General features: G+C 42.1%; 9 protein-coding genes, 3 long non-coding RNA genes, 1 pseudogene and 1 gene segment (V, D, J or C); 5 read left to right on the top strand and 9 right to left on the bottom strand.

The window, feature by feature from the left end:
* Positions 1-4,623: 4,623 nt before the first annotated feature.
* Positions 4,624-27,053, bottom strand: LOC140897049 (thyrotropin-releasing hormone receptor-like; annotated as a pseudogene).
* A 71,965-nt stretch (positions 27,054-99,018) lies between these two features.
* Positions 99,019-104,866, bottom strand: OCSTAMP (osteoclast stimulatory transmembrane protein). The gene is made up of 2 exons (XM_073309547.1): positions 103,763-104,866; positions 99,019-99,387 (listed from the first exon to the last, which is right to left on the bottom strand). The coding sequence occupies exons 1-2, from the start codon at positions 104,864-104,866 to the stop codon at positions 99,019-99,021; spliced, it is 1,473 nt and encodes a 490-aa protein (XP_073165648.1).
* Positions 104,867-125,679: 20,813 nt separating this feature from the next.
* Positions 125,680-168,144, bottom strand: SLC13A3 (solute carrier family 13 member 3). Of its 4 annotated transcripts, none has more exons than XM_073309550.1 (13): positions 167,979-168,144; positions 155,889-156,154; positions 155,259-155,422; positions 148,508-148,574; positions 147,546-147,731; positions 143,870-143,995; positions 140,300-140,395; positions 137,487-137,591; positions 136,265-136,362; positions 135,254-135,366; positions 134,755-134,916; positions 131,852-131,989; positions 125,680-127,388 (listed from the first exon to the last, which is right to left on the bottom strand). In XM_073309550.1, exons 1-13 carry the CDS (start codon positions 168,087-168,089, stop codon positions 127,203-127,205), a joined length of 1,818 nt encoding a protein of 605 aa, XP_073165651.1. In that variant the 5' UTR covers positions 168,090-168,144; the 3' UTR covers positions 125,680-127,202. The 4 variants fall into 4 exon arrangements, with proteins under 4 accessions (XP_073165651.1, XP_073165654.1, XP_073165653.1 ...); XM_073309553.1 differs by lacking the exon at positions 167,979-168,144 and adding an exon at positions 165,897-165,990; XM_073309552.1 differs by lacking the exon at positions 167,979-168,144 and adding an exon at positions 161,473-161,566.
* Positions 166,851-179,117, top strand: LOC140897168 (uncharacterized). The gene is made up of 3 exons (XR_012154689.1): positions 166,851-167,010; positions 172,180-172,321; positions 178,539-179,117. It is a non-coding gene; the product is annotated as an uncharacterized lncRNA (long non-coding RNA).
* LOC140897164 (Ig mu chain C region-like) lies at positions 175,970-197,192 on the bottom strand. The segment is given in 8 exon segments: positions 175,970-182,691; positions 183,632-183,946; positions 184,878-185,186; positions 185,317-185,676; positions 186,569-186,688; positions 187,981-188,310; positions 189,262-189,603; positions 196,729-197,192. Coding segments are annotated over 8 exon segments (1,824 nt in total).
* Positions 197,193-202,929: 5,737 nt separating this feature from the next.
* Positions 202,930-207,595, bottom strand: TP53RK (TP53 regulating kinase). Its single transcript, XM_073309554.1, has 2 exons — positions 207,317-207,595; positions 202,930-203,562 (listed from the first exon to the last, which is right to left on the bottom strand). The coding sequence occupies exons 1-2, from the start codon at positions 207,552-207,554 to the stop codon at positions 203,084-203,086; spliced, it is 717 nt and encodes a 238-aa protein (XP_073165655.1). The 5' UTR covers positions 207,555-207,595; the 3' UTR covers positions 202,930-203,083.
* Positions 207,596-218,703: 11,108 nt separating this feature from the next.
* Positions 218,704-222,388, bottom strand: LOC140897160 (uncharacterized). The gene is made up of 2 exons (XR_012154688.1): positions 221,860-222,388; positions 218,704-220,232 (listed from the first exon to the last, which is right to left on the bottom strand). It is a non-coding gene; the product is annotated as an uncharacterized lncRNA (long non-coding RNA).
* A 4,150-nt stretch (positions 222,389-226,538) lies between these two features.
* Positions 226,539-238,682, top strand: SLC2A10 (solute carrier family 2 member 10). Its single transcript, XM_073308998.1, has 5 exons — positions 226,539-227,082; positions 232,351-233,733; positions 235,929-236,051; positions 236,821-236,956; positions 238,234-238,682. The coding sequence occupies exons 1-5, from the start codon at positions 227,079-227,081 to the stop codon at positions 238,328-238,330; spliced, it is 1,743 nt and encodes a 580-aa protein (XP_073165099.1). The 5' UTR covers positions 226,539-227,078; the 3' UTR covers positions 238,331-238,682.
* Positions 238,683-383,338: 144,656 nt separating this feature from the next.
* On the top strand, positions 383,339-541,047 carry EYA2 (EYA transcriptional coactivator and phosphatase 2). Of its 8 annotated transcripts, XM_073309536.1 has the most exons (19): positions 383,563-383,716; positions 408,974-409,174; positions 410,098-410,290; positions 443,407-443,525; positions 445,481-445,522; positions 449,035-449,080; positions 450,066-450,208; positions 453,891-454,007; positions 478,479-478,546; positions 481,930-482,107; positions 483,899-484,026; positions 484,541-484,624; positions 515,340-515,429; positions 524,606-524,664; positions 528,472-528,632; positions 530,824-530,938; positions 531,562-531,683; positions 534,710-534,810; positions 540,288-541,047. In XM_073309536.1, exons 4-19 carry the CDS (start codon positions 443,417-443,419, stop codon positions 540,366-540,368), a joined length of 1,644 nt encoding a protein of 547 aa, XP_073165637.1. In that variant the 5' UTR covers positions 383,563-383,716; positions 408,974-409,174; positions 410,098-410,290; positions 443,407-443,416; the 3' UTR covers positions 540,369-541,047. The 8 variants fall into 8 exon arrangements, with proteins under 8 accessions (XP_073165640.1, XP_073165637.1, XP_073165638.1 ...); XM_073309537.1 differs by lacking the exon at positions 408,974-409,174; XM_073309539.1 differs by lacking the exons at positions 383,563-383,716; positions 408,974-409,174; positions 410,098-410,290 and adding an exon at positions 383,339-383,483.
* Positions 541,048-550,463: 9,416 nt separating this feature from the next.
* On the bottom strand, positions 550,464-670,823 carry ZMYND8 (zinc finger MYND-type containing 8). Of its 8 annotated transcripts, none has more exons than XM_073309526.1 (23): positions 669,858-670,823; positions 666,713-666,804; positions 633,121-633,191; positions 612,947-613,095; positions 607,706-607,924; positions 606,709-606,822; positions 603,553-603,645; positions 602,371-602,458; positions 601,632-601,687; positions 600,526-600,603; positions 599,188-599,303; positions 597,471-597,949; positions 582,106-582,246; positions 575,688-575,840; positions 574,232-574,738; positions 571,374-571,745; positions 567,136-567,326; positions 564,851-564,931; positions 563,084-563,162; positions 557,502-557,741; positions 557,186-557,343; positions 555,756-555,845; positions 550,464-551,921 (listed from the first exon to the last, which is right to left on the bottom strand). In XM_073309526.1, the coding sequence occupies exons 1-23, from the start codon at positions 669,918-669,920 to the stop codon at positions 551,820-551,822; spliced, it is 3,732 nt and encodes a 1,243-aa protein (XP_073165627.1). In that variant the 5' UTR covers positions 669,921-670,823; the 3' UTR covers positions 550,464-551,819. The 8 variants fall into 8 exon arrangements, with proteins under 8 accessions (XP_073165627.1, XP_073165631.1, XP_073165628.1 ...); XM_073309530.1 differs by lacking the exons at positions 666,713-666,804; positions 669,858-670,823 and adding exons at positions 643,214-643,436; positions 643,618-643,699; XM_073309527.1 differs by lacking the exon at positions 555,756-555,845.
* Positions 670,824-671,192: 369 nt separating this feature from the next.
* On the top strand, positions 671,193-723,711 carry LOC140897144 (translocating chain-associated membrane protein 1-like). Of its 6 annotated transcripts, XM_073309510.1 has the most exons (11): positions 671,193-671,426; positions 690,319-690,379; positions 697,713-697,831; positions 698,969-699,085; positions 699,175-699,233; positions 699,857-699,941; positions 700,179-700,249; positions 704,631-704,735; positions 707,711-707,854; positions 715,154-715,314; positions 717,225-723,711. In XM_073309510.1, the coding sequence occupies exons 1-11, from the start codon at positions 671,307-671,309 to the stop codon at positions 717,296-717,298; spliced, it is 1,116 nt and encodes a 371-aa protein (XP_073165611.1). In that variant the 5' UTR covers positions 671,193-671,306; the 3' UTR covers positions 717,299-723,711. The 6 variants fall into 6 exon arrangements, with proteins under 6 accessions (XP_073165611.1, XP_073165613.1, XP_073165615.1 ...); XM_073309512.1 differs by lacking the exon at positions 690,319-690,379 and having other exon boundaries at positions 697,720-697,831; XM_073309514.1 differs by lacking the exon at positions 697,713-697,831.
* Positions 710,811-729,065, bottom strand: LOC140897145 (uncharacterized). Its single transcript, XR_012154687.1, has 3 exons — positions 728,655-729,065; positions 712,017-712,129; positions 710,811-711,151 (listed from the first exon to the last, which is right to left on the bottom strand). It is a non-coding gene; the product is annotated as an uncharacterized lncRNA (long non-coding RNA).
* A 446-nt stretch (positions 729,066-729,511) lies between these two features.
* NCOA3 (nuclear receptor coactivator 3) lies at positions 729,512-898,185 on the top strand. Of its 10 annotated transcripts, none has more exons than XM_073309497.1 (28): positions 729,512-729,679; positions 734,506-734,551; positions 744,233-744,306; positions 789,787-789,828; positions 791,780-791,974; positions 792,180-792,235; positions 838,561-838,636; positions 858,037-858,163; positions 860,036-860,208; positions 862,130-862,230; positions 864,393-864,567; positions 866,242-866,430; positions 866,666-866,767; positions 867,564-867,704; positions 871,983-872,130; positions 872,814-873,202; positions 873,577-874,457; positions 876,270-876,405; positions 878,024-878,218; positions 878,751-878,987; positions 882,261-882,387; positions 883,190-883,361; positions 884,522-884,818; positions 886,384-886,488; positions 886,990-887,218; positions 889,036-889,210; positions 891,764-891,905; positions 893,239-898,185. In XM_073309497.1, exons 8-28 carry the CDS (start codon positions 858,075-858,077, stop codon positions 893,248-893,250), a joined length of 4,215 nt encoding a protein of 1,404 aa, XP_073165598.1. In that variant the 5' UTR covers positions 729,512-729,679; positions 734,506-734,551; positions 744,233-744,306; positions 789,787-789,828; positions 791,780-791,974; positions 792,180-792,235; positions 838,561-838,636; positions 858,037-858,074; the 3' UTR covers positions 893,251-898,185. The 10 variants fall into 10 exon arrangements, with proteins under 10 accessions (XP_073165598.1, XP_073165595.1, XP_073165599.1 ...); XM_073309494.1 differs by lacking the exons at positions 789,787-789,828; positions 791,780-791,974; positions 792,180-792,235 and adding exons at positions 750,841-750,961; positions 759,060-759,288; positions 833,059-833,266; XM_073309498.1 differs by lacking the exon at positions 789,787-789,828.
* Positions 886,830-1,135,309, bottom strand: SULF2 (sulfatase 2). Of its 4 annotated transcripts, XM_073309507.1 has the most exons (22): positions 1,135,066-1,135,309; positions 1,065,928-1,066,037; positions 990,923-991,167; positions 976,911-977,150; positions 958,622-958,773; positions 954,196-954,365; positions 949,400-949,550; positions 946,194-946,369; positions 939,774-939,902; positions 938,774-938,830; positions 937,644-937,773; positions 926,482-926,689; positions 916,866-917,109; positions 914,236-914,332; positions 912,723-912,817; positions 908,550-908,609; positions 906,676-906,845; positions 904,326-904,468; positions 903,366-903,489; positions 900,931-900,961; positions 900,594-900,650; positions 896,093-898,851 (listed from the first exon to the last, which is right to left on the bottom strand). In XM_073309507.1, the coding sequence occupies exons 3-22, from the start codon at positions 991,095-991,097 to the stop codon at positions 898,821-898,823; spliced, it is 2,640 nt and encodes an 879-aa protein (XP_073165608.1). In that variant the 5' UTR covers positions 991,098-991,167; positions 1,065,928-1,066,037; positions 1,135,066-1,135,309; the 3' UTR covers positions 896,093-898,820. The 4 variants fall into 4 exon arrangements, with proteins under 4 accessions (XP_073165607.1, XP_073165608.1, XP_073165606.1 ...); XM_073309506.1 differs by lacking the exons at positions 896,093-898,851; positions 1,065,928-1,066,037; positions 1,135,066-1,135,309 and adding exons at positions 886,830-886,886; positions 999,314-999,861; XM_073309505.1 differs by lacking the exons at positions 1,065,928-1,066,037; positions 1,135,066-1,135,309 and adding an exon at positions 999,314-999,860.
* Positions 1,135,310-1,153,433: the final 18,124 nt, after the last annotated feature.

The following is a 1,153,433-nucleotide window of genomic DNA, read 5'->3' as shown; positions in this document are numbered from 1 at the left end:
AGTGACCAGAGAGATTGAAGTGTTCTCCAACTGTTTTTTGAATGTTATAATTCTTGACGTCTGATTTGTGTCCATTTATTCTTTTACGTATAGACTGTCCAGTTTGGTCAATGTACATGGCAGGGGGCATTGCTGGCACATGATGGCATATATCACATTGGTAGATGTGCAGGTGAACGAGCCTTTGATAGTGTGGCTGATGTGATTAGGCCCTATGATGATGTCCCCTGAATAGATATGTGGACACAGTTGGCAACGGGCTTTGTTGCAAGGATAGGTTCCTGGGTTAGTGGTTCTGTTGTGTGGTGTGTGGTTGCTGGTGAGTATTTGCTTCAGATTGGGGGGGCTGTCTGTAAGCAAGGACTGGCCTGTCTCCCAAGATCTGTGAGAGTGATGGGTCATTCTTCAGGATAGGTTGTAGATCCTTGATGACGCATTGGAGAGGTTTTAGTTGGGGGCTGAAGGTGATGGCTAGTGGAATTCTGTTATTTTCTTTGTTGGGCCTGTCCTGTAGTAGGTAACTTCTGGCTCTGTCAATCTGTTTCTTCACTTCAGCAGGTGGGTACTATAGTTGTAAGAACGCTTGATAGAGATCTTGTAGGTGTTTGTCTCTGTCTGAGGGGTTGGAGCAAATGTGGTTGTATCGTAGAGCTTGGCTGTAGACAATGGATCATGTGGTGTGGTCTGGATGAAAGCTGGAGACATTTAGGTAGGCATAGTGATCAGTAGGTTTCTGGTATAGGTTGGTGTTTATGTGACCATTGCTTATTAGCACTGTAGTGTCCAGGAAGTGGATCTCTTGTGTGGACTGGTCCAGGCTGAGGTTGATGATGGGATGGAAGTTGTTGAAATCATGGTGGAATTCCTAAAGGACTTCTTTTCCATGGGTCCAGATGATGAAGATGTCACCAATGTAGTGCAAGCAGAGTAGGGGCATTAGGGGACGAGAGCTGAGGAAGCATTGTTCTAAGTCCGCCATAAAAATGTTGGCATACTGTGGGGCCATGCGGGTACCCATAGCAGTGCCGCTGATTTGAAGGTATACATTGTCCCCAAATGTGAAATAGTTATGGGTGAGGACAAAGTCACAAAGTTCAGCCACCAGGTTTGCCGTGACATTATTGGGGATACTGTTCCTGATGGCTTGTAGTCCATCTTTGTGTGGAATGTTGGTGTAGAGGGCTTCTACATCCATAGTGGCTAGGATGGTGTTTTCAGGAAGATCACCGATGGATTGTAGTAGCTCAAAAGGAAACTAATGTGTTTCTAAAGGCTAGCTAGATATCTGAATTTTCAGGCTCCTTTCTTGGTGTGTATCAGCCATTTCTGTCTAAGTCGAGTTTAACCTACATCCGATGCCCACTGCCCACCTATTGGGTTCAAGCACTTCTTTGAGGTCTTGAGAGGAGGCAGAGGGAGTTACTGATAATTCTGCTTTATTATTGAAATTGGCAGAGCTGATCCAGTTTGGGGTATAAACCTGTTTAACGTCACTACCTTAATACCTTAAGCATCGCCTCTGTGGGTTGTTAACAAGGGTCACTGTGATCTAGATTTCACTCATCATGTCCACCAATGTCAGGTAAAATGCCTAACTACAGCTGGTCAACAATCCCAAACTTATTCTGATAATGTGTGTACTGCTTCTTGTTCATCAAACTCCATCCACCGCCTCACTGGCACCAAGCAATTTGTTACGAGGGTATTTCTGGGGGTATTATACCTTATGCCAGGGGGGAAATAACATCACAAACCAGTGGATGAATGGCCCACTAGTTACTGAATGTAGATGCAGTTGCTATCATTTTGATGCTGAATATGTCCATTGGAACCTATTGGCTCATTAGGACTGGAGACCTATTAATATTTGGGTTTATTGCTCTCACAAATTGAAACTACTGTATATACCTACCTCCTATCCTGCTAAACTGCAATTGTTCTCTATGTCCATTCTGCCAGGCACCAGGATCATTCTAGTTTGTGGATCAGCCACAAATGGGAGAATAAGACCCGAGGTTACACAGAATTGAAAATTCAGTAGCAGGCATTGAATCCCATGAGAGGTGGATCTGCTGTATTGTTTGGCTTGTTATAGATATATGGACCAGCCATAAGATCAGGATGCAGATCAGGGCTAAGATTTCAGTAGTGTTTGAATTCAGGAGTTTGGTTTGAATTCATCTCTAGATTATATCTGCTTTTTATCAATTAAAAGAGGTGGCTGGGGTAGGGGAAAGGCTGAAAAGTCCCATCCAGGTCAATAGTGCTCTTTTGCTGTATAGAAATACAGGATTTGACATAGCAAACATTCTAAACAAATTTTCAAGCAAACCCCAGCTCAGCCAGTGAAGGCTTGTACTGGTCTTTCATTATGCACAGTTCTTCCGTGTATTTATTAATGTCTAAGGTATCCATTCGCTGAGTACCTGGGGACCCCCTCTCTATCATCCCTGGTACACACTTCAGTATACTCTATATAACATAGCTAGGCGCGGTAAGCTCTTTGGGACAGTGATGGTCTGTTCATTACATGTATGTACAGCTTCATTACATGTATGAATGTAGAGGGGCCCTGATCTGTATCAAGGGCCTTAGATGCTATTGTAATACAAATAAATAGCTATAATCACAATACTTCCCTATTCACCATGATCATACATACAAATGAAACTTGTTTACCTGCAGAGTTGCATGCCAGATTGTCTCATTATAGAATAGGAAACCAGCTGGAATTATTGTGTCTTGAATTTCTGGAGTGGCACTTGGGCTACTTTCAATGTGAGGTCATTAATCATGGCACATTTTGATGTATACAGCAGCTTTCCAAGTTTCTATTATACCTTGCGTGTGCCTACCACTGTTTTTGAGACCTTTACACTTGATGATTTTGTGTGGTGGCAGCTGTTCTGCTCTGAGCTGCATGTTAATCTTATTAGTAACCTCTACTTAGTGCCACCAAATATTAAGATAGAAGAAAAATTGTGTCCTGTAAGCTGTGTCTTTTACTTGCTCCTTTGGTACAATTTTCCAATGCTGTAGCCCTGGTAATTCTATCCAGTTCTCTTTGTAGAATCCAATTGAAGCTGTGATTTAAAATCAGTGAGCAGAACTCCCAGTGATAATCACAATAGTTGGTTCCTAAAGACTCACATACATTAATGACAGGCCAGCTGTTAGCACATGAAGCACATCTGTTCATAAATTCCCGAACATTCCTATAGTATGCATCTGAAACAACAATTTGCATTTTTTAAACATTTTCTTTGCCTTAAAATTATTTTGGACCAGATAGTTAAATAAAAGACCGTATAATATATATACACACACATAGAGCCACATATCACACCAAAACCAAATATATGCTGTATAGTCCTCAGATAGGTCAGAATGAAGTGCAGGTTCGGTTCTCAGAACAGTTCTCTTCTGTAGGTGTACAGCTGGATAGCTGCACATTTGTGCTCTAGACATACTGTACAGTCCCTTTCTAATTTGAGGATATGGAGCTGTAAGATGCCACACAGTGACGAAAGAATCTCCAATGTATGGTGAGAGTCTCACAGAAAGTCTCTGTCGCTCACCAGGATTACCAATGGCTGCCATTTGTTTTATGGAGCAAAATCTTCCCTAGGAATTCCCAGGATTCAGAATGTTCCTTTTAATCATGTGCAATCTTCTATGCTTTTGATCTAGTCCAAATAATAACTTGTAGTTATGGGACATGCTCCACTGGATGGTTTCATTGAACTGTACAATTCTGAATATCCATTTCTCTTCTTAGAGTGTAACCACAATTAGAAACAATAATATTACACATTTACATAGGACCATTCATCACAAAGGGCCCCATGACACTTTACAACTTTTACAAATTATTTAAGGTATCTAACACAATCATTTTGCTTGCCACTGAAATGCAGCCACCTCTGGGATAGCGTGTGGCAGCTGTTCAACAGTACACAGCAACATCACACTATAAGTTACAGCAGAACAGAAAAGGAAGAGTACTGTATGCAATTGTAGATGCTGGAGAGACTTTAAGTAGGAAAAATAAAATTTTCCAAATTGGAATTTGGCCAGGACAATGGAGCTGACACCTCTCCTATTATTGAAAGCCCTATGAGATCTTCATTAAATGACTTCAAGTGGCCTGGGTCTTGGTTCTATGTCCCCCCAGAAAGATGACACTTCAGCAATACAATGCCCCTTACTACTGTTTGGGAGGCATTGGTTCAGAGAAAAGATATCCTACTGAAGACACTGTACAACCTCCTGCAGCACCTGGATTTTCTTAGGTTTCCTATGCAAACCCTGACTAGGCCCCACAAATAAAAATATTTGTGCATAACAGGAAATGTAAATGCACCACCACATTAACTACAGACCATGCAAAATGCTGCCAAAAGTCTAACACACAATCTAATTGTGAATAAATTAGCATTCAGGAAAAGAAAATTAATTTGCCCTCTACGAATCTATTTTGTTAAATGCCCTAGAGAGCTCTTAAATTAATTTTGTTGTGTGCTCTCCGCATATGGCAGAAACAATTTTCAATAGGACGTTCCAGACAGTGTAAAATACAACCACGTACTTCCCAAAGTCTATGTTGTTTCATGGTCACCATGTTTATCTGTAAAGTTTACTTTTCTTCACTGTTGCGGAGAAACCATTTAGATCTTCTTGTTCTGTGACATCATGATCGGAGCTGTCATGGGAATAGTCCTTCATGACGCTATAGTACACTGGAACATTGTACGGGGTGGGGTTCTCAGTCCTTTTCTGTTCACATCTGCATAACTTTTTGAAAGCTGCTCTAAATTTCTGAGACATCAGGTTGTAAATGATGGGATTGATGGCACTATTCAGGTAAATGCACATCCTACAGAAGAGGAGGAACCAGATGTTGAGGTACGGAGGGTCCAGGAAGGAGTTCACTACCACCAATGTGCGATATGGCATCCACAGCAGGGCAAAGAGGATCACTACCACAGCCAACATCTTGATCACCTGTTGAATTGGGAGGGACAAAAAATAAATAGCTGATGTTACACTTCTTCCAACAGGACCTTCCCACTTTTGAAACTGCAGAGGGCCAGCTCAGGGTCTGTGCATCACTTAACTCCCATTTAAGTCTTCAAAATTAGGCTAAGTGGGGCATAGATCTTGGGCAACCCCTCTGGAGGGGGCCAATTTCACTCCTGTGAGTACATTTTATATAAATAACACACTTCCATAACAGGTCTCCCGTCATCATTGAAGACACTTAAAACCCCATTGGAAACAATCATTCATTGGCTGGGAGATGTGTTGGATAGAAAGGACTGACGAGGTCAGAATTTCTGACTGGATGCAATTTTGAAAATTGCTTGTGACAACAACAAAAATGAAGGGGAGAACTATCCTGTATGCTAGGGCAGAATCCCAAACAGCATTTGATGCAGGAAGCATTCAAATTACTTCTCAGATATTTAACTGATTCTTTTGGACTCTGTTGACTTTCCGCTCAATTTAAACATTTCAGATCCAAGTGATTCTGCCAGTTACTGGTATTAGAGCACCAGACTCCAGCATGAATTCCAGATCTGTTCCCAGAGCAATTTTTTTTGCAGAGTAGCTAGTGAATATTTTTAAAATCCGAAGCATCTGCAAAGTTCTGTATTGGCACATTAGGAAAAAGGACGTGATGAGAATTCAGAAATGAGCTGCGGTTCCTCTCTGCTGTACTCCAGAATTTTTTTAAAAATGCATTTCTCTTATATTGATTTTCTACAATAATCTGAATCAGGCAGTTGCAAACAGCCATTTCTATGAGTGATTATATTCCTTTCAGCACATATTTATTGAATACACATGCTCTTCAGAATGCTCTATATATGTTAGTGGGAGTACGACATGCATATTAAGGGAATAGGCACCCCTAAATGCCCAAAAAGGGGGTAGTTCAGTAATTATGCTTTTCTGCAGGAAGATAGATATTTCTGTCAAGATCTGACACCCTGGTTCTCTTGAAGTATGGTTTTCAGTTGGTTACAGGGTAGAATGCTCTCTGCGGGAGCTAAGAATGGTGACATGTCGCAATGTAATGCCTGAAACAAGAAAGGGATTACTACCAAGCCTGGAAGCCAGAGTACAGTACAGTGGTGACACAGGGAACATCCCAGCATGAGATAGTGGGATGATGCTATGAGTTACTGTGTCACAGCTAAGAACCCAATGGACCAGTTATTGTGTCTTACTCCTTCTGGGAAATACACATGAAGGATTGCAGTAGGTGCGATGTTATCCATATCTGACAGTTCTACCATGGAAATCGTTACTTACAAGGAACAGGATGGCTCAGGGGATAGTAGAGTCATATATAGATTTCTGGTTCCAATCTATCCCATCTAGCATCAAATCCTATGCTTATGGGTAATTTTTAGAAATACTCAGAAATAGATTGGTAGTGACCAGCAGTCATTATAGTATGACGATTGGCTTGCTGCTCCACATGAAATCCACTGGGTTCTGTCCAGTTCCAGGTATAACCAACTGTCATAACTGGTACCACTGTCTCAGTTAAAAGGATTAGGAGTGACCATGGAGACTGAACTATCTTCTGCCCAATAAAGGGTGTGTATTCATGTCAGTGCTGAGGCACATTCACGGGGCATTACGATGGAGTCCCACATGGCTGCAATCTGTGCTGTCAGTGATCTGGGTTTGTACGATTTTTTGTCAAACCAGCGCAGTAAAGGATAGATTTCCTTACCAACCCCCCACATGTGGTACTTACAATGCAGTGCATCAGCGTTACTATATACAGCTGTTACATGTTAGTAATATAACATTCAACTAATCTGTTAAGGTCAATAAAATTGAAAGACAGTTGTCCAAAATATTTTTCTATTTACCACGGCTGGAGATGGAAGATGTATGAGGACTTGAAGATGAGGATGGGTTTTACACTGTTCCCAAGGATGAAGATGGTAACCTTGATGGTTAAGCTTTGCAGGTGCCAACTGGGATGTTGCTATTGATAATGACAATGAAGGCGTTGAACCTGATGCTAAAGATTTGTAATGGATACAAAAAAAAATTATATATGAACATAAGAAATATTGTTATAGCAATTAACTGAGAGAAACTGCTCAACATGATGGAGGCCAACACACCACCTGGAAAAGTAGTGGTCAGCACAGATAATAGCCAGTTTTGTGCACAGAACAAAGTCATTAGAGAGACACAGTCAAGAGGGAGAGCTCACAAGAAGACACTTGTAACCTTTTAGGAAGAGAGAGGGCCAGATCCTCAGCTGGTGTAAAGTGGTGTTGCTCCAAGTAAATGGAGCTATGCCAAGGATCTGACCCGGAATCATCTCTCTGTACATCTGTAAGGTCCAAACACTTCCCCCTGAGTCACTGCACATTTACCTCATCCTGCTGAGGTTTGATTCTGTAAGAGAACTTGGAATGTGTTCACCTTGGACAAAGCTGTAACAATCAATTGAAACCAAGTGCCTGTCTTAAGTGACCCTGAGTACAAATTCATTCAACCTTCAGTTAACCTCTACTAAACATTTTATTTAGCTTGGGTGGTTGACGCAGACTTGGCTGTATATTCATTTGGTTTACACAGGCTGCAAGCATCCTTGTCCTGTCTGAACAGGAACTCCATTAAGGCCCTGGCTATCCTCTGGGATAAGCAGAAAATTCAGTATTAGAGATCTGGGGCTTAGTCCAAAAACTGCTGAAATTAATGGGACACTTTCCATTGGCTCAATGGGCTTTGGATTGGGCCTATGCAAGATAGCCGTCTGAAAGTGTGACCTAGAAACCTTCGCTAGCCAGCCTAGGCAGACTGGGCATTGAGCACAGACATTCCTTCCTAAAGTGATGAGAGTTATCAGATTCCGAATGGCATACAATAATCCCTTTCATGTACATACTCTGAATACAAACTTTGGCATGTTTAGCTGTGCTCTCTGGTGGACTTCACTTCCCGCTGGGGGACCGGAGTTTCATTTAAACATCTAAGATGACTTTTTTTCTTTATTTGTAATTCTCCTCTTCTTTGGTTTGAAGCACCATCATGTTTGTGAAGGGTGACCTGTTCATTCACAAGTAACAGTACCAGTCACTAATAAAGAGGGAATGTTCCCAATATGAGGGAAATTAACATCTGGTTACCGATGGTTTCTCAAGCCGTAGGAAATTAGGATGGAAGGAACCATTGGTCCAGTTGTCTTTTTACCAGAACAACCCCCCACCCCTTTTTCAGCAGGTGCTTATAGAAATGCTAGGAATCCTCAGTACTCATTCACTCTATTTTTACCTGACTTAACATTCACAGCTTCAGCTCATTCCCACAGTACCTGATTCCATGTCACAATAACTCTCTGATCAAAAAGCCTCTTCCTGATCTCAAGCCTGAATCTACTCTTCCTCAATTTTTGGTCAAGTTCTGTAATTTTACCTTTTTCCCATCACATAAAGCCAGCACTGATTTAACCTTGAGAAGAATTGTATTACCTTTATTAAATCACTTTTTGTGTGACTTTTCCCATACACTGAGCACACTGATCTCTGTCAGGCAGCAGTTCTGCAGTACGCTCTCTAAAATGTAAATGTACTTAGTCAATCTGTACTGATCACGATCTCACAGATGGAGACCTAAGCAAAGCTGCATCTAATGGAATACATATCTCCTTTCACTGCAATATCATTTATTCCAGGTCTCTCTCAAGCCCACTTCCATTCCAGCATCACTGAGAGTAAAAAGGTCCTACATCATAGCAGTGCATGACTGACAGGAATCTTTTGCTGTCCTCTTCTGTTGGATACTATAGGTCTCACAAGGCAATGATTTCACTCACTGTGTTCTGTAGTCACTCTTCACCAGGTCAGCATGAGGTATCATCCTTTCTTTCTGACTTTAATTAAATAATAGATTCCCCATTTAACCACCTTACCCACCATGCAGTACTTACAGGACATCAAAGTAGAATTGTTAAGCAAGAGAGAATTTATGAAGGTTAAGGATATCATAAATAATATGTCATGAGTAGCAAGGGTTATCTGAATGGTTTTAGTGACAAATGTCCTCAGTGACTTTGAGCATGTTTCATCCCAGATATAACCATCTCCAGTTGCTAAAAATAATTCTATTCCATTCTAGACCAGACATTTGCTGTTGAAGATTCCGGTTACAACACCTGTCTGTTTTGGTGGATGTGCAGCTCTGCCTGGTACTGTGGGGCCTGATTCCACACTTCACTGACTGCCTGTGTCATTTGCACCAGTGCAAAGCGGGTCTCAGATGCTACCCTTCTGATCTGGTAGCATTTTGCAATGCTTTGCATGGCCTTTAGGTGACCTAGAGGTGCAGGGTAACAGAGAACCATGTTGGTCTCCTGCCTATCCACAAAGAAGCAAAGCACTTACTTAGGCTGCTCCCTCATAGAATCATAGAATATCAGGGTTGGAAGGGACCTCAGGAGGTCATCTAGTCCAACCCCCTGCTCAAAAGCAGGACCAATCCCCAATTAAATCATCCCAGCCAGGGCTTTGTCAAGCCTGACCTTAAAAACTTCTAAGGAAGGAGATTCCACCACCTCCCTAGGGAACGCATTCCAGTGTTTCTCCACCCTCCTAGTGAAAAAGTTTTTCCTAATATCCAACCTAAACCACCCCCACTGCAACTTGAGATCATTACTCCTTGTCCTGTCATCTTCTACCACTGAGAATAGTCTAGAACCATCCTCTCTGGAAACACCTCTCAGGTAGTTGAAAGCAGCTATCAAATCCCCCCTCATTCTTCTCTTCTGCAGACTAAACAATCCCAGTTCCCTCAGCCTCTCCTCATAAGTCATGTGTTCCAGACCCCTAATCATTTTTGTTGCCCTCCGCTGGACTCTTTCCAATTTATCCACATCCTTCTTGTAGTGTGGGGCCCAAAACTGGACACAGTACTCCAGATGAGGCCTCACCAATGTCGAATAGAGGGGGACGATCACATCCCTCGATCTGCTGGCAATGCCCCTACTTATACATCCCAAAATGCCATTGGCCTTCTTGGCAACAAGGGCACACTGCTGACTCATATCCAGCTTCTCGTCCACTGTCACCCCTAGGTCCTTTTCCGCAGAACTGTTGCCTAGCCATTCAGTCCCTAGTCTGTAGCTGTGCCTTGGGTTCTTCCGTCCTAAGTGCAGGACCCTGCACTTATCCTTATTGAACCTCATCAGATTTCTTTTGGCCCAATCCTCCAATTTGTCTAGGTCCCTCTGTATCCTATCCCTGCCCTCCAGCGTATCTACCACTCCTCCCAGTTTAGTATCATCCGCAAATTTGCTGAGAGTGCAATCCACACCATCCTCCAGATCATTTATGAAGATATTGAACAAAACCGGCCCCAGGACCGACCCCTGGGGCACTCCACTTGACACCGGCTGCCAACTAGACATGGAGCCATTGATCACTACCCGTGATCCTCCTTTCATCCATCCTCCTGAGGAAAAACTAGACTACAAAGAATCACTAGTTCACTGCTTAATAATAAAAAGGGTGGGGGGGGGGCCTGGGGCGACACCAGTGGAAACATCAGAGAGGATGTCAAAGTTACCCACTTTTCCAGACTAACAGGGGAAGAGAGAATCTGTTCCTACAGTGACTACAAAGTACAAGACTGTAGTAAATGAGCTACCCTGCCGAGTACAAGAAGACATGGCAAAGTGAGAAGTGACATCAGCATCCTCGAAGGCTTTCTAGCCTTCTAAAGGCTCCTCACTGTATTTCAATGAAAAACTAGCCCAAGCAGCTATGTGGGGTGGGTGTGTATATGTGGTCCTGGGGGCATGTTTGTAAAAATTCATCCCCACTTGAGGGCCCTACATGATATTTAAAACACACGCAACTTAAAAGCGAGAAACTAAAACATAAATGGGGACATTATCCCCCTGGGGAGACAGCTGTTGGTATCTGCTAAAGAGAGAGTGCTCTGAAGGACACTGAGGAATCTCGGTATAAAAGCTGTTCCTTGTTACAGCCTCTTCCCAGCAAAGGTGCTTTCCCCCTGCCCTGGAAGGTGAAGGCTGGGGAGCCATAGCAATGCAAGCAGCAAGATCAGCAGGGGTTTCTAGGGACCTGGGCTAGCAGCAGCTTCAAAAGTCTTGCAAAACAATTATTGTGTCAGATCTCAGATAAAGTGGAAAGAGGCAGGGGCAGACAAGGAGGGAGAGATCAAATAAAACGTCTGATGAGTTAGGGCCTTTTTTATTCAACCGGCTTGGCTGAACTAATCCATGGCTTCCAGACACTCCACTAAACATCCGGCTAAAGCCAAAGGCACTAAGCTTTGTGGATAAAGATTTCTGTCCAGGCACCTTTCCCTCACAGATCTTAGGCATTCGCTGGCATCTTGGTTTTTGTTTTATTATTTCAAAAATAAAAGATGCTGGGCGATTAAAAGCTAGAGCTGAGAGAGAGAGAAATGAACAGTTCAGGGTTTGCATGTCATCCTTCTGATCCCACCTGCTCATTCATAATGATAGCTCATAGCGTAAGTTATAACTTCTCAAAAGAAGAAATTCAGATGAAAGTCATCTCCCTGCCCCTGAAGGGAAGAATCTCAGTTACAGTATCAGCTCCTTGTCCTGGGCTGGAGCCTGGACTCTAGGACCCTGGGGCCTCAGAGCTCATGCTCCAACCCAAGCCTGAATGCCTACACCACAGTTAAACAGCCCCTTTGCCTGAGCCCCACGAGCCCGAGTCAGCTGGCATGAGCCAGCCAGCCACAGGTGTCTAATTCCAGTATAGTCACCTCCCCGACACACTCTGTGATTTATCTTACAGCTGCTTACTTTGCATTAGCAAAATAATTGAGCATGCAAAGCCATTTAAAAGTATTGAGGAGAAATGTAAAGGGCCTCAGAAATGGGAACAAATACTTATAGTTGTCTCCAAGCGCTCAACTTACTGAGCCTGGTCATAGAATCATAGGGCTAGAAGGGACTGCAAGCTTCATCTTCTAGTCTAGCCCCCTGCCAGGTTGCAGGATTTGTTGTGTCTAACCATCCAAGACAGATGGCTATCCAGTCTCCTTTTGAAAACCTCCAGTGAAGGAGCTACCACAACGTCCCTAGGGGTCTGTCCCATTGTCCTAATTTTCTTATAGTTAGGAAGTTTTTCCTGAGATTTAATCTAAATCTGCTATGCTGTAGTTTGAACCCATTGCCTCTTGTCCTGCCCTCTTGTCCTGGCAAGAGAGAACAACTTTTCTCCATCTTTTTTTTGGCAGCCTTTCAAGTATTTGAAGACCACTATAATGTCTCCCCTTAATCTCTTTTCCAAACTAAACATACTCAGTTCCTCCAGCCTTTGCTCATATGGCTTGCATTCCATCCCTTTGATCATCTTTGTCAATTGCCTCTGGATCCTTTCCAGTTTTTCTACATCCTTTCTATACACTGGTGACCAAAATTGGGCACAGTACTCCAGCTGAAGCCTAGCCAGTGTTGAGTAGAGTGGTACTATCACCTCCTGTGACTTGCATGCTATGCCTCTGTTAATGCAACCTACAATTGCATTTGCTTTTTTTCCAACAGCATCACATTGCTGACTCATGTTGAGGCTGTGATCCACCGCAACTCCCAGAATCTTCTCAGCAGTGCTGCTGCCAAGCCAGTTGTCCCCCATTCTGTATTTGTGGATTTGGTTTTTCTTCCCTAAGTGTAGCACCTTACATTTGTATTGCTGAATCTCATTTTGTTGTCTATAGCCCAGTTCTCCAGTCTATCAAGATCCCTCTGAATTTTAGCTCTATGCTAATCCCCCCTAGCTTTATCTCATCTGCAAATCTGATCAGTATGATCTCTGTTCTGACATCCAGGCCATTAATAAAGATGTTAAACAATGCCAGACCCAGAATGCGTGTGGAACCCCACTTGAGACCTCCCTCCAATCTGACATTATTCCATTAATAGTTACTCTTTGTTTGCAGTTGTTTAACCAATTATGTATCCATTTAATTGTAGCTCTGCCAAGCCCACATTTCTCCACCTTACTTAACAGAATGCCATGTGGGACTGTGTCAAAAGTCTTGCTGAAGTTCAGGTTAATGTCCACTGCATTCCCCTTATCCATCAAATCCGTTAACCTATCAAAGAAGGAAATCTAGTTGGTTTGCATGATTTGTTCTTAGTAAATCCATGCTGGCTGCTAATGATTATGCCAGGGCGTGTGACTGCATGTGTGTGGGAAGCAGCTTTCTTCTCAAAAATCTCTCTCAACAAATGCCTTCTGCATCTCTGTCTTCATCCTGTTCCCCTAACAAGGTTTTTCTCAGTGTGACGCGCTCATTTCATTCCACACAGCTCCACACGGAAAAGTCACAAAATGGAACCAACTCGCAAGTCTCTCACTAAAGCACAAACTCAGCAAAGGGAAGTCTTTCAAAGCAGTTAAACACGCCAGCCATAACTGCTAACTCTAACTTCTTGGAGCAATGAGAGCTGTTTGCTGTAATGAGCACAATCACCTCCACAAGCATCTCTTTGAACACTGTGCCGTGGGAAGGGGGACAGAATGAGTTACACTCAAAAGCTCTGGGAGTGAAGTCAGTTTTAATCCACAGAACAACTTCACTCGAAGCCAAGACCTCGTGATGAGAGTGGCACCTTGTGTTGCAATACATTTTTGGGGGCCTTTCATCCTCCATCACTGTGAATGCATTTCCACTGTGTCTGAGTTCATCGCTCCCACTGTACAGAGCTTACTGGAGTTACAGTCCTCCCAGCTCATTTTAGTCATTTAGGAGATGGCTGCTGTTTTGCAGTCCCACTCAGTATCTCCATCCCTGCTTCTTACATCTGGCCTTAGTGAGTTCCTTAGGCTGTATGCTTTCTATCACCCCTTCCATCTGCTACAGTCTCACTTTAGGCAGCTGCTTTTGAGTCCCTGCTGCTGTTCTCCAGTTTCCACACCCTCTCACTTCCCCTTGCACACCTTCTCCCCTGCCTTATTTTTGTCCTACCATTCCAACACACCTTCAGCCCCACTTCATGTGGCCATCCCTGTAGCCTCTTAGTCCTGGCCACAGTGGTTTAAAGAACATCTCTGCTGCCCACTGGTGGTTATTTATTATCAGATAAAATCATGTAACATTTTTATTTATCAGGCAGTTATCCCTAAGCACATTGTTTCCAACATAAACCTTGCAAAATAGCCTCCCTTATGAAAGTCACACTAATCCCTGCTCTGTGTCTGTGGAATTCACACAGATCATCTTAGGTAAATGAGCTTGTTCACACATTACATTTGAAAAACTAACCAATTGCACCACTTGAACCACTCGGACATGTGCAGCCTAAATTGGCTGGAGAAACTGGCTGTAACACATATCCTCTCTTGTCCCTCCCCTCCCAGGTTTCATAGATTCATAGATTTTAAAGCCAGAAGGGACCATTACGATAATTTTATCTGAGCTCCTGTTTAAAGGTGGCCTGGGGATCTCACCCCATAATTTCTGCATCAAGCCCAAAATTTCTGTATGAGCTACAACATCTCTTTCAGAAAGATATCAAGTCTTGATTTAAAGATTTCAGGTTTCTCTAAGTATGCTCCAAATGTTTTTTTAACTTATTAATAATTCATAGATTCATAGCGTTTAAGGGCAGACAAGACCATTAGATCATCTAGTATGACCTCCTGTACATCACAGGCCATTAAATTGGCCATAACTGCTGTATGGAGCCCAATAACTTGTTTGACTAACACATTACTTGTGTTTTGCTGAAGCATATCTTCCAGAAAAGCATCCAGTCCTGACTTGAAGACATTATGAGATGGAGAACCCACCACTTCTTTTGGTAGTTTTGTTCCAATGGTTAATCACTCTCACTGTTAAAAACTTGTGCCTAATTTCTAATTTGATTTTGTCTGGCTTTATCTTTAGTACCTGGTATTTTCTCCCTGTGAAGATACTTATAGACTGTAATCAAGTCACTGCTTAATTTTCTTTTTGAAAAGCTAAACAAATTGAGCTCTTTAAGTCTCTAACTGTCAGGCATTTTCTCCAGCCCTCAAATCATTTTTGTGGCTCTTTCTCTGCACACTCCCCACTTTTTCAACAACTTTTTTAAAATATGGACACCAAAACTGGATGCAGTATTCCAGGATCAGTCTCACCAGAGCCATACATAGAGGTAAAATCATCTCCCTACTTCTGTTCATTACCCCGCTGTTTGTGCATCCAAGGATCGCATGAGCACCCTTGGCCACAGCATCACACTGGCAGCTCATGCTACATTGCTTGTGCACTATCACCCCTAAGCCCTTCTCAGAGTCACTACTTTCTAGCATACAGTCCCCATTCTGTAGGTATGGCCTGCATTCCTTGTTCCTACATGTATAACTGCATTTGGCTGTATTAAAACATATTTTGTTTGAATGGGCCCAGGTTACCATACAGATTGCTCTGTATGATTGCCTTGTCCTCATCGTTTACTACTGTGCATATCCATGTGTCATCTGAAAGTTTTATCAGCAGTGATTTTATATTTACTGCCAGATCTCTGATGCAAAGGTGTACCTTATTTCTGGTCTGAATCTGTCTCACTTCCATCCACTGGACTGCTGCAAGATCAAATAGCTGGGGCATGTTGTATCCGCTCCTGTCTGTCATGTTAGTCACATAGGCCCTAATCCTGAAAATGCTTACACACATGAGTAGGCCTATAGACTAAATAGATAAATTCATGGAGGATAGGTCCATCAATGACTATTAGCCAAGAGGGGCAGGAATGGTGTCCCTAGCCTCTGTTTGCCAGAGGCTGGGAGTGGGTGCAGGGAATGGATTACTTGGTGATTGCCTATTCTGTTCATTCCCCCTGGGGCACCTCGCATTGGCTGCCGTCAGAAGATAGGATACTGGACTAGATGGACCTTTGGTCTGACCCAGTATGGCCATTCCTATGTTCTTTAATTCAAACATCCATGAGTGTTTGCAGGATCCAGGTCTTAGAATGTGTAAGCTCCTCAGAGCAGGGATCTGCCTTCTATTTGTTTCCTGTGAGATGCCCAGCATACCTGTGAACAGTAGGAGATAACAAATATAATAATATTTATTGCTATGTTAGCACCTGCAAAAGCACATTTGTATTAGAAAATCTGCTGATTTCTAGGTGCCTCCCTTGTGTTTGTACCTACTTGGCAATTGTGCTTTTAAACAAGCTCCTGTATTGACGCAGAGAAGTCTCATTATTAGCATGTCTACGGGGGGGGAAGGGGGGAGGTTATCCTAGTATTTACCATTCCAGATAAGACACCTCTCCCCATATGACGAGATAACTGACTCTGTGGATGAAGGGAAAGCAGTGGATGTTTTGTTCCTTGACTTTAGCAAAGCTTTTGACACGGTCTCCCACAGTATTCTTGCCAGCAAGTTAAAGAAGTATGGGCTGGATGAATGGACTATAAGGTGGATAGAAAGTTGGCTAGATTGTCGGGCTCAACGGGTAGTGATCAATGGCTCCATGTCTAGTTGTCAGCCAGTATCAAGTGGAGTGCCCCAAGGGTTGGTCCTTGGACCGGTTTTGTTCAATATCTTCATAAATGATCTGGAGGATGGTGTGGATTGCACCCTCAGCAAGTTTGCAGATGACACTAAACTGGGAGGAGAGGTAGATATGCTGGAGGGTAGGGATAGGATACAGAGGGACCTAGACAAATTAGAGGATTGGGCCAAAAGAAATCTGATGACGTTCAACAAGGACAAGTGCAGAGTCCTGCACTTAGGATGGAAGAATCCCATGCACCGCTACAGACTAGGGACCGAATGGCTAGGCAGCAGTTCTGCAGAAAAGGACCTAGAGGTTACAGTGGATGAGAAGCTGGATATGAGTCAACAGTGTGCCCTTGTTGCCAAGAAGGCCAATGGCATTTTGGGATGTATACGTAGAGGCATCGCCAGCAGATCGAGGGTCGTGATCGCTCCCCTCTATTTGACATTGGTGAGGCCTCATCTGGAGTACTGTGTCCAGTTTTGGGCCCCACACTATAAGAAGGATGTGGAAAAATTGAAAAACGTCCAGCGGAGGGCAACAAAAATGATTAGGGGACTGGAACACATGACTTATGAGGAGAGGCTGAGGGAACTGGGATTGTTTAGTCTGCGGAAGAGAAGAATGAGGGGGCATTTGATAGCTGCTTTCAACTACCTGAAAGGGGGTTCCAAAGAGGATGGATCTAGACTGTTCTCAGTGGTAGCTGATGACAGAACAAGGAGTAACAGTCTCAAGTTGCAGTGGGGGAGGTTTAAGTTGGATATTAGGAAAAACTTTTTCACTAGGAGGGTGGAGAAACACTGGAATGCGTTACCTAGGGAGCTGGTGGAATCTCCTTCCTTAGATATTTTTAAGGTCAGGCTTGACAAAGCCCTGGCTGGGATGATTTAATTGGGGATTGGTCCTGCTTTGAGCAGGGGGTTGGACTAGATGACCTCCTGAGGTCCCTTCCAACCCTGATATTCTATGATTCTTTAATTATAATACAGCTTCTGGTGCTATTCAAAGTTTCTGACACAAATGACAGGGTAGCTTTCTGAAGGCCACCAGGAATATTTTCTGTGACATTTTCAAAAAGCTGCCAGTGCTTCTGGCCAGCCTATGGAAAGCATGAATGGCAGAAGGCAAATAATCCACACCAACAACAAATGATTCATAAGTAAATGAGCTGTCACAGGTTTTGAACCAGTATCACTTGTGAAGCAGCATTGTATGGTGCTATTCAAGAGACGAATGCTCCTAAAGCCATCTGGGTTGTCTTGTGGTTGGAAAGAGATGGAATGTCACCTGACATCTCTCAGTGCTAGTGATTCAACCTATTCCACAGAAAGGGAGCCTGGAGACTGGGTTCTTGAGGCAAAGCCAAGGCTGTCATGCTAGTCAGTCACTACTTGATGGTAGCACAATTATTAGGGATGGAACAGACCTGTTGGGTGGAGTATTCCAGTATTGCCATGGGCAAGATCAGCCTTTACTGCACTACCCAAAGGGGCAAATCCAGCCTCAGTTTGAAGAACTCCAGTAGTGGGAGCTTCTCTGATGTTCCTTGGGAGAGTTTCCCACAGACCAATGCAACTACCTGTTCCTGCAGTCTAGCTTGCATTTTCTTTTAAACCATTTCATGCCCCCATTTCTTATGTTAAAAACTTCCCCAAGGCACAAATTCTTCCTTGTCCCTGGAAGAGTATCGCTGCCACCTCCAAGTGAGTTAGACAAAGATTTAGGAAAAGGACCATTTGGAGTTCCTGTTTCCCCAAAATATCCCCCCAAGTCCCTTCACCACCTTTCCTGGGGAGGCTTCAGAGTAAAAAAGGTAGCACAGACCAGACCCTTGGGTTTTTAGGACACTAAAAACCCCGATCAGATTCTTAAAAACAGAACTTTTATTATAAAGAAAAAGAAAGTAAAAGAAACACCTATGTAAAATCATGATGGAAGATAATTTTACAGGGGTAATAAGATTTAAAACACAGAGGATGCCTCTCTAGGCAAAACTTTAAAGTTACAAAAAAACAGGAATAAACCTTCCTCTTAGCTTAGGGAAAATTCACAAGCTAAAACAAAAGATACTCTAACGCATTTCCTTGCTATTACTTACTATTTCTGTAATTTTAGATGTATCATTCAGTAGGAGCTGGATTACTTGCTTGGGCTCTCTCTTTGTCTCCGGAGAGAACAACAAAAGCACAAACAAAAACCTCCCCCTTCCCACCCCCCCCCACCAATTTGAAAGTATCTTCTTTCCCCATTGGTCCTTCTGGTCAGGTGCCAACTAGGTTAATGGAACTGATTAACCCTTTACAGGTAAAGGAGGGATTTTATGCTATCCTTAGCTGTATGTTTATGACACCTCACAAGTGGATGGAGCATCATGAATCACCACAGTTTATGAATGATCTATTAGCTGTTCTTCAATCCAGTTCACAGAATTTCCATCTAGATCAAATTTATCCAGTTAGCTTTCAGATGGCATTGTTAGATGCTCTACTAAAGCCAAGATTTATGATAGTCAGAGCACTCTTTCTGTTTATTCCTTCTGCAGCTGCATCAAAATAGCTATGTGATTTATCTGGCGTGATTTTGGTGCATAGATAATTTACTGTTAAGGATAACAGCACACAGTTAAATAGTTTCACAATGACTCTAGTGGGTACAGTAAAGGACAGGGAGTTGAACTCCTGGGTTCTGTTCTTGGCTCTTTTTTTCACTCGGTATGTGAAACTGGGCAAGCCATTTAAGCTTCTCTAAAAAAGAAAAGGAGTACTTGTGGCACCTTAGAGACTAACCAATTTATTTGAGCATGAGCTTTCGTGAGCTACAGCTCACTTCATCAGATGTATGCCGTGGAAACTGCAGCAGACTTTATATATACACAGAGAATATGAAAAAATACCTCCTCCTACCCCATTGTCCAGCTGGTAATAGCTTATCTAAAGTGATCATCAGGTGGGCCATTTCCAGCACAAATCCCGGTTTTCTCACCCTCCACCCTCCCACACAAATTCACTCTCCTGCTGGTGATAGCCCATCCAAAGTGACAACTCTTTACACAATGTGCATGATAATAAAGTTGGGCCATTTCCTGCACAAATCCAGGTTCTCTCACCCCCTCATTTGTGCAGGAAATGGCCCAACTTTATTATCATGCACATTGTGTAAAGAGTTGTCACTTTGGATGGGCTATCACCAGCAGGAGAGTGAATTTGTGTGGGAGGGTGGAGGGTGAGAAAACCGGGATTTGTGCTGGAAATGGCCCACCTGATGATCACTTTAGATAAGCTATTACCAGCTGGACAATGGGGTAGGAGGAGGTATTTTTTCATATTCTCTGTGTATATATAAAGTCTGCTGCAGTTTCCATGGCATACATCTGATGAAGTGAGCTGTAGCTCACGAAAGCTCATGCGCAAATAAATTGGTTAGTCTCTAAGGTGCCACAAGTACTCCTTTTCTTTTTGCGAATACAGACTAACACAGCTGTTACTCTGAAACCTGTCATTAAGCTTCTCTGTGACTCAAATCAGCCATACATAAAATGGGTGTGATGATCCTTTCATAAATCACGTGGGTTTGTGACACTTATTTCAAGCAGTTAGAGCACTTTGAGATCTTTGGATGAGGAGTATAAAAATAGATAGGAAAAAGGCAGTGGCATTTTGATCCCTTCATTGTTATAGAAGAAAAACCGGTACTTGAAAACATATGCTGCAATTCAAGGAAAAGCTGACTGCCCATTTAGTTTCACCTCATATCACTTGTCTCAATACCACCAAGTACAGTGTGAAACACATACTAAGCAGCACTTACATTCAAATTACATGGCAGCCTGTTCCCTGGAACCCCATAAAGATCATTGCCTTCCAGACAGGAGACGGTTACTTTGTTTCTGACATAGGGACCTGATCCTCTTCCCATTGAAGCTAATGATGAAACTCCCATTCATTTCAGTGGTGCAGGATCAGGACCTAAGTGAATTAGGGACATAAACACACATGCTTCAGGGCATAAGCAAAACTAACTAGTGGAGGTTAAGAAGACACTTCCTCTGGGAGGAAGTTATTCCATGACTGCCTAGAGTAGGGTTTCTTGCACTTTCCTCTTAAGCTTGTGTGCCAACAACTGTTAAAATCATGATACTGGACTAGGTGGACCACTGCTCTAATCCAGTATGGCATTTCCTATGTATATTCCTATGAAGTGGGAAGTTGCATATCAATTAAGCCTAGAGGCATAATTTCTTGTCCTACTGATTGAACTCAGAATGTTGATGTGTATTTATGCTAGACTCATTGTCTGAGTGCTGAATGGACCTCAAAAATTGTTAAGTTCAAGTTTGGTGCAGATAAGTCTCCAGAAATGTGTGCACTTCTCAGTACTCTCTGTACCATGTGGGTCTCCAGACCTGGGTTGGCAAGCTTGGGTGAGCAAGATTTTGCATGAGATTTGAGGGCACTTCTGTCCACACATGAAACTACTGTGAGAATAGCCTTGCCTTCGATAATTCTGACCCTATCTGGGAAGCAGAAAAAACAAAAGTATCACCTCAAAACCTTAATGGTTCCATCTGAGTTTAGTCCTAAAAATCAGTGAAGGTTTTTTCAGAGAAATTGGGCTTACTTACCCTACTACTGAAGTGCAACCACCTTTGGGGTGGAACATAGCAACTGGTTAACGGTGCACAACAATACGAGTGTTTGGATCAGGAAATTAAGAAGAATTCTGGATCCAGCTGAAATTGCCTGGGCAATGAAGAGAGTGGAAACTCAGCCATGACATTCAGATTAGCACCCTTATTCTGATGCAAGGGGATGTTTAATGACCATAAGCTTTGGCTTTATGTCTCACCCTTAAGACTGTGGTTACTAATATATTTCTGAAGCAGGCATTAATGAGCCTGGAGTGCCTAACTAGAAGGCTTCTCAGACAGTTGTTTGATAACTGAGCTAATAGTGTAGCTAGCCTGCTTCCTTTCCATCAGTGTCTCTTTAAACAGACCCCTTTCAAACGCTGTTTGTCTGGACTCAGCAGGACACATCTAACAAAGTGCATCAGGAATCCACATGAAATACAATGTTCGGCAAGCCGTGGCATAAGAAAATATTTCCAGATAAAGAGCCTCCTGCATATATCTGTCCTCTCTCCTTTTCCATGACAAACAGAATCATCTGTGAGAAAATGGCACAGAAAACATTCTGAGGTTGATTGTGTCCTTTACACAAATGAACATCTGGAAATAAATTATCACAAAACCTGCATCCTTTCTCACTCCTGAGATGTGCCCTTATGCAATGCAGGACAGAGAGAGATTAGCAGAACAATCAGAGGCCAGCTATGTTATATATTCTTGCCTGTACCAAACTTTCAGATACAGAAGAGGCATTTCCACTGCCTCCCCACCAAATGTTTTTCACCCTTACAGGGCTATATAGCTCATCTTCTCAGTAGTCCCTTCCATAAGGAAGGCTTTGCCACTGGGGCACCTGTACAGTATTAGCTTTACTGTTTACTTACAAACCTCACTTTTCCTACGGACTGGAGTCAGCCACGGAAATCTCTCATCCTTGTACTGACTCTACTTAATTGCAAGATCACAACCTAGGTGGTGTGATTGCAGGAACTCCTAATCAATGTGATATAGAGAACATAAGTATTTGGAGTTCCGATATATTGAACACAGTTCACATACAGAACCTTGAAATGGGGGTTTCTGGTATTTCTTTCCAGTCAGTATTTTTCCTCTAAGGTATTTAAGTTGGTATTTATAGCATCATAGAAATGTTGGGCTGGAAGGGACTTTAAGAGGTCATCTAGTTCAGCCCTCTGCACTGAGGCAGGACCAAGGAAACTTAGACTATCCCTGGCAGGTGTTTGTCCAGCCTGTTCTTAAAAGCTTCCAATGATGGGGATTCCACAACCTTCCTTAGAAGCCTATTCCAGAGCTTCACTACCCTTATAGATAGGAAGTTTTTCCTAATAATTTACCAAATCTTCCTTGCTGCAGATTAAGCCCATTACTTCTTGCCCTACCTTCAGTGGACATGATGGAGAAGAATTGATCCCAGTCCTCTTTATAACAGCCCTTAACATAAATGCTGAGCTGGCGTGAAACGTTGATCATATTCCTCTTTCTTACAAGGGTGCTAGGAGAACTAGTTAATGTCAGCCCAGGGCTTTGAAGATACAATAGGCTGTCTGCAGCATGCCAAGTCGTATACCTTCCCTCACTACACACACAGCACTAGAACTGGTTGAAAAAATTCAAATTTTGAAATTTTCTGATGGAAAAAAGGGGACACCAAAAGAGAGTCCCATTTCCCAACCAGCCTTTACACAGCACTTATCAGTATCAGTGCATCCATGCCTCAAGAGTATATGATCCTTACAATTTGTAGACACTATGGGCCAAAGTCAGCCCAGGTTTAAGCCCTTAAAGTCAAGGGAGTTTCACCCACTTACACCAGGCTAGAACTGGCCTTGCAAACTGCAGTCTCCAAATCCACATCTAAATCCTCTGCCTGTCCATTTCTGCTGTAAATTATCAAGCATAATCCCAAAGGGCCTCACTTGCCTATTATTTACACGTCTAAACCACTCCAGATCCTTTATTTCAAATGCTAACTTTTCACCCAGTTATTTTACAAGGATTCAGTATGTGATCTAAACCTTTCCATGGGAAGAGAAGAGACCAAGAGTTAAAGGAGAAAGACTAGAAACACACACACACATGGACAGCTTAAGAGATCCAAGTACAGAGCTCTATTCTATTGCACCTGGTATTTCAAAATTTTCTCCTCACTGAGATGTAATGACTCACTCCTTGCTTGGATTCGCTAGGCAGCTCTAGAAATGGCACCTCTCCTGCCTCCCTGCACCAATGGAAAAGTTAACTAATACACAATAAAGTAAAAGTGCAGATGTAAAAATAGAGGTCCCACATCTGGACACTGAGATTGTCCGCTAAGGGAAGGAGGATAATAAGGTTTCAGATAGTTATTGTCCCGCTAAAGTGTGGGTTAGGCAGAGGATGAAATCACATCCAGACAGAATGATGAACGCTAACAGGAACGAACCAGCCAAACACGGACTAACCAGCAAAGAAAAGGGAAACGTCTCCCCCTGCTGGACGACAGCTCCTCTTTTTACTCAAGGCGAGTTTGCTCCCTAGAATTAATTCATATGCCATTGGCTCAGAAAGGAGTTCAGAGGGAAGGGATGGGAGTTTGGGTAATGGTGCTCCTGTCTGAGGTGTGTCTCATCAGATCTCCTCTTCCTTGGTGATTTTAAACTGGAAGGGTTAATTAATCATGATTCCAGTTTGGGAGTGAAGCTCAGGTCACATTATGGTAATCGAACACCTTACTAATCATGGAGCGAATTAATAGCTAGCCTGCAAGAATATCCGCCTCTAGCCAGGACTGCTCCATTCCTGCAGAATGCTTCCCTTTCTTGTGGTGTGTGTAGCACAAGGCAGTCGCTTCTCAGCCTTCTCTGCTGAGACAGGGACTGTGGGGAACCAATGCCCTGTGTAGTCAGGGGCCTTTTAAAAGAATTCAGCCTTTTATCAGCTTTCACTCCTTTTCTCCTCTTACCCCTGACGATTTCATTACACAGGGAAGGGAAAGAAAACCCGGAAATAGCAATAAAGGCAATAGCACTATTCCTCTGCTCAGCCCCATTCCCCCCACACAACCTCGCTGTCTTCTGTGAGTGGGACGATCACTCTTTTAAATCCAAGAAGCTCTGGGCTCTGTTGTGAAGCCTGCCAGCTTTGGGGGGTGTTCCAGGAGAAAAGGATCCCTAAGCACCCATCAGGTGTAAGTGATTAGATGGCATTCCAGGGCCCCTGCCAAGTCAGGGATCAGAGTTGCAGTTCTAAAAGATTTTGCCCCACAGAGAAGTCCTTTGCTGCCAACCCTCAAAGTAAGGCAACTCCGCAGGCTTGTCTGTTTAGAGAGATGATGACTTTCTAAGCAGCCACCAGACGGGTTCCTTTAATGCATCCTGACCATAATGGGGGTAATGCACTAAGTCGCCCATACCCTTTCCAGGATGTCACCTGGAAACGCCAAGAAAAAAATGCCATTCAGACCAATTCCCAGTCTTTATAACACGTGAGAGACAGAGTGAAGACTTCTTTAGGAACACAGGAACACCACCTCTCTCATACCTCCAGTCCCTGCCCCACCGCACCTGTCTTGTGCCCCCCCATCCTCCCAATGCCACCCCCTCTCAGGTGCAGCAGGAGGGGGGCAGCACACCGGCTTTCAGGATGTACCTGTTTCCTGGAGCTCAGAGCCCCATTGTTGCCCTGGCAGGAGAGCTTCATTGAGCTGGAGCTGGGCGGCTTGCCCTGGTGCATGAAGCTGAGCCTGCCGGAGTCCTGGGGGCTGGCAGGCAGGGGGCTCATGAAGAGGATGCGGGCAATGAGGCCATACAGGACAGTGGCCAGCCCCAGCGGGATGACATAGAAGGCAGTGAAGTCCAGGAAATAGATGGGCAGGTATAGGTTCCTGGAGACCCTGTAGCCACAGCTGACCTGCACCCCGTCTGAGAAGGTCGCCTGGGCAGTGTCCACCAGGAAGAACCACATCATGCAGTAGAGGGAGGTGAAGAGCCAGACACAAGCAATGATGCGCTTGGCCCGGGCCACGGTGCAGAGCAGCTGCGCTTTGATGGAGTGGCAGATGGCGATGTAGCGCTCCACCGTAAAGGCGGTGATGGAGCATGCTGAGATGTTGATGCCCAGGTACTGCAGGTAGGTGATGCACAGGCAGCCGGCATAGCCGTATACCCAGGAGGCCACCACCTCCGATATGTTGGGCAGCCCTGCGGCCAGCAGCACAATCAGGTCTGCCACGGCCAGGCTCACCAGGTAGCAGTTGGTGGGGGTCACCATGTGCTTGGTGCGCAGCACCACCAGTACCACCATGATGTTCCCCGCGATGCCCACCCCACAGATCAGCAGCACCAGCAGGATGGTCACCACCTGCAGCTCCAGAGGGTGCTGGGGCATCTTCCCTAGGGTCTGGTTGACCCTGCTGTTGCCCAGAGGGGGTCCAAAGGCCAAGGTCTCGTTCTCCATGTGGCCTTGCTTGGGAGATCTCCTGCTGGTCCCCCGAGCTCCCCAGATGCTCTCACCAGCTCCCTGGCTGCACTTCAGGAGTCCTGAGCAAGGAGAGACAGGGAAAGTCAGTTGGTTCAAAGGAACCGCCCTGATCTCTCCCTTGCACTCCCCATCAGGCAATCACCCCTCCTCCCAGTTACTTCCGGCGTCTTCCCCCAAAACACCAGGGGCCCTTTGATTGCGCTGCTCAAGAGTTAGGAAGGGTTTTGTTTTACATGTAAAGGTCCTCCCTGCCCCAGCACACACACATGCACCCCCCCCCCAGCACCCCTCTCACACACACACCCTGGCAACCCCTCACAGAGCCCAACATACACCCATACTCCAGCACACACACACAGCCAGCACCCCCTCATACATCCCAACACACAGACACCCCAGCACCCCCTCAACACACACCCATACCACAGCACACACCCAGGCACCCCAGCACACACACCCAGCACCCCTTCACACACCCCAGCACGCACACCCTAGCAACCCCTCAGCACATACCCAGACCCCAACACACACCCATACCACAGTGCACACCCACCCATACCACAGCACACACCCAGACACCCCAGCACACACCCCAGCATCCCCTCAACACACCCCCATACCACAGCACCCAGAGACACCCCCTCACACACACCTCAACACACCCCCATACCACAGCACATACCTAGACACCCCAGCACACACACCCCAGCATCCCCGCAACACACACTCAGACCCCAACACACACACACACACACCCATACCACAGCACCCAGAGACACCCCCTCACACACACCTCAACACACCCCCATACCACAGCACCCAGAGACACCCCCTCACACACACCTCAACACACCCCCATACCACAGCACATACCTAGACACCCCAGCACACACACCCCAGCATCCCCGCAACACACACTCAGACCCCAACACACACCTCAACACACCCCCATACCACAGCACCCAGAGACACCCCCTCACACACACCCCAGCATCCCCGCAACACACACTCAGACCCCAACACACACACACCCCCATACCACAGCACCCAGAGACACCCCCTCACACACACCTCAACACACCCCCATACCACAGCACCCAGAGACACCCCCTCACACACACCTCAACACACCCCCATACCACAGCACATACCTAGACACCCCAGCACACACACCCCAGCATCCCCGCAACACACACTCAGACCCCAACACACACACACACACCCCCATACCACAGCACCCAGAGACACCCCCTCACACACACCGCAGCATCCCCTCAACACACCCCCAGACACCCCAGCAGCAGCAGCGATTCTGGGCTAGGAGACCGCAAACCCGCGGCACAGACAGGTGTCCCGCTGGCCCAAACTTTCGGCGCCTGCCATCGCTTCGCAGCCCCGGCGCCGCAGCATTCACCCCGCCCGAGCGCTCCTTTGCCTGAACCCCTCTTGCCTCTAAGCCGGAGAGAGGGGCCGGGCCGGGCCGGGCCGAGCCGGGCGAACTTCACCCGCTCGGAGCTCCCTAGCCGGGCGGGGCGGCCAGAGGCGCTGGGGCTGGGCTCCGCGCTGCCGTGCCCGCCGGCCGGCTCTCTCCCGCGCGGCTGGAGCTGCGGCTCTCTGCTGAGCCGCCGGCAGCCTCTACCTGCCCCCCCGGGGGGATTCCCAGCTGCCGTCTGGGGCAGGGTCCTAGCGCCCCCCTGGCCCGCGGAGCCGGAGGGCAAAGCCCAGGGGAACAGGGCGCTAGTGACTAGTCCTCCCCCCAGCACGGGGCCGCCGCTCCGTGTTCAACTCCCCGCCCCCCTTCTGCAGCCCTCCTCATTCCCCCTCCGCTTCCTCCTCTGGAGGCACTTGCACGAGTGCTTGTCCCGCAGCTACCCACTCCTGACTCCTGGGGGGTTGTGCAACCGGGCTTAGCTTCAGCGTGGCGATGAGCCCACCTCGGCAGTTCACTCACGCTCCTGGGGACTTCTCCTCTCCCTTGGGGATCCGGGTTGCGCCGGTCGCTCAGAGCCAATTCGATTTGAACCGTCCACGTTTTCAAACGCCACTCTGCCCTACATTTCAGTCCCCAAACCTCCCCTTGAATCTTCAGCTCCTGACCCTCGTGATAATCCTTCTGAGCTTTTCCTGGGGGCACATCAATTATCAATTCTTGCTTCTCTGTATGAAGAAGGAGACACACAAACCCTGAGCATGTACAGTCAGGGCTGCATAAAGTGGTGTAACACTTTCCATAATAAAGGATATACCTACAAGTACATAAAAGGTTGTTATAAGGCAGAGGGAGAAAAATTGTTCTCCTTAACCTCTGAGGATAGGACAGGAAGCAATGGGCTTAAATTGCAGCAAGGGAGGTTTAGGATGGACATTAGGAAAAACTTCCTGTCAGGGTAGTTAAGCGCTGGAATAAATTCCCTAGGGAGACTGTGGAATCTCCCTCACTGGAGATTTTTAAGAGCAGGTTAGACAGACACCTGTCAGGGATGGTCAGATAATACTTAGTCCTGCTTGGATGCAGAGGACTGGATTTGATGATCTCTTGAGGTCCCTCCAGTCCTAGGATTCTATGATTCTTGCTACGTTTTTTTTTTTTTTTTTGCAGATCTCTCATGTCACCATCATTTGCAGCAGGCCTTTGATATGCAGCAAGGGCAATCCTTTTAGGCTACAGATTTTTATTTTTATTTTGTCTCATGAAATTCCATTCAGTTTGGCTCTAACATCAAGATACTGAAAAATCACCCTTTCTCTTCTCCCACTTGCTTTTCTTATGGAAATGTTGGGAGCCTGCCAAAATCACTGACCATTCCAAGGCTGGGCTCACACCACTGCCAAAGCAGCAGCAACAGTAGGCACTGCACTGAGAACACCAGGGAGCTGCCAGTGCAGCTGTAAAGGGAGTGAAAAGGGCAGGCTCACCTTCCCCGGTAAACCTGCACATAATAGAATTTGTTTTTCCCCTTAAAAAAACCCTAAGAAATTATACACAAAAAATACATCGAAGGAATGTTGTTTAATTGCAAAGCCAAGTATTTGAAAGTTAGGGAATGCCAGATTTATGGTTGCCCAGGCAAACTTAGTCATGCCTCTTTGTATGTATGCATTATAACTAGTTAAGCACATAATGAAATACTATTTTTCCACAGGTCGACCCCCCCACACACCACCTCAGCCAGTGCACAGAACAGACAGACAAGGTTGGGGGGTGCAGACAACCACACACATCATACTTCCTGACTTTTGAATTCTTGACTTTACAACGTAAACAACATTCTCTAACACATTTTGTTATGTTTTATATTTAGATAATAAACACACCCACATATATGTATATAAATATGTATTATTCTATATATATTTTCTAAATTGCTTTGCAATGTTTGTAGAATACTTTTCTAGTTAGTGAAATGGTAGTCATAATAATTATTATCATCATTATTGCTGCCCTCTGGTATATGGGCAAGAACACGGCACATTCATTATAGATTCACAGCATTCCTGGTTACTTGTTGCTTGGCATCATTAGCAGGGTTGCAGTGCATTGTTCCCCCCTGAATGCAGCACTGTTGCTCCACTTTCTTCTTTCTTGGAGCTGCTCCAGCCATAATAAACATTCTCTTCCTATTACTTTTCCTTGTGGGTCTACCACCCACCCTTATTTTCTACAGAAATAATAGCTGATATCATCATCAGCTCCCACAGCAGGATACTACTATATGGTAACTGTCCAGATCTGGAATTTATGATGTCAGGAACCCATGTCTTCACCACTGAACCAGCACTTAGAGTTTATTGCTTAATAGCACATATCATTACTTAATTATTTTCTAATTGTTTGATGATTTAATTCTACCTCTTACTATTCAGCATTTGCTCAGTGGCATTTTTCATCCAATGCTGTCAGATTCAGCAAACTCCTCATTCATTTTGTGTTAATATAATAACTTTCAGCTTCCCACCTAAAGAACCTCTTAATATAAAAGCCACAGATCTGCAGGCAGTGAATGTGGCCACGCACTTCTTGCTTTTCTCCATCATGACCTCCACCCTATCCCTTCCCTTATGCTGACCAAGGTTTCCAGTGAACTTCTTGATCACCATTCATTACATAATCCTTTTCCACTGAGTGCTTGACGTTGTTGGATACTGCAATCTGCTGAATTCAGCCCCATATTTGGCACTGCGCTAACCTGAAGTGTAGTCCATCAATTAGGCCAGGGTTTCTCAAACTGGGGGTCGTGACTCCCTCAGGAGGTCACAAAGTTATTACATGGGGGGTCATGAGCTGTCAGCCTCCATCCCCACTTTACCTCCAGCATTTATAATGGTGTTAAATATAAGAAGTGTTTTAATTTATAAAGGGGGTCACACTCAGAGGCTTGCTGTGTGAAAGGGATCACCAATATAAAACTTTGAGAACCACTGGATTAGGCATATCTACAATGGGAATATGTCTCAATTTCAGCCATTAGTAGCCAGAAACTAGTAAGCCAGCACAGGTGCAAACCCCTAATGTAAAGAAGGAAAGCTGCAATTTTCCCAGTGGAACTTACCCCTGCTTGAAATGGGGGGGTAGAAATCAGTGGCTAGCTGCTGATGGCTAAAATGAGACAAATTCCCAGTGTAGACAAGGCCTTAGTGTTGTCTTATGATTTTTCTCCATAAGCTACTTCCAAGTGAAATCCATGAATTGGATTCTTTCTGGTCTGCTAAGTGGGGTCCCTTGGAGTGTGTGTGTGTTTGTGTGTGTGCAAGCATTTCGGTCATGGTGTTCAAGGGTTGACACAAGTCATTATTCTAAACAGAGTGACTGCAATGCCAATATGGTTGCTGCTGTTCATCAATACACTGCTCTATCTTAACAATACCAGAGGGTCTGCTGTTAGACAGGGATGTTATTAGCTGGTTTCAGAGTAGCAGCCGTGTTAGTCTGTATTCGCAAAAAGAAAAGGAGTACTTGTGGCACCTTAGAGACTAATCAATTTATTTGAGCATGAGCTTTCGTGAGCTACAGCTCACTTCATCGGATGCAAGTGAGCTGTAGCTCACGAAAGCTGATGCTCAAATAAATTAGTTAGTCTCTAAGGTGCCACTAGAAGTCCTTTTCTTTTTATGTTATTAGCTGACACCACATTGCTGTGCAGCGGTGTAATTTTGCACTCCTGGTCTTTTGTTTGGTAATTAAAATGTCCTCCTTCAAAACAGAAATCTATTGTGATAAAAACTGTCACATACTTTTGAGGCAGATGCAGGAAAAAGGTACAGAAAAAAAGGGCACCAGGACATCAGAAGAATAGGCTCAGTAGTTACTGTGCACTATACATTACAACAATCTCCATCCAAGAGTATTAAAGTAACTGACACAAAAAATTACAAGCTGAATAGCAAGAATTTTTAATGAAACTGTAAACTGGGGGATCATATCCTATGACTGGAGAATTGCTAATATAGTTCCTATTTGTAAGAAAGAGGGAAAAAATGATCCAGGAAACTGCAGGCCTAGTAGTGTAACCTCAATTGTATGTAAGGTCTTGGACCAAATTTTGAAAGAGAAAGTCATTAAGGACATAGAGGTAAATGGTATTTGGGATAAAATACAGCATGGTTTTACAAAAGGTGGAGATCATGCCAGACCAACCTGATCTCCTTCTTTGAGAAGATAACTGATTTTTGAGACAAAGGAAATGCAGTAGATTTACCTGGATTTCAGTAAGGCATTTGATACAGTTCCACATGGAAAATTATTAGTTAAACTAGAGATGTTGGGAATTAATATGAGAATTGAAAGGTGGGTAAGGAACTGGTTAAAGGGGAGGCTACAATGGGTCATACTGCAAGGTGAATGTCAGGCTGGAGGGAGATTACTAGTGGAGTTCCTTAGGGATCGGTCTCGGGGCCAATCTTATTTAATATTTTTATTAATGACCTTGGCATAATAAAATTTGCAGATGACACAAAGTTGGGAGGTATTGCCAATATGGAGGTAGACCAGAATATCATACAAGACGATCTGAACAACCTTGAAAACTGGAGTAATAGAAATGGGATGAAATTTAATAGGGACTAACAACAAAAATTTTTGCTATAAGCTAGGGACTTATCAGTCGGAAGCAACAGAGCAGGAGAAAGACCTGGTTGTCTTTGTTGATCACAGGATGACTATAAGCTGCAAATGTGATGCGACCATTAAAAGGGCTAATGCAGTCTTTGGATGCATCAGGTGAGGTATTTCCAGTAGAGACATGGGAGTGTTAATAGTACCATTATTCAAGGCACTGGTGAGACCTCATCTGGAATACTGTGTGAAATTCTGGTCTCCCATGTTTAAGAAAGATGAATTCAGACTGGAACAAGTGCAGAGAAGGGCTACTAGGATGATCAGAGGAATGGAAAACCTACCTTGTGAGATGAGACTCAAAGAGCTTGGCTTGTTTAGCCTAACCAAATGAAGGCTGAGAGGAGATATGATTTCTCTCTATAAATATATCAGAGGGATAAAAACCAGGGAGGGAGCGGAGTTATTTAAATTAAGCGCCAATGTGGACACAAGAAAAAATGGGATGTAAACTGGTCATCAGCAAGTTTAGGCTTGAAATTAGATGAAGGTTTCTAACCATCAGAGGAGTGAAGTTCTGGAACAGACATTCCAGTGGGAGCAAAAAAACTAACTGGCTTCAAGACTGAGCTTGATAAGTTTATGGAGGGAATGATATAATAAGACTGCCTACAATTGCAGGTAGCCGATTTGCAACTGTTAGCAGGCAATATCTCCAAAGGCCAGTGATGGGACAATAAATGGTGAGGGCTCTCAGTTACTATAGAGAATTCTTTTCCAGGTGTCTGGCTGGTGGGTCTTGCCCACATGCTCAGGGTCTAACTGATCGCCATATTTGGGAATGGGAAGGAATTTTCCCCCCAGGTCAGATTGTAAGAGATCCTGGGGTTTTTTCTCCTTCCTCTGCAGTGTGGGTTAGGGTCACTTGCAGGTTTTAACTCGTGTAGATGGTGGATTCTCTGTAACTTGAAGTCCTTAAATCATGATTTGAGGACTTCAGTAACTCAGCCAGACATTAGGAGTCTATTTGCAAGAGTGGGTGGGTGAGGTTCTGTGGCCTGCAATGTGCAGGAGGTCAGACTAGATGATCATGATGGTCCCTTCTGACTGTAAAGTTTATAAGCCTAGGGGTAGAAGAGCACCACATGAACATTAAAACCACAATAGAACATCCCATGTTCCCAGCTGGACTAAGGAGCCATTGCAGCACACTACAGTACAGAGGGAGGCACCAATGTAACCATGGCATTCTTGGAAGAGTCACTTGCATCTTTTTGTATCTTCCGTTGTCCTGCAATAACAGATGAGTTTGTCTCTTGGTTGAGGAACTCATGAAGAAAATAGTACTCTGCACTTATAGAGCAATTTCCTTTCAAGAATCCCAAAGGGTTATACAAACATTAATGAATTAACCTTCACAACACCACTGTCAGGTAGGCAAACATCATCCCCTACCGTAGTGAGTACTCCCATCCCTACTATATTCCTCAGATGGAGAAAACGATGCCCAGAGAGATACAGGTGGAGATTTTCAAAGGCACAAATAGGACTTAGGTACCCAATTCCATTTGATTTTCATTGAGAGTTGGATGCCTAACTGCCTTTTGTGCCTTAGGGTAAGATTTTCAAAGCGATATGCCTAAATTCACACAGCTAGCCTGTGGCCAGGTCAGAAATAGAACCTCTAGCATCTCTTCTGTCCTTTAACCACTGTACCAGACTTCCCCTTTCTTTTTCCATATGTTTCATGTGACAAAACATGTGGCGTTCTGCTGGATCATATGGCAATGCAGCTCAGCAGATGTACCGAATCAAGAATCTGATGCAAAACAATCCAGGGTGTTAAAAATGCAGCAAAAAATCTATGCTGAGCATTGTCATCAGCCAAACCAGCACTACTTCCTGAAATAGGCTATGTGGAAGAAGTGGACACAATGTTATTCACATGTCCTCCTAATCTGGATGTGTCTATAATTTATTCGTGACATGTTGCTTGCATTGCAAAATACAGAAAGAGAGAGAGAGAGAGAGAGATGGAGGCTGGGTGGTAAAGTGTGTGAGAGTGGGCTGAGAGGAAGGCAGATCATAACACTGACAGAAAGCACAGAGAGTGGTTCCAGATTTGACTGGTTTCTCAAACACATTCCAAGAGCCAGTGGCTGCAACCAGGACAGAAAAATAAAGTAATAAAACATATTGTTTCTATTTCACATCAAATAGGAAACCGTTTGTGGGATCATCATTTTTGACTGTTTTCCCTCATACAACAAACCACATTTCAGTTTACTTACAGAACTGCCCATCCAACAATAAATAACCCCCTAGTAATCATGATGATAATGATAACCATAATAATAATGGCACCAGATCACACCAATAGATCCCAAACGATCAACTCACCTTTTGCCTTAATGCCGGAGGAAGTGCACATAAAATGTGTGTATACACACACACAAGCATAATGCACATACATAAGATTATAAGCAGTGCAGTAGCAACACTTATTATTAAGATTACCTAACAGTTTCCTTTGTAACTCCCTGTTTTCAGTTGCTTATAATTCAGACAAACTTTAACCTTTCAGGCATTAAAAAAATAACAGTATAATGAGGTGTTTATAAATAAGACCTGGCCAACCAATGAGCATTAAATAAGAATGTACCTAAATATTTACTCCAAATTTGAATAAAATCCAAAAGGTATGTGTGTTTTGAAGCTTGACTAATTTTTATTTGTCATTGACATTTCCACATAAAGTACTTCTGCACTTGCTAGTATCACACAGAAGCAAAAGTATTTATATCACGACAGAGAAATTCTCTGTGGATTTTTCTGAGCCTGACTAAAACCAGGAAGGAGAAACTGAACTCTTGAAAGAATGTCTGATCTGCTGAGATGCTTAGTCCCCATTGTCCAAACCAGAGCTGGTCAGGTAAATTCAGAGAAGCTCTGACACACATGGCAATTTCCTGCAAAATCTTTGGGAAAAAATAATGGTATTAAGTTTATGTATCACTGTGGACCAGGGATTATATGAAGTTCCATGGAGGAGAGGAACCACAGCACACGAAGAACCAAGAACAGTGAGAGGTGACTACACAAGTATACTCAGGTTGTAACACCTCCAAAGAGGCACCACCACCTGGAGATACTTGCATATACTAGTTCAAACGGGATTCTCCAGAGACCAGCAGACAAACAAAGTACTTTTGGACAAATAACCTGAGTTATTTGCCTTCATTCTGATCCAGCAAATGGACAGAACCTTCTGTCCAAGGGGAATGGCCCTAATCCGTAGAAGGACTGACACCAACGAGAGCTCTGGTGGAGATGGAGGGGTGTGGTGATCTCTGGTAAATTTATTAGCATGTGACAAGGTTCTTTTATTGTTTGGAATATATTTTCTCTGTAATACTTTTATCTTAAGAATAAATATGCTTGCTTAGAAAGAGCTGTGTGGTAACTTAACCATGAGTAATATGCTGTTTATAGGCTCTGAGGAGAAAAGCAGAGCAAGCTGCTGAGGCAGTCTGGCTTTGCTAAGGAATTCACAGTGTAGGCAGGGAAATACCCTGGCCAGGAGGGAGAAAGAGACATGGGTCTCCACCCTAGTGTGCAGAGGCAGCTGGGAAGCTGAACGTGTGAGAGTGGGTGCCCTTGCTGGACCATGGAGGGGGAAATATAGGTGCAATTGCACTGAACTGTGACAGAAGCATCTAGACTAGAGGATCAGAGTCTCTGGTCTGCTTCATCCACTTTGCACCACTCAGGCTCGCTCCTGGAGGGACCTTACACCAGGGCCAGTGATGCAGCATCAGAGATTCAAACTGGTGTCATGATTACTTCTACCCCCTGCATCTGAACTCTTCTTAGACATAGTTGAAAATCCAGCCCTGAATGGTTTCAATGACTTCTGGCTCTATTTACAAGCAACTGCTATTGCTAGGAAGAGCATGTCTCCCTCTGCTAATGGATTTGCATACTGTTCAGCTGGGCTACAGATTATGGTGTCGCCCCCTCCCACTCCACCTCCTGCCACTTTTCCCTCTCGTTCGCTAATTTCTTTGGACAGGTTGGGCACAGAGTATTAGTTTTCTGTAACCGGACAGTGAAAATAGCTGAGCAAACGTGTTTCTCCTTTCCTCCTTAATTAATGTAATTCAGCAGGACAAGTAATGAAACTAAAATTAATTTGCAGTTGAATTCTCTGGTGAGTTATCTCTGCCTCATGACTCTTGATGGTCTGTCATTGGCTTTGTCTTGTGGAGTCCAGTGAATGACAGTAATGAAGAGAGCACAGCATGCACAGGAATTCATTCTGCTATCACTGAACCACCATGAATACAGTCAGCGTTAATTTTCTCACACCTGGCTGTCCATCATGTCCATTGGTGGCAGAGGATGCAAAAGCCAAGCAAAAGATGCTGGTGTCAGGAAGAGAGAGAGAGCTCCGACAGTCTATACAAATCAATCAGAGAAGAGTAAGTGAGGGATGACCCCACTCTCGTATAATTAAAATGTGATGTGTGAGCATGCTATCTGCTTGGACACCTGGAAGGGTCAGAACGGAGGTTTGCAAATGGAACGGAGCTGGGGTGGAGGCTGAATAGCTCAGGCAATGGGCTTTCTCCTTTGCAGTTGGACACATGCTAAAGTTTAGCTCAAGTCCTTAAAAAACAAATGTGATCATCTGACAGCTGTTCAATGGCCTCTGTGAGATGAGTTTGGCGGGAGGGAGGGATCTCAGTCCAGTTTGTAAAGGACAAATGTCCACAATGTAAAAGCTACCATTGCAAGTGGCAGTAGCTAGCCTCCGGTTTGGTAGCCTTGGGAGATAACTGGTAGGAGCAGCTGCAGAAGCAGCCAAAGCAGAGACTACAGCACTGAAGGAAAAGAGTAAAATGGGTCCTGAACTGTGAAGTGGAGACCCTGCCACATACACACTGGGGGACACGAGGGCATTGTTTGCCCTCCCATCCCAATATCTGTTTTGTCTGTTTGTACAGCGTATAGAACAATGGGACCCTGATCTCAATAGAGGCCTCAAGCCACTACTGTAATACTGTAATAAAAATAATTAAGCAAACATACTCAGGCCACCTAAAGGCCGACATTCCCACAGTGCTCAATACTTCGCATAGTATGTTATTTCCCACTGCAACAGCTCTGTACCCCTGTGCTGAGGAGCTAATAAGGTTACATCTCACATGGACAATAAACATCTTTACTCTCCTGTTTTTTTAATAACCTCTAAAAAACTCATTCCTCTAATATGGCCTCAGTGAGCAATTTGATTAGCTCCATGGACAGAAAGACCTATGAGGTTTTAACATATTTAATAAACAAAGGGTGGGGTGGGGGGGAGAGTTTATCCACGTGTCCAAACTTTGGATGAGCATCTTTCTGTTCTCTGTGGGGCTGGGTACACTAAAAATATTAAAACCATTAATCTTATGAAATTAGACTGAAAGCTGGTGGATTTATGCTGTGTCTAAAGCACACTATGAAAGACACTGGTGGGGTTCACAGAGACCAGGGGGTGCCACAATGAGGGACTTTCATGAGGAAGCAAATTTGACCAAACAAGAGAGTGTTTCTGTGTCCATTTTGCTATCCTACCAGATATTTTCATGGTAGGGACACTCAGATTGCAGGGAGAGGGGTATAGTATGGAAAGTTAGCTCGCTCGCTGTATTTTACTCTACCCTATCTACACCAGGAATGAACTTGGCTTGTTATGTTTATATGTAGGGCCCTACCAAATTCACAGTCCATTTTGGTCAATTTCACAGTCACAGAATTTTTTAAATTGTAAATTTCATGATTTCAGATATTTAAATCAGAAATTTCATGGTGTTGTAACTGTAGGGTCCTGACCCAAAAGGAGATGGGGAGGTTCATGGTATTGCCCCCCTTACTTCTGCGCTGGTGCTGGCGATGGTGCTGCCTTCAGAATTGGGTGGCCAGAGAGCAGCGCCTGCTAGCCAGGATCCCAGCTCTGAAGGCAACACCTTCGCCAGCAGCAGCACAGACGGAAGGCTGGCATGGTATGGTATGATATGGCCACCCTTCCGTCTGCGCTGCTGTCTGCAAAGCAGGGCCCTCGGTCAGCAGCCGCCACTCCCCAGCCGCCCAGCTCTGAAGGCAGCAGCGCAGAAGTAAGGGTGGCATGGTCTGGTATTGCCACCCTTACTTCTGCGCTGCTGCGGGTGGGGTGCTGCCTTCAGAGCTCGGCCAGCAGCCGCTGCTCCCCAGCCGCCCAGCTCTGAAGATAGCGCAAAAGTAAGGGTGGCAATACCACAACCACCATACAATAACCTTGTGATCCCCCCAGGAAGTCCCTTTTGGGTTGGGACTCCCAGTTTGAGAAATGCTGGTCTCCCCTGTGAAATATGTGTAATATAGGGTAAAAGTACAGAAAAGACCAGATTTCACAGGAGAGACCAGATTTCATGGTCCATGACATATTTTTCACAGTCATGAATTTGGTGGAGCCCTATTTATGTGTCTTGGTCTGTCTAGTTTCAGAGCAGCAGCCGTGTTAGTCTGTATTCGCAAAAAGAAAAGGAGGACTTGTGGCACGTTAGAGACTAACCAATTTATTTGAGCATAAGCTTTCGTGAGCTACAGCTCACTTCATCGGAAGCATAAAGTGGAAAATACCATGAGGAGATTTATATACACACAGACCATGCAAAAATGCACATTGTAAGGAGAGTGATCACTTAAGATGAGCTATTACCAGCAGGAAAGTGGGGTGGGGGGGAGAGAAAATCCATTGAAGGTGACAATCAAGGTGGGCCATTTCCAGCACATTTCCAGGAGTTAACAAGAACGTCTGAAAAACTATTTCCCCTTGTTTATTCCTTCCTCCCTCTCCTTCCCCTCCCCCCCCCCCCCCCCCCCACTGTTCCTCAGACGTTCTTGTTAACTCCTGGAAATGTGCTGGAAATGGCCCACCTTGATTATCACTTCAAAAGGTTTTCTCTCCCCCCACCCCACTCTCCTGCTGGTAATAGTTCATCTTAAGTGATCACTCTCCTTACATTGTGCATTTTTGCATGGTCTATGTGTAATATAAATCTCCTCACTGTATTTTCCACTTTATGCATCCGATGAAGTGAGCTGTAGCTCACGAAAGCTCATGCTCAAATAAATTGGTTAGTCTCTAAGGTGCCACAAGTCCTCCTTTTCTTTTTGGTCTGTCTATTCAGTGAGATATTAAACCTCTTGACAGGAGCATTGCAGAGTAAAGCTTTTCAGGGATATTGGAATTCTTTAATTGTCTATATACCGATGCTAGGAGCCTGGATAATAAGAGGAATTGGAATTGCTCACTCATGAGCATAAATTCAGCCTACTTGGTATTACTGAAACCTGGTGGAAAGATTTGCATGATTGGAATGTTAAACTCAATTGGTATAACCTATTTAGGAAGGATTGAGTGGGCAAAGGGAAGGGAAGGGGGAGTAGCACTGTCAAAACTGCCATTACCTGCTTCCGAGTCACTGACAAATGGCCTTGAACGCCCACACATCGAACAGATAAAACACAAGATGGGGTATTAATTGGTGTCTCTTACAGGCCACCAAAATCACACTAGGGAATAGGATGACCAGTTCCTTAAGCACATATCTATAATGTGTAGGGAATAAAGCTGCATTATTGTGAGCAATTTCAATCTGAGTGACATATGCTGGAGGCCTCAGGCTGCCAATACGAAAACATCCTTGAAATTTCTAAAAATTATACATGACAATTTCCTAGCTCAAAAGGTGTTACATTTGACAAGGAGGAATTCCATTTGACCTCACCTTGACAGATAAAGAGGAATTGATCAGAGAACTAAAAATTAGTGGTAGTTGAGATACAAATGATCCTGACTTGAGTACATCTTCTATGTGCAAACAGAATAAAGCCCAGACCCGTAATATAGATATTTGGGACATTAAAAGTGCTAATTTCACAAAGATGAAAACAATTTTGAGCCAAATCAATTAGGAGAAAAAAATTAAACAGAAAAAGGTGAACAATAATTGGGAACTATTTAAGAACATTTTACTAGATGCCCCCAAAAGATACACACATTAAATGGATTAAAAACTGGCTAGCTGATAGGTCTGAAAATGTAAGCACAAGTGAAGAATCATTATTGTTTCTAGTGGGGTCCCACAGGGATCGACTCTTGGCCCTATGCTATTTAACATTTTTATCAGTGACCTGGGAGACAACATAAAATCATCATTGCTAAAGTTTGCCAATGACACAAAGACTGGGAGTGGTAAACAATGAAGAAGACAGGTGATTGATACAGAGCAATCTGGATCACTTGGTAAATTGGGTGCAAGAAATAATGTGTGTTTAAATATGGTCAAATGTAAAATCATAGAGTCATAGAACTGAAAGAGACCTCGAGAGATCATCTAGTCCAGTCCCCTGGACTGAAGGCAGGACTAAGTATTATCTAGACTATTCCTGACAGGTGTTTGTCTAACTTGCTCTTTAAAATCTCCAATGATGGAGATCGCACAACCTCCCTAGGCAATTTATTCCAGTACTTAACCCACCCTGACTGTTAGGAAGTTTTTCCTAATTTCCAATCTAAACCTTCCTTGCTGCAGTTTAAGCCCATTTCTTCTTGTCCTATCCTCAGCGGTTAAGAAGAACAATTTTTCTCCCTCCTCCTTGTAACAACCTTTTATGTACTTGAAAACTGTGATCATGTCCCCTCTCAGTCTTCTCTTTTCCAGACTAAACAAACCTAATTTTTTCAATCTTCCTTCATAGGTCAAGTTTTTTAGACCTTTAATAATTTTTGTTACTCTTCTCTGGACTTTCTCCAATTTGTCCACATCTTTCCTGAAATGTGGCGCCCAGAACCGGACCCAATACTCCAGTTGAGGCCTAATCAGCACAGAGTAGAGGGGAAGAATTATTTCTCATGTCTTGCTTCCAGCACTCCTGCTAATACATCCCAGAATGATGTTCGCTTTTTTTTGCAACAGTGTTACACTGTTGATTCATATTTAGCTTATGGTCCACTATGACCCCCAGATCCCTTTCAGCAGTACTCCTTCCTAGGCAGTCATTTCCCATTTTGTATGTGTGAAACTGATTGTTCCTTCCTAAATGGATTACTATGCATTTGTCCTTGTTGAATTTCATCCTGTTTACTTCAGACCATTTCTCCAGTTTGTCCAGATCATTTTGAATTTTAATCCTATCCTCCAAAGCACTTGCAACCCCTCCCATCTTGGTATTGTCTATAAACTTTATAAGTGTACACTCTATAGTATTACCTCAATAATTGATGAAGATATTGAACACAACTGGTCCCAGAACTGATCCCTGACGGACCCCACTCATTATGCCCTTCCAGCATGACTCTGAACCACTGATAACCACTGTCTGGGAATGGTTTTCCAAGCAGTTTTGCACCCATCTTATAGTAGCTCCACCTAGGTTGCATTCCGCTAATTTGTTTATGAGGTCATGCGAGACAGTATCAAAAGCTTTACTAAAGTCAAGATATACCACATTTACTGCTTCCTCCCTATCCACAAGGCTTGTTACCCTGTCAAAGAAAGCTATCAGGTTGGTCTAACACAATTTGTTCTTGACAAATCCATGCTGATTGTAACTTATCACCTTATTATCTTCTAGATCAGTGTTTCTCAAACTTTTGTACTGGCGACCCCTTTCACATAGCAAGCCTCTGAGTGTGACCCCCCTTATAAATTAAAAACACTTTTTAATATATTTAACACAATTATAAATGCTGGAGGCAAAGCAAGGCTTGGGCTGGAGGCTGACAGCTCGTGATCCTCCACATAATAACCTCACGGCCCCTTGAGGGGTCCCGACCCCCAGTTTGAGAACCCCTGTTCTAGATGTTTGCAAATTGATTGCTTAATTACTTGCTCCATTATCTTTCTGGGTACAGAAGTTGAGCTGACTGCTCTGTAATTCCCCGGGTTGTCCTTATTTTCCTTTTTGTAGATGGGCATGATATTTGCCCTTTTCCAGTCTTCTGGAATGTCTCTTGTCTTCCATGACTTTTAAAAGATAATTGCTAATGGCTCAGATATCTCCTCAGTCAGCTCCTTGAATATTCTAGGATGCATTTCATCTAGTCCTGGTGACTCAAAGACATCTAACTTGTCTAAGTAATTTTAAACTTGTTCTTTTCCTATTTTAGCCTCTGATCCTACCTCATTTTCACTGGCATTCACTATGTTAGACATCCGATCACCACCAACCTTCTTGGTGAAAACCGAATCAAAGAAGTCATTAAGCACCTCTGCAATTTCCACATTTTCTGTTGTTATTCCCTGCCCCCCTCCATTGAGTAATGGGCCTATCCTATCCTTGGTCTTCCTCTTGCTTCTAATGTATTTGTAGAATGTTTTCTTGTTACCCTTTATGTCTCTAGCTAGTTTGTTATTGTTTTGTGCCTTGGCCTTCCTAATTTTGTCCCTACATACTTGTGTTATTTGTTTATATTCATCCTTTGTAATTTGACCTAATTTCATAAGAACCGTCATAGTGGGTCAGACCAAAGGTCCATCTAGCCCAGTATCCTGTCTTCTGACATTGGCCAATGCCAGGTGCCCCAGAGGAATGAACAGAATAGGTAATCATCAAGTGATCCATCCCCTGTCACCCATTCCCATCTTCTGGCAAACAGAGGCTAGGGACACCATCCCTTCCCATCCTGGCTAATAGCCACTGATGGACCTATCCTCCATAATGTATCTAGTTCTTTTTTGAACCCTGTTATAGTCTTGACCTTCACAACATCCTCTGGTAAGGAGTTCTACAGGTTGATTGTGTGTTGTGTGAAAAAATACTTCCTTTTGTTTGTTTTAAACCTGCTACCAGGTTGGCCTTATTTCCTATTAATTTCATTTGGTGGCCCCTAGTTCTTGTGTTATGAGAAGGAGTAAATAACACTTCCTTATTTACTTTTTCCACACCAGTCATGATTTTACAGACCTCTATCATATCCCCCCTTAGTCGTCTCTTTTCCTAGCTGAAAAGTCCCAGTCTTATTAATCTCTTCTCAGACAGCAGCCGTTCCATATCCCTAGTCATTTTGTTGCCCTTTTCTGAACCTTTTCCAAGTCCAGTATTCAAGATGTGAGCATACCATGGATTTAGAAAGAGGCGATATGATATTTTCTGTCTTATTATCTATCTCTTTCTTAATATTCCCAACATTCTGTTCTCTTTTTAGATTGCTGCTGCACATTGAATGGATGTTTTCAGAGAACTATCCACAATGAGTCCAAGATCTCTTTTTTTGAGTGGTCACAGCTAATTTAGACCCCATCATTTGATATGTATAGTTGGGATTATGTTTTCCAATGTGCATTACTTTGCATTTATCAACATTGAATTTCATCTGCCATTTTGTTGCCCAGTCACCCAGTTTTGAGAGATCCTCTTGTAGCTCTTCGTAGTCTTCCTGGGACTTAACTTTATCATCTTCAAATTTTGCCACCTCGCTATTTACCCCTTTTTCCAGATTATTTGTAAATATGTTGAATAGGACTGGGCCCTTGCTTCCACAAAAGGGGATTGGTGTGCAGTCCCATCTAGGATCTGGGATATCCAGGGGGACCTAGCCCCTGATCCTATGCCCATTTAAATCAATGGAAAGCCTCCCATTCACTTTGGTGAGCTTTGATCCTCCTTTGATCAGGTCCTACGTGCCTGATCCTGAACGACTGACACCCATTGCAGCTTTAACCTTGACTTCAGGGGTGCAGAACAAAGGCAGGGGGTGAAACTGGCAAAACTCCCATTGACTTCAGTGGGTGAAGGATCAAGCCAGTGATTTATTTGTTGGGCATAGCTAGGCAATTCCCCTTCCAAACGCTCTCTTCACTGACTTCCCTACCAGTACCTAGGTTCTCCGACTCCTTTATGTCATTGTCTGGTTTCTATTATCACTTCTATATATATGACATGGCATAATCTATTCCAGTGACCCCGCAGCTGCTTCTACGCCTCTGTGTGCCATTGCCCCTCTCCCCAACCACAGGAGTTTCACGACTTCATAAAAACAAAAGAGGAACTGGCTGCATGTGGATGTTTTCTTTTCTTTAATAGCTTTCAGCTGCTCTGTCTAAGAAACCCATAGAAGACTACTGCTACAACAGTAAATTAAAACAATTGATTTCCATTTCCCCTTCAGGCTATTTTTCACACCCCTCAAGCTCTCAAATGAAAAACTTCTTTCCCGGAATAAACTGGGAAATGTCTTTTCAAAATGAAGTATATAATTAGAATAGGCAATTCTGAGCCTCTTGCTGGTGCTAAGGACCTGAAAGTTTATGGCTCAATCAGTATGCGATCAGCCCAGTGTCAGAGACTGTGATTCATTTTTTCCCTCCTGCTTCAATATTGATCTAACAATTATACAAAAGAAAGTTACGGTTTTACCTTGCAACTTTTTGTTTCTCTGCAGAGGTGTCATTTGCTATGGGATAAGGGGGGCAGTTGCTCCTTCCCGATCTTGGTCCCTGTGGTGGGGTGGTGCCCCACCCCCAGGCCAGATTGGGTTATGGCAGGCCAGGCCGTGATGGCCACTCCTGCGCAAGACAGCAGCCAATCAGGGAGGGCCTGTTAGAGAGCCAATCAGGGCTGAGCAAGAGGCAGCCAATCAGGGCCAGGCTAGGCCCTATATAAAGGCTGCCCAGGCAAGAGGCAGGGAATCTCTGCCAGGCCTTTAGAGGGTGAAGGTCTGTCTCCTGTGTGAGGAGACTAGCACCAGGGACAGTGCAGTACTGGGGAGGCCGGGGGAGCAGAAGGGAGCTCTAGCCTGGTACCTGCCAGGCTGCAGGCCCTGAGGAAAGGGCCTAGCTGGTGCAAAGTGGCCAAAGGAGAGACAGATAAAGGGAGGGAAGGAGGGCAGGAAGGCTGCCACCAAAGGGTCCCTGGGTTGGGACCCCTCCTTGCACTTACACCTGGCTGTTAGGAGTGGCCATCATGGACTGCACCAGACCCCTGCCAAAAGGGGTTAGACTTAGGGGTGTGGTTGGCCATTGTGGCTGGGGCGAGGAGAATAACTGCTGAAAACATCCCCTCTTCCCCCAGAAGGGGGTGAGTGTGGACTAGGGGGCACTGCCGGAGGGCAGTGTCCTGAAGAGGACGCCGTGAGAAGGGAGCAACATGGGTCCAGATGCCAACAGGGGGTGAGAGACGGATGGGACACCACCAGCGGAGGGCGCTCCACGTGGACTGAGCTAATTCCCAGAGTGACCAATAGGAGGTGCTGTGGTGGTGAGTCCCAACCCCCTCACAACTTTTCATATATCTATATTCTCCATTTTTGTCCCCCCCAACCACTGACTTTGCAGGATATAACAGAATCACTTATAATGTTCTATTTGCTGACATAACTCCACCCCACTCGAAATTTGTCTGACATGATGCCCCTGTTTCTCTAGAGGTTTGCTTAGATTACCTAGCTCTGTGCTCTCTCCCTGAGAATCACAAGAGCAGGGATCAGTGAGGGGGAGAGGAAATCTCTCTTTTACTCCCTGTGTTTGCATACTGGGAGACAGCGAAGTCTCAGGTCAGGGTGTTCTATTTTGGAATTCACTTCCTCCCACTGATGTGAAAGAGCCGCAATTTCCTAGTTAGATGAAGAGAATTTTCATTTTCCTAGTGAAGGCAGAGAAAGAAAAAAACCTGTTATATCATCCAGTCAGTGTCCTGGGGCCAGTGCGGGCTTGTTCCCATTTTATCTTGTGGGTGTTGACATCAGGGCCCATATGTTGAAGTAGGCTTTTACTTGAGTGGGGAGCAGGGGTGGTGGGGAATGTATCAAGTATTATTTATGGCAGGAGCCTTCAAAAGTGCCATTTGCCAATAAATCATAATTGTTTTAAACTTTTATTCTTGCACTTGGAGAATGTGCGATGGATACATTGTATAAATCACTAACTAAATCATTAATACGTAACCATATGCTCCCCTTACATACCAGCCTACTACAGACAGAGGTAATAGGGCACAGCACACAGGAAGGCTTGCCATTCCAAAAGCACAGTGCTTTACCTTCTGAAAGACTATTGAGCAGCAAACAGAAGAAGCTGACTTATTTATCGCACCAGAGTAGGGCAAGGCAATCAGGCAGCATGAGCCAGTAAATGTTATACCAATAAATTAAAAACCAGCAGGATCTTATTAAAGGGAAAAAGGCAAAATACCACATTTATTGTGAATACAGAAAGAATCATAGTAAGCACTTACAGCTATAACATTCCATTCAATCTCATATTTATTCACACATTCATTCATACACAGACACACACAGGTTCTGCAAGGTTGTTATCATAGTTACCAGCCTTAGAGTTGCTCATGCCAAGCCACTAGCCAGGTGGCCTGGACATGAGGAGGGAGCAGGGCCTTGTCAGATGCTCATCGGATGCTCCTGGAAGTTGGTTTGCAGAATCAGACCCCAAAGTTTTCACTTTTTAGAGTCTATTTTTATAGGAATTTCTTCCTATGCCAGTCTATGGGAATTGCTTCATCATGCTGTTGCTGAAAAATCAGCAGATAGCACATTCTTGACGGCTCCATGCTGCTAGATGTTATCTTATTCTTTGGTTCTCCCATTCTTGAGGCTGTTGGGTGGATTCCAGTCTGCCCTCCGGGGGTCCTCTGGTTATTTCCACTTGATACCTTCTTCAGCCGATGGACACTGGATTCTTAGGCTGACACCTCCCTGATCATTCAGTTATTATCCACACCAAGCATCCATCCACATACATCCTCTATCTCTATTTTAATCACAATTGTTAATACAACAAAAGGGTGGGGAGTCTCTGGGTGCTGGTTCCTGTTAGAGTATTGCTTTGAGTCTCTCTCTGTGAATTGCTTTGAGAACAGACTCTGTCTTAGAATGTACTAAGACAATTAGCAGCTTGCAAGTTTCACACATAGAGGGAGAGAAACAGTACCAAAAACCAAGAGACCTCTTAATTAGTAACACCCTGGAATTTAAACTATGGGGAATCAAACTCATTTGTGACTTTAATACAGAACTTCTTTAATATGATCCAACATGGATAGGACACAAAGTGAGAGTCAGGGGTCATGGATTCTAGTCCTTGTTCTGACGATATCTCCCTGAGTGGCCTTGGGCATATTCTAAGTGGTAGTAGGACCACTGACACAAGCTGTGCTAGCTGGTGGAGCAGGATATTGAGAAAGTGGGTTAGAGAATCCTTCTTTAAGAAGCAATAACCCGCAAGGCTGTTATTTGGTAGAAGGCTCCTATTGGTTCTGTAGCCAGAATGGGCCCATATTAAGTGCTCAGACCCCAACTTTGGGCTCAGCCAGCATTCATCAGTATGAACATCTGTTAGAGGATTGGTCTGGTACTCCTGTGGGGGGTCACGTACTCCATCACTCACACATCACCAATTAAAAATGAAGGGGGAAATGATGCATGAGACCAACACTTCCTGATCCAGTTGGTTTCTTCCTCCTATTAATTCTCTGAAGTAAGCCTATTTATCAAGGTTGTATTGATGTGATGCCCAGTGTGTCTGAACAATGCATCACATATGCCAGGCTACACAAACAGGTACCCATGACCTACTCTTTGTCCTTTATGAATGTTCTCAAAAAGAAAAGGAGGACTTGTGGCACCTTAGAGACTAACAAATTTATTTGAGCATAAGCTTCCGTGGATGCATTCAGTGGAAGTGAGCTGTAGCTCACGGAAGCTTATGCTCAAATAAATGTGTTAGTCTCTAAGGTGCCACAAGTCCTCCTTTTCTTTTTGCGAATACAGACTAACACGGCTGCTACTCTGATACCTATGAATGTTCTGTATCCATGACTCATGCATCACAGACAACCAAGTACCGATATGACCAACTTTACAAGTACTACTTGTCGAAGGCTCTAGCAGAGAGAATCTCCAGGTTGAACGAATGTGTTGACTTTTGCCTTACAACCCAGTGGGAATATAAAGTAGAGGATGTGAAAATAAGGCTGTGGTGGGGTTTTTAAAGCAGGTCTATTTCCAAAGCTAGGCTGCTGGCTGCCATTTCTAGAATGTGAATGTTGAAAACCAGCATGGAAGGATCTTCACAAGCAAATGGAGGGTGCTGCTGAGGAGACTCAGCCTTTCTGGAGCAGGGCAGTGTCTCTCTGCAGCGTGAATGGCAACACGCTACAGGCACAATCACAGACTACCAGGGTCGGCAGGGACCTCAGGAGGTCATCAAGTCCAACCCCCTGCTCAGAGCAGGACCAATCCCCAATTTTGCCCCAGATCCCTCAATGGCCCCTTCAAGGATTGAGCTCAGAACCCTGGGTTTAGCAGGCCAATGCTCAAACCATTGAGCTATCCCTAGTATATCTCACAAGAGATGCCTGGGAAGCTAAAGTCAGAGTACAGGTGATGTTTTTGAGCCAGTTCCACTTGTCAGTCAAATGCAAATGAGCGAGCAGGTGCTTGCTTTCAGTCACTTTGCCTTCTGCAGTCCTTTCTGGTGTTAAAGGTGACTGGTTTGGAGGGGAGCAGGAGCAAAACAGCACATGAGGGTTACAAAAAACTTTCCAAGATTGTGATTTATTTCCCCATCAAGAATACATACTTCCGAAGTCAGGGTGTCAATTTCCATAGCTAAAGTCATTGCTTTTTAAAGACAATGATTACACTTTTGTTCATTTAACATAAAGCCGGTGGAAGTCTCACTTGGAGCACAGTTGCTGAACCAGCCATTTTGGATTTTGAAAGCGCAGTGCGTCTGATTTTACTAAAGTAATACCCAGCACTAATAGGTCCCTTCATGCTCTTTCAGCCAAGTAGCAGAAGAATAGAAAGGGTAGTCAATGTATCATTATACTGTGTGCCTAACTGAAAGCAGTGTTGCCACGACAAACTAGGGGGCAGACTTGACACTTCTAATTACAGGGCAATAAGAACCGGGAAAGATGGTCTTGTGGTTAAGGCAGCAGATCGGGACTCAGAGACCTGGGTTCATATCCTAGCTTTGTTGATGATTTCCTGTAGGACCTTAAGCAAGTCACTTAATCTCTCTAGGAAAAATCATGGTGTCAATAGAAGTTTTGACTTGACAATGGGGCCAGGATTTCACCTTTTGTGTCTCAGTTGCTCATCTGTACAATGGGGATAACAATATTTCCTTTCTCCTACACTCGTCAATTTAGACTGTAAGCTTTTTGGGCAGGAGCCAACTCATAGACTTTAAGGTCAGAAGAGACTATCATGATCATCTAGTCTGACCTCCTGTACATTGCAGGCCACAGAACCTAGTCCACCTGCTCCTGTAATAGACCCAAAACCTCTGGCTGTGTTTCTGAAGTTCTCAAATCATGATTTAAAGACTTCAAGTTACAGAGAATCCACCATTTATACTAATTTAAACCTGCAAGTGACCTGTGGCCCATGCTGCAGAGGAAGGTAAAAAAAAAAGCACCCCAGGAACTCTGCCAAACTGACCTGGGGGATAATTCCTTCCTCACCCCAAATATGGCAATCAGTGAGACCTTGAGCATTTGGGCAAGACCCACCAGCCAGACACATGGGAATGAATTCTCTGTAGTAACTCAGAGCCCTCCCCATCACTGGCCTTTGGAGATATTTGCTGCTAGCAGTCACAGATCGGCTACATGCCATTGTAGGCAGTCCCATCATGCCATTCCCTCCATAAGTTTATCAGGCTCAATCTTGAAGCCAATTAGGTTTTTCACCCAAACTGTCTCTTACTATGTATGTGCATCGTGCCTGGCATTAACCCCTATCTCAGTTGGGTCCTCTACTACTATGGTGTGCTACCATAATAACAAGTAATGGAAATCATCACTACTTTAGTTGAATGAGAATTTTTCCCAAGTAAGGACAGCAGGATTTAAGCATAAATTATCAGCCAAATAGAAAATAAATGTTGTTGCTGATATTTTTTCCTTAAAACTGCAACACCACAGCAGTTTCATTCCTCCCTGCAGGCCACAGCAGCAATGCACCAAATCAACCCTTCGTACTATTTGACCACATTGTGCTCATTCCAGACAGTAGTGAGATTTCGCTCTGAATCCATTTTTAATAGAAATCTTGCTCTAATGGTAGAAGGTAGCAGCTGTTAATCTGACACAAAACAGGAGAAGGCTGGCTCCAGGGTGATTGATAATTTCTTTTTTCGCCATTAAAAATTACTTATCCTGGTTTTCTTTTTTCTTTTTTTGTGCTTTAAATAGAACTTTCAGACAGATGTCCCTCTTCCCCCTACTTTCTCATATTCTCTATCCACTGCAGACATTGAAATCACTAATTCATCACTGATGCAGCCTCCTATATCCAGGAGCATCCAGAAATTAAACTATTTTTCTCTGCCTTTGAATATATCGATCCTCCATATGACAGTTATAATCTGTGCACATTTTGGAATCCATTCTGACCAGCTTCTGGAATGACTGAGATCCTATTATATTATATACTGGTTTTATAGACTGGTTTTATAAGCACAATGAATTGAAACACTGGGATTGATGCAGCTCTGAACAGAATAACCTTCAGGAACGAGGATGCATTATGTAGCTCTATGGATACCAATTTCCTCTTTCCAATACCTATAATTTCCATCTCCATACAGTTTAAGAGCTAAGCAGACTGTGTACAATGCATCTTTACAACCTAGTTAAATCAGACGTTTGCGCGTTAGCTTTGGCATCTTCTGTTCAGAGAGCTCCCCTCCTTTCTTCTGTATTTTCCATCAATTTTGGCTCTAGACTAGCTGGGGCCAAATTGACATGTCCAGCCATGTAGGAGAACGGCCCAACACACATTGTTTCCACCTTTCTAATGGAACCAGAGGAGATGAAAAGCCATTGTTGTTGGAAATTTGATTGGCAGCTACCAAACTACCAGTTCTCAGCTTGAGTCTTAAAAATGCCTTATGCAAATTTTTTAAAAAACAGTGAAAATAGCCAGAAGCATTTTCTAACTAGGGATGGGAAGCACCTCAGAGTTCAGCCCAAGCAGTCAGCTCAGGAGAGGGGTACCTGTTACCTCAAACTCCTTGGGAAAGGGACCTTCTATGGTTGTACCAAGCCCCAGAGTCTGTGCTCAGTCACTAATCATCATGTCTGATAGGACAGTCTTATTGGCACAGGCTTTTTTTGGAGATTTCTGATTCTTCCTGGCTTCAGTGAGCTTGGAAATTTTGTCCTTTGCTCATGATGTTTCATTGATTCTTCTGGGCTCAGGCTGATGTCCAATGGGGAGCCTGCCCTGTCAAGCTGCCCTGCAGTGGCTCAAGCGTGTCATTACCTACTTCCGGGCAGACTGTTAAGAAGCAGAGCATAATCCCCAAATGGGCTGTGAGCTCTCTACTTAGATTTCACCAACCAATTATCAAGTACAAACTCCTCAGGCCCTGTAACAGCCTAACCACGGAGTCACAAACCATCCCCTTGGGTACACTCATCTATCTTGTCACCTAGACAAGCTTGCCTTTTTGATAGATGGTCCCTTCCATCAAAGATCACAGCAATATCCAGGTTACTTAGTCACAAAGGACCAGTTGCTTACCGCAAGTCAATTGCCCCTTAGATCTCATACCAAAGACAACTCTGTAGCCAATCCTATCATAAACTATCTAAAACATTTATTAATAAGGAAAAGGAAATAAGACAGTTATTTACAAGGTTAAAGAGGATAAACACACAAACAAATGAGTCACAATCTTAAGTTTCTACAGGTAATAGAAACTGCTACAATAAGCAAGCTCTATATGCCCCAGAGGGGCTAATCCATGGTAATCGCTGAGGATCCCTTGCTTATGCCTAGAAAACCTTGCCCTGAAGAGTCCAAGCAGCACAGAGATCCAGTTTCTTCTTGTTATGGGTTTTATCCCATTCCCATTCGCTGAGCTGTCAGTTCAGCTGATGGGAGGAATTCCTCTTCATGGGGCGGGGGGAGCAATCAACAAAGTCTTTTGTTCTCTGGTGTCGATGAGCCTTCTTTGTTGGGCAAGGTGTAACACCTCCCGTTATTAACACTTGGTAAAGCTTCTCTCTCTGTACAATTACAGAACAAACACTTAAATATTACTTTATACCATGGGATACATATTATATAAGTGAGGGTAATGCATGCAGCAATTTACAAGCATTAAAGTATAAACAGTAAGCACATTTTTATAACACTTGTATCTATTTTGATGATACTACTGCACAGGTGAGCCAGATTGGTTCCAGATATGTATTGGTCATAGGCGCTGAGTTTTTCTTTTCCCCAGGGGTGCTCCACCCCCACTCTGCCCCAAGGCCCTGCCCCCACTCCTCCCCTCCTCCCAAGGCCCTGGCCTCATTCTGCCCCTTCCCCAAGACCCCTCCCTCGCTCCGCTACCCCCAGGCCATGCCCTTGCTCTGCCTTGTCCCGCTCCACTCTGCCCCCTCCCTGAGGCCCCTGCCCACTCACTGCTCTCTGACTTCCCCCAAGCTCCTCCCCCAGCCTCCAATCAGCTGTTTGATGGCACCCTGATCAGCTAATCGGGGGTGCTGCCAAACAGCTGATTGGGGGCGCTGCCAAACAGCTTTGGCTGGTGGGTGCTGAGTACCCACTATTTTTTTTCTATTTGTGCTCCAACCCTGGAGCAACCACGGAGTCGGTGCCTATGGTATTGGTCAGTGTTCTGTTGAGACCTAGGGGCCTTGGCTTGAGCTGGCACCTGGTCTACCAGCATCACATGCCCACTATATGGAGGACTCTGCTAGCTGTGACATCTGTTTCAGACAGTGCCTGGTTACTGGTCAGTGAACACAACTACTGGTGAAGAGGAAGGGAACAGTTTCCACATGTAATTCCAAGAAAGACTGGATTTCCAGTCAAGATTAGAGACGTTTGTCTTCAGATCTGAACTTACTCACAGAGTGAGTGGAGATGTGTTTTGGGACCGTCTAATGTTTGGTAGAATTGTCACTTAAAGATCGCAAGGTCTCAGTTTGCAGTCACATGTAGATACACTCACAGCAGATTAAGGGGTCTACTGATAAAAAGCACCTATAATTATTAATTGGTCATGGGTCCTGTGTGCTTTAATGCCTAGTCACCAGTTGGCAGAGAGAACAAGTTACACACTTCTGTCCTCCCCGAGCGGCTGGCTGGGGTAATTGTTATAGTAGAAACCCACCCAATTGCCCCTGTTTCCAAGAAAGATGCCCTGTAGCTGTTGGCAAACCCTGTTTTGCAGCAAGAGAACAAATAGCTGTACAGATATTGCACCGTGTGTCTGGTCAATCTTCAGTCTGAGGATCTGTGAGTGGAAACTGAATAGATAGTGTTACAAATGTGAAGACATCTTTAAAAGAAAAATATTTATTGCCACCAATTTATAACTTCCCATCACAACCTTGCTTCCTTGCAAAAAGCAGGAAGACTAGCGCTCTACAGACTACTTGTTATGACTTACTTTCATCTTACTTTTGTGACACAGAATTGGTACACCATGTTACTGAGGCGCTTCACACTATACTTGCTTACTTTCCCTCTGCCCCTGTTCTTTCATGTTTTGCTTTTTCTTTTAATCTAAAATAAAAACTATTCAGGCTGAAAGCAAGCAGTTGCTCTCAGTGCTTGGAAAAACATAAGACTGCAGCTATTTTGAAAGAAGTGCAGGCTTGAAGCAGACGTATCATCGGGATCTGTGCTGTCGTGGGTCCCTCTTGGAAACCAAGTACATTTTGATGTCCCAGTTTGAGACTGCAGTTGTGTATGCACATACTGGAGATTGGCACTTACAAGCAGCCATTTACAGGCACATGGTGCTATAATGATGGGCACTCTAGAAACATCAGGGATAGAGAGAGCTGATCACAGACATGCACAAGTGCCAGATTTAGGAGCACATTTCAGGTGTACAGTAGCATGCACTTGGTTTTGGTCCCTCACTCCCCCCCCCCCGAGTCAGGCCATTAATGCTGTGAGTGCAATGGCCAGGCCTGATACCTAGAAGTCTTGTAAAACCAGGGATCTGGTTTGCTTTGGGCTCATACAAAACTGTTACCTAGCTCCATTCAACATGAGGTTTAAACAAGCGTCCAGAGCCTGATTCTTCCTTACCTGTTACATAGCCAAAGTGCAAGGCCTCAGTGTAAATGAGAACCAGGCCCCAGAACGTTAAGCAAACCGAAGCTATGGTCCTATTTAGCAAGATTTAAGATCATACTTGGTACATTTTCTGCTTGTGTTTCACAATTATAGCTAAAACACATGAGTTTCACCTGCTTTAATATTGATTAGGAAAGTTTCACACTCTTCTCCTTCACTTAGGGAATTTCAGCGCTCTGCCTCCATGGTATATAAAACAGAGGCACATTTCCATTCTGATGTGGCAGTGTTGTCCAGCGAGGCCTATTACTGAAAATCTCCCCCCCAGGGAAATTAAGCCAATTCCTCAGACTGCTCTCATCACTGTCTGTGGAGCTTCATCAACCAAGAATCTGCTTTAGATTTGGCACACTTAAGTAAGCAGCAGAACTTGTACTTGGCAGAAAACATGATGAACCCCCATCCTGTATTGAATGCAATGCTGCAAGTCCCTGAAAAGAACTGGTCTGTAATGGGAGTGTGGGGCACACTCCATCTCTCTCTTTTTTTTTTTTTTTTTTTTTCTGCTTGCTGGATCACTTATTAAACAATTAACATGTGATATAACAGCAGGGATTCATCGGTAACTGTTGGCAGAGCTGATGCATCCAATTCATTTCTCTACGAACAGCTCTATTTTGCTCCATCAAATCCCTAGAAATGGTCCCGACAAATGACAATCAGAGTTGGTATCCCAGATGAATTATGAATGGCTAATGAAATAATATGCAGAGGTCCAGTCAATGTCCTGTTTGTGGAACCTTGGTTAAGAGAAACTTCCAGCAACTTATGTCCAGAGTCGATGGTGCTGGGAAGGAAGAGTGTGGGGGATTGTGTTTGATCTCTTTGTAACACAGTTAAATTCTCAAAGCATTGGACTGGCTGAAGTCTAGTGGAAATGTAGCCAACTCCAGAGACCATGTATACATTCCAGAGAAGAGGCTGACAAATGGGTGATGGGCAAAGCTCAAAAGATTCATCCAGTGGCTTCTCTGAAGTTCATGCAAATTTATCCCAACCACAGTGGCCAGGGAATCAAAGTGGAATTTGTATGAGGACAGCCTCTCTTGTAACCTTTCAACGCTCCCTTGTTTTTGCCCAGGACAAGAAATACAATAGAAATCACCTTTTCCTGGTGTATTTCTGCTTCTGGTCCCAGCCAAATGGAGGAGGTACAGAGGCTTATGGTGCCTACAATACATTTTTAAATAGCTAGCCAAGCTTTTACAAACTTCAATAAAGTTTTAAGCACATTATGTTCATGGGATTCATCTTTAGGACAATGGTTCAGGCTGGATGTATTGTATATGAAGTAGATTACCTAACCCTGCTCCTGTCCTGGAGGAGAATGCATTGGCGAAGTCAAAATATAGTGGTTTGGGGCCAGGAATAGTCAGCTCCTGAAAATAGTAACCAGCCTGAAGTAACTCAACCAGTTTGAGTTATGAGACTGGCATCCTGAAGGGATAATAGGAGGGTTAATGCAAGGATGAAATACAATATCCCAAGAGAAGAAAACCCTGGCACAATAAAAAGATTGTAATTATGGGTGATTTCAGTTCCTGTAATGTGTCAATCTTTTAACGCTATTACAACAAGCACTTAGGTACAATAATACCACACCCACAGCTGATTAATATCACAGCTGAGGAAGGTGAACTCACAGCTGCTATTTCTTTGCTCTGGCTCATATTAGAATCTAGAATTGAACACACAACTTCGGCTGTCACACACAATTCAGGCTAGAGATGGCATCCGAAGGAAAATGCCAGCATCCGTTACAAATGAGTGCTTCTGATGGATACAGAGATGATCTGTCTGGCTTTTAACTGTCCATCCACAATGCTAAATGTGCATCCTCCCTGGTAGCAGCTGAATTTATGAGGTGCTGAGCGCTTTCACCTGTCCATGTCTTCGGTGGGAGGTCAGAACACTTGGCACCTCACAAGATTAGACTCTACATGTTAGATGCTACAGACAATAAATTCCATTAGCAGAGATATGATAGAATCAAAATGCCCACTAAGAACTGCATGCCCCAGGCAAAGCCCCTCTGCACCCCCATGCCTTCCCATCCAGAAGAGACGCTCACAGGAGTGCTATTTCCAAGTGGTCTTCACCATGGTGTCATGGGCAAAAAAAAAAAAAACCAAATTCCTGGTCACGCAACACAAGCCACGCCCTCTCCACCCACCCCAGTGCTCCGCAGTGCCCAGCCAAACCCCTTTGCCCATCTCAAATAATTTTTAAGGGAGAAAGCTAAGAGTCTGAAATCTCAATAGTAAGTGCTTTAGTTTTATAAAAAATCTGTCACTAAAAATTTGTAGCTGACTTCAAGGGTACCAGTAATTCCAAGCCCTAATCCTTTGCATTTTTGCTTAAGTAAAACCCACGTATACCGCTAACTGGGTTGGAAATGAAAATGCATCCATCATATGCATTTAAAAGTTACTGAATGTCTAGACTGGGTTGACATTTCAAGGGCCTGATTTTCAGCCAGTGGCCTCACTATACACACCTACACAAATGCACACTTGCATACACGCATCCACGAGTTGCTGGGGCAAGCACTTAGGCACACATTTGAACATTTATCCAAATGGGTTTTGCAGCGGTGTGTGTGCACATATGTGTGTGTAGGCCTTTGTGCTCCCAAAGCAGGGGTACTGTAGCAGGGTGGTTACCCTGCTCAGGCCCTGAAGGGGTTAAAAGCAGCCCTGCAGCAGGGAAAGGGATTAAGAACAGCTGGGGGAAGCTGACCACAGGTGTGGCTATCTTAATCAGGGCCCAGAAGAGGGCTGAGGGCCAGCAGCTGGAGGAATCCCACTCTAGCCCTGGAGTGGGATGGACTAGCTGCCTGGGAACAGGGTGGCAGAGCGGTGCAGGGGAAGGGCAAAGGCAAAGGGAGTTGGGGAGCTCCAGCCTGATAAACTCCCAGGCTGCAGGCCTTGGTGAAGGCCTACAGAGGCACAGGAGCTGCAGAGGGGCAGCCTGAGGATAGGCAAAGGCAGCAGGTCCTATCCCCTTGCCGATGATGAGTGGCCAGTACACTGCAGTCTGCCCCAGTGAACGGGAGCTAGCTGTTGGCTGGCAGTAGCCACTGAAGCAAGGTAGGTCTAGAGGGTTGGGGGCTCCCTGGGAGGAGAGACCGAGAGCAGGGGTCCTGCTGGGGCAGATCCCCAGGGAAAAAGGCACCGGGGACCCAGAGGGACAAGGGGCCAGTGGCAGCGGGACACTGGCCTGCAGAGGGCGATCCGTGGCCTGGAAGCACTAATTCCCTGGAGCAACCAGCGGGGGACGCCAGCGGTGGTGAGTCCTGCCCCCGTCACAGTACCCACACAATTTTATATGTGCACAAGTGGAGGCAAGGCAGGGGCCTGACTGAATTTTTGGCACAATGTTGAAAGATGCACTGTGAACACACCTGGGGTGCCATTCAATGTAACCTCAGAATGGGGCCTCCATTGTTTGATTATCTGGTAGGAGATGAGTTGTGATGGGTTCCCCCCGGGGTGCCACCTGGAACTGGGGTATCACTGAGCCCCCTGACACACCAGCCTGTGTTCCCTCTCACACTGTACTGCTGTGACAATCTACAAAGCCCTCCAGCCTGCACTTTCACCTGCATTCATACAGGTAGGGACACACCCAGCTGCAGTTACGTGCAGGCTCTCTAACCACCAGCTTCCTAGCCTGGGACCCCAGAGCAATATTGATCTGTCCGGTATATGGGTTTAATACCCGGTCTGCCTCTCCCTCAATGTGAAGAGAACAATGCACACTTGTGGTAACCAAGCAGAGATTTTCCCCAAGCACTCCAGTCAAAGCTCGCTGGTTTAGATTAAAACAAAAATAAATTTATTAGTTACAAAATATAGATTATAAGGGATAGTAAATAGATCAAAGCAGATTACCTAGCAAATAAACAAAAATCGCAAACGAAGCCTAATATAATACATAGATTGGATGTGAATAGCAGTCTCACCCTAACAGATGATACAAGCAGGCTGCAGATTCTTAAGGGGCAAGCTGCACTTGCTTTACAGCTTGCAATCCCAGGTGTTTTACACAGGCTAGAAATCCCTTTAGCCTGGGTCCAGCATAATCCCCCAGTTCAGTCTTTGTTCCTTAGGTGTTTCCAGGAGTCTTCATGTGTGGGAAGTGAAGAACCCCAGATGATGTCACCCCCTGCCTTATACACCTTTTGCATATGGCGGGAAACCTTTGTTCCAAAGCTTGGTTCCCAGACCAGTCTGTGGAAAAATACTGACATTCCAAGATGGAGTCCAGCAGCATGTGGCCTGGTCACATGTCCTTGTGGGGTCATAGCAGCCATTACTTACAGGCTGTTTGGAGTGTTCTTAGGAAGGCTCATCAGGTGGGAGATAAGCTTTTTCTAAGGCCTATTGTTTTCCGTAATGGCTCATTGCCCTTAATAGGCCCTTCCCAACCAGCTATCTAGACTGAAAGCATCTTGTCTAGTGGGTTCAATCCTTGAGGGGGCCATTTAGGGATCTAGGGCAAAAATTGGGGATTAGTCCTGCTTTGAGGAGGGGGTTGGACTAGATGACCTCCTGAGGTCCCTTCCAACCCTGATATTCTATGATTCTATTTGAAATACAGATACATAATCAATATTTATTGTGATAGGTTGCCCCCCTTAGGATGCCACCTGATATGCTGAGATACCACTGAGCCTACCTGTTATGCCAGCCTGGGCACCCTTTTTACCTGTCTTGCTGAGCCAGGCTATTATGCCTCCTCCAGCACATACACAGGCAGGGCCACACCCAAATGCAGAACGACACAGACACTGAGATCAGTTCTGGGAAGACCCAGCTTAAGGGACTTGCCCCAGCACTCAGGTGTACACCTCTCTTGGAGTGCAGACCCAAAGGTATATTATGAAATCTGTGTCCTCCCACAATGTGGAGGAAGGTATGCACAGCCTCTCACCCCCTCCCCCATTATGAATTGTACAAACAGGGTTATATAAGTTTATTAAGTACAAAATGTGAATTTTAAGTGACTATAAGAGATAACAGACAGAACAAAGCAGATTACTGAGAAAAATAAAACAAAATATGCAAGATAAGCTCAATATACTTAATAAACAGGTTACAAAATGTAATTTCTTACCCTAAATGTTATTTTAGGCAGGTTGCAAAGTTTTTGTAGTTTAGAGTTCCAGTTATATTTCTTTTCAGACTGGACCCCTGTCTCAGTCTGGACTCCCCCCTTGCCTTCCCTTCAGGTGTCTTTAGAAGTCTTTCTTCTTGGGCAGACTGGCCATGGAGAGGAGTCCTGTTTGCCTTCCTCCCCACCTTTAAATAATATTTACATAAGGTGGGAATCCTTTGTTTCCTAAACTTGACCCCACTTCCCTTTTAGAGGAAAGTTACAAGTCCAAGACAATGTTTAATATCAGGTGACAAGACCACCTGACCTTGTTGTGTCACAGTTGTATCCCCAGATGCCTTCCAGGAGGGAGAGAGATTAGTATCTTCATGGTCTTGTTGTTCCTTCCTAATGGCCCATCAAATCTGATGGCCTGTCTTCTGGTGGGTGTCTTCCCAATTCACACCCAGCTGTAATTATTACATAGTCCATGTTCCTAACTTTATATACAGAAATGATACATGAATACAAATATTGGATAATCACATTCAGTAAATCATAACCTTTCCAATGATACCTTACAAGACCCATCTTGCATAAAGTATATCTCAGTTATGTCATATCCATATCATAAGCATATTTCCATAAAGAATATGGAGTGTAACGTCACATTAATAACTTCAGATACAAAAATGATACATGCATAGGAATAGAATAATTATGTACAGCAAATCATAACTCTTCCAATGACTTATCTTGCATAAAATACATCTTAATTATGCTATAATCATATAATAATATCACTATGAAGAATATGGGGTGCAGTGTCACACAGGTTACAGTACAAGGTGCTCACAATCCCTACTCTGGATGGGATCCTGAAGCTAGGCCAAACAGCCCCAAAAGTGGGTGGTGGTGGCTGTGGAGAGAGCATAGCTGGGACACTCACAAAGTGCACTTAATGACCTCTGGGTGATAAGGCTTCCATAGACCTCCCACTGCAAGAAACAGCTTTAATTTGCAATTGAATACCTGGGGAAGGAGGGTGCTAACACTGCATGGCCTCCCCTTCAGTGAATCAAATCCTGTTGGGCAGGCCCTTGCCGGTGTGCGTAGTGTCATTTGCATGCTATGCACTAGCAGGGGTGAATCATGCCCTGGATCTTAAAAATCAATGACTTTTCACAGCTTCCAGCAAACTTGCAGATTTATCACCAGCAGATGGGGCTAATTCTGCTCGGTTCACTTTCCAGTCCACACCTGCTGTACTACAGTGCTTGTTGAAATCTATCTACCCTACTGACTGAGGGAGCAACCCTGCTGCTTTCTTTAACTTTAAGCCCACTTGAACCCAAATGTGATGGATTCACATGCCACTTAGAAGAGACTGAAAATAGGCAGAGAGAGCAAGAATATTTCCAGCACCGTGAACAAAAGAGCTGTGGGAAGGAGAGAAAAGAACCTCTAAATGGGGTAAAAAAAAAAAATGCAGAGGGTCTGGTTCCCCTATTGCCATGCAACTCATGTGTCGTCATTTACACTGTGTAGAAGGGGTGTAAAATATGACCAGATCAGATGGTAACATTCTGCACTCACCTTGCAGAGGGGCAGGGGAGAGCTGGCCCCAGACTACAGACCATTTATAAGGCTTGCAATTGTGCTAGCCAAATGTCTGGGAGGATCATTTGTCTGTAATACACAGCACAGACTGCCCTTTTTCTAGCCCAATGTGAATTGAATCACATGGATTTAAAGTACAGGAGAAAAGGGGGCGGGAAGGTTCATAAACGTAAACCCATATTGGGAAGGTCACCGAACCCCAGACTAATTAATTCTCACCAATCCTGAATCTTGGTCACCTCTCTTCCCCCTGCTCCCACTCTGTCTCTTTTGACATAGTTACTGCTGCTCACTGAGGACAAGTAGAGGATGGAAGAACAGTGGTGTGACTGTTTGGATCACAGAAACCCCCTGGGGAACTGCCACCTGATGTGCTGGGACTACCTTTGAGCTGGTTTTCCCTGGCAGCTTAGGACTTCAGTGCCCTGCCTGGTTGTGTCAGACACGCTAGCCTGCAACAAACACAGACGCAGGTCTGAACCACATCCCCCAAAAGCTGCAGGCTTAACTAAGCCCTGGTCTACACTAGGACTTTAGGTCGAATTTAGCAGCGTTAAATCGATGTAAACCTGCACCCGTCCACACAATGAAGCCCTTTATTTCGACTTAAAGGGCTCTTAAAATCGATTTCCTTACTCCACCCCTGACAAGTGGATTAGCACTTAAATCGACGTTGCCGGCTCGAATTTGGGGTACTGTGGACACAATTCGATGGTATTGGCCTCCGGGAGCTATCCCAGAGTGCTCCATTATGACCGCTCTGGACAGCACTCTCAACTCAGATGCACTGGCCAGGTAGACAGGAAAAGAACCGCGAACTTTTGAATCTCATTTCCTGTTTGGCCAGCGTGGCAAGCTGCAGGTGACCATGCAGAGCTCATCAGCACAGGTGACCATGATGGAGTCCCAGAATCGCAAAAGAGCTCCAGCATGGACCGAACGGGAGGTACGGGATCTGATCGCTGTTTGGGGAGAGGAATCCGTGCTATCAGAACTCCGTTCCAGTTTTCGAAATGCCAAAACCTTTGTCAAAATCTCCCTGGGCATGAAGGACAGAGGCCATAACAGGGACCCGAAGCAGTGCCGCGTGAAACTGAAGGAGCTGAGGCAAGCCTACCAGAAAACCAGAGAGGTAAACAGCCGCTCTGGGTCAGAGCCCCAAACATGCCGCTTCTATGATGAGCTGCATGCTATTTTAGGGGGTTCAGCCATCACTACCCCAGCCGTGTTGTTTGACTCCTTCAATGGAGATGGAGGCAATACGGAAGCAGGTTTTGGGGACGAAGAAGATAGCTCACAGCAAGCAAGCGGAGAAACCGGTTTTCCCGACAGCCAGGAACTGTTTCTCACCCTAGACCTGGAGCCAGTACCCCCGAACCCACCCAAGGCTGCCTCCTGGACCCAGCAGGCGGAGAAGGGACCTCTGGTGAGTGTACCTTTTAAAATACTATACAGGGTTTAAAAGCAAGCATGTGAAAGGATTACTTTGCCCTGGCATTTGCGGTTCTCCTAGATGTAGTCCTAAAGCCTTTGCAAAAGGTTTCTGGGGAGGGCAGCCTTATTGCGTCCTTCATGGTAGGACACTTTACCACTCCAGGCCAGTAACACGTACTTGGGAATCATTGTAGAACAAAGCATTGCAGTGTATGTTTGCTGGCATTCAAACAACATCCGTTCTTTATCTCTCTGTGTTATCCTCAGGAGAGTGAGATATAATTCATGATCACCTGGTTGAAATAGAGTGCTTTTCTTCAGGGGACACTCAGAGGAGCCCATTCCTGCTGGGCTGTTTGCCTGTGGCAAAACAGAAATGTTCCCCGCTGTTAGCCACAGGGAGGGGGGAAGGTTGAGGGGGTAGTCACGCGGTGGGAGGAGGCAAAATGCGACCTTGTAACGAAAGCACATGTGCTATGTATGTAATGTTAACAGCAAGGTTTACCCTGAAAGAGTGTAGCCACTGTTTTATAAAATGTGTCTTTTTAAATACCGCTGTTCCTTTTTTTTTTCTCCACCAGCTGCATGTGTTTCAGTGATCACAGGATCTTCTCCTTCTCAGAGACTAGTGAAGCTTAGAAAGAAAAAAAAACGCACTCGCGATGAAATGTTCTCCGAGCTCATGCTGTCCTCCCACACTGACAGAGCACAGACGAATGCGTGGAGGCAAATAATGTCAGAGTGCAGGAAAGCACAAAATGACCGGGAGGAGAGGTGGCGGGCTGAAGAGAGTAAGTGGCGGGCTGAAGAGAGTAAGTGGCGGGCTGAAGACAGGGCTGAAGCTCAAATGTGGCAGCAGCGTGATGAGAGGAGGCGGGATTCAATGCTGAGGCTGCTGCAGGACCAAACCAGTATGCTCCAGTGTATGGTTGAGCTGCAGCAAAGGCAGCTGGAGCACAGACTGCCACTGCAGCCCCTCTGTAACCAACTGCCCTCCTCCCCAAGTTCCATAGCCTCCACACCCAGATGCCCAAGAACACGGTGGGGGGACCTCCGGCCAACCAGCCACTCCACCACAGAGGATTGCCCCAAAAAAAGAAGGCTGTCATTCAATAAATTTTAAAGTTGTAAACTTTTAAAGTGCTGTGCTTAAAGTGCTGTGTGGCATTTTCCTTCCCTCCTCCACCACCCCTCCTGGGCTACCTTGGTAGTCATCCCCCTATTTGTGTGATGAATGAATAAAGAATGCATGAATGTGAAGCAACAATGACTTTATTGCCTCTGCAAGCGGTGATTGAAGGGAGGAGGGGCGGGTGGTTAGCTTACAGGGAAGTAGAGTGAACCAAGGGGTGGGGGGCTTCATCAAGGAGAAACAAACAGAACTTTCACACCGTAGCCTGGCCAGTCATGAAACTGGTTTTCAAAGCTTCTCTGATGCGTACCGCGCCCTCCTGTGCTCTTCTAACCACCCTGGTGTCTGGCTGCGCGTAACCAGCAGCCAGGCGATTTGCCTCAACCTCCCACCCCGCCATAAACGTCTCCCCCTTACTCTCACAGATATTGTGGAGCACACAGCAAGCAGCAATAACAGTGGGGAATATTGGTTTCGCTGTGGTCTAAGCAAGTCAGTAAACTGCGCCAGCGTGCCTTTAAACATCCAAATGCACATTCTACCACCATTCTGCACTTGCTCAGCCTGTAGTTGAACAGCTCCTGACTACTGTCCAGGCTGTACGGCTTCATGAGCCATGGCATTAAGGGGTAGGCTGGGTCCCCAAGGATACATATAGGCATTTCAACATCCCCAACAGTTATTTTCTGGTCTGGGAATAAAGTCCCTTCCTGCAGCTTTTGAAACAGACCAGAGTTCCTGAAGATGCGAGCATCATGCACCTTTCCCGGCCATCCCACGTTGATGTTGGTGAAACGTCCCTTGTGATCCACTAGAGCTTGCAGCACTATTGAAAAGTACCCCTTGCGGTTTATGTACGTGGTGGCTTGGTGCTCCGGTGCCAAGATAGGGATATGGGTTCCGTCTATAGCCCCACCACAGTTAGGGAATCCCATTGCAGCAAAGCCATCCACTATGACCTTCACATTTCCCAGGGTCACTACCCTTGATATCAGCAGATCTTTGATTGCGTGGGCTACTTGCATCACAGCAGCCCCCACAGTAGATTTGCCCGCTCCAAATTGATTCCCAACTGACCGGTAGCTGTCTGGCATTGCAAGCTTCCACAGGGCTATCGCCACTCGCTTCTCAACTGTGAGGGTTGCTCTCATCTTGGTATTCATGCGCCTCAGGGCAGGGGAAAGCAAGTCACAAAGTTCCATGAAAGTGCCCTTACGCATGCGAAAGTTTCGCAGCCACTGGGAATCGTCCCAGACCCGCAACACTATGCGGTCCCACCAGTCTGTGCTTGTTTCCCGAGCCCAGAATCGGCGTTCCACAGCATGAACCTGCCCCATTAGCACCATGATGCATGCATTGGCAGGGCCCATGCTTTCAGAGAAATCTGTGTCCATGTCCTGATCACTCACGTGACCGCGCTGACATCGCCTCCTCGCCCGGTATCGCTTTGCCAGGTTCTGGTGCCGCATATACTGCTGGATAATGCGTGTGGTGTTTAATGTGCTCCTAATTGCCAAAGTGAGCTGAGCGGCCTCCATGCTTGCCTTGGTATGGCGTCCGCACAGAAAAAAGGTGCAGAACGATTGTCTGCCGTTGCTCTGACGGAGGGAGGGGCGACTGACGACACGGCTTACAGGGTTGGCTTCAGGGAGCTAAAATCAACAAAGGGGGTGTCTTTACATCAAGGAGTATTTCAGGCAGGACTTCACGGAGGGTTCCAATAAGAAATGGTGCACCTAAGTTATCGTTCTTATTGGAACAAGGAGGTTAGCCTGGCCTCTGATTGATACATGGCTAGATTTACCTCGCTGCACCTTCTCTGTGAGTGATTGCAGTGTGACCTAGAGGAATGAGTCCCCTAGACAGGGGAGGAGGCAAATGAGTACAAAACAAATCTGGTCTATTTCTTGTTTTGACCCACACCATCTATCTTTTACATCTTTGGCTGGCAGCAGACGGTGCAGAAGGACTGCATGCCATCCACATCTCATGGCTGCTCGGCAGAAGATGGTACAGTACGACTGCTAGCCATCCTCATCTCTTGCCTGCCTGGCAGAAGATGGTACAATACGACTACTAGCAATCCTCATCTCTTGCCTGCCTGGCAGAAGATGGTACAGTACGACTGCTAGCAGTCCGTATCGCCTGCCCGCTCACCATAAGACGGTTCAATAGGACTGACTGCAGGACTAAAGAGAATGACCTGGTCAAGTCACTCCAAATTTAGTCCCTGCGCCCATGTCTGCCCAGGCGCTCCCAGTCGACGTGGCCAGGAGCACCTCGGACACAACGAGGACGACTACCAGTCGTATTGCACCGTCTGCTGCCAGAAGGCAATGGGTTGCTGCTACTATTTAGCAATGCCGTACCGTGTCTGCCAGCACCCAGGAGACATAGGGTGACGGTTACCTGAGCGGGCTCCATGCTTGCCGTGGTATGGCGTCTGCACAGGTTACTCAGGAAAAAAGGCGCGAAATGATTGTCTGCCCTTGCTTTCACAGAGGGAGGGAGGGAGGGAACGGGGGCCTGACGATACGTACCCAGAACCACCCGCGACAATGTTTTAGCCCCATGAGAGTGCTCCATTGTGACTGCTCTGGACAGCACTCTCAGATGCCCGATTGTTTGCCGTTGCTCTGACGCTGGGAGGGGCGACTGAGGACACGGCTTACAGGGTTGGCTTCAGGGAGCTAAAATCAACAAAGGGGGTGTCTTTACATCAAGGAGTATTTCAGGCAGGACTTCACGGAGGGTTCCAATAAGAAATGGTGCACCTAAGTTATCGTTCTTATTGGAACAAGAAGGTTAGCCTGACCTCTGATTGATACATGGCTAGATTTACCTCGCTGCACCTTCTCTGTGAGTGACTGCAGTGTGACCTAGAAGAATGAGTTCCCTAGACAGGGGAGCGGGGGGAAGCAAATGAGTACAAAACAAATCTGGTCTATTTCTTGTTTTGATCCACTCCATCTATCTTTTACATCTTTGGCTGGCAGCAGACAGTGCAGAAGGACTGCATGCCATCCACATCTCATGGCTGCTCGGCAGAAGATGGTGCAATAGGACTGCTAGCAGTCCGTATCGCCTGCCCGCTCACCATAAGACGGTTCAATAGGACTGACTGCAGGACTAAAGAGAATGACCTGGTCAAGTCACTCCAAATTTAGTCCCTGCGCCCATGTCTGCCCAGGCGCTCCTGATCGACCTCACAGAGGCGACCAGGAGCACCTCGGACATGACGATGACGGCTACCAGTCGTACTGTACCGTCTGCTACCACAAGGCAAGGGGTTGCTGCTACTGTGTAGCAATGCTGTACCGCGTCTGCCAGCACCCAGGAGACATAGGGTGACGGTTACCTGAGCGGGCTCCATGCTTGCCGTGGTATGGCGTCTGCACAGGTAACTCAGGAAAAAAGGCGCAAAATGATTGTCTGCCCTTGCTTTCACGAAGGGAGGGAGGGAACGGGGGCCTGACGATACGTACCCAGAACCACCCGCGACAATGTTTTAGCCCCATCAGGCATTGGGATCTCAACCCAGAATTCCAATGGGCAGCGGAGACTGCGGGATAGCTACCCACAGTGCAACGCTCCGGAAGTCGACTCTAGCCTCGGTACTGTGGAAGCGCTCCGCTGAGTTAATGCACTTAATGCACTTAGAGCATTTTCTGTGGGAACACACACACTCGAATATATAAAACAGATTTCTAAAAAACTGACTTCTATAAATTCGACCTTATTCCGTAGTGTAGACATACCCTGAGAGATTAAGAAGTGCTCCTGTCTCCAGCACTCAGATACCCAATTCCCAATGGGGTCCAAACCCCAAATAAATCCGTTTTACCCTGTATAAAGCTTATACAGGATAAACCCATAAATTGTTTGTCCTCTATAACACTGATAGAGAGAGATGCACAACTATTCCCCCCCCCCCAGGTATTAATACATACTCTGGGTTAATTAATAAGTAAAAAGTGATTTTATTAAATACAAAAAGTAGGGTTTAAGTGGTTCCAAGTAATAACAGACAGAACAAAGTGAATTACCAAGCAAAATAAAATAAAACACGCAAGTCTAAGCCTAATAGAGTAAGAAAACTGAATACAGATAAAATCTCACCCTCAGAGATGTTTCAATAAGCTTCTATCACAGACTGGACGCCTTCCTAGTCTGGGCACAATTCTTTCCTCTGGTACAGCCCTTGTTCCAGCTCAGGTGGTAGCTAGAGGATTTCTCATGACTGCAGCCCCCTTTGTTCTATATATACCTTTTGCACAAAGTGGGAATCCTTTGTCTCTCTCTGGGTTCCCACCCCTCCTTCTAAATGGAAAAGCACCAAGTTAAAGATGGATTCCAGTTCAGCTGACATGATCACATGTTACTGTAAGATTTCATTACCCACTTGCCAGCACATTATACATTATATTCACACTCATTAGCATATTTTCATAAAATCATATAGAGTGCAATGCCACAAGTGGATGTAAAGAAACAGTCCTTTCAGTTAGGGATGTTCAAAGGAGTTAAACTAAAATAGAATCCACCATGGAGCGTTCACCTCAAACTTTTTAGAAATTTTGAAAAAGTTTTGACTCACTCTTGGGTTTGGTTATTTTTTATTTTCATGGTGGGCTCTGCCCTTCCAGAATCCAGCCAGGATCAGGACTTGGAAATGCAGCAATACCTTAGGCAAAAGGGTCTTCCTCTGGTATTTTTTCTCCATCCAGAAGTAGAAAGTACCAAGAATCTTACAAGAGAGGCTGTTCTTACAGTGGTTACAGAACTAGCTTAGGACTGAGAAGGCCTGGATTCAAGTCCCTGCTCCACCACAGACTTCCTGTCTGAGCATGAGTCAGTGACCTTCCCCCTCTGTGCCTCAGTTCCCATCTGTGAAATGGGACCAATAGTACTTCCTTACCTCGGGGATGCTGTGAGGATAAATATATTAATTGTTAGCTGCTCAGACACTATGACAATGGGGACCATTAGTTTCTTAGACAGATGCTAAATTTTCAAACCTTGGTTGCTCTTCTGAGCTCCTTAGGGTCACCCGCAGTAGACCATACTGAATGCATGCAATAGCCATTAACAAACATGAGGACTATGGGTTCTGATAGGCACGAGAGCCACACTTTCCCCCTTTGCCACCAGGGCAGCTGGGTACTCCACATTCTGACACGACGCTGGGTGAGGTCCATAGGACAAATCCCTCACCCCAATTAGTGCTTTGCGCTCTTTCTGCGCTAATGTTCCAAAGCACTGTTGCTACCTCTGAACCCTGCCCAGTAGACTCCTTCAAGATTTGTTCTTTAGAGCATGGGCATTTCGGGCTACAACTCCTGCCTGCTCACCTACTCATCCTACAGCTACACAGTCTGCAGTGCTGAATATACTATGTGTACAATGGGTCAAGCAAGGAGACGCTTCCCTATTAAAGGAAAACCACAAATGAACCCCTCATTTGCCATGCTTTCTTCAGTCCTCAAGCTGCTGTGCCATGACAAAGGATTTGGTCCTTACTGCAATTTGCCATGTCCCTGGTTTATTGAATTAATAGCTGCAATGTATTTTAAGCTAATGCAAGAGAAACTTTCAGCTTTTGAACTTGGTCATTTCAGTTTCTGGATCACTTCAAAGGATAAACTGACATTATAGATGCTGATCATCTTCCAGTTAAATATAACCTTTCATCGGGCCATATTATTGTGGCTAAGACGTGACTGGAACACAAGTGAAGGGAACTGGGTGATGGTGGATATTCTCCTCCAGTACCTTGGTTTTCAATTCTCCTCTAGAATTTACCTGCATTTCCCCGACTCCCTTGTGGGAAGTTTAGTTGTGTTTTCAAGTGTAATTTTCCCTTGAATTTGAATTAAATTATCTTTTCAGAATCTCTGTGGGAAAACAAATCTACAGAGCTGCTTTCTATCTTCCCTGAGAAATTGTTCTCCCTTGAGTGATAGGGCATATTCTGCCTGTGATTTATGTGTAAAATGAGGCATTAATACCAAAGGTTTAGACTGTAACAGCATATGAATAAGTGTGGGGGGGGCATTATATATTTGCATGTATATTTTCTCTTCAGTTCAGGACCAATGAAGAGAACAACCTTGATCTTACTCCAATCTGTTTAGTCTCTTTCTCTCTCTCTGCAAATAAGATTGACTGCTTTGTTGCTGTGCTGCAAAGCAATGTCTAATTGACTCAGTTCAATCAAGATTTCATTAATCGTTCATAATTCATCAAAGGGTCTTGTAAAATAGCCCATGGCCACACTGCACAGTAGTTTATAATCTCAGATCAGCAGATTTTAGGTCCCTGGTGTACTCTGGTGCTGTGACAGCTGATCAGGGCCACGATTTTAAAAACTGGGTGCCTAGGGTTAGACTCCTCAATCCTTATCTAGGCACCTAGAGAGTGGCCTGGTTTTCAAAAAGTCTCAGCACAAAGAACTCCTACTCTAGTCAATGGGAGCTGCTGAGTGCTAAGCTTTTGACAATTAAGCTACTTATTTAGGCACCTAAATATGTGATTAGCATCTAACTTTAGCCTCCTTTTTTTGAAAAAACTGACCAGGTTCACTACCAAAAATTGTGTCATGACCTGTGTGTTATTATTTATCTTCTTCTCATTGACTCAGAAGGTCAAAAGGATATACACATTATGCATCGCCACTGGCCAGAGCCCAGACCTAGCTTTCAGTTACACAACACTCAAACATCAAAGTTCAAATAGAAATCTTAGTTCAAAAGAACTGCAGTGACAGGGACTGTTCTGTTCGTGAAATGCAAATTGATCCTATTCTCAGTGCAGCTGCCTGAGCACTCAATCTGACATTAAAACTTTTCCCCATTGGAAATAGTTAGAAGATCAGTCTTTTAAAAAAAAGTGTCCAGAATAAGACTCTTAAAGCTACCCATAATGCTGCCAACTCTCACAATGGTAACATGAATCTCATGATATTTAGTGTTTTTCTTAAAGCCCCAGCTGCTGGAATGATGTGCATCCAATGAAGTGAGCTGTAGCTCACGAAAGCTTTTGCTCAAATAAATTGGTTAGTCTCTAAGGTGCCACAAGTACTCCTTTTCTTTGTGCTTATGTGAACATCTCAGCTTTCATTGACAAAAAAAAAAAATACATTTCTAGTCCCCGTGGCTGGGGAGAGAAGTCTGAAAATGTGAACCATAAAGGATCAAAAACCAGAAGGTAACTAGGAATCCAAAATGATTTTTTTTTTTAAGTCTCCTGATCTTTTTAAGCCAATCTCATGATTTTGGGAGGGGGAGAGGGGAGCTTGACTTTGAATTTTTCAGGTTAGCAACACTGCACATGTTTGCAGTTAAAGAGCAATGAAAAGCCAAACAAGCTCACAGATGTTTGAGTACCTTTTCAGGACTGGGAGGACACTCACTATTTCTTTATCCAATAAGAGCTGTCCCTGTAGAGCACGTAGAATCACGGAGAGCTTTGTTCCATATTCAGTGACATTTTAAAATGTATTCCCATCAGCCACACTTCGATCCCCTCTGTGTTCCCTTTCCATGTCATGTGGTCAGTTTCAATGAACACAAGTTCATGGAAAGCAAATGGCAAAGTTATATCTGCCCTTCTGGTGGAGGTCATGTGTTCCCTGGTGGCCTGGTTAAATCCACGGCAGCTGCTGGAAGATCAAATAGCAGGAGTGGCCAAGATAGCTTTTGTCCATCTACATCTAGCCAGAAGCATGTGACTGTTCCTCAGGGATGCGAGGACATTGCCAGCAATCCAAGATTTGTCACTGCTAGCTTTGACAAGTGCGGTGCAGTTGACATGGGACTAGAGTTTGAATGCACTTGGAAGCTGAAGCCAGTGCAAAATGCAATAGCCCACTTGTTAAAGTGGGGTATTCTGTTGTGAGTGTGTTGCATCAATGCTCTGTGATTTCCCCTGGCTGTCGGCTGGTTTCTGGGTAAAGTCTCAAGTGTGTTGGCTTTGACTCTGGTATCTCCCTACCTGAGATGTGCCTCTCTCCCTGTCTCATCCAGCCACAGTTACAATCTGCAGAGATGATGAAGCTGGCACAACCATGGTCTAAGAGACAGTAGGATGTTCTCTATAGACATCCCCTTCACCACCACCACCAGGTCTGGAATTAATGATCCCCACCACCTTGGTCTGAAGTAGCTTGAATCTGTTCCCCTTTGTAGCTAGCATGCTGTGAAGCCTCTCTGTTTTTATGAACATTTGGGGGAGTGTAGTGGATTTGGTCTCTCTTCGGAGGATTATGCTGGTTTAAAGGGGCAAGGTTTTGCTGCTGAATTTGTAGATACTCTTGATTGCACTCTTAACCCAGAACCATGGAGAGGCACCTTTCCAATCATATTGTATAGATCAGTATTAGTTCAATTAAGAAGGAGTCTGTAATTGGAAAAGTATAACACCCAGTGACCTAGCAGATCTTTATCAGCACTGATTTCACTCAGTCTGTTTAGGCCTCATTTCTCCAAGGAACTGAGACAGACAGATATTATACCTGACTCAGCAGACTTGTGCTATTCACTGTGAATCAGGAATAATCTCACAAACTAATGACAAGAATTGTCATACCCAACTGCTTTGCTGCTGGGCTGCAGCAGATTCACCCAGCCTTAAACTGGTCTTGCTATCTCAGCATGTGTTCTGAGCTCAGATGCTGCTCTTCTTGTCTTTAAGAGCTGGGCCTTCAGCTTTGTGCCTGACACACCACCCTAGGGATGCTGTTAGAAGAGTATAATGTGCTGGGCTATTGCTCCTGTCAGGAGATCCAGTGCAGCCTTAGCACACATTACCAAGTCTCTTTCAGTCTAAAACTTACCTGTTTATAGAACCTCATTCTCATAATCTGCCAATGGATAGACCTTAATTTTCCATTAGAGCAGAACTCATGAAGGGATGAAGGGCATCAAAGGACAGTACAGTGTTGACACCTGTTCTGTGTTATTGTCTCAAGTCCGCAGTTTCTTTAATGACCTTCTCTGGAGGTTTTGACACCTTAGCCCTGAACTGTTGAAACATCTTCAAAGTGCATCTTTGGTTTTCAGCTCTTAGATCAGTCCTGTAGAAAAGCTAATCAGCAGCAAAGGGTTTCAGAGAGCAGAGTGGTGAAGCGGACACCAGGCTAGGAGTCAGAAGACCTGTGTTCTAGTCCTAGCTTTGCTACTGACCTGCTGTGAGACTTCGGGCCAGTCACTTTCCCTCTTTGTGTGTCTGTTTCAGCTCCTACCCTTTGTCTGTCTTGTCTCTTCAGAGAAAAGGCTGTTTCTCAGTATAGTACTGAGCCTCTAGATGCTACCATAATGCACATAATAAACAGTCTTTAGGTTGAAGCTTTAACTGAAACAGAGCTGATAAAATATTACAATTTGTTGCCTGTCTATACAGAGCACTTTGCAATTGCACTTCCTTGGTGCTGTTTTAGTATAGCTAATGGTAATAACAATTCTCTTTTTAGGCCATCTTATTGCTTCAGTGGAGATCTTCGTATATTTATAGACGTTACGGATCGGATATACAATTATTTTATATCTAACCAATCCTGCTGCTCACTGTAGTGTATTTTTTATGATGGTTTTGGTTTAGTTTTAGTTCTGTCTATTGGTTTTCATCCAGTAGAATTATGTTAATGAACAATTTAGGTGTAAGTAAAAGCAGGTTCTTGCTGAGTGGTCTGGCCCTAGTGAGTTTCTTCTCGTGGTAAGTGTCCGTGGGCTCCTCAGGTGACAGAGAGAGAGAGAGATTTTTCACAAGTATTTTCCACTTTCCTCTTTTAATTAAGGTTATCCACTAAAATGGGATTGGCAGCAATTTGGGCACTTTTGGCTAGGGCATAAACCTTGCTCTAGATGCAGCAGCAAAAGGAAGGCTGCCAGCTACATGGTCTGTCAGAATCTCAGACTCACGTGAATCTGGAAAATCTGCAGCAAATTAATCAAATCCCCACTCCAGCTGCCAGGAAATTCCAGCAGCTCCCAGACTTCACAGGCATCAGGCTTTGGCAATGCTCCATGACTTCACTATCTTGGCTTGTTCGTTTAAAGGAATGATAGTGCTGACTGAAAACCTAGAAGATCAGTGTTATCTATTACTGGAATTCAGATAGCATGGCAGTTGTAATGCAAATATTACCTATGGATGCCCCACTCCTGCCCTGGAAGGATGATCTCTGGTGATAAAGGAGAGAAGTAAATCTTGCATTCTCCTAAGAATGGCTACACTGATATACGTGTTGTGATTGGTGGGGAGGGAGTGTGTGACACAGAGAACTGTCTACTTGGAACTGGACTGAGACCCATCAACTCATTACACATAAGTCACCGAAACAGCCTTTAGATAGAAAGTCTCATTCTCAGTGACATTATTTTCCCTCTTCAGTGTTGATGACATGACAGCCCAATTAATTCAGTTTTCAAAAGCCAGGAGAGTGGAAGAATGAAGATCTGTGAGTGCAGAAGTTAACTGTTCTCTTATCTTCAGTGATATAATTATCTCCATTTAGCTTCCCTCACCATATCAGTGAGCTCCTTCCTCCTCCTGGCATGTAGCTCTGTCTATGGTCTCCCAGGTAAATCCCATCAACAAAGCACATAGCTTATTAATAACTCAGCTGTCATCTGTACAAAAAGGTGCTGGCCACATTAATTCTTTACGGTCAGAAGGCAGGTTTCTGAGGACAGACTTCTCTAGAAGAAGTATTTTAGCAGCAGAGCCCATTACACATGAATGGGAATAGAGGAGGTCTTGGAAAAAATGTGCAAAATGCTATTAAATATTGAGATGTATTTTTAAAATAATGTACGATGCCAATCATATTTTTTTTTTACAGTACGTATAACTTAGATGGAATGAAAAGCCCCCCCAAAAGTGTTCTGGATTTAAAATTGCTAGTGACTCTATTTCCTGGGAAAATATTAAAATGAGTTTTCTCTGGTAGATTGAGGATTAGGGCTGTCAATTACACCTTGCCTAAGAGGCTCTGTTTGTGTACAAATTTGCATCTCAGTACATCAGGGTCCTTCATTACCGTGCAACAGCTTTCTATAGCAGGAGAATACTGTACCAACAGTGGCAATTTTATACCCATTTCCACTCTCTTTGCACAGGCATGAGGTGCAAGCACAGAAGAATCAGCTCTAGAGTCTTCAGGGCCAATGCTCAAATGTGTGAGAGCTCCATCCTGTGAAATGGGGGTCATCAGGGAGCTCATTGTGGTTCCCTGATCCTGCACTACCTCTTGCCCTGCTGAAAGCTAGTGCTGAAAGGAAAGTCTGATGTACACCAATGGAGCATCAGGCGTAGCACAACACATATCCACCCCCTCGCTGCCTTACTCTGCCCCTGCAAAGCAATGTCCTGACAGGTCCCTTTGCCCTCCTTGGGCTGGGGGTGGGGCAGGTGTAAGAGGCAGAGGAGCTACTTCCACCAGCCATCACTAGTCCAGAGCCCTCCCTGCACAGGGGAAACTCTCTGCTGACCATCTCTGGATGCTTTAAGTCCATTTTGCTCCCCATGGCATCAAGCTGACTCAGCGGAATGGAAACTTTATCCTGTGAGAGAGAGCAATCGCAGTGACTTGTGCTGTAACATTCTGCATGTGAATTGTAACACAAAATGGCAGTTGCCTCATAGCTGCTTCCATTGCAGACAGGCACGGAAACTGTTCTGCATTTAAAAGGTGCCAGGACACAGAAAAGAGATTGACAGCTTCTCCTTCCAGCTACACGGCTAACATATGCCACATAATGAATGCTACATCACTGCAAGTGATGCCACTTTAACAACACTATTTGGTTTCTGAGCAGTCACGATGGTGATGAGCACCGTAGAGATGCCAATCAATGGACAACTGCAGACAGCATGAGCAACTTGTACCATCATTTGTGGTACATTTAACTGAATTTTAATTGTACATTAACAGAAAGAAAAGGAGTACTTGTGGCACCTTAGAGACTAACCAATTTATTAGAGCATAAGCTTTCGTGAGCTACAGCTCACTTCATCGGATGCATATCGTGGAAACTGCAGCAGACTTTATATATACACAGAGAATATGAAACAATACCTCCTCCCACCCCACTGTCCTGCTGGTAATAGCTTATCTAAAGTGATCATCAGGTGAGCCATTTCCAGCACAAATCCAGGTTTTCTCACCTTCCACCCCCCAACACAAATTCACTCTCCTGCTGGTGATAGCCCATCCAAAGTGACAACTCTTTACACAATGTGCATGACAATCAAGTTGGGCTATTTCCTGCACAAATCCAGGTTTTCTCACATCCCCCCCCACCCCCATACACACACAAACTCACTCTCCTGCTGGTAATAGCTCATCCAAACTGACCACTCTTCAAGTTTAAATCCAAGTAATCCAGGTATTGTTTCATATTCTCTGTGTATATATAAAGTCTGCTGCAGTTTCCACGATATGCATCTGATGAAGTGAGCTGTAGCTCACGAAAGCTTATGCTCTAATAAATTGGTTAGTCTCTAAGGTGCCACAAGTACTCCTTTTCTTTTTGCAAATACAGACTAACACGGCTGTTACTCTGAAACCTGTCATTAACAGAAAGTTGACAATGTTGTCCTCTCCACTGAGAGCAGTATTAAAGTAGCTCCCAGATGCACTTCAGTTCTTGGCATAGTGTAACAGAAAGATATTAACTGGATAGAGGGAGTTCACTGAAGAAGAAGGAGAAACTACTTTTCCATCTATTACTTCTGGAGGGACTAAGTTAGGAGGAAAAGATTAAAAGAGCTAAATACTGTGACCCTGATCAACAAAAGTTTTAAAGACCAAGATCTGGGCCAGGATGGCTCCTTTTTCCCAGCTCTAAATTTAATATCCTACTGGTAAATATTATTTTGTTTGACAACTCTTAAGGAACCCTTTTCTCTCTTCACCCCTCCTCCCAATCTGGTATCTGTTTGTTTGCTGGCATATCATGTGGCAGGAGCCGAAAGCAATCAAAGGTATAATCATAATCTGACTCTCCTTTCCAAATTATTTTCTGTGTATGAGACAGAAAGATCAGTGCTGAATAATAACAAAGCAGAGGGTAGGAATTGGCAAGAGTTCGGCAGGCGCACAAATGGAAAGACGAATGTGAAATAAATTAACGGAAATTCCTTAGTACTTAATGAAGCCTTTGTATTGATCCCACTTTATAAACCGGTGCAGATATATTGGATTTGCCCAGTGGGTAAGCTTGTGAAATATTTCACTGCTCTACCATTAAGTAAAGAGTGGAAAGCCAGCCTACCCTCCAGCATTGCAATAGGAGAAAGTAATGGGATAGATTTCTGAGCAAGATAAGATAGTACATACTGCTGACACAACACCTGGTGGAAAAGATCCCCCATAGAAAATAGCCAGCCTCCATCCCAACAGTCCCGCCTTCTTTCTGTAAAGTTAATAGTTTAGGAAGTTGCTTCATAGAGAGATTCATACATCTCTCCGTGCTAACAACTCTGACTCTTTTCAGCAGGAACATCAGGCCACATTATGGGTTGCCAAGCAGATCAGCTGTCATTTCCTCAGATACATCTTTCCTGCTCCCACTGACACAGTAAAAGCAAAACTGCTGAATGTCTATATTTGTGTGGATATCATAACATGTGACACAGTAGATTCTCTACTTCCTTGGTATATAATTATAATTATATACTTTGAAATTAGTCTGGTTGCAATTAGATTAATGAATTCTTGTTCTCTGTGATTAATACTGGCCTGACTAATTGGCTGTTTCCTCTGCCTGTTTTTGTGCTGATTCTCTGGACTAATTAAATGACATACTGGACTCCTGTATCTTTTGCTTTGAGCTCTTAGGACACAATTTCACTGTCCCAGTTTTATAAGTGATGCACATAATGGCTCTATGAATACAGAAGGACTATAAAGGAGTTTGCATCTAATTTGAGAGTGGATGCACATTCTACCTCTTAGATGTGAATGCTTTTGTTGAAACTGATGCATACGGATTTCAGCATCTGCTTTGTATGTGTCGTGTGCATATCAAGCGGAACTCAACACAAAGCAAGATGTCAATCAGTGTAGCTCATTATGGGGGCAGCCTTAATATGAACATTTTAGGATGTTTCACCATCAAATTAAGTCCCAGAATACAAACAAGATACAATTTAGAATGAATCAGGTTCCTGGACATCTTTAAAACTATTGGCATGTTCCAGACTGCTATCCAAATTAATGGTTCGAATTTTATGTGTGCATGTGTATATATAAAAAATAATATAAATGGCTCTCTGCAGCTACTCAGGTATCTGGAATACTAGAAACAGTCCTAGAGGAGAGAGATTAGTGGGCAAAATGCAGGTTAGGCAGTCATGCCTACGGAGCATCATAAGCCTTGCCATCTCCTTCAGATTAAGGGAAAGAGTCAGGAAATTGAGGGGGAAAGTGACATGCCCAGGGTCACACACCGGGTCATTGGCAACCAGGAACAGAACTCCAGGTGTCCCGAGTCCCAGTCCAGTGCCCGATCCACTGGCTTATACTGCATCTTTTATATGCACAGTAGATGCTTGCATCAATTATGCAGCCATAACTTCTCTGTCAAACCTTGCAGGGGTGGCCACTCAAGGAGTCTTTCCCAGAGATTTCCTCTGCTACAAACTACCTGCACCTGATCTCTTGAAATTAAAAATCCTGTCCACATTAGCAAGGAACAAGAAACAAACTCCTGAATAATCAGGTCCCAGAATGCTGCATTTGGAAGTGCTGTAATTACCTCTGCTGCTTTAATGTGCTACAGTCCGCTGCTCCTGATTTATGTGCTAGCCTGCCCACAAGGATTGGTCTGTTTCTCCCAACCAGTGGTTAGTGGATATTAACCCATCATATCACTAATACACCGTTCAGCCTGGATGGTTGGCCCAGGGGATGTGTCAAACAGCAGTGAACGTAATTGGAGCTGCTGTCTGGTTATTAGCTTGGTTAACCTTTTGCCCTCCCTTTTTCATCTTCACCTCCATTATAATCAGAAATGTAAGACAGGAAGGGACCTCGAAAGGTCAGCTAGTCCAGACCCCTGCACTGAGACAGGATTAAGTATTATCCCTGACAGGCATTGTTAATAACCTCCAGTGATGGAGATTCCACAACCTCCCTAGTAATTTGTTCTAGCGCTTAACTACACTGACAGTTAGAAAGTTTTTCCTAATGTCCAACCTAAATCTTCCTTGCTGCAGTTTGAGCCCATTGCTTCTTGTCCTGTCCTCAGTGGATAAGGAGAACAATTTATCACACCTCTCTTGATAACAATCTTTTACACACTTGAAGTCTGTTATCATGTCCCTTCTCAGTCTCTTCTCTTCTCCAAACTTAACAAACCCAATTTTTTCAATCCTTCCTCAGAGGTCATGTTTTTTTAGACCTGTAATTATTATTGTTGCTCATCTCTGGATCTTCTCCAATTTGTCTTTCCCAGAACTGGACACAATACTCTAGTTGGGACCTTGTCTGTGCTGAGTAGAGTGGAAAAATTACTACTTGTGTCTTGCTCAGGGGTGAAAGTAACTTAAAGGATTTACTGGTATGCGGGAGTCCTGAGCAGGGGCGGGGCCTCAACCGGAAGAGGCGGGGCCTCAACTGGAAGAGGTGGGGCCTTTCAAGATTTAAAGGCCCTGGGGCTCCGGCTGTGACTGGGAGCCCCTGGGCCTTTAAATCACCCCCGAGATACCAGCTACAGAGGCGGCGGGGAGCCCCGGGACTCAGGGGCAAATTAAAGGGCCTGGGGCTCTGGCCACCGTAGAGCTCCAGGCCCTTTAAATCCCCACCCAAGCCTGGCTGCTGGAGCTCTGGCGGTGATTTAAAGAGCCCAGGGCTCCCCACAGCAGCTGGAGCCTTGTGCCCTTTAAATCACTGGCAGGAAAGCTGGTCCAGTCCAGCACGGCGTACCAGCTCTTGTCGATACGCCGTACCGGACAGTACTGGCTTACTTTCACCTCTGGTCTTGCTTACAACACTCCTGATAATGCATCCCAGAATAATGTCCTCTTTTTTTGCAACAGTGTTACACTGTTGACTCATATTTAGCATGTAATCCACTCTAACCCCCAGATCCTTTTCTGCAGCACTCCTTCCTAGTCCATCATTTCTCATTTTGTGTTTCTGCAATTGATTATTCTATCCTAACTGGAGTATTTTGCATTTGTCCTTATTGAATTTCATCCTGTTTATTTCAGACCATTTCTTCAGTTTGTTGAGATCATTTTGAATTCTAATCCTGTTCTCCAATGTGCTTGCAACCCACCCAGCTTAGTACTGTCTGCAAATTTCATAAGTGTATTCCTTATCCAAATCAAATTTAATAAGATATTGAACAGATCAGGACCCAGGACAGATCCCTGTGGACCCTTCTCAATATGTCCTTTCATCTTGACTGTGAACCATTGATAACTACTCTTTGAGTATGGTTTTCCAGCCAGTTGTGCACTCACCTTATTGTAGGTTCATCTAGGCTATATTTCCCTAGTTTGCTCATAAGGTCATGTGAGACAGTATCAACAGCATTTCTAAAGTCAAAGGCCTGGTCTACACTACAAAGTTAGAGTGACAAATGCCGCATTAGCTCGAGTTAATAATGTATGTGTCTATACAACTAAGTCCCTTCTGCCAACCTAAAGGACTTGTAAAGTCAACTTCTGTACTCCTCCACCGTGAAAGGCATAGCGCTTCAGTCGAAGCCACGCGTTGACATGGGGATAGTGTAGACACTGCGCTATGTAATTCGAATGAATTGGCTTCCAGGAGGTGTCCCACAGTGCTCCACTGTGACTGCTCTGGAGAGCACTTTCAACTCCACTGCACTTCAGCCAGGTACACAGGAAACAGCCTCCCCCTTCCCCCGTTAAAGCCCCAGGAACTTCCTCTTTGATCAACATAGAGAGCTCATCAGCACAGCTGACTATGGATGCTCAAGACCGCAAACGTGCCCCATCATGGAGCACACAGGAGGTAGTGGATCTTATTGGTGTGTGGGGAGAAGAGTCTGTGCAAGCAGAGCTCTGAACCAGCAGAAGAAACATTAACATCTATGCCAAAATCATGCAGGAGAGTGATATCGCATATGGTCACCTAAGGGAAATGGGGGAAGTTTTAAATACTAGCTCTTAAACTGCAAACAATTTGATAAGTAATCCACTCCTGTTTGGTGAATTCTGGGTCACACAATCACACTTTCCTGAGCGTTCCCTGGTTGTGGTTGTGAACGTAATAAAAATTAACGGATTGAGGAGAAAAGGCTCTTTATTCATTCAGCACACAGTGGTTAGTGGGGTGTAGTTTACAGGGGAGTATATGCAATGAAGGGGACAGCTAGGTAAGGAACAACACACATAAGTGTCACATTACTGTGGGTCATTGATGAAACTAGTTCTCAAAGCCTCACGGAGACAAAGCACGCCTCGATGTGCTCTTCTTATTGCCCTGGTGTCTGGTTGCTCAAAAGTGGCTGCCAGGTGATCTGCCTCCAATCCCTGGCCTGCCGTAAACTTTTCTCCCTTTGTTTCACAGATATTATGGAGGACGCAGCACACAGCAACAACAATGGGGATATTGCTTTCACTGAGGTCTAACCTAGTAAGCAAACTACACCAGCGGGCTTTTAAACGTCCAAAGGCACATTCCACCACCATTCTGCACTTGCTCAACTTATGGTTGAACCACTCCTTACTGCTGTCCAGGTGCCAGTGTATGGCTTCATGAGCCATGGGAGCAAGGGTAGGCTGGGTCTCCCAGGATCACGATTGGCATTTAAACATCACCAATGGTTATTTTGCAGTCTGGAAAGAAAGTTCCTGCTTGCAGCTTTCTGAACAGACTGGAGTTCCTAAAGATGCGCGCGTCATGCACCTTTTCTGACCATCGCACATTGATGTTGGTGAAAGGGACCCTGTGATCCACCAGCAGTTGCAACACCATTGAGAAGTACCCCTTTTGATTTATGTTCTCTTTGGCAAGGTGATCTGATGCCAAGATAGGGATATGTGTTCCGTCTATCCCCCCACCACAGTTAGGGAGCCCCATCGCAGCAAAACCATCAAGTAAGTCCTGCACATTTCCCAGAGTCACTACCTTTCCTAGCAGAAGTCTATTGATTTTCCTGGCAACTTGGATCACAGCAGACCCCCTGGTAGATTTACCCATTCCGAATTGATTCCCCACTGACCAGTAGCAGTCTGGCATTACAAGCTTCCACAGAGCTATTGCCACTCGCTTCTCAACTGTCAGAGCAACTCTCATTTTAGTATTGCTGCACGTCAGGGCTGGGGGAAAGCTTTTTGCACAGTTCCATGAAAGTGGCCTTGTGCATTCGAAAGTTCTGCAGCCACTACTCATCATCCCATAGCTGCATAACGATGCAGTCCCACTAGTCAGTGCTTTTTTTCTTGGGCCCAGAAGCAGCGCTCCATCATGTCAAGGTGATGCGCGACTGTCGCCAGCATGCAAATTGTTCCACTCCATGGCTTCCAGCAGGGCTGCTTGCATGGCATCACACTGTTCTGCGCAGCAGCTCTTGCTTCAGTTGAGCAAATACTGCAGGATAAGGCGCGAGGTGTTTGAAATGCTCACAGCAACAGTGTACAGCTGAGTGGGGTCCATGCTTTCCATGCTATGACGTCTGCACGGGTAACCCAGGCTTAGGAACAAAGGTGTGAAAAAGGCTTGGTTGGTTTGCCATGGATTTCAGGGAGGGAGGGAGGTAAGTGCATCATGGGAGGCTAATGCCATGTTCCCATAACCACCCACACAAATGTTTTGGTTCCATGAGGCATTGAATGGCTCCATGCACTGTGGGATACCTACCCACAGTGCAGCGCTCCATGAGTCGATGCAAGCCCTGCTAGTGAGGATGCGCTTTATTGACACAATGTGCATAGTGGGGACGTGCAGAATCAGCGACTCAATGCTTAAATCAGCGACTCAATGTTGACTTAAATGAAATCGACCTAATTTTGTAGTGTAGACATACCCAAAGTATATCACATCTACTACTTCTTCCCTAGCCACAAGTCTATTCTATCAAAAAGGATATTAGGTTGATTTAATTATTTGTTCTTGACAAATCCTTGTTGACTGTTACTTATCACCTTATTATCTTCTAATTACTTAAAAACTGATTGTTTGATTATTTGCTCCATTATCTTTCTGGGTACCAAAGTTAAGCGGATTGGTCTATAATTCCCTGGGTTGCCCTTATTCCCTTTTTATAAATAGGTACTTACCCTTTTCCAGTCCTCTGGGATCTCTCCTGTCCTCCAGAAGTTCTCAAAGATAATTGCTAATGGTTCAGAGATCTCTTCAGCCAGTTCCTTAAATATTCTAGGATATATTTTATCAGGACCTGATGACTTGAAGACATCTAAGGCCAGGTCTACCCTTCAGACCTATATCTGTGTAACTGCATCACTCAGGGGTATGCAAAACCCACATCCCAAGCAACATAGGTATACCAACCTAACTCCCCATGTAGACAGCACTATGTCAACAGGAGAGCTTCTCCCGTCGCCTTAGGAGCGTCTTCACTTAGGGCTTGTCTACACTGGCACTTTACAGTGCTGCAACTTTCTCACTCAGGGGTGTGAAAAAACACCCCCCTGAGCGCTGCAAGTTTCAGAGCTGTAAAGCGCCAGTATGGACAGTGCACAGTGCTGGGAGCTATGCCCCTTGTGGAGGTGGTTTTTTTAGAGTGCTGGGACAGCTCTCTCCCAGCACTGTGCCGCAACTACACAAGTGAAGACGTGCCCTTAAGTGCTACACCAGTGCAGCTGCGCCAATGCAATGTTTTAAGTATAAATCTGCCCTAAGTAAGTCTTAACTTGTTCTTTCCCTATATTAGCCTCAGATCCTTCCCGTGTACACTGATGTTCACTGTGCTGGTCGTCCAGTCACTGCTAACCTTTTTGGTGAAAACTGAAAAATGGCATTTAACACTTCGGACATTGCTGCATTTTCTGTTATTGTCTTTTTCTCCTCATTGAGTAATGGGCCTACGATGTCCTTGGTCGTCTTCGTGCTTTTAATGTATTTGTAAAATGTGTTTTGTTGCCTTTTATGTCCTTACCTAATGTTATCTCCCTGCACCTCTCCACCCCTTACAATGATCAGAACATTCCAGCTAATTTGAAAGGATTGGGTGTCTCTTTCCCCCTTCGTTTTGCTCTAGATTCTCCCTGGCTCTCATGTGACTTTGTGGGACATTGCAAAGAATGTACCTTACGCTGCAAACTTTGCATAAGTGTCAGAGACTATCACAGCCCCCACAACTGGGACTGCTCCAAGGAGAGCAAACCACCCCAAAAGGCATGTGGCGGGCAGGGTCACTTAATTAAGCCCAGTGCCATCATTTAATCAGCCCACAGAGCTGGCCAGTCAAATGGGGATGGGGGAGGGCAGTAAGGAGCATGTCGTCACATTGGTCTGTGAAGTACCTACCACACTGCTGGTGCTGTACAAATAATAGTAATTTGCAGGGCAGCTCTGAGCCTCAAGACTGAGAGGGCTAGAGGATGAAGTCCTTCCTTTTACCTATAGATGAGGTATAGCAACGGGCAGTGACAGTTCAGACTTCCCCTCAGACATGGTTCCAATGCAACCTGCACTCAGTCTCCATGGCTCAGTCAGGCCTTGGCCTATCTCCTGACACTGTCAGCTATAGTGCTTTTTCCAGGGATGAGTGTTTTTGTGGCTTGTCCATGGAGAGCTGAGGCACCAAACAGCCATCCGATGGTAACTAGAGTCACTGGGTTGGAGTCTTTGAAGCAGAGAGATTGAAGGGTTTTGTTAAGTCCTCTTATCAATTTGTCATGTGGACCCCTGACCTTCCCATGACGAACCCATCTCCAGACCTGGCCTTTATGTCTATGTTTGTAAATCTTTAGGGGGTTTGCACTGGAACAAGCCACTTCCCTCTGGTGCCGCACAGCTGCAGGGGACTTGCTATATCTTTTCAGGTCCCTAAATGCAAAGGGCCAGATTTTTAAAGGTATTTAGGTGTCTAATGGTGCAGCTGGGTGCCTAGTAGAAATTCTAGAAGTGCCTAGGCATCCGTCTCATATCTATTTTAGTGGGAGTTAGGCGTCTAGTCAATTATGAAAATCGTGTTAAGCACCTGTCTGCATCTTTAGGCACCTAAGTACCTTTAAATCTCTTACCTATAGTGCAAGAGAAATATTATTGGTTATTATAATGTGGTCAGTTTAACATATGTTAGACCACTGGCTCTGTTCTAATAGGACTGGGCCTTTTATTGTCAGCGCTGAGCATGAGCTGCAAATACTGTACATGGAAAAGTTGCATGAGAAAAATACGGTAATTTAAAAATCAATAAGTGGACTTTGGACACAATCCACTGTGTGAAGTGATTTGCATCACAGCATTTTTTGGTGGAGAATAATGTGGCTGGAGAAACAATCGTCTAATCAACAGCTGATGATTCATAAACCTAAAAATACTGTGTTGTTCCTGAATGCAATTTACATTTGAATAAGTGCTTTGCTTTATTAAGCTAGCGTTAGTCCCTAAAACAGATTGACAGTGATGATAATAATAAAGAAATCACATTGTGCTCCTCTTTGTGTTTTTAATTATAATGTGTTTGTTCTAAAATATACTTTCTGCCACAAATATATTTCTATTATGACAGTTTATGCGATGATGTGTAATTAACAAAACACATCACACAGTGTATCTGTCTTGCTCTGGAGGTAGGGCAGTTGTTATCCCTATTTTGCAGAAGGGGAAAATGAGACACAAAGTGGTGAAAAACGACTTAACCAAGGCTTCACAGCAAGTCACTGGTAGAGTTGTGAATAGAACCCAGGAGTCCTGCCATTTTAAAGCAGTTAGTGATATTCACCCCATCAGAGGCAAAATAGAGATAACAACTGCCCTACCTCCCAGAGTGTCATGAGGATTAATTAATCGCAAAGTGCTTTGCGATCCTCACGTAGAAGGTGCTAAGGGCAAAGCATAAGTTTTAAGACATTTTCAGTTATTAGCTCACTTTTAGTTCTGCTGCTGAAATGTGCCACATGAGACAAAAAACCCAACTTCAAGGAAAATTAGACTTACTGTAGCTATAAATAGACATGCTGCTTAAGATGAAGGTTTCCAGACCCAGTAGACTGAATTTTGTGAGGATTTTAAAACATTTAGTAGCAGCTGAACAGCAAATTACTTGCAATAAAATGACATCTCGTGGGCTGGGGGTATGTTATCAGCCGAAGTAGAAATCCTTTCCGATGGCATGTTTCCTGCAGGCTAGTAAACCATTGCAGCTGTAAAAAGAACAGGAGGACTTGTGGCACCTTAGAGACGAACAAATTTATTTGAGTATAAGCTTTTGTGGGCTACAGCCCACTTCATCGGATGCATAGAATGGAACATATAGTAAAAAGATATATATACATACATACATAGAAGGTGGAAGTTGCCACACAAACTGTAAGAGGCTAATTAATTAAGATGAGCTATTATCAGCAGGAGAAAAAAACTTTTGTAGTGATAATCAAGATGGCCCATTTAGACAGTTGACAAGAAGGTGTGAGGATAATTAACATGGGGAAATAGATTCAATATGTGTAATGACCCAGCCACTCCCTGTCTCTATTCAAATCCACGTTAATGGTATCTAGTTTGCATATTAATTCAAGCTCAGCAGTTTCTCACTGGAGTCTGTTTTTGAAGCTTTTCTGTTGCAAAATTGCCACCCTTTAAGTCTTTCACTGAGTGGCCAGAGAGGTTGAAGTGTTCTCCAACCGGTTTTTGAATATTATGATTCCTGATGTCAGATTTGTGTCCATTTATTCTTTTGCATAGAGACTGTCCAGTCTGGCCAATGTACATGGCAGAGGGGCATTGCTGGCACATGATGGCATATATCACATTGGTAGATGTGCAGGTGAACAAGCCCCTGATGGCATGGCTAATGTGATTAGGTCCTATGATGGTGTCACTTGAATCAATACACATTGTAAGGAGAAAAGGAGTACTTGTGGCACCTTAGAGACTAACCAATTTATTTGAACATGAGCTTTCGTGAGCTACAGCTCACTTCATCAGATGCATACTGTGGAAACTGCAGAAGACAGTATATACACAGAGACCATGAAACAATACCTCCTCCCACCCCACTCTCCTGCTGGTAATAGCTTATCTAAAGTGATCATCAAGTTGGGCCATTTCCAGCACAAATCCAGGTTTTCTCACCCTCCGCCCCCCCACACACACACACAGACTCACTCTCCTGCTGGTAATAGCCCATCCAAAGTGACCACTCTCTTTAAAATGTGTATGATAATCAAGGTGGGCCATTTCCAGCACAAATCTAGGTTTTCTTCTGCAGTTTCCACAGTATGCATCCGATGAAGTGAGCTGTAGCTCACGAAAGCTCATGTTCAAATAAATTGGTTAGTCTCTAAGGTGCCACAAGTACTCCTTTTCTTTTTGCGAATACAGACTAACACGGCTGTTACTCTGAAACCTTGAATAAATAAGTGGACAGAGTTGGCAACGGGCTTTGTTGCAAGGATAGGTCCCTGGGTTAGTGTTTTTGTTGTGTGGTGTGTGGTTGCTGGAGAGTATTTGCTTCAGGTTGGGGGGCTGTCTGTAAGCGAGGACTGGTCTGTCTCCCAAGATCTGTGAGAATGAGGGATCATTTTTCAGGATAGGTTGTAAATCTTTGTTGATGCGCTGGAGAGGTTTTAGTTGGGGGCTGAAGGTGACGGCTAGTGGCGTTCTGTTATTTTCTTTGTTGGGCCTGTCCTGTAGTAGGTGACTTCTGGGTATTCTTCTGGCTTTGTCTATCTGTTTTTTCACTTCAGCAGGTGGGTATTGTAGTTTTAAGAATGCTTGATAGAGATCTTGTAGGTGTTTGTCTCTGTCTGAGGAATTGGAGCAAATGTGGGTTGTATCTTAGAGCTTGGCTGTAGACAGTGGATCGTGTGGTGTGTCCTGGATGGAAGCTGGAGGCAGGTAGGTAAGTATAGTGGTCAGTAGGTTTCCGGTATAGGGTGGTGTTTATGTGACCATCGTTTATTAGCACAGTAGTATCCAGGAAATGGACCGCTTGCGTGGACTGTTCTAGGCTGAGGTTGATGGTGGGATGGAAATTGTTGAAATCATGGTGGAATTCCTCAAGGGCTTCTTTTCCATGGGTCCAGATGCTGAAGATGTCATCAATGTAGTGCAAGTAGAGTAGGGGCATTAGGGGACGAGAGCTAAGGAAGCGTTGTTCTAAGTCAGTCATAAAAATGTTGGCATATTGTGGGGCCATTCGGGTACCCATAGCAGTGCTGCTGACTTGAAGGTATCTATTGTCCCCAAATGTGAAATAGTTATGGGTGAGGACAAAGTCACAAAGGTCAGCCACCACGTTTGCCGTGACATTATCGGGGATACTGTTCCTGACGGCTTGTAGTCCATCTTTGTGTGGAATGTTGGTGTAGAGGGCTTCTACATCCATAGGGGCCAGGATGGTGTTATCAGGAAGATCACCGATGTGCCTCACGCAAAGCCCATCTGGAGCTCTTCGGTCACCGTGATTGGAATGTGCTCCCCATGGACAAACAGCGCTCTCACTCCCTCCACATGGGGCTGTTGTTCACAGGTCTTCAGAAAGGAAAGGTTCAAAAACAGAAATCCCTGCCTCCTGCTTCTGCCCAAACTGATTCTTTGCATTTGGAGGCCTTTAAACTACCCACAAAAGAGCCAAAATGCTCCGGCAGTACTGAGTCACCTGACTGGTACAGACATTGCAAGAGAATAGACCATTTGCTTCTGACCTCAGAACTCGAGTGTGTGTTAGAGGGGGGAATAGGGGAGAATTGATTAACATGTCACAGGATGCACTGGATCAGGCACTTTCGAGGCAGAGAGTGTTTTCAGGAATCCAACAAGGGGGGGACACACACAAACTGCACTGACAGAGAAATAGCACCTCATGCACGTGTTGCTATTGTCTCCTGCGCTGGAATGAGCAGGGATACCACTCGTTTGTTAACATTCTATTAAAAAGGAAGACATATGCTGCTGGTCAAATTCCCCCTCACTGTTCTCTTGAGGTGACACTATCTCCTGTGTGGAGACTACCACACAGAGCTTATACACCCTGTAAACCCGTGAGGGTAATTAAGAGGTGTAAGCCCTCAGAACGGGGGGATTTCACCCTCTCTGTGCAGCGATCGTGTGATCCTTGTTCTTTCAGTCTGTTCTAGGTCCAGCCCTGCAGTGTGACCTTGGCAAGCCACCTCACCCTTTTGTGTCTCCCTGTCTGTGAAATGGGAATTACACCTGCCAGGCGGTGTGTGTGTGTGTCACTGACTGTACAGTGCTTGAAAAGCACTATGGATGTGATAGTTTCAAGAAAGGGAGATCCTTTGCTGTTGTAAACTGGTGTGGCTCCATTGATTTCAGTGGAGCTTTGCCGAGTTACACCCGACAGAGTAGCTGCCCCAAAGTTAATAAATAAATAAATCCCAGTGATTGTCAGGGAGAAATCTCAGCTTTCAGGCCCCTTGTGGAATTCTTATTTCTTATCGGTAGGAAAGGGATCTTGTGTCAGCTGGCTCTGAGAGGAAACAACTGCCTGGCTACAAGAAGTTGTCCAGCTATTACTAGGTCTTTGCAGTCTATGTGTTCCACTGGCTTACTCAGGCCTTTTTCCCTTGACTCAGAACATCCTGATCATCCTGTGATAACTCTTATCCCACCCTGACTCTGAGTCACTGCCATTGTGGGAGTGTGGAAATATTGGCCAAACCTTAGGAGAATCTGCTTGTTAATCAAACGTCACATAAAATGTTGTGCAATTAAGCTGCACAAGATGGGTGGGGAGCGGATTGGTTAAACTCAACCACAGATTCTTCTCTTTGCTTCTCTGGAAGGAAATCAGGGCTTTGCATATAGGGGAATTTTGTTTTTGATCTTCACTTAGCACCATCTTTCAGCTGTAAGGTTCAAGTCACTTTCCAAAAGCCATTTGCAACTGGTGTGTATCGCCACCGACCCTGACTGGTCAGTGAGGAATTTAGGTTGTAAGGATCAGACAGAAAGAGATGCATTTGATACTCCTGGATGGTTTCAAAAAACAGGAAAGAATCTCTCCCTTTTGCAAATGCCACTCAACTACAAGTAAAGAAGGTTACAGCTTGTGGCTGTGCTAGTTAAAGGCAATAATCATGTGACTGCTCTGCTGCTGGCTATTATCTGTAGTTGATCTCTTGCAAGATGGAGTTTTCCTGTGATACAGAAACCTCTCATACGGGCTGGTTTCATGGGTCCACGTTCGCTGCACTAGTCTGTGATCTGGGTGATCTGGGTTCAAGACCCTGATCTGCAGGGGACTTCTTGTGTATGTTGCTCAAGTCACTTATTCTCGCTGTGTCTCAGTTCCCCATCTATAAGCTGAGATAATGGCACTGCTCTAAAATGCAGGGGTGTTGTGAGGATAAATGTGTTGAAGACTGTGAGAGGTTCAGAAACTATGGTAATTGGGGTGCCTAAGATATGTTATATCCTTTTAGATAACAGTTAAAAGATTTGGTTAGCCAAATCAATCTTGATGCTCTGTTGAATTCCTATAGCGTTCTTAGGGTTAGTCCTTAGTGGAGAAAGGTTATTGTGAACCAAAAGAACCTTTAAAGATGTTAAGACATTCATTGCATTAGGGACGGTCGTGATGGACAGGTGTCATTGTTAGGTGTCAGAGGAAAGCCCTACTAACCTGATTGAATGAACAAGGTAATCACTGAGTCTTCTCTCACAGGGCCTAGGGAATTACAGCCAAAGGAAGTGGGGATTTCTGTTAAAAAAATGAAGGAGACAGGATCTTATAGGATTTAGCAAACACCCAAGAAGTCCAGGCATTTCTGAATATTTCCGGTTGATGCACAGTGCAATTTCAGTGAAATTGAGGCACATCAGTGAAAAATGAACAGGGCAGCTGTGTAATGATGGAGCAAAATGGATGCATTCAGCTAATGGCATTTCCCTGCAAGAATGTGAGCTGGATATTGCAATCCTTACACAGCTAAAACTCTCACTGATTTCCTTGGTATGATTCTATGCCCAGATAGATTATAGAGTGTGTGCATGCATACTTATCTTCATCCATATAATTACTGGCATAGTTTTTGGCTCAAAGAGGTTATACTGGATTTTAGTCAAGACAAAAATGAAAATTAATGTTGCTGTTTGGTAGGTGTCATTTAACACAAAGGAAGATAAATAAAATCCAAGGGGGGAAAATGAACCACATAGGTTTGAAACAAACAAAAACATTGTGGGTTGGGTTTGAGGTCTCTCCCATCCCTAATTTAGTGGCAGAAAAAAACAGAACTTGCTGCTTCAGCTGTCACTGATTGGCCGAGTGACAGTAGCCGTCTTTTACATAACAGGAAGGAAGGTCAGCTTTATGCAGATGTTGGGGTTGAGACTTTCTGCCAGTAGAAACTGGTGCAGCTTCCTTGAGGTCAGTGGAGCTGCTTTAGATTACAGCAGCAGGGCCTGAATCTTTCTTTAAAAGCCAGCCTGTTAAACATGCTGGCTGAAATTTTGCAAGACCTTTTAAAGATGTTATTTATTTTCTGATTTTGTTGCTTCCCAGCAACTCAATGTAACTTCAGCAAAGACAAATGAAGTTGATTCACACAAATATAAATGTATTTTATGCCTTTAGTTAGCTGAGCGCCCCACCCTTTGTAATGCACTGTGTTTCTGAACAGAAACTCCAACCCCTCAGTACGAAAGGGAGATCTAATTCTTTATTTGCATTTTATGTTCTGTTATCGTCTGTTAAGATTCTTCGGCTGCAATGTAGCATTTTAATATCTGCTCCCACTGTCCTCTAGAAGAGCTGCCTTGCCAACTGACTTCCTGACTCCCATGGGCCCTGTCCTCTCTCCGCACAGATAAGGCCAACTCAGAAACCCAGACCTAAACATCCCCCTGGCTTTGTGTCAGGTGTGTGTCAAAATCCACATCTGAATTTCAAGACTTGTGCCCATCTCTAAATGTAATAAATCCCCAACCCTGTGCTTCCACTTTCCCCTTGCTATTCACCCTCTGAACTGACCATTGCAGCCATCTTCATCTTCCACTCCACTCCTTCTACAGAAATCTTCCCTTCAGGTCATATTGTAACCACTCCTCCTTGTGTTGGGGGATAGAGACAGGAACTGGAAGTTTGTTTCATATTAAGGATATGGTACAAAAAGAACTTGGATTGTGTGAAATGTACCATTGTGAGGCATTGACTAAAAAGAGTAGGGTCCATTCTGAAAAATTAAGCCATCTACTTCAGTGACTACAATGAAAAGTGCTTATCAGAACTCCGTATGCTAATGGGGATGGTTTCTAGTTTGAAAGAAATCTTCTCTTCTCTTCCCCACTGCTCCAGTCATTGGTTCCAGATAGGTTCAGCTACTCAAAGGGAGCGTGGAAGTCTCTTTGGTTCACAAATGCAGGAGAGTTTAAAGCATTTTCTAAAGAAACACCAGGCTCAAAGTCCTTGATTGTTCCAGCGTCAGAAAGGCACTTGTATTAAACAAGGTAACATTGTGGCGCCAGGAAACTCAGTGAGACAGTTACAGCCACTGTTTCCTTAGGTAGCTACTAAATAAAAAAAAAAAAAACCCACACTCTTTTGTTCCAAATACCTCAGAAGCTGAAAGAGTCTGATGCATCCGGCTCCAGCTGCCTCTTCACTTCTGAATTTAATCTCATAAGGTCCATTATGGCAAATAATTACAGTACCTTAATGAAGACTTGGATGGGAGAAGTGAGGGAAAGAGTCAAGACACACTGAAGAAAGGGAGGCTGCATAGTTTTGCCATTATAACTGAGCTCGGTAATTTAACTGATTCTCCCCCTGCTTCATCCTCTGGTGCAGTCTGCTCAGAACAAAGGGGGGGCTGATGTGCCGCCTCGTAGATTCAGATTTAGCCGCAGTGATCTGTGCCTGTGGGACCACTGAGCTAGAGTATTGCAATTCTCTGAACTTAGGTTTGAAACTGTCAAGCTTGAAAAAGCAGCAATTGGTTCAGAGCACTTCAGTTCATCTGCTCAGCAACACAGGCAACTGAGACACTGTCACACCACTGCTCTGCTCGCTGCACCAGCTCCCATGTAGTACTGAATTATATTCAAAAGCTTGGTCCTCATCTTCAGAAGCCCCTTAAGGATCTGATCTAAATGACCTAGGTGACCCCCTCTCCCTGAGTGATAATGACCTCCCATTGCAGCTGTGTTCCACAGGAAGCAGGGAACACCCACCTCAGCACAAGAACTTTTATTAGTGACTGGCTCATGAATCTGGAGCTAAGTGCTGGGAGAAATCAAGTTGTTTGTGGGCCTCAGAACTTTGACAGCCAAATGCAAAACCCACTTTTAATAGCCTATCCCCAATTACACCCCCACAGAGAGAGAGGAAGCCTTCCTGAAAATTAAACAGTAAACCAACCCCCAAAAATCCAGCCACTTCTGACTGAGTGAGCTAGAGAGAGAGCAATGCATATATGTACGTACACTTCGTAATTTTGAGATGCACACAAATATAATGGCAATGGGTATCATATAAAAACCTAGATGGATATATTAGTGGTTTTCAAACAGGGGTATGAGCACCCTTAGGGATAAGCGAGCTCTCATTGGGTGTACATGAGAAAAAATCCTGTAATGGTGGACACTGCATTTTATTTAGCAAGACTTGGCAATCTAATCACAGGTTGTCAAGGTTCCTCCCCCACTCTGAACTCTAGGGTACAGATGTGGGGACCTGCATGAAAAACCTCCTGAGCTTCTCTTTACCAGCTTAGGTCAAAACTTCCCCAAGGTACAAAATATTCCACCCGTCGTCCTTGGATTGGCCGCTACCACCACCAAACTAATACTGGTTACTGGGGAAGAGCTGTTTGGATGCGTCTTTCCCCCCAAAATACTTCCCAAAACCTTGCACCCCACTTCCTGGACAAGGTTTGGTAAAAAGCCTCACCAATTTGCCTAGGTGACTACAGATCCAGACCCTTGGATCTTAAGAACAATGAACAATCCTCCCAACACTTGCACCCCCCCTTTCCTGGGAAATGTTGGATAAAAAGCCTCACCAATTTGCATAGGTGACCACAGACCCAAACCCTTGGATCTGAGAACAATGAAAAAGCATTCAGTTTTCTTACAAGAAGACTTTTAATAAAAATAGAAGTAAATAGAAATAAAAAAATCCCCCCTGTAAAATCAGGATGGTAGATACCTTACAGGGTAATTAGATTCAAAACATAGAGAACCCCTCTAGGCAAAACCTTAAGTTACAAAAAAGATACACAGACAGAAATAGTTATTCTATTCGGCACAGTTCTTTTCTCAGCCATTTAAAGAAATCATAATCTAACACGTACCTAGCTAGATTACTTACTAAAAGTTCTAAGACTCCATTCCTGGTCTATCCCCGACAAAGACAGACTATAGACAGACACACAGACCCTTTGTTTCTCTCCCTCCTCCCAACTTTTGAAAGTATCTTGTCTCCTCATTGGTCATTTTGGTCAGGTGCCAGCGAGGTTACCTTTAGCTTCTTAACCCTTTACAGGTGAGAGGAGCTTTCCCCTGGCCAGGAGGGATTTCAAAGGGATTTACCCTTCCCTTTATATTTATGACACAGGTATATGATGACCCTGTCTCAGATGAGGGTACACTGTAGACTCCATTATTTGGAAAGGGGTATGCAGCCTAAAAAGTCTGAAAAACACTGGATTTGGCAACACAAGTAGAAGTGACTAGCATACTCTAAAACCAGAGCACTAATGGTTGCCATATTATTCCAGTTTCAAGAGTCGGTGGTGTTTCAGAGTGGGAAACATTATAATAAGAATTGATCACTCTCCCAAATCACCTGCTAGCCTGAAATCTCTTCTTAATTACAAACCACACTAATGGGACTCATACAGGAGCCCAGTAGGAAATAAAATGGACTATCTGAGCCAAATTTTGAAAAACAGCCAGTAAAATGGCACCTAAAATTTTGCACCTGAAATTTTTCGTCTGGCATGCCATTAATTTTTGTATAGGTAATCAAGGATTAGTGCACGGAATCACCATTTGTGCATATAATCCTACCCAATTTGCATGTGCCAATCCATCTTTCCACCTTCACAAAAACTAATGGTGAAAACAAGATACCCACTAAACTTGTGGCCACCGAATTGTGGGCTCAGTTTTAGATGCCAAAACTACTTGTCATGCTTGAAAATTTGTTTTTCTTTTTCACACCCTGCTTCATCTCTCTAGCAGCCCCAGCTGTGCTACTGACTCTGTTATGGGGCATAAGTATCCTGTGGGGATTATAGATGAGATTTGCAAAGGCACAAATGAGTTAGGTGCCTAATCTCCATTGAAAGCCATTGGGCATTAACCACCTAACTGATATCTGTGCCTTGGAAATGTCCTCTGTTGTGTCTTTTGCTCTTTACACAAGAAATATAATAGGAAAACATCACATCAGCACAGTGGGGTCCAAATAACCATATTTACTAAATACACACAAAAATGTCACACCGAGGTCTGTACTGCTCTGGCTGGTTTCTAGCAGCTTCTAAAACATAGAACACAGTGAGCACTACTAGGAGGGATCACAGACTACTTAAAGAGACTACCCCATTCCTCTACACAACACACACCCCAGGAGTGTCTGTCTGTATATAATATTACCCATGGGAGGGTAAAACCATGTACATGTTTCAGATTGCTAGTGATACCTTGATCATCTTGCTGACAGGATCGGCTTTGAAGCGCCCTCTCTCCACAATGGTTCAGTGGGAGATAGGTATTTTTAAAACCTCTCCTTGAAATGTCACGCGTTGGTACATTTTCCCAACTGACACTCGGAGCTCCTGCTCACAGGCATTTTCTGATGCTCTACAAACCTGCCCCATGGAAACAACAGAATCTGCCCACCTGGCATCATTCAGCCCTGACACTTAATTGCTCCTCATTGTCATCTGCCTCTCATATTGGCCTCCCACTCTGCATTTTCAATCCCTCACACTGAATCTTCTCACCTCCCCAGCAGCTTGATGAAAAGAGTCAGCAAAATCTTAGTCTGAACTGAAACAGAAGATTAGAGGCCCTTAGGTCCTTTAAAAATATATATACATAACAAACCGTCAAGTGCCCTCTTCCCAGATAGTGCTAAATCCCTTTTTATTTTGCAATGTTGGATTGCTCTTCTGCTCCGTGTTTTCTTTTTTTCCAAGTCTCTCATTAGGGGACGAGTGGAAGAGACTTATCCAGCTATGTGAGAAGGGGCTAAGATAATTTTCCAGAGTAAGATGGTGTACTCAGCTGTCATCACTGAGAAAAGATTTAACATCTAGTTATAACATAATTACTACGATTGTCAAAATAGACACAACCTAATAGATAGCCTAGCCCTTTTAGGAGTGAGATGTAGTCCAGTGCTGATGTATCCTCGCAGGGGCAATAGTGTAAGAAATTAACTGTATATTATGGCTTTGGAAATTTTTGGAGGGAGAGATCTCACTCAGTCACATTTTTAGGATATTTTTATGGTGCAGGGAGCAGAAAGCCAGGATTTTTATATGGACTAAATGTATGTCTTCAGCAAAGCAATAACTCATTCCATTTATCACACAATATTCCCATGACAACATTTTCCAGCTGATAGTTGCTGAATGTGTAGCCACAGGCTAGCAATGTCTGAGGATGCCTAATGCTCACACTATATGGATACAATTCTACACATTAGAGAAATACTGAACTTGCTAGCAAAAAATTCCGTCAGGTTAATTCATTCTCGGCAAAATACTCAGGCAAGAACTGCAAGAGGGTTAGATTAATTTCTAGCTGTGCACGCTGCTAGATAACTTATAGTACGTGCACCAGAGGTTCCCAAATGGGTAGCCAGGGGAATGGGAGTTTTGAATAGCCACCAATGTGTGGTATCTTCCTCCACTTCCACTCTTTCCCTTACTTTCTTAATGACAGAGAATGCAAAGCTCAGAAGGGGAAGGGCACAGGTGTCAGACTTAATCATTCAGCTCAGGGAAGATGTCATGGTCTGACTGACCCATTCTGTGCTCTTCTCTTTCCCCTATCACAGTGCATATATGGGGGCCATTCAGTTATGGATTTCACTTCTGCTGGTGATGATATTGTTAAAATCTTTCTGGTGCTTTTCCAGTGAGAGATCTGGTGTGAACAGCAAGAGTTGCCACCTCACATGGAAAATGTTCAGGGATTCTCACACCTCTGCCATGACACTTAACCTTGGGTAGCTCATTTATTAGCTATTTTGAATCTACTTCCCATTCTTTTGGTTTTATCTCCTAAATTCAGTAGACCCAACCTGATTTTAGAAGTTCATATTACACTATAGACCAAAGCCCTGAAATAGCAGCCAGCCTCCTTTTGTAGCTGCAGGCCATATTAGAGCTTGTCTACATGGGGAGTTATTCTAGTTGACCTATTTCTGATTATCTCCCTGTGTGGATGCTCTTATTCCAGATTAAGAGTGCCTTATTCCAAATTATTTGAAACCACTTTTACCAGGAATTTAATTTAATTTAATCCAAATTAACTCTAGTGTAGACAAGCCCTTGGAGTACTCTATGTCTACACAGCATTTTGGCGTGAGCCTCTGTGACAACATGCCAGGGTACAATCCAGACTAATGAGTAGATGTGTCACCCCTGTCCTGCATCTATGGGTACCTTACAATGCCTTGCTGACATAGTTCCCACCTGGGCCACTCACAAACAGCCTTCCAGCATGCAAGCTACACCCTGAGTGTCTGTGTGTAACTGCAGCCTGCCCGCCACACTTGGGTTACACTCTGGCTCTCACCAGCCTGAGTTATACTGCAGGGTGACCCCAACTCACTTCCAGCCCCAGATCTCCCCCCCATAAATGTATGTCTTGTACTGCTCAGCTCTCTCCTCAACAGTACAAAATATTTAAAGGGAATAATATGCCATTTTATTATCACAACTAGTTATTCAGACACTCCAATTTAAACATACTGCATTAGATAAAACAGTAAAACAAGGTTATTTTTCTTGTACCCATTTTGACTTTTATGCCTCAGTACTTGTAGTCACTTAAAATCTCTCTCTTTGTAGTTAATAAAGATTGAATGTTTGCTAACACCTAACTTGACAAACTATATCAGATTCAAGCAAAGTTTCGCACCACAGGCTTTCATCAGTCTTACTGATCAATCTCTGTAGGCCTGGACCCTCCCCCAGAGTCCAGGAAATGCTTCCTTTGTTGCTTCAGGTGCAGTGAAAGGGATGGATGGAGAGAGGGGGTACTTGGGAGAGTTTGTCCTTCCTTTTTACAGTTTCAGTCCCCCTCTTGAAAAAAACATTTCTGGCTCGGCACTAGGAAATAAAGAGTCTATGAGGGAGGAGGTTCCTTGCCAGCTTTTTCTCACCTGTTTGAGCTTTGTTTGTTTCCCTTCTTGCTTGACGACACTGTTTACTGCTTAAATGCAAATTAAGCAGAGCACATATTCCTCTGCCTAAGACAGACCTGTTTGTCAACCTCTGTCTGTGCAGGGCTGTAGGGTTTGAAACATGTGCTAATAACTTTATACAGGGAGATCTTGCAACTTTGTCACACATATTTTATTAGGCCAATACCGACCAGTAAATTGAGTTTGCCAACGACATCCTTGCGAGGCATACTTTGTACAAAAATTATTACGATAGTGTGGAGGTGTGAATACCCGGGGGTAGTCCCTCCCAGCCTGGGTCAACAGACTCAGGCTAGAGGAGCTTGCACTAGTGCGCTAAACATAGCAATGTAGACAAAGCTGGGAAGCTGCGACTCAGGCAGGAGTTCAGGCTCTGAAGCCGGGGGCGTGGGCTTCACAGCCTGAGCCCCGCTACCCGGAGTCTGTCAACCTGCACTGGGAGGCTCGCTCCAAAATGCAGCATAGACATACCCTATAGTGCTTGATAACGGCAGGTCAGTTGTTGAAACCCCATTTTCATTTAGTGTCAGTGTTATGACATCTCTCTGGGTGTGTCTGCATCTGGGATCTCTGGATCTAAAAGCGTAAGCTTCTATTGCCTGAGCGAAATGTGTTAACTGAGGCTGCAACAGGCTCATCAACTTCTGTATGTGGCCCAGTCACCACTAGGAGGAGACGCTGAGTGGCTGTGGGTTACATCACCCCTAGTGAAGAATAGACAATAACCAGGACATTCCATGCCAATGCCAATCATTGGATAGGAAGTTACATATTTCTCTCCATAGATCAATAAAGTTTTAAGCAATTTCTCTCTCAAAATGTATAAATATTTAACATAGCACAAGTGAAACAGACTATCACTTTACACAAATACATTCTGGTTAGGGCTGGGCAAAAACAGCAAGATCTTTTCGCAAAATTTAATTCCAGGACATTTTATTAGAGTCAAATTGTGCTTTTCTTGACATTTTTGTGACTTTATGGTTTTTGCATAAAAATATGCAAAATTGTTTTCATTTTTGCATGTTTTGAGGCCAAATTTGCTCTGCATCAGACTAAAATTTGAAATCTTGAACATGTTGGGGTTTTTTGCTTATAATAGAACCAATTTTGTTGTAAAATGGTCCTGGAGCTGAGCAAAAAAAAAAAAAGTAACCATAAAACTTGGCCATTTTTGCAACACTAAAGCAAAATACAAAACCCTCAGATTTTGGGATGTTTGTAGTTTTGTGCCCATATTCCCTATATTCCCTACCCCTGACTTTGAAGACAAAACCCAGGCTGAACTATCCAAAAAAAGATTGTCATGGCATAGCGCCTAAAGCGTCCTTGTCATCTCCTGTCATAGCATCCCAGGAATGCTAGCATGCCAGAGATTTACAAATCCCCTGCTTCAGTTGCTGCTCCTTCTTCTTGTGTTTCCTTAATAGCTCTCTGTAAAGGTGCTGGACTCTCTGCTCTTCTTGTCTTTCAAAGAAGGAGGCAGAGATTTTTCGGCACAAACGTTGTGCGTACGTTTCCAGAAAGATCATGGCATAGATGATGCAATAGAGCATTCCGACAGCAAGGGCCACAAAGTTGTTGGGGGGGCTTGGCCGTTTTATTGTGCAATCGGCAGAGATGAAGGTCAGATTCTGCTGGTAAGTTCTTTCGAAGTTCACAATGGATTGTTCTCCAGAAGTGACTCCATTGAAAATTTTCCAGATAAAGGGCAGAATGTTTATTTTAGCCTGAAACAAACAAAATAATAGATTCAACGGGAAGATGGAAAAAACCCAACCACACTCTGGCAAGTACAAAAATAGCAACTCGGCAATGTAAGAATCACAATTAAATTTTGTACACGTTTGGTAAGATTGGGAGCTAAAAATGCAAGTAGGTTTCAGGCTGTGACTAGATAATATGCTTACATGGGCGTACGCTGTTTAGCACAATGCAGTAGGATCCTGCCTGAGGTCTTAGCTGCTGCCACAATAATTATAATAGCAGTAAACTGTTTGAGGTGATAAGAGTCATAAAAAAATTAAAAGGAGTACTTGTGGCACCTTAGAGACTAACCAATTTATTTGAAAGCTCATGCTCAAATAAATTGGTTAGTCTCTAAGGTGCCACAAGTACTCCTTTTCTTTTTGCGAATACAGACTAACACGGCTGTTACTCTGAAACCTGTCATAAAAAAATTAAACTCTTATAGCAAAGAATGGCATGTGCAGTCACACCCTCTAGCATGAAGGTTAACTAGTTTCTCAGTCCACAGGTTTCTGGCTATAAATTGCTTGCCAGTGGTGGCTAGGGAAGAAATGTAGACTTGCCCAGTTAAGTGTGTGATGGGAGGATTACACCGGCAACTGGAGCATCCCAAAAAAGGAAAGGGGGGGGGGAATAATTAAAACAGGAAAGCTAAAAAACAAGAAAAAATGAAAATAGGTAGAGGAATAAAAAATATATTGAAACTGGAGAGGGCCCAAAAGGGTTTGTTTGCCTGTGTCCTGACTGACCATTAAAAAGCAACTGGGCATGAATTTAAACACAGAACAGGAAAGGGTTAATAAAGAAAAAGGAAAAATACATTTTAAAACTGAAAACAGAACTGCTTAAAACCAAATCTGGTTTTGCATCCCATCCCCCGACCCTCCTCCTTGATTTTCTGGTGTCTCTGTACATTGAGGGCTGTTCTGTCTATCCCAGTTTGTGAATCCCTTACTCAGAGTGGGGAGCAGTTCCAGTGAGACTGCTGCTGAGAGCTAGGGGTCATGCTTTTGGCCTGTGTGATTGTAAAAGTGTCTAACAAACTCTGGGCATTGTATAAATAATAAATCACAATTCCTATGAATCCAATGCTAGCCACTCTCTGAGACAGAGCACTGGACTACATGAACCATTGATCTGCTCTGCTTTGGTGACTCCCATATTCCTAAGTGGTAGATCCCCACAATTATTATCATGTAAATGTCTCCTGGTAAAATTTTCCCCGCTGTCATACGAGTGGGTCTCTGGAGCTATGATTCAGTCAGTGCAATCACAACTCAGGGAAGAGGTGGGAAGGGCCCCATTCCTCTTTCTAATAAACTGTTCTTTCTTCCCGTCACCGAGAGCCCACTTGTCCCAGACTAGAGGCAGGATGTAGAGGACGCAGGGTGGCATTCCAGCACCTCATTTCACTGCAGAGTATCCACGATGCTTTCTAAGGGCTAGATTGTATCTTACAGTCGGAATCACAGTTTGCTCCCTGGTCCCCTCCTTGCTACTGTTCTATACACACTGGCCCCCAGAGCATTTGGTGGGACAGGGACCAAAGGTGTGCCCATTCCATGCCTCCCACTCACCCATCCCTTGCCCACCTGCACAGGAGTGGGGTTACTGACCCCACAGACACTGCTTTCCCTCCTTCCCTGCTCTATGACTCACAATACAGGTAGCCTTGCACATAGGGGGACCGGACGTCCCAATATTATCAGGCTCTGTCTTGCTATTTGGTCATCCTACTTGCACAGAGGAGAGTAAAGAGGTGCAAAGTGTTTGCCTGACTCTCCTGTACTGGCATGAGGGCAAGAGATGCTCCTGCCCTGAATGACTGACACCACATGACTGATTCTCTTGGATTTTGCTTCACCCCTCCCCCTGTACTACCCCAGAATCCCCGAAAAGACCCTTAAGGGCAATCCCTACAAGAACATATGCTTTCAAAGTGAAAGTTTTCATCTCCACATCAGCTGCTTGATCAGTGACTTCCTCACTTGTCCTATGGGGTTAAACACAAACGCTGGGCTAGTTTTGTCCTTTATTTGTTAATGCACCACATGTGATTCAGCAGTGATCTCTACAGCGGGAGTGGTTGTACTAGAAACCCTGCTCTTTCAGGTTGTTGGCTGTCTTCAGCTACCACTGATACTAGTGGGAGTTGAGGGCACAGGAGAGATCACAATCAGGGCCAACCTTAGGCTTTGTGGGACCCTACACAGTATTATTAAACTGGTGCCCCTACGGCCAGCCGACAGCAGCCCAGGCTCACAGCCCAGGGAAGAGGGGGGAGGCAGCAAAGGATACCGAGATGCCCGGCCCGTCTCATGGCAGCAGAGATTCACAGTTCCCTGCAGAGACCCCCATACCCTCTCCCTCATGCAGAATGCGCGGCGCTGGTGCATTCGGCTCTGTGAATACGGCCCCTGCCTAAGGACACTGCAGTGCTCACTGGGTGTGCGGGAACCGACCTGCTCTTACCTGCTGTCATGGGCAGCAGGAGAAGCTACCACTTGGGGAGGCTAGCTCCCCAGCCCACCTCTTCTGCCTGTGGCCCCGCCCAAACTCCACCCCTGCTCCGCTCCACGTCCCGCCCCTACTCTGCCCAGGCCCCGCCCTCTCCCCACTGTCTCCCTCCTCTCTTCTCTCCCCCTCCCTGATCACCCCCTACCAGCCAAATCCCTGAACTCAAACAAAGCAAATGACATTTGAAAAAAACACTCTTCTGCAATTTCTTTCTAAAGAAAATGGAGCATATTTTCCACTGCCTGCCAGAAGGTGAAGACTGGACATGCAGAAGGTACCTAATTAAAAGCACTAAGCTTGGGAATAAAAAATGTCAGGCATGGGTTTTTTGATATGCCCTGAAGTTTGTCAGAGATTTATTTGCAAAAACTTTGTAGTAAGGGCAAGTCAGCTGCCCTGCTGACTACAACATTAAATGTTATGGAATACATGATGCAGCTCTTCTCTGTTTTACATTTTTTTAATCAGAATTCCTGAGCTGATTTTATATTTTAAATGTACTCTTAAGCCTTCATAAAGTAATCATTCCAGATTACTACATATTTAACTCACTGAAACAAAGACATTATTTTAAATTAATCAGTCACAGCGATTTAGTGTGTTCATAACAATGTTCGCCGCTTTTAGAAACAGGGAACACTAAGATTACTTTGTGTGATCTCCATAACAATAGACATGTTCATGAAACTTCACCAACTTCAAAAAATATGTTTCCAAAGATTTTAGGCATAACAAAGGATGTTATATCTTACTAAGGTACTGATTTTGCTATAGGGTTCTCTTAAAACTCGTTCATCAAATAGTCAGAAGTAAAGAAAGGGAAACTCGTTTGTCCAGCTATCTGGCAGGAAAGGATGTTGTCTCTTTAAGGGCTCTCTTCAACAGGGGTGCGAAGGGAGAAAGGGATGGACAGAAAGGACAGGAAGATTTTGGAAGCAAGTTTTTTGTACTACAGTTATTAAAATTAAAATGTGTATTTTAGATAAGGGTGGTCCTTTGAATGATTTATTTAAAAAACTATATGTCTGAAGATCCAAGCATTTAAGGCTAAAGATCAATACTCAAGACTGTGCATCTAAAAATCTATGCAAGGATTTTTTAGAGATGTGATTTTATCACCTTCAGCAACACACTAGTGAAATATATTTAAAGCAAATTTTAAATTAAGGTCCTGTAGACTAACATGTTCTGAGTAAATATTACAGTAATGCACAACTGTTTTTATCAGTAAATTCAGAAACTGACAGTATATACCTGGGGGTTGGCAAATGCCTGTTAAATGGCTTCATTACCACTTAAATGGCTCTTTAACAGTTTCAGTGTAGTGCTAATAGGTCTGGCAGGCTGGAAGGCTTTTCCGCTTTTAAGTTACTAGATCCCCTCCAGAGTAAGAGTCACCAGGCTGCAGCAGCCAGCTGTGGGAGCCTGCAGGAAGGGTGGACACTAAGACCCAGGGGTGCCCCAAATTTTCGGGTGCCCTTCGCAGCCGCTATGCTGCCTATGCCTAAGGACGGCCCTGATCATAATGTTGCCTTCTATAACTATATATGGTGACCAGATGTCCCATTTTTAAAGGGACAGTCCCATTTTGGGGGACTTTTTCTTATATAGGTGCCTATTACCCCCCACCCCCTGTCCCGTTTTTTCACAGTTGCTGTCTCCTCACCCTATAACTATATGTGCTGGAGGCAGGCTGTGAGAGCACATATGTCCCTGTCCTGCATCCATTCTATCTGTGCAGCTGGCAATAGAACAGCTCAGACAAATGTAGCTTTGGCTGGTGAGAAAAGCTGGGCATTCCTTTATTTAAAGGGCCAGGCTAGGGACTCTGCTACTTACATCATATTTAATGTTGAGCGTTATGGGCACCCTGGGAAACTGAGCCACCTCATTCATTGCTGTATCTGCCAAGTGGAAGGCGATGTAGTCCGTTGCTATGATCACCGCTGTCAGCATCAGGACCAAAGTGAGGAGCATCATGCGCACCAGGCACACCATCTTTTCCTCCCGGGACAGCTTCAAGCCTGTGGATCTGATCAGTTTTTTGGGTGAGCATGTCAGCAGATGGGCTGCTTTCTTGTCCACAGCCAAGTCCTCCAGCTTTTTGGTGATGTAAATATTGTCAAATTGGAGGTTGGTGAGATAGCTTTTCAAATACCAAGCGGACTCAAAAAGGAGATAGAACAGGAAGAAGCCAGCAGCCACCCTGTTGGCTACCAGCAATGCCTGTTTGACCAGCAATTCGACAGCAGAGAAATCATCCTTGATCTTCTGACTAGCAATTAGCACTTGGTCCCTCACCAAGGAACTACTGTGATTCACAGCATACTGAAAATGTCCATTCCTGGGCTTCAGAGAGTTATCTGCCATTTTGTCAGTGACTTCTTTGATCTGGTGACCAAACTGCATGGAAGCTTTTCCCAGCAGGGTTGTTGAGTTCAAAAGGCTGTCTGAGGAATCCTTGCAAATGCATTTAATAACCTGCAGTATGGTTTTAATGTTGTCCATGATGTTTGGTAAGATATTAACTGCCACGATCATGAAACAGGTGGACAAGAGCAGCCTCCGGCCTTGTTTAGTGCCCAACGTAGGTATGATTATGGTGAACATGCAGCGGATAGGATGCACCAAGAAGAGGATCAGTAGAAGTAGCAGACTGAAGGAAACCGCAGTTGCAAAGGAGAGGTGAAATGGATACTCTAGTGAGGAGAACATCCAGTTGTAGAGGAGGCCACCTGTCAGCAAGGCAATGCAGCAGCACTGAAGAAACAAAGTCAGGAGCTCACTGCAGCTTGAAGGCACCGGCTTCGAGTAGGCAGACCATGCATCTAACACGACTTCTTGTATCTTTGGAAACAGATTTTCCTGGCAATAGATCTGGACTCTTAACCTATACCAAGAAAAAGCAATGCTGTGTTGAGCAGAGTCAATATAGAAATGCATTGATATGAGCCAAAAGTTTATGCCAAAACAGTGACTGTCAGATGAAGCAGAGTGACCTCCACCAAGCTGTGAAAGCTGCTTCTAATATACCATAAAGTTACTAATAGAAATGGGACATGAAGAAAGGACTGTCCGACTGGTGTAATGTCTTTTCGTTATTTTTCATGGGCATTATAATATATAAGGATGATCTCTGTTGGGGTGGCTACTAGCAGGTGGCTTCTTTCAGGGGTGATGCACTAACAGGTCTTTTTTATGTGCTTCCTTTCCTGAACACATCTTGTCTCTCACTTCTGTTCCTCTGTACTGGCTTTGCTGAACTACATATGTGGGACTGGGTAGAATTTCCTTCAAATAATGAAGAACAGGCAATTTCTAGGTATTTCTTGAAAGTTCTAAATTAATAATCGAAGGTCAGTTGCTCATCCTCAAATGTAATGTTGAATAACATTCAGCTCTTGTGGCATGGATAATCTTTTTGTTCTGAAAAAAGAAAAGGAGTACTCGTGGTACCTTAGAGACTAACCAATTTATTTGAGCATAAGCTTTCGTGAGCTACAGCTCATTTCATCGGATGCATACTGTGGAAAATACAGAAGATGTTCTCATACATACAAACCATGAAAAAATGGGTGTTTACCACTACAAAAGATTTTCTCTCCCTCCACCCCCACTCTCCTGCTGGTAATAGCTTATCTAAAGCGATCACTCTCCTTACAATGTGTATGATAATCAAGTTGGGCCATTTCCAGCACAAATCCAGGGTTTAACAAGAACGTCTGAGGAACGGGGGGGCGGGGGCGGCGGGTAGGAGGGGGTAGGAAAAAACAAGGGGAAATAGGTTACCTTGCATAATGACTTAGCCACTCCCAGTCTCTATTCAAGCCTAAGTTAATTGTATCCAATTTGCAAATGAATTCCAATTCAACAGTCTCTTGCTGGAGTCTGGTTTTGAAGTTTTTCTGTTGTAATATCGCAACTTTCATGTCTGTAATCGCGTGACCAGAGAGATTGAAGTGTTCTCCGACTGGTTTATGAATGTTATAATTCTTGACATCTGATTTGTGTCCATTTATTCTTTTACGTAGAGACTGTTCAGTTTGACCAATGTACATGGCAGAGGGGCATTGCTGGCACATGATGGCATATATCATATTGGTAGATGTGCAGGTGAATGAGCCTCTGATTGTGTGGCTGATGTTATTCAGCCCTGTGTTTGTGTCCCCTGAATAGATATGTGGGCACAGTTGGCAACGGGCTTTGTTGCAAGGATAGGTTCCTGGGTTAGTGGTTCTGTTGTGTGGTATGTGGTTGCTGGTGAGTATTCGCTTCAGGTTGGGGGGCTGTCTGTAGGCAAGGACTGGCCTGTTTCCCAAGATTTGTGAGAGTGTTGGGTCATCCTTCAGGATAGGTTGTAGATCCTTAATAATGCATTGGAGGGGTTTTAGTTGGGGGCTGAAGGTGACGGCTAGTGGCGTTTGGTCACCACAAACATGATACAGTTCTGTGGTGACCTAGAATCTTATTTTCGACGTCTCCGACTCAAGGAATATTTCCAACGCACCTCTGAACAACATACTAATCCACAGAGACCTCCCTACCAACACTACAAAAAGAAGGATTCTAGGTGGACTCCTCCTGAAGGTTGAGACAGCAGACTGGACTTCTACATAGAGTGCTTCCACCGACGTTCACGGGCTGAAATTGTGGAAAAGCAGCATCACTTGCCCCACAACCTCAGCCGTGAAGAACACAATGCCATCCACAGTCTCAGAAACAACTCTGATATCATAATCAAAAAGGCTGACAAAGGAGGTGCTGTTGTCATCATGAATAGGTCGGAATATGAACAAGAGGCTGCTCGGCAGCTCTCCAACACCACTTTCTAGAAGCCATTACTCTCTGATCCCACTGAGAGTTACCAAAAGAAACTACAGCATTTGCTCAAGAAACTCCCTGAAAGAGCACAAGATCAAATCCGCACAGACACACCCCTGGAACCCCGACCTGGAATATTCTATCTACTACCCAAGATCCATAAACCTGGAAATCCTGGGCGCCCCATCATCTCAGGCATTGGCACCCTGACAGCAGGATTGTCTGGCTATGTAGACTCCCTCTTCAGGCCCTACGCTACCAGCACTCCCAGCTACCTTCAAAACACCACGGACTTCCTGAGGAAACTACAATCCATCGGTGATCTTCCTGATAACACCGTCCTGGCCACTATGGATGTAGAAGCCCTCTACACCAACATTCCACACAAAGATGGACTACAAGCCATCAAGAACACTATCCCCGATAATGTCACGGCTAACCTGGTGGCTGAACTTTGTGACTTTGTCCTTACCCATAACTATTTTACATTTGGGGACAATGTATACCTTCAAATCAGCGGCACTGCTATGGGTACCCGCATGGCCCCACAGTATGCCAACATTTTTATGGCTGACTTAGAACAACGCTTCCTCAGCTCTCGTCCCCTAACGCCCCTACTCTACTTGCACTATATTGATGACATCTTCATCATATGGACACATGGAAAAGAAGCCCTTGAGGAATTCCATCATGATTTCAACAATTTCCATCCCACCATCAACCTCAGCCTGGTCCATTCCACACAAGAGATCCACTTTCTGGACACTACAGTGCTAATAAACGATGGTCACATAAACACCACCCTATACCGGAAACCTACTGACCACTATTCCTACCTACATGCCTCCAGCTTTCACCCTGACCACACCACACGATCCATTGTCTACAGCCAAGCTCTGCGATACAACCGCATTTGCTCCAACCCCTCAAACAGAGACAAACACCTACAAGATCTCTATCAAGCATTCTTACAATTACAGTACCCACCTGCGGAAGTGAAGAAACAGATTGAGAGAGCCAGGAAGAGTTCCCAGAAGTCACCTACTACAGGACAGGCCTAACAAAGAAAATAACAGAACGCCATTAGCCATCACCTTCAGCCCCCAACTAAAACCCCTCCTACGTATTATTAAGGCTCTACAACCTATCCTGAAGCGTTATACCAATACATTAAAAACCAGCAGGATCTTATTAAAGGGAAAAAGGCAAAATACCACATTTATTGTGAATACAGAAAGAATCATAGTAAGCAGTTAGTTACAGCTATAACATTCCATTCATTCTCATATATATTCACACATTCATTCATACAAACACACACACACAGGTTCTGCAAGGTTGTTATCATAGTTACCAGCCTTAGAGTTGCTCATGCCAAGCCACTGGCCAGGTGGCCTGGACATGAGGAGGGAGCAGGGCCTTGTCAGATGCTCATCTGATGCTCCTGGAAGTTGGTTTGCAGAATCAGACCCCAAAGTTTTCACTTTTTAGAGTCTATTTTTATAGGAATTTCTTCCTATGCCAGTCTATGGGAATTGCTTCATCATGCTGTTGCTGAATCAATCAGCAAATAGCACCTTCCTGACGGCTCTGTGCTGCTAGATGTTATCTTGTTCTTCGGTTCTCCCATTCTTGAGGCTGTTGGGTGGATTCCAGTCTGCCCTCCGGGGGTCCTCTGGTTATTTGCACTTGATGCCTTCTTCATCCGATGGGCACTGGATTCTTAGGCTGGCACCTCCCTGATCATTCAGTTATTATCCACACCAAGCATCCATCCACATACATCCTCTATCTCTATTTTAATCACAATTGTTAATACAACAAAAGGGCGGGTAGTCTCTGGGTGCTGTTTCTGTTGTTAGAGTATTGCTTTGAGTCTCTCTGTCTGTGAATTGCTTTGAGAACAGACTCTGTCTTAGAATGTACTAAGACAATTAGCAGCGTGAAAGTTTCACACATAGAGGGAGAGAAACAGTACCAAAAACCAAGAGACCAACTGTGCCCACATATCTATTCAGGGGACACCATCACAGGGCCAAATAACATCAGCCACACTATCAAAGGCTCGTTCACCTGCACATCTACCAATATGATATATGCCATCATGTGCCAGCAATGCCCCTCTGCCATGTACATTGGTCAAACTGGACAGTCTCTACATAAAAGAATAAATGGACACAAATCGGATGTCAAGAATTATAACATTCATAAACCAGTCGGAGAACACTTCAATCTCTCTGGTCACGCGATTACAGACATGAAAGTTGCGATATTACAACAGAAAAACTTCAAAACCAGACTCCAGCGAGAGACTGTTGAATTGGAATTCATTTGCAAATTGGATACAATTAACTTAGGCTTGAACAGAGACTGGGAGTGGCTAAGTCATTATGCAAGGTAACCTATTTCCCCTTGTTTTTTCCTATCCCCCCTCCATTCCTCAGACGTTCTTGTTAAACCCTGGATTGGTGCTGGAAATGGCCCACCTTGATTATCATACACATTGTAAGGAGAGTGATCACTTTAGATAAGCTATTACCAGCAGGAGAGTGGGGTGGTGGGAGAGAAAACCTTTTGTAGTGGTAAACACCCATTTTTTCATGGTTTGTATGTATAAGAACATCTTCTGTATTTTCCACAGTATGCATCCGATGAAGTGAGCTTTAGCTCATCAAAGTTTATGCTCAAATAAATTGGTTAGTCTCTAAGGTACCACGAGTACTCCTTTTCTTTTTGCGAATACAGACTAACACGGCTGTTACTCTGAAACCTGTCTTTTTGTTCTGAATATGTGCAGTACCTTGCACTGTGGGACCTAGGCAGTACGATAATACAAATAATAATAGCTATAATAATATCAACTCTACAGTTATTATGATTAATATAAATAGATTAATCTCCTCCAGTAGTAGATATTTGACCATGGTATAGAGAAGGCGGACTGGGAGCTTCTGTTTTCTCTGTCTCATAATACAAGAACAAGGGGACATTCAATGAAATTAAAAGGGGGGAAATTGCAAACTGATAAAAGGAAATACTGTTTCACACAACATGAACTCCTTGCCACAGGAAGCTATTAAGACTAAGAATTTTAAAAGATTCCTAAAAAGAATGATTGGACATTTCTATGCATACTACGACTATTTTGAGTTATAATAGTTAATGATGATAAACATTTGAGAAGGGATATTAAACCTTCATGCTTGAGGTTTTAAGTCAATCGCTAACCATTAGAAATCAGGATGAGACCTAGTGTCCCATTGTAGGATTCTTACACCTTCCCCTGAAGCATCTGGTGCTGACCACGACTGGAAACAGACATTGCCAGACTGGCTCAGACCCAAGGTCAACCTAGCCCAGTATCCTGTCTTCCCATGACTCAAACCAAACCAGAGCACCCACCATTATTCTTTGAGGAGACGATTGAAAAAAGCAATTCTGGAACAATTGTTCCTTGGATTTTCCACAGATAAAACGTCAATATCATAGGCACAAAGGCGGGGAGAGTGAGATGCAGAGGAAAGTGAATTCTACATACCCAGCTCTGCGAAGAGGCCTTGTGCTCTCTGGTAAATGCTCCATGCTTCAGGAAAGTTTCTTGCCACTTATTCCACTCAGAAAGAAACCTCAAGTATAGCTCCCAAAAGGCACAGACAGATGAACTAGGAGAAGTGACCAGCTGGGACTAGAGGGGTAGATTTCAATGAATGGACATTAAAATGGTTCAGACTAGTGAAGGCTGGTGATGCCAAATGTGGCAAGCCTGGCCCCAAAAAGGTGAGCTCCGTGTTACTAAGAGCCCCAGATAGCAATCACACTATCAGATGCAGAACAAGTTTAGTGCCTCTTTCTTGAGGAACCTCTGCTGGATTCTAGATTGCTTGTCTAAAAGGCACACAGGGGGTTGCACAATTTTGCCCACAGAAAGCAGAAGTGTCCGTTTTCTGAAAAGAACCAAGTAGGTGTCATCAATTACTAGTCTGTGGTAGAGCTGGTCACTCTGAATCATGTTTGTTGCTGAATGCAAACCCTTTGATTCTAGTTAGTGAATTGCTCGTCAGCTGATTGTCATTTCCTTCCAATGTACTTGATATTCAGAAAGGCTTGCAAGAGAGGTTGGGCAGATAATTTTCAGCCTCAGGGATTGCTTGCATTGACAATCTGCTATTTGCATTGTTTCTGTTGCTTGATTGGCTTAATTAAGCTTTTTAAAAAGGAGAACACTGAATAACATGATTTACTTATGGTGGGCATTTTCAGCCAAATAATAATTGATGCTAAAATTTACAACGTTTTCAGGATCTGTGAACATTTTTATAAAGTCCTAGTGACCAACCAAATAATGGCCCTGTGAATCATATGTAGCAAACCGAGCCTCAGTGCTTTTATTCTTGAAAATATTCCCCAGTCAGTATATTACTGTACTGCAACTCTGAAATACCCCCTTACAAGCCTGAAAGTACCATTCTGTTCCATGCCAATGTAACTGCTCTCTTTGGCTCCGTTTCCTCTTGCTAATTATGCTCTGTTCCTGACAACACCTGCTTTGGAGGGATCCCACCGTCTCACTGTAGGCTGTCAGGTGGTTTTGCCTTAGCTAGGATAGGCACTAGCATGCAGAATTCACCCCCTGCCACACAGAATGCTGCCTATCCGTCACTTTCCATCAGCCTCGAACACTTTACAAAGGTGGTTTCATTATGGCCACTGCTGACCTTCATGGCCACAGTATGTCCTTTTATTTCCCTGTACGGCCTTCTCCCTGTATATGTTGTCTTGTCTTGGGTAATTGTACTGTGTTGTTAATTTGGCTGTGTTTTTTAAAAGTTACTCTGCGTTTGTTAAGCAATGTAAAGCACAGTCCGGGGGAGTGCAGGGCAGGATGGATCTGTACCACTACAGCAGCAAATGGTGCGGTCTGTTTCCTAATGCACCTCCTGTGCCTCATAACATAGCTGCTAATGCCAATAAGGGGTGTGAGAGGCTCTAAGAAATCAGCGCAGGAGAACAGAGCTTCCTCTGGGGCTGATCTGAGTCTGTGGAATTAACCCCCACAGGAACTGGGAAGCATCACAAATCTTCTCAAGCACAAAGTGCTCGTCTTTGACGTTCCTTCTCCATGAATGATAAACGTGGCGCAGCGTGACCATTTGAAAACGAAAACAAAACCACTCCATTGCACACACCAGTCCCACCCTGGGGAGAGGCTGAGAACCCAGGCACGGCAGATGTGAGCCACGTTGCTCAATGCACTGTTGGAAGGTGCTCACAGAGTGCAGTGATGAGGGCAGTATAAGAATCAGGCCAGAACAGAATAGAATTGAGCTGGTAAATAAAAAGCTACTTTTATTTCTGTGGAAAATGTCAAAAAGGGTTTTTCACTTGAATTTTTTCATGGAAATGGTTCTACATTTTTTTCAATGAAAAAATCCAAAGTGAAACAAAAATGAAAAAATGTCCAATTTTGGATGCTTGGTTTCCCCCCACCCACAACTTCTTTTTTTTTTTCTGAGCAGCTCTATTGATGAGCAAAATAAAATCACATTGGTTACCGCTGTTCTCATAAAAGCCCAGAATTTGTCACTTACTGCCTGCTATAGGAAATATTTCAGGAGGACAGGAGGGCTAGCTGTTACAGCATGAGTCTGGGAGTCAACAAGTCCTGATTCTTAGTTCCAGTCATGCCAATGACACACTCTGTGGCCTTGGTTAACTCATTTCTCTGTGTGTCAGGTTCCTGCTCTGTGAAGTGGGGATACTAGTGCTACCCTCCCAAATTCAGAGGGCTGTTGTGAGACTCCACTCATGTTTGTCAGTAACACACACTACATGAGCACTGTGTATGTATTTATCTCTTGCTGTAGTTGCATTAACTTTAGTATAAAAGCTTGTTTTTGTCAGGCATTTTCGCAGATAAGAGACAAAGACAGATGACAAGTAAATACAACACTGAGTAAGATGGAAAATTAGTCACATGGTCATTTTTCCAACCATAATCACAATGTATTAGGAAATCATTAGTTCCCTTCCTAGCCCAGCTGATTTCCTCCTAGCTACACTCACACTCCAGGGAACATTGGTAGGAGGTCCCAGAGAGGTAAAGCTGAATGTTTACTTTATCGCCCCAGAAAGGATGAGACTTTAAGAGCATAGGAACAGCCATACTGGGTCAGACCAATGGTCCATCTAGCCCAGTATCCTGTCTTCCAACAGTGTCCAATGACAATGCTTCAGAGGGAAACTTTCCAGTTTCTTTATTACTTGTCACCTCGTTTCTTATCTTTCTGTTTTAGCTCTCATCAGAGTATGAGAGTAATACTCCAGCTGTGGGGAGAAGATGAAGCACTAGGTGGATTCTTCTGTTACTCGTGCTCTCAACTTCCACATCTAGTCACTCCCTGGAGCACACGGCTACTCCCTTGGAAATGACGCTGTTGAGTCTTTTGCTCTTTACACCATTGTATTATGAAGACGGTACGTGGAGTCCAAATAACTGTGTTTACTAATGATATACAACAGGGAAGACCTAGGTACATATATATGCTGCCGCTCTGGCAGGTTTCTGGGTGAAGAGCTTCTGAAATATGGAAGACAGCGTTCCACAAGGGGTCTTATAAGCTATTTAACAGGATATGACCCAATACATTACAGGTCCTTAATAGGCTGACCAATTCCTTAGTTGCAGTCTGATTAGCTGACTCCATCTAATTTGAAAAGAAGACACTCATAAAACCTGATTTGAACTTTCCTTGGGCAGCTCTTCAGTGCTGAGATACTGCAGTGATTGCTGTCACTAAAAAACTGGCCAGAAATAAATAGCTCCCACACAACCTTCTGTATCTGCGCTCCTGCAGAAGTTTAAGGTATCAACAATTTTTAAGGAAATGGTTATAGCTAGATTCCACTGTCATCTGCTTCTTTAGAGCTGCAATCATCATCCATGCCAAAAAAAACAACCCAGAAAACCTACTGATGACTCCAAATAACAACAGGCCTTATGCATCCCCTTCCTCCAAACAGGTCTGGAGGAAAAGTGGAATGATGGGAGGCACAGCCTCACAGCCACGTTTGGGAAGAAGACATCTGCAAGAGGGTCCCACCTCTGCTGAACTCAAGCTTAGGCACAAAGTCCTTGCCCCAGCAGCACAGCTGTATTAGTAACTCATAATTCTGCAACTCCACGTTCTTACCCCTTCAAGGGGGGTTAGAATTTGCACAATAGAAGGAGCAGCATTCACTTCTACAGGGATTTCTGCCACACAGCAACATCATCCATCTCTCTCTGCCCTCGGCCTTGCTGGACACCCACACTGTACACCTAGCCCAAGGACGGCCTCCTAAAACCAGGGGAGGGTGAAGAGCAGTGATCCCTTGAAGTGCCATGGGATCTTACAGTGCAGATGTAATTTAGAATAGAATCATAGAATATCAGGGTTGGAAGGGACCTCAGGAGGTCATCTAGTCCAACCCCCTGCTCAAAGCAGGACCCATCCCCAACTAAATCATCCCAGCCAGGGCTTTGTCAAGCCTGACCTTAAAAACCTCTAAGGAAGGAGATTCCACCACCTCTCGAGGTAACCCATTCCAGTGCTTCACCACCCTCCGAGTGAAAAAGTTTTTCCTAATATCCAACCTAATACCTGTAAAGCATTTAGGTGAATAGATTTTAAGGCCAGGATGGCCCAGTGTGATCATCTAGTCCATTTTTCAAACCATGGGTCATGATCCACTACTGGGTGGTGGCATGTAAGGCACTGGGTTGCCTTGCTCTGGTCAGCACCACTGACCGGGACGTTAAAAGTCCCGTCGGCAGTGCTGCCCAGCTAAGGCAGGCTAGTGCCCACTTTTTCTGACACCGTGCTGCACCCCAGAAGCGGCCAGCAGTGGGTCCGGCTTCTAGGCAGGGGGGCCATGGGGCTCTGCGCACTACCCCTTCCCCAAGCACCGGCTCCGCACTCCCAGTTCCTGACCAATGGGAACTGGTGGGGGAGCGATGCCTGCGGGTGAGAGTCGCGCAGAGCCACTTGCATGCCTCCACCTAGGAGCTAGACCTTCTGCTGGCCACTTCTGGGGCACAGCGCAGTCCACGGTGCACCCCCACTGTGCTGCTGACCGGGAGCCGCCAGAGGTAAGCCTGCACCCCAACCCCCTCTCCCAGCCCTGAGCCCCCCCCCAAAACTGGAACCCCTTCCTGCACCCCAAACCCCTCATCCCTGGCCCCAGCCCAAAGTCCTGACCCCCTTCCCGCACCCCAACCCCCTGCCCCAGCCCAGAGCCCCTCCCACACCCAAAACCCCTCATCCCTAGCTCCATTGGGTTGCAGGCATCAACAATTTTCTTCAACTGGTTCCCCAGGAAAAAAAGTTTGAAAACCACTGATCTAGTCTGACCTCCCACAGAACACAGGTCATAGAATTTCACCCAGTGATTTCTACATCAAGTCCAATAATTTATGGTTGAGTTAAAGAGGACTTTTTAGAAAGACATCCAGGCTTGACTGAAAGATTTCAAGGGACAGAGAATTCCCACAGGTGCTACGGTGACGTTTCTATAGCAAACCCTAGTCAGTTGGTAGAGTAGATACAGGCCAATGCACAAACTCTGTGAAATTTCTCTGTGGTTCTTGACACACCTGAACTCATTGTCACCAGGCTTGATACAGCGCTTGTATGTTTGATGGAGCCATTTCTGTTTCCTGGCAAACATACATCACAGCTGGATAGTTTCACATTAAAATGCTGCTGCTGTGTGAAGTGATTTGGGCTAATTACAGATCGCTCACCGAACTGGTAAATCTCATTAAAAATGTTTTTAATAGTGAATTGCTGTTTAATTTGCACATGCTCTCTGCCCTGCTGCGCCAGGCTAAGTTAAACTCTTTCCGTTTGATGTGTGCTCTCCTGTACCACCTGCTCCCCGGCTGTTTTCAGAGGGCACTGGTGTAAACGGAATTCAGCCTCCTAGAGCCCGCAGCGGCCGATGCCATAGAGATATCAAGGAAAGCAAGATCTGGAATAAATTCACAGTGACTGCCAGGAGCTATTAACAGCTCCGATTCAGAGACTCCAATCTATCTGTGTTGTGCTTAGTGCCGAAATACAAGGAGGAGTGCAATGGTGGCTAAAATCACTCTTCATGCTTCCACGGTCAGAAGGGAACCAACCCAGTCCCCAGTATAATTTAGAGCAGCCTAAAGCTATTGTATTTTATAACAGCTGCCATCAGTTGTCTGGCAGCTGGAGATGAGCTAGTTGTAATGGCCTCCAGACCAAGCCTCCTTCTCTCTGGGCATGGCCCCCTGTGCTAGGACCCTGGGGTGTGGCAGGTGGAGTAGAGTTATTGAGGCTTTATGCCATTCAGAGGATTCTCCCATGCAGGGGGACTTGTCCATAGCCCACATCTTCCAGGTCTGCAGCCACTTGGGCCAGCAGACTAGCCCTAAGAAGCTCCGGTGTGGCTGTGATTATAGATTTGTGCAGAACTTGAGACAAAATCATCTTTACTGTCACCATGCAGAGAGAACTAAAGTAATGCTAGCTTCAAGTGGCTGCACATTAGACCTCTCTCAAGACAGGCCCACCCACAACCTCTATAAAGCACAAGCAAATGTTACAAAGCATAATGAAGCCAATGAGCCCTTGCTGGGGATCACAAATTGGGCGTTTTCGGCTTTAGTAGCTACACCCCAGCAGTTCTGCACTGTAGTTATAGTAATTATGCTCCCCAGTCGGCTGGTAACACAAAGGTTTCCTAGCAATGCTTCAGACATTATGTGAACAGCATAAACCAGCCAGCAAATGCAGCATACAGAATTAATACAGCTGTTCTGTCTGTGAAGGGAAGACCATCAGGGCAGAACAAAAGAAGCTGTTATTTATTTTGCGCTTCCTTCAGAATTGCTTGCATGAGGATCTGAATTCAATTTCCAGAACATAAAAGGATTGAACAAAGATCCAACAGTTGTCTCCTGTAGAATCAATTAAGGTCTCATTATGAACTATTTTAAAATTACCTACTTTCTCTCTTTATTTGAATACTAACTAATATTAGCATTAGGCCACTATACTGACCTGGGCTAAACCTGTCTTACAAGCTGGACAGGCAGTTTTCTGGAGCAGAAAATTATTCAGCAACTTTGTGTGTGGCAGATGCCTGTGGACCGGGGAAGGTGAATACTTGCTGGATTGTGGAAGGCAGCAGAAATTCTATAACCTGGTCCCAATGGTAACAAAGGAACTAATCCTGCAGCCTGCACTCACATGAGCAGTCCCAAAATAGGTAGATAGTTTCTGTGCACTTTCTGTATTTGTCTCCTGGAAAATTAAAGCACTAATGACAAATTTTACTCATTAGCTGCACAGAGTAACTGAGTAACAGAGGCAGGCTCAGGCCCAGAATAAACCAGGAGTTACATTACCGGACCCAAGAGATTCTGTCAAACAGGGACCATAAGCAAAATAAATTAATAGTCTGTGATACCAAATTGTGATAACTCCCTTCTGTAAATATGACGCTTCTCTCACTTAACTGATTCTTTGTGCTCCCAGTGTGTGTCTGATCTAAAGTTGGTATATGGATTGTCTCTTCTCCTACTGTTGTATAACTGGATCTCTTAATGCACATGCAAAAATTCATGGATAAATCTAGACATACATCTAAGTTCCAGCAGGGATAACTGTAGGAAGGCTAAGGGGCAGATTTTAAACCTGAGATTTCCTTCCTCTTCTATATACGCCTGTTCTATATTCTCTGAAAAATGAGCCTGAAACATGACTGTCAGACTTTTCCTAACCTTTCCCAATGCATAATTCAAGAGCTTCCTTCATGGCAATGAATTTTAGTACTAGTTGTGGGGTCTTTCTCATCTATCTGAAGCAACTGTGACCTCTTGTGGTCAGATGCTGCCATGTCACTTCAGGGTTCAAATGTGTTTGATCTCCCAGGCTAATCAGGTCTGTGTCTGGATGGAAGAGGAAAAGCTAAGTAGTGCAGGAAGTATCAAGCATGGTGATTCAGTAAATGTTGCTCTGCTCTCTGGGGGCTGGTCTACACTACGAGTTTATGTCGGACTTAGCAGCGTTAAATCCAAATTAACCCTGCACCCGTCCACACAACGAAGCCATTTTTTTGACATAAAGGGCTCTTAAAACCGATTTCTGTACTCCTCCCCAACAAGGGGATCAGCGCTGAAATCGACATCGCCATTTCGAATTAGGGTTAGTGTGGACGCCATTCGAAGGTATTGGCCTCTGGGAGCTATCCCACAGTGCACCATTGTGATCGCTCTGGACAGCACTCTGAACTTGGATGCACTGGCCAGGTGTATAGGAAAAGCCCTGGGAACTTTTGAATCTCATTTCCTGTTTGGCCAGGCGAGCTCATCAGCACAGGTGACCATGCAGAGCTCATCAGCACAGGTGACCATGCAGTCCCAGAGTCGAAAAAGAGCCCCAGCATGGACCGAACGGGAGGTACTGGATCTGATCGCTGTATGGGGAGAGGAATCCGTGCTATCAGAACTACGTTCCAAAAGACTAAATGCCAAAACATTTCAAAAAATCTCAGAGGCCAAGAGGGACAGAGGCTACATCAGGGACTCAACACAGCACCGCGTGAAACTTAAGGAGCTCAGACAAGCGTACCAGAAAACCAAAGAATCAAACAAACACTCTGGGACAGAGCCCTAGACATGCAGCTTCTACGCTGAGCTGTATGCAATTCTAGGGAGGGCCTCCACCACTACCCACCCCTGTCCGTGGACTCCGATGATGGGGTACTCTCCGCCATGCCTGAGGATTTTGCAAATGGGGAAGATGAGGAGGAGGAGGAGGATGAGCTTGAGGAAAGCACACAGCACACCGGTCTCCCCGACAGCCAGGATCTTTTTATCACCCTGACTGAAATACCCTCCCAACCCAACAAAGCCGGAGAAGGGACCTCTGGTGAGTGTACCTTTTTAAATATAATACATGTTATAAAAGCAAGCATTTTTTAATGATTAAGTAGCCCTGAGGACTTGGGATGCATTCATGGCCAGTACTGCTACTGGAAAAGTCTGTTAACATGTCTGGGGATGGAGCGGAAATCCTTCAGGGACATCTCCATGAAGCTCTCCTGGAGGTACTCTAAAAGCCTTTACAGAAGGTTTCTGGGGAGAGCAGCCTTATTCCATCCTCCATGGTGGGACACTTTATCACACCATGCTAGTAGCAAGTAATCTGGTATCATTGCATGACAAAGCCTGGCAGCGTATGGTCCCGGTGTTTGCTGGCATTCAAGCAACATCCATTCTTTATCTCCCTGTGTTATCCTCAGGAGAGTGATATTAGAGTGATATAAGGAGGTAACCTGCTTGAAATAGGGGAATTTGATTAAGGGGACATTCAGAGGTGCCTGTTCCTACTGGGCTGTTTGCCTGTGGCTGAAAAGAAATCCTCCCCACAGTTAGCCACGCGGTGGGAGGGGGGCCACTGGTGCTGAGCTGTTCGCGTTTGGCTAGCAGGGATCTTCCCTGATACCAGGCAGGTGGTGGGGGGAGGGGAAAAGCGACATCCCAGAGAATTGGATGGTGGGGAGGGGGTTAGTTTGGTTTCTGCAGCTGCACGTTAACGGGAAAACTGCAGCAGTAAATGGCCAACTCAACGGGCTTTGCTTGGTATGGGAAAGGAGGGGGCTGCTGTTATGAAGGTTGCAGAAGCCGAAAGACTATGGCTTACCATGGCAGCCTGCAAGCCGAATTCTGTTGCCCAGCCCTGCGCGTGTGATCTCTAACACTAACACAGGCACTCAATATAAGATGCAAAATGCGACCTTGCACCAAAATCACACGTGCCATGTAATGTGAATAGCGTTGTTCACCGTGAAAGAGTATAGCCATTGTTCTGTAAAATGTATCTTTTTAAAATACTTCACTCCCTTTTTTTCCTCCAACAACTGCAAATGTTTCAAGCCTCCCTCCTCCGTCCCAAAGGCTATCTCAGATAAGGCAGTGAAAAAAACACATGCGCGATGAAATGTTCTCTGAGCTCATGCAGTCGTCTGGCACTGACAGAGCTGTGTGGAGGGACACAATAGCAGAGTACAGGACCGTGGCCGATGAACGTGAGGAGAGGTGGTGGCAGGAAGATCAGAGGAGGCATGAGGACATGCTGGGGCTACTGTGGGATCAAACGGACATGCTCCGGCGTCTGGTGGAGGTTCATGGACGGCAGCAGGATCACAGACTGCCGCTGCAGCCCCTGCTTAACCGCCCTCCATCCTCCCCAAGTTCCATAGCCTCCCCACCCAGACGTCCCAAGAACGCGGGGTGGGAGGCTCCAGGCACCCAACCACTCCACCCCAGGGGACAGCCCAAGCAACAGAAGGTTGGCATTCAACAAGTTTTGAAGTGGCCTTTTCCTTCCCTCCTACCCTCCTCCCACACCTCACCCGGGCTACCTTGTGAATTATCTCCCTATTTTTATAATCAATTAATAAAGAATACATGTTTTTTAAATGATGGTGACTTTATTTCCTTTGCAAGCAAGCTGTGAGTGAAGGTGGGAGGGCGGCTGGCTTACAGGGAATTTAGAGGCAACCAAGGGGGTGGATTTTCATCAAGGAGAAACAAACAGAAGTGTCACACAGTACCCTGGCCAGTCATGAAACTGGTTTTCAAAGCTTCTCTGATGCGCATCGCTTCCTGCTGTGCTCTTCTAACTGCCCTGGTGTCTGGCTGAGCGTATTCAGCAGCCAGGTGATTTGCATCAACCTCCCACCCCTCCATAAACGTCTCCCCCTTACTCTCACAGAGATTGTGGCGCACACAGCAAGCAGCAATAACAATGGGAATATTGGTTTCGCTGAGGTCTGAGCGAGTCAGTAAACTGCGCCAGCGACCCTTTAAACGTCCAAATGCACGCTCTACTGCCAGTCTGCACTTGCCCAGCCTATAGCTGAACAGCTCCTGACTACTGTCCAGGGTGCCTGTATATGGGCATTAAGGGCATTAAGGGGTAGGCTGGTTCCCCAAGGATAACTATCGGCATTTCAACATCCCCAACAGTTATTTTCTGGTCTGGGAAGTAAATCCCTTCCTGCAGCCATTTAAACAGACCAGAGTTCGTGAAGAAGGGAGCATCATGAACCTTTCCCAGCCATCCCACGTTGGTGTTGGTGAAACGTCCCTTGTGATCCACCAGTGCTTGTAGCACCATTGAAAAGTACCCCTTGCGGTTTATATACTGGCTGCCCTGACGGTCTGGTCCCAAGATAGGGCTTTGCGTTCCGTCTCTAGCCCCACCACAGTTAGGGAATCCCATTGCAGCAAAGCCATCTAGTATGACCTGCACATTTCTCAGAGTCACAACCTTTGATAGCAGCAGCTCAATGATTGCGCTGGCTACTTGCATCACAGCAACCCTCACAGTAGATTTGCCCACTCCAAATTGATTACTGACTGACCAGTAGCTGTCTGGAATTGCAAGCTTCCACAGGGCTATTGCCCTCGCTTGTGAACTGTGAGGGCTACTCTCATCTTGGTATTCTTGCGCTTCAGGGCAGGGGAAAGCAAGTCACGAAGTTCCATGAAATGCATGCAAAAGTTTCGGAGCCACTGGGAATCATCCCAGACCTGCAACACTATGCGGTCCCACCACTCTATGCTTGTTTCCTGGGCCCAGAATTGGCGTTCCACAGCATGAGCCTGCCCCATTAACACCATGAGTTCCAAATTGCGGGGGAAAGCGGTTTTAGAGAAAAGTGTGTTCATGTCCTCATCACCGCGCTGCTGTCGCCTCCTCACCTAGTTTTTCAGGTGTTTGTTCTGCATACACTGCACAATAATGCACAAGGTGTTTACAATGGTCATAACTACTGCGGTGAGCTCCATGCTCCATGCTTGCTGTGCTATGGCATCTGCTTCTGCTCAGGCAATCCAGGGAAAAGGGCACAAAACGATTGTTTGCTGTTGCTCTGATGGAGGGAGGGGCGACTGACAACATGCCTTAAAGGGTTGGCTTACAGGGAATTAAAATCAACAAAGGGAGTGGCTTTGTGAGAAACAGAATGGTCCCCTCAAGGAGAGAACTCAAAACCTCAAGAATAGAACTCAAAACTGGGTTTAGCAGGCCGTTGATTTCACGGAGGGAGGGAGGAGAAAATGAATACAAAATAAATCTGGTCTATTTCTTGTTTTGATCCACTACATCTATCTTTATAAATCTTGCTGGAGGCAGACGGTGCAGTACAACCGCTGGCCATTGTCATCTCCTGGGTGCTCAGCAGAAGATGGTGCAGTATGACTGCTGGCCACCGTCTTCTCCTGGCTGCTGATTAAAAGACAGCGCACTGCTGATAGGACTGAATAGCCATGAGATGAAACTTAAAAGGGAAATGACCTGGCTGAGTCACTCCCATGTTTGCCCAGGCGCCCCTGACCTCATCGAGGTCAGTTAAAAGAGGACCCTGGACTATGTCAACCATGGCTACCAGTCATACTGCACTATCTGCTGCCAAAAGGCAATAAACTGCTGCTGTGTAGCAATATAGTACCGCGTCTGCCAGCACCCAGGAGAGATACGGTGACGGTTAGCTGAGCGGGCTCCATGCTTGCCGTGGTATGGCGTCTGCACAGGTAACTCAGGAAAAAAGGCGCAAAACGATTGTCTGCCCTTACTTTCACGGAGGGAGGGAGGGAAAGGGGGGGGGCTGACGATATGTACCCAGAACCACCCGTGACAATGTTTTAACCCCATCAGGTACTGGGATTTCTACCCAGAATTCCAATGGGTGGCAGAGACTGCGGGAACTGTGGGCTAGCTACCCACAGTGCAACACTCCGGAAGTCAACAGTTGCCTCGGTACTGTGGACACACTCCGCCGACTATATGCACTTAGAGCATTTGTGTGGGGACAAACACAATCAACTGTATAAAAAGTTTTCTACAAAACCGACTTCTATAAATTCAACCTAATTTCATAGTGTAGACAAGGCCTGAGTCATTGCTGAACCAATGCTCCATGATGACATTAAGGAGCCACCATGCTGCCAAAGGTACTGTCTTTTGGCTGAGGCTTTTACCAGGTTGTGTACTTAAAGAGCCCATGGCATAGAATTGGAACATCTTAAACCTGCTGTCCTGACAAATTCCAGCTCAGGAATCTGTACACTGACTCCCCAAAATTTTCCCTGTTGTTTACAGGATTCTTCTTCAATTTCTGTTCTAAGCGCCATGTAGTGTTACTATGAGCTGGTAGACCAGTGGTTCCCAAATTGGGGTTCTTGAACCCTTGGGGGTTTGTGAAATGTATCAGGGGGTTCTCAGAAAAAATTCTGTAATGGCAGACAGAGCCATCCCTAAGGACCCCCGGTGTGGCGGGGGGGCAGCAGCGGAGACCCAGGAGTGCGGGGCTGCAGCCAGGAAGTTGGACGGCATGAGGGGCAGAGTGGGATGGGCAGCCACGCTGTACCTGGTGGGGCCGTCCAGGCTAATTTGTCCCTAGCCCTGCATCCCCCAGATGGTGAAAGAAAAAGTGTTTGCGCGTCAAATGGAACCAAGGTCATTGTAGCCAATTGGTGGTAACGACCCACAGTTAGTCCCTACTCAGTCATTCTCTGTAGCATGCCATTTTGCTCCAATGAGAGATGAGTGAATCGTCTCATTTACTCATTGGTTCATTTGTTCCCGTTCTTAGTGTGTTATTTTTATTTGCACTGTTGTACACTCAATATGGACAAGTGGCTGAAAATTGAAAGTGTAAAGAACCGAGAAAACAAATGTTCGACACCCGCTAGTGTTTCATCAAGTCCAACATGTGGACCATCTACGTCAACTGATCATGATGGTCCTGGAAAATCGCTTACGAAGAAAAGAAAATATGATGACAATTCAGTCACATAACATAACAGGAGCCTTGAGAACTACAAGGGACTTAACTGCCAGTGGCCTGATCAGCCTTAGAAAGTGATGAACATGAAGGCTTAAGAGCTAAAATTCAGGATGGATGATATACAAATGTGATAAGGTAGGCCTCAGTCTTTTAGCAGCTAACAAGGCAGTGATGCAGCCTGCAGGGTTTGGGAAGAGGCAAGTTGGTGCATACAATTGTATAATGCAGTGTCATTGTGATTTTTGGTGCTAGCAACAAGTGTAAGTAAGAGAGGGTTGCATGGTAAGTGATACTCTTAAAACCATGAAATAAGACTTTAGGAGAGAGCAATTACTCTAGGATCAGTGCACACATGGATACAAAGGAGCAGAGTTATCTAATCCTATATTCCCAAGAGTGCTTTGAACCAGGATGCACGCATTTTGGGGCTCTGAAAGCAGTATCCTGATTATAGCGATACAGAGAGAAGGGAGCATGGTCTGTGGCTAAAGTACAGGACTCGGAGGCAGGACATCTACTTTTGGTTTCCAGTTCTGCCACAAACCCACTGAGTGACCTTGGATACGTCACTTAGCCTGTCTGTGCTTCAGTTTCCCCATCTGTAACATGGGGTTAATAATACTTCCCAACCACCCCAGGTGGGATGCATTTGTGAAGCACTTTGAGATCCTCAAATGGAAAGCGCTATAAAAGTGCCCAAATTCTGTGAGTTGCTCTCATGAGATGTTTAGCAGCTTGCGCTACCTCCAAGTTAAGTCTAGAAACAAGGCCTCATCCAATTTTGAAGACAACTAGAACCAAAGGGGGAGAGTTTGGATCCAGGAATCTAAATCTGAACACCCTTCCTCAATCCCCAAATTCATGGTGGCGCTAGGTTTTTTTGCTCCAGTTTCAGCCCAGCAAGAGATTTGCTAACTGATTTGATTCCCCCGGGTTGCAGGCTATAGAGAGAGAGACCGGAATTGTGCCCCTGTGATCAGCCTTGCCATTCTGCATTGATGGGATGTTAATGCCATTTCTGAATATTGCAGCTACTATTGTGGCAGTCAGTACTGTCTGTGCCATGCAGGCTGGGCTCCTGCCGTAGGGATAAACTACATTCACTGTAATCACTTCCTCTACTGTGGGATCAACACTCCATAGGATGATGGGCAGAACTGTGAGAAGGGAGCTATTTTCACTTTGCAGTTCATCCCACATACTTACAGGCCCCAGGATGACCATATCAGCAGCGTAACGGCTCCAAAGCCAGAGCCCTTGGATTAATTTTTGAAGCCTAGTTGCTGAGCTCAGAGACGCTGAGTCACCAGCTCAGCCAGCATCAGGCCTCTTAAACTTGGTCAGGAACACGGTACAGTATAAGTGTTGAGCCATAGGCCAAGCGACGCAGACAATCCAGACCTGTACGAAGCAGTTTGCTAGGACTCTAGGCTCCTGCTGAGGTGAATGTGGCCAAGCCTACAGGAAGTGACACTTTAGTGACTAGTGGCTGCATTGGGCTTCCTCCAGGGCGGGTGCAATGGCAGCTGGGAGGCAGCCACAGTGCGGTTGACAGCTCTCCCTGAACACAAGCAAGGCCCAGCTAGCACCGTATGCCCCCAAAAGGCCAGGGCCAGGCAACCTGGAAGCGTGGCACCTGCCGCCAGCCCTGAGGGCAGCATATGGGGCACCCCGTTACGTGCCCAGGTGGTGTCGTGCCTGCGACACAAAAGGCATCGCCCCACCGCTGCCCAGGCAGACTGGCTCCCGCCTCTGCTGCTCTGGGCCCCCACTGCCACCATCGACCTCAGGCTGGGAGAGCCAGGAACTGGCCCAACAAGCTCATGCCTCACTTTAATCACACTCTTAAATGGATGACATTGCCGTTGAGGCTGCAGGGTCCCTGGCCTGACTAGAATGAAGGCAACACAGGCAGAGCATCAGCGAACCAGACTCTTTTCTCACTCACCCCAGTGTACGTGAGGAGCAGCTCCATTGAAGCCAATGGAGTGAGACTGGTGCAAGCGAGAAGAGCCTCAGACCCTACCTTTCTCCCCTGGCTTCACAGATAAAACATAACACAGTGGCATGCTAATGAATGCATTTTATTGTACAAGTTCCCTAATCGCGAGGATTTTGTCTCAACATCAGCTGACTTCCACAGTCGGGCAGTTTGGTTTCAGCTTGACCTCTTTGGAAACGTTCATACTGTGATGTAATCAATATAGGGTTCACAGCAGCAGCAGCAGCAGCAGCTGAGATTACAGAGAGAATTGGGTCTGATGGATAAATTACCCTGTCTGCTCTCGAAGCTGACACTGAATCTTTTGAGTAACTCAAGGGAAAACTGAGCCAGACCATCAGCTGGTGTAAATCAGTTTACTTCCATCGACACCACTGGCATTATGCCACCTTACACCAGCTGGGAATCTGGTCCAGTTGAGTCCAACATCTGTATCAGTGCAAGGATTCCCTCGCTAACCCTCCCCAAAGCACTGTATCAGACTCCTCATCTTTCAACTTGTCTGTTTCAAACACTGATCTTTAATTAAATAGTCAGAGTCTTACACAAACAAAATGCATGTGTTTAGATAAAATGGTGATGAAAATCATGCTCAATTTGCAAATCCTTTCATTGCAAGGACCCAAGCAATCAGATAAAAGACTCAAACTCTGTTTCGAAAAAAAGGTCAACATTCCTCTGCGAACAGTCTACTGACTTGTGACTGAGCTGCACTGTCATGAGTAGGTCAACCTCAAACCTCAGTTAAAGGACGTTCACCAACTTAAGACTAGCCACATAAACCACTGGTGTCATGCCCCTGATAGACACAGAGTTACACCAGGAGTGAATATGGCCACAAATCTCTACCTTTCCAGTCAGTACAAAAATGTGGGTGAAAATTATTGTCTTGAGTTTTAAAATAATTCCCAAGCTAATGAATGTGTTTGGAAACCTACTGTTACCAAACTCCCACTGTGGAGCAATACGTCAAATTCTGGCTAGACTCAGTCATAGTCTCCTGAATTATCCTTTCATAAGAAGCTAAAGAAATAGTCTTCATACTACATGACACAATTACTTGTGAAATCTTGACCCCCCTAACAAGTGTTCTAGAATCACAGGGCTCAAGCATGGCCCCCACACTGGGCCTGGTTCTGATACCCTGACTCAAGTTGAGTAGCACCTGAAATGGTCCCATTGACTTCACTCATGGGAATAAGGATACCAGCCAGCATGAGTTAGGGTATCCGAAATTAGCACATTGAAGTTAACAGGAAAACTCCCATAGATTTCACCAGGAGTGGCATTTACCCTGGAAATGTTAGAGACTTACTTGGTCACCATTTAATACCCTCTACTAATGAAGAACAAAGTTTTCTAAAACTGTTTGATAGGTATCTGTGGGGAGGCGGAGATAAATCTTCCAAGATCCCCACCCCAAAAATTATGTAGTGACAATGAATAATATTTATAAAAATAAAATAAAATGAATGGAAAGTCCTGTGCAACATGAGCAGCAATCCAGCCTTTGTCCTGTGAGTACACTCTGGCGATTCCTCTGCCCCAGTCCTAAGCGAGTGAGTCCCACCTATGACCTGGCTTTGTTCATATTTTATTTAGCGAGCTTAAAGTAACATTCTTCACATCCGGCAAGAGGGATGTGATGTTCTCTCCATGGATGTTGGCCCACTCAGGGAAGGTGCCCAGCTGGAAGATGCTCTTGGCCCATGTGTTTATAGCCAAGCTAAGGAGCAGAACACCCATAAGATTCATGAGCAGCCCAGTTCTTGCCTGTGAAAGAAATGCAGATACATTATACTAGGGTTTAGCCTGGAAATCCTGGGCATGTGACACAAGGAACCAAGCTGGCCAGCCCTGAGGACTGACTGCACATGAACGAACATTTCAACAAAGAGGGGTTTAATTAACATTTCAGCAGGATTTTCTCAAGTCAGGGACCCCCCCACTCCCAAATGCTGAGTTAGGTCCTCAGCCATCAAAGTGCTTTAGCACATGGTTAACTTTAAGCACTTTAAGTAGTCAACAAAACTGTTCTCATGCTTAACACACGCTCAAACACATTGCTGAATTAGGGCCTGATCCTGTGCCAGTGGTATAAATGAAAGTTTAGTCATTGTTGGTGCAGGATCAGGGCCGGAGAGCCATGGAGTACATGCAGCTTCCATTGCTGTCTTCACTAAGAGCAGTGGGTGTTCAAAACTTTTCAGGATCAGACTTTAGAAAAGCATCTCTAACATCCCAGTGAATGGAGTATGTATGTGTTTGTTTTAAGATTCATTTCTGCAGAAGGAAAGGATTCTCTTACAAGTCAGCTGAGCATCAGGGAACTGAGAATCCAACTTAAAGAGTCTGTGGATTAAAAAGCACTTTCTGTCTTTAAGCTCCTGTTTTATTTTCCTCCTAGAAAAACACCCCTCTCTGTAATACAATCAGTGTCCATGTTCAGGGAATGAATGAAACCACAGACATTTTTAACCAATTAATATGAACAAGCAGTTCTGTAAAGCTACAGCAATATGGAGGCAAAGAGTAAAAGCTGAGTAAAATTAATAATCAAAGGCTAGGTGTGCGATTCTTACCTAATGTAACAGAAAGAAAACCACCAGAGCCCCTTACCAATATGTAAAGCCAACAGGAATTTGAGCTGATAAACAGCTGAATTTCAAAAGGAGTTGTGCTTTCTCCCAAAGCCTTTGCTCAGTTTTCACTCAGGCAAAAGTCCCATTGGCTTGAGCCTGAGTAAAACTGAAAAGGAATATCAGGACTTGGCTCACTGTTTCCAAAGCAACTGACTCTCACTTCCCTCAATGCAAAGGCACAAATTCATACAACCATGGCAACTGGTAAACTTCAGTCTAAACCAGGACAACCGGTGGGTGTACAAAGGGAGAGAGAGAACAGGCTTGAATGGCTGAATGCTATTGTAGCAGCTCCAGAAGAAGGCATGTCATCACACTTTTAACTGTAAGGTGTCTGGGGTAGAGTGGGGGTGAAAGGAAATTAGAGGATGTGAAGGAATGCTGAACTCCATTGGGCTAAGCACGTTGAAGTTATGGGGTAAGCCTGTGCCACTGAAAGGGACTTTCACAAATTACACTTTCATTCCATAGTCACAGAACATCACAGCAAAGTCATGAAACTTGCTTCTTCCTGGGGCCAGCCAAGGGCAGAACACAAGCTTGGGAAACAAGCTGACATCCAGGCCAGCTGACCTGTCAACAAGAATGGAACCAAACTGGGTTTTCTATCATTTCACATTAAGTTAAAGGGGATGTGATTAAGGGTGACAGTCTCTAAACTAAGCCAACCCTAAAAATAACTATCAGCCCCTCCCATAGATAAAATCCCAGCTTCTCAGCTGAGCCATAGACCTGGGTGCATGCACATAACCTTGGCTTCCTCTTATTCCAACTGCCCGCTGTTTGGTGTGTAAGCAGCATATTTAAACATAGTGTGAGATCAGATCCCTGCTCATCAACATGAATCTTTTGATCTCTGAAGTTCCTCTTCTTTAACCACTTTGGCACTAGCCCTTCACCCTCTGGCTCCCTTGCGAAAGGCTAATCCAGGCGGCTAGATTCCCATGGTTTCCAATAGAAAAAATGAACCTTATCTCATTGCATGCAGCAGCCACTGTTGCAGAGCCTTAAAGATTGATCCTTTACAGAACAGAGTGTGGCACATATAACCACAAGGTAAAATTTGCTGACCAAGATGTGGGGGACACAGAGGACCCAACCCTGTATTAATGAGTGCTGCTGTCTGAGCACCAAGGCCAGAGAAGAGACTGAGTTGCTGAAGTACTAAACCCCATAGTGTCTGGATTTCACTCACTCAGGGCAGGATTCCTGGCAATGCTTGGGCTTCCAACTTGGCAAACTGGGTTCCGGTCCCAGTCTCCGATTCTCACTTCTCAGGCTGGCAAAGGCTGTAAAGCTCAGCCTGTAGGAGAGGGAATGCCTCGGGTCACTCTCCAGCAAGCCCCTCCGGCTGATGCACAAAATGCAGATGGGCTTTGGAAGTAGCTGTGTCTAGCCCTCTTCCTGGAGGGGAGTAACTGCAACTCTGGGGTAAGATGTAAGGAGAGGAAAATTGGGAGGAATCTTGAGAGAAGCCTACCCAATTCCTCATCACCTCCTTGCTTTTCACTGAGTGTTCTCCTTGCCCTTCCGCACACCAAGGTGTTTTGTAATATTCAATCCCCTTCCTATGCGTTTCCAGGCACCCTTCTCTTCTGAAGGAAACTGAAAACAGGCCTGCTCTTTTCTCCCCAGTTCTCACTTCCTCATTTACTGGGTGTTTGTGCAAATGCTGAGAAGCACCGAGTTGTGGGCTGAGGCACTAGGTAACCAAACCAACTTAGCAGCTAGTACCAGCGATCTCCTAACCAACCTACTATACTATGGAACCACATAAGACTAGGTTCCTACCGAACAGATCTAGTGATTTCTGCTCATGTTCACCGGCCTTGAGGATAAGAGTGTGAGAACAGTATGAAAATGGTCTGAAAGTCACTTTCGCAACGTAAACGCTACAGCCTGGGGGAGAACATCTGAGCCATCTTCATGTGAATTCTAACCAGCTCTGAATGGTTGCACTTATAAGAAGGAGATCCTTTCCCCTATGTGACCATCTCCACTCCTCAGCCATTGCTTCTAAAAATGTTTTATTCTGCAAGTCACCAAAAAGGGCTTGGTTCACCATTAGGGGGCCACAGACACAGGTGAGGTGTTATATAAGGGGACAAATACTCTGTCTGGAGTACAGAGATGTACTAAGTTGACCGCCATGGACATTCATAGGAGTTTTGTGATCAATCTCTTCTGCCCAGTGAATTGAAAATGTTGCTTTTGTGCTCTTTAATGTAAGGATCTACATTAAAAAACTAATAGTAATGTATAGTGTCGAATGTAAACACTTTATTATAACTTTGCCTTAATAAGAAGTCTTTTTTTAAAAAATGCTGACAAGAATATATCAGACAGGAAAACAAAACAAACTTAATAGTAAAATCAAAAGGAGAAGTAGCTCTTCTTTTCTTAGTGACTCTTTGTTTAGGAAATAGCATGTCTGTTCATTAGCGAGGGTAATTGTTACACAGACTGTAAATGTAATCTCTACAGAGAACTTGACAGCACATTTGAGAATTCATATATGTGTTTCCTGTTGAGTTTTGAGAGACATTAATTTTGCTGCTCACTTAGAGAGCTTCATATTGTAGCATTCTGGCTTTCCTAAACTAGTCTGTCTTTCCTTTCTCTGTTTCCCTTTATCATCTTCCTGAATGGGAATTGCCTGGGTGATTGCTCCAAGCATATTATGTCAAATAATTCCTTCCAGAGCAGAAAAGACTGAAATATTCTAGTGCAGTTGATTCAGACAGCATCTACATCAGATACCACTGGCAGTATATCCACTTAACCAATCCAAAGGAAAGTAGTAACATGCACTTCACATAGAGATGGTGACTTGACCAAGGTCTACTGGGAAATTTAGTTGGGATGCTCAGTAACTTCATGGCTTGATATTTTATTCATGATCTAAAAGATAAATCAGTGCAAAGAACCCTAGGTCACAAACAACTGCAGAACTAGTTATGACCAAGAGATGCCAAAGGTTATTTTTCACTGGAACCTGTGAATGCCATGTAAACTTAGTTAGCAAAGGGGAAGCACAGTAATAGAATGTGAAGAAGAAAAGGTCAAAGACACTTCCGCAAGAGTCATTTAAAGGACTCGTGTTCACTCTCCCAAAGTGGAGAGCAGAGATCCTTGTGACAGGTCTGAGCTCAAACTCAGCAAAATGGACAGCAGGGAGATAAGCATCCCCTTGTTACAATATATTAGTTTAATATCTAAAGGGGGAGACAGAAAATGGATTATTTTTCTAGTTCCTGGATCCACTTTTCAATTAGTTAAAGGTCAGACTCAGCTCTCAGAAGAAATTTGGGAGTAACTCCACTGAAGGCAGTTGAATTACTATGGATTTACATGGGTTTAATCAGGGGCAGAATCTGGCCCATTTTTACCTAAATAACACTTTCTAAGGCAGCTAGATATGACCAATCATGAATGAAGTACTTTGCATTCAAACACTGCTCATAACAGAAACTGACCTTTGTGATTTTATTTTACAAAACGCTGATTTGGTAGCATATCTCAAAATGATTGTCTTAAAAACTCTTCATCTAGATGATTGTGTCTTCAGTGATTTTTGTACATAAAACAACTTACCATATCCTTGACCATCAAGTGTCCAGAAGAAAACGCAATTGAGTTAGGGGGCGTGGAGACTGGCAGCATGAAAGCATATGAGCATCCTATAGTTCCTGGTATCATTAAATACAGGGGATTTACTTTCAGACGAATTGCCTTGAAAGAACAAAATTTAAAAAAAAAACACTATACATTAGGGGTTCTGAGCTACAATGGAAATACATCCAAGAATGCAAATAATTACAGCACTGTGCCTAGCAGAACTCAGTGATCTATGATTTATAATAGCATATCCTGCTGTTCTATTGCTAATAACATTTTTAAAAATTATTATTATGCATGTTGTGCAGCATGTACTTATGCTCCTTAGCATCTTGTTTCCAAACACTCCAATATATTAAGCAGGCCATATAAGCTCCCTTTGAAATGCGCAGGTGTTGTTATCCCCATTTCATAGATAGGGAAACTGAGGCACAGAGAGGGGAAGTGACTTGCCCAGGGTCATACAGCAGGTCAGTGGCAGAGCTAGAAATGGACACCAAGAATTCTGGCTCCTGGTTGCCTGTTCTAACCACTTAAATACACCATACCCAGTCCTGCCATCACACCATCAGCAAAACTACTGGTTGACTAAATCCTGAGGTCTCTTTACATGGCCTCAGGGGGAATGTAGACCCCTGTGAGGCTGAGCCAGTGAGGGTTAAGCAACCAGCAGGCAGAGTGACCCAAAACCAACCCTTAAGGACATATTAGAAGAGTATTGAAATTGTATACAGGTCCATTCCTTACAGATTGTTAGCACAGGCATGTTAAATAGACTACAGTCCTTGAAATGGAGGCCTGTATTGTTAGAGAATCAAGAATAGATCCCAGTTGTATTTTTCTGTGTTTACCTTGTTAGAAGTTTAACAACGTGATCTAATTAGCTTGTAGATGCCAAAATTCTGTTCCTCTCTTTAATGATTCATTATGGTATTCTATTGATTCAGAGGTCAAAAGGGGATATTCCCATTTACATGGGACTTGCGGTGCAATAATATTATTGTTTCATTTATCTTTGAAATTTGTAGTAAACTACCTGTAAGCTCTTTGATGGTTAATTTCCCTATACTAATGAATGCAACTAGCTACCAGGGTATGCCTAGGAATGAGGGATTAGCTTCGAAGCAACAATATACATTACCTATTCTTCAACCAAGCAAGCCCTGCTGTGAACACAGCTTGCTTCAAGCTATAAAGGAAGTTTCACGTCTGATGCTTGCTATCTCAGATCTGCTTAAACTTTGACAGGGAAAGTCTAAGCTTGAGAAACTGAGGTCTCCAGGTCTACTCTGGATTAACCTTGTACTTTTCATGGAAGAACTTGAACAAACTCTGCACAAGAACTGCCTATTGGACTATAGCCTTTTTAATTGATTCCAGAAGGCTTTTTACAAAGCAAGCTCACCATCTCTGCTATTAAAAGTGACCTAAGAACTTTATTCATATCTGTACATCAAATGATCTTTTAACCACGGCAACTCTCTGTCTTTTCTTTTTATTGATAAATCTTAATTAATAAGGATTGGCCATAAGTATGTATTTGGGTGAGATCTGAAATATTCATTGACCTGGTGGTTAATGTGTCTGATTTCTTGGTAGAACTTTATATACGGTGAATAAGATTTTTAGTAACCCTCACTATATTAGAGTAGGCTGTCTGCGTGGGAGCCAAAGGCTGGAGTGCTTAAAGGGAAATGTATTTTGGCTTCTTGGTAATCAGTAAGGTATTACAGGAGCTGTTTGGTTACTGGCTTGGTGAAATCTAATTATAGAATAAACCACCAGTTTGGGGGATCGTCTGACCTATTCTTTGCGATTTGCCTTGAATGAGCAATCTCAGTATAGCCCCTCCAGTGACCATGGTCACAACCCCATACAGCTGGATGGGCCAGCTGAGATCCTGGAGACTATTGGGCCTCGTATGCAGAAGAGTGAGGTGACCCATGGCTGCCCAGATGATTAGTGCGTCTTCTGCAGCTGATGGAGGCCAGGCTGCTCCAATAGAGAGAAATGTTTTCACAGGGTACCTAAACTGTGAAGGACATGGGGCTGACTGTAATAATTTGTAAATACTGTATGTGATGTGGTTATTGGGATAGTTACAGCATGGCTGTATTGGGTTATTGGTTAATAGCAGGGTTGTTAGGAAACTAATAGGAAGACAACACTATGGCTCTAGATACATAACACAGAGGGATCATTAAGAGACGATGCCTGGGGCTATTTAACTGTGAAGATGCTACATCCACGCTCCAGACAAATTCAGCCCAAATAAATGTGTTAGTCTCTCAGGAGCCACAAGTACTCCTCGTTTTTTTTTTTTTTGCTCCAATCAAAGTTACCAGACTTGTTTTGCCAAGGCTGGGCACCTAAACACTAAAAGGACACTAAGCAGTTAAAAAGTCACTCTCTGGAGAGAGGGGATAGGCAACTGGAGGGAGCTGTTGGTGGGGAACAGAGTGACACAGAGAGAGACTCCAGCTAGGGGGTCAGATGAAGCAAAACCTGCCTGGCCCACACCCACAGGCTGGTAGGGCTTAGGGTAAGATAGACATGCAGAAGATCTTTTGTCATGTTCAAATCCTTGTTCTCTTATGTTATGCTTTGTTCCTACTATTCAGACAAGGCTGTCTGTCACTGTGGCCACCACAGGGCACAAGCCCCCACAAGGAAGAACTGCAGGGGCTGAACTGCTCAGGCCTGCTGAGCCATCACACGGGTACACAGGGTTCTGTAGTGCAGGGCCTGGTCTGATAATGGGAGAATTCTGGGATTCCATCCCAGAGAAGGTAAAGACACGAGGCGTAACACCTAAGGGGGTGCACTGAGAGAGACCACAGAGGGGTCAGAGCTGGCCCCGTCATGGTAATGTATCTTACCAGTTCTGCCAGGATAGGCAGGAAGATTATAATTGTGGCCGTGTTGCTGGCAAACTCTGTGAATAAGGCGATCACTATTGTGATAAGCACGACAGCCACTGCCGGTGGCACGCTCTCCAGGGGATGCAGGTGGCCTCCGATCCAGACAGACAAGCCTGACTCCTGCAGCAGGAGAGAAAATGCAGCAGGTTTTATATTTGAGTTCCTGCATTTCCACGCAAGACTCAGATCATTTCACAGAATTGCAAACTACATATAAATAGGGATCACTTCGCCCACCCACTTCTGAAACGCAGCCACCTTGGGGCAGGGGTGCATGTTATAGCCCTTAGATGTCAGATCCAGTCACTCAATGTCTTAACTGCCATACACTGCAGGTGCAAAATCGCAGGAGCAAAATCGCAGGAGCAAACCAAACTGATACCCTTTTAAAAACCAGGGGCATAGGGCTGAATGACAGTAAGGTAACATCAATGATGGGCAGCACTCCAAATACTACCTCACATCCTTTTGCCATGGCAAATCCGCCACCGAGCAGCAAGATAATGTTCCAGGGTACAGTCTCTTGGGCCCTTCTCCAAGACAGCAAAGGCACATTCTCAGTGTTTGATGCTAGACAAAGAGATCCCCACCAAACACACACACACAGATTAACAAATAACTTGTTATCTGATAAAATATCTACATTACTCACTTGTGTCAAAGTTAGCTGATAATCACTTAATAACAAACACATGGATATTTCAATTTCAATTAAACAGGCAGCAAAAAGTTCTAGCAGTCACGGTTTTCTTGGGCTTTTTCTCAGCTTGTTTTTTTATTAACATAAAGGACAATTTCCTTGGTGTAATAGACTTAGATATTCTTCTCTCTGACATCTGGCAGATTCTGGCAGGAGGAAGTTTTCTGACATTTGTAATTTTTGTGGGCAAGTTCATCACCGTATTAATTTTCTACTTGCAGCTCAAAGTGGTAGGAGCTTTCTAGCAAGGAAATTGCTGTGTCTCCCCCCAGAAGGTCACTTCTGAATGAGAACTCAATTGTTGTGTCATATGGAAAGGTAAACTAGTAGGGCTTTCATGTTCTGTGAACTAAGGACACCCACATTACATCCAGTGGGGGTCATAGGAGCAACCTCCGGGAGCCTGAAAGCAACCCCTAATCTGCATGAAATGACGTCATGGCAGTGGCTTTCGTTTGGTGACATTAGGCCAGAGCAAGTGCTGCTTTGCTGTGAGCTGAGCCCATGGGCTGCACAGGCTGCATCTCCAATTAAAGATGAAGGTGGCCAGAGCCATATGGGTAAAATTTTCATAAGTGACTCAGGCACTTAGGTGCTGAAGTCTCATTGAAAGTCAATGGGACATAGGTGCTTTTCAAAATGTTACCCCAGACCTGCTGACCGAGTACCCTGCCTTACTATTATGTGCTGAGCTCCTGCAGTGTGCTCACCCTATAGAGAACACAGAAGAAGGGGACAGAGTCCCTACCCCGAGGGCTTACAACCTACCTTTTAAGTCAAACCACCATTTACAGGATGGTCTTTGTGAAGGGAAGAAGAACAGTATGGTCACTATGGCGACTCCAGTAACCGCATCTGAGACAAACCTGACCAGAGGAGCAGAAACACTTGTAAGCAGAAAAAGTCTTGAGATTTGTAAAGTTTATAAAACTTGGGATTTACCAAAGAGGATTAGGATTTTACATCAACAACACTCATTGGTCATGATTCTTTTTTTTTTTTTTTAATTCCCCTCTGAGCTACATTTCTAAGATTGGCTGTGACTCCTTTAGAAAACTGATCAGAGACACTGAAAACACAAAAACCTAGTTTTAAAAAGAATAGGGAGGGGTTGGCAGTGCTGGCTGCTCGAATGACTGAATCACTTTCAGTCTGTTAGAGAGTGTGAGAAGAATACTGATTATGGAGGTCTGGGGAGATTGCCTAAGCTGGTTGCAGGGAAGTAGGAAAATCAGACCACTGGCCTGTTTTGGTTATGATCTCTGTAAAATGCTCAGCTTCTGAAGTGAAGAGCATGATATAAAAACTCTAGGCCCCAATTCAGCAAAGCATTTAAACTTTAACTTTAAGTAACTGTTAACTATTGAGAACAAAATTAATCTGTGAAGCATGTACTTGATTCCCATTAAAGCCAAGCATGTAGTGAACTCCTTTTCTGAATATGAATAGTCTGTTGAACTGTGTCCCTAGAGAAATAGAGCGGGTCTCTTTTCTGTGCAGAAACAACTTGCTCTCACTCTGTGAGTATTATTATTATTGCCTTCATTGTTCTTAATCTTTGTCTTCACATAAGAAAGGTCTGGATGTCACAACAGAGAAAAGGTTGCAAACCAAAGAGAAAAAGCACTAAGGGGTGAACTCCTGCAGCTTTGATTCAGTCCAAACCCACACTGAAATCAATGGCCTGCTCAAAGGGTTCAGGACTTGGCCCTAAATGTATCAATAGACAACATTCCCAGAGCTCAGGCCGTAGGGCTGTCAGGAAATAGGTGTGAGCATTTTCAATACTAACATCCCACAAGGCTTCCACTACCTCCTCTTAGAAACATAAACAATTAAAATGGTTCTAGAGAGATACATAAGGCTCAGTTCCATTTATTCCATGAAACCTGGACAACAGTATAAACAAGGACAATAGAAAACACAGGGATCTCAAAAGCCTGGAAATACTATTGAAAAATGTTACAACAGATTGAAAATAGAATCTTACCCAGGAGTGAAGAAACTTGCCCAACCTGGGATGAATTTTGGGTCCCTGGAGAACAGCAGGATTGCAAACAAGCAGAAGAGGAAGAGAACTGCCTGTTCTGCAAACCTAAGGTTTAAGGAGATGCAATTAAAAACCAGTCATGCTAATGAAGTGAACACAAGTTACCTTTCCCAGGTCACCTTTAACTGCTAGTGATGATTTCACTGCATTTCAAGCCTTAGTTTAGAAAGGTGAATAACACTAAACTTCACACATGACACATGGGGACTTTCCATCTCTGAGAGCAGAATGTAGACTGCATTCCCTACTGACGGTGTGAATAACTGAGAGCTGATAAGGGAGGAGATTCATAGATACTAAGGTCAGAAGGGACCATTATGATCATCTAGTCTGACCTCCTGCACAACGCAGGCCACAGAATTTCACCCACCCACTCCTGCGAAAAACCTTTCCCCTATGTCTGAGCTATTGAAGTCCTCAAATCGTGGTTTAAAGACTTCAAGGAGCAGAGAATCCTCCAGCAAGTGACCCGTGCCCCATGCTACAGAGGAAGGTGAAAAACCTCCAGGGCCTCTTCCAATCTGCCCTGGAAGAAAATTCCTTCCTGACCCCAAATATGGCGATCAGCTAAACCTTGAGCATATGGGTAAGATTCACCAGCCAGATACTACAGAAAATTCTTTCCGGGGTAACTCAGATCCCACTCCATCTAACATCCCATCACAGGCCATTAGGCCTATTTACCATGAATATTTACAGATCAATTCATTACCAAAATCATGTGATCCCATCATACCATCTCCTCCATAAACTTATCGAGTTTAATCTTAAAGCTAGATAGATCTTTTTCCCCCCACTGCTTCCCTTAGAAGGCTATTCCAAAACTTCACTCCTCTGATGGTTAGAAACCTTCGTCTAATTTCAAGTCTAAACTTCTCGGTGGCCAGTTTATATCCATTTGTTCTTGTGTCCACATTGGTACTGAGCTTAAATAATTCCTCTCCCTCTCCGGTATTTATCTCTCTGATATATTTATAGAGAGCAATCATATCTCCCCTCAACCTTCTTTTAGTTAGGCTAAACAAGCCAAGCTCCTTGAGTCTCCTTTCATAAGACAAGTTTTCCATTCCTCGGATCATCCTAGTAGCCCTTCTCTGTACCTGTTCCAGTTTGAATTCATCCTTCTTAAACATGGGAGACCAGAACTGCACACAGTATTCCAGGTGAGGTCTTACAATTGCAGTAACATCTGCTAGTGTTAATATTTCTAGTAAGGACCAGGGGGTAAAATCCTGACCTGAATGAAGTCAGTGACATAACTCCCATTGACGTCAGTGGAGCTAGGATTTGACCAAGACACATCCAAAATATTGCCTTAAAACCTCTCAAAGACACAAGGAAGGAGGGATACTTAAACCACTGAAAAGAAATCACTTGGGTTGAATTTAAGCTAATCAAATTTGTAGCACATGGCTTAATGGGCTTTCTCTGCTCCTAAAACTCAAAGTGGGACTTTGATTCTTACAATGACATTTTGCAGGCTGGTCCATAATGTACTGAAGGGAAAAAAATAAACCAATTTCTTTCATTTAGAGCACACAAGAATAATAATTAGAATGTTTGTTTGTACTGCGCTACCTACATCAGTGAACCCTCGCAATATCTCTGTGAGTAAAGCTGGGCGATTTATTTATTTTTGGCAAACAGTAAATTCATTTTTAAAAATGCATTTTGGGGGACACTGAAACTATTAGTTAATTCAGGTCAAATTCAGCCCATACTTTTGGCAGAAAAAATGGATTTTCCCCCCATCCCACCCCTCCAAGAGTCAAAATGGTTCTTTTTGACTATTTTGAAACAAATCATTGAGGGCTTGTCTAGACCAAGAGTTACTGTGCAGCAAGCTGGTGTGGAAATCTACAGTGCGCTGGCCTGCCACACTGGAACTATCCACACGCACTCTGCTGCCACTCACTAAAAGTGCCGTAGTTTGCTTGCATCTACACCTGCGTCAAGGTGGTGTAGGTAAAAGAGCGCTAGCGAACCTTTAGTGAGCTGCAGCAGGGTCAACACAGAAAGTGCATTTATACCCCAGCTGGCTGCTTGCCAGCTGTTTGCCTAGACAAGCCCTTAGACTTTTTGTTTCAAAATATAGCTATATTTATCTTCTTTTATAAGGGTGAGAACCACCAAAAATTCAACAACAAAACCAAAAATAATCCATTTCAGGTCAAAAAGCAACTCGAACGCATCTTGTTTTCTCTTCACATGACTGATTAATAGATCTCAGAGAATAATTCACAATCAATAATATATTCCACAAAAATTCATCTGATTTTCTGTTCACAAATTGCCCACAAACAGATCATAAAATAATTGAATTATATTCTTTATATTCATCATGAATCTCTTCAGCAAATAATACGTGCTCTGCAGACCATTCATAAACAGCTTTCTGTGAATATTAAAAATTCACACTGTATTGGCTAGTTACATAAGTCACATGATATTGTTTCTGTTTCCTGATTAAAAGACTTACAATGTGTAATTAACACAGCATGAATTGTCATCTACAATTGAAAATTGGCATTTGTGGAATATTGGAGCTACATGTTTGTTATCTGCAATTATCTGCATTAGCAAAGACAGAGCAACTGAATGTTTGAGGAAAACAAACTCAAAATGGTCACAAATACTAACAAATGGAAATTCACTGACAAATTCTGACAAATATCCTCAGTTTCCCTCCCCAGAAATGTTGTTTCCAGCCTGGTTGATTTCTGTGTCATTTTTGTTCTCTTTTCGCGACTCACTTCATTGGCCCCAGTTTCTGATAATCTTCCTTTATGACTGCTCGGGCTCGGTCTTCTGCATCCACTCTTATTTCTGACTTTTTCTTTCTGCAATGCCTACCAACACAGAAATAACAAACACCACTCATTTTTGCAGGTTCATAATGGAACTCAAACATTGATGTTCATGTTTACTATTCCTGCACACACCCATACAGGGCATGCACAGGGTGGCTACAGGGAAGGTTTAGGAGAATAAAGGGTACAGCATGGACCAGTGATTTCAGAAAACCAGTATCATATGGATCCATTTCATAGTATAGTAAATACTTCCAATCTCTTAAATAGACTTCCCATCTCTCAGACAAGTTATGCATAATGCCACAAATAATGTTCATGGCACCCTTACTCATACTGAGTCGTACCTCACCTGGCCTATAGTCTTGTAAACATCAGTGGGACTACTCATGTAGTAATATGGCACTCAGTGTGAGTAAAGGGGGCAAAATCTAGCCATTAATGTGTTGGACAGTGGATATTATAGCTTGATAGTCCCACCCGCTCATGACAAGACACAAATGTGCTTGCAGAATCTATGAGCACATTCATTTATGTGCACAAACAGACATTAATGCATCCAATTGTCCATGTGGCAAGCACAGATGGGCTGAGGCACATGCAAAGAGACAAGCACTTGCAAGTTCTGAGCAGGCGCTTTTTGATGCCTGCCAGAAACGTGGCTCTAGTTACCAACAGAAAAGCTCTGGTGCTGCCTAGAAACCCTTGGGCTGAATTCTCCCTGGGTTATGAGTATGTAAATTTCATTAGTACTCAGGGTGGGGAGCAAGATGTGTCCCTTGAGGTAGACTAGACAGGTCCTGCTCAGGGCAGGTTTCATTGATGCAGTGGTAAAAACAGAGGAAGCCACAGGAGCCTTATCTACACTACGGCTCTCACTGGTGGTAATATTCTCTACTGTAAACAAGACCAATATTTATCCTACTTTGTGTTGCCTTTCTCCCCAGGATTATGCAAAGGAGACTTTGGCCCCTGCATTAAAGAAGCTTATTTGTGGTAATCACAGCCTGTGTTCACAGAGACTGTTCAGAATGTAAATGAGAGTGAAGTTGTCAGATTTGCAGATTTCATCACTTTTAGCAGATGACTGCATCAGCCACTTGATCGAAAAGAAAGCAAGGTGGGAAATAAGGATCTCCCCTCCCCTCCCCCACCTTCTCAAGTCACCAACAACTTTCTGGGCAATCTCTAATTTATGCAAAGCACTCGCTGATGATGAACAAATATGTGAGGAATTTTTAACAACAGGGACTGGCATTTTAATATGCTTCTCTTCATTAGCCAGGCTAAGCCTTTTAAGCAGGGAACCCTGGACTAGTACACAGCCTACTCTTAGACAGTACGTGTGCATATGAATGATATATTCATCACCAGCTGCTTCGTGTCCCATCAGCGTCATGTGATTAAAATACATTTCTAATACTTCCTGGGACCTTGATTACATTTGAAAAGCCAGACTTACACCATTAGATATCCGATTCTGTGATACTAAGACTGATTAATTCATTTGTTGTTTTAAATGGATGTCCAATGGTTAGATCCTTTATAAAGATGCATGTTTGACCATCCAAAAATTCCTGATTCTCAAATAGATATTGGGGATGTCCATAAATTGCATAACACATTTATTGGTGATGTTAAAGACCCACCCACCCTTTGTAACACTAACACTGAAACAAACACAAGATTAAGAACCCACTTACCCCCTAATGCATTACGTAATTTATGGACAGCCCCTTACACAGTACTCTGATTCTTTTAGTAGCTGCAGTTTTACCCAAGGACATCAAGACAACCCCTTGTTATCTAAAATGCTTTTGAATAAATGCTTTTGCTGCACCTCCCTGAGTGATGGTACTAGGTCAACAGAAACATTCTTCTGGCGACCTATAAAAAACAGGGCTTTGGAGCTGTGCTCCGGCTCCGCTCCAGCTCCAAACAAAAACCTGCAGCTCCATTGCTCCGGAGCTGCTCCGCGCTCCAGCTCCGGGCTCCGCTCCAAAGCCGTGATAAAAACTGTGTCTACACTGGAGATTTAGGTTCGCATAGCTGCAGCATTCAGGAGTTAGATTTTTCAAATCCTTGCATGCCATACCTATGTTGGCCTAAGTTTTAAGTGTAGACCAGGTCAAAATCTGGATTCTTTAATAGGCTGCACAATTTCTGTTTGTGTTTCTTTAGCTTGATTTTTCTAGGCCCTGACCCTGCCAACACTTAAGACTTGTCTACACTAGAAAGTTTAATTGTACTGGTATAGTTAGAGCAGCAAAATAATCCTAGTGTTGACACAAACAAGTGTCTATACTGGTATAATTTATTCCAGTTCCAGGTGGTGTGTAAGGCATTGTTATACTGGTATAACTACCTCCGCACTAGGGTTTAGATCAGTATAATTATATTGGTTAAAAAAAACACCACACCCCTAACCAACATAGTTACACTAGTATAACTTTTTTAGTACAGAGAATCCTTAAATACATGACTTCAGTGGGATTACTTAAAGCCCCAGTTCAGCAAGGCAATTATTAACTCTTATTGAAATCAATGGGATTTGAACACAGACTCAAAATTAAGCACATGCTTAAGTGCATTGCTGAATCAGACGAACAAAGTTACGTACATGCTTTCATGTTTGAAGGATCAGGGACTTACACTGGTTATTTCCTATTGCATTGAAAAAGTTCCCTAGTAATTTCTGTTTTCTGTGTCACTGGTATAATTATATACTTGGGTAACGTGCACCTGGTTTTTTTTTTCCTTTTCTTTTTTTCTCCTGAAGTTAAAAACCAATAAACATTTTAACAAAAAACAAATTCAAAAGCATCTCTTAGAAACTGTATATGCTTCTGCACTGAAGTAAATAGGAGCTTTGCCACTAACTTCCCTGGGCACAGGATCAGGCAGTAAATAGAGCCTGCAAACTCTATGTTCACTGACTGCACATGCAGATCACATTACTGTGCATGTCAGTTGGATGGCCAACTACCTAACTGCCAGATCTGTGCACACAAATGCCCATGTGCACCTCCAAACGACTGTGTGCCCAACATTTGCAGGATCAGATGTGCAGGCTAGTTAAAGCGAGCTGTAAACTGAGAGCCTTGGGTGAGATTTTCAAAAGTGCATAAAGTTTTTCTCCAAAAATGTGCTTCATCAATTTTTTCTGACCAGGTCTACCCTTCGAAATCTCTCCCATGAACTTTCTGATCAGAATACAAAATAATATTATAATTATGGGCTCTGCATTCATCACTTATAGGACACTTCCATTATTCATCACACTGAATTTACTCAAATAGGAGCTTTTAGCTGAACATGAATGATATACATCTAACTTCGTGCAGAACAAATTTGGACTGAGTTATTACAACATGTACAGATGAAATGTTTAAGGGCCTGAACCAAGATTCCCATTGATTTCACTGGGCTTTGGAACAGGACCAGATAAACTGCTTATTTACACTGTAGTCATAATGAGATTAAAGCATACAAATAGATTAGATATAAAAGTACCTTAGGTTAATTCCCCCATACAGGAAACTGATCCATAGCCATCCCAGGAAAAGGAAAAGCAGCATTAAAGGAAATGCAAATACAAACCAGGATCCAAAGTTCACCACATCACACTCTGGAAAAAAACTTCAAAAATGGGGAAAGCTAATTAATCTGAGGAGTGGAACACCCCTTTCACATGAAATGAAGGGGAACAAACATCTGAAATCAAGATCAAAATGTCATGCAAACTTTCCAGCTGCACAGGTTTTAAAAAGGTGATTATTTATATCTCAATAGTGCCAACCAGCACCAACTGAGATTGGGACCCTATTGTGCTAGGAGTTGTACAAGTATGTAGTAAGAAACAGTCCCTGCTTCAAAGAATTTAAATGGACAATTTGAAATGGCATTTTGGAACAGACATCTTGAAAATGTAGCTCTCTAAATTTGCAGGAATTCCCAAATAACAACACCACGCAATATTTAGCACTTTATAGAAATTAACTAACTAATCCTAATTCATGGTAGAACCCACCGTAAGAGTGCCTGAACGTGAACCTTACAGAAGAGCTCTACACAAACAGAACCACTTTCATCCATGTCTAGGAAGAACCTTCTATGTAGATCACTGCATGGTTGAGACATAACTGCAGGTTTACATTGGCAACACTATGTCTACTTTTTCAGATAGGGGAGCCTCTTAGTGTTTAATAATAATCAAAGCACTTTACAAAAGATGTCAGTATCATCTGTATTTGATAGATGGAGAAACTGAGGCACAAAGAACTTGTCCACATTCACCCAGCGGCAGAGTCTACTGGGTTCCAGTCTAGTGATCTAGCCACTAGGCAACACTGCCATCCAGGACAGAAATAGTGTGTGCCTTGTTTTCCTTTTTCACCACATAATGGACAACTTATAAAGTGCTCACTGTTGCCCTGGTTCACCAAAACATTTAACCATGGGAAGCAAGTCTAAAGGGAAAAACAGTTCAAAAGAGCGGGCAGTTTTTCAAAGAGGCATTATTAAGGGCACACGAGCAAACTATCCCACTGCATAGGAAAAACAGGAAGTATGGCAAGAGACCACCCTGGCTTACCCAGGAGATCTTCAGTGATCTGAAACTCAAAAAAAAGAGTCCTAACAAAAGTAGAAACTTGGTCACATTATGACGCATGAATATAAATAAAACAACATAAGCATGTAGGGACAAAATTAGAAAGGCCAAGGCACAAAATGAGATTAACTAGCTAGAGACATAAAGGGTACCAAGAAAAAATACCTTAGAAGCAAGGGGAAGACCAAGGAGAGGGTGTGCTCATTACTCAATGAGGGGGGAAAAGACAATCACAGAACTTGTGGAAATAGCAGAAGTGTTAAATGCCTTTTTTGTTTCAGTTTTCACCCAAAAGGTTATTAGTGTTTGGACGTCTAACATAGTGAACGTCAGTGAAAATGACATAGGATCTGGGGCTAAAATGGGGAAAGAACAAGTTAAAAATTACTTAGACAAGCTAGATGTTTTCACGTCCCCTGGGGGAGGGATAGCTTAGTGGTTTGAGCATTGGCCTGCTAAACCCAGGGTTATAAATTTAATCCTTGAGGGAGCCATTTCGGGCAAAAATTGGGGATTGGTCCTGCTTTGAGCAGGGGGTTGGACTAGATGACCTCCTGAGGTCCCTTCCAACCATGGTATTCTATGATTCTAAGTCATTAAGGCCTGATGCAATATATTCAAGGAGCTGACTGAGGAAATATCTGAGCCACTAGCGATTATCTTTGAAAACTCATAGAAGACAGGAGAGATTCCAGAGGACTGGAAGAGGGCAAATATAGTGCCAATCTATAAAAAGGGGAATAAGGAGAATCCGGGAAATTACAGACCAGTCTGCCAGCTTGTCATATGCTTCAGTACCCGGAAAGATAATGGAGCAAATAATCAAGCAATCAATTTGCAAACACAGAGAAGATAACATCATCAGTAACAGTCAACATGGCAGGTTTCAGAGTAACAGCCGTGTTAGTCTGTATTCGCAAAAAGAAAAGGAGTACTTGTGGCACCTTAGAGACTAACCAATTTATTTGAGCATAAGCTTTCATGAGCTACAGCTCACTTCGGATTGGTTAAGAACAAATCATGTCAAACCAACCTAATAGCTTTCTTTGACGTGGTAACAAGCCTTGTGGATGGGGGGAAGTGGTAGATATGGTATATCTGACTTTAGTAAGGCTTTTGATACTGTCTCACATGACCTGTTCATAAACTAACTAGAGAAATATAGCCTAGATGGAGCTATTATAAGGTGGTTGCATAACTTCCGGGAAAACCATTCCCGGAGAGTAGTTATCCATGGTTCACAGTGAAGCTGGAAGGGCACATCAAGAGGGGTCCTGCAGGAACTGGTTCTGGATCCAGTTCTGTTCAATAGCTTCATAAATTACTTAGATAATGGCATAGAGAGTACACTTATAAAATTTGTGGATGATACCAAGTTGGAAGAGGTTGCAAGTGCTTTGGAGGATAGGATTGAAATTCAAAACGATCCGAATAAACTGGAGAAATGGTCTGAAATAAATAGGATGAAATTCAATAAGGACAAATGCAAAGTATTCCACTTAGGAAGGAACAATTAGTGAACACATACAAAATGGGAAATGACTGCCTAGGAAGGAGTAATGTGGAAAGAGATTTAGGGATAATAATGGATCACAAGCTAAATATGAGTCAACAGTGTAACACTGTTGCCAAAAAAGCAAACATCATGCTGAGATGTATCAACATGAGTATTATAAGCAGGACATGAGAAGTAATTCTTCCCCTGTAGTCAGCACTGATAAAGCCTCAACTGGAGTATTGTGTCTAGTTCTTGTTGCCACATTTCAGAAAAGATGTGGATAAATTATAGAAAGTACAGAGGAGAGCAACAAAAATTATTAAAGGTGTAGAAAACATGACCTATGAGGAAAGACTGAAGAAACTGGGTTTGTTTAGTCTGAAAAAGAGAAGACTGAGAGTGGACATGATAACCGTTTTCAAGTACATAAAAGGCTTTTAAAAGGAGAAGAAAAATTCTTCTTCTTAACCTCTAAGGATAGGACAAGAAGCAATGGGCTTAAATTGCTGGAAGGGAGGTTTAGGTTGGACATTAAGGACAACATCCTAACTGTCAGGGTGGGTAAGAACTGGAACAAATTGCCTAGAGAGGTTGTGTCATTGGAGGTTTTTAAGAACAGGTGAGATAAATACCAGTCAGGAATGGTCTAGTTATTACATAGTCCTGCCTTGAATGCAAGGGACTGGATTATGGGTCCATAAGACTGAGGTGCCTTCCAGTCCTACACTTCTGTGATTCTAAGTGCTTGATTTTAAGCATATGGTTAAGTCCCAAGAACATATGTATAGTGTTTTGCAGATCAGGACCAATAGCATTAGGGTGACAACCCACGTATTGTAACTAAGATTGAAGGAGCCATTTCCTTTTGAATCCCTACTGCCACTTGCTTTTTCCAAAACTTGCTTCTGAGGGCAGGAACTTCACATACCTGGCCTCTGCCCAAAGGTGAATTTCCTATAGCAAACATGTGATGTCTTAATTTTGTAGAATTCCCTCTAATAGAAAGTGCAGATCAGCAGAAATTTCATAAACCGATTGTACTCCTAGGGACCTGGCTTCCTAAGGATTTCCTCCCATACCTCTTTAGCTGTCCTAGAAGGATGAGATTTGGTGCCGTTCCTGTCAGCGTTGCTGTACCTCCAATGCTGGCTGCATAAGGGATTGAAATGAGGAAACCTTTCCATACGTTTGCCCTGTATTCGTCCTCTTTCTTTAAATCCATGGGAACTTCAGTGGCAACTTCCTTCTCCTCCATCAGATCTTTGCTTTAAAACATTCCAAAAGAGACTCCATTGAAAGCCCTGGTTTAAATACAGGTGTAACCAATTCAGAACCTAGACAAAAGGAAAACTCTCATCTTTTAGCAACGAGATTAGCAATATCCCAAGGGACGTCTATGCAGAATATTGCAACACATGGGGCCTGCTTAACATCCTCATTATTCAGCTGATGATTGAGAATCACTCTGTACTGGACTGGTCCCACGAAACTCTGAGCACCCTTGACTGCCCTCAAGAGGAGTTAAAGGTGCTCACACCTCCCAGGAGCCACTCAGCACTTTGTAAGATCAGGCCGTCAAAAAAAACTTAACAAAAAGTCAATACTCTTCATGTTAAAATGTGAAAAGGCCTTTGATGATCTCAAGCTACGGAGTGGCAAGAAGAGTCTATTCCTGGGGAAGATATTTATTTCTACATCATTTACATATCAAACCTGGACCATCAGAGAGATGTAAATCTTGGTGATTTAAACCTGCCGCCTGACACATTAATTGTTCTCAAAAAAGCAATGCAGACACTTCCCCAGCAGCAGACACCTCCCATCACATTTTCAAAATGGCCTGAAAATTTGGCCCTGTGCTGTCTTGTTGAATATACTGGAGAGGGATTTCTCTGGTCAGGCTGTTGGTAGTTGGGAAATGGAGTAACAGGTAGAATCAAAAGAGTTTCATTGATTGAATTTCACACTCCTAAGGCTGTTTCTATCTGAGGGGATAATTTCCTCACTCAACTCTCCAATACAAACTTTATAGTTAACTTACTCCTCCGTACTTGCCAGAAACTGCAGCTCAGTTGATACAGTGTAAAGTTTATTCTGCTGTAAAGAGGCTGAAAAAGAAAGATTAGGACTTTAAAACAGTTTAAATCATCTAGAAAAACTCTCCCTGACCCAGACAATGGAACGGAAAGGGCAGCCATTTTCAGAGCGGAAAATTCCCTCCACACACAGAGAGTTCTCTGCGGATGAAGCGCAAGGAGGCGGAAGAAGTAAAATACATTCCTGCTGATCTGAGGCCAGGGCACAGGCAGCAGTACGGCCCACTCCCCACGGCCACCACGGTGCACTGTAGGACACTGTGTATAGCATTGCTCCAACAATCTCTGGAAGCCTCTCCCGCACCTTGACAAACTCAGCTCCTCCTGTGCAACCAGGCCAGGCTACATCTGATCCAGAGTTTTTTTACATCTCTAGTGACATGGATATTCTAATGCAGACTGTATTTCCACTTCGTAATTTAACCTCTTGGGTATTTGGTGTTTATTTTTCGGTAAACTGTGGTTTGTTTTTAGGACTCCAAATAATTTTATCGGAATTTTTAAAAATTGTTTGGCCTTGAATGACATCAAGATTGTCCCTGTCCCAAAATCACTTTCCCCCAAAGGATAAGCTCTAAGAGGGTGAAATTTCAGCCCCATGCAGAAAACCAGTCCAAAGCCCACGCACCACTTCGCTCCCACCTCCAATCCCATTTTGAAGGCTAGAGTAGGACATAGTGGTGATGAGGCATTATCCCAGGTCATCTTCACATGGGTTAATTTCACCCAGAGAGCACAGGCAATTTTCAGAGCCTATCAGCCCTCTGAAAGCCACACATTCCAAAGGCTGAACACTCCCAAAGTAGAGCATAATCCTCTGAAGGCCAACCCCAGGGCATAAGTCCTAAGAAAGCATGGGGGGACTTTGGATCTGACAAGCCGCTTCTGCATGCAGTTCTGAGTAAAATGGCACATTTGGGCAATACATTTTTATAAAACCCCATTCCCCAGATTTTTACCTTGGTCTTAGGGAGATAGTGAATTTTATTAGATTTAAGCCAGAAGCACAGTCCTTCATTACACTTGATGTTTGCTGTGTTGCTGAACCTTGCTACCCTTGCCATGTTGTTGTACGTTTTAGGATTCAGAGGCCTAGGGTTAGGGTTACTAACAATCAAAATGCCCTGCTGATCATCATGGGCATGGACTCAGTGCTATTTTCCTCCCAGCTTTCCCTGCACATACTTCATCCACAAACATTGCCTTCTCTTACCTTCAAGAAAATGTAGTGAACTATGGGGAGAGGACACAATGGTCAAAGTCTTTGGACCTGTTTACTCGTACACTGAAGAGATCAAGCTCAGTGAACCAGGGAACTTTGCAATGTCATGTTTTACACATTGCTAATGTGTGGAATCAGAGTTAATTCTCTTGGAAAGCTGAGCTTTGATTCCAAGGAAGCTATAATAAAGGGATGTAATTGGAAGGAAGAAAATTAACCCATTGGTGAATGAGAACTTTCTCTCTCTCTAGGGGTAAATGTCAACTTTGGAATAGAGGGCCAAACCAAAGCCTATGCACCATTTAAATCCCACTTAAGCCTTGTGCTGGCCTTTTAAACTAGAGTGTAAATTTCATTTTGTCTATTTTAGATGTTCTCAATGTCTTTCATACTGGGCCCAAACCCTCTCCCATATAGCAATATGGGAAGGATCCACCCCTTGACACCTGTTCACAGGCCTCCTGGGGCATTGCACTCCCAAGGCTGAGAACTCTTTTTTTTTTTTTTAAGCAGAGAGAGAGAAAAAAAGACACTGCATGATGGCCACATTCCCAGTGCGGCAAAGCGTCCTGTGGCACCTTATACACTAACAGACGTATTGGAGCATGAGCTTTCGTGGGTGAATACCCACTTCATCGGATGTATGTAGTGGAAGTTTCCAGAGGCAGGTATAAATATGCAAGCAAGAATCAGGCTCGGGATAACGAGGTTAGTTCAATCAGGGAGGATGAGGCCCTCGTCGAGCAGTTGAGGTGTGGACACCAAGGGAGGAGAAACTGCTTTTGTAGCTGGCAAGCCAGTCACAGTCTTTGTTTAATCCTGAGCTGATAGTGTCAAATTTGCAAAAAACTGATGCTCAGCAGTGTCTCTTTGAAGTCTGGTCCTGAATTTTTTTTGCTGCAGGATGGCTACCTTTAAATCTGCTAGTGTGTGTCCAGCGAGATTGAAGTGTTCTCCTACATAAATGGACACAAATCAGACATTAGGAATGGCAATATACAAAAACCTACAGGAGAACACTTCAATCTCGCTGGACTAACCTCATTATCCCTTGCCTGATTCTTGCTTGCATATTTATACCTGCCTCTGGAAACTTCCACTACATACATCCGACGAAGTGGGTATTCACCCATGAAAGCTCATGCTCCAATACATCTGTTAGTCTATAAGGTGCCACAGGACTCTTTGCCGCTTTTACAGATCCAGACTAACACGGCTACACCTCTGAAGCTTGACATTCCCAGTGATTGATGAAGTCGTGAGTTATGCAGGTTATCCCAAACGTGTGCCAATAAACCCATCATCCAGTGCTGTATTATCATACAATCTGTAGGCTACATACTTTACAGGAAGACTGCTTTAGATAAAGTTTAGGTTTAACACTATTGTACTCTTATTAGACTCCCTTGGCCAGTAAAGACAAGGTGACTTAATAACATGAACCCAACTCTTCAGGCATGGTGGAAGAAGATCATCACTATGAACTTTTAGAGGTTTCTAAAATATATTAAAAATAACTTTTCCATCCCTAAAAATGTAACATGCTGAGAGCTGATATCTCGCAACCTGCCAAGAAGATTACAAAAGGAGGGGCGGAGCTATGAATTCATAACTTTCTAACGATATGAAGCTTCTGTTCCTAGCCTTGTTGGACTGCAGGACATGCCCCATGTGATTCTGCAGAAGAAAATCTACATTCAGGAGGAAAAATTTTTAAATAGCTGTTTAAAGCTGCTCAGAGGAATGAAATATTGGCAGAGATGGATTAGCGGGCAGAGAGATGAGGTGGTCAAAGGTGCAGGATACATTTGTTATCACTTGGCTCTGCAGTTGATCATGTGGATGTCATGGGGTATATATGTGGAAGTGTCAGAATATAAGGCAAATTAATTAAGGTTGTGCCTAAGGAATTTATAGCCAGCCTCAAAATAGAAAATTCCGGAAGTCACATGAAACCCTGTTCTCAGCGGGTTTCTATCCCAACTCTGAAAATCAAGGACAGTTGGATATTTCATGGAAGGACAATTATCCAAACACTGTTAAACCCAAGTGAGTCATTCAAACTTCAACTATCATTTACGATTTACCTAGTTTCTTATAAAGGTACCCATAAATGTGGTATCTTCTGTGGGTGAACACTAGTCAATGCCCTCAGCAATCTATGACCTCGATTCCACAAACACTTACTTACATATCTGTATTAGTTCATTCACATGAGCAAAGATTAAGTGTTTCCAGGCTCAAGGCTTTTCTCATCAATTTTTGCAGACCATTATATATATACATATATATATGATCAGTTTGTCAGTGATATACAGTAATTTAAATTATTTAGCTAATTATTCAGGTAATTTCTTAGCCTTTGAGGTTCATTCTGAAAGACAAATGCACTCGAACGGTACAAATTCTTTAATATATTTTCCCAGCTAAAATGTTTTTTCCAACAACTAGACTAATTTTCTAGCCTCCTAATTGTTTTTAAATGTACCCATGCAGATTTGCACATGCACATCATCAGATGTCATTCTTAAAAGCAGCTCAAAATGGAGCCCATTTTGCAATATTCTTGCTCATCTAATTTTTTGTAATGTATATGATTATATCTTGGACGTTTAAAATGAATGTAGCTCTTTCCAAAGGTAGCAAGTAAATTGTTCGTTTCATGCAAGCTGTGCAAAAGTTGGGCAACAAAACCTAAACCTAGTTGTGACACCAATCCTGGTGTTAAGCCAAGTTTTGATAACAGATAAAACCTTAAGGAAAAACCTGGTTCACAGTTCTCATCATCTTTCTAGACACAAACCAAATTCATTGTTCTTGACTGAGAAATTGCTTCAAGATTTGGGGTTCATTCAAGAAATTCAGCTTGCATTGTCCAGATCACAGCTGAAGCTCCCATTCTAATTTCTAAATACAATGAGGATAAGAGAAAAGGGCAAGTGTGTCTTGGCATTCATATTAGAGCCAAAGTAGGCTCCACTGTTACTGATGTCAACCTTTCTCCCAGACAAAGAGATACTAGGATATCTGCATTTTGACACCCTATATTTCAGTTGTGAATTTCTCTTTCACTTCTACCTACTGTACTGGCAAATCTCAACTTCCAAATAAATAACAAAAATGACAATGATGCAGCTAACATATCTGCAAACCATCACTCTGTTGATTCTGTTTGTATGTTATAGCCCTTTCCACTGACCTGACTGTCTTGCTTGTTTAGATTGTAAGTTCCTTGGGACAGGGACAGTATGTACAGTACCTAGCACAATGGGCTACCATCGGGCCCCAGTATTAGTTGTTCCTCAGGCACTAACATAATAAACATTGTAAATAAATAATAAAATCAGCTCATAGGACAGGGTTAAAGAAAGTTAAAGATCAAATTCACTAAATGCTCTAATTCTGAAAGATCACAAAAAAGAGTGACCATTTGTAGTAGACTAAAAATGTGCAGGATTAAAAATTCGTAGAGAGAAAGCAACAAAATGGCTTGGATCAAAAGTATCTCATGATTGTCCTGCACTGATTGTGACTGATTAATTACAACTCTGTAAGAACATGTGTATGCTTGAATTCAGTTTTCTACATTTCAGGAATCAGCAGCAACCAAAAAGCCATTACTTAGTAAGTGCTACTTCCGTTTCTGCAGTTCACAAAGGCAATTAGGAGACGTAAGAGAGAGAAACTACTACTACCCTAACCATCATTAATAGCTTCAGCGGGGATTTCATTTCTATTTTGCTGTTTTTCATCACTGTCTGCCAGAAAAGCAACCTCCCTGGAAATTATTTTGTGAACAATCAAGCTACTGGGGAAGATTTTTTTCCCAATTACTAAGCTCCCTGATTGAACCTTGTGCAATAGCTGTTTATTAATAATCCTTAGCATTTCTACAGCACTACTCCTGAAGATATCTCAATGGTTTATAAGCCTCATTTAACCCTCTAACCCCCCTCCCCCACCTTGTTATCTCCATTTTACAGTTGGGAAAAGAGAGGAACAGAGAGGAGAAATGACTTTCCCAGGATCACACAGCAAGTCAGTGACAGCGAATCCTGACTCCAATCCCTTGCTCCAATCACACCCCCACTGAAAAAGGTTGTGTGCTGTAAAGGCTTGATCCTAAACCCACGGTAGACAATGGCATAGCTCTCATCCACTTTAGTGGTGCAGGATCAGGGCCTAAAGAGCAGTGACTGTCTTACCCGGAGCCTGCAGATAGGGCCACTAACTGCAAAAAGTTATTGTTTAAAAGAGGTATTGGCTGTGTCTCTCTACCTGTCTAGGTATCAATATGAGTCTACAGCTACAGACTAGGGACCGAATGGCTAGGCAGCAGTTCTGCAGAAAAGGACCTAGGGGTGACAGTGGACGAGAAGCTGGATATGAGTCAGCAGTGTGCCCTTGTTGCCAAGAAGGCCAATGGCATTTTGGGATGTATAAGTAGGGGCATAGCGAGCAGATCGAGGGACGTGATCGTTCCCCTCTATTCGACATTGGTGAGGCCTCATCTGGAGTACTGTGTCCAGTTTTGGGCCCCACACTACAAGAAGGATGTGGATAAATTGGAGAGAGTCCAGCGAAGGACAACAAAAATGATTAGGGGTCTGGAACACATGAGTTATGAGGAGAGGCTGAGGGAGCTGGGATTGTTTAGCCTGCAGAAGAGAAGAATGAGGGGGGATTTGATAGCTGCTTTCAACTACCTGAAAGGGGGTTCCAAAGAGGATGGCTCTAGACTGTTCTCAATGGTAGCAGATGACAGAACGAGGAGTAATGGTCTCAAGTTGCAGTGGGGGAGGTTTAGATTGGATATTAGGAAAAACTTTTTCACTAAGAGGGTGGTGAAACACTGGAATGCGTTACCTAGGGAGGTGGTAGAATCTCCTTCCTTAGAGGTTTTTAAGGTCAGGCTTGACAAAGCCCTGGCTGGGATGATTTAACTGGGAATTGGTCCTGCTTTGAGCAGGGGGTTGGACTAGATGACCTTCTGGGGTCCCTTCCAACCCTGATATTCTATGATTCTATGAGTCTCATCACCATTGCATCTGGATGTGTTTTATTTGCGCCATTACTTTGCTATGTATCACCCACCCTTTCCCTTTTTGCCCCAGGACATATTTGCAAATCAAATGCTCCACCTCACCAGGTTTGTCCGGTGAAATGTCTTATTCAATAGCTCACGGCTCCCAACCGGTATCGAGGTTAACCGTGGCTCACAGGAATCTATTCTGATCCGCATGGCAGGCGGAGGAGCCAGGATGAAGGGGAGTGTTGAGAGAGGGTAACATTCCAATGCCCTTTCACCTCCATAATGAAACATATTCTATTAAAAAGGGCATTCCAATATATATTAAACTCCAGCTAACAGGCCTGCTTTTGTCCCCATCGAAGTCAATGGAAATTTAGTCACAGAGCTCACTGGGAACAGGACTGTCCCCAGATTGTGCAATCTATTGCACTATGTGAGCTACCTGGATTTTCTTCATTTTCTCTGTTGAGAGCTTTAGATGCTTCTTTCTCTCCAAAGAGGCTCTTCAGAATCGCATTTGCGATTGGAAGCATCATAGCGGTGGAGGCTGTATTGCTTAACCACATGGACAGGAAAGAAGTTGTCAACATCATTCCTAAGATCAGCCTGGAAGGCAGAAAAATTAAGTTTAACAATCTGTGTTTTGCAAGGTCAATTTTAGATTCCAGCAGAGAAAATCCCATGCCACAGTCTCATAACATTAACAAGAACAAAGCTGGCTATGGTTATCCTATAATATGCCAGAGCATGTATTACAGGGTTAAGTGCTAATAGGACAAGGCTGAAGTAGTTACATTTCTCCTCTGCTTCATTACAAGCCAACAAAGGAATGAAAACAACCTGAGCTTAATGAAATCAGCAAGCTCTGAAAAAGGTGTGTGTGTGTGTGTGTGTGTGTGTGTGTGTGTGAAGACAACAGGGGTGTGTGCAATGCTCTTACTAGTGTGCACTATTCACTATTTGTGGTACTGTTTTCTTGGCCAATCTGCAGCTCAGCTCACGTGTTGAAATCACCAGAGCGTGAGCCTGGGGAATTAGGGCACGAAGCAATCACCATTGGTCTGTAGGTTACCTTGCAGGCTTGACTCCCACTAGCATGAGAACCTTCAGGGCAATCCTGCGGTGCAGGTTCCACTCTTCGATGGCCGACGCCATGATTAAACCACTGAGAAAGAGGAAGTTGGTGTCTAAAAAATACTGTGGGCAAACTTTGTTCGAAGGGAGAATCCCCAGAAATGGAAACAAGGTGATTGGCAGCAGAGCAGTCACAGCCAGAGGCAGGGCTTCTGTGCACCAGTACACGGCCATCACGAGGATCACATAGAGGCATTTTCCCTCCTGAAAAGGCAAAAGGAAATGGAGAGAGAGAAGCTGACAGCTCTGGAGTTACAAACAAGCCTTCGCACATTGGTACACTTACCATGAACAAGTAAAATGCAGCCACTTACCACCAGTGTGCAGGGGTAGGGAGAGCATAGGAGGGTCTCACCCCTCATCTATGTAGAATTTTCCCCAGATCATTCCATTGGGGCAGGATTAAAATCATAGAAATGCAGGGCTGGAAGGGACCTCAAAATGTCATCTAGTCCAGGGCTGATCATACCTAAAACATCCCTGACACATGCTGCTTCAACCTGTTCTTAAAACTTTCAATAACAGGGATTCCACAACCACCCTTGGAAGTCTAGTCCAGTATGTCACTATCCTTATAGTTAGAGAGTTTTTCCTAATGTCTACCCTAAATCTCCCTTGCTGCAGATTAAGCCCATTACTTCCTGTCCTACCTCCAGTGGAGAGCAATTGCTCTCCATCCTCATTATAACAGCCATTAATATATCTGAAGACTATTATCAGGTCCACCTCAGTCTTCTGTTCTCAAGACTAAGCAAGCCCAGTGTTTTTTTTAACCTTTTCTCATAAGTCAAGTTTTCTAAACCTTTTAGCATTTTTGTTGCTCTTCTCTGGACTCTGTCCAAATTGTCTAGATCTTTCTTAAAATGCAGCACCCAAAAACGGACACAGTACTCCAGCTGAGGCCTCACCAGTGCCAAGCGAGCAAAACAATTACCTCCTTTGCCTGGCATACAACATTTCTACACATACATGCAGGAATATTTGCCTTTTCACAACTACATCACATTGTTGGCTCATGTTCAATTTGTGATCCACTGTATCCCCCAAATCCTTTTCTAAAGTACTACGACGTAGCCAGTTATTTCCCATTTTGTAGTTGTGCTTTGATTTTTCCTTCCCAAGTGCACTTTGCACATCTTTACTGAATTTCATTTTGTAGATTTCAGACCAATTCTCCAATTTATCAAGGTAATTTTTAATTCTAATTCTGTCCTCCAAAAGTGTGCAACCCCTCCCAGTTTGGTGTCATCTGCAAATTTTATAAGCATGCCCTCCACTTCATTATCCAAGTCATTAATGAAAATATTGAACAACACTTGATCCAGCACTGACCCTTGTATAACCCCACTAGATAAATCCTCCAAGTTTGACAGTGAATCCTTGATACCTGCTTTTTGAGTATGGTCTTTCAACAAGTTGTGCACACACCTTACAGTAATTTCATCTAGATCACATTTCCCTAGTTTTCCTTCTGTGGAATGAAGGGAGGGTTCAGGACCTAGAACCTAAGGACTCCTTAATATCCATGCACATCTCAGGGGCTTTGCCATGGGCATTGGGATATGTGTATGGAGGCTCTGTGCCTCCACATTAGGGGTGGGTACATCTCCCTTGTCACCGAGAGGAAAGTCAGTTGTCTTCATGCACTATTTTTTCCTCCCATTCCTTACGCCTACGGATCTGCACAGGGATGGGAGCAGGAGGAGCAAAACCTGGCTGGAATGGGAAGGGAAATGTGCATTGATCCTTCCAGACACCAGCAACAATAAATCCTCCAGGGACTGCATTAACTTTTGCACTGAGACCCCTCTATGCCCTTGAGAGTGATTGTGGGGAGAGCCGGCAATAAAGGAAACAGAGAAATGATCCACTTGACTAATTATGTTGTTAATCTTCTGCCTACAATGCTGCTCAGATGAGATGAAGGTTGCTAACACCCTGGGTTTTCCAACAGAGTTTACAGACTGTAATGCAAATATTTTTTTGCCCTCAGTCCAAGTTCCAGAAACTTTGCAAGATCAAATGACCTTTTTTCCCTATTGCCCAATCCTCTTCAGCTTCCAGAAAGGAAAGTTTCACCAAAATGAATTTCAACTCAGGTGTCATGTTCTGTCTCTTGTACCAGTGATTTAAGCTGTTTGTCAGCATCCCAGTGCAAGAGCTCCATCAACGAAGCTCTCAACTGATCAGGTTAGATAAAAGCACAATTCAGAGGGCTAGTTGTAAAGACAAGAGTTTTTATTTTCCAAAAAGAACACTGACAATTTCTACATATGAATTAAGCAATTCAACTCAATGGGATACAACTTGTAGTCTAATAATTTACTTGCAGTGCAGAATCAAAAGCCAAGGTTTACAGACACAACCAGGCGTGAAGAATTGTACCATCATTCTGAAGTGTCTCGTTGCAATTTTGTGGTGTCATCTATTAATCAATAACAAAAATAGCCAATGTGGTATTTTTGACAGAACTGTCATTTTCTTGATGTAACTTAGTTCAGAACAAAAAGTGGTTGGACCCCAACCAAAGAAAAGTTTTCATTTAAAACAAGGAGTGTATCTTCAACAGCACCCACCCAAATTTTGATTAGGAGTAAGGATCCCCAAGAACAACACCCACAGCCTCTAAAAGTCCTTAATGAAACTGAACATTTTGAATGATCAAAGCACTCTGCAAATGTTAATGAACTAGTGCTCCCAGCCCCTGGGAGGTTGGTTAGTAAGCATTAAGGGAGTTAGGTGTCTACATTCAACTGATGTTTGCCTGCCATCGTAGCCAGTGTTCTTTGGCCAGGGTAACTGCTTTGCTAGTTGGTGGGGTGGTCAGGTCCCCCACATCCAATGCATATACTGTCTGTGCAGCATGCATCACCCAGGGAATATGTAGCAATGTGTTCCTTCTGCCCATCATACTATATCCCACTCTGCAGAGCCGTTGCATACCAGCACCACTCTGCTTCCCCCCGCCCTCCCATGCAGCGTAGGGATTTGGGGAATAAATAAGTCTCTAGCTCAATTAAAGTTCAGATAATTTTTGGTAGCAAATGCAAACTTTCAAGTGGGTCTTGTGATTGGGTTAATTTTTAACCATTTAATGATTGCTAGGGAAGTCTTGGGCAACCCTGCACTGCCCCGGAGCTGCTTCCAGTTTTACCAGAGACAAAACTGGCTCGTTAGAGAATGGCCTCTGCTCCACTGTGCCCAAGAAATACCTTTGTTCCACTGATGAATCCGGGATTTTTCATACTATGGTACCTACTGCGAACTCTGCAATGGCAGAGGAAGCCAAGCCTCACCTAGCAAGTGTTACTGCAGAAGACAGACTTCCACTGCCTGGCAGCTTGAAGGAGGGGACAGGAACAACCCATCAAAAGGCATGAGCTGACATCTTGGAGGGACTTCAGGGACTTGGAGGGACAGTGTTATGGGAGCTATTGGAAGACTTTCTTGGTCAGACAAAATTTGCTGGGCAATGCACATTCATCAGCCCATTGGCTGCTTAAGCCCTCCCTGCCATTTGTCACAGGCTAGGGAGAAGAATCAGTAAGGCTAACAGTTTGCAACCACTTCTATACACACATATTGATACCTTAAGCTCTTGTACCTGCTACTGGTACTCAGAACTCCCTTTCTCTGCCTCCACAATGAGGAACCATGCTGCGGCTTGGTGATAGTCACAGTCCCCTGGCAGAATTTGGATAGCATCAAAGGGCCTCTCCAAATTACAACAGCCTCCTTGGGCTGCCATGCTGTGTACTACAGCCCCACAACCAATACACCCCTGAGGCCCTCAGCCACACACACCTATGCCAGGAAAGCCAAGGTGGGAGAGGACCTTACTCAGTTCTTGTGACAGGGGATTCCTCCCCGGGCCAGAACCTTTAGATCGCCATTCAACACTCTGGCCCTTCTGCCCAGTGTAAAGGGGTCATAGCAGAGGTGAGGATTTCACCTTTGATCACCATTATCTGGCATACAAATACCTATCAACCTCCAGGTTGCTTGCAAACTGTTCACAATTTGACATTCATATTGTTTTGATTGGTCACATGGTCTAATCACGGAGTGGGTGACCACAAGCAGGTTTCCACTCAGAATACTCGCTTCTTGCAATTATTCTGTAAATCATCATGTAAAACATGCCTTGTCTGCAAACATTCTGGCTAGCAAACAGAGGTTAAATGACTTACCCAAGGTCACGCTGCAAATCAATGGCAGAGCTTGGATCCCAATTCTGTGTTCTCACCGGCTAGACTACACTCCCTTCCCAGAAGCAGAGATAGAACCCAGAAGCCCTAACTCCCAGGCCCCCACTCTAAGCAATAGATATCACTGCTTTTCATTCTGCACATGCCTTCTCACCAGTGCACCATACCCCATTCTTGCAATCACTTCCTCTCGCAACCTTGATGCTGCTAGCCCACTGGGCTCTATGGACACCACCCATCATCTCCAGTCAGCCTCAGACACCCACTATTACTACATAGTTTGAAAGTAGTTCCTGCTCATTGCTTTTAAATGTGAGAGCTGTAACCATTTCCTGGGAGCCGTTAAGTTTCCTTACTCCAGGCAGGAGATATCCATTGCTTCCAAGCCTGCCAGCTCCTATATCTTGCTTCTGAGTTAGTTCTAAGTTGACCTGTGTTCATTAAGGGATTGAACCTGTGTTTTTAGACAGCATTGGGCATTAAACACTTGATTAGAGCCCCTGGTAGCAGGCCTGGCTACAGCAGATGCTGCCAAGCCAGGGGACTGTAGACCCTGAGTTCATTAGAAGCAGTTGTAACAAGCACTTTGCACAGCTCATTAAAAGTGCCCCCTATGCCCAAAGTTCACAACTCCCCCTCCAGTTCTTGGGTTAGATATTCAAGAATTTCAGCAGCAGCCAGAGAGGTGGGGGTGACCCGAGGGGCCTTGGTGCAAAGTGTGGTAAGGGAGATGCACTTCCTCAGGAAACCTTGCATTGTGGCTGACAAGGTTCCTTCCCCACTCTGAACTCTAGGATACAGATGTGGGGACCCACATGAAAGACCTCCTAAGCTTATTCTTACCAGCTTAGGTTAAAAACTTCCCCAAGGTACAAACTTTGCCTTGTCCTTGAACAGTATGCTGCCACCAAGAAGCGTTTTAAACAAAGAACAGGGAAAGAGACCACTTGGAGAAGACTTCCCCCAAAATATCTCCCTCACCCCTACACACCCCCTTTCTGGAGGAGGCTTGAGAATAATATCCTAACCAATTTGTTACAAAATCATCAAAGACCCAAACCCCTGGATCTTGGAACAATGGAAAAAATCAGTCAGGTTCTTAAAAGAAGGATTTTATTAAAAAAAAGAAAGGTAAAAATCATCTCTGTAAAATCAGGACGGAAAATACTTTACAGGGTATTCAGACTTAAAACACAGAGGATCCCACTCTGGGCAAAACCTTAAAGTTACAGAAAACAGGAATAAACCTCCCTCTTAACACAGGGAAAATTCAGATAAAACAAAAGATAAACTAATCTGCCTTGCCTGGCTTACCTATACTGGTTGCAATATTGACTTGGATTAGGATGGGTTGGAGGAGATGGATTTCTGTCTGGCCTCTCTCAGTCCCAAGAGAGAACCACCACATAAACAAAGAGCACAACAAAAGCCTCCCCCAAGACTTGAAAGTATGTTGTCCCCTTATTGGTCCTTTGGGTCAGGTGCCAGCTGGGTTAGCTGAGCTTCTTAACTCTTTACAGGTAACAGGATGTTGCCTCTGGCCAGGAGAGATTTTATAGCACTGTATACAGAAAGGTGGTCGCTCTTCCCTTTATATTTATGACAGTGGCACTTAATGCATAGTCTGACACATTGCCCTTTCATTGTTTCAGCTCCCACTGAGGGAGCACGTGCTGGAATCCAGCCAAACCTGCCTCTGAGGTAGGACTTTCTCTGTCCCACCTGTGAGAGAGGCAGGTGGAAGTACAGATGATGCCAGTTTCCCCAGGGTCTCCTCCGTCAAGGATGTGACTCCCTCAGAGAGCATTGACAAATGCAGGAGGTGCCATTCAAATGTCAGCATGCCAGGATCCTGCAGTCTGTCTGCCAATGTATGTACTCGCACAGCCCTCTTTATGTGGTATCTCTGCTTACAACCGGAGCTGTCGCTGCACTGCAGGGGGCTAATGGTGAAGTTTTCTTAACAGCGTCCCCTCAGTATGGATGGAGGGGTGGGGGATGAGCAGCAATGGAAGGGCCCCAACTTGACTGGTGGACTTTCAATCCTCTGACACCCAAAGCTATCAAAAATCGGAGAAACACCCTGTGCCACTGTTCATAAGGAAACTCCTAGCCAGGTGAATGTCACCTGGGTGCACACTCGGATCATGTCCACTGAAAGGTTCACTGAGGAGTTCAAATCTTTTCAGGGAGCCTTGGCCCACTTAGGATTTTCCTCGTGTTAAGTTTGTGGTTTCTTGCAGTTCCAGTGCAAGTCCGGATGAATCTTTGCCCTTTGACCCACAATGCAGAGGGGGTCATCCATCCCTTGTGAATGGAAATTGGGTCAGCTGGTTTGGCTTTCCAGGGGATCTGTCATTTACATTAATTGGCCTTCACAATTCCAGTGGAGCTTTTACGGAGTAGAGTTAAAAAACCCTGAAGACCTTGAATAACTCAACCCCACCTCCCACACCCAGCCCCCATAGTGCTCATAGTGCTCAGTGCTTAGGCCAAACTGAGACCTAAGATAACGGTTCTGTTTAAATGCTGTACATTAGGCCCCACATCTCCAGTCCCCTTTAAAAGATATTAAGAAGTGTATTGTGTTATGGCCAAAATCCAGCCTCTCCTTCATGGCTGTGGAGGGCCCTTTGGCAGCAGAACTGGTGTGGTTCCAGTACATAAGGTAGGGGTGGATGTGGGGGCCACCTGTGACATTAGGATCTGGGCCTTTAAGGGCTGAGCTTCCAAGGCAGAGAGTCTGTGAGGGGTGCTGTGAAGCTGCTTAGCTAGTTGGAACAGGACACAGAATAAAGCACATTAAGCACCGAGTGATCACTGAACACTACAATGCACAGCTGGACCAATACCCACCAGATCTAACTTCCACTGACTGTTAATACCCCCCTCGAGGCAATTACACTGGCATAGCTCACCAGAGCACAGTGAACTCTGCCCTCCACCCAACTCTGTCGTGCTCCCTCCTGCCTAAGGGTGTGGGGAATGGGCTGCATAGAGCTAGCTACTGTGGCTTCTTATTACCAAGGGATTCCTCTACAATCAGGGCTTGCCTTAGGGCAACTTTCCAACTGCTTTATGCTGCTCAAAGCTTCCAGGACGGGGGGCTGAGGTACTGGCCCAGGGTGTTCATCATATATATTTATCAGGGTTTAGCTACTATGCCAACAGATAGATTATATATTAAATCAATGCATGGACTTGCACCTGATCTAGCTTTATTACCTTCACTGAGGGCCTGGATCATAAGAAGCTGGTTTGAGAAACCCCCAAATCAATGAGGTTTCTAGCAGCTGTCCGTTCTAAGTCAGTCATTTAACTTCAGCCAGGCAGTTAATGGCATATGTTCCACAGCCACCACACGTTCCTTTTACAAGCCACTATGCCATCTGCTACGCCACCACATGGGCTCCCCTCACCTGCTGAGACTGCCTGTTCAAGCCTCTTGGTGAACATTGTTATATATGTAACCGGTGTCCTTCATTTCCCAGCCTGCTGCTGAGGCTGTGCAGGACAGGTTAAACACAGTTCCAGACCTCAGAATTTAATCCCACGTGGATACCTAAGTAAGGTTCTTTGCTTGCTCAAGAAAAATGAGTCAATTTATATTTTGACACCCGAGGTTTTACCTCGAATGTGAACAAATGACACTCTGCAAGAGTGACTTCCAGCTGTAGACTCATCCATACTCTAAACTTAAGGAGGACGGCATGGTTCAGATAGTGAAATTGCCGCTCAGATTTGTTTTAAACATGCAGGGCCAAATTCTGCCCTGATTTATAGTCACTACACCAGGAATTTGGCTTTAAAGTAATACAGATAGTAATGGCAGTGAAGCAGCAATTTTTAAAATTGAGACTGAATTTAGAGCTCATGAAAATTAAAGACTAATTGCTAACATAGCTGAGTCAGACACGGTGAAAGTTTGCCACATGCAACTCTGCCAACGCCTCTGTAACCTGACCTGCAGCCGCTACTGCTATTCCAGTCCTTGGCTCTCCGCACTGTACCCCACAATGTGCCGAAACACTGATCTGCAGCACCCCCCGCACACAATGCCCAGTTCTGAGCTGCAATCCCCTCCACTCTTCTAAATATTGGGTCTTTCTAGAGCAAAAAAGTGCAAATCATGCTGAACTGTGTGGACGTGCACATGAGGAGTGAGCTACCAGTATATTAGAACTGCTGAGTCTGGGCTTCCAAGGGCTGGTCTATACTACAAAGTTAGGTCGACATAAGGCAGCTTATGACAAGAAAGCCCTGCTCCCTCAGAGAGCTGGGCAGGTGGACCCTGCTCCCAGCTGGGAACCAGGGTGAGAAGCCCAGGGGACTTTGGACTCGGATCCCAGCTGGGAGCCAGGACAAGAAGCTGGGGTGACTTCCTCCCCACACCTGGCAGGGAAGGGGCAGGCAGGAAGCCCTGGGCAACTTCCCCTCTCCCGGTGGGGAACAGGGAGCAGAATGGGAGGTAGCCCACCAGGACCCCAGGAGCCTGTGGGGCAGCCAGGGTCCTGGCAGGGAGCTGCCAGTAGAGCTGAGAGACCAGGCTCTCAGCTCCCCACACTGTCCCTCTTAGGTCAATGGAAGTGCTCCTGGTGAGGACATGCACTACCGACTCAAGGAGAGTAGTGTAGACAGGCACTACTGCAGTAATTACTGTGGTGGCTGCAAGGTGACCTAAGTTTGTAGTGTAGACATACCCCAAGACAAGAGTCTGCATTTAACACACAGCATGCTTCTTCTACCACAGATTGTATGCCTGGACCTACATCAGTGTCAGCTTCAAAAGGGAAACCATTAAAAGTTTTAGTCACTTGTTCAGCCACAGAAAATGAATGCACAAGCTAATATAATGAGCTATTTACAAGTCTGCAGAAGGAATTAGATACCTGTTATGTAATCTTATTTCTGCCCTTTGAAACAATCAAAAGATTTCATGTGCACTTAGTAAGACATCATCCAAAACAACAGTTATGCAAAATGGAAACTATGGATTTTAATTCCATAAAGGAATTCTCACTGCTACTGTGTGGTGACATCAACTAAAACAATGTTCCTGCCTCTTCTTCTTCTTTCTTTTTTATTTCAGGGATTCATGTTGTGACTTTGGATGTGTAGGTTTTATCTGACTAGAGCCATGCACAAAGTCAGTAGACTACACAGGTGTCCCCAACACAGCTCTGCGAATGCACGTGAATCATGACCTGCTATAGCCATGGTTGTTCCAGTCCAGAGCTTCTCTTGAGAAGAGACTGCCAAACATACTGAACTGTGCCCAATTTTTGCTGACAGGAACAAATTCATTTTCAAGTGGATCTGAGTCATGATGTGAATTCAAGGGTGAAATCCTGGCCCCATTTAAGTCAGTGGCAAAAAACTTCCCAATCATTGGGGTGAAATACCCCAAGTCTCCTGAGAGGAAATACAAGTCATTCTAGACATCTAGCCAAACTCTGTGTGATTTGTAAAAATCCTGTATTTCCCCAAGAAGGTTTTCAGCATTCACTGTAAAGACATGTCACTTGCTCTGCTGTCTAACACACAGTCCCCAAGCCCAAATCCTAAACTAAAAACAGCTTGTACAAAATAATCCAAATATTCACTCAAGAAGCTTCGTCAGTCATGATAACAAAGGTTGCCTGTTTACAAGCACATCCCACACCTGCAAAATGCCATATTTCGCAACACTGCTTGTAAGAGGGAATGATAACAAGCCATTGAAACCATGTAATACTCACTGGGCATATTGTGGTCCATGCATCACTTTATTGAGAATCCAGCCACAATGCTAACACCAAACCTGCAACTTTTGGCTCTCCTGAGAAAGCTGTTCTTGGGTGTAGATCTTGGGATTGCCTTACAGTTGGGGAGGCAGTGTACCTAGTAGATAGAACACTATGCTGGGACTCTGGAATCCTGGGTTAGTAGCTCTACTGGCCTGCTGGGTAACCTTGGCCATGTCACTTCATCTCTCTGTACCTAAGTTTCCCTTTGAGATCTACTGATGAAAAACATTCTAAGTACTCAGTATCCTAGGAAGGTTGAAAGAGTAGAATCCCATACTAGTTAGTGCCAGATCTTAGCATATTCCACTTAATTGTAGCCAGTTCTGAGACCCTTCTTGCTTAGTTCTGCATTAGTCAATATTCCCACCACCCTGGGTTGGATTGGTTTGTTTGGAGCTATCGCTGCCCTCTCCCCGCCCCACCAAATCTCTAGGCACTTTCACAAATATATAAATACACATCACAGTTAACATCACTGTATCTGCATCCTACAACAAAGCAGCTTTTCACCAAGACATCAAAAGAGTTAAACTAAGCACAGGCCCTGCCCCTGAACTCACTTCCACCCCAAGTCCCCCAGAGTAAAAAATGATGGACTTCCAGTGTCCCGACAGGGACCGCTCCTCAGAAAACGCCTTCCTGGCAGTTAAACCAAGCAGGAATCTAGCTCAAGAAACTACGCTATCCACAGCTGTGGTAGCACAACAGGGGAAGAGAGCCAGAGTAGCCACGGCCCAAACCAGTTAGGGATAAAACCACGCAGGGTAATGGCTAAGCAGCCAGCGCAGCTCACAGTCATAGGCTCACAGTCATCCGGCCTTATTTTCACCCTCAGGCCAGACTCTGCTCACCGTGCCAGGGGCTTAATGCCATGCTGTAGAATCTGACCCGTAGTGTACTCTGGCGGGTATGGACCATAGATCTAATTCCCTCTGCCTTCTCTCTTTCCCCCTGTGAGATGTGTGGCCCCATCTGTGCAGGGGGCCCTGTGCAGTGCAGTTTTCCCAGGCTCAGGAATCCAATGCCATTCTACCCTCTATGGAGCTGGAGGCACCGTTTCCATCAGGTATTTATCATTTATCAAGCAAACACTGAGGATCGGGTGGGGAAAGCTGGGGTGGGAAGGTTCATGAGGTCTCCTGACTTGAAATGCTCCTTCAGGGCATAGTGCGGCTGGTTCCCTTGTCTTCTTCTGGTGGGTGAGGGAAAGCTCTCCCCAGGCAGTCAGCAGGGAGGGCAGGCTGTCCGGGGAGGGGATTCAGACCCGCATGGAAGCCAGCCCCAGTGTCGCCAATGACTTGACTGGAAAGGGTCTGGAAAACACGCTCATGTACCAGGTGCGGCGAGTGCCGACGGGCTGGAGGGGGGCACTTGGAGCCGGGCACGGGCGCAGCCTTTCCGCAGTGCCCTGGCCGGGCGCAGAGCGGGGAAGGGAGCGCAGGAGCGGGGCATACATCGCACGTGGAGCCGGGGCTGGCTGTGGGTCCCCGCTGCCGGGCGCCCAGTGCCAGCGAAACGCGGCTCTGAGAAGCCGGCGCTTGGCGCCGAGAGACCCGGCGGAAAGTTCTAAGAGTTGGACACCAGCTCGCTGGCTGCGGTCCCTGCTGCATCCAAAGGCGCCAAGGCCGGGCTCCGCCGGGACCGCGAGACAGCCCCGGCCCGGGGGAGGCCCCAGGGGCAGACGAGGCGCTGGGCCGGTGGCGGATCGGTTCCAGCTGGGGCGCTCCAGGGCGGGAGCACCTGGCCCAGAGCAGGCAGGGCAGCGGGGAGTGGCTAGGGGGCAGGTAGGTGACTTGCCCTGCGAAAGGGGACAGAAGAGATGTGGGGAGGGAGCATGGCAGGCAGGGCAGGGGCTCCCCTCGGGGCAGCGAGCACGGCGGGCGGGGCTCCCTGGGATGGAGGGAGGGGGGTTGCTAGGGGGCCAGGTCTGGAGGTGTCTCTTGGAGACAAGCAGGGGAATCGGGAATCCCTGGGGGCAGGCGGGAGGGATCCCCTGTGGGGCTCCAAGGGCGGGGGGGCAAGAGAAGGGGTTACCTTGGGGGGCAGGCTGATGATGATGGGCAGCAGCACCAGCGGGGTGCAGAGTAACACCAGGAACCGGCGGATACTCCACACTTTCTTCACTAGGGCTCCGATCGCTGCCATAGCCCGACAGACACCCAGCTGGACCCGAGTGCGCCCGGGCGCAGGGGCCGCCGCTTTATCCCGGGGGGAGGAGAGTTACTCCGGGGGGAGGAAGGGAGGGCTCTTACCTGGGGGCGGCACAGAGCACGGGGCCACTGCTGCTGGCCTTCAGCCCCCTCCCTCGGACACCCCGCCCCTCTACCCGGGGCACACACACACCCCGGCTCCGGACACCCCTCCCCTGCCCCCCACGTCCGGACATACACACACACACACGCACCCGCATGACAACCCCGCTCCTCATTCCTTCCACCCCCGGTCCCGCATCCAGCCCCATCCCGCCTTGTCCAGGCTCCGGCCACCCCACCCGCAGGCCCCCCGCACGCTGCCCCGGGAGCTGGAGTCCAGAGGCCGGCGCGGGTCCCCGGCAGAGGACACCTGTCTGTTGCCTGGAGGAGAGGGAGCTGTTTGATACAGAGAACAGCTTCCCCTCCCCAAGCTGAAGGGCGCATGATGTGCAAAGCAACCCCACGGAGCTGGTGAGCGGTGAACTCCGGCGAACTAGGCTGCGCGATCTTGTCCAGTCTGGCTAGATACCACCGTGATGGGCGCCTTAGAAATCCCTAACCGCCCCAAGGCTGGGGACAGGGCGGGGGCAAGGAAGAGGGGTTTTGCACCCAGGTCTCTCAGAAGCCATCGCTCAGTATCCTGGGGGCACGACCCATCCCTTGTGGGTCCCACAGCCAGCTCCCACGGGTTGCTGGCACGCCAGTCTTGGAGCGCTCCCTAAGCTGGCCAGCCAGAGTTGGCGGAAGAAGAGCTGGCCTGCTAGCGGAGGGTGCAGAAATAGGGTCCCTACCAGCTCTCCCTAGCCTCCACCCTTCTGCAGGAAGCGCGGTCCTTGCTGCTGCCCATGCCTCATGGGACTCGCTGCTGCTCATCATTCCCCCCCCCCCCCTTTGGCTTGAATGTCAGGGAAGTGCAACCCCCTCTCTTGAGCCTGCTCGGATGCTGCTGCTTCCTGCCGTCATGGCGGCTTCCCCCCTTCATGGGTCTCCGCCCAGCAGATGGTAGGTCATGCGGGAATGTGCTGCCTGGAGTCAGAAGCACGAGGGGCCATTGGCTGCATGTGTTCTGGGTATGAATTAGGCTCCCTGAGTGCCATAGGGGTGGAGACAGCTCCGCATTAATCACTGGTGCCACCGACTCCTTTCTACAGCCAACAGGGAGCTATCCTGAAGTGTTTTCTCAGTTATCAAACACCAGATCCCTCTCTTCAAAGCCTCATCACTGAAAAGCGCCTGATTGCATCTATGACAGGGCTACTCAGAGTGAATCCAGCTGTAAACTAATCACACTTGCTTCACAAGTAGTACACTAGCCATGATGATGTAGGGCCTGGGCCTGCCTTTCTGCAGCCACTTCCCTCGTTTTACAACGTGGAGCTGGCAGTCCCAAGTTATTCTGCCAGTTGGCATTGCTGTAAGTGAGGAGAAATAGGGACAGTTGCTGTATTGGGGGGCTTATATGCAACATCCAAGTTAAACAGTTCAGAGTTTAATAATAATAAATAATATAGTAATATGAGCTCAAGGCCAAGTCATTTAAACATTACAGAGAAGCTGGCAGCCCCTGCCATAGTGTTTCCTTTCAGTCATTTTAGAAGTGTGTTGTCCTTGGAGCAAATTTACTCCTGGTTCAACAGGACTGAAACCAGTAGTTACACCAGGGATGATTCTGGGCTGGCCCTAGTGTTTAGTGAGCACAAGCAGTGTATGTTTTGTTATCCTTGGGTATCTAATATGAAGAAACACTGTGTTTGTGATGCTGCAGTTGGTCGCCTTTAGAAGGACGGTAATGGCAGCTTCTCCCCTAAATGTAATGTAAGCCTTTTACAGGGAATACCAAGGCCCAGTATGAGAATGAGCTTCAACAAATGGTCCAGAGACCATGAAGTACAGGGCCAAATTAACCTTTTGTGGTCCTGGCCCCAAACATATTTGTGGGCCCCCATGGGGACAATGGGGCATGGCATGGCAGGGGCGGCCCCGCTTCACCCAGCCCACGGCGAGGGCACTATTTACAAACCAGCAGTTGCCCCACGCATAATGGCCCGCCCAGCTCTGTGCTGCCTGCCTGCCAGCCAGCCCCTTCCCTCGGGGGTGGACCCATGCCATGTCACACAGCCCCCCTGCCCAACACCAGAACACCCCCACGATTCCCTATGGCCAGAGCCCGCTCCCTCCCCTCCCCTGACCCGCTATGCCCAGCACCTCCCCAGACCCTGCCACAAATGCACAACACACCACCACCCCTGCCCAGCACCCCACACAGAACCCCGTTCCCTAGTGCCCCAACACACAGAGATCTACCCTGCCCCCTCACAGCCCAGCACCCCCCACTGGCCCTCCAGAGACCCACTGCCCCACACCCTGCCACCCAGCCCACTCACCGGCCCTGCTGGGATATGACTGTGTCTGCCAGGATGAGCTACCAGGGCAGGTACCAGGGTGGGGAATCGCTCCAGCCCTTTGAGAGTGGTGAGATCAGCCAGGCCAGGGCCTGCCCCACCCAGGCTCCGTCAGGACCCACTTGCCTGGAGGGACCCAGCCAAGCACCCCACACTGTCTTCCACCACAACTGGCCAGGCTTCTGCATCAGTCCCAGGTGGATCAGCTCTAGGAAGACAGGCAGGGCCCCACAGGTGGTGGGAAGGAGAGACTGCCTGGAGCTGGAGGTGCACTGGGGTCTGGCCAGGGGGCAGAGAGAAGCAGGCGGGTTGAGGCCACGGGGTGGAGAGGAGCCATCGGCTGACCGGCAGGTTAGCTGAGAGAGCAAGTGGTGGGTGGGGTTGGGGGAAGCCAGCGGGCTGGCGGGGTCTCAGGGCATAATGCAAGCAGAGCAGGCCAGGGCCCCTTCTGAGCATGGGCCCGGCTCCATGGCACCACTGTAAACCTAGCACAAATGAAGTAGTGGGATACACAGTGCACCCGAGACTCCAAGGCTCTCATTTTCATTTTGTGATAGTTTAGTCTAGTCTCGATTCTCAATTGCCTTGCACCTTATATCATCATTGACGCTTGTGCAAAAATGATAAGCATTCCCATAGGTGTGTGTGGAGTAATCTGATTTGGGAGATCTCACCTGCTTACATAGTTGCAAGGGAGAAGGCATTGGAAAATAAGGCCCTTATTTTTAAAAGATAGAGGTTTTGCCAGACTAAGAAATCTAAAGCAAAGCTTCAGTATAGAAATCAATTCAAAAAATGTCATGTAACTTTAAATTTTGCACAGTTAAGCTACAAAAGGCAGGAAATGTAAAGTTAAGATTCCATCAGAAACATTAACTGTGTAACCTTCATTATTATTTAACATTTATATTACAGTAACACCCAGAGAGGCTTCAGCTGGGATCAAGGCCTAATTGCACAAGCAAATGCATTCTCTGCCGTGAAGTCTTAGAATTAGGTTTTTGCAGTTAATGTCTAGAGCTTTTTAAAGAAAAAGTGGGAGAGGAAGGGGAAGGGTAGAGGGAAATAAAAAATCCAGGGCTCCTCAGTTTGCGATGTTTACAAGATGTGGGAGGGCTGCATTTCAAAGGGCATCTGCAAAAGCTCTCGTTGGCCGCAGGTGTGGTAGGTATGATTGTATAGTTATAGGTGTAGCCATTGCACTATGCTTTGAAAATCTGGCCCCATGAATGAAATTTACATTTCAATCCAGATATCTATGGAATAAAATTCCAGACCTAGGGTCATAACCACCTCATCTTTCCCACACTGCTAAATAGGAGGAGATCCCCAGCTAGATGGAATAGGAGACCCCGTGTGAAAAGGGTTGAGACCCACTGGTCTATAGGATTACAATCCAGAAGTGAATATATAGGCAAAGTTCTCACTGAGATCAGTGGAGTTTTGCCTGAGAAAGGATGTCAGGATATGGTCCAATAGCGGAAGGTAATGCTGCAGATCTGCTTAGCTTAGATTCTTGCTTTCTTTGTGCTCCCCATTCCCCGTTACATCTTCCTCCATAATTTAGAGCATATTTTATTTAGATATTGTTCAGACACATACATGGGACAAAAGTGAAAAATTCTACGTTCTGGATTGCAGAATCACAGAATACAACTCAGCGTAATGACAGCCAACAGCTCCAAATCTATTGTCCCCAGAACTCAGACACCAGCCAGCACAGCTGTGAAATAGCTGTCAGTGGAAGGAGCATGTTTCCAGAGATGACTTCTCCAGTAACAAGGTAACTAAAAGGTTCTTATAAATAACTAGAAGTTATTCCTTCTCACAGTAGAATGCAGGTCAAACCTGACTCAGATAAAACAAATGGAATGGGCAGACTGGGCTGGTTGAGAGAGGTAAGGCTTTTCCCACTACATGTTCCCGTCTCCACTAGAAGGGCACTGAGATTAGGAAGAGCCCAGACAAAGGAAAGAAGATGGAAGAGAGCCACACACATCATGTTGATTGATCTCCTTTCACAGTAACTAAGAATTAAAGAAACCAATTGACGACTTTGTTAGCGAGTTACACTTAATCAGCTGATTAAGGGATACAGAGTGACCTGCAAACAAATCAACCCAATCTATGGGGTTGAACAGACATTGTTCATATGAGCAGTGTCACTGTCTCATTAAGATTACTTGGTTAATTAACATTTATTTACTTTTGTCTATTTATTTAAAGTGTAAAATGTGCTTAACGCTCCAGGTGCTAGTACAAGGCAGTTTAAAAATACACACACACAAAGTAAAAACTTATTTTCCACTGAATGCATCCGATGAAGTGAGCTGTAGCTCACGAAAGCTTATGCTCAAATAAATTGGTTAGTCTCTAAGGTGCCACAAGTACTCCTTTTCTTTTTACAAATACAGACTAACACAGCTGCTACTCTGAAACCTGTCAAAGTAAAAACTGACTCGCTGTCAACATATAACAATCACTGAACTCCCTTCCCCAGCAACACAAGCCCATCTTCCTGCCATCGCCACTCAGCCCTAGTCACTCCCCCCTCAGAAAAAGCCTAGGAGAATAGAGATTTCTTGCAACATGCTTTGAAGACCAGCACATCTGGGTTTCTTCAGACCACAGGGGCCAATTTATTCCAGAGCTGAATGGCCTCCGCTGAAAAAACCCTATCCCAAGCCCCATACAAACATATCTGGTGACGATAGGCTTCTGAATCCTAATTGGTATCAAGTGTAGAGCTGTCTCCAAAGTAAGGAAAAGACCAAAATCATACCAATACCCTACAGCATCTTCAGCTGCAACAGACTCCAAAGCAATTTGCAGATGGGGAGCCCACCTTTCAAACTTGGGCACCCAGTTGTCAATCTGAGCACCCGAATGCACAGTTAGTGCCCTCACTTAGGTGACAAGTATGAAAACTGGACCCTGTGTGTATGGGGATCATTTAGCCCACCACTGAAAAGCAGCTGCCTCTGGGATGGAAATGCAGCACTCATGCTGCACCAGTAACACACTGCCATCATATTTATAGAAGTTGAAGAGTAACTAATGCAATTGAAAGTCCAGGGGCAAGTGTAGTAAAGAAGGTAAAGCTGGAATTTGGTCAGGATACCCCAGTTAATACCCCTACTCTTGTGGGAACCTTTCATGACTACAGTTGGCACATCTTATCCAAAAGACGGTGTATCCAGCAAAAGAGCAAGCACCTTGCTGAGGCATTGGTTCAGTAATGACAGAGGAAAGAGTAACTATTGAATCACCAGCACTCTCTGCAGTACAGCACCTCCTAGCACCATGCTGAGGCAGCGGCAGAGTATTAAGTAATAAGGGTGCCAACCAGGCCTGAGTTAACTAACATGCACTCAGGGCGTTTGCACAGGGCGCCCATCTCACGAGCAAGCTCGACCACCAGATTTGGGTGGGTAGCATTGTGACGACGGGCCAAACCTGAGAGGTGCGGCGACCAGACACATGAGATGACAACGCCACTCACTCTAATTTAGCCTGGCTGTCCCCACCACGGGCCAAATTTGAATGAGTGGTGTTGTGACCTGGCAATACCACCCACGCAAATTTGGTCCTTGCAGTGAGAGTGCAGGGCAGGTGAGGGGAGCAACAAGAGCCACAGCCGGGATCGTGAGGAGCTGCCCTTGCCCCGAACTGGAGCAAGCACGGAGCCAGGTGGTGCGGTGGGCAGGAAGGTTCATGGGGTGGTGGTGGATGAGGGGCGGGGACCTCAGTTGTTGGTGGACTAAGGGTTGGTGGGGAGTGTTGCAGGGTGAGGGGTTGGGGGCACTGGGGGATGTTAGGAGGTGGTGGGGTGAGTTGTGGGGGGAATGGAGGATTTTGGACGGTGGTGCGGCTGGGGGCTGGGATGTTGAGGTGAGTGGGGCATGTTGGGGGCTCTGCCAGTGGGGCTGAGATGCCGGGGGCTGAGGTGAGCAGGATGTATGTCAGGGCTTCTGGGATGTGTAGGGGATGTCAGGATAAGTGGGGGCAGGCAGAGGGCTGTGGGGCGGGGTGGGCTGGGGTGCTGTGCAGCTCCTGTTCATGCTCTGCAGGGCTGGTAGCAGCTGGAGTGCAGCGAGAGTGGGGTTGTAATGCCACTCAGGTTTGGCCCAGCTGCCCTGCCGTGGTAACGAGGAAGGTGGGGGCAGCCCAATTTGCACAGGACACCAACGTTCTTTCACCCAGCGCTAGTATCAGTCGGTTCGCCATTATCACTTCCTGGGATTTCCTAGCAGAACTAACCCAACTCTTTTTAACTTGAGGGCCAGCAGTATCATATCTAACAAGACGTGTATTAGTTGTATACAACTCTATTGCAAATCTAGCAACAACAAAAAACAGTGGTTGCCCATATCTTTTTAAATGCAGCCAAATCTAAAGTGTCCTTTTTCACAGCATACCAGCTTTAGTGGTCTTTTTAAAATCACAGGACTACGCTGCTATTTGCCTGAAGTGGGTATGTGCTTGTTTGTGTTGGTTTCTGTTTTGTTTTCCAGGGGACCACTGTGTTATTCTAATTTTACACTAGTGCAGCTCTGCTGCTAATGGCATTACACCAAGACAGTAAAATGGGTGTAAGGCGGGGTGACCCTACTTCTTTTCCATCTCTATTCTCAGAAAAGGGACACAGGCATCTTCTCTCTCCTCAAGATCTTCCACACTGCAGAGTACCTTGCTTCATGCCATTTGTTATCAGAGGGAGTTAGCAGGTCATGCATTTCAAAATAAAATCTTAAATGTTAAGGCCAGAAGGGACAACTAGATTATCTTGTCTGGCCTCCTGCATAACACAGAGAATTTCAGCCTGTTACCCCTGTACTGAGTCCAACAACTACATTAAATACATCTCAAATACAAAGGGGGAAAAGGTGCTTACATCTGACGTGCTAAAAAACACTGAAAATCCACATGCTTAAATATTTGTTCAAATGCTCAGTCTGGAATCCAGTATCATATTTCTTCCCCGTACACAGAAATCAAACACAAACACACATTATGGAGAAGCCAAAAATGACAACGCAGGGAGTTGCTTTTCCAACTCCACTTGACAACAACACAGGGTTTTTTAAAAGAATTTTGACAAGTTCTCTACACTGCTAGGAGGAAACCAATGTAAAGGTAAGAGCTAATCACAGCAGACCCAAGACAAAGGACAACCGTCAGTTCCAGACTTTCTCAAAGTTTGCAGGTGCTCAGCTCAAGAGTTTTGGTCCAGGCCCTCTGCAATATTCTGCTTTGTATCATTCTAATCTTAGCAAGACTAAAGACATTTCCCCACTTTGCACACAGATGCTGAGCAAGCAAAAACTAACACGTGAATGTGGCCCAGATACATTAATCCAAGCAAAGGCTAAGCCTGTTAGGAAAAGATGCTTTATAAACAGGTCATAGAGGAAGTACAGAAAATGCCCACACCAGAATTATAACTCCAAATGACTGGCTTTTCACACCTGACCTCAAAAACCCCTGCAAAATAAATTCCCGATCAGCACAGGCAGGATAGCTCTTTTCCTCTTTATCAAACAGCAAAAAAAGACAGGATAAAGGGCAAGGAGAGGATTATTTTATTGAACGAACAAAGTAAAATCCAACATGGACATTCAAAAAATTGATGATAAACTACAGTCCTTCAAATTTTAATGTAGGGTGACCAGACAGCAAATGTGAAAAATCGGGACGGGGGTAGGGGGGACGGTAATAGGAGCCTATATAAGAAAAAGACCCAAAAATTGGGACTGTCCTTATAAAATCAGGACATCTGGTCACCCTATTATAATGTTACAGAAGAATTCTGAAAATATCCTGGATAGACCGCATAACCAACCAAAAAAGTATTAGAGATGATTGGAACTCAGCCACTGGAACTGGGGGGAGGGCCAAGGAACCATGCCTCCCCACTTTTTAACAAAAGAAATGTATACACTGTGCAAAAAAAAAATGACTGTACTCCTAGAGACCAAGAAGCACTAGGAGATCAGATGCATTCCTAGATATCCACTGCAATCCTAGATAATCGTGTGAGCAACACTGCATTAAGTATACAGTTTTTGCTTAATAGATCCTGTATTGCTTCTATCTGCTACAACCTGTTCATGGTGCTTGTTAGGTTTTCTAAAAATATAAAAGATATTTTTATTTTATTTTATTTTTTATAAAACATAGAAAAAAATCATGTTATATGGTACCTCTTCTATGGGGACATGTTCACCTTCCTTCAAAGTTGTTTGTTGTTATTATTATTAATTTTGCTGATGCCTTATTCTAAGGAGATTTACAATGGAGTGTTATAATTGTTAAAATATACATTATATATAAAGAAGGACAATTTGATTGTCATGTTACAGAATTGCAAGTTACAGTTCAATAGTAAAAAAACAATAATAATGAAGTATTAACAGTGGAGTATATGCAATAAAATGATAAATGCAAGTGAAGTACAATACACGAAGTGCAAAAATAAAATGCAATCCTGATGTTTAGAATTAAAGTTGTCTTATTTTTGTTTGTTTGTTCATACTATAATTATGCCTTAAACATTATAATCTGGCTACATTTTGTATTCTGGGTATTTCTATTACCGTTGTACTCTGTGGGATATTTAAGCAGCACTTTAATTCCCCCACCACTCTGGCCTTGTCCTCCCCGCAACCTTCTACAAAGGTTCCGATGCCCTTGAACTCAGTCAATGCAGTGTAGTATCCTGGGTGGACCAAAAGGACTGTTCATCCACAAAGAGATAAGCAGAGGATCGTACAGAATGGGCTACCATAAGTGCAAACCTTCAGGAATGGAAATGCCACATAAGAAGAAAAAAGTAAAATCGGCCACAGCCTCAGAGAATCCCAGGGGCAGAAGATACAGACGACAGTTCAAACTTTATAATCAAATTGAGGAACAGATCAAAGGGGGAAAAGATGGGAGGATAAAGTCAAGTGCGGGCTGGACTTTCTCTCTGTTTTGTTGCTGTGTCTGGAGTACAGCGAATGGAACAACCAGTCTGAATAAAACCAGAGAGTGAGCAGAAAAGACAAGCAGCATAATAACCTGATCTCACTTTGCACTTCTACAGCACCTCTGACTGACTAGCTCAAAGTGCATTATGGATGTTGATGAATTCAGCCCCACAATGTACTAGGAGATATAGAATTATTATTAGGCAAACAAGCCCTTTCCCCTTCACAGCCAATTAGCCATCAGGGGAATTAGCGATACTAGATAGGTCATTCCCAATGTGTCAGGAAAGTCATAGTTTCTAACAGAGTCAAATGAGTAGCAAGAAAGTACAAAACAGATTCCAAAGAAGAAAACCATCCCCTGGCTAATAAGAACCATAAATCACTGGCCTGGTGGAAAAGAGGTGGAGTATATAGCGACAGAGCTTGTTGGTACAGTACGTTTTAGAGACTGGTTTGCATCTTTTCTGAGCAGATCCTGGTCCATGTGATATAGTTTCTCCCTCCTCTCCAATAGCACTTTATAGCTTCAGAATACTATGCAAATAATAACAAATCAATTAATCACCCTATCAACCCTTTGAGGTGGATAAATGGATATTATTATTATCATCATCATCCCCAGTTTTCAAATGGGGAAACTGATATAAGTTAAATGACTTGCTCAAGGCCACCCAAAGAACCAGTGGCAGAGCTAGAATTCAGGATGTTCCTAGCTCCCAGCCCCCTGCTCAGTCCATGCTGGCATACATAACTCCTTTCCTGCTTATTTCCTCCTAGTGATACTGTGTGGTTCTCCATTTAAGTAAAGAATTGGTTGGAAGAGAAAAAGGCATGTGTATGTTTCAGCCCTTTCTGCAAGTTTCATATTTTGCCATTGAGAGACATGAATAAAAAGTTATCGCATGAAAAAAGATGCGGAATAACTCTCGAGCACTGCATAAGCTTTAATCCTTTACAAACAAAGCAGCCACCGAGACCTTATTCAATCAGACTAATTGCATTTCTCTCTCCACACACAACCTGCAGATCCAAACCCAGAAGGGGCAAAGTCAAACTTCAAAACCAACGACAGGCAACTGTGCAGCCTTCCAATGCCTTCTTATGCCAGCCTGATACACTGAAAAGAATCTGTTTTCAGTGAGCGTAAACAGCATTTAAGATGTTAATTACAGAGCAACTGCGGAGCTAAAGGAAAATGAGCGCTTCATGCCTACACCAAAAATGACCAAATAAGACAGAAACTAAATGATCTGTGGCAATTAGGGAATGAAGCTCTAGCCAGAACAAACAAACCAACCCCAATGAAAAGATGAAACATCCTGGAAGCAAAGGACTGAAACACAACCAAGACCATAATATTGTTGGGTGAGCCCCACCAAACCCAGTGCTATTCATTGTTCCAGGATTTTCCAATACCAGAGTTCTCTAAAGCAGCAGAGACGCACATGGCTAAAGCAGGTTGCATTTTAGTTGGGCTCCTTTTGTTAGCCTGATCCTGTTTCAATTTCCCATCCTTTGATAGGGCAGCTTTGATTTGAACTGATTTTCTAGGCTCCAGGGTTACCAGGGATCATTTTGACACAGGTAGAAATCAGGAAACAATGGGGTGGATTTCACATTTTCAGACCACGAATACAAGGCCTGAATCTGCTGCCCTTACTCCTGTGACTAGTCCCAGGAGAACTGTCCTGGGTCTGCTCCTGCTCCCATTGAAGCCAATGGCTACACACGTACGTGAGTTAGCCATAAGGGTAAGGATTGCAGTATCAGGCCCATAATTAACAGCAAGAAGGAAAGAGAAAGAAAAGGGAGCTTGCGCATCACCCGTGAACATGACTCAAATGGTGGGGGGTTTGTAACCCCCACAACCTGATCACTTAGGTAACATTCCATGTGTGATGACAAAGGATGAGCAGATAAAGAAGCTGAGGACCCAACAGTAAACTTCTCAAGTCATAAAACACTACAATTACTTAAAAGGAGCCCAAGTCACCAGACAATATACTCTGCTTCTATGCTGTAGCCACAGAAGCCCCACAAACCCCTCTCTTAAAAATCAACTATACAAGAACACCACGAGATCTTAGAAGAGAAAGAGTGTTTATCTGGTGGCCAGTGCAGAAATCTGCCATTTCTCTTATAGTGATACAGGTTTCTAACATGACTGAATGCATCCGATGAAGTGAGCTGTAGCTCACGAAAGCTTATGCTCAAATAAATTTGTTAGTCTCTTAGGTGCCACAAGTCCTCCTTTTCTTTTAGGCTTCTAACAGTGAGAAACAAAGGGAAGGCATTTCCTTACTCGATTCACATTTGTGCCTGTTTAATTCTATTCAATTCTCTTAATGCAGCCCCTATCAGTTCAGTATCATAAACATACTGCTCAGCACTCATAGGACAGGGGCCTGTCTCTTACTGAGGTTTACTGTGCTAGTGGTGACATACTGATTTGCTTAGAGTTCCAGTATTTTGAATGTGATTAAGATTTAAACCCTAACCTCTTTGCATCTTCTTAATTATGTAAATGCCCATAGACACTGGAACTAGAGGTGCTGGCTTGAAGTGGTTTCAATTACATATAGGGTTCAGTTTGGTTCAATGGCTCTCAGCACCCCCACTATACAAATTGTTCCAGCACCCCTGTAAACACCTACAATCAACACTTCCTGCACCAGCATTAGCAAAGGCCCATATGCTTCTTTCCTTCATTTTTCCCCCATATTAATTATTTCCTGCTGTAACTAGATTTTTATCTCTCTGTTAATGGGCATGGAAGGAAGGATGGTTGATGCCAACCCAACACTTTCTGTATCACCGGTTCCACTACATTTAAATCCACTCACTGTTCATGCAAAAGGGAGAGCTGGTAGATATGGCACTAAGGGACAGCCTGAGACTCTGGGCTTGTGTTCTGACTGGGGAGAGGCTGTATTTATCATTAGTGACCCTCACATACTGACCTTTGTTTTACCAATGAGCTTTTATTGTACTGTTTGACTTATTTTCCTATCAGCACCCATACGGTGTTTGCAGGAGGTTAGTAATGCTCTGCATTTTGCAAAGCAGGCAGATTCCAAATTCCTGCAGCTACTGAGGCCTAGAGTTTCAAAAATTCCCACTCAAAAGTGCACATGCACAATTTGTACACACAGTTTTCATGCAGAATCACAGTAACTGAACATGCAAAGGGACAGTGAGACTCTGGTCCTTTTCACATGCAGTCATGGTAACTGAGCACAAGCTACAGATTATACATGTGTATTCTTGCTCACACACTTGTACCAGCAGCCATGTTTATTGGTTTTTAAACATATATATTAGATTTCACATTTATTTGTATCTTTGTGTTCCTTGTTGGCCAAGCAACCACACTTTCCTCCTTCATTTCCTCTTACAGAGGGGCTGGATTCTACTCCCAATCAACTCAATGGCCAAAGCGGTCCTTAATATTATTACTTCTAGTAATCTACACCTAGGCACTTGCTGCTCTTTGCCCCCTGCTTATGATAGAAGTCCCTTACAACAGTGGTTCATGTACCCTTGGGGGTACGCAGAGGTCTTCCAGGAGTTACATCAACTCATCTAGATATTTGCCTAGTTTTATAACAGGTTACATAAAAACCACTAGCGAAGTCAGTGCAAACTAAAATATCATACGGACAATGACTTATTTATACTGCTCTATATATTGAAATGTTAACATATTAATATTAATAATTCCATATTAATATTATTTCAATATTAATATTCCAATTGATTTATTTAATTATATGATAAAAAGGAGAAAGTCAGCAATTTTTCAGTAATAGTGTGCTATGACCCTTTTGTATTTTTATCTCTGATTTGTAAGCAAGTAGTTTTTAAGTGAGGTGAAACTTGGAGGTATGCAAGACAAATCAGATTCCTGAAAGGGAAGTCTGGAAAGCTTGAGAGCCACTGAGTTACAACAATAAAAAAAAGAATGTAACAAATTAAGACAATTCAGTTGATAACCAACATCCCTCTCCAAAAGAAGCTATCCCAAAGCTATCCTAAAATAACTTCTCTCTCTCCCCTTGTTTTATCATTCCCTAATTCCTTATATCCCCTTTCCCCATGGTTTGATGTCATTGCACACTGAACTTAATTCAAACCTGTTGTAAGCAGGTACATCGCCACTGAAATCACTGGAATGGCATCCATTTACAGCAGATCTAAGTTGGCCCGCTGAGAAAGGGAATTTATTCCTCAAAGCAGCTGGAGTCAATCCATTGTGTAAAAAGTGTAGGAGGAGTGTCAATTTTCTGTTTAATAAATGAATTTGCAAATACTTGATTGTGAAAAGAATTAAGAAAAGAAAGGCAAAGCTTTCTCTCCATTCACACTGGGCTAGGTAACACACTCTGGTCACCACAGGCCAGACTGCAGAGTTGTCTTTACATTTTTCATTTCTACCTCCAGTGATGAGGTAAAGAGAGACACCCAGTGGTAAAATACAGGATAGGTCCTCTCTTTTCTTCGTGACCTTGCCCATTTCTATGTAGGAGTCAGGTAGGATCATTTCAATGTACCTGAAAGCCAATGAACCCCTTAGTAGCTGTGAAAATAATTCCACAGCTCCCTACGTAACCTTGGGTAAATAATTTTCACTACTTTGTGTCTCCGTTTCTCCCTCTGTTAAACAAGTTAATAACTATGCCCTAGCTACCCTAGCCCCAGTACTTAGTTAATGCCCTTGGGAGATAAATCCTAGGTGTTAATAATACTAAGAAAAAGTATTTTATTAATAATACTGATTCTATAGTGTTGCTCACGTGACATTTAGCAATTCTGTACAACCCAACAAATGCAGGAAGCTAGACCATCCTTTAACCAAAGGTGAAGCTAAAGAACAAAAAATTCTCTCTGCTCTACAAACCAGCTGATGAACTGGTGCTTCTCATTCAGAAAGGCAGCGAGCAGCTGCCACGAGTGTGGCGTATAACCAGACACAGTCCTTACACTGTAGGATGGGAAGGAACAGTTAGGATCCCTTTACAAGGAGAATGTGAAAGCCAGGAGATGAAGTGGGAGAGATGTAGAATCAACTCTTCAGTGTTTAGTAAGTTTCATTTCCAGAGAACTTTCACGGTGCTGGAAGTGTACCTTCTGCTCTTTCTTTCCCACCCTGGACAGTCTGTTAAGCCTTCACCAAGTCAATCTATAAAGAAAAAGTCAGAATTGTCAGCTCAGCCAGCAGTAACTGCTGATGTGTGCTTTGTTACACCGACATAAACAAAAAAAAAAAAAAAAATCACGTGCCAAATGGTGGGGGGGGAAGTTAATCAGTTTGCAACAGAGTAAAACATTTTGGGTTCTCACTACCCATAGTCTGCAGGGTTTTGTTTGTTTTTTTTTAATGTCTCAATAAAAATGACATATTTCCATATGGAGCAAATTCATAAACAAAATTCACCTTATTTATCCTGGGTGAAATGTTGCCATTTGTGATGCAGAAAGTTGCATTCTCTGACCACAGCGAGGATCCCATACATGAGTACAGTACTTTGGGCAGGGCTTGGAAAAATGTAATAGACATCGACTAGCCAAAGGACTAAATCTGGTAGCCAGAGACCAATACAAAAGAGGAGGCGGGATGGGGGGGGGCACCCCTGGTGCAGTGCTCACCTCTAGCTGTTGGGATGCAGGAGGGGCTAGGATGACTTTAGAGCCTACTCAGAGGCTCTGTGTTTCATAACATTTCACCAGCCCTAAAAACCCGCAGTTGATCAGCTTTGTTCCTGTCCTACGATGACATGCAGAGAGCAGCCACAGGCTGCATTTTAATAACATAACAATCATTAAAAATGAGGCGCTTTACAAACACAGCCATCCTCGCTCCACCCTTACGTAAGTGAGTGTTTGTACAGATGGGGGCTCTTAGGCGGAGAGATTAAGCATGCTGGGAGTCCATGTCAGAGCTGAGACCAGGTCTCATTAAGTTCCTAGCTCACAGCCATCGGCTCACAACATCACTTTAGGCCTCCCTCTGGCACTCTACAGGCCTCATTTGGCCCCTTGACCACACTTTGCTTTCAGCTAATCTCCATTGCTCAGGCAGTGTATTAACTATGCAATCAAACACACAGTACAGGACGTACCAGGCAGCTGCAGAGTGTATGATCTTTCTACAGAGTCCCTTAAAGCAGCATGTGTCACCCGACATGTAAACACTGCTCCTTCCTCTTCCCTTCCAGGCGTGACTCTCAAAACACTCCAGATGGAGTGCAAACCATTGGCTCCCATTATGGAGACTGAATGGCAGACTCCCGCTTGCAGGAGGTGCCCATCTCGGAACCAGTTCACAGTGATCACGTTAGGGGAGAAGTTATTGATCCTGCAGTTCAGCCTCAGCTCCTCTCCCAGCACAGGAACAGAAGGGTCTGTGGTGATCCAGAGAACTTCAGGGGGTGTCCCTGTTCAAACGGAAAGAACACACAGCAGGACAGATGGTCAGATGAGTCGCCTCCAATGTCAAGAAGAGAGCAAATGGCCAAGACGCATAACAGTACCAATGGGAGTGGTGAATTATTTATGACAGTCATGAGAATGTGGGAGCTTACAGCTCGCACAGTGAGAGAGCTGCTGCAAATTGTTCCTGGTTTGATTGTATATGGCATGTTGTGGGTCTGGCAGTAGGAATTTTTGGGTGTGACTATAGCTTTGACCTTGGCCCAACATTATGTGTGCCACATTCTTTCCCCTGTACTGATAGCTCATGGCCCCCATCGCATCCCCAGGCTCTCCCAGTGCACTGTGCTGAATAAGGTCTCTCTCTACTCAGCCACAGCTACCACAGCTCTTCTTCCTCATCCCAGACCTTGGGCATTACCTGGGCCGGTTCCACTTAGCGCCATCGCTAAAGATCGGTGAGTGAAATGGGGCTAAGACAAGAAAACAGAAGGCCCATTCAGCAATCACTCTACTAGGCTGGGTTAGGAGGAACTCAGCTGCTCCTTAGCTTCCTCCACACTCTTTAACCCAAAGGCCTCATTCAGATTCCAGGTGATCAAACCGGTCTCACCTAGAAATACTTAATACTTCCATAGCACTTTATATTAACGAATTGATGTTCACTATACCCCTATACTCTACATTTTATAGATGAAAAACAGGGGCTGACTCGCCCCAAGCCACATACCAAGTCAGCAGTAGAGCCAGGATTAGATCTCAGGACTTCCTAGCACTATACCCTGTGCACAGGCCAATAGACCACCCTGCCTTTCAAGCTCTGAAACTCAACCCCACAAATCTTTTGCACCTCTTGGTGTAAATCCGCTGAACCTCTCAAAGGCAGCTTCACTGCTAGCATCATTTGCAGCTGTTGACTCACAGCATGCATCTTACCTTGCAAGTTAACTTCATAGAAGAGTTCTTCTATATTTCCAAAGCTGCTGTGTTTTATCTGACAGATATAAACTGCCCCTTCCTCCTCATTGGTCAGCATAAACTCTGTCTGGCTCCAGACACTGAAATAGTCAATTTCACAAGGGAAAGGTCCAAACTGAGTCACATCGCTAACAAGTTGTCCATTTCGAAACCAAGTCAAAGTGATATTCTTCGGGTAAAATTTCTCTACTACGCAACTCAGAATGAGCTTCTCTCCTACCGTGGGAGCCTGAGGCCAGCTAGTGATGTAGAGACTTGCCGGCCGAGCTGAAAGGGAGACAGAGAGAGAGAGAGTGTGTTTAGGGAAATCTTGTAAAAAGTTACTGTTCAGGGCAACGAGTTAGTAAGAAAAGAAGATCTGCTGGGGTCGGGTGGAGGGGGAGAAAGGGGCTTTTACCGGTGACACTCAGCGTGGTGCTCATCCATATGGCGCTTTTCAGTGCACTGTGCTCAATGCTGCATTCAAACACTGCCCCATCATCCCGGATGGTGGGTATGTAGGTCAGACAGGATGGAACACTGAAGAACTTGCCATTGGTTTCCAAAGGCTGCCTTGCCTTGTCTGTAATATCTTCTCTTGGACCCAGAAGAAAAGAGGCTTCTCCAGGAGCTTCACTTGATGCCATTTGGGGGGTTCTCCGGTACCATTTCACACTAATTACTTTTGGTCTAAACCCATTTATGTTGCACATCAGCTTCAGCTTCTCATTAATCGGGATCACATCTGGTTTGTTAATCAAGGAAACCTGAGGTGGCACTGAAAAGAAGATAAATTTGGGATGTAGAAGTCTCTGTGAGATGCTGGCATAGCAGAACCGGGGGTTCCTGGGTATATAAAGTAGTGACATTCACAGTAGGAGTGAAATACTGGCCCCAGTGAAATCAACACATTGGGTCTTTTCTAGGCATGTACCCAAAGTGTAGCTGCAGAGAGCCCTGGACCTTTGACGGGAGCCCTGCTTTGTCATCACTCTTGCTCAGACACAACCAGGACCTCCTCCACCCCATGGCCTTTTGCAATACGATGAGTTGAGGGGGCCCACCCCTCTTTCAGTTGCTGAAACCCACCCTTTCTAGCTGATTAAACCCTTCTGATCCCTCCAGTACTGACAAGTGCTATGACTGCTAAAATCTAGTGCCCCTATCTCTACTGTTGGTCTCCCATAGTTGCTAAAACCCTCTTGCATCCCTGTAATGACTGGATTAGATTAGACTAAATTAATCCATGACAGATGATTTAGGGACATGAAATCAATCCTGCCACGATGCAGGCAAATAAACTAGATTACCTACTATTGGTGCCTCCCAAGGGTCTGTGCATGGGCCGTACAGCTGATTGAGGTGCCCTAACATACAAAATATCCTGAAGGAAATCAGATAGAAGTACAGAAGCTAGCAACTCCCTTCTATGGGGCTCAGAATCAAATACGATATTTGTTAACACTCTGGGTTAGAGAAAGCTGTAGCTCTGATTTTTAGGCCAACTTTCCTTTAACATGAACTAAGAAGCACATTGTTTTGCAGAGCGTACCCTTAGCTAAGTTATTATTAGTTATTAATTATTATTATCATCATTAGTACATAAATGGGAGGCCTACCACAGCTAGAAGGATGCTGAAGGGTAGGAATGTTTAAAAAAAGATAATTACCTTTCATATATTGTTCCCGATAGAATATGGTCAAAAATATACTACACACTCCAGTTATCACAATACAAGCAGCAGCCACTCCAACAATGACCCCCATGTCCCGCTGATACTGCCTTGGGGCTGAAAACAAATGTATTCATTAGAAACAATTTAAAATAATCCAATTCCACCCAAGGATCTCAAAGCATTTTACAAACAACTAATGAAGCTTCCCATCAGCCCTGGAAAGTGAAGCACTTCTGTATTATTGTTATTATCCCCCTTTTACATGATGGTAAACTGAGTCATGAAGAGGTCAAGCTATGATCAGTTCTCTGTAGGCAAGACAAGGGATTATAGGCCTTTTGGACAGCATGTGCACGAAGAACACACTTGAAAGAGGAGCGGATTGAGCCATGGAGTAACTTTGTTATTTTGGGTACAGGGTTATGTTCATGAGGGTATTGAAGCAGGGATAGGGCTAACAGGAGTTTGCTAGAGAAGGCTGATACACAGTATATTTGAGTATTTTTTGATTTCCTGCCTTCAGCTACAACCTGAGAAAATGGGGTTGTGAGCTGGGGAGATTTGTGGGAACTGCAAGGGTGAAAAAACAGATCTCCCATACAGGCTGCCGAGCTCAGGAGCAGCTATTGAAGCCTCTAGGCTGCAAAAGTCTCTGGGAATGCTGCATTCCTCTTCTGTGAATGGTGGCTCTGCAACAGCCCCGCCCTACTTGCAATCTCTTCCGCGTGCTGTTGCACTGAGCCAACACAGAGCACAGCCTGAAGAGAATGCAGAACCCCTGTGCAGCCTCCTGGAGTCCTGAGCCCCTGGGCACTGGTTTTACTGCACTCAGGACTTTCTGGAGTTAAGGCAGGATTTTGCCTCTATTAAAATCATTCCTCCCATCAATCACTTCTTAGGATTTCCCGAATGCCTAAAGTAAAATTTCCATTTGCTGGGAAATCCCAACATTTTAAAATTTGTTTTTGTTCCAGATCAACCTGAAAAGCTGAAAGTCTGAAATTTTCTGCAAAATGAAAATTTGGAAGAAGTTTGATATGGAACAATTGAAACATTTAATTTCAGTAATGTCAAAACATTGTTCTATAAAATATTAACTGTGGCATATATTCTATCATGTTAAATCTATACATACAATATATTAAAACTAATATTTTAGTATAATATAAAAGTTTAAACAAAAATTAATCAACATGATAAGGTAAAAATGATTGATTTTGACTTTATCAAAATTAAAAAGAAAGTAAAAAATGATTCATTTAAACTTTCCTGTTGAAAACGTCATCAAACCAACATGTTTCCATGAAACAGTTTGATTTCAGCAAAATTCCATTTTCGGAAAGAAAATTGAGCCATTACAAAATTTTCAACCAGATCTATTCAGAGTCTGTTCTTGGGCCACTTACTCGTGACAAATATGGTTGTATTTCCTCTCAGCGGCTTTTCCAAGGATTCATGTCGGACTTCACAGATGTACAAGGATCCATCATCCCCTTCAGACACCTCTCGGGTCACCCGGCTCAGCACAGTGAACATGCCCTTTTTATCGTGAGCCAATGGGACTCCCGTGCAGATATCCTGCGTTAAAGGCCTCTCGTGTTTACTGCCATACTTCCTAACCAGCCACGAGATGTCAATTTCTTGAGGGTAAAATTGATGAACATCACAGGAAAAGGTTTTCTCTCCCCCTGCTGTAATTTCGGGGTTTTGGGGTGACAGCAACACTGTAGGCTGAGCTGGGAAGACAAATCACAGTCATGCACAGACAAGATCCTATTGCTCATGATTCCCCATAAAAGATTCCTAATTAGCACCAGACACTAATTTTGCTTCTGGGTAGATAGTTAAAATTGGGAATAGAGAGTTACATGGCAGTAAGTGAATAAGACTAGATCCAAAATACTGACTGAGCGCTAATGGACACTAGCAAAAATTTAGTTCAAAATAAAAAGGAGACTGTAAATACACAAATGAGTGATAGATACACACCAGTGAAGCATTGCAAGAATTGCTCGGGAGAGTTTCTTTTCTACAAAAGTTTTACTTTTATAACGTTAACATGTAAACAAGCCAGACCGTGGCTAAATCATTGCATCAAAGATAAAGTAAAGGAGCTAACTTTAAACTGACCACAAGGACCTGGCAAGCACCTGATGATCCTCTAAGAAACATTTGCTACAGTTATCCTCAAACAAGTACCTAAAAATAATTCAAAACAGTCACTGGAGAATGATCAGCTGGCTGTAGGCAGTGGCAAGAGAAATTATAGGGGTTTGCTTAATATTCAGTGCTCCTATTCCAAAAAAGTCACTTCCTATCCATATGTGGTTTAGTGGTTACTGCAGTCCAGGGATAGGGAATCAGACCTCTTGGTTCTAGGCCCAGTTCTATCATGAACTCACTGTGTGATTCTGGGCAGGTCAGTTATTCTCTAAACCTCAATTTCCCCCATCTGTAAAATGAGTTTATTAATACAGGATACTCCCATTTATCTGACACCCTATTGGCCCAATTCTGTAGTTTATGAAGCAATTAGGCATTCCTGAAAATGAAAATCTCTAAGGCTAAAATAAGGCTACCGTTACATCACATCACAGCATCATGTCTTAACTCAACCCTTGGAGTGGCCTCAAAGTTACACATTGGTCGCAAGTTGTTTCTGTTTTATAGCGAATAGTGCTGAGTACCTCTGACTTGGAGGCGGATTGTCCCACTTCCATATTGCGGGGTTATTAAAACAGTGCATGTGTAGATCCCTTCGTCATCTAATGTCACATTATGCAGGTTCAGTGATGCGCTGCCCTGGGTTAGTAATTCAGGATTCACCAAGGCCCCATTCCGGTGATATAATGTATGCTTTCCATCAAACTGGTATACTGTCTTCTCTCCAAATTCATTGTTTATGGTCCATTTCACGGCCACATCCTCCAATTTAACACTCTTCCAGATTGTAAAATTACAATGCAACTCAATATGTGTGTCCACCAGACAGAATACTGGGGAAGGGCTTGTCTTGATTTCCAATGTAGCTAAAAATAAAACAAATGAACATGCAATTGGCACTATCACTATCAGTCTCAGCAACAGGAAAAGGAGTGAAAGGGCTATAGAGACTGAATTCTCCCTCTCAGCACTAATTAGGGGCCTGTCTAGGATCAGGATGGAGTCACATTACTGTGCTGGGGTGGGGATATTTGTGCTTCTGTGGTTGTACCGGTCCTGTGGATAAATCAAAGCCATCAGACACATATCCGAGGGGATTAATATTTTTAGGAACTGAGCCCTTCAAGAACATAGAACATAAGAACAGCCATACTGAGTCAGACCAGTGGTTCATCTAGCCCAGTAGCCTCTTTTTTGACAGAGGCCAGAGCCAGATGTTTCAGAGGGAATGAACAGAACAGGGCAATTTCAAGTGATCCATCCCTTGTCATCCAGTTCCAGCTTCTAGCGGTTGGAGGTTTAGGTACACTTGGAGCATGGGCTTGCATCCCTGAGCATCTCAGCTAATAGCCATCTTGGCTAATCACTATAGTTCATAAACATGAACTTATGTAATTCTTTTTCCAACCCAGTTATTTTTTTGGCCTTCACAACATCCCCTGCGACGAGTTCCATACGTTTTCTGTGCATTGTGTGAAGTACTTCCTTTTTTTGTTTCAAACCTGCTGCCTATCAATTTCACCGGGTGACCCCTGGTTCTTGTGCTATGTGAAGGGGTAAATAACACTTCCCCGTTCACTTTCTCCGCACCAGTCACGATTTTACAGACTGCTTTATATCTCACACACACACACACACACACCCATGCTGAACTGTCCCAGTCTTTTTAATCTCTCCCAGTACGGAAGCTGTTCCAGACCCCCAGTAATTCTTGTTGCCCTTCTCTGGACCTTTTCCAATTCTAATATATCTTTTTTGAGATGGGGCGACCAATATATTGATGGTTTTGAGCACCAAACATTTAATCATTTACTCAATGGGACACAGTCAACATAAAAATCACACATCTGTCTCAAATTTATTTCCTTACCCTTGTTACAAGTAACACCTGAAAAGGCTTAGAGGGGGGAATTGGATTCATTTTTTGTTTGTTTATTGCATGCCTTTTACAGCACACTATGCCAAACACAGGTCCCAAACCTGCAATCAGATCTGCTAGCAAGGATGTCTGGACGCTTGCACAGCCCCATTGAAGCCAGTGGGGTCCTGCACAGGTGTAGGATTCACACCAACTGAAACAAATGGTGGATCGTGATCTTATTCAGTTTCCTCTTTCGATTGTGTGAGTCCAGAAAACGTAATTGTAAAAATCACAATCAAGACTCAAGAGATCAAGATAAGACCTGAAACAACTTTTCATTCATTTTTTTTTTAATTGACTAGATTTCAAGCTGATGGTCCTGTTTGCTTTTCTAAGTCATTGTCATACATTTCTGCCTGTGGAACATCTCTTCCCAATTTGTAAAAGGTCTGCTATGGAAATTGTTCCACGTGTTCGTTCCAGATTCCTGTCTGAAATAAACCTAGCCACGTTAGGGAGACAACGGCACTCTTTGGTGTCAGAGATTTCAGAAATTAATCAGACTTCTTTTTTTGTAACTATACCACTGTATTCAAACATATCTTTAATAAAACTATCCTTATTTATTACTGAACAAGTCAGGAGAGGACTTGTGGAATTTGGACAGTCCCTTAATGGACATGTTTCCTTTTCTTCCCCCCCCCCCCCCCCAGCTCCACTTCAACCCTCCCAAATGGCAAATGTTCAGAATAGTTTTCATGTTATCTCCTTTGAATTCAGATTTATTTTATTTAATTTATTTATTTATTGTTACAACGCAGCTCTTCGGGCCACATTCTGTTCTTGATGCACTTGAAAACGGGAATCTCCAGTGAAATTAACAGGAGCCGTGTAGGTGCATCCAAGAGCAGAATTTGGCCCTTAAAACTGAAACCCTCAAACTTGGACACTGAAGACACTTTGGGCCAAATTTGCCTTCATTTTAGATGTAAGTTGTTACACATTCCAAACAATTAGTGTAAAATACTATACTTTTCTAGCCCTGTTCTGTGAAGCATTCCAAATATTAGTTACCCTGATACTCTATGTTTGCTCTGTATTGTATTGCAACATAGCCACTCATATCTCTGCAAGGTAAACTCTTTTGAGGAGGGACCTATTATTTAGCTGGCATACATTTATCTAGCATATAACGCCATGTGTTACAGATATGGCAATGTCGCAATATCCCTGAAAGACCTTATTGTATTAAGTTCATGTAATCTCTCTAGGGGCAAGATATGACCAATATAGGATCTGGGAGGTCAAAAGACTGTATTGAAAATGCCAGACAGGTATAGACTTTTGGGACAATAAGCATTAACTGCAGTTCCTGGGGATACCTAGGGTTAACGCACATTAACCAACTCTGGTTATGCAAAAACCCAGCCTTTTGAAGCTACATTCAGAGGAGAGGGTCTTTGCTGATTACCCATTGTAGAAGATCAAAGGCCTAAGATGTATAAAGAAACTAATGCTCTTCCCAGCCTTTGTTCTGGTTCTGGAGCTAAGATGGATATGAACTTTCAACCACAGGGAAAATCCAATGGTGGGTTTTGAAAGACTGAAAGCTACCAGTGCGCTAGGTTGGTGTTTGGGGTGACCTGTAGTAACCATTCTAGCATGTGTGTAGATTCTCTTATTGTTTTCTCTGTCCTGCTTTTACCTTAAGAATAAATGTATTTGCTTAGAAGGAGCTATGTGGTAACTTCTAACTGTGGGCAATACATGGGCTATAGCCTTCAGGGAGAAAACAGCATGCAGATGCTGGCCTGTTTAGGCAGTCTGGCTTGCTGAGGATATCACAGTGTTATCCAAGTAGCTGTGCAGTCTTAAAATCCCCTGTGAGGAGGGTGAGAGAGATGCAGGTCTCTGCTCAAGTGGGTGTGCTAGAGGAACCATGGAGGGGGAATACAGGTGTAGTTACCATAAACTATTATATATATATATATATATATATATATATATATATATATATATATATATATATATATATATATATATAAAAACCAATTTCTGTCAAGCCTAACTCATAGTTTCCGGTAACTGCACCTGTATTCCCCCTCCATGGTTCCTCTAGCATGCCCACTTAAAGTTTCTGGTAACTGTGTGTGTGTATATATATATATATATATACACACACACACACACAGTATGGAACAAATTGATAAAAATATTTTAAAATTCTTAAAAATAAAACCGATATTTAAATTTGAACAGCTGCAGGAGAAAATGGGGCTTAAAGCTTTTTTCTATTTTTATCTATTTAAATTTTTACAGTTGTAGGAAATTAGGGGGGGCAGACAATTATTGAATGGCAATAGATATTGAAATTCAAACAGTTAAAGCTTTATAACCATTCAAACACAAACTGTCAATATCACATGTCAAAATATCCAAAGTAAATATCCTCATATCAACCAATCTGACCTGTTCTTACCACTCAGTCACTTAAGTCCACTTCTGACAACCCTGATTCAAAGTCTAAATCACTGGATTTAGACTCTAAGCCCTGGTCTACACTAGGACTTTAGGTCGAATTTAGCAGCGTTAAATCGATGTAAACCTGCACCCGTCCACACAATGAAGCCCTTTATTTCGACTTAAAGGGCTCTTAAAATCGATTTCCTTACTCCACCCCTGACAAGTGGATTAGCGCTTAAATCGACGTTGCCGGCTCGAATTTGGGGTACTGTGGACACAATTCGATGGTATTGGCCTCCGGGAGCTATCCCAGAGTGCTCCATTATGACCGCTCTGGACAGCACTCTCAACTCAGATGCACTGGCCAGGTAGACAGGAAAAGAACCGCGAACTTTTGAATCTCATTTCCTGTTTGGCCAGCGTGGCAAGCTGCAGGTGACCATGCAAAGCTCATCAGCACAGGTGACCATGATGGAGTCCCAGAATCGCAAAAGAGCTCCAGCATGGACCGAACGGGAGGTACGGGATCTGATCGCTGTTTGGGGAGAGGAATCCGTGCTATCAGAACTCCGTTCCAGTTTTCGAAATGCCAAAACCTTTGTCAAAATCTCCCAGGGCATGAAGGACAGAGGCCATAACAGGGACCCGAAGCAGTGCCGCGTGAAACTGAAGGAGCTGAGGCAAGCCTACCAGAAAACCAGAGAGGCGAACAGCCGCTCTGGGTCAGAGCCCCAAACATGCCGCTTCTATGATGAGCTGCATGCCATTTTAGGGGGTTCAGCCACCACTACCCAGCCGTGTTGTTTGACTCCTTCAATGGAGATGGAGGCAATATGGAAGCAGGTTTTGGGGACGAAGAAGATGATGAGGAGGAGGAGGTTGTAGATAGCTCACAGCAAGCAAGCGGAGAAACCGGTTTTCCCGACAGCCAGGAACTGTTTCTCACCCTAGACCTGAAGCCAGTACCCCCCGAACCCACCCAAGGCTGCCTCCTGGACCCAGCAGGCGGAGAAGGGACCTCTGGTGAGTGTACCTTTTAAAATACTATACAGGGTTTAAAAGCAAGCATGTGAAAGGATTACTTTGCCCTGGCATTTGCGGTTCTCCTAGATGTAGTCCTAAAGCCTTTGCAAAAGGTTTCTGGGGAGGGCAGCCTTATTGCGTCCTTCATGGTAGGACACTTTACCACTCCAGGCCAGTAACACGTACTCGGGAATCATTGTAGAACAAAGCATTGCAGTGTATGTTTGCTGGCATTCAAACAACATCCGTTCTTTATCTCTCTGTGTTATCCTCAGGAGAGTGAGATCTAATTCATGGTCACCTGGTTGAAATAGAGTGCTTTTCTTCAGGGGACACTCAGAGGAGCCCATTCCTGCTGGGCTGTTTGCCTGTGGCTAAACAGAAATGTTCCCCGCTGTTAGCCACAGGGAGGGGGGAAGGTTGAGGGGGTAGTCACGCGGTGGGAGGAGGCAAAATGCGACCTTGTAACGAAAGCACATGTGCTATGTATGTAATGTTAACAGCAAGGTTTACCCTGAAAGAGTGTAGCCACTGTTTTATAAAATGTGTCTTTTTAAATACCGCTGTCCCTTTTTTTTTCTCCACCAGCTGCATGTGTTTCAATGATCACAGGATCTTCTCCTTCCCAGAGGCTAGTGAAGCTTAGAAAGAAAAAAAAACGCACTCGCGATGAAATGTTCTCTGAGCTCATGCTGTCCTCCCACACTGACAGAGCACAGACGAATGCGTGGAGGCAAATAATGTCAGAGTGCAGGAAAGCACAAAATGACCGGGAGGATAGGTGGCGGGCTGAAGAGAGTAAGTGGCGGGCTGAAGAGAGTAAATGGCGGGCTGAAGACAGGGCTGAAGCTCAAATGTGGCGGCAGCGTGATGAGAGGAGGCAGGATTCAATGCTGAGGCTGCTGGAGGACCAAACCAGTATGCTCCAGTGTATGGTTGAGCTGCAGCAAAGGCAGCTGGAGCACAGATTGCCACTGCAGCCCCTCTGTAACCAACCGCCCTCCTCCCCAAGTTCCATAGCCTCCACACTCAGACGCCCAAGAACGCGGTGGGGGGGCCTCCGGCCAACCAGCCACTCCACCACAGAGGATTGCCCAAAAAAAAGAAGGCTGTCATTCAATAAATTTTAAAGTTGTAAACTTTTAAAGTGCTGTGCTTAAAGTGCTGTGTGGCATTTTCCTTCCCTCCTCCACCACCCTTCCTGGGCTACCTTGGTAGTCATCCCCCTATTTGTGTGATGAATGAATAAAGAATGCATGAATGTGAAGCAACAATGACTTTATTGCCTCTGCAAGCGGTGATTGAAGGGAGGAGGGGCGGGTGGTTAGCTTACAGGGAAGTAGAGTGAACCAAGGGGCGGGGGGCTTCATCAAGGAGAAACAAACAGAACTTTCACACCGTAGCCTGGCCAGTCATGAAACTGGTTTTCAAAGCTTCTCTGATGTGTACCGCGCCCTCCTGTGCTCTTCTAACCGCCCTGGTGTCTGGCTGCACGTAACCAGCAGCCAGGCGATTTGCCTCAACCTCCCACCCCGCCATAAACGTCCCCCCCTTACTCTCACAGATATTGTGGAGCACACAGCAAGCAGTAATAACAGTGGGAATATTGGTTTCGCTGAGGTCTAAGCGAGTCAATAAACTGCGCCAGCGCGCCTTTGACCGGTCTGCCAGCACCCAGGGGACATAGGGTGACGGTTACCTGAGCGGGCTCCATGCTTGCCGTGGTATGGCGTCTGCACAGGTAACTCAGGAAAAAAGGCGCAAAATGATTGTCTGCCCTTGCTTTCACGGAGGGAGGGAGGGAGGGAATGGGGGCCTGACGATACGTACCCAGAACCACCCGCGACAATGTTTTAGCCCCATCAGGCATTGGGATCTCAACCCAGAATTCCAATGGGCAGCGGAGACTGCGGGAACTGTGGGATAGCTACCCACAGTGCAACGCTCCGGAAGTCGACGCTAGCCTCGGTACTGTGGAAGCACTCCGCCGAGTTAATGCACTTAATGCACTTAGAGCATTTTCTGTGGGGACACGCACACTCGAATATATAAAACCGATTTCTAAAAAACCGACTTCTATAAATTCGACCTTATTCCGTAGTGTAGACATACCCTAAGAAGTTATCAGGCAGCCTTTCTCTCACTTTGCCGAGCTGTAACTTTCGGTGACTATTGATGGAAATGTTTTGCCAGATCCTGTGTGTACCATGAAACTGACATTTACTGGGGGGAAAAAAATCTAATCCTTCCAAGCCTACTTCGCCTGCTGCTTCAATAAACCACAAGACCACCACCAACTTCGGTACTTGCCTCCTTCTCCTTGCGGTGACACGCGGGGTTTGTGTCCACCCTCAAGGCCAACTGCTTTAATTTAGAAGAAACCCCCCGCCCCATCCCCCATCCCCCAAGGCCCAACACTGCCGCCTTCGCTGCCGGTGACCAGGATCTTCCTTCGGGAATAATCCCAGCTGGACAGCCCCACTCCAGGAGCAAGGTCCTGTGCAGAGGCTGGCAGCGACGGGCCGCGGATTGGCAACACACCGGGCGGCGAAGGCGGCGGGCGAGGCGGGACGGGCAGCAAGGGGGAGCCGCCTGTGTCACGCGCCGCCTCCCACCAGGCACAGCCCGCGGGGAGCGTCCATACCTGCAGCCACGAGGAGCGCCAGCGCCGTGAGCAGCGCTTCCATCGTCCGGCGTGGCCAGGGCAGGGCGCCGGGAAGCAGCCGCGGCCGCAGCAGGTGCGCTTTGAACTGCCGTCAGGAGTAGCCTCGGCCGCGCCCCCCCAGGCGCGCCGGGAAAGCTAGGACCGGTGCCCCCGTGCAGCCAAGCGCTGGGCCCAGGCACCCGGCACCTCCTTCCCTGTAGGGCGCCTGGCGCTGCGGGGCAAAGGGGCGGCTGGCGTTAGGGACATGGGGCGGCTGGCGTCGCTCTCCTCGCCGGCAGCGCCGGGGCTCCTCAGAGCAGAGGAGGCCGCCCGGTAAAATTGTCCCCTGGCCGGTGGAACCCGGCTCCCACGGCGGGGGGAACCGGGCACTTGACCCGGGCAAACTTTTCTGGCAAGGAAGTGAATACGCGCCGGGCACGGGCAGCCCGAAGCGCTAGGACGCTTGCACGGGGCGGGGAGTAGCAGCCCCGAACTCGGCTCCTCCCCGTTCTCAAGCTGCGGCGCTAAAGCTGAGCCACCGAGCTGCTTGGTACGCGCCTTGTTCCGATTGCCGGCATAGCAGTGGCTTCTATAGAGCCAGACGGGAGTTCCGTCTCCTTCACCACCGCGCGAGGCGGGCTCTTGTGCGCCCTTTCTCTCCCCCGGGACAAAGACACTCACCATGCTCCCTCCCACTAGCCCTGGGGGCTGCCAGAGACCAAGGCGCCTGCCTCCAATCTCAGGGCTGGCTCCCTAAGATATAATACAACCACCCATCTTCCCCAAAGCGTGCAGGTGAGACATGGTTACAAAACGGTCACAGGAAAAATAAAACGACAGTAGTTATTAGTTCACAGCAGTGGTTATTACAAAATAAGGAGAGATTCAGAGAAGGGTGACAAGAATGATTAGGGCTTGTCTACACTACTTGTCCATGGAAAAAATTCATAGGAAGAGACATTGAAAAGATGCAGATTCTACAACAAGGAATAAAAGTATAAAATAATGTCTGGTATAGAGATGGTAGATCAGGAGTTTCTTTTCTCCCCATTTCATACCACAGGACAAGGGAACAAAGGTGGCAGGTTCCAAACTGATAACAGGAAATAAATACATAATTAGACTGTAGAACTGATTGCCACCAAAAGTCAGAGGCTAAGAACTTAACAACATTCAAGAAGGAATTGGACATTTATACAGACAACAAGAATATCCAGATTTCAGAGTAGCAGCCGTGTTAGTCTGTATCTGCAGAAAGAAAAGGAGTACTGGTGGCACCTTAGAGACTAACAAATTTATTTGAGCATAAGCTTTCGTGAGCTACAGCTTATGCTCAAATAAATTTGTTAGTCTCTAAGGTGCCACCAGTACTCCTTTTCTTTTTAAGAATATCCAGAGTTATAGTAGTTAGTGCTAAGAACATATTCCCAATTAATGTTCAAATGTGTGCTTCAGGGCTTAGATGTGAGTGATCACGATGCGGGGGGCTGATTAGCCCACATCTGCCTACTGCAGAATTCTTACATTTTGGCTCTTGGGGGAATTCTGCACCATTGCACAACACAGAGTTTGCACAGAATTAATGTTCTGCACAGAATTTAATTCGCCCCCGCAGAATTGGCACTGCCAAACTGCTGCCCACTGCTAAGGTCTGGCAGAGCCCAGCTCCCCAAGAGGCTTGAGCAGGCCACAGTTCCAAGGTTTGCTGGCCCCGCCCAGTCACATGCTGCTGCCAGGCCCCAGCCCAGTACAGCAGCTGCCAGAAGAGGCAGAAGCAATAGCTGGGAGCTGCCGGAAGGGGCTGCTGCTTTCCGGGAGGGGAGACTTTGGTAAGGAGGAGGTGAGACCAGCCAGGGGGGAACATGACTCAAGCTGTACCAGGGGCAGCCAAACCTTTAAATTGTGTCCCCCTGCACCTCTTCCCCACCCCACTATCAGCACATATGAGTCATCTCTGCCTGGCAGATAGTAATGAAACTTCGGAGCAGAGCCTGCGGCTGGACTCTGGGGATGTGGACATATGTGACACACCAAGAGTGAGGCACCCAACAAAAGCATAACAGAGAGACAGGAACTGGGTTGTCCTAGGGGTTTCTTTAACTCCCTACTACTGAGGGGAATCCTTTTTGTCATCTGTATCATTACAGACATACTTGATGACAGGTATTTTGAAATCAATTGCCAACATAATTGAAAATGACATGATTATATTGTGTTTTGACAAATAAAATATGCAGAATTTTAATTTTTTGGTGCAGAATTCCCCCAGGAATACATTTTTCTCTGAAGTATCTGATATTGACCAGAGTTGGAAACAGGATATCAGAGTACATGGACCTCACCTCTGATCCACTATGGCATTCTGCTGTTGCTATACTCTGATAAAAAATTGATTAATTTTAGAGCGCCTAAACAGTCAGAGTGGAAGCACTCCTTCTTACAGAAATTCTGCATGGAAAGTTGCAACATTTTCAGCAAAGGAACTGGTCATTTTCATTACAGGTGTAACTGACTATTGGCTTAAGGAAACAAAGTTGATTTGAAAACTGAGAGCCAGCCGAAATTTACACTTTCCCAAATTTACTGCAATAAGCATATAACATTTTTAATGATCAAACAATACAAGCTCTATGTTTGCACAGCAAAAACACACTACAAATATTGGATTTTGTTTTAAAAAAGGGATATCTGATAGTTAGGAGACAAGAAAAACAACTGTTCCCCCCTCAGCTGTTACTTTCCCACCTGCACTCCCATCACCTGTCTTTAACTTGGTTACTCTGAACCACTTGTCAGATGGTTGTACAAGGATGACCACCATGCTGGATTAAACTGATTTACTGTACACTTGTAAGACAATGAAAGCTACCAATATGGTGAATTATTAAATAAGACCAAACAATTAATAAACATAAGCACATTTGCACATCATAGGAAGATCATAGGTCTGATTTCATGGGTGGTTTGTTTGGTTCCCTCTCAGGTTTTATTTTGTCATGGATACTTGTAGGTAAGACTGGAAGGAAGCAGCACCTCTGCTGAGCACAGAATCAATGCAGAGGTCGGGACACCCCTATAAATGCTTTTGTTTGTTTTTTCATTTTAATGCCAAGGGTGATCCCAACCACTTCCAGGCAAGGAACTTATTACACAAGAGCAGCTACCTGGAGGTAACAGCATCCGGATCCAGTTATATAAATAATAATGTTTCTGTAACATCTGCTCTCTCCTTCCTTTCTTCAAAAAGGAATGTACCCATCTCTTAATTTTCTAAGATATTTTACACTTTATCACTGCAATGCAGCCACCTCTGGGGTAGAGTGATAAGCAAGTAGTAAATAGAAACAGCGTGGGAAGAGAGAATTTTGAACACCACTAGCCAAACCCCCATCCTGACAGTGGCAGGGGACCTTTACTGGTCCACAGATCAGAGAAGACTTAAAACCCACACCACAAAGCAACTCAAGTTTGTTTGAAAGACAGTCAAGTATACATTTCCAGGTTTTAGACCAGAGATGGGCAAACTACAGCCCACAGGCCACATCCAGCCCACATGACCATCCTACCCAACCCTTGAGCTCCCGGCCGGGAAGACTAGCCCCCGGCCCCTCCCCTGCTCTGGGCGGCAGGGCAGGCTCCGGCCAGGTGGCTGCAAGCTCCTGCCGCTCTGACTAGCATGGTAAGGGGGTGGGGGTGGTTGGATAAGGGGCAGGGGGTCCGGGGGGGGGCAGTCAGGGGGGTTGGATAGGCATGGGAGTCCCAGGGGGCCTGTCAGGGGCAGGGGTGTGGATAGGGGCCGGGGCAGTCAGGGAACAGGGAGCAGGTGGGGTCCGGGGGGGAGGTTAGGGGCAGGGGGTCCCAGGAGGGGGCAGGCAGGGGACAAGGGGTGGGGTTGGATGGTTCAGTGGTTCTGCAGGGGGCAGTCAGGGGACAGGAAGTAGGAGTGGGCAGATAGGGGGCAGCAGCCTTCCCTACCCGACCCTCCATAGAGTTTTGCAACCCCAATATGGCCCTCGGGACAAAAAGTGTGCCCACCCCTGCTTTAGATCGATCTTGAGCTGATCCAGAGGTTTCAACATAATATGGAATTGGATCATTCAGCTATCTCTCCAAAATTCTTCCTGCTGTCCCTTATGATCAAGAGCGTGCACCAGTACTGTCAGGTATTTAAAAGTCAACAGAATGAGAACACCAAAGAACATTCTCTTGCTATTATATGCAAAGGACCACTTAACTATTGGAGAGGTGGCTTCACCTATGCTCATATTTTTCTTCACATTTCCTACCACTGCACATGTAACTTCTGTCTTCATCCTCAGTAATGATGGGAGTACTGTAGGATACAGTGGCTGCTGGCATTTCTAGGTGACAGAACGGTTAAAAGAACATTGGTTTGTCTATGCCAGTGGTTCTCAACCAGGGTTACGTGTACCCCGGTGGTACACAGAGGTCTTCCAGGGGGTACATCAACTCATCTAGATATTTACCTAGTTTTACAACAGGCTACATAAAAAGCACTAGCGAAGTCAGCACAAACTAATATTTTATACAATGACTTATTTATACTGCTCTTATTTATACTGTATTTATAAATACTTATTTATATTGCAATTTTTCAGTAATAGTCTGCTGTGACACTTGTGCATTTTTAAGTCTGATTTTGTAAGCATGTAGTTTTTGAGTGAAGTGAAACTAGGGGTATGCAAGGCAGACCCCTAAAAGGAGTACAGTAGTCTGAAAAGGTTGAGAGCCACAGTCTATGCTACCTACACACCCCACGGTTGCTAGCACTGATGATAGGGTAACCATAGGATACTTGAAGGGAAAAAAGCTAATAGAAAAGTCTCTCTCTTGATCTAAGTGTCCTGCCCAGGAGGCTTGGGTAGGCTGCAGTTCCCAGGTTTGCTGGCCCCGCTTAGTCACATGGCGCAGCCAAACCTCCTCCCTGCACAGCAGCTGCCAGAAGAGGCAGAAGCAAAAGCTGGGAGCTGCAGGGAGGAGCTGCTGCTTTGCAGGAAGGGAGACTTAAGTAAGGAGGGGGTGAGGCCTGCTAGGGTGGAGTATGACTCCAGTTGTTCTGGGACAGCCAAACTTTTAAATTGTGCCCCCCCACACACACACACTATCAGCAGGTATAAGTCATCTCTGCCTGGCAGGATAGTAATGAAACTGCAGAGTAGAGCCTGCAGCTGGACTCCGGGGATGTGGACGTTTGGGCCGGGAGGTGCCCCACGGTTGGACTCAGGAGGGCAGGGGATGTGGGAGTCTGGCTCCACGGCTCCCTCTTCCTGCCAGCATCCTCTACTTAGGAACTTGAAATATGGTAACTATATGGGGGGAGGGCAAAAAAACAAGAATCAACTAAAAGACTGGAGGGGCTGAGTTTTCCCCTGGCATGTGTGAGGCACCCAACAAAAGCATCACAGAGAAACTGGAACTAGGTTGTCCTAGGGTTTCTTTAACTCCCTACTACTGAGGGGAATCCTTTTTGTCATCTGTATCATTACAGACATACGTGATGACAGGTATTTTGAAATCAATTACCAAAATAACTGAAAATGGCATGATATTGTGTTTTGACAAATAAAATATGCAGAATTTTAATTTTTTGGTGCAAAATTCCCCCAGGAATACATTTTCCTCTGAAGTGTCTGATATTGACCAGAGTTAGAAACAGGATACCAGAGTACATGGACCTCACCTCTGATCCACTATGGCATTCTGCTGTTGCTATACTCTGATAAAAAACTGATTAATTTTAGAGGGCTTAAACAGTCAGAATGGAAGCACTCCTTCTAACAGAAACCCTACATGGAAAGTTGCAACGTTTTTGTTTAACCGAAAGATCGTCAGCAGAGGAACTGGTCATTTTTATTACGGATGTAACTGACTATTGGCTTAAGGAAACAAAGTTGATTTGAAAACTGAGAGCCAGCCAAAATTTACACTTTCCCAAATTTACTGCAATAAGCATATAACGTTTTTAATGATCAAACAATACAAGCTCTATGTTTGCACAGCAAAAACACACTACAAATATTGGATTTTTCTTTTTAAAAAGCGATATCTAATAGTTAGGAGACAAGAAAAGCAACTGTTCCCACCTCAGCTGTTACTTTCCCTCCTGCACTCTCATCACCTATCTTTAACTTGGTTACTCTGAGCCACTTGTCAGATGGCTGTACAAGGATGACCACCATGTTGGATTAAACTGGTTTATTGTACACTTGTAAGACAATGAAGGCTACCAAAATGGTGAATTATTAAATAAGACCAAACAATTAATAAACATAAGCACACTTGCACACCATAGGAAGTTACATTTCCCCTACCCTCCCACAAACTCTGCTTTCTTCTATCCAACCATGGATCTCTTTCTTCCTCTTAGTCGTACTTCATCCAGCTTTTTGATCACAGGGCTTGATTTTTTAGATGTAGTCGAGTACTTCTTCAGCAGGACTTCAAACAGAGTGTCTGTGTTTGGATGAGTACTCAGAAAAGCTTTCTCCAAAACATACAAATCGACTCCTTTATCCTCAGGAAGGCCAGAAATAAAACTCAGTCCAAAATCTATCAGCACCAGGTCCAGCTCTTCTACTGGTGGTCGCAAAAGCATGTTGGAAGTTGTAAGATCTCCATGGATAAGATCATCATCATGCATTCGTGCCAAAACCTCACCTATCTTTTCTGCTAAGAGAAAGAGGTTGCTGGTATCATTTCCACTTTGCTGTACAGAAGTTATATAATCCCGAACTGTAGTTGATCCTGCGATATCTTCAAGATATATACAGTTGGAGACATAATCCACAAAGTAAACCACTGGTGCAGAAATCCCTATTAAAAAAGAGTTGATGAAATGCTAGCCTTTAGCTTATAAGAATGTTCAGCTTGCTTTATGATATTCAAAATTTATAATTACATAAATCAAATGCACCCTTAAAAGTTTACAACACTATCCTGGAATTGGGACAGAACCTCAAAATCCTGACCCCTAGTGGGCACTGACAAGCCCAAGTTTAGCCGTGTTGAGCTTTACTGCCCTGCCTAGCGCCTGGTTTACATTTAGGGCTTGTCTACATTACCCGCTGGATCGACCGGCAGCGACCGTCAATTTATTTCAGTGGTTCAGTGGTTATATTCAGGGGTCAATTTATTGCATCTAGTCTAGACACAATAAATCAACTGCCGAGCGCTCTCCCTTCAACTCTGGTATTCCACCAGGGCGAGAGGTGCAGGCAGAGCCGATGGGAGAGCGTCAGCTGTCGATTTACCGCAGTGAAGACACCACAGTAAGTAGATCTAAGTACATCAACTTCAGCTACATTATTCACATAGCTGAAGTTGTGTACCTTAGATAAATCCCTCCCCCCAGTGTAGACCAGGCTTTAGAATATAACTCTGTCGACCTATGATGCTCAGATGTGTGAAAAATCCACACCTGACAACCATAGCTATGCCAGCCTAACCCACTGCATAAAACACAGCTAGGTTGACAGAAAAATGCTTCCATCCACCTACCTACCATCACTCAGGGAGGTGGTTTTCCAATAGCCACACACACAAAAAAACCCACACAACCCTTCCATCACTTTAGAATGGGATTGCACCACAGGATTATGGCAACATGGCTACGGCACTGTAGCTATGCCATTGGATCCCCCATAATGTAGACAAACTCTAAATTTCAACTGCTGAAATTTCATTATCTATCCTTAAATCCCCCCTGCACTTTCAGTGGAATACAGAATTAAGCACTCTTCCTCTCCTACCAAAACACATTTGTCTGGCAGATGCAAAATATATGCTAGGATTTTGTCCTAGGCATGGCAGCATTTTGAGCAGATCCTGAGCAAGTACAATAAATCAGAAAGATGACAAAGACACACACCAGTTATTTGCTCTTTGTGAGAAGAAAAAATTACCACACAAGCATCTTGAAATTGCAGATGAAGATAAATATCACACTGTTTTAATGGGGTCACCAGAGCTATCTTAGACTTGCTGGGGCCCGGGGCCAAAGCTGAAAGCTCAAGCCAGAGGGCTTCAGCCCTGGGCAGTGAGGGTCAGGCTTTAGCTTCACCCCTGTGCAGCAGGGCTCAGGTTACAGGCACCCTGCCTGGGGCTGAAGCCCTCAGGCTTCGGCTTTATGTCCCCTGTCTGGGGTGGTGGGGCTCGGGCTCTGGCCCCTCCAGCCCGGGCAGTGGGCTCGAGCAGGCTCAGGCTTCAGCCCCGCATCCTGGGGTTGTGTAGTAATTTTTGTTGTCAGAAGGGCTGTTGGATCATATTAAAGAAGTTCTGTATTAAAATCACAAATGAGTTTGATTCCCCATAGCTTAAATTCCAGGGTATTACTAATTAAGAGGTCTCTTGGTTTTTGGTACTGTTTCTCTCCCTCTACGTGTGAAACTTCCAAGCTGCTAATTGTCTTAGTACATTCTAAGACAGAGTCTGTTCTCAAAGCAATTCACACAGAGAGAGACTCAAAGCAATACTCTAACAACAAAAACAGCACCCAGAGACTCCCCGCCCTTTTGTTGTATTAACAATTGTGATTAAAATAGAGATAGAGGATGTATGTGGATGGATGCTTGGTGTGGATAATAACTGAATGATCAGGAAGGTGCCAGCCTTAGAATCCAGTGTCCATCGGCTGAAGAAGACGTCAAGTGGAAATAACCAGAGGACCCCCGGAGGGCAGACTGGAATCCACCCAACAGCCTCAAGAATGGGAGAACCAAAGAACAAGATAACATCTAGCAGCCCGGAGCAGTCAGGAATGTGCTATCTGCTGATTGATTCAGCAGCAGCATGATGAAGCAATTCCCATAGACTGGCATAGGAAGAAATTCCTATAAAAATAGACTCTTAAAAAGTGAGAACTTTGGGGTCTGATTCTGCAAACCAACTTCCAGGAGCATCAGATGAGCATCTGACAAGGCCCTGCTCCCTCCTCGTGTCCAGGCCACCTGGCCAGTGGCTTGGCATGAGCAACTCTAAGGCTAGTAACTATGATAACAACCTTGCAGAACCTGTGTGTGTGTGTGTTTATATGAATGAATGTATGAATAAATATGAGATTGAATGGAATGTTATAGCTATAACTAACTACTTACTATGATTCTTTCTGTATTCACAATAAATGTGGTATTTTGCCTTTTTCCCTTTAATAAGATCCTGCTGGTTTTTATTTTATTGGTATAACACGGGGTGGTAGTGCAATGAAGTTTGAGAACCCCTGCATTAGTGAATGGTGCTCTGAAGGTCAAGGGTTTATCTCCCTGCTTCACTTTTGCCCCACTATAATTTAGGCTGTCCCTATTATCTATCCAAGAGCTTGTCTACACTTAAAGTTATTTCAGAGTAAGATAAAGTGTGAATTTAGGGCACAATAGCTTCCAGAATAGCTTCTTGTGTTGACACTACTTCAGAATATGGGCATGTTTACACTACAGCAACACAACTACAGTGCTGTAGCGCTATACACTAGAGGCTTCCAACGGTAACAGAAGGGATTTTTCTATCACTGTAGGTAAGCCACCTCCCAGCCCGGGTAGCTAGGTCAAGGGAAGCATTCTTCTGTCAGCCTAGCCACATTTACACTGGAGGTCAGGTTGGAATAGCTACTACACTCAGAGGTGTGAACTTCTTCCTACTTCTGGGCAACAAAGATATGTCACTCTACATTTTAACTGGTTTCAGAGAAGCAGCCGTGTTAGTCTTTAAGGTGCCAGACATACTTCTTTTCTTTTTGCGGATACAGACTAACAAATTTATTTGACATTAAGCTTTCGTGAGCTACAGCTTCATCCGATGAAGTGAGCTGTAGTTCACGAAAGCTTATGCTCAAATAAATTTGTTAGTCTCTAAGGTGCCACAAGTACTCCTTTTCTTTTTACACTCTAACTGTAGACCAGATCGCAGAATAATCATGCAGGGACCTACTGGAAAACACCTATTTCCATTACTTCCCCAACACAGAAAAAGCTCAAAGCCTCTTTCTAAATACTATCAAGTCCTTGACCTCCGTGAATACATTAATATTGTGAAATGTTCGGATACTACAGTAAAGACCACAGAAATGCCTACAACAGGGAAAACAATATCCTGTGGCAGCCCGTCACTCAGGACAATTGTGTGCTGGGTTTTAAACAGGTCCTTTTGTGTAGGTTTTTGTTGTCTTTCAATTTCATTAAAAGCCCTATTACCTGGGGTTATGAAAAAGGGTAAAAAGGCGCTGACGGCTCCATTCATGGTACAAACCCCTCCCCAAACAGTGCCAAGACCCTGCCATACAAGCAGCTCCTATCTCTCCCTAGACTCAGTCCTCTACCCCCCCTCAGCTCAGCCCCACCACAGAGCCCCCACCTCCTCCTAGGCTCCCCCACCCCGCCCTACAAGCAACCCCCATCTCACCATAGACTCACACCCACCCCAGAGCCCCCCTCCACCCCTGAGCTAAGACCCCCCCGACCCACCCCTAGAGCCCCCCTCTGCCCCTAGGCTGAGCCCGCCCTCCCGTCCATTTTCAGAGAGTCCCCCAGACCCACCCTGCAGAGCCCCCTTCTAGCCCCCCATCTCTCAGCCCCACCTGCCCGGCGGCAGCGCAGCAAGGAGCGGGCCTCCTGCGCCGTCCGCCGCCGGCTCAGCCGCTCCTCCAGCGCCGGGTGCCGGTAGCGCTTGGGGAAGCGGAGCTTGACCACAGCCGGCCGGCCCAGGAACTGTCCCCGGTAGAGCCGCGCCTCGGCCCCCTGCTGCACCAGCTGCAGCCCCTGCAGCGGCGGGGGGGACACCGCGCTCGCTCCCGCCTCTCCTCCCCCGTCGGCCATGATGGATGGAGCCCGTACGCTACCGGCGTACGTCAGCTCCGCGGCCGGCGTCACCTGCGTGAGAGGGAAGGAGCACGACACCGCCCCCTCCGTAACACGTGACTTACCGCGGCCCTCGGGAAGCTTCGGGTTCGGCTCCCGGAAACAGCCGAACCGCCCAGGAGAGCGTTCAAGGGCGGAGACTGTAGCCCCGCCAGTCAGCCCGCGGCTCCTGCGCGTTACACCGGCCTACGGGGCACCCCGCAAACCCAGACCGGCACCGCCCCGCCCCTGTACCCCCCACCCCGTGTATCGCCCCGCTCCCTGTATCGCCTTCGTCGCATATCGCCCTGCCCCTCTATAACGCCCTCACTGTGTATCGCCCCGCCCCTCTACCGCTCTTCCCGTGTATTGCCCCGCCCCTCTACCCCGCCCTCCCCGTGTATCTCGCCACCCCCATACCTCCCTCCTCGTGTATCGCCCTTGCCGTGTATTGACCCGCCCCCTACCTCCCTCCTCATGTTCGCCCCACCCCGCGATAACGCCCTCACTGTGTATCACCCCGCCCCTCTATGCCACCCTCTCCCCTCTACAGGCCCTCCAGGCAGCACTCTCCAATCCTGTCACTCCACCCCCTCTATACTGCCCTCCCTCTATGAATCACCCCGCCCCTCTATATTACTGCTTCTCCCGTCTATAGGTCCCTCCTGCCCTCTCAGATCTAGGCATGCCAGGCGTATAGTTTTTGACTGGAACGCCCAGTTGAAAACGGACCCTGGCGGCTCAGAGGGGCCCAAGGCTAACGCAGGCTCCCTGCTTGCCCTAGTTCCGTGCAGCTCCTGGAAGCGGCTGCCAGGTCCTTGCGGCCCCTCGCATGTGGGTGGCCACAGAGGCTCCGCACGCTGCCCCCACCTCACTGCCAGCTCCACAGATCCCATTGGCCGGAAACCGCAACCATTGGGAGCTGCGGGCATGAGGGCAGCACGCCGAGCCTCCCTAGCTGCCCGTGTGTCTAGGGGCTGCACAGACCTGACGGCCACTTCTGAGAGCCATGGTAAGCACCACTGGGACCCCGCATCCCAAATTCCTCCTGGCCCCCAACCTCCTGCCTCCTGAGGGTGGGGGAGAGCAAGCAACAGAGGGAGCAGGGATGGAGCGAGCAGGGTGGGGCCTCAGAGAAGGGGCAGGGCAGGGATTGTTTGGTTTTGTGTGATTAGAAAGTTGGCAACCCTACTCAGGTCTATCACTCCACCCCTCTATACCACCCTCTCGCCACAGATCACACCATCCCCTGTATAATGCCCTCCGGCTATGTATCACTCAGCCCCTCTATACTACCCTCCTAGCATGTATTACTCTATCCTGTCTATACCACCTTCTCACACTCTGTACTGCCTTCTGTCTGTGTGCCCTCTCTATATTTCCTCCTTCCACTATATACCTCCTCGTTCCCCACTACACCCTGCTTCCCCCCTCTCTATGCTGCACTCAGTAAATAGTATATAACTAATATGTGATAGATCATCACTCCGGTTGCCTCCCCTTGTAAGAAGCTCCCCTTTGGCCTTATCCCCCTGAGAACGAAACTTCCTTTAACTTCTGCTGCTGCCACTGCAGGAATGGGATTCAGGAACTCAGAGCACTCTGCAGCTGCTGAGGTGCCTGCAAAGCTGGGGCACTGCCTGCATCTCTGCTGTCCCATCCCATCAGGGATAAAAGCGTGGTGCCCACACCTTCCCCCATGCTCCCTGCCAGGACCCTGACCCCCAGCACCTCACTGAAGTCACCATGAGCAGGAGAGCTCTTGGATGCGATATGCAGAAGAGCACGCCAGGAAGTGTGTGCACAAAGGAATGAATTATTCTGTACAGAACGGAGAGCCTTGCTACGAGGTGCTGATTGGGACCCGCAATAGAGGGTAAATGGGCGCTAGGATTAGTCATTCCAAGTGCTGGCAGCATGCTCCATGCTTCACAAGGCACAGACAAGAAGCCGGTTCCTACCCCTAGAGCTTACAGTTCTTCAAGGCACAGTCCTGCTGCACTACCCCAGCAGGGAACTCCAGGAGGCAGAATGCCACCCAGAGGTCTCCAACCTGTAGTAGGGGAAGTAGCCCTGCTGCTATACTGTTTTCTGAGGTGCACAAATTCCTGTGTGTGCAGAGTTATTGCCCTGGCTCCTTCCCACACACTTGGAGCTCTTCTGTGCCCACAGGAGAGCACGGTGGTCCCTGCACTCCCCAGAGCACAGGGAAAACAGCTGTGCTAGGCTCTCCTATGGGCTATGCAAAGAGGAAGGAAGGCTCCTGCTCACCCTGAGCCTTCCAACTGCTCACCAGCATGAAGGCCAGGCTCTATCCAGCCTTACATTAATAGAATGTGACCGGGGCGGCAGGTTTGGAGAATTTTTGGTGGTGCCCAGAATGGTTCCAAGTCGTCTCCCTCACCCCCCATGCACACACACACACACCTGCCTAAGGCTCTGGGAGGGAGGTTGGGTGCAGGAGGGGGTTTGGGGTGCAGGCTCTAGGAGAGAGTTTGGGTGCTGGGTGCAGGCTCTGAGCTGAGACAGGGTGGTGGGGTGCAGGAGGTGGTTTGGGTGCTGGGTATGGGCTCTGGGCTGGGACAGAGGGTGCACGGTGTGGGGCTGGGCTAGGGATGAGGAGTTTGGGGTGCAGCAGGCAGGCTACCCTGGGGCTGGGGCAGCGGGCCAGAGAGGACAACTCCCCGCAGCCCTCTCCCCACCAGCAGCAGTGAGCTCCAGGGGAGGGGAGCCCCTCCCTCCCTGGCCTGACACTCACCCAAGCCACCCCAGCTGCTGCTGCTCAGGAGGTCCAGCCAGGATAAGCCCCTGCTCCCACAGAGTTGACTTGGAGTCAGCTGCCAAGGTGTGGGGACTGCCTTGCGCTCCTCCCCTCCTCCAGTGCAGCAGCTGCCTCAGCCTGCTCCCAGCGCTGCTACCGTGGAGCTGGACGTAGCAGTGGCCAGTGAGAGAAGCAGTGTGGAGCTGTGGGGGCCAGCCACCCGCTGCCCAGGGCAGGCAGGGACACTTGGGTGTGGTGTGTGGAGGCAGCAGGTGGGGCCAGAGGATGCATGTGACGGTGGCAGAGCTGGGGGAGAGACCCAGCCCTGAACATCGGTGGAGCCTGGCCCCCTGGGCCCTGAATTTGCTGGAGCCCAGGTACCACAGGCCCATATAACGTATAATTCACTGCCCTTGAATGTGACATTTGCGTATAGTACCATAGGCATCCCCGGAGAATGAAGGCACAGCGTCTGTCACAAGGAGCTTACAATCTGGGACCCTGATCCTGCAATCCATATTGCAGAGGCATTCTGCTGTGCGCACACAGAGCTTCACTGAAGTCAATGGAGATCTCAGCAGGCCGATCAGTGTGCCTGTGCTTTATCCTTCACAGGATCAGGGCCTCAGTTAGCTAGGACCACACTTGATGCTGGGAGGTATGACACAGAGGAAGTGGATGGGGAGAGATGTCAGCTAAGGTTAAGTAAGGTGCTTGTTTTCCACCCTATCAGCTTAGTTCCAGCTCCCCCTCCCCAATAAGTAAGAGTCAATCATTCACGGTGCTGACAGTTAATGGTTACTTTACAGAAAAGTTAATCATCAATAGTGAAGTGCCATCAATTCTCTGGAATCCTGCCATCCTTGTAAGCTGATTCAGCTCAACAGTGCTCACATGACATCTTCAGTTGGCCACCCCCACATAGCTCCTGGCTGAGGAGGGCCTTGTGTGTTAGTAGAAGAAAGAGAGAGAGAGCATAGAACAGGGGTTCTCAGACGTCATTGTGCCATGACTCCCTTCCAACAACAAACATTACTACATGACCTCAGAAGGAGGGAGAGAGATCTGAGACCGCCAGTGCCTGCCGCCCCAGGCGGGGGGGGGGGGGGGGGCTGGGAGAATGCCAAAGCCTGAGCCCCACTACCCCAAGTAGGTTGTGGGCTCAGGCTCCAGCCCCAGTTGCTGAGGCTCAGGCTTCAGCTGTGGCCCTGAGCAGTGGGGCTTGGGTTTTGGCTTCAGTCCCAGGCCCCGGGGTGCAAATCTGAAATTGTATTGTCTTGTGCTGCACAGAAAACAGTATAGCGTAAGCTCATGAAATTCGCTCCCTCCTTCAATGTGTTGCCGGTACCCAGTGCTGAGAGGCAAAACAACAGCAGGGGTTCGTTACCCTGTGTGTTTCACTCAATAATCACAACGGGGTGGAGAAGCAGAAAAGTTTATTTGCAGCTGCAAACAAGATACAGGGAGTATAGAATCTCAAATCCTGCACCCCAGAGCAGGTCATTACACACACTTTTATATTCCTTAATGCTACTGCACTACACATCAGCCAATTAAAACTTTGCACAAATACTCTGCCTTCCTTTTATGGGTTACAACAATGTTTATTTCCTGCAACCTCTAACAAGCATTCCTAGCAACTTAAACAACCAGCACATCCTGCCTGGCCTTGTAACTATCTCCTATTATTTTTAACTTGGCGTCAGCAAACCTTACACTAAGGCATTATCTGCGGCTGCAACATTGTTTTAAGAGCAAAAGAGCTTACTCAAACCAGCCAGGCCTGAATTCTATTAAGGGGGGTTAAGAAGAAGCCCTTAGGCTTTCAGCAGGGTGACTTCCTCAACCCTTATGGCCTTCCATCCCCTTGACTTAACTAGTGGCCATGCCCTGGGGTCTCCAACAAATGTGGCAGAAGATATGCACAGCTTTTTGCCTGCCTTCCCTCCCCCCCCCCCGTTATGAATTCCACAAGCTATGTTTTAGAAAAAACAAAAAACAAGTTTATTGACTACAAAAAGGTAGGTTAAGTGTTTATAAGAGATAGCAAACAGACTAAAGCAGATTACTGAGCAAATAAAAACATGCAAAGTAAGTTTAATACATTAAAGAAACTGGTTACAAGTAGTAATTTCCTCACCCTAAATGTTGTTTAGGCATTTCTTTCACAGGCCAGACACCTTTTCTGGCCCAGGCTCAGCTCTTCTTCTCCCCCCTCCTCCCCCACCGCCCTTGTTTCTTAGATGTTCTCAGCAGTCATCCTGGGCCAAGATGGGGTCCAGTACCCAGTGACATGATAACATGACTCTGCAGTGTCAAAGCAGCATCCCAGGAAGCTTCTCAGGAAAGTGGGAGATTAGCATCTTCAGAGTCCTATTGTTCTTCATAATGGCCTATCCAGGCTGATTGCCTACTGTCTGGTGGGTGTTCCCCAGGTGTAAACACAGTAATTGTTACATAGTCAATATTCCTAACATCAGATACAGAAATGATACATGCATACAAATAGATAATCATATTCAGCAAATCATAACCTTTCCTATGATACCTGACATGACCCATCTTGCATAGAACACATTATTTATGCCATATTCATATCATAGCAATATCTATGAAGAATATGAGGTGTTGGGTCACAGAGGCATGAACAAGACTCATTAATCTTTCACAGATGTTTTAAATACATTGGAGGCATCTAGCCAACTACTTAGTTTGTAACAGCTCCTGGTCTCAACACCACAACTGAATTTTAATGGCACACAATGCAACCCACTACTCCCTTGGGCTATTCGCCCATACTGGGGTATTCTTTAGGTTCTTCAGGAAATACAGGCTGTACAAGAGATTTTTCCAGTCCATATAAATAGTTATTAGATTGTTACATTTGGAAATGTTTCAAGTCCATTTTGTCCTTGTTTTCCCTACCACATTATTTGTTTGTTTCAGATGTTTATTTTATTAACACATTCCACATAGCTTACTTCAGCTTCATGTGGTGGGGTCATGCTGGGGAAATATTTACATTTACAAATATTTACAAGCTTTCAGTAACAGCTTTGGATGATAAAAGAAATCTACCCCATGGTACTTCCCTCTCTTATTATGTCCCAAGTCCATTGGTCTTAGGCCGTTTATACAGGATGCTCTAGCATTTAGCCAGGAAATATCTGCATTCCTGTTTTGCATGGTCCCAATTTGCAAATACTATTTTAAAAAGCTCTGATATTTCATAGTGCTCTGGGCAGAGTTTACACACACATAAGCCCATGCATGTGTTGGGATTCCCTCCAAGATCTCTTCCAATTGACTAATCCAGACCCCCTCATCCAGTTCTGGGAGAACACTTCATCCAGTTCCTTGGGATCCAAAAGCTCAGTTCAGCTCCACCTCATCACTCAGGTTACTTTGTTAGGCATATAATAGTGCTGTGCCCATGCAAACCAGGGGCTCAGACTCAAGGGGTTTAGGTACAGGGTGATACCATAATTTTAAATCATTTGTATCAAACTATACAGTTTATATACTTTTTCCAGGCTACTAAAACATCTATTCTTGAATCTAATTGGTTTGGACAAGGTACAGATCATATAAAGGACCAATTGCTTTGCAGATCGTGTAAGGACCAATTGCTTGTATCCTCACCTTATGTACATTTCAAGCCGATCAGCTCAGGGTGTTCAGTTATCTCAACTAGCCCCAAAACAGTCTCACACTTTTTTTTTTTAAACCACACACACACACACACACTTTAACTTTGCACTCAAATCAAGCTCTATGCACATTTATTCATGTCCAGCAAGATCTATGCCTACAGTGAGCACTCTAACACACATAGCCCTGCATGCCCATATGCATGCAGGGCTAGTTTACAGTTAGTACACTATATATAGCTCTGCTGCTATCGCACCTCAACACAGATAGTGTTTACACTGAAAGGAGGGATTCACCTGCTGACGTAAGTACCCACCTCCACAAGAGACGCTAGCTAGTTCAATGGACGAATTCTTCATCCACCCAGCACAGTCCACACAAGGACTTGGTCATCTTAACCATGACGCTTCAGGTGTAGATTTTTTTTTACATCCCAGAGCAACGTAGTTATTCTGTCCTAATTCTATAGCCTAGGCCAGGCCATACCCACACACAAACAGCATGTAACCCTTTCATTAAATCATTATAGTAAACTAAGCCATTTATCCCATGCTGACCAACATCATCCTCTGGAGTTTCCAAAATGTTCAAGAGGAAACATTTTCTCCATTTTATTTTACTCTTCTCATTAACAAAATAAACGGTTGTGCAGCCTTTGGAAATAATCTGGAGCCGTTTATAGTATCACCCAATATTTTATTGGAACAAAACACACTTTGTATCACTCTGGAGAATTGCACTGAGGCATGGACTTTGTGATGTCTTACTTGTGTAACTTTGTTCCCCTTGACATAGTTATGTGCAACCCTCCTTTTATAAATGATCAAATTGAATTAAGAATTACTGGAGGCCAAGCTAATAGAAATAGAGCCTGATCTTGTAAGGGGCTGAAACCTCTTAATTCCCATTGACTTTGAGAGCACTCGGCATCTAGCAGGATGGAGTTCATACAGACAACTCTTTTTCCAGGATTTATTTAGAAGAATGGGGTGAGGTCTACACTACAGACCTCTGCTAGCACAATTATGTTGGTCAGGGGTGTAATGAGGTGTGATTTATGACTGACATCTGTGCCAGCAAAAGCCTCTACTGTAGACTTAGTTATACTGGCAAAACTGTGCTTTTACTGATTTTATTTGTAGGGCTGTCGATTAATTGCAGTTAACTCAAAATTAATAGTGATTGTAATTCATTTTTTAATTAATTGCAGATTTAATCACACTGTTAAACAATAGAATACTAATTGAAATTTATTTCCATATATATTGTATTCTGTGTTGTAATTGAAATTAAAATGTATTTATTACAAATATTTTTACTGTAAAAAGGATAAACCAAAGAAATTGGAAAATATTATTCACCTCATACAAGTACTGTAGTACAATCTTTGTCAAAGTGCACTCAAAAACAAAACAATGTAAAACTTCAGAGCCTGCAAGTCCATTTAGTCCTACTTCTTGTTCAGCCAATCGCTAAGACAAACAAGTTGGTTTACATTTACAGGAAATAATGCTGCCCTCTTCTTATTTACAAGATCACCAAAAAGTGAGAACAGGCATTTGCATGGCACTTTTGTAGCTGGCATTGCAAGGTATTTATGTGCCAGATATGTTAAACATTCATATGCCCCTTCATGCTTCAGCCACCATTCCAGGGGACACGCTAATTTAAAAAAAAGCATTAATTACATTTGTGCCTGAACTCCTTGGGGGAGAATTGTAGGTCTCCTGCTCTGTTTTACCTGCATTCTGCCCTATATATTTATGTTATAGCAGTCTTTGATGATGACCCAGCACATGTTCATTTTAAGAACACTTTCACTGCAGATTTGACAAAACGCAAAGATGATATCTGTCAAGGTTCCTTCCCCACTCTGAACTCTAGGGTACAGATGTGGGGACCTGCATGAAAGACCCCCTAAGCTTATTCTTGCCAGCTTAGGTTAAAAGCTGCCACCACCAAAATGTTACACAAAGAACAGGGGAAGTGCCCACTTGGAAACGTTTCCCCCCCCCAAGCACTACACCCCCTTTCCTGGGGAAGGCTTTATAAAAATCCTCACCAATTTCCATAGGTGACCACAGACCCAAATCCTTGGATCTTAAGAACAATGAAAAAACAACCAGGTTCTTAAAAGAGAATTTTAATTAAGTAAAAGAATGACCTCTAAAATCTGGATGGTAAATACCTTACAGGGTAATCAGATTCAAAACAGAGAATCCCTCTAGGCAAAACCTTAAGTTACAAAAAGATACAAAAACAGGAATATCCATTCCATTCAGCACAACTTATTTTATCAGCCGTTTAAACAAAACAGAATCTAACACATAACTAGATTGCTTACTGACTTTTTACAGGAGTTCTGACCTGCATTCCTCTCTGATCCCAGCAAAAGCATCACACAGACAGAGAGAACCCTTTGTGTCCCGTCCCCCCCGCTCCAGCTTTGAAAGTATCTTGTCTCTTCATTGGTCATTTTGGTCAGGTACCAGCAAGGTTATCTTAGCTTCTTAACCCTTTACAGGTAAAAGGGTTTTTCCTCTGGCCAGGAGGGATTTAAAGGTGTTTACCCTTCCCTTTATAGTTATGACAGTATCAATGTGAGATTTCTAAAGATATCTACAGCACTCAACCCAAGGTTTCAGAATCTGAAGTGCCTTCCAAAATCTGAGAGGGATGAGGTATGGAGCATGCTTGCAGAGGTCTTAAGACCAACACTCCGATGCAGAAACTACAGAACCCGAACCACCAAAAAAGAAAATCAACCTTCTGCTGGTGGCATCTGACTCAGAAAGTGAAAATGTGTCGTCTGCACTGGTTTGGATTGTTATTGAGCAGAACCTATCATCAGCATGGACGCAAGTCCTCTGGAATGGTGGTTGAAGATGGAGACAAATGAATCTTTAGTGCATCTGGCACACATATATCTTGCAACGCTGGCTACAACAGTGCCATGAGAACGCCTGTTCTCACTTTCTGGTGACGTAATTAAGAAGAGGGCAGCATTATCTCCTGCAAATGTAAACTAACTTGTTTGTCTGAGCGATTGGCTAAAGAAGTAGGACTGAATGGACTTGCAGGCTCTAAAATTTTAGATTGTTTTATTTTTGAATGCAGTTTTTTTAACATAAAATTCAACTTGCATGATAAAGAGATTGCACTACAATACTTGTATTAGGTGAATTAAAAATACTAATTCTTTTGTTTTTTTTACAGTGCAAGTACTTGTAATCAAAAATATAAAGTGAGTACTGTACACTTTGTATTCCATGTTGTAATTTAAATCAATATATTTGAAAATGTAGAAAACACCCAAAAATATTTAAATAAATGGTATTCTATTATTGTTTAATAGTGCAATTAATGGCAATTCATTTTTTTTTAATTGCTTGACAGACCTGTTTGTTTTCCCACTTGCAGGGGCTGGAATAAGTCTACCGAGGCCCTGGTCTACACTTAACATTTAGATCGCTCTAGCTACATTGCTCAGGGCATGTGAAAAATTCACACCCCTAAGCACTGTAGTTAAGCCGACCTGACCCCCGATGTAGACCCAGCTACACTGGCAGAAGAATTCTTCCATCAACCCAGCTACTGCCTCTTGGAGAGGTGGATTACCTACAGCAACAGAAAACCCCCTCTGTCAACATAGGACCCATCTACACTCTCGTACTGTGGCATTGCTGCAGCTGTGCTGCTGTAGCCTCCATAGTGTAGACACACCCGAGAAGTACACCAGTATTCCTATACAGGCAAAGCATTCCCAGTGGACCTGGCCTAAGACCGAGATTCTCAAAGCTGGTCAAATGGGAATTAGGCAAACTGAGGCAACTGTGAGTTTATACAGAGTCAGCTACCCCAAGCCTCAGCATGGCCCTTCTCTGAGTATCCGTATAACTAAGTTGGCTTGGGGGGTAATTTTTTCTGAAGTAGTTATCCTGGTACAACCCCTTGTGTGGCTGCAGTTATACTACTGTAATGGTGGCTTACACTAGTATAGCGCATTCCTCTTCTTGTATGGGAATAGCTATGCTGCTGTAAAGCACACTTATGCCAATATGAAAAGGAGGACTTGTGGCACCTTAGAGACTAACCAATTTATTTGAGCATGAGCTTTCGTGAGCTACAGCTCACTTCATCGGATGCATACCGTGGAAACTGCAGCAGACTTTATATACACACAGAGAATATGAAACAATACCTCCTCCCACCCCACTGTCCTGCTGGTAACAGCTTATCTAAAGTGATCATCAGGTTGGGCCATTTCCAGTACAAATCCAGGTTCTCTCACCCTCCACCCCCCCACACACAAATTCGCTCTCCTGCTGGTGATAGCCCATCCAAAGTGAGAGAACCTGGATTTGTGCAGGAAATGGCCCAACTTGATTATCATGCACATTGTGTAAAGAGTTGTCACTTTGGATGGGCTATCACCAGCAGGAGAGTGAATTTGTGTGGGGGGGGTGGAGGGTGAGAAAACCTGGATTTGTACTGGAAATGGCCCAACCTGATGATCACTTTAGATAAGCTATTACCAGCAGGACAGTGGGCTGGGAGGAGGTATTGTTTCATATTCTCTGAGTGTATATAAAGTCTGCTGCAGTTTCCACGGTATGCATCCGATGAAGTGAGCTGTAGCTCACGAAAGCTCATGCTCAAATAAATTGGTTAGTCTCTAAGGTGCCACAAGTACTCCTTTTCTTTTTGCGAATACAGACTAACACGGCTGTTACTCTGAAACCTGTCATTATGCCAATATAACTGTCTCCATGCTAGGGGGATTGTAGTGCTTTAACGCTTCCCATATAGTTAGAATGGTACAACTGTTGTGAGTAAACAAACCCTGACTCACTTTGCACTATTGTCATCTCTAAAACAAAGAATGACCTGAACTTGCTGAGTTTGGTTATAAGAACAAATATTTCGTCTAATAAACTTCCCATCGCTGACTACAAAACAAGGTAGCTTAACTTCTGTTCTGCCCTTATTTTAAACCATTTTACTTATTACAATGACAGTGAAAAAAAGAACAAATTACAGATTTGGGGCTAAATTATCCACCTTGTTGGAGAGAACCTGCTAGATCACTGGGGATTCCTTCTTTGCTAAATGGATTCCCACTCCTTGTTTTCATTTGTGATTGTAATGTCTGTTTCTAGCGGCTACTGCCTTGAAGCACAGTGCAACTGTTCATGAATAAAGAAAAGGAGGACTTGTGGCACCTTAGAGACTAACAAATTTGAGCATAAGCTTTCGTGAGCTACAGCTCACAGACTAACACGGCTGCTACTCTGAAACCTGTTCATGAATAGTTCAGCAATGTAGAGCACATTCAAGCTGGGTTATTGTTACCAACTGCAGTTTAAATTTTAAATGATAAACATCTCAAGAAATACATATTTGTGGTTTATGCCTGGTGTTTTTATTATTTGGTTCTATAGCTAGAGTGCAGCCTCGTTCACTTGAAATCCACAGGCCAAAAGAGAGATAAGAATCAAACAGAGAAGTGGATTGGCCAAGACATACAGCCTGATGATCACAAAAGAAACACCTCAGGGGAAGATCATGGCAAGGAGGACAAGAAATATGCTAAAGAACAGGAGGCATGAGCCTCTCTTCCTTTGCAGGATCCTTTGGAACCAATGCTGTGTCTGCAAGTGGCCACAGACTTGTCACTATAGATATGATCCTTCCAGGTCCCCAAAGACCCATTCCATGAAAGACCACACAAAACCTTTAATTCATGGAGTTATGTGCTACAGCAGCTGCACAAAGAGGGTATGATTTAAAGCCCACAGGAGTGTTTCCAATGACTTCAGTGGGCTTTGAGTCAGGCTCAGAATATACAGGTTTTACAAGTATAAGACAAAAGTTTGTTATTTACATAACTTCAGACTGCAAAGAAACATTTCAGGTTGCTTTTCAAAGGATTGTTTGACACATTTTCAATTATTCCCACTGAATATTGTATCAGTTCCTCACGGTTTAGTTTGAAAGGGTTGTGACATACAGCTGACTGAAAAGTTGATGCACTAGCCAAACATATTGAAGTATTCTCACCTGCCTCTATGTAAGCAAACCATAAAGATATTTTTCCCCCCACAGAGCCATACCTTCTGGCTATCTTAGGTAGTTAATGTTTTTATTACCCTGCCAGAGAACAGGATCCTTCCAGGATATTTAAGAGCGGGTTTGTGTTGGCAGGTCAGATACCTGGGCAGGTCAGATACCTGGACAATAGTTTGCTGAAAAGACACAGAAAAGCCATTATTTCCATTTCACACAATGAAATAATTTAAGAAAGTCTCAGAAGAAATTCAGGAATCCATCAGAAGAAATGCATGTGCTATAACTGCTCCCCAAAGAGAATCCAAACTCAAGGGAACCCTACCTCTATTCTAGCAGTGGCAGAGCCAGGTTTTGCAACCAAAGAGCCAATGGGTTGTTCGTGGTACTATTTTCAATTATACCTACTGGCTTTACATTTAGTTTTTTAAAACCATCCCCACTCAGAAGACTCTCCTGGTGGTTCTCCAGTACTCAAATTAATTGACCATTTGGTTTCATTCCCCACTCAGCTAAAGCTGCACAGCTAATATCTAGGTTAGCTTTCACCATTGAGATAGCCTAAGCCTACAAATCTCACAGAACTAACAAATGTGTAGCTAGCTATTTACAAGTAAACTGAAGAGATTTGTATGCACACAAGTAAAGTTTTAAATGCACTATAATCCACTGAACTCAGTGTTGATGTATTCTCCCTATTCAATGGGTGCACTTCTCTACCATGTTCTCCTCACCTCATTGATGGGGCACCAAACACCTACAGCAGCACCTTCTGTCCCAGCACCACAACCCTAATCCTGGCCTGGTGCACAAGGGAGGCCCTGGGATCAAGAGGGCTGGTGAGTGAACCCTATAATGCTGGCAGACCAGGTGCCAGCTCATGCCAAGGCCCCTAGGCCTCAATTGTACACTGTATACCTTTATGCAAGGTAGCCTGTTTCCTCTTGTTTTTTCCTACCCCCCCCCCCCAGATGTTCTGGTTTAACTTGGATTTTAACTTGAAGAGTGGTCAGTTTGGATGAGCTATTACCAGCAGGAGAGTGAGTTTGTGTGTGTATGGGGGTGGGGGGGATGTGAGAACCTGGATTTATGCAGGAAATAGCCCAGCTTGATTGTCATGCACATTGTGTAAAGAGTTGTCACTTTGGATGGGCTATCACCAGCAGGAGAGTGAATTTGTGTGGGGGGGGGTGGAGGGTGAGAAAACCTGGATTTGTGCTGGAAATCACTTTAGATAAGCTATTACCAGCAGGACAGTGGGGTGGGAATAGGTATTGTTTCATATTCTCTGTGTATATATAAAGCCTGCTGCAGTTTCCACGATATGCATCTGAGGAAGTGAGCTGTAGCTCACGAAAGCTTATGCTCTAATAAATTGGTTAGTCTCTAAGGTGCCACAAGTCCTCCTTTTCTTTTTGCGAATACAGACTAACACAGCTGTTACTCTGAAACCTGTATAACTGTAATCATTCTGACTTACCTGTGTGTTAAAATAGGTATTAGCGTTATAAAAATGTGTTTTGTGTTTAGACTTTATGAAATGCTTGTAAATTACTGAATGTATGAATCTCACTTATAAAAAAGTGTTTTCTTTATAACTGTAAATTACCAGTCAGGAAAGTATTGCCAAGTGTGAAATACAATTTGCCACAGGAGGTATGTAACAGCATCAGCACCCACCTCTCCTGCATGTCCCCTTCTCTCTGGGGAAGAGTGCCTATAAACAGTTCTTTTCATGGGGGGACACCCCCCCTCTTGTGGATGGCTCCCTTTTCTTTTTTGTTCTTACATCAGGGTGGCACCTACCTTTTGCAAGCACTCCCCGGCCACTGGTCCTCTCGGCTGGTCTTCAGCAGCTCAGCCGTCCGGCTAAGCTGCACACGCTGTCCCTGCTTCCGGGGTATATGTTCCCAAGTTCTTATCACAGCCCTGGTATGGGGCCATAGCTTTTAGGCTTCTTCGCAGAAGCACTACCTTCTTCAGACACCCAGCCGGGGCCCATCTCAGTACCCCAGTCTGGTCAGGCCAGGTTTTGTGCTCAGTCCCTCAGGCTCAGCCTGCCCACACTGACCTTTTAACGGCTCTGCTGCTATTCTATCCAGCCAGCCATCCTCAAGGTCTTTGGCAGTGTTCGCTGGGCTCAGTTCTGCCTGGTGAGCTATACGCAGTCCTGCTGTTCGTCTAGCCAGCCAAGCATCCAGTCCTCCCCCATCAAGCCCGTGAGCTGTAGCTCGCGAAAGCTTATGCTCGAATAAATTGGTTAGTCTCTAAGGTGCCACAAGTCCTCCTTTTCTTATAGCAACTGAAGGCTCTGGACTGCTACTTTCCCTTTATCCCGCCCTTCTGGCCCCTTATTGATCACTCCAGCAGCCCTTCTGATTGGCCACTCTTCTACAGCCACTCTAGGCTGCCTGGAGGACTTCTCGCTGCTCTATTCTGGGACAGGGTGATGCAGGGCCACGAGGCCTCCAGCAGGGGGCCTCCGGACTTAGTCCACTCTGCCATAAGGAGTTATCTCCTGCCCAACAAAAGAAGGCCCATAGACACCAGACAAACATCAGAGGACAAAAGACTTTGTTGATTGCCCCTCCACACACACACCCATGAAGAGGAGACATGCACGAGGACTTGTCCCATCAGCTTGAATTCTGGGGGAAGGGAATCAAAATTCCTGACAAGAAGAAACTGTATCTTTATGCTGCTATGACTTTGAGGGGCAAGGATTACTAAACATATGCAAAAGATCCCCATGCTTGTCTGGGTTAGCCCTACAGGACATATAGACCTTGCTTATTATAGAAGCTTCTACCACCTTTTGGAATCTAAGACTATAACTCAATGTATTTTTACCAGCTTTAACTTTGTAAATATCACTCCTATTTCTTTTTCTTGGTTAATAAATCTTTAGATAGTTTGTTATAGGGTGGGCTACAAGCATTGTCTTTGGTGAGAGATCTAAGGTACAATTGACCTGGAGTAAATGGCTGGTGCTTTGGGACTGGAAGTAACCTGAACATTGTTGTAATTTTTGGCATAAGAGTCCATCTATCGCAAAGGCAAGCTTACCTAGGTGGCAAGATAGATTGGCGTACCCAAGGGGACTCTATGTTAAGGCTGTTGTAGTGTTTGAGCAGTTCACACTTGATGCTTGGTTGGTAAAATCTCAGTATAGAGCTCACAACCAGTTTGGGGTTTGTGCTCTGGTTTGTAACAGTCTGCCCTGAGATTGGTGCTCATGCTCTTGAGCCACTCCAGACAGCTTGACAAGACCACCCCATGCTCACCCTGCAGTGGCGGCTCCTGGGCTTGGTTCCCTACTCCAGGCCATTCAGGTTTGGCCTGGCCACCCCTCCATCATGACAGATGGGTGCCAAAGCCAAATTTGAGAGTGGCATTGCAACATGGTGCACAGGGTCACAGCACCAAGCAACTGAGAGCACCATGTTACAATGCCGGAACAGGGCGCCAGCCCAACCCCACAGGACAGGAGCCATCAGTGCCAAGTGAGTGCGGGGCGGGCTCACTCTCCAGCCCTGTGTGAAAATCCATGTCATACACCTCCTTTTGTCAATTGCATAATATACTTGAAAAAGCACCGCACAGACAACTCAGGGCCATCTAGTGGGGGCACTCCCCCTATACCCCTGTTAGCTTCATGACTGCATTCTGGATGGCAGAGTATACAGAGAAAATCACAGGGCATCCACCAGCAGCACCCCAAATTTTTCAGTGTGTTCCCAGAGTTCAGAATAGACATCACAATGGTCAATCAGTCTCACACACAGCTCCAGGATAAGGAGATACTTAATTAGCAATTAGAACAAAACATTTTGGCTCTGAGTGCTATAAGAGCAATCAGAATTTTACATAAGCCCCTTAACATACAGTACTTCAACATTAATTAGAAAACCATGGATCTCCTGCATTGTCATAGCATCATTGACCCTAGCCCCATTTTACTCCCCTGATTACTTTCACACAGGATAACCCATTCTCAAGAGAATCCTAATTTCAAGAAAAAAATCTCCCAGTGACTTGGGCTAAGTTTATGCTGTGTGTACATTTCATATTGTAAAACTGTATGATTTTCTGTCCTACAGTGATTAAAGCTGATTTAAAATGCTCACAACTTATGGTCTGGCTTTTAAAGTATATTACTTAATTGCATGATTATTAGCATCACTGAAACAGTTGCTATGGTTACCAAATCCTTCAACTCTCATTCCTTAATCCCTTTGAAAAGCTGCTTCCTTGAATGTTGTTGATCTTATTGGTCATTTTCAGTGTTTGAAGCCATTCTTTACATTTCATAAGGTCCCTGTGCAGTTGTCAGTTTATTCTGGATACAAAAATTTTAAAGTGGTAGTTTTAAATACTTAATTTGCAATTGAAACTAGAGACGATGAATGGGAAGTGTATATTTAATCTGTAAAATGTGTGGATGACTTGAAACACTTTTAAAAATAGACTAGATCTGTGTCTTTGAGAGGGAACAAAAACAAGTCTTTGATCAAGTTCAAGTTTCAAACCAGATGGCCTACAACCTACTTTCCAAAATGTTGTCATATCCAGTGCTGAAAAGATGTAGAATTTCCTATATTGCCAGTCTCAAGTGTACAAAAATGCTAAATCTGGCCCCCAAAAGCCATGAGACTGGATTAAAAATCATTAGATATTTTAAAATAGTAAATCTGAAATTCTTTTTAGTTTCCTGCTGTTTTTTGAGCCTTTAGCATTCATGATATCAATGTTTACTCCACAACCACAAAAGTTAAAAACTTCCTTTTAAGAAAGAGAAAGCTGATATTCTGTCTAGTCACATGAGTCCAGGAACCTATGACTTTAAGGAGGGGGAAATTGTGAACCCCACAGTTAAATCATGAGATTTGGCAGTACTGGATTCCTCGGGAGCAGAGATTTAACACATTTTTTCCAGAAAAAGAGCTGGGTACCATCATGGTTATCTGAATAAAAAGGTTGCTTTTTAAATATTTATCTAGAATTCCCTGTTAAGGTAAATAACGCCTGAGATTATTAACATTGAAATCATCTTTACAATCAAATGTATTTTTCATTAGTTATCCAACTTGTTTGCTTTTGTAGTCCTCTCGGTTTTGAGGGGATGAAATTTGGCTAGTTAGTTTCACTTTTTATAGTTACTTTCATGTTCTGACTCTCATGCACAAGCCTAATACTCTATGGTTTGAGCTTATAGCATTGAGGGGAAATGTTTTCATTGGATTAAAATAATCATGAAAACACATATTCGATTTTGTAAAACCCTGTGTTTAAAGATTGGGTTTATTTGTTTTGGTTTTGGATATGTGAGTTTAAGCCCTGATTCAAGGAACCGGCGGCTTATGTCCCATTGTCTTCACTACATTCACTTTATGTATGTGCTTAGGTACTTTGCTGAGCAGAGATGAATTTAAGCTTATGCTTAAAGCTAAGCACCACTGAAGTACTTTGCCTAATGGGGCCTAAGTGCTGGCAAATGGTGACAGCCCTTGACATTGAAATCTTCCTTATCTCTGTCCTGCTGAATTGTTTTTTGTAATATACACCCCTTTCCAACCCAAAGCAGAACCAAAGAACCATCACTTGCCAATCTCTTCTGGTTATTCCACTTGATCTGGTTACTTGCACTGGTTTTGAAGCAGTCCTCTAGAAGCAAAGGCTTCCTGTCAGAGCTACCAGACCCCCTGCAATGAGCAGCTAAGCATTTCACAGGCACCAAGCTAAAATGATTTATAGCATATACTATATTTAGGGCTGAGGTTTGATGTAGATCTGTAATTCCAGCAGAAAGTCTTACTCTGCCCTGGATCCATGCATTTAGGACAATTAGAAATGCCCCAATAAAAGCTTAGCTTCAGAACTTGAGCATTTAAGTACAAGTCAGGGGTCCTGATACATTCAGCAGGAGCACTAGAAAACCTGCATGGTCAGGTGTTCCGCTCAACTGTTATGGTTTACTTTATTTCTCATCTACCAGTTCTAGAACATCACCAATGTATTTGGGCCTTTACAGAGGGCTGTGAAGAAAAGATCCAGGTCCCAAGGACCTTACAACCACAATCCCAGCAGTAGAGGAACAGTGAGGATGTGCCATGCGGCTTTGCAAGGGTTTGTGTTTTTGTTTTTGATGAGACAGCTTACATCTCCTTCATAATATTCATAATTATCACAGCCTGATTACACTGCGCCCCACACCCCCAGAGACACCCCCACCCCCGCCCCATTATTAGGGAACAAGAGAGGGCCGGGATCATGCATGAGATTTAAGCTGCCTCCTTGGAACTCACTTTGCAAAAATCCTTCATCGCAAAAGGAAGAGGATCAACAATGATTCCCTGCGACGGAGAGTGTGTTCAGTGTTGGAGGAGAGAGGGCATATCCCATTACAGGGGAGGGGGCGGTACGGAGCGAGCTCTTGGGAGCTCTGCCGGCTGCTGCTCGCCCCGGGCTCTGCACAGCCACCAAGCCCTTGGCGAGGCAGCTGTCCCCGGGCCGGGGAACCAGGACTACAACGCCCAGGCTCCGCCATCCCAGCGGCAGTAGGCAGGGCTGTAGCAACGTGGCGCTGTGCGGCACTACCCCCTGGCTCAGCGCTGCCGGGCGCTGAGTGGGGCTGGCGGAGCAGGGAAAGTTTCTGGGGCGGGAGTTTCTGGAGGGTTTCGAGCCGGATCGTGGCAGGCGAGGCGTGCCCGAGCCTGGGGCACCCAGACAGGGCGGGGGGCACCCCTCCCCAGGCGAGAAGAGTGCAGGACTTTAGTGGCTGGCTGCTTGGGGATCCTGGCTGTGGATCCCCGGTTCAGGGACGGGGAGCCCCGCTCCTCTCCGGGTCTGGGTCAGAGCCCCCCTGCTCGGGGCTGGTGCTGCAGCGGGGGCGGATCCCCCCCAGGCACAGATGATCGGAGGGACCTGAATCAGTCGGTTTGGGTTTTACTGCCCACTCCCTGCTGGATTGTCCCTGGCTGTTTGGAAACAAACTTGAGCCGAACTCCCCGGCCTCTCGCATCGCCATGGGTAAGTGCCATGTCCGCCCGGCGATGGGCTGGGGGCGCAGCGGGGCGTGCAGGGCTGGCTGGCTCGGGGCGGAATGCAGGGGGCCGGGCTGGGGATTGCTTTGTCACTCGCCTGCGCTGGGGATCCCGCTTTGCTGCTGCTTCTCTCCCAGCCCCAGTGACCTCCTCCCCCAGCCCGGATTTCGCAGCCCGCCTGCGGGAGGGGAATGGTTTAAGGAATGATGCTTCCTGGCCGGATTTGTGGGGGTGGAGGAGAGCTGGATCTGGGGGTGATGTCCCCCCTGGAGTTTTGGTGCTGTGAAGGGGGCTGGGTTGAATTCACACATACACAGCCCGGAGGAGGGATCACTCCGTTACCTAATCAATGACAGGGGCAGAGAGGGCAGCTTCCCCCCTTCCGAGCCGGAGGGTTCAGATTCCGTGGCCCTCTCAGTCCTTGGGCTCTCTGCTGAGGGTGCCACCGGTTGGAGCTGGTGGCTTTTGTAACAGGGATTCTTGTACTCTAGGAAGGGGCCTGAGACCCATCAACCCATGTCCCAGATTTCATGGGATATCAGGCTTGATGTTAAGAGAACTGTTACTGATTACTCCAGATACTACCTTCCTTACAACACTGCCACGGATTTCCTAAAATCCTCTCCTCTCCCTCTTCTGTAGTAGCGGAAAACCACTGTCATTCATTCTCAGCTGGCTAATTAGATTAACTTAATCCTCATATCACCCTCACAGTCAACTCTAGCACACCAGTCTGGTCTCCATTTTCAATAGAGGCTAGTTTTGGGTGCCAACTTCACACACCTTAAAAGGGCTTGATTTTTTTCAGAGGGTGGGTGCTCAGCACTTTTTGAAAATCAAGCACAGAATCTAGGCACAGAAACAGAGACATCCAAAATCATTAACCCCCTTTGAACATAGAAATCACATTTTGTTTTGTATTGGTAAGTTTCAGACCATTTTTAAGGCTTTGTAGAACCAGAACCCTATAGTCAGGCATGAGCATGCAGGGTGCTGTACCTCAGGGGGCTGAATTGTAGCTGTGTCTTTTTTTTTTTATTGCTAACTGCTTGTGGACAGGAAGCACCAGACCAGAAGTCTTATGAAAACGTAGCTAACAGAAAGGATCCGAAAAACAGGATGAAATTTTCACACACACAAAAATTGTTGAACATTTCAAACTGATTTTTGGCAAAATTTTGAATTTAGAAATCTTTTTACCAAATCTCGTAGCAAACTTATTAGGCCAAATTCTCCCCTGTGCCCTAGCCCCTTAATGCCACTCTGGTGATATGAAGGGGAGGAAACAACTCCTGGGGAACTCCCAGTGAAAGAGAGTTCCCCAGCCACTGAACCAAGCTGCTGGAACACTCTCTGCCAGCCCCCCATGTATGGAGGTCTGGGGCACTGGCAACTCACACCTAGCACACCCAGAAGGGGGCTTTGCAGTCAGAGCATCAGTTAAAGCTGCTCAGAGGCAATGATTTTCTCCAGAAGCCACTGCTTGCCCTTAGAATACAAGGAGCACACAAGGTGGCTTAAAACCAACTTTGCCCCCAGCCCCACTTCCTGGGCTGAGTGCAGGACTGGAACAACTGAGAATTAAGACTAGTTATTAAATTTTTTGTTAAAGGAAGTTGCACGGATTGAGAGTGTTGGCACTGGTCTTATGCAAATAATGTCTTTAGCGGTACAAAAGTCAGTTTACCTGAATCCTGATTGGCACCACCAATTACTATTCTAGACCTGAGTGAGTGCACACTTGACAGAGAGGCATCGGTGAGACTCACTAAACTTTCCCCCCTTGTGAAATTAAATAAAGAATCAAGAGAAGAGTGCAAATGTGAAAGCCAAGTGCAGGGACACATGTCGCTAAGCCCCCCTGACAGCATTGCAAATGACTGAATAGCAAGCTGGATTTAAATCAAAGGTCATAAATCGTTAGTGCCCACAAAGATAATGAGAAGTACAGTAGAATGGCCCTGTCCCCTTTCTGTTCTTATTGAGCAAATATTGTTTCTAATTATCTATATTACATGTGTGCAAGAAGTGTTTAAGTGTAGGTAACTGCATGGAGGGTGGTTTTTGGCATGTATCAGGAGTGACATAATGAATACAAATGGCATGACAAAATGCTACAGAATAAATATAAATGTAAATATAGCCTTTACTGAGAAATAACCTTTACTGCGTACTGTAATTAGAAGCTAAATATAGACACTTCCTGTAAAGCACAGACTGCAAAACATCTTATAAAGCTCTAGTTGAGGAAACTTTTCCATATTTCAGTGGGTGTTTCCATAACTTGTTTCCCATAGTCTATTTAAATTAAAGTATTTTAAATTAAAGCAAAACCAGTAACAAAGCATCAGTGTCACATGCTGGAAAACAGCATATCACAGAACAAACTCCTGACTGCATCTCAACATTTAGGAGAAATAGGTCATTTGGAGTGATGAACATTATCTGTGCTGTTATTATTGGTGTTGCCCAAATACCCCAATCAGGTTTGGGGCCCCATTGTGCTAGGTGCTGTACAAACACAGATGAAGTGACAGTCCCTAGCCCAGAGAACTTAAGGCTTTTGTCACAAAGAAATATGCAGAGCCCAAGACTGGCCAGGAGAACTAATTCTCTATTACAAGCCAATACCTTTTAATACCACTGCCCAAATTCATCCTTATTTTCCACTTGTCAGGTTCTCCCACAATAGTTTTTTCCTTATATAGTGCCTCTCATCAAGGCTCTCAAAGCACTTTATAAATACTAATTAAGTCCCACAAACACCTCTTCCAAGAAGGTAGCTCTGTATCATTATCCCTATTGTACAGAAATGGAAAAATGAGGTGCAGAAAAGTTAAGAGACTTGACCAAGGTCATGTGTCACATCAGTGATACAGGCAGAAATAGAATGAAGGGGTTCTAATTTCTGCAACCATTGGAGAACACTCCTGCCCTAATTTTACTCTCATAGGCTATATATAAAGGCCTGGTATCTTGTGTGGGGCATTAGACCTAAATGATGAGACTGAGGCCCCAGGATTTTGTGGCAGGGACCGAGGGATTATATAGCATGGCCAAGCACTCTACTCCTAACTGCCCTCCACTAGTCTAGTCCAAACCATTTAGTATTCTTTGTGTATCTGATTTATTCTGATATTAAATTCAGGGCTTGTCTAGATACAGAAGTTGAACTGAAATCTGGTTAGTTAAACCAGTGCAAATTTTGTGTATGATCTCTCTTATATTGTCTTCATGCTCGTTTTATTGGTTTAACTTGCTCCTGTACATTTACCCACACAAGTGAAACTGATATAAACCCAGTTTAAACTGACATAAGAGAGTACACGTATAGAGTCATATCAATCAGTGTAAAATCATGCCATTAATTAAAATGGTGCAACTCTGTGGATAGACCACACAAGAAAGTCTGCTTTCACTGAAGTCAGTGGGAAAGCTCCCAGTCAGGCCAGGATTTTATCCCAGGCCTCAGTTTATTTTGTGCTGCCCCACTGTTTTATTTTCAGTATGGTTCAACTGCCTGTACTGACCATACCTACCGGCCTCGTAGAGATTGTCATGGCAAAGCTGGAGCTTTTCAGCATCCAGGAAAGTGTGGGCAGTGGCTTCGGTTTTTGGTACCAGGGGACAGCTGAGGCCTTTGGTAGGGGGATAGGCTGCACTTCCTCTTAGCCTCCCCCTTTTGGACAGAGGTAGAGGTGGTTTTAAATCCGGGGGTAAGAGGGATTGAGCCAGTACTCCAGCAGCCTTTGATAGCAAGTAGCTGTGTGCCCCTATATGCACTCCCGAACATTTTCCATTGCATTCAGCAATGAAAAACAAGCTCTATGTTCCTTCTAAAATATTCAGCAGCGAAGAGTTAATGCTGAAGTTTAAATCAGCCTCAGACTTAAATTAAGGTGACTGGAGCATTTCACACCTCTCAGAGCACACACCACCAACCTGGTTTTGCATTCCCTTTGGCTTTCTTGTAGTGATAAGAGCTAGAGACTTCTTTTTAGTTAATGAGATTCTGGAGCATAACTGTGCTGCAATTTCAGAATAATCCACACTCCTGCAGCAATTTACCTGCACACACATAATCATGCAATGCACAGGGGCCTGGCTATATGATACCACTTATCTGATGAGGAGACATTAAAGGGAAGTCCTTGAGATCTCTGCCTCTGTTCTTAGCATTAGTAAAGGGACTTAAAAATGGAGATGATCAGAGGAAAGAAAGGGGACACAAAATCAGTTAGTTTAATATTGTGTTAGCATAACACTGTCTAGAACCTCAGTACCCTGACCTAGAATTTCTGATGGAAATAATTTACCACACTAGAAGTCAGATACAGTAAAGTCAGGTTTTGGAATGGGGAAGTTTGGGTCTAAAATACTGGACGTCCCTTGTAATGAAAATATGATGGTTGGACAAGGAGCAAGGATCTTCTCAGGAAGTCAGAGTTTATGCTGGACTTTAGGGGAATGGAATACATTTTCCCCAGGAAGGCCTGACCGTTGCAGAGAATTAAGGAGGGATTAGGTAAGAAGTTAGAGGAAATGCGGTAACAAGCAGCAAAGGGCTCACAGGATGGCCCAAGCAGTCCTTTCTGGCTCTCTGGTGTGAGAGTTAACAGGCAGGGGTGTCAGTATTCAGCACATAGAAACAGTAACTTGCTCCTCTGATGATTTATTTGTGAAATTCCTAGGTGGTGACAAGAAGCCACACAGATGCTTCTAAGTTGCAAACTGAGGACTGAGCATCATAATGGTAACACAACCCACAGAAAAATACAGAAAGGAGAAAACTACATCCCCTGGCTGGGAAGTTGTTGAACATACAAAATAGTTTGGACAGTCTAAGGGGGAATTACCCTGGCTTCTCCACTATAAATCGGTGACTTCCAATTATAGCTAAGTCTTACCTGTGTTCACACAGGCCCACATTTTCAGAACCGTGAGCACAAATATGTGCACCCCTTTTTCCATGACTAAACTGCATGCACAGTTGTGATGCCTGAATGCACACTCATTGTAATTCCATAAATACATACCCAGACAAATGCTTGGTTGTTTATAGGTGTGATTATCACAATTGTACACCCAGTTGTTGTAACTGTTTGTGTAACTTAGGTGTGCGAATGTGCATGCTGAAAACCTGGGCCTCCTTTTATCAGAACAGCTTTCTCTATTTTGTGTAACTAGAGAGTTTTCATTATAAAGCCAGCAGAGTGAATCTTTGAAATCCCACTGTTGCTTGCTTGCTTTCCAGGTCGTACATTGCTGGTCCTCCTGTTGCCTGCAACAGTCTCTCTCCTGGGTGGGTTAATGTTTGGATATGAGCTGGGGATTATCTCTGGTGCCTTACTGCAACTGCAGATGGACTTCCACCTCAGCTGCTTTGAACAGGAAACCCTTGTGAGTTCCCTGCTCATTGGGGCTCTCCTTGCCTCTTTGGTTGGTGGGATCTTCATTGACCGTCACGGAAGGAGGAAGGCGATACTGGTCAGCAACCTAATCTTGTTGTGTGGCAGCCTCATTCTAACATTGGCAGGATCATTTATTTGGCTGGTATTTGGACGTATGACTGTAGGGTTTGCAATCTCTGTGTCGTCCATGGCATGCTGCATCTATGTCTCTGAAATGGTGGCTGCACATCAACGAGGGCTGCTGGTGTCTCTCTATGAAGCTGGCATCACCGTGGGCATCTTACTTTCATATGCGCTGAACTACATCTTCTCAGAGATGGCTGAGGGATGGAGATATATGTTTGGATTGGCTCTTGCACCGACTGCCATACAGTTTCTCAGTATCCTGCTCCTCCCGACTAAGCCTGTTGTATTAAACCTATGGGACTGTGACTCTCAGAAGGGCCTCATTCAACCGAAGAACAGTGAAGATGGAGAGGAAGCAAAGCTAGAGCCATGTAAGGAGAAGCATTATTCCTTTCTTGACCTTTTCAGGTCTAGAGACAACATGAAAAGCAGGACTCTGGTTGGCCTGGGATTGGTGCTCTTTCAGCAGTTCACCGGGCAACCTAATGTGCTGTGCTATGCTTCCAAAATCTTCCGCTCCGTGGGATTTCAGAATGATTCATCAGCTGTCCTGGCTTCTGTGGGGCTCGGGGTGATGAAGGTGATTGCAACATTAGTTGCAATGGTTTTTGCAGATAAGGCCGGCAGAAGGGTATTACTGATTGCTGGGTGTGTAGTGATGTCTGTCTCCGTCACTGCTATTGGCCTCACCAGCTGGACTGTTCCATTGGATAAGGCCAGAGACTGTAAGACTGCCACAGAGCCCAATGCTTCGTACACCATAGCACCACAGCCCATGCAGCCAGTATCCTCCCAACCAGCTATGTTGTACATCCCACGGACTTCAGCTGCTGGTGAAAGTCAAGTGAGTCCCGGTTTTGCTCTTACCAGACCAGAGGGCCTTACAAAAGCCTTTGCCCGTGCTAGAAACAGAGAGATCATTACAGAGACTTCCCGCACTCAGAAAATGGACCTGCCAAGTCAGTCCAATGAAGAGATGGTGCAAAGCACAAGCTCTCCTTTCAGTGATACTCCCAGTAGGGAACATATGGTTTTAAATTGGATTACTTTGCTGAGCATGATGGCCTTTGTGAGTGCATTCTCAATTGGATTTGGACCAAGTAAGTATGGCGTTTATACATGCTCTGTCTGCCATAACCCATAGTATAAAACCACGACTGATCTTCACAATACTCTGGAAACATTTGCTATGGTACCTGCTTTACAAGGCAGCTGAGGGTCCTGCAACTGAAAAAATACCCCACACTCACGCCTACCTGAATGATTTCATGCTGCTCCAGCCCTGCATATTGGAGGTCCGGTACAGCATCAGTATAAGGTTCCCATACACATTACCTCTTCCCTGAGTTATTTTATTTATAGCTTTTTCTCTGGTGCTCATCGCTATAGAAACTGGGTACCTCACAAACATTGAGCTGATCTTCACAACACCCCTGGGAGGCAGGGAAAAATTATTAACCCCATTTTACAGATGGGAAACTGAGGCACAAAGTGACTTGCCAAAGGTCACACATGAGGTCAGTGGCAGAGCTGAGAGAAGAACCCATATATCCTGAGTTCCAGTCCAGTGCAGCATTCCCTTCTTCCTTACTCTAGCTGGCAGGTCCACTCTAGGCTTTAAAATATATTTGGAAATCTCACAGCGCATAATAAGAGAAGGAACATTGGCTTGAAGCTACATCTGGAATTTCATGTGTTTTTTTAATAGTTACTGTTCACTGTCCAAAAGGCCAGTATACATCAGTGCCTCACAGCACAAAATTTGGTCCCTGGATCTGCATGGCCCTATCAACCCTCTGCGTCTTTTCTGAGAGAGTCAGCAAAGGTGACAAGTCATTACTGCCAACTGGGGTGTGGGTGCCCATCCACTAGGAACTGGAGTGAAATTATCAACTCATTTCACAGGTGTTACCAGACACTTGCCACCTGGCAATGGTTTTTAGTCATAACTCGCCTGGACCACATTAGATAGGTGATCCGCAGTTGAAAACCTAAGTATCGCACACCCAACCTATCCTCATCCCAGCTGCCTTTTATTTTAGGCAATGAAAGCTGTATTATACTTGCCTAAATTGATATTTTGAATAATTTTAAAATTGAATCATTTTTGCTTTTTATTTATTGTTATTTATAGTTACCCCTTTGAAAGTATCCCACTAACATCTGCTCTTTGACTGAATTCCTCGCATGAGCACCCAGATTTGTTACTGCGGGGCTGCTTGTGAGTGCTAGCGTGCTGGCATTTATTTATTCTGTTTTCAATAATATTGAAGTTTTTAATTGTGGGAAAAGGAAACAACATCTACTGAAGTTAAAAAGATCTAAGTAAAAAGACAGTAGGTCCACGGTAGGCCTCATAAACTAGACAGCATACCTTTAAGTTGTTTTATGCCATCACTTACGGTTTCACAAAACACTGAATTATTTCTGGGACATACCTAGATTATATACTGAAATGTCCTGCACTCTGTGACAGGTAGTGGGGTCCCTTGGAGCTTAGGAGAACTGAATTCTATTCCCAGCTCTGCCACATACTTCTGTGCAACCTTGGGTACGTCAGTTAACCTCTCAGTGCCTCAGTTTCCCCATCTGCAAAGCTGAGTTAATACCACTTATCCACCTGTGTAAAGCAATGAGCTCCATGACTGCAAAGCATGGTGTAGGGGCCCAGTACTCTTCTTATTATTTTTAAATGAAATGCATGTAATAGAAACAGCTGCCTAGAAGTAAAATAGACACACGACTGGGTAAGTGTTAGGTGTGATGCTCCAAGACTGAGTTGCATACGTCCCACCAAGTGTAAAGGGAGCAGCCATCCCTGCTCATCTTTCTGGAAATGGCCGCCCTGCGCATGAGAGATACCCTCTCTGTGTGTACTGTTCCCATCTCCACAAGTGGTGTCTCTGATTTTAGACAAAATGTAGCTCTGTCTCCTGCCTTTATCCTGCTGTTTAGAACTGAGCCTGTTTATGTCCCAAATGTAGCTTCATGTAACTGGGTTTTTAGGAGCTTTTCTGCAGGTTCCTCCTAAGTCGCTCTCCCTGGGCCTTTGCATGTAGTTTGTCTCTGTATTTGTATTTTGTTCCTCCACAAAATAGGAAAGATGGGATTTTAAAAAACTCTCAGCCTTAGCATCTCCTGTTGAAGTCAGTTGGAGCTTTAACATTGAATTAAATGGGAGCAGAGATAGGCCAGTGTTCATCCCTTGTAAAATCCAGCCCTAAAACTTTCCCACACTCTTTCACACTAAAGGTGCCTAAAGATGCTGTTGTCTTTCCCTCTTTCCTCTCTGCAGTGATATGGCTGGTCCTCAGTGAAATCTATCCTGCTGGAATAAGAGGAAGGGCCTTTTCCTTCTGCAACAGCTTTAACTGGGCTGCTAATTTACTGATCAGCCTCTCATTCCTTGATCTCATTGGTATGTATCGTCCTCATTTCCTGTTTGCCTTTCCAAATGCAGTCCAAGCACTCTTCTGTTCTCTGCTGTCAGGGTACTAGAATCAATCAGGCTGCCAATGTCACCACTGGCCACAGGATGCTGTGTGGGGATTGTGCATCATTTCAGGCTACTGGTGGTTAGGTACTAGACAAAAGGGCACTATTCCTTGGTCACTCTGATAGGAGCCAGGCTGATTTTATCTCTGCTATAAGTGGCTCCCTGTAGCGTCTGTGTCATCCATAGTGATAAAAACAACATAGCTTTTGCTTAATTCTTTCACATTGGGTTATTTTGTGATGTGAGCAATGGAAATGTACTGGCCGAGTGCAGCTAATCTGAATCAGTCTGGAAAGCACGAAGTTTGCAACTTTTGGAACCCTTTGCTCTTCAACTTTTCTTGCCAGCAGAGCTGTCTGATGAACTAGACTGAGAAAATCATCAGATACTGCCTGGCCTCTGGAGCTGAGGTTAATCCCTGCTCCTTACACAGCTCTGGCAGGCAGAGAGACTGGGATGTCAGTACTTCAGAGTTCTGGAGTTGTGAGCTGTCTTTCTCATTGGCTGATTCACAATCCAGGCCTTGTGTGTTTCTCTGCTATGTTTTACAGGCTTCTCTACGTACAGTGGCCCCAAACAACACAACTGATGTTTCGTCAAGATACCAACTTGCATCATATGCCAAAGGACTTTAAGTGCAAATGGTGTGATCTCTTGTTAACCCTTCTCTCTTTTTAACCTGTTTTTGTAGATGCCATAGGCTTGTCATGGATGTTTCTTCTCTACGGAGTAGTGGGAGTGGCAGCTGTTATATTTATTTATCTTTTTGTTCCGGAAACGAAAGGACAATCTCTAGAGGAGATAGACCAGCAGTTCTCAAGGAAACGGTATGTACACTGTGGTGCTGGCTCTTTTCCAGGTCAAAGGGCCCTATCCTATTACTTTAGTAGGGGGTCTTTATAAAGTACATGAAGGATCAGGCCCCCAGTCATTCATCCGAAAAACAACTGATCTGTGTTATTAAGGGCATGTCTACACTACAGAACTATGTTGACCTAAGTTATGTCGGCATACAGCCGCCTCAATAATTAAATCACTTTTGCATGTCCACACGATGCTCCTTGTTTTGGTAGTGCATGTCCTCACTGGGAGCGCTTACGCCAATTTAACTGTCAGTGTGGGGTATTGCGGGATGGCTTCTGAAAGCCAGTAACAGTAGATGTAAGCAACACAGTGTCTACACTGATACTGCATCAACCTAACTACATCGACATTGACGCTATGTCTCCCGTGAAGGTAGAGTTATTAAGTCAGCGTAGTGGGGCAGTTACACCAGCAGGAGCAAACTTTTAGTGTTAGCAAACTTCCATAGTTAGGTCGACGCAAGGCAGCTTATGTAGACGAGGCCTCAATTCTGAATGAGATCATCCACACAGATGTTTAATGCAGTTTAACCAATCCAATTTAAATTCACACCTCTAATTAGTTTGGATTAATTTTCCTGAGCATTCCTGTATAGACAAGTCCTTAGATTGATAGCTAGTCAGCAAAATGTCTGTGAATGAATCACTAAAATCTGAATTGTCTCATCAGTGGTGAGGAAGATTGATTTGTGCTGTTTATTTATTTGTACTTGATTCATCCTGGAGAATGAGTCTAGACTGGACAGTTTCACATTCTTATTCTCAGACACTATTGCAGTAGCGACAGGTCAGGGCTGAGGTGCATTAACAGACCTGGGGGGAATTGGGGAGAAAATTGCAGGGGTTGCTGCAGGTCAGCATTGAGGTGTACTCTTAGCCAAGCTATGTGGGGAGTCAGGACTGGACTAGGGGGCATCACAGATCAGGATTGAAGGGCATTGCAGGAGATGCAGAGGAAGGACTTTAGTCTGCCATTTACACCCTCATAAATTAGTAGAGTCATGGATTTTTAAGCCACAAGGGACTATCTAGTCTGTCCTCCAATATAATACAGGCCATAGCTTTTTGCCCAGTACTTCCTGCATCAAGCCCATAACTTCTGGTTGAGATAGAGCATGTGTTTTAGGAAGATGCCAAGGATGGATTCTGTGCCCACCATGAGTTGAGAGGGGAAGAAAAGTAAACACTAAAACACTGATAACAGCAGCTGCTCCTGGCTGACCTTAGTCATTGTCCGGCAGGTTGTTGAAAGGAAACACATTCAGGCGAAGATTTGGAAGAAGGGGAAACTTTGCACATGCTCAGTACCAAAGGGTGGAGCACTCCAGCGCCTCCTGAAACAAGCCACCTGCAGCGAGTGTCAATGTCAGGAAACAAACAGGGTCTGTGACAACAAGAGATTTATTCTGGATAACTTCAACATAAGGCAGTCACTGGCTTGAGGGAAAAGCCCTGGCACAATAAGCCAGCGGGCTGAACTCATTGCAGTGCCTTGAATCTTGAGACACAGATGTTAGCGATGCTGTAGATTGTATCCCTATATATATGTGCTGTATGAATAGACAGTAGCGTTCTGGACTCTGAAGAGGGACCCTCTCATTGCTTTGGTATCTTTTATTATTTCAGAGGTTGGAACCTCCCACTGTTTGTTGATGTTTTTTGTATTTGAGAAATAAAGCACAACTTTTGCCAAGAAGTCCGGATTCTGTCTCTCTGCACTATCTGTGCACAGAATATTTATTGTCCTAGTTAAGAGACCTGCTTGCTTCATTACTGATGCACTGGCTGTTCCATGAGCATGTCGAAGATTTAACAATTTGTATTATATATTCTTCGTTTTTTAACTTTTGAGCAGTGCCATGGAGTCTGCCAGGTAATAAACAATCTAAATAACTGCCCTGATTGAACAGAGAGAATTATGCAGCCAATGCTAGTCCACAGGGCTATGGGGCAATATGTTCCAAAACGTAGCGGCCAAATGTTCTATGTAGCCTCCTCCTAACTGATTCCACAAGATTTTTTCACCTACACAAACAGGTATTTGTTTCAGAGTAACAGCCGTGTTAGTCTGTATTCGCAAAAAGAAAAGGAGTACTTGTGGCACCTTAGAGACTAACCAATTTATTTGAGCATGAGCTTTCGTGAGCTACAGCTCACTTCATCAGGTATTTGTTTGCACACCTCCTGGGTGTGGTGTTCTGTCCCATCTAGTGGCACCGAGACCAGTTACAGAGAGAGAGAGAGAAAATGAGTCTGTTCTACAGCCTTAGCTAACGGCCAGCTGGCTTTTAGCTCATGCAGTAGAGGCTCATGCACTAAGCTCCTGAGGTCCCTGGGTTGATACCAAACGACAATGACCGGGATCTGTCAGCGTTACACACATTTCCCCATTTTGCACACACAGAGGTTCTTTTGCATGCATGGACACGGGTTTTGCTTGCACAAAAGGTTGTGGGTGTGCTGTTTTCAGGCACTTTTTTGAAAATTTGGCCCCAAATCCTGTTTTTGCTTGTTCATTTTATGCAAAATTTTCTAAAATGAGCCCCTCTCAAATAGTCTCCTAAGCACATGTATGTCATTCAAAATGACACCATTAATTGATACCACAATCACCTCCTCAGGCAAAAGCCAGTGTCTTGGGCTCTGTTGGAGCAGTGGAGGAAGCAAGTCCCAAGTTTCAGTGCTGAGAATGAAAACCACTAGGCAGCTCCATAGTGACTAATGTATTGTTACCATCTGCCAATTGTTTGACAGCCTATATGAAATGAGTCTGAGTGCAGCTGCCAGTGGAGAGGTGGCCACAACAGCAAAACTGCCCACACAGTTGCTGCTCCTCTTGAGTGTCTCTGCAGAGAGGGGAAGGGTCACATGGGCCATGGTTAATGACCTCCTTTCCTACCTCTAGCTGGAATTCCTTCATTGATTGTACCATTCCCCTTCCCCAAGTGACCTCCCTTGTCAATAGGAATGCTTCATTATTTCAGACTTTCACATCCTCCTTTCATCTTGTGTTGATCAGACAGTAATTTCAACCCTGACACTGCCTGGGGGGGACGTAGTTCAGTGATGACACTTCAGTTCACTTTCCTTTGCTCTGTCCATCATCATTAACAGACAGCTAACAGGAAGCAAGTCCCAATGCCATCAGGATGACTGCAGAAGCAGAACAAGTGCAGAGAATTCTGAAATATGCCTTTGCTCCACAGCAGAGCTCCACCCCACGGAACTGGAGGCTCTGACTCCAGCCACAGTGTCTCTTTCTGATTAATCATTCATGCAGTCACTTTCTCCCCATTTGACGTAGTGGCCTTGTCATTCAAAGTCCCTCATTCAAATCCATCCTGAAAGCCCACTTCTCTCACCGTGCCTGCCAGAGACTAGCTGGCTGATACCATGATTGTGGAGTTACTGGGGATCATCCATCTGTCTCTTTGCTGACAAAACCTCACCCCCACTCTGGATTATAAATACTTTGTACTATCAAGACAAAGCCCATCACTCTCAGGGTTTCTGGCTCATTTGCATGCCATGCCTCTTCCCTAAACCTCCATCCCAGTGGCTGCCTGCTTCTATTCTAGGTTGTAAATTCTTTGGGGGCAGGGAAAGGGCCTTATGTTTGGGAAGCACCTAGCACGCTGAAGTGCTAATGAAGACAAACTAGTCATCCTCTATGAAAGCCACAGCAAAGTAGGACAGAAGCAGGGTCTCCCAGCAACCGAGATCCTCCTGAACTCAAAGGCTTTGGAGGATAGAGTCTTCCTAGCGAGAACATCTCCCCATATCCAGGCTTGGAACTAGGGACTTTATTTTCTAAAACTATTGAGTGCAGCTGGTCAGATAATGGTTATAGATGTCTGCTGCTCTTCCTTAGAGTCCCTCCTATACACACACCTGTGTCCTAGAGCCCCTATTACCAATGTGAGTTCCAGTTACCACACACAGCCCCTGATGAGTCATGGAAAGGGAAAGTCTTTCACTGAGTCTCTGGGCTGGGATTACAAGGGGTTTGTGGGGGAGGGTGACACACTGTTTTACTTGGTAAACCACCACCTTGATTTCATGCTGAATGTGATGTACCAAAATCACTGTAAAGACTTTGCAGTGCAGACAAAGGGGATGAGGAATCTTCCCTGCGTCAGAGAAAAAATGGGCATAAAGTAGTGAGATGTCAGGCCACTTGCTGAAACTCCCCCTTTTCAGTCACCATTCCCCATGGTACAAACACAGCCGCAGCTCCTGTGAGCTCATTAGGCTTTCATATTTTTTAAATGTTTATTCTGACACTATGAACAGGTTACACTGCCAGCCCTGCAGGGCACGTCTTGTCTTCTAAACTGACTGCATTTGCGTAGCCTAGATGGGAAGGCTAGCCCGGTGGTTAAGAAACTAGCCTGAGATTCAGGAGAGCTGGGTTCAAGTTTGTGGCTCTGGCACTGATTTCCTATATGACCGTTGTCCCTGTGCCTCATTTTCCACATGTGTAGAATGAGGATAATTCTTCCCTGTCTCTGCAGGGTGTTGTGAGGTTAAACTCATTTAACTCCAGCGTGGCTCATTTCCTTTTAGCTCTGAGATATGGCTATACTAGAGAGCTGACAGTGGTGCAGCTGTAAGCTCTCTAGTGTAGCCGCTCTAAACCGACGGAAGAGAGCTCTCCTGTCGACTTAATTAATCCACCCTCAATGAGTCGGCAGCAGCCGACGTAGTGCTGTCCACACTGGTGCTTAGGTCAGTGTAACTTATGTTGCTCACACTCCTGAGTGACATAAGTTATACCAACATAAATGGTAGTGTAGACAGCCTTATACACAACTGAGACATCACCCATCTCTTCTGCTCCACCAACACCACCAGACTGGGTTGTCTGTTTGTTCAATATTCCAACCAGCACCTGTCTGCCTTCTCCCATACCACCCTGTGTACATGGGAGGAGCTCACTATAAACATCAGGAAAGCCACCACACTGTGCTTCTTCCAAACGCCTTCCACCTCTGCCATGACACCTACAAAACACTTAACGATATTTTAGGCAGCTGGAGTGCACAGACTGCAGCTTATTGCTCTAGCCAAAACTGTCGACCTTGCACCGCCTCCACTCCATCTGTGTGTTGTATTCACCAATTGTCTCTCATTTTATACTCAGATAGGGGAAAGGACTATCCTTAAATGGGTGTACAACACAACACAGTGTGGCCCTGATTGGTGGCCCCTAGGAACTACCGTAATTAAATAATATTTGATAGGAATTTACTCAAAAGATGCCATAGATTGAGTCCCCCATAGGGAATAGGTAATATTGGATTGGCCCTGTCCCATGACATTATCTTCAGGATAACCTCTGAGGAAGGAATGCTAACGCCCATGAACTGGCCAAAGCTGGAAAAGGTGTCTCATACCTGCCCCCACACAGTAGCACATCACATTCTGACACTGCTGCTGGGTAGGCCTCAGCAATGTGCACCACAATGATTTATCCCAGGCAGTGATAAATCCTAAAGTGATTCGGAGCAGGGAACAGGAAAATGCCATGTGCCTCATGGTAACAAAGTGACTTATTGCCCTTCTCTGGAAGGTAAATGAGCCTGTGTTGTGATAGTTGGACCATCACCACCTCGGAGCTGTGATTAGCACATATGGGTCTGGAAGTCTGAGAACTCTGACCCAGTCCAGTGCATGATGGGCAAGGAGCAAGGTTTGGGGTACAGAAGATGGGCTTTTCCCTGCTATAATTATAAATTCAAGAAACTTCACCACCCATGGTGGGAAGATGGGTGCTTAGTGAACATTATAAAGGGAAGAGGAGAAGGATCTGAGGTAAATCACAAAGGTTCATGGTTCATTTTGCATGGGGTAGCAAAGAATTCGGAGGCGAAGGGGTAAAGGTTGGAGTTAAACAGGAAAAATACCCCAAGGTCACAGAAGGGTAGTTTGTGATTTGCCAGTGGCACTTGTCTGCCTTTTCAGCAGGGTCTTGGGGCCTACAAGGATCTCATACCGCAGCTAGACACACATAACTATCTCTTTGCACCTCCAGAGCACTCAGCAACCCAGCCTCTCAACCCCAGCTAGGAACACAGCCCATAGCCCATTAGACCATCATCCCACCAAGCCTGGTATCTTGCTTCCCAGGTGGCAAGTACTTTATTTTTCAGAAGATGGGGGGAGGGGAGGAAGGAAAGTCTCCAGAGTGCAGCATCTAGGTAGTTGTGCAGTGTTGCACCTGCATGGGAAATGGCTCTGTGTAGCCCTGTTACCTCCTCCAATCTAATACTGATTGGGGAGCAGAGCTGCACCCACTTCAGCCATGCCATGCTTAGCCAAGCCCACAGTCTGGTCAACAGTTCCCCAAAGGAAGCAGCTCTCCTGCGTGTCTTACCTGAAGGGAATAAAGTGCATTATTTACTTTCTACCACTAGATAGAGCCCTGGGATTGGGATGAAGCCTTTCTGTTTGTCCTGGAAGCAACATTATACTCTGGTTTGCTTCGTCTGGCGCTAGGGGTTCTCAGGACACATTTTTGGTGGCCTCAGAGTATGGCCACCAACTCTTACTGGTGGCCACTCTCACACTTTTTCCTAAAATACTTACTTAGCTTTAGGAAAAACAAATAAATGTGCACATAGACACGTTCCAAATCATTGCAATTTATTTATTGCTAGCTAGTAAGTCTGTTGTGAAAAATTATATTAACAAACACACAAGTATCACTTTTCACAGCAGACTTAACGCAGACTTGGCAAGCCTGGGGACAAATTAAGCCCTGAATGGGGGGGTTAGGAGAGGGAGTGTGGGGCTGGAGCCTGAAGCCCCACTGCCAGGGCTGAAGCCCAAAGCCTGAGCCCCACCGCCCCTGGGAAGGTGGGGAACTCACTGGCTGCCTGCTCCTCCAGCGTTGTGCCCCTGGTGTCTCCAGATCGGGGCAGGGCCCAACCCCTGCTGGCGGCCCCAGCAACCAACACCAAGGTGGTGCATCCAGGAGCAACACGGAGGGGGAGAGGCCGCTACTTTGCCCTCCCCCCATCACAGCCCAGGGGGTTGCGGCCGCAAGAAAAGCCCCTGGTGGCCGCATGCGGCCATGGTGGCCACATTTGAGACACACTGTGCTAATTGCTTCATCTGTGTTTAGCTTTATTTCTCTTGCAGATAGGTTAAAATTGGACTGGTCCATCACACACTGTCAGGGCACCAGTGAAAAATGTCAACTAGCCCCAACCAGAAAGCCAGTGCTCTTCCCATTCTCTGACCAGAGATCGATTCTGTCTCAGGCAGATCCAGAATGGGTCAAGCCCTAAAACAAGGGAGGGGACACTTGTTCCTTGCTCCCCCTTTCTGTCTCCTCATTTGTTGTGCTCAGTGTAGCCTGGTGGGGAAAGTTGCCAGTTGTAAATTTCTATGAAAAATGAGGTGGGCGGCAGGGAATTGGCAATATTTTGACCAGCTCTAGCAATTAATGGCCATGAACCTGAACGCCATATTGTTGAGAAGAAGGAATTATTGTGAAAGTGAGAGTCTGCTGTAGAATAAGGGACAAGGACTTGGCTCCTGTCCCTGTGAACATTGTGCTCAGAACCAGCTCCTGCTCCCTCTGAGCTCTGTCCTGGGACTTCTAGTCCAACTCCTCCACGGGGTAGTGAAATTAGAGCGGATGCTGTGGTTTTATCCCTCAATTGATTAATAAGCAATAACTCAGCTCACTTCCCCTGCAGCTCCCTTATAGGAGGGAGCCAGGGCAGAAAATGATTTTCTGTATTAGCAGAAAGGAACTGAAGCGTTTCCAGGCCATGCCAAACTAGTTTCCTCCATAATCTTCTACCTAGACAAACGAGTCCCCTCTCTAAATTTGTGGCCTATTAGCACAGAGGCAGGCTGTTTTTCTTCCCCTTTCTGCTGAGGCAAAGACCTTGTAAGACTGGGGAATCCAGAAATGCTTGAGGTTGTGATAAATCTTCAGTGGGGTTTTGCTTCCTTTACTTTCACAATATTTTCTTTAGTATCCGAGCCAAATATTTCCTAAGGAAAGATTTCTGACTTCCTTTGCGCTGCAGCTCAACATCTGTCCACTTCAGGGGCTGAAGTAACACACTGTTAAGGGGTTTTGATGTCAAGCCAAATCCCCTTGTGGGAACGACTTGTGAGGTTTTAGTAGCCACCCTACTCCATCTTCACCCCCAAACAATCCCTCGTTTGCTCTCCTCACTTGCACTATCATTTCTTTTTTTCCATTGCATGGACAGGCTATAGCAGAGACAGGTTTAAGCCACGAATGCCTCTGCCATGAGCTTTCATAGCATAGTGTAAGCACCAGCTGTCTGGATGAGTGTGTATGATCCCAGTATAAGAAGCAGTGCTCAGATAATCAGGGTGCTCATCCAGCAGTGGGGCGTGGGGCGTAAATAGTCTCCCTGCCCCAGAGGTCACTGCTGGATAATATTTAGGTAGTGAGAATTCTGCCAGGCCACTTACAGCTAACACCTGCTCGTCCAAATTGGCAAGAGAGAATTTAAGAAAAGTCTGCCAAAGAGGAAGGGATGGAAGGGTCCTCCGGAATTAATTAAGCGGAGGACACTGCCATTGGACGGCATGGATGCCACCAGGAATATGGCTGTTTGAGGTCGTGTCTTGCTATGAAAAAGCCATGAGGGTGTGGGTTGTCATGGCGGATGATAGGAACACTGGTCAAATGGATACAAGCTCTGGAGATTCACACCTGAGCTTTATGGGCCACAGTTCCAAATGGGCAGGCTCTCTGCTGAGGACACAATCTGCATCTGCAAGATTTGCACTTGTCGTTTTATCCCCACACATCTGGCTACCTCTCACTATCGAGTGTGGGGGGAAATCAGCTGCATGGTACTCTGACGTGCTTCTCACAGTATGTGGATGTAAATTGCACCTGCTAGAGGAGAATCCAGGCCTCAGGCTGATTTCAGAGCTGAGGGCCAAAGTCATCCATGGTAAACCCGGTACAACTCCAGCAGAGCCTCTGGACTAGAACCCCCCCCCCCCGGCTCACGCTCTGGTGTACATTATGTGTGGGGTGCAAATGGGCCTAGAAGTGGGGAAATAGCATAACTTGTACTGATTTGGCATCGGTTGAGAGGGTGCAAGTTCTAGGGTGGAAGGGCCAAGTGGGGTGTAGCAAGAAAAGCAGTAAGTGGGGGGTGTAAATTAAAGTAGACTGGAAGTCAGTGGAGTAAATTTAAATCAGGGATTAATTTAACCTGTTCTCTCACTCGCTCGCGCTCTCTAGTCTGAAGAACAGGCTGCTGCTTGTGTCTATCATTTATGTCCAGGAAAGTGACATGCAGCCCTTGGCAGTTTCCCGAGTGATCTGGGCAGCCCATCTTGAAGCCATTGTGCTCCTTGTCTGACAAGGCTGGGCTATTGGAGTGGAGGAGAGGGTGACATGTGCCTGTCTCATGTGGAGGGATAAAGCTCGTAAGTGGCACTGGATCTTTCTGATGTTGCATTTTGTAGACATGGATCATGGGGCCAACTAAGAGTTGGGGGAAACATTGCTCAGGGTTGCAGGGATTTTGGTCCCATTTTTCTGAACACAGGATCCAGCAGCATATGCTTGCATTCAAACCCACAATAGCAGGAGACACAGAAAGGCGACTTCATGAAGGTTTCCAATTAAATCCCTCTGGCTTCCCAGGTGTAGGGATTCTGGAAGGAGCGCTATGCATTTGTCATGCTGCTCTCTAGGACTGCAGTCATTTAGAACTAGCCAGACCAGCTATGTGCTTCCTGTGTGTTACGAGAGCAGCGACTCAGAAACCCTGGAGGTGGGGGTCTTGTGGGCTGCACCACTAGCAGATGAACCTAGCACAGAACCTGCCCCTGGCTAGGCTACTGGGAGCTGCCCGGAGCTGGTTGCAGTTGGGTCACTCTTTGCACATCTTACAAAGGGAAGGCACAGCCATCAGCCAAAAGGAGACTCCCCTGCTTCCATTTCCAAGCAAACTAGAAGTGAAAGAGCAGGGAGAGAACTAACACTGATCATTGGACCAGTCCAGGAATTCTAGGATGCTCACTTATCCATTCTGCACTGCAGCACATTCTTGCTACCATGGGGAGGAGCTCCAGGTCTTCTCAAACTGCACTGTTTGAACATAAAACCATCCCACAGCTTTCAAGTCCCTGTCTTCCAGCTCCATGCACTGTAAATCTAATCATGGCTAAAGCTACTGCCCTAGAGTCTGGATCACAAACATGGACATTGACAGCAAGTTTGCCATGGCAGAGTGGATTGGAGGGATATCCTGCATGTGAATACATAACCAATAACATGAAGATCAGTCTGCCCCATTTGCTGGATGCTACTGAGTGACATGAATAAAGGCTCGGTGACAATTGGAAAGGTCCAATTAGTTCTAAAGCCATTGCAGAGCTAGAGAAAAAATAAAAGGATTTTTATTTCATTCAAAACTTTCTAACTACTTGTAAAGTGCCCAGGAATGTTTTGATCACCATACATGAAGGGACAGATTTCCAAAGAAGACAGACGTGCAGTTGTGCATTTGTTCACGCTGTTACTATGACTGCACACACATGACCAGAACTGGCCATTTACATAGGCAAATACCCAGTTGGTACATCGACTCATGGGAACTATGTGCAGAATTTTAGTTATGCGTGGCTTAAGTGCTCTATTTATTCATGAATTTTTCAAAGACTGTTGGGAGGGCAGGGTATTTGGTGGGTACTTTTTTTCATGTAGAATAGTAAAAATCCAAATAAATACATGGAAATAAGTAAGTGTGACCCTGAATTTGTTTGTTAACCCTGTCCAAACCGACCTCAGAAACAGGCCTGAATCCTGAAGGTAAAAATGTAAAGCTCCGAAGGGCAGAGGAACTTGGGACCACTGCTGTGTCCTAGAGCCATAATCATGGTAACGCTGTCTCAGTGTCTGCAGCACTGGTCAGTATAGTAAAGGGTCTCATAATCCCCATTACAGTTACCTATCCACTGTAAGAAATAAAACTGGGAATGGGTGGGGGTACGTGTCATTCTTGTGTGTATGAAGGCAGCACACCAGGGATCAGCTCCTACTTGATCACTGCATGGGGAGTACAGGCTCTAGGCCCCCACTCCAGGATGGAATGAGCAGGGACAAATGAAATATGATAACTGGAAAAAATATGAACCAGAAGATGGGATGTTTAATACACTCCAGATCCAGCGCAACACCCGGAGCTGCACAAAAACCACTCCTCGTTCTGGAACAAAGATACCATCCCACTCTAAGGAGAATCTAATATACAGCGTGTGTGTTGTGATGTGTTATGTTACCCTCATCTGACTTTAGGCATTGTACACATCATACTGTTTTCTAGCAGGGGAGCCTAACCCTGAAAGCCAGCATGAAGGAATGGGCTTTCTGCTTCTCCTGGCTGTCTCCCTTCCTTCCTGTGCTCTCTGATTGTGTTTCTCAGCCACTCCTTCCAGGAGAGACAGATCTGAGCTCTCTGTATATGTCAGCAACAAGCTGGAGTGAGCCAGCCTACATTTGCACACTGCAGCTCGGCTCCTGCTAGGGTTCCTGTGTTTGGTATCTTTGGCTTGTATCCTTGTACTTCCTGTCTCTATCTAGCCTTCTCACTATTGCTTCTGCCTTTGGCTTCAGCACTTCCAGCCTTCACTCTTTGCCTCAGCTTATTAAATTGACGGAAGGAGGGATGCTGTCATTTTTAATCAGAGGGGCTATTTTGTTCCTCCTGTCCCCTCTTTAAGCATTTTAGTGCCTATTTAGGGCAACACGCCACATCATTTGGTGGCTCCCATTGTCCATGCTGAATTCTATGTTAATGAGAAAGGAACATGCTCTGGAGGGGGAGGAAGGGGCAGCGGCGAGGCTGCCCACTTCCCAAACACCAGCAGGTGGAAGGTTTGTAAAGCAAGCTATTCTGGATGCTACCAGCTAAAGATCAGATACTAGACTTTCCTGCCGCTCTTACACAACACACAAGATCCTTCTGACTTCAGTGGGAGTTACACACACAAAAGGGCCCCAGTACTAGGCAACGTAGAGTTCATCATTGTGTCATTGGACTCACTGGGTCAAATTCTGCTTTGACACAAGCAAGCACAATTCTTGTCAACTTCAGTAGGAGACCCTTCTGCTTATACCCTTGCTGGATTTGATCCACTAAATAGGCAGGCTTCCATCCTGAGCTGGTCCCAGCTAGGCATCACCTCCCCTTGGCTAAACTGATAGAAGCTGCACTGAGTGGGTCCCAGTTGGAAGTCATTTCCCCTTGTTTGACTTAATAGGAGCTATACTGAACTAGTCCCAGCTGGGAATCATTCCTGTGAGGCTCACAGAACCCAATCTCAACAGTCCTAGCAACACACTGGCCAACCTGTGCTAGCAGATGGGAATGAAGTTTGAAGAACTTCCACTATGACCTCTTTGCAGTGGAGGGTAAGAGAATCAGAGACTCCCATCAAATGATGAGGGGTAGGAACAATCTATCACTGAAATGTAGTATTGGGCCTGAATGTGCAACATGGGCACAGTTTAAAATACTATTTAAAAGAAACTCATCTATGGTGACGATGCAGTTGGTATTGTAGAGAAACATGCAATCTCCAAGAGCGGCCATGCTGGCAAGGTCGCAGAGGCACAAGAGGAATCTGGGATTCAGGCTCATCTGCAACATTCTTTTTTGCATCATTATTATGAATAATTATTATTATTATTATTTTAATAGCATCACAAATTAACCTCCAAATTAGCATTTTATTTTTTGCCTTTAGAAAAGCCCCAAATGAACACCCAAACTGAGCCTGTAGATGCTTAGCTACCCAATTTATTCACACAAATTTGTGTTTCTGTGGTCATCAATATTACATAGATTGTAAGCTCTTTGAGGCAGGGACCATAGGCACTGGCTTTCTCCTTGCCCCGGGGGGCTCAACCCCTGTTCTGCCCCAGACTCCGCCCTCACTCCACTCCTTCCCTCAAGCTTCCACCCCGCTCCGCCTCTTCCCACCTCCTCTCTGCCCCAGGCCCTACCTCCACTCCATCCCTTCCCCTAAGCCCCCACCTCTGCCCTGCCTCTTCCCACCCATGGTCTACCCCCACCCCACCTCTTCCCGCCCCCGGTCCACCCCCGACCCAAAGCATGCTCCATCCCCACTCCTCCCTCTCCCCTCAGTGCTCCTGCATGCTGCAGACCAGCTGATCCCCAGTGGGCAGGAGGCGCTGGGAGGGATGGGGAGGAGTTGATTGGCGGGGCCGCCAGCAGATGGGAGGCACTGTGGGGGAGGAGAGGAGCTGGCTACTGGTGGGTGCTTAGCACTGATTTTTTCTTGTGTGCTCCAGTCCTGGAGCACCCACGGAGTTGGCACCTCTGGCAGGGACCATCTTTTTATTCTGAATTTGTGCGGCACTTAGCACCATGGGATCTTGGTCCATGACTGGGGTTTTTAGGTGCTACTGAAATGCAAATAATAAATCATAATTATTATATTTGCATATGCAAAACCACAGGTGCAAAATGGATGGCTTGGTTGAGACCTCTGAAAATTTCTCTCTGCGGTCCAAATTTATGAGAAAAATAGAGAGAGTTAACCAGACTGCCAGATAAAGATAAAAAAGATGGGGAAAAAGAATGAAAGAATTCCTTCCATATTCCCTTCAGAGGCAGAGACGCTCATCCACCCCTGCACTCTGCTTTTCTCCTTTCTAATATTTGGGACTCTTTCCCGATATCAGCTCAGGAATGGTTTACATATTTGTTCAGACTTGTCTCACTGTATTTTCCAGCTCAAATATTATTTTTTCAGATGCCTCTCTTCCTGATGGAATTGGAACGGAGAATACAAAGGGTATCTCCTGAGCTGCTCACTGAGCTTTTCCTGCCCATTGGGAAGCTTTGGCTCCATGCCACAGCTGAAGAAAACCTGGCCTTCCTGAACAAATTTGATTACTGAGCTCGCAAGACTGGGAGTAATTTAGGCCAATGGCAAAAATAAAAGTGAGACAAGCAAGGACAAGCAAGAGTGTTAAGAAGAGTGGCAATCAGGAGAAGAATTGAATTGCAAGCTGTCTGGGGCAGAGACGATCTTTTTGTTTTGTGTTTGTACAGTACCCAGTGCAATGGAGCCTACATCCATTACATAACAGAAGAAAAACCTGATTCCTTATCTGCAGTGTAATGGCTCCTCACCCTAAGCCACTTTTTCTGTAAAGCAACAATCCAATGGCATGTGGTATAGATAGGCCTATGTAGTACACAGGCCTTGCTGGGTTTTTGATGGTCTCACCATGTCTTCTTGGAGACGGGAAGACAATGGATGTTCCATCACCAATGCTAATCATCTTCCTCAACAGTGTCAATGCTGGAACCACAGCCATGACGTGGAAGTCACGTCTCTACACTTCTCTGGTGCTTTAGCTAGAATTGGATGTTCATTTCCTGTGTGGATGACATGCAATGTTCTTTAACCCTTATTTCTCCAGCTTGGGGCAGAAGGAAGAACCTGCAAGAGTGGGGTCCTATCATCGACCATCATTAAGCAGTTTGTGATGTGAGTAAAGAGCTTTGAACTGGGGAAATGCTACATGAGGGCAGAGTATTACCAGTATGAATAACATGTGTGACATCACCATTTTCACTGTGTTTGTCAGTCTCCCATGTGTGGCATTCCAGTTACATTAACACATGCTGCATGGCACACCCAGCTGTAATTTATCTGGCCCAAACAGCTCCCCAATACTTTGTCCTCCCTGAAGAAAGAGTGCTTTTAAAACAGGCTGAAGAACATCTAAAACAGAGGTTCTCAAACTTTATTGCACTGTGACCCTCTTCTGACCCTCTTCTGATGACCCCAGGACGGGGGTCCGAAGCCTGAGCCCGCCCAAGCCCCACCACCCCGGGCAGGGGGAGCCAAAGTCCAAGCCTCTCCACCCCAGGTGGGGGGAGGTCAAAACTAAAGCCCAAGGGCTTCAGCCCCAGGCTGGGGACCCGTAACCTGAGCCCCATCACACAGGGCTGAATCCCTCAGGCTTCAGCTTTGGCCCCGGGCAGTGGGGCTCGGGTTTTGGCTTCGGCCCCAGGTCCCAGCAAGCCCAACACCAGCCCTGGCGACCCCATTAAAACAGGATCACAACCCACTTTGGGGTCCCGACCCACAGTTTGAGAACTGCAGCTCTAAAAAGAGAACCTGATGCACTCCATCACACTCAAGCAGGCCCAGACCTTGCCATTTGTTTCCAGCGCTCAGGCAAAAACACCAGGGCCCATATGTTTATCTACAACATGGCAACATTTAAACAGACCAGGGTTTCCACAAACCAGTAACAAATACTAATGAATATACCACAGAGTCCCTGAGCACTAATGAGTAATAAAGTGTCCCATATACTAAAGAGCCCCCAAGTATTAGTGAATACTAAATAGTCTCTGAGTACTCATGCCTCTCTTGGGTCAAATTCCACTCTTTAAAACAAACCCCATTACTTTTTACACATAAGGCAATAGAAGGCCTCAGAGGGGCTGTTAGTGTCTACTGGGGGGGAATAAAGCATGCGTCAAAAAGACTTTTAATGCCCTTTTAAAAATGGCCTAAATACAGTCTGTAGTTACCCAATAAGCTGCAAGGTCTCTATTGGGATAAATATTTTGTTTTTAAAATTGTCTCCACTCTTACACACTTTTATGAGCGATCATTCTTGGCTCTAAAATACAGTTGCGTTAAGTATGTTAAAACTATAGTAGGGGCCTGGCTTTGGTTCCATAAAGACTTTTACTCCTTGCTGTGTTTTTTATAATTATTATTCCAGTAAATATTGACCATATTATAACACTTGGCACTTCCAGAGCTGACTGTACTTTTACAAACTTTAATTACAGCTCACAGAACTTCTGTGAGGGAGATAATTATTGTCCGAGTTTTGCAGATGTGGAAGCTGAGGTACACAAAGGTGAAGCGACATATCCAAAGTCACAAAACAAGGCACAGGAAGGGCCAAGTATGGAGCCCAGGAGTCCCAGGTGCTGTGATCTGACCACAGCACAATGCTTCTCTCTACATAAGCAAACATATTCTTCGTTCTCTGTCTGTGTAAAATTACCCTCTGTCCCCATCCTGTGCAAATTAGTCATTCCCCCCATAAATAACTATAATTAACCATCTGCGTGAGCAATTACCTAATTGGCATGTGCTCTGGTGTGCACTGTCTGTGCGATGGTGCATTCATTTTGTGTAGGTAATTGCACACCATAAGGTTTTAAAAACTAGGCCCATAATTCAAAGAGCATGTTGCAAACTCACAACAGCCAAGAAATTCAAAGTTCAGATTGAGGCAGGGCATTTCTTAATGCCCTGCTTTGTTCTTAAGTGGCGCAAGGAATCTCCAAAGTAGGATGCTGTTTTGCTGCTGCCCTTGTGCCTAGGGAAGCATGTTTGCATAGTAGCGAGTGAGGCCACCACACACAATTCATGACATTCAAAGCTAAATATGAGTCCTGACTTTGAGGAATGCGGCGATAAAAACAAAACTTAAAACTTTCACATTGCAAAACCTATTAGCTGCTTTAACCATTTTTGCAGTCATGCCAGTTCACTCATACAGGAACTTTTACCAATGCATGACAGCTCATTTGTTTAGCTTGGGTCAGATTTAAAGTTCTGATGAAGCCTAATCTTCTGACCTGTGTTTATTTTGGCTAGGGGTGTCTCTTAGCACAGACAACTTCCTATCCTTCCTAATCTTTCCCGCAGGAAAGAAGTTGGGGGTTGTGAGTGGGGGAGGAAGGGAAAGTCAGCTAGACATGCAGCGAAAAAGAAACAAGCATGCACATGTTGGTGAAATGGGTCAAGAAGAGAGAGACCTTGTCTGTTAAAAGAAGGCATTAAACAGGGGGAGTTGGCACCTCCATTGTCATCATTCGAGATGCATCAAATACATCACAGTTTCTCTGGAATTTTATCTATCCAGAAATATGGCCAATTATAACTGTGACAACTTCAGAGACTATGAGAGCACTTAGGGCTGGAAAAGTCCTTACTTAGTTTTTACTCCAGTCAAATCTCCCATTGAAGTCAGTAGGAGTTTTGCCTGTATAAGCCCTAAATAAGGCCTTCGGGATTTGATGCTTAGGGTCTAATCCTGGAGGTGCTAAGCATCTCAGTTCCAACTCTCCGTAACTTCAATGACAGTTGCAGCCTCTCAGCACCTCACAGGACTAGTCCCTTCTTGTCTATCTCCTAGGAACAGTTTCATTCAGACATGCCAAACCCACGAAAAAAATGCAGAAATTTGGCTTGTTTTTGTCTTAATTGGCTTGTGAGTTGCTTGTTGGCTAGTTTTTGGCTTGTAACTTGTTTGTTTGGCTTGTAGCTTGTTGCAGCTTTTTTTTTGATCAGCTCCCAGCAAGCAGGGGCAAGGGGCAAGCAGGGGCAAGTGGGGGAGAGAGTCACAAGTGCACAGCAGGCCCACCACAGTCCCAGACTGCACGCCAGGGGGATCTAGTCACATAGAGTGCTGGGGTTCTTCGGGACTGGTTTGTTTTGGCCTTGTTTTGAAATGGGATTAGCTTGATTTTTGGTTTATTGTGAAAGTTGGGGTGCTTATTTACCACATGAAAGTTGGCAACTGTGGTTTCATTGTATATTAAGGGCCACATTTTCTAGATGGGCTGGAGCCTGCTATAATTTTTCCTGGTGAAAATTGCATCCACAATCCAGTTGCAGGCCTGAGTACTTGCACCCCTGACTACCTGATGGTGGATACAAACAAGTAGCCAGAAGCACGTTTCAGCACAATTCACTCTCTAGACCCAAACATGCCAGTATAGATTTGGCAGAGGGGATTTGTACTCATAAAAATGGAGGTTGGACTTAGCCCTTGTGAAAGTTTAGCCCAGGAGAGAGAAGTTTATTATGATGAATAAGTCTAAAGTTAATTAGAGGGAAGAATCTGTAAACACAAGCTCTGTACACTGCAGATTTCCCACCTCTTACAGTCACTGCTACCTTCTCACAGAACCATGGGCCATTTTTAACTTTATTACCTTGATTTGCTGCAATTTCTTTGAAAGGCAAAAAAAATCTGGAACTCATTCCAGTCTTTGCCTTTTGCTTAAATATACAGTCCAATGTCACGGTCTCCATGGAGAAACCTTCTATGCATACTTTTGATGTAATTAGAATTTAAGCTGCACACAGGAAATACCTAACCTTCGCCTTTGAAATACTTGGGCTTGCCTTCAATTTACTTCACAAATCCTAAACAGTAGCTGCAGAACTTAAAAAAAATGAGAGAGAGAGAGAGCACACTGTCTGAATATTTTTCAAAGGCGAAACCAAGAGGCTGTTCTGCTGCATTTTCTGTGCTTGGGCAGGTAACATACACACAGAATAACTCTATTCTGTTTTCTCCCTAAAGCCAGATGTGTGAACTGCTGGACCTCTTTTTTTAAAAGTTCCTTTTTATCAGTTCTTGATGTTACATAGTAAATATAAATGTAACTTTTTACCTCTGAGTTTTAGCACTGTGGAGAAACACCGTATACTTTTCCCCTCCATGGAATTGCCAATGTGCTTTGCAAAATGTTTATGGTATATTTAGAAATAAGGTTTCAGATTCCCTCTGACATGACAATAAGGCAAAGAGCAATTTTAGAACACATAAAAGTCATTTTTTGCTTAATCTTTGATCTCTTGGGTTTGACCAGCTTCCCGAAGGTGAAATAAAACATTCTGACTAGCTGAAAATATCTCTTTCCTTTCACCCCTGTGGGAGAGCAATCACTTAAACCTGTTCTATGGCTAATATGAATTTGATTAAACAAACAGTTCTGTAGAGTATTATTTTGGGTAAATTAGACTCAAAGCATTTAAAAATTGTCAAATGGAAATCTGGCACATGCCTCAACCCTAGACTTTCAAACTTCTGGAAAAGTAAACATTGAGGAAATGATCCAGGCACTCCTGCAAGGGCACCTGAACAGAGAGTTCACTGCTGCCCTCGGGGCAGGGGTTGGGGGAGGGACCGAAAGCAGCAGTGGGTTCGAGAATGACTCAATCCCTATGCTGCTGATGACTGTTTATGTCATGGAAGTGAGATGCCCTCATACATTAGCGTGTATACTATCCTAACTAGCCAATTGGGCAGCATTAACAGCAGCCTTGTAGCAGGGGCACATTTAGCTCCCATGATAAGATGGTGCCAAAAGATGGGTTGTGTTTCGGAAAACACAGGGTGTGCCACCAAAATGATGGGACAGACTTTCCTGCCAGTGCCATATTAGAGCATCAGAGAAATGTTTTTCTAAGAGATAAGTGGGGGCAAAGTTCTCAGCTTTGTACCCAAGGGAGAGGAATATGCCAGTGCTATGAAATGAATGGGCCAACTTTTTCTTTTTCAAATATGTAATTGTGTGCCCAAAATGTGCCCTGAATTTGCACATGCAATTACAGCAAATGCAAATACACATTGGGTAATTTCACATGCTGCACTAATTACCCAGTTTCCACAGGCAACAGCAGGAACTGCATGTGAAAATTAGATGTGCAATTGTACAGATACCTTGTCTGAAAATCTGTCCCATCATTGTTATGATGCTGGAAAAACTCTATGATAATATTAAGAAGTCAGCGCATCTCATATCACAGCCATACAATATTATTGTGCTATTTTTACTGCTTACAAGTATTTCCTTTGGACCAGATCTTGCCACCCTTACTCATGTGACGAGTACCATTGACTCTGACAGGAATGCTCACATCATTCTGAGTGGAATCAAGCCCCATGGTTATATAGAGATTTGGAAACAGCTTATTGCACATTATGTGTTGTGCTTAGATCTATATCAACAGTCCAGCAAACGTACCTCTCAGCAGATCTGAGGTCAGGAATCGTAAACCACGGAAAGACTCCAGTACCAACACACTTTTCAAGCTGATGGCTCCAGTTCAGCAAAGCACTTAAGCATGAGCTTCACTTAAAGCACATGCTTAAGTCCCACTGAGGTCCCATTAAAAGCTTTGCTGAATCAAGGCCTAAAATGAGGGGAGTCGTCCTATTTGACTCCTTACTAATTGCTTTGTAAGTACTACAGGGGCATTTGAGTTTTAAAAGATGCTATAGAAAACCAAATTTTGATCTTTCCTTTATCTTCTCTCTGGCTCCCCTCTGCCCTGACCCACTGCTGCTCTTGATTGCATGACAGGGTTACCAGAGGTGAGGGCACTCGCAGCAAATCAGTTGCAAGCTTCAGTGCTATGGATGTTAGTGAACAAGTGCCTCATGGCCTTTCTGCCACTGGAAAATTTTGGGAGACTTATTTCCCTTGGTCTTCAGAACAAATACCAGTTCTAAGTCAGAGGAAGAAGCTCTGTCAGTCTCCAGCCTAATGAAATATTATTTAATCATGAAAGGTGCTTTGTTTTACAATGCAGCCACCCAGTTTTGTAAACCACTGTGTTACTTTGGAAAATAGTTCTTATAGGATCCATCAGATGTTTAAGAAAAAAATAGAAGCTTTAAGTTTCTATTTGCTTAGTTTCTGACTAAGGTGGAAAATAAGGAGCTGGGAAAACCAGGCAGAGAAAAAAGCTGCAACGATGGAGTAATCAAGCTGTGTTAGTGAGGAGTAAATCAAACAGACGTAAGGTAAATAAAAATGCTGCCCTGCAGATAGCAGCAGGAATCTGTCACTGGGCTGGGCTTGCCTTCCTGTTTATATTTACCAGGAGAGACCTCCAGCCCTTGGCTGCATTGTGCTCTTGCCAAATAACAGAGTTTGATGACAGATGACTTCTAGTGTGATCCTCTGCATCTGCCAACAGGGCGACCTGATAAACAGCCATAGGCAGGCACCACTCGTCAGCCAGGTTAGTTTTTTAAGGTGGACACATCATGGCCAAATATCCAAAGAACTCTCAGTTCTGAGAACTGAGTGGCGATTCCAGTATGTGCACGCCCAGGCAATTGTGCCTCTATCTCCAGGTACACACACAAACGTATCATTGCACATCCTTGTACCCATGTCCCTGCTCGATTTCCCATCTTATTTGCACAAGTGCAGGTTGTGTGTGCAATTACCTGGGTATATGTGTGTTTGCTGACTGCAGCTTTGGCCCCGTCCTTCAAAAATGCATCCCTAAGTGAATATATATTGTTCAAAGCTAGCATACACACTTACTAGTGTACATACAGTGGGCCCTTTCCAAAGCCCACTGTTGTCAGTGAACAGACTATCTTCACAGATCAGGCCCTGAGTCAGTGCATAATAAATATACTAGGTAGTATTGGAAATCCAAAATTTTCTGTCTGTCTAATCTATCTGGGTTAGTTACAGAGTGCCCATCATCAAAGAATCGAGATGCCAAATCAAGACCAACTTGAAAAGAATAGATGACATTCCTAACTAAAACATCTCCTTATGGGAAATAAGACACACACTACAGAGCAACAATGATAAATCTGAAAGCATCTGATGTTTTCTCTCTCTTCGGCATTGAAACCTAAAGCATACAGCTGGCTGGGCATTCCCTTCCCTCTTGGTGACTCAGATCTCCTTTTTTACATTCCTTCTCTTTCTTCTTTATCATCAAAATAGACCACTGACCGTACATTTAAAGCTTTGTTCGCCCCTGAAATGCAACAACCTCTGAGGTGGGAGCAGAGTGTTTGACAACGCACAGCAGTACTACATCGCAATATAGGCCAGGAAGTGAAGAAGAAAAGCACCCGGAAATGAAATGACGGGGGAACTTTGTGAGACAGAATGCAATTACTCACTAACACCCCTCTCTTTAAGAAATGTGGCCTAGGATCCTTAATGACCACAAGTGGTCAGGACCATGGCTTCATGTTTCATTAAAAGTATGGCTGCCACCACAGAAACACTAACACCATGGTAGGGGCAGTGGCCCATAACCGAGACCGAGGCAAGAGTTCTATCAACTCTTCCATGGTCATCCTCAGATTGTCACCAATCCAAGTACTGACCTGGCCCAACACAGCTTAGCTTTTGTCTCCACACAGATTTTGTACCAGTATAACTCTTTTGGTTATTTATCTATTTATTTATTTACCCCCATTATTTTCATTTTTAATTAAATAAACGGTTGATGCAGCCCTTGGAAATAATCTAGAGCAGGGATCGGCAACCTCTGGCACACGGCCCGCCAGGGTAAGCCCCCTGGCAGTTTGTTTACCTGCTGCGTCCGCAGGTTCGACCAATTGCAGCTCCCACTGGCTTCCCAATGGAGGCTGTGGGAAGCAGCAGCCAGCATATCCCTTGGCCCACTCCGCTTCCTGCAGCCCCCATTGGCCTGGAGCGGTGAACTGTGGCCAGTGGGAGCCGCGATCAGCCAAACCTGCAGACGCAGCAGGGAAACAAACAAGCCCGGCCCACCAGGGGGCTTACCCTGGCGGGCCGCAGGCCAAAGGTTGCCAATCCCTGATCTAGAGCAATTCACAGTTTTTATGGAGTCACCCAATATTTTTGTTGGAAGGAAAAAAAGTTTGTATCACCCTCAAGAATTTCATTAAAGTCACAGCCCTTGTTGTAATATCTTGTAATTATGTAATTTTATTGCCCTTGGTGACACTTTTATGTGCAACCCTCCTTTTTTAGCTGAATTAAAAATTATTGCATAGCCAAGCTAATAGAAATTGAGCCTGATCTCATAAGGTGCTGAGTCTTCTTAATTCCCATTGACTTCGAGAGCACGCAGAATCATGCAGGATGAGGTTCATACAGACAACTCTTTCTCCAGGATTTATTTAGAAGTGGACTGAAGCCAAGATTCTCAAAGTAGGGCAAATGGGAATTGGGCCAATGTAGGCAGCTGTGAGTTTAGACAGACAGGTTTCAGCTACCCTAGGTCTCAGCTGTGCCCTTTCTCTGAGTATTGGTAAAACTAAGTTGGCTGGAGGCGTAATTTTTTTACGGAAAAAGTTATCCTGGTACAACCCCTAGTGTGGACACAGTTGTAGCACTATAAATGTGCCTTGATCTAGATCTAGCTTATTCCCCTTCCCATACAGCATATTTGCTCCAGTATAACTACATCCACATGGTGGAGGGGGTGCGGGGAGGGACTGTATTGATTTAACAGTTAAAGCAGTACTATTTTTATGTGCAGATAAGTCTTTAGTCTGTGATTTCAGACAGGATCACAGCGTCAAGCTATGGATGCAACGTAGACAACACTAATATTTTTGGTTGCTCTACAAAGGCCTGCTTAGGTAATTATGAAATTCAGACGAACTTTGCGGAAGTTCTTTTATCTCTCAAAGTTAATGTTTGTAAATATTATTGAAAAGCAACATGTTATGTAAATGCTAAATGTTAGCATTTGTTATGTCCATTTGTTCACCGTTTGCTAATTACTGATGAAGTGATCAGTTCTGTAAAAAGGCAGATGAAGACACTCTCTCCTCTGTAGCTGATAGTCTGAAAGACTATATTAGTAGACTATTATTATTATAGCATAGGGTTTCCATTTAGTTATAAAAATATGTTGCTGTTTAATAACTGAATCGCCCTTAAAAGTCTTGGGCTAGATTCTCTAGCCCAAGGGAGTAGAAAACTGCTGGATCTCACCAACTCGAAGAGTCCACAGAAAGCAGCCAGCCCCCCTTGCATCCCTTGGTAAAGGTAGCATATTAAAGAAGGAGCAGGAAAGGGATATAGACAGGCTCAGCTCCAGGATTCACTGGTAAACTTTCCTAACCTACACAGGGGCAGGGCTGGAGTAAAAATGACCTCAGGATCAGGATGCCACAGCTGGCTCCCATGTAGTCCCATCTCTCATCTGAGAAGCTGGCCAATGGGTTTAATTTAAAGGAAAAAATAGTTTGCACACTCCCAGGTTAGATGCCTCAATGTTATACTATGCTATGGTGGAGGGCTCGTTAAAAATGCCAAGTATGGACAGATGGAAATTCTGCAAACCCCCTAAAATAGTTTAGTGCATTTTGAAACCTCAAACTCCATGACAATCATCAATCCATCATCAAAATTAACACATCAGGAGTACGAGGGAGTTTGGTTGGTTGGTTTGCTTGTAAAGTCTCCTGCTGTGCACGTGTTGCTTATGGTCAGTATCCAACCAATTCAGGGAAATTTGACTGGCTGGATTCTTCAAGGAGTCAGTGGTCCATGCTATATAATTCAGCAGTGCTCCTCTGCCTCGTATAATAACCCATGGAGAATACCAAGGTGTATAGCTAAAAAACAGACCTTACTATGGCCTCATTCTGCAGGACCCCTATTGACTTTAATGGGAGTTCTGAGTGTTCAGCAGCTCCGCACTCAACCCATAACACTAGAGCTTTCAGTTCTGTTTGCACAATGAAGTGTGTCATACTTTTAAAAGTGACAACTTACCAGGAAAGGGCTCCCCTGCATGCAGCCCCAACCCCATTCAAGGTAGCTGCAGAATTCCCCAATGCCACATTAACAGCTAATAAAACAATAGAGCTTTTAGTGGTGGACATCAAAGGGAACTCAGGGAGATGAATGAATTCTGCATTTCTCCACTTACTGTCAGCACTCTGGGAGAGAAGGGCAAGCCGGGGTCAGAGGCTTCATCAGGCAGCAACAAACAAACACATCCTGAAAGCTGTGAAAGGGATGGGTAAGTCAGCTCAGTGATGGCAAGCGCCAAATTTCCTCTACTTGGCTCTTCATCCTCCTAATCAGTGCACTAGGCACTTCTGTTGCTCCCGTTTCTTGTCCTTGAGGACACTAAACTTAATTTCCTTCTTAGTGAGTTTTATGATTGGGACCTGACCCTTACAGCTGTATGATTAACAAAAAAACCCAAATAGGTAAAATTCACCACATTTGGGGCATCATTACCCCCTAAAACTTGGCTCAGTTCACCAATAGACTTATCAAGGTTCATAGGCCACTTGGCAAACCCAGCCCAAGCTTCAGTGAGCCTTATTTAAAAACAAACAAACTAGGAACACAATTGCACACCCAAAATATGTATGTCCACAGTTAATCCACTCACAGAAACGAGGTATGCAACTAACTAGTGATTTCAGCAGGCAGTTATCTGATCTGCATGTGCAGTTACAAAACTGTGTGCCTGAATCAGGCATGTAATTGTACACTTAACTCAGGGCCAGTAGGATTAATGGTAACCAAATATGCCTGCCCTTTAGTGGATGGAGAAAGAATATGGAAGGTGAACTAGCAGGGGAAAGGGGAACATGAGAGCAGAGACAAGAGTATTTGGCGGTCAGAAGGCGATAGGGGTAGGGATTTATGCTAATAGGAGTGTCATATGTAAGATGGGGGAGGGAGGGTAATTGTCCTCCTCTACTCAGCATTGGTGAGGCCTCAGCTGGAGTTGTGTGTCCAATTCTGGGTGCAACACTTTAGGAAAGATGAGGAGTACTAGTGGCACCTTAGAGACTAACCAATTTATTTAATCATAAGCTTTCGGGATGCATTCAGTGGAAATGAAGTGAGCTGTAGCTCATGGAAGCTTATGCTCAAATAAATTGGTTAGTCTCTAAGGTGCCACAAGTCCTCCTTTTCTTTTTGCGAATACAGACTAACACAGCTGCTACTCTGAAACGTGAGCATGTTTAGTCTTTAGAAAGGAAGACAGAGGAGGGAGGAACCTGATAACAAGAAGTAGGACAAGAAGTAAGGGGCTTAATCTGCAGAAAGGGAAATTTATGTTAGATATTAGGAAAAGCTGTCTAACTCTAAGGGTAGTGAAGCTATAGAATAGGCTTCCAAGGGAGGTTGTGGAATCCCTGTCACTGGAGGTTTTTAAGAACAGGTTGGACAAATACCTGCCAGGGATGGTCTAGGTTTACTTGGTCCTGCCATAGAGCAGAGGGCTGCTGGACTTGCTGACTTCTCAAGGTCCTTTCCAGCCTGACATTTCTTTGATTCTATGAAATGCTGAGATTTGTATGAAAGTTCAAGCCCCCGGAATACTGCAGAACTCTGCCCTCAGCTATGATATGATATACTCACTCATAGAGACAATTTAATTACATTTGACACTGACGAAGAAAAGACTTAAAACTTTCCTGAAATAACTGAAGCTCAGATCCCCCAGAAAACAGGGAAACTTGAAGAAAGAACCTCCGGGCTTCCTGCCAGTCGCAGAAATGGAGGCTGGACTCATAGTGTAAAGACACTTTTGAAAACCAGCTATTGCGCATGGGTGTGCAAAGACTGGGAGCCATGGAGGCATATACAGCCATGAATCTGACATCAGGACACAACCTTCAAAGTGCAGCAATTTTATTTGGGGGCTCTGATTGCTCAATAGCTGCCCTGCTGCTTCCCAGGAGAGCAGGCTCAGAATGTCCATCAGCCAGGTAACCAGTCAGGAACATGCCCCTTTTAGGGATATTCCCATTTCTTTCTGGCTGTGCTCAGCTGGAACATTAACAGCTATTTATGTTTCATCCCATCCCTAATGGATCCTATGCAGCAGGCAGTTAACCCCTAACACAGAGCGAAATGGCTGCATTCTCAGGCATCTCATTCCCAGTGTTGACTAGGGACATGATGACACATAAATGGCTCACACTGTCCCTTGCCAAACCAGAGCTGAGAGGAAAGAGCTGGGAAGCATGATACCTTCACTGTCTATAAAGGGGATTTACTACAGTAAGTAGTTTAGGTACTATATGGCACAGCACAACTTTATTTTGTATAGTGACTTCCATACAAGCCAAGTGCAACTTGATTGACTGGGTTAAATGAGAGCAGAGGGAGAGAGAAATTAAAAGGCAGGATCAAAGACATTACAGATGGAATTGATCTTTTAGGGGTACAGTCAGTTTGAAATTTCAGCAAGAATGACCTTTTGACAAGATATATTAACATTATTTGGATTTTTTTCATGATTTCCCCCCCTATTTTCTGACCAGCTCTAATTTTGTCCTCTAGGCCTAGTCCCCAGCTAGTTCAAATACAGAATTATTCCCTGCAGTGTATTGTCTAGTGCTTTGTCCAGTCTAATTCCAAGTGCTAAGGCTTCCACCATGTCCCTTGGGAGGCTTTCACACCTGACTCTCAGGAAGTTTGTCCTGACGATCCAGCTTGTATTTGTCCTTATTCTAGTTGAACCACCCAATGTAATTCATCTCCTTGGTGTTTACATTCTTTAAATATTTCTAGGTAAGTCTCATACTGCCCCTGGCCAAACCAGAGCAGAAAGGAAATAGCTGGAACTTAAAATCATGACACTTAGCTCCCATTTAGCCAAACTGGAGATATTTTGTCTCTGTTAATCTTTCCTCCTATAAGTCAATTTATCTGGCATCTAATAATTTTTTGGTTGCTTTTCTCTTAACTCTCTCTACTTCATCTACACTTTCAGGTACTGAGGTGCCCAGAACTGACAGCACTATTTTGGGCCCCCAACCTGAAGCAAATACTGACCAGCAACCACACAACAAAAACACTAACCCAGGAACCTATCCTTGCAACAAAGCCCATTGCCAACTGTGTCCACATATCTATTCAGGGGACACCATCATAGGACCTAATCACACCAGCCACACTATCAGAGGCTCGTTCACCTGCACATCTACCAATGTGATATATGTCATCATGTGCCAGCAATGCCCCTCTGCCATGTACATTGGCCAAACTGGACAGTCTCTCCGTAAAAGAATAAATGGACACAAATCAGACGTCAAGAATTATAACATTCAAAAACCAGTCGGAGAACACTTCAATCTCTTTGGTCACTCGATTACAGACCTAAAAGTGGCAATTCTTCAACAAAAAAACTTCAAAAACAGACTCCAACGAGAGACTGCTGAATTGGAATTAATTTGCAAACTGGATACAATTAACTTAGGCTTGAATAAAGACTGGGAGTGGATGGGTCATTACACAAAGTAAAACTATTTCCCCATGTTTATTCCCCCACCTCCCCCGCTGTTCCTCACACGTTCTTGTCAACTGCTGGAAATGGCCCACCTTGATTATCACTACCAAAAGTCCCCCCCCCGCACTGCCCCTCCCAACCTCCCCGCTCTCCTGCTGGTAATAGCTCACCTTACGCGATCACTCTCATTACAGTGTGTATGGTAACACCCATTGTTTCATGTTCTCTGTGTATATAAATCTCCCCACTGTATTTTCCACTGAATGCATCCGATGAAGTGAGCTGTAGCTCACGAAAGCTTATGCTCAAATAAATTTGTTAGTCTCTAAGGTGCCACAAGTCCTCCTTTTCTTTTTGCAGACCTATATTGGTATAGGGACGTCACTCAGAGTGATGTAGTTATACCTACCTAACCCCCCATGTAGACAGCACTGTGTCAGCACTGGGAGAGCGTCTCCCGCTGATACAGCTACTGCCTCTCAGGCAGGTAGGTTAATGACACTGATGGGAGAGGTATCTCCCATAGACTTAGAGCATCTTCATTAAAGCACTGCAGCGGCACAGCTGCACTGGGGCAGCTATGCTAATGCAGCGTTTTAAGTGTAGACGTGCCCTGAGTAAGTTTCCCAGACCTGAAGAAGAGCTCTATGTAAGCTCAAAAGCTTCTCTCTCACCAACAGAAGGTGGTCCAATAAAAAATATCACCTCTCCCACCCTGACTCTCCAATATCCTAGGGCTGACATGGCTACACCACCACTCATATTTTGTAACTCAGTTCTCTGTTAAGCCAGTTCAACCTGAAGATTCACTTAAAAAAGAACAAGAAGAATTCTTTTTATTCAGTGTTAGCAGTCAGGCTCTGTCTCGTCAGTCTCTCCATCTCCATGTTTGCTTGTAATTAATTCCTTCCAAAAGTCTTGCCTTAGGCCAGCAGAAAATTAAAACAAGGAGCCAGATTTTCCTTTTCTTCCTCACTTTTGCTCTTTCATCAAGAGCAGTGACAATCTGGCAGAGTTGAATATTTTGATCAGCTCTTTCTTTCAGGCTTTGAAGTCCCATAAACTCTTGGTAGGAGTCCACTCACATCTGCTTTCCATGAAGCCGTTTGCTGCACTTTATTTGTGCCATATTTGATTTTTCAGGACACGGACAGAAGCAATGAAGCACTGACGTTCTTGGGAAAGTACATACACAACCACCATGTTATTCCAATAGAAACAAACGACTGAGGGTTGGTATGGTTTTCTCAAGAGAGGAGTGATATGGTACTACCAGGACGCAACGGTGCTGAACTCTCAATTACATTTAGAATTTTTTTTAAAATACACTGTTAAAATTCAATTCACAGGTTTAATTTGCAGAGTAATCAACAGGTGCTCTACCCATCAAAAGGAAATAAAAACAAATGTCATAAAAATAAAGCTTAGTGAAGAGAACAGGTGGCTGTACAGAAACTATGATATCAGAGATCAGAGTAGCAGCCGTGTTAGTCTGTATTCGCAAAAAGAAAAGGAGGACTTGTGGCACCTTAGAGACTAACCAATTTATTTGAGCATAAGCTTTCGTGAGCTACAGCTCACTTCATCGGATGCATTCAGAGATGGTATCAATGAAACAGTACTGTCAATAAGATAATGGCCTCATGCTGCTAAATAAATGTTAAGGCAAAGCCAAGACATTTTACAAGCAAGAGTCTAATCCTGTGACAATGCCCCATTCCAAGGATTTTATTGCTATCAGACAAACCACTGGTGTTTATTGAATCTCTTTATCAGATGGATGCTGGTGAAGCAGAGGGGCCATTGATTGTCCTGCTGTCTGTTCTTTACTTTTTATTTCTCCATTAAAAAACAAAATTGTAAACATTTTTGTCCATTTCTTGTTCTAAGAAGGATCGTGAGGTTCGGCTTTCTAGGTCAGAGGTAACTGAAGAATGATCTGTGAAAAACAGGCCTCAGAAAAGTCTACAGTGGGGCCTAGCGGTTTCAGCATGCTCGTTCTTTTATGGCAATCTCCAGTGCACTCAATAACCGTGAGATGGAGAGTTAGCCAAACACCAGCCCAAACTTGAGCTTGATTTTGAAAGAACAGCTTCCTAATGAAATGAGTTCAGTACAGCTCCAATTAGTAGAGGCCAGTCAGGAAAAGTCTTTCCCCAACCACCTGCAGGAGGTGCTGTTTGCAGGACATAGGAGACGCAGGTCGAGCGTAACTGAGTGGGGAAGCATGAAGTCTATGCTTATAATAGTCCAGCTATGAGGGTAGAGAATCCATGAACTGGCTCCGGTCAAACTGAGGATCTGATCATCAGCTGGAAGGGACAAAAGCATTTATTACATTGCTCAAATCACTACTTAGGTCTGTAAATAGCCTTGTTAAGTACATAAGTGCTGATATGAGCAACCAGACACAAGAGTTGGATGTGAATTTTCTTTACTAAACACATTATTTCTGGCTCTGTCCCACCAACCACCAAGAATAACTGATTCTTGTCTTCTTTACAGCATAGTTTTATGTACATGTACAGTGGTGGCCAGTCAATGGCTTGATCATCCAGGTGCTCTGCCGAGCACTCTGGCTCTGATCCAGCAAAGCATTGACATCAATAGGATTACTCACACCCTTAAAGTTAAATGCTTTGTGGGATCAGGGCCAAAATGCACAACACCTCGCAGGATCAGCCCCCAAATGATCTTACCTTTCACAGACATTGTTCTTTTTTGCTGCAGAAAAACTGCAGAAAAACCTGAGTGTCTCTGGATTAAGTTTAGAAGTGTGTGCAACAAGAGTGATGTAGTGGTGGGAGTCTGCTATAGACCACCGGACCAGGAGGATGAGGTAGATGAGGCTTTCTTCCGGCAGCTCACGGAAGCTACTAGATCGCATGCCCTGATTCTCATGGGTGACTTTAATTTTCCTGATATCTGCTGGGAGAGCAATACAGCGGTGCATAGACAATCCAGGAAGTTTTTGGAAAGCGTAGGGGACAATTTCCTGGCGCAAGTGCTAGAGGAGCCAACTAGGGGGGGCGCTTTTCTTGACCTGCTGCTCACAAACCGGGTAGAATTAGTGGGGGAAGCAAAAGTGGATGGGAATCTGGGAGGCAGTGACCATGAGTTGGTTGAGTTCAGGATCCTGACGCAGGGAAGAAAGGTAAGCAGCAGGATACGGACCCTGGACTTCAGGAAAGCAGACTTCGACTCCCTCAGGGAACGGATGGCCAGGATCCCCTGGGGGACTAACTTGAAAGGGAAAGGAGTCCAGGAGAGCTGGCTGTATTTCAAGGAATCCCTGTTGAGGTTACAGGGACAAACCATCCCGATGAGTCGAAAGAATAGTAAATATGGCAGGCGACCAGCTTGGCTTAATGGTGAAATCCTAGCGGATCTTAAACATAAAAAAGAAGCTTACAAGAAGTGGAAGGTTGGACATATGACCAGGGAAGAGTATAAAAATATTGCTCGGGCATGTAGGAATGTTATCAGGAGGGCCAAATCGCACCTGGAGCTGCAGCTAGCCAGAGATGTCAAGAGTAACAAGAAGGGTTTCTTCAGGTATGTTGGCAACAAGAAGAAAGCCAAGGAATGTGTGGGCCCCTTACTGAATGAGGGAGGCAACCTAGTGACAGAGGATGTGGAAAAAGCTAATGTACTCAATGCTTTTTTTGCCTCTGTTTTCACTAACAAGGTCAGCTCCCAGACTGCTGCGCTGGGCATCACAAAATGGGGAAGAGATGGCCAGCCCTCTGTGGAGATAGAGGTGGTTAGGGACTATTTAGAAAAGCTGGACGTGCACAAGTCCATGGGGCCGGACGAGTTGCATCCGAGAGTGCTGAAGGAATTGGCGGCTGTGATTGCAGAGCCATTGGCCATTATCTTTGAAAACTCGTGGCGAACCGGGGAAGTCCCAGATGACTGGAAAAAGGCTAATGTAGTGCCAATCTTTAAAAAAGGGAAGAAGGAGGATCCTGGGAACTACAGGCCAGTCAGCCTCACTTCAGTCCCTGGAAAAATCATGGAGCAGGTCCTCAAAGAATCAATCCTGAAGCACTTGCATGAGAGGAAAGTGATCAGGAACAGCCAGCATGGATTCACCAAGGGAAGGTCATGCCTGACTAATCTAATTGCCTTTTATGATGAGATTACTGGTTCTGTGGATGGAGGGAAAGCAGTGGATGTATTGTTTCTTGACTTTAGCAAAGCTTTTGACACGGTCTCCCACAGTATTCTTGTCAGCAAGTTAAGGAAGTATGGGCTGGATGAATGCACTACAAGGTGGGTAGAAAGCTGGCTAGATTGTCGGGCTCAACGGTAGTGATCAATGGATCCATATCTAGTTGGCAGCCGGTATCAAGTGGAGTACCCCAAGGGTCGGTCCTGGGGCCGGTTTTGTTCAATATCTTCATAAATGATCTGGAGGATGGTGTGGATTGCACTCTCAGCAAATTTGCGGATGATACTAAACTGGGAGGAGTGGTAGATACGCTGGAGGGGAGGGATAGGATACAGAAAGACCTAGACAAATTGGAGGATTGGGCCAAAAGAAATCTGATGAGGTTCAATAAGGATAAGTGCAGGGTCCTGCACTTAGGACGGAAGAACCCAATGGACAGCTACAGACTAGGGACCGAATGGCTAGGCAGCAGTTCTGCGGAAAAGGACCTAGGGGTGACAGTGGACGAGAAGCTGGATATGAGTCAGCAGTGTGCCCTTCTTGCCAAGAAGGCCAATGGCATTTTGGGATGTATAAGTAGGGGCATAGCGAGCAGATCGAGGGACGTGATCGTTCCCCTCTATTCGACATTGGTGAGGCCTCATCTGGAGTACTGTGTCCAGTTTTGGGCCCCACACTTCAAGAAGGATGTGGATAAATTGGAGAGAGTCCAGCGAAGGGCAACAAAAATGATTAGGGGACTGGAACACATGAGTTATGAGGAGAGGCTGAGGGAGCTGGGATTGTTTAGCCTGCAGAAGAGAAGAATGAGGGGGGATTTGATAGCTGCTTTCAACTACCTGAAAGGGGGTTCCAAAGAGGATGGCTCTAGACTGTTCTCAATGGTAGCAGATGACAGAACGAGGAGTAATGGTCTCAAGTTGCAGTGGGGAAGGTTTAGATTGGATATTAGGAAAAACTTTTTCACTAAGAGGGTGGTGAAACACTGGAATGCGTTACCTAGGGAGGTGGTAGAATCTCCTTCCTTAGAGGTTTTTAAGGTCAGGCTTGACAAAGCCCTGGCTGGGATGATTTAACTGGGAATTGGTCCTGCTTTGAGCAGGGGGTTGGACTAGATGACCTTCTGGGGTCCCTTCCAACCCTGATATTCTATGATTCTATGATTCTATGATTTTTAAATGGAAAGAGTCTTTTAATGAAAAACCCTCAGCAACAAGCTAGTAAGATTTACCTGACAGTAAACAGGAATATGTGCTTCTTGTAGTGATCACCTCACTGCTTCATTAGTTTACATATTCTGCAGGGCAGCAAATGTGTCTATGCATATAATGTGTAAGGTACCTAGAACACTCAGTGCTTTGAATTAATAATAGGACAAGAACACACCAGTCATCACATTGGATCAACTCCATCCATTATCCTGTCTCTGACAGTGGCCAATGAGATGCTGGCAGACCAGGTGACAACTCAGGCCAAGGCCCCAGGCCTCAATGAACACTTACAAATGCATAGCTGGAAACCAGTCTCACTTACCTGTGTGTTAGGGCTAACGTGGCTTGTGTAGTCACAGCAGAGTGCTGGGAGAGGTTGAGCCCTGGGAGAGAGCACATGTGGGCACGTGCATGCACACGTGTGTTTTGCCCAAGTCTCTGTCCAGAATCCTATTCTCCAGTCTGGTCCTTACACATCTGATTTTGCAAACTTGGTTAATTTTTGTTACTGTTGTCTTCATAAATTATTTCTATTTATACATTTTTTCTATGAAAATGCTTTTTAAAATGGAGAGTAATGAAATATGCTATTAGGCAACCATTGGCTTCCCTAAAAAATTACTGACCATTTACCTCTGACAACTCAAAATGTGCCTCTTTTCTGCTGCATAATATGCTGGGTACATAGGGTATAAGACACCTTCAATGCTACCCTGTGTCTTTGGTACTGTACAGCTCATATGGAAATGTCAGTGTTGTCATGGGACCTTGACATTTAAAAGCATTCCACCCCACTGATTTTTGTTGTTTTAATTGTGTAGGTGCCCAAAGGTGATTGGGGCCTTGTTATATACAGAAACATAGGAAGATATGGTCCTTGCACTGAGGAGTAGACTTAGGCAGGAAATTGTTTTCCTGTCCCATGAAAACTTTTGAGATATTTAAAAAAAATTTCCATCCTGAGTCTCAACAAAAAGTCAAAAGCCCCCCAAAATGTGTGAACTGACCCCTCCCCCCAAAAAATTTCAGTTCAGGTCAATTGAAATGTTTGGTTTTGATCACTTCAAAACATTTTGTTTCAATGTCAACCATGTAATGTTTTTTACCCTAATTAGCTTAAATTTCTAAACAAAAAATCATTTTGAACCAGCAAACTGAACTGTTGTTTTTAGAAAATGTTGAAACATAAAACCTTTTTTCAGGTTTGTTTGTTTGACTTGAAAAATTGGTCAAAATCAACCCTTCCCCACAAAAAGTGTTGGCTTCAACAAATCAATATTTTGCATCAAAAAATTCCTGACCAGCTCTTCTGGAGAATGTTACAGCCCCTGAAATCCAGCCTGCAATGCATGCCAGCAGCAAAAGGGGCCTAAGAAGGGATCCCTTTCAGCTCCACACTGGTGATTTACATTAACCTATATAGGCAAAAAAAAAACAAAAACAAAAAAAAGTGTGGGGGGTGGGAGGGCAGGAAGCCACAGAACAAATTTAGAAAAGAAAAAATGTGATTAAGAAATGCGCTGTGCCAGGTAAAACTCCTCTGTTTTGTTATTATGAAAGTTCCAAGGATTGATAATTTTTCCCTGTTGTTGGTTTGTAAATTACTTCTGAGTAGAAAATTCAATTACATGGGCCAAGTCAACCATTATGTTTTTCCTGGCAATGCTTCATTTTGCCAGTGGAAACATTTTTTCCCCTTCTTTTTTTCTGGATTCAGCTCTGCAAAGTTGTGAAATTCTTCCAGATCTCTCGTCTGATGTGATCATAAATATCCTGACCGTATTGCGTTGATTGACAGACTTGGAATGGATTAAGTGGGGATTACAGACTGGAATGATCCAAATGTGCTTTCATGGTCAGTAACTTCGCAATAAGTCATAGTTCTAATGTACATTAACTATATAATCTAATTAACATGGCTGTTTATATATCTAATATTGTTCTAAAAACTTAATAAAAGGGGTTTTAAGGAGAATTATGCTTTGTTTAAAATATAAAAAGCCATTCTTTGTATGTACTGTAGCTGGTTTTAGGAATCGCCCTTATTATTAATAAGCTAACAATGGTTTCTTTCACTATAAAAAAGTGACATTTACAATAGAGTGAGTCTAATTCTGCTCTCATTTACATGAAGGTGAATCCAGAGTGACTCCATTTTCTCCGGTGGAGTTACTCCAGATTTAACCCTTCTGTAACTCAGAGCAGAATTTGGGCCAGTATCACATTAGGACTAACATTTTAAAATTTGGGTGCCTGAAGTTAAACTGTTAAATCCATAAATAAATGTTGCCTGATTTTCACAGATTCTCAACACCCACAACTCTCAGTGATGTATTATTGACTGAGTGAGAACTGCAGAATTTGGTGTAGTGGGCGTAAACTTGGAACATTTTGCTGCACAGATTCTCATGTTCACAACTGTTTACATGCAACACATCTAATAACATAAAATTATATGAAACAACTCAGAGGTAAGAATTCAAGCTATAACAATATGTTCGGCTGCTGCATATGAGAGCATATGTAGTGCTTGCTGTTTCACAAGTCATGGTTTAATTTCAAGCGCAAGGTTTTACCACTAGAGACGTTTTGTAATTGTCCAAAAAATTATTTGACATCTGACTCATCCAGATATTTCACAGGACTGTGGATTCTGTTCTGGTCTTAAATCTATCTGGCAACACAATAGACCTTCTATAGCCATGGCTTGCACTTCCACGCAGCAGTTCATTTTCCACAAGCAATTTTCAATTGTGGGAGCACTTCCAAGTAATTTTAAAACTTGTTTTGTTTTTAGAGTAACAGCCGTGTTAGTCTGTATTTGCAAAAAGAAAAGGAGTACTTGTGGCACCTTAGAGACTAACCAATTTATTTGAGCATAAGCTTTCATGAGCTACAGTTCACTTCATCGGATGCATGATGAAGTGAGCTGTAGCTCACGAAAGCTTATGCTCAAATAAATTGGTTAGTCTCTAAGGTGCCACAAGTCCTCCTTTTCGTTTTGTTTTTAGTGAGTGTTGGTGCTAGATTGACGGATCTAGATCCTGAGCTTCTGTCTGTATTGAATGACTGCAGCAGAGGCAGCGGCCGTGCAAGCAGCTCATCAGTGGGTATGTCTACACTCCAATTAAAAACTAACTCAGTCTTGCGCAGCTGCTTAATTGCATTGCAGATGTCCGGACTTGGCTAGAGCCTGGGCTCCAGGACCCTGCAAGGTGGGAGGGTCATAGAGCTCAGGCTGCAGCCCAAGATGGCGCATCTACACCACAATTAATCAGCCCCACAGCCTACACCCCACAAGCCCAAGTCAGCTGGCACAAGCTGGCCATGGCAGTCCAAGGCAGTATAAACATACCAAATGTGCAACAGCCCAGACCCAGAGGGCTGAGTGGGGGCCTATTCAGCCCTTGACCTTTCTGCTGAGGCTCCCAGCAATCATACAAAATATGCCTACTAGTTCTGGGACATGGGCACCTCTTCATGAGGAACTGGATTGATACCACCAATTCATTTCACTTAGGACCTCTCCTAGAGATCAATGGGGAGTTCAGTCACTGTGCACATCCAATTATTGGCCTCTCTGCTGAGATCAATTCTCTTTCCATGGTATGCATCCGATGAAGTGAGCTGTAGCTCACGAAAGCTCATGCTCAAATAAATTGGTTAGTCGCTAAAGTGCCACAAGTACTCCTTTTCTTTTTGCGAATACAGACTAACACGGCTGTTACTTTGAAACCTTTCGGGCTATGACCAGCAATCAGGCGATAATGATTTTCATTCACTATTGACCTGGGGCTAGATTCAAATCACCAACTCAGAGGTGAAACTCTGCAGCCCATTATCAATCCCCCAAGCAGCACAGAAAGCCCCTTTAAAGTCCATTAAATAAAGTAGAAATGTTTCAATTTAAAAGAATTAGAAGTATCTTTAAAATGTGATAGTTATCATGCAAAGTCTCTGCACAGTGCACTGCCCGACAAGCCTGATTATTTCCCAGCCATACAGGGGCTTAGGAAAAATGTCAAGCACTCAAATCATTTTAAATCCTGCTGCACTGCACATATCCAAAATCCAAACAGGGCTCCCATTCAAGGGCTTATAAAAACTTGAACACCTTCCAATAATTTAAATCAGTCGTTGAAGGTTAGAGTGATTTAAAACTATTGTAACTCCTTGTGTTTGGTGTGTGAGGGCTCCAACTTGGAAGCTAATCAAGGCATGTACTAGTATGGCAGCTCCAAGCATATTGAATCAATTTCAGCATGTAAAAATAATTAATGATGATAAAAATACATTAATAATGCTGTAATTATAAGCCTGGGCCAAATTTTCAGCATGAAACAAAAATGGCTGCAGAAAGTCCGAAAGGTTTGTGAATAGCCCAGACTAGGAGTAATAGAGATTTCAATGACAAAGGAATGAACGGAGGCAAAGCAAATGTCTGGAGCAAAGGAAGAACACATTTGTCAATGGCTAAAAACTTACACTGGTCTGAGTTCCAGAACTTGCTTAATTCAGTGCTGGACTAGTGCTAGCAGAGCACTCCCAGGCCAATGAATCGGTGACAGTTTAAGAGCCAAGATCTTACACATTATCAGAGCTAGAAACAAACACCATACATCACTGAAATTGGCACTCAAATCCCAGCTTCCTAGCAGTATAAAGTGTGAAGATCAAATTTAATGCCTGTCCAGATTGGAGGTAATTCTATTTGAAGGCGGCTGTTCTAAACCACCTCCAAATTATCTGAATCCCCGCAGTTGTGATGTTAGGCTGAAAGCCTTGAGAGAATAGAATACTGGCCCTTCCTACTTTTGGCTGGCCCCAGAACACTAACCTATCAGGCGGTGTTTGCGCACTTCTACTTCAACTCCGGAATCGGACCAGAAAATGCCCGTGGCTGCAGAAATGGAAAACCAAAGGAAAAATCACAAGTTCCGAGGTTAACTGTACCTCTTTGCCCTCTATGGTCTGCTCAACAGTGCCCCTTTATGTCTCAGGTTTCCAGCCATCACTTCTCTATGGGCAGGGACCTGCATCCTCCAGCAACATCTTCCAATCTCTGTTTTTTGTTTTGAGCAACAGTCCAAGACAGTTCTTGTTTTATCAAGATCAATTCACTCACCCAGTTTGTTTTGGGCTCAGAGGCATAATGACCAGGATGATAAAGTCTTCCTAGGTGCCTTGGGGGTGGGGACATTAGAAATATGACCTATTGTCCCATGAAGAAGATGGGTGGGAAATAGATAGACAGACAGATTCTCAACTTAGAAGAGGACTGTAGTTTGGAACTGTAGCATTTAGTTTCCCCACTCAAAAGGAGAGATTTTCTCATTAATTCTGCTAAAGCAAGCTCCAGAATGCAGAAGAGAGACTGGATCATCAATAGTACTGGAAGAAAAAAATCCTAATCTACATCACATCATTCAAAATTCTACTGGGGGTTTAAAATGAACCCTTTCCTTCGCTGCGAATTCCAATTTAGTTCACAGTGAAATACAACATAGCTCAGGACAATATCAACCAAGAGAGATTTCTCTGAAAAAGGTCTGCAAAGCCTTTTACTGTCTTTAATCACGGAAATAATTCAGATGCTGCGAACCTGATCTTCATGGCTGGGGCCCAAGGATCTTACAATCCACAAAAACACTGGAGGGAACCATAAAAAGTGACTGGCCATGAGAAATTTACACTTGTCTGAGGAAAGTAGAAATATGACTATAGCAATTTGGAAAGACATATCTAGTGCCTAAAAAATAAATTTTGTTGTTTAAATTACTATGTTAATAGTAGAGATAGAGTAGATACAGGAATGAGATAAAGGCAACACAAAAAGCAAGTGGATATGATAGAAGTAATGCTGATAGGAAGAGGGAAACTCTTGAAAGAACTTTCCTCCTCTGCCATATCCTCCACTTCTGAGGGCATCTGCATCTAATCATTAAGCAGCTCCACAGCCCTGTGGTCCTTTTGGATTCTTCAGTGCTATTAGGTACGCAAGTAGTGACGACAGCAAATTCATCCATTTTTCTGTAACTGGTCAGAAGACTGCGCCCTTCAAATCAGCTACAGACCTGACCACAGTGATCCACACATCAGTGACCTCAAGAGGTGATTATTTCAGTTCATATCTAGAAATGAAACCACACACCCTGAAAAAAACTCCAGCTGGTGCAAAATGCAACAGCCCATCTGCTAAGCAGCACAGGTCGCTATTAGCACATCACCCCAGTGCACCTCTCTCTGTATTGGCTCCCCACGGAATACAGAATCCAGCTCAAAGTCTCTGTCCTGATAGTCAAAATCCTCCAGGAGAATAGTCCTAACTACATGAGACATCGCCTCTCCCTCTGTGCCAATGACCTCCTGTGACAGCTACATCCCAATGGAATGATGAAAGTTTTATCTAATAAGGTGCAACACATGAGCATCAGAGAAGGGACTTTCAAAGAAGCTGGAACTTACTTCTACAAGAGATAAGAATGATCACAGACCTCATAGCATTCAGAGCTAATTGCCAAATTCATCTCTTTGACAAAGGTTTCCTCACTACGCCCCTCTCTATCTCTTGTATGCATCCCTTGAATTCTATTCAAACAGTTTAGTCCTATCTCCTGAGAAGGAAAAGAGGAAGGGTGAATTTTTTATATAAATAATTGGGAAGTATTTAGATACTAATAACATCCACTATCATGAGACTGTGGACAGAGTGCACTGCAGGAATGAAAATCAGTGGAGATGGGACCAGGATATATCCACTCGGCAAGATGTTTTGGGATCTGGCTTTAACACCTGCCCATGCTTTTGAATGTTACATCATAGAGAAAGTGAAGCTTTTCAGATTGGACACCTTGGATCCAGCCTTTATAAAGGTGTGACCGCGGTCCTAGTGGGGAGCCAGCTCTGGTCACTCAATTAGGGTGAACTGCAAAGAATCAGGCAGATAATCCCCATAAAGCTGGTGGATATTCCAATACTTATATGTACAAAGACAGCATAAAACAGCTTCTTTATTACCTTACTGGAAGTCCAAACAACACAGTTTCCTTAAAGTGATCCAGCCTGAGGCCTCCATCCAGGTATCCACGTCAAATATGATGAAAATTTCTGTAAATCTTATTTCATCATATGAAAAAAAAGGTTCTACCAATCCCAAAGGATCGGACACATTACCTCCCAGGTTATTGAATATTCCAGATCTTACCCAAATACACACTACTAAACTTAACTAAACTAAAATTTATTAAAAAAACAAAAGAGAGAGAGTATGGTTAAAAGATCAATATACATACAGGCATGAGTTCAATTAATTAAGGTGCAGACTCATAGCAGAGGTGGTGAGCTTTGTAGTTGCAAAGAGTTCTTTCAGAAATAGTCTGTAGGTTATAGTCCAATGTCCAAATATATTCAGGGCATACCAGCATAACTGGGACCTCAGCCTTGTGACTCAAACTTCCCCTGATGAAGCCTAAGCAGATCTGAGATGACAGATTCAGGACCCAAGGATCCTTTATACAAGTTCATGTCTTTTGACAGGGAACAAAAGGTAATTAGGATGACTTTGAAGGAGGTCCATCACTAGTACTTAGCTATATGAATGAACATAGGGCCATTGCTTGTTCCTCCACCATTCACAGTACATTTCAAAGAGAGACGAATGCTGAGATATCCTGTGTTTACAATTCATTTAAATGACAGGATGTTCTTTTGACCTCTGAATTATCAGAATACAACATAGACAGGGACTGTTGGTTACATTGTGGACCCTACTCATACATATGTAAATGCACAAAAATACAACCATTATCTCCCCATATGTCTTTTAAGGGTTATTTATTTTGCAGGATGTTTAACACTTTCTAGCCATGTGTCACAAAAGGACCCTGCACAAGCTGCCAAATTCATTCCCAAATTTCATGGCCCGATATGATTATTGCAAATGAAGCTTGCAAGACAGGACAACAACAACTCAGATACTACAGGGATGTGTGTAAGTGTAAGAACATAGATAAAGCCAAGAATCTGCTTCAAACTGTCATGTTATATGCAATTTTAGTACATCTCATAGCGCAGAGGTTCCTAAGCTAAAATTGATTTTAACTATACCAGCTCTTATTAAATGTACTGCAATAAACTGGCTAGTGTTACGCATGTCACTGCTCTCTATTGGATGGAATCAGAACTGCTCAACTATAGGTCATAGGGCATATGGTGCCATGCACCTGTTACAATAATATCAGATGCTGATTGCTCTCCACATGTATACTGTCAAACCTCTGAGAATTTGTGGCATTTGATTTCTGAGTAAACTTCTGATGATTGTAGAATACAGGTGCCAGGGTTCTTAATACTGCTCCGTTGCTGTTATAGCAAGGTGATTTTTGCACACTCCGAATTATGCTGGTTTAGAAAACAATGACAAGATCTATCACTATCTTTCTGTCTTATTTTTTGGAAAGGCTACATTTAACCAGAGCAGCCCAATGCTGACAGGAGCAAGTGATCCCAAAATGGAATACGCCTTGTGGCTTTATATTCATTAACCCTCAGATTTGCAATGCAGAAGGTCCACTGTCCACATCTTCTGGTATTTGACCTCCAAAAAAAGCCCCAATGGTTTTCTGGCTAGTTGTGCTCCTAGTCTTTGGGAGTGGGGTGGGGAGGGAACAGAGGGAGGGTTTCTTTGCTTGAACATTGGATCTGTGTTTCACTTCTCTTGCCGCAGCGTCCTCAGGATGGCTGTTGGCTGCACTAGATGAATTTTATTTTTCTAGCCTGTTGTACCTCCTCTGGGAGAAGCTGTTACAGTTGTAGTTTTATTTTTCCAGCTTGTCCAAGCTTACCAGCTCCCCAGGGCACAGTTTGCCTGAGTGGTTTGCGACAGTTTTATTTTTACAATAACTATTACACTTTTTAATTTTATGTTTGTATGCTAATGAAATACTTTTTAATCACAATGCAGATGCAGACACAGTCGCAAGGGCCAAGAAAAGCACATAAACAGGAAGGGAATCTAAATGTCTATTTACCCAGCATGGTACAGCAATACTTTCCAAACCCAAGTTCAGACTGGCACAGTCCTGGATCTCTGCGTTAAGAATTAAACAACATAACTTGGGTCTCGGATACATGTGCTCTTCATTTCATGATTTAGAATTTTCTGATGAGAAGATACATGCTGAGATAGCAACCTCTCTCTGAGTGTGTGAGGAATCATGGAACATGGCATTTATAAAACCTCTGATCCCTCCAGTTCCAGGTTCATACTGATGCCAGAATCACAGAAAATATTGTGAGGATGAGGCAAATTGTGGATTTTGTTAATAACTAAAATAATCTCCCGCTGAAACCCAGCACCTCACATACTCTGGATACTATGCAAATAAAACACATAACAACAATAATAATAATCTGCTGGCTATGGACGTGCTGCTGCCAGGGATTTCAGCCATTCATTTCAGTTGGGTTTGTTATCCGCTGGCGGTAGATTGGACCCCTCTCTGAGATTTGGTCTCTGAGGGTATGTCTACACTGCAATTAGACACTGGCGGCTGGCCCATGCCAGCTGACTCTGGCTCACAGGGCTGTTTAATTGTGGTGTAGACATTCAGGCTCACGCTGGAGCCCAGGCTCTAGGACCCTATGAGGCAGGAGGGTCTCAGAGCTTAGGCTGCAGCCTGAGCTCAAACACCTACACCGCAATGAATCAGCCCCTTAGCCTGAGCCCTGTGAGCCTGTGTCAGCTGGCATGGGCCAGCTGCAAGTTTTTAATTGCAGTGTAGAAATACCCTGAATGGGGTTACCATTACATGCCGTACGGACCACACAATTCATCTGTATCTATAGGAACACAACATTCTTCATGACTGATGGCCAGCTAACCTATGTCAACCTCTTTGCACTAAGTCAGTAGACCAAGTTCACCTAAGGAATAGGAGCAGGCAGGTAATTGTCATTTCCCCTATTTTCCTGGATAAAAACTCTCATTAATGGTTATTTATCTCCCTACTTTAAGGACACACTAGAAGAGATGGCGTGTCAAACATGCAGCCCACATGCCCTCTATGGAATTGGGCACAAGCACATTCAGCACTTTGCTCCTACTGTGCGTATCTTCTTGATAAACAGTTATAGGAAAATCTAACCAAATATCCTCAGCACTCAGCTACATAGTCTTGCCCAGCCACATAGTACTAATCCCAGTAAAATCAGCATGAGAATCAGCATTGCCACGAGACCTTTCAGAGGTACTGGCTAGGGTGGGATGTTAATTTTTTTGGCTGGTTCCCTGTTCTGCTGCATCAGCAAGTCAGGCAGTGTTCCACAGACATGAGACAGAGGAGAGCCCCACCCAAAGCCCTGCAGGCTATACGAAAGCGAGCTGAGTCCATGAGTTCAAATCTAACCTCTACTGACTGATATTTACATGCTCTTCATAGCCCTTATTACTGACTAAGACCTGAGTCATCCTTAGAAGGCACTCAGGTGTTCGTCCCCCATTTAACAAAGAGGCTTCACAAGGTTACTTCAGGCAGAGACAGGACTAGAAACCATGTCTGTTACAGCACACCCCCATCTTATTCATATAGACACACTGGATTTCAGATTGAATGTGCCAAATATCTGTGCTTTGGTTAGCCTCTGTCTATTTATACCATGCTCCCCTCCCAACAGCAGGGAAAGAAGAGAACCTAGTATTTCTGATCTCCAGTACTCACTACTGTCTAACAAATCATTAAGAAAAGGAGTACTTGTGGCACCTTAGAGACTAACCAATTTATTAGAGCATAAGCTTTCGTGAGCTACAGCTCACTTCCTCAGATGCATATCATGGAAACTGCAGCAGGCTTTATATATACACAGAGAATATGAAACAATACCTACTCCCACCCCACTGTCCTGCTGGTAATAGCTTATCTAAAGTGATCGTCAGGTGGGCCATTTCCAGCACAAATCCAGGTTTTCTCACCCTCCACCCCACCACACAAATTCACTCTCCTGCTGGTGATAGCCCATCCAAAGTGACAACTCTTTACACAATGTGCATGACAATCAAGTTGGGCTATTTCCTGCACAAATCCAGGTGTAGGTATTGTTTCATATTCTCTGTGTATATATAAAGCCTGCTGCAGTTTCCATGATATGCATCTGAGGAAGTGAGCTGTAGCTCACGAAAGCTTATGCTCTAATAAATTGGTTAGTCTCTAAGGTGCCACAAGTACTCCTTTTCTTTTTGCAAATACAGACTAACACGGCTGTTACTCTGAAACCTAACAAATCATTGTACATCCCACTGGCAAGATGTATGTTAAGTCTCCCTCTGGTGGCTAGTCCACAGAGAGGATAGCAATTACTCCTGTCCTTCAAGGGATAGATGGCTGTGTGGGGATCTGAAAGCCGGGGTTATGATCTTGTTGTGAGAACTTTATGGCTGCACTTGTCAGTTTTCTTTATTAAAAACTGGTTTGTTTAATTCACATAGTGAGAAAGCAACCCAAGAAATAGGTTTCATAGTTAAAAAACATTATCTGTAAATTATGGAGCAGCTCACGACAATGTACAGTTGTCCCACATTTTGGATTGCTGGTGTCACACAACAGCAGGTCTGAAGCTTGGGAGTTATGGTTGCCACCATGGGAGGAAAACAGATTATTGGTGGATAATTTAGGGCTTCTGTTGATATTCACAGGCTTGCTATAGGGCAGAAGCAGGAGGATTGTGAGCAATACACACACACAGAACTGGATCAATTCATTGCTTGTATAAGTGCAGTTTACAACTCTATTGGTTTTGGTGGAAATTATCCCTAGGATTTCTGCAGTCACACTGTGAGGGAGGAGGAGGATCAAATGGAGAACACCTCATGCTCAGATGCTTGGACATCTGGATGAACATGGCTTTAAGAAGCACTCTCATAATCCTTCTCCTCCCAGAGCTGGAGCCAAAACATTCTTACCATTCCTGAGGAGCAAAAGTAAGATTTAATGTAAAATGAGAGATATTAAAAGGGAAAACCACAGATGAGGAGATAATGGCATTTCCTTGGCTTAGTTCCAGGAGAGTAGGAAAAGAAAATAGCTCAGCTGTGTTAAATCCTATCATCTTTGGCAGCTCAGCAAGGTGCCACTCACACATGAAAGAGGCAACTAATAACAAGGGAAGTGGCATTGGGTGCCAGTCAAAGAGATCTGGAGAGATATCTAGTTTTGTTCCTTGGTCACACTGTTAGATATACAAGCCCTCCAAAATACCAAACCACACTCAGTGTGTGCACAAAATGTCCATTTACTAGACACGCAATGTGATCAGTAAAAACATTTCTGCTGTGACTCTTGTACAGATATCATCTGAGGTTGATTCATTCCGACATGATTTGGTGTTAAGGGAGCCCAGAGGCTACAGTGACTAGATAGATAGATAGATTAGATAGAATTTTTTTAAAGTAGATCTTGGCTAAGCAGTGATTTGATTAATATCTGTGAGTATCGGAAGGATATCAAGAACTGGTTTGGGGTGGTTCAGGAAGAAATAGCTAAGTATAATAATGAGATGTAACTGAATAAATGGAAAATTTAGGTTGGCCACTAGGACAAAATTTCTTAAAGAACTGGTCAGATTCTGGGATAGCTTTTGAAGGGCTCTGATGAAAACTCCATCACTGGAGTTATCCAAAAGCGTATACATGCTGAAGAATATTCCATGGAGACATTCCTGACAGGAAAGGACTGAGTGAACTAGCATGTCTTTGATCAGTGCTGCTTATTGAACAGAAGTGTTGGGTCCTTGGTCTCCCATTACTGTTTCACCAGCACTAGATATGCTGCCTCTGTAATTCAGGGGGTTCTGTAGGTACAGGGTACCCTTAGAAAGGAGCTTGCTAAAAGATATTATACTCCTTGTAATAGCTGTGAGTGATGCGGTCCCAAAGCCCATTCTACAAACCAATAGAACTTTTGGTTCTGTTATAGGTAAGAAAGATTTTGTTATTATTACTTCAATATATTCACTCCTCCAGTTTGAAAATATTCCAGCTCCATCCAGTTAGTATGACTGTACAGCTTATAATGTGATTTTTCTGAACAGACTGTTATGCATTTTAGGGCCTGTTTGGATGTGTAGAGACTGCATGGAGCACTATGATTTTGCTGTAAAGATGGAAGTTGACCGATGGTGATTTTTTTTTTCATTTGTGAATATTTTATGGTGCATCAGAAAACCCAGGGCCAAACACAGAGGTCCTTCCTCAGTTTTCACTCAGTCCTTACTCAGGTACAACTCCTTCTGCATTCAATGAGGGCTTTCACTGAAGAACTTCAGGATTTGGGCCTTGCCCATGAATGAAGATTTGGAAGTTGCTGATTATGTGATCATGAGACAAGAGATTAGGAAACTACCCAAGAGTAGAAAAGAAGGGGAGAGGAGATTTAAACTCAAACAGCCTCACATGCCGTTACCACTGAAAAGTAGCCCTCTAACAGATACACTCTTATCCTCCCAACATCTTATTAATTTACTAAGTTATTAAGCTCTTTGTTGTAAAGGCCTTTTTAGCAGCTAACAGGAAATTAACTAAAGCAATTCTGAACATGCATCTGCTGTTGCAATTGTCCCAAAAGAATAACAAAAAGCTCAGCTGTTTGGTTGGCAGGCATAAAGGTCAAGCTATTGACCTCTGTTTTGGGGTATCAGTTACAGCCAAAAGTCAGCATTCCCCACTGCCTGCTGCAGTCCTCTTGTCTTCTTCTAAATATAGCTGCTTTTAGTGGCAGGGCACATCTTCCTTTTACACAAAGGGACATGCCACATCACCTCAAAATAAATAGAAGAGTCAGCACATCAGTGGGCACTGGCAGTGTTTAACACCACGGGTTATGTTTTGTAAGCCTGCAGCCTCTGTGCTCTTTTACTCATCATTTGTGTAGTGTTGACAATGAGCTTGGTGCTGTTCAGTGCACACAAATAAAGACAGTCCCTGCCCTCAAGATTTAACTATTTAAATTCACTACAGCAAAGTCGGCCACATAATCATAGTCTTGGTATAAAATCTCAGCAAGATATTTTGAAAGGCAGAAGATAGAAAGTGTGTGATTCTTTGGTAGGTTTACCACCTCTAAGGTACAAAAAACTGAGACATCCGGGATGCTTCTGAGCCCATAAAACTGGACAGGTGGCAGTGTGTCTGTGGACCCTCATAGACTTCCCTGGACAGCTACCTCAAAAAAGGAGCAACTGGTAGTGTGTACTGAGCACCCTTACAGATTCCCCAGGACAACTACCTCAACACAGGGATGGGAAAATATGGTGGACAAGGTGGCTGTGATGGGTTGGATCACAGAAACCTCCTTGGGACTGCCAACTGATGTGTCAAGACTACTTCTGCCCCTGCTTTCCCTGCCAGCTTGGGACTCCAGCACCCTGTCTTGCTGAGCCAGATACGCCAGTCTGCTCCAACACAGACCCAGGGTCTGAACCACATGCCCCAAAGCTTCAGACTAACTGAAAGCAACTTAGGAAGTGTTCCTGTCTTTGACACTCAGATGCCCAACCCCCAATGGCGTCCAAACCCCAAATAAATCCATTTTACCCTGTATAAAGCTTATACAGGGTAAACTCATAAATTGTTCACCCTCTATAACACTGATAGAGAGAAATGCACAGCTGCTCCCCCCCCCAGATATTAATACATACTCTAGGTTAATTAATAAGTAAAAAGTGTTTTTATTAAATACAGAAAGTAGGATCCAAGTGGTTCCAAGTAGTAACAGACAGAACAAAGTGAATTACCAAGCAAAATAAAATAAAACACACAAGTCTAAGTCTAGTACAGTAATAAAACTGAATACAGATAAAAACCTCACCCTTAGAGGAATTCCAGTAAGCTTCCTTTTACAGACTAGTCTCCTTCTAGTCTGGGTCCAGCAATCACTCACACCCCCCACCCCCTGTAGTTACTGTCCTTTGTTCCAGTTTCTTTCAGCTACCCTTGGGGGTGGAGAGCCTATCTCCTTAGCCAGCGGAAGACAAAATGGAGGGGTCTCCCATAAGCTTAAATAGACTCTCTCTTGTGGGTGGAGACCTACTCCTCTTTCCTATGCAAAGTCCAGCTCCAAGATGGAGTTTTGGAGTCACCTCAGCAAGTCACATGTCCATGCATGACTCAGTTTTTTACAGGTAGCAGCCATGGGTCACATGCTACCTTGAACATTCTCATGTAGACTTCTTGTGTGGATTGGAGCATTCCAAGATCCATTGTCCCTTAAGTGCTTCTTGATTGGGCATTTAATTTGCACATTTGTTTCTCAAGAAGCTGACCAAATGCTTTACAAAGGCTACTTAAAAATCAAGCCAGTACAGAGCCAATATTCATAACTTCGAATACAAAAATATGTTCATACAACTAGGATTAATAGATTCAGTAAATCATAACCTTTACAGAGATATGTTACATGGCATATGTAGCATAAAACATATTCTAGTTATGTCATATATACATTCATAAGTATATTTCCATAAAGCCTTATGAAGGACACCATCACAGTGGCAACTCTATTATTTGGGTTTATAGGCATGCATTACACTGTATGGCATGTTGTATCATTTCTGGTCACGTGACTGTAAACTGCTCTATAGTGTCTGATACAAGTGGACAAAGCAAGTAACTGGGAGGTTTGGAAATAGTATGTAAAAATCCCTGCATGGGAGGCAGACTAGTGGTCCCTCACAAGGTTCCTCTCAATAAGGGCAGACCAGCTGAGGGAGAAACAAAGCAAGCCCTGGACCTCTATTCTGACTTACTCTATCTTGTAGATGGAACTAGTTATGTCTGGTAAACTCAAAAGGTTTCCAACATTTTGTGGGGCCACAATGCAAAGAGCTGGCCATTGGGAGTCACACATCTACCTCCAAGAAAAATGTATTTTTCTGTCCTGTGCCCAAGTTGCAGACAGCTGGCAGACCTGTCATTCAGTCTCTAGAGACTGACTCCCTTAGGGGGCACTTCTTCCTTTTTCACCCTTTGCATGGTAGCAAACACACACACACACACACACACGAATTTGGCTAAGCACTGGAATAAATTGACTAGGGAGGTTGTGGAATCTCCATCACTGGAGATTTTTAAGAGCAGGTTAGACAAACATCTGCGAGGGATGGTTTAGATAATACTTAGTCCTGCTCCGAGTGCAGGGAATGGAAGTAGATGATTTTTCAAGGTCCCTTCCAGTCCTATGATTCTATGATTCTATGTTCAACATCTGGTTAAACTTTGAAATAGATCTAATTTGATGTTGGAGGGGAGAGCATCTTTATGTTCACTGTTCTACAACAGCAACTTCTATCAGGCCTGACAAACTCACTACACCTAGCACACTGCTGTCATAGTATTTATCTATAAAGAATGTTGTGATATCTTAAATGAAAGCTAGGTTCACACTGATCCTCATAATCATTGTGGGATGTATGTACAGATGATAGCTAAGAAGTTGTGTTTACATACTAAATGTCTGTCTAATTCAAGGCAGGGTTGACAATCAGGTTTTGAGTCAGACAAGGAAAGCTGTTTTGGTGTCAGCTACGTAAATTAAGCATTGTAAACCAACACAATGGAAGCCAAATCTGCATAAGGAGTAAATGGGGATGGGAAGGCACTGGAGACTAAACCACAGGCAGTTATCCTGACTCTGGGGAAAAAACAATGAACTTTGGGAATATAAGAAGGAGAAAGGGCACATCTTTAACCAGGATCAAGCTATTCTTCTTATAGTCCATAGCTGTTTTGCTAAATAATGTAAAACCAGCAACTAGTATTGTCTCAATTAGCACTTTTAGGGCCAAATTTTTCAAAGGACCTTCTAGCTCAGGGTTCGGCAACCTTTGGGCACATGGCCCATCAGGGTAATCTGCTAGCGGGCCACGAGACATTTTGTTTACATTGACCATCCGCAGGCCGGGCGCCCTGAAGTTCCCAGTGGCCGCAGTTCGCCATTCCCGGCCAATGGGAACTGCAGGAAGTGGCACAGGCTGCAGGGACGTGCTGGCCACTGCTTCCCACAGCTCTCATTGGTTGGGAATGGCGAACCGTGGCCACTGGGAGCTGCGGGGAGCCGTGCCTAAGGACGGTCAATGTAAACAAAATGTCTCGCAGCCCACCAGCAGATTACCCTGATGGCCCGCGTGCCAAAAGTTGCCGACCCCTGTTCTAGCTTCTAATTTTGCACCTACAGAATAGAACATCCAGTAAACCACAGGTGCAAATGATGGCAGTTAAACACTTAACTAACTGATTTACTGGTACAGATAGTTACGTATCTAAATCAGATCATTTTGTACTTACCATTGTCAGCAGGTGAAAAAAATAAGAAACCATTAAAAAAAAAATTGTACCATAATGCCTTTGTACTTTAGCAGTGCAGTGCCAGCAGGAGAAAACGTATCTGTTAAAAAAATTCCCTGTATCTAGAACCATGCTAGAATTACTAATGATGTTATTGCTGATGTTGATGAACAAAGCAGGAAATAAGTAACCCAGATCAACTCCAAGGACACCCAGGATGATTTCAACTCATTCTGGGGGAAGGAAGATGGTGTTGGTGGAATCACTATTTTGCCAAACGGAAAAGGACTGAAAGAGAAATTGTGCATATTCCAGGGTTTGAGTAGGTAGAACAGATGAGATGACCTTACAGTAAGAAAATAAAAGGCTCCTGCTTAGATTGTAAGATCTTTGGAGTAAGAACTGCCTTCTCATGTACCACAATGGGGCCCGGATTCTCAATCATGGCCTCCAGGTGCTATCTCAATACAAAGCCCATTGTAACCGCTGAGAATAAGCAGCAACTGATTCCCATTTCTCATCCTGTCTGGGAGCAAGGTTAGCTTTGGAAACATAGATAAAGTCTGTGAAACAATCTAAGGACTAAGTGAGAAAATTTGGCTTCCATAAGGCATTCTTCACATTCCCACATGTCTCAAATGTCCATAGCTTAAACACAAACAAAATCAGTGGAGATTAAGAGATCCTCTGCCCCATATTCTTCTTGTCTTTGTTCAAATTAAAGCACCAAGAAACCACACACATGGAAAAAAGCATCCTGGCTCAGGCTCTCTCTTCATCCTTTCCACAGGGATGACCTCCCTTTTGGTCTTCATCCAGGCTGCTCAGGGCACGTAGGGCTTGTTTTCATATCTGCAACCTTGGCAGAGCTAGAAAGAACTGATGTTGGGAAATATAATTTTTAACTTTTCCCTGGATTCTGATGGAGAGATGGACCCAAAACAAAACCCTGGATCCAAACACTCCTGATCTTTGGGTTGTTTGAAATCCGGCTCCAGCTCTGAAGCTTGTGGTTTGACTCCATTACCAGGGATGTAATTAAGATTTTGGTACACAAACGTTTTTGGACTGATATTCCTCTCCTTTACACCAGTCTGAATCAAGAGTAACTCGAATGAAACCAAGGAAAAGGAGTACTTGTGGCACCTTAGAGACTAACCAATTTATTTGAGCATAAGCTTTCGTGAGCTACAGCTCACTTCATCGGATGCACACTGTGGAAAGTGTAGAAGATCTTTTTATACACACAAAGCATGGGTGGGGGGAGGTATTTTTTCATGCTTTGTGTGTATAAAAAGATCTTCTACACTTTCCACAGTATTCATCCGATAAAGTGAGCTGTAGCTCACGAAAGCTTATGCTCAAATAAATTGGTTAGTCTCTAAGGTGCCTCTAAGGTGCCACAAGTACTCCTTTTCTTTTTGCGAATACAGACTAACACGTCTGTTACTCTGAAACCTGAAACCAAGGAAGATCAGAATTGGACCCTCCTGTTCCTATAAGCAGCCATACCATATTTTTTACTTATATTTTGGGGGGTGAAATATACTTTTAATGACTGTTTCACATATGTATATTTCACAGGGCAACCAGACGTACATCCAGACCATTGTTACGATCCTAATGGCTAACTTCCTGAGTGCCTAGATCCTAAACAATCTTACGTTAGAAAGAATGTATAAGTAGCAGTTGTTCTAGAAGGGGAAAAAAGGATCAAAAGGTGGTAGGGCTACAGGGAGACACTCGGTATAGGCTCAGAATTGAGCTTGAAATGCAAATGCTCCTTCTGCCAAAGCTCCTTGCAAAGGCCAGAGTATTGGAACTGGCAGTGAAGCAGACACTGAGGATCCTACCTTCTGATATACAACCCCTGGCACAGATGATTACTTCAGAATGTCCTCATATAATTTCCAGTACAATTTTGTTCATGCATCTGTTCAATGGAGGCTTGCCTCCCACTGGGCAGTTGAGGTTTGCCTGGAAGATGGCTGGATTCATTGAATTTGAGATGCCACAGGGTTAATGCACCCGTACTGTCCCACAGAGAGAGACATATATAAATGTTAAAGTAAAGCTCTTCATGGACTGATAATAGTACGATTCCAGCCCTAAAAGATCCAAGCATATTACTTTCAAGATACTGTAGTGCTTTCCTACACCTCCTTCTGATCAAGCACATCTTCTAAATGGAAGAGAAACTCCTAACTGCAGGGCATTCCCTGATCTATGATTAAACCACAGTGGAATGTTATACTTAGAATAGGAATTGATAACCTCCCTAACCATGAGGAGACTGGAGAGTCCCAAAATGTTTTCAGTACAGACCAGTTATTAAGGGAGGCCTGTGGAGAGTGCTGTGAACCTCCTCTCTTCTTCCAACCTGCCTGTGTGTATCCCACTTCTTGTTGCTACTGGTCCTAGGCCCTGCTCCATGAAGTGAACAGAACATACTTAAATCTAACTAGTGCAGTATTAGTTGTTAGAGAGCTTATTCCTTCACTCTCCCACTTCCCTGGTCCTTCTTACATGAACAGAGAGCAACCATACCCGAAGTCCGAAGGTGCAAACAATTCGATGTTTATTGGGGTGAACTTCCAGCAAGCTTAAATCCAAGTTCCTTTTTCCTTATTTTCGAATCCCAACTTACTTCCTGTTTGCCCCTAATTTATATAGTAATATTCTTAGCTATACCTTAACCAATCATTATACTGAAATTTATCTAACCAATCCTAACATATTGTTACATGATTAGCTAACCAATTATATCCCACCACCTTAATTAGTTTACACCCAGCAAAATTAATTATACAGCAGACAGAAACAATCACAGAACCAGACAGAGACCATGCAAATAAACAATAGCAAAGTGGGAACTATAATGACAAAACAATACAGAAGTGAGGATTTCACAGCTACATCTATAAAGACATAAGGGTTTCCCAGCTGTGTCTATTGATAAGTGAGTTCTTACCAGACAGAAAACTATCAACCTAAATTTCCTTTTACATCTTGTAGGCTCTTCCCTTTCTCTGGAGGTGATAGATGGGATCACCTTCCTAACCGCCCCATATTGACTAGTTTGGAATGTGAGGATGTGACCGGTCGCTTCCCAGCTTATGGCTGCCTCTGCTGCTTAGCCAAAGGCATTGGCCTAAGAACAGGGCCTCAGACAGTCAAAGTGAGAGAAGGCCCTTACACAGATTCTTTCTTGTATACCTCTATTACTAGCTAAATGATAAACATATACCTACATTCGTAAAGTATAGGCCTTTACAGGCAGGCCTGAATATCTCTATTCTGACATTAATTAGCACATTTTTTTCTTTGCGGATCACTTTAGTGGAATTATACTTTTGTTTAGGGTTACAATCTTTTGACAAATGTCTGGCATCCCAAAATAGATTCACCTGACCTGTGGATTTCTTCTGGGCTCCCATGCATTTATTGATGGATTGCATGCTTCAGTCTGGCTTTTGATTACCACAGAAGCAGCATATGTGTTGAAATCACCCATTTGCTAGGGTTGTGTGTATTTGTTTGGTTTGCTTTGGCTTTAGGATAAATGAAAGCAACTGTTTAAGGGGCATCAGACCTTGTATATACATAAGGAAAAAGAAAATATGTGCTGAAGGAGGAAGAGTGATCAGCTATAAACAAGCCCCTTAGTCATTCAGAAGGCTTTTAACTTGAACATTCAGAGAGTCAGGGGTTAATAATATCTTTTAGAGAGTGAGAGGTTTCCAGCTGTAATTGGATCCTTTGTATGTGCTTTCCGCTATAGGAATCAACTTAGCATTGACATCCTCGTAAAAATTTCCATTAGATTGAGGACTGAATGCCCACTAAGGCACTGTGTGGTTTTGCAAGTGATTCACTGAATGAAATCTTATCTAAAATCTTTTTATTTTATGCTATTATAGACACAGGGGAAAATAGTAAAGTAAAAATTTTCACTGCTCTGTTAATGCATGGTGCCTGTTGGAAATGGCCTTCGGGTTACGTAAAAAGATTGCCATTTCTATTTCCCACTATTTTGTTTCACGTTACCAGTAATTGAAAAATGTTTCATTTGTTATGAGGTTACAGATTGACACCTTGAATTGAATTCAGAATCCTTATCTTTAATCTTCTCTTGTTAGCTAACTACAGCACTGTGTGGTTCATGCTGTGTAGCAAAAAATCACAGTGAACCTACCTGGATTTTCTTAATAAGGTTAAATTTTTACTAAACACATGAAAAGTTATCCCAATGCTTGAAGTATCTCCACAGCAGTCTATCCATCTTAGAAAGCCAAGGGTTGAACTTTTCACTGGCATCACCCTTCTCAGTATTGCCCTCTGACTAGACCTCCAGACTAAACACAGGTGCAGGCTAGAATACTAATTGCACCAATGATGAATCTTTTTTCTAGTCAGAAGGATTTCTGAATTATAGGAATACAACATATACCTAATATTCTAAATACTCCATATGAAGAGATGGAGATAATTAACATTTTAGTTGCTGGATTAAAATATTTTGCTAAACATTTATCTAACAGTTCATGTGTATGTGTGAGGATTTACTATCATGGGCAACCCAACATTTAGATCTGTTATATAAGTTCTCTCTCAAAAACTAGCACACTGCCTGATGATCAAATCCCAAAGTTTATCTAGCTTGGATCCTAAATTCCCCATAATGCTTTGGCAATCTGGGAGTAATTTGCCTTCTCACTGTTGTGTTTGTGTTCTGTAATGCTTTTAACCTTTAACTGTGCCATCTGCAATGCTGTCATATTTTTATAGCTTTTATGATCTCTTCTATATTTTCTGGGAAATTATAATGCAATACATATCATGAAAACAAGATATTATTAATGCAGCAGCTAATTGTGGTTGTATCCAGCTGCAGAATATTCCACCTTAATCAACTGCAGGGGAAGGTGTAGGAGAGGATCTTCCAGTCTTTGCTTAAAATCTGCAGTGATAATATAGATTAGTTACTACTAACATATCTTTTCCATCTTTACACTCTATTTTATATAATCTCCCAAGCCAAATCCAGAAGGAGATGCCAGAGTGAAAGCTGAACTAATTATCAGGATTCCATGTAACTATTTTTCCTCTCCCCTGCTCACCCCCACACACATATAGTACATTCCCACCTATACACCCATACAGGCAGCCACATACTTATACAGTACATACCCGTAACCATATGAAACTACACAGACACATAATATACACCCGTGAACACACAAATAACCACACACTGTATGGAACACCCTACACCTATACACACAGACACCCACATCTATACACAGACAACGCATACACACAGATACCGCATAGAATGCATACTCTATTACCTATGCAATATATACCTATACTTATGGATTTTAGTTTTCCTTTCTGTTTGCTGGTCCAGGACCAGACCTAGGAAACATCTGCTTTTCCTAAAATCATTTACAATGGTCTACCCCACACTGTAGCATACTGGACCTTAATCAGCCTAGGAGGTCCTCAAGGAAAGGAACTATGTCTTGTGTGTGTTGCAAAACTGAAACCATGGATACAATAATAAACAACAGGTTTCAGAGTAGCAGCCGTGTTAGTCTGTATTCGCAAAAAGAAAAGGAGGACTTGTGGCACTTTCTCCCTTCTGACTTTAACTGTAACAAGACTTAACAGCAGATCATTCGAAAACCACTCAATGTATAGATGAAGGGCAGGACTGGGCCTGCAAGGCACTGCCTCACATTGGGAGGGGCAGAGCTGTGTTGCCGTAGGAGACACTGGAAGTGGTGTTAGGAAGTGTAGTGCTACACCATCCAGTACTGCAGGACATGCTCCTCTTCCCTTCAAAACTAAGCCATCTCCGCTGACTGGGATAGTCCTTTTACATATACTCCCCATGCTTACTGCAAAGATTAGCATCACAAGTAGCCTTAGTCCTGCAGAACGCAAGAGCTCCCACTGTGTCTTGTCCCTATGCAGCAGGTTGTGTGGGTGCCGCACAGGGACCAGGCATAAACAGGCCTTAATGCTGTACGCATTTTCAAGCTGAGATCCCAAGCTTCTGCGTACCAAGAAATATTGGTTCCTAGGTTTAGTGATTCTCTACATAGTGGCCATTATAATCACGTTGCCATGGGAGTAGTGGAAAGCAAAATGGTAACCAGAGGGATATAATATGTAGGGCTGGAAATACAGACAGAGCATACCTTTGGGATGCTGGTATTTCCAGTTTTCCAAGCATTTGTCCTACATGAGCTGGTTGCAATTTTTTGTTCTAAATGTTCTTTCAACAGAAAATGGCCCATTTTCTAAAATGAAAATTTTCATAGCAAAAAAAAAAAAAATCTCCCAATTTTTCTGATTTTTCAATTAAACATTTTACAGCTTTCAAAAGCAAAAAGGAACATTTTGTCTCCTTTCCCCCACCCTTTTATTCAGTGTCAAAATGGAGGGGAAAGGAGAAGTGGAGGGAGAAAGAGGCTGGGGAAACTAACACTGAAAAACAAAATTCGGGTTCAAAAGCCAACAGTTAATAATTTTTTCAGATTTTTTCATTTAAAACAGAAAAAAAATGAAATTTTTCACAAAAATTTTGGAGAAAATGAAATTTGGTGAGCGTATGAGAGGGAGGGAGAGAAAGAATTTACGTACTTGCCCTTTTTCAACCAGTTCAGCAGTGCTATTTTGTCATTGGTTCAGGAACAAATGTATCCAGTGTTGCTTTTATGTAACTTTCAATTCCCTCCATACACAAATATACACACAGTGTGACCACAGTCTGGAAACTTACCACAGAGGACAATTAAACTGAAATCCAGATTCACATTAAAAGCCAAACTCAGAGTTTCCATGGTGTAGTGCAGGGCTACTCACCCTTTTTCTTTCTGAGGCCCCCCACAACACGCTATAAAAACTTCACGGCCCAGCTGTGCCTCAATACCTGGTTTTCCGCAGTCGGCGTTACGGGGTAGCAAGTAGGGCAATTGCCTGGGGCCCTCCGCAAAGCTACATTGCTCAGGCTTCGGCTTCAGCCCCGGGTGGCAAGGTCAGGGCCCCTGCATTCAGCCCCATGCAGTTGAGGCTTTGGCTTTCTCCCATGGGCCCCAATGATTCTGATGCTGGCCCTGCTTGGCGGACCCCCTGAAACCTGCTTGTGGCCCCTTATGGGGCCCCGGATCCCTGATTGAGAACCACTGGTGTACTGGAGTCCCCTGTTCTAGCTGGGCCTGATTCACCACTGTATTTTCCATATTGAAATCAAGGCGGTGACACTGGCGTTAAAGCTGGAGTAATGCAGTGATGAGTCAAGACTTTAAAGCGCTCAGCTTCTGAAAATTTTAAAACAAAATACCGTGTTACAAAACTCAAAGCCAGATACCCTTTTACCTCTGTGACACTTAGGCCTAGTCTACACAACCTGCCTTGCATCGACCTAGCTGTAGAAATGTTTTCACTTAAATTTGGCTTCCATCAACACAAGTGCCTCTCTACACTGATTTAGTAACACTACTTCTCCGAGCAGTGTAGAGGCGGTGTTGCTTATTTTGGTTGTTACTGGCTTTCAGAATATCCCATACTGACAATAGAAGTGCTCCTGGAGTGGATGCGCACCACTAACACAAGGAGACAAGTGTGCACATGTAACGCCAACATCGGTCATCCCTGGTCATCGGCTGGCAGGGTCGAACCGGGGACCTCTGGAGCTTAGCACATGAGCCTCTAACTCATGAGCTAAAAGCCAGCTTGCTGTTAGCTAAGGCTGTAGAGCAGACTCATTTAACTCTCTAAGTGGTCTTGGTGCCACCTTAATTGAATTGGCCTCGTTAGCACTGACCTCCCACTTAGTAAGGCAACTCCCATCTTTTTCATGTGCTGTAATATATATATGTACTGCTTACTGTATTTTTCACTCCATGCATCTGATGAAGTGGGTTTTAGCCCACGAAAGTTTATGCTCAAATAAATCTGTTAATCTCTAAGGTGCCACAAGGACTCCTCGTTGTTTTTGCTGATACAGACTAAACATGGCTACCACTCTGAAACCTATTTCGTCCCTGATCATTTTATCAGACATGATAGGAATGGAGAAGGAGGTGGGAGTGATTAGGATTTAAAGATGAATTGTTAGAACATGTCAGCTAACGTGCTCCAAGTAAAGAGACAAGGTGGGTGAGGTGATATCTTTTATTGGACCAACTTCTACTGGTGAGAGAGACAAGCTTCTGAGCTTACACAGAGCTCTTCTTCAGGTCTGGGAAATGTACTCAGTGTCACAGCTAAATAGAAGGTAGAGCAGATTATTTTGCATAAGTAGTTAAAACATATTTCAAGGGACCATTCAAGGTGAAGTCGCCCGTTAAAACATCTCCAGTCATAGGAGAGGAAAAAAAAGCTGGGGATGAGGTTTAGCGGATTATAGTCTGTTCTAATAAGCCATAAATCCAGTGTCTGTAAATAATGCTAAACAATCTGTTCCACCTTGTATTTAGCTGTGTCACTCTGAGTACCTTTCCCAGACCCGAAGAAGAACTCTGTGTAGCTCAAAAGCTTGTCTCTCTCGCCAACATAAGTTGGTCCAGTAGGAGATATTACCTCACCCACCTTGTCTCTCCAATATCCTGAGATATTGATATGGCTATAACAGCACTGCATATATGCTCTAACAAACCCATTCTCAAGCTCTAGGGAGCAGATTCTCAGCTGGTTTAAATTGTCATCGCTCCTGTAAAGTTGACAGAGCTAGGACAGTGTACATCAGTTGAGGCTCTGCCCCCTCAGGTAGACAAGACAGTGAAGACTTTAACATGTTAAATTCACAAAGCCACTTTGGTAACATCTTACACTCACTTTGCACTGGTGTAAATGACTACACAAGGCACAGGCTAATAATGAATTTGGCACTGAATCCTCTATTAAACCCCAGAGCAGGTACAGCATAGGGAGGGGTAGGGCAAACTCTCTGATGCCTCTTATCTATGTACCTGATCTGGATGGCTCCCCTATAAGGTGGGAAGGTAATTCATATTCTTTGTAAGAAGCTGGTAATTTGAAGTGCCAAAGAGCCAGTCTTACCATGTCACTTTTCAGACCACAATTGCACATCAAAGAGAACATTACGTAAGGCATTCTGAAAGAGCCCAAGGGTGTGTAGCTTGCAGGCTTTGTTATCAATTGTACTTACTGTTCCTCTGGAGAATGTGGCCAGCAATTACTTTGGTATTTTTGTATGTAAATACAATCACGGGTGAGAAAACAAGGTGGTGAAGAGAAACAATGTACAGCACCCTGAGAAAACATAGCCCTTCAAAGGCCCAGATAGTCAGTGAGCATCAAAAATTCACCTGAACATTTTCAGGAGTCTGAAATGTCTGCCTGAATCATGCAGCCATTTAGAAGGCAAAATTCCGCCTGATTTTAGTGTCCAGTTTAGTAACAATCCCTCAGAAGTTACCCTGTATCTCTTGGATCAAATATCTGTTTATTCCAAACATCATTAATGAAGGAGACCCATTCATTGGGATAATCAGACATTTTGGCCAGATTGGGGTTACATGATAGATATTCCAAAATATAAATTTGAAAGCAAAAAATATTCACAAGAATTTCTAGCGAATGTGGAGTCTTGTTCTGCAGCACATTTTAAAGACATTCCAGTTTTGGAGTCCAAAACAAATCCAAGAAGATGTTGCTTGCCATTCACCCCTGGAAAGTGATGGTATCATTAGCATGGTGCTTTAATTGTGTTTTAAATATTACATTAAGCAATTTTTTGAAGATTTCCAAAGAAGATTCTCCTTTCCTGAAGTGTCCCAAGTCTCATGTTGACTAACTGCCGCTCAGATACTTAGGCAAAATCCAATTAGCACATTCCAAACTTCATTTCCACTGAAACACAATCAATTGTAACTTATTTTCAAATCATGCTGCTTTCTCTAATTGTTCGCTCCGGCCTCTGCTGAATAGGTGGTTAAGCAAATTATTCTGTCTCATATATGAAAATTGTGCTATTTATGTTGGCAGCTTTCATGGCTACTGATGAGGTTTCTTGAGCTAATGGAATAATGAAAACACAAAGCAGATTTACCTGTCTTAATAAGGGGGAAAGATAATGAACTAAAATTAAAATTGAAACTCTCACTATAAACAGAGTTATTGTAATATGGTTTCTATTTAAAATTAATGCTTTAAAAAAAACATGCCAGTGACAGAGCTAGTTAAAATATCCAGTTAAACTCTGGCACAGGAAGGATGCTTTTCCTTTGTTGTATTTTTTAGACTACTGTTACAGGCCTTATATTTTTAAGTGTCTTGTAGCTCATTCATGTTTAGAAATAGACTAAAAGTCAGCACTTTTTAAAAAAGCCAGCACTGGGCTGAGTCTCCCAGAAGTGCATGCCAAAGGTACAGCTAGATGGAGGGCGGGCGGACTAAGGTAGCTTTAAATTACCCTTTCAGCCTCCCTATTCTGAGTTTCTTTAGGTTTCAGAGTAGCAGCCGTGTTAGTCTGTATCCATAAAAAGAAAAGGAGTACTTGTGGCACCTTAGAGACTAACAAATTTATTAGAGCATACGCTTTCATGAGCTACAGCTCACTTCATTGGATGCAGTTTCTTTAGGGGCTGATGCAGTCAATGGTATAAATTAGAGCAGCCAGGAGCTGCTCTAATTTATAATTCCACCACTGTCAACCACCCGGACAGTTTATCGTAACCCAAAGCAGTCCAGAAACCTCATAGCAGCATATGCTATACGGATTACTCCCCTTCTGCCCCAGCCGCATCCTCAGCTTGGGCTGTATGAGTCCGACAGGGCTTGCAAGGGACACTTGCCCGAGAAAATTTACTGCTACACAGTGCCTAAGAGGCTTTTGCCTGAACTCCAGGGCAGCAGCACACAAGGGCCATAGTACAGAAAAGAATCACTCCCATTGTTCGCATGTCGATTTTATGATAGACCTTATCCATCTACACTAGTTTATCCCCATATTAGGAGACAGTTTTAAAAACTGTAAAAATATTTTCTGTATTATCTGTAGGTAACAGATACCTAGACAGTGTGACATGTGGGGGGAAAAGGGTCACAATTTGTGAGATTTTTATTCCCAAGTAGTAATTTGTCCAATAGTAGTAATAGCTTTATGGGCCTGGACTGGGCCAAATGTTTTGAAATAAAACCCAGTGCCCTATCCAAAAGGGCTGCTTTTGCTCACAAGACTTTTGAAAAACCTGGCCAACATTTTGAATGAATATGGGTCAATTTAAATTCAGTTCATAGAATCATAGAATATCAGGGTTGGAAGGGACCCCAGAAGGTCATCTAGTCCAACCCCCTGCTCGAAGCAGGACCAATTCCCAGTTAAATAATCCCAGCCAGGGCTTTGTCAAGCCTGACCTTAAAAACCTCTAAGGAAGGAGATTCTACCACCTCCCTAGGTAACGCATTCCAGTGTTTCACCACCCTCTTAGTGAAAAAGTTTTTCCTAATATCCAATCTAAACCTCCCTCACTGCAACTTGAGACCATTACTCCTCGTTCTGTCATCTGCTACCATTGAGAACAGTCTAGAGCCATCCTCTTTGGAACCCCCTTTCAGGTAGTTGAAAGCAGCTATCAAATCCCCCCTCATTCTTCTCTTCTGCAGGCTAAACAATCCCAGCTCCCTCAGCCTCTCCTCATAACTCATGTGTTCCAGTCCCCTAATCATTTTTGTTGCCCTTCGCTGGACTCTCTCCAATTTATCCACATCCTTCTTGAAGTGTGGGGCCCAAAACTGGACACAGTACTCCAGATGAGGCCTCACCAATGTCAAATAGAGGGGAACGATCACGTCCCTCGATCTGCTCGCTATGCCCCTACTTATACATCCCAAAATGCCATTGGCCTTCTTGGCAACAAGGGCACACTGCTGACTCATATCCAGCTTCTCGTCCACTGTCACCCCTAGGTCCTTTTCCGCAGAACTGCTGCCTAGCCATTCGGTCCCTAGTCTGTAGCTGTGCATTGGGTTCTTCTGTCCTAAGTGTAGGACCCTGCACTTATCCTTATTGAACCTCATCAGATTTCTTTTGGCCCAATCCTCCAATTTGTCTAGGTCCTTCATCTTTTTTTGGTTCACACAACTGTTGCAAACTAAGTCTGCTAATTTTCACAGATCTCAAATCTGTAATCTATGGTCCTGGAGTCATTTTTAGCAAGAGCCAAAAGTTCATTGAGAAAGTGAATTTTAAAAAATACCTAAAGGATGCTTGTTGTAGTCCCGAAAGTTGCTTTGTTGCAGTGCAATCTAGACAGTTGTCTCACAATGAAATTCTTACTGTCCAGGTTCCATATCAAAAATGAATTTTTGCTACTCATGACATTTTTGCAAAAGTAGGAATTGGACGTACAACTAAGTCTCACAACAAAGAAACTCGACCTCGGTGAAGGTAGAGCAGAAGAGAGAAAATGGATTTGGAGGAAGCTAAGGTTCAATGAAAACTTTTTCACAAAACACTTCACAACACTTTTTTCACAAACTGAACCTTTTTGAAGTCTGAAAAAGCCTGAAACATAATTGGGGGTGGGTGGGGGAAGTTAAACATGCTCATGTGTCTCCTCTGTATGTCCAGGTTCTAGCCAGGGCAAGAGGCTGAATACTATGAAGCAGCAAGGACTGTAAATCTCAGGAGAAAGGCTGTTCTTGCTCAGTCTTGTTGGCCCAAGGTAGTGAACAGAAGCCTCAGTTAAGTGACAAAACATTTGTGTGGGTCTCCAAATTCTGAGCCTTCTGAGGTTTTCCCATCACTAATGCACCAATACAGCAAAGCACTTAAGCATGTGCTTAAAGTAAGCATATGGTTAAGTGCTTTGCTGGCCTAAGGAGCCCATTTAGTAAACAAGGACACAGGCTGCGACAGAAGATAGCCCATGGGCACTTGTCAGTTGGCTGGGAATCTATCAATATGCTGCACATGTGCTTCTAAAATATATAATCCCAATCCGTTTGCAATATGCAGAGAATTTGGCTAGAATCCAGACAGTAAGAAATTCAGTAGTGGAGGACAACTGTCAGGATAAATCAATATTTCTATCAAACAACCTTGACAGTGTCCCCTTTACAGGAAATAACGTGTGTGTTCATGCCGGATATATACAGCAGGTATTAGTTTTGGTTTAAAAGTATTGCATGGGACCAAATCCTTCCATCCTCATTCAGTGTTTCCTCAGTCTTTGCTCAGTAAAACTCAATAGGAGTTTGCTGAAGGAAGGACTGAGAAAACAATTCATTCCCATTTTTTAAGAAGCTCTCTACCCCCCCCAGCCCCCCCACACACCCCCATAAAATTTGATTGCATATTAAAGTCATTTTCCCCAATCTTGACAGTTCCTGCAGTGCCTTTAATTTGCCATTTGAGGAAATGACATTGCTCTGTACTCTGGCTAAGCACATTGCATTTCCCCTTCTTCCCACTGAGTTCTGAGTTCTCTTTTGAGGGTCCTGAGTCACAGACTCCAGTGCCCAGTGTTCTTAACAAACATAAAACAGTTATATATTTCTGTCAGCAGATGCTGTGGTATAAATTACCAGGCTTGCTGGCTCCCTGCCTGCCACTGGGGGAGGAAACAGCCCCATAAATATTTGTATAAGACATCAATAAATTTGAAGTGTTGATTTGAGTGCTCAGCTTCCCTATCTGAGACCCTGGAGTGGAGCTTCCTGAGTTCACGTTTTTCTGCTGTCAGAGGCCAGAACTGGAGGCCAAGGTTATCCCCAAGATGCTGAAACTGGAGATGTAAAGAGACAAACCCTTATAAACTCCTTTGTGAGGTCCTTTCCATGTTATTGCTTCAGGTGGGAAGGAGACATTGGGGTCCTTGCAATTAATGAGGATAGGGACGGGTTTTAGGAAGAAAAGTGTTATTCCGGCCTATCTACACTTTAGCTGGAGGGAATGCTGTAAAGTGGTTGGACAAGGCTGTAACCTGTCATAGTTACTACAGACTTTGGCCACAGTGGGTCACTAGAGAGCTATATAAGGCATTGCCTCCACCCAGCATCTGCTCTACAGCCGCCCTCTGGTGGTCCTTGACAACATAGGGGCCACCATCTTCTGAGTACAGCTTGGCTTAGGGAGACCAGATAGCAAGTGTGAAAAATCCGGACAGGGGGTGGGGTGTAATAGGAGCCCATATAAAAAAAGCCCCAAATATCGGGACTGTCCCTATAAAATTGGGACATCTGGTCACCCTAGCTTCACTCCTCTTAAGAAGAGCTCTATATAAGCTCAAAAGCTTGTCTAGTTCACCAACCCAAGTTGCTCCAATAAAAGATATTACCTCACGCACCTTGTCTCTCAATAACAATAGGAGGCAGTGGCCATTTTGAAAGAGGCCATTTTAACTGAGGGCACTTGTTTTGAAAGAAGGCAATTCTTGGACTTCCCTATTGAAGATACCACCTCTGAGATACAAAAAAACGGGAGATCTGGGATGATCCCGACCCAATAAAACTACACAATTGGTAGTGTCCCTGGACAGATTTCCCCAGACAGCTATCTCAGAAAGCAAACAATCCTGGGAAAACCTGGACAGGTGGTAACCGTAGCTGAAGAACATTATTCTTCAGGAGCTACTGAATGGAAAACTTTCAGTTATAAAGAAAAATGGCAGAAATGTCCTTGAATCCTAAAATATTATTTTCAATCTACCTGTTTCACCAAATATAGTCAAGGAGGGCAAGACGGGAAAAATCAGGGGGTGCCATGTTCAGAGGCATTTGAGGGGAAAGAGAGGGAAGTATCTGGGTATGGGTATGGGGTGGCTGTGTGTGGCCACACCGTGGCAGGATGTAGGGATAGAAATGAAAAAAAAATCAAATGTGTCTTTAAAAATCAGTTTAATCTAATCTTGGATTACAAAACACTGTTATGCACAAATCCTATTTTATGCTGATTGCATAGCATCACTACAAGGTGGAGTTAAGATTGTTTCGGTGCCTTAACTGTATTTCCATACCTCGACATGTTTGAATTTCTTTTAAGTTTAACTTTAATGCTGAATTTTCTGGGTTTGTAATGTGTGTTTTGGGGCTAGTTACAACATATCTATAATGTTTTTATCCCTTAAATTCCTGAAATTTAGTCAACTCCGGTTTAAAGTAGTTTTTATCTAAAAATACAAAGTGTGTCCCATTGATTTATACTTCCTTATTTTTCTCTCTCCAGGGATGAGGCCTAGGGTTTCATGTAAATTTGTTACATACACGTGGATAATAAACTAGTAACTGTGCTTTAGGGAGAAGTCCTGCATTGCTCCCTGGAGATGGACTGGATGATCGAATGAGTATTTCACTTCTTTTAAACCAGACTTTTGGAAGGCCTTGATCTTGAAGTGTCCCATTGTTGCTTATTTAAAATTAATGAATAACTTTTAAAAAGAGGATGAGGGACTACAGGAAAGGAGTGATGTGTCATCTGCTCTGTTTGGAATTCCCTCTCAGATCCGAAGATTTAAGCAGAAGCTAGTAAATGGGATTAGATTCACGTGGGGAGGTTGGAGTGGTGTGAGTTGCAATGATGAAAGGAAAGATTTAGGCCCCTGCAAAGGAGGGAAATTGTCCAAGGTGCTTGGGTCAGTGAGGCCACAGATTGTGGTGGCTAAGAAAAAAAAAAATCGAGAAAGGAAGTTTGCAAAGCTTTGATTACTGATGATGCAGACAAATGCACTAGGAAACTGTCTCTCTCCATTCCACCCCCCCCCTGTCCCCCCCCCCCAGCATTCCCAGGTCACTGTCTAGACTAAGATCTCTCAAGGGGGGGAACTAATAAGAGAAGGCACAAGAAAAATAGAAAAATTATGAAATTCAAGCTAGCAATGGTCAGATTTGTGATAATGCTAAATACTATAGTTATTATCCAGGCTACTCCGGAAACCATTTTGCACAAGCTGATCTAGCAGACATCTGGGAGGCAGGCAAGCTAAATATTTATTAAGCTACTAACATTTCCAGGTTTGCTAAAGACATTGCTTTATCTCCTGTCCTGATATCCCAGTATTAAGCCCCAGTTGTTGAAGCTGGGAATGGGAGACTGGGGATGGATCAATTGATGATACCTGTTCTGTTCATTCCCTCTGGTGCACCTGGCATTGGCCATTGTCAGAAGACAGGATACTGGGCTAGATGGACTTTTGGTCTGACCCAGTATGGCCATTCTTATGTTCTTATGGAGTCCTGGAAGCAGTCCTACTCAGAGAACCATCACACAAAGAACAATGGGAGTCTAGAACCACAATTCTGCCAAAGGTACCATCTTTTGGGTGAGATATTAAGTACAGGTGACTCCTGCTTCTCTCTGGTAACTCTTCTGGTATAAGTTAACAGTGAGGGAGTTCAACTCAAGTTCAGGAAGATCATTCCAACAGGTTCTAATGTCTCAGGCTATGTGGTAGCTACTGTTGCCAGCATCCTGGCTTCTCCCTTTACCTACACAGTCACTGTACCATATGCAACTAGTAGCTCACTAGCTAGGAAAGCATTTTGTGATATCCTAAACACATGTATAACCAGGGCCCTCTGTGATTCCGTGGTCCCAGAAGTGTCTACAGAATTTGGCTTTTTGCCAATCTGCCATTTTGCTGCAGTCCAGATACCCAACACTGTGCTCCCTCTTCCCTGATAGGACTTGGCTGTTTCCTCCTCCTGTGCTGCTTTCCCCACAAGGGACAGTGCATGACATAAGCAGCGTATTCTCCCATGCTTTTGTTCATAAAAGAGGGAGCCAGAAATTAGGACAACAGCTCTCCTCGGTTGTGGCGTGAGGGTGGGGAATAACTACTTGAATTTGGTCAGTTCTTATTTCCCAAATGATCATTCACAAAAGAAATATTTTAATGGCCGCACACAGAAAATTCTAGTGCACCTTTAGGAGACTCTCTGGATGCTGGTAGTGTCAGAAAGGCCTCATGATATCTTACTTATGTCATATGTAAAATGGTTCATGATTTCAGGGTCAGTGTCTGAGACTTTACCATCAACAACCTTTTAATCCTTAACATTCTATTATCTTAATCAATAATAGTTATAAAATCAAACTTCTCAGTGAGCAGTAGAGTCACACATGTTAAAAAAAATTGCAAGGTCTCTTCATAACACTATCCAGAGAAATGTTACGACAAATTGGTACTATACATTGAGATTATCATTACAGTTTAATAAGATCAATTTAATATGCAAGTATGGAAAAATAGCAGCAGGGGGAAAAAAACCCAACATCTTTTCCTTGAGCCAACAAATATCTATCAGGCTTCATGCAACTATACAAAGAAGATGACAATAATTTGCTTTTTTCCTAACAGTTTTGCTTGTCCTACTCTGACAGTCTGCTTCCCTCCTTATTCTTTTTTTTTTCTCTCTTGTGAAAGGTTTTTATTATAATTACTTTAAGAAAAGCAATTCAGTTCTATGAAGTAACATTAACACATGGAAATTTGCCAACTAAGAAAATTTACACTGCATTTCCTTGGACTTCAGAGTTTAGTCACTTGAAAGAGATGCTGTTCAACCAGGCAACAGAGATGGAAGAGTCTTAGCATCAATTGCCACAAAGTCATATTGACAAAACTTTTGCAGTAAGTTCCTGAACTTCCAGGTATAGACTTCTGTTCAAGACAGCAAAAAATCAGGCTAATATGGCCAAATATGTCTATCTTGAGCCACTAGGGTTCCTGTCTCAAGGCACTATCACCTTAACACAAAAAGTGGTAGAGTCGATACTGAGCAAATTGTATGTTTGCATCTGCTCTGGTGTGGTCCCTCTTCCTGCTCTTTTTCTGTCCCCAACCTGTTTACTCAGACACTGCTAGCCACATACACTACATTGCCCTATGGCAGAAACAGGAATGGCGTACCAAAAACAGGAATGGCGTACAGTTTGATCTGTGGCCTCTCATTGAGTTGGGTATGCAAAAGAAAGACAATGGATAAACTCCAGCAACTTCTTCGGTTGCAGAGTTGCCGTTGCAGAGTTGGTAACAGCTCTCACACGATGTCGCACTGCTACCGATGAACTTCCCTACAGCCCAAAGGCCTCTTAGTGCTACAGCAAAAAATTGCTACTAATTTTTTTATTGAGAATGTCCACAGTTGCACCCAACATTAATTTAGCCTTTTGTTTATTAAGGGTTCCAAATCTTCTGTTAAGAAACTGGTCATTTTTACAGCCTTGTTCCTACTCTGGTCTTTTTCCTCACTCACTGGTTGTGACTTACCTAAGTAGGCAAAGCATCCAGCTTCAAAATTTACACAGGATCTCTCTTTCTGGACAGCAGAACTCAAAATGACCTGTGAACTGGGGTGCATTCCAGAGTTTTCCATCACTGAGGACTAAAGTGCTAAATCCTTAATATCCTTTTCTCCTCTGTATTTTTGCTGGGTTACCAAAACTTCTGAACCCCCTTCTGACCTTTGTAGAAGGGTGTGGAGGCTAATTTAGTCATTGCTCTTCAACCTGGGTAGGTTAGCTCTTTTTTTCCATTCTTTACACAACCTCTTAATTCAGGAGCCCAAGGGTTGCATCTACATTGCACTGAAGAAGAGAGATCTCTGTAAGCTTGAAAGCTTCCCTCTCACCAACAGAAGTTGGTCTAATAAAAGATATTACGTCACCCACCTTGTCTCTCTAATATCCTGGAACTGAAACTGCTACAACACTGCATTCTACATTTCATACACAGTTACGTTATTTTATCAGAAATAAATGCCCACAAATTAATGTTTTCTTTTACTTCTGTTTTCCAAAACAGATCAATGGAAACTGATGGAGTTTGCCAGAAATGAAAATAAGAAGCAAAATCAGCTTGACGTCAGACAAACTAGAGGTAAAAATTTTCAGACACATCTAAGTGACTTAGCTGCCGACGTCCTATGTTCAAAAGTGACTGAAGCACTTAGGAGCTTAGATTCCAATTCACTTTCAATGAGACTTTGAAAATAGGACTTAGACACCTTAGTCATTGATGTGCTTCTGAAAATTTTAGCCTAAGGCTTTAGCCTGTAAGAATCATTCTACCAGTGGGCTGTACCTTTGTATCTAAGATACAGTGATCTGGAGAGCTGCTGCAGAACACATACTAGGACTTTTCAGGATGCATTTGGCCGGCAGGCCATGCCATGGGCAAGGCTGTCATGTACTTTGCAGCAAGTATGACCTAAATTCTGTGAAGTCCATAAGTTTCTGTCACACTCTGGTATGGCAAAAGGAAATTCAGGGGCAGTTGCATTTACATTAAAAAATTTGAGGCTTTTAATAATTAAATAGGAAAAAGAATAATGCAGCCAGTACAGTGGGCCCTTGCTTTGCTGATTCTGACTAAACTCAATGCATTTTATGCTATCCCTGCATTTTCAGTTTTTGATATTCTAAATTGTGGAAGATGTTGTATGATGCCAAGCATCTCCTACATCATTTTTAATGCACATTATAGAACAGAGTGGGTGGGTCACCCATGCAACATCCCTTATTTAGCCCTCAGGATAGATAATGAAGTCTTTATTCAGTCCCTATTCAAGCAGACTCCCATGCCAGCCCAGTCAAAACAAAGGAAGGATTTTGTCCCACGTGATGTTTGATGATTAAAAGGAATTACTAAGGACTAACAATTGGTCAATAAAATATTTCGAAATATTTACTTTAACTCCAAAAGCACAGGCCCTATATCATGCTATTGTTAGTCTGATTAATGTAACATTTTAAATACAAAGATTTTCATCTTAAAATAGAATTAAAAAGGGGGCAGGAGTTTTCCTTGCAGAAGAGGCTACGCTGGCAGCTAGTAGCAAGAAACCAAAAAGTGGCCAAGAAAAATCTATAAAATTTACACTGTACACATACCCACCTCACTGCTTTGTGGCTTAATCAGCCTAAATACTTTCTGCCTTTCTACCAGTCAAACTATAGAGGAGCCCCAGTTGATTCTGGTAGGTCTAGAAGCATTGCAACTTTATGATGTAACAGCCAGGATAGTTAGTAAAAATCTGGAATAAGCCTTATTTGTTTGGGGCTTTGTTTGGCCAGGAAATACTTCAAGACAAATGTGATGACACAGACGTTTTAAATTTGCCATTTCATGTTCGTAGACAATTAGGTGACTTTACTTGTTATTCCCTACATTAAAAATGACGGGCTGCAAGGTTAGCAGTTTCCCCCAGAAGCTCTTGATGACATTGCAGACACACATTGAAATCACGAGCAAATCAGAATGAATTAAAATCACCTACACTCCCTATAATCTGAAACACTCCATGTGGTCTCTTTTAACATGAACCCGGGATGCCAGCGCAATAGAATAGCATGTGCAAGTGGTTGGCGGTAAGTAATGGGAGGGGTCAAATTCTGTGTGCTCCATAAGATCAAATTTGTGGTATAAAACCAACAATTACCAGCACAGTGGTAAGTGGAAAATAAACGCCCTATCTATTAACCAATTTAGAATGCCAATGTGATGCCCTAGGAATATCAGGCTTAGGTTATTTTTCTAGTGTGGATAACATATCAGGTGATGACTAAACTCTGAATACCCGATCTTAAATAATGCTTTTCATTTGTGAGCTCAAAGGCACTCTCATTTCAGGATCAGTTTAGAAAAAAGGATGGCTAGGCTGCAGCTGAATTATAATTCGAGGATACATTCCTTGGTGAATTACACTTCGCTTTGGAAAAACATAGCTGAAATGATGTTAAGTGCAAAGCATTTAATCTCGACTGCATATCACTGAAGCAGCTAGATGCAAACCCAAAGGAAACACTGATAAAAATAAAAAAAGAAAGAAATGCTAGCCTCCTGAACAATGAGGATTATGAACCGAAATGTAGCCAGCATAGAAACACTCAGAGTGTATAGGTGGATTTCAGTCCAGATAATATAATAAAAAATTACAGAAAGAGTAGATCCTAGCCGTAAAAGAGTTGGGAGTGTTATTATCCTGGAGGAATCTAGGGAGCCATGGTGAGTCTGCAAGTAAACATTTTTTGGCCAGAGATTTAATGAATTAGACTGAAGGTCTGCCAAGCTAACTGACAGACTCCTGCAGCTTCTGAGACTCACTTAAAGAGGGAAAGCACTGGCGAAGGGACCTCAAGCGGGCCTCCTGATGAGGGGGTGGTGGTTAGGAGAAGGGAAGAGAAAGATAGTCAACAAGTTTAGAAACAAGGTATACTTCCCTGGTGTGCTGACAAGCTATTCCTCAGGGAGCTCTGGGATGTTGATTGTTTGCACAATACAGACGTCCATGGCGTGCAAGCGTGCTGCCGCCTCGGCACTTATTTCGTGTATGGTCTGCCAGGGACCTATAGTTCCCTGGGGTACCAGGTGGATTCTAGATCAGCCTGCTTTACCTGCTGAAGTTTCCCCAAGGTCACACCTCTAATCTGCCTGGCTGAGTTAACCTGCCTCATTTCTCTCCCACATGCACAATGTAACTGGGAGCCCAGCAACATCATATTTGTTTTCCCAAAGGGCAGCGATGGATTGAAGGTGATCACATAGATGTGTCAATGAAGGTCTGCATTCCAAAAGGGGGCCCCCCAATTCTACATGGAAACTGTCCCCCAAGTCAAGGAAGTGCCAGATTGTCTCCTAATAGAGGAAACCCAAGATGAATTTGACACCCATCCTATATTCTGAAATATGAGTGGGCTTGCAACCCTGTAAATAATCATTTTTTAGATGCGGGGGATTTATTTTCACCAAGATTTTCAGCTCCTACTTCCACATTAGCATTGAAGGCAATGGAAATTAATGGGTGCCCATCACTTCTGAAAAAATCAAGCTGGTTTCTAAATACAGACTTAGATGCTTCTGAAAAATCTGACCCTCAGTGACTAAGGACCATAAGTCCCACTGCCTTTCAGCAGGACTTGTGCGCCTCAGTGACTTAAGGAGCTTTTGAAAATCTCACCCTTAGAGCCTGATTTAAAGTGCCTGCTTTTGAAATATTTTGTCTTTTGCTTAAAATGTTCCAGAAAGTTAGCTAAGAAATGTGTGTCTCTTGCTCCTTACTACTTTTGGCAGATTTTCTATACTTCCTTTTCATTTTAAATCTTAATATTTAAAAGGTTCATGTGTTTTTCACAATAATTTTTCTCACTTTCTGTCTGATTCCAAGAACCCGCCCCTGTGATTGGATGGCTTGGAAACTAGTAATAAGAGAGGCAGCCTTTGACTTCTAGGTCTGTGAATTTGGCCCAGGTCAGAAGTGACTGAGAGCAGTTTGCAGCTGATGATTGTTTGTTGGCCTGTGTGAAATGAGCTGATGGAGTTCCATCCACTTCTTAGTGGACAGTCATTGGCATTAGACAACCACCATCTCACTGACACAGCTTGTCATCCTTGGAAGCAGTCTCAGACAAGACATGGGCTGAATGTACATGGAAACTTCCCTCTGACTCCTGGAGGTGCAGTCCTTCCAGGCTGGAGTGGAGGCACATTGGGAGCTCAGGGTGCGCCAGCTTGCAGTGACCCTGCCTGTGCAGTACCTGTCTGTAGAAAAACAGAGGGTGCAGCAGATCCCATTAACCAGCACTAGATGAACTGCATTTTTTTGGAAAGAAAAAGTACCAAGTCTATTTCCAAACATACCTGGCCAGTAGCTAATCATACATCACCCCCCATTTTGACATCTCCCCTTTGTTAATCAATGTGTAGTAAGCACATCCTGTTGACTTTGTCTGACCTGCCATGTTTTAAGCCTGATGGGAGACCTTATTCCTAAGCGACGGGGGAGGCTATTTCTTTGTGTTTCCTTTTGCTCAGAAGTGGCTGAAGCAGCAATCTTGACTTAAAGGCTGACTCTGATTGGAAAATAAACAACTATAAAGTACAATAAATCCATTGAAGAGTCTAGTCAAAACATCCCAATGAACGACCAGTGCCCTGCTAATCAAATCCAGATGTCATTGCCTTGTCTGGCACTAATTGGTTGACTGCAGAATAAGTAGCTGTGTAACCTGAAGGAAAATCCTACATCTTGCACTAGATATGACATGCTAAGAGTGAAAAGTGAAATTGCTTTTTATTTCCTAACAGTAGAGAGTAGTTACAGACACCTAATCTTATCAAGCAGTTTGCTAACAGAAGTGTAGGGAGAGCACTCACCCAGTGACAGGAATGGGTCCTATCTTAAATATCCTTTAGGCACCTAGCATCATGTTCCCCAAGATCATGAAGCTCCCTTTGACATCAGATGTTTTTTCATTGCTAAACATTTCTTGGTTTATTTAATCAAGGATATACCTTGGTAGATTGCACTTAAGATCCTAGATACAGGCAGTTGCAAATTCCAGCTGGAAGAGTTTGAAGTAAAAGCAACCAAAAGAAAGCAATCACTTGAAATATATATATATATATTTTTTTAAATATCAAAGGATTAGAGATAAATTTGGAAATTGATTTTAAAATAAGGTCAGCCTTGTGTATTTTAATTCCTAAGGCCTGGGAATTCCAAACATGCCTGTCTGACTGGTATTGTCTAATGATATATGTATAACATTTAAAAAACAATGATACGTAATAGAATAGGAGCAACCTCTGTTTCTCAGGAAGTGTTAGATCCACAGTCACACATCATTCTTTTATTAAGTCTACTTTCAGGAACCATTTTGTTCAGGAACCCATTTGACAAAATACATATTAAGGATCTCATCCTGCAAACATTTACATGCATGCTTAATTTTATGTGCATAAGTAGTCCCACTGAGTACCTTCACATGCATAAGGTTAAGAATGTATATGGGTAATTCCTTGATTGAGTACTAGATCATAGGGCCAGTTACATATTAGACACATAAAAATAGATTTGTAGGATTCTATTAAAAATGCATATTTTTATTCCTGAGTCCCTTTCAGACTACGATTGGTAACATTTTTATAAGCTACATATAGAGATAATTAATATACGTATTTGCACCATTAATACCTTCCTTACTAACAGTTAGTTAGTAATATCACATCCCACTGGGTATGTGTGTACACACACACACACTATGAATATGAGCCCACAATGTGAAAAAGGTTAATATCATTCTGGGGTGTATTAACAGGAGCGTCATATGTAAGACACAGGAGGTAACGGTCACACTTTATTTGGCACTGGTGAGGCTTCAACTGGAATACTCCAGTTCTGGGCACCACACTTTAGATGTGGACAAATTGAAGCAAGTCCATAGGAGAGCAACAAAAATGATAAAATATTTTTAAAACCTGACCTATGAGGAAAGGTTAAAAACATCTGGGCCTGTTTAGCCCTGAGAAAAGAAGCAGTCTTCAAATATGTTAAGAACTATTGTAAAGAGGACGGTGATCAATTGCTCTCCATGTCCAGTGAAGGTAGGATGAGAAGTAAGGGGCTTAATCTGCAGCGAGGGAGATGTAGGTTAGATATTAGGAAAAACTGTCTAACTCTAAGCGTAGTTAAGCTCTGGAATAGGCTTCCAAGGGAGGTTGTGGAATCCCCGTCATTGGAGGTTTTTCAGAACAGGTTGGACAAACACCTGTCAGGGATGGTCTAGGTTTACTTGGTCCAGCCTTTGTGCAGAGTTTTGGACTTGATGACCTCTCAAGCTCCCTCTCTCCCAGCCCTACATTTCTACGATTCTATATTTATTTTATCATTTTTGAACTATGTAAATGTATGCATTAAAATTTGCGCACTTATGCTTACTTCAATAGAAAATATTTTTTTAAAGTGCTCATTTAAACAAATGAAGTTCATAAACTGGGCCTTGAGTGGCAAAGCAATTTTGCTGGTGGAGCATTTTATAATTTTGCATATGTCTACTCACATCAAAGTGCATATTTCAGTTGTAATCTGCAAATGGATAACATAAGATTTGAAATCCACTAGATAGATTTGCAATGTGGGCAGACCAAAATCATATCTAGCTGTTTAGTCCACAAGCGTCTAGCCTGGGTGAATCTATATATCCATTTTATATTTAGTTCCAAGTCTTCAGAATTTGGATGTTCCCACAGAATAGTCTCACAGGAGCACAACTAGTGTTAAGTAGCTTTCTCTGGAGGTTTTGTTATTAGTATTGTTCATGTAATATTCAGCCACATACACAGTGGTGGTACAAAATCATCAGCAAAGGAACTCAGTTAATCCACGATACCAGGAAGTTTCAGATTTCACATGCTGTCTCTATTTTGTTGTTTGTTTTTTGGAGAGGGAAAAGGAAGAGTTTAATAAGTCACATGTTTGGGATCAGAATGATTTTCACAAATCTGCAACACTGCAGGTTTGAACAAAAAACTGTCCTGCAAATAAGACTCTAAATGGAAAAACAGCTACGTCTCCAAACTTCTAGTAACACAGTTTGAAAACTGTCAGAAATTTTACCATTGGATAGCTATTTCCTGGCCCATACAAGATTATCTGAGTGTCTCAGTCTTGTGCACATAGGACAGATGTCCACATCAGAAAAACTGCTATCACACTGGTACAAATTAGAACCTGTAAGCAACTTCAGCAAAACGGCCAAAGACTTCAACAGGCCATGGAAATTGTACTTCCCACTTACCCCTGACTCCCTTCAGGTCATAGGCACATTGGTAGACAGCATGGGAGGAGATTGTATCTCATCGACTAGTGTTGTATCTGGTCTGTGCTTCTCCAGGGCTGCCCATCCGGTATCTTTCACTAGCAGGAAATTAGTTTGAATATTTTTATATTATTATTAATTTGATTTTTTAAAAGTTTGTAATAAGATGGAGTTACAAGATACATGTAGCTAGCTAAATAGGTAGTTATAAATTGCAAATGATAGGGGGAAATGCTTGACATTTGCTGTTGCATTTTATTCTTATCTCCTTTACAAAGGAGTTGTGAGATCCTAGAAAGAAAGCCGCTATGGAAGTTCAAAGTATTAGTGTATTTATATAATCTGAGTAGATTAGCGTTAATTAGGTAAAATGGGTTAATTCCAAAACAGATTTTTTTTTAGCACAGCAGAAATTAGTGCACAAGGACATTTAAATTAAAAGGTCTCTGTTTATCTCTAACCAGTTTGGGATACTAAAAAAAGGTTTTTTTTAAGTTGCTTTGATTTTGGCAGTAAAATTGACTGTTAAAGGAAACTGTTAACATTCAAGTGACTGGCATTTGGAAGAAAACCGGTAAAGTAAATTCAAGGGTTAATGAAAGTAAATGAGATAATCCTCGTTGATCTCCCATAATCCTCATCGTCTGAGTGCAACTGTCAATCACTGGTAGAGAATTTTGTTAATGTATTCCCTTGTGAATAAGTCATTCCAAACTGAATAAACTTACTACACACACACACACAGAGTTTTTCAAACAAAATGTCTTAGCAGGACAAAGTCCAATCTGAAGGGAAAAAATACAGCACAGCTAAATATGTGGTGTATACATTCGAAAAATATAAAGTTTCTTTCAGTGGTTAAAATATATTCAAGCCGTCTGTTCAAACCAATTCACTGCTTTTCAAGTAAGTAGCAAGTAATGAATCTGCTACCCCCCGACCCCCCACCAAAAAAGAGTAGAGAGACTGTTCCCATAAAATTAAAACTTCGAGCTAAACAGAGCATATCCTGGAACATTAAAGAAACCATTTCACTCCTTTTCAGAGAACTATTGGCATAAGAAATGCATTAAATCAAATGATGGCATATACAAGGCTTAAAGGACCATGAGATGTGCCAGTAGCAATATAAATAAATGTTATAGACACCTGGTTACTTTTCAACATAAGAACTATGGACGGCAAACTTTTCCAACGGCAGTTAGAAGGCTGATTGTGGCCTTTCCTTGCTGATGCCAACCTAACAGGGGTGAAAGTAAAATTTCTCTCTTACCAGTACGCGCGGGGGGGCTGCAGCTTCCCCCTCCCCCCCCACACGGGGCAGGGCCTCAGGCAGAAGGGGCAGGGCTGGGGGAGGTCAGCGTTCCCCAGACAGCCTGCCCACACTGCCCAGGGCTCCAGTGGCAATTTAAAGGGCCTGGGTCTGGGCCTTGGCCCCAGGTTCTTTTAAATCGGCGGCCCCAACGTAGCTGCTCCTTTTACCCCCCCCATCAGTCGCAGTGCTTTAAGCAGGGTCTCTGCAGCACTTTAAAGTCAGCGGTACCGGCCGGTACCGGCGGCCACTTTTGACCGGTATGCCGTACCGGCCCATACCGCCTTACTTTCACCCCTGCAAGCTAACTATAGTTACCCATGCTTCTGACATCTGGATTATTCCTATGGTGCTGCAGCTACTCCTGCAGAACATTTTAGAGCTTCAGCTAGTCAGTATGCAGCTGTCTGCTGTGGCAGTGGAGTAGATCAGTGTGAGCATATGATGCTAGTGTTGTGTGCACTGCACTGGCATCCCATTTACTTCCAAGTGCAATCTGAGAGCTTGATTTCATTCTTTAAAGCTTTGTACAATTTGGGACCTGGCTTCCTTAGAGACCACCCCTTCATGCATCACTGGAAGCATGTTCATTGACAGCCCCCTAGATGTGCAATCTTGAGAGCTGCTGGGCAGGCTCTCCCAGACTTACACCTTGGGATGGTGTGTCTGATAGCTGAAGGCCTACGCGTTTGGGTTCTGAGTAGGAATCAGCTTTCCAGCCAAGCCTTTGTCCAGTGATTGTTTGATTTTGTGTGAGACATACCCAGATGCCTTTGAAATGGACATATTATTAGGTAAAGTATGTAAAGTATTTATTCTGATGAACATTTTGGATTTGGAACGTCTCTATATTGGTGGCAAAAACTCCCATAGAATTTAACAAAGATAACATTTCTATAGAATGTTTAAACCAGCCTATAGGATTCTTCTCTATTAAATTATATTAGATGAGTTCAAAAATCCTATTGAAAGGATATTATCTATTAAATGCTATATCTATAGAGAAGCTTCACCCGCCAACCCCCTTGAGAAACCAGTGCCACTGCCATTTCCCACTTTGAAACATTCAAAGCAAACTTCATGTTCCCTGAGGCTTCACCTCTAACCTGAGGCTGACTTGGAAATAAATGCTCCACTCTCAGGTTTAAAGGAAACCCGCTTGGGTAGCCATTTGGCCTGCAGCCAAGATTAAAGTGTTAACTCCATGTCTGTCAACCTGTCACTTAAACATTTACCAAACTACTGACCACTTCTATTAAAAGACCATTAAACCAGGATTAGGCTTTTCCAGGGTTAAATTGATGTAAAAATGCCAGGAATTTCACACCCAGGCCAGCTCATTTTATTTGTATTGTAAACAGGCAGAAGTTGGAGGATAACATTTTACATGTTTATTAAGTATGTGACTATATCCCTTCCTTGCATTTTAACTTTCAGACTTCCTAAAACAAGCTCCAATTACTTGTTATTCCTGATAGCTCCTGGGCGTCACATGGGGAATACATAATCCTTCATTAGCCTTTAAAATCACACTGATCATTTACAACAGATCAATGCTGTTCTAACTAGAAGAAGAATGCAATATAGCATCTTACCATTGAAGAAATTAATAGCTGTGGTTATAGAACTAACATAACACTAGGTTAATGCATCTTGTCATAACCAAAAGCTTATTGTTACAAATGGTGCTCTAACCAGAATCTCACAAATGTCTGCACACATTTTCAGTAATTTGTGAATCTATTTTGTGCCAGAATTTATGATCATCGATACAAATTTGTGTGTGCATGAGAAAGATATGGTGAGCTGCTATTCCCTTCAAGCTATTTCGTTATCTCAAGTAAGACACACACTTATAGGAAAAGACACAAAGCCCCACAAATTCTCAATTCATCCCCAGCTAGGAGGTGGGCAAACTTTATACCAGAGAAAGGTCAGTGAAAAACTAATTATGTTAATATCATTTCAAGGGAAATGATCCACAAAATAAAGAGTGTGACCTCACTCTTACCTTCAGCAATGCCCAGTAGACACTGAGCACTGTATCAGTTGCCCAGCCGAGCATGTGTGATGTCTCGCACCAAACCGGCAGACACTCAATATAAGAGGCAAAATGCGACCTTGTACCAAAAGCACATGTGCTATGTAATGAGAATCGCTTGATTCAGTGTGAAATAGTCCTCCCTTTGTTCTCTAAAATGTATCTTTTTAAATACTACTCTCCCTTTTTTTCCTCCCACAGCTGAAAATGTTTCTATGCTCCCCCTATCATCTCCATCCCAGAGGCTAGCACAGATTAGAAGGTGAAAAAAAATGCACTCGCGATGACATGTTCTCAGAGCTCATGCAGTCCTCCCACACTGAAAGAGCTCAGCAGAATGTGTGGAGGCAAACAATGGCAGAATCCAGCAAAGCGTTAAATGAACGCGATGACAGGAGGGAGGAGCACAATGAGAGGAGGCAGGATGCAATGCTGAAGCTAATGGGGGAGCAAACTGACATGCGCAGGCATCTGGTGGAGCTGCAGCTCCTGTGTAACCGCCTGCCCTCCTTCCCAAGTTCCATATCCTCCTCACCCAGACACCCAAGAACATACCGGGGGTGGGGGGTGAGGCTACGGGCACCCAGCCACTCAACCCCAGAGGATTGCCCAAGCAACAGAAGGCTGGCATTCAATAAGTTTTGAACTGTAGTGTGGCCTTGTCCTTCCCTCCTCCACCACCCCACCCGGTGCTTCCCTCCTCACCTACCCTTCCCGGGCTACCTTGTGAGTTTTCCCCTTATTTGTGTGATGAATTAATAAAGAATGCATGATTTTGAAACAATAATGACTTTATTGCCTCTGAAAGTGGTGATGAAAGGGGGGACATCAGTTGTCTTACAGGGAAGTAGAGTCAACCAAGGGGGCGGGTTTTCATCAAGGAGAAACAAACAGAACTGTCACACCGTAGCCTGGCCAGTCATGAAACTGGTTTTCAAAGCTTCTCTGATGTGCAGGGCGCCCAGCTGTGCTCTTCTAATCACCCTGGTGTCAGGCTGCACGTAATTGGCCACCAAGTGATTTGCCTCAACCTCCCACCCCACCATAAATGTCTACCCCTTACTCTCACAGATATTGTAGAGCACACAGCAAGCAGCAATAACAATCGGAATATTGGTTTCGCTGCGGTCTAACCTAGTCAGTAAACTGCGCCAGCGAGCTTTTAAACATCCAAATGCACATTCTACCACCATTCTGCACTTGCTCAGCCTATAGTTGAACTGCTCCTTACTACTGTCCAGGGTGCCTGCGTATGGCTTCATGAGCCAAAGCATTAAGGGGTAGGCTGGGTCCCCAAGGATAACTATAGGCAATTCCCCAACAGTAATTTTCTGGTCTGGGAAGTAAGTTCCTTCCTGCAGCTGTTCCTGAAGATGCGGGCATCATGCACCTTTCCCGGCCATCCCACGTTGATGTCTGTGAAACATCCCTTGTGATCCACTAGTGCTTGCAGCACCATTGAAAAGTACCCCTTGCGGTTTAAGTACTGGCTGCCAAGGTGGTCCGGTCCCAAGATAGGGATATGCGTTCTGTCTATTGCCCCACCACAGTTAGGGAACCCCATTGCAGCAAAGCCATCACCAGGACCTGCACATTTCCTGAAGTCACTACCCTTGATAGCAGCAGCTCAGTGATTGCGTTGGCTGCTTGGATCACAGCAGCCCCCACAGTAGATTTACTTACTCCAAATTGATTCCCGACTGACTGGTAACTGTCTGGCGTTGCAAGCTTCCAGAGGGCTATCGCCACTCGCTTTTGAACTGTGAGGACTGCTCTCATCTTGGTATTCTTGCGCTTCAGGGCAGGGGAAAGCAAGTCACAAAGTTCCATGAAAGTGCCCTTATTCATGCAAAAGTTTCGCAGCCACTGGGAATCATCCCAGACCCACAACACTATGCGGTCCCACCAGTCTGTGCTTGTTTCCCGGGCCCAGAATTGGTGTTCCACAGCAGGAACCTGCCCCATTACCACCATGATGTCCAAATTGCCAGGGCCCATGCTTTGAGAGAAGTCTGTGTCCATGTCCTCATCTTTATCTTGATCGTGCTGTTGTCGCCTCCTCGCCTGCTTTTGCAGGTTCTGCACATGCTGCAGGATAATGCACAAGGTGTTTACAATGCTCACAACTGCAGCAGTGAGCTGAGTGGGCTCCATGCTTGCCGTGGTATGGCATCTGCAGGAGGAGCAGAGTTGCAGCGGAAGTGGTGGATGACGATGGATGCCACGATAATAGATATTTATACTGAACGATGAAAGGACCTGCAAGGTGGATTCATGGCACCAGGAGAGCAGAGTTGCAGCAGAAGTGGTGGATGACAACAACATGAAGAAATTTGCTATTGAGACTGAGCTTATTTACAAGGGAAGGAGAGCAGAGTTGCAGCAGAAGCAGTGGATGACGACGGTTAAGAGTCCTACTGCACCGTCTGCTGACAGCAGCACCCAGGACACAACAGCAACGGTGACGGTGAGCTGAGCTGAACTGAGCTGAGCAGGCTCCATGCTTGCTGTGGTATGACGTCTGCACAGAAAAAAGGCGCAAAACGATTGTCTGCCATTGCTTTCACGGAGGAAGGGGCAACTGATGACATGTACCCAAAACCACCCATGACAATGTTTTTGCCTCATCAGTCATTGGGAGCTTAACCCAGAATTCTAATGGGTGGCGGAGACTGCGGGAACTGTGGGTTAGCTGCCCACAGTGCACCTCTCCCTAAGTCGATGCTAGCCACGGTGGTGAGGACACACTCCACCAACTTAATGCGCTTTAGTGTGGACATATGCAATCGACTGTATAAAATCAATTTCTAAAAATCAACTTCTATAAAATCGACCTAATTTTGTAGTGTAGCCATACCTTAAGAGAAGCAGGTAGGTTCATGGGACTGATCTTGTGAATAAGGACTCCTCCTCAAAATCAGAGCTTTGCCATTGACTTCAGCGGGAGCAGGATCAGGGCCTTTGTGACTATATTTGCCAAGAGAGATACCAGACTCCAAGTTTCGAAATGGTTACTGTTATGGGAAAACATCAATAAAGCTAGAGGGTACCACTAACCTTGTTGAAAGGTTAGAACTTGGTTATAATGACAGAGGATGATGACTCAGAGATTGCTCCAGCTACACAAGGCATTTTTTCTTTCTGCGGAACTAATTAATCATATTAATTATTATTTGTGTGTGTTATCATCATGCCTAAGGACTCCAGTCTAGAACTAGGACCCCATTGTGCTATGTGCTGTACAAACACAGGACAAGACAGTCCCTGCCCCAAAGAATTTACTAATGTCACTACTAGGTCATTTCTAACTGGGACCCACCATGTCACGCAGACCTCAAAATGTCAAATGTTATGTCCCACCACCTCTTCCCAAAGTTTCTCTTCCCTAGTCAGTCTCCCCCTGAGAGTATTCCTCCTATTTACCTTGTTTTTTCTTGTTATAATTCATATTTTTTGGTCTTATCTTTGCTATCTAATGAGAACAGTGTCTCCTCCGTGTAGTACAGCCTTTTATTTCCCCCTATATCATCTGCAGCAGGGATGGCCAAACTTACTGAACCCCCCCCCCCCCCCCGAGACACATACTACAATCTTCATAGGGTTGAGAGCCAGAGCATGCCTGCTCAGGCTTGGGGCTTCAGCCCTACGGTGGGTTAGGGGGGCTAGGAGCTTCTGCCATGCGGGGTGGGGGATGGTGGTCTCAGGGCTTCAGCCTCGCTCCTGCTGAAGTCACAAGACCCAGCAGGTGCCACCTGTGTGGCTGAAGCGCTGAGACCCCACTCCCTGCTGGGCAGAAGCCCTTCGCCCCACCACCCTGCCACAGGGCATAAGCCCCGAGCTCCCCAAAACAGTCTGGAATGTGGAGAATGGAGGAAGGGAGTTCCAAGAGCCACACTTTAACTGTAAAAGAGTTTCATGTAGCTCACGGGCTGTGGTTTAGCCACCTCTGATCTATACTATGATGCCTAGTTTTATACCTAGTACTCCAGCTGCAACCTAACCAATGTTGGATAAAGGCAAGGTTCACTGTATACTTTTGTTGCATCTCTGTGTTTCTGCTGCTATAGAAGAGTCTAATCTTGCAGGCTTTGCCAATATGTAGTACATGAATAACGTGACGTCAAGGGGGAGTTTTAAAAATTGGAGGATTGGTTATCCCCAAACAGACAGATACATCTAACTAATAGTTCCCCCCTCCCCCCCCGCATCTCTAATTTCTATTATCTGCATTAAAATACAATTTTGTTTCCAAGAAAGAGGTGACGCTTCCATCTGAAGCAGGACTTCCAGTATTTACAGCTATCAAAGAACTAGCTTTAGTTTCATCTGATACTTTAAAAAGCCTTTTATTCTAAAATAAATTATTTGAAACGTGGTATTGGTAGGGAGGGTTGCTTCAGTAATGGATTTACTGTGACTATGCAATCAATTTCAGGGATTAGATTTCAGGATAGAAACTATTCATCATTGTTCATGTCAAAGTGAGGCTTTACCTTCACATTGCGGTCACCCACCATGGCAGATGGCTACCAAGGGCGAGGAAGGAGCCATTGAAGGAAAACTCCTCACTGATGTTGAGGTCAGAGCATCAAGAATATGTAAAAGTTACAGCAGCTACACAGTATTATCAGAGTGAGAGTCAACTGGGGGATTCAGAGACTTGCTCCCTATGGAACAATAGGAGGGAGCCCTTAAGGTGGAAATCATATAATTATAGTATTAACCATTTATTAATTGTTGTGGTTATTAGGGAATTACTAGATAAAACCCTTTTCCTATTTTCAGAAAGAATTCTCAGGAATTCAGATATGAACACAATTCTTTCACTTTATTACTACAGTGGGTTGCTTAAAAAGAGTCCATGGGCGAGTTTTCTTCATTCCATGCTGGGAAATGTTCCTGTCACAATTATTTTCTGCATAATGCTGTAGAAGCATTTTAGACCTACAGGCCAGATTGTGATCTCACAACAGCGTAAACACAATATTACTAATCAATCTGGATGGAAATCAGTGGGGTTGGATTTATACTGGTGTACGTCAGATCAGAATCTGGCTAGTAGCGCAAACCCTTTGCCACTTCCACTGACTCCTTTGTTTAGGTATAAATTCTGCCCTCAGACATGTGTGTGTCAAAAGCATCATCAAAACAGTATGTATCCCATTAAAAAAATTGAGTCCTCCTGTCCATGCAGAATACCAGCATCAGAGAGCACCTCTTCATAATCCCAGCAAGAATATAAAGCTCACAATCAGAATAACCATAATGCTTTGCACTTCCATCAGGATTTGCATGACGACCTCAAATTGCATCAGCAACAGTAAAGGATTTATTTTATTTGTTTAAAATTTAGAAGCCTTCTGCTTTCCCTGTAATACTGTGTTTAAGAGTATGTCTACACGGCAATTAAAAACCCACGGCTGGCCCATGCCAACCGACTCAGGCTCAGAGTGCTTGGGGTGTAGGGCTGTTTAATTGCCGTGTAGCTGTTTGGGCTGGAGCCTGGGCACTAGGATCCTGCAAGGTGAAGGTAGGAGGGTCCCAGAGCTTGGGCTGCAGCCAGAGCCCAAATGTCTATACTGCAATTAAACAACCCCTTAGCCCAAGCCCTGCAAGCCTGAGTCAGTTGCCACAGGCCAGCCGTGGGTGTCTAATTGCGATGTAGACATACCCTAAGAGGGAGAAGCTAAGGAACTGAGAGGTGGAGCGACTCACCCAAGATCACACAGCAAGCAGTGGCCAATACTGAATCCCCTCAACACCTGCTGGAGTCAACTGGAGTTGAAACCACTCAGCATCTTATAGGATCGGACCCCTGATTTCTAAGATTTAGGCCAGATGCTCATTCCAAAACCTCCTGGTTAGTTGGCTTTCTCGTTCTTTATCTGCTTTCTAGTGCATGAGAGTAGGCGTCCTTGCTGTGTAGGGAACTGGTACAGGACGAAGGGCAGGAGTTAAACAAGAGATAATCAAGAAAAGACAGAGTGATTTATTTGAATTTAGCAAACAAATGGTGATTGTAGGGCCTGATCCCGCACTGTTTGTCAATGGGGGTTTTGTTACTGATTTTTGTGGGAGCAGGACCTTAGACATTATAGTTTGCAGGTCAATACGAAATTATCAGTTTTAATGATATTCAATAGTAAAGTTTTCTATATTCATAAATAATTGGTGTATACTATGTGTCCCACATATTGCCCCACATACAGCATCAATGTACTGTTTATGGACTTGTAACCATTCTGCCCGTCAGAGTTGGCAGCAACAAGGGACAGGTTTAGTATCTAGGGGTTCCATTCCACTAACACAATGCAAAACTGGCTCGAGCCCCACCCAGTGACCTGGGACAAATATATACCACCCCCGCTGGGTGCCTCCAAGAAGCAATACTTCCCGTCTCGCAAGCACAGAGTCTGAGTGTAGCAAAAGCCTTTTAATAACAGAGAGAAACAATGTGGCATATTATTGGGGAAACACCACCAACAGGAGTCATAACACAACCCATGAGCAAAAACCCCACCCCAAGCAAATTGGGGCATGCCCTTTCCCTTTGGTTCTTGAGTCCAGCAACCCCAAATCACCCAAAGTCCCAAAAGTCCAACAACTCAAAAGTCTCTGTCCCTGGTCAGGGCAGCCCCAGAGTTCAAAAGTTTATCTGCAGAGTTTTACCTCCCAACCTGGGTGGAGATGGAGGGGGGAAAGGTTAAGGGGCACCTTACGTGGTCCAAAGCTGATTGCCCCACCTCTCCATGGGGCTCTGCTCCGCTCCACTTCACCAGCCGTGCCACGAATCACTCCGCTCTGCCAGCCGCCCCCATGAGCTGCTCCAGGCATCTGACAAACTGCTCTGCTCCACCAGCCGCTCCGCTCTGCCAGCCGTCCTGCAAATAGCTCTGCTCCAAGAGCCGCTCTGTTCTACCAGCCGTCCCTCAAACTGCTCCGCAATATATCTTCAGGCTCCCCCACTACTTAACACAACACTCAGTGATTTCAGCTTGTAGTAGGGGAGCCTCAATGCTAGTACACCACTGGCCCAAAGTGAATTCAGCTCAGCAGCCTGTAACTAGACTCCTAATAGAATCAAAATTAGCTCTGATATTCTACAGTAGAAAGAGGAGGAAGTGCAATTAGCATGTAAGGCCCTAACCAAGAGGCCCATACCACTAAATATTAATACCTATCCCCAGCCTCTCTCTATTCATTGGGTTTTGGAACCCATGACCCTTGCCTAGCGAGTGCTGCTTAGTTGATGGTGAGTCCCTCCATCATAACAAAAGGCCAAGTACAGTTCCACTGTCCTTGATTCACATAATCAGGATAATAGTTTATTCCTGCCCCAATAACAGAGAAACTGGGGTTCCTACAGTCCTAAAGTTCCTACAGTCCTAAAGTGACCATTTAGGAAGGGTGGGTGTGCCTATGCAAATGAGATCAGCCCCTGAAGTTCTTTTCCACAACCCACCATGACTCGCCACCAGATGTCAGGGTAGAGCTCATCCTGACTCTGCTTACAGACTCAAACATTTCTTTTAATTTAGGGGAGGAAATCCTTGTCCTTTGCACAGCATGAGTGAGTGGGTTGTAAACCAAACTTCTCTGTAGGGTACAAGAGAAAGGAATCTCTCAGCCCTCCCAGGAAGTAGAACTGCTCAATGGGGTATTAATGCAGCCTCAAAGCTGCTCTAGCCCCTGGGTCTGCAATGCCATGCACCACCAGGGATATTCCTGATGGAAATACCCTATAGCATATAATAATAGAAAATGAAAATTTAATAGAGAATTCTGAAGAATCTCTTTCTCAAAGATATTTAGACTAATTTCTACATAAACCTATTCATTATCTATAGAGCTCAATTAGTTTAACCCTATTAAATTGAATAGAGTTTTTGCATAAGAGGATAGCTGGTGGATCCTTGTAGTTGTAGATCCCCCTCCCATGCTGAACCTACAAATATATCCTGGGGCATAAGAAAACACAGTGAAATCCTGGCTTCATTGAAGTCAATGGGAATTTTGCACTGACTTCAATGGAGTCAGAATTTCACTACATTGATTTGTGCTCTGTGATACATAGGTGACCCATAAATCTTGCACAAGCTCATTGGTTCCTCCTGCCTCACTCCCTCCCTACACAACAGTTTCACTGTGTTCAGAACCCATAGCAATTCAGTCAATAACTGTTGTTATAACTATTCATATTACTATTCAGCAGCAGCACTACTGAATCGTCTCTGACAGGAATGGATGGCGCTTGCAAAATTTGTAAAAAGAAAAGGAGTATTTGTGGCACCTTAGAGACTAACCAATTTATTTGAGCATAAGCTTTCGTGAGCTACGGCTCACTTCAGCATCCGATGAAGTGAGCTGTAGCTCACGAAAGCTTACGCTCAAATAAATTGGTTAGTCTCTAAGGTGCCACAAGTACTCCTTTTCTTTTTGCGAATACAGACTAACACGGCTGCTACTCTGAAACCTACAAAATGTGTGACATTCAAAAAATGAAAAATATTTTTCTAACTTCATCCCTTTAGCAAATCCAGCCCTAAGTTCCTAGAAAGCTGAGTCAGCTCCATAATCAGGGACAAGTCTGTTGACTTTGGGTTCTTCATTAACACCTTCATTCGTGCTTTGCCATGACCCACTGGATGGGGGTGAAATATTCCACTGTGTTGGGAAATGGCAGCTCTGGAGCCAAATGTAGCATCTACAAAATTTCCATTGGCTCTTATATGCCATAATTCTAAACTTGACTTGCTACTTACAAACAAAGCAGCCTCTACATTTTATTTCAGGTGTTACACACAATAACTTCAGAAGTTAAATGAGGACTGGCAGAGTCCCTCCTATAGAAGGGGTTGGAAAATGTGATTTGGAGCCAGAAATGAAACTACCTTGGCTCTAGTCTGAATTCTTTCTACCCAACTCAGCCCTGCCTTTACTCCTTCATTGACTAACTCAAACACTGCAGACGTTCCTTTCAGATGAGGAGAGCATCATCAATAAATATATTACAGCTAAATACCTTAAAAGATGACTAGCAAAGGCTGAAAAATTAGGCTTGTGCCATATATTTATTTATTGTGCTTCTTAGCACAGATAAAGGCAGCTGAAAGCTCTTGGGAAATATTAAAGCTTTTTTCCCTCTCTGCCAGGATTTTAATTGGAAATGTAGACATTATCTACCCTAGAAAATTAGAAGAAAACTAGAGAAACTCTGGCATCATAGGAGTCAAAAAACTGGAAGCTGAACAGCTAAGGATAGGTCAAATTCTTCATTGCCCTGTGACCGCTTTGCAATGGCTAAGCCACTGCAAAGAGGCTACAAAATAGCTACAAGTCCCTCTCACTACTCTGTGCAGAACTGGCACAGCCCACTCAGGGCTCTAACCTGCACCAGGAGCTGACCTAGTTCCCAGCAACTCCATGATAGGGGAGGCATCGTTTGCACCTCCTTAAGCTCCGCACTGGGCTCAAGAATGAGTTGAGGATGCTGTCTCTTCCTTAGACTGTTTTTCTTGACATTCCTCACCAGTGAATGCTAGCAACAGTTAAAGTGCTATTGTAAACCAGCCATTGGTATTCTAACCCTATGCAATCCTGGGCCAATGGAAGAGATCACAATAGATCTAGATGATACAAGGGTTATCCACAACGTAGGCAGCCAGTGGCAGTCATTCCACACTACCATAGCAACTATTGCATCCACAGTGGAGGTGTACTGGCAGTAGCGAATGGTGGAAAGGTTTTGGGGGGTGAAGGGTAGCACAGAGAAGGCCTAACCCTTTGTTCAGAATTTGAAAACTCTGAATTTTGTTTATGTTAACACCCATTTTTTCATGTTCTCTGTGTATATCTATATCTTCCTACTGTATTTTCCACTGCATGCATCCGATGAAGTGGGTTTTAGCCCAGGAAAGCTTATGCTCAAATAAATTTGTAGTCTCTAAGGTACCACAAGTACTCCTTGTTCTTTTTATGTAACTCCAATGACCAGTGGAAAAAGGACTTCTTTGTTACAGATTCAATACCCCTGTCCATTCAGATAAGGCACAGGAGCTCACAGCAAACATGCACAGAGATTCCTAAGACTCCTCCAGCAAGACCAGGAAGGACCAGAGTTGCCATTGTTTTTTACCTTAGAAATACCAAGACAGAAAAAAAAATCTTAAAGACAGAAAACCTGTTCAGCCTTCTTTATCCATCACAAAGCTGCAAAAATATCTAAATCAAAAAGCACAAATCAGATTTGATGTGAATCCTGTGCAAATCAGCTTCAAAGTCAGAAGCTGCACGTATATTATATTGTCACATAGCCTGAACACTTTATTACTGTGTCTGTGTGCATCAGCACAGCCAAGCACTCTCCAAGACACAAAGGTACATACAGACACATAAAGGTACATGTGTGAGCTTAATACCTGACTCTTGTCACATATGTTCTTTTCCAGGTGGCCTGAGGCATTTCATACCTGATGTCCTTACTACATGGTTGAACAATGACCTTTGTATGACTCACAACATGAAAGTGGTGCCTCATGCTGGCATTCTAGACCAGTGGTCTCCAAACTTTTTGGCTTGCGCATCCCCAGGGTGACCTGCCGCAAACGCGCTGCCGACGGAAGAAGACCGGAAGACCAGCTGCAGGCGTGCCGCCGATGGAAGAAGAACGGAAGTCTTCCCACAGGCGGGCCGCTGGAGGGGAACACCAGCCGTGGACGTGCAGAGCTGCCACCGAAGGGAAAAAAAATGGTGGAGTGCCGTCCGGCAGCTCTACTGCTGCCTCGCACCCCCTGGCATCATCTCGTGCACCCCAGTTTGGAGTCCACTGTTCTAGACCACTTAATTCCTACACTTTTCTTTGTGCAGTTTAATTTACTAAAAACCTATGGTTGAAGTTTTCTAAGCAATCTCGAGGACGAGGCTTGGGACTCTTTTCAGAAGTGACACATTCACTCTCTCTGGGGTGAGGGAGGCTGGGATCACATCATTCTTCACTTTTTGAGACTCATTATACCAAACCCCACTGTCTCTGTAACAGGAAGCAATATGGGAACGTTGACCAGATTAGCCTCCTTATTGACATCAGAGATTAGTTACAAGATTCTGCCTATGTATCCACTGAGAACCCTGTTCCCTTGTGTAGTGAATGAGAGAGCTTTTTTCTTTTTAATGGAGATCATATGTTCCTCAGTTAACCTGCATGATATAAGCCTGTCTGTCTTCATGGAGTAAAATCAAAGGAGGCTGTTTGAAAAAAACAAAATAAACAAGAAACATAACAATGAAAAAGATAAGGTACCACCAGAGAACACCAAGGGCTCTGAAGGAAACAATGGAGGAGCTGTTAACTGCCTAGCTCAAGCCAAATTAGCAAGGTTTATTCCTCCCAGGCCCAAACCTCGGATGAAAGGAGATACTAAATGGTTAAAGACTCTAGACTGGAGAGGAAGGGGAATGAGTGGGTAGCAGTGGCTGGAAATGAGTCTCTGACAGGGAGACACTTAGAGAATGGGCCGGAGCTGCCTGACTCCCAGTCTAGGAGCGGGGGTGTGTCTGTGCTGAGTGGCACTTACCCAAAGGTTGCAGGGAAAGAATAAAGTTAGACAAGACCCAGGCATATAGGCCTTTCATTGTTTTATCCCTTTCACGTTAGGTGAGAGAAAAATAGTTTCGTTTGAAGAGGGAGTTGCTTTGATCAGCTGCTGACTCCAGGCTCCAGGAGGAAAAGGGTTTACAGGTCCCACACACAGTTGGAGCTGTTGTGTTAATGTGGGTGGTAAACAAGGGAGAGGCAGCTCAGAGACCCAGAGAGTGGAAGGACTTCGGGGCTCCACCCACAGAGGAATGAAGGTAGCAAAACCTGTCCCCTGAGAGATGCACTCAAGAAGGACTAAAAGGGGTCTAAAGAGCAGGTCACCCTGTAACCATGAGAGCTTCCTTGCAGGATGTTCTTCTGTGCACCTCTGCTATATAAAACTGCATATTATTAAATATTATCACTGTTTGTATTACCGTAGCACCTGGGAGCACTCTGGGTGAACCCCCAAAGAATAAGAGGTTTAGTAAGCACCTAAATGAAGAAAGCATCCACACTTGCCACAGAGTGCAGATAATCAGGAGTCAGAACTGCCGAGTTCTTCTTCAGGCTCTGCCACTGACTCATTTCATGGCCTTGGGCAAATCCCTTAATCATTCTGTGTCTACATTCCCCATCTGTCAAATGATTACTATGATACTACCAGCCTGCTTTCCAGGGTTGTCAGATTTAATAAATGTGTATATAGAGATCTGAGTTCCTTTAATGAAAGGAGCCATAGAAGTGAAACACTGTATTATATGGCTCCTTGCAGCCATGGATCTCCAAGCACTTTTCAGGCATTCAAGCAATTTCACAATCCCCTTTGAAGTAAGAGTTGTAATCCCCATTTTATAGTGGATAAACTGAGGCACCATGAGGTGGCATGACTTCTTAAGGTCACCCAGCCAGACTTGTTGTAGAGTCAGGAGTAAAACTCAGATCTCCTGCCATAAACACAAGGCTGCACCCTATTCACTAGACCAAAGATACCATTAGACCACTCTCTTATACCTGTTTTTATTATGAATAGAGGAGTATCCTAATATTCCAAATGAGAAAAGGCTAGAGAGTTAATATATACATGAAAGCAACTTTATCAGAACATAGCGCAAACTGGAGATGATCTCAAATACATTAATCCATCTGCATACCACCTCCATTATGAAGAAAAAAACCTCATAGGCCAAAACACTGAATTGCCACACTTTCCACATCAGTCAAGAACACGGGAGCCTAGGCGTGCCATACATTCCTGCCAGCCTGTCTCTGCAGTAAGTCTCAGGAGACTTGTGCCAAATCCAGCTTTGCTATAGTAATCCACTGAAATCATGATGGCCAAGAACAATGTAGGCTATAAACCCTCAGCCAACATTTTCACAATTATCAGTCTCAGGAAGGCGTGCCAGCACATTCTTGTTAATTCTGTTTTAACTGTTAGGGAAGTTAAAGGCCTAACCAAAAGGCAGCGAAATGCCTCATGAAAATGATCCAAAAGCAATGGAAGGGCCAGAGGGCTACCAATGAGAGAATCATTTTGGAGTTAATAGGCCAGATGCTTCTAAAAGAAATAGACTTTGGTAGAGTTAGTCCAGATTTACACTGGTGTAAGTGGGAGCAGAATTTGTCCCTAAGTGCAGAGCTTAATTTTAATGTTTTGCAAAAACTGAATAATGTTTGGATAACATTCCCTCTCCCCCAGTCCCCAAAATGCATTATTTTCCATTGCTGTATCCCTTCACTTCCTAAGTCCAGACAGAAAGAGAAAGGGCTGATACACTGTAATAATCTTGGGGTTCCTTAAACAACAAACTAGAAATGAGAAAGGAATAAAACTTTTATTAAAAACAAACTAGAGAGCATCTGCGGTGAACTGCTGTACATAGCAACACTGTGTTTCTCAATCCCTGCTTCCAGGACACGTCTCAAAATTCCAATATTCACAATCCTGTCCGTCATGAGGGAGCCTCTCTAAATTATAATCTTGCACACACATATACATCAGCTGTTCCCCCAGTGTTTCTGAGCTACCTGGAAATGTAACAAGAAAGCCTCTCCTTGCAAGATTCCTTGCTCTCTCTTGCAGACCAAAGAGGTGTAGGGAACAGAGTCTCATCTTCTAAGCATCCATTCAAACTGAGCCAAATGGTTGCATGAAATGGTCTAATGGTTGCATGAAAGTGGGAGACTTCAAATTCTCTGCTACTGACTTGTTATTAGAACTGAGCAAATACTGTGTTTGGGGGGGAAATGCAGGAATATTCATTTGAATTATTAACCAAGTTTGCCACAGCAACATTTACACCCCATGTCTGGTTTGTTTCCACACACATTCTTGGGAACAATTAGGACTATCACAGAAGCCATATTTTACGCAAAAGTGGGGAGTGGAAGAATGCACCATCTTGTTATATACAAGAAAGAAAGGAGAAGCATAACAGAAGTTGAAGATCCTTGCCAGTTTGAAAGTAGAGAGCTGCACCAAGCAGCATCCAGTTGTAAAATGTCCACTGATACTTGGCTCTGCCAAATTTAATGGGTTAGCACCAGTAAGGAATGCTGGGGGAAAAGTTTCTATGAGGGCAACCCTGTTGATGAATTGCAATAGGGATCAGGTGTTCATAAAGGAAGGTGTTCCTCGGAGAAGAGCTGCTTCTGTATTTTACATACCACCATCCCAGGGAGAAAACTTGTCTAAAGTGAATTTTCAGTCCACAAAGGCAATGCATGCACAGATCACATTATCCTAAATTCAGCAATTCAGGGAATAAAAACACATACCCATTCCTATCTGTCCAATCAACAGTAACTAATGCAGCTTGAATTTCAAATGTTATGTACTAGCAAGTTAAAGAATGAGTTAGAGCCCAACAATTATTCACAGAATATATTTAGCAAGTAATGAATACACATGAGAAAGTTGTAAACTGTGCACAGCAACTGATGAACAGCAAAAAAATTCAAAATATGTTATTTGCTGCAAATTATTTACCCAGCTCTCCTGACCCTGTGGCCTAAGACAAGACAAGACTTTCTAGATTTTCAAGAGAGCTCAGCTCCCATTTATGCACCAAAATAAGGGCCAGTTTTTCAAAAACGTTGAGCAGCCAGCAGCTTCTATTGTGAACCTTAACTTCTCTGTGTCTTACTTCACCCATTTGTGAGATAGATGCTGTGAGGCTTAACCAATTAATTGTTATTAATTATTAATTATTAATTATTATTATTATTATTATTTATTAATGGTTTGTATAACCAAGCACTTATAGGGCCCCAGTCATAGATCTGAACCTCAGTGTGCTAGGCACTGTACACACAGAACAAAAAGATGGCCCCTGCTTCATGGGGCTTTATAAGACAAGGACATCAGATAGATAAAATACAGATGGGAGAGTACAAGTAAACAATGAGACAATATTGGTCAGCATAGTAGGCAATGGTCTCTCGATTGTTTGAAAAGCAATTGGAAGTCATAGGATGAAAAGCTGCTTCCAAACGCAAAAGCAGGATGAGAAGAGGACAGCGTATAGGACATATGTCTTCCTAAAGCGTGTGACCAGTGGAGCCTGGTTGCTGACGTTTCTTCCACTGTGTCATCTAGTCCTGCTCTGAGCAGGGTAACAATGCTAGTGGGCAGTCAGCACTAAAGTTGCCAGAGTTTCAGGAGAGCTAGAAGAACAGAAGGAGAATTTCAGACAATCCCCAGTGTAGATAAGACCTGTGAGTGGTAGGGGTCAGTACACATGTTTGGCACATAGGAGGATCTATGCTAGCTGCCACGACCTCTCTAAATCCTGCCTCACCATTTGGCTTCTGTACTACAGATGTTGATTTAAATTCATGTTGCCATCTAGGAACATGTTTTTTCTTGGGGTGTTAAGGAAGTTCACTACTGAGTATTAAATGGAAAATCATAAACCTCCTGAGTGTTTGTTGAGGTGACAGAACAGCAATAACTCCACAATCATGGAATTATTTCTGTTTTCTCTTGCCTCCCTTCTCTAGCACTTCAGGTTTTACGATTTCCTTCCCCTCATTCATTCCCCCAACAAGGAATTTTGAAAGTGTTTCTTGACTTGAAGCTTCAGCTGATAGTATAGCAAACTATTTCCTGGTCACATTTGTGTGCGCCTGATGCAAGTGGAATGATTTGAGCCTGTGTTCTGGAGTCACTTGGGAGATTTATTTATTTGTTTACCTGTTTCATTTTGTCCCTTCTAGAGAAGGATTTTTTTTTTGACAAAAACTGGATTTAAAATAAAAAGAGTAAGAAAGAAAACAAGTTTAGAGTAATTTATAGATATGTATGTAGCTTTAAACTGTTGATTTTCACTTTGCTTTAGTCTCTCTGGTAAACATTTGCTTTAGGTTTTTTGCTTTAATATACTGCACAGAACCTCAGTAACCCCTCTCCCTCAGAGTAATGTAAGGCAAAATCTCGTCCTGGGATCCACACATGTTGTCTTATAGCTGCTGCCATAGCTCATTGCCCATTGATATCAGAACTGCTACCTGAGGCAGAATATGGCCCCACTGTAAGCTAGAGAACAAGGTGGTAACATATTTCTTCATCCATTGTATTCTACAGAAAATACCTTACATTTCTTTAGTGCTTTTCACCCCAAATCTCTTCAACACATTTTGTATCTCAATATCTGTATAGTGGATGTAATTAAAGTCTTTGTAGTTTTATGGCATGGCTTCCAAGATAATCTCTCTCCTCGAATATCTCTATATAGTACAAATTATTATCTGTATTACCATAGTGGCTATGAGCCCAAGACATGGACTGGGACTACATTGTACTAGATGCTGTACAAACACAGAACAAAAAGACACTCATGTTAATTGCTTGCAAAAAGACATTCTAAAGGTTTTAATGGACATACACACATATTTCTTCACCCACCACAGGAATATAAGCATCTCTAGGGTGGAACACGGTCTAAAAATGTACAGCAAGACTGCTGAAAAAATTAGGAGAGGAAGGGCTGATGAATATCATATAAAATTTGGGTAGGTAGGCAGATTGTAATTACCCCCAGTGGAATTGGACATGATACCAGGACTAACACCCATATGTTCTTGGAAAGTGCTATTTTTATTCATATTCCTATAGCATCCAGTTTTACATCTCAGATGAAAGACAATACTTTCAGGATTGCCTTCTAGCACTGGCTCAGTATGGACCCTGGAGAAGCACCATGTATTGAATTATGGCCTTTTGCCATTGGGGTTTCCTTGGAGATCTCCCATCTAAATATTGGCCTTACAACATCTCGTGGCTTGTGGGACATGATGAAATCACAACCGCAGATGAAATGGCCACAGGCAGCACTTTGAATATGCAGCACAATTATTTGTTTCCATCCATACTTCAGAATCTCACTGATGAGGAACCGTCAGACTGTCTAGCAAACACCACTGCCCAGGTAAATGTTCAATGAAATTCACAGGAAGGATCCATTGTTATCATATTTTTAAAAGGTTTTTTTTCTTTTAAGTCACAATTCCTTTTTACCAGTTTGATTATGGAAATTAAGCATCACAGTGAGCCACACAGGTCACCTGCCAAAGAGAACCATTGTGTATAACAGGCAAAGCCTTTAGTTTTAAGCAACCTCTAGGAAAGATTTCTACGACTGAAGTTTGGTGTTTTCAGAAATGTACCAAGCTCTCAATTCCTCCATTCTCCGAAGTCAGCAGCTTCAACCAGTGCTAGCTCAGAATATTGTTTCTTCTGCTTCTTATACCCCCTATCCATCCATCAGCTATTTCACACCTACTGCTACTGTATCTGAATTCTTCCAGTACCTCAATATCCTGCCAGTGTGGGACCATTCATACTATTCTAAACTGTCCTCTGAAAAGCTTCTTCCAGAGTGCAGGGAATCAGCACTTTCAATCACGGATTCCATTTTTTAAATTATTTGTTTTAAGACAGAATGGTAGGACACACGCAGCAGAAAGAACCATTATTTAAACCATTTTCTTTCCATTGTTAGCCATGCACCTAAGGAGACACTGACCCCAAATCTGACAGTCAGCTCCAGACAGGATGATCTCTTTCCATAGTGTTCATAAGTGCTTTTATCATAGAATCATAGAATATCAGGGTTGGAAGGGACCTCAGGAGGTCATCTAGTCCAACCCCCTGCTCAAAGCAGGACCAATCCCCAATTAAATCATCCCAGCCAGGGCTTTGTCAAGCCTGACCTTAAAAACTTCTAAGGAAGGAGATTCTACCACCTCCCTAGGTAACACATTCCAGTGTTTCACCACCCTCCTAGTGAAAAAGTTTTTCCTAATATCCAGCCTAAACCTCCCCCACTGCAACTTGAGACCTTTACTCCTTGTCCTGTCCTCTTCTACCACTGAGAATAGTCTAGAACCATCCTCTCTGGAACCACCTCTCAGGTAGTTGAAAGCAGCTATCAAATCCCCCCTCATTCTTCTCTTCTGCAGACTAAACAATCCCAGTTCCCTCAGGCTCTCCTCATAAGTCATGTGTTCCAGACCCCTAATCAGTTTTGCAGCCCTTTGCTGGACTCTCTCCAATTTATCCACATCCTTCTTGTAGTGTGGTGCCCAAAACTGGACACAGTACTCCAGATGAGGCCTCACCAATGTCGAATAGAGGGGAACGATCACGTCCCTCGATCTGCTCGCTATGCCCCTACTTATACATCCCAAAATGCCATTGGCCTTCTTGGCAACAAGGGCACACTGCTGACTCATATCCAGCTTCTCGTCCACTGTCACCCCTAGGTCCTTTTCCGCAGAACTGCTGCCTAGCCATTCGGTCCCTAGTCTGTAGCTGTGCATTGGGTTCTTCCGTCCTAAGTGCAGGACCCTGCACTTATCCTTATTGAACCTCATCAGATTTCTTTGGGCCCAATTTCCAATTTCCAATTTGTCTAGGTCCCTCTGTATCCTATCCCTACCCTCCAGCGTATCTACCACTCCTCCCAGTTTAGTATCATCTGCAAATTTGCTGAGAGTGCAATCCACACCATCCTCCAGATCATTTATGAAGATATTGAACAAAACCAGCCCCAGGACCGACCCCTGGGGCACTCCACTTGACACCGGCTGCCAACTAGACATGGAGCCATTGATCACTACCTGTTGAGCCCGACAATCTAACCAACTTTCTACCCACCTTATAGTGCATTCATCCAGCCCATACTTCTTTAACTTGCTGACAAGTTTTGGACTGGTTTTCTTTCCCTGGGGCAATTTAAGGTGATTTTAAAGTGACAGATTCTGTCAGATTTCTCCCTGGCCTGGCAGGTAAAAATTGTTCTTGGCTCTCTTTTCTTCACCTAATCTTTGAATTAAAAAAAAAAAAAAAGTTAATCAGCATTTCTGGACAGCAGCCCAAATTTCTGGACAAATTCAAATTAATTTTGTGTTCTATGGTGAACTACCAGCCATTTCCTGTTTTTCTATAAGTACTAGTAAGCAAGCACCTAAAAGGAGGCTGGATTTTCTAGCTTGTGCAGTTGGTAGTTTGAAGTACTCTAAAGAGTGCATCATTAGATCTGTGACTAAATACAGTATTCTCTCTATTAAGGAGTCATTTCCTAGTATGACAGATAGTAGAATATTTTCCCCACTCACTAAATACTGATTAAGAACCGTGTCTAGTCCCACATTTTATTTTGATCACATTGCCAGAAATATATTTGAAAGCACAAAGTTATGCACACTACAATTGTCATTTGAAGCCAAAATTAAGGAGATACCACTCTAACGTGCCTCCTTCTGTGGCTTTGTATAGTAGCTGCATCATAACCTCACCTCTTTCCCTTCTGGATGATTTTCAGATAGTTTCCTTTGTAAATATATGAACATTATCAACCCAGAATAAGTCTTTCCCTTCTGGTGTCATCTCTGTTTTCCTGTACATCTTGGGATGCGTAATAGAGGTTGTTGGGCCTTCAGGCATACCTTCCTGTTTGCAAGACTCTGATAAGTAAACCTACTTTAATCTGCATTGCAGACACAGGAGGCATATCGTGGTTCTGTGAAGGCTTAAAGAAAGTGGCAGGAGGCCCAAAATTCAGAACAGAGCAAATGCTAGACAGCTGCATGCATCTTTCCATGGAGAAGTAAAACAGATACTTAATGTATCTGCTTGGAAATGAGAATTTTCTGGTCCTGTTATGCTTGTCATTTTGAATGCTCCTGTCTTGATATTTACCAGTTTGCATGCACCTGACCTTGTCTGTTTCATCTTGAAAAATTCATCTTACCAAGTGAACAGCTGGTCAACAACTCAGATAAGTTCACAGTTTGAAGCAAAGAGATTTAAAAAAACAAAACTCCGCAACTCTGTTATGTGTTTTTTCAAGATATTTCACCAACAGGACTGAGAGAAAATGTACTGAACCTTCACCAACCCAGAGCAGAATGGACTGAAATAAGATGATGATGATGATGTAGAAAATACCATATTACCAATTATCCTCGAGTTACCAAGCAGGTTCTGCCCATAACGTTACTCTTTCTGAAGTCTTTTGTCCCAAGGTTGTAGATGACAAATGAAAACCCCCATCTCTGAAATACAGGAGAGGCCTCCAACCCCTTATCACAATTTCCCCTACCTCCTGCACTTCTCACCAGAGATCACTGCCTATGATTAAGCTCCTGCGTATTTTGTGATTCCATAGCCTTGGAATTCACCCCTTTGCACAGAATTGTGCTGCAGAATCTAAGCTTATAATTGTGTTTCTAACCATCCCCATGGTGGAGAAAATTGTGAAAATATCTCCCAAGTGTAAACAAAAGCAGTGATGTCATTGTGCATTTGAAGACAGCTTGAAATAATAGCTGATTGATGTAAACTTCCCCATGCATATTAATAGAGATTGTTAGCTCTGAAACCTAAAAATAACAATCTGCAGCATATGGAAAACTGAAATGGGAGGAGGGAGAGACAACAAAATTTAATTTAATATCAGAATAAATAACCCTGGGCTGCTATACTGATGGTATGATTATTTTCATATTTATTCCAATAAAAATCTCAATAAAAAAAATCAAAAGTTGCTGTAGAATTTCTAACAGATGCCACAGAATCTAGGGACCTGGCTTCATCATTTAGGTCCAGAAGGCCAGGGAGTATACATCATTGACTAGAACAGCCTATTCTGTTCCATAGCATCTTCAGTCGAGGATCTTGGTGTGCCATTGACTCGGTCTTAAAGGATCTGAGCATGTTACATGGTATCATTTGGTTGTAATAAATGGCCAGAATCAAACCTGGGATCCAAGCATGCCCTAAACTTTGTAGGAGGTTGAACCTTGCTCTGGACTTTGCAACTCAGCCCCATCTCTCCTTTTCACACACAGACCCTTTGGACTACTCCAAGTGAATTATTTGGCTGACAGACTCCCTTTATATACATTGTACATTTGGCCAGGTTAGCACAGGCCACTGCAAGAAGCAGAACACTTGGACCAGAACCCCTCTTGGTCAGTGGAGCTATACTGGCCAGCCAAGAGCAGCCCCGATGCAGGTGGCAGGGGCACTTCCCACCCTGCCAGGCCTTGTGGGAAGTGCTCCCACCCTGCCAGGCCTTGTGGGAAGTGCCTGTTTTGGCTTAAGGCCACTAAGATCATGAAGGAGAATTCTAAGGTGGAATCAGAAGCCACTATGTGCCTAGATCTAGGTGGAGCATTGAGCACCGGCATCTCTAATCTCAGTGGGCTGTTCTTTATGAAAGAGGAGGTGACTGCAATCAGTTCTAATCCATACACATTTGGAATTTTTACAAGTTGTCCCCTCGGTCGGGCCAATTCACAGACAAGATGTCTCAGTTAGGTTTTCTCCAAGCTACAACTAAGCTGCCCCGCATCCCTTGGGGCCTGATTCTTGGTTGCCCTGCAACTTGTGTAGTCATTTACTCCAGTGAAATGCAGGTATTGTAGAATACTATGAAATTGGTATGACAATGTTTTACTCCCACCTTGCGCTGGTGGAAATGACTAGACAAGATGCCGGGCAGCTAAGAATCAGACCTGTTGGGCCCATAAGCACACTCAATAACTTTCCCCATTCCAAGATCATTTCTGCCCACTCTATCTTTCAATCATCAGTGTCACAGCGGAACAAACAGAAGGAAGGACTTGGTCACTTAAAGCTCTTTCCTCTTTTTGCCTGTCACTTAATTAAATTATCCCATAATGAAAACTTTCCCTAATGAGTCAGTGCTTAATAATTTATTAGACACTGAAGCCCTGCTTGGAGTCTCATCAATTATGTATCGCAGCACCAGGCACTTTCAAACTCTCTTTTTTCATTTACCATTCACTTCATTAAGAGCCCCAGCCCAGCTACTTCTAGGTTTCATTGTACTTGCTCAGGGTTAGAGGTCAGATCACCTATATATTGCCCAGAGCTTACCAACAGATGCAAGTGCATATGTGCATGTGTCTGGGTGTCTGAAATTATGTATGGTATTTGTGTATGTTTGCATACCTGTGAGGGTGTGCATCTGTGTACATGTGTGTCTGTATATCTTTGTGTCTGTGTGTGCAAGGGTATATGTTCACGTCTGTATGTACATGGATGGCTGGGCATGAATCTGCACACCTATGTATACATATCTATATGTGCATACGTGCATATATGTTTCTGTATCTGTGTGTGTGCCTGCGTGCATGTTTAGATGTGTATGTGACTGTGTCTATGCATGTGTTTGTGTCTGTGTGTTCATAGCTGTTTGCCTGTTCATGTCAGGGCATGAGCACACATGTGCAACCGCAGTATATTAGCTTGTCTTTCTCTAGAATTTTTTTGCTTTTGTCTTTACTCAGAACAAAGGTAGTACAGATAGCTGGAGGGCAGTCAGAGTGAGACAAGGTTTTACATAAGATCTGTGGATGATGCATTTGGACCTATCAAAAGGACAGCATGAGGACTATTGTGTTTACACATTGCTTTGCTCCTGACAACCCAAAAATCAAAATGAGTTAATTGCAGCTTTGCTTTTCATTGAGGTTTTCAAACCTGGACCTTCCCATCCCCTACATGTTCCAACAGGAGTCCTCATGATCAGACCATTCAGTATATTGTAATGTAGACAGCACAAAGACTATACTGAAGACATATGAAGGGCCAGACTCTGCTCTTACATACACGATATAAATTTAAAGTAACTCTATTGACTTCAGTGGAGTTACACCAGTGCAACTGAGAGCAAACTCTGGTCCGAAGTGCTTACATTTCCTAGTTATGAAGCTACACATGGTGCATTGTTACAAAGAACTGCTCAAGGGAAACAACGTGCCAAAAGATTCTGCTCAACTCTGAAAAGTGACTGTCAAATAGCTTTATCATGCTCCAGGTTTGTCTCAAAAAGCCTAGGCCAAATTTGCACACCTTACAATTAAAAATATGATTGTTGTAACCTCCACTGCTACAAACTTACCTTGGATCTGACAGTGAAGCTGGGTTGTTTCTAACTCATGCATAATCCCCCCTAACCCTGATCCAATTGAGGTTTACAATAACTGTGGTTACAGAGCAGCTGATATGTCTGCCTCAGTTTGTGTTGATTTAACAATTCTGCAGCTGGAATGTAATTAGCAGTTGTGATGATGAGGGATGAGCCGGAATTGAATCCAACTCACTCTCCCACTACTAGTCCATTGGCTCCACCAGAGTGAAACAAGAGTAAAAACGTTTGAACATTTATTCTAGCCAGTACTGTAGCAGATCTGATATTGAACACAGTCCTGAACTGCACAGTAAAAACACTTTTTAATGAGGTTTCTTTTTCTGATCATCACCACACTTGAACCCATTCCTGCACTAATCATGGGAGGCATTTGAGGATGCTGCAGTGACGCAGCTTTATCCTACCCATAATGTATCTTGGGATGGGAGGTTTCCCTCCCTCCACAGTGAGGCTCTATTTTCCATGTAACCACGCTCTGTACTGCAGCCAGTATGAAAGAAGAGAACACAGACTAGACACAGAGTGCTTCATTCTTTTCAGAAGCATCAGTTCCAGTTTTGTCTCACTTCCCAGCTATTGAAATATTCAAAGTGTTGGAGGACATCCACTGGTAAACAGCATGATCTGAGTCACAAGGGTGTTCCATTTTGGGTCAGACTGTTGGTTCTTCCCGCTGGAACACTAGCTGTTACTTAGTGCATCCGAGGACAGTGAAATCCTTCCCCACTCTCTGTGCACACACAGACTGCACACACAACATTTGCATTTTAAATACATAACCAGACAGCTGTGCAATCCTGTGCATGGGAAAGATTTTTTGATCAGCTCGTGCCCTGAAGCCCAAAGTTGGAGTTCTTTCACAATTATCATGCACAGCTTAAATAGTTATTAGTCATAATAATATTATCAGGCTCTTTTTAAAAATTCAGTCACAGTATTTCGTCCTAGGGGTTGTTGTTTTTTATTATTGCCTCCAATAAAAAGTTGCTCATTCCCGCGGTAGGACGCTTTCATAGGCATTAAACAACAGTATGCTTTTCACTTAGTCAGCTGATGATCAATTTTTTTTGAAAGATGACACAGTCACCTGAAATGACTCCATATTGGGGTTATTGGAGTTGTATGGTGCTCATCAATAAATACTCTGTGCCAATAACTCATTAACTATTAATGCCAGTGCTGGCCATCGGAGAACTTTACATCGACACTCTTGTTATTTTACACATTGCTTCTCATCTTATTAAACAACTTGCACATATGTACAAGAGCAAGGTCTTGCAAATGAGTCCATGCTAGTAATGCATAGGACCCCGCCCCGATAAAAAAGGCAGGGGGGAAACCACATGAAAATTAATATGTCTGGAGCTGTCATGAGGATTTACTTATACTGAGAAGAAAGAGAATCCAGTCTGGAACTGCCATCATATATTCATCCTGTACCACATAGACTCAGACTTTAAGGTCAAAAGGGACCATTATGATCACCTAGTCTGACCTCCTGCACAACCCACCCACTCCTGCAATAAACCTCTCACCTATGTCTGAGCTATTGAAGTCCTCAAATCATGGTTTAAAGACTTCAAGGTGGCTTCAACTTTTTTTCTTTAAAGCAAATTTAGAGGCAGTGAAAGGCACCAGATTAAACAACTCTGAAAACTAAAGTCCATTATGCACAGAACAGGTATATCACAGCTACTAAGAACATGAGCTTCCCAATCCAACCGTGTCAATGTGCCCCAACCCTGACCTGGATGAATTATTTCTGGGGATGAAATATGAACTCCCCAGTCCAGCCCTACCAGTGTGCCTCAAGAGGGATCATCTCTAGGCATGCAAAGGGAGTTCATTCCTCCTGGCCCTTTCAGTGCATGGCCTCTCTGATAAAACTGCCAGCAAGAGGGCCAAATAACTTTAATTTCCAGACACTCCCAAACAAACAACATCCTGCAGCAAAAATGTATTAAATGTTCAAAGCTAGACAAAAGTCCTAACTTAACAGTGAAGTATGGTTCATGGTGCATGAATGAGCAACAGTTTTTCACACAGCAAATTCAATAAACTTAACATTGTTCCAGTTGACAAACTCTCTCCAGACAGCAATTTGTAATCTTTAATTCAGGCCTAACCTGCTGATCTTAACCCATTTCTTCTGCAGGTCACCTTAGAAATATTTCATTTTCCAGCCCCCAACTGGCTTTACTGTTCCTTCCAAATAACTGCAGCACAGCTCCACAAAGCTTTACAAAGCTGTTACTCCAGTGAATGAATGAAGAAATATAATATCCTGTATCCAGCTACTAAGAAAATCCCTGGAGTATTCTATTAGCGGTTACAGAACGCAACTAACAAAATTTTGAGAAGTCCTATTAACTAGAGCATGTAGGAAGATTGAGACTAAGAAAATTCACCTTTTATTTAAGAGGTAACAGAGAAATAGCCATCAATGGCCAGACAGGCAAACAAAGATTTGCAACAGGTGTCAACTGCATAGTTATGTGACGGTAGAAGGTGGTGGGCAGATAAACACACACACTTATCTAATATATCTGAGTAAAGGCAATTCCTATTCTGCAACCATGTGGCTGTTATTCCTGGTTTTTAGTTGGCTGGAATTCAGCAGGAATCGGTGTGTCTTCAATATACAGTAATGATGACAAAGCAACAGCTGTGTTCTCTGGCAAACCGGGTAATGATATTAAGTTTGTATGGCTCTTTGGTTTGATTCCCAGTAGCAACTATCCTATTATCTCTGGCTGAGACAGGTTAGCACCTGCTAAAAGCAATTTCTCATAAATTAGTTCATGTCAGCTCTTGAATGGCTGCTACTCAAACGTAAAGTCTGTCTATTTCCCACTCTAATTGCCCCTCCCCACATAAGCTTTGATTATACAGATGGCTGTCTCCGAGCAGCTGTCCATTGAATTAGTGGCACACTGGCAGAACAATAGGTGTAGTGTGCTAAGTCTATCAGGTTGTATAGTATGGCCGCACAGAGGCCCACACCTGTGCTGTACAGATGGTAAATATGCTTCTTAGCTATCAGAGGCTGTGGAGTGTCTAACATGGAGAGGAGGGTGCCCACAGAGTTAGTGTTTAGATATAAACTCCGGATTTAACAGTAAACAGCTTTAGAAAAAGAAGAGGCACAATCAGACTTGGCTAGTTGGGAAAGGAAATATCAACATCTCAGAACCCCCGCCCACAGCAAACGAAGAAAACATTTTCTTTTTCAGTTTTTTCATTGTCAAAATCAGTTCTCTCTCATGAATCAGCAGATCCCTGGCCCAGATTTCACAAACAGGCCCGCTCCCAAACTCCTGGAGAAGATACCTCAAAACTTTGGGGAAGTTTGGATCCAAACGTTTACAGCTGGCCATTATTTCTGTAACCACAGATATTGTCATCCCACCACACCCTGCACTTTGGGGAAGATCCAAACTTTGGGCCCAACTCTGACAAGCATTTGGGGCCAAAATCATCCCTAATGTAATTCCACCAGAAAGAAGGAATCTAGCCCTTTGGGCCAAACTGGGTTGCAGGGTATAATTTACCCTCTGGTTTGTAAAAATGCAATTATGCTCTCTTTCATTCTCCACAGCCTCCGTCATTCATATCTCCAAGTCATCCTTCACAGTCACTCAGAGTCTACAATTATGCAAGCATTTCAAACAAATAATTTCAGTGTAGACCTGCAATTCTCCGATTATGAACCACTCCTCAGCCCACAGACAATGCTCTATACAGATCCAGAAACAAAAGCACAAAAAGCCTGAGACCTCTAGCTCTGCAGGCTTAATTCATAACTTTGACCTTGACATGGGTGATCCCGTCACTATCTCAGTGCAGCAAAGAGCATGCAGATGGAACATTTCCTTGACACAGGAACCGCCTATACTACACATAGTCTAATAGGTCACTTAAGTGCTTTGAATCAATAAGTCATCTCATTGGAGCCTATGCAGGCCACAGAACTTGAAGGAAATCTGATCCGGCAGTTCAGTGTGTTACAACAATTTTTTGACTGCATTGAAAACAAGGCAGGAGGGGGGAAATCCCTCCTAAGGAAATAGCAAGGGGGTGTAGTTTACACAGGGGATGTCCCCAACATAAATAAAAGAGGACAAAGAATTGAACAGCCCCTTTGAAAACAACATGAGCATGGGTCAGCAATGAGGAGATACAAAAAAGGTATGACCCTGGTGTTACCATAAAAACTCCTGGACTATCCCCATGGGGCACATCTGCCAGCAGGGGAGATTTCGTTGAACTGGTCATCTTGCAGCAATGTGCTGTGTAGCTATCACAGCTGTCCCTATCTCAGACCATGTTGTTGTCATGTTTTTATATGTATTACTTATCTGTGGTGTTGAGCTCCAATCTTCCTGTTTACCCTGATTAAATGCCACAATTGCTTGTTATTCTGAACAACACTCTAGTGATGGGTCCAGGCTTGTTGTTATTGCCAGATGCAGATGAGATTGGCAGTCACGCAGTGGCAGGGAACTGTAGGGGCATAAGTGTATACTGAAAACCCACCTCTTTCCTCCACTTGTCACTCCAAATTATGCTTCTCTTTTCATTCCTTTTATCCATCCCCATTGTCCTTCTCCACTTCACTCCTCAGTTTTGTTGCTCCCTACTTTTCTCTCCATATGATCTCCTTTCCACATTCTCTTCAGCCCCTCTTCTTATATATTGCTTCATTTTCTTTTCTCTTATAAAGGATCGTCTCCAACATTCCTTGCTGATCAGACCTTTCCTCACCTCCTCTTCTCTTTGTAAAGCATTTTTGTATTTTAACATAGAAGCCTTTCTAATTTTGGGATGAATTATTTAAATACCCTTCCCCAAGAGTTAGGGTGATATTGAGGAGGGGCTTTGGATCCCCTTTACACCTTCTCATGGGTTGTCAAAATGCACAACCCTTTCCAAACAGCACCTGACTGATACACTAAACAATCATAGAGCCATCTAAAAATCATGCCATCTGCAATTGAACTGGCTCTCAGTTCCTGAAGAACTGAGATGGTTTTGGAGCAGAACAGTAAATACCATATCTGGACCAGAAAAAAAATCCCACCTTCAGAGCAGGTCACAAAGTAAAAGACCAAGAGCCTAACTTTCAGAAGTGCTAAGCATCCACAGCTCCCATTGACTTCAACTGAGGTGAGTATTCAGCACACCTGAAAAACAGATTGTTACTTTTCATCCCCTTGAGTTTGGAACCTCTGTGCATTTGAGCACAGACAGTGAATTTGCTATACCACATGAACAACAAACATGCAATGAAGATGTTCATGGGTAAACAGAGCCAAAGAGAGAGTGTAGAGTTCATAGGTGACAACACATCCCACTTAACCTCAGTGGTCTGAGTAGCTAAAAGTAGCTGGAAACCATAAAAATATACAAGAGTAAAACTAGAAAGTCATGGCCAGCCAGAACATAAAGGCCTTAGTTTATAGCTCCAGAGCCAACTTTGTCAGAGGCAAGCTGATTACAATCAATGGACACTTGATGGCTCTAGGAGTCCTAGCTGAACAATTAGCAATAGCATTAAGCAAGTGAAGATGTACTATAAATCTGTCTTTGTAGTGGAAAATGACAGAAAAGAGAAGTAAGAGGCCAAACTGCACATTTAGGTCAAAATTCTGGCCTCATTTACACTCCATGAAACCTACTGCTGGCTGGAAAAGAAAGGAAAAAATGTCACAAAGATTTTGGATGGTGGGGGGGTGTTGGTTTTTTTAAATAATTTTCTCCATGTTTTTTCAAAACACACAATTTAAAAAAACTGCAACCAGCTGTAATGAAACTTTAGTGAAGTCAGGAGGCTTGTATGAGTGTAACTGAGGGGAAATGTGGCCTTTAGGCTATTCCTCAGACAATACAATAGACCAAAGTGGACCAATCATTCTGAAAATCCTGTGGCTTAAATTAAAATCAAGGAACTCGGCCAACATCTCCACTTCTTTTTCCCTGTCAAAGTATAAGATGTCATGACCAGGCTTAGGAGGAATAGGTGTTCCCTAAGTCATGGACACAGAGGGTGGTAAAGAATGTGATAGTCCCACCAACAGAGCCTGGAAATAACTTATCAAACAAATCCCAGTTACCACCGCACAGTCATAAGGTTAAAACAGATCTGAAATCCACAGTATAGGTCTTTTCACTCTCAAGTCCAAATTCACCTCAGGGTTAACTCTCATGATGTAAACAAAGTTTCACCAAGAATGAACTTGGCCTAAATCTTGACTGAACTGGTACATTCTTTATTAAACTAAATTTCTGAGGGGAAAGTAAATTGGGTAGTTTTGGATTACACAAACAGACATTACATTTCTGTGAAGAAGCACTATGCAAATATAGGACCATGAACATTTGGTTAATACCATAAGAGAAAGGACCTTCTCTATACATATATAAATTTCCAAAGCTGATATCTTCAGGTTTGAGGAAGAAAGAGACAAGTAAGAAAATTTCCAGAGGAAGTCTTTTTCTGTATGGGTTATTGATTATAGAAATATGTTTGTTGTTTGTATGCTACAATTACTGCAGGACAAACCTACCAGTCAGGCTCCGGCAATGTTCTTAATGCATCTTCTGTCCTTTTGAGTATATTTTTTACACATTATGCTTTATAAGATTATAGGCATACGAGACATACAACCCAACTCCTGACTACCAAGATCTCATAACACTTTTCATAAGAGAGTGGTTGTTAGCCCCAGTAACCTGGCCAAATTCATTCAACTATTCTAAAATTCCCCCTTTAGTTTCAGTTGAATATGGTATATTGCAAGTTCTAACCTACAGTGCCATGAAGGGCTGTAGGACACCATTTAAATGGGGGAAATGTTTTGCTATATTTGAGGGGTGGCTATCTATATTGTGCATAGGGCCAGATCTTCAAAAGAGTTAGATTAATAATGCACATCCCAAATGCACGTACAGTTATATGCAAATTGGGTAACTGTGCACACAGATGGCTAATTGGATGCATTTTTGCATTCAGTCCAGTTACTGAAGTTATGCAGCTCAGATAAATAAGCACACGCAAGTGAGGATCATAACTTATAAATCAGTTTTGAAAGTTTGCTGAGCACCTCAGGATTTTTTTTAGAAGAGAAGCTCTCCACAAATATCAATAGTTATTTATCAGTTGTCATGATATAAGCATGAGCTTTTTAAGACCGATCTTTCAGCAAGCCTACTTAGCTGCAGCCATGGATTTGTGCAGACAAAATGAGTAACTGCACATGCAAAAGACAATTTGCTCATATCAAACTACCCATTATGTGCATGCAAATTTTGTTCAACTGTTAAGGAAGTCTGGTGGAAATCTGTCCCTTACATATTTGCTATTTGGTAGTATATATTAACAAAAGGTAATTATTTCAAAACGACAGAGCAAGCGAACACAAACAGACCTGAGCATGATAATCATTATACCATGGTAACTTATCTCCTCACTTGCCAGTGAAACACACACTTCTCTGAGCACAAACAATGTTGCCTCTCTCAGGATCAGATTACTTTTGAAATCTGCAGCACCACTTATCTTTCTTATCTTTGACCTGCAGTACAATGTAATTTAAAATCTGCACTGTGTGGGATTGTGTTCTTTTTCAATAAACCTTTTAACTACTGGATGGGTGAGCCACGAGCATGCAGAAGTAGCATCTCGATGGTAAATCCTTCGTAAGTCACTGTACGAGCAATAGCGGTCATTGAGATGGCATCTGTATTTTTGTGAGAAAGCATTATCTTAGAAATAGTTCTCTAGATTGGTCTCTTTAACACAGAAGCAAAACCGACAATCATCTAAGGCAATTGTCTTGACAAACGAAAACTCAGCTAGATGCCATGGCGACAGGCATTTTAGCAAGTCCATAGATTAGAACAGGGCTGCACAGATGTTTTTGGGGACCTGGGGCAAAATCTGAAACGGAGGTCTTCCGCCTTCCCTACCCTGAAACTGAGGCTCTCGGGGAGGGAAGTTTGGAGAGTGAGCCTGCCCTGCATTCACCCGGCTGTAGAGGCTCCTGTCCTGTGGGTCTGGGCCCAGCTCCATGCTCTGGGCATTGTGACCTGGTACACAGGTTGCCGTGCTACTCAGGTTTGACCTGGCTGCCCCTCCACAGTGATGGGGATGCAGAGGGGGCAGATGGGCTGGATTTGAGTGAGTGGCACACGGGGTCACAGCACGGTTCAGCGAATGCAGAAGCCAGGCCAAACCTTTGTGGCACTGCAACCATGTGTGCCAGGTTGCAGCATCACTCAGTCAAATTCCATGGGTTTGGAGTGGGGTTGTCAACCCTCCAGGATTGGTCTGGAGTCTCCCAAAATTGGCATCAATCTCCTGGTGACTGTTGAAAGCAATCCGGGAGACTTTAATAGGATATTTTAAGAAAGTGAAATTATGTCATGTTGGGGAGAAAAAGTCTCCCAGAATCACTTCACTCAGAGTTGGCAACCCTAGTTTGGGGGCCCTCTCACCCTAGGGGCCCACGGCAAACTGTATTAGAATAGACAACTGGAAATTCCACTGCGGTATTGAGACACCTTCTTTACATCTCGCCTTCCCTCTTTCTCTCTCCCCCTTCGGAGTAATTCTATTTAAAATATTTTATGAACATTTAGAAAGGATGTTATATAAACAATTTTAATTGCATTGACTAGGTTAATAGGGTCTGCCCATAAGGGCCTAAGTATGAAAATGATACTAAAGGCAATGCCAAATGATAGTTGCTCTTTTATAATTGATTTACGTTAAGTGTTTACATAATTCTGATTTGATATCCATCATGTGCAATGTTAAGGTATGCTTTGGAAAGATTTGATAGCTCTGCATTTAGTCACCATTCATCAGAGAAGACTAATATCAGATGGGAAAGGGCCCAGAACAGAGCAGAAGCAAATAAATCATGAGATCTAGTGAAGGATGCACCTAATAAAGACTAAGGTTGATTACTTCCAATGGAGTGCTATTGGAAGTTCCTTTGAGAATACTGTTGCTGTCAGTTAAATAGTTTGGCTACTCCCAGCAGTAGCAGAATTAAACATAATGCCTGGTTTTGAGTCTGTGTTGGAATCCCTACTGGAAATTCAGAGGTTGTTTAGAAACCTTCTTATGGAAGTTGGTAGGAGTAGCATTCTAGAAACAAGAGAAGTCTTAACTCCTGGTTAGCCCCCAAACGCTGCTTTCTGGTTCAGAGGAAATTTTTGCTTACTGGACTCAGGATGATGCCCTGGCACATCTTGCTCTCCTTAGTCTATTTCATGCAGTGAATACTAAAGAGATAGTATTTGGTTGATTCTCTTCATAAAGTCACTTTTTCAGGTATTTTCTTTGATGCTGGCACCTGACATCCCATTAGGTTTGTAATCAACGCTAACGTGGGCCTGCTTCTAGGGGTGACAGACCCCAGCCAAAAGAAAAATAGGCAGGTCTGAGGCAGCTGGGGTGCCTGCGTGGCAGCATTTTTAAATGTTGTCCTAAAAGGTTATTAAGAACTAATGAAGTTTCATTGTTGGGCACTGACAGACCCAGGGCTCCTTAAGACACTAAGTCCTAATCAGGAGGGTCACATTATATGCAATCCATTCACAATTAAATAATTGAACATAAGAACAGCCATACAGGATCAGATCAATGGTCCATCTAGCCCAGGATCCTGTCTTCCAACAGTGGCTGGTACCAGATGCGGCAGAAGGAATGAACAGAACATGGCAATTATCAGGTGATCCATCCCATGTCATAGAATCATAGAATACCAGGGTTGGAAGGGACCTCAGGAGGTCATCTAGTCCAACCCTCTGCTCAAAGCAGGACCAATCCGCAACTAAATCATCCCAGCCAGGGCTTTGTCAAGCCTGACCTTAAAAACGTCTAAGGAAGGCAATTCCACCACCTCCCTAGGTAATGCATTCCTGTGCTTCACCACCCTCCTAGTCAAAAAGGTTTTCCTAATATCCAACCTAAACCTTCCCCACTGCAACTTGAGACCATTACTCCTCGTTCTGTCATCTGCTACCACTGAGAACAGTCTAGATCCATCCTCTTTGGAACCCTCTTTCAGGTAGTTGAAAGCAGCTATCAAATGCCCCCTCATTCTTCTCTTCCACAGACTAAACATCCCAGTTCCATCAGCCTCTCCTCATAAGTCATGTGTTCCAGTCCCCTAATCATTTTTGTTGCCCTCCGCTGGACGTTTTCCAATTTTTCCACATGTCATCCATTCCCGTCATCTGGCAGTCAGAGGCTTAGGGACACCCAGCATGGGGTAGCATCCCTGATCATCTTGGCTAATAGCCATTGATGGACCTACCTCCATGAACGTATCTAATTCTCTTTTGAACCCAGTTATACTCTTGACCTTTGCAACATCCCCTGGCAACAAGTTCCACAGGTTGACTGTGCATTGTGTGAAGAAGTACTTCCTTTTGTCTTAAACCTGCTGCCTATTAATTTTATTGGGTGACCCTTGGTTCTTGTGTTATGGTGTCTTGTGGTAAATAACACTTCCTTATTTACTTTCTCCACACCATCAATGATTGTACAGATCTTTATCTTATCCCCCCTTAATCGTCTCTTTTCCAAACTCAACAGTCCCAGTCTTTTTAATCTCTCCTGATATGGAAGCTGTTCCATCCTCTAATCATTTTTGTTGCCCTTCTCTTTACCTTTTCCAATTCTAATATATTTTTTACGAGATGGAGATGTAAACTGGGCTAGATCTCCAACTGGTGTAAACTCAGGTAGCTCTATTTGAGTTCATTCTAGCTATACTGATTTAAACCCATGAGGTTCGGGTCCTTCATTTCTGTTTACCTCTTTAGAGAGGCACTCAAGTTATCCAAAATAAGATAAGAAGATATATTTCAAATTGCTTTCTAGATTCTAAAGCCCAGTCAGAATGCCTAAAATATGTTAATAACTTATGAAGAGCTTTTAACAGCTATCAAACGCTCAACAGACTCTCTTAAGCGAAAATAGTTTGTCTCAACATTTCATAGGGACCTTTGCAGGTAAGAATTTTGTATATCTGGGTAAAATTGCAATTGTGAATACCAATGTGAATCAAACGTTAGTTCAAGCCAATAGATTAAAATGTGAAATGTTTAAGAGCAGAATTTGCTACAATAAAAGCAATTGGTTTGTTTCTTTGTAATTTGATTGGTCACGTAAGTGCAGAGACCTATCTTATGGCTTTACAAATCTGTGATAATTTCCTTCAACTTTTACTTTTATTGCCTTGTCGTTAAATTTACATTGAGTTCTTAAAACAAAAATGTTTAAAACAGATGTGGCTGTTAAAGTTACAATATGAATTTTACAACCTGAGGTTTTATGACACTGAAAGAAACTTCAGCCACCAAGGTCAGAGACAAGAATGGAACTAGAAGGCAGCTCTGATGGTGACATAAGAACTTAAGACAACAAAATACATAACATTGTATATAACCATTGCATGGAGGTAGAAACAGTCCAGGAAATCATGAAATTAAGGCTTGAAAGGGGAAAAAAACAGAAGAAAGGAAAAGGTGACTGCATGGCCAGACAAGTCTATGCCATTTATATTTCTCAGTTCCACCTCCTCTCTTTATCAGATTTTCCCTTGGTCTCTCTACTTTAGGAGATCTAAACTGTGAACCTATAGTTAAGGCAACAATGTGTTTTTAAAGGTGCCACTTTAAGCACAGATTCAATTTAACAAAAATTCCAATTTGCACAATGAGATGCAGTTGGGGAAAAACCTGGACTTTTATGCAACCTCACTATAAATACTCTTTCACAATATCTGATTTAATCAAAAGTAAGTTCCACCCCAGGTAGATAGGTAGGTATACAGCCAGACATCATCTAGCTATGCATTAAAGTAATACATACCAAGTACAGAGATGACTTCTTAAATATAGTATTCCATGCAATGTGTTCTCTGAACTTTCATTACAATGGCTTTTCCTGAACTCCATTTTAATTCCTAATTTCCTGGTTTTTAGATTGTGTGCCATGGGTCTCACCACTAAATACAACTTTAATTCATTCTATCTTATCACACACTAGCCATCTTAACACACTTGTGAGCACCTTCTCATTTTGAATACTTCTCTCAGGTCACTCTCAGAAAGATTCTGTCAGGATTATCGCAAGTGTGAAGAAAGACTATTGGTTTCAACCCAATATTTTATTTTCTCCTTCTCTCTGCCTCTGTGGCCTTTCCATGTCAACCAATATCCCTAAAACTTTCTGTGACGGATTCCCCCCGCAGTGCCACTTGGCAATGGGGTACCACTGAGCCTGCCTTACCCATCAGTCTGGGTTCCTTTTCACACTGTGGTGCTGTGATAAGTTGCCAAGCTCTCCAAGCTTGCTCTTTCACCAGCAGACACACAGATAGGGACACAGCCAGCTGCATCTACACACACAGATGCTGAGATCAGCTCTGCATGAGAAGGCTGAGCTAATCCCAGTTGCCAAGGCACACACCCTCCTCTGGAGTGTAAGCCCAAAATTATACAGTCTTGTACTACACAGGGAACTGTACAGCGTGAGCTCATAAAATTCGCCCCCTCCCTCAATGTGGAGAGAGATATGCTACAGCTTTCTGCCCCAAGTTAAAATTTCCACACATTGGTTTTAGACAAAACAAAAGCAAATTTAATAACTACAAAAGGATAGATTTTAAGTGATTATAAGGGATAGCAAACAGATCAAAGCAGATTACCTTAGTAGTCGAGGCAGTCCTCGACTTTATGACATTAAACTTACGACTAACGGCACTTACGACATTTCTGAATTGACACCCTGATTCGACTTACAACAATGGGTTTCGACTTTAAAATGCTCAGTCCCGCAATGGAGTGGATTGTGGTTCCAAGTTACAACGATTTGACTTACAATGCAATTTTCAGCAACCAATTGTGTCAGAAGTCTGAGGGCTGTCTGTAAACTAAGCTTAACACACTAGATAGGTAGGATATAGATTAGCAAATTCTCACCCTGAATAAACAGACTGGCAGATTCTTAAGGCACAAGCTATCTTGACTTTCTCAGGTTTTCATACGGAGGCTAAAAATCCCTCTAGCCTGGGACCGTCATTTCCCACAGTTCAGTCCTTGCCCCTCAGGCGTTTCCAGGTGTGTTGCTGTAGGGAGAGTGAGGTACTATCATGATGTCATTTGTCCCCCTTTTATATCTTCTTCCCACTTACTAGAAAACTCTTTTACTGTGATCTGGGTCAAACAGTTCCCATTGTGTAGTGCTATCTCGGAGAGGTTTCTATTGCATGCAGTTCCTGGGGTAATCCTTGTGCTTGTGTGCATTTCCTCAGTAAGTCATTAGCATTGTTTGGCCTTTTTAATGGTGTACCTGAAAGGCTGCTTGTGGGTGTTTTCAACCTCACAACATGTCTCACAACACATACCTAGCCAAAACTTCATAACTTCACATATGACGGTAGCACATACAATCCAACAAGATATTGTCTAGCAGATCAAGACTTTTAGAATGATACCTCACAAGGCATACTTTATACAAAACATATCCTAATTACATGACAATGGTGAATATTGGGGTGCCAAGGTGTCACGCTTTAATTTTCCTGGCTATCATATTTCATCCTTTTTCAAGTCAATAGTACTCATAACATTAACCAATTGCCAAACTCAAACTGTACAGTCTAGATAAGGTCAAATCAGTTCCCTTTACAGTAACATCACCTATAATTTGGTTCACAGTCCATACTTCCGCTGATGTAGTTTAGTCACCTGGTCACACACAATATTCACCATCATCATGGCAAATTCTCAAGGGAGATAGACTCCTTGCAGATGAACTGCCACCTTGATCTACATCTAGGTAGGTCTTGAAAATTGTCTGGCTAGACATTCAATCTATCTTATCAAGCCACTGAAGCTTTTGGCAACCATGTGATCACATGAAATATTCCTTCTGTACCACAATACTCACCATTTCTTCTTTCCTTCTCAATGGGCAGGTCTACACTACCAGTTAAGTCAATCTAATTTACATCGCTCAGGGGTGTGAAAAAGCCCCTCCCCGGAGTGATGCAAGTTTCACATTATCCACACCAGTGGTATGTTGGCAGGAGACACACTCCCACTGGGATAGCACATCTTCACCAGATGCACTACAGCAGAGCAACTGCATCAGTGCAGCTGCGCCAATACAGCGCTGTAGTGTAGACATGCTCCAGGTCTCTTGTAAACTAGTTTCTGATGATTTTCACAATCCTCTGAATTCTCCTCCTGTGATGGTTTGTTTGTATTTTGCTAAGGATTGATCAATCATTGCTTTCTATATTAGTCCTTGTTCTTTACTTGTTTGTATTGCCTTCCCCGCTCCACCCCCATCTATCTTACATTTTAAATCTGCTCAGTTAGTTTCACATCTTTATTATTCCAGTAATATCAAGCACATCCTCGCTAATGCAGAATTGTCATTCAGCCATTTTATTACACATACTTCTGGCTTTTGCATAAAAACATTTTACCTCTTCCCTCTTGGTCCTCTGGTCCTTTAACTCCCCTATTGTTCACCAGTGGTTACATTACCTCACGATCTAGGCAGTTCTCCCTGTAATCTGCTCTCTTCCTTCATGCCTGAACTAAAAGCTGGCCAGGTAACTTTCCATATTAGCAGCTAATCTCTTTGTTCCAATATGGTAGGGATCAGTCATCATTTCCATGACTTGTTTCAATATCCCTATTAAGTGAGGAAGTTCTTGGCATAAAGTAGCTTTAAATGATGTCAGAGGTCATCTGTGCCTTTGTTCCTGCATTGTAAATGCCCTTCCAGTGCTTGTGTTCTCCTTAATATGCAGCACTATAGTGGATGTTACATTAAAGAAATAACTACACAGGGATAAAAAACCCGCAGCTGGCCCAAGGTCAACTGACTCGGGCTCACAGGGCTCAGGCTCTGAGCCTGAAAAACTGCTGTGTAGACATTCGGGCTCAGACTGCAGCCTGAGCTCTGGGACCCTGCAAGCATGGAAGGTCCCAGAGCTTGGGCTCCAGCCCAAGCCCAAATGTCTACAAAGCAATGTTTATCCCCACAGCCCAAGCCCCACGAGCCTGAGTCAGCTGACCCAGGCCAGCCGTGGTGCAAGATCCATATCCATAAGGCATATGTGGCTCCTAGTATCTTAACTTCTGTATCATCTAGACTTTCTCTGAATAGAATTAGATCACACTGTGGTTAATGCACTGACTGCCAGTCTACACTAGTGCTTCCCTCTTCCCTCTACCCCCACTTACCACTAGGGGAGGTGCACAAATGGTTGTAGTAACCTACCACTTGGGACAAAGCTCTGGGGAAAGCACTGTATGGAACAAGAGTGGCTGATCTGATAGAAATTAAAACTATAAAAGGCCTATCATGCAAAGTAGTTAGTCTATATAGGGTCTTGTAACAGAGAGGCTTGCCCTTAAGAGCTGAAGAGCCTAGCGCTTGCCAATCCTGAGAACCAAAGAGCCACACCTGGGTTGGGTGATGTGTTTCTGCTACAAGGAAGATGCTGTGCGCATGGGGGCTGTGAGAGTTACTGAGATTGCCAGAGACAGGAGGCCTGGCAGTAAGCTGTAGAAGAGACACCCCCTAAGGACAGAACTCAATACCAGCAGGTAATTGTTGTGTTGTTGTTTTCAGTTTGGGTTTGCTGTATTGGGAAAATAGGAAAGGAATTAAAGCCTGGCCAGAAGGGCCTGTGAGACTGTTTGTTTGGTGTGAGTGTAAGGGGAGAAGCCTGAGGAAGGGAGGAATGGTTAGCAATGACTGCAGAGGTACCCCAGGCCACAAGGGGGTGCATGGCAAGCGGCTGACCCTGCTACAGACTGCAGCTACATTGTCTGCTTGTTCACGGAGCAGCAACAAAAGACTCAGGCCCTCCTGGTGCAATGTTTTCAAAATCAATAGAAGCAGCAGGAGGTGCAGCTGGTCACCAAACAGTAGTGGCAAGATACTGCATGACAACAACAGGAGCGGCTTTTGCAGCAGGTGGGCGAATGGGTCCCTGAAGTGGTGGTGGGTTTTGGACAGGGCAGACCTGGCCCAGCCCGGGCAAAGCTGGGGCCTGAGGATGAGGTGAAGACTTTCCTCCACACCTGTGAGTGAGTCGCCCCGCTGCAGGCTCGAAGACTCCTCTTGGGCAGCCGGGCTGGCGTCATTTCCGAGTGGGGCGGTTCAAGCTATTTATAGAGCTTTGACTGAGGCACAGTCAAAGTCATATCCCAAGCTGAAAGCAGCTGTCTTAGATCAGCTGGGGCCAACGCCAGAAACTTACCAGCATAAGGTCCTCGTTGAGCCATTTCCACACAGAACACAACCCCATGTGGTGGCCCAGTGGGTGCAGGACCGATGGCTCAGTCCAGAGGTGAATTCTCTGGGGAAAGACAAGGACTTAATTGTCTTTAAACAATTTTTGTGAGTCCTGCCTGAAGGAGCTCAACTGTGGGTAAAGCAGTTTCAGCTGGCACCAGTGGCGGGAGCCGTGGAGAAGGCAGAGGCCTACTTGGTGATGGAGAAAGCCAAGCAGTTGGCGCAATGGACCAGACCAGGAGCACCCAATTTTGGGGGAAAGCTAGTAGCAGAGATACCCCTACCAGGTGGAAGCCCACAGTGGGAAGTTAAGATTAGCCCGGTTGATGGGCCTCAGAAGAATGATTAACAGCTCCTCTATCCTTGTTGATTGGTAAGAAATCCATAGGGCATGGTAGAGAGACCCCTACGAGTTTTCATTATGGGAAAGCAAGATGCATTCAGAGGAACTGCCTTCTCATGCGATGTGACTTGGTGAGGTGTTATTTCAGCCATGTAGGAAGGCTAGGATCCACTCCTAAGAGGCTATTCCCTCCTAAGATGAAGAAAATCCCCTCCGAGATATGTATCCAAAGCAGGATGGAAGGTCATAAGCAGAATACCCTTTTGAAGACTGGGACCACGGGCATATGGGATGTCCGTTGGAGAAATGTGAGAAAAAAATAATCTTGGCAACAATGGGAAGTGTTCTCCAGAACAGTCTGGTAAATGTTGGTGTTATGTATGATTTGTTAACTAGTTTATGAACCCCATGTATCTGCAGAAAGGCAAAAAGCTTCTGGTCCACTCTATAGATACAGGAGAGAGTTTAGACCTGAAGCCAGACTACCCAAAGAGGAAGGGTGTGAGATAGGTGAAGTAGAAGCTTTGCAGAAGTTAGAGTTAGGTATGCCTCAGACGAAGAGGAGTCCTGGGAAGCAGGTGCCAGATCAAGAGCTAGTGGGAACCCAGACTGTGCTCCGGGGTTGCTGTCAGCACCCACACAACACCCTGAGGGGAGGAGGTGGTGGGCACCCAGACAGTGGGCCTTGAGGAAACAAGGGAAGTGTGAGTAGTTCAAACTCCTTCTCAGGGGACACCGGAATAGTTAGTGGAGGCACATCAGGTGACTCTAGGGGAAAGGATTTGCCTGATTATTATGATGAACAAATTGGAAGGGATGCTGGAGGCACTCTGAGCCCAGACCGTGCATTCACATGGCCGGTGACACTGGTAAATTGGGAGGGAGAAAAAAAGGTATCCCCTAACCTAGAACTTCCCCTGGGATGGGCATGGTATTGAAGTGGGGGAGGGAAAGGATGTAACAGGATGGCTTGTCCTTAGGAAGTAGAGAGCCTCGTGCTAGCCAGCCTTGATTATGAAGGAGCCAATACCTGGGTTGGATCAGGAAGCTGCAGTGCAAGGGGCTTGTGAGAGGTGCTGGGAATCCCAGATGCAGGTAGCCTGGCAGTAAGCTGTGGAAGAGAGACCCCCTGAGGACAGAACTCAAGACCAGAAGGTGTCATTGTTTTCAGTGTTGGTTTGCTATACTGTGAAAATAAAATAAAAGAATAAAAGTCTGGTCAGAAGGATCTGTGCGGCTGCTTGGTGTGAATGAAGGGTAGATGCGTGAAGAAAGGAAGAATTGTTAGCAGGACACCACAGAAGTACCCTAGGCCACTAGGGGGTGTTTGGGAAGCAGCTAGCCCTGCTACAGGCCTACTCTACACTGTAGTGTAGTATCTAAGCAATTTAATTTAGGCCAGTGGTTCTCAAACTTTTTTTCCGCAGACCACTTGAAAATTGCTGAGGGTCTCAGCGGACCACTTAATGATCTTTCCAAATGTTGTTTGTACCGTTAGCTACGTCTTAATAAACAACTTTTGTTCTACAAATAAAAGCACACAACTCATTTTAATATCAGTAGTCTTATCTTTCTAATGCGATGGATGTGCCCTCTCTCCCCCACCACAGCAGCCACCGTGCTGGGCTGGGAAGGACAGGGGTCTCTCCCTCTCTCCCCTGCCACAGTAGCCCCCGAGCTGGAGCTGGGAAGCAGGGGAGGTCTCTCCCCCGCCACAGTAGCCACAGCCCTGGGGTCTCTCCCAGCAGCCACAGCCCTGGAGCTGGAGAAAGTCACCTCTTTCTCTGGCTGCCACAACCCTGAACGTCCCAAATTCCCCACACCCCCTCTTCTCAACCCACTGCCCCCTCCCACCTACCCCCTGTTACACCCAAGGCCACCACCTCTCCTTACATGTGCATCTTCTCCAGGGTCCAGGCACTTAATTAGTGGAGCCACGCCTGCATGGCTCCACTAATTAGGTGAGGGGTGCTTCATTCTCTTGTGTGCAGCCGCCCAGGCCCACACCTTCGGGGGAATTATTCGCGGACCACCTGAATGGAACGTGGTCCATGGACCACAGTTTGAGAACCTCTGATTTAGGCAATATACAAAAATTCAGAGTTGGCATAAGATGTAATTTTGATATTAATGAAGGTTCATCTGCTTCTAGCAATTTGGCCCAAGTTTCTCTTTTCCTTCATATGTATGTTGAAAATATTAGATCTTAATTATCCTATGGACATTTGCAAGTCTAGCTATTAGATGTAGCTGTAGAGCACATATCACTTTACTGAAAGCATCTTGGTCACTTCCCATTCACAAATGGGACAGACATGATATCATAGTAACGCTGCTTCAAATTAGGTAAATGTGCTGCAGTTTCAAAAACAGATTAAACAGATGTGCGTGTAACTGGCTGCCACCCAATTTGGCAATATATCCCAGTCAGACCAGTGCAAACGGATTTCACCCCAAAAGTCAGACCAGTTCCTCTTTGGATTTGCAGAAAGGCAGAATGATTAGCTGTATTTGTCAATCAAGATCAGGATATTTTCATCAGAAGCAAAAATAGATGAGACTTTGTCAGAATCAAAACCAGCTGGAGGTTCCTCAGAAGCAGAACTAGTTTTGCCCTTGTGGTTAGGGAAAATGAAACTCGTACATCACAATCTAAGGGGGAGACAGGTGTTAATGGACAAATGTTACTTGCTGCTACAAGATGTTTTGGAGAGATAAGTCAAGGCCCATGTGATCACAAGAGCCCTGTACAAGAGGGAGAAACTGGGAGAGGAATAGTGCTTGCCCAGGTGAGGAGGAGGGAATATGCTGAGGCCAATGCATGCAGCAAAATCACTTGCTCAGCTGCCTAGTGAACTGAACCACAGTTAACAGGGACGATTGTGAGAGAACATGCTCCATGCAGTGTATTTCAGGCACTCATTCTAAACACTGGCTCAATGGCACTCCTGTTGTCTGCAGCCTATTTACAGTCATCATGAGGTTTAAATTTTTGTTTTCTTTAGCATAATTATATGTATTCTGGGTAGTACTCAAAGATCCCAGTCAGGATTGTGGACCAATTGTACAGGACAATGTAGAGAGAAATACACAGTAAATGTCAGTCTCTAAAGAGCTTACAATCTAATACAAAAGAACTGATTGTAACCGACAGTGGGAGTTAAGAAGTAGAGATGGTAGTACTACCTATAGTTAAGGTTGTCTGATATTTCCCATTATAAGACCCTGTTTTCAATTGCTTATAACTTTGCCAGACTTTAATCATTTGGGCAGGAAATTTTCATGCCAGGCTGAATTATTATTATTATTTGTTTTTTTGGAAAATTTCAGTTAAAACAATTCATCCATTTCTAAGAACATGGTTGCAGAAAAATATGTTTTACTCATGCTAAAAAAATCATTTACAACCATTTTATTAAGATGCTCTAGCACCTCCATACTTTTGAGTGAGGGCTTGAAATTTGGCAGGATTGTCATTCTGGGTGTCAGGGGAAGTGCCTTTGCCATTTTCCCAAATTTGACCAAGTAATAAGTATCCAGAAAATGGCAGTTTGCACATGCTCAATTGAGACTTGTGGGAGTTGGGCAGCTAAATTCTCCATTTAGCTGTAAAATGAGGGTGATGATGCCACCTAATTTCACAGTGTTTTTGTGAAGGTAGAGAAAATTAATAATTTTTAATTCAGTGCAGGGTTTTCATGAAGTGTGATAAATAAGGCCTAGGTCCACAAATTGAAAGAGGATAAAAAGAAGTATTGAATAACTACTTTCCATTCTCTGAATGAAGCAGGGATCCTGGGGGGGAAACAGTAGGTTATTGTGTAATTAAAGAATGTGTCATGATACACACACACACACGGGGTTGAATTAAAGTTGCACAGTCAGACTTAGTTCTGGAATTTCCTAACTTCCGAATACTTGATATTGCAACCTTAATGGTCTTTCAATATAGTTTTTTGGGGATGTGATATGGGGTTAACTCAGTGTACAATGGGATAATTCTGAATATTTGAACATACTTATGTAGTATCTACTATCCCTGGCAGCAACAAAACCTGGCAATCATTAGTTGTCATTTCTTGTAGGTGTCACAACAGAAGTGGGGCTTGAGGAGGAATTTGAAGGAGAAGGATTACTTCAGGGAGAGCTGTCAAGTGCAAAGTATGCATGAAAGACACTACAGCGATAATTGTGAAATAAGCAGACGAACTGGCATTCAGGGCTGACATCAAATGTACAGTGGACAGAGCATAACTTTCCTGCCACACCGCCCTGTAACTCCATGCTGCTTCCTTGCTCTTTTGGTATAGCTGTATTTAGCAGCTATTCAAAATGTTTTCAGTACCCCAATATTACGTTAATGGTTTCGTATTTTGTTATAAGCTCCAAAAATCAGTACCACCCTGAGCCTGCTGAAACATTTGTGCACCTCGTCCCCGTTCTGGCATTGCACTGTCAGCCAGTCAGAGTCAGATACAGATGCTTTAGACACAAAACCAGGGGAATGTGACAATTTCAACCAAGTTCTGCATTGATTCTGGGTTTGTGCTAACCAGAGTTGGAATGATAATTGGCACATGCACCCCTCATGAGTAAAAGTCAAAGAAGTATTCTGCGTGAATCCCTGTGGGGTGAAACATCAGAGTTCCATACGGATCCATAGCTAAATGAATCAATTCCTCCCCTCTCTACAGTAATCAAAACCTCATCATCAAAAGGACTATTAAGCATTGCTTTGGAATTTAGCCCTCCCAATAATGCATCTCTAACTTGTTGACATGGCAAAGCCTAATGTTCAGCTGATGTAGAATGAGGCCATGACAGCAGAGATCTCATTTCCGCTCTTACTCTTGCTGTTCTCCTGGTTGGTTTCTGATGATGGGCATATTCCAGTTTGAATGGTTGGTGGTTCAGAGCCAGTGGTGCCATTTCAGACTTGCCATTTCACCAGAAGCCTACCCCATCACTTCAGGCTAGCAATACAGAGTATACTTGGAAATTGTTGGTGGGGGCACAGCAATGAGTTCAAACAGTTGGAAGTTCTTGTTCACCAGACTCAGAGACTTTGATAGACCAGGGTAAAATATTAAACTGTCTAAAACATGAATACGTTTAGTGCAAAATCCCTGTCCTGCCCCTGGACTATTTTTTTAAACCATCCAAACAATATGCAAGTAGCACGTAATCAGGAAAGCGCTTTCTATTGCTTCTGTATGTTTACTTAGTCTGCAACTAAATTCCTACCATGTGCATTGGAACTTGGCTTCACATCCAGCTGCAGTAAAGCAGAAGATAGATAACTTCTGAACACTCACTGTGGGTCCAGATGAAATAGTTTTTCAGCAGTATTCACACCAAAGGAGTTCATTGCCTCCAACCTGCTTCCACTATATACATGACACAGCTCTAGGGTGTCCCCAGTGAGATAAGGTGGAGAATAGAAAGGATCCCTTGGTGCCAGTCGGGGAGGGAAATGGGATTGAAGTTCAGAGTTGAAGAGTTCAATTCAAAGCAATTCATAAATGTTTCTAAACCCAGACAGTAACCTGAGAGATTGTTTCTATCAGTAATGACTTAACTTTTGGCAAATCCAGAAAAACCTCTCTCTTCCTGTTCATATTGCCCTTCCAACGAAAAGAAACAATTCAAATATGCTTGACTTTGTAGCTGTATCCAGACATGCCACTACACATTTTAACCTGTGTATTTAGTCCAAGACTTAGAAGAGAGGTATGTAAAAGCCTGGATCAGATCTGTGGATTGCTTTGGGCATGTCTAGAAATAGAATAAAGCATTTTACTGCATTGAAAATATTTTTGCTAGTGAATGGCTAAATCCTGAAGTCCCTGAAGGACTTCAGTATTTATCCTCATAATACTTTGCACTTATACAGCGCCTTTCTCAAACAACTATATAAGCATTAATTAATGAAGCATCTGACCAAAAGTTATTACCACTTCATGGCTATGCATGGTGGAAAATATGTGTGATGGATCTCATTCCAGTTCCTGGTAGAAAAAGTGTTCCCATCAGATAAACACTCATCACATGTGGCACTTGCGGAGTTTGGGATCAAATGTGCAATTGAAACTGAATTACACTGTCAGCCCTCGAGCTGCTCACCCTCAGTCAGGTTGGCAAAGGCTGGTAGAAAGGTTCCACCACTGCTGATTATGCCATACCTTTTCTCTACATAAACAGAAGCTGGGGGTGTTCAATCTGGCGCTTTTCATAAGCCATTAGTTCATTAAGATTGTGCAGAGTGCCATGCTAAGTGCATTGTAATGATGCTCCTCTGGGTAGTATGGTGAGAGTAAAAAGTGCATTTCTGTTCTGAAAAGTGGCTTTGTAAAAAATGTGATCATGGAGCTCCATATATAATTCCTCATGGTGATTTCTGTATCAAGTTTACAAGTAAAGTTTACAAGTTTACATGTTTACAAGTAAAATGACTTTTAAAATATATATATATATATATCTGCTGTCCTGCAACTTACCTCAGAAAGTCAAGTGTGGGTTCCTTCAATCTTGCACCAATATTACCAGCAGTAAAGGTTCTGCAAACCAAATTAGACCCTCAGTGACACCCATGTTTTAATGGACTCACAGAGGTAAATTTTAGTAAGCCGTGATGCACACAGTGGAATCTTCAATGAACTCAGTCTCTGCAGGGCTAACAGGAATAAAAAGCAGTAAAATCCTTTTTCAGGCACTACAAAATCAGTCGATCTGACTGAATGTAGTAAAGCAGCAGATCTCTTGATTGAAATGGTGCATTTTTACATGGTCATCTTTCAGAGTAGAACTGCACTTTAAACCAAATAAAAATAACACTTTAATATATTGTTCCTACATTTGCAAACCACTAACAAAATAACATTTTCTGAGCATCTTATTATGCATAGTTTTTGGCTGTAACTTTATCTCAATCACCATCTTCAGTGTTGCATTTATTTTTAAAGAGCAGCTTAGTTCCTGCTCCTTCAGCATTATTCAGACAGATGTTTTGTTTTGTTCTTCCCATGCTATGAAAAATCTGGCATTCAGTATTTAATTGTAGCACCTAACTTGCTCCCCTGAGACAACAGAAGAATCTTCTACACTATGTGAACCCATCAAGATCCCCAAGTGGGATAAAGAACTGAAGTGAGGGGCTAAAGAAAGACAGCTTGTCAGGAAACTCAAAGACTTGAAGCATTGATTTTTTTGGCATAAAGACTACTGTGTACTCCAATCACTGCACTGATGTCAGTGGAGTTATCCTGGGGTAAAAATGAAAGAATGCAATGGTAAATCAGGACAGTTGTCTAAAGCTCTGATACAAACTGCGATGATACCACTAGTCTGTGATGCAAGGTATAAACGGACAACCCATGTAAGTGAAGCTGTAAATTGGATCTGTTCCTTATGGTGCTCTCTAAATGTCATGTCAATTATTTATTTGCACAGCTCAGATAAGCTGGTTTCTACTTGAGACATTCATTTTACCATAAAAGACTCTGCTTCCACATCCAGATGTCATCTTGAAGACTTATTGTAGCAGAACAGTGTGACTAACCTGGGTGTTGTGGTGAATGTGGAGTCAATTATTGAAATGGTGGTGGTGGTGGTTGGGGTGGTGGTGGGGGGAGTTTTAAATTGTATGTTCAGGTTTTGTCAATACATATGATGGGGCAATGTGCTATCTGTCTAGCCCTTTTACATTTTTTCCTCTGTAACTGCACAATAACAGTATTTTCTGTCCAGTTTTGTTACCATAATGCCCCCCGCCCCTCATTACCCTTCCCTTGTCTCCTTTGAAAAGTGGTTTAAATATGCTTCCCTGTCCTGAATAGTCCTAGCTGGCCATTCCTGAAGAGATCAGAAATTCATGTGGAGAAAGGCCATCAGGCCAACCCTCCTGTTTCCTAGAGAAAGCAGAAGGCAAGGCAGCATCCAGGGAAATGTTGAGGGGTGAGGGAGGGAAAAGAAAGGGGTATCCCATACCTTAGCCTGAGAAGCCTCTGCCCCTGCCTTTAAAAAAAAAGCTTTGACATACTTTCAGCAACTACCCATCTACTGCATTTCATGTTCATAAAGAAACCCAATACTAGGCGAGTTGTCCCTGGCTTCAAGTTTCATTAGAAAATGTCTTACTGCTCTGTACATACAGCCAAAAGCTCAAAGCTGAGTGCAAACATCCATGCACAATCACATGCCCACCCTGTGCCATATGTGTCCATAAATACCCAGCTTGCACACTCACAGAAACTAAACATGTAAGTTAGGCTCACATCAATGTGCACTGTCATGCACTTCTGACCTTTTAAAAATTAAGTCCATAAGGCCAGCGTTTTCACTTTCAAGGCCCTTCACATCTTATCCCCACCCAACCTATCTTCTCTCATTCAGATCGAAAGGACAACTCCCATCACCTACTTTTTGTATTTTCAAACAAGTAGCTCTGTTTTCTCCCATGCTGGTCCTTACACCTGGGAGAAGCTCCCCCTAAACATCCATAAAGCTACCTCCTGAAAACTCCCCTCATGCATGAGGCCTACAAAAAACTTGACAACTGTTAGACTGCTCGTGTGCAGAGACCATTGCCTATCATGCTGATCAATATGGTCTCATTGTTTCCTTGTATTCCCCTGTCTGCCTGTATCCATCTGGTGTCTCTTACGTGATACTTAGCTTGTAAACTCTGTAGGGCAGGGACTGTCATTTTGTTCTGTGTTTGTACAGCACCTACAACAGGGTCTTGGTCCATGAAGGGTTCCTTGGCGCTATGGTAATACAAATAATAGATAGAACCACAGCACCAGACACTGCAACACTTGTGATTTTTCACAAGTGTTGTGGTATTTGGAATTTTTCATAAAGCCCCAATCCCTGGAAGCTTAGCTTTCATTTAAATTACAAGTAGGTTTATAGCCCTCCTGGTTGTGGAGAGAAGCTTGAAAACATGAATCCTAAAGGCTCAAAAACCAGAAGAACCCGTAATTTATTATTTTTTTCACAATCTTTTCATGATTTGTGGTAAGGGCTGACTCATAGAATCATAGACTTAAAGGTCAGAAGGGACCATTATGATCGTCTAGTCGGACCTCCTGCACAACGCAGAGAATCTTACCCACCCACTCCTGTAACAAACCCCTAACCTATGAGCTATTGAAGTCCTCAAATCATGGTTTAAAGACTTCAAGGTGCAGAGAAGCCTCCAGCAAGTTACCTGTGCCCCACGTTGCAGAGGAAGGCGAAAAACCTCCAGGGCCTCTGCCAATCTGCCCTGGAGGAAAATTACTTCCCGACCCCAAATATGGCAATCAGCTAAACCCTGAGCATGTGGGAAAGACTCACCAGCCAGACACCCAGGAAAGAATTCTCTGTAGTAACTCAGATCGCACCCCATCTAACATCCTATCACAGGCCATTGGGCATATTTACCGCTAATAGTCAAAGATCAATTAATAGCCTAATTTTGGCAATCCCATCATACCATCCCCTCCATAAAACTTATCAAGCTTAGTCTTGAAGCCAGATATGTCTTTTGACCACACTGCTTCCCTTGGAAGGCTGTTCCAGAACTTCACTCATCTGATGGTTAGAAACCTTCGTCTAATTTCAAGTCTAAACTTCCTGCTGGCCAGTTTATATCCATTTGTTCTTGTGTTCACATTGGTACTGAATTTAAATAATTCCCTCTCCCTCCCTGGTATTTATCCCTCTGATATCTTTATAGAGAGCAATCATATCTCCCCTCAGCCTTCTTTTGGTTAGGTTAAACAAGCCAAGCTCTTTGAGTCTCCTTTCATAAGACAGGTTTTCCATTCCTCGGATCATCCTAGTAGCCCTTCTCTGTATCTGTTCCAGTTTGAATTCATCCTTCTTAAACATGGGAGACCAGAACTGCACACAATATTCCAGATGAGGTCTCACCAGTGCCCTGTATAACGGTACAAACACCTCCTTATCTCTACTGGAAATACCTCGCCTGATGCATCCCAAGACCACATTAGCTTTTTCAACAGCTATATCACATTGGCGGCTCAGTCATCCTGTGATCAACCAATATTCCGGGGTCCTTCTCCTCCTTTGTTACTTCCAACTGATGCGACCCCAGCTTATAACTAAAATTCTTGTTATTAATCCCTAAATGCATGACCGTGCACTTTTCACTATTAAATTTAATCCTATTACTATTACTTCAGTTTACAAGGTCATCCAGATCTTCCTGTATGATTTCCCTGTCCTTCTCTGTATTGGTAATATCTCCCAGCTTTGTATCATCCGCAAACTTTATTAGCACACTCCCATTTTTTGTGCCAAAGTCAGTAACAAAAAGATTAGATAAGATTGGTCCCAAAACCGATCCCTGAGGAACTCTACTAATAACCTTCCAACCTGACAGTTCACTTTTCAGTATGACCCGTTGTAGTCTCCCCTTTAACCAGTTCCTTATCCACCTTTCAATTTTCATATTGATCCCCATCTTTTCCAATTTAACTAATGATTCCCCACGTGGAACCGTATCAAATGCCTTACTGAAATTGAGGTAAATTAGATCCATATCATTTCCTTTGTCTAAAAAATCTGTTACCTTCTCAAAGAAGGAGATCAGGTTGGTTTGGCATGATCTACCTTTTGTAAAACCATGTTGTATTTTGTCCCAATTACCACTGACCTCAATGTCCTTAATTATTTTCTCCTTCAAAATTTTTTCCAAGACCTTAAATACTACAGATGTCAAACTAATAAGCCTTTAGTTACCCAGACCACCTTTTTTTCCTTTCTTAAAAATAGGAACTATGTTAGCAACTCTCCAGTCATATGGTACAACCCTTGAGTTTACAGATTCATTAAAATTTTTTGCTAATGGGCTTGCAATTTCATGTGCCAGTGCCTTTAATATTCTTGGATGAAGATTGTCCGGCCCCCCCGATTTAGTCCCATTAAACTGTTCGAGTTTGGCTTCTACCTCAGATGTGGTAATATCTACATCTATATCCTCATTCCCATTTGTCATCCTACAATTATCCCTAAGCTCCTCATTAACCTCATTAAAGACTGAGGCAAAGTATTTGTTTAGATATAGGGCCATGCCTAGATTATCCTTAACCTCTACTCCATCCTCAGTGTTTAGCGGTCCCACTTCTTTCCTTGTTTTCTTCTTATTTATATGGCTATAGAACCTTTTACTATTGGTTTTAATTCCCTCATGGTTTTTGAACACTTCTGATTGACAATACTGTGTAAGGCCTCTGGGGTTCTTAACATGGCACAAGCTGAGGCAGATGCCTATATTAAAGGACATTTCTTCTGGAGATTTTCACATCTCACTACAATCTGGCTGAGTTTTAGCAGAATTCAGCTGAAAAGGGAATTCTCACTGTGTTGCACAATATCTGGCATTGACTACTCCAACAGTGAGCACAAACTCCCTAAGAAAACACACATTCAGCCATAATTTCCTGTCTCTCTGTTTCTCCTCTTTAGGGTTATGCATACCGTCATCTAGAGCTTAGCAGTGTTGTGAAAGACACTAACCAAGTGTAGTGACTTGGGGAATGCAGTTTGCTGTCGAGTTTCCAGAAATCATTCCCCCATGCTCCCCCAAGAAGTTTTTCTAATTATTTTATTGGCACCAGAAGGAAACAAATGTTTGCCTGGACAGCAGCACTGTGAGCAGCGAATGGTTTCTCACTATCAAATGCGCAAGACATTTACTGGCAACTCTGACAGTGTGGGTGCCGTGAGGAGAGCCTCAGCTTCCCCCTACTGTTACATCCTGCTTTATGAGGCGCTTGTCTCTGAAGAGGGCTGGGTATGCCTCCCTTGGAGGTTCATCAACATCAGTGAGTGACACCTTGCGGGGAGTCCCTTGAAGACTATACAAGAGACCCCAACCCATTGCAATACTGACTGAAGTATTGAGCCCTATGGGAAGAAGAGGGCCTTGGACTGTTCCAAAGTAAGCAGGAACTGAGTAGGCTGCCAGTCTGGTGTGTGAAAAAAGCCCAGTTCAGAACCTGAATTCACAGTCCCTTCATGGTAGATATCTATGGCTTGAAAAGGCAAGCACCAACTTTTGTCCTGTTTATAATCCACACCCCAGAGAGACTAAAGGCAACACTCTACAGGACTTTTTAAAAAGATGGATGTATAACTATCAGATTACGTATGCAAATAACTGCTTATGGTCATTTCCATACGCATTTACTAGAGTTGTGCATACCATCATACACTCTAGCTAGATGCAGGATTGCATGCTCAATTTGTAAACATCTGGTCATATGTATTTGTACTAAAAACCTTCCAATAAAAAAAGGGAGAAGAAATTCCAAAAGGTCCTCATAATTATTGTTATAAATGTTTTCTCTTTTGCTTCTTTTGTTACTTAATCAAATGGTCATTTCCAAATGAAAGTTAAGTAACAGAATACAAAGTTATGGGGAAGGTCTTATTAAACTAGCTTTGATGATTTGCAAAATTAATATCAATCCCTCTATAACAACCTTTAACAATTAGACCTCTGCATAAGGGCCAGCTTCTGCTACCATTGCTCAGACTGAATAGTACCTTACTCTGCAAGTAGTCCTATTGAAACCATCAGGACTATTTATGGAGTATCCCTTTACATGAAGATTAAAATTAGAATGAAATGGTGATCACAGATACAGAACATTCACATAACTGTACTGTGTTTAGGCCAGAGCAAATACTCACTATGGACTTCTTATGCTGCTGTTTCCTCAAGGGAATAGCAGAGTGACTCCAGTGAATGCAGTATGTAGCATGAAGATAAAATGGGACCTATTCATCTAGCATAACTTTTTGATAGGCTGTAGCTCTTCCTGCCATATAGTTCAAATGATCCAGTACATACATTTTAATCAAGTTGTCCTCAATTCATTTTGAATGACCATGGAATTTGCCATGAGACTATCAGACTGTGATGCTACCATCGATGAATTCTGAAAACTTTCAGTACTTGATACTCTAGCAAATCTTGAGACACCACTTTGGAAAAGAAGGCTTAAGCTGAAAGCAGACTTGAAGAGAAGACTTGTTCTCTGTCTCAATAATAGAGGAATCCCTTCTCCCCCCTCCCCCCCCACACACACAAAAAAGAAAAGAATGTGCAAGGCAATGGATAATTGAACAGCTACAACATACAGGGTGGTAGTCCTGGTGTAGTACATGCTGGTGACCAGCAGAGCAAACTGGTATCCCCAAGTGAAAACTCCAAGAATTTTCTATTTTTGGTTCTTCACCACTTCCTTGAATAGCACTGTTGATTTTATTGTGGAGGAGAGGGCAGACAGGGTTTCACACTCCTATGCATTTCTTAATTTTCTGCTGACAACTTGGGCCATTTAGCTGGTTTTCTTTTGAAGTCAATGGATAAGTAATTTGCGTGGATAATTAGTCAGTTGGGTTCCCTGCCAGAAGTGTGTCATTTAGTACCTATGAGTGGTTATGGGGGTCAGGCATTACATACTCTGCATATTTCTGAAAAAACACACCACCATAAAGGTCTTGCCCATAAAAAATTGAACGCTTTCAGGGCTGAATCAGGCTCTCTTGGCAGTTTCTCATGCATGACCAAAGGTGTGGATTTTATGTGCAACTCATAAAGAAAACTCTCAAATTTGTACACTGCAGGCACCAGCAGGTGATGGGTCAAGGGATGGAGGGAGGGAGGGAGGTAAAAGTGTTTGGCAAAGATATTAAATTGTGCATACATATAAAGAACACTCCTTTGCTATTTAGTGCAGGCACTGCATATGGTGGCTTAGTGAGCTAAGCATCAGGTTTGAAATGTTCCCTGGAATCACAGGTTCGTATCCCAGCAGGATTAGGTCAGCCCTTTGGAAGGTGAAATTTTACAGAGCTACTTGTAAGTGCATTCTAATTTGCACAAAATGCTCTCGAATGGTGCACCATCCACATGGAGTTTAATACACACTCTGCTTCGCACAGATAGCAGGTAATCAGTGACATGCTAACCACTTGTCCCTTGTCCCAGCTGGTTGCAGCTAGAGTTGCCAAGCCTCCAGGATTGTCCTGGAGTCTCCAGGAGTTAAAGATTATGTCATTTGATGAAACCTCCAGGAATACGTCCAACCAAAGTGGGCAACCCTAGTGGCAGCTGCCAGGAAAGTGGTTTCCATGCTACTATTAGCTGAATTTGTTTGCAGAAGAGCTGTTAAAGCTGACTCTAATCACTTCCTATATCTTTTGAAATTTCCATGTAGTAAAGGAGTTAGACTAAGTCTGTACTGCTGCAGCTAATGAAAAATCATCAACAACAAATGTACCAGGCCTGTCTATAGCAGTAAATCACACTGAAATTTATTCAGAGGTGATAAACAGTGAGATCATGTTTGTGTGGATCATCATTTTGGCTAATCTAATACACCATTACTACACCACAGCTTTCTTCTGACAACTCACTCCAATATCCACCTTATTCTCACACCTACTTCCTTTTGGAATTCAGATGAACATTAGGATTTGTAGTAAAATACCACCTGTCTCCACATAATGCAAGTTCCCCTGAAAGTGAGAGGCACCAGAGAACATCTACCCCATAGTTTTCTTCTTTTGAACTAATCATCTCAACCATTCTCTTCACTCTCTCTCTGGTCTGGACAGTACATGTCTAGCTTTAGGTTTGAATGTGTTGTTAATCCTCCTCATGACAAGAGTTTGACAGTATGTGCAAACAGCTGTCTTCTGTTGCTAGGCCCACGGATGCTAAACAAACCCGTTTTTTGATGAGCAGTGCTGTCATAGTTAATGTGGACTTGAAGAATTGGACTCAATCTAGAGTGGTTAAATCTAAGTGGACATTCACAACATGGTCATAGATCTGAATCCAAGACATACACTCAGGTCATAGGCCAAGGCTTACACAAACAGTTTTGTGCAGGTATTGCATGCAGCTTGCACTTCCTGACTTGCACACAAAAGACTGTGTAGACTAAGAGGCTGCACACCATACACCTACACATGTTCAGAGAATCATAGGCATAAGAAATGCAAAGGACTTATCCAGTTATCCAGTCTATCTATATCCCATACAGTCCAGAGGTGCTCCTAACAGTGTTTTATCTAGTGGGTTGTCTCACTATTGTCAAATTTAAAGATTGAAAAATCATCAGATTTTTAAAATAATTAATTGTGGGTCCTTTTTATTAATCTGTCTTATTGTCTTGAGGATTCATGTTTTAAAGCTTTTTTCTACAACCAGGAGGGCTAAAAGACTTTTTAAAAAAAAAAAAAGTTAATTTTTTTTAATATTGTATAAGTGGAAATCTCCACATAATCATCGGAATCCAGGAGCTGGAGCTTTAAGAAAAACACCTAATATTGTGAGACTCACAATAAAATCATGGGAGTTGGCAAGAATGCTAACTTTTTTGAATGATGGGGTTTCCACCGCTTCCAATGGAGACTATTCCACTATAGATTCCATTATGTTCATTTTGCTGTCACTCAGCAGTTCTGTATTTTCTCCAAGAAATTGGTTCCTTCATTTAACTCTTGACATCTGAGACAAAGGGAAGCAGAAAGGTGGAGACTTGTCAATTGTACATAGTACTTGTGGATGCTGGATGAATATATTTATGTAGTCAAGTGAGGGATATCACGTGGCGTTGTACTCAGGAAATGAGAGAAGAGAAGGTGGCTCTTACACGGTTTTAAGCACACAGCAAGAAAAAAAAATCTTTCCAATCTTCATGCTTAACAAAGAAGATATTGTTTGGAAGATAGTGGAACATTAATTTATTTTCTATGACCTCATTAAAATTGGATTTAAGCTCCAGCCCAAAAGAATTTTAGAACAACATTACAGTCTCTTATCCTTAAATCTCCATCTATTGAAGCTGGTCTATTTATTAATGTCTCTGCCAGAAAGCATATTTTGACTGGCCTGTGTGCTGAACAGACAGTCTCTCCTTAGAAGCTCACACATGAGGGCCTTTTTCTTATGCGTTTCTCCTCAGCCTTTCCAGCCATATCATTTTTAATCACAGCACTCTCAACTTAGAAACAATTGTTCCTGTTGATAGACAGATAGGATTTGATCCTGCCAAGAAAATAAAAAAGGGCAGTGCCTCTCTTATCTGCAGTGAATGAATGAGATTAGCCACAACCTGTTCTCCTCTCACTGCACAGCCTTTCCAAAGTATACTCTCATCACAGCCGCAGATTCCCATCTTGTAATTTTTAGTACAGGACACATACAGCCCGAGGTAACAAATTACTTGTCTGTATTCAACATGCCTCAGTACCTTCAGAAAACTGCACTTGAGAAAAACCACTTACTTTGCTTGGCAGAGAATGCCTTTAAAATACAAAGGAGAAAGCCCTCTGTGATGAAAGTAAAGTTCATCCCAAAAGTTACGGAAGAACAGCAACTCTGGAGGTTATACATGCCTGGGTGGAAAACTCTCAAGACGTGAGTTTATTTTGTAATTGGCATTTTGCAGGGAATTGTATTTCTGTACAATCCAGAAGAATTGCAGTCTGAAAAAAACACACCCAAAGGCCATTGAACTCTCATATCCTCTGCATTAATTTCCCAAGTTCTTACAAGGCAAGAGCGAATGCCACTGTCCTTCCTCCAGCGTTTGGTCTGTCTTGTGTATTTAGACTGTAAGATCTTTGCGTCAGGGACTCTTTTTTACTATGTGTTTGAAGTGCAACTGTAACTATGCCGCCCTGATCTCAGCTAGTGCCTCTAGTGCAATCATAATACAAACAACAAGGACATATACAGAAGAGAAACATCTAAGTGTCTTCACACATAAGATACACAGGCTTGTTGTCTTGCATTCCATTTATAGTTTTGCTAACCACAAGTATAAAATCAGGATAATTCAGGCATCCCAAAATAATAAGATTTGCTTAAAAATCATGTGATTTTAAAAATAATAAAATTTGAATGATCTTTTTTGGCCTTCTGAGGCCTTTGAGCCTATAGGATTAACCTTTTAAAGCTTTTTTCTGGAGCTATGAGAGATAGAAACTTACTTTACCTTTTTTTTTTTTTGTTTAAATAAAAGCTGAGATTTTCATGGAATAACCTGACTCCAAGAGCTGGAGCTATAGGAATAACATCAAATATTGTGACACAATTAAATCACAACACTTGTCAATACTGAATTTAGCCTCATTGATTTAGGAATCTGATCCTTTTTTATATTGTATATTTGACAAATGACCTTAAAAATCTATGAGCAAATGCTTCATTTAATTTACCTTTCTTCACATATTTGCCACACAGGGATTTTTACAGAACTGAAAATGTCAAATACCCAAAATGTCTCAATTTTTCCAACTAGAGTAATTTACATGAAAATGGCCTAAATTTCTCTTCCTACTTCAGTTGGATAAAGCCTTCTACTTCATTAGTAGAGCTATCTGGAAAACCCAAATTTTTCTCATGGAAAAAATTTTTTCAAAAAATTTTGACCAAAAATTCATTAGGTTTTCCATAAGAATTTTTATTTAGAAACTAAACAAAAAATGTCATTTCATTTCACTTCAAAAGACATTTTGAAAATGATTTTTTGTTGATGGTTTGTTTCAAAATGTTGATGTTTCATTTCACTTCAATTTAAATGTCATTTCAGTTTTTGATAAGTGAAACATTTTGGTTTTTCATTTTTGCTTTGGGGATTTGGGTTTTTTTCCTTCTTCTCTCCTCTTACTGTCTCCCCTCACCCCCCTAAAATAAAAAAAGTGATGATGGTAAAAAGTGTGTGAGAAAGTATTGGAAAAAAAAACACTTCCCTCTTTTTTTCATCTAAAGAAAGTTTTCAGTAAAAAAAGTGTTAAAAGTAGATTATTCCCAACTTGCAAATAAAGTTCTTATTTTCCCCCTTTTCCAGTGGAAAATATTGACTCAAAATGAAATTTTTCAGTTAGAAATTTCTGATCAGTATATTGGAAAATTTAATTGAAATTGACATTTCCCTGTGGATATAATTTAAAAAGAAAGTACATTTTCCCATGAGAAAATTTTTCTTTTGAAAATTTCAAATTAGATCTGTTCACTACTTTTCCTAAACTGTTGAATAGTGTTGTGAGCAGAGGGTGCTGTGTTTCATCAGTGACCTGTGTAGAGTTTGAATATCATGTTGAGGCATATGCACCTTTGGCAAAATGCTCTGTAATCCTTCTGGATATACAGTGTTAAAACTGTTTTCAGAACTACATATGTAAAGATATATGCATCATTTGCATGTGCAATTAGCATAACTGTGATACTTATGTCTGCTAACATGCACATTTTTGCAATTTTATTCATGTTATTCTGAAAATCTAAATTTGTGTGTGTATGTTCAATCACCTATTTTCCTAAATATTGCATTGTTTAGTGTATATATAGAGATAACATACAAAAAGTTTGCTCCTCTTACACAAAGCTCATTTATGCAGCCACAAAAACCCTTACATAAATAGCAAGCATGCCCTCTGCAATGACCCTGATAGTGTCTGATCCCTATTAACTATGCCCCTGTGATATTCCAGTTTTATGGTGTGATGCAGTGGTGAATGAGGCCCACAGTGATTATCTAAATCAGAATAACCAGCATGTTTTTTTATTTCAGAAGTGAAAATCTTGTGAGGGAGGGTTTGCCAGTTTCAGCACTTCCTGGCTGCCGAGAACATTTACTGCAAATCAATGCTCTATCCACAATCTTATGTGAGTAGGAATTGTAGTGCAGCTGTTCAGAATCCATACTGCTTCCTAGGAAAGTTTCTAAGCCCTTCCAGTCCTTTCGAAAAATAAAAATGATGAATGGTCTTGAACACTGTGAACCAACTGTTTTGAAGTGTAACCTGCTGTTTGTAATGTCCTCAATATTTCTGATCTATACTGTATGGGCAATGCACACTTGGCCCCTGCAAATTTACATTATAATCAGCAACATCTGAAATATTTAAAAAGTGGTTCATGAAATCTGACTGAAGAATCTCGTTGCTGACCTCCCAGTTTGAGCTGTTAAATAAGCTACATGGGTAACATCTTCCATAAACTCCCAAGGGCAGCAAAAGAAGCTGGAATTGTGAATACATTACAAAAAAAAAAAAAAAAAAGAGTTAAGTGGGCACTGCACAAGAAGTGTTTTACCAGGTTACAGTTCAGTAAAAGGTGAAAGTCAAAAAGTGTGCTATGTGAACCCCGGGCCTTGCAACCATGTAAGTACATGTATAATTTTTGGGTGAGTAACCGTATTGACTTCAAGTGTCTGCAAAATCAGGGCCTCTGTCTGATTTGGAGAAATATTCAAATATTGGTGTGTCTCATAATTACTTTGTTGAATATATTGAGTTAGAAATTTTGCAGGAACAGTTTTTTCCTTGTGGGATTTCTAGTATTCAAGGTCCTAGTCAGGCTGGACGTAGAGTACTGTTATGAGAACAACTTTTAGAATTGTATTTTGGCACTTCCTGTTCTGATCCAAGCCAAGAATTAGCAGAGACTCTTGATAATAAGAAAAAAATGTTAACCAAACTATTTTGAGCCACAGTAAAATGCTGATGATCAGATTTCAAACATGCCAAGTGCACAATTGCACATGTAAATATATGGTGATTTTGTTACGTGCATAAGACCCACATTGGCTGTTTGCATATTTGATTATTGGGTCTGCATACCTGAACTAGGTGTGCAATTACACAGTCACCTGTTTTGAAAAACTGGCCTTAAGCCTACATTTTGGGTTTGCTCTTATTTTATTCAGACTTGTTCACTGATCTCTAGCACAAAACACAAGGTGGATTAATGGAAGAACCTATATCCATCTGTATCCATCCATCTCCAGATAATATTGTTTTATAATATACTTGAAGAAATAAAGACAAACAAGAACAAACATTGATATGAGAGTCAGCTGGGGCCAGTGGACAAGTCACTTCACCTCTCTGCTTTCATTTCTCCATCTGTTCAATGGGGATAATAGCCTTATAAAGGTATTCTGGAGATACATTTATTAATATTTGTACAGCACATTGAAGATGTAAAGCGTAAAATATAACGGTCTAAACTGAGTTTACAGGCCATATGTACACAATTACTCTTTGGACAGCATACTGTACTCAAAAATATATTTCATATATTTACAAGGATCCCAAGCCAGTAAAAGTACTTAAATAGCCCTAAGCCAACTAGAGATCTTATCACACTGCCTCCTGCAATTGCAGCTCTCAAAGAGAAGCAATTCCAAAGTTATTCTCCTGATAAAATAGTAGATGAGTGAATCTCTTGGGTCAGGACTGAACTGTATTGTATAGAGCTGATGTTTGCTTTTTCTTTCCCTCCACTGAAGAAATACACAAAGCCCGGTCTCCTGTTTGGTCACTCACTACATTATTAAGCAATAATTGGTGAAAGTTGAAAATAGGATTTAAAAAATAAAAACAAACATGAGAAGCTGCATTTTTTTTTTAGGAGTATCAGGAGGCATGTGGACAAATTGCCTACTTGAGCACCAAATGAAAAGGAAACATTTTGCCAGAGAAGTAATTTTTTTAAGTTATCCTGGAGAAACAGATCGTAGAACATCTTCTGTAGAGCATAGGTCCTAAACTATAAATCTCATTGATTTATTTGCTTTACATCCCACAGGGGTGACCAAAGAGACATCTGAAGGCCAAATACAGCCCTTGGTGATGTACCACAAGGATATGGGCTACTCTCATCCTCAATATGGAGGTGTGGCCTATGCAGAAGTCCCTGCAAATAATCTTCCAGCTTTATCAAAACAGTCTGTCAGCTACTGTATTCCCACAGGCTAGAAAAACTGAGAGTAGACTAAAGGTACTGGTGCTTTCCACCTGTAATCTATGTCTGTGCTCTTTCCTCTAAATTGGTTAAACTGGAATCTCTGGATCTCTGCAGCTTGAAGTCACTTGCATTCTTTCATAAGAGTTAGGCATTTTGAAGGTATCCCAAATGGGTGTTTTGTGATTCTTCAATAAACAGATTGTCCTTCCATCATTTATCTAATAGGTTAAATGAGCCACTTAACATTTATTGAAAAAAAAATGACAAACTAGTTAGAAATACTGGTAAGAATTCCAAAATGCATTTATTCTTGTTTCCACCATGGAAAATTATCACTAAGCTTTCAAATATGTAGTAAAAAGGACATGCTTTGGAATATTTCTGGAATTCTAACCCCAAACTTAGAATATTTCTAATGAGTTTTAGGGCTGCCAGATTTGCTCATCTGAATGGAACAGTTAGTCTGGCAGGATTGACTCATGGTCATTGTACCTGACAGTGTTCCTTTTTGTGGGAACGTAACTCTTACTGTGAAAATGTTGTACTAAGTAAGCCTTAGTTCCGCTCATAAATCAGCCTTTTGAAAGCCTGTTTCTAGGCTGTAGTTAAATTACATTGAAAGTACAACTGAGTTGGTCCCTAGTTTCTCCATCAAGTGTAATATAACTTAGAAGGAAGTTAGCTAAAGCAACAGTTCAGTATACAAAACCAGCAGAGATGTCTTGAAATAACATTGAAGAAAACAGATTCTCAAACATATTTAAGAACATAAAATTACAAAATCTAGATAGTTACTAACTACTCATACAAACAGGATGAGGCTCAACACCACTAATACAAAACAAACATTTGCACACAAAAAAAGGGGCTAACTCTTAAACTCATCCTGGGATAATTAGCTACTGATAACTGAAATAAGATAACAAATCTCAACCTAAGACTGCTTCCCAAGATAGATTATCCTTCAGCTTTCCAGACTATCTCTCCCTATTTCAAATCCTCCTTTCCTCTACCTAGGGAGCCACTCCCATCTCATTTATATCCTGTGAAGGGTTAGTGACCTTCACCTGTCAGAGTGAGTCAGCAGAAATCAGTCAGTATTTGCATGTAATGTTCCAACACCTGCTAATAAGTTAGTACAACAGAAGATTTATGTGTCCTGTTACTGTGTGTTTGTGCATTGTTATATTAAAATATCTAATAAAAAGGCTGTGGGCAAAAATGATAAATTGACCCACATTTGTTTTAAATATTTGTATCAAAAGTTTATGAGATTCAGTTTCTACCTTAAACATTTCCACTTCCAAAGCTATTGTTTAGGCAAATCTAGCCACAGGTGAAATTTTGTTATTCCTACCAGCAAACATGGTTTTTCACAGTAAAAGAATGGTAATATTCCACCCTGGAATAAATTACAGCTTTTTCCACACATGTTCTTTTTGTGAAATTTCACCATCTTCACAGTGAAAGCAACTTTTCCATTGCAAAAAAGAGGCATTTCCTGTTTTGTGAGAGAGTGGAAATTTTCAAGCAAACCTGCAATTTTATTTTATTAAACAATAACATAAAAGCTCCATTTTTTCTAGTCAATTCAGCAGTGCAAATTAATTAACAAAACCCATCTCTGCTTGATACCATTGGGGCAAATCCTGAGCTAAAGTAAAATGGCACAGTTCTATTTTTAAAAACAGAAGAGGAAAGAGTTGTAAAACTAAAAACCAACCATGCATATTTGATCATTTTGCCATGAAAAGATCAGGCACTCACAGGGTGCAGGGTTTTATTTTTGTGCATTGTGTTAAAGATTGGAAAACATATGTTTCAAGAACAGCTTCAATAATATCAGTAGCTATGGTCCTCCTCTCAGATTACTTTTTACTGCCTACCTAATTTTGAGCTTTAATTGCTAACATGCACTTTGTTTATCAGTTACAAATGTTCTGAACTTGAAAGCAGTGGAAGGCAAAGCAACAAATATTGGTCCTTCACAAGAACTAAAGAAACAACTAAGAATTTGTTGAATATTATGACCTGATTTTTATTTGCTATAAATAAATACAAATGCAAAAAATATAATAAATGGATGCCTCCAGTTCTGATGATAAATAAGAGATGCTAGAACAGGGGTCTTTGTTCAAGCATGTGCTTAGCTATTGAGGACTCAGTCCAGCAAGGTGCTGAGTGAGCATGCTGTCACTAATTCAGCGAAGCACTTAGCTCATGCTTAATTTTGAGCAACTGAATAGTTTTATAGGATAATCATGTAAATACTTAAGTGTTCTGCTGTATTGAGGCCAATTTGAGACTACTTGGGTGCTTAAAGTTAAGTATGTGCTTAAACTACTTTTTGGATCAGGGCCAGTGTGCTCAGTCTCTTGCAGGACTGAGCCCTAGTATCTGGATTTTTTTTTAAACTATATTTATCTTTATAAAAGGTAAAGATTAGGATAACTTCAGTCTTGTATAGATTGTAATCACTTTGAGGCAGGGTGCCTCTCCTCTGTTTTTAAAGCAGATGTAAAATTAATGGTGTTCTATAATGAACAATAATAATTCAAAAATATTTAAAAATAAGAAAGCATACATTAGTTCTGGGAAGGCAAATTTCACTGAGGTCCAGGAGATCATTTGTTATGAGACCATAGTGCCACCAGCTCTTGCTATTTTATATCAAGTCTCATGAAATTTGGAGTTTTTCTTATAGACCTAGCTCTTAGGGTCATGTTTTTTCCAGGAATCTCAACTTTCATTTTTAGGCAGGGGGGGGAAGGAAGTTATTGGCCTTCATCGTTGCAGAGGAAAGTTTGAAAAACTCTGCACCCTAAAGACTCAAACACCAGAAGACAAATAAAAAGGACCCTAATTTTTTTATAAAATCTCATGATTTCTAAGTCAATCTCATGATTGTTTGCGGCTTTGTGCATAATTTTTGGATGCTTAGGGTTGGCAATACTGGATCAGTATCCCATCAAATCCTTCTTTAACCCCATTTGAATCAATATGACTTTCCAGCTTTCTAGGTACGTATCAGAAGTTGGTTTAGGATCATAAGAGCTAAAGCTAAAGGTGCTGCTATGTTAAGTTTAAATTAAGTGTTTCTCCTTTGTTGCCTGGTTTGCTATATTGAGGAAACCCTTGTTTGCCCTGATATAACAGTGTTTGTTTCTTGCCTGTCAGGGTGAATACTAGAGCTGGTTGGGAATTTTTCTTTGGATTAATTTTGTGACAGAAAAAAAAACCTCTTTGTACGAAACTGAAAATTTCTGCTCCAGCTCCCTAGCAGCCTGACCAGGATAGGCTGCGGTGGATCTGGGGCCTCCAGCTCTTCAGTAGTCCACATGACAGGCTGCCATAGAACGGGGGCACCTCAGGCTTCAGGGGCAGTCAGCTCCCCAGCTGGCTAGCTCCCTGGGCTGCTTGACTGGCAGCTGAGTGAACTGCCCAGTGCCCCTGGATGTACAACTAGCTTGCCAGCAGGGCAGTCAGGGACCCCACTGGGTAGTCAGGGAGCCAGCAGAAAATGTTTAAAAAATTCCCTTTCAAGTTTTCTGGAACAGAATTGTTCAAATTTTGCTATTCCTTGGGAAATTTTGCACTTCTGACTTTTTGTTCCACTTTGGAACTTTTTTTCAGAAATGCAAAATTTCCCATGGGATAGAAATTCAGGATCCTGCCCAGCTCTAGTGAATATACCTCTGCTCCTCCAGTTGCATTTTGTGTCCTATTTTTATCTTTTCAGTTCCTAGAAGACACAGGACCAGTTCTGAATTGAATGCCACCACCCTCTTGGAGATGCATAAGAAACCAATAAACTAAACTGGTTTCTGGCAATTTTGCAGGGTTGGACACAACCATAACAATAAAATAAAGCAGCAGGTACGGTTCCCACAGTTAGCTGGAACATTAATCCATTTTGAATAACAAATCTAGTAAATAATAAAATCTATGAACACCTAAACGGTGTCCATTTCACTCTTACATTTATGCACGAGCTGTAGAGAACAGTTTCACTTGTGCCTAGGCTCTCATGGTCTTGATCTTCAGATGAAAAGTTATATAAGGTGCTATATATGAGAACTGGTCAAAATATTTTGAATTATGAAACTAAAAATGAAAGTGAATTCCCTCCTCTTTTTAAACTGCTCTACTAAACATATTATTAAAGTACTTCAGATAAATAATAAACGTGCTAAAATATATAAATATGTTTATCCATCAGCTCATAACAAATGCTTCAGGCCCCAATTCATAATTTCTTTGCCTGTAAATTCTTTGGGGGGCAGGGACTGTCTTTTTGTTCTGCATTTGTACAGCACCTAGCACAAGAGACTACTGGTCCATGACTGGGTGTCCTAGGCACTGATACAAATAAGAATAATAACTTAAGCACGTGTCTAGTTGTAAGTACATGAGTAATCCTACTGAGTTTAACACGACTGCTCACATGCATAAAGCTGGGCAGCTGCTAACATACTTTGTTAAATTAGGGCCTGAGTGTATTTTGTATGTAAGTACCATTATGTATTTACCTGCTTGGTAAGGAGTCCTGCTAACAGGGCAATTAGGTTATTGGAGGAAGGAGGGAAAGTTGCAGAGACTATTCATGAAGGACATGGTTACTTATGGATAGCATGTGGATCAGCACTGGGTCAGAAATGTAGGTGAAGAGAATCAGAGAAGTGGTAGTCCAGGCTAGTGATTTAGGTTAATATGACATGTGAGAGTGACACAAATTCAGAACTGCAGCAAACCCATGGTGGGTTAGTGCTGTGAATGAACTTATGGAGAGGAAGGAGAGTAACAACTGAGTTTTGGTTTTGTGGGGCTATAGAAGGCAGTTCATATTAGGAATTTTTCCAGCTCCAAGCTGATGCTGGACTCTGGATTTCCTTTGAAATGTTGGAATACTTTGCAGTCAGGCTGATCCAAGGGATTTTGATAGTAAAACCAGCTGTCTAGTTGCAATGATGTTTTTGTTCCATTGTCAAAAGTTTGAGTTAAATCCATGAGTGTATTAATGTGCATGGATGGATTGTGTGTGTGAGAACGTGGGGTGGATGTGAAAGAAGTGGATATACAGAGTATGCACTTGTACATATATGGTTGGGGGAGGAGTGGGGAGATATGTATGATTCAGTAAGGTGTATATACTGAGAGGATCAGAATGTATCTCTGAATCTCATGTGTCTTTTTCTGTATATATGGGACATATCTGAGTGTTTCTATTTGTATATGTGTGGCTCATCTATCAAGCTAGTCTGTGTGTACATGATGGGTCTCCTGGCAGAGGAACTGCAGAATCTGAGGAGGCTGCTTGGGGCGGCACATGCACCACCTGCTTTGTGAAAAGCTCTGCTCCCTGTGCATCGATGAGCTCAACGGGACAACACAGGTTAGTCACCTTACTCACGTAAGCGTTTGCAGGATCAGGCCCTAGCACTCTAAGTCACCAGTCTGCGAAGCAATGTGTATAAACGGAAACTACCACAAAACAATTGTTTTACTGGAGTGGAAACCGTCTTCCCACTTTAAATCAGTTACAGCATCAATTTTTTTTTTTACATTTTATATTTAAATGTATACTTATACCATTTTATAGCTACGTATTTCTCTTAATAATACAGACAAAAGCATACTATTCTATTACACCTTACCAAATTATTGAAACCATTTATTGGCTTTTGTTATGAATTCTTTCACATTTTATAAAGGTACTTCTTCAGCAAAACAATTAAAATGTCATAATAGGAGGCAGATTTGATAACAGCAAAAGAAGCATTATAAATTCAGAAGAAGGGGAAAACAGGCTAAACAACTACCAGCACCAATTAAAGAGAAATCAAAGAGGGTAATAAATAAAAGAGGAACTCAGAATAATCTGAAAGACAATTGAGAGTGAAACATATACCTATTAGCAGATTTATTTACACAATGTACTTGGATCGTGAAGTACTTGGAACAACCCCCATGCATCTCGCCCTATGAAATCTTGAAGTGAAGGCACCATGAACATCTCTGTTGCCAATCCTGATGATTTTATGGCGAGGTTTCGCAGTAACTGGTGTTTTACCTCTGACCTCCGCTTGTGGAGACAAGTGGTTCCAGGACCATCTCAGAATTCTCTCCCTCAACTTTCTAGCCCTCGCGTTTGAGGAGAAGAGCTTGAAAATGGGACCTTAGTGCGCCCTGCAGGCTCAGAGCTAGAAGGCAAATTAAAATAAATGGCTTTGGCTTTTTAAACTCCGGTGATTTTTCAAGCCCATCTCATGATTTTTTTTTTCTGGGGGTGGGGGGTGGGGGCTGCTTTATTAAGCCTGGCCCCAACGTTGACTTCGCTGTAGGGATCCCCCCTCCTCCTTGCTCCAGCATCGCAGACCGGAATTCTGCCATTCCCTACTCGCGCGGCGACCCCGCTGTCCAGCACCTGCCCTTCCAGCAGCCCCGGGCTCCGGGCTCGCGATCGGACTCCTGGCAAGGGGCGAGGTAAGGGCAGAGGCTTCACCTCCCCAGCGGGCATGTGCGCACTCACTCCGCACATGCTCACTGGGGCTGTGTCAGGAGTTTGGAGGGCGCCTTGGGAAGCCCGGCAGAGCCTGCTCTTACACCGGCTCCAGACTTCCCAGCCGCGCAGCAGCTGCCCCAGCCTCCCTCCCCTCGCGGGCGCTGCGGGGACAGGGAGCGGAGAGCCCCGGGGCGAGCGCCTTCCGCAGCCGGTGGTGAGTGCGACCCCTTCCCTGCCAGCGCAGTCGGGGCGCTGGCCCCGCTGGGCACGCAGAGGGGCACCTGGGGGTGCTTTGGACACTGGCCCTTGCCCGCGAGGGGCGGGGAGAAGCGAGGGATGCTTTAGGCACCGGTCCCCACGCCCTTGTCTGGGGAGTGGGGATTTCAGCCGGGCGGCTGCCTGAGAGCTCCAAGCTGAAAGGAAACGTGCAGCCCTTTGCACAGGGTTTGGGCGCTGAGATGAAATACCCGGCTCCGGTCCTCCCCATGCTGCGGCTGCCTTCTGTTTCTTGGGGGGCTGGGGAGGGGGAGCCTAGTGCATCCCCCAGCCCAAGTGCCCCTCCACCTGCCCCATCGCAGGGAAGGAAGAGGAAACTGTCACTCACTTGGCCGCTTTGTAATGACACACGCTCCTTTTTCCGAGCAGCAGCAGAGCTCGAGAAAAACTCTTTCCCCCACTTTCTAAACTCCGAGACGTTATCGCAGCGTGCCTGGGTCTCTCCAAAATTTCTCTCTTCCCTTGCCCACCCCAGCGAGGTGCACTGTGTGTGGAGTGGAGAGCAGGGACTGGTAGGAGAATCTTTGTCATTTTACACTGATTAAGCAGTTAAAAAAACCCCCAAACTCATTAGCTTTAAATTATGCTGTGTTTTTTTCAGTCCCCCGCCCCCTCGCTTTAGTATTGTTTCTGGAGCAATTTGAAAAAGGCACAGAGGGTGCATCTACTAGCCTGAGTAGGGGGTTTAAACAATGTTGATAAGAGTAGGAGGGAGTTCTTTGTGGGTAAAATCTTCTTTAGTGACGCTAGTTAGCTCGTGGGGATAGAAGCAGGAGAGTGGATTTATTGAATTAATTTTAAGCCTCGTGCCATTCTGGGTAGGTGACTATTGATTCTGCTTTCTCAGTTTTCTGTTATGTTAACACATGGAGTAATTGTTATTTGCTTTAAATCGATGGTGGCATGATTTACCCTAAACGGTAATAGCTTTGAACCATGTGGGAAAAGTGTGTGTGTGTGTGTGTATGGACAGACAGTAAAATTTAGTAATATGCAAAAAATAGAGATTTTTTCCCTCAGTAAAGAGCAATTTGATGTGCTTTAGAGTGGAAATGAAAAGTGTACAGTTAGTTGTTCATAATAATGGTTAAGACTTCTATTTATATTTCCACTTGGCCATTTTGTATCCTATAAATTAATTGCATTATTTTGGTTTAATTGGCATATATTTAATTTAAAGCAAAGTGCTAATAAATTGCCTTGTGTTTGTATTGCTGTAAATACCATAGTTAGGGAGCCTTAAATCTGAAATAAGTTGTTTCTGAGACACTTCAGCCTGCTTCTTAGAAAGTGTGAAGGGAGACAAGAATATTAAAATAAAGTCATTGGAAAATGAAATTTCACCATGAAATCTGAGGATGTAAAATGTTAGCTTAGGTTTGATACCTAAGCGAATACCTTAGTGCCAAAAAAGGTAACCTTAAAAATGTCAGAAAACTGCTTTGCGAAAACACTGTCATCAATTCTGCAATGTTTTTTTAAGTGCAGTAGTAATATTCATGTTATGTAATAGTTTGACTGGAGCATAAGTTTTAAAGTTTTATATATTGAGTCAATCTAAATTAGTTGATGTAGTTTTAAAAAACTCTGTGCAAGTCATTTAACTAGTTTAAAACAAGTTTATTTACAAACCACAACTATTTGAGTAACTTAAATATAGACTTAAAATTAATTAATACAAAATTTTGTTCACAGTGAACATAGGGGGAAAAATTAAGTGTATAAATCACACTAAAGGTAACGCTCAAAGTTTATTTAATGTTTGAGTCAGAGAATGCCTCTAAAGGAAATTATTTCAGGTATACAACTGCCATATTTCAAATGTAATCTATTCATTTAATGATACACTCTTCTTGGATGAAATTTTAATTGTTGAAATACATATGGTTAATCAAACTTTTATTGGTCTACATCTAATTTATTAGCAACCGTTTTGTTCAGTATAGTATCAGACATGCACATCCCTTAACGCTCCTAATGTAACTAGCAGGAATAGTTTATTGTTTAGACTTAATAGAATTTGCTGGTTTACTGAGAATTTTCCTCCTCTGGAACGCTTTTCATGGAGGATTTTGTTATTCTTAGTTTCCAAATACATTGAGTGCTTCTATTTTCATGTGACATTGTAATTCATATGTATTGGAACATTCCTGCATGCTGATCCCAAGATGATGGCAGATATTTAACCTGTTTATTTCCAAACTAACATCTTAGCTCCTTTCAGGATGCTTTTAGATTTAAAAAACACAGGACAGGCTATCTTGCACCATCAGTTTTTAAAGATAACTCCATTCATTTCCATTTCTGCTTAAAAACTGATGGCATGATTGGTCCTATAATATTGTAAACGTGAATATGAGAGACTTCATTATGGTTGTCCTACAAAGTTATAAGTATTTATAGCCTTGGATATGTTCCAATGTAATTTCTTAAAATTCACAATTAAAATTCACTTGAAGTGGCATATAAAAGCCAATAATGCTGATAATTGTTTTTTTAAAACAAACTAATCTCTGTTCAGAAAACAAAATATTTAAAAATATACTGCCAAATGTGTCCTTCATGATTCCATGTTGAGTCATAAATTTAATGAAAATCAAATTGTTAAGGAAAAATTTATGTGGCATCAAATTTATTTGAATGAACAGCAGGTAATATATTTCTCCATTAAACTTTATCATTAGTTTGTATTCCCCCTCACCACCATTTTGTTTTAAAATATTGCAATGAGACTTGATCCCCATGACTTGCTAATAATATCATAATTTGGTTGAAATTATCTAAATGTGCTACTGTTTAAAATATCTCACAACCTTTGCAATTTTAAATTTCATTATAAGAGCTTCATTTAGGAGGAATAAAATGTTAGTTGTTGAAGAGGGACTCTAAGAATCTATACAAAGCTACAATACATGTGTAGACACACTACTATTATACAGACATGTTAAACTCAGACATACACACTGGAAACAAGGGACATTGAGAATATTGTCATTTAGGGCATGCTAAATGCAATTGCATTGTGCTTCGATAAGTGATTGACGCTTTAGTTTTTGGTAAAGATTAAATAGCTTAATATAGATATCATTCCTGCAAACACTGATGGACTTTCTTAACTTTAAGCTTGAGTAGTCCCACTGTAGTCAATGGGACTACTCGTGCTTAAAAAGTATGTGCCTGTTTGAAGGACCTGTGTACGTATTTATAAACAAACGAACTTTCAACAGAGATCTATTAAACAGATTTCCATAATTTTCTGCTACCTTTCAGCTATTTTTCATGCAGTAGTACAACAGTTAATCTGAAATTGGTTATAATTCTCTTCAGTGAAATTAGTTTCCTCTCTGCCACACTTTGCAATAGCCAGATGTTTTTAAGGTGTCTTCGGCTGGAGTAACCAACTAGAACAGTGTTGAAGACTAATTAATCTTTGCAGTAAACTCCTGCAGTAAATTCACAGGTTGTTATACTTAATATGTTGAAATGACTGTTAGGATTTTTTGTGCAGTCAAAAAACACTTAAAAGCTAAGTGAAAATAGAAAGATATTTTCAAAAATACCAGGAAAATAGTTTGTAATTAATTTTGCCTGAGTGGATTTACTGTTAAGGTCAAATGGTTAAATTAAGTTGCAAATTCAAATTCTGTTCATAGTGTGTTTGACCTAATCAAAGAATCTTGTTTTCAAATATGACAATCAAAAATAAATGTTCCCTGCGGGTCAGGTAGGCTTTGTAGGGAAAACTTGTTTTGGCATTGCCTATATTTTGTGGGTAAATGTAGGATGTCAGTCTCCAGGGTTGTTAATCTGGTACCTCTCATTAAATTTCACGGCAACAAAGGCAGGAAGAAAAAATACAGAGGAACATGTGCCAAATATACAGCGTATCTAAAACTGGAACTGTGAAACTAGCACATGTAGACCATAAACAAATTAGATGCACAATCACTATTCAGTGTTTTGACTTTAAATGTGTTTTTAGAAAAAGTAGTGATTGAGCTAGTCCAACAAATCTCTTCACATACTGCTCACCCTAGTAAGAATAGGACATAGAGCTAAGCAATCCCTGAACAGTTAACAGAAAAATCCCCTTTTTTTCCTCCTCCTCCATAATGACAGAAAGACCGTCCTTATTAGATGCTTTTTGTTTGTTGGAGTTATTGGCTGAAAGGTCCAATCAGAAAACAATTGGTGATGGCAACTTAACCGAGTTAAGATCTATAAATAAAGAAGATGAGGCATTGTTTTAACTTGTGTAATGGTGTTTAACAAACACCCTGCTTTAATCAGGTGAGGATAAACCCCTCAGTTAGGTGGCAAATAACTGCAGCTCGGTGACCAGTGTGTGTCACTTGGGGCTCAGAGAAGCTGCCGCTTGTCAGAGGACCTGATGGCGCTGTGGTTTGTTAAAGGAAAAAGGGAAATTTTCCTTCATATGGTTGCAAAATAACTTTTTTCACTGATTAGACCTAAGGTTAATAAGAAAGGTCTGATTCTCCTCTCTGATAGGCTACTGTAAATTCACAAGTAATTCTACTGAAATTACACTGATGTAAAAGCAGAATGAGAGAACAATCAGATCTAAAATATCATGGCAAAGGATTCTATCTACTGCCACACATACTGCATCTTCTTTCATTTTAAATAATCAGACCTCTGGTTCATCCACTGTATTATACTCTGGCTTTAGTTATGTATCTTTATGCCTTATTTAAAAATACTCAGCCTAATGGTGTATCAATTAATGGGGAAAAAACACCTACAGGATTATCACCCTTCCCATCTAAATTATCTAATGTGTAACTGCTTAACTCCTTGTACTGAGTAGCAGCATCTAAACAAGTTTATTTAACAGCTATGTTACTGAGTCATACTATATATGGTCCGATGAAGTGAGCTATAGCTCACGAAAGCTTATGCTCAAATAAATTTGCTAGTCTCTAAGGTGCTAGTCTCTAAGTACTCCTTTTCTTTTTGCAAATACAGACTAACACGGCTACTACTCTGAAACCTGTCTATGGTTTGTTAGCACAGAAGGAATTATTTCTGTTTAATAGCATGTGTGGAATGCTAGAGATATGAGAGGTGTTTTTTTTTTTTTTTTTTGTTAGCTGAGAAATACAGATGACATCTTCAATGGTCTCTTCCATCCCATTTTATCACCATAAACTTACTAAACATATTGCATTCAAATAGTGTATCTTCCATTCATGTGCAGAGGCTCTGCAGAAAGCCGTAAGTCTGCTTCAGAGTTCTGGTAAAGTTTAATGTGAAGCATGTTAAACTAGGTTTTTATTTTATGGATGATTCATGTAGTCCGAGAATGGTTAGGAAAGGCAGGTTTAAAAAAAATGGAGAACCAAAAAATAACAGAAAAAGTAATAGGTTTGGGTGAGGCAGGTAATACCTGGTTATGTCACCCGCTATGTAGAGCTTAACACTAATTTATGGTATCTTACAGAAATGTGAAGATGTAGGACCATAAGCTTGAGATGTACAAAACTTTTGTTCTTAGACACAACACATTGTGTAGTCTGTGAACCTGTTGTTCGACTATCTCTGTTTTCACCTAACAGCTGTTGTTGGTTTTTTGTTTTTTAAACAAAAGAGAAGCTTTAGGATCCACAATACAGTAGCAGAAGTGGTCTTTTTTGTCTTGTTATGAAGGTTATTTGGGGCTTGGTGGGCATACTTGTTCAGGGTTGGAGGCATGCTCGAACTTGTGTGCTGGATTGAAATATTCAGAATAGTCAGGTACATTATAAACACGATTAAGTGACTTGCAGGATCAAAACAGAAAAGGCAATTTCTTAAAACATTCAGAAAAATATTGTGATTTGTTTATGAATGTGCCAGTCAAAAGAAATGCACAGACACAGTAAGATACACATAGTGTTCAAAGGAACTACTTGGAATCCCAGTTTTCCAGTTCTCACTTAAATTGTCACTTAATTCCCTCACCACCCAAGCTCTATTTTTTTTTATCTCCGAGGAAAGGGGAATGTTTTATGCCCTTTTTTAGTTTGAATTTTAAAAAAACATTAGACTCTGTTTCTTCCTCAGCAAGGACAAATAGAGGACTGTAACTGAGAGACTAATGAATATTACTTTACAACCTACAGACTGATGCATTGTAGTTTTTATTTTTCATAACAAAAAGCCCACATCTCAAAAGTGGCTCTGGGCAATCAAGATTATAGTTAGTGGGAGTAAAAGTAAAACTCTGACAGTTAAATTTATGTAGGATGTTTTTAAAAATTAAATGAATAAGAGCCCTAATGTTACAAAGAGAACCTGGGTTGTCCCATAGAATTATCTTTGTTGAATTGGGGTCAAATGGCCTAGTTTTATACCACTGGAATCAATGGGAGTTTTGCTTTTGACTACAGTGAGACAGGATCAGGGCCAAACTGAGCTATGCTACATTTTAATTGTTACAGAAGGAACTACATTATAAAGTGACTGTAAACAGTGCACAGAACATTGAATAATAAGTCCAAATCCTGCTGTCTTGTTACGGCAATATTTTCACTGACTTCTCCGGGAGTTTTCCCTGTTTGAGGACTTGCAGAATTGGGCCCATAATTTGGAAAGCACCTTGAAGATGAGAAAATTTAGCATAAAAGGGCTGTTGCGTTTCAGAAAAAGTGAAAGTCTGAATGCATCTCTTTCTAAAAAGTTACCGATTAAGAAACTATTATACACACTCAAAGTAATCACAGAATATTGCTACTACTTTCTTTTCTAGAAATACGAAGGATTCATTCAGGTTGGTGGAGAATGGGGACTCCTGAGAACCATACTTATATATCTGAGTCTGTATGTCTATGGTTTTCCCCTGAATTATTTTCAAAAACTACCCTCCCTGTATTTTGAAGAAGTTATTGGACAGCAATTTTGTTTCTTTACCAAAGGAGTGAAAACCCCAGGAATCCTTTTATAATTTGGAAAGAATGTCAAAAGAGTAAAGTAGTTAAACCTAAGTGTATTAGATCATATGCTCTAAATGCATAAATAAGCATAACTGCAATTGCAGAAACCTAAGTTAAAACCACTAACAATGCTCTCCCACAAACTCTAATTGCTAAAAGGGAATGACCTCAGCTATTGTGAAATTTGTGCCTGTTTGTTGACTGGTGGTGGTGGAAGTGGAGTGTGTGTTTTGTTGGGGTGTTGTGTGTTTGTTAATGCCAGAGCGGAATACAAAGCCTGAAAATGGAGCTAATTGCAGTGAAAACCCTGGATATGGTTTCAAGGTTAGGCATTCTAAAAGCAGGTGAAATGACTATTCCATTGAAAGACGGAGACTGACTGACTGGAAGCCAGTTTGTGGATGTTAGACAGTCCATTCCTAGTATATACAGAATTGGTTTGCCTTTAAGAAAACGGGGGGTTAAAATATTTGGTTACAAACCTGACATTTCTTTGTGTACTGTTCCTGTGCCTGAGCACAGCATGAAATGTTAGTGGGTGTTTCATCATGCCAATTTTGGAAGCTTTTTGTCTCAAGTTTGTTTTTTCTGGGAAAGGAAAATGATGAGACCTGAACTTGACTTCATTCAAACATCACTTACTTCAAAATTTTCATTCTATTGCATGGTTGTGTTCAGTGCATCAGAACATGCATATTACAAAGCTGGTTATAATGAACTTTGGCTTAGAGCAGTCATTCTGTGGACAGAGTTCCACAGTCTGCATAGAGATTCCTATAAGACAGGTCTTGGCTCCCTGCTGTGTACTCATATGAACCCTTATAATTATGATCCAGAGGACTGCTTGCCCATTTTTAGTCATACGAACACTTGTAGGAAAATTGGTACTTTTAAACTGTTTCAGGGCACATGAGAACAGGTTTTGACTTGCAGCCTTTTATTGTAAACTGTTTGATGATCCTTAGTTTTGAGAAGGTGGACAGCCTAGTGAATGGAGAATGAAAGTGATGTTGTTACTGGCTGAGTCTAAGATGCCATACTATAAAGACTCCTTGCTGAATACAGTGGACTCCACAGAGAAGTTAACCAGAGTAGGAAAGGGGAGGGGAGATGGGGAGAATTTCTTAAACTCAGCAAATGCCTTTAAGACTGGAAATGCCTCTAGTATTACTCAAGCACCCACAAGAAACAGAACCAACAAGGGGAAAGTGGAGCAGGCATTGGTGGAGGGGGGCGGGGGGAGAGCGGGATTTTTAGTTGAGTAAGCAAAGCAATTATGGGGGCTTGTGTGTTATTCACAAGTGTCTGCACCACTCAAACACACCCATCAATGGTTTCCACAAGATTGTGAAACAGTTCTGAAAGTTCTTTTCTGAGCAGCATTTTTATGTAACCCATTCTTTGCCTTTATTATATTTTCCCCTTAAATAATTTGCAATAGATTTAAATTCAGAACTGAGCTAAGTTATCTAGCCAGTTGTGTGACCCTCCCCCTTTGCATTTGATTATATATATAAATAAATAAAATACAGAGAGAGAGAGTTAGTTTAAAACTTTAAAAGGTTTAATTCTAAATCCTTGAAGACTCCTTAGGAATGCAGCAGGCAAAATCTTGACATGCTTACTGAAAATGAAACAAAACTATTCTGTAAATTTTTTTTTAATGAAACGAAAGCACCGTTAAAATGCTTGGAGGCATTGAGCTAGGCATAGGGTTGGAAGTCAGTGCTGACGTCTGGGGCTTAGTGTATACAATTTATTTTACATGCATCTTCTCCCATATAGTACTTAAGTTTGGACAAATGTAGGAAGCGTTTGGGCCCGATGCTGTTCCCAGCGCAGTAAGAGACTTTTGCTATTTACTTTAGTCAGAGCAGGATTGGGCCCTTTTTTTGGAGCATCCTTAAACCTTTTGCACTCACTGCAAAAAGTAATTGTATTAGTCTTATGCTGCAGTCATTGTGCACAAAACACCTATTGACTTAAGCCGCATCGTGTAAACTTACAAGGAGGGACAGCGTCACCAATACAAAATGCACAGAAACGGGCACATTATTCTTGACTCTGTAAAGTTCATTTTACACAAGCTAACAAAAGCCAGCAAATCCAAAGGTGATGGAGGGCTGAAATGAGCTCTTTATCATTCATTGACATGCTTTGCCTGTAAGTATCATAGCTCCACTGGTGATAGTGTAAGTAACCTCACCTTATAATGCTAACCCACAGCAGTGTGTTAGAGCAGGAGCATCACCTTTGATTTAATCCTTTTGGGTACATAGGTATGGCTGTGTGCCTGTGAGGGAGTATTCCGTTTTCTAGTTAAGAAAAGGGGCGGGGGGAATGACTCACTTCTAGGCCATAGGAACCTTTATAGTCTGTTGTGTAAATGTATTGTAGATCCTCTATGTGTGTGTGTGTATGGTCAGTCGGTTCGACAAAATGAAGTTTTCATGCTCTCTCTTTTTGTGGATTCTGGAGTGACTCTGAAGTCCAAGGCGTGACATGCATGCTTGTGAGCAGATGGGGCAGACAATCATTGGTGAGCACCTTGGTAGCTATACCAGTAGTATGATGCTTTTCCCTTGCAGCTAACAATCTATTATTTCTGTCCTCTTCAAAGGTTTGAAAAGCTGTGTGTTGTCATGCTGATCTATTTAATGCAGCCTTCTCAAGATCATTTGGTTTTAATGCACCACAGTGTGTGCTGGGTTTGATGCTGTCCTTGTAGCACTTTCTGGGGTGGCCTTGATTCCACTGTCCTTGTGCCAATTCTCCACAGAAGGGGAGTCAATATTCAGGCATCCTAATGATGTGTCCAACCCAGTGTAATTGGGCTTTTATCATCATGGCCTTGATGCTTATGGCATTTGACTTTTGGAGAACCTCCAGGTTGGTAATTTTGTCCTGCCTGCGAATCCCCATAATGGTGCACAGAGGCTGCATATGGAAAGCCTAGCTGTTTGATATGTCATGTGTATGGTGTCCAGGTCTCACAGATGCAGAGGAGAGATGTGAGCAGAAAAGAATTATAAAGTTTTATTTTTGTTGAGAGGGTTATGTTGTGGGATTTCAGGACTTTTACGTAACTTTCCTAATGACAGAGAAGCTTTTAGATACTGTATATATTATAAAAACCTTCAGTTCTTTCTGGGTTAAGGAGCAAGTTCAGGTTCGCAGAGTAAAAACACATGGACATTCAGATAGTGTTGAGAGTGTACACAGCCCTTCACAAAAGAGAACGAGATGTCCCATGCCTTAAAATGTTTACTGTCTAGGGTGTTTGTGTCAAGTACTTGCTGGTTTTTTTGGGGGGGTTTTTAAGATGTTTAACTCAGTTCAGTACCTCCAGAATTTTAATTTTTGGTTGCAATTCTTGAGAATAACCAGAGCACTGTGGGCTATTCACTAGGTCATATTTGATTTCTCTTTATTTTAAAAAAACAAAAGAAAACAAAAACACCATGAAAGCAGTCTAATATACTTTGATTGGAAAAAAATAGCCTAATAGAACAAAATGATTTCTGTGTAAAATATTTTATTGATATAAAAATAAATCTGCTTTCATGCCAGACTTTGGGTAGATCAAATTTTTACAAGTAAGTTATAAACCCTAGGAAAACAGTGTACAATTTAAACCATTGATAGAACCTTAAGTTTACCAGCACTACTGGGCAGTATCATAAATTAATTTCTTTAACTATTTCATTCCTAAGGATTCCAATCCTCTTAAACTGAATATAATCAAGATTACTTTACCCACTACTGTGATTCAGCCACAGATGCAATAGCTGTTTAACAGCACATAGCAACATTTCACAGTACTGCAGGCCAGGAAGTGAAAAAATATAGTGTCCGACTTGAACTGTATGGGGGTTGTGGTTGAGTAGATAGAATGTAATTACCTGAACTGGAATTCAGCCAGGATTAAGGGGCTATTGCTCCCACTCTTGTGAGAAGTGCCATGGGATTTTAAATGGCCACAAATGTTCCCTGTCTCAGTTTTACATCTGTGCTAAGGTTGTACTTCCAGCTGCACAGCTTTTCCGAGGCAAGTGACTATGGAATACAGAAAGATGTTTGCACACATGCTTCGTAGTCAACTATACAAATCCCCCTCCCTCCCCTTTGAATCAGAGAATAGAAGAATGATAAACACAAAAGTCAATGTTGTTGTGTAACTGAAGTCTGATGCAGTGAAATGAGACTTGGTCCGTTGTTCGCTATGGATGTGTGTTGGAGCACACACAGCACACAGTTAGCTGGCTCTAACTCTAACTCCCTCTGTGGCCTTGGGCAAGTCTCTTAGACTCATTGTGTCTGTTGCCAGTATGAGAAACGGGCATAACTGGTGGTACTGTGAACTTTAATGTATGTGAAGTCCTTTGATTAGAAGTGCTGCATTAAGCCAGTGGTTTTCAACCTTTTTTCATTTGCATACGCCAAAAATTCTGGAATGGAGGTGCAGACCCTCTTGGAAATCTTAGACATAGTCTCTGGACTCCCCAGGGTCTGTGGACCACAGGTTGAAAAACACTGTTCTATGGTAACAACAACAACCTTTCACGGACCCCTTTTTACATAGTCCGCTAACTCAAAATCACTGCATTAAGCCAACTATATTAGGAATTAAGTAGATGCTGTGGAAGTTTATATTCCTAATAAAAATGGCAAAACCCACTAATATTACATATCTAAAGAAAATTTTTTAAATATTAAGTTCACTTTAATTTCAAAAATATCCACTTTGATAAAGCATGCTTTAAACAGTACACCGTGACGACATTTTAAAAAACAAAAACCCACGACATTACTGATGAAGTCAAATTTTGCTGTTGAAGTCAACGAGGCCAAGATTTCACTCTACAATTTTATGAGGCTTTTCCTGCTCCACTGCTGCTGTTTAAAGGCCTTTTCAGCAAGGAAGAAGCTTTTCTGGTGACTATTCTGATGAAACAGTGACATTGACTATTCGCAAAGTGCTGTCACGCACTAAGTAAACTAACTGAAGAAAAAGGGAAAACAGGTTTTTGTTAACTTTTCAGTGGTAGTACACTTAGTTACTTTTCACCACAGTAGGTACAATATTTTTTTTTGATGGACAGAAACTTGCCCCTCATCTCCTCCAAGTTGACAGCATTCATTTTAAAGGCTGGAATGTTTCTACGGAAAAGGCAAAATAATTCAGTGTGTACCCCACATTTTCTTGTTTATTGAAATGCCTTCCCTGATCAAATTTAATCACAAATAATGGTGTAAGTTCTCTTATCCAGACAGTTGTGGCTTTTATTTTTATGGTCATCATGTAAAGGTAGCAAAGTTTGTCACGTAGAGGGAATTTTCCCACTGATTGATTGATTGATTTTTAAAAACAGAAGGAGAGAGCCTCTGGATATGTTAATATCTTCCACCTGGTTTAGACTAGGAAGAAAATATTCTTTAGTCAGTGATTAATTTGTTGCCGGGGTTCCTTGGTGACCAATGCAGATATGTCAGTTCCAGGAAAGTTAGAGAGAAGACAATGTATAATTTTCCATTGTAGACACTTACAAAGAAGAGAAACAAAGACCTTGAAAGCAATACACCCAATATGAAGGAAGATTCTAAGTGAATCAGTCACCAGCAAAATGACCAAAGAAGCATTCTACCTGCAAACTTCAATGAAATAAATTATATGGTGTTTGAGGAGGGAAGTCACCCGATACCACTTGAGAGAGAGAATTCTGACCTGCATTAATACTGAGATTGATTCTCAGCCGCCCTCAAAGCTGCATGTACTGCAGGGAGACCAAACATTAACTGCAAAGTGTCTTTAGCAACTAAGGATTTTTAAACTTTAGCCCCACCATTAAAAAAAGGGTTGATTGGAGATTTCTGCTGTGGTTTAAATAAATAAATTAGGCATAGGATATACCTACATCTATTGACAAAACACTTACAGAGTTAAGATCGCACCTGTATTTCAGGCCTGATCCAGGGCAGCCTGAGCCTTCAAAGTGGCAAGAAGTGTTGGGTTGAGGGCTTAACTCTTCCTTTTTTCTCATGAATAGCCATGCAATGTTGTGCATGTTCACAAGTGACATGAATGTAATAATGCAGACAGTGAGTGATTTTTTTTTTTTTTTTTTGACACAAGATTTTGCTTGAGTTCTCAGGTGGTCATGCCCATTTCCATTGCATGTAACAGAAGGGAATAACGATCTGATATAGCGGAACCAGCAACATTCAGGATTTCTGCAGTATTCACTATTTGTGTTCTCAAAAGTCAATGTAATCTTTAAAACGTCTCCGATAGTGTATCGCTGCAAATTTTTAGCTCTGCCTGGTGTGTATTGTTTCCTGGTATATTCTTCCAAAGAAAGTAGATGCTAATCCAGTCCTAAGCTTGTCACTGGAGACAAATGTGAAATCTCCTGCATTCAGTGGTCATTTGGAGGAGGGAGAAACCTTATAATCCATCAACAGCAAATCGTTGGAAGGGAAGTGTTGGCTTTTTGCCACATTTTCCTCTTGAAATTATAATAAACTCCTCAGACAAAATACCATGGAAAAAATAAATGGATGAATGAAAACTTTTTTTTCCCATATGGGAAAAAAAAATCAGGATTTTGTTAAGTTTGTATCAGACTATGTGATCTGGAGTGCTAGCACATCCCATTTCAAAGTATTTCATAAGGGAAACTATGGAAACAACATTATTTTCCATCTTCTCTGAAATGTGAGACAAGTCTGATAATGAGGAACAGTTTCTGATCTCCAAAACCTTTTCAAAGAGCTCTGAATTGATGGCAAAGTGCTGTGTGAGCGTCTTCCAGGTAGATGATCATGCACACAAAGTTCAGGGCACATTTAGATGCAGTGTTGGAAAAGTCAGTCAGGCTTGGTTAGTTTTATAATGTGCTCATTGCAGAAGTGTACACATGTATGGTTTAATGCTAAGGATTCCCAATTACCTGGATTGTAGAGTCATTTTCCCCATGATGCAGAAGTTCCCATTTGTCAAAGAATTGTAGAACTAGAGCTAGTTGAATTGGAAGGGGGGGGGAGGAGGAGGAGGGAAAGGTAACTTACCTAAAAACAGGGAAGAATTTTCCTGCCCTAATGTTTCAACCAGTTTTAAATAGAATGTAGCAATAGAAAAGATTCTGTATGTGACCTTACCCATCCAATAGCGGCCAGCACAACTGTTCCCATCAGCATTATCTAGTGTTCTGCCCAGTCTAGTTCAAACTGTCTCCAGGAATGGAGCCTTAGTATTGGAAGTAAGTCCAAACCTGTATGCAGCTTCTATGGCAGAATTCTCCCAACTGATTTGTCTTGCAAAGGGAGTATGTCCTGCACTCAATTCCCAACAAGGCACTTAACATTAGTATCTATGGAAGCTGTGTGCGTAGGAACTGTGCGGAATATGCAGCAGAGATCCTGGTACAAAGAGCAGCATTCTTTTCTCCCCTACGAGGGGTAATAGGGTTTACTTGAGATGGCTCATCAAGCAGCTCACCAATAGCAGATGACAGAGCTGTAAGTGTAGATGATGTATTATAATGTTCCAGGTGCTGTACAGACATGTTTAAAATTTTTGGCCTTCACTCCTTCCCCCAAATATCTACCTACATACTTTCCTCTTGGGTTTGGGTGAAGGCATTTTAATAGCAATAACCTAAAAACCAGCTATAGGAAATGTTCCTATGCATGCAATCCTGCCAAGTTAAATTCCTGCCACAGGACATCATCTGCTGCTCTACAAGCGGACAAGTATGTTTTTCTTGAGTCACTCAGGCAGTCGTCCCCCTATATGGTGATGAACTGCACCTCCTTCAGCTGGTATTAGCGCCACACTAATTTCTCTCCCTCTCACCAAGGGCTGACATTCACACCTGCTTCTGCATGGCATGTGTTCTTCCCCCTTTCACCCAACATCTCCTGTTGCAAAGACTGGTCCAAAGCCCAATCTACTAAGGCCACTTCCACAGGCAGCAACACTATTAACCGCATAATAGTCTACCAGCACAACCCTCTCTGAGCTTCCTTTAAATGGATGATCTCTTCGCTAAGGAAGGTGGCTGGGATTTGGGTCAGTATGAAAAGAAAATTGCTAGAAAACATGGCAGGTAATGAGAATGAAGTGCTGGTTCTGCAGTCATGGGGAACTTTGGTGGTTTATTGAATACTCATGGTGTATATTCTTAAAGTTCAGTGCATGCCAGCTGCACATCAGGCCCTGGAACTGTATCAAATTCCTTACAGATCCCCAAATTATTCAACAAAATAAATCACTTGCCAGACTTACGGTCAGAACGTGGTCCACAAATCAGAAATTAAGTAAATAGTTGGGTCTTGGCCTATGAGAAACATTTTCAAGTAGCTCCCTTCCCTGTGCTCTTTATATTTTTAACAGCACTATTTGCATGCTCAGAAATTCACATTTGTGCCTGTAAGTTAGATAACGACTCACGCAAATGGGGTGTTGTCCAGGTCATATTTGCAAGGAAAAGAATGCAAATATGGCAACAATCTTGGATATTTGGCCCTGGAAGTCTTCTTATAAGAGTAATATCTGCATTCATTGAGATCTTTGAGCTCAAGGATCTCAGAGCTCTTGACAAATACTACTAACTAGGCCTCACATCTAACCTGTATAGTAGGAGTGTTTTACTGCAGACAGATAGGTGTGCATATAAAAATAACCTCAATTATGATTTTTTTTTTTTTTTGGAGGAAAGACTTTGTACTCGGAGTTATAGTCTAACCTTTCTCCCATATTTTGTATGTAAGAAGTGCTGTTCAAAGACAAGCTGCTGAGTATCAAAGTATAAGGGGAACTACAAGCATCCGTCTGTAGCACAGGAATGGTCTTTCCCTGGGCATGGTTGAATGAATGTGTGATTGGTGTGAGGATTTTAGTTCCAACTTCTTGCTTGCCTAGTATTTTTTTAAAGTTATTTTTGAGTTGTGGTTTTGGATGGTTGAGATAATGCCTGTGGCCTTACCTGGGGTCTCAGATGCCTACAGGCCTGTTGACTTTAGATCCATGGACTTACTGATCCTGAAATTACTGAAACGGGGAGGTTCTACATTTTCATAAAAGTACTTAATCAGGCCCCATTTGGTGATGCCAGTGAACTCCGAAGAAGAGTGCTCCAAAGACCTATCTGGCTTTAAGATTAAACTCGATAAGTTTATGGAGGAGATGGTATGATGGGATAACATGATTTTGGCAATTAATTGATCTTTAAATATTCATGGTAAATAGGCCCAATGGCCTGTGATGGGCTGTTATATAGGGTGGGATCTGAGTTACTACAGAGAATTCTTTCCTGGGTATCTGGCTGGTGAATCTTGCCCATATGCTCAGGGTTTAGCTGATCGCCATATTTGGGGTTGGGAAGGAATTTTCCGGCAGGGCAGATTGGAAGAGGCCCTGGAGGTTTTTTGCCTTCCTCTGTAGCATGGGGCACGGGTCACTTGCTGGAGGATTCTCTGCTGCTTGAAGTCTTTAAACCACAATTTGAGGACTTCAATAGCTCAGACATAGGTGAGAGGTTTTTCTCAGGAGTGGATGGGTGAGATTCTGTGGCCTGCGTTGTGCAGGAGGTCGGACTAGATGATCTTAATGGTCCCTTTTGACCTTTGTATCTATGAATCTATTTGATTCACGAAGAAGCTTCTATGAGGAGTTCCAAGGGGGAGGAACCAGTCAGGCACCATCTTAAAATTGAATGAAAGGAAGAAGCTTTTGTTGCAGCATTTGGCTTGCTTGCCTGTAATGGCTGCTAGCCTCTAGCTATGCTGGCCACCTAGAAGTGGGAGTTTAACATACAACATTTAAGATTAGACATTTACAAGCAAGTAACTTGTAGCCAGCCAGCAACTCCATCAACATTAAACGCTGGTGCCAGTAAGACTATTGGTTAACGTTTGCAACCACGTACCAACTTCCTGAGACTGAATAAAGCCACAAGAGCCATGACAATCATCCTCCATAAGTAGTAACCTTTTTTGGTTTTGTTGCATTTTCTATCCTTTCTTACTAGAGGGACACCTCTACCTCAGCATTTACACTTGTTTTTTATTCCAGCAGATGGCTAGGAGTGAGGGTGTGTGCATGAGTGTGTGGGGCTAGAACTCTCGGAATTCATTTGAGAATAGGGCCTAGAGAATAATTTCTTAAATACCGAAAACAACCCTAGGTTAAACAAGCTTCTTGTCTAAAAGAGCGCTTATGCATGGGTTAGGAGTTATGTCTTATCCTAAGAAATCATATTATTTTCACCTGTATTTGTCGTTTGAATATTAAAATGTAACAAGCTGCATCGTCTTTAATTGTATGGGAATGTTTTATTGTAATACCTATGTTTGGGGGCTAGGGAAAGAGAAGGGATTTGCTGTCACCAAACCAGTACATTAAGTTGGGCAGACTACCTTAATTGGCATCAGTGCTTGTAGTTTTAACATTGCCTTCAGCCTGGGAGTGACTTGATCCTCCCCGTATCAGATATTTGGTTGGAAAAAATATATAGATCAGCACTAAGCTTGATAATGTCTTGTTGCTTTTTGACTCTGATGGCTAAACAAGACTGCTGCCTTCCCAAATTACATAAGGAGTTGTTGGTTTATCAACCTGGTAATTAGATTAGTTTGTTTTGATATTAACCCACTTTCTTAATTTGAATGGTTTACATGTATTTTATTTGGTTCCTTATTTAGTTTGATTAATATATAAAATTGGAAATCTGTGTGGTTTGGATGTTTCTTCCCTAGACCTTAGGCCTCTGAACCTGAGGAACCTCCAGAATAAATAAGAGTCCAAGACGCAGCCTTGACATCATCTATAGAACTGGTCTGATGCCTGAACCTCGAACGCTGTTTGTTTTTGAGGAAATGTCGACTTAAATATTGATGATTTCTTTCACTAAGTAATGTGGGTTCCAAAAGTTTTGTGGGCCTGGTGTAGTGGATATGAGCCAGTCAACCTAAAGGCTGACCAGTTCTCTCTAATATGTCTATACTCTTCATATTACACATAGGAAAAATGAGACTTGGAGGTTAAGTGACATGCCCAAGGTCATATCACAAGACAGTGGTAGGGCTATGATTAGAATCCCACCCAAGCTCCTGCACTAACCACTAAATTGACTACTTATGCGTTTTACCAAATGTAGTTATAGCAGTTCCTAAATTTGTTTTCCTTGTCTATACACTTTGAAAACTACATTTTAATCAGCTTGTCCACATGACAATAATTCTCCCTTAAGCCAACTTAATAGAATTGATTGACTAGCTATTTTAATTACTGAGCATAGACTACATATCGACAAGAAAAACGTCTCTGAAAAAAGTGTATTATATTTTGGCTCTTGGTTGAAACCAACCCAACTTTAATTTCACAGTTTGCTGCCAACAGCTGCCTTAGTAAGACAGAGCAGTTGTAATAAATGACATTTATTTAAAACAAGAAAAATGAAAACCTAGTTCCAGCTGGATTTAGGAAACTGAGCATATTTGTCTTGCATATAAAGCTGCCATCCACAAACATTTCAAATTATTTTTCATTTGTAATAATCAGGATCAGACTTTATTTTTTTTAAAGTATTGGGGAGAAGCACAATATATTAGAAACATATAGTTTCATTCAAAGGCCATTAGTTATTGAATCCTTTCCAAAGCCATGCAACTAAAAAATTTCAGGGAAACTCACATAATAGTTCTAAGCATTTTTATGAACTATTTGGAGGAATAGTCCATGATGTACACGTCAAGCTAGACAGACACATATATGCATCTATTACATTTACTCTTTTATTGTTGAAAACCATTCATCTGATGAGCACTTTCCCTTTTTACCAGCAGGAATCTTGGTAGAATTTTGGAACTGTATTTGCACATGGAAGAAATTAGTTCACACGGCCACAAATAGAATGCACAGTGCACACTGAAATATAGTGCCAGTAACTAGCTCCTCTGTCAACATACTCACAGTACTAATACAACCAAGTCTCTGTAGTACCCTATCATCCCAAAGGATCAACTGACCCTTGACTGACTCAGACTACATGCAGGGATCACTGGAGCTACCTTTGGGATAAAACCCAACTTGCTGTTTAACAATGCACAGGAACACTACACAACCTCTTAGGAAAGGACATTTGCTGCCAGAAAGTTTTAGGAAGGCAGAACATAGCTACAAGAGAAGAATTTGGCCAGATTTGAAATTACCACTCTTACATCTCCCTGTCAGGTCTTTAGCAACCATGAGTAAGTCAGATGTTGGTTTTGTGACTTATCTAAGAGATGGAACCATGTTTTCAGCAGCACTGTAAACCGTAATGCTATGCTGGTATAAGTATACAATATTTTCCTCAGAGAGACATCTGTAAATTCCTCAGTGCCTAGTGCAGACTCCTCAGAGAAAGGTCTTGGTTTTGGTTGTCTTTAAAGTACAATGTACACATGGTGCTACCATACATAAATAACCCTGCAGAATCACCAACACTACATAGGTGATCCTTGGAAGTTTCTCCATCCAAAAACTGAAATGGCTTACTCCTCCTTTAGCCTTAAATTTACACTTAAAAATTTACACTCTACACTTAAAATTTATACTGATGTAGCTATGTCGGTCAGGGGTGTGAAAGAAAAACAACCCTACAACCTAACAACCCCATATGACACTGCTATGCTGCCAAAAGCCCCATGGTAGAAGCAGCTATGCTGACCAAGGAGGGCTTGTTGACATAACCAATGTCATTCAGTGAGGTGGTTTTCCTGCACCGTCTGAACTCCTCCTCCTGTTAGTATACGCTGACCCCTATGTGTTAGGGGGTCAGCCAGCATAGCTATGCCGACATGGGATTTGTAGTGTAGACATAGCCTTAGTTTGAGATCTCACAGGATTACAGCGGGCCACACAAAACCAGTAGTTGTTGATACCTGTGTTTGATATATTGACATGTGTCAAGACACTTTCATACGGTTAGAGACTAGTTTTCAAACCAGCTTTAAATGGATCTATTTTTAAACCCAGAAATTATGGACACAAATAACTGCATCTGTATTTCTGACAGGTATGTATGTGATTTCTGGGGCAAGTACTTAGACATTTAAATGATATAAGTTTTGCCTGCACTTACTTGCATCTGACAAAAGTGAGTACAAAAACCGTAACTACATTTGAAAAAAAAAAAAGTCCTAGTGTCCTGGGATGTACTTTCATATACACAAGGATTTATTGTCTGGCAGCGAACAACAAATAAATCTCCAATTAATGTACATTATTGTGTGGATAGTCCTTTGGAAACACCACTTGTCTTTCCAAAATGTGGTTCAAGAGGTTAGTAGCACTGCTACCTAGGAGATTCAAGTCAGCGTGGTCTCCCTTCCAATTACTAGCAGTCACCAAACACATGACTAGGACGAGTCCTGTGAGCAATCCCTGTTGGCTTTTAGCAGCTTTGTCAAAGGGGTTTCAGAGGTCACAGAACAAGCCACTGTTACGGGCTTGATGGAACGGTAGTGGGGTGCTCTCCTTTTGCAGGGCCAATATATGCATTGAGCCAGCAGGAGCATTCACTGTCAGTGACCTAAGGATCTTAATATTGAAGTCCAAGGGATGCCCAATGCCTTCATTATGTGCTAGTATAACATGCAGTATATTGACAGGTTTCAGAGTAACAGCCGTGTTAGTCTGTATTCGCAAAAAGAAAAGGAGTACTTGTGGCACCTTAGAGACTAACCAATTTATTTGAGCATGAGCTGTCGTGAGCTACAGCTCACTTCATCAGATGCATATCGTGGAAACTGCAGAAGACATTATATACACACAGAGACCATGAAACAATGGTCTCTGTGTGTATATAATGTCTGCTGCAGTTTCCACAGTATGCATCCGATGAAGTGAGCTGTAGCTCACGACAGCTCATGCTCAAATAAATTGGTTAGTCTCTAAGGTGCCACAAGTACTCTTTTCTTTATGCAGTATATTGTACATTAGTCAATTTAGCACTGTGTATGCCAAGGATGGGCAAACTTTTTGGCCTGAGGGCTACATTGGGGTTCCAAAACTGTATGGAGGGCTGGGTAGGGAAGGCTGTGCCTCCCCAAACCCTAACCCCCCCTCCCACTTCCCGCCCCTGACTGCCCCCCTCAGAACTCCCGACCCATCCAACCCCCCCATCCAACTCCCCCTGCTCCCTGACTGCCCCAACCTCTATCCACACCCCTGCCCCTCAAAAGGCCCTTGGGGTCCCCACCCCCTATTGATCCCCCTTCTAAAGCCCCTTTGGAATGCGGCCCTGCGAACATGGGCGGAGGACTCAGGGGGAGCGGAGGCAGCCACACAGCCAGAGAGAAGCGGCAGTTTCCCCTTCAAAGCGCCACTTCTCTCCGGCCGGCTGCACGGCCGCCAGCTGCTCCTCCTGAGTCCTCCGCACGCGTTCGCCGTACTCCCACCATCCGCCCGCCTGCTTCCCTGTGGCTGCAGATGAGACCTCCCTTCCCTCTCTCCCCTGCCCCCGCCGTGCAGCCCCCTCCCATGCTGGCGGCATGGTGCGCTCAGGCTGCGGGGGAGGAGGGACAGCAGGGGAGGGGCCGTGGGCTAGCCTCCTAGGCTGGGAGCTCAGGGGCCGGGCAGGATGATCCTGCGGGCTGGATGTGGGCTGTAGTTTGACCACCTCTCATGTATGCGCATTGCCATTTGCAAAGACAGAAGGTCCCCAAGGAGCTAATCTGCCTAGCTGATGCATTATAGCCAATTAATGATTAGGTTGAGTGCAGACGGTGTCCCAGATTAAAGGCCACAATAGTGAGTTTTCAAAAGGGAGCGAGGGTAGAAAAAAGTTGCTTAGTCACCATTACCTAATGACACTAAAATAATCTGAACTAAATTATGGGCCATATTATTAATTAGTACTACAATAGTGCCTAGAGGCCCCAGGCCCACTGTGCTAATACTGTACAAACATAGTAGAGATAGTCCTTACCCTAGAGTGCTTAACATCCAATCATAAGACTAGAGACAGGTGAATACAAACAGACAGGGACACACCAGGTAGCAAGATGTTTATGATCTGATAGATAATAAGTGACAACATAACTCGAGCCAGTATATCTTTCATCTATAGTTTCTATGACTGTGGTCTTGCTCAGTAGCTGCTCCATAGTTTACAAGCAGGTTCCTGCTTCAAATCCTAATTTCCCAAGGGCCTCATCCCATGAGGTTGAGCACCTGCCACTTTCATTGTTTTCGGTGGTATTTAGCCCTCCTCTGGATCAGTCCTTGTAGATTGTACAAGCAGAGGGAATACCCTCTCATGGACCTGAAGGTTGTTTGGATGTATTTAACCCATGGAGGGAAAACTAGATTGTTATCGGATCCCAGAAAAGGAGCTCTCTCATTACCCCAAACTGCATGCTTTTGGTCTGTTTAGTATTGTGTATGCTGTAGCTATTCTATCAAAGCCAATAATTAACAGTAGACATCTCTCACTGCCAGCAAAATAAGCAAAAGTGTGTGTTTGGCAGGGGCAGAGTGTGGAGGGATAGTTTTTGTGGGTTCTGAAAAACCAGAACACATTTCTAGCTGGGATTGGGTGGGGGATAAGCGTGGGGAGAAATAATGTCTTCTGCAAAGATGGCAACACCTCACCTTTGTGTGGGGAGGAATTGGAGTTGTTGGTTTTTTGTTTTTTTTTTAAATGCATGTGTGTGTGTGTATAAAATACTTGGGCCAGAAACCCTCAAAAGAACTGAAAAAATGAATATATACAACCAAACCAATCTATTCCCAACTCTACAATATTTACACTTCGCTCTAATACACAGAACAGTGTGTAGAGTCCTTTCCAGACATTTGAGCTATACTGTCCATAGTTCTTCTATATACACACAAAGGGATTTAATGCTTTGTAATCAAGCTGCTCAAGAAAAATGTTGTCTTTATATTCACTGGGGATGACTGTAATAAATTAAAATGGCTTCCCATTAGCCCTCTGTACTTAACTGAACCACTTAAAATTACTTTGGACTTTGCCCTCATCTGACCTCTTCACCTCCGCTCAGGCATTACTGCTGCTAGGAACATAGCAGCAGTGGTCCGAGAGCCTCAGTTTTGTGAGTGAAGTTACAAATCATTTCAGAGCTGGAAACAGAGCACCCAGCACGAAGTGACTTCTGAGTCACAAAGAAACATTTAGCAGCTTTAAATGTTCAGACACATTTCTCTTAGGCATCCTATTTGTGGACAGTCATGGTCATTCTAGATATCTCACGGATAGAGGAACCCAGTAGTGGCAAAATCCTGTACAAATTCCTTTGTTCTCTTTGTAAGGATACATGTGCAAAATGAAGATAATAGGCCTATTAACAAAGTGCACCTTTTTATGGCAAAAATTGTTTCACCCTATAGGGACAAAATCACCAAGTTACACACTTGCCTGACTGGTGCATAACTTCACATATGTATAGTTTTTATTGAAATTTATTTAAACAAGCATATAAAAAACCATCATTCATCTGTGTGTGATAGGAAGGATGTAATTTTGTCATATGGTGAAGAAGTCTATGATACCTATTTTATCACATATTCTACTCTCCATTTTCTGCTGGATACCAGACTAACATGCCATATACATATTGATTCAGAAGTAGTTGCACATGAATAAAGCTGAAGCTCTCTGCAACCACAAACAGGAATCAAGGCTAACATGACACAGAATATGTACAGTTGTTTTGGATTATCATTTTACTTCAGATACAGACCTGTAAGCCATGTAGAGATGAAAAGCAATTAAACCCCTTTCCCAGTCCCTTGAGCCATCCTGGCTGTCTCTCTCTCCTCCTTATACTCTTATTTCTCAATGGAATAACCATTTTGTTATTTACATAGAACAAAACTAAGGTTGAGCTTTGAAAATGGTCCTAGAATATTTGACATGGTAACGAGAGCATCTAGGACAGCAGTTGTCATGATCTGAGACAGTGTCAGTGGGACATCCGAGTCTGCAGAGCAATAAATAAGGCCCAAGATGCTGTGGTAGGGCCGGAGGAGACCACTTCGAGAATAGATGTGGAGAAACAGCTGAGGTCAGCCCAGTTGCCAACTTTCCAATTTCTGAAAACCGGAGGCTACAGCAGGAGCACTAGAACCTCCCCCCACCCTGCCTCTTTCTCCCAAGGCTTGACCCCCTACTCATGCTTCTCCTCCCCTGACTAGCTCCTTTCCCCCTCCCCAGTCCCTCAATCTTCTCCTCTACTCTTCCTCCCCTCCCCACACCCCAGCTGGACTTCCTGTGCTCTGGGTCTGTGATGGAGCTGCAGCCCCTGACACGGAGTCTGTCTGCCCATGAGATGCAGGTAGGAGGCAGCCCTAGCTGAGCAGGGGCTGGCATGGATTGATGACCTGGTGCCACCCCAACCCCCCTTCTCTCACCCACCCCACGCTAACTGGACTTTTGGTGTCTGGTCAGTACATCTGACCAAACGCTGTACAGATTCTCTTTCAACCGGACTTTCCGTTTGAAAAGCAGACACCTGGCACCCTGCCTAGTAGGGTCCCTTGGAGTATCCCAATAAAAATATTAAATGGGGTGTGTGTGTGTCGGGGGGAGAAACAATGGAATAGGGGAGGAAAGGTGATTATGAAAAATCAAGTTGTTTAAAACTATTGGTTTCATCTCAAAGATCTGACCAGATAAACCTGTTGTCTGTAGCCTGGGTAAGGATGCTGTGCAGTTTCAGAATTATGCTTTGCACAGTAGCTAAAATATGGGAGATCCTGTTTGCATCTGGCTGTTGAGCCAGCGCCCAGTTAACATCCCACTGCTGGGAGCTGTCCCCTGAAATGATATCACTTGAATTGAATAAGTCACTCGGGTCATGCTGTGCAGCTCTTGGTGTTTCCCCAGACACGAAACAAACTAGTCTTACACACCTGCTCCCAGAAAGCATTCTTTAAGATTGCACACTTCACTATTCACACAGAATGTGGTACATTTTATAGACAGCAAGTGGATAAGATTCCAAAACCCCCCCAAACTTGTATTACAGAGGCTATTAAACAAGCCAGACATGGATCTGAGCACACCCTTCAGGAAAAACACTCTTGTGAGAAAGTGACAAGAGAAGATTAAATTTAAACTGCACTCAGGCAAAACATTTTACTGTAGTCTAGTTTTCTAGGAATGAAGCCCTGGAAAAGGACTGTGCGACCCAGAAAAGAAAAGGTTTCAGAAGTTTTCTAGAATTCCCTAATCCCCTCTCCTCATTTATAGGTTCAAAGCTTCAGTGTCTTCTTCACAGCGTTAAGGATATCCAGTCAGAGAACAGAAATAACACCGTGTGCCTCATGACCAAGCACACAGCTCATATTCTGAGTTGTTAATTCTACAGTTAAAGACAACTCAGCCTGAATAAATTTGAATGAATAAATAAATGAGGAAACTGCAGTCTGCCTGTGGATATTTCACAGGAAGGTAAATGTATTAAATATTTGCTCAGAGCCATTAACTCTTAAAGCTAAGGCCAACAACCCAGCATCATGGGCATTTTCTAGTCAAGAGGAAACCAAGGCTAAGATAACATTGAGTGCTACAGCTTGGGTCTATGGTGCCTTGGCAGAATGGTGTGAGGTGGATAGGGGAATTTGCACAGAATGTGCCTGAAAGACATGACAAGGCATTTGAAACTGTTTTTGGAGTCAGTATTAACATACGATGGGGCTGCAGAAGCATGACTGCAGGAGGTTGATGGGAGGAGGGGAACCATGGTACCTAGCATTTTAAAGTTTCTTTCAAGATGCTAGTACTTTCACGCACTCACTTTAAATACTGAGAGGATACCAAGTAAAGCAATTACCCAGAAAGTCTGGTAGACATTCCAAGAGAAACTCTGGGTTGAATGTATGTGTAAGTATAAGAGTTCAGAAACTGACCCGTTTGTTTGTGTGTGTGATATGATGCAGAGACCAGAACATATTATTTCTAATAATTGCAGGAAAGTTCACCCCAAAACACTCACTTGTGAGAGGGCCATCTCTGGCATTTCATAAATCAGACAGCTGCTAATGGTGCTGTTTGGAGACGAACATCATTAGCAAGTTAATAATTTTCAGGACTCTGCTGTAATAATTTTATGGCTTTTAGGATGAAAGACAGTCTATGCTCCCTCTGCTATACCGAATCCATCACAGAAGGAGTGCAGGGGAAATGAAGAGAGGAAACCAGATCTTATCCTTCATATTGCCTCAGTATTGTTCTTGACTGCAATCTTTTTTTTAAAAAAGTAAAGTAACAGCTGAAGCTCTCTGCTGCTTGGCTCAATCAGCCATTTCTGAAGCCGTCAGACTAGGAGGAGGGATACTATTATTTGGCTCAGACTGACTTTTGTTTGTTTGCAGATCTTAACCTGGACACAGTGTACGTTCACTGCTGGTGCTTCAATAATCTTCAAAATTTGTAACATCTTGGGCAAGATCACCAGTTGCAGAATATTAAAGTTCACAAAACTACATTAAAATATTAAAGAGCAGAGATGCAAGGCTGAGCGTGAACAGCAGAGATATCTACTTTTGGATGAGAATTAAATTTGAGGTAATTGTGGAAAGAACTGTGGGCTTACCCACAAGAGTCATCCCAGTGTCTTTCCCAAATTCAGGATAATTACATTCAGCCTATCTAGATTCCCCCTGGAGTTTTAGTTGGACATTGAATTTTGTCTCAGTTGTTCTTAGATCTGAAGATGTTGCAGCGTGCAGTGTTAAAATGAGGGGACAGTTCTGCTCCAGAAGTTGCTGAGTTCAAGTGTGACCCCCTATATATAGGTTTATAGTGTATATAAAATGTTTTGGGGTGTTGCTGGGTGAAAGGTGCTATATAAATAGAAATGAGTTTACATTGCTTCCCTTCTTGTGTAACTCCTTAGTAGTTTTATAAGCAGTACAGGCACAGACAAAGTACAAATGTTTAACTCTCTTGCAGGGATTAAGTTGCCTTGTTTCACTCATGGTTTACAGAAGCATTTCACTTTGTTTGTTCTTTTCAGTGCTGCAACACAGTTTGTGGTTCAACCAGAGGGATGGATAGTGAGATTCAGTCTCATATCCACATATGGGATAAAGTGATTTGTAATTGACTAGACCTACACTTGGATTTTCCCTTGACAGGTCCTTTTGCTTAATCATAATTAATCCTTCCACTAAAACAATTCAGTTAACTTAGTAATGAGTAGTCAGGTGGTATTTCAAGTGCTGCCATGTATTGCATTAGCTCAGAGACCACCAAATACACATTTATGTTTTGGATGAGTCACACAGCTCCATAAACCCACTGCATAAATCTGCTTCAAGCCAGCTGTTAGCTTAGTTTCTTCAGTTCTCATGATGTACCAGTGGATCCCTGTCACTTACAAACTTAAACTGGTTTTAGTGCTTTGTATAGCAATGGTATCATTTTATAGAGCAGGATTAGAATTGTATTGCATTGTGCTTAATAAATGAGTTAAAAATATCCATGACTCTGCTTCTTTTATGGAAAAAACACTGATCTTAAGTTTTTGGCGTAGGAAAATTTAAGTGTCCTCAGCATCAAACTATTCTTTTTAAAATCAGATTCCTGATTATAATTGCACATCATCAAGGTAGGTGTGAGCATTTCAAAGCAAATGGACCACATGGCTAGTGACCAAGCAGTACATGGTAGAGTAGGAGGACAGAGAAATGCAGCTATTGCTGCTTTGGGTAGGTTTTATGTTATGTAAATAAACTGTTGTTCTGTTTTGTTTTTTCAAGGTATGTCAAGGTCTATGTGCCACCCATAATGATAAATGCGCAGACATGCCACAATGTTGAATTATAATTAGGGAGAGGTCTTAAAGAGGGAGATGGTTAAAACCATCTCTGTATAATTGTAGTCAGATTAGGGTTTTCTGCTTCCCTCTGACAGCACGCTTTAGGGAAAGGATTCCCCAGCCCAGAATTAGGGGGGAGCAAGAAGGTCTTTTGTTAATAGAGTTGTTTGGGTTGGAAAGGCTTCGTGTGGGAATCCTTATTGTCTCTCTCAGTATTTTGAAACATGTGCCTCCAATGTTATTCATTAACATTCAGGAATTATGCCAGGAACCAAACCCAGGATTTCAAGATGTCACTTGAGACCCAGTACCAGAAGCTCACATTAAATGGAACCAGTTCCCTAGTTCTAGCATCTGGATTCCAAACCTAAATAAGCAACTATGAAATGAATGCATCATTCGCTAGACTCCCAGGGAATAAGAAACCTACAGACAGACCTACATAATCTTCCTGCTACCAGCATGTAAGACTAGCAGCTGGCCTAGGGGTTAAAACATTGGTTATGCTTAATATTTAGGCTTGGCAGAATTTGATATTTTAAAATTTTTACAGATAATATCCATGTTTATTTTTAAGGTTTTTTCCCCCCCAATTTATTTACATTTTCAGAGTTGCAGGAAAATATTTAATGACTGTAGATGTTGAGATGCACAAAGTTTTATAACCAGTAAAACACAAAATATATAAAGTAAATATCCTTGTCAGACTCTACTAGGTTCTTAAGCAGCCCTTCTCTTACTTTGCCTATGTGTAAATTTAGAATGATGGGGAAAAAAAATTGTTGGTTTGTGTGTGTACAATGAAATTGATGTTTCCCAGCATTTACTGAGTTTTAAAAAAAACAACACTAATTCTAAGTCTATTAATTTTCAACATGGAAAGAAATTTACTGATGCTGGAAAATGCACAGCGTTTCTAAGGTCAATTCTGGACACATCAGATCAGAATGGTTGGGAAAGCAGACTACGAAAGCCACATGGAGATTTGAGAGGAAAATTTTGCAGTTATGAGTGGCGGCAGAGGAGACGGGAATGCAGTCTAGTGGACTAAGATAGGAGCTAGGAACTCCTGAATTTATAATCTTTCTCTGCCTCCGTGTGTCTCTTAGGCAGACAGATTTGGAGTATGCCCCTCCATCTGTAAAGACATAATAAGGCACAGACACAAATGGACAGTCACCATGAAAATGCTATTGGTTTTGAGACCCTTCATCTACAGTCTAAAGAAAAGTTACATTTCTAGTGGCACATGGTGCAAACTTCCCCTCATAATAGCCAAGGAGAAATTAGTTTGCATTTATCTGTTCATTCACGTTTCCCACTGAATATAAAGGATGAGGCTTTTTCTGAAATAATTTGACTGGACACTAGAGAGCTGCCATTTTGCTGTACTTGCAATTCAAGAAAACTCTTTGCAACTACTTTGGAGTCTTGTGAATGAAGCTGTCTTTTGGGGATTTTGAATCCCTTCAGCCTTGTGTTTGCAAGTGATGGCTGACCCCAGATATCTTGCATCTTGGATCCCTGACAGGTAAGCTACAGCAGGCCTCACAGGTGATGAGCTTCATTGCCAAAAATGATGTTGAAAGCTGAAAAAGTGTTTCCAAGGATTGCTGTTACATTGATTGGTAGTTGGGGGGAATCTTTGAAGAACCAGAAATGGGCTTTGAGATGAGGATTCTTTCATTGTAGCTGTAAATGTAACCTCTAAAGCGGGGGTGGGCAAACTTTTTGGCCCGAGGGCAACATCAGGGTGCGAAACTGTATGGCGGGCTGGGTAGGGAAGGCTGTGCCTCCTGAAACAGACTGGCCCCCATCCACCCCCTCCCACTTCCTGTCCCCTGACTGCCCCCCTCAGAACCTTCGCCCCATCCAACCCTCCCCCACTCCTTGTCCCCTGACCGCCCCCTCCTGGGACCCCATCCCTAACCACCCCCCTATTCAACCACCCTGTTCCCCATCCCTTGACTGCCCCAACCCCTATCCACACCCCCACCTCTTGGGACCCCAACCCCCCATTCCCCATCCCCTGACTACCCCACCCCCTGACAGGCCCCCCGGGACTCCCATGCCTATCCAAACCCCACCCATTCCCCATCCCCTGACCATCACCCGCAGGACCTCCACCCCATTCAACCACACCCTGCTCCCTGTCCCCTAACTGCCCCCCCCAGAATCCCCTGCCCCTTATCCAACTCATCCCCGCCCCTTTACCATGCCGCTCAGAGCGGCAGGAGCTCGCAGCCCTGCTGCCTGATGAGAGCCAGTTGCGTGGCAGCGTGGGGACAGTAGGGAGGGGCTGGCTGGGGGCTAGCCTTCCGGGCCAGGAGCTCAAGGGCTGGGTAGGATGGTCCCGCAGGGCCAGATGTGGCCCGCAGGGCCAGATGTGGCCCGCAGGCTGTAGTTTGCCCACCTCTGCTCTAAAGCCTGGGTTCTCAACTTTTCTTTCTGGCCCCCCAATACATGCTATAAAAACCTCCATGGTCCACCTGTGCTACAACAAAGTGTTTTTCTGCATATAAACGCCAGTGCCAGTGTTAGGAGATAGCAAGCAGGGCATTTGCCCAGGGCCCCATGCCACAGGGGGCCCCACAAAGCTAAGTTACTCAGGCTTTGGCTTCAGCCCCAGGTGACGGGGGATCAGGGCCCCCAGATTCAGCCTTGCACAGTGGGGCTCTGGCTTTCTGCCCTGGGTCCCAGTGAGTCTAATGCCAGCCCTGCTTGATGGACCCCCCTGAAATGTACTCACGGGCCCCCACCCCCCTGGTTGAGAACTGCTGCTCTAAAGGTAAACATTTATAGTCATTATTTGAAATTTTGCATACGACTAGGTCTGATAGTTGTGCTTTGTGAGTTTATTAGAGTCAACGGAAGGAGTTAGGATGCATATACCAGCTGATATAAGTCAATTTGTTTAAAACAAATTCTGCTTGCCCATGGAAATGCCCTGCAAGTATGTGCCGACTCATGCTGTAAAGGAGTTTTTATTGTGCTTATGTATTCCTACAAGCAATAGCTGCCTGCAAGGATTATTCCTGCAACAAGTACAAACAAAGCAGCACGGGAGGGTTTCATAGTTACCGTTGAGGATCAGACGGACATGTGCATGAGCATGAGCCTGAGCCTCAATACCTAGGACCTGCTTTGGAACGTGCCTGCAAGGCTCTGGTACTCTGGCTTTGATGGTAGCCCACATTCAGTGTGGAAAGCCTTCTGTACCACGGTCCCCCATGTCTGACTTGTGCCCATCTCCACGAGGCAGCCAGAATTTGAGCCCTTAGGAGCTAACATGAGAATTGGGGCTTTCATTCTAGGGGTCCTGCTGCAAATGTAGAATAAATAACTTTCATTCACTAGTAATCAGATGGCAGTCTGGTTGTGTGAAATAAACTGGTGGCATCAGTCCTGTGCCAAGCAGATGTCCACATCACAAAAAACACCAACCCAGGCCCCTGCAATGAGCATGGAAAATAAATCCCCCTCCTTCTCCATTTAGGTCAGGGATAAGACATACTGGAGAGCAGACTGGAAGACTTGCACTATTATTGTCAGTCCGAAAGATGCTATATGGATTTTTAAAAGGACATCAGTCTCCATTGGTTCAGCACCATCCAGTAGTACTAAACGCCCTTGTAAAGAACGCCTGAAAAGAGCAACTAATTCAGACCTCTGCGTTCTCTTTGTTCCATACAAATCTGTATTTTCTTTGAGTAAATGCAATCCACTGTCAATTGTGATTCTGCACAAAGGTTTGGTTGGCTGACGGCCAGCTAGAGGCTTTCTGTAGTTTCAGTTTGGTGTGGAAGTGAGTGAATACCTGCTGCCAAAAGGATGGTTTTCCTATGCTCTAGACTTCACCAGTGACCTATATTATAGTAACACCCTTGTCAAAGAAACCTAGCAGCTGGTAATAAAACTCCTTAGGCTAAGTGGCTAAACTGCCAGCACCTTGTCTGTTACTGTAATTGAGAGCTGTAGCCCCTTCAAACATCATTTTGGTTACTGCTCTGCGTTCTGTTTGTAAGATGCATTGTACTGCAACTGCTGCAAAAGGCCAACATCATGGGAAAGATGGAAAAAGGAGTAAGAAGGCTATTTAAACGCAATTCTTACAGAAAACAACCAGTTCAGGTGTTTGTATTCCTGTAATTTTTGGTAGGTGATTCAGATCCTGTTTGATTTCGTTTCATAATACCTTCCAGAAGCACCATTCTTTATCAGAACTGACTTTACAGAGAGGAATAGGCTCATGTGAGAGAACTGTGCCAGCCTGGAATATGTTGTTGGTTTTTCTAGGTTTGTCCTCTCCTTTTTGGGTCTTGCTGAGTTTTGGCATTTCAGTGGTTAGGGCAGTAGCGTTACTGCAGACTGCGTCACAAGAGCTCGCTCTCAGCGATGAGTCCTGCCTATGTTGAGAATGAATTCAAAGCTCACTGCTTCCTGATTCTGCTCTCACCAACACCTGCTTAAGGTCATGTCAACACTACTACTTATGTCGGTTTAACTTATGTCACCCAGGGGGTGTGAGAAAACACACACACACCCCTGAGCAACGTAAGTTACACTGACATAAGTGGCAGCATGCATAGTGCTATGTTGATGGGAGAGCCCTCTCCTACTAGGATAGGACATCGGTACAGCTGTGCTGCCATAAGGTCTCTAATGTAGACATAGCAAATGAAATAACTTGTTCGGCTGCTGCTCCAGAGACTGATGTGAGATCAGTACAAGGCCCATCAGAGATGCAGCGTGAATCAAACTGCTTCCAGTGAGTCACTATGGGAGGTACAGCACGAGGGGAAGCTATTGGTCTAATGGAGCTTCCCTCCTCCCCCCAACACAGAGCTGTGTTATGCTCTGCTTGTGTCTGCTTACACACCATGTGCGTGCTTACAAAGGGAAAAAATAGTGCATTGTCTTCCCACCTCCCACTACGGATCAAGGCATCCCGTTGTAATGCCAGGTGACCATCACCCAACTCATGCTCCAGAATTCTGCCACTGAAAATACTGACAGTAATAAATATTTATTTTTGCATGGCTACATATTCTCAACAAGACATTCACTTAAGTAATGAAGTTCTGATTTAAAAATAAGAATGGTTAGAGGCTCATGATTAGGGCTGCAGGTTTGTCATGGTGACAAAAGTCATGGATACTGTGACTTCCATTCCTAAAGACTCTAGGTGGGTCACTCAACTGGCCTGGTGAGGATGGGAGGCCCCTGTGGGAGAGGGGGTTGGAGAGCAAGCCCACCATGCACTCATCCTGTAGAGGCAACTCCTGTGTGGCTGGGCCTGGCTCCCTACTCCAGGCATTGCCACCTGGTGCATGGGGTTGCAGCATTGCTCAGGTTTGGCTCTGCCAACACTCTGTGGGGCACAGGAGCCATTACTGCCAATGCTGAAGTGAGTGCAGGCAGGCTTGCTCTCAACCCTGGGACCAAGCAGCTGTCACTGTGGGGAGAGTGTGGGGCAGGCTTGCTTTCCAGCCCCACCCTGCCACCCCAAGGGTCTCCCCTTCTCACCAAGCTGGGATTAGAGTTGTGGTGGTGGGGTGGAGGGTGTTGCTGTGGGTGGTCACTTCCCCCTTAGCAGGGTGAGGAGGTGCTGGCAGTGTAGCAGGATGACTGTCTATTAGGATTTTGAAGAGTTTAATGTCTCTCAGAGCATTTTGTGTTTAAGTCAATAGTCATGGTGCAGTCATTAAACCTGTGACTTTTACTAAAGTTACCATGACTGCTTCACTCTTTTGATAAAAATGCCATGACAAATCTGCAGCCCAACTGAATTTTCTGTGAAGTTACAAGCCTGATGAGCATGCAATACGGGCAACTATGCATGCCTAAACTGTGTGTGCAAATGGACAGCTAAAGACCCAACATTAATTTGTGCACACAATTCCACTCAAGTGTGCAAATTAGGCAAGTGATTTTTGCATATATGGTTCTAATTTATCACAACAATTCTGAGGTAGGGCATATGCAAATTGAGGAAGAAGTGATTAAATTACTTATACAGGGCCACTGAGTTGGTGCAGAGCTGCGCATAGAACTTTGGCGTTGTTCTGCCAGAGAACATCTCTGCTGTAACCTCTTGGTAACGTGTCCCTCCCATGACTTCTGGTAACCAAGTAGTTTTCTGTCTGGCCCAGGGGATGGAGACCACAGGGAAGTTTTTATTATTAAAAAAAAGAAAGAAAAGAGGGTGGTGCACTCTCCAACTCAAAGACCACATGCTCTCTTCAAATAAATAAGAAAGGTTGTGGCAGAGAAACGTTGGAGGTTCATAGTGTGGATTTATTAGAAGTTTAAACATTTTTCCACGGTATTCAGCTGAATCCAAACTGGTGCCCTGACAAAGCCAATACACAAGATACGGAGACATAATCTCATTGAATTTCAGGAAACACTAGGAGATGAATGAGTCCTTGCCCACTTACAGTAAAAGTACTATTTTGTTCTCTGAATTAGATATATTGAGACTGGGATTCATGGGTCTTAGTGAAGATCAAATATTTTAAATCAAAACAGTGAAAGAAAATTTGAATGGCTTCAGGGCTTGTCATTCAGGGATAGATTAATGTTAGCTCCAGGACTTGCACTCTGAGGGAGCTGCTAGGTTATTGAGTAGTATATGGTACTAGTTGTATCCAAATTGGACTTAATGGCCATTGCTATGAAATAGCATACAAAGAGCTTTGGCCCCTCAGGGTCATGACTAAGGATGTTCAAAGCAGGGAGAGAATGAAATGTAAGGCAAGGCAATAGGTCTGTCCAGTTTGAATGGACATGGTACCAGATTTTCTAAGCACTAAATCCATGATTCCCCACAGACCAATCTACATTTTGTGCCCTCAATATTACAGTAATCCTTAGCACTAAAACAGCAATTTCATTCAAAACATTTACAAAGATGGGTGGAAGATTGTGCCCATTTTACAGGCAGGGAAAATGAGGCACAGAGAGGCTAAATGACTTGACCAAGGTTACACAGCAAGTTATCTGCAGAACCAGGATGGGGTCCAGGTTTCTTGACTGTCAGTGGAATGGGCTTCTTCAGTCTTGAAGTGGGAGGAAAGAATCCTTCCAAACAAAGGACAAATAGCCTGCAGGAGAATCGCCCTGCCTGCCATACCATCCTCAAACTATGAAAAGGACTTTACCTTCTACTGCTCTCATGAACATGCTTAATCAGGAATTACTCAATGTGTTTTAATCACAAGTTCTGATTTAGTGGTGCTTTAACAAAGATCACAGCAAGGAAACCACGGGGGTGGGGGAAATCAGACTATTAACAGAAAATGAGCAATTAGGAGAACCAACTTTTGGGAGCTAGGGGTTTATTATACTCCTTGCTATTCCATCATATATTAATGGACTGCCACAATTTCTTCACATGAAGAACTGAGGGATGGTTGAGAAGGTGTATAAATTCCAGACTCCTATGCTCAGTCAAAACAGTACAGGGTCTTCAGACACTATTAAAATGTAAAAAGAAAAGGAGTACTTGTGGCACCTTAGAGACTAACCAATTTATTTGAGCATGAGCTTTCGTGAGCTACAGCTCACTTCATCAGATGCATACTGTGGAAACTGCAGTAGACATTATATACACACAGACCATGAAACAATACCCCCTCCCACCCCACTGTCCTGCTGGTAATGATGATCACTTTAGATAAGCTATTACCAGCAGGACAGTGAGGTGGGAGGGGGTATTGTTTCATGGTCTGTGTGTATATAATGTCTACTGCAGTTTCCACAGTATGCATCTGATGAAGTGAGCTGTAGCTCACGAAAGCTCATGCTCAAATAAATTGGTTAGTCTCTGTAAGGTGCCACAAGTACTCCTTTTCTTTTTGCAAAGGAAGACTAACACAGCTGTTACTCTGAAACCTATTAAAATGTAGTAGATTGTACTTGCTGTCCATGAATGCAACTCAGTTTTAAAGGCACTACCGTTTTTGGCATTCCCCTTGGATGTACAGGATATCACCTACAGCAGGGATTGCAAGGCTAGCATAAGGGGTGTCCTTAGCCAAAGTAGAGTATTAGTAAGTACATTGGTACATCTTACCTCTCTGGCACAGATGAATCCACTGCTTCAGGTTGCCCTTCAAGACAGTCTTCCCCAGGTTGGTAGGACAACTCAGCCCTCTCACCAAACTGAAGTCCTCCGGTGACAGGGTTGGGGATGACCCCATCCAGTGTGGGGCAAGTGCACCCCCTCACACTCCTAAACCCCAGTCAATATATTCTCCATTCTTAGCAGGGGAGTGCGGTAAGGCTCAGCTGCTAGAGTCAGCAAGTTAGCCCCAGTGAGACAGGGCAATGCAGCCCAATGGCTAGCATCAATAGATTTGCCCCTCTTTGCGGGGTAGAATGACCTAGTAGCTACAATCAGTACAATTGCCCCCGAGAGACAGGGCAGTAAGGTTTAGTGGCCAGAGTCTATGGGTTCACCCTTCTTGGCAGGGCAATGAGGCCTCATGGTTAGAGTCAATGTACTCACCCCCCTCCCCCAAGAGCAGGGCAGTACAGCCCAATGGCCAAAGTCAATAGGTTCACCCCTCTTAGCAAGGCAGTAAGGTCTAGTAGTCAGTCCATAGAGTCGCCCTTCTTAGTGGGGCAGTGAGGCATAGTGGCTAAAGTCAGTACATCCACCCCAGTTTGCAGGGCAGTGGGGCCCACTGCCTAACATGAATAGATTTGCCACAGTTGGCAGGACTGTAAGGCCTAGCCACTAAAGTCTATATATTTGCTCTTCTCAACAGGGCAGTGAGGCATAACAGCTAGAGTCCATGTATTCACCCCTAACAGCTGGGCAGTTCAGCCCAATGGCCAAAGTCAATAAGCTTGCCCCTCTTAGTGGGACAGTAAGGCCTACTAGCCACAATCAGTACATTCACCTCAAGAAGACAGGGCAGTAAGGCCTAGCAGTCAAAGTCCATCAGGAAGCTGGCTGCCACACACAAGGAGAGGGAGTGGCAGTCCTGGTAGGAGGGGTCCAGGCCCTTCCTCTCCACTGGACCCAAGCCCAGGTAGTGGCAGGGACATGCGTTGCTGAGTCAGCTGGGAGGTTCCAACCAAAACACACTGACTCAAAACACCAGCTCACTAACTGGGCCACTATCTAATTACCCTGGGCTGCTTCCTACTGTAGTGCCCATTGCTGTGGTCTGGGCATCTCTGCTCTGCGCCGTCCCCAGTGACTCCTGACACAGCGGTGTCCCAGTAGGTGCCTTAGCACCTGCTTGGGTTACAGCATCTCCAGCTTCAGGCAATCTTCAACTAGCACCAACAGAGCACATCCTTTCTCACCAGCAGTCAGCCCCAACTGAGATGAGCTGCTCCCTCTTATACCAGTGCAGCTGGAGCATGCCCAGTAGGGTAAAGGGGGTGTGGCTTCCTCAACCCACAGTGTAGGGTTAACCCTCCCCCGTCCAGTGCGGGGCAAGTATACCCCATCACACACCCTTTCCAGCGCAAGGATGAGTCCAAACCAAACAAACAGCCCTTCCCAGGCACAACAGTCTTTCACCCTGAGGGCCTGTCCTGGTCTCCTCCTTTGTAGCAAGGGAATAAGGGAGACTTTCTCCCACCTTCTCCAGAAGCTCTGGCCTTGGGGCCCCTAAACAAAGACAGAAGGCATCATAAATTGCGGGGAAGCCCCCACGGTCCAACCCCGCTGCCCAGCAGGAGCAGCAGGCGGGCAGAACGGTGCAAACCCCTGCGCCCCAACCCTGCTCCCCAGCAGGAGCAGCTCGTGGGTGGAATGCGTTGGGGCATGGAAGCACCCATTTTTCTGGGTTACCACAATTAGCTGGGGCCCATGGGCACGGGCCCCGTTGGTCCAGTGGCTAATCCGCCACTGAACATGCCAAACCGCCTGCGTTCCTGATTTGTCCCAGTAAGCACCAAGAGCAGTAACTATACCTGGAGAGGTTATCTACTCTAGCATTTTCCCCTAAAATAACCCACCATTACTACCCCTAGTAGGTCTGCCCCCACAGACTAGCCACAGATGTCTTAAAGCACATCTAGACAAACAGGCTGAGGTTTTCAAAGAATCTGAAGGGAGTTTTTTCCTCAGCTCCCACTGAAATTCCCTTTGACTCCTTTGAAAAGCTCAGCTATGGTGGTTAAAATGCTGGCAGCAGCCTATCTGTGCTACTGCATGGTATGCCACTGACTTTCTTTAACTCTTCATATTTATTTAACATTCAATATATTTATACCATAGTTTTCTATAACTTCGGCTATGTAAGATCTTCCACCCTTAATTTCACTAAGGCAATTTGACAGGCACAGCATCAAGGATTATTCAAAACAAAGTGGTGTTTGCATTTCTGTAGCATCTTTCATCCAAGAGTCATCCAAGTGCTTTACAAACAAGTAACCCTTCCAGCATCCCTGTAATTCAGGGAAATATTACCTCCATTTTACAGAACAGGAAACTGCAGTACAGAAAGGTGATGTGACTTAGCCAGGGTCACACAGAGAGCCTGTTTCAGAACCTACTTATCTTGAAGCCCACTTATTCACTTTAGCCACACAATTGCCTTCCTCCATCAAGCTGTGTTGTGTGAATGGAAAAGCACTGTTCCTAGTAGAGCACTGTTCCTGAGAAGCACTCAACGGAATGCTCGCTTGAAAGCACGCGTTTTTTGCAATAATTATTGAGTGTGCTTCTTATGCAGCTCCTCTGTATTGGACTGACAGCATGGTACCACACCTTCCCCAATATTGTTGCAGCAAATACTTGTGTTTATTAAACAGCATGGTAAATAGTTCTGTAGAAGCAGGTAGATTGCAAGAATACAAATGAACCTGCCTTGGATTAGGTTAAAGATACACTGCAGCCTTTAGGGGAATGTGGCTCTTTTTCTTTATTTTTGTTTGTACTAGAGTGGGAACTAGAGGCCCCAGCTGAGATTGGGGGCTGCTTGTGCACATGCCTGTGTAAGAGATGGTGCTTGTCCAAGGGATCTACAATCCAAATAAACAAGCCACACAAATGAGAAGAAAGGATAATAGAGGTGAAGAACTTGTCCACTATCACATGGCTAATCAGTGGCATAGTAGGGAATAGAACCCAAGTTTCTTGGGTCCCAGTCCAGTGCATGAGCCACTGGACTACACTGTTTCCTACTGAAAGTTATTATATACTCTCTCTTGTATAAGAATAAACCTGTCTTGTGTTTAGTTGGGAACACCTCCCTTTCTCACATGCATTCTTTTCTGTGGGTTGATGATGAACAGAGGTGCTCTCTATTTTGAGCAAGTGTGTTCTGCTGCTTTCCTTTTTCAGTGCAAACTGCCATAGGAAATCTGCATAAATGATGCATCATGACCATGTGAATCAAGAGTTGTCCCTTTGGAGCTGGGTGGTATGAATGTTTATGGGTAACCAAGCACATTCAAACCCACAACAAACCTAAGCCATCCATCTGAGAAGAAAGGCAGCCTCCAGCACTCCTTGCAGCGGGCCTCCCCTCCCCAAGGTAAAACATTCTGACACCAAACTTCCTGGAAAATGTTTCACTTTGGCATTTGTTCCACCTAATGGCCTGAGTTACACATTCTTCATTCCTCTTGGTGCTCAGAAACCATCCAGCACCGCTCCTCCTACCCTCTACTGCCAAAGTAGCCAAAGGAAAACTGACGTTGCACTACTATTGTTCTGTTTGCAAACAAAAACTCAGACCTCCTAGAACAAGCACAGAGCTGGAAATGGGTTCTGTCTGCACAAATAATGTGCCTAAATTCCCAAAAATGAAAAGGCTGCTCCATCCATTTATCCTTCCTCTGTGGATTTTGTGCAGCCAACCTTACGGACCTTTGGCTCTCTCATCAGCTCTCTCTTCCCTCTGCTTGTCTAGTGCTGGCTTCTTTTCTGTATCTTTACACAGTCTCTGTATTGTTGCTGCAAGAGCTTTCTTCACTGCACAGTCTGCCATCTCGAACAGCTTTTCTATGCCTTTCTGTCTCTATTAACTCTTTATTTTAGCATATTTGCAGATGAGATTTGTATAAGGCCTTGTCTAGCTTTGGGACTCAGACACAAGTATCACTGTGCTGGTGCAAACAAACCCCCAACCATAGACAAGGATATTTGTGATTTGCACTGGCTGAGTTCACTTGTGTTTGAAATGGAGGTATGCTCTTGAAATCGCAGGTTTAATTGTCGAGACCAGTGGTTCCCAAACTTGTTCCGCTGCTTGTGCAGGGAAAGCCCCTGGCGGGCCGGGCCGGTTTACCTGCCGCATCTGCAGGTTCAGCCAATCGCAGTTCCCAGTGGCCACGGTTCACTACTCCAGGCCAATGGGAGCTGCTGGAAGCGAGGTGAGGCCTCAGAGAAGGGACGGGGCAGAGGGTGGGGCCAAGGGTGTTTTGTTTTCTGAGATTAGAAAGTTGCCAACCCTAAATTAAAGAAATGAAGAGGAAACAGAGACAGAGTCCTCTTCACACAGTCACAAATGCAGGTTTAGACAACATGGGATGCCCAGTGAAGAACATGTGCCTGCAATAGGAAGGGCCTTGTCTGCACTGCCGAGTTTTGTTGTCAAAAGGCAGCTTTCGGCAATGAAACAGTGGAGCTGTACACACTGCAGTGCCACTTATGGCAACAAAACTCTTCAGTTTTGGCGACAAAATAAAAGCACCTCGACAAGGGGCATAAAGCTTTTTGCCACAAACCTAAAGTGACAAAGTGTCAGTGTAGGGGCTGCTGTTCGTTATACTGCCGTTAACAGGCCTCTCCCAGTATCCCACAATGTCCGCCGTGACTGCTGTACTCACTGTTTTGAACTCGGCTGCCCTGCATTCCTGCTACACAGGCATGCATCCCTCCCATTTCAAAGGTCCGGAAAGTTCTGACAGCAAAGCATGCTGCTCAACTCTGGCAACAAAGAGCAAATCATTAACGTGGAATGGTGCTGTGCTGTCTCCCACACGACGAACACAGAGGCAGACAGGCAGGAGCTGTCTGAATTTAGAGACAATCTGCCAACACGCTCACTCTCCCCCAACCTTGGTATCTGTGAAGGTAGACATGTTTCTTTCTGTTTGAAAACAAGTTCAGTAGCTGGGAAAGTTTGAAATTTTGACAAAAAAAGGTCTGAAAACTTTAGCAGAACATTTTCCCATTTTCTGCTCTGCTCTGTCAGTGGCTTTTAAGCCTGGTTTACACTTAATAGTTTTACCAGTATAACTGTTTCAGTTAGGGGCTCTAATTATTTCAGTTTAAAAAAAAAATCAAAAAGTCATACTAGTAAAAGCCGTAGTGTGGACACAGTTATGCTGGAATAAAGGTGATTTATGCCAGCATAGTTTATTCCTATGCCTTGTATGGCTATGTCTACGCTACTAAATTAGGTCGATCTTATAGAAGTTGATTTTCAGAAATCAATTTTATACAGTTGATTGCATATGTCCACACTAAGCGCATTAAGTCGGCGGAGTGCGTCCACAGTACTGTGGCTAGCATCGGCTTTCGGAGTGTTGCACTGTGGGTAGCTATCCCACAGTTCCCACAGTCTCCACAGCCCACTGGAATTCTGGGTTGAGTTCCCAATGCCTGATGGGGCAAAAACATTGTCGTGGGTGGTTTTGGGTACATGTTGTCAGTCGCCCCTCCCTCCGTGAAAGCAATGGCAGACAATCATTTCGTGCCTTTTTTCCATGCAGACGCCATACTGCTGTCAGCAGATGGTGCAGCAGGACTGCTAACCATTGTTGTCATCCACCACTTCCCCTGCAATTCTGCTCTGCTGTTATTGTCTCAATAGCGAATTTCTCCATGTTGTCTGTCATGTTCTCCCGGGAACTTGAGTTTTTCCTCCGGAAATGTGCGCGGTGCTAACCGTCGTCCCGCACTGCTTCCGCAGCAACTCTGCTCTCCTGCTCTCCTGGTGCCATGAATCCACCTCGCAGGTACTCTCGTTGTTCTGTATAAATATCTATTTTTGTGGCATCCGTCGTCGTCCACCACTTCTGCTGCAACTCTGCTCTCCTGCAGACACCATACCACAGCAAGCATGGAGCCCGCTCAGCTCACCGCTGCTGTTGTGAGCATTGCAAACACCTCACGCATTATCCTGCAGTATGTGCAGAACCTGCAAAAGCAGGGGAGGAGGCGGCGACAGCGCGATCACGATAGTGATGAGGACGTGGACACAGACTTTCTCACAAAGCACTGGCAATTTGGACATCATGGTGGTAATGGGGCTGGTTCATGCTGTGGAACACTGATTCTGGGCTTGGGAAACAAGCACAGACTGGTGGGACCACATAGTGTTGCAGGTCTGGGATGATTCCCAGTGGCTGCGAAACTTTCGCATGCATAAGGACACTTTCATGGAACTTTGTGACTTGCTTTCCCCTGCCCTGAAGCTCAAGAATACCAAGATGAGAGCAGCCCTCACAGCTGAGAAGTGAGTGGCGATAGCCCTCTGGAAGCTTGCAACACCGGTCAGTCGGAAATCAATTTGGAGTGGGTCAATCTACTGTGGGGACTGCTGTGATCCAAGTAGCCAACGCAATCACTGAGCTGCTGCTATCAAGGGTAGTGACTCTGGGAAATGTGCAGGTCATGGTGGATGGCTTTGCTGCAATGGGGTTCCCTTAACTGTGGTGGGGTGATAGACGGAACGCATATCCCTATCTTGGGACCGGACCACCTTGGCAGCCAGTACGTAAACTGCAAGGCGTAGTTTTCAATGGTGCTGCAAGCACTGGTGGATCACAAGGGACGTTTCACTGACATCAACGTGGGATGGCCGGGAAAGGTGCATGACGCCCGCATCTTCAGGAACTCTGGTCTGTTTGAACAGCTGCAGGAAGGAACTTACTTCCCAGACCAGAAAATTACCGTTGGAGATGTTGAAATGCCTATAGCTATCCTTGGGGATGCAGCCTACCCCTTAATGCCATGGCTTATAAAGCCATACACAGGCACCCTGGACAGTATCATAGAATCATAGAATCATAGAATATCAGGGTTGGAAGGGACCTCAGGAGGTCATCTAGTCCAACCCCCTGCTCAAAAGCAGGACCCATACCCAATTAAATCATCCCAGCCAGGGCTTTGTCAAGCCTGACCTTAAAAACTTCTAAGGAAGGAGATTCCACCACCTCCCTAGGCAACGCATTCCAGTGTTTCACCACCCTCCTAGTGAAAAAGTTTTTCCTAATATCCAACCTAAACCGCCCCCACTGCAACTTGAGACCATTACTTCTTGTCCTGTCCTCTTCCACCACTGAGAATAGTCTAGAACCATCCTCCCTGGAACTACCTCTCAGGTAGTTGAAAGCAGCTATCAAATCCCCCCTCATTCTTCTCTTCTGCAGACTAAACAATCCCAGTTCCCTCAGCCTCTCCTCATAACTCATGTGTTCCAGACCTCTAATCATTTTTGTTGCCCTTTGCTGGACTCTCTCCAATTTATCCACATCCTTCTTATAGTGTGGAGCCCAAAACTGGACACAGTACTCCAGATACTCCAGTACTCGAGTAGTAAGGAGCAGTTCAACTGTAAGCTAAGCAAGTGCAGAATGGTGGTAGAATGTGCATTTGGACGTTTAAAAGCTCAGTGGCGCAGTTTACTGACTAGGTTAGACCTCAGCGAAACCAATATTTCCACTGTTATTGCTGCTTGCTGTGTGCTCCACAATATCTGTGAGAGGAAGGGGGAGACGCTTATGGCAGGGTGGGAGGTTGAGGCAAATTGTCTGGCGGCCAATTACGTGCAGCCTGACACCAGGGCGATTAGAAGAGCACAGCTGGGCGCCCTTCACATCAGAGAAGCTTTGAAAACCAGTTTCACGACAGGCCAGGCTACGGTGTGACAATTCTGTTTGTTTCTCCTTGATGAAAACCTGCCCCCTTGGTTGACTCTACTTCCCTGTATGCCAACCGACCTCCCCCCTTCAATCACCGCTTTCAGGGGCAATAAAGTCATTATTGTTTCAAAATCATGCATTCTTTATTAATTCATCACAAAAATAGTCGGAAAACTCACAAGGTAGCTCGGGAGGGGTGGGTGAGGAGGGAAGCACCGGGTGGGGTGGTGGATGAGGGGAGGAGGGAAGGACAAGGCCACACTACAGTTCAAAACTTATTGAATTCTGCAGTCTGTGCTCCTGCTGCCTTTCCTACAGCTCCACCAGATGCCTGAGCATGTCAGTTTGCTCCCCCATTAGACTCAGCATTGTATCCTGCCTCCTTTCATCGTGCTCCTCCCTACTCTCTTTGCGTTCCTCCCTCCTCTCATCGCGTTCATTTAATGCTTTCCTGGTCTCTGCCATGTTTGCCTCCGTGCATTCTGCTGAGCTCTTTCAGTGCAGGAGGACTGCATGAGCTCTGAGAACATTTCATCGTGAGTGCAGTTTTTTTCGCCTTCTAATCTGCACTAGCCTCTGGAACGAAGATGATAGGGGGAGTGCAGAAACATTTGCAGCTGTGGGAGGAAAAAAGGGAGAGTAGTATTTAAAAAGATACATTTTAGAGAACAAAGGAAAGAGTATTTCACACTGAATCAAGCGATTCACATTTCATAGCACATGTGCTTTTGGTACAAGGTCGCATTTTGCCTCTTATATTGAGTGCCTGCCGGTTTGGTGTGAGACATCACACACACTCGGCTGGGCAACAGAATTTGGCTTGCAGGCAGCCATGGTAAAGCAAAGGGTTTCGGCTTCTTCAACCTTCATAACATGTGGGAACGGTTTCAAACAGCAGCGTCCTCCTTTCCCATACCAAGCAAAGCCCATTCGGTTGGCCATTTAAAAGGAGGGGCTGCGGTTTTAGGGTGAATGTGCAGCACAACCCAACCCCCCCACAGTTCTCTGGGATGATCCCTGTCAGCCAAATGCGAACAGCTCAGCATGAACGGGCCTCCCCTCACCGCTTGGCTATCAGTAGGGATAATTTCTTTTCAGCCAAAGGCAAACAGTCCAGCAGGAACGGGCACCTCTGAATGTCCCCTTAAACAAATTTCCCATATTTGAAATATCCCGTTCGGTCCATGCTGGAGCTCTTTTGCGATTCTGGGACTCCATGGTCACCTGTGCTGATCAGATCACCACTCTGGCCAAACAGGAAATGAAATTCAAAAGTTCCTGGGTCTTTTCTTGTCTACCTGGCCAGTCCATCTGAGTTGAGAGTGCTGTCAAGAGAGATCACAATGGAGCACTCTGGAATAGCTCCCGGATGCCAATACCATTGAATTGCATCCACACTACCCCATATTCGACCCAGTGAGGTCAATTTTAGCGCTATTCCCTTAGAGCCCTTTAAGTCGACAAAACAGGCTTGGTCGTGTGGACGGGTGCAGGGTTAAATCGACCTAACACTGCTAAATTCGACCTAAACTCGAAGTGTAGACCAGGGCTATGGGAATAACTGTACTGGTATAAAACACCTTTATAATGAATGACACCTTTACAGTGTCCGCATCCACAGTAGGGAGTTGCAGCACTTTAACTATTGTACAACTTGTGCGTAGACAAGACATTAGTTTTCCATAGAGTCTGATAGATGAGAGAACTTTCTCCTTCAACAGTCTTTGAATAGAAGGTCCTCTGCGTATAGGAATGCAGTGTTACCATAGCTGATTCTTTCTACTGTCCACTCCCACAAGTGAAACAAAGCTGACCTTTCTGAATGAGCAGAAACTCTTCATGGGATGCGGTTTTTGTTCTACTTTGAATTTTGTATCCCAGTGAAATCTATGACCACTTAAACTATGAAGATCTGGTAGCTGGATTAGCTTCTCAAAGTATTATTCACCTTCTAATATTCATTAAGTACTAGATAAAATAGTAATGATATAAGAGTAACAGATGATTTTTGGGATGAAATCCTCTGCAGATTGACGCAGCATGAGATGGAGTGCTTTGGTGCATGTATCAGTGTTGCCACTTCTCAGGGTATTTTGCAAATCTCATGGCACTTGGTGTTTTTCTTAATGCACTAACTCCTGGAGTCATGTTATTTTGTGAGATTTTTAGGTGTTTTATTGTAAATAAGCATGTAGAAAAACCAGATAACATGAACCTTAAAGAGTAAAAAAACAGAAGGCAAATAATCCAAAATTTATTTATTTTTTATTTTAAATCTCATGATTTTTGAGTGCTTGAGGTTGGATGCAGCGTTTTGGTGCACATATGGAGAACAGGATATTTGAAGACAGAGCCTCTGTGTGAGTGTCTAAGGAGAATGTTATCTTTGTTTTGAAGGGCTCCAAGCATTCACCTCCCTGTGTATCCCTGCAGGTGTGCCTTTATTATTATGTTGAATTGTGACATTCAGTGTTTAAAATGCTGTTAGTGTTGCATACTGCAGTACAGCATTTCACAACATTTTAAAAGAAACACTTTTTTTTCTTTTTTCTTTCAAACCACACTTTTTTGTTTGTTTCATTTCAAGTCCAGTCTCTTTCAAGTGGTACTTCACTACACTCAGTGGGAGAACAAGGCCCTAGGATCAGCTCTTCTCTTACTTCCAAGTTGCCTTTCAAACCTCAGACTGTGTCTCCTAAAGGGGTTTTCCCTGTACTTTGTAACAAACATTCAGAGTTGGCTGGGTTGGCTTGTTTGTTTTATATACACTACATTTTCTTGGGATGTTTAGTCCCAAACATACCTTGGACTAATCGACCAGAAAGTGCTGATGCATCCTCTGGTCTATCTTCCTCCAATCTCTTTCCCACGTTAATTGCAGGCAGTGTACAGAGGACCATTGCCCAGTTATGGCCTCTGTTAATGAATGGCCACCCCCATTTTGCTCTGTCTGACCACAAGGCAGGTGTGGGGATTGAGAGTTTTGGGGAGGGTGTATAGAAAGAAGGGGTGCCAGGTAGCTTTGCTGAAAGAAAGATGGGCATTTTATTTACACAAAAAACTGTCCATCTTGTTTAACCTACAGGCCTGAGGCAAGAAGCAACAGGATGTTCGTAAACGTAGGGAGGTGGTCTGGAATCGTAGGAGGTGACTAAGGCAAACAAGCCAGCGCTTCAGGAAATTCAGAACTTATGGTGGGACGTGTACGGTCAGGTTTTTCCAACCCCAGCCATTCAAAAATCATGAGATTGGCTTATAAATGACTAGACTTTTAGATAATCTTTGATTCTTTTTATTTGCCTTTGGGCTTTTAAGCCCTTGAAGTTTGTTCTGATGCTTTTCTCCACTCACATGAGGGCTAGAAAAGTACAGTTTTATTAAAATGAAAGATGAGATTCTCACAGTCACATTATTCCAAGAACAGGGGCTTTAACAAAAATACCCAAATGTCACAAGACTGGTGATAAAATCGCATGATTTGGCAGTACTGTAAAATATTAGTTTGTCTATAGAAAGGGTTAGTAACGCTGTGGTATATTAAATCATAGGCTGTCCGTTTATCATTCTGTTCCGGTTGAAATGTGAAATGTTCCTTCTGACTGTGAAATTTCAGAAGTAGTATTATTATAAATATTAAAGTAATGTGCTCAGTAAAGTACATGACAAAATAAAAGATGGTCCCCTGCCCTGAAGAGTTTGACTACAAATAAATATTTAAATCAGTGTTAAAATAAGGCCAAACATGAATATTAGGCCAGTTACAAAAATGCAGACCTGCACTCCGTTGTCTGAATACTTGGGTGTTGAAAATGTCTGAGAGCAGTGGGAGCTGTTTCCTGTTGTATTGGATGCCCTCCAATATCTGGGCCCACTGGGATGAATTCAGAGGGCACTGACAGACTTTCATGTGGATTCTTTTCTTGATTTAGTCCGTAGGAACTTGATTATTTAAAAAACATTTATTTATTTAGGAAGTTCTAACAAGTTTATAAATTCTTGTCATGTAAATATCAGAAACAAAACAATCATTACAAGAGTGAGCTTTTGTTTAAAGAGGCATTATACAGGAATAGAGTCATTCTTTCTATTTAGCACAGTGTCACCTTTGGAGCATTGTTATAACATCTCTATTACTTTTATTGTTTTTATTAGAAAGAGTGAAATCTCTGCCTAATCATATTTAACAGACCAGACATGCTTATCAAATGTTAATATTCGAAAACATTGGACAGGTGTACTGGTTTTTGTTTTGGGGTTTTTTTTGCAGGTGAATGTACTTTGTCTGGGTACTTGACTTAATTGTTTAATAGGAAAGCTATTAACAAACGCTGCCATTGGCATCATAATTGTACTTGTATTGGCAGAAGTCATTGTGCTGGCCTGTCAGTGAACTGGGTGCATGATGTCCTGCAGTCCGTGGGTGGTAGGAGTTCAGAATGGGGCAGAAGCAGTGCACCTCATCCTGGATGTGTGGTAGGAGCACTCTGTATTACTCTCAGGTACCCCCCTGCCCCAAACTGATTTAAAAACAGGATCAACTGGCCTCAGAGGAAGCTGTCTCTAGCCTTCCTCTGTTGTGGAGGAAAGAAATAGAAGAGAGATACAGGGAGAGAAAGGGAAGCAGCTGCTCCATTGTACCATAGACGCTGCAGTGACAGAAGGGGTTCTTCCATCCCTGAAGTAAGTCCACCTCTCCGAGAGGCAGTAGCTAGGTTGATGGAATAATTCTTCTGTCAACCAAACTGTGTCTACCGTGGGGCTTAGGTCAGGCTAATTACATCACACAGGGCTTTAAAATTTTCATTGCAAGATTTATGTACAGGTAATATATAAGGAACAAAGTATTTATATTGAAAATATGCTCTGTGGACTACGAGTAGAAATCAATCACCAAGAAGTAATGTGCCTCCGGGGTGGCCCATCCAAGCAAGAGGGAGTTGTCACTCCTTTCTTATCAGCCAGTGAGATAATGCAAGGCTCGACTGAGCAGCCTTGCTCCCTCCCAAAACTATCAGTGGAAAACCATCAAAGGCACCACCAAACAATCAAAACTTCTGAGAGGAACATTACACCAGACAGAGCTTTGCACTGTCTGTGAATAGAAACAAAATATTGATTTCAGTATAGCAGAGTGTAGGGAAAGACACTCTGGATCTGTTCACTGAGGAAACCTGTAGAGGAGTGGGGAATGTCCATGAACTTTTGGATCCTGGTTATTAGGAAATGAGCCAGCCCTGCAACTAACTGAACTTTCAGGGGAGAATCTACTTTATTAGATAGGAAAGATATAGACCAAGGTTTGCGACTGATGTTTTGTTTTGTATTGTAATGGCTTGTTTCCACTATACTCTCTTATTTCTAATTAAATCTGTATTCTTCCTTTAATAAACCTTATTTTGTTTTATTATAAGTGCTCACAAGTTTGGTGTGGTTTACAGGAGCAGTGGTTTAAGGTAAAACTGGTAAACTATGGTACACTGCCCCTTTGTGTGCAGGGGATCTGGAATTTCTGTGAGTGTCCAGTGTCAAGGGCTGGATATCACAGGAGAACAATTCAAGGGGGGCTCAGGGATTGGGGTGCACCTATTGTTAACCTGCAAGGTGAAGCTAGGACTGGCATAGCCCAGAGAAGAATGCTTGAGTGGCTGAAAGACTAGTGGTGCACAACAGAGTTACTCAAGGCCCTGGCTTTGTGCCGTGGAAGAGAGAGAACATAAGAACGACCATACTGGATCAGACCAGTGATCCACCTAGCCAAGTATCCTGTCTTCTGGCAGTGGTCAATGCCAGATGCTTCAAAGGGAATGAATAGAACTGGGCAATTATCAAGTGATCCATTCCCTGTGATACAGTCCCAGCTTCTGGCAGTCAGATGTTTAGGGACACCCAGAGCATGGAGTTGCATCCCTGACTATCTTGACTAGTAGCCATCGATGGACCTATCCTCCATGAATTTATCTAATTCTTTTTTGAACCCATTTATACTTCTGGCCTTCAGAACATCTTCCAGCAATGAGTTCCACAGGTTGACTGTGCATTGTGTGGAGAAGTACTTCCTTTTGTTTATTGTAAATCTGGTGACTCCTAGTTCTTGTATTATATGAAGGAGTAAATAACACTTCCTTATTCACTTTTTCCACACCATTCATGACTTTATAGACCTCTATCGTACCCCCCTTAGTCATCTTTTCCAAGATGAACAGTCCCAGATTTTTTAATCTCTCCACATATAGAAGCAGTTCCATTCCTCTAATCATTTTTGTTGCCCTTCTCTGTACCTCTTACAATTCCAATATATCTTTTTTGAGATGGGAAGATCAGAATTGCACACAGTATTCAAGGTGTGGGCATGCCATGTATTTAAATAGTAGCATTATGCTATTTTCTGTTTTATTATCTATCCTTTTCCTAATAGTTCCTAACATTCTTTTAGCCTTTTTTGACTGTTGCTGCACATTGAGCAGATATTTTCAGGAAACTATCCACAGTGACTCCAATATCTCTTTCTTGAGTGGCAACAGCTAATATGGACCCCATCATTTTGTATGTATAGTTGGGATTATTTTTTCCAATGTGCATTACTTTGCATATATCAACATTGACTTTAATCTGCCATTTTGGTTGCCCAGTCACCTACTTTAACGAGATCCCGTTGTAACTCTTCATAGTCAGTTTTGGACTAAACTATCTTGAGTAATTTTGTATCGTCTGCACATTTTGCCACCTCGCTGTTAACCCCCTTTTCCAGATCATTTGTGAATATGTTGAACAGCAGTGGTCCCAGTTCAGATCTTTGGGGGACGCTGCTATTTAACTCTTTCCCTTGTGAAAACTGACCATTTATTCCTACCCTTTCTTTCTGATCCATGAGAGGATCTTCCCTTTTGTCTCATGACTGCTTAGTTTGCTTAAGAGCCTTTGGCGAGGGACCTTGTCAAAGGCTTTCTGAAAGTCCAAGTACACGATATTGTCTTGTTCATCCTTGTCCACATGCTTGTTGACACCCTCAGAGAATTCCAGCAGATTTGTGAGGCATGATTTCCCTTTACAAAAGTTGTGCTGACTCTTTCCCAACATATCTTGTTTGTCTGTATGTCTGATAATTCTGTTCTTTACTATAGTTTCAGCCAATTTGTGTGGTACTGAAGTTAGGTTTACTGGCCTGTAGTTGCCAGGATCGCCTCTGGAGCCTTTTTTAAACATCAGTATCACATTAGCTTCCCTCCAGTACTCTGGTACAGAGGATGATTTAAGCAACAGGTTCATATCAGAATTAGTAGTTCTGCAATTTCATATCTGTGTTCTGACAGAATAGTCAGAAGCTTCTCTGAGCACCTCTGCTTTTACTACTTGGAATGGTGCAGGAAATTATCAGATGAAAAAATCTGCAACTGCATTAAGTTTGATAATGACAGTAGAAAATAGCTATCTCTCAGGAATAAAAACAGCCCAAGCTGCAGTGCCCTCAAGGTCACCTTGAAATGATATCTCGTCATCACAGCTTATTGTCAGTCTTGCAGAAGAAGCATTTATGCCAGCTCAGGTTTAAATTTATGCTTGTTCAGGTGTTTAGTGCATGGATTTATCTGCTGTATCGGGGGATGGACTTCGTGAGCTAATAGGTCTTTTTCCATCACGGGATCCTCCGATTCATATATATGAGAGAGAGAGAGAGAGAGAGAGAGAGAGATGCTTTCACCTGCAGAAGTGCTGAGTGCCTGATGCAGAAGGAGCAGAGAGTCTATTACAGAGAGAGCAACTATTAGAGTGATGCATAATTGAACATAGCAACAAGGGAAACAGGATTGCTCACCTCCACTTGGTGTGTGTGGAAGTGAGAAGCCAATACCTTCAGTACTGGGAATTCCCTCTGGTGATAACTTGGGAGGTGGGCTTGAGATCATGGAGATTCTCCCTTTTGTGATGTGTCCAGGTAGAGGGGAATTGGGATTCCTCCCATCGCTGATGTCTTAGGGGGAATGGTGATTTTCCCTGCTGGTGACTTTTGTTTGGCGTGGGAGGATGTGGAGAAGAGGAGCTGAAATTTGGCAACTGCATAGAAGCTGCAAGCTGTGTGATAATTTTACAAGCTCTTAGGAAGGCAGTTCCTGCCAGAAAAGCTGTCTGAGCTGCAGCGTCATCCAAAGAAGCAAAGCATTTAAAAGAAGCATGTGAGAGCTGTATGGTGATGCATGTAGTGGTCAGTGAGTGATGCCTGCGCCTGGATTCCTGGGAGCCTTTTATTAATGAACTAAAATTCTGTAAGAAATGGGAGCTTGAAAGGAAACATAAAAACTGAGCCTGAACCCCTTTTTTACTCTGCTTTTCTATTCAGAAAAAAGGCCTGAATACTTCTTTTGCATTTACAGCTATTTTTTCTTGTTTTCATTCTTACCTTGGAAATGCTCAGCAATAGCCATATTTCCCTCTCCTGGTTTTGCTGGAGGAATTCATGGGGAGGGCCTCAGAGGATGTGTACAGTGAACTCTCCCACCTAAACGAAGGTGAAGGATGTTGAATCTCTACCAAAGATGTCGCTTTCTCCCAAGAGTTAATTGGGCATTGGAGTTAAATATACATTAACAAAAACAGGCAACAAAAATTTTAAAGTCTGTCTGAAAAAATTCTTCCTCTTTCAACTTTTCAGATTTTAATTTTTTGTGGTGGTGTAATTTCACCAGGTCTCCAGCTACCATAGAATCCCCCAGTATAGATGAGGGAAAATGTTCATAAGTGCTAAGTCCCATTTTCACAAGTGATTTAGGAACCTGTCTCATTGAAATCAGTGGGATTCAGGTGCCTAAATACCTTTGAAGATATGGGCCTCAATGCTTAAGTCAATTTTACAAATAAAACTTTGGTTCCGAAATCATTTAGGCGTTTTTGAAAAATTTAACCAAGACTTTTTTTTAAGAAAGGAAAAGAAAGTGGATCCTCTGGCCTTTTTTTTCTTTGAAGGACAAAATCTTTTCAGGCCTTCTTATATATCATAAAGAAGCAGAGATCCATTTTTCTTCTTTTTTTGCATGTCACCTTTTAGATCAGGGGTCTCAAACACAAGGCGGCCCGTGGAGTTATTTGCTGCCACCTGCCTAGCTCCCTTCACCTGTCGCCCTCCCTTGCCCCGAGTGCGTTGTGTCCCCACTCCTCTGTCTCCCTCCAGGCACTTCCTTGGTGGCGCTTAGCGCTTTCCAGGAGGGAGGGGGGAGGAGAGGGGAGCCACGCACTCAGGGGAGGAGGTGGAGAAGAGGCGGGACAGGGGTGGGGATTTGGGGAAGAGGTTGGAATAGGGGCAGGGAGGGGGCAGAGTTGGAGTGGGGACTTTGGGGAAGGGGTTGGAATGGGGGCAGAGAAGGGGTGGGAAGAGGTGGGGCAGGGGCGGGGCCTCATGGAAGTGGGGGTGCTTTTGTACCTTTATATGAAAAGGTGTCAGTGATGCCTCCCTTGAGCCAATATACTAGTCCTCATGTGGTCCTTGTGGTGATTTGAGTTTGAGATCCCTGTTTTAGATGTTTTTAAGGCATCCAGCATCGTTACAGCATTTGGCCTGGCTGGAGGTCCGTATTCTTCTGTATAGCATACAGCACACCATGCTCGTTTCAATATATATAATAAATACGGACAAGTTTTCCCAGTTGTCCTGTGATGATACATGCTGAGTCTTGTAAAAAACCTGTGTGGGTGTATTTTGGAGGGGACTGCCTCTGCTTCAGCTGCTGCGAACTTCTGGTCTGGAAATCAGAGGGACTCTTTGCAGGGCATTTCAAGCAAGAGTATGTTTCCCTCTGAAACCAGCAAGACAGAAGATCAAGCTCTCTGGGTTGTTATAATGCAAACTCTTGCGAGTCTGTAGTCCTCAGCTAGTAACTGTCTGCCGAGTCTCCTTTCCCCAGTTCGGGAGGAGCGGGAAGGTGAAACTTATCAGCGAGGTTAGTAAAACCAGACAAAATCAGGGCAGAAAGACAAAAATGTTCCTTCTGTCTCTATTCCTCCCCTCCCAAGCCAAGCCAAAGCAAAGGACTAGATACGTGCTGATCCTGCCCAGGGCTTCCTGCTGGCACATGCACGGAGTTAGGCAAATCTGGTGGTTTCAGCTTGGATTTGGCCTCTAGCCAGAGAAAATTAAGATTTCTTGAGGGGATCCCCACATACGGTTTTTGCTATCTCTTGGCAGGCCTTTCTCCACCATTCACATCGCTTCTTCTGCAACCTTTGGCTCTCCTAAAAACCTGTCCCTGCTCCAGTGCCCTCCTCCGTCTCTCTGCAGGATCTTGCTGACTTTTTCAAAGAGCTAATGATCCACCTTTCTTCCTTCCTTCCCTTCTGTCTTGTCCCCACCTCATCCGCTCACCCACTGACAGCACCTTTGATACCCCACTTCCCTCACAACCATCTCAGCATTTTCTTCCATGCTGCCCTGTATCCATGGAATATCCTTCCTGAGCTGGTCCAGGAGCCTCTCCTTATTCAGATCTCCTAAAGACCCCCTGGTACAGAAGCACCTATAGTAAAGCCGACCAGTTGACAGCCCTTCTTTACCCCTTCATGCTGTGCGATACTCACTGGGCAGCTGGGCCACTGCTCTTAGCCTATTGTCCTGGTCACTGCTAACATCCCAGTGAAAACGTGGCCCCCTACTGCTCTCCCGCTTGCTTGTGGTGGATCCAAAATCCTGTTTGTCTTGTAAAAAATAAAACCCCGGTAACTCTGCAGACTTGCTTTTAAACTTATTTTGTTTTGAGCTGCTGGCCTAGAATCGCTGCTATATTCTCGCTCCTGAAAGAGCTGCATTTCAGAGGCAAGTGAAGTTTGCAGACACATACAGCCAGATCCTGTCCCCTTTTCCAGCTCCTTTGCACAAACAGGCAGCCAAATATTCTCCTGGGAGGGATAGGAATGCCTCGCTAGCTCTCCCTCATCCCCAACCTCACTTAGTGGTGCTTCAGGTGTTAAAATCAGTGGAACTTTTAAAATATCTTGAGGGCTGCTCTAAGTTATGCCAGGGTCAAACAAATCCAAGGGATCCAAGGAGTGCAAAAGAACCACAACCCTCCTCCACACACCTCCCTTTCGGCAGTGCTAAGCAGAGCTGTGGTGCAATTGGATCTGACCTGCAATATATAGGCTGGTTTTTGGTTTCCCCTTTTCAGAATACTATATATCTGATCCTCAGTACCATAGTAGTAGAGTGCTTGTCTGGCTCGATCTGCACACTGTGGCCCCAATTCAGCAAAGCACTTAAGCACAAGTTTAAGTGCTCTGCTGAGTAGCGATAGGATTACTCACTTACTTAATCTTAGGCACGTTTTTGAATGTCTTGAATTGGGGCCTGGGTTTGCAGCCTTCAAACATCATTGTAAAAGAAAATGTGATTTGTAAGTTACCCTGGCACCTCAGCCAAGAATCTGAAACCTTAAAATGTTTAATTTGGCTTCTCTAACTTCAAAATGACCGAAAAGATTTTTTTTCTAAACATTAGTAAAAGAAAAGTTTCTGCTTCTTGGCCGAGATACTGTGGGCCAACTTTCGGGGCAAAATATTGCTTTTTGAGAAGGGGATTCTAATGGAAAAGCTGAGCACCAAATTCACACATGGTTCTTTTTTTAAAAGATTATAAAAACCAAAAGCTCTTCCAGATGTGTCTCAGCCGAACATGCTACCATTGATGGTTTTAATCAAAGCAGATTCAGCAACCATTACTGCTGATTCTCCTGTATGTTACTCAACCCAGAAACTGTTGTCTGCAGTATTAAATAAATAAATAAAACCCATCATTTCACAGATTGCACCCTCAGATGTCATTTTGCTGAGCCCAAGTTCATCCAGGCTCCCCGGTTTTACTGAATATTTTCTTTAGATAGTTGGTATAAAATTTTCAAAATTTAGATGTTGTTTTAGCAAGATACACTTGTTGGTAACTGTGTGTGAGAGAGGTAATAGTACTCAAAAGCGTAAACTTGCACACACATATACACATTTTACATGCAGTTACCTTTTGCACATGCCAAAATATACAATTTAAAGAAAAACAGGAGTTGAAACATTTGGAAAAAAGTTAAAGAGCACATACTGGGAAGTGGGATATGACTTTGGTGTTACAAAAGCGAGCAGGGGAAAAACAATAGAAAAATCATCAATCAGGCAATGGCTAATGAAATCCCTGAACAATGATGTAATTAGAGTGCATTAATCATTATAAAAGATCCACCCCCCCCCTTAAACATCTGCTCCCATTCACTTGGCAACAATCTGGGCAGTGTCATGAATAATGGGATTTTGGAGTTCATTGAAGGGTGCGTGTTATTTGAGAAATTGTATAGAGCATCCCAATCTTGGCAGGGATCTGGAACTAAATATTTTTTCCCCCTTCCCAATTCGGTTGTAGAGATTTTAAACTATAAATGAGACAGTTGGATGTCACTTCACAATGGAATAGAAAGCCTGACCAACATACAGTAACCTAAAGGCTTTGCCTGCAGATTTGTCTAATGGATGCACTTTCAATATTTTAAACTTATCCAGTACATTTCAGGACTCTGCCTCCTGGTCACTGGCATTCTTAAAATACTCAGGGACAGATTCTGTATTGTACTGGGCACAGCAGAGTGGAGTGGTCTGCAAGAAAGTCAGTTACAAGCTCCCTAAGTCCTAGGAGCTGCTCTAACTTGCACAAGATGACAACAGTTCCCAATGGTTTGCCATCTTTCTGGAGATAGAGCCTATCACACTCTGGCTAGTTCTCCTACCCACCTGGGCATGCCCTCTGGACTAGAGATTGCCAGGATAGAAGTATATGTGCTAGCTATACCAGCTCTCCAACTGCTAAGGTTTCTCCCACTAAGGAAATCCCCAACTGGGGGAATCACAGGAAATCTCCCCTCCCTTTAAGTTGCTGGAGTGGCACAGAGGGAGCTTGCACTATTGTTATGAAAAGCAGTAAAACGAATGTTTCGTATCATAAGCAGCGAGGGAACCCATGTTTGCCTTTGCTCTTGAGTTTGTGCAAGTGAATGCAATACAATCCAGCAGATCAGCACACTGCTAACCAAAGGAAAATGTAAAATCTTGTATGTGTCATGCAAAAACGTAACTGGCTCTCCTGTTATACAGTATGGGATTATTATTGTTAAGAATGGCAGAACCAGGGTATATTTCACTGTTTCTTCAAAGTGTGCTGTTTGACTTTGTAGGGATAGTTCGCTGGATTGTGTAGGTTAGAGAGTCAGGACTGGTGGCTTCCATTTCCAGCTCTGCTGTTGACTCACTGTGTGACCTAGGACAAGACACGTAGGGAGAGATTTTTAAAGCCAGAGGCCAGTTTTGCACCCACGTATAACTCAGATAGCTAGATAAATCTAAATGCAATTGACTGCACAGACAAGTATTTGTGGGTGTAATTAAAAGCTCCCCCCCCCACACACCTTCTGATTTTTGTCTCGCTGTGCTTCAGTTTCCTCATCTGTAAAACAAGAATAGCACTTAACTTTGGTTGCCCAGCCGTTCTGAGGCTGTGTAAAATGCTTTGAGGTCCTCAAGTGAAAGGGGCTATCCGAATGCAAAATATTGATACATGGGAGGTTTTCCTTTTAATGAGATTGTCTGTAAGACACTGCAGTTATGGAGCAGGGAACATACAGATTTGGCCAGTTTCTGCTGATTTTAGTTCACCCAGTTTGTGCACAGTTAGGTGGCTTCGCTGAAGCACAAGATTTGATTCTGCGCGTGGGGTACTGTACTAGAAGGTAATGGTATCCGTGTGTGCATGGGCAGTCCAGGGAGGCAGATGAGGGGAAGCCAAAGGTGTTACGTTGGAGGAAGAAAAGGGAGAAGGGGCTGTGAAGATGGAGTTGATGCAGGTGAACATTTTTGGTATCCAAATCCCATGCAGATATTCAAGCTATCTGGTATCCATTGTTGGCCTTGTGCACATCCCTAATGGATAGATTTGATGAATTGATGGGGAGCAGTTGCTACGTAGTTAGAGTGAGGAGTTTGAAGTCAGAACTCCTGAATTCTGTTTCAGTCTCAGCTGTTTGATCTTGGGCAACACACTTCGCCTCTCTGTGCCTAGCTTACCCCAGCGTATAATGATACTAACCTACCTCCCAGGGGGCTTGTGCTGTTTGTAAAGTGGTTGGAAATGCTCAGATGAAAAGTACATAGTTTATTGTTCTTGATCTCTCCATGCTGGTCACTTTACATACTGATATTTTCCCTTAAGCAAAAAAGAAAAGAAAATACAGTAGACCAAATGGAAGTGCCTAGGCTAGTTTAACAGAAGTACAGTGTCCAGGCTTCAGATTTGTATGGTGCTAAGTTTTAACGTCATGCCATTTTAAATGTACTGTACTATGCATTTTAATACCAGCTCCACAGTCACTGCCACGCCGTCTGCTGCCTTTATACTACTGAATAGACAGATTGTTATCGTGGAGCAGGGAGTAGTCCGCAGCTGAGTTAGCTGAACAATGTGTTCAGCGGTAAATAGAAAGGTGAGCTGGTTCAGACCCTGACTTGGGACCCTCCGTATGCTTCTGATCCATTCACAGCAGTGGGAGCCTTTTGAAGTACCTCTCCTCCCCTCCCCCCACTGCCTATCCCCACAGCTGTCATCTCCCAGGTTCTGCTCCCTGTCCCTGCTCTGGAACGCTTCTCTAAAAGCAGAATCATGCTTTCTCTTAATGCAATAGCCTCAGGGGGACTGGAGTGAGGACAAGCCTGACAAATGGTGCAAGCTGCTTGTATGGCTGCGAAGCGCAAAGGGAAAAAAATAGTGCAGTGTCTTTGAATCCTTCGATCTGTTTTTGTAAACAGTTCATCTTTACCCATTTAGCTCTGGAATTTTTAAGGCCACTGGGTTTCCCTTGTAGGCCACTGGATTTCTTCAAAGTTCAAAACTTAAGGGAGGTTTCCATGTACGCACAGGAAACAAGTGACTTATTCCTACTGCCCATCTTTGTAGGAGATTGATGTCTATGAAACTTATTTTATGTAAAACTGCCTGCACCTTTCTAAAGTGACACATGGGTCCCTAGTTGTGTCTACCCCGATCACAGTGACCAAAATTTTCAAACTTAGGTGCCCAAAGTTAAGCACCTAAACCCATAAATAAGAAGCCTGAAATTCCAAAGGTGGCGAGCAACTGTAGTTCAAAGGGAGGTCTTGGGAGCACTTCTGAAAGCGTAGGGTTTGAAGTTAAGTTTGAAATGTAGTGTTTAGGTTGGTATTCACACATGTACTCTGTGTGTGTTGAGTTTTGAGTAATGTTCCTGGTGGTGGTCCTTATTTTATCTGCACTAGTTTATCTGATCTGTTGTTATCATGTATTATATTACCATTGTGTGGATGTTTTATATACACATATATCTGGTTTCATCTGAAAACTTAAATCCCACATGACAGCAATTGCTCCTGTGGCATTTCCAGCTTAACCAAAATCAGGTGACTTTCACGAGAGAGACTGTTCTTGTGTAACTTTGCCACCTGATGGTCAGAACAGAGAGGTTTGGAGTGGCTTTTGGAGAAACATCCAAAAGTTATCAGGATTAACCTGGATCTTCGAACCTCTCCCATCACAAGTAATAACTTTCTTCTTGTTATATCTTAAGGCTGGATAATATTGTTAACTGCCCTCAACTTCAATATTCAGCCCTTAATTCTTATTCCCAGAGCCTTATCAGATACCACTGCACACATAAGGAGGTGTGGTTAATACTTAAATATATTGCTTGTTCTGACGGCATTTAAGAGATTCAGAAATTTAATTTTGTGATGGCAAAATCCAGGAAGAGAGAGAAACATTAATCAAATGGGTGTAATCTCCAAGGAAACAAATACTTCATTTTAATTCAGCATTTCCCTTTGATGAAAACTTTAGTGAACGTTATTATGTAGAATTTATATGAAGCTTGGGTTTAGGTAATCAGCTTTAATATTTATTCTCTTAGGGATAAAATGGAATCATTAGTAAGCATGCATAATTAATGAATAAATTATATTTTCCTTTGTTTTCCTTCAGGTATAAGGAAATGCTAGATCTAGTGATATCACCCAGCCTGACTGTAAACAGACAGTGTCCCGACAGACTGAAGCTTAACCTTTCTAACATTTATGCCACAGCTCCAGATGACATAGAAGGTAGGCTGCCTCTTCTGCTTACGGTTTATTAACTTTAGACTGTTAGCATCAGGGGTATATACAACAACAAAAGGAACTGACCAGGTATGAGGTCTGTGCTTGTAAGAATTAGTCCTTTGATGCAAGAAGCAGTTAAAATTTCTATTTGATGTTTTTGTAACAAGTCCGGTGATGTTTGAATCTGATTTGAATGCAATTAGAAATGAAATTATAGACATACATGCACATCAGAATAATGTGTGTATAAAAGTGTATTTTAAATCATCGTTGGCTGTTTTATTTTGGCCCCCACCAATCCATCAGCCCCTAAGGGTAGCATTAATTTGAACCCCGAGTCCTAGTAGTCGTGTTGCTGTTCGGAGGAGAGAAGGGTGAAAGCACAGAGGCTGCCATTCCTAATCGCCCAGAATGCAAATAGGAACATTTTACCAAAGCGGTTGCTGTGCCACACTTCATGTCGAGCTGAGATCATTGCTGTCATTTCTGAACAGTCAGTCCCCAGATCTGTGGTATGGAGTTTCAAGGGGCAAATTCTTTCAGTGGTTGAGGCTATGATGGAAACTTATCTGCCCTCCTCCTTCTCCTCCCCTCCCCCCGCCATCTCTCCCATTATACTGTTCAAGTGAAGGAAACAGAAGAATGTTAAATCTGTTTTTAAAATTATTGGCAAATGATGCAGCCAAACTAGTTCTCGCCAGTACAGTTCCAGCTATTGTTTGCTGTGGTCAGGATCCCTCAGCCTTCCTGTTGGAGCAGAGTTAGCAAAAGGCACTGACTATTATGTTTAACTATCGTGTTTAACTCTTTATTTGCAGGGTGTTAGAAGCCACTGTATGTTGGCTGCGTGTGTAAGAAGCCACATGTTGTATCTGTGTTTGTTGAGCCTTTAGGAATTAAGTTGGATCGAAGCATGTATAGCATGACCACCAATTCAAAAGCTTTGTTGGAAGGATCAGAATCTATAGGAAATACCTTTAAAATGTATATATTTATAGAAATGCTGGAGCTAAAACTTACAGACTCCTTGGGGCAAAGACATTTTCTTCTCATATGTCTGTAAAGTGTTACCAACTTTTATTGTGCTATATAAGAGTCATTGCAGGAAAAGCTCTGCACTTGAACACCGTTGTGCTAGTGACAGCTAATGTTAATGGATTTCTACCAGAAATATTGTAGCTATTTCTTTTTGCATGTTATGAGAAGCACCCCGAAACAACATTGTATGTTATATTCTTTCACTTGAAAATGTTACTTATTGATTTGGGGGAAATGAAAATATTTGTGCAAACGTTAGGGTGCAGATTTCCAGAGTTTCATCTGCAAAAATGGATACAAATTTATGTGCTTGAGTTTCACATGGAATTGTCACAGCTGCAAGTTCAGTTGCAATGCTTGTGCGTGCAGACGTCCACTTAGCTGTCTTTGTGGTCATTTTCGTGTGCAATTGCTGTCACTGGATGTGACATCATAGTAATTGTACATGCAGATTCACCCAGAGTATGAAATCCTGAATATTTGGATCAAAATGTTTATATTTTAATTGACCTTACATTTTCCTTTAGGACACAAAGTACAAGTAATAAAAGTATCCTATTAAAAAAGGACAGTATTCTAAAGTAATGGTCCAAAACAGTGTAGTAACACATTATACATGGACATGCATACCCCCAGAATAAGTGCCTATTTCTCATTCTGAAAGAATGTATTGAATACATATTCAGCCCTGAGCCTGCTTTTAATGTTAAAAAATATGCAGCAATAAAACAAACCTGCTGCTGTTGGGCTGTTAGTTCTCCTACCATTTTCAAACACAAAGGCATTAAAAAATGAAAAACAGAAAGGATGTATTTTACAAAAATACAGTGTTATTAGGGGAAAAAGGGTCTAGGCTATAGAAAGAGTAAGAATTTATTTTCAAAATCTAAAATCTAATTGTATTAAAAACTTTCTTGCAGGTAAGTCCAAGCAAATTGCTCATAGTGAAATCGTTGAATCAGGTAAGCCCTACTTTTTTAAACAGAATCTTTCTCCTATATCTCCTTGTCACTAATACATCTTTTTTACAATGTTTTACAAAAATGAAATAATCCTTACAGTCACACCCCAGTGTGGTAGGTAAGTATCATCCTCATATTACAGATGGAGAAACTGAGGCAGAGAGGTGAGGGCTGGGATGTTCAAAAAAGCCTCAGGGATTTAGGTGCTCAACTCCAAGGGGGATGTCCGATTCCTTTAGGTTGCTGTGAGAATCCCACCTTAACCTAAACGATTTGTCCAAGGCCATTGGAGGAGTTATTACTGTTATTTTGTTTCCATCAATACCGCCCCATGCAGTATGTGCTGTACAAACAGATAATGTGCTATACCCTGCCTGGAAAACATTACAGTCTAAAATATGAGAGGTACAGGCAGTCTAATGAGGGGTAGGACAAAAAGATGCATCATTAAATACAATGTCAGGTAGCCCAATGGTTTTTCCTTTTTAAAAGGCATAGGACCTGAGTCGACAGTTACCTTGCCATTATCAGCTGACAAGTTTCTCCTAGACATCATGGTAGAACTGGTCCTTTAGGGTGGATTTGGATGTGGAGAGGGTAGTGTCTGTGGGTTACCACAGGAAGAGCTTTCCATATGTAGCAGATAGCTTGGATGCAGATGGCTGTGGGGGCACTGAACTAAGAGTGGGGTGAAATCCTGGCCCCATTGAAGTGAATGGTAGTTTTGCCATTGACTTCAATGGAGTCAGGATTTCACTCACTGTGTCAAGGGTGACATAACTGGCAGAAGGAAGAGGGTTAGGGGAGGTGTGGAGGATGGTAGGGAGGAGTGGAATCAGGAATGGCTCTGAAGGGAAGGACAAGAAGCTGAATTAGATGCTGAAGAGGTTGGGGAGAAAGTGGCACATAGTGGAGTAGGGATTCAAAGAGGGAGGTGATACGGTCTGAGCAATTAGCAAGGAATATGATCTCAGTAGCTATGCTTGTTATGTCCTGGATGGTGGAGAGGGCAGGTGATGTGTCAGGAAACCAGAAGGAAAGAGGTTACAGGAATCAAATTGGGGGGTTGAAAGACATAGGGAAAAAAAGATGTGTCATAGACATTGTGTGGGAGGGAAGTGGGAGAATCTGGGCATGTCTTCAATGTGTGGGGCAAGAGAGAGAGAGCAGTCAAAGATGACTTCAGGTTTCGGGCCTGAATGATAGGGCGTTGTGACAGCAAATGAGAAGACTAGGGGGTGTTTCCCTAGCATCTCTGGAAAGAGGCACCTTTCCTTTAGATGCCTAAATATGGCAATAAGGATTTAAGTACAGTCACTTAAGTTCTAAAGTAGTTGACTTCTAACCTCTATAAAAACATTGACACAACTACATAAATAGACAGATAAGTAAATAATAAATAATTTGTATACATTTTGTGAATGTTGACTTTTCTGAGTAAACTTTTCTTAGACTATTCGAAACTTTGACCAAAAAAGGAATGAATTGTTCACAAAAATGTTCATAGAAATGTTCCCATCTTTTGAGCAGCTCTAATAAATAATTATTTTTCAGGAAATGCATCTGTTTAATCATTTGTAGTAATAATGTTATTGAAGGAGAATATACACATTTAAAATTTAGAAAGAGAATAATTTCCCTTTTAATTACTATTAATAATAATTTTGTTTTTCAAGTACCCATTCCACTGCTAACATGTTCATGGCTCCCCATAAACAAGGAAACAGAAAAATTACAATAGATACAAATAATTTTTAATTAAGTCTGTAATTAAAAAATTCCATTGGGTTTAATGTCTTTTTTCTTAATACCTCAATTTAATCCGAATTTTAGAACAAGAATGATAAAACCACATAAACCACCATGAAAAAAGCTGGCGGCGAGGGGGGGGGGGATAATTTAATTTCCAGGAGAGAGCTGGAGAGGGGACTGGGAAAGATGAATCTTTTATATAACAGCATGCTGTATATTTTGGAAATGTTCTCTCTAGATTAATGGAATGACAAGTTACTTGAGCCCATAGGATTATTTCCATATATTTAGAGTTTATACATATTTCCATATTTCATTAAATAAAACATGTTTAAAATGTTTAATTCACTAATTTATGCATCACTGAGCACACTGAAGTCGTATAATTTTAGGTGACTTCCTAATGAGGATAATTCTCTTGTAGCATTGCGGGTGTGTCCTAGCTGATGCATTGGATTGTGCTGCAGATGCTTCCTGCCTCCTGTGTCACATGGCAACTTGCATGCACTGGGAGGCGCTGCAGGTGCCCCCTCTCTGGTTTGTGGGGCCTGCAGTGCAGGTGCGTTCTGTTCTGCCTGACAAGTTGGGTGAATTATGAATCCTGCATAGCAAATCGCATAGTAATGCCAGCACTGGGGCTGCCCCTGTAATGTAATGGTCATGCGTGTTCTCCCTGACACGTTAAATGACGCTGGGCTATATGACATTAGATGTGCACTCCCTGGCACAGTGTGCAGTTAGCCTGGCATGTTGGATAGCACTGTTGACATCAGGAACATGGTAGACGTGTCCTGCCTGACATTACTGATTATGATTTATTGTTTATAGTGCTGTAACATCTGAAGGCCTCAATTAGGAATTGGGACCTAGCACGTTGGATGGCATTGTTGAAGCATTCTGCTTAGTACACAAGGTGGCATTGTGAGTGCACCCCAATGCATGTGTGTCTGGTATAGCAGGACACACTGTTGTGTGTCCTGCTGAATGCATGCCTGTGGCATCAGGCAACTCAGAAGTTAACCTAACAGGTTTTTTTTTAGTCTTAATTAAACCTAAATTTGCCTCTAAAAGAGATTTTATTGATTTTCCTGGATATAAACATATGGTGCGTGGGAAGGCAACCTATGTGTGTTCATTTGTGTTACCAGTTTTCAGTGCTATGCTAATATTGTAATCAACGGGCTAGGCAATAATTGTCTTCCAAGATCCAGTACAAGGAGAGATGAAAACTTAAAGAACCTTTGTCCTGATACATTTTAAAAAAGTGGGACACCGAATGGTGGGAATACAAAAGAAATTTTAAAGACAGAATATGGTGTGTTGTGTAAATGTCATTTCACAACTAAAGAGGTTGCTTTTGCAACCCTTGTCACATGAGTAGTCCTATTGATATCATGCATTGCTGAGTAGTCAACATGGGTAGTGGTAGTGAAATCACTGGGACTGCTGATGGCTGCAGAACTGGGCCCACCATCATTATGTGGCTCCATACTTACATCAAGAAAAACCCGGTAGATTAGTCAATCAATTGATAGGTTCCTGGGTGCACATAAAGCTGATTTTATTAATTAGCATTAAAATGGAAAGTTACCATGTAGTTTCTCATAATTGCCTTAAAAGTCTGTGAGGATTTCAATACAAATATTCGTCTAGTTATTGTATACATTTCTGTGTCTAGCAATGATCAGAACAGTGGCATCAACTTAGCCATATAACAGAATATTACTGAAAACCAGAGACACTTTAATTTTGTTTTTCAGGTAACAAAGCAGCATCACAGTGTTCTCTCCATCTCTACTCCACAGAGTGAGTGTGTCTGACAGCGTTCAAGTACTGTAGATTATAAACTTTGTTTTGCTGATTAACCATTTTGATTAACCATTGCCCCTGCAACCTTGAAAAGCCTGAAGAACATGATCCTTCAGCCTTTGCACCTGTTCTACTGCAAGTCGCAGGCCAGATCTGCCCTAGGAGCCCTGGCTGGCATAGCTATACTGGTATCCTATCCCAGCAAAATCACCCCTAGTGTAGATGCTGTTATACCGGTGAAGCTTCTTGTGCTTTTGCCAGTATAGCTTATTTCCCTCCACACGCACCCCACCCCCCGAGCCAAATAAACTATACAAACAAAAGTACAGTTTTAGCAAGATGCTGTATTAGGGGCTTTTGCCAGCACAGCTATGTCAGTCAGAGAACTCCTCACCACACCCCTGACCAATACAGCTGTGCCTTCAAACGTTTGTAGAGTAGACCTGGTGTTAGCCCCAGAAAACCATTTCTTAATCAAGTTGGACAGGGAGTCAAAGAGACTTGGAGGTTCTCCATACAACTCATTTCTACCCCGGGAAAGCAGATCTTATCATTTTGAACATAGGATCATTTATAAGTGACTACAGAGGAAAATGTGACATTTCAAAGGTGTTCCAGGAAACTGGATTATTTTTGTGACTTTGAAATGAAACCTGAAAATCACAGATTGCAACAATTTTAAAAAGTGACAAATATTTTGTGCAGCCCGAGGTTATAGCACTGACCAAGCATTAGGATGGCATTGTGCCCTCTCACTTAGTGATATCTCTGTAGCCCACTGCCAGAAGTGAGGTACTTGAGCAAATAGTCTGACCCAGTGTGGCATATTTTATATGCCTATAATATGTAGCATAACACCACGTGTAGCCATTCTAGTCAAATATGTCACTGGAAGATTTTGCAGCCAGATTAGTGAGATTACTCTGGAAAACCATATACGATTAGTATTGCCATAGACAGCCTGTTTTCTTGTTCTGAACAGACATCATCCCCATATAGTGACAGTCCCATCTTTTCCAACAATGGCAACCTATGGACAGACCCAGTACAGTGCAGGAATCCAGCAAGCCGCTACTTACGCTGCATACCCTCCACCAGGACAACCTTATGGAATACCCTCCTACAGTGAGTAATCTTACTTTGTTAGGTTATCTCTAAGAGCTTCTGCTTTCACTAGAGAATGTCTTATTCTTCTGACCCAAAAAGAACATACTTAATGATTAAACCTTCCAGTCAAAAACTCTTTAATTCTATAGTGGCTGGGGTTTTTTCCTTTTCTTTTGTGGCTTGGAGAAAAATTCAGATTTGTCAAAAGTTTTAGAAAGACTTTCCTCTGTACTCTCCAGATATTCAGCTCAAGTGGAAAGGCACATACTAGCCTGAGTTATAATCCTATAAACTAAGTAGGGTTGGACCAGGGCAGCAGCAGAATAGGAGATATCCTGGAAAAATCCAGGTGCTGCAAAGCATGACAGTAGGGAGTCAGTAGCTGGTGAAGTTTCCTGTGACTCAGTACTGAGCCCAGCCTCCTAGAAAGTGCTTTTCTCTTGGAGGTACCATCTTTGTAATAAGGCTCTGACCACTTGTGACCATTAGAGACCTTGGGGTAAATCCTCAACTGGCACAAACTGGCATAGCCTCACTGGACTGCAGTGGGAGCTATGCTGCTTTACATCAGCAGAGGATCTAGACCTGTATGTCCAGGCTTGCAAGATTGGGAGGGAAGGTGGGGTGGTAAAAAAAATCTACTTTTGTAAACTGTGCTTTGTCTCCCTACGTTCCCTTTGCAGTTTCAGTTACATGGGCCAGTCTTCATTTCCTTCCTAAAAACTTGTGTGTATCACTGATGATACAGAATGGTTGTTACACTGCAGATGAGTAAATTTAACAAGTGGTGGGTGAAATGATCTCTGTACTACACAATGCTTTGTGATTAGAGATACTAATACATTTGCAAGGTATTATTATTAAATATTGCATATATATTCTAAATGTAAATACAATAAATGTTTTCAGACATACAGTATAGTAAAGATAATGGAAAGCAGATTTTTTCCTGAGGCTGTCTTACCATTTCAACATCTAAGAATCTGTTCCACCTCCTCTGTGTATGCAAATTGTAGGGGAGCCAGTCTCCATTCTGTGTAAATTGATGTCATGTGAGATCTATTTAGTGGGTTTGATTATTTTCAGTCACACTATAAAGCTTCAGTAGATCTACTTGCTACTGGAATTGTGCTATTCACATGCTTATAGCATACTCAGAGTTGACTGTAAATAAGACAAAATGATAGAGGTGCCTAAACAACCAAAGTCTGGGTTAGTAATTCAGGTTGGATAAAATTAGAACCAAGGGTGAACCATCACCCAAATATGTTTTTGAGGTTCAAATATATTTTTCACAAAACTGGTTTTCATAGCCCCCTGTGGAAATCCCTAAAATCCTTCAGGGAAAGATTCTTCCAAGGAAACTTCTTACGCAGTTTTGTAGACCAAAGAGGTTCATGTCATTTAGCTATGGCTTGGAAACGGTGGACATCCAGTCTTGTGGATGCTTATCCCCAGCTGAAACCGTGAGCCCCTTTTGGGTCATTCAGTACTACCCAAAACTGCTGTGTGGTTTTGTTTCCAATCCTACAGTCAGTTTTGACAGTCTTTGAGCTCCCATGCCCTTGTTTATTTGGTAAGTACAGTATTGCTTCCCAACATATAGTCATAAAAACACAAACCTGTTACACAGCTATTGACAAAGTTTTTAGTTCAGGAAAACTCCAACCTAACAATCTGTGAAAGGTCTGGGTAACAGGCTTAGGAAAGTAAAATCTATCATGACGATTAGAGGAATGTTTTGAGTTGATTTTCTGGAATTACAAACACAAATGTATCAGCTGGATGGTTTCCAAGGCAAACTCTGAACAGTTGTCCCTGTTAGAGCAGGTGAAAATATGGCCATTTGCTACTGGCTAGCGTCTTTAGGGCACACACATGTCAGGCCCGCATACTGCTTATAAATCCTGTAGATTACCTATTACCATCCTTGAAGAGTAGTTTTCCTCCCTTGCCCCCACCCTCAATAATATATATGATACTGTATATGAGAAATCCCACCTGGCTGACGACCAAGAACAATGAAGCAGTATTGTTTTTAGACACAAAAAGTAAAACTAGGCCAGTTTCTAGACAAAACAGAGCATTGTGTGGAAATTAATTTGGTGCTAAGTTATTTCGCTGTCTGACAACAATTTTTAGACTTCCAGAAAGGCCCAGTCACTGAAGATTAATTGTGATCAGGGCTGTAATAGGTTGAGTGTTCACATGCATGGTGCTGATGTAATTGAAAAACAAATGTGATGTTATGAAAAACAGTTTCTCTTTGCGCACACCCGCAAACCCCCTAGCAGACAGGCTCTACCAGCAATAAGGGAGCCTGACACCTACCACAGCCCGCACTTGCTCATTGTCCAAACAAATTTCCTGGGTTTCAGTATGGAATGTTGTTATCCCATTGGTAATCTGCATTTAAATTGCATGCATTTCATCTAACATTGATTGTTTCTCCTTAGAAATACGTGACTTTGTCCCAGGAGAAGCTATTCAGTAAAATTTACTCCCACCCTCAGCGAGTGCAGACTCACTGTGCTTTCTCACATTGAAGGAATTGGCCAAGATAGACAGCAACAACTTGGTTGGCTGAAGCCAAATTAATGTGATGTTGCTTTGGATGGTTTGCCCAGAAGTGCACAAAAATGGCAGCAACCTGGGCAGCTCATAAATCCAAGAGCAGACCATCAATAGTCTCTTTGTTTAACCATGGCGCTCAGGGTGTGTTTTGTGACCATATTTTGTTTTGTGCAAATACACATGCAAAGAGGCAGAGGACCAGACCCAAAAGGTTTGTAAAAAAGACACACCTTTCAGCTATTTACTTTAAAAATACAGCAGCATGATCTCAGCAGGCCCGGGTGATAAAATATCAGACCCTTTCACTGCCTGCGAAGGTTCCATCTTGCAATGTTAAATTCAGTTAGTGCTGCTCCTTCTGTGATTTGACATGCATTTTAATTGCCTGATTTTAGTACCAAGGAGATTTTGACTAGGGATTTGTGCATTGCTCAGCTTTACAATTATTAACTATATGTGACTATCTAGTGTTCACACCTAACTGATATCCCTCCAATATGACTTGCTGACAAATATTGCGTTATCTCATTCTAAATAGAGCTGATGAAATAATTTAATTTAAAAAAATCTTTCAATCATGAATGTTTACGTGAATAGAAGTAACTGAGTTTAGTTTACTATAATTCATGCGATCATGTTGTTAGCAATTACCAGCATTCTGAGAACCCCTCAGTATGTTCACAACTGCAAAAGTTTAATGAAGTTTGGCGCAAGTGTTTAGTTGTCCAAAAAATCTTTCTGGAAAGTGGATTACTTGTTATTTTCCTGTCTTTAAGTTAGTCATCCATTCAGAGAACAGAAACTGTATCATGGCAACCAATCACCCAATAATGACTACTTAGTATAGTTAACACAAATAGTTTGTGGTGAACATATAGGCCATACGTTATTTCAGAAAAATATTTGGCTAATGCTACTAGTGAATAATGAAAATGTTTTAAAAAATTGGGATTTGTTACCTAATAAAAAAGGTTAAATCCAAACTGAATATTAAAAACAATAGTTTGATCAGTGTCAACTCTAGCTAAAATGTCAAAGGCATTGAAATTTTTTGTTATACCTGTATATGATGAGATCAAGCAGAACCCTAACATTGTGCGTTTGATTCCTTTTATATCCTCCAAAGGCATCAAAACAGAAGATAGTCTGAGCCATTCTCCAGGACAGAGTGGGTTTCTTAGCTATGGATCCACCTTCAGTACCCCAACAACAGGACAAGCACCGTACACCTACCAGATGCATGGTCAGTAGGGCTAATTTTCTTGCAGTTTATAGTCTACTAAGGCCTGCAGCTCCAAGCACCAGGCAGTAAAATCAGGTTTAATCTGTTGGAAGTATGAAGAAAAACAGGAGAGTACCAAATTGCTGTTATTTTGATCTGAAATATGCTGAGTGTGGAAGAACCATTTTCAATATTGACAACCCCAAGTGTTCATGGATGATGAGTCAGGCTCCAAAAATCAAATAATGAGATTGGCTTTAAAAGCTTGAGATTTTTACACAGCTTTGGGTCACATTTTCAAGCTTTTCTTGACAATTATGAGGGGAGGGCCAGAAATTTACTCCACTCCCACACACCCAGTAAAACCTGAGTTTCAACCTAATCACTTTGACTCCTGGAGCAGGGGCTTTTAGAGAAACACCAGATATCATGAGACTTCCAGGTATCATAAGACTCACAAGGGTTGGTAACACTGCTTTTTATTTGTTGGTTTCAATGTGGAGTCCTAAGACTCATAAAGTACATTAAAATATTGGAATTTAATTTGTGATTTTTTTGTTAGCCCATTTTTTTGATGAAGTGGAATTTGATTTTTGCTGAACATCTTGGTGCTATCAGTCAGATACCTGAATTGGAAGTGGTGCACTTCCAGTATCTTTCTTGATACTTTATATATTCTGTCTGCTTTATGCTGTGGCATTTGCAGCCCCTGACCTTAGTGAATAGTATTAATTTTCTAATACTTCCTTGTGTCATTCACCAAGAGGATGGGGGATGTGTTCTCATTTTCAAAATCCTTACAGGAAGCAAAAAAATGTGGAGGAGGGCAATCTGCACTACAGTTTGGGTTATGCAATAGCTCTAATAATCTGGATCTAAAAGTGCTTGCCCAGAAAACATTGCAGGCAGTGGTGATTAGATCTAATGTACTGGCAGCTGGAGAGTGAAATTATTGTGGCATATTTCCTGTTCTATGTACCAGTGCGCTGTTGCTTTTTACAGTGAGGGGCATAGGGTGTAGGAACTGATTAGTGTGTTGCTGATATAAAGTGGGTCATTTCATTCCTACACATGAAGTAATCTAAAATATCCAAGGGGAGAGTAGCTTCATTTTCACTTAGAGTAGTGACACACCAGTTTGAGTCCAATATGAAGGTTGCACTGAATTGGACAGGATGAAAAAAAGTATTTTCTCCTCCTCTCCTGGAATTTTGTCCTTCACTAGACTTCAGTGCACCTACATTTTACAGTGCCAGTGACTTCTCTGTGATGTGAAGAATTGGGACTAAATGAAACTAATGAACATTAAGGGACTGATGCTGAGAGGACTTGTGATCTATATGCAAAATATTTCTGCTGTTTCTTAGCCTGTGCAAGCTTCAAAAAGCCAAGGGTGTGGGCTCTGTGGGAGGCTGAGTTATAGAAGGGAAAGGATAAGCATTTAGAGAGTCAGAACAAACCACTCCAGGATTCAACTGGGAGAGGGAAAGCAAAATACAAAGGATGATAATGATTTGCACTTATCTTGCCCCTTTATCTGAGAGTCTCAACACATTTTAGAAACTTAACCACAGAAAAGTTAAGTGACTTTCCCAAGGTCACATAATCAGTTAGTGGTGGAGAGGAAAGAGAACCCACATCTTTTGTCTTCCAGTCCTTTCTTTTGATCTCTAGACTATGGCCTTGTTGTGGCCACAATGCCCTTTTCTGTTTACAGCTAAACTACCCACGGACATGCTGCAAAGAAAGAGGAAGGGAATTGTTTTCCTGCCCATCCGTGAAGGGGTGGACGGACACACTGAGTATAACTTGTCCTCTGGTCTGCTTTATTTTTCTTTTTAAATTTAAAAAAATCAAACCCTAAATAGACATATAACCGTAAACAGATTTTTTTTAAAATTTAGATATAGTAATAATCTACGGAAGTTGGGAAGGGAGAGGTGATCCTGGGCTCAGATGTCATATGCTAAGATTATCAGAGCCAGTTTTCATTGTAGGGTGCTACTACACCCCTTAGAGTATGGGGGCCAGCAGAAACTGATGAATCCTTAACCACAGTAGCACTGGCAGGACATACAGGAGCACTGGGGGAACTGGCTGTAAACATCAGCCTCATCTAGTACTTGACCCAGAGCCCACTGAATCAACGGAAAGACTCCCATTGACTCAAGCAAACTCTGGATTAGGTTCACACTGGGGCATTTGGAGGAATCCAGAATGAAGTTATCAACTGCTAATCACATCCCTGAAAGCTATATATTTATTCTGCCCTGAAATGTAAAGGATTCTTCCTGACCATCCTTGTCACTGGATTAATGGTTGCTTCCACTTTCTCCTTTCTGCATCTCAGTCTTAAAATAACTCTTAACAATAAGCATGCTGTTCTGCAATAAGGACCCTTCTTTCTGTGTATCGTTGGAAAAGCATCCCTTTGTTCTTACCATCAGCTCTAGATATGGGAATGTCGTGGGCAGAGTGCAGCTTCATCTGGGTCAGGAAATGCTGGGTCTGATGTCCCCTTGCAGCAGTAGCAGCTGTACTGTGTCCCAATTAACTTCAGTGAGATTTAATGCTAATGGCTGTAAAACTGCTATTGACAAAGTACAGGCATTTTCCAATGGTGTCTCGTAAGGCGGGTAATATTCCTGCCCACTTTTTGTTTCCTCAGACCTTTTAGAGGGTCTGCACATGTGCTTTGTATTAGCTACAAAAATCTGAGTTGTTTTGGAAGGTACTTGTTACTCACTTGGGACCAAGATTTTCAAAGATGGCCTCTCTTTGTGCAATCTGGAGATTTGTATGAATCTTGTGCACTATCACTTGTGAATGCAAATACTGGATGCTACTTGTCCAAAACTACTGACACAGGCAAATAGTGTAAATTATACTTAAAATGAATTGGAAAGAACTTCATGCTTGTTTGCACACACAGAAGTCTTTCAAGTGTCCACTGTGTCAATGCTGTACAGTTAGATCGTTTCACAATGCTTTATTGGTGTCCCCAGTTGGACAATTTCAGGCAGCCTCTTAAAGCCGGTACTGTAAAAAGAGTTTTTATAGTGGCAGGTGCTGGTCCCCAGTAAAACTGTCCAGGAATAAATAAGCTGTTTCCCCTTGTCCTAGCTGCTCAGGAGCACAAGGGCTTTAACCTAAAGTTTATTTACCTTTCCTGAGTGCTGGTGAAAGGTTTGGCTGGGATGCTCTGAGCCTTCCTACCCCAATTGCTACTGAGGAATGTGCACTCCACGCTTTCCCACGCTAGTGCTCCTGGGAGGGAGGGGGTGAGGGCAGATTGTTTTCTCTCCCTGACATTAACAAGTGACTTTCCACGCTCACTCTGTCTCCAGGACCTTATTGGATCTCTTCCCAGCTCAGATCAGTCCCGCTGGTCACCCTGCTGTTGAGCCCACAGAGTGAGTCAGGGTGATGGGCTAAAACAGCTGAAAGTACAATTTATTTATTTACTTTTTATAAAGCCAAAGCTCAGGAGGGCTTTAAAAGTCAAACTCTCAACTCTGCATCAAGGACAAAGTATTTTACATCATTTTAAAAGAGAAAAGGGCTCTTCAAAGACAGTGACACATGCACGACTATGATCAGGAAAGGTTCTTACAGCACCCCATGTTGGACAGTTCTGCATTTTAATTTGTGAGAAAAATAGTTCTCCTGGGAAAAGATGTAAAATTACTGAAATATATATAGTGCAAATGTGTAAATGAATTAGCTTCAACTGTGATTTCCCGGATTTAGGGCTGACTTCCCATTAATATTTTAGCAAATGAGTTTGTGAGCAGGAGTGTTTGGTGAAACCATGAACTCTAAGCAAATCGTGCAGAATTGACACCATAACACTGGTTCTAAGAATTACACACATCCAACCAGGGAATAGGAGCATACCATGGATGTATTGTGCCAATCAAGATTGTAAAAAATGCCATCATGAGCTCCATATGCTTTGTCTTACCGTGACTCTAGATCACATTTTCTCAGGTCCCAAGTTAAAATTTTGGGTTTTTTTTCCCAAATGCCAGCACAGCCTCAGCCTGGGATAATGAGAAGCAAGCCAGAATCTCTCCTCCTTGTCCATCATTATAAGTAATAAGGATTCTTGAAGCCAAAATCTGCTCTCCCTGTGCAATCTCATTAGACATTGTTATAGGGCAGAATTTGACTTTTCGTTTGGAACTCCAGATGCCAATTGTGTGCATGATGTGCTAGTAGGAGTAAAAAAATAATTTTGGTCACTAAAGATATGCAGAATAAGAGGGACACTATTCTGAAGATATAGTGGGGGAAACCCAATGTAATAGAAAAGGTGGGCCTGGCCCCTGACATGAAAATAACCCTAATGTGGTGCCAGTATCCATATGCTAAATATCTGATACAGTGTGACACATATATGTAAAACATAGGGGATAGGACTAAGCAGATTCACATCTTGCAAACATATGGCATAAAATGAAATATATAACAAAGATATTTTAAACTGAAATCTCTTTTAATGTAATTGCACTGTAAAAAAATCGATCTTAATGTGTGATCAATCTTTGAATTATATGGCTACACCCTGAAACTTTATATTTGTTCTAAAATAGTGAATTTATGTAACTGGCATATAAATTTACATGCAACAAATATCTTTGTGAAAATAAAATGTTTTTCATGATGAAGGAAATTCAAGAACACACAGATAGGAAAATGGGAGAGACCAGGATATGTGACTGATTTGGGGGTACCAGTTGCTCCAAGGGCAATTTCAAATGAAAAGAGGAGGGAGCGCCTTGCTTTAGACCCTTTTACTTTCAAGGTAATGTGCCCTAGTGCTCACTAATTGAAATCTCTAATTAAGGTGTTTATGCATGAAGGAAACATTGCCTTAGGCCTATACCATTCCCTCAGTGGACCTGCATAGGCACACACCTTCGGTACTGACTCCCAGAAAGATTAGAGAGACAGGGCTGGGTGGGATAATCTCTTTTATTGGAACAACTTCTGTTGGTGAGGGAGACAAGCTTTCCAGCTTTTCCCAGAAAGATGACATCCTAGACTAGGTAATAGAAAAGAGTTATTGTGCCCTTTTAACAAACTACTTCTAGGGCCAAATCTTCAAACCCTTTAGAAGAACAATGATGTGCTAATTTGCTTATGAAATTATCATTTATTTAGCACAGATAACATGATGCAAGACACACAGATTAAATTCAGTCCATGCCCAAAACAATCTAAAAGGGCAGTTACAAAAACTGAGTGCAGACATCAGATGAGCAAATCCCTAAATGCGTCCGATTGGCAGTTACCTGTTTTGCCTGCAACTGTGGTAATTGCATATACAAATTAGGTGCACAGTAGTGCATGCATTTAGGTTCCTAATCTGGCCAATAAATAAATAAATAAAATTAAAAAATCTGACCCTTGGTGTTCCATTAGCAAGGGAGGGGAAAAAAAGAACGTTCCACCAATCCTAGCAGAGGGAATTTTTCCAAAAAAATAAAATAAATCTTGGACATTTCCTTCCTATCTTCTTCTAGCCATTAGAGCTGATCAAAAAAATAGGAAAAATGTTTCCCTTCCCCTCGCCCCCAAAATTCAAGATTTCAACAAATTTTCCATCCAGCTCTAATATGGTAGCTGGTCAGAATATGGGAGAAATTTTCCATTACTTTATTTTTTTTTTTTTAATTCATCCCCTTTGTTGAAATTCAGAATTTTGACAAAATGTTTAAAAGATTGAAACTTGGAAAATTTTGAGCAGATCTTATATGCATTTTGTTGCAGAATCCATCCCCACATTTGACAGCCATTAGGCCACTGGCGTCCAATACATGAGGGCGGCCCCTCTTAGCAACACTAACACTCCATGCTGTACGCAGCTCTACCAAGTGTATTAACAAGTCTTGCGTGTCCCTTCTCATTTCCATCCCTCTTCCATCCCCCTTTCTGCCGTTTGGTTGTTCTTGTATCTTTTGGTGCCACCTTTCCTTTTCCTGGGGCCAACTGCTGTGGGTGCCCCTTCATGTGCATGTCTGTGTGTGAGAGAGAGAAAGGAACTCTGTGTCTGGCTTCACCCTCAGTTACTGTGGATTTTGGCACTGTTGTCACTCCACCAGTGGAGTTTCCTCTGGATTTTCACTGATGTAACAGAACAAAATCTGGTCCTCTGTAAAAGCAAAATTGTCACTCCTTACTCTTAAGAGACTTTCGCAACAAGACAAGATTGTCATTTGATCAGCTGAGTGGAATACTGAGAAACAACTCCAGCAGCCACGCTGACTAACATACAATGCATCAGCTGTGTGGAAACAGCAATAAGGACCAGGCTGCAGGGCATTTCCTGTGGATTAGTGAGCGGGTGTGGTCCCTTAATTGCACCTCAGGCCATCTCCTCCCAGCTGGTCCTTAATCCCCAGGAAATGCCCTGCTCTTCAATTATTATTGTTTAAACAAATGCTGGTTTGAAACTATGTGCTAATGAAATTGCACAACACTTAAACTGCAGCCAAAGACCATTCCACATGTTTTATTTGGGCAGGAAAGTGTTTGCCCACCATTTAAAAAACAAAAAAATCCAAATCCCTTTAGTCACAGAATACTTTGTATAGTATAAAGAAAGGTTCAGTTACATAACTATGATAACTTGTCTTTGCCATGAGAGTACAGGGCAGTATTGAGTTCTGTGCACATATATTTGGGGCCAAAAACCTATAAATGGGAATTCTTTGTTACTGCTGAGAATGTAGCTTCCATGTACAGATAGCAGATATCATAACGAATTAACAGATAAGTAGATTTCATATCTGCAATGATGACTTGCATTGGACTTAACTGCATATATTACCTATATTTGTGATATGAAATATTGCCCTACCTTAAACACCCTCCCCCCAAAAAAACAAAACAAAACTCAATATATATTTAGTAGGCAGATGTGGGTTTTCTACTGAAGGGAACATTTTTAGCTCATGATTTAGGTACAACATAGATAATATTTTCTACATTTTAAAATGGATGCCTAAATTGCTAGTAAACTTATGTAACGCTTGCACATGTACAAAATAGGTGCTTGTGGACCCATGTAACAAGTGATTAGTGGTGTGCATATGTGTGTTTAACAAGGAGGAACTGAGTGCTAATATTTGAAAATCTAGCATCTTAAATGCTTAGTGATGAAATATACAAGTATATGGTGAGGTAATTTAAGCTCTCACTTGAGTAATGTGAGTTACACTATAGAATGTAGACAATAAATCCATCTGAAGTCTCCCAAAATGAAAGAGAGGGAGAGAATGTTCTCAGCAAACTGTCACTAAGATGCTTTAGCTTCATAAAATTAAAACCTCCCTAGAAAATGAGTAGCCCCTTTCAAGTCTTCTGCTCCACCAGCTGGTTCGCATTAGTCGCAGTCTAAGACTATGGCGGCAGAGCTGTGCCCCATATCACAGTGAGTTCAGGGGGGAGAGGCCTCTCATCAGAAGGGGTCAGACCTCACTTTTTACAGTATAAATACAAGTTCCCCATGAATAGCAGCACAGTCTTCCTTTCAAACGTTTCAAAACACCAAATGCAGACCGTGCTAAATTTACTTTGTTTTAAAACCAGGCATTTTTGTGGCAGAGGGGGGTAATGGTGGGGGAGAGAAAGGTGTTGACAATGCTGCACTATATGTTGCAAGGGGATCTGTGCTACTGCTACCTAGGGAGAAACCCCCACTTTAGCTCTGCCATGGTTTGCTGCTGTAGAGACACTGTTGTTGACATTTGCATTCACATTCATGTTTTTTGTTGTTGTTGTTTGTTGTAACTTGGCCACAAAAGTGTACTCTTAAGCCTTTATTAAATGAGGTCTTCATGAACTTGGGAGGGAGATGTGATTGGGTATAGAGGGGAGGGGAAAAGATAGACATACAGATGGGTGATCATAATTTCGAGACTCTTTTTAAATCAGATATTAATTTAAAAAAATGGTTTGGAACACCCATCCCACCTGTCCTGACCAGTGGCTGGAAGGATGATCTGTGGTGGGCACCAGGGTCAATGGATGAGATTTCAAGTTTGGGATTGGATGGGAGCAGATTCTCAAGGCTCAATGGAGAACAGGGAAAACCCCACTGCCAAAAACTAAGTTAAATTTAAAAATAACAGTTTTTGTTGGTCTTAGAATTTCTACAACCAGAAATAGTCATAAATTTTGAAGATGAATATTTGCTGCGGGTGGTGGCTGAGGTATCATCCGTTGAAATGTTCCGGAGAAGATAAGAGGAATCCCTCCAGAGACAAGGTTAGAGGAGGAATCTTCCAAGCCCGTCTATATATGAATGGCTGTTGTCACTATATTGTCTGTACACTAAGTAAGATGCAATAAAAATGGAAATTCACTTAGCTTGATTCTTTATGCTTTAAAAATATCTACCCTCCTCTCAAAAAAGACTAGAGGCCTTTCTGGAAGATATGCTTTAGTCAAACATGAGTTATTTGGCTCAGTACAGGAGTAACTGGATGAAATTCCATGGCCTGTGTTATACCGGAAGTCAGTCTAGAAGATCTAATGGTTTCTTCTGGCCTAAAAATGTGTGAAATTATGGAAAATCCTATATCTAGTCTGCTAGCTGAGGAGCAGACAGCGGCACAGAGTGGACATGTTAGTTGAGCCCATATTCAGTAGCTGGACTTGCTGAGCACAAGTCCTGCATGGTATCTGTGATGAGATAACATGGTATCTGTGATGAGATAACTAATTAGGATCTTTGTAGGCTTTGGGCAGCAGCTCTGTTGAGAGATAAGAGGAACCAGCCGCTGGCTGAGCAGTAAGAACCATCCAAAACTAATTTCAGCTGGAGGCTGCTGTTTGTATATCTTAAGCTTAAGACGTAAGGTCCAGATTTTCAAAAGACAGCCCTTTGTCTTTTTGCAGGCACAGTTTGGCCTGGAAAAATTGCACCGGCAAACTTCATAAATATGCTATGAATTGTGTGAAACTTCAATAATCCTGGGAAAATATACAACAAATATTGAATAAATGGTTGGAACAGAATGTGGATTCTTCAGTGAATCAAAGGATTGTTCTCCTCGGGAACCCTCCAGAAGATGACTCTGCTTATCGCAAACAGAAACTTCTGTTCTTTATAGATCTTTATATTCTTATTTCTTGCGTCTCATTCCCTGGTGGAAATCAGAAAAAGCTGTTCTGACAATATACAAATGGAATTCAGAAGTCTCACCATCCTCCATGACTTAGGAGTTAATTTAGACTGAGAAACAAGAAGATATTTTCCAAAAATGCTGAATCCTGGAATAGGAACAATAGAATTTCACTGTATAAAGTTGAAGTGCAACTAGATGTAGTAAGTCTTTGTACATGACTTCTCCTATACTAATTTCAATATTAAAAAATGCCTGTATTTTTTTCTGTGACTGAGATGAATTGTGGCTATAAATACTAGCATGTGGACTGTTCACTGATTTGCAAGCACAGATTCGGTCATCAGTTCTCCAAGTGGTTACATTTGCTCTTGCAAAAAGAAAGGCTTGTCTGAGGCTAGTTTGAAAACCTGGTATTTGGTGTACTAGAACCTAACTACTGTGTTGCTTATGGCATCTCAGAATGTAACACTCCTAGATAAGAATTTGGTTTATATATTACAGGGGAATGTGGTGTTTAAATTCTTCGTTTTCCAGGAAACTGTTGACAATAGACAATTATTAGAACAGGGATCTACACATGCAAAATAGTGTTGGCTTGACACATTGAAGTCCTGGATGTTTGAAGTCCAAGTTGGCACTTGATCCTCAGCACCTGTTCAGTTTCTTCCTGTCAATAGCATAGGCAAAGGTTGGGAACCCACCTTACTTCTGAGTTTCCAGGCTCTTGTCAGTTTGTGTTATGCTCACCTTTTTATTTTCAACTTTAAGATTTGGTTTTAGTTGGCAAGTGCCATTAAAGGGACATCTGACTTACTTCCCCTCGATCATCAGGACCCAGGCAGCCCAGTTCACTTAATTCTTCCCATCACAAAGCAGTTTCTAATGCAGAGAAAAGTGTCTGGAAGCCCCTACACCTGATTACAAGGCATGTTGACTGCCTAGGCACCATAACCAATGAGTACTTTAGAAATGCAGATATAGTTCGAATTTCCCAGGATTTAGATTAAAAATGCTGTTAATTCATTGGACCAAAGCAATAGAATTCTGTATTGACCATCCATATTTACTCTTGCATATATATGCAGCTTTAAAATTAAAAAGAAATTGGAAGAATTCTAAGGTATATAGCACTTCAAAGATTTATGCTGAGATTCCTTTCTATGAATCTATACTATTGTTTCTATTGCAATCTGAATTACAAACCAAATTATTTCATATGCCCTAAAGGAAATAATACATCTTTACTTCCAGAAGATCTTAGGTCTCAATTCCCCATTTCTAGTGAGCAATGGAACTATGTATAACTGATAAAAAGAAGGCCAGGAAAAGGGCATTTTTTCCAAGGGCTAATAGAAATATATTTAATGCTAAGAGGTGAATACATACTTGAATCAGCTCACATCCAAAATTCATATTACAGCTTGAAAAGACACCAAACTGCAGGATTTTAAGAGTTGTTACTCAAATTCCAAAATTTAATTTCTGGTGGCAGAATTAAATTACATGGAGTATCTTGCACCTCTTGGGTCATTTGCCAAAAAAGAAAAACAAATCAGAATATATTATCAATACCTGAATGAAGAATGGGCATCTAGTTTTGAAATTATCGATTATTCTTTCATGTGCATTTGACATCACAGTAGAAAACAGTGTTTAGTCCACACTTGCATCATTAAGCCAGTCTACAAGCACGTGGTACAAAGTGATGCAACAGAAGCAGAAGACAGAGTTGTAAGCCATGAAACTCTGTAGCTCTGCAGGCATTATGCATGAGGACTTTTGGTATTCCAAAGATCTTACTGCAAGTTCATCTGCAATCAGAATTCCTTCACGAGGTGTTCCTGACTTCGACTAAGTTTATAGTGAGGTTTAAGATGGGAGTGATGGTATATGCTTTGGGGGTGGAGAGCATTGTTTTGTTTGGGGGGTGGGGTTGTTTTTTGCAACAGAGTATGTTGTGTACCAAAAATAACTTAGTGGGAGGGAAGAAAGAGGAGAAAGATAATGAAGATAAGGAAGCTTTTCTTGGTTACTCACCTTAATTTTAGGCTTGCATAGAATATTCTAAAAGTTACACAAGGTTCATTGAATACTTGACTTGGAACCCTAACAATGTTTTCATAAAAATGTTTATCAAGTAAAGGGAATTTTAACATAGTCTAGATAAAATTATATATAAAAAACTACATTAAGAAACATTAAGGTTGCAAGGTCATGTACTCAAGTTAGAAAATGCCAGACTTACGGTGGCCTGTGTAATCTTAATTCTTCCCTCTTGTGCATCCGTCCATTCTGCGTACTGAATGAGGCAGGGATCCTGTGGGAAAAGATGTTATCGTGTGATTATAGGCTATCACACCGCATCTGGACAAAGGGGCTCAACATGTGTTTGTACAAACAAGTAAATCTGCTATTTCCTAACTTTCAAATGCTGCAACCGAAATAACGTTCTTTTAGGTCTTTTTTTTTTTTAAAGAGGGAAAATAATGTAATTTTCTGGAGCGTTTTTTAAAGGAAAAAGATAAAAACTAACTACATTATATACCACTATAACATACCTCATTCCAATCCCATGATAGATTTATCAGCAGCATTTGAACCTTAAACTTCAGCACTGAAGCACAGACTGCTACCACTTGACCTATAGGATTAACTACACTCGCTGATAGAAAGAGAAGACTGTTATCCTAGAAGGAGGATGGCCCACTAGGTCCAGGTGCTGAGTCCAGGGGTGGGAGAGCCTGTGCTCACTTTCTTCTCCTCCTTGCCCCGATAAATTAGGGGAACTCCTACTCCATGTGGTGCCCCCAAGGGGAAGGGGCCATTGGGTACAATCTTGTGTTTGCAGGGCGCCTGGCTAGGTTCTAATCCCATGTGGTGCCCCCAGAAAATGGTGGGCAACCTAAATATAGAGTTTGTTACCAGCTCCTGGATAACATTCATGCCTATTATGCACCACATAAAGTTTAGATGGTGTAACTAGATTTTAGTGCCAGCTAAAGGTATCTGATAGAGAGCCCTTGAAACTGAGGGCTTCTCACCACAAGACAGGTACAGCACAGTTAGTGGCAATACATGTTTATTTCATGTTGTCCTACTAAACTTGACCATGCAAGGGACCACCACTAGGATGAAAGGGTTATTTAGTATTTGGTCTCTCTGCTGAGATGTCCAACAAGAGGTCTTTGATGGTGGAGATTGTGATGTGGAATTGTACTGAATTCAGCTAAGTTTTTTTGCAGCATTGTCTACTACTTGCTCAAAAAGTTTCCTTGTGATGCATTTTTAAAGAAAATGTAACTTTGTTTCCTATGGTACCTGCGCCGGCCACCTATAAAGCTGGTTAGAGTGAACGGTTTCTCAGAAATAATATAGGGGACACTTTCTCAGCACCAGAGAGTGAGTGAATACAGGCAATCTAGGAACTTTCAAACCTTTAAAATGAATTGAGTCATGTGGAGCAGGTCACCTATAAAAAGGAAAAGGAAGATAAAAGCCAAACCCTTACAGCAGTCTTGTTCATCATGCTTTACAGCCATGGGTGAGTAATGAATTATGGGTCACAGACCCAAAGCAGCATAAGAAGGAGATTTTGGTCCAGAAACGTTGTACAATGAAATATGTCCTAAATAGTCACCCAAGTGACCAGCAAAAATCAGTCAGCCTAGTAGAGATGGTTTCTAAACCAAAGGTTGAACAAAATCATAGTGGAAATCCCATGGGTATATTTTAAATTGGTGGCGTAAAACAGGGTATTCTACAGGAGGTATTTGTTGGTGCAAGATTCATTGTGTTTCTAAAAGAGTAGTATGCTTTAGCAGAAGCTACTGCAGTAAAATGCCACAGTGCTATTGTGCAGAGCCACTCTTTCCATATAGGTTTGTACAATGTGTTCTTCTCAGTAGTATCCAAGTCCTTCCAGATGGAATTACAGGGCAGGCTGTTTGGTGGAAGGAATCATTATGCCTAATGGCAAACAGTTGAGCAGTATGACACAGCGTACATATGGGCTGAGTTTATCTTCTCCTTTAGCGGGTCAGATACTCACTTGAAATACCTTCCCAGCTGACAGCAGTGTAACATTTTATGAGATTCCTTGCCCAATAAATGCAGGCAGATGTCATAGGATTTAGAATCTTACAAGGCACTGGAGTATTGTTGGTGGGGGGTAATTTTGACAGGTGCTTAACCTCTATCTAAAAAAGTATCAGCTTGGAGAAGGCAATATTTACTGCAGGAAACATTAGATTGTCAGAGAGGTTAAATGCTGTAAAAAACCTTCTGAATGACCACCGAAGTCACCAGCCAGATGTTGGCCATAGAATAGAGTAATGCAAACACTACTGGGAGTTATTCTGGTACTTTTCCTTGCATCGCTGACTGCCAGTACTGTTCCCTGTAGGAGCAACAGCTTTTTAATGTAAGTCTGAACAACATGTACTGTGTAGAACAGCCCATGCCACATTGTGCAGGGTTATAAAACCTGGTGTGTCACCATTTCATGGGACATTTAGTTTATTAGTATTAGGAGATTATAAAAAATAATCCTTTCAGAGATCTTTCATTGGAACTGATCATTTGTGAACTGGAAGAATCAGTGGATCATCATTTTGTTATATCTTTTCAACCACTTCTGCAAGTTGTCACCACCATAACATCAGCCACCACTCAAGGCGGCCACGGGTACTCTAGATATTGTGCACCCTTTGGGTGTTCTTGGACTCCTCACTGCTACTGTATACCAAAATAGTTAAGTCTGTGAAAAATGCCGTGTTCCACACTTAACATCTCTTCAGACTTGGCCATCTACATTCTTGTGACACTTGATTGTTTCAGTGTATTCAGTTCTAGAATGAAAGCATGACCTAGAAAAAGCTCCTGTTAGTTCTGAGTGTAGCAGCTCACGTACTCACCAACAGAGCCCACCGAGAAAACATCTCCATGGTGCTCTCCTCCCTACGTTGGTCCCCACAGATTGTCAAATTCAAGGTCATAGCCCTAATCTTCAGAACCGTCTGTGGGACTGCCCCACATTACCCAACAGGTCACATCATTTACAATAACTGTAGCATCCCATGACAGCTACATTCCTCTGAAACAATGGAACTCTCAGCAGCATGAGTGAGCCATGTAAGTGCAGAGACAGAGTTTTCTTGATAGTGCCTGGGTGGAACTCACTCCCGAAAACATTGAGAACAGCCATCAATCTCATTGCCAAACTTGCTTTGTCATCCTTACTTTCCCGAGTGGAAAAGGGATGGAAAAAACCCACCATTAAGGAGATGAGATGGGGAGAGAAACTGAGAACTTTGTAACATCTAACACATAGAATTTGTTAGGCATTCCAGCACTACCAGGAGTGCAGTATAGAGAGATTGCATAAAAGATTGGGCAGTTTACTGTGGTCTTTGGATTTCAAGAAGCTATTGGAGGTAAGGAGGTGAGGAGTTAGGCACAGGAGAGAAGAATGGAGACATTTTATAAGTGAAGAAAGCATAGGAAAATAAACAATATTGCTGGTGGTTTTATTGAAATAGAAATTAGATGAATGCAGTAGTAAATTGGGTCCAAGGACTGCATTTCTCTCCACAGGGATCAATGCAGGGCAGCTGGTTACCGGCAGACTTTCCAAAGAGGACCAAAGCAGCAGAAGAGGTGTATGGGCAGGGCCCACTGACAGCCTGTCTGAAACCTTGTTGGGGCTCTCTTGAGGGGCAAAGGCCACAATTAACTTCTCAAAGCCTATGGCTGAATCCATTAATGGCTGAAAGGGAGAGCTAAAGGATTACTACTGGAGGGCCTTACTTTTTTTTTTTTTTTGCAAGTTCACAGCTGCCAAGTTTTGTGCAGATTCATATGGGACATTTTGTGCGTATTTATTTGCAAGCATGCAAATTACTCATTAAAATTTACATGTTTGTAACTGACCATAAACTTCAGCTTAAAGTCATTGTTCCCTGCCCCAGATGCTGGTGCGGGAAGGACAAAACCTAGCAGGTCCTGAAGGATGTCTGGGGAGTAGGTGGGCATTGGTGAGAGCTTTCAGAGGACGGGGGAGTACCAGAATAGCTGCGCTTGTGTAATATCCATGAGGGCTGGGAGATAGCTCTAGGGTAGTTAGATCTGTGGGTGTAACTGGAGGGGGAAACTGGATTTGTGAGTGTTGGCAGGGCTGGGGGGAGAAGAGACAAGCTCAGTGGCTGGGACTAGAGACTGTGGGAGGGAGAAGCTGCCTAGAGTTAAATTTGGGGGGTTGTTCAGGGTGTCTGGGGAAGCTGGGAAGAGGTAGGTGGGGTTTGTGGGATGTCTAGGGAGGGAGCTGGATGGCTGGGTGAGAAGCTGGAGACAGCTGGGTCTAAGGGGGTACCTGGGAAGATGGGGGTAGCTGGGTGGGGTGGCTGTGGGCTGGATGGAATCTGGGACTTGCTGAAGGGGTCAAATTGGTGGCTGTGGGAGGGAGCGTGGGGCCAGTACTGGGTGCTCCTCGCCACCTGTCCCTGTCTCCACTTGCTGTTGCTGCCACCTGGCTGCCCTCCCAGCTGCTCTTTCCCCACTTATTTCTTATAAGGGGCGCAGCAAGACAGAAGCCACTTGTGTGCGTGCTCAGCAGGTGCCCCCAGCAACCCCAACGGTAGACTATTTCTGCAATCCAGCTGCATGTGTGACATTCAGTCTGTGGGAATGCGTGGGGATTTCTGCTGCGTGAGTGTCGCATGAGGTACGGGACACCTGGCAGGCCTGCAAGTTGCCCTGTCAGCTTGAGGCCTGAATGCTCAGTATGAAAGCTTTTTCTCAGCAGCTACTTGCAGCCCCGATCCGGCTCAGGCACAAATGAAATTGTTTCTGAACATGGCCCACATTTTTTAAATCTATTTTAATTTTTTAAAAAAAGAGTAGAGGAATAGCAAAGGGAATCCATTTACCCTGAGGGACAGGCTATAACATTAATAAACTCACTAAAGTTTCACTTTGAGTGTTGCCCTTGTGCACTCCAATGTATCCCTCTTCTCCCCATCACAAGAAAGTCTATGGCACTGGATCTACGGAGAGATTTTTTTTTTTTACAGAGCATGCACAGCTGTTGTATGGTGTCTTTGCATTTGTGTTCGCTTGTGCTGGATGTACTCGGTGGGAACATTTACTGTACAGTACGTCTGAAGAAGTGTTCTCTTCTAGAATCCAGGTTGTTTTATTACCAGCTAAATGTTCTTTAAGCGACCTGTGAATGAGGGCATTGTGACATTTAGCAACTGATTTGATTGAACACAGATGTGAACTACACTCCATATGGAGAAGATGCCAAGGGCGAGATTCTGGGCTGTGTTTCTGATTTAAAAGTGGGGAGTTCGAACGCAAGCTGGGAGACACGGATCCAGCAAGGTAGATAAATGTTGCTCACTCACTCATCCGTGATACAGTAAATGTATCCATTAAGGGAGAGAGAAACTCTGAAAGGGAGAAGTACTGAATAAATGGGTACTTAATTATTAATTATTATTAAAGCTCATGCTCAAATAAATTGGTTAGTCTCTAAGGTGCCACAAGTACTCCTTTTAATTATTTGTGTTTCCGTGTTATAGAATGGTAGTATTATTATTAGGAATGGCTGAGGATTTCAGTGTACAACATGACTTGCTGTATTACTCCCTTCCTCCACCATATAGCAATCCTAGACCTTAGTAAATCAGGTACTGGAGGACTAAGGAGTCATAGGAAAGCTTTGGTGTTTTAATACAGCTTCTGGAAGTGCCTCCTCTTGGTATTTCCTATAGATGGGCTGGAGCTATAGAGTTTGGCTCGAATTTCACAATGTCACAACTTGGGGGAGTTTGGCTCCAGATTTTTGATTTGGGCCCATCTTGGTTACTTTCAAGTACACTATTAAAGATCAGCCAATTGCCATTAGCTCAAGGTTGGGATGTTATGCCATCCATTAGGAGCATCTAAAAGCAATAGTCCTACACATCAGGGCAGCATCAGTTCAGAGATGAGAGAGCCCAGGCATTGCAAATATGGGACACATCCCAAGGACTCCAGAGACCTCCCCTTTCTCCGCCCACACACACACAACCTAAACTTTTCAGAAGCTGCTCAAGCCCATCGCTGGTTATCGAAGCACATCCTACTACCTGGGAAAGAGTTTGACATAAGTGGACAGGTGGCAGGAAACAACAGGAATGGAAGGGAGGTGCTTGATAAAGGCTGGGTGAAGGGGTGTCATTTGACAGTGTCACTGCTGAAACTTTTTGAGAATTTTTTGACTTTTTTTTGTGGAAAATGAAGTTTCCACAAAATCAAAACTATCTGTGGCAAATGTTTGATTTTACTGAACTTTTTCAGTTTTCAGTCAGGAAAAACTGAAACAAAATATTTGGGGTTGGGTTCACCATTAGTCTGTGTTCTTGTGAACCGCTGCAGTGCCTTGTGCCCACTGCCCTCCATCTCCTCGCTGGGCTGGGCTCTCTGGCCAGACTATATCTTCCATGGTGCAGCACAACAGTTTAACCAGAAAGAAAACCACCAAAAAAAAATTATGGGAAATGTAGTCTGGCTAGAGAGCCCAGCCCATAGGTGAGAATGGGAGCGGGAGCCATTTGAACTACAACTCCCACAGCAGCTTAGAAGAACACAGAGTAATGTTGAACCAAGCTGAAATTAAATGTGTCTACATTTTTTATCCAAATCTTTGAGAACTTTCCATTTCATAAACGTTTTTGATATTTCAAGTCTTTATTGTGAATCAGTGGAATGGAAATTTTGATTATTTATTTTTTTGTTAGCACTGGTCACAAGAGCATTGCCAGGTGTGTCTAATGATGGAGCCAGCTCTTTCTGCAGCCCCACTTGTAGGGTGTCAGGAGAAGACCCTGCTCAGTGGGCATCTGCAGAGCACCCACTGGGTGCTTTACCCGTACAGCGTGATACGCATGATAGGAGAGGAAGCAGGATGGTTAACTTTGGTCTAATTAAGACAACGATGCGCAAGAGTTTAGGAATGGAATACAGAGCTAATTCGCTGGTTCAAATCCAGCCCACTGACTGAAAGACACCACCCAGTGAAAATCTGTTTGGTGGCATATGTGCAATGAGATGATGAGTCTTGGTCCAGTTCCCAGTAGACAGGTGTCAATTCTGCCTCCTCAACAATTGGCAGTAACTGCCTGTGATACAGCATAGACATAGACAATCCAGGAAGACATAGATGCATAGACATAGATGCATAGACAATCCAGGAAGTTTTTGGAAAGCGTAGGGGACAATTTCCTGGCGCAAGTGCTAGAGGAGCCAACTAGGGGGGGTGCTTTTCTTGACCTGCTGCTCACAAACCGGGTAGAATTAGTGGGGGAAGCAAAAGTGGATGGGAATCTGGGAGGCAGTGACCATGAGTTGGTTGAGTTCAGGATCCTGACGCAGGGAACAAAGGTAAGCAGCAGGATACGGACCCTGGACTTCAGGAAAGCAGACTTCGACTCCCTCAGGGAACGGATGGCCAGGATCCCCTGGGGGACTAACTTGAAGGGGAAAGGAGTCCAGGAGAGCTGGCTGTATTTCAAGGAATCCCTGTTGAGGTTACAGGGACAAACCATCCCGATGAGTCGAAAGAATAGTAAATATGGCAGGCGACCAACTTGGCTTAATGGTGAAATCCTAGCGGATCTTAAACATAAAAAAGAAGCTTACAAGAAGTGGAAGGTTGGACATATGACCAGGGAAGAGTATAAAAATATTGCTCGGGCATGTAGGAATGTTATCAGGAGGGCCAAATCGCACCTGGAGCTGCAGCTAGCCAGAGATGTCAAGAGTAACAAGAAGGGTTTCTTCAGGTATGTTGGCAACAAGAAGAAAGCCAAGGAATGTGTGGGCCCCTTACTGAATGAGGGAGGCAACCTAGTGACAGAGGATGTGGAAAAAGCTAATGTACTCAATGCTTTTTTTGCCTCTGTTTTCACTAACAAGGTCAGCTCCCAGACTGCTGCGCTGGGCATCACAAAATGCGGAAGAGATGGCCAGCCCTCTGTGGAGATAGAGGCGGTTAGGGACTATTTAGAAAAGCTGGACGTGCACAAGTCCATGGGGCCGGACGAGTTGCATCCGAGAGTGCTGAAGGAATTGGCGGCTGTGATTGCAGAGCCACTGGCCATTATCTTTGAAAACTCGTGGCGAACCGGGGAAGTCCCGGATGACTGGAAAAAGGCTAATGTAGTGCCAATCTTTAAAAAAGGGAAGAAGGAAGATCCTGGGAACTACAGGCCAGTCAGCCTCACCTCAGTCCCTGGAAAAATCATGGAGCAGGTCCTCAAAGAATCAATCCTGAAGCACTTGCATGAGAGGAAAGTGATCAGGAACAGCCAGCATGGATTCACCAAGGGAAGGTCATGCCTGACTAATCTAATCGCCTTTTATGATGAGATTACTGGTTCTGTGGATGAAGGGAAAGCAGTGGATGTATTGTTTCTTGACTTTAGCAAAGCTTTTGACACGGTCTCCCATAGTATTCTTGTCAGCAAGTTAAGGAAGTATGGGCTGGATGAATGCACTATAAGGTGGGTAGAAAGCTGGCTAAATTGTCGGGCTCAACGGGTAGTGATCAATGGCTCCATGTCTAGTTGGCAGCCGGTATCAAGTGGAGTGCCCCAAGGGTCGGTCCTGGGGCCGGTTTTATTCAATATCTTCATAAATGATCTGGAGGATGGTGTGGATTGCACTCTCAGCAAATTTGCGGATGATACTAAACTGGGAGGAGTGGTAGATACGCTGGAGGGGAGGGATAGGATACAGAAGGACCTAGACCAATTGGAAGATTGGGCCAAAAGGAATCTGATGAGGTTCAATAAGGATAAGTGCAGGGTCCTGCACTTAGGACGGAAGAACCCAATGCACAGCTACAGACTAGGGACCGAATGGCTAGGCAGCAGTTCTGCAGAAAAGGACCTAGGGGTGACAGTGGACGAGAAGCTGGATATGAGTCAGCAGTGTGCCCTTGTTGCCAAGAAGGCCAATGGCATTTTGGGATGTATAAGTAGGGGCATAGCGAGCAGATCGAGGGACGTGATCGTTCCCCTCTATTCGACATTGGTGAGGCCTCATCTGGAGTACTGTGTCCAGTTTTGGGCCCCACACTTCAAGAAGGATGTGGATAAATTGGAGAGAGTCCAGCGAAGGGCAACAAAAATGATTAGGGGACTGGAACACATGAGTTATGAGGAGAGGCTGAGGGAGCTGGGATTGTTTAGCCTGCAGAAGAGAAGAATGAGGGGGGATTTGATAGCTGCTTTCAACTACCTGAAAGGGGGTTCCAAAGAGGATGGCTCTAGACTGTTCTCAATGGTAGCAGATGACAGAACGAGGAGTAATGGTCTCAAGTTGCAGTGGGGGAGGTTTAGATTGGATATTAGGAAAAACTTTTTCACTAAGAGGGTGGTGAAACACTGGAATGCGTTACCTAGGGAGGTGGTAGAATCTCCTTCCTTAGAGGTTTTTAAGGTCAGGCTTGACAAAGCCCTGGCTGGGATGATTTAACTGGGAATTGGTCCTGCTTTGAGCAGGGGGTTGGACTAGATGACCTTCTGGGGTCCCTTCCAACCCTGATATTCTATGATTCTATGATTCTATGGCCAGAAGGCAGCAGGAGAGTGATATAGGAGAGATGTGTAAGTCCCTGGATGAGGAGAAGCCTTATTCCTTGTAGAGGAAAGAAAGGTTTCTATAGATTAATTAAAAGCACCTGAAGCTAGTCACCTGATAAACCCCCCCTGCTTCAATCAACCAAAAAACAGGAGTTGGAGCAGAGAGCAGTTTGAAGGAATTGGAGCAGAGGAGAGTTTGGAGAAGTGCCGTGACTGGCTAGAAGACCAAGACCCTAGGTAAAGAGACACCCGGCTTGTGCAGAGAGAGAGAGGGCAGGAAGCCCCACAAGCTGAAGAGCAGGAGAGCGAAGTAGCCCAGGGAAAGGAAGCACTAGTTCAAGTGGTTTACCACTATCCCTAGGGCCCCTGGCCTGGGACCCGGAATAGAGGGCGGGCCCGGGTCCCTCCCTCTCCACTACCCTTCTCTGGATTACTAGTGGGACAGTAAATATCCTAGTTCAGGGGCAGGAAACTGTGCCCTGAACCCCCACCCAAGAAGAGGAAGCACGGGACCCATCGTAATCCTACTGGCAATTTGCCACACTGCCTTTGTTGGCAGTCTCAGTGAAGAGGCTGAGTATTGAATGGTTAATGGAGACTGAACTCCTTTCTCCAAGAGGTGGATGCTTCTAGTCACGGTTGGGACACATTGACAAGAGACAGTGTATGTATGTGGGAAGTGTCCATTGCCTCTACCCTGCATTCATTTCTCCAGATTTGTCAATGTAGCATCTTTCTGCCTTCCCTAAATTCACTGAATGATAAAATTACAGAATTAGAAAGTGTGTTTTCCTTTCAAGTTTTCCCTTTTAAAATCCCATGGGAAAAGGAGCAGCATTGTACACATCTGGGAAGAGAGCTTGTTAAGATACTCTTGTGTGCAGAATATTTTTGTGGTTTTGAGCACAGATTTCCTCAAAGGGGCATTAACTCTCCACCACTTTTCTTTTTGCACTATACTGTTTTTGGAGTAGTTTAATCGATAGTGTAGAATCCAGTCTTGAATTTGATAGGAGGCTACAAAGCTCAACCCTCCCACACACTACTGCAATTCCCCTCCAGATACACGCACAAACACACACTTCGATTACACAGCAGGTGCAAAGTTCAATGCAAGTTCATTCCCATATTACATATTGACTTTTAATTACCTCTAATCATTTGGAAAACCAGAAAGATACAGTATCATCTGCAAGTAGCACAGCAATAAACATGTTCTCATCACAATTTACATATGGAGCATGAGTCCCTTGAGCTAACTCATCCCCCTCCTGACAGCTTTAATAAAGGATGATGGATTGTTTTAAACTGACAGCTGAGGAAGATCAAACATTCCCTCCTGTATTGTTTTGAGCTCTGGTGTACAAGAGCTGTTTTGTGTTCTGTGAAAGTTGTATTTGCCTGTAAGCATTGGGGATCTATTACTCTCTTTCACACTTTGTTCAGAGATGCTTAGTTACTAGGGGGATCTATTCATCCTGTTTTTAAAAAGTGTGCAAAGAAGAAATGACAAAACTGAGTGTGGGATGAATGTCTAGCTGAGGGTGCTGTAGTATAGAAATGCTCTTCCAGGCTGCTACAGAAGGGCTGGCTTGATCATTTTGGGAGGGAAGGATCGGACAGTGAGTTGTCACGTCCTCCAAAACCACTAGTAGCAGGTGAAATTTGCTCATGTGACGCTTCCTCTTCTAATGCCACCAGAGCATGACTCTCTGGCTCAGATCCCAGCAGTGGACATGGAGCATTTACAAAAACTGAGGATCTGGACCACTGAGTGTATCCAAGGACCCACACAATTACCAGCACTGCTTGTTTGAAAACCAGGCCTGGCCTATTAATCTCTTGGATTTTGATTTACCCAGTGACATTCTTTCTGGGTAGGGGTAGACCTGTTTCACCAGAATACAAAAAAAGCTGTTAATATCTGCATGTTCTTTTTGATGTATTTCTCTGGCATCTGAACCCTCTGGTGTGTGTGTGTAATGACAGAGTCTGGCATTCTACAGGGGGCTGCACTGGAAGAAAACTTCAGCTCATGATCAGCCCATCCTCCCTCCCCTCCTCCTCCCACTTTTTTTTGTAAGGCTTTTAAAGGCTACATGTGGCGACAAATTAGTTCTGAAGACAGATCCTCCTCCTTGTTTCTTTTTGGCATGAGATTTATTTCTCACTGCATGTGCTTTTGTGACTGCACTTGGCGGGCTGCAGTTTGTTCAGCTGTCCATTCCTCAGCTAATCTAGGGTCTTAAAATAAAAACAAATAAGTCAATCTTTGGAGAAAGGACACCACGTGAAGACACTGAGAGGCATTTGTTTCCAACTTCTGGTTAGAGCAGCACTGGGCATATATATATATATGAGAGAGAAATTCACATGGCACTAGCCAGAGTACGAAAAATGACGCTCTTATGTGTATCTGCAATTAGGGTCCTCAGGTTCTAGTCTAATAAAACAAAGGGGGTGATTGAATGATGCCCAGCCAAGGACCACAGTGACAAGCTGCCAGGAGCACAAAATAACATCTAGCTTACAGATCACAGCTGCCCTCACCACTAATATGAAGTTGAGGCTGCCACAGAGATAATAGGTCACAAAAGGTAATGCTTTTGTGGAGGCTGGCTGGAGGTTTCCATCAAGATGGAGCACTATATGTTCTTTAGATTGCCTCTCTGTGTTAGATAGGAGGGTAGTTTACAAGCAGAATTGGGCCCAGCTCTGGGAGCAAGCACTGCTTCACAAATTAGGGGACAAAACACATGGTTCTGAGCTACTGTCGCACTACACAAGCTGAAGGAAGAAGAGCTTTCAGGAAGTGGTTCTCCAATCGTTTGAAGAGGGAACTCTTGAAGCTGAAACTTTGTAGACTGCAGTTAATATAACAGTCTAGGCATTTCCAGGAGGGAGGATCTAGGGGATGGGAAGCTTCAGAATATTCTGTTTCTGCACCACGACCAATTCCCCCTCCTGTCCTTGTGCTGTGAATTCTCAATCCTCCCCTCACCCCATTCCTGCACACAATGTCCTGCAGTGCTGATGCAGTAGCTCTTCCCCCCAGAAGCAGATGCAAATATCAACCTGAGGAAACTATGCAAGGGTGATATGAAGCATCCATCCCTCTTCTTAATAACATCAGGACTAAGCAGTGCCAATGCTTCCAGTCCCTACATTGCCAGGAAACTTGACAATGAAATTCTAACCCTGGAAAGAGGCATGTAGGTCCAAATTTTCAAACTTCATGTGAACATGGTTTACCAAAACATATATTTGCAGGGCATATGGCTTGCACCTGAAGTCTTCGTTTGCACAAACAACTGATGGGATGTACAATTGCCGGTATTTACGTGGATGAAAAGATGTAAACTCTAGAGGCACAGTGTAGGAAAACATTTGGAAAGTTCTGTGCTAATGTATCTTGAAAAATACAAATCATGTTTCACAAGGACCCATGTTGCAAGCTTGTTTTCAGCCAACTTTTCCAGCTTTAGCGTGTGGCTACTTCCTGGCTCCATTACATATTTTTAAAATGGATTTTGTGGTTACCTTTGAATTCAGCAGTGGCCCAAATCTTGGCATTAGAAGCAATTCCCTAGCTTTCTTGACTTGCCACATACTGTTTTGTAGGATAAATGTATTATTCCTACCGTTGTGTGACTGTCGATGTAAGCATATTCTGTTACATTGATATTTAGGAAATCTGTTATATGTAAATGTGATATTATTTTTCACAGGCACATCAGGGATTTACCAAGGAGCCAATGGCCTGACCAATTCTGCAGGATTCAGCACTGTTCATCAGGTACAGCCTCAGTAGTTATTTCCAATGTCCCTTATTTTAAAGACCAAGATCTTCCAGATTAGAGAGACTGCCACAATTTTCACATGTATTTAAGGAGGCTAATAGTATATGTAGTCACAGAAACCACCTATTTCCATGGATACCTGGCCTGGTGATTGACCTAACATCTGGCCTTTTGTGTTTTAAATAAATGGATACATATATGCACAGCAAAGGCTCAGCAGGGATCTTTGCAACAGAGCCCTGCCAAAACTGTATGTCTCTCCGCTGCCGTTCTCTGACCTGGGCAGTTGTTGGGCTGCAATGCTGAAAGCATTTCAGAATTCTTATGGGGAGCCCATGGTATCATATGATAGCTTTCTTAAAAGCAGTGTCTTTCCATCAGCTATAGAGAGCGCCCCCTTTGTACCCTTTCCTCTGGTCTCTTGGCTTTAGGTAATAAATATGAATAAACAATCTGAAAGAGTCATACACAGACTCTGGTGAATACTGAGCTATCTAAGCCATCCATACTCTTCCTTATCTGAGTGTACACCTGTCTGTGAGCTTCACACTTCACATTTGTTGGCACCTTTATATAGTGTGTGTGTATTATATAAGGCACAGCCACAATAGGAAAATTCAGGCTGCTTAATAGCCAGTTGCTCAGTTTGTCTGGACCAAACATGAAGGCATTGTGCTTAGCAAGTCACCTTGCAAGACCAAGGAACAGTAAATTCCAATTTCCTCCCCACAAGGAGTTGATAGTGGCTCTTGTATTTCTGAAAACAATAGTGGGTTGTTTCTTTGTTTCATATTCTGCTGAAAGACAGTATGGTCAGTAAAGGCCCAGAGACATGCACCTGATTGAAGTTTGAAGGTGACATGCAAAAGGGAAAAATAATTGGGCTCGTGTCTTCTTTTTTTAATTATGGGATAAAAAAGACGTTAAGAAAAAGGAAAAAAGCCTTAGTTTTCTTTTCAACTTTATTTTGTATTTGAAACTCAGGTCTGTTTGCCCTTGAGGACTCTCAGGTGACTGAGAACTAGTGGAATTATCACATCAGCCTAAAACACGATTAGTTGAGGGAGGGAGGGATTTTTGGTTAACACCTATTTAAAATCAATGTCACGTGAACATTTCTGAGAAAGCCTCTTTGTTAAAAATTCAGTATTCCTCCCCTTATGTTAAAGAGTGAGAGCTCACAATATACATCTGAGACCCTTACCCTGTCCTGCACAACAGCCAGAGAAGATGGGGTTTGATATTCTTGCTATTTCTGAAGTAAAAAAAAAATTATTTTTTTGACAAATATTTAAAACAAAAAAATTCCACCTTTCGTTATATGTCATGAAGAAGCAAAAATGGGCAAAGACTTGAAGTTTTTTTAAAAAAAACCTTGGTATGCCACCTTGATCCTGTGATTTGTTTTTTCAGGGTTGAAATACCCAAAGCAGAACTATTGTTTAAATTAAAAATAAAAGTATGGTGTTTTTAAATAGCTTTACCTGAGTTTGGAACCCTCATCAGCTCTCCCAACATGAGGGCTACAGCGGCGATAAACGGTCAAACACTACCAGCAACCACCCCAGTGTGTTAGACTGTGGCTTGGACGTCACTGGTATCTGCATCCCCGTACCATAAGTGCATGCAGACTGCTTTGTCATGCCATTCTGATCAATTGATGTGAATATGCTAGGCTCTGAAATTTACAACAGCAACAAAATATCATGTTTTGAAGTGCCCAGAGAGGAATAATCTTGTGTATTTCAATATCCCACCTCCTCACAGGAAAGGAGGAGATAGGCAGAATGGAGGGAGGCTATGAAGGGCATGTGTGCTCCTGAAAAGCAAAACACAGCTGGGGGTATTATTTTAGATCTCCTGGCCTTGATGCTGTCCATTTAATTAATTTATATGTCTTATTAAATCCTAGAGTGTGGTAAGTAGCATACAGTACACTCATCCCTCACAGAGAGGCCCTGCAACTTTAGTGGAGAGCCTAGAAATGTGCTGTATGCTGAACTCAGCAAAGGGACTTATTATTGTGATACTTTTGTGATGGGCCTGATCCAGCTCCTACTGAATCAGTCAATGGACACTTCCCATTAACTTCAGGCCTAAGATTGCTTAAAATGTTTCTCCCAGGAATTGAGTTCCAGTGAGGTGTTTTGGGATTAATCCTCTTGTCCCCCCGCCTCCCGCCCCAGCAAAGATCATCTGCACCTCTTATGTAAAAAGAAAAGGAGTACTTGTGGCACCTTAGAGACTAACCAATTTATTTGAGCGTGAGCTTTCGTGAGCTACAGCTCACTTCATCGGATGCGTATTGTGGAAAATACAGAAGACGTTTTTATATACACAAACCATGAAAAAATGGGTGATTATTTGTAGTGATAATCACCCATTTTTTCATGGTTTGTGTGTATAAAAACGTCTTCTGTATTTTCCACAGTATGCATCCAATGAAGTGAGCTGTAGCTCACGAAAGCTTACGCTCAAATAAATTGGTTAGTCTCTAAGGTGCCACAAGTACTCCTTTTCTTTTTGCAAATACAGACTAACACGGCTGTTACTCTGAAACCTCTTATGTAGTTAACTTACCTTTGGGAAGGGGAGATTGTTTAGGGATTCATTCACTAACTAAACCGTTTGGGAAACACTTCAAAATATTTTCTAGACATTTCTGTGTGGCTTAGTGGATAGAACACTAGACTGGGACTCAGGAGCCCTGGGCTCTATTCCTGGCTCTGCCCCTGGCCTGTTTGGTAAACTTGGGCAAATCACATCACCTCTGTGCCTCAGTTTCCCCATCTGTAAAATGGGGATAATAATGGCACCCTCCTTTGTAAAGTGCTTAGAGATTTACTGATAAAAGTGCTCTATAAAGCGGAGTATTATTTTTTTCATTTTGTCAGCCGTTCTACAGCTGATCAAAAATGTTGATAACAGGTAGAGGAAAATTGCAAATATTTTTGTGATTTCCCCGCTCTGTATTTTTCACCTGTTCTTTTAGTCACTTTTGTGCTTAGAACTGCTTACGGTGGCCATCTGTTGCATCTCAGTCCCTTTGGAAACAGTAGTTCACATCACTCCCCTGCATAAAATTGCTGTACCCTGTGCTCAGAAAGGGCCAGCCATGGTGAACAAATCCCACAGAAAAAGGCAGGGCTTGTTATGACTCTTCTCTCCTTGTAAATTCTGCTGATGCAAATGAAGCAGAACTAGACATGGGCGAAGCAGAAATACCTACCAGAGTGGCCTGAACAAGAGTCTTTGGAAAAAGTGTGCCCAGATCCCACAACTCTTGAAGGTATCTGCCATGTGCTTTACCTTACCCACTTGTCCGTGTAGTAAAAGCCTGTGATGCAGGAGGATTACTCATGTCTCTTTTCCCCCAAAGGAATACTCGTCCTATCCAAGCTTTCCTCAAAGCCAGTACTCTCAGTATTACACCTCTTCCTACAACTCTCCTTATGTATCGGCGAATAGCATCAGTCCATCAGCCATCCCGACATCCACATACTCTCTCCAAGAGTCTTCACACAACATCACCAGTCAAAGCACAGAATCACTGTCCGGTAGGTGGATACATTATATTACGTAAAACCAGTTCACTGTTTTACAGGCTCAATCATCTGTGGACACAAATAATACAACTTTGCTGTCTGATTTGTGAGCGTATAAATTTACACCAACAAATTAAAGTTCATGGCAAAGTTCTGTTACTTACACCAGCAATTTTGCATATGTCCTTTGTGGGGGCAAAGGCCGATGACATTACAACTGCAGGCACAAATTCAGAGAACAATTCAGAAAATGTAAGTGCTGTATAAGCCATGTTCTTTTCATGAGTATTTCTTAATTGCTTCCTATAGCCCAAATGTGTTCCTGGTGTGAGTGGTCTCACACCTTCAAATAAAAGATGGTTTAGAAAGGGAAAATGTTATTAATCACGACTTTTAAACAGGCTAGTGTGTTAACAGATAGTTTTTATTAGTGATGAGCCCAACCCAAAATCTATATCCAAACTCACGCAAAATCTAAAAAGTTCCTACCTTTGCAGCCTCCTTCTAGTTTTTAGCTAATTTCTAGCCACTAAACATAACATCCGACTTCGTAAGTATGTTAAAAGGAATTCAAGTGATTCTCTCTTAAAAAAAAATCAAGAGAAAACAGGTTGTGTTAAATGTCAATTATGAATTCCACATATGGCATCAATACCTTTGAAATTATCTCGACTCTCCTGGAGTGCTTACTTTTGAGACTCTGAGGGCTCAAGCAGTCTATGGAATTACTGACAGATCATTATCCTCCTATGTACTGTCTGAATACAGCTTTCAGATGTCACTTTTCCACTAAAGTTTTCATTGGCATGCAATAACATTTATATAAAATACCACATAATTTGTGGATGATCACAATATACGCCCATTGTATGGTCTGCTGACTTATGGAACAAATCCGAACATCTGTGGTTGTTCAAAAAGAAAAATAAACTACTATTGCTTTTAAAAAGTGATCGCAGATTGCTCTAAAAGCAGTTGGAGGATTTTCTATTCCTTAGATCTTATCTCAGTCTACTTGAGAAACAGTGATTTCAAAGAGACTTCTTAGGAACAACCCAAACTCTCCTTAAGAAGAGTGCGTCCCTACCAGGAGGATTGAGAGGCTACAAGTTAGCAAGGTGAAAAGAAAAATGTTTGAAAAGGATTTGTAATTTAACGTAAGTGATATCTAGAGAGTTTTATGAAAGTGAATCCTATCAATTGATGCTTTACACAGTGACCTTCACCTTTGGTTTATTATTCTCAAGTGTTTCTAAACTGCTGTATCTTCTGTCCTCTGATAAACAGCTAAACTGGATTAAAACACACATGTATTTGGGAATATTCTAGAGCTGGGTTTTGTAAACAATTTTTTGTTGTTGAAAAATGGCCTTTTTAATCATGAAAATTCACTGAAAAAAATTCATGTTTTGAAATTTTGCTTTTTTACTTCCCCATTTCCAATAAAAAAAGGGAGAAAGGAAACCCCAGAATACTAAAAAAAACCCCTGATTTTAAAAAGTATGAAAATTTTCAAAAAAATGAAATCTGTTGGTTTTTTTTTTTTAAACTTTAAAATATATTTTCTTAAATGTTTGTGAAATGTTTCTATTGTTTGACCCACTCAAACACTAACCTTTGGAACAAACTTTTTTTTTTTTTAAGAGGCTTGTGCAATAACTAAGTACCAAATACCAAAGCAGTTGTCACGCCTTTGCTAAAAGATACTTCTTGGATAACATAAAAGTATCGCAAGAAACACATGTGAAAAGAAATACACTGCAAAATTTAGGCTTTCAGCGAGATCCCTTTTTCTCTCAATAGGGGAATATGCAACCACACCAGTAAAAGATACAGAAACAGACAGGCAACACAGAGGGTCTGATGGAAAGTTACGAGGCCGATCAAAAAGAAGCAACGATCCTTCCCCTACAGTTGACAATGAGATTGAGGTAACAATATTAATTCCTTTTCTGATCATAAATCCAGCCAAGAGAAATTGCTACATTGATTTGCAAATAATCCACTGTTAGACCAGAGAGTGGTATGAGCCAAAACATAGGCAAGATGTTTGAGACCTCGCCACCACGGCTGATGTAGTTTTAAAAGAAAAATGATTGTTGTCTCAGTATAATCGTCATAGGCAAAATTCGGTACTCTGGCTTTTAAGGCAGCATTGGAGTCTGTTATTTTGCTCTCCTGACATAATATCCTCCTGGGATTTCTATGCATATTGGGATAGCAGATTGTCAGACCAGATATGGAATCGGAGAGCAGAGTTTGGGGTTTTTTGTTTGTTTTTTTTACCAACCTTAAAAAGGCAGCTATGATCAATGCTTAAAGTGATTTTGTTACCTTAAAAAATATGTAGCCGCATAATATTTTTTTCTAATTAAATTCACTCCTGAAAATGCTTAACGTGTGAATGTATTTGTCTCTTTCCCTCCCCTTTGTCTTTCACCACAGCGGGTGTTTGTGTGGGATTTGGATGAGACGATAATTATTTTTCACTCCTTACTCACGGGAACCTTTGCATCCAGATACGGGAAGGTAAAATTTAAATCATATTTTTTTAACATTATTGTCTGTCACGCAAAATTGCATTGGGAATTGTGGGGGCAGTTAATAAGGCAGCTTTTCTAACAGATGCTGCCCGTTTTGTTCAGACAGATTTTGTTATAAATAAGTCCAGTGATATTTCCCTCAAACATGTGAAAATTTAATTTAGTTTCCCGTCATATTGTATGTAGCCCTTCTTCTTCAAAAGCTTGCATTGTTCATTTGCTGCTAGATAGGACACTGAGCTGTTGTTCTTTCAAGGCCTTTCTCCTAGGAGAAATAACTTATCCAGCAGCCAGAAAATAGTAACTCTAGCCTGCACACAGTAATATTTTCTGCTTGTCTATTGTTTTCATAAGAATCTCAGACAAATGATTTCTTTTTTTTAAGAGACTTTTTATATTGATTAACCCAAGTTCCTTCCAAGTGTAGCATTGCATCTTCCCACTAATGAGCTCAGATGGCCACTTAAGGCTAGATTTTTTTAAAGGTATTTAGGCACATAGTAGGATTCTCAAAAGTGCTTAGGGCCTACTACCCCCCAGTCAACATCTTCCGGGTACATAAATACCATCTGGTGTTTAAGCTGATGACGGCATTTATTTAGCAAACCCTATCTGTAATTAATAGAGGAAGCTTTCAAATATACTGAACTTAGCTGCTAAGGAATTCTGAAACAGCAGGTACTTAATAATAATAGTACTTATGCCTCATTTATTTGTATGGGAGTTTTCCTATTATAAATTCTTGTTCAAATGACTGACTTACATAATGTCAAGCATTTTTAAATGAGGAGAGAGAAAAAGACAATATCATTACCTAATTAAAGGTGGATAACCTATCTGACAACTGTTTCTGCATATGACTTTTAACGTTGCAGCTTCATTGAGAGACTGGCAAATAATCCTATTTCTCTTTAGAAACTAGAAATATGATTTGACATCATTTTATGGCTTTACCAGCTGTACTTGATTTATGATGGTTATAACAACCTGGATGTGTAATTAGTGAGATAGATTTATTGTCCGCTGTTAGATGTGCACACTTGTAAAGGATATAAAATGGTGTTCGTGGTGCAGAAATCCACTGCAGCATTTGGAATGCCACTAACACTTCTAGCAGCACCTTCTGAAAATCAAGCACAGATTTCCGAACAGGGATTTTTCAGGCCTATGTTGTACCAGGTAATTGGAATAGTTTCTTTTCCCACTGAATGTAATGAATGAGACAATTTGCAGCAGACATTGTGTAAGTTCTCACCTGGCTGCATGCAAAAAATAGAAAAGGAACAGGCAAGATAGAGAAAAATAAACTTGTGCAATCATACTGAGGATTGAGTTTTGGTGGTAAACGGCTGATGGAGAGTTTCCCTAATGGAGGGCAACTCCATGCTGGTGCAAAGTCAGCTCCTGTGCTAGCCATCCTGGGTACAGGAAGTATGTCGGGGCAAGGTAATTCAATGGTGGTGGTTGAGCTCAGTTACACTGTACAGATCCTCTACTAAGATTAGATGACTTGGAGCCTACCGCACTGGGGCCAACATAGACTGGTCTCTGGATCAGGGAGCTGTAACTGAGGCTGTGTGAACATAGGCTGCGTATTCTGAAAGAGCATATGCGAAGGTTAGGGAGAACCGAGAAAGTGAACTTTAGGCTAAGATTTTCAAAAGCACTTACCATGGACATAACTATTCCCATTGACTTCAGTGGTAAAACTCATGTTGATTTCAGTGGGAATCTTACCTTTCACTTCAATGGAAGCAGAGGTAGGCTAATCCTGAGCACTTTTGAAAACCTACTTGCATAAGGGATTGAGAGGAGAAAATAGGAAAACGAAAACACACATGGCTGTCCAGTATGAAAAAGCTCTATGGAAAATAAAGTGAGAACCTTTCCATAGGGTAGTTCTTAAGCATTCTGTAGAATAGAGAATTATAGAATTTGAAGGGGTGGTTAAAAATATCGTTAGAAAGGCTCTCCTTTGTTATTAAGTTCTAAAAGATTTTTTGAATAACTTTTATAGAACCCCATTGAATTTCAACAGATCCTACCGGTTTCATCTCTATTGAATTCCATAGAACTTTTCTATAAGGAAAATGGCTCCAAACTAAAACGATGATAAACCAAGGTTTTGATCTAAAGACCCATATTGAAATAGAGCCTGATCCAAAATCAATTTAAGTCAAAAGGGAAATGGAACACACACCAAACTTCTGTCATGGGAACCATTAAATAATAAACCCAATCCAGAAGTGTTTAAGCAAGTTGAATTCACAAATATGAGAGAAGCAGCCAAGTCAGAGTTGAATAGAGCTCCAAAATTTCATACCTGAATAATACAGAAAGTATTAATCTCAGATATCCAGGCCTAAAATATATTCTCTTTATCCATAATTGATATTAAAGATACACATGCCTCTAATTAGACAGACACATTACTAATTAAATCTCCCTCTTTTACTGGGGCAGCTGGGATTAGAACCCTGGGTCTCTCACCTCCAAAAGCGCACACTTCTACCAGCAGTACCTCACTGACAATACTAGTAGGGTAGAGCTGATCAAAACCTCTTTTGCAAAATAAATAATTAAAAATTCACAGTATTTTTCAGGTTTCATCAAAACTTTGTTTTGGTTGAAATTTTCTGACCACGTCTAGTGCTGGAGCTCCTAGTTATTTTCTCCAAGTCACAACTATAAGGCGGGAACATCCCACTCAAAGCCAGGCCATTCCTTAGCTAATGAGCTCCTTGGAGCAGAGACTGTCCTCTGGAAGTGTTTGGAAAGCACTGAGCAAGGAGCACCAATAAATAATAATCATAATTGCAGCACAGGGTGGACTGATCACTTGCCCATGGTTAAACAGCATGTTAATGGCTGAGCCTGGACTTCTGCTTGTACTTATCTCCCAGCCTCAGTCCTCTGCTCTGGGCAGCAGACTATACAGCCTCCTGATATTTAATCTTAATGGGTTTCCCATGCAGTCCATGCAACATATCCCCTCTGTTGGAAATCAAAAGTGGCCTGTGAGCTCCAAGTCTCCCTTTCTTTTCTTTCCCGGTATTTTTTCACAAACAAATGTCAACAGGTGGGATAAAGTTTTTAAAAGAAGTGCTTCCTATGCCTTAGAGAGAGGGCTGTAGAAAAGGTGAGACTTGCAGTACAATGGAAACCTATGAGTTGTGTCTGTATTGTGAGGGGTCAGCATGTCATCCTGGAAGTCAAAAGATAGCCTTATATGCTGAGGGTACAATTCCCAGCTGAGCCTGTCAGGACAGAGGTTGGTCCTCAGTTGCCATGCTTGTGATTAAGGGGATGTGCCATTGCTGTTCCCATTGTGAAGTGGAATAGCTATCAAAATAACAAAATATCTTCCATGAGCAGGTAAAGTGAGTTTTTGATCTATCTGAATGTGGTAGAGAAGCTGGCAAGGGGGAGAAAATTTCTCCACCCCCTTGCCTCTCAGCAGGAGGCCCCTGGATGCAGAGCAAAACAAGGTTCCACCGCTATATCCAATTAACCCTGAATATTGTGTTCAGTAGAGTTTAGAAACCTGTTCCACAGGCTTCCGCTTACAGTATGGGTGTAGAGTATTTGTTGTGAGACTAGAATGCTCAATAGACATAGCAGTTCATTTTTATGGCTTAATATACACCCTTAATATAATCCCTTCATGCACATATTAAAGAGAGCTTCCATGCAATCGAAAGGATGATTGCACTCTTTATTAGGTCTGTAAAGAACTGAACACCGAAGTACTGGCCTCTGAGGAAAACACAAGGGGAAATAAGTGAGTTAAAACCAATTGCAATGTTACTAGAGCTTTAGCTGAATTTAGTGCAGAGGTCTCCGACAGGAGGATGGTACGTTACCAGGTTTGGCCTCTCGTTCCAAGTTTTGGTTTGAAATAACCAGATGCAGGGCAGAAAAGTGCCTCTTTACGTGCTGTTAATTTAATACTTGGTAAAGGAAATAGCAAATACTCTTGTCAGGAGAATTCATCAACCTATTCTCCTCTTCCTATGCCCAAATTTTGGGAAATTTCTAAACCCATTCTTCATAGCTTCTATAACCTTAATTGTCAACAGATTTTTTAATTTGCACGTTCCAGTTGTTAGGGGTCTTTTCTGCATTCCTTCCCAGTAGCAGTGAAACACAATTATTTGATAGTTCACTCTAACACTTTTTTAATGAATGGTAAAGAGAAAAAGAGAGACACTAAAGTTTTTTTTTTTTCCCCAGCTGCTGGTATGTTAAGTAGGGGATAATAATACTTCCTTACTCCCACACTTTTTCTGTTTTGTATATTTAGACTAAGTTCTTCAGGGCAGGTAATGTCTCCTACTCTGCTAGTATAGTGCCTAGCACAATGGTGCCCTAATCTTAGGTGGGGTCTCTGAGTGCTACTATAATAAAAGAAGTGACTAGTGAACTACATCTAGTAGTGACTAGTGAACTACATCTAGTATTATAATTACTCCTTCCATATAACAAGTCTTGGGGGGAAATGGAATGGATTTAGTTTTAGCACTGAATTACAAAACTGAAAATGTCAAAAAACAGCTGACATTGCTACCAGAACATGGAATTTTGGTGGATCTTCATCAACCCTTTAATATTGTCGACAAGGGGTTTTGATCTGTAAATTTGAACGTAAGATACACATCGCCTTCTGGAATTAGTCAGCATCTCCTATTGACTGGATTTTAACAGACACCATTGCAAATGCATAACAGAGCACATTGTGTCTAATTTTTAAACAAAAAAACTTAGAAACAGTTATGCTCTTACACTCATTTTCTGGATGTGAGTTTCTTTAGAATGTGAGAATTTAAAATTAGCTATCTTTCTTATACTATACCATCACAGGTCTTATCTGTCTGGGGGATTTATCTGAATTTCAGCCATCAGTGGCCAGCAGCCAGCAGTACAAAGCATATGGTAGGCAAGGAAAGCACAGTGGAATTTACCCCAGTTTTAAGCAGGTGTAATCTGTACCACTGCACATACTAAAGCTGGTTGGAAATTTTCTAATTGAATGTTTTTCCATTGGAAAATGTCAATCTGTCAAACTTGTGTTTTGCGGAAATGAATCCATTTCAGCTAATCTTATGAGATAACACAGGCAAGGTTGGCTGTCTTGCTCTGTGTTTTTGGTTCAAACAATGATCCCTGTATTTCACAGTGAAATTCATCTGGAATCACCAGGTTCAAGTTGAAGTGAGGTTAAACCTACTGAGTTTTATATAGCTTCCACCCAAAACTATACATTGGCTCAAGTTTGCCCAAAACTGAGCATAGATTCATCACATCTTGATAAACGTGGCCAGATTTCCAGTTAAAATAAAACCCTGAAACTAAGTGGTTTGCAGCTTAACTATGCATGTTTGGTACAGCTTCGCTTAGGAACACTGCACAAACGGAGAATTCCAGCACTCTGAAAGGAAAAGTGTCTTCCTGGTGAGCATTATTCGACTGTGGAATAAACTTTCTGAGGAAAGTGGTGAAAGCTCCGTCACTGGGACACTTTAAAACTAGCCTGGGAAAAGCACTAGGGAAATATACTGTGGGGAATAATCCTCTGTATCCACATAGTCTCTGCTCTGTGTAACCTCATTAGTGACAGGTTCAAGTCTGAGGGAGAACCTGAACCAGAGTTTCAACACCCCTTACAGTATATTTCTGGGTTTTCCTAGTCTCTTGTGTGCTTGATTGACTTTTGAGATTTATACTCCAACACCAGCTTTAAGGAATTTTCAGTGGGACCTTGGGGAATTAGGTGCCCAATTCCATTGACTTTCCATGGGAATTAGATGCCTAGCTCTCTCATGACTAAGTCTGGCCAGAAAACACAAATTCTGTTTCACAGAGAATTTCCAGGTTTTGACATTTGGTTTCATATTGGGACAAGCTTGAGATCTTTTAAAATTTTTCACAGAAAAACAAGGGAGAGAGACCTCCCCCAGAGTAGCAAGTAATCCATTCATCTGGGATGTGGGAGACCCGTGTTTAGATTCCTGCTCTGCCTGATTTGGAGCAAGAGTTTAACGTGGGTGTCCTCCCACATCCCATGTGAGTACCCTAGCCACTGGGCTATTGGCTATCCTGGGGTGGGTGGGTGTCTCTTGTTTTGTCCAGAAATTCCATCCTGGACCTAAGAAACCTTCCTGACAAAAGGGAATTGGCATTTTCAGACAAAAAATATTTCATTAAAGAACTTCCGACCAGTTGCACACAAGGCCCTTTCAAAATCCCAGCCCTGATTTTCTTTCTGCCTTCACTTTTATGCCTAATGTGCTGTGCATTGCCATGTGCTCAGACAGGCCCCCAAAGCTACTATCCAATTGAAACACCATAGGGATTTAATCAAATCTGATGGTGATTCATGGTTCTAATGGCTGGATCTGTCCTTTACTACTTTACAAACTGAGAAGGAATAAAAAGCCATTTTATTACTTAGCAGTTAAAAACTATTTGTAGAAGTTGCTAAGGTTCAAATCAAAAGCACTCTCCCTTGAGGACTATTAGTTAATTCAAAGTGCCAAGGGCTCCCCCCACATTCGTCTTCTTTTGCTTGAGATGTGGCCCTATATCACTGCTGCTGTTCAAACATCTAAGAGTTTTCCGTTCCTTTGACAAACATGAGCCAAAGTGCTTAAGGACATCTGTTTATTTTATTTCTTTAATGAGAAAACCTTCCAATTTCTCCCTGGCTCAGCTGTGTTTATTTTCATTTTGTTAGTCACATGTGCTGGGTACCTCGCGACATTAACAACCTGCAGAGACCTAGGCTAGAGCCTGCTAGCAGGCATCCTGGTCAAAAAGGCAGAATCAGCCCTTCCTAAGGAAAACAGAGTCCCTGGAACTCTATAAAATAGATTTTCAAAACAAATACAACCTAATTCACTCAGTAGATCCTGGATTAAGTCAAGATGAATACAATTTGGGAAGGATTTTCTGAGGAAGTTGAAGAGTTTTTTTTACCCACTGGAGGCTAAACTTTGTATTTAATGCCCTTTTAAAGTTAAATAAGAAAAGCATTCAGTCATTTCAGGTAATAAGGAGTCTGTTATTTTAGACATGTCATTGTATCAATTATTAGTTCATTATTGGGGGGAGGGCAGACTATATAAGGATAAATAATCGCAGTGATTCAATTATTTTCTAATGTGTATTTCGGGAGCAAACTTCTACATTAATAATTTCTGCTGATGGGAGGCAGGAATACAAAACAGGGAAGACAGACCCATGACAGTTTGAAAAATGGGCACAGGAGACATTCTGAAGAACTTTTATAGATTTAATCTCTTGTTGAAGAGTTTACGTAAACCAGGGATTTTCCAAGCAGAGTGCACATGTGGCATCCAGGAGTATTAAAGGATTATTTCTATCATAAAATACATTTCACAAATGGTGCTTGATTGTCAAACCAGTGCTAGCTAAGGAGGCCTGCTCCCAGGGCTGTCCTTAGGCATACGCAGCTGCGTAGGGCACCATGAAATTTGGGGCACCTTGATAAAGGTTCCCCCCCATCCGGTGGCAGGAAGTGGAGTCCCGCGCCCTGAGAGCTGGTGGAGTAGAGCTGACTGGAGCCACAGCACTCTGCTTCCCGCTGCCGTGAGGGGGCGGGGGAACCTTTCCCTACCCCCCCGCTATCCCAGAGCGAAACGGCTGGGGCCGGGGCAAGGGAAGCGGAGCGGGCTGGGGCTGCATCGCTCCGCTTCCCGCCGCCAGGGAGTGCAGCAGGCATCCTTTCCCCAACCTCCCCGCACTCACTGACGGTGGAAAGCGGACTGACGCGGCTGGGAGCTGGCAGAGTAGAGGTGGCTGGGGCCAGGCTGCTCCACTTCCCACCACTGCCGGTGACTGCCGGGGGGATCCCTTCCCCCAATCGACATGGCTGGGCCTGGCCCCACACTAATCCCTTGGGCGACTCTGGGCCTGTGGGGCCCCCAGAAGTCCCCCCCACAGCTCCTGCCTCCGAGACCCTGGGAGGAGGCCGGGGGTGTGTGTGTGCGTAGGGCACCCAAATGGCTAGGGCTGGCCCTGCCTGCTCCTGAGCATCTCTAAATCATGACATTTTGTTTTCTTCTGATATTTTAGGGGCAGGTACTAAAAACCTTAACTTCCTCAGGTAAAATGCAGGCACAAACAGGTAATTCTATATGTAATACACCTGTTGTAAATGTTTGGTGTCCATTATTACCTGTCTCCATCCAGGTGCACACTGTTTTGCATGTGACCTTTAGGGGCTTGCTTGAGAAAATGTGGCCCTTTTCTTTGTGCGGGGATTTGGATGAGAATTATTTTACATTCCTGATGAGGGAGAAGGGAGGGTGATGAGAAATAAATTGTAGACTGACAAAACCTGTGGGCATAAGCCGTTCATATACCTTAATAACAGGAATTATTTCCTATCGCGCTTAAGAGCCATTTGCCTCTGCAGTTCTGAGGATAGATTCTTTTCTGATCAATAGACTCCTGGGGTTTTGCTCAGAGATCCTTTGAATTACCATGAAATTCTTGTCGCCGTGTCATAAGCTGCACATTTAAAGCAGGAACATATTTGGGGCTATTGTTGACAGGCCCAGTAGTCCATCCGCTTTTGCTCTATCTGCTCAATGAATGAACTTTATCCATCTTCTGATAAAAAGTAGAACAGCTTCAAGGCATTGTCCCCAACTATATCTGGACAGGTACCCGCTTATAAAGATAGGATTCTCTTATGTAAGACTCCAGCCAGTGGGACCAGAAGCAGTCAAAGAAGGGACTGCTCCACTGGGGAGCAGGGGGCAAAATGGAGTCCAGCTGGGGCCCATCCTCCCCCAAGCATGTCCTGGATCCAGATCTGGGTTGGGGAGACCCTTCCAATCTGTGGGTACAAGGAACCAGAGGGTGTCTTCCCATGCCACTCCCACAATGTGGCCTGTGGGGAAAACTGCAGGAGAGGAGCCAGACAGAAGGACCAGAAGCAGCACAAGCAGGGACCTCTGGACATTCAGAGAACTTTCCATCATTTTGGCTGGAGTTTTTCTGCCCTGTGCTGAGTGACCGTTTGCTCCCATCTTCGCCCTCTCCCTCCTCCACTGTCTCTTTGCCTCATCTTCGCTCCGCACCTGCCCGTGTGTTCTGTCCCTTTCCCTACCCTGTGTCCGTCTTGTCTATTTAGATGGAAAGCTCTACGGGGCAGGGACCATCTACTACTCAGTGTCTGTACAGCACCTAGCACAATGGGACCCTATTCTTGGTTGGCCCTCAGGTGCTACTGTAATAAATGCGATTAATACCTAACATGTAGTGCTGCACTGGACTTAACATACTGCTGCTGTGTGAAAAGTGACACAGGATGGATAGCACGATACTGCCATTTTCAATCTGACCTCCACGTGTCCAAATTAAATCTGCTGCTTGGATAACAAAAGAGCAAAAAAGAGTTTTTCATCTAAAGAAACTGCCTTTTGGTTTCACCACTGCCATGCGTGCACACACACACACACACACAAGGAAAAAAGAGGTTTCACTTTGGCTATGTCTACACTACGAAGTTACGTCGAATTTATAGAAAGCGTTTTTATACAGATGATTGTGTGTGTCCCCACAGAAATGGTCTTAGTCCATTTATCCAGCATTTAGTCTGTGGAGTGTATCCACAGTACCGAGGCAACCGTTGACTTCCGGAGCGTTGCACTGTCGGTAGCTATCCCACTGTTCCCGCAGTTTCCGCCGCCCATTTGAATTCTGGGTAGAAATCCCAATGCCTGATGGGGCAAAATCATTGTCGCGGGTGGTTCTGGGTACATATCGTCAGGCTCCCCTTTCCCTTCCTCGCTCCCTCCATGAAAGCAACAGCAGACAATTGTTTCGCGCCTTTTTTCCTGGGTTACCCGAGTGGACACCAAACCAAGGCAAGCATGGAGCCTGCTCAGCTCACCGTCACTGTATGTCTCCTGGGTGTTGGCAGACACGGTACTGCATTGCTATACAGCAGCCATTCATTGCCTTTTGCGGCAGACAGTGCAGTATGACTGGTAGCCATCGTTGACGTACTCCAGAGTGTTCTTTTAAACGACCTCGGTGAGGTCGGGCGCCTGGGCAAACATGGGAATGACTCAGCCAGGTCATTACCCTTTTAAGTTTTGTCTCATGGCGATTCAGTCCTGCCGGCAGTCCTACTGCACTGTGTTTTAATGAGCAGCCAGGAGACGATGATGGCCAGCAGTCATACTGCACCGTCTTCTGCCAGCAAGATGTATAAAGATAGATGAAGTGGATCAAAACAAGAAATAGACCAGATTTGTTTTGTATTCATTTTCTCCTCCCTCCCTCTGTGAAATCAACGGCCTGCTAAACCCAGGGTTTTGAGTTCTATCCTTGAGGGTGCCATTCTGTTTCTCCTTGATGCAAAGCCACCCCCTTTGTTGATTTTAATTCCCTGTAAGCCAACCCTATAAACCATGTTGTCAGTCGCCCCTCCCTCCGTCAGAGCAACGGCAGACAATCGTTTCACACCTTTTTTCAGCGCAGACACCATAGCACTGGGAACATGGAGCCCGCTCAGATCACTGCGGCAATTATGAGCACTATAAACACTCCGTGCGTTATCCAGCAGGATATGCAGGACTATAACCTGCAAGAAAAGCGAAACCAGGCGAGGAGCAGGCGACTGCAGTGTAGTGACGAGAGTGATGAGGACATGGACAAAGATTTCTCACAAAGTACGGGCCCCTGCAATGTGCACATCATGGTGTCAAATGGGCAGGTTTATGGCATGGAACGCCAATTCTGGGCCCGGGAAACAAGCACAGAGTGGTGGGACCGCATAGTGTTGCGGGTCTGGGACGATTTCCAGTGGCTGCAAAACTTTCGTAAGGGCACTTTCATGGAACTTTGTGACTTGCTTTCCCCTGCCCTGAAGCACAAGAATACCAAGATGAGAGCAGCCCTCACAGTTCAGAAGCAAGCTGTGATAGCCCTGTGGAAGCTTGCAACGCCAGACAGCTACTGGTCAGTCGGGAATCAATTTGGAGTGGGCAAATCTATGGGGGCTGCTGTGATGCAAGTAGCCAACGCTATTACTGAGCTGCTGATATCAAGGGTAGTGACTCTGGGAAATGTGCAGATCATAGTGGATGGCTTTGCTGCAATGGGATTCCCTAACTGTGGTGGGGCAATAGACGGAACCCATATCCCTATCTTGGCACCGGAGCACCAAGGCAGCGAGTGCATAAACCACAAGGGGTACTTTTCAATGGTGCTGCAAGCAGTGGTGGATCACAAGGGATGTTTCACCAGCATCAATGTGGGATGGCGGGGAAAGGTACATGACGCTCGCATCTTCAGGAACTCTGGTCTGTTTCAAAAGCTGCAGCAAGGGACTTACTTTCCAGACCAGAAAATTACTGTTGGGAATGTTGAAATGCCTATAGTTATCCTTGGGGACCCAGCCTACCCCTTAATGCCATGGCTTATGAAGCCATACACAGGCACCCTGGAGAGTAGTCAGGAGCTGTTCAACTATAGGCTGAGCAAGTGCAGACTGGTGGTAGAATGTGCATTTGGATGTTTAAAAGTGCGCTGGCGCAGTTTACTGACTCGGTTAGACCTCAGCGAAACCAATATTCCCATTGTTATTACTGCTTGCTGTGTGCTCCACAATATCTGTGAGAGTAAGGGGGAGACGTTTATGGCGGGGTGGGAGTTTGAGGCAAATTGCCTGGCCTCTGATTACATGCAGCCAGACACCAGGGTGGTTAGAAGAGTACAGAAGGGTGTGGTGCGTATCAGAGAAGTTTTGAAAACCAGTTTCATGACTGGCCAGGCTACGGTATGAAAGTTCTGTTTGTCTCTTCTTGGTGGAACACCGCCCCCCCGCCCCGGTTTCACTCTACTTTCCTGTAAGCTAAGCACCCTCCCCTCCCCCCTTCGATCACTGCTTGCAGAGGCACTAAAGTCATTGTTGCTTCATATTCATGCATTCTTTATTTATTCATCACACAAATAGGGGGATAACTGCCAGGGTAGCCCGGGAGGGGTGGTGGAGGAGGGAAGGGTAAGGCCACACAGCACTTTAAAACTTATTGAATGCCAGCCTTCTGTTGCTTGAGCAATCCTCTGGGGTGGAGAGGCTGGGTGGCCGGAGGCCCCCATACCGCATTCTTGGGTGTGTGGGTGAGGAGGCTATGGAACTTGGGGAGGAGGGCGGTTGGTTACACAGGGGCTGTAGCGGCGGTCTGTTCTCCTGCTATCTTTCCTGCAGCTCAACCATACACTGGAGCATATGAGTTTGATCCTCCAGCAGCCTGAGTATTGACTCCTGCCTTCTTTCAGCAAGCTGACGCCACCTACCATCTTCAGCCCACTACCTCTCCTCGCAGTCATATTGTGTTTTCCTGTACTCTGAGATTGTTTGCCTCCACATATTTTGCTGTGCTCTGTCAGTGTGGGAGGACAGCATGAGGTCAGAGAACATTTCATCATGAGTGCTTTTTTTTCTCCTTCTAATCTTCACTAGTCTCTGGGAAGGAGAAACATATCCAGCTGGTGGAGGAAAAAAAAAAGGAGAGTGGTAGTTAAAAAGACACATTTTATAGAACAATGGGTACACTCTTTCACGGTAAACCTCGCTGTTAACATTACATAGCACATGTGCTTTCATTACAAGGTCGCATTTTGCCTCTTATTGAGGGTATGCCGGTTTGGTGTGAGAGATCACTCACGCAGGGCCGGGCAGCAGAATTTGGCTTGCAGGCAGCCATGGTAAGCCACAGTCTTTTGGCTTTGTTAACCTTCATAACATGTGGGAATGGCTTCAAACAGCAGTGCCCTCATTTCCCATACAAAGTAGCTGTTGGGTTGCCCATTAAAAATGGGTTGGCAATTTAAAAGGAGGGGCTGCGGTTTCCGGGTTCACGTGCAACAGAAACCCAACTAACCCCGCCCCCCCACCCCCACCCCCAATTCTCTGGGATGATGGCTTCACCCCTCCCCCCACTGCCTGGCTAACAGCGGGGAAGATTTCTGTGCAACCACAGGCAAACAGCCCAGCAGGAACGGGCACCTCTGGATGTCCACTTACTAAAACCACCCTGTTTCAACCAGGTGACCATGAATGATATCACTCTCCTGAGGGTAACACAGAGATAAAGAACGGATGTTGTTTGAATGCCAGCAAACACTGGGACCATACGCTGCAATGCTTTGTTCCTCAATGATTCCTTACTACATACTACTGGCCTGGCGTGGTAAAGTGTCCTACCAAAGAGAACGGAATAAGGCTGCCCTCCCCAGAAACCTTTTTCAAAGGCTTTGGGAGTACATCCAGGAGACCTTTATGGAGATGTCCCTGGAGGATTTCCGCTCCAGCCCCAGACACGTTAACAGACTTTTCCAGTAGCTGTACTGGCCGCGAATGCCAGGGCAAATTAATCATTAAACACGCTTTCTTTTAAACTATGTATAATATTTACAAAGGTACACTCACCAGAGGTCCCTTCTCTGCCTTCAGGGTCTGGGAGCCCACCTTGTGTGGGTTCGGGGGGTACTGGCTCCAGATCCAGGGTGAGAAACAGATCCTGGCTGTTGGGGAAACCGGTTTCTCCACTTCCTTGCTATGATCTATCTACAACCACCTCCTCCTCATCATCTTCCTCACCCCCAAAACCCGCTTCCGTGTTGCCTGCCAGTCCTTGGATAGAATCAAAGCACAGGGTTGGGGTAGTGGTGGCTGCACCCGCTAGAATGGCAAGAAGCTCATCATAGAAGCGGCATGCCTGGGGCTCTGAACCGGAGTGGCCATTTGCCTCTCTGGTTTTTTGGTAGGCTTGCCTGAGCTCCTTAATTTTCACACGGCACTGCTGCTGGTCCCTGTTATAGCCTCTGTCCTTCATGCCATTGGAGATTTTTTCAAATATTTTGGCATTTTGTCTTTTCGAATGGAGTTCTGCCAGCACGGATTCATCTCCCCATACAGCAATCAGATCCTGTACCTCCCATTCAGTCCATGCTGGAGCTCTTTGGCAATTCTGGGACTGCATGGTCTCCTGTGATGATGAGCTCTGCATGGTGACCTGTGCAGGTGAGCTCGCCTCGCTGGCCAAACAGGAAATGAAATTAAAAAGTTTGTGGGCCTTTTTCTGTCTACGTGGCCAGTGCATCTGAGTTGAGAGCGCTGTCCAGAGCAGTCACAACTGAGCACGCTGGGATAGCTCCCAGAGGCCAATACCGTCGAATTGCATCCACAGTACCCCAAATTCGACCTGGCAAGGCCGATTTCAGCGCTAATCCCCTCGTCGGGGGTGGAGTAAAGAAATCAATTTTAAGAGCCCTTTAAGTCGAAAAAAAGGGCTTCGTCGTGTGGACGGGTGCAGGGTTAAATCGAGATAACGCTGCTAAATTCGACCTAAACTCCTAGTGTAGACCAGGCCTCAGTTTTGCCAAGATGAGAAGGAGGGATTTCTCTTGGCAGCTTCAACAGTTTTGCCCGCTGAGAAGATGCTCTCACCCATCTCTGGTCATACCTCCAATAAACATGTGACACACAAGTCCGCTGGTAAGAGATTGAACTTTATTTCCTGGCCCAAGTCACTTGACCTTAAATACACCTGTCTTCTGGTAGGAGGTCTCATGTCCATGGCTCTGCATCTGGCACTTGGAAATTATTTTGAAACAAATTAAAATGGTGCAGGACAGAGACATAGGGATACAACATGGCGATAGTACCCTGAAATGAGCCTTTGGTGGATTCTGAAAGCAATTAATATTTTATAATGCATCCTACATTATTCCTCAATGTGTGGCCAGCAAGGGTTACTATGCTCTCCACAAACTGCAGTCTGAAGGCGACGAAGAAAGGCATGCTGGTATTGAAGACTTAGCAAATGGGAATTTCAGTGCACCCAGCTGCCTGATAAAAGAGAGCATGCACTTTGGTTTTGCCCTACAGTTTATAGGAGGCAGATGTAATCACCTCTTGAATACGAGGCTCCAGATTTATTTTTGGATCTATAATTGCCCCTTTAGATATCTTACTCTGGCAGCAAAGTATAACTGCACAGTGTATTTTCTTGTTTTATCTCCAATGGGAAATATTTGTCAAACACAAATCCAGGAACATCAGTAATTTGGAGTCTTTTCAGAATTTGCTTTTGAACAATGTGAAAATATCCATATTATCACCTTTGAGGTATACTGAGGATGGCACAGAAGACTGAGGAGGCTGCTAGCCAAGCAAGAGAAATCAGGATTCCAGCAGGTTTGCCCTCCAGTGGCCAGAGCCTAGAGGCAGGATTCCACATTACTGCTGACCAATATTGAAGATTCTCCTTTATGTAAAAAAGGTATGCAGGACTTTTTTTAATCGGAGGGTCCAGTTTTTAAGCCCTACAAGGAATGGATCCTTCACAATGTTTGTTGTCAAGATCATAGTGAAAACAAATAATGCAACATGAGAGAATCGGAGCAGTAATGTGTATAACCAAAACAGCATTGGGGCCAGATGCAAGTCTTAGGGAAGCACCAGCTTTATTTACATTCTGACGAGCAGTCTCCAGCCAGCAAAACTCCATATGAAAAGAACACAGCAGAATTGTGCCAGACAAGCTGATCAGTTCCTCTGAAGGCTCACCTGAATTGCATCATATGCTGAATAAGCTGTGAATGGGGGATCCAACAGTAAGAGACCTGTAAATGGACTGCAACCAGAAATCAGTGATTTTCTAATGTTCGATAGGACATTCTCTGTATTACAGTTAGTGATGACAGACTAAGGAGGATACCTTCAGGAGAGGCAGTATGGTCTAGTGGATAAGTCACTGAACTGAGAGGCAAGAGATCTGAATTCAGTTCCCTGATCTGCCATAGATGTCCTTTGTGACCTTGGGCAAGTCACTAGGTCTCTAAGTCTTTCTGTGCCTCAGTTCTCCATTTGTAAAACGGGGATAATAATGCTACTTTTTCCTCCTACCCTTACAGTCTTGTCTGTTTAGACTGCAAGCTCCTTGGGGTGGTTAGTGACTTTCACTGTGGCCTTGTCTACACTAGGATTTAAAGGTTTGATGTTACAATGTTAGCTAACGTGTTTGAAAAATTGCAGTGTAGACAAGGCAGTGCATACTGTAATGTATGCTAAGATGGTCAAGTTAAAGTCTAGGCTGCCCTATCCCCAGCTAACCCCATCAGCTTAGCACATGTTAAAGGCTGCTTGCCTTGTCTACCCAAGACTTTGCAGTTATGTTAGTTAGAAAGTATTAGTCTAGTAAAGGCCTGTGTGTGTGTGCACACCTATCTAGCAGTGGAGCCCTGAATTTGGTCAGGGCCTCTAGCCATTACTGTAATACAAATAATCAATTGATCTTTAGAACATTGCCTCTTCGGGCAAAGTCACCACATCACCATGTTGTGTTCTGGTGTTGTGATATCTTGGCATTGGCATCGGCATCATCCTATTGCAACTCAGTGTCAAGACATCACAATGTCAGTTCAGCCCCAAAGATGTTTGAAGATGTTTATTTTATACCTTGCAAGCCAAACTTGCAGGTTGTGGAACGTTCGTGGGGACATCAGGACTGTCTGTGACAAAGCGGTGTTTAAAACGAAGCCGATCTCTACCCAAAATTGTTCTTTGCTGTTCTTACTCTAAGTTCCGTGAAGAAAAGCAGTAGAGGCTGGACTGGAATAAATCCGCACAAGAAGCACTTCAGCAGTGCTTCAAGATACAGACATAAAGATTGGCTTGTACTATGGGCAACTCTGTTAAAATGAATTTGAAAAAATCTTACTATTTTTAGTACTGTACTAACTTTCCATTAGACATTCACCGTAGAAAAAGATTTTAGGAGCCAAGTCAATTGTATGAAACAGATCAAAAAGAACATCTCATCTTATTTAATTCAGTGCTGCCTTGGGATTTACTGCTGGTATTTAGGTACCTGTCAGGTGCCCTGGATGATGTTAGCAGGGTTTGTTTTAAAAAGAAAAGGAGGACTTGTGGCACCTTAGAGACTAACCAATTTATTTGAGCATGAGCTTTCGTGAGCTACAGCTCACTTCATCAGATGCATACTGTGGAAAGTGTAGAAGATCTTTTTATATACACACAAAGCATGAAAAAATACCTCCTCCCACCCCACTCTCCAGCTGCTAATAGCTTATCTAAAGTGATCACTCTCCTTACAATGTGTATGATAATCAAGTTGGGCCATTTCCAGCACAAATCCAGGTTTTCGCACACCACCCCGTCCCCCCCCCACAAAGCCACTCTCCTGCTGGTAATAGCTTATCTAAAGTGACCACTCTCCTTACAATGTGTATGATAATAAAAAAAACCCCTTCAAATCCAGACTCCAGCGAGAAACTGTTGAATTGGAATTCATTTGCAAATTTGATACAATTAACTTAGGCTTGAATAGAGACTGGGAGTAGCTAAGTCATTATGCAAGGTAACCTATTTCCCCTTGTTTTTTCCTACCCTCCCCCCTCAGATGTTCTTGTTAAACCCTGGATTTATGCTGGAAATGGCCCACCTTGATTATCATACACATTGTAAGGAGAGTGGTCACTTTAGATAAGCTATTACCAGCAGGAGAGTGGGTTTGTGGGGGGGGTGAGAAAACCTGGATTTGTGCTGGAAATGGCCCAACTTGATTATCATACACATTGTAAGGAGAGTGATTACTTTAGATAAGCTATTAGCAGCAGGAGAGTGGGGTGGGAGGAGGTATTTTTTCATGCTTTGTGTGTATATAAAAAGATCTTTTACACTTTCCACAGTATGCATCCGATGAAGTGAGCTGTAGCTCACGAAAGCTTATGCTCAAATAAATTGGTTAGTCTCTAAGGTGCCACAAGTCCTCCTTTTCTTTTTGCAAATACAGACTAACACGGCTGTTACTCTGAAACCTGTCAGGGTTTGTTTTGTTACTTCCCAAATCACATTAGCAGGATATACAAAAAGGTAGCTGTGAATAAAAGAAATCAGGGAAGGTTTTTTTCTGTCTGGCATTTACTTTTGCCTGGCAAAGTTTACAGTGGTAGTGGTTATTAGGGCTGTTCATTCAGGTTCCACAGGATGGCTAATAAACCTGAATTTTGCAGAGTTCAGGTAAAGCAAATATCTATACATGTGTATGTGTTTCACGGGCCCTTTTAGCTTATGGGAGAAGGTCATGGGGTCGGCATAATGAGAGATCATAAAGACGGTCATACTGGGTCAGACCAAAGCCCAGTATCCTGTCTTCTGACAGTGACCAAAGCCAGGTGCCCCAGAGGGAATGAACAGAACAGGTAATCATCAAGTGATCCATACCCTGTTGCCCATTCCCAGCTTCTGGCAAACAGAGGCTAGGGACACCATCCCTGCCCATCCTGGCTAATAGCCACTGATGGACCTATCCTCCATGAACTTTAGTCCTTTTTTAACCTGTTGTAGTCTTGGCCTTCACAACATCCTCTGACAAGGAGTTCCACAGGTTGACTGTGCATTGTGTAAAAAAATACTTCCTTTTGTTTGTTTTAAATCTGCTGCCTATTAATTTCATTTGGTGACCCCTAGTTCTTGTGTTATGAGAAGTTCCTCATTTACTTTCTCCACACCAGTCATGATTTTGTAGACCTCTATCACATCCCCACCTTAGTCGTCTCTTTTCCAAGCTGAAAAGTTCCAGTTTTACTAATCTCTCCTCATATGGCAGCCGTTCCATACCCCTAATAATTTCTGTTGCCCTTTTCTGAACCTTTTCCAATTCCAATATATCTTTTTTGAGAAGGGGTGACCACATCTGCATGCAGTATTCAAGATGTGGGTGTACCAGAGATTTATACAGAGGCAATATGATATTTTCTGTCTTATTATCTATCCCTTTCTTAAGAATTCCCAACATTCTGTTAGTTTTTTTGACTGCCGCTGCACATTCATAGAATATCAGGATTGGAAGGGACCTCAGGAGGTCATCTAGTCCAAACCCCTGCTCAAAGCAGGACCAATCCCCAGTTTTTGTCCCAGATCCCTTAATGGTCCCCTCAAGGATTGAACTCACAACCCTGGGTTTAGCAGGCCAATGCTCAAACCACTGAGCTATCTCTCCCCTCCAAACACTAAGTGGATGTTTTCAGAGAACTATCCACAATGGCTCCCAGATCTCTTTCTTGAGTGGTAACAGCTAATTTAGACTCCATCATTTTATATGTATAGTTGGGATTATGTTTTCCAGTGTGCATTACTTTGCATATATCAACATTGAATTGCATCTGCCATTTTGTTGCCCAGACACCCAGTTTGGTGAGATCCTTTTGTAGCTCTTCGCAGTCTGCTTGGGACTTAACTATCTTGAGTAGTTTTGTATCATCTGCAAATTTTGCCACCTCACAGTTTACCCCTTTTTCCAGATCATTTATGAATATGTTGAATAGGACTGGGCCCAGTACAGACCCCTGGGGGACACCACTATTTACCTCTCTCCACTCTGAAAACTGACCCTTTATTCCTACCCTTTGTTTCCTATCTTTTAACCAGTTGCCAATCCATGAGAGGAACCTTCCCTCTTATCTCATGACAGGTCACTATGCTTAAGGGCCTATGGTGAGGGACCTTGTCAAAGGCTTTCTGAAAATCTATGTACACTGTACCCACTGGATCCTCGTTGTCCACATGCTTGTTGACCCCCTCAAAGAATTGGTGAGGCATGATTTCCCTGTACAAAAAACATGTTGATTCTTCCCCAAAAATTATGTTCTTCTATGTGTCTGACAATTTTATTCTTACTATTGTTTCAACCAGTTTGCCCGGTACTGAAGTCAGGCTTACTGGCCTGTAATTGCTGGGATCACATCTGAAGCCCTTTTTAAAAATTGGTGTCATGTTAGCTATCCTCCAGTCATTTGGTACAGAAGCTGATTGAAATGATAGGTTACAAACTACAGTTAGTAGTTCTGCAATTTCACATTTGAGTTCTTTCAAAACTCTTGAGCGAGTACCTGGAGTACCTGGTCCTGGTGACTTATTACTGTATATCTGGAGTGAAATTTTTAAGTGACTAAGTCCCATTTTCAATAAGTTCCATTGACTTTCAATAAGAGTTAGGCTCCTAAATCACTTGGAAATGCGACTTGACTCCTAAGTCACTTAAGCACTTTTGAAAATTTTACCCCCATCTTATCATAGCTCTACCATCTAGGAACCGAAAGGCTTGGAGAAGACTACATCTAGCATTAGTCTAGCTCTATAAATGCCCCCTCCCCCCCCGGACTTAAAAAAAAAATTGCCATGGAAAAAATTGAAGGATACCCCCCCGCACAAAGCCCAATACAAAAAAATCACACCTACTTGCACTAGAAATAACAGAACCCATGCACACCCCTGCTGGTTACTCATGGATGAGAAAGCCACATCCATCCGTCACGTTCTGATCAGGGCATGCAACTCAATAGCCAAAAAATAAATGATTCTTACAACCTGTCTTTGTTCAAACATGTGGCCCATCCCTCTCTCTCTCTCTCGCTCGCTCTTTACAACCTTCACTTTTTTATATATTGCAATCAAACAAACTGGTCCATTTTCCAGGAGTTTCCAAGTAATTAAACCCAATTAAAACCATTAAATTCTTTCTTTTAGTGACAACTTCATTATTAACAGCTAACCACAAGGAGGAGATTTAACTTGGAAAGTCCTTGATTGTGTACTAATCCATCTCTCACCTCTGGCTGACACCTCCATCAGATAAACCTCACAGAATAGGAGTCTGATGAATACTCTTAATTAATACTTTCTTCCTTGTAGAAAAGTAATTATTTGTTCACAGCATAAACAGGTATTTGGCAGGAGGTTAAAGTCTGATTGGTTTTAAATACTAGGGTTTGGGTTTTTTTATTTAAGGAAAAAAAATCTGAATTCAAAATGTGGGCTCAGAATTACATTGTCCTAACATCCAGAGTGTCAGGTTAATTGGCACATATCTAAACAGAGACAAACTCAGACAACAAGCTGCCTCAATGTGTTATCCTGGATGTGTTATCAAAGCAGCCAACTCTGCTCCTTTGCTAATGGCATGCAAGTCTGAACAATTTACCTGCAAGACAGAAGCTTGGAACTAGAGTGTTTTGGAACCAGAAACCGAGGAGAGAATGACTTACACTTGAGAGATTGCCAGAGATAAAACTGCCTACTCACTTCCTTTTACAATATCACCAAGAGCTTTAAAGTAGAAGGTAACTGGCTCTGATGGGCCAGCCAACTGGAAGGGTAGTAGCTGCAGGTGGTAACAAATACATGAATTTTTAATGCATACTTTAGGGCAAGGTGTGTGAGGTAATATCTTTTATTGGACCAACTTTTATTGGTGAGAGAGGCAAGCTTTTGAGCTTACACAGAGCTCTTCTTCAGATCTGGGAAAGATACTTAGTGTCGCAGTTAAATACAAGGTGGAACAGATTGTTTAGCCTAAGTAAAAAGAAAAGGAGTACTTGTGGCACCTTAGCGACTAACCAATTTATTTGAGCATAAGCTTTCCTGAGCTACAGCTGTAGCTCACGAAAGCTTATGCTCAAATAAATTGGTTAGTCTCTAAGGTGCCACAAGTCCTCCTTTTCTTTTTGTGAATACAGACTAACACGGCTGTTACTCTGAAACCTGTCAATTTAGCATAAGTAGTTAACACATATTCAAGGGAGCATTCAAGGTGAAATGGCCCATTAACACCTCTCCAGTCATAGGAGGGAAAGGCAAAAAAAAAAAAAAAAGCTGGGGAGGTAGTTTAAGTAGGTTACAGATTGTAGTAAACAGTAAATCCAGTGTGTCTATTCATTCCAGGATTTTTAGTGTCTAGCAAAATTATAGGAATTTAACCCCCCGGGCTCATCTTTTGAAGGTGTTGTGCAGTTTTCCTTTGAGGATGAGGACTGAGAGGTCAGATATAGAGTGATCGTTTTGTGAAAAGCGTTCACCCATAGGTGATATGGTGTTTTTTGTCTTTTATCATTTTCCTGTGTAAATGCATTCAAGAACCTAGTGATTGTCCGGTTTCACCCACATAGTTGTTATTGGGGCATTCAGTGCACTGGATGAGGTACACCGTGCGTTGTGATAGGGCATGAGTGGGTCCCCTGCGTCTTGAAAGGTGAGTTGTGGCGGGGTGTGTTGATCATCGGAGCTGTGGAGCTATGTCTACAGGTTTTGCATCTATTGTTCTGGCTGGATTTGGTGCCGCTTTGAGGTGGTGTGTCCTGGTCTGCTGGTAGCTTCAAACAACCCCCCAACCTCTGTAGCTGCATTAGCTGATCAGTATTGTTTTATATTCAAGTAATTCACTAGTCTTAATAATAATTAATTGCTAGTAACTTAACTATATATCTAATAAAGTCTGTTGTTAACATAACATATATACAGGTCAATCTATCAGTCTAACCTAAAACCAGCTGCCTCCTCAGATTATCAGCTTCCACTCCCTGAAGAGTCTGTTCATTCTCATAAAGTCACAATAACACCACAATCACTAAGTGGGATCAAGAAGAAACTTCATCCTGATGGACTGAGCATTATTTGCCTTCCTCTGAAGCTGTGCTAGCCCTGGAACTGGATAGATCATTGGTCTCCTCCAGTATGGCTGCTCTTATAGCAAGAGAACAAAACATCATTCCCCCAGAGCAATGGAGCCAGATCCTAGGAGGGTCTGGATGCCTTTAGTCCAATAGGAATAGCGGATGCAAGGCATCTCACAGCATCAGACACCTGACTTGAACTGTGCAATAGCATGTAATCCTGAAGCCCTCCTTGGCTAGAAATAACAGCGATGGCTGAGCACATCACAAGGAGACAGTTTTAATACACTTACCAGTTCAAATACTACCAGTCCAAATTGTTGTAAAAAAAGTTGTGTCTTTCCATTTTTGGGAGCCCACCTTGCTCATAGAGAAGGAGTTGGAGATTTTCCTGCCCATTGAGAAATACACTGAAGCAGAGTGTTTGACAGTGGGAGTGTGTAATTAACCTCCCTATTCTTTACAAGCTAAGCGCTCAGGTGCCCAGCCCCAGGCAGGAGAGGAAGATGAGGTAAGAGTGCAAGGGTCTTTCCTCCTGCATTAGATGGGCACAGTTTCAGTCCTTGTATTATACTCCCCAGTGCACAAGAGACTGTTCCAGACTGATGCTGCTTTGTGGCTAGCGGCTCCAATCCCATGGGAAGGAGCAGGTGTTACATCCAATGGTGGCACAGCAGCTGACATCCCTAGGGGCTCCTGGATCATCTCCTAGTGCCACAACCGAGCCTCACAGGTAATTGAGTAAAAAGAAAAGGAGTACTTGTGGCACCTTAGAGACTAACCAATTTATTTGAGCATGAGCTTTCGTGAGCTACAGCTCACTTCATCGGATGCATACCGTGGAAACTGCAGCAGACTTTATATACACACAGAGATCATGAAACAATACCTCCTCCCACCCCACTGTCCTGCTGGTAATAGCTTATCTAAAGTGATCATCAAGTTGGGCCATTCCAGCACAAATCCAGGTTTTCTCATCCTCCACCCCCCCCCCACACAAACTCACTCTCCTGCTGGTAATAGCCCATCCAAAGTGACAACTCTCTACACAATGTGCATGATAATCAAGATGGGCCACTTCCTGCACAAATCCAGGTTCTCTCACCCCCTCACCCCCCTCCAAAAAAATTGAGTGAGGCTGCTTAATTTTACCATGTTAGGAAGCTCCAGCAGCTGTGCATGTCTGAGGTGAGGTGACACATTCAGGGATGGATTGTGATCGCCTAGGTTTTATAAGGGATTTATTTCTTGTTTTCTATCCCACCTTCTCATTGTTCTTCTTTGCTAAAGCATAACCAGTAGATTAGTAAAAAGGTAGGACTTCACTCGTCTAATGTTACTAAACAAACACTCAGGGCTTGTATTTCCCGCTTAATTCATTTTCAGTGTGAGGTCTGGTTGATGGGAGGAGATTCATTTTCTAGGAGTCTGAGGGCCCAGTCTCCCCAGTGAGTTCCTGTGCAAAGTGAAAGTATCACTTAGAACTGAGCAATTTGGATTAATTGTTCTCAGGGCACATGAGCATAACACACTGGGGAAGTAAAAGATCCCTGAGAGTTATAGAGTTCAGCATTCCAGAGTATTAGGGCAACTTTGCACTCCTCTGCTGATACAAAGCTGCCCGAAAGCTGGCTTAGCCACCTACTAGAGCGTACGGGGAACCTCAGGTAACGCAGAGCCACTGTAACGGCTTCTATGATACCTGCTCTCCCAAAACCCAGTGCTCCCTTATGCCTGGCCGATTACTGGCTGCTGAAACAGCTCTTTAGGCTCAGTGCCAGCCAACATAAAAGGAGAGCAGGCCTGGGACTGAGTCCAGTTCTCAGCCTGTCCTGGTAGGAAGGGAGTGCAAAGAGAAAGCTGGCTGTGGAGCAAAGTCTCCATATGACAATTACTATGGGCCTTAAGTCTGTCTTTGTGTCCCGATACCTATATTGACATCAGCTTCAAACTCTTTACATAGGCTTACATGGGTCTCAAACAATTGTATCTGGACACCGATTTTGTGTCCTACCCTAGACGTATCTGCTTGATACTGAGCTGACAGTGCTTCCAACTTGTTCAAAGTGATCTTCCAGAAACTCAAGTCCTCCCAGAGAGGAGGACAGAGTTTGTCCTGTCTTCAGATATTGAACGGCCTTATTTCTGTGTGAATTCAAATCCATGCATCTACATGTAAAAACAATAAGCCTTGACTGGTGCTTCTGGGCACAAACACATATAATAAATGATACTGGGAGTGCTGATTTTCCTGTTTTACTTTGTCAGGCTGTTTAAGACTTGGAAAAGAATCCCACTGTAGAGGAAGTGTCCATACAGACCTATGCATTAGTGCCAAATTATTTCCCCAAATGACTTCCCCATTTTTCTGTTTTTATTTTCATTCCATCACACTCTCTATCTCAAGGGAAAGATTTTTTCTCCTCTGCAGTTTAATCTACATATTGTTTTGGTTTAAGAGAAAGTGAACTTCATACACTGCTCTGAACAAACATTCCCCACTCCAATTTGGCTATTGATACCAGTAAAGCTGCAAACAGACCCAAATAAAAGAACCAAATGAAAGATACTGAACAAGATATGCTAGAAGAGGTTTAAAAGGCAGTGGCCCTTGGTGTATAGAAGAAATAAATTGCTTCATTAAAACAAAAAATTGATTACTTCCTAGCAACGTCTTTCTTCCAAAACAGCTCCCTTGATGTAACTTTGAGGGATTGTGTGTCTTGAACCCAGGCCTTTTGAAAATGGGAGGGCCTGGCCTGTCCACTTCTCAGGACAGGCCCTGGTCCCCTACCCCTCCTCTTCTGTCTGAGTGCCCTCCCCACCCCCTGACCAGGTCGGAAGCCGGAGCCAGGCTGAGATAAGAACTGGCTGGGGGCCTGGACAGCTGTGTGGCGCTCTGGACCCTCCATCTGACCTAGGTGGGGGTCTCAAGAGCAGCCCCAGTACATGTCCCCACCCCTCAGGGCAGGCGGAGGGTCCAGGGTTCCCCACAGTAGCCCAGGCCCCCCAGGCTCTCTTACCTCAGTCCGTCTGCTGCTCTTCGGCCCCTGAGGCTCTGCCCCATCCAGGCCAGAAGATGGAGTCGGGCCAAGGTAAGAGCTACCCAGGGAACCCAGGCAGCTGTGGCGAGCCCCGAACTCTCCACCTACCATGGGGGGCCCTGGAAGATGGGGACATGGGCTGGGGGCTGCTCTCGGGCCCCCCACTCAGGGCAGGTGGAGGGTCCAGGGCTCCCCATAGCTGCCTGGGCAGCTGTTATCCTGGCCAGGCTCCGGCTTCTGACCTGGGGGTGGGGCCTCAGAGGGAAGAGGAGAGGCAGGACCATGGAGGGGGCATGGCCTCATGGCCCCCCACTTTCATGAAGGATCCGGCACCCCTGCCCCAGATGCAGCCATCACCTAGCAGCTTGTTGGTACCAACATGGAGTGTGGGCTGATGGATTGTAGTTCAAAATGGAGGCACTACCCATGAAGCTCCTGATTGGAAGAGACATCCGGCCTCTTCAATTGGCTCAGACTCACTATTTAAGCTAGAAGGAGGCAGAAGAAGTTATCTGAGGACCTAGATGAATTCCTGCCTAGCTGCTATGTTGGACCTTGTCTGACTCCTGCCTTCCTGCCCTACTCCTGGTTCCTGCTTTGTACCAGATCCCTGGTTCTACACCTCCACCCCTGGCTGCTGACTCCAGATCTGACCCTTAGCTTGACTCCTGACTCTGTCTCCGACCCCTGCCTCTGGTTCCAGGCACCTGTCTCCTGCTCTGACCACTAGGCATGACCACCAGATATGGCTGCCTATGTGCTAGTCCATGACAGTAACTTCATTTGTATAATAAAATTCAGTTCAGTGTTATTCATGTAGAGCTTTTATGATAGCCAAAACACATGCACAGAATATTAAGTAAAGCCTCCCAAGCACCCAGTGTGCTTAAGAGAATTAATGTGCTCTAACTTGTGTCACTATGTGATGGTGCCATGTACGCTGATGATTTGCTCTGATTTCAACCATTGATGGTACTGACATAGGTAGGTGCATTGATGTGAACTCCTAGAGTAGGCAGGCAATGCCCTTTTTAAGACACGTTTTGCAACAGTGCGTCTTACCCCAGTTTCAAGCAGAGGTAAAGTTGCACTGGCGCAGATCACAACTCATAGCAGGTGTGATGTCCCAGTCCTCAAACCCAGGCTTAGGAGTTCCCAGAGAGCCACCGCATCTTGGCCACCACCTGATGTCTGCTGAAACTTCGTGGGCCAATGAGCTAGCAGAACTACAGCCTCAGACAAGGTACCACCCACAGGAGTCCTGACTGGAGGATTGCCTGGCTTCACCAATTGGTCCAGCAATGCTATTTAAGACAGAGGGAGGCACAGGAAATTGTCTGAGCAACTTGGTGATTGCCTGTTGCTGCTGTGTTGGATCCTACTGGTGCCTGCATTCAATCTTGTTCCTGATTCCTACTCTGCTCCTTACCCCTGCTCTTGCTCCTGTTTCCCACTGTGCTGCTGCTCCATGTCTGATCCTTTCTTCTCCTCTGGTTCCTGCCTTTATGCCTCACTTCTGCCAATCATTTACCAGTCCTGGCTCTGACTTCTGACTCTGGCTTGACTCCTGGTATCTAATCCCAGTTCTGACCCTCAGCTTTGATTCCTGGTTCTGACTTTGGCAATCAGCAGTTGGTTCTGGTGTTAATCCTCAACTCTGTTCCCTGGATGCCTCCCGCACGCATGAGACCTGACTCCTGCTCTGACCACTAGGTCAGACCACCTATATCCTGGTCACTAACAGCAGGTTTGCTAGTCTCTGTTAGGATTTCACCTGCTGGCAGCTACTCCAATAGCTGAAATCACCAGCATAGACCTGGCTCTTACTCTGATCCTTGATCCCCATACATAAATATTCTCAGAGAGAAATTGTTGCACTGACATGAAATAAACAAATACTTAAAAAAGTAAGATGTTGCAGGTGAGTGACTTAGACTTCTGATGACAACATTTTGGATCAGGAGTGTTTAAGGAGAAGCTTTTGATTTTTTACTTTCCACCCAATAGGAGAAAGTGCCGTTCTCTCTAGGGCAGTGGTAAGCATGTTCAAGCATGAGTGACAGAGCTTTTCTCTAGTTTAGTGCAGTTCCTATGAGTCATCCATAAAGCTGAAACCACAACCATTGTTCTCTAATTAAAGAGCTACACCAAGAATACATAATAATTAGGTTACTGTGTGATACACCATCCGTGTCAACAGCATCTGCCACAAAGGTTGATTGAAACATAGCCTCCAAACATTGTGTTCCCTGGTAGACCTCCCAAACTAATTCATTACTGACCTCACCATGCAATAACATGACTCCACAGAAATCTGCAGAAAATTAGGGCAAAGTCCACATATAAATCTGTACTGTCATAGCAGGACTTGTAACTTCAGTGGGAGAAAACCACACACGTACACTCAAGGCACACAAAGATGAGAGATCCCTGACCTAATAAAGATGAATTACAAATGAAAGCCTGTTGTGGAAGCTCTCCTTTTTCAAGCTTTCTGTTTCTGTTTAACTTGATCAGGCAAAATCCATTTGAGCTAGGAGGGTGTTTACCAAATTAACAACAGTATTTTTGTTTGTGTTGTAGAAATATTTATTTAGTGATTAAGAAAATAATTTTCACCTGAATAGCACTTAAGACTCTGCTACATCATGTGTGTTCCTATTATTTCACACTGGGCTTGGAGCAGCAAGTTAATTATTTGGGGCTGAAGCTCTGTGTGTGGGAAGGTGTGACATGGAAAATGACAGAATTGTATTTAATATTCTGGAGAGCTAGGTTGAGGTATAGGTCACAGCAGATTCCTAAGGAGCCATGTGGAGCAACAAATCACAGAAGAGGCTGTGTCAGGTGCTTGTTTGTCAGTTTTGAACTAATAAACTAAGTGGTTATCAGGAGTTATACATTCCCAACAAATGGACAGCAGGTCCCATACTGTGGGACTGCTTACCTGATGAGAGGAGCTTCCTTCCAAGGCTGGTTTAAAATTAATTATACAAAAAATCAGTGATTATCTTATTTAATTTAATTTTGTTTTGGTAACATTTACTGTTTTCCAAGTGGTAGAATGGTGTGACCAGGAGGAATTTTTCTCTGATGTATACAGTGCTCTGATTGTACAACGCACTGCACAGGAAGAAAATAGACACGATCCCTGCCCCTAGGAGTTCACGATCTAAGGGTTGATATGATGCAATGAACGAAAGCAACAAACAAAGTTGGGGAACTGGGAGGATGAAGGTTATAATAGTGCCAGAGGAGGCACAGTTCTGCTGTAGTTGAACTCAGTGGAGGTTTTACCACTGGTTTCATTGGTGGCAGGATCAGGGCCTGGGGTATGTATGTTTATGTGGACTTCTTGATAACTCTCTGTGTGTAATTTTCACTGATATAAATTTGTTTTTAAAAGCTGGAGGCATCGTGACCTGTGGCTAGGGAACTTGAGCCTCTCCTCTGTAAAGCACTTTGAGATCTGCAGGTGAAAGTGCTGTACAAGAGCTAAGCATTACTGTTAGTGATACTACTGATATTTGAAGTTATCCGGAAAAAAAAACATCTTAGGGTTGGTCAAACTTGAGTATGCAGTGTCCGAGGCATATTGCTATTTCTAACACACAGCATAACCAGTCTGGTTTACACATGTGTTTTTATAGTTAGGCCAGTACAGACTGTAGTGTGGATGCAGATATAGCAGTAGAAAGATGCTTTCTGTATGGCAGTGGTTCCCAAACTAGGGGCACTACTTGTTCAGGGAAAGCCTGTGGTGGGCTGGGCTAGTTTGTTTCGGCCGATCACGGCTCCCGGTGGCTGCGGTTTGTTGTTCTCGGCCAATGGGGGCTGTGGGAAGCGACACAGGCCGAGGGACGTGCTGGCTGCCCTTCCCGCAGCCCCCATTGGTCTGGAGTGGCGAACCGCAGCCAGTGGGAACCGCGATCAGCCAAACCTGCAGATGCGGCAGGTAAACAAACTGGCCCGGCCTGCCGGGGGCTTTCCCTGAACAAGCAGCTCCCCTAGTTTGGGAACCACTGCTGTATGGGAATAACTCTATCCAGAAGCACACTTACACTGATATAACTCTCTCTGCACTAGGGGGTTTAACTGTACTTGGATAGTTAAAGTAGTTCAACTGTTGTGTGTAGATGAGGGCTAAAAGAAACACTTAGTCTGACCACCAGATCCCCATTGCAGTTGGTGGGAATTTCAAGAATAGAACTAAGGGTATATCTTCACTTCAGAGTTAACCTTGGCTTTTACCATGTTTTAGCCCCCCTTTCCCCTCTTTCTCCCCATCCACGCGCACAAACCGTTTACTCAGATTTGGAGGTGCCTTGACCTGGCTGGAGGTGTGAATTAAAACCCAGGCTACCCTTTAACTCAGGCTAGAACCCACCCACTTTGTAGTGAGAATGCAGGTTAAATTACTCAAGTGCAGAAAGTCCTCCAGTGCCCTTCCCACAATTCCTCCAAACGACAAACAAGTTCTCCTACACAATTGACTGGGAAAGAATTTTAGAGTACCTCAGCAAAGAACCATGGGATATGCCCTCAGACACACATGAGTAAATATAGAAACAGTGAGGACATAGTGATGCAGGTCTGGCTTTGCTGTGGGGATGCTCATATCCAGGCTAGCCTAACTCAGGTGCCTATCACCCAGGTTAACTGTGCAGTGAAGACATTTTGTTGATTGAATGATGTGACTATGCCCTGTAGAGAAAGGAGTCTGACTTTATGGTTAGAGCAGGGGGGCTGGAAGTCAGAACTCCTGGGTTCTGTTCACTGACTTATTATTTGACCTTAGATAAGTCACATTTACAAGTAAAATGAGGAACAATACTGACCTCCCTTGTGAGCCTGGAAGCTTAAAGTTTTTAAAGCTTCCTGTTGTCCTCATCTGAAATGTGCTAAGTACAGGGTGTTAATGTTCAAAGGGAGCTGCATGCATCACCAGAGAACAGAGTTCAACCGTATATCAGAGTAAAATTCGAGAGTAGAAACCTATGATAAATATATTTGAGAAGTAAATTACATCAGTGGCTGCATGAGTAGGACAGGTCCCAAATTCACTCCCAATAGCCAGAAATCAGGGAAAGAGGATGATTAAAATCACTAAAGACTGTACACATTTTTTCTGTCGAACAGGACACCACCACGTCTGTGCGGATAGGTCTTATGATGGAAGAAATGATTTTCAACCTTGCAGATACACATCTGTTCTTTAATGACCTGGAGGTATGTAACCGCATATTTTATTTAACATCTTCCTATTTAATCATCTGCATCTGATTTAGAAACCCTTGGTTTTCTGGTCCTGAAACTTTCATTACTGACCCAAAGAAGTGGGCCTAAGATGGCTTATTGGAAGCAAACCTTGCCGCATCTCTCTGACATCTTTGCTTTGCTAAAGCTTTAAAAAAAACAACAACAGAGTAACAGTGATGTCTGTTGGTAGTTTTACTAAATGTAACAATGAGGACAATGTTGCTTTGTCCTTCTGAAATTTGCTATTTAATAATTTCATTAAACTAAATTAGCACAGATCTTATGGGGGCAGGTTTACAGTTAGTTCTGAGCCAATACAGAAGCGGTTGAAAGGGTCTCTGTTCCTCTACAATCTCTATTCTGCACACACAAAAGGTAAAGTGAAGAGCTCCTGACTGTCAGACTCATGGCACGAATGAGAGCATGTGTGCATCTTTGCACTAACGCCAGAAAGTCTTCCCTAACTGAGGGAATGCCAGTTCTGATGATGAAGCATCCGGTAAAAATATACCATCACTGATGTAAAACACACCAAAGGTCATTTAGAACAGGTGCTGAAGCCCAAGAAAAGATAGCGTATATACAGCTGAGCAACTAGCTATGCAGTGTCGATGAAAAGCTTTTTGAGCTTGTAACCAGCCCATCATAAGGAATGGGCCTAAATGAGTTACATAATTTTGTTCAGGGTTTTCTAAGGCCGGACGACATGTCCTTGAAAGGAATGAGTTAGAATTCTCTTCAGGTGCTTTGGGCACAATACACTCAGGAAATTGCTTGGAATGGTCTAGGGGAAAAAACATCAGTTCTGTGCCTGCATCCCATAGGCAGAGATCCCTCCTCAGTCTGTTTATTCATTTGGAAAAGTAAGAATTTAACTGTTCCAGAGCTTGCGTGAAATGGGCCCCATGAGGGCTTCTAATTCCTTTGTCCTTCACTTCTCAGCTATATTGAATTGCTATGTGGGTTACAAGGAGTTAAAAACTTTCCTTGTACGGCTCTCTATAGAATTTGGGACTTCACTTGCTAAGAATTTTCATTTCCCTTGAAAGACAAATGGTCTGTAGCACCTGAACTGACATTTCCTTCCTCTCCCAGCTTTCCAAAGAAGTGTTTAGTGATGGGGATACATAAAGTGTGAAGTGAAAATCTTTCATAGAGAAAAAGAGGAAGAAACTATTTAAGGCACTAAGTAAAAAGTGATAATATTTAGCACATACCCAACACTCTTCATCTGAGGTGGGTAGATGGTGTTAACTCCATTTCACATGTGTGGAAACTGAGGCCGGAGGAAGCAATTTGTCCAAGCTCGCACTGCAGCAGCACCATGCTCATTCCACTAGACCTGTACCACAGCTGTGAAAGATTAAAACTTGCACATCATTACATTTGAAAACATTTCCCCCCTTGTTTTACTTATCTTTCAAGACCTGAATTCAGTTGATGGTTTGCCAAACACCTCAGAGCAGGGTGAGGAATGTCACTGCCACTACAGTTACAAATGTCCCTGAGGATTTCAGCTGCTGCAAGCAGAACAGAATCCTTAGGTCAGGTCTTGGCAGGTGAAAAATTCTTAAATTCACCTATAACTACTGGAAAAAGGTAAATATTTTATTTAAAGTGACCCAGCATTTGAGATTTCCAGTCTTAGCTTCTGGTGCCTTAATGAAGGGCTATAAAACTTCTAGAATTGGTCTGTAGCCCTTGCAAGACCTGATGCACTGTGTGACCTAGTGGGTAAGTCTCTGCCCCTCTCTGCCTCAGTTTTCCCATCTGTAAATGGAGATCATGATGATGATGGCACCCTTCTACCTCAGACAGGCACTGTGAGTAATTAATTAATATCTCCATAATCCCTGTGAAGGTGGAGAGGACTACGTAAGTGCTAAGATTACATCTGCACTATGGAGACGATACCGCCGTAGCTACACTGGCGTAGCGCCGTAGCATAGACGCAGCCTACACCAACAGAAGGGTGTAGAAACACCACTTCCCCAAAAGAAGTTAACTATGTTGCTGGAACGCCACTCCCATCAACATAGCTGTGTCTACACAAAGGGGGTTATGTTAGCATAGCTACCTCAGTCAGGGGTGTGTGTTTTTTCACGCCACTGACTGATGTAGTTATGTCAATATAACTTTTCAGTGTAGACCAGGCCTAATTAAAACCATTCCCCTGAGTACTGTTCTGTCACTGTTAAGTTTGTCCACATTAGTCACAAGCTGTTGGCTCCAGGTTAAATTCACAAAGAGTGAAGTATTCTGTTGTTTTTTTTTTGTCACTTTCCATGTTGATGCATAAACCTCAAAAAGGTCCGATTTGGTATGAAGAAATGCGCAAAGGCTCCAGCTACTTCCCTCTCCAAACAGTCCAAGCCCACTGGAGCAGCAGACCTGTGCTGTTAAAAACTTTCAGCTTGATTCTTGGGCTTGTGGAGTAACTTTATTTTATCTGAGCCAGTTTGGCGCATCCGTAGCAAAGTTGTGGGAGTATGGGATCCAGGTGTGCTGGTGAAAATAAATGCTTTTACTGATTTCTATAGCACTTGTCAGTCTGACTGTGTTATTTCAGAAGTGTAACACATAAGAACAACAAAATAAAAAACTGCATCATGGCTTTGATGTATCTGTCAGTGGGAGTGAATAGCAGTACAAGAGCCTTCAGCATCGAAGGTCTGACTGCAGGACATGAATTGTTCAGAACCCAGTTCTGAGAACAGTTACTCCCTAGCTAACCTTAACTACCCAAAGAGGATTTGAGGTGAGAGACAGGCTTATCAGACAACTTTGAAGATTATTGTCAACAAATATCAGTCCTACAGCCGGTTGGAAAGCAGTAGGTGTTTTCCATGAAATTTTATTTTCTTCCCGTAACTTTTTTGCAGAATTTCCCCAGTTTTCTAAAATGAAAACAACCTCCGTTTTGGGGGGGGGAGAAGAGGGAGCATTAGACTGTTCATCGAAAAACCGAAATTTTCAGAAGAAATGAAAACTTTTGACAAAAATGTTTGCCTTGCCGTACTCCTCCCACGCCTCAAAAAGCAACACAAAAATTTCAACTTTATTGAACTTTATTCAACTTTAGTGTCTTTATTCACTAGCCATGCCGCTCCTGATAAAGTAATGACTTTCAGGCCAGAGGATTTGCAGAGTGATAGGTGAGGATTGTATGGGCACCAACTGTTGGGCTTGAAGGAGATACAATGAACAATAGTCTGTAAAAAAAAAAAAAAAAAAAGAGAGAGAGAGACACACAAAAACAAGCCCAGAGAGACTGACTCAGGTTTAGATCTGCTGAGATTACAGTATACAGCAGCCCCACCAAGTGGCGTAATGATGACTTGACCAGGGCTCAGTAAGCTCAATCCACACCATGCTACAATGCTGAAACTGCCCGTGGAGCTGCCCTGCATTCAGGCATGTACAGAAGAAAGGCAAAGTGAGAGCTTGTATTAAGGAACAAGAAAACTGCAGGGAACAGGTGAATGTGACATCTGATACTGTTAAGCCCCAGAGCAAGAGAACTTGTGTTCAGGCCAGCCATTTTAAGCACAGGTGCCTTCATTTCTGCACAGCTGAAAAAGGCCAGAGGAACAGAAACTAACCATTTATTTGAGCCAGCCCTAAGGCAAATGAAGAAACTGAGGGAGCTTATTAGTGGTAGTACAATGTCCACAAAGAGCATCTATTTATTTCCAGGAAGGCAATGGCACAGCAAAGCTTCTGATTGCCCTATTTTCCCTGCAGTCAGCTGCAGGACTTGCATATGGATGTTGTACTGGAACCACAGATATTATCAGATCACAGAGAGAGAATTCAGACTAGTGTGCTGTATACACTCACCCCATCCTCTTTCCTGGCAAGGTGAGTTCATTAGAACAGTGGTTCCCAGCTGTTGGTCAATGTATCTGTAATAGCCCCTCCGGGGTTTTTTGATGCTGGGTACTTTCCTTGTCTCCCATTTTCCCCTTGCACAAAGGTCTCCTCCATCTACAACCTTCCTGCCTAGCTTTATATTGAACTAGCAGTTCAGGATGAGTGCTGAGCCTCCAAATGCTGCTGCTGTGCTCACCTTCCAAACAATTGCACGCATTATATGCTGCTATAGCAGCTGAGTCTATTCTCACACAGTCAGGCATGGAGGCTAGAGTGCTCCAAGTTCTGAAGCTTTTACCATGTACAGCTGACCAGGAGATAGGAAGCAGCAGCAAACCAGACCTCTGCCCAATGGGTGGAGGCCAGTTTGTCATTCGGAAGTTGGGAGTTACCCCACTGGACTTCAGGAGTTTTTTGATTAATCTATACAAGGTCTTTTTACTAGTTTACTAGTGGTTTTCCAGGAGCAGGGCCGGATTAATTCTCCTGTGGGCCCAAGGCTATTAGATTTTGTGGGGCCCCGGGGTGTTTGGAGTTGGGCTCAGGACTGGGGCAGGAGATTGGGGTGCAGAAGGGGATGCAGCTCCAGCTGGGGTGGTGGGCTCTTATTGGACCAACTTCTGTTGGTGAAAGAGTCAAGCTTTCAGGCTACACTGAGCTCTTTTTCATGTCTTCAGACCTGTAGCTCGAAAGCTTGTCTCTTTCCCCAACAGAAGTTGGTTCAATAAAATATATTACCTCACCCACCTTGTCTCTCTGGTTAGATGTGTAACTAATCATCCGCACACACAGTTACTGTGATGCACACAAATTGGGTGCCCGTGTTTATATGCCTGCAGTCTAAAAATGGAGGCGACACAGTATATTGTGTATATATAGGCCTCATATAGCATTTTACCTCTTCAAAACACTGCACACACATGAACTAATTCTCACACCCCCATTGAGAGGCAAGTATTATCCATTCTCCATTTTATTAGATGGAAGAGTAGAGAGGATAAGTGACTGTTCAAAGCAATATAATGAGGTAGGAGCAGAATTAGATCTTGGGTGTCTTGGGCTTCAAGTTCCATGCTTATTTCACTAGACCCTGCTGGCTCCCTGTGCATCTCTATCTAGAAAGATATGCATCCCTCTCTTCCACATTTGTTTGGTGGGCAGTCTAGAAAATGCTAAACAGAAAAACAGGTGTCAGAGAGATTAGTACAGTGTTTATAAACCTACCTTTTGAAGCCATCCCTGGCGGCTAAGCATTCTGAGTGTTGTTCAGTGGCCCTGTTGCCACAGTGAGGGATAGCTGTTTGTGTAACCAAGGATATCCTAAATATCACCTCTTGAGCCTTTTGTAAAATGTGGACATACCATGAACACAAACTATTTCCTGTTACTTTAACTTGTCTGCATCAAGTCCCACCTGTATGCAGAAGTAAATAAAAGAATGGTCCAAACATTTCAGAACTTCAGAAAAGGTTTGGTTCTCAGAGGCGGTTGGGGCCTTATATTTCCTGAATCAGGTATATTGTATGCACCACACTAATCATGTAGCTCTATGAGATCCCAGAGAACCATTTAAAAAAAGCCAACAGATGTGAAAACTAGGGTTCGGAAATGTCCTCATTGCTGACTTCCATTCAAACAATCTGGATCTTCTGTTTAGCTGCCCAGATATTCCTGTCCTCCTTCCTCTCTCACTAAGATCTCAAGTAAATTCAGTGAGAATGAAAAATTAGTCTGGTAACCAAGTAGTAAAGCACAGTCTACATTCTTGCCTTGTTCAGCTTCTCTGTGTTTTACCCAGTAACATGATAGGTCGGCTGGTGGACTATGAGGTAGCGTCTCACCAAGTGTCATGGTATTTTATTAAGTCAGAAATGTGATAGCTACTGTTGTCACACTTCAGTGTACAGAACAATTCATTCGTAAATGAGAAAAGCAGATCCCCCACAAATACCTTTCCCCTTACATAATGCACAGCACAATGCAACTGTAGCTGAGTGGGCTATGACAATATTATTCCAGCATGCTTTCACAGCTCACAACCACTGTTGGGAATGTTTTTTTAATTTTAGAATGGGGGTGTGTGCCAGCAGAGATCTGTTATTAATTTATTTTCTCAGCTCTCATTTGTAGAGTCGGCGCTCACTTGAAAATACTGGCGTCAATTATAAAGCAAGAAACAGAGGAGATAGGAAGTGGATTGGATTAGATACTTTAGAAACCCCTACTCAGCAAAAGTCAGGAATTGTATCATAAGGGATCCAGCATTATACCATAAGGGAAGCAGGATTAATACATCTCTGACATGATGGTTCTTGAAATTTTAGGGCTACATTTTCAAAGGAAAGTGTGTGCACAAAATTATATGTACTTCTATCGCATTACAACCCTCAAGTGCATTTGCAGCTCAGGAAACTCTGTCCTCCTGATAGGGATGGTGGGTAAAATTTTCAAAAGCACAGGAGTGATTTAATCACTTTTGAAATGGGACTTAGGAGCCTAAGTTATACTTTCAAAATGGCCTCAGTCACTTAAGTGATTTTGAAATTTTTACCCAATCTGCAGAAATGTAGGATTTGTGAACAGAACTGTCTCACATGCATTTCTGAAGGCACGTCTGTGATGTCCACCCTTTGGAAATCTAGCCACAAGATTTTGTGTGTGTGGGCAGAAGAGGTGGATTTAATTCGCTCATAGAACATCTTTGGCTGTGTAGAGAGATTACTACAAGCTTCATAGGGTAGATAACAAAGAGTGACTAGATCAACCAAAAAACCAGAACAATATCTGCTGACTTCCAAGGGCCTTTGCAAGATACATTGTCCCTTCCCTGCTAGAGTCAAAGAAGAGAGAGAAAAGGGCTTCCTGACTTTCTTCCCATCCCCTTTTTAATCACAGTGTCAAGTCAGAGAAAGAAACCATAGAAATAACATTTATTGAGATTTTGAGGTAAAGCCGTCACCACTCGAACAATGAAGAATTTAGATGATATGATCTAGAGTGCATATTTCATGCTCCAAGTGCATAATCTATTCAGTTTAAATTTCCTGTGTATTGATTTCCTTATTACTTATGTGCATTATTTCTTAACTCTGTCTGTGGATTGGGGATATGAAAGGGTCCCTTCTCCTCTTGGTGCATGGGCAGGACAGGGTAAAGCCCCAGCAAGCACTGGGGAAACACTATAGGAGCAAGACATGTCTCAGACAAGAAATTTCTGTGGAAAGAGCTAGAAAAAGGGGTTTTCTTCTTTTCCTTAAATTAAGCCTGAATATTCTTATTGGTACAGGTTTCAGAGTAGCAGCCATGTTAGTCTGTATCCGCAAAAAGAAAAGGAGGACTTGTGGCACCTTAGAGACTAACAAATTTATTTGAGCATAAGCTTTCGTGAGCTGCAGCTCACTTCATCAGATGCATTCAGTGGAAAATACAGTGGGAAGATTTATATACACAGAGAACATGAAACAATGGGTGTTACCATACACACTGTCATGAGAGTGATCGGGTAAGGTGAGCTATTACCAGCAGGAGAGTGGGGGGGGACGGGGGGGTAACCTTTTGTAGTGATAATCAAGGTGGGCCATTTCCAGCAGTTGACAAGAATGTCTAAGGAACAGCAGGGGCGGGGGAGGGGAATAAACAGGGGGAAATAGTTTCACTTTGTGTAATGACCCATCCACTCCCAGTCTTTATTCAAGCCTAAGTTAATTGTATCCAGTTTGCAAATTAATTCCAATTCAGCAGTCTCTCGTTGGAGTCTGTTTTTGAAGTTTTTTTGTTGAAGAATTGCCACTTTTAGGTCTGTAATCGAGTGACCAAAGAGATTGAAGTGTTCTCCGACTGGTTTTTTAATGTTATAATTCTTGATGTCTGATTTGTGTCCATTTATTCTTTTACATAGAGACTGTCCAGTTTGGCCAATGTACATGGCAGAGGGGCATTGCTGGCACATGATGGCATATATCATGTTGGTAGATGTGCAGGTGAATGAGCCTCTGATAGTGTGGCTGATGTTATTAGGCCCTATGATGATGTCCCCTGAATAGATATGTGGACACAGTTGGCAACGGGCTTTGTTGCAAGGATAGGTTCCTGGGTTAGTGGTTCTGTTGTGTGGTGTGTGGTTGCTGGTGAGTTTTTGCTTCAGGCTGGGGGGCTGTCTGTAAGCAAGGACTGGCCTGTCTTCCAAGATCTGTGAGAATGATGGGTCGTCCTTCAGGATAGATTGTAGATCCTTGATGATGCGTTGGAGAGGTTTTAGTTGGGGGCTGAAGGTGATGGCTAGTGGCGTTCTGTTATTTTCTTTGTTGGGCCTGTCCTGTAGTAGGTAACTTCTGGCTACTCTTCTGGCTCTGTCAATATGTTTCTTCACTTCAGCAGGTGGGTATTGTAGTTGTAAGAATGCTTGATACAGATCTTGTAGGTGTTTGTCTCTGTGTGAGGGGTTGGAGCAAATGCGATTGTATCGTAGAGCTTGGCTGTAGACAAGACTGGGAGTGGATGGGTAATTACACAAAGTAAAACTATTTCCCTCCCCGCCCCCCACTGTTCCTCAGATGTTCTTGTCAACTGCTGGAAATGGCCCACCTTGATTATCACTACAAAAGGTTTCCCCCTCCCCTCCCCTCTCCTCCCCTCTCTTCCTCCCCCCCCCCCCCCCCGATGAAGTGATCTGTAGCTCACGAAAGCTTATGCTCAAATAAATTTGTTAGTTTCTAAGGTGCCACAAGTACTCCTTTTCTTACTGGTACAGTAATGCTCTTTAAGGGGGGAAGGCTGCTGATTCTGATACCACACAATGCATGTAAACTACTAATGTTTCTCTGTTTTACTGGTCAAGAGACAAACAAGTTCCTTTGCATGAGCTTTACGCATTTCTGTATGACCAGGAAGCACCTTAATGTGCAATTCAAGAACTATTGTGATCTCAGACAGTTCTTGCTTATGCACAGTAATTCTATTCATGTTGTGGCCAAGCAGCATCTGAAATTGGCTTATAATCTAATTAATTGACTGGAATTTGTTGAAAGTATTAGCAATACATGGGGGACCTGATTTTACCTTAATATCTGCCCTTAATGTGTTTTTCACTTCATGATACTTAGTCCTTCCATGAGTGCAGGGACTGGACTAGATGACCTCTTGAGGTCCCTTCCAGTCCTATGATTCTATGATTATTCAATGATAAAATTCTTCCTTCAAATTTGTTATTCCAAGGCAATGTCATTTTCTGACTCATTTGGGTTTTTTTGTTTTCGTTTGTTTATGCTTTGCAGGATTGTGACCAAATACACATAGATGATGTATCATCAGATGACAATGGACAAGATCTAAGGTAGGTAATCTCTGGACTGGAATCTCCAGCTCAAACATTCCACAGTTCCTTGGAAATGGCTTGAGGATGAGCAATGGTATAATATAAATAACATTCTTGATCTTGCTGTTTTCCCCTTCCATACTCCTTGCATTCATCAACGCATGGGAGCACAAAACTCCTCTTTCCCACACTAATATGCCCAGGCCTTACTCTCACGCCCTGTCCGTATTAAGCTTTAAACAATACTGGAAAACAAGTTTGAAAATGGGTTGAACTCAGCTCAGCTACACCAGTTTCAAATATGGTTTGGCCAGCCAACGTAGATTGGACCAAACCATTTCAAAACCATTCTTGAGCCTTAGACTTGTGCAGTGTTGTGTCTGGACTGTATGAAACTCAGGCCCAGAATTCCCAGGAGTTTTGCCAAAACTAATGGGAGAGTTCCCACTTTTGCAGCTGACGGTCCTATATGTATCCCCATATTCTGTGGTATTAAAAGGAAATTGTATGGTTATGGGTTACAATATAATTATCATATTTTCCACTGGAATTGACTCCTGGTTAGAGTATTGTTATTTATTGTAAGATCTCAAGGTTACTCTGGCAACTGTACTATTAACACATCACCCTATTCTACTTGCTATATAATTTGAGAATTAATTGCCTCAATGCATTGTCCTCTGATTGTAACAGCTATGCATCCCAGCTACTTATTTTCCACGTGACATTTCTTTATGTGGGATATGTTGACAACTCCATGGTCACAGCATTGATTACGCCCGACATGAACTTCATGGCTAAGAACTGTGCAGTACTTTGAAAATTTAGTCCTGCGTTTTAGACTCATGCTGCACTGAATAGTATTCCCAAAAAAGTGGTACCTTTGATCAATGCTACCAGAAACTCATGATGGTGTTAGACATATTCCTCAGGGAAACAACCCTGCAATTTAGGCTTATCTGTCACCCATCACAGAGCACAAAATGGTACAGCCAGAACTCAGTGTCACAATAAAATGTCTTCTTTGATTTAAAGGAGTGATTGTTAGTGTCCAGCAATCTTACATTGTGAATGGCAGATAGACCAATAAAAATTGGCTTTGTCATGGAAATATTACTCCAGATTTGCAAACACCAATACTGTGTAAATCAGGTAATCATGCACACAATAAATTTGCATGTGCATTTGCCAAGTGTGCATGTACATTCACAGTAATTGTGTGTACAAATTGGGTGTGCAGTTGTTCACCTACATTGTGTGGTAACCGGGACCTGTGCTTACACTCAGTTGTTTTCCAATGGATTGTTTGTATGATAAATGGATGTAGCTACTCAGTACAGAGTACTGTGGAAGCCTCATAGGAAAGGCAGTTTTCCCCACACAGAAAAGCTTCACTCAGAGGAGCAGGGCCAGATTAACTCTCCTGTGGGCCAGGTGCTATTAGATTTTCTGGGGTCCCTGGGCGTTTGGAGTGCAGGAGTGGGCTCAGGGCTGGGGAAGGGGATTGGGATGTGGGAGGGGGTGCAGCTCCAGATGTAGGGGTGGGCTCTGGGGTGGGGCCAGGGCTGTGACAAGGGAGATTGGGATGCAGCAGGAGGTTCAGGGTGTGCGCTCTGGGTGGGAGTTTGGGCACAGGAGGGGGCGCGGGGTCTGGGAGTGAATTTGGGTGCAGGAGGGGCTTTGGGCTGGGGTAGGAGCTTGGGGTACAGGAGGGGGGGGATGGGGTGCAGGCTCTGGCTGGGAGGCGCTTACCTCAGGCAGCTCCTGGTTGACGGCGCAGCAAGGCTAAGGCAGGATTCTTGCCTGCCCTGGCTCTGCGCTGCTCTTCTCCCCAAGGTGGCCGACACGTCCAGCCCCTAGGCAGAGGGACCAGGCCGCTCTGCACGGTGCATGCTACCCATGCCTGCAAGCGCTGCCCCACAGCTCCCATTGGCCACGGTCCCTGGCCAATGGGAGCTGTGGAGCCGGCGCTGGGAGTGGGGGCAGTGTGCAGAGATTCCCTGAATGCCCTCGCCTAGGGGCCACAGGGGCACATCAGCGAGCTGGCGCTTGTGGCGCTAGCCCCAGGGGAGGCGTTGAGGCTCAGGGACTGATGTCTGGTGAGACTTGCCGCAGGCTGGATGAAAAGAAGCAGCGGGCCGCATCTGACCTGTGGGCCTGCAGGGCCCCCCTTAGCCCGAGGCCCTGAGCTGCAGCCCCTAAAGCTCCTAAAGTAATCCGGCCCTGGCGAGGAGGTCTCACGTCATTTAGGATTGTAGTTTGTGCTTTGCAAAGCATTGAAAGAATGGGAGACTTTCAGGCTGTTTTATTAGTCTGTAAGCAGACTCTACTACACAGCAAATCCAGGTGTGAGTGCAGACATATATAAATGATAAACTGGATTTTACCTTAAGTAAATTAGTGCAAATAATCCTGTTCTGAGAGTATGTGGGAAAGCAATCTGCTAACAGCATCTCTTTTCATCCTGCAACAAGCCCCAGCCCAAAAGATCTCTGTTGCTTTTCAAAAACTTCTCATATGCTTAGGGAAATTAAGCCAAAATAATTTTGGGAAGTGAATTAAGCTAAATTGAAATAAAATGTCACTTTATTTCTGAATGAGAGCATCCACACAGGAGTTTAACCTGCTTTAAATTCTCACCTTTAGTTGATTTGACTTAACTTCCTTCATAGACAAAGCCTTTGTCATCTTTCCTATATGCCATATCCATTTTATTCTCTTCTTCTGGGCTCTGCTTGGGCAGCATAAAAGGGATTTTGGTGGAGAATGTTTATGACCATGTTGTAAGCAGTCACTGCCCTTTCCTTCCACTGTTAATTCTTTTCTTGTTCTAAAACAGGCTCAAAGCCCGGTATTAACATACAATGCCAAACAATCGGAAAGGTCTACATCAGAATTACCTTCTTTAGGATTTGAGTATTTATGCAGACAGATAGTTGCATTAGCAGCTGTGTTTCAGTAAGCCAGGCATGCGTAGTGATTCGGTGCCCAGTTGTGATTTTCATGTAGAGGACAGTCCTGTTTTTCTCTGTGTTTAAGGTAGTTCTAAGACTCTCACAATGAATGCGTGGTAGTAACCAACATGTATGATGTCTTCATGAGAAGGCATTTCACCATTTGTGCCCCATAAATTCCTCATTGTTTTCAGAGATGTGTAGAAACTAGACACGTGAAGATAGGGGAGCAGCGCTGGGCTCCACACCTCTGGCAATCTTGTTGGTTCCTCATGCCTGAAAATAGGTTTTTCTTGTCAAAATGAATGGGCCAAAATGTTTACCCCATTAATCCCCCTATAGGATCAGTAGTTGTATCCAGTTGCACATGGAAAACCATATCTTTTATTGTACATATCTGTCATTATCGCGCCAGATGTTTAACACCGTCAGATGCACAATTGTGTGTAAAATGCACATGCAATTACATACCCGCATTTGTATAAAAAATTGTCAGTCTGCCTAATTTGCTTTTATAAGTATGTGTTGGAGGGCTGGGGGAAGAGTTGTGCATGCAAATAGGTGTACCCACAAATTCAGCAGGAGTGGTAATGAAAATTGACTGAAGATTTAGCCCAACAAATAAATTAGCACACCACAAATTGATAGGTATTAGCAGAAACACTGGTAGGGGCAAGAAGAGATTTATTCCTCCTCCCCCTGTGCTTTACCAGCTGCCTCCATTACTCTCCAGCAACATCTGGTGTCCCTCTTCCTCTGCCCCCTTCACTTGTTTCCACACCCTGTTGGAAGGAACCTTGTATTATATAATTGCACTAACACTCTTTCCTGTTTCTTCCTCCTCCTCTTTCCCCTGCTTCCCCCCCACCAGCACATATAACTTCTCAGCAGATGGCTTTCACAGTTCAACTGCCGGTGCAAATCTGTGTCTGGGCTCTGGAGTTCACGGGGGAGTTGACTGGATGAGGAAATTAGCATTCCGCTACCGGCGGGTGAAAGAGATGTACAATACCTACAAAAATAATGTAGGAGGTGAGTGTCTCCAGCAAGGGAATGGCCCCTTTCATCTTTCATAAAAACTCTCTCTGTTCAGCAGGATAAACACTACAAGGTAGGTGTATAGCAAGCAGTGTACTTAGGTACTATAGCGAGCAGTGTACCTTGATCTTTGGAGAACTGAACTGCTAGGCAAGTGTTTCAGCAGAATTAAGCAGTGTTATCCTTAAATAACAATGGTCATGACAGAATAGCCAGGCACTCCAAAAACAAGGCGCAAACTCATTTGTTATAGGGAGAAATGCAGTCTAATTGTTAGAGCAAGGGAATCAAGACTGCTCCTGTACCCTATTCCCATCTCTGACACATTGTAACAGGATGGGTAAGTTGCAGCCTGTCTACACCAGAGTTTTCCCATGTGCAGACTGGGGCTAATACCTAGCTCACATGGATGTGTTGTGAGGCTTGGTTAGCTTTTGCCAAGTGCTCTGAGGTCCCGGGAAAGGCATTAGAGATAGTGGACCAAGCTACAAAATCTGGATCTAGATTTTACACACCCTTCTCAAGGTCAGGAGTTGATCAGACAAGAGGTTGTAGTTCAGGTCTATCTCTAATTAGCAGGAAATGAAATATTACTGCTCCTAAGAGGGCTCTGTAAAGTTCTGTGTTCCCCATGCCTGTTCCCCTGTACACGAGAGGAGAAATCAAGCCCTGCTTCAAGAGCCTTATACACAGCATGCTGTGTCTACTCTAAATGAGGCTCAGAAATTATTGTAAGGTCTTTCAGGAGTGGCTAATTTCTGTTCTCTATTGTACAGAGCCTAGCACACTCAGCACTCAAATAATAATGGTCTAGGCACTAATTCCCTATCCATGTGATGAACCTGGCAATAGGTTAATAAAAAAAACAAATATTTTTAAAATATACATTTCATTCACGCTGATATTTGTGCACCTCGTTAAAGGGCACCCCATCTCCAAAGTCCATGGGATCCCTAACAAATACAATTAAAACCACATATCTTTGCCAAAAGAAAGCTGTGTGACCCAATAAATTATCACCAGAGCTGGTGCAGAAAACATTACGTTCATCACCTCCCCAAACATACAATAAATAAAACACACACATGCACCCTTCAAACAACCTAAAACCAATATCTCGAGTCTCACACAGAGGAATGCATAGATGAGCTCTTGTGTATATGGAAGGAAAGAGTATTCCTGAGTCACAGTTCCCTATCCCACATCCCATCAAAACGATATCACAAGACAATGGGATGTTCTAGCCTCCTTGATCTCACAGCATCCAATTTAGCTAAGCTAGTTTCTCTCTTAGGCTGGGGTGGGATTTTGTCAGCACAGGTGTCCCAGAGCTAGAGCCAGAATAACATATAACCAAAAATAATAATATTCCTAAAGGTATTTTAAATATTTGCCTTTTACTTCCCATATATACTAGGAATAACGACCTTGTGAACAGATTTTCAGGGGGATTAATGACCAGCAGGACCCAACAGTCTTCTGCTTCTGCTCTGACCTCTATCTCCTCCGCACTGGTCGTTAATTCTCAGGAAATGCCCGGTGCCTCAATCATTATTGCTTAGTTTGTACATAAACTCTATGGGAAATTTCAGAAAAGTATTCTAACTGAGCCATGCAAATTGCTAACTACTGAGACGGAGCTGAGCAAAATACTGGCTAAAATGCCAGTGCTAACTACCACACCAGTTAATGTATTTCAGAGAAGGTTTCTCCATACAACAGGGCCTTAGTCGTGAAACACTTTGCACAGCAGCCATCTAGAGGTTCAGTGGGTTGAAGCAGAGACCAGTGACAGATTAAAGTCCCTCAACTGTGACTTCTGCAAAAGAGACTGGGGTCAAGACAGGAGGCGGAATGAGGGAAGTGGATGAATAGGAGTGAGAAATATTGGGAGCATTCAGGGCATCATCTACTTTGAAGCGATGTCCAAAAAGAATGCTAGCAGCAGGTTCCAGAGGGAGAAGGGAAGGTGACTCAGGGCAGAGCCTTGATACACTCTATAGCAGCAGGATTAAAAGAAGTCTCCACTAGGAATGAAAGAGGAGCAGCTCGACTGAGGTAGGATAGGATTCAAACATGGCCAGGAGAGAGCAGGAGGCCATTTAGTGTACTGTGTACTAAGCTGTGCAAGTCATTCCCTTTCCGTGCAGCTACAAATAATGTTGCTTAATTTCCCTGCTTGCAGGTTTAATAGGAGCTCCTAAGAGAGAAACCTGGCTTCAGTTAAGAGCAGAACTGGAAGCTCTGACTGATCTCTGGCTCACTCATGCTCTCAAGGCTCTGAATTTGATACATTCCCGGTAAGAACAGCTTAAGGAATCACCTACATATGAGATCCAAGAGTTTCTTTTGCTTCTCTTCTTTTCCTCCAAACAAACCAGGGCACGTTTATAGGATTTTGCTGGCCAAATATGTGGGAGGCCCATCTGCACATGTTTTCCAGATTTGTATTATCCAGGGTAGGGGTGAGCTCAATCTGATACAAAGGACCAAACAAAAGAACATCAGCTGGTTTTCCTGCCTTGCTGCTGGATATCTCATTTGTAGCATTCCCAGGAAGGTACTAAACAGATTTGCAAGTAAGGGGAAATAGAAGCACTACTAGCCCTGACTTAGTTCACCCAAGGGACACAGTGTAAATGACATTGGAGATTTACCACCATTTAAAGCACCTTCGTGGTTGGTTGCGATATGCAAAGTCTCTGTCTTTGTCACTGGTTTGTTTTAAATTATTTCATTTCTCATAAATTCATAAAGAGAGTGTACAAAAAACCTCAGTCACCTTCCATCACATAGTCACCAACTTCTCCGGAGCTTTTTCGGGTTGTCTCCTGCCCTGTGCTCCCAGCTCAGAGGCTATCAGGAGAAAAGGACACAGATTGCCTCACTCACTGCAATTTCAACTAACCACTTTGTTTTCTAGGTCCAACTGTGTAAACGTGTTGGTCACCACAACTCAGCTCATACCAGCTCTTGCTAAAGTGCTGCTATATGGACTGGGCACAGTCTTCCCCATTGAAAACATCTATAGTGCAACAAAGACAGGTAAGAGCAATGCAGCTAAGGCCTCGTCTAAAGTGCAATTGGCTGTTTGTGACCAGGTTGTGGCCCTCGCATCTGACCCACTTACAGCAAGCACGGTTGAATTGTGTTCCTGCAGCAGCTTTATTCACAATAGAATCACATGATCCTCCTGTTGGTGCCTCCACATCTAACATACTAACTGCCCATGTTTGTATCAGTGCAGCATAGGAAGAATCAAGGTAGCTCTCCCACAGTACCTCAGTAGGCGATACAGTGCCTAGGAGACATGCACGCCCAACAGCATTAGCAGCCTGTGGGCCATATGTTCTGGAACACCCTATCTCACATATCTGAGAGGAAGGAATGCTAATCGAACCTGTTACATAAACATGGCTAAAGGACCTGTTTACACTGGGGGGCTGGGCTGGACAGTGAACTGGACCAGTTACAGAAAAGCAACCGTGAATCAAGATAGAAAAGCCATGGTTATGTGCTGTGATTGATAACAGGTATTCGCAAAAAGAAAAGGAGTACTTGTGGCACCTTAGAGACTAACCAATTTATTTGAGCATGAGCTTTCGTGAGCTAATTTATTTGAGCATGAGCTTTCGTGAGCTACAGCTCACGGATGAAGTGAGCTGTAGCTCACGAAAGCTCATGCTCAAATAAATTGGTTAGTCTCTAAGGTGCCACAAGTACTCCTTTTCTTTTTTGCGAATACAGACTAACACGGCTGTTACTCTGAAACCTAACAGGTATTAACAATCTTGTTTGCTAACACGACCAGGTTTACAGCTATACCTGGTTACAATCTTTGAATGTACACAGGGCCGAAGGAAGGAAGGATGATGGTCTTTTGGTTCAGGCATTGGACTGAGAAACAGGAGATCTGGGCTCAATTTCTGACTCTACCATAGAATTTCTGTATGATCCAGGGCAAGTCACTTAGGCTTTCTGTGGTTCAGCTTCCCATCGCTAAACTGGGGCTAATAATACTCACCTACCTCACAGCAGTGCTGGACATTTAAGCTCATTGTTTGTAAGGCTGAGACACTTGGTGAGCACCAAAAGAAATGCCTATAAATAAAATAAAGAGAAGCTCTGAAGGTGCAGAATAGAATATTTAATGTTGTGTGATAGCTGACTGGGAGCTCCTTTAAATCAAAGCATATGGACTCAGTGCTGAGATACAAAACTATGAATTTCATGGATCACATCTGCACCACACTAGTATACCTGCTGTACCCACTAAACTCCCCCTGCATACACCAGGCTCAATATAAAACCTGTGATGGATTTTCTGGGGGGAGACTTCTTTGATTGTTCCAAAGTTTTGGTCAGGAGTCTGGTGAGGACATTCTTACAGTGACCAGCAGTAAAAAGATGCAGAGATTATAGAGAAAGCAGGATGGTCTAGTGTTCTGAGTATGTGACTAAGAACCAGGAACTCCCAAGATCTCATCCTCTCTCTGCCATTGTGACTCACTGTGTGACCGTGGCCAGATCAATTAAATTAAAACTTTTAAAATTTTTAAAAAAGTTTGAGAATGTTGGCCTTAATCTCTGGGGGTCCCTGTTTCCCTGTATGTAAAGAGGTGATGATCATTCTTTACTTCCCATGGTGCTGTGAAGATTAATGTTTCTAATTTGTTTTGTAAATGTATGTTAAGCAGCACTAGTATATCATATTGCCATATCAGGAATGACCAGATGGTCCAATTTGCTTTCCCTTTGTGGATAAAAATATGGATAAGAATGTGAATTTCAGCTTCTCACAACTCCACACTACCATCCAGCCAAAAAGAACTACACAAGGCCTAATATCCAAAAATCCCTAACCTCCTCCAGAGGCTGTACATCCCTTCTTCTTGCCCTTTTGTGATATTATTAATTATTTTTATATTGTGGTGCATAGATACCCAGAAGCTCCCTGAAACTCTGACATACCCTTGTGGCTAGCACCTCTTAGATTCTTGCACTCCCTCAAAATGACATTTCTGTCCCACCCCAACAGCACTAGCTTGCAAGGAAGGCTGAAAGTAGAAAATGTCAACAACAATTAAAAACCCCAAACAAACAAAAAAGTGTTAATTTAAAAAAAAATTATGATCAAAAGCTGAAAGTTTTTTGGGTGAATACTTTTTGACAAAAATTGAAATGTTTCTGCAGAAAGCAGATATTTTTCATGAAAAATTCTGTGTAGTAGAAAGTTTAGGTGGAAATTTTTTGGCCAGCCCTACTGGATAGCTCACAGTTGTCCTAGGTTGTTGGACTTAAACCCTAAAGCATGTTTGCCATGTTGCCAACACCAAGTATTCACAAAACACTAAATTGGTTTAAAAATCAAGAGACTTAAAAATGATAAATGTTGGGTTATTTTTATTTGCAGTCTAATGTTTGAGCCTTTTTGGTTCAGATTTTCAAGCTTTTCTCTGCAACCATGAGCACTAGAAACTTTATTTTTAAAATTAAAGCTGAGGACTTGTCTTCATGGTGGGGTAATGTGCACTACAGGGAGGCAGGGGTGTGATTTCTAAAGTGGACTAACATGTTGTGCATTAATTGATTTGTGTACACCCTGCTGGTGTGCACTAAAGATTCCCTAGTGCACTTTAACATAGTACAGATATATTAATGTGCACTATGGAAGCTTTAGTGCACACCAGCATGGTCTGTACAGACCAATTAATGCAAAACATGTTAGTGCACTTTAGAAATCACCCCCCCCCCGTAGTGCACATAACCTCACTGTATAGACAAGCCCTGAGATTCTCAGAGAATCGCATGTCTCCAGCAGCAGGGGCTTTAAGAAATACACCAAAAATCACAAGACTTGTTGTAAACACAAGGGAGCTGGCAACACTAGGTGGGTAAAGAAGGTGCTGCAACTTGTGTAATGGCAACTCAGAGAATGTTGCCTAAATCTTAATTTGAGAACCAGATTACAAATACAAAGAAACAAATTAAATCAGGCCCTGTCCCAGCCCTCAAAGCCCGACTGCCCAGTTCTCTTAGATAACTAACACATTTTCTTTTTTGTTGCTCAGGGAAAGAGAGCTGTTTTGAACGGATAATGCAGAGGTTTGGAAGGAAAGCCGTGTATGTTGTAATAGGAGATGGTGTTGAAGAGGAACAAGGAGCAAAAAAGGTACAGTTGTATGTACAATTCCGGGTTCTTCGAGTTTTCAGTTCAATGGCTCTTTATTTAACTAAGCATTAAATGAAACTTCTTCCCCTCCACGTTGTTTACAGCTAGGCTCTTTCCCCCGTTTGCAAATCCTCACAGCATCCTGAGCAATTTCCTACTGCAAATCCCACTTCCATAGCCCTGGCAACCATTGCAGCCTTTCAGGTGGTCTCAAGCACTGCTAGTTTCTATTACATGTTCCAGGAACAGTTCCTGATTAATAAAGATGGCATTAGACACATGCCAGGTTTATGGTGATGAGGAAGGATAGATTTGGAGGTGAGGCTGAGGATACTACAGTGACTTTCACAGTAGAAAAAAACTAAGATAAATAAGAAAATATGGCAGGGCATAGTCAGAAACTTCGGGCACAGGGGGGAAGAGTCATGGATGCCACTCACTAAGGCTGTGTAAGTTTGGGTGGGGATGGTGGAGCTGTTGACAGACAAGGGAAATCAAACTGCAAATCTTTGGATTACTGCCTCTGAGGGTTTCTGGCTGTTAGTGGAGGTTGGAGTCCCTGAACAGTTCAGAGAAGAACCCCTGAGTCAGGAGGTGTCCTGAACTTTCTGTGGGGTAGAAACGTGATGGGAAAAATGCCACTGTTTTGGTTTCAACATGGCCAGAAACACCATTAGATCACATCTTTTTCAGGGTGTCTTCCTGCTTCCCCCTGCAGCTCCATCTAAGACTCTTGTGCTCCATGCATGACCATCCTATGTAACCCAACTTTCCCTGGCTGGTTCCTAGGCTGAATGAGGAAGCAGCAGCCAGGCGAGGCTGTTCACATTGGAAGCACAGGCTCAGGGAGGAGGGGATCCCAGCAGGTACAAGGTGGGTCAGCACTTGCTCTGTCCCCAGGGTCTCAACCCAGTCCTGCCTTGAAGCAGCCAGAAAACCTTTTCCACCATGGCACATCAATTCCTGTCACCAACAAAAAAAACTCTGGAAATTAGCCAGATTCCAGGTGTTTAGCTGGTTCCTTAAGGGTTAAGAATCCCTCCATGAAGAACCCAAAATGCATGGACTGAAAGTGAAGTGATAATAGCCTGCCCTTTTGACAGCCCTGCACTAGACTTCAAAGGTAGTGGGTCAGTGCACATGACTGCATCAAAGGCTGCCAGGCTCCATGGGAGTATGAAGCAGCAGGAAGGTTCAGCAGCCTTCTACAGGCAGGGTTTCAAGAGGCCTCTTGCTAGTGTCTCCTAGTTTAATCAACTCTCCCATTAGGAGAACACATTCTTTGCTGGAGCTGTCACAGCCTTTGATTGATGACAATCATTAGTCAGGGCTGCTAGCTACACACCTGACTTTATACAAAAAACGGGGTGGGCAGAGAGCCTTTCACTGTTTTGCTGGCAGCACTGATAATATCTCAGTTTTAGTGAGTCGTTTTTCTTCACCTATCCACAAATGATAAATCTGCAAGAGCTGAACAGCAGGTGTGGCTGAGTGTCCAAGTTTTCCTCTTTTTAAAGAAAGGAAGGTAGATAATTTAAGTGGAAGGGATTTTATATCCACCAGGGGTCTGAGGGAGGGGGAGAGGAAATAACTTTTCCCCTATAAAGTGAAATTGCAGAGCAATGCATTGTAGTCACTTCAGATGCCCCTGTGTTTGCTTGCTGTGTGTAGTGAACAAACAAAGTGATAAATAGCATCAAGGGAAGATTTTTTTTTTTACTGATAGGCAACATAGCAGAGAGGAGCTTGAACTGTATTTAAGTAGAGAGGAGTGTAAATAGACACCATGTAAAATGAACATCTGGTTTCACTACAGTGTCCTAAGCAGGTAGTAGCCCTAGGAAGGATCCTCTTCCTTCAACTATTTTGTCTGCTTGGGAAATGAGAATGTGTAATGTTAAGAAACCAGATGAAGGCTTTAGCTAGACACACAAGTTGGACCGCTTTATCTGTATGGGTGCAGTTAAAGTGGTCCAATCCCCTTAGTGACACAGTTAAACTTATTCCTATATGGGAAGGGGAGTAAGCTAAACCAGTTAAGGCAGGCTCATACTTCTATAACCCAAGCTGGGGACTGTAGCGGTATCACTATTTTGGCATTAACTGACATCATTATATCAGTATGCCCATTAAACCAGTATTCACCACATTATACAAAATGTGCATGTAGACCAGGCCTCAGTCTTTGGTACAAACTTAGGATGAGTGAACTGGTTTGGCTAAGAAAAGGACCGACTCAAACCTTCAGCCACACAGAGCAAATCAAAGAAGTTTGGATAAAGATCTGAATGTAACTTCCAGATCTTCTGAGATTCACCCCTTTCAACTGAAGTGACCATAAAAACTACAGAGAATACTAAACACAGGTCGCAACTGTCAAAACTGTACCTACAGAGTTATCAGAATATTAACCAGACCCACCTGGTGTTTGAACATCACTTGTTTACTGGCACCCACAAATAGTTGGCATTTTTTTCTTTTGGAAACATAAATCTGGCTTTCAAAAGAGCATAAGCATAGTTTCCATTATTTTAAATGAGACATAATAAAATAAGGTGACTGCAAGAAGGTCACATCATTTTAGCTGAATCCAGTAGAACCTCAGAATTACGAAGACCTTGCGAATGGAGATTGTTCGTAACTCGGAAATATTGTAATTCTGAACAAAACGTTATGAGTGTTCTTTCAAAAGTTTACAACTGAACATTGACTTCATGCAGCTTTGAAACTGTACTATGCAGAAAAAAAATGCTGCTTTTCCCTTTATTTTTTTAGTAGTTTACTTTTAACACAGTAGTGTACTGTACCGTATTTGCCTTCTTTTAATGTTTTTATCTCTGCTGCTTCCTGATTGTGTACCTCTGGTTCCAAATGAGGTGTGTGGTTGACTGGTCAGTTCATAACTCTGAGGTTCTACTGTATTTTTAAATGGGATATTTCAATAGAGAAGGACCAGCGAGGACTTAGATAATTGTATGGAGAACAAACATATTTAGAGTAATAATAGTAAATACTAAAAAATAATCAAGGGGTTTGGAAAAGGATTCAGATTTTCATGCTTTAGGGCATAAGCCAACCTCTGACAAATGGGAGTCAGGAGGAAGCTTCCTTGGGGATGGGTTATCCTGTACCTATTACGGGTAGTGGGATGGGCAGGCCTAAGCCTGCCCAGAACTAAAGTTTGCCCCTTCAACCACTGAACCCAGACGACAAATAAATGAAAAAACAGGAACGGAGTGAGAGTCAAAGGTTAAAAAAGCAGGGCACCGGAAGGGCACACCAAGCCAAGAATCCCCCGACAGCACCCACTGCGCCTCAAAAGTGTCTAAAGAGTCAGTGGATACCACCCAGAAGACCTCCACTCAGAGGCATGACATAACAAGGGATCAGAAGTAGGCCTCACAGTTGCAGAGCAACCCCCATCCAGCTTCCTCCTCCTGGTGTGATGGATGGCCATCTTAGCCAGTGCCAGGAGGAGGTGGTCTCATGACTTCATGGGGCCATGAATGGGGTGTGCATAAGTGAGGAGGGGGGAGAGCGAAGTGCAGCCAGAACCTCAGAAGGCAGTTCTAGAATAGGAGCTACAACTTGAGACATGTTACATAGACATGTGCCAGGGTCTTCCTCTCTTTGCAGAAAGGGCAGGTGCTGGGAGATTCCATGAACTGCACCACCTACAAGGCCCTGCTCACAGCTCCATGAAGGAACCACCAACTAATACCTCTGGTAGGCCGTGGAACAGCAGGTCTCCACTGGTTGGAGTTGGGGCAGGATGTCAGGGCGAGGAAGTAGATGGTATGAAGTACAAGTGTGTACAGGTGTTTTCTCGGTGCAGTTTGGAGACAGGCCCAGTAGATGTCATTCAGCCAACTCAGGTGGTTTGTGTTGGGGGGGGACTGGAGAGGTTTGTGGGGCAGAGGCCAATGATGAGCTCCAGAGGGCCAGGGGTGGGCAGGGAGTACCTTCCTGCAAGACTCGCTTGAGAAAGGTGAGAGAAGCTGGGGGCAAGGCTGCCTGCTCCTTCTGGAGCACACTAGGGGGGACATGCAGAGTGGGCAACCCCATGTGCTAGCCAAGCGTTGCAGAGTCCTCTTTACTGTAGTCCAGGAGGTCTCAGATTCTGGTGTCCTCAGCCAGGACCATTCTTTGGTGCACTGAGACTCTACTACCTGCATATGAAGGTGTGGGTTGTATAGCAGGGGTCTGTTAGGAAATCTTCCCCCCTCAGTGTGCGCTGCAGACCTGGCTGCTGAGAGTAGCTTCCAGGACCTGAGGAGGACCTGATAAAAGACTGGCAGCTCAAAGAGGTCGGGAGGGAGACCTCTCAGGTGAAGAGAGAGTTGCTGCTGGTTATTTTGACACCCTCAGAGGTAGTGGAGGAAGATGTATGTGAGCACGCTCCATGCCAAACTACAAGCACTGGAGTCTCCTTCAAAGGAAAAGGCACCAGAGCAGCCCTGTCCATCTCCACAGCTGGTCAGACACCCTGGCCTCCAGATCGATCCAATTCTCTAGTGAGAAGGGATCAGTGGCAGACAGGTACACATCAAGATAGAACAGTGGACCCGTACCTCCATTGGATGATCTGGTGCGCGAGTGGGAGGAAGCCAGTCTGGCACCTCTCCCCAACCATCAGGCCAGAGCTCTTGACCCAGTAGACTTGGGGTGGAGGAGGCTGCTGAATAGATGGCTTGGCAAGTCTCCACCTATGCCAGGTCTCCTGGGTCCTGGTCCACGAGGAGCACTTCATTGGTATATGCCAAGAGGTTATCCTATAACTGCCTGGTGCAAGGTTTCTTGCATCTTCCTCTAAAACAGCTGGTAGTGGGTTAGATGGACCCCGGCCTGATCTATTATGGCAATTCCTATGTACCTACGGATTGCTGTGGGGTTTGTTTTTCCTGCAGAGTGAACTGTAATTGTTATAAAACCAACTGCTTTATGGTTCATGCTTTTGATTATGTAAACAACTTCATTTTATTGCATAACTTCCTAGTCTATGGGGAGGTGGCAACTCAAAGGTAGTTTTCATGGCCTGGAGCATGTGTTATAGGAAAGGATTGCAGAGCTGGGTGCAGAATCTCATAGCACTTGTCTGTCATGTTGCTAAGGCACCTATTGCAATAGATTTTAGGCATCAGGAAGGAGCAGCAAGATTTTGTTTTCAAGAACATTAGTATTCTAGAAACATTCACACTAAACCCAATGGCAAAATGGGAAGTAAAGTTTTTCGTGTATAACAATACAAAATCTTTGCAGGCATCCAGAAACTTGCCTTTAGTCTCTACAGACGCACACACACATAACTGCAGAGGGGACACCAAACCCCCCTCTTTTAATTTCTAAGATGATCCTTTATCTCTGTAGCAATATTGTGAGTTCACGGCTAAGGGTGTAACGTTCCATTGTTCAGGGTGCAAACTATGAAAGATCTTTTGATCCTTGTGTTTAAAAAATATATTTTGGTTTCATTCCAGCACAACATGCCATTCTGGAGAATCTCCTGTCATGCTGACCTGGAGGCTCTCAGGCACGCCCTGGAACTTGAGTACTTGTAGCAGACCCCAATGCCTCAGCGCTGGGCAAGCTTCACTCAGAGAGACATCAGCTCAACGTATTCTTTGGTATTTTATATAACTGATCCTACAACAATTGCAGTAATCTTTCTTCAAGGGGAACCCATTGTATGGAAGCCTTTAAGAATCTGCATCAGGAAAGCAATGTATCACATCCTTCTTCCATTGGATGGAGGGAAAAACCTTCAAATCACCCAGTGGGGATCCTGCAGTTTTATGGCTAAAATGGATTCTTAGAGCTGATACTGGACTCTTGACTGTTTTATTGCCATGTGAATATCTTTGAAGCACACAAAAGACTAGAAGTCCTGGGTCTACTTGTCAGTTTTCTTGCTTTGAAAGGGGGGGAAAGGACACAGTATGGAATTTTGGGCATGCTCACTGGACTCTTCATTACATTATGTGGGACTTTCTGAAAATAAGAGTGAAATAGTTGGGGGTTTTTGTATTTTTTTAATTTATGAACTAATCCTATTACTCTGGTATTAAGCTCTGTATCTGTTTTTATCTTCTTTTTGGGGGGAGGGCAGAGGGTCCTACAATTCTAATTTAATAGTTCTTTTCTCCACGATAAACTCTGTGGACAATCATATTGTGTACATTAGTATTGAGGACATTTGGGACTGTTGGTAAGAATTATAGCTATGTTTTTTAAATCTGATCTAGATGGTATGTGGACTGTGCATGTGTCTAAACCGTGCCTTATGCTGCCATCTTTTCTTCGGTGGGTGGGAGAAGTAGCTTGTGATGAATGAAAGGCATTAAATAAAACTACGTTTACATTTTGGGGAAATAGAACACCTGCCTTCTCTTCTCTCCATGCATTGTTGGGCCTAGCAGATGTGTAGAATTCTTGCTTTCCCTCTGAGCTAGAGATGGACTAGGAGAACTTAAATTGGAGATGCAAAGATTAAAGTCTGTGGGAGCTCCCTGTGATGGCAGTGTGAGGAGCAAAGACAATCACCTGAATGTTAAGTGCCAGAGAACTTGGCCAGCAAACAACATCTGTTCATCTATCAAGGGAAGATAAAGTGCAAGCAAATATTACAGCTCGGCACATTTATTTTTGACAAAAATATTTATGTAAATAAATGCATATGCAAATTAGATTCAGCCTACAAGCTCCTGCTGAGCTGCCTTGGCAACCCTCAATGTCAAACATTTTGGCTCCCTGGGCTTGGATAAATCTCTAATTCTCTATACAGATTTTATTATTATTTATTTCTATTACAGTAGCACCTTGAAACCCCAGTCAAGGATCAGGACTTCATGGAGCCAGGCACTCTACAGACATATGATAAGTAAAACAACCCCAACCCCAGAGAGGCCACAATCTACATGTCATACAGGACGCCACTGGTGTACAAAACAGACAAATTGGGTGGATGCTGATTGGGAGGAGATAGTAACAATAAAACAAAGTTTAGCAGATCAACAGAAGTCAAGGTTTGCCCCTTGCCTACCCAATGCCAGATGGGAGTAATATGTAGATTTCACAGCAGAGGAAGGTTTAGAGGAAGGAGGTATGGGAGATATTAAATGGGCATTTCCCCAAAAGAGAGACAGTGTGACAATGTATTGGCCTCAGTACCAATGCTGCATATTTACTGTTTGCACACAGGTGTGAAGCTAAATAGGTTTTAAAGATACAACAGCTACGGCTATAAAGCCTTTGATGAGAATCTCAAAACAGCCAGTTCAGGAAATAAAGATCCTTTGCCAGCTCTGAGCGAGAGAGTTTCCTGCAGGGCGAGCGTGGAGTATTGACCACAGAGTTATTTAATCTCAGCATCTGGCTTAAAAGTATCAGCCACTCAGCATCTGCAAAGTAAGTTATCCACACTCCCCTACAGCAGGCAGGAGGGGGAAAAAAATCTGTTTCGGGTCTGGGCACAGCACAAAACAAAAACAAAGGGTGGTTCTCCAGCAGAGGAGTCTCTAGCCTTATGGCCTGCTGAGAGAGGGAATCTAGGACAAAGCAAAGTCTTTCTGCAATAGGTTTGGCTGGCATAAATAGAGATTAAATTTGACCACAAAACTAGCACAAGAAATCAGAGAAATTGGGGGCAGAGGGAAAGTCTGACTGACAGACAGGTTCCCATGAGATAAACACACGTGTGAGTAAAACCTTCAAAAGGCAGTGACTCTGGGGAATTGTAGGCCACTGACAGACAGCGAAGCTGCAGCTTTTAGGAACTTGCCAATCAACTAATTGTTTCTCACGGAATTCAGAGGCATTGGCTGTCTCATTTTACCCAATAGCTCATTCTTTCTGAAGCGAGTTAAGAGACTCTGCTTTCTGAACATGTTCAGACATTCTCAGGCTCACTTATGTGCTTGTGGTTTTCCTTTCCTGCAACCTCCATCACCCCCAAACCCCCACCCCAACAGAGTTCTAGGGCTTTGTCTCTCTCATATGTGTACACACACACCCTTACTCTCCCCTGTGTATTGCTGCATATGCTCTCTCCATAGTCATTCATTGCTCTCCTAGTTGGCTGTGTCCATCTCTTCTGTGCCCCAGTAACATTGAGTGGCATATGCCAGCAAGAGCAATGATGTACTGCAGACCTGGCATGCACCAGCTTCCAGACGCGGAGTGACAGGTGTCCTCTTTTCACTAAAAAGCGTGGCCTTAGTCTTCCCTGTCTGAGGGAATCTAGGAACATTTTGTTCTGCAAATAGCTGGCTACAGGCAAATATACATCAGTCCTGGGTTAGCAGTTGGGAATACCCATACCCCAGGCACAGTCCAGACTATTGTTTATTGTCATGTTTAAAAATATTTTCAAACATTGTTGCAGCCTTTCTAAACTACACTAGCAACCAGGTGAGTGGCAGCTATGAGGTGACCAAGACCCTTGAGTCAAGTGTAATGTAGGCCACCTCTCAGCCCTGGGTGATTAAACCGAGCCTTGCCTAACAGACATACTGATGACATTACTAATATAGGACTGCTAATAATCAGAGCCTCTCCACTTACAGAGGGTCAGCACTCCTCCCTCTGAACCATCCTCTTAAGTAAAACCGAGGCAGTGAAAGATAGCTATCCTATATGGTAGATTATATTCCGGCCTCTTAAAACTTGAATAGGACTATAAGAGTTGCAGAATATAGCAAACGCTGTTGCCACTTACTTGGTAACACTTCAGGGAGCAAAATACCTTTCCAAACATAGAGAAAAACAAGCTGCACTAAACTGTGTCTTGTTTAGTCACTGGCTTGCATTTCCAGAGAAACCATTTGTTCCATTATTTAGGCACAGGCTGTGTTCCTATTTTACTGTGTAGCACTGTATTTAGAAGAATTTGTATCTTCCCATCTATTGTTGAGTAAATAATCCTTTTATATTGACCTTCACTCCACAGCACAAGCTTGAAAATTACTTTCTCCTTCAAAGTTTAAAATATCTTGTAAGGGAAGTGGAGAGCCCTTCTCAAGTGTCAGTCATGAAATGAAGCCTATAGGGCCAACTTGACTGCTGGAGTAAGTAGGCAAACTCCATTAACTTCAGGGTTATACATTTATTTATGCCAGCTGCAAACTGGGCCTTAAACCATTATCTTGGCTAATAGGCTAAGTAATTACTAAACTAACCCCCCACCCCTGCCGCCCTTCCTCTAGCTCAGTGCACTTATGTCATGGGAACTCCCAAAGAAGTTTAATCATTCCCACTGCAGCAAAACAGCAGGGCTGAGGAACCTGCTCCCAGAAGTCAAGAAGTGAGCAATATATATCCATATTTTAAATTCAAAGAAGCCACAGGCATTTAAACCACCTATCAGGGTTATTTAAGTGGAGTGATAGCACCATTTATAGTTGAGATTGCGATAACATGCTATTAAACATAGGTGTTATATAACAAGCAGGAATAGTTAGCTGTATAAGCTGTCAATTTACTCCTTTCAAATAAACATACATGCACAAAGGGCCTGACCCAAAGCCTGTGGAAGGCCATGGAGAAATTCCCACGGACTTCAGTGGGTTATGCTTCATGCCTCTAAAAAGTTACTTTCTCCGTAGACTCAGGAGCCAAGGCATTTGCGTAAGTACCAAAATATATTTTTAACAATGAAAAAAGTTCTTGATGAATACTTTTTTATCCACAAATTGCGATTATGTCTGATCATTACTGTCAGCTTGATTTTAAACTGGATGCAGACTTTATAAGAATATACTACAGTCTTCTAGAGCTATTGACCAACATGCTATATCCTCACAACACTGTTACTGTTGGGCTTGGGGGCCACTGCTGTAAGCATTTTTAACACAGAAATAAGTGTTTGTAAGCAAATGATGACTGTGGGTGATGCAGAGTAGTAGGTCCCTTACTTCAAGCCTCATTAAGCTTCTCAGAGGTCTTGCGAAGAAAACTCTGTGATCCAGTTCGAACTTGTATTATGATGCTACTGCAATTAAGGGCAATCATTCAGCTGTTACATAGTTTGGGTGGGATGAAGGTTGTAAATGCTGATTTATTGTAGGTGTTTTGCTGAATCTGTTGCCTACCAGAGCAGCACAGGTGCTGCAGGACTGTAACAGACTTGGGAAACACTGTAATTAAAATGAAATAAATTACTTTTGACAGATACGTTACAGCTTGTCATCCTAAAAGGCAGATTGCTAGGGCTGGATTAATTCTTTCTGCTTCAAAAAATGAGTGCCAAAGTATTATTTTATTAGTGCTTTCCTTCCTTTCTGGCTGATAATTTATGCCTCGTTCACCCCCATATCCTTTCTGGCTGCTGGGACTGTCTTTACTTAATTGTTCTTATGTCCACATTCTACAGACTTCAGAGGAACCAGGATTTCATTCTTTAAGTCAGTGGCAAAACTTCTACTAACTTCAATAGGGCACTGGTCTTCACCTCAGGTATTCAACAGACACATGGGACATCATGCAAAAGATTCACTACAATAATTGTGCACAGACTTTCACTACAGTAATAAATGACATAGATATCTTTTCTACCATTGTTTACTCTGGTGTTTACCTGCATGCCATGACTCTAAACATGAATAGTAGTAGTATTTAAAAACAAAGATGCTAAGTTATATAACAAGTGTATTGTGTATGTTAGGGCATTTTGTGTAAATGAATGTAAAAAAAACCCAAACCTTGTCCCATTGGGTATTTATTAATATTTTCTTTGGAAAAATGAGTAAAAGTAGCAGTAAGAGTAGCTCTGAGCACATCTGTTACCCCCAACAATGCAAAGTAACTGGCCAAACTGTCGCCAGTGTAAAGTGGCACCTTGTCTTCAGAATTATGGATGATAAAAGTGCAGCTAAAAGTGCCAGAGCTGTAGGGGGATTCTCAGCTCAGCATGGCTCCAGGCCAGGCTGGAATCCATGTGGTCCCCAAGAGCCAAGTTTCAGGTAGTTTTTCTGTTGGGTGGAGGAGAGGGACCATAAGCAGAAAAGCCTGGTTCCCCACCTCCTCCTTGCAAACACTGCCTTTGGCTACAGTGTAATTCAGCACAAAACAGCCATTGTCATTACTCTTCCAATATCTCCCCTGCTTTTCCTTTTGCCAGTCCATCAAATTTTAAGTTCTCAGCTTCAAGACCCTACAAAGCTCCACCCTGGCTTACGTATCAGTTTCTTACTGTATTCCTCTTCTTGTCTCCTTTGCTCAACTGGTGACACCATCCCCTCCATCACCTTTATTTTCTTCTCCCACTTCCATTTTTTACACCTCCTTCCATGTTGTTTATACACAGAATTATCTCCTAACCCCAGTACCGAAAGCCCCCAACCCTCTTATTCAAATCCCTTTTAAAGAGCCACTTCTTCTGTGAGCCTCAGGAACACTCAAATGCACGCAACACCTAGTTTTCCTAAACTGACATCATCCTCAGGGTCTATCCATACATCTTCACTTAACTGCATCTTTTAGGCAGCAAGCAAACGCTTTGCGTATTGTATAGGGCCAAGCAATAGTGCTTAAATCACATATAACAGTTGGGCAAGAGGTATCAAAACCAGAAATATGTATTAGCTCTCTCTCCACAAGTTGCTAATCATTCAATTAAAACCTAATCTAGAGCTGAACCACCTCTGCTTTTGATTTTGTGAAACCAAACTGTGGCCCATCACCAGCATGTGAATAATCTCAACACAAATTTAATTCAGAATACTGATGAATGAAATTTAATGTGGATAAATGTAAAGTAATGCACATTGGATAAAATAACCCCAACTATACATACAATATGATGGGGGCTAATTTAGCTACAACTCCTCAGGAGAAAGATCTTGGCATCATCGTGGATAGTTCTCTGAAGACATCCACACAGTGTGCAGAGGCAGGCAAAAAAGCAAATGGGATGTTAGGAATCATTAACAAAGGATAGAGAATAAAATGGAGACTATCTTATTGCCCTTATATAAATCCATGGTACGCCCATATCTTGAATACTGTGTACAGACGTGGTCCCCTCATCTCAAAAAAGATACACTGGCATTAGAAAAGGTTCAGAAAAGGGCAACTAAACTGATTAGATGTTTGGAACAGGTCCCATATGAGGAGAGATTAAAGAGGCTAGGACTTTTCAGCTTGGAAAAGAGGAGACTAAGGGGGGATATGATAGAGGTATATAAAATCATGAGTGGTGTGGAGAAAATGAATAAGGAAAAGTTATTTACTTGTTCCCATAAGAACTAGGGGCCACCAAATGAAATTAATGGGTAGCAGGTTAAAACAAATAAAAGGAAGTTCTTCTTCACTCAGCACACAGCCAGCCTGTGAAACTCCTTGCCTGAGGAGATTGTGAAGGCTAGCACTATAACAGGGTTTAAAAGAGAACTGGATAAATTCATGGAGGTTAAGTCCATTCATAGCTATTATCCAGGATGGGTAAAGAATGGTGTCCCTATTCTCTGTTTGTCAGAGGGTGGAGATGGATGGCAGGAGAGAGATCACTAGATCATTACCTGTTAGGTTCACGCCCTCTGGGGCACCTGGCATTGGCCACTGTCAGTAGACAGGATAGTGGGCTGGATGGACCTTTGGTCTGACCCAGTATGGCCATTCTTATGTCGATATACAAAATTGCTTCTTTTGAGCTAACTAATGCTTTGCAAAAAAAATAAAAAATGTGCAAAGGGCGTTCCCTGGATTTACGCCAGTTTTAGGCTGTTGTTGCCTTCCATCTCTCCCTTATAAAGGTTTTGTGTGTTTTTTTGTTTTTTGTTTTGGCCGCGCTTTTACTTTAGTTTAGTTCCCCCATGCAGCCACATGATGGCAACAAAACACCACCATTAGCCCCGCCGTGTGAAACCCCCCCCGGCCAGGCAGCCGGGCCCCTGCAGGGAGGGGCCCTACCCGGCCGCTCCCTGGCGCCCCGGTGCGCCGCAGGCAAACGCCCAGCTTGGCGCCGTTGCCGCCGCGCGAAGGACGCCGAGGGACTGGCGGAGCACTTGACAGGCTGCCGCAGGGCAGCCACCGCGCGCGCAGGGGCCGCTAACGAGCCGGGGCCGCCCTCCCGCCAACCAACCAGGGCAATCGCCCAATCCGCTCTTAACCCCCCCCCCCCCCCCCCCCGCAAGCCCATCAAGGCGGCTGGGTGGGCGGGGCAGGAGCACTCCCGGACGGGCGGAGGGGAGCACCTGGGAAGGCGCGTGCCGCCGCCGCCACCTTCACGCGCCCAGTCGTGGCCCCCCTCCCCCGCCGTGGGAGCGGGCGGCCTCGGTTGGGCCCGGCTCGACTGAGGGCCCGCTCGTGGGAGCGCTTTGCCCCGAGGGCAGCCGGGAAACGCCGGGGGCGGGCGGTGTTTAACTCGAGGCCCGTCCGAGCTTCGTCTGCCGGGGTGGCCGCGCCTCACCCGCTCCGGGGTCGCAGTCCGGGGGGTGGTAGCGTTCTCTGGCGGGACAAAGCGCCTTGCAGCTGCCCGGGTTGACAGCCCTGGCCTGGCCCGGCCCTGGCGAGTTCACCAGCAAAACCCACTTACTGTACGTGGACTTGGTGCCCCCCAGCGGGCCAGTGCGGAGGTAAGAGCGACCCCCTGAGGGGCGGGCCCGACGCTTGCCAACTTTCTCACCCCAGACAAAACGGAACACCCTTTCCCCGCCCCTTCTCGGAGGCGCCGCCCACTCCCTCTTCCCTCACTTTAGTCTGGCTGGGGCAGGAGTTTGGGCTGCAGGAGGGGGTGAAGGGCTGGGGGTTACAGCGTGTGTGTGGCGGGGGGAAGGGTGTGGGTGCTGGGAGGGAGTTTGGGTGCTGGAGGGGACTTGGCAGCGGTTAGGGTGTGGGGGGTGTGATGGCTCTGGGAGGGGGTTAGGGTGTGGGAGGGGGTTCTGACCTGGGACAGGGGGTTGGGGTGCAGGAGGGGGTGAAGGGCTGAGGTGCAGTCTCTGGGAGGGAGTTTGGGTGCAGGAGGGGGTTCTCACCTGGAATGTGGTACAGGAGGGGGTTTGGGTTCCAGCTGGGTGGCACTTACCTCAGGCAGCTCCCAGAAGCAGCCAGCATGTCTGGCTCCTAGGCAGAGGGACCAAGGGGCTCTACACGCTGTCCATGCATGCAGGTGCTGTGGTTCCCAGCCAATTGGAGCTGCAGAGCTTGCGCTCAAGGTGGGTGCAGTGCACAGAACGCCCCTGGCTGCTCCTGTGCCTAGAAGCTGGACATTCCAGCCATTTCTGGGAGCCATGCATAGCCATTTAGCCCTGCTGAGACTGGAGTTTTAATGACCTGGTCAGCAGTGCTGAGGGTCCATTTTTGACTGGGCATAGTAAACCACCTCCCCAAATGGTATTAGCTGTGCTGACAGATGCACTCTTCTGCCAGCACAATTGTGTCTACAGCGAGGGTTTTGCTGACACAGTTATGTCAGCTAGGAAGAGTGGGGTTTTTTCTTCATACCCCTGACCGACATGATTATGCCAACACAACTTTGCAGTGTAGACTGGCCCAACCTTCTCCTTCTCACACATTAGTACAAGGCAACATAATGACTTTGTTCAGTAATAGGAACATACCTTTTTTCCGAGTGAAGGATAGCTCTGATTTTTAACTACCTCATATTAACTAACGAGCTAAAATCTTAGTGAAGACAAGGAAGTTTGTAGTTTTAAAATGTTACCAGGTTAAGTTAAAACTGTGTGGGAGCCTAGAATATACCTGCTAATGCATTCCTCTTTCTGGAACTCTTTCAACTTTACAGTATTATCCATCTTAAGCAATTAAAAATCATGAGACAAGCCCCAAAACATGAAATTGGCTTCAAAGTAATGTGATTTTTAAAATAGTAATGGGGGGGGGGGGAGGATTGGCATTTGCCTTCTGATTTTTGAGCCTTTAGGGTTCACTTTTTTAAACGCTTTTACGCTTTTCTTTGAGACCATGAGGACTAGACACTTATTTTAAAAAGTAAGCTGACATTCTTGTGTAATATCACTCCAGAAACTGGTGCTTTTAAACAGACAACAAATACTGTGCGACTCACAAAATCATGAGTTGGTAAGACTGTTTCTCTTAATTATATTCAGTTTCATTGCAGCTCTTTTAATATATTAATTTGGGACATGGCAATTAGTGAGCACATTAAGTCTGTAAAGCTGGGTTGCCAAAATACAGCTTCCCCTACAAGTTCTGCAATATAACCAACAGCCACCCTCATTTTTAAACATATGGATACAATTTGTGGAGACAATAAATGGCATGTGATGCTTAGCCTTGATCCAAGTGATCAGGTGTTAGAACAATTAATGCTGGGGCCTGTAGTCTCCCTGGTATGCACCTCTATTAAAAATGAAGGTGACTGCACATTTTATGCATAGTGGCCCCTTGTTCACTGGACAAATTGCAAACATAGCTTTGTTTGTTCTCATCCTGGACTAGACTTGGTCATTGGTCAAGCTGCCGAATTTCTCAATCTGAAGATCCTACATGAAGAAAATTTTCATGATCTGGACGCTGCAGAAATAAACATTCATCCAGATAGAAGGAAACCGGAGATCTAGGAACACAAACCATTTTTCTAAAACAGTTTAATAAAAAATTGTGACGATTCCTGAAAAACTGGGGAAACCCAAAGCATAGAGTATGTCACCTGTCTCAGTCACAAAGAAACACAATAATCAAAAAGATATTTAAGTTTAATACAAATTTTATACAAAGAAAATGTGAAAAAATACTTCCATATGCTAAAAGCAATTATGCTTCACAAATAAGGCCAGCTAGGCTATTTTTGACACAACTGCAATTCACGAATATTCTGTTCTCCATTATTTTCTTCCTCTAATGTGGGTAACTAGCTGGAGACTGTACAAACTGCATCCTTTTATAAACAATGGGAGAAATCAACATGACTAAAATGTACAACAAAATGTACTGGAATGATATAATACAATTAATTTTCTCATATACATACATCACCTTTGCTTTGTTCAATGCTTTCGTTTTACACAACATACAAAATGATACTACAGTATAAGTGTAACAGACAGAATTTTCATGGGTTACTTTCTCTCATACTGTACTGTTTCATGCTTACATAAAAACATAAATTCCATCATATAAATAATACATGCTCTAGCCCAGCATCAAAAGTCCTTTGCCCATGTTTCCTGATACATAGTCTTCTCCAAATCAAAGTTCTTGTTCCATTTGAAAAGCATTTCAAAGTTCTTTATAGAGGATTTTAAAAAAAACTGAACTATGAACCATAAGAAAAAAATCCACCTTTCTCACATCTGATACTACTGATCAGAAATCATGTTACCAACTAGTTGGTATTATTATTTCTACTCTTCTGCTGTTAGGCTGAATGAAATTTAAGCTGGTTTCCTGTAAACAATATAATTTTTAACAGTCTGGTCACTGTAAAAAACAAAAAATACCCTCTTTGTGTACTTCAGGTCCACAGATTGGAAATTTCATAATTTGCCTAATAAAATGAATTTTTAAAAGGTACATTTTTAACTTTAGTTGCACAAAAAGAAATTTTAATTGAGTTTCAAAGTGCACAATTGTTTTAATTACCAAATGCAAATTAAGATGATCAGATTCTCTCTTGATAACTAAAAAGTAAGTGATTTTATGTGCAACTGCAGTTCCTTAAGTCCAGTTTTCAATGTTCATTCATGATAAGGCTGTTTTAGTCTTTCCTTTACCAACTTCAAACACTCTTTATAAGTTAAAGTCAATACAAATATAAAAAGGAGATGGTACTCTAACTTTAATGACATCCACAAATTGTACATTATTTACAACCGAAGCATAGATTTAACATGGATCTTACCTGTCCTCAGCTTTTTAAAGCCAGCGCTAATGCTTTACATTAATGTAGTGTAGTTAATGCTTTGTACACATATACAAAGCTAAAGTCTGAACCTTTGAGGTTAATCCAAAGAACTGTGTTTATTTCACATTTCTATTAGACAGATTTTTATTAGTTATTTATTCCAACAGTCGCCTGGGCTTCTTGTTAGTAGTTAGACTCTTCGTACTTGGACTGGCATTGTGGTCTGAACATACTGAACTCCAGTTCTCATTGCCACTGTCCCAGCAGAAGGACTTACCACTACAGGAATGGTCTGTGGATTAAAACCAAGCAAAACACATATTGTTATATTAAAGGTCACATTCACACCACCACAGAAATAGAGCCCATTATTTTCCAGTGAAAAACTAGAAGTAGGATCTTTTATTTAGGATTTATCACCTTTTCTTACCACGTTTTTGCCCCACCAAAAGGCAGAGTGTAACATCTCCTCAACTTCCCTACAGCCAATTATTATACTATACACAGATACAGGGACAGGTGGTTCCTATGGGTACTGTAAGTATTCTGCCTGTTCTTGAAGAATTCAGTTCTCAGTAGTTAGCCCATCCAGTGGTACATTTCCCGAAACTAATACAGAAGGGGACTGTGAAAATCCTTTGTTACCTGGAAAAACATATTTGTAACTAATCGAATTGGAATACAAAACATACGAGTTTACAGGTGCATTTAGGGTTTCACAGTTACATTAATACTGTTCTCCCCAGAAAAGATCCTCCCCGTGTGCGCTTACACACAGGTGAGAATGAAAAATATATGTTTGGATAAAAACAATAGCATTTATAATACTGCAAACATACTTTGCACAGATCAATTAATAACAAAACCCTACTATTATTGGGAATTGCCTTTTGCCACTCTTAGGCTTTGTCTATACTACCACTTTTGTCGGTAAAACTTTTCTTGTTAAAAAACCACACCCCTGTACCAACATAACTTTCACCAGCAAAAGTGCTGGTGTGGCTAGCGCTATGTAGGCAGGAGAGTGTCTCCTGCTAACACAGCTAAGGCTGCTCGTTGAGGGTGGTTTAATTATACCGGCAGGAGAGCTCTCTCCTGCCGGCAAAGAGCGGCTACACAGGAGACCTTACAGCGGCAGAGCTGTAGTGGTACAGCTGTGCCGCTGTACGGTCCATAGTGTAGACACAGCTCAGTAAATACATTAATTTAGAATAAAACTTTGAACTTCTGTCACGGTTTCCAACTGAAGGTGTCAAAGTGCTTTATACACATTTGCAAATTGAGTCTCATGATACCCTGTCTGGTAGGTATTTTATTCTATAGCTAGACACACAGAGGCACAAAAAGGTTAAATGACTTGCTCAAGGTCACACCAAATCTCTGGCAGACCTGGGAACCAGATCTCTGTACTTTAACCTTCCTCCAGAAATGTAAGTCAGTTTGGAAGCTGCAGTACTGAGCAATCTGTAAAGTATGTTCTGACACACTTCTCCTGAAGCCCAACAGCTGATCAAATAGCTGTATCAGTTTCAGTTCAGAAGGCTTTAAAGAGAAAGAAACAAGGAGCAAAGGCTTTTTGGGGAACTGAAAGGGATGCACAAGTCTTCCCTCTGACATGGGATATAAAACTCCACAGAAGACAGAAAAAGAAATGCACATTTTCCACAGTGTTTTATACTGGTGACTTGGTAGTATTCAGCAAATGTAGCTATTGTCCTGGCTAGGTAGGACTTCAAAAGCTGGAATATTTGTGATAAATTCAGTTCATTGCAGAAGCTGCAACATTTCCGCAGAAATGGAAAGATGACAGATTTAGCACTGTTTTGATTCCAAGAAGAATAAAAAACCAAACATGGAGTAAATTTGCTAAGTAAACTCAAGACTAAAGCCATTTAGTAATCAGGATGACTTTAGATGTGCAAAGGTTTATTGGAAGCCGTTCAGAGTAAGGACCCTAAAGTGGGAAACCAATTGGTAGTTAGAGAACTAGAAAGTGAGACTGTGTCTATGCTACAGAGACTATGGCTATGTCTACACTAGAGATCTTATAGTGGCACAGCTGTACTGCTGCTGCTACACCACTGTAAGGTCTTCCGTGTAGCTCTCCCATCAGCATAATTAAACCACCCCCAATGAGTGACAGTAGCTATGTTGGCAGGAGTGTGTTTTTTCACACCACTGACCAACAAAAGTGCAAGTGTAGACATAGCCTGCGCCAGCATATGCTGGCTTAACCTGTAGCATGGACACAGCCTATATCGATGGAAGGAGTTTGTCCATCAGTGTAGAAACACCAACCACATCCCTGAATGAAGTTAGCCACATTGATGGAAACATTCTTCCAATGACATAGCTGCACTAGGGTTTAGGTCGGCATAGCTACGTTGGTGAGGGTGTGGGTTCTTTCACACCCCTGATGGATGCAGCTATGTTGACGTGATTTATAAATTCTGGAGCAAGTTGAGAACGCCCCTAGAAAAGTGTCTATTAGTAGTAAAAGTAAGGAACTTAAATTTGCTATCTGGATCTTTTAAAAACACATATTCAGATGGGAATAGTTCTAATTTTTAATCCCTATTTTACTGATCAAGGTGTGGTATGTGTTAAGACTCCTTAAATGTATTGTGGTTATTTCCTCAGAGTTAAATTTTCAGCAAAGCCTCTCCACAAAAGTACACATTTGTGCATGCTCAGGCATTAGACTATTTAAAGGATACGTGGCTGTATTAGCACACACAAGTTGTTTGCAGCTGTGCAGAGCAGATGCAAGTATGTGCACGTACAAGCAAGAACCTAAAACCTTTTAGGGTTTTCAGATTCCTTTTTATTCAAGTCACATACACACTCCATATTCAGTAGGTCAATTGTGGAAGTTACTGCCATTTCCTGAATGGTCGAAGAGGCCAATTTAGGATATTGGAGCATTGGCATTTTTCACAAAGAAACTAACTTGGTTTGATGCCTGCAGTCTGATTTCAGAACAGTTATCATGGCTTCTCACTGGTTCTGGGAGTCTGTCAGGGCAATATAGGGCCAACCTTGCAATAGTGCTAAGTACTTTCTTAAGAGGTGCTGAGTGCCCTCAGTTGTGATTAAATTAATGAAACAGATGTTGGAAAGGGGTTTCTGTTTTTGTAAATCATGACATCCAGCAAGAATATCCTCAGAATGACAGAATTAATGGATGGGACACGATGGTTGTGCAACACTGTATGAAAAAACACAAATAACTTCTATAACAAAGCAACCATTAAGATCACAGTATGAAAATGAACTAAACCAGCTATATGAACACTGGCTGAGTTACTTTTACTGTCCACCACCCAAAAATGGGGAATATATGATGCTAAGTGTCAGTGAGACACTAGCATTTTTCCCTGTTGGTATGATGAACTTCAGCTCAGATTCCACATTGAAATCAAAGTGCAGCATTAGGGAGCATTACATGGAATTTAAAGTGCTATGTTAGGGAGCTTTAAACATTAAATGGAGCTCAATTCTGTCTCATCTCTGGTGGGTGCACCGGGAGAAGATTAAAGTGCCTTTGGCACATTTGGAGTGGAAAAAAGAACAGTGGGGATAATCCCAGTGACATAGCCATCATTCTCTCAGTTACACAGGTCCTGATGACACACATTTGAGACACAATACTGATGAATGCAGATTAGCTGCTCCTTCTGCCTTCATAGTTACTGCAACATAAGGCTAGAACTCTAATATAGCAATATTATACAAAGCTCTTTAGGATACCACAGGAAAAGATGCTACATAAAATAAATGCTATATTTACCATGATGTCTTGGTCAAATAACCAAAATCAAAAGGGTAAACAACATTAACATTCTAATGCAGACGATGGTCTGACTATCCTCAGTGCCTTAAGTATATATGCCCAGTGGCTTTTCCCAGTTCCTTGTAATAACCAAATGATGAAAATGGAAGGCATGAGAAAGATGGAATGTTGCACAGCAAAATAAGGCATTTTGCACTGCAAATTGAGACTTGATACCAGTGAATTCATATCCTGATACAGCAACAGACAGGAAACAACCCCCAAAAGATATTGAGCTATTTTAATGCCAGGAGCAGTTCTATTGCAGACTTTAAATGATGATGATGTACTTACAATTGTGGGCTGAGTAGTTGGAATATAGGTGGTGGTCTGCGGTACCTGGACCAGTTTTATAGGCTGGTTGCTTGTCACACCTGTTGCTATCTGCAGAGACAGCACAGGTAACCTCAGTAAAAGTCTCAGCTTTTACATAAATTCCACCTAATTTATTATTACTATTATAATATGAAATTTATGTTGGATGTTGTGTTAAAAATTTGCATCTTAATGAATTCACAGGTTACTTTTGTTAAAACAAAATTCAAATTATGAACATGATCAATGTACACAGCATGATATTTCAGGTAGAACAACTATGTGAAAGAAATTCTAAATTTAAAAAATGAAACATTCCATGGCAGAAGTCTTAGGTAAATGACTTTTCTCCCTCCCTCCCCCGCAATAACACCGCATGATAAAGAAGTTTGTATTGACACAAACAATGTGTACGGACATCAACTGAGCCAGTGAAGCTCAATAGAGTTCACCAGTTTTACTAGTGCATTCAAGTGAAACACACACTGCCTTTTTCTCTCCTCAAATATGGTTCCACCCCAAGTTACTCCCTTAGAAACCACATCAAACCTGGAGATCTAATTCCAGATGTTACCAATGATGCCAGAAATGAACACAGGTTCTCTAGTGCACCACACTTCCCACTCTAGAGGACTAGCTCAATGAGATATCATGCTGGAATCACAGTACTTTACAACATAATATTTTCTGTTTGTAACATTTTCAGACATTGTCAATGAGATATACATTGAAGTGGGGGAATGGGTGGGGGGAGATATTGTGAGGGGCCAGCCCCCAATAAAGTTGTTGCTTTAATAGCCTTTTCTTGGCAGGGAGGAAGAGCATTACTGTTGAAATGGTTATTAGTCAAAACCCGCCTATAAAGTGGAATCCTTATTATAGACATTTATTTTGTATATACAGTGATGGGGCCCTTTGCATCAGAGTACCTGCTCACCCTTGCCTGCGGAACACTGTCAGAGTTGATGGCAAGGAGGATTTCATGCTTGCACGCTGTTCTCTTAACTGTAGATCCAGCAGTGTTTGTGAGTGCTGCAGTCAGTATTGCTCAGCCCAGAAGGCAATTTGTATTGTGTTTGAAAGATCCAGACCAGAAGCAACACTGATGGGCCCTGGAGGAAGACAGGTCCAGTCCCCCTTGGCTGGAAGGATGTCAAGTCAACGTAAGGTCTTACTGGGGATGAGTGGAGGGGAAGGGGTGATCCTGGAGGACATCCTGCTTCTCTCCCTCCAAATGTAATAGTTTTGTCAAGATGGAGGAAAAATACTATTTCCTATCTCACTCACAAAATGACCCTCTAGAAATGTACAAGGGGCCAAAAATTATTGATGTCCCAAGGATGCCTTAGCCTCAGGTTTAAGAGAAATCAGACACATTCTTAGGCTGAAGTGACTGCAGTGATACTCACTGTAACACAGTCTTTGTTTTTATCAGCTGCACTGTCCTTTTCCTTTGGGGTGCTGGCTGTTTCTGTGGATGGAGGCTGTGCACTGGAGCTGGGCTGGGACGATTTATTTAATGTTTCTGAGTTCATTTCTGTATCTGTTTCTTGTTGTGTTGCAGTAGCTAAAATAAAAAAAAAGTTTTATACAATATAGCCATTGGAATCCACATTCACCCCTCCCCACTGGCACATCTGTGCACACATAAACGGACCCAATTCCACTGCCCCATATTTCATCACTCTGAGCAGCTGAGAGGTAGGCTTCCCAGAGGCAGATTACCTGACTGTGTGCAGGATTTCATATGCTCAGGCCAGTGAGCTTGCTGGCAGGGGTAGTCACAGTAGCTGGTATTCCAGCAGCAGTAGAAGATGGCTTCTTTCTTGCAGTTGGCACACCACTGCTTCTTCTTGGTTTCATCCACAGCTTGCTGCTTCTCCAACTCCAGCTGCTTCTTTACTTCAGCAATCAAACGATCACGCTCCTGCTCGAGACTTTGCCGCATCTCTGCCATTGTCAATTCTAGTTGAGACACAAAGAAAGATGAGTGTATATTTCTCCATCGGTAAGGTGCAAATTACCAGGCTCAATCTTTGGGCCATCATTTTTACCCTCTATTATTTATTATTTCTATTACAGTTAGCTCCTTGGTGCCTCAATTGTGCTGCATGTGGTATAAAGATGTACTCCCCACCTGCTGCAGCTGCCTTGCACAGCCTTTGGCCTCAGAAGCCAAGAGTTCAATACTGCTCTGTGAACTAGTTTTCAACAAATAAACAGGACCATGGATCACACTCTTCCCTCCCAGAAACACAAATCCATCAATTCTGTATCCTGGCTCCTTTAGACAGAAGAGTCTGAATGTCTTCACAAACATGGCTCTCCCAGGACATAACTGTAACAAGGGTTAAAGTTCCAAAGCCAAAATGATTCCAGAAAGCTTTGAAAGTCATATTTACTTCGATGAATAAAATGAGATAAACACACAGAATTATGTATCTGCCAAAATTCAATCCCCCAACCTTTATTTCCAGCACAGCTTCACAGGACACAAAGGGATGAAATAAGATACTATTACACAACTTTGTCCCCTGGACCTCAGGCCAGTTCAACACCACATGTTATTTAAAAGGGATTCAGGAATTCTGTAACTTGTGCTTTGCTGCAAGTTTCCCCCAGGAATCATTACATCAGCCAATGATCACTGAAGTACAGCAGTACTTTAACCATGCCCTCATTTCCTGGACTACATGGTGGTGGAGATGTGGGGACTGGGAAGAGGTGTCCTATAGCCAGCTATGCTGGTTCCGTTCTTACTGAAAATCTCCCATGATGCGGAATCCTCAACTGCTGGTTTAAGTCAGTGTTTTGGCCCCTTTGTAATGCCAGAGTAGCATAAAGAGATGAGTATCTGTCAGTTTTTAAAATAAATGTTTTATCCTGGAGCAAGGGTTTTCAACAAATTTTTGGTGGTCTCAGAGTGCAGCTACCAACTCTTGCTAGCGGCTGCTCTGACATTTTTTCCTAAAATACTTAATTAACTTTAGGAAAAACAAATAAATATGCACATATACATGTCCAAATCATTATAATTTATTTAGGGAGGGTTTTCTTTTTGCAGACTCAGTAATAAAAATAATGTACAGTTGTCTCTATTCTTTGCTGATCCTGAACAGAATAGAAACACAAGGTGCTTTGTACATTCTTTTCTTTTTTCTTATTGTTTCTTTTGCTTTTTTTTCCTGGTTGTGTTTTTTTTTTTTTTTAAGACTTTCTAGCTAGTAAGTCTGCTGGGAAAAGTGATATTAACAAACATACAAATTAGGGCTGTCAAGCAATTAAAAAAATAATCACAATTAATTGCACTGTTAAACAATAATAGGATACCATTTAAATATTTTTGTATGTTTTCTACATTTTCAAATATATTGATTTCAATTACAACACAGAATACAGAGTGTACAGTGCTCACTTTATATTTATTTTTCATTACAAGTATTCGCACTATAAAAAACAGAATAGTATTTTGCAATTCACCTAATACAAGTATTGTAGTGCAATTTCTTTGTCATGAAAGTTGAACTTACAAATGTAGAATTATGTACAAAAACCCTGCATTCAAAAATAAAACAATGTAAAATTTTAGAGCTTGCAAGTCCACTCAGTTCTACTTCTTGTTTAGCCAATCGCTCAGACAAACAAGTTTGTTTACATTTGCAGGAGATAATGCTACCCGCTTGTTTACAATGTTACCTGAAAGTGAGAACGGATGTTCTCGTGGCACCGTTGTAGCCAGTGTAGCAAGATATTTACGTGCCAGATGCGCTGAAGATTCATATGTCCCTTCATCCTTTAACCACCATTCCAGGGGACATGTGTCCATGCTGATGACAGGTTCTGCTCGATAACAAGCCAAAGCAGTGTGGACCAACACATGTTCATTTTTATTATCTGAGTCAGATGCCACTAGCAGAAGGTTTATTTTCTTTTTTGGTGGTTCGGGTTCTGTAGTTTCCGCATCAGAGTGTTGCTCTTTTAAGACTTCTGAAAGCATGCTCCACACCTCATCCCTCTCAGATTTTGGAAGGCACTTCAGATTCTTAAACCTTGGGTCGAGTGCTGAGGCTATCTTTAGAAATCTCACATTGATACCTTCTTTGCATTTTGTGAAATCTGCAATGAAAGTGTTCTTAAAATTGTTACTCCTGGGGGAATTCTGTATCACTGCGCATGCACAGAATTCATGTCCCCTGCAGATTTCTTTGCTTCTCCGCAGAAAAATGACTTCTGATGGGGAAGCAATGGGAAGTCGCAAAAACAGTCATGCGCCCTTTCCCAGACAGCACAGGCAGGTTGGTTCGGGCACTCCAAGCAGCCAGTAGAGATGTAAATCACCACCCAGGGGGGCTGTGCAGTCGTGTGTGTGTGTGTGAGAGAGAGAGATACTCTGTCCCTCTTGCTCGCTATTGCAGCACATTTGGTGTGGAGGGGCAGGGCTTCGGAGTGTTTCTGAAGAGGTAGGTGTGGGACAGGCACTGTCCCCTCAGGCAGAGCAGGATATAGCAACCTGCCTTCTTAGTGAATTGCTCCCATTCTCTTTGTGAATTCCCCCAGGAGTATAAAATAGGTGTAAAAGTTTTAAAGCTCCTTTACATTGCCAGAGTGGTGTAAAGGACAGGATGGCCTTATAAATGCTGACTGTGCTTTAGTGATTAGAATTGGTCTAAATTTTTGAACTGCAATGTGAGTTTGATTCCCCAGCCCTCCTTGGTCTTCAGTTGACTATGATGTAACACTGACAATATGGATGCATATATTTGTTGACTAATAACTAGAGATAAAGAGTCAAACCTAGTTACATTACTGTTAGGCAAGGGGGTTTCGGAATTTCTTCCAATGCGCCCCACCTCCATTCTCCATCCACTTTATAGTAGTTTAAATAAATTACCAAAATAATTGAAACCAGAGTGATTATATTGTGTTATTTTGACAAATAAAGTATGAAGAATTTTGCAGAATTTTATAATATCATGTGCAGAAATTTTAATTTTTTGATGCAGAATTTTTAATGTTTTGGTGCAAAATTCCGCCAGCAGTATAAAATGGACAACATGTGCTGGGTCATCATCTGAGACTGCTATAACATGAAATATATGGCAGAAAGTTGGTAAAACAGAGCACGGGACATACAAGTCTCCACCAAGGAGTTCAGTCACAAATGTAATTAATGCATTCTTTTTTTAATGAGCGTCATCAGCATGGAAGCATGTCCTCTGGAATGGTGGCCGAAGCATGAACGGGCATACAAATGTTTTGAATACCTGGCCATGCAATTGCCTGTTCTCACTTTCTGGTGGCATTGTAAATAAGAAGAGGACAGCATTATCTCCTGCAAATGTAAATACACTTGTTTGTCTTAGCGATTGGCTGAACAAGAAGTAGAACTGAGTAGACTTGCAAGCTCTAAAATTTTACATTGTTTTATTTTTACATTGTTTTATTTTTGAATGCAGGGTTTTTGTACATAATTCTACATTTGTAAGTTGCACTTTCATGACAAAGAGACTGTACTACAGTACTTGTATGAGGTGAATTGAAAAATACGATTTCTTTTGTTTTTTACAGTGCAAATATTTGTAAGCAAAAATAATATACACTTTGATTTCAATTACAACACAGAATACAACATATATGAATATGTAGTAAAATATCCAAAATATTTAATAAATTTCAATTGGTACTCTATTGTTTAACAGTGCGATTAAAACTGCGGTTAATCGCAATTAATTTTTTTAATCACAATTAATTTTTTTTAGTTAATTGTGTGAGTTAACTGTGGTTAATCAACAGCCATAATACAAATATCACTTTTCACAGCAGACTTATTCAGTCCCAGCAAGCCCAGAGACAAATTAAGCCCTGAATAAGGAAGTGGTTACGGAGGCAGTGCAGCACTGGGACAGGCACTCAGGCCAAGGGTGATTGGAGAGGCTGAGCTCAGGGCCAGAGCCCATCACCTCACAGCCAGGGAATGGAGCCCAAAACCCCATGCCTGAGGATGGAGCCCAAAGGCCCACGGGTGGAGCCTGCCACCCACCACCCCTGGGCTGAAGTCCAACTCCACACCCCTGGGAAGGTGGGGAACACATACTGGCTGTCTGCTCCTCCAGCTTTTCGGTCTCCAGAAGTGGCCAGGGCCCAAACCACTGCTTTCACCCCCACACCACCCAGGAGGCTGTGGCTGCAAGAAAAGCCCCTGGTGGCCATATTTGAGAAACACTGTCCTAGAGTCTAAAGAAAAGGAGTACTTGTGGCACCTTAGAGACTAACAAATTTATTTCAGTATAAGCTTTCATGAGCTACAGCTCACTTCATCGAATGCATGCAGAGTCAGTTACACTGAGTCAAAAAAGAATCTGAAGTCACCAATAACCCCACACACACCAATTTCATTGGGAGCAGGCCCAAACCTTGTGGGTACATTAGTGGAGGCTGGCTGAAAATGAGATCCTCACTTAGAATGTGGGAGACCCAAGTTCAAGTCCTTGAACCAGTAACTATTTATATTTATACAAAGTGGAACAGTGTCCACAGGAGATACTGAGAAAGACCCAAATAGCCGATAATCTAGTGGTTAGGGAACTCACCTCCAGTGCTGAAATCCCTTTTCCACATTAGGCAGAGAGAGGAACAGAACCATGGTCTCTCCCAGGTGAGTTCCCTAACCACTCAGCTAAAAGTTATAGGGGAGGCCCTTTCCCCACTCCTGGCCATTTTGTGAATCTAGTTTCCTCTCCTTTCATCAAAATGAAATAGTTTGAGTCAGGTCAAAACAAAACATTTTGTTTTTATATTTCTGAAATATTTCAGTTTTTTTGGTCCAGTTGAAACAATTCAGCTAATTCAACACCAATACGCAAATGGTTTTGAGTTCACCAAAAGCGCCTGTTTGGTGAATTATTTGCTGAAATTTTTTTGCATAGCTCTAATTACTGTTAGTACTGTGTCTGTGAACAGATAGCCCAAAATAAATAGGTCAAAACATTCATTAATAAGTTAGGTCTCTTAACAGAGGTTATCCAATGATCCACATGGTGAGGACCAGGTTACATACTCTTTCTCAGAAACCTTTTCCCAAGCTTAACTCTGTTTCACTGGTTAAACTCAAAAGTGTTTTTAACTGCTGTTTTCACTAAAACAGCAACTGTCTAAATTACTGGGTACATGCCCAGTAACATCAGCACAGCACATTCTGTTCTATTTTCTAACCCTTCACACATGGACAATTTGTACTGTTGCATAAATGAACCAAACATACACCAGAGTTCTTGAAATCATATTATTTTAGGCTGTACTTTTCATACCAAGATTGTGTTTCATTTCTGAGAGTTCCTGCTGATGTAACCATTGAAGTTTCTCTATTTCGATTCTCAAACGACGAATCTGAAATATCGAAGAGATAAGATTTAATAAAATGGAAAATACAAATTTGGTGTATATAAAACATAGCTACCTAATCATTTAGAAAAATTGGGCTTAGAGACAAAGGGCCTGATTCTCATTTACACTAAGGCCTCTTTTACATTGTTCTGGCAAAGAGATCTTAAGTGTAAATGAGAATTAGGCCCAAAGCATTCTGACCAATTAACCAAGGTTCCAGAATATCCATAAGCATCAATAAGAGAGATACAAAGCAAACTCTTGCTTGCGGGTGTTTCCTACCATAAACAAGGGCGAGACTTGTTTTAAAACTCAAAACAGTGCTGCTCAACTTGGGTCTTATTCTTCTCTTATTTCCATTATTTTTACACCAACATAACTCTATTGACAACAATGGAGTCATTCCCAATTTACACAAATGTAAGAAAATGGAGTATCAGGCACCTTATCTCTAAAAACTGTTGGACTAAAATTTGTCAGGCTTCAAATGTATCTGATCTGAACCTAAGCCACATCCCTCAGTTTAGACTGTAGTTATTTATGTCTTATAATTTTTTTTAAATGGCCCAAGTATTCTAAAGTATGCTTCTTATTAATTTAAGAAGCATAGAGACTGGGGACATAATCACTCAAATGGATGATTTTGGATATGTTTTTTACACAGCAAAAAATAAAAGATCAGTGGCAGCAAGTCTCAGAACCCCTTGTCAACTGACTGGGGCTTGCCCTAGCTGGCTAACAACAGCAGTTTAGACATTCAGGCTTGGGTTGGAGCCCAGGTTCCAGCCAAAAACCAATGAGGGGAAAGGGTCTCAGAGCCCGGGGTCCCGCTGAAACCCGAACATCTATACTCCTACTTTTAGCCCCGAAGTACGAGCCTGAGTCCATTGACTGGGCTCTGAGATTCACCGCCTTGGGCTTTTCTGTTGTTGTTGTGTAGACATACTCCTCCACTTCTGGGTTAAAAGAAGTCACTCCTGATCCAGAGTTTTCTCTTGCTTATGTTCTAAGGCAGTTTGCATTACATAATAAAGTTTGTTCAATTTTTAAAAGAAAACACATAAAAGCAGTGAGATATCACCTCTGAAAATAACTACTAACCGTAGCAGTTAACACAAAATACAATCCTTTCATCTAATAAATCCAGAGTTTTACACTGCAACAGAAAAATCCGATGTAATAAACGATGAATGATGATAAAATAATCAGGAGTCTTTGGAGAGAAATATCAAAGCTACACTGCGGTTTCTACAATGTGATCATGGGAAAGTGCAAGTGTCTAAAACAAAATGAAACTAAACATAAAATGCTACATTACAATAGAGAGTAGTTTTGGACTTAAATCAGCCAAAAAAGAAAAAAATCTCCTCTTGAGCTAGGCTGAAGTGCTCAACTTTTTTATGGTAATGTTCTGTGTTTGTACAGTCCCTAGCATAATGTGGTATGGTCTCTAACAAGGAAGCCTAGGTGCTACCACAGAACAACAACAAAGGTACTTGTATCTGTGACAAAAGTTATAGATTTGACAGCAAAGAAGTTAGGGTCCAAAGGCAGCCTTAGTTCAAAATTTCTTTTAGGCATAGATACAGGCCAAGTTTTCCCTATTATTTAAATAAAGGATTCTTTTTAAATGTTTGATGATTATCTAAGATTTAAAAAAAGCAATATGCTCTGATGAAAGCAATACTGACCTCAGCTATTGTACTTCCAGTGGTATTTTTGGAAAGATCATTATATATTTCAGTCATTGTTCCTTTTATTGCATCCATCATCTGAAAAAGAGAAATCACTTTTTTCCAAAGTCTATTTTTTAATGACCAATACATTCATTTTACTCGTTTTTTCCCTTGCATGAATGAACTTATACTGCTGTCAACAATGCCACATATCTTTATATACATTTATCAGAGTACATTTAAAAAAACTTCTAGTTAGGATTATGAAGAGATTTTGGATCATGATTTTGAAATGATTTTCCAAGGGATATAAAACTGAGCCCAGATTTTAAAAAGGCTGAAATACAGTATTTTTAACTGTCCAACTGATTCTGCAATATCCATAAAAAGAAAAGGAGTACTGTGGCACCTTAGAGACTAACCAATTTATTTGAGCATAAGCTTTCATGAGCTACAGCTCACTTCATCGGAAGCTTATGCTCAAATAAATTGGTTAGTCTCTAAGGTGCCACAAGTACTCCTTTTCTTTTTGCGACTACAGACTAACACAGCTGTTACTCTGAAACCTGCAATATCCATCAGTTTCTTAAAAAGGATGGCTGTAGTAGTGATGGCATCATTACCGCTCTGTTGGACAATCAGCCAACAAAATGCCATCGTGAGCTTGGTTTCTTTATGACAACAAGTGTATCACATCACACCACACCCCATACTGACTGCTGGCTCCTTTCTTACAAAAAGGCAGGATACAGAAGTATATAAAAATCGTGCTCTTTAATGCACTCAGCAGAATGGACCTGAAAGGCAGAGAAGTGGAGATGGGAAGCCTAATTATGAATAGAACAGCTTTGGTGGTAACATGTTGTAAGAATGCCATAGAGCCCTGAGGTTTCATCTTGGCAAGTAACTAGAGGCACTGATTCCCGAATAACATGAAAGAAATCCGCAAGTACAGTGTATATATTAACTGCATTTTACATTGTAGTTAAAATTAAGTCAATCTCTATGCATTATCATATGTATTAGTCCCAAGATAAGAAATAATGTTGAATATATAAAATACTGCACTTCTTCTCAACTAATATATGTGAAGCTCTAGTCTCATGCTTCTTTTAGAAGAGAAACTTTGTTCTTCATCAAATCAAACCAATCGTATGTACAAACCTCTACTGTATACATAAATTACATCCAAATAAGGCCGCACACATACTCATAACTCCTTCATTCTTTGAGCAATGTCCAACCTATACCTTGAATGAAGTTTCCATATGATGAAAATACACATTGTTTTAAAATAGGAACATATTTATTTATTTAACAGAGATCTATAGAAAGTCAATTCCACAGTGTTAATGAGAATTATTTCTTAAGATTGATTATAGATTTACTCTTCTATGAAGAAATATAAAAAATATGGTCTAGATTGCCTATCATTTAACAAAGGAGAGTAGTTATGGGGGGATATGGGAGGAGACACTACTGTAATAGTAGTGTGGTAGTCAAATAACTGTAGTGTACAGTGTATATGACCTGTGGCTAAAATTTACAGATTGCTGAACCAAACTAGAAGCAAAATGTGCCCATTTTGCAGATAGGGAATGTGGGACAGAACACTGAATTCACTTGCCCATAGTCATACATGTCAACGGCAGAGCCAGGAATAGAACTGGGGTCTCCTAACTTCCAGTTCAGTACCCTAGCCACTGGATCATGATGCTCTCTGTTACTGATTAATCTGTCCCCTCTTTAGAACGCACAAGAGTAGTCCCACAAAAGAGAAATGCAGGAGGGGCAAATCAGACTCAAAGACTTAACACATGGTTTTTAGCCATATGGTAAAGGACTGTATTAAGACCTCTGGTGAAAGTTGCTGACTTTTAGTTGCACTGGAGACAAGCTTTTTAGGCTTAAATTTTGGTCCCACTGAAGTCAACAAAACCAGAATTTGGCCTCTGAAGAACAAAAAGGAATAAATCTTTAGTGGACCTTGTTCTCTCTCCCATTTTTTTTTTAAATTAAACCTGGTCCATATTGCTTAGATCAGTGTCCTGAGAGTTCAAGGGGGGAATGATATGACATAACTCACCATGCTTAAAATAAAACCTTCGTTTGAAATTCATCTTTCTGAGTACGATTGATGATTTTAGTTTGTGACCTTATTAATACCAGCCGAAATAGATAATAAATCATTCTTCTGAATTTCAGCAAATTATAGCACTTTTAATAAGGCCCTCACAATCTGTTGAGACACAAATTATTTCAAAATAATTTTTTGAAGAAAACCCTGCTCAAGAACTTACTTTGCTAGTGTACTTTGCAATATCTGCTGCCACATCAGCTGAAGCTGTTGCTATTGGCAAATCTGTATTAATTGAAGAAGAAAGTGTACTTGAAGATCCAGAACTGGTAACCATAGAAACAGGCTGAGTACTTGTAACTAAGGTGATAGTTGATGTGGAAGTGCTCTGGGTGATCTCTTTTTGCTGTACAGCTAAGAAAATAAAACATACAAATAAACTAAATCACTGTATACATTAACCACTTAAATAAGTTAATTAATAGGCAAACAGCTAAAAAACTGGTTATTAGCTTGCTGATGATAGGCATCCTTAAGTAAATGGATGCATCTAGCCATTTCACTAATCTAAGTTATGAATGCTTTTGCTACTATTATTTATAAAACTGTAATATTCATGAAATAATGCTCCAGTGCCCTTATTAATCATTTGCTCGGTTCTTATATGTGACCTATAGTTAAATATGCAGACACAGCTTAGAGGCTTGCCACTTTCAATTCTGGTCACAGTACAATTCTTTCCTGTGAATCTGTGTCCCACTTGAGTTTCCAGGACTCCCTCAACCTGCTTCTCAGAGGCCCAATTACTAGATTTCCAGCCTGCTGTGCTTCCAGCAGCTACCACCATATATACAATATGAAAGTTCCATCTTGGAATCACTGTAAAGGGTGCCTGAAGTTTGCACGCTCTAGTATCCATTTGTCTCTGGTACAAGGCTTTGTTAGCCACAGTAAACTGCCTCAGAAATGCTGACTGACAGGATTTTTTTGCCTTTGAAAACATGTTCTCTGAGCCATCATACAGCACGTTCTCAAGCACGCTTTGGTCTCATTTCCTGACATTACTTCCATTCCTTTGTAATTAATGCCACCATCATCACAGCAGTTAGTTTTAAGTACCCCTTCATGAGGGATTTTTGCCATATCTAAGTCCAAATCAACAGTGAGCTAGTTTGGCCATCAACTGCTTGAACAGTGGGGATTGTGATGTCAGATGTAACTGAATTAAACACAAAATTGCTAATTTCTATACCGTAAACCTAGAGCCAGACTTGAGATACCCTTGCTCATGCTTGTTAGTATGGGGCTTCTTCAGGAATAAGTACTCGTCAATGTGAATAAGGGTATCACAATTTGATCCCTGCTGATTAAGATGCTTCAATCCTTTTTGTTAAGACAAAGTTTTCTAACCTAATTTTTTTTCAAAACAACTGCTGATATGAAGGACCCCTACGTTGTTTAAAATGTAACCATTACAACTGAAAGAAGTTTGCCAAGTTTTCTCTGTGCAGCATTCTTTTACCTGTGCCAATTTCATATACATCAAAATTAGTATACCAAAAATAATTTCCAGTCCAATATACTTCTAACACAGGATATGTAAAATGGAACAAAAATAGTTTGGGTATAATTTGTGATCTTGTCCAAATATGCTGATTATTAAAACTTAATCTAGGCATTAAGCACTAATTTTTAAGTATGATTCTACTCTTTATTAAAAAATAAGGATTTCACAGGGGTTCCATACTTATTTTTCTCAGTGAATTTTCTGTATCAAATTTGCTCAGTTTACAAGTAAAAAGTTATTTCTGTTTCACATTTTTAATTGACGGTGTCACGAACTCAGCCTGGGATCTGAGATTTAAGTTGGGTTCTTCCTGGCTCATGTATCATTGCCAGCAAAAATGATTCCACAAACCAAATGCTGCCTTTTTAACACCTGTGCAATCATATCCTCAAATTACATATGTGCAACATGTATTTACATATGTGTGACTCAGCCTTCTGTGGCTTGTCCAGGTGTAACTGAGGCCCAATTTGAAGACAAAGGGGACACAAAGGGAGTCATGCAACTGGAACATATAGTTGACAATTCTGTTCACATATAGGGAAAATATTTCTCCAAAATAGGGAATGAACAGCTTAAAGAATATTTAGACAAGTTCGATGTATTCAATTTGGCAGGGCCTGATGAAATTTACCCTAAAGTACTTAAGAAACTAGCTGAAGCAATCTCGGAGCCATTAGCAATTATCTTTGATAACTCCTGACGGTTGGGGGAGATACCAGAGGACTGGAGAAGGGCAAACACACTTAAAAAAGGGAAACAAAGAGGACCTAGGGAATTATAGATCAGTCATCTTAATGTGATACCTGAAAAGATACTGGAGCAAATTATTAAACAATCAATTTGTATGCACCTGGAAGATAACAAAGTTATAAGGAATAGCCAACATGAATTTGTAAATAAATAATGCAGACCCAACCTAATTTCCCTTTTTGACAGGGCTGCTGGCCTACTGGATGGGGGGAAACAGTAGAAGTAATATATCTTAATTTTAGTAAGGCTTTTGATCCAGTCCCACCTGACATTCTTATAAACAAACTAGGGAAATGTAGTCTAGACGAAATCATCATAAAGTGGATGTACAACAACTTGAAAGACTGTACTCAAAAGAGTAATAATAGATGGTTTGCTGTCAAAATGGGAGAATGTATCTTGTGTACCTCAGGGATTAGTTCTGGGTCCAGTACTCTTCTATATTTTCAGTAATGACTTGGATAATGGAGTGGAGAATATATTATAAATTTGTGGATGACACCAAACTGGGCAGGACTGAAAGCACTTGGGAAGACTGGATTAGAATTCAAAATTACCTTGAAAAATTGGTCTCAAATCAACAAGATGAAATTCAATAAAGACAAATACAAAGTACTTCATTTAGGAAGGAAAAAATCAAATGCACAGCTACAAAATGGGGAATAATTGGTTAAGTGGTAGCACCAATGAAAAGTTACAGAGGCGTTACAGGGAGTTACAGGGGATTACAAATTGAACAAGAGTCAATAATGTGATGCAGCTGTGAAAAAACAAGTATCATTTTGGGGTGTATTAAGAAGAATGTAACATGTAAGACATAGGAGGTAACTGTCCTGCTCTACTCGGCACTGGTGAGGCCTCAAGCTGGAATCATGTGTCCAATTCTGAGTGCCACACTTCAGGAAAGAGGTGGACAAATTGGGAGAGAGTCCAGGAGAGCAACAACAATAATAAAAGGTTTAGAAAACCTCACCTATGACGAAAGATTAAAAACTGGGCATGTTTAGTCTGGAGAAAAGACTGAAGGGGGACTTGATTACAATCTTCAAATATGTTAAAGCAGTGGTGGGCAACCTGCGGCACACATGCGGCCCATCAGGGTAATCTGATTGAGGGCCGGTAGACATTTTGCTGACGTTGACCTTCTGCAGGCACCCCCCCCGCAACTCCCAGTGGCTGCGGTTCTCTGCTCCTGGCTAATGGGAGCTGTGGGAAGCAGCGTCCCTGCAGCCCCTTCGCCTGTAGGCGCCGCTTCCCACAGAAGGTAGGAAAGGAAGTAATGGATTTAATCTACAGCAAGGGAGATTTAGGTTAGATACTAGGAAAAGCTTCCTAACTACAAGGGTGATTAAGCTCTGAAATAGGCTTCCACTGAAGTTGTGAAATCCCCATCAGGGGAGGTTATCAAAAACAGGTTGACGAACACCTTTCAGGTATGGTCTAGGTCAGTGATACTCAGACCTCAGTGGTTCAAGAGCCACATTAGTGAATAACATTACCCAAAAGAGCCACAGTAGTGTGAATTCATTATTTCATTTACTACTGCCTATCTAGATAGTCTTGGTTATTCTGAACAAGTATTATTTTATCAACTACAGCTGTTTAATAACATAGTAAAAGAATCCTGACAGGGTAATAACTTAGATTGGTTAATAATGAAATCACACAATGTTTTAATATCATGAGCTGCAAAGAGCCGCAGAAGACACATTAAAGAGCCACTTGCAGTTCCCGAGCCTCAGTCTGAGTATCGCTGGTCTAGGTGTACTTGGTGCTGATGGCTGCCTCAGCACAGGGGGCTGGACTTGATGACTTCTTGAGGTCCCTTCCAGCCCTATAGTTCTATGATTCTATGATCCAGAAAATAATTCAGTTCACTCTTCTAGAGCTGTGATGGTTGACAATGGCACAAGTATGCAAACTTATTGTAATTAAAGTAAGGGTTAATGATTCTAAAGACATACCACAGGAAGCTAATAAGTTTAGTAAGCTGTTACCTTTTTAAAGAGTCACTTTTCAGAGTGGAGCCATACTTTGAGATATTGGTTTTCATGGTAGAATTCCTGGTTAGAAGGGCTTGGATCACCATGAACACTACCTAGGCAATTAGGGCACCATGGACACATTGTTACAAGTGTTACCTTTTACTGCCTGTCTTGTCTGATATCTTGTCCCTTGAGAAGACTGAGGTTGTTGTGACTGTTGAGACTGCTGGCTCTGCTGCTGTTGCCTCTGTACCTTTTGCATGTGCCATTTCTGAGACGACGTTTGAAATTTATTTGAAGAATTCCACACTACTCGCTGCACAGCAGGGGCTGTTTCCTTAGGTAGAAGTGGCCTCTGCTTTTTCACAGGGCTCCCTGTGGCTGCTGCAGGAGCAGTGACAGTAGAAGTAGCACTGGTAGTAGCTGTGACTCCAGCTGGTGGAGTTTGGGCTGCAGACCGGGTAAGCACAGGAGTTTCAGGTGGAGGCTGACTGCTTGCACTGGAAGACGGTGGAACTTTACCTACAACTTAAAAATAAAATGTAATATTGACTTTTCACTGAGATTTCTGGTCTATTTATTTCTAGCCACAGTTTTGGAAAAGAAGAGACACACATGCATATTCCAATAAAACAAATTATTTTCCTGTATGTGAAATTCACATCCCCAAGCATTTTCCCACATACCTGTATTTTGAGTCAACTCACAACTATTAGACATTTTATAAAACATCTCTTGCCTTCACTATGATAGAAATGTGACAAGTTAGCCTCTGCTAGGATGTAGGTGGTAATCTAAATATCAACTAAAGGGAATGCAACTTTACCCCACAGAATACTTTCTGAAGACAGGCAAAGCCAAAGAAATGAAAGAATAAGGTATTCAGAAAACACCTGAATCAAAAGTGGACTGTCAATTCTCTAAGTTAATGTATTGTGTACGGCACATTGGAGATTTATGGGTTCAACATACATTGGAAATCTCCCACAACTTCTTATTGGATCACAACAGTTTTTATGCAGATACTATGAATCTTTGACAATAATGACACTAAGAAATCCGTCTACTCTCTTAGGGGAGAAGAGACTGCTTTCTTCTGCAGTCTGACACAGAAAAACTAACACTAATTTAAGAAAGCAATAAACTCTTCACCACCATCATTGCTTATTCAGGTTTCCGACATGCATGCCCTTACACAGATTGCTTTGACATGACCAATTACTTTACTTTAAAAATGTCCTCCCTAATCTAATTGCAATTGGTAACTCCATCTTAAGCCAACCAGTCAGAAAGAAGAGAGTGGCATCCTATCAGAAAACATGTCATCAGAAGACCACTGTGTTTACAGATGGACTGAGAGAGGAAGACTTATCTTTATTTAGAAGTGTAGTGTCAAAAGCCCAGAACTGGAACAGGATATCCCATTCTTACATACAATGGTTGGAATTGTTAAGTCAGACGTTTTACTGATGCAACGGCAAAAGTCAGTCCCAAACAAAATAATGGTTCCTTTGGTCACCAAATCATAAATAGCAGGACCAGAAAAGATTTACTGTGAGGCCCAGTCTGATAATCTACATTTTGCAGACTAATTCTGACATCATTCAATATTTATGTGTGGTTTCCTACTCTGGGCAGGAGCTCTATAGCAAGAGCAAATAGTAAAGGCAATACAATACAGGCAACCACTGTGTGAGATCTCTGTTCAATCAAAAGAAGAACAGAAGGATGTCACCCATTCATGGATTATGATCCATTCATTAAAGGACTGGCAAAAAGCAAATTTTCCCAGGCACTGAAGTGAAAGAAAGCCCCACTCTATCCTGACTAAAAAAGTTGTGAATCTAATCTTTGAATCACCTGCAGATGGAAGTATGTCAGAATTGTTACAAATAGTAAACAATTCATAAGTCAATTATTTGCTGTTTATATACTTTTTGTATACTACATTATTTTTAAATCAGCAAAAATGTTCAATTCAATAATGTTAAATATAATTTGCATCTATAAGAAAAATTATAGCTTTTCAGTATTAGTCATTTTACTGATAACTTTTTCTAATGTATTAACTAATATATAACTCAATAACTGTTCTGAAGTTAATAAATCTGTGCCATGAGTAACCACTGTTCAATTAAACAAGAACGTTGGTAACTAATAAACAGTCCAAAAATTAAATCCACATCTGAAAGTGTATCATATACTGCTTTCTAGCTCAACACACATTCTCAGCTTCCCTGATTTGCTAATAGTGACAATTATCTATTATAGTCCATGTCTTAAGATTCAAAGTCCAAAAGAACCAAATAAGCATCCATCTTCTCGACCATACTTAGCAATCTGAATGAAAACACTTATAGAGCTTTCATTAGATAGGATGCTTGATTCAACATTCTACTAAACTATGTAAAAAGATAGAAAATCAAAGAGGAAAAAAAGAAAGTTCTCTAATATGAAAAATAAAGAACTTAAATATAAGATCTAGATAGGTTTATATACCACACATCTTACCACAATACTGACTGGTCTAGACAAATATTTTTTTATCTAACAGCTATAATGCCGAGCACAGCTAGCGAAAAGTACTTTTCTTAATGGCTAATTGCAATTTACAATTACCATAATTAACACATGGATAACATGAACTTACATTGTACATAATAGACCTGCTCTTATGACTTTTACTAATGGGAGCAGTTAAATTGACTTTAGTGGGATTACCCACATTTGGGAGTGATTGATCAAGTCTTATATCTCCCAGATCATTATGTTGTTGCGGGGCTCACAGAAGAGTGATGGTTATGGCTGAAATTCAAAAATCTTGAAAAACTTGCAAATTAAATTCCAAATTCATGCAAGGTTGTACAGTATATGTGCTACAATACTGAGCACTAGTGAAAGGCACCTATCTCCTGTGAACGATCATTCACTGAGACCAGCAATTATTGAAAACTATGGGTTCATTGCTTTTATGTCTGTCACATAAATGAAAGAAGAAAATAAATTAAACCTACCATCTTGCTTAGGAGGTGGTTCTTTAGATTCTTTCTTGTTTTTCCGTCCCTCACGCCCACAAGGATCTTCCCCCAGATCAATGACAAGTTCACTTTCTGAATCAGAGTCCAGACCCAGATGCACAGTTGGAGAGTCTGTCTCATCTTTACCTTTCAGTTTTTCTTTTGCAGGATGCTGCAAATTTTTTCCCTTTTCAGAAAAGTCTTTCTCAGAGTCTGTATTCGCCTTTTCTTTGACAGGGACATCTGTTTTCTCCACTCCCGGACTTGTGCTTTTAAGTTCCTCTTTGACTTCAGCTGGAGCTGAGGGTTTAGGTTTTTTTTTCATGGTCAGTGACTCTCTGTCACTTTTTCCACTTTCTTTGTCCTCTCCATCTTCCTGATCATTCTTTGATTTCTGTTCATCATCACTGATATATTCACTGTCACTAGTGTCTGATTTTTCAGAATCCTCAGAGTCACTATGTTCTACTGCGTTATAAACATCTTCAGAGATTTCATTGATTCCTAAAACAGAAAAACACAAAACAAATGTACTCTATTCCACATAAACTGGATAGTGACTTTGTGATTTGATAGAAAAATAAAATATTTTGCATGATTCTATACACTGGAAAGTACATTTGTATTACTACCTTGACTTCCATTCCTAAGCTACATCCTCCTCCTCTTGTGTCCTACCACACTCTCTATTTAAGAATTTCAGAATGTCAGAATGTCACTCTCTATAATCTGATTTACACTTTTACTGGATTTAACCCTTGGCCCTCTTTCCCTGCCTACTCGTTTATCAGTTATCTTCGTGTTCTAAATTTGTCTAACCTAGGGCCAATCTGGCTAACATGCATATGTGTAACTTTAACTACAAAAGTAATCACATTAGAATCAATGGGACCACCCATGTGACTAAAGTTACTTACATGCATGTTTGCGAATCAGGACCTTAGACAGGATGATTTTCCAAGGAGAAGTGGTGCCGTTTTTTAAATCACTATGAAGTGCCATGCAAAGCAATAGTGCAATACAAATATTTAATAGTGTCACCACCCCTTACCATGTGTAACTGGATATGTTAATACCAGGTAGTGTTTAGTGAACTAGTTACAGTTCTTTAATTTTTCATGTTACAAGGAAAAATAAGACCACAAAAATAAGTATATTAATCTAGGTCAGAAAGGTGCAAAGAACATAGGTTAAAACGTGCAAGCTCTTAAGAGAGATTCGTAACAGCAGGTTCTATTATACGTTAGATTGTTCCAGCTTAACACATTCAAAATGTATTCCCTTAAGTATTCAAACATCATCATGTGATTTTACATTTTAGGGTATAAAGTGTTTAAGGTTTTACAACATGGAAAAATACTTTTTAAGTTTGTAAACAAAATCAACCCTTAAATCAAAGTTTCCTTTGAGTTTAGGTTTCATGCTCCTCTTATTTAATGGACGTTGGGCATACCTAACTGTGCTTTACAACTCTCTATTGTCTTGTCAAGATTAAGTTGGAACCTGCTGCGAATCTGTCGTTTTGGTGAAATTAGCGGCACAGGTGTGGACTGCTGCTGGACTGATTCACTCAGTTCTTTCAGATCCATCTCAGCTTTGCTGCGATCTAAAAAGACATTATAAAAAGAATTCTTTAATTAAGAAAGATACTTTAAGGGGCGAGGGGAACCACCACTGTCCTCATAAATGAAAATTTTGTAGAAAAATTACTTAATTTTAAAATGAAATGAAAATGCAGACTAACTGAACCTTTTCCAATTCCAATATATCTTTTTTGAGATGGGGTGACCACATCTGCACGCAGTATTCAAGATATGGACTTACCAGGGATTTATATAGAGGCAAACATGATATTTTCTGTCTTATCGTCTATCCCTTTCTTAATGATTCCCAAAATTCTGTTAGTTTTTTTGACTGCCGCTGCACATTGAGTGGATGTTTTCAGAGAACTATCCACAATGGCTCCAAGATCTCTTTCTTGAGTGGTAACAGCTAATTTAGACCCCATCATTTTATATGTACAGTTGGGATTATGTTTTTCAATGTGCATTACTTTGCATATATCAACATTGAATTTCATCTGCCATTTTGTTGCCCAGACACCCAGTTTTGTGAGATCCTTTTGTAGCTCTTCGCAGTCTGCTTGGGACTTAACTATCTTGATTAGTTTTGTATCATCTGCAAATTTTGCCACCTCACAGTTTACCCCTTTTCCCAGATCATTTATGAATATGTTGAATAGGACTGGGCCCAATACAGCCCACTAGGGGACACTACTATTTACCTCTCTCCATTCTGAAAACTGACCATTTATTCCTACCCTTTGTTTCCTCTCTTTTAACCAGTTACCAATCCATGAGAGAAGCTTCCCTCTTATCCCATGACTGCTTACTTTGCTTAAGAGGCTTTGGGGAGGGACCTTGTCAAAGGCTTTCTGAAAATCTAAATACACTATATCCACTGGATCCCCTTGTCAACATGGTTGTTGATCCCCTCAAAGAATTCTAGTAGATTGGTGAGGCATGATTTCTCTTTATAAAAACCACGTTGACTATTCCCCAACAAATTATGTTCATCTATGTGTCTGAGAATTTTGTTCTTTACTATAGTTTCAACCAGTTTGCCCGGTACTGAAGTCAGGCTTACTGGCCTGTAATTGCCAGGGTCACCTCTGGAGTCCTTTTTAAAAATTAGCATCACATTAGCTATCCTCCAGTCATTTGGTACTGACACTGATTTAAATGATAGGTTACAGACGACATTTGGTGTTTCAGAGCTTTGTTTATTTCAAGTCACCGCTCATGTTCATCTCTAGCCATGCACGGGTGTGACCGAGGCCAGAGTTTAGCTCTGGAGTATGAAATATCCCAGCTAACTTCAATGGCCTTCAGAACTCTTGGGTGAATACCATCTGGTCCTGGTGACTCATTACTGCTTAGTTTATCAATGTGTTCCAAAACCTCCTCTAATGACACCTCAATCTGGGACAGTTCCTCAGATTTGTCACTTAAAAAGAACGGCTCAGGTCTGGGAATCTCCCTCACATCCTCAACCATGAAAACCGATGCAAATAATTAATTTAGTTTATCTGCAATGGCCTTATCATCCTTTAGTGCTCTTTTAGCATTCTCAATCATCCAGTGGCCCCACTGGTTGTTTAGCAGGCTTCCTGATTCTGATGTACTTACTTAAAAAAATTTTTGCTATTACTTTTTGAGTCTTTGGCTAGGCTAGCTGTTCTTCAAATTCTTTTCTGGCCTTCCTAATTATATTTTTACACTTCATTTGCCAGAGTTTATGCTCCTTTCTATTTTCCTCATTAGGATTTAACTTCCACTTTTAAAGGATGCCTTTTTGCCTCTCACTGCTTCTTTTACTTTGTTGTTTAGCCATGGTGGCTCTTTTTTGGTTCTCTTACTATGTTTTTTAATTTGGGATATACACTTAACTTGAGCCTCTATTATGGTGTCTTTAAAAGTTTCCATGCAGCTTGCAGGGATTTTACTTTTGGTGCTGTACCTTTTAATTTCTGTTTCACTAATCTCATTTTTGTCAAGTTTGCCTTTCTGAAATTAAATGCTACAATATTGGGCCGCTGTAGTGTTTTCCCCACCACAGGGATGTTAAACTTAATTATATTATGGTCACTATTACCAAGCGGTCCAGCTATATTCATCTCTTGGACCTGATCCTGTGCTCCACTTAGGACTAAATCAAGAATTGCCTCTCCTCTTGTGGGTTCCAGGACTAGCTGCTCCAAGAAGCAGTCATTTAAGGTGTCAAGAAACTTTATCTCTGCATCCCGTCCTGAGGTTATGTGTACCCACTCAATATGGGGATAGTTGAAATCCCCCATTATTATTGAGTTTTTTATTTTAATAGCCTCTCTAATCTTCCTGACCATTTCAGTCACTATCAACATCCTGGTCAGGTAGTCTGTAATATATCCCTACTGCTATGGATAATACACAGTATAGGAACAGTGAATTTGTAAAAGGGGACCATACCAATTATTCTGTGGCAAGAACTTTGTTGCTATCACTGGTTTCTTAACATTTAATAATGTTTTAGGAGGGGTTCTACTGGTAAAGTGAACTAATTATGAGAACATGGACAGCCCTAATGGATTTAGCTGCATCAAGAAATGGCACTCGATAGCCAATTAGTCTAAGCAGGATCAGTGAGAGTTGAAAACACCAATCCAATTCAAAAAAATTATGTGAAACATAGATTTTGTAAGAAACCAGACTAGATAACACTATTGGAGCCAGACAAAGGCAGTAGCAACTTGACAATGAACCACATGGAGAATATTATTCAGATGACTGACATTGCCCCCCTGCCTGCTGGTTTTCAGTTACTCAGTTTGATTGTTACTGATTAATATGAAAATCATTACCTTGAATCTCTTTCTAGGATTTCAGAAAAAGCTTTCCATTAAAATTCAGCAAGGAGACTTGCTTTCATAGTCACCAAGTGGCAATTTCATGATATGGACCTGTCATGAATATAGAGGGAAGGACAGCAACCTTTATGTATGCAGTAGCATAAAATCCCTCCTTGGCAGTTGTATTGGATTGCTTTACCTGTAAGGGGTTAAGTAGTTCAATTAACCTAGTTGGTACCTGAAGCACCAATGAGGAAAGAAGATACTTTCAAATCTGGGGGGGAAGGATTTGTTTGTGGCTCTCTTTTGTTGTTCCCTCTCCGGATGGAGGGAGAAGCCAAGCAGGTACAATGTCTCCTGAAATGTACCTGGAATAATCCATCTAAAACCACAGAAATTGTAAGTAGGGCAAGGAAATGTGTTAGGTTATCTTTTGTTTTGGCTTGTGAATTTTTCCTGTGCTATTGAGGTAGTTTCATTCCTGTTTTTGTAACTGTGAAGCTGAGCCCAGAGAGGAATCCTCTGTGTTTTAAATCTTTTATTAGCCTGTAAAGTTACCTTCCATCCTGATTTTGCAGGTGTGATTCTTTTACTTTTTTCTTTATAATAAAGTTCTTCTTTTAAGAACCTGATTGATTTCAGTGTCCTGAAGGCAAAGGGTCTGGTCTGTGCTCACATTGCTAAGGCAACTGGTAGGTATATTATTCACAAGCCTTCCCAGGAAAGGGGGTAAAGGGGCTTGGGGGAATAAGGATTCCAAGTGACCCTTCCCTAAATATTTTGTCTAAATCACCTGGTGGTGGCAGCAATACCAGTCCAAGGACAAGGAAAGGGATTTGTGCCTTGGAAAAGTTTTAACCTAAGCTGGTAAAATATAAGCTTGGGGGGTCTTTCATGTGGGTCCCCACATCTGTACCCCAGAGTTCAGCGTGTATGGGGGGAAAACCCTGACAAGGCTAAAGAAATCTATGTTGCACACGCAGCACAAAAAGCAACAACAAAATAGTTAAAGTATACTGAAAAATTCTAAAACTGTCCCTCTTCCCTTGGTCAAAACAGCTTGGGTTTTGGGTGTTCAGGGCATATTGCAATGCCTATCTCTTCACTTTTTACATCTATTCTATCTCCCCACCAGTAACCGTTGCAGTGTGCTCAACAGAGAAGTGGACCCAAATCCACATCTGTTACAAATTCAAAATTTATATTTATGCTTTTTTACATAATTATTTTGACACAGAACAGAATAAGGATATAAATAACCAAAACAGAGTACAATATACAGTTCCTGGAAAAATCATCATCTTCACCTAGTACATTTAACCGAGAAACACACAAATCGTGTCTAGAAATCTGAGCTTCTATTAAAACAGTAATACTCAAAGATGTGCTGAAGCAAAATTACATTTAGGAGATGTTGAACTTCTCCCAGAAAAGATGTTAATTTGCTCTTACCAAAACACGTATTACAGCCTCTCAGGGATTGCTTCTGTCCCTGAGCCACAGTGTCAGAGTTGCACTCAAGTGGAGGCTCTGGAGCTGGAACCCTCCAGGTGTAAGAAAGGGAAGTGACAGATGTTCTCTGGGAGGACTGGTCAGCTTTGGAATTTAGTCCCCTCCCCATGATCAAAACAGCTTTGGTTTCTGGGCCTTCAGGGTAAACTGAAATGCTTATCTCTTGTCCTTGGCTTTTACACTGGTGAGGCTGCATTATGGAGGGACTCTGTTGGTGGACTTAAATTTTGCTGTGATAGAGGTATTGCTTTTAAGAAGTTATCAAGGAAGCATATTTGTTTGCATAACTCTGTAATTTAAAAGATTGCCGGGGTGTCGAGAGCTTTGGATGGATGCTCTTTTTCAGCTTTGGTAAAAATATAAATAAGTCACCAAGGTCTAAGTATGTGTTAAAAAAAAAGTAAGTTTAATGCAGTACACTGTATAGCTCTTTGGACAATTAACTTTCCTCTGTTTTTCCATTACTGTTCTGCAGCTAGAAAGAGTAATGCCCCAAGAACACCTTTATGTAATCAATCACTTGACTAATCTTAAATGTTCTAAGTACACACAGACAGAAAGTTTCACTATGTACCCCAGTACTGCACTGATTTATGGAACACCACTGCACTGTATGCAGGATCATGTAATGGATGACCAGAATGAAGGAATTAAGTAACACATTACTACTATGGCGAGCACCCAGGAACTCCCATTGTTCAGCGGGGTGCTGAACTTTTGAAAATTGGACCCTAAATATGTTAAAGAAAACTAATCACTAAAACTCTGCTGCAATAATTTTACCCATAGACAAATAACATTATTTGGACATGACAAGATGTAAGCGCAGGCAAAGATCACGTAAAACAAGGTAAGACAAGGGTCTCCTCTTTTCTCCCTCAGACATACAATCTGTTAAAGGTAGTTCCAATTTTGATTCCAAGGATCTCTGCTCTGAGAACATCAATAAACAGTTTTGCTCATTATTCCCCATCCTTGACTGGCAGTATAACTTCAGCCAACCTAGGAGTATCTATAGTTGACTTATCTTCAGTAGATTTCCTCTGACTAAGCAGGTGAACATAGTGCTTAAAAGGAAGAACTACCACATGGCTCTCTGCATGAAACATATGAATTGCTGCCGTTCTCTTGCCTTTCATTCAGTCATGTTGGAGAGAATCCCTATTCTCACAATGCTTCAAACAAGGCAATATGACCTAATGAGTCACATCTGAAGACTACTGTATTCAGGATGGAATGTAATCCGTATCTGGCACAGTTGATGCTATCACAAAAAGTCCATCCATTGTTTTCACTCTTGGCAAAACTGACATTTTAACAAAGGTACATTTTCCTAACTCTGAAGAGATAATTGATGTTCCAGCTAAAAAGCTTCAGACAACTATGTTAAAAGGTCAATCAGAAAGCACTGTCAGATTTAAAATTCCATCTGTATCAACAAGAACTATAGGCAGCCAAGCATTTCATTTAAAACTCCCTACATAACCCTTAACCTCACCTTCTAAGAATCCAAGCCATCTGGCTTAAGTAATTTACCACACTCCAGCTATTGACTCTCACCTTTAGCACATACTCTATTCCACTATTACAGAAACTATTTCTTATGGTTAATTGTCTGTTTGGCTGAAGTACACTGTAGCTACAATAAGCAGATCCACTACTGTAGAAGAGAAGCTCAGTACTGACAGCCTTGACACTAAGGGTTCGTTTAGCCTTCTGAGAGTCCAGCTAAATATAATCTACTAACTATTACCTTTCATCAGTAAGAAAAAAAGTGTTTTTAAAAATGTACCTTTCATTTCCAGCTTTTCAAACAATATAGCATAGCTCTGCTGATGAAACAATGGTGACACGTGCTTCAGTACTATGGTCATTTAAATACACATACATGCAATTTGCTACTCTCTCACATCCATTCTACTGTAATTTACATTATTATAACAGTATTAGACTTTCAAAAGTTAGAACTAACCAAGGTTAAGGTTCAGAATGCTTCCTGGAGTGGAAGTTCTTTCTTGCTTAGCAGCAATAGGTGTTGAGGCTTGAGGAGAGAAAGGTTTTGGGCTGCCTGATAAGCTCCCTGTTTGGCCCGTCCTTGCTGGTGCTGGAGAAGCTGAAAAAGTACAGAATTGGTAGAGAAATATTTAAAAACAAAATGAGCCAGAATAAAGCAGGGGGTGGTGAAATGGCTTTTCATTTCAACTAACATAAGTAGGGGCAGGGAGAGGTTTTTAATAGCTGCCAGTGCAAGTTACAGTTCTGTTAAAGCTATAACAACCCTTTCATTTAGCTAATTAAATAAGAAATCCTAAAATAAATAATTTACTTGTGATTCAGTTCTTTTAAATCAAATAATTATTTTGGCTCTGATAACAAACTCTGATACAAGTTATTGGGTGTTTCTAGATGTCAAGATTCTGTGTATTTTAGATATTAATAAGATCTTGACAAACTGAATTGGCATCTAATTTTATTTATTTAGAAGCAAGTATAAAAAGATGCCTGTTCCAGGCTCTACGAGTATTAAAGGTGAATTAAAAGCACAATTCACAACAAAAGCGGCACAGCAGTAGCAGATCAATTCCCCTAGCACAAGATAACAAGACATTCCCATATATCTCTGGAGTATGTGGAATTGCATGCTCTGAGAGGCTTCATTCTATCTGTGAATTAAATGTTTCAAAAACCACCACTTTTTGGGGATAGGGAGATAGGTTGGGAAAGGAAGCATATATAGGACATTACATATGAGACTCAGGATTCTCAATGAGAGATATCTGATTAAATCTCTGCTTAATGCTTTGAAAATACACCACTTACACACACTATTGAATATTAATAAGGGTATAGTTCATAGCTCTTCCTTAAGAAATATAGAGCATCCTGACATTCCTAAAAGGTAGCAAAACTGGGAGAGAATGTATGTTAAGGTACAATCATGTTTATTTAAATAAATGAAATGTAAATGAAATAATCAATAATTCATTTTCTGATATAGCTGTAAAACTAATCTGAAAAGTTTTCAAAATAAATCACTGTTTAAAAATGTATAGTGTGTACCTTCGAAAAATGAAACCTACATCTATATCTGAGTTGTGAAGAATATGTATTAAGGTTATAACAACCAACAAGAATGCACTTTTATGTCGAAAACCATGATTAAATCAAGTCTTCCTAACTAGTGATTTAAATCAATTTAATTTAGCTCAAATCCACCCTGAAAGAATCATTTTAAATAGGTAACAGCAACTTACAGCTGGACTATCATATATCAAATTCTATCAACTATAAATAAAAAAGCGTGGCAAACTTTACTCAAATTTAGGGCTGTCGATTAATCGCAGTTAACTCACATGATTAACAAAAAAATTAATTTTGATTAAAAAAATTAATCCCAATTAATCAGTTTTCATGGCATTGTTAAACAATAGAATACCAATTGAAATGTATTAAATATTATTTATATAATGTCTTTATATTTTAAAATATACTTAATAAATATTCGGCCACCATTCCACAGGACATGCTTCCATGCTGATGACGCTCATTAAAAGAAGAATGCATTAATTAAATTTGTGACTGAATTCCTTGGGGGAGAATTGTATGTCTCCGACTCTATTTTACCCGCATTCTGCCATATATTTCATGTTATAGTAGTCTTGGATGATGACTCAGCACGCTGTTCATTTTAAGAATACTTTCACTGCAGATTTGACAAAACAGAGAGAAGGTACCAATGTGACATTTGTAAAGATAGCTACAATACTCGACCCAAGATTTAAGAATCTGAAGTGCCTTCCAAAATCTGAGAGGGACGAGATGTGGAGCATGCTTTCAGAAGTCTTAAAAGAGCAACACTGAAAGCTTATGCTCTAATAAATTGGTTAGTCTCTAAGGTGCCACAAGTACTCCTTTTCTTTTTGCAAAAAAAAAGAATCAACCTTCTGCTGGTGGCATCTGACTCAGACGATGAAAATGAACATGCGTCGGTCTGCACTGCTTTGGATTGTTATCGAGCAGAACCCATAATCAGCATGGGTGTAAGTCCTCTGGAATGGTGGTTGAAACATGAAGAGACATATGAATCTTTAGCACATCTGGCATGTACGTATCTTGTTACGCCGGCTACACCAGTGCCATGTGAATGCCTGTTCTTTCTTTCAGGTGACATTGTGGAAAAGAAGTGGGCAGTATTATCTCCTGTAAATGTAAACAACTTGTTTGTCTGAGCATTTGGCTGAACAAGAAGTAGGACTGAGTGAACTTGTAGGCTCTAAAGTTTTACATTGTTTTGTTTTTGAATGCAGGTATTTTTGGTACGTAATTCTACATTTGTAAGTTCGATTTTCATGATAAACAGATTGCATTACAGTACTTGTATTAGGTGAATCGAAAAATACTATTTCTTTTGTTTTTTACAGTGCAAATATTTGTAATAAAAAATAAATATAAAGTGAGCACTATACACTCTGTATTCTGTGTTGTAACTGAAATCAAACGTAGAAAACACCTAAAAATATTTAAATAAATGGTATTCTATTATTGTTTAATCATGCCATTAATTTTTTTAATGGCATGATTAATTAATCACAATTAATTTTTTTAATCAGTTGACAGCTCTACTAAAATTGCAAGCATTTGTCCTGGGGGCTGTGCAAGATGCTCAGGAAATCGATGGAAATTCTATGACCTTCAATTTGCTTCTATTTTTTAAATTGTACTGGATTGAAAGTAATAACTGTTAAGTGGACTATTTCTACAAGCACTTTTCCCCTATTGCAGGGGTTCTCAAGCTGGGGGTCAGGATCCCTCAGGGGGTCACAAGGTTATTACATGCGGCGGTCACGAGCTGTCAGCCTCCACCCCAAACCCCGCTTTGCATCCAGCATTTATAATGGTGTTAAATATATAAAAAGTGTTTTTAATTTATAAAGGGGGGTCGCACTCAGAGGTTTGCTGTGTGAAAGGGGTCACCAGTACAAAAGTTTGAGAACCACTCTGCCCTATTGGCAAATTCACTGATTTTACTGGTAAATTCATTAATTTCAAAATCACTTAAAATTCTCATGGTTAACTTGTCATCATTTTTAGAAGTGGGACAGGAAATTCTGAATTTGACTTCTATACCACAACTCGGTTACATACCCTGTGCTGACACTGAAGTACAGTAGTTGGGAAGAGGTAAGGGAGTATGATATGGTTAGATGTTAAGAAGAGGTTTAAAAAGTTCTCTTCTCTGGTGATTCTCTAAGTGAAACACACATCTAACTAACATTAGGAAAAACAAATCTGGTTTACTAGAAGTAAGAAGAAGACACAAGGACTGCATACAAGTTATCTGTTAGCATATAATGGCTGCTCCATTGCTTACACTGTTAACATACTAGCAGTATCTACCTTATAGCTCTGCAAAACACCATTAAAATGAGAAGCGCTATGAAAACCAAACTATATTACTATTTCAGTCTCTGAATCACAATTCTTGGAACAGAGCAAGGGCTGTCCCGATGGAAGATAGCACTACTTTGTAAAAAACGGCCCTTGAGCACCCAGACGTCTAGGTACAGGAAAACCAGGATTAGCCTCCTCTCAGAGGTAAGCAGCCACTATTGCCAGAACTTTGGAGAACACCCTTGGGGCAGAGGAGAGACCAAAGGGAAGCACTAGGTATTGGAAATGATCCTGGCTATAATGAATTGTATATATTTCCTGTCCAAAGAGCATATGAAAATAGGCATCTTGTCGGTTAAGGGCCAAAAACCAATCCCCCCATCTCCTGTGAATAAATTATAGCTACCAGAGTCACCATCCTGAACTTTTCAGGTTTTACAAACTTGTTTGGAAATATTAGATCTAAGATCAGTCTCTATTCTCTTTCCTTCTTTGATCTAAGGAAATACTACAAATACAACCCCTTACACCTACGTGAGAGGAAGGGACCAACTCTATTGCGCCTAACTGGAGGAGTGTTCACCTCCTATCTTAATACAAGCTCAAGAAGGGAGCTGAAGGGTTGGAATGACAGCCTGATGTTATGACCTCCTTATTTGTAGTACTCCACCTCCAGACATGTTGGAAATGGGAAAGGAGGTCCATAAAGGTGGTGAACAAATGGGTGCAGCTGTAAAATCAGAGGTGCAGAAGGATTCAAACCCTTAACCTGCCTGTCAAAACTGCTGCTTAGGAGACGGTTTGGTAGTCGTGGAGGGTGGGTGGGCAGCCCTCTTTCTTTGAAACTTATGTCTTAGGGGGTGGTGGTGTTGAGTGGATCTATGGAATCCAGAGAACTGAGCAGGACATGATCTCTAGGCAATCTGTGGCCTACTAAACAATCTCTTATTTCTAGGTGTATATATGCCCAGGAAATATAAACTGGCTCTAGAGTCCTCCAGCATATGCAATGACTCATCTGTGGTCTCCAAAAAAGCCTACAACCATCGAAAGGGAGGTCCTCAACAGTGTACTGTACTTCTCTCTGAAACCACAAGAGCTGGAGCCAGGATACTCTGCACATAATTACAGCTCTGGACATGGACCTGGTGGCAGTGTCTGCAGCATCCATGGATGCTTGAAGAGTGGTTCTGGCTAATAATTGAAATGAGGGCCTGGAATTGCTCCCTATGTTCCTGTGGCAGGTGTTCAATATGGGCCATCAATCTATTACAAAAAGAAAAGGAGGACTTGTGGCACCTTAGAGACTAACAAATTTATTAGAACATAAGCTTTCGTGAGCTACAGCTCACTTCATCGGATGCATTCAGTGGAAACTATTACAGTTTGTGAAAATGTATTTGGCCAAAACAGCCTGATAGTCCATCAACCTGACCTGCAGGGTCACTGAGGAATAGGACTTCCAGCCAAACAGATCCAGTCTCTTTTGGTCCTTGTCATGTGGAGCAGACCAGGAGAAGTGCTGCCTGTTCCACTCGTTTACCGCATCCATTACAAGGGAGTTAGGTGGGGGGTGAGAGAACAAGAAATCAAAATTCTTAGGGGGGTTGTAATACTTTTTATCTGCTCTTTTACATGTTGGTGGACTAGTAGCAGGTGTTTACCATACAGTCTTAGCTGGACCCAGGAGTGCCTCACTGACGGGTAATGCCACCCCTGGAGGTTGTTGCTGACCGCAGAACATCCAAATCTTGTGTTGTGAATCTCTGACCTCTATGAGTGGAATTTGAAGAGTATCAGCTACCCTCTTCATGAGGTCTTAAAATTGCTGAAAATTGTCAGCCTTGGAAGGTGGTGGAGGGGTAACTGCTTCATCTGGAAATGAGGATGAAATGGGTGTTTGAGAGGTGGCCCATGTATCTGCCCTGCCTTCCTATTCCTCAAACGTCTTCTCCTCTGGGGGTGGGAGGGGAGGGGTGAAGGGTCAGGATGTTTTGGGGAGGAGAGAACTGAACAAGCCTAGTTTCCCCTTGAGATGGTACCGGTGGAGAACTGTTGTTGGTAAGCAGCCCAGGGATCCCTGTATGGCCACCAGGGGAGGGGGGGGGCAGACACATGGGAGTGTGGGTGGCATGCAGGGTTGGTTCCACCATCCTTGATGACAGTCACGATCTTCCCTGTGACTGTGAAAGAATGGGTTACTGACAGGATATGATGGAAAACCCTAGACTGAAATAGAAGAGACTGATTGGAAGTCCCCTTCATCCTACTCAACATCGTCCAATGCAGGAGCCTCCATAGAAAAGGTTGGAGAGTTTTATGGTACTTAGGAATGGTAGCAGTCTGGAGACCAAGGTCTCGGTACCGAAAGACACTCAGTACTCATGAGGAGCAGAAATTCCAGCTCATCTGTTATGGACAGGTTCCTCACATATCTAAACTCTTGTGGTACTGAGTAGGGAATCACTACCGATGTGGTAACCGAAAATGACAGTACTGTTGATGGCAGGCATATTGATGTAGATGTCAATGGACTCTGGTGCCATTGTTTGCTCGGGACCGAGGGTGTCAAACAGATACGTTCAAATGGCACGACTGAGCTTGATGGTACTAGATCGGGGTGCTTATACTTGCCCTCCTTGTCCCTGGTACAGGGTACTGAAACACTGTCAGAGCCAGGTCTCTCCCTCAAGCTCCAGGGCCTTCCAGCTCTACCGGTACCGGAGAAGGAGTCCCTTGACTCAACAGTACCAAACTGAGAGGTTGAGTCTTCAGAGACTGTAAATCTTAGAATTATAGAATATCAGGGTTGGAAGGGACCTCTGGAGGCCATCTAGTCCAACCCCCTGCTCAAAGCAGGACCAATCCCCAATTTTTGCCCCAAATCCCTAAATGGCCCCCTCAAGGATTGAACTCACAACCCTGGGTTTAGCAGGCCAATGCTCAAACCACTGAGCTATCCCTCCCCCCAAATTTAGATTCTGAAATCCTGATTTAGCCTCCTAAATAAGTGGGCTGACTTCTACAAATGGTAAACATGTCTGCTAGGCAGTTTTGAATATCATAGAACATCAGGGTTGGAAGGGAGGTCATCTAGTCCAACCCCCTGCTCAAAGCAGGACCAATCCCCCATAGTTGCCCCAGATCCCTAAATAACCTCCCCAAGGATTGAACTCACAACCCTGGGTTTAGCAGGCCAATGCTCAAACCACTGAGCTATCCCTCCCCCTCCAAAGACCTCCCCTTCTTATGGGTAGCCTCCCATAAGGATACCCATATCCCTTATGGGTAGGCCTGATCAATGATGTAGTGTTGAATGAATGTATGTGGCGGTGTCCAAGTAGCTGCATTGCATATGTCAGTAATAGGCATGTTGTGTAAGAAGGCAACCGATGTGGCTATTGATCTTGTGGAGTGTGTTTGGACCCGTGAGGGGGGTTGCAGGTCATGTTGTTGGTAACAGACCTGGATACAATCTGAAATCCATCTGGAAAAATCTCTGTTTAGAGATGGGTTTGCCTTTAGAGCATTCCATGGTGGAAAGGAACAATTTAGGCGTTTTCCTAAGTGATTTAGTCCATTCGAAATAAAAGGCTAGCATCCTTCTGACGTCTAGTGTGTGGAAAATCGCTTCTTGTCTGTTCTTGTGAGGTTTAGGGAAGAATGCGGGAAGATGGATAGGCTGGTTGATGTGGAAGAAAGAAGGAACTTTAGGCAAAAATTTGGGGTGAGGTCTGAGAGTGACCCTATTTTTGAGGAAAACTGTATAGGGTGGTCCAGCCATAAGAGCACCAATTTCTCCCATGCGTCTCACAGACATGATGGCAACTAGGAAGGCCACTTTCATGGAAAGATGTAGAAGGGAACATGTGGCCAGGGGTTCGAATGTGCAGTTGTGAGAGACTGAAGCAGTAAAGTCAGGTCCCATGGTGCCATTGGGACTCTGGGTTCTGGGTAGAGGTCGCGCACTCCCTGGAGGAACCTTTTGGTAATTGGGTGAGCAAAGACAAAAACACCATCCACTTTCTAGTGGAATGCTGTAATGGCTGCCAGATGCACCCGCAGTGAACTCAATGAAAGGCTGCATTTCTTAAGGTAGAGCATGTAGTCCAGGACCACTGGTATAGTTGAGGTGGTGGTGTTGATTTGTTTGTTTAGGCACCACATGTGGAATCTCTTCCATTTATGTAAGTACGTAGCCCGTGTAGCGGGCCTCCTGCTGTTTAGCAGGATGTCTTTAATGTCGTCAGAACAAGTTATATCCTCACCCTGGAACCTGGATGCAGAGTCTGGCCCACATCTTGAGAGAGGAGATCGGGAAGAAATGTGAGGAGATGCCGGGGGAAGGGGGTAAGGGATGAGGACATCTGTTTCAGGTATAGGTATCATGTTTGTCTGGGCCATGCTGGTGCTATCAGGATGATTTTGACTTGATCAATTCTGATCTTGTGCAGGACCCTGGACAGCAATGGGGTGGGAGGAAAGGCATAAAGAAGGGATGAGTCCCAGGGAATGAAGAATGCATCACCTCTGGATCCTGATCCCAGACCTGCTCTGGAGCAAAAGACTGTGCATTTGCTGTTTTTTTTTCGTGGTGAACAAATCTAATGCGGGGAACCCCCATTGGTGGAATATGCTTTGGATCTCGTGATCGTTCGAGAACTTCTGGCTTAGGGCATTGGCAATGACATTCTGAGACCCTGGTAGATATGTGGCTGATATGGTGATGCTGTGATGTATACACCATGTCCACATTTTTATGTGACCTCGCACCTCCCTGTTTATGTGGAACATGCAGGCTACACTGGTATGCTTAGAAGTTTGTTGAAGTTGCGCTTGTGTGGTGTGAACATCGTCTTGAGTCAACCCTGCAAGCAACGCATGTGCAGCCTGGCGTGTTTTACCACATATGTGGTCGCCGCCATGTGACCTAGTAGCTGGAGACATATCCTAGCGGATATCCTGGATCTGTGCACCGAAGTATCGATGATGTTCATTAAAACGGTAAATCTCTCAGGAGGTAATGATACTACTGCTTCCCTAGAATTTAGGTGTGTGCCGATAAAGTCCAGTTACTGAACTGGTGTTAATGTGGACTTTTGGAGGTTTATTTGTAGACCTAGACTGGTAAAAAATGATACAGTCTGCTGCGTGACTGCGCCAGCTTCTTCCTGAGTGTGAGCCTTGATTAGACAGTTGTCTAAGTAGGGACATATCATGACCCCATGCTTGCGAAGATGAGCTTCTGCCACAGCAAGAAGTTCAGAAAATATCCGGGGGGCCATGGAAAGGCCAAAGGGTAGTAATGTATATTGGAAATGATCCTATCCCAGTACAAACTGAAGAAATTTCATGTGCATTGGGCGTATGGTAATGTGAAAATATGCATCTTGCAGGTCGAGGGCTGCAAACCAACCCCCCTGTTCCAGTGCTGGAACAATTGTGGATAATGTAACCATCGTGAATTGTTGCATTCTGATGAATTTGTTTAATGTCCTGAGATCAAGGATAGGTCTCCATCTTCCAGATTTCTTTCGTGTTAAAATATAAAGAGAATTCCCTCTGTGATGTACCAGAACTGGCTCCCAGTTATGGGAGATGCGCCACTTCCTGTTTCAGGATAGGCTTGTGAGAGAGGTCCCTGAAGAGGGATGGGGAGGGAGGGTGGGTAGATGGGATGGAGAGAACTGGATGGCGTAGCCAGTCTTGATGATTTCCAGAATCTGTCTGCCAGAAGTGATGGTTCACCAGGTTGGACAGAATGGCATCAGGTGTTTGGTGAAGGGATGGTTGATGGGATGTAATGATGGCAGCAGTAGATGAGAGAGGTCGGACAAGCCCTGGACCAAACCTTCAAATCTGCTGTTTGGATGTTGATTGTTGAGAGATGGTAGATTGGGAGGAGTTTGGGCCGCGTCTGGTCGGTCTCTGTCTACTCCGTTGGTTAGCATATTGTCTCGGTTGCTGTGTGTATGGGATTTGTTTGGGTTGCTGCAATGTATAATACCGGTCTTGCTTATGTTTTATTGCAGACATATAAATGCCAAGACATCTGAGAGTGGCTCAAGTCTTTCAACAGCTGAAGTGACTCATTAGTCTTGCTGGAGAACAGTTTTGGACCCTTGAACAGAAGGTCCGCTACCGTGGCTTGGACTTCCTTGGGGAATCCTGACAGGTGAAGCCAGGATGCCTGGCGCATTACTACAGCGGTTGTGATGGTCCTTGCCACCCTGTCAGCAGAGTCCAAAGATGCCTGGAGGGCTGTCCTAGCCAAGAGATGACCCTCAGAAATGAGCAACTGCTCCCTTTTGTCCTCTGGCATGTAGGCCTTGCGGCCAAGGAAGTCAAGTCATTTCCACTCCTTATCAGAAGGGGTGGTTCTGGAGGAATGTTGTTTGCCCTTTTCATTAACTGCATCAACTACCAATGAATTTGGCTGAGAATGTGTGAATACAAATTCCATCCCTTTTTAAGGGATGTAGAATTTTTTGCCTGCTTTCTTAGATGTGGGAGGGATGGTAGTGGGGGTCAGCCATATGTTCTTAGCAGGTTCCATGAGCACTGAATTAATCAGGAGGGCAATCTTAGAGGAGGTGGATGTGTGGAGTATATCCAAGAGCTCGTGTCATGATTTGGAGACCTTCTCGAGGGTTATCTGGAGCGTGTCAGCAATCCGTCTGAAGAGATCCTGGAAGCTCCTGTGATCATCTCCAGCAGTAGGTGTAGAAGGCATAACAGTTTGATCTGGTGAGAGTCAGGTGAAGGTAGCAGGAGCTGCCTCCTGATCTAAGATTTCTTCCGCCTCCTCAGAATTCTGTTTGGGAGGTGCATCTGGTGGAACTGTGGATTTTGGTATAGCGTGTCTGTGTATCTCCATGGTGGCAGTTGTGGTGTTAAGAGTAAAACTATCTATAAGCTGCCCACAGGTCTCAGAATGCCCACTGAGGTGGGAAGGGCACAGGCAGGGGTCCCCACGGATGACCATACCACTCTTGAAAATCAGGCTGAGTCGGAGGTTGGGGTGCTCCTGAAGTGCAGACCGAACACTGGCTGGCATGGGTAAAGACTGTTGGAGGAGAAAGCCTCTCCTTCCACATCCTCAGGACTAGCAGCTCTTGTCGTTGGAGTGAGCGGCAGCGAAACTACCAAAGAGAGGTGATTTGGTACCGGGGAAACTGTCAAGTCTTCTGCAGCAAGAAATTGTTGTGGTACTGATGGAGATACCAGTACCGAGAATTGTGGCAGTACTAGGGGACCTTGCTGTGTCGGAAGGAACAGAGCCTGCATAGATTGCACCGAGGACAGCGCGGGGATCTGCGGTGCTGTATCTGTGCAATACAGCATAATACCAGGAGGTGGCAGTGTTGCTTGTTGTACAGAGTCACTCGGTACTGAGCGCTTTTTGTGTGTTGTCGGTCCTGAGGTAGAGAAGGCGGTCTTCCCCCTTCCCTCCTTCTTAGAGCCTGCCAGCTTAGGGTCCGCGGCTTGAAAGGCACTGCCAGTGCCGGAGGTCCCTGCCGACTCAAAGGTACTACGCCGCAGCGTGGTTGGTACCGAAGCGGCAGATGGAGTCGAGAGACACTTCTTCTTTGGCGTGGTCTTCAGGGGGGAGTGTTAGCTCTCCTCTTTCCACATCCTTTAGAAGACAGGTCCCCTCCCTGTGGGGTGGAGGAGGGGTGTCTGTCAGAAGCTGCATGTGGTGACAGGGCTGCCGGAGAAGTCTGCAAACCCAGGTCTGAAGCGGGACAGAGGGACTTCTCCATTAAGAGGAGTTTCAGCTGAAGGTCTCTGGCTTTTCTTGATCTGGCCGTGAGACTATAGAATTTTTGGACTTTTGGGGCACATGAATTTCCCCCAGGCACTGGACACACTGTGAGTGTCAGTCAGAAATTGGAATTGCCTCCCGACAGGAAATGCAGCATTTAAAGCCAGGAGACGCTGGCATTTTGAGGGAAAACAACGTCACTTAAGGATTTTTTTTTTAAGTGGGGAGAAAATGAAGAAAAGGGAATCAACTAACCTAACTACTCTAAAACTACGTGACTAATCTATCTAAACTAATTCTGAGGTAAAAAGGTGAGCGCTCTGCTAGGGCTCTGACTTGGATCAAGGGCAGTAGAGAGGGAACTGAGAGGGGAGGTGGCCGCGCAGTGCTAGTCAAGTGCCGACACAGGCGCAAGACGGGGAGAGTGCATGCACAGCACAGGTAATGCTGTCAAAACTCTCTGACTAGAGTCACACGGCGCACAGTTACCTAAAGCAGAACACCCATAGGGACACTCATCAAAGAAGAACCAGGTTCAGCACCATTTCCTTTTATAGTGCAGAACGATCCCTGATAGCATTCCAACCAAATCTGGGTTGGTTCTAAACACTTAAGAGTCTGTTTATTCCACAAACTGGAACTGTGTTGTAACTGGATCCTCCCACTCAAAGGCAACTGAAGCCCTGATGACGACTTAATGTAAAGTAGCACGAGAGAGAGGTTTTCTGTTGCCCTATGATATTTAACCTTTAAGGGCCTGGTAACTATAGGACACTTAGCATGTACATTTAAACTCAATGAACATTAAATCCCACCAAATGACGGTAAATCCTTTCTCATCATCGTATCCACTCATTATACTCCACACCTGAACATAGCCATTATATGAACAACATACCCCCATATCTCAATGTCTGTACTTTGACCTATTAAACTTTTACCCCCAATCGAGAAGATTGCAGATTATGTATTCCTTACGCCACCCGTTCCTAAACCGAATTTCGCACCCCTTGATAATCTGTACCTTATTCCCTGATAACCAGAAACTTCTATGCTTAAACTCTGTACCGTTTTCTTTTTACTTCAACATCATCTTAATAAAATTATTATATAGTGTGACAAAGTCAGGCCAGACGGCAGAAATAGGGTCCTGGAAGATCGATATATTAGCCCTTTTTTTAGCAGCTGAGAAGGGGTTACCTCAAGTCAATCAGGGACACCTGAATCCAATTAAGGGCTGCCTGAGGCCTTTAAAAACCCCTGCGGGGCTGGGGGAAGGGGAGGAGAGAAAGACAAGCTGCTGCCAGACTAGTGACAGCAGGGAAATAGGCTGCTCTAGGGTGAGAGGCTGTGCTCCTTCCCAAAGGGCAAAACAGCCAAACCTGAGTGCTTGCTAAGAGAAGAACTGACACCTAAGGTACCCCTCCCCCTCCGCCCCCACAGATTTTGTTTAGAAGACTGTTTCCGTTTTGTTTGGTGGAGGATCACCCCTCAGGCCTACCCTGAAAATACAACCAAGGGAGCACAGAAGGGAGAACGCAAACCCTGTCTGAGTGGGGCTGATTACCCCAGGCCCACCATCGCCAGAGGGGGAAGCGCTAGGGCTGGTAAGAGAAAGGAGGTGCCTTGACACAATAGCTTAACACATCATGTCTGAAGACATCAAGTGATCAGGTGGAGTTATGCAACATCAATAAATTAAAAATCCTGGACTTCTGTTTATGCTTCTGAATGTTTTGACTCTGCTGAGTTTACAGGAAGAGCAGAGCATACCAGCGAAGAGTTTATATAGTAAAGATTTTGTTCAATAATTAAAAATTTCCTTTTGAAGTGCTTAAAGTAGGTTGGAAACTGGATTATTGTTTCTGACACTGTAGCTATAACTGGCAGAGTTGCAAATAAATGGCCCAATCTTAATCTCACTAAATCAATAGGAGCAAGACTGGGACTCAATGTCACTTATACGGTGGCACAACTAGCAAGAAGATCCAAATACTCCTCAATTTAAAAAAAGTGATTGTAAAATACAAACTAATGTTTCTCCATGAAGAGAAATACTTCCCAAAAAGTGAACCCCCCCCAAAAAAAGAGAAATAAACAGGACTCGCGTTACAATTCCTTATACTCAGGGACTTCAAAGGAGAGTGGCAATTCACAAGATGATGAACACTCTACCAGTGAAAAGAAAAGGAGTATTTGTGGCACCTTAGAGACTAACAAATTTATTTGAGCATAAGCTTTCGTGAGCTACAGCTCACTTCATCGGATGCATGCAATGGAAAATACAGTGGGGAGAATTATATACACAGAGAACATGAAACAATGGGTGTTACCATACACCCTGTAACAAGAGTGATCAGGTAAGGTGAGCTATTACCAGCAGGAGAGCGTGGGGGGTGGGGGGTCACGACGACGGGACCTTTTGTAGTGATAATCAAGGTGGACTATTTCCAGCAGTTGACAAGAATGTGTGAGGAACAGTGGTGGGGGGGAATAAACATGGGGAAATAGTTTTACTTTGTGTAATGACACATCCACTCCCAGTCTTTATAAGCTCTGACTCTGCTATCAGCAACCCTGCTCTCTAAAACAAAAGGCAGCTAGTACAGAAGTTTCTCCTTCTTGTTCATGATATGCACTAGCAGATGTTCTACTAGAGTTCATCACTAAACAATACGAGATTCAGAAAGGTGTATATTATCAGTGCAATCACACAGACACTGAAAAAGCTGAGTCCCTCTGACAACATACAAACTGGTTTAAGAAAGGTTTTTACAGGTTCAATAGACGTTATTTTGAAGGAAATGGAATTCTCACATGTCTATCCAAGATAAAAGTCTCTACAGGGAGGCAGAAGAGCAACTCAGAAATTTAAACAAATCTAAGGACAAGGAAAAAATATTTCATGTATTTATTTCCCATACGCTTGGCTCCTCTTTTGATTGAGAAACATGAATGGTAGTTTCTTGAATTAAGTTCTGTGTTTAAGATGAGCAACATTTGAGAATTCACTCCATTTTACTATTATACCTAAAGCTGTGTTATCTAGTTTTTCCACAGTTTCCAAATTTTTATATGAAATCCTTTACACTGCTTTTTGAATATCGTTTAGATAGGTCATTTCCCCCACCCTTAAAAACTAAAGTTATTAGCTCCCTTGAAATTACACCTAGTCTTAGTGCCAGTATTTAAATGATTCTTTAAGAAGGTCCTCTCTGAAAAGCAAGCAATTTTCAAGGTGTCTGAAGTTAATGACCCAAATACTGGGCATCCCAAACTACTCGTCACTTTTGAAAATCTTAGCCAACAATTGCAGCAGCAGCTGCTTTGATGCAAAGATGATTTTTGCTTTTTTCCAAGAATCACAAAGAACTTTACAATCATTAATTATCAATTTCAATAACACTTCCGTGAGGTGCATGTGATCTACCCCACTTTATGGAAGAAAAAAATCCAGGTTAAGTGATTTGCTCAACTCTGTGGCACAGCTGGAAACAGAATAAAGACCTGCTAATCCCCAGTCCTGAGCTTTAACCACTAGACCAGGGGTTGGCAACCTTCAGCACATGCCACATCAGGGTAATCCGCAGGCATATCCCCCGCAGCTCCCAGTGGCTGGGAATGGTGAATCTCAGCCACTGGGAGCTGCAGGGGACAGTGCCTGTGGACGGTCAACATAAACAAAATATCTCGCAGCCTGCTAGCGGATTACCCTGATGGGCTGTGTGCTGAAGGTTGCTGACCCTTGCACTTGATCAGGATTCCTCTTATCCAGTCTGCCTCCTGGCACTGTAGGGCTTTACACTGGTGTAACTCCACTGACTTCAATGGAGTAATGTATTGGTGAATCAGGCACACAGTAGTGTACACGTTATTATTCTTAAATTTGTCCTAAAAATTGTCTGTCAAGTTTCAACTTGAATACCTCCAGTGATGGTGAGTGCATAAGCTCTCATTCTGACAGTTACAAAAATATCCTGCTATTTAAAATAAATGTTTCTTGATGCAATTTAATTCTATTATTTCTTTTCTGTGTCTTTTGATGGATAAAATTAAACTGCTCCCTTCATCTACAACTTCCTTGTAAACTGCCAGGCAAAAAAGCTTGTTTTTATTAATTACATTTAAGAAAAAAAAAAGTTTTAAACCAAATGCAGCATCCCTCTTTCCCTAGCTTTTACCTGAACTCTTGTCAATGAAGTCCATGGACTCTTCACTTGCACTACAATGACTGGAGGTTGCTTTTTTCTCTGCATCCTGTTCAACATCGGATCCAGTGTGAACTGAGGAGTTTGTACTCATTGGTGACCGTGGCATATCTGTCAAGGAAATCCTTCGACCAGTGTTGCTCAGCATAGATTTGCTCATTAGAATCTTGGGTGATGCTGTCATGTCGAAGTTCAGTTTGATTTTCTCTTGTTTGTCTGTCTTTGCAGTTCCAGCTGCTGGGTTTGTAGGGTCTAATAACATTTGGTATTGGTTGTTGGGAGTATACGGTGTCCGGAAAGGTGCGTAATTAAATACTCCAAACTTTCTACGAATATTCTCCACATAAACCTCCATCTCTTGCATTGCACTGTTGAAGATGCTTTTAGTCTTTTTCACAGAAAAAGGAATTTCTTTAGACATGAGGTAGCAATTATTTATTGGAACCCAGGCCCTACATACAAAACAGTAAAAAACAAAAAGAAAAAAGGAAAGGTATAAAATTAAATTCTGCATTGTTTATTTGAAATTGCTAGTTTTTAGCCCAGATTAATTTGTTTTAATATCAAAACATCCGAAGACCAGCACACAATGTATCTTCTAAAAATTTTGAATGTCCTCTTACTTTAATTAATCTTGCATAGTTAGTAGGGTTTTTTGGTAAATAATTTGTGTTTTAGATTACCACTAATGTATTTTTTGACTCAGAAACACAACCAGTGAAATGACTCCTTACCTAGATAATTCATTAAGTCTGTAAAAAGATCCCCTAAAAAACAATCTTCAGATCTAGACTAGCTGGGGTTAGGGACAAAGCAGAAAAGCCTATCAGAGAGTTTGTTTTAAAAGGACTGTTTAGCAGTTGTGGCATGCACATTCTTTACAGTGTAAAACTGTATACATACTGTGTAGTAAAAAGAAAAGGAGTACTTGTGGCACCTTAGAGACTAACCAATTTCTACTGCTACTCTGAATACTGTGTAGTATACTCTGAAGTTCTAACAGGACAGGTGCAGTAGAGAGTTTTGGAGAATTTATTTTATTTTGCATGATTTCATGTAGCTATTCAACTCCAGACCCACCAAACCCACAGGTGACTGTAAAATTCCAGGAGCTCTGACTTAATTATTCCATAGCCATAAAGACTATATAAATGCACGGCCTCATACAGCCCTGTAGATTCATGTTTTTCAATTCTTGCTAAACCCACTGTTAGTGGTCACTGTATCATCTATCTAGTAGAGCTCTGACCAGGCTAAGCAAAATGAAATAACCAAACTCTCTCTGGAGCAAAACTGGCATTTCAAATGAGGATACTACATTTTATAATGTGAGTTTTTCATCCAAAATGATGCATTTATTCTTACACTGGGCAGAGAATGGACACAGACACTTAAAAGGCCTTTTCCATCTCTAACATCCATGATTTTTCAGCCATACAAAACCATCATCTTAACGATTTACTAAGGACATGGATATGAAAGATATCTCCTAATTTTAGTATGTGACAAAATCTTAATTTAAAAACATTTAGATAGATTAGATCAGATAAATACATTAAATAGTACTGTTCCGGCTATTACCATCAAACATTCAAAGACAGGATAGTGTAAACAACTTCTGACAGTGCAGAATTATCACAACAATTTAGAAAGCACAGCCAATTCACACATATTTTAATTGAATTCCCACCTGTCATGTTGGCCAAAGAAACGGGCATCAACTTGCCCATCTTTATCCCTCAGTGCTTTAGCAGGCCAGAATGGAAAGCCTTTGAGTTTAGCCCAGACCAAAGGGTGGGGATTGCTCTAGAAGAAGATGCACAGCACACAGTGAGAAAATATTGTAAGCAATATATTATTTTCCAATTTCTGACACACAGAGTGGTTTTTCATTTTATTCATTATTTAGATTGCAACAAGGCCCACAATGCACAAGCACTTTCCAAATAAGAAGGAAGATAGATCCCTGTCTGGAAGAGCTTATTACCCAATGATTATTTCCATGAATTAACCAATCACTATTCTGGAAACTGTATATTATTATGCAGCTTTTAGGTTTATGCATATCCCAGCAATTAGAAATGAGCCTTTATAATAATTGTAATTATAATTTTTAAAAATCAAAAATGTCAACCAAATATAATATGTACTTATGAGAAATCACAGTAAACTCATCAAAATAATGTAAGCAGCAATTCTTTGAAACAGCACCAGCACTTCTACACATTCAAATTGGATATTCTGATATCTTTTTTCCTTTCCCTGTCCTAAATGTTTGTTGCACTCTGTCTAAGTATGAGCCGGTCCTGCAAGCTCTCATTTTCCCTCAAGCCAAGAGAATTCTGCATGCAGAAGGCTTGAAGTGTCAGGCTCTTGGACTATAGGTTTCTCCTTGAGAAGTTGTGTCTTAATTTGTGTCTGTTATAGGTTATGCATACCTGGTGTAATATTTAAAATGTCATCATCAGAAGACATGCAAGCTACATTTTCAAGGCCAGAAATGCATATTCACATATTAAAAATCCTGCCCTGCCTCCAAGTGTCACGTGTAAGCACAGATGACCCAAGAATAAGGATATATTCTTTGGCGGCCAAGGGAACAGGCAGGAGAAAAGTCAATTTTAAAACATTTCCATCATCCAGTACTGGATGTCAACACCACCTGTAATCATCAGACTGTACATATCCTTTGTAACAGTGCACAGTACGACAGTCAAACATCTCTGATAAGATTAAGATATGTTTAGCAAAATCCCTAACTTCTGTGTTTGTTCCCCAGAACTGAGAAATCCATTTGGACCCACTATGAAGAGTACGGATGTGCAAAAGAGCACAAGTAACTCAACTTTCAACTTTTCATATCCATTGCAGCCACAATAAGCAGCTTTTTAAACTTTTCCCCTTGGTCCAGATCCATAACCACTCACTGATTTAAAACGAGGGGCACACGAAACAATATATTCATACACACTTAATGGTAACTTTTTTGCTTAAGAAAAGTGTTAAACTACAAAAATCTTTGACTTACACAAGGCTCACAAAACCAGTTCTCTCGTTTTTGGCAAGCAGCTAAATAACATTCTGGACACACTTCGATTTCATTCATCTGCAACAAGAAAGTGAGCAGCTACTGCAGAGTTCAAAACAATCTAAGCTGTGATTAAAACATTATTATTCTATTCTTTCTAGGATCCTGCTATCGTTAGGAGGAAAATGTGCAGCCACAGATCACTCAGTAGATAATTATACTTTTTGCCAAGTCATTACAACATGGTTTTGAGAAGCATTTGCTCTTCCCCATATTTGGTTACGGGAACATCATACAGAACATTTTACATGTAAAAGATACACTGAAGGATTCTGATGAGGTATTATTCAGGACAGATGAATCAGCATGATTAAGCTCCATATACTTCTTTTTAAACTAAAACTAAGAAAAATTTACCATTGTTAAAGTAAAATGTAATACTTCTCTACGCATCATAGGTGGACCCGAGAGTTGATAAAATAAACTGTCATATCATAGATCACTCTTCAGATTATATTTTATCACTGCCATGTGTCCCAGTGACAAAAATAAAATCTTAGTTTGAGAAGGAGAGAAGACACTTCATTCATAATCAGATATAAAATATTTTATTCCTCATGTAAAAGGTTTTTTTAAATAAACAAATGGAGAATTTCAAGAAGATCAGACACCATGCTTTTAATTTGTATTATTCAGAATCACCAAGTTTTCAGAACTTCTTTATAAGAATTGGGGGCATTGATGGGATGACCCAGAGGTGTAGAAATCGGTGAGTTTAGATACAAAGGGTCAGATCATTAGACAATTTGCAACTGCTGTGGGTCAAATAAATTACGTTTACAAAATTCAGTTTTAACTTTCTAGTGCCAAATGCTCAGGCCGACTTTCAGAACTGCCATTGCGTTAATGCAATTGCAAATGACCATTTACACATCTGACTAGTTAAGACTAGCAAATTTAATTCAGCAAGTTTAAGACTATCATACTTAAAGACTGAAACTATGATTAAATAAAACATTTTATACTTCACACATGAATCTATAAAAATGTTCTTTCCATTTTAATTGATATAGCCAGAAAAATTAAGTTAACTGGGGAACACATACCTCATGTTCACAGATTTTGATTATGACTTTTGCTGTTTGTGTCAATTTGTGATTTCCTAAGGGAATGATAAGGAAAGAGGATCAACTAAAATGACTGTTGTCCTAAAATTAGATTAAAGTTTACATTTTCCTTCTAAAAAAAGTTAAATATTCAGGTAAATGAGATCCATTTGAAAGGAAAAACATCTAAAAAAGCATTTTAAAGTCTGTATAAATGTAGTGCGTGTGAAAGCAATATGATATCATTTCCTCCTTAATCCATGCATAACATGGCAACAGCTATGTGAAAGGTTTTCTCTAAACACCCCCTCCCAGTCAGTTTGCATTGGGATGATTCTGAGGGGTACCATTCAGAGTCATGTTTCAGTCTGGAATTCTCTCTCGTCTGTTCCAGCATTTGCATGGAGATTGTTAAATAGCAGTGCAACTGTATTGTTGAGGCGCTTCTTTTAACTGATACATGAAATATAAAGTTTCCTCAAATAAGCTTTTACAAAGCACCCCACATTCTGCATGCCCCTGAAGAACACACATTTTAAGTTGGGACTGTTGGTGAGATAATGAGCACAGATAGTATTTGCTCTTGTGACAGTTCTCCAAACATAACTCTATTTCTTTAGGCACTAGAGTAGTTAACAGGTAGATATTTTCAGCATTCACCAACTATGAATCTAGAAACTGCTCTACTATTACAGTTCTTTTCACAATTTTAATTTCCTGGAAGCAAGCACACACTTACCCCCATTGTAAATAATGCAATTGTGCAAAATCCATTTGGCATCAGCCAAAAATGCTTCAGTGCAACCATACATTTTCTTTTTAACATTCTGCAAAGAAGAAAATCAGAAATATATGAGGAAGCAGAGATAATTTACCAATGCAAAGCACGTCCCCCCTTTTTATAAACTATTTTTCCTATCAACCACCCAATTAATAAATGTTAGTGAACACAATTAATCATGTGGTTGTTAAATATGCAAGAACTGTTTTCAGAATCAGAACATGCCCCAGGTACTTTTTTACTACTCCAAAAGGACATTCACTATCAAAATGTACTTCACATAATTAAAAAAATGTATAAGAGGCATTCAATAATTATTTCAAATTTTAAAAAATAGGTAATTCCCTGGTACGATGTGTATATGGTATACATCTGTATGCAGTAAATTCAGTCTCCAGTTTCTTCTACTCCCCAATTTTCACTTTACATTACCTGCAATTACTGGGTTAATGGGTCAAGAGAGTTTTAAAAGATGGGGCCATGTTATAGCATACCTAATACAATACAGTGGTTTGGATTCCCTGGTCCACCCATGGTACAAAGTGAAATTAAAGCAGACAAAGATGTGTGCTGCAGAATTCACCATGTATAGGGGGAAACGTCTGCCTACAGATCATCATTGGAAGTAGATCTACCGCCCTCTGAGCCAGAAAACCACTACCTCACTCCCAGCAGGAAGGGAGGGAGTGTGTCATAGCAAAGAAAGGGCATGGTGGAGCGGCCTCTGCCATGTTCAATTCTATACTGGTGTAAAAACTTTGAGGAATCCCACCTCTGTGGCATAAATTAAAGCTGACCTTCTGAAACTGTAACTTATGATGGGGCCAACTGACTGAGAATCAGGGGGTCATGACTGATTCTTTGTCAGCCTTCCTTCTCCCCTGGGAGCAAGCTGAGCTCAGATACAGTAAAGACTATGCAGTAAGTATCTGCAGATTTACCCACAAAAGTGAGACAAGGACCCAGTAAGGGCAGGAGGATTAATTAAATAGTAAAATGGTATTACACTGATTTTAGAAACAGGTATCATTAACACAAATCAGTACCAAAATACTTACAAACAGTATAAAAAACCAAAACAATCCCAACTAAAGTAACTGAACTTTAAAATAAAGCTTCTTCCCCTAAATGCAAACCAACCTTTTCTAATGTACAAAGGTCCATTGGATGAAAGATATATTCTGCATAATCTGGGTGTTGATCCAGTGAAACTGGCTTTTGAAATGGCTCTGTCTGTTAAAAAGAAAAAAACAAGCAAACCACATATTACCAATACCAAACAGCTTCACCAGCCCAACATTTGCAATTCCTGCCCTAAACCTACTTCTAACTGGGAGGTCTGAGCAAAAGTACTTCTTTGGAACTACCGATAATACAATTAATGAAGAAGAAAAAGGCTACAACAGAACAGAATGGACCAAAGGGGGTTCATTTCATGGTATGTTCAGCCTCTGGTAGCCACAGGCCTGGATTTAAATCATTTTTTTAGAAACAGCTATAAGAGCATAAGGCCTCCAACTTACACTTTTCTAAAAACAATTAGGAAGTATCAGATATTGTATTTTTCCATCAGGCTTTTTTGGGATAGACTGATGTTATGTACAGTACAAACCACTTAAGGGGGGAGAAACAAATTTAACCCAATATAAGGATTGTTGCACAACTAGGACAGTAATTCTGCTCAGCTGAGATACCTGAAAGATTTCTGGTCTTTCTGACACTCACACCCTGACAGTGCCTCATTTCTCCTCAGAATACCTTTATCAAAGGTGGCTTAACAAAGCAGAACTGTTTTAATTCTCCCTTATTAGATGCTGTTTACAGCTAGCCCACTTCAATCTCCCAGTACCACAAAATCCCTCAGAAACTTGATGGCTCTGTATTTCTCCAGCTGCCAAATTTTATCCTAGTTTGCAGGGAAGAGGGAGAAATTCAGACAGATTTGCGTTACCTTAATTATTTCATGAACCAACTGGTTTCCTGTGACTGAATTACAGAAACAGGGAACCAATATAAAGTAGCATTTTATTTTAACACTGAATTCTGCTTAATAAGGGCAAAACTCTCTAGACTGGGTCATCCTGATTAGGAGGATCCTATTGCACGCACGCACGCACACACACACACGGAGAGAGCGAGTGAGCATTTTGTTGTACCATCTATTTTATATTTCAGGATATAAATAATAAAAATCCTAACAAATAAAAGGCACACAGTACCATATTTTTATAGAATATATGGACTATAATACTCCAGAGATAATCAGCTTCAATTTAAAAATACTATATCTTGATTGACAGGTGTTAGTCACAAGCCTGAAGGAGGAAATACCCCAAATATATTCATTAAGCAAAATCTTTCTAGCTGCATTTTCAAAATGCATAGATAATAATTCTTGGCATACTCTTTTGTAAACGAACAATGTAATTTTGCTTCTGAAAAGCAGCAGTTATAATTTCTAATAGCTCATTATAATAGCACGAGATTTACAACACCAGAGTTAGAAGATTTTCAAAGGACAAAACTCAACAATACTCAAGATGATGGTCTTCCTAGAAACTGCTGTTATTGTTTTGCTAAAGTATTTATATAAAAGAGATCAGAACTGGTAAGAGCCAATGACTCAAACTCTTGTTTTCATAACCTTACTTCTTACTGTAATACTGTGGACCCACAGTCATTTTCTGAGTTTCCGGTTCTATAATATCGTCTGTGTAGGAATGGGAATGGAAAGCAGTTTATTAACAAAGGATTTGAAACAATCCTTGACAAATCATCTAGAAGATCCTAGTCAAATTTACTTCTTTATCACTAGTCCTTGAAATCCGCACAGGCTTGCAGAGGGAGAGTGGGATGAAGGTGACAATTGAAGCCTCCTAAAAGTTCCAGACCTAAGGCAATTGAGGGATAAAACTAAGACGCCGAGACAGACTCCTGTATGTCAGAGCCACCTTAACCAGCCTTCTGAGGATTCCGTCAGCAGGTGGTGTACTGCTGGCTTAGAACAGAAGAAATTGCTAGGAAAACGGGGTCATGGCTGGACCACACTTGCAATTTGATAATCTCTGGCTGTTAGAGTAGCTCCTTGGAGCCAAAGGCAGCCAAGCACAATTTTAAAGCTGCTTTGAGTTCTGTCAGTTTCTGAATCATCCCCTGGCCAGACCCAGGATCAGGCAAAGATTAAGCATGACATAACAAGTCTGCTCCATACCACTCCCCAATCTCAGATTCCTCTGTAAATTTACGGGAGCAAGCTAAACTGATAAAACAGTTTTAAACTGATATACGTCTGTCCACACGGGGATCCACACTGGTTTAACTAAACAAGTGCAAGATTGTGTAGAAACATGCCCTCTGCGGAGACTACTCTAGACCCTAAATTTATCTTGCACATGTACAGAAAAGTTGCAAACTAAACCAATACAAAGCAGATATAAACCAATGTACCACCACCCTTTTAATTAAATCAATGCAACTTTGTGGTTAGGCCATGCCTACAGTTGTAGCCACCGAGCAGCAATGCCGCTAGTGAATAGCTAGAAAGGATTCCTTCCCTTAAGCCCTGGAGAAACATTCAAGCACACGATTTTGCTGCTCAAAAAAAGCAGCAGCAAGCTTTGACTGTGTAGAAATTGATGGCTTAGGCCCTCATTTCCCATTCACCTTTGTTGAGTGGGAAGTGTTGAATTCTATTTTGTAGTTTCACTATATCTACTCTAAATATTGTTAAACTGCTAGCTTAATTCTTCCTTCAATTTATTCCTCAATTAATCCCTGGATCTCATACAGCAACTGAAAAACTTTAGGACTGCTGAACTTGACTGGGACTCATGAGATTTAGGTTCTGTACCCAGTTCAATCACAGGCTTCCTGGGTGATCTGGGAACAGTCACATAAGCACTCTGAGCCTCAGTTCCTCCATCTATAAAATTGGGCCTACACCTTACACATAGAGTGAGGTTTTTGATCATTCAGACTCTATGGTGAATATCAAAGACTATAAATAAAATACTTAAGCAGAAGAACAACATTATCATCCAAAGCTGTGCTAATACTGATGCTGTCTACACTGATACCAGGAAATCTTTCATTTTACATGCATACCAACAGATTACCCATCACCATAATAAATTACATTGCTGTTTACCATCAACAACTACAGATATATGTGGGTGACTAACTAGCTCAAAATCAAATATACAATAAGCTATGCCATAATCAAGATCAATAAAAGGAAATAAACTATGCAGAATTAAATTATACATGCAAGTCTAATGTAAAAAATATTCTCCTTACCCCTGGCTGTTTCATTTTCTGTAGTGCAAACTTGAGCAAGTATGATAGCTGTTCAATGGTGAGCATTGTCATAGCTTTACTCTGCGTTTCTATGCATTCTGCTACAGTAATTTTCTACAAATTAAGATTACAAATATTTAATCAGAAAAAACTTCTTGATGACTGTTTTTCATGACTATTTTACATTAAAATGTCCCTTCATTATTCAAGTGGGTGGTAAGAGCCATCCCATGAAACTACAACAGTGCTGACAGTGTAACACAACAAATATAACTTATTTCTCAGAAATTTCTTTTACACAACATATAAGCTGAATATATCAGAAAAATTTTAAAAAGACAAGAAAATTATATCCATTTCTACTACATTATTAATTAATTATTATTATTAAAGTGAATATGGAGTACTTCAATTCCCAAATTTGACTATGGAATTATGATATGAATACTTAAGAAAATTATCTAGGTTCTAACCCAATAAATGCTCAAATTGGTATGTGGGATTTACTAATATTGAAATAATGAGACAATGTACAGTTCTGTTCCCAAGAATCACTGAAAAAGTATGAGTAAATGTTTACTTATTCCTCTCAAGAAAAAATAATATTAATACCCACTGTTTTGTAGGCCCAACAGAGCAATTTTTTATGCATTGCTGTAGAGCTGATCTGCTCACTAACGGAGGGAGCAGAAGTTAAATTAGCCAAACTCTGCAGAATTAGAGGTACTTGACAAAGTGATAATTCTTTGAAATGTAGCTTCTCTCCAGACGGGAAAACAAAGGAAGCTGAAGATTCAGGTTAGAAAACAAAAGTTATCTAGATACTCAAGACAACAGAAGGGTCTTCGTACTACCCCTTCTACTACCTTTTCCAAGGTGCACTCACAATAACAGAAGTCCAAACAGAGTAAAAGGAGAACTAATTCTGATTGTGTGACAATTTCCCTCGAATCTCAAGAACACGAGACACATACACAGGTCCTTATATCCAACTAACCTCACACTCTGGGCAAAACCAATCACCCTCTGGTTCCGCTGTCAGTTTCAGACACTTAGCATGATAAACCCGAGGACAGAGTTCACAGCAGAGGACCTGGCCTTCCCGATGACAAACCCAGCAATAGAAATCATTCCGTCCATCCTGTGGTACAACATCAACAGGGTCTGTGGTGAGTGGCTGCTTCATATAGTAAAACGGACCATGTCTTAGTTCTGACTGAAATGTAGGCAAGAAAGACAGGTTTGGTTTCAAAACAAATCTGTATTTTCAAGTAAGTAATAAATAAACAACAATATTCATAATAAAAAACAAACAGCAGTTTACAGAGCTCGTTTAGCATTTGTGCAGGTACATTATCTCATTAAATGCAGAATGGATATTTGTAAATAGGTTTACTCTCTACTGATATGCAAACTAATGGCTCACACTGAATTTATGACTGAAAACAAATTGGGGAGATAGAGGGAAACAAGGATACAGCGTGTAGGAGATATAATCCAGTAACAAGACTTGTAGATACCCTCATATTCAATACAGAGATGTGCCCTTTAGAGGTGACAGGTCTCCCAATAAGGAGCAATGCAAGCTAAGACTTGCAGTCTCCACAACTTTCCTTACAGCAGGAATTGGCACTGTTGCGGTAACTGTTTGCACAAAAATCCCCTTAACTATAAATGAAAGTAGTTCAGTGCTGGCATAGGTCACGGCAAAATCACCATCAATAACATTTCAAAAAGCATGCCTGACAGGGCCAAACTGACCCCACGCTCCCTAAATTTACTAGTCCTTTGTTGAAGAGCTGCTAACATGCCCTGGGAAATTGAAAAGAATATTCCATTTGGAATTATTCCACTGATGGCACTTAATTTTCTATTCTTTTCCACCTTCATTAATTATTAGGGATAATTTGAAAAAAGTTATCCTAATTTTAGACAAAGTTTATTCACTATTATTCCTCATTTAAAGTCAAACCATAATATTGTGTGTGACATCATAACTGGTTGCTCTGGACATGACTAATATCACAAAGGCCATCAGTCTCATCAACTCAGATTGTGATCTTGTTAGATTTCTAAAGCTACACAGCTGAACAGAGGACAAAGTAGGTGGTGCAGGAAGTAATACTCTTCCCTCTGTATCATTCCAGCTGAAGGTGCTTTTTTTTTCCAGAGATGTAGACAGATCACTTTTAGCCTCTAAATATCCCACAGCACTTTTGGCAAGGGTAGAGGTTTTAACAATACTATCCTAGTCAATTTCCAGTATGGCTGATATTATATTCACCTGAGATTTCAATTAAATCTGGTAGTACTCATCTCTTTCTATCCTTAAGTGATATGCAGCACTGTTGTGCACTACTAAACAGGTACTGTGTGTTTCCACCATAGAGATGGGTTAAGTGGCTCCCCCTGCTCACATGCTTTTATATACAGTAATATAACATTAGAGGTTATGCATATGTAATACATATACTAGTAAAGACTTCTGAAATCGTGGGATTAGAGATACTGTAGAAGGCATTATATACACTAGGAATTGGCTGTCAGTTGTTGAAATTGTAACAAACTACAAATGTAGCTGTGAGAGTGAAAACCCCAAGTGCAAAGGGAAAGCTGTAATTTGCACTGCTAAAACATACTTAGTACTTGAGCAAGGGCGCATGGGTGCAAATTAGTTTTCCTAGAGTACACTTGGGGTTTTCACCCATCCAGCTACTCTGAGTACAGATCACCAACAGCTGAAATAAGTGCAAATTCCCAATGTAATTTAAAATACCTTATGACTTCACTTGGGGAATAAGCAGCAGATAAATTTCCTGAGCAAAGATACTGTTTTCATAAAAACTTCCTTAGAAATCCACACCCAAGACAGACATAAGAAAATTGTCATAACTGTTTCTAAATAGGTTTCAGAGTAGCAGCCGTGTTAGTCTGTATTCGCAAAAAAAAAAGGAGTACTGATGGCACCTTAGAGACTAACCAATTTATTTGAGCACAAGCTTTCGTGAGCTACAGCTCACTTCATCGGATGCATGCACTCAATGCATCCGATGAAGTGAGCTGTAGCTCACGAAAGCTTATGCTCAAATAAATTTGTTAGTCTCTAAGGTGCCACCAGTACTCCTTTTCTTGTTTCTAAATAGAAGTTTCAGTTTTCTAGAAGTCATGGGCAACTAAGTGTTAACATGATGGTGCTTGCATCTTTTAAACATTCATCACCTCCCTTCCTTTGAGCCAGGCTGAGCAGCTGAGCTGACCAGTGAGATACATTCATGGGGCTCAAAAAAAGAGCCTGAAGGACTGAAAGTGACAGACTCATTTGCCTAAAAAAAAGACATCCGCACACTTGGTTTCTGACCATAGCAAAATGTTCTAATATATTAAAATTCAGCATTGAACATAGTAGTAACCCTCCTCTCGAAAAACTTGTTTTCTCTATGAGTTAAAGCAGCAGCTTTCCACGCTCTCCCAGCTAGTCAAGTCAGGCTCGAGTACCTAGTCTCTTGGTTTTAAAAGGGGCTTGCTTATTGCCTACAGTCTGTATTTATATTAAGTTAACATGAGCTGACTAATAAAATAGAAAAACTAAAGAAAACTACAGTAATATTTACAAACTGATTTGGAAAAATCAATATGATGCTTTACCCAGTTGTGTGAAAAAGAGTTATTGCTAGCTAGAAAAATGAGCTGCAGCCAAGAAGGCTTATGTGATAACTGTCTAGTTAAGAGCTCTAATTTTTCAACCTGTTTTATACATGTTCTCTGACTCCATAACTCTTTGGTTACAGATTCACAGATTTCATGGCCAGAAGGGACCACTAGGATCATCTAGTCTGACCTCTTGCATAACACAGGCCATAAAACTTTCCCAAAATAATTTCTAGCATGTTATCTTTCAGAAAAACAGAATATTCCATATGTTTTATTCTAACAATTCTAACATTGGCATCAAGCAGAAATGGACCACTTAAAATTCAACATACTCTCAGCCTTCTTTGTACATTATAAAGCAGCAAAAAGGGTATAAAACAAATTTCTACACCAGTCTTCAGATTACCTTTAAGGGTTAATAGGACAGGCGGTCAATTTACATGGTAAACAGTTCACTTTCAGAGTGGCTCAGCAATAAGACCAACAGATTCACTACAAATCCCCAGTTTTGTCTTATCAAAAACAAGAAAGAAATCAAGAATGCCCATTAATTTCAGGGTGACTTTTGGACTCCACTGCTTTAGAAAAAAAATTTCTCATTAGTTGCTTGCAGATAAATGTGAAGTGATTATTTGGCACGAGAAAGTAAAAATTAAAGAATAAAGCATCTAATATTTAAAATGGAACTTAGGGCTGTGAAATGATTAAAAAATTTCAACATGATCAATCGCAAGTTTAAAAAAAAGTCCTAATTGCAATTTTAAATCATACTGTTAAACAATAACAGAATACTATTTATTTAAATATTTTTGTGTGTTTTCTATATTTTCAAATATGTTGATTTCCATTACAACACAGAATACAAAGTGTACAGTACTGATGACGGGTTGTGCTCAATAATGATCCAAATCAGTGTGGATCACTGCAAGTTCATTTTCATCATCATGAGTCAGATGCCATCAACAGAAGGTTGATACTCTTTTTCGGTGGGTCCTGTTCTGTAGTTTCCACATCGAAGTTGCTCTTTTAAGACTTCTGACAGCATGTTCCACATCTTGTACCTCTCCGATTTTGGAAGGCACTTGAGATTCTTAAACCTTGGGTTGAGTGCTGTAGCTATCTTTAGAAATCTCATATTGGTACCTTCTTTGCGTTTGTCAAATCTGCAGTGAAAGTGTTCTTAAATCAAACAACATATGCTGGGTCATCATCCAAGATTTCCCTAATACGAAATATATGTCAGAATCCGCATAAAATCACGGAGCAAGAGACAAACAATTCTCCCCCAAGTTGTTCAGTAACAAATTTAATGAACACATTTTTTTTAACCAGCATCATCTGCATGGAAGCATATCCCCTAGAATGGTGGTAGAAGCATGAAGGGGCATATAAATGTTTAGCATATCTGGCATGTAAATATCTTGCCATGCTGGCTACAACAGTGCCATGAGAATGCCTGTTCTCACTTTCAGGTGACATTGTAAATAAGAAGCAAGCAACATTATCTCCCACAAATGTAAACAAACTTGTTTGTCTTAGTGATTAGCTGAACAAGAAGTAGGTCTGAGTGGACTTGTAGATTGAGTGGATTTCTTTTACCTTTTTTACAGTCCAAATATTGGTAATAAAAATAGTAATATAAAGTGAGCACTGTACACTTTGTATTCTGTGTTGTAAATGAAATCAATATATTTGAAAATGTAGAAAAACATCCAAAAATATTTAAAATAAATTTAAATTGGTATTCTATTATTTTTTAACAGTGTGGTTAAAACTGTGATTAATCGTGACTAATTTTTTTAATCTAGTTAATTTGTTTTCCATTAATCACTTGAATTAACTGCCATTAATTTACAGCCTTCATGAAACTTTAATAAGGAGATAGTGCACAGAAGCCCAGTTTTCAGAGGACACACAAACCAGCTTCTGAATTTGTTCCAGCAGATCAGGTAAACTCTGAACAGTATCATATGGTGCACCTGTAATTTCACCTGGACACAGAAAATAAAAATACCCACAATGAGGGTGACCCTTTGATTCATCTGGTTTGATTTAGGCAATGGCCACTATCCAGTGATTCGGGGAAAAATTCCAGGGGAATTCAGGGGAAAAGCACCTGGATACTTGTCAATGCTTGTAACAGAGGTAAGGGGGGAGAGGAAATCCTTCTCAGACCTGGGTTGTGATTTTCCTGATACTATTTCCATATTAATGATGACAAATATTGTTATGAATATATTTTGTCCTTTTAAAAGATCCAGCTAAATTAATTAATTTATAATATATTCCTCAATAACTTCTTTTGCTCAGAAGTCCACGTGTTGGCAATATGCTAAGAAAAATGGCATTTCATTTGATTGGGTTTAAATTTCCTGGGTTTTGGCTTCACAGCGTGCCCCTTGTTTCCACATATATTAGGGAAGACAAAGGCCTATTAGCTATCTTGTACATTCACCACAATCAGCTAATGGAGATCTGCAGTACAAAATGAAACTGAGTAAAGAGGAGAAAGCTCCAGGTTCATTCTCATCACAGCCTTTAATTATTTCATACGCTATTATCGCATTAAGACAATGAGTTCCGTTACCTGCTCTTTATTGTTACTGTTCAATAGGCCAGGTTTCTTTTTCTTTTTAATAGGGCTCGTAGATGCATCTTGCGGGGAATGGCCATTGGAAGAGTGTGGAGGGCTGGGAAACTTCCTCTTTTGTGCTGTGCGTTCGGCAGAGCCAGGATCTATAACGAATACATTAACACATTTAAAGAGTCCATAATATACTTCCTGAAATGTCTGCTGAAAATGCATCCAATCAAGACCTACATAGCTCTGCAGTTTGCATTTCTTTACTGTTTCACTGAATAGAGCACTATTTCTCAATCTCTCTTCTACAAGTAGTTGATAAAATTGGTAGCTGGGACATAGCTATGCAATGCTCATACATGCTGTTAGAAAGCTCTCAGCTTACACTCAGGTTTAAATTTAAAATAAACTTTTCTTGTTTTCATGAGTAATTCTGAAGCATACGGGATACAATGATGATGCGTAGCAGTGAATAGTTCTTTACTAGAGTTATACCTTAAGTTTAAGAAGCAAAGATACACCGATATTTGTAATTCTTGATAGCAATAGGTCAAGTAACACAGTGGGAACCAGAGGCTATAAAGCTGAAGAAGGGGAATATAGGAGTCACAAATTAATACGTGGTAAATGAGTAGTCCAGATTTTCTTCCCTTTATTTCAATAAACCTTTGACATTTTTGATCTAGGAAAATTTCACTTGTTTCTTTGGTCCCAAAGATATCATACATATGTCCCCAAAACAGTAATATTTGTACATTTATGGCACATATCATTTCAAGATCTCAAAACTTTTTCAAACATGAATTTTTAACATCATAAGATCCCTGTTGAAGTATCTACTAAATAAGCCACAACTAAGCGATGAAGTAACTTGTCCAACATCATGCAAGTTTGTGGCAGAACCAACTATAGAATCCTAACTGCTCTAACCACTAGACTACACCGTCTCTCAAACAAAGTTCCTCCTACTAACATTCTCCTTCAAACTGCTTATAACTGTATCTGTGAAAACCAAGCAAAAATGTGAAGGGACCGGGAAGAAAGATTCAGCCCCCTAAAACAACCTGACCAGCTTGCTTCAATGAACACCCATCAAGTGAGCCTTCTTTCTCACATTAAAAAACAAACTAACCAGCTACCAACAAATGAAGCCTCCAACCAGGATTTTAAGCATTATCTGTTCCCCACTGAAAAATTAAGTAATAGGTTTGAGATCCTCAAAGGACCTATTATAAATTTTGAATTTATTACCGTTTTTATTCTTGGCCTCGATTTTTGTGTTTGATTAAGATCTTTAAGAGGAATTATTTATGGTCAAGAAAAGGTTAACCTCTATTTAAACTGTCTCTTGTGAGAAAGGACTGACAGTGAGTCAAAAGATACTGGTGGAAACACAATATATGAGGATTTTTGATTTTTTTTCCTTGTTACCAAATTGAACTGATTTCTAATGAACACGGAAAGTTTGGCTGGGTTACAAAGAATTTACTGCCATACTTTAGAAGGTACAATTAAGTGATCAGCTGTAGTAGACAATCAGCTCTTACTGAATAAGTCTAGCATTCACCTTTGGTTTGTCAAATTACTTAACAGGCTTAATTTAACACTGGCTTAAATTTTCCTTAAACTTTTTAAATGAACAAACAGAGCAGTAAAAGTCTGAAACAAAACAGGTTAAAAAAAAGTTTGGGAGACTTTTCCAATGGGTCTCTTCAGTCACTTCTCCCCTTCATACAAATGCCTGCCAAACTGAAACAGGTCTACACTTAAAAATCAGGGCTGTGAAAAATGTTGTGTCTTGATTACTGCGGTTAGGTTGACGTAACCCCTGGTGTAGATGCGAGAAGGTCGAACGAAGAATTCTTCCATTGACCTAGGTACCACCTCTCAGAGAGGTAGATTAACTATATCAACAGAAAAACTTAGGAAGGGTCTACATTATGCACCACAGCTGTGGCTGTAGTGTAGACATGGCCTAACACTAACCATTTCTAACATGAAGCAATTTTGCTGATTTACAAAACATCCCAAAAGATGTAGCACTCTTAACTAAACTGTATTGTGAGACCTGTTTAGATCCAGAGGGATGCAACAGAATTACATAGATTCATATGATATTGCACATCACGTCACAGAGTTCATACTGAAATGGCAGGACAAAATGAACTCTAGAGTAACATTTACTGTTCATCAGCAAGTCCATCCATCCTCTTCCTGCATCACATATGCACACAGACCACACACACACACACACTCCCTTAACATCCACCCCCGTAAGGCCTAGTCTAGTCTAAAAAAGTTTGCCATTCTTAAAAAATATTTTTGCCAGTATAAGCCAAATCTCCATGATGAAGATTTGCCAGTACAGCTAGCGTAAACAAGGGTATGTGTGGCAGCCGCCCTCCTCCAAGGGAAAGGTAAGATCTTCTTCCTAGTTCATCAATATCTACCTTTACATTTCTAAAGATGTAACCTGTTCAGACACAAGGCATTCTCTTTCTCTCACAACCTGAGGCAGAATGGACTAGCCTATTCTCTCACTATCAGTGCTTAACACCTTGTCCAGGACAGTCTTTTTGTTCTGTGCTAGTAGAGTGCCTAGCACAATGGGGTCCTGGAGTATGCATGGGGTTCCTATGCACTATGGCAATAAAATCACAGTAATAATATGCTGGGTTTCACTGAACTAGTGTAGCTGCACTACTCTGGTGCAGCATGTATAGACTAGGTGATTTGCACTGATGAACTTACAGCAGTGTAAAAAAGTCTCATCGAGACATTAAGGCCTAAGTGTGACACTGGGAATTAAATCTTGGTCTGCCACAACTGTGCAGATCATTGTCAAAAGACTAACATATGTCTGCATATTTAATTTTCTAAATGTCATTGACAGAGATTGTGTGTTTTATACAGCCATGAGCAATCAGACTAGCTAGAAAAAGTAGAATGGTGTCCAACCAGCTACAAAAGTCATGTGCCCCAGACAGTTACAGACAGTTGCTCATGTAACTGAACATTCTTGGCCACAAGCCCAGTCACAAATACGTGCAGAATCTTAACACAGCTGCTGGTCTCAGGAAACCAACAGCTTGAGAAAATAAATACTGAGAGGCTGAAGCAATTAAGTTTGCTCATTGTGCAAGTTCAGGAAATGCTCCAGCAAGGATTGTACTACCGGCAGAAAGTATGTCAGAAAGTATGTCTATGATATTGGGATGTATTTGGATAATGCACACAAATCACAGACTTGGAGAAGAATATAAACAACTATGGAAAAGAGAAACTGTTGGCTAAGAAGGTGCTTGTGCTAGCCCAAACATATTTATGAAAACACCAACAGAATCTATCCCAATTAGCAATGAACTCTTCTCAGCCGGGGTCAATCAAACAACAGTAATTATGATAGGCTGATTAACTGAGAACGAAGAGGATGGTGGGAGTTAATTGTTGGAACTAAATATGTCTTCTAATGTTAGAGGCAGTACAGCAGAAAGTGATTATCTGGAATTTTCTAGACAGGGCAGTTATTTCCCAGGACAGGTACAGTGCTGTGTGGCATCTCCCAGGAGGCCCACAAGCGCTGTAGCAGATCTCTGGCCAGTGACTATCAATCAACAACATGATGAAATAAAATAACCATTTAAAATAAAACCACCACATGCAAAAACAAGAAAATCAGATGGAGGAAGGTACAACCAAGAAAAGGCACGTTCAAAGGACTATTCATCTGAGGCCCTACCTACATCAGAAAGTTGCACTGGTTTAATTAAAGATATTCTTTTAAACTAGTGCAAAAGGCTGTGTGATCACTTTTGATTTAAGAGTGGTTTATTTTGGTTTAGTTTAAATAGATTCCTAGTCTATTTAAACAAAAAACTAAATAAAACTGGTTTAAACTGCCTAAGAATAGGGTTAAGTTAACTCTTAATCAGCAAAATAAGAATGACCACACAAGGGTTTGCACTGGTTTAACTAAACTGTTTTAAAAATCAATTTAATTTAAACCAGTGCAACTTTCTTGTGTACACAACACCTGAGAATATTCTTTAGTGAATACTGAGAAGTGTCTTGAAGCATAGGTGCCGACTCCGTGGGTGCTCCGGGGCTGGAGCACCCACAGGGAAAAAATGGTGGGTGCTGAGCACCAACAGCAGCCCCCCCATCAGATGCCCCCCACCCCTTCCAGTGCCTCCTGGCAGGCCCCACAGATCACTGCCTCCCCCTCCCTCTCTCTCCCCCTCCCACCCGCTGCAAACAGCTATTTTGCAGTGTGCAGAAGACTGGGCAGGGGGAAAGGGGCAAGAACACGGGGTGCTTGGGGGAGCGGGCAGAACTGGGCAGGAAGAGGCTAGGTGGGGGTGGGGAGGGTAGAGGCGGGGTGAGGGTGGGGCCTTAGTGGAAGGGTGGGGGTGGGCCCTAGGGCAGAGCCGGGTTTCACTGAGAACCCCCCGGTACTTTGGAAAGGTGGTGCCTCTGCCCTGTGGAAACATTAATGATATCTCACAACCATCACATAAGGTACGTAAATGCTGCATTATAATTTTCATTTGACAATGAAAAAATGGAGGCACAGAGGGACTTGCCTGAAGCAACTGAGCAAGTCAGAGTCAGGAACAGACTGGGCGCCTCCAAGCAGTAAACACGCTCCCACCACATATATATCAATATAATTTAGAGCAACTGATTGCCACTGAAACAAAACTGAGGTCTATGTAGAAACTGTTTATAAGCAGAGCTGATGGTGACATCTATAGTTAAGGCTGCCTGAGACCTACCACAAAAAGTGCTTGTTTTCAGTTCCTTACAATTTTCCCAAACTTTAATAATTTTATTCTAAAATTTTACATGTCATGTCAACTTCACCCTGAATGTTTTTGAATAGTTTCAACAAAACCAATTCCAAGAACAAAACTGTGAGGATACTGAGTTTGGGGAGGGAGGGAAAAGATGGGGAGAAAAATACAGGAGTCAGGGCAAGATGGGTAGAGGGGTAAGGTTGGGACAGACTGAGGGAAACAAGATATAGAAGGGGTCAGGCTTGGGGAAGGCCAAGAGACAGGGGCAGAAGGTTCTGAAACCGCTAGAGCACATTCCCCTCCAGAACTGGGAATGGAATCCAGGATTCTGGAGTCTCTACAGTCCTCTGATGTAAAACCCATTGGCCAAATATGTTTCATTCCCTACTGGCCCAGATAGACACTAACAGCTGATTACTGCTACCAGTCAGTCCATTAGTTGAAGTAGCAGAGATCTGTGCTGTGGATCTAAAGGCCCCAAACCAGCTGATGATACACATGGGAATCAGTATGGTTCCACATTCTAAAAATTCTGCTTTTTCAGTTGGCTGATTTGAAAATTCAGAAGATGGCATTTTAACAAAAAATGTGAAAAGTATGATTGCAAAGTCAAACACGCAAACATTTCCAAATGCCAGAATTAAGAATGCCTGTGCATATGCATTATGATATAGTCTTTAATTACATAATCACATACTATTTTTTCCACAGGACCTATGCTTCATTCATTCAGTGCACAGGATAGATGGACCATGCTCAGCGAATGACTCAGGGGTGTTTTGGGAAGGAAGTTGTAGTCTGTAGAACCCCTTCCTTATTTGTTGATGAAACTGAAAGATTTATAGTGCATGAGTCAAGGTACTGCAGACAGAGAAAGGATGGTCTCAAATTTGAGGCAATTTAATATGCTGGAGACCAGGATTCTATCCCTGACTCTCCCACAAAGTTCTTGTCATGCTGGGCAAATCACTTGAACCAAACTTTTCATGTGTGGCCATCAATTTGTGTGCTTTTCATTTGCTGGATGCCTAACTTGAGATACCTGGGGTCTGATCTGCAGATGTGCTGAGCACTCAGAATTGCAAGTGAAATCAATGCCAGCTATGCTCTGAACATACAAAGTACTATAATAATGCTGAGTACTCAGAAGCTAGGTTTTTCAAGTTGGACACCAAATATCAGAAGAAAACTTTTGACAATTTTGGCCTTAAATTTCTCTGTGCTTTAGTTTGCCCATCTGTAAAAGAGGGATGGTGTAATGATAAATTTATTAGGGTTTATAATGAGTGCCCATGATCAGAAAAACCCATGAAGAAATTAATATGTCTGCATTCAATGTAGGGTTTAAATAGTAAGCAGTAAATGAGCCATATGGCTACACAAATGATAAGTGTGAAAAGAAACACTGAATGGCTTCCCATTCAGTTAACACCATCCATCCTGTGCACTGAATGAGGAAAGGGTCTTGTGGAGAAAACAGTAAGTGAACATGTAATTAAAGACTGTGTCATCACACATATGGAGCGGGGAGAGGATGTCAAATTATGGTTGCACAGGCAAACCTAATTCTGGGATTTCTTAACTTCTGAGTGCTTGACTTCACAATCTTAACGTTCTTTTAACACAGTTTTTTTCAGATGAGACTTAGAATAGACACTGCCGTGCACCCTTCTAAATTCTCCTATTAAACCCACTTCTTGTTTTTCATTGGGTTATTATGAACTACTCCCTAATACTGCCTGTGCTGACATGGGCGCCTACAAATTTCTCCTCAATCATCCACCGGGGAATGACTGAAATCAAACTGCTTACACCTAAAGGTTAAAACCATTAGTTCCACATGTAATCATGTGGCTGAAGGAGCAGTAACTTGTGCCCCCATGAGACAGAACAAAACATACTTAACCCTGAAGCAACCTAATCTTCACAGTTTATGATTACTTAGGTGCCCAATTTTATATAACAGTAATCCAGCTCGAGTGGACAAGTTATGATGGTACGGTAATATGGTTTAAACAGTGCAGGGAACTAGATTATAAAACAGAAGAACAGAATATCCTTCCAATTACATTCCACAGATCTGATCTTCTTGCACTGTAAAGTTTCAGAGGAAGTTATCATGTTTTCCTCTGTGTTCTGTACATCACTAAGCATACACACACTGCCATCACTCAACAATAATCATCCAGCTCCAACTGAAGTCAATAATAGAAGCCCAGCTGACCTCAATGTGAGCAAGTGCCGATGTAAAAAACATGTAATTTCTTCTTGGTTCTCCAATGATGCTCACCCAAAAAACTAGTCAGGTGACACAAACAAGTCACATGACCAGGGAACACACCATGACCTGCTCAGCACTAAAGATGTCAGGACTTGTCTACATAGAGCAGTGGTTCTCAACCCATTTACCAGCGTGGGCCACATATGCAGATCCCTATGTGTTATGTGGGCCACATCCACACAATATATATGCTACCTGTATGGCCCTGAGGATGTCTCATGGGCCACAGCTGTGTGCTAATTGGGCCGCAAACGGCCTGCGGGTCAAGAACCACTGATAAAGAGGGTCTATATTACACATGGTTAAAAAACCCCAACTTTTTCCTAGTGGATGCATCACAGAGTTGCACCAGTTTAACTTAAGATGTGATTTTTAAAATGATTTACTTAAGCTAGTGCAAAAGGCTGGGATGGACATTCTTATTTTCCTTTAAACCTGGCTTCTTTGGATTTAGCTTAGGCCTTGTCTACACTGAAAAGTTTGCCATTTCAACTATGTCAGCATAGTAAAAACAGTAAAATCTCCCTAGTATAGGCACAGTTATACTGGTATAAAAAAGTGCTTATATCAGTATAACTTATTCCAATTCAGGGAAGCAAAATAAGCTATACGGTTTTATACAGGTATAACTGTCTTTGCTTTTAAAGGCATAGCTTTTTTGAAAAAAATATTACACCCGTAAGAGACTTAGCTCTGCCTGTAAAACGTGTAAAGGTAGACCGGGCTTTATTTTTTTAGAAACATGTTTAAACTAACCTGAAATAAGCAACTCTTAAACTGAAATAAAAGTGTCCACACAGGTTTCATTGGTTTAACTAAACCATTCTAATTACATTGGTGCAAGTGTATATACAGACATGGCCTCAGTTAATGTCAGTGAGATGAGAAGCAAACAGATTAGGAAAAGCAAGGACAAGTTGATTTGATTATATTTCATGATTTTCTAAACTATCCCTAGAAAAAGAGCAACAGAAAAAAAGAGTTCCAAAGTCTGGAGTTGATGGAACTCCAGACTTTTATTAAATAATTATCCTTTTTAAAAATGGGGCTGGAAGGAAGAATGCATTTTTATAAATTAAATTAAAATGCTGGGAATAAAAAGGAAGAGTATTATGACCTATAATCTAACCAACTATCCTAAACTTTCTATACTTGAATGGGAAATCCCAGTCCTCTAAATTCTAGGGAACTCTGTCTTCCTTCCATTTTAAATCCACCACTGATAACATGAAATGTAAGAACAAAAGTGACAACATCCACTGTTTATAAAACAAAAATGGTTTACCCCTAAAAGGAAGTCAGGAGTAGAAATTCATGTTTGCTCAATATGAAGTTATTTTCACACTTCTAAGTAGGATATTACAAAGAATAGAAAGCAAAAAATTAAGAGTATGAAATTTCCCTCCTCCTACTTTCTCTTCTCCCCCTCTACAAAAGTTTGGGAGTACCTATTTAAAAAAGGAAATCAGAGGAAGAGAAGAATAAATAAATAGTAAAGCACAATAAAGATAATGGATTCCAAGAAGGCAGACTTTAGCAAACTCAGGGAGGTAGGTAAAATCCCATAGGAAACAAGTCTAAGGGGAAAAACAGCTCAAGAGAGTTGGCAGTTTTTCAAAAACACATTATTAAGGGCACAAGCGCAAACTCTCCCACTGCGCAGGAAAGATAGGAAGTATGGCAAGACACAACCATGGCTTGGCCAGGAGATCTTCAATGATCTGAAACTCAAAAAAGAATCCTACAAAACGTCAAAACTAGGTCAAATTTCAAAGGATGAATATAAATAAACAATCCAAGCATGTAGGGACAAAATTAAAAAGGCCAAGGCACAAACAAGATTAAACTAGATAGAGACATAAAGGGCAACAGAAAATGTGAAAACGAGAGAAGTGCTAAAAGACTTCTTTGTTTCAGTTTTCACCAAAAAGTTTAGTAGCAATTGGACATCTAACAATGAATGCCACTGAAAATGAGGTAGGATCAGAGGCTAAAATAGGGAAAGAAGAAGTTAGAAATTAGACAAATTAGATGTCTTCAAGTCACCAGGGCCTGATGAAATACATCTTAGAATACTCAAGGAGTTGACTGAGGAGATATCTGAGCCATTAGTTTCAGAGTACTCGTGGCACCTTTGAGAACTAACATATTTATCTGAGCATAAGCTTTTGTGAGCTACAGTTCACTTCACTGGATCCATGCAGTAGAAAATACAGTGGGGCGATTTTATATATACAGAGAACATGAAACAATGGGTGTTACCATACACACTGTAACGAGAGTGATCAGGTAAGGTGAGCTATTACCAGCAGGAGAGGGGGGGAAAAACAAACAAAAAAAACCCCTTTTGAGTTAGTGTTTTTTTTGTGTGGTGTGTATGTGGTTGCTGGTGAGTAGCTTTTACGTAGAGACTGTCCGGTTTGTCCAATGTACATGGCAGAGGGGCATTGTTGGCACATGATGGTATATATCACATTGGTAGATGTGCAGGTGAACGAGCCTCTGACAGTGTGGCTGATGTGATTAGGCCCTATGATGGTATCTCCTGAATAGATATGCGGACAAATATAGTGCTAATTTTTAAGAAGGGAAATAAAGACAACCTGGGGAATTACAGACCAGTCAGCTTAACTTCAGTATCCAAAAAGATAATAAGCAAATAATTAATCAATCAATTTGCAGACACCTAGAAGATAAAAAGGTGCTAAGTAACAGTCAGCAACCAACCTAATAGCTTTCACTGACAGGGTAACAAGCCTTTTTTTTTTTTTTTCCTTGGGTGGGGGGGAGGGGGGCAGGCAGTAGATGTGATATATCTTGACTTTAGTAAGGCTTTTGATACCATCTTACATGACTTTCTCATAAACAAACTAGGGAAATGCAACCTAGATAGAGCTACTATAAGATGGGTGCATAACTGGTTGGAAAACCATTCCCAGAGAGTAGTTATCAGTGGTTCACAGTCAAGCTGGAAAGGCATATCAAGTGGGATCCTGCAGGGATCAGTTCTGGGTCCAGTTCTGTTCAATATCTTCATTAATGATTTAGATAATGGCATAGACAGTACATGTATAAAGTCTGTGGACAATACCAAGCTGAGAGGGGTTGCAAGTGCTTTGGTGGATCAGATTAAAATTCAAAATGATCTGGACAAACTGGAGAAATGGTCTGAAGTAAATAGAATGAAATTCAATAAGGACAAATGCAAAGTATTCCACTTAGGAAAGAACAATCAGTTGCACTCATACAAAAGGGGAAATGACTCCGTAGAAAGAAGTACTGCGGAGAGGGATCTGGGGCCATAGTGGATCACAAGCTAAATATGAGTCAACAGTGTAACACTGTTGCAAAAAACCCCAATCATCATTCTGGGATGTATTAGCAGGAGTATTGTTAGCAAGACACGGGAAGCAATTCTTCCGATCTACTCTGTGCTCCTCAACTGGAGTACTGTGTTGGTGCCACATTTCAGAAAAGATGTGGACAAACGGGAAAGTCCAGAGAAAAGCAACAAAAATAATTAAAGGTCTAAAAAACACGACCTATGAGGGAAGATTGAAAAAAACTGAGTTTGTTTAGTCTGGAGAAGAGAAGACTGAGGAGGGACATGATAACATTTTTCAGGTATATAAAATATTGTTACAACGATGAGAGAGAAAAATCATTCTCTTTAACCTCTGAGGATAGGACAAGAAGCAATGGGCTTAAACTGCAGCAAGGGCGGTTTAGCTTGGACATTAGGAAAAACTTCCTGTCAGGCTAGTTAAGCACTGGAATAAATTGCCTATGGAGGCTGTGGAATCTCTGTCATTGGGGATTTTTAAGAGCAGGTTAGACAAACACCTGTCAGGGATGGTCTAGAACAGTAGTTCCCAAACTTGTTCCGCCGCTTGTGCAGGGAAAGCCCCTGGCGGGCCAGGCCAGTTTGTTTACCTGCTGCGTCTGCAGGTTCGGTGGATCGCTGCTCCCACTGGCCGCAGTTCGCTGCTCTAGGCCAATGGGAGCTGCTGGAAGCGGCGCAGGCCGAGTGATGTACTGGCCGCCGCTTCCAGCAGCTCCCATTGGCCTGGTGCAGCGAACTGCGGCCAATGGGAGCAGCGATCGGCCGAACCTGCGGACGCGGCAGGTAAACAAACCGGCCCGGCCCACCAGGGGCTTTCCCTGCACAAGCGGTGGAACAAGTTTGGGAACCACTGGTCTTGAAAATACTTAGTCCTGCCTTGGGTGCAGAGGACTAAACAAGGAGACCTCTCGAGGTCCCTTTCAGTCTTACAATTCTATTATAAGATAAGAACTGTAGAAGAGAAAGATGCAGTTATGACTCCAGTGCCAATATCATCAAAGTTTGATTTGGCAGAGCAGACTTGAAGAAACATGTAACAGATCTGGATATCAAAAATAGGGGACCTCCCAATTATACCACCTGCAATATCCAAGCAGAATATACATCACAGCTTTGTGATGTATATTTCCCTTTTGTTATCTCCCAGTGCTGGTGCTGCTACTGCACATTAAAGCGCTTTAATGCTGGTAGTGAAGACATACCCTTAGTGACAAGGCCTCTCCATGGGGGACAGCAGCCCCAGGCTGCAGATACTCTTGCTACTGCATTCTCATATGTTTTAGGCCTCATCTCATACGTTTTAACACAGAGGTGAGAATTTAATCATCTCTTTGTAATTAAGTACTTGGTATCACTGCATGATCAGTACATACACAGCGTACTGCTAAGCAACAGTCACAAAATGTATCTTCTATTCTGGAAATCCTGTTTCACTAGTCACTTCACTTTCACATTCAAAATATTTTCAGAAGTTTACTGCTATCTTCCAAATGTGACAACATCTCCCTAAGACAAAAGCCTTCAACATAAATCTGCAGCCAAGAACAAGCTGAACAGGCTAGAATACTTACAATAAAATGGGAATGTCTTACTGTTCTACATGAAGAAAGCTGCCCTTTTTACACATTTATGTACCTAATATATACAATTTTATAATGATCAAGAGGATAATTCAGTTACTTCACAGACATCATACTGGTCTTAGAGAAAGGATGGTAAAATGGTGAAGGAACTAGTGGCTAGCCCAATACTTGGGAGACTTGGGAGACTTGCTTGGGCAAGTTACTTAGGGCCTGATTTTGAGGGTATTTAGGGATGGCTATGCTTGACCCTCAACGGGATTTTGCCTCCCAAGTGCCTAAATCCCTTTAAAAATTATATTTAGGCTCCTATATCAGTTAGGCACTGCAATGCTGAACAAAACTACATCTAAATATCTTTAAAAATATGGACAGGTTTCAGAGTAACAGCCGTGTTAGTCTGTATTCGCATAAAGAAAAGGAGTACTTGTGGCACCTTAGAGACTAACCAATTTATTTGAGCATAAGCTTTTGTGAGCTATAGCTCACTTCATCAGATGCATACTGTCATGAAGTGACATCCTATGTCATGATGCATACTGTCATGAAGTATGCATCCGATGAAGTGAGCTGTAGCTCACGAAAGCTTATGCTCAAATATATTGGTTAGTCTCTAAGGTGCCACAAGTACTGCTTTTCTTTTTTTAAAAATATTGGCCCAGTCTCCCTGTGTCTCAGTTCCTTACTGGTGAAATGGGAACAATAGCACTGCCCTATTCAAGGGTATTGTGAGGATAAATACATGAAAGATTGTGAGGTGCTCAGATATTACAGTGATGGGGATCACAAGGAGAAACTCAGTTAGCGGTATGCCTCCATTTTATGTACTGAATGAATTTAAGAGTGGACAATTCTCCCAGACTTAAAGGTGACCAGCAAATAGTCAAAATTTGGTTTATGTAATTGTTTGTGTGTGAGAAAGTGAGAAAGGTTGTGGAAGGATCAGTTCTCTCTCCCAACTGCTTTTTAAACCAGGAAATTCAGGTTTGGTCACCTGGAAGAATCTCTAGTTGTCAGAGAATCAGTGAAATTAAATCACCAAGAGAACGAAAGTAGAGCAACTGAGAGGGAAAGATAGTTAGAATGGGAAGTGGGAAGGAAAACGACTAGTTTGCCAAGTTTTAGACACTTTTTCTAGACACTTATAATTATACTGCAGATAGTGGTTGTAATGTTACGAAAGCGTTTTGTCACTTTCTCTCATCCCTCCCAAAAACCACCTGGAAAACCAGATGAGCTCTCTCAATAGAAATTTCTTCCCTAATACTAGCCTATATAGATTTTCACATACATACAGAGAAACTATGGGCGAGTAGTAGTTATTGCTACTTCAGAAAAATAATCTATAAATTAGTTATCTGACTAAAATCAATTCTTCGATCATTTCCATTCTTCTCTGAATTCCATCTAATTTTGGGTGTGCTCTCATCAGTGAAAGATGCTATCTTAAGAATCCTGGACATGGAAGTCCTCTGTTCACAAAACAAACACACTATAAGCAACATTAACTCAAGCTCCCCCACGCTTTATCCTAACACTGAGAGAACCCTCTTACAGGTAAAGAGGTAGTTCAGGTTGTATGCGCATTTAATCCTCCTCTAAATGTTGAATTGGTAAGGATCAGAAAATTTAATTTTGCCTTTGTAAAATACAAAGCATGTCATGAGAGTCTAGTTCCTTGGATTTCTCACAAACATTGCATGCTTGTGAATACATAAAGTGCCATGTTTCGGGTCTGCATTCGCAAAAAGAAAAGGAGTACTTGTGGCACCTTAGAGACTATATTATAAGGGTCTCTTCAATTTAGGCCAGGGGTGTCACAGGTCTGGCCTGATGCTTGGCAATGGTTCTGATCCTTGAGGAGCCATTCAGCTATTGTAATGAAGCCTCATGCTTAACTAGCACAGTCCTTCCTATAAGGAACAGATGGCTCAGTAGTGTAGGGATCTAGATGATGCTAGAGCTTGTGGATTCAAATCCTCATGTGGCTGGGTTCAAAAGGTAATTTCCCTGACAGATTACAACAACTTTAATCAAAGTGCCTTGTATTTTGCAGTGGAAGAATAAGGGTCAAGATCTCTCAGCATCCAGGACCTTACTGCTCATTTAAAAACACTTATCTTGATGACATTACATTTCCCCTACACTAAATTACTGACAGAGTTTAACTCCTTTACTACTTAAGACTACTAGCAGAGGCTGAGGCCACTGAATAAACAGGACCAAATGTTATAATGAACTGCTCAAAGACACGTAAGTATTTGTTATTCCTGAGGGCACTCTGTGCCAAAAAATTAAAAATTCTGCACACAATATTTTGAAATTCTGCAAATTTTGTCAAATAAATGTGGAGGCTCCAGCATGGCACTGGGGAGCACAAGCCACTGGCTGCACAGAGATGGGAGCTAACTATGCAGCTCCCACCCTGGGACATGGACTCAGCGGTGAGGCTGCACCCAACTGTGACACAGCACAAGGTCCAGGCCTGCCCCAGAAAAACCCCAGGGCTCCACCCCTCCGTACCAGGTACACCAGGTGTTGGCAGGCAGGCTCAGCAAGGCAGGATTCAAATGTGGAGGGGTTTAGTGTGGGGGGATCCAGGTGTGGGTTGAGAGGCTTCTGTGTGGGGCAATCTGCGTGCACGCAGCTCAGTGGAGGATCTGGGTGCAGGGGGGGATCTGGATGCACAGTGGTTGTTGGGGGGTTCTGGGTGCAACAGTAATGGAACTCTGCAGGGGGGCCCAGGGGAAACTGGTTGGGGCTCAGTAGGGGAGGTCTGGTTGTGGGGGGTGGCTCAGTAGGTGGTCCAGATGCTGGGGGAGTGGGGCTTAGTGGGGTGGAGACCCAGATGCAGCTGGTTGGGGCTCAGTGGGGTGGGGATCCGGGTGGCTTGCTGGGGTGGTGCAGGAGGAGTGGGGCTCATCAGGGGATGTGGGATTCTGAGTGCAAAGGGCTGTGAGGCTTCGTGGGAGGGTCTGAGTATGAGGGGGGTCTGGATGCATGGGAGCTGGGCAGAAGGGGGAGCAGCTCCCTGTACAGGGATCCCTCCCCCTGTAGCTGAGGAGTGATGGGTGCAAGAAGTGGGTGGGGGGAGTTTGCAGAGCTTCCAGCAGCTGGGGGGTAAAGCTGGGGATGGGTCTGATCCAGCCCCAGATGCCGTGCAGGGGAAGAGGAAGTCCCGTCCTCCCCAGCCCAGCTGGGACTAGCATCTGAGTTTGGCGCAGGGTAGGAGCCACTAGCCGGGTCTTCCCCAATCCTGCCCTCTGCCCCACAGTCATTTACCTCTCTGCTGGCTGCCCTGGGCACCTGAAACATACTGCTGGGGAGGGTTGCATGACCACTCTTGTGGCTTCCTTTTGCTTCCCTGTCAGAAAATCATTTTCTGTGGGGAAGCAAAGAAATCTGGGGGGACATAAATTCTGCCCATGCGCAGTAGTGCAGAATTCCCCAAGGAGTAATTTGTGGAGTGTTTTCTCATCTCAATTAGCTTGTCTGTCTACATCGTTTCAGTGCCCATCACTATAATATCTGGAAGCTGGATCTTAGATTGCTTCTATCATTTGCTAAGTAGCCTGAAAAAGTCACTACAGACCCTTCAAAACACAAGGAAATCTTGTCCAGTTAGACAACACTCTTTAAATTAGCTAATACTGCCAAGAACTACTGATTTGTTATCAGTAGTTTCCATTTCACATCAAAACTCTTTGTTACAAAGAGAAAGTGTGTTCTACACAAAGTTGATATTACATTTTTAAATACATTTACTACAAATATCCATTAAGTTCTCACCGAAAAATTTGGTTTGGTTTGGTTTCCTGATAAAGTTTTCTGATATTTATATTTAGCAATAATAGATAGGTAAGTATACCCTCCTAACTAGACCTTCCACTGCAAACATCAGCTACTTTAGTCTTCTACATAAAAGTAGCATTACTGTTCAAAGGTATTTTTGTTTAAATATAACAATAACACATTTTCTGCACTAATTAATATTTGGGGCCAATTACCATATTGTTGTATCTTTGCATGCAATACAAATACTGCACTCAATTTACCCCAAAGGTACCGCCGCTCTGCTGGTTAAGTCTAAGAAAGAAGTCTTACATTTAGTTCTAAAAGTGGGGAGGCTGTGGTTATTCTCATCTCTTTTGGAAGGAAGTTCTTTTAGCCAAGGGCGGCCAAGGCCCCCTGCCCCTCCTCTTCTGCCTGAGGCCCCACCCCCAGCCAAGCCGGAAGCTGAAGCAGTCCGGGAGCCGCAGATCCTCCACCTGTCTGTGGTGGGGGGACCAAGAGCAGCCCCTGGCCTGTGGCCCCACCCAGGGCAGGAGGGTCTGCAACTCCCCACAGCTCCCCGCACGGCTCTTACCATGGCTGGGCTGCGGTTCCCCAGCCAGAACCGGGTCCATGTAACAGCTGCGCGCGAGTAGCTTTGGGGTGCCGTGAACCCTCCTGCCCTGGATGGCGATGGGGAGCCCCTGCAGGGTGGGGACACAGGCCGGGGGCTGCTCTTGACCCCCCAACCCCGGGCAGGTGGAGGGTTCACGGTGACCCACAACTGTCTGGGCTCCCCTAACCTGGCTCCAGCAGCCGACCTGGCCAGGGGTGGGTGGCTGGGGCCTTTGGGGAGAAGAGGAGGTGAAGGGGGCAGGGCCCCTGTCAAATGTGGAGGGGCCCTGGCTCCATTATTCCCCACCTCTCAACTTCTTCACACTTGGCTGTTCCCCATCTCCTCCTCCAGCTCACCTCCCCACACTAGTCAGGACAAAACAGTAATACTTTAGAGCCAAAACTTGACCAGGTTAGCACATTCAAAAGTACAATTGGTTTGTCTTTTAGATTATGTCTACACTAGCACTTAGGTCAGCAAAACTTTTGTTGCTCAGAGGTGTGAAACTCCCCCACTGACTGACATAACTGTCTCCCGTTGGCATAACATAGCTATATGAGTGCTCTTAAAGTCGCACAGCTGTGACACTGTAAGCTTGTAAGTGTACGCATGGCCAAAGAAGATTTTACTGAGATAGAGCTAGGTAACTTGTCTATTCTGGGATTTAAAGGTGTGATGTCATATAGGGTCACAGGATTTGTCTACACAGGAAAGTAAATTCGAATTTAGGTAGGCAGTGAATTTAAAGCAGAACAACTATCCCTGATTAATTCCCCATGTTGGCATTCTTATTCCAGAATAGTTTTACTGGTCTTAACCAGGAATAGCTATTCCAGATTAACTCCTCATGTAGACAAACCCTTAAACCAGTGTAAAAGGCTGTGTGGACACTCTTATTTTGGTTTAAACCAGTTTTATTTCAGTTTAGCGTGAACTGATTTAGGGTGTGTCTTCACTACCTGCCGCAGCAGCGCTTTAACGTGGCTGTGTAGTCACAGCACCAGTGCTGGAAGAGAGCTCTCCCAGTGCTGTAAAAAACCCACCCCCATGAGGGGAGTAGCTCCCAGGCTGGCGCACTGTCTACATTGCCACTTTACAGCGCTGAAACTTGCAGCACCCAAAGGGGTGTTTTTTCACACCCATGAGCGAGAAAGTTGCAGTGCTATAAAGTGGCAGTTTAGACAAGGCCTTAGATTATGCTAAATCAAAATAAACCATTCTTAGGCAGGTCTAAACTACCAGTGCCTTGCCAATCAGGGGCATGTGCAGGAATTTAAATTGGACACCTTTTGGTGGGGGCACAGAAGTTCCCTGCCCCTCTCTCCACTGGGCCCCGGCAGGAGCTTGATCTTCCCTCCCTCCACCCAGCGCCAGCCCTGGCAGGAGCTCGTCGCTTGATCTTCCCTTCCTCCACGACCCTAGGGCCAGAGAAGTTCTGTGCCCCCAACGACTGCCCCCCACTTGCACACATCCCTGTTTCAAATACAAGTATACCTGTATACTATACCAGCAAACCTCTCCTAGTATGGATGCACCTTATACCAGAAAAACTGTTCATAGAGTAGATCCTGTCTACACTACAGAGTTTTGTCAATGCAAGTTACACTAACCTACAGCCACCGCTGTAATTAAACCACTGTACTGATGCAGCTGGCTGTAAGATTGCTCATGCAGACGCTCCATGCCAATAGGAGAGAGCTCTACCATCAACATAATTAACCTACCTCCAAAGAATGGTGGTAGCTATGTCGTACGGAGAGCGTCTCCTGCCAACATAGCACTGTTCACACTGGTGCTTCTGTGGGTGTAACTTATGCCGCTCAGAGGGTTGTTTTTTTTCCACACACCTAAGCAAAGTAAGTTATACCCACAAAAGTACTAGGGTTGTCATGGCCTAACTGTGACACCAAGGGAAATTGACCGGCATAGCTGTAATGGAATAACAGCTGGTCAATCTCCCAAATTAGATAGGCACTAAAACATAAAGCCAAATTCTCTGTAAGATTAACATCAGAACAGTAGAAAATAATAAGTAGAGAAAACAAGCTAAAAACAAACAAGACCACCCAGCAGTTCTAGAATCTCGTCACAATTTTTGCTGCTTTCTCAAATGCTAAGGGTTTTATTAATTTAGTCATCTTTTCTATTGTGAAAATACAGCTGTCACGTGAAATGACAAAGAAACAATCTTCAACCAAATAATAGCAGCCTGGAAAGTGGGAACTTGCCATACTCTTACCCCACTCATCTTAATGAGGTGTGACCATCAGGGACAAAGAATTTAAATGTCAATATTATTAAGCAGCGGATATTTCTGCTGGCTATTTTTCTTTTTCTTTGTTTTTAATTTGTTTGTTTTTTTAAACGCAGCAAGACAAGGCTAATTCAACATTAAATTTCTGCAGTTAAATCATTAAAAAATCATGGAATGCAAAAGGTTAACTTACAAACAGTCTCATGGTTTCTTCACAGGCTATGTCTTCACTGGCAAAAAGGTGTGTTTTTACAGCAAGATAAATAATGCATATTAGTCCTCTCATTATAAAAAAACCACACCAGAAGACACAGCCACAAAGGGCTTGACTACACACAGAAGGTACAGTTTAACTTCAACTGGTTCATAAACTACTTTAGTTAAGCAGATGTAAATCTCTCTGTGGACACTCCTAACAGTTTGTCTTGCACCAGGCTTATCTTTCCCTATACGTGATAACTGTTCACAAAGGCCTGTTCAGTGCAGCCCCACTGGTGTTAACAACATTGGGAACCCTAGTGGAGACAGGTCATTGACTGTGGCCACTGTTTTAAGTACTGCAGACCTGATTTGAGCAGCAGTTAGATGACAGTGTTTAAAATGTGGGCACACCCCATATACACCAGATCCAAATTTTTTTTTTTTTAAAAGTACACTATTTAGGTCCTGAACTCCTTAAAAATCCTGACCCTACTGCTCTCCAAAAGCTGAACTGTTAGCAGCAACGAAAAGAAACAAAAATTAGGAAAGTTCACTAGTGCAGACAGGGCCTAACACTACAGCTATCTCAGCTGTAGAATCACGTTGGCCCATCCAAACTCCCAATTATATATATATATATATAAAGAATATGGATGGCCTGAGCCAGGGTTTCAAAATCCAGTTCAAAATCCATAGGACAGTCAGACACTACAGGGATGGAGATTTTCAGTTCTCTAGAATTCTGCAGCCTGCCCTGGCTTCCTGTCAGGATAATCAATGCATACTGCAGGGGTTCTTGAAATTATTCGTGCTCATGAGACCAATTTTTGTGGACAGGGAAAATTTCATATTCCCTGTTACTTTTAGTGAAGTTATGATTAAGCATTTTTGTGTTTTTGGGACATGGTGACATCTTTTCTTTTTTAATCCCTTTTTGCCATTCCAAATTTAAGATGACTTCCAAGGAAAACCAGGCATGGTGAGTAGGGAAGACCACAAGAAGCTGACACATCTTGAGAGTATGGATCAAATTTTGATTACTGGAAGATTATACGTCAAAAAGAAATTGATGTTCTCAGATACAATGTATTCAGAGTATTATACCTGATAAAACCAAGGGATAATCCATAGCCTAATTCAAATACAATATTAAAAAAACCCAAAGAATTAGAGAAAGGAGATTTTTCCATTAATTAAGCCAATATGCATTTAAGAATTCATGTTTTCAGTCTAGTTAGTTGCATTACAGATCACCATTGCACTGCTGATTTTAAACAAAGAATTCCAATTTCCTCCTGTGCTCTGGAATACAGATAAAGTACACTTTTCCTCACTCACCTTTGGATCGAGTGGAGATATCCATCCCCTCCACCACCTCCTGCTCTGCTTTTATTTCCTCTTCAGCCAAACTACAGGAGTTAGAAAGAAATTTAGAATATATTATTTTCATATTTAGGTTCATTCACAAAAGCTTGAAGTGACACTGTCAAATACTTACGGCCAGAAATCTAATATAACTTTAAAGGTCCATTCTCAAGTGGAATGTATGCTATCTGAACAGAGAGGGAATTTATCTTGCCTTTGATACACAGGGTATTTACCCAAATTTCACTCATTAATTTTAATGTGAGTTAGTCTTCCAACATCTATGGGAGATTATTTATATAGAACCATAAATATGCATGATACTTGATAGACAAGTAGGTGACAGGGTTCCCGTCCCAAAGAGTTTATAATCTACGGTCCAAATCCTACAAACTGTATGGACAGACTCCTGCATATGTTAGCACCTTACTAACTTCACAGAGTGAAGAGATCTTTCTCTGCAGAACAGTTTGCAGGATTAGGGCCTAACATGTAATTTTACAGACAAGGGTTAAAATTTAGGATTTTAAAATTAGGCTCTACAATCTGAAAAAAATCAATTGTGTAATTCACCTCCATGCAACTCCACCAATAATAGCAATGGCAGGAGATATAGTGTAGACTGAACACAGGTGTTTTTACCACCATGTCATTCATCCCTACCCAGGCACTTCTACAGTATTCAGAGTAAGATTAGATGACAAGGTAGTACAAACACCTCTGACCTGCCTGCATTATAACTTCCACGTTGGTATCACTAAATGAAGAAATATGGATCTAAATTTTACCGGTTTAGATGAAGCTGTGGAAGGGAGGTAGAAGGAATGTAATTAATAAGACTGTCCAGCTGCACAAAGGTTTTGAGATTTGGCTGTTGTGTACAGACAAACTAAGGAAAAATCCTAATAAATACATTTTCAAGATATTGTTGTGCAGCTGGAAGTCAGCAGACTAACACATCATCCAAGATTTTGAAAACTGTGAAAATCTTTTAAAGTGCCCCCACCAAACTGGAATAAAGAGTATATAGTACATAATAATGTAAAGATAATAGTGACAGAAATAGCACTTCACATTATTATATACAATATGCTTCTTAGTCCAATTTAGTGGTGGTTTGCCAGTATGGGAATACGGTGGTGATCTGTGCTTTCAAAAAGGTAGATCCAGGTTCACATTTGGATTGGGCCATGGGAATCTTTAATAGTCTCAGTCAAATTTCCAATGGGCATTTGTCCAGATCACAAAACTACATACAATTTGGTGAAACAGGAAAAAAGAAAGGCAGTGGGGGCCACTGTAGGTCAGACCTGTCTCTTTCTGTCCACACTAAAATCTCAGCTTGTCTCTCTGATTAGTAGCTATCTAGACATCAGCTCAAGCTTAACGTGGCTTAAACAGAGCACTTAATTCTCACCCCGCACTACCAACCCGCTCTACTACCTTCTTTCTCCATCACTGTAGACACCACCACCATCTTGTATGTCACTCAGGCCTGTAATCTGCACATCTTATTAAACTCAGACCTCTCTCTAGGTCATCATATCCAGGCTATGTCTCAATCTTGACAATTCTTTCTGCCTAATGTCTCTAAGAAAAGGCCTTTCAAGTCCATTCACACAGCGAAAACCTCTCATCCAGGCTCTCGTCATATTGCATCTAAATTACTTAAATATCCTTTTCTCGGGCCTTGCCAAGTGCAATCTTGCCCATTCATATCCTCAAAATGTTGTTGCGAAGATCATTTTCCTAGCCCATCACTTTGACTGCATCACTCCTCTCTTTGCATCATTTCACCTGCCCCTACTTCTCTACCACATCAAACAGAAGTTATTCGTCTTCACTTTCAAGGCCCATCACTCACACCCTACCCCACCCTACCTATCATCATCTCTTTCAATACTGAAATGTCAGCTGTCTCCTCTGATTGGCCCATAATAGTAGCTTCCATTACCCACATGTTAAATGTTCAAACATGCACCTTCATGCTTTCTCCCACGCTGCTCCTCAGGACTGGGAGGAGCTTCCCATAAACATCTGCAAAGCTACCTCATTATCCTCCTTCAAATCCTTCCTTAAAACCATCTTTTTACACAATGCCTACAAAAAAACTTTGACAATGGTTAGACAACAGTTGCACTGAAGTCACTGCCTACCATGGTGACAAGTACGGTCTCTTTGTTTCATTGTACTCTCCCATCAGTCCGTCCGCATCCATCTATTGTCTTAGACTGTAAGTGGCTTGGGGCAGGGACTGGCTTTTTGTTTTGTTTGTACAACCCTTAGCACAATAGTGTTCTTGTCCAAGACTAGGGATCCTAGGTGCCATGATAATATAAATAATAATAAAGAATATAGAGGAACTGTGTATGAGTCAACTAGAAAAACAGATGTTGGAAGTCAATATAAAGATATATGAGCAAAGGCTTATTATATATGTCCCTGACTGTCCCTGTCAGAATTGAGATGTATTGGCATATGTGGACCAATGACTGCAACAGCAAGGGTACTGTTGGTCAGTACTGGCATGTATAGAAGTTCCAATAGGTGAGATCTGCTCAGCTCTCATCTAAACATGGCTGTCTCTAGCTAATGCTATCAAGTTTTTTACATTCATGAAAACTGAAAGGTCACTAACTTCACATAAGCTCTTTGTACCCTTTTAAAAAGGTGAAAGGCCATGTCTACGCTACAAGTTTTGCCTACAAAATGCTGTCGCTCAGGGGTGTGAAAAAACCATCCTCCTGAGCAACATAATTTACGCCGGCATAAGTGGTACTGTGCACAGTGCTTCTCCTGCCAACATAGCTACTGCTGCTTGTTGGGGGTGGATTAATTATGTCGACGGGAGAGCTCTCTCCTGTCGGCATAGAGTGGCTACACGAGAGATCTTACAGTGGCGCAGATGCATTGGTATAGTTGTGCCACTGTAAGCTCTCCAGTGTAGACACAGCCTGAAAGTTTTCATGCATCAATAAAACCAAGAAAAATATTCTTCCTAAATGTTTCCAAGTAGAACAAAATATCTTGACTTGACATGTCTCTTTTGTGTACTATAAAGGTGATGTCTGATGACAGTTTCTCTCTTAAGATCTGAAGATCAATAGAACATTCTGAATGCTGAAATGAATTCACTACTTGATAGAATCGTTTTGCATTTTTGTTAGATATATTTATACTTCTATTTTACTCTAACTGAAAACAAACTTTAACAGATACCTGCTGCATCATACATGGACTGGTGGCAGAAATGAAATTATGTATGGTCGAGCCCTAGAGAATAGAATGTATTTTTTTCCCCACAATGTACACTAACAATTCATCCCTCTCAATAAGAAGCACCCAAAATACTAAAATTTAAATAAAAACTCACAAGATCCTGAGCAATGAAGAAAACACTGACTTGCTGCTGAACAAAATTCAAAGTATGAGGAAAACAGAAACGAAATATAAATGTATTAAAAGACATTTAAAGATTCACAATAATGAAATTACTTCAGAGATGTCTTGCATTATTTGGCTTGTTGCAGGACATTACAGCTCACATAGACAATCACTCTGCTGGCTGGGGTGTATGTGAATATTTACAGCTAGTTTAGGGTAACTTTTCCCAGGATTTATGCATCTTTTAAGCTTTTTCTCTTCCACTGCAACAAGCAATATTCTGAACGTGCTTTAAGCATCATAACCTTCCAATCTCAGTAATCTCACCATCAGCTTTTCCTCAGAAAAGGATTTCAAGTGCAATAATTCAATGACTGCAAGCTCCTAGTGACAAGTATCCTACTGTTTCCCATAGCAAAAAAGGGAGGAAAAGAAAAATCTTTGCATCAGTATAAATGCAAACAAAGAGCAAGTTCTGAAGGAACACACAGTAACTAGGAGATGAGACTAGACCATCATATAGACACATCACATTTTGAAAAGACCTCATTTCTACAGTACTGATTGCTTTTGTTATTTCATTTTTGTTCCAATCAGATGCATTACTATTATGTATAACTAAGAATATGATAGTTTGGGGTTTCGTATCAGAAATGATAGTGGCATATACTCCATTAAGTAGATAGCTGAGTACAATATTTATCTTAGTCATTCTGCAACTAATTCTTATTTCCTTGACAAAACAAACAGAACATATTATAAAAAACTAGTAACTGAAATATACGCTTAGTCAATTAACAATAAAATTGGCAAAAACATGTATTACTCATTTAAGACCTGCCATACCTGTATTGACAGGGTTGCTATAAAAATGAAATTCAGTCACCAAAAATGTTAAAAGAAAACCAAACTCATTTCACACAAACTATTTTTAAACGTGTGATTACGGGGGGGTTTGGGGCTCAGGTTCTCTTTCTTGGGGAGAAGCTGGAGGAGAGGAGGAAAAAAGGGAAGGTTACAAATACAACTTATTTCTACCTAACAGAAAAATGCATTATTAAGTTAACTGAATAATGCTTTCCTTTATTAATATATAAGAGTTATTCACTTATGCAATTCAAATTGTTAATTTCATACAATTAAAAAAACTGTTCTACAAAGGAAGATCTTCCTTTTATTAGTAATATTTATCTCAAAATGTACATATGTAAAAATATCTACATCTGGGCTTAACCTATGGTAACTACAGAGAATAATTAAAAAGTTGCAGATGAACTACTGCACCTTGACATTTAACCAAGAAAATCTGATGGATATGGAAAACCACCTAGAACAGCCCATGCCAACATGCACAATATTCTCAGTATACGTATGGGAATTATTTTAAGCCCAAGAACCATACATTTATGGAAGTCTTTTTTCCCCTTTAATTAAAACAAATACTGCTTTAAGACCAGAAGGACTAAAATTAAATTTTATCCTAAAGATAATTCCTGTTTCCTCTAGATCACACTTGTTTGTAGCAAATATAAATCATGATTTCAAAAAAACTGCATTCAATAAAAATTGGAAAAAAATATTAGCATGCCATTGCTGAATAAATAGCAGCTTTGTATAAGCACTCACCTATAACAGTCTCTTACTCATCGGTAGCTATGCTATTTATGCAGGATTCTTAAAATGGCGTCTGGCAGCACTGCACTGCCTCATTCCTGTACTGTAGCTAAAATGGTAGCAGTTTATTCAATAACTATATCTCTTGTTTAAACAGCAGTGCTATTTTCGAAGCAATCATCTAAATATCAGAAATGGTAAAGGATGACAAAGGGACACCTGACATCCAAATGTTTAACTAGCAATGCACAAGATTGGGAGTTTTGTGAAGTCACAGGTTACTAAGGAAATTGTTCAATTTCAGATTCAGTCTTCAGTGTGAATCTCACAGATTTGATGTTTTATTATGCTGAGTCCCCTGCAAAATGCCCACCTTGTATTAAGTAATTGAAATAATGTAAATAGTGCTTGTTCAACTGTATAGATAGGGCAACAATTAGGCTAGGTACCTATGCCAAAATGCAATACCCGATTTTTATTTTATTTCACACATTTAGGATATTCTAAAAAAATCTGTCCTATACAATATGCATTTAAAATAGCTTAGCACAAAGGAGAAAAAAAACAAGTAAAAAAGATGTGGTATCATTCAAATCTCTCTCAAAATGGGAGATAAACAGCTGAGGCCCAATCAATATAAATAGGATATTTATAGGCTTAGACCTCCAAAACATACAGGCACAGTTTGGTAATGTTTGTAAATAAAGATCAGTGCTATCTATATTAATGCTGCTAGTATAATGCTTATCACACACTTTTAATCTCACTGTGAGACACACAGATACTATGACAATTGGCAATAGTTATAAGACTGACAACTTCAGTCTGTGGCAAAGTATATGAAACTCAGCTCTATGCACTACACTTCCAAATTGGATATGAAAGTGGACACATGATTTCTATTAACAATAGAAATATTTTCTAAATCCAGTTTGAGAGGTCAGGCTAATGGCTTCGTGCAGTGGTGCACAAACTTTTCTTATCACAGCCCCCTTACCAGTAATTGACTCTGTCTGCATCCCACCTCCATTACTGCACAGCCAAGGTGTCCTTGGCAAAGAAGCTTGGGCTGAAGGAGGAGCGGGGGGCAGAACTGGGGATAAGGGTGGAATTGGGGCTAGAGGCGGAGCTGGCCTTGGGGTTGAGGGAATCAGGGCAGATCTGGGGGAAGAGTGGAGTTCCAGTTAGGGCCGGAGCTGGTCTGGGGGCAGAGCAGGGCTGGGTGGCGCTCCCTCCCTGCCCTCCGCAGGGGACTGGCCAAGGCCCCACGCCCCCCATAAAACATTCCTTCACATCCCCCTGGGGGGCATGCCTAATGGATCACTGGAGATCACTGTTTGGGGATCACTGGCCTAATGGATAATACTATGCACTGCTACATGAGTGCCCATGTTTGGGTGCAACTTCAGAAACCTCAAGGTGCCATCTGGGGCTCCAAAGTGATACAAAGCGTTCCATGTGGAAAAAGAAACAGGATGCAGTCTTTACTGAGACTTATCACCTCCTTGTTGATGATTCTGGATGGCACCAGTCTTAAGGTGCCTTGCTCTATCACGTCCCACCTGTTGGACGAACATGGCTACTAAAGCCTGATCTAAACTACAGGGTTAGATCAATGTAAGCTGCCATGTGTCGACCTAACTGTGGAAGTGTCTTCACTTACATTTGGCTCCTGCTGATGTAAGTGTATCTCTACCCCCATTTAATAACACCACCTCCCTGAGCCGTGTACAGTCATGCTCGATGTAATTAGGTTGACGCAGTGTCAGTGTAGAGACTGCGTTGCTTATATCAACTATTACTGGCTTTCAGGAGCCACCCAGTTGTATTGCCTCAACTGACAATACAATTGATACAAGCGCTTCTGGTGAGGATGCACATTGCTGACACAAGGAGTCAAGTGTGTACGCATACAAGCAATTTAATAAATGTGGCGGCTGTATGCCGACATAATTTTGTAGTGTAAACATGGTCCAAGGTTTAAGAAAAATGAAAGAAAGCAAGAAAGAAGTGGGATTATTCACTGGCAAGCAGCCCAGAGAGAAAAGGTAAATGAAGCCAGTGGACACTAACATGGAGGAGCTAATTTTACATACTAATTTTTGTACTGTGAAGGTGAAAGTCCCTTTAGCATATGCTTCTTCCAAGGTCAATGAAGTGAGGGGGAAGCCTATTTTTACTCAGACGCCTGAAGGAGAGAGGAAAAGAAATCAGATTTGAAGTTATTTGTACTTTGCATCATTTCCTTATGGGTATACTACATATTGTCACCAGTTTCAAAAAGTCACTAATTTTTCCCTAGCACTACTTAACTCCCAGCTAAAATAGTTTGCCTACGAAGTATGAAAGGGACATGTGGCTTTTAAAAAGCTATTGTTTTCATCCTTATTTATAATCCAGATCACTCTTCTGTTTCTCCCCATTACATTCTTTGTATAGCTAATTACAAAAGTAACTGGATGTTGCCACTAAATAATAATGGCTAATCATATTCACCCTGGACAAGTAAAATAACTCTTTAGTTGCTAAAAAATGTAAAGAGCAATTATACGATTAAATCCTAGTTACACCAGAACAATGGCCACCTTCTACAAATGGTATATACCTCAACTACATTGCTTCATGCACGTTCAGTGTAATTGTGAAATGAACAAGAATCAGCCCTGTAAAATCTTTGGCTACAAGGAATACATGCTTTTTTCCCTGTCTCCGTCACTTAAACAAAACCCCACACCCCATCTGGCCTGAACATTAGAAAAACAGCACACAGTGTTTCCTATTATGCAGTCTATAACAGTGAGTGATCGCATCATACCTTGACAAAGCACCAAAAATACATGAAATTCTTCAGCTTAGCTGAATTTGCTCTACTTAGATGGAACAAAGATGGTAGAAATTTCCAGAAGGCCTTTCTCAGTCTTGCCACTGCAATTGTCAATCTTTAACCTACACTCTGTTTCTATTGGCTCAAGGACTCCATGGAGCAGCGTGATTGGGCTGATCTGTAAAACAACACTGCTGTCTCTACCTTGCCTCAGACATCTTGCTGCAATGCAGACATTTATTTTTTGTGAACTATAAAAGAATTATATTTGAGTGATTAAAAATAGCGAACTTAGATTCACAATGCTATGTTTCATTACATGCACAAGGGCAGCTTATACAAATATACTTCACTGTCAACAATGTGTCAGGAGGTGCAGATTTGAAACAGATCCATGTTTAACAAAACCTGTGGGAGCCATTTTAATGCAAGCTTTTTGATTGCAGCTCACTTATTCCTGCTTCCTCATATTAAATATAATATTATGCAATGTTTAAGACTCCAAACCAAATTGCTAATGTGTATATACTGTTATTAAGAAAACTATGCCCAAATGCAATTTCTCGTTTTAGCAATCACAGAATAAAAACAGCATAAACTCATTATTTCTTAGGTGCATTATCACCTTTGCGTATGCTGAAAAATATATTGTCATATGTAAGTACTATAAAAACATGAAGCAACAGTACACTTCAGCAATGGTTTAGATTGTGATCTGCATTAAGCATTTTTTACCATATAATAATCTTATGGGTTTTTCCATTTTCAAGAAAAGGCAAAGAAGTAACCAGAGTTAAATGGCTATGTTACAGTATGTTATCAATCTATGGGACCCTTCTATAAAAGTTACAATGACTAGGTATAATCATTTCTAGATCCACATTAGATTTGTGTCCATTCTTAACACTGTATGGTCTGGACTACTATAAAACTGCAAAAATTAGATCAAAAGCACCAAATAAGATGTTTCTGATAATTACATTGCTATGAGAAAATGTGCAGTGAAAAGCAACTTAAGATATCCATACAAGTGTTACATCTCAACTATGAAACAAAGGCACGAGGTGTTCAAAATTAGTAATAAATCAAACAAAATCTGATTTTAGGTGATATTTCATGTAATCTCAAAAACACAGACTTAAGAAGAAATATCCCTTTAACTGTGTAAAGTACTGAGTAAAGTACTGCTGAGTACTAGCACTTTCATTACACTTCAAAAGCCTGAGGAACAACCAAACGGAGCTCTAGCCTCCAAACATGTTAATTAAGGATCTAGGAACAAAGCGTAAGTAAAAAAATTTTCACTGGCCACAGGTAAACAGGAAGCTTAAGCTTCAAGTTTAGCAGCATATTATCACAAAAACAGTACATTCAAAAGGGAACACAGCTTACTTGAACAAGTCATTTAAAATAGATACTGATCAAAGCTCCAATTTTTTTACATGACTAGCCACTGACAGTACTTCATCTGCTGGACTAGTGGCCCCCTGTTAAAACCAAAAATTGTTAAACTATTAAAAATGTTCAGAGAGCAGCACACTGCTTACTTACCAACTGTTCAAGCAACCATCTCATTTTTCCACAGTTAAGAAGATACAACAGGCTGGCAGATTTGGGAATTGATCAAAAGGGAAATTTTTGAAACAATTACGTAGCAATAAACCAAAATCAAAATAAAGACCCCCTCCCCCCCAAAAAAGACTATAACCAAAAATTAACAACATGTAATACTGTTAAGAACCAGACATGATTTTATATCTCCTGGACTCCACAACACAGAACTGAGGCTGCTACAGAGTAAAACAAAAAAGCACAGATAAAAGGTACATAAATTTATTTTAACTATGCAAGAGAACGAAGCTAAGAGTCGAAAAATATTTTTTCTTTGAAGAATTAGGAATTTAAACAGATGTACTGCTGCATTTTATTGACCAAAAAACTAAATCTAAAACCTGCAGTTTGAGAAACTTCTTTTAAAGGAACAAAATGTTAACCATACATTGTCCTTCAGAAAGAGAAACACATTGTATTAACTACTCCTGTAAGAAAAAAGTTCAATATCCATTTCAAGTAAAGATAAGCTGCATAAAAAACATGATGCAACAGCACAATACCACCTAGGCCCAATATCTACAATCTGCCATTAGCACTTTTTGCTGATGTCCAGGTTTTTTAAAATCCCATATTTTCTCAGAGATAACTTAGCTTCGCTATTCCATTCACTGTTTAGAAAGGTAAACTTGCCTGTTCTGCTGTCTGCCATTATCCCTGCTTGACTCCCTGTAGGGCAGTTACATGCATCTGCTCCCTAGCTTCCATTTTCTCTTCAGCAGGCATGTGACACAACAGACAATAGTGCTGGCAAACTGCTCAGAGCCAGAAAGCTTCTTTGGAATACCAGGATCTTGATAAAGTCTAAAAACACCATCCTCCTGTGAAGAAGTAGGTATGCCAAGGTTTTGCCAGTCTGCAAAATAAAGCTATGGCTAATGGCTACTAACCATGTGACCCAAGAAAGCAAATTTAAACAGTTTCAACTTAATAAAGTGCAGTGGTGTCTGTTTTGCGCAACAAATCACAGAGAATCACACTGTTAACCCACAACTCATAGGTCTTAGAGAAAAAAAAATGTAAAAAGTAAAGCTTACCTCTGTGGATGCATTGTTAACACAGTGTTATGTCAATACTTATAAAACATGGAGGACAGGCTCTCAGTATTCAGACAGAAAGGGCTTGGCACTTCAGCTTGATGATCTGTCTTCCTAATAAAAGCTAATCCTGGATTGGCTACTTTGGTAAATCTGAATGTAAAGCTTCAGGGGATTGGCTGAAACACTTCCTGAGCGATTATCTTTGTGCAGCTCTGGCAAGCAGGAGCCATCCTGTGCATAGAGAAGACAGGCTAAGCTAGGCCTATTTCAGCAAAGAAACTTAAAAAGAGGTCCTATACATGAACCTTGGTACAAAACAGTCAGATTTTCAAACAGAGGAAAGTGATCACTAACTGCTTGCTCAAATAAAGCAGTGTGCCTCAAACTAGCAATGCTGACTGCACTCAGATATTTTAAACCTGCAGAAGCGAAGGTTCATCCAGGTCACAAAAGCTATTCTTTCTAAGAGAAAAGCTAAATTCACTTTGCTGCCGTTCTGAAGTGTTGCCCACCTAGTGAAAGCCATGATTAGAAAAGGGAGGAGCGCATCTAGAAACAGAACATGCATGGGAGGGAACAAAATTAAACAAATACTGAAGGATCAGGAGGAATCATTTATTACATTTTAAAAACCCAAACCCCCACCCACTAGTCAGATACACAGAGCACAATTCCATTAAATACTTAGTGTAAACAGTATAGTTAATGTTTGATTTCTACAAAAATTATTGTATAATGTATTTCAGATTATAGAGTAGGGAGCTCATTACACACACATCTACCTTTCTCCTAATTTAAAAACAAAATGCTGCAGAAAATAATACAAATTGTCAATATCACACCAGATACTATGTTCTCCAATTCCCCCTCCCCCACCCCTCAGGCCTTCCAAATCTGTCAGTTAAACAAAAATCTGACTTCCGTATTAGTCGGCTGCAGCTGCCGCTTCCTGTCTATTAACCCTGTCAGATTCAGTACTTTTTAAGATGTAGGTCTGAAGAAGATATGGGTTTCAGCATGTGGAAAAATACCAGTCTGCTTTCAGATGGAAGCATGAACATCAGCACAACTCTCTAGATTTTACAGCTTTTTACTTTGGTTTTTACCCTAGATTAAGACTTTGCAGAATGAAGGAATTTGAAAAAAATAGAATATGATTTGAGTTAAAATGCAATCCATTTAAACAATCAGTTTGATTTAGAGCCATTTCTCAATCACTTTACTAAAATAAAATGAGCGTTCATCCTCTTCCAAATATCCTGTGATTCAATTCTCTTTCTTACTGCAGAATGTAGAGGAGTAGCAGATTTCTCACTATGCCAAGAGAGGGAAAGGCACAATCAGATGGAGATGTTAAGGGCCAAACTTTCACAAAGGCCTCGGCCTAGTCTTTACATTTGTACTCAAAATATTGCACCTGAAAAACTGGGAAGCAAAAAAATTGTATAGGCACCTGCAAATTACAGTGCTCATGGACGTTATAGACAAAAAGAGACTGATTATGAAAATGTGACCTTTTATTAAACAAACTTTTTTTGCATAAACAAAGAGGGAGGAGGGAAGGGAAGGGACGGGACAGATTTAAGATTTAAACATTAAATAGAAAATGAACTAAAATAACCAAAGCAAAGCTAAACATTCTTACAATACTGAATTGGGATTTGATGCAGAACACAGGATTGTACAAAAGCAGGCAGTAAAAAGCCTCTCCCTGAAATTAGGAGGAAGTCTAGTTGCCAGTGAAGCCTGCACAAGACTTCCTACTTTGCCCTTAAGAGTTATTGATTCCTAAAACAACCTCTACAAATAAAGCTAATAAACCCCACCACACCACCTGAAAGGACAGAATCAGTTTACCACACGGAGTATAAATGCTTTTCCATTGTGAATCTGCTGACTCACATATGTGCAATTCAATACAAAAAATAATCCTAGGCTGTAGTGTTGCATGCTGAATTAAAGTAGTTTCTGAGACAACAAGCACCTTTTAAGAGGAAATCCCAACCCACCATGTCACAAAACAGCGTATATTTTTCAGTGCACTTGCATTTTAGGCTGTACCAGCAGACTGAAAGCCCCAAGTGCAATGCTCACTTATTTCCTAACCAATTATGGAGTCTCTGCTGGAAGCGTTTTCCCTTTTAACCCTGGCAATATTTTTCAGGGCAGAGATCAGGAAGGCTCACGGATTACATGGGCAGTTTAGTTCTGTTTTAGGAATGTAGCAGAAACAGAATGCCTCTATTAAGGGAAACGTACAGCCCACTACAGCAGCAACAAAACATTGGAAATGCATGACATTCAAGTGAGCATTTGCAGCAGTATTCTATTAATAGCTCAAGCCCTTCAAAGCAGGTTTCTTTCTCACTGTGTGCCTAAAACACTGTGCAGCAAAGGATTATTTCCTCTGATGCATAAATATGCAGGTGTTGGTTTTTTCCATGCAGTAGCTATAAGAGAAAGGGAATTATCAACTACTAAAATGTATTCTCATTAGACAGACAACAATCTGTGTGGCTCTGATATCATTCACATTACAAACAAAAAACTTAACTCCCTATGAAGTGCAATGAACGAATAAAACTGACCATAGTATTTGTCAATGCTCTCTGCTAAGCAAGACGTGGCTCTGTGAAAGCAATGGTGCTGATGGTGGCTGGGCCTGGGCACATCGCCAAGATGACACACTCGTCCTTAGGGAGAAGATCGGCCACACAGGAGACAGTAACTTATTGGCTGATGCACAGAGTGGCAACAGCAACAGCCTTAGAGGAGGCCTAAAGTTCTACCCTTTTTATTCAAGGCCTGACTAGAAAGACTGGTCTATTTGTCTTTGGTCATAAGCCAGTAAAACAAGAACAAAACCCAGAAAGGGTGTACTGCTCAGAATTGGGGTTTGTCCATTATTTTAAAAATATGAAATCAGGAAGGAGAATGCTTCTCTGTTTTTTTGGCCCTGTTAGACACATTTTACTACAGTAGATGGAAGCTCAAATTAAGGAGTTACAGGAATCAGGGGTGCAATCAGTAAATGATGTCTGTTATCCTGTAACAAAAGACAATTCCTACTGCTGCTTGACCAATTCTCTTTCATGGGAGTTGTGAATGTTTTGGGTGGGGAAGAGCAAAGAAAAAAAAGAAGAGGGGAAGAAATCAAAGAGCTTTGTTAAGGTGAGAGAGAGAGAGAGCGGTTGCAGAGATAAAATTAGCTAGTACAAAGGTGCACAACGTTATTACACAGGAGGGCCTCAGAAACCTAAGCACATCCTTGTGTGGGCTAAACAGATTCTACGTTTTTAAATAAGATTTAAAGTCACCCTGTATTGATTTATATTTTAAGTTCCGCTTGTTTTGTATCAGAGTAACAGCCGTGTTAGTCTGTATTCGCAAAAAGAAAAGGAGTACTTGTGGCACCTTAGAGACTAACCAATTTATTTGAGCATAAGCTTTCGTGAAGTGAGCTGTAGCTCACGAAAGCTTATGCTCAAATAAATTGGTTAGTCTCTAAGGTGCCACAAGTACTCCTTTTCTTCTTGTTTCGTATGTATTTAGAAAGGTTGTTTCTATGTATAGTATTGTTTATTTAAAAACAAAGAAATCAGTGCATAAAACGTGTATAAGAATTAAAGAACACAGGGGGAAAAACAGGAAAACACACATAACCTTCTCCCTAATCACAAATAAAGAGTTTATTTTCTGAGTTAAAAGTCTGAGGTTGTTTCTCAGAAACCAGTTTGCTGAAGTTTGTCTCAAAGCGAGAGACACATGACAACAAAATGATAATGAATCAGCCATTAGTATAGTGTGTTGAAGCAGGCCGTGGGCCTTATGAAATTCACTGATGGGCCGTGTACAACCCGCAAGCCATATGTTGGGCCTCCAGACAGCAAATGTGAAAAATCGGGACAGGGGTGGGGGGTAATAGGCACCTATATAAGACAAAGCACCAAATATGGGGACTGTCCCCATAAAATTAGGACATCTGGTCACCCTAGGCACCCCTGAGCTAGCATTTGGGCAGTACAATGCTTTGAAGAGGTAAGATATTACGAGACAATGGGGAAGTGGGTAGGGGTGGGGGGAAAGGATGAGAGCAGGAAGAGAAAGAAAAACAAGAGATATATCGGAAGGACAGAACAGGTCAGGTGGGGGGGGGGGGGAGAGTGGCACGATATGTGAAAGAAAATGTAGGATCAAATGAAATAAAAAATCTTTAATGAATCCACATGTTCCATAGAATCTCTATGGATAGTAATTCCATGCTCTAATAAGAATATAACAGTAGGGATCTGTTATCGACCACCTGATCAGGACAGTGATAGTGACGATGAAATGCTAAGGGAGATTAGAGAGGCTATCAAAATAAAAAACTCAATAATAGTGGGAGATTTCAATTATCCCCATACTGACTGGGTACATTTCACCTCAGGATGAAATGCAGAGACAAAATTTCTCGATACTTTAAATGACTGCTTCTTGGAGCAGCTGGTACAGGAACCCACAAGGGAAGAGGCAATTCTTGATCTAGTCCTGAGTGCAGCGCAGGATCTGGTCCAAGAAAGAAACTATAACAGGACCGCTTGGAAATAGTGACCATAATATAATAACATTTAACATTCCTGTAGTGGGAAGAACACCTCAACAGCCCAACACTGTGGCATTTAATTTCAGAAAGGGGAACTATGCAAAAATGAGGAGGTTAGTTAAACAGAAATTAAAAAGGTACAGTGACTAGAGTGAAATCCCTGCAAGCTGCATGGACACTTTTCAAAGACACCATAACAGAGGCTCAACTTAAATGTATACCCCAAATTAAAAAACACAGTAAAAGAACTAAAAAAGAGCCACCGTGGCTTAACAACCATGTAAAAGAAGCAGTGAGAGATAAAAAGGCATCTTTTAAAAAGTGGAAGTCACATCCTAGTGAGGTAAATAGAAAGGAGCATAAACACTGCCAAATTAAATGTAAAAATGTAATAAGAAAAGCCAAAAAGGAGTTTGAAGAACAGCTAGCCAAAAACTCAAAAGGTAATAACAAAATGTTTTTTAAGTACATCAGAAGCAGGAAGCCTGCTAAACAACCAGTGGGGACCCTGGACGATCGAGATACAAAAAGAGCACTTAAAGATGATAAAGTCATTGCGGAGAAACTAAATGAATTCTTTGCTTCAGTCTTCACGGCTGAAGATGTTAGGGAGATTCCTAAACCTCAGCCGTCTTTTGTAGGTGACAAATCTGAGGAACTGTCACAGATTGAAGTTTCAGAGGAACAGCCGTGTTAGTCTGTATTCGCAAAAAGAAAAGGAGTACTTGTGGCACCTTAGAGACTAACCAATTGGTTAGTCTCTAAGGTGCCACAAGTACTCCTTTTCTTTTTACAGATTGAAGTGTCGCTAGAGGAGGTTTTGGAATTAACTGAGAAACTTAACAGTAACAAGTCACCGGGACCAGGTGGCATTCACCCAAGAGTTCTGAAAGAACTCAAATGTGAAATTGCAGAACTATTAACTATGATTTGTAACCTGTCCTTTAAATCCTTTACTGTACCCAATGACTGGAAGATAGTTAATGTAATGCCAATATTTAAGAAGGGCTCTAGAGGTGATCCTGGAATTATAGACCGGTAAGTCTAACGTCAGTACCGGGCAAATTAGCTGAAAACAACAGTAAAGAATAAAATTGTCAGACACATAGAAAAACATAAATTGTTGCGCAAAAGTCAACATGGTTTCTGTAAAGGGAGATCGTGTCTTACTAATCTATTAGAGTTCTTTGAGGGGGTCAACAAACACGTGCACAAGGGGGATGCAGTGGACATAGTGTACTTAGATTTCCAGAAAGCCTCACCAAAGGCTCTTACATAAATTAAGTTGTCATGGGATAAGAGGGAAGATCCTTTCATGGATTGACAACTGGTTAAAATACAGGGAACAAAGGGTAGGAATAAATGGTAAATTTTCAGAATGGAGAGGGGTAACCAGTGGTATTCCCCAAGGATCAGTCGTAGGACCGATCCTATTCAACTTATTCATAAATGATTGGGAGAAAGGATTAAACAGTGAGGTGGCAGATGATACTAAACTGTTCAAGATAGTTAAGACGAAAGCAGATTGTGAAGAACTTCAAAAAGATCTCAGAAAACTAAGTGATTGGGCAACAAAATGGCAAATGAAATTTAATGTGGATAAATGTAAAGTAATGTACATTGGAAAAAATAACCCCAACCACACCTACAATATGATGGGGGCTAATTTAGCTACAACTAATCAGGAGAAAGATCTTGGAGCCATCGTGGACAGTTCTCTGAAGACGTCCACACAGTGTGCAGCGGCAGTCAAAAAAGCAAATGGGATGTTAGGAATCATTAAAAAGGGGATAGAGAATAAGACGGAGAATATCTTATTGCTCTTATATAAATCCATGGTATGCCCACATCTTGAATACTGCATACAGATGTGGTCCCTTCATCTCAAAAAAGATACACTGGCATTAGAAAAGGTTCAGAAAAGGACAACTAAAATGACTAGGGGTTTGGAATGGGTCCCATATGAGGAGAGATTAAAGAGGCTAGGACTTTTCAGCTTGGAAAAGAGGAGACTAAGGGGGGATATGATAGAGGTATATAAAATCATGAGTGGTGTGGAGAAAGTGAATAAGGAAAAGTTATTTACTTGTTCCCATAATATAAGAACTAGGGGTCACCAAATGAAATTAATGGGTAGCAGGTTTAAAACAAATAAAATGAAGTTCTTCACTCAGCGCACAGTCAACCTGTGGAACTCCTTGCCTGAGGAGGTTATGAAGACTAGGACAAAAACAGGGTTTAAAAGAGAACTGGATAAATTCATGGAGGTTAAGTCCATTAACGGCTATTAGCCAGGATGGGTAAGGAATGGTGTCTCTAGCCTATTTGTCAGAGGGTGGAGATGGATGGCAGGAGAGAGATCACTAGATCATTACCTGTTAGGTTCACTCCCTCTGGGGCACCTTGCATTGGCCATTGTCAGTAGACAGGATACTGGGCTGGACGGACCTTTGGTCTGACCCAGTATGGCCATTCATATGTAGATGGAAGGGAGAAGAGGAGATGCGGGAAAAGGAGAAAAATAAGAAAGGCAGAGTTCATCCTGCACAAACTTCACCCCCACCTGCCAGAAGCAAGAAGCTATCCCCCCCCCCCCCCGACAGCTCTAGTCAGGATACGCCATCCATCAAGAGTGCCAAAACTGCGCCCCACCATTCACTACAGGTAGGAGGCACCATTTCTTAAGACAGGGGTGGGCAAACTATGGTCCGCGGGCTGGATCCAGCCCATTACGGCTTTGAGGGAGGTACCAGCAGGCAAGGGCAGCGCGTGGAGCCCTCTGGGGCCAGAGGAATGTGGTACCAGCCAGTTCCAGGAGTGGCACAGGCCAGGGCAGGCAGGCAGGGAGCCTGCCCTGGCCTCAGCGCATGCCGCTGCCACCCCAGAGCCACTCCAGGTAAGCGGCGTCGGGCTGGAGCCTGCACCCCAAACCTCTGCTGCACCCCAACCCCCTGCACTGAGCCCCTTGCTGCACCCCGCCCTCCTCCTGCACCCCAACCCCTTGCCCTGAGCTTCCTGCCGCAGCCCAACCCCCTGCCCTGAGCCCCCTCCCACACTCCACACCCCCTCCTGCACCCCAACTCCCTGCCCTGAGCCCCCTCATACATCCTGAACCCCTCCTCCGCCCCAACCACTTGCCCCGAGCCCCTTCCTGCCCACTGCACCCCCTCTCACACCCCAACCCCTTGCCCCAGCCCTACATTCATGGCCCTGCATGCAATTTCCCCACCCAGACGTAGCCCTCAGGCCATTAAGTTTGCCCACCCCGTCCTAAGAGGACCATTGGAGGCACCTACCAAAGACAGGGAGTGCCATCCTCCAGAGACCTCCAGAAACTCTGCCCACTGCTCACTATGGGCAAGAGGAGTGTTTCCTGGATAGCCCCAAACACCACACCTTCTGTCTAACACTGGCAGAGGTCTCATTCAAGCAGAGAAAACTGCAGCAGCCCGAGACAGGTCTCCAATCTCCCAACATACAATGAGAAATACAATTGGAAATAAAAGTAAAAGAGAGCCAATAGGGAAGAGGTGTTTGAAGGGGGGAGGGGGAGAATATACACTCCATAAGGAAATAAGTGGGTTGTTCACAGCCTCAGAAGAGAAGCCTAATGGATTAAAAACCCACAAGGAAAGGAGAGACAGTCCAGCGGGTGACAGACAGGTCACAGTCCTGCGTGTGTGCATGTGTGTGTGTGAGAGAGAGAGACAAACACACACAATGGAAGAGGAGTCACATTCCTGATGGAAAAGCAGAAAGGGGAGAGGGAGGAAATTACATTTCTCTAGCATTAAAAGGCTTGTAGACTGACTTGGGGTTTCTAAGTCTCTGAGCAAGAGGCCTGTCTTCTGAACATGGAATTCTAAACACTAATTCAGTGTCTTCCCTTGACAGAGATTGTTCCCCTTCCCCATTTTATTCTGAACAAGCCGCAGTGCCAGTAACTGCCTATAGATCATGGCTAGAGCTAGAGATTTGCAATCTAAGCAGCAGTTTCCAAATTGTCCCCACCCTGGAGCTCCTGTTTTAAACATCTCACTAAATGGGTCTAGAGGTGACTCTAGAGCTCCTGCATTTCTAGAATTACTGCCAGAGGCTCAGCTATTTGACCTGCTGGAGGAGCTGGTACTTTTGTCAGAGGCCCACAAAGAGAGTCTGCCTAGGCCACGTGACTGAGATGAGCTGATTTGCCACCAAGCTAGAGAGATGTACATTCTGTAGTGGCCAGATGTACATTCACTTGTCTATCTGGACAATATTTTTGTAACACTTCTGGTTTGGTTTGTTTGTTATGGCTCATACTGATTCTTCCTTGTCTCACTGTAGATTAAGTATGCAGACTGGAGAGGCTGATTTTATTTATTTATTTGTAATAGGTGTTAAAAGTATTTGCCATGTTATTAAAGCAGGGCATAAGAGAATAATAGTTCTCAGCAGAAATTTTCATATGTTGAAATAATATGCATGTCCTCCTCTTAAAGAATGTCTCTGTTCATGCTCAGTCATTTGCCAAAGACATACTTAAATCTCCAAAGCATGCTAGATTCCTAGCTGCAGTGGTGTTTTAAAGAAGGTGCTGCAGCAGCCAGTGTAAAGGATTCTGAGGCCCCGTGGAGGACTTGTCCTGTACGTAATAGGATATTTTGTGCAGAAACAGGAATATCCAAGTTGGGGAGAAACTCCCCGGGCAGAAAAGAGTGGTTTGGGACTGACTGAGTGTGAGTGAACACTCTGGCTCCAATGCTATTATACCAGCGCATCATTAGTCTATGTGTGAGGGCACATCTGATTTTATTTTCCATTAGCCCATGTAGGTGTTAGAATACTGGGTGGGTCCTTCCAAGAAAAGCTGACATCTCTCTTGACAATGTTTTACAATTAATTATTTTATATGCTGGTGATTAAGGCTCCAGTTTATCCACAGATCTTGGTTCCAAGATTTCTATGTTAAAAAAACAAGCAAACAAACGAACAAACACCTCAACCATGTCTTTGGACATTTGGGGATTTTTTTGCATGAGAACCTTTCTAAATGTCCTGTCCTTTCCTTTCCTTTCCAGTTCTACTGCTAAACCACGTTCTGTGTTGGCTAAACCTTGTCTTGACTTCTGTAACCACCTCCTTTCTGGACTTCCCGCTCCAAGTCTATCCAAAATACAGTACTGCAATAACATTCAAAAATCATGAATCAGGGTCACCAACAATCATGAGATTGGCTTTTGTTTTTAAATTTATAAATTAAATAAGATACATTTTGGATTATTTTCATCTACCTTGTAATTTTTGATCCTTCAGGCTACATGTTTTCAAGCATTTCTCTGGAACCATGAGAAGCCATAAACTTACTTTTTCTTTTTTTAAATAAAAGTGGAGATTCTCATGTATTCAAAAGACTGCAGGAGCCGGCGTCTTTAAGAAGCACACTAAAATATCATAAGCAATGTAATAAAAAATTACAAGGATTGGTAATGGAAAATATCTGCTGCTACCATAATCTTCCCTCTTCCAATCTCTGACTTCATCACCACTCACCTCTACAAATCATGACCAGCTCATCCCCAGTTTTAATCTCGTCACCAACTCCTTGTTTTGCATGGTAAATGTAGCTATGGTGTGACTTTCAAGGCTTTTCACACCTGCAGTTCCTCCTCTTCATTCTATATTATTCCCAATCCTCTCTCCTAATTACTTTCCTTGTCTCCTTCTCCCACTCTGGGCTGTACAACTTTCCTCTTGCCACCACTACACTTGGAACAGCCTCTTATGCCCTGTGTGCCAATCATTCTACCTCTCCTCCATCAAATATATCATAAAACCACTTTCACAAAGTTTCCGATATCTCCATCAATGTTTCCATGCTTTCCGGCCTTTGTAATGTATTGCACATGCCTAACCGACACTAAAATCCTTGGGGCTGGGACCTTGTCTTTTTCATGTTTGTGGATGGACTGAAGAAGATAATGAGTTTGCAATATAAAACTGAGAACAAGCACCACTTGTTCTACTTGTGGCCTTTCCCTGATACAGGAGACCTGGCTTCACAACAGAAGTAGAAGGCTGGCCTGCCATTAGCATGCATTTCATTCTCATTAACTAGCATGTACACACACAATTATATTCATTTCAGTACCTATGGAGTTTCTTTTTGCAGAAGATGGTGATATACTCTTTTCTTGCACTGTCTGATACGTACTCAATGTTTGTTAAACTTTCTTACTACTAATTGGTACCTGGTGACTATGATGAAATGCTTTCCTGAGCTCAACCCAGGGCTAGTCTACACTGGCAATGTTAAAGTGTTGCTGTGGCTTGTTTAGTGGCTGAGTGCTGGGAGAGAGCTCTCTCACTGCTCTGAAAAAAAAAAACAACCCACCTCCACGAGGAGAGTAACTCCCAGCGCCGGGACCAAGGGATGCAACTCCCAGCGCTGGTGCACTGTCTACACTGGCGCTTTACAGCACTGAAACTTGCTGTGCTTAGGGGGGTGTTTCTTCACACCCCTGAGCAAGAAAGTTGCAGCGCTGTAAAGTGGCAGTGTAGACAAGGCCCCAGTGAAAAAAGTCAGAGCTGGGCTTGCTGTGAAGGTGTTTATGTCCTTATCAAGGCCATTGTTCTAAAACGGTGGAGGCACAAAAGTAGGGAGAAGAGAACAGGGGGTGAACTGAGTTGTATCAACAGTGCTATCTGTTAATAAGGTAACAAGAGCAGTAGCTCAGAATGATTACCTTCATTAGTTAGACTACATAAGTAGCAATCTTGAATTGTGCGATTAGTATTCAAGCTCTTTTATTCAATGCATTTGACTTTGTTCTTAAAACTGCAATATGCTTACATAATTCTACAAGTCACATAGGGTGGGGAAGGGCCAGAGACTCTATTGGGTCCATAGGAGTAGTTGCATTGTATACAACATTGTAACTGTACAAAGAGCTGCAAAGCAAAAATTAAAACTGAATTCAGCAGATTTCTGTACGAAGTCCCATATATCAGGCTTTGTGGGACATTCAGACGCATGTGTGAGTTTACCTGTGGTGTTGATTTTTGGTTTTTGTAAAGAATTGTTTTCTCCTCTGTGTAATACTCTTGATACTTCCCAGTTTCTGAAGAGATCCTAGAATGCAACATACCAACTGCTAGAAGGCTTATTGAAACCATGCTATCTGTGAGGACAGAAGATGATACATTCTGGGTTTTAGTCAGTGAATCAGGAAGTACCAAGTTTCAGAGTAGCAGCCATGTTAGTCTGTATTCGCAAAAAGGAGTACTTGTGGCACCTTAGAGACTAACAAATTTATTTGAGCATAAGCTTTCATGAGCTACAGCTCACTTCATTGGAAGTACCAAGAGGATTTCACAAGCGGGGGAAGGGAAGGGGGACTCATTTAAAACAAAACAAAAAGTCAAAACCACTTTTATGCAGCATTTGTCCACAGGCTGGTAAAGGATGAGTTTAGCACAGAAACTAGCATTTAATTCAGTTTTCACTTTTGTCATGCAAGTTATCTTTGACCTACACCTCTCCATTCCAGCTCAGCTCCTCCCCCTGCATTTTGCCCTTGTTGTGAAATTCCTCCTGTGTCTTTGTGGAATGCCCTCAGGAGAACCATAATTGGCTCTCCTGCATGGAATGCAAAAAGGTAATTAGATAACATCTAGCTCATCCTGGATATTGGATTTCTCCAAACATTGTAATCCTACATAAACATGATCCAGGCAAATACTATTATCTGAATTTCATTACTACTAAGTAATGCAAATGAATGCTACTGTGTCCACTTCCCCCTACAACTATATTATGGTAGAGACCTATTTAAAATGTAGAAAAAAAATTACACCAACAGTCAAGGACTGCCAATGTAGCTACATTAATTGTTTTGAATTTGAACATTTAAAAAAAACCTTTTAATGGCAATAGTTATCTCAGTTCCTAGAGGACAGGAAGAACATAAATCATCATAATTGCTCAGACAGAAAATCAGAGGTACTCTTCTCATGCACTCCCCAATCCTCAAATTCACACAAAACTCCGAAGTAGCTGGATACTTCTGCTAAAATGATAAACTGTGAAAAAACAATGCTGAATTTAAAATTCTCACTCTTATGTTTCAGAGTTAACGTTCCACTGAGATTAATGGGAGCTGCTTATGCTCCCTCTCCGGACTGAGTCATGGCAGCCAAGGATCACACAACTCACATGACATGCATTTGTCAGCCCTCTCATGCATCCCTGTAGCCTAGCTCAAACATCACTCATTCAAACTGGGCTGTAGGTGCATCTTCTGACCACCAGGGGGCTGCAATGGCACCAGCTAGACCGGGGTGGCCAACCTGAGCCTGAGAAGGAGCCAGAATTTACCAATGTACATTGCCAAAGAGCCACAATAATATGTCTGCAGCCCCCCATCAGCTCCCACAACCCGCTCCCAGCGCCTCTCACCTACCGGCAGCCCTGCCGATCACCACCTCCCACTCCCTCCCCACACCTCCCGATCAGCTGTTTTGTGGAGGGCAGGAGGCTCTGGGGGGGTAGGGAGGAGCAAGGCCAGTGCAGGCTGAGGGAAGGGGGTGGGAAGGGATGGAGTTGGGGCAGGACCTGTGGCAGAGTGGTTCGCTGCTCCAGGCCAATGGGAGCTGCTGGAAGTGGCGGCCAGTATGTCCCTCGGCCCGCGCCACTTCCAGCAGCTCCCATTGTCTTGGAGCAGCGAACCACAGCCACTGGGAGCCGCGATCGGCTGAACCTGTGGACTAGGCAGGTAACCAAATTGGCACAAGCAGCGGAACAAGTTTGGGAACCACTGTCCTAGACTGAAGACTCTTCAAGACAGGGATCATGTGTTCATATGCATATGTAACTCAGATCCTGACTGAGGCCTTTGGACACTGCCATGACATAAAAATTACTAGTACTGGCCATTCCTTTGTACTTTTCCTGGTTTGCCACCAGAATCCTCTAGATTAAGTCTTCCTATATGGCCTGCTCTGCTCATCCATGATGGTTTGGCTAGGCTTCAGACTTTCCATTCCTATCATGAGGGTGGGGAGCATTTCAGCATTTGGCCCTTACAACTATTGTTTCACTCTGCTAGGGTCAGCAATGCATCAGTTCACTTTCAAAACAAAATACTTGCAACTAGAATCTTTTGGATATGTTAATGAAAGCTTAGAAGCCAATGAAAACAGAAAGAAGGGTAGCATGGAGTGCCACCACCAACAGTCTCAATCTGCTCCCTGCAATTGGTATTAACACCCTTGCGAGCAGTCTAGAGCAGGAGTCTCCAAACTACGGTCCATGGGCTGGATTCGGCCCGGGGCTTCCATTTATCTGGCCCTCCAACCAACAGGGGAGAAGCAAACAGCTGAGTAGGCACTTCGAGCAGGCAGAGGGAGGGGCCGTTGGCAGCAGCTCATGCGGGGCCGGGGGGAAAGGGGTAGCTCAGCTGAGCTGTGCAGTGGGGTGAGTGCCCCTGGGAGCCAGTGTCCCCCCAAAAGGGGAGCCAACTTAGGGAAGAGTTGCTGCTGCAGCCGAGCAGGCACGGACCCCTGCCTTAGAGTAAAAATACAAGCCAGATGCTTAATTACATCTCCAATAAATGTAGTAAAGAAGATGGAAATTAACAATTTCATAATGGTTAAATTTTAACTACAGCACTAATAGAACTAAACAGTCTCAACCAACAATGGGAACCTGGAGCTTCTCTTACCAAAGTACAGCCAAACTTTCAATCCTTTGTCATTTTCTTCAGCAGAGCAGGCACGCCTAGCAGGCACAGGGTGAAGGGAGCAGGCCCGGGGCAGAGCAGACCCAAAAAGGGGAGCCAACTTACAGTACCTGCATCGATTAACTTTTATACCTGATTTAGAATGTAACGCAACACTGACACAGTAGTGTTTTTTTTTTAACAATTTTGCATATATTTAATTTCTTTCACAGTTGCTTCGGCCCACAAAGCCCCTTCAAAAATCTAATATGGCCCTCGTCTCATAAAGTTTGGAGATGCCTTGTCTAGAGTGCAAGGATCGAATGGGTCATGAAGACTGCATTCTTGTTTAATCCACAATAGTGTTCATGTATCCTGAGGGGTAAGGAATGGAAGTTTGTAATGTAACTGTCTGTGGCATACCTGTTCTACAAATGGCAGATTTTGGCTACAGTGTGGCACATTTCTTTACTACTAAATTCACACTGAAGGTAAGCTCCAGTGTTTGTTACAATACTATAAAGAGCTAAATAACCCCAAATGCAATTTAAAAAAACCACCATAAAACCACTAACCAGTATATAACTGCATTAAAAAAAATTACCATATTGTTTAATCTTACACCTTTACCATATTTATAAAATTTACCTTACAAAATATCTGTTTTCCAATGGTTTTTACTGGCAAAGCTTATTTTTTCAATTCTTCTTAGCAAATTCTTCATATGCCATTTCCTGTTTCCTTCTTAATTATTTAAGGAACTTAAACTAAAAAACAAAACAAACAAACAAAAAAATGCTTACCTCCCACATATTTGTTAGAGTTATTTGATTTTGGGCACAGTGAAAAGAGGATGAAATTTTACATAATTGTCCAACTAAATCTCCAGATTTCTGTCTGTTGTGCACAACTTTCATAAGTACCCGTAAATCTAGGGAAGTTATTAAAAGGCAGAGCAATATTTGCTGAATAAGCACCAGTCTCTCCCCATAAATGCTCCTCTTTAGGCCTCAGAGTGGTTTGCAAGAAGTTTGGGTCCTTAAACTACAAGCTTTTTGTAGCATGTGGACCATGTCTTCATATGTGCTTCCATGGCACCTACCAGAATGGGCCCTGATCCTGACCATTACTATAATATAAATATTAAAAAGGAATGAAAAATACAACTTCAGGTGTATCCTTAAATAGAAATAAGGACTTTTTCTGACACAGGAATTCTATTAGACAAGCACTGAAAATTGAAAAGTAAGCCTCCTCCATCCTCCCAGTTACACTATAATTTGTTACTGCTACTGTACTAATTATCAAAACATATTCTTGCCCCTGTATGTGTAGAAGGGAGCAGCAGAGCACGAGTTTAATAATTTAACATTTTGTCTGCATCTTTTCCTAACTTGAATAGAAATGCAGCACCCTCTAGTGTTCTTTTAAGAAGCAGTGCATTGATATCAATTTGAAATCAAGAAAGTTTTGCCCATCCTCATATGGGGCAATATCTATTCAAACTGAGCCTGCTGAATGTCTGTTTGACATATAGAACAGGTTTATATAAATGCGCATATAGAGAATGCTACCCAGGAGAGTTTTTGCATCAGAGTAAGAACTCTGATGTAGGAACTGAGTTACATTTGGTCTCTGTGTATATAAGGTCTTCTGCAGTTTCCACAGTATGCATCCGATGAAGTGAGCTGTAACTCACGAAAGCTTATGCTCAAATAAATTGGTTAGTCTCTAAGGTGCCACAAGTACTCCTTTTCTTTTTGCGAATACAGACTAACACGGCTGTTACTCTGAAACCTGTCGAAATGCTGTGTAAAATGTTCACAACAAAACACAAAAAGAAGGGTTACTGCCCAGTAACTGAGATTATCTGAGAGTTGCTTCTATGTATTCATACAAGGGGGCTGGCATGGACCCTTCTGGAGTCTTAAGATAAGGCTTCTGTGCAAGAGGCACCACACGCCTCTGTATTACGTCAGGAACGATAGGAGTGAGTCAATGCCTTTGAAGACCCTGCATTTGAGCCCCATCTAAAGGTTGGTGCAAATCCTGAGGACAGAGTCTACAGCAGAGAGAACTGTGGCTTTGCTGCCAACACTAGCTGTTCTGGACCTGTCATGGAACAAGCAGAAGGCTGTGCTGTTGCCCTCCATGCTTTCTCTGCACAGCATTTAAAATCTCTTCTGGATCTCAGTCCAGACATGGCTCTGGCATCAAGGGGAGCCCTTGAGGCCTCTAAGTGCCTAATAGTGTCTGGGACACCAAATGTTTGACACCACAAGGGGGTATTCATGAAGCCCCAATGAATAGCTTTCAAGAAGGATGTACAAGCTCAAGATTCTGAGACACTGTCTGAAGAGTGCCAATGCACAGAGGCCCTCAAAGAACCACCCCCGATATCATTAAAAACTAAGACCAAGTTAATCCAAAGATTTGCTAACGTTAACTAACTTCTGAATAAGCATAGTAATTGATTTTATGGTTTTGAATCTAAGTAATGTTAAATCCATGGTTTTGATATGAAACTAGGTAAAACTCAGCTGGTCCCCAACCCCCCTGAGTTATGATTTTAGATTTATATTTTGTTAGAACTGACCAGGAGGGTGGAACTGGAGAAGTATGAACACAGTCTGACCAAAGTTGAAAGTGTGCACACAAATCCCAGTAAAGATAAAACACTTAGTTTCTTACAGATTTTGTTGCAACTGTACTATTCTAATGCAGCGAGACAGCCAGGTGAGGACAGAGTGGTTCACTTCCCAGAATGTACCACTTTTGTGTAGCCAACCAAATAGTGATCCGAACTCACATGGGAGTGTAATGACCCATCCACTCCCAGTCTTTATTCAAGCCTAACACTATTTCCCCATGTTTATTCCCCCTCCCCCACCCCGCACTGTTCCTCAGACGTTCTTGTCAACTGCTGGAAATGGCCCACCTTGATTATCACTACAAAAGGTCATCCTGTCCCCCCTCCCCCTGCTGGTAATAGATCACCTTACCTGATCACTCTCCTTACAGTGTGTATGGTAACACCCACTGTTTCATGTTCTCTGTGTATATAAATCTCCCCACTGTATTTTCCACTGAATGCATCCAATGAAGTGAGCAGGAGAGAGAGTTTGTGTGTGTGTGGGGGGGGAGGGTGAGAAAACCTGGATTTGTGCTGGAAATGGCCCAACCTGATTATCATACACATTGTAAGGAGAGTGATCACTTTAGATAAGCTATTACCAGCAGGAGAGTGGGGTGGGAGGAGGTATTGTTTCATGGTCTCTGTATATATAATGTCTTCTGCAGTTTCCACAGTATGCATCCGATGAAGTGAGCTGTAGCTCACAAAAGCTTATGCTCAAATAAATTGGTTAGTCTCTAAGGTGCCACAAGTACTCCTTTTCTTTCTGCATGATTGTGTTGCTTTGGCAGCTGAACTGATGTAACAATTACACTCATAAAGTAGATTTAAGTGACACTTCTGACTACACTACTAGAAGTGCTTCCTAAGTAGTCTGTAAACTACTTAACGGCTTGTCTTCACTGCAACAGTTTAGCCCTGAGTTAGTACACTCAAGCTATTGCACTCTAGCTAGCCTACCTCGAGAGAGTGAATATACTGCAAAACACCACTCCCACTAAACAAAGTGATTTGGTTAACATCACAGTGATCAGATTAACAGTTGAGCTGTTGTCACTTGAGCTACTGCATTACTAGCTTGATCATCAGCGGCACTTGAGCTTTAACCAACCCCACACACGCCAACTAGTTGAGTTTAAAGCACCACTTAACTCAAGCTAGTGATTTGTGGACAGGAGTTGGGTTAGGGGCAAAATTTGAATTAGCTCAAATTAACAAGGCAGTGAACATAGGCTCTTACAGTTTCCATAGACACAGGTCAGGCAGCATAAGGGCTTGTATACACAGTGGAGTAATGCGTACTAACTTGGTGTGCAGTAATTGGTCTGTGGAGACCCTCTGCTGCACAATAAAAGTTCTCTAGTGCACTTTAATGTACAGGGAACTTTTAGTGCACACCAGTAGGGTCTACACAAGTGATACTCAGATTGAGGCTCGCGAGTCGCAAGTGGCTCATTAATGTATCTCCTGCAGCTCTTTGCAGTACATGACATTAAAACACTATGTGATTTAATTATTAACCAATCTAAGTTATTACCCTATTGGGATTCTTTTACTATGTTATTAACCAATTGTAGTTGATAAAATAATACTTGGTCAGTCACTTTGTTCTGAGAATAATTTATAAATAGTAAATGAACAATTAATTCACTCTATTGTGACTCTTTTGGGTAATGCTAATCACTAATTTGGCTCCTGAACCACTGAGGTCTGAGTATTACTGCTCTTAACAGACCAATTAATGCACAACATGTAAGTGCACTTTAGAATTCACACCCCTGCAGTGTGCAGCACCCCCTTATGTAGACAAGTCCTAAGGGTATGTCTATACTTCAGAGACTATATTGGCATAGCTATACACCCACATCTCTGAGTGCAGACACAGCCTACTCCACCAGAAGAGATTTTTCTGTCAGTGTTGTAACACAACCTCCACAAATAATGTTAGTTATACAGAAACACTCTTCCATCGACAGAGCTGCATTTATATTGGAGGTTATGTTGGCATAGCTACATTGTTCAGTGGTGTGTTCTATTCACACCCCTGACCAATATAGCTATGCTGATCAAGCCGAAGAGAATTACTCAGTTTTGTAGTCCAATAGCGCAGCCAAGTTTACCTGCTTATAAAGTTGCATCTTCTAATTCCAGTAGATTAGTTAAGACACTTACCAGAAAGACCTAGTTTAGAAGGAACTGTTGTAGAATAAGACTGAGGTGCACTCATGCAGCAGCAGGGGCCAGTGTTTTATCCAGATATATAATTTTTTTTAAAGGAGTATGGATCAACAATGGATTCCTGCCCTCTCCCTCCCGCCTCAAAAAAGTCAGCCCAAATTCAAATTTATGAAGAGAAACCAGACAATAACTACACATAAAATCAAAGAGCATACAAACTAGCCCCGAGTTAAACTGGACATCAAATGGTCACCTATTTTTAGAGAAAAACATTAATTTATGCCCCATTGTAAGACCATTTTAGATTGCAACCTGAACTATGAAGTCATTACCAATGGATTTCATAACTAAACAACATTAAATGCAATATGTTGAACTGTCGATACATGGATACTAGCAAACCTGCAGCAAAACAAAACAAATGACAGAGAGGATTAAGTGTACCTATAAATTTTGATTTGGCTGGAACAATCTTTAGTAACCTAAAAATTAAGGGATCTGCATGACATTAAATTCCACCGAAATAAAAGAAAAAAATCAAATTTAAAAAAGATCTAGTTCACAGTCTCAAGCATTTCTGCGCATCAGTTTCTCCGTAGCAGAGCATATAATATAGGATGATATATTAGTCTTTGTAGACCAGGGTTATCTATTTAGATATCATATTAGCAACTCATTACATAGAACTCCTGACCATACTGGCTGAACTGGGTAATAACAAAGTTTCATCAGCCAGGCTGTGTGATCCTAGTTTTGTGTTATACTCAGGTTGTACTGTAAAATAAATTCTAGCCTGGGTCTTAACATAAGATAATATGTGATTGTTAAACATTGTTGTGAGCCATGTAGAGACAGGGCCTTTACTGTAAAGATGATGAGCTTGGGCCTGTGAGCGGGAATGAAAGAAAACATCAGAGCATTCCATTCCTACTCTGTTAACCAACTCACGGAACAGTTCTGAAGTTGGTGACACAGAAGAATTAACTTCTGTCCGCTTTACAAAAAAAAAGAGGCACTGCCATAGTCACCATTTAGAGGAGACCCAGGTTAAAACAGTAGCTGCAGAATCAAGGGCTAAGATTTTTGTTGTTGTTTTTGCTTCACTTCTGAGATGGGGCCAGATATTCAACTGACAACAAAGAAACAATTTAAATTACAGAGTTATAAAATTATAAAGGAAGAAGCAAAGAAAAGGTTAACCAAAAGGTAATTAGGATATGGTTAAGCAGCCCCATGCAATTAGTCCAAGCATACAACTCTAAACACTTAACCGGAGTGATTCCCAAATCAATAACTAAATAAAATTGAGTTCTTTGGGGCAGGTATTGTCTCTTATTTGTTAATATTTATTACGTCTTGAACAATACGGCTGAGGCCTCTAGGCACTACTGTGATACAAATAAATACATGTTTTATAACAAGATAGTTGCAAATAATTTTCTCCTTTATTTACCTGCCAAGATTTAGTTCAGGTCTCTAGGGTTTTCCTGTAAGACCAGACTATATACAGAATGGGAAGAGACGGTCATTGCACTTCCCTTCCCTGAGCATAATGATATCACTGTCAGCTGCTGGAGGGGAAACAGAATCTTGCAGTCAAGTTGTATAGCAGGTAAATAAGCCTTCTGCAGTTTCACTTCTACCACAACAAACCCACCATCTTGTTTGTCTTTTATTATCTTTTCTTTATTTTTCTCTTTTTACATGCCTTACACATGTGTGTTGGATCATATTAAAGAAGTTCTGTATTAAAATCACAAATGAGTTTGATTCCCCAGAGTTTAAATTCCAGGGTATTACTAATTAAGAGGTCTCTTGGTTTTTGGTACTGTTTCTCTCCCTCTATGTGTGAAACTTGCAAGCTGCTAATTGTGTTAGTACATTCTAAGACAGAGTCTGTTCTCAAAGCAATTCACAGAGAGAGAGACTCAAAGCAATACTCTAACAACAGAAACAGCACCCAGAGACTCCCCACCCTTTTGTTGTATTAACCATTGTGATTAAAATAGAGATAGAGGATATATGTGGATGGATGCTTGGTGTGGATAATAACTGAATGATCAGGGAGGTGCCAGCCTAAGAATCTAGTGTCCATCGGCTGAAGAAGGCATCAAGTGGAAATAACCAGAGGACCCCACCCGGAGGGCAGACTGGAATCCACCCAACAGCCTCAAGAATGGGAGAACCAAAGAACAAGATAACATCTTAGAGCCGTCAGGAATGTGCTATCTGCTGATTGATTCAGCAACAGCATGATGAAGCAATTCCCATAGACTGGCATAGGAAGAAATTCCTATAAAAATAGACTCTAAAAAGTGAGAACTTTGGGGTCTGATTCTGCAAACCAACTTCCAGGAGCATCAGATGAGCATCTGACAAGGCCCTGCTCCCTCCTCATGTCCAGGCCACCTGGCCAGTGGCTTGGCATGAGCAACTCTAAGGCTGGTAACTATGATAACAACCTTGCAGAACCTGTGTGTGTGGGTGTGTGTGTGTGTGTGTTTGTATGAATGAATGTGTGAATAAATATGAGATTGAATGGAATGTTATAGCTATAACTAACTGCTTACTATGATTCTTTCTGTATTCACAATAAATGTGGTATTTTGCCTTTTTCCCTTTAATAAGATCCTGCTGGTTTTTATTTTATTGGTATAACATGTGTATAGTGTTTCCATGGAATTCTGAGTACAGAAATATTGCTAATTAAACACAAACTCAATTTGGGCAAATGCCGTCTTCTACTGTGCATGCAGCACATACCTTTATGTTACTTAGAAATTAAAATTGGTACAGTTACAGTGACTAGAAAAGTATAATGCACTGGTTATTTCTTGAAACAGGTAGATCCACCTTGTTTGACAGTACTGTAAAGCACTGAGCTGGTCTCAGGCAATGCCCACCAAGCGTTAATGTAAACCTGTGCAAAAGATAACCAGAGTAATATCATAATTCAGAAGGAAGATATGTCAAGTAGTCTAACTCCCAGTGAATGGATAAAGGCAAATGTGGCTGGATGAGTGATAAAGGCTACTTGCTACCAAATTGCTCTGGCTCAGTTTCAGAGTAAAAGAGCAAACTGGAGTAGTACTTTTTTGGGAGAAGTGGGAGTGGAGGAAGGAGCAATAAATAACTCAAGTTAACTGTATCTCAATCTCATCTGTAACATAAACTCCAGCTAAATTCTCAGTAGAACCCAGACATTTTGAACCTTTTAATTATAGTTCCTTTAAATTCAGCTGGAAAGAAGGAGCCATCCAAATACAGCACAATAACTTAGCCCCTTCCTGCCTCATCCTGAACTGCTGATAGCCTACACCCCCAGAAAATCTTCATCTTCCTAACCAATGGAAATCCTATCCACTCTTTACTGCAAATGAATGAGAAATTGTATGTATTTACATCACGTGAGTGTCTCCTAACTTGCAAAAATCATGTCCTTAAATTAGCATTTCTCAGTATTGCTAATTTCCACACTCCCACCCACTTTGGGATCCACTTTTGTCCACGCCCCTAGCAATGTTCACTGAGCTCACTACAGGTGTAATATGCATCAATTCCCTTGGGGAAGAGAAGTGATAGCCAAGAACCTGTTCCTTTACCTCAAAGGTTAACTTCCAGATCCTCTAGGAATGTGCTCTGAGCACAGTGCAGAAGCAACATGCTCCATCTCCTATAAAAGTGGAAGGGGAGGAAGACAACACTTTGAACTATAACACTCACCTCCTAGTCCACTGTCTTTCACACCTGGTACAAACTATCTCAGGACTCATTCCTGATCTTCTTTCTGGCAAGATATTATAAATGCAGGAGTAACAGATTTTCACTGATTCCAGCCCTTAAACCTCGCAAAATATCTCTTATTCTGGAAGAGTATAGCAAGAACTATATATAGCAACAGTGAAAAACTGATAGTTAAAAGCCAAGATCCTGCAGTGCCTCACTAGTTATTATTTGCAAACCAAAGATATAATATTAGAAATTGCCATTACTTACTGAATTTCTGATAAAATGATACTGAATAGGTCTGTTCCCAGATTCCTCCGGTAGCTGTATCTTGAGATATGTTGGATGCTAATTCTTGTTTTCTGAAACAAAAACAACTAGAAAATAATCCTGCACAGTAGGGAAGGGTGAACAAAATCTTTTAACAGGCCTCATTCATTTCTTACTTCTGTGAAACCATATTGGTGTATTTAATATACCAGTTTCTCAGTCTGATCCATTAAAACTGGATTTTTCAAAGGAGAGCAGATGACTCAAGGACTAGGAATGACTTTAAGAGGCTTTCACATATAGGTTACTGGTTCAAATGCAGACCAGAATTTTAACTGCTAAAAATTTCATTCCTGTTTGTTACCTCCATTAAATGAATTTGTAGTCTCAATCTATTTTCTAGTGGATAAATTTCTGTATCACAAACCAGGATCATAACTGGCCCTTTTAGTGGCAGTCTCAACATAGAGTCTAAGACTGAATTGGTACTGCATGTCACAATTAAAGCATATTAAGGGAAGAGGGGGAACCTTGCTCTTCCACTAATCCACTTGTAACCTCTGTAAGTGCATATGAGGTTGTTCATTTTCAATACCAATTCCATTTTAGGCCTTTACTGAAACTACCAATAGGGGGACCAATTGTCATGCTGGGTTGAGAAATGGGGACTCCACCGGAAACTGTCCTGAATCTAAACATTAATTTGATATCTCTCTGTCCCCGCTGTAAATTTTTTTACACTAGCTCCTGAAACTGGATCCATGTGACTGAACATTTGTCCAAGTCCTGTGAGGATCTGATTGGGGCCTATGTCATTAAAATATTGGGCCACATATAAACTAACTTAAAAAACACTCTCCCTTTAAAAAAAAGTGACCGTACACATAGTTTTAACTATACGATTCGATTGTCTTTGAAAATGTTACTTGAGAAATGTTAAAAAGGATCTTAATCCTCTTGCAGTTGTCTCCAAGAAGCACAGAAAAGGGCATAGAATTAACATTTATCAGGACAGATAGATAGATAGATAATTAGGAAGAAAAATCTAGAGCCCCATTCTGCAAATGCTTGCGGACATGTGTAACTTAACTCCCACATAAATACTCCAGTAGAGCTCAGTATTGCTGCTCATGTGAATGGTTACATGTGTGATTAAGTGTTTGCAGGTTTCGGGCTTATGCCACTTCTCATTCACAAATGTCAGGAAAACTAATAGGTGGAAGATATTAAGATAAATGAAGAATATCAGTTTCATGTAGCTTTCTTATCATATTTGATTGCACAATGTCTATGATAATAAAAGATAACTGTATAAATGTTAATGATAACACTGTAGTTCTGCATGGCTTAAATTAAGTACAAGGTTATTCAAATGTGAAGATGGTCAGAAAAGTTAGGCTCCAATGCTGGAAAAAATTCTGCCAGGGTAGACCCTGAGCTGGCACAGGACCGAGTGAAATCAGTTAGTCTTCATGCCACTGTACAGACTTGAGTATGCTGAAGCAGCAGGCCTATGTTTGTAAAAATGTCTCCTTCTTAATCATCTGATTCCTTTATCTGTCAAATATCAGCATATACATTAAAGAAAAATACAGGTTTCTTTTCCTGTTTTTCTTTTTAGAACCAATACAACTAACAAAGAGCAATATATATTCTATTCTGTCTCAAGCACCATCTAGCAAATTGTCAGTTAAATTCTGCTAATGCATTCTTTATTAATAGGGATAATGCCAGAGGCAGATAGTGTTGTATGTGAATGGATATTTAGATCTTATTTTAAATTTGCAGTACTTGGCAGTTAGAAAAATCCATCTTTTTATTTGTAAACTAGATCCAATGACAGAAAGCATACAGAATCCCATGACATAATTTAGCAAGGGAAAATGTCACTGATTGTTTTCCTAGGTCAGAACAATTTCAGTATTAGTCCTTTCTGCTTACTCATAGCAGAATATGACCAATTGCTATTGTATCAAGTAAAAGTGTCTCAGAAAGACTGTGCTCATTCTGCATACTATGGTAATAATAGCAACCTCACCTCTGCTCAGACCAGAAACAAGAACTTTATTTTTAAGCCAATCTACTAGTTGCTTTTGATGCTAAAAATTAATTACTTTCAAAAGACACTTTAAAATAGTTACTGTATTCAGTATAGCTGAACAAATAATTTGTAATAAATAATATACTGCAAAAGTTCAGCCTCTTCTTCCATTACCAGAAAACCTGCAAGTGGATCACTTTTCTTCAGATATATTCAGTACTCCCAGACTCAAGCGCTCAAAAATCATAATTTAAGCCCCCCAAAATTAATTATTTTAACTTAACCATTTTAAAATAATAAATATTAGGTCTTTTTATTTGCTTTCTTTGTTTGAGTCATAGGAGTTCACCTTTTCCAACTTTTTCTCCATAATCACAGAAGATTAAAAAAACCTCCATGAAACCAGAGATTCTTACACCTGAAGGAGCTGGGTCTTTAAGAAAAAGACCAAATATCACAGGTTTCAGAGTAACAGCTGTGTTAGTCTGTATTTGCAAAAAGAAAAGGAGTACTTGTGGCACCTTAGAGACTAACCAATTTATTTGAGCACTTTCCACAGTATGCATCCGATGAAGTGAGCTGTAGCTCACGAAAGCTTATGCTCAAATAAATTGGTTAGTCTCTAAGGTGCCACAAGTACTTCTTTTCTTTTTACCAAATATCACAAGACTTGTGATTAAATTACAAGAACTGGTAAACACAACAAAAGTTTGCAAATATTTTTCACTGTAAATTGATCATGATTTATATACAGTTCACTGAGAGTACTTGATATTGGACTGATTTTGGGTTGTTGAGACAAGTAACACTGTTTCTACTTCCCAAACAAATGGGCATACAAGTACTTGTGAAGCGCATACCTGTGAGTGTAAATATAAAATTAAGCTTATCTGGCTACATATGCCTGAAACTTAGACACGGACCAAAAATGAGGCATGAACATGTCCAAACTGAATTTATTTAAAAATGCAGCTGAATATTCACAGAAATATCACTCAGATTTAGTAATAAGGAATTTCAGGGACCCAAAATAAGTACTTTTATATTAATTGGAATGTATGTAACATTTGATAAGTAATAAATGATGGAAAAAGAGATACTAACTTTAGGACTGCTGAAGAGATTTTCTCCTCTACAAATACTTGTTTGAAAATTTTCACTTCCCATTTAGATTCACCATTGGATTCATGTGAGTGGAGCCTGGTGCTGCCACACAGGTTCACTGAAGTCAGTTCAAGTTCAGCATGGTTTGAAAGGCTCCACCCTTTATTTCATTTTAGGATGGGGCCAAAAATCTTTTATTTCCCCATGGCCTGAATTATTTCACAATACTGATGAAGTATCCTTCACTCAAGCCTTTCTCTAGGATGCCCTTTCAAGACTCCATTGTTTGCTTCTCAGTCAACTGACAATGGTTTTCCTTAGTTCAATATGGGAAGTTCCAGAACATTCCCTCTGAGCTATTGTCCAACACTACAGCCCTTGAAAACTCTTCAAAAGTTTCAATGAATTTTTGACTAGTTGGAAAAAAGCCTGACATCTAAATGAAAGTTCCTCCTCACATTTGAGAAAAGTAGAGTTTCACAATTCAGACACCCAGCAGCCCCATTTTTCAATCAGGTCTGTCTGTCAACAACAGCACCAGCGATGGAAGCCCAGCCGCTTAGCCCAGACAGGAAGAGCTGCAGGCTGGAACAAGCTGTTGTATTTTTGTAGTGGCTGCGGTGCTGCTTGTTTTAAGACAGAGCATTGCTGGCTGGGACCCGAGCTCTGCGTCGGCGTACCTCCCACGGTAAGGAAGAGACCTAGCCCACTCAGCTCATGAGTGTCACGCAGCCCGAGAGCCACCCGGCCTCTGAGGTGGCCCCACCCGGCTGCGATTACGATAGCTCAGTGCACAGTGAAACCTGCCTTCTCCATGGAGCCGCCTCCCACTGGGATGGGTCTGTCAGCTCCAGAAGGGGCACCCCAACATAGGGATCAAGATGGAGCGTTGCCTACTAGGACCTGTCGCCTCCATGGAGCCACCGGCTGCTAGGACTGAGGTGAAGCAGCGCACTGAGGCCTGCTGCAGCCACACCGACACAAGGACAGTGTAGAGCAGCGCGCGCACAGAGCTCCACCCACAAGAAGGAGGCAACCCTTAGCGACCGCTCCAACCCCTCCCCCGAAGGGTCGCCTTTAGTTGTCTTCTGTAAGCCCCACCCACTGCAGGTGGAGTCCCACAGGTCCCGCCCCCTGACTCATTTCATTAGCTAGAGTCAATGTCACTCACGGGGACCCTGACAGCCGTTCCGAGCATCTAACGGCGTTTTATGCCCCCCTCCCCCTGGAAGCCACACCTCCAGGTGGCACAGCGATTAACCGGTAAAGCTGTCAATCATAGAGCTCCTGGAATGTGACTGGCTGAGTCTGGGTTGTGGGTGAGTAGTTGGGGGGGGGTGGGGGACAGCGGTGTTTACTGTGCGTGAGGTGAGGAGGCTGTTGAGAAAGAGCCACCGCCTCTTTTCTGGACCGGGACCACTGCCTAGGCCCTCGGGGGCTACCACTACCATGGGGCTCCGGAGGAAGAACAAGAGCCCGCCCGTGCTAAGCCATGAATTCGTGATCCAGAACCATGCGGACGCCGTGTCTTGCCTGGCTATGGGCCTCCTGCTGGGGCTTATGTTCGAGGTACGGGGGTTGGGGGCTTTGCCTGCGGCTGCCGAGCGCCGATCACCCGCCCCAACCGAGCCGTTCCGGCACTTCCGACCTGCCCCACCCCTGCAGTTCTCCGAGCAGCGACCGACCGACCCTGTCTTGTCTTCCCCGCTCTCCTCTTACTCTTCCCCTGCCTTTCGGGCTGAATCACGCCCCTGCTTCTCCTGCCTTCCCAGCGCCTCACCTTGTGACTCACCCCGGCTCTCATCTCCCACCTTCACTTCCCCCAGAGTGGGGCACTGTCATTGTTGTCTCTCCCCCTCTGGATCCTCCATGCTCGCTCGTTCCCTCTGCTCCATCTGCCAGACCCCACATCATACGCCCCAATTCCATCTGACTCTCCTCCCCTAGTCCTCGCCCTGCTCTCCTGGATCCCCACTGCCACACAACTTTTTTTGCCGGCCCCCTTTTCTATCTTCTTCACCCGTATTCCTTCCCAACAAGCCCCTCATTCCCATCGATTCTCCTGGAGCCAGATCTGCCCTTTCTTTTCTGCTTGGTTTGTACTTTTTCTTAAAAACTTTCCAGTGGTGGAAACATGGGTAAGAGTGCTATTGGAGACAGAGCTCCAGGTGGACACTGCTGTTTTAACCACCATATTGTCTTGACCTGTTCTGAGCAGAGTTGGATGACATTGCAGTTAAAAGGCTACTGGCAGTCCACCTCTATTATTGCTGCTTCTGTTGCTCTCACTGACTCAGGTCTACTAATGATGGGGAATCTGAAGAAAAATGCTAGTGTAGACACTGCCTTAGGCTTGTCTCCAAATCCCTCCTCTCTTATATATTTTAGAGTTCTGTTAATAAAGTTAGATTTCCTAATTAAATGACAGGTTTCAGAGTAACAGCCGTGTTAGTCTGTATTCGCAAAAAGAAAAGGAGGACTTGTGGCACCTTAGAGACTAACCAATTTATTAGAGCATAAGCTTTCGTGAGCTACAGCTCACTTCCTCAGATGCATCTGAGGAAGTGAGCTGTAGCTCACGAAAGCTTATGCTCTAATAAATTGGTTAGTCTCTAAGGTGCCACAAGTCCTCCTTTTCTTTTTGCTAATTAAATGAAGGTGTCACCCTTTCATCAACCTCTTTTGGTGCCTTGGTTGAATCTTCTAGGCTTTGTTCTCTGGGATAAAATTGTTGTGTCATGTTGTTGTATGTGTACCTTGTGTCAACCTGGAAGATGGTTAGTTTGATTTTACTGTCTCTCTCAAGAATGGGACTACTCAGTGAAACAGATAAGGCAGATTGCTTGCCTTTTGTTTGGAGTTTTATGGAGATAGGTGGGAAGGGGAGTTGGCAGGGCTGTGGAGGGAGACATAGTTTTCCAAACTGTGACAACTGGTGTCTGGGAGAGGTGGTAAGTATCTTACTGAAACAATCTCAACATCACTCATCACTTGAGCAAGATTTAAAATGAAACTTTTTAAAGATGAGAAAACACTTTGAAATACTTGGTTGAAAGGTACTATATACTGCTAAGTAATATTCTCTTTAAGGGTTCATTCTTCTTTACTGCTGTGCTAGTCCTGTAGACTTCAGGGCATTATTATGTTGGAAGAGGGTGGAGAATGGAGTCCTGATCATCAAATAATGTTCCTCCAAATAAATGACAGATGCTAAGTTGGGTGATAGTGTTGTCTGCTGCATCAGAAGTGGTACAAATTAAAGGGGCTATATGATGCAGAACTTGAACGCTGGGATAGAAAGTGCAGTTGTAGAGAATCAGTACTTACAAGAGAAGGCTGGAGGTGGGGAAAGAGAAGGATAGTTCAGATGGAAAAACTTTGATTTGCCTATAAGGACTAATGGGATTTTTTTTTAATGTGAATCCCAGTAGTATGAGATAAAGTGGATGCATTGGTCAAAAGAAAAGGAGTACTTGTGGCACCTTAGAGACTAACCAATTTATTTGAGCATGAGCTTTCGTGAGCTACAGCTCACTTCATCGGATGCATACCGTGGAAACAGACATTATATACACACAGAGATCATGAAACAATACCTCCTCCCACCCCACTGTCCTGCTGGTAATAGCTTATCTAAAGTGATCATCAAGTTGGGCCATTTCCAGCACAAATCCAGGTTTTCTCACCCTCCGCCCCCGCCCCCACACACACAAACTCACTCTCCTGCTGGTAATAGCCCATCCAAAGTGACAACTCTCTTCACAATGTGCATGATAATCAAGGTGGGCCATTTCCAGCATAAATCCAGGTTTTCTCACCCCCCCACCCCCATACACGCACAAACTCACTCTCCTGCTGGTAATAGCTCATCCAAACTGACCACTCTCCAAGTTTAAATCCAAGTTTAACCAGTACGTCTGGGGGGGGGTAGGAAAAAACAAGGGGAAATAGGCTACCTGGGGGTGGGGGGGTGAGAAAACCTGGATTTGTGCTGGAAATGGCCCACCTTGATTATCATACACATTGTGAAGAGAGTTGTCACTTTGGATGGGCTATTACCAGCAGGAAAGTGAGTTTGTGTGTGGGGGGGGTGGGGGGTGAGAAAACCTGGATTTGTGCTGGAAATGGCCCAACTTGATGATCACTTTAGATAAGCTATTACCAGCAGGACAGTGGGGTGGGAGGAGGTATTGTTTCATGATCTCTGTGTGTATATAATGTCTGTTTCCACGGTATGCATCCGATGAATGAGCTGTAGCTCACGAAAGTTCATGCTCAAATAAATTGGTTAGTCTCTAAGGTGCCACAAGTACTCCTTTTCTTTTTGCGAATATTTTCTGATATGTCCTCCTGTCTGCAGTCAGTTCAAATTATACAACATAGGCAAAGATACAATGATCTTATGTAGCAAGATAATTTTGGGGAAAGTTGATTGAGAAACCTGTAACTACTTGGTTCCTGATGACCATGAACAAACATTATTGTAGGATCCACTCTGGCCTTCAGTTGGAGTGGGCTATGCTTGTCAATGTCATGGAAGATCTGAAGATTTCAGATCAGGGTCGCTTGATTGTTTTGATGGTGCTTAGACCTCCACAGTTGTTGATGAGATTGTGGTTTGAAAAATCTATTCATCCAGGAAAATGAGAACTGGCCCTGATGGGTAAGGAAATATATGCTAACAATTTACTAATTGAATTTCAAATGAATGCTTACGTTTCTAGCCCTTATAATTCAGAAGGTAGCATTCTGATTGTAAAACAGTAGTGTCCTCTTCCTGAGTCTGAAGGTAGGCAGCTGCAGAATTGAATCAACAAAATTGCCTCAATTCAATTTCCTCAAATTCCCTCTCATGCTTGCGCTGCTGCCTCAGGGATCTCCCTGCTTAAGTGTCCTTAGAAAGTTTTTTTTACAGACAGTATTTCCTGTTATGGTCTCTGAATTTTGCATGTATCTTAAAGTGCCATGAAAAAATAACTACTGTCTTTAGTCTCTTCAGTAATGTATTTGGTAGAAATAGATTGTATTTCACTTATTTAAAGCCCACTGATTGACTTTTTTAAAAAAACAACAACCACCCTAAATATTAATGACAGAACTGGAAGTGTGAGTTAGTCTTATCTCTCATTGCTTTGAGGACATGTGTTCCTTATAATTTTATAAAACACAGGTTCTTCTTCACTCAGTGCACAGTCAACTTGTAGAACTCCTTGCCTAGGAGGTTGTGAAGGCTAGGACTATAACAGGGTTTAAAAGAGAACTGGATAAATTCATGGAGGTTAAGTCCATTAATGGTATTAGCCAGGCTATTAGTAAGGAATGGTGTCCCTAGCCTCTGTTTGTCAGAGGGTGGAGATGGATGGCAGGAGAGAGATCACTAGATCATTACCTGTTAGGTTCACGCCCTCTGGGGCACCTGGCATTGGCCACTGTCAGTAGACAGGATACTGGGCTGGAGGGACCTTTGATCTGACCCAGTATGGCCATTCTTATGTTCTTACAATCTGTGGTTGCTACAAAAGTAAAATGTCTACTTGTATTTGCATTCTCAAGGAAACTCTTATCAAAGTGCATGCTTCTTATGTAATGGGAGATTAGGCTGCTTAAGTGTTTATTGCAGGATAACTGTGAAAGGCCCATTTGTTTCTTGCCTCATTACATTTTATATTTACCTTTAATTGATTCAAATAACTGTTGAAGATGTGAAATCCATCCTGCTAATTAGAAGGAAATACGAGTTTTAGAAAACTAATGTTAGTTTGACCTGCTTGAGAATTTATTGGCAGAGTCCTGACTGCTATTTATAGTAACTTGGTTTTCAGATATCTATGCTACCTCTTTCCAGCCTTCTGAAGGAATGGAGGGCCATTTTGTAAAGTTTGTATTATATTAATGCTGCAAAGAGAAGTATGGTCATCTGCATGGTCTGTCAAAGCTAAGTTGTTAACACTGTAATTGTAGAACTTTAGATGCCTTCAAACAAAAGGGTTTGAAACATACTGGGTGTACCAAATTTTCTTCTGTCAGACAGATAAAACTCCTGTTCACATCCAGCACTTTTACAGAAAATTAAGAGCATATTTCTCTATTAGATCCCATGTAAAACGTATGTTAAAAATGTTAAGGATGCAAAGTCAAGCACTCAAAAGTTGGAAAATGCCAGAATTAAGGTTGCTCATACACTGTACCATAAAATATATGTACAATCTTAAATTACAGGACCATGTACTATTTTTAATAGGACAGTTGCCCTATTCATTGCACAGTGTGGACAGTGCTTGCTGAATGGTTATCTATTCTCTTTGTTCTCATTATTTGGTGTATGTCCTCCATGCCATATTTACTGCACAGCATCCAAACCCTGCCCTCAATACAGAACTGTTGATTTCCTCATGGGCTTTTCTGTGGTACTGATCATGAAGCACTCAGTACCATAAACTTATCTTCATAACATATCCTTTGAAGTGTGGATGAGGAACGAGGCACAAAGAAACAAAGTGTCAATTTTGGGTGTCCAACCTGAGACACCTAGGGCCTGTTATTTTTTCAGAGTCCCTAGCATTTTTATAGCACTAGATATGTTCTATGCACATTTATCTTTGACTTCAGCTGCAACTGAATGCTCTGTGAGTGCCCTTTGGTAAATCTACCCCCAAGTTTCTCAAGTTGGGCACTAATAAAATAAGGAACACACAAACAAAAACTTTGCAGAGGACCACTTTGCAGAGGGCCACTTGCCCAGCATCATATAAGAACTTTGTGGGAGAGACAGGGATAAAATCTAATTATTCACAGTGTCATTCAGTTGTCATAACCATAAGGCCATCCTTTGTCTTCCTGCAGTCCCCTGCCTCACAGTGCATCTTTCATTTTCTGCAACAAATGGGGCAGGGGTCCCATAGACAATTCTGATTTACTACATAAACTGGATTAATTCCCTGAGTACTGCCCATCTTGTGTACTGAGTGAGGCAGGGATCCTGTGGAGAAAAAATAGTGTATGATACTGTAGTTAAAGATTATCATAATGCATTTCGGAAGCAGCCTTAATTCTGGCATTTCATGACATCTGACTTTGCAACCTTTGCTTGACTTTGCAACCCTAATTTTCTTTTAATACAGTGCTTTTGAATGTAATGTTTTGGGTTTTTTGTTTTGTTTTGTTTTGTTTTTTGTTAAACTTAGGACCTAATACATCATGTGCAACTATATGGACTCCTCCCCTCCCTCCCCCCTCCCATGAGTCATCAGCAAGATAGAAACCTTTAGATCCACAGCACACATCTCTGACACTTGAGCTAACAGCATAACTGGTGGCAGTAAAAGGCTGTTTATCCTCTGTGAACCAGCCCCTGCGGGGAATAAAATACACACTTTGCCAGTGGGTTTCACAACTATTTGCTAGACAGCACAGGAATGTTGAGACTCAAGACTCATCGGTCTATTCCAGGCTCTGGAAAACAGAGTTCTCTAGTGGCTATAGAAGAGGGGTGGGGAACCTCTGGCCCGTGGGGGCCCCCTGCTTAATTTCATCTGTCCCACGGCAAGTCTCCACGCTGTGGGCTGAAAGCCCTGAGCTTTGGTGCCCCCCCCCGCTCCCCGTGGGCCTGGAGACATGAACTCTGGCTGGACCTGCTGCGGGGGGAAGCTAGGGTGCCAGGCCAGTTGGTTGGATGCCCCTGCAGCCCCTAGGCGCAGGGGCGATCAAGAAAGCTCGAAGTCCGCGTGCACCTACCTACGCCTGCAGGTGCCGCCCCCACACTCCCATTGGCCGGGAACTGTGGCCAATGGGAGCTGCGGGGGCGGTGGCTCTGGGCACAGGCAGCGCATACCACACAGAGCTGCCTGGCCACATCGTGGCAGCTTCCGGGAGCAGCGCAGAGCCAGGGCCGGGGGGAGCCTGCCTTAGCCCCACTGCACAGCTGACCAGGAGTTGCGTGAGATAAGCAGCGCCTGGCCAGAGCCTGCATCCCGCACCCAACCCCCTGCCCTAGCCATGAGCCCCCTTCCGCACCCCAACACCCTCCCAGAGCCCCCACCCCAACCCTGAGCCCACTCCCACACTTCAAACCCCTCAGCCCCCGCCCACAGCCCCCTCCTGCACCCTGAACCCCTCATTTCTGGCCCCACTGTGGAGTCTGGGAGAAGCTCCATGCCCCCCTGCAGGGCTGTGTGCGGCCCGTGACTGAGTTTTTGTTTTTTTTTTCCTTTTCTGTGGGTCAGTGACCCCCGATAGAAAAAAGGTTTCCCTCCCACCCCTGCTGTAGACCCTTCTTTACCTCTCCATCCTCTGTACCCCTTCTGCCTCTTCCCCAGCACATACCCCTGAAGCTTGGCTATGCCTCTGTCATCAGTCCCTGGCAATCAGGAGAAGCAACTGTAGGGGAAGTCCTGCTTAGCCTCTGGACTGTTGTGCTGGAGCATGCCCAGTACAGTCAGAATCTTTGGAGAATTTATCTGTCAAACTAAGAAGCCTCTACTGAACATGTGAAAACTCTGACTTTTCTGCGGCTTTTAACTTGGCCATATTTGGGTGGATTTTGATGGAGATAACCAAAAGGCACATCCTTGACACTAATGTGATGTCCTGTCCAATTGCCAAATGTTAAGTCTCTGCTTCAAAGCATGGAGGTGCTAGAGCTTCTCAACAAAACAGTCATAAGAATTTTTAAACATGGGTACAACAACATATTTTTCCCTTACCTCATCCTGAGAAACTGTTGAATATTTTTTGCATAGACAATTATTGTTGTTTAAAAAAGTTAATATGCAGCAGAGGACTGATATGGGAAAAGCCTGGATGAAAGTTTAAATTCAAAATAAGGTCTTGTAATGGAAAGTATTAGGTAACCTTAACTCTAGGTGTCACTACCAGCTGCATATACATGCTTTACAGTCTAAACCCTGTTCTAAATATACCATTAAGGAGAGGAGTTCTTGCCATAGACTTGGAAAACTTTTCACGTAATATCAAAGGACAGTTCTCTTATACATCAGAACAGCACTCTATCAAGCTCTTCTTCTCTAGCTAAGATTTCCTACTGTAATTGTATTGTTTTCCCTTTTCTGATGGAATGGAATGATCATGAGAACTTCAACAAATACTTTGTTTTGGTTTGTCCACGTTTTCCACTTCTCAAATAGGTTATGGTCCTTTCCACTAAAACAGAGTATAGCTCTAGGATTCTAGATGGATTACTAGTTGTAGAATTACTACTTGGAAATGATAGAATTATCAATAATAATGCAGAAAAAGCAAAGCACTCAAATATTTTTGTTATGTATTTGGGGAAAAAAAACAGATGATATAGTCTCATCCATCATATGGTGATGATATACTCTTTCCATTCCATGAATAACTCTGGTGGATGTTAAACAGAAGCTGCTAAAGTTTTTTAAAATCAGGATGTCCAGATAACTTGGATCCAAGAAGTTTAAAAGAGCTGGCTGAGGAGCTCACTGGACTGTTAAGGTTGATTTTTCAATAAGTCTTAGAGCATTGGGAAAGTGTCAGAAGACTGGAAGACAGATAATGTGCCAGTCCTTAAAAAGGATAAATGGATGACCCATGTAATTATGGGCCTGTCAGCCTGACATTATCCAGGGCAAGATAGTGGAGTTGCCCACATGAGAAATTATTAATAAAGAATTAAAGAACGGTAATGCAAATCAGCAAGGGTTTAAGGAAAATAGATCCTGTCAGACTAACTTGATAGCTTTTTTCATGAGATTACAAGTTTGGTTGATTAAAGGTGACAGGGTTTGATGTAATACATTTTGACTTCTGTAAAGTGTTTGGTACTGCGTGACATTTTGATTTTTTTAAAAAAACACCAGAACAATATAAAATTAACATGGCACATGGTAAGTGTATTGAAAATTGGCTAACTCATGGGTCTCAAAATATAATTGTAAATGGGAAATGGTTATTAAGAGGATTTTTCTTGTAGCATCCCACATGGATTGGTTCTTGGCCCTATGATATTTGTCAGTGATCTGGAAGAAAACACAAAATCATTACTGATAAAATTTGCAGATGATCCCAAAATTGAGGGTGTTATAAATAATGAAGAGAAGAGGTCACTGATTCAGCGCGATCTGGATTGCTTGGTAAACTGGGAACAAACAACCAATATGCATTTTTAATATGCCGAAAGTAAAGGTATACATCTAGGAATAAAGAACGTAGGCCATACTTCCATCATGGGGGACTCTATCCTGGGAAGGAGTGACTCTGAAAAAGTCTCGTAGTTGTGGTTGTAGTAGATAATCAGCTGCACTTAACTGCCTGGTGAGACGCTGTGGCCAAAAGATCTAGTGCCATCCTGGGATGCATAAACAGGGGATTTTTGTGTAGGAGTAAAGAGGTTATTTTACCTCTATATTTAGCACAGAGGATGTTACTGCTGCTGGAATACTGTGTCCAGTTCTGATGTCAACAATTCAAGAAGGATGTTGATTGCAGGATAACTGTGAAAGGACTATTGGAGAGGGCTCTGAGAAGGGCCACAAGAATGATTAAAGGATTAGAAAACATGCCTTATAGTGATAGATTGAGCTCCCTGAGTCTATTTCAAAGAGAAGGTTAAGGGATGACTTGATTACAGTCTATAAGTCTAACAAATATTTGATAGTGGGCTCTTCTAGCAGGGAAAGGTATAACATGATCCAATGGCTGGAAGTTGAAGCTAGACAAATTCAGACTGGAAATAAGGCATAAATTTTTAATGGTGAGAGCAATTAACTAATCGAACAGTTTACCAAGGGTTGTGGTGGATTCTCTCACTGTTAAGTTTAAAATCAAGATTGGATGTTTTTCTAAAAGATGTGCTCTAGGAATTATTTTGGGGAAGTTCAAAGGCCTTTGTTACACAGGAGGGCAGACTAGGTGATCATAGTGGTCCCTTCTGGCCTTGGAATCTATCTGGATCCAGTCAGTGCTGCATCTTTATTGATGAAAGAAGTTAGTGTTGAGAATTTTGAAGTATTAACATACTCAGTGGTTTATAGCCAAGTGTAGCAAAGAAACTCAAAAAGAGTTCCTGATTAATCTGTATTTTTGAAAGTAGCTGCTAAGATAGAAATATCTTTCTAGAAAGTTGATCATTATTTATCAAGTGAAAAAGCATCCTAATATTCAGAAGTACTGTATTTTATGTATGTAGGAATTGTTACTAAGGGCTTGTCTACATGGGACATTTAGAGAAATTAGTGTGAAATTTAAGTACAATATCTACTCTGCACATGGTCATTTTTATTCCGCATTAAGAGTGCCTTGGATTATCCTAAACCACAAAAAGGCAATTTTTGTCCTGGTCTAAGTTTTTGTCAACAGAAGCTGCCTTTTTTGCCGCAGGTTTGCATGCATCCACACCCAAATTTGATGTAAATTGACAAAACCCAGCCTTTCTGTTGCCCAAATAAAACCACTTCTGCAAATGAAAGTCCTCAGCAGACATAATTCAGCGGTCAAAATGCCAGTGTGGATACTGCATTGCCTGTGTCAGTTAGGAGTTCCCCAGCAACAGTCCCATGATGCCCTCTGTCTGCGACAGTGACCACACCAGTCACAATTTTGAACTCACTGCCCAGGAGTCACAGTGACCAGAAACCTGACCGCTTTAAAATTCCCAGTGTGTTTTGGAAATACCTTTTTTCCTGTTACCTTACCTTTGCAGGCACACCCAGTAACCCACCTTTTTTTGAACAGAGAGCATGGCTCAGTGCAAAGATAGAGCATCACCTAAATCTTGTTCTCCTGTCTGGATCAGAAAAAGAAGGTCCTGAATCTTCTTTGCATGCAGGGAGACAGGGCTGTACAAGTCCAGCTACAGGGCAACCAGAGGAATAGGGCTTAGTATGCAGACATTGAAGAGCGAAAGCAAGCCCTGGGCTACAACAGGGAAAGAAGCAATGCTGGGTGAAGGACCTTCACCAGTTGTACTAGAAGGCAAGGGAGCAGAACAAAAAATTGGGTCCACCCATAAATCTGCCACTTCTAAAATGAGTTCCATTTCATAGGTGGCATAGACCTCTCCACAGTTCTGCCAGTTCTACATTGAGCTGCATTCCACATGTGGCAGAGACACCACCATCACCCCAAAAGTGACAGTGGACACACTTCAAGATCCAGAGGAGGAAACCCCTACAGTGCCCAGCAAGAAGGGGAATAGGAAGGAGCATGCAGACCCTTCAGAGAATGACCAGCTCTTCAAAATACAGCTGGAAATGGGCCAGACCCTGACAATCCCAGATGAGCCTGTGTAGGAAGGGAAAAGGAGCTTAGGTGTATTGCTGCACTTTTTTTTTTTTTATGCATGACTCTTCCCTCCCAACCCCTCTTCATGGTGCCCAAAACCTCCAAGGCCCTCTTCTCCCCTTTCAAAATGGCAGCCATTAGTGTACAATCAGAGAACAAAGGAATTGGCTTTTACAATAGCCAGGTTTTTTTTTTTAATTAATAGCTTAGTAGTCAACATGTTTTGATACCAAGATGGCTGAAATTTTTTTATAAAACACTACATATCAAGTCATTGCAAATGAACAGAAAGATACCAACACTGATATCTGAGCCTAAAAAGCAATCGGTGACTGTCCAGTTGGAATACCTGCTTTTTAAGCATACACTTGTACAGTACACATATAATGTAAACATTGCAGAGGACAGTGATTTGGTTTTAAGTCTGATTTCCCAGTCCAACAAAACAAATCATCCTGCGGTGTGGAGGAAGTGTTCATTGCTCAGGGGGCTCACTTTTCTTTAGCTTGCAGAACTAGGCAGTGGGGAAAGCCCTTCTTCCCTTGTGGAGAATTTTGTTGAACTGTACACAGATGATGTCATTGAAATTGTTACAGAGGACAAAAGAGACATTTTCTAGGAGATACTCTGATCCTGAGCCTAACCAGTCCTCATATGTTGCTGATGGGGAGAATAGGCATTGGACAGATGGCATTATCGAGACCGAGCAAAAGCAGAAGGACCAAGAAGTGTCCCAAGAAATATTCCAAGAAATGTTATGATTCTGTTCAAGCACCAGACACAGGTGTTGCACAATAATCTGGAGCAAAATGCCCAAATACCACCACCCATCAGCAGGTGCACTCCATGGACAACTCTATATACACACAGGACCATATACACATCCCAGTCCCCCCAAAAAAGACTCCGGCATAACTTTATCCCTTTCGTTGAATACCCGTGGAAAATAAAAACTATGACTAATATGACTTCTGATTACAACTTTGCTTTCATGCATGTAATAAAGGTTTTATTTGAGTTTACTGTTCGTTTTTTGCACTCAGTCTTTTTAAAAAATAACAGTATTTGTATTGGTGTCCCCAAACAGAAATGACATAGGCCAAAACACCACTCCCCTCTCACCAGATTCACAGCAGGAATTTATAAATATTGCCACTGAAGCCAAATATACAAAGTACACAAAAGCAGCATGCTGATATACTATGGCAAACTGCAATACCATGACACACTCTTTTAAGGCCTTCCTGAGCCATACAGTTCCTTTGTAGGCTCTTGTAACTGCCCTTATGTCTGGCTGTTCAAAATAGGCAGTCTTTCCATTTCACCCCTCCATGCTGCCGGTAATGTTTCCTCCTTTGCTTTCACAAATGTGTAATACACAACATGCAGCAATAATATACAAAAATATTTGCCTGGCTGAGATCCAGCCTAGTTATGAGGCATTGTCAGCATCCTTTGCACATTCAGCAGTCATCCTGGTGCTGTCTGGGTGTCCAGTGTAAGCTTTAGTGAGCCAAAGAAACAAAGGATGGGCCGGGTCCTCTGGAATCACTACTGGCATTTCAAGCCATCAATGTGAATATGCCAGTAAGGGAAGACTGTCCCTGCCTCATCTTTTGCAAAAATCTTGTATGCCTAAATATGCTCTTCCCTGACCAGCCAATGTCAGAAAAATGTTCCTGGTGATCCAGCTGTGATTGTATAAGCGTTGAAGAGTAACCCTTTCCCATCACATTCTTAGTGGCAAGGTCAGAATCAGGATACGCATCCCATCAATCACCCCACCTCAATTCAGGAAGCCCCTTGCTTGAAATCCCTCTATTTCTTGGACAGTGCCCTGAGTCTCAATCCTGTGCAGCAGGATATGCTTAATATTCTTGCATCTTCATATGAAAACTGTCTCCATTGTGGATTTTCCAGCCTTGAACTGACTGTTTGCAGTGCTGGACTGCAACCTTCTAGATGACTGCCACCTGATTCCCCCCCCCCCCCCACGCTTTTATTATAAATCTAAATGAATAATTCTGAGACACAAATTGTTTAAGTAGAGTTAGGGTTGAGAGTACATATCTTTTAATTCAGGGCAAAACCATAACAGGGACGTTATAATGCTTATTTCTGAGGTAATTACAAGCCCACAAATTCAGTGGTAAGTTTAAACTTAAAAGAAATCCAAACGTAAGACTTGTAAATGCACGATTAAGGCATGTAAACAACCTTAATGTTCACTGGTAATGATGAGGAATTCATTTATGAGTACTCTAATGCATTCTGGTGTTTGTGGTCCTAGATTAGATTAGATTAAACGGATTTCTAAAGACACTTTTTCCCCGTAGTGGTGTCACTGCAGGTAAGAATTAATATTGTTTGTTGGTCTAACAACACATTTCCATATCTTGACATATTATATTTCTTCTATGGTTTTTGTCTAAGATTTTTTTTTAACTTTTAAGCTCTTAAAAAAATTATAGGTGAATACTAAAGGAGAAACCTAAAGAAAATACTACAGTGTGACATTCCTAATGATTTGAAGATATGTAGTATCAACTTTTTTTTTAGGGCTGGATTCACTAGTACACTCTAAGTGCTTTATGCCACTCTGGGGCAGAGCCAGACTGCTAAAGCATCAGTGCTAGTTTAACCTGGGTTTACAACTGCTTTGTGTCACCAGAGAAACATTAAGAAACCAGAGTTGTACATTTCAGTTCTTCTCTACGTAGGTGTCAGTGTGGATCCCACTTAAGGTGCACATGGCATCTCAGGCATGTGCAACTGGATATTTTTGGAAAGCAGTGTCTATCCAGGCTGCACAAATGCCTTTGTGTCGCCTCATGTTCTGGTACATGGGCATAAAGGGTGGGGCAATGCCAACCCTCCCTCAGTTGCTTGAGATCTGTGCACGCCCTGTCCAAGCAACATGTGCTAAAGTGAGTCAGGGTTCCACCCCAGGTTCTGCAAGAATTCACTTGGTGGCTGGACTCAAAGAATTTATGAAATAGGGTTATCTTGTAAAAAGAAAAGGAGTACTTGTGGCACCTTAGAGACTAACCAATTTATTTGAGCATGAGCTTTCGTGAGCTACAGCTGTAGCTCACGAAAGCTCATGCTCAAATAAATTGGTTAGTCTCTAAGGTGCCACAAGTACTCCTTTTCTTTTTGCGAATACAGACTAACACGGCTGTTCCTCTGAAACCGGTTATCTTGTAGTTGACCCCCTTCTGTGACTCTCATCACAGGTGCATTGGGGCAGGTTGGGGTGCCCACCTGAAGCATCTACAGATGAAGGGCATCTGGTGATGATTTGAAACTGCATCTGAATGTTCTGAAGTGCAGGGCCATCTGACTGGCCTGTGTGGCATTGCTGTCTGTCCTGAAGTGCTCTATGGTGCAGATGTTGACAGACCACATGTCCACAATACGTTACATTAATAAGCAGGGTGATGCATAATCATCCCTTCTGTGCCAGGAAGCCTTCAGATCATGGACTTGGTGTCACCACAGGGTAACCTCACTGGCCTTACACTTTCCAGGCACTATCAATGATCTGGCACGCTTCCCAAGCAGGCACATGGTAACTAACCATAAGCGCATGCTGCAGAGATCCATTATAGAGTCAATATTTTGCCAATGCGAAATTCCCTCAATAGATCTGTTGTAGAGGAGGCACAAGCCCATGATAGTTACCAGATGCCTTTCTATAACAATGATCTCCAACCTTCCTATATGACTTTTTGATTTTCCTGGTCCTCCAAGATGATATCTAAAATCAGGTGGGACAAAACCATACTGATTCTGACAGCTTCCGAGGTAATTGTGGCCATCAGATCTCTTGCACATGTCAGTTTGGTCTCCCATCTATGTCCTGATTTGCCCAGACGTGGGGGTGTTTCCACAGAACCACGACCAGATGTTGCACCCACATCTGCAGTCATTGCAGCTGGCATCCTGGATGAGCATGGCTGACAAAGGCTCTTCTCGACAAGTGCAAGGAAACCACGTACTGAGCAGAAAGCCACTAGTAGGAAGAACTTCTTGAAATGGAAATGGTTCTTCATATTGGTAGGCTGACATAATCTGGACCCAGTTGAGACTCTCATACCACAGATCCTCAACTATAAGCGTTTAGTTCTTGCAAAATTCACCTTGCAGCAATATCAGCAGGTTATGCGCCAATACAATTGTACTTAGTCTTGCATTCAACATATTGATATTCCTCATCAAATGTTGGAGCAGACTCCACCAGGGCACTTGTATCATCTTCAGCATGCTTCAGAAATATGCTGATATCTAAGATATGTGAAACAGCAACAAGGAACAGCCCACTGACTTGTCATTATGCCCTTGACACCGTGGTTAAGTCTGATGCCAAATTCGGAACAACTTCAATTATTATTTGACTGATATTGCTGTCACTCCTCGAGTCCAGCATCCGGGTGGGGATACTGCTTACCAGTCACCTACTGTGGGATCCAAACTGACACAAAAAGAAGAATAGGAGCACTTGTGGCACCTTAGAGACTAACCAATTTATTTGAGCATAAGCTTTCGTGAGCTACAGCTCCGATGAAGTGAGCTGTAGCTCACGAAAGCTTATGCTCAAATAAATTGGTTAGTCTCTAAGGTGCCACAAGTACTCCTTTTCTTTTTGCGAATACAGACTAATACGGCTGTTACTCTGAAAAAAGAAGAATGAAGTTACTTCTCTGTGGTAACTGTGTGATGGGTTTTTTTTGTTTTGTTTTTTGAGATGATGTAGTCAATGTGGCTCCATGACCCACCCTTTATTCCTGCTTTTTGAAGTTCTTTGCAACATGGGCTTTGAATTATAAGGGAACTGAGGGAGGGTCACAGCCTTTTATGCCCTCATATCGGAGCATGGGGAGGCACAGGCTGCATGTGTGGCCTTGACAGAGATTGCTATTGAAAAATATCTGATCTCACACACGAGGCACATGGGCACCTTCAGTGGGATCCATACTAACTATAACATTTCAAAACCCCACAATTTCTGTAGGGTAAGTAACCATTCTTTTTTCCCATCACTCACTCCTGCTCTCACATCTTTCATAACACTTCCCTGTGTGCACACACCCCAGTGTCATACTCCTACCCCGCCTGTTTGAGTAGATACAGTGCAACGTGTGTGTGTGTGTATTCATATATATATAATTTTTTTAAAGAAACTTTTAAAATTAAGGTGTGGGGGGGTTTTGTTTTTATTTTTGTTTTGGGGTTTTTTTGGTTTTTTTTTTTTGTCCTCCTTTTTTGCCAATATTTATAACCAAAAGATTTATCCTTCAGCGTAGGCTGGCATATAAAATCTTCTTCAGAGAAACTCATACCTTCCATCACCATTTGTTCTTAATGGGACTGAGGCCACTGGCTGCATTTAACAGTAGTCAATATTTATATTATGGAGGCTCAAATTAGGAGGACGGCAGTCCCATTGTGCTGGGTGCTCTGCAAAGAAAGAAAAAGACCATCTCTGGCCTGAAGGGCAAAGGTGAAGACAAGTTACATTCAGAGAAGATAGAATTTTCTTATGAAGTCAGAAGGCAAAAAAGAGTAGATGAATAGAGTCAGTTGACATCTTTACTAAGGAAAGCCTGTGGCTTCAGTCCCTTTTGAGGGCAGTATGAGATAGCAGCCATTTTGAAAGAGGTAAATTCTCCTCTGAAGCTTTCTTAAGAACACTATTCTTCAGTTTCTTTTGAAGGAAAAACTTCCAGTTACAAAGAAGGGAAAAAATGACTACTATTCCTAAATCCTTTAAAAAACTACATTTTACCAGATCTACCCAAAATTTACATTACTGGACAATTGTTAGTGTAGATAGACAGTGTCTGCAATTAAATCATTTGTGGGGGCTGTGGGTGTGGAATGGTTTGGCAGACAGTGCTAAATTTCTTAAAGGACCCATTTGAAAACTTTAACTCTAACCAATTTACATGTAAGTTCTCAGACCATTTTTTTTCTGTACAAAGAGATCAAGGGCCTGGTTTACACTAGGAAATTAGATCACTATAACTGTCACTCAGGGGTGTGAAAAATCCACACCCCTGAACAATGCATTTAAACTGACCTAACCTCTGGTTTAGACAGCAGTAGGTTGACGGAACCTAGCTACCGCCTCTTGGGGAGGTGGATTGCCTATGCCAACAGAAGTCCTCCTGTTGGCATAGGTAGTGTCTTCACTGAAGTGCTATAGCAGTGCCACCGTAGCACCTCGAAGTGTAGACAGGCCTTAAGAGTTGAACCCACAAAGCAACTTAGGCTCTTAACTTCCATTGGAGTCAGGAGCCTAAGTTGCTTTGTGGATTCCACTCTTACATGCTGTAACTTGGGGAAGGATAAGCTATATTTCACACTCTCATACCTAAAAGGCTGAATCCCTGGAAGTGCAGAACTCAACTATGGATAAGGCCCTTTGTTTTTGATTTTTAATTATTTCCCAGGAATTTATTGGGTTTTATTTAAAAACTTGAAAAAAATTGGGGGAAAATTGGTAAAAACTGAAAATGAAGGAATGTGGCAGTTGAAGCCCAGTGCCCAGACTTCTCCCCCACCCAACAGTCAGTACGCCAACCCCACAGAACCACATGCAAATGTCAGAACTGCTGACGTCTTCAGTATTCCCTTTGGCTGTAAAGGAGCTGCCTTCTGGTGTTGCTGCAGGTGAAGGGGAGGTACCACCCTCTGGGAATTACAGTGCTGCAGCCTATGTAGTGATCTGGAACAGATGGTGTTTTGGTCATGGCCCATGCCTGGCTCACTAAGGGGCATGGGAGGGCTCTGCTAGCCTCTTTCCTTTTAATTTGGTATTGTTGGCACTTGCATCTACATGGCAATATATTCTTCTTACTTGTCTTTTGGTAGCAGACACTTGGCTGCCATTCCCACAGCAGGGAGACAAGTCAAACTATCATTTCACAAGAGAAAAAGACAGAACTCCTTTTTCCCATTGAGAACTGTTTTTAAAAGAGAGTTCCTTTACGTTCTAGGTCTTCTGGTATAGGAGGTTCACATGTATGTACCCCAAACAGTATAACTTAATTATTCACACAAGGGATTCATGTGCAGTTTTGACCCATTCGTTAAATTTGGATGTTTACTTTTTAAAAAATTTGTTATGCCACTGCAGCTTCCTCAGTGCTAGTTGAGTTTGTGTATATTTTACATAACTGTATATTTCTGTGCATCCTTATATCCATGTTACTAGAAATTATAGATTTCATAATACATGAGAAAAGCTTTTTCTGGTATGACTCATATTTCCTTATAAATCTTTCCAATGCCGGTCAATTTAAAAGAGAGCGTACAGTGGATTACACTTTGTGCATGTTACAACAGTGTGTGTGCTTCTCTCTCATTCAAATTCACAAGTGATTCGTGGGTATCCATCTCTGGCTTTATGTCCCAGGAATTTGAATACATACATTCAGATAGATCTATTTGCTATGGGAGGCCTAGGTACTTGGATGCTACAGTGATGGGCATGGTATAAAAATCTAGTTTTAAAAGTCTGCTGGACTTACTCATTTGACTAATATTAATAGGATTTAAAGAATCTATTTTACTTTTGGAGAAAATGAAAGTCATTTTAATTTCTGTACCTTCTGTTCTGTACTGAAAACAACATTTAAAATATTTTGTAAAGTGGTGTGAGAAGGATGACATTGAGCCTTAAGCTAAAATAGACTCATAGATTTTAATGCCAGAAGGCACTGTCATGATGATCTAGTCTGACCACCTGCACAGAAGTAAAGTCATGGCCCCATATAGCATAGACACACATGTTAAATGATTTATTTGAAAAGTGGATGTGAGTGTGTGAAATCATTAATGGTGGATGGTATCAACTATCAGCAAGTAGTATAAACTTTAACCAAGACTGGCTGAGTGGGACCCATCCCCACTTTCTTTGCCAAGTTCCAGTTACTTTAACTTTATATGTTTCTGCTTCATAAATATATTTAAATATTAATAACTGTTTGCATTAAAGTAACTGTGTTCCCTCAAAATTTATTTTAATTGATTTCATATTCTTCCTTATAGACTTCATCTGAGAAGGAGCGTTTAGGGGCTCTGGAATTACTATGCTTGTAGTTTAGTGTGGGTTTAAAACTTTGAATGTTAATGTGGCCAATTTTTCTATTTTTCCTCTCTCTCTCTCTCTTTTTTTTTTTTTTTTTTTAAATTTCAGGTCACAGCCAAGTATGTCATCATCTTTATTACTGTGCAGTACAACGTTACGTACACCACTGGTAAGAATAAAGCAAATCCACCGTCTATTTCTCTATAGCATAACAACCCAATTATAAAAAGTTCTCCATTTATAAATAATAATGGTCTTACTGCTAACTCATTTCACTTGTATTTCACAGAATCTTTCTTATTTCTTTTTTGTCTTGGGGATTTCTAATGTTCTCACCATTATAACACCTAAGCTCCTAGTTCTTCACTAGTGATAAGCAATTACCACTTTTGATTTTTTTTGCTATAGTTAATACTGCTATTGCACCACAGCTTCACTTGATTAGGCATGGTGTGCCTTCCACTTGCTTTTTATAACTTGGTGCTTTTCATACCAAGTAGAATATTTTGTAACTCTGAACGTGGTTTCCTAAATGTTTCCCATTTTTAATCACACATTGTCTTATGTTCTTAAATGGATTAATTTATTTTTGTCTTTAAAAGTTACAGACATTACTTCAGGGATGACTATCTAAAATAGCTAGATCCTGAATAATGGCATAATATATCAGAGGTCTGACTCACATACTTAGAATCATAGAATATCAGGGTTGGAAGGGACCTCAGGAGGTCATCTAGTCCAACCCCCTGCTCAAAGCAGGACCAATCCCCAATTAAATCATCCCAGCCAGGGCTTTCTCAAGCCTGACCTTAAAAACTTCTAAGGAAGGAGATTCCACCACCTCCCTAGGTAACGCATTCCAGTGTTTCACCACCCTCCTAGTGAAAAAGTTTTTCCTAATATCCAACCTAAACCTCCCCCACTGCAACTTGAGACCATTACTCCTTGTCCTGTCCTCTTCTACCACTGAGAATAGTCTAGAACCATCCTCTCTGGAACCACCTCTCAGGTAGTTGAAAGCAGCTATCAAATCCCCCCTCATTCTTCTCTTCTGCAGACTAAACAATCCCAGTTCCCTCAGCCTCTCCTCATAAGTCATGTGTTCCAGACCCCTAATCATTTTTGTTGCCTTTTGCTGGACTCTCTCCAATTTATCCACATCCTTCTTATAGTGTGGGGCCCAAAACTGGACACAGTACTCCAGATGAGGCCTCACCAATGTCGAATAGAGGGGGACGATCACGTCCCTCGATCTGCTCGCTATGCCCCTACTTATACATCCCAAAATGCCATTGGCCTTCTTGGCAACAAGGGCACACTGCTGACTCATATCCAGCTTCTCGTCCACTGTCACCCCTAGGTCCTTTTCCGCAGAACTGCTGCCTAGCCATTCGGTCCCTAGTCTGTAGCTGTGCCTTGGGTTCTTCCGTCCTAAGTGCAGGACCCTGCACTTATCCTTATTGAACCTCATCAGATTTCTTTTGGCCCAATCCTCCAATTTGTCTAGGTCCCTCTGTATCCTATCCCTGCCCTCCAGCATATCTACCACTCCTCCCAGTTTAGTGTCATCCGCAAATTTGCTGAGAGTGCAATCCACTCCATCCTCCAGATCATTTATGAAGATATTGAACAAAACCGGCCCCAGGACCGACCCCGGGGCACTCCACTTGACACCGGCTGCCAACTAGACATGGAGCCATTGATCACTACCCGTTGAGCCCGACAATCTAGCCAACTTTCTACCCACCTTATAGTGCATTCATCCAGCCCATACTTCTTTAACCTGCTGACAAGAATACTTCTCGCTTCACGTCCCATAAGATAAATTTATTTTAAAATTACACAATTGACTTGAAATCTATCCAATATATATTTAAAAAATAACTTCAGGAACTACACCTGCCCTTGAGTCTTGTTACCAATTTTTGTAGGTGTAATCACATTTTCCTCTCTCTGTATCTATGAGACACCTCACATCTTCCAACTCCTGCAACAAATGAGGCAGCAGTCCTGTAGACAACAGCCTCATACACTGTACAACTCTGATTCATTCCTACAGCACTGTCCTTTCTCTGCACTGACAGAGGCAGAGGTGCTGTGGGAAAAAATAGCATATGGTCATGTAATTAAAGACTGTATTATAATGTATACACAGCAGGAGGTTGAACTATGGTTTTATGGGCACCCTTAATTCTGGCACCCTTCAGTACTTAATTTTGCAATCTTAACATTCCTTCAGCATAGTGTATTTTGGGTGTAATAAATAAATAAAATAATCCAACAACCCCACAACACTGAAAAAGCAGAATTTGACCCTAGTTTGTCACCAGCAAGGCTCAGACATTTATGTCCACTCTACAGATATCCACCACTTGAACTAACAGAGTAATTGGTAGCAGTAAGAGACTGTTATCTCCATGTGGGCCAGCCACAAGCAGGGGACGATTCGCACAGTTTATCAATAGGGCAAAGTGAAGATGAATATAGAGCAGAGGAATATAGAGACTCAAGTCTTGGGTTTAATTCCATATTCTGAAGGGGAGTGGTTTTTTTTAGTGGTTATAGACCTCTGTAATCCTCTTTCCACCCTCATGCTCCCATTCCCACCCCAACATTCCTTTCTCACCCTTCTGCATTCCTGTTAGACTTCCTCCTTTTCCTCCATGCTGCCTGGAAGCCAGTAACAGAAGCAGTGAGAGCACAGGCAAGACAGTGTTCTTTGAGTAGTTTAAGACATGTATTCCACTCAGGCGCGTGTGTGCCTAGCACATCAAAGTTGGAGAATTTTGCCTACCAGTATCAGTAGGGGCAGCACTTATGCTCCTCCTTTCATAATCCCTCCCATGGCTATATAAGGGTGGTGCTGCCTGACCCCCTCTCAGTTCCTTCTCACTGCCCCCAGCTAAAGTTGCAGCGCTTAGTGTGATCTTTCTTCACACTTGTCTTCACAGCTCTTTGTAACTTTTTGTACATATTTATAGTTTAGTACCCTTACTTAGATGGTTTCTCCCTGTGGGATGCCCTGACTGGGGTTTAAACATTGCCCTTCTTGTGGGGCAGCTATCCTATCTCCTATCCTCGGAGGCAACTGCTGAGACAGTACATCGTTTCAAGGACTTGCAGGCCATGCTACGCTCATTGGAGATTTATAACCAAGCCGCAAAGAGACTGCATTTTGGGAACCAACAATGGCAATATTGTTCTCACTGATATTTTCATCAGTCTGCCTACCCCATGAGGCAGCAAGATTTCCTTAGAAAGGGGCACAAATCATGGAGGAGGAAACCTTCTTGGTCTAGTTTTAGTCAAATGGTCTGTCCTCTTCCTTCTTCAGCTAGACAGTCTATTTGAGTGGCGTTTCGAGAGCAGCACCATTGTTGTCAATGTCATATCCATGCTCCAAATATTTGGGGATAGGCTGTCTCACTTCTACAGTGCTTGGGAGACAATAAATGTGGACAGATGGGTCTTAAACGCTGTGGGATTGGGTTATACCATTAGTTCCTATCCATTCCACCCTCCAATCTTCCTGTCCCTCTAGAGGAACCCCTATCTTGAGTCACTGCTGTTACAGCAGGTACAAACCCTGTGTACTCTAGGAACTATAGAGGAGGTTCCTTATCTTTATGGAAAGGGGTTTTGTTCCCAATACTTCCTGATCCCCCAGATTCAAGGGAGGAATGAGACCTATCCTCAGTCTCCACGCTCTCCACAAACATAAGCAAGTACATGAGATTCTGCATGATTACCCTGGCTGCTATTCTTCCCATGGCTGAGGCAGCGTTGGTTTTCTGACCTCCCCTCTCTGTCAGCTTGACCTCCCAAACCTCTCACTCAACGTCATGGCCAGAATGTGTATCGAGCATTGAGTAGTCTGCACCTTAATGTGTGGAGGCTGCCTGGCTAGATCAAAGGAAGGAGCAATGCTTGGAGGTAGTTAGAGATTTTCTGCTTAATAGTAGAAAACCAACTACAAACTCTACCTATTTGTCTAAGTGGACAACAGTTTTTGATTTGGGCAACATCCAAAGACATTCAGCCCACATTAGTGCAGATTCAGGACACTTTTAGGATTATTTGCTGCATTTGAAATCTTCAGGTCTCTCACTGAGCTACTTGAAGGTTCGCTTGGTGGCGATTCCTCTTTCCATTCTCCTATTCAAGTGAAGTTGATATTCTTACACCCTGTGATGGTGAGAATTTTTTTTTAAGGGTGTTATCCATTTTTTCCCACCTGTGAAAAAAACAGTACCATTGTGGACTTTAATACAGTCCTGGCAGCGCTGATGAGTCCACTATTTAAGTCAGCAGCAACATGTTCACATGCTCTCCTCTCTCCGAAAATGGCCTTCCTTGTGGTTATAACACCTACAGGAAGAGTTAGTGAGTTGCAGTCCTTAATGGCAGATCCTCTGTACACTTCAAGATCCTCTGTATACTTCAAGGACAAGGCAGTGCTTTAAGACTACACCCAATTTTTTGTCTAAAGTGGAATCTGTGTTTCACTTTAATCAGGTTATTTACTTATATTTTTTTCCCAAACCACATTCAAGTGCAAAGGAGCAGCATCTACATAACTTAGATGTCAGGTGGTGTTTAGCGTTTTATTTAGAGAGAAATAAGCCATTTCGTTTATCACCTTGAATCTTTGTGTCCTATGCTGAGCAAATGAAGGCCATGCAGGTCTGTTTCCATGCAGACCATATCCAAGGGGATTACTCTCTGCATTACCACCGCTTATGTAGTGGCTCAGGTGACACCTCTACAATCATTGCAGGTTAATTGAACCAGAGCTTAGTGGACATCTGCTGTGCTGCTTAGTGATGTCTCAGCAGTGGATATCTGCAGAGCTGAATGGTCTTCTGTGGATACTTTTGCTAGGCATTTCACTATCACCATGGCATCAAGATTGGACGTAAATTTTTGGAATGCACTTCTGCGCACTGATTAAAGACTCTGAGCCCACCTCCTGCTGGAACAGCTTGTGAGTCACCTGAGTGGAATACAACTCTGCAAGCAGTCGAAGAAGAGACTGTTGCTTACCTGTATTGTAACTGTTGCTCTTCAAGATGTGGGTGCAGATATGTATGGCATGACCCATGCTCTGCCCCTCCACATCGGAGTCTCCAGCTGGGAGGAACTACGGAGTTCAAAGGAACTATGGAGGGTCCGGGCAGTGCTGCCCTTATGTAGCCATGAGAGGGGTTATGAGGGGAGAGGATGAGCACCATCCTACCCTGACTTGGGTGTGCGGACAGCTGAGTTGAATACATGTCTGCACCCACATCTCCGATGCATCGAAACACTAGAGCTTCTCAACAAAATGGTTATAAGATTTATTTAATTTGAACAAAATAGCATACTTCCCTAATCTCATCCTTAAAAATCACTGAACCACTTTATCTGAAACACTGGGGTGGGGGGGAATCAGCTTGAGGCAGGTACCTGCCATGGGAAACTTCAGCCTGAACAGTTAAAGTCTGGAAACACAGTAATAAGCAACTGAACACAGGCTCTTTAAATGGTAAGTGTCAGACAATCTTAACTACAGGTTTTGCTACATGCATTGCCTATAATAAGAATAACCTGTCTATGCCTGAAAGGCATAAGTGCCGACTCCGTGGGTGCTCTGGGGCTGGAACACCCACGGGGAAAAAATGGTACTGGCAGCCCCCCAGTCAGCTCCCCCCCCCCGGCCCTCCCCAGAGCCTCCTGCCCACCGGCGGGCCCCATGAATCAATTCCTCCTCCCTCCCTCCCGCCGCAATCCACTGTTTCGTGGCGTGCAGGCAGGAGGCTCTGGTGAGGAAGGGGAGAGGAGCAAGGACACGGCCCTCTCAGGGGAGGGGGCAGAAGGGGGTGGGAAGAGGCAGGGTGGTGGAGCAGGGACGGGAAGAGGCGGGCAGGAGTGGGGCCTTGGGGGAAGGGGTGGAGTGGGGGCGGAGCCGGGGGTCAAGCACTCCCTGGCACTTTCAAAAGTCGGCGCCTGTGCTGAAAGGACCTTACACTTGTTCTCTTCACCCTCCCTGTGCATTCAGTATTTCTTTACGTAATGTTTTCATATTGTGTTTACTAAATTTGCTGTTTTTACAGAAAACAAAATATTCCAAGTCTAGGAAAAACAAAACAACTATGCTCATTATCTTTTTGGGCAAAAGCCTTTATGCTTTTAATTGAATATTACCTCACCAACCTTGCTTCATTGATTAGCAGAAACCCCCAGCTAATTTTTTCATACATTACTGTTTGCAAGCAGTGATGGATATGGAATATGTAGGTCAGGGGTTCTCAAATTGTGGGTCAGGACCCCTCAGGGGATCACGAGGTTATTACATTGGGGGGTCATGAGCTGTCAGCCTCACCCCAAACCCCGCTTTGCCTCCAGCATTTATAATGGTGTTAAACTATATAAAAAATGTTTTTAATTTATAAGGGGGGTCGCACTCAGAGGCTTGGTATGTGAAAGGGTCAACAGTACAAACGTTTGAGAACCATTGAATTGTAGGCAGATGCTCTTTCCCTCCCCCAAAAGGCGGGGGGGGGAATAAATGTGCTCTGCTGTAAGCAATGGGATTCTGCTTTATTCTTTCACTAAACTTATGCCTGAGGGAATTCTGTGCCAAAAAATTAAAAATTCTGCACACAATACTTTAAAATTCTGCAAAATTTTGTATATTTTATTTCTCAAAATAACACAATATAAGCACATCAGTTTCAATTATTTTCTGTCATTTATTTCAAAATACATGTCAACAAGTATGTCTGTAACAATACAGACAACACAAAAGATTCAGGAAATGTTTTTTGACAAATAGGTTCCTTACTAGGCATATTAATACAGAACTCTGAGTAATAATTCATTTAAATTACAATACAGAACCGTAATTCCCGCACCCCTCAGAAGCAGTGCAAAGGCTTGGGGAAGTTAGGGTTAATGGAGAAGCTGAGGGAGAGGGAAGTGAATTGCTGGGAAAGAGCCTGCGTGTGAACTTCGAGGGTTGTTGGGTATGGGTGGGGAAAGTATGGAACAGGTTTTTAAATTTCAGTGGATATGTAAGATGCCCTTTTTAGAGAGAGGGTAAATTACTTACTTATAATTGATCCATGAAGCTGAGCTACATAGATCCATACATTGATGGTAATATCCTTTCTCCATACAGCTACACTTCTTGAGATGGAATTTTGCTGGGTCTCTATATTTTCTATGGCGTAGGCCAGAAAGAACTAATAGAGGCTGACACACAATGGTACTACCCACAGCATTTCCCTTCCAGTCTTACAATTATAGTTTTGTTTGCATTTGGGGTGGGGAATACTCCAAACTATTTGAGGGGGGATCAGAATTAATTTGCCAAAGATGCAAGAATTTGGATACATAGGATACTATGTGCCAGAGAACAAGTAGATAAGGTATTTATCCTTTCTCTGTTGCATAGAACATTTCATAAGTAAATGCGTTCTATTCAAATAGATATTTTTGGAGTAATTAAAACTTTGTTTCAGATGACAGGAGTGAACCCATTCATTTCTATGAATATGGTCCAAAAGACATTGCCACCATCTTCTTCTACATGCTTATAGCCATTATTCTGCATGCTGTGATCCAAGAATACATATTAGATGTAAGTTAACCATGGGAATATAATTTACTTATGTAAATTATTTATTTAGGCTGTTTTTTACACGTTTGTTCTGCTAGTCTTACATAAGATAACACCAGCACTTGTATAAGTCATGTTGCAAAATAAAATAAAACCATGTAGGTGTATTTACGCATTACATGCTGGTGGTTCCTTTGTCATTCGATATAAATATTATTAGATTCTGGAAATGTGTCTATATAACAATATATTTAATGAAATAATATTTAATCACAGTTTCTCTGACTCTTCTAGTATTCTCCATTAGTAAGTGGATGGAAAAAACAGGAGTTTGTCTACTACATTGAACCTTCGTGTCCCTAAAATTTTAAATTGGAAGTCAGTATAGAAACTGTTTAAATTAAAAATAAATAAATAAATAAAAAATGCTGTCCCCCTTCCTCCATTTTGCTTTATTGGAAATGTTTTGATTTAATATGAATTAATATCTAAATGTACTTTCCACTCTTCCTTTTATCTAAAGCTGGGGGCGGGCGGGGGGAGAAAAAAAGCAGAACATAAGAATTTCTTTAACTAGTGAATTTTTTCACTTTTGTTTTCCACGCAATTTTTTTTAACCTCAGTCTTTAATGGTGACCATTGACATTCCTCTGCAATCGCTGTAAATCTACAGAGTTAGGTTTTGACTGTAAACTTCTGGGTTTTCATTTTTTGCCTCTTTGCCAAATAACTTCTCAGATTTGTGACTTGCTTAAGGTTCCGGTATTTTCATTGTTGTATATGTATGCTAGAGCTCCATTACCTGGAAATATGAAATATAAAGGGCCTGGTCAATCTGGCCTTACAATGACACCTACAGCATCAGACCCTAACTAAGTAATAAGGCTCTCATCCTGAAAAAAAAAATACATGACTAAATTTAAGTACATAAGCACTTCTCATATAGGCATCAGTATGACTTCTCACACACAAAGTTAAGCACCCATGTAATATTTTTCAGGATCAGAGCCTAACATGAGGAATGGAAGATCTTGGAGGTAATGGCTACTTAATTGAGGGCTAAGTGCCAAGTAGCTTGCTTTTTTTTCCTCTACCAATAACAATAAAGTAAAATATTAATCTGTATTTTATACCCCCAAATGTGTTCCTTGTTTTCAGAAAATTAATAGACGTCTCCATTTGTCAAAAACGAAGCACAGCAAATTCAATGAATCGGGGCAGCTAGCATTTTTCTATTTGTTTTCATTTGCCTGGGGAGCAAGTATTTTGACTGCAGTAAGTAAGTCAAATTGCTATCTGTATTTGTTTTAAAAATACACATCTAAAATATTATGAAAGTTCTTAAATGACAACTTTTTTTCCAGGAAGAATTCATGACAAACCCTACTTTGTTATGGAAAGACTATCCCCATTCTCGCATGTTGTAAGTGTTTTTTATTCTCTTTTTTTCTAACTGTTTGACAGTTGGCTACCAGAAATTTGTTTTGGTAATATAAACAATGTAGACCATTTTCATTTGTATTAGTGACCAATAGCTGAAAATCCTTTGTTCTGTATTCCAAGTGTGAGTGTGCGTGAGGGAGGGGGGGTGTTAGGCTCCCATCCTGGAAATACTTGTACCAGTGTTTAACTTTACCATGTGAGTAGCCACACAGATTTCGATGAGTGTAAAGTTAAGCATATGCAGAAGTGTTTAGAGGATTATTGCCTGACTCAGTATTACTAAACCTGTCTGTCTTCCACTGAAGGAACTGGGTGGGTAGGTGCGTGTTCCTCCACTCTGCAAACAAAAACAAAAAAAATGATCCAAAAGGTGATCTAGAACTTGCAAATAGGAAGGAAATTTGTAAACACTTATTCAAGAAATTACTTCTTGACTTGATAGTATCTGATAAAGCAGTTTCTGTTTGCAATTCCTTTGATATATAGGATAGCGTATTATAGGTCAGCATTTCTTATTCTGAGGGAATGAGGTAAAATATTGTATCCTTTAAAAACCTAAACACTTAACATCCTAAACTTCTTCCCTTCTAAATTATTGTTTAGTTTTCAGGTAAAATTCTTCTATGTCTGCCAGATTGCCTATTGGCTTCATGCACTCCCAGAATTGTACTTTCAAAAGATTCGAAAGGTATGAATTGAAAGCTTTGCTACTTTACTTTAAAAATACATTTTGAATTGCTTGATTTGTTTGGTAATGTAATCTTGGTGGGAAACTTAAATGGGGTGCACACTTCAAATAGAATTCCTTTGCCTTACAGAGAGAAGTACAGCAGTGAGGAAGATAAGGAAGGTTGACACATTTCAGTATGGTGGGTTTTAAAGCAGGTTAGCTAAAATTTAACTTTAAGTTTTCTCTTAATTTTAGGAAGATATACCAAGACAGCTATACTATATCTGCCTTTACATTGCTCACATATGTGGTGCCTATGTATTGAAGTAAGTATCTGTAAATTGTTACTAACTGAAAAGCTTTACTTCATTATTCCAATATCAATTTTTTTTTTACTATTTTTCATGTGGCGCTGCATATTCCCACTTATGGGTACTGTGCCGCCTTGTGGTGCTTTACGGTAAAACCTTCTAATAGCAGTGTCCGTTAGATCGCTCTCATGATCTTTCCCGCTCCCCTCACATCAGGACATACTAAGCAAAGGCTATATAGGGGTCGGAGCAACCTCACCACCTCAGATCCTTCCACATGCCTGGACAGATGTGAACCACTCTGGTCTTTTTGGAACCAGAGCCTCTTTTCTTGATGTAGTTAATGTTGTTGGTATGTAGTTTAGTTAGCAGTTCTTTCCAGTTCTGCATTATGGCAGAATTGAAGAAACAGAAGAACCTGGGTTTCAAAAGGTACATTTCCTGCCTGGCTATCTTCCCAGCATCTCACGACTATGTTCAGGGCCTCAAGTACTTGGGAGAAACTCATTCCTTTTCTAGGTGTTTGATCTGCTGGACCTTTAGTCCCAGAGACTTGCTTACAGCTCCTCCTTTTCAAGAAAGCTCTCGTGGCCAGACCCTCTGGATCTGAACAGTCCTCAGAACCAAGTTCTAAGAGGCCAGTCTTGGTTTCCAGTAGTTTGAAAGGACTGAAGGGTTCCAAGAATCCACACCCTATGTTGGGGCTGGATGCCCCCGAAGTCAAGCTCCCAAGGCTACATGTGTTTGAACCAAGGGCCATGCACTTGGCTCCAGCTGTCTTGACTCTGGTGGAGTAGTCGAGAGAGATTTTGGCCACCATCATTGGTGCCATACTTCATGATTTGCAACTGACTGATCCTGTCGAATTCCTGTGCTACAGGGCTAGGATCAGATTCAGTGTTCACTTTTGGCTCCAGGAAGATGGATTTCATTGGTGTGTCCAAACTGAGGCGTCTGGCAGTCCGGTTTTGGCCCACAGTCTGCCAATTGACTACCCCTGGTATGCCATGCAGTTCAAATAGCTGCCCCCCCATCTCTCCTACCTCTCACTCTTTAGGGACCCCCCTCTCATGAGGCGATTCTTCTTGAAGTGGAAAAGTTGCTTCTTTTAGGAGCAGTCGAGGAGGCTCCTGACTTAAGGGGTCAGAGCTTTTATTCCTTTTAGTTTCTGGTTCAAAAGAAGGATGTGGGGGTTTAATTGGATACTAGATGAAGGGACTTGAACAAATATGCTCAAAGGCTTCATTTCCAGGTGTTGACTTTGGCCTCCATAAATCCCTTCACTGTTGCTCATGGATTGGTTCACAACTCTCTCTATCTAAAGGATGTGTATTTTTATATTTCTGTTAATCACAATTATCCCAAGTACTTTGATTTATAGTGGCTGGGCATCATTTCCAGTACAAGATGCTTCCATTTTGCCTCTCCATGATGCCCAAGGTATTTACAAAATGCCTCTCTGTGATAGGGGATCATCTGAGCAATCAGGGTATTTTCATTATCCCTATGTGGATAATTGGCTACTGAGGGGCATTGTGCATGAAGACCTGTTAAATCATATTGTCTTCACAATCAATCTCTTTTCAGACCTCAGGCTTCTTTTCTACTGCCCAAAGTCAATTCTCTGCCCCTTTAAAATGATTGTCTTTATAGGGTCCATAGTGCACTCTGTGGAAGGAAGAGCTTTTCTCCCAGAGGACAGATTTCTCAAAATGAGCAAGCATATGTAAAATATTTGACAGTGTTCCTCTCAGAGAACGAAATTCTTCTTGGGTCTTGTGGTCTTTATGGCAGCTGCTACATTTTGTGACTCCATTTGCTTGTCTGATAATGAGACTGCATCACTGGATATCTCATGTCTACAGACCAAGCCAGAACAGCCTTCAGATGTTGATCACCATGACTCAGAATGTTATAGTCTCTCTATAACGGTGGTCTGTAAGGGTGAATATGCTCAGAGGTGTACAGTTCTGTGCTCCAGTTATCCCTGACAGTAACTTCAGCTACATCAAACAAAGGTTAGGTGGAGCATCTCCATTTGACAGTTCAAGGGCACTGGTCTGTGCAGGAGAGACCCCTGTGTAACGCGCACACCTTCTGGGTGTGGTATTCTGTTCCATCGTGTGTGTGTGTGTGTGTGTGTGTTAAAATGAATCTGCTCTACAGCCTTAGCTAAGAGCCAGCTGGCTTGTAGCTCATGTGGTAGAGGCTCATGTATTAAGCTTCAGAGGTCCCCGGTTCAATCGCGCCCGCTGATGACCGGGTCTCTCAGTGTTACACCTGCACATGAGCGTATTAGTGGGCTATTCATCTGGCTCTCAGATTGTTTCTTCCTCACCTTTCAGGGGAGGGTTGTGCAGCCAGGTCAGGGACAATATATCAGTGATGTATTACCTCAGCAAGCAAGAGGTGCTCACTCCACTCTCCTGTGTGCAGAGGTTATAGGTCTATGGGATTGGTGTATTAGTCACAAAGTTTATCCCATTGCTCTACCTCTGGCAGAGGAAAACAATGAATTCACAGATTATCTAAGCAGAGACAGATCTTGGGTGCACAAGTGGTTGCTAAAGGATCAGTTAGTCCAGACTGTGTTCTCCAGTTGGGGTCAACCAGATGTAGACCTGTTTGCAACAAAGTTCAACAAAAGATTTCTCTTCTGTTCAAGAGCAGGCAGGAACAGTCAGCCCCTGTCAGATGCCTTCCTTCTGCACTGGGAAAAGAGGTTGCTGTATGCTTTCCTCTTGTTTTCCATTGATCCAGAAGGTAGTGAGAGAGCTGTCAGGGCATGGCAAAGATGATACTCATTGTCCCAGTTTGGCCATGTCAGCAGTGGTTTACCAATCTCCTTTAACTCCCTGGAAGTCTTCCTGTGTTTTCCTCTGTCCCAGCAGGAGGACAGGATCTTTCATTCAGACCCACAATCACTTCACCAAATAGTGTGGGCATTCAGACTTTGACTTTACTCTTGAGCAGTCATGTTTTTCATCTGTACAGGATATACTAATTAACTCTTGAATACAGTCTACAGGTCCATTTTAAGCAGCATCAGCTTCTAGATTTCAGACTTGCATGAAGGGAAGATCTGATTCCCCTGCATTGGCTTCCATTCCTTGTGTTCTGGAGTATTTAACCCCTGATTCTTTAAGTACATTATCTAGCTTATCATTAAAAGTTCATTTGGCAGCCATCTCAGCGTATCATACTCTGTCTAGTAGATTGCTGTTTTGTTTGTTCAGTTAAAAGATTTATGAAGGTCTTATCAAATGTGTATCCCCCAGTTAGAAATCCTGTCTCTTCTTGGAACCTGAATTTGGTGTTTGTCATGCTGGTAAAATTGACTTTTGAACCCCTGGTTGAGTGTTCTACTATTTATCTATCAAAATGTCTTCTCTTATTGCTATCACATCAGCAAGGGGAGTGAGTTGAATGTCCTTATGGCTGATCCACCTTTCACGTCTTTTCATAAGGATAAGTAGTTCTCAGACCTGATCCCAGATTCTTGATTAACATGGTGTCTCATTTCCACATCAAGCAGACCATTAATTTGCCAGGTTTCCCCCCTGCAGCTGCACTCTACTCAGTGAGAATCTGTCCTACATACTTTGGATGTCAGAAGGACCCTGGCTTATTACCTAGAAAGAACTAAATTTTTTGTATATCATCTAGATTGGTTATGTCTTATGCCAAGAATGATAAGGGGTATATGATTTCTTCCCAAACTATTTCTCAGAGGGTTAAACAATGTATTACTGAATGCTACCTACTGGCAAAAATTCTTGTGTCTGCTGCAATTAGACCATTAGACAAGTGTGGCTACCTCCTTTGCTTGTCTTAGGTAGGTGTCTGTTGCTGAAAGTTGCAAGCTACAATCTGGACTTTGATGGAAACTTTCACTAAATGCTATGCTCTGGACTCGGCTTCTAGGGCAAACACTGGATTTGGCAAGGCAGTGCTTGTCTCCATTCAACTAGGACTCTGGGTCCACCTCTAGGTTAGTCTCAGCACTGTTTATCAGTCTGTTCCATAAATGGGAATATGCAGAGCTGCTCAAATGAAAAAATGAAGGTTATTTACTTGTAATCAAGGTTCTTCAAAAGAGCTCTGCCTATTCACATTTCCTATCGCCTTCCCCTCTCTGTCAGAATATTTGTTTATTCTGTATCTCTGGCTTTGTGGTGGAAGGAATTGAGTTGATGAGGGTGCTCTATCTCCTATGTTCATCTTGGGTATGTTGTGATGCTGAGGAGGGGGGTAGGAGTAGGAGTGGGAGCATTGAAGCTGGCACTTCTAAAAGAAGGCTTTACGATAAGGCAGCACAGTACCCACAAGTGTGAATATACAGGGCCATCTTGAAGAATCTCTGTTACAAATAAGTAACCTTCATTTTCCATTACAGCCTTCAACGTCTGGGGCTAATTTTGCTGGTATCTCACTATCTAGTGGAGCTCATTTTTCATGCCTCACGTCTTTTCTACTTCAGTGATGAAAACAAGCAGAAAGGGTAATTTTTGCATGTACTATCTTATTTTTATTTTACTACCTCTGTGTTTAATTTTCAGAGCTTTATTGCGATTTCTATTGGCATAAACATGTTTGTGTGCATGTAACACAAAAAGCAAATGTTAGGACATCACACATCCTAAGCTATATCTGTGATCCCAGTATTACTATTTGGTTGGAGTTCCATGAGAGTTCCAGTGTCGTCATGTAGAATCAAGGAAACAGATCTGTCACTTCATGATCATAATAATTTTTCAAGTAATATTTGTTAAAATCGTGTCTAGGGTACATATTAGCCATCTCTGTTGTAAATGCCTACCTGCTCCAATATATTTTTCATTGCAAGTATATTTATGGAGATCTTTGTTTTAAAAACAAGTGCACCTTAGAATAAAAGTAACATGGACACCAAAATCACTACACTTCTCTCAGAATCTATTTGTGTTTTTGAACTTTGTTCATTATTGTAAACCAATATTGTAAACAAAAGAACTGACAGAATTATACCAGTATTTTATAGTAATAAATGCACAGACAGTCTAAACAATGTGTATTACTTTTATGATAGGAAGAAAATCAGTCTTTGCATTATCAGTTTTATATTCTGCTCTTTCTTTGCAAGGGGTGGACAGGAAGTGAAAGTAAAATACTTATAATTTATGGAAGGCAACAGTTTCAAACAGCATATAAAGTAAAATTGTTCTGTATCTTGAGTGAATTGCTCACTTATTTTGAGATGTAGAGTTATAAGGACACTTGCATGAAAGCTGGGAAAGCTGGGAAGGGGAAAGACAAGAGGACTGGTTTGTAGAATGAGGGTGGAGGAAATGAACTTTGTGTGAGAGCAAAGGGGAGGAAGATGAAACTTACAAGAAAGAAGTAAGTAACTAATAAGAGGGATGCTCTGCATCAATCTGAACACTTTTTACTCAAATCCTAACCTTCATGTCTGTTTGCAATTCTGCTCCACTTTTCCACTCATATCTCTTGTAGTGTCTCCCTCCACGCTCCTAGCTGTGCAAGACTTGACTGCCTACTCATGTGAGACTTCTACAAATGTCATCTTGCTTTCTTCCACACAGCCTCTTATGCATACACAGTCCTCTTTGAACTAATCTGTAAGGCTACTACTCTCTTCTCCATATCTCTACCCAAGACCTGTTTCTGTCTCAACTCCTAACACCAGCATTTAAATAATTAGGCTGAAGGTCATTTGGAGAAAGTCAATATGTATTAATGCAAATAAAGTAAAAACAAACAAACAACTCTTTCTCCCATTTTTTTTAAGTTGTTCATCTTAGGCTGTAAGTTCTCCAGACCAGGGACCCTATCTACTTTTATTTGTGTAGCACCCAATGTAACAGGACTGCAGTACTGATCAGGACATCTGGCCACTACTGTAATACAAATACTATGTTGTATTCCCCGTTCTGCCTGATCAAACAATGTGTTCTTCAGGATAGGGACAGGCTTCCTTGGATTAGGAAACACTACCATTCTTTGTGTGCTACCCTAATCTTAGGTTTCCATTCCTTATTTTTATTTATTGCCTTAAAAGATGAGTTAGAGAAGCATTTTGAGTGTTTTAGGAGAACTAAAATGTTGCTGTTTATAATAAAAATAATCTTGAACAATAAACCATCAAGAGCCATTTCTCCATGCGGGCTTCCAGGCTATTAGTAACTTCGTATTTAAGGTTATAAATTCCCACTCTCATAGCTTTCCAAAAACCCTGGCTTATTTTCCTAGGAGGAAAAAAACCCAACAACTTCTGCTTGAGCTGTCACAGGCTGAGTATAGGAGTGTTGGGTATTTTTCTTTTTAAGTTTGAGATTTATTGAACAAGCTGTGTTTGAATTGAGATTCTGAATGCACTTTTCATTTTGAAAATAGTTCCAGTTTTTTATCCAATAATAATTTAAGTGGCATGATGTAAAAACTTCTGTACTGCTGAAATCTTTTAGAACTGCTTTCTATAGTTTGTTCTCATGGTATTCTCCTAGATTAAGCGTCACCATATCAGTAGGCCACGTCCTGTTCAACTGGTTAGAACCAAAGCTTTTGCTCTCCAAATTGGTAACAGATGAATTTCTCCCTTACTGACTTCTGTGAGAGGTCTGATCAATCCTCACTGAGACAGCAGCGTTCAGAATGTAAATCAAATCAGTCAGTAATCTCTATTTACCTCCCCAAATTGCTGCATGTTGGAGGACCTCAAATTCTTGATCCTGGCTACTGGCAGGGATGTGGGACAAGCAATGGTAGTGTCTTTTTTTTCCCTTTGGGCGTGCCTCTGGTTCCAGCTCTTGGCTTCAGCAGTGTCTCTAGTGATGGCTATCTTGAAGATCTCCAGAATATAGGATGAGGGTTGATGAGGAAGACTTTAAAGTTTAGTTAGTTATCTAACTTTTTTATTTTGTGTTTTTAACTGAAATATGCTAATGTTTTAAAATAATGGAGATCTTATCTTACAGCCAACTAACATTTAAAAAGAAAAATAGTTGGGGAATTCATAATAGATGCCTGTAACTTTTCATTGTCTTTTTCAATGTTTATCCACCAAATTTTGTGTTCTCTGCAAGCTTGGATATTAAAATGATGTCACTTTGCTCTAAGTTACCTACAAAGTAGAAAGGTAGTGCATTCTACGTGCATTTCATGTGGCAATACGTGTAATTGCCATTATAGACCCCACATTTGGAAATTTCTAAGCACGCATTTGAAAATAAAATTTAACTTCTATATTGGGGGGGGGGGGGAAGTTTTATTGGAGGCATAATTGAGTGTATATGGATGGGTGGCAGAATTCACTGTTGTGGGTGGAGAACTAGATGTAGAATTCCTGTAATTGTTGTTCATCTCAATATACCTTTCCTTTTCATCTTAAATTTCAGTGCTCAAGGAAGCTTAATAGAAGGCAGCTTTGTACAGTTAACCAAGGGGGAAGACGCATTAATTTTATTATTTCCTTTTCAGATTTACCTTTTGGGCTTTACTGTTTGTAATGGCTCGTCTTTTGACCCTAACCTTATCTGTTCTCACATTTGGATTTGGTCTGGCAAGAGTAGAGAATCCAGGTTTTTCCATAGCAGACGGAAACTTCAATGTACTCACTGTGAGGTATAATAAAGCTAGTAGACATTCATGTTTGAGTAAAGTGACACTTTCAGAATGCTTTCAATATACCTCTCCAAGATGGTAGAGCTTTTTGATGGAGAATTTTCCTGGGTGGCTTTTTTCCCAGGCTTTTGGGGTGGAAGAATTTTATCTTTTCCACAAAGCAGGGACTGCTATTACAAAATACGTGCTAAACATAAGAAATCTCTTTGCTTTTCTTTATCAGTGTTTTTATAATTGAATTGATATGACTACCGTGCAAAAGATCCTGCATAACATCGTGTGAGCTTTTTGCTTTAAACTTTCCCTGGGGTCATTATGAACATACTGTAATTTTGAGATATCAATTGCTTCACTTTTGATCAACGACTCTTTAGAAAAACCCAAGCAATCTTCTAATATGCTCGTTCTTGCTTGCTCATTTTTGAAGTTACATTAATTTTCACTGGGAGCTCCACTGTTTAACCTGTATCCCAACAATCTGTTCATTCAGTAGGTGGAAAGGAAATTGAATTTGTATGCTTTGTCATCATCAAATCTCATTCTTAGATCACTTAGATCTAAGGTAGAGGAGGCTGCAATTGTACAATTTGGTACCAGCCACTGAAGGCTGTCTGTTATATTTCCTTGATAAGCCTGGGTACTTTCCCCTGGTGTATTTACCTGGAGCTCCCATTTATTTAATGCAGACTATATGCCCTGTCTTCGATGTGCTCCTTGGCCAGATCTGGTTTCCATCAGTGTGAGAGGTTTAAATTCTTCTTCAAGTGCTTGCTCATGTCCATTCCATAAGTGCTGGAAGTTTTTCCTTCAGCAGTATCCATAGGGGACCGGCTCTGGCGCTCCCTGGAGTGGTGCGCACATGCCAGGGTATATAGGGCACCGCCAGTTTCCCCCCCTTCAGTTCCTTCTTGATGCCAGTGATGGTGCTGGAATTGTTGCTGCTTCAGCTAGTGCTGTTGCTGCTTGTTCGTACAAACTAGTTATCTCTTGTATTGTAGTGTATATGGTTTTCTATTTAGTGTTTATAAATCCATTAGCTATAGTTAGAGACTTTGTAGGTCCCAAATGGGACTTTTTCTCGGGACGGGGCATGCCCTGGTCCCTAGGCTTTAAGCCTGTGATCACTGCAAGAGGCCCATACCCATTAGTGATCACACAGCAGTTGTCTGCGTTGCGTGGGTGAAGGGCACATTAGTGAGAAGTGCAAAATTTGCAAGTCCTTCAAGCCAAGGACTAAGAAGGAGTGCGATATTCGTTTAAGAGCACTCCTTATGGAGTCGGCCCTCACCCCAGCACTGGAGTAACACTCCAACTAGGCACCAAGTACAGTGACCTCAGTACACAGCACCCCACCGGGACCATCCACTGACCGGCACTGGTCCCCATCCATGGCTCCTACCAAGAAGCCCAAGAAGGTGGTGCGAGGTTGGTCTCCAACCTCCCGCAAGGGAAAGGATAAGACTGGGTGCGATCAAGGTCCAAGGCCGGGCAACTCTTCACTGACGTCAGGATCTCAGGCCCAAGCTCTGGTGGAGCGATGTAGCCCAACCTGCACTCCGCCAGCTACCCCAGATAGCAGCAGAGGCCTCCATCAGCTCCGGGTGCTGTCCACGCCAGAGGCACTGCAGGCAGCACAGGAGATCATGTCCCTCCATGTGCTGCCCACACCGGCTCCTACAGTTCTCCGGTCATGGGGTAAACCTGCATTCAGACTGCTTCGGTCCCCACGTCAGCAGCACCATTCCCCATTGTGGGGGATGTCCTGCAAATGCTTGCCCTCCAGTAGCCACCATGCATCTGACTGCAAAAGGCAGATGCAGTGCAGCCCCATTTGGTCCATGAACCTTGGGTAGAGAGGCTCAAGGTGCAGGTCGCCAGCCACATACCTTTAGAGGCATGCGCCCCCCGGCAGGAGTACCGGTCCCGGCACCTGGTATCTCCAAGACCGCGGTACCGCTCCAGGGACCTGTCAATGGATCAATGTAACCGATCCTCGGACCGTTGCCAATCCCCCTAGGAGGGTATCACTGCGTGCAGGTGCTTCCCGGCACTGGGCCCTTTCCAACTCCCGGTCCTGCTCCTCATCCTGGTACCGCTTGTCAAGCGTGAGACAAGCTGTCACGGATCCATCAAGCACCACTTGGTCCCTAAGACCCCGCTCCAGATGAGACTCCAGGTGGAGTGACCGGCATCAGTCGGGACAGAGCCACTGTTCCGCTCTGTCCTGGTCACCTGGGAGCGACTGCTCAGGATCCAGCCCTGGTTCGGAGTGAGGTTCCCTGATGGTGGGACAAGCTCCGATACCAGCAGTACGGCTACGTTGTCAGCACTGAAACCGGCCCCGTGGTTTTAGGCAGTGGCCAGTGCCATGGTACCCAGGGAACCTGCGGGGTTCTCCCAGTCCACCCACTTGGTGTTGGGAGCCTGAGAGAGACCAGCTGCCTCTCTGTCTTCCCCCCACCCCCTCCAGTGCACAAAGCCTTGGGCGCGAGGACCCTGCAGGCCCAAGAGGGAGCAGGGGAACAAGCCACTGGGCCACCAGTGGTTTTGGGGGACCCTACGGCACCAGACGAGGCTATAACAGGGCCCCCTCCCTCAGTTCCTCTGGATGACGTTAAAGTGCACCAGGAACTACTGAAGAGGGTCGCTGCCAACCTGGGTCTTCAGGTGGAGGAGCCTAGAGGACCCCTCAGACTCTCTCTTTGATGTTCTCTGCTCCACAGCATCGGCCAGGGTGGCTCTACCCCTTCATGATGAGGCCTCTAAGATCAATAATGCCCTATGGCAAAGTTCCTCCTCCCTGCCACACATCTCCAAGGGGGCTGACCACAAGTACTTTATGCCATCCAAAGGCCATGAGTACCTGTACATCCACCCTGCTCCCAACTCCCTAGTGGTAGAAGCGGTTAACCACAGGGAGCGACAAGGTCAACCCGGGGCTACCCCTAAGAACAGACTCCAAGACACTAGACTTGTTTGGGCATAAGATTTATTTGTCCTCTAGTCTCCAGTGGAGGGTGGCCAACCATCAAGCCCTCCTGGGACACTATCATTTTAACATGTGGCCAGTTCGAGGGCTCTCTTCCTCAGGCTTCTAGGAAGGAGTTCCAGGCAATTATGGAGGAGGGCACGACTGCAGCCAGGGCAAAGCTCCAGGCAGCATCGGATGTGGCAGACACTGCCTCCCAAACCATGGCCTCGGCCATCGCCATGCGCTGGGCATCCTGGCTGCTCCTTTCTCGCTTGTCCACGGAGGCTCATCAGTTGATGCAAGATCTTCCCTTCGATGGGAAAGCCCTGTTTGTGGAACAGACAGACAGTAAGCTCCATGACCTAAAGGACTCCCGCATTACCCTTAAAACGCTGGGCCTGTATGTTTCTGGCCCTGCCCGCAAGCGGTTTAAGCTGCAGCAACCTCAGAGCCAGGCAAGCCACCCTCACCTGGAGCCTCCCTGTAAGAAATCCAGAGGCTACAAGCGGCATCCTAGCCAACAGCCTTTGCAGGCCTCTCAGTCAAGCTCAATCCTCAATCAGGTGGCAAGCGCTCGTTTTGAGGATATGCCCAAGGGCAACCTACCGGACTATTCCCAGTATCCTTCCTCACCTATTTTTGCCAGGCGCCTTTCTGCTTTCCTCCCTGTGTCGGCATCTATAACATTGAACCGATGGGTCCTCAGTACAGTGGAGTGGGGTTACACCTTCAGTTACTTTCTATTCCTCCTTCCCAACCCTCTTTCCCCTTCCCTCTTCAGGGACCCTTCTCACGAGAGTCTCCTTGCGCAGGAGGTAGAGGGGTTACTGCAGCTAGGTGCGGTGGAGGTCGTTCCTCCAGAGTACAGGGAACAAGGGGTTCAATTCCTACTACTTTTTAATCCCGAGGGCCAAAGGCAGTCTGCGACCTATCCTGGACCTGCAAGACTTGAACTGCTGCCTAGCGAAGGTGAAGTTCCGCATAGTCTCCCTGGCCTCCATCATCCCCTCCCTGGATCCAGGAGACTGGTACACAGCCCGTGATCTGAAAGATACATACTTTCACATCGCCATCTTTGAGGGACACAGACGCTTCCTCCAGTTTACAGTAGGTCCCAAACACTATCAGTTTGCGGTCCTCCATTTGGCACTGCGGGCATTTACCAAGTGTATGTCGATGGTGGCTGCTTACCTCAGATGTTGGGGTGTCCAGATCTACGCATACCTCGACGACTGGCTAGTCAAGGGCAGCTCCAGATCCAAAGGGATGTTGCGAAGTTATTAGCCACCTGCCATCGTCTTGGCCTGTTGACAAAAAAATGACAAAAAAAATCCACATTAGTTTCAGTACAGAGGATAGAGTTCATCGGAGCGGTGCTCGACTTGATCTGCGCCAAGGTGTTCCTGCTGCTGGAAAGATTCAGGGCACTGACAGACCTCATTGCAAAAGTCTCCACATTTCCCCTGACCATGGCCAGGGTTTGCCTGTGCCTACTAGGTCACATGGCAGCATGTACCTATGTGGTGCACCACACCATGCTCCGGATGTGACCCCTGTAGCAATGGCTGCTGACAGTCTACTCCTAGTCCAGGGACCTCCTGGAAAAGGTTGTTCCCATTCTGTTGATGGTACTTACCTCGCTGCGATGGTGGACCAACCCCAGGAAAGTCCTGGAAGGAGTTCCCTTCATCAGTACTCCTCTCTCAGCTGGAGCACCCACAAGGAAAAATTGGTGGGTGCGGAGCACCCATCAACAGCTCCCCAGCCTAGCTCACCACCGCCTCTGCTCAGCCTCCCCTGAGTGGGCTGACGTGTCCTGCTTCTCCCCCCTCCCTCCCAGTGCTTGCACCGCGAAACAGCTGTTTCGTGCTGCAAGCCTGGGAAGAAGGGGAACATGGTGTGCTTGGGGAAGAGGCAGGGCCAGAGTGGGGATTTGGGGAGGGATCCAATAGGGGCAGGGAGGGTGCAGAGTCGGGGCTGGGGTGGGGCCGGGGGGGTCCACGAGCACCCACCAGCACCAACAAAAGTTGGCACCTGTGGTCAAGTTGGTTTTGGACGCCTCGGACCTTGGCTGGGGGGCACACCTCGGCACCCTCCATACCCAAGGTATGTGGTCCCCAGAGGAAATGACGCTACACATAAACATCCAAGAGCTCAGGGTGGTGCGCAGAGTGTGCGCGGTCTTCCTACCTCACCTGGGCAGAGTAGTCAGTCCTGACAAACAACACAGCCTTGATGTTCTACGTCAACAGACAAGGGGGAGCACAATTCTCAGCCCTCTGCCAAGAGGAACTCTGTCTCTGTGACTTCTGCATCGGCCACAGAATCCATATAGAAGCGTGTCGCCTTCCAGGTGCCAAGAACATGCAAGCAGATCACCTAAGCAGGGACTTCTCCTCTCACCATGAGTGGGTTTTCCACCCAGAGGTAGCCGGCATGATCTTCCAGAGGTGGGGAACTCCCCAAGTGGATTTGTTCACCACCAGGCAGAACAGGAGGTGCCACGGGTTTTGCTCCAGTTGGTGTCTGGGCAAGGGTTCCCTCCCCAATGCCTTTTTCCTGCTGTGGGCAGGAAGCCTGATGTATGCATTCCCTCTGATTCCACTGATCAGCAAGGTCCTAGCAAAAATCAAGAGAGGTTATCATTATCACCCTAGCATGGCCTCACCAGCACTGGTTTGGGACGCTATCAAGCTTGTCAGCGATCCCTCCATGGCCCCTGCCGAACTGACCGGACCTGCTGTCACAGGATCATGGTCGACTCTTGCATCCCAATCTCGCGTCCCTCCACCTCGTGGTGTGGATGTTGCATGGCTGAACCCCGAGGAACCGGCCTGTTTGAAAGGTGTCCAAAAGGTCCTCCTCAAGAGTAGAAAGCCCTCAACTAAACAGACGTACCTGGCAAAGTGGACGAGGTTCTCCTGTTGGACAGCCCAATAGGGCATCTCCCCTGTGACTGCACCAAAGAATGCAATCTTAAACTACCTGCTTCATTTGAGGAACCAGGGCCCAGCACACTCCTCTATCAGGGTGCATCTGGTGGTCATTTCTACCTTTCATCTTCCAATCCAGGGGAGACAGTGTTCTCCCATGACATGACGGTCAGGTGCCTCAGATGCCTCGAGACTTTTTCCTCAAGTTCGGTGCCTGGCCTCTCAGGGGGGGGATCTCAACTTGGTTCTGTCCAGGCTCATGGGTGCACCCTTTGAGCCTCTGGCCTCATGCCCTCTGTCTCACCTATTGTGGATGGTAGCTTTCGTGGTGAAGCGAGTCTCCAAGCTGCAAGCCCTGACCTTTAGAACTGCCATACACAGCCTTCTATAAGGACAAGGTCCAACTCCGGCCCCACCTGGCCTTCCTTCCCAAAGTGGTGTCTACTTTCCACATGAGCCAGGACATCTTCCTTCCGGTCTTCTCCCCTAAGCCCCATGAGACTAGTGAAGAGAGACACCTTCATGCTTTGGACGTAAGAAGGGCCCTGGCTTTCTAACTAGATCGGACAAAGCCTTTTTGTAAGCTTTTCTTCTCTACAGCTGATAGGATGAAGGGCCTCCCGGTCTCCACACAGAGGATTTCTAACTGGATCACCTCTGGCATTCAGACCTGCTATGAGTTGGCATGAGTCTCTCTGCCACAAATCGTCCAAGCCCACTCAACCACAGTGCAGGCATCTTCGGCAGCCTTCCTGGCACACTTCCCGATCCAGGACATCTGTCGAGCCATGACGTGGTCCTTGGTACACATGTTCACGGCCCACTACGCCATCACTCAGCAGGCCAGGGACAACGCTGGGTTCGGCAGAGCTGTGCTGCAATCTACACGTCCATGAACTCCTACCCACCTCCGAGGGGTACTGGTTGGGAGTCACCGTAGTTGAATGGACATGAGCAAGCACTCGAAGCAGAAAAGACCATTAACTTTTCCATAACTGGTGTTCTTCGAGATGTGTTGCTTACGTCCATTCCACAACCCGCCCTCCTTCCCCACTATAGGAGTTTCCGGCAAGAAGGAACTGAGGGTGGGGGGAACTGGTGGCACCCTATATACCGCAGCACGTGTGCGCCACTCCAGGGGGTGCTGGAGCCAGTCCCCTATGTATACTGCTGAGGGAAGAACTTCTGGCACTGGTGCATGTGGCGAGTACACACACCTAAGTTGAATGGCTGTAAGTAACACATCTTGAAGAACACCAGTTACGGAAAAGGTAACTGTCTTTTCTAGGAGTGATCAGCAACTTTTTAAGATGGACATTTGGTGTTGCTTTGTTGTGTAACAATGTATAGTTGAAACTTTTATCTAACTTCTTATTTTAATCTGAAACTTTCTAGGATTAGTTGCTTGGCTGCAATTTGTCTAACACAGGCCTGGATGATGTGGAAATTTATAAATTTCCAGCTAAAGAAATGGAGAGAGCATATCCAGAACCAGATTCCTAAGAAAAAAATAACTTACACAAAGAGTAAATCAACAAAAAAAGAACCAAACAGAGGTCAGTAGGGTTTTTTTAATTCACTTCAGATATATACTATAAATATTTTTATGCTTGATTTGTTCTTGAAATCTTTTTGTATTTTCCTTGTATCAATTCCCAAGGAAGCTAACGTGTGGTCCATTTCTTATTATATGGTGAAAATAGATGTAATTTTTCAGTTCCTCAAAGTTAGAAAATAGTTTCCTTCAAAATATACTTACTCATGGTACGCTGTATTGCATGTTGCTAACTCGAGCCAGCAGAAAGACAATACTGCACTATAATAAAAACCTAAATTAACAAAAGCCCATAGAGCTAATGTTCTTTCTAGAGTTGATGTCCTTTAGTGAACTCTGCACAGATACAGATTCCACAAATTCTGCATATTGCCAGGTTGAAAAGTTTAAAAAAATTAGTCTTAAAAGTTCTATTACAACTTTAGAATACATCTTTTTGAATGCTTACAAATAAAAACTGTATGTTGTCTATTTTATCCTGATTAGTGAGGCTTTTAAGGTGGCCGTTTTTTTCTCGATGACCATAAATTCTACTTTTATTTAATTTTAGGTAATTAACAAATTGCTGTCACTTATTCTTCTAAATTCAACACCAAATTACAGAGACTTCTTTTTATAGTGACAATTGGACCCTTTAAAAAAAAAAACTACTGTGAAATTAAATTGTAATCACTAGGGGACCTGTAATGAACAAAGATTTCCTATTATAGTGCATAGGCAAGATTTGGAAGAAAATTACATCTAGTAGGAGAACTAACCCTATTTGGCAGAAGTAGGCTGGGAGTCTTCACCTGTAAGATCCAGTACAGTGCTCTCATGAGAAGCCTATTACCAGTTGCTGGAATTTCTACCAGGATGCTGTCTCTGGACCCTTTTTGGGAGCTCCCTTGTTCATATCTTTCTGTACCTAAGAGGCTGTGGTACTTCAGATTTAGATACACTACTAAGCACATACTCTAGTGCCCCTGGAAGTCAATGGAAATACTCCCATTGATCTTAATGGGTGTCGGAGAAGCAGCTTTTACTCTCCACTACCATTCAGAGCCTTCAAGCTGCTGTAAAAGAAGTGTGTCTGCTTCTCTACTTCTCCTCCAGCCTTGTGGATCCTTCTCTTTTTTTCCTATGTATAACTACACTGCTGCTCTTTATTGTTTTTCCATACAGAAGCATGAAATTGACACTATTCTTGAGCTTCACAGCTGCCCACAGTATTTTAAATAGCAACAGTGAAACTGTAATCTTGTGGACTTCACACTCTGCTGTAGGTGGGAAAATCAATGACCAGGAGAGGTTGAACGTCTGTAGGTGCAGGAGGACAACACTGCATTGGTTTACACTTACCCTTACCCTTGCAATCATAAGGGCTAGAAATGTGGGGTGGGGGAGGGTTGTTTTGGTTTGTTTTTGTTTTGGTTTGTTTAAATCTGATTCTGCTGAAGTTGATGGTGGTGGTCCCCTAAATCCCCAGGCCAAGCTTCCCACTTGCTTAGAGTGAGTGGATTTTTCAAGCTCTGAATAGAGGGATCCAGGCTAGCTTGAAGTTAACTCATACAGGTTGATTCGCAGTGACTGCACAAGATTTTAATACTATGGGACAAATATCGTAGGTTACCATAGACTTTTATTGTGTTAGCATTGATAGTTCACACACAACTATAGTAAAACAAAATCTTCAGGTTCCATCCTCCACTGGCAAAAGGAATGATAGGGAGAGTTAGTAGGTAAGTATTCTATAAGTCCTTCAAAACATTACCTTGTTCCACCTCTCTACTGGAAGACCCCAGAACTTTGCCTAAATTTAGTGTTGAATATTGTCATCTGATGTTTTTAGGTTTGCATATCAACTTTTTGTTCTACAGAGGCAAATAGCATTTTACCTGTACTTTAGCTTTCCCTGTTTTAAAATTTCAGCTAACTTTGTCAATGGAGCAGTAAAATTAGAAGATGGAGCATCGCCCAGAACCAGAAAATCAAAAGTATTATGAGATGGAAGCTGAAATCGGAAGATGAATATTGACAGAAGACTGTGATTAAAAAATATCTGTCACTGCAGAATCATAGGCTATTTGTCTGTCTTGTTATGATTTAAATGGACACTATCAAGTTAAAATATATTTTAAACACATTTTTATTAATACATAACTTATGAAAACTGGTCACTTTTTAATCTAATTTACTTTACAATTAGTGTTTGCCTCTTTCAGTTTCACTCAACTTGGACAATGAAAATAGACAAATCACTTGCACTTTCTGGCTCTTAGTAGCACAATTCTGCAATGTTTGAGTGACAGACATTTCAGGGGATATTTCAGTCTAAACAATCTGTTTGTTTGAAATTTAAAAAAAAAACAACTTGGAAACATTTTCATTAATATTACGGTTTAGAAAACTGGTGGTTTTACAAAACCTAAATTCTGGGCCAAAAATATCTGACCATGTACGTTTAACTTTAAACTTTTGCACAACAGACTCTTCTTTTTATCACATTCTGATATTGGAGTAAGAGATAGTATGTCTGAAATACATGTTAGCATGGCAAAAAAAAAAAAAAAAAGTGAATGACATCTACTTCCCTTCAAAGAATATATAAAACTTGATTTATATAACCTGTTCATCAAGTTCTGACTTAATATACCTAACTTCCTCTTAGGTGATTGTGATATTTTCGGTAGACACACAGATTATTGGATGCAGTCGCCTTGCAGAATTGCCAGTGTACATAGGGAGTTTTGAAATAGATTGTAATGTCTTGTTTGGAAACAAGTTGCCAATTAAACATCTAGGGTGAAATCCTGGTGCCACTGAAATAAGAAGAAAAGCTGTCATAGATTTTAGTGAGGCCAGCATTTTACCCTATGGCCAAATTTTGTGAAAATGTTCCCTGGTAATTTTTCTTTAATTTTGGCACTGACCTGTTTGAAAGTTACATGTGGCTTTTTCATAAAGACTATGAAATTGAGTTCAGGAAATGTACTTTCTGTAACTGCAATTTTTTTTTTTTAAGGTGCTAAGATTTTTAATTACTTACATTAGGCTGCCACTTGTTTTGGTTTCAAATTCAGATTTAAGTTTTTATATCTCCATAGCTCATTACTTAAACACTGTTTTAGATATGATTTATATTTAAATCTGTAGACCATTTCAGAATACTAAAGTCTGATGCTGGTATAATTAAGTGGTCTAGTAAACACTGCATTATAGGCCTCTTATCCCCAACCAATGGCATCGGTTTTGTATGGATTCTTGTACTACTTGCCATCCTTTCAGCCAATTGGATCCTATTTCTCCAGCACACAAAATTCTGTTCAGAAAACAGTTGACTTATGCAGTAGAGCTGACTTTATAATATATGCCTTGGGTGCATAAAACACTAGAGATGTGCGTTAAATTACACTGTCACATGTTCTGAAGTGTCTGTTGTGGTTAAGATTTAGGAAGAAGGTTTACAGTTCCTTAAGTATTAATGCCACAAAATATCATATATACAACTTTCTTGAAAGAATAGTTATTTAAAATTTATCCATATGTAGGTTTTTCTTTAATACTATTTCTCCCCTCCCTCCCTTCACTGGCTGACCAGGTTCTTTCTCGTACCCTATCTTGTGTTCCTTGAAGCAGTGCAGTGTCTTTTAGTTTTTTAGTGAAGTGAAGCAGAATCTAGTAGGACTGTTGAGGGGCCACTTGTAAAAAGTTCAGCTGTATCTACCCAATTTCTCCCACTAGAAACTGGCTATAGACCACCTATTCATTTCAGATTGACCCATGCATTCACATACAGTAGAAACAGTTTTTTGGCATGTTCACCTAAGCTACACTCCATTAAATATAAGTATTTGCCACTTATCACACAGCATGTTCAGAGCACTTTACAAGCATAAATCCTCATAACCCTCCAGTGAGGCAGGTAAATAGCAGTGTTCTCAGTATATAAGAAACTGACAGATTAAGTGACTTGTCCAAGGACACAGTGAGGATCATTGCCTCTGCTGGGAGTAGAAATCAGGATTCCTAATTCCTAGTCCAGTGAATGAATCACACCTGACTGCTGACCACACTTCTGTGAAAAGCAAGCGAGTGAGAGACTGAAGGTTCCATATTGTATTACCAATCCCTGGAGCCATCCGATTTCTTAATCTTAGGTGTTGCCACGTTGATCTAAGCGCTTGTTTGACTATGATAACTGATATTTTTGTAAGTTACCTACATTGTCATGACTGGTATATCTAATGCTATTTAAGTCTTATGAACCCATTTTCTAATTTGCCCTAACTGTTCCCATGTGCAAATGGTATGTAGGAGTATCATGTGTGATTTCTCATAAACCTGTACATTTCTACTAAAAATGTTTACCATGGAACTAAAATATATATTTTTTTAACAATTTTAATAAATGTATTTGTATAATCATGAATGCCTCATTTGATGAAAGTATCATCTTATGAGCAGTTTTGGTGTGACCTGCTTAGTCTCTCTACCATACTGCTCACAAGACAATGCTTTCTCTGATAAGTAACTGCAACTGTAAGTATACCATACATTTAGGTTTTGGGCCACTTTCCAGCTGAAATGGCCAAAAACTAGTTATTATATAGGTAAAATCTTTTACCCCGAGAAGGGAATTCCTACACTAAGGACACTGTGAATACAGGATAAAAGTTATATTGCTTTTACATTACAGATGCAAATATTTTCTTAAATAAGAATTTTTTCCTTTTCCTCCATCCATCGCAAAAACATTCAGACCAAGATTTTCCGGGGGAAAAAAAAGGGGGGGGGAGACTAAAATTAGGCTACATCTATACCTATGCACCTAAAAAGGGGACAGATTTTCCAAAGCATGGAACCCCCAGCAGTTACAATTAAGTAGCCAGATTCCCAGAATGGACACTGCAGAGTATTCAACACTCTTCAAACTCTGGCCACTTATTTAGGAGTCTAAGTGGTAACTTGATTTTAGGGTCCTGTTTTTTTCAAAATTTTAGCCCCAATCTTTTTTCCTTTAATATTATGGAAAAGTACATTTCTAGCACCCTGCTTATGAATTCACTGAACAAAATGTACTTGAATGCTATTCTTGTTGCATGTCATACATAATGGACACTTTAAGGAATCTACACTTCTGAAGTCAAATAATTTAAGTGAAACATTTGAAGTGTCCTTGGCATATAATTATTGTGTGTATACGCACGTACAACATCTGTAAAAATAAAGATAGGAATCTCAGTCTTGTAGCACGAGAGAAACTCCCACTATTTCTTTTAAAGGTAAAAATCATTGTTTTTTGTCATTCTGTTGCATTTTTGGATGCTCACTGTGGAATATCAAAATGCATGAAATGAACTAGGTCTGTGCCTTAATATTAAGACATTTCAGTAAACTTTAAACAACTTGCAGCAAAAAAAAAAAAAGTTCTTTGCACTTAATGCAATGTGTTTTGACAACTTTACAGTGTAATTCTACATATGTTTCAGTGACTGTTTGGAATATCAAATAATGGAAGATGGAAAGTTGGAGATGGGACGGATGTGGCTTATTCACACAAAGCAAGTGTGACTTGCATTAGGGAGCAGACTCTGAGCTGGCTGTTCTGAGGCAGGGACTTTTGTGTGATGACTGGAAGTGGTAATGACTAAAAATAGTAACTTGATCTTATTGTTCAAAATTCCCTGTAGGTTAATATGTAGACTGATTATTTCTGTTTTCAGTTTTTGTTGCTGTTTGTTTTTTGGAGAGGTGGGTTGTTGGTTTTTTCTACCTGATTTGAGCGTGGGTGACAATAACATGTAAGGGGGAAGGGAAGATTATGGGTTAGGGATGTAGAAGTTAGGATACTAGTAAGACTAATAAATAACTGTACTAATGTTCCCTTTTGATTATGAGTACAAAGCCCTGAACCCACCTAATAATAATTTTTATTGTATTTGAAAGACTAAATTTTAACAATCTTCAAAAATAAGAACCCAATCTCTGTACACTGCAGCCTGTCTTGAATTCATTTTATACTGCCAAATAAAATTTCACACTTTGTTTTGTTCCATGGTGGGAAGAAACTTTGTGACATGTTCAGGACTCATGTACTTGTATTAAGCACAATACTTAGGAGGAAGCTATGAAAGAGGGGTCAGCAATTACAAATTTCCAAGTGATTGACCATTGATTTTTTAAAATTTTGTACATTTGGAAATATTGTCCAACAACCTCTTCTACCATCTTTGAAACAACAACCAAAATACTAAACTAATCTATATCTCTGAAGCTATAACAAAACCCTAATTCTGCAAAGCATACTTAACTCTCATTGATTTCAATGAGACTGATGTGTATAAGTGCTTTGCTACATTGGGGCCTAACTCAAATATATTTAATTCAGGATTACGGTTGGGAGTGCATACTGCCTCTTCATCTTTAAAGCACATTGGTGTCAAGGGTGGAATTCTCAGAGTGCCTAAATGTCTTAAGAGCACTTAGGACTTGTGCCCAGAGACCCAAAGGTATTTAGGACCCAAACTGCCTTTGGAATCAAGGGGCATTAGAGGCCTAAATATCTTTGAGGATCTGGGCCTTGTATTTCTAAATAAAATAAGCCCAAACTTTTAAAAGTATTTAGGTGCCTAATTCCCACTGATTTCAGTGGGAGTTAAATGTCTAAATACCTTTAAAAATCTGGATCTTAGGCACTTCTGGAAATATTACCCAAAGTGTTTAAGATCATACACTAACAACATGTATTTTATCACAAGTAATGAATTTCCTTGTTTTTGTAGGTTTGTCAGACCTTCACAAAACTAGTTTGATATTTTTCATTTTAATAGTATTATAAACTTCAAATACATTAAAGGCCAAGTTCTGCATCTATGTTTCCTTCAGCCCCATTGACTTAGCTGAGGTTGTATGAGATCTCAGTGCAAAATCTGAGGCAAAAACTCTCTAGTGCTGTAACAACTCTATGAATACTCCTATTAATTTGTATAAGCATTTTACTTAAATCATAAATCTTTTAGTCATTTCAGTCAATTTTCTGTTCTGTCCTGTCCTGTATAGTTTTAGACTTCAGTTGCACGTCAGGAGTCCTTCAGAGGTAAGGTTTATTTGGGGGAGGGGAGCATGCATAGTAAAGTCACCTGACAAAAGCTCTTATCAGTTTCAAATAGAAAAAACTTACTGTGCAAATAACTTATTGTGAAACCAAAATTGGATCCTCTTATTTTAACCCTCAGAACATGAAACTTGTATTTTTTAAATTTTGAACTGTTATTTAAAACCACTGTACAGATTTACTGATGCTGTTTTTGTGGCAGTACTTCAACTAGGGCCTGATCCAACTATTAAAGTCAACAAAAAGACCCCCAACAGGAGTTGGATCAGGCCCTAATGGTACATATTTTCTTTCAGAGTTTGCTTCACTCTAGCTCCAAGATGTATATGAGAAAAACTTCTAAATGTACAATATTGTCAAATAATGAAGCAGTGGTACTTCACATGCTATAAATTTATTTATTTAATTGGATTTCCTATTAGATGATTTGGCAGAGGGAGCAATGAACTATGATTTTTATAAATGTATCATCTACATCTTTCAGAGTAACAGCCGTGTTAGTCTATATTCGCAAAAAGAAAAGGAGTACTTGTGGTAGGAGACTAACCAATTTATTTGAGCATGAGCTTTTGTGAGCTACAGCTCACTTCATCGGATGCAACTACATCTACATCTGATTGTCTCCCAACGTTACCTATTGGAATGGCTGCTATATCTAGTTAAGTTGGAGGTACATTGCTACTTGGAATACACTCTCTGATGCAATCATTAATCTGTCTGAATGTTGGCTGCTTCCCCACCCCTTCCCCCCAAAACGTAATATATGCTAGTACTGAGAACTGTTGGCTAAAAAGGACCTCAATACTGTAAATGGTAAAGTTATAAATATTAAACCTCTCTTTGTTACTAGTTTTAAGCCTCAGAAGTTGAAACTATGGATTTAACTATCATAAACAAGAGAGTAATGTTTACAAACTGTAATAGTGTCTTAACATTTTTTTACAATTATCCAGTAAAATTCTTATGTAGAGTTGACTCTACACTTAAACCAGCAATGTACTCCATATTATATTGCTCATGAACCATGATTAATGTGGAACTGTCTGATTGCAACAAATATGGAAGCTTGTTTTTTTAATTGATGTTAAACTGTACTTTCCGTTTAATTTAACTGATTTGTCTGTTCTCTTCCAGTTAATCTACTTGAGTGCTGAAATGCATTGCTTTTTCTAATGCATCAAGAAAAATTACTCTGTTTAAAACATCTCTTTATCCACCACTATATAGGCTAAAATTGTGCTAAAACACCATCAGTTATTTTACTTTTGACCCCCTGTAAAGTTTATGTAATTGGTTGTTTGTTTGTTTGTAAAACATAGCACAAAAGCTATGTTTTCTGATGTATGTAAACTAGTGATTATTCATTTGCTTGGTAAAATGTCTAATAGGAGACCTTGCTCCATAGAAAGTTTTTTGCTGGTATTCTGTAACTGTTTCTGAAATGTATTTATGATACTTTTATAATTCTGTAATTTTAATTTTTTTTGTTGCCATTAAATCCATGTTTTATTACTACACTAAATCAGTTGCTTTTTGTAGTTTGGTCAATTAAGTAGTCAAGCCATCTGAAAAGCACTAACAGTGCCTATGGAGAAAGTATTATACCAAGTGTGCACATAACCATGCAAAGTGCATCTGGGTTTATTCCCATTTTCCAACATTTTATCTCTTTCCTGGTGATAATCTTTGCTTAGTGCCTGCTGACAGGAGGCACCTCTTTCTTCTGTCTCCATGGTACACATAATGATCCTTCTATGCTGGTCCAGACAGTGGTTATGAGGAATTTTCTACATTAGATTTGATTCTCCTCTTCCCCACACACCACCCCCCAGAAGTGCAGCTACACAAATGTATTGCTGCTAAGCCCTTACGTAGACACTTGCACCAATATAAAGCAGGTAAGTTGCAATTTTTACAGCTGTGCAGCATGTCTATATTTAGGCTTTGTTTACACTTAAAAGTTATGTCTGACCCATGCAAATATGTAGGGGAAAAACCATATCCCTGCCTGACATACCTATACCAACAAAAGCCCCAGGGTAGATGCAGTGATGTTGATAGAAGAGTGCTTCTGTCTACATAGGTAATGTTTGGGGATGTGTTGTTCCTAAACCTACAGAAAAAGTTCCATCAGCATAGGCTGCATCTACATTATGCCTGCATGACAACTGTAGGCTCTCCAAGAATTCTAACTCCAATGCAAAGGGGTGCCATCTTCCCAATTACTATATGCAAATAATACTATATATACAGTGCTTTGCAAATGTTAACTCAGTGTAGTATATGCATGGTGAGACCTCCCCCCCCCCCCCCAAAAAAAAAAAAAAAAGAGCCTGACCCGTTGACTTTCAATTGTAATTGTGCTCATAGGCTTTTTTGAAAATCCCATCTTCCACCTGAAATCTATTTGGTTCTTTTTTGCTCATGCAGCACTAACTATAGAATTTGCAGGAAGAACATAGTAAAATTTTGTCAATAATGCATGAGCCCAACTAAAATCGACTGCAAAGTAGAGTGAACAAACATCATTTTTCACAACAAAACTGCACTTAGTCATTTCTTCAAATTTAGAAAATTATGTTTGATTCCAGGAAAGAAAACACCCCTCTAAATTGCAGAAAGCATGTTAAGTAGTACATTAAAAATGGATGTGGAGTCAACTAAAGGAGAATCCTCCATGCAACATTAAGGAAATGTGCAGTCTGGGGGGGAATTAAATCTCATGTTTTAGGAATAGAGGAGGGAAGGGTAGATGCAGGTTTTATTACTGGGACCTGTGGAGTTCTAGAACTTTTTCTAGATTCCTATTTGATCTGCCTCTTAAGCTGAAACAAATATTTTTCCCAGGAGCCTTCCTGAAGCTCTGGAAAATTAGATACTAAAATAGCTAACGTGTAATAGTATTTATAAATACAGCTGCTAATTAACATTTGACAGAACTTTGAGCAAAATGTCAGGCCTCTAGGAGCATAAAGTATCATCCCTTGTAAAGTATGTGTATGTGGATAGTCCTTGGTTGACGCACCTGAGCCAGAGCTGATTCTATGAAGGATAACTTCATCTGAGTAAGCACTACCCTAGTAGGCAAACATGTCTTTTGGAAGGTGCTAAACAGTGATCAGGCTACTGATTACTGTAACTCATAATTACTTTATTTCTGACCAATTGGGGTTCTGACAAAGGAATCAACTTCCAGCTAAGAACTGGATACTTATTTGGTCTACCACTATCAGGTGATGAATGTATACAATTACTGAAAGTGTGTAAAGGGCTCATGACCTGTCTGCCCAGTCCTTGCTGGTAGCCGAGGCAAGGAGAGCCCATTTTCTTGTATTTGAGGGCGTTTAATATACAAGAGTTCAGTAACTTTATCCATAGGACCATAAATCATTGAAAAAACATCTTGTTTTTCTTTTTTTAGTAATTACTTTTATGCATCCTTTTACCTCCTGAAAAGTAGTTAGGGTGGGGCTCTACTTACTTCCAATCATGGAATTGGAAAGTACTTCAAATGAAACTCTCATTCCTTAATTCATCTGGCTGCACGGAGTCTTACTCTGTTTCTGAAAAGGATGTCTCTAACATGCTCTTGAGGCAGCAATTTGGCTGGTGTTGTCAAGCTAAGTTTGTAGCTTCATCAAGTAATGCTGAGGCATAAATGTGTTGGTTTTTTTTATTGACATTTATATTTGGAGTATACATTATTCCCAGGAATATGCCTACAGATATCAGAGTAACAGCCGTGTTAGTCTGTATTCGCAAAAAGAAAAGGAGTACTTGTGGCACCTTAGAGACTAACCAATTTATTTGAGCATGAGCTTTCGTGAGCTACAGCTCACTTCATCGGATGCATCCCGTGGAAATTGCAGAAGACATTATATACACACAGAGACCATGAAACAATACCTCCTCCCACCCCACTGTCCTGCTGGTAATAGCTTATCTAAAGTGATCATCAAGTGACCACTTTGCATGGGCTATTACCAGCAGGAGAGTGAGTTTGTGTGTGTGTGTGGGGGGGGAGGGTGAGAAAACCTGGATTTGTGCTGGAAATGGCCCAACTTGATGATCACTTTAGATAAGCTATTACCAGTAGGACAGTGGGGTGGGAGGAGGTATTGTTTCATGATCTCTGTGTGTATATAATGTCTGTTTCCACGGTATGCATCCGATGAAGTGAGCTGTAGCTCACGAAAGCTCATGCTCAAATAAATTGGTTAGTCTCTAAGGTGCCACAAGTACTCCTTTTCTTTTTGCCTTCAGGTATATATTCCTTAATCAGAACATATAAGCAATCAGGACTTAAAGATGCATAAAAATAAAGAGTTAATGCCCCTCTCTGAATCTAAGGCAAGCTATACGGTGTGGATAGTCTTCTACATTTACATGCAGCCCCTCCGTCTTCCATGGAGCTCCATGTAGGTGAAATTCTGCTCATTTGTTGTAAATTACAGGATTAATATTCAGAGTAACAGCCGTGTTAGTCTGTATTCGCAAAAAGAAAAGGAGTACTTGTGGCACCTTAGAGACTAACCAATTTATTTGAGCATGAGCTTTCGTGAGCTACAGCTCACTTCATCGGATGCATACCGTGGAAACTGCAGCAGACTTTATATATACACAGAGAATATGAAACAATACCTCCTCCCACCCCACTGTCCTGCTGGTAATAGCTTATCTAAAGTGATCATCAGGTGGGCCATTTCCAGTACAAATCCAGGTTTTCTCACCCTCCACCCCCCCCCCACAAATTCACTCTCCTGCTGGTGATAGGATTAATATTGATAAACATCAATATTTAGATTTTACATATTTCACCTCTAAACAGTGAAAGTCTCTAAAATACATCTACAATAGTTACACTGCATTTTGAATTCTCAATTATATTTCTACAGCATCTGAATTATCCTCAACCAGAATGTGAATTCAAATACATATATTATTTATAACATTATGCAGATTTGCTGTCCAAATTAGTGTTATAATCTAGTAGGTCCTACTGCAGTAAGGCTTCTTACCCTTACAATATTGACAAATGGATCTATCCTCCTCAAGAATGTATAAACCATTCCATATTTAGACCTATTTTTAAAAAAAATTAGTGATTTTGGATATTTCTGGGTTTCTAACCTGAGACAATTTAAATTGGTCTGAATCCCAGAAGCTGGGTGTTAAGCACTTTCCAATCTTCTCATTGGTAGTCCAGATTTATCATATGTAGCTACTTTTCAGTAGTTAAATAGAATTGTTTCTAACTAGAATACAGTCATCAGTTGCTCTAAGTGTTCTAAAAATTTCAATTTGAAAAGTTTTTTTTTTAATTAGGTAAATGGTTTATTACCAATTTACGCTGATACAAATTTAGAAGTGGAATTTACTCTTTTCCATCATATACTAATAAGATTTAACTTGTAGAACTGCCTTGCGTATTGTAGAAGGCTTATCTTCAAGTACAAGATGCATATAATTTCCATATCTTGAACTACTGTAATATAAATATACAAGATTGTATTTGTCTATGCATAGTTAATTGAAATTCAGAGATAAAAGTAAGTTTGGTAATAGACAGATGTAGGACTTAACTTACATGCCACATGCTATTTCTTCTAAATAACATAAATTGTTCCAGTGTTAATAATTGTGATTTTGTGATTGCTGTAGCTGCATTTAATGAAAAAAGTTGGTTTTCCTTTCCCCTGCATATACACAGTCTTAATTTTTAATTAATTTGGATCATTTTTCCCTGTTTTTTAACCTTCTGAGTATAGTCTGACCTTTTTCCCCAGATAAGGGAGCACAAGTGCCCTGCCTTAATCTCAATCAGGAAACTGCTAAGGAACAAATAAGAGGGCAGATCACCTGCCATAAAATCACTTTTTCATGTCAATATTTGCACAGTGTGTGTTTGGGGGGAAACTCTCCCTCAACACAACAGTGCCTTAACATGAATCCTAAAACTGAGTGAGCTAGGGCAGATCTGGTCCCTGTACTAATGCACTCAAATCATGTTGTAACTTAAATCACTGCATTTCTACGTTATAAAAACGAGATGGTGGCTGCTGCTTTTCTCCCCCATGAAGCTGTCCACATTCTTTGCTATAACCCTTCACGTAGCAAGGGGCAGCCCTTGATAATCCACTACGCATCTGACCTACTCCAAGAGATGCAGCAAACAGCGCTGAGGTAACCGCAGAGGCGATGGCCACTTGCAAAGCCCTCTTCCCGCAGCGCGGGGCGACACTCACCACTCACAATAGCAACGCCTCTGAGCTGTTTGGGTGATTGTCTGAAACGCCAGTTTGAATTCTGTAGAAATGCTGGATGAGCCCCCTCCCACCTTCAGTTCCTTGACCCCAAAAGAAAAGCTCTCCAGGGGTGAGTGACTTTCTTCAGCGCCAGCCCGGCGAACACGTACGCCTCTGTTTAACTGGGTCCCTGCGAGCCGTGGGGGCGCCCTGGCAGGGTCGGCGCCTTATCAGGCCGTTGAGCCCCTTGTGGCCATCAAGCGAGCCACAGTCCTAGTAACACAGATACCGACGCGAACCTGAAGAGAACCCCCAAGAGACAGACAAAAGCTGGCTGCTTGTCAAAGGGGGCCCTCCTACAAGAGGGCTGTACGCCGCCGGGCCCTCCCACACGGCTCCCCCCGCACCCTGGGCAGGGCTGAGGCGCTCGGGCCAGCTAGGCAGCCTGCGTGCCGGCACGTCCCTTTTCCTTTGGGAGGGCTGCCCGGCCTCTGTGCGGTGGTCTCAGCTAGGGTTAAGGGGGGGTGTGTGTGTACGAGACAAGGTCCCACTGGCGGGACGGGGGGGGGGGGCACACCGCTCACACAACGCTATTTTCCCGCCCCGGTACCGGTGTTCTTATTTAACGCCCCAGAACCAGGAAGTCAGATGCCGGAAACAGAATGATTTAAGGGAAAAAAAATCCCCATCGAGGCCACCGATTGGCGGGGAGCCGCGGAGGCCACTGGGAGAAGAAGTTTAAAAGGGTGTGTGGCTCGGTGGAGGACTACAGATTCCATGGTGAGTCGCAGTGAAGGGGCAGGGTCGCGTCAGGACTACAGGTCCCGTGGTATCCGGCGCGCGTCGGAACTACACATCCCATAATGCACCGCGGTGGCCGGGCTGAGTCCGGCTGTGGCTGGCGGCGGCTCTCGGAGAGGCTGGTTCCTATTTAAACTCAGGCAAGGAGGAAAATGGCGGCGAGGAGCTGAGTGCGGGGGGCTTAGGGAGAAGGAGACGCTAGCGAGCTCTGGCTCCCTTCCCTGGTGGGTACGGCGCGGGGGCGAAAGGTCACAGCAGGGGTGGGGGGTTGAGTCCTCGCTCTTTCTCCTCCGCTTCCAGATCTGGGGGGCCGGTGGCAGGGCAGGACTGTTGCTTGGGAGGGGAGGTAACAGTGTGGGGGCGAGGGGCTGCGGGGCGCCTCTAGCCCCTGTGCTGGGCGTGCTTCCCTTGGTGGCTGGGGTGGAGGGCGCTTCTCGTTTTGGGGGGCTGAGGGATTGCTAAACCCGCGGGTCCGAGCGCGCTCTCCCTCCCCTTGCCAGGAGAAGTTTGAGGGGTGTGTTTGTGTGGCAGGGAGGGCGCTCCCTTAGCCCGCAGTAGAGGCTGTGGGGCCCGGAGATAGAGGGACTCCCCAAATCCCTGTCCCTGATCAGTACACGCCCTGGCAATTTGGGTGAGGGCCCCTTTTGGGGACAGCCGAAACTACAGGAGTGCTCGGGGATTTCTCTGCTCGTCTCCGCTGAGTGGGGGGCGGTGAATTACTTGAGGTAAACTGGGATGAATAGGGCTCGGTGGGTGGGGGCCGGGGGCCCGTCTGGATGTGAGATGATTTCAAAGCCCTTGTTGTTTTGGTAAGTTTCAAGCGTGGCGTCTAGTCGTTGTCGTCTCCCTCGGGAAACACTGGAATGGATGGGAGGGATTGGCAATTTGAGGTGATTTCCGTGTCTGTCTTGTCCTCTTCTGCCTCATAACCGTGGTGAGTGTATGGTGTTGGGAGATGGAGGCAAGAAGCAGCTTCCGGTGTCGTGAGGTAACAGTGTAATGGCTAGAAGGCTAAGGGTGGTGGTGGTGGGCTACTGGTGTGCTTGGCTCTGTGCGGTGCTGTCTGAGGCTGAAATAATTCCAGTGCCCTATTCATTCTGTGCTTGCTTAGTCTTGCTGCTGCTTTTCAGTGTGGTGGAAGCTGTTGCTTCCTAAAGCTCCGCACTTTACTCTGCCAACTCCATCAATTAAAATAGCCTTTAAAGCTATTTTTGTTCATTCAGATGGCTCCTCCTTCCCTTTTAAACTGTTAGAAGGAAGTTCAATTTAATGTATGCATACTTTTGTCTAAAAGTTAATACAGAAAGAAAATGGTATCCTGGCTAAAATTGAAGTGGATCTTTAGACAAAACTGTATAGACACTTGTCCATTTTATAGTACTGCTCAGCCCCAAAAACTTCAAATAGAATTTTTTTTAAATTTGTTAAATCATACATTTTAATATGAAGTGTACTTAGTATTGATGGTGTCTTTGCTGTACATGACACAAAGATGCTTTCATTCTGGGTTTGGGTTTTCTTTGGTACTGCAGATAGCCACAATGTGTAATATATTGTGTTTAGAGGGTGCGAAAAACAAACAAGACTTTCACTAGAAAGTGTCTGATATGAACATTACAGTACTCCTTAATAGTCAATAACTAGTGATGGATTTCAGAGTAGCAGCTGTATTAGTCTATATCCGCAAAAAGAAAAGGAGTACTTGTGGCACCTTAGAGGCTAACAAATTTATCTGAGCATAAGCTTTAGCTTCTGCATATCATTCAGCCCCTCATTGCTACAGTTAACATTGTTCTCCTGTTAATGTAAATAAACAGGAAGGTAAATACCAGCACCTTTGCTGCAGGAATATGAGGTTAAAGGTGAGAGTGGTGGTAGACTAATTAAAAAAAAAAAATTCCACCAAGAAACTCTCTCAACCACCACACCTGAGAAATATGCAGTATTGAACAACAAGCAACTACTTAGTGCAAAAGTGCTGCTTCCAGCCTTGCTTTATCTTGAAGTCTAGGTTCCTATTTTTTAATAGGAAGATATAACATATACTGTCTGTGGCTATATTAATGTATATTAATGTTTTCAGGTTCAGAGCAGCAGCCATGTTAGTCTGTATTTGCAAAAAGAAAAGTAGTACTTGTGACACCTTAGACTAACAAATTTATTTGAGCATAAGCTTTCGTGAGCTACAGCTCACTTCATCAGTGCATATCACTTATCTGGCACCCACTGTACAGCTAAGAGAAAAGTCAGGATGGGAGAAGAAAGAGCTTGACCACAATAGAATATTCTCTCTTAGAGTCCTATGCCTTTTTATAGTCATGCTGAACTAGAGGAGCACTTTACAAGACAAACCTTTATCTTACTGATTTTTGTGTTACTGCTGTATGAGAAAACAAACTGAGGCTTCAGCAAAGGAAGACACTCAGGCTACCTAAATTTTCTATGTAAGATGATATAGGAAACTGTAGTCTGACACTGGAGGTTGCTTCGGGTTCTGCGTTTAAATGAACAGTAATCAAAGATGTTATGATTGCAAAATATCCTGCATCGCACCTTGTGTTGGTATAAGATGCAGGAGAAATTTCATTGCAGAGATTTAAAAAAAAAATAAAAAATGACCAAGGCCTAAGGAGGGAAACGAAATGGTTTAAACTAGAAAAATAATGGACATAGAGTATATAAGAGAATGGAAGGGAGTCCTTAAAGCTGATTTCTGGAGACAATGCCTATTGATAAGACCCGCCTGTTCATTTTTACACTTTTTAAATCTATTGATTTCAACTTGAATACTGTATTGAGGTGCAACTCTGAAAACTATCATTATATGTAAATTCTCAATTTCATCTTGTACATCAAATGTCTGCTACAGATTATATTCCAAATAACTAAACAAAGGTGCGTTGAATGGCTTTTTCCCCCACTTAAAAAATGGAAAGCTTATGCAATTCTCTCCAAATATCTTGCTTAATTTAAAATGGAAGAGTTTCAAGAATGGATTTACTTTTATGTAATTCGACAACAGTTATCAATAAACTGACTTTTTAAAAGGTAGACAAAATTAAATGAACTTGATTTCAATCTAATTAGTGTAGTGTTAAAGAAATTCTTTGTTAAACATACAAAATGACTACTGATGGTTTTAATATTGACATTTCACAATGCAGAAGAGAACATTTCATGCTTTTTCATATGCCTACTAAATTCAAGAAACCTTTAAGGAACTATTCTACTAGTCAATACTATTAACTTGTTTGTGAAACCATTCTCACTAACTTGCACAGTGTTACCCTTCTGTAAAGCCTACTTAATGGATTGCCTTAGAGAATATCACTTTAAGCACAGGTAGTGGCATGACTTAACTCTTCCAGTGGTCTTAAATTTAGTTTTAAAAGTGTTTTTTTTCCCAATCTTAAAAATGCTAAATTCAATCCTTGCTCTGAAAATCTTTAATATTTTTAATCTGCTAAACAAAGATTTGGGTTCAGGTTGGTCTAGATCATGAGAAAGGAGTTGTCCTAAATAAGTCTCCAGCGGGATTTGTCTAAGTGTCTAAACTATATGGCAGCTTTGCCCTGACTTTACCAGAGGCATGTTGGGGATCAATGACTGAAAAAGCATAGGGAAAGACGAAAGAGTTTGACCAGTTTCTTATGTTCCCATATCTTTGAACAATCTTTTCACCAGTCTGTGACAGTCTGCTTAACTCTGCTGAGGCCATATCTGATGGGGCACTCAGGAAAGTTAAGATGTTAACTAAAGATGTGAAATTAGAGCATCCACAAGGGAGATTAACATGCTTAATTCAGGAGTGAAGTGGTCTTGGTTTGCTGGAGTTTGAGTCTTAATGTGCTTAAACTTGGGGTTTATCTAAGCTTAAAATGCTGCAGCAGCACTTTAGTGAAGACACTAACTATACCAATGGGAGGGATTCTCCCATCAACATCCATGATACACCTCTCCAAGAGGCGGTAGCTAGATCAATGAGAGAATTCTCCCATCAACCTAGTGCTGTCTAAACCAGCAATTAGATTACGTTAAAGGCAGTTAAACCAAAATGCTGCTGCAGTGTAGCTGTGCTGCCGTAGAACTTCAGTGAAGACGCTACCTAAGCTGATAGGTCCAAACTAGAATGCATCCCTCCTAACCTCCAGTGAATTTTCCTGTTGATCTTGCGACCGTCTCTCAGGTAGGTGAGGTACCTATGCTGATGGGAGAAGGGGTGGGGAAAAGGGTTGGGGCACAAGAGGGGGTCAAGGCGCAGGCTCCAAGCGGTGCTTACCTCAGGCAGCTCCCAGAAGCAGCAGCATGTCCTCCCTCTGGCTCCTACACGGAGGCATGGCCAGGTGGCTCTGCATACTGCCCCTTCAGGTACCGCCCCTGCAGCTCCCATTGGCCCTGTTTGCTGGCCGATGGGAGCTGTGGGAGCAGCTCTTGGGGTGGGGGCAGTGTGCGGAGCCCCCTGATGGCCCAAACGCATAGGCGCTGGAGGGGGGATGTGCCGCTGCTTCCAGGAGCTGCCAAGCACAAGCCTCTGACTCCGTTTCCCAGCAGAAGCTTGAGGGCTGGATGCAGCCCCCAGGATGTAGTGTGCCCACCCCTGCTCTAAAGCTTATTTGAAGGGGCATAAGTGGGCAAGGGATAGCAACATCTACAAAATATAAAATATTGTCCATTTGTGGAGAATTCCAACTAAACTCCTCTCAATGTTTCAATATGTCAAAACATCTAGAAAATATCCAGTATTGCTAAACCCAAGCATTTTTAAAAAAAGATTTGTCTTGTGTTGAGACTTTAGGATTCATGTGCTCAAGCTTGTTTCTGCAACCAGGAGGGTTACAATTTATTGTTTTTAATGAAATCTGGCATTCTCCGATGATGCTTCTAGCAGCTTTCTTTTAAGAAAAACACCAAACTGAGACACTTAAATGTAGCATTGTCAGCTCTCATGATTTTATCATGAAACTGTTTCCCTGCTCTAAACTTGTACAAATTGCAGAACACATTTTGTCTCATTAAGATGTCCTTGTAATGGGATACTTTTCTTCCCTAGGTGAAAACCTTTCCCTGAGACTTAAGAGGCAGCAATTCTGAGAATGGTTAGTAAACACTAGAGATTATCATTGGATATGGTGTTTTAACAAGTCACTTTGGAAATCATTCTTTTAAGGTAGTTTTTCCATGAAGGGAAAATCTGAGAGGGAATTTCAAGGCAGTTCAAGCACTGTTCTGAAAGTTTATCAATCCTAAGAAGAATGAACACTGAGTTCTGAAGGTTTCTAAAAATTTAAATCCAAGTAAAAACTGCAGAGGAGCTCTCTGGATTGCCCATATCTGTAGCTGTTGACATAGGATAGATGGTGTTATCCACTTGGACTTTGTAGTTACAGTAACTTTGTTATATACATACAGAATGAATACTTAAATTTACAACTGAAAACAAACAAAAATCCTGAGAATTGTGTCTAAAGTAGTGGGCAGGAAGCTTGCAGTTGTATTTTAGTGCTTACAAATCGGAAAATAGTAATATAAACAAATGTAGAAGCTGTGTCAGGGAAGCGGGGAGCTCTATGGCCATTAGTATCAGGTTGTTATTGCTTTTAATTTTACTTGCTTAAAACGTAAAGCATCCACCACATCACTACTGTGGATAGTTTTATATCTGTTCATAAGCTACTGAAAACAAGTAATTCTAATTAAGTGTAATTGATACTCCTGCAAATGCAGTAGCGAACACTACTGCAGGACCATGTAATATATTTTTAAATTCTAAAACAATATGGTCATGCTATGACTTCTCCTAATATATGTAGACACAATAATGGTCTTCCTAAATTTCTTTAAGATCTGCATGTGTCAAAAGCAGATTTTCTTTTTTAGAAACTTTAAATTGAGGGGGAAAACTGCCCCAAGAACTGCTTGTCAAATAGCACTTGAGGTCTGGAGAGGAGTCTAAACACTACCTGGGTCTAAAGCTCTGTTATTCAGTTCCATTGGCCAAATATTGAATGAGCTTAGCTGTTTACATTCAGATAATGGTGTAAAGTCAAGTGCAGCTTCCAGTGCTGATTCAGCCCCAAAAGCCTGGTGACAAGATGGCTTGTGAACTAACTTGATAGAAAGTTGATTGACACACTTCTTGTTTAACTTTTATGACTGCCAGTACTAGTCAAAAACACTGTCTCCCTAATGCTATCTCTGACTCAATAATTGAGCTGACAAGGATTTGAGGAAAATATTTGGTAATTCTTTTTGGAGGGCTCTTGTTAATAGAGACAAATCACATTTATTTTATGACAGATTTCAGAGTAGCAGCTGTGTTAGTCTGTATTCGCAAAAAGAAAAGGAGTTCTTGTGGCACCTTAGAGACTAACAAATTTATTTGAGCATAAGCTTTCATGAGCTACAGCTCACTTCATCAGATGCATGCAGTGGAAAAACAGTGGGGAGATTTTATATACACAGAGAACATGAAACAATGGGTGTTACCATACACACTGTAAGGTGAGCTATTATCAGCAGGGGGTAGGGGAGGAGGGAGAGATCGAGAGAGGGGAAAACACAAAACCCCCCACTTTTTGTAGTGGTGATCAAGGTGGGCCATTTCCAGCAGTTGACAAGAACATGTGAGGAACAGTAAGGGGGGGGAGGGGAATAAGCATGGGGCAATAGTTTTACTTTGTGTAATGACACATCCACTCCCAGTCTTTATTCAAGCCTAAGTTAATGGTGTCCAGTTTGCAAATTAATTCTGATTTAGCAGTCTCTCACTGGAGTCTGTTTTTGAAGTTTGTTTGTTGTAATGTTGCTGCTTTTAGGTCTGTAATCAAGTGACCAGAGAGATTGAAGTGTTCTTCGACTGGTTTTTTAAATGTTATAATTCTTGATGTCTGATTTGTGTCCATTTATTTTTGCATAGAGACTCTCCGGTTTAGCCGGTGTACATGGCAGAGGGGCATTGTTGGCACATGATGGCACATATCACATTGGTGGATGTGCAGGTGAATGAGCCTCTGCGATTAGGCCCTATGATGGTGTCCCCTAAATAGATATGTGGACACAGTTGGCAACAGGCTTTGTTGCAAGGATAGGTTCCTGGGTTAGTGTTGTTGGTGTGTGGTTGCTGGTGAGTATTTGCTTCAGGTTGGTGGGGAGCTGCCTGTAAGCAAGGACTAGCCTGTCTCCCCAGATCTGTGAGCGTGATGGGTCGTCCTTTAGGATAGGCTGTAGGTCTTTGATGTGTTGGAGAGGTTTTAGTTGGGGGCTGAAGGTGACGGCTAGTGGCATTCTGTTTTCTTTGTTGAGCCTGTCCCCATGATTTCAACAATTTCCATTCCCCCCCATCAACCTCAGACTTGACCAGACCACACAAGAGATCCGCTTCCTGGACACTACTGTGCTAATAAGTGACGGTCACATAACCACCACCCTATAACAGAAACCTACTGACCACTATACTTACCTACATGCCTCCAGCTTTCAACCAGACCACACAATCCATTGTGTACAGCCAAACTCTGCAATAAAACCACATTTGCTCCAACCCCTCAGGCAGAGACAAACACCGACAAGATCTCTATCAAGCATTCTTACAACTACAGTATCCACCTGCTGAAGTGAAGAAACAGATTGACAGAGCCAGAAGAGTACCCAGAAGTCACCTACTACAGGACAGGCCCAACAAAGAAAACAACAGAACACCACTAGCCGTTGCAACAAAGCCCATTGCCAACTGTGCCCACATATTTATTTAGGGGACACCATCATAGGGCCTAATAACATCAGCCACACTATCAGAGGCTCATTCACCTGCACATCTACCAATGTGATATGCACCATCATGTGCCAGCAATGCTCCTCTGCCATGTACATTGGCCAAACCGGAGAGTCTCTGTACGTAAAAATAAATGAACACAAATCGGATGTCAAGAATTAGAACCTTTTTAAAAAAACCAGTCAAAGAACACTTCAATCTCTCTCTGGTCACTCGATTGCAGACCTAAAAGCAGCAATATTACAACAAAAAAGCTTCAAAAACAGACTCCAAGAGACTACTAAATTCTATTTCCATATGTTTCTCCTCTCCTCCCCCCCCCCCCCCTTCCTCACATGTTCTTGTCAACTGCTGGAAATGGCTCACCTTGATTATCACTACAAAAGGTGGTGGTGGTGGGGGGTTCTCTCTCTCTCTCCTCTGCTGGTAATAGCTCACCTTACCTGATCACTCTCGTTACAGTGTGTATGGTAACACCCATTGTTTCATGTTCTCTGTGTATATATAAATCTTCCCACTGTATTTTCCACTGCATGCATCCAATGAAGTGAGCTGTAGCTCACGAAAGCTTATGCTCAAATTTGATAGTCTCTAAGGTGCCACAAGTACTCCTTTTCTTTTTGCACATTTATTTAGTGATTGCAGAAATGTAGTCAATGTCAGGAAGGGTATAATATGAATATTGAAAAAATTAAAATTGAGACTGTATACACCACAAAGTAGTACTGCTATGCAGCATTTTTAATAGTCTGCTAACTGTAGAGGTACTAATCTTAAATTAGATAACAGTAAGTGCTCTGTCATCAGTATTTTAAACTTCCCACTGTAATTGGTGGTAAACTGTTAGTTAAAAGTTTTCTCCTTTCCCTGGGTGGTAGGTGTAGGTAGCAGAGTATAAACAAATCACACTGCATACTTTATTAACTGTCCAGTTCTCAAAAGAAACTTGTTGTCAGGGATGATCTAGGTGTACTTGGCTCTAAGTGCAGGGAGTTGGACTATAGATCATCCTAGCTTATTGCTCCAAAACTGCAGCCAAGACCTGGTGCTGTCGCTCACCTCCAATAGTTCTTTTAGAGCTCAGGATGTTAGAGGCACTGCATCAAACAACATTCAAATGTTTACTTAAGCTTTCCACATTCATATTTGGGGTTCCTCAGCTTTCTCTTGGTCTCATCGTCCTCAGTCTTTGACACTGCGGCTCTTGCTTGATTTAGAGTACAGTAGTGTTTTCGTTAGAGTTCAGTGCTTGCAGGGAATTGTTCTGAAGGAACCAGGTTCTCCAGGATGATTTCTCACCATTTTGTTACTCTGCAGCTTTCCTCAAAATACAATGTGGAAAGCTACAAAGACTTTACTGAGGTGAAGTACTTTCTGGACTTCCTTCTCTCAGATGGTGGAATGTGTCCACACAGTGGATGTATTGGCTCATGTACCTGTTTTTGTCTTAAACTGAAGGCATCCTCCCTTGCTGATGGAGGAGCAATCCCAGCCAAGTACTATAGTGGTGATGTGGGAGTTGGCTTCCCTCTGATAGCCCTGCAGGATTGATTTCAATATCAGTTTTGTGTACCTGGCTTGAGTTTGACCATATAGGGGCACAGTACTCTGCAACTGAGTAACACGGGGCATGACTGGTTGCTCTGTGTTTTGGGATCATCTCCCCATTTTGTATTGGTCAGTTGCTGAAGTATATAATTCCTGGAGTTCACTTTCTTTTTCAGCTTCTTGACATGCTCTTTGAATGTCAGTGTTCTATTTAATGTGACCCTATGATACAACAGATGACTGTAGTACAAGGATTGTACCAACCTGTGCTATTTGAAGTTTTTGCTTGGCTTGCTTATGTTGCAAGGGTTGACATTCAGGTATGAAGTGCAATGGTATTTTCCAAGTATACTCGGGGAGCTAGTTAAGTGTGCTCAGTGTCCTCAAAGATTTGATTATCTGCATAAATTTAATCTTTACATGTTAGATTCTGGTTAACTTGCGTAGACATTAAACAGCCTTGGATCAGTCCATTCAATTGAGTATGTTGTCAGGATGGATGGTCAGACAAGTCTACAAATAGATTCTTGAGCAGGGAGGAAATACCTTGGACCATCTTGCCATTTCTCAAAAATCATTGTTTATTTCTATCGATATTCTAAGGTTTTCTGTTCTAGGCAATCCATAGATTAACAAACACAGCCCATGTATTTGTGCTGGTTCTGAAGCCATCTTCAATAAATTGACTTAAGCTTACAACTTGACCACGTGAATATCCTGGGCAGAAATTGGCTTGGTCATCAGCTGCCCTTCTAATATTGGTGCTAGGCTACCATTATCACCTGCTCACATAGCTAGTAGGTTAAGCAGAGTAAAGATGTTGGATGGTAACTCTGGAATTGAGCAGAGCAACCACTTTGGTGCGCCTGAGTGTTTCATTGTCTCCATCCTAGAGTTAAAGTCAAGAAACCACTTCTGTGGTACTCCTCCCCCTCCCCCCCCCCAAAAAAAATAAGTGTGGTAATAGTTCATTAGATACATAGTAGTTGCTTCCCACAATTAGGGTTTTTATGGCTATGTTCAGTTCTTCAGTGTTAAGCTGCTCATTGTGGACTTTGCCCTCTCTAGGGAGTATGCAAAGTTTTGCTTGTTTCGTTCTATTCTTTATTTTGTGGTTTACTGTTTAGAATGAGTTGGTATGTGACTTGGTTGGGAGAGACTATGGGAATGTACTTGGGCTATAATGCATCAGTTTGTGACCAGGGATGGGGTGGGAGGGAAGAGGGACTGTCATGTTTTTTTGTTTGCTGTTATGGCACAGGGTTTGTTTGTCAGCTCTCTCTCTCTCTCCAGCTGCTCCTTTCCAATCTCTCATAAGCATTTTGCTGAGTCTAATAGCTTTTTTTCACCAAAGGGATCCAAATCAAATAATTTTAATCTTGTTGGCTTGTCTGTTGTGAAAGCCATGTATGTGTGTCTGATACCTCTGGGGATGTACTTTTGGACAGTCTTTCCACACCAGGGAGACACATTCTCTGTAGTGCTTGCATATTGGAGTAGTAATACAGAAGGCTTTGTCCAATTCAGAGGTAAAGCTTCGTGAGGTCCTTTCTAGCCTTAACTTTTTTTTAAGTAGATGGTACAAATGCATTGCTGTTATGTATGTTGAATATTCTGCGTCCTTTCTCTTCTGATCTTCTCCCCTGCCCCCAATGCATTTATCCTTCCAACACAATGGAATGGCTGGGGAGAACAATTGTGGCCTTACTCTTCAAACTGAATTCAAACACAGTACAAAAGCAAAGACAGCATCACGATGTAACTGTCAATTGCTGTCCAACTTCGGCCATCAGAGTATACTACTACATTCAGTATAGTGCACTTTGTATAGGAACTATAGGCCTACATTCAATATGGTGTTTTTAACAAAATACAAAATCTTAATGCAGCTCTTACTGTATCTAATATCTGGGAGGTGAGGTCATCAACTTTTATGCAGTTTATGAAGTCTGCAAAATAAAGAGATTCTACTTTGAGTATTTTTCAGTAACTGGTGTTGGCATGTACATAACTTGGTGATTACTATATTTGCAATCCTCTAATTTTAAAACTTTCTACTTTAATCAGAATCAGTTTTTAAAATCTATAATTGCAGATGTATAATTTTGAGCAGGCTAAAATTAGTCTTGTTTAAAATAGGTAACATTTTTAAAACAAAGTATAAAGGGAGGAAACATAACCTAAAAATCTTGTTTAGATGCTAGGAACATTACATGGCATCATGCACTGGTATACTGCTTTCTTCATTTGTAAACCAATGACATACAGCTATTTATGTTCAAGCTTGTTTAAAAGCCTTGGTTTGTAATTAAAACTTCTCATCTGAAACAGCTTTCTTAAGAACATAATTAAGGATTTTTTTAAAATTTGGTCTAATATAAATATAAATATCATTTGTTGGCCTGGATCTTATTGATAAAACATGGCTCTAAATCAGGGAAATGAAGTCCAAAACAGCACTTTACAAAGTTACCCTCTTCTCTTTAATAAATATAAAGAATGTCCTTATTAAGGGAAAGAAGGATATTCAAGGCTGAACTAGTAGACTTATATTGTATTGAGCAGTTTGCTTTATTCGATCTAGTTTTGTGTACACAGCTGTACTAGGTGAGCTTCCAAGGGTTCTATATCATTTTGAAAGTCCCTTCAAAATATACATACTTATTTGGATTTCAAATTAATTTACTATCTCCCTCCCCAATGTGGCATGTGTTTCAAAATGGCTATGTAACACGTCTCTCATTCTGGTTCAGTTCTCTGGATTTTTATTGCTATTGGCGATGCTTTTATCCCAAAAAAACTTGTTTAAATTATGGGTTCTGTCAAGTCAGAACTCTAGAGTTGGTTGGGCTTTAGTTTTGAGAATTTTTTATAGATCTCTGAAGCAGTGGAAATTTCCAAGATTCACAAAGAATAGATTTGAGGTCCTGGTCTCCTAATACTTTATAGGAAGAGAGATAGGAAAAGGAACCACAGACATTCTGGATGTCAGCCTGTGAAATTTTCCACTAGTTCCTTTAACATGCAGGCATGCTTATGCTATTGGTATTTTGGTCAGCAGTTCCACTGAGTAGAAATTCAAGCTTCTCAGTCAGTGATGAAATGATTGGCCAGAGCTTTACAGAGTGCAAGGCATAAATACATTTACACTTCCTAGTTAACACTAAGTTCCTATGTAACAATGCTTGTAATTAATAGGTGAAATAAATTATAATCACACAAAATCAAAGTAGTATTGGATCTGTGCAGAGTGTAAATACCCATCTTTGGGGTTACCCCTTTTTCTCTTCCTTTTGACATCCAGATTTTCAATCTAAGCTCTAATATAAAATCCTTCATGTTTTAAATTGCATCGCTGGAAATTTGATTGGCAGTTCTGTAATATGTTCAAGGAAGGAAAGGACAAGCTACTGAGCAAAAGTAGTTTGGCTTAACTCATGGGTTAATCTGACCCAGAACAAATCTGCTGCCCAATATTGTGTCAGAAAAGAAGGAATTTCCATACTGAATAGACCTAAGGCCTGATCTACACTGGGGGTGGGGATCGATCTAAGATATGCAACTTCAGCTACGAGAATAGCGTAGCTGAAGTCGACATATCTTGGATTGACTGACTTAAAATCACTTACTTTGCGTCCTCGTGGCGCGGGATCAACGGCCACTGCTCCCCCGTCGACTCCGCTTCCGCCTCTTGCAGTGGTAGAGTTCCAGAGTTGACAGCAGAGCGATTGGGGATCAATTTATCGTGTCTACACTAGACGAGATAATCAATCCCCAATAGATCGATCGCTATCCGGCGGGTAGTGTAGACGTGGCCTAAGATCCATCAGAAAGCACGAGAGGCTTTGGAGGATGCCATATTAGGCCTCATCCAGATCTCTAATAATACTGTTTTAAATACTGTAGTAGAAGAGAATAAATTTTATGTAATTTTTGTCATTAATGATCACTCTGGATGTTGATATTCCCACTAAATGTCCAGTTCCTTTTTGAATATTAAGTTCTTAACCTAAATGAGTTCCACAGATTAATTACACATTGTATGGAAAAAGTATTCTTTTCTTACCTGATGAATTTCACACTTTAATTTCACTGAATGTCCCTTCTCCCCTTTTGAGACAGGGAGAACAGAAGTTCCTAGTCTACCCTCTCATCTTAAATTCTGCAGTGTCCTTTCTGAAACAGGGTGAGCAGTACTGCCCACAGTTTTCCAGATCAGGCCACAACATTAACTTTATATAACAGCATTTTCATATTCTCTATTATTCACTAGCCCATTCCTTGTATAACTGAACAGCTTTTTTCCTTTATTTGACCACAACTGTGCATTGAGCAGAGGTTGCTATTGAGCTGTCTGCAAGAGGTTTTTATTTTCCTTTTGTGCAGCCACAATATAAGAGAACTTTATTCTGCAACTGATCTGCCTCAGCACAAGATTTCCTCCACTGACTCTCATCTACCATCTTGTTTAACTTGTCGCAGGTTATTTACATGTGAAGGTGCTTTATGAGAACAAAAGCCCAGAGAAGAGGATGCTTAAGGGCCACCTAGTGCATAAACATCTTGTAATCCACCAAGTCAAGAATAGTCAGTCTGTCAAAACAAAATTCGTGTTCTAGAAGGCTCTGACAATCTGCTTACATTAGCCTCAAAGAACAAGCTCTCAAAACCCCAACCTCAAAATGCAGGAGGTAATGGTCAGTCCATGACACAGGTTTGGAAGTTATAAGTCTGCTAGATCCAATATATGGCCAGCTGTATAAGGTGAGACTGTAACTGCCTGGGAGGGCCAGTGTTGGCTAGAAAACATTGAGTTTACTCAGCACTAAAAGCCAGATATAAACTGCAAAAGTGTAGATTGGTGGTGAGAGCAAATGTTCTACAGTTGATAAATGCAATCAAAGTCTGGCCATATCTAGAACAGACTTGTACTCCAAAAGTAGAGTGGCTTCATCTGCTTCTGGAGCAAGACTCATTGAGGTGTGTGTATAACACCTAGGTTTCTTTCCTGTTTTATCATGTGAAACTGTTTGTAGAGCTCTCTATCTTGTGGTATTTAATATTCTTCAATTTTTCTTTAAATGTAGTAGTAATCCTAAAATGCTAAACTATATATCAAAGTTAAGGTATGTAAGAGTTACTGAAAAATAACTCCTCATTTGAATGAAAATTCCTATTTGAATTTCACTTCAATTCTATATTTACTAGAATACTGCAGAACATTTAAGAAATCAGACCATTTGAAATGTATAGAAAACTGAATTTCTTCAGTAGTTCTGCATAAAATACTTTTTTTAGTAAATTTCACTTTTGTGTTGCTTAGAAATGAATTCCTAATAGCCCCATTTTAAAAATATGCTCTGGAGCTGAGTAAGCCTTTGCTGTGCTGGTCTGTCCTTCAAAATAAAACTTCTGGCTGGCTTGGAATACTAAAGGTTGTCTTTCTGGTTTGTTTCAGCACTCATGAAAAGTATTTTGAGAAGACAAGTTAGAAAGCTACCACTACACTATTTCTGAACACCAAAAAAGCAGGTAAAGTTCTGTGTCTGAAACACTAATTCCAGTGTATGTATGTCTGTGTAACTGTAAGTGAGCAAGCAGATATTCTTAATGCCCTTTTTGAAGAGGGAATCTAACAGACCAATGGAAACTTACATGATGCCTTGTAAAATATGAGGAAGTGGACCAGTGAGGAGTGACTACAACTTTATTCAATCTTAATGAGACCTTATAGAGCAGTCTCACCAAGCTTCAGTGAAAAGGGTTTGTCCACACCCACCCTAAGCTGTCAACAGCCTCTCCACCTCCCACTTTCTTAATGTCCTTTCCATGTTCTATTCCAGAGCATCCTAACACTTCCTGAGTTACAAGGCCCATCATATTCCCAAGGTGACAGCCCCATATAGAGTAATTGTGTGAAGTGAACACCAGGCTTCATATAAGTGCCTAGTCTTTGCTGATAGCATTTCACTGAGTAAAAGATGATAAAGGCATAATGTGTTCTCTCATACATCCTTCTTTTAGCACTTGACTAAATATAAAGTGCATTAGTTTTAACAACTTTTAAATTTAAAAATAAACTGGTGTAAACCCATCTTTAGATGCTTATTTGTGTTCAGCTTAAAACTGTTCCTAATTGACTTAAGCCAAATTGAAACAATCCTGTCTTTAAACTGAGAATAGTCCACATGACCACCTTCACTAGTTCAACCAAATTGGTTTTGAAATCGGTCCTTATGTCAACTATGCAGCTTTCACATATAGAGAAGTCCTTACCCTAACAAAGCAACTTTTGACTGGCAAGATAATTGTAGAAGCTTTCATAATTTCCCATTACCCAAGTAAATGGTCATGAACGTAATATTGTAACATGCGCATGTTGAACTGAAACTTTATATGAAGCCACTGTTTCCAAGGACTTCTTGTTCCCCTTAAATATTTAAACCTGTGCTAATTTTAGGAATTACTTTATTCATTACTTTTTTACCTATCTGAAGGCTAAATGCTTAACATTTTGGGTTGGAGGGGCTGTTGGATTAGTTGAGGTCACAGTGTAACTGGCTTCTTTAAGAGGGAACTTGGTCTAGTGCACCTGTGGTTGATTAGTTGCCTCCTAAGTGGGCTTAGAAGAAGGCACATGAATCCTACAGTGGAGGAGGCTGGGTGAGCCAGCCAGTAAAGAAGGGATTGGGTGAGAGCTGCCTGCGATAGACAGGGAAGCTGCAGAGAGTGGGAACATCTGCAGGACCTCATTACAAATAGTGAGGCATTGCTAGGAGATCGAGGGGGCAGGTTAGCTTACTGATCATCCTGAGCAACTGCTGAAGGCTGGAAAAACCAGAGAGCCTGTGCTGGCAGGCTGGACTGTTTGGATAGAAGTAGAGACTGGTTACTCAGATGGATGGCCTGGAGAACAGAGTCCTAGAACAAGCACAGAAAGGAACTGAGAACCAAATGCTGGTGGACTCATGGGTGGGTGTTCTGGAAGATCCCTTTGGAGAGGGATATGGAAAATTGCTGTCTTAATGTTTACTGCAGTAATGGAAAATTTGGGTTTGATCATTAGTTTTTTTAGATTACTGCACACCTGCATGAATAAGTCATGCCCATAGGTGGGTCTTTGACTTGAGAGATTGTGTTCTTGGCTAGACCAAGGGAAAACTGAAATAGGGCACACGTGTTCTGCAGGGGGCACCCAGTTGAGGCAACCTTATTATAGGGTGTTCTCTGGGTCAATTGTTCTGCTGTACCAGTGGAGCCTATAGGTTATCTGCAAACACATATTGAAACTACAAACTGCTTTGCCTTCACTAGGATTTTACTATCTTAGTTGCTGTGATAGGTAACGTATGGTAAGAAAACAACTCCTCTTCCTAGTGAAGACAAGACCCAACAGGTGTGTCTTCACTAGATTTAGCTAATACGCTTCTATATGTTGGTCCAGACCTCCAAGTTCCTAGGATAAGCCAAATATGTGCAGTGTCCAGACTTTTTGTCCTAAGAGTTATACAGTGTAAACACTTGTGGTTCAGACTTGCATGTACAAACATGTTTGACAGTTGCTAAATTCTACTGTAGAAAAGTCCTCAGTGGTTTGTTCATTGAGCTTTTATACTGAAAAAATCATTTAATTTGTGAGGTCTAAATTAGCTATCCAGTGTCTCAAAGCAGGATGGATGTATGAGAAGAGCACACGTACAATATTAACAGCTCTTTCAACTTTTACAACAGCACTAATTTTGTGTTCTAGTACTTAAAATAGCAGTGTGTGCCTAGATTAACCATACTAGCTTGCCAAATCCTATTTTAGGAGACAGCATTTTTTGTCCCTCAAGAATTGTTTTGCATAGCTTGCTTTTTTGCAGTGTAAATATTAGTTTAAAACACTTCTAACAAGTTAATTGTGGATTTGGGGACAGTATTTTCCTCACAAATTAACTTCTAATTCTATTTGGAAGTCCTATTTTTCTTTTCCACAAGCAAGCTATGTACATGATTCTAAGTAGTTTTTGGCTTTGAGGAAAAAATTCTTCCTTCCAAAATGAATTTTCAGTAGGCTTCTGATAGCAAATGTTGTGCTGTTGAATACCAGTCTTTTTTTTAAAGTAATGAAGTGAATTCCCAGAAAATAACTTACTAGTGAGACTTGAAATAAAATTGGTCTGAACAGAGAGCAAATGGTAGTGAATGGCATCTATTTTCAAGTTTTGAGGATGACCTGGCACTTATGGGTAGCTTAATTATGCTAAATCGCTTTTTTTATTTAAATGTGAGTACTAGTTTACTTTTCTCTGTACTTGTCCAGGAGTGTCTGCTTATCAATGAATGAGCTCAGCTGTGGGATTATGGTGGGTCTCTCATTTGTGGTGGTATACCTTTAAGAGAAATAGTAAGCTTTCAGTTGAGCAGACTTTATCATTTGATTGTTCCTTTCAGTGGTACTGGTACTTCAGAGAACTCCAAGTTATTTTAAAATTAAACCCTCAGATGAACAGATGATGGTCCTTGCTTCTAAAAAGTAAAGGGCAGAGAAAGTTGCAAGGAATAGTCACTCCAGCCTTCATGCAGATATCTTCAGTCAAAGGCAATCACCTGAATGTTAAGTGCAGCTGAGCTGACATGTATTACACAAATTCCAACATTAAAAGAAGGTTGTTTGCCAAGTCAGCACTCGAGTTAGTAAATACCAGAATTAAGGTTGCCTGGAGAAAGCAGGTGTCATTTTGAGTCCAACAGAGCTATGAACAACAATGCAGGCACTACAGCTTTCTGTTGAAGTCCTCTTGCTTGTATCGCTCAGGTAACTCTTTTTCAAGACCTATTTTATAAGATTAGGGAATAAAATGGGTAGAATTAAGATGCAAAAACCACTAACTACATTGGGTATCTGAAGAGTCCCATGTTTGAAAGGAATCCTGACAGTAGTGGTGGTTCATATTTGAGGTATATGCTTCAATCTAACTTTAAAGAATGGGTTGCAACTCTACTGTCAAATCGTATTGAGGCTTTTCTTACCCTGGAAGGAATTTTGGAGTTCTACATTGTATTCGACCTCCTTCAACCCCCTAGTGTTCTCTTGCTACACAATCATCAGTTTTAAATCCCAGGTTTCAGCTACTGTCCTAGCTACAGAATGGATAGGACTCATGTTAAATCATGTCAATGCAAGTTAATCAGCTGAGCTTGCTCTGGAGCAACATGAGGATACATACTCTACCCTCTTAGGTAGAGGGAAAGAGATGGAGTTACTTCCAACACACCCAGGCCCACCAGTCTCTGGTTCATAGAATCATAGAATATCAGGGTTGGAAGGGACCTCAGGAGGTCATCTAGTCCAACCCCCTGCTCAAAGCAGGACCAATCCCCAATTTTTGGCCCAGATCCCTAAATGGCCCCCTCAAGGATTGAACTCACAACCCTGGGTTTAGCAGGCCAATGCTCAAACCACTGAGCTATCCCTCCCCCCCCCCCCCCAAGAGGCTGGGACTGAGAATCACTGGGATTACAACATGGCAATGTGAATTACTAATGCCTATAATGGCCTTGAAATTTCTCAACTTCTACAGCATGCTTTAGAAATTGTAAGAATGAGACACCTTATGGCTTCACTAAAATATTAGCATTTAAAAATCTCTCAGTGGATGGACTAGCAAACCTTACTTTTCTTAGTAACCAAGTTTGGCTGTGACAGTAAATATATTTTTGGCACTAACACAATTAAACCTGTCTGTGCATGAGATTACTGTAGGATGAAAACAGGTGGGTAATTCTGTTAATTCATATAAATGAGAATTACTGAAATTGAATTGATTCCAGAAACACTACGTTAATGCTGCTGCTAAAATTAGGGTTTTTATCACTATTTTCATGCTGTTTAGATAAAACTGACAGCTGATGAATGTAATAGTCTTCCTTGTTTCAGATTGGAGAAAGATAGGGAGGTCTTTCTGCAAGTGCTGTTTTAAAACAAAGAAAAAACCAAAACACTTTACAAAACTTATTAAATGAGCATATGATTTTTAAACAGACAAAATGAAACCTGATTCTTTCCATTAGTCTTGCTTAAGAATTCAGTTCTGCTCTAGAAAGAGACTAGGTAACCAGGGTACAACATAACTCAACAGATATCCAGTATACTCCCATTTATCCAAATAGCATGGCAAGGCATGGATTTTAGTTGGATAATGAAAAGGGAATTGAATAAGGAGCATGGGAAACAAAAGTAAGATGTCAGACTATCACAGTATTTTATTGTAAAATCTACATTTATTGAAAAGTAGACAAACATGAACTTTACTAGAGAATGCTAGCTTGCACAAAGCAGTCACAGTAATCTGCTATAATATGGCAAAGAAGTTGGTTATAGCAGCTTTCTTTTTTTGTGCTATTTAATTTTCTGCTGCCTGCATGCATAACTTTCGGAGAAGCAAGGTGTGCATGTAGTCAGTGTTCTCCTGACTCTCTCTCCATCCCAAGTAAAAACCTGTTAAACGCAGCAACTGGTTCAGAGGCTGTCAGTACCTGATCCGAAGGTGCTGCTACCTTTGTCAACTCCTCCTTATCCTCTTCAGCTGTGTCATGAATTCTGTTGATCTTAGGAATATTCACATCTTAAGTATCACAGCCCTCCTATTCCTGGACATCCTCTATTTCCCAACTTGTCTGCTCAGCAATTGCATGAAGGGCATCTTGTATCCTCAATTTCCTGGGATACTCTAACCAGCTCCACTTTGGGTTCATGTAAGACCTTTTCTTCTCCCCCAACACTGGCAGTTTTTTCCTGCTGAAGCCTGGATCACAATCCACCTAATAGATAGCAGTCACCTTTTATTGTTAACATCTTAATTTAATCTGTGAGGGTCAGTAGCATGTGTGCAGTGAGGACATTAGCCAACAGATTAGCCCTGTACAAATATTTAAGGATTGCAAATGTTCCTTGATCCATAGTTTGGAGTTTTGATGTGTAAGTAGGCAAAAATAAACACTAGACACAATCAGCTTCAGTGAGCTGATCAGAATCATTGTCTATAAAAAGAATATTATGCTGTGGGAGGTCTAAAGACCACAAACCCATTTGGACAGCTAGCATAAAGTTGGAGTGGAACCAATATTTTAGAAATGGTGGCATTCACTTTGTGCAGTGTGGGACACAGGAAATATCTGCATCTGAAGCATTGGGGACACCTGGACTTGCTGATCACAAACCACTTTAGACCATGTATTGCTGTGTCATTTGTACAACAACACATTAAGTCTGTTCTTTTTTCAAACCAGGGATGAACTTCTCAGACGAACATGCAAGTGCATTCTGGAAGCATTTTCCAGAATGTCTGCTTTGACCTCATTATAGGTCTAGTCAGCTTCAGACCCTCTTTAACTGCATTCATAGACTTACCTTTTTCTAAATGGGGCAATGTTTGCTGTGCAGGAAGACAACAGTTAATCAGCAACAGACTTGTATCATGCTGCTTCTTGAAATGACTTAGCCATTCCTCACTACCACCAAAAGCAGCATCCACATTAATATTTTGATGGAAATAGCTTTTTGCTTTAATATAGTATCTAACGGAACACCTGTTTGTGGACCTATTTTGAATAAACTAAGTGCCTCGTCTTTGCCCCTCATGTTCTTGCAGTGACCAGAACCATCCGGGCAATCCATAGTAGAGGGCATACTCTCAACTTCTTGTGCACTGTGGCATTGCTGATGCAGAACTGATGGGCCATATCTACAATCCACTCCCTGTTGTCAAGGCACATTAATATTCTTGGCTTCTGCTCATTATTGAGCATGGGGTGTTTGTGTTTTGTCAACTTTAAGGCACATTTCTGAATCCATGAATTTAACTGCTTGATTTTTATGCTGTTCCTAAGTAGCTGCTAATCAGCAATTACGGAGTAGGCATTTTTTAAAAAAAATGCCGCTAATGTGCTAATTGGAACATAATGTGCTATGTCACATGGTGGGAGACAAGGAAGGGATTCAGATAATGGGATTTGGATAAACGGGAGTATCCTGTATCTGAGGATGTTGGTAACAGTCTTACTATTTTTATCCTCTTGCAGGGCTCACAAAAGCTAGGAGGAGTTTCTTCTGTGTTTGTGCCTCAACAGACTTGTTCAGTTCCAAGTAGAATTTTGACAGTTACGCTTGTGAAACTCCACTCAGGACAATAGGATTGCACAGGTATAACACGATCTTCTGACCTGCAGAATTTCTTACTAAGAAGTGACGTAGCACAAATTGATGCCCAAGTCCCACAGGGAGTTTGTAGGGTTGATGGTTAGAAAAACCGTTAAAATGAGCAGAATTGATCTGGAATCAGACAAACATGGAACCTCAGAATGCCACTTCAGCAGACTCATTCTTCAGAGTAGATCCTTCAGTGTTTTTTTCTAAACTGAAATACTTATACTCAGTCTCATGTTGTGTTAAATCATATTACCCTAACACAATGTAAATAGGTTTTTTACTATTTCACAAAAATGCACTGGTTTGCATACCACAATAGAAGATTCTATATCTTCTATGAAACATTAACATGTGATCCTCTAGTGCAGGGGCAGGCAAACTTTTTGGTCTGAGGACCACATCGGGTTTCAGAAATTATATGGAGGGCCAGTTAGGGGAGGCTGTGCCCCTGCCCCCTATCCACCTCCCCCTTGCTTCTCATCCACAACCACACCACCACCACAAACTGCCCTGCCCTCTATCCAACCCCTCTGCCTCCTTACCACCACACAGCACAGAGCACCAGTGGCTGGCACCACTACAGCCATGCCGCCCAGAGTGTTGCACCAGTGTAGTGTAATAAATTTCTCTCTGTAACTGCTACCAGTAGCACATTCCTATGCGGAGCAGTTTAATACACTACACCGGCAACATGGTGCACTGAGACTGGGGGAGGGACTAGGGGCTAGCCTTCCTGGCCAGGAGCTCGGGCCAGGCAGGATGGTCCCACGGGCCATAGTTTATCCACCTCTGCTCTAGTGGTTGAGATTTCTTCTAGAAAGGTCTCAGGACTAAACCGTATACAGGGGAAAAGGTGGTAACTTCACTATATGGCAGAAGAGGAAAAGTGGTTTTATGACTCTAATATTCAAAACAAGTTGGTCATGCTGGCTTTATTTAAGGGGCTGAGGAATAGGTGGGGAGATGGTTTCCCTTTTCAAAGGCCTTTCATTAGTTCAGCTTCTGTCTAAGGATACTCCAGGTTCATTGGCTAAAGCAATTCATTCAGAAGTGGTGATATGCTACCTCTGGAATGTTTTTGGCACCTGATGACCCTGGGAAGTAAGGCATCTGCTTGGGACAGATTCCGTTCCTTGTGTTGCACCCCAGAATAACCTGACTTTAGTCATTTGGCCACCCACTTCCCACTATCTTGATGGAAGTAGTTACTTCCAATAGCATTCATTTCCATTCTCCGTGGGTGGAACAAAGTGATTAAAACATAAGTAATGGCTATCTTAAAATATTACCTACTGTGTATTAATGCATCAGTAGAGCTACTGTATACCTGTTTGTTGTATCAGTAACACTATGCACCAACTTGGTGCTTTCCCTGAGGATGAACCACTTTTGTGGTGTGTTGCTATGGCAACTGCCTTCTGCAGCTGCTTCAAGGTCACTCATCAGTCATAGCTTAGTGTGGATTTTGTTAAACAAAAGATCAGTGCCCAACAGATAATACAGTTAATGATCATTTTGCTGCTTTATACAAACTTTATTTGTTAGACTAGATACATGAAGAAAACTATGGATTAAAAGTAATTATATTTAGATATCACTTAATTTAGCAACAGTGCAACTTGAAATGATGCATAATTTTCTTAGAAGGCTAATCTCACTAATCATGCCAGATGTGAACACATTAATACAAAGTTCTCAAATTTAGAGAACTATAGGAAAAAGTCTTTTTTTATAATTAAATCGGAGGTAACCACTATCAGGCATAAGCAAACAGATTCCTTTACTCAACATAAACTAAATGTTTTCCTTCTAATACTTTCAAATAGTTTCCAAGTCACCGAATCACTAATTTTAGTAAACTTCTTTGACCAATAAAATAGTGATAAAAATATGAATAAAGTACATAGAAGCATGGGCTAACTTGTAAATAGCTGTGAGTAGTCTGTATTCTAGAAAGGAGAACAGCAACCGATACATATAGTGTAATATGTGGAGAAAGGCATTTAGTGTTCCTTAAATATCCAAATATTGAGGGCTTGAGTATTTAATCAGACTCTCTGCCAAACTTACTCAGAATATACTTTTAAAAAGGAATATCAGACTTTGGAATTTTTTCAGTGGAAGAGATTGACTATTCATCTTAAAATAACTGTCACAATTTAATGTCTATTCTACAGGTAGGAGTAAACTGGTCACCTAAAGTTTGTGTCATACATATGACCTAGTAAGCCACGTTATACAGTTCAAATCTCAGAAAAAGACAAGACTGTAAAGATTTAAGTACTCACAAAAAGAAAAGGAGTCCTTGTGGCACCTTAGAGACTAACACATTTATTTGAGCATAAGCTTTTGTGAGCTACAGCTCACTTCATTGGATGCATTCAGTGGACTTTGATACATGCCCTTTTTGTTTCTGTCTCCCTCATGAATCCTGATGGGAATTCCATGGAGACTTTTTTCCCTTAGAAATAAGTTAAATAGTGATATCCTGTAACATCTGACCTACTATAATTGTTCATCTGTCTCATTTGTTCCCCAGATGCATATTGAGTACTCTGGATAGGTGTTGAAAATAAGTGTGTGTGGGGGGGGGGGGGGGAGGGATGTGTGTCTAGCCTCACATGCTCAAGCAGTAGCCATATCCTAGAACTCTTCCTTTACTTCCCTCCCTCCCCCAGCTTGTAAGATCTCTTTTCTGTCCAGGCATCCAAACTTTCACCCTGGCCCTCATCTTCTGTCTAGATTGCTTAATTGCCCCCAACAATTCCATACTAAGCACAGCTGCTAAAATCTGCCTTGCCCATTTTTCTGATCATATAAACCCCATTTAACTCCTTCCTCTTACTATATTGAAGCCTTTTGTCTTCAGCAGCAAACCCTTTCATGATTGTCCATCGCTAGGTGTCTGCTCTTATTGTCATTCCAACCTCCACCATTTCTCCAGTACTACCATATCTGTCATGGTCATACTTCTGTGCCATTTTCTATGTTGCTCCTACTCCTAGAACTAACTGCCTGCCCTAGTTAATCTGAATAACTGCTATTCTCTGCTTCATACCTCATCACAAGACCATGTCTGTCAATTTTGTAAGAAATCAGCCAGTTAGCAATGGCTTGAATGGGAGATGGAATTTGACACTTGGTCTAGATAATTTCTAAAAATTGCAAATGTAGGTAAACACATAGCAGGAGCAGGCAGAGAGGAATAGTTAAATCCATCTGTTATTGTTTTAGGGTTCATCTGCTCTTTGGGGGTGGAGAAGGCCACAGCAGCAAGTCTCAGCCTGAGTCAACTGATTCAATATAGCAATGTAGATGTTCCCACTTGGGTTGGAGTCTTGCTGGTTTTTTGTTTAGATGTGCTCAGCGATTGTAAGGCCTTCCAGGTAGGCAGTGTGTGTACATTGTCTAGTGCAGTGGGGCCCTCATCTTGCTTGGAGCCTCTGAATGCTTTGGCGTTAACAATAGGTAATGGCTTCACCTTACAAAACTTCCCCTATAAATGCCCCACTGCCCACATTCCTGAGGCAGTGAGGACAGTGATAAAAGAAGCAGCAGCAGCAGAAGAAGACTACATCTCAAGCTGCTTGTAAACCATTAAACTTCTGTAATTAGCAGCTCTCAAAATTTGCTTTCAGACTTGACAGCACATTTCTCATTTCTGGGATGATGGAGGGAAGTGAGGCAGCAGCATGTTCTCAGTAACAGCCATTTATTCTATTTTTAGAGCTAGTAATTGTGGCAGGTAACCAATGTGACTACTTTGAATAACAAACACTTCTATACCTGTCCTTACAGCATAGAAGACTAAGGGCTAGTTTACACTAGAAGTGCCACAGCTGGTGAAAGCACTTTATGCTGATGGAGGGAGCTTTCTCATCCACATAATAAAACCACCTCTGCAAGAGGCAGCAGCTATGTCGGTGGGAGAAGCTCTTCTGCCAGTATAGCACAGTCCACACTGATGTTTAGGTTGGTGTAACTTACATCGTTTGTGGGGGAGGGGCAATTATTCACACTCCTGAGGGACATAAGTTATACTGACATAAGTGGTAGTCTGCACAAGCAGTAAGTGATAAGTATATATAGCTGAACATTTACAAAATGTACTAGTACAGGGTTGGTGAGGACTACTGAATGAAAAACTTGTGTACTTTTTCATCAGAAATCACTGTTGCTAGGCAGATAAAATTTTGCAAGTCTGTAGACTGTCTAGTCACTTGGTATTATACTTATTATGCCATATTTCTAAGACTCTTCACTTAAACTCTATTACATCCCCCTTTGACTACAAGGGGCAGTTTTGTATTATAATTCTTGAAGATCACCAGCTTTATACACATCCTGATTCCGTGAAATTTAAAAAAAATGGCACAAATATGGAATATTTTACCTGAATTCCATAATTTAGCCCATTTATTATGGTGGTGGATTTCCATGTCATTGACTGCATGGAATATATAAAATGTATGCTGGTCTGTCTGAGAACAAACTCACTTCCACCATTCTCCTGCTCCTTTAGTAAATATTCACATCAGCATTATGTTATGTTGCAAGTAATAAAATTAACTATTTTCTGATAGCTATCATATCCCCCTTTAGACAAAACAATAAAAATGGCTGAGACACTGTCAGAAACTAACCTTTTTCCCCAGAAAGGGTTTACAATTCTTCTGATCAGTCAAATCTGTGTGGATCTAAATACTTAAATTATTCTAAACTAGTTGCTGAACAGTAGATCCTAATTCTTAAGCATCACTATCTCTTGCTTACCCAAATTTACTTCATTCTCCACCTATTCTTGAGTATTCTTTATTGATTTATCTGATTCTTGTTCTGTTCCTGAATTCTTTCTAGCCTTTCTGCTGCTGTCTCTCTAGTTTTGTCAAATTTAGGTGTTTCAAGTGTGTATTTCGTATGCTGGGTAAACCAGGCAGAGAGAGGGAGCAGATGTTCTAGCAGTTCTTATTGTCTGTGGAGACTGTGCCAGGAGAACAGCCAAGGAAAAGTAATAGAGGAGAAATGTCAAATAGTATAATTCATTCTTTCCGCAGTGTTGCATCAAGAACCCAAGTTGATATTTTTTCCAGAAAACCTACTATATCAGCTAATAAGTGTCTCTTGTCAAAGTGATTCCATATGAGAAATGGGAAGGAAACTGATGGTTTAAAGCAGCTTTGTATCTTTCTTCTGAACACCACTGCAGTATATGAGCGAGATGTTTTGTGTGAAATTTCAATATACACAATAGTTTCTCTAGCTACAGAATATCAACAATACAGTTGTATATGTGAAACTTGTGTAAACAGACACTGCTGCTCTTATATTCTAGTTCAGAGGATTAAATCTTGAAACTTACTAGTCAGAGGAAGACCTGTAAAACTTGAACAGTGCACAAGAGATTCAGAGGCAACTAAAGGAGGAGAATTCTCAGAATGGCCAACTGAATGAAGAGTTTTGTGAAGGGTTGAGATTTATTATTCTGGAAGTTTCTTAATTGAGAATGAAATGGCTAGGAGACTCTTAAAGAAAAAAACCCAACAAAAACAACCCTAACCTGCAAACATTAGCGTTGCAAAAATCTAGTTAAACATTTAGTAAAAAGTAAGGCTATTTAAAAAAAAATATTGACTTGGATAAAAACTGCACCTTGTTAACATGGTCATTGTGGCATATTCCCTATAGTGTTTGCTTACTTATTCTATGCTAATATCAGCAGAGAGCTATATTCCAATTCATACACTGGTAACTGACAGTTTTATTGCTGCAGTTCCTCATTTCAGAATATCTTTCTGCGGGTGGGAGGTACAAAGCAGAAGTTAGTAAGAAGTTTGTTAAAGATGGCTTTTTTCCCTCTAACCAATCAAACTTGCTGTAGAGCTATGTTAAAGCAGAATTAGTGACATAAATTTTCTGGTGTATAAAGACCTGAAATGGTTGGCAGTTTTTCCTGTTCTAGAAATACATGTTTAGACATTGGTGACTGGGAATGATTGACTAGAACTATTCAAATAAGTCTCTTTTGCAAAATTGTTTCTATTAGGGCTATCAAACAATTAAAAAATTAATTGGGCACTTAATCACACTGTTAATAATAGAATACTATTAGTATTATGGATGTTTTTCTACATTTTCAAATATATTGATTTCAATTACAACAGTGTACAGTGCTCACTGTTTGTATTACAAATATTTGTACAGTAAAAATGATAAATAGTACTCAGTTCACCTCGTACAAGTACTGTAGTGCAATCACTTTATCATGAAAGTTGAACTTAAAAATGTACCTTTTTTTGTTACGTAACTGCACTCAAACAAAACAATGTAAAACTTTAGAGCCTACATGTCCACTCAGTCCTATTTCAGCCAATTGCTCAGACAAGTTTGTTTACATTTACAGGAGATACTGTTGTCTGCTTATTTACAATGTCGCTTGAAAGTGAGAACAGGTGTTTGTGTGGCACTTTTGTAGCCAGTGATGCAAGGTATTTGTGCCAGATACGCTAAACATTCATATACTCCTTCATGCTTCGGCCACCATTCCACAGGACATGCTTCCACGCTGTTGATGCACGTTAATTAAATTTGTGACTGAACTCCTTGGGGGAGAACTGTATGTTTTCTGTTCTGTTTTACCCACTTTCTGCCAGATATATTTCACGTTATAGCAGTCTCAGATGACCCAGCATGTGTTAGCTTTAAGAGTGCTGTCACAGCAGATTTGACAAAACGCAAAGAAAGTACCAATGTGAGATTTCTAAAATAGCCACAGCACTCGACCCAAGGTTTAAGAGTCTGAAGTGCCATCCAAAATCTGAGAGGGACAAGACGTGGAGCATGCTTTCAGAAATCTTAAGAGGAACATTCGGATGTGGAAACTACAAAACCCAAACCACCAAAAACAGAAAATCAACCTTCTGCTGGCTGCATCTGACTCATATGATGAAAATGAATATGCGTCGGATCCGCACTGTTTTGGATTGTTCTCTAACAGAACAAGTCATCAGCATGGACCCATGTTCTCTGGAATAGTGCTTGAAGCACAAAGGGACATAATCTTTCATGCATCTGGCGTGTAAACATCTTGTGTCACCCACTACAACAGTGCCATGCAAATGCCTGTTCTCGCTTTCAGGTGACATTGTAAACAAGAAGCAGGCAGCATTATCTCATGCAAATTGTAACCAAACTTGCTTGTCTGAGCAATTGGCTGAAGTAGAACTGAGTGGACTTTTTTGTTTTTGAGTGCAGTTATGTAACAAACACACACAATCTACATTTGTAAGTTCAACTTTCATGATAGTGTACTTGTATGAGGTGAATAGAATAATACAATTTTTTTTACAGTGCAAATATTTGTAATCAAAAATACTGTTGTAATTGAAATCAATATATTTGAAAATGTAGAAAAAAATATTTAAGTCAATTGGTATTGTTTAACAGTGCAATTAATCGTGATTAAATTTAATTGCAGTTAGTTTTGAGTTAAACATGTGAGTTAACTCTGATTGAACAGCCCTAGTTTCTATACAAAAACCATGCGAAATTTTCAGAAATAACAAGGCCTGAACAACCTTATTAGTGAAAATGCATTGTTGGGAGGAGGGAATTTTTATTCAGATTTTAGTCCAAACTTCTGGGTCTAATTCTAATACTTGAACAAATTTTTGAAAAAAGAAAAGGCCTCTGTTAGAGACCGCACAACCACAACTTCAGTAAAGCTACAGAGTATGTCAGCCCCAAGAAGTCCTCCCAACAAACCCTGGAAGATGAGACTTGTTCTACTACAAATGTCTGGCCTGTTAGCTGGCAAGATCTTTTGAAAAGGTGTTTAGAAGTTTTTGAAAGAAACAGGATATAATGACAATTTTGGTCTGCCTTAAATAGCAGAAATATAGTCTCTTCTAAATTCTGCTGGAGGCCTCCTGTGAGTGGGATTAGAGAATGGAGTAGAAGTTTCATCACTCGATAATGGAAGAGGAAAGAGTGGGTCTTAACAGACTTTTCTGTCTAATGTTGAGCACTTAATTGGGAATGTAGATCTTAAACTGTCTGCTCTGCTAAAATATGTTTCCCCCTCACATTTGGTCAGGGATCACTTTTTTCTTTAGTACCTGTGAAGATGATCTGTTAGTCCAACCATCACCTTTTATGGAGTACTGGAGCAGAGGAGACCCACAACAAAATCTCTGAGGAAAATGTATTGGCCATTAGGCTGAAAATCAAATCCTCCGAGAGAAATGTGACAAGACCATTTTGGTTATCTTGGCTGTGTACCTGATTCTCTGCTAACACAAGGAAGCAACAACACTAAGTTTATGGTAAATTACTTGGTATAGATGTTTAAAGGATTAAAAATACACACTTAACTTGCTAGAATAACATTGGTTTTCCTACCAGTGTAGTTTAACAAGCAATTATGCTGCTCTTTAAAAACAAAATCACCTACTTCTGTAGAAGCAACTATCCACCAACTTCTGATACTTTCAGAGGGAAGCATGTCCTTATTTAGGGGTAAGTGATGATTAATCTATCCTGTAGTCTAAATAATATGAAAATAATACAGTGAGCTGGAACACTTCTGAGATATCTAGACTAGGAAAGGTTGGTGTGTCACAATTTAAACTACTTTGACTGCTTATACAAAGGCATAACATCTTTTTAACCTGGCTTAACAAAACATTCCTGGAGAAAGACTAAGCTAAAATCACTTGGCAAACCCAGAACTCTTCTAAAGGGAATGCTGGCCTCTCATGGTAGGCTTGACAAACCAGACAGAAGCTGTATTTGCTTCTCTGTTGTACAGGTAGTTAACATTTTTAATGGAGTCTTTTTTTAAATGTTCAACAGCTGCAGATTTTACTAAACTAGAGCAATACAATAGATATTTAATTGCAAAAAAAAAGACAACTTATTTCTGTTTCCCTGTTTAACATTTGGTTAACCTGACTATATAGAACTGGCTCTTAAGTCACATGCACAAAACACAAGATATCTGTGAATAAAGGTTTTCCTACTGTTCTGTTAAGCTGATCCTGTGCTATGGGTATTGATACAATCACACTATTATCTGAACACATTTTTCTTTCAGATTTCTAGGAATTCTCATGTCATTACTATTTGTAGCTATGTGCCATTTTTTCTCTGCTTTTTACACCCCTATATTGTGGGTTAAGCCTGGCTGTATGCCTAGAATAGGGGCCATTTGTTAAAACTAAACTTTGAAACCTGAATTGTTGCAATATTACCATTTGGCTATTATCTAATCTGCCCTCTTTTACTGACTGGCTGACAGATCCATTAGAAAAAAATACTTTAAGCAGAACATGAGATCAGCAGTGGGCATTCTCACTCTTCTCTGTCGGTCAGGTCTTAATATAAAGACTTTGGGCTACCTTTCCTCCTGCTGTGAGACTTATGACAACTATCTGTCTGCTCTAGCAATTGCTTACACAGGAAAGTAGTATTTCTTTAGCTGGTTGTAATGCAATAAATGTTGCTTATGGAAACAGTTTAGACTACTTCCTCTTGCTCTTAATTTCTCTCACACACAGAGCGCACAGGGAAGGAAAAGCTCAACCCTATCCTGGTTAATCTGGAAATGGAGAGCAGCTAGTACTACGGCACCTACACTTTCTCAGCTGACTGCCAACCAGTGTTCCATGGACTATAGTTCTGGGAACTTCCTGCTTATATGTGGGAAATTTCTTTGACAGCTGTTATCTATATTGGAGTATAATTAACATCTACTTAGTGCAGACCAGGTTACTCCATACGAAGTTAAAGTACCCTTTTTTATATATTTAGCATGCTCTCTACACTGAAAAATTCATTTAACTAAAGTTGCCATAGTGGGGGGTGGGGAAATAGTCTGTATCTTAGTTCCACATGTTTTAGAGGGAGGTGACAGAACCCTGGAATGAAATAACTTCTGAGACTTCTTCCTAACCCGCATCAGTTCATGGTTCATCATGTAACATTTGTGGCGTGCCCTGTCCTTCCCCCCCCCCCCCCCAAAAAAAAAAAGATGCTTTGGATCTCTGGACTATTTCTAGGAATTCTTCCTCTCTCATGTTGCTCACTCTAACATGCTGTCAAGATCAGATGTTAAAACAGCCAAAATACTACTACACTGCATGAAGTGCCAGTTAAGTGTTCATATTGGGTATATGCTGTCTCCAAGGAAGGAAAACCCCTCAGTGAAAAGAAATGTATTGAGGCTGGATTGCATTGCTAGATTCTTGATGTAACGGTTATAAACTAAATTTGGCATGTATAGCTATAGGCCTTAAACCTGATAGGCTTGGGCCCCCATTCTTCTACCTGTACTGATATATTTATATTTTTACACATAAGTTTAGGCCCTGACTTTCTTTGCAAAGTGGTGAGTACTCTCAACTCCCAGGAAGTACTTTTGATCGACTTTGCTTCTATATTGTGCCTAAAATAAAGTTGTTCAATAAGAGCCTTAATTTAGCTAACATTCAAAAGTGGGAGGGGGCGGGTGAAGACTTTGTTGAAGACTGTGGAAAATCGGCAGGTGCCTATATAAAGACTTGAGTTTAAAAATTTTGGCTGTTGCAATTTCTTTAACACATTCCTCTCAGACAGCTCTGATTTAAAAACAAACACAGCTGAGACCGGAGTAGTTGTATGTTTCAACTTTCACACCAAGTAGTCACTTTTAGGGCCTATTCTCTTTAAAAACAAAACCTTTTTTCCCTTCTGTCTAGTTCTCATATTTGTTACGTAGCTTACTACCTTGCTACATTGGAGTGAATATGCTCCCACTGATCAGCATGAGTTAAGAAATGATTGGTCTTCCATGCAAGGTCCTAAAGCATCCTATTGCACAGCATTTACCTAATTTAGTACTCCATTGTGGAAGAGACCTATTATCTTTGGGGTTCCTGTACTGTAATAAAAGTGTTAGTTTCATAGCCATGTTTTTCTTTTGATACAATAGGTTGTGTGGTATCTTTAAGTGAAGGTGGACTGACTTCATATTAGGTGTGTTTCTTTTTCAGTGTTTACCTGAATTCTAATTTGCTTTTAATAAATATTCTTCTTACCCCTTCTCACTTAAAGTGAATATTGGGAGCTGGTATAGAAGTTTACTAGTGCATATTGCTTTACACAAACTGGCACAATGCTCCCCTTTTCCAGACTAATTGTTCAGCGTGTCCCTTACCAAGCTATATAACTTCATGAACACTGATTATTAAATTCACTATAACAATTCAACTTAATACTAAATGGCAAGATATAACCATCTCTCCTAATACTTAACTTTTAGTCTATGAAAGACTTAGAACAAATTTTGTATTTGGTGAAGGAAGATAATTGTCCCCTCCTGCTCGCTATACTTCTCAGTTCCCTTTGATTTTACACCTCTGTGCCTATTCAGTTTGAAGTATAGCTACCAGAGATAAGGTTGGCAACTTTTTAATGGCACAGAACTGAACACCCTTGTCCTACTGCCCTTCTCACAGGCCCTGCCCCCATTCACTCCATCCCCCTTTCTCTGTTACTTGTTCTCACTCACTTTCATTGGGATGGGACAGGAGGTTGGGGTGTGCGAGGGGGTGAGGGCTCGGTGTGGCCACAAAGGGGGGTGGGCTCAGGGCTGGGGCAGGGGCTTGGGATGGAGCTCAAAGCTGGGCAGGGTTTTGGGATGTGGGAGGGGATATGTGTTGCAGGCTCTGGGAGGGAGTTTAGGTGTGGGAGGGGGCTCAGGGCTGGGGCAGGAAGTTGGCGTGTGGGTTCTGGGAGGGGTTGGGTTGGGGTTTGGGCTGCAGGCTCCAGTCAGGCGGCTCCCACCCTCAGGCGGCTCCCAGAAGCGGCTGGCATGTCCAGCTCTGAGGTGGAGGGCCAAGGGGACTCTGCACGCTGCCTGTGCGCACAGGTGTTGCTCCTGCAGCTCCCATTGGCTGTGGTTCCTGACCAATGGGAGCTGGGAGCAGGCACTCGGGTGGGGGCAGTGTGTGGAGCACCTATGGCCGCCCATGCACCTAGAAGCCGGGCATGCCAGCGGCTTCCGGGACCTGTGCAGAGCCAGGGCAGGCAGGGAGCCTGCCTTCGCCCCGCTGTGCTGTCAACTGGACTTCTAGTGGCCGGAGCTGCCAGGTTCCCTTTCTGAATGGACATTCTAGTTGAAAACCGGATGCCTGACAACCCTAACCAGAGAGAGACAAGATTGTGAACTGGAATTTCTTAGATGTAATACCTCCATTAGTAGAAAGAGCATTCATTTCCACTCTTGATTGTGAACTTCTAGTGTTTCAGTAACAAAGAGTTAATAACATAGCAGAAACTTTTGGTCTGCAGTTGCCCTCATGCTTTAGGTGGCTTTCTTGATGTTTCAGGTTATAAATAATAAAAATACAGACATACCAGCAAATGCTGAAGTACAATATCTAGGTGACTGTGCAAGTGAAGCATATGTGGTGTTGCATTTGTAAAACCAAGGATATTTAAAAGAGCATACTTCAAAAGAAAATATTAGAGACAGATTTATGCAGTTCTTCCCTTAATATCTGCTTGCATGGCCTCCTTTCTACCAGTCAATACAAGCAGCTGGGCAAAACTCAATTTGTTTTTTAATAGGACTAAAACACCTGCAGGATTGAGAGAGGGAGAAATGGCAAAATTGTTTGGACATCTGCTGTTCTTCTGGTTTGAGGACTGGCTATATGGTGCTGTTTAAGTTAACATTAAGCTATAAACTAGTTTAAAGGCATAAGCTGAACACTGGAAGAAGACTGAATGCCTTATTTAGCCAGAATGCTTTGGATATGGAGAGATTATGAGTTATACGTGAATTTTGGCATGGGTGGTGCTTGGTTTATTTTAATTTTATTTATAAACAAAATGGTGCCTGTTCTCCATTCTAGGTGTCTGCCATTTCAACCATGCAACAGTCCTACAGGGGGTGACTTCTCTCTCTTGGTAGGAAATAACACACCTGGTTATCACTCTGGACAGCTAAAGTTCTTTGAGGGTATGTCTACACAGCAGCTAGACACCTACAGCTGGCGTGTGCCAACTGGCTTAAGGCTCGCAGGGCTTGGGCTGTTTAATTGTCCAGGATTAACTTTTGATATCCACTAGCCTAAGTTGCTTTTTGCCCAGAGAAAGCCACATTCTCTCTGTGTGAATCCAGTGCCAAGGGCTTTAGGCAGACCAAAGGAACCCAATGTGGTGTCAATGTCCTGGCATCAATAGAGTGACACTGAGGTCATTGTATCAACCTGATTCAGGTCAGAGGCCCCCAGAATGACCTGATTCTGCACGGAGATCTTGGCACTGTTGAAGTAACTTGACCAAATTTAGTGCTGAGGTCCCTATATTGGTCTGGGTAGACTTATTTAGTACTGAAGTTTCTGGATCCTCCAGGTCAGCCTCATTTGGCACTGCAGTTCTGGCACTGCTGATGCTGTGCTGCAGTCCTAGTCTGGCACAAGGTCCTTAGGTACTGTTGGATCAATCTGGATTTGGTGCTTAGGTCCCAGCACAATTGAAGCAATGGAGGGATCCCTGGATCTCTTTGGGAGCCAAGCGTCATTCATTCTGTGTGGGTGTGTTTTTTTTAAAATAAATGGCACCATAGCGTCCTGATCTTTTGGGATATCCCGAGTTGATACTCTTAGATCTGTGCCTCTTAGCCTGATCTCATAACATGACTGAAAAGTGATATCTAGCTATAGTTTTACGCCCAGAATTTGTGGATATTTAATTTAGGCCCAATAGAACCTAGAACAACCTCATTTGGCTCTGAATTCCTAACACAGATGCCCTTGGCTGCTGAGATACCCTGAGCACTGAGACCTTGGAAGAGCATTCCGAGGCTTATATTAACAGTCACCCCTGAGTGCATACTGAATTATATTCATTGCTGTACCACTTGTTGGCTCTGAAAATGTCTAAGACTTAGAAGATACCAAGGTTGCTATTGTCTTAAGACATCTAGGTTTCTGGGCGTCTGCTGCGCTACCATCTGTCAATGCTGGATCACTGAATCTTTAGGTTTGTTCTGTTTATGTACTGAGATTGATTTTGTGTGTGTGTAAAGTTCTACAAATGACCTTTCTCACCTCTATACTAAGTGTTTGCTCTACTCTCTCAAGACCTAATTTTTTTCTATGCTTATCTGGAGCATTAAGATGTCTGGAAGGTTTGTCGTTTACCACTTTGACTGGTGTGGGCTAGTGAAGTGCTCATCCAAGTCAAATACTTCTCAGAACAGATGTCTGTGCAGGAGTTTTCTCAAGTCCCCAGAAGGTGTTCAGAATTTACAGCAGGATTGCTAGTGGAGTCATGCACTTAGTTCAGTGGTACAGGGGAAACTCTGAATTCCAAGAGTATCTTAATTTCATCTTTGGTCTCTTTTCTTGTAATCTCAACCAAGGGGGAGTCTAAATCTTTTATTTGGGAGGTTTGACCTGTATCCTCAGGCCTTGAGGCTGCATGAGTACCATGTAACTTTTTATTTGTTGTTTCATGCTCTTTAGTTGCAAATTAGATAGCAATTGCTACTTAGTGAACAGGGATTTTTTATTTGCATGCTTAAAATATTTAGTACAAAAATGGTTGATTTCATAGATAGTAAGAGTGTTATATTCTAAAATATTAATTTTATTCACATACTTGGTCAGAGTTTTGGGTAACTGAATAGTTTAGCTAAAGTTCCTGTTGTGAATAAATACTAGCATTTAATACAGAAACTATAGAATTGATTTATTTAGCTGAAATAACTTATTGATCTTTAATCTCTCATCAAATATTACATTGCTCCTGGGGAATAAAACATGTGATTAGGAGTTCAGAAATCAAATATATTAGTTAATTCTCTGAGGTCTGTGCAGTTGGACTTTTAACTAAGAGCTTGTCTTCGTGTACAGTGTTACAATAAATTTGTTAGTCTCTAAGGTGCCACAAGTACTCCTCGTTCTTTTTAGTGTTACAGTGGTGTAGCTGCACTAGTGAAGACACTATTATGCCAATGGGAGAGTTTCTCCTGTTGGTGCAGTTAATTTACCTTCCCGACAGGTGGTAGGTAAGTCGATGGAGAAATTCTCCCATCAACGTAGCACTGTCTACCTGGGGAGGGGTTGAGGGGGTTAGGTCTGTATAACTGTCACTCGGGTGTGGATTTTTCACAGTCCTGAGCAACGTATAGGTCTGTAGTGTACACCCTGGTATAAGGCTTTTTTAAAAGTGGAAGTTTACTAAAGTAATACCAGAAAAACTTTTTTAAACTCTCTAATTGTTTTGCACACTGTGTGGTTCATACCTCACCATACCATAGCATTCTGTATGTTAAATAGGCTTCTTTGGCATTCATGAAACCTGGGTGGGGAGGATCAAGTGACAATGAGGAAAGGGAAGGGGGGAGAGCAGCGAGTGAGCTGGGGGGGAGTTCCAGAGCTCCTATTGTAGTGTCTGTTTTTCAGAAATTAGAAAGTTGGCAACCCTACATACAGGTGCTGTAAATTGGACACTGGCAAAAATCAGGGGGGAAAAAATAGGCATGTTGCTATACCCTGCTTCTGCCAAAGGTCTTTGTTTTGGGGTGGGGGCTATTTAGGAGAAATGTAATCTTAGTCAGGCAGAAAATCCAGAAGGCGCTCAAACTATTTTTGAAAAGAAAATTAACCACACATACCAATGCTTGCTGGGAGGGAAGAGAAAATTCTGGGCAGGGGGGAGAAATGGAGATGTATGGTGGGGAAGTCAAAGTAGTTGGGGGCTCTGGTCAGGACAAGGAATGAGAGTGGGACACTGGGAGGGGTGACAAGGAGGTGGATAGCAGGCTAAATGGAAGGGATTAGAGGCAGAGGTACCTGTCAGCCCCACATTCTCCCTCCAGAGACTACCTGTACCTGCCAATAGTGGGGGATGGGAGGCAGAGTGAGGGCAGTGCCTTCAGTAGATGTTACTGAGCATGCTCAGTCTGTGCGAGCATAGTCAATACAAGCCAATCAGCAACTGGGGGGGGGGGGGTGGCACATGATCCCACGTGCTCTCCCTGCATGTCATGTCTGCTCTCCTCCCATATGTGCTGCAATCTGGGGAGGCTTTTATCCCTCAGGAGCATCTCAGCCCTCCTCCCTGCCCCTTTATGTATACTTGAGATTTGGGGGGCAACTGTCCCTCCAGAGCAGCAATTCTCAAACTATGGGGCAGGTCTCCTAAGGAAGACACAGGAATGTGTCAATGGAGGTGCGAGCTATGTGACTTTTTATTTTATTTTCTTAAAGAGCTCCAGCTGTCAGCCCTGGGTGGGCGGTCCAGACTAATGTTTACAAACGTGAACTAACGTGAGTTCATTGGAAATCAGTTAAGTTGAAAAAAGTTTCCTGGGGGTACTCGGCAATCCTCTGCCGAAGGTTCCATGGCAGAGCAGCTTTGTTCCTTCCCCCACTGTAGGAAACTTTCCCACACCATTCGGCAATCACTTGTGCAGGGACCAAAGCAGCACATAGGTGAGCAGCATAGGGAGCAGGGCGGAAGCCACAAGCATGGAGTAGATGTACCCTCGTTTCCCTGCTTACCCTTTGCAGTGAGAGGTCTGCTAGAATAACTTCCACCTGTGGAAAAGTGGGGGAGAATTTTAGATTTTTCCCCCCCATAGAATGCTGCACCCCGAGACAGTGTGTGCTCATTTCCTCATGTGGCACAGTCTCCCTGCCCTCCTTCTTCCCCCCCACTGCCCCCCGGGGACAGTGTGTGCTCATTTCCTCACGTGTCTGCTCAAAATCAGCGGCCAAGCGGTCTGCCTCAGCGCTCCACCTCTGAGCAAACTTTTCACCCTTAGTGTCACAGAGATTATGTGACATACAGCACGCAGCTAGGACCATGGGAATATTATCCTCATTAAGGCTTAGTCTGCCATAAAGGCCATCACCAGCATGCCTTTAATCTGCCAAAGGCATATTCAACTGTCATCTGGCACCTACTCGGCCTGTTGTTGAACTGCTCCTTACTGCCGTCCAGGTGTCCCGTGTAAGGTTTCATGAGCCAAGGCTGTAAGGGGTACACCAGGTCTCCCAGGATCACAATGGGCATTTCAACATCCCCCACTGTAATCATCTGGTTTGGAAAGAGAGTCTCTGCTTGTAGCTTTCTATACAGGCCAGTGTTCCTGAACATGTGTGCATCATGCACCTTCCCGGATCATCATGCGTTGATGTCAGTGAAACGCCCTCTGTGATCCACAAGCGCCTGCAACACCATGGAGAAGTACCCCTTCCTATTGATGTACTCTGTCGCAAGGTCATCTGGTGCCAAAATTGAAATAAGTGTTCCAACTATTGCTCCTCCACAATTAGGGAACCCCATTTCTGCAAAACAGTCTGCTGTTTCAGTCACATTTCCCAGAGTCATGGTCCTTCGTAGCAAGATGTGATTAGTTGTCCTGCACACTTGCATTAATGCAGCCCCAGCGGTGGTCTTCTCCATTTCAAATTGATTCATGACTGACTAGTAGCAGTCTGGAGTCGCCAGCTTCCACACAGCAATTGCCATGTGCTTCTCTACCAAGAGGAAAAGGAGTACTTGTGGCACCTTAGAGACTAAAAAATTTATTTGCGCATAAACTTTCGTGAGCTACAGCTCACTTCATCGGATGCATTCAATGTATTCACTGAATGCATCCGATGAAGTGAGCTGTAGCTCACGAAAGCTTATGCTCAAATCAATTTTTTAGTCTCTAAGGTGCCACAAGTACTCCTTTTCTTTTTGCGAATTCATTCTGGTGTCCTTGCGCAGCAGGTCTGGGGCAAGCTCCGCATACAGTTACAGGAAGGTGGCTTTCCGCATCCGAAAGTTCTATAGCCACTGCTCTTCATTCCACACCTGTATAATGATGCGATCCCACTATTCAGTGCTTGTTTTGCAAACCAGAAAGCGACAGTGTACCCTATGCAGGTGCTCTGTGAATGCCAAAAGCAATCTAAAGTTGCTCCTATCCATGTCACACAAAATGCCTGGTGCCTGAACGTCGTCTTCCGTTAGGAACTTGACGATTAACTGCACTGCCATCTGTGATGTCTTCATGACCGTTAACAGAGCATAGGAGAGCAGTGCAGGATCCATCCTTTCCCACAAAGATGCCGGTTTGCACAGCAGAGAATAGCTGTTGCAAAAACGCCATGAAAGAAAGCCAGAAGCCCATGGACTATTGGGTCACAAAGCAATGCATCACAGGACATTTAGCCAGGTCCCAAGATGCACCGCGATCCGCTCCACCTTCCCACAACAGCTAGCGACAGAAGGTGTCAAGCTGGACTATGGGATAGGTACCCACAGTGAAATGCTCACACTGTCGATGATGGTGCCCCCACTGTGGATGCAATCTGCTGACAGAGGGAGCAAGTGTGAACATGAGATTGCGATTTTTGGGTGTCGCCATTACTTTTGCCAACAAAAACTGGTAGTGTAGACATGGACAGAGAGGAAGGGGAGGTTGTGAAACAAAATGAGAAAATGCCAAGGCTAAATGGACAAGGAAAATTTCAGTCTTCTTCCAGCATATACAGAATGATCCAATGTGTCTCGGAAAATATTCAGCAAACAGCCATCATGGAGTAATTTGTGATTTGGGTGAAGTGTTTGAGCATAAAAGGGATATTTTAAAAATGCTTTGACTTGGTAGTTTCTCAGTAATTTAGCACTGAAATGGTTACAACTATGCTTTGAAGTTTAAAACCACAGTGAGGCAAATTGTGTGTAGTGGGGAAGAGGGGTATATAGTTCACACCTTTTTTGCTGCTATTGTTTGGCTGGAGACATTTTTCTGCCTGGCTGGTTTAACAGGAAAACAGTATGCTTAATCACATTATGACAGCTACTTGGAGTGGAAAAATTAGAAACCATTTCCTAGAAAATATAAAAAATTGCAACAAGACTTGAGACTGTCGGCTCCATAACTTTTAATTCAGGAGTTTTAGCGTACCTGATAAGTAGTTTAATAAATTAAAACTTGTCTCTGTCTTAATAGATTTCTCGTTCTCTTCTCCCTTCTACATTCACCCACACCAACATTTGCATACCCTATTATTTATAGCCTGTATCTTTGCAAGGAAGTTTAAAAAACAAAACAAAAGCCCACTGGCTGGAGCCCTAGAGTAAAAGGCTCCAGTGGCTTATACCATTTTTATCACAGTGTTAGCTAAATCAGTCTTAACTGACAATGCAACAAAAAGACCTGAAGCTGCTACAGCTATGCGTTTGCTAGATCTCCCACCAGTGCAGCTGAACCAGTGGTAGCATTAGTGGAAATTAGTTTTTTTGCTAAAACTCCCTTGTGTTGATGGGGCCAGACAATGTGAGATCCTTAGGGTAGGAATCCTGTCATCCTATTCTCCTTGTAAAGCACCATATTGGCAGATGTTTATTTAATTAACTGAATACAGTATACTAATGACAAATTAGAAAAAGTCACATGAGGAATTGTAATCCACACTGAGGTACTTTAACTGTTGTGGCATGGAGAAACATTTATGAATGACACTAGTGCACAATCAGTATTGTATGTTTTCAGCGAATTGCCCTGTGATTCTAATATGATGTTAAATTGATAATTAGCATGACTAGGAAACACCGAAATTGAATATATATAACCTGTTTTTAGATATAACATGTGACGAGATAGTGATGTTAATCTTCAGTTTCAAAGTGGAAACTCTGCTTGATATACCAGATCTAACAAAAGGAGACAGTATTTGTTTAAATTTGTGATGACTAACTCTTCCATGAACATTTATTATAACATATGTTTCATTTGCTAACAGTCTGTTCCTCACCTAAGGGTTTTGTTTAACCTAAAATGCAGTTTAGCTGACACATTTGTATAGTATTAAAGATGCAGTGAATAAAAAATAATCAGTAGCTCTGTCCTGACACTTCTTCTGCAGAGTTTATAAAAATGTATAAAATTGCTTCCTAATGTTGTCAAATTATGTAACTATTTAGCCATTTATATACAAATAAGGAAACAACTGGGTCTGGAACAAAACATTACAAACATTTCTGGCATTTGGTAGAGGAAGGATGTGACCCATTCAGCAGCCATTGACCTCTTGTACTTACTTCCAGTATGACCCCAAATCCTCTTAAAATGGCATGAAATTTCTGTACTAATAATCATGGATAGTGTAATTTTTGAAAGGTTTTGAAGACAAACACCAGTGTTTGAATAGTGCCATTGTTATTTTTATGACCACTTTTTGTCCATGGATTCTCCCCCACCCCCCAGTGGTTGTTTAAGCAGTTTTTATTATACTGTGTCCATTGTAGGATTCTTAATATTAAGCTTCTGGTCTCAGATTTTGTTATATTAAAGTGCCCAATAAATTTTACAAACAGACCATTGGACATAGAAAAGCTAGAAGTAAAAGTACATTTAAAAATTTGGTGAACCTAGCTATGTTGCTCAGGGCTGTGAAAACTATCATGTCCTGATCATGGTAGGTTAGGTTAACCACCACCATCCACTGCCCCGGTAGCTACGTCAATGGAAGATTTCTTCCATTATCCTAGTTCAGTGGTTCTCAAACTTTTGTACTGCTGATCCCTTTTACACAGCAAGCCTCTGAGTGCAAACTCCCCTCCCATTAAAAAAAAACCCATTTTTAAAAAATTTAACACTGTTATAAATGCTGATAGTGTGGCTGATGTGATTAGGCCCTATGATGGTGTCCCCTGAATAGATATGTCACTATCAGAGGCTTGTTCACCTGCACATCTACCAATGTGATATGTGCCAGCAATGCCCCTCTGCCATGTACATTGGTCAAACTGGACAGTCTCTACGTAAAAGAATAAATGGACACACATCAGACATCAAGAATTATAACATTCATAAACCGGTTGGAGAACACTTCAATCTCTTTGGTCACTCGATTACAGACCTAAAAGTTGCAATTCTTCAACAAAAAAACTTCAAAAACAGACTCCAACAAGAGATTGCTGAATTGGAATTAATTTGCAAACTGGATACAATTAATTTAGGCTTGAATAGAGACTGGGAGTGGATGTGTCATTACACAAAGTAAAACTATTTCCCCACGTTTATTCCCCTGCCCACCCCCCACTGTTCCTCAGACGTTCTTGTCAACTGCTGGAAATGGCCCACCTTGATTATCGCTCCAAAAGGTTCCGCTCCCCCTCTCCCCCCACCGCTCTCCTACTGGTAATAGCTCACCTTACCTGATCACTCTCCTTACAGTGTGTATGGTAACACCCATTGTTTCATGTTCTCTATGTATATAAATCTCCCCACTGTATTTTCCACTGAATGTATCCTATGAAGTGAGCTGTAGCTCACAGAAGCTTATGCTTAAATAAATTTGTTAGTCTCTAAGGTGCCACAAGTACTGTTTTTCTTTTTGCGAATACAGACTAACACGGCTGCTACTCTGAAACCTGTCACTATGCAAAACAAAATTGTATCTATTTTAAGGCTTTTGTGTTCTTACTTCATACATTTTAGCAGACTATATACTTGGTAAATACTGTAATTATCATTCTGTAGTAGGGGAATTTTTAAACCAGAAATAGTTCTTTATCTCAAGAAATTATTTAAAATATTCTGTTAATGTACCGTGGAGAGAGAAACTAGTACCATCTTTACTTGATTATGATGATCCAATTTGGCCTTCTTTTTGGGGAGCAGCAATGCAGCTGAAGATAATCTAATAGCCTTTGTACTCTTTTATTATTGAAAATGTAATAATTTATGACAACAGATTTGAAAAAAAGGGTTTTGGACACAGATTTCCCACAAAATATGTAATTGGGAAAAGTAAAGATTAGTGTTCATTTGTAAGACTTCATGGACTGTCCAGAATGTGATTTATTCATAGAGAGCTTTTCGACAGAGTTCTTATATGTAATATTACATTTAGAAAATTACTTTTGAAAGAACATTAATGATGCAAGTTCAAGCAATTTAAAGTTAAGAAATGCCAGAAATAAGTATATATGCAGTGGTGTTGTAGCTGTGTGTCAATCCCAGGATTTTAGCAAGACAAGGTGGATGATATAATGTTTTATTGGACCAACTTCTGTTGGTGAGAGAGACAAGCTTTTGAGCTACACAGAGTTCTCCTTCAGGTCTGGGAAAGGTACAAGGGTATCACAGTAAATACAAGATCAAACAGATAGTTTAGCATAAGTAATTAGTATGTATTCTATGTGTTCCTTTGACTTTTTTGAGGGGTTGGTCGATCTAATTACGGTGTGCAAGACATTTTTCACAGCCCTGAGTAGCATAACTACTGAGCAGATTTTTGTGTGTAGGCCAGGCCTGTTACTTCTAGCTTTTCAATGTCCAATGGTCTGTTTGAAAAATATAATAAGACTTTAAATTTTATTGAAAAAAGGCATTTGTAGATCAAAATGGGGCTTTTCTGATGTGGCATTAGTGGAGCAAATCTGGAGACATTTGGGGGCAGACAGCATAGTCTCATGGTCTGGACCTGGTCCGTTAGACCCACAAACCCATCTGCTGATGGTGCAACCCCATTTGGGATCATGACCTACAGCCTGGGAACCTATCCAGTAGTCAGTGGAAGAGCTGAGACTAGAATGTATGGGTTCCTTCAGTCTCCCTAGCCTGTACATTATTTATATCTCAAGCTCTATATCTGTGCCTAACAAAGAAGTTGGGGCCTCAGTGTACCTGGTATGTACAGAGTTCTTGTAGGACACTGGGAGCAGGCTCATTGCAGATGGAATGTTCAGAGATTTTAGTAGCAAACCTCTGAAGCTATACTGAGCATATGCAAATAGTGAAGTTCAAAGACTGACTGTTCCAAATGTTTAATTGTTTCAGAAGGCAACTCTCCGACTAAACTTTTGCCAATGCTTTAAAAATGTTTTCCCCAATTTCATTTTTTGAAACAGCTAAACAGTTTAGCTGATTCTTAAAAAAAAAACAGCAAACTTTTACAGCAGAGGCAGAAAGAAAGCATGGAAAATTTCAGTGCAAATGATTAAAATTTGGCAAAGCTATTAAGAAACTGAAAACAGGGGCTTACAGTGGAAACTTTTAGGCAACCTTAATTATAGGCATCGTTATCAGCTCTTCCTGTGACAAAAATATATTAAACATATTTAGGTGCAAAACTTAGGAAATGCCAGAATTAACATTGCTACTGTAACCATAATTCAGCCACCTTGTCTATGTGCATTATGATACAACCTTAAATGTCATGATCATAATAACTTTTTTCTCCACGGCATCCCCACCTCATTCAGTGCACAAGTTGAACAGTTTTCTCTGAATAGGGAGGTGTTCAATATTTCTTTTTATCTTCATTATTCATTGTGTTGATCCAGATCTTTTTTACCATATGCCATCTTTATTGCCTTGAGCTGAATATAAAATTATTAATTTCCCCATTGGCTTTTTTTTTTTTTTGGTGCTCTCAGTCTAATATTTGAGTGATTCACAAATTGTATTGAATTTACCATTGCAATAAACCTGTCAGATGAGGTGGTGGTTTCACCATTTCCATTTTGCAGGCTAAAATTCTCAAAAGTATCTACTAATTTTGGATTCACAACTTGAGGGCTTGTAGGGCCTGATTTTTTCCCCAAAGAGTTCTTAGCATTTTTACATCACTTTATATGTTCAAACATAGGTCCAGTTACAATTCTGAGGACTTGACTTCTGGAAATTTGGCCCCAGGGTTTTAAGTTGGGCACCAGTAAAATGAAGAAAAAATCTATTAGTGCCTTCCTGTGAAAATTTAGGTTGAAGTGACCTGCCAGGTATCCTGTATGAACTGTGGCAGAGGCAGGGATAGAATCCAGTTCTCCAGGGCAGCATTCAACTCCCTAAACCTCAAGACCATCCTTTCACTTGCTGCATTCACTACATAGCTTTCAACTTCTGCAAAAATGATGCAAGTCATACAGACAATGACTTCGTCCATTACACAATCTTGATTAATTCCCAGAACAGGTCCATTCTGTGCACTACCTGAGGCAGGAATCCTATGGAAAATATAGTATATGATCATTTATTTAAAGACTGTATCATAATTAAGGCTACAATTTAGTCACGGAAGTCATGGAATCCGTGACTTCCAGTGACCTCCATGACTTCAGCCTGTGGGGGCTGGGAACTGCAAGGTATCCCTGCCACCTCTGGCGGCCCCTGTGGGTGGCGGAGGAACCCCCGCAGCTCTTGGCCCTGGCAGTGCCACAGAACTGCCCCACTGCAGGCTGTGTGGGGAACCGTAGATCCCCGTTTTTGTCAAGGATATTTTTAGTAAAAGTCACGGACAGGTCACAGGTAATAAAGAAAAATTCACAAAAGCCGTGACCTGTCCGTGACTTTTACTAAAAATATCCTTGACAAAATCTTAGCCTTAATCATCATGCATATGTACAGTGGCGCTGAATTAAGTTTTCACCATCAGCCTTCATTCTGGAATTTCCTGGTTTATGCGTATTTGAGTTTGCAAACATTAACATTCTTTTAACAGGTTTCAGAGTAGCAGCCAAGTTAGTCTGTATTTGCAAAAAGAAAAGGAGTACTTCTGGCACCTTAGAGACCAACAAAACATGAAAGCTTATGCTTAAATAAATTTTAGTCTCTAAGGTGCCACAAGTACTCCTGTTCTTTTAACATAGGGTTTTGAATGTAATTTGTTTTTTCAATTTGCTTAAAGAAAAAAAACTTCTATCATGTGGAATCATATTGACTCCCCACATGAGTCGTCAAGGTTGGGACATTTAATTCCATAGAACAGACCTCTACCGCTTGAGCACATGAAGTGACTGTTAGTAGTATAAAGAAAAGGAGTACTTGTGGCACCTTAGAGACTAACCAATTTATTTGAGCATGAGCTTTCGTGAGCTACAGCTCACTTCATCGGATGCATCTGATGAAGTGAGCTGTAGCTCACGAAAGCTCATGCTCAAATAAATTGGTTAGTCTCTAAGGTGCCACAAGTACTCTTTTTTTTTTTTTGCGAATACAGACTAACACGGCTGTTACTCTGAAACCTGTTAGTAGTATGCTGTTATCCTGTCTGTGTGCACCAGCTACTAGAGAGGGTTGAGACACATACTCTTGAGAACTATTGTCTGGTAGCAGAAGAGACAGCGAACTCGGGAATGCTGGGTTCAATTAGGAGTTCTGTAGAGGAGTGTGCTCTAGTCTCCATCCACACTCTGTCTCCCTTTGGTAGTATCCATGTGCTGCCTCCTGACCCTACTCCTTCTCCTCCGTGTAGCATGGGTGCTAGCGGGGTGTGTGTGTGTGGTCTTTTGGGTGGACAGAGCATCAAGAGCACAGAAGAAAGCCTCTTTATTCTCAGTTACAGTGCCAGGCACCACAGCAGCACCCAGCAGCTGGAAGGAGTGATTGCAGGGAAGTCCTCCTCAATCTCTACCATGCTGTGATGGATCACGTTCAGTCACTCTCTCAAAATGACTCTTGCTCAGTCCAGTCAGCATGGAGGTGCTTGCTGTGTGGGGACAAAGCATGCTCTGTGCTCATGGAATCTTTGGAGAATTTAGCTGCCAACCTTTAACAAAACTCTGAGCATGTGTAAAATGAAATTGTTCAGAGGCTTATAAATTGGCCAGATTTGGGCAGATTTTTTCACAGGGACATGGAAAAGTTCATCCCTGACATCTGCTAAATATCAAGTCCCTGCTCCGAAGCATGGAGATGTCCGAGCTTCATAAACAGTGTAGGGATTTTTTAAGATGCATTTTTTTAATATGGATCCGATGAAGTGAGCTGTAGTTTATGTACCAAATAAGCTTATGTTCAAATACCTTGGTTAGTCTCTGAGGTGCCACTAGTACTCCTTCTCTTTTTAAGATAGGGAGAAGAACATTGTTTTGGCCAACTTCGGTTTTAGACATGACTGAACCCTGAAAGTTTCCAACAAAAGGCAGCCTGAGCCAGACATCTGGCATGGAAAACTTCATCCCAACCATTGTATGTGGCAAAGTCAAGAACAACTGAACATAAGGTCTTTTAATGAAAAGTGTTAGGCAACCTCAACTTACCTTCCCTGCCTTTGATATGGAACATATGACTGGGTGCCATAGTACAAAAGCTTATTTATAAATATCTGTGAATTTGAGAGATTCAGATTGTCAGCTTCTTGGGACAGGGACAATTTCTCCTTTGCCATTTGAAAAGTGCTTAGCATATTGTGGGTTCTTCCAGAAACTAATAATAATTTTAATTGTTATGTAGGTCATCCAAAATAAATGCTAAGACATGTCCATATCACATCATGTGGCATACAAAGTATTTATTTTAAAAATAATTTTTTAAAGAATGTTTAGCGTTTAAAAAATAAAAAACTTTGGGGATACCCTTTCCCTGTAAAGCAAGACGTTTTATGAGGTTGTCTATAATAGCCTTTTTTTTCTTTTTCTTTTCAAATCCCACAGTTTGGCTCCACTTGTGGTGGTAACTGTAGAAGTGCTTGTGAACACAATGCTGCAGGAAACCACCAACTTCTAAGCTCAAAGTTATTTAGATCTGTATTGCTTATATGTTCATGAAGCAAAAATTGAGCATTCGGCAATTTTGGATGGTACAGAGTATTGGACTTACTTTCATTACTTGAACATTTTAATTGTGCCTGGAATTAAGGAAGATTTTATATCTGTGCCTGGCCTCATGTGATGCAAATGTACCATGTTTTGAAATTATTCATAAAAATATTGTAAATATGTCAATGAGTGTAACTTATTTTTAATGGATTTTGTAAACCTGTAGGTAATCTTGGACACTTTTCAGAAACTTGAAAGAATTTATGCCTGGTCCATGCTGTGGCAAAACCTTGCTAGCTAACCCCATTTAATATGAATTTTTAAAAAATGGTTTCAGAGAAGACACTGTAGATGGGATGGGCATCAGTGTCTCTGAAGGATTGAGGCATGCTGTTAATTCAAGGGGAGCCTCTCTGAGCTTTATGAGCTGCATAAAAAGCATACATGGTTGTCTGTATTCTGTGTTTATTTCAAGAGAATTTTTAAAAAGGGTTCAGGTAGATAACCATTATTGTATTATCTCACTATAACTTACCAGAATGTATCTTTTTAAAGTCTCTCTGTGGCATTGTTTTTTTGTGCATGAGAACATATATGATTGTTGCACAGAATTAGGTTTTTATTTAATGCTTGTGTGACAGAATGGTTTGCTCATTTTGTATATGTGCTGATGGACTTATTTATTTTGCCTTTTAGATATCAAGCAGGGTTTGCGTATAGTATACTTTGGGACCTATCTTGGTATTAGAAATATCCAGTGCCCATTCCCATCCCCCAGTCTTAGAGCTCAGAGGAGCCTGGTTTGCTTGCAACTGCAGTGGTAGGCATCTTTCAGGAAGTGACCTTGGCTTGTATTAATCAAATTCAGAACACACAGAAAAGCTTCTTGGTAACATGCTGACTTGATGTAAAATTTTATAGCATCCATTTTCTCTTTAAAATGAGGCCATCTTATAAAAAGAGAATATATTAAGTGACATCTCAATTTAAAATAATTTCAGTAAACATACACAATATTTAGAGAAGTTAAAATAACTAAGCCATCTTAATGTAGTGTATGTGAATGGAAGTAACATTTTGGTTGTTTTGTGTGTGTTTTTTTTTTTTGTGCAGGTAACTAAGACTTACGAATTATTACTAGCAAACTTACATTTTAGAATAACAAATAAAATCCTAATAGTTACAAATAGACAAAAAGCTTTTTCAATTTGTATTCTCTTTCACCATTGATTTTCACTTCTGCGATAGCATTATTAAAAGAAAAAAATGCAGGGTAATTGAGATTTAAACTGTATCAAATTCAGAGGTAAGATTCATATACCATCTTTAGTATTCTGATTTTCCATATATTTTATAATCATTTAATAATTTATTGCATCTTTTTGTCCATGGATCTCAACACACATTATGAACAGTGGTTAATCTAATCTCATAATAGCCTTGTGAGCCAAGTGATGTTATCACCATTTTCACAGATTAAGAAACTTGAAGCAGAGTGAACAAGAGACTTGCCCACAGTCATATAGGAATTATGCAGAAGGGCTGGAGATAGACCTTCTTCCTGGCTTCCAGATTTATATATAGATCTTCCACATACAGCAGTATGTGCAGTAGTCCATACAAGATGCTGCATGTGCAACTAAGGTTATGGGAAAAGGTGCAATTTAAACAAAGCAGTACACTGTTAATCTTAATTACATTCTTACTGGAGTATAGGAAAGTCTTAGGCCATGTCTACGCTACCACTTTTGTCCATTTAACTTCTGTCGCTCAGGGACATGAAAAAGACACACCCCTGCGTGACCTAAATTACACAGACAGAAGCGCCTTTGTGGACAGCACTGTGTCGGTGGGACAGCTTCTCCTGCCGATATAGCTACCACCACTCATGGAGGTGCTTTTATTATGACAATGGAAGACAATTCTCTTCGGCCAGCATGAGCAGCTACGCAAGCGATCTTAGAGCAGCACAGCTGCACTGGTACACCTGTGCCACTGTAAACTCGCTTTGTAGACATGGCCTTACTTGCGTTGTGGTATTTGTTTACTAGCAGATTGTATTGTCCTTCTCTTGGACTTCCTCTCATGGTGGAGAGGAAAGCAAAAGCTCCCTGTGAATAGAGGGAGCCAAGGGGGAGCAAGGAGAGCTACTGAGACTTGGGGAGGGTGGGAGCAAGTAGCCGGCTCTAGACTCAGAAGTGCACTTCTGGTAGTTCCTACTACGATTCCTGGAAGGCTAGTGCCTGGTACCTGTGCTTCCCACCTCTGTGGCTGGTGCCCTATGTGCTGATCCCTCTGCCCCCACCCTGGGGCCAGCGGCTAGTGCCCATGCTCCTGCCAGGACCTGCAATCTCTCTGTCCTTGGATAATCTCTTTCATTTAACATGGGTTCACCAGACCTCTCCATGCTTATGATTCAAATAATACTTTTCCCTTCTGTCCAGTTGTGTATACTATCCTGGACATCTTGCCATCAGCTCAGTTTTAACATGGAAAAAATTGATTTTGTGTTCTCACTTGCTATTTACAGCACCAGGACCTTCCCCACTTTGGTGGCATTTTTTTTTTACTCCTGTCTTCTCCTCACACATCCAGGCTTTCATTAGACCCTATCGTATTTTCCCCACAGTATAGGTCAGAAATCTCACTTTTCCTACTTTTCATGTTTTTAGTTATCTGTTGCCTTGAACACTGCAACTTCTGCTCCTGGGGAATTCTGCATCACTGCGCAAGTGTAGAATTCATGTCTCCCGCCAATTTCTTTGCTTCCCCGGGGAAAAATGATTTCTGATGGAGAAGCAAAGGAAAGCCACGAGCAGTCATGTGCCCCTCCCCAGCAGCGTGGGCATATCATTTCAGGCATCCAGAGCAGCCAGTGGAGAGGTAAATCACTGCAGGGGGAAAGCACTGGCCTGTGGTTCCTACCCTGCTCAGATGCTAGTTCCAGCTGGGATGGGGGGCAGGGGAGGATGGGACTTCCACTTTCCCTGCAAGGAACGGCCGGGGTCATGTCAGACCTGCTACCAGAAACCTCCCCCGACTGCAGGAAGCTCCGCATTTTCCCTCCCTCACTTCTTGCCCCCATTGCTCCTCAGTTGTGGGGGCAGGAAGGGGTGACTGCTCCACCATCTACCCAACCCCCTTGCATCCAGACCTCCCCACCGATCCTCACCCCTTGCATCTGGAACTCCCCTTGTACCCAGACTCCCCCCCGCTAAGTCCCATCCACCCCACCATTATCCCTCTCCCCACTGAGCCTGGGGTGGTAGTGATGGTTGTGGCAGGCACGGCCCTTGCGCTGTGTCAGGGTTGGATGCAGCCTCACTGCCGAGTTTATGTCTGGGGGGGGTAGTTGCAGGGTGATTTCCCACCTCCGTGAGCACAGTGGCCTGTGCTCCCCACTGCAATGCTGGAGGCTCCACATTATTTGTTGACAAAATGTGCAAAATTTTGCAAAAATTTAAAATATTGTGTGAAGAATTTTTAATTTTTTGGTGCAGAATTCCCTCAGGAGTAAACCTCCTCCTCCTCTCTGGCATCCTTGAACCAATGCACTCTGTCCTAGCCATCACTCATCTTCCTTGTCTGCAACACTGATCAAATGCATCAACTTGTCTTCCTTTTCAAATGTATTCATTAGCTTTCTCTTACATTTAGTATCAAGTTAAAGCTGCTCATCATCCACCTCTGATGCACTACATAACTATACCCCTTCCTACATTTCTCCTCTTACTGTTCTCTTGCTGCCTTCCTTATTCCAGGGAATCAAACTTCCCCGTACCTTTATCTGTCTCTCTTTACTTTCATACCCTCTTTTATTCTGCCTCATAGCCTGGAACTCAGTTTGTGAGTGAGCCAGATACCTGAGTACTTTTCATTTATATTGCCCCATATTGTTTTCTTTATAGAAGCTCACCAGTGCTGACCCACATTGGTAAAAATCCAGTCATTATCCCATTAAAGTACAAAGAGTTAATTTAAACAAGGGCCATGCTCCATGATAAAATAATGGCTGGCATGATCCATGATTCTGCTCTCACAAAGTACTCCTCTTGGTGCAGAACTGTGCTTTCAGATCAAAACTTTTACTTTTAAATTTCTTTCTTTTTCTGACATCTGTAAAGATTAACCTTAAAAATGTTAACCTTAAAAATATTAACCTTACAAATTGCTAGTCCCCTGAGCAGGGGGACCATATCTTTGTTTTGTGCAGTGCCTAGCACAAAATCAAAGCTGAATAAATAACTATCTAGTGTTATGATCATACAGTGAAAGATCACACAGTAACGCAGCCATCTAAGGGGACAGACTTGAGATTACTTTTGATATCAGTCATCGCTCACTCCCAATATTGGTAACACATATCACTCTGACTCCATTACACCTTTGAATTCTTCATTTATGCTCTCATCCCTCTTTTCTTAACCATTGCAGCTCTTCTCTATGGTGCACTAAATGCTGCCTGCCTTCTCATTCTACATGTTAGAAAAACTAATAAACGTAGTCCCAAAATAGCCAACAATGATGCAGCAGTATGGGTGCTAAACTGCTAATGGAGACAGGGGTCATGCATTCTTATCACCATAGACAGTAAAAGTACCTGTGCAGTGTCTACACTAATGCTTGCCATATTGCTACCAATTGTGGAGCTGCACCTTTAGTATCAATTACTTTAATATTTTTTGTGGGGGAGAGGGGATGTTGTTTTCTGTCAGTCTGTCTCTCTCTCTCTCCCGCTGTCTGTGTAATGTAAATAATACTTATAGCTACGTTATCACCATCTTCAAGTGGCTCCGTTGGTTCCAGCTCAAAATTACCAGTTACAAGAATGAGATATGCCCTCTCAGAACAGTCAAAATCCCTTCTGGAGATATCAGGGTGGCACTGGACTCTGGAATTGGAGCCAAGATATCATCCCTCAGCACCACAATTCAAGGAATAGTACTCCTCCTGACCATCACCATACTCCGCCATCTCTCTAGCATGGAGCAGGCAGGGATGCCTCATCATTACTGTCTGAGCACAATCCTAGAGCCGATAAGAGATACCTCTCACAGGGCACTTTACCACAGAGAAGATGAGCAGCATTGGGCTGACCAGCAGCAACCAGGCCAGTACGCATGTACTATGCCACTCTGGCTGTACTGGCCATACTGAGGACTGTGATCAAAAGTGTCCCTCTTATACGTCCAGGAAGAGGATGAGATTGGGCTCCCCAGTGGCATCACTGTTTAGACCACTTACGCTGGAGCCAGAGGTTGGCTACCAAAATGTGGGAACGCTGGAGAAACAACAGCATCCCCAGTATCCGCCAAAGGAATTTTCATGTGTGCCTGATGAGGCACCATGAGACACCAGCCTCTGCCCCAACAGTTGGTGACCTTAAGGCTTTTCAGGCTTTCCTAGCTCACATAGTGGAGACCCAGGATATCAAAATGATGGTCACACAAACTCTTTGACATCCTGACCACATCAGCGCCAGTCGGAATTACGTTTCCTATAAAAAAGGCACATGGAAACCATCCAAGGAGCTCTGGCAAACCTTAGCTACCATCCAGCCTACACAGGAAAAAAGGCACACCCAAGGACCCTACCGGACTAGCCCTGTTCAGGCACAAGTTTTATTTGTCTGCATCACTGAAACTCCATTTGGCAAACTACCAGGCATTGGTTGCCAAATTATAATTTCCTGACATGGAAGAAGGTAACTCCCTTTCTGGCAAAAGTGCCACAGGATGCTAGGGAGGAATTAAAGGAGATCATGAGAATAGGCCAGATGGTGGCTAGAACAGCTTAAGCTTAGAACAGCGTAAGCATCTGACATAGCTGCAAGGTCGATGGCCATGGCTGTGACCATCAGACAGGCCTCCTGGTTGACAGCAATATGGAAGAGGTCCAGTACACCATACAAAACCTTCTGCTCAAGGTGAGGGATCTCTTCAGGAAAATAACTGATGAAATATTCCACTCCTTAAAGGACACCAGGGCCACCCTGAGTTCACTGGATCCCTACAGGGAAGAGATGTCTTTTACCGATATTTCCTTGTTCTGAAGAACTGATTATGGATTGGACTGATTGATTATGGATGCATCAGGGACAGATTGAGAAGCTCCCTTGTACAGCCTACAGATTCAAGGGACCTGACGTTCAGATGATATGGAGTTACATATGAATGTCTTGGAGCTCAGAGCTATCAGACTGACCAGTTTGATGTTCCACCCTGTTCTCTGGAATTCACTAGTGCAAATCTTCACAGACAGCATGACTGCTGTACACTACGTAAACAATCAAGGAGGCACCCACTCTTCATTCCTAAAGGCGCTTAAGTGCTGGAGTTGGTGCCATCAGAGTGTCGTGTCCCTGAAGGTTCTTAACTTCCAGGGAGTCAGACATAGCTAGGCATACTTCCCAAGCAATCTGTGACCAACGATGAATGGTCATGGGATAGATGTTCCACCTTTCGATATTCTTCCAGTAGATGTGTTTGCCACCAAGGATAACGCTCTGTGTCAGAATTTTTACTCCAGAAGACTGAACCCAGAATAAATCTTGATCTGATACCTTCCTCCTACAGAGGAACAGAGGCTGGTCTATGGCTTTCTACTGATTTGCCCTGATTTCCAGGGTATCTCAAAGATCAGGGGAGACTAAGTGGTGGTCATTCTTGTTGTCCCTTATTGGCTGAGGGACTTTTGGCTGACAGATCTATTACAAATGTCTGTTCAGCCTCCTTGCTAGCTCCTTGACCATTTGGACCTGATCTCATAGCACCATGGCCAGATATTTCATCCATACCCAGAGTTGCTGCACCTGATGGCATGACTGTTGGCTGGTTAAATACCACAGATAGACTACTCCCTACAGATCCAGGAAATTTTGGATAAGTTTAGGAAAATATCTACCAGACATCCATAATTACCTAATGGAAGAGGTTCTAAATATATAGGCAGCCCAGCATGGTCTGGACCCAGTCTAATCCTCAACATAGATGATTGTCGACTCTCTGAAACAGCCCAGACTTACATTTTGCTGTATTAAATTGTAAATTATTGACAATTGTAGCTTGCCACCTACCTGTACAACAATACCTGGTCTTTTTTCTCCCCACGGTTGAAGTTTCACAAGGACCTCTTGCACGCTTATCCACTGGTCAGGGAACCTGTACCTTCCTTGAACCTCCATTGATGCTGCTCTCTGAATGTTCCCTACATCACCTGACTCTGAAGTCAGTCTTCCTGGTAGCTATTACTTAATCCAGAAGAATCAGCTGCCAGTATTTATGGTTGAAGCCCCCTATCCAACATTCCATACAGAAACGGTTGTACTGACACCTCACCCGAAGTTCATTCCTAAGGTGGTCTCAGATTTCTGTATAAACCAGTTAATCAACCTACTTGTCATCTTTCCAGAACCACACTCAACACTGCGAGAAAATAAACTTTAAGCATACTTGACGTTTCCAGGACGTGCTTTATTATATTGAGAGGACCAAACCATTTGAACTATCACCCCCCTTTGTTTATTGTAATAGATATTGTTGTAAAGGTCAAACCATCTCTTCATAGAGGATATCCAAATCAATAACACGGAATATCTCATTATGTAATCAGCTGCTTGGTGTACCTCTCACACTGAACATCAAGTCTTACTCCACCAGAGCACAATCAGCAGCATCTGCCTGCTTCAGCAATGTGCCTGTATTGGAGATCTGTAAGATGGCAATGTGGAGTGACCTACTGACCTTTGTCAAATACCATGCCTTGGATTTAGTTGCTAGGTCAGATGCCAAGTTCACGAGCGCATTACTACAATCGCTGTCATTTGCAGCTTAAAGTTCTTATTCTGACCATCCTGGGGGCATACCGCTTGCCTGTCACTTGTTGTAGGACCTGCACTGACATATACACAAAGAAGAAAGAATGGTTGCATACCCTACTACAGTAACTGATTCTTTGAGATATTGTTAGTGTGGATCTTTGCCTTGTTCTGGTCTCAGAAAAAAGCCAGAAAAGATAAGAAAGACAAATGTCACGCAGCAATTGCGGCTCAACCCTATCTTCTAACACCACCTGCAATGTCTGCCAACAAGCCTGTGGCTCAAGGATCGGTATTCTCAGTCACCAAAGGACTCATGAAAAATAAAACCTGTGAAAGAGATCATACTCGACCTCAAGGGATTGCTGATGCATGCGGATTTCTTAGCCCACCCTCTGTCCCAGCTTTTTAGAATCCTCAGCTACCATGGGCTTTGAATTATGAGGGAATTGAGGGAGGGTCACAGCCACTCTGCCCTTTATGTCCATGCACAAGAGCATGAGCAGGCATAGGGTGCATGTTTGGTCCCAATGGATCCCGCTATTCAAAAAAATCTGATCTACCTTGGATAAGGTGCCTGTGAACTACGCTGCTATCCACACTGACTGTCATATCTCAATGAACCACAATTGCTGTAGGGTAATTAATAGCACTTTCTGCAGGGCTGAGTGGTACAAAGATTCTGGGCTGCAACACAATGTATAGACAGCCCGAGTAAGCCTGCTGTAAATTAGAGCAACCCATAGGGGTGCTCTCATATGTGCCAGGGGTTTCCTTGCTGGACAAGAATCCAGGTGGCACAGAAGTGGTTTAAAACTATCTTAACCATGTCTACCTCTGGACTGCTCCTTTTGGGAGAATCTCTCTCTGCCCTCTTGTCTTAAAAACCTCTCGTCTGTCCCTTTATACAGCACTGTTGATTGAAGTTTCTCCTCTGCAACTGCTACCACTTTGAATTCTGCTTTCAGCTGAAATTAGAAAACAGCTCTTTCCCCCTGTTTATGCCTTGTAATTGCTCTCTACTTCTGCTGTTATCGTTTTAACGCTGTGAAGCATTTTGTGGTACAGTTCGTATAAAAGATGCTCATCTTCATCAGAAAAGTTGTTTTTCTGTTTTATTTTCATGCTAAAAAGAATGATAAACACCTATAAAATATTGCAAAGGAAATCTTTGAAGAGGAAGACAGGAAGGAGAAGACAGGAAAAAACAAGATTGCACTCCAGCTTGTTTGATTTAAGTAAATATAAAATAACAAAAATATAGATGAAGATTTAAAAAAAAATTCAAAGTTCTGATGGGTGGGAAATGTGGCCGTTATCTAGGATTTTTTTAATTTAAAAAGTTAGTGTATGGATAGAAATCTGGTACTCAACGAGTTAACTTTCATTTGCAGCCTGAAGAGCTGTCTGGAACCTCTGTTTTCTGATTGGCTGCTAAAAGGTGAAATTGAAACCACTGTAAACTTTTGACCCTGTAGCAGTTCTTGTGGAACGCCTACCACTTGCAGAGACCAGAGGTTTTTTCCTGTCCTGTCTTTATTCTATGTGATCGTGCAGTGCTGCATGCAGCTTTTCCAAGAGAGGGGGAGGAGGGAGAGAAGGAGAACAAGCACAAGCAAGTAGTTTGCATGTTCCAGTAATGGCAAAGTTGAATTTTTTTTCTTAGCAACACCAACTGTTTTTAATTTTTTTTGTTCTGTAAACAAGTAGGAATTGTGCTCCCCCCCATCCCACCCCCCAAGATATTCCTTTGTATGTAAAAAGTCCAAATGAAGGCTGAGTACTGCTATTAATTAGAAACAGGGTCGGGACTCCAAGGATGAGTCATCAGTTGGATGCTGGCATGCTAAAATGTTTTAATTCTTTGTTTTAGGAACTAAACTAATAATAAAGTTTTTTTTCTTCAAAGATTGAAGTGGCTTCTGTTGTCTGTATGAAAAGCCTTCCAGAGATGCACTTAATAATAAATAGAATTTATTTTCTCCATTCACAAGGTTGTGGTGTTTCTAACAGCATTCCAACTAGCTGAGACCCACAACTGTAATTATCTTATTTTTGTCTCTGTTTCTTCTTAGAGGGAGGAGGAATATAAATTTTGAACCTATCTCTGTGTGTTTGAGTATGGAAATAAAGTGATCCCAGTTCAATCTGGTTCTTCTGCGATTTGCAGGTGGTGCACAATGACAGCCACAATCTAGTTTGTGAACTGGTTGCTGGTTACATTAGTGGAGTGAATTTAGGGCATGATTCTCATCTCTCACAGATTTTACACTGGTGTAACTCTGTTTTCAAGAGATTTACATTGGTGTTAAGTGGGAGGAAAACCAGGACTTTAACTTTGATGTTCTTTAAAAATTCACCTTCGTTCCATGGTCTTACAGGCTAACTGCATTTGATGACATGCTCTTACAGTGGGAGTTTAAGTGATGCCATGAGGTAAACTAGAACTATCAGCATTACTTTCTTTAATGCAAAATAAAGATTGGCATTCTTGGTACAGGCTTTTTTTTTTTTTCCCTTTAAACTATTTTTGCTCACCCTGACAGTGCATCAGCTGATATCTCCTCTCTCCCCGCCCCCTGCGCTGGACGTGTTTGACTCAATATTCTAATTGAGAGGCATGGTTTACTGAACATTCTTAGATGTTACTTTAAAATCAAAGATTCAGTAAATTGTATAGTTAAAGATGGCATTCACAATTCTTGCCTGCCCAAAGGAAACACAAATTCAAAACTTGAAACCTAACTACTGGATGATCACGTTCTGATTATCTTATTAGCCTGCTCTTGAGAACACTTTTCTGTCTGAGATTTAAAATAGAGTATATTATGTAATAAAAGAACTTTCTTAAATAAACCCCAGCAGAATATTAGTATGAAAAGGATTTTTAACATGGGCTTAATAAGCAGCTCTAAATGTGTCAGAAATGGGTTCAACACTCAGTAGTTCTCTAGGGCTGGCATGGTGGAGTAACATTGTGAAGGTTTGTGGGTACAGATCTCTGCTTCAAAGACCCTTGTTTCCTCTCTACAGTTTTATCTGGGAATTGAGCAGGGAGTCCCCTGAAGCATTGCCAGCAACATCAAAGGAACAATGAATATAATATGATTAATAGCAGAGTCCCTGCCCCCTCTTGTGTGCAATTCCCCTTGCAGTAGCTTTAGAAAAACACATTCATAATGATATTCAGTGGCCTCTTGTTCCAGTCAGTGTTCCCAAGCAGAGCAGCTATTATATAATTTGATTATTTTTTTCACTTGATTCTTTGTTCTATGCTTGTATGTGTGTTGGCTATTTTCATTGTTCATAAGATTTTTCTCTGGTTTGTACGCAAATCATACCACACATCAGGGCCTTGTATGGAAAAGAGAGACTCTGGGTAATCCCTTTTAATAAGGGAAACAGATTGAAATTGTGTAGAATTCTACACGCAAGCCAGCTACTAACAACTCTGAAGAAATAAACTTTTATCCACAAATCAATGCCACAATGTTTTTGTCACTATTAGAGAGAAAGTTTCAAGCAGAATAAATGGAGTAAATACCTTTCTCTTATTAAAAGGATATATGGTGCTTAAGATCATGACAATGATTTAAATGAGCAAAAGCTTTTTTTATAATTGAGCAGCAGCATTTAAGAAACGCATGAAGAGTGTAATTTCAGTTATTGTAAAATGTTTTCCTCATATGCTTTGTGTCTGCATCCTTGCTCATACAATACATATTTAAGTTTAGAGAGTCAAGGTGGGTGAGGTAATATCTTTTACTGGACTAACTTCTGTTGGTGAAAAAGACAAGCTTTGAGCTTACCCAGAGCTCTTCTTCTGGTCTGGGAAAGGTACTCATTGTGTCACATAAATTACAAGGGGGAACAGATTATTTAACATAAGTAGTTATAGTTTCTTACAATCTGTTCCACCTTGTTGTAATTAGCTGTGACACTGTGAGTACCTTTCCCACACCTCAAGAAGATCTGAGTAAGCTCAAAACCTTGTCTCTTTTACCAACAGAAGTTGGTCCAATAAAATACATTATCTCACCCACCTTGTCTGTCTAATGTCTTGCAACCAATACAGGTGCAACAATACTGCAAACAATATTTGTTTGTCAGTTGGGTAACTTTAACTCTTGGGGGACTTCATCTGAACGATTTCTTTTCAAAGAAGCTCTAAACTTCTATTTTCAGCATTAGTCTAACATTTTGTGTTCTAGCTTTTAAGAAAATGTATATCAAATGGTAGTGAAAATTTCAGGAAAAGAGATAATCTTTAGAAATATTGCAGTGTACCAACAATAAGATAGGAGAATACTTAGATATTGCTAAAACTTAAAGCTGCAGTAGCAACTTCAGTTCTGCTAAATCTTGCAGCTTTGTTATAAGGCTCCTATTACTTTTCTGAACCTCCCAACACTTGTAATCTGTGACTATGTGAGAATCTGTTTTTCATTTTTTTTCTTTTTAAAAAAAGCGAGTTTCTGGCCCTTGTGGGAGTGAAGAAAGACATGAAAATGTGAGTACTAAAGGCTCAAGTACAAAAATTCCCAAAATGTATTAGTCTTAGAAATCATGAGATTTTATTATTTTTTTGGGACCTGATTCCTGTTGGGGTTTGTTTGTTTTTTTTAAACACTTGGAGTTGCAAATACTGCTGCTAATGAGAAGTATATAACCACTTGAAAATAGTTGAACTTAAAGATGCCCATCATTAATAGTTTGTGTAAAAAACTCTTAACTTTTAGACTCTTTTTTTCTTTTACTTTGCTTTCTTAAACAGTAGCATGTGTTTAGTGTTAGTGCAATCTCTAACCTTAAAATAGCATGCAGGGTTTTACATATAAACTGAAGAAACTATTTACAAATACTTTCTCCATCACTCTGAGGCCCAGAGATTTGTTACAATGGGTCCGTAGTCTGGTTGCAGCTTGGGGACAGATCCATACCTGTCAGTCGTTGGCAGCAGGAGAATGCACTCTCCCTGGAGTTCCCTCCACTTTTTTCAGCTTGCACAGCAACTACTGGCTCATCCAACTGTCCCTGCTGCAGAGCTTTCTGAAGGAAATTCCAAACTTTATTTGAAATTTGTCTCTAACGTTTTGGCACAACAATCCACCTAATTCCCAGCATTTTCTCATGGCTGCACTTGTCTTCTGGAGAGATCGTCACCTCAGTTCCATCTTCTGAGGTGTTTTCACCAGCTGATGCTATTGTAGGCTTCAAGAAGAGAGCTGGGCTTGGAAAAGCCAGCAGTAAAAGAGATATTTTTTTGCATCTACTACTTTATCCCCTTATGGAGTATCTAATTCAAGAGCTAGTGGACTCTGTGGGGAAAATGCAGTCCCCCCCTTCATATAGACCAGTCTGGGCAGGGAGCACTCGCCTCTACCCTCACCAGTCAGAAAAAAGGAGGCAGGCAGAATTGGAAAATGTCTCTGGGGCAAGCAGTACACTCAGCCCCCCCACCCCCACCCCTATTCATGAGGGGACAATGCTAGAAGGACAGTATGCCAGATGCAAGATCATGCCTGACTCCCTAGAGCCTACACTAAGAGGCTGAGTTCCTGATTGCAGAGCATATCTGTCTGTCTTCCCTCTGCCACCCTTCAGGCTGTGGATGGAGAGTACTGCACAAAATAGATACCATCAACAGCAGATATTGTGGTAAGGGGCTTTCTAGCCTCGCTCCTTTCCTCTCCTGCCACTTCTGTAACAGGCCTCCCAGGTTCATTATTGATGTTCCAAGGTGGGACTTCAAAGGGTGAGACAGAGCTACAGCCTCAGGTAAACATGGGCCAGCTAGAGAGGGGTAGAGATTTTGAGGAGTCCATCCTTTGAACCCAAGCCCTGTTTCACTTCCTCCTCTAAAGCAGTATTTTGCAGACAAATTCCCAAAGGGGAAATAAATAAATAAAATTAGTCCATTTTCACCTGCTCACCTCGTGGAATTCAGCAGATCAATACAGAAGAGGCCAAGCCCCAGATGCGGTGATTCTCTAAAGCGTGCACGCACGCCAAAGGGAATTCTTCCTCCTTAGAGGAGGAAGACCAGCCGACCAAATCAGGAGTTAGGGCATCAAAATATAAAGTGTATATTTTTAATTTTATATATTAGAAACAAAATTCTGTGCTGGAGGGTTTATATCTCCTGGCTGGCCTGGGAACATTTGGGAATCCCTCAGGAGGAGCTTGAACCTGTTGCGGGAGGAAAGGGAGGTCTGGTCTTCCCTATTCTCCATGCCGCTGCCATGATCCTCACCAGGAAAAGCAGCATAAAGGAAAGAAGTACTTGTGGCACCTTAGAGACTAACCAATTTATTTGAGCATAAGATTTCGTGAGCTACAGCTCACTTCATCAGATGCATACTTCATCATGAAGTGAGCTGTAGCTCACGAAAGCTTATGCTCAAATAAATTGGTTAGTCTCTAAGGTGCCACAAGTCCTCCTTTTCTTTTTACGAATACAGACTAACACGGCTGTTACTCTGAAACCAGCATAAAGGAGGAGGAGAAGAAGAAACAACAAAATAACAAAGAAACATCCTGGAGGCTTGTATTCCAGGCAGAATACTGAGTACTGTGGAACTATGATTAGGACGTCTGCGGCTGCCCTGCACAAGCTATATCTGTAAATCTCCCATCATTCTCCCTGGGAATTGCAGGTAATAGAGTGGTTGGGGATCTCCTGCCCCCATCTAAAAGAAATATCAGATTGTGATTGTTAGATGCTGCTTCAGGTCATCATGCCCTATTGGGTTGTCATTCCTAGCTGCCACTGAAGGTCACCATGTCTTAATGACCAGTTTGTTATACCCAGCTTCTGTTGCAGACTGCCATGTCTCACAAGCATCTCCTCTTCCCCCCCAGCAACTGGCCATGGACTGATGAGAGGGACAGCGGCCCAGATGTGGAAGAACAAGCAGGTAGTAAGAGACCTCTTGGCACCTAATTTTGGTTCAGTACTATCCAGACTGAACAGCTGCAGATGTCATTTTGCCTTGTATCCTGTAAAGCATACCTCACGGTAGCTACTATCTTCAATCAGATAAAATTTGAAGTTGAGCTGTCTCAGAGGAGATCCAGTTTTGTACTTCTAACTCAAACGAATAGTCCTTACATCTGTCATAACATACATTCCCAAAGTAAATTCAAGAAATATTTTTCTTTCTGTTAAGTGTCAAAGCCCAGTCCTTAGGAGCATTAGAGAAACAAGGTGAGTAAGGTCATATCTCTTATTGGACCAATTTCTGTTGGTGACAGACCCAAGCTTTTGAGTGTACACAGAGCTTTTTCTTAGGAGAAGGCAGAGAACTTGTATCTTTCGTATTGAGATCTACTAGGCAGCCACATGGTCATCAAAAGATAAATTCACTAATATTCTACCTGTCAGTTATCCAGTCTTTAGCCAAAGTCATTTTTGGGCAGAAATCTTCTGCATGTCTTAGTGCCCAGGGGAAGTTGAAGGATACATAATGTATCTTGTTTTGGATATCCATATTTAAAGGATGATCCTGATTACCATCCTGGAAAATCGCTCTGCTGTGAAAATCCAATTGCAACAGATCTGTGGACCATAGAACAACTTTCACAGCAAGGAAAGTAGAATTGAGTTTTCCTTGCTGTGAAAGTTGTCTCAATGTGGGGAGAGTGGGAAAGAAGGGACAAGACAGACGGACTTCAGAAGAAGGGTTACTCCCCGCTGCTGGTGACTGACAGATCTGAGTCTATACCCAACCTGCAAGCAGGATGAAGTACCCATTGTAACAGATCTATGTAGCTTGTTACCCATAGAAAGGAAATGTTCAGATAAACACAGATAATTTTTCTTACTACTCTTGTCTGTTAAAGGATTTTGGATATTCTGAATGAATATTTTAAAAAATATATTTGCAGACATGTAGAGAGTAGGTAAAAATTTCAAAAGACAAATGTAGTGACATTTCTTCTTTGCCTCCCATACTTAAGGTTTATCTAATTTATTTCAAACACTGTAGTCTTTTTCCAAGAATTTATGCCAGTTTAGATTCTGGCCTTAAATTATAACATTGTTGGGAAAAAGCTGTGCAACATCTGAAACTGAGAAAGTTCTTTCATGACTTAATGTCAAATGAAAGTCATGAAAAAAAATTAGTGCTGAGAGAGAAAGTTGTCTTGTTTAGTAGTGATTAACCCTCTTTTGCCTCACTGGGCAAGTACTGAAAAGGCAGGGAAGGTGCAGTCAGCCTCTGTTTTAAATCCCCCATCTTTCCATCTTGCTTTCCTAGCACATTTAATATCAACATCTTGGATCTTATTATGTTAATTGGGTCACTGTGTTATTGTGACACACAGTAGAAGATGGGACACTAGGCAGTGAGGGCTCTGAGGTACTACAGAGAATTCTTTCCCAGGTGTCCAGGGGTGCTGGAACAAATTGTATCATGTGGGTGCTGAGAGCCATTGAACCAAACTGTAAACCCTGTATATGATGGAAACGACTTCAAGCCAGTGGGTGCGGCAGCACCCCTATATCCAGCACTTATAAAGGTGTGTGGCTGGTGCGTCTTACTGATCACCAAACTTGCGATTGGAAAGAAATTTTCCCACAGGTCAGATTGGCAGAGGCACTGTGGTTTTTGGGCTTTCCTCTGCAGTATGGGTCACTTGCTCATATGAGCTAAAGTAAATGGTGGATTTTCTATAACTTGATGTCTGTAAATCGGGATTTGAGGACTTGAATAAATCAGCCAGAGTTTATGGGTCTATTACAGGAGTGGATGGGTGAGGTTCTCTGGCCTGTGATATGCAGGAGGTCAGACTAGATCACAATGGTCCCTTCTGGCCTTAAAGTGCTATGAATCCAAAACTGGGGAGTTCAAAACCATGAAGAATCTAGTTTAGTGTAAAAGGACCCTCAAGTCAAAAGTGAGAAAACTTTATAATCCCAAGACTCACTTCGGAACCATCTTAAGAGTACCATAATAGTCAGAGGGGGGCTTATGAGAAGAGAGTAAAAATACTGGGACTGTTCAGTTTAGAGAGATGTTGTTTTGTAAAAGGACATGATAAAAGTAGTCAGAATAACAAATAGATGCTCCTAGGTACCCTTTCTCATAGTACAGGAATTAAAGGTAGACCTTAGATTTAAAGGCAACAAATTTGAAATTGATCAAAGAAAATACTTTTATACAATGCATTATTAACATGTGGAACTTACTGCTACAAGATTTTGAGGTCAAGAACTTAGCAGGATTAAAAAAATTATTCATTTATATGGCTATGGAAGCATCTGCAGTTATGCTAGATAGGTAAATGTTTAAGGGATATAAATAGGGGTGTCGATTTAATTGCAGTTAACTCATGTGATTAACAAAAATTAATCACAATTAATTTCAGTTTTAATCGCACTGTTAAACAGTAGAATACCAATTGAGATTTTATAAAATATTTTTGGATGTTTTTCTACATTTTCAAATATATTGATTTCAGTTACAACACAGAATACAAAGTGTACCGTGCTCACTTTATATTATTTTTTATTACAAATATTTGCACTGTAAGAATGATAAACAAAAGAAATAGTATTTTTCAGTTCACCGTATACAAGTACTGTAGTGCGATCTCTTTATCGTGACAGTGCAATTTACAAATCTAGATTTTTGTTGTTACACAATTTAACTCAAAACCAAAACAAGGTAAAAGTTTTGCACAGCAGTTCTCAACTTACGGGCTGCATGCGGCCCAATCAGTACACAGCTGCAGCCCACCTCAGGTGTGTGCTAAACGTGGGGTCCCTGGTTCTCAGCTGCCCAGTGCGGAGGGGTGCGGTCTGGCTGCCACGCCGCGGAGGGAGTCTGGGTTCAGGGTGGCGGGGCCCCACAGGGTCAGGGGTTCGGGTCCGGGTCCACCAGCTCGTCCCACGTGGTAGGGATTTGGGTAGCTGCCCAGGCCCACAAGCTCCGGGGTTCAGGGCCAGCCCGCTGCCTCAGACCCCCTGCAAGCTCCTGGGTCCGGGGCACTGGGCTGGCCCCACGAGGTCCAGGGTTGGGGCAGACAGCTGCATGCCGGGGTCCAGGGCAGACAGTTGGCCGACCAATGAGGTCCCGGTCCTGGGCGGGTGCCAGCTGCCCTGTGCAGCAAGGGTCGGGGCTGCTGCTGTCCTGCCACCTGACCCCTGCGGCCCAGGTAACACACTATGGACTGCATATGTGGCCCACAATATGTAATCAGTTGAGGACCACTGCTTTAGAGCCTACAAGTCCACTCAGTCCTATTTCTTGTTCAGCCAATTGCTCAAAGTTTTGTTTACATTTACGAGATAATGCTGCCTGCTTCTTATTTACAGTGTCACCAGAAAGTGAGAACAGGTGTTCGCATGGGACTTTTGTAGCCTGTATTACAAGATATTTTCAAAGCCAATTATTCATATGCCCCTTCATGCTTCCGCCACCATTCCAGAGGACATGCTTCCATGCTGATGATGATGCTTGTTAAAAAAATAATGCATTAATTACTTAGTGACTGAACTCTTTGGGGGAGAATTCTATGTCACCTGCTCTGTTTTACCCATATTCTGCCATATATTTCATGTTATAGCAGTCTCGGATGATGACCCAGCACATGTTGTTCGTTTTAAGAACACTTTCACTGCAGATTTGACAAAGCGCAAAGAAGATACCTATGTGAGATTTCTAAAGATAGCTACAGCAGTCGAACCAAGGTTTTAGAATCTGAAGTGCCTTCCAAAATCTGAGAGGGATGAGGTGTGCAGCATGCTTTCAAAAGTCTTAAAAGAGCAACACTCCAATGCGGAAGGTAGAGAACCCAAACCACCAAAAAAGAAAATCAACCTTTTGCAAGTGGCATCTGACTCAGATGAGAAAAATGAACATACATCGGTCCGCACTGCTTTGGATTGTTATCAAGCAGAACCTGTCATTAGCCTGGTGCATGTCCTCTGGAATGGTGCTTGAAGCATAAAGGGACACATGAATCTTTATCGCATCTGGCACGTAAATATTTTGCAACACCGTCTACAGCAGTGCCATGAGAACGCCTGTTCTCACTTTCAGGTATCATTGTAAACAAGAAGTGGGCAGCATTATTTCCTTCAAATGTAAACAAAACTTTGAGCGATTAGCTGAACAAGAAGTAGGACTGAATAGACTTGTAGACTCTAAAGTTTTACATTCTTTTGGTTTTGAATGCAGTTTTTTTGTACATAATTCTACGTTTTGTAAGTTCAACTTTCATAACGAGATTGCACTGCAGTAGTTAGTATTTTTCAGTTCTCTTAATACATTTCTTTTGTTTTTTGCAGTGCAAATATTTGTAAAAAATAAATATAAAGTGAGCACTGTACCCTTTTTTATTCTGTGTTGTAATTGAAATCAATATATTTGAAAATGTAGAAAACATACAAAAATATTTAAATGGTATTCTATTATGGTTTAACAGCGCGATTGCTCACGATTAATTTTTTTAATCGCTTGACAGCCCTAGATGTAAACCTTTATAAGTAGGGCCTAAACTAGTCATTAGCTCATTTGGGACAGGTAGAAAGAAACTTTCCTTCAGCAGATTATTCTATAATTTGTATACTATGGTTTTTGTACCTCCCTCTGGTATTGGACAAGATGGGCCTCTAGAATGGCAATTTCTGTGTTCCTGTGACAAACACATCTTAATTCTAAAAAGCTTGTGGCAGCGGCAGCAGCATTGTTTAAATGAAATAACACTTCTCTTTTTCTGCTCTGTCTTGGGCGTCACGTTAACCATCTATTGTGGCTCTTTTGGATCAGAAAGGCCGCTTCATATGTTTCCAAAAGCAAAATACCGAAAGTTGCAATTCTTCTTTATTAACTTTCAACATAGTCTACATGGCTGCAAAACTACAGGAAGTTAGGGATTTTGCCTATGGGAAACTTAGAGAAATATTCTATACATTTTAACACATTTCATTATCTGTTGTCTTGGGGCTTGTTATTTCTGAAGGGATTTTCTGTTTTGGGGACTGGTAGACCTAATAAAAGGTTTATGATAGTGTCTCAGGCAGGGGCCTCCGAATTTTAAAGCACTTGGAAAATTTTGCTATTCCTATGGCAGTAAAAATAACTATTCTGTGCTCATTGCAAAATTCCAGCATTCCTGCCTTTTCAGACTCCAAGGCCATGATCTCATTCACAGTTCTTGGAATTTAACTCTTTAATTCCAGAAAACTGAGGACTTGCTTTTTTGCAAGAGTCATTGGGTCTACACTACTTTTCACTGAGTAAAGTTAACTCTGCACATAACATTTTCCCCATGTGCCTTGAAATCATAACTGCAAGCAATTAGATAAATAACCTGAAGTTTGACTGATTTAACTGCTGAATTGTCTCCTCTGAAATGCTCTTTTGTAACATTCCATGACAAGGTTCGTCCCTGAATCTCAGTGTATACCTCTGTTTTTCTATAAGAATAAATCACTTGGCAGAAAGTTCTGTTTCTGCTGTTGGAAGAACAGTATCCTAAGAGGCTAGGCTACATTATGACTTTTGCCTGCTTTACACTCATGCCAGTCAACTGTATACTTTCAGTTCAGTCCATATACCCCAAATTACAGCCACATAAATTTTTCTCACAGAAATACAGAACAAATTAAAAATTGTCCCACCCTTGTACATAATACAGAACTGCTGCTTTAAATCTGACCATGGAATTTTTCAGTCACCAAACTTTAGGTTAGCATTTTAAATTGGAAAGAGGAATGACGTTGTCATATTGGACCAATTGTATAAGGCAAAGTCAGTTTGTTAGGATGGAGGGGTGAGATAAAGGCTTAGTATGCACTACCAAGTTTTGCTGGCCTGTGTCAGCTAGGAGTGTGAAAAAATTATGCCCTCTAGCTAACAGAACTATACTTCAAAACCCCTGGTTTAGACACAACTATGCCTTGTAATGTAATTTGGGGAGATGATTTAGTTATGCTGGCAAGTCCTTCTGTCAGCTTATGCTGTGTCTACACCAGGGAGCTCTGCTGGTATTGCAATACCGGCAAAGCATTTTTGTGTCGACATGTCCAAAGCCAAAAACTTAACACTGCTTTTGGGGTTGAAAGATGGTTTTAAACAAAAATTGTTTTTCAAATTGCATCTCTTTGAGATTGGGGCTGACATTTAAAAGACCAGAGGGATACTCTGCTTTAATGCTTTACTCTTAGAAAGAACTAAAGCATTTTTGTCAATTGTGCTCCTTTTATGACTGTTAAGAGACAAAAACACAAATCCCATTTTATAGAAAAGATATCATCAAGCCACTTTTCTAAGCATTTTTAGGATAAAGGGGAAATGAGAACGTCTGTTTGAAGAACAAGAAAAAAAAATTGCAAAATTCTCCACTGTAACATTACATCTTCTTGTAACTCTTAAAGGCTTCAGAGTCAGATTGTTATAACTAAACTGCATTAACTATTCTACCTCTCAACTCCACAGCTTATTTTTCCCAGTGAATGCTACTTGTATGTTTAGTTTATACTGTGACATTCTATCTTGTGTGTGTGTTCTGTTGAATTTCTGACGATTCTTGCAGTTCCTACTTACCCCTATTTTAGAAGTTTTCTCAGGCATATGAAGAAGGAATATGTGGAGATATTTAGTTACTCTTCACTTTCAAGGTAGCTGTCCCCTGTTCTGAGTTATTGGTAGGATGATGTGTACAGCATTATGAAGTATGAAATGGTAATATGTTCTACAAATTATTTTCTACTTCTATATCTTTTAAAAAATAGTACTAAAAATGTTGCACCAAAAACTCTTGAAACTCTGTGCCAGATTTCTCAGTGTATGTATTCTAGTTTAATAATAATAATGCAGAAGGTTTGAAAGGGGTATTTCTATATAGGAGAATGAGACAAACATTGCTTACAATGTCCACTGATGTATTGAAATACACTATAATTTGAAGGTAAATGCGCTATCTCCTAGCTGGCAATGGTTATCTCACAGTAAGTTAAGTTGGTGACAGTGGCGTGTTTGTTAAGCATTTGTGATTATGGTATTTGATATTTTAGTTTTGGTAGTTTATTGGCTGAGCTTGCAAGGCTTTCCACTCCACTGAATAGCATTTCTGTTTGGATGTCATGCAATAATGTTTAAATGTCACATTCAGTCAATTCCAAAATATCAGGGAATGTTCCAGGCATCAGTGAGCAGAACTTCATAGATATTGGGGGAAATAGGGGACACTCTGAGCCCCTGCCATCTGTTTAGCAGAACCAAGGTTTCAAGCACCTCTGCAATTGTCTGTAGATCAAAGAACTAGTAGTTGACACCAGTTAACACCTTCCAACATGAGTACCCCAGTCTCCTCTCTGCCCATCCTCCCAGTAGATGACATGATGACACTCTGAATTACTTATCTCCCAGATAAGAAAAAAATAATAATTAGGGAAGAGGGGGGAGAATGTGGAACTCTGGTTTGAGGGGGAATGGGTATGTATGCAGACCCCTCGTTGGGGGGAATGGGATACATTGGTATAGGGTGGAAAGAGGAAATGGAGGAGACCCTGGTATGGGGAACTTGGGGAGGAAAAGTGGAGCATGTTGGCTCTCTCAGCCTCTGGCATGGAAGAGAGAATGGGGGGCAGACAGAACACCTGTCATGAGGGAAGGGATGTGGGGAATTGCAGAAAGTCCCTGAAATAGAGAGGAATGGGAGGGTGGCACATAAGGAGAGAAATGGAGGGATGCAAGGAGCCCCTACTGTGTGAAATGAGATTGGCTTACAGTAGGTGCAAAGTGTGCAACCTAGTTTATTTTAAGTTTCTATTTTTCCACTAGTCTTTCTGCCTTAAGTTCAGTTATAACAGAGCAGCACCAATACCATTTTCACAGGTGTAGGACCAAGTCCTAGAATATCACAGGTGCAAGATCACTTTTTTCCTTTCATCTTTCCCATTCTGCAGAGGTTAGGAGATCTTGAAGTTGAGTTAGTATATTGTGCTGAAACCTGGCAGTTGACTTGTAACCACCTACTCAACCAAGGACATAGCTGTGGTATTTACATTGTTATAAATACTTCAGTTTGTAATAACTCCAGTTAGTAAATTTGTTACTGTTGTTTCCAATAAAGTTAGTGCTTAGAATCTTCAAACTACTGTGTAGTTCTTCACATGAGAGATGAGAAAGTTACTTGAATTGCACCTATTAAATATAAAAATTTCAGTTCCATACTCAATTTTTCTGTGGTCTGACTTTTTTCCTCTAGAAACTGTTATCATTGTGGTTTTACTGGTAGAAGGTGACTACTGCTGCTGTACTTAATTTCCATTTTTTAAATTTTGTTATGAATATTTTTACAGAACAGAGAGCGTAACATGGAGTACAGAATACCTTAAGGCAGGCTACACAATTTTATACAGTTACAGGAATCCGGTTTTAACATGAATCATTGTACAGATACATGCCAGAGAGGTGGCTGTAGAGCCACAGGAGACATTTTATTGGTTTTACTTGGCAGTGAGTACACTACTTCTGCAGTGCTTCTATTCCCAACTAGCCTAATGAACAATCAAGAGGGAATAAAAACAAGATGTCCTTGACAGGGCAGAGCGAAGTCACTGGGCTGGCCCTTCATATGTTCTTTTCAGGTAAACTCTGAAGCATGACAGAGATTTTGCACCCTAAAAGATGGGATTTTCAAAAATGCTCACTGTTTACCTAATTGCTTCCATTGTAGTCAGTGGTAAAAGTCCCACTGAAATCAGTGGGAGCAGAGTTAGGCCAATACTAAATGCTTTTGAAAATCCCAACCTAAGTATATTAAGTTACAGTGGTTTAAAATGCTCAATTCATAAACATTGAGGACTTGGAAAAGTCTTGGCTAACATGAGAAGTATTTTGCCAATTTCAACGTTGAGTTTGATCTGCTAAGTGAAACTAGCTACCACTCATCTTCTGTGATTAAAAATCCACAAAAGACTATAATAGCCTCTTACATTCAGCTTTCAGGAAAAGAAACCTGCCTGTTGTGACAGTTACAGTGAAAACTTTTAACACATTTCCTTTTCTGGCTCAGTAATAGTAGCTAAGTAATCATATTTCATACATACACAATCATAAACTGTATCTGGTCTCGGATGGAGGGCATGGCGAATTAGCAGCTTTAAAACTAAAGTGCACTGTAGATATGGATAGCTTATTTATATCATTTTTGTAAATAACTCTCAGTGAAAAGCTGCTGATGGAGATAGTCTGATCTTTCTAAACACCAGAATACAAATTAATGTTTAAGGACCCTGTTCAGCATGCTTTACTTAACTAAACTTCCATTGGATGCAACCAGAGGTTTGCAATTAGTGATTTACTACAGTGGGAATTTTTACCTGCGCAAGTGTAAAACATAATGCCACGTCTAAAAACATTTTACCTAAGATTACTATAAATAAATCTCCTAGGAGGGGAGAGAATATTTTTTGATTTATTTACTTAGGCTCTTTTGAATAGTCAGGTTAACATTTTTTCCTCCAAATAATAACAGTTTCCCCTACTGATGGTGTGGGGCCTTCCACTCATCAAAAGGGAAGAGCATGGTGTGCATGTGTTTGAAAATATAACTGTAAAAACCACAGAAATTGGCAGGGGAAATAAAGAGCAAGTTTAGCTTATCTCTTATTTGTTTCTTTCTTTCTGTCTTTTAATTGACTGGATTTCAAATTGAATGGGTCCTTTTATGTAACAGAGTATATTTTTAGGATATAATATTTAATTAAGGACCAATTTTTGTAAACCCTTATTTTCCAGAATACTCACATTGACTTCAGTGGGATTACTCCCAGGAGTAACATTTTACTGCATGTGACTCGAACATTGTAGCTTTGACCATTTAGAAGTTAAAATTTGAAAACCTCTAAATTCTTGACCTTGGGTAGATATTACCATGTATAATGTATTACATACAGCTGGTGAAATCAAAATTGCCTTTTCTGGGGCTGCGGTTTGTGAAAAATAGTGTGTATTGGGCTACGTTGCATGACAGCTGACATTTATCAAGCGTAACGGGTGCTTTACTCATTTGCACATTTTTAAGCAGCTTTCAAAATCTTTGTGTGTGCACACATGTTCAACATATGTGTCTAAGCTTTGAACATTTTGTTCTGAAGTATATTGGCTCATTAACACAAGGGACTAAAGTATAAAACTTTAATGAGCCTCATGCATCGAACTTGTGCACAGTATTAATTTTATGTAAACTGATACAAAATATAAAGAGCAACATGAAACATTCAAAGCTTTTAAAAAATCTCTTCCATAGCAAATGTTTGTTTTTGTTTTAATAAGCTCTGACAGTACAAAGCATACCTGTACAATAACTGAAATATGTTGAATGTCTGATACGGTTTCAGAAATTTGGCTATAATTTATTTCCTATTTTATCTGTAAACAGCCAAAACTACATATGTGAAATAAAAATCCTCAATCACCAATTTGATTTTATTATAATAGTAGAAATTATGTGTTTGCTCTTGCCGAATATTTCCCTTAAAATTATCTGGCAGAAGTAATTACTTCATTGTAACTTGACTGTTTTTTAGGGTAGCAATTTCCTATTACTGCAGTAACTTAATGTATTGATAGGCAGAGCACACTGACTTGATGCAAGGTAACCGGAAGCTCTAGGTGACTGGTAAAGATAAATGAGAGAAGTACAGTTGTGATCAGAGTCTTTTTCAAATGCTGGCCATGATTAAACAGGATAGGTGGTGTTTCTCTGCTCCTTCTAAAGAAAGCAGCAACTGTTGATTGGGGGGGGGGGAACTTTAGTGTTTGATTTTAGTATAATAAAATGCAAATGTAAGTTGTTGCAGTGTACCAAGCAAACAAAAAGTTTCAGTTCCATTTAAAGCACAGGCTAAATGAATGTTTGTGAGATTAGTAAGGACAGCATATGGGACAATGTAAAGCTTTTTGTAGGGCTTTACTAAAAATGAAAAGTCAAATAATTAAATGTAGAAGATAGCCATTATCTATTGGTTTATTTGTTTAAAAGCTGCCATGAGATAACTTTAAAATTCCTTGACCACCTAGCAATCATGTAAAAAGCCTCCTGCAAGTTTATTTAACCACATCAACATTCATGTAAGCATTGAGACCTGAACGCTGAATATAAGATGTCCTGAGGATATTAATCTGCCCCTCATTTTGTGCTCCCATTTGTTACTTTTTAATCCCAAATCTCCCCCTTCTATTATTTACCTTTTTTCTGTCATTAACGTGCTTATGATGCAAACTGTGATTCTACAATTAAAAACCAAAGCTGGAGCCGAACTAGGAACTTTTTATATTTTGTGTACTAACTAATCAAATTTCACAAAAGAGAACTATTTCTTAATGGCATAAAATTCCTCATAGATTTAAGCCCAGTGTATGTCAAACTTTTTTTTTTCAGTATGGATCACATTTGAATGCAAAGATTGCCTGATGGAAATCCACTTCACTATTTGCAGTCACGTAAAATCACCTCTTCTTGTCTGAGGTCTTGTATAACTTTTATTTCAAGCAACTCCAGTAACTGGCTACATGGAAAAACAATAGTAGGAAAGGATTTATTTAATGTATTTTTAGCTGTCATCTAATAAAATATAGTTCATCTAAAATGGAAGAGATGCTCGCACCGTAGTTCATCTTTGGCCATCGGTGGTCCATGAGCTACAATTTGGCAACTTTTATGTCAAGGGAAAATAGGTAAAATATGGAATACATAATTTAATATCAGAGTAATTTGCAAATGGTTCTTATATTTTCCTTTATTCTTTTTATCAGTGTCCTTTTAAATAAGCTATATTCTCAAGATAAATCTAAGACCCAGTTATGACCAGTTACACTTCTTAGGTAGTAAATTATTGGGCAATTATTGCTTTGCATGGAGCCTCGTACAATCTGGCACTGCTCCTGATTTGGGCCTCTGAATGCTATTGCAATTTTAATAATAGGTATGTCACACAGTGAGTGCCTAACTCGGGACAGACAGTCAGAAAACAGGGCAGGCACCACAAACTGATGGTGTTCTATAATTAGATTTCACCAACCCAGTAACAAATGTGAACTCCTGGATCACTATACCGGTCTTACCATAGAGTCATAGACAATCCCCTTAGACTGGAGAGTCTATCTTGCCACCCAGACAAACTGGACTTTATGATAAAAGGTCACTTAAACCAGAAATCACACTACATCAGATTGCTCCCAGTTCCAAGAGACCAGTTATTTCCCCCCGATCAATTGGTACTCTAGAACTTGCACCAAAGACAACACTGGCAGCCAACTCCGTAGTAAAGTAACTGAAGGTTTATTACCTAAGTCTGTAATTCCAAATAGTGGCAGTGATGTAATAAACTGCCAGTTTCCCAAAAGTCTTTTCAGGGTCACCAGATTGTCTGTGGGGAACTCCACTTTGCATCTGTTGTACTTCCCTATAAGAAGTTGCACTTGCACTTCCAAACAGTCCAGAGATGAAAGATCTTTCCCTGGTCCGTACTTGTAGCTTCTTATCACCGAAAACAAGCTGACAGAGTCACTACCCACATGGGGTTTTCCTTTGATGACAGAGTGAGGAATGCATTTTGAGTCTTTGACCTCTGATCACTCAAAATGACCATTTGCTTTGAAATTAGCTCTTTTCTCTTAGAGTTCTTCATTTGCATTCTACAAGACTTCTTTCTCCTTTGATGGGTTATTTAGATACAGGAGTATACATGATGTAAATGTTTACTAGTATATTATAACAGGATGCAGATGAAAATAATGCACATAACATCCCATTAGTTTTCATGAAGTTTAAACACCAAATACTCTTATACATTTAACAATCACTTTGATCTATATTAATACACAAATGAATTGGCCTGGGGCTTCAGCATGAGCTGGTACCTGATGTGCCAACGTCACAAGGTACACAGTCAATAGGCAGGTCTTCCTCTTCAAACCAGGCAGGCTGGTAAATGGGATATCTACACTTTTGATTATCTCCCTCATTCCCTTTGGTTCCCCAACTCTTCTGCATCACTGAAGATCAGAGGAAATCTGTTGTGCACTGTGGTGGATTTCTTCTGGTCCTGCCAGGACACTAGCCTAGGTCCAACAGACAGCAGTGGTCTCTGGCAGCAGATCAAACACCAGGCTGTTTCTCCATTGCTACAGGCTAGCATAGCCTCAGGTCACCTTCAGCCCAAAGAAGAACTTTCTTCAGAGCCACTCATTGTGGAAGTTGCTGAGGACTGTATATGGGAATTACCATTTTCCAGTACCTGTCTCCCTTTCAACAGCTTTATAGATCTGCGGGACCCTGGTCTTTAACTCAACCTTTAACTTGTATGAAAACTGCCTTATTGTCACTAGGATTTTGCCTTGAGTTGGTTAACTCAAGAAAACATACCTATTTTTCTAGTGAAGGCACAGCCATAGTCGAACTGGCCATTGCATAAATTCCGTCCCTTGTTACTTCTCTCTCTCCCTCTCAGTTGTGGCAGAACAGGAGACCTCCAACTTAGCTGCAACACGCTCTCACACTTGGTCAAGTTCAGAGTCATTGTTCCGCTCTTCCCAGACAAAGAGAGATTTTGTGGTCCTCATGAAATATTAGCATAAAGACATAGTCTCTTTGCTCCACTTGAACAGCAGTCAGAGGAGATTTTTTAGCATCTATTAATCTCAAAAACTCTTACTTACATTGACTCCTGCCCATAAGAGATTTCTGTACTTTTACTGTATTTCCACAACAGTTTGGGGTTGGCTTCAGCTAAAATTGTGGTTGTGTTTGCAGCTGCCCCCAGGTAGATTATCTCCTACAGTAGAACCTCAGAATTCCAAACACCAGAATTATGAACTGACCAGTCAACAACACACCTCATTTGGAACTGGAAGTACACAATTGGGCAGCAGCAGAGGCAGGGGAAAAAGAAAAAAAAGGCAAATACAGTACAGTACTATGTTAAATGTAAACTACTCAAAAAGGGAAGAAAGTTTAAAAAAAAATATGACAAGGGAAGGAAACCTGTTTCTGTGTTCGTTAATTTGAATTGATGGTTTAAAAACAGCATTTTTCTTCTGCATAGTAAAGTTTTCAAAGCTGTAATAAATCAACGTTCAGTTGTAAACTTTGAAAGAAAACTATAGTATTTTGTTCAGAGTTACGAACAACCTCCATTCCCAAGGTGTTTGGAACTCTAAGGTTCTACTGTATCTATTTTTGTACCTGAAAAACTGACTCATCTGAGTCCAGTCATTTCAGGAAGCCACTTGTGCAAATTGCCTGTTAAAGGCAAAGGGTCTGGTGATAGATCAGACCAAGAATTCTCTGACCTCTATCTAGGAGTGCCTGCATCTTGAAGTGGTCGTGGACAGAAAGTTAGGAAAACTTATTTGTCCTTAAAAGATCTAAAAGCTCCACTCTCTGTTCCAGACCTGCCAGTCCAACAAAACCATGTCCATCAAGTACTGCATGTCATAGAATCATAGAATCATAGAATATCAGGGTTGGAAGGGACCTCAGGAGGTCATCTAGTCTAACCCCCTGCTCAAAGCAGGACCAATCCCCAATTTTTGCCCCAGATCCCTAAATGGCCCCCTCAAGGATTGAACTCACAACCCTGGGTTTAGCAGGCCAGTGCTCAAACCACTGAGCTATCCCTCCCCCCAATGTCCCTTTTAGGAAATTTGGTGTCCTTCCAGAGTCTGGTGCCCTGGGCCCAATTCCACTTCCAGGCTCTCCAGCAGTGTCTACAACCTTCCTTTCATCCTTCTAGAGTAGATGTGGGCAAACTTTTTGGCCAAAGGGCCACATCTCGGTATGGAAATTGTATGGCGGGCCATGAATGCTCACAAAATTGGGGTTCGGGTTCAGGTGGAGGTGAGGGCTCTAGGGTGGGGCCAGAAAAGAGGAGTTCAGGGTGCAAAAGGGGCTCTAGGCTGGGGCACGGGGTTAGAGTGCGGGGGTGGGAGGGTTTCGGCTGGGGGTACGGGTTCTGGAGTGGAGCTGGGGATGAGGGATTCCGGGCTGGGACTGATGGGTTCGGAGAGCAGGAGGGGGATCAGGGCTGGGGCAGGGGGTTGAGGCACAGGAGTGGGGTCAGATGTGTAGGCTCCAGGCAGTGCTTACCTCAAGCAGCTCCCAGAAGCAGCAGCATGTCCTATCTCCGGCTCCTATGCGGAGGTATGGCCAGGCATCTCTGCGTGCTGCCCTGTCCGCAGGCACCTCCCGTGCAGCTCCCATTGGCTGCAGTTCCTGGCCAATGGGAGCTGTGGGAGTGGCGCCTGTGAACGGGCAGCGTGCGGAGCCCTCTGGCTGCCCCTGAACATAGGAGCTGGAGTGGGGACATGCCATTGCTTCCAGGAGCTGCAGCATGCACACGTGGAGCAGCCCCTGACCACACGGGAGGGGCCAAGCTCCAGACCCCGCTTCCCAGCGGGAACTTGAGAGTCAGATTAAATCGGCTGGTGGGCCAGATGTGGCCCGCGGGCAATAGTTTGCCCACCCCTGTTCTAGAGAGTATCTGGAACAAAGCATCTCAATTCCGTCTGCAATAAAAAACATTTCTGGTCCGGTGGATGAACAGGTCAAACTCTGAAGGGATCATCTCCGGGATTCTTCCCAACTCTATTTTCATAGATGCCAGCCTGATCTGAGTGACTGGGAAGTGTGTGCGTGTGTGTGCGCGCACATAAAATTAAGCATTTAAAAAGTATTTCCTTCGTAAATATCCAGGTTTCCCCTGAACATTTTGTTAGCTCATAGTGTTTTAATGATGATTTGTTTGTGCAACCTGTGCTGTTTTGTCTGAATAGAAATAAACAGTATTATCACTCTCTAAAATTGTATTTAACAGGATAAAACAAATTATTTACCTGGGGAAAGGCATATTCCTATGCATATATGTTTATATTTTGTTTTAGCAGTTTTGCAAATGAAATAATCCTGATTTAGTATGTCAGTTAGTTTGTGGAACTCTTTTGCCAGAGGAAGTTGTGAAGGCCAGGACGATCACAGGTTTCAAAAAAGAACTAGATAAGTTCATGGAGGATAGGTACATCAATGGCTGTTAGCCAGGATGGGCAGGGATCATGTCCCTAGCCTCCGTTTGCCAGAAGCTGGGAATGGGTGACAGGATGGATCACTTGATGATTACCTGTTCTGTTCATTCCCTCTGGGGAACCTGTCATTAGCCACTGTCAGAAGACAAAATACTGGGCTAAATGACCCAGTATGGCTGCTCATGTGTTCTTATGTTTTACATATTCTGAAAATGTTGAAGTAAGAGCAGAAGTTAATATTTTTTTAACATTACATACATAGCACCTTGAACACACTTAGCAGGACATCAAGCTACAGTTTTAAGTTTGGTCTCACAGACAAGTTGTGCTGTATTGTGTTCTACTTTGTGAAATGGAAAAGGAATGAGAAGGGAAAGTGATTAGAATATTTGGGGCAATACCGTCCTTTTTAATTATCTGTGAAAAGTCTGTGCATTACAGTTCATTCAGAAGGCCCATAAAGATGTCTTCAGTTTAGTTTTCTATTTAAGAATTGGTATGCCAATCATTTGTCTACTGTACTGTATATGGAACCCTGGCAAATGTGTCTGGTTTAAGTTTAACTTTTTCCCCCTTATCACATTACATTATTCTGTGTTCATCCTGTGTCTATTTGATGTTTTCCTTCTCTGAGTAGCTACCAGGTCTCATATGTAAAACACAGACAAACAAAAAATCTTCAAGCACTGTATTATCTTTTTTTAATGTAGTAACTTAGGAAATCTCTGCCTGAATTCATGGTGATTTTTCTTTGCATTGGCTAATTAGGGTTCAGTATCGAAGTTGGACAACAAGACCCTTCATTGCAATGAAATGAAGTCTGCCCATCCAACTTGTTTCTTGGTCTGCCTTGCTTATGACTGGGTTACATTACTGAGACATAAATTTCCAAAGCAGTAACATAAATATCCAAAGCAGTACACAAGACAGACACCTGCTATTAATTACCTTGATGCTATAGCGGATAGTGTTTTTTGGTCCTAGAAGAATCAGCAAGAATAAACTGCTGAGGACAATAATTATTTGCGATTGTCTTCAGTTCAGAAATGCTGAAATAATTCAATTTTTGTGCTATATACTGTAATGAGAATATTTGAAATTCACATTCTGTACGGTAATGCTGAAGTACTGCCCATGGTATAGTAGGTGCTTTGCAAATGTAGAAAGAAAGAAAGTCCCTGAAGTGAAGATCTGGCAAGAACATTACCATCTGACTAAATTTTAAACTTATTACCCTGTTTAACATTGTAAGACTTTTTTGTATATATGCTCACATTTATTTTGTAAACAATGTATAATTCTCCCCATAAAACTTATAATAATTCCTTTGCGCCCGCCTCCCCCCCCCCCTTTTTTTTAAGTGCTCTAAGCCATATCGTCTAAAACTTAAATGCTGGATAATGAATAGAGCCTTATGAAGCCACTGTATAGAGAAGCATTACACAGAAGTAAAAGGGCCCACCAAACTATCCTTTTATCAACACAGATCACTGGCACCAAGCAACAAATTATACAGCACAGAGCACAGTTAGGCTAGTATGCTGTAATGAAACCTGTTGCTGTGCCATCTACTGCTTGAAGTGAAGACACAATAAATCGACCACCGAGAGCTCTCCCATCGACTCCAGTACTCTACCAGAGTAAGAAGCATAGGCAGAGTCAATGGGGGAGCATCAGCAGTCGACCTACCGCAGTGAAGACACCACATTAAGTAGCTCTAAGTACATCAACTTCAGCTACTCTATTTTCGTAGCTGAAGTTGCGTAACTTATTCCTGGTCTACACTAGAGGCAGGGGATCGATCTAAGTTATGCAACTTTAGCTACGAGAATAGCGTAGCTGAAGTCGACGTATCTTAGATCGACTTAGAATCCCTTACTTCGCGTCCTCGTGGCTCAGGATCGACGGCCGCCACTCCCCCGTCGACTCTGCTTCTGCCTTTCACCCTGGTGGAGTTCCGGAGTCAAAGGCAGAGCGATCAGGGATCGATTTATCGCGTCTACACTAGACACGATAAATCGATCCCCGATAGATCAATCACTGCCCGCCTATCCGGCGGGTAGTGTAGATGTGGTCTTAGACCGACTTAGCTCTCCCCACCCCCATGTGTAGACCAGGCCTTAGAGTCTGCCTCTCCTATTCTTATGTTCTGTACCACCTGTGTTTCTGAAATACCTAAGCTACAGTAGCTGTCCCAAGAGTTAAGCTTGCAGGAGTTGGAAGTAGAGCATTCTAAGTAGTTTCTGGAATTCATTCCCACTATGTGCGGAACATGTTGCAAGATGACCCTTTTACAGGCTTTTCACTAACTGGTTCTGTCATGGCTTGACCAGTTTCTTCACCAGTGGTGATTAGGATTCCTTTCTTGGTGGTGGCAGTTTACTTAAGCCATATAATTTTGCAGAAGTTAAGCTTTTATTTAAAAAAAAAAATCTAGTTCTTATGGTTACAAAGGCAACTTCTCAAAACAATGGAGTGTTGCTGTGCTGTTTTCCATGAGTCTGCATAGGGTTCCAGAATTTGGGCTGTTGCTCAAAGCTTTTCCTCAGAGGGAAACTGAGAAGTTCTGCTGTTGCTATTTGGAACCCTATGGGAAGTACTGAAACTGAGATGTATTCTTCCAGTAGGGAAAATGATGAGCACTAATAGAAGAAGGCACTGAGCTGTTCATATTGTAGGAGAGTCAAAAACTTCAGGTGGTGGAGGATAGAGGGGATTTTCCCCCATTGCAGATCATCAAGCTCATTGTTTGCAGTGAAAATAGAAACCTCATTCCTTTTTAAAGTAGGACAAGAAGTGTGAGCTTTGAGTTTACCATACCTACTAGAAAAGGGATGATATAAAAAGTGGAGCAGAGTACAGGAACAGCCCCCTGCTATGAATTTTTGGTACCAGGACCTCGCTGCTGTGTTCTTTCCCTTTTTTATGTTGGGCTTTGTCTAGGACTGTCTGGTAAATTCATCAAGTTCTAATATTAGACATTTAACCTCCTGACTGGGGGTTTCTTAGTCCTAGTCTACACAAGAAAAAGTTTGCCAGTATAGCTATGCACAATGTATAGCCACACTGGCAAACTCTCCCAGTCTAGATGCAGCTTATACTTGCAAAAGGACTTTTTTGCCTTCTTAGCATATGTGCAACGTGCCTCAGCTCTCACGTGACCAGGATTCATCACCAAATTTGGTCCCCTGGTTGGATCATAAGTTTCCCCAGCCCGGGCCAGGTACTGACAGGGAGTAAGATGTGAACACTGATCCATGCCCCCCATTTTTTTGCCTGTATAACTCTGTCTGCGCTAAGGCTTTTGCTGGTATAAAAATATAGGGTTTTTTGTTTTGTTTTAAAAAGTCACACCTATAACCAACATTGCTATTGTGGAAAAAGGTCTAAGTGTAGACTAGACCATAATCTGTCTGTTTAACTTAGGCTATGTCTACACTACAGAGTTAAGTCGACTCAAGTCATGCCGATGATCATAAATCTCTATAATTACATTGCTTGTGCATGTTCATACAATGCTCCTTCTGTCGGCGGAGTGTGTACACAGTTGGTGCTCTATCGACAGTGAGAGGAGTGCACTGTGGGTAGCTGTTCCACTGTGGAACTTGCCACCTTCTGCAGCTAGGAGTTGTGGATCGCAGTGCATCATGGTTGCAGGCTCAAAGCCCCATGATGCAATTTTTCTGTCCCATCGTTTCATGGTATGCTGACTGTTTTGCACCATTTTTCCATAGCCCCTGTTTACTGTGCGCCCGCCATCTCTGCCTGAGAGGGTGGATCCTGCACTGCTCTGTATTGTTGTGGTCAGTGTTATGAACACAACGCAGCTGAATCTGCATTATATCATGAGCTCCAAATCTGAACAAGAATCTGTGGTGCCTGCCCTGCTGTGTGCCATGGAAAGAAACCATATCAGGTTACTTTTGGCATTCACGGAGCAGCTGCACACAGTGGACCATCGCTATTGGGCTTGGGAAACAAGCACTGAGTGGTGGGATCGCATCGCTATGCTGGTCTGGGATGAGGAGCAGTGGCTGTAGGACTTTTGGATGCTCAAAGCCACCTTCCTGGAACTCTGTTTGGAGCTCGCCACAGCCCTGTGGTGCAAGGACACCAAAATTAGAGCTGGCCTCTCAGTGGAGAAGCAGGGGCAATCACTGTGTGAAAGCTGGCAACTCCAGATTGCTAGCAGTTAGTCGCAAATCAGTTTGGAGTTGGGAAGGCCACCGTGGGGTTGCATTCACTCAAGTGTGCAGAGCCATTAATCACATCCTGCTATGAAGGACTGTGACTCTTGGAAATGTGTGTGAAATAGTAGATGGCATTGTGGCAATGTGATTCCTTAACTGCAGCAGGGCAATAGATGACACGCATATCCCCGGACCATCTTGCGATGGAGTACATCAGTAGAAAGGGGTACTTTTCTATGGTATTGCAGGTGCTTGTGGATCACCAGGGTAGTTCCACTACTATCAACGCAAGGTGGTCAGGGAAGGTGCATGACGCATGCCTCTTCAGGGACACTGGTCTGTTCAGAAAGCTGCAAGCAGGGACTTTCTTTCCAGACCTGAAGATTCCAATGGGGGATGTTGAAGTGTCCACAGTGACCCTGGGAGACCAAGCATACCCCTTACTCCCATGGCTCATGAAGCCTTACATGGGAAACCTGGACAGCAGCAAAAAGCACTTCGACAATAGGCTGAGCAGGTGCACAATGATCATTGAATGTGCGTGTGGCAAATTAAAAGCTTGTTGGCACTGCCTTTATGGCACATTAGACGTAAATGAGGAAAATATTCCCATCGTCATAGCAGCCTGCTGCGCACTCCATAATATTTGGAAAACAAAAAGCAGTACTTGTGGCACCTTAGAGACTAACAAATTTATTTGAGTATAAGCTTTCGTGAGCTACAGCTCACTTGTAATAAATTTGTTAGTCTCTAAGGTGCCACACGTACTCATTTTCTTTTTGCGAATACAGACTAACATGGCTGCTACTCTGAAACCTGTCATAATATTTGGGAGGCTAAAGGTGAAAAGTTTCCATGGGGTGGAGGTGGACTGCCTGGCGGCTGATTTTGAGCAGCCAGCTATCAGGGCTTACTGGGGGCTATTCAAATCAGGGAGGCTTTGAGGCAACATCTTAACAATGAGCACCAGTAATGTGTCTTTCTATTACTTCTGGGGGAATTCTGCACCAAAAAATTAAAAATTCTGTGCACAATATTTTTAAATTCTGCATATTATATTTGTCAAAATGACACTGTATAACCACGCCTGTTTAAATTCTTTTGGTAATTTATTTCAAAATATCTATCAGCAACTATGTCTCTAACAATACACAGAGACAAAAAAATTCCTCCAGGAGTAGAGAGGTAAGGAAATCCTATGACAACCCAGTTCCTGTTTCTCTTCCCCCTCCTCCCCAGAGCCCACATCCACACCCACATCCGCACCCCTTCTCACCAGAGCCAAGCTGCAAGGGTACCCCCAAGGCCAAACACTCTCACGCACCCTTCTCCACTAGAGCCCAGCTGCAGGGCCCCCCAGTTCAGACACTCGTGCACCCGCACCCTACCCTCCATTTCTCAGAAACCAGCTGCAGGGTGCCCCCTACACCAGACACCCACACTCCCTTGCTCCCAGGCCCCAGATGCATGCCCCCCCCTAGAAACTCGCAGGCCCCCACCCAACCCAGATACTCTCACCCCCTTCTCCTCAGAGCCCAGGGATCCAGAAGGAGAAACAGCCTGATGCTAGGTCCTGGGCAGTGTGTGTAAATTCCTGCACACTGCCTCCTTACTTCAGGGTGTGCTGAGAACTGCAGCTGCCGGGAATTCTCCAGCTTCTTCCTCCTCTCCCCAGCAGTGTCTTCTACTTGCAAGCTGTGCTCTGCTGGCTCCAGCAGCCCCTAGTGGCAGCCAGTGGCTCTACAGCCCATTTCTGTGGAGGAAAAAGAAATTCTGCACAAAAAATACTAACTTCTCCACAAGTTCTGCATGTGCAGTGGCGCAGAATTCCCCCAGGAGCATTTCTATAAAGCATTCTTCCATACTTTGTTAACTTGCTGCATTGCACGAAATTTTGATGATTTGTTTCCTGACCATGATTTGTAGTCTGCAAATGTGCCAGTTGCCACTGTGTATTAATTCCAGCAGCAACCACAGTGTATAGGAGACAAATAAAGATTGATTATGGTTTCAGAGAGTGTTTGTTTATTAAATATCAATAAACACACAGAAAAATGCATTGTTGAAAGGAACATAACACTTAGAAGGGCACTCTCCTGATAGAGGCTTATAGCTGTGTGTAACTCCAGCTCTCATTTGCAAAGTGGTGGAGTGATTGGGCCTGGAAGATGCAAGGAACGTGTGGGAGAAGTTTGGAGAGGGCATAGCAAACAGTTCTGCATGGGCTGCAGCAGGGGCGAGCATGCATGTGTTATGCCTGCAATGCGATTAGAGACTTCAGCATCTCCATTTGCTCCTCCATCACTTTTATCATCCACTCCTGCTCCTGATTCCTCTCATGCCTATCTGTTTTTAAATGTTCACTAAGTATCTCTCTCCATCCCCTGTGTTCTTGCAGCATTAGAGGATTGGAGCAACTCCTAAAACATGTCCCCCTTGCTCCTCCTCAGTTGCTTCCTTATCTGGCAGAGGTGTTGCACTGGTGTGTAGGGTGATGCTCTGAAGACCACATCTGCAGAAGCACAGGAAACAATAAACAGAAGCATATTGTTAGTGCACGAACATCATCAAATAATAATAGTTAAATACACCTCTTTCTCACTGTCACTTGGCAAGCACACAGCTCAGCAAATGCCCTAAACATGGTAAATTGGGGTGAAGAGTGGTGTTCAGGATGGGGCAAAGGCTCTTGGTGATTTTTTTAAGGGGATCACTGCGAGCAAATAGGGACAATATTGTAAATTCTGCCACCATTTTCCAGAGGCGGGGGGGTCATTGAAGCAAATATCTCACTCCTGAGGATAAGCAAGGATTCAAGGGTGCATCTCTTGCATGCATGTGGCTTCAGACACGGTCCCTATGCTGCTCACCTGTGTGCTGCTTTGATCCCTGCACCAATGATTGCCAGTTGGCATGGGAAAGTTTCCTGCAACGGGGGAAGGAACAAAGCAACTCTGCCAAGGAGCCCTTTGCAGAGGATTGACTTCCTCAAGATCTCTCTGAAGGATTCCCGTGAAATCTTGATTTGCATTAACACACTGTTCTGCAGGGCCCCTACTGCATAGCTGCCCAGGAGAACGTGATGCAGATGCAAACACAGCTAGTCTTTGTACGTTTCTATCCCTCAATCCGCCTCTGGCATATAACAAAGCAAAGGACAGCTCTACCTCATGTAACTGAGCAGTATCCACTCAAAATGAGCACTTCCCAGAGCACCCTTCTTCATCGTGCACACCAGAGACTGAATTCTGGGACTGGCTGAAACCCTCTGTGGTGGAGAAGGGGTCCTGGCTCGTCATGTTACCAGATGACCCTGTTGCCTGTCCCATCTCATCGTCCAGCTCCACCACCTCGTCCACCAATTTGTCCTTGGTGTTGAGTCTGCTGGCTCCAGCCCGCACCGGTCTCTCTCTCTCTCTCTCTCTCTCTCTCTCTCTCCCCCCACGAAGTATCCATGGGGCTTGTGGAGGTGGGGTTGCCACCAAGGATGGTGTCCAGCTCCTTATATAGAAGTGGCAGGTCTTTGCTGCAGCACTTGCCTTCTGGTACGCTTGCCTCAGCTCCTTTATCTTCACACGGCACTGCTTCATGTCCTGTTCTTAGCCTTTATCCAACCTGCCAGAAGTAATCTGACTGTAGGTATCGAAGTTCCTTCAGCTGGAGTAGAGCTGGGACTGCACAGTCTCCTCTCTCCACAGACCTAGCAGATCCAACAACTCTGGTGCACTCCAAGCAGGGGTCCTTAAAATTGCCAAATCAGTATGGCAGACCCCCTCTTCCATTGTGCCCACCTCCAAGAAGGTGGAAAAGAAGTACTACATCCCTGCAAAGGGATTTGAATACCTGTACACTCACCTTCCAGCAGCATCCTTGGTCGTGTCTGCCGTCAATGAGAGGGAAAGGCAGGGCCAGCTGAGTGGCACACCAAAAAATAAAGACACCAAGAGGCTGGACTTGTTTGGCAGGAAAATTTATTCGACTGCCAGCCTGCAATTTCGGGTGTCTTACCATCAGGCCCTACTAGGCAGGTACAATTTCAACCTGTGGGATTCCATCAGAAAGTTCAAGGAGGCCATTCCACATAACCAAGTCCAAGAATTCGCCGCTTTAGTGGAGGAAGGCAGAGCAGTAGTGAGAGGCGCCCTCTAAATGGCCTGAGATGCTACAGACTCTGGCCAGGTGGTCGCCTCTGCACTGGTCATGGGGTGCAGCTCCTGGTTACAGTCCTCTGGGCTATCCCAGGAGATGCAAACCACTCTGCAGGACCTCCCATTTGAGGGAACAGGGCTCTTCCCTGAACTTACTGATGCACTGCTCCACGGCCTTAAAGACTCCCTTGCCACCCTCCTTTCCTTGGGCCTGCACACTCCTCAGCAGGGTAGGAAGCTGTTCCATTCTCTGCCTCCTCAGCTGAGTTCCTAGGGCATCCCCTGAACAAGCACCTACAGGAAAAAGGACAAAGACAGGGGGTTTAAGTGGCAGTACCCTTCATCTTCCCATTCCTCTGCCCAGCCTGGTTCTTCCAGAAGCCAAGGAAGCCAGAAGTAGGCATTTTGAGAGTGTGCCCTAGAACAGCACCCTGTTCACTTCTCAGGATCCACCCTCCTACTCTTTCCTCAACTGCCTGCGCCCCTTCCGGTTGCCTGGTCGCAGCTGAACTCAGACCATTGGGTGCTTGACATATCATCTTTGGGCTAAACCCTGGCCGACCCTCCCACCCAACTCCCTTCCCTGTCCCTCTTCAGGGACCCGTCTCACAAGCAACTCCTCGTTTAAGAGATTGAGAATCTCCTGTACCTGGGGTAGTGGAGGAGGTCCCTCGGGACATGAAAGGTAAAGGGTTCTACTCCTGCTACTTCCTAATCCCAAAAGCAAAGGGAGGCCTCAGACCCATTCTGGACCTGCACCACCTCAAAGAGTCTCTCAAGGAGTTTAAATTTTGCATGGTCTCCTTGGCCTCTATTATCCTCTCCCTGGATCCGGGACACTGGTATGGCGCCCTCGACTGTAAGGACACTTATTTCTATTTTCCTTGGGCACAGGCATAATCTCCGTTTTATGTTGGGCCACTGCCATTTTCAGTTCCCGGCGCTGCCCTTCGGTCTCTCGTCAGCTGTGAGAGTGTTCACAAAGTCCATAGCGCCAATGACCACTTACCTGAGGCTCTGAGGTGTACAAATTTATCCATACTGTGACAATTGGGTAATAAAAGGCCGATCCCGGGATCAGGTATGGCGTCATCTCAACCTGGTTTGCTCCACCTGCCGCGACCTGGGGCTGGCAATAAAATACATCAGAAAAAGTCAACCTTAGTTCCAGTGTAGCATGTAGAGTTCATTGGAGCAGTCCTTGACTCTACTCAAGCCAGGGCCTTCCTTCCCGAGACCCAGTTCCGAGCCATGGCAGACCTACTCTTGTGCATGCAAGCCCACTCTCTCACCACTGCTCACACATACCTGTGGTTCATGGACCACATGGCAGCCTGTACTTACATAGTCCAGCACACACAACTCCACCTCAGGCAGCTACAGGTGTGGCTGGCATCAGTCTACATCTCCAAGAGACACAGCATGAACTGTGTAGTCAAGATCCTGGACCACCGCCTGGTGGAAAAATCCTGCGTCAGTGTTGAAGAGAGTTCCATTTCCGGCCTTGCCCCCATTGGTTGGCCTTGTCTCTGATGCTTCTGACCTGGGATGGGGAGCCCACCTGGGCGATCTCAGCACGCAAGGTCATTGGTCAAGTCTCTATTTGCTCCCTATACATCAGGGAGCTCAAAATGGTTTGCCTGGCCTGCCACACCTTCCTATGTCACATAAAAAACAGGGTGGTCCAGGTCCTGATGGACAATACAGTGGTGATGTTCTATATGAACAAACAAGGTGGAGCCAGATCGTCTCCCCTTTACCAAGAAGCCCTAAGGCTATGGGACTTCTGCGTACAACATGACATCCATCTCCTGGCCGCTCACTTCCCCGGGGCCAGGAATGCTTTGGCAGATTGCCTCCGCAGGACTGTCTTGTCTCACCTCTAGTGGTCCCTCTATCCGGAGGTGGTCTGCATCATCTTCCAAAAGTGGGGGGACTCCCCAGGTGAACCTGCTTGTGTCCAGGTAGAACAGGAAGTGCCACTTTTTCTACTCCATTCGGGGGCTCGACAGAGGCTCCCTGTCAGATGCTTTCCTGCTCCTGTGGTTGAGGGCTCTGATGTATGCCTTCCCTCCAGTTCCATTGATCCACAGAGTCCTCATGAAGATCAAGCAGGACAGGGGCGAAGGTGATCCTCATAGCATCGGCCTGCCTGCGCCAACAATGGTTCGGCACTCTGCTGGACCTCTCGGTGGCTGCTCCATTACAGCTACCACTCTGGCAAGACCCGCTGTTCCAGAACCACGGCAGTGTGCAGCACCCGAACCTTGCAGCGCTGCACCTTACAGCTTGGCTGCTGTATGGTTGAATGCGAAGGAGCAGGAGTGCTTGGCCAACGTCCACCAGGTCCTGTTGGGCAGGAAAAAGCCCTCCACCAGGGCAACCTACCTGGCCAAATGGAAGCGGTTCAACCTGAGTGGGTCTTGCTGCAGTTGATCCTGGACTACCTTCTGCATCTCAAGCTCCAAGGCCTATCCCTTTCATCTAGTAAGGTCCGTTTGGCTGCTGTTTCGGCCTTCTATCTACTACTCAAGGGCAGGTCAGTTTTCACCCAAGAGATGACTGTCAGGTTTCTCAAGGGCCTCGAGCACCTCTACCAGCCCCTCAGGGACCCTGTCCCTCAGTGGGACCTGAATCTTGTGTTGTCCAGGATCCCCTTCGAGCCTCTGGCTTTCTGCTCCCTCCTCCTCCTCGTCCTCCTCCATTCCTGGAAGATCACGTTCTTGGTTGTAATAACTTCAGCCTGCAGAGTCTCTGAGATTAGGGCGCTTACCTCAGAACTGCACTATACAGTCTTTTACAAGGACACGGTCAAGCTGCAGCCACACCCGGCCTTCCTGTCCAAGGTGGTTTCAGTTTCACATGGGCCAAGATCATAGAATCATAGAATATCAGGGTTGGAAGGGACCTCAGGAGGTCATCTAGTCCAACCCCCTGCTCAAAGCAGGACCAATCGCCAACTAAATCATCCCAGCCAGGGCTTTGTTAAGCCTGACCTTAAAAACTTCTAAGGAAGGAGATTCCACCACCTCTCTAGGTAACGCATTCCAGTGTTTCACCACCCTCCGAATGAAAAAGTTTTTCCTAATATCCAACCTAAACCTCCCCCACTGCAACTTGAGACCATTACTCCTTGTTCTGTCATCTGCTACCACTGAGAACAGTCTAGAGCCATCCTCTTTGGAACCCCCTTTCAGGTAGTTGAAAGCAGCTATCCAATCCTCCTTCTTTCTTCTCTTCTGCAGACTAAACATCCCAGTTGCTTCAGCCTCCCCTCATAAGTCATGTGTTCCAATCCCCTAATAATTTTTGTTGCCCTTTGCTGGACTCTTTCCAATTTTTCCACATCCTTCTTGTAGTGTGGGGCCCAAAACTGGACACAGTACTCCAGATGTGGCCTCACCAATGTCGAATAGAGGGGAACGATCACAGCTGGCAATGCCCCTACTTATACACCCCAAAATGCCATTGGCCTTCTTGGCAACAACGGCACACTGTTGACTCATATCCAGCTTCTCGTCCACTGTAACCCCTAGGTCCTTTTCTGTAGAACTGCTGCCTAGCCATTCGGTCCCTAGTCTGTAGCAGTGCATGGGGGATTCTTCCATCTTAAGTGCAGGACTCTGCACTTGTCCTTGTTGAACCTCATCAAATTTCTTTTGGCCCAATCCTCTAATTTGTCTAGGTCCCTCTGTATCCTATCCCTACCCTCCAGCATATCTACCTCTCCTCCCAGTTTAGTGTCATCTGAAAACTTGCTGAGGGTACAATCCACACCATCCTCCAGATCATTTATGAAGATATTGAACAAAACCGGCCCGAGGACCAACCCTTGGGGCACTCCACTTGATACCGGCTGCCAACTAGACATGGAGCCATTGATCACTACCCGTCGAGCTCAAGTATCTAGCCAACTTTCTATCCACCTTATAGTCCGTTCATCCAGCCCATACTTCTTTAACTTGCTGGCAAGAATACTGTGCGAGACCGTGTCAAAAACTTTGCTAAAGTCAAGGAACAACACGTCCACTGCTTTCCCCCATCCACAGAGCCAGTTATCTCATCATAGAAGACAATTAGATAAGTCAGGCATGACTTGCCCTTGGTGAATCCATGCTGACTGTTCCTGATCACTTTCCTCTCCTCTAAGTGCTTCAGAATTGATTCTTTGAGGCTCTGCTCCATGATTTTTCCGGGGACTGAGGATATATATTTACTTGGTTTTTTTCCAAAGCTGTATCACAGGAGGAGCATCAGCTGCATTCCCTAAACATCAGAACGGCACTAGCCTTCTACGTAGAAAGGACCAAGCCATTCCGTAAATCAATGCAATTGTTTATCGCTATAGCTGACAGGACGAAAGATTGTCCAGTATCTGCTCAAATAATTTCTTCTTGGATCACTGCCTACATTCGCTGCTGCTACCATCAGGCAAAGGTGCCACCTCAGCAATCGTAATCGCCCATTGAAGCAGTGCGCAAGCCTGTTCAGCAGCTTTCTTAGCCTAAGTGCTGATCCAGGACATCTATAGGGCAGCCACCTGGTTGTCTGTCCACACATTCGTGTCCCATTACGTGCTTATCCAGCAGGCCCAGGATGATGTTGGCTTCAGTAGAGCAGTGTTACGAGCAAGAAGACCGTGAACTCTGAGCCCACCTCCAAGGATACTGCTTGAGTCACCTAGAATGGAATCGACATGAGCAAGCACTCAAAGAAAAAAAACTGTTACCTATCTTTTCATAACTCTTGTTTTTCGAGATATGTTGCTCATGTCCATTCCATTACCTGCCCTCCTGCCCCTCTGTCGGAGTTGCCGGCAAGAACGAACTGAGAGGGCATAGGGCTGGCAGCACCTAATGTACCGACACATGAGCACAGCACTGAAGGGGGCGCCATAGCTGACCCTACAGATACTGCTAAGGCAAAAATCTCCAACTGTGCATGTGGGCGCGCGCACACCTAGAATGGACATGAGCAACACATCTTGAAGAACAACAATTATGAAAAGGTTGGTAACTGTTTTTTAGAACCTATTTTTCAACATGAAAATTTTTATTTTTTCCCAGGAAATACTTTAATTGGATACAATTTAATTTTCTCCCTCTCCACCATAACACTATTTGTTATTTGGATGAGAAGAACAAACTGTGAAGATAAAGTTGTATGCTGAGCAGGAATTGTCTTTGTTTCCTTTTAATGTATTCATGGAATCAATTGACTGTTTTAAATCTGTAGATGATGTTGGTATTATAGCAAGGTGTCACTTCAGTAAATCTGATTAATCAGAAATGCTCAAACTACAGAGTTTAAATGAAATTAGTGTAGTCTGAACTTTATGCCGATATTAGATGGGGTTATTGAAATAATTACGTTCTTTTAAGTTTACCTTCATTATATACCATGTATATGAACAGTTGGGCAAATTAATTCCTGATGTAGTTTCACTGACTTCAGTGTAGTATTACCAAGGATTTATTTGGCTCATGACAGAAACCTGGATTTCAGACAACTTGTATTGTCTCTCCCCCAAAAAATGAAGGGGGAAAAAAAAACAGTATGAAAAAAGATGTGCTATGGAAGATATCAGAAACATGTCTGGTGTGTCTCCCACACCAATTTTCACATTTCTGTTGAGAGATCTAGCTTTGAATGTCTCTAGTAACCCTATGATGAACATGTTGACAGTGAAGGGGAGATTGATTTAGTATTTGCCTATGAAATACTTATTTGAGATTGAAATATTCACTGTACAAATGTGACTCAATCTTATCATGCGGGAATTAGTTTCCACTGTGTACAGCATGGACACAATAAGAGTCGTCTACATTTTTGCCTTATCAGATGGAGGCAAGGTTAGTTCATTTGTCATTGGAAACCTAACCATTCTTACCTATACTTGTCAATTTATCAAGAAGAGGAGGGTGATGTGTAGCATAGCATCCAAAGAGAGTGGTTATGGGGAGCAGGCCTTCAGTCTTCTCTCTTCTCCCAGTACCCTCTTTTCCCATCACTTTGTTCTTACGCTGGTTTCTGTAGCGAGCAAGAAAGAAACTATAGGAGAAAAGAGAATAATATGGCAAAGGTTTGCTTCATTCACAGACTTGTACCTGCAGGAGGAGGAAGCACTGCCACCTTGGAATTCTGTGTATTACTTCTGCTGCAGGGAATATTAATGCCATGTGAGAATCAGCAAGCCCGCACTTCAAGTTGGCAAAGATTAAGACAGCTGGGGTATCTGCAATTCGGGATGTAAGAACAATAGTCAGGACTTTTTGTAGGTCTGTGAAAAGAGAAAGTGACTAAACCCTTTCTTCCTTGGGCAGAAGACTTAATTTGGAGCATGGATGTGTTCAGATCATCCCTTAAAAAATAAAATAAAATCCCAAAACACTTCAAAATGGAGGATGAGTAAAGTGTGAATGGTAAGTTTGTGGAAGACTGAACTTGTTGGCATTTTCTACAAAATGTGGGTGAGTTGGCAGACTTACCCAATCTGCTCTTGAAGAATAGTAAAACTGCTTTGTTCCAAAGTTCTGTTGCAGTGCAGTATCAGATGTCTGTTCCTGTCACTGAACTGGCTTAGCACTCTGCTGTCATTTTTGTATTTCTTCACTAGCACACTTTGACGTTTTTCTTCTAGCTGAGATTACCAGTAACTGGCTTTCTTGAGAGCTAACACCTTTGCCGATCTCTTACTCTGTATGTATGATTAATAACCCCCATCACCAGCTAACTTGATTTGAAACGCCCCTTAACATTTAATGTAGATGTATTCAAATCATATTAGCTAACTCTAATTTTAAATAGCATTTTTTCTGGTCATGTAGAGAGACCTTTTGGCTATTTCAAATGCAAAATTAAATCAAAACATCTAATTTTTAATCTGTTGTCTGCATCTGCTGAGCTTCAGCAAAAGTGAAATAAGGAACTCTACCTTTCTATCTTCCTTGTTGCCCAGACAATGGTGTGTTTTGAGGTCCATATAAAATGGTAGGCTTTGTGTGCTCTATGAATATGCTTTTAGTTGACGGCTTTTGTAAAAAATGAGTTCATCATACCTTGCTGGTGATTCTTCCTTCCGTGAAGACCATTTTTCTTCTCTCCTCTTCTTTGCCTGTTTCTCTTTCCCTGTATTTGTCCTTAATGTCTCTTGGCTCTCATCTAACATTTTCCCTGCATTCACCATCATATTCAGCAAGAAATGAAACCAGTTTTTGTAATGCCACTTCACCATGCCTCCTAACTGCATTCAAGATCATTATCCATATCCTTCATATTGCAGTCAAAAAAGGTTTGCCCTTCCACTCCCATAATAGCTTTATGGGGCGGAGGGGGGGGTCTATTGTTTCCATTCATATTGAGATGTCACAGATGTGTATGCTCTTCTGAATTCTTTTCTGTCTTCAAGCTATTATGGCCATTGCTCCTTTGATTCCCTTCTCAGGCAAGCTGCAGTAGGCTACACAAAAAGGAATTTAGGTCACAAATAACTTAAGTGTATTCTGCTTGAGCTAGAGGAGGAAAACTGGCTGATTTTTTAAAAATTATTCATTAAATGTATTAAAATATGGCAAAATTGAGACAAATATTATTCTACCAGTTCTATAAAAAATTATGATAGGCTTGACTCTACAACAATAGCAGTGTAAATTTTTAGTCTGTAGAAGCAGAAGTGTGCAGTTGATAAAGTGATAGGTATAGCTTTAATACTTTAACTAAAGCTGTAGAGTAAAAGATGGCTGGTTGTTTTTCTGTCTACCTGTACCAGTAATATACCGTCAACGTACCAAGAATGCCTCATAAAGTTTGAGTTTAAAAAAAAGTCCTTTTATTTTCAGTGGTTTTTCTCATTTTAAGATAGGTAAATATTAAAATATTGTGTTTATTATATAAAATAGATCTGAAAACACTTTAATGATACAGAATATTACAAAAATAGTTCTCATTCTCTGTTTTATCCGAGATGCATCTCTAGGTGTTTGGGTATCCGGTACATAAAGTGTACACACAGGACATGTCCTCATGCTACCTCTTTAAAGAGCAAGAAGGTTTAGAAAGTTCAGACTGCACTTTAAACATACAGGTATTTATTTTGGCACTGTATCTTCTTCAAGATGGATATTTTTCAAGAGAAAATTCAGATAGCAGAGGAACTAGTGGAATTCAGAGAAATATATCAATCGACTACTACATAATTACATTTTTGTAGTAAGGTAAAAAAAGTAAATAGTCACACATGCATGTGTATGTGTGAGTAGAAATAGTACTCTCTTGTATTCGGCAACATTTTATATTAAAAAAAATCTTTAATATCAGATATCAACAGTTTCTTAATTACACACCCATTGGACAAGCCATTTAAGTGTAGAAAGATCAGATATCTACAAAAACAGGAAACTATTTTGTATGCCCTCCCTTAATAGCCCTGAACTGTATCATACATACCCTTTTATGGATGTCTACTGGGTTTTCCAGTTAAAACTAATGTGGCATGTAAAATATACTTTGTTGCTTATGTAGGCTCAGCTCTGTGTGCTATACAACTTTTTAAGTGCAAATGGCTTTTCACTTTTTCCAAAAAGAACATATATAGTGAGATTCTGTGGATGGTTTATAACCTCTAGCAATTTTACAGCACATAGCCATTTAACCTAAATTGTCATCTAAGATGCTCTTTTTTTTGTTATTTCAGTTTCATATTTTTTATATTTTGTATTGGTAATACAAATACAATTGGTAATTGAATCTAGGATCAGATATAATCCCCTTAAAAGTTTGGGCCCGTTGAAAACTTTTAACAACTTTTAATCATGTGAGACTCTGCAATTTAGGAATAGTCACAGCCCAAGACAAAATCAAAAGAAATTGCCTACTAGAGCAAACTGTCTTCCAGCACCAGGTAGTTTGTGGTATGGGTACTATATTTTCTAAAGGCCTGTGTATTTATGAAATAATACACAAACTACTGCAGGCATATCGTCCATTGATTTATGCTCTGGCCCCTTGTTCATATACTTTGCTGGTCATTGTGCGAAAAGTGCTATTGACTAGTCCTCTTCCTGCCCACAAATTTGTTTTCACCATACAACTTAGCTTCTAGTCCTTCTACTGTGTTATAGTCTCCTTTAGCAGTACCTGTGTTGTTGTGTTTTGCAAGTATTTGTGCAGTAAGACTCTCCAGAGACTGCAATTTTTCAAGTTAAGATGAGAAACTATTTTGTTACTTATGTAAACCAAACTGTACACCCAGTGAGAGAGAGAGCAGAATATTAAACTGCTGCCTGCAATATGTGTAGACAATAACATTCCTATGCCTGCAGCACCAAATGGGTGTGCCTGATTCTCCTCTCACACCAGCGGAAACTAGATTTTACAATTTTCAGTAGAGTCAATAGGATTCTGTGCATTGATGCCTAGAATATTCCCTGAAATTTTGGAATTGATCAAATGTGATGCTCAAAAGTTATCACATTACAGAAAGACTGAGAAATGCCATCAGGTTGAGTGTAAGGCTTGCTTTGATCAGGCAGTAATGGTGAAATTGTTTTCTCCAGACATCAGCAACAATAACAAAATTTAAATCCTTAAGATAAATTTACAGAATCCCCATTGGAGAATTATATATGGTGAAAGTAAGAATATTGTGTACTTCTCTTGTGCATTTCTTTTGAGAATATGAAAAAGCTTTACCAATATTAGTGTCAGGACACCATTGAATAGTACTGGGTAAGGTAATACTTTTATACATAGGGAAATGAGACACAAAGGATAGGTGATTTGAGTATTCTGTACAAATACAGCTCTTTGCTGGAGTTTGCCACAGTTTCCAGCTGATAACACTATATATGTTTATAATGTTATTATTCAAGCACTAGAGAGAGGAGGAGGAAGTGATGAGTCTGATGTCCTGGTTGCATGGGCTGATTGAGCTGTTGTAAGAGATATGTGTTTTCCACTGCATGCATCCGATGAAGTGAGCTGTAGCTCACGAAAGCTTATGCTCAAATAAATTGGTTAGTCTCTAAGGTGCCACAAGTACTCCTTTTCTTTGTGCCTTCATCAGTTAGATCTCAGCTTTTGAGAACTGATGGCAAAAGTAGAATGGAGAGACAAAGCTGTGACCAAGGTATATGGGTCACTATTGTAAAAAGGCTAGGTTTCCTATATGTTGATTGAAAGAGACTCACTTTTTAAATAGTGGGTATCACAGGCGCCAGCTTTCTTTGGGCCCTAGGGGTGCTCAACCCTCTGCTCCGCCCGAGGAGCCACTCCTACCCGACCCTTTTCCCCCAGGTCCCACCGCCGCCCTGCTTCTTCCCACCCCTGCTCTGCCCCTTCCAGCCCAGTTCCACCCCATCCTCTGAGCATGCTCCATCCGCACTCCTCCCCCCTTCCCACCAGCATCTCCTGTACGCTGCAAACAGCTGATTGCAGCAGGTGGGAGGGAGGCACTGGGAGGGAGGGGAAGGAGTTGATGGTGGGAGTGGGCACTGGCAGATGGGAGGCACTGGGGGCAGGGGAGCAGGTGGCTGCTGATGGGTGCTAAGCACCCCCTAATTTTTTTTCCGTGGGTGCTCCAAGTCCTACTTGCTCCCTAGCGGCTGGCTCAATCTTCTGTGCCATGGCAATCAATCCAGTCCCTCCTCTGGGTCCTGCTTTTATCTCTGGCTCCTACTTCTTGCCTCTAAGAGCAGTGAGGGCAGAAACATAGATTTGCATCCCCCGAATATTTCCATTGCAAGGGCACTAGCCCTCTCCCACCCCCCCACCCATTCGTTCCATTGCCCCTAACTGTACATAAATTCTGAGATTTAATTGATACAAAGCTTAAACTAAAGTTTAAAGATTTAGTTGATATGTTTTTGAACATCCTGACTTTTGATGATATTACATGCAGAAAATGGAATGCCTATCATTTGAACATATATTTCTTGGAATGTTTTTACTGAAAGCTATTTTTGGACAAGTTTAAAAGCTAGCTCTGAAATTTGTTGGCTGCCTGACACAGATCACGTGTGTAAAGTAAGTTTCATTTTGAACATAGCAGTCAGTTTTCCCCCAGGACCTCTGTTGCAGGTTTGTTTGTTTAATCTAAAACCGGTACTAAATGCAGCTCTTGGGAGGAGGGTTGTTTTTGTTTTTTTAATCACTGATTCTAAACATGTGGGTGACAAGCTTTTAAAAACATTTCTTAAATTTTCCCTGTTTTATAATCCTTACCAAAATGGAAAACTTAGAATGAGATCAGTTGAAAATCTAACCACGTATTTATATAATGCTGTAGTCTGCATGTAATGAGTCCATTTGGCATCTTCAAGTGATTCAGTTATAACAATGCAGTAGGACTGGAAGGAGTTAATGCTAATTATAATGCTGTGGTAATGCTGAACCTGCCATTCTCAGGAGATCTAAGAAGCAATCTATCAGGGTATGTTGGATCCTAGCTTCCTTAGGTCCCTCGAGACATTTGGCGGAGTGGAATTGCAGAACAAAAATATACATTCTGACATCTTCAGAGTTTCAGGAGGGGGAATGGACTTGCTGATGACTGGGCAGGGATCACGTGTATTTAGTGAAACAAACTGATGAGTTTAGTTGATTATATTTCCTGTTTTCACCAGGAACTTGATGAGTGCTCTCAGTTTTTGTAAGTGTTAGATGGTATGTTGCTGTCTCCAAGAAGAAAGTGATAATGGTTGCTGTTGAAAACTGGCAGACTGAGCTCTAACTGTACTGAAACTGTATATTTGGAAGATTGCCTCCTCCCTTTTAAGGGAAAAATATTTCCCTAGCTGATTGGTTAAAAGGTAAGAGCTCTCATATCTGTATCAGCTTGCATGTAGAAAAATGTCTCTGTCAAGAACAATGTCTTACAGGAACTAATGGATTGTGTGAGAAGATAATGAAAATATGGTAATCACTTAATTTGCATCAGCTTTCATTAATGGAGCAGTATTAAGGTTTTGGTGTTTATTGTATGCCTATTCTGATATTAAACATTTTGTCAGGAATGTACAAATGAATAAAATTACATTGTTTTAAAGATCTAGTTATCAAAATTTCAGGAATAAGAACAAAGCATCTGCTGTGCATAATGACAGTAATCTTCATTGTTTGTCTTCCCATAAACTTCAATTTTAGAAGATTTGCGAACTTTTTGCACGAGTAAAAGGAAAAAAATGAAAACTTGTGAAGACTGAATTTTTAAAACAAATCTCCAGTTATATATTTAATGTTTTTAATTCAAACTTTAAAATGTTCCATCATTTGGCATACATTTGCATACTAATTCAAGTGGTGTCTTTATCCACATTAAAGTTATGAAAAGAAACGGTAGATGATTCTGTTGGGTTTTTTTAAACAATTCAGTTGGCTATTTGAAAGCAAGATCAAATTATTAATATCAGTATCAAATATTAAAATAAAACTTGTACAGCTGAGGGTGGGGGACCAGGAATCCACATTACTTTTACCATTTATTCTTTCCCTCAAAAATCCCCATTAGGCACATATGTGTATTTTGGACAAAGACTTGTCTCGGCAGAGCTTCCAACCTTTGACAGCTGAGAGTCCCAACTCTAATTCCCATGTGGGAGTGAAATGCAAGTAAACACTTAGAATGTAAATCACAGATTAATCTATATTTCTCGAAAATAGGTGTTTCAAAGCTCTTTATGTCCAGAATTGTCAAATCTGAAAATTATATATTAAAACCTATATTTCTCTTACATAGAATACAAATTTTAACACAGGTCATTTATATTAAAAACAAATTATCCTGTATGTAGTTATTGTAAGTAAATAAATCATGTAAATGTAATTTCTGTCCTGTTTTGACTACACTGATCTAACTGGACTTACGCTGTTGTAAATACTGTTGTCTTGTCTTCTGTGTCAGTCTACAACAATGGTAATGACATACCATTGACATAATCATATAACACGGTCTAATTTTGTCTATAATGTCCAAGTACTTATGTTGGACACCTATTTGGGTAGCATGAAAGCCAATAGATTCCACTGTAGTAGGGAGAAATGTCAATCCATTGAAACTTATGATGTGGGTAAAAGAAAAATGACTTTCTTTTAAAAGTTATCTTTGTATTTACCATGTTTGCTTTTTTTTTTAAGCTTAACTCAGTTCTTTTAATGAGATTTCATTCATTTTGAAGCTTGATATAATTTACTGTTTCCTTTAATTTAAAATTATAATCATCCCTCGTATAAATTGACATTCCACTGTGGTGCCATGGATCCTATCTAGTATGTGTAAATATTATTTGTCACCCTTCAGATGCAGCTAAAGTGATGGTCACTTAATTTGTGTGACTGGTCCTTAGAGCTAGTAATCTGAAGTGGGACTTGTTCTGTGTAATGTGACAGTGACTACAGCATATATCGTGAAAGACATCAAATCACTGCAAAGGCTAAGGCGGTGCTCATGGTTGGCATGAAGATGGATGTCTTAAAAATTCCAAAGGTATAAAATGAACCTTCTTATCAACCAAGTTGGGTGTGACTAGTTAAATAAAAACAGAGCTAGAAGTAATTAAAAGTAATAAACATTTAACTAAGGAAACAAAACACAAGTCATATGGCAGTATTTTCAGGTTTTGAATTTAAATCTGTATGAACATAAATTGTTTTTGTACTCTGGCACTAATTGTTACATTCTTCTGAATTTTATATCCATATTGCAGCTAGGATTAATGACATGAAGTTAAACTTTCAAGCTTGTGTGCATCCCTATTATGAGTTGTACTACGTTATTGATTTAGTAATATTTATTATGTCGAATGTATTATGTAGATTTGTACTACTGAGCCTGTATTCTTTCTTGCTACATTGTGGCTTATGAAGCAATGTGTGTCAAATGGTCAGAGAACATTGTATTTAAGTGTATTTTTAGTCACAAAAGTGACTGTAAAAATGACATCTTGTTTCATCTTTAAGCTACGTTAGTGACTTTTATATAGCATGTGATCAGTTTACAAACCAGAATGTGCAAGTTTTGAGTCATATTGTGGTTGGGACTGCACTGAGGAAGCTTACACTGCTTGTAGTTAAGATGTTGTACCAAAGCTAATTCAACAATAATCATCACTATTTCTCAGTGTGAGATGAAAGGAGGTGCTCCTTTGTAGACTCTTATTAGACACTGATTTAGTAGTATCTGAGCAGGCAGCCCGACATGCTGCAGTCTATTACTGTCTTTTCTGAGGGTAGATGCTGCTGTTGAACTATCTGGACTGATATAAAAGGATGTTGGTGAGCAGTGGTTTCTTACCAGTTAATCTGGTTTATCAATTCCCTTTATACTGGCCTAGACAGCACATCCTGTATTTTGGTGTTTGAAGTAGGAAAGTTTTCTTGAAAAATATGTATTTTTTTTAAAAAGAATTATGCATTTAATTGTCCAGGAAGTCTAGCGCCTGAATGCTCAAAAAGAGTTAGGAGCCTAAGTCCAAATTTTGGGACCACTGTGATGCATAAAACTCCCACTGAAGCCTGTCGGCACCTAACTTGCTTGGCACCCAAGATTTTGCAGTAAAAGTTCCCTAGGCACCTAAGTTTCTGCCTCTGAGCATGCACATTGCTTCCTACCTCTAGGCACCTGGGCACCTAAACCCCAGAGTGATTCACAAAACAGAGGAAGCTGCTTAAAGTTGTGTGTGAGACTGATCCGGTAGGCATGCTCAGAGGCCGCCTACTGGATCGAGCCTATCAGGTAAGTTCACACAAAACAGCTGGGGGTGGGTTGGAGGAGGACATCCCTCATAACTTTTAGCTCAGTGTTTTGGATACTCACTTGGGGTGTGGCTGGTCGCCCCTCCACTGAAGGGATCTGAATTGGGATTTGTCACCTGTTAGTTGAGTGTTCTAACCATTCGACTGTGGGATATTCTGATGTGGGGCTTCCCTCAGTCTCTCTATTGTCAAAGCTGTTGCACTCTGGATAAATTATTACTCATTGAAGCAGGGTGACTGGATCCTAGGTCTCCCACCTCCCAGGTCAGTGCTCTAACCACCAGGCTATGTAGTCATTCTCATGTGTGTGTTTGTGCACACACGCACACTGACACACACTGTGAAAGAGAGAGAGAGAAGCTTCCAGAAATAGGGAACACAAATGACACATTAGGGGAAGGGAAGAAATATTCAAAACATTCTAATGCATACAGTTTTTTTTTAATGCTGTCCTGTCATTTTAATATATGCAAAGTGAACAAGAAGCAAGTTAATTGTCATATCTGAAAAATAGCAGCGTCATGTGCATAGTGTTTACTAAACATTGCTGGGAAATTGGTAAATGGAGCCTGACAAGACCAGTACAAAATCCATCGTCTCCCTAAAACGGGATGTGTGATAATACAATAATACAAAAGCTTATGCTCAAATAAATTTGTTAGTCTCTAAGGTGCCACAAGTACTCCTTTTCTTTTTGCGAATACAATAAGGATGTGTGTTGGGTTAGGAGTATTTAACATGTTGCAACAAGGGGTACATTGCTGGAGTTCAAGATTCTAAAACCTCTGTCCACATTACTTTTAGTGACAGCCCCGTTTCAGTGAATTGTATTACTAGGCTTCTCCTCCCCCTGCCCCTTTAATCTATATAATTTAACTGCTGAATAGCTTGAGGGAGGGGAAGTAAACTAAATTTGTATATTTTGAAAGAGTCTTATGTTAAAGAGTTACTTTATTGACTGATGTGCAAGAAAATTAGGATAATGCTGTGTAAGTACAACTGGCAAAATGTATTGTTTCTCCCCTTGAGATGCAAGGACAGATACATTAGTCTCAAAAGATATATTGCACCTTTCTGGTACAAAACAGTTTGTTATATTGCACCAAAGTGCTCTATTAAAGCCCATAGTAATTACCTATTTTCTGTTACCTATTTGCATAGCTTTGACATAGCATACTGTCATATCCACAAAGCTATAGTTAAGGCTTCAGTGGTAGTTTCACTGCATGCTCCCCTTTTTTTTTTTTTCAGGGATTTAGAACTAAGCTGTTCTAATTTGCATTGGTCTAAAGATTAGCATTTATCTTGTATTTTATTGTCTTCTTAAATGCCTTATTAGCTATCTTTAAAGCAGGAGATGAAAAGGGTTTTATGTATTTTTGCCGATCTATATAATTACAAAAAAAAATTGGTATCTAATTTGGATTTAACATACATTGGTTCATTTGCTATGAATTTTTTTTTTTTATTTCTAAAACAGTCCATCCAGTTCTAGTCAAATTTCATATAGCTGCTGTCTATGCCACGAACAATACTGTAGCTGGTTAACAGTCTTACCTGTTCTATTAAAACTGTATCTAAGTTGGTAACCTCTCAATTTTATCTCATCTCTAAGACTGATGTGACTGAAGTTTATCCTTCAGCTGCTACCACCATTTCTGCTCCAGATTCATGACCAACTTTCTTCTTCCATGAGTATATTGCTGTGGTTTTGACCATTTCCCCATTTCTTTGAAATTGGCTACTCACTTCCCACATATGTTGAATATGATGGTTACATCCCACCTGTCAGGTGATGTGATCACTTGTATTTGCTCCTGGAGGTAACTTAAATTAATCATTTTGTATCTTTTATTTATCTGAGCTCACATAAGAACTCCAGCAAGGTTGTCTTCTGTTGCTTGTGAATTCTGAGACCAGGCTTTATATTATGTCCTCCTCATTTAACCATTCCATCTTTAGCTCTAAAGAAAGTTTCTTTGCTTTAGCATTTTTAAAAAGTTTTCTTCTATCTTATGACTGAATACTGACTGTGGTCTTACATTTGATAATTGAGATATATAAACTGAGGTTTGTAGGTAATGGAATAGGACTTGTTACTGTAGGGTATAAATTCATTATTTCTGTAGCTAAAGCAGGGCAATCTACTGAATGTAAGTGTGTCAAGAAGTGTAATTAGATGAAAGCACACATAAAGATCTTCCTATATAAGTGAATACCAGACTGTGTAAACAGTCTTGCTTTACTGTTGAACACAGATACTTTGTAGACAGGAAATGGAAGACTCATATGATGAAGGTGCTATTGGTGTTGAGACTTAGCAGAGACATTGATTGTAGAGACTCAGATACCAAGTTTTGAGAATTGGGGTTGTGCTGGGATTGAGTTCTCTGTTCTGCCAGGTACCTCCTGTGTGCCTCTTTTAATAGCCTACGGTCACGCTCAGTGCTTAATTTGTGATGAAAGAGGTGCCGGGGCTCAAGCACTTTTTTTTTTTTTTTATATTCATAATGGATGCAGCAAGCCCAGAGGTGCTGGGACTATGAACTGCAAAGCCTAGAGGTGCCAGGGCTCAGTCCTAGCAAGCTCTGGAGCAAATTAAGCACTGGTCACGCTACCAGCAACCAACCTCAGTTTCCCTTTTTGGAGTATTCAAATAAAAATTCACCAAGTCTTTTTTTTGCGTCAAAAATACCCCTCCTTGCAGGCTAGGTTTATTAATATAAAATAAGCTGCCAAAAAAAACTCAAAATCCCAGAACCAATCTGTTCCTAAGTCCACACAACACAAGGTTTCTCTTCTTCCTCCAAAGACTTCCAGGGAGCTTTGCATGGTCAGGATGTCTCCCAGGCATAGGCACCGACTCCATGAGCGCTGTGGGGCTGGAGCATCCACGGGGGAAAAAAATGGTAGGTGCTGAGCACCCAACGGCAGCCCTCTATCAGCGCCCCCTCAGCACCCCCAGTGCCTCCCGCCTGCCAGCGGGCCCTGCAGATCAGCACCTCCCCGCACCTCCCAACCACCGCAATCAGCTGTATTTTGGCAAGTGGGAGGCAGAGGAGGGAGGAGTGAGGATGTGGGGCACTTGAGGGAGGGAGCGGAATTGGGCAGGAAGAGGCGGGGCAGGGGTGGGACCTTGGAGGAAGGGGTGGAGTGGGGGCAGGGCCTGGGGCAGAGCCAGGGGTTGAGCACCCCTTGGCACTTTGGAAAGTCGGTGCCTGTGCTCCCAGGCCTCCCTGCTTGGAGAGCTTTCCTCACTCTTGTCAGACCCTTCCACAGTTTACTGAGGTTCCTTTGTCTCCACTCCCTTTCCCTTAACTGTAGGCTCCTGCTGCTCTTTATAGGACATTAACCCTGATCTCTACCATGTGTGGCTCATTCTGTAATCAGGGGCGAGTCACCCTGTTACGTGCAGTAATTAGCTTAGTTTTATAGTGTCTGTAATAAAGCACACTAATACACTAGATGATCATCAAGAAATAAACTTGCAACTTTTCAGATGGTGCACAGTGCAATGGCCTTGCTCTGATCAGAAGAGGAAGCCTCTGGTTTTAGGATAGGAATAATGGAATTGCACTTTGCAGGATGTGACAGTGTAGGTTTTCAATAGCATGAGAATAGCCAGGTTTTAGTGAAAGGAAAGGTATATAATTCAGTGAAAAGTCTGAAATGATGAAGTCACTATTTAATAGCTTTATTATATCAGCTAAAAAATTTTTCACATAAACATAGAGTAATACTGACCTGAGTTATAATGTGCTCACTCCCTTTTGATATGTGGTAATATTTTACCATATTCAGTTTGATTATATATTTGCTTTCGTTTATCAACCAAAATTTCCATTTCTGTTAGTTTTTTACATTACTCTAGCTCTTCTCCATGCAGTAGGACTTACAGTGCCTTAGTAAAGACCATTCCAAGTTGTCATTCAGGAAAGGTGGTCCTGTAAGGTTTCTGGCCAGAGCAAATTAATGAAAATACTAATCTAGTTTTTACACTGGAAAGACCTTCCTGTAGGATTTATCAAAAACTGTAGTTATTCTGCACCACTAGACTTCTTTCAGAAACTATATTCCATCTTCCCTTTTAAACGGGTCATGTGTTTACATTCTAGTTCGTAGTCTACTTGGGCAGAATTGGAAAGCGCAGACTGGTGCTACAACCAAACCAGTCACTAACCCTCAGGCATACTGCCAAAGTTGCTGTGCCCAATAACTTTGATATATATAGGCGTTCTTTTTTTAATTTTTCTCTGTGATGCAGTGGATTTGATATTTCATACAGTGCACCCTCTGCCTACAAACAGGATTTATAAACCTGCTTCCCTACCAAAAAATGACAATGATTGTTACCAAAATATATTTCTTTATTGTACCTATACTTGCAACACAGCAGCCTGGAAGTCAGCTTAAACCAGTCTTTGGGCTATCTAAACCAGTCTTTGGGCTATGTGACTGTTTTCTCTTTCAGCCCACCTATCAACCACCTATTTCTTCCTGGTTATCAGTAATGACAGACAGGATGGGGCATAGTTACAGAAATAGCTCATAGATGACTGTGTATTAAATTCTTTTAAACTATAATTAGTGAATGAAGCATAAATGTTGCTAAATTGGTATATTCTGTCTTGACTCGCCCATATCACTAATGTTGTGAATATGCTGAAAATGGGAATGGTAGATAGACACTGACTGAACATTGGTTAATCTAGACACAGTTTACCCTTAAAGCTTTTAACTTGTTTTGTGACAGCTGGGGCTGTTGCGTGAATAGCAGTTATGAACAAAAGTCACCAAAGCTTCAAATTTAATCTAAAATTATCTAGAATTAATTGTAAGCAATTTACATGTCAGAGTTTTCAAACTTTTTCATAGTGTGGACCACTACTTAATACATTTTCAGTTTTTCCATTTTCAATCTCATAACAGCTGTATGGTAATTGCAATAGTTGCTTAAATGGAAAATTAATATGTGCAAAGTATTTAACACTTTAGCTGTCTTAATGTGCCTGAGAAGTTGAACATTTCAAAACTATTCATTTTTTTAGAACATGTTTTGAGATCTCAAATCTCTTCCATAAGATGACTTCTTCTGTAAGTGACTCTCTGTCAACCCTGTCCAGTCCGTGTCAGTGGTTCAGATGTTCACTGGGATTTCTTTTGGTGATTAGGCAAACTGTATCGGTACTTGCACGGATTTGCCTGCAAGAAAATCAGTTATTGCAGGATTCTGAAGAAGAATGGACACTGCTGGACAGTGTTTAGTTCCAACAGGTTTTCCAAACTGATTTGAGATTGATGACTATGGTGACTTCACAATCACTTAACAAAATCAAAACTTGACTTAAAATTTAGAAATTTTAATATTAATCTCTAAAATAATTAATGATGTCTTGATAAACCTATTTGGTCATCTGCAGGCAAATTTCACTTCTCGTTTTCTTCCTACGGTCTCTTCAGTAGAGAACTTCTATAAGTGGTCTCTGTAGCCCTTTTGGAGGTAATATCATGCCATTGAAGATTGAATATAGTCAGTAATTGGTCAGTAATAAGGCTGATTTGAGTTTTTACTGAGATACCCATCTGAAGGGCTTCATTTTCTGTAACGTCCAAATGTAATTAAGGGGTTTTGATGGAGCAAATAGTGCTTAGCACTATTATGAATTATTTTTTTCACTTTTTTTGGTCTTCATTCTAGTTTCTGTGATTTGTGGAGGTTGATTTAGCATAAAACACTATTACAAAGGTGTTTAATTAGGAGACAGTTTACTCCTGATGCTTATTCTTATGTGACCACGTTGTCAATCACCCCTCTAATTGGTAAGTCTGTTCATATGAATAAAGCTATAGTCAGTATTGTCAAAGAAGTGGTTAAAACAGCAGATGACTTCATACACACCCAGTTGATCTGAAAGGCTTCAGTTTAATTTCTTAAGAATGATCTGCTTGGATAAAGCTCTTCACCTGACTACTAGTGATTATCTACTAAGTAGTCTGAGTAGAAGTATCAATTTTGAAACTCTTGATTTTGGATAGGACTATAGTGTGTACTTTTACATGTGAATGCCTCATAAATATTTCCCAAGAGCAATTTGTTTTTCTAATTAGCTTGAACAGCCTCTGCTTTACATAGTGCTTCAAGCAGTTTTCAATAAATCAATTCAATCACGCAGCTGTTGTTTGAAACTTTTCCTTAAGTTACTGTAATTCTGAATAGAGACCCAGAAATGCTCACTAATTAGTACACTTAATCATACCTTGTACAATATGCACCACAAAATGGAATATTTATTCTCAGAACTTCACAGGAAAACTAGGCAGTAGGAACTTGACAATCTACATTTTTTCCTTCTGCTTTGAAAACAGTTTGCTGTTCTTGCATGATGCACATGGCAGTGTGCTCATGTACAGGGAAGATGTGTCTGCAGGCTCAGTTTTTACTGGCTGGTCATAATGTTACAAAAATTCTCATTTTGACCTGGAACTTTCCATGCTTGGTCTTGGATGTGTGTTTTGAAGGAGAATTAAAACTGAAAAACTGGCTGTAGCAATTATCTTTTCTGAATGAAGGAAAAGAAAATATTTCAACTTTTAAAAGGAATTTAAGACTTCTTGTGTACACTGATAGTTCTAAAGGATGAACTTTTAAAATTACAAACTTCACAAGTGACTAGACCTTCGTATGTACGAGAATTGAATACATTTTTAAAATGATGTAGTTGTAAACAGTTGTAACATCGCTTTGTTATTTTGTGTATATAGTAAGTGGTAGAGTCGAAAACCTGTGGATTTATGAAGAGAGCATCACAGATGGCTTCTTTCTTTTCCTTTTTAAAAAATGTAAAGGAGGAAAAAGTAAAACGTAACTTATCTTAATGTACTATTAGAGATGCAACATAAACTTTGGAATTGGAAAATTAAATGTTCCAATAACAATGTGATCTTGTCCAACAATTACAGTAAAGAATAGCAACAGCTGTGAAGCAGGTTTCAAACTGGAAATCTCCAGATTAGAATAAATAAAAGGTTTTTTAAAATTTTAAACACTTCATGTTTAACTTTAATATTAACTATAAAATAAAAAAAGCAATATTTATGCATAGGTTTTCTTTTCCAGGAGGTGATTTACAATGATTACTGATCCTGATGGTCCACTGAAAACTCTTCTCTGCTTGAATGTGTGTTAAGGACAAGTAAGTGACTGCTTTTAAATCCTGGCTATATCCAGCTGAAAAATGACTCCTCCTTCCTCATTTAAAGCTATTAAATTCAAGTGTAACTACAAAGACCATAAAAGTTGTATTCACAGTATTTAACCACTTGACTGCTGCCAGAAAGTGTCCTCTAAGTGCAATTTCCTATAGAATCTTATCCAAATAAATAGAACATCATCTGTATCTATGGCTATCCAAAACTATACAAATTGTTTTCTGTTATATGAATAATGTTTTTAGTCAGTGTCATTGGAAAACTGTGGTGCTATTATTTACCCATACTTGTTTTCAAAGGAAGTGGATAACAAGGAATGAAATTTCTTAATGGACTTCCCAATGGTTCTCTCTATATTAGATTATTAAATCAAAGTTGAAAGAGGTGACTTATGAGATTGTGGGTTGTTTTTTTTAAACAAACTGAAATCTTACAATTTAGATATTAATGGGCTAGTCTGAGTTATATCATGGTTTTTTAGAGAGTGAATTGTTTAATATTTTTATTGGTATAAAAATTAAAAATAAGATGGTCTTCCTAGAGATTGGATGAAAAGTATCCATGTGATTCTTCATAATTGGCCATAACGGGAATGGTGATAGCCTTGCTGTGCCTTCTTCACTCTGAATTTTTTAAATGTTAGAACAGTCTACTTACTATAACACTATATGCTACAAATCCATATTTCCAGTAAAGTGTTTATAGATGGATAAGAATTTTAAAATTAATATTAAAGTTGCAATTTTGTGTGCATAAGTAACCACTTTCCTGCACAAGTTAAACCTTTATAACAAAGCCATTTACAATTTTTTGGCTTGAAAATATGTTCCTCAGTAGTTATTGTAAGTTGCATGACTACAAAATAAATAAATAAAGCTGAAACTACCAAGCACAACATTTTTGTACTCCTGTTCATTGAAAACTACCATGTTGTTTTAACCTTTTAATTTCTGTATATCATATTGCTTTTGGGGGTGCAGGGGTGCTATTCTGTTAATTGTATTGTAAATGTACTATGCACGAAGTTAGGGAAAGTTATCTTATATGTTTTAGTAATATATTTAATGAAATGTTTCTTAATTCTAACAAACCATAAGCCAAAGAATGTTCAAGCCTGGTGGTTTTTTGAAAAATGGCCCACTGAAGGCAATGGGGTTGCACAGGTGCAACTGAGGGAAGAATTTTCCCTGTGGAATCCTACTGGTTAGCACTACTGAAGCATGCGCCAGAAAGAAGCTATCACGTTTTAGCTCACAGGTTGAGTTTACAGGACTGGCCGGCACTTGCAAACTTTATTTTACTAGTAAACTGAGGAAGTTTTGATTTCTGTTCAGAGACACAAATTTGGAACTCACAATGTCATTTTTTCAGAGACACTTTTCCAAGTAGTGCCTCACTTCAATAAAATATCCAGTTTCTTTTTAGAAAAACATGAAGCACCTGTAGTAATTGAACCTTCATATTTGTTGGATAAACAGCATTATTGCTGTGTTTTTAATTTGTGATTTTAACATTAATAACTCACTGGATAATTGGTTCTGTTGCTAAGGTCTCTTGTAGCTTGAGGAATAGTGCAGGGTAGCTATTAAGAGTTTGCATGGTAGGTCCCTATACAGCCTCTGTGGGCTTGCTTGGTTAAGAAACTGCAAAGCCTTCTTAGGCATTACATGTTTTTCCAAGCCTCCTTAGGGGTGATGGTAATATTGGTAGGGAAAGAAAAAGTCATACACAGGCGATTGATTCAGGCTTATGTCTGGAGAAGTTGCCACAATCTTTATGGCCCCCAAATAATTGATAGATATGCTATAATAAGGAGGTGGGGAGCTCTGCTTAAACAATTCTCTGCTCTTCTTTCTTCCTCCCCCCAATAACCCAAGCATTGTAGCTTAAGAAAAAATCCTCCCTTTTTAAAACTACCCGAATAGACATAGTGTTACATACTCTAATTCTTTAGGTTTTTCAGATAACATATAAAGTCTGTATATTTTTCTATTTAATTAAATTACTAGCTTTCATTTTTAGCAACATGGGTATATGCTACTTTAAGTAATACTGAAATCAAATGATATTTCTAGTATAAATTCTAAATTGCTAAATTCAATCCTGTTAGCATGTCACGTTCTAAACTGCATCACACTGAAATTTCACATTTTATATCCAGGCTATGTTCAGCAATTTAAAATATTTTAAACTGTTTTGGTAGCTTCTTTTAAATTAAGAAATGTGCACTGTGCTTCTGACATGTTTGTTGTGCCCACACCCTTCCTGAGCTATCCTCAACCCTTTATCTTATTTTAAGCACTTCCTCTCTCTTTCCATAGCAGCTTCTAGCATTGCAGCGGTATGTTTCTGCCTTGGAATGCAGTTGCTGGGAGAACAGCACCAAACCTAGTGTGTATATGTGTCACCTGCTCAACAACACTTGATTCTTTCGTAGCTATGTGGGTTATAGACCTAGGACTTTATGAGTGTGAGTGTTGAGTGTAACCTTCAGATAACTCTAATCCTAGATTTTTGCATGATCATACTGTTTACATAAATTACTTTTTAAAATTTGAAGCTTCTTTTTTTTCAGATGAGCTGAACTAACTTCCTAACATTTTTTTTAATCTGCAATTTAGCTGAAGTAAATACTACTCATGCAGGTATTTGATGATATTCTGCCATCTAGTGGCAATTGGACAACTCATCATTTGTTTTTCTTGGGCACATATAAGTTGTCACTGTTTTAAATGTATTATATTTTATGAATGTACCATAAACGAACATCTGGTTTAAAAAAGGATGACTTTCCTCATGTTTGCTTTTCCACAGTCGTCAAACATTGGGATTTGCCTCCACTAATTTGACATGGTATGTCAAATAGGTAGTTATAAACTACAGTAACTCCTCGCTTAACGTTGTAATTATGTTCCTGTAAAATGCGTGTTTAAGCGAAACAATGTTAAGCGAATCCAGTTTCCCCATAGGAATTAATGTAAATAGTGGGGGGTTAGGTTCCAGGGAAATTTTTTTCACCATACAAAAGATTATATTATACACTTATACACAGTATAAGTTTTAAACAAATAATTTAATACTGTACACAGCAATGATGATTGCGAAGCTTGGTTGAGATGATGAAGTCGGAGCGTGGAAGCGGGTGGGATATTTCCCAGGGAATGCCTTACTGCTAAATGATGAACTAGAACTCAGCTGAGCCCTCAAGGGTTAACACATTGTTGTTAATGTAGCCTCATACTGTACAAAGCAGCATAAATGGAGGGAGGGGAGACAGCATGGCAGACAGAGACACACACCCTGTGTTTGAGAGAGAGAGAGATGCGCATTGCCCCTTTAAGTATGCTGACCCCACTCTAAGTACACTGCCTTTTTAGATCAGAAAGTTGAATCAGCAGCTGCTACTAGCAAGCTCCCTCCTTCTTGAGCCCTGTTGTGCCCCCCCTCCCCCCCCCCCACAGCAAGCAGGAGGCTCCTGAGACAACTTTAAGTGAGAAGTTACTGTATTTTGAATCAGAATTTGGAGCATAAATGTTTCCTGGCTTATTGTCAGTGGAGTCTTTGGCTACATTTGTATGTTTAGACATCTTTTGAGAATAGTTTTATTTTGAGCTATACTACATTTGTATTGATCTTTTTTCACTGCCCTTTAATTTTTTTAAATACTGTACTAATCTGCTATCTAGTTTTGAAGTAATCCCTTTCCAGTCAAAACTAATGCATCAATTGGTGGTGGTGTTTGTAAATATTACTTTACTATATTATTTTATAAGTGTGTTAAACAGTGTGGTAGTGTTCATATTAACACATGGAGAGTGTGTGTGTAAACAGATGTATATATTTTTTAACTTTACAGTGAGTTCACAGCAATCCAGAGTGTGCTCCTGGTTTGAGCCAAGTAGTTCTCTGTTCTGAGCAGCAATCATTAGAGATCTGCCTTGCTGTGTGAAGAATGACCTTTTGAACTCTCCATCCACAACCAACATCCTAACATAATAGCAACTGCTCCACACAATAATTTTGTTGTGTATCCCTGTCCTCTCAATTTAGCTAGCAAGAGCGAGAACAGACAGTGTTGTGGTTTTCCAGAAGCAAAAAGCAAAAGACAAGTCAGTCAAGGTTAGTACATCAGAAGCAATCCACCCACTTTTTTTTTTTTTTTTTGGCCTCTTGTCCCGGAAGCATTTAGTGTAGTCTCATGATGACTCAGTTCTTGGTTCCCATTCTATCTTTTCTCTTTCATCTCCTAAATCTTAAGAAAAAATCCAGTTGCAAGAGAATAAGAAGTGTGGATGATGTTAGGGGTAGGGTATGGTGTGTGAAAAGGGAGAGGAAGGGCATCAAGGAGAAATCCCTAGCTGCAGGGACTTCACAGCTAGTCTCTCCCAGGTCTCTGTCCCCCTTCATTTCCAATAGTGTTGACTTTGCAGCCATACCATAAACCTCCTGCAGCTTTGATCCTTCAGCCCTAGAAACCTTTGTATCAGTGGCTTGCACTTGTGTGAAAACTGGACTGCTGGTGGATTGGCTCAACACAAATAGTGGTTCTTGGCAAATGGAGTCTTCAGACCCATTTTTTCCCCAGGAGATTTGCCAGCATCTGGGCTCTGTGATTTGATAGAATAGTTTGCGTCCAGCCAGTTGGCATAACTATCCTGTTTCTGCTCCTGATCCTTTGACACCAATTCTTGTAACATACATTCTTGTAGCACTGGGACAGAGAACTGAATTTTTGCTTCCCACCCCACCCCTAATTTGGAAAATCCTGAAAAAAGGATAGACGTGGAGACAACCTTTCTGACCTGAAGTGGGCCTGCCCTCCTTGATTCTAGTACATAATGAGCCTAACTGTGCCACATTTCTATTGGACTGGATCTCCTCTCTCAGCTACAATCCTGTCCTTCAACCTAGAACACTTTGGTTTTAGCAGCATTTGGACAGAGCAGTGCAGATGTGTAACCAAAGTTTTTTCCAAGGAGGTTATTGTTTGTGTAACATAGCAGGGTATGGTTGATGTCTCGCTCCTTTTCTCAGTTTTAACACACTTTACTTCCCCTCTTTGAAAAAGAAAGAGGTGAATATGTAATCCATCTTTGTTCAGCATTCTTGGAATTTCACAAAGGTGTTTTGCCCAAGTTGTGTCCAGATCTTTGTTGCAGCAGAAGTAACATTGAGTTCTGAAATGTTTACCTACCTTCAATTCATAGCTTTAAAAAGCTACGTTTGTCAGTTTTGAAGGTTATAACAAGAGACGTTAGGTCATCAAGGTTACAGTGGCATGTTGTTGGTTTAAGGATTGTACTCTATTAACCTCTGAACAAGCCAAATTGCTGCATATAAAGTTCCATTTTGGAAGAGACATGGAAACTTCCTGGGCTCAGAGCGAGGAAGCATCACCTTCTTTAAATTCATATGGACCTAGTTATTGCTTCACAGCTTTTTCTGCATTACCATTTTAATTTGTCCTTGACTGCTGACAGTTGTTGGCCATACAGCAATGGAAAATTTGGGACATACAGCAAAGGACAATTACTTAATGGTCTTTCTGTTTTTTGTAGTTTTCACTTCTCCCATCCTACGTCCCTCCTAGGTCCCCCTCAGGAAGTGTCATTTGATTTTTTTTTTTCCCTTTTATCTTCTTTATTCCTTTGCTCTGAAAGTCTCTCACTGGAAATGAAATGGGAAAATTGACTTATATTCTGGCATTGATTGAGAGATCTTTTACCTCTTTGGTGCTTTGAGATGGAGCCATAATGCTGACTGTAATGACTGTTTCTGGACAGGATGGAAAAAGGGAGGACTACAAGGGCTTGTCTTCACTGCCGGGGTAAGTCGACCTAAGTTACGCTACTCCAGCTATGTGACTAATGTAGCTGGAGTCAGCATAGCTTAGGTCGACCTACCCTGGTGTCTTCACTGTGCTGCGTGGACGGGAGACTCTCTCTGGTCGACAGGCCTCAATCTTCTCAGGGAGCTGGAGTACTGGGGTTGACCGGAGAGCACTCTGCCATCAATTTAGTGGGTCTTCACTAGACCCGCTAAATAGACACCCACTGCATCGATTGCAGCAGCATCAATCTCCCCAGTAGTGAAGACAAGCCCCAAGAAACAGCATTACCAGTAAGTAATTTTCAGTTCTATAACAAATAAAGACATGGGATGAAATCCTGATCCATTGAAGTAAAATGCAAATTTTCATTCATGGTTCCTGTCCTTGAAGAACATAGTCAAAACAAATAAGATTAAAGAACAAAATGTGGGTTCTTAGGGTCTATAGTACTTAGAGTACGCAGAAGTTTTAACTGTAGCGGGGCTCATGTGAGTGCTTTAAAAATAGCTGTGTAGATGGCACTGTGAAGTTGTGGCTCAGATTCTGAAGCCGGGGTGTGGGAGGATTCTGAGGCTGAGCTCCAGCCTGAGCTGTAACTTCAAAGCGCTGTCTATTTTTAGAGCGGTAGCCCAAGCCCCACTAGCCTTAGTCTGTCGACCCAGGCTTCCCTGGGCTTTGTAGACATGTCCTTAGTGGTTTGTGTTTCTGATATATGTGCTCTTTAACATTGCCATCCTTCTGCATGTAAACCTTACCATTCTTCTGTGTATGTTGGTAGTAATGTAATTTCTTGTCATATCTTGTGCAATGCGAATAGTGCCTATACAATGAGAATGTTTTGGCTAAATAATATGGCCATGAACTACAATATTTACTGACTTCATTCTGATATAATACATGATGTTGGACTGGGAACTCAATAGTGAACACAGTTCATTATGCTATAGGTGCAATTTCAGTAATACAAGCTTTAAATCAAATAAATGTATTGATTTGAGGCGCACAAAACTGCACAGATCCAAACTGTCTTGCAAGAGTTAGTGAAATGACTCCATTTCTTTAAGCAGACTTTGGTTTGACCTTTGCTGGAAGAGAAATATGCCAGAAAGTAAAGCCAGTCCAAAGAAAGGAATAGATGTTGAGGTAGATGTTTTATTTGCCCTCGAGGCTAGAAGCAGGATACCAGATATAACATGAAATATTGGCTTTAATAGTTTGTCCTGTTTTGATACTTGAATAAAATAATTGATTCAGAGATCTGACACTATGGGGTAAAATTTGAAAGAGATACACAAATTTTACTGTGCCATTTCCATTAAATCACCAGAAGTTATACTAAACCCCTTACCCTAATGCTTCTCCTCCCGCCATGTGACACTTTCCATCTAAAAGTTTCCTTTGCAGAACAGAAATGTGAGAGGACCCAAAGGATGCATAGAAACCTATTATTGTTGGAGGATAGACAATTAACTGTTAAACACTCACTTTGATGGTATATGCTAATTCTCCTTCAAGTGACTGTGCTTATATACATTCCACTGCCGGTGTTTGTGTGTCCAGTGCACTTGAGTTAGAGACTTTTGCTTGCAGTGTCAATAGATGGTGCATGTGCCCCAGTGCTGTCACTCAAAGGCATAAAAGGGATGTGGTGGTTGCCTCCCTCTCAGTTCATTCTCATTGCCTGTGGTGAGAGTTGGAGCTCCCTGTAGCATTTGCTTCGGATAGCCCGATTTCAGAACTTTATAGTTCGTATATAGTTATTATTTAGTGGTAGTAACTTAATTTAGTTCTTTGAGTAGATGCAGCTGTGTATTCCATGTGAGTGTGTGCATGCACCAGAGCCAGAGAACTTTTGCCTAGAAGTAACCATAGGGGTAGCACTCATGCCCTACGACCATAGCTCCTTCCTGGGCCGTAGAAGGGCAGTACCACCCTAACCCCCTGAGTTCCTTCTCACCACCTGTGGCTAGAGTCAGAGCTCTGTGTGGCATCTTCACCTCACACTTTCTCTGTTTTCTGAGAACTTTTCTTGTATATCGTAGTAGTACCTTAGGTTTAGTTTGTGGTAGTAGAGTGACTGGATGCCCTGTGTGATGCCTTCACCAGAGTTCAAGCATTGTCTGTCATGTATGGTGGCTATCCCCAACAGCAATCCCCACACAAGATGCTACTTGTGTCTTGGTGAGGGACACATTAAGGAGAGGTGCTCCATGTGCAAGTCGTTCCCCAAGAGGACTCAGGTGGGAAGAGACTTGGGGTTGAAGCAGTACCTTCTGGAGCAGGCCTTGAGGCCTGCTTTGGCACCTAAGCCCTCTGATCAGCAGTTGTCTTCGGATCCACAAGTGATGCCACCCTGTGCTTGGACTCTGATGTTTCCCCCAAGAGGAAGAGGAGTTGTTCACCCTCCTCTAGTGCGATGAAGAAGAGGTCCCATAAAATGAGTCAGGACCATTCCAGGGCTTGGGGAGACTCCTCTTCCTCTTCTAGGAGGAGTGCTGACTGGCACCATTCTTCATCCGGCATGCAGGATGGAGCAGGTCTGTCCAACCGCTCCTCAGTACCACGCCGAGAGCAATGAGGGCCCGTATTGTCAACTCTGGTGTCTCCTGAGTCCGGTACCTGTGATGTCGGCACCAGCATCAACCGTATCCATGCTGATGGCATATGAGGCAGCATCAGACCTGCTTTTTCTCTCGATCCTGGACTATCTGTTTCTTCAGGAGTTCTCTGATGCTATGCCTTCTACTGACTCATCCTCTGTTGTGCCATTGGCACCTTCTGACCATGTTGCAAAGCCAATGGCTCTGTCAGCACTGCAGCTCACACCACCTGGTCTGCAGACTATGGAGCTGAGGCTAGACCTGGCACTGAAAACCCCCTCAGTCCTGGTGCATACTTCAGCACAGGCATTGTTTTGGTGACAGATCCATCATAGAGTTTGGTACCAGCCTCGGTGCTGATGCCTCTCCTGGTACTGGGTAGGAGTGTGTCTCATTCAGTGCCTCTTGTGCAACTCCCCACTTCTCTTTGGCATTAATGCCGCCCCCTTATTGAGGTTCAGAGAAGTCTAAGTAGTTGTTTGCCCCATCAGGGCTGACTCTCTTTGTCACCAGAGAACTTTGGTTTTCCTCAAGATCCAGGTCAGGGTCATCGTTCTGGTCCGATAAGCACCAGATCCTCGGATCACTCTTGGTGCTGAAATTGGCATCTGTCCCACAGTTGGGACAAGGGCTTTTGGCCCTGTGCCTACAGGCTACTCTTGCTTTATCCATGTACCCTGTGGCCTCCTTGGAATCCCTGGGATGCTTCTCTGTCCCTGACGTCCTGCTTCTCGACCCACTCCAGAGTAAGATCACTGGTCCCAACGGTGACCCCCCCTCCCACTCCCACACCATGTCAACTGCAAGTAACCACTGAGTCCCTTCCTCTTGGACTTACGGTTTTTTTCCCAATCGACCATGTGGTGCAAAACGCCGCTTTGTCCACCCTGGTGAATATACTGTGCCCAAATCTTTCTCTCCCTCAGTGCCCAAGTACTTTAAGGTGCATCAGGACCTCTTGAGACATATGGCAACTACCAGGAGGAATTCCTGCAGGAAAATACACACACACACACTGCTGGATATTCTCCAACCATCAGCTCCAGGGGGATTAACTCTCCTGATAAATGAGGCTCTCCTGGAGCCTGCAAAAGCCCTGTAGAATACCCAAATGTCATTGTCCCCTACACCAAAGCATTGGGAGAAATTATACTTCATTCCCAGGCAAGGGTTGGAGGGTTTCTACTCACACTCAGCCCCCGAACTCCCTGGAAGTGACTACAGCAAAACCAAATGCTGAAAAGGGCAGATATAAATCCACCCTGAAGGACAAAGAATCCAAAAGAATGGTCTAAATGGGGAGGAAGATTTATACCTCCTCTTCTCTGCAAATATGCCTTGCTAACGAACTAGCAGATGTTGCTCTCAATATGACTGTCAATTGATAGGCCATGTCTAAATTCGCAGATAGGATGCCAGAACCCTCTAGGGAAGTGTTTATGGCATTCATTTTGGAAGGCCATATGATAGCCAAGACCTCATTGCAGTCAGCTCTGCATGTGGCAGAACTTGTGACCAGAATTATGGTATTGGCTGTGACCATGAGGAGAGCATAGCTGCAGAATTTGGGCATTGCGCCCAATATGCAGCAGACTATTGAGGACTTCAGGTTTGATGGCTGGGTTTTGTTTTCAGAAAATACTGATAAGACCTTGCATTCTTTTAAAGACTCAGGAGCTACTTTGCATGCTTTAGGAGTATATGCTCTGGCCATAAATAGATGCCACTCTAGCAGTCAGCAGCCACAACAGCAATACCATTCACAGCATTCTTTCAGACAATCCTCCCATCCTGTGTGACAGCCGGAATACTCCAGAAAGAGCCACAGATCCCAAAGGAGAAGTTCCTCTGATTCTGGATTTAACCAGCTGGCCACCCTTAGCCAAGCGCCCATTTTGACTCTTGTGTTCAGGACAGCGATTCAGTAGTAACCTCTCCTCTGTCCTCCATGTTCAGGTATAGGCTGGCCCACTTTTACAATGTTTGGGTCTCGATTATAATCCTAAGCGCCATCAGATTGGATTATGCCATGAAGTTCCTCTCTGTCCCTTCTCCCCACCTCTGTGCCGCATCCCTTTTCAGGGACACTTCTCATTAAATTTATCATGGCTGGCCAGCACTACCAGTACACTGAGCTGCCTTTTGGCCTATCTTCTGTCCCACCAGGTTTTTAGCAATGATTTAGTGTATGATTGTGGTAACAGAATACCTCAGGAAGAAGGGAATTCATATCTTCCCATATCAGGGTGATTGGTTACTGAGGGCCAACTCCAGAGTGCAAGTCTTCTCTCTCATTCCTTTCACGCTACACCTGCTCAATTGTCTAAGTTTCATCCTAACCAGTGGAAAGTCAACACTGGGTTCCAACTCAAAGAATTGAGTTCATTGGGGCCGTGATAGACTCCACAAATTCAAGAGCATTTTTACAGACTAAGTGATTCCAGGCAATCCACCACCTATGTCTGGAGCTGTAGTCTTAACCACAGACTGAGTATGCCTGAGGTTGCTAGGCCATATGCCTGCATGCACACAGGTAATTCAGTATACCAGGTGGTGCCTGCGTCCTCTTCAGATGTGTGATTGGCCTTCACCAACCAGGACTGTAGTCACTGTTGCCTCCTTAATAGGTTGGGAAGTACATCTGGACTTGCTGCAAGTTCAAGGCCTGTGGTCAGAATGAGAAGTTTCTCTTCATATTAAAGTCTTGAAGCGTCCTGCCATCTACAGTGCCTCTCAGGCCATTCAGAGTCACATCAGGGGCTCAGGGGTTCTCATACACACTGATAATACCACCATGATATAGTATATGAACAGACATGTAGGAGCATATGCCAGTGTGCTTTGTTGGGAGGCAATCAGGTTGCATTCAGGAAAACATTCCCCCCATGGCCGATCACTTATCTGGGACCCACAACAACCTGGCAGGTCACCTCAGCAGGAATTTCTCCCTGACTTACGAGTGATCTCTGAATCCCAGCATCCTATGGCTCATCTTTGCAGTTTGGGGCATTCTGACAATTAACCTGTTAGTCATGAGAGAAAACAAGAAATGTCAGCTGTTCTGCTCCTGAGGAGGTCTCAGTCCAGTCTCCTAGAACAATGCTTTCCTCCTGAGCTGGGACTCGATATTTGTTTGATTTTTCTGGGTGAGGGCTGTGCGAGAGACAAATATCCTATTTGTATTTCCTTCCCCATCAGGACTTTCATCTCATGAAAGAGGCAGTGGAACCTGCATTAGAGCCAGGCCCTGATCTCAAAATCAACCAGAAGTCTGCCACACACACACTGCTTCTGATTTGAAGTACAAGCAAATGTCACGCTTCATCTTCTCTGTCAGCTTAAAAGTTTTTCCCAAGCATTCTGACCCAGACAAGACCACTATGTCTCGGACTTCTCCCAGAAAATCTTCTGGTAAATCCTCTAATATTGGTTCAAGGCTTCACAAATCTAAGCGCTCATCAGTCCCCTCTGAGGCAGCACCATCGACTCTGGCTCCTTTGTGCTGTTGAGACAAGTGTCTTCACCCATGCTGAATCATCCTCCTCCCTTCAGTAGATTCAGTGTGTTTTGGTTCCACCAGCACTGTCAATGAACCTTCTGTTTCATCTCTGTTAGTCATCTTTCTTACCAATTACGCCAGCACTGATCACGTCTCTGGCTTTCTGCACACCGTAACCCTTACTTCCTTTGGATCCTAATGTGTTTCCAAAAACCCAGGCCACATAGAATCCCAACAGGAACTGCTTCTCCCTATTTTGAGGAAGCTTACATTTCTTCTTCAGACTCAGAAAGGGAGGAACCTGTCTCACCTTTGAGATCCTTTAGATCATCTTGCTGATCTTTGTTACAAGACCTAAAGGTCAGGACTGGTCTTCCTACAGGGAAGTCCCGGTACCCCATCCTGCTGAGCCAGGGTCCTCAAGCCTCCTCCAGTGCGCGTGCGCACGCACACACACGTGGGGACACACGCATCTGCAGAAAGACACTGACACTGAAAATCAGCTCTGCGTGGGAAGACTCCACTCAGGAGTTGCCCAGGACTTAAGTGCACACCCCCTCTGGAGTGTAAACCCAAAATTGTATTGTCTTGCACGGCAAAGAAATCTATACAGTGTAACCTCATGAAAATCCCTCAGTGTGGAGGAAGATATGCCCAGCTTCCTCCCCCCTCCACCCCCGGTTATTAATTGCACAAACTGGATTAAAGAAAACAAAACCAGTTTATTAACTACAAAGGATAGATTTTAAGTGATTTTAAGGGTTAGCAAACAGATCAAAGCAGATTACTGAGCAAATAAAACACACGTGCAAACTAAGCTCGGTACACTAAAGAAACTGGTTACAAGTAGTAATTTCTCACCCTAAATGTTGTTTTAGGTCTTTCTTTCACAGGCCAGACACCTTTTCTGGCCCCGGGCTCAGCTCTTCTCCCTCCCTTAGTCCTTGTTTCTTAAATTTTCCAGCAGTCATCCTGGGCGGGGATGGGATTCAGTGAAGACAGAACCCTGATTAACTCACTTCCCTGCCTTAAATAGGATTTACATATGGCAGGAATCCTTCGTTGCCCAGTTTGGTCTCCACCCCTTTTTTGGAAAAATACTAGCAGGCTTAAGATGGGGTCCAGTACCAGGTGACATGATCACATGACCCTGCAGTGTCAAAGCAGCATCCCAGGAAGCTTCTCAGGAAGGCGGGAGATTAGTAACTTCAAAGTCCTATTATCTTGTCTAATGACCCATCCAGGCTGATTGCCTACTATCTGATCGGCATTCCCCAGGTGCAAGCACTTTTGCAATCAATACATAGTCAATATTCTAACTTCAGATACAGAAATTATACATGCATACAAATAGGATAATCATATTCAGTAAATCATAACTTTTCCAATGATATCTCACATCACTCACCATACGTAAAACGTATCTTAGTTAGACCATATTCATATCACAGCAATATCCCCATGAAGAATATGGGGCGTAGTGTCACACTGAGGTATCTGTTGCATCTGAAATCATCATGCCTTTCAGTTAGTTCCAAGAGGGGTCATGTGGCTTCTGTTTTCTGCACTGCATCCACCAGTAGATGAGTTTTCCGTCTTTCTCTCATCTTCTCTTTTTCTGAGACTCTTGTAAGATCTGCTCAACGTTTACCCTCCTGTGTCTGATCCTGCATCTGTATGGGATCTCAACTGAATTCTCTCCAAACTCCTAGGGCCCACCTTCGACCCTATGGATTCCGCCTCACTATTGTTATTGTCTACAAAAACAGCTTTTCTGGTGGCAATCACTTGTGCTAGGAGGTTTTCAGAGCTTCAGGCTCTCCTGGGTGATCCTCCTTTCACAGTTTTCCATAAAGAAAAGATTTCCTTTAGGCCACACCCTAAATTTATGCCTGAGGTAATATCAGCTTTCCACCTGAATCAAATATTCATTTTCTGTTTGTTTGTTTTTTTTGTTTGTTTTTTCCCAAAACCCCATTCTTCTGAAGATGAAGAAACGCTTCAGACCTTGGATGTTTGTAGAGCTTTGGCAATCTAACTGGATGACTCAAGACTACCCCCAGGCTTTTTGTAGTCTATGATGAGTGACCCATAATTCTATCAGTGTCATCTCAGTGAATTTTGCTCTGAATTTTTAACTGCAGTAAGCGCTGCTACAATCTTGCTAAGTCTCTCTTCCACCAAGAAAAACAGCTGCACTAAGCACATTAAGTTGTCAGAGTGCGTCCACAGTACCGAGGCTAGCATCGATTTTCAGAGCGTTGCACTGTGGGTAGCTATCCCACAGTTCCAGCAGTCTCTGCCGCCCATTGGAGTTCTGGGTTAAGCTCCCAATGCCTGATGGGGCAAAAACATTGTCGCGGGTTGTTTTGGGTACACGTCGTCAGTCGCCCCTCCCTCCATGAAAGCAACGGCAGACAATCGTTTTGCGCCTTTTTTTCCATGTGGGCGCCACACTGCTTTCAGCAGCCGGTGCAGTAAGTCTGCAAACCATCGTCATCATCCACTGCTTCCGTTGGCACTCTGCTCTCCTGGTGGTCTCGCAGGGCCGCTTTCGCTATTACTCTGCTCAGCTGCTCTTGTCTCGCCATACCACAGCAAGCATGCAGACCGGTCAGCTGTTGTGTCCTGGCAGCAGACGGTGCAGTAGGTCTGCAAAACTGGTCATCCAACCACCGCTTCCCCTGCAACTCTGCTCTCCTGCAGATGCCATACCACAGCAAGCATGGAGCCCGCTCAGATCACTGCAGCAGTTATGAGCATTGTAAACACCTCACGCGTTATCATGCAGTATATGCAGAACTAGAACCTGCAAAAGCAGGCGAGGAGGCGACGGCAGCGCGGTGACGAGAGTGATGAGGACATGGACACAGACTTCTCACAAAGCACGGACCTCAGCAGTTTGGCCATCCTGGTGGCAATGGGGCAGGCTCATGCCGTGGGATGCTGATTCTGGGCCCGTGAAACAAGCACAGGCTGGTGGGACCGCATAGTGTTGCAGGTCTGGGATGATTCCCAGTGGCTGCGAAAATTTTGCATGCATAAGGGCACTTTCATGGAACTTTGACTTGCTTTCCCCTGCCCTGAAGCGCAAGAATACCAAGATGAGAGCAGCCCTCACAGTTCAGAAGCGAGTGGCGATAGCCCTCTGAAAGCTTGCAACGCCAGACAGCTACCGGTCAGTCGGGAATCAATTTGGAGTGGACAAATCTACCGTGGGGGCTGCTGTGATCCGAGTAGCCAACGCAATCACTGAGCTGCTGCTATCAAGGGTAGTAACTCTGGGAAATGTACAGGTCATAGTGGATGGCTTTGCTGAAATGGGATTCCCTAACTGCGTGCAATAGACTGAATGCATATCTTGGGTCCAGACCACCAAGGAAGCCAGTACATAAACCAAAAGGGGTATTTTTCAATGGTGCTGCAAGCACTGGTGGATCACAAGGGACATTTCACCAGCATTGATGTGGGATGGCCGGGAAAGGTACATGACATTCGCATCTTCAGGAACTCTGGTCTGTATGTACAGCTGCTGCAAGGGACTTACTTTCCAGACCAGAAAATTACTGTTGGGGATGTTGAAATGCCTATAGTTATCCTTGGGGTCCCAGCCTACCCCTTAATGACATGGCTTATGAAGCAATACACAGGCAGCCTGGACAGTAGTAAGGAGCAGTTCAGCTATAGGCTGAGCAAGTGCAGAATGGTGGTAGAATGTGCATTTGGATGTTTAAAAGTGTGCTGGCTCAGTTTACTGACTCAGACCTCAGCAAAACCAGTATTCCCATTGTTATTACTGCTTGCTTTGTGCTCCGCAATATCTGTGAGAGTAAGGGGGAGACATTTATGGCAGGGTGGGAGGTTGAGGCAAATCTCCTGGCCACTGATTATGCGCAGCCAGACACCAGGGCGGTTAGAAGAGCACAGCAGGGCGCGCTGCGCATCAGAGAAGCTTTGAAAACCAGTTTCGTGGCTGACTACGGTGACTTTCGTGACAGGCTACGGTGTGACAGTTCTGTTTGTTTCTCCTTGATGAAAACCTGCCCCCTTGGTTCACTCTACTTCCCTGTTAGCCAACGGCCCTCCCCTACCTCCCTTTGATCACTGCTTGCAGAGGCAATCAAGTCATTGTTGTTTCAAATTCATGCATTCTTTATTAATTTGTCACACAAATAGGGGGATAACTGCCAAGGTAGCCTGGGAGGGGTGGGTGAGGAGGGAAGCACCAGATGGGGTGGTGGATGAGGGGAGGAGGGAAGGACAAGGTCACACTGCACTTCAAAACTTATTGAATGCCAGTCTTCTGTTGCTTGGGCAATCCTCTGGGGTGGAGTGGTTGGGTGCCCGGAAGGCGCCTCCCCCGCCCCGCCCCGCCCTCCATGTTCTTGGGCGTCTGGGTGAGGAGGCTATGGAACTTGGGGAGGAGGGCGGTTGGTTACATAGGGGCTGCAGTGGCAGTCTGTGCCTTTCCTGCACCTCAACCATATGCTGGAGCATATCAGTGTGATCCTCCAGTAGCCTCAGCAGTGCATCCTGCCTCCTTTCATCATGCTGCCACCACCTTTCCTCTTGATCCCAACCTCTCCTGTTGCTCCCACCACCTGTCCTCTCGCACATCCCTCTTGTCCTCGCGCTCATTTTGTGGTTTCCTGGACTCTGCCATTGTCTGCCTCCACACATTCTGCTGGGCTTTTTCAGTTTGGGTGGACTGCATGAGCTCAGCGAACATTTCATTGCAAGTGCATTTTTTTTCGCTGCCTTATCTGCACTAGCTACTGGGACAGAGATGCTAGTGGCAGCATTGAAACATTTGCAGCTGCGGGAGGAAAAAAAGGGAGAGTAAAATTGAAAAAGACACATTGGCCATTTAAAAGGAGGTGCTGATGTTTTCGAGTTAACATGCAGCACAAACCGAAGTAATCACCCCCCCCACACACACACCCCAATTCTCTGGGATGATCGCTTCACCCCTCCCACCACCGCGTGGCTAACAGCGGGGATGATTTCTTTTCAGCCACAGGCAAACAGCCCATCTGGAATGGCCACCTCTGAATGTCCCCTTAATAAAATTCCCCTATTTCAACCAGGTGACCATGAATGATATCAGTCTCCTGAGGATATCACAGGGAGATAAAGAATGTATGTTGCTTGAATGCCAGCAAACACTGGGACCACACGCTGCCATGCTTTCTTATGCAATGATTCTAGAGTACGTGCTACTGGCCTGACGTGGTAAAGTGTCCTACCATGGAGGACGCAATAAGGCTGCCCTCCCCAGAAACCTTTTGCAAAGGCTTTGAGAGTACCTCCAGGACAGCTTCATTGAGCTGTCCCTGGAGGATTTCCGCTCCATCCCCAGACACGTTAACAGACTCTTCCAGTAGCTGTACTGGCAGCGAATGCATCCCAAGTCTTCAGGGCAAATTAAACTGTGTATTATATTTACAAAGGTACACTCTCACCAGAGGTGCCTTCTCCGCCTTCAAGGTCCGAGACCCCAGGTTGGGAGGGTGATAAACAGTTCCTGGCTGTTGGGGAGAACGGTTTCTACGCTTGCCTGGTTTGCGCTACCTTCAAGTTCCCCCTCCTCATCATCTTCCTTGTCCTCAAAATCCTCATCCCTGTTGCTTGAGACTCCCTTGCAGGAGTCCACGTACAGGTGTGGGGTAGTTGTAGGGGCACCCCCTAGAATTGCATGCAGCTCATTATAGAAGCAGCATGTCTAGGGCTCTGATCCTGAGCAGGCATTTGCCTCTTGAGTTTTTTGGTAGGCTTGCCTGAGCTCCTTAAGTTTCACACGGCACTGCTGCAGGTCCCTGTGATAGCCTCTGTCCTTCATGCCCTTGGAGATTTTTTTCAAATATTTTGGCATTTCGTCTTGTGGAACGGAGTTCTGATAGCAAAGTTTCGTCTCCCCATACAGTGATCAGATCCAGTCCATGCTGGAGCTCTTTTGCAATTCTGGGACTCCATGGTCATCTCTGCTGATGAGCTCTGCATGGTCACGCCATGGTGGCCAAACAGGAAATGAAATTCAAAAGTTTGCAGGGCTTTTCCTGTCTACCTGGGCAGTGCATCCAAGTTGAGAGCACTGTCTAGAACGGTCACAATGGAGCACTGTGGGGTAGCTCCCAGAGGCCAGTACCATCGAATTGCATCCACACTAACCCAAATTCGACCTGGCGATGTCTATTTCAGTGCTAATCCCCTCATTGGGGAGGAGCACAGATATCAAGTAATTGGACAAAAATGGCTTCGTTGTGTGGACGGGTGCAGGGTTAAATTGATCTAACGCTGCTAAATTCGACCTAAACTCGTAGTGTAGACCAGGGCTATATGTGCACAATCACTCAAAGGGGGGGGAAGTTTACTTACCTGTCTTGTTTTTTGAGATGTATTATGCACATATACATTCCCTGACCCTCCCACTTTTCCCGCTGCTTCAGACATCACATATAGCATTGCAAAGTAATGGGGAGGGAGGCAGCAACCACGCTCCTTTTTATGCTGACAGCATGAGGAGAGCATGCACTGCCTAGTGGTACTGGAGAGAAATGTCTCCAACTCGAATGCTCTGGGCACGCAAGCACCTGCAGTGAAATGTCTATGTGCACAACACATCTTGAAGAGCAACAGTTACTGTACAGGTAAGTAAACATTTTTATAGTATGTGATTGCAAGAATTTGTGATTTGTTGACAGACATGAGAATTGTTTTGGAGAATATTTAAAAAACATGCTCTGTGCCTGTGGTTTGCATAGATGTTTAATGATCCAGTGTTTTATGAGTCAAAAATTACTTTTTATCTAAAGGCACTTCTTAGTTAGCACTGAGTGTAACTTCCTTAATGCTCCCTGGAAAAAACTCATTAACTAAGATGGTGATTCAATGGCCAAAGTCAGTGCGTAACAATTGTGGTAACATTTCTGTCTTGACAGTGATATTTTATGTATCTGTTGCAGAAGAAGCTGTTAATTCTGCTCAATATGTTTTTATATCGTAGATTTTTCCAGCAAGTGGTACAGATCTGGGAGATATTTTTTTTTAAAATATGGATTGTGTATACTGCTCTGGTTATATAGTGCTTAGAAAGTATGTTGCATCTGAACATGTGCAGTAATCTACAGTATTTTTTCCTTAGCAATAATTTAACCACATGATATTCTTTGAGTTCCTCAAGCTTTGATCCTCCAAGTTCTTGTATCATGTAGAGCAGTAAGTGGTAACTGATAGTTAAAGCAATATATTACACATTGGTCCCAAAAATATCATGCATCCTGGGGTGACTAAAATTTTGCAAGGCTGCTATAAATTATTATTTAGTACTTATCTGGATAGTCTCACGGTAAAATGGATAAAGAATACTGTAAAACAATTTATTTTAATTGTTTGAAATATCTTGAGAGAGCATCATCAGTTTGTGATTCTTTTTTTATATTATTTTTAACACTTCAGTTGCTCATGTAAACTCAGTTAGCTGATGCTCAAGCAAGATGAGTGGATTGGGAGAAAACTCCTTGGACAGCTTGACCAATGAGTCAAGGAAACGCAAGCCATTGCCCTGTGATGCCCCAGGACCAGGGTACAGTAAACACATTTTCCTCACTGTTTTTATTAGATTTTTCATAATAAAATTATAAATAGTGCAGTGTGGTGTTTTGTTTTTAGCTTTTAATTGAAATGAATATTAACAGAGTTTTGCCATTCATTTATACTCAGTTGATAAAATCCTTTCAGGGACTCCCTAACCCTCATGCCAGAAGCTCTGAATGTCCCCCATAGTCCCGTCTTCCATATGCCTAGGTGCTCTGTGTACGCCATGTTCTCTTCTCCTCCCCCGCCCCCCATACCACTGACCCCTATTCACCCTCCCCATATTAGGGGCTCTTTGTGTGCCCATATCCTTCCCCCCGTGGCAGAGGCTCTGTGTGCACCTCCATTCCCCCTTTTCCTCCCATGCCTGGGTCTCAGTGTTTGCCCCCATACCAAAGTCTTGCATTGTCTACCCCATGCCGGATTCTCTGTGTGCCTCCTCCCTTCCCCTCATGTAGGGTTTCTGTATTTTCCCCCATAGCGCTACCAGATTCCCAACCATGAAAAACGCATCACGGAAATCTGGTCGTCCCCCCCCCCCCCCACACACACACCCGAAATCTGGTCTTTTGTGTACTTTTACAAGGTTATTTTAGGGGAATTGTGGTATTGCCACCCTTACTTCTGTGCTGCTGCCTTCAGAGCTGGCTGACTGGAGAGAGGTGGCTGCTGACCGAGGGCCCAGCTCTTAAAGGAAGCAGTGCAGAAGTAAGGGTGGCAATACCATATCATGCCATCCTTACTTCTGTGCTGCTGCTGATAGCAGCGGCTCTGCCTTCAGAGCTGGGCTCCCGGCCGGCAGCCACCACTCTCTGAAAGCAGTGCAGAAGTAAGGGTGGCAATACCGCAATCCCCCTAAAATAACCTTGTGACAACCCCCCCTCACCCGCCCCCAACAACCTCCTTTGGGGTCAGGATTTCTACAATTACAACACCATGAAATTTCAGATTTAAATATCTGAAATAATGAAATTTACACTTTTAAAAATTCTATGACCATGAAATTGACCAAAATGGGCCATGAATTTGGTAGGGTCCTACTCATGTCCACTCCTCCTTCTCCAGGTTGCTGACACAGACCCCTCCCCGCTGTTCCCATTTTCCACTTTTCCCTGGATCCCTGCTTTTCCCTCCCCGTCTCCATTGCCCCCTAGATTCCTACTTCCACCCCCAGCCACCTAGGTCCTCTCTGCTACTTGTAAGGCTTTCTTATTTCTGTGATGATCCAAACTACAGGCTGTCCCTATGCAGCCAGTTAAGATGCTGCCTTTGGTATGTGTAGACAGCCACCAGGGACAGCAGAGAGATTCTTCTGCCTGCAACATCGGTCACTCTGGGAGGCCTGATTTTCCCGTGAAATAAGCTTTTCTGGTGTTCTGATCTGCCTTAAAATCAATATACTTGTGCCCACTGATATCTAGAACATTTTCTCAAATTCTGGAATTGATGGGTGCAGTGGTGCAAAGTTATTGTATTACTGACAGAGAAATGCTATTGAATTAGATGTAAAACTTTGTTTATAGCTTATTGGCCAAGCAAAACAGTGCTGCAGCTTTTTCCACCTTAAAATGCCTATATAGTACAAATACATTAGTTTTATAATAGTTGGAATTTTCATTAAATTCCATAAGAAAATAACTACAACAGTTATTCTTGGAATAATAATCTTGTCATAATCTCCGAAGTTACATTCCTTTTTATGGTTCTGTAAAAATCTACAGGTGTAAATTGACAAGATGAATGTCCACAAGCTAAACTTATGTGATAAGTGGTATCTGAAGTGCATCAAAGATGACAGTGTGATCATAGTTCTTGTTTATGCTGAAATTTATGTACATTAAATGCTGCTTCTTGTTCCTAGTCTGATGTGTAGTGGTGAGAAACGCCGACGTGAACAGGAAAGTAAATATATTGAGGAGCTAGCTGAGCTGATATCTGCTAATCTGAGTGACATTGACAATTTCAATGTCAAACCAGATAAATGTGCAATTTTAAAGGAAACTGTAAGACAGATCCGGCAGATAAAGGAACAAGGTAAGGATTTCTCTCTTAAATCATAAGGAAGAATATTTGGTTTTCTGTCAGGAGGCAGTTTCTCTCCAAAACAATACTTAGTTGTTGAGACAATACAATGAAATTTTCATACAATAGGCCCTGATTTAGGAAAGCGCTTAAGCACATGCTTAAATCCATCCCTGTTCAGGGCTTATTCCCAGCATGTGCTTCATGGGATTTAAATATAATGCTTAAAGTTAAGCAAGTGCTTAACACCCTTTATTAATTGGGAAGCTTCCCTGAATCAGGGCCTAAAGTACTAGGGCATTCAAAGTACACCATTTCTTATTAGCTTTTTTAGACTACTTAAACAAGCAATAAAAGCTTAAAATAGGTCATAAAGCAGTTGTTCTTCAAAATACAGATGGACTAGTTGCCCACTGGAGTAAAGAAGTCCATCTACTGCCTATCAATTAAAGGTTCCCTGCTACCGTGGATTGTTTGAAACTAATTTATAAAAGAAGCCCAGTTTCTTATAGAGCATCCTTTCAGTGTTATGTCCTGAATTTTTAAATTATTTTTAATTTTTTCTGTCTTTTCTGCTCCTGTTTTGATGTTTGAGAGCCTTTCTAGCAAGGGAAAATAAGTGGGGTCCAATACAGTCAGACTGCAATTAGCTGGCCATGTAACCAATTAAAAAGTGCCATTAACTGTACACAGAATGTAATCAAGTGCAGAATAAACTGGGGAAAATATAGAGGAACATCTATTTTGCTAATACTTTAATTATAGTATGGTTTTTAGGTTTTACTTGTAACAATAGTAGTTTTTTAAACAAATCAGGCAAATATAATTGTTAAATTTGCTGTTTTCCCCTAAATCTCTGATAATTGTGAGGCATGTGCTGGTAGAAGTGACTTCAGAAAAATTAGAATAGATTACACATCAGGTATATGCCAGTTCAGTGAATTTCCACTCAATAGTAAATTATGTTAGAAGCCTGCTGGAATATATCACACACTTTACCTGGAGTGGTAAACTTCCAAATTCTGCTTTGTCTGCCATGTTGGAACGTGTTTCTATTTTTAAAGTAGCACTTAATTGCTATTTTAGAAGTACTTTCCTGGTGGCATTATTGTCACTTCATTGTGCACTTCACTGGTTGATAATCTTCCTTTGGTACATTAAACTCCTGTTGTGGTCTGCTTAAACAGCCAGCAGGTGCCACAGTAATAGGGATTACTGCTTGTTTTCCATTCCTTTACTGCATGGTTTTATTTTTATTTTTTTTTCTTTGTAACAAACGTTTACTTTTTATTCAGTGTATATTTTAGGTAAAATACTGAAAAAGTGTTTTAATTATTGGAATCAGATATTAAATAATGTGCAGAAGGCCAAGTGAGAATTTGTTTCCAGTCTTGTATTTTGATTTGGATCCAAGAACACAATTAAATGAGCAAACTGTACATTCTGCGTGTTAAATTGGATTGCTTTCTAGACTAAAGCCCAAATTAAGTCTTAACATGATTTAAAATGTTTATCTTCCACACGGTTGTAAAGGAAGAAGAGAAGAATTAGGAAGCTTTTCCTTTTATTGAAAAGTTTGTGCTGGCCAGCCAAAAGTGACCAAAGGACAGTCATTTCATAAAGTAATCATCTTCCCAGTGGAAGAAGTTTTGTCATGGAAACTGTTTGTGGTGGTGGTATGGCAGAATCCAAAATTTGCTAGGTGCTTTCAAAACACACAGGAAGACACAATCCCTGCCCTGAAGTTCTGCCGTATAAAAAAAAGTGTGCTCCCTCTGTGTATATAATTGTAACATAAAATGGAATCCTATAATTACAGCTTCATTGCTTATTCTCAGGCTTCCTGGAATGCAGCACATAACTTCAAAAATATATTTCTAGGCTTCCAAACACAAAATGGTGCCTTTTTGAAAACTTGTCGTCTTCATTTTAGGAAAAACAGCATCCAGTGATGATGATGTACAGAAGGCTGACGTATCTTCTACAGGTCAAGGGGTTATTGATAAGGATTCATTGGGACCTCTTTTACTACAGGCAAGTGTAAATGATGCCCTTGTAAAACCAAATGGGATTTGATATTGCATATTCTTAAGCAATAGGTTATGTGACAGGATTACAACACTGAGAAATGCCAGCAGTCCTACAACAAAAACTAGCATGCAAGGGCAATGGAGAAAATTCTTATAAAAGGACAAAAAAGAAAATCCATCGTTGTTTTCTCAACTCTGCTGAAGCAGTCTAGAAGGATTCAAAATCACGTGTCATTTGGGTGTGCCTTAGCATGCTGTTCCTTTTTTTTGTAGTAGTAGTCCCAATAAATGGCTAATAAGATTACATTAACTAGACTCCACATTCAAGATTTTTTCCCCCTCTTTACCTCAGGAAATGACCATGAAGGACTTTGGGCCACTTTTGTGGCTTTATGATGGTCTGTAAGACCGGGGGTCTGATTCTGGGAAGCAATGAGCACCTGAATTCCCATTGTCTTAAGAGGAAATTACAGGTGCAGCATGGTGCTTCTTAAGATCAGTTCCAGTATTCCAGTGGTCTCCAACCTTTTTAAGCCCAAGATCACTTTTTGAATCTAAGGACAACCCAGCATCTACCTCGCCCCTTCCCCGAGGCCCTGCCCCTTTCCCAAAGCCCCACTCACTCCACACACCATCCCCACCTCTTCCATCACTTGCTCTCCTCCACCCTCACTCACTTTCACTGGGCTGGGTCAGAGGTTTGGGAGGGGTGGGGGCTTTGGGCTGAGCCTGGGGCAGGGGATTGGAGTACAGGAGGGGGCAACAGGTACAAGCTCTAGGAGGGAGTTTGGGTGCTCTGGGCTGGCGCAGAGTGATGGGGTGCAGGGTGCGGGCTCTGGGAGGGGAGTCAGGGATCGGGCAGGGCGTTGGGGTGCAGGAGGGGGTACAGGGTGCTGGCTCTGAAAGGTCAGGGCTGGGACTTGGGGTGCAGAAGGAGGTATGGGATACTGGCTCCGGGAGGGGACTCAGGGCTGGGGCTTGGGATGTAGGAGGGGGTATGGGGTGCTGACTCCAGGAGGGGGCTCAGGGAAGGGGACTGATTGGGGTGCGGCCTCCCACCAGGTAGCACTTACCTCTGGCGGCTCCCAGTAGGCAGTGGGTGCAGCAAGGCTAAGGCAGGCTCCCTGCCTGCGCCAGCCCCACACCATTCTTGGAGGGGCCAACATGCCCCTGCGAGGTGCGGGGGTCTGGGGGCACATGGCTCTGCATGCTGCCCCGCTCTGCAAGCATCGTCCCCGCAGCTCTTCAGGCCAATGGGAGCTGCAGGAGCAGTGCTCGCTGGCAGGAGCACCGTGTGGAGGGAGACCCCTGCATCCCCAGGGCCACACAGTTGTGCTGGCCGCTTCCAGGAGCGGTGTGGGGCCAGGGTAGGCAGGGAGTCTGCCTTAGCAGCAGCCACCGACCAGTCAATCATAATCAACCATTTGATGACCACTGCTGTATGCAGTAAATCAGTTGTGCTGCTGCCCTCATGTGTTGAGACTCCAAATTACATAAGAATCACTTTAGGTAACATTTATTAGGAGTTTTAACAACCAGGAAACCAGTCCTATTGCTTAGTACACAAAGTAGTTCAGTATGTTGTAGGCTGCTATTTTGAGTCAGTTTTTGAAGTACTTTCCAACCTAATTGTCTTAGATATTCTAATGCTGTTTCTGATTTGGGAATGAGTACATTTGTTTTCAAAAAGTGGATAGTCTCTCTCTTTTTTTTTTTTTTTTTGTCCTTCATTGCTATTGAAAATATATTCTTAAGAAGGCTATTTCCCTCACACTCCACTTCTACTTCTTAAAGGTCTTGTGGCGAATTTATAATCCTAACTTTGACTTCATTGTATTGTTATAGAAGTTATTGAGATGTCAGAGATTCAGCGCCATGTTTCCAGGCTAAAAGAGTTAAAAACCAAATGTTTGATTATCACCATGTTAAGATCAATATTGGAAGAACAAATGAACAGCAGGTTTCTGATACTTGAAACTTTCCTTACTATAAAAGTTTCTCTTTTAGGGAAATCTTGAAACCTTAGTTCTTCTACCAGAAAAGTTAAATGATTCTTCTCCTAAACTTCAACACTGTATCACCCACTTATTTTTTAAAATGACCTGTTTTAGCAGGTCTAGAATTGTGTGTGTGTGTTTATAATGTGTCGTTGCAATGTATTTTTAGGCATTGGATGGTTTCCTGTTTGTAGTAAATCGAGATGGGAACATTGTATTTGTATCAGAAAATGTCACACAATATCTGCAGTATAAACAAGAGGATTTGGTTAATACAAGTGTCTACAGCATCTTGCATGAAGAGGACCGGAAGGACTTCCTTAAAAACTTACCTAAATCTGCAGGTAATAGGGTCTTCACTTAGGTTCTCAGACTTCTTTAAAAAAAAAAAAAAAAACCTAAAAAACTCCAAAATTAATAACCTTGCAAAACAAATCTTTTTCTTATGGTGCAGCTTGTCTTGAGTTTTAGGATAAGACTCTTATATTAACTTTTAACATTAAATTAATGGGAATATTGTGAAATTGATTATGCATTCTTTGCTGTTAGCAGTTGAGCAGAAGAATGAAAACAAAATTCCATCACCAGGACTCCCATTTAAATCTATATCCTCTTGATCTAAGTATTTAAAATGTTACTTTCAAACTAGAAATTATGTAAACTAACAGAACTTAGGTGCAGATATTCATGGTCTGTGGTTGTAGCAAACAAATACCTAGGTTTATGTAGTTGCATGTTTCTATGCTCTGATAAAGTGAAAGAGGGATGGACATTTGAGGTTGGCTTGTCTGTTTCTAAGGGATTGATTATACATTAAGGCCTTGAGTCTGTCATGGAAGTGACTGATTCCGTGTCTTTCCAGGACCCCTGTGACTTCTGCAGCAGCCAGAATTGCTGACCCCAGGGATAGCTGCACAGGCCACTACTGGGTCAGTCTTGAGACACCGCCCCCACCCAAAAGCAGCAACGGTTTCAGTCTGCCCCTGCCTCCCCCCGCCCCATACTAGCTGTGGTCCTGGGCTGCCCCCTGCCCCAGAGCAAGATTTAGTCGGGTATATAGTACAAGTCATGGATAGGTCACAGGTCCTGAACTTTTTGTTTACTGTCTGTGACCTATCCATGACTTTTACTAAAAATACCCAGGACTAAAAGATAGCTTTAATTATACATGAAAATTTATCAAGAATAAAGTGAAGTGTGACTTTCATGGATAAACTATTCCTGAATAACTCTGGGGGTGGACATGCTTATTCTGGAATAAGAGTGATTTATTCTGGAATTGCTTAATACACTTCAAGTAAACTACTTCAGAATAAGATACTCTAATCAGGAATAGCTATTCCAGAATTCCTCGTGAAGATAAGCCCTAAAATAATGTTACACAAATTCTCTCCACATCCTGATGACGTTCTGGGAATCTGTTAACAATTCAACTTTGAAGTGTGTCTCCCCATTTTGAAGCAGAATGATTAGGTTCTTTAGACCTTTTGCATTTCATGCGGAAGCTGCCTTCCTGAATTGTGTAAATACTGTAGTTTTAAGCAAAAAGCTGATAGAATGGTTTCAATTAATATCTTATAACTGTGTTGCTAGACAGCTGAGGTTTGAAGTCAGTGAACAAATCTTAACAAATGTTTATGATTTCAGAGGATCAGTATGGGAACTACCTGCTCTTTTTTTTTTTTTTTTTTTGACAACAGAATGACTTTTCCACTCCCTTTTGACTGAGGCTGAACATACCTTAGAGGGGATGGTGTTCTTTCAACTGGCCATGAAGAACACTATCCCCAAAATATCAATATGATGACCTTTAACAAATCTTTTAAAAATGTTATGGTATCTGAGCTTCAAAAATAAGAGACCGGGTGGGTGAGTTAATATCTTACCTCACTCACTTTCTCTCTCTAATATCCTGGGATGGACACATACAACAACACTGCATATTTCAGAAATCAGGCAGTTAAGAATTAATTTTATTTTAAAATCTTTGTGAACTTTTATGATTATTTTTCTTTTAGTTAATGGAGTTGCTTGGACCAATGAAACACCTAGACAGAAGAGCCATACGTTTAATTGCCGCATGATGGTAAAAACATCTCATGATCTTTTGGATGATGTGGGCGGCAACCAGGATTCACGTCAGAGATATGAAACCATGCAGTGTTTTGCTTTATCTCAGCCAAGAGCTATGATGGAAGAAGGGGAAGGTAATTTTTCTACAGGAAAATCCTGTTAATATATGTTAAGTAGTAAGTAACTATAGTATGAAGCCTGGGGTTTCAGAATTCATATTTTGAATAATTTAGGCATTAAATGCAAAATCCTCAAATCTTGTCCCCCATATTATGCCTTTATCTTAATATTGCAAGAGTCCTGCTCCTTTATAAGAAATGTAATAATAGAATAAATAGGACACAGAGGAAAATAACTCTTTCATTGCAGATTTGCAGTCCTGTATGATTTGTGTGGCACGTCGTATCACTACAGTGGAAAGGGTATTTCCAGCAAACCCAGAAAGCTTTATTACGAGACATGACCTTTCAGGTGAGAAATATACTTGAGGTGAAGGTAATGGATGGCTCTTCTTTGTTGTTGTTTTTATTTTGTTTTGTATAAAGTAAATTGTTGCAAATAAGCTTTAATACGTGAAATAACTAGTACTACTTATATTGTTGCCTCTCTTCTTTTAACTAGGTAATATTTCAAATTATTTACATTACATCTTCCTCTAATAAACACTTTAGAAATACTTCTAATCATATATCAAGTTAATGAAGATTCATTGAGATAATTTCTCCTTTCCTTCTGTAACATCATGAAACCTTTATAGTCTGCTGTGTTTAAATATTTAAACACATTTTTGGGCAGTTGTTTTTTCTTTCAGATGCCAATCACCTGCAGCAACTATTGATTTCAGGTGTAGTTTGTTATAATCTGTGCAAACCATGCCCTCGGCATCTCCTTTCGGTTGCCTAAAACCAGGGAAACCCAAAATTGTTATATGCTTTTGAGAATTCTGGCATTAACCTCTGGGTGCCTCTATTTCTTTATATGTAAAAATGATATGGTAATAACTTAGCTCACTGGGGAGTTCAGAATTTATGTTCATAAAGCACTTTGAGATTTTTGCATGGGAGGCTTTGTGTAAGTAAAAAGTTTAGATGGATGCTTAGAAAACTACTTCAGTGCTTAGATGCTACAGTGATGGGTACATTATAAAAACATAATATAGACTTTATTTGGTGACTTCTGAAATACTATTCTGTATTTTGAATATTAGGATTACATTTTAAATGATAGGGACTCTATGACTATCTTAAGTTTTTCTTTCCTGTAACAGGTAAACTCGTAAACATAGATACAAACTCATTACGGTCTTCTATGAGACCTGGCTTTGAAGATACAATCCGTCGGTGTATTCAAAGGTTTTTATGCCATAATGATGGACAGTCCTGGTCAAACAAACGCCACTATCAAGAAGGTAGCTCAGATTGCAGCGTTCAGTATACTGTGTCTCTTGCTAGTTGCAATTTTGTGTGTGTGTGTGAGGGAGAGAGAGAAAAACACTAAACTCTGCGATTGTACATGCTTTTCCATGTCTTGAACCATTGGAAAACGTTCTTTTTATATTTATAAACTGAAGGATGATGAGATCTCTAGTAAGGAATGTCTGGTGTAGCAGCTGCCTTGTTGTTCAAGTATGTCCATCGGTGTTTGACAGTTTTTATGAAATATATGACAGACATTCCTGTAGATTACCTTACCTGTTTGTCCACAAGACAGGTACAGCTGGAAAGCAGCGTATTAAGCCATGCTTCCTTAATGAGCTGCTAGCATGGCTGTACATAGATTGGAGGGGTCCACTTTTAGCAAAAAAAAGCATACAGTAGTTCATTTGTTAGCTTTTGTCAAGAAGGGCGATGTGCCTATTATGAAATAGACTGTGACCTGAAGAAGAGCTCTGTGTAAGTTTGAAAGTTTGTCTCTCATCAAGAGAACTTGGTCCAATAAAAGATATTACCACACATACTTTGTGTCTATGACATCAAGTCATTTTATCTAGTTCTATGAATAGCCCTTAGTTGGTAATGTCTTTTGGTCACTAATTACCTTTGTCCCATTCATATGAGAGCTACAGATGAAAGATCACATTTAAACCTTTTCCCCTCCATGCCAAATAATCTGTTTAATAATAAAAATACCTAGTTCCTACTTTGATTATAGAGTTCACAGTGTTGTACAGCATATTACAAAGGAATTAAATATCAGTATCCACATTTTACAGATAGGAAACTGATGCACAGAGGTGTAAAGTGACTTGCCCAAAGCCACACAGCAGGACAATGACAGAGTTGGGAATAGAACCCAAGTCTCTTGAGTCCTAGCCTCATGCCCAGTTCTAAACACTGAGAGCTAGGATCTCTGTGATGCAGACTATGAAGGGACTGAGTTTCCACACAATTTTTAGAGTGACTGTATTGTGTATGACACACAGCAAGTTTAATTCTATAGAGAGAATAAAAATCTATTTATGTGAACAAAGCAAAGATGTAAACATGCATAAAGCATGTGTGTTTATAGAATAAAAATGTAGGAGTTTGTTTCAGTAGGTTGTTGCCCAGTCTCCGTTTCTGTAGCTGTAAACTGTACCTATAGTGAGATATATGAAGCCCAAGTACTTGGATTTGGACTCTCAGTTCAACTGCCAATACAACTTGTCACTGCAAAAGGGAGTCTGTCCTTTTGAAAATTTTAACTTTAATGGGGCGAAGAGAATTAATTATATGTTTACCCAACTTTGTCTGGGGAATTCTCAGAGACGCAAGCAATTTTAAATAGCTAAATACTAGAGTTGGCTGAAAAAAATGGAATTTCCACCCTTCAGGAAATTCTGAGACCAAATTTGGGACAAAACATCAAAATCTTGGAATTTTCATGAGATGACCTTATTAGAAACATTTTGTTTTGATTTATACATTACATTATAATTTACTATAAAACAGTCAAAATCAGATGTTTCAACCTCATTAAAATGAACTGTTTAGATAATTTCCTATTGAAAATTTCTATTAAATCAGTAAGTTCCCATGAAACATTTGAATTTTTCGATGAAAGTTGTTTTATTGGAAAAATGTGTACTATCTCTGATAGATACTAATTATTGCATCACATTTGAAGGTGATTTGAAGATTGAAATGTCTAAACCTCTTTCTTGGAATCAAAGCAAACTATTGATAAATGCATCAGCATCTTTAGAGTTCTGACAGTTCTGTGCAGTCAGCACAAAAAACTGCAGCAAAAACTTTATTAAAAAATCGCCGACTGAGGAGATATCTGAGCCATTAGCGATTGTCTTTGAAAACTCATGGAAGACCGGAGAAATTCCAGAGGATTGAAAGAGGGCAAATATAGTGCCAATCTATAAAAAGGGAAATAAGGATAATCTGGGGAATTACACACCAGTCAGTTTAACTTCAGTACCCAGAAAGATAATGGAGCAATAAGCAATAAATTTGGAAACACCTAGAAGATAAGGTAATAAGTAACAGTCAGTATGGATTTGTCAAGAACAAATTATGTCAAACCAACCTAATAGCTTTCTTTGTCAGGGTAACAAGCCTTGTGGATAGGGGAAGCAGTAGATGTGGTATACCTTGACTTGAGTAAGGCTTTTGATATTGTCTCACATGATCTTCTCATAACAAACCAGGGAAATATAGTCTAAATGGAGCTACTATAAGGAAGGTTGGAAAACCATTCCCAGAGAGTAGTTTATCAGTGGTTCACAGTAAAGCTGAAAGTGCATATTGAGTGGGATCCCTCAGAGACCGGTCCTGAGTCCAGTTCTGTTCAATATTTTCATCAATGACTTAGACAATGGCATAGAGAGTACATTAAGGGCATGGCTACACTTGCAGATGTAGAGCGCTTTGAGTTAAACCAGCCTTCGGAGAGCGCAATAGGGAAAGTGCTGCAGTCTGTCCACACTGACAGCTTCAAGCACGCTGGCGTGGCCACATTTGCGGCACTTGCAGCGGCATTGGGAGCGGTGCATTATGGGCAGCTATCCCAGCATGCAAGTGACTGCAACATGCTTTTCAAATGGTGGGTGGGGTGGAGTGTGACAGGGAGTGTGTTGTGTGTATGTGGGGGGAGAGAGAGTGGGTTGGGGGGGGCTGAGAGCATGTCAGCATGCTGTTTTGTAAGTTCAGACATTACAGACCCTTCCCCCCTCCCCCCCCCACAGCATTCCACACTAATAGCTTGCTTTGTCTCGGAGCAGATAAGCAGCCAGCTGTCAGAAACGGAGCTTTCAAAGGCCATATCCGCATTCCTGCAGCGATTCAAAAACAATGGCAAGGGTGGCCACTTGACTTAAGGAGATTATGGGACATTTCCGGAGGCTTATCAGAGCGCAGTAATGCAACACCTCGTTCACACTGGCGCTGCGACGCTCCAGCAGGGGGCAGCAAACGTTATTCCACTCACCGAGGTGGAGTACCAGCAGCGCTGTAGCCACGGAGTCAGAGCACTCTACGTGCCTTGCCAGTGTGGATGGGTAGTGAGCTAGTGCGCCCGGGGCTCCTTTATTGCGCTGTAACTCTCAAGTGTAGCCAAGCCCTTACAAAGTTGTGGATAATACCAAGCTGGGAGGAGTTGCAAGCGCTTTTGAGGATAGAATTAAAATTCAAAATGATCTGGACAAACTGGAGAAATGGTCTAAAGTAAATAGGATGAAATTCAATGAAATTCAATAAGGACAAATGCAAAGTACTCAGTTTAGGAAGGAAAAATCAATTGCACACATCAAAATGATAAATGACCGCTTCGGAAGGAATACTGCAGAAGGGCATCTGGGGGTTATGTGGATCACAAGCTAAATGAGTCAACAGTGTACCACTGTGTTGCAAAAAAAAGTGAACATCATTCTGGGATGTAGTAGCAGGAAAGTTGTAAGCAAGATACGTGAAGTAATGCTTCCACTCTACTCCTGGCTGACAAGATCTCAACTGAAGTATTGTGTCCTGTTCTGGGCACCGCATTTCAGGAAAGATGTGACAAACTGCAGAAGGCCAGAGGAGAACAACAAAAATTAGTAATGTCTAGAAAACATGACCTGCAAGGAAAGATTGAAACTATTGGGTTCAATTAGTTTGGAGAAGAGAAGACAGGGGGGGTGGGGGGATTTTTCAGGTAAATAAAAGGTGGTTACGAGGAGAAGGGTAAAAAATTGTTATTGTTAATCTCTGAGAATAGGACAAGAAACAATGGGCATAAATTACAGCAAGAGATGTTTAGGTTGGACATTAGGAAAAACTTCCTAACTGTCAGGGTAGTTAAGCACTGGAAGAAATTGCCTAGGGATGTTTTGGAATCCCCATCATTGGGGATTTTAAAGAGGAGGTTAGACAAACACCTGTCAGGTATGGTCTAGATAATACTTAGTCCTGCCTTGAGTGCATGGGACCACACTAGATGACCTGTTGAGGTCCCCCTTCCAGACCTAAACTTCTGAGAGTCTATATTTTGATTTGCTGTCTCTCCGCCTCCCCCGCTTTAGTCTTTGGGAACTGTAGCAGTATGTTCCAAGTCTTTGGATACCCATGTCTGTTTTATGTCTGCTTTTAATGTTGTTTTTCAGCATATTAATCTGTTGAGTATTTTGTTCAACCATTATAGTAAAGTTTACATAAATTACTTGCTCTTTGGGATCTGAAATACAACTGGATTACCACTGTGCAATTGTTTTTCCTCACAGCTTATATGCAAGGCCATGCTGAAACTCCACTGTATCGGTTCTCCTTAGCAGATGGTACTATAGTGACAGCACAAACAAAGAGTAAACTGTTACGAAGTTCAGTAACTAATGACCGTCATGGATTTGTCTCCACCCACTTCCTTCAAAGGTGAAATTAACAATGTTCATCTGGCAGATTTAAATATTGTAGCTTTTTGTATTGATATTTGATGCTATATAACAGGAGTTGCCAAACTTATTGAACTTCCAAGCTGCATACAATAATCTTCACTTTAACTGTAAAAGAGCTATGTATGGCTAACGAGCCACAGTTTGGCCACTTCCTGTGACTTGTCCTGTTGATTGCAAGACTAATTGAAAGGCACTTTGGAAGTAGTCTGTGCCTGTCACTGGAGAAGTGCTCCCAGCTTCTGGTCAATGAGCAGTTGAGATTGTTGATGGCAATACTAAACTGTTTCTTCTGTGACGAGTGGAGTGCTGTCATTCATTGACTCGGGGAAGAAAGTGATACAAGAAGGGTGATGTTCAAAATGATAAATGCATAAATCTAAATAACGGCCAGAGATATAAAATGCTTTAATGGGATAAGATTGAGTTCCCCCATAAATTAAATGACCTTTACTCCTTTATACTATGTGAATGAATGAGCAGTATTGCCACTAGATGACTCAAGTTTAGTGTGACCTTTGTGGATGGAGCTTGTACATATCTTGCTAATTTTTTTCAGTGATTATTTGATAATGTTATCAATTATCTTTATGTGGAACTTGATTCCTATAAAGTTTTAAATATTTTTCTGTGGGGTGGGGTGGCGGGATGCTGAATTTGCAGAGAACAGAATGGATACCGACAAAATCCCAACCCAGTGGGACAAAACATCAGAGCATCTACAGCTGGAAGCACAAATTCTGTTGGTGCTATTATGAACATGTCACCAGGTCAAAGCATGCCAATGCAGAACAGGAACTATGGCATGGGAGATCCCAGTGCGATGGGACAGATGAGCGGCATTAGATACATAGGTCCTGGTAATATTGGAACCATTAACTCTGGACCAGGAATGCAGTCCTCTCCTTATCAGAACAGCAATTATGGGTTAACTATGAGTAGTCCACCACATGGTAGTCCCAGCTTGACTTCCAGCCAACAGAACTTAATGATTTCTCCTAGGAATCGTGGAAGTCCAAAAATGGGTTCACACCAGTTTTCTCCAGTTGCAGGTATTTTATTTTTGGTATAAACTTTTCTCTAGGGTTTGCTTTTTGCCCCTTTTTATCTTAATTTTTTGTTCTTTTTAATATATTATGGTCTTATAACATCTGAACTACTATACCGTAAGTGTAAAATACCTAATTTTATGATGAGGATATATTTAAAGGTACAGTAATTAGTGCTAATTTTATGATGAGGATATATTTAAAGGTACAGTAATTAGTGGTACAGTATTTCTTGTTTCTGCTATCTGTATTTCATTTCTTAATGTGCATGCTTAAATAGACTTATTCAGTATGTAATGGTTACCTGGCAAATAAAAAATCAAATGTAGATATTACTTCTGTTATATAATAACTCTAACAAAATAACTCTGATACAGGTATGCACTCCCCAATGGGACCTGCTAGCAACACTGGCAACAACAGCTTCTCTAGCAGTTCCCTTAGTGCCCTTCAAGCCATTAGCGAGGGGGTTGGAACTTCCCTTCTATCAACGCTTTCCTCACCGGGTCCAAAATTGGATAATTCCCCAAATATGAATATAGCTCAGCAAAGTAAAATGGGGAACCCGGACTCAAAGAGTCCTTCTGGCTTGTATTGTGAACAAAGTCAAGTGGAGAGTTCTATGTGCCAGTCAAACAACAGGGACCTCCTTAGTGACAAAGACAGTAAAGAAGGAAATCTGGAAGGGTCTGAGAGTCAGAGGGGACCAAATGAAAGCAAAGGTCATAAAAAGCTCCTTCAGTTACTCACATGCTCCTCAGATGAGAGAGGGCATTCTGCATTGTTAAACTCACCATTGGAGTCTGGTTGTAAAGAATCTTCTACCAATGTTACAAGTCCCTCAGGAGTCTCCTCTTCTACATCTGGAGGGGTCTCTTCCTCATCAAACGTGCATGGGTCCCTGCTACAAGAAAAGCACAGGATTTTGCATAAATTGTTGCAGAATGGTAATTCTCCAGCAGAAGTAGCAAAGATCACAGCTGAAGCTACTGGTAAAGATACGTACCATGATTCCAGCAATACAGCCCCCTGTGTAGAAGGAACTATCAAACAGGAACAACTGAGTCCTAAGAAGAAGGAAAACAATGCTCTACTCAGATACCTACTAGACAAGGATGATATAAAGGATCCACTATCAAAAGAAATGAAACCTAAGGTAGACGGTCTGGACAATAAAATGGGACAATGCAGTAGCTCCACTATTCCTACTTCAAGTCAAGAAAAAGAGATTAAAATAAAAACAGAACCTTCTGAAGAGGTAGAGTATTTAACCTTGTACAGGAGTTTTGTTGTTGAACTCACCAATATTTTTCTTATTAGAGTTAACAACCAAAAAAGGAGACCATTCAATTTTTGTGTATGATTATTTCCAAAACAGTACTGTGTAACCACAGCATAAAAACATATGTTTAGTTTTATGATAGTTAACAAACTACATTTAACTTGAACAAGAGTATGTATTGTAACAAAATGTGCTATACTGGAGTTCTTTGAATAATATTAGTGTTGAGCTATCAAACAATTAAGGCAAAGTATATTTCGTTTATTTTATTTAAAATTAAATCTTTAAAATTGGCAATTTTTACATAGCATATATTTATTTTCATGGGTCATTTGGAAATGAAGCTGCCAGCTGACTCAATAAATTAGTTGTGAGTGCTACAGTAGGAAGTAAAAGAAAATGAACATAAGTGGAAACTATCCATTTTCTATATGCAATTCAGTTTAAAAATGTGGGGTGCTAGTTTCTCACACTGGATTTACACAGAGATGATTCCAGTGACGTTGCCCTTGATTACATTGGTGTAAACGTGAGAATAATGCCAGTGAATCCTGTAAAGGAAGTCTATAACTGAATATATATTATGTGACTTCTGCTTTTCAGTACTTGAGATGTTTAAAAAAATCTTCGGGAAGTTGGGGAGGAAGTGCCATCAAACAACTTGAGTTACATGTACATACAATAGCCAAAGCTGATTCTTTAAAATGTTCCGTACAGGCAGACCCCTATGCCTGAACGGAGACCCATTTGGTCTTCAAATGTTACTACTTATCACAATTTAAAACACTATTTGAAAGTGTTCAACTGTGTTTAAATATATCTGAATAGATGCTTTCATAATCAACAGCAGTTGAATTTAGGCCGTGATCCTGCAACTGCTCTGCCTGGGCTGGCTCCTTATTGAAGTCAGTGGTGCTCTTGGTAGGCACAGGGGCCTTGTAAAGCTCTTCAGGGAAGGACTGTGTATTTCTGTACAGTGTCTAGCACATTTTGGGAACTACTGCAATATAAATAATGTTGATTATTCATAGGGCGGTTTTTCAATAATCATTCGAACATCTTAAAAAATGTTTTACATTTCTTAGTGACCACTTACTAAAGGTCGATGCAAACTAAACACTTTATTGCCATTGGAGTTTTCTGTACCATATATGAAGACAACTGCTATGTAGCTTATATATACATGTGCTCTTTAAATCTCTGAGAATTATGGAACACCTGTATGGTGAGGTTATCATCTAGCAAACTAACATAGATCTATTTTGTTCAAACGGTGTGATTCAGGGACAAATTTTCAAAGAAAGGTAGCCATGCAATTACCCTGCAAAAGATGTGCCTAATTTGCACATGTGGTTACTGTGATTTGTGTGCACAAATTATCAATTAGGTGCACTGGTATTGGCATGTACAATTATAATAATTGTGACTATGAAATAAAGTCATGCCCGTAGTGCTTTGCTTTACCATTCAAACTTTTGAGACTAATGCAGAGAAGTCTCTCAAATTTGAGATGCTAAAAATATTTGCATTCAGGTGAATTTTTTGTGTATCTACTTTTTCCCTGAGGTTTTGCTTTCCCAAAACCAACAAAGCAAAATGCATTAACTAAATAGTTGAATGATGTCTGAAGAATTCTTTGGAAGTCAGCATTAAGTCCTGAAATGTCATAACTGAACTAAAGCATTTGAGTGTATATGTTGCTAAGGGTTGTTAAGACTTGTGAGGGGCTAAATGGAAAGTTAAAGGATGAACAATGTGAGAGTAGTATTGTTTGTTTTTTCCTCTTAGATGAGTGGAGACTTGGATAATTTGGATGCAATACTGGGTGATCTGACTAGTTCTGATTTTTACAATAATGCTGTGTCTACAAATGGGAGTAATCTTGGAACTAAGCAAACATCATTTCAGGGAAATGCCCCATTGGGTAAGAAAGTTCACTTAATTCCACTTTTCTGTAAAGTTAGGGGTTATTGTGTGATTTGCTTTCAATGTAATGTACATTTAACTCCTTCTTTGCTTGGTGAATGTTTTGTTTCTGATTTGCTAGGAAATCAGTCTACAGGAATAAGTCATGTGCAGGGCTAGTTATCCATTGGTAGATTGTATTTATATAATTAGCATGAAGAAGTATTATGAAATATCAGAGGACAATGAAAATCCCTTTTCAGCCAGCATCTGATTTATACTAAATTATAAAAATTGATACAGAGCTGTGTATCTGAATTGTGGGCCCTGCCAATGGCATGTCCAGACTCTAGCATTACAAAGAGCGGCTTCAAGAACTTTGTGTTCCCTACAAATGTTGAGCAAAGTTAACTTCTCTTCACTTACCATCTTATGGTCCTCCTTGCACTTCTCTAATGTTGCACTCTAGAAATCCACATATCAAAGACAGTGGGAAAATATATTGTTATGAATTGGGGCAATTGCAGATTAAAAGAAGCTTGCAGAAGGCCAGGGAAAGACTGAAGGATGAGTGGCAAGCTTCTGATTTGCCACTGCGCTACCCAGATACCTTCAGGCCTGCACCATCTAATGAATACTCCAAATTTTATTTCTAAAGGGCTGACCACCCCTACCAGTAGGGGGAGTGGGAGGGAAGGTTAATGTTACTTGTGGGATGACATCATTACCACCATCGCTGTGTTCTATATCTGTCTCAATGCATAGATACTATAGTGATAAGCACATTACAAAAGCTTAAAACAGATATCTCCTGGCAAGTAAGTTTACTCCTATGGCTAGTAGATGTCTAGTATATTTTTCAAGCTCTCCTGAGGAGTGTCAGAGATGACCAAATTTCATACTGGAGGTGGACCTTGTGGGTCTTTCTGTTTGCTTTGAGGCAATAATTCGTGCATTTCAATGTATGTAACTGGTATATATATCATGGGCAAACCAAAGAGTAGGAACCAGTATGGGTTTTGATAGAGCAAGTTGGTTCCAGGTATTACACAGTAGGATAAGGGTGTGTTAGCAAAAGAGATGTAACCTGAATGTGAATAAGGCTGGAGAGCCCAATGGGATTAAGATGCTTGAGAGAATTGTAACTTTCTAAGGGTGAAGAATAGAACCTTGCTTACAGTTAAGATTATTACGAAAGGTGAATTGTACACTTACTTTGGAAGGACAGTACTTTCCAGACACACACCAAGTTTTGTGAGAATATACGATGTATAAAATAAGAACTGAAGACCAACACCAATATATCAAGAGGCATGCACAGTGATCATGAAATTGTAATACAGTATATGCCAGGAGAACACCTAGACAAAGAGTCCTAGATAGTAGTTTAAAATGTTTGATCATATTACACTTAGGGTCCAAGAACTTGTTTGTCTGGAGAAAGTTCAACTAACCGTATTTTCCAGTCATGGCTCATCTGCAGGGACAAATGCCTAAATAAAAATAACTATTCATGGCTTGTTAAATGTGTAGTGTAGTTGCTCAAAAATAGATATAACTTGTATAAATCATCAGTAGGACATTCTGTTTCTTGTTTAAAGAGGTACAGTTGAAAACATCTTTTAATTCTTTAACAGGTATGAGAAGTCCCCAGTCTGTGCAGACTACCCGTCCTCCTTTCAACAGAGCCATGTCTTTAGACAGCCCTATACCTGTGGGTTCAAGCCCTCCAGTGAGGAGTGTCAATGCATTCTCCATGTTACAAAAGCAAAACATGATGGGTGGGAATCCAAGAATGATTGAGAACCAGGAAAATTTTGGATCAAACATGGGTTTGTTGATTACATACAAAGAGATCTCATTATAATTGAAAATATTGTAAAATTTTATGTGTTTGAAATTAGTTAAAATGTGAATATATAAGAATGAGGCATGTTAATCTTTAACATTTACCATCTAAATCATTAAACTGATTTTAAGTAACTATTATTGCCCATAGCTGGAGTTATTAGGTTATAGTTATATCTAGTCATCTGTTCTACTGGGACTTTGTTTTAGCTGAATTATTAAAAAAAAAAACTGTTTTGAAATACTGAAGTGTCTTTTTAATGTGTGGTTGACCAGATCAGTTTGTGAGAGCAGCCAGTCAAAAAATTTAATATTCTTAATTTTGGCTAAATTAATATACTTGTAAGAAGTAATGAAGCCTGCCATGGCCAGATTTAATAGGAGTTCAGTAATCTGTTCTCTGCTCATTGGCTGTTGTCAGTGTAATTAGGGAGAAAATAGAAATGGTTCCAATAACAAAACTTATCATAAGTTCTATAGGAGAAATAATCTTTTATATACTCTTCATTGTACTAGGTGGACCCAACAGAAATATGGCTATGAATCAGCATTCAGCAGGAGACTGGGTTTTGCCAAGCTCAAAGGTTAACAGACTGGAACCTACAAATTCTGGTTCAATGGTGAGACCAGGACCAGATTATAACCCATCGCTTCCCAGACCTACAGTGGGTGGCTCCATGCCTGGTTTGCCCATCCGGTCAAATAGCATAACTGGTACAAGACCAATGCTACAACAGCAAATGATTCATATGAGTAAGTTCTTTACATTTGTATAAACCTATTTAATAAAATGCATAGTTGTTTGTTGATCAGGTACTGAAATTAAAAGGATCTTTATTCTGAATGCCAGGATTTACATTCAAAGACAGTTAATTCCTTGAGGCAAGCTCCATATTTCCTCTTGTGCTTGGAAAGTGCCAGGCACACTGTAGGAAGTTCCTTAATCTTAATGAATAATTTCAGACTAAGGAATTCCATATTAGTTAAATTAATTAATTCATTTGTCCATATGTTTGCTTATATTTCCAATTGGAGGTGTTGTTTTTCCTATCACGCAAAAAAAAAAAAAAAGAGTTCATATATTGATAATCTAGCTCTATATTCTTGTTGGAGATGGCTTCTACATATTCCCGCCTGTGAAATGCAAAGTTCTAGGAACTGCTCTATAGTTAGCTGCAGGTGTAGGGACTCTGTATCAGGAGTTTTAGGAAATCTAGGTTAAAACAAACTACTATTTTAATTAGTAATAGTTATTGGTTTTACTAAAAAAAAAAAAAAAAAAAAAAAAGAGGAGTCCTTGTGGCACCTTAGAGACTAACAAATTTATTTGGGCGTTTATTTATTTGTTAGTCTCTAAGGTGCCACAAGGACTCCTCGTTGTTTTTGCTGACGCAGCCTAACACAGCTACCACTCTGAAATTGGTTTTACTAGTATGTAGATAGCTTTTCAGGTTATCAAAGGTAATTGTAAAAAGCTTTTTTTTTTTTAAATTTTCTGCACTATCATGCACTTAAGTTCTTGGACCTACTATGGCTATTTTCGAGGGTGTCATGTCTCATATAGCACCTAAAGACCTATACGAGAAAGACCAGATTTAAATGGTGATCTCATGCCCTTTTGTCATCCTAAAACTAGCTGATCCAAGAAGAAATCATAAACAGTGTTCAGAAGATGCTTCTTTAAACTTGACCCATATTGGTTCTTAACCACTTGGTACCTGATCCTCTCATCGCTGTTTCCCACAGGGCAGAATTGCCCTGCATTTGCATCCAGATTTTTTATCAAAAGTAGTGTCTGAGTTTCATGTGAACAAGACTATTAATGCCCTTTTTTTCTTTTTAAAACATGATGCTCATATGACAGAAACTAAGCTTCATGCCCAAAATGTTAAGTGTGCCTTAAGTTTTAATTAAGATAGAACTCAACCATTAAAGAAAACTTCCATGATTTTTGTAGCATTTTGGGGTCAGTGTAAAGGAAATGCCATTTCCACATTGCACCTCTCAAAGTCAATTGGACTGGACCCTCAAACTTGCTATACTTCAGCGAGGGTTAGTACCCAAGGGTCTGAGGGCTCACACCACCAGGGCTAAGGCAGGATCAGTGGCATTTCTCTAACATTTCCATCATAGAAACGTACTGCCTGAAGTTTTGTGTGCACCTTTTTTTCAGCCCTACTGTCTCAGCTTGACATTGGGATGTGATGCTCAATTTGGGAGGACAGTTCTGCAGTTCTTGTTTAATTAGAACATCTTGCTGGAAATTGTATTTCTAGTGAATTCTTGTAAGTGGAAATATGCAGAATACTGCGGAGTTTTGGGAAAAGTATTGCTTGTTGGGACAGCACAAATGCCCCCACACTGCACTGTGTGTTTGGAGATGTTAAATGGTGATGTGATTTCCCCAGCCGTCTCAGTTCTTTCTGTTAAAAACCAGAATTCGATGAGAGTAGAACTTCTGGTAAGAGGGAAAGGTGAATGGGTAAGGCAGAAGCAACACACTCAAATAACCAGTTGCTGATAAGTAACTTATTTTGTACTTGTCTTTGGAATGTCACGTGTTCATGTCACTATTACAGTGCATGATTGATAGTGTCCTGACTTCATTGGCAAGAAGAGCGGGTTGGATAAAAATTGGTTTGTTTTTTAAATAAAAAAAGTTTTTTAATTTAAATCAGTTTTTAATTTAAATTGAATACAGGTTATTGCAATAAAATCTAAACTATTCAAAATTAAATTTGAAATTATGACAATCTATGTTAAGGCCTAAACTTTTATAATATATTAAAATTTAAATTAATTATATGAGTAATATTAAGCAGTACTTGTTTGTTGCCAAGTTTTAAAGAAAGTCAAACCACTGAGCTGGTGGAAGTCACAGTGTGGTGGAACCAGAATTTGTTGATGTGCTAAACCAGCTTTTGACAGCAGTAGCCTCTTCTACAGATGCAGAGAAAATATCTTCTTAATTTCAGTTTATTCAACTAGTTCAGTTCAATATTAGCTCAAAGTTAAGAAGCGAAATGTGAGTTGCAAAAGCAGGAAAGCTTGTTATCCTTTTCCTCTTCCAATCTATTAATAAAATCTGGGTCTGAGAGGATGAGGTCTACTAGTTCTAAAATCTTGAAGGTCATGGTAACTATAAACAATCAGTTTAGTTCACTATCTACAAACAATGCTTCCTTTGGTTAATTAATCAGTTTTAAACGCCAAACATATTTTCTCATGTATCAGCATATTTAAGGTAGTTTTATTTAACTAATAAAAATACCATTTTAAAATGCTGTTTTTTTTTCATGTTTAATTGAACTTTAATTTTCATCCAAATAGAGCTTGACACAAATCACAAGTAAAAAATTAATATTTTAGTAAATAAATGACTAATTCACCATTTTCTACCATAATAAAAGTGTAAACATTAAAAATCTGAATAAATGTAAATTAAGCTAGATAATTGCTTACATAAATGTGCTTAGATATAGTGTATTCTCCTGGTTAGCAAGAAGTAGCACCAAATTTAGTGTAAAGGCTAGATTTAGTTGCAAATCAACATGTTTTAATGGTTACCAACCAGTGACAGTTAACATTTCTTTAGGAAAATAACTAAAAAATTCAAATGCAAAATGAGATTAAAATTGATTATTTAAAATAAGGTTTCCTGCTTGCTGATTTAAATCATGAATAAAATGGGGATTTAAATCTTTGATTTAAATGAACCCACCCTGAAAAATCACTTTTGAATTTTATAAGGTTACTGCATTCTTATTGTTCCTATTTGGGACTGATTTTAGAAATCAAAATCCTATCATGTAGAGAGCAATAGCTCTAGTCCTTCATATCGTGTGTGTGTGTGTACGTGTGTACATGCTGTTTAAAGTATTTAGTTCTAATTAGACTGTTAACATATTGAAGTTACCAGCATAACACACAATCTGTAGAATCACAAACTTTTATTTCCCATGTAAAGCAGGATGTTAAATTTTACCTTTGTTTTCAAAAAATAAAAAAATTAATTTTACTTCACAGGGCCTACTGAGATTAATATGGGTATGGGAGGTAATCCTTACGGGCAACCAGGACCATCTAACCAGCCAGGATCATGGCCTGACAGCATGCTCTCCATGGAGCAAGGACCTCGAGGGTCACAAAACAGGTAGGGTTTAGAATGGCTGACGAAAGCTGCATACATTGAATATGACTAATCACTGCTACAAGAAGAGTTTAAAAATTGGAATAGTATTTGTTCTGTTATATGACTTTCTGAACCCATTAAGTGCTTGCAGAGCCCTTTGTTCCATGAGCAGTGGGCACCAGCTGACACAGAAGATTCATCAAAAAATGGGCCTGTGCCCTAACAGAACACTAACACCACCACCAATATGGCTTACAGCCGATGTTAAAATAACCTGGTTTAACAGCTTTGAGGATAATTTTAAGCTGTGTTTTAATTGTTTTAAATACATTTTTATAAACACATACATGTATATAATATGAAAATATATGGCAGTGCCACATAAGTTCCTAGAAGTGAACTTTGAAAGTTCTTTTCTAACTCTGAAAATTTCTCATCTCTCTTGCTATCATGGATTCGTAAACTGATAATAGTTGGATTTGATAGGTCTTTTCCATTTTAGTGCATGCATTAATGGACTTGGGAGTAAAGACTTCAGGCTTGTCTACATTAGCAGTTCATGGCAAGCTAGGCTGTAAATCTACCGTGCTCTAGCTTACTACCTCAGCTTGCCATGAACTATGTATTTGTGTAGACAAGCCGTTAGTTTTTGTTTCCAGCTCTGCTACTGGGACATTGCCTGTATCTGTTAACCTTTATGCCTTAGTTTACCCTTCTGTAATATGGGTAATACTTACCCATTTCTGTAAAGTTGTTTGCTCTCTGCAGGTGATATATGCCACATGTTTTTATAATTAATGGTTTTAAACTTGTTGCTTTATAGACAATTAGTTAGAAGTTCTTTGGATGATTTCTTATGTCCACCTCCTAACATGGAAGGCCAGAGTGATGAAAGGGCTCTTTTAGATCAGCTGCACACGTTGCTGAGTAACACAGATGTCACAGGACTGGAGGAAATTGACAGAGCATTAGGAATTCCTGATCTTGTAAATCAAGTAAGTAACCAAGAGGTTTTTAACCATTTATTTTCCTGCTTTCTGTATGATCTTGGTACTTGGAAAGTGACTAAAAAAAAGCATAACATCTCAACCTTTTAAAATCTGCTTCATGAATCCCTCTTTGATGAAAAATACTAACCAGTATTCCTTAAACATTATACCAAAATAACTTGTTTTATGTTTTTCAAAAAATATTACACGTAAGAAGGTGCCATTTTAGCATAACAGACATGGATATATTCCAATTCCTGACTACTTACAATATTAACACAAACAATTATATATTACTATTTATTCCTGTTAGCACTGCAGAAGTAGCACAGCTGTGGGAGAGTGAATTGGATTCTTGTGATTCATGCATCATCTACAGAGTTCAGATTGGAGAATACTTTAGTGGCAATGATGTGCAAGTACAAAAGAACTCAGTATGGCTTTCAGATCCCAGACTGAGTTTGCATGGCTGGCTGTTAAAAATATAAAAAATATTTTTAAAAATCTTGTAGAATGAGCACACTTGATCTGGAAATCATTCAGAAACAGAACCCTGTACTGTCCTTTTTACAAAGTCGTTTTTCAAAGCAAAATTACACTTTAAACTACAAAGGCACAGGCATCGACTTTCCAAAGTGCTGGGAGGTGGGGGTTCAAACCCTGGCTCTGCCCCAGGGCCTGCCCCCACTCCACCTCTGCCCTGCTTCTTCCCACACAGTTCCGCCCCCTCCCCGAATGCACTGCGTTCTTGCTCCTTTCCCTTCAGCCTCCTCCACGGTGCGCAACAGTTGATTGTGGTGGGCGGAAGATGCAGCGCTGATCCGCGGGGCCTGCTGGCGGGTGGGAGGCACTGGGGTTGTGGGGGAGCTAGTATGGGGCTGGAGCAGCCATGGAGTCAGCACCTATGACAAAAGGAGCAGCCTTTGTAACTATTCTGTGTGTTGGGCTCTTCAAAAGTGTTTTGAAAAGTCATTTTTTATTAACTATAATCATCACTTCAGACAGATAAGACTGCAGGAAGTGAAAACCAAGGCAAATAGCATTCTACAAATGCCACATTTTCTGTTCAACAATGATCACAGTCTTTTTTGCTGGATCATTTGATGTATTAATTTTATGATTACTTCAGCATTTACTACTTGTGATATATTCTTTGTCTGTTAAAGGGGCAAACTTTGGAACCGAAGCAAGATTCATTTCAAGGTCCGGAATCTGCAGTTATGATTGACCAGAAGCCTCCATTATATGGTCAGCCCTATCAGGGGCAAGGGGCAGCAATGCCAGGGGGTTTTACTAACATGCAGGGACAACAACAATCCTTTAATTCAATGATGAATCAGATGAGCCAACAGAGTAATTTTCCGCTGCAAAGTATGCATCCTAGAGCAAGTGTAATGAGACCCCGAACCAATACACCAAAGCAGCTCAGAATGCAACTCCAGCAGAGGCTTCAGGGGCAGCAGGTAATCATTGCTTTTGTGCTTTCACTTTTGTCTTATTCCAAAAGATAGAAAACTTTGTTGCAGTGGAGAGAGAGGTATAGTGAATTATATTGCTTCAGAAGAATAAAGGGAACATAGAAATTGCCATATCCGTTCACATGAGAGTTGTCTAGTCAAACATCCTGTCTGACAGTGGCCAGTACCGGATACTTTAGACTCTAGAAGAAAGTGCAAGAACCTCAATTTGGTCAACGATGGAATAAGTTGCCTATAGGAGATGTCTCTTCCTAGAACCTCCCAGTTAGAGGTTGGTTTGGCCCTGCAGTACAAAGGCTTATATTACATCCACATTTTTGTTCTTTTAAAAATAATCCTATTTAATATAACTCTGGATGATCTCATTATCCATGCAAATGTCCAATCTTTATTCAGTCTTGTTAAGCACTTGGCCCCAGTGAGTTCCGCAGTAAATATATCTGGGTTTTGTTTTTTAAGGCATAAATACCTTTTTAACTTTAACTTTTATTGTTTCAAAACAATGACTTCACAAATATTAAAATGTGCTATTATCTACCAGTCACTCCCTCTATGAATAGAGGTATTCAGATATCACTTGATCTGATTGTGTTAAATAAAATATAAGTGAATGGTGGTGGTACTTTTTTAAAGTATTGTTTGTTCTCCCTTATGAATCTGATCCATTTTAGATACCCTGATGTTATGGTGATAGGCACAGTATAAGAAACTAGATAGATTTTAACACTGTGCCGAAGAAGTGCTGGTTTAAAAAGGTTATCTGTTGTCTCACCGTTTTGATTTAAATTGAAATATTCTGTTAAGAAATGTAATTTGTATGCCTCAGTCGAGTAAAACCTTTATTATCCATAAGTCATTGGGGAACCCTGACTATGTTTTGAATAACAAAAGTATCTGATAGCAGATGAAATTTTTATTGTAATAAATGTAAAGGGTTGTGACCAAGTTCTGGATAATAGGGAGTGTAAGATGATAGAGGCTGGGAGAATTAATGTAGTGGTTTATACTATAAAAGAGTGTAGTATTCAGCACTTCCCACCCTATACCTTTCTTCTTGGCTGTGCCATGACATTGAATCAGGCTATGGCTTTATGGAGCAACTGTCATGTCTTTTTATAATAGTAGCTTTAACAGTATCCACCCTTGAAACAGAGTTGAAACCTGTAGTTAATTATATTTTGGAACTTAAGAGTATAAGCGTTGGTCTACTATACTGTGCTTCAAATAAGTTTGGTTATAAAATATTTTATGAGATAGTAAAGCCTTTTAATGCCAGGCCACTTAATCTGAATGTGTGAATAACAACTGTTCATGTTCAAGTTTAAAGATTAAGCTTTTATGTATCTAACTAGGTAAAAACACTAATCTCTGGATTCTAGATGGAAAAAAAAATTACATTTGCAGAAAGGTGGTTTCTTTTTCTTTTTCCCCCCACATAAACAGTTTAGCTGTTATTTGGTTTGGTTGTTGTAGCCTGGTGTTTTTGAAGATTCCTATTTGAAGCAGATTAATACAGCCCACTTACACACTGTTAATCGTCTTTCCCTAAGTTTTTGAATCAGACCCGTCAAGCACTTGAGATGAAAATGGAAAACCCAGGTACTGGTGGTGCCCCAGTCATGAGGCCAGTCATGCAGACACAAGTGGGGTCACAGGTGAGTAATCATCGCACTCACCCTTCTGAAATAGCATGTTGTAAAACAGCAGGGAACAAACATGTCAAACACACGAATTATAGAATTCAGGCCTTCTCTCATAGTTCCACAGGGTATATTTATTTTCTTTGGTGGCTCAAGAATGATCCTCCTTATCAAGTGGGTATAACCCCCACAATTCTGAAATTGCAGACTTGTGGGCACTGGTACCTGTGGTCTGTTATGATATGCTACAGTTGCAGAGTGTAAGTAGTATTTTACCCATACGAAATGAGTGGTAAGAAAAGAACATCCTGCATTAGCTTTTAGCATGAATAAGATAGTTTAATACAAACTTAACACTGCTGGCTGGCTTTCATTAATGTGAATTCCATTGCTAGCCCTTGATGTGCTGGGTCCTGTGGGTACAAAATATTTACATGGATTGATTCTCTGGCATGCCTTTAATTTTACTTGTTAAATATCATCCAATACATTTTTTTTTGTTTGTTTGTGGGGTAGCAGCAAGGTTTTCTTAATGCTCAGATGGTGGCTCAGCGCAACAGGGAGCTAATAAGTCATCATATCAGACAGCAGAGGATGGCAATGATGATACAGCAGCAACAGCAACAACCTCAGACCTTCAGTCCACCACCAAATGTGACTGCCTCAGGAAGCATGGACAGTTCTCTGGCAGGTCCCCCAATGGCTCAAGTTCCTTCACAGCAATTCCCATATCCGCCTAATTATGGTACTGATGCTAACATTTCAACTCTGTCTCTCCCTCACTCCATTTTCCCTTTCTTCCATTTATCTCATCTACCTAAATATTCCAGATCACAGTGAGGCTTGGGATAAAAAATTCTTATAAGTGGGTGGGTGGGTGGATGAGGGGTTTTCAGAGATCCTGAACACGCTGTGTAACCAAATATTATTAAATGGAACTCTCTCTGTCAGAGTGCAGGGAGGCTATACAATTATTTATCCATAGTTGAACATTTATTTCCCATACTAGCCATGATTTCATCAAATATACATGCAAGTCATTTCTATTTGTGAAGATACAGTATAAACAATGAGAACCCAAGAATTTACATTATCATTGTTTGGTTATTTTCCAGTATCTATACAATTGTTATGCAAAGCTTTCTGGCTGCTGCTTCCAGAATTTGCCATATGCTGCCCATAATAAAAATGGCTGCTTCAGCTTCCCCTTCCTGCAGATATATTAAAGCTAGTGAAAGTTAAAGGAAATGGAGAGGATTAGGATGGCTAAACCTTTGTTGGTTATAGACAGTCTAAGCACAGTGATCTCCAGTATACAGAGTGCAGGGATGAGAGGAGAGTGTAGGGAAAGCTGTTAACCTGTGTAGCTTGTTTCCATCCTGGGGTAAAAAATTCCTTAGAATTTTTGTTTTAGGTTTCAGCATTTATTCAGCCCAGGAAATGGTTATTACCATATAAAATAATAAAAAATTAAAACACTGTTAAATGTGCTGCCAATGAGCTTCCTGTTTGTTTACTATATAATTAGTTTATCGATATATTGTTTCCTGATGTAACAGATTCTATTACTTTTCCTCCCCTCCCCCCTTTCTGTTTTGATAACTTTCTTGCCTGGATCATTCCATACTGTCATGATTTCCATAGAGCTGTTCAGTAGTTCATTCATAGAAAGCAATGAATATTTATTTGAATTCATGCAGCATCTATATGTACCTACTATCTGGCTTCCGTCAAAATCCAGTTTTGACAGAGAAAAGTCATTATTGTGAATCCAGATACATAATCCCAAGTAAATTCCCTAACCTGTTTGCTACAGAACACTACAGCAATTTATGTGACTAGCGTTCTGCAGCATTCTCTTAAATGCAGATATTTTATTAGAATATGAGACATTCCTGATACAATTAAATGATTAAATTACCAAGATGGATATTGCATATTATATTAACTCCTTATTTGTTAGCTAATTTGTCTCATACACACCTATGATACTGTATACCAAGGAGGAAAATATCTTCTGTTTTTTTTCACACATGAATTATGAGGAAAATGTAAATAGCTCCTATTTCAAGTATTGGAGGAAAAACTTTTGAAACACTGCTGAAAACTTAAGGAAAACCAAAAATATCTTGTTATAAATCATTTTGCTGATATAACCTATATGTGTCTTTGCCCTTCCCTTTTGCAATATTACTGAGACTATTTGCAAAAACAGGATTTTATTGCTAAAATGTTTGTTTGCTCATGCTGCTTATTTGTCACATTGAGTTATAATTTGATATCACAGCTAGTTGCTGTGGAAAGAATTCTGAGTTCAGATGGGCAATAAGCTGCAGAAGCGAATGAAGTTTTAAATGTGCATGTGAGCACATACAAATCTAATGTGCATGTAAGGGAAATGCAGACTAGTGTTTAAGAACAATTGTAAATTCCTGAGGGTTCAGGACTCATCACGCTTGTTAATGTGATGAGACATTTTTCATCCTCCATTGCAAGGAGATAGACTAAAAATGCTTAAAGATGACAATGAGCATCTGCTTTGTTTGTTCTTTGTCTTGTAAGGAATAAGCCAACAACCTGATCCCACATTCAGTAGAGTAGCAAGCCCTCCCAACCCAATGATGTCATCAAGAATTGGAGCCTCCCAAAATCCCATGATGCAGCACTCTCAGACAGCAGCAATGTACCAGTCCCCTGAGATGAAAGGCTGGTCATCAGGAAACATGGCCAGGAGCAGGTGAGCAGGAAAGACTTAGGTCAGTGTTTTTCAAGTGTGACCTGTGATTTTGGGTGTCCCAGTTTAAGTGCCAAATTAAAACACTTCAAAGAGACCTGATTTTCAGAGGGTGGATGCTTAGCACTTTCTGAAAATCCTGGATGAAATCTTGGCTCCATTAAAATCAATAGGAGTTTTGCCATTGATTTCAGTGCAGCCAGGATGTCACCCCAGGTCTCTTTTAAACTCTCTGAAGTTGAACACCAAAAATCACTAGTTGCTTTACAAAATCATTACCATATTTCTTAAATAAACACGCAGAATCTCTAAGTGTATGTGGTAAAAAAAAGCTAAGTAATCAAAACCTATATTCATGTTAGTCAACGCAATAGATGTTAGTGGTTTACACACACACATTTGTAATGAAAGGTATGTGTGTACATGCATGCCCACACATAGTAAAAATAACATTAAGGTTCTAACCCAGTGGTGGGCAAACTATGGCCCAGGGGCCACATCCGGCCATCCAGACATTTTTATCAGCTCTTGAACTCCCACTGGGAAGCGGGGTTCGGGGCTTACCCCACTCTGGCGCTCCAGCCAGGGAGCAGGGTCGGGGTCTTGCCCCACTCCGCATGGCTCCCGGAAGCAGAAGCATGTCCCATCTCCGGCTCCTTCGCATAGGGGCAGCCAGAGGGCTCCATACGCTGCCCCCGCCCCAAGCCCTGCAGATCCCATTGGGGAACTGCAGCCAATGGGAGCTGCAGGGGTGGCACCTGCGAACAGGGCAGCGCACAGAGCCACCTCGCCGCACCTTCACATAGGAGCCGGAGGGGGGACGTGCTGCTGTTTCTGGCAGCTGCTCGAGGTAAGCGCTGCCCGAAGCCAGCCCCCCATAATGCCTCCCATGCTCCAATCCCCGCCCCAGCCCGATCCCCCTCCTGCCCTCCGAATCCCTTGGTTCCAGCCCCACTCCAGAGCTCGCATACCCAGCTGGAGCCCACCCACCCTCCAACCCCCAATTACATTAGCATTCATGGCCCGCCATACAATTTCCATACCCAGATGTGTCCCTTGGGCCAAAAAGTTTGCCCACCCCTGTTCTAACCCAAAGATGCACAGGCAAGGAGATTCTGACTTAAGGTTTCCATGAATCCCTTGTCCCCTCAATGCTAAGATTAAAGGTTTCATGGGAATCTTTAAGGAACAGTATTTAGGCCAGTAAGCTTAACTTTCTATCATTTTTCTCATCTGCAAAGTCTTTATAATTCTTAGGGCTTGTCTACACTTACCGGGGGATCCATGGGTGGTGATGGATGCATCGCCGGGCGATTTAGCAGGTCTAGTGAAGACCCGCTAAATCAACCGCAGCTCGCTCTCCTGTTGACTCCTGTACTCTACCGGATGGAGAAGAGTAGGGGGAGTTGACGGGAGAGCGTCTCCCGTTGACATTGCGTAGTGTGGATCACGCGGTAAGTAGATCTAAGCTACGTTGATTTGACTTATGCTATTCACGTAACTCAAATTGCGTAGCTTAGATAGATTTTTCTCTGTAGTGTAGACAAGGCCTTAGTGTATTTGGTGGGCTTTTTACCAGTGTTTCAAAGCTTTCTTGTTGTTTTTTGTGTTGTTTTCCATGACTTAAATACACATACACACTTCTTATTAATTAGCAGTGGTGAGAAAGGAAAGATAAAGTATACGTTTCACCAGTACACCAGTCAACGTGAAATTGTCTTCCATTTGGAATTTTGGCAATGATTCTTTCAATGTAAATCATCTAGAGGGACATCTACTGGGAATATAAATCCACTGCATGGCTTTGTCTTTTCTATTCTGCTTCAACCAGCTTTGAATTCTGGGAACGTGAACTACAAATGGCTACATGTTCTTACTTCTGCTACAGCATTTTCTTATTCATGACCCAGAAATTGCTTTTCATTGCACCTGAATGTAAAATCTATGTCTTACATTTTGCAGCAGAAAAGGATTTTGTTGAAGATAAACTGAACATTTGAGTTTCTAACCAACAAATAGGAGATATCATGTCCTTGTAGTAATTAGTGTCTGTTATGCCCTTGATCCTGTCCTGGCTAGGTATGAATAGATGACTGAATAGATTTTTCACCTAACATTCGAGAGTTAATATCTTTATAATTAGAAATCAGATTTAGTCTAGGAATATTGACAAAATACCTTGGAAGAAATTTAATTGTGCACAACAATATGATGATGGACTATTGTGATCACTGGAATCTCTAAAAGGGCTACAAGAGAGAGCTTATATCCATTAATTAGTAAGAACACTTATCAGATTCCTGAAAAGTAAATTGATTTGTAAATTTCAGATAAAAATTAAAACTGATCAGAGTTCCGGTATTTCTATATTGTCTATCCAATGTGTAAAAATAACACATGGGGTACCTTCTGGTTCTGGTAATTATGTAAAGATGTAAATCTATTTCTTTTCTTTCTGTCATATCAATCACTTATGGCTTGTATAAGGATGGCAGTGCATTAAAATATCAGTCAAACTTTATGGAAGGTAACTTTATTTGTTCTTGTGTGCTCTAGTTCTTTTCCACAGCAGCAGTTCAGTCATCAAGGGAGCCCTACAACTTATAATCTGATGCATATGAATGGCAGCAGTGGTCATATTGGACAAATGAATATTAACACCATGCCTATGTCAGGCATGCCTATGGGTCCAGACCAGGTAAGATAACTAACAATTCACTCCAGTGATGAACAGTTCTGTAGAGATTCAGAGGCTTCGTTAGCCCTAAATGTCTGGGTAATTATAAGATCCTTTTATAGGTCCGTAGCTTCTCTTTTCCTATTGAGTACAATCGGTTCTCAAGATGGCCGACTTCCTCTCATGCACCGGTTTTCAGCTCTTGCTGTCCCCTAAGCCATTTGAGGATAAAGCTTTCATTTTGCTCCAATAGGTTCTGTCTAGCTTTGCTGATATTTCACCAAATCCATTTTGAAGCCTGGCAGTCTGCTTCTAGGTTAGCTGTTTCTCTTCAGGTATCTCATGATTGTGGCTCAAGAGACACAAGGGTCACTTAAAGTTTTATTGAGCTTGGGGAAATTCCAGAGACCAAAATACTTGAAAGGGGCAACTATATCTTCTGAGATTTTGCAAGTTGTCTGCAAGACCATCTTACGTCTAAGAACAAAGGTTTCAACTAGACTAAACTGACCAACTGTGAGGATTAAGCAGTTAACACTTGTAAAGCAAGTGTTTGGAGACAAAAAGGGTTGTGCAATAGAAGTGCTAGTTCTTATGATCTTTTAGACGGAGTCCAATAAAGGCCACTCTTCTCCCTAAAAATGGATTGTCTTAATACTTTAATCTTCAAAATACACACTGCGCCAGACAGTGTGTGAAAATGCCTCAATAGCTCAGTGTTTACGGCATTCCCCTGGGTGGTGGGAGACCCAGGTTCCAGTACGTTTGCTCCAATGAATATTTATCCACAACGGAGCAGCTCCATCAGGAGACACTGAGAGAGACCTGGCCCTAGAATACCCCACATCCCAGTGGTTAGGGCATTTTCCTGAGAAGTGGGAGAACCAAGTTCAAATCCCTGCTTCACATCAGGCAGAGGGAGGAACTGAATCTGGGTCTTCCACATCCTGGGTGAGTGCTCTAACTAATGGAATAAAAGCACCACCATCTTCTCCTTCCCCCATTTTGTGTGGGTTTAGACTTGCTTTGAGCATGCCACTGGATTGGGCCCTGATGGTAAGTAGGCAGGGGAACACCTAGTTTGTGAATCCTGCTGGGCCTTAGGCATGAGTTAGGCCTCTAGCTGCTAAGCAGCATCAGAACTTGCTGGCTGGACAAGCACACAGCCATCTAATATTTAGGCAACTTCAGGACTTTAATGGTGGAAACTTAGATGCCTACAGGGTTATGTGGCAGCTGAGCAGGAGTTTTGTGAATGCCAGCAGTGACGATATGGTGAGACATAAGTTCCTTAGTGCCCCTTGTGATTCCATCCTGGTGTTTTTCTGATACGTGTTCTTTTTTTGTTTAACAGAAATACTGCTGACACTTAAAACTGTGATCTCCCAAAGTAGAGTGATCTCTATTAATGACGATGCACTAGTATTACAAAGAAAAGCTACATATTCTTCGTGGCAACTAGTACTGGCCTTATGGAAATAACTGATTTTTCCAGCTGATCACCAAGATGTCCCAAGTGACTTCATACAAAAAAGACTTTTTTTAGTAGACGCAGAGTCTCTGTATTACTGTATATTGTGGTGTACAAAACAATGGTCATAAATATTTTTGGCACTCTGCCTCTAGAAATGTGAATTTGGGAATGGCATTTTAGTAAATATGATGGATAGACTCTATGTATACCACTTCTATTTACTGTAGCTATCCAAAGCCCTTTAACTACAGGCAGGCCAAAGTGCCTGGAGAAGTCATGGTGGATAAGAATTCTGATTTCTCTAGTAAGAATATCTGACAGAGAATGTAGTTCCTAGCCTTGACTCTTTTATATTAATTCCTGAATACGAATGCTGCTTTTAACCTCTTATCCCCAGGAGTCAGTATTTCCAAGTATAGTGGCAATGCAGAATGAATTGGCATGTAATATTCCAAAATCCTGCCCATTGATGCCAAGGGGGGTTACAGAGAAAATAAATTAAAATTATTTAAACATAATCTTGACTAATATTTAAATTTTGATGTGCAGCTGAGTGCACTTTATAAAAGGCTATATAATGGATTAATGCAATATCTTTGATAAGGATTTAATAAACCGAAAGGTAGGGTGTACTCATGTTCTTTTTCAAATCCAATCTTTTAAGAATTGTTGATTGAAAAGACTGTGTACTGTAATGTTTTATGTTGTTGGAAATTAGAGCAATAATCCTTCATGGTTTTTGGGGGGAAAAAAACCTTCAGAAAAATCAAGGCAAGGCACTGCAGTCTGAATCAGAATTTTGCAGTTTTTTTTTTTGTGTGAATAAATTTTGTAAATATGATCTTTAAGAATTGTATTATATATATGACTTTTGTAGGTCACTAACTCATTTTTGCAGAGTTTGTGAAGCTAAATATTTAACACAGTTGATTTCTGTAAACTCATCTTAGTTGAGGTCTAGATAGAAGACCTTTCAATTTTTTTTTTTTAATTTAATGACCTTGGAGTTGGGTGACTTTGGCCCATATCTTTTTCTTCTTTGCCACTTATTTTATATCTTTAATATAACTTTTTTAAAAGATCATTTCTTTAGGGTTAAGCAATTGGTTAATGCTTTCTCCACATTAAGTGAGCACTTTGTTACATTTCATTTTTTATATAGGGCAATTTGACAAAAAATTGTAAACTGTCATTACTTGTCATAACAGTTCATATGGTTTTTATAGAGAAGATGCCTATTGCTAAGTATTTCTTGTTATTTACTTCACTACCATCACATCTTACAGCAAGCAACTCATTTGTTGGCACATGACATCCAGAAATCTTTATGGATATTAAACCACCGTTTAACCAAATCTCTGCACCTGAGGATTATTCTATTGTAATGAATGTATTTTCCAAACAAGTGTGTCTACTATCCGTATTCATGTTAAGTTACAAGTCTATTCATCTTTATCAGTTGACAGGTTGTATTTTTTTGTCCATAAAACGAAGATGCTATTCCAGATTATCCACTTTCAGACAGATGGCGATTGAAACCTGGAAACTTCCATAAGGGTGTGAACCAGAAATGTTTAAGGCATGTGGTATTTTTGTTCTGTTGTTCACTGTATAATGGAAAACGGACTTCTCCTGAGTGAGTGAAAATCAGTGATTATGATCTTTTCTTTTTGGTACTATAACTAGAAAGTCATATTTTGTTTTGCAGTAACTTGAAGGAACTTCCATCTTAATGAAAATAATTTTCAGTGCAAAAATTCCCATAACTTTCATCCTAAATGTACAGCCACAGTCCTACTCCACAAGGCAGGTAGGTGCAATAAAAATCTGCTTCTTATACAGCCCAGTCTGTAGAATCAGCACTGAGAACATAGATTTGGCTGTAGTAATTTAGTTGTTTCCACTCCTCAGTCTGGTTCATCTGTGTTGTAATGCATGACATTTAAAAGCATAAGGAACTGTTTTACCCTTTCTTGCTTTTTAGAATCCACCTGCTGGTTGAGTCAGTGCAACGTAATGGAGTTGAAAGGCAACAATCCTTTGCTTTTTATATTAAATCAGAATAGAATGATTTTATATCTTGTAGTTGTCATTATATTGATGGAAGCTGCAAACCTTGATTGCTTTGACTAGTGACATCTTCAGGATAAGTACTACTTTATGCTTTTTGCCCTTTAACTTTTTTTTTTGAATGATTCTATTTATACTTCTAAAATGTGGTACCTGATGGATGTTACAAAGGATCCTTCTTCCCTCATCTGCTTTTAGAATGTTGGTTTTTTCCAGAAATTACTTCTTGCTGAATCCAAAGATTTGTTTTAATTAAAATATGATAAAAAGATAAACCTTTTTAAATTAGTTGTTATTGAAACCTTTAAAGGCAACAATCTAAATATTTCACCTAGGTGAAATATTTAATTTACTAAACGAAATAGTCCTTTGATTTTGGTGGTATTTGATATCTCCAATAACTGTGTTTTTTGAATGATTCAAGAAGCTGTATGACTGGTTTTGACAGTACGATCACAGTTTACTAATATAACCAGTTGCATCATTACTGCATTGCAGACACAGTCTCACTACATGCCTGCCAGGTTTCCTGTTGTTTATAGAAACCATGTGTTATAAAATCCATAAGCAGTCTTTTATTCAATCTCATCCTAAATTTGTGCTTTTAACGTGAGGAATTCAGGAACATTTTTTAAAGCTATAAACAAAACCATTTGAATGTTGCACCAATTAGCACACTTTTTATTTTAGATTTTAAGTGCAGACTGATAGAATGATACAGCAAGTATGAAACCATATAATTCTGAGAGCAATATTTTAAAAAAATTCTCAGGAGAAGGCATACAGTACTGAGAATAGCATTTAAATTTAGTTTACATTAAGTACCGCTTGAAATGTGTGTATCTTTACACTGCAAAAACAAAAAACCATGTGGGCTGATTTATAAAAGGGTTGGTTATAAAGTATTACTGCTCTCCTGATTTTTGTGTTTTGATGTTAATAATAATGTAAATAAAGGTTTCTATTTAAAACCAGAATGTGGTGATTTAGTATGTCAGCTGTTTAAGCTCTGAAGGGTGCCACTTATATTCTAACAAGGCCAGGAATCTAGCATTTCCCCACCAAACCAAAATATAGCCACTCTTGAGAGATGTGATAACATAACACTATTATGTGAGAGAGACTAGATTTGGGGAATGATTTAAGAACTCTTGGTTTTCTGGGTTTAGGTATGTCTCAGGGGCTGAAGATATAGGCAACTTTGCAGTTGATACAAAATCGTTCTGGCTTTAAAAATAGTGTTCTGACACACAACCGACAACTAGAAGAAAGGATGGGGAAATAAAAAGAATTTGGGAATAACCAAAGGTTTGGGACAGAAGTTTTCTTGCTATAATATATACCTTCTGTCATAGGGAAGAACCACAGGCTGAAGCAACTTTTGTATAACATTTTGAAAATATACTTTGCCATTTTTTCCTGAAATGTATATTCAGATGGATATAGAGCAGCATTATTAACATTAGTTGGCCTTCCAGGATTCCATCTTTCACATTCTCCCATCTGCAAAGGTTGCTGCCAGCTGACAGAAAAACGTTAAGTACAACCCCTTCTTCTCCCAAATGGGAATTGTATACAGATACATACGCTTTCTTCTTTGGGAAAGGTTTGGAAAACAGTGAAAACACACATTCTGCAGAGAGACCATTTGCCAGTTACTTATAATTGTCTTTTCTTGCTGGTGAATCTACGAATGTTTTTAAACTCAGTATAAGCTAATATCTGATTGCATTTCCTAGCCCAGCACATATACTCTACTTCTGAAATGCAAAACTGACAAGACTGTTTTGGACAATATATTAAATCTGACCAGGGATGAGATGAATACAGGCTTAAACCAAATTTGCTTTTCCTAGCTTCACTGAAAACATACAGCAACAGACTAGTGTCACCCTTGAGAGAGTCTCTTTCCACATTCACCAATACTTTACTTGCTGGGGCACAGACATTATATGATAACTGAATAATCTCTGTTGAAGCTTCCTATTAGTTTTTTTAAAAGTGCCCACATACTTTGCACAGCTGGCCCCCTAAACATAATAAGCAAATTTGTTTTGAAAATCTCGGGTAGTCAGAATGAAGAATTACTAAACAAATTCAGATTTTTCCTTCTGTTGGTCGTCCACTTGATTTTATACTCAACACACGGCATCTATTATGGTGAGCATCCCATTTCAAGTTTTGTATATGATTAACATGAAAACTAACCTTTAGTGCATTTGCAGATCCTGTTTGGAGTGTATTTAATAACCTCCTCTTTATGAAAATATTCACAGATACTTAAATTACTTAGTAAATGATTGGGGCTTTCCCTTCCTAATACTTACTGCAGATTATAGACATTAAATCAAAAGTTCTAGTTTCCTGTACACTGAGCTATAACTTTTTTTTATTGGCCAAGATTGTTGCTTTTTACAAATGTAAAAGTTATACCACTAAGCGAACATGTGCTTTCTCAAACAAACTGTTTTCATTTTGAACATACAATATCATTTTACCACATAAAAAGACTTCATACAAATCTGATTTCGTTAAAATTCAAGACATACATTAACTGAAATTTTGTAGTGCTTTTAAAAATGGATGAATTCTGAAATTTATTACGTAATGTTTAAGTAACAAGGGACCATTCTGAGAAATGAGAGTTGGGCATTCCACAATTTTTATTAACAGAATTCTTCACACCTTGAAGGAATTTCTTTTGAACAAGACATTGAGTATTTACAGAACCACTCAGTCAATCTGCTTTTTTGTTAGCCACCCTATTGCCACCCGTAAGAAAAATCTTGACTATGTAGACAGTGAACTAAAATGATATCCTTAGAGGAAAAGTAGTATTGTGCTGTTGAGCATTTTCAGCTGCTGCTTCTTCAGTGCTGCTGGCTTGAATTCCTGAATCTCTAAATAATAATTTTCTACCACGGTCCTCATTTAATTTGCCCCAGTCAAAAGCAAAAATTTCCATATTGTTTAAACTTTGCATCTGTTCTAACGACATTCAATGGTGAGGCGAAGAGAGGTTTTTAATTTGTTCCCACTGAAATAGTTTTGTGGGTGCTCTGTGCTTTGAGGTGTCAGTCACATTTTCTTTCCCATCAGTCCCTTGAACAGTGTTAGTGGTGACTTTGTGAAGTATAATCCAAAGCAAAAGCAGGTGCAACTGTGGACTTCAAAAAGGGACCTATATTCCTGACAGTAGTTCCCCAAAATTCACTATCTATTTAATTCACTCAACAGTGCAAACATTCTATCTACTTCAACCTCAAAGTTCATCCAGTCCTCCACACTAACATTATAATTTTCTGAAATCATATACATTTTCATTAAGTCTGTACAAGGATTCAAGTTCTGGATGGTTTGATTCCTCATTGAGGTCCAGCAGTTGGAGGAGGTTAGCCTTCCCATCCTTCCCACAGTTGTCCTCTTTAAATAAAATAAACATATTTTAGTGTATGTGTCTTCTCATATGCTGGGATGTGAAGTATTTGCAAATGTAAGTTTGCTTCTCAGTAGTGCCATGCAGGAAAGATAGTGGAGCTACTTATCTGTGGACCACCTAAAATCAGTTATGTGGAGAACATAGTATAGCTAAATAGCCTCTTAAAACGAGGCCCAAAAATTGTTAGCTAAAATAAAGTGTCATATTGATCATCTACCCTTAAATTGAAGCTTAAGTTTGAAACATTCTTCATCAAAGTACTCTTAGTTGGCCCTTATTTCAACACTTGTTACTCCTTGTAGTTCAAAAGCTGATTATTTCTGATGTAATTAACTTGCAATTAAAAAAATGGTGACAAAGTATCACAAAACTAAGGGTAGAGTTAGGAATTAACCCGATCTATCGAACGTACTGCCATAGTATCTGAGTGCCTCACAGTTTTTAAGGGCTTTATCATCTTCACATCCCTGCAAGGTCGGGAAGTGCTATTATCGCTATTTCCTTCCCAGATGGGGAGCTGAGTTAGAAAGGCTATGTGACTTGCCCAAGGTCATACAGAAACCTCATGCTATTTTAAATTTTCTTGCAGATCAGTCCCCACTTTCAGACTCTGGTAGATTGAGAGGTTTGACAGTACTGCATTAATGGAGAAAGATGCATTCAACAAAAAGAAAACCCTGGGCTCTAGCAGAATGTCAGAATATATTTAAGTTATTTTTCCTGAATAGTTTGGGTAATTCAGTCTTGACCCCTCCGGCTCATAGTATGCATGAGGCCACTGGGGGAATAGTAAGATTGTACCGGCTCCTGAGACATAGGGGTTTTTTTTGCCCACGTCAGCCACTGCTTTGTCAGATCCAGTTCATGTGGTTGACAGGCTTGCCCAGGGCCAGTCTGAGTTTATGGCTTAGAGAGTGAGCGAGCTGCTGAGACTTAATTTAGACAAGACTGAGATTATGCTAGTACCAGGGGAAAAAAATCTGATCCTTCAACTGAGAGAATTAGCCTGTCTTCATATGCTTATGTTTGCAATTCTGCTATCCTTGGCTGCTTCTGGATGCCCAGAAGGCAGCTGTGACTAAGGGATTTTAGGTATCTGTGTTTGGCAAAAAGGTTGCAGTCCTTCATCTGGGATTCAGAGTTTAGAGCTGTGAACCGCATCTGTGTCACCTCAAGACTGAAAAACTGCATGTGGTTTATGGGGCTGCAAACTGAAACTATTCAGAAACATGCTGGTACAGAATAGGGCTGCCCTCTTGGTCAGTGGCATTTCTTACTGGGAGTGTGTTACATTTGTGCTCTGCAGTGCCTTCTAATTTCTTTCTAAATGTAATTTACGGTGCTTGCTTTAACCTTTTAAATGGTTTGGGTGCTAGGCTCGTCATAGAGCACCTTTCTCTTAGTGCAAATATTGAGTTAGTTCCCTAGGTTAACTGAAAGGAGGCAGAAGTCTGAAGATTTTTGGTGAAAGTTGTGTACCTTCATTTCAAGTGCGCATAGTAGAAAATAATGTTGCTAGTTTGAATGTTTAACCTCCTTCACTGCAGCTATTTTAGAATAACCCTAAATTGAACACAATGCTGACTTAAACTAACAGAACCATACTACTATCTTTAAGAGTGAGGATCCCCTATTTGAAAACAGTGAGAATAGATGCTGCATGCAAAAAGGAGAGAGAAAAATAAACGTTAAGCTAAAGCTTTTCATGAACTAACTCCCAACTCACAGCGACTTGGAAGATGAAGGTCTCTTCATTTCTGGCCACCTTCGACGCTGAAACTGCCTAATTATCAAGCAGCAAAAGGAGAAAAAGAGTTAACCATCACCAAGAAAACCACCGGCACTATGGTCTGAAAGATGGGAAACTATTTTAGCTTGAATCTGAATGACAGGAAATAGAACATGCTCTGCCCGTGAATAAATAGGAATACTACAGAAATTCAAATTAACAGGGCTGGAGGGAGAGTTTGCATTAAAGGTATCCCTGACAGACAGGTAAGTCCCTCCTCTGCTTTCCCAACCCCAGATTCCTCATTGCTTAGTGTGTCCTGATAAAAATGTACCTGAACTGCTCGTAGCTTCCATCTTTAAGCCCTAAATAAGAAAAAAAAAAAGAGTTATCAACTGATGCCTGCAAAAGAATAAGGTATTGGGTAATGCACAATGCAAAAAATTGTGATGTCTCAGAACCTTCTACCTACTAACCCAGTGGTTCTCAAACTTTTATACGGGTGACCCTTTCACACAGAGTGCAACCCCCTCCCTTATAAATTAAAACCACAATTTTTTATATTTAACACTATTATAAATGCTGAAGGCAAAGCGGGATTCGGCAGTGGTGGTTGACAGCTCGCAAGCCCCAGTTTGAGAACCCCGTGCTAACCTTAATTCACAAGCCATTTTTGGGGTTATGTAACAAAGTTCAAATTAGGTAGTGTGTACTCTGATCTGTTATCATTATCCAGAATCAAAGCATTTTCTACTTTACATCAACACAGAACTAGAGTTTGCAGCACCGTGGTAATTCACAGGCAGGTTCATTTAAATAAATGTAGTAGAAATATCAATTAATTAAATACACAATCAGTATAGAAGCCCCTATGCTATTTTTAATCCCCCACACCAGGAGAGTGGGATGAAGTTTAGGATAAACACATTTTCAGTTATGGTACTGCTGGTACGTGGCAGAAATATTTTGAAAAAGTGTCAATATTAGGTTTCAAATGTATACCTCAGTGCAGTGACTGGGCAGTTGAAACTTTTCACAACTACTACTGCAGCAGACTCCGATAATGCTTTGGTTAACACTTGTTTAACAATCATGGGTGTAAAAGCCTACCACTAATGAAATAATTTTCCTATTATATAATGAAATTTGTTTTCTCTGAGGTGTAAAAACCCTTTCCTTCTCAACTGCTGAGATTTCACTAGCTTACTCATATAATAGCTTGAGTGCATTCTAGAGGGAACAAGACCTGAATTTTTTATTGAAAAACACAAGCAGGAATTAAACACACTTGTCTTTTATATATATTTATATATATATATAATTTTTTTTTTAATTTGAAATGCAGTTGTGGGGAACGCTGAGTTTTCTCAGTAAATCAGACAATGTAAGCAATAGAAGGTGATGAAGATAATGGTCATCTAGAATAAGACAAGTCATCTCAGTAGCAACAATACAAGATTGCTAATCCAGGGAAGTGGGTGAATTGAAATGGGTACAGAAGCTTTTGCTACCAGCACTATGGTGGGGATAAAACCATTAACAGATGGCTGCTTATTGCTTTCCAGTTCTTAATCAGTTTTGTGCATATCATTATCTGGCTCTCATGCTCATTGTAGCAAAAGAGGGGGCAAAGTCTGAATGACACAGGAGACTGCACTTTCCTTTTCCTCTCTAGCAGGGCACTCCTGGGGTGGACCTTTTCTTCTGATAACTAATAGACAAAAGTCTCCAGTACTATCAGTCTAGAACTCTTCACCACATTTTAAAAACTCCCACTAGGATAAATGGCTCTCCAATCTATTGTGTCCTGTTATAACAGCTGGCTAGGAAACCAACTTCCAGTTCCTCAAAATTTTTGGCGTTTTTGGAAAGTTCGCCATACTGATTTAGGATGAATACTCAAAATTTCCCAAAACTGGAAATCCGCAATATTTCATTTTAGACACACTAGGAACACTCCCTAAATGAAATGTGCTCCCCAGGTTGCTTGGGAGCCCTAGGTCCCTAAGATAGTGTCATCCCTACAAACAAGCTGCCAGGAAGTTTGGGAGCACATCCTCACTACAGCTCCCAGGTATCTGGCAACTCAGCAGCTTGGAAGTCCTGTCTCCCAGGCACTTGGCTCCATGGTAGCCCACCTGGCAGACTGCCACAGAGCCTGAGAGCCTGTAGATTTTAATTAATCAACATTTTCCAGTGGAAAAATATTTTGTTGGAAAATTTCCAGCTAGTTTTCTCTGTGGTACCAGAGCATGTGCTGTGGGGGTTGGGAACAACTGTTTGTTTCTTTTAAAGATTGTATAGGTAAAAGGGGAATAAAGTAATACAAGACTTACACTGAGGATCCTAAACACACATGGGATATTATACATTTCTACAAGACAGTTCAACTCGTGAGATCTTTAGCTTCTTTAAGTTTAGTATTGTACTCTTCTACTGTTTTGCTCAGTTTTCCCCTCAAATATCTACTACTTAATATGTTAGGAAAGTAAACAAAACAGCTTTACATTTGCTCAGTACACTAACTCGATGTCTATGAAATTCACAGAAATGGATAGTTCTTTAAACGCTGTAAGTACAGCAAATTGAGACACAATCCAATGCATGCAACCATGAACCTAAAGAGAGTCCACAATTAACAGGATATTAACTTTTTGGGCGACTAGTCATAATATTAGAAATCCATTTGCAATTGTGTAAAATTAGTACTGGTATACTGGAACCCCTTTTCACTTGGGGATTTGGAGAATGTAAGTAGAAGACTCTTACCCAGATCCATGTTCCTAGTTCTTGGGTTGCACTGTTTATATCCTTTGCAGCTTCTTAATTCCATGAGTTGGATGTGCAGTTGGTTGAGAATGTCTCTATCTAGTGTGTTCACTGCATTAATCAACTAAGGATAAATAAAGGTTCTTGTTAACAACGGATGGGTTGTTGGTGTTCTTAAAAAAGTTGAGAGAGCTTCACACAAAGAACACACATGATTTGTTTCCAAAAGTAAACAAACCAAGGAAAAGCTGCTCAGGTCAAATGAAGTAGCTCTTGTTTTATACCAGCACTGCTTCAGCCGTGCAATCCTAGAACGTATAAGCTGCACTTTGCAACGACGTGGCTCAACTTGGGCTTCCTGGCACCCAGCTCCACACAATCAATTATAGCCATTCTCTCTACAAACAGATATTTAAATACAGAAGAGAGGTTCAAAACCAGGGTAAACTGTACGGGTGGAAGTCATGGCTTAAGGCAGTTCAATGTATCTATGGTAGGGGTTGGCACTAGTGGTGCTTACACCAGGGTGAGACAAAGGACTCAGACATAAGACGAAGCTTTTCATCCCTATTTCTGATCTGTGACCAGATGTGAGAGAATGTCGTCAGTGCAGAGCCAGCTCTAGTCCCTTAAGGCAGGAAGAAGGCACCCCCCTCCCCTACTTTTACTTGCCCCAGAAAACAATTGTCTGCTTCAATGCCACTTGCACTTTTAACCAGGAAAGTGCAATATTTTTCTTGAACAAAGACTGCCTTGCTATGATGTGAATTATTAGCTCCTAATCAAGTCACTGCCTTATATCACTGTTTTAGTGTATACCAGGAGACTTCTTTCAAATGTGCATTGTTTGATGAAAAGCTACTTATTTAGCAATTCAAAAGAAGTAATTTCATATTGAAAGGGGAAAAGAGTTTACTAGTCTGTTTTTAGTATTTCCATTTCTGCTCTCTGTTCAGGTACCTGATATGGGTCAGTGTTGAGATCAAAATACTCCAGGAAGCCAGTAGCAAACTCACAAAACAGGAAGTTGTGTGTCTCATTGATTGTCCTCATACACCAGTATGTGTTGTTGTTGGCACTGGTACAGGCACAGAAAGGACCCACTGCAAATGAAAGGTTGAGATACTTAAAACCATAAGAAGCATTCAGCCAGTGTTAGGCATGCATTTCACTATTCTCATAAACTTTAAGGTCAGAATGGACTATCATGATCATCTAGTCTGACCTCCTGCATATTGCAGGCCACAGACCCTCACCCACCCACTCCTGTAACAGACCCCATAACCTTGTAGTTACTGAAATCCTCAAATCATGTTTTAAAGACTTCAAGTTACAGATAATCCATTATTTATTCTAGTTCAAACCAGCTGTGCCCCATGCTACAGAGGAAGGTGAAAAACTCCAGGGCCTCTGCCAATCTGACCCAGGGGAAAATTCCACCAACCCCAAATATGGTGATCAGTTAGATCCTGAACATTTTGGTGAGACCCAACAGCAAGACACCTGGGAAAGAATTCACTGTAGTAACTCAGAGCCCTCCCCATCTAGTGTCCCATCTCCAGGCATTGGACATATTTGCTATCAGTTATGGACAGGCCACATGGCATTGTAGGCAATCTCATCATACCATCCCTTCCATAAACTTATCAAGCTTAGTCTTGAAACCAGTTAGATATTTTGCCCCCACTGCTCTCCCTGGGAGGCTGTTCTAGAACTTCACTCCTCCAACGGTTAGAAACCTTTACCTGATTTCAAACCTAAACTTGGTCAGTTTATATCTATTTGTTCTATTGGAGCTTATTGTAAATAACTCCTCTCCATCCCTGGTGTTTATCCCTTGGATGTATTTATAGAAAGCACCCATATCTCCCCTCAGCCTTCATTTGGTTAGGCTATGCAAGCCAAGCTCTCCTCTTGTAAAGTAGGTTCTCCATTCCTTTGATCATCCTAGTAGCCCTTCTCTGTACCTGTTCCAGTTTGAATTCACCTTTCTTAACATGGGACTGCACACAGTATTCCAGATTTAATCTCACCAGTGCCTTGTATAATGGTAATAACACTTCCCTATCCCTACTGAAAATACCTGATGCATCCTAGTATTGCATTAGGCTTTCTCAAAACTGGATCATATTGGTGGCTCATAGTCCTCGACCAGGTCTTTCTCCTTCTCTGTGCTCCAGCTTATAGCAAAATTCTATGGCAGCTTGGTGAGACACTATTCTAAATTGTGTGTTCAGGTAGCATTCCTTCTGCCTCACTTCAGGAATATTGTTGCCCTATGCAAAAATTAGGCAGAGGGCACAGCTAGCAATCTGAAACTTGTGCACATGCTCTGTTCTATTCTGTCCTGCCTTTTCCACCTGTAGAATGTGAATGTTCCCAGACAGCTTCTCTATGTTCCCTGCCATACTATAGTTCTTGAGAGGGGCCCTTCTGTTCGCCAAGAAGAGGATCTTCTTATAGAGGGCAGTGTCAATGAGAGCTGGGTGTATAATTTTTTTTTTTTTAATTCATTGACAACTGAAAAAATCTGGAATTTTTTTTTCCTGAGTGAAATGAAAAACCAAAAATACCCCTCATTTTGGCTGAAATGAAATGGGTTGTTTTGGCTTTCAGTGGTTTTTATCCCCCCCCTTTTTTTCACACTTTTGTTTTGAAGTTAAATCTAGCTAAATTTCAAAACTAAATGTCTCTTTGAAATGAAAAAGCATTGACTTTTTTGCAGCTGAAACTATTTCCTGAGTTCAGCTTGAATTTGCAGCTTCAGTCAATCAAACTGCATTTTTGGCAAATGTGCTATTTGCAATAATTAAAATGAAATAAATAATTGGCCCACCTATATTCTCACCTCTCCCCCAACCGTGGAAATGAGCAAATCCCCATGTGCCAGGCCACTACAAACTGGCCAGTTTCCTAAGGATTAGTTATTCATGTAAGGCAAATACTTAAAGAACACCAAATTCTATTTGAGGTTCGTATGCGAAAGTGGACCCATTATCTGAAAACCTTGGTAAAAAACACCCATTTGATTTAAACAGATTATTTTTAGCCTCCACTTTTAACTCCCTTTTCAGAAAAAGGTGGTGTTCTTTTCCCCATCCTGTTGGATTGGTAATACCAACCATAAATGCATTGCTGTATATTATGAGGAAATTCCTGACACCTTGGTCAATACACCATATACTATAAAGTGCTGTCTACAGGACTGATGCTAACAATGAGGGAGCAGGGCATTGCCTGGTGGACAGAATCCTGTCCCAGGCAGTGACCTGCACCTTCCTGGTTATTGCTCAGTCACTGGGATCCTTACATGTCCACAAGGGGGCAGTCTGCCAGTGCTGGTTGTCATGGGTGAAGCAGGTCAGGCCAGGCATGCTGCATGTATCATTGTTTTTTATTCTCTTCAGCAGTTTGCGCAGCTTCTTCTTTCGCCTCTGTTCTCTAAGCAGCCACAGCTTGTCCTTTTCCTGCAGGGCTTTCCTACAGCCAAGAGACAAGAAAAGTTAGGACAATGCACCCAACTCTTAAATAAAAAAAAAAGGGGGGGAGGCGGTGTGGACTTAAAAGTCGCTTACAAAATTGATGGGCTTTGCTTCATAAACTGGAAGGAAAATGAATCATTCATATTGTTAAAGAAACAGCCTTCCTTCCAAAAGGCCCTGCTGAGACAATACTTGGTAATTACAGCCCTGTTCTTGTTCAAAACAGTTGAGACATGATCTACTCATTCCTTATCACAGCTCAGGAAGTAGGTGGGTTCTATTACCCCATTTTCATAGAATCATAGAATACCAGGGTTGGAAGGGACCTCAGGAGGTCATCTAGGTCAACCCCCTGCTCAAAGCAGGACCAATCCCCAACTAAATCATCCCAGCCAGGGCTTTGTCAAGCCTGACCTTAAAAACCTCTAAGGAAGGAGATTCTACCACCTCCCTAGGTAATGCATTCCAGTGTTTCACCACCCTCCTAGTGAAAAAGTTTTTCCTAATATCCAACCTAAACCTCCCCTACTGCAACTTGAGACCATTACTCCTTGTTCTGTCATCTGCTACCACTGAGAACAGTCTAGATCCATCCTCTTTGGAACCCCCTTTCAGGTAGTTGAAAGCAGCTATCAAATCCCCCCTCATTCTTCTCTTCTGCAGACTAAACAATCCCAGTTCCCTCAGCCTCTCCTCATAAGTCATGTGTTCCAGTCCCCTAATCATTTTTGTTGCCCTCCGCTGGACGCTTTCCAATTTTTCCACATCCTTCTTGTAGTGTGGGGCCCAAAACTGGACACAGTACTCCAGATGAGGCCTCACAATGTCGAATAGAGGGGAACAATCACGTCCCTCGATCTGCTGGGGCAATGCCCCTACTTATACATCCCAAAATGCCATTGGCCTTCTTGGCAACAAGAGCACCCTGTTGACTCATATCCAGCTTTTCGTCCACTGTAAGCCCTAGGTCCTTTTCTGCAGAACTGCTGCCTAGCCACTCGGTCCCTAGTCTGTAATGGTGATTGGGATTCTTCCATCCTAAGTGCAGGACTCTGCACTTGTCCTTGCTGAACCTCATCAGATTTCTTTTGACCCACTCCTCTAATTTGTCAAGGTCCCCCTGTATCCTATCCCTACCCTCCAGCGTATCTACCTCTCCTCCCAGTTTAGTTTCATCTGCAAACTTGCTGAGGGTGCAATCCACACCATCCTCCAGATCATTTATGAAGTTATTGAACAAAACCGGCCCGAGGACCGACCCTTGGGGCACTCCACTTGATACCAGCTGCCAGCTAGACATGGAGCTATTGATCACTACCTGTTGAGCCCGACAATCTAGCCAACTTTCTATCCACCTTATAGTCCATTCATCTAGCCCATACTTCTTTAACTTGCTGGCAAGAATACTTCATTTTACTGAAGACGAAACAGCCAGTGAGGTTAATTGCCTGGCCTAAAGTCTCAGAGTCCTTTTTAGAGCGGGAATTAGATCTCAGAATCTGCTAGCTCCTAGTCCCATGCTTGATCCACTAGACCCCCACTCTCTTATTCACCGCCCTTTCTTTAGATGTAAAATGTTTTTTAAATATAGAAGAGATGCAGTATTGTTGTGTTTGACTACTTCTTGGCTAGTGTGTGTTCATCGAAGTTTAACCTGTGAGCATCTTGCATTTTTCTTCCAAAGAAGGAGGCCTGCACTTACTTGAAAGGATGGAGACTAGATCCTTTGTGCCTCAGTTTGCCCTTGTGTTTGGAATGGTAACTGGGAAAAAAACCACACATTCACAATCAAGAACATCAAAAGACAATTGCTTCTGTTTATACAGAATTTGCACACTGCATTCAAATAGAAAATGTCACCTCTTCTGCTGAGTTATTCACTATCAATACGCAACCTAGCTGGACTGGAATCTACCCTTCTAAGCATTTTTCTGCATTTTCTGCTGTCTCCACAAAATCATGGGAGGACAGGGACATCTTGTGGTGTGTTGCAACATGTATCTGCAAGTGATTTCAGATACTGCAGCTTCAACGTTACCTGTTCTGTGCATATGAGAGCCAAAATTATACATGTCAGCTAAAACAATTAGATTTCCACTTTTAGTACTTTCTTCATGTAAATTTTTATGAACTTATTTTGATAATAGGAGAGTTGCCAGATGCCTATAATCTTTCCTCCCTTGTAGTTAAAAATATATATATATATCAATATAAATGGACTGGTAGGTGCCTGCTGTATTGTTACGGACTAGCAGTGCCTGGGAAATAGATAAAAGGTAGCGTTGTAACAAACATTCTGGCTTCTACCAGTGTCTAATTTATTCTGGAGCTCTGTGTACTCAACTGGATTCTGGCAAGTGTGTGTTGGGTTTTAAACAAGTTAGTCTACTGTTTAGATCTCTTTTTGGAACTCCCTTTCCTGTGTTATAAAAAATTAGGGCTATTCAAGTTTTTGCAAGGTGATCTTTGTGATTTTTGCATACACAAATTACAAAATAAAACAATTTTTTAAAATGAATAAAAGCTCAGTTAATTGTAACACTATTGGCGATTGTCATGCCCTCCATTAGCAGCCTTGCAAATCAGAAGCTAATTTAAAAAGTTTTGCAATTTAATCTAAATAGTGTAGCAGACTGAATTCTGTCAGACTTGTGCAGGTTCTAATAGACTCTTCAACAGACAAATAAAAAAAGTAATGTAATTCAAATAAAATGTTAGAATATATCTTTGAGTGCCACAGAGCTTTAAAAAGGCTAATTGTCAACATAAGGTAACTATTACTATCAAATAACTAGTCTGATTCTGCAAGCTTACGTTTCACACACAAAGTATGTATCTAATTCTTAATCGATAAATTTTCTTATTGTAGAATTGTAGCTTTACATAATTGAAACTTTACTCATATGGGTAGTCCCATTGACTTCAGTGGGATCCCATATGCACTTGTGTAAATGCTTGCAGAGCAGAAGCGTGTGAACATTCTGCACATAAACAAGTTCATCCGTAAATGTTAAAAAGAAAATCTGTCCTTCACAGTAGTTTTTAAAATGTAACTCTTTGAAACCAGTGATTTTATAGGGCTATGTAAGCTTTCACGGGCTCATACTGTGTTTTGGAAAATATTACACATATAAGAGGGAGTGTTTGTACCGCTTAGAATTACATCACTATATATCAGATTACACACAAATCTCATTCTTCATTCAGCATTACATAGGTTCCTACTGTATGCCACACTTGTACGTACTATTTGGTGACACCAGGGAATATTAAACAACGGTGCTACATTTGTTGTATAGTTTCAGCTACAAGCCACTGCACGGCAGAGTCACCAGCTAACAAACGCTATGCAGACCGTGCACTTCACAGTTGTTAGCTAGCAGATAATGTGAACCCAGGGAGCTGAAGGGTGTATTCTGAACAGCTCATCCTGTAGAAGCAACTGAGAGAGGGGATGTGTCAAACCTGCCTATCTCTTCGGGCAGAGATGCCTGTTCATCATAATAGCAAGAACTCCCCCCCCCCCCCCCCGAAGGCCTCTATAGGGCACATCTCACAGTATTTTTTCTTTTAATAACCTTTGAAAAACCTTTTTTGAGCTACTTTAATTAATGGGAGGTGGGATTTCTGTCTGGTTTCTCTAAATATACAGGCCTGCTCCATCTGCTCTGTAGAGCACACACAATAACACCGCAGATCTATGGCTGATATTCCCATGGTGACACCTGGCTCATTGGCAAACTCAACAGTAGCCGTATTATCAGCTGTTTCTGGCACTCTTAAGTTGCTTTGCTGAGCAGCTTTCTTGAAAGCAAATTTTATTCAAGTACTTTAACAACTGATTTTACAAGATTCTCTGCTATGCTTGTTTGCCTGAAGCCCTCAGGAAGCTCTTAAATGCTCTCCCTATGCAAGGTGTGTGCTGCCTTACAATTCTTTTGGAAATTCTTGGGCACATTGAAAGCTAACTGTGCAGAGTCCCTGACGCACAATCAAGGTTTTGACATTGAACTACTGCACTTAGAATTCAGTTAGTAAGAAAAGTTTGGGTACGTTTAAACCAGCGCTGGCTATACAGCTACAGGTGCTCCTGACTAGCTGGAAAATGCCTGTTTCTTCCAGCTAGCAGCTGCTATATGAAAAGGAGGACTTGTGGCACCTTAGAGACTAACCCATTTATCTGAGCATGAGCTTTCATGAGCTACAGCTCACTTCATCAGATGCATACTGTGGAAAGTGTAGAAGATCTTTTTATACACACAAAGCATGAAAAAATACCTCCCCCCACCCCACTCTCCTGCTGGTAATAGCTTATCTAAAGTGATCACTCTCCTTACAATGTGTATGATAATCCAGGTGGGCCATTTCCAGCACAAACACTTTCCACAGAATGCATCCGATGAAGTGAGCTGTACCTCACGAAAGCTCATGCTCAAATAAATTGGTTAGTCTCTAAGGTGCCACAAGGACTCCTTTTCTTTTTGCGAATACAGACTAACATGGCTGTTACTCTGAAACCTGTCAGTTGCTGTATGTTTTACTGCTGGTGTCTGAGGAAATGGATTACGATGCCCATGATTAAACTGAAGGAGGAGCAATTTGCTCTCATCTGACCTTTGTATTATTCCATTTGTGCAGTATACTTATTGAAAGCAGAGAAAGTGACACTGCTTCCCTTTGGAAAAGCAAGTCTAAAGTAAGAACAATGTGCTTAATAAATCATCTCTGTTCTCAGATGACCCCACCACCACTGCATCTGAGCACAGAGTTATATCTGATCAGCTGGATTTGAACCCATGACGAAGGCTAAGATTTAATCATGGGTATTTTTAGTAAAAGTCATGGACAGGTCACGGGCAAGAAACAAAAAATCAGGGGCCCGTGACCTGTCCATGACTTATACTCTGATTGAATTGGGGTGGGGGGTGCCTGGGGGCCCACTGCTGCTCCCACCGCCCCTGCTGGGCAGGGAGGGAAACCCCAGGAGGCCAGCGGCTGCTCCAGCTGCCATGGGGTGGGGGCGGGGAGCCCATGGCCAGGCGTTGCTCAGCCGCCCCGGATCACTGTTGGGAGCCGCTGAGCTGTGGCTGCTCCCACCACCCACAGGGCTGCTGCTCAAGCGGTCCCCGGGGCCAGCCACATCAGCCGCTGCTCAGGCGGTCCCTAGGGCGGGCTGCCAGAGCAGTGACTGATGGGGCTGTCCAAGTGGCTGGCTTCAGAGCTGCTCCGGCAACAGCCAGTGTGGCTGTCCTCAGGGCAGCTGCTCGCGCAGCCCTGGGGTCAGCCACACCAGCCGCTGCAGAAGTCACGGAGGTCACACGAAGTCACAGAATCTGTGACAAACACGGAGCCTCACCCATGACCTTAGGTCACCAACACTAGACCACAGGGGCAGTTTAAAAGCTAGTTAGAAGCTTGACCTTGTCCATCATTTTAAATGGCATTAATTAGTCCTGAATTAATTCATGAGAAACAGAGATGCCTGAGTTCTGCTAGCTCTGCACTGTAAGAGAAGTGAGTTCTTACGAGCAGGACATCCCCAGTCGAACACTACAAGTGTTGGAGTAAAGGGACTGAAGGAGGCCAGAGACAAGACCTATCGCCTTGTAAAACAAGTCCCCACCTTTTGCTTTAGTGACCAGCTTTAAAATGTGCTTCCCTGAGCGTCACTTTGACTATCTCAGATTCATAACCATTCCTGTGTAACAGAAAGGTGAGAGGGAAGCCTCTGCTAAACTGGGCACTGGATTAAGAGCTCCTGTTAGCATCATCAGCATAAACTCTGGTAAAACAGATTCTTACCCTGCCTGCCAAGACTCATATCAGCCACCGTTGCATATTACAACTTGCTACTTTAATGTATGTGTGGAGATACCTTATCTTGTTACAGTCACACTCCTCTGGTCGCTTCTTCTTTAGATGACCTCTGACCTCCCTTAAGTTTTTTATTTTATTTTGCAGTGTTTCAATCTAACAACAAAAATCACAGAATGAATTGGTTGGGTTCCTATCTTCTCCCATCCATTCTAGTCCAATAAAAAATTTTCTTTCCCCACTCTTACCTTGCTCCTACCCCACGCAGACTGCAGTGGCTCCTCTGATGCACCTGTACATACTTTTCTAGGCTTCTGCCAAAGGATCAAAATTACTAAAACTACTCCCCCTGCTACAGCCCAGGAGCAAACCTTCTTCTGGCTGCCTAGGATGGAAACCTGAGCGTGGAGCTATAGGAAAGTCAGTCTTTCTATTCCCAAAATACCAGCCATGACCTACTTAGGGCAGGTCTTAACCACCATACTGAGCTCTAGTAGGGGAAAGATATGGCTATGTTCTGATTTGCATACAACTTCCTCCCATCATTCAGATTTGAAAAAGGCTGGATGTTACCTAGCAAAAGGAACAAGTCCAACTGAAGCCTTTTGGAGAGGTATGGCCCATTGTGAATTTGAAACAGGAACAGATTTCCCTCCTTTTAGGATTGCAAGAGGAAGTGACAGGTCTCCACCATTTTACATTACAATCATTTGAAACCTCTGGCTGCATGGAACACAGGACAGTGGTTAGTTTGATTGCGTTGGCATATGCATTTGTGGGAGAGGAGCGAAGTGCCAGACCATTATCTGCTTCTTTCCCTGTAATTGAAGGCAGTAACGTTGCTAGTATATTGGTACTGTTCGCTCTAGCTGGCAGTGCACATAAATGCTCAAGAGATGGGTCTAGGGCTCCCACCTTGGCTCTTTACATGGGGAGACAATGTAAACATATCATCCAGGATTGAGCAAAAGGTTACTACCCCACCACCACTAAATAGCAGCTGCATCATGACAGGCTGGCATACATGTGGTGGACCCAGAACTCAAGAGGAGTACACAAAGGATCCTGCCCTGTGACCCTATACAAGAAATAGAGGAGACAGGAGAGAGATGAGACGAGGCAATTTTCTTCTGCATTCCATATTGCACATGCTTGTTAAAAAACAGAGCTGGAACAAGACGATACTGAAGAAGCTTGACTTTAGCTTGCCCCTTAGTGTACTACCAAAGCTAATATGGTCTTCAGTATCTCCCATGGCCTGTGCAAGATTTGCAGTGTAAAAGCATTCCCAGATATGATTTGCTGAGTGATTACAAAAGCTCCTTTCCCTGTACTCTGCGATGTTTTTGGGTTTCAGCTTTTTCTCCCCAACATCTCCCTGTGCCCCAATGACTGGCTAAATATTCACTGGCCTGAATGCATGGGCCTGCAGGGAGACCTCATATGACAACTTCTCTTCCAAATCCCTCATCTCCACAAACCAAGGAAAAACTAATCCAATTCCCAAATGCAAAAGTTAAAAATAACAAAATAAAGCAGCATATTACACACATACAGCTGTCAAGATCACTAACCTCATGGTCAATATGAAGTTTATGGTCCTTCCAAGCCTGCAGTGACTTGTACAGATCTGTGTCACACTGAACAGTATCATTCTCCAGGATATAGCATCTGTCCACAGGAGAATAAAATTTTATTACAGAGGAGCCAGCATCAGAAACATCTGCTTTTGATAACTCTGAGGCCATCTCTACACTTACCGGGTTCGATGCTGCTGCAATTGATTCAGTGGGAGTCGATTTAGCAGGTCTAATGAAGAGCGCTCTCCCATGGACTCCGGTACTCCATTAGAATGAGAGGAGTAAGGTAAGTCAATGGGAGACATCTCCCATCAACACAGCGCAGTATAGACACTGCAGTAAATCCATCTAAGCTACGCAGACTCCAGCTACATTATTCATGCAGCAGGAGTAGCGTAACTTAGGTCGACTTACCGCGGTAGTGTAGACAAGGCCTGAGTTCTAAAGCCCCAAAAAGCAAATGATACCAATTCAACAACATTAAATAATCTACTGGGGGTGGGGGGGATTTGTTACAAATTTACCATGATAACATTCAGCCAATGTGAAAACTAACTGGAGGGTAATAAACAATCAATCACTTTGAATATCCTTGTAAGCAGGGCCGGCTCTATGTTTTTTGCTGCCCCACACAGCAAAAAAACACCTGCCGAATTGCCGCCGATGGCAAAACCCAAGTCAAAAGAGTCGCCGCCGAATTGCTGCTGCGGGAAACAATGAAGAGGAGCTGCCGCCAAATTGCCGCTGGGGCTGCTGCCGGAGTGTCGCCCCCTCAACAGCACCGCCCCAGGCACCAGCTTGCTTACCTGGTGCCTAGAGCCAGCCCTGCTTGTAAACTATCATATACTGGCTATTTCCTAATGCTGCTCTTAGACTGGGCTACACAGACTTCTAAGTTACTTATCAAGCATGTAGCATGTCGTTACATTACTTATCAAGCATGTAACGAATTCTAAAAGCTTCTCGGAAGCAGTAATCCGTTAACACTTAACTGAATGATCTATGAAAGAGACGAGAGATTCCCCAGAAAAACTGTCAGGCTTCAAAGAGAAGAAACGTTTACAGCTTTTACAACGGGATAAAATTCAAAAACACGTAAGTGACTTATGAGCCTAAGTCTCATTTTCAGGAGTGACTTAGGCTTCTAAGTCCCATTGACTTTTAATGAGATTTAGAATCCCAAGTCACTGTTAAAAATGGGATTTAGGCATTTTTGAAAATTTTACACTAGGAGCTTAGTAAATACCACAGATGGGTATTTTTGAAATGTCATTTGACAAAAAGCTGTGAACTCCCTGCCACAGCTTTCACAGGAAAGTCTGTGGATAAGGAAGCAGTAGGACTCCTCAGGAAGGTACATGTCTGCAGCAGTGTTTGCACAACCAGCAATTCGCGTGGACTTGGGAGCCACCTAATCAGGGAGCAGGATGAATACCCTTTGATTCAGGAGGCCACTCACACAGCACATTCTGACTCATGACCACAAAGATAGGGATCCTCAACCGCTCTACCTTCAATGGAGCCATGCCGCCTTACACCAGCGGAGGAGCTAGCCCTAGAAGCAGGAACTGAAGCGTGCTTACATGAGCTAATCAGTGAACAATTCAAAATAACGAACACACTGATAACGGATGTCTGTCTGAGGAAAGTTCATAAGAAGACCGTGACTAAGCTAATCAAACACAAATTTAGCTGCAAACAGCTCTAGAGTTTACACACACAGGAGCAGATTTCTTTCTTTCTTCCCAGCGGTGTTACGGTGTCTTCACAGCCCAGATAATTCCCTCTCCCCACCCTCCAAGGCTCCACCTCTCAATGCTTCTCTTCCCTCAGTCCAGCATTCACGTTCCCAAAATTGGCAAGAGGGAGGTGCGAAAGGCGGCTGCTTCCCCTAGAACTCCAATTGCGTTCTTGGAATAAGCAGTTACACTCAACTAGGGCCTTGCCCCAGTTACAGCCAACCCCCTTTCACAGACCAGGTGAATCACTATGAGTTCCACTGTACAGCTTATCCTGGTCTCAAATAAGGATGAGCATTCCTGGTGCAAACAGTAGTTGTGCTTGTTTACACTAGAGGTCTGAATTGGCTAATCACTGATGGGTGAAATGACGGCAAGTCTCCAGTGCAGACAAAGCTTAGAGCATGGGACAGCCCTCTGCAGCCACACACCATTCCCTGTGTGATGGCAAATCATCCACTGTGAAAAGCTAATGCTACTAAGGGTAAGGATGGGGACTTCAGAGAAGGGAGAAAGAGGGACTTAAATGTACCATCAGAATGGGATTTTCAAAAGGTGTAACTCAGCGCCCACTGAAATCAATGTGAGTTATACCACTGACTTCAATGGGAGCAAAGCTAGGCCAATGTTGAGAGTTTTGGAAAATTCTCACCTCCGAGCCCTCACTCTGCAGGGACACTGGCTGAACCCAGGCAGTTTTCCTCTCCTGCTCTTTCCCTCCTCCCCAAATAAACGGTTTCTGCAGCAGTTTCACTCTGCCAAGCTGGAAAGTCGGAGGCCAGGTGTCAGCATCCAAATTACTAGTTCACCAAAAGAAATGCACCCATTCTTTCTCAACCTGCCCATGGGTGACAAGGGCAAATGTCACACACTGTACGCACTCACCTGTGAGTCACTTTGATTAAATTAGGGGCCATATACTCTGCGATGCCGCCTGTGCCACTGTATTCTCCGATGTCCTTATCCTCCTCTGCTCCTGCAGCCTCCCCCTCTGTCTTGTGTCTTTTGGTGATATTCCTTGGTAAGACAGGATGGTAGCCATCTTCTAAGCCCAAATTATAAACCTCTCCATCCAGCTCAATGGACACAGAGCGAACAGAGCGATTCCGGACATAGTTTGGCTTGTATTCTGGAAGACAGGGAGAGAGAATGTGTGCTATAATCTGATCTTGCTTGAGCCAGGGTCCTTCCTCAGACACCAGCCAGACTGTGACATTTGGAATTAACTGGCCCATCTTCCAGGTTTGGTGTTTGCTGCAGCTGTCCTCAGAGCCGTTGTCTCACTCGCACTTTCCTGGGCAGACGGGTAACTGGGAGCAGGAGAGAGTGAGGGCAGATGGGCACAGAGAAGGCGGGGGGAGGAAGATCTGCAGTATGGTTTAGCGAGAACATAGTTCATTTTTAAAAATTGTTTTTACTGGGAGAGTCACCAGGTGGCAGCAAAAGCTCAAAAAATAACCCGGATCAGTAGAAATGGAAGAGCTGCACTGTACTAGGTCATTCCTGCGCAGGCCACGACAGCTTTTCCCTTCAGCACGCGCTCCTGGGCTTTGTCCGGTCTACGTTAAAGTTCCCAGGCAACTGAACTCCCATTACATCCCACAGAGACTATTTTGACGGAGCTCAGAAAGGTTTCCCAGCATTCAGACTGACCCTTTGTCTCAATTTCACCTTTTTCCCTCCCAGACAAGCTATTTTAGTTTTTAACCTCTCCCTGCAATCAATCCCGCCTGGCCCTTCCTCATTTCTATTCCTTGTCCCTAAATTCCCTTGTTTGCCAGTATCTTTCTGATGCTGAGGTGCCCACAGCTGACTGCCTCTTCTACAGTCTCTCCAGTGCCACGTAGTCCCTTATAACACACTGTCTTTCCGTACGCAGCCCAAACTCACACGGTTACCATTGAGCACTATGAACTGCCCACAATCACTTGTCAGTCTGTTTGGTACTGCTGCTTTCCAAGATTCTTCTTCCCTGCTCAAAACCCAAGGGATTCTAGAGATGGATCCAAGTTTTACATCCAGATCCTGCCCTTGCAGAAAAAAGGATGACAGAAGCACAACCTGACTGGAAGCCACCACGGAAAGGCCCCTCTCCTTGCTGGTGCCTGATCCTTTCCTGAGCATCAAGGGACTAATGGTTGTCTCAGGACTCACCGGAATCAAGTCTCTTCTGGATTCCTCCTCTCTGTCCAAAGCTGAAGGCTAGCAGAGTGCGCCCCACAAGAATGAGACTTTTGTTTTTCAGTCTGATGAAGAGAGATATGCTGCTGTGGCATGAAAAGAAACTAGCCCCACATGCTCAAAACAGACCTTTCAACAGGGGAAACCCCCATACAGAAGAGGAGAAAAAAAAAAACGGGAAACATTCACCAGTGTGTTGTCTCACCAAAAAGGTGGACTGTTCAAATGAGTTATGTCCTATAATTGACACAGGACCTGTTTTGGGGGCCCATCTTGGATTTCCTGGTGAAGTTGGTCAGGAGGTTCAGGACCCATTCACGAATCTTGGTGGGCATTCAACAGCAAGAGAAACGTCTCTCTCCTCCCAGTGCTAACCTTTGGTTTCTGGCATTTAATTCCAGTTGATGTGCTACAGAAAGCAGAATACCAGCTGGATGATCTAGCTCTGCACTTTTTTACACCTGGGGCTCAAAATGTATTCCTGATATTGAGCCAGGTGAATCATAGCAGAAAAAAAAAAACAATTTAGGCTCTAATTCAGGAAATGTTTGAATAAGAGGAGGAAACTCCCATCTTTTCAGTACCAGAAGGATGTTCCAAAAAGCTACACCCTAATGATTAGACTCAAAATGCAAACTCTTCTTTTTTTAGTTGCTCTCTTATTTCATCTTGTTATTCTCTGCCAGTCAAGAGTTTCTAGTCCCTGTGAACTTCATGTACCCAACCTGGTGCACTGGCCTTTAGCATGCAGTTGCAGGGAACCACAGCCTACACATATCCCTGAAGAATCCTCTTACACTCAGAATGCAGGAGAGAACTTCTCCATTGCAGCCATTCCCAGTCTCACCTGAGTCATTCTTCACCAATCTGGTATGAGAGAGCTCACAAATCAAGTCATGTTTTTGTCATTCACTATCCACAGTGCTGGACCAGAGCATTTAATACTGTGATTTGTTCCAAATGCCATCTATTCCAAGAGGAATGGTTAAAATATTTTAAGTGATGAATTTTCAGCTGGGCCTCCCTGTTTGCAAAGCAAATTGTGAGCACAAATTCTGATAGTTACATGTCTAACCACCTGATTTGCTCCCACAACTTCCAAGTTTTGCTCTCCAATTCATTTGCCTGTATACACACACACACACACGTGAGTGCAGGGCCTCTGACTATTAGTCCTTAAATGCCTACAATCCCTTGTCATCATAATTTTCTTACCAGGTTTCGCAGCCTCTGCTCCAGGAAGGCCCAGGAATCTCACACCTCTTTCTCCTTCTCTGTTCCTCAGAAGCTGGCTGATATCTTGCCTGTATTATTATATGGTTACATCCTCAAAGCTGAATCTAGAAACCGAGTTTGGAGAAAATCGATCTATGCTAAAGGAAGCTAATCCCTCATCATTGCACCCTCTCTCCACAACAGCTATCCTTCTCTTCTTGTGTCCCTCAGCATGGGTCTGTCTCTCTCTCTCGGGGGCAGGTACAAAACTCCAGCTAGGTCTGCCTCAGCCAGACTGAAGACTAAACCAGTCGACTCTTTCATGAGTTATTTTTTGGTAGCAAAAAGTAGCAGCATCTAAGATTTCAGCAATGGGAGGTGAGCATGTACTGCAGCACCTGGAATAATTATTCAATTCCATAAAGAAATGAGGTAATGTTTTATTATAAAACCATAAACTTCATATCTGGCATAAGCACGCACAGCCTTCAGCTTTATATTATCTTCCCTCAAGCCATCATTCAAGCCTTATTACTAGTTTCCACCTGCCAAAGTCATGATTTAGCACTGAGATCACTTCGGAATGATAGTTCTCTCAAGGATAACTGCGTACTGTATCTGCTGTATGTGGCAACTTCTCCAAAGCAGAAGCCCAGCTACATAGCAGAGGCATTAGTGAAAGGGCGAAAGCACTTGCACTTCCCTGCTGCTACCCGTTCTGCATCGGTAGTTTGGATCTGATGTATTTTCCATTTCCTAAATGACCATGGAAAAAGTCTTTTAGGTTATTACTATGAGCAAGTATTCTGCTAATGGATTCTAACCATGGGGAATTTATTTTATTTGAATGGCCCATAAGGAAAAAAAAAATCTGATGCCAGCTCAATGTTTCCTATTACTATCAATATATTTTAACAGAGTTTTGGAGAAAGGTACAATTTTAAAAAGTACCAGAGTGCCTTAAAAAGAAAAGGAGTACTTGTGGCACCTTAGAGACTAACAAAGTTATTTGAGCATAAGCTTTCCTGAGCTACAGCTCACTTCATCGGATGCATGTAGTGGATCCGATGAAGTGAGCTGTAGCGCACGAAAGCTCATGCTCAAATAACTTTGTTAGTCTCTAAGGTGCCACAAGTCCTCCTTTTCTTTTTGCGGATACAGACTAACACGCTACTACTCTGAAACCTGTCAAAGTGCCTTAGACTCTTAGAGCCAGATTTTTAAAACTATTTAGGTATCTAAAGTTGTAGTTAGATGCCTACTGAGATTTTCCATGGGAAATTAGGTGCTTAGTAGAATTTTCAAAAGCATCTATTTGCATCTTTAAGGGCCAAAATATCTTAAAATCTGGCCCCGAGTGACTTAGGTGCTTTTGAAAATTTTACCCCAAATCTTTTGTCTCTAAGTAATTGATGTTCAGGTGTTTTTTTTTCCTAATAATATCAGACTGTCTTAAAACACTGGGATTTTGCCACAGCAGTGGAATCTGACCTTTAAGCAAAACAAATCTCATGGAAGTTACAATGAAAATACACTAATGTTTTGTACAACGCTCTTTCCTTCCTGTTTAGTAAGTTATAGGCAGAAAAGTGGAAGTAGACCATGCATATTTGTAACTGCCATTATTCATATGCATTTCAGCATCACAGTAGGGGCAGATCTATACCACATTTGTTATACAGAGTAACATTATACATCATAAGACAATTGTGTAATATTGCTTATTATAGTCTCACTATTGTTTAAATGTTCTTACTTCCAGAAAGCTTTGTTTCATATTTCTTAATACAAAATCACAAGCCATCTAAAACTCAAAGGAAATTAAGAGGACAGAGAAATACAAATTATTCAAAGAACATCCCGACTTACACTAAAAAGCAGGTACACTCAGAGAACACACCCTGCTGAAAGTCCTTTTTCCTTGCTCCCAATATACGAAGGAATTTCAGGTTAGCTATAAATGTATAGGTGCCCCCAGACTGATTTTAGGCCTAGCAGCTGAGTATCACCAACCCAGAATATACTCGCTCTTGATGACAGGGTAAGTCAGGTGTCTAATTCAGTTTGGAATTGTTGTTTTAATTTTTAACTTGTGTTCTCTGTTTTAGTGAGCAGCATTTGCTAGGCACTGGAATGGGCTTGGAGCCTGATCCTGCATGCCCTGGGCACCCAATAGTTCTGTACATGTTCTTCATCAGATGAAATTGTTCCTCATGATTTAACGTTCTACCCAGCCCAGTGTGTCAAAGAGTACATATTCTTTCCAGTTCCCATCCTAAGAAACATGAAATATGCCATAAAAATCCAAGTACCCAACACTAGCATCTGGATCACACTTTTTGCAGCATTTTACCAATTTGGAGGAGAAAAAGGCTCAATTTTCGATTATACCATTTTCTCCTGCCCTAACCATTTTCAATCCAATGAGCCAGCTTTCCACTTGGGCTGTTTAAAATAACAAACTGGAAAGTTACATTGGCCTGTGTCACTTTGTGCCCGCTCACACATTAATTACCTAATAAATCACACTGTGACAGCATGTGCAAGAATTCCTGATGCCATTCCAGACAGTCCATGTCAACTGACCCTAGCTCACCCGTTCCATTGAACATCATGCCCTGCTAAGACTGGCTGTGGGAAATGTAAAGCATCGGAGCCCGGTTGTTTTACTCAAGAAACAAGAAGTGATAACTTGATCATTATACTCCAGTTAGTCTCCCTAGGCTGATTATTTTGAAAACATAGTCACTGTGCTTCCCTACTGAGGCCTACAGTAGTGTAAATGGCCTTACAATTGCAAATGATCCCATTTACTTGAGAAGTCACTAGAGTCTCCACTTCCACAATCCCACTCCACTTTTAAAAAAAAAAAATCCTTTGTATTAACAATTCATTTTTCAAACAATGACTATACCGGACTATGACTATACCTGAACTTAAAGTCATGTGGGGTTTCTTTTTTTAAATAAAGAGAAGGATTTGGGGGGAGGAAATCACGAATTATTGCCCTAAGCAGATACTAAAGTGCTTTGCTGCCTTGGGGCCTATGTTCCTAAACTTAGATTCTATATCCTATGCCTGGACACACTGGGCTAACAAAGAAGTTCAATATGTCCTCTTGACTCAGAGGTGATCTAATTAGCTTCAACTTGTCCATCATCTCATTTGCACTAGGAAGATTGTACTCTACTCCTTCTATGAGTTTATCCATCTCATTCTGAGCACCTCCTAAGAACTGTAATACATTTTTCAGACCTGTGTAGGTAAGTGTGTTTTCTGTTAGCAAGCTAAAATTTCTCCTTTTTTAACTTTAATTTCATGTCTTATCACTCAACATCTAGTAAAAACTCTCCCTCTTCTGAGCATATCATTGGGAACCAGAACTCCAGTGTTCGAATCCCAGGGCTAACACCAACTTCCCTTCTACCCTAACCTTACTTAACTTGTTTGCCTTTGTCTTTCTCATCGGTAAAAGAGATATAATTATACACTTAACCAGCGTATAGGGATGTTGTGAAGATTAGTTAATGTCTATGAAGTACTGTGCAGATGTACTTAATAGTATTATGTTGTCCCCACTTAAATAGAATTGTTTTGTTCTCCATATTAAGAGCCTTCAACCTGTCCCTGTAACTGAACTCTTTCTTTTCTGTGCCTTTAAAAAGTTAATTGAGCTGCAACTTCTAGTATTATTTAAAGATTATCTGCTGTGCCACATACTTAAACAGCAAGTGTAGCTGTGTAATTTCATCCTGGAACCAATAATTTCATTCACCTAAAAATCAGCTTAGTAGTTACTAACTATCTTGCAAGCCAAATATAATGGGAGAAAATCAATTCAAACTCTCTGTTTGAAGCAGGTCATTATACAGAAAGACTAATCTGCTAAATAATTAAGGCACTGCATTTGTGGAGTGAGACAAAAGCAACATTACAGATGAATAATAATTCTGAGCTGCCGTTTCCCTCTAATCTATAATTAGACTATGTACTTCAAATATATATATTAGTCTGACTCAGGTTTAAACCAGAGCCAGTGAATGGGCTTTGTGGAAAAGCACCTGATCTGTGCCAAAGAAACCAGAAATGGAATCACCCCCTTTGGATTCAATTTCTGGTTAAGAGTCAACCCTGGCACCACTGGTTGAGCGTGAGGAAAAGACATTAGATGCAAGCAGCTTCTGGAACGAAGAAGATACACACCCTTATTAAAAATAAATTACTGCAGTAACTATTGTACAGAAGAGGATAAAAGCCTACTACTGCTAACAGAGTTACTCCTTTAGTTCAAGTGGTAAAGGCCCAGGCTTTTAATGCTGAAGGTCCCAGGTTCATTCTCCGTTGGTAACCCATGGCAGAGGTAGAAGAGAGTGGGGGTCATTACACATACTTTTTCCCTGAAAAAGTTTATGTAGTAAAGAAAACATATGGTACAGCATCATGGATGCCATTTGAAAATGCATAGGCCCTGAGGCACAGTCGCTCTGATGTTCAATGGATTAGCTGAATGTTTTCTTTTCTTTTCTATTTTTTCTTTTTTCTTTTTTAAACTACTGTATTTTTCAAAAGAATGATAAAAATCAACAAAGTGGTTGCAGTGCAAATCTCCACTGGGACATGTGTCCTCATCACTAAAAGCACAAACAATTAGAACTAATTAGCAGTGGCTGCAGAGAGATCAAGAGGGGACAGGACCTGGAGGTGCTCTCATCAGAGTAGGGTCAGGAGGCCTGACTGCAGAGAAGCACAAAGCAGTTCTCCCTGCTGGTCCTCAGGCACATGAGCGTCGAGTGCCTTTCTTGGCTGGTGCATAAATAAAGAATTTTATTCCCCATAGCTGTGAGGACAGTGCCTTCACTAGTACAACAATTCTTTTTAAAAAATGGATTAAAAACAGATATTTTCCCTGCAGCACCAGCTCAGGCATCAAAAGGAGACACAATGATGGGTGTATTACTGACAGTCATTCTGAGGGTACGCCTACATTGCCAAAAACTACCCACAGCTCTACATCTCAGAGTTCAGGTCAACTGACTTAGGCTCACGTGGCTTGCATAGATGGATTTACCTTTTGTGGGCCTGGCTCCAAACATATTTGTGTGCCCCCATGGAGGCAATGGACCATGGCATGGGGAGGCCAGGCCCCAGAGTGAGGAGCCAGCCAGGGGCAATGGTGCATGACATGGCACGGGCAGTCCCACTCCACCCAACCCAGTGCAAGGGCACTATTTACAAACTGGCAGTTGCCAGATACACAGTGGCCCACCTGACCCTCTGCTGCCAGCATGCCCGTTCCCCTCAGGGGTGGGCCCCTGCTGTGCCACACAGCTCCCCCCTGCCCAACACGAACACCCCCCCGAGTCCCTATGGTCAGAGCCCCCCCAGACCTGCTATGCCCATCCCATCCCCTCCACAAATGCACAGTGCCCTGCACAACACCACTCCTACCCACCGCCCCCCAGCTCACAACTGCCCAGCACCCCATACAGAACCCCCTAATCCCTAGTGCCCCAGCACACATCTTCTCTGCCCCCTCACAGCCCAGCACCCCCCCAGACCCCTCAGAGACCCACTCCCCCACACCTTGCCCCCCGGCTGCACTCACCTGCCCTGCTGTATCTGCCGGGCTGGGCTAGTGTAGCAATTTCACACATACTGTAGTGCAAGAAACTGCTACCTGTAGGCATTCGCTACTTCAGGCAGCAGTTTTGTACAATAGCAGTTTCTTACAATCTCGTGTATCAGCAACTGCTACCAGTAGCAGCACATTCCTACGGTGAGCAGTTTAATATACTACACCAGCAGCGCAGCCAGGGCTGGTCCCGGGGCGGGGAATTGCTCCAGCCCCTTGGGAGTGGCACGGTCAGCCAGGCCAGAGCCGGCCCCAGCTGGGCTTCCTTAGGATCCACTTGCCTGGAGGGGCCCAGCTAAGCCCCCCCAGCCCCACCCCAACTGGTGAGACTGGCCAGGCTTCTGCACCAGTCCCAAGTGGCTCAGCTCTGGGGAGACAGGCAGGGCCCCACAGGTGGTGGGAAGCAGAGACTGCCCGGAGCTGGAGGTGCACTGGGGTCCAGCCAGGGGTCGGAGAGGAGTCATTGGCAGGCTGGCAGGAAGAGAGGAGCAAGTGATTGGGGGGGGCGGGGCGCAATCCAACTGGAGCAGACCAAGGCCCTTTCTGAGCATGAGCCTGGCTCCATGGCACCATTGTAAACCCGGGCTGGTGGCTTGCACTATGGGGCTAAAGACAGCAGTGTAGACATTCCCACTCGGGCCAAAACCTGGGCTCTGAGACCCACCCTCCTCGCCAGGTTTCATAGCCCTGGCTTCAACCTGAGCAGGAACATCTACACCACTATTTTTAGTCCCATAATACATGCTCTGTGAGCAGTTGACCCAGGCTCAGTCTTGGTCTTTTTTTGAAGGTTTTTTCTGAAGTGTAAATGTACAGGCTACAGGCAATGGGCCTGAATCATCACAGACTTACACCTCGTATAGGCTTTGCACCTGAGCAAACAAGGTACAAACCCTGCTGAATCCAAATGGCTGTGCTTTACACTCCATTTGTATGGGTGTAAGTGACTAAACAAGTTGAAGGCAGTGGGGAAACAGACCCATTAGGCTTCTCTCATGCCACAATATGTATCCAAGGAGCGGATAGCCATAACCACATCCCTAAGAGAAGCTTCTGGACGTACATAAAATACATGCTCCACCCAGACAGGATGATCAAACAAATTCACAGTCACTAAATGCTGAGGGGCAATTCCTGGTCCCACTGAAGACACCGTATTGTCCTGCTTTGGATGGCAAAGCATCAAAACATTCTACTCCCAAATAATCCTTGTGTTCCACAGGTTGAGGACATTTTCAAATTTGGGTGTCTAATGTTAAACACCTAAATCTGTATTTGTACAGATCAGTGGCCTGATTTTCAGTGACAGCTGCAGGCACTCAGCACCTCTGAAAATCAGATCACTTATTCGGGTGCCTACATACAGATCCAGGTTCTTTAACATCAGGCACCCAAGCTTGAGAATGTTCTATGAGCAAAGAGCAAGCCTTTTTTCTATGACACAGAGACAGAAGAGGCAGCGCGGTCACTTACGTTTCTTAGAGAAGAGTTTCGTTCTCTGTCCAATAGGGCTCAGCTTGTATTCGTTTTCCTCACAGTTGCAGTCTTCACTTTTCCTGCTGTAATACTTGGGCATGAGATTGGAGAGCCCCTTGCTGCTGCTCGCAGCTGCCAGGTGAGCCACCCCTTTGCACTTGTGCAGCTTGAGCTTCCCGCTGGCATCTTCTATACACTGCCATTTCTGTAAGTTACATTTGGTTGTTAGAACACTGCCACCATGCCACAGACAGGATACAAAGAGACAGACAGAGCTAGTCATTAGCGAAAACTATCTTTCAATACTGTGCCCATCACTGCAGTCGCTGAGGGTCTTACCAAAAGTATAAAGCTCCATATAAGTGTATCTGCAAAAGGCTGGGTCTGTAGCAACATCTGAACAAATGCAAAAGTACAACATGTCTGCAACACAGGTTTACCAGACTCACCAAAAAGCTAAAAACAGCCCAGGATAAATCGCCACTTCGTTAAATTATCTACACTCAAAATACACTGGTTGTTGCAACCTTCTCATTTTCAACGCATATCTTCTTTATTCTGTTTTTGCATTTGATTTTGCTTGTACGCAAGCTTTTTGGGTGAGTAGAATGAAGGGAGTTGCCATATTTTCTATGCACTTTATTTAGCTTGAGGACAGTTGGCTTATTACTGTAATGTAACAAAACAATCACAGTTATAAATCAAAGATTTAGAAGTCTTTTTTAACTGGCCAGTTGCCTTCCATACGATTGTCCTTTACACCTGGAATGCACAGTCTATCAGGTCTGGCAGAGGGACTCCCTAATTTCTAGCCTGCTGCCCGTTTCCTTGTGGACTTTACACAAAATAACCCACAACAGGGAGACCAGTCCCAGAAATGAGAGAACAAATCTTGGGACCGTGGCAATGGAGGAGCGAAGTTTAGTCCCAACTTTAAAAGACTGGCAAGTTATTTCCTTTAATGCTCTCCCTTCCTACGAATCACAGCATTCTCCAGCCTGACAGAATACTACTTCATCAGTCCAGGAGGGCAACCTGTGTGTAATCATAGCCCCACCCCACACAATACAAGGGGAGAAGCAACTTATTTGAGACCTCCACCTCCCTTCCCACAGTCTATGCACCTGTGGATATGTCTACACTACAAAAAAAAAAAAATCCTGAGGCACCGAATCTCAGAGCCTAGGCCAATAGTCTTGGGCTTGTAGGGCTTAAAATATCAATGTAGATGTTCCCGCTTGGGCTACAGCCTGGATTCCAAGTTTGACGGATTCAGAGCCCAAGTAGGAACATTTACACTGCTATTTTTAGTTCCACAGCCGAAGCCCCCTGAACCCAAGTCAACTGAGATAGGACACAGACGGTTTTTCTTTGCAGTGTAGGCACACCCTGACCAAGCATGTATCTCAGTAGCTTTTTAAGGAATACTTCTCTCAGACCTCTGGCACTGGAGGAAGATCATGAAAACGTGTTCAACTGCACCTTTTAGGCTTGATCTACCTCCCACTGAAGTCAATGGAGCTGGGCTGGACAACCATAAAGTGAGAGCCATAATTTCCACCCAAGACGGATACAATCTCATGCCATCCAATCTCTATTTAAGCCCTTGTGTATTTTCAAATTGTAAAAAATTGACCTGTAGAGCCTTTTGGTACCACTGAATTAGGTATCGGGGGAGGGGGGGGGAAATACAACAAACTTGCAATAAAGCAAAAGAAAAGGGCTCATTTTTAAAACATGGAAAGGTGTCTGTTACTGTCCCAAATCTACCATCACTGGAAAACCCCCATTCATCTTGTAGTTTTTCTTGAGAAAAATTCCACTTTTTCTCTATTACAGGTTCTCTAGATCTGAGCCTCCAGGCCTCACCAGAACTTTGGGACATTTTCAAAAGGAACAACAAACAAAAAACAACCCACAAACCAGCAGCAGCTCTCAAGTGAAAGAATATTCTACAACCAACTTGCCGCTCTATGAGGAAGAATAACTCAGTTCCCACAGAGAGATGCTTCTGGAGCTTGGGAACAAAGCTTTCATTTTCCTTTGAAATTTATACCACTATTTGCACAACAGCGAAGCAGAAAACAGCAACCCAGTGCTTGTATTGCAGAGGCAGTTTAAAGAAAAGGAGTACTTGTGGCACCTTAGTTTAGAGATCTTGCACAGTCCTGGCCAACCAGAGCTTGTTTCTCCACATTCAACATATGCTTTAATTTTTTTTTTTTTTTTTTTTTTTTTTTTTTTTTTTTTAAGAGTTCAAGACTTTGTTGCATGTCTGGTGGACTGGGAGCTACGGACTCCTGAATTGTAATTATGGCCTGGACACAGACACCTTTTGTGGATTTGGACAAGTTGTGTGTGTGTCCTAGGCCCCAGTCTTACTCAGATTTACGCACCTGCTTAGCATTAAGCACATGTAGAATCCCATGGGACTCCTCAGATTTGAAAGTTAGGCATTTGCAGGGTTGGGTCCTTAGTTTCCTCCTCTGTTAAAGTGGGATAAATTTACCTTCCAGGGTGTGTGAGGAAAAAAGCTCTGAAGATTAAATCGCCAGGTAAGTATTTTTAAAATTACTTAATGTGATAAAATGTAACTACCCGAGTTTAAATTAAGAAATCTGTTTGCTTAATACCAGCTCTTATATTGGAGAAAGCTATATTTTTGAATAATTTTGATTCATCTGAACCTTGTTTTGGAAAATATACAGACCAGCTACATTTCCTGCTTAGTAGAACTCAGCTATAGAAAAATGATGTATCAGTAAAGAGAGCCTTTTTCATAGATTCAGCAATGAGGAAGTTAATATGACAAGATGGTAACTGCTGTATATAAGTGCCCCAATACAATTTATTCTCTTCTTCCTTCATCTCTCATCAAGAAAGCAAGAAATGCCCAACTTTCTCCTTCCATGTGAACTGGGAGAATTACATTAATTTGGTGCATTTAAAAATCTTCACAGAGGAGTTCTGAGCTGTTGTGAAAGTCACTGGAAGGCTTTGTTACAAAAGCATGTTTGTAATCAATAGGCCTATCTGCTGAATAAATGCACAAAGATACTGAGCAAAACTCTTTAGAAACATACATTGGACAATTGCACCAAAGAGAGAAGTTCAGAACAAACCAGAAATGCTCAGAAATAGTTTACTTCTATTTTTTCCAAAGATGTGTGTGCGTACTCAGGGGCATGCTCCCCATGGATCCTGCAATGCACCCTGAGCCTGCTTCTAAGCATTAACACCCATTTTGTCAAGGAATAATAGCAGCTGCCATCATTCCTGTCTGCTGTAGAGCACGTTCACACTGAGGGAAATGAGTACAACTTTCTGTATTTGAGTGGAGGGCGATTTAAACAATTCAAACTACCCAAAGAGCGCCAGGTGCCCTGACAATTAATTAGGCTCACAGTCACAAATGATGACCACCCAGCAACAAAATATAATGATTTACAAATAATGGGTTAATGCAGCTAGCCAATAAATCCAAGCAGCAAAACACCTCCTTTTACCACTCCCTCTTTTTTGTCTTCATGAGGAAAAATCCGGCATGTTCTTAACTCATATGACCTAACTCATGGTAACTAACATCTTAAAAACCTTACTGAAGATGGGCAGTTTGTAGTTTTAACCAACATTAGCAGGTCATTGTGAACACTAGGCTCCCCTACAGTCTATCCCAACCTGCTGTGCAGGAGCCTAAGGTTTACAATGACCTGATACTTGTTAACCCTGCAAACTGACCTGTCTTCACTAGGATTTTAAGCTCACGTTACTTACTAGGAGTTAGTTAACGTGAGGTCAGTGAGGGTGCACTCCCACAGAACACACATTCAAATAAGAGGCTTTTGCAGTGTGGCCTGAAAGCCATCAAGTTAACAACTCTTCATACTTCTCATTTCATATTGCTCTAGTAGAGGAATTCCTATTGTCCACATAGGGCAACAGTGCCAGTTAACCAGCTCCGTCGGTGCCCACTGCCACCTATTTAGCTAGGCATACTCAAGTGCTCTCAGCCCCTCCCCGACATGTACTAATCACAGCAGTCATGATTTGGAGAAACCGAGCCCACAGTTGAATGGGCAACTTCAGTGTTATGGAAAAGTGATCCTAGAATATCCCTTCACAAAGGCCCAAAGTATCTCCTACACGTAGAAATAGCTGGGCACTAAAACACAAATCTAGCAGCAGATGTATAAGGAACAGATACTTTTCCTTGACGCATGCAGACAATAATGTCTTGGATTTCTTCAGTGAAGCTATCCTCTTTTAACATGTACGTAACCCCTACTGGCAGATGCATGTTGTATTTTGTATTCATATCAAGAAGTCTTAATTTCCATCCCATTCCCTACCACCATCAAGTGGTTTTGCATTATTGTGCTTCAGAGCTTTCCTGCCACTAGAGCAATTACAGGTGTTAATTCAAAGTCATTACTTGGGGCTCCAATCAGAAATAAATAACTGTGACCTTCACAGTAGGTTTTTTCATGCAGCTTGCTTATTTCCTCAGTGAATCTCTCTTTCAATTTACAATGTTTTTATTTTGGAAAAAGGGGCTGATCACGTGAGACTCTCCCTGAAGCCCATGGATTCCAGGACTAAGCCTCAAGTCAGCATTGTGTGTCTCAGGGGTTTCTTCTTTTGCTGAAGGAAGGGATGAAATCCCAGTAGGCAGTAAAGTGAAAAGTGCAGCTCCAGCTCTGATCAGTTAGATAGCCACAAGCCTTCCGCCCTGGTTGGTTGGACTAATCAGGATAATATGGCAAAATCCTCTGGCTAGACGGGAATGAGTCACCTAGTCCACCCTCCTGTGCAGGACTGATTTAATGATTCCTAAATCATGCACAATCCGTACAGCTCTAGTTTTCACTTGAATATCTCCAATGTAAGTAATTCTACAGCCTCTACTGGCACTTTGTTCTGTTGCCCAAGTGCTACCAAGCTTCCCCTAATACTTAAAATGAATTTTTCCTGCTCTCTCTCTTCTTCTGTGCTTGCTGATTGAAAATAATTGGTTTGTCTTGTGTACAGCATCTATTTAGATACTTGTTGACAGTTATCTCTTCCCTCAGCCATCTTTTCTCTAGACTGAACACGTCCAGTTCCTTAACCTTTCCTCACAGGTCTTATTTTCCAAACCTTTTATCTCTGTTGCTCTCCTGTGCACTCCCACCAGTTTCTCTATCAGCAAAGGATGAATCGAGTTTCCTTTCCTCCAAATCATCAGTACAGAAATAATACTTCCTGCTCTTCATTCCGTTTGGCTTCTATTCCCTTACACTGGTTGACAACTTGTGAAACTCCTGACCAGTAGCCTCTGAGCTCAAATTCAGCTTCATCAAGCACTGCATATAATTCAAACCTTAAAATTACAAGATGAATGAAGGGAAACTTACAGATAGGAAGATGAAATTTAGGATGCTTCTTGGCATAACAATGAAACAGCCGTTAGCTACAGTCAGCTATATCAACACATGACCATGAATGAAAATTTAACTCTGTCTGAACTTAAATATTGTCGTTCTATAATTAATTTATTAAGACTATTAGTATTTGTACTATGGTAATGTCAAGAAGCCCCAAATGCAACTGGCTCCCATTGAACTAGGTGCTGGACAAACACAATGAAGGAGAACCCCTAAGCAAAAGACCTTACAATCTAAATAGACAAGACCAAGGGTAGGAGAGGAAACAGGCAGAGGGAGGTGAGGTGGCATGTCTCAGGTCACACAGCAGGCAAGTGATGGAGCTGAGGTTAGAACCCTCATCGCCTGACTTTCAAGCTCAACGTGCTGTCCACTGCACCACACTGCTATTTGTGTCAGGGTATTTGGGTTTTGTTGTTGCTGAATTATATTGACTTCAGCCAGTAACTTGCTCCTGTTATCTTTACTGAAAGGGATTCAAAAACACATCCCATAATTAACAGGAGGTACAAATGTTATCTAGGTTCCATGAAGCAGTTAAGCTCAACAATAAAACCCAATACAAGTAATATAATGGTTATCAACAGAGGATATATCATTATGGGCTATTTCTGGCTAAACAGAAAAGATTCATAGACTTTAAGGTCAGAAGGGACCATCATGACTGTCTAGTCTGACCTCCTGCACATTGCAGGCCATAGAACCTCACCTACCGACTCCTGTAATAGACCCCTAACCTCCAGCTGAGTTAGTGAAGTCCTCAAATCATGGTTTAAAGACTTGGAGTTACAGAGAATTCATCATTTACACTAGTTTAAACCTGCAAGTGACCCGTGCCCCATGCTGCAGAGGAAGGCGATAAACCTCCAGGGTCTCTGCCAATCTGACCCGGGGGATAATTCCTCCCAACCCCACTAATCATATACTGCAATCAGAAATAGATAAATAATCCTTGAAAACAACATTTAGGAAATCTCTGTGATTTTAATTTTCAATAAGGGACTGGAAACAATCAACAATGCCTCATTATTTTTAATGTCTGAACAAATTATTTCTGGTTTTAATCACATATTAAGGTCCAGATCCTATGAGGCATTGAGCACCATGGATCTCGGAAACTCTTCAGAGGAGATTCCGGCTGGCTTGATAGCTCACTTGGTCGCACATGCCGTACTGCTACAGATGCTAGATTCCTGAGTAACTTCCAGGATTCATCTCCGCGAGCCAGAGCATCACAAAGGCAGACAAATAGATGCCTTACTGTGTATACTCTTTCCAGCTACTGAAGGAGAGTGTTGTGCACTATGGTCCAGTTCCCAAGTCTAGCCAAGATGTGCTCTGCCCAGGGTGCAGGAACCACCGGACAGAGGGAAAAAGGGAGGTCTAAGCCACCTTTCTACTTCCCTAATCCTGGGGCCAGTCAGGGGCCAGTTCAGCCTCCAACATAATAATTATGCTGACAGGAATAAAACCCTAGGGAGTGCTCTGCCAGCCATGGATCATCTTACTACAGCATGTTCTGGTCACCTTTATGCCACCTGAGTATTTCCTTACAATAGGCAGCGGTTCTCAAGCTGTGGGTCGGGACCCCATTTTAATGGGCTACCTTAGACTTTCTGGGGCCCAGGGCTGAAGCCAAAGCCTGGGGCCAAGCTGAAGCCCAAGCCCCACTGCCCGGGTCAAAGCCCACTGACTGGGGCTGAAACCCTTGGACTCAGACTTCAGTCCCCCCTCATGGGGTCGTATAGTAATTTTTGTTGTAAGAAGGGGGTCACGGTGCAATGAAGTTTGAGAACCTCTGCAAGAGGGGAATCTAAAGCACCCACTGCATAGCACAAAACAGCCAGAGGGAGGGATGAGCAACTAGCCTTCCACATGCAGAACTGTTATGTGGGAGGGAACTGGAGATGGACTCTAAATTCTCCTGGAGAAAACGGCAGTGCAAAAGGAAGCTTTTTAACCCTACACAAAGACATTTTGAGCCATAACAAGTAGCACAACAAAGAAAGAGCAGGGGATGAAGAGGAAATACTGCCAACTCAGACATCTGTTTTTCTTAGCAAATGGCTAAACACAATTATCCCACATCACATTATTTAAAAAGGAAATGTGCTATTTTTTAAAGGCATGGACTAGATTCACTCTAGTGATCTTCTAGCTGAGTGGGTGAAACACGCTAAGCAAATGTGTGTAATTACTCAAATGGAGTCCTTTGTGCAACTGTTATGATGATACTGAGGAGTTGCTGTGATTACTCCACAGAGCAATCCTGATATCATAATTGGCTTCCACAAAAGCATATTAATGCAGGCTGGTAGATAAAAGTGGGTCAGCTTCCGCTTACCAAGTCAATATAGAACGTAAGGCCGAATTGCAAAGAAGAGAAAGAAATTGTGTGTAAGCCATTAGGTGTTAGGATAAATGTGTTTTATTTCATGCGGGAAGGAAGAGCTCATCCCCCCTTTAGATCTCCGAATATGAATTCTGAATTGTTCTTTCATCTGGGGCTACAGTTGTCCTTTGTTGGATGTAACTAATGCAACACTAGCTGCAAAAGAAAACCTGGAAGGCTGCTACACACGTTCCCATAACACTCTGTGGGTATTTGCATTCACTAGTGTCAAGTCAACCCAACCCAACCTGACCCACCCCCAAGAGAGACTTTGTATCAAGGGTTTTAACAGCACAAATGGTCTCAGTGCCCTCTTATTAACCTGATTACAGTTCAAGGAGAATTTTGTAAGGGGGAGAAATGACTTAACAGTTCAGGGTTGCAGGGACTGGCGGGAAGTGCTGTTTGTAGTGATGGTAGCTGTGTATACAAAGGAGAATTATAAGCTCTCCACTTTGCATTCAACACTCTCCTTACCTCCCCTCCATCCAGAACTCCATCCTCCTCCTCTTGTACGCCTCCTGCCTCGTCCTGATGATCTGCTTGTGCCTCTCTTCTAGCTTTTCTTTTGTCTCCTTCTCCTACTCAAGACTTCCTACCAGCTTTCCTACTATCCTCTGTGCTTGGAGCATCTCTCTTATTAACAGCCTGGTCCAAAACTCAGTGAAAGACTCCCAATGACTTCAGTGGGCTTTGGCCAAGGCCCTAATCCTGACCAAGCTATATCCTCCATCCTTTATAATAGGATCTGAAAAAATCCACCTATTCTATGAAGCACTCTGGCTACTAGGAGCTGCTTAGTATTAAATGCCCTCAACCTCTCGTTGGGAATCCACCTTATGGGACCAGGACCATGGGCGTATCTACATGAGCATTTAGTTCACAACAAGCTGGGGTGTGAATCTATCCAGCACTAGCCTGCTGTGGACTCACTGTCCATGTGGACCCTGCTGCCACACACTAACAATTCATTAGTTTGCTTTGATCTAGTCCTCTTCACTTTGATCTAGTCCCAGATCAAAGACGACTGGATCAAAGCAAACTAAATGAATGGTTAATGCACGGCAGCAGGGTCCACATGGACAGCTGGTCTGCAGCAAGCTAGTACTGGGTAGATTCACACCCCAGCTTGCTGCAAACTAATTGTTTGTGTAGAAGAGCCCTGTGTTTGTACTGTAACTACTGCACCTACACTTTAAACTTCTCAGGACTGGGATTTGTTATGCATTTGGCATATTTTACCTATCGTGTAGGGCTGTCTAGATCAACAGCCCCAAACAAATAATAATATGCCCCCTTCAAGGTTTGTCTTGCTTCATTCTGAAGTCATTTAGATGCACCCATATTTAGGGACAAATTCTGCCCATAGACAACACATTCATCTCCCATTGCACTTTCTGTCTAGACAGAGCACTAGGGCGTGTTCTCTATAGCAAGGGCTAACTGGATTGAAATTCCCTGGGGAAAGCATCCCAGGGTCTAAAAGACTTGGCTGTCAGGCAATTTTTCCTGATGTCCAACTTAATTTCTCTTTTGCTCAATATCATCCCATTACTTCCAATTACATCTTACTGAAATGCAGAAAACAATTATTTTCCTTCCATCTCCCAGTATCACACCTCTCCTCTCAATTTACCAAGAATTCTGGGTAGAGATCTGACCCCTTTTCTCACTTTTGCTTGATGTCAGAAGTATTTTACTATTCACAAAAATGTAAGTGTGTGCACATGCATATGTGTTACCGTACAGAGACTGACCACCCCCCCCCCCAAGGACCGTGACATGCAGTAATTTCAGGGAAAAAAGCCCTGCATGCAGCTATGTAACCTCTTACAAGGAGACAGTTCCAGTGTCTATCTGAACCTATGTGAAAAATCTTGACCCTTCAATCCCTACTACAAAGTTCCAAGCCACAGGGAAGAGAATAGTATAAGAAAGAAGTTGAAACAGCCCTCGCAGGATACATAGTGATGGGAACAGAACAGATAAGTTTCCCCAGAAACTTTGTAACAGAAATAGCTAACATTTCCTCTGACTTCTTCAAGAGCCTGACAACTTTAAATATCTACTGTTTGTTCCTATTCATGTGGAGTGCCAGCTCAAAAGAAATGATGGCAATAATCCGCTGCACCAAAGTTCATACCAGTGAGACTTCAGTACTTTGGACTTTGAAAAAGAGAGGAATATGACCTCTCGTGCAGTTAGACCTAAAAATAAAGCCACAGGAGGAAAAGGAAGCCTGGAAAATCAGCTCTGGGAAAGGTTCTTACTGAACGTGTCTGATCATCTGAGTCAGATCCAAACAGCTGGGAAACTGTGGGTCAATTCACAGGTGCACTGAGCATAAGATTGGTGCAGCTGGCAGTAGGGCAGGAGGTGGCTAAGGGTGGCTTTACACTACATTTTACTGTCCTTCCTGATCCTAGGACTGCCCCCTGGCACAAGTTAAAGCATCCACAGGGCTGATGTAACATGTACCAACTCATACTGGCCCCCTAGTGGCCATTACTCGGGTGAAACTTACTAAACCTGTTACTAGAAACAGTGCATCCTAGCCCTGGGAGCACCCCCTTCTGGCTTCCACACCAGGAGGAATCCTATTTAGGACAGGCTTGTGGTACCTTTGCACCACTCTGTGGGCACAAAGCAACTTTATATGGGGCTGAGGATATGCCTTCTGTTCCTAGTGGTATACTATAATCATTTGCCGAGCTTCTCCTATGTAATTTGGGTCTGGGCCGTGGACATTTTCATATTTGTATAGCAGAGCTACGTAACAGTCATAGAAACCACAGACACAATTGACCAATCAGACAGCTAAGCGTTCATTCTCACACACAGTTAACACATGCAGTCGTGGTAACTGTGTATGCAAACTATGGTTTTCATTGTATATTTGTATTAGTGACAGGGGCACATGGAACTCAGATTAGAATTTATGTTAGTATATTTAAATTCAAATAATTAGAAAAATACATACGAGATCATAGCAAAGGGACCTATGTACATTTGGAATAATTTTTCCTGTGGTGCTCAATGTGAATTCTCAACACTAATGTATCTTGAACTTCATTCCGTTTGGGGAACAGAACGTTAAAATAATCAAGGCCGTTCTTTTACAGTAGCTGGGAATCGATACATAGGCACCTGAATAAGCAATTTCCTGACTGCCAGTCAATCTCATAAATGCTGTAATACAGTTCTGAGCAAAGGCCACAAAAATGAGTCACTTGATTTATAAGCCGGCATTGAGAATGAGGTGAAGGACGTTATCACAGTTTGCAAGTGGTGTTAAACTTAGCTCTTGATCTAACTTCTTGCACTGTGTGCTAAATATGCCTCACCTGCCCAAGCTGTTCACAGGCGGTCTGATACTCGGCTCGCTGGCAGAGGTCTTTCACACGCTGATATTTGGGCAGGAAGTTTTCTTCCTGAGCATCCACCTTCTCATTCTCTCTCTTATGCAGTAATTTACTGGAGGGGAAGAAACAGTGCATTCCATTAAGACTCATTTGAAATACTACACAGGGTCTGCCGGAGTGGCTCAGACCATCCCTGTCGGTGTCCTGCGTCTCCCAGTGGCCAAAATCTAATGCTCCAGAAGCAACTGAATCCACTCCACTTCTCCCATTTGCTTTGAAAATGCACCAGGCTACTAGAGCTATCCTGCAAATGTGGGAAGGTGAGACCATGCTGCCTCCTCAAGTGGGAGATTTGATTAACCCAGTAAGAGCATACATAACTACAAGAGTTAACAGAGCTGGGTGCACGGAAGAACCCTAAAATCAGAACATCCCCACACTTTGTGGAAGGAGGAGTTTCAAAATCCAGACCCCAAACGCAGAGCAGAAGCTTGGTTCATGCCTCTCTCTAGCTAGGAGTGTTAATAAAATGATGCAGTCCTTTCAAACACCCAGCTGACCACAAAAGCCTGATTTGCAGAGGTACTGTTTCACTGCAAGGTGGGTGCAGGGAATCCATACAAGGCGACCATACCCTCCTGGGTACCATGGAGCTACACTCTGCAAGTGCTAGGTGTACATCCTTGTACGTGAACACAGAAGTTGGGGGCAGGACCGATGTGGGGGCAGGGCTAGTCGATCTGCAACTAGGAAGATCAATCATCTTACACCCTCTTTGCATGCAGGGTGTGGGATATCAGTCATGGAGCTGCTCCCACTCTGTGGCTTGCAGGGAGGGAGGAGGGCAAGGATTCATTCCTCTTCACCCCAGAACTGGCACCAAACCCCTCTATGCACAGCACACTTATGCCGGCTGTGTGCAGGGACCAGGGCTAGCACAAAGCCACCATACAGTCTCTCCTATCATAGACTCATTGGCATTAGGTGTATGACAGCAATGCCACTAACATTGCAGGGATGTGATCATAGCTATGGGCTTTCACAGGAGGCTCCAGCCATGCAGGATTCTCCTATTTAGAGCAACTTGGCTCTGTGATTAACTCTTTCCTTACCCTCTCTCCACAAGGAATGAGTCTCTCCACACCTTCATCTTTTTTTTAAAATGGAACCTATAAAAACAAAATTCTCATGAAAACCAGCCTCTCCTCCCTTCCTCCCCCAGAAACACAACCCACTTCTCCCGCAGGAACGTGTAACTGTACAAAACAGACAGATGTGTGTCATCAGTGCTAATCACGAAGGAATGTGTGACGGATTTGTTCTCATGGGAACAAAATCCACAATGGAGCCACAGACTATTGTCACGGTTTCTATACAAAAACCACTGAGGCACTGACAGATTAAGTGATTTGCCCAAGGTCACAAAGGAAGTGTGTAATTAAATTTAGATTTTCTGGATCCCAGGTCAGTGCCTTACTTGCAAAACCAACCTCCTGCCCTGACGAAAGCCCTTTCCTTACCCAAATGCTTTCCTCCACCACAAGCGCACATTTCCCCACTCCCTCTCTCCTCCTCCAGTTGCTTTTTCCTCAGACTATTGTCTGTCACAAGCACCCATGTGAATCTTCTCCCCCAGCTTTTTCAGGTGGAGGTGTTGAGGGTATGTCTCAGAAAATAATTATGTATTTCCAATATAACGATATCAACAACACAGAATCTGACTTTATATAAAGCATCAATGTATGATTACTTTTTACAGTTTAAACAATAATAAAGGCTTTGTTTAAAAGACATAGCTATAAATGATGCTACAGACACATTTAAAATCTGTAACTCATGCAAAACAGAAATATCCCCATGACCAAAGGCCAGTTCACACTCACACACATTATATTTTGCTATCAGAAAGGCAAATACTATATAGCTAATAGATTGATCTGGCCAACTAAAAAACTGAAGTCAGTTAAATAGCGCTGAACAGGTCTGTAGATTTTTCTGTGAAACGTGTCTAGTCTATATCTGTAATTCATTTGGTTTCCTCTTAAATTTATCTGCAGATGGCTGAACACAGACACACAGATACACACAGAGACACAAACTTCTTTTCTTTACCTATTAACTGGTCTGTCAGAATCCAGAAGTTTTAGAATGGATTTACCATCCATGTCAGGTGGAATGTCCAAGCCTGCAATATCTAGAATTGTAGGAGCAAGATCAATGTTCAATACAATGTGAGGATTCCTGAAAGAAATATATAAAGACCCTGCTTAGAGAATCTTTGTGGAAATTGTGAACTACCATCTTAACCCCAGCCCCTCCACAGAGGATATGGGATCTGAAAAAAAGCTTAATCTGTGACATCAGCACAGAACAAAGGGAAATATTATCCAATCAAGTCGGGGTATTGAAACGGATTAACATATACAATATTACAATATTTAAATTACCCCCAGATGCATAACCCCAAGAGAGTGTGAAGATTTAGTTCTAAAGCAAAAGCATTTCAGACTGAATATGAAAAAAGGTTTATAAGGCAAAATAAGTTAATGAGTAAAAGGAAGGGTTCAACACTATTCTGAAATGTGAAAAAGCACATAACTAATTCTTAGAGAATTAATGTGTAAGTTGTCTAAGGTGATGATTTTATTAAAAATAAAGCCTGGCAAATAGAACACATTTTGTCTATTTCAACATATATCACAAAAACAAATATCTGGGCCTATGGCACCAAAATGTTTGTTACACAGAAAGAGTGGAGAGAAGAAATATCCTGTCTCACTACCCAAAAGGAACAGCTAAAGGGTTGGTTATTATAATTAAGAGTGTGTGAGAGGGAGGGAGAGACAAAAGATAGATAAGATGGAGGCAAAAGGAAAATACAGCAGAATAACTCCAACTGTGAAATGTAATAGCAGAGTCATCCTATATACCAGCCTCTCCATTCCGCAAAGTACTGATACAGCCAGGCATCCAGTGTCACTAGGGCAGTTAAACTATTTAGTAATGTACCCCTTCATCTCACTCCAAAAGCAGATTGAAAAGAGTTACAAAGGGATCTCACTAAACTGGGAGACTGGGCAACAAACTGGCAGATGAAATTCAATGTTGATAAATGCAAAGTAAAGCATATTGTGTTCATCCTGGATTTGAGGGGTGCATGTACCCCAGAATGTGATTAAGCCAATTGCAATCATATTATGTACACTCAGCCACCATGAATTAATAAAATAGAACACCACATAGTTAATGGTTAATTTAAAAGCAGGGTTTCTGGAGGCAAGGTCAAAACCAGCTGCAGTTTCCGCTCAACAGACTGGGAGGAGGGAAGAGAAAAAGTCAACAATTGAGACTGAAAGAGGATAAGTGGACAAGAACCTTGAATTTGGGTGCCTTTGATATAAAAGTTTATTATGACTAAGATTGTTAGGAATGTTTGTTGATAAATAGTTTATTGAAAGGTAGGAAAAGTGATGACCCAGTAGGGGTCACTATGATTTTTGTGTTTTGTAATAGTTAGTTATAAAAAGGACTAGATAATATAGTGTGCTTTGGAGAAGTCCTCTGAAGCTATCCTAAGAGACACTTTTTTCGACACCTTTTCTCCCCGGCGGGTAAGCAACTGGCCATTGCAGACCTGCTGTCAATTACTCAATACCGTCCCAGAATTTAGATAAATATATGGGATGTTCTAAACCTACTGCATGCATCTGTGTGTGCTTAAATCTAATAAACTGTAGTTTTAGATAAGAGCACGCTTACTTGTTCCCATTAAGTCATTCCTGACATCCCTTGGAGTGAAACAGTTAAGATACCACTGCTGTGGGTTCTGAAAACCCTGGGTAACAACTGGAAAACAATCCCAATTGTTCATACAAGATGATGGGGTCTAAATTAGCTGTTACCACTCAAGAAAGAGATCTTTGAATAACTGTGGAAAACACCTGCTCAACGTGCAGTGGCAGTCCAAAAAGCTAATAAAGTTAGGAACTATTAGAAAACCGATAGATAAGACAAAAAATATCATAATGCCGTTATATAAATCCATGGTACGCCTACACCTTGAATACTGCATTTAGTTCTGGTTGCCCCATTTCAAAAAAATGTATCTTAGAATTGGAAAAGGTCCAGAGAAGGGCAACAAAAATGACAAGGGGGATGGAACAGCTTCCGTGTGAGGAGAGATTAAAAAGACTGGGAGTGGTCAGCTTGGAAAAGAGACTATTAAGGGGGGATGTGATCAAGGTCTAAAAATCATGACTGGAGTGGAGAAAGTGAATTGGGATGTGCTATTTACCCCTTCACATAACACAAGAACCAGGGGTCACCCAGTGAAATTAATAGGCAGCGGGTTTAAAACAAACAAAAGGAACTACTAGTTCACAAACTGCACAGTCAACCTGTGGAACTCGTTACCAGAGGATGTTGCGAAGGTCAAAACTATAACCGGGTTCAAAAAAGAATTAGGTAAGTTCATGGAGGAGAGGTCCATCAATGGCTATTAGCTAACATGGGCAGGGACACAGCCCCATGCTCTGGGTGTCCTAAGCCTCAAACTTCCAGAAGCTGGGAGTGGCCAACAGGGGATGCATCATTCGATAATCGTGCTGTTCTGATCATTTCCTCTAAAGCAGCTGGCACTGACCACGGTCGGAAGACCGTGTACTGGGCTAGATCCAGTATAGCCGTTCTTAGGTTCTTACTTTCAACCTGGTTCTGTAGGCATCACTAGAGTGCTTCTCACTAACTGAATGGTGCCACACCTCAGAAAATAAACTTTTATTTTAAATACATTTAAGACCCACTTTTGTTACAATTACAATATCATGAAAGCATGTACTGTTTGCTGCTTTCCCATCATTTCTTATTCTTATGTACACTTGGCATCACTTTAAAAAAATAAATGGAGAGACTACAAAAAAGTGGAAAAAAAGCAAAAATGCTTTTATGCAGAAAATTTATTTTTGTGACTTTGAGGACCAGGAATTGCTGTCCCCATGCTTTGCAGACAAAATACAATAAGGATAGTACCATAAAGGCAGCTACAAGGCTTGGAGTAGATTTCTAGCTTAAAATAAAGGACAGCAGAACCTTGATAATTCACACGAGTGAATGAGAGACCACTTGAGAATTACTGAATTTTGAGAGTTAGCAAAAGAAAAGACAATGACAAGAGTAAGGATGTTGCATTTGTTCATTTTCTTGATACATGTCATTTTATATTAATTACTAGTAAATATTGTGTAGGATACTTGGTGGTAGTAATGAAGGCTTAGTAATGACACCTTGCTACAGTGACTGCTATTAAACTTTGCTGATAAGGGAGGGGAGAGAATGCAATTATGTTGTAAAAAATAATATGTATTCATTAGCAAAGTGTAGATTAAAAAAGTTCTACTATATATGGAAATACAGGCTCAATGACAGCATCAATTTCCTATCTAATACAGCCTCTCTCCATGGGACTTCATTTTTCTCTTTTAGGGGGATGAACTCTGCTCTATTAAGTCTTTTCAGTGTCTGATTCCTGTGTTCCTAATAAAAATATTTTCCATCATCAAAAGGTATTCAAACAGAAAACCCAATGGGAAGAAGGTTCTGTGAAGTGTCATTCACTGGTGATTTAAAATGCATCTGTATCACCAGACTAAAAGGAAGTTCAAAAGGAAATAGCAGTATTAAGACTGAGGCAAGCCACATATCCTCCCCCCTTCCTACCTAATTATCAGAGCCAAAGGCAGCTTCAAGACATACTAACCCTACTACCTAGATAACCTATTGTGGAGCCCAGTATAACACAATAAAGGGTCCTCCCCTGGAATGGTAAGGAAAGGGCTTAATAGTAGAGAGGAAGTGGTGCCAGCTAACATCCCAATGTATGTAAGCAGCAGTGTGCTGAGGCCTGCCCTGTTTAATGTGGAAAAAGGCTGCACAATCTTAACACAGCCAACTCTCCAGTCAATGCTCCAAGTGATACAGGGCTTGGCTTCCTCTATCTATCTTATGGTTTTTACACCCCGTCCTCCAGCACTGTACTATCTAAGCACCTTACACATATAATCAACAGCAAAGTCCCTAACGCACTTCATGGAGTCTCTGGATCCTCATCTCTCATTTCATACCCACTCTTCTTCCTGTGCTTTACATTCTTCTCAAGCCTGTCTCCCCTAACTGCTCCTTTGGTCTCCTCCCCACACTCATGGCCTCACACCTCTTCCTTCATACCATCTCAAAAGCTTGGAAGAGCTTTCTATTTCCCCATTCATCCTCCCCTCCTTCGTTACAGCAGGGGAACAACTGGGAGGGGGGAAGGGAGAACCCCACCTTAGCTACTGACCGGAGCTGGAAATTTGACCCAGCCACCCCACCCTGATGGAAGGGCAGCTGGTCCAAATGCCCTCCACCTTTGCAGTCCTTCCAGCATCCCCAGAGAGAAGTGGAGCGGGGGCACCAGAATGCCCAGTCAGCAGGGGGAGGGGGGCGGAGATTGGATTTGGGCTTTTGGTGATTCCTGGGGGAGCAGAGATGTAGAAGGCGAATGGGATCTGGGGCTCCCAGAACAGCCTGGCCCCTGGTGGGGATGGTGCTCTTCAGTCTGAACAGCTCCTTGGGTAAATGCTCTGTACAGGGAGGAGAGCTCAGAGCTGGGTGCGGGGCAGTGGTGGTGGGGAGAGAAGAGCATGTGGCTGAGAGTGGAAGCAACGTGCAAGAGCTTAGGCCTGGGAGCAAAAGGGGGAACACTAGAGACTGGGCATGGGGGCAGTGGGGAAAGGGTGTGGTGGGGAAGAGCTCTGGTCCCCTTCCTTATGCAAATTGTGGTTGTGACCCTGCTCCACAGACATATCACTCCACCAGATCTCTTCTTAAAACCCATTTCTTTCACAGAGTTGTCTGCCTAGCACCTCTGAAAATCAGGCCACTGTGTTGCTATTGAAGTACTAACTTTCAAATAATCTCTAAATTATACTAGGAGCTCTTTGGGACAGGGACCACGCACAACTACTGCAGAAATAAGTAATAATTCCATGTCAAGGAATTTTGGCATGACACCTAGAATATTTAAAACTTTCTTACCTTTTTTCTCATACTATGAATTAATCAGCAAACTAAATAAAACCTTTAAGATATTTTTAAAGAGACTTGCTACTCTATTACATTCTTAATATTAGTTGCTTATAGCATTTCCTCTGTAGTAGAAGGGAAAAAAACTTGTGGGAGGAAGATTTTATATGTGGTAATTATGCTAAAACATGCACATTGATATAAATAAAAGGCAGAAAATTATGACACTCTGTCCCAAAATATTACTTCAGTGAAAATATCTGCTATTAAAATAATTGCTTAGAAAGTATATTTACATAATTTCTTAGCTGATCAAAGCTACCTTTTTAATTAACAGTCATATTCTGCATTCTCGTGTGTCATGGACAAACAGCTTAACTGTGTAATCCCAAAGGATAAACAAAGGAAAAGTTTCTGTAGAGGTCATATATGGAAAATATTACGTTCATTTTTCTTTACAAGCTGCAACAGGAGAGCATAGTGATTCTATTCTATCAATTAATTAATCTCTGATAACTATCTACAGTGGCAGTGAACATATAAAATAAGGCTACCTGGCAAACATCATGGCCTAGAAACTGACTGAAATGAACAGAAGAAATGACTAGGCATTTCCATGCAATATCACACCGAACTTGGACTGGATGTCAGCCAAAGGGCTACACAGCGACTTGGACCACTCACCTGGGCAAGGGACCAGAGTTTGTAAAAACCCGGTTATATACTAGAATGGGCTACCGGTCCTTGAATCATGTAGGAGGTGACCAGGGAGTGGATGAGGAAGGGCAGAACCTTCCATCTCCCCACTCACACGCCAGTGCAGCTGAGAGAGTGCAGGGGATGTCAATTCACAGTTGGTACAGACAACAGCAAATTACTACATCCACAGGGCAAGAAGGAAGCAGGAGAGGGACTGCGATGCAGGAATTTCTCTTAGGCCAGGTCTACACTAGGAGCGCTTTGCCAGTAGACAGTACTATAAGTTATACTAGTAAAAGTGTACAGTTTCGCTGGTATGGCTGCATCAATACTTGGGGCTTTTGTTGGCACAACTGCGCCTTCAGGATCACACCTGACTGACTGACATAGCTATGCCTGCAGAAATGGAGACCTAGCCTTTGAGTCACAATGCCTCCTTGGGCAGTGCAGTTTCTGAGCTACCCAATGATCAGGGATGTGCCTAATGTCACAATCTCTTATGTCCATGCAAAGCTCGCATTGGTGTACTCAAAGGAAGTGAACTACACACTCCCCTAACTATCCAGCCCAATGAGCTGACAAAAAACAAAGGTTCTATCTTTCTTTGTCTCAAATTCAGCACATTTTAAAATCTGATTGCACAGTTGTACTTCATTGCATGTGTTTTTAAGCCCCTGGTACAAGGCCACTGACGTCACATTCCTGTGCATATCAATCATGATTATCAGACCAATAAACCAAAAGCAATTCAGGAGCTGAAAAACAAAGACTTACAAGGAGCCAGCCTCCACATTCGGACCTCGCACATAAAAAGGAACTCGGATATCAAACTCATAAGGCATGGACTTCCCTTTCACCAGTCCAAACTGCCCAATATGATAGCCATGGTCTGCTGTATATATTATATAGGTATTGTCTAGTTCACCTGTTTCAACCAATGTATTATAAATCTGAAAAAAAAGAACATTTTTGCACTAAATAACAGTATAAATAATATTTGAAATAATTCTGTGCATAAAAGTGTACACATATATACTGTATAACAGAGTTGGATGTTCTTAACTAGGAAATCCCAATAGACATCCAAGCACCCTCACTAAGCAACTATCCTGATTAAAAGAAGAAGCCATTTTCTTTGAAAGAACCATCTATAAATACTTAAAATGCAGTAGAATAATACTTTACTGAATGAAAATAGCGACTACACATTTCAGGACAGACTTTCAAAAAGCTCAGTTCCTATGTAGGGATCTAATTTGAGTTGACAGATTTTCAAAAGTACTTTGCACCCGACATTTTCCATTGGAAATTTCAAACTCTGGCCACTTATTTAGATGCCTAATTGGGAGCTGTTGCATACTGAGCTCTTTTGAAATTCTAGCCCTTTATCTTCTTTAAATTTGTATTTGGCAAACTTTCTTAACAAAATGACACCATTTAGAATTTCACACCTATTTAATACTTGGTTAAATGCCACTCGACCATTCAAATGAGTCCCATTTACATAGAATGTTTGCAAACTCTCCCAACTAAACAGCAGATACTGCCATTCACTCTTGCTATCTGGTAAAGTAAGTGTTTCAACCTTAACTCTGAATCCTATTGTTCTTAGGGGGGTTAAATGGGCCTCTTTAAGTGAATACGGAAGTGTATCAATGCACAGCAGTAATGACCGGTTATCACCTGATGTTTCATCTTCAAGGTTTAGTCAGTTTCTATCATCTCATGAGGATTTAGCAATGTGGTTCTACAGCAGATTTTCTGTATGGTAATATCACTCCCTGTCCCGCACGTGAGAACTGTTATTAGAAAATATGGGCCAGATTCTGTTCTCAAACTTGTGTGTATCAGGAAAAATTGCACTGGAGTCAAGGTAGTTTCATCAGTGTGAACCCAGAGTAAATGAAGTCAGACCAGTATAGTATGTGATAATATGGACAAAATGTTAAAGATAAAATGTGACTCCCTTTTTGAGATGTAGCCTGAATCAATGTGTCTGATGTTCCATGAGGAAATGGTATAGACTCACATAATGACAAATTCATATAAACGTTTTGACTGCAATCTGTTTAAATAAGCCACAGTGACCTCTTAGAGCCACTGGTATCTGCCATGCGCTCAAAATACGAACAGACATTTTAAGGGATGTTAGGTACGTACAATTTCATTAAAAATTGTGGTTAAAACTACAAAAGATTAAGTTTCAGTCTGGAGTGAAATGTACACCCAGTAAAATCATCAGGAGTGAAACCACCTTGCTAACTAGCACACCCTGAATGCATTGGTGCTAGCAGGTGACTCTGTGACATGGCTTCTCTAAAACTGGTGTCTGACCCACCAAAGCATATTTGTTAGCAACCAGGAGCGAGCATATTTTCCTGGGTTATTATGCCCAATTAAGTATTAGTAATTATAATACATTACTAACAGATAAGTCTCATCCTTGCCTTATTGGACTCCCCTTATTGTTATCTTTTGTGGATAAGATTTCCAGGTGACATGAAGCAGTTGCTTCAAGATTAGCCTTTCTGCACTTTGAAATAAACCCATCCTTTCCCCACAGTAGCAGCCAGCTGATCCATGGGTTCCTTTTCAAGGCCCACTGACACACAGCTTGCACTGTGAGGTTTCTGGAATCTTATTGTTACACAATGCAGGCAATCTAGAAAGTCTGCCTGTGTTTTTTAAAATATGTGTAATCAATGTGCCACTGTGGGCTAGACTCACAAAGGAACTTGGCTGTGGAAATGCTGTGTCACCATGCCTAACTTTTAGGCACTTAAAAAATCACAAAGCCTGAGTTAAGCACTTAGGTTCCCTGTACAATGAATGCGGAGAAACAGGCACCTCAGAATGGGATTCACAAAGCCAGCATGCGAGGCAGCTCCCCACCTAAGCTAGTCAACGAAAGATGCCAAGAGGGGGAGGGGGGAATGCATAAGCCACACCCCTCTCAGAGCGTTCAGTACCTAAATGGGGGGTGGAGGGGACAGGAGGAAGACGAGCTCCCCCATAACTTTCAGCCCAGTGGTTAGGGTACTCACCTGGGATCCAGCTCAAAGCCTCCCTCTGCCTGAGGGGAAGAAGGGATTTGAACAGGGCTGTACCACCTCTCATTTGAGTGCCCTACCCATTGAGCTGCAGGATATTCTGATGTGGGGCTCCTTCAGTCTTGGAAGTAAAAACTGTTCCACTTTGGATAAACAATTTAAAAAGTCATTGAAGGAGGGGGGCTAGATTCTGGGCGTCTCCCACCTCCCAAGTGAGTGCTCTAACCATAAGGCTGCAGAGTCAGTCTCAGGCTTGCCTGCTCTCTCTGGCCCCAGTGACTTGTTCATGATTTATTCACAATGAAACAATTCAACATGAGCAATTGAAGAAGCCCCACATCTGAGGTTTGCTGCCAGTGAGAGGGGTCTTTCTGAATCTCAGTGGGGCCTGATTCTGGGTTTATGCACCTAAAGTGGCAGCTGGGCACCTAAGTCCTTTTGAGATACTCTAGTTACTCAGGTTCCCCACCGATGTAACCCCATTAATTTTACTGGAACTTTTTGGACAAAGAGGCAGTAACGCAGAAGTGCACTATGCCTGCAGTTCGGATTATTAATTTCCAACTAGTACATGGTGAGAGTTGACGCTTTTTAATTCAAATCAAATTCATGCTTTACAATTTTTTTCCCCCCATGTTTCATTTTTCTTTCTTTAACTGGACAACAGTAGGTATCTGGAAACATTCTGCTAGCTTTTGGAATTTACATTATGTTCCTTTTTCACTTGGAACAACAATGCCACAAACCCAGAGAATCTGGGAGAGCTGTCAGTTCGGAGGTAGTGGTAAAAGAAGCCATGTTTAGCTTGGCAGTGCTTAGCTTATATGCAGAGTAGGAATATACTATTTTTTTTTAAATGCGCAAACATTTTGGAGTTTAACTCAAGAAACAAGTACCTGTTTGGCTTGAAAAAAGGACCACCAATCTTACCGTCTCCATGGAGTCATCCACAGACATGAGTGTCTGTAGGCGCTTTCTCTGTAGCATGTTCGTGAACTCCATGTGAATAGGTTTCATGGGACCCGTATACCTCATTATCCAGTGCTTGTCTGGGTTGGGAGCGTAGTTATAACTGGGAGTGCTAAGGAGCAATAAGGGAAACGGAGACCACCACATTATTATGAAAAAATAATAAACTAGTGCATGCCAATAAACTTTATTTGACCACCACTGCAAGACTAACTTTCTGTGGTATGTAAGAAAAATTACATTTGTAATTTCATTTATGCTTTATATGAAATGTGGGAGCATGGAAATAACTCTGTTGGAAGTAAAATCTTATTTGAAAGAGTAAATATACATTGTTTTTAACAGGTTTCAGAGTAGCAGCCGTATTAGTTTAACGGTATCCTCCAGACTAGTAGGGATACATTTCAATGCCACCAGATTAGCCTTAGAAGTCTACCACCATAATTGGGAAGCATTATTTGAACCAAGAACATATGCCCTTGAGTTTCCACTGATGTAACTGCTCCACTTTCATTTTGCTCATACTAACACAGGCTCTTACAGCGTGATCAGGCTCTTAATAATAAATGTCCAGCTTGCTGAAAAGATTCCACTAGATTATTTAACAATTGTGTTGAATTCAGCATGACCGGCCACGTTAATATTGCAGCACTCACATACCCAGGAGAGCACAGGTACCCTACCTGGTGGTATTAAATTGCATGTGAGCTCATGGCAAGCAGAAATGGATACAAAGCTGCATTTTAAAGACCTGCCCAAAAAAAAAAAAAAAAGCAGAGGTGGGGGGAAATGGGACTTGGGTACTTTCTAGCCTTAACTCTTCTGAGAGCATTAGAAACCTTCACATTACACTCTGATGAATGCACATTATGGAAAGAGAATTTAGGACCCTGACAAAGAAGTCAAGAGCTGGATTTGATGACCTTGTGAAGCATCAGTGCCCCTTTAATTCCTAATGATCTTGTAGTTCCATTAAAGTATCAGTGTTAACAATGAGCAGGGACATCATTGATGGTCCTTTATTTCATTTTGTTTGGGAGTTATGGAGCTTGCTTTTTTGTTCATAACTACATTGCTCCACGCTAACTGGAGCTAAAGCCCACAATGGACTTGCTTTTCTATATTATAATATGGTTGGTACGCTTTACGTATGTCTTTGTCTTACATTTTCAAGAGAAGCTATTGTTTTATTTATCTATCTTATCACCATTTAAGACTAAGGGCCCTTTTTTATTGTTTTTAAGCATTAGCTGGTACATTGGCTTGGTACAAACCATGCATAGTTTCACAAATAGAGATTTTTTTCACCCAAATGAAAGATTTCTTCAGATTTTTCTTTCTGTTCAAAATATTAGATCAGTGCTAATGTTTAACACGTCACAAGTTTCCTGTAAAACCCAAGATGGTGGCCTTGTGACAGCAAAGAGCTGCAGACTTTGCTCAAGTTACTTTCTAAATCCCAATATTCAATCTCCAGCTAATTATACCTACGTCTTGACAAAAGCCACTACTAGCCTTGTGCACACAACAGAGCAGCAGGGTAACTTAAATCATTAGGATAAATAATAGTAACATAAATTGAAAACTTTCCTCCTTGAAATGTACCCAGCGTATCTTTGAATGTCATTGGTGCTAAATGCTCCTAAAAGTTTAATTCACGTTTGAAATAAACATGAAAATAATAACTGGATTTCCACAATTTTTTCAATGGAAAGTTTTATGTGGGAGCCTATTTGAAAAATGCACTTAGACAGGGAAGCGAGCTTCTCTGTTTGGGGAAGAGAGGCTGCTCTGTTTATTCTCTGTGCATTGCTAATAGTCTCTTGAATTTCAGAATGTTGTTGTGGCTGAAATAATGACATTGCTCCTATGAATATGCTGACAGTTATGGAAACTGTTGCTATGTAATGCCTAGAATGGCAAACTCCTTTTCAGCTTGCTTTGTGATCTCCTGGCTGATTTGAAATCTCCTGCTGTTTAATCCACCTGAAGCCCATGATTTTCTTTGATTACTACAAATGTAACCCTCTTACACTTAACAGATTTATTTCTCTCCTAGCCAAATACACAAGATATAACATCCTTGGAAGCTGGACAAAATAACCCCTTCACATTCCATTCAAAAGGAGGGGGGTCAGGGATGGGGGGAAAGCTACCTTGATTGCTCTACAAATCCTGATTGTATTTGACCTTGGAAAACAGTCATGATAAAACATGTACTCTTTACAGAAATAAAATTAGAGGCCAATATGAAATTGCCCAGCTGTTCCATCCCGTTTAACTATCAGTCTAGGAGAAGAAAAGGGAAACTATTAATGTAGTTCAGTGATTTGCTGGGAGGATGGGGCGGGGGGAAATTATGGGACAGATTTTCAATTAAAATAAGACTGCAACTGCACACTAAGAGCCAGATCCTCAGCTGTTCTAGTGCTTCAGCTGACACAGCTGCAGGAGGAAGCTGGGGGCATATGTTGCTCCTGATTCTAGGACTAGAGAAGGACTGAGTTCAATCCCCAGTGCAACTTAAAGCGGCTTCGAGGCTGGTTCAAGCTGCACAGTAGTGCTTCAGCCATATCTCACCTTTTCACTGACCGTGTCCCAGGGATGGCACAGGAACAGCTATGATGACACTACAATACCCAGGGATTGCGAACTCCCAGGTAGCTTGGGAGGTCAGAGGGAGGGAATGTGAAACAAGATGACTAATTTGTATGTGCAGTTACCTGATTTGCATGTGCAGCTGTGGGGACTGTGCACTCCAATTAGACAAGCAAATGTATGTAACTTTAATTTGGAAATCAGGCCATACATACTCAATACAATACACAGATATTCTATAAATATCTAAAAATTTAATAAATGTAAATGCATTAATAGCAGATTGGCTCTGTTGAGATACTGATGCATTTCTGAAAGCAACACTTTGCTTGGTGTTCCTTTTTATTAACAGCTTAAGTTTCATATTGTGCTATAAAAAGTGTTTAAAATAACCGAAGACAGTTTCTCTGCATAAATACACATAATGCAGGCTACTTAATATGCACATCTAAAACAAGAAAAAAATGCTTAATTTATTGAGATAATGTAATCTTTTATGAACTAATAAATTTCTTGCAAAGTACTATTGTCTATAAATTAATAGATTATTATTATTAATAATAGTAATAATGAAATTCACTGCTGATATAAAATCCTGCAGCAATTTCCATAAAAAAGATCTTCCAGTCAGCAAAATAAACTAGACTGGGGTGGGGGGAAAAAGTAAACAGTGTGAAAGAGAAAAAACCATACAGAGATGCATTTCATCCCCTTCCTTCCCCAGATCCCTTCACCCCTTTCTCTTTTGCATCATCATAATTAAATTGCTGTAGAGGATTGTGTGGAAAATGATTATATCTTTGAGATAAGAGTGTCTTCCATAAGCATTCCTAATAAGGTTGAGGTCAACTCTGTGTACGAGCAATAGCAGACACTATTCATTTTGAGCTTATGTAATTTTCATTTCAAAGGAAAAACATTGAGCATGGGATTGCAAACAACTTAAACATGAAATACTGTGTTGCTTCAGGCCCGAGAGAGAGATTCTCTTTAGTGGCACAGTGCGGCAGAACGAAATATACAATTCTTAGCTTTCTAATAACCAGAAACTAAAACAAAGAAAACCCTGTCTCTCACAGAGTCTGTTCCAAAGCCCAATCCTGCAAGGAGGTAGGTGTCCTCCACTGCTGTTTGATGATCAGCTTACAGAGTCAATCCTTGCCTCCTCCACAAAGCTGAAATGAACTACTCTGCCCCTAAAAGCTAAGTGGGCCAAACTAGTTTTAATCTAAAATCACTATGTTATCTGACCACACAGGAAGAAAGCTGAATTTTGTTTACAGCACAAGGCTAGAGATCAAGAGATCTAAATTATTTGTCAGCTTTGCTGAAAACTTCCTGTGTGACTTTGGCAAGTCATACGGGGAAACTGAGATGCTGACAGTATGAATGTTAAACGGGGATAATAATAAACATTACTTATTATTTGTATTATGGTAACACCCACAAAATGCTAGGCACTGCACATGTACACAGAGAGGTAAAGTTTGAAGCCCTGAAGAGCTTACAATTTAAGGGACATGTTCTGATTCACCTTAAAACACATTGAATAGCACCATACCTCCCAAGTAGTCTCACTGAAGTCAAATTTACACCCACTTGGGGTATGTCTACACAGCCACAGCAGCGAGCCTCCCAGCCTGGGTCAACTGACTTGAGCTTGCGGGGTTGATGATAGTGCTCTGAAGCCCACCCCCTTCCCTAAGTTTCAGAACCTAAGCTCCAGCCCCAGCTGCAACTCCAAAGCATGGTTTACAGAGCTATTTTTAGACTGCTAGCACAAGCCCTGCAAACCTGAGTCTCTCGACCCAGGATGGGATGCTCACTGTCACAGGCTGTGTAGATACACACGGCCAGAGCAGTGTAAAAGGACTTTAGAGAATCAGGGCCACAGAATTTGACACAAAGCTCAATGACATCAATGTGAATCTTTCAACTGACTTCAAGCAGCTTTGGTTCAGGCCCACTGATATGGTCTCTACTCTGAAGGTGCTTACAGTATTCTGAATATGCATATAAAAATTCCCAACTCTTCTGTTCTTACTAACTGTGATAAACACATGCCAAGAGTCTAAGGACTCCAAAGTATGTTTTTCCAGCAGATGTACCCAGTTCTTTTTTCTTGTGCCTGGAAATACAGGGATTTTATTTTTCCTTACATGTGTTGTGAAGCGTTGGGAAAGAGTTGTGAATACTGAGGAGCTGAATCTTCAGGACCATGAGGAGCAGCGTGGCTGAGAACCATCAATACTGGCCTATGGGGATACATCTTCTTTGAGATTCTGAAGAAGCTGATACTGTCATTGGTGATCAGGTCAGTCAGATAATCCTGGAAGAGAAGAAAAAAGTTGAATAAAATATTCCAACAGCCAATTAGAGTCCTAGATAGTCTTGGGTATCACTAGAGACAGGGGAAACCAGCTTATTTAGTCTGGAAAGGAAGAGTAATGAGAGACTAAGTTTAAGTTGTTAAAATTATGAACAATAAATAAAAAAAAAACAGAACATTCCTTCCTCTCTATCCAATGGTATGGAAAAAACAACAGGCCCCTCCAAGATATTAAGGGCAGCTAAATTTAGAAAAACTAGGAAAGCTTCTTCACACTTGTCTAACCAAACTGGGGAACTCACTAGTTCAGAGGGTCAGTCAAACAGCATGGCTAGATTTTTTAAAGGTAATGTATAATTACAGGATTGTTTGTGTTCTGAGGTTGAGATTTTCAAAGCATGCAAGAGGATTTAGGCACATTGTCTATTGAAAGAATGCTCTGGAAATCTCAACTGATTTGTGGGGGTTCTTTTTTGCCTTCCTCTGAAGCATCAGGCAGTTACTAAGGCTAGCAGCCAGATACCGGACTAGTTGGACCAATAGTCTGACTCAGCATGGCAGATATAAGAGCGGTACTCAGATACCATAATGATGGGTGCAGCATAAGAATGTAAAGGTAGGTAGGTAGACGTCTCCATTAAAAAACAAATCTGAAAACTCAGTAGAGTCCCCTGGGAAAACAAACTGAACATCCTTGGTGATCCTATAAAATATCAAGTACATGTTGTGATACTGGAAGCATGTGGATTGAAGACAGCGTCTTTGTGACACTCCCTGCATATCAAGAAAACTCTATACACCAACATAAGTTTCAGACACCAGCATGGTATTATTTATTGTAAAACAACACAAGCACAAAAGAGACTGGCTTTTCACCTGCAAAATAAAACCACATGCAGTGTCTTGCTTTTGTCAAGTCACCAAGTATGAGTGTGGTTCACATCACAGAGGATGGAATACCTCCCTGGTTTTCCCTTCAAGCACAGCTTTCTTTCATCAGCCCAGTCCCTTGCTTCCCAGTGCACCTCCCTTTTATAGAGTAAAGGAAATGCAAAGGCGTCAGACTGACAGTCCTGGAGACTGAACTACTCTGTTTTGCTATATAACAAATCAAGTACAGTACAGTCAGTGCCTTCTCAATCTTCTTCACCCCTGCCATGGAGGTGCAAGAGAAAGTCAGCTTTCATTACTCAAAAGGGGCCTCTCTCACTTGATTTCTTTGTTCAAACTTAGCACAACTGCTTGCTGCCTCTCCCAGAACCAGGCTGACCAGTCTCCAATATATACCTTTGCATATCAGTCCTGACTTGAAGCATTCCTGCTATTCCAATCCTTGGTGTACCCTATCCAAGTCTGCCTTCTGTTCTGAATTATGTGGTGTATTCGTGATATGAGTAACTATCTACAGAGAACAAAGCAGACACCACCAACTCATTTCAATTATGAAAGCCTGTGTAGATAAGCATAACTCCACCAAAAAAACCACAGGCCTATCTGCTGAGGACCTGACCCTCTATATCTGAAAAACTCTTCTTTATGTCCATTAAGGAACTGAAAGTCAACATTCTAAAAGGGAACCCTGGAGTAATAATATACTCACATTTAACTAAAACATACATGTGTTTTCTAAGCCTGCTGTAAGACATAATGAAGACAGAAAGACCTTTTGTTCTTGGGTCTGGCCTGTGAAGAGAATATGGAAAATTGCCCTCAAATTAAAATTTTGTAAAAATAAGCATTTGCAAAACCTAAGACCAAATGGAAATATTGCCATGAATTTATTTTTTATTTAAGCCTCCACTTAAGAGAGATTTCAAAAATTAAATGCAATGTTTTAAAAAACCTAAATATGGGAAATTATGCTAATGCATACAAAGTTAAATAGATAAGAAACTGATAGGAAAAGTGTAACTGACTAGTACATTTTCTGGCTAATATTTAGATTGTAAAAAGTTAATAATGATTTTGTTTGCATCAATTTGTAGGGTGCCAAGCTTGAAATATTTTTAATGGGCCTGATTTTCAGAGAGCATGTACCCACTACCAATGTTCCCTCTAATTTTTGACAGGCTGTGTGCGCAAAAAAATTCTTCTGTGCAAATTGTTATGCTTCTGTGTAAATTTTTGTGCGCACGGTGTTTCGCCATGTGCGCGGGGTTTAGGATCTGTGTGCGTGCGCACACACGCACACAGCTTAGAGGGAACAGTGCCCAATACTCACTTTTGAAAATTGTGGTCTTAATTGTCTAAAATAAGAGTTAACAAAAAGTAAACTAACATAATAATATTAAAAATGAGATTTTTTCTTTAACGGTATTTTTAATAAGGATATCTGTTTTAAAAATATAATTCTTAACATGACAGTTATCCTTTAATATGAACTTTGTATTTAATTAGGATCTCAAATATTTAATTTGTACAACTAAGAGGTCAATAGCTCAAGGAAGCACTAAACTGGGCTTTGCTAACTTATGTGCCAGTGGGGCAGAGATGTTAGAAACAAAAAGGTATTTGTTTTATGATGTGGAAGAGTCATTAAAACAATCTCTCTGAAGTCACGTTACTTCAACTTGTCTCTTAGTGGACAATTTAGTTATTAAAAGAAAAACATAAAAGGAGGGAAGGAAACATACAGTAGCATGTTTCCAATACTGATCAATCCACCACTATCTTACAAATGATTATGATCTTACAGAGAGAATTAATTATAGTTATAGTTAACTATAATTATAACCTTTTACTTCTAAATCCAGAACCACATGATGTCACTTAGCAACCATTTGCTTTTCCCCCCTCCTTCAAACAATGCCCTGTTTCACTCTTGAACTGTTTCCTTCAGGTTCCAGTTTTTCTAACCAAAGGAGTTTACCAATAAATTATTTACAGCCATAAATCAGAGATTCTGCAACCCACTTTAGGAAATCACACAAGCTGGCGGCTTTGACAAATGCATGCATTTTGCTCAAGTAAACATTCTCCTTGTTAGTAGACATTATACAGCGTGAGATGAGAAAGGGAAGTGGTGGGGCCTGTGCTGGGGAGATGGGTGCTGAACATTTTAGTGAGCTAAGTCAAGGTAGAGTATCCTCAAGTACTTTAGAAAGAGATATATGTAACAGTTACACATCCACAGCATTCACATAACAAGGACAGTTTTAATGTGTGGATTGGTGGTGTGGTTTTAATGTGTGATGCACTATGGACTCCCCAAAATTATCATACTGTGACCATGAAACAGGCTTTCACTTAATAAATACACACATACAAACAGAGGTGAAAGTAAGCCAGTACACCCCGGTGGCTGGAACCCCAGGCCCTTTAAATTGCCTCCAGAGCCCCGCTGCTGGAGCTCTGGGGTAGCGACTGCAGGGCTCCGGCAGCTATTTAAAGAGCCTGGGGCTCCCCTGCTTCTACCGCCCAGGCCCTTTAAATAGCCGCTGGAGCCCCACCGCCGCTACTCCAGGGCTCCGACGGCTATTTAAAGGACCGGGGCGGTAGAAGCAGGGGAGCCGCGGGCCCTTTAAATAGCCCCCAGAGCCCTGGGGTAGCGGGGGCTCCGGGGGCTATTTAAAGGGCCGGGGCTCCAGCTGCCTCTGCTGCCCCGGTCCTTTAAATAGCCGCTGGAACCCCACCAATTCCCCAGGGCTCCGGCGACAATTTAAAGGGCCAGAGCAGTAGAAGAGGGGAGCCATGGGCCCTTTAAATAGCCCCCGGAGTCCCGGGCAGCTGCTGCTACCCCGGTGGGGGGGGGGGGGACTTACCTTACAAGGTGGGCTGGGGCTGGCTCTGACCCCCTCAACACCGCCCCTTCCGCCCTAGGCGCTGGCCCCAGAGTACCGGTAAGTCACTCGACTTACAAACAAACCAATCCACCCACCCACCCTAAGCAGAAAGAAACAGATACTAATTTCATTTACACTTGTGAAACCCCACTGAAGTCAGTTTTATTTCTCCAGCTGTACACCACTAACAGGCCAGAGGCCGGCCCCATGAGTGTTAACTGAAGTGCAGAGCAGTGGAATTTACCAGTCTTGATGCAATTAAATCCATTTCTCAGCTTGTAAGACATATAGAAGTTTTTACAGCCTTAGGACGTGTACATGGACTAGCACTGTCTTTCAATTATGAAAAGAATGTACACTGTCTTTCAATTATGAAAAGAATACTTTAATTTAGACTGAATCCATAAAGTGTTTGTATTCTTCTTGCAATCATGTCCAAAAGGAAAAAATACAAAATAAATCAATAGGACCTACCCTAGAGTAGTCAAATCCATGCTTCTCCTTCACGCCATTTCTACAGAGTGTGTAGTTGTAAAAGCGAGAGTTTTTAAGTAATCCAACCCATTCTTTCCAGCCAGGAGGCACATAGGAACCATTGTATTCATTAAGGTACTTCCCAAAGAAAGCTGGAGGAGAGAAAGGAGAGCTAGAATAAGTAGGTATAATACAAGCACCTCAGAGACCACATTTTACCACACACTTCAGTTTTTGTCTTCATCCAGGTACGTTTAACATGGACTGCACATAGTGAGATGTCTTACAAAATTCTCTGTACAGCCTTCCCTGAATTTCAGAGCTCTCTAACATTATAGGTCATTTGCATTTACACACCACTTGTATAAGAAATAAACCAGACCAAATGAATAACTGAAACTGCATTTAAAGTACCTATAACAGTGGTTGACACATTCAGGGTCAGTGAAACTGAGCATAACATGTCTCAAATAATGTCAATTGCCACTTTACCTCATCCTATCCTGAACAACCCAATTTAGCTGCCCTCTTCTTATTGGTTACACACATTTAAGCAATCTCCAGCTAAGTGAGCGCTCAGCAGCATCAGGCTGGTGTGGGAGACCCAACAACAAATGAGGCGGTTCACAAAGTGATGAAATTTCAAACCAAAGGCTTAAAAGAAATGGACCAGCAGCCTGTTTGGCAGAAGAAATGAAGAGTATAAGAGACACTAAAGAAAGCTATGCAGGTGTGAGAGTCTTCCTCCTGGAATGGCTATTTAGACTGACCAGTCTCCTGTAAGCCTCAGATACACTGACACAAATTACTTAACAGAAAATGGAGGAGAAAAATACAAAATATTAATATTATACAGAAAAAGCTCAAATTCACCAGGATGTTATAATACCCCCAGTGATGCTATCCTGGTACAGCAGTTTTTATATGTTAAAAGTTAACAGCACACAATTTTCACTAAATAATTTACATATTGTCTAATTACTACACAAATGTAAGGTTGCTGTGCTGAAATGCACGAATGTTCTATCCACTCTGATAAGGTCTATGGCAATATTCTCCTGTCAAATCTGCAGAGTGGATCTTGACAATGACGTCCCACTCACTTTTCATACTCAACTCCCATGGATCTCAACTGTTAATGCTTTGCTATATGAATAAAGACACCCACAGTGGGCTAGAGCAGAGCTATCACTCGTTCCTCTTTAGATTCTACAGATTTTTAACCCAGAATTCAACAATGAATGTGGCAACTCACGATGATGCTCTTGTCAATTGACATGTATGTGTATGCAGAGAGAGCAGAAGATTGCAGTAGAGTGATCTGAGATCAGCATTTTCCCCTAAAGCTGTAGATTGAGATTTTCAAAGGAGACTAAGGGATTTGGACACACAATTCCCATACATTTTTATTGGGAATTGGATTCCCTATTCCTCAGGCAGTTTTGAAAATCTTAGCAATAGTGCCTGATTCTGACCTCCCTTACATTTGTGCATATCTGGAGGATTTTCATGAAATTGGTGGGCCAGATTCTCAGCTGGTGCAAATGGCTACAGCTACAATGAAGTCAATAGAAATATGCTTTTTTGCACCATCTAAGGATTTCTCCCAAAGTGAATTAAGTCAATGTGAGAGAGATCCCCTTATCATCCACCAATAGCACAGTTCCTACTGGATAAGACACAGAAGTTAAAGTTTCAGAGTAACAGCCGTGTTAGTCTGTATTCGCAAAAAGAAAAGGAGTACTTGTGGCACCTTAGAGACTAACCAATTTATTTGAGCATGAGCTTTCGTGAGCTACAGCTCACTTCATCGGATGCAAAGTTAAAGTGCACAATCTAGATATGATAAAAAAAATAATGGGTAAAATGTACCTGAGGACAAAGGGACAGATCATCAGGTGGCATAACTTGACATTGCTCCACTGACTTCACCAGCTGAGAATCTGACCCAAAAGCTCAGTGGAACTAGCACTATGGGGAACACGGGACTAGCAATAAAGATGGAAATATTTCAAAGCAGTGAATAAATGGACAACTTCCCAGGGACATTTAGTGAATAAGGACCGACCTGAAGAGCTACAGCAGAATTTCAAAATGTAATTGGAAAAAGCTTATCCATCATCCTCTTCAACAGAAAATTAAGGTGGTCAAGTAATGTGTCTCCCTAGCCATGACTAATGGAGTCAAAATCTGAGATCTTTTAAAACGGATGTAAGTGCTGAAAGAATTATGGTCTAATATACAGAAGACAGTATGTGGAAATAGAAGATCCATTGAAGAGACATGAATGAATAAATACAGTAAATATTTTGCAAGTCATCCTAGGAGCTTAAACAACTTTTCAAACGTGGGTTAACATCGTTTTTGTTATTTTACAGATGAATAACTGAGCCACAGGTGGGTTAACTGATTTGTAAGTCTGTATGCAGTGTCGTAGCCATGTTGATCCCAGAATATTACAGGAAAGGTGGGTGACCCCATCCTGAAAGAAATCTTTTCTGACTCCCCTCTTCTTGCCTTCAAACAACCCCCCAGCCTCTCCAAGCTCATCATCAGAAGCAAGCTCCTCACAGACCAAGACACACCAACTCAATGCAGTACCAGACACAGCACAAAACCTGCAGTCATATCTCCACTACTACAGTGATCAACAACTTCCACAACACATTTTTCAAGATCCATGGGTCCTACACATGCCTATCACAACACGCGGTGTACCTCATCCAGTGCACTAAATGCCCCGATAGCAACTATGTGGGTGAAACCAGACAATCACTGAGCTCTTGAATGAACTCACATAGGAAAATGATAAAAGACAAAAAAAAAAAATCACATTACCTGTGGATGAACACTTTTCACAAAGCGATCACTCTATATCAGACTTATAAGTTGTCATCCTCAAAGGAAACCAGCACAACACTTTCAAAAGGCAAGCCTGGGAGCTTAAATCCATAACTTTGCTAGACACCAGAAGTCATGGACTGACTAGTGACTCTGGATTCATGCCTTATTACAGCAACCCCACCATGCCCCTCTGCTTTTCCTCCCCACTTCCTCTTCTCTCCAAGGGTGTTAATGGGCCACTTCACCTTGAATGGGCCCTTGAAATGTGTGTTAGTTATTTATGCTAAACAATCTGTTCTATTTTGTATTTAGCTGTGACATGAGTGAGGCCTGGTCTACACCATAGATCTGTATAGGTATATATACACACATCATTCAGGGGTGTGAAAAATCCACACCCCTGAGCAACTCAGTTATACCAACCTAACCCGCTGTGTAAACAGAGCTACATCAATGGGATAGCTTCTCCTGTCGACATACCTACCATCTCTGAGGGAGGTGGATTAACTACACCAATGGGAGAAGCTCTCCTGCTGGCATAAATGTGTCGTCCCTAAAGTGCTACAGTGGTGCAGCTGCACTGCTGTAGTTCTGTAGGTGAATACAAGCCCTATATTTCCCAGAACTGCCGAAGAGGGCTGTATAAACTCAAAAGCTCGTCTCCCTCACCAACAGAAGTTGGTCCAGTGAAAGATATTACCTCACCCACCTTCTCTCTTGTAAGTCTGTGACCGAGTCAGCAGCATTGTGAAGAATTCTAGTTCCCCTGTTCTAATTAACAGATGACACTTCCCACTTTAATGAGACCACAGTCACAAAAATCAGACAAACTAAGATGACAGCAACTAGCAAAGCAAAATCCACTTTACTGTAAATGGATAAAAATTGTCACGTCCTCTTAGAGCAGGGGTGGGCAAACTTTTTGACCCAAGGGCCACATTGGGGTTGCAAAACTGTATGGAGGGCCAGGTAGGGAAGGCTGTGCCTCCCCAAACAGCCTGCCCCCCGCCCCCTATTCAACCCCTCCGACTTCCTGACCCGACTGCCCCCCTCAGAACTTCTGACCCATCCAACCCACCCTGCTCCTTGTCCCCTGACCGCCCCCTCCTGGTACCCCACTCCCCAAACCGGCCCCCCCAGGACTCCACCCCCTCTCCAACCCCCCATTCCATGTCCCCTGACTGCCCCCCCAACCCTATCCACACCCCCGTCCCCGAAAGGCACCCCAGAACTCCCATGCTTATCCAATCCCCCCGGTCCCCGTCCCGACTGTCTCCTGGGACCCCCCGTCCCGGCCCCCTCACCATGCTGCTCAGAGCAGCATGTCTGGCAGCCGCGCCACCCAGCTGGAGCCAGACATGCTGCCACGCTGCCCTGCAGCAGCGCACAGCCCCGCTGCCCAAAGTGCTGCCCGCACGGCAGCGTGACTGCGGGGGAGGGAGGACAACAGGGAAGGGGCCGAGGGCTAGCCTCCTTGGCTGGGAGCTTAGGGGCCAGGCAGGATGTTCCCGCAGGCCAGATGGGGCCTGAGGGCCTTAGTTTAGCCCACCTCTGTTTTAGAGGGTTGTACAGCACAAATACTTTCTCAAATGACTTTGCTTTCTGAGCAACATCCAATATTTAGAAAGTGAAAGGCAAACCACAATGATATGTGGGTAACTAAACAGAGCAGGAGATTTTGTTTTGTTTTGGCCCAGTATCAGAGGATAATGGATTGAGATATTGACTGTTGTCTACCGTGACAGGTATGTACAAGGCAGTCTAAAGGCTTTTGTGCCTCACCCATATATTATATCCAAACAGAGTAATTTGGCACCGCTCCTCACCCCATTCATGGAAGCCCAGTTTCCAGTTTACCAGTCAGTTCCTCAAGCCTTTGGCTGAGCCAGCTAAAGAACGCAGGAAAGCAGGACTCTGCAAAGAATTACTTCATTGTCATTCAGCAGAGGCATTAAAGGAAAGTCGGAGGGAAGTTCCTTCCAGCACCTTTTGCATATCCACCATTGTATGTTCAGGACAGCTTTATAATCTTTCATGGATGTCAAAGTAATTTTCTCTACTGTTTCTAACCTTCCATTTCACATCTCTCTTTCTCCGTTCCTTCCTCTCAAGAACCTTAAAAAGCTCATTATTTAAACTCTTCCGAACGTTGCTCCTTTGTGCTACAGAATATGGAGCTACAGTAAAGCTCTTTTTCTGCTGGGGAAGATTTTGCTTTCATAGCGTAAAGCTTCTGTCTAACACAATTTTCTTTTTCTGCTTCAGTCCAGCCCATCAAAATAGACAGCTGCTCAGTGGAGAATGCAAGCCTTCAGTGCATCCAGCTCAAGACTGCTCCAGGATTTCATTAGCAAACATTTTCAGGGACCACAGCTATATATGCACAGCTGTGTTCCAACATCCAGTCTATGAAGTAACTGTAAAAATATATCCAGATGGTTTTAAATGCTTTTTATACATGTAATAATAAAGTGGGTTTAAAAAAACGACTACACAACATAGTCTCTCCCATGAATAGGTGAAGCAGGGTCTACGGCAGATAGGATGAAACTAAATGACAAGTCCTGTATACAAGGTAACCTCTCCTGCCAGATTTTATGACCCCACCAAGTTCTCGGCTCCCCAAAGTTTCCACCACTCCCAACCACCTGGAACAGCTTTCAGTGCATGTTGGAGTTGCAGCAAGAGTTTGAAGAAACATTTTGCTGAAGGATAAAAAACAAGAACAGAGCACGTAATAATTTGCTGCTTGTTGTGATATAAAGATTTCTTTTGATAACAATTAATTTATAAATATATTAGATCCCCAAATTCATGGTTTAAAAAGTTAATCTGGCCTGACAACAAGCAGTCTACAGAGCAAAACCAAAAGAACAGACTTCTCAGTTTGAAAATGATCTAAAAGAGTGCATTTACGATCATGGCAAACTCTCAAGTCAATGCTCCTCCCTACCCATTCTTACAAGGCTTTTTTATGATCATTTTTAGATTTTAAGGATACATTTCCAAAAAATGAAATGTTACAACAGAAAGGATATTCAAATCTCTTTCCATGGCTCTAAATTCAAGTGGAAATTAAGAGGCTGTTCCTAGCTGGATCATTAGAATGATGGGGGAAATTATTCATCTCATTTCATCCCACCTGGGCTGTGATGCCAAGGCGCAACACTGGGAATTAAGGATAAAGGGACTTAGCCCTGGTCTACACTACAAGTTTAGGTCCAATTTAGCAGCGTTAGATCGATTTATCCCTGTACCCATCCACAAGACGAAGCCATTTTTGTAGACTTAAAGGGCTCTTAAAATCGATTTCTGTACTCCTCCCCAATGAGGGGATTAGCACTGAAATCGACATCGCCGGGTCAAGTTTGGGGGTAGTGTGGATGCAATTCGATGGTATTGGCCTCCAGGAGCTATCCCAGAGTGCTCCATTGTGACTACTCTGGACAGCACTTTCAACTCAGATGCACTAGCCAGGTACAGAGGAAAAGTCCTGGGAACTTCTGAATTTCATTTCCTGTTTGGCCAGTGTGGCGAGCTCATCAGCACAGGTGACCATGCAGTCCCAGAATCGCAAAAGAGCTCCAGCATGGACCGAACGGGAGGTACTGGATCTGATCACTGTACGGGGAGACAAATTCGTGCTATCAGAACTCCGTTCCAAAAGACGAAAGGCCAATATATTTGCCAAAATCTCCAAGGGCATGATAGACAGAGGCTACAACAGGGATCCGCAGCAATGCTGTATGAAAATTAAGGAGCTCAGGCAAGCCTACCAAAAAACCAAAGAGGCAAATGGCCGCTCTGGGTCAGAGCCCCACACATGCCGCTTCTATGATGAACTGCATGCAACTCCTACTATTACCTCACCCTTTCTGTGGACACCTGCAAGCGGGGACTCTCACGCAGCAGGCATGAGGATTTTGGGGATGAGAAGGAGGAGGACAACGATGATAGCGCATAGCAGGCAAGTGGAGAAACCATTCTTCCCGACAGCCAGGAACTGTTTATCACCCTGGAGCCAATACCCTCCCAACACGGGCTCCTGGACCATGAAGCCAGAGAAGGCACCTCTGGTGAGTGTGCCTTTGTAAATATAATACATGGTTTAAAAGCAAGCGTGTTTATTTATTTTTGTGCTTCATGGCAGGGGAAAGCAAGTCACAAAGTTCCATGAAAGTGCCCTTACGCATGCAAAATTTTCGTAGCCACTGGGAATCATCCCAGACCTGCAACAGTATGCGGTCCCACCAGTCTGTGCTTGTTTCACAGGCCCAGAATCAGCGTTCCACGGCATGAGCCTGCCCCATTGCCACCAGGATGGCCAAACTGCCGGGGCCCGTGCTTTGAGAGAAGTCTGTGTCCATGTCCTCATCACTCTTGTCACCACGCTGCCGTCGCCTCCTCACCTGCTTTTTCAGGTTCTGATTCTGCATATACTGCAGGATAATGTGCAAGGTGTTTACAAAGCTCATAACTGCCACGATGATCTGAATGGGCTCCATGCTTGCTGTGTTATGGCGTCTGCAGGAGAGCAGAGTTGCAGCGGAAGCAGTGTATGACGACCGTTAGCAGTACCCAGGAGGACCAGAACAGACCCCCCGAACTGCAGGAGAGCAGAGTTGCAGCGGAAGCGGTGAATGACAATGGTTAGCAGACCTACTGCACCGTCTGCTGCCAGCAGCACCCAGGACACAACAGCAGCTGTGTCGGTGAGCTGAGCTGAGCGGGCTGCACGTTTGCCATGGTATGGTGTCTGCGCAGAAAAAAGTCGCGAAACGACTGTCTGCCGTTGTTTTCATGGAGCGAGAGGAGACTGACGACATGTACCCAAAACCACCCACGACAATGTTTTTGCCCCATCAGGCATTGGGAGCTTAACCCAGAATTCCAATGGGTGGCAGAGACTGCGGGAACTGTGGGATAGCTACCCACAGAGCACCGCTCCGTAAGTCAATGCTAACCACAGTAGTGAGGATGCATTCCGCCGACTTAATGCGTTTAGTGTGGACTGTACAAAATCGATTTCTAAAAATCAACTTCTATAATATCAACCTAATTTCGTAGTGTAGATTTACCCTGAGTCTAATCTCACTTATTCCAGTTTAGATTGGGAGTAATTCTGCAGACATCAATGGAGTTTCATGAATGTAAAATTGGTGAGAGACAGAATCAAGGCCACAGTTACTTCTCTTCACTCATTCGCCTTGACAATGGAGTTCAAGTCATATTTAGTGCTATATAATCATAGTTTCTTTTTTATTTAGATAAGTTTTTGTTAACTAGGGATCAAGAATCTTTATGCACTTCAGTTTAACCATAAAATCAGAGTGCTTATGTTCCTTTAAAATAGGTAACAGGATGAAATTAAGAAACAAATGCACAGGGGGAATATCATTAATAACATCCTGACGGTGATATGTTACATTATGGAATAGTTTCCCCCATGAGAAGCAGTGGAAGCTAAATCTCTTATGATATTTAAGCCTACAGTGGGATTATGCACTAGAAAAATATATTATAAGCAGCATTCTTGCCCTGGGTTGAATGACCTAGAAACAGCCTAATAGGGCTCTCTCATCTCCAATTTAATTTACATGATTCCCAAATTTTAGCATACAGATTTATATTTCTAAATAGTTTTGTTAACAAAATAGTGCAATGAAGACTGAACCTCAGAAAAGCAAAGTCAGGTTTCTCCTTATTACGGGGTACAAGAGCTAAGAGTTTATACTATTACTTCTTCCCCTCAAAACTCTTTATATACCCCCTGTGCTACTTATTTATATCCACCTGCTACCCAGTTAACACCCTGTTAAACTGCATACACCTGCAGTAATTAACTTCAAACCTCTGTGCCATAACCATTAACCTTCTACATTCCAAATTGGATATCATGTGTCAAGTACTTTGTAGAACTTTGTGTTCATTCTGATATATTTTTAGTAGCCGTCTTTCCAACCATTTGTTAAGGTTTTTAGCTGCCAATCTGAAAGTTTGCCATATGAGTTTGTTTATTCCTCTGAATTTCTGTTTCTAATTTTTCCAGGTCAAGTGTTTGAACTAAAATTTGCAACTATTCAATTTTGAATGGAAAAGCAGCATTTCTGCTCTGATTCCTATTATGTATCTAGCCAAAATTATTTTGTAATACTTTCTTGCTTTGTAAAAGGCATTCAGACAAAATCACGTGTAAGATTTAATTGGGTATGGGTCCTGCTTTTGAGCAGGGGGTTGGACTAGATGACCTCCTGAGGTCCCTTCCAACCCTGATATTCTATGATTCTAAGTGAGAGAGTTTTCAGCAAGGCAAGGTATTTATGTGGACTAACAAGCACAAACTCTCAAGGTCAAGTTCAGAACTCACATCGGACCGAATTCTGCACTCACACTGGTAGTGTACTCTAGGATTAAGTCCAACAAAGTGAATGGATTTAAAGTGGTGTAACATTGATAGATCTCAGTTAAGAATGTGGCCATTTACTCCAATGGTAGTCAGTATAAAATCTGTCCCTCAGGGACAGTTTTTCAGAAGAGCTCAGCTCTGTTAGGCACCAAAATAAAAGGACAGATTTTCAAAAGACCTCAGTACATTAGGTAGCGCTACTGAAAATCTGGCCTTCAATTAGGTGCCTAAATGGAAGCTGAGCTCCTGAGCTCTTCTGAAAATTGTGTTGAACTGACCAGTTGAAAATCTGACCCTTAGCATTTAGTAATAATAGGAATTGTAGCTCTGCCGCAAAAAGTTAAAATATTGGCCATAAGTATTATTAGCTCAGTAATAGTTATAAATCTTATGAGCCATAGAAAATATACAATAGGTTCTTATACACAAAATCCTTTTTGAAAGATGAAAAGGAGAGTTTAGGGCCACATTTTGCACCTCAAACCCCATCCAACTCCATTGATTCTTGGGTACAAGCAATGGCACAGCTTGGCTCACAGGGATTTTTTTTTTAAAACCAGGAAATGTTTGCTGGAAATCAGAGATTTAGTGCATCTGCCACATAGTCCTTGAAAATGATGAAATCTTTGAGGAACTTAACAGTCAGCTAGAATTAAAGAAAGAGAAGTATTAGGTGCATTCTTTAAAAAGTCTGTTGCACACTGTGCATTACAGTGTGCTGTCGGCACAAAGCTGCCCTAAAGCTTGTGTACCCCGCCCATCACTGCAGAGAAACCTCTACTGGCTTAGAGTTTGAGTAGGGGTCAGGACCCATACCCATCCCCTTCTCCCAGAAGTTGATTTAGAATTTGGGGCTGGAGTGAAAAAGGATATCCCGATGATCCGCTGATTCCTGATTGCTCTAAAAAACCTAGGGGGCCATCGGCAGCCAGTGCAATTACAGCAGCCACTAGACTGCTCTAATTTATGCCAGGGGATGGGTCTGGTACACACCTAAGGGAACATAAAGGTACGTTTTACAATATCTTTGTGCACCCTCCTGAGTCTGTAATGCACATTCCTCAGCTGCAACCAAGGCTCAGTCCCAGTGGTTATTTACTGGCTCAGGCTGGCTGATGGGGGCGGTGAGTGGAGCCAACTAAAAGAGAAGAATTTTACCAAAATATTTTGAAGTGGTCAATAAGGAATTAAAACAGAAGAATGCAGATAATAAGCCAACTCCTGTTTGTCTTTCTCAGGTAGGTAGGCCCAATGGAAACAATGGGACAGAGTGTGCTCCCATTAAAACCAATGGGACTATTCAAGTAAAGGAAGCAAGATTACATTTGTAAGGCCCAGATCCCTTTTCCTGAAATAAGCCAGCACGTGCTGAATGGAGAAAAGCCCTATCAGCCATATTCTCAAAATGGTTTGTTTTAAGATTAGATAGGAGACTGCCAAGAATGTCATGACTACATTCGCAAAAAGAAAAGGAGTACTTGTGGCACCTTAGAGACTAACCAATTTATTTGAGCATGAGCTTTCAAGCTTATGCTCAAATAAATTGGTTAGTCTCTAAGGTGCCACAAGTACTCCTTTTCTTTTTGCGAATACAGACTAACATGGCTGTTACTCTGAAACATGACTACATTGTTTCCCTCAGTTGATGCCAGAGGTGAAAAGCAGTAACATTGGAAATGTAATTCAGAACTCAATTTAGCAATGCAATGCCCTGCCACTAGGTCAGTCCACTCAAACCTTTACAGATCTTGACGGCCAGCTGTGACTATTCTAGTTTGCTACTTTCCCAGAATGCTTCCCCCTCTGCCCTCCTCCCCAAACTCCTCAAAGCATAGTACATTAGAAACTGACCACATGGCATTACTACCTCTTTTTGCAACACAAGCCCAAAAAGAATCACATTCTTAGGATTTATCCTCCAGTCTTCAGATGTAACATTTCCTCTTTGCATGGTGAAAGCTGTGATGCCTGAATCATCATGATGTGAAATAGTGGAGAGAGAGAGAGAGAGAGATGTGCATTGCCCCTGACACCATTCTAAGTACATTGCCTTTAAAAAGATCAGGAAGTTGAGATACCAGCTGCACCATTAATCTCTCTCTGTCCTGTGCCCATCTTGCTCTATATAGAGAAGGGGTAAGTGGGGGGGAGGGGCAGGCAGGAGTAGGGGGCAAGGGGACACCCTGAAATTAGCCCCCCCTCTTCTCCCCTCCCCTTCACAGCAAGCAGGAGGCTCCCGGAAGCAGCTCCAAGGCAGAGGGCAGGAGCAGCACATGGCAGTGGGGGGAAGGACAGCTGAACTGCTGGCAATTGATAGCCTGATGGGCGGCTGCCTTACAGGGAACTTAGGGGAGTGGGGAGCTGATAGGGGGGCTGCTGGTCCACTCTGTTTCCAAGCCCCTACCAGCTCGCTCCAACAGGCTGCCCTTCCTGCAAGCAGTGAACAAAGCAGGCAGCTGCCAAATAACGTTATAAGGGAGCATTGCACAACTTTAAACGAGCATGTTCCCTAATTGATCAGCAACCTAACAACAAAACCAGGTTAACCGGGACGACTTTAAGTGAGGAGTTACTGTACCATGTTCTGTTCTGCTAGACTCTTCCATTAAGAGATTTCAAAAAAATCTATTGCTTTGTCTTTGAGCTGGATACAAGTCAAACTTTCCCACTACCCTACCAAACCACATGTTGCTGCTGTGCTAGATGAGTCTGTAAACAGTATGGGCCACATACAATCAGTCTGAGCACTTAGAAAAGCCGTCTTTAGAAGCTGCATTAGAGTTGTTGCTTGGAGTTTGATTGTAACCTTACCACTCTGTGGATTAGCCTCTGCAGTCATAAAAAATAAGGGTGTCTTAGAGATGTTGTGCATCAATATGATTTTGAAAAGCTGAATGACAGTTCTGCAAAAGACAGAGTTCTGGAGAATACCATTAGAAAGAAAGTACTCAGTTATCATAATGAGGGGTGTGAAATACATGCCTAGATGGACAGAGATCCTAAGCAATACAGGGAAAATCTCTGCTCAATCTTTTGGCTAAGATCCTGCCTAATATCTGGTGCATGCTCTGTTAGACACAACAATCTGATAGGTCTTTTCAATCTGTAAATACTATGGTCCTAAATGATGTAACATGGATTTTGAAAGCATTTTGATACTGTGCAAATATTCTATTTAGCATTTTGCTGTTTTGAAGGCTATGAGATAAGAATCCTATTTTTAAGAAATAACACACAAAAAATTGCTACTTGGCAGAAATGATAAATCAATATGACAAAGCCATTATACTTTAAATGCTAGAATTGGCATCCTATCATAAGAGTAAATTACTGGAAAAAAGATGAGGTGTTTCTGACAATCTAAAATATCTAATGCTGAAAACAGATACAGTCAGGCGAAAGGGAGAGGGAGAGGTGCCAGTGATATGTGGCTAGGCAAAAGGAAACCACAGATACTTTTTTTGGTTTACTTCTACAGCCATGGATGTTTTCATGTCAGGTACAGAGACAAGCATTGTTGGACCCTGACTACACTGTGGATCTAAGTTAGAAAGATATTTATAGAAGGGCATATGCTCCTCTCTTCTACAGAATGCTTAGGGAAGCCTGTAGACTAAGTCATAGGAGGTAGCCAGAGGGGACAGGTGGCTATGCAGTGGAATCCTCTCTAGTGTACAGATGCCTCATTTCTGCAGCCTCTGCATGAAGCCCAGCTGTGGTTCGGACATTCAGTCAGGGGGAGGAGCCAGGGAAACAGAGTTCCAGATAGCATGTTCCCTCTTAATTCCATAAGAGCTCACAGTACATTTACATAATAAGTTACAAATGCTCAGAGCCCTGTCGATATACATTGTGGAGGAGGCCAGATTCCGCACTAATCAGTTACATAAGGCGAGAGTTGGAGCCACTCTCCTGACTCCAATACACAGAAGACCAGAAATCCAAGAGCCTGTTCCCAGAAGATTTTGTTCTCCCTAACTTCCCTGCAGAAATTTCTCCCTGTACTGCACTGCTACAGGCCCTGCCTGCCAGAGAAGATAACGTAGTTAGAGGCAGCGGATTATGGGCTATAGATCTGCCCTTCACTTCTGTTCCTTTTAACATGGCACCCAGTTGCTCCCTGCAATAACTGCTACCATAGTAAATTTTATATGCAAAAATCCTCCATCCAAGTTATTTTCAAGCATAGAGGTCTCCAAAACTGCCTACAAATGGGGTATTATTGGTCTGACAGCCCCTGCTAGGATGTTTCAAAACAGAGAGTAATGTGACTTAGGCAAATAGTAGTTGAAAGTCATTGAAAGTCAATGGATTTAGGAACTTAAGTGCCTAAGTGACATCTGAGAATGGAATTTAGGCACCTGCGTGACTTAGGCACTATTGAAAATTTTAATCCAAGTTCCTCATCTAGTACAAAATTCTGCTTTCCTGGGTTCAGGGAGTTATCTGAGTTGGGATACATTCTTTCCCAACATGCATAGAACTCCCAGTGGGAGGAAGCATGGTCTAGTGGCTAGGGCACCAGACTGCAAGCTAGAAAACCTTGCTTCTGCTCTCAGCTTTGCCAGTGACCTGCTGAGTGACCTTGGGCGAGTCACATCATCACTTGACATCTGTTTTTCCTCCCAACTTTGTCTGTCTTGTCTATAAGCTCCTCAAGGCACAGGCTGTATCTTACTACGCATTTGTGACCCCACTGTGCCAGGCACTGTATAATCTCAGTTGGGGTCTCCAAGTATTACTATAATAGAAGTAATAAATAACAACACTGGAAAGCAGGATGCTGCAGGGATGAGCTGAGAATCTGAAAATTTTGCCTTTATAATCCAGTCATTTTTTCTGGGTTCATTCCTCCCATAATAAACATTTACCAATAGCATTTCTTCTATTTCTAAGAATTAAATTTATGTTAAAGTTATTTTGAAATGTCAAAGCCTCAGATAGTGATGCAGAAAAATAATTATTTGAATGCAGTCAGTTACTGTATCTGTTTAGTCTAATACTAACGGAGGAAATGGAACATTGTGGCTGAATTTTAATGAATTAATTAGTTAATTATTGTAAAGGCCTGCGAAAGCGCTAAGTATGATTATTACTTTTATTCCCAGGAAACCTCAAATAATAGCAGAGCCAGGCCTCCTAAAATGATATTTCTCTTAAGTTCATAAAAAATGAATGATGTAAACTGGTATTTATTAATTTTTTTGTAGAATTCAAGTATGAGCCTAATGTCACTAGGCCGGATTCTGCCATCCTGACTCAAAATGAGTATCCTTTTATTGTGTGAATAGCCCCACTTAAAACACGGGGCTACATGTGCAGTAGTTTACTACTTAACATGAATGAGGATACCCTGATCTGGCCCATATACATAAATGGGTGTTGCACCTCCTGCATTTTGGACCAAGTTAAATGCTGATGTAAGTGAACGTAACTCCCACTGAAGCCAATACCCACTTCCACCAGAGCTGAATTTGGCCCACTGTCCCTATCTCTGATGAATTTAATTAGATACACAAGCCTTTTCATTTCCTGGCTGTAGAGGAGACTGCAAAAACCTATAATATTCTGGAATGAGTCACCAATGTTAAGACCTAATCGGTAAGACAAACAAACAAACAAACAAAAACAAAAAAAAAACGTTTTTCATTAATGTCTAGAGAAAAAATTTAGGTTAGCGTTACAATCAAATACCTTGGTATTTGTTACTAGGAAAAAAAAAACACCTCCACCACAGTGGATCCTGCATTTTAAGTGCCGCTTCCTTGAAAGAGATGTGTGTATTCATGGAAAACAGAACCTTCTTTCTGTAAATGTTTATACACGGAATCTTTGGCAGTCAATTCTCAGACACTCAGAAATGTTTATCACAAGATCTCTTTGTTTTCCCTCCATTCTAGACGTCTCCTGCTCAGGGTCTGAGCCTCAGTGCCCACTATTTCACATCATGATGATTCAGGCACCACAGCTTTCACCATGCTTTTCCACAAATGAATCTTCAACTGACTTAATGTGTTTACCTAAATTGTCCTTCCTGTATAATTTCCCACAATGTGTAATAAGGCAATGATATGAGAAGCTCTTGAGTTGGACTGTTTGATGTACAGAGAGCAGGAACTCACTGTCTGCATGGATGAGATGCACAGACAGAACAAGGCAGCCTTTATAGTTACCCCTCATGACACCAGCATTTTCCAGACTGCAAGCCAAATTAATGCTCATGATGACACACATATATAGTCTTAGTTGCTACATGCTTGGTGGCAGAAGGAAAGGAAAAGCCAAGCTCTGTACCGTCCCAGTGCTTATTTTAACTGATTCACAGAAGGGTGAAACACAGCTCAGTCCTGAATCTTATCACTCTGAGTGAAATCTGCCTCTACTGAATTCGGTAACAAAACACCCACCCATTGACTTCAATACAGCCTGGATTTCACTGTCTTGTTTATGGCGTTCAAGCAATGTTGATTGGTGCTCTATAAATACGATAGATTGGTAGAGAGTTTAAAAACTACAAACAAAGACCGAACCTCAGGAAGTGATTGTGGGACTATCATGCTGTTCTCTTGCCCTCCTACACTTTTTTCACTCGATCTAGTGTGGGAGAATCCTGCGTCATGCTGGTTCTCCTGTCTGCACTTAAGTGGCACTGTTCCAGGGGTGTCGGCAGCAGCTGCATAAATCTGTCTGGAACTGCATGAGTCTGAACAATTCCAAACCACTGCTTCTATTGCCCCTGGAAAATACCACAGTGCAGGTCAGAGAAGATCCCACAGAATGGTGAGAACCCTAGTCTGCAACAGGGACATAATGCAGGGACAGACACTGAAACCACAATGGGGAGGGCCAAAGTCATACAGAAACTAGAGAGGTGGAAAAGGGGAGAGGCAGGGAAATGAAGGAAGGGTAAAGGAGAGAAGAGGGTGAAGAAGAGAAAGGAGGGAAGAAATTATAAAGAAAAGAGAGAAAGACTGGACTGGGAGCTAAAAGGAACTACAAAAATAAATAAAATATTTAAAATAAAACCTCCCCTTAAAGTTTTGAATCTCCCCATTTGAAAGTGAATGTACGAGAACTTCCTTCCTTAAGGTCCCCCCTCAAATGAAAAGTCTAACATGAAACGAAAATCATATAGTCTCAGAGCAAATCAGTGTTACTGCCTTTGACTTCAATGAGATTTATGCATGTGCTTACATGATTTCTTTAACAGGGAGCCTTTCCTGAATCAGGGCCTTTGTTCAGGGCTGCAGCCATTTTCAAACAGGACCTCACATTTCAGCAGTAAAATTTTACTCGTCACAGCTGAAAATACCCTCCTAAGCAGCTTCTTCTTGAAATGTGAGATAATGAGCGTGATAGCAAAGCTTCTAAAATGTGAATCCTTGAGATGAGTTAGTGAAGCAGATAAATCTGGTAAGATCTCTGGAAGAAGCAGGTAAAACGCACTGCCACACAGCAGATACATCTCCTTATCAGTAAATTCAAGCCAGCAATCATAAATGAACAGCATGGTCTAGAGTTTCAGCCAGCCTTCGTTAGTGGCCACTGTCGAATTTGCTTCTATGAACAAAACCCTGCATTTATCTGCATAAATGGGGATTTCATTCATACCAGAAAGTCAGCCACACAGTTGTTCTATTTGCATTCACAAAAGTGGTAAGTTTTGCTTGTCAACAGATGTTACAATAAATTTGGCTTGTACCAGGGAACAGCTTGAAAACTGTGTCTAGGTCTACTGTATTTTAAAACTGACTATTTTTACTTGAACTTCCTATTTAAATGTCAGTCCAAATCCTAAGAGATGAATATCTGTGATTCTTACTGAAGTCAATAAGAACGGCAAGTGTTCATGATTTGGCCGTTGAATATTATAACAACAATTACAATGATCAAATAGCAGCAAACAAAGGACAAATGCATTATAAAGAGAAAAGCATGACCTTAGCTTCATGTGCATTTTGTAGGGTCATAGATGTTAATGCCAGGAGTGATAAATAAAAGGAAATTCTATCGAGTAATTAGGCAGCCACACTTCCCCAATTTCAAGACTAATTCAAGCCTTTATCTGAGCAAAACAAAGCAAGGAAATACCCAGTTTGTTTGAAGACCGCTCCCTGCTGTCTGAGCACCAAGCGCCCATGTGAGTGGTTAGAAAATATCATGGCTACTATTTAACATTAATATTGCAGAAGTGCCCAGCAGCGTCAACCAGATCAAGAATCTACTGTGCGAGGTACTATACATACATACGGTAAACAACAGTCCCTGACCCAAAGAGCTACGTTAATGTATGCTGGCCTAGGATTTTGTATGAAATCATGCTTCCTGACCTACCAGATGCTAATGAGCAGTTCAGTGCTAGTAAACTCAAAGTAATAGGCGAGGTCTTGCACTGCAGGGTTTGGGGACACCAGAAGGAAATGGGCTGGATGCAACATCTCATACTTTCTGCATTCCTCTTCCCAGGCTCTTTAAATTTGCATGCAAACAGGATCTTTTGTTTCTCAAGAGCTCATCTGCTCCTGCTGCCTAGTCCTCAACTCAAATTTTTTCTTAATCCTCTATTTGGAAAATCATCTCCATAGTAACCAGTCACCCCACCCTAATCCACACACACACACACACACTGACCAAGGTGATGTTTCTTCTCTTCTTTCCCTAGTTTTACTAAACTTACTTATCTGTTTTAAGAGGAACTCCATCTTCCCTCAGTCTAGGCCCTGGCGCTCTCGCAGTTTCTTTCCTCTTCACTGAAGGTTCTGCCTTATCCACCTTAGGAGCAAAGTATCATTTACCAGTACAGTAAGTAAGCGCTGTATGTGGTATGTCATGTCCTGGGTTCAGTTCCATGCCAAAAGATATGCTGTTCCTGGAGTGAGTCCTCCTATTTCTAACTCCCCAACCTGCTAAACTGTGGCTTTTTGCAAGAATAAACTAAGAGATAGGACATTGGATTCTCTATTTGCTGCGAGGTCTGTGCCTGGTGTTTTTTGTTCACAAGTCAGCAGCCGGAGAGATGGTTAGGTACATGGGTCTTACCTGTCCTGTATCCTGTGTTATTCAGGTATATTGCAAAGGTACGTATTTCATGCTGAGCTTGCCAGGATGGAGAGGAGCAGTTCTCATTGTTGGTGTAGGTGTTGTGGTTGTGAACATATTTCCCTGTGAGAATAGAGGAGCGGGATGGGCAGCACATTGGGGTTGTCACAAAGGCATTGATGAAGTGAGCGCCTCCCTGTTCCATGATCCGCCTCGTCTTATTCATCACTTGCATAGAACCTAAAAGAAGAAAACCATCAGCAGCTTACAAAAGGGTTTTCTTGTTTTCAGTTAAAAGAACAAGCCACAAGCTCACGTGCTAAGTCTACCAGTGTCAGGCAGAGGAGGAGAAAACAAATTGCAAGTGGGCAAGGACATCTATTAGACAAAACAAGCCCAATAAGGAATGCAAGATTTCTGAATACAATATTACAGATTATAGATTCTTACTAGAAGATTATAAACGTAGGGCTGGAAGGGACCTTGAGAAGTCATCAAGTCCAGCCCCTTGCACTGAGGCAGGACCAAATAGACCTAGACCATCCCTGGCAGGTGTTTGTTCAATCTGTTCTTAAAGACCTTCAAAAAAGAACTAAATAAGTTCATGGAGGATAGGTCCATCAATGGCTATTAGCCAGGATGGACAGGGATGGTGTTCCTAGCCTCTGTTTGCTAGAAGCTGGGAATGGGCGACGGGATGGATCACTTGATGATTACCTGTTCTGTTCATTCCCTCAGGGGCACCTGGCATTGGCCACTGTTGGAATACAGGATACTGGGATAGATGGATCTTTGGTTCGACCTAGTATGGCTGTTCTTATGTTCTTAATGACGGGGAATCCACAACCTCCCTTGGAAGCCTATTCCAGAGCTCAACTATCCTTATAGTTAGAAAAACTTTCCTAATATCTAACCTAAATCTCCCTTGCTGCAGATTAAGCCAATTACTTCTTGTCCTACCTTCAGTGACCGTGGAGAACAACTTATCATGGTCTTCTTTATAGCAACCCTTTAACACATTTGAAGACTGTTATCAGTCTTTTCTAAAAACTAAATCATGCCCAGGTTTTTTTTTTTAACCTTTTCTCATAGGTCAAAAGAAAAGGAGTACTTGTGGCACCTTAGAGACTAACAAATTTATTGGAGCATAAGCTTTCATGAGCTACAGCTCACTTCATCGGATGCATTCAGTCCAATGAAGTGAGCTGTAGCTCACGAAAGCTTTGCTCAAATAAATTTGTTAGTCTCTAAGGTGCCACAAGTACTCCTTTTCTTTTTGTGAATACAGACTAACACGGCTGCTACTCTGAAACCTCTCATAGGTCAGTTTCTCTAAACTTTTGATCATTTTTATTGCTCTCTACTGCACTCTCTCCAATTTTCTAAAACATTGTGCCCAGAACTGAACACAGAACTCCAGGTGAGAGCTCATCAATGACGAGTAAAGTGGGATAACTTACTCCTGCATCTTACGTGACACTCCTGTTAATCCACCTCTGAATGATGATAACCTTTTTCGCAACTACACCATATTGTTGACTCCTATTCAATTTGGGATCCACAGTAATCTATATCCTTTTCAGCAGCATTACCGCCTAGCCAGTTATTCTCCATTTGTAGTTGTGCATTCAATTTTTCCTTCCTAAGTGAAGTACTTCGCACGTACAACTGAATTTTGTATTGTTGGTTTCAGACCAATTCTCCAATTCGTCAAGGTCATTTTGAATTCCAATCCTCTCATCCAAAGTGCTTGCTACCCCACCCAGCTCACTTCACTAATCCAAGTCATTAATGAAATTATTGACTAGTATCAGACCTAGGACCAACCCCTGTGGGACACCCAGTCTGACAATGAACCATTGATAACTACTTTTTGAGTACGTTCCTTCAACCAGTTATGCAGCCACCTTATACTAATTACATCTAGATTACATTTCCCTAGTTTGCTTATGAGAACGTCATGTGGGACTGTATCAAAATACATCACATCTACCGCTTCCCCCCCATCCACTAAGCCTGTAACCCTGTCAAAGAAAGAAAATAGGTTGGTTCAGCATGATTTGTTCTTGACAAATCCATGCTGGCTATTCCTTATAACCCTATTATCCTTTAGGTGCTTTCAAACTGATTGTTTAATAATTTGTTCCAGTATTTTTCCAGGTATCAAAGTTAGGCTGACTGGTCTATAGTTCCCCAGACCCTCTTTGTTCCCCTTTTTAAAGACAGGTACTATGTTTGCCCTTCTCCAGTCCTCTAGGACTTTACCTTACCTCCATGAGGTCTCGAAGAGAATTGCTAATGGTTCTGAGATTGCTTCAGCTAGTTCCTTAAATAGCCTAGGATGAATTTCAGCAAGTCCTGCCACCTTGAATATATCTAATTTAACTAAATTATCTTCAATCTGTTCTTGCCCTATTTTGACTTGCACTCCTTTTCCTTTGTTGTTAATATTAATTGTGTTAAGCATCTGGCCACCATTAATCTTTTTAGTGAAGACTGAAGCAAATCAGATATTAAACACCTCAGCATTCTTGAGGTCATCACTTTTCTGATTTCTTGATGTCACCCTCCTTTTCTGCTAAGTAGAGGACCTACACTTCCCCTTGTTTTTCTCTTTCTCCTAATGTATTTAAAGAACCTCTTATTACCTCTTTTATGTTCCTTCCTAGGGGTAACTCATTTTATGCTTTAGCCTTTCTGATTTTGTCCCTATATTCTTGAGCTATTCTTTTGTATTACTCCTTAGCAATTCATCCATGTTTCCACTTTTTGGTAGGATTCCTTTTCGAGGTCATTAAAGAACTCCTGATGGAGCCTTACTATTGGACTCTTACTATTTTTCCTATCTTTCCTTCACACGCGGATAGTTTGCATTTTTGCCTTTTATATAGTCTCTTTAAGAAACTGTCAACTCTCCTGAACTCTTTTTTTCCCTTAGATTTTGTTCTCATGGGACCTTACCTACCAGTTCTCAGAGTTTGTTAAAGTCTGTTTTTTTGAAGTCAATTGTCCTTATTCTGCTGCTCTCATTCCTTCCTTCAATGGTTCAAATACAACCAAGGTCAACAATGACCAAAAGCCACTGTTATCAATGGCTACCCTGTTTCCTAGGTGACATATTCCTCTGGACTCAACCCAGTTCCTGGTGGGGAGGCATCCACTTCGAAGAAGCCACCATCACAATTGGCACTCATCGTCTCTCTGTGCAGAGAAATCAAGGATTGAAAAGACATGGAGAATGAGTTTCCCTCTGACTCGTAAAGGTGGTCCCTCTAGATTAGAATTAAAGCATATTGATGGGGAAAACTTGTAAAACTGCTTGGACTATACCTGATCTAGAAGGAAGTTTAATTAGCACCTGCCACTAGCATGACATGCATTTAAAAAAATCCCAAATAAATACAAAACTTTACATATCATCAAACTCATCCTGTTATGAATGGGAGCAAAGTACCTTACAGACAGTATCAGGATTAGCATAAGGTTTCATGCTGGAGTGGAGCTGGGACTAACTTACCCAAGGTTGAGTTGGATTAATAGTTCAGCTTTAATCAATGTATGCTGCAACCATCTGGCACAAACTGTACGTTGTTTCTGTCAATAATGGGTTTAGGTTTCTTCTAAGCTCTTTAGGAATGGACTTCATTATGAAATTGCAACAGTGAGTTGATTTGATACAGGGCACATTGATACAACCATGACTCAAAATCTACAGGGTGGTGAGAATGGTTGAAATCCATGTAGGAAATCGGACTCCCTGGTTCCTGAAGGAGAATTTCTACTGCAAGTCTTTTCATCTTAAAATTACCATGGCATTAGATTTCTTGAGATCATTTTGTTAGGAACCTTTTAAGCTAATCAGAAATCCTCTTTGTAATTCTTCATCACAGGAACGAAACGCCATTTGTAAGACTGACTCCCCTGTAAAAGAACCTGTTATATCGCACATACTAAAAAGTAGTATCGTAAAAAAAATAGACAAGACCTTTTTTAGAATCACAAAATAGAAAAGTTTGTACTTTGGGAGCAGCATCCCTCTTCAAAGCCTCTAACTTCACTTACAATTATTACAGCCAATTTTACTGTAGGTGGACTCAAAAATTGCAAATGTTAGCACTGCTCTGTCTTATGAGCTAATTCAAAAATAAATAAAGCAGGCTGAAGGAAAGTTTTGTCATTCCACTATTAAAATACAATTTTAACAACCCCTTTAAATGACAGAGGCATATCTGCATAAATAACCCTACATGTTAAGTCTCCCCTTGGGGACAGTAACCTTCTTTAATAAAACTGCTGTAATGACAAGAGCCTATATATCAACAGTCTTTAATACAAAAACATATGATCTAATCTGCTTCCCCATCTTGAGAACTAATGCAGAGTGACAGATCAGTGGAAGGCAAAAACCAAGCATACCCTTCCATGCAATCTTAAGTAGGCCAGCTTTAAATATTTTAGAACAACACTGAGCCAGCCAACCAAAACTTATTTTCTTCATCCTGCCTCCAACACAAACTTGGTGACATTAAAGGAAAATAGAAATTATATTCTTCTATGGCAGAACATCACTTATGTGTTAATCAGGGATTTGAATCTCTGCAAACCATCTTCTCTCAAGTGGGCAAACCTTCCAGGATTTTTTTAGTTAGATTCTGATGTGCTAAGAGAGGTTATACTTTGAAGTGTCAACATTTTATTCAGAAAAAGGTCTCTGTTACAAGTCTAAAATCATAGATATTAAAGTTGCCTTATTTGTAACTCTGTGCTTTTTGGAGAACTGTAAGAAAATCTATGGTGAAGATTTGCTGAGAGTTATCTGTTTGATGCATTCAGCTGTTCGGTAGACAAAGAGAAGCATAAAAGATATATAGCACTAAGCTGAAGTTCTGTTTGGACTTCATGTGACATCAGCTGCAACAAGTTGTTTTGCTTGATCTCTCTTCAGAGTTTATTCTACTGCTGCTGTCACTGTTTAGACTGATATTATAATGTGGAAAATTCACAGACAAACTCTCTACAGACTTTGAGTGAGGCCTTGACATTGAGGAAACACTGTGAAACTGTGCAAGCTCTGTGGCAGACACTGAGAAGTCATTCCTTTTTACAACTCTGTTTGTGTACTAATAATTATCCCCTACCATCTGAGAAGGAAGCTTTCCCTGCATTGTGTGTCAGAGAGTCCCTCATCTTCTCCTCCACTATAAATGGAGGACAGAAGAGCTATTGTGGTCAGAACAGAGATGCAGACATCCCAGGCACCAGGAAATGTATATGTTAAGATGACAGTTGTAGGAATTTTCAGCAGCACAATTTAACATTCAGAGTAGATGGTGGTCTTATGATGAGCCCTGCAGCATCTTTCAGGGATATAATGAATCTGAGAAATGCATGTCACAGAAGGGCTCTATTATCCATCCAAAGATTATGAGGAAAAGTGCAAAGGAAGTATATAGGGTAAAGCCGACAGAAGCACTAAATCCCAGGAGTGTGCATGTAGGACATTTATCAAAAGTTCTTCAAACACTACTCCATGACACAGCATATTAAGAAAGAGTGCTTTGTTGTATTGAAACAATAACTGAGCAGGCTGTAACAGGTGCTTCTTAAAACCTCACATTTCCTATGACAACTGGCATTTGTGCACAAGCCTGAAGACTATAGAAAAGACAGGTAGTTATAAGAGATTAAAACACGCAAACGCAGGCTTTTTGTGCATACAACTGCACACGTTTTTGTGAACACCTTTTGCCACGCCTTAAAAATATGCCCCACTGCATACTGTTTCCCACACATCCCCTGCTTGCTTGTATTTATTAAATATTCACACTATGACTGGACCACCTTCTAGAGACTTGTCCAAGTACATTCACTATTACATACCGATTGCAAAGTTTATCTCTGTGATCACATTTTGCAAAAGATCTGATCACCGTACAAAAACAGAGTATGCCATACAAGAATTCAAATATTAGTGCATAAGAAACTATTTTCCTGTACTATGATAGTGAGATCCTGTCAAGTCTCTCCAGCTAAACAATAATGGTGTGTAATGTTAAAGATTAGATTTCACTTTACGTGTTAAAATATATTAACATCTTTAAAATATATAAATATTGAAAAGAGAAATATAAAAATCCTGGTTGTGAATTTAAATAGTTGTCTGCAGGAGCAGGATTTATTGTGAATTCTTCAGTATAAGTCAATAGTAGAAACTTGCTCAACATAAATAAATAACTTATAGCAGCTGTTTGAAGATCTAATATTGAATGTTTCATTAACTAGCATTTTATTGTCAGAGATCATGCAGTTAACATCAGTTTTTGGCAGTTCCACTTGTTAAAGAGCTTGAATTAATCCCCAAGTGACTTCACCTGTTTTGAAGTTAAATTTGAGAGATACCTGTAGGTGGACATGTCTATTCAACCTCTGGAATGTTAATGAATGCTCTCATAAACACTATGCTTGCTTTCTATTTCTATCTTACATACTATTTTTCCCCAATTTTCCCTCTTTGTACTTCTTTCTTTTAAAAGCTGCTAACAGGTCACCTCTCTATGTAGGAAAACTGCCAAGCACATTGTCTTCTTGCTCCAGATTTGTACTTATTCAATGGATCATATATCAACAGGTTACTCCGATCTCACTAACATAAATGAAGCATCTCCCAGGCAGCTAGGTCACTTCTGTCTATGAATGAGATAGTTATGTAAGCTGACCCGAATGACTTACTGCAGTGGTTCTCAACAGAGTCCTGCATGAATACAAATTTATATCCGTGGATATAAATCCATACCTGTGGTACTGCAGTGGCGAAAGGAGCAGAACGTGGGGCCGCAGCTTCCAGGAGCCAGCGTCCCACGCCGGCAGCTCCTCCAGCGCGGCTGTACCGCCCCCAGCCCTGCCCACGGGGCGGGCACCAGGATCACTGGCAGTTGTCCCTGGTTGTGCTCTTGTGTTCCAGCGACACCGCTCCCCAGACAGGAGACCCAGACAGCTACATGGAAGGGATGGGGCAGGGCTTGGGGCGGTACAGTGCTGGCTCCTGGGAGAGACGGCCCCACGTTTCTCTCCTTTCACTGCTGCAGTCCCATGGATACCGATTTATAACCACAGATATAAATCTGTATCTGTGCAGGGCTCTAGTTCTCAACCTATTTACCATTGTGAGCCACATATGCAGCTATGTGTTACGTGGGCCATAGCCACACTCTACACACACACACACAAAAATAAGGTTTAGTATTTGTTATACGGCAGCAATATGATTCAAATCGATATACTACCTTTCATTTCAACACTAGCAAATGTCTACCAAGAGCATTTTAAATTAGCAAAATAAGTCAAAACATTACTGTTAAAAATTAATTAATTTACTGTAAGGGTGGATTGGCATGGTGTATTGCCACCATCACTTCCGCGTTGCTGCTGGCAGTGCAGCTGGGCTGAGCGCCCAGAGAACGTGGCTATGGAGCCTGCCTGAAAAGATGGGAAGCCCTGCCTGGTGTGGGGTGCCCCCCAGCCAGGAACTATCCCACATACACTCAGCACCACCATGCACCCAGCCAGGGACCGTCCCCCATGCACTCAGCATCTGCACCCAGGGGCTGCCCCCAAGCGTCTCCCCAGACTGTCCCCCAGCCAGGAAATGTCAACCCCATCACCCAACCCCGCTGGGACTGTCCCCTGCAGCATCCAGACCACCCCAACACTGGGTTGGCACACGTGCCTGCCACGGGCAGCACATGAAGCTTCCTCTTAGCGAGGCTAGCCTCCTGTCCCACCTCTTCCAGCCAAACCCAAGGCCATGTGGGGTGTGGCCCTGGCTGGAGCGGTGAACCTGGAACCTCTCCCCTGTTCCGCCCATGGCCCCTCCCCATTCTGCCCTTTCCCAGCAGCCCCACCCCATTCCGGCTCCCCCTGAGCCTCCTGCCGCTTCCATTACATATCACTCATGGTGCCTGTCCTGCAGAGACAGGGTGCTCTGTCCAGATCAGAACTCTCTTCCCGGAGGGACTGGTCCCCCCCTCCCCGCCCAGCCTACTCCAATAACAGCCCCCCCTCCAGCATTCAACCCCCCCCATCCAGGGATTATGCCCCAGTACCTAGCTCCCCATCCAGGCACTGCCCCCAGCCATCCACCTAGAGTCTGTCCCCCATGCACTGGCTGCACCCCCTTCGCCGTGGCTTCCTACCTCGGCTGCAGGTAGCTCAGGAAAACTATTAGAGCCTCCCCTAGGATAGTGCTTGGGGTGTGCTATAGACCACCGGGATCTAATTTGGATATGGATAGAGCCCTTTTTAATGTTTTTAATAAAGTAAATACTAATGGAAACTGTGTGATCATGGGAGACTTTAACTTCCCAGATATAGACTGGAGGATGAGTGCTAGTAATAATAATAGGGCTCAGATTTTCCTAGATGCGATAGCTGATGGATTCCTTCAACAAGTAGTTGCTGAACCGACTAGAGGGGATGCCATTTTAGATCTGGTCTTGGCGAGTAATGAGGATCTCATAGAGGAAATGGTTGTAGGGGATAATCTTGGCTCAAGTGATCATGAGCTAATTCAGTTCAAACTGAATGGAAGGATTAACAAAAATAAATCTGCAACTAGGGTTTTTGATTTCAAAAGGGCTGACTTTCAAAAATTAAGGAAATTAGTTAGGGAAGTGGATTGGACTGAAGAATTTATGGGTTTAAAGGTAGAGGAGGCCTGGGATTATTTTAAATTAAAGCTGCAGAAGCTATCGGAAGCCTGCATCCCAAGAAAGGGGAAAAAATTCATAGGCAGGAGTTGTAGACCAAGCTGGATGAGCAAGCATCTTAGAGAGGTAATTAAGAAAAAGCAGAAAGCATATAGGGAGTGGAAGAAGGGAGGGATCAGTAAGGAAAGCTACCTTATTGAGGTCAGAATATGTAGGGATAAAGTGAGACAGGCTAAAAGTCAAGTAGAGTTGGACCTTGCAAAGGGAATTAAAACCAATAGTAAAAGGTTCTATAGTCATATAAATAGGAAAAAAACAAAGAAAGAAGAAGTGGGACCGCTAAAAACTGAGGATGGAGTGGAGGTCAAGGATAATCTAGGCATGGCCCAATATCTAAACAAATACTTTGCCTCAGTCTTTAATAAGACTAAAGAGGATCTTAGGGATAATGGTAGCATGATAAATGGGAATGAGGATATGGAGGTAGACATCACCATATCTGAGGTAGAAGCGAAACTCAAACAGCTTAATGGGGCTAAATCGGGGGGCCCAGATAATCTTCATCCAAGAATATTAAAAGAATTGGCACAAGAAATTGCAAGCCCATTAGCAAGAATTTTTAATGAATCTGTAAATTCAGGGGTTGTACCATATGATTGGAGAATTGCTAACATAGTTCCTATTTTTAAGAAAGGGAAAAAAAGTGATCCAAGTAATTATAGGCCTGTTAGTTTGACATCTGTAGTATGCAAGGTCTTGGAAAAATTTTTGAAGGAGAAGGTAGTTAAGGACATTGAAGTCAATGGTAAATGGGACAAAATACAACATGGTTTTACAAAAGGTAGATCGTGCCAAACCAACCTGATTTCCTTCTTTGAGAGAGTAACAGATTTTTTAGATAAAGGAAACGCAGTGGATCTAATTTATTTAGATTTTAGTAAGGCGTTTGATACTGTGCCACATGGGGAATTATTAGTTAAATTGGATAAGATGGGCATCAATAGGAAAATTGAAAGGTGGATAGGGAATTGGTTAAAGGGGAGACTACAACGGGTCCTACTGAAAGGTGAACTGTCAAGTTGGAGGGAGGTTACCAGTGGAGTTCCTCAAGGATCAGTTTTGGGACCAATCTTATTTAATCTTTTTATTACTGACCTGGGCACAAAAAGTGGGAGTGTGCTAATAAAGTTTGCAGATGATACAAAGCTGGGAGGTATTGCTAATTTAGAGAAGGACAGGGATACCCTACAGGAGGATCTGGATGACCTTGTAAACTGGAGTAATAGGAATAGGATGAAATTTAATAGTGAGAAGTGTAAGGTCATGCATTTAGGGATTAATAACAAGAATTTTAGTTATAAGCTAGGGACGCATCAACTAGAAGTAACGGAGGAGGAAAAGGACCTTGGAGTATTGGTTGATCATAGGTTGACTATGAGCTGCCAATGTGATATGGCTGTGAAAAAAGCTAATGTCGTCTTGGGATGCATCAGGAGAGGTATTTCCAGTAGGGATAAGGAGGTTTTAGTACCGTTATATAAGGCACTGGTGAGACCTCACCTGGAATACTGTGTGCAGTTCTGGTCTCCCATGTTTAAGAAGGATGAATTCAAACTGGAACAGGTACAGAGAAGGGCTACTAGGATGATCCGAGGAATGGAAAACTTGTCTTATGAAAGGAGACTCAGGGAGCTTGGCTTGTTTAGCCTAACTAAAAGAAGGTTGAGGGGAGATATGATTGCTCTCTATAAATATATCAGAGGGATAAATACCAGAGAGGGAGAGGAATTATTTAAACTCAATACCAATGTGGACACAAGAACAAATGGATATAAACTGGCCACTAGGAAATTTAGATTAGAAATTAGACGAAGGTTTCTAACCATCAGAGGAGTGAAGTTTTGGAATAGCCTTCCGAGGGAAGTAGTGGGGGCAAAAGATCTATCTTGCTTTAAGATTAAACTCGATAAGTTTATGGAGGAGATGGTATGATGGGATAACATGGTTTTGGTAATTAAATATTCATGGTAAATAGGCCCAATGGCCTGTGATGGGTTTTTAGATGGGGTAAGATCCAAGTTACCCGGGAAAGAATTTTCTGTAGTATCTGGCTGATGAATCTTGCCCATATGCTCAGGGTTTAGCTGATCGCCATATTTGGGGTCGGGAAGGAATTTTCCTCCAGGGCAGATTGGAAGGCCCTGGAGGTTTTTCGCCTTCCTCTGTAGCATGGGGCACGGGTCACTTGCTGGAGGATTCTCTGCTCCTTGAGGTCTTCAAACTACAATTTGAGGACTTCAATAGCACAGATATAGGTGTGAGGTCTTTTTTAGGAGTGGTGGGTGAAATTCTGTGGCCTGCATTGTGCAGGAGGTCAGACTAGATGATCATAATGGTCCCTTCTGACCTAAATATCTATGAATCTATGAATCTAGGTATGCAACCTACCCTGCCTGCCTGCCTGCCACTGCAGTCCTAGTGCCGGGGAGCCTGCTCCAGTGGAGGTCACTAGATCCATGATCCTGCAGGGTGAAAGGTACTAATCACCCTGGCCTCCTGCCCCACCCCATTTATGGCCCTGAGGATATCACATGGGCCACCGCTGTGTGCTAATTGGGCCACAAGCAGCCCGCAGGTTGAGAACCGCTGACCTACTGTAACTACAGTAATAGGATATCCAAACTTCAGTCCAATTTAAACTGGAGATGCTGGGATTTATAATGCATTGGACATCAGCACTAGGACAGCTTGGATTCTCATTAATCTAATTGGAAAATTAATCTCTGGGTGTAATTTAAGTCTTTTCTACCATCAGTATATTTTGCCTCTTCTTACTCATGTACCAACTTGTTCACTACTCAGTACAATTCTCATAATTAGGAAGACAAGCCACTAAGCATGCCTGTTCCAATAGCTGACTAAACTTCTTCTTGGTCTTCAGGTAAAGAGAGGTCAGAAGAAAGCAGTTATCTTTCCTCGTTTATATCCAGCACAGCACACTCCAACTCCTTTGACCCAAGCATCGGGCAGTCTTTTTATCAGATCCTCCCTTGTTTCAATCCATGGTTAGGGTTTGGTTTCCTGAGTAAAATTCATGATTAACAGCAGAACAAATAAAAGGGAAGTGAAGCCTCTTTCCTGAATGCTATGCATCCACACCTGTTATTGCTATATTGTTAAACTCACCTTAGGTTAAAATAAGGGGAGGGCTGTTAGAGAGCCTGAGATTGTATCCTCTCTCCTTTCACATCAGAAATAGCCACAAAACAATCTCAGCAGAAAAACAAAATGAGAAGTCACATGCCAGCTCTGCCCACCAAAAGCACAGCTTCCTTCTGAATTTCCTCAGAAATACTGGTAATTTTTGCAGTGCTCAGTTTTCTAAACTGCACTTCTAAAAATTTTCAAATTTTTGTTAGCTTGCATTTGCAATGTGTAGACCAAACTGCAACTGACATCTTGTTTCCATGTTCCTGAATGCATTAACTCCAATACTCACAAACAGCAGTTTGGATAGATAAAGTTGGCCAATTTAAGAATAAGAAATGACCTCAAACATACATATGGTCTCATGAAGCCATTAACTGGAATATGATAAATATCAAATCTCAGCTTCATCAAATGCATTTTCTCCAGCCCAACCCTAATTTGTGTGGACAGCTGCCCACTGTGCTTGAAATTGGAAAGAGACATCAGATTACCTGAGAAAAGAAGTATACTGCCCAGAGGACATTAACAATTGCATCAGAGACGGGCAGGCGAGCATAAAATAGAAAGTGATAAATTTTTTAGGACGACCCTCTGGATTTTGGTCACATGAGACTGAGAGATAATGTACTTGGCTTTTTTGGATATGCATTATTGAAACTGGTCTGTCTAATTGTGAAAAACATAACCATCACTCCAAACAAACAAACAAACAAACTTCTGAACCTGCCTCACTTAAAACTAATATTTTATTTCTTATCCTGTCACACCGGAAAACTTTCTAGTTACCTTTTGAACCAAGTGACAATTGGGAATATAGCTTATGACATGCAGAAACACAGATAAAAAGAAAGTATCTATAAAAGCGTTGTCATTATGCCATCATACGCTTTTGGTTTAGAACAGCAGCTGTCCCTGCATAAATCAAAGCTCCTTCATTTTACTATGATGCTCCACCTTTTCCCCACAATTTGTTTTCTAGTCTACTATACTGGAAATTTGCTTTAATGGTGCTCAAAGAAACATAAAACAGATTCTATCCCCTCAATTTTTAAACAGATATGGGCTTTATAAACCCTTTTTTAAATGTACCTAAAAAACTACTCATATAAAACTCCTTTCTGGTAATTGCTTCTCACTATACACAAGATTCTGCAAAGATATAGGTTAATTTTTCAGCAAGCTTCTCAACTTAATCGTTATTCCAAATCATTAAGATTAAACAAACTTTCTTTGCTTAATCTTCTTTCCTCAACAATTACAACTTCAACTAGTGGAACAGATGATCAGAGCTGAATAAGAGAGTAGACTCTTATGATTCTAAATGATCTTGGCAGTAATCAAATACTTTATCTTCATGGGAAAAATCCCTAAATTAGTTTTAATTTCTTGTAATACTATTTAATAATGGAATTTAGAGATTTAAAAAAACTCCAAATACTGCAGTTTCACAAGGAAATTGGGTAATTACATGAATAGCCAGTTATGTATTTAAACCTACCATCTTTGTGTGCAACTTCCCAGCTTGTGCACAGAACTGTAATAAGCAAACTGAAGATAAACATTAAAAATCAGAGATTTGTTTCCCCACCAAAGCAGGATATAACCCCAGAGACAGAATGTATCAAATCTTAAACTGATGTTACATTTGCTGTCAATGAGTTAGCATATTACATATACACACACATTTTCACAATATTTCACCACTTGTTCCTTCTATTGTACATTTCACAGAGAAAAAAATTCATCTGCAGGTTAGGGATTATATCCTGTTCTCTGCTGCACTGGTCAAAATGTACATTTACACTAGACAGGTTTCAGAGCAGCAGCCGTGTTAGTCTGTATCCGCAAAAAGAAAAGGAGGACTTGTGGCACCTTAGAGACTAACCAATTTATTTGAGCATAAGCTTTCATGAGCTACAGCTCACTTCATCGGATGCTGTAGCTCACAAAAGCTTATGCTCAAATAAATTGGTTAGTCTCTAAGGTACCACAAGTACTCCTTTTCTATTTACACTAGAGTGTCTGAGAGCAGAATCTAGCCCCAAGCAAAACCAATGCCATATTTGTGAACTAAAATACCCTTTGTTTGGCTCTTACCAAGTTCTACATCCTGATCATCAGTAAGAATGAGAATGATGTTTGGACGGATGTTTCTGCGGTCCCTTTGAAATCTTCCCTTCAGACGCTGATTTAATAGGAAAGCTGAACTTCCATCCAGCATTGATAAAACAGTCATTATGAATAATCCAAGGACAATGCTAGACTGTGCCATATTGTGCTGATTTTGCGTTCTCTCCAAACCAGGTGGGTTAATGTCTTCTATTTCCTCTTTACTTGCAGATCTAACATGGGAAGAGGGAAAGCAGGTAAGCATTTATGCAAAAAATAAAATAAAAAAAATGTTCCCATTTATCAAAATCTTTCAAATGAACAAGGAGGTTCCTTTTAAAAGGCTAAGCCACATATACCTAAAATACCCTAAACCCTCTAAATGAGAAACAAGTTACTTGCAGTTTTTCACCTTGGTACCTGTTAGAAGTAGAAACATTCACAATTTTCAAGAGTTTATCTAAATTTCTTGAGACATTTTGCTGAGTGCTGAAAGTTGTCAAAAAGTTCAAGGAACCCAGAAGGGAAAGAACATTTTTTTTTTAAACAAAATCATTTAAAAATGTTTTAGCCAGGTGCAACTAATCAGAAATTAAAACGATATACAGAGAGTACTGGATCTGGGAGCTACAACAGTGCAGGGTACTTATCCCTAATGTAAATTTAAGGCCCCTGGGTACTTTTGACTGATGTAATTTTATTTACTGAGTCAAAAAAAACCACCTTTAAAGGAACAATTTATCTAAATAGAGATTTTTACCAAGATTGTAGTAAAACCTATTGAGTGAACAATAAGTTTGTCTTGTGAAGTCATGATCTACAAGCCAAATTCAGATCTGGCACAAGTTGCTGCAACTCACAGATTTCAACTGGAAAGCATGTCCCTTTATACCAGGGCTGAATTTGGCTGCATGTGCCTAGAAATGACAGGATGATTTCAGGCTAGTGTTTCAGCACTAACTCTGAACTTCCTGGCTTTGTGGGTGGCAGTCGTGTTATTTCAAAATGGATATGGAGGTTTTACAGAAATTTGTTGCCATTGTTGTTTTTCTGTTAAAGTACTAAACAAGCATGTTCTGTATTTACAATTTAAGGGCCTAGTCCCGCAAACTCTTATCACTAGACACACTGAGAATTGTCCTATTGCCTAGAACTGTTCATGGCACGCAGTAAGGATTATGCCCAGAGGTAAACTGTTTACAGGATTGGTTCCTAAGACCCTGATCCTGCTCCCACTGGAATCAACAGCACAGTTCCCATTGATTTCTAAGCAAGCAGGGGCATGCCCTAGATCAGCGGCTCTCAAAGCTGGTCCGCCGCTTGTTCAGGGAAAGCCCCTGGCACGCCGGACGGTTTGTTTACCTGCCGCATCCTCAGGTTCAGCCGATTGCGGCTCCCACTGGCCGTGGTTTGCCGCTCTAGGCCAGTGGGGGCTGCGGGAAGCGGGCTTTCCCTGAACAAGCAGTCGACTGGCTTTGAGAATCACTGCCCTAGATGAATGAACATTGAGACATTTCTTAAATTTCAATGCTGGTTGATAATCTTCTGGCCTAAAGGAATTTTCTTTTGCTAATGGAAGTCAAAGCACCCATAAGAAACTATACAGAGAATATTAAGAGCTAATTATTTCATCCCATCAAGTGATCAATGAGTCAATTTTTGATTAATTCCCTATGTACTGGCTTTCTCTGGACTTGTGCCAGTGAGTTCACATAATGCAGTGGAAATCAATTAAAAGTAACACATGAGAAACTATCTGCCTTTTGTAAAGACCAGAAGTGGCTGAGTAGAGAAAGCCCAGCACAGTATGCTTTACTCAATGAAAGAAGCTTAATGTTCTGTCCATAAAGCAAGTTAGAAATTGTCCCTCCGAGCAGATTATTGCATAGCAATATCATCAAGTCATCACTACCAGAATTTGTTTCTTGGGATAAACCTTGATTAAGACTGTTCTCAAGCCATGACAAAACCACTGGTCTGAGAAATTACACACAGTTTTTATATTCGGGGGGCGGGGGAGAGAAAGCACAAGATTCTTATATTTAAACCAGCAGATATCTAGTTGTACTTTGATGCAATATTTAGCAAGGGCTATTTCCCAATTCATATACATAGACCAGGATTGAAAAGTCAACCTAATTATTCACCCCAGCAAGTTTCTTTACGGATTTATGAGTGAATTAAAATCAATTTCTGCAGAATCTAAGATTTTATTTAAAAGAACAAATTCTAGCCCATGTGGTGGGGGGGGGAGGGGGGAAGTCTTCTAAAACTGCAGGCTGACAGCTCTAGTACCTTGGCTCCACGCAGAGCTTTGCCAAGCTATGAGAGTACACACTGACCATTCTTGTCAGTTTTCGTTGCTCATGTTCAGAATTCTGCTGCAGCAGTGAAACAGGCAAGAATCATGCCAGTTTCACTGTGCAGCTACTACTTGGGAAAGTCAAGAGCAGTGATAGAGGCAGACCCTAGAGCTGTTCACTGGGGAGGAGGAATCAAAAGGTTGGGAGGTGCACATTAGTAGAGATATTCCCTCCTGAAGACACATAAAAATTCTAACAAACAGAAATGTGTATTAAAACCCCCACAACAAAACTGATGATCTGTCCATTCCCATTATACAGCCAGTGTTTTTCTGAAGACATGGGATTTACAAGGGATCATTTCATTTTTTCCTTGGGACTAGCCAACTGAAGGCTGTCTGTTACTATTGTATCTGACCATGCTTCCCTTTCCCCCGTAACTGGATATGGGATTTATACACAAGTGTATCTTGCATTTTCTTTTTTCGTTAAAACAAATGCATGGGAATAACCATATGACCTCGTTGTTGTACCCTCTTCCCTCCTCCACTCCCCAGCCCATTTCCTCCCTACTATTTATTACCCTCATTCATTGCATCACCTCTAAAATGAGACAGTAAGCCCTTTGGGCCAGGAACTATGTCTTCCTATAAAATTCTTAGTATATTTTGGGACCCTGGGAGAAAAAAAACCAATACAGAGGTGTCTCCACAACTTTTCTAGCTACAAAAATGTATTGACAGTTATAAAGTTACCCTTATCTCCAAGAAGATATGAAAAATACTGCATATTAAGTTCAGCAGGCAATCTCTACCAAAATAATTCTTTTCATCTTTGCCCCTCTCTGCTCCAGATGTTTAAACTATTCTCATAGGTTATGTCCCTGTTGTTATCAGGATAAGAATTCCTCATAGATACCCCCTGGAACCAATTCAAAGTATACCATTATGTCCAAAACTCATATTCATAACAGGGTAAAAAAATTAAAGCAATTTACAAAATAATCCTCTATTTTCTGAAATGTGTGTATTCATACAAGACAGATAGGCCACTGCTAATTAGATTTCACAGAAAGTGTGGCGTGAACAGCTTTAAGTAGCTTATAAAATGGCAGCAGAAGTGTCTCACATTCATAGTGGTCAGATGTAGTCTTTGAGTTGTGACAATACTTAGCAAAGTGTCACAGTTGAGAATGTCTCTTCAATTATTAGTGAACTTGGTAAAAGAAACAATATGTCAAAGGCAAAGGCAAGTTATTAAAATTCTTTCCCATTCCTGTTTGGAGGTTTGGTTTACTGTGTGTATCAATGTTGGCCAAAGAGGGGCCCACGGAATTCTACAATGTCTGCCTTCATCTGCCATGTCTGCCTTCATCATTAATATGGTGCATCTATGTGTAGCGATTCATTTTTATTTCAACAGCCCAGGTGTTCTGGTTCTCTATGTGCTGAGACCTGTAGCCGCTGCAGGCCACATTTCCATGTAACAGATGGGGACAGCTCTAATCTGTGTTGTTTCTTATGAAATTAGGTGTGCCTCCTAGTTTCTCCTAAATTACCCATCCAAATGTAGCAAAGTTTGATCAGCTCTGTTTATAGGCAAGTACCATCAAAATCCTAAAAGTTTTTCTTTCAGAAGAGATAGCTAACTGAGCTGTTGTAAGTCTGTGAGCATCTCCAACACAGAGAGGCCCAGGGGGGAAAAGAAAAGAAAAGAAAAGAAGAAGAATGTTCTCCCCTCACCACCACCCTATTTGCAGTAACAAATCACTCCCTCCCTTCATAGACTGAATTGGATACAGATGCCTCCCTTGTTCTTAAGATCCTGCCAGTTGGGGAGCAAGATTACAGGCAAACTCAGTTCTCCCGTCTGGAAATGCAGAATGTTACCACTAAGTCAGTGGTTCTTAACCAGATGTCCAGGACCCCCTGGGGGGCCACGAGCAGGTTTCAGGGGGGCCACCAAGCACGGCCAGCATTAGACTCACTGGGGCCCAGAGTAGAAAGTTGAAGCCCCACTGCATAGGACTGAAGCCCAGGGCCCTGAGTCCTGCTACCCAGGCTGAAGCTTAAGCCTGAGCAATGTAGCTTTGTGGGGGTCCCTGTGGCATGGGGCCCCCAGCAATTGCCCGGCTTGCTACCCCTTGCTGCCGATCCTCGCTTTTACATCCAGAAAACCAGTTATTGTGGCACAGGTGGGCCCAGGAGTTTTTATAGCATGTTGTGGGAGCCTCAAAAAGACAAAGGTTGAGAACCTGCACTAAGTCACATTTATAAATGTTGACAGGAAGGGGCTCTTTTAGTGTGTTTATTCTATTAACAGAACACAGATCCAAATTCTGCTCTTGAGGGCTGCCTCCACTAGAGAAATTTCTGAAAAATGTCCCTCCACCACAATCATCAACCCGGCAGTCCTGAGAGCACCAGTATTAACTCTGACTTCAAATGCTGGGTTTTTTTATACCACGTTGACTAAAATTACTTTGCAAAAGTCTAACAGCTACTCTGCTGAAAACTGTAGTGGATAATTCTGGGCTATATGCACCTAGCACTCTCTATGCAGTTACCAATGGTGCAACTGAACCAGCCTTAGAGACAGGGGGGAAATATTTCAACTGTACCTAGCATAAATACTCTATTACACTATTGTAACTCCAGTAAAGTAAAAACCAAAAACACCCCACAAAAAAACCAAACACAAATCTGGATTTACCCCCATCACAACTAAGAACAGAATCTGGCTCATGTTGTACTGCCAAAGACATAATATACAACATGGAACAAATTATTTTGTTATGAAAAAAGAAACAATACATGTCAACCATTCTTTGAGCTTATAATGCCATTAATTTGACATATAACTAGAAGCAGATTTATAAAGTAACTGCATCTCAGATTCACTTTTATTTATTAGACTGCTTTAAAAATGAGCATAATGCAAAACAGTAATTAAAAAAAAAGCAGCTAAGGCATGTTTGACTCATTTAGCAGCCATAAACAGGGAAACAGCGTGTAAGGAACAAAGAGTAGCTGCATAATGGGAAAAATATGCTAGCAAACAGTAACTTACACTTGATAACTGTTCTGAATGTGTCTGGAGCCAACACCAGGTATGTTATTTAAGCAGACTTAAGTGTTCCATTATTCAGTGTTTAGAGTCATGGAAATGCATTGTGTGGGATCCATTCCCTACCTGCCTTCCCAATTAAATAAGCATGTTGTTTATCAGGTTGCCATTTAAATGGTTTCAACTGTACCTCTGGTCTATTAACTCTTGGACCACTGTTGCAGATCCTTGCATTCATGCAGAACAACTCTTTCTCACTGATGCCTTCAATCAGCTACAATTTTTATTTAAGACCATGTTTTGCAAGTTATATCACCTACATATAAAATTCCATTTTACACTTAGACAGGGAGGATTCTTGTTTGCATTCAAATAGGCTCCGGAAAAAAAAAAAAATCCTACCGAATCATGATTTGTGCTGTAATCTCACAACACATCAGACTACCTTTTTTTTTTTTTTTTAAGATTCACATTTTCTAAATATTTTTTCAAAAAGTCATGAATTTAAATTTAAAAGAGGGTACAAAAAGCCAAAGCCCAAACCCAGTGCTAACCTTGACTGTTGAAGGTTACATCAATAGCACATGCATGAACTATGGCTACATGTCTAACATTTCCTGAGACAAGGTGGGTGAGGTAACTTCTCTTCATGAGACAGACCAAGCTTTTGAGTTACACAGAGGTCTGGGAAAGGAAATGCAGCTAAATACAAGGTTGAACAGATAGCGTAAGTCCTTAACACGTATTCTAAACTAAGGGACCACTCAAGGTGAAGTGGCCCACTAACACACCTGTAGTCATAGGACAAACAGGGGGGTTAGTGGGTTGCAGATTGTTGTAATAAACTATAAATCATCTCTTTATTAAGACCGGTTTCAGAGTAGCAGCCGTGTTAGTCTGTATCCACAAAAAGAAAAGGAGGACTTGTGGCACCTTAGAGACTAACCAATTTATTTGAGCATAAGCTTTCATGAGCTACAGCTCACTTCATTGGATGCATCCAACGAAGTGAGCTGTAGCTCACAAAAGTTTATGCTCAAATGAATTGGTTAGTCTAAGGTGCCACAAGTCCTCCTTTTCTTTTTATTAAGACCATGATTTTTAGTGTCTAGCAAAGTTATGAATTTAAGCTCCCAGGCTCGGCTTTTGAAAGTTTTGTGCAGGTTTACTTTGAGGATGAGGACTGATTGATCGCTCTATATCTGACCTCTCTGTGAAAACATTTCCTTAGAGAGCCAGGACATTGTCACAGCTCCAAATGCTTATTAGAACATTAAATTACATATTTAAACAGATTGTTTTGAATTACTTTTGTTCTGCTGGTGAGCATGGCAACCAGGGCTCAAACTGCTAAGCATTTAACAAGGGGAAATCTTTCTCCACACACTAACCTTTATTTTAAATAAAAATTTCCTGTGACTCTAATGTTCAGTTACATTTTTTGTAAGAAGTGCTTTACTGTTAAATACCACATTATTCTATATTAGTATTCAGTAGAGCTACAATATAAAGAACTCACACTAAGGTTCTCTGTTATGAGCTAGTCCTCATATAAGGTTAGAGTTTTATTTTGCTCCCCTGTCCACTGAAGTCCATTATAATAAACATTTTTCTACAGCACATTCACTTCTGTCCCAAGAACAAATTAACAGAGAGGATGAGTATTATTTCTCCCCTAAATACACCCATATTTGCATATTTATTAAGTACAACTTTAGGCTGATTTTTAAGAATAAATTTAAAAAATTAATATTTACTGCAGCTAACGGGAGATTTGAAAATACCACAAGGGAAGAGTGAACGAATATAGAACCAGTATGCCACAAAAAATATAGTCTAAAAAACTAAACAAACATACAGAGACAAATCTATTCAGTGACTAAAGATTTTATATTACTGTATACAGAAAAATTAGATTTTCAATGCAAGGTTGGTTTTTTAAACCCCAAGGCACATGTGAATTTATTAAATGAAAAACTAAGTGTCAAGGCATCAGCTGTTTTACAAACAACTGTTTCTTGCACAGATACCTCCCAACATCTGGTATTTCATCCCAAACCAGGGAAGGTTTAAACGTGGAATCTTTAGATAAATACAGCGCAAACAAACTGCCCGGCTTCCTGCCGCCCCAGCCGTTCCCCAGTGTTGAGGATGCAGACCTGCACGCTGTGCAGCCCCCTTTCAGTACAAGTTTTAATCACTGAGGACACTAGGCTTTTATAAAAGCCCAGCAGGGCCATATCAAGGGCAGATCAGATTAAGTATGTCCCATCACTGCCACGTGCAGCTAACCACACTCCACCCGCACTGAGCAGGGTGACAGGCATCCCAACAGCGCTAGCCAGGTGCCCTCCGGCTGTGCAGAGAGCCCACAGCTCCAGACCCCTGCTCTACAGGGCACAAGACCCCCAGCCCTTGGGAAGCCGATGCACCCTGCCGAAGGAGGCAGAGCAGCATCTCTTCTTGCCCCCATTAGGCTGGGGTCAAGTGCCCAGGCTGCTCCCTGCCTACCCAGTCTGACTCACCTGCCAGCCTCTACCTGTCTTCTAGCCCATCCGTCATCACCCTACCCCTATATCTCATCTTCCCCCTTAAGGTTGCCAATATAGACTGGATATATTCCTGGAGCTTTCAACAGGACATAATCTTTAATTAAAAGATTAATCTTTAATTCCTGGAGACTCCAGGACAATCCTGGAGGGTTGGCAGTACCTCCCAGCCTCCCCCCTCCCGTCCCTTCACCCCACAACTGCTTCCATTTCCTTCCCCACCCTGACCCCTTGCTCCCATCTCCGCCCTGCCCCATTCTCCAACCCTCCCATCTCCTCCCCTATCCCCCACCCAACCCCTGCTCTCATCTCCTCCCTGTCCCCAAGCTCCCCATTCCATCCTCCAACCCTCTACTCCCCCACCCCCCCGCAGCTCCGCTAAACTTTGGGCTCGCCCCCTCCCCGGCTCTGAAGGGAGGCTCTGGGCAGCTCCCCCTCACCCACCCCCCTGCCCCACTTACCCGGGCAGTGAAAACGCCGCAGCAGCTGGCGGCTGGGTGCTGCATGTCCCCTTCCCTTCCCGCGCCTCCTCCGCCTCAGGAGCAGCTCAGCCCCCCCGCCGCAGCAGCTGGGCTCGGCCGCCAGGAGCCCCCAGTGCCGGGCATGGCCTCCCCCAGCCGCCGGAGGTTAGGCTCCTTCCACCCCCCACGCCGGTGCTGCCTCCTGCCTGCTCCCCCCAGACCGCGCGCGCACACACACGCGCTGCGCCGGATGCGGGGCGGCTGCTCGGCTGAGCTACGCTCCAGGCTGCTGCACAGAGCCGGCTTTAAATATCACACGCAGCAGAGCCAGGTCCCCGGCGCGGCAGCCAGCTCTGTCCTCCTGCCACGGCCCTGGCGGTGCTGAGCAGGGCTAGGGAGAAGGTGATTAACCCCGGCACAGGGCAGCAGCTAGAGCCCATGTCCAAACCAACCTTTGAGGGGAAGAGGTGCGGGTGGGGTGTTTTGTTTTTTTTAAATTATTTAAAAAGTTCATTTAGCTCCAGAATCCTCCTCCCCGCACTGACGCAATCGCCGAGCGGCTCAGAGGGGGAGGAAACCTGTTCCGCCAGCACTTGTTCAAAGTCCAGCCGCTCACAGCTCTGTCGGACTTGGCTTCGTCTCACCCAACAGACACGATTGCTCGCTCGGTCTCCGTTTCTCTGCACGGACACCCACCCACGCGGCCGAATTAGAGTTTAAACAGAGACGTTTTCCATTCGGAAGGAGAGAGGTGGGAGGGCGTTAATGCAGCACCCCAGACAAAGCCTTTAGCACAAGTCGAGTAGTCGAAGCACTGATGGAGTTTATTGGGTCTGGCACCCAGGGATAATGGTACTGCACAAAAAAGATAGAGGCTATTTAAACACGTTGCCCTACTTTTATCTGCTTTGTGTTTCAAAAATGTACTAGGTACGGTTTGATCCCGCAAACAGCCATGCGTCTAATTTTACTCACGTGAGTAGTTAAGTTCAGTGGACTGCTCACGGCCGTATACCCACAGGAGTAAGTATTTCCCAGATCAGAACCCTTAGTCTAAAATATTCCAAAATGACTAGCACTTTAGGATGCCTAAATTGCCCTTTGAAAGAGGCCTGATTTTCAAAGAGTACCTTCTGAAATTCAGGCCTTTCTGGAGCGTCTCATTTTGGGAATGTAAAAATTAAGGTACCCAACAATGTTTGTAAATTTTTAAAAATCCTGAGTAAGATAGTTCAGGTAGGATAGTATATGCAGCAGGCACTGTATGAACACTGAAAACACTATTCTGATAAGAATATCTGGACGCTACTGTGACAAATATTAAATAGTTTTTACTGGATATGCTGTATATCCCATGATGAATTGTTCTTAACTATAGATCCGCTGTGTTAATAAATGTTCTTTTAATCTGTTTTCAAAGTGGCCTTCAAGCATCCCTATGCTGCAATGTATACAGTTATATGTTTATCTCAAAACAATATAGCATTTGCTACTTAATCTCATCCTGAACTCACTGCAAATGAGACCAGACCCGAAACTCAAACCTATATGTGAATAAATTTTCACTATCTTAAACTGGCATTCATAGCTGAAAACTGCATCAAATATATGCATCTGAAAATAAAATGACATTCTGTGTTCATTTTTAACATGCTACCATACTTTTCCCATAAAATAGTGCTACATTTACGATTTTTATGTGGTTGAAAATGGGCACGATATAATTTTCCTGTTCAAAGAGAACAATTAATGAAAGAACAGGAATAAGTAACAGGTTAGAGCAAGACGACCCTATCTTATTCCCACTGAATCAATGGCAAAACATGCATTAATTTAAATGGAAGCAGGATCAAGCTGAGAGAAAACAGTGATATTTCCTACAAATGTCTCAAAGAAAATGTCTAGGTAGTACTAACCCATACATTCCATGAAGTCTACCAAGAACTTCACTAGTGCCAATCTATTCTATATAGAAAGTGCTCAAAATACTATGGTGATAGCTGGCCATTCAAAACCCTGAGACACAGAAAGAACTAGAGACTGAGATGATCAAATATTTTTAAAGCCATGTAGGGTTTTAACAAGAGATTCATGTTCAAACCGTACATAAACCAAATGCATTGCCTCCCCCCAACCCCAAACACCAACCCACTAACCTGGTGACAGCCTTAACTCAGACTTTATTTGGTAGGCTTAATAGATACACGCCCCTTCTGTTACAGGATGTTGATCTGCTTTAAGCTATACCAGTAGAGCTGAAAATGGACAGGATATCATTTTCCTATATTGGTACAGTTAAAGTGGTACAATCCTCCTGTAGATGTAGTTATATTGCTGTAAATGTAATATAGCTAATGCTCATACAGGAAGGGGACTAAGCTATGCCAGTGCAGGCACCTTTATAACCAGCATAACTGAATCCATACTAGGGGTTGTACTGGTATAATTATATCAATTAATAACAAAAATCATTCCCCTAACCACCAGTTATGCAGATACTAAAACTGTGTGTAGACTAGGCTGACGTTAAACCAACTTTATTATTTTTAATAATAGTTTGCCCTATCTTACATAGGGAAGTTGCTCATGAGGGGAATTTTCATTAAAATAGAATGGTGAGCAATAAAGAGGTTCAAAATAATAAGGATAATAATAAAGTGATGATGTGAATATAATCTGAATGTGATCTAACATCATCAGAAAATCTGTCATAATGGATCTCCCAATTTAACAAAAGGGCATATTTTCCTCGCAGTGATTGCATGTAATTCCCATTAATGTTATTGGGAGTTATGAAAGTGCATTAAGAGAATAATATATCCTCTGGTTTGTGACAACCCTGAAGTGGATCGTGCTTCCATCTCATATTTCAAAAGGAGTTTGTGTTGGCACTGTTACAAACCACAATGGAAAAGCTACGTGCAGACTGGACAGTTTTCCAAAGTTAAACATTTTGGTGATTTCAATTATTTTTTTCATTGCCAAAAAGAGCTTAGATTGTTTTAAGGTTTTAAAGGAATTTAGAACGGTTTATCAGGAGTTTCGAGGAACAAAAAGTCCACATACTTGGTAAAACAATGGTCTCTATTATCATACAGGTGCACAGGGGAAGAAATTATACACATTTTTTTAAGTGGAAGAATTTCTCTCCATTTACCAATTGGAGAAGATAGTTCATGGTGATTTAGAATGGTCACACTCGATCAGACCCTCATCCAGCTACTTTGGTATTATACTACCTCCAAAAGTAGCCAATACTTGATGGTTCAAAAAATAAAAGAGCAACATCTCCTACACCTGCTCCCATAATGCACCTAATCTCATTGTGGAACACTGGACAGAATAAAAAGATTTGACTTACTTCGTGTAGTATGCCATTACACTGTTTGCAGCATTGTGTAGCTCTGCTGGTCCCAGGATACCAGAGAGGCAAGGTGTGTGTATATCATCTTTTTATTGGACCAACTTCTGTTGGTGAGAGAGAGACAAGCTTTCTAGCTCTGAAACTTGAAAGCTTGTCTCTCCAACCAACAGAAGTTGGTCCAATAAAAGATATTACCCCACCTAACTTGAGTCTCTAATTAGACTGCCTGTCATTATTTTACTGTAGCTTGACTAGCTGCAAGTTACTAATTATCTAAAAATTATTTAGTCCATTATAAACTATACCCACAGCATTGGAGGCACAGGAGTAGTGTATAGGCAGCAGGAGCTGAGGAAAGAAATTAACTGAAATTAGAAATATAGGTAGTGGCAGTTTTGTACAAGGACTTGATGATTAGGATGAGAGACCTGAATGTGAGAAGGAGCAAGGAAGAGGATTCAAAGAGGGGAGTGACAGAGCCATTTTCAGCAGCAGAAGTACATTTGAAGTTGAAGGCTGCATGATGAGATGTGAGTAACCCAGAAAGTGGGAGGTTACAACAGTCCACAAGAGAGATGTCAAGGCATGGACAGAGGGGCTGTTGTGGGAAAGGAGAAAGGGAAATCTAAACTTCAGCTGTCCTATAATGAAAGAACAAGTAAGACTTTTAGCAAGATCCTGGAAGACAGGAAACACTCAAATGGGATACCCCTGTTTGGGTGACGGGTCAGATGGTGGGGTTTTCAACAGTGAAGGAGGAGAAGGGAGTAGAGAAGGTTAGAATGAGAAGGCTCTCTTGCCTCTATATTTAAGAAGATAGTAGGACATCTCTGTGAAGATGAAACACTAGACAAGGGTGGTACTGGCGGTGAAAAAGCCTCTCCTACGGGAGAGGAAGGATAGTTCAGTGGTTAGTTCCCTGTTCTGCTATACACTTTGTGACCTTGGGCAAGCCACTTAAGGCCAGTTTTTCAAAAGATACTTAGACATCTAAAGATGCAGATACAAGTATGGTGGGTTTTCAGACATACCTAGGTGTCTATCTCCTAATGAAATCAATATGAGCTTTTACATAGGAACCTAGTAGGCTATCAGCATTTTTTCGGAACCCAAACACTTCTAGCAATCTGTCCCTAATTCTCTCTGTGACACCTTATTTCACCAGTGAGGGTAAATGCATTAAATTTTGAGAGATGCTCAGATACTAACGTAAGTACCTGAGATAGAACTGCCCTCTCTCTTGGACATCGGCATAGAGACAACAGTTGGAACCATGTGAGCGAGCCGAGGATCCAAGGAGATGGAGAAGCATCAGCAGGGAAGTAAGAGGAGAACCAAAAAACTATGAAGTCATACAAACAAAGGATGGACAGCAAGTGAGGAAGGGGAATCCCTGATACAAAGCATCTACTTTTCATTGTTCACAAATTTGTTACTCTTTAAATGCATTGAATGTTGCCTTCTCACATTATGTAAGAAGATAGAATGTAAGGGTTGACCTCCACATTTTAAAAACCTCAGTCAATTCCCTTCTAATCTTTCTCCATCTTGGGTGATCTACCCTCTCTTTGCTATCCACTCATCATACATAAACCCAATGAACAATTAGCTATTTTGGTCACCCTTCTCTATACCTTTACAGGCTCCCCTCTGTTTCTTGCACTAAAAAACTAACACTGGGGCCTGATTCTGATCTCACACCTGTTTTATACCAGTGTCGTTTCATTGACTTCAATGAAATTATTCTTGATTTACACTAGAATCAGTGAGATCAGAATCAGGTCCTGTATAGAGTTTTACTTTTTTTCTAATGAATACAATGTATATGTGGTCTGCAAGTATAAACATTGCTTTAATATAAATCAGAAGCTTGGCAAGTCAGAATGCTTTTACAAAGAAAAATAAAATGAGTTGAGAGCTAATTGCTCAGCTCCTTGATCCCACGTGTTACATATGCTTTAGACTGTGGACTAAGATCATCCCACTACATATAATTTTGTGGTCAATTGCTCTAGTATTATCATTTAGACTGAGATTGTGCTGTTTGTAGAAATGCAATCATATTAGGGAAAAAATCTGTTTATATGTCTTGAGGTATTATGAAAATGGAAAACCAAAACAGCCAACAAGAGTAAAGGAAAAAGTTTCACATTGCTCTACCGATTTAGCACTCTGACATAATGCATTCCTATCTTCTACATACATAGAAATTATATACTGTTAATATTTTTACTTAATTGCAAATTATATAGTACAATTCAGATATTGATACCGAAAACATTTCCATTAATATATTTTTAGTTTGCAAGGTAAAAGCCATAATTAAGCAAATATAAACGCTGATAACCCACAATAATGCATAGGTTACTCCAAGGAATGTTGATGATTAATCATAATCAGATAGTGAAGGTGTTGGGGAAGACCATAATCACAATAAAAGCTATAATCACTAAGAACATAGATAAAATGACAATTCATCTAGCTGCTTAACAAATCAGTGATAAATCTTTTCTAGAAATCCAATAAAAAATGTAAAACATTACTGTGATTAAATACAAAAACATTGGTATACACACACACACATTAAATTTACAGATACACCTCTGAGCCATATTGATCAGTTTCATACTCAATTTTTACATAGAATGTAGATTCAGTGAGCTGTTGGTGGTCCAATAGCTTCATTAAAGGAAAAAAAAGGGGGTATTTCATTTGCAAAAAAGTGATCTCTCTGTGTATGTACTGTTTTCCTTTTCCTTTGCAAATTGTCTTAAGAGTCATTTTCAGGCTAGCTAACATGTGATGATTTGATAAAGAAACGGAGATTTTCTTGTAAATGCTGAATCCAATTTTATTTTTAACACAATCCAGCGGGGTGCAAATTCTACCTATTATTTTGACATTTGGATGCTGCAAATATGGAACAGTGGACCAAGAGTGTTTAATGGATGTGTCATTTAACGGATGCAAAAAGAAAAGGAGTACTTGTGGCACCTTAGAGACTTAGTCACAAGTACTCCTTTTCTTTTTGCGAATACAGACTAACACGACCGCTACTCTGAAACCATTTAATGGATGGGCAATGATTAGTTGCAATTCCTTGCTTCGTCACTTGGTGGCATATGACTGCAAGATGTAGGAGCATTTAAGAGAAGGATGTTTTGTTAGAGTAAGTGCAATAGAGAGGCCCATAATGGCACCTTTATTTAAGCATGCAAATTACGTAAAATTATAATAAATAATTCTTAGTGCAACACTGCTCTGCACTCCTCTGATACCAAGTGTCAGACTGATTTGAATTAATCAGGACGCATAGTTGAATGAATGACAGAACCAGGGATGGATTTAAGCAGCAGTCCACAGCTTTATTAACTAACACTGGGTAGAGGCACTCTGTGTCCACCCTCCACTCTCACATACTAGACATTTAACTGGGTCCAGTGCAGGGTTACAGAGCTCCCACCATACAACCAATAACTCAGAGCAGAGCCTGTTCAGACTAAGCCTACAACTCTCCTCACTTCTGAATCCTCTCACCTTCCTGCTGCAGGAGATGGTGGTGGTGGGGTGATAGAGTGAACTAAGGAGAGTCTTCAGTCTGCAAAGACTTCAGGTCTCCCCGTCTCTTACTGAAACACTTCTGGAAACTGACCATTTTAGCCTTTATCTTCACTAGACATCAGCCACAAGTTAGGACAAGCTAAGCAGTCTTATCGTTCCTCATATTAAACTTTCAAGTCCTATTCTATTTAACCCAACTATGCCTCCATGATGCTGCAAGGAAACCCATCTGACCTCAGCCCGTTTGCACAATGGGAAAAATTCCTTCCTGATCCCAAAACAGGTAATCAGTCAGACCCACAAAATCTTGAAAAAAACATCTCCTATACTACAACTAAGAGGATGGAGGCTGGGCAGCTAAATGGGCAAGAGGCCCTTCAGAAACCTGGGGAAGAATGTAAATAGATGGAAGAAGGGAATATATGAGAGCCAATCAGCCCAACCAGTCCCCCTAGACGGACCAAAGGGGGGCAGAGGGTCCAAGGAGGAGGAGGGGCCCAGCTCCTTCATTGCCAAGCATGAGTTCTCACATCACCCTCTCTTCTGGGCACTGTCTCATCCCTGCTGTTTTGACCAAAACCCTTCCCATTGGGGGAGGGGGACTCAATCATCACACACTAAAGCAATATACAATTTTGCATACAAGACTTCATCTCCTTGATCTGTTCAAGTAACGGCAAAACCACATTCCAACATGCTTTTTAACATCTTCACTTGCCAGCGTAAGCCACTGACAACATTTGATCCTCACTTCTCTTTCTACATTTCTCTGAGGGTATGTCTACACTGTGAAGTTGTCGACAAAACTTTGGCCTTCCGCAGGTACTTAAACCCCGCTTCCCCTCCCCCCCGAAAGATAAAAGTTTTGCTGACACAAGCAGCAGTGTGAACGCGGCTTTTTCAGCAGGAGCACTCTCCTGCCGACAAAGCTAATGCCGCTCGCAGGGCTGGAAGTATTTTGTCAGCAAAAGTGCCGAAAAAATACCGACAAAGAGCGTGTCAACACAGCCTTGTCACTAAAAGCTGCGTGATGTAGACAAGTGCTGAGATTTCTTATGTAATTAGCCCTAAACAAACATATAATTGGAGTCTTCTTTCTGTTCAAATGAGGAAAGCTATGTCTTCTTATTTACTCATAGCCTACCCTCATGTGTTCTGATCAAGTTAACTGTCCCTTCTCCTTTTCCTGCTCCCCAAAAAGTTAAAGGATACTTCATACCTTCCTTCTACAGCAACAGAGATGGACATTCTGGCCTGTTTAAAGGTTTACAGCTTTTAGTTGGACTTTAAAGCACCAAACTAACAAACTCTAGGGAAGTGTGCGCACAAATTCTTGTGTGCACAAATCTGGTCAAGCTATTTTCTTGCGCAGTTACCATAAAATTGCACACACAATCATGGCAATTACACAGCTCTTAGTACATAGTAATGTGTAATTATTCAGCAAAGGTAGCTATACAATTGCACATTAACATTTTCAAAACCCTGGCCCACAAACTATATTTGGTATTTTTGGCCTTACAAAAGAGTAATCGTTTTGATTCTGCTCTGGGACATTCTTTTGGATCCTGAGGAGCTTTGGAGCACCTCTGTATCATCTTTTAAAAAGCCTGAAGACATTAGGCTGGAGTTCTGCACTCATTTCCACCTTCTTGGAAACCACTAACTAGGGTAATCACACTTTTACTTCCTTATGCTGGGAGGTGATCACGAAGGTTGTTTGCTTTTTAATAAAGATGACATGCTATGATTACATTATTATTTAATAAAGTATTCATTCCTTTGGTGATCTCTGACATTTTAATTGTAAACCTGATCTCTCCCCCAACCCCCCCCCCCTTTTTTTTTTTTTAAACAGAAAAGGAAGAAGCAGCAGCTTGAGATGGTCATGTGAATGAGCGTTTTTTTAATCTTTCACAAGCAATTTCAGTTTGGTTATAAAACTGTCCAAAGCACTAAAAAGAAGTCTTCGGGCACCTTCTCTGATCAGGGTACAGCATTATCACCTATACTGTTAGATCTTTCTTTCATATGTGACAATAGTCAGTCATACAGATTCCTATACTCTGCCTTGACTAAGATCCTGATCCTCCATGTAATTAATTATCTTATTTCCAACCTTTTATTATTTTTATTGCATAATGACCCATTTGGGTGATTTATAGCTAACTGGGTTTTCTTAATGTGTGGAACATTACAGACTCCAACTGAGCCCTTTTGTTATTCTACATTGTCACTGAGTTATTTGTAGTGATAATTTCTCTTTTCATTCGATAAGGTGATACTCAGCTCTAAGTCATTTCTCTAGATTTATGAGCAGTCTCCTTATTTGCCTATTTAAAAAATGTAACTCATCATCATTAGAGGGAACATCAATGACTGCAACTGTATTTGGCCAAAAAATGAGATTGATTAGTCCTTTCAAACATGATTTTGCTGATTTCTAAATTTTATTCTATACCACGACTGCCCTTCCTGGCTTGCAATAGGTCTTATTTCAGATTCCAGTTATTACTTGAGAACCATGAATCTGATCTTGCACTATTGAAGTCAATGGGAGCAGGATCAGAGCCCATATTTCTATCACTAAAAAGTCTTGTGCGTTCCCTGTGAAATCTGTTCAATTCTGAGCCAGACTTTTCAAATACACTCAGGTCCCATTTAGACACCAAAATGAACAGATGGACAGATGCTCACCACCCACTTGGAACAGTTTTGAAAATCTACCCACTTCAGTTTAGGTGCCTAAATAGTTGAGCTTTTTTCAAATCTGGCCCTACACATTCTTATATCTTTCGCTTCAGCTAGCTTGACTCCTCCTTTCATCTTTATCACTTTCCTACTTGATTACAATTATGACCTGTGGAAACTGGGTTCCTATAATTTAGGGATGAGGGAGATTTTCTCATTGCTACCAGACATGGCTGGGTTGATACTTTTGGTTGAAGCAAGTCCCGGCCAGACATGCCTCTTTCTTCAGCCTGATCTGTAGGTACAAATCATGGGAGAATGCCGTTTTGAGAATCTGGTTTTGAAGATTTGGCCTATAGGTTTGGTAAGCAATAACCAAAGCGAAAACACCATCAAGCAATTATCTAAAGGTTACATAAATTAAGTTTAGGATTGTTATGTTATTGTTGCTATTTGAGTGTTGCTTAAAGGTTGTTTTGTAAAGTATTATGGTACAGCAGAAAGTACAGTCATGAGTTGGAAAATGGAGGCTCATTTGGTTGATCTCTCTGCACAGAAACTGGTCAAGACAAATTTCAAAAAATTACAGTTTTCATCTAAATAGAGGGTGATAAAGCCTCTTTGGGGAGCCTATGTGGAACATTTTACATGAATGTTGCTATGTGGCAATATGTAATTTAACCAGAAATTTCCAGATTTTTGGCTTGCATACCTAAGGTGCACAAAAGAAAGATGGGCCAAATTTTGTTTCCACTTACACCATGGTAAATCCAGAGTAACTACATTACCCTAGTACACGTTCCAAAAATAAAGTGTTTCGAACAGTGAAGTATGCATTTCACTAAAATAACGTGATTCCTGCTCTCTCTTTCTATAAATGAGAATATATTCAAGATTGAGTCCAGTTTTATGATTTAAAAACCTATAAAATGCTTAAAGCAATTTTAAATTTTTTAAAAAACTATGTGGGGCACAACATACAGGTCTCATTTCTACATGCTAGATAGAGAAATATATGCAAATAATGTCCTAATCTCTAGTTGACTGAGTCAGAAGCACAATGAATTATATCAGGTACTACCTGTCCAGAATGTTTGTTTTTAAATGCTGTATAAGTTAGTAGACGTTTAAATTTTAAAGTAGTATGTAATCTGCTGAAAAGAAGTTACTGATACTTCATATGCCAACAACGGAGGAAAGTAAAGAATTACATTTTTGTGGATATTAATAGTTTACCACAATACAGTAAAAGCATGCCATAAAATCCATGTTTATTGGACCCATATTAAACATTGATGAAAAGCAAGAGTGGATCTATTATCTTCCTTTCAAATTATACACCTATACAGTGCATTTATTTTCAGCACAGTGTTTTAAAAACCTCAAAAAGAATGACTATGACCCCACATTATGTTATCATTTGAAATGGATGTGAAAGCCTTTGGTGTCATTTTACACTTATCTCATGCTCTTCATGGGGTATATTTTCAGACTGCTGAGTATCAGCTTCCCTTCTTACAGGAGCAACTTGTGCCTCTAGGTACTTGCCTTGGGTATGCACCTTTAGATATGCAGTTAGTGGCATGTGTACCTAAATCTGTACCCACAATTCAACTGTGGATACAAACTGTTCTCCTAAAAGGGGTTTTGAAAATAAAACCTAGATGTCAGTACAAGAAACAACATCAAACCAGAGATTAACACCACACATTAATTGTATTTATTGTGGAGAAGATTTTCAAAAAGCACAAAGGCGTGCCCCAACACCTACAGGTAACTCCCCCTTCTTCCTCCACCATAGATAACAAATGGACCTGAAACAAAACCTTGGATCTGAGCTCCAGCTGGGTTTGGGGCAGAGTTTGCAGCTCAAAACTTTTTCTAAAACAGGCCAATTCCAAAACACCTCGAACCATGACAAAGGTTTGATTTGGGATTCAACATCCCAAGATCAGTATTGTTCAGATCTACAATTCCTTCTTCTGCAGTCAAAGGAATTGGAAGTTTTGATTCAGTCCCATAGTTCAGACCCAGGGTTTTGATTTGAGCCCATCTCTTATTTATAGACAAAGTTAAAGGATTGGAGTAAAGAGTGTGTGAATGCCTCACAAAAATAAATCTCAGTCTTTTGGAACATGCCCTGGTCAGATCTGCCAAGTGAACCCAAATGTCTTGAATTTGGATTCTGAAGACTCAGTTGCTGCTCTGGACTGACATTCAAGAGCGTAAGGAGCATATGGGCCAGGCACTTCCCCATACAGCTGACCTGCTCTTGCAATCCAAATGAACCAGAGTGTTCAATTGACATTGCAAGAGGATGACATTTACATCAGGACATTATATTATCAGATTGCAATGCAGTTCAAATTTGGGATCACTGAACTTTGTGGTCAATTTAAACTAGGCTGTCAAGCAATTTAAAAAATTAATCACGATTAATCACGCTGGTAAACAATAATACAATTTATTTACATATTTGGATGTTTTCTACATTTTCAAATATATTGATTTCAATTACAATACAGAATATAAAGTGTAGGGTGCTCATTTTATATTTATTTTTATTACAAATATTTGCACTGTAAAAAACAAAAACAGTATTTTTCAATTCACCCATTACAAGTACTGTAGTGCAATCTCTATCATGAAAGTTGAACTTACAAATGTAGAGTTATGTACAAAAAATAACTGCATTCAAAAATAAAAATGTAAAACTTTAGAGCCTACAAGTCCACTCCGTCCTACTTCTTGTTCAGCCAATCGCTCAAACAAGTTTACATTTGCAAGAGATGATGCTGCCCACTTCTTGTTTACGTCACCTGAAAGTGAGAACAGCCATTTGCATGGCACTGTTGTAGCCAGCATTGCAAAATATTTACATGCCAGATGTCCTAAAGATTCATATGTCCCTTCATTCTTCGACCACCATTCCAGAGGACACGTGTGCATGCTGGTGACAGGTTCTGCTCGGTAATGATCCAAAGCAGTGCAGACAGACGCATGTTCATTTTCATCATCTGAGTCAGATGCCATCAGCAGAAAGTTGACTTTCTTTTTTGGTGATTCGGGTTTTGTAGTTTCCACATCAGACTGTTGTTCTTTTAAGACTTCTGAAAGCATTCTCCACACCTCGTCCCTCTCAGATTTTGGAAGGCACTTCAGATTCTTAAACCTTGGGTTGAGTGTTGTAACTATTTTTAGAAATCTCACATTGGTACCTTCTTTGCATTTTGTCAAATCTGTCGTGAAAGTGTTCTTAAAACGAACAACATGTGCTGGGTCATCCTCCAAGACTGCGATCACATGAAAGATATGGCAGAATGTGGGTAATACAGAGCAGGAGTCGTACAATTCTCCCCCAAGGAGTTCAGTCACAAATTTAATTAACACATTTTTTTTTTTTAATGAGCATCATCAGCATGGAAGCCTGTCCTCTGGAATGGTGGTCGAAGAATGAAGGGACATATGAATCTTTACCATATCTGGCATGTAAATATCTTGCAATGCCGGCTACAAAACTGGCATACAAATGCCTGTTCTCACTTTCAGGTGACATTGTAAATAAGAAGCGGACAGCATTATCTCCTGCAAATGTAAACAAACTTGTTTGTCTGAGCGACTGCTGAACAAGAAAGAAGTAGGACTGAGTGGACTTGTAGGCTCTAAAGTTTTACATTGTTTTGTTTTTGAGTGTAGTTATGTAGCATTAAAAATATTTGTAAGTTACACTTTCATGATAAAGAGATTGCACTACAGTACTTGTGTGAGGAACTGAAAAATACCATTTCTTTTATCATTTTTACAGTGCAAATATTTGTAAGCAAAAATATAAAGTGAGCACTGTACACTTTATATTCCGTGTTGTAATTGAAATATATTTGAAAAATGTAAAAAAAATCCAAAAATTAAATTTCAATAGGTAGTCTATTGTTTAACAGTGTGATTAAATCTGCAATTAATAGTGATTAATTTTTGAGTTAATCGCATGAGTTAACTGCAATTAATTGACAGCCTTAATTTAAACCCGAAAATCTTTGGCTTTGTCTAGACTAGGATTTAAGGACATGGTGTTACAATGGAATATGGTGTGCGATTCTTGTCTCCCGTGTTTAAGAAAGATGAATTTAACCTGGAACAGGTGCAGGAAAAGGCTACGAGGATGATTAGAGGAATGGAAAACCTACCTTATGAGAGGAGACTCAAAGAGCTTGTCTTGTTTAGCCTAACCAAAGGAAGGCTGATGGGAGATATGATTCCTCTCTATAAATACATCAGAGGAATAAGTACCGGGGAGGGAGAGGAGTTACTTAAGTTAAGCGCCAATGTTGACACAAGAACAAATGGATATAAACTTGCCATCAAGTTTAGGCTTGAAATTAGATGAAGACTTCTAACTATTAGAGTGAAGTTTGGAACAGCTTTCCAAGAGGACCAGTGGGACAAAAAGCTTAACGGTCTTCAAGACTGAGTTTGCTAAATTTATGGAGTATGATGAGACTGCCCACGATGGTAGGTAGCCAATCTGTGACTGTTAGTAGCCAATATCTTCAACGGCTAGTGATGGAACACTAGATGGGAAGGGCTCTGAGTTACTACAGAGAATTATTTCCCTGGTGCCTGGCTGTTGGGTCTTGCCAAAATGCTTCGGGTCCAACTGACTGCCATATTTGGGGTCAGGAAGGAATTTTCCCCAGGTCAGATTGGCAGCGAACCTGGGGGCTTTTTGCTTTTCTCTGCAGCTTCACTTGCAGGTTTAAACCTGTGTAAAACAGCAGATTCTCTGTAACTTGAAATCTTTAAATCATGATTTGAGAACTTCAGTAACTCATCCAGAGGTCTATTACAGGAGTGGGTGGGTGAGGTTCTGTGGTCTGCAATGTGCAGTAGGTCAGACTAGATGATCGTGATGGTCCGTTCTGGCCTTAAAGTCTATAAGTCCCATGAGTATGTTTTTGACTTCAACTCCGCCAAATTAGCATATATTAAAGAAACTGTTGTGTGTCAACATCACCCCTTCAAATCCTAGCATAGAAAATGTCTTTTGGTTCAGCACTTCTTGATAAGAATACAGCTCCTTATGTTCCATACAATATTCACCTGTCTAAATAACTGGCATAACAGAACAGGATAAAAATCCATGAGCAAAGCTAGATTAAGGCAACCCAGAGCTAGGCGCGCTGTTTGGAGGGGTGGTGGAAGGGCCCCCCACCCTTTCTTCCCAGAGAAGCAGAGACAGAGGTCTGAGGCTCTCCTCCACAACAGAAGTGACTGTTGAGGCTTCCCTCCACCCTGGAAAGGGAATGGGGGCAAACAGAGGGAGGGGGCTCCCCAGAATTTACTCCAGTAGCCAGGGTGCATCTGTTTGGCTGGGTAGGTGGCAGGGCCCACTACATCTTCCCGTCTTGCTATGCAGAGTCCCCTGCTGGGGTTAGGTTGAAAGGGAACCTGACCAAAAACAGTGGGTCTTGGAGTTAACACACTACTGAGGGTGTGTCTACTCTGCAACTGAGAAGTGTCATTTCCAGCAAAGGTACACAGCTGCTGCTCATGCTGCAACGTCCATGCTGCTGTTTCTAGTGTGCTAGCTCGAGCCAAGCTAACACAGGTCTGGGAATTGTGCTGGGAATCACACCCTCCCCAGTGGCAGCATAGACATACCCTTGGAGTAGTTCACACTTCCCAGACTTATTATTCTAGGTTGCTTGCAGACTCAGGCAGATATCACCACAGTGGTGACACTCTGGTCACTTTTTCAAGGTTTTTCTTCACAATCACCAGAGCTAGACTTTTTTTTTTTTTAAATGAAAGCTGAGATTCTGATGTAATCACTTGACTCTAGGACCTGGGGGCATAGGCATATGCTATCTATGTCTTATTCCAGCCCTGTCCATCTTACAAAGAAGGCAATTATGAAAAGACACATTTCAGATGGAAACGTGTGACTGAGGTTCTTATTATACCAATCAATCACCAGTGTATCTGCCTTGATCTATTAAGGATCATGGGGGCTATTCAAGTCCAAGAACAAAGAACAGACATAAGAAAAGAATTTACAGTTTGGCTCTCAAGGTATAGAAGGAAGAATCACCATGTTCTCACTCATTGAACTCCTTTAGTGCTAGTCTGTAATTAGCATCTTCATTTTACCAGCTCCTAAGAGACAGACTATAAAACATTTATTAAACTTAAACATAATGCAGATTTGTCTGTTGTGCTGCTGCTAAGAGGGAGTGGCGACAACTCACTGAAATTTGCATACCTACACACAAATTTTGCCTGACAACCAAATGTCCTGAGGATGTTTTGATGCCTAAGTGTCAGGAGCCTTTTATCAAGTACTCTAGAAATGCCACTGTTGCTAACAGCAGCTAATGAAAGTTGTCAACTTCTGTACATTTTTTTTTACCTGGTGATCAACATTAAAGATAAAAAAATCTCAAGAGCTTGCACTGACTTTTGTAAACACATTTTATTCTTGTTTTAAACCTCATCTTGCTTCTCTTCTTTAATTCAACACATTTTTTTCTTACTTTCTCAAAAATCTTGACTAATTTTTTTTTTGGGGCGGGTGTCAACAGAGGGGTAGCTGGTGCACTTTCCCTTGCAATCAGTTTGGTTGACAAGTTCTATGGTATAATTCCGACACAAGGGGAGGCAAACCTTTGCTGTAGACAGTCTTAACATTCTCTCTGCCTTTGGGGTGGCTCAAGGGAGTGGCACAGTTGGCATTTGCTTACAGGACTTAACCTGTTGTTGCGGTTATACCTTCAGTACTTACTGTGTCTGTCTCTGTGAGAACCTCTATACATTTAGAGAAAAACACGATTTCAATTTCTTTTGGTGTTAGACAAAGGATAGTGTAACTAAGTTCAGCCATAGTTTTTTGTGTTTTTTTTTAAATAGCACTTCAAGCCTCTCAGAAAGGATAAAGCTAAATAACATTTCAATTCTTTTTTATTTTCCTATTTCCCCCCTGTATTCTGGAAGCATTATACTGGGCCCAGATACATGCAACAAATCTAGTCCCTACATAAGTTAAGACAAACATGAACTCAGAAAAGAAAGTTAATCAGAATTCCTCCAGTGATTTCAGTGGTGCTTAACCAAAGCGAGTTCGGAACTTGAGAGGTGTTTGATCAATATAAATGGAGAGGAAAAACTAAAATGCTATGGCAAAGAACTTATAGCACATGCCTAGTAGTAGTTACTAAAGTTAGATTTTTGGGCCTATGGCATCTAGGTTCTTTTCACTGTATTTTTAGACAACTCTCCAGATACTTTCTGCATGAATATCCTAATAACCTGTGAGCTTGAAGCAGCCCATTTATCTTTGCATTTGCCAGCACACTACACGACCTTTGTTAAAATATACTGCGCAACCTATAAGCTCCATTTACATTGGTCTCGGGCAATGCTCATGAAACGATGGGTTATGTTTAGTGGCATAATAAAGAAAGATAAGAATAATCAGGCTCAGTAGTTTTTACAACCTGAAATGTACTGCATTTAAAAATAGTCTCACAGGTCATTCTACATCTGTGTTTATAAGAAGCTTCCTTGCGTAATTTAAACATTGAAGTATTTTGCTCTCATCCTCACACACAATCAAAGTCTGAGGATTACAGCAAAGATGGCTATTCCTAGGAGCATAATATTAGCTGCATATGAGATTGATGTTGGTAGCTACAATAAAGCATACCACCTCTATCTCTGCTACAGCTGGGTAACAGAAGTCCTCTTGCTGACCTAGTGCTAAAAATAAATGACAAATAGCTTTGCAGCACTGTCTGTTCTAAAGATTGATATAATTGACAAATTACATACAGCATTATAAATCCTTCAAATGCAATTAAAATTTGTATCTTGTGAAACTTGCATCATCTTGTGCTTTCCTAGAAAACCAAAATATTCAGACAATACCCTCTTGCAATATTGTACACATACAAAGTTAGTTGACATAAGCACGGAGAGTCCTCGTATCTCTTGCTACCTTGATTTCAATAAGGCTGTGATTTTCACAAACTTGGACAACATTGTGTTTACATGGCAAGTACTAAGTTTTAATAGCTTCATAAATCAACTGTGATGCATCATCAAAACCCTATAAGCACTGTCCAACACCGTTGATTTCTACAGCTTTATTAAATATTTCTCTTTATCTACTTTGACTTAATTGTACACATGGGAACTGTCTTACCATGTGTGTAACGGTCAAGTGGGTTATTAAGTTAACTATAGTTTTGGGAAAGCTGGGTGAAATAGGGGCGGGTGGCTTGTTGACAGCTTATAGAGGCCATCTTCTAGTTAGGTGTGCTGAATATTTAAGAGTTTTAAATATAACTTCAGGTTTTTAAGACCTCAAGAGACACTTCTCTCACTCTAGGCACCCCGACAATTCATTAAATATACAGTCAATACAAATGGAAGAGAACTAGCAGCAAACCCACAAAGTATAATGGGAACCAGGATTCTGATCCTGCACTTTTGAGATCAATAAAAGTTCTCCCACAGACTTCAATGGAAGCAGGACCAGACATTAAAATAAAAAGGAAAACCCCCATCCTTCACTAAGCATCAAACGTCAAACAACATCTTCATCTCCAAATGCTTCCTTAAAAAGATGAGTCTTGTAGCATGTATGGTAGTCAACAGATTTAGAATACTTCAGACCAGTCTTAATTTGTATCAAGAACCCACTGTGCCCCCTTAAAGCAAAGGAGTGAGTGCAGTGCTTAATTTGTAATGAAAGAGGTGCCAGGGGTCAAGCAATCTTTACACTTTCAGAACTGATGTGGCAAGCCAAGAAGTGCTGGGGCTATGAAATGCCAAGTCTAAAGGTGCCAGGGCTCAGCCCCAGGGCTGGCCCACAACATTTTGGCACCTGAGGCAGGGAGCTCAAATGATGCCCCCATGCCCCCTCGCTTGGGCCAAAACTTCTAAAGGTCTCAATTCTGCCTTCTTCCTGTTTTACTCCTCTAATGGTACTGCTCTGCTACCTACCCCAGTAAAGGAGAACTAAACTTAAAATGCCTTGTTCAAAAATTTTAAGTAACACTTAACTTTCAAACTCCTGAACAGCGAACGTAACTTTTCTTGTCTGCATAGCAAACACTGGCACTTTTATCTGTTTGAATAATCCAAGTGGTGCTTTCCGTGCCTTCTTGGCTGCAAAGTTTTGAACTGCTTCCTGAAGGTCCACAGTCTGGGCCAGCTCACACTTTATTGAGATGGTTGCAAGGACGACCAGCCTCTCCTGTGTCATTGTGGAACATAGATGTGCTTTTATTAACTTCAGCTTGGAGAAGCTGTGTTCTCCACTGGCAACTGTTACAGGAAGTGTTAGAAGTAGGAGCAGAGCAACAAAAGCATTTGGAAAGAGGGTGGTCATCTTATTTGTGCACATATATTCCAGAACAGCCTTTGGAGTTGATCCTGCTGAAATGTATCTTGAAAGGGCTTTCAGTTCATCACTCATAAATCACTAAATCACTCGTATCAATATCGCACATGTCATGTGTTAACATTGTCTCTAGTGCCAACATTGCTGGTGTAGGTCTTCTGGTATAGTGAGGAGTTTTGGAATATCATACAAGAGTCCAAATATACTGCTGTGTTCCTTGAGCTGCATGAAATGTTCAACTGACTGTATTTCACAATCTAGCACCTGGTTAAAGAATTCAACTTTGAATTGTTGTTTGGGGTCTCTTATGGGATTATCCCGTGCCTCGTAATCAAAATGACGTCTTCTTTGGTGACTCTTGTATTCTTGAATGGGTGGGAAAATAGCTTCAGTGTGAAGTTCCTCTGCCAACTTCTGTGCACTCTTCAGAACGTTTTGAAATCCCTCTTCTGACTGGTAAGACTGTAGGTATGACTTTGCTTTGTCCAGTTGTTCCATTGCTCTAGATATATCAAGGTCAACACTTTGGAATCCCTTGCTTACAACATTTATTTCAAACAGTATATCATGCCACAACACTAAGCCACACAGAAATGTGAAGTTATGTATGTTTCTGGTGATTCCATTTCCCTCTGCCACTGTTCTCCCACAAACCATTCCTGTCATAGCATTATCCTCCATAATGGCAACTATGGCATCATCTATCTTCCCAGTTTGGTGTTTGATAGGTTTTATCGCTTCCACTCGACTTTCCCATTGTGTGGCACTCAGTGGTTTCAGTGTCAGAGAGGATGTTCCCAGATGTTACTTCAAAATTTGCATATTTGTCTTCCTTGAGCTGCACTAATGCAGCTTGACTGTCTGATCCTTGCTCCAGTCCTGGTTTGCAGCCTGTTGGGAGAGGCGGATGCAATGGGAAGGCCAGTTTGGAAAGAAAGGCGCACTCCCAGAAGGGGAGAGGTAGAGCCAACTGGAACAGCACAGGCAAGAAATGCAGCCTAGAAAACTAGAGGCTAGAAAACCAATCCTCCTGTCAGGCATATATTCAGGAAATATTTATATTTCCCCAAATGCTTGGAATTTAGCCAGTCAAGGGGACATCAGCAAATACGAGTAAAGCAGAAAGGAGGAAAGAAGTCATATTACATTGAAATCCAAGTTCTCTGCTAAGGGGAAGATTCAGTTAATAGATTCAGAACCAAGAATATACTCAAATGTTTTTAACCTGAGCACTGAGCCTAAGGGAAAGGTGGATGGGTATATTAAAACAACATCCTGATTCTTATTTGTCTTTATTACTCTGTTTTTTCCCTCACCACCAGTGAGGGAAAAACACCAGTTTTTTCCCTCACACCTTCACTAATGCTGCCCCAGCTTATCTGGTAGGACACCACTAAAATGCCAGTGCTGCACATTGGTACCTAAATGGAGGCTGCCAAGTTCCACTGACTACAGCAGCAAAATCATTTAAGAAACATTGTCCCAACAAAGCTTACACTTTCACTGAACCTAGTTTTACTAATCATCATCACCGATAACAAAGAGGGGAAAAAAAATCCCTTGGGCCAAAATTATCAAACCCGAGTAAGTTAGGTTCCCCTATCCAAACCTCTTGTTTGGGTGCCTAAATATGGACAGAGTGCTCAAGTTTGACAATTTTAGCCTTTGTCTCCAAAATTATAATTTACATAGTTTCTGTTCATTCTCAAATTACTTTACAAACCTTAACCATCAATCCACGGGACACCCGCAGGATGAAGGCAAGTTACTATTATCCCCTTTGTACAGATGGGAAATCTGAGACACAGATGAAGTCAATGCCAGGATGTAGCAAAAGAACTTTCCCTGCACCTTGAGTAGTTATTTATACCGGTGAAAAGTCAGCGTAAAATCAGAATAGCAGCATTTTACACTAGCTATGCAGTGGTGTAAATAATTATACAAGGTGCAGGGCAATGAACGACCAGATCCAAGAATTCCTGACTCCTTGTCCCAGACTCCATCCATTGCACCATATTTCTCCAGACAGCACTTCTCACTAGACCCATCACAAACATCACCACCTTCTGCTCAGAGTGGAAGGTACACTTCTTTCACCTTGCCTTTTCTAAAATATAAAGCTACGTGTACATTAAAACAGCCACCTCAAAACAAAATCCCACCAAAATAAACTTCTGCACTACACAAACAATTCTCTACCTGGGGAGAGGATGACAGGCAGAATCAACTACACATAAAAGATGTTACTTATGTTGCTTACCCACGCTACTGGAAGGCGCTTAACTAATACAATGATGCAGGTGGTATAACAACTGAAACAGGAATAGGGTTAGTCTGGTTGCAACACTTAAAATCCTAGCTCCTCAGTTGGGTGGATCCACTGCCAGCAAAGCCAGAGCGCTGCCATATTTGTTACAGATGTGACGCACAAGTGAGTACATCACAGTGTCTTTCCAACATACCTGCTCTACTCTTCTAATAAGTCAAGAAACAAGTTTATAGCATAACTTATTTTGGGACCCCTCTTGTTTTGTGGAGATGCCAGATCTACTCAGCTTCACCCTGCTTTCCCTCACCCTTTCCATTCACAAGGCGATACCCTTATCACAATACCCTCACAGCAGGAATTCATTTGTATCCTAGTTATGTACCTTTACATTTCTTCTCCATTCTTCTCTTCCATTCAGTCCCCTTATTCTCCTACATGTGCTGTATGCTACAGAAGAGTTCTGCAAATACCTGAGATTCATTCAGCTTGCTCTGTGAGCTTCCATGTAAAAAAGACCATGTCCGTTCCATATTCACAGACCAAGTTTATTTAGCTCCTATTCTGCATTCCAGTAGGGCTTTGATTTAAAACTGCAGCATCTTAGGAAGCCGCTAGGTTACAGTTTAAAAAGATTTGGTTGCCACTGATCTAACAAGCATGTCTATTGTTCAGCACTCTAAGATGCTCTAACCATTACAAAACACTTCTTTTTTTACCATTAGTTGAGTATAAAACATGTTTATTGATTACATAAATTGTTACTGAATATCAAGCCTTTTCATTAATAGCCATTATTTCTCACAACTGAGTACTTTCAAACCTTTTCTATAACTCACACTATGGCTTTAAAAAAAAAGCCCACCATTTATTTTCCAGACTAAGTAGCACCTGTGGATGAGAGAAAATGTAAAACAGCATATTTTTAGCACATAACAGATTGCAAGTACTAAGGCTATAATTAGTATTTTATTCTAAGCACTGTAGGATCAAATCAGATATAAAGATTGAGTGCAGACAGGAATCTGCTCACCTAAATATCTGCTGCTGCAGAATAGTACAGCCACTAGAGAGGTGTAAAGAAAGCCACACTAACATGAACAGCAATAGGATATAGCAGACCAGTCCCTTTTAAGCACAGATTTAGAAAGACCAAAATTAAAAATAACAATGTTTCTACAAGCCAAAAATCTCAGGTACTAACTCAGTTTAAATTCAGTTTACAATCTTGATTCAATAGGAGTTTACCCAAGGACCCAGTAGAAATTCAGCTGAGCAAGGTGAGCATCTAGAGAGGGTTATTCTATTTTTTTAAATGGTGTCCAGGATGACTAGATTATATTCAATAAGTGGGGTGTTACTGTACCTATTACCAATGAAGATTAACGCCTGGATTAGGTGTTAGGCACCTGCAGCATTTTTGCCATAAACCCAACCGAGAAACTCTACTGCAAGCGTGTATCAGTTTCGTCTGCTGTCTCAGTTAGTTCAGCTGCTCATTTAGGTCACAGGGTCGAGCATTGTGTTTTCACAGCCCCAGGTTGTTTGTTCTATTCTGGAACATCACATGGAGCCATAAGCAGCTGGATGGATGAATGTGTGTATGGATTGTAACACTGTTCTACTTCAGAAGCAGCATGACATAAAAGCGTACATGGTCTGTGACTGGACTTATGTAAAATAAGAGTTAAAACACATTTCACCATCTTGTACACCTCTTGTGAAAAACAAGAGCTTAGAATCTACACAAAGTGAGCCATGGCTTGTCCAGTGAACCTCTCCAGGAACAAATGTCATCACATACTGCTCTGTCTGAAGGAGAAATATGGCATCTGCAAGCCCTTTTGGAGCTTTCAAAGGAAATATGCCCTGATAAGCTCAATAAATGAGCCAAAGTTTATATGCAAGAGGTTCTGTGAAACTCTAGCTTAGAAAATTCCAGCTGGAAAAGAACTGAAACCTTTAGTAAAATTGTTAATTTCTAAAATAAATACATAAATAGAGTCAAGGACAAGAGGCACAAGCCATAGAATAGTGAGGAGGAGGGAAACAAGTTTAAAAAAAAACTAACAGCATTTTTGAAAAACAGCTTAAAGGGAAAGATTTTTTAATTTCAAAAAGGCACTGAATTAATGCCAATGTTTCTTTAAGAAACGTGCCTGATACTGCATATTTATGAGGCACCCCAGAGATTTGTATAGCAAACACATGCCAGTTATTTTACAGAGAAAACACTAATCTGTTTAGATTCATATAAACCATCCTGCTGTGCACAAGCATAACAGTGTGTATATGTATTGGCCTTTAGAGGGAACTCTGAAGCCCTACATGATAGACTATTTCCCACACTTGGGCTTATGTAGCAAATTCTTTTCACATATGGATTCAGCTTCCCTTCCTTCCTTGGTGCATCTGTAATTAGAGGCATTGTTCCCTTAAAAATATTGGTTAGCAAATACCTCATCAGAAGCTTTGTTGGGTATGTATAGCAGACAGCGAGCACTAACAAAAAGTAATTAAAATTCAGCCTTCACTGGTTGATTCATGACCCCTATGTTTATCTTTCATCAGGTAGACCCAGGCAAGAACCATGTCTTCCTGTGTATTTGTACAGCACTTAGCATCATGGAACCCCATTCACAATTGGAGCCTCTTTGGCTCTACTGAAATATACATGATCATCATTTGGAGAACAGAACTGTGTAAAAATCACAGTAACAGCCATAAATGGTACACCTGTGAGCTGGGAGTCCATGCCAAAGGCCCTTTGAAATGTACTGATATTTTATTTTGGCAGATTCTACAATGTGGTAGGGTGCATTTCTGCACATAGCTGTCAAACCCAATATTGCTCATTGCTACCCTAATTGAATTAATTTGCACCGTGTTTGTCAATACACACACACCGTTGTGAAGTATCAGACAGTTTTAATGATTTATTTATTTCAAGTCATTTGGTAGTAGCTGGAACGTCAATAGGTGTGTGTTAAAATGATTTTCCTTAATTATTTAAGCTCTCAGAAGCACACTTTTGAAATATCTTAACATGAATTAAGCACTCACTAAATACAGCTCAAAGGATCAGAACCCCTAACTCTTTTTGTCTATATTTCTGTGGAAAGAATAATGAACCTGTCAAGCTAACTTAATGATAAACCACTATGTATCCATAACTAAAATGTTTAGAAACAGAGCTTTCCCCTCCCATATGCAGAGGTATCCTGATGAGCGTCTGGTAAAATCCACTGGTGTTGGCACACACAAGCATATTGACAAATAAATGATGAAGAAGATGCATGACCATGTTTTCCAAGTCCTTGGTGTTGAGATGACATTCATCTCAGGATTAAAGGACCTTGCATTCGTGCAGAAGTGCAGTCATCATGAAGGAATTCTGAAACAACAACATCTATTCTAAAGTGTTATGCACCTGAGGTCAGGCTGAACAAAATCAACTAAATCCTACAAACTACTGCAGCAGCCAGGAAGACACAAGGAGACATATTGGTAACTACAACTGGTATTCAGCAGAGGAAGAAGTAACTCTGTTCCTGTTTGTGAAGGACTTTGTAAATCAATATAAAAACATACAGAAATGAAATTTGGTTGGCAATGAGTATCTGTAGCAAGATTCCTGTCATATGTTGGGATTGCAGTAATCTATTTAGTAGAAGAAAAGGATATAGGTAGCGATCTTTGTATCAGGAAAGGAGAGGCTGAATTTTGCTCATGTTTATCAGGTAATAAAAATTTTGATTTCACTTATATAGAGATAGATGTGAAAATAATGCCTGAATCAATCATAACTTCAAGAACCTTTACACAGATGACTATATCAGTGCCAGGTAGGGAGAATGAGAAATTTGTTACCTTTTAATTTTTCCTCTTACTAGTTTCTCTCTTCATTCATCATTAATGGAGAACGTTCCCACTTGTGGAACTTGGATGCAGTCAAATGCTGCTGGGCTAAGCCCTCACTTTCAGCTCAAGTCACGAGTAGAGTTCTTCTGAAGCTGTAACAACACTGGTTATTAGAATTAACACAACTTGATATACTATATTAATCTTAAGGCAATTATATGTCTAAAGCTCCATAGAGAGAGAAAAATGTTACAAATTGTATTCTGGTAAATGACCAGGCTACTAGGATGGGTTGAAAGAGGAGAGAAGCTGCTAACAGAAAGAAAATTATCAGATAAGAAATTTCTCATTCTGTTGCACAGTTTCTCTCTTCATTTATCACTAATGGGAACTATCAAGCAGTGAACCACAGAAGTATGGGGCAGAGTAGGAGTAGAGTTTTAATTATTATAGCAGAATAATAGGCAGAAAATGGAAGTTTCCCCCAAAATAAAGGAGTTTTGTAATTTAAGTTATGCAAGAACCAACCCACTAGAACAGTCCTACCAAAAGGATGCCTTTGCAGAAGAATGGAACCTTCCTTTGCAAATCTTCCTCAGATGTGGCTCGTACACTTTTCCCCACACCACCACTAGGGATCTTGTAAAGGGAGCCTTGATTCCTACTTCACAGAAAGTTTTCCAGATGCCTAGCATGCCAACTGATGCAGGATTTTAATTTCTTACCTGCAGCAAGTCTGAGGACCCGGCATTTTGGATGGAATGAGATGGACAAGGTACAACTGGCATGTGCACTCCATGTGCTTGGGATGTATCTTTGGAGTACTATGAATGCCTCAATTATGTCACAAGCTTCAAGCGGAGATTAGAACAAAATGATGGGAGAATGACTTCCCAGGATTTGTGGAAAGAACTTAATTTGAACAGAAATGTTTCTGGAACTAGAAGAATAACCTTTTCCTCATTACAACATCACTGTGGTTCTTGCATAGATAAAGGACTAATTCCAAGCCCTGTCTTTTGTAGGTATGATGACAAAAGCCAGCCACAGGCTTGTCTTATCTGCCATTCTGACTACTCTTGACACTGGGTGGTTCTCAGATGGGGAGACCAATATGCCTGCCTAAAGAAGACTGTTAGGGCTAGTACCCACTTTTCTATGGTGCTTGATTGTAGGACTCCAATCAACCATCCTGGAGAAACTTTAATGTAGTTGATATCACTGGAACTTTGTGATTATTATTTGTATTATAGCATCTAGAGACCTGGATTCCACTGTGTTGGGCAATGTACAAGTAAAGACACAGTCCCTGGAGTAGCGAGCTCTCCATTTTCGCTCACACCAGAAATGTAATTTGACCAGCTCAGTGAATGAAATGTAGTGATTGAGTGCGGTTTGGATGCCAAAATGCATCAATGAGGTTTGTGGAGAATCCTTACTGATCTACACTTCTCGTCTTTTTTGCAGGTGCACCGGAGACCGTTCCTTAGCTGTCTACCAAATCTAAAGTACCACTAATCTGGGCCAGTGGAGAAGTAGGAGGAGGACTTTAACTCTCCCTTTCTCTCTGTTTTATGTCCTTTATGTGAATGGTCTTGACAGGAAGCAGATTCTTCTCTGCCTAGAACATTACTTGTGCTGCCACAAAGAAACTCTGACCTCTGTTAACTCTGTGGTTTTGGAATGAATATAAGCACCCATGCTTCCGTCACAAGCCAACCTCTGACGGGAAGTAGGAGGAGAAACTTCCCGTGAGCGCCATAATTGCCTTCTACCTGCTTGTTCCTTCTGAAGCAGTTGACGCTGGCCACTGTCAGATAGGATACTGGATTCTGTGGACCACTGTCTGATTCCATATGGTCATATCTATGATTTTGTTCAGACACACCACTGCTTGAGCTGTCAAAGTAAAGTAAAATTTATCTTCCAGGTGTACTAATCTAATTTTGCATTACATCAGGTGTGTGATTCCACATCCTGAGAAGAAATTTCTGGGGGCACATTTTGAGAAATCCAACTAATGCTCAGCTCCAGCAATCCTTGTCATTGGAGATAATTGGCTACTGATGACTGCTGTCAGGAAATAACTGATGCAATGAAGTTTTGGATCTTTACCAGGTTGGTAAAATTATGGCCAGAGCCATGCCAGTTTTTGACCCTTGAGTGAACAATTCTCTCCACTGGATTTAAAAGTTCTTCTTGATTTTGAAGAACTGTGGGTATGAATTGGTATATGGTTTATGCATGGGTACAGATACATAACTTCCAACATCTGCCTTACTATGACTGTCAGCCATATCTTAGGACTCTGGGTGCAGAGGGTAAATCAAAAAGAAGATTCTTGTACAGGAATTGTAAGCTCTCATACACAAATGCTCATTTTGTTTTTGTCATACTAAAGACTTTGTGGGTTTAGAAAGAAAATGTATCTAGGTGTCCTTGGAAGCTTTTCCAAATTTTTCCCTCTGCTGAGGAAACAGTCTCTTATCAAACACCTTTGGTATTAATAGCAACCAATGGATTGCTATGCTGAGTTTGATAGTGAGGGCTCAACACCGCTCTGTAATGTCAGCTACTAATTTCTCTTAAGTCTCTGACCCGGTAATTTGAATGAACAAGGTATTGGTTTAGGATTATTGTTTGCTACTCAAGGGTGTAACACAGCATCCTTGTAGGCACTGAGTTAGGAGCCGTTGATCGTCAGAAATCATACCCAGGATCTGACCAGGTTAGAACTGAGACGCCTCACTCCAAGCAAGGATCATACCCCAAGATGAGCCACATGCTTCTCACCAAGTTTTTCCTTTACTAAATATAAGAAAGTTTTTTCATCTGAGTGACTATATCTGAGGCTTTGAACCATTGTGCAGTGTCTCCTCATTCCCATGGTACAGGATCTGTTGGGAGTCTCCTTCTAAGGTGTGACTATTTCTTTCACTGGTTGGACCACTTCTGCACCAACCTTAGGCTCCCCAAACTTATATGAAAAAACAAAGAAATTTCACAACATTTTAGATGGCTTGAATCAAAAGTCTACACCGGATTTTCAGATGTCCTCTAAGGAGGTGTCTATGGAAAGCCACATATCTAATCATGATTGACAGTGAAGATATTTTATGAATACTAATGAGTTTCTTGCAATCCACTCAAATCCTGTCCTGGAAGGTTTGGGAGCAAGTTTTGGTGGTGTATGTAGGGTACTTCCTGTGGTTGTTTACAGGACAGAGGCAGCAGGCTATTAGTCCTGGCCTGGGGAGCACTTAACCAAGCAGGGGTACCGGACCAAATATCCTGACTGTGGGAATAATGGGCTAGTTGTGCCTAGGAGCCTGAAAGGATGCCTCCTTGCTCCCCCAGGCTGGCCAGCACCCACGTTAGTGCTTAAGGAGTGACCTAGTACCACTCAGCGCTTTACTCAGTAAGTAAGGTGTCACTTTGAACATACCCCTCTGTAATCCCATGATGGTGCAGCTGTGCGGGGAATGAAATCCTTGTGTGCCTCTGGTCTGGCCACAGACTGCCTGAACTGCTCCTTATGTTTTAATGTGGAGCCAGTGCATGGAGAGGGGGAAGGGTAGAGACACCTTACCCCCGACATTCAGAGTTTGAGACTCTTTTCCTGACAGAGCAAGGCTCTACGAGCTGAAAGTCAGCCAGTTCCCATTACACTGCAGCCAGAGGCAGAGCTGCACAGGAGAGACAGGCTCCCCCGTTTGCCCAGACATATGGCAAGGTGGGTGAGATGCAGTGATCCTGATACAGAGCATAGCAAAAGAGCCTCTGTGAGGAGAAAAGCTGCAGGGAACACTTCCCACTGGGTGGCAAGGCAAAGGAGAAAGGGTTTAAACACCCTTTTTACACCACTTGCTCATTAACAATATGGATCGCTGCCTTATGAAGGTGACGCTTGCTTTTGGTCTTTATGGCACCCGGAGTCTCTGGAGCTTGCAAGACTTACCCCTGAGCAGACTGTGAGGAGTTCTCCTCTCCGTGGGACTCCTCGTGCCCCTGAGCCTCCCATAGTGCCATTGTAGCCCTCTACCCCGTCCAATTGAGCCCATGCCTTGGCAGATCAAAGGTTAGCAGCTTGCAGCAGCGGGGTATATAGCTCACCCTCTCAAGTCCCATACTGTAGCAGAGTGAGAGTATGCAGCTGGTGGCAGCAGGGCCTCTCTCACCCTCCGAGGCTCCTGGAAAACCACCTATAGCACCTCTGACTTGGCTCAGGGTTTCTTGGGTACTGCAGCAAGGGGCAGAGGGAGTCCTGCTTGAAGTGAGCTGTACTGGAGGAGCTAGAGGGGTAGAGCTTCAATGTCCCAATGATTCCTCACCTCGGGAGAGAGGGAGAGGAGCTTATCTGATCTGTCACAATTGCATGACAACAAATAAAGCTATAAAGCAAAATGGTCGAGAGAAACTGAACTGCTAACTTGTACCACCACCCGAGGCAGAAAAATCTGGTGGTCTGAGCAGAAGGGTGGAGCCTCCAGCAATAACACTTGACCACCTCCAAATTCCAGAAGTGGAGGGCATTATCCTTTAGTGATGAATGAGGAGAGAAGCAGTGTAGCAAGAAAGGAAACAGAAGTTGTTGCCTGGTAATTAAGAGTTCAGATTTAGCTGCATTTTATTTTATTTTTTTAGAAACATAGGTCACGTTTATGTCTGGTGTTACTGCACTTACTGCAACAAAGCTAAAGCAGGGTTGAAGTTGCTAGAACATATTTGTCGCAGAGATATTCTGAAATGTCAGAAGTGGAGGAACAGTTAATCATCATATAAATCTATATTGTCTATGTATGTAAGACTGGAAATATAAATCCATGAGTTCTGATCACTTCTCATGTAAATGCTTAACAACAGCTGGCACAGGCCACTGGTGACCAGAAAGGATGGAAGAATCAGGTACAGAATGAAAGCCAACAAGAAACAACAGACTGCATATAATCTAAAACTAATCCAAAGCAGTTTCTATCCAATCACACTGACCTAAAATTTCAACAATGCAGCCTGACTGATCGTATCAAACATAACTGGATTGACCAGTAACATAATAGATAAACACCCACTCTGCAGCTTTAAGAGCTAAGTCATTCACAACCTTCTCCAACACTGGAAAGCCATCCTGACAGACTTATCAGGAAAGTGGTGAGATGTTTGTAGGACTACAGCCCTCTCATGCACATTAGCAAGAAAGGGTAGATTAGCCACTAGGCAGTAATTGGAAAATACTTCAGGATCCTGTTCTGTTCTTCCAGGAGCAGGGGATAAAAACAGCTGTGTTTAATGGGACTGGAGGATCCATACCAGAATCCAAGGCAAATTAATAGCATGTGCAATAAATGGCAGAAGTCCTTACCAGATTGTTGGGAAATGTTACTGTGCGAGAGACCTAGAGAACAGACCATAGCCCACTGCTGTACTAGCTCTCTGACCTCTCGGAGAAACAGATTTAAACTGAGAGAACCATGGCACAAAATTAAATGTATAGCCTATCTCCTAAACCTCACAGAAGAGACAAGAGTACTGCAGATGAGATATGAAAAAGGTAATAGGACTCCATAAAGGTGCTGAGGGGGAAACAGAATTAATGGATCACTACAGAGATGTTCACAAGGGGCTAATAGGTCAGGAGAGACAAGGATAACAGGACCTTGGGGTGAAAGGGTTTCCATGTGGAAGATGTAAGGGGTTGAGTGGTCTCTAGAGAGGAGACATGGGGATGGAAGTAACAAGTACCTACATAATAATGCTGTATCCAATTAAAAGTGCAGGGAGAATTTAAGCAGACAAGATTCAAGTGCCCAAGCCAGAAATTGACTAGGAAGCAGAAACTAACATGACATCACTATCAAAAAGTGCCATGGACTCTTTAATGATTAAGAGTGGTAGGGAACTGCGATTTTAGTTTTCATCCAAAAAACAACTCCAGGAAGAAGCACAGTGATCCCTAGAACAATGCTGGTTATTCGTTTTTAACTGACTGAAGGGGAGGAGCCAGTAAAAGAGATGGAAGCAGCATGAAGAGGCTTGAAAAATCCTGGATCTGGCCAGGGAAGAATTCCCCCAGTGTCGGGGCTACAAAAGACAGCCTGAGGCTCCCTTTCAAGCTCTGGCATGGTGGGAAGGGTGGCTGGGGCAGAAAGGGTGTGGGGTCCACAGAGCTGTGGAGATTCTGGTCAGCACCGTGCCCTATGGGTGGTCAGGAACAGGCTGCTGTAACAGACAGGCCCCCAGGTCAGCTTAAAGCCACTTTAGACACTTCTCCTCCTGGGTTGTGAGTTCTCTGTTGTGCCTTTTTTTTACCTCAACAGCATTTCCTGTAGCAGCTGGTACTCCTGGGAAGTCTTCCATCCCAGCACAGACAGTGTTTGACTATAGAGATTTGAGGAGATCTCAGCCTGAAGTGCTATGTCTACAGTCTTCAACAAATCTTATTTATCATGCATTCTTGACATTCTCAGTTTCTTCAGGGTTTTTTTTTCTTTTTCAGAAAACATATTTCTGTCTCTGGTAATAGTCTTCCATCCTCCCTCGTGAAAAGTCAAGCAGAGAATTAATTTAGATGTTCAGTAATGTCTAGCACTTCTATTACTAAATTACTCCCACTATCTCTTAGAGGCTCTGCTAATTTTTTAAATGATATTCTACACAATACAGCCTTGAAAAATGCCTTGTCTTTACTTCCTGGGCAATCTTCAATTTCTTCTCTGCTTTGACGTATACAATATATATATTACCCTGCCTCAGCCTCATGTTCAAGAGCTACTCTATGCTTGCCATTTGGTATCACTCATGCCTTTTGCATATCTCCAGGTCCTTTATGCATTTTCATTTATATTAACTTCTTCTACCCCAACGAACATACTCTGAACATGCACTTGAACTGAAATATTTTTATTAATAATATTTTCCCATGAATAATATCCGTACAAGCTGCACATAAGAATAGACTCATAGCAATTTAGTTTTAAACTAAATTTCATTAAGACAGATTATGATCTCAGTTACCGCGGGCTAAAATCAGAGTAAATCCTTTGAAGTCTTATGTGGAATTCTGAATTTAGGCAAGGATAACAGATCAGAATTCAACCCATAATGGGCCCAATTCTCTCCTCACTTACTCCATTGAATTCAAAAGTGTCACACCAGTGTAACAGAACTACAGCAGCAAAAGTGAGAAAAGTCAGTGTGCATTAAATACCCTGGAATTAGAAAATAAAAACTGGACTGTGGAAACACTATGGGTTTTTTTATTCCATTTTATTGCACCTATTGTGAACCCCTCCCTGCCATGCCACAGATGGCATACTGCACTGTGACCCCTTAAATCAGCCACAGAGCAAAAGTGAAGAACGAGAGTCTACAAATTATTGGTATTTTTTTCAATATGCAGTTTTGCTAAATATACTTATATAAATTAGGTGTTGTATTTTAAATGCTGTCTATTTAGTGTTCGTTATAATAGAGGGCAAAACAGCAGCCACTGGCCTTTGTGCGGTCTAAAAAACTAATGAACTTAAAGCAGAGAAGTACAAGTTAAATTGAAACACAAATATTTAAGAAAAATATCGGGGGAAAAAACCCTGTTTGCAGCTAGAAATCCCCTTACCACCTATCTAGGGAAATGGTATAAACAGCATTCTGTTTTCACTTCAAAGCTTACACACTGGTTACTTATGCAATGGGTACTGCAATATTGCAGAGTAACTGGACCACAGCAGGTAAGGATGAGAAGATGAGATTTCTTACTCTGCTTTTTAAACTTGCTGCAGTGGATGCCTTTTTTAGTCCTTGGAAGATTGATGATTCCATTATTTGTAGTACTCAGCAATAAATCTCAGAGTTTAGGCTAAAGTGAGCACTTTTCCCTACTTTGCGTCTTCCATTACACTGTTATTCATCATGTTTAATCATTCATTTACCTCTGACTGCTACTGCACTTGGGAAGGACCGGCACATTATTGATTTTTGACTTTTACCCTTTAGAAGGTGGGTAAAGGGCTTTGTAACTGCTTAATCAAAAGTGACATGCACAGGGCAGGGGGGCTGCAGACCTTGGGAAATAGCCAGACAGTGAACCAAGTTATGATTAAACGAAAAGTCAACAAAGAAAGCAAATTATAATAAACTGAAAATTAAAGTGGATACCCCTGGGAGACCATAAAATAAGAAGCAGTGCTCTGCTTAGCAACAAATGTTTCTGGGAAAGATGAGACTGAGGTGATGGAGGGAGTTTTACAAATTCAAACTTCAACAAGAAAAATGGAAGGCATTTTCTGCCAATGGAGTGTTAGACAATTTAATTCAAACTGAAATGTATTCTTGTTTGTCTACAATTAATTTTCACCCAAAATAAAGGGTTTCACTGTAGCATTTCAATAGGCAAACCTATGTAAATAAGGCAGCACATATTGTCATGTTTTAACAAACAGGCTTGTCTCTTATAATCCAATAATGTAGATAAAAATCAAACAATTCTGGCCTTTGTTCTTGGGTCCAAAAAATATGGGTGGGGAGGGTGGGGGTGGGAGGGAGAGAAGGAACTAAAATTATAATTTTCCCATAACTTCTGACATGACACCTGGTAAAGCAAAGCATTCTACCATAAACCTTGTCAAGGTTCCTCCCCCACTCTGAACTCTAGGGTACAGATGTGGGGACCTGCATGAAAAACCTCCTAAGCTTATCTTTACCAGCTTAGGTCAAAACTTTCCCAAGGTACAAAATATTCCACCCTTTGTCCTTGGATTGGCCGCTACCACCACCAAACTAATACTGGTTACTGGGGAAGAGCTGTTTGGACACGTCTTTCCCCCCAAAATACTTCCCAAAACCTTGCACCCCACTTCCTGGACAAGGTTTGGTAAAAAGCCTCACCAATTTGCCTAGGTGACTACAGACCCAGACCCTTGGATCTTAAGAACAATGAACAATCCTCCCAACACTTGCACCCCCCCCTTTCCTGGGAAATGTTGGATAAAAAAGCCTCACCAATTTGCATAGGTGACCACAGACCCAAACCCTTGGATCTGAGAACAATGAAAAAGCATTCAGTTTTCTTACAAGAAGACTTTTAATAAAAATAGAAGTAAATAGAAATAAAGAAATCCCCCCTGTAAAATCAGGATGGTAGATATCTTACAGGGTAATTAGATTCAAAAACAGAGAACCCCTCTAGGCAAAACCTTAAGTTACAAAAAAGATACACAGACAGAAATAGTTATTCTATCAGCACAATTCTTTTCTCAGCCATTTAAAGAAATCATAATCTAACACATACCTAGCTAGATTACTTACTAAAAGTTCTAAGACTCCATTCCTGGTCTATCCCCGGCAGAAACCAGCATATAGACAGACCACAGACCCTTTGTTTCTCTCCCTCCTCCCAGCTTTTGAAAGCATCTTGTCTCCTCATTGGTCATTTTGGTCAGGTGCCAGCGAGGTTACCTTTAGCTTCTTAACCCTTTACAGGTGAGAGGAGCTTTCCCCTGGCCAGGAGGGATTTCAAAGGGGTTTACCCTTCCCTTTATTTATGACAAACCTGCATACTACACATTCAACCCCAAATCAATGTGTTACACAGCAATACCACTCGCATATCACTTCATACAACACAGAAGGAAAAAAGTGAAAATATATCCAACAGTAGCTAAATATGTCCAATTTTTTTGCAGTTATGCAAGTTTTTTTTCCCCAAAAGGCAAAAAAGGAGAGACTTGTTGACTTTCAAATTATAAAAAGGGACCCAACTTGTTTATATAATTCTTTCCTAGAATCCTCACTACCCTTTCTTTGCCAGCTGAATAACCTTTGCCTTGTTATTGCTTAGCTGCTGTTGCCTTCAGTTAGACCAGTATTATTCTGTTGACTTCAGCAGAGTATAGCAGCATAACTGATAGAATGTGGCCCCTTGTCAGAAGCAATGGAGAAACAGATCAAAAGCTAGAAGTGAGGCAGATGTGCCTTACAGACAACATTCACAAAGCCCTTTTCTGAAGTTCTTGAACCAGTTACCAAAGAGGTTCTGTAGCTCACTGTGGATCCGCTGAACATTCCCAGGCACAAAATGAGAAATCTGTCTATTCTATGGTTTTTCAGTGGGTTACCACAAAGAAATGTAGCACAGGTCTGCCTGTAATTATGATGCAATGAGTGAGTTCACTCTGTAGGTTTCAGTTCCCTAAATCATGCTCATCTCTTCCCACCCAGTAAGAGTAATCTGTGTGCACAGCACTGGTGCTGCTGGTACAATGGTCACCTTTTAGTCCATCTCACTTGCACTGGCTTCAATTGTTTTAAAAATAGCTCCATTGATAATCCCATGGTCTCAGGTACCCATATCATCTTTGGTCCCACTGGACACATTTTTAGCATATAACCCTTATCACCGTAGTCATCCAATTAGCCACAGTTCAGACCAGGCAAAGGGAGGAACAATCGCCTCAAACAAGCACCTTTAAATTACTTTCTTATTGATAGAGCTTGGCTTGAATGAGCCACCTGACCGCAACTATGACAAATTCTTGAACAAAGTTAAACAAGGTTAAACATTCACACCAACAGATAATTAAATCATTGCCAGCACTTTTCTCTGAGTCGCTTCATATTCTCATTACTTGGGACAAAGTTAGCCCATCCTTATTGCCCATAGTGGTACCCATGCTCTTTTTAGCTGCAGTTTTCAAATGACCTGAACTCAAAAGAAGGAGCTCTTGATATTTCTCTCATTAAAAAGGAAATAAGGACATGTTCTCTGGCCAGCTTACTTTTAAATTTTCATTGGCATAGTACAGCTGTGAACACAGTAACAATGCATAAAATAATAGAAAAGAAAAGACGACCACAACGACAGTGAGCAAAATAGCACCTTTTGGGGACTAGCACACTGAGGAATTCAAAAATAGTTAATAAAATAATGATTAAAGGACCTACTTTTACACAGAAAGGAAGGTCTGGAAGCCAGAAGTTTTGAATGCTAGTCTTGCACTAATACCAACTCCTTCTGTTATCTTGGGTATTCATGGCCTGAGTTTCAGGTGTGCTAAGAACTCCACTAAACTCAGTTGAATTTGAAGATAACACCACATCTCTGAAAAATCAGCCACTGACCTGTCTATCTCAGCTTCCCCATCTGCAAAATAAGGACAATAATAATCACCTACTGAATTGTTTGTGCAGCAACTGAAGATGTGAACTGCTTTATTAAGCCTAAATATTACTACTACTGCTATTCCTTTGAAAGATTGTTTTCTTGCAATGAAATAATGGATCATTTCCAAATATTAAGAAAACAAGAATAAAGACAGAACTCCTTCCAAAAACTTAGAGCTTGAGATTTCTCCTTCAACCTCATGAGGCAGATTCTCAGCTGATGTGAACTGACATAAGCTCCACTGAAGAGAGTTCAATGGAACTATGACAGTTCACACCAGTTGAGGGTATGCCCTCTATCTCTGTCCTAATTCAATGAAGCACTGCTCTACATTTTTCGGAACTTGGGAGAGAAAACACTATTACATCTCACCCCCTCCCACGCACACACACCTCTCCCAACACTGAAGTACAATGATATTTCTCCTTCTCAGCATCTTCTCTATCTGGGGCCTGCTTAGGTCTTAAGTTTTGCAGAGTTCTTACTACCAAGACAGATAACATAGTGTGTTCTCAGCTTGTAAAATGGGAGACAGGCAATGGGCCTAATACACCACTGTGTTACATTAGTTCTACAATGGGGTGACTCCACTGACAAAAGCAACACGCTAGTGTAAAACTGCTATGATGCAGTGGAGAATCAGGTCCAATAACTTTGCTTCAACTCAACATATTTTGCCTGCAATCAAACAAGAACTATGGACATAAACCAAGCCACTAATTCAGCAGCACATGCTTTGCTATGCAATGCAATGCTGCTGGATAGTTCCAATAACAACCCATCTTATTGTTTAGTACATCAACTCCCCATCAGCTCTTATCCTCAACTGCCAAAACAAACAGGGGAAAAAAAACCCTACTAATCACTGGATATTTCAGGGTATAGAAAAAAATCTATTCTTGAAACTGCAAAAATTACCTCCGGTTAGGGCGGGAAAGTGTGAGTCACTAATTTTTACCCATAATGTTTCAGTCAAGTGTACTAGTCTACACCAATTATCTGTCAACGGCTGTTTATTCTAGATTTAATCTGCTGGAGGAAATTCATGTCATCTGCCAGAGCCCATTTTGACGTCTCCAATTGGAGATTAAAATATTTTGGCAGAACTCAACTGCAAATTATTTAGAATGACAAACATTTCTGACAAAGTTCCACATTTGAGATGGGAGTGAATAAATGAAGGTGTGTCAGCCACAGAGCAGCCGAAAAATTGGCTCTAGGGATGCAGGAAAGACAAAAAGAAAGAGAAAACAAAAATTTCAAGATAAAGGGTGGGGATGTTACTGGGGAACAATAAAGCTACATAATGAAATGAAGATCATAGCCAAGTTCTGTACACAGAAGGCTCTTATCTTTTAAAATTTGATATACGACACAGATATTTAGGAAGGGGAGATCAGCAATGATGAATCTTTAGATACATATACATGGTGTGGAGGGGAGAGCTCAATTTTCAGAGAGTGGGTGCTCAACACTTTCTGAAAGTCAGGCTTCCTTTAAAAGGCACCAGAAGTTGAGCACATCAGAACTGCGGCACCTAAAATCATTAGTCATTTTCTAAAGTCTTGGATGCTTACCCCTACATTTTCTCTTTCTGCTGTCAGTCACTCACACTGTGGTGGACTAGACTGTGAGCTGCTCTGGGCAGGAGCATTATTATTTTATTTACTGTTGCCATGATCACCAACCAGGTTATATTAGTAATTACATTTAAATAACAGCCCTACAGTAGAGGAATGCTGAGGTTGCAAAGTCAAAAGTTAGGAAGTACCAGAATTATATGCCTGTGTAATCTTAATTCAGACTCCTTGTGCGTATGCATTATGATATTGTCTCTAATAATACAACCTCATACTATTTGCCTCCCTTCCATGTGATCCCCCCATGCCCTCTCATTCTACTTCAAGTATTCCCCCCACACACATCCATTTCTCATCCCTCTGCATTTCAGTTGAACTGCTTCCTCCTCCACACTGCCTGGCTTCCAAGAGGAGGAATATTGAGAGCACAGGAGAGACCATTGTACCCCTGTTCTCAGCTCTGGTGCCTAGCTCCACAGTGGCCCCCAGCAGCGAGGGAAGCAATTGCAGGAAAGTCCTGCTCAAACCCTGTTGCCCTGAGATGGGCCAGAGTCGGTCTCTCTGTGGGGAGCACATGTGCAGTCCAGTCGGTACCGAGGGGCTGAGAGAGGATGGAACACTCTCAATGCAAACGGACATTGGCTCTGACAGGCATCTGTCAAGGTTCCTCCCCCACTCTGAACTCTAGGGTACAGATGTGGAGACCTGCATGAAAAACCTCCTAAGGTTATCTTTACCAGCTTAGGTCAAAACTTCCCCAAGGTACAAAATATTCCACCCTTTGTCCTTGGATTGGCCGCTACCACCACCAAACTAATACTGATTACTGGGGAAGAGCTGTTTGGACACGTCTTTCCCCCCAAAATACTTCCCAAAACCTTGCACCCCACTTCCTGGACAAGGTTTGGTAAAAAGCCTCACCAATTTGCCTAGGTGACTACAGACCCAGACCCTTGGATCTTAAGAACAATGAACAATCCTCCCAACACTCGCACCCCCCCTTTCCTGGGAAATGTTGGATAAAAAGCCTCACCAATTTGCATAGGTGACCACAGACCCAAACCCTTAGATCTGAGAATAATGAAAAAGCATTCAGTTTTCTTACAAGAAGACTTTTAATAAAAATAGAACTAAATAGAAATAAAGGAATCCCCCCTGTAAAATCAGGATGGTAGATACCTTACAGGGTAATTAGATTCAAAACAGAGAACCCCTCTAGGCAAAACCTTAAGTTACAAAAAAGATACACAGACAGAAATAGTTATTCTATTCAGCACAGTTCTTTTCTCAGCCATTTAAAGAAATCATAATCTAACACATACCTAGCTAGATTACTTACTAAAAGTTCTAAGACTCCATTCCTGATCTATCCCCGGCAAAGACAGAATATAGACAGACACACAGACCCTTTGTTTCTCTCCCTCCTCCCAGCTTTTGAAAGTATCTTGTCTCCTCATTGGTCATTTTGGTCAGGTGCCAGCGAGGTTACCTTTAGCTTCTTAACCCTTTACAGGTGAGAGGAGCTTTCCCCTGGCCAGGAGGGATTTCAAAGGGGTTTACCCTTCCCTTTATATTTATGACAGCATCTCACTTGGAGTGTCTATATTCCAACTGACTGACAGTGCTGCTGCAACTTGCTCCAGCATAGAGACTGTGTGGAGATAAACAGTTTTGACTCCATTGCTGTACACAACGCTGCCACATGGCTATTCTTCTACTGAGCGGTAGGTGAGGCATAAGCACAGAGAATTTTGCACCATTTACTAAGATTTTTTCCTCATTTTCAAAAATGGATGTTTCTGGACAAACAGTTGTAAATTCCTGAATTTTAGAGATTTAATTTTAAAATGAAAAAATTATTTGGGTGTACCATTACAATCCCGTATTTCAGAACCCCACATTCATGCTCTAAATGATTTTGAATCTTCACAGTGGAAGAGGAGGCAACTTTGGAAAACTAAGAGACAACCATTTTCTTTATGATAGCTGCTTTTCTGTTACTGTAGTGATGCTCTTTGATTCTGTTGCAATCAGAAGTCATGAGGTACACTCTGCTGCAAAAGAAGAGCATTTAGTCAATTTATTAAATGTAAGAGCAAGATAATTATGAACACAAATGTTCAGTGTTCATACTACTAAAAGCAGCAAATGTCAGTGGAGCCAGCTCACCTGGACTACTTGAGAAAAAAAAGATGGCAAAACCTTTTATCTTGTCTTTTAAGTGCTTGATTTAATATTACATAGTGACCCAGAGAAACTGAGATAAAAGGATCAGAGTGAACTATCTCAGAGATGATGGGAACATATCTCCCTTGTGAATTGACCTTCTGGTTCTTCTGTGTTGCTCTTTGTCTTTCAACAAGATTAGAGGGACTATTCTCCCACTGACATATAGGATAGGGAACCTTTGACCCAATGGGAGAATGGTTATCTTATATCACAGACTTTTGCCTTAGGTCTTCCAAGCATAAATGAAAGTGGGGTATAAGGTTGGATATTTTTTCTCAGATACGTTAATTTTCCCAGAAGGGCACTTGCTTGTCACAGGGGTTTAGCTAAACAAACAAGAATATAACAAAGCCAAATAGAGGCATATAAATGATAACCCTTATTTACCTGCAGAAGGACTAGCGTGTAGGTGGCTGCTTCTAGCTAAACATAGAAGCACATTTATGCTGCTTTTTCAGTGTTTATGCATATATGCTCATTTTGAGGCAACTGCATGTTGATCCAGAATTTGGCACATTTCCTGCCCTCCCTCCCCCCAGAAAATAAACCAGCTAAGAGAGGAGACCCTTTGGCAGTAAGAGGCCTTAATGAAAACACAGTAATTGAACTCTGACATTACTCAGCTTCTCTGAAGCTACAGACACTATTCACCTTGGGAACTGCACAGCAAAGCTAATCACATACAGTGCTTAAACTTCCGGGGCTGGACGTTTTGGGGGAGGGGAATGAGATTAATTGGAAATCTAAACTCTTGGAAACTATAATGGCAAAAGTATTTGTAAGCCCTGAAAAAAAATCCTCGGTGTTATTTAGCACTGAGAAAAAGCAAACAGCTGCTTAGGAATTTTAATTCACTAGTCAGTACTACCATATGTACATTTTTCCATTATGTGTCAAAACACACATGTCCTTGCCCTAAAACCTTTGGAACTTACAATTTATTTTGCTTTGTGAATCAATTATTAAACTTCTCTCTGACGTAAGACATTTCCTTTTCAGTGTTTTATCTACATTTATGGCACAATGAATTCACTATTTATTAGATAAGACAAACAATATTGGGAATAAAAAGAACTCACTTGTAATAAGTGAAGCACTGAAATTCACTCACAAGCATGTTTATGAATAATTAAGTGGGTGATGTACAGCTATATTACCACGAGACTCTTACGGTTCAGATTGTCATTTCTCAACACAATATTGGCTTTGTTTCTCTAGTATAAAGAGTCTCTTATTTAAATCTTCATTCTTCAATATGGGAAGATTTATTCTTGTTTATATAGGCTCACGTTACTGTAAACTTTGTAATATTTACTCTATGAAATGTTCATTTTCTGCTTAAATTAGCCAGATTGCTTGTAGGGGATGTGTGGGGGATATTTCTTGGTTGTTGCTGGTTTTTTTTTTTTTTAAACTTCTTTAGAAAAAAAAAATCTAAATGTTCTTTCGGAGAAAATAAATTGTACTATTCAGGCCCTGGGAGTAGGCATCTGAAAATAACTGTTATTGAAAAATAATAAAATTTCCATTTCAACATATTGTTACTATGTTGGAATGAGTTTCACTCCACCCACAGAGTCATAAAGCTCTGTATAATTGTCCATATCTTAATGACCTCAGGCTCCAAATACAATCGTTGGTCTTTGTGCACACAGTCTGTCACTTCTGGTGCTGGAGTATTGACATTGCATTTCTTTTAGGTTCTGTGCAGCCCTTTAATGACCACAGCAATTAATAATGCATCATTCTCTCTCCTCTAGCTAATTTTAATTGCTGTAATTTATGTCCCTTGACAATACTTGCACGACCCATGTAATCTATACTGCTGTGACTGAGTTAGAAGATCACACACTCAAGGTCCCTAGCAAGTAAACAACACAATTCCAAGTTCATGGACATCATCTGCAATTGACATCAATTACTGTTCAAGGAAACAAGCCATGACATTACAGGTAACAAACAGTTTGTTTTTATGTTCTGAAACAGAATGGACCTCATCATTAGTGCTTTGGCAATTAATTAGAACTTCAGAGCTACAGAAACAGCACTTTATTGATATTCCCCTAAACCTAACAGTTGAGTAAGCGAAGATAGGAAAAATCAATCTCAAATTAACAACTAGAGAGCTTCTGCAGTACATGACCAACTACAGGCCCATAATTCTATATGAAAATACATACCTACCATGCAGAGGTGGATTAAGGCAAAGCACTATAGTTTCATGCCTTGAGCTTCAGATTTGATGTCACATGAAAACAGAACTTTAGCTTTCTTTGAAAAAGATAACATGTTTCCAGAAGTCATGGATACAAAGAAAATCTTGAAAAAGTACAACCCAAGTATAACTGATACCTGCCTGAGTCTGCAGTCTGAAACAACAAGCCCAAAGGAGGTGTGAACTGCCCCATCTACTCAACTCTGAAACTTGCTCCCCATCCAGGGATGCCCCATCTAAATTATGTCTAAGGCCCCAGCTGCCTTAATTTATCTATGCTACTAGGTCACCCAATGCATTCTCCTGGCAATGGAGGATTGCTCTATAGAACACACTGTCTAGTGCTTCATTCAGTCCAGCTTTTATTTGTCTTCATGGCGCTACTCAAGCCTTGTTTTCGCTACACAGTTTTGTCGACAAAAGTCAGTTTTTGCCAACAAAACAGTTGTACACACTGCAATGCTCCTTCTGCCAACAAAACTCTTACTTTGCTAACAAAACAAAACCACCTCGACGAGAGACATTTACGGCAAAGGCCCGGGAATTTTTGAAATTCCACTTCCTGTTTGCTCAGCGTGGACAGCTCACATTGCATCTTCTCAGTTGACGATGGCAGCTCCATGCTGCAAACACTCTCCCACTTGGAGCACACCTGAGTTGTAGGATCTGCTGGCACTGTGGGAAGAGAAGACTGTACAGTACCAGCTCTGCTCCAGCCATAGGAACTTCAATACCAACAGTTAGATTTCTCGTGGCTTGATGGATAAGGGCTATGAATGGTACACACATAGAAGATAAAGGAGCTGAGGCAGGCATACCAGAAGGCAAGGAAGGCAAACCATTGCTCTGGTGCTGCACCAAAGACCTCCTGCTTCTACAAGGAGCTGGATGGCATCCTTAGCGGTGACTCCACCTCACTCACCAAGAGCCCCGTGGATACTTCAGTGGCACTGGAGGTGGTGGACAGTGGACCCAACTCCAAGGACGAAGTTGTGGACGAGAAGGACAAGTTGGACGACGACGTGGAGCACACAACAGGCTTGCTGGCATCTGGGCAAAGTTCACCCATTCTTGTTTCCATCATTCTTCCATGGAGCTCCTTCTTCCTAGGAATATCTTCCTGGCTCAGCATATCATGCTTCTCCCCTGGTTTTCTTCACATTTCTCCTCAAAACACACTTTGTCCATAAGCCTACTATTCTTTGTCCTCCGCACACAGAAGTGTTATTTTAAAAAAAAAAGCTTCTTACTCTGCATCCTGTTACAACATTTACGCCATCTAATTACATTCTGCATATTCTAGATGTTCTGTCTTGTTTGATAATTTACATTGTAGACTCCTTGGGGCAGGGATTATGTATCTTCTTTATTCTGTACAGTACAAAGGATACTGTCTGTCCAACAAATTACCAATATTCATAAATATTCCTTTTTTAATAACTGATATTGTCCAGATCTAAATTTACATTTCCCCTCCCAAAGGTTCCAGATTCAACACAATTGAGATTAAGAGGCCATTAAAACAGTTTGTCAGAAACTGCTGTGCAACAAACAAATGCACCTTTAAAAAAGGAATTAGGACCAAATCTTGGCTGCTATCTGAGTAGCAAATTCCCACTAATTACAAACAGAGTAACATGTGTGGAGCTGTAGCAGGACATAGCCCTGTTAGGTATTAATTGAACGCTACCTAACTTCCCTTATGTTCAAGGATGTAAATTGGATGTGTTTGAAGAACTAGACCTTACATTTTAGCATTTCTTCTAATGACGTGAAGTTAATGTGTGTGCGCGCAAGAGAGAAATGGGGGGTGGGGAGAGATTTGGACTGCACAGAAACAGTAATAATTGTTAACCTCTGACACTTTAGTTCCATAGAAATAATGGTCATCGCTGAAGATACGGATCTGCTCTCCATTACGCTGAAATTGACATGGCCTGCACAAGTGCAACTGAGGATGCATTTCAATCTAACAATCTTCAATTAGTTAACTACTTTTCTTTAATCATGACATGGTTTTCTAAGGATATACAGTAGTAGCAAATAAAAAGAAAGGGAAGGAAAACCAACTCCAATTGTGGCTTGCAATGCATCTATCATCATTCAACCTCCAAGTGCCTACTAATGAAGCTTTAAAATAGTACAGATCTTTAACTAGTCTCTAGTGAACTATATGTTATATGCTACCCTCAGAACTGATCTGAAATGCTCCATAAATTTACTGGCACTGAGCCGAAACAGTGCACTTCTTTAACCTGTTTGATCTCCATCAGGAGTGAAGCTTTAGTTTGTTATGCTGTTAATCACCACTAGGAAGCCACAAGGAACAAAGAGGAATAAGAGGTGTGGGGTATAGGAGGGCAGAGGGATAGAAGGTTCTGTAACCACTAGTTCACACGCCACTCCAGAACTTGGAATTGAACCCAGAATTCTTAAGTCCTAACAGTTCTCTCCCGTCAGCAAATACCTGTGAAACCCACTGATGGGTTAGCTCAGGAAGTAGGTAGTGCTCTGGATCTAAAGGTTCCAACTCTGCTAATAATCCATATGCAAGTCAATATGGAATTTCTGTTTTTTCCAGTCCACTATTTTAAAAAAACCTATGAAATTACATTAAGAAAAATATAGGTCAAATTTCACACCCTTAGTGTTCATAAAGTATTGAAAAGTTAGAAATCACAGTGCAACTTAATTCAGCCCCCTTGTTCATATTCGTTATTATACAGTCTTTAATTACACAAGTACATCCCCCCCGAACCCTTGCCTTGTTCAGTGCACAGGATAGTTGGTGCTTTGGGAAGGAATCAAGGTTGTGTAGTGAAGGGGACTATTGTCAGTACACGCTCTGCCTTGTTTCTTTCAGAAGTTGGAATGTGTGTAGTGATGAAGCAGGGGGTTGCAGGAACAGAAAGGATGGCCTCCTAGTTACGATAGTTTAATATTGTCCTGAAAAATTGGATTCTAACTCTGCCTCTGCCACAGAGTTCCTACGTGATGCTGGACAAGACACTTTAAGCCATATTTTTCACATTTTGCCACTAATTAAGTCATCCTCATTTTCCAGTGCTCAGCTTGAGACAACTGGGGCCTGATCTACAGAAGTGCTCAGCACACTTATCTGAAAGTGAAGTCAATGACAACCATGCTTTGAACATGTGAAGTGCTAAAAAATACCAAGTACTCTAAAAATCAAGTCCTAGAAGTCTTAAGTTGGGCACCAAAATTAACTGACACTTCTGACCTTAATTTCTTCATGCCTCAATTTTCCATCTTTGAAATGGGTTTAGTAATACCACCTCACTTATTGTGAAGATGAATTCATTAGTGTTTTTGAAGCATTCAGGTGCTATAGCGATGAGTGACCAAAAAAACATGAAAACACTGATAATTCTGCATTAAGCACATGATTTGGATGGTGTATGATAAATAAGGCCTATAGTCACATATTGAATGAGGAGAATAAAAAGAAATATTTAATAACTATCATCTGCACCATCCATCCTGTGCACTGAATGAGGAAGGGTGTTTGTGAAAACAAAATAGTATGTAAGCATGTCATTAAAGGCTGTCATAATGCATACGCACAGTTGCCTGGACTACCTTAATGAGGGTGTTTTTAACTTGATTTTACAAGCAGAACATTCTGTTCATGTAGGTTTGGTGTTTTTTTTTTTTTTGTTTGTTTTTTTAATATAATTGTATGTTGGTTGTTAAAGACCATGAGATGTTAATGACTTCCAGGAGCCCAAATTCAAACCGGTAACCCAGACATAAAAGTTAGCATACACCATTAACGCCCCCCGCCCCAAGCCAATCAGTTCCCCATGAAACTTATCACAATCTTTTCTAGGATAACCATTGACTTTTCAGTGAATAAGAACAGAATATTTACATTTGCTAGAAAAGTTTTATATATTACCAAAAATGGTGCTAAATTTGCTCATGCCACACTCCACAATGGTAGCGCCAGCTAAGAGCACTTACAGCTGGAGAAGAGCCAAGAACCAGAGCCAAATGTACCACTGACTTCCATTAAAGCTCTGTAGAAAGAGAGAGGGAAGCAGGCTCCTAGGGCAGCTGAGGAAACAATCATGACAAAAAGTGCAATTCTATTGAAAGTCACATGCAATGGGAAGGTCAGTGGAGTTGTGCCTCTGAATCATTTAAAATTAAACCCACATTAGCTCTCTCTCTAAACAATGGTGAGTTACTAAGCAATGATTTTTTTTTCTTCCCCTCCATCAGCGTTAGGGTCAATAATAAGTACTTCACCCGAGGAAAACACTTAACATTGTTTTATGTCAAAAACTGCTTTCTATTTCTTTAGTTTCTGAAAGACTGAGCACGATCTCTACAATATTGCCAAAGCCTGTAGCCATAGCAAAACCGAGTCTTACACGCTCCAAATTCCTTATGCCGGAACAGCAATAAAAGGAACTCTCAGCTTCTCTTACTATCAGCTGTTAGCATTGTAAATCATTTTATTTTGATTAGCAAGTTTTGCAGTGCTTGGCATTTGCTCTGAATCTGATTAAGAGTGAGCTCAGTGGCTGTGTAACTGCCTTCCTTGAGCTCCAGCATAACAATTCTTGTTGTGCAAAATATTCACACTGAAAGGTGAAAGCCTTAGAAGTTGAAGTTTCCTCATTCTGTTCCATTTTGTGAAATTAGCCCAATTTTATGAAAAAAGTTGAGCAAAATAACTTTCACAACAATATGGTAGAGTTTTTTTTTGTATTAAATAATTTGTCAAAGAAAAAGATCCTCTTTTGGACTGAAATACTTTATAAAAAGATTACCTTGTGTATTGAAACATGTGAAAATGTAAATTTTCATGTACTTTGCATCTATAAAATGAGTTTTCATAACATTTTGCATTGAAGTCACCAAAGGCACAATTTCAAAACTCTTCATTATTTATTGTCATAACCCACATGGCCCTAATCAAAATATTAATGCAAACTGTTCAACGGGCCTGGTCATCTACAGTTAGATATTCCAGCTAGCCTCCCCCTGAAGTTTCCAATGACAAAAATGTTTTGTTGCAATCATAGTACTGATGACAATAAATGTCATTACTGTCACAAACTCTAATTTCAAGGCTAATCTACAAAGAATAGAAAAAATGGTCCATTACAGAATTGTCCATCCCACCCTGCTACATAGACAAGTTTCTCTGCAAGGAGGCAAAATTTGTTTAAAGAAATAAAAAAAGCAGATTGGAAGGAGGTGCTGCACATTGGCAGTCCCACTGGGATGGCTAACAGCCGAAACTTGGTGACCTTTATCGACATCTCATACCACCACAGCTGCAATCAGCAAAGATGCCCAAACTGGAGCTCATTCAAAAAAAAAAAAAAAAAAAAAAAGGCATGCATGGCAAGCTTTGTAATCTACTCCCATCCTCGCTCAAAACAGCCTGAATTTGTCGACCTTCACAGCACACGGCATAGCTGATTTACTTACTCAAGAATCTGAGGAGGTAGGCAGGTAATAAAGACTAATGTTGGTGGAAAAGGGGTATTGTTTTGGGATTGGTTTTCTGTGATGGATGGCCCCAGACTGCAAGAGACTTCAAGTGAGGTGGGAAAATGGATAGAAGTCTTGAGAACATTCCTCGTGTTAGCTGTTTGAATATCGTCACCTGTCACAGAGAAAACAGAGCCATGATCTCAGGATGCAGAAGGCAAGGGAAGGTGAAGATGATTTCTAAATACAGAATTCAAATTCTGCTCCCAGTTCACTTCAGTGTAAATATTAAGCAACTCCATGGATATCAATGAACTTGCACTGGAATAACTGAAATCAGAATCCAACACATATCTGGTTACTAACTGTACGATCTCAAATGATAAAATAGTTTTGAGAGAATAATTTTTATACCCTAATGTGGGGATACCTCCCTCCCCCCATACCAACCCCAACAACCAAACAAAACCCAGACAAATTCAAAGTACAAGCTGACATTGCATCTTTCATGAGCCAGCATGATTGGCCAGCGCAGTCAGTCCTGGAAGTGATGGATTCATCACTTCTGCCCCAGGGCCCACACCCACTTAGGGACAGCCCTGGCCCTGGGGCCTGGAATTGCTGTTGGCTGGCCTCATGGTGGGAAAGGTATAGCATTGACACTTGTAGCTGGCTCACAGAAGGTTGTACTATTTCCTTAACTCCTAATTTCACATAGTCCAGAAATGACAGTTTGTTACCATTTTACAAAAAGCTACAATATCAATGAATTATCTCTCTTATTTGAAATATTTTTTCCCAATATAAAAAACAATTTTGGCTAGATTGTCAGCTGGGGTAAATAGGCATAGATCTATTGAGTTCAGTAAAGCTACATTAATTTGCACCAGCTGAGAATCTGATCCTTAGCAGCAAACAAGTGCCAATTAACATAGTACAAGAGGTTTCTGTACTCACAAAGATCAGCAATTGGTCTTCTATAGACCAACACCAAAAAGCGCAATGGACAAGAATCCAACAGCAACAGCTGTAAAATATTACCAAAAATAAACTATAAGGAGAAAGCATATGCTCTAACGGGGTCGGGGTGTACACAGTCTTTACTTATTCCTCAAATCCTTTACACTGGTATGATGATTTTGCATTTGCATTGCATATTTCATCCCAAAACACTGCAGAAGCTGCTTTACAAGTTAAAACAAGGATTTCACTCAGCAACAAAAGGCTTTCCCCTTTGGGGTGCAACAGCACCTGTTTAGCATCAGACAGCGGCATAACATTTTAGGACAACAAATGAAAAATATTTTTCTCTTCCTGAAAGTGCAAAAGGATTTTAGGTAATTGCCCAACTTGGAATTTTGCCACTTATCACCCCTACTCTTATAGAAATGGCCACTAGAGCTTTAAGAATGTGTTTTTCATAAGCATGAATGTTAAGCATTCTGAGAGCAACTGTAATTGTCCTTATATGCACATATAGACGCCTAAGTTCAGTTATGAAAATCAGGTCCTAGGTGACAAGTCTTAGTTTTATGTCTTGTCCAAAAAAGAGCAGTTCTGCCATGTGGAGACACTGATTCAGTCCTGACTCCAATGGAAGAATTCCATCCATGGAATCACCAGCGGCATTTTGCACAGCACCTGCAGGAACAACTCCCATACAGGCATTAACTAGAGCTGATAAAATCTCTGTGCAATTAGACTTTTTGGGGGGGGGGCTTAAGTTTCAGTGAAAAAGATGGGAATAAAACTGTTCAGGAACAATCCCCCTCTCTTCCCCCATTTTAGATCGTTTTAAAAGGTTGCTTATTACCTTGAGCCCTAAAGCACACTTTCCCCCCTCAAAACACCAAGAAAAATTAGTTCACAGTACAAGTTAACTGCCTGTTATGCAACATGTGTAAGACATGCATGTCAGATGGGTTCTGCATGATGGAGGGACTGGCGGTCAGCACTGTCCACTTTCACAGTTAACCAGCACTCAGCACAGTAACTAGGCACTATAATTTGAATCATGGCAGTGCTTAGAACCCCCAAACAGAGATCAGGGCCCCATTGTACTAGTTGTTTATACAAGTTAAAAGAAAAAAAATAAGTGAGATTCTTTGCCAAAGAAAGTTTGCACTCTAGATTGGACATGTGCAGTCTCGCCTATTTTTGTAGGCACACACCAATGAATCATAACACAATTGCTTTAATTCATAAAGTCTTCCTGAAACTGGGTTCGTACTCCTTACTTCTCTACTATTCCCACTGGGGTAATCACCAGATGTGATACCAGGATAGCTTTTCCAAATCCTGCTGCTCCTGCAGAACAAGCATAGAGGGTTGAGAAGATCTCACTGTTACTCTTGAGAACAGTGTCACTGGTGTTGCAGGTGTACACTTTCAGGGAGCAATAGACCAAACTAGGCCACTGTGACACCAGTGCTAGCATCATAGCATTGTGTATGCGGACACTGATTCCAGCACTGAGAGTTGTGCTTTTGGAGTGTACTTTTCGAAAGTACTGAGCACCCACAAATGCAGATGAGGAATTGGAATACAAGTGATCAGCACTACAGAAAATTGTGTTCACAGTGGCTACTGTGACTATGATTCACCGACTTTGATCCAGTTTGTAGGTTTAAACCAAGTCACCACAGAGCAACTAACTTCTGTGAAAATGAACAGTTGTAATTGTGAAAAACATTTTCTCTTTTTGAGGGGCATTGGAAAAGGCAAAAGATTTAAAATGCTACAAATACAGTTTTAAGGAACACAACAGAAGTATCAATTATGTGAGAAGATTATTACAGATAAGTCATGTAATGTGGGGGAAAGGGGGTTTAATTTAGTGTTGCATAGGAGATCAACATGGCAAACCAGGTGTTTGATGTCTTGTAAGTTATGTAAGTTTATTAATGATCTGGATGATGGGATAGATGGCAGCCTCAGCAAGTTCACGGATGACACTAAGCTGGGGGGAGAGGTAGATATGCTGGAGGGTAGGGATAGGGTCCAGAGTGACCTAGACAAATTGGAGGATTGGGCCAAAAGAAATCTGATGAGGTTCAACAAGGATAAGTGCAAACTCCTGCACTTAGGAAGGAAGAATCCTGTGCACTGCTACAGGCTGGGGACCGACTGGCTAAGCAGCAATTCTGCAGAAAAGGACCTGGGGATTACAGTGGATGAGAAGCTGGATGAGTTAGCAGTGTGCTCTTGTTGCCAAGAAGGCTAATGGCATATTGGGGAGCCTTGCCAGCAGAACAAGGGAAGTGATTATTCCCCTCTATTTGGCACTGGTGAGGCCACATCTGGAATATTGCATCCAGTTTTGGGCTCCAAACTACATAAAGGATGTGGACAAATTGGAGAGAGTCCAGCAGAGGGCAACAAAAATGATCAGGGGGCTGGGTCACGTGACTTACAAGGAGAGGCTGAGGGAACTGGGCTTGTCACTCAGAAGAGAAGAGTGAGGGGGGATTTGATAGCAGCCTTCAACTACCTGAAGGGGGGTTCCAAAGAGGATGGAGCTCCGCTGTTCTCAGTGGTGGCAGATGACAGACAAAGGAGCAATGGTCTCAAGTTGCAGTGCGGGAGGTCTAGGTTGGATATTAGGAAACAGTATTTCAATAGGAGGGTGGTGAAGCACTGGAATGGGTTACCTAGGGAGGTGGTGGAATCTCCATCCTTAGAGATTTTTAAGGCCCAGCTTGACAAAGCCCTTGCTGGGATGATTTAGTTGGTGTTGGTTCTGCTTTGACCAAGGGGTTGGACTAGATGACCTCCTGAGGTCTCTTCCAACCCTAGTCTTCTATGATTCTATGTCCATTGCATTTGTTTTGTCCCTAGTTTAGGATCTTAAAACAATATGTATTTATTTCATGAAAGTTTTACAGCTCACCTCAACAGTTCTCATTTGCTGAAATAATGGGAATTTCTCGCCACAGAAATAGAAACTGTATATAATCTACTGAGCTACTATTTTCACTGAAGTCTCTTTTAGAGCAGAGATGAGTTCTGAACCTGAGTGAGCATTTGCCAGTCTTTGCTGAAGAAAGAGCTGTGACTACAGACACTGAACATAGTGAATTGACTGCCTTGGGCTTCTACTTAAAAGTGATTCCTTCTGGCCAAGTACATAGTATGTTTGCAAAGAGACATGTTTCAATAGCACTTTCAAAAAGGACTTCAGCTTCGAAGACTTTCACTGAGACTATGGGAGATGTTTTCAGGTATACATTGTTATTTTGCAGAAAATTATGACAGCCACACCCCAAGGCATGCAACTACTGCAAATCTTCTAATATCTCCTAAAAAAAAATCTTGGAACCAAGCCATGCTAACCTCTTCAGACTTCAGGCAGTATCACAGATCCCATTTCATGCCTCATTCAAAAAGGCCTTTTTCCTTTTTGTGTATTAAATAGTTTAATTCACAAGTGATTCAAGTCAGCATAATTATCCAAAAACTGCATGCTTCCTATATGAATTACATTTTGTTCATCCTGATTAAACTATGTTGCACTTGCAGAGTCATCAATTGACGGTGCTTCTTATGTGCTGCAAAGCATGAACCATATATGTAAAAACTCACTCAACTGGAATGTTTGAGTGAGTTAAATTTTATAGTAAAAATACATCAGCAGCTTTCTCACTTATTTCACAACAATGCTTCCAAAAGAAAACAATTAATTATGTGAACTACATGTGATGGCAGTTTCTAGGGAAAGAAAATTTCATTATTTACTAGTAATCTTATTTATATGGAACCTTATATCCTAAAAGGACCTAAAGAATTTACAGAGACAGTAAACATTCTCTCAGCAAGAACTTCTGCACAACGTAACAGCAACAGTTCAGGACAAGGGATGAATAATGTGTTCAGTTAAACCAGAGGGGGAATTTAAGGAGACAGAATATAATTAATCTTTTTGGAATCTGGCCACAACAACAGTGCTAACATCCCTACTCTAGTGAAGAGAGTCATGGGACTTTAAATGAACACCAAGTGGACAAGCCCTCTGTTATGCATCTCTTCCTCAAAGATGCTACTTTCTGCAGCAGTGACCTCAGCACTGGGCTGACCAGGCCAACCACTGTTTAGCTTTTGAGATCTGACAAGATCACAGGCTGAGGCAACATGGCTGCAAGCCATAAAAATTAACTACTACACTAAGTAATTGGTCTGAGCAATCAGAGGAGGATGTAAACAGTTTACAGCTCACTCCTGGCTTTCACTTTACTAGCCCTCTCTCTCTCTCCTGGTTTTACTGTGTCCATGTTGCTTTTTATGAGCAATTTGATAAATTATATCCAGCAATTTTCTTACAATGATACAAAATATGTAAACTGATTAGCCAATAAACACCAATTTCCATTTTTGCCTAGCGTTGAGGTTTCGCTCTTTTTTACAGCTGCTAAGCTGCTACAGAAAAAAAAAAAAAAAAAAAAACCATTACAAGATGCAAACATTAGACACACAGGGCTAGGCTGTAACTTTACCACCTGCCCTGAGTAAGAGGAGGTCCCTAGCTGCACTCCCTCAAGAGCTGAGAGAGAATGAATGGTCAGAGTCAATTTCTTCCCTGTTCCCCTCTTGCTGTGGGATGGAGAAGAGAATAATGTGGAATAAGAGCTATTCCCAGTCCCTTGACCCTCTGACCTCCACTCCCTACCAGTTGCTCACAGTGGGGTGAGCAGGCCTTGTTCTCCATACACCAGGTAAAGTCATAATCTGAGCAGGGCCAAACAAGGGAATAATTGAGAGAGGAGGGACGGGGTTTATCCACCCTCTCTCTCCTGCACAGATTAAATAAGGGCTGTGACAATCTAGCCCATAGGCAGAAGAAGCGACTAGGAGTTATATGGCCTCTTTCTTTTCTTCAGTTATTAGAAGCACTCTGAACCCAGTGTGGCAAGGCACTACAGTGGATGAAGTTTTATTATAGGCAAGGCTGACAATACTGCCTATTATTGAGGCTGTGTGACACTTCCCATTATAAGACCATGTTTTCAGTTGTTTATAACTTTGCCAAACTTTTATCATTTGGCTGAAAAGTTCCATGCTTGGTGTCTGACTCAGGTTGATATGTTGTAGGTGGGTTTTTTAAACATTTTATTTATTTTTTTTAAAAGAAGAGTGCAACCAAAATGGTTCAGCCGTTTCCAAGAACCAGGCTGGAGAAAAATGCATTGTTTTGCCCACGTTAAAAATTCCATTGATCTTTCATTTGAAAGCTCCACTGTCCCCATCCTTTGGAGTAGGGGCTTGGAATTTGACAGGAGGTGCCTTTGTCTGAGATGTGTGCCTTTGGTAGTCCTCATGAATATCCCCCAAAATTTGGCCAAGTTATAAGCCTTAAAAGTTCCAGTTCACACATGCTCAATAGAGACTTCGATTTTAGCAGCTTAAAAATCTCTGAAGATACCATCCTCACTGAGCACCCTTGAACTTCTCACAGCTCTTAGTGCTGACTAGGCTGTGCATGTGCTATCCCAACAGTAACTGAACAAGCTCCAAACCCTCACAGCTCCTATACATGACAGGACTGCACATGAGCCATATGCATTGGAACTGATATCAGGGAGCCTCTCTCCATGACCTCCACCCGTTCAGTGCAGCAGAGGAAGCTCTCTCATTCCAATGCAGAGGGGACAAAAATTGGACTTGGGGAGAGGGAAAAAGAGGAATTTGGGATAAGGAGTCTGGTGAGACTGGGACTGTAAGGAGAAAGGAGAGAGAAATTGTGGCTTGGCAAGGAGACTGGGACCAGGAATCAGTAAGGGAAAAGATGGGAAGCAGACTGGAAACCAGTTGCCTGGGTGGGTGGGGGAACACTGAGATTGGATGAGGGAGGGAAGACTGGGGGGAAAGGGTGGGAAGACTGGGATTGGCTGGACAAGGAGACTGGAACTAGGAATCAGTATTTGGGAAAATATGGGGCGGGGGGGGGGAGAGAGGAGAGAAGAGATAGATCAGACAAGAAGCTAGCGTATGAGGGGAGAATTTGAATTAGCTGGACAAAGATTGGAACAAATAGCCAGAATGGAGGAGATCGAGGCAAGGAGCCAGGGAAGAAGTAGGGGGAAAGAATGAGATGGAAATAAGAGCCTGGGAAGAGAGACTAGGATGGGATCCAGGGGGCAGGGGAGGGAGGGGAAGAGGGTGGCAGGGGACAGACATCATCAAGGAGCCAGGAAGGGGCAACTGGAACTGACTGGGCAAAGAGACTGGGTATGGGGAGGGGGGATAGATTGGGACTCTGACAGCAAGCCTAGGACTGGGACAGCAAGAATAGGACTGGGACAAGGAGCCCAGAGTGAAGAGGAGACAGAACTGGGACAGGGCAAAGCGTTGTCAAGCTTTGGGGGAGGGGCACCTAATCAGTTTAGTGCTATGGAAAATGTTACCTTATGACTCATTAAAATCATCTGTTTTCAAAAAATACTATGGAAGGGAAAGTCTTAAAACAGATCCTATACTATAGTACTTTATATTTAGCATAATCATGGGCTGATTCCCCACTGTCTTGCATCTTGTATCCTTCAGAATTTAAGCTCTTGGGAGCAGGAACTGTCTTACTCTGTATACCGCTTACACAATGGGGCTTGACCTACATGGACATGTAGGTGCAACATACAGATAAGAAATCATTTGCATCTATGTGAAATGAGCAGAAAATGGGATTAAATATTGCCATGCTAATTGGGCAGTATCTGACACTTGTGTAGAGGGGATGTGAACAACAAAACAAGGTGCATGGCAGGTTTTTGTTTGTTTTTTTAAATATTTAGTTTAGAATGACTTATTCTTCACAGGCCTTCCCATTCATCTAGTTCTTATAATACGAAGTAACAGTGATAAGTCTGCTATCCCAATAAAAGAATGGCAAACACAGAAGTACAGAAATCTTCCACTGTTTCTATAAAAAACCTCAGTTTGGTGTCAGACAAGTTAAAGAAAAGTGTATTTTATAATAGGGAGATGGACTGAAAGTTTTATAGCATGACAATGAAAATGCCAACTCATGATTTTAATAAGTACAATTACAGTACTATACATGCTGTCTAGACATAGTGGAACAGAATCTACAGTTCCTAATGTAAACAATATCTATTATACGGAACACCCAAAGTAAATTATGGTCCTTTTCATATCCTGAGATACACTAAAGCCTGTAAGAGGAGGTGATTTCTTTTTTTTTTTTAATGAGGCATAGGAAAGAAAGCCCTGGCTATTACCTATTTATTTTAAAATTTACAATGCTTCAACAACCCTAGTAATGTAATCTAAATTCAATCAGCATTTTGAATTTCCCTGCACTTCACAAGGCAAACTAGCATTTGCTTTTCTTGGATGAGAGTTTAGACTCAATTTATGAGGAAAGTATTTACCGGTCTCAGTCCAGGTAATTATGCACTGCATAAAGCAATTTATATATTCATAACTCTGGTTACCAACTTGCAAATCTAGAAGACACACACCTTTAAAAGGTAAGTGTGCTAAAAAGTTTAACTGTCCTGAAATGAGAAGTCTCTGGATGGCATAGGGTGGTTTTAGCCTAACTAAATTAAAGCTCTGGAGATGGGACAAGTCTTTCCCACTCTCTTTCTGAAAAAGTTATGGTGAAAACAGTACTTAAAAAGCCAGAGTATGCTGCAAAAGATACCTGCAATCTCACTGAGCTGCATCTTTGGTCGCTGGTTTAAAGGCTATTGCTTTGGTCTGATTATGAAGGGACATTTCTTTCTCCTCTTCCTGAACTCTCTAAGGGACAAACACTGAGGTCTGCCACTGAGGTCAATGGCAAAACTAATGACTTTCATGAAGCCAGGGTTTCCCTCAGTGAAGTCACATGTAATGAAGAATTTCCTATAGTTTCTCATTCCACAACTGGGAGGGGAAGTGTGGCTTTTAGGTAACAGTGAGATAATGGTAATAATCTATACATATATTTCATTATTATATTCTTTGTGGATTGCTACCACTTTATGGAGCTTTCCATAAAACTCAGTAAAGCAGAAGGATGTTTATTCATTTACTATTTTAAAGATGTAGCAGATAGCTTACAAATGGGCTATCTTATGCAGCACGTACTAAGACAATAAATTCCATCAGGCAAGGGGTGGGCTTTGCCATTGATGCTCATGACTGTTAGTGTTCCATAAATTCTTCAGTTCATGGATTAAGCCTGTTTATTGTATTTATCATTCCTCTCCAGTGTAGGAGAATTAGCATAGGATAATAAAGCAACCTTGTAAACGTTAATGATCACCAGAAATAAGCGTTAAGCACATTTTCTCTTTCCTGATGTGTATTCTTCAGTTAACCTAAAATAAAAGTCATGCCTCAGTTCAGGTACACAGGAAACTGCCAGTGTTCAGGTATCCTGATTATGTAGGCATTGTATCTAGAGTAGGGTACTTTACCATATTTACTAGAGTATTTGATAGGAAGTCTGAAAGACTGAGGTTCTCATCCCCGCTTCAGCCCCTGAACACCAAGCAAAAGGGTCAGAGCAGCATCAAGGGGACCTAAAACCCCAAATCTGGCCAGATGAGAATTTCCCAGCAAAGCAAGTGTCAAAGACAGACACAGACTGTCTTTTGAGTACCCCTTTACAAACCACAGCACCAACAGTGTTGCAGGGACAGGGTAGGAATAGGAAGGGGTGGGCTTCCTACATGTCTGGATCACTTCACTCACTGCTGAATTGCAGTCACTTTTTGGATGACAGGTAGCAGCTACAATGGATTTAAAACATAAGGGGAAAATTATCAAAATTTCTTTTCCTGTTTTCCTTGCCATTTCAAGGTCAGTAATTTAACACATCATAGCAAAGTGACAATAGTTCAGGACAAGAGATGAATACCACATTCAAAGGAAAATAGAGTGGAATTTTAGACAGCATCATGTAATCAACCAATTCTAACTGAGCCAGGACATCAAGACCCACTCTCTAATTCATGTGAAAAGTGTCAAGTTTTTTTTTTAAAAAAAAGGAGTACTTGTGGCACCTTAGAGACTAACAAATTTATTTGAGCTTTTGTTAGTCTCTAAGGTGCCACAAGTACTCCTTTTCTTTTTGCAAATACAGACTAACAGAGCTGCTACTCTGAAACCTATCAAGTTTTAAATTACTCTAAGTTGCCAGAGCCATAGGTTAACATGCTACTCCCAAAGCTGCATCTGCAGAAACATAGTGGTCTTTGGCATCGAACATAGCCACCAACTCAATACTGACTGCATCAGTTGCTGGATCAAAGCGACTTCTTACAGTATTATTGGAGGTCTCCATCCCAGTACTGGCTGGATCTCAATCTACTTTGCTTTTGAAACCTGGTGAGCACTAATGGTGAAATTTGCCCTGTGCATAGAATCAGCACATGGCCCATGCATCCCTTACTTCCTCAAAGGATGGTTTGAAGTGGGATTTCAGTAGTGCATAGGTCTTGTACTAGTTCTCAGCACAGGGGTGAATTTCACCCTAAGAGATTACTAATGTCAGCAAAGTATTGCTTTAAAAACATTTAAATTATATTTTGCAACATGCTTTGAGAAACAAACCCAGCAAATTGGAAAGGGGAACTGTAAGCAAAACAGCTTTCTAAATATTTGTTCCTTTTGTCTTTTACTCCCAGGAGAGACTGCACATTCCTGAGTCTACTGAGGTGACACCCCTGATGAACAATATATTGCACCTGATGAACGAGGTCTAAGATTTTGCTTTTACTGTGCATCATTGGCCCTTATCTACAGAAACTGCAGCTGGTCTAGGACAAGATTTTTAAAAAAAGGACAATCTCCTTAGAAGATTAATAGTTGTTTTGTGGCAAGGCAAATGTAGATAAACAAATGTAGTGTACACAGTCAACAACATACGAGCTAAGGAGGCTAAATTATTTTGGCAAATGAAAAAACCAAGGATACTGTAACTTTTTTTTTTTTTTTTTGGTAAAAACATAATAGATAATTCTGGCAAGCAGATTTTACACGCAAGAACAACTTATTACTTAAGCACACTTACAAATTTTGTTTATGTTCTTTAACTTGTTCCCAGCATTAAAAACCCTTAGTTTTGTTCGCAAGAAAGAGCTTAGAGGATAAAATTGATATTTCTTAGCAGCATTTACCATCAGAAGATACAGGGAGATCTGAAGACTCTGAAGAATTAACATTCAATCAGTGTTAATGTAATTAAGACCAATTCTAACCCTCTTATTTCTCAGGTCCTCAGAGCTTTCTTTTATATCAAAGACACATTAAAAAGGTGCCTTTTATATCAGAGTGAAACTTTCCATCTGAGCCTCCATGTTCCATCTCCAACATTGATAGCAAGCATGTTACAGATACAGACTAGAGCATGCATCTGTCTGACCAAGAATACTTCCACAAATTTATAAACTGAAAGAGGAACACAAATGAGGAAGTTGAATACACTTACTGAGAACAGACTTAGAGCAGAAAAACTATTAGATGAGAAAAATACAGGTTTCAGAGTAACAGCCGTGTTAGTCTCTATGCGCAAAAAGAAAAGGAGTAGTTGCGGCACCTTAGAGACTAACCAATTAGCTGTAGCTCACGAAAGCTCATGCTCAAATAAATTGGTTAGTCTCTAAGGTGCCACAAGTCCTCCTTTTCTTTTTGAGAAAAATACAGTTTTCTATTTAACTGCAATGAAGGTCAACACAAATTTAAAATGTACTGAATGGTTAACTACATCTTTATACTTCTCTAGCAGAAAAGCACTTTCTAGTCAGCCTGTAGTTAATTGGTTTTCACCGACTTCCTTTTTCTATGCTGCCTTGATACTGTGTATGCAGAGCTACATTTAAATGTCAATAAGCTTCCTTGATGCGCTCACATACACAAGCCCAGGCAAAATGGGTTTTGTTCAGGTTCTAGTTAATCACCCTAAATTCCATTACTAAACCCAAATGTAAAATAAACCTGTTGCTATGCCTTGCCTCCCTCTGCTCCCCCCAAGTGGTCATAGTTTGCTTTATTTCAGAATTTTTTAAGCTTTGTAGCAATGACTGCTAATTTAGGGAAAATCCTAACTCTTAATCCTAGGATTTCAGAAAAATCTTAGTATGAAAGAATAATCTCTGTGACCATGACTACTTCTCTTAGTTTAAGTTATGTAGGGATGAACTTTCCCAGCTAAACCTATAGTGTTTCTCTTTAATTTCGGTTTCTTGTAACAGTGGAAGAATAGTCTCTCCCCCCGCCCCCACCCCACACACCTGCCCCTCTGCTTTTGAGGTAATGATTTCTGACTGTTCCATTTTTCTAGGTCAGTTTCCTCTTTGTGTGTAGCAATATCACACTGGATAGTTTCTGATCTATAGATAGTCTAATTGTGCTGATATCCATACTGATTGCTAGTGACTTGCAACACAAAGTTCAGCAGAAACTCAATCATTGTTAAACATTTTCAGTATTAAGAGTAATTGGTTATCAAGCTTTTTCCTCCATTCCAGATAAAGATATGAAGTTGTATAAATAATATTTATAAATAACCTTTAAGCACAATAGAGGGTCTAATTTCATTAGGTTTCTGGCCATTGATTGGTATCATTCCTTCCCTCCACCCCTCCAGAATTACTATTCACAGTAGCATAAATTATGCAAACATGTCCAGGAGATTTCCAGTGCCACAGCCCAAGAGCATAGTCTATTTGTGATTATTAAATCCAACTTGTTTCTGTTGCATGGGAGAGGTCATTCTGAAGTGTTATCAAGAACTAATTATGTTGATCCATTGACAAGATTACATTTATTAAAAGCTGGCCTGGGAAGTATTTAGGAAAAGAACTTTTTAAAGGCTGCACTTTGAAAATAAAGCTTAAGATACATATTTGGCAAACCTCTTCATCTGAGGCTGGCAGAAATCGAGGGCAAATATGTTTAAATGAGGAAATTCTAATATATAAGCAAAGGCTGCCTGGCATTTTTCACATCTGTGAAATGACTTCTTGGTTGATAGGTTTTCATACTCCACGCCCTAATAGGTTGGTTCCTAAACATTTGGCTCAGGTCTGTTGGCTTTAATGGGAGTTTTTGGTGTATGAAGATGATATGACTGGGCTCACTGGGGGTATCTATGGGTGCTTTGGTAGAGGCTTCCTTGAAATCATGCCTCAAAATTGCAAATGCATTTTAATACAATCCACAGACAAAGAGCTTAATTTGGTGTTAGTTAAGGTTGCTCTCAACAATAAACTCACCCATAAAATAAAAAAATAGGCATGTCATAAATATAAAGGGAAGGGAAAACCCCTTTGAAATCCTTCCTGGCCAGGGGAAAGCTCCTCTCACCTGTAAAGGGTTAAGAAGCTAAAGGTAACCTCATTGGCACCTGACCAAAATGACCAATGAGGAGACAAGATACTTTCAAAAGCTGGGAGGAGGGAGAGAAACAAAGGGTCTGTGTGTCTGTCTATAGTCTGTCTTTGCCGGGGATAGACCAGGAATGAAGTCTTAGAACTTTTAGTAAGTAATCTAGCTAGATACGTGTTAGATTATGATTTCTTTAAATGGCTGAGAAAAGAATTGTGCTGAATAGAATAACTATTTCTGTCTGTGTATCTTTTTTGTAACTTAAGGTTTTGCCTAGAGGGGTTCTCTATGTTTTTGAATCTAATTACCCTGTAAGGTATCTACCATCCTGATTTTACAGGGGGGATTTCTTTATTTCTATTTACTTCTATTTTTATTAAAAGTCTTCTTGTAAGAAAACTGAATGCTTTTTCATTATTCTCAGATCCAAGGGTTTGGGTCTGTGGTCACCTATGCAAATTGGTGAGGCTTTTTATCCAACATTTCCCAGGAAAGGGGGGGTGCAAGTGTTGGGAGGATTGTTCATTGTTCTTAAGATCCAAGGGTCTGGGTCTGTAGTCACCTAGGCAAATTGGTGAGGCTTTTTATCCAACATTTCCCAGGAAAGGGGGGGTGCAAGTGTTGGGAGGATTGTTCATTGTTCTTAAGATCCAAGGGTCTGGGTCTGTAGTCACCTAGGCAAATTGGTGAGGCTTTTTACCAAACCTTGTCCAGGAAGTGGGGTGCAAGGTTTTGGGAAGTATTTTGGCGGGAAGGAGGCGTCCAAACAGCTCTTCCCCAGTAACCAGTATTAGTTTGGTGGTGGTAGCGGCCAGTCCAAGGACAACGGGTGGAATACTTTGTACCTTGGGGAAGTTTTGACCTAAGCTGGTAAAGATAAGCTTAGGAGGTTTTTCATGCAGGTCCCCACATCTGTACCCTAGGAGTTCAGAGTGGGGGAGGAACCTTGACAAGGCAATACAAAGTTAAGGATTAAAAGGTTGCAAAGTCAAGCACTCAAGTTAGGAAACACCAGAATGAACAGCGCCCATTCAACCTTAATTTGGCCTTCTTGTGTGTATGCATTTATGATACAGCACTTAATTACACGCAGAAGTGATTACCTGAAAAAAGTTTGGTGTACGTGACTTGCCCAGCAACACAGAGGAAATCGGTGACAGAAGCAGGGATAGAATTCTAGACTCCAGGGCAAGGCATTCAACTGTCCTAATCACAAGACCATACTTTCTCTTCCTGCAGTCCGGTTTCATTCACTACAAACCTTCCAACTTCTGCAGCAAATGAGGCAGATGTCTACAGAAAACATACCTATTCTCTATTCTGTTTGTGAAATGCCATATTTCACCACTCAGTGTCATGTTGACCAATATATTGACAGTAATTAAACTAAACTGTACTAAGACAAAACATGGTTTGTGTGTTTTTTCCCTGTAACTTCAATTTTACTGGAGCTTCTAAATGACTCTCTTTTAAAAACTGTATAACAGAAAACTTGAGTAGGGACTCATCTATAAATTCTTGCTTTTTTAAAAAGGTAAATTTTCAGAAAGCCACAGTCCCCTATTTGTAAGAAGCACCTAACAATACAAAATTATATCTTATTTTCCCATAACACTTCAGGAAGGTAACAATTACCATTTGAAAAGGAACAGTATAACTTACTACAGACAGATCTAAAGGACCACAGAAGGAGTTTATCAAAACAGTATGATTTCATTACAGTTCCTCGTGACCCTTCTTATAACCTAGTCTCAGGCAGCTGCTGCCATGAGAACTGGCAATAGTGACTCTCCCCAAGTATGCAAATGAAATGGAAGGAGGGCGTGATGAGTGGCTGATTAGCTCTCATGTCACAATATTTCTGCACAGCAGCTGCAGGGGCAGTAAACGTGCATGGGGTAAAACTAGGAAAATCAAGCTTTTTTTTTTTTTTTTTTTTTGGACATTCCAGTCTTTCCAAAATTCCTAAAAAAACCAACAACATAAAATCATTTTGGAGATCATTTCACATACACATTAAATTAGTGGCTGGAATTTGGTTCAAATTCCCCGTGGCATATTTACAAAGAAGGACTCTGAAAAACATAAAGCACTGTTGTAGGGACCCTGTAAAATAGAAAAAATTCTTATGCAACCCTAAGAATGGTCTCACATCAGCTCCTCTTTCACTAATAAGTCCTTAGTTCAGGTGTCACATTTGTTTGGGAGCTCCAATACTTAAATAGTGCAGGGGAAACAAGATGTATAATACTATCAACTGCTCATGGAAACATGCAACCAACCCTGCAAGGGAGATAAAGTTTCTCAAAACCTTTGATTTAAATTTTATTTATGTGTGCTCCATTCCCAATTTGAGATTATAAACTTAGAAAAGGAAAGATTTTTTAAACCTATCTGCTGTAATGGTGTTTTCTTGTTTTTTACACTGCGCCACAGAATCATAGGAATTAAAGAAAGGAGAAGATCTATTTGGACCCATCCCATCTGTTCTTGGCTACTAACAGGAGCAACCGTAGCTGTCAGAAAACGTTCTCAGTGATGCTATACCAATAGTAATTTCATCATTGTTTGATAGGATTTGTCTTCTATTTCCTCCGGAACAGAACAAGGGTGAATTGGTGGGTGGCAGCAAGTGCTGTCTAATGTACCTTTCTGGCATTTTTCACATCCACTTATCTTTTGTTTTCATACTAGAATACACACTTTTTAGTTCTAATTTCCATTCCACTAGAGCACCTGAGTATCAGGCACTATATATTTGTGCCTCTAACACAATATGTATGATGAACTCACTTTCAAACTCTATTACAATGTTACAAATAAATTAAATTGTGCGTACAAGTGGGAGATAATTTTAAAGAAAACTCTGGTTAAAAGACATCAAATATGCTAAAATATAAAATCCATTACATTTTTCCAAGAACAGATAATTTATTCAATGTGATGTTAAGAGTGTTATCTATATCAGTGTGCTTTTACCATCCAACTCAGGACAACAAACTGTATTTCAAATGCTAGTACAATGGAAACAGATGCCATGAGAAAGCAGCCTAGTGAATATACGAAGATGCTGAAAACTTTAAAATGAATAGTCTTGTTCTGAAGTAAGTGGTTTATTAACCTATTGTACTAAACATTGCTTTAGGATGGTTATATATTTGCCCTTTCACTATTAGGCAATGAGGTCTTGATCCTGCAAGGGAATGAGTACTGAATTCAATGAGAATGGAGAGTGCTCAGTTTGCAGGGTCAGTCCCTTAATGACTACTCTTCAGAGGTAGGTTTTGTGGTTTTTCAAGTGTTTGACTACAATGAATTAGGATGTTTGGTAAGTTTGTTCGTAGGTTGCAATAAATATCCTATGAAAAGCCAGTACTGCAAGACTGAGTTCAACAAAGGGTTCAACCACATGAAGTCTATGTATCCACTGTAACAGGTGTGTTTTTCATTTTCATCCAAGTCTGCAACAAAACAAACTCCAGTCAGGACGTTGCATTCACTTTCTGGTTTCACAGCGTGTAACATGCTCTTACTGAAGAGACATATTGTACAGTGCAGCACAGAAATCAGGCTGTTTGAAGAAATGAGAGACCTAGAAATGATCTCTGCTAGATGTAAAGAGCATTTCCAGTCATTCACAAATGAAATAATACAAACAGAAATTAAGCAGTGTCTGATAACCCTAAGTGAAAGCAGAATTTTCAAAGTGATGGTATCGGTGCTGGCAAAAAAAAAAAAAAATCTATTGAGTAATCTACTTCTCAAACAATTCTTCCAAAAAAGGGATTTGGTCCAGATAACATTTTGAAGCCAGCACTTGGTAAACAGACATTTTTCTCAGGATGCTCAAAGCATGTTTATATAGGCTATTGTTTAGTTCACTTTCAATACAAGTTACAGCTGAAGCAAATTGGCTGCCCACACCACAGTGATACTACTTCTCTCCCCAGCGAATTATCTAGAATACTGTGGTTCACTCCAGCCTTGGTGTTTTGTTTATTCAGTGCAAGACTCCCACACCAGTATACTCTACAGTAATTGGTTATCCCCTAAGCCACTGCTAGACCAGGAGTGTAGCAAAAATTCTCATCAGCTTCACACATCAGGGCTCTTTTGGAGTGTTAGCATCAGCGTATTTGCAGCTTTTATTTATTTTTTGACAGCTTACTCTAATCCAAAAGCAGAGTTTTCCATGGTTCTCCCTTGCTAATAGATTTATCAATAGCTAGGAGGAATGTTTTATAGACTTTCCATCTTATACAAGTGTAGCAGAGTTTCTAATTCACCTTCTGAAACAAACCTGGAAACCCTTTGCTCCAATTTAACTTCAGCTATGAGAGCAAAGCAGGAGATAAAATTTGCAACAGGCAGGTATGTGCATTTTTATGTTTGGTATTTGTGGCAGGTAGAGTCCTGTTGGCTCTATATCATTGGTATCCACTGAAATCATTAATACCAGTTGGCTAAATTATGAACTCCTTACACATACTGATGAGTAGTTTACTCACATGAGTAATCTCAAATTTCAGCAGGACAATTCATCTGTTCTTTACAAAGTGACTAACTACCTTAGCATGGTAATTAAAAAGGTGATTAAGGCAATCAATGGAGCTGATTAGACTTAGGCCCAGACCATGGCTGGCTCTGTACAAGTGCCCAAAGTGGTGAGAGAGAGGGCACAAGGAACTTTCTGCTTCCTTACAGAGAAGACAGCCTGGCCAGGAATCAGTCATTGCTCTCCTTAAAGCTCCAAGGACCACCTCCTGCTCTGTCTGAAAACACTGACAAAAACCGTGACTGGCTTTAATGGGGTGCAGGATCCATCTCTGACCTATGAAGAGAGGGAATCAAGGAATAGGAATTTTAGGCTGAATATCAGGGCACAATGTGGAAAAGACCCCTCAAATGGAAACCCTATCACCTGAGACATTTGAAACTACTTTACGCTAGACAAAGCACTAGGAAAATTGACTGTAATCAGGGGGTTGATTGGAACCCGAGCAAGGTAATGAATTAGGTGACTTAATTGGTATTTTCAGTCCATAATTTCTATTATATTCTTACCCTTTCCAGATAGCTCCTATAGCCAGGTTCATTCAGACCTTCAGTCCAGCCGTGAAAGGAGGCAAGCAGCCATTTTCAGAAGAAAGATCTGCTACCTCTCAATATATTGGACAATAGAATATGTATATATTGAGTAAGCCCAGTCAGGTAAAAGTGTGAATCAGGAACAGTATGGTAAACTGCCACATTCTAAATCCCAAATTAGATCACACCTTTACTGAACCTGTTGCTTTTTGCTGTCAATCCCACCACTAATTTACTAATCCCCCCAGCTAACAAAGTAGAAGGATTTTATTCCCACGCCATCCAAAACACTTCCAAGCAACACTGCATGCTGTCATAAGACAAAACAAACATCCTCTAACACAGAAGGTCCCTTTTCTTTTTCATCTGGTACAGGTTTTGTTATCCTTACATACCCTCAACTCACTCAAGAAAGGAGTACCCTGGTGTAGCTTGGCTGGCATGAAGGCAGGAAAAGACAAGGGTCTTAACTTCTGTTTCCAGGTTGAGATAGGAGCTCGAGGTGGAAGGCAGAGCCTGAAAAGGAAACAAACCACAAAGTGTGTGAAACCCAGAATATAAATTTTGATATCCACCACCCCAAACGTGGGAGCACAAGATTTGCAAATTATAGGTCAAGTTCTTATTTCCCCCCACTATCTAAACCGGGAAAGTAAAACTTCAACACAATGGAAAAAATAAGGACATGAGCTGCATTCATTTGTTCTGCAGTCTCAGAGGATGGCCTGTTAAGGATCAACGTTCTTGAAGGCCTTGTTGACCACATCATGGGTTCCTGGTAACTTTCATGAAAGAGGAGATTTGCTCAACCCTCCATTAATTCCAGCAAATTCAAATTCAAGCATATTGCTTAAAGCACGTTTCTGCATTAGCCCACACATTTAACTGGTACTATTTTTTGTGTTAAGTTTTTGTGAGTACACTCAGACACGGAGGTTGAGAAAACATTGTTTTGAATAACATTCTTGATTCTCCTTAGCCTATCACAAAGGTCAAAAGGCATGGCATAAAAAAAGCCTTCTCTTTCAAATATATAATTATCCCTCTCTAGCATCTGATCACTCAAGTGAACCATTAAGCTTATCTTTGAGAGAGTGTTATTTACACCTTAGCCTGGACCTTGATCAGACAGGTTTCCACTGTTAAGTCAGAAACCACCTTGCACTCGTGCATGCTAAAAGATTGTCATTCGCATTCTGATAGCTTTACTGAGATTTAAAGCTGATGGAATAAATTTTGGAGACACTGATGCAAAAAATAAATAAAAACAAGCATCATTAAAACATCAACCTGGCAGCAGGATGGTCAACCCTTCTGCCTCACAGCCAAGACTTGGTTAATCCTGCTAATCAGAGGAATGCTGAAAGTCCTTGGAGTAAAATACTGGCATTGGTCCATCATCTCTCCATGGCAACCTAGTCTTGCTTAGCATCTGTTTATAAATTTTAAAGCTCTGGGGCTTACAAGGTATCTTGCTTTAATTCATGTCGATCAACTGTCCATCATTCAATACACCTACTGCTATGTGAATGAGCTATGGTATTGAGAAATAAAAAATCTGAATATATGGCTAAGATTTTCAGAAATATGAAAAATTTAGCAGCCAATAATTGAATTACAGTAGTTGATTGCTTTAGGACTGCACAGCACAGTACATTAATCCCATAGATAGATGGTTTGCAATGTGTCGTATGTAATCTATGCAGATAACACCTGTGATGAACAGGGAACACAATGCTAACTTTTCCAGCTTGGATACAACTTGATAAATCTCCCAGCCAGTGGGGTGATAGGTGCAGAACTGGGGAAATAAAACAAACTCTTGATCATGTTTGTATGGCCATGGGTTTTCCAGTGACTAGAAAGTGTCTCATGTACATTGCTAAGAATTTTACTTTAAGATTCCAGCTACCTTTTAAAAGAGGTGTTGTTAGAAAAAGAAATTGCATATTTGAAAAATAAATGCATATTTTCTTCCAAACTTCTGTGATTAGTTCCTGTGGAAGTAAGGCCTGCATATGACAAATGTTTCTGCCACTTATGTGGTCACAAGTGTAAGCCTTTGGGAAATGTGAAGCACAATTCAGAATTATTCCCTGTACATAGTCATCCCAAAAATTAAACCTCAGCAACATTCACCACATTTTCAAGTGTCTTTCCCCAGAATCTCTTCACTGAGTATTTATGTAGACAGAGTAACAAGTTGCAGCAAAATAAATATTTAATATCTTTTTCTTTACAAGCTGCAATACATTGACAGCAACGTGTGGAAAACAGAATTATAAATAATATGTTTAATTACAATTATTGCATTCATTCTCCAATTCTGTAATTTGACATGCGGAAGAATTTATATCATTCAGATACACAAATACTACTACTTCCTACCGCTGCCAAAATGGGTTATCAATTGCCAAATGCTTGCACATATTGTTCTTCACAGTTATAAATGGCTGACTAGGTCTAGATCAGTGGTCACCAACCCATCCATCGTGATCTCTGGCGGCACAGCAAGGCTGCTGCTAAGACAGACTTCCTGCCTGCCCCGTCCCCACACCGCTCCCGGAAGCGGCCAGCACGGCCAGGGTGGGGAGCAGGGGTCTCTCTCCATGCGTTGCTCCTGCCTACAAGCGCCGCCCCCCGCAGCTCCCATTGGCTGGGAATGGGGAGATGTGACCAATGGGAGCTTCAGGGGTGGTGCTTGCAGAGAGAGGGAGCACGAGGAGCCATGTGCAACCCGCCCCTGCCGGGTCACATCGACTTCTTTCAGGAGCAGCAATGGGGCCAGGTTAGGCAGGGAGCCTGCCTTAGCGGCTGTGACGCTTCACCACCGACTGGGAGCCGCCGGAGGCAAGTGCTGCCCAAAGGGAGGCCGAACCCCAACCCCCATCCCTGAGCCCCCTCCCAGAGCCAGCACCCCATAGCTGCTCCTGCACCCCAAGCCCCAGCCCTGACCCACCTCTGAGAGCCAGCACCCGATACCCCCTCCTGCACCCCAAGACCCAGGCCTGACCCCCCTTCTGCACCCAACACTCTGCTCCAGCCCTGAGCCTCCTCCCAGAGCCCACACCCCCTCCTGCACCCCAACACTGCCCCAGCCCGGAGCCCCCTCCTACAGCCAAACTCCCTCCCAGAGCTTAGAGCCCTCACCCCCTCCTGCACCCCAACCCTTTCCCCCAGGCTCAACCCAGAGCCCCCTCCCACACTGCAAACCCCTCGGCTCCAGCACAGAGCCCATACCCCCTCCTGAACCCCTAACCCAGCCCAGTGAAAGTGAGTGAGAGCGAGTGATGGAGAAAGGGGGGGGATAGAGTGAGTGGGGCGGGGTAGATCCTGGGTTGCCCTTAAATTCAAAAAGTAATTTTGGGCGTAAAAAGGTTGGACCATTGTGATTACCAGATGTCAGGCTTAGAATGTCTTATTGATTATTATTCGGCAGATGTTAAAACATCTTGACGTGAAGCCACTTTTTTGTTATGCCAGCTGCTGCAGGAGAACTTCACTAATTCACACTAATAAATGGGAGATTCTTTACAAATTAGCAACTAAATGAGTAAAATGATCAAAAATAATCAAAGATGCCACATTATGAAATGTGCTATATTAATTTATTTTGCAAAAAGTAGTTTGATTTTAATTAGAGCTCAAACTATAGCAGTACAGTACTGGCAAAAGTACAATAGTAGATTTGATAAAGTATTAATGCCATAGAAATAACATCTGTCATCTGCTCTTAAATCTTTCATGAGAATGGGACGACAAAACGGTTTATTTGTGAGTATTACTGGTTTTGCAATTTAGTAAATAGAAAATTAGAGAGGCTCCATTGTAAAACAAAATGGAAAGTGTGTCTTGGGATGGCTTTAAAGAGAATGCAGACTGTTTTTAAAGCTTCCCAGGCTATTTGCATATAATAATTACTTCATGGACATGCATTTGAAATACCAGTAAATATTTTAGTGAGCACATTAAGAGTGCCGTAAATCAGTAATTAACATATTACAGAGCATAAGACATCCTTATGACTGAAAGAGGCTATACAAACTTTCCCTATGCTTTTTGAAAAGTTCATATTTAGGAGCAAGACAAAGAGCAATAAAATGTTATTTAAAACTCCAAATATTCCATATATTTATATTACGCACATAATTTACATTAAACAAACACTATTAAGGCTGCAAAGTCAAGCACTCAAAAGTTAGGAAATATCAGAATTAAGTTTGCCAGTTCCACCTTAATTTGGCCCTCTCATGCACACACATTCTAATGCAGTTTTTAATTACACAATCATATACTATTTTTTCCCCCACAGGACCACTGCCTTATGGAGTGCACAGAATAAATGGTGCTTATTGAATAGCTGCTCATTAAGTATTTTGTTTCTCCGCTCCTCCTCATTCAATGTGTGGCCTCATGCCTTATTTACTGCACAATACTCCAACCCTGCAACAGTATTATTAATTTCCTCATGGCTTTTCTATGCTGCTCATCATCACTATATCAGAATGTTTCACAAATATTCAATTACTTTATATTCACAACATGTAGGTTGAGGAGATGGAGATGGTATTATCCCCATTTTACAAAAGAAAAATGTTGATTAGATTCTCTCTCTGTATTGAGACCTCTAGCAAGGAAACAAAATTGGTGTTTGAGACAGATGTAATATTTTTACATAGAGAATTGATGTTCTCTAGTCAACTGGCATTGGGAAGGGTCCCCCTTGAATGTTGTAAAAGTGTAAATTTTTGTAAGATGGATTTTTTTAATGTATTGGATGTAAAAGGGGGACATAGTGAAGTCAGAGAGAACCCCAAGTTAGACTGTGTGTGTTTAAAAGTATTTACACAAAACTGTTTTTACTTAGTTGTTGTTAAGGCAAAATTCTTATTGAAGTCAATGAGCTTGAATCAAGCAAACATGTACAAGGTACTACAATAATTAATCCCACTGAAGTCCTTCTATTCAGCCTGAACTAAAAATAGACACTTTCCTTGAGACAAGGGAGGGGGGGAATGATGTGGTGGAGGCAGTATACTGTGTTTTTATCCCCGCCACCCAAAGAGGCGGGGGGGATGATAAGGCCAGAGAAGACTTGTGCACTGGTTATTGTGTTCATTCTCTGTGGGCTAGATTGTCACAGGCCACACTTGGCCAAGCAGGGCAGTAGAGCTTCCCGTCTTTGCTCTTCTTGGCTACATTGTGACTCCTGCTGCAGTGAGGGGCATATGGTGCTACTTGCCTAGTGCCCCTTGCTGCGTGCAAGTGAGGAGAAAATGGAACGGGGAGCCCCGGTTCTGCCTGCTTCCCTCCACTGTCACATGAGGGACAGCTAGAACAGCTACAGACAGCACTGTAGATGCAGCAGCTTTGGCTTCAGCAACGCGAGTGTGTCCCCAACAGGCTTATAGAGCCCACACTGAAGCCCATCCTGCCACATCTACGTTGCTATTTTTCACCATGCTAGCATGGGTAAAGCTAGCTCAGGTATGTCTACAGGAGCTGCAGTTGCATCCCGTGAGTGCAGAGTAAATCTATCCTGACATCAGTTCCTTCTCTGCTCTGCTCCTGCTATGCGCTACCTCTTATTCAGGGCACATGGGGAAGTTACAGTCTAGCCCTAGCCACTATCAGTTTTGTTGTTTCATCTAACATTTTTCAATGCTTTGAAGCCAACCAAAGCAATAAATTGGTGAGGTTTTAAAAATAAATTGTTTAGTTCCCTTGCTGGGGCAAGCTCTGTTTTCCTCACTCTCATCAGTCACAATCTGTTGTGGCTCTTCAGACAAAATGTTACACTTTTGAGAAATCCCTTTAGAACTGTAGAGGAATTGTTCTAGTATGTGGATCATTCTGTTTCAGATCCTTCGCTTTATAAATTCTAGTTCAGAGAATTAGATTCCTTTTTGAGATTGAGAAGGTAGAAGACAACTCTAAATGCTCCCCTAGAGACAATTTCTTAACCTTGGAGGAACTGATTAGCAAATCCAGAAATTGTGATTTCCTCCCAGAAGGTTCTGAGTGAAATGGGGAATGATAAAAATTTAAGGGCCACTATCCTAGAATGTGAATCTGATTCTTCTCTGTCTTGTGGTGGTGTAACTATATAGACTTCAGAGGAATTATTCATGATTTCCCTTTCATTGATACAGAGGTAAATTAACTCTAGGGGTTTTTAAAATATATTGTTTTATTTTTCTCAAAGACTAACCTGTATGCCTTCCTCCATTTCACAGCAGGTAGAATAAGAAGGAAGACAGTGGGGTGACTGGAGGCCAGAGGTGGGAAGAAGAGAGATTGTTTGAGATGCTAAGAGTAGATGAACTGGGTCTGGCTGGGTAGGGAGACTATGGACAAGGATACATTTAAAGTAAAATTTAAAACCAATTTTCTGGAATACAAGAAGAGGTCAACAGCCCACTAAACAAAGAACAAAACTAGGAAGTGGTAGGACATTAGAAGGGAAAAATCTTAACATGATAAATCTCACTACAGTATTATTCCAAGACCAGGAAAGCCCTATAATTTAGCATAAAGTCAATATAAAACGATAAGCTCAATGCTTTTCTTATGGTCTACATACACAGCATGGCAATAGGGTTGCTAGGGCTGACCGGGCCGTTAAAAGTCCGGTTGGTGCTGGGAACCTACCTGGCTCCTGGGAAGCATCTGGCATATCCCTCCAGGTCCTAGGAATAGGGATGGCCACAGAGGCTATGCGCGCCATCCCTGCCGCTCCCATTGCCTGGGAATCACATCCAGAGCCGCCTGGCCACACCTCCACCTAGGAGCCAGAGGGACATGCCAGATGCTTCCCAGGAGCTGTGGGGAGCCAGGTAGGGAGCCCACACCCCAAACCCTCTCCTGTTCTCCAACCCTCTGCCCCAGCCCGGAGCCTGCTCCTGCACCTTGAACCCTCATCCCTGGCCCCACCCCAGGGCCAGCACCCCCAGCCAGAGCCCTCACCTCCTCCCACACCCGAACCCCCTATCCCAGCCCAGAGCTTCCTCCCACACCCCAAACCCCTCATTCTGGCCCCACCCCAGAGCCTGCACCCCCTCCTGCACCTCAACCCCCTGCCTCAGCCTGGTGAAAATTAGCGAGTGAGTGAGGCTGTGGGAGAGCGAGCGACGGAGGGAGGGTGGATGGAGAGCGCAGGGCAGGGCCTTAGAGAAGGGGCAGGGGTGTTTGGTTTTGTACGATTAGAAAGTTGGCAATCCTGTATGGCGATGGGTTTTATGGCATTTCAAAATTTAGCTAAAACAACTGAAAAGAGATATTTGCTCTGTGCACAAGAATTGCTCTAATAAAATAATTGTAGATAAAGACTAAGTGTAACACACACACGTAGCCATTTCTCTGTCATGGTTTGGGCCAGGTGATTCTCCATTACAGTGCACGTCCACAGAATAAAATCCTCCTCTCCTTTTACTTCTTTGAAACCCCCTCTGGGAGCTGTGCATGTAAGGTGAGCAGGACTGGGCCCATAATGTCACTCCCATTTCACTGGAGCAGTGGCTTTTATTATGGTGAATATCTGGAAAAATCACAGACTAGTCACAGCCAATTTTTAAAGAATTCACAAAGGAGTCTTCTCTGTGCTCTGAAGCTTGGCACCTCCAACGACCAGCTAGCATGGTACAGACTATGCCCCAGGCTGGAGACCCACACAGCAATTTGCTCAGGAGAACAGCTAAAGAGAGTTGCCTGGTCACTCTAACTACCATCAAGTTGAACTGTGGCTTTCAAAAAAATACAAGATATGAAGAGTAACACACTTCATATTCTCTCTCTATATATTACAGTTCTAATTTCCCTTCCCTTTCTGATGTGGATTAAGACAGATATGTAGCAGTTTCTAGACTGGTTTGGCTGTAAACTGTTATTTATCTTTCAGTTTATTTTTTTCTTTACTCCAGAGCAGCTCCACCAAAGAGCAACCTATTACAAAAAGACTAGAAAAGACCTCTACTCTAATGGGAACAAAAACAAATGCATGGTTGTTTCAGAAAGCAGCAATCTCCATATAGTAGTTACACTCAAAAGCTTTACTTCAGAGTTTGTTATGCATGGACAAATATAAGAGCTAAAGACAACTTAAAACTCTGCACAGTTAAATTCTACACACACTTGTCCTTGCCTGGCAGGTGACCTTGACTAAGGCTAGTTTGCTTTTGGTCTTTTCCTTAAATATGGACCAGAAAGATCTTTATTTGTTTTGGCTGCTGAGGCCTCTCAGTGAGCTCATAGCAGTCCCTTGCTGATTATTTTATTTTTTATGGAAGTGCCCAACACAAAGTCACAGCATGCTGTATCAAACTATAAACACAACTACCTGAATAAAAATGTTCCTCCCACCCCTGCACAAAACAAGACTACAGTGAAACACTCCTTCTCACAAGGAGAAAGGACAGGCAGTACACCAGGCCTGACAGTCAACCGCTCTAGAGAACTAAGAAGAGCACCTAATTTCATAGCAAAGGGCCCTCTTATTTAGCACCTCAACGAACCAGATGTTCAAATGCAATGACAGCAAACAAAAGGCTCAGCTGATTTCAAATGAAATGGTGGAACACAGGGAAAGAAACTGGTCAGGATAAGCCAAAGCCCAAGTCTTTCAAGGCTTTCTAAATTAATAACAAGGCCCACTGCCAGCCATTGATTTCTGCTGGCCTGAGTGTTTTGGAAATCCCTCGCCCTTTTATATTTGCGTGCAAGAGAGAGAGAGAGAGAGAGAGAGAGAGAGAGAGAGAGAGAGAGACCATTGTATTTTCCCACCTAATTATGTAGGGAGACATGGTGGGTGGGGTTGCCTGAGGGCCACTGCTTTTGTTCTACATTGTATCTGGAAGGATGTTTTGTTCTGTCTTTTCATCAGGTAGTATCTACATGCCTTGTAACAGGCACCTTGTCCTGTATCACGGATGAGATAAGTACAGTAAATAAAACCATTTCTTGCTGGCTGTTACAAAAACATAGTATGTTTTCTAAATGTTCTGGCCCAGGTTGTCAAAGCTTCATTTATGGTCTTCAGCTACATGTGTAGTTACAATGACTAAATGCACAACTGCAACAAATGCATGCAAGCAGTTCAATGTTTAGCTGCCATCTCTGTATGCTTCCATCACATGTTCTCATGCAGTCAGTCACAGTCACTGCACAAGCAAACTATTTTATCTATTTTGATACCGTCCAGCAAAACCTAAAAAGAACTCCTATCCCAGGTCAAACATAATTAAAATACAATTCCAGTTATAACAAAAGACAGCAGTAACAAACCACCAGCCTTTATCTGCGCCAAAAAATCCATTCAAAAATAATAATAAATAATAATAATAAAATCACCGCACTCTTTCCCATGTCAGCTTGCACAAACCCCTCATCTCTTCCCCAATCCAAATCCAACCACCTGAACCACTCTATCCAAAGCTTAATTCTCTCAAACGCCCGACAGAGATGTGCATCGCAACACACTGCCAAGGTCAACAAACAAGGGCTATTGTGTCCCAAAAAGTGGGGTTTTTTTCTGGTGAGGCAGAAGGAGGGATAGGGAAGTGCACATGCATGCACATTTTTGCATGAGTGCAATTTCGAAAGTCTGTGTCTTTATTTTTAAGGTGAATTTAGTAGTGATTAAGAGCACCAGTCTTGGAAGAACAAGGGAGAGCACCCCAGGGGGAAAAGAGTAAGTCAGCTCTTCATAGCCCGTTTGATTCCTGACCTCCATGCCAAGGCTGCCAACAAACATGTCAATCAATAGCAATTCAGATAAGTTGTTTGTGCACCTGTATACTGTAAAAACCTTTTCACTGATGAGTGCCTAACCACTCTACAACCTCATTGAATTCCTATGATTATGCAAATATACTATGATTCTGTGCAGAGTTCAGGAATGAAGCACCATCCAGTTCTTATTCACCCATGAAGGGTTAACATCCAGAGAAGCGTATGATGCTCAAACACCTGATGGTGACTGATGGAGTTTCCTACATGCTCCCTACAGGCAAAAGAAAATAACTCTGAAAGCTTTCAATCACCTTGATGGAAAACAATTGGCTATATTACTACTTATATTAGCATCTTCCTGTTGTAAGCCAAAAAATACCCATTAATAGGAGCCTACAGGACCTTTTTGGTTTTGGAAATCTATTTTGTAAACATACAGTGCACATGCTGAGTAGAACTCTATTACAGAAACAGATTACAGACTGAACAGAAGAAAGGGGAAACCTCTAAAGAGACCAAAAGATGATTTATGGCAGCGACATGATCAGCTGAATATATATTCAAGCATCACACTAAAGAATAAAGGTTTATATAAGACTATGGTATATTAACACCTAGTTGACTGATTTAATTACTGGCTATTTTAAAGAAGGCCTAGAATATAGTTCAAGTTCAGCAACTGTCTTTTTTCTGAGATGTAGAAATACCATATTTTCAGGACCCCATACAGATCACAGACAACACAATGAGCATGAGATAATTTTAAAAACAGGCTCTATATTTTAATAGTCTCAAGTTACTGTACATAAATTATCAGTTCTCATAATTAACCCATGCTAGTAGGTGTTCACATACCATTATAAGCATAGATGGACATTAAGTGACCCAAGTCTCTTAAAAAACCTGAAATTCCTGCTTTTTAAAAGAAATGTGTCAAGCAATTCTGTTTTTATAAAAAAACACTTTTGTACTATAAACAGCATCTGCTAGATCAGGTTTTAGATTTCTACCCATTCTATTCCCCTCAATGCCATTTGTAAATATCAATGGGGAGTTTTTCATGTGCATAAAGTTTGTGCAGTACAAATTCAAAACCAATTTTTGAAACTTTAGATCAATAAGTAAAAAAAAAATCTGGATCTTTTGACATCCAATAAAATAGTGTTTACAATGTATTCAAATAGCTAAAAACTTACCATGTCTTTCCATAACAGGGGAGTAGAGAATTTGATTTCATACTGTGCTTTTTATACCCCACAAATTTCAAAAGAGAAGCCATTTATTTTGAACATTTTGAGATACTTGTATGAAAAGCTCTGGTTGAAAAATTAAATTCTATTATTGATCAAAGCAAAAATCGTAAATAGCAAGTACTGTACAGAATTAAATAGCAATGTTTTAAACAAGCTAACTACAGACATATACCTCATATTATTACAGTGGAAAAATTATTTTAGATTACAAAGTGTACCAAAAACTAACTAGAGTGGTGATGCTTCAGATTTACACTGCTGCAAATGAAAACAGAATTTGACTCACTACTTAAATATAGAATTGTACATCATTATTAAAAGGGATACCTTCAAAAAGTTGCCAACTCCAGTGTGTCAACTTTTTGTGGTTGTTTTTGAACGCATAGATAATCACACCCATTTAATCTTTTAAAAGGTAACACCGAATTAGGTTTAGCAGATTGTCTGATATTGTAGCCAATCTTTTAACCTTCCCCCTCCAGTCGCCAAGATTTAATGCTTCAGAGGAAGGTGAAATCCCTTCCTCTCCCGATATTGCATTCAGCCAATTGTGCAGAAATTTACATGCCAACCCCTTCTGATCTCTGCAGATGATCAACTTCTACCCTGAAGCATGAGATTTCCCTCATATTATCTGCAATGTTGTTAATGGTCATAACCTGATCTCACTTTTTTTTTTAAATTAAAAATCAGCTGCATGATGTGTCTCAGTAATTTCCTGTGACCACGAATGGCTACGGCTGGTGGGTTGACTATGAGGTGTATAAAGTGATGTTTCCCTTTATCATTCTAATTTTACTTCTCTTTCATTTCATCAAGTGTCCTCTTTTACTTAGGCCATGGGGCAGGCTACGAGTCCCATCACTTCTCCTGTTCATCTATGTTCTTAGTTCTGACAACTTCCACTAGTTTCCCCTCTCAGAAGCACAGAGCATGCACACATCTCTGCACACACAATTTCACATGTCTTGCTGAACACAAAAGAAAAACTATTCCAATCTCTGCTGCCTTCTCCTAATGTGTCACATTCACTCTTTCTTCATCTCCCTTCCATCTCTAATCAGGAAATGCCTGGCTGACAACCATCCTTCTTTCTGTATTGCACCTGGGGAGAACCTACATGTCACACTCAAAAAATGAACTAATTCCCTTCTCCCTCTGACTACAAACAACTCCCCTTCTCTTGAGCTGACAGATTGGGATCGTGAGAAAACCTGGATTTGTGCTGGAAATGGCCCACCTGTTGATCACTTTAGATAAGCTATTACCAGCAGGACAGTGGGGTGGGAGGAGGTATTGTTTCATGATTTCTGTGTGTATATAAAGTCTGCTGCAGTTTCCACAGTAAACATCTGATGAAGTGAGCTGTAGCTCACGAAAGCTCATGCTCAAATAAATTGGTTAGTCTCTAAGGTGCCACAAGTACTCCTTTTCTTTTTGCGAATACAGACTAACACGGCTGTTCCTCTGAAACCTTTCTTCATATGGTTAGTCTCTGCAGACCCTTGACAACCCAATGAGAGGCCATCTAAATAAATCATTCAAAAGGAAAGAGATGGCTATGCTGTAAATGACCTGAAACAGCTGGTAAATTTTTAAATGCCCACACCCTGCTCTAGGCAATGAAATATTCTGTATGTGTAAACAGTTGCACTCCAAACCTGCTAGCGTACAAGAGTGCAGGGTTAGGAAGGAAGTATAGGGACTGGGAATCAGCAGGGATAATTAATTTTTCTTGAAGGGTTGCAACACCACCATTAAATTGCCTTGTAGCATACGGAATGTAGGAGCAGCCTCAATTAAAACTGATGTTTAAAAGACAAGCACAGTTGACATTTGATCACATGCTTTGCATATTGATTTTGACATCTATGTACAATTATGGAGTATAATATTGCTTTTGTGAAAACCTTTCACAAATTTGCTTACTTTTCAACATTCTTTTAGCATTATGTAATGGTATCAAAGACATTAGCACATGCATATCTACTTTTACCAAGCAGCTCCTCTGTACAACAGTAATTGTGATTACAACTTAAGAAAATGTTTATATTCTGTGTAGGGCTGTCAATCACAGTTAACTCAAGAGATTAACACAAAACAAATTAACTAGATTAAAAATAGTCACAATTAAACCGTTTTAATTGCACTGTTAATCAATAATAGAATACCAATTTAAATTTATTATAACTTTTTGCATATTTTTCTACATTTTAAAAATATATTGATTTAAATTACAACACAGAATACACTCACTTTGGAGTATTACAAATATTTGCATTGTAAAAAACAAAAGAAATAGTATTTTTCAATTAACCTCATACAAATACTGTAGTGCAATCTATCATGAAAATGCAACTTACAATTTTTTTTTAACATATCTGCACTCAAAAACAAAATGTAAAACTTTAGATCCTACTAATCCACTCAGTCCTACTTCTTGTTCAGCCAATCGCTAAGACAAACAATTTACAGAAGATAGTGCTGCCCACTTCTTATTTCCAGTGTCACCTGAAAGTGAGAACAGGTGTTTGCATGGCATTATATGTAACAGTTGTTTCTAGTTATGTAATAAACAGTAAAAAAAAAAAAATGGGAGGGGATGCAAATATACACAAGACTGGGAACACAGCAGAGTCAGCGAGAATAAGTCATGGATTACAAAATGTATGCAAGCCATTATAAGAAGTTCTGAAAGTGATTTTTTTTTAAACCAGTTAATCTCACTGAACCTCTTCTCAGTTGATAATCTAGTACAGGAAGAAAGTCGCACCATTTCTCTTCATTCTTTAATTTTTGTCAACCACATTTTCTATAGTAGATATCTATTTTTTGCAGCCAGTGATGAAATACATTCCATGTGTATATTAGCCCAGCGTAAAAAGTTGCTTGGATGAAGAACAGCTGACTCAAACTGAACCAGGAAAAAACTGAAGCAAAGCCAACTGGAAAAAGTAAGCCTTTCTAGGAACTGACACACTACCACCATCACATCCTCAGTTGAAGGCATCTGCCTCACCACAGTCATGAAAGTGCACAGCCTTGGGTTCATGTTAGTTTCATCATCATCCTTGAAACCCAGACATCAAATCACATGAAGTATTTTCTTTTCATCTACCTCAGACAAGATGATTTAATCCACTCCTCTCAGGTGATTCACAACATAGCACCTTCTCTGCACTAGGACAAGCCAACGAATACACATTATTATGGTGTCCCGCAGCCTAAACTGGCTTCAGTTGACTACCAGATCCATTTCCACTTTTTATATTAGCTTAACAAAGCCTGGAATGGGATCAGGCCAAACCATCTCAAAGACCACCTTTCCTTCACGGACCCATCTTGAGACACTAAGAATAATAGAGCACCATGTACACTTCAGGGAGTAGGAAGTGGAGCCTTCTCTACCAGAAGCTCATGAGTCTAGAACAGTTTCTTATATATGTTGCAGAAGAGTTCCACGCTTGCCAGTTTTATAACCTGCTGCGATCTCCTACCTCTCAAAGCATCTCTCAAAAGAACCAAAAAAGCAGCAAGACTGAGAGATGCCTATGTTTAAAAGTAGAGATGGTTGGAGAAAATTGACAGGGCAGTCCTATAATGCTCCAGAAGGGCCTTATCTCTTACAAGGACTGCTTATAGTTTGACCATGAAAGAGGGACCTACCGGAGGGCGAGGTGGGGAGTTGATGAATTATGATGAAAAGCTTTTTAGTCAAAAGGTCATTACATCAATTTATATCAAAGATCCCCAAACTTAAGTCACCCCCGCCCTTGGGAGCAGTGCTCCAGTTGTGGTTGGGAGTGGTGCCGTAGGCTGGGGCTGGGGGCAGCACCGAAGTGGAGCTGGTGGTGCTCCCTTCCTATTCCCCAGGGGGCTGGCACAGGCCACACTGTGCCCCCCTGAATGTCGCCCCTCCCCCCCCAGATTGATAGACTTTTCCCCTATTTACATAGCTATCGGTGGAAAAACATGTCAATGTTAACAGCAGACTACAAAAAGTACTAAGTATTTGTATAACTTTAAGGGAACAGACAAAATCTCATGGTGGGCTCCACACTTCCAACAACTCTGTAGGAACAACTCTGTAGCTCTGTAGGATTCCAGTAGATAATTAACTCTGGTGGGTTTTTTTAAATGTTGAGGCTAGATGCCATGATGTTTTGCATTTTAAGTTTAATCTACAAGTGTATGATATTAAAAATAGTTTGGGGTTGGGGGCGGGGGGGGGGGGAAGAGAGAGTTACTTTTTCACCAGTTAAAGAACTGCCAGCATGTTTAATCTTGTGGAATGAAAACCACCTACTGTGTTATGTAATGCATAAATCAATATATAAAAGATTTCATACAATACAAAAAATTTCCATCAGTCCCAAGAAATGAACATAAATTAAGGGCTCCCAAAGTATAACAATCAAACAGTCTCATCCTGTTTAGTAGCAATATTGTATTTCCATATGCAGTGGTGAGCTGGAGCCGGTTCGCACAGGTTTGCTAGAACAGGTTGTTAAATTTAGAAGCCCTTTTAGAACCGGTTGTCCCCTGAGGGACAACCGGTTCTAAAAGGGCTTCTAAATTTAACAACCGGCCAAAAGTGGCACCTCAGGCGCCGACTCCGTGGGTGCTCCAGGGCTGGAGCACCCACGTGGAAAATTTGATAGGTGCAGAGCACCCACCGGCAGCTCCCCGCCCTGCCCCAGCTCACCTCCTCCCCTGAGCACGCCGCCCCGCTTTGCTTCTCCACCTCCCCTCCCACCCTGGCTTCCCGCGAATCAGCTGTTCACATGGGAAGCCTGGGAGAGCTGAGAAGCAGGCTGCAGCTTCGTGCTCAGGCCCAGGGAGGCAGAGGTGGAGCAGAGGTGAGCTAGGGCGGGGGGCGCGAGGAGGGCTGCCCGTGCTGCAGCAGGTGACCCGGGAGGGGGGCATGCAAGGGAATGGCTCCCCGCCCCAGCTCACCTCCTCCTCTCTGGGCCTGAGCATGAAGCCGCTGCTTGCTTCTCAGCCCTCCCAGGCTTCCCGCGAGCTGACTCGCGGGAAGCCTGGGGGGGAGGGGAGGAGAGGGGCAGAGAAGCAGAGCGGGGCGGTGCATTCAGGGGAGGAGGCGGAAGCGGAGCGGAGGTGAGCTAGGGCTGGGTGCGGTGCGGAGAGCTGCCAGTGGGAGCTCTGCACCCACCAAATTTTCCCCGTGGGTGCTCCAGCCCCGGAGCACCCATGAAGTCGGCACCTAAGGCACCACTTTTGATGTGATCAGTAGGGGGAGCAGCCGCACCCTCTGCTCCCCCCCCAGCTACGCTCCCTCGCCCCTAGGAGCCAGAGGGACCTGTCGGATGCTTCCTGGGAGCTGCCCCAGGTAAGCACCACCAGGACTCCCCACCTCGCCCTCCGGCAGGTCCCTCTGGCTCTTAGAGGCAGGGTGGGCACCCACTACAGTGGCCCATGAGACCCTCCTGCCCAGTTCTGGGGGCAGTCAGGGGAGGGGGGTGGATAGGGCAGGGGTTCCAGGAGCAGGGGACATGAAGGAACATGGGGGGGTTGGATGGGGCAGGAGTCCCCGGGAGCGGGGGTGGGCCACGACCCCCTCGTGGGGTGAGGAGGGAACTGGTTGTAAAGATTTTGGCAGCTCATCACTGTCCATATGCATAATCATTTCCATGGAAAAATCTATCACCTATTCCACCACTACCCAATGCAGAACTATGCTCCAGGGTTTCATCCAGTTCTGTTAAATATGACCCCATCAGTGGGCTTTTACTACTTCTCTGACAACTCGGCACACACTTTGTTTAGTTTTGTTCCCCTAGCATTAGTAAAAATAGTTGATAATTCCTGATGGAGATTGGGGATATTATGGAGTTTGATGCTATAGAAGACAGATTTTTTTAAAGAATTTTTTTAAATTAAGTAGTTAAGGTGTTTTCCCCCCAAATCTGCTAACCACATTTTATTGCTGTTATAGATCAGATCATCTCAAAGTTTTAGTCCAGTTTTTTTTTTTTTTTATGAAGCCATTGAAAGTTATAGTACACAACCCACCATTCACTGTAGGGGACAGCCAAAACCCAATTTAAGAAAACAAATTTAAAGCTTTGAAACAGACTACTCTCTGACCTCTTTACAATACATTTTTAAGTGCCTTCATTTGGTTATATTTTACTGTATATTGTTCACGTTTTAAAAACACAAACAAAAATGCGTTTAATGCCAATCTCTAATTATTTTCTATTTATCTTTTAATTAAGATATAGAAAATTGCTGCTTTTCTTCTCTGGGGACTAATTTAATTTGCAACCTTAGAAAGTCTTTAAGTCAATTATTTCCAGTTTAGTCTATTCAGTTTTGTCTGTGATTGTTTTAAATATCTGTGTGATATTAAAAAGCCCAGGGGGAACTCTGAAGAGTTATGGTCACCGAGAAAACATTTCCCCTTTTACGTTTCTGTGTGTTTGATTAAATAAATAAGAATTACAGGAAGCAGATCATATGCACATTCATAACCCAGCATGAAAGACACCTGTTGGGTAAGGTTTGGAACAATATGCAAAATTAACATGAAAAATCCGATAGGGGCTCTGGTGCAGACATGTCACGGAAGCTTCTTTTATTATATCGTGTCATCACAAATTTACAGATGGAATTTGCTTCAGGCTTTTACTAAAGGAAGAAGTAAATACCATTCTTCTTAGCTTTTTGTTTGAAACTGGAAACCAATATGTCATTGTTTCCTGTCAGACAATGCTTTATACATTTCAATATCACCATACAGACTGGGCCATGTTCTCATCTCCACTAACACAATGGTTTTCATTCTTTTTTCGTTTTCAGACCCCTACAAAATTTCAAATAGAGGTGTGAACCCCTTTGGAAATCTTAGGCATAGTCTGCGGATCCCCAGGGGTCTGGGGACCATAGGTTGAAAACCACTACACTAACATGAAAAGGAGTACTTGTGGCACCTTTTGGAGAGGAGAAGTCAAAACGGTCACGATGTGCTCTCTGAAGAAACAAATAGGAATAAATCGCTACAAGGTGAAATTGTCACATGATTTCTGCCCTATAGGTGGGTTTTCTTTTTGCAGGGGATAATTGCATCCATGGCTGTTAAACAGGACAAATAACTTTGAGAGTTCACAAATGTGGTAGCTTCACACACAGATGGCAAATTAGATATGCTTCTGTTCTTCTGTATGTGTAATTACCTACTGCATTTAGGTGGGGAGGCAGAGTAACAGCATATGCAAATGTGGCAAACAAAATGGACATACATTTTACATGCAATTTTAGAGTCTGGGTGTTATGGAATATAATTTAGATTATAAAAAGTTATTTTAACCCATTGTTAGGCCTATTATAAATTTATATTAGTAATTTAAGATAGAGCATCACTGTCCAACATGAGCATAACTCTCCATTACCCCTAGGACAATTTAATAAACAAACCCCATTAAAATTGTCCCTTTAAAGGCTACAACAGTATTAAAATTGCAGCTATTCAAATGGGCAACCCATCAGCTATTGGCACTGCACTTGTGACAGAGGCATGCATGCTCATAACAGAGTATACATACCTGTGTTGCACTCTTCTCCTAGCTACTCAAGGCAGAGGAATACAAACCCTCATTTCTTGTGGTATGTCAACTTTTAACTATTGGGTGGGAGTCAGAAGGAATCTTTCCCTGGAGGCAGGTTACTTTATAACTGTCTGTTGCAGGGTTCCTTCTTCTGAAGCAGCTGGTGATAGCTGCTGTTACAGACAGGATACTGAGCCAGATGTTCCCTCTCCACCGTGTCTGAACCAGTATGGCAATTCTTATGTCACAGGCAGGAATCCTGTCTGCAGCACTCCTAGTAGGAATTTGTGTTAAATCTAGCCCCCTGTGGGCTCACCTGAGGGTAACCCACATGGAACGTGAAGGGATGCTGCCATGAAAGAGGACAGGCCTACAATGTCCCTATGCATAAAGAGCTGTGGGTTTCTTGTAGTTGGGCCACCTTACTGAGGATCATTTTCTCAGTGTAAGTCATCTTAAAAGGAAAAACTAAGTCCAGGACACATCTCATATGACTGTAAAGCTATGAGCAGGGCAGGATCCACAGGGTAAAAACCGACCACACCGAACCCCTGGTCCCATTAAAAAAACCTCACCACACTACTCTCAGAGGACTCACTCTGCAAGGTTGCTGAAATACCAGTAAATTCCAGGTCAGGTCTGTGGTCAGAGTGACAATCAGTATGTTCACATTCTCATCTAACCTCCTGCAGCCCTCCCCTCAGCAAATTACCGTACTCCTACTGGCAGTATTCTACAATGGAGCTGCACATGGGACCAAGGTCATTCCGAATATGGTCTCTCATTAACATAGCTTTCACAGCATTGTTGCTGATCTGTGAGTGGCAATTACACTTGTTTCATGCCTGGAACCAGAAATTATTTCTACTTTTTAACAGGAGAAAGGTCTCTTCCTCTAAATAAAGACAGATAATTTCAAATGAAATACTCACATTAATTCATGGCATAAGTTCTCTCAATTCTTAGAGACAGATCACCTTTATTTGTACAGGTGTGTCATATACAAGACATAGGCGGTAACAGTCTTACTCTGCTCGGCACTGGTGAGGCTTCAAGTGGAGCATTGTGTCTAATTCTGGGTGCCACACTTTAGGAAAGATGTGAACAAACTGGAGAGAGTCCAGAAAAGACCAACAAAATGATAAAGGTTTAGAAAACCTTATATATGAAGAAACATTTAAAAAAACCTGGGTGTGTTTAGTCTTGAGAAAAGACAACCACGGTAGGAACCCGTTAACAGTTTTCAAATATGTTAAGGGCTGTTATAGAGAGGATGGAGATCAATTGCTCTCCATGTCCACTGAAGCTAGGATGAGATATAGTGGGCTTAATCTGCAGTAAGGACGTTTTAAGGTTAGATATTAGGAAAAACTTTCTAACTACAAGGGTAGTTAAACTCTGGAACAGGCTCCCAAAGGAGGTTGTGGAATCCTCATCATTGGAGGTTTTTAAGAACATATTGGACCTGATAGGAATGGTCTAGGTTTACTTGGTCTGCTTAGCACAGGGGGCTGGACTTGACTATGACATGTTTGTGGATCATTCAGACCAGTAAGGGGTTCTGTAACTGCCAGCCCTGTAAGAGACAGTTACTCACCTTGTGTAGTAACTGAGGTTCTTTGAGATGGTTGTCCCTGTGGGTGCTCCACTTTAGGTATCTTGATGCCCTGTGCTTGTAAATTGGAGATTTGTGGTAGCAGTGCTTGGTTGGGCCGCACATACGCAGTAGCTGTCTTGCGCCGCTCTGAGTGTTTACAAAGTGGTGCACAGAGAACCGTCCCCCAGTTCCTTCTCTACCTCAGAAAAACTGCCTGAAATGCTGAAGTAGAGGGCAAGAGGGAGGGAGGGTTGTGAAGCACCCACAGGGACAACCATCTCAAAGAACCTCAGTTACTGCACAAGGGAAGTAACCTTCTCTTCTTCTTCAAGGAGTTTCCCTGTGCGTGCTCCACTTTTGGAGACTATTGAGCAGTGCCCCTCAGTGGAGTGGACGGGCTTCAGAGTTGGTCTATTGATAGTGGATAACACTAAGTCCAAAGTGAGCATCTGCTGCTGATTGTTGTTCTAAAGCATAGTATTTAGTGAAAGTATGGACTGATGCTCAGGTAACTGCTCTGCAAATGTCAATGATAGGTCACAGATGCTGCCAGCGCTCTGGTGGAGTGTGTGTGAACTCTCAGTGGAGGTTGTAGATTGTTGTTTTGGTAGCACAAATGGATATATCTAGATATCCATTTGGACAGTCTCTGTTTTGAGATGGTTTGACCCACTGAGCATTCTGTTATGGAAACAAATAGTTTAGGTGATTTTCTAAATGTTTTTGTTCTTTCAGTGTAGAAAGAAAATGCTCTGCAAACGTCCAGCATGTGGAGTGAGGCCTCCCTCTCGTCCACATATGGCTTCGAAAAAAAAAAAAGTAAGTAAGTAAATGGATTGATTTAAATGAAATGGTGAGGCGACCTTGGGTATGAACTTAGAATTTGGTCATAGTATTACTTTATTTTTAAAGAATGTTGTATAAGGTGGGTGTGCCATTAGGACACCTAATTCTCCCACCCATCTTGCAGACATAATGGCAACGAGGCAAGCAACCTTCATGGATAAGTGCAACAAAGAGCAAATTGCAAGGGGTTGAAACAGTTTTCCCATAAGTCCGCGCAGAACAAGGTTGAGGTCCCACGCGGGAGTAGGGTTTCTTACTGTGGGATGAGTGTTTTCTATGCCTTTAGGAAGCATTTAATCATCAGGTGAGCCAATATAGTGACCAATAGGAGAACTGTTTCCCAGTACTGCCAAACCTCAAACATTCAAAAATTAGGAGTCTGTGCCATCCCCTCAACCTCCCAAAAATCGTTGTATTTAAAAAATGCATTTATAATTCTTCTATTTGCTTTCTGGCTTTTGCACCTTGAGGGGGTCACATTTTCAAGCTTCTCTCTGCAACAATGAGGGCTAGACACTTTCATTTAAAAAAAAAGCTGAAATCCTTATGTATACATGATTTTAGTTTCTACGGGTTTAAGAAAAGCAATCAAATAGCATCAAACTCACAATAAAACCACAAGAGTCGGCAACACTACCCTTCTTCAATGAGCATATGACCTAAAACAGACATTACACCTTCAGGCCAAAAAGAAAGGCAGAAATGGTGTGCAACACAGGAATTTATTTTACATTTTAAATATAATTCCTATGTTGTACACCATTTCTCCCCATCTTTTGAGCCTGAACATATCTGCAAATTTTAAAGTATGCCCTTAACATGTTTGCAAGTTTAAAATATACATTTGCTTTCTTTTTTCTAGTTTGCCCATTTGTTTTTATTATCCTTTGTTTCTTAGTAGAGCTTTGAAGTAAAGCATGTATGGTCTGTTTTTCCAAATGAAACTAGCTTAAGTGTATTTCAAATGTCACCATGAAAATATCTTGCAACTCTTATGCTACGTTTTTGTAATCATCATCTACGCCTGGTGTCTCTTGATGCGGAAGAGACTACAGTGTGGCCATCTTTACAGAGTTAAGATATTTTAATTCCATAAAATGAGTGATCTGCCCAGAGAGGGGAAAAAAAAAAAACAGCTGTCACAGAACAGGGTTGCCCTGACTAGCCAGACTCCCATCATATGAGGAGTGTTTAACACCACAAATGTTGATGATGAGCAAAGTAACATAAGGAGTAGTACATTGCCTGCAATTGCACGAACATGTCAGACAACTTTGAAAGCCTAGTTCTTAATGGAGAGCAGGATAAATACAATCACTATACAGGTCTCCTTATCCTCACAAGACACTCACATGAAATGACACTCCCTGAAAATAATCTAGAAATAATTTTTTTTAAATTTGTAATGCAGAAAAGGTGAATGCTTGCTTACTTAGGAGCAAAACAAAGAGTACTTAGGGTATCCCTCACAGTAAACATTCCAATAAACATTTTCCTTAAGCCCTACCTATAAACACCTTCTTTTGCTCAAAGAAAGGTTCTCAATATTTGCCACTGTTTTGATAAAAGATACAATAGTTTTAAAACTTACCTTGCCTCTGCTTTTGTATCACATCTGGTATTAGGTGGTTATTTACATGAAGTTGTTCAGTGTAAAAAATTTGCTATTGAGTCTAGAACGTGCTTAAAATTAACTTGTTTGCCTGGGCATTCATACTTCTAATTTTTATCTCTTTGGGTCAGTTCTCCAGTAGGATAGTCAGAAGTTACATTATCCTGACCAAGTCTGGTCTTGCATTCATTTTGTGCCTCATTTCTGGACCAGTCATGCTTTTATCCGTGTCCTTTTACAGACAGAGTCTCTTCACTTTAGTACATTTCCCTCCCCCCGCCCCATCAATTTAACATCCATGTTTATAAAAATGCAAACATGAGACTGAGGAGTCTAGAATAAATCCTTCTTTAGGTTATTGTCATGCTCAGTGGTAAACCTTAAAAGCTCTACTGTAATGTGCAGTTCTCTATGACACTTTTTTCTGTTTAACAGCTGCTAATAGAAGTAACATTAAAATTTATCACCCATGCATTATAACAGAGTACAGATTTAGGGACCACATCTCTCAAAAAAATATGAGCTTCATTATGCTGTATCGTTCCCAGTGATATTTTCTGGTAATATTCTTAATAGACTGAAAATTCTGTTTTAAAAGTTGGCATATTAACAATGTTCAGGTAATGATAAACACCCCCACCACCACCACCACCAAAGTCAGCAAATTTGAAGTCAAAGCCAAAAGGCCATACTGCCATTCCACTCTGAACTCCCCCCAGTTGTTGCTCCAAACTACTGCACATAAAACAGCCAGATTTTCTGGCCTGTCCTGCTACATCACCCTTCTGCCACCTTTTCAGCTCCCCAAATATGAAACCTGGAGACTGGGAGCTAGTTTGATCTTCACTGCAAATCAGCTGCATATAGCATCAGAAGGCTCTTCCAACAGCTAGGGATTGCTGGGACCTAAGTACTATACCTTTTGTCCCCACGGCCACATTCCCTGCACTGGAGACAAGAGGAGAGGGGAAAAGACTGTGTAGCCACTAAATCAGCTCTAGATCATCTAGGGACCTTCCTGAGGGTTCCTCTGCACAGTGGGTCTGGTTATGGGCCCCATGTACCACTGGAGTAGTATAGACCTGGCTCAAGCCATGCAGCAATCCAAAAAACTTTTTACTAGAGGAGCACAACTAGATGAGTTAGGAATCAAGTTGGAATTTTACTTTCACTCTTACATTCCTCAAGCTCCTTGCCTTCATTTCTGTCACAAGTATTATTTTAAAAAAGCAACTGGCTTAAAAGGAAAATGCCATATTTTAATTAATTCGCTTCAATTTTACAGGTTCAGTTTTACGGAGTGCCAGTGGCCCTTAATAAAACCAGCTTTAGAAAAATCCCTTGCCTGCTCTCTGCTTTGGAAAGAAAGAATAACTCCCCTCTCCAATTTCTTCTCAACAGTGAAAATGTTCAGAGAGAGTGTTGTCTACGCAGGTCACGTGCAGTTAGAAACTCCTGCTTGAGATTTTGAAAGCTGTGTAGGGGAATTTAGCTACCCACTGTATATTAAAAATTAATGCTAAATTACCATGAACTGCTTTGAAAGTTTTGACTATTGAGTTTTATTTTCAGTTCTACCACCACGTTCCTCTGTAACCTTGGGCAACTTCATCTCTCACCGCCTCAACCTTCCCAGTCTGGAAAATGAGAACGATGAGATTACCTACCTCTCAAGGGTACTGCCAAGCTTCACTACCTAAATGTTTCCAAAGTGCTCAACAGTCTCAGATAAGTGTTGCCAATGAAGTGCAAAGTAATATCATTTCATAATTACTATTAGAGAGCTGATGTTCAGGGCAATCTGATAATCAAGGTGGGCTTTCATTTAAAAAGTGGCAGCTTTCTTTCAACCCCAGTAAAAAGCTGCAACACTGCATGTGGCAATCTACCCACTTCCCCTAGGAGCGTTGTTTTACAAGTTTTCCCAGAAGCAGGGTTGAGAATGAAGCAAGGAAATGGATTCTCTCTAAGAAACAATGCTTCTCATCTGTCGACGTCAGCTCTAAATCATCAGATATCAGCAGGAAAGTCTCAGCATTGCCCTTGGGGAGGACACAGTACTGCGTTTCCAATAGGGAGAAGTGAAATAAATGAATTCAGGTCCATAAGAACAAACAAACCTTCTCCCTTTCACACCCTCCAAAACAAATTTTTTTTTAAGCTTTCTCCAACTCCAATTTTAATTTATGATTCATGTTTCTGGTCTTGAAATTACTGTATTTTTCTCAATTTTAAGGCTACGTTTGTTGAGCAATTCATAATCTTAATTTTGAGCATAATTTCACTTACTAAATTTTAGGCCAGATTCCAATCATAGTTGTGTTGGTGTAAATAAGAACAGAAGCTGGCCCGCAGTGCCCATTTATTATGTAATGATTCATATGGTGTGCTTCAGGTTTCAAATACGTTATTTTGTATCCTTTCCCATTCACATACAAAATGCCCTGAAAAGCCAAGTATTATTTTCTGAGTAAAGGCAAAACAGATGTTAAGATACTCCACGTTCTATTCCTGTGCATAACTGCAGTAAAAGAACCTGCACCGTTGGAAAATTATGTAAATAGGGAATATGATGTACCAAGCCTCACTCTCCCAACGTTCTCCAAAATTACCACAGAATGTCTACAATTATAAAATAAAAGATTAACAATCTCTACTACATTTACTGTAAAAGAATTAAACATTTTCTTATCAAAAAAGGTAATGACTATCCCAAAAAATAAGGCTCAAGGAAGCAGTTATTAAAATGAGATTTATATGCTGTAAACTGTTCACAGTTCCGTCCCTGGAGCGACTGAGAAAATATTTCACAGGAACTTAATCTCAGCATAGTGCTTTTGCAAAGGATTTGCAATTTTGGTCTCCCTGCCAAATTCTTCCTATTTGCAAGCTGCTGTAGTTATTCAGGCAAAGCGACAGATAATCACATGTGTCTAAAGCTTTTTTACATTTATATTGAACATGGCTCCTTTCTCTCTCTACTGATGTGTATCTAATACCTAAGGCATGCCCAGGTCATATCTGAACTTAAGCTCTGGGAAAGTTTGTTATGCCTGAAGTCTAATAAAAATCTTTAATTTTTTCAAAATATAGAAAATCCTTCATGCTCTACTTACTATAAGTGTCAGAAAAGAGATAGAATACAAGACTGGGGTTAAAATATGAAATGCAAGAAGTGTGTAGGTCAGTAATAAGCATTTTGTAGTCTCAGTTCTGTCTTCTAAGAGTTTATAAGGTTGTATGTTAATTTAGTATTTCAATACTGGAATTTTTCATCAGTGAATTTCAAAGCACTTCATTATGTTTATATTAGGGCTGTCAATCACAGTTAGCTCATGCGTGATTAATCACAGTTTTAATTGAACTGTTAGATAACCAATTGAAATTAAATATTTTGGATGTTTTTCTACATTTTCATATATATTGTACTTTGTGTTGTAACTGAAATCAAAGTGTATTATTTTTGATTACAAACATTTGCACTGTAAAAACAAGAAATCGTATTTTTCAATTTACCTCAGACAAGTGCTGTAGTGCAATCTCTGTCCTGAAAGTGCAACATACAAATGTAGAATTTTTTGGGTTACATGACTGCATTCAAAAACAAAACAATGTAAAACTTCAGAGCCTACAAGTCCACTCAGTCCTATTTCTTGTTCAGCCAATCTCTAAGACAAACAAGTTTGTTCACATTTAAGGGAGATAATGTAGCCCTCTTCTTATTTACGTTACCAGAAAGTGAGAACAGGCATTTGCATGGCACTTTTGTAGCCGGCATTGCAAGGTATTTATGTGCCAGATATGCTAAACATTTGTATGCCCCTTCATGCTTTGGCCACCATTCCAGAGGACATGTTTCCATGCAGATGATGGTCAATAAAAAAAAAGCATTAATTAAATTTCTGACTGAACTCCTTGAGGCAGAATTGTATGTCCCCTGCTCTGTTTTACCTGCACTCTGCCATATATTTCCTGTTATAGCAGTCTCGAATGATGACCCAGCAAGTTGTTTTTTTTAATATTGCAAACACCTCTCTGATGGTGTAAAAAGGACCCTATTGAACTAGTAGTAGTCTAAATAAAGAAAGGAAAAAAAATACATAAAAGGGCCCAGTTTTTCCTCTGTTACACTGACTGAAATCAATTGAGTTATTTCAAATTAATATCTGCATGAGATTGTAATACAGCCCAATGTGAGCTGCATGAGTGGACTTGGCTGGGTTTGTGGCTATCCTATGTCCAAATGAGGAATTTCCTTCACTTTCATGTTAATTTAAAAGGAAAATTTGCATGTACTGTATTTGCCAGTATTGTGTTTCACCTGGACAGAGAGGTGTCATGATAAAGGTGACATGTCAGGCTTTTTGAGTAACCTGCAGGAAAAAAGAAAACCACTTGATTTATATTCAAGGATTGAAACTTTGAAAATTTGATGCAAGTCATGCTTAACATTCTTCTGTAAGTATTCTGAATAAAATATTGCTTTTGTATCACTCGTTACTACGTATTCACACATGAACAAAATTTTAGAATAGTATAGTCATGAAAACATACTATAAACAAGGAAATATATTGGGGAGATTTACATTATGTGGAAGGACATACTGATGCTCTCACTTAGTGGAGTAATGTGCTACTCAGTGCAAATAAGGGTATCTAAATCTGAGCCTATTACAACAGGCATTATTAGTCAGTTGTATCCACTATACAGTTAAAGTTGAAAAACAGCTCAGTTTCAAGTTTTGGTTTAAATATATATATTGCTCTGTTGGTACAAAAGAATAATTGGACTTATGATCTTAGTCAATGGAACTACTTCAGGATCAGGTTCTAATCCCCAATTTATACATTTGATTTCGAAACTACAAAAAAATTAAATATGAACCTTTGCCCTCTCGTGTTTTAATGTAGTCATAACTTTCCCAGACATTCACATTTTGGGATGAAATCCTCAGTACCAAGATGAACTGTTCTGAAAAGTCAAAACAAAATGTGTTCAGTCATTTATGAGGAGATAAAAGTCTATTTTTTTGTAAATATACAGAAATTGTTCCCCAGTACTTACAACTTAGACATAATCAGCTAGTTTCTTAGTTAGTTTCTTGGGTTACCAGAGAAGTGCATCTCTGGGAGGAAATTAAATGCAGAAAGAGTAGTGGCCTTGCAGAACTTAAATATTAGGAAGAGAATTATATTGTTTTACCTAAATCAAAAACATCTTGAAAGTGTGATTTACGAAGGTGAGCACTGGGTATCTCAGGAAATATTCTTTTATTTGTAGTAATTTACCACACTGTTTTAAATAAAATCAAAACCATAAATCAGACATGTAATTATGCAAGCTAACAATAAAGATAATCAAGCCCCATGCTTCAGGGAGTAAGATTTCTGAAAAGCTGTCTCATGTTTTCTTTAATCTCTTTATGAAGCATCAGGTATTGGCCAGTACATGATTTGATGGGTCAGTGTCAATCAGGAATGACAAATTTTTATTTATTGATATTTTTTATTTTAATTTATTATTGTTAGTTATTTGCAGCAGAGCCTTGGAGCCCCAGTCATGGAGCAAGGTGCCGATGTGCTAGGAACTATGCCAGTACATAAGTCAGTCAGTCACACACTCTTAAGTAAAGTCAGTCAATCCATTTACTCATGTCTCAGTATCGGTAACATTATAGAACAGTTTTTTAAAGCCTTCATGACCCCTGGCTAACTTTGAACACTCCGCAATGATCTGCCACACACCATCCATCCATATTCTTGCTGATCATCTCCTATGACAACCACCTTCCCCAATAACATTCTCAAGGTTATTTCCATCTCCGTGCCTGATGTGACCCAAGTACATACAGTTGCAACTGCTGATTTCCAACATCAGGGCCTGCTCCCCTCCAATAATATTTCTAACGTAGGCATTCATCTTTTTTTCCCCATCCAGGGGATTTGCAAGAATCTTTGCCAACATCATATTCCATAAGCTTAATTTTTGTTCTTGCCAGCAGCATCAACTTCCCTTAATTCACATCCAGAAATCATTTTGGAAAAAAATCCGGTATTCAGTCACATCTTCATACATCTTGAGATGTCACTTTTCCCTCACGCGCATTTTTTTTTTTTTTTAAAAGGGGAGGCCATAGCTGAGTGAGCCATCCCTAGTCATCTTCAAATTTCTTTAGAACAGCCTCCTTGGTTGGATACATATAATCCCAGACAACAGAATTCATCTACTGCCCCTACCTTTAACAAAGGCTAGATTGTGGTTTCATCATGAGTCTTAAGTAAGATGCACAGTGCATAATTGCACTGCCTCAGGCGCTCACCAGGGATTCTACAGTTGGTCACAATATGGCCCTCCCTTGTTCTTGGAAGTAATTTGTGCTAGCCCTTTCTGACAGAGATATCTTTGCCCTCCATACCAGCTCAGTTCTGTGGATATGTAACATGGGTCATAAGTGTGTGCACAAAATTATTAACATGTATATGATATTGTATAGTACTATGTTTTACTAATGTACCACATTCACATACAAATATACATATTTTATTAGGTTGTCTGTTAAAAACCAATAAAATGAAGAGGCACCAAATACCAATCTCATATTGCAAATTCTGAAGTCTATCTTCTCTTTCTGACAAAACCTTAGAATTTGGGTCTTTTTTCTCTAAACCACTAACCAAGAGAGAAGCAATCCCTTATAAATTTATGGATAAAGGAATTACACCCTGTGTAATTCAAATCTTCTCAGTCACAGTTACTTTTCCCCCCACCAGCAGAAGGAATACTGAGAGGTGAAATTGGCAAAGGACCCATGGAGACCACCAAGAAGTCTGAAATCCTGTTAAACCTCTAACAATACCAAAACTAACAGACCCTGACAGAATAAGCTCATACACAGAAAAGACTAGGGACTTAGCTGTGGGGTACTGTAGCTGCCTTCATATGCAGAATTCCCTGTATTCTGATGACTGACAGAAAAAAGCTCCTGTTTTCAAGATACTCCAGCTGGTAAAGCGGAAGAGATTTAATATCTTGGGACTTAATTACTTTTGCAATTTATAGATTGTTACACAATTTATTTTCTGATAAACAGTATTTCAGAAACACTAAAACAAAATAAAAACTAGGTTTTTTTTCCGCTTTTAAAACAGGTAAATTTCAGGACACCTTTTATTATTTTAACTCACGTAAGGCTTCACAGATGCTTTTACACAGTCAGTGAATGTACTTCCCATATGGCGATGGTTAATAATTTTGTAGGGCCATATTGTGCCCTTTTGGCACCAACCCCCCCCAATGGGGAAATCAACAGAGAAGTTGAGCCTGGGCCCGACAAGGGTAGAGAACACATGCACAGCCCTGCTTGGGTGCAGGTAGGACTATGGAGATTATCTGTGAAAGAATACACAGTCCAGTTCCAAGGATATCCCTATACAATGTGGAACCCCTCTAAATACGGGGAATGGGATCAGACAGGTCAGGGAATTGGGGCAGGGAATCCCAAGGCTCCAGAGCTAGTGAAGATTACCCTTGCCTCCTCAGCAACCCGCAGGATCTGTGCGTTTTGGGGTCAGCCCCATGGCCCATTCTGCATGGGGTGAAAATGCCATAGAACAAACTCTAGGAGGCAATGCTCACAGAGATTGAGAGTAGAGGGGGATATGGAGGGAGTGAATGTTGCTTTAAAGCTCAATTTCTTAGGTCTAAAAATTGACCTCTCAACTGGTGTCCTACAGTTTTGCACATGAGTGGCTAAAGTTCTGCCCTAAACCCAAGTGTAGTCCTTGTCTGTGTGGCCAGCACAGAACTAAACTCTGCTATAAAAATGTTTCCACATGCCATTATCTGCACAGCAGCTATACCGCTGCAGAACGATTGAGCACACAAGCTGCTGCTTGCACTTATTCCTGTTGTTGCCTTGGGCAAAGCAAAAATAATGGAGCATTTCACCCCCAAAGGTAAGAACTACAGTGGACGGGCAATGTGTTAATGACAGAAAGGATCAGCTCTGGGACAGCGGTGTCCCAGAGCCTCAATTTGTAACCATTAAGTGACCCACATGCTGCCAACGTTTGGCTGTTTCAGGGAAGTGTTTTATTTTCAACAGATCCTTGACAAAACAGGCTGAGTAAGGGGCTCACTGCAATTAGATACGTCCATTCAGACAGCAAGATTGTTCTGAAAATTGAATGCTAAAACATTTGGAGAAGGTGGACTTTTGCTGAATTGAACATTGGATGAAAAACTATTGCATGTATACTTTACTGTCTATTTCTCTGGGATCCTTAAGGAACAACCTCAAGACAGACCTAAAAATTAACCTTGCAGCTACTACAGTTTGAAACAATTCTGGAAAAACTTTACAGTGAGATTATGAACAGTTCTGAGCAGTTCTGTTTGTAGCTTATCAGCCTAAACTGCAAAGGTCAGTTCCAGAACCAAACTCAAATTCCCTGAGAGTTCAGTGCTAGTCAGTGCAGACCTAAGGATTACGTTTTACATATTACAGAGAGAGGTGATAGTTGCAAAGTTCAGATCTAGATCCAGCCCTTTCCCAAGTTAAGTGTGTGTTTGAATCCAGCCCAAGTCTAATAATACAGAATTCAAGAGTGAGTTTAAGTCTCCAATTCAAAGGGTCTCAAACTTTTAAATAGAGGGGACCATGGGCTTAATAAGGAGACTGTTTCATGGACACCTCACCACCAATTCATGACTGTGCAGACCCTTCCCATTCACCACTGGAAAACATCCCTGTGCCATCTACAGCAATTGCCTATGTGGAAATGTAACATTAAGAGAGCATGTAAGCTCTGTTAAAAGTTAGTTATTTTAATACAGTTTAGCAGCTGGAAAAAGACTCAGCACCATGTGACTAATCAGCACTCCACAGGCCATCAGCATGCACTTCACAAACCTCCAATTGCTCGTAGGCCACAGTTTGAGAATGAATCACTAACATATTACAGTAATGGGTAAGCAGGAGTAAAACAGCACGGGTGCGTTCAGGAAGATCTAACAGAGTACTGAGCCAGACAGAAGAGGTGACCTGGGGAAATTTAGACAGCAACCCTTCTGGGTCAGAACTGTAGCTGTATAGGGTGTGCAATAACTGATGTTCTGATTCAGCTTGTACAAGAAAGTAAATAGGCCATAGGAAACTGGAGACAAATACTCCTAGCACCGGGGCTGCCAGTTGGTGGAACGGTTCTACTCTGCTGCCTTACAGACTTCAGCATAGGACTATACCTGGAGTGGGTAGGAGGTGGGCTGGGGATGGGAAGAGAGCATAGCAGAGACACAAGGTACTTCAACTACTCTTGACTGCTTATGGTCTCTAAGGGGCTGTTACCAGTCTCTAATGCAGCTATAACTTACACTGGGGACTGAGAAGTGAGAAAGATCTCAATGCCCCTCTCTGCTACAGGGCACAGGAATACAGAAACAGGGCCAATCCCTTCCTTGAGTTGTTTACGATCTAAGTATGATGAAGGCTATGGAGGGTTAAGGATGAGCACTTTCAGCATACACGAGTGTATATATCTGGGAAATCCCCACCCCATTCCCCTGTCTACTGTGCTTGGCACAGAGTCCATTGTCATTTCCCGAAGAAGTCAAACTGTCACATATAGGCCCTCCCAGCTAGAGCGGAATCAAATTCCCATTGGAGAGAGAGGTTATTCCTTGTTAAGGAGGTCCACCCTTTGCCAAGGTCAACATTATTTTATGATTAAATCCAGGTTTATTTACATATCACAACCCTGTAATGATCACATTCATTGCCGTTGCAACCCTCTCTGACAATATCTGCATGATTCTTGTTTAATTTCAGTTTGCAGAGGGGCAGATTCTGGGAAGCTGCCGATTTTAACGTCCTGCACGTTAAGCAAACCATTTGTTTCCTGCACGAGAGAGAGATCAATAATCAAACAAACAAAAAAAATCAAGCAGCTTAGTCATGTAAATCAGGGTGGAGGAAAACAGAAAGACAGCCCCCCACTGGCAGTCTGCAACTTCTGCAGATCCCCATGGCCCATTAGCTAATTTCTGTTAAAAACACACTGCTCTAGAATAATAAATGCCAGTGGCACATTTCTAAAGGTTCTTCACAACTGAGATAAACATGTCCCTGTTCCCAGGACACCAAGAGACAGAAAATTAACCAGAGGTTGACTGGGTCATTAACTGGAGCACAATACAGGTCACTGCAGATTTAATTTAGTTTGTATTCAACCAAAGAATCAAATACAGCAACCAGTTCTCACAGCAGGGAAACAAGTAACTTATCAGCATGTTAAAGTATCTTGGATACCAGGCATCAAGCCTGTCATTATGATTCATACCACCTTTAACTCCTTTGACATTGTTCTGATGCAAAGTTGTATAGTATATAAACATGTGCATGCACGGGTACACACATTCAAAGGTAATTTGTATGCAAACATGAAGATACATATATGCATTCAATACAATATGCAATATATTCCACAGCACATAGCATGCCTATTAATATATTTATGCACAGGCAATTCCTTCCTTTCTCCCTCAAAATAAGAAAATAAAAAGTTTTAAAAATGACATAAATGCATCATTATATTAGACAGGTCAAATAAAATATGTTAGGATCTGCAAATGTTAAGATTCTTATAGCAAACTGCACATCCTGCATTTGTATACCGTTTATGGTATATATTTTATGACCAAAACCAGATGATGGTACATATTTAACCAGAAAACCATTAACAGAAATTATCTATGAACTACATAGCTGAATTGACTCCTATTGGTTTAAATATAAGCTTTTACCAGTTCCTAAATGACAAATTGTGTAAGTATTGCTCCAAGAGAATTTTATATATTGTAACTTTTCTTCATAAAACAAAATGTGACCAAAATTGAACAGCTGTAGAGGGAAGAGCCCAATACCAACCCTTACAAATACTGAAGGAATCAACAGAATTAATTGAACTGAACCGTTATGATTGGTATCTTATCAATGGTTTCAGTTTATATTTCATTTCAATAAAAAGTGAACTAAAGATGGAGACTCAGACAACAAAACAAGAAGATTACGTGAGTTATATCACCACACACACAAATAAAAAGCAAGCTTTCTGGTACATCTAATTAAAAGGGACTGTCAACTCAAAGTCTAGTCAACTACAAAATGAGTCAAACAGTTTCAGGTACTACATGTCTCTTAGTCCCCATGCCAATCTGTCCTATTATCCTATTTCTTAGAAGTGCTTGTCTCTTCACTCTGGTTAAGAGACCCACACCCAACAGAGAAAATTAACTCACTATGAGGTAAATAGTGAAAGGGACTATATCAAGAGCGCTGTTAAACACACAAAGTAAACAAACTGAACAAAATAGACAAAGCAGAAGGAAAAAATGTAACTTACATTAATAGGTAACACTTCCTCCGAGGCAGAAGAAGATTTACGTTTACTGTGTCCCTTTAACTAGTTTGTTAAAAAAAAAACAAAAAAAACCCACCACATCCTTTTTCAGCTAAAAACTACAAGCAAGTACTGGGCTAGAAACAATGACAAATTCTTACTCAGCATTCTAAACCCCAAAACTAGACAGAAGAGACCACATTATTAATAAGCCGGTATGTTGGCTAAAGAACTAAGCATCTGGCAAATTGCCCTAGTTCAGCAGCAGATGTACTGTATTTGTACAGGTTTCAGAGTAACAGCCGTGTTAGTCTGTATTCGCAAAAAGAAAAGGAGGACTTGTGGCACCTTAGAGACTAACGAATTTATTAGAGCATAAGCTTTCGTGAGCTACAGCTCACTTCCTCAGATGCATATCGTGGAAACTGCAGCAGGCTTTATATATACACAGAGAATATGAAACAATACCTATTCCCACCCCACTGTCCTGCTGGTAATAGCTTATCTAAAGTGATTTCCAGCACAAATCCAGGTTTTCTCACCCTCCACCCCCCCACACAAATTCACTCTCCTGCTGGTGCCAGTGGCTATCTAGACTCTAGCTCAGTGGTTCTCAATCTATGGATAATTGTGGGCCACATATGAGGCCCACAATGTATTACATAGGCCAGAGTTTGAAGACCACAGAGCTCCCTCTCCTCCCCCCCGCTAAAATCCTTCATCACCCCCGATGCCCAGCACCTCCCGCCCAGAGACCCCTCCACTGAATGGGGCCAGGAGCAGAAGCCAACATAAAACCTGGGGGTGCTGCAGCACCTCTGTACACCCCTAGTTCCTGCACCTATGCTGCCTAGTACCCCCCACCCCCTCACTGCCCAGAGGCCCCCCCCAAAAAAAAAACCTCCCCAGAGACCCAGTCTCCTGCATCTTGCCCACCCTGTGGCACTCATCAGCCTGCTGCTGGCAGGAGCACTCCAGCAGGGCTGCCTACCCCCTGCCAGACCAGAGTGGTAAATTTTGAATTTTTTTTAGCACATAGCTGGGCCACAGCTTTGTGCTAATTGGGCCATGGGTTGAGAACCACTGTTCTAGCTGGTTTCAGTGTGGTAGCCGTGTTAGTCTGAAACAGCAGAAAGAACGAGGAGTACTTGTGGCACTTTAGAGACTATCAAATTTATTTGAGCATAAGCTTTCGCGGGCTAAAACCCACTTCATCGGATGCATGTAGTGGAAAATACAGTTGGAAGGTTATATATACATACACAATGAAAACAATGGGTGTTGCCATACACACTATAATAAGAGTGATCATCCACAGGAGAAAAAAAGCTTCTGTAGCGATAATCAGGATGGCCCATTTTCAACAGTTGACAAGAAGGTGAGAGTAACCGTAGGGGGAAAAATAAGCATGGGGAAATACTTTTACTTTGTGTAATGACACATCCACTCCCAGTCTTTATTCAAGCCTAATTTAATGGTGTCCAGTTTGCAAATTAATTCCAATTCAGCAGTTTCTCGTTAGAGTTTGTTTTTGAAGTTTTTTTGTTGTAGTATTGTCACTTTTAGGTCTGTAATTGAGTGACCAGGAAGATTGACGTGTTCTCTGACTGGTTTTTGAATATTATAATTCTGGATGTCTGATTTTTGTCCATTTATTCTTTTACGTAGAGACTGTCCAGTTTGGCCAATGTACATGGCAGAGGGGCATTGCTGGCACATGATGGCATATATCACATTGGCAGATGTGCAGGTGAACGAGCCTCTGATAGTGTGGCTGATGTGATTAGGCCCTATGATGGTGTCCCCTGAATAGATATGTGGACACAGTTGGCAACGGGCTTTGTTGCGAGGATAGGTTCCTGGGTTAGTGATTCTGTTGTGTGGTATGTGGTTGCTGGTGAGTATTTGCTTCAGGTTGGGGGGCTGTCTGTAAGCAAGGACTGGCCTGTCTCCCAAGATCTGTGAGAGTGAGGGATTGTCCTTCAGGATAGGTTGTAGATCCTTGATGATGCGTTGGAGAGATTTTAGTTGGGGGCTGAAGGGGACGGCTAGTGGCGTTCTGTTGCTTTCTTTGTTGGGCCTGTCCTGTAGTAGGTGACTTCTGGGTACTCTTCTGGCTCTGTCAATCTGTTTCTTCACTTCAGCAGGTGGGTATTGTAGTTGTAAGAATGCTTGATAAGATCTTGTAGGTGTTTGTCTCTGTCTGAGGGGTTGGAGCAAATGCGGTTGTATCTTAGAGCTGCTCTAGCTGATCTGAGTTCCTACCAAGTAATTCATACTACAGTAACATGTATTGTAAGCCAGACATTTCTTTCCAGACACTGATTTCTTGAGAATGCTCATAGTGTAACCAGAGCTACAGTATTCCATGACTGCAGCGAATTATAGTTTTATATCTGCATATGGCTAATCAGCTTGAATTGAGGGAATAATAGAGCGAACATAGTTTCATCTGTTAAAATAAGCAATTTGTTTATTAAATATGGGGAGAAGGCAGATAGAATGAGAAAAACTTAACTTATGAAATGCTGTCCACTCAAAACTATGGTATTGTAATGCCACAAAAATATAACAAGCTATTTGTAGCATCCTTTACTACTGTCAAGCTCAACCATACCCATTTGGGAGCCTTTCACCAGTGGAGTCATTTAGATATAAATTTTCAGCCAGCTTCAAGCTGACATCTAATTTTTCTTAAACTATGTATTGCACTAAAAAATTAACGTGCCAGACAGAAGCCAAGTCCACCTATTTAGTCTAGTGTCAGGTGCAGTCACTGTCTCCATTCCCCCTCAGCTCAGGAAGTTGGTTGCTTAGCAAATGAGCAATATGCTGCTTTGAGTCCTATCGTCAAGAACAGAAGTCTTCCTTGCTAGGGAAAGCCATCATCTGAATCATCTTCTTTGCCCCCTTGACTGCAAGTGTTCCAAGCAGTCCCTTCCCTGCTATCCAGGGCTTGGCATCTGTTCACCAACTTCTGGTGGTGGAACTGAGGTACAGGGGAGCCTTGTCCTTCCCTCTGTCCTGTGCCCTGAGAAGAGCAGCCACCATCAATTCCATCTTCATTATTCTGCTTTACCCAGGGGTGTTCCCTGCCTTACTTTGCATGCTCTCCAATAGTTCCATTCCCGGGCCCCTTTCAGCTGGGAATCCCAGTGCAGACCCTTCCCAAACCACAGTTACCTTCCCTCTGGAAATCCACAACAGCAGGCTGTGACTCCTTCCGCACTGAGAAAGGGGCTTGGCTTTTATTCCCACTTCCTCCCCCTGAAGGCTTTGTGGTTGTCCTATAATCTGGGAGGCAGACAAGCACTCCAAGACTTGAAACACACTTAGAGGCTCAGTTCATCTTGTTGAAACTTTACTACATTTCTTTTTCTTGCAGCAGTAACATTCACTATATAGCTGGCAGACTCTCAGGAGTTAGGGATTGCTAGGGCATAGGGACCCTGCAGACAGGAATCCTTTCCCCAGGATACTTCCCGTATACAGAAAGTTAGGTCAGTGATGCAAAAATTGTTAGGACATCTATCGGATAACTCCAATACACAGGGAAGAGAGGGGGTAGAAGGGAATTATGGAGCGGCAGATCCTCTGGTTTTAGAGAGACTTGTGAAATGAGTCCCTAGCAGAGCAGAGAACTGGACACACAACTTTTTTTATTTATTTTTCATTACAATTTAGTATTACGAGTAAAGCAAGCAAATTAACATTACTGGCATTACACCAAATTTAAACAGGTGTATTTGATTCGCCTTTTAAAATGCAGGTTATGCTAATGCATAACAGGATGTGATTGTTACCAAGACACAAAATAGCTAGTTCTCAGAGAAACTGGAGATTGAAGCTCTAGTTCATCTAGCTCACCCCGCATCCAATGGTCCCCTGGTGCATATTCTTTGTCCAGTTTCATTTGATATTTCTCAAGTAATGGGAATCACATCTCTTCACAACTGAAAATTGAACAATTTGGCCTGATGCATTAACTGTACATATTTCAACTATACTGAAATGGCTAAATTATAACCATATTTTTATGGTACTAATCTGGATTTAAGTAATGGATCATTAGGGCTAAAACAAAAGATAAACCCGTATTTTAAAAGCATTGCACACAAATGGTTTGTTCAAGTTAACCAGTGGCAAGTAAGACACTTTGCAGAAAACCTAGATTCAGTTCTTGGGCTTGCACAAGAGGTTGAGCTACACAAAAATCTCGTCATTCAGAGCATCTCCTATTGCTCAACAGCAAATCTTCTGGCCATTTCTGCTCTCACCGTTCAGTTGGATAAAGAGGTTGGAATTGGAGGGGGACAAGTTTTCTCAGAGATTCTTTACAGATAAAGAGTGTGTGATCTGGCTGCCCTAGTCATGGGAATGAACAGTGCTGCTGTTCAAGTGCCAGGCCATTTGGTCCCTACTTCTTCAAAGTGACATAGCAACATTTTTTCAACGGAAATGGTACTCCTCTTTAGTCAACCAATAATCAAAGAAACAGAATAACAGACATGTTCCAATCAACATCTCTTACATCTTACATTAGATCTATTCTACATCTATATCTACAGCAAGAGCTGGTCTGTTTCTGCACAGCCTCAGAGACTATTGAATCCTATGGATTTTTGTGGTGCCCTTATTGGTGCCGAGGCATATATGTTTTCTTTCCAACAAGGAGATTTTTCCAGCTCACCAATAGCTTTAATCAGCTGTTAAAAAGGGGACTTTTCATTCCAGCACTTTGGCTGTGTCTTGCATTTGGAAGCCACTGCAGTTAAACAGTGATCTCCAGAAGCTGCAGCAGATAGGACACAGGTTGAGAGAGGAGATTTCCTGGAGTCTGTACGATGATTTATTCAGGTGTATATGGAACCTATGGATAGATATTACTTGTCAGCCACAGACACTACCAGGAACTTGTCTAGTGGAACACTTTGAAGTAGCCTCACTCACTCAGGAGTTCCTTCCAGAGGTCACTATGACAAATTTGTTAGTCTTCATGGACAAGATTGATCTTCTGGTCTCTCTAGGCCACTTTAGTGTGTGAAAACTGTAGGCTTCTGAAGGATTTTCTTCCAGTGGTTTATCAGCAGGTTATCCATGACCTTCCAGATTCCCTGAGGCCTGCCATCCACAGTTTTGCCTCTTAGCTACTTATAGCAAGCAGTATGTCTTCAGCACTGCTACTGGCAGGCAGTATCAATGCCCTACTTAGCACTGATTATAATTAAACAAGCAGAGGTATGGCCCTTCCTCAAAATGGAATCATCTCTTGGTATGGGAGTGCTTACCCTTCGTCATCCTGTTTTAAACTTCCTCTTTCTGGGGAAGATGCTTAGGAATGCAGAGAATATTCAAGGTACATCTAAGTACATCTGTATGCCAGTGACATCCTGGGTGGGTCTGGCTCCGGTTTGGCTCCATGTTTGCAAGGATCATGAATGGTTTTCTGCTGGTTTTAGATGAGAACCATTTGGGACTTCTCAGCAGTTTTTGATGCAAGTGACCATGGATTGCTGCTTTGGCAATCTAGGGGGTCTCAAAATGTCGTCTGGTTGGCAATACAGAAGGACTCATCTCCCATGGATTTGAAAAGCAGCGTCACTCAAGGATCTATCCAGTCTGATTCAACACAGATCTCAGGACTCTTGGCAAGATCATTTCTAAAACATAAAGGTGGAGTATCCTCAGATGATCTCTCTCATCTCTCTTGTTCCATAGACCCTTCAAGCTTGTCCTTACTCTGGATGACAACCCTGCCACCTAGAGGTGTTGGAGCTACCTCACCTTGAGCCCCAGGAAAGTAGAAATGCTCAGACTTTGAACATTTCCTCTTCTGTACCCCTGCTTCTTGAGGGGATTTCTTTTGGAGGAGGTAAAATCAGATTAGAAATCTTGGTCTCACTTTTGGACATGCCCTTTCCTGCGCTGTTGGATGAGGAAAAGCTATCCCATCCCCATCACACACACACTTAACACAATCTGTGCAAGCTGAGCCCTTATTTTATAACAGCAGTTATAAAAACAAGGTACAATTTTTGCACTACCCCTTTCACAGAGCATGGACAAGGAGAGCTCCTCTGTGTCACCGCTTGCTCAGAATGCTGGTGGACATTTCCCACTGCTGTGAGCCTGTACCATCATAATTCGCCCACCCTGTAGTCTTCATGTTGCCTGCATGTAGAAAGGCAGATTAAAAACATATCATGCCAATTCAGAGTCCAATATCTTACTAGTGTAGGCCATGTCCAGGTCTTGAGTTTCAAGTTCTGACACCATCACCTTTTGGGCATCTCACCATTGTGCCTCCAGTAGCCTGGTGACTGACCTCCATCCCCCACTAATGTGGGCCCTATGGCAGAAGACTAGCTCCATACATCAAGATCCACTGTGATCTTCCATCACTTGCATTCTGCAATAAGTTCCGATTCTCAAAAGTTATTCTTAGTTCTCAAACTGCGATGTAGATTTCTTCTATTGGCCCAATCTTGCAGACTGTTGGGTTCCTCCTGCAAGTTGCTGAGTGAGGCATCTCAACTAACACTCACCACATCAGCAGGAGCAGCTTACAGGAGGAGTTTGGCACTTTTCAGGACTGGACCATATGTCACTGCTCTCAGCTACAAACACAATTTTTTTCTGTAGTCTCCTTATGAGCCATGAATAGAGTTTCTTGGACTATGTAACATGGGGGTGGGGGTTAAGTTGCCCTCTAAACACCAATATAAAATAAAGAATTGCAGAATTGCAGTTAAAGCTAACTTGAATTAGAAAGTTCAACCTCCAGCCCACATAACCCAGAAGTATAAATTACCAGGTTTTCAGGCCAACCAACCAGTACAGTTGTAATAGAAGTAACTATACACAGCAATTCTGAAGACCAGCATGCAGCTAGTGGGGACGGGTAGAAAAGGGTCGTAGTTAAAAATCAGGGAGAAGGGTCCATTTCATTTGAAAAGCCTACCGGAATTTTGTAGGTTTTAAGCTTTCCTTTTTCAGGACCTTCGCTCTTTACCGAATTATGGTAAGTATGGAAATATCAATTAATTAGTGTTACTGATGGTTTTCTTAGTACACCACAAGACGACACTGTATTCTTCTGTCCCTCCGACATCCGGATGTATTCTTTGTCCCTCTGTAAAGCTGACTGTGCTGTATTGACCAAAGGGAATAAAATGCTTGCTCTGTGAGCACAAGCTTTAGCAAATAGTATGCATTTCTAAAAATCAGAATAGCACTGATAATATGCTGGTGTCTGTTTTCCCCCCCAGCTAAATATTATTTGTTTAGCTAGGTCCCAGTAAATAAGCTTTAAATACATGAACAGAATGATTGGACTTCCATCTAAACCACTGATATGAAAAATGAGTGTAATTAATGTTTTAAGCATTTTTCCTACCTTAGAATTGCTAAAATATGTTCAGATGCATGCTCTCAGTGACAACACTTGAATTCCTCAGATTAGAGATTAATAATGTATCTCACACATTGATGAATGCATGATTCATGAGGGGCACAAATGGCACGTTCTACTTAAAGCTTTCCTGTGGTCATGAATAGAACAGTAAGCTGTACACACTGGAAGACAAAAACCGAAGGTGCAGTTTGTTAAGAAAAAAAATTGCTTGTACATGCCTCAGGCTTCTCATTGGGTTTTTTTGTATAGTAAAATTTCTGCACACCCAATTTATCAAGGGATGCAGAACATCACTGGAGAGCAGGGGCCAAGGTGTATGCCAGCATTAACTATCAGCAATAGCAGTCACAATGTTACAATTAAAGGTGTCAGTGGAGCCAAACCTTAGAATAGTTGATACTTTTCTTAAAGCTCCAACTCCTGGAGCCAAGTTATGTGAGAATCTATGTGTATATAACAAGCCTTTTTCTCCACAACACGTGGGCTAGAAAATGTATTTAAAATTAAATAAGTATATATACACAAAATTTTAAATAAATTTCTAGCCAACATGGTTGTGGGGAAAAAAAGCTTGAAAACGTAAATCCTAAAGGCTCAAAGATAGGAGGCAAATAAAAAGAACCCCATTCATTTTTTAAAAGTCTCAGTTTTTAAGCCAAACTAATGATTGGGGGAGGCAGGAGGAGGGGACTCCTGATTTTCTAAATGTGTGGGTATGGCAATACTGTATTTTTGCTTCAGCCTGGTACACTAAATTAAAGATTTGAAAATTGGACCAAATAGGATACACAAAATTGACACAGCCGTTTTAAGATTCCATTAAAATAATTTTAAATTCACCTACAGTTACTTTCCCCACCAAGATTATTTTTTAAATATAACCTAATTTGAGTGCTAAATTTTCCTGGACAGAAATAGGACCCATTCGTTAGAAGCTGGGAGCCAGAATTGTCCTGAATCACTTCTTGCAATACTACAGAGCAGTAATGCAGCTCAGAGCCTTGTTTCAAGCTCATCTATGTTTTCCTGTGTTGACACTCGCATCAAAACTCCAATACAGAAACTGAAAAACTTCTAGTTCTTAGTTTCATTCTGTACTAGCCTTTAGAGGGCATGATGTTCATTCCTCCCTTCTTACCATATGAAGATTCAGACTCCTTGGTAGAAAGAGTGAAGTGGTGCCTAGAGCAGAATATGTATGAAACAACAGCATGTAATCCACCAGCACTGCCACCAGCTGAATCTTCCCCACACATTAAAATATACAATAGTTTCCCCATCTTGTGTTTTAAATTCATCTTCTGTTTTTTGAAAGCAGGTTCATTGTCTAAGATGTGCAGTCTGAAGTAACACTTCGATTAAGTTGAAATTTGCTCTCATATTTGGTCACCTAGATCATACTGACTTGCCATTACTGCACATTGCTTTGGAAAGATTATCTGTTGATTACTACCATTGATTTAGTCAACATCTACTATTAAGATGGTCTACGCTCCACAGTTTCAAGGAAAATCCATTAATAATCTTGAGCATCAGTCACTATGAATCCTCCAAAAATCATAGAAATAATAGGCCTGGAAATTATGTAATCCATGTCCCACTGTGTTGTTTGTCTCTCTGTGAAGCAAAAGCATCTCTATCATTACCAACAGATGCTTGCTATGACCCCAAATTAAGAAATTATTATTATACTGCCAATTTGAAAATTGATTCTGAATCCCTTGTCATTCTTACAAATTAAAAGAAATTCTAAGTATACAAATATTTCTTGGTTTTTTGTAAATTGATTAACTTTTGACTTAACATTGCTGCCTAAAGAAAGCAATTTCTCCTCCTCCTCCTCTTTGTGACATTCCTTTTTTCTACACCACAGTCATCTTGCCCTAATGGCATCTGGTTTCTTCCCCTGCTGTACCAATCACTAATTTCTCATACTTCAAATTAAGTCCTGTTAAAGCCAGCAAATTGGCCACATAAAAATAGCACCTACTTACATCAACACATCAGCTTTCAGAGTTTATTCTGAGTCATAGATGCTACTTTACAGGCAAAAACAAGTTTACTATCTTTTTAAAAAAAAGAACAACACTTGTTCCCACTGCAGAACTAGGGATACCCAGAATGAACTGGGATTCTCTTTTGGCCCATGCATCCCCAGTGGAATTGTTGAACTGACTAAATTTGAAATGGTATCACTGATATCAAGACTGGATGTCTTTCTGGAAGCTAAAAACAAAAGGAGTACTTGTGGCACCTTAGAGACTAACAAATTTATTAGAGTATAAGCTTTTGTGAGCTACAGCTCACTTCATCGGATGTCCTTTAACTAGACACAAGTTATACTTTACTCAGACAAGTTATTAGGTTCAATATAGGAGTAACTGGATGAAATCTAATGGCCTGTAATACCAAAGCAGTCAGACCAGATGATCTAATGGTTCCTTTTGTTCTTAAATTCTGTGAAATCCATGAAAGTCAATGAACATGGAAACCCCCCCCCACGCCCCCAATGCCAATTTCTCTCTCTCTCTCGCACACACACAGTATGGTACAGAGGCAGTAAAGGAAAATAGGGGATTGAATACATCCTCTTTTGATGGACAACAGCTTGTTTTGAAGGGGCCTAGACTCACTACTAGATAAGTATTTTCCCCCATCTTCTGTGGTTCTGATTCTGTTTTTACATTTGAATTTCCTACCCAGTCCACCTTGGAGTAGACTAGTATCAGAAATAAGCAAAATATGACAAGTTATTTCCCATGGAGAATGTAGAGCAGACATATGCTTTCCTTTGTAACAATAGGCCATTGTAGGCCAAATGTTGGTATCAGTATCAAGGGGAGTTTTGACATCATCTTGAATTTGATCAAATTTTGGCCCAAGTCAAACAGAACATGCATACTGAAAGAGCCCAGAAACATAAAAAGTTTTGAAGCCACTGCTGGTCATGGTCATTATATGGCAAATAAAAACTGATAGTGTAGTTTACAGTCAGTAGAATGTACAATACAGCCAACTCCACCATCTTTAGTGAAACATTATGGCATGAATGGGTAGCTTTTCCTGTCTTGGCTGAATAGCCACAGAGTAAGTAATGTTATAGCTAATTCCCTGGGTTTTTGTCACTCCTTGGCATGCCCTTCTGTGGCAAAGTTGAAAAGCTTATCAACAATGAAAGATAAAAAGTGCTACAAAAGATCAAAGCTGAGTGAAGAGGTTTAAACACAATTCAAAGCCCAAATGTTAATGTTTCAGATGAACTTGCAGTGAACCATGTTGCATGTGAAATAATTTTGATTCTGTCCAAAAAAACTGCATATTCTACATTTCTGTACTAAAGATATCAACCCATGCACTGATTTAACTAAAACCTGGTTACTAAAACGTCTAATGATTAAGTTCCATGTAAGAGATAATGGGCCAAATTTATATCTAGTGTAAATGGGACACAATTTAGTGGAACACATTTAAAGTACATCTGAAGTTAGTCCAGTTCATCGAAAAGCAATATCAACTCTCAAACAATTGCTGGCATCTTTTTCAAACATCTAAATTTTAACTTTGACAACTTTATATAAAGAAAACTTGGGAGGATTATCACAAAATATAAAGGCAACATGAAAACTCTTGTATTTTACTATGAACAATTCCTTTTCTTAAGACTACTGTAAGTGAAATTGTAACAACTCTTGCCAAGATTAATCAGAAGAAAGTGAATCTGGGACCAAAAGCTCATGCAACTAAGGGAGTAACTCCTTTAGCTGTTAACAGTGGGAGGCTCTTAGCCATTGTTTTACGGTACCAAGAGATATTATTTTAATTTATGGACAGGAAGTTTCAAACCCAATTTAGACAAAAACATGACTTCTCGTTCATTTTACTTTTGACTTACGTAAAAGATGATTCATCTGATTGCTTCTAATGAAGGAGTCAGACTTCTATAGCCAGTCAGAACAGTGAAATGGTGGATTACACAATAAAATTATTCTGGGAAGCTGACAGATGCTCAGACATTTCATCGTAATTGGCTAGGATTTAACAAGCTTATTTTACGCAATACAAACCAGCTCAGGGGAGACAGAGCTCTTTTTCCCCGCCCCCCGTATGCAAAGAAAAAAAAAGGGAAACTGAAAATCTAAAAACTGGTAGACTCTCTCTCTCAAACATGCTCTTATAAAAAACAGGTTCCTTCTGGTTTCCAAATATGTTGGATTCACATCTGAGATCTGCCAGTCATAGAGGAAGAAATTAGCATCTGAATTTGGATATTTCACTGGCTACAAGCTTGTCTAAAGTCCACCATTCTCCAGAATTTTGGTCAGGACTCTTTTCTCCTAGGAATTGTTCATCAGGAATTTTAAAAGATATGGCACACCGTTCACAGAGAACAATATGGGGCCAATTCTCCACTGCCTGGCATCCCATGTCACTGTTTATATGTGTACAAAATGGGTGTAAAATGCCCTTATGCATCAACACAAGTGGTGAAAAACAAAGTACTATACTTTACATTCTTCCACTTTTAAGATGCTATGGTCTTCTTAAGGGCAGCTAGGGAATTTTAAATCTATGATCCTCGTCTATGATCCCTTTACTTCTTAATCTATTACATTAATTTACTTCTGAAACATTTTTGCTGTTGTCAGTGATGAAATACTTTTGAGTGCATTTGTTTTTAGAGACTGCCAGAGGAATCTGTGTTAAAGTGGTTTTTAAATAGAAGCAAACCTGAGAATACATTCAGCGTGAAACAAGGGTTTTGAATCAGGCACGCTCTTCATTTAATTAAGAAATTTTATATATTTTACCAAGTTACTGTGTACATAACATTTTAAGTAAGAGGATATTCAATTCCAGGAACATATATCACAGCTATTTGTACAGCTGAATATCTACTTTAAAAAGATAAAGCAGATAACATGTCTAAATAGGCACCAAAGCTTTTAAAAAGTACAAAAACTTTCAAGTAGAGAAAAATCAAGGGTTGGATCATGCTATAAAGAAAATTAAAATCAGAACATGCATGTCAGATTGTAAAATACTGGAATTTGTTGTACGGGGCTTCAGTTTTAGAAACAGGGGCCTGATTCAAACCTATTCAATGAAAGCACTCTTACTGATGTTACTGGGCTTTGCATCAGGGTTCACACACTCACTCTCTCTCCAATCCCACAGAAGCCCCACTTGGCTATTTGGGCCACTGATGTAGAAGGGGTCTGGGCAGAGAGACAGTGGTCCTGAGTGTCACCCCAACCTCTTTGGGCCTGTAAAGGAATATTGACTAAATCATCTATATTATACACAGATCTTTCTCCAAAGTCTTTGTGGGTACATGCAGCAGGTCTTGAACATCCTGTACCCTGTGGGGGGGGGGAGCTTAGCGACACCCTGGCATCCAGACCTTATTCCAGTACTTGGCCTGGTATCCTAGCCAATTACATGTCTGCAGAGTGATTCTGTTGCTCCTATGCATGCTAATCCATAGTCCCTTTTTAGAAATCAGGCACACCACCTGAACCTGATTGCAAAGTTGCAAGCCATGCTCCCTCCTTCCATAATGATCGGTCAAAAATGCTGCAAATATGAACTCAGGCTGGATTGTAAGCCCCTAATGACATGGGACTGTGTCTCCCTTAATGTTAGTACAGTAATTAGCACAAATAAGGCCCAAGGCCTAATCAGGGCTTTGGGGCACTACTGAAATATAAATGATAGTTTAGCCATTCATGCAGTATTTCTATTTTAATAGAACCAACATAAAAGGAAAAGAGGAGACCCTTCTTTTCTTTTCCTGTGGTTCTGTTGCATGTTGGTGTAATGAAAAATTCTAAGAGACACATCAGGGAAGGATGTACCACCCTTTAAGGTTTTCCACGAACAGGAACTTTCCATAAACCACAAGGGAATGGGAGTGGTTTGGGAATCTCAAAGACTTCCAAGCGAGAGCAAGAAGAAAGTAGCAGAGCCTGTTTCTATAAAAATTACCCACAACAAACTATTTACTCAACTCTGCTAAAGAATTGCCAAATTAATATTGTACTTTATGGCAATAGGATAGGAAATTGACGTTCCTAATGAACTTCTTTAACTTTGAATGATGTGTTGTTAAACACACATTTTTGCCTTTTCTGGAGGGAGGGGTGGAAAACAACAAAGCCTTCTAGGCAAATTACTAAATTAGATAAAACGATCAAGTCTCCCCTATGCTGGTATTCCAGGGCATGAACCTGTACTCACTGCAAATCCAGACTAACTCAGAGCATCAGTGAAATTACTTCGGATTTCAGTAACAGAACAGAAATCCGAACCCTCCATATCTCTGCTTGCCTCCATTTTCTTTCCGCATTCCATAGATACTTTTGGGTTTTGAATAGATTAAAAGTTAATTCACAATTTTAATTTCTAGAGGGCAATAACATGCACAGCCCATTGTTATCTCTTTCTTCAGGTAATTCCTGAATGTACTAAAAACATTCCTTGAGCTCTGAGATCTATCATTCTCCCCACTTGCTCTTTCAGCCTGGATCCTGTCCTATCACTCACTTGTTAAAAGCTACCATGGCCAATTATTTCTGGTAGGAAAAAAAACCTTAGGAATGTAAACGAGGGTCTAATAATTAACCATTATAACATTACATCATCTGTTACATAATGATTAGCTAGCTTCTTCACTATAGTGATAGAAGGGGCTCATTTCTGTCTTTAGTTATGCAGGTGAAAATCTGGAGCAACTCAGTTTTAAGTCAATGGACTTTAACCTGTCACTTCGACTCAACAAAGATTTCTTTTAGAGTGGCATTTACAGGAGTATTAAGGAAATTATATTGCTTATTTTCAGAATACTTTATAAACATTACATTACTTAAATAAGCCTCATTGCCCTCTCTTGGGAGGTTAGTAGTAATTACTCCTGTGACACTACTCCCCATATTCTTCATAGAAATATTGTTATAATATGATTATACCATATCTAAGATGTATTTGATGCAAGATGGGTGATGTGAGATATAATTGAAAAGGTTATGATTTACTGAATATGATTATCCTATTTGTATGTATGTATCATTTTTGTATCTCAAGTTAGGAATATTGACTATTCATCTGTACTACAAAAGCGTTTGCACCTGGCGAACTCCCACCAAACAAAACGCAACCAGTCTGGCTGGTTAGCTGGGGACAAATCAGTAAGTCTTTGAAGATGCTACTCTTCAACCTTCCTGGGATGCTACAGACGGCCTTTGACTCATGGCTGCTTTGACATTGCAGGGGCATGTGATCATGTCACCTGGCACTGGACTCCATGATAGAATACCAGTATTTTTCCACTGAGGGGGGTTGGAATCACACTGAAAGACAAAGGATTCCTGCCACATGTAAATTCTATTTAAGGCTGGGGAGTGAGATAATCAGGATTCGTTCTTCACAGAATCCCCACCCAGGATGACTGCTGGAAACATCTAAGAAACAAAGACAAAACGGGGAGAAGGACTGAGTCTGAGCTGGGAAGGTGCCTGGGCTATGAAAAATACCTGGAGTTTTGAGCTGCAAGCAAGAGCAGTTTGCCTTCAAGAAACTCTGCAATCTGCCTAAAACAACATTTAGGATGAGAAATTACTACTTGTAACCAGTTTCTTTAGTATTAAGCTTAGCTTGAGTGTTTGTTTCGTTTGCTGGGTAATCGGCTTTGATCTGTTTGCTAAACCTTATAATCACTTAAAATCTAACTTGTTTTTGTCTTCTCTAAAACCAGTTTGTAGAAATAATAACTGGGGGGCAAAAAGCCATGCACATCTTCCTCCACCCTGAGGGAGGGGGAGAATTTTATGAGCTTACACTGTACAGTTCTCTGTGCAGCACAAGACAATACAATTGTGGGTTTACACTCAGAGGGGGTGTGCACTTGCAGGCTGGGCAGTTCCCTAGCGGAGTCTTCCCATGCAGAGCTGATTCAGTGTCTGTGTCTTACTGTGGCTGGGTGTGTCCCTTCCTGTGTGTGTGTGCTGGAGGATGCTTAAGGGCCTGGCTCAGCAGGAGAGTGTAAAAAAGCCCAGGGTGATGGAACAGGTGGGCTCAGTGGTACCCCAGTACATCAGGTGGCACCCTGGCGCAGGAGGCAATCCGTAATAACTCCTATTTTAAATATGAGGAAAGAAAGATAAAGAAGTTAAAGCCAACATTTTCAAACTGGTGTGCCTGAAGTTCAGCATCTATATCCACATTTAAGCACCTAAATAAATGGCCCAATTTTTAGAGGTGTTGGGCACCCAGCAGCAACCAGTGAACTCAGAAGATTTCATTGCAGATTATTGCCATTTTCCCCCCTCTGAAAACCCAAAGAGCTTTTGCGATATCTATCCTAGTTGCAACCTTGTCGTTAACTGCTCTATTGGACCTTCCAGTTGTAGCATCCAACTTCTAGCAGTAAAAAAAATTATGAGGAGTAGATCCCTAGGTGCACCAGGAACACATTTGGGGAAGGAATAGTGTGGGCGGTGCTTTTATGCCTCCTTTCCATCTACCTGATCCTGGGACTATCTGGGCCAAACTGACCCCCATGCAAGGAAGCACAGCCTTAAGCTCCAGCAGGGGTCTCTCTACCAGTCAGCATCACCAGAGCAGACTGCATGCTGGCCCCATCCCATAGACAGCCCGGCCTATTCCAGACCATCACCTAGGTTGGATTGCCAGTGTGGGGGTGGGGGAAAGAAGGGGGAAAAGGAAGAGGGGTGTTTGGTATTGGGTTAGTGATGCCAGACCTATGCTAGGGATATTTCTTTATTAGGGGTCTCCTTACCTGCTGCCTTATGTTAACACAAGGAGTGGCAGAAATGGGACAAAAAAAGCAGAGGATCTGGTCTAGTGGTAATTATTTTAGAAATATTTAAACACTAGAATCTCCGCAAAAATCAGGTGCCTGTCTCTCCTCATTCCATCAAGCTCTGCTTCTGGCAGTGAAACCCCCCCACCCCCCAAGACAAGTCTCAGTTAAAATACCAGTGACAGGAAGAATTTAAAAAAGAGGAACATGTGATTATTCATCATACAAAGCTTAAAGCATAGGGAAGTGGAGACTTCCACTTTAGAAGTTTCAGGTCCAAATTTTCCAAGCTCACAAGCTGCACCTGCATTTTCAGAAAACCAGCCTCCCAGCAAATCATGTAGTTAGATAATATTAGGACTTAGGCAGAAAACTGCCAATGGTGAAATTTAGCACACTTATGTGTCATGTAGGCATTGTACTGGCTCTCTGCAAAATAGTGAATTTCACTCAATACGTATTGCAGGCATATAAAATGAAGGCACAATATGTCAACGTGCTTTTTGGGGAGTGGAGGAGGCAGGTGCAAATTTCTTGCAAAACTACGTGAGTCCTGGCTGAAAACTGAAGCCAACGTATTCACATAGAACCAGGGAGCTGCATACACAAAGCAAGATCTACCCAAGAGCAGACCTGCAAGACCATGTAAGACCTCGTTTGCACACAGACACATGCAAAACAGGTATGTATGTATATATGCTCTGCAAGAAATAAAATATATGCCTAACTTTAGGCTGACTGAAGTAAATGGGACCACTCACGTGGCTAAAGGTAGGTACCTGACTGAATGGAGGCCATAATGCAGAATCAACCTAACTGCCAAAGTTTTAAAATGTAGGACTTCAATTCGTCTAAGTATTTAAGTACCTGCTTAAGACCCACTGATGTCAGTATGACTTAAGCCCCTTTTTAATTGTTTTTTCCAAACTGGAGACTTGAACCTTTATGAAATGAAGTAATTAGTTGCTAAATAGGAAGAAGTGGATGTTTAAGGCCCTGCAGGCTTTGAATATCCTAGGAAAGCATCATTGGTTCTTGTCTGTCACTAAAGACTAGGGGATCCAGCACCTGATCTGCTCCTGTTGAAGCCTGGAGTAGAACTACCACAAACGTCAGTGGGAGAGTCATCTCCTCTTGATACATGAATAATTCCCAATAGACCCATTCGGGTTGTACTCTATTTGTAGAATTACAACTTCTGCCTTATTACTTAAAAAAAATCTGAACTATCAATGTCTCTCTTTTTTGCACTTTGAGTTATAGACATTGAAATTTTTGGTTTTCTGTCACAATTTTTAATTTTCAAGATGCAAGATTTTTTATAATCACAAAATGGGGACAGTAAATCACATGGTGCTGCATGTCCATAATTCTACTTATTTTCCCTGTCTAGAAATACATTAGCACTGTTCTGTAGTTTTTAATCAATTTAAAGGTAATCTCCAGGTGAAGGTGAATAACGGGATGCTATAAACAAGTGCTGTGTGCCTCTTAACATTAAAAGCAAAGCACTCTAAGCATGTTCGGTTAAACCTAACAGGGATCATCTGCACTTAAAAAACTCTTCTGTATTAGTCAGTATTAATCACCTCCTTTTCAGTTCTGGACCATTTAGCATTTGAAAAGTTGAGTAGTTCTTTCTAAAGACCAAGATATAAGAATCCGTACAAAAAAGAGGGGGAAAGAACCAACTATCACTTTGCTCATTCCCTGGAACTGTTACAGGGCATTCACTTTGCACCTTCTGACAGACTAAAGACAAACCTCTCCAGGGTCAGGACTGTTCAACAGAGATAGGGCTGAGAATAGCAGGATGGTGTGATCTAGCACCAACTCTCAAACTAATTGTAAAGATAAACTACAGAACAATGTCTTCAGGCACAGCTGTAGGGTAGCTACAGATTCTGAGATGCAATTTTACTAGGAAAATCTGAATATCAATCTGGATTCTTGTGACTGGCTATCCAAGGATGGGTGAAAATAGCATTATAGATCATCCCCAAAATAATCAAGCCTACACAATATGGTCTTATAAAAGATTCTATCTAGTATTGATGCTATTTTTATATATAAATAAAAATCATATATAACATACATTATGTTTGCAAATATGGTGAAGGTCATTGTTCCCATTTTTAAGATAAAGCAGAGAGATGTTAAGTGATATATTGACAGTCACACTCCATGATTTAGTGGCAAAACAAGGAATAGAATGGAGTGAAATCTTCACCCAGATTATATTAATAGGAGTTTTTCTATTGACTTTGTTGGGGCCCAGATCTCACCCGAAGTCTCCTAACTCCCAATCCAGTGCTCTATCCATTGGATTACATTACCTCGCTAATCTAGCAAATGCTAAAATATATACATATCCACCTCCATATCCATCTCCACTCCTTGCAAAATAGGAAAGCACATTGGCATTACTGGGCTGAAGAGGAAAATTATATAAAGAAACAGGTAATGTTATACCATATCCCTCCATTTAAAGGCCACTGATGCAAATTAAAATATGAATAATAAGAAAAAAATCATCACCTGAACACAACTCACTTAACTTAAAGAAAACTTGAGATTTTTGAGATACATAGACCAAAATTCTGCTGCACATAAACCCACAGGACCAAAAGTAAGGCAAACTGGGAATTATATGGGTATATGTGAGGCAGAAATGGCTCACAGAATAGCACTATTTGTATTAATGTAAATGTGTTTTAAAAATAAAGACATACAGAGGCATTCAACTATTACTAAGTTCCAGTTATTTCTTTTAATTAAGCCATCATGCATATGTTTGGTTTTGTAGAAAATATCCAACAGTTATTAAGCAACTTATATTTAGCAATCCCATTTTGTAAATTCTTAATATGAAATCAGATAATTTTTTTCTGTACAGTTCTTTCATTCTGCCATTATTTGAAAAGCAGAAGAGTTGGTTGGTAATATCTCTAAATTGATTCATACAAAACATTCTACTGTGAACAGTGAAAACATATGGGGAGGGGGGGAGAAATGAACAGCTTACTTGGAAAGTCAACATCCACCACATCATGTCATTATTATCCTCAAAATAGCTAGCTGGTAAGCGGCAACCTTACAATAAAAGAAAAAGAGATAGGATGTTTAAGACCAACTGTCTCTATTATGGTCCTTTATGACGTCAGCTGCCATCTTTAAGATCTGAGTACAGTGCATCAAGTTCTCTTTTCATCTTCCCTGATAACATTCCCCAGTAGCTCTACTCCCCATACTATTGATTTCTCTTTTTTGTATAGCAACCTTTGTTGTCTGTCATTAGGTATTATGTGAGCTCCCTCTCCAAACTGAACACTCAAAGGTTCTGTAAAGGGATAAATATAGGCCCTTCTTCCACAAGCTATACTCAGGCCACTTCATACTTAAGATTTTATTTTAATTATTTTATTTTAAGTTCATTACAGTTTCACATTTTAAGCAAGTTTAAAATGAATAGAGGCAATTTCTGCCTTAATGTTATTTAAGAAATCACTGCACAGCAACAAGTATGGGGCACCCTAGACAAAAAACAAACCATGAGCATACCGGGAATGGGGAAATGGACAGATGTTATGGAGGAATGAAAGCGATGCAAGACTTGCGTGTCCCAAATTTGCAACGTGGGATGAAGTGAGAGGCAGCGGATCTGCATATTGTTATCAAAGTGGGATCTTCAAAAAAGAAGAGACTGCCGTATCCCAAAAGGTGATGAGCGCTTGCGTCTCTCACTAACTTCAACGATAGCTTGCGGAGGACGGTTTTCCATGGTCCAAGCACAATACTGACAACTAGGACGCTTGAGTCTTAGTTCCAGCTCTGACACTGGCACCTTTCCATGCCCTTAAGAGAGGCACACGCCACAGATTCCAGACTTGTAAGGTTGCCTGATTTTTCAGAGGAGCTGAGCATCTGCAACTCCCACAGGAACGTATTTGTGCATCCCATCAACTTCAGGAGTTGGAAGTGCTCAGCACATCTGAAAAAATCAGGCCACTTTTACATATATGCCTTAGACCCGTATCCTGCAATCAGATGCATACAGGCAAACAGACCCATTTGTAGCTACACTGAAAACAATGGGACCCAGTGGGTGGTAAGGGTCCACCCACATGGATTTCACCATAGGGAGAATGGGGCCTATAAACAGAGTTAGGTGCCACATTAGAAAAAATTTTGGCTTACCCGCCATGCCTTCAATCACCATCTGTAAAATAGAGCTAAAAATGTTTATTTAGCTCCCACAGTTGTTGTGAAGATGGATTAGCTAATGTTTGTACAGCACTTGCATAATGAAAAAAATCTTGAGTTTTATCTAAACATTCTTGTTTATTTTATGAAATTTTGCAGTTGTCTTTTCAAACACAAGCCTCTCCCCAGATCTGCACTTTTCCAGGCAATCAGTTCATGGAGAGTTACAGTAAATGTGTGGGGTTTTGTGTGTTGATGATGCTGTTCCCATAAAGTGTGGTTAAAAAAAACCCAGATTATTGCTACACGTTGTATCCTGTTTCAAGCTCCGTCAGAGGAGTGGTCTAGATATGCCAATTACTTAATGTTTATAAAACAAAAAAGAGGTTCCCCGCACCAAGATCTAAAGTGTATTTGAAAGGACCACTACCTGCAAAACCATAAATGTGTGTTAAATGCCACAGCAGTATTAAAAGTAGGCCTATAAGGCATCTTTTCAGCATAACCGTTTAATGCCAACGGACTTTTAAGTTACTCTAGTGTGCTAAATCGTTCCGCAAAGTTTAGAATAAATAAATGTCAGAATAACTTTGGAGAGATGATAGTTTATGCTTTACATCTATCTTTTTGTATCCGTTACAATTAATCTGTTTGTCTAGCGTTTGATAAACAGAAATTAGAGCCAAAAAGGGGTTTTTGCCATTATTAAGGAAATAGCAACGGTTTAGAGTTGAAAGATCTCACTTAACTTTAACCATAACAGCAATAAGACCATGAAAAATCCCAGAGTTAGCTCTTTTCATAGCCTTATGTAGCTTTTAGCTATATTAAACCAATGATGATATTCTTCTTCACTTTTCAGGACTCCATCTAGCAGTCTCCATCTCACAGGCAAAACTCCCAGTTACTTGGCATTCAGACAAGACTCTTATTGAGTATTAAGATGAGGCCCCGAGGAAGAGATCTTGAGATGCCGTTCTCCTTCATCTCCTATCAAGCCATAAGCATCCTGTACCAATTGCAAGTGCACACTCAAGAAAAGAGCTGTTTCTGCTGAAAGTAGATAGGCTCATGTACCAAGGTTAATAGAAGTGAAGACAAGAGAAACTACAGCTCCCAGCAGCCTCGGACACAGACAGATAAGCAGAGTTCAACACACAGATGACAAAGAAAACAATGATAATTTCCACCATGACGCCCAATCATCAGACATTAGAATATCATTAATTAAGAAACTGATCACCTTATTTTAAGGTTGTAAGCGACAACAGGATGCTTTAATAAAATAAATTAAAAATCTGCCCATGCAATACAATCTATTATCAGAGAATGTTATACTGTGTTTTTGGCAGTATATGAAAATGAGTCACCCTCATACTTCCTTTATTCAACAAAAATGACATGAGGGTAAAAAGCACCCTTTGGAAGCTAGGGGGAATTTCCAATTGAGAATTCAGTCCTTCGGCACCTCATTTAAACATACCCAAGCAAACAAAAAACCTTCTAATACATTGATTGAATTCAACTAATATTTTTAGATGCTCAGACATTTCTGATATTAAAATTATGATGGGTAAATAAACCTCTCTAAGAGTACCTAACTCAGAATTAGACAGAATTACTGTTCTCTGTACGATTTAAGCACTTTTTTCTGAAGCTTGATTTCTATTTTTTTTTAAATATAGCAATATTAAGGAAAATTTAGAGGAGAATAATCTACATGAAATTCTGTAAAATAGTTATCTTTATACATATTAAAGGGAGGGAGTAACACCAGAGTTTCATTCCTCCTAAAATGCTATAAAATAACAAAAATAACCACCGAAGTTCCATCTTTGGATTAAAATAATTAGAAGTGGCATTCTCAGAAAAATGGCTACAACTGAGGCAGAGGAACTCAGGATGGGTTCAAATGTCACATTCAGTAAAAACCATATGCAATTTCAAAGTGTAAAACCCCTTTTCATGCTTGTAACTGGAAATAAATTAAATTATACATCATTATGTAACCAGCACAGGTAAAGATATTTATTAAAAATGACTCCAAGGGAACAGTCATACAAAGAGTTATTTGCAGAAATCTAGTGAAAGAATAACTTTTCTGTAAACATAATGACTCTCTTGTAATTGAATTCCGGTAACTTATAGTCTCAAACATTTAAATGGATACATTGTTCTTCACTTCCCCTCATTAAATACTGTTGCGTTGCAGTCATAGAACTGATATTTGGTTCCACCCCACATATAGATGCATTTCTAAAACGTGTTGAAGCAATCACAACATAAAGGGCTAAATTTTTCCTTTAATCATACCAGTGCAATTTTATTGCCTGTCACTGGATTGCACAAGTGTAAGAGGGTGTAATTTAGTCCACAATTTGCAAAATGTACAGGACCTGGCAACCGCGCCACAAATATATATTACTATTGTTTCTTAAACTGCTTTGATGCTGACAGAAAGATAAAAAATTATAGACAACAGTAAATTTTAATTAAAAATGTCATGCTATCAGGAATTTTCAATGCAAGATGCTAACAAAACAGACTTTCTGCATGCAACTACGGAAGTGCCAATCTAGCTTCGTTAATAGCACTCCTAACTCTTGCACAGGAATATGTAAATTCAACTTCGGGATAGATTTTTGGTGGTCACCTAAGGAGAAATCCTGCTCTATCAAAGTCTAGAGAGTTTTGCCATTGACCTAAGTTAGGCAAGGATTTCATCCCTGTTCCTTTAACTCTAATTCAGCACTGATGCTACAGTGCCACACCAGGAGATTGGTGTTGCACCATTAGAGGAGATATTAAACGGAGGTTCCTTTCCAGCCCCTTATCACCTTTAGTCTAGGAAGTGACAGTTTGGAAGTTAAATATTTCATGGGACTTTTAGAAAAGATCCTAGTTCCCTTGCTCAGATAAATGATTCTATTTCCTCATTTTCAAACAAGTTGTGGGCAGCATTATTTACCTAGGATTCCTGCTAGACTGCACACACAGATCAGCTAACCACATGAGATAGTGCAAGTCCATACCTAGTTAAGCACACTATTACCTATTTTTGATCAATCATGATAGTTGTGCATACTACAAGCCTGGCTTACTTAAAAAAGTTATATCCTAGAAGATAAACATAAGCAAGTATCAAGACTGTGTGCTCATCAAGATCAGAAGTGGCAGGCATTCTAGGCAATATAATTGATGGTACCCTTTTGGAAAGATTAGGGTTCTCTCCCCTCTTTTACATTCACTACAATGGGGATGCTGTTAGCAATGATAATTATTTTGGAGGAAGGGAAGAGAAATATGCTCCGTAGCTAATATGCAAAGTTAAGTATCTCAGCCGTTCCAAGATGTGTGTGTCAATTGTTATAAAGGTCCGTTTTAGGGATTAACGTCCTGAAAAATTTGCTTGCATAAAACAGTTTTTCCTGTAGAGTTTGGCAAAAGTATCTGAAGTCATCTGAAAACTTTATAAATGAAATCACTTTGTTTCATTTATAAGTTTCAGCTCAAGTTGTTTTGAAACTGCAGGTATTAAAAAAAAAATCAGAGAAATCACAATTGATGCTTGATTATGTGATAACATCACAAATATTAGCCGCAGTTATAATGAGCTGAATGACATTAAACTGGAGTACTGTGTCATGCTTCAAGGTGTCAGGTGATCACTATAAAGGTTAGAAAGAAAACCCTGCCCATGGACAGCACTAGACAATCAGCTACCGCAGGAATGCTACGATGTTGGTGTCTTTGAACCACTAGATTTTGAGGCATTAATGTTGTGATCTGGTATTGCAAATTCTATGTATCAGTGGCTGGACATTACACTTTCAAATGAAAGAGCTATAGTGACTTTTTCTTAATGGAGCTAGACTTAACTAAATTTCCTCATGATAAAGGTGTCTATCAACGTAAGTTTGTAGTTATGTATAGTCATCTGATGGAAAAGTAACCACAATGTGAGTTTACAGTTTAATCCAGTGTGTAATTCTTTAATGGCATGTTTGATGAATGACTCATGACTGTTAATAAGAAAAACATAATGAGATGACCCTTGGATTGCTCAAAAGATTATGGAAGGAGTTAATTGAAGCCAGGGTACTTCTTTCTGCAGTGCACTGCTGGAGTACTTGCTTAACAAAACCAAGACAAATCCCAATACAACAGCAGTGCTCAAAAGAAAGTAAGAGGCAAATCAAGATATGTATAAATATGTAAAATAGTCTGGGCATTCTTCACTGATGTGAAAAGAATATAATGAACGCTTCACTGCTTGGAAGGGAACATTTCTCTCTTGCCAGGGGACAGATTTACCAAGAATGATATTTACATTTTCCTGCAACCTATAATTTTCTCATTTATCATTTGTCAGGGCCAAAAGACCTTATACGGCACAGGGAATGTTTGCATATGTTTAATGATCCTTTTACCAAACAAATGTCATGGTTTCAATGAGGAAATTAGTTAATACTGCTGATGCTGCTAATCTAATACCATTAATGTCACACTGTGAAGATCTACAAAAGCTACAGTATCTTACATCATAACTGAGCTCCACTGGTTGCAAATTTGTTACCCAGCAGAGATTTCTGAAGACAAGATAACCCATAAAATATCTCACACAAGCAAATTAATATGAGATTAAAAAGGATGTTTTTATTCCATATCTAGACTACTGGGTAAGTACCTAGTGTGACCAAAACCTGATCATTTAGATCTGCTAATTATCAAGCCCTCTTGTAGTTGCCTCCATTTTTATCAGTTTACCAACATTTGGCTCAATAAGAAAATTTGAGTAAATTGCATCAAAATTGTTTTCATCATTTCATCTAGACAAATTGGAGGATTGGGCCAAGAGAAATCCGATGAGGTTCAATAAGGATAAGTGCAGGGTCCTGCACTTAGGACGGAAGAATCCAATGCACCGCTACAGACTGGGGACCGAATGGCTAGGCAGCAGTTCTGCGGAAAAGGACCTAGGGGTGACAGTGGACGAGAAGCTGGATATGAGTCAACAGGGTGCCCTTGTTGCCAAGAAGGCCAATGGCATTTTGGGATGTATAAGTAGGGGCATAGCCAGCAGATCGAGGGACGTAATCGTTCCCCTCTATTCGACATTGGTGAGGCCTCATCTGGAGTACTGTGTCCAGTTTTGGGCCCCATACAACAAGAAGGATGTGGAAAAATTGGAGAGAGTCCAGCGAAAGGCAACAAAAATGATTAGGGGTCTGGAACACATGACTTATGAGGAGAGGCTGAGGGAACTGGGATTGTTTAGTCTGCAGAAGAGAAGAATGAGGGGGGGGGGGGGGGATTTGATAGCTGCTTTCAACTACCTGAGAGGTGGTTCCAAAGAGGATGGTTCTAGACTATTCTCAGTGGTAGAAGATGACAGGACAAGGAGTAATGGTCTCAAGTTGCAGTGGGGGAGGTTTAGGTTGGATATTAGGAAAACCTTTTTCACTAGGAGGGTGGTGAAACACTGGAATGCGTTACCTAGGGAGGTGGTAGAATCTCCTTCCTTAGCAGTTTTTAAGGTCAGGCTTGACAAAGCCCTGGCTGGGATGATTTAATTGGGGATTGGTCCTGCTTTGAGCAGGGGGTTGGACTAGATGACCTCGTGAGGTCCCTTCCAACCCTGATATATCCCTCTGGAAGATCACAGAATCATAGAATAATATTTTTAGGGCTGTCTATTAATCACAGTTAACTCATGCAATCAACTCAAAAAAATTAATCGCTATTAATCACAGTTTTAATTGCACTTTAAAATAATAGAATACCAATTGAAATTACATATTTTGGATATTTTTCTACTTTTTCATACACGTTGTATTTTGTGTTGTAATTGAAATCAAAGTGTATATTTTTGCTTACAAATATTTGCACTGTAAAAATCATAAAAAATAGTATTTTTCAGGTCACCTCATACAAGTATTGTAGTGCAATCTCTGTCATGAATGTGCAACTTTCAAATGTCAATTTTTTTTTTTGTTACATGACTGTGCTCAAAAACAAAACCATGTAAATCTTTAGAGAAGAAGTGGGCAAACTATGGCCCGCGGGACCGTCATGCTCAGCCTCAGAGCTCCCTGCCGGGGAGGCTAGCCCCCTGCCCTGACCCTGTTGTCCCCCCTACCCAGCAGCCTCAACGGGCCAAAGCACTGGTGGCATGGCACACCACTCTTGCTGGGCAGCACGGGTGGCATAGCTGGCTGCAGCCAGGCGGCGGGGGTGCCAGCTTCTGCTGCTCTGAGCAGCATGGTAAGGTGGCAGAAGGGGGGGTTGGATAAGGGGCAGAGGGTTCCTGGGACGGTTGGATGGGGAAGAGGTTCGGTGGGGGGGGCAGGGGTGTGGATAGGGGTCAGTGCAGTCACAGGACGGGGGTGTTGGATAGGGGGTGGGGTCCAGGCTGTTTGGGGAGGCACAACCTTTCCTACCTGGCCCTCCATACAGTTTCGCAATGCTGATGTGGCCCTCAGGCCAAAAAGTTTGCCCACCCCTACAAGTCCACTCAGTCCTACTTCTTGTTCAGCCAATCTCTAAGACAAACAAGTTTGTTCACATTTAAGGGAGATAATGTTGCTCTCTTATTTACAATGTCACCAGAAAGTGAGAACAGACATTTGCATGGCATTTTTGTAGCTGGCACTGCAAGGTATTTATGTGCCAGATATGCTAAACATTCATATGCCCTTTCATGCTTTGGCCACCATTCCAGAGGACATGATTCCATGCAGATGATGCTCATTAAAAAAAAACAAACTTTAATTAAATTTCTGACTGAACTCCTTGTGACAGAATTGTATGTCCCCTGCTCTGTTTTACCCGCATTCTGCCATATATTTGATGTTATAGCAGTCTCAGATGATGACCCAGCACACGTTGTTCATTTTAAGAATACTTTCACTGCAGATCTGACAAAACGCAAAGAAGGTACCAATGTGAGATTTCTAAAGATAGCTACAGCACTCGACCCAAGGTTTAAGAATCTGAAGTGCCTTCCAAAATCTAAGAGGGACAAGGTGTGGAGCTTGCTTTCAGAAGTCTTAAGAGCAACACTGATTCGGAAACTACAGAACCCTAACCACCAAAAAAGAAAATCAACTTTCTGCTGGTGGCATCTGACTCAGATAATGAAAATGAACATGCGTCTGTCTGCACTGCTTTGGACTGTTATCGAGCAGAAGTCATCATCAGTATGGGTGCATATCTTCTGGAACAGTGATTGAAGCACGAAGGGACATGTGAATCTTTTGTGTATCTGGCAAGTAAATATCTTGCAATGCCAGCTACAACAGTGCCATGAGAATGCGTGTTCTCACTTGTCTGACTGATTGGCTGAACAAAAAGTGGACTTGCAGACTCTAAAATTTTGCATTGTTTTATTTTTGAATGCAGGTTTTTTGTATATAATTCTATCATGAAAGTTGAACTTACAAATGTAAAGAGATTGCATTACAGTACTTGTATTAGGTGAATTCAAAAATACTATTTTAGTTTTTTACAGTGCAAATACTTTTAATCAAAAATATAAAGTGAGAACTGTACACTTTGTATTCTGTGTTGTAATTGAAATCAATATATTTGAAAATGTAGAAAACACACACAAATATTTAAATAAATGGTATTCCATTATTGTTTAATAGTGCGATTAATCACGATTAATTTTTTTAATCACTTGACAGCCCTAAATATTTTAGTTCTGTTTTACTTTCTGGAGATACAGTGGAATTCACAGATGTACCAGATGATACACATGGCTAAAGTGTAAGTTTGCAAAGTCACCACCAGTGCCAGCGATGTATTTTCACCCTTCCATCCAAATTTTGAGATATGCTTCAAATGGAAATTGCCATGTAATAATGAGTGATATCTGAAACACGCTTGCCAGCTGTGAAACTTTTCTAGGTATTAATACTGTGTAATTTTTCCACAAAACCCTGAAGTCTTGTACTATTTCTCACCTGGAACAAAGAGTGATGTAGTAGAACCAAATCTTTGTTGAAGTCCCTCATTCTAATGCTGCTAGTGCTGTGACAAAGGCTTTATTATTTACTGAACAAAACAGTTTGGAAAAATAAAATTTCTTTTTAATTCTGCCCAAAGAAATGAACTAAACACATCTATTTAAAAAATGTTAATGATATGCACACCCAACTCTGTGGGAATGTATAGTTATTAATGTATGCAACTAGCTGTTGCACAAAATTAGAGAGGAAAAATCCCACTCTTTTCTTGCAGCAATGGGAACTAACAACCGTTCACAGCTGGATATGAACAGCATCTTGATCACTAACAGAAATACCTGCAATATATTTGTTTGTAAGACAAACAAGTTGGTGATACTAAAGTAGTATGTTACAATTAGTGACCTTGATATCTGCTTCCTCTCCTTCCCCGACCCCACTTGAATAATGACATTTGTATTTAAAGGGCCAAATTCTATCCTAATTTACAACTTGCGCTATTCTGTTTATCTCAATAGTGTTGAAAAGAACATAAACCATTCTGGATCAAATTCTGCATTATTTTAGGACCAAATGTATACATCAGAACCCATTTTTTCTCACAAATCACAAAGGAAAGTCTTCATGCGCCAAAGCTTTTGCTGAGCGGTGGCAGTTATTCAGGGCTTGATCCAGCACCCATTGAAGTTGAAAGAATCCCACTGACTTCATTCCAGACATCCAGTATTGAAGTCTGCGCCAAAGGAACTAAATGTCTCATTGGATAATCCATCTAGTTTTGTATTAGTCTGTTCTTGTCACCCACCCCAGCCCACCCATATATGAAACAGAGCTTTATCTTTCCTGCATTAACAAATCTGTCTTCCCAACAGTGTAACCTCAAGGCACATACCATGCACCTGGCACAGTCAGATCTGCGGTACTAAAAGGATTTCAAACCCCAGGCTAATGAAAGAACAACAATCTGCCTGGCATAGAGCAATCTAGAAACTATTTGCATCTTGAGAAACACTCAATTTGCTCCAAAGGAAGAGTGACTACTCCTTATGCCTTAAATATAGATCTTCATGCCCCCAAGAGACTTTAGGCAAAAGAAACAAGCTGAAGAAAGAAAAAAAAAGTTTTCCACTTTTAAAGTTTAGTTCATATATGTCAACAAATACGCAGATCACAATGTATAATAGTGTTAAACTAGATAGCTTAATACAAAAACTAAAATTTGATATTATTAAACCCAAAGGGAGTCATTTTAGGACAATTCCAGGAATCAATGTGGAATGCATCTCTTTGCCCAGTGTAACTGATCCAAGATGGGGAAAAAGAAAAAAGTATGCACAAACAATTGACAGAAATACCTATGCAATTATGAGAGAAAAGAAAGGAACTTGCTACACCACAGGCAAAATTTGCCATTCGGTTATACTTCATGCTCCAGGCAGTGTCCTCCTTGCAGAATCATTGGGTTGCAGGTGCAAAACGGAGGCCAGAATTTGACCCAAAAATCTTTACTTCACAATTTATTTTGACACTGGTGTTACGAACACCTAATACACAAAAAATGGAATCTTGGGGACAAGACATATTTCAGACCATGGCTGCACTTTCAAGAATATGAGATTTTAAACACACATACTAGATCCATTTATGAATGGTCCCCATTAACCAGTTAGGAGGTAGGCACACAATACTCAACCTGCAAGGCAGATAAGTGAGCAATTTTATTTAAATCCAATATGTGCTAAGTGAGGGGTGGGGGGGACATTGAAATGATGAAGAAATTAATCATAGTTTAGGGATACCTACAGCTTTGCTTGTGGATGTATCATCTAGGAGACAATAGACAGTGGAATATTTAATCACACTGGAGAGCATATAGCAACACAAATATACAAGGACTAGTGAGGCAAATTCTGTCCTATCCCAAGCCTCATGCACTCCTGCAAAATGACTATCCTCAAATGCAGATCAGAGGCTGTGTAACTAAATCTATGAAAAAAATCCTTCTCTCAATTTACATTTTATGAGTCCTCTTATTTTAAATAGATTCCAGCACCATAATTAAAAATCCACACCTTGTTATAGAGATAAACCAACATTAATATGTTAACTTAGTTTGGGTAGGGGGAAACAGGGTGCAAGGGAAGGGATAAAGAGGAGTTTTAGTTCAGTGCTCTAGCAAAATAAGATCCTGATCCTACCACCCTCATTCCTCTGAGTACTTCCACTTGAGTCTCTGGGCCAGAACCAACAGCAGAGAGAGAGAGGCTCTCCTCCTCCCCTATTCAGGGCCGGCTGTGAGTAAAGCACTCCTGAGGACTGTTCAAAATTACAGCCCAGCTTCAGCGACCCATATGGCCTATGGTAGGAGTACATAACTGCTGGATCATAGATCCATCCCATCATGCCTCCACCTGCCTCAGATCCACCCCACCTCCTTCCTCTGCCCCATTCCACCCGCAAACACCTTGTACAACTAATAGGGGGAAGTCACCAAGTGGTGCAAAGAGACCACAGGTCAGCAGTGAATTGGGTCCTTTAGGACTAAACACATTAGTGCCCAATCCCTAACTCCGCATCTTGTGCTTCCTGGTTTTGAAGCATTAAAGCTTTCCTAGGGGCAAGCTGCAGTTCTGCGACAACAACCACACCTCTTATACCATTCATGCCCACCCACCGGATTGTGCTGGGGAGGGTTGCCAATAATAAAGCTGAAAGATGTGGAGTATAAAAATCTTACTGGCATATTAACGTGAACTATTGATCACTTTGGCCTCGATTCTACCATTCTATGGAAAAAGCTGCATACATACATACAGGGAGAACTCTGCCTAGGTGGCTGTGCAAAGAACCTGATGGAATCCCCTTCAGGAGGGGTATGTACCCATACAAAGCGAGTAGAGGACTGTGGCACTCTCACTGTGATGAGCCAGAGAATTCCCAGGGAAAACTCATCCCTACCTAACAGATCTTGGGGAGTCCAGGCAGATTGCATGCCCCACTCTGCTTCTCATTAACCCTCCTTTAATCCATGGCAAATTGGCTCATGAGAGTGGTTAGAATGCCTACAGAGGGGGGAAGCTATGGATAGTTAATGTACAAATGAACAGATATTAACTACTGAATGGATTCCCACTTGGAAATCCCCGGTTGGCCAGAGCAGGAAGTCACTCAGACCAGCTGCTCCCCACTCTAAAACCCATATAGTCTTAACTGCCCAGAGTTTCTACAAAGGAGCACTGCAAGTGGGTTGGGGAGACGAGTGCAGTATGGTCACTCCTGTCTCCCTTTGGAGATTCTTGCTCCCTATTTTTAGCAAAGGAGCATCCATCTCTTTCCATTGCTCCCCTCATCCCCCAACAGCAACAAAATTTAAACAAACTCATTACTAACAAGAGAATGTTACTAGAGACTCTTTGCATCTCCCACAGAATGTCTTTGTGGTTATAACTGAAATTTCAGTGCAGAGACATCAATATACTAATATCTCCTGCCACTTACCGTTCTGTTACTCCAATTGGTTGTTCATGTCTAAAATTAGATTAAAAATTAAAATTAGATTAAAGCCAGGGCAGGAACTGTCTATCTGTACTACAATGGCACCATGCACACTTTTGGGAGCTGTACCAAAAATATAAGCAAATAATAGCTTCATAACTTTCAACCTGCTTTAAACAGAGTTCCCTCTATCCTTATGTTCCCTACAAGCAGGATCTGTAGTTAGATCTTTTGTAGTACTGTTATTTATTTTTCTTCCCCTCACACATATTCCTGCTAGGCATCAAAACCAAATTCACATCAGAACCAACCCACAGAGAAGCCAGCCACTGTTCCAGACTGGTGAGGTGCAAGCTCATCAATATTTATCATTACAGAAAATCCTGTTCACTGGGGCTTAGCAAATGAAAAGTAACTTTTATCTGGACCAGATATTTGGTGGGATGTTGTTTGTTTAAGTACATAAAAGTTTTATTCGGGGTTGAGTAGTTAAGCTGTTCAATTGACATCTAGGGCACAATTTCAGTGCCACTCACATGATTCTATTTTGTGATCTTGTAACAAGATGAGTCTCCAAAGCTCCAAATGACTATGGCAACATACACATAAATGTAGGCATCAGTGCACACAGATCAGGATCCCAAACAGGCATCCACTTGGGACCACTCAAAATGTGCATAGATTTTTCATGTGCCTTTGTGAGCACTGGAAGTTAGGCATGATTCCTTACAAGAAATTGTAATAAAATCTCTAATTTACCAAACTATAATAGGAGCAAACACCTTCCTGTTTATTCAGAAGTGAATGCAATAATTCTTTTCTCAATTGTTGTTCAGACTTACATAACTTTAATATCAGTCTTTGCAGAAAAGTTTTGAAACTAACAATACAAGTCTGAAGCTAATTTCAAGGGGTAACATTTTATTTAAGCAACTCAGATTGTAAAATAAATCACCTCAAATTACATCTTCTCCCCCCATACAAAGACTGACTATTAGTTGACAGTTATCTTCAATGCTCTCTTATCAAACCTGCCTCATCTCTGCAGGTTTCTCTATACACTATGTTTTCTGCACACTAGGAGACCAAAGAACACTGGAAACTGCTACACTTTAAAAACAAGAACTATTTCAAATCTATTAAGTAGTGCTGGCAGGAGAACAAATCCTTTTCACAACAACTTTCACGGTTTCAAAATTCATTTTCATTCCATTCCATTAGAAGGTTTTTGGGAAACTAAAGTGTCAAAACGTCTGTTTTCAGATCAAACAGGTCAGTCTTCTCTCCACCACCCCCGCAAAAAAAGTCTACACGGGACCTGAAACTGTCCTGACAAAACCTTAATTGAAATGGATATCTTTGCAAAATGTTTTGGTGTTGATGTAACTGAATATTTCTATGAACGTATTTCAAAAAGTTCCTATCTCTACAATTAAAGATACTGCAGATGAGAATGTAGAAGTCATTAAAAGTCACAGGGAGCACTTTTCATAACCATGGGTTTCCCCAGCACACTTGAGCAAAATTCTCTTCCCCCTTGGTTCTGTAAGTAACTTAATGCCCTTACTTAAATGAGCATGCCATTCTGTATTGCCCATTCTCTTCTGTACCAGGAACATAAGCTGATGAGGTGATGGTGGTGACTTCTCTGCTCTTTGTATACTAGCTCTGGCATTGTTTTTTGTGTGCAAGCAACGGCTTCCTGAGGAGTTGGGGGAAGCAAAGTTGAGAAATAAGAAAACAAAAATAGCTCTTGTTCTTGCACCATTGAGGTTACACATGCCAACCATAAGGTGCAAATAGTAGCTAGGCAGTGATCGGAGAACAGTATGCGACCCTCTAGAGCCAGATTTTACCCACTAGATGTAGATGGGAAGTACCTGAGAACCCTAGTGCTAGGTAAAGGGAGTGTGTGAATTATTTCAAGAAATTTTGACAAAAGGAGAATATACATTAAAAGAATTCCACAAAATTCTATGAAAATATATTCTATATTATAAAAGTAAGGTTCGTTGTACAAGCCATCTTTTACCTATCTACTGTGACAGATAAATAATTACTACTAGATAAAGGGAAAGGCCAGTTAGAAGTTTGGGGGGGGGGTAGGGGTTCTTATATAGTGTAGACTAGGATTATTTAGCCTGAATAAGGGCGGAGTCAGAGGAAACTTTGAGGTATACAAAATAATGAATATAATGAAATCTTATTAGATGCTTTTTATCCCACAACATGAAATAAAGGGTAATGGCTGGATTCTGTTAAGGACAAGAATGAAATTTGCAGTCGTGGCCATTATGCAAGCTAAGACTGCTAAAAAGGCAAGTGAATCTCATGCTCCAGTGTGTTGCATCACCACCTTTGAAGATCTGAAAGGAATATTTTCTCCCTCATGTTAAAAGCCTTTGCAGTTGTCTTGTGTTGTTTTTTCCTCCTATCTCTGAAGCATCCAGCATCATCAACTGAGCCATAGCATCTTTAACTTGGGCTCTGGCAGGTAGCCACTTTAGCCTGGACATTTAGAGTCACAAACTGGCCTGAGTGCCCATGACAGCAAGTTTCAACAAAAGGAGACACCACTCTTCCAAGCGTCAGTAGGGCTCAGCTTTGCTTCCATGTGACAAGGGTCCAAACCGAAGCCAAGGACGAGGTTACATACCAAGAGTAAATGCTAACTGAGGAGATCAGAAATTGGCAGCTTGAGGACATAAAATAGCTAGATTCAGGATTAAGGAATTGTAGTTTAGGCTTGTCTGAATTACTGTGCAAATGGCCAGGGAGCTATGAACAACAGGAAACTATTGTCATTTGTAATGGTCTTTGAATTCCTGGTTGTATTAAATTCTAGGGTATTTTAAAATGTTTGGGGAAAAAACATTCAGTATAAGAGGCACTAAAATGCCTGGTGATAGTGAGTAAGAAAGAAAAAACATTGGTTCTTTCTTCAGTGGCTTGTGTCCCTGTTTATGGAGCCTAATACTTACCACCAGACAGTAAAAAGAGCAAACCTTGAGGAGATGAGCCACAGAACTGGCATTGCACTCTGTCCATGGTTTCATGCCTATACACAATGCTTAAGAAAACTACCTCACAAAAATGTATTCTTCCAGCAGTCATCTCACAGTGTGGTTTAACAGTTAGAGCACAGAACTGGGAATCAAAGTTTTCAATACAGTCCACATTACTCTACCTGAGCACCTAATCCAGCTCAACCCCCGGGGTTTGCCGTGTGACCTTGGGTGAGTCCCTTCACTGCATCTCAGTTTCCCCATGTGAGAAACCTCCCTCCCTTTCTGTTAAGCACGCTGGAGGAAGAGAACGGCGAATAATTACTTACAACAGGCACCGATACTTCACAATCAGAAGCCAGCGTCCTTTTGACGGGGACCCTCTTGCAGCCTAAGGAACTGCACTGGTTTGGGTCCTGACTGGGCTCTGCTGCTCCCCCGTTTTTGCAGGTCACGCCGCCAGAAGCAGCTAAGCGCTGGACACAGGAATCAGCCGCCCTGACTCTTCTGCCTCCAGTGCACGCAGAAGGCAAATGCAGCCGTTTAAGAGCCGGGTCCCCAGACGCGGAGAGACCCGTCAACTTCTTCACCCCGCTCCCACCCTTGCGGCCCCAATGCCGCAGGCGAAGAGGTTACTTACTGCACCGGGGGAGGAGAGACGGCCAGCGATGGCCCCGAGCGGCTCAGGGACACAGCAGCAGCAAGGGCAGCGAACAGCGACCTCCAGCTTCCCCCGGACCTTGGGGGCAGGCAGCCTCCTCACCTCCCCGAGCCGGGCTTGGGGGTGGTCCGCGCCGCTGCCTGCCTGCAGGACCACACAGCTGCCGCGCTCGCCTTCTTCCCTCCCTGCGAGGGGCTCCCACGCGCCTCGCTCGGCCGCCGCCGCCGGCCAATGCGGGACTCAGTGAGGAGCCGGCTTTACCCATCTGTTGCAAGGCGCCTCCTCCAAGCGCTGCCTCCCCGCCCGGGGTGCTGAGGCCACATCCCCGCCCCCGGCCCCCCAGCCTAGCGCCCGGCCGGCCTGCAGCAGCGGGGAGAGGGCATGGGCGGGGCTGTAGAATTAGGACCCCCCGTTTCCCCCCCATTGTCGCCGGCTTTTCCTCCCCTATTCATTATCCCAGACGTCTCTTCCCTCAGCTGCTCCGCTTCCACTCCCGTCCCCCCATTACGCCCGAGTTCCACTCTGCCCCCCCATTACACCCTGTTTTCCTACCCTACTTGGTGTCTACTTCCCCTTCCCATTTATCACCCTTCTTTCTCCTCCCCGGGATGCTTTGGGGTAGGAACTTTTCTGAACATGCACATACATGAGGGACAGAGGACTGAAGAAGAAGCCTAGCAGGTGGAAGGGCAATGAAAAGTACGAGGAAGCCTGTGCTAATATGCAAAAAGAAAAAGAGTACTTGTGGCACCTTAGAGACTAACCAATTTATTTGAGCATGAGCTTTCCTGAGCTACAGCTTATGCTCAAATAAATTGGTTAGTCTCTAAGGTGCCACAAGTACTCCTTTTCTTTTTGCGAGTACAGACTAACAGGGCTGTTACTCTGAAACCTGTGCTAATATGCACCTAGTAACTGCAATCACCTGAAGGAATGGCCAATGAAATCATAGTCCTCACTAGTGTCAGCTGGCCTAATTGCACTGCCTCCTGTGATCACTTGTTCTGCTAGTCTAGTGTTTAGCCTTGTGTAGGGCAGGGAGGGGGAAAGGGACTAAACAAGAATTGTATCTTGCGCCTCACCCCCTCTACTCCAGAGAGAACAAGAACCAGGCCCTGAACTAATTAAATTCCCTACCCCTGAAAAACCATGGGGCCCCATATCATGTGTCAAAGACCAACACCTGGTATTAGAGTGAGCAGAGATTTACCCTAGGTTTGAATAAGCACACAGCAAAAGTTTATCTAAACATAACTAGACTTCTTTGGTGTGGGAAATTTCATGTGGAGAGGATGCTCCCAAAATCTCAGGATTCTGCAGTACTGGTAAAATTGCTTCAAGAGTACCTTTCACAAAGCATTAAGGGTTTCTGCATTTTTTAACCTCAAAAGTTTTGAGCAAAGGTCCAGTCAGTCCATATTTACTATCATCCCTAATTGCAAATTAATTCTATTGGAGAGATGAAAAGTGAGTCCAGAGAAAGTGTTACTTTTTAGAAGACAAATCCTCCATTTAAAAAAAAGCTGGCTGCATAATTTATGTAGAGTCCCTCATTTTGGGTTTTTGTCTTGATCAGTGCAGTGGCAGGTTCAGATATCAAGTGTGTATGTAAGCCCTCTCCCTTGTTAGTTCCTCTTTGGCTTCTCATTTGTTTTATGCATGCTCCTTACAGAAAATAACTGTATGAGGACTGGGAGAAGAAGAAAACATACACAAAGAAAAATTGATCTTTTAAAATTTTGTCTTTAAGTAAGTTTTACTTTAAGGGGCCTGCCCCAGTTTGGGGGGCTTTACTTCTTTTGATTTTTTTTCATGCCATTCCCTACATTCCATCTGCTTCTCCACACAGAACCCATGGGATCTGGGCAGTGAATTTTGCCCTTACACAGGACTAGGTTCAGTTATTTACAAAAGAATGGTCAAGAGAATTATGCAAATTCTTTGCAGCTTTGAACAATTTAAAGATAATAAAACAGGCTTGTATTTCCTTGTGATGCCTGTTGTGGAATTAAGCAAAACAAATAAATATATATTATAAATGTTACACAACTACCAAAAGATATTGAGTCCTGGGTGCAATGTTTAAAAACAAAGGGCCAGATTCTGATCTCACTTATAGCAGTGGAAATCCAGAGCAACTTAATTGACTTTGACTCTGGTTTTAAATTTTACAACCAGAACAAGTGAGATCCAAATCGCATACAAAAATGTCCCCCCTTCTTTTTTTTAAAATGCTTTTTTGTCCTGTACTAGTGACACCAGTCTACATCTTAAAGCTGGTTCACTCTCACTGACACCCACATTATCCCAGCTCTTGCCTGCACTCTGTCTAGAAGACCAACAGGTTTCAGTCCTGTTTAGCAGAAAAAGTATCATGACTGAAACTAAGCCAAATGGTTTACTCAATCCTCACTCTACTGCAGAAATGTTTATAGTAATAGGCATAATATTTTATTACTGGTCGGCAGGCACTTTCTCAAAGTGGCATGTACCTGTTACCTACTGAGGGCTGAAACATTGCTATAAAACAGTGGTTTTCAACCTCTTTTCATTTGCAGACTCCTGAAAAACTTGAATGGAGGTGTGGATCCCTTTGGAGATCTTAGTCTGCAGACTCCCAGGGTTCCACGGACCACAGATTGAAAACCACTGCTATAAAAGGTCACTTGATTACCTGTTCTGTTCATTTTTTATGAAGCATCTGGCATTGGCCACTGTGAGAATACAGAATACTGGGCAAGATAGATCTTTGGTCTGATCCAGTATGGCCATTCTTATGTTCTTAAGGTCTCAGCAGACATTACATTTAGAAGTTTACTAATACCTTTGTGATTTTGAGAGACACTAAATAGATTGCGTTTATTTGGTGAGACTCCGAATGTCGAAATTCTGTCCTCAGATATGCATGGCAAATTCCTGTTGATTTTTTGGCAGTTGAGAACAGAAATTGGCTTTGTATTATGTTAGTAAAATTACAAAATATCAATGTCTTCCATGCAGTTTGCAAGCCCCCTCCCAATTGTTCATTATTCCCATATACCTCTCTTACCTAACCTCTTCTTATCTTGTGAGACATGGGGCTGGTCTACACTACCGCTTAAGTTGATGTAACTTATGTTGCTCAGGGGTATGAAAGAGACATCCCCCTGAGAAATGCAAGTTACATCAACTTAAGCACTATCCACACTGGCACTATGTCGATGGGAGATGCTCTCCCACTGGCATAGTGCATCTTCACCAGATGCGCTACAGTGGTGCAGCTGCGCCGATGTGGTGCCATAGTCTGTCTTACCACTCTATAGCTTTTACTATTACTACTGTGTCAGAGCCCCATTGGGCTAAGTACTGATACGCACACGGTAAGAAATACTCACCATCCTGAATTGTTTGCATTCTAAATAGACAAAACAGACAAAGGAGGGAAGAAAAGGATAGAACATACAAGCAGAAGACTGGGCACTGAGATACAGACAGTATGAGATATGACTTGCCAAAAGTCATACACAGGAAGTCTGTAGTAGATATGTAGAGTCCCAATCCACTGTTTTACCCACAAATCTACTGTTCTATTAAGCTTTTTGCTTAATGACTTAAACTTTTTCTCTAAAAAGCCATACACCAAGCAAGTAAAATGCTTGTTGCAAAGTTAGTTTCTTAGCTTGTTTTCAGTGTACGTTCTTTCCCCATGATCATTTACTTAGGTTTCTACAGCTCTTTAGTTTTAAAGATTGAAAACATGTGGCATGAAGAAATATGAACTTTCTCCCTGCATAATTCATCAGTATCACATATTGTATTAATGCAGTCCAGGCATGGAGAACTCACAACATCACCATGCTAGGCAGAGTAAAACTAGAGCTCTTTGATGCAGTGGCTAATCTCTTCTGTTAGACTGCTGTGACCTTGGGTAAGTTACTTAACCTGTCTGTGCATCAGTTTCCTATCTGTGAAACTGGAAATAGAACTATTTAAATGAAAAAGTGCATATAAGTGCAAAGTATTATTAATAATCTTGTTAATGTATTTAGACATATATGCACTAGTAAATAATCTCTTCATACATCACTAATCATTGTTAATCATAATTTATATTAATTATCTCCTGATTCATTGTGGGCAGCAAACACTTGATAATCAATATTATTTAAAAGCTCTGATTAAGCCATCATACAGAGAGTTAAAAGGGATGTTAAACATGATCCTCGTTCTTAACAAACATCTCAAAATCTTCAAAGACACATCTAAGATCCTATCTGAAAGTCTCTTAGAGTGAAGAATGAGCTGATTTCACTAATTGGTCAAGCAATGCATTATCAGTAAGCACAGAGGTAAAGCTGTAAGCAATTACAGTTCATGAGACCAAAGACTGTGCAGCAAGAATAAACAGTCCTCCCCGGTATTCAGAGTAAAGAGCAATGTATCGATGAAAAGCTTTATATTTTGTTCATTCAAAAGAGTTCTGTGCCTAATTAATAGCATCTTATAGAGAACAGAGTCTGAAATCTCCAAAGAAAACTATTCAAGCAAGTGTTATTTTGGTGTTGTTTCCATGTGCGGCAGATGTTCTGCAAGACCCAGTCATCAGGAACAGAACACCTCTTGCCATTCATGCACACATTCACACACAAAATCTTAGCATTTGGAATTTTGTTTTTAGCGGGCATTTGAAAGTCAGTAGCAGCAACAGGGATTCGTGTGTGTGTTTTATGTAGTCATTGTACAAGTTCCCCTATCTCAAGTTCATACAGAGTTCACAGAAATGCAAAGAAAGATACTGATGACTTCTCTGTAAATTTGAAGAGAATTATTGATATGCATCAGCTATATCAATCAAATGTTTTTCTAAAGTCTTCACATATGATTGTACCTGCCAACTGCCTTGACCATATACTATCAAGTTACAGAAACTGGGTATTAGCAGTGAACCCAAACCAAAAACCCAGATCCAAATGCCCCACCAAATTTGGGGGCATTTTGGAATCTAAACTTGGATTCAGTTCTGAATTTTACAGCGGGCTTTTTTTAGGTTGAGCCAACCTAAAACACCAGATCTGAACATTTCCAGACTTTTTTGTGAGGGAAGAAGATGTATGACTATTGCAGCTCAGGCTTTTCTGTATAAATAGAGAGAGAAGAACAAATGCAAAACCTAGTATACTGATCATCAGAAAAACACCCCAATTCTAAGAGAACTATGCTTCTGTTGTGAAGATAAGGCAGATTTATGGAAACCTAATGCCTTTTGTAAACTGGGAAACAAAGTTTCCTTTCACACTAGTAATGACTGTTAAAGAAAGTGAAGGTGTTTGGTGTGTTGCAAGACCCTAGCCTAGATTTAGCTAGTGTAGTAAGTTTACTTAAGGAAGCAAATTCATTCTCAGAGAAAGCAGAATGGAAACAACATGGGATGCCATTTGGGTCCTGACACCCTTGAGAAGGCAAAAATGCTTGATGGACAGTGCTAACTGCTGAAAGTGCCAGTAGATAAGTGAACTGTTGTGTTCCCCCCATAGGGCCACATCACTTTCTGGCAACTGGTAACTGTATGCGAGCTGAAAAAAACAACAACATGTTACAAGTACATGAGGAAGCAGCTGTCTACAGACCTTGGAGGATAAGACAGTTGCCAACTTGACTTCAAGATAAGTCTTTCCTTGTAAGGACAGCTATAGGACACTTTCTGCCCTCACATATCCTTTGATGATTGTGATTGTCAGCAACTGCAGCCTCATGTTTCCCATCTAGTTCTTGGGAACATGTATGGGGAAAGGCATTGTAACTTCAGTGCTAACTGGGAAGTGTTCAGTAATAACAATCCGTAACTCCTACAGCACTTTTCAGTTTCAAAGGGCTTTGCAAACATTGATTAATTAATCTATTCTGTGTTCAAGTCCATGCAAGCATGCAATCCTTTCACTAAACAGTTGGGCTCTTTTGTGGCTTTTAAAGTCTGAGCTATGCTGTGGGTTGGGAATGTGTGGAGAGGTGCAACACTGAAGCAGCAGCTGCTGGAAGCATTTTGCCTGGGAAATTGCAGAGAATAGACTTAGGAGTGGCTCTTAAATCTTTTTGGAGGTGCCAGAGGTGAATATCAGCCTGATTATCTACCTCAATAAGCCCAACTCTCTTTGAGGTGTATTGCCTATCTGGCCAAAATTATTGCTCCCCTACAGCTTGCAAACAAGGAGCACAAGCACCAGGCTTCTTCTTGCTGCCCCCTGCACATACACCACCACTCTTCCCCTCCCCACTTTTGCACCTGTGTAGAAGCAGACAGGATCTGTCCACTTCTGTCCATCTTAAACTTGAAGCTTCTTTTGTCAGTTTTCAAACAGAAGGCAGCGTAAGTCACACGTAACTGTGACCTTCATGGTGTAGGAGTTCCCTTTTCCTGCCCAGGGCATCCACATATTTATGTAAGTAGCCACTTGGATTGTCAGCCTTGATATCAATATATATATATATTTCATCTTGTAAGGGATAGAGGTTTAGAATCGATTGCTTTCATGTCCTTACCTTTAGTGTTGCTCTGATATCAATTTAGTACTCGTATACCCTCTGCTGAAGGACTCTACCCTGCCTTTGCAGAGGAATGGCCTGAATGATCTGAATGATCTGAATGATGAAGACTTTCTCAGATATGTTAGGAGTCTACTCATGACACCACAATTACCAAAACCCAAAATAACTACATCAACTGCAACCAGTCCCTGCCGATGTCACTGTCTGAGACTGACTGAGCAGGTGGGTAGGCAGGCTGCCTGCAGCTACTAAGTTGGTACCTGTCACCACAAGAGACAGGTACCAACGTGAATGTGGATGGGGGTTAGATTTGGCCCAGCCTTGCTGGGATGCAGCTACTGAGGGTTCTTTTTCTGGGTCTTAGTGGCCAATCTTTTTCTGTCTTCACACTGGAAGAGGAGGGAAAAGATCACAATGATTAGTAAGGATGAGGCGCATAAGGAATCATTTTTGGGCGAGGGAAGAAAGAGGTGAGGAAAGCAAACCTTACACAGTTTTAAAATGTGGCAAGTTGCTGGGAAAAGAATCTTCTCCAGACACACTTTGTAAGCCAGGGTTCCTTGAGCTCTCCAGGGGCCTGAACGTTTTCTGAAGTGATGTACAGCTTTAGTCTGCAGGACAGGGTTCATATTATTTACTGGGAAACTGCTGGCTGCCTGCCAAGCAGAAAAATACTCCCTTGCTGGCATTTCAGCCAAGGAAAAAAGGAAGCAAAACAAATACTTCAATATTACTGTATTACAGTGTTTAGATTCCACCTTTCAGATGGCAATATGGAATTTATTACAGCATAAATGAACCCCTAAAGACTGAAAAAACACTCAGCACTGTCTCCTTCATTCTAATGATGTTCTGTAATTTCACCAGAGTCACAAAGTTATGATAGTACCAATAGATCATATCTCTGTGCACATACACAACGTGCATGCAGGAGTGACATGCTTCAATTGTGGTTTTTATGAGAAAGGTCAAATAACACCTTGAAATTTGCCACAAAATCTTAAAATCTCATGATTGATGACTTCCTTTTGCACAAGGTGACTGAAATAGTCTTGTCAAACCATATCACAAGATTTACTGCGGTCTCATGCAGTAATTGTGAAATTACTGCATGAGAAATTGGTTAGTCTCTAAGGTGCCACAAGTACTCCTTTTCTTTTTGTGAAATTACTCTAATTCACCCGCTATATATACCTATGTGTATATGTACAGCATTTATTGGATATGCACGGAGTATATCTGTATGTTACAAATTCATGTATCTTGCCCACTATTTGGCTATTTCCACAGTGGCACCAATCTTGCAGTATTCAATATGCAGACTTCAATGGGATTTTTGTGCTCAGAGGGCATGCAGGATTGGGTCTTAGATAGGGAAACTTTCTCATTTAACCTATAAGTCTTCTGCCACAACTCTGATGCCATTACAGTTACACCTGATATATTCACCAATAGAATGCAATCTGCAAATGTACTAAAGTAAACAACATATTCCTCATCTTTTATTATTATTTATTGTATTACTAGAAGCTCTAGTTATAAACCAGGACCTCATTGTGCCAGGGGCTATACAAACACAGGAACAAAGAGACAGTCCCTGCCCCAAAGAGCTTACAGTCTAAGACAAGAGGTTAGAGACAGACAGATGGGGGAGCCCAAGGAAACAATGAGACAATACTGACCAGCATGATAGACAGTGGTCTCAGCACAGTAGCAGCCTGATGGTTGTCAAGTATTTTTGTAGGCATCACTGAAAAGGAGTGTTTTAAGGAGGGACTGGAAGTTTTGTGAATCTTTAAGGGGAGCACCATCCAACTGTCAGGGGAAGCATGGGAGAAAGCATGAAGGTGCTTGTTTGAATATTTAAGAAGTGGGCAACAGAGGCTGGTATTATAGGCTAATCGGAGGCAGGAGTCGACAACTTGTCAGAGAATGAGAGATGATAGGCAGGGTGGAGATTGACTGTGAAGGACCTTGGAAGTAAATATAAACAGCTTATGTTTGATGTGATAGCCTGTGGATTGATGCAAAGAGGGATGACGTGGTCAAAGCGATGGACTATGAACATTATCTTTGTAGCAGCATTCTGAACGAATATAAGTGGGGCAAGATTGCATTTGTCAAGGCCAGAGAGAAGGATGCTGCAGTAACTAAGGTGCAAGATGATGAGAGCTTGGACAAGAGTTCTAGCTGTGTGTCTGGATAAGAAAGGTCATATGTTAGAGAAGTTATGCAGAAAGAATTTGCAAGATTTAGATATAACCTGGATCTGAGGACTTGGAGGGATGCCACAGTCAAGGATGACACTCAGATTACAGGCCAGAGTGACTGACAAAATGGTGGTAGTGTCCACAGAAATCGAGAATGGAGGTAGCAGGAAGGGCTTGGGGTGTGTGAGAGATTAGGAAATCTGTTTTAGCCATGTTGGGCTTGAGCTGATGGCTAGATATTCAGAAGGACATGACAGAGACAGACCAAATTTTAGATAGAAGGTTTACGTTTGGATAGAACCTGGAGTCATCAGCATAAAGAGGGCAATTTGTGTTTAATGCCAAACTTCCTGCCCACCATCAGTAAGCTCCTATTTTTAGCTGCCCTAACTCAAACTGAGTTTAAACTTTTAAACAAGAATAAATAAGATTATGCCTCCTGTGTTACCAAGGCATATCCTGCTTATATACTTCAGGTGCATTTGTTAGCAGTGAGCCTAAACCAAAACCCTAAATCCAGACACCCCCTGAGATTTAAGGGGCTTGAAATGCAAACTAGGATCACATCTGTGTTTAGCTGCTGGCCCCTAGCAATCCAAAAACTCAAGTAAAAAAATCACCCATCCACAACATGTGTGGGCTTAAAATCAGGATCCACACCTGAACTGTGTATCTTAGGCACATCTCTACTGTATATAGGGATCCAAACTTTGAATCTCCTAGGCTGGGGGGTATTTAAATTGTTTTTTGTTTGGTAGGGGCCAGAAGTTAAAAACAGGTGGATACTCTGGTATGGATTTTAAGGCCTTTAGATAGATAGATATAGATAGATAGTATAAATGCAAATATTGTTAACAGTTCTTATGTTAATGAATATGTCTCCATATAAACATGTCTTTTAAAAGTATGGGCAAGTGTTGGGTTTATGTCAAGCCAGCTTTGGATATAAGTCAGATTCCCAAGTGTAAAACAAATATCTGGCACAAATGAGACACCATAATAACATGCCCTCTTTTGTGTACGTTCTTCTTTAGGCAGAATGTAAGTGTACAATCCCATGCTGGGCTCTTCTTGCTGCATGGCATGTTGATGTGCAGAATCAGAAAATGATCAAAGATTTTAATAGCTTTCTTCTCGTTTAAAGAGATGATAATAAAAGAATTCTGCTCCCACTGCAGTGACATCACATGCTATAGGCCTTAACCGTATGAATTTTAAAGCATTGTTTTAATGTTGTATTGGCAGGAAGACAAGTCTACAAATGTGGGGGGAAGGGGAGAAGAGGCTTAGCAGTGCTGCTTCTAGAAAGAAGGAGCTGCAAATGAGAAACCACCCGGAGGTTTCCATTATATGGTTGTTATGAAAGAAACTGCATTGTGGGCTAAATGCCTCGGACATTGTTCAGTTTTAACTCATTCCTCACCCAAGCAAAATCCCACTGAAATAGGTGGAAGTTTCCCAGAGCAAAATCTGGGTTTGAAGCAGGTAAATGTCACTTTGTCTAGCACATCCTGCAAACTTACAAATTTCTGCTGTATTTCCCAGTTCAGCTACTTCCTCAATCATTATTTACTACATGGGATCCTTTTTAAAATATTATAGTCATAAACATACTGCATAGTCTATTGAATAGTATTCTGCCATCCTCCAAAAGTTACACAGCGAGAGTTAGTTCCGCACATTCTCTGCACTAACACAGCACCTATAGGAAGCATAACTTGGCTAAAATTTTGCTTTTTACCTTTAAAAATAACTCTTAAGTTCTTCCTATGTAGCCAACACAACCTGGCAGAACCTAAAGCAGTTAATGATTTGTAATAATGCGTATTTATCTCCTTAGTGCTATAGCAGCATGTAGGGCTTTACAGACAAACAGAAAATTACAGTCCTTACCAGATGGAAATTACAATACAAGGGGCCATCATTCAATGTGCTGAGCGTCCTTTCAGACAGGAGCTCCCATTGCTTGTACTGGAGTCCACATATTCAGGATTGGTCCCTAAAATAAGACAAAAGACAGCAATGTATGATAACAATAACAGCAATAACAAAAAAGAATGAGGAAGAGTAAGGGAGAACCAGGGAGTTGCAGCACTGTTGAGTCATGGGATGTGTTTGTGATAACATACAGATCTGGTTATTTTTATATTGTAAATTTTTAAAATAAAACTAAATGTAACGTATTACTCTTCGTAGACAGTGTCTGGAAAGAAGGTTGGGGTGGAGGTCAGCCACATAAGTGCTGTTTCTTTTTTTTGTTACACAACAAATATGTAATATGAATGAACCACATGGGCACAGCTGGGCCAAATAATTATGGTTATTAATTACATACAACATGCAAGGCCTAGCTACATACATACAGTACTGCTCTGGCAGGGTTAAGGTGACTTCTGAAACACAGAAGACAGAGAGGGCCCCTAGATGGCTTACAAACTATTTAAAGGATACTACCCAATTCATAATATACTTCTGGAAGGTTGGCCAAACAAAGCAACAAGTTTTTAGGAGCAACTGGAAGGGGGATTTAAGTTCATTCCTAACATGCCCTGATTTTGAGCCTTCTCAGATGTGTAGCCTATAGGAAGCTATCTAGTTACATGTGATTTTATATGTTTTTCAGCTATTGAAGAGACACAAATGCCAAATCCATTATTCAGGGATCTCATACAGGCTTGTGACACCTTCTGGACTATTTTTGGGTGTGTAAACACTAAATCACAAGGTTACATAAATGAAGCATTTTGATTTGTGACAGGCAGTTTGAAGGAAAACTGCACAATACAGCATACAATAGTAATTAAAAATAAGTTTCCAATAATATTTTATTTCTGCCAAGTACTTCTTATTTTTTTGAATTTTCAGCCTTATGCCTGACCAGCCTGGATACAGGTTTCTTTTAACTGTTTCAGAGAACCATGCATAAGAGAACACACAATGGTGAATTGCATCTAAACAATATTGCATTATATTTCAGTCAGGTATATTACATTGCTTGCCTCTGTATTTTCTGTGGGTGACAGGCAAAAATATAACATGGGAAAGAGTGACTTAAAAAGCTAATTGCCCCATTCCCACACTTGCTTCTCTTTAATCATTAGAATTCCAAAGTCATGATCATCAATTCTTAAACAATTACTGTTAAAATCAGGGTACAAAAGGTGTGCCTGCAAAAATCTATGTGCAATTAGCACACCTGTAAAAACCCGCAAATATACGTTGACAATGGTTGGCTGAACATACTCAGTGGGTACATGTGCATTTTTGAGCTGCATCTATTGGATTCTCTTTTGAAAATGTGGTTTTAAAAGCCTAGATATCTTTTATTTCTTATGCCACATCCACTGTGGTACCTCAGTGCTGGATAATATAAAGTAACATAATCCAAAGATTTTTCCAGATGGCATTTGAAACGTTAGGCACCACCAAGTCACTATAGCCAAGTCAATTGTACTCTGGAGTTCAGGTGTCTGAGCTTTCAGCTTCTCTATGCTCTGGTGCGCTACGATTTTTTTAAAATACTGTCTTTTTATAGCAGCAGGACACTGTGTCAGTGTAACTGACTGCCGAAAATCTCTTCTCCAAGCTTCCTGAGGTTTGACATGAGGTAGGCTCTTCAGGTCAATCCAAGCCCATGTGCAGTGGCTTCATTTCCCTCTTATTTATTCCGTATAATAAAGTCTTGCTCATGTAAAGAACATATAAGGTTAAAGGAGAAATCCCAATGGCACCAAAAGTACTTGATCATTCCATTCCAGAGCTCATGTAATTTTTCCCTCCATTCTCTTCTTTAATGGTAACACGGCATGTTTTTTGTTGCCCCTTTAACTTGCAACAGGATCTTGTTGCTGGCCATAAATCTGTGTTTGTGAACAATATACACCTGATCTAATATCATAACCAGAGAAGTCCTGATCTGTATGTTTATGCTGTGAACAAATTATCAGCCTCCTTCAGGATTTTCCTGAAGGATTTTCTAATTCCATCAGAGGAGGGCTGGACATAGTTCTTTCCAGAGTGGACAGACTTAATTTGATTCCATTTAACCTAAAGGGTTCCATTCCACTGATAGTGTAACTGTGTTGGGTTTGCATTTAGCTTAGGTGAGACTGTGAACAAAAGCAGCACACAATGAAAACAGGAAAGAGGAGAGTGAAAAGATAGCAAGGGTGATAAAAACAAGAAGAAAGAAGAGGAAAAATAAAATTTCTTGTTAAAGTAAATATTTTAATCTGGATTCTTTGCTGTCTTGCACGAGCTCAAAGTTAGCACAAAGGGTAAGTGAAGTGCTAATCAAAATAGTAGCATTCTGTGTCCATTACACACAGATGTAAAATATTATAAAAAGTTCAAGAGAAGGGATTATTAGACCCCTAATGATTCACCTGTACATAGAACTCCAACTTGTGCCTGGCTACCTTTCACCAAGATTCTTTTATTTCTAATACATATCACAATATTCTTTTAGCTAGAAGAAAATACTGAGCAACATTCAGGGTCACGTGCCAACTCCTTTGCACTGAGAAGGGGCTATAAAGCTTCCCTAAATTGGCAGCTGAGGTGCCACAAGTACTCCCAGTCTGAGGGAATCCCTGGCTGGTGTAGAGCTGGCTTAAAGCCACCTTTGGCCTCCAGCTCAGACACAGCTGAGGATCTCAGCCATTGTCTTTTAAAATGGAGTCTCCCTTAGAAACAAACAAACAATCTTAGATTATTTAAATAAAAGGACTGTAGACTAGGACCCATATTGTTCAACCACACCAAACAGTGCTGCTGCACCTTTCATATACTTAAGGGGACTTCTATAGCCCTGTTACCAAATCTGTAATGGAAAACTATTATATTGTTCAGCCACTAGATGGCACTGTGTGTAACATACCTTATTTAAATGCACCCCAGCCATAGCTGGCATTGCATTATTAAAGAGTCTTATGATAAAGACATCTGGTGTGGATAAGGAAGTTCTGTAGTCAGTCCATACCTGGTACAGAGGAACATGACAAGGTGTAAGGAGTGTTAACTAAGAACAGAAACAAAAGGAAAACAGCAGCAAAGGTTGCAGACAGAAGGAACTGCAACAAAGTTTAACATAGAATCACATGCCACTCTTCAATGCCCCAAATAACTTCAGCTTTGACAAACCTTCACAGGGGACAGACTGAAAGCACTATTTTGCAAGGTTTTGAATTCCAAACAAACTCCATAAAGAAACTGGAGATATACAGGTATCTTCTTTAATTGATGCAATGGGGAAGCATGAAGAGCATATCTTCAAAGCCTTTGACTTTACTGAAGACAGTCACAACGATGACTATGAAAGGGTTCTGGCTATGTTTGATACCTCAGAGATACTTGATACTTTGATACTTTATACCTCAGAGAAATGTGATTTATGAAAGAACATGTTTTCATCAGAAAATTGAAGAACTAGGGGGAAATGTTAATGTTTTATGAGAGTTCTCCATACATTGGCTGAAAACTGTGATTCTGGGAATGCAAAACATGACAATATCAGAGAAGACAGGTTATTGTGTTAACAGATAAAAACTTTTCACAGAAGCTACAACTGAAGACAGACTTTACCCTAGCCACAGCTATTCGAATTGCAAAACAATCTGACCTGGTAAAACAGCAAAACCTAGAGAAACTTGACTAACTTGAAAAACCTGAAACTAACTTAGAAGCAGTAAACAGACACTTGAGTGTTAAAAGTCATTATCAAAAAAACCCTGAGACAAGGAGAGAAAACTCCGAGACTAAGAGGTACAAATTCCAGCCTATGTGCACAAGATATAAAAAAAGTCACATACCCAGATGATGCATGTCCAGCCAAAGGTACACAGTAAAATAAATGCATGAAATATGGACATTTTGCAGCTGTTTGCTGCACCAAAGCAGTCAAGCAGTTGACTCATATTACAGGCAATTAAGAGCCATTATTTCTGGGATCTATCACTTATGATGACATAGAGCAGGGGTTCTCAAACTGGGGGTCAGGACCCCTCAGGGTTGCAAGGTTATTACATGGGGGATCACGAGCTGTTAGCCTCCACCCCAAAACCCGCTTTGCCTCTAGCATTTATAATGGTGTTAAATATATAAAAAAGTGTTTTTAATTTATAAGGGGGGGTCTCACTCAGGCTTGCTATGTGAAAGGGGTCACCAGTACAAAAGTTTGAGAACCATTGACATACAGCCTGCCTGAAGAATGAAATTAAATATTCATGTCAAGACTATGGACTTGAAAATTGACTCAAGAGCTCTTGTCATGGTCATCTAAGAAGGGATTTACAATCGCCCTTTTTCAACCCTTCCCAGAGCTGAAATCACCTGACACAGCTCTGACTAGGACTGGAGGTATTCTGAACTGCATGGGCCACAGAAACAACTTACAGAAGACAAAAGCTATGCATTCAGAGTGCATGTGATCAAAGGATCAAAGACCAGCAACTTCCTCAGCTGCAGCATGGCAGCCAGGATGGGACTAGAAGAACATGATGAAGGATTTGACGATATTGGACTTTTGAAAGGAGATCCAGTACAAATCAACTTAAGACACAATGATGAGCCCATACAGTGTACAAGCACCTCTACCAGAGAGACTTTGGAAGACACTAGCTGCAGATTTATGCAAATACAAAAGACATCACTGGTGACTATGGATTCTTTTTCCAGGTATATAGAAATAATATATTTGAAAAACAAAATGTTGCAGTGTGTTTTTTCTGACTTTGTATTCCAGAGCAACAAGTGATGGAGAACAGGCCACAATTAGAATGAAATATGATATTGATCATATTACTAACAGCCCACATTACCCACAAGTAAACGGAGAGGCTGAGAGAGCTGTAGAGACAGCTAAGAGAATCCTACAATAGGAAGATCCATTCCTTGCTCTTCTGAGTTACAGATCAACACCAATAGGAGCTACTGCAGTGATGGGCAACCTGCCGCCTGTGGCCCACACACGGCCCATTAGGGTAATCCACTGGCGGGCCGCGAGATAGTTTGTTTACATCAACCGTCTGCAACTCCCAGTGGCCGTGGTTCACCATTCCCTGCCAATAGGAGCTGCGGGAAGCAGTGGCCGGCCCGTGCCACTTCCCACAGCTCCCATTGGCGGGAACGGCAAACTGTGGCCACTGGGAGCTGCAGGCGGCTGTGCCTGAGGACAGTCGATGTAAACAAACTGTCTCGCAGCCCACCAGTGGATTACCCTGACAGGCTGCGTGCGGCCCATGGGCTGCAGGTTGCCCACCACTGAGCTACTGGATATAGTCCTGATAGGAAGACAACTCAGATCTACTGTTCCAAGTTTGGAAAAGCATCTATCTCCAAAGTGGCCAGACATGAAGAGAGTAGCCAAATCGGACAGAAAAGCTAAAAGAGCTTATGAACCCTTTTATAACAGATGTCGCTTAGTTAATGAACTGCTGGGTCTAGAACCTGGTGACTGTGTTCATGTCAAATTGGATGGAGGAAAAAGGACGGACAACTCCAGCTGTCATAAAAGAGAAAGAATTCAGAACCCTGATCATATGTGATCAAGACCGAATGTGGAGAGTTCAACAGAAACCATCAACCTCTACTGTTTGTTCCTCAGAAAAAACAATCAACAGAGCAAACTCTATGGATGGCAGTTGCAGAATAAGAACAACTCAAGGATTCCAGACCAACCACAGTCAGTCTTTGCAACTAATGAACAGCTAGATGACCAAGTTGTTACATGTTAGGGTAGTGTAATTAGAAAATGATTCAGAGACTCTTAACAAACTGATACGTACTGAATTTCAAAGACAGCATGATAGTGTAAATATTATAAATGGTAGGAATGTAGAACTTAAAGGGGGAGATGTAATGGATGCTAAACTATATTATACTGTTCAGACACTAGGTGGCACTGTGTATAAAATACCTTATTTAACTGAACCTCAGCTATACCTAGCAGTGCATTAAAGAATCTTATGATAAAGACATCTGGTGTGCATGGGTGGTGGATGAACCCCTCATTCGGGGAGGCTAGCCTGGGCTGCTGGCCCGAGCCATCCTTGGCCACTGGCCCGAGCCCTGAGCTCCAGACCACTGGCTGGAGCTGAGCCCCTGCCAACTTCAGGGGAGAGGGCAAGCAAGGGAGGGCCATGGGGCAGAGCCATGGCCTGGGTTAAGGGAGGCTTAGCTTTTCCTGGCCTATGATACCCACCACCCATGGTGGTGTAGATAAGCAAGTTCTGTGAATAGTCCGTATCTGGTACAGAGGAACAGGACACAGTCTGCTAGGACCTCCCCAGTACTTCACATTTTACACATTCACACTTCTGAAGTGATTGCTTATTTCCTCTTCTGTAGATGAATGTTTAACTCAGTAATGAGTCCTTGTGTGGGCACCCATAGGAACAGCTAATTCTTTTCCAATGCTTAGGGTACGTCTTCACTACTCACCGGATCAGCAGGTAGTCATAGATCTATCAGGGATTGATTTATCGCATCTCGTCTAGACATGATAAATCGATCCCTGAATCGATGCCTGTACTCCACCTCGGCAGGAGGAGTAAGCAGAGTCAACAGGGGAACTGCTGTGATCGACTCGCCGCTGTGAGGTCAGCCAGGTAAGTCGAACTAAGATACTTCGACTTCAGCTACGCAAATAGCGTGCTGAAGTTGCGTATCTTAGTTCGAATCCCCCCAGTGTAGCCCAGGCCTTAGATACTTGTTACTGGCTTTACTTAGATCCCAGATGTATACTTGCAAGTCTTGATAACCCATCCACATGAATCACACTACAGTTGTAGGCTGTTGTGAGTTATAAGATATGTCTACATGAGGAGCTGGAAAGTGTAAATTCCAGCTCAATGAGACATACCTGCACTAATTCTGATCAAGCTAGAATGCCAAAAATGGAAGCATACCTATGGTAATGCAAGCAGTGAAAGAGGCTAGCTATCCAGAGTATGATCGCATTCGAGACCACAGGTACATACTCAGGGCAGATCACCTCATGCTGAAGCTTTCCTGTTGGCCTCAGTCAGGCTTGTACTTTGTTCTGTCCCCATCCCTGATTCTAAGCATGCTGAGAATTCAGCCACAGGGCTTTGGCAGCCATTATCATTGTAGTACTGGTGGTAGGATCCCCTAGACACTCACTGTGGAGCTCCAGGAGCTGATAAGGGTACATAACTCTCACTTTCAGGTTAAAGGGCAAGACAGCAGCTGGGTCAGATCCTTTCTAGGCTAGAGTAAACTCATTTTTTCCATTAGACTACAGCACATTCCTATGCCTAATGACCAGTTTTATAATTCTTAGGCTCCACCCCTTATTGGTTTTAGCCAATCAGCCCATTCACCTTACTCAAGACCGTTTTAGTGGGAAGCTACAGTGCTGCCTCCCTTGCAATATTACTTTTCTAACACCAGATGGTGCGGTATAAAGAGCAGTGTCTGTACAAGTGACGCAAAATGGAATCTCACAGGCAGCAGTCAATGCTATGGCTTGGCCTCCCCTGGCTCCAGAGGAAAGATCACACCACAAACAATTCACCAAGGCGAGTCTTTTTTATTTTTTTTAAGATAAGGGCAATTAGAAGGGGGACCAGAAGAGCTAACCCTGCAGTTGGTTCT

Source organism: Lepidochelys kempii, chromosome 13 (assembly GCF_965140265.1).
Source record: "Lepidochelys kempii isolate rLepKem1 chromosome 13, rLepKem1.hap2, whole genome shotgun sequence".
Lineage (NCBI taxonomy): Eukaryota > Metazoa > Chordata > Testudines > Cheloniidae > Lepidochelys > Lepidochelys kempii.
Note: the sequence above shows the minus strand (reverse complement) of the source record. Positions and strands in the feature narration are given on the sequence as shown.

What these genes read in the sequence shown, in the direction of transcription:
- OCSTAMP (XM_073309547.1), bottom strand. Translation starts at nt 104,866, where the DNA reads ATGCATTTCTATATTGACTCTGCTCAACACAGCATTGCTTTTTCTTGG. An exon ending in CGCTCAACATTAAATATGAT is followed by an intron (nt 99,388 to 103,762) that starts GTAAGTAGCAGA and finishes TGTTTGTTTCAG; the next exon opens with GCTAAAATAAACATTCTGCC.
- SLC13A3 (XM_073309550.1), bottom strand. Translation starts at nt 168,089, where the DNA reads ATGGCAGCGATCGGAGCCCTAGTGAAGAAAGTGTGGAGTATCCGCCGG. An exon ending in GTGGGAGTCAAGCCTGCAAG is followed by an intron (nt 155,423 to 155,888) that starts GTAACCTACAGA and finishes TCTGCCTTCCAG; the next exon opens with GCTGATCTTAGGAATGATGT. An exon ending in GCAAGTTTCTTCACTCCTGG is followed by an intron (nt 136,363 to 137,486) that starts GTAAGATTCTAT and finishes TCCTCTGGTCAG; the next exon opens with GTTTGTCTCAGATGCGGTTA.
- TP53RK (XM_073309554.1), bottom strand. Translation starts at nt 207,554, where the DNA reads ATGGCCGACGGGGGAGGAGAGGCGGGAGCGAGCGCGGTGTCCCCCCCG. An exon ending in GCTGCGCTGCCGCCGGGCAG is followed by an intron (nt 203,563 to 207,316) that starts GTGGGGCTGAGA and finishes CTTTTTTAATAG; the next exon opens with GGATTTCTGCACCAGTGGTT.
- SLC2A10 (XM_073308998.1), top strand. An exon ending in CTCAATTGGATTTGGACCAA is followed by an intron (nt 233,734 to 235,928) that starts GTAAGTATGGCG and finishes TCCTCTCTGCAG; the next exon opens with TGATATGGCTGGTCCTCAGT. An exon ending in CTCATTCCTTGATCTCATTG is followed by an intron (nt 236,052 to 236,820) that starts GTATGTATCGTC and finishes CTGTTTTTGTAG; the next exon opens with ATGCCATAGGCTTGTCATGG.
- EYA2 (XM_073309539.1), top strand. Translation starts at nt 443,417, where the DNA reads ATGCTAGATCTAGTGATATCACCCAGCCTGACTGTAAACAGACAGTGT. An exon ending in GATTCAGCACTGTTCATCAG is followed by an intron (nt 478,547 to 481,929) that starts GTACAGCCTCAG and finishes TTTCCCCCAAAG; the next exon opens with GAATACTCGTCCTATCCAAG. An exon ending in GACAATGGACAAGATCTAAG is followed by an intron (nt 524,665 to 528,471) that starts GTAGGTAATCTC and finishes CCCCCCCACCAG; the next exon opens with CACATATAACTTCTCAGCAG.
- ZMYND8 (XM_073309526.1), bottom strand. Translation starts at nt 669,920, where the DNA reads ATGGGAAGTGAAAATTTTCAAACAAGTATTTGTAGAGGAGAAAATCTC. An exon ending in TTCTTTGGCCAACATGACAG is followed by an intron (nt 597,950 to 599,187) that starts GTGGGAATTCAA and finishes TTTTGTATGTAG; the next exon opens with GGCCTGGGTTCCAATAAATA. An exon ending in ACCACCTCCTAAGCAAGATG is followed by an intron (nt 571,746 to 574,231) that starts GTAGGTTTAATT and finishes TTTATTTTTAAG; the next exon opens with TTGTAGGTAAAGTTCCACCG.
- LOC140897144 (XM_073309510.1), top strand. Translation starts at nt 671,307, where the DNA reads ATGGGGCTCCGGAGGAAGAACAAGAGCCCGCCCGTGCTAAGCCATGAA. An exon ending in TATCCCCATTCTCGCATGTT is followed by an intron (nt 699,234 to 699,856) that starts GTAAGTGTTTTT and finishes ATTATTGTTTAG; the next exon opens with TTTTCAGGTAAAATTCTTCT. An exon ending in GATGAAAACAAGCAGAAAGG is followed by an intron (nt 704,736 to 707,710) that starts GTAATTTTTGCA and finishes TTTCCTTTTCAG; the next exon opens with ATTTACCTTTTGGGCTTTAC.
- NCOA3 (XM_073309495.1), top strand. Translation starts at nt 858,075, where the DNA reads ATGAGTGGATTGGGAGAAAACTCCTTGGACAGCTTGACCAATGAGTCA. An exon ending in TATGATGGAAGAAGGGGAAG is followed by an intron (nt 866,431 to 866,665) that starts GTAATTTTTCTA and finishes CTTTCATTGCAG; the next exon opens with ATTTGCAGTCCTGTATGATT. An exon ending in TTCCTGATCTTGTAAATCAA is followed by an intron (nt 883,362 to 884,521) that starts GTAAGTAACCAA and finishes TGTCTGTTAAAG; the next exon opens with GGGCAAACTTTGGAACCGAA.
- SULF2 (XM_073309507.1), bottom strand. Translation starts at nt 991,097, where the DNA reads ATGGCACAGTCTAGCATTGTCCTTGGATTATTCATAATGACTGTTTTA. An exon ending in TCTGACAGACCAGTTAATAG is followed by an intron (nt 938,831 to 939,773) that starts GTAAAGAAAAGA and finishes TTGTTTTTATAG; the next exon opens with GTTCCATTTTAAAAAAAAGA. An exon ending in AACTTCATATTGACCATGAG is followed by an intron (nt 912,818 to 914,235) that starts GTTAGTGATCTT and finishes TTTTGTTGTTAG; the next exon opens with ATTGAAACACTGCAAAATAA.